Source organism: Harmonia axyridis, chromosome 2 (genome assembly GCF_914767665.1).
Source record: "Harmonia axyridis chromosome 2, icHarAxyr1.1, whole genome shotgun sequence".
NCBI classification, from domain to species: Eukaryota; Metazoa; Arthropoda; class Insecta; order Coleoptera; family Coccinellidae; genus Harmonia; species Harmonia axyridis.
Window position 1 is genome coordinate 11,885,640 of NC_059502.1, and position 863,244 is coordinate 12,748,883.

Below are 863,244 nucleotides of genomic sequence, written 5' to 3' on the forward strand. Positions count from 1 at the left end.
TGAAATGGGAAGTCCTACCCCACTCGCCGTATTCTCCAGACGTTGATCCCTCGGACTATTACTTGTTTCGATAAATGACAGTATGACACACGACCTGGCTGATTAGCACTTCCGGTCTTATGGAGAAGTAAGAAATTGGATCGATTCGTGGATCGCTTCAAAAGATGACCAGTTTTTTCAGCGCGGGATTCGTACGTTACCCAAAAGATGGGAGAAAGTAGTGACCAGCGATAGACAATACTTTGAATCATTAATGTATAGGGTGTTTTTTTTTCGAGGTATATAACTTTAAGTTGGCATTACTGTTCAAGATGGCGATCGATTTAACAGCTGTCAAGTGATTTATTCTCAGTTTGGTTTGGCAATTCATCATGAATAGACTCACGCCTGAACAACGCTTGAAAATAGTGCAATTTTATTTCGAAACTAATGGTTATGTGCGGAATACGTAACGCGCACTACGTCCATTAGCGATGAAGTGCACTTCTGATTGAATGGCTACGTCAACAAACAAAACTGCCGCATTTGGAGTGAAGCCAATCCTCAAGTGCATGTCGAAACACCGTTACATCCAGAAAAACTGACTGTTTGGTGCGCTTTATGGGCTGGTGGAATCATTGGTCCGAACTTCTTCAAAAACGATGATGGCCAGAACGTTACAGTCGATGGTGATCGGTATAGAGCCATGATTACTAACTTCTTCATTCCTGAATTGAACAACCATGATGTCCAGGAGCTGTGGTTCCAACAAGACGGCGCAACATGTCACACAGCTCGTGCCACAATCGATTTATTGAAAGACAAGTTTGGTGACCGCCTAATTTTACGTTTTGGACCTGTGAATTGGCCCCCAAGATCTTGTGATTTAACACCGCTAGACTACTTTCTGTGGGGCTATGTAAAGTCATTGGTCTATGCGGATAAGCCACAAACCCTGTTTGGAAGACAACATTCGCCGTGTTATTGCCGATATACGGCCACAAATGTTGGAAAAAGTCATCGAAAATTGGACGTCCAGGTTGACATCCGAGCCAGCCGTGGCGGTCATATGCCAGAAATCATATTTAAAATGTAATGCCACAAGATTATCTTCCGGATTAATAAAATTCATGTTAATCGAATAATCCATCGTTGTTTTATTCCAATTTAATGTTCTATAGCTCTAAAAAAAAACACCCTTTATAACCAGTTTTTTATAATTAAGCCTCGGCGGAAGCAGACTTGTATGCCAATGTATCAAAAAATGTTGAATTACAATCTACAACTTTCAGTTCATCTATAATTTCTTCGGATTTGTAAAAACCGCCGATGACCGTTTTTACATCCATAACCCAACTCGGTCCGACGATCAGGCTCAAACTTCCTGCAGTAAAAGACACCCCGGATTCGAGAAAATGAATTCAGGATTTTATCCATTAGTTATATTGACATTTCTCTGAAAGCCGGCAAAAATGTTGCTCCAGTTACAGTTATCTCGGATATAAATTTCGGCGAAGACATGGCGGATGAGATTTTGGAGCGGCCTAACAGAAAAGGCCGGAAATTAAGCAAGACCTTCAGGAAATACGTTTCAACTTAATCAATGAATTAATTCCGCCACATATCTTCAGGAGTTTGAAACAGCGATTCGGATGACGCAACGGAACGATGGCGCAAGGGGCAGAATAAATGGTTTATTCCACTTGATGGATGAAATGTTTCCCATTGTTAATGGGAAGGAGTATTATACTTATCACTGGCGATTTTCTTTCTGGGTCAGTAATAATGGTTCAGCGACTCGGATACCTACACAGCCTGTTTGTTCAATAGATCTCATTATTTATGATTATACAGGGTTTAACATGTAACATCTTATAATTATATTGAGTCTTATAGTTCTTTGAGATAATGATTTTTCGTCTGAAAATAATTGGGGGAATATATACTAACTGACAAAGAAACTGCAACACACAGAAGGGGCTGTTTAAATTTATTTTTTTTTGGTAAAACATAGATAGTATAGCAAGGAGTGAATGATTGAAATTTGGAGAAAAAAAACGAAGGATTCACAATTTCTTTTGCTAAATTTGGTAATAATGTGTTTGTCCACCACGATTATATATACACTCCCCAACACGTCCCGGCATTGATGATCTATTTCTTCTTGAAGGATACTATCCCAAGCTACCTGTACTTCATGTCTCAGTGCAGCCAAAGTCCGTGGGGGCTGGTGTAAATTTTCAAGCCTTCTACTCATGATGTCCCAAACATGCTCTATGGGCGAAAAGATGGGCGAAAGATCTGGGGATCTGGCCGGCCATGGCAAAAGACTCACATGGATCGCTTCGAAAAAGTTTAAACTAACTCTGGCAACATGAGGTTGGCATTATCTTGCTTAAATATTGGTTTCTCGAGCCGGTTAAGGTGAGGGAGAACATATGGCTCCACTATTTCTTGAAGGTTACCTCGAATAAAGACTGAAGGTGACCTACTTGCATATGCAATAGCACCCTGTACCATAACGCTTACTATCCGGTGTACATGACGCTCAACATCAAACTGAGGTTCACGTCTATCTCCCCGACGTCTAACCCTTCTTGGGCCATCATGTGCACCCAAGGAGAATCGAGATTCATCAGAAAAGATGACCTGATAACATTCCACATTCCAATGTTTTCGTTTTCTGCACCACTGTAATCGTTGCCGGCAATGCTCAACCGTCAGAGGCAACACAAGATAAAAATAATTAAGATAATATTGTTCGGTTGTTGTTTTATTTTATAAGAAATAAATGAACTCGTTTTTTCCCATTTTTAAAAATATATTTCATGATATATACGAACCACGCACTGAATCAAATGGAAATTGACTATCGATGAATTTGCTTAAATTGTTTATGTTGTAGAACTCGTGATGCTGAGGTATTCATTGCATCCTCACTTTGAATTCAACCGTCTAAATTATACCTTAAATTTGCTAAAAATAACTCTTCTTAAATTTCAAATGGCCATTGTGAAGAAATTTTTTCGAATTTATAAACCGAATCGAGTATGCATCGATTATTTATACAGCTGATTAAAGTCCATTATAGATTAATGATGATTACTGGTGTTTATCACAAATGTCTGAAAATTCTACCACTTTTTTTTGTGTTTGCGGCTGCGTCAACTCCTGCACTTCTGCATCTAAAAATGATGTGAATTTTTATTTTCATGTATCTTACACTATTTGGTAATATAAAGTTTCACTTAAATTCAAATATTTCTGATAAAATATGATGTTGAAAACTGATCCCAAATATGTGCATATACACAGGTAAATGCAAAAAAGTAAAATCAAATGTGCATATAAAATTTACCTGTTATAACGTTTAGATTATCTGTTTATCTGGCCTGGCACTTCATTAATACCTTCAGATGAAATAAATCTGATTTCCTCACATTCTTCGACTTTCAGTGAAGAAGTAACCTCTCCAAAGTTATTACCTTATGGGTAAACAATATTTAGAAAAGTGTTCCATTCAAGAATTTTTCTTACGAGAAATGTTAATGTCTCCAGTCACAATGCGATGAAGAAATCCCTTCCGTCACTGTCTTGCAATCATGACTTTCAGGCGTTTTGAAATGGCTTGTTGCGTCACTCCCAATGATGCTGCCAATTCTTGTTACGTTTGACACGAGTCTTGATCAAGTAATGCCTCCAATTCTGTATTTTCGAAAACCTTCTCTCTTCCACTGCCATGCTGGCCTTCGACGTCAAAATCACCGTTTTTGAAGCGTTGAAACCACTATCGACGTTCTCTCACTAATAGCGGCCTTACAATAGGTATTTGAGAGCATTCGATGAGCCTCAGCCGCAGATTCCTTCATAGTGAAGCAGAAAATTAATACATCCCGCAAATTACGATAATTTGGCTCGTAAGCTGACATTTTTAATCGAGAATAACTTTATGACGCAGACACAAATCGATTAATATTTCGATGGCGTTATGTTTACAAATACCTAAGCTTATTGTATAACATCTATGATCTATTTATTTCGACTACCACTTACCGCTACAGCGATCTATAGCAAAACGGTGGAAGCAAAGTTGTACAACTAACACTAAATGCACTATTATCATTAGATTCACAGAAGAGAATCTTCGAAATTATAGAATAAGCTCTGAATATTTCACTCTGAAATTATATATCTGTATATATAAAAGAGGACCTATGGATATTATGTAAGGGCATCACGTTCAAACGACTGCACCAAATTGAAATTTTTGTTGTTGTTTTCATTACTGTCATGAGCGAGCGAACAATCATAGAGTATAATTTGACACTTTGTGGGATGTATTTTGGGTTGCCTATCAGTTAGTTTATACAATAAATCATAGGCTATTCAGAGATGCAGTTCATATACTACAAAATACGAACAAAATTATAGAAATTTACTGGGGACCATTTTTCAATTATAGGCTGCTCTAGTGAAGAAATTGACGGTATAATTGTTGTCTCCGACTATACCGCAAAGTGGCAATGAGTCGAAACGACGTACGTCGAAAGCTCAGCCTCCAGCAGCAGGCACATCTTTCACATTGACGTTGGCGCATTCCTACCCTCCATATCGGCCGCATAAATCCAATATATGCCAGAAACTCATCGTTATATTGCATCGAATGCTGATTAATCAGGTCAATTATCCACGCTCAAATCACCTCGACACGCAATGCAAGAGGCTGACCCTCGAACGCAGCCCGCTTGTGCACACAAACCGATTGTTTGATCACATGCAGCGTTTATGAATAGTTAATCCTGAAATTTGTGAGTATTCAGACTTACGTGATGGCCTCGTGATGGCGGGTAGGTTCAGAGACCAACACGTGACGTATTCGGGCAGACGGGGCAACGTGGATTTTGACGTAGTTACCGCAGAAAAATCTGCATTCAAAGGAATTGGGAGTGTGACGTCAATTTTGGCACGTGTAAGGAGTTCATAGGTTATACTCGAATTGTTGGAACCTCGTAGTCTCGTAGAGTCGTACAATTGGTTTTTGAATTATTCGGGATTTAACTAATTTGGATTTTTTGTAGGTTTCAATCGAATTTAGTTCAACTCATGAAGAAAATATAGTATTTTTTGCAGGAGAAGGAAAATCTGGAATTTTGAGAATTTTGTAATTTTTTGTTATGCTAATTATACAGGGTGTTTCAAATTAAGTCGGCACCATTGCTAACTCCGTTATTATTGATGCTACGATATCGGTTAAATGGGCAAACTAGTAGCATTTTTAGTAGTCAAAAACAAAACAAAAATGACAGTCGCGTTGTCATAATATTTCATGAAATGATATTTTCTTCAATGGAACACCCTATATTTTTTCATGCATTTCGATTCATAATAACATTTTCAACAACAAAGCTCATTTGACTTTTTTTCGTAAAGGTGAAAATAAGACAGTTAAGAAACATTTATTACAAACGGATTTGATAAAGCGCTATAAAATATCGAGTAAATGGTCAAAAACACCGCCTCATTGTTGAACACATATTTGGGCCCTTCTATTGACACTATTGATCTACAAAATGAATGCGGCTAGCGGAATTGCTTTAAGATGGAAATTATCGTTTTCTCTATTAATATCAAATAGCTTAGTGGTGTCGATTGAGTGGTGCTACATGGTGATCACGGGTTTCAAGAGTTCACATCCCAGCGCACTTTTTTCTTTTTACTGTCTTATTTTGCTATTATCAAAACAATATTGTCATTCGTATAAGTACAAAAAATGGTTGTTTGGACAACCATGAGGTTTATTCGCCAAAGCAAATAAATTTTTAGTACTAGTGAAAGAAATAAATATTTTGAAATATATCGCTCATTTTCCACTTTGAGAAGAAATGTGATATGAGCTTTATTGTTGAGAATGTTATTATGAATCGAGATGCATGAGAAAATATACGGTGTTCCATTGAAAAAAATATCATTTTATGGAATATTTTGACAACGCGACTGTCAGTTTTTTTTTTGTTTTCGGCATCGAGAAGACCACTGAAAATGCTACTAGTTTGCCCATTCAACCGGCATCGTAGCATCAATAATAATGGAGTTAGCACCATTGCTAGGTGGTCCAGAGTTGAGTGCAATAACTTTGGCGACGATTAACTCTTTTTATGGCAAAAAGTTCATATAATCATATATCCTAACAAGCTTCGCTTTCGAGATACAGGGTGTTGAGGTTTGAAAATAAATAAGTTTTTTGCTTATAACTCTAGTATTATTACACACATTAGGTATTGAAGTCCTGATAATATAATGTTTGGAATTAGGTTAAAGTCTCCTGCCAAAATTATATATAGGGGTGCGATAATACTTTTCTTGTTGAAAATCTGCACCACTGTCTTTTTTTTATAAAAAACTGTTTTATTCCTGAAATCAACAGACCTTCATCAACAAATAAGGTCTCTTGATTTTTTTTCATAGAAAATATAAAAATGACATCAACTTTTCAAATTTTCCCATTGGTGATGGAAGAAAGTACAAAAATTGACGTAGTGTATTACAGATGGCATAGGATAGATAGGAAAATCAAGCAGAATATCGAAACAGTTGTCTCAAGAAACATATGAGTTATACAGAAAAACAGAAAATCTCGATTTTCAGTTTCTTCTAGATATCTCGGCAACCAATGGAGATATTTTGGATCTCTTCACACCAACACATTCATACTCAAATAACGCAACTTTTTTTTAATTTAAGCCACCCTATCTTTCTAACAGTTTTCGATATCCGTGTAGTGGCCCTCTAAATAGTTCTATTTTCCTGCATTAAACCAAACATATTCTAAACTGAATTACATCATCCTTGTACAAAAAAAAATTTTTATAGACTTTATGTTCTCTATGTTATGAAAACTGTAGTTAAGCAAAAATTATTTGCAGGAACTAGCAATTATATATAATTAACTGAAAAATATTGTAAAAAATATCTTGTATGAAAAACGTGTGAATAAACTCTTCTTGTCTTGTCTTGTCTAAATAGTTCTAACCCTGTATAATGAGATGCACAGTGTATGTATAACCTACAGTAGGAAATACTGTGCCTCAATTGATACAATTTGCATCTACGATAAAATGGTGAGTCGATTGTTTGAATAATGTCCTTTATGAATTCTTTTTAAATTTCACTCAGTATGAGAGAGTATGAATACTGATTTTGATAAATAAATTGGACAATTTCTGAACGTTTTGTAGCCTATATCTTTCCATGATCGAATGCCATAAACTACTGAAAACTAAAGACGTGAGCAATGTTAAAAATAAAACACATTGTTGCTATTGTAACCATTTCAAGTTATATCATTCATATTGGAAAACTCTATATATAGGAAATCTAATAATTCACTTCTGATGAGGAAAAGAATAAATAATAATAGAGGCCAATTTATTACATTTATTTCAATAAACTCACACTCAAAATGAATAACTGACTATGATTAATAATTGATATGAAGCAAAATGCAACATGAAAAATGATTTTCTTTTCATAGCAATGAGATCGAAACCATTAGACTTCTCTATCATATTTTATTTATGGTCTTATGAAGTTTATTTACATCATGAACTTTATACAGCACGGAATGAGGTTATTGATTTTCTTCTTGCTCTGGTCTAATCTAATTTTAATGCAGAGTATAATATCCAAATGTGATATTTCGATGACCTTCTTTGGAATAATCCAAGGTTCCTTCAATTTCAAATCTCAAACGATGCAAAAATACAATTTATGAATATGAATACAATTTACTCTTTATGGACCTATGGAATGAAAGAAAAAAAAATTAATAATGAATAAATTTGAATTAAATGTGTCCTTTCATGATATCCCCAATGATTATATGTCAAAAAAATTATGAATAAAATCATAATCATAAAAAGAATACCTTCACAATTTATTTACTCACAAAACTAACTGAATATGAACAGAGCCTAAACATTTCACTCAATCGAAAGAAGGGACCTAGATCGACACCAATCACTGGTCCGAATTAACAATCAATGAATCAATACGAATGTCATACAAGGCTCATACAATATTTCGATATGTAACGAAATTTCCATAACTGAATAAATACTAGTATCAAATCATGTTGAATCAATTGATTTCGTAACGAGCCATTTCAATTTCTTCAATTTCGTGTAGCTCAAACACACTTTTCTCATCTATCGATGAGGTATGAATAATAATGTAGACTATATAATGAAGGGGTTTCCACACGATTCTGTGCTTGGGCCTTTACGAAATCTTTCCCTTCATATTGGTACTGAAAAAGCGATCATATTCGGCTGGCGTATCCACAAATATCTGGATATAAATCAATTGAATTATATCACTTAGATTTTACATTTGGAATTCAACTGAAACCTCCTTATTTATGTGGATCTAGTTCGAAGATACATAAAATACTAGGTAATCTCTATCTTTTTTTTGTATGCTTTCTTTATTTTGATCGTGATCTATCTGATTATAATAATATTATATGATAAGTATTATCACGCCTTTCTTAGTATTACTCATTATATTAAAATTGAATGCAGCCATAACTTTATTTGATCTTCTGCTTAAGTTCCACCTCGTCTATCTCAGATGACTCATGTCATGTTCAAGATATACGGCCGAATAAGCTTTATGATATTCAAGTTAATGAAATGATAGGCAGTCCTTGAAAATAATGAAAAAAACTGAGGCAGACTGTCAAGCGAATAAAAATTGTTCATTGAGACTCGTAAACGTTCTTCAAGATTTACGCTTAGAGCTTCCTTTTTCCAAACATCAGTAGGTATATTCCCTTTGAATATTCAGATCGAATTCCACTTGATGTATCCATTTTGTTGAATTAAATAAAGATGACTCATAAAATAAAAATAATTTTGAGAAATGAAATAATATATTCTAAAAAAAGTTGCATAATGGGCTTCTATTCCAACATAAATGCGAAAATGGAAAACGAGCGAGTTTTCGAACGCATGAAGTCTTCTGCAACGAGTATTAGATGATGAAGATGAAGTTTTGTGAAATATTGTCGAAATTCAATGAAAAATTCAGATTATATATCCTAGTGATTTTTGTATTGTATCTTGACAGTTGGAGTGACTGTTACGAAAATTGACAGATTGCGGAATTTGAATTTGAATCCTATAGGTTTCGAATTTAGAAATAATTTATAATTACGCATTGAATTTTTGAATTATGCCACCACCAGAATTGAGAGAGATTGCGAATAATGTTGCAAATTATCTCACTATATTCAAATTATAAAGGGTGTTTTTTTAGAGCTATAGAACTTGCAATAAAACAACGATGGATTATTAGATTGACATGAATTTTATTTATCCGCAAGATAATCTTGTGGCATTACGTTTTAAATATGTTTTCTGGCATATGACCGCCACGGCTGGCTCGGATGTAGTCCAATCTGGACTTCCAATTTTCGATTACTTTTTCTGACATTTGTGACTTTATATCGGCAAAAACACGTCGAATATTGTCTTCCAAATGGTCAAGAGTTTGTGGCTTATCTGCATAGACCGATGACTTTATATAGCCACACAGAAAGTAGTCTAGCGGTGTTAAATCGCAAGATCTTGGAGGCCAATTCACATATCCAAAACGTGAAATTAGGAGGTCACCAAACGTGTCTTTCAATAAATCGATTTTGGCATGTGCTGTGTAACATGTTGCGCCGTCTTGTTGGAACCACAGCTCCTTGACATTATGGTTGTTCAATTCAGCAATGAAAAAGTTAGTAATCATGGCTCTATACCGATCACCATTGACTGTAACGTTATGGCCATCACCGTTTTTGAAGAAGTACGGACCAACGATTCCACCAGCCCATAAAGCGCACCAACAGTCAGTTTTTCTGGATGTAACGGTGTTTCGACATACACTTGAGGATAAGCTTCACTCCAAATGCGGCAGTTTTGTTTGTTGACGTAGTCATTCAACCAGAAGTGCGCTTCATCGCTGAACAAAATTCGCTTATGAAAATCGGAAACAACGGCAATCTCATTTTGGTTCCATTCGACGAATCTATGGCTTACTTAATGATCGTTTGGCTAAATTTGATGAATTGCCAAACCAAACTGAGAAGAAATCACTTGACAGCTGTTGAATCGGTCGTCATCTCGAACAGTAATGCCAACTTAAAGTTATATACCTCGAAAAAAACATCCTTTATTTATAACACTGATTTTCATATGTTCGCGCATTCGCCATTTTGCAACAATTGAAATGACCAATTGGGCAATGCACGTTGACAAAATATTAGAATTTCTTTCCGGGAAATTTTTCTTTATGAATTGATAAATATATTTACACTGGAAAAACTGAACTGACAAATGATAGCGTCGATAGTCATACATAAAAATTCTAGAAAATCACTTATTCCGCCTTAGAACCACAGAACTATATAGAGGGCAGTTCAAAATGAATTCACGTGTTAACAAGGCTTATAAATAACAACCTCTTTCACCGCTTCTCAGGTCTTAATATTTTGAAATGTTTGACATTATTGAAAAGCCAATAACGGAATGTTTTCTGACAAATCGGCGGCTAAAAAACTGCGTAGAAAAATAGAGAGTGTCCCTCTAACGAACTCCATATCTCTTAAACGGTAATTGATTTCTATAATCTCTTATGCGTATCACTTCAAACATAAAATAAAAAAAAAAGGTTTCAGAATTTCTGAATATCCCGAATAGAAACCAAGATATAACGAAATATTTGAAACAGCTATTTTTTAGAAAGCTCTGTTGTAACTCTAGAGCGAATCAAGATATCTACGATCTGCTTTCTGATATCTCATTATTTTGAAAAACGGAGATCGGAGGTCCATGAAGATTTTTCTCTAAGTTTTCGAGATGCTTTCAGAGAGCATAGAATTCGGGGCACCCTGAACTGTTAATCAATAAATAACCTGGCTCCTCCAAGAGACTTTGGATATAGTATACTAAAACTGCACTGCGGCATTCAAAGATTGAGGATCATTGAGAAAGCACAGGACTAAGTCATTACTTAAAAAGAAAAAGAAGAAAAAATTCAAAATTTATAGTAAGCACAAAATTAATTGCTCATATCGATCCCAAACTTAATGAAAAATTCCATTTGCCCATAATTCCCATATTTTCTTCAGCATTCCCATGAAAACGATGGACACAGCTGTCATTATATTTATACGCCTGAACCTGAAGGAGTTCTCTCCCATTTCAATTGTAATTTCGAGGTGTTCCACATCTCCAACGGCAGTCTGTCTAAGGACGAACGACCTCGTTTCCCTTATCTCGTCTTCTAACCAATCGTTAAACCATGCTTCCTTATCTTCGAAGCAATAATGCTGTGTTATTGTAACACGTGAATTGAAGGCCCGACGCGCTATCAACACGTAACCTTATTATAACTTTCTGAGTGGAATTCGATACTTGGTGTGAGATGCCATCAGGCCATTTAACTTTGCTACCGAGAATACACTGGATATAACTTTTTCTATACGATTGATAAACGCCACATTGAATCGAAGTGGCATCATGTATCATTTTCAACTTTGAAAAGTGGTAGAGTTCGGAGCATATTTTACCAATGGAAGACGTTTGGTTGTAGTGAAAAAATTCAATTAATGCTATGAAGCCACTTGATTCAGATTGAAGATTTACCTCTTGTAACGGGTGTTTTTTTTCGAGGTATATAACTTTAAATTGGCATTGCTGTTCTAAATGGCGACCGATTTAACAGCTGTTAAGTGATTTATTCTCAGTTTGGTTTGGCAATTCATCATGAAGAGACTCACGCCTGAACAACTCTTGCAAATAGTGGAATTTTATTTCAAAAATAATGGTTCTGTGCGGAATACGTATCGCGCACTACGAACATTTTATTTTGTTTAGCGATGAAGCGCACTTCTGATTGAATGGCTACGTCAACAAACAAAACTGCCGCATTTGGGGTGAAGCTAATCCTCAAGTGTATGTCGAAACACCGTTACATACAGAAAAACTGACTGTTTGGTGCGCTTTATGGGCTGGTGGAATCGTTGGTCCGTACTTCTTCAAAAACGATGATGGCCAGAACGTTACTGCAATGGTGATCGGTATAGAGCCATGAATACTAACTTTTTTATTCCTGAATTGAACAACCATAATGTCCAGGAGCTGTGGTTCCAACGAGACGGCGCAACATGTCACACAGCTCGTGCCACAATCGATTTATTGAAAGACACGTTTGGTGACCGCCTAATTTCACGTTTTCGACCTGTGAATTGGCCTCCAAGATCTTGTGATTTAACACCGCTAGACTACTTTCTGTGTGGCTATGTAAAGTCATTGGTCTAATGCGGATAAGCCACAAACCCTTGACCATTTGGAAGACAACATTCGCCGTGTTATTGCCGATATACGGCCACAAATGTTGGAAAAAGTCATCGAAAATTGGACGTCCAGATTGGACTACATCCGAGCCAGCCGTGGCGGTCATATGCCAGAAATCATATTTAAAATGTTATACCACAAGATTATCTTGCGGATGAATGAAATTCATGTCAATCGAATAATCCATCGTTATTTTATTGCAATTTAAAGTTCTATAACTCTAAAAAAAAACACCCTTTATATTTCAATGAATGAAATATGTTTATTTGAGTGATTCCCGATTAAATATGCAAATTCGAATATTTGGAACTCGATATCTCTCCTGATTGTCGGATTCATAATAAGCAGAATATACAGGGTGGCCATTTGAAAACGAAACAGACGAAATAAAGTTTTTCGATATAAATGCTCGGACAGGTCGATTTCTGTTTCGAGGGGGACAACTTAAGATATAGGTTACGGACGCATAGCGCTTCAACCCTTGCTACTACAACCCTCACCTCCAAATTTTGAATAGGGAAGATGGGGTGAGTGATACCTCATTTGAAAGGTATTTTTATAATGATTTCAGCACAGTAATTGTTTTTTCATTTTATGCATTAGTTCTCGAAATATTCTTAACTAAGTATTTGAAAATGAAGTGGTGTTTTCATGGCACTTGTAGTGTTTTGTGAAAAATCGACATTTTGAGCTTCAAAACAACCATGACTGTGGCTTCCTTCCTAACTAACTAACGCATGAATAATTCGAGAACTAATGCATAAAATGAAAAAACAATTACTGTGCTGAAATCAGTATAAAAATACCTTTAAATTGAGGTATCACTCACCCCATCTTCCCTATTCAAAAATTGGGGGTGGGGGTTGTAGCAGCAAGGGTTGAAGCGCTATGCGTCCGTAACCTACATCTTAAGTTGTCCCCCTCGAAACAGAAATCGACCTGTCCGAGCATTTCTATCGAAAAACTTTATTTCGTCTGTAATCTCGTCTGTTTCGTTTTCAAATGGCCACCCTGTATATAAAGTTCTGTGTTGTTTGTCCTCTAAAAGGTGTGTGTCAGTTTCAATTGTTTCATAGAATTTTTCCGTTTCATAAAAAACGCTGAAGATATAATTCCAACGATAATAATCTAAATGAATTCTGATCGGAAAGTAGACGAAGGAATAAAAAAAATCAAGATATCAAATTACAGCAGATGCTTCCTCCATCTCCCAACCCAACTCTACACGTGCCTCCAAAATCTTCTATGGCCCAATAGCAGCCAACTCTACAACGTCGAACGTGCATATCTGGGCAAATGCATCATGAAAAATTTATTTCAATTTTGAATAATTTATGCAAGAGATGTGTCTTCTTATCTCCGGGATACTGTTTCCGGGAGATGTGGATAGAGCCGGCACGAATGTGGCCCCCCTCCAGCATTCGCAACGGGGAGAAGAATTCCACACGGAACCAAATGCTATATTTTACGTCGGTTTAAAATCCCTCAGAGGAAATTCTAATTTCGGTAGTATTCAAATCTTGACAGTTCATTCGGATCTATGCTCAAGATAAAAGTTATGTTCCTGCTGGAAATATTCTTACTGTTGTTTGTACCTATGGTTTTGTAGGATTTTGTCCAATGATCTTGCTAGGAGGGGAAAACGAAAATCCGTCGGATTAATTTATTTTTGGTTCTCATTTGGAATACGAAAACATGATTTAGGACTCAAGAATGAAGGATATTTATTACCTATATCAAAGAATGATAATTAACAAGCAGAAGGAATATACTGAAGTTGTACAAATATAATGAAGAAAACAATTCATTATACTGAAAATGTTGATAGTTCCTCTGGAGATATACCCCAGATAAAAAGTATGTTACTACAGGAGATATTGTAGTTATTGTTTGAACCTCAGAGTTATGAACATAGATAGAGGGAGCATATGTCATTTTCAGCAAGCAAATTTTGTACCTAACAAGAACTATCAAATTTGACAAGAAGCGCGCGGAAATGAAAACATGTCAGTGATTAGATATTTCACTCAATTCGCGAGTTTCTCCAGAAAGAACGCATGTAAGAAGTATGTCCCATGGTGAATCAAATTTTCATGTCAACTCAATATATATTGAAATAAATACCTAAGTATATCAGAAATTCAGAAAACAAACTTCAAGGGCGCCAAACGAAGTGAAACAACCGATGACACTAGGAGAGCAAAAGTTGCCAAACCTTAGATTTCATCAGGTAGATACAGAAAATAATGAATATTCTGCTTATTATAAATTCAACAATTAGGGGAAATATCGGATTCCAGATATTCAAATTTGCATATTTAATCGAGAATCACTCGAATATATAGTTCATTCAATATAATATAACGGGTGTTTTGTTCGAGGTATATAACTTTAAGTTGGAATTACTGTTCAAGATGGCGACCGATTTAACAGCTGTCAAGTGATTCATCCTCAGTTTGGTTTGGCAATTCATCATGAATGGACTCACGCCTGACCAACGTTTGCAAATGATGCAATTTTATTTCGAAAATAATGGTACTGTCCATTTTATTTTGTTTAGCGATGAAGCGTCAACAAACAAAACTACCGCATTTCGAGTGAAGCTAATCCTCAAGTGTGTGTCGAAACACCGTTACATCCAGAAAAACTGACTGTTTGGTGCACTTTATGGGCTGGTGGAATCATTGGTCCGTACTTCTTCAAAAACGATGTTGGCCAGAACGTTACAGCCAATGGTGATCGGTATAGAGCCATGATTACTAACTTTGTCATTCCTGAATTGAACAACCATGATGTCCAGGAGCTGTGGTTCCAACAAGACGGCGCAACATGTCGCACAGCTCGTGCCATAATCGATTTATTGAAAGACACGTTTGGTGACCGCCTAATTTCACGTTTTGGACCTGTGAATTGGAATCCATCGTTGTTTTATTGCAATTTAAAGTTCTATAGCTCCTTTACATTCAGTACGATATAGTAAAATTGTGGATTTGAAAATATATCTCAATCCGACAACGTGATCTTGACATGTTGGAGACATGTAAAATTGCTCTATGGGTGTGCATAACCAATAAATCGAATCACTTCTGGTTTCTAGGTACTATGGGATATAGGTATTTGCAAAATGGCGACTGCACATATAGTAGAAGGTTATAATGGGTGTGTACGAGTATATCAAAACAACAAGGAATTCATTTATATCCTTTCAAATTACGATCAATACGTTTGAAAGAGCTTCTAATGAAGAAAAATAAAAGGTTGATATTGATAATAAACAAAATTCCACATACCCAGAGCAGAAAAAAATTCTGAAATACAGAAAATTAAAAAAACTTTGAAAAAAATTTAAAAAGGACGTTGATAAGTTGAATTTTTTTTTTAATTTCGTATGAAAAACATCAAACTCGATTCAATCACATACCCAATTGAATTGAAAAACCGAAGGCTCTTGCCTAACATTTATCAGTCAATAACGAATATCATTTCTCTGTCTCATATACACTTGAATTTTTCTGTATTTCTCTTAAAATGAATAGTTTGCCCAGAAAGCCTTCAGATTGGATATAATATTAGTACCTATCAGGTGTGTGAATAAGTCTTTCCCGTTTTTTTTCAAATTTTGAGCCTTTATTGTGAAAAAATGGTTACAAATGAATTATTGAAAGTATTGGCCATCGCTAGCTACAACTTTTCCCCATCTTTCTGGCAACATACGAATCCCGTTGCGAAAAAATTCGACCGGTTTGGCCTCTATCCAGTCATCCACCCATTTTTTGGCTTCCTCGTAGGAATGGAAGTGCTGGTCAGCCAGGCCATGCGTCATCGATCTGAAGAGATGGTAATCAGACGGAGCAATGTCTGGACTATACGGCGGGTGGGGTAGGACTTCCCATTTGAGCGTTTCTAAGTATGTTTTCACCGGCTGTGCAACATGTGGGCGAGCATTGTCATGTTGCAAAATAACTTTGTCGTGCCTGTCGGAGTATTGTGGCCGTTTTTCTCGCAGTGCGCGGCTCAAACGCATCAATTGTCGTCGATAGACCTCGCCTGTGATCCTTTCATTCGGTTTTACAAGCTCATAGTAAACCACACCTAGCTGGTCCCACCATATACAGAGCATGAGCTTGGCGCCATGAATATTTGGCTTGGCCGTCGATGATGATGCATGGCCGGGTAGTCCCCATGATTTTCTTCGCTTCGGATTATCGTAACGGATCCACTTTTCATCGCCAGTCACGATACGATGCAGAAAACCCTTTCCTTTATGTCGCTGAAGCAGCTGTTCGCAAGTGAAAAAACGCCGTTCGACGTCTCTCAGCTTCAGTTCGTACGGCACCCAATTTCCTTGCTTTTGGATCATTCCCATGGCTTTCAAACGCTTGGAAATGGTTGTTCGGTCAACTCCCAATGCTTCAGCAAGTTCTTCTTGCGTTTGACACGAATCTTCATCAAGCAAAGTCGCCAATTCTTGATCTTCAAAGATTTGCGGCCGCCCGGAACGCTCCTTGTCTTCCACGTCGAAATCGCCACTTTTGAAGCGTCGAAACCATCCGCGAACACTTGAATCATCGACACAACCTTCTCCATAAGCTTCCTGAAGCAACCGATGCGCCTCGGCAGCAGATTTCTTCAAATTGAACCAATAAAGTGAAACTTCCCGCAAATGACGTCGACTCGGCTCAAATTTCGACATTTTCACGATTTCAAAAATTTATGATGCGAAAAAATTTCAACTAATGTGTTAGTGTGGAATTGTTGACAGATGAATAAGCTTTGATTATGACATATGTAACCATTAAATACTCACACAGTATTGGTGGCGCCATCTCTTACAAAAAACGGGAAAGACTTATTCACACACCTGATATATTTAACCGAATAAAAAAAAAACATGAAATATTCCTCTGCCCTATTCCACATGGAAACATCACCACATTAAGTAACAATGAATACCCTATTCTTCTTTTCATTTTAAAACCTTTATCATTACTATTGTATGAAATATGAATTATAAATAAGCTCAAGCATATGTCTAATCGATTGAAGTGCATTATACAAAAGTCAACAAATTGAACAATGACTCAAAAAAGAAGGTATCTATCAAAACAACATTTGATTCAATATATAATTCTAAGAATAACACCTACCAACCTAGAAATCGTGTACCTACATCGAACCGATAACGAAACAAGTCATACTTCATAAACCTAGTGAAATAATTAGAGCATCCAATCCAATTCCAAAACTATTGAATTATAAATGGTATCGTATCGATTTACTAACAAATTTTCCGCCTGGAATGGGGAATCATGGCATGATGGAATTGCTGTTAATATAGGGAACAGCGCGTATTAAAACTCTGTGTATTCCAGGCTTTTCATCAATCCGACGTATGAAAGAGATAACTCGGATGCATCAGTTGTCGAACATATGTGTGTATCATTCCCGAATGCTTTTGGTCAGCAGGTTAAAACGGCTGATAAAAACGAAAACACAATTTGGTGGGAAATAGTGGAATTGTTAGGGTTTCACGCCATTCGAAAAACGCTGCAAATTTGGACAAAGGCTTATTGACCCACATTTATCGAGCTAATATTCGATATGGAATACTATGCAATTGGAACTGTAGTGATTCAGAGATCAGGTGATCTGATATTACGGTCATAGATGACTGTATAGAACGAAATGCTACAGTAAAAAATCATTTCTTTGATTTATAAATTTAAAAATATTTCTCACAAAACTTCCCTCGACTCTTTTATCCTTTTTTTTTCTTTTATTTCAATTACATCTAGGGATTTTTTAGTTAGGTTTTAACCGACTACTTGACTTGAAAATCAAGCACTTGAAAAATTACATACTTGAACTTGATTTTACATGCTTGTGGAGATTTATTGCTTGACTTGTATTGATATCAAGCTACTTGATATTACTTGAGCTTGATATGCACGCGTCGCAAGCCATATTTTTCTGCAATGTCGTGCGCGCTCAGACTAAATAAGCCGAGAGATTGAAGCATTCGTCAGTGTGACTTTATAGTAGTTTTCTCACATTTCTATTAAATTTATTGGTAAGTTGCTATTTTAGATTTGTTTATACGATAAGTTTAATAAAAAAAAGTGTTTTTTGCAAGGTTTCTCATTTCATTATTTCTTTATTGATGTGACACTACACAATAAAACTGTTAAAAATCAAGTAGCTTGATATGATTCAAGCACTCGATAAATGAATACTTGACTTGACTTGAGAATGAAAAACTACTACTTGACTTGAGCTTGGCTTGAAATCAAGTCAAACTGAAACCAAGTCGTGAATCCCTAATTACATCAAGATCGATAGAATTATTCTCATCAAAAGATACATTCAAGTTCAACGACGAAGAATTCGACACTAGATTTTTAAGACTCCTTAGCAGTTTTCTTATTTCTATGTGAATATCTTCTTGGTGATAAATATTCTTCATTTAAACTTTTCGAAAAAAAATCGTAGCTTCTTAAGGGTTATCCATTTTGTGGTTTCGAAAGTAAACATTAATGAACACACTTTCATTGCGATGAAATATTCATTTGAATAGAATGCCATTATATGTGAAATACAACATCCTTCAAATGTCCTCCACGTGATGTCTTTGGGACAATATCTCACCAATAATAATTTGACGGATTTTGGTTTCCAGATCAATAATCTGAGGATTATCGGCATAAGACGATTATTTCGCTATAGCGATGAGAATTGATGGTTTGAGAAATAACTTCTTCATTTTTTAGATTTACGGGCCAATCACTTCACCAGACCACCAAACAGTGACATTTTATGGATGTGAAGGTCTCTGAGCAGTTATATGAGTATTTTCATTTCCCTATATGGGACAATTTTGCTTGTATACGTAGCCACCTAGAGAAAAATGTGCATTTGTAGAATTGTCGAATCTTTTTTTGCTACCTACTTAAATTTATTACTACCAGATATGAGTTGCACTGCAGTTCGTTTTGATTTGAAAATATCCTTTTAATTTTATCGTCAAATATTCAGAATACCATATAATACCATATAATAGAATACCAGGGAACATAGTGGAAAATAATGACTATTACAAATTTGTTAAAAACCTTAAAATGTATGTTAAAAATAACTAGGATCTCATAAAAAATTATGTGTTATATATATTAAAATTTAAAGTTTATTTTTGTAACAATTTACAAAGGCTCTGACACCAACATTTGTTGATTAAGAGTCAGGAATAAAGATTATTATTATTATTATTACTAAATATTCAGTTTTGCACCTAAAGTCACACTTATACATCAAATATACAAAAATGGAAAAGAACGCAATAGAAATGACGTAAATTATTATTAGGAACCAACAGAGAAATGCCGATATAAAAGATATATAAAAGATTGTTGTGTTGACCGTCATGGCAGGCGGTTCAACATCTGATACTAATGACAAGAAATGTCGTTTTTGTTCAAAATTTGCTGGTTCAGGTGATATTAAGTGCAAAACTGAAGGTTGTGAAATTGTGGTACATAATAAGTGTTTGGATGCTATTTGCAAGGTGGTTTATGTGGACAAAAATAATTTCCTCTGTCGACGTTGTATCGAGTCGTCGGAAAATACCAGCGGTTCATGTTCGAGAACTCAGTGCATTGTTCTGCAGAAAGAGGTCGAATGTTTGACCCGTGAGAAAATTCTGTTAGAAAAGTATGTCTCTGAACTAGAATTCTCAAATAAGATTTTGAAAACTTCGAGGGATTTCCAACGTGAAGTACCTCGCAGTGTTCGATTGCAGGCGGATCAATGTGAGTCAGAGAAGTCAACGTACGCATCAGCTGTTAAAAGAAGCCGGGATTCCCATGTGCTGTTAGTAAAAACAATCGATAAAAATGTAAACAATATTGTGATCGAAAACGAAATAAAATCGAAAGTGAATCCATCGTCTGCTCAAGCACTCGTTTTGGGAACTAAAAGAATTAAGGATGGAATTCTTATATCTTGTGGTGACAATAATTCCCTAGAGAAACTAAAATCCCTTATAGGAAATGAAACAAAGGGTGTATACAATGTAACCGTCCCAAAAAAATTGAGGCCTCGTATTATGGTTTATGGTGTTGATTCATATGCAGTAGGTGAGCCCGATTTTTTGGAAAAAGTAATTCATATAAACAATTTAAATTGTTCTATTGAGGATATCAAGTTCATTACCAAAATTAAGTTCAAAGATAAATTCAATGTAGTTCTTGAAGTGGCCCCACTTTTGTTTAATGACATTATTAAGAGAAAATTTCTTTATCTGGGTTGGTCGAAGTGTTTTGTAAAGGAACATTTCAGTTTTATAAGGTGTTTCAAATGTTGGAAATTCGGTCATTACCGGCGTGAATGTAAAAGCGAATGTGACTTATGTCCCAAATGCTCAGGCCCTCATGAAATCAAAAATTGCGATTCGAATGATATTTGCTGTGTAAATTGTAAGTTTCTTAATTCAAGGTTCAATACAGCTCATGATATAGGTCACAGTGCTAACAGTTCTATATGTAACTATTTTCTGTCCCATATAGGTAAACTTAAGTCTAGAATAGATTATGCAGAGTAGATCACGTGCATGTTTGAAGATAGCCCATTTTAATATTTGTTCTCTCTTTCCTAAATTAGATGAGTTTTTTGATGTTATTACTGCTGAACGTATTGATATAATTTGTTTAACTGAAACTTGGCTGAACCAAAACATTCCGGATGAAAGCATTTTTATTTCAGGTTTTCGTGTTTTCCGTTGTGATCGTGTTGCGCGTGTTGGGGGGGGAGTTGGTTTCTATGTGAGGGACTCTCTATCATCGAGGAGTGTGTTCGTCGACTTTGACCTGCCTGATGGGGTGGAACATATTTGGATCGAGCTGAGGTTGGGCAAGGAAACTCTTCTGCTGGGATCTATTTATCGAACAGCCGCGTGTTGTATTTCAAATTTAATCCACTACTTGGATGATTTTTTATCCATGGTATCCTCAAGGTATGAGCATGTTATTGTCGCCGGGGACATAAACGAGAATCAACTGATTGTGAGTAATTTTACTGATTGCATTGAATCTTATGGTCTGAAACAACTAATAGATGAACCAACACGTATAACGGCCACATCCCATACTCTACTTGATGTGATTTGTTCTAGTAGGCCTGAACTGGTAATTGATTCTGGGGTCATTGATCATTCGATGTCTGACCATAGGGGTGTATTTTGCAAGATCAATTTAAAAAAAAAGATTAATTCGCCAAAGTTAATACGTTATCGTGATTTTCGTAATTTTGTACTTCAGGACTTTTTGTCGGACCTTTCTGGTGCATGTTTTGATGATGTTTTCTATATTGGTGATATTGATTTGAAGATCTCCAACTTTTGTCGTTGTCTTACGGAAATATTTGACCTACATGCCCCATATGTTGAATCGAGAGTTTCTAAGCCGTTTGCTCCTTGGATAACGCCAACCGTGAAAAGCATGATGAAGTTGAGGAACAGGGCCCTATCAAGATATAAGCTTACGAAAAACTTAGCTGATTACAGATATTATGCTCGTCTGCGAAATGCTGTTACATCGGCTGTACGAAGGGAAAAATTCAGCTTTATGTCCCAAGCCCGCTCTCAAGGTTCAAAATTTTTTTGGAAATCTTTTAAATCATTGCAGGTTGGTTCAGAGATGTCGGTGCCCGAAAACTTTGTTGATCCTCAGCAGTTTAATGATTATTTTCGTTCTGTTTTCAGCCCTCCTCATGTTTGCCCGCAGACAACTAGTCATTATTGTTCGAGTAAATTCGATCCGAATATGGAGTTTTCTTTCAGACTTGCAACTATGGAGGAGGTAAGGTCTGTTATTTCAAATCTTAGTTCGAACGCATTGGGCATTGATGGTATATCTGCTAGAATGCTACAATTGTCGGTCGATGTTGTTTTGCCACACATTACGCATATAATTAATGTTTGCATTGAGTCTGGTTATTATCCGAGCGTCTGGAAGTGCTCTATTGTGAATCCTCTACCCAAGATTCCTGATCCTAAAGATTTGTCCGATTTTAGACCTATAAGTATATTACCAGCCATGTCGAAGATTCTCGAGAAAGTACTCTTCATTCAGATTTATGACTATGTTTCCGAGAGTGGAATTCTTACTGCTCACCAGTCAGGTTTCAGAAGGGGTTATAGCACTACCACTCTTCTTTTAAATGTAGCTGATGACATCCTGCGTTCTTTGGATAGTGGGCATGCTTCATTTCTTACCTTGTTAGATTTCGCAAAGGCGTTCGATACCCTAGACCATGAGTTGCTCTGTGCTAAATTGGGTTATTTCGGATTTGATGAATCTTCTTTGAGATTTTTTAAGTCTTATCTATTTGGTAGATATCAGTGCGTTAAATTGCGTGATGCATTTTCGGAGTACTGTCTGATAACTTCGGGTGTTCCTCAGGGTTCCATTCTTGGCCCTCTGTTATTCCTTATATATATAGCTGATATGTATAAAGTTGTTAAGTTTGTTGACATTTATTTTTATTGTGATGACACTCAGGTTCACCTTTCTTTCCTCCCCTCCTCTATTTCTATGGCTGTTGAACGGTTAAATGAAGATCTCTCCAGAATTGAGCAATATTGCAGGATGAACAATCTGAGAATTAACGTGAAAAAATGTTTCTATATACCCTTCTTTCCAAGAACGTTTCATGCTGAGGTTGACGTTAAGATAGGTGTGGAGAAGATTCCATCCTCCTCCTGCTGCAGGAACTTAGGAATTTTTTTCGATTGTCGACTGAGATTCAAGGAGCATGTCTCGATGTTGTTGAGAAATTCTTTTCTGGCACTACGTTATTTGTATCGCCAGAGACAGTTTTTAGATTTCCATTCACGTAAGTATCTCTGCGAAACACTCGTGCTGTCCAAGCTGAGCTATGGATTGCCAGTTTTTTATCCTTGTCTAGACTCTGTCGAGAGATATAGGTTACAAAAAGTGCAGAATTCGTGCTGCCGCTACGTTTTAGGTTTGAGAAAGTACGATAGGGGGATCAGTAATGGAATAAATGGGTTAACGTGGCTCAGGGTCGAAAATATTTTTCGGCTTCATATGAGTATTTTAGTACATCGAATTTTGAGAACGGGTATTCCTCCTTATTTGAAAGCCAGGTTGGTCTACAGACGAGATGTTCACCGTGTTGCTTTAAGACATGGGCAGAGGCTCATGCTGCCTCGATTTGGTTCAGCCATGTTTCAGCGCTCTTTCACCTTTAATGCGGTGAAGTTGCATAATGAAATGCTGATTTCATGTAGGGGTTCTTTTTTGAACTCTTTGAGAAGAGAATTGAAGAATACATTGTTTTTGAGCCAGTTATAGTTTTTGTAAATTATGTTCATTTTTGGAAATATTTCAGTTGAATATTGATAGGGTTCATTTGTGTTTTTTTCCTTTTATTGATTTTTTTGTTTTGTTTTTTCTTTATTTGTATTTTGTCGGGGGTTGAGTGGAGTAGCCCTGGCTAGACTTCGCCCCTGAAAATTGCCAAAAATAAAGACTCTATTATTATTATTATTATTATTATATTGACTAGGTAATCATGACAGTGAAAAAAATGAAAAACAAAAAAGAAAAAGAAATAAAGAATTTACAAGAAACTACCGACTAAAGGTCCCAGAGGGATTTAAAGATATAATTAAAAACACTTATACAAAACATCAAAGGATTATCCTTGACGTGAAGCTAAACGATTGGCAATCAACCAAGTGTAAAGCAAAATACCCTCATAAACTATATTTTCAAACATCAACCACCACCAACTGACCTACATAACTGGGCAAGTGACACCTGCAACACGCGTTCATCAACTACCGGTGTTGGTCATCTGATAATCATGACTGGGGGATGATTACAGGCATATATTCCATTACAACTATCAAAATCTATTTGCTTGGGTAATCATTCACGCAATTAAGCCCCAGTCCGTGATTGGCAGGTAATTGCAGTAATGGTCAATACTAGATAGCTATCAATAATTGACCTGCCTACTCGGATTCATTATTTACCCATCGATTTCGTCCAGATAGGGAAAGCAGGAGATCCTATCGTTCTTTCGTTGACCTTCTATGCTCATTCTTATCGATTCAGCAAACTGCTTGTTCGACTTTTGTTGACCTCAAGTCTAAGGGTGGTCGAATTGCTGCTTTACGTTTTTAAGGTGGAACAAACGTAACTCTGTTATACAGGGTGAACTATGTTGCAACTCATACAGAGTTAGAGGACACTTAACCGATTCCAAAAATGCCCCACATGTAGTCTTGAACCATTCGTTTGAATTATAAAGGGTTTTCCAATGAGATATATCGTTTCGAATATTCCGCTATGTGGCAGCTGTCACTCTTGAAACTGTCAAGCTATTACTGAAATTGGAAAGATACACGCTCCACCACCGCATTGAAATTGTTGAAATTCATTACCAAAAAGATAAAAATCAGATAAACTAAAGTACTTTAGGGTCGTCGTGAAGGACCTTCTCAGTAGGTAATAGTGAAACTGGTGGAGAAATTTGAGCTCCTGGGATAAATGATTGATGTGGAGAATCGAAACCGTGTGTGTCGCTCAAGAACAACTGAGAATATTGCTGCTGTAGCCTGTAGTGTTGACGATTCCTCGTCGATCTTAGTGATAAATGAATTTTGATGGCTTGAATTGGAAGATATTGATGTAGACGACGTTTATTTGCACCAAGAGGGTGGTAAGTACCACCCAAGCTACGAAACAATCGCAAATTGACAGGTAAAGTTTTCAGATTGTGTTATTTCTTGTATAGTATATCAAAGGTCGATTGAACTAGTCCATAAAAACGCTTGGCTAGATGTCCTTTTGATGTGGATACTGCGATCTGCTTAATACCGGGGTTTATTTGAAAGTATTGTTAGGGAATGAATTCACTGGACCAAGAGTAATTTCTGGAAACTTGGAAACCCTTGTATTATCGAAATATTCTGGTTTTCTCCAAGTGACTTTGGATATACTATAGAAGTGATCACAATTGGCCATCGAGGTCTTCTGATTTAACACCTTTAACCTTCTTTCTTTTGGACCATGTAAAAGATGAGGTTCAATGCTCCACAATCGATTTAAGAACTTAAACTTTGAATTGGTGAAGATATCGAGGACTTACATCCAAAAATGTGCGAATTGGTCTTGGAAAACTTCATGAGAAGGGTATGATGCTTCTACGGGAGCTGTGGCGGCCATTTGGCTGATATCATTTTTTATCGCTAATGGCATACTTTACTCTTTCCAATGAAATGAACATCCATCGATTTCTGTGAGAATATACTCGTGTTTTTTTATATCAAAATGGAAAAAACCTTTTCCTGCTAGCGTTTCGAAAGTATTAATTTCCACACGCATTGACGTTTGGAAAGTAGTACCTACTTTTCCAAATTCGTGCGGAAAAAAGCCCTATTCACTCTCCGCACGCATATGCGTGCGGAAAGTGGTTTTTTCCGCACGCAAATATTAAAGAGTCACATCAGTCATAAAATCTTGGCATGTCTCTATGCGCCAATCATAAAATTCAAACGTTTCTCTATGCGGCTGAGCGCGCAAAAATATATTTTCTTATAACGTCAGTCGGTGTCAAGACAAAAACTCTCCTTGAAAGTATTTCATTTACGCTAGTAGGAAAAATATCGTTCTTAACTCATCTGGAAAGTGATACTTTTCCGCAGGAGAGGCTTCGCGTCGTTCGGTCAAGCTGTCGATTGCGGAAAAGGCACTTTCCACAGAAAGGAAAATAACTATTTCATTAGCGATTTCCAGTTAAAGTCATATTTTCGAAATGCTCTATTTAGGGAATAGATTATCCACAAATGAAAGTCTATACGTGGAAAAATTTTTCTGTACCTCTTTTAGAAACAAAGTTAAAGGGGGGGTCAACTTATGGTGAAAAACCCGGTACATCCAATACGAGATCTAATAGCGGAAGAAATCAATAATTCACAATTCGGAGAATCATTGAAAGTTGAAAATAATTTCCATGGAACACATAAAAATTTAGAAAAGAGCAGAAGAATTCAGAAAATCCATTAACCTTAAATTCTACATATTTGGACCGGATGGTCTATCCTGGAATTTTTAATTTCGACAAGTAATTGTTTTATGTATTCGATGCATCAAAAGCCATCGGATCATCTTTAGAAAAAATACTGTTGAATTGCATATCGGCGAAAAGTGAAGGGTATTTATTTCACATCCACAAATTCAAACGTTCATTACCATATTGGGTGCTATTCTTGATTCCTGAAGTGAATACCAACAGGAAATTTTCCTAAACCACAAAAGTAGGATTCGATTATATTAATTTCACAAAAGTTACAAACGTTCCAAAATCGAAATATTTTTATGAAGACAATTATTCAATCATAAAATTTGAAATATCATTCAAACATTCAGCAAACTATTCCATTCGAGTTAAAACATTCAATAGTGTCAGAGGAATCAATTACTCATTTGAAATCGGAAATAATCCAAGGAAAAATCTCACTTGCAAAACGTATTTTTCCGCTCTATTTCATTCAATTTAACAATTTGAAACACCTACAGGAATTTCTGTACGAAACAATGGAACCGCTTCTATTTTCCGCAATTTTTCCGGAAATTGGCATTTCACCGCTTCACTCCCTTTATCACTTCACACTACGGTGATTGCGAACATTCAACATGAAATAATCCTCTTACAAAACCCTTTCCACACGAAGGGTTTTCATCGTTTATTTAACCGAATGATGAAATATTCTTCCTGAAAAATTACATTAATTCTAGAAATATGCATAGGGATTATTCCACCTAAATCATTGTGACGGATATTCGTATTTTTATTCTTGCATGGTTCATAATCTAAACTATGACAGAGTAACGATATGGAACGAAAGGAATTTAGTCTTTCTGTTCGATGAAATTGTTAATATTAGTAGAAAATTAAATATTTTGTTTTGTGAAATCAGCTTTTGTTCAATTCTAAGTAATTCTGAAATCAGTCTGTTCAACACTGAATAGAGAACTATCACCAACTACAGTTTATTGAAATTTAAGAGGAGATAATCTTTTATTCCTTGTATTTATAATTTTACCTGCGTCAAATATCTAGGGTTTTTCAATAGGAGGTTTCAGTTTGAATAGCCCTCTATCATAGCAGCAGTCAATTCTGAAGTTATAATTTTTCGATATTTGGCAATTAAAAACTACGCTTTCACGAAAGATGGAACGATACATGCTTCAACAATACATTGAAATTGTTTGAATCCACTAGGACAAATATGGAGAAAATTTTGCAGTCACAGTTCACAAAACTAGAGCATTTTTTGGTTGTGCTGAAGCACAACTCTAAGCTAGTGATGTGAAGAATATGAACCATTTGCGTCACTCAAGAACAACTGTGAATATTGTTGAAGTAGCCCTTAGGTTAGATGAAAACCCAGATTTGTCGATTCTTTGTCGATCTTGGGAATTAGGATATATTTAATGATTTTTTATGGCTGGAATTGAAAGATCGACGACGTTTATTTTCAACAAGACTACACGCAAAAGAACAATCACAATTTTGGAAGCAAAGTTTGCTGGCCAAGTTATTTCTCGAACAGGTGTTCAAAATTGGCCAGTTTAGTTTGAGTGCGCGTCAAAGGTCACTAACAAAGAGAATACGCTATATTTTACATTTTTTTTTCGATAAAGTCGAAAATGCAAGCTAGGCGGCTGAAAATGTTAAAAGTGTTTGAAGTCCTGATACTGTTATACCCAATCAGGCGCAGTTTTGGTTTTGTCGATTCAGTTTCAGTAATTTCGATGTCAAAGATGCACCACGTACTGGAAGGCCAATTGTCGAAAATGTCGATACAATCATAGACATTGTCGAGTTCATTTCTCATGTGAGCACTGTTTCGATTGTCGAAGAACTAACGATTGGCTAAAAAAACCACCTGGAACCATTTGAATGAGGCTGGTCTCAAGCAGGAGCTCGAAGTATGGGTACCTCAAGAGTTAACGCAAAAATACCTCATGGACCGAACTTCCATCTGCGAATAGCTGCTGAGTCGCAAAAAACTCGACTCATTTTTAAAGCGGTTAGTGACTGGTGATGAAAAGTGGATTATTTACTACAACGTCAAGCGAAAACGGTTGTGGTCGAAACACGGTGAGCCGGAGGAAACGGTGGCCAAGGTAGGATTCACGGCCAGAAAGGTTTTCCTGTGTGTTTGAAGGGATTGGCAGCTCATCTACTATGAGCTGCTCCCCTATGGTTAACTCGGAACTCTACTGTCATTTTAATTGGTCCGTCTGAGCAATCGCCAGAAGGGGCCAGCTTTGGCCAATAAGAGAGGAATTGTGTTCCATCAGGACAACGCCAGGCCATATACATCGATAGTGACTTGCCAGAAGCTCTGGGAGCTTGGTTGGGAGGTTTTTAAGCATCTACCTCATAGTCTGGAATTGGCAGTTCCTGTACATGGCGAACAATTTTGCTGACCACAAAGTCGTTTGTGAAAATCGCCAATAAGGACGAGGGCTTCTATGAATGAGGCATAATTATATTACCTTTAAAATGGCAACAAGTTATCGAACATAACAGCGCATATTTGACGTAAATCAGATCATTCTAAAATGGTAATTAAAAAAAAGCTGATGAACTTGCAAAAAATGCATCAAGGTTAACACCTGCTGGACCTGAGCCCTGAGCCTTTCTGAGGGCTAGGAAAAGACCAATATAAAGCTGCGGTCCAGCTATGGGAGTTGAATAACAGCAAAATCCACTGGACTAACACTCCTGGACTTGCTCAGGCAAAGAAATTCGTGACTAATTCACCTACCTACGCCAAGAAGCTCTTAATGCTGTCACGAGCCGAGCTTCGGGTGATGGTGGGACTGCTGACGGGGCACTGTCGGTACAAACATTATTTGAACCGCATGGTTAAGTCAGCAGATGAGATTTGCAGGCTCTGTGGATCGGAAGCAGAAACAGCCGAACACATGGTATGCAAGTGTCCTGAGCTGGCTGGCCTAAGAATCATTCATATGGGTGCGCCGGTCCTGGATACCAGAGAGGTAACGGCCAAGGCCCCTAAGGAGGTTGTCAGTTTTATTAACGTCATTGACGACCTCCTTGGGTTTCCATGAATGAGTAGGGTAGAGAACAAAAGATCTACATGGTTGCAGTTCCCGGAAGGCTTACTGAACCATAACGACCTCAGTTCAAATAATAATAATAATAACTATGGTAATTAAAGCCTTGTCTTTCATGCAAAAATGGATTTCTTTTTACTACGCCCATAATAGCTACTTAAATGTTTTCTATCGTTCTTCTTGAAAAATACCTAGGGACTACTTTCAGCAGTCTTCGAAGTAAGTACGCCTTGAATCATGGACTAATCCAACTGATGAAGTTTTCAAACGTGGTGGGCATTTGGAAAGGGGTAGCATGTTGCGAATCTATTAGTCCGAGCATCAGGGGGAACAGATCCCATTAATTAAAAAACGGATGAAAAGAACATACCCCCTAAAGACACATAACTTTATACAGTACCGCCTCAACAAAAATGCAGAAGAATCCCATAATTCAGCACGCGAGAACTTCGTCAACTTTGAGGAATCGCTCTTTCGTTAGGGGTAATTCCGAGTAAAATTTCGTAAATCAGGTTAATGGGCAATCGCAAAGAAACGGGCTAAGTTTCTTCCACTCGTCGCAGACAAATGACAGTCATTACGGGCTCCCTCTCGCGGAGCGTTCCACAATGAAATAGGGCGGAGGGATGCTTTCGGATTCGCACAAATTTCGAACTGAAAGTTTTCTCACAGTTTTCCGAATCGCACGAAATTCGGTTACATTATCCGAGGTAATTACGATGTAAATTGAAGTCCTCAGGCACGTCGTAGTGGAAATTCGCCTTTCCTCCAGTCTTTCTACAGAATAAGAAAAGTTTATTTGAGTTTCGCCGAAGCGAAAGGGAAATTAATTTTTTTGCTATATTTCGAATGGGTTCCGCTCAGTTCTGAACTCACACACTTAATTGGATAACTTTTACGGATGGTCGGAGGTGCGGTTCATTCGGAAACGCTGGCGAATTCGATTTTTTTATACGATCGTACGAGAAGCAAACGCTTTTTCGCTATCTGTGTTCGACTTTTTCGAACTGGTGCAAAAAGTGTTCGAAACTCTACCGTTTGGTTTTTTTCGATACTCGCCATTATCTCTCTTGTTTTTAGTGTTAAGAAGATTTTTTTTCTGCAAAAAATCAACGTCAGTTTATAATTTGAAAAGTTGATTTCACAAACATCATTTCTTCGTCCAGACATGAACGTAGAAAGAAATTACACTATTCAAAATTTTCCGGGTGAGTTCACCTGGTTCACCCAGGCGCCTATTTGGCCCTTGGGATCCCCAAAACTGTACATTGGCATAAGTGGTATGCAAGGGTGCATTTGGCGAATGAATTGAATAGTCTAGAATTGTTATTCTGCAGGGTGTTCCTTAAAAGGAGGTAGGTGTAACGAAAAATGAGAGATGCCTTGGATTATTGGCAAAAAAAAATTCTATAAACATGGGCCTGCAAACACTTTGTTTTTGAGATACAGAATGAAACAGAGATGTGTCGTATGGTCCTACTTCTTTGTTTGTCATATTGGGTGGTGAAGTAGCAGAATTTATAATTAAATTATTGATCACAGCTTACTAACTGGATCTTCATAATAATTTAGATTTTCTTTGGGATTACGAGAGGATTGTTTGGAATATTTTCTCTAAATCGGTAGCAGATACGACAAAACTAAAAAAAACATTGGGTCGAGCATTGTCATACTGCAAAATCACTGTCTCTCGTTGTATTTCGGCCGTTTTTCTTTCAATGCTCGGCTCAAACGCATTAATTGCGTTCGATAAAGATCGTCTGTAATTGTTTCAGTCAGTTTTAACAATTCATAACACACTACCCCGAGCTGGTCTTGCCTAATACTGACCATGACCTTGGAACCGTGAATATTCGGTTTGGACGGCGACGTGGAAGTATGACCGGGATATCCCCAAGTATTTTTGAGCTTGGGATTATCGTAATGAACCCATTTTTGTCCCAGTCACAATGCGATGCATAAATTCCTTCCGTCTTTGCCTTGCAAGCAGCTGTTCACAAGCAACATCTCTCGGCTTCAACTCGTACGGTACCCAATTTCCTTGCTCTGAATCATTCCCATGACTTTCAGGCGATTTGAAATGGCTTGTTGCGTAACTCCCAATGATCCTGTCAATTCTTGTTGCATTTGACAGGAGTCTGGATCAAGTAATGCCTCCAATTCTGCATCTTCGAAAACCTTCTCTCTTCCACCGCCATGCTGGTCTTCGACGTCAAAATCACCGTTCTTGAAGCGTTGAAACCACTCTCGGCAACTTATTTCTTTAATAGCGACCTCACCATATGTATTCGAGAGCATTCGATGAGCCTCAGACGCAGATTTCTTCAAACCTATTAAAGAAGAAAATTTGAACCTCCCGCAAATGACGAGAATTTGAAAATGAACTCATGCAGTTTTTATGACAACACGCTGTCATGAAAAATTATCGGTAATTTTGATGCACTTGTGCAATTACTTACGAAAACTGCATGAGTTCATTTTCATTTTTGGAGAAAGAGCCCCAATTGCTCCAAAAATGAAAATGACCGAATGCAGTTTTTCAAAGAAAACATGCTGGAATGAGAAATTATCCGGTCATTTTGATACACGAGTGTAATTCGGGGGAATATTTCCCGAATAAACTGTTAACTTGTCAAAGTGACATAGATTCCATAGATGCCATAGATTCGAACTGTGTAAGATGCATAGAAACTATGCATCTATGAACAGAACAATTATCGCAGAGCTATTTCGCTTCCTACAATGCAATTATCGCTGTAATTTTCGATAATTGCATTACATTTACATAGAATTTTTGACAGGAGGGAAATATTCGCTGTAATTTTCGATACTTGCACTCCATTCACAAAGAATTTTTGACAAGGGGGAAATATTCAATGAAGTCGTACCTTTCGTTGTCCGTAAAATTCCAGGGAACCATCGACCTTGGCCACCCTGTATATTTTAATAAATGCGTTTTTTGTCTATAGGGAAGTCTTTTGCTGATTTGGATACGTATCTATCAAAAGGATAAACTTCTTTGATGATTCCAATCCAATTATATCTATGTTAGAACACAAAACTTCACCGAAAGCATCAACGTGACATCTAAGCTAAGCCCTGTAAATGAATTCATGTCATGTTTACCCAAATTGAATAAAACCGCCGCTTGCACTCAGTTTTCGGGGAGGAAATTCAGCTTTTACGTCATGTTTTCAATCACGGGGGTTATTCATATCTGTCCGGCCTTTTCTTTTTCGACGTTTGTTGGTCAGTGATTGGAAATGGAGATTAATCCCTTATGAAGGGCTTTTTAGGGTAGTTATTCGTTTGGAATGTGACAGATTCTTTTAGCGAACAGGTCCAGATAATTTGATATACGTCCGTGAAACGTTATTTCGTTAGTTATTTTATTACCGTTATTTTGACAGGATCTTACTGCATTTTTTTGTGTCATTTTGTCACAATATCTGTGATTCTCGAATTTAGAGCCGCACAAAAATAGAAATAAACAGAGAAATAAACATAGATAGAGGGAGCATATGTCATTCTCAGCAAGCAAATTTTGTCCCCAACATGATCTATCAAATTTGACATGAAGCGCGCGGAAATGAAAACATATCAGTGATACGATATTTCACTCAATTCGCGAGTTTCTCCACGAAAAATGCACTTCCTATGTCTCATAGTGATATAAACTTATAATATGTATATTGTAATAATGCCGAAATATATCAGAAATTCAGAAAACAAACTTCAAGCGCGCCAAAAGACGTGAAACAACCGATGACACTAGGAGAGCGAATGTTACCAAATTTTGGATTTCAGCAGGTAGATACAGAAAATAATGAATATTCTGCTTACTATAAATTCGACAATTATGAAAAATATCGTATTCCTAATATGGAAATTTGCCTATTTAATCGGGAATCACTCAAATAAATATTTCATTCCTTATAAAATACATTCTGTACGATATAATAAAATTGTGGATTTGAAAATATATCACAATCCGAAAACGTAATCTAACCATGTTGGGGACATGTAAAAATTGCGTATACTTCCTCCATCTATGTTTATTACTCTATGGAGTAAATGAACTTATGATACTTTTTTAAGTGATCTGTGAATTGGCAGAAGACGTGAAAACCAATAAAAAATTCATACACTTATCTCAACGGTTTCCAATATATTATCTCTCGTTTAAACCACAATAACCATGAAAAAAGTGGCCTACGTCCAAATAATAACCACTAATAAATGATGACAAGTGGGTTATTTCGAAATCAGCGTTCCATGGAGATCATGAGTATGATATAGAAATTGGGCATTCCTATTTAAAAGAAGGTTGATATCGTGTTTCATCACTTTCAGACAAGCTTGTCGAGTCAAAAAAAAATGTAATCTTTTGCGCTGAGTATTGTCGATTCCGTCAAAACTTTAGATTTTTTTGATTTTTCTTCATAGCTCTTTCAGTTTTTGAGATCTTAAGGTCAAACTTGAAATATTGGTTCGTTAAGTTTTTATTCTAGAAAACTATAATTTAAATCACAAACTAAATAGTTATTTTCATTGCGATAATAGGTTTCTACCTTTTGATGAAAATTTTGATTGAATGTGGAGAATAACAATAAATGAGTTTACCTTGCCTTTAACACCTTTGTGTAAAATTTTTGTGTTATTGAAGTCAATGAAGTGATTAAGTGATTGGAAAATTGACTCGTTTTGAAGAATTGATCTTTTATGTTCTTCAATTCTAATTCAATTCAATTCTTCAAAATAAGTCAAAAACTGTTTTTTTCAATCACTGTTTCACTTCCAAACAAATATTTTACACAAAGGTGTTAAATGCAAACGTTCATGTGACATAAATGATAAGATTATTATTATAGTGACGATCCTTATAATTTATGGATCAGTGGAAAATTTGAAAGACATGAAGCATAATAGTTGATAGTTAATATTATTAGCTATACACTTTTCCCTCCAGTAGACGGAAAAATGATTCATCTGTGGGTTGTGGTCCTTATACTGTAACTAAAATAGTTCAAGGCCAAGGTCAATTTAGGGAAATAAAAGAACGGGATAAAAACACTTATTCAATTTATTTCCAACCCACTAAAAATGTGTGAAGAAGATGATAATTTGTCTAATCGATTCTGAGGGTCTCTGTTCACTTGGGTCGTTGCATTACTTTTTCGTCGGTCTCGGGAACAGATGTGAAAATCTTTAATCTTCTCGTTGTCAGTGCAAGTGTTGAACGTATGTTGTAGTTGTAGACTGGTCTAAACTCAATTGTCTTATTCGTTCTGAAATGCCGAGTTTTATGGGCATTCAGGTTGTTTTCCATTCGACCGTTAGCAAAGCCTTTCTACGGATCCCTTAGGGGTATATTTTTTATCCTTTTATCCTAAGTTTATACACCAAATTCTTCAGTTCTCGGACTTTTCAATGCTCTTGTCCGTCAAAATATGACGTTATTGTACGTTTGAGAAAAAACAAATCATCTTAGATCCCATATCGTATGAATTGAATAGATTCATACAATACCTCCTCTCATCTGGCTTTTTTCTTCAATAGCTCCCCATTTTTCATTATGAGTAATCAATGAAGAATTACTCATATTCCCTTTCGCACTCTGTACGTAGTCACGAGAAATGAAGAATTCCATCCAGTCAGAATTACGGCGCTTCTGGACCTTTTCGCCCCGAATAACTTCGTTTCACCCCCGAATTTCCACCCCTCCCCCTGCATTTGTCGAAATTCTCAGTCGGAAATTCCGCTTTTTATCTAAACGTTACAAAACATAATCCGTTTAAGGTATTACCGAAACATCCGAAACTCGCAAAGTACATAAAAATAAAGAATTATGTTAATAATACCGCTCTTTGTGCCGGCTATGAACTTCTCTGTCTGATCAGCATTGTAAATCACGTCGTTACATCAAAGTGAAAAGTAGAAAATTTCCTTCGTTCGAATATTCCTCGGATTGGGTTCATTATTCGAATACTCAAACGGGAACGCTGGAGAAGTTTTTGCGAAAGGAGATTGCATTGTACTACATAAAACAAAATTTAAATAGTGATATAACAACCCTAATGAGAGAAATTCAATAAGGGGATTCAGTTCTATTTTCTGAATTAATTTTTCTTCTCTCTAAATTTTGAGTTCACATCAGATGTTAATTTATTTATTCATTAAACATAAACAGGGATGCTAACTTAAATAATCAGATTACAAGAATTCACCAAAAAAATAAAATAAATATACAATTGATCGCGAATATAAACTAAAAAAAATAAAAATAAGGTGTAGTGAAAATAAATACACTATTTTTGCATGAAAAACAAGACATTAATTACTATAGTTGGAATGATCCGATTCGGGTCAAATGTACACTGTTTTGTTTGATAACTTGTTGCCATTTTGAAGGTGATAGCCTCTCTCATAGAAGCCCTCTTCCCTATCGGCAAAAAATTGAGTCAGTCGATTTCCACAAGCCTCAGAAGCGAATTTTTCACCAGAAAAATTGTTCGCCATGCACAGTAACAGATGATAATCACTTGCTGCCAGGTCGGGACTATGAAGTGGATGCATAAGAACCTCCCAACCAAGCTCTTGGAGCTTCTGGAGAATCACTATCGATGTGTGTGGTGGCGTTGTCTTAATGGAACACAATTCCTCTCCTATTGGCCAAACTTGGTCACTTCTGGGTGATGCTTGCTTCAGACTGTCCAATTGTTGACAGTATGGTTCCAAGTTAACAGTTGTGCCGTAGGGGAGCAGCCCATAGTAGATAATTTGCATTTGATTATACTATCAATCAGGTGATTATAAAGCAGGAAGATGCTGTGAGAGATCTGGGGGTATTTCTGGACTCGAAGTTAACATTTGACGTGCATATTAACGGAGTTATTGAGTCATCGAATAAGATGCTCGGGTTTGTTCTCAGGCATAAAAATTTTTTCAAGAAAAATGAAACATTGTTGACTCTTTACTATTCATTTGTATTCAGTAGGCTTAATTTTGCAACGTCAATATGGAATCCAAAGTATAGATGTTATATTAGTAGATTAGAAAGTGTACAACATAAATTCTTGAGGTTCTTGTCTTTCAGAAGTAAAATTCAGATTATTGATCATGACTACATCGAAATTCAACGAAGTTTTAAAATATTAATCTTGGAGAATCGTAGAAGACTGAATGATATGTGTCTGCTTTTCAAATTAGTAAATAATATACTTTATGTCCCAGAAATTCTCGAATCTATCGATTTTCGAGTACCGGAGAGAAGACTAAGATCCCGTGATTTATTCGCGGTTCCATTCCGTAGAATTAATATAACCCAAAATTCGCCACTGTGTAGAATGCTGTCAACATTTAATTCTTTTTCATGTGATGCTGATATTTTCAATGTTCAACTCCATGAATTGAAGAGAATTTTGAAATTAATGTTGCCTTTTGTTTTTTCAGTATGCTGATCATTTTCAGATAATGTTATGTTTTATTTTTTATTTTATAGTTCTTAGCATAGCTTGAATTTTGTTTTCATTATTTCAATATCTTGTATGATATATTAATTGTCAAACTGTGAATACTGTATTGGTTTTTACCTGTTTGTATTCTTATTTGTCTTAAATAAATAAATAAATAAATAATTAACTGCCAATCCCTACAAACACACAGCCAAACCTTTCTGGCCGTCAATTCTGGCTTGGCCACCGTTTCCACCGACTCACCGCATATCGACCACGACCGTTTTCGCTTGACGTTATCGTGAGTGATCACCATTCACCAACTGCTTCAAATATGGGTCGATTTTATTGCGATTCAGCAGCGAATCGCAGATGGAAATTCGGTCCATGACATTTTTTGCGTTAACTCGTGTGGTACTCATACATCGAGTTTCTTCTTGAGATTAGCCTTATCCACAAATGCTTCCAAACGATTTTTTGTGCAATATTTAGCTTACATAACGGTCGGTCTTGATAATGACCATGATTTTATCTTCATTTGGCATTCCAGTGCGGGGTGCATCTTCGACATCAAAACTACCGTATTTTATTTCTGCTTGTGTCCTTCTTTGATGCGTGCTCAAGCTATACTGAGTCACCTAATCACAAAATTATCACGATAGTTTTTTTAGCAAGAAATCTCATCTTTCTAACGCTATATAATGGAACCCAATCGGACTCATACAACGCGAGATACAGATGACTAAATCATGCATGCAGAGAAGAAATTATAAAGGGTGTTTTTTTAGAGCTATATAACTTTAAATTGCAATGAAACAACGATGGATCATTCGATTGACATGAATTTTATTTATCCGCAAGATAATCTTGTGGCATCACATTATGAATATGTTTTCTGGCATATGACCGCCTCGGCTGGCTCGGATCTAGTCCAATCTGGACGTCCAATTTTCGATGACTTTTTCCAACATTTGTGGCCGTATATCGGCAATAACACGGCGAATGTTGTCATCGAAATGGTCAAGGGTTTGTGGCTTATCCGCATAGACCAATGACTTTACATAACCCCACAGAAAGTAGTCTAGTGGTGTTAAATTACAAGATCTTGGAGGCCAATTCACAGCTCCAAAACGTGAAATTAGGCGGTCACCAAACGTGTCATTCAATAAATCGATTGTGGCACGAGCTGTGTGACATGTTGCGCCGTCTTGTTGGAACCACAGCTCCTGGACATTATGGTTGTTCAATTCAGGAATGAAAAAGTTAGTAATCATGGCTCTATACCGATCACCATTGACTGTAAAGTTCTGGCCATCATCGTTTTTGAAGAAGTACGGACCAATGATTCCACCAGCCCATGAAGCGCACCAAACGTTCAGTTTTTCTGGATGTAACGGTGTTTCGACATACACTTGAGGATTAGCTCCAAATGCGGCAGATTTGTTTGTTGACGTAGCCATTCAACCAGAAGTGCGCTTTATCGCTAAACAAAATAAAATGGACGTAGTGCGCGATACGTATTCCGCACAGAACCATTATTTTCGAAATGAAATTGCACTATTTGCAAGCTTTGTTCAGGCGTGAGTCTATTCATGATGAATTGCCAAACCAAACTGAGAGTAAATCACTTGACAGGCTGTTAAATGGGTCGCCATCTTGAACAGTAATGCCAACTTAAAGTTATATACCTCGAAAAAAAACACCCCATATATTTTTTTTAGAATTATGGAACGTCTAGTCAAGTGTCTTATTTTTTTCATCAATACTATTTACAGTCTGCCGAACAGTTTTGTCATTTGAATGAAATCCTGCTGAAATGATATGGCGTTATTCAGACAAGCTTCAGAGATGGAAAAGGTATCTGTGTGTACTCTACTTCTCCGAGGTCCAGAGTCAAGGAGTACATCAGAAACCGCCCCACAACCAAATAGGACAGAAACATTCGGATAGCTTTATTTGAGTTCGAGTTCCAAACTGGAAACAAATAGCCAATTCTCGGGCGAACTCTCTGTTTCCACAGCCTACGGCAATTTCCAATCGATCATGGAGTTGGGGCACTCTCCTGTGACTTCTAACCGTATTAGACCGCTAATATGGTCCCTCTGTATAGGATCTCTGAATCGAGAACTTACTGATATTACTGAGCAAATGTTGACCTATCTAACGCGGCATTCTCAAGTTTCATGCAATTAAATCGTTGGATAGTGTACAGAAAGGCTGGAGTTGGGTTAACAAAGAGTTTTGTCGGCTTTTACGGTACATCAATTTTTATTTATGTCTTTGATACTACTATGAACTTCAAATGACACCATTTTTTTTACAAATAATAATTTCGAGACATCTGGTCTTTTAACATTTTACTTAATACCTCAATATTCAGTAAAAAAACATTTTTCCTTAAACATTTGACTTTATTTGTCAACAGAGTGACCTCCAAGAGTTATATAGGGTGTTTTTTTTTCGAGGCATATAACTTCAAGTTGGCATTACTGTTCAAGATGGCGACCGATTCAACAGCTGCCAAGTGATTTATTCTCAGTTTGGTTTGGCAACTCATCATGAATAGACTCACGCCAGAACAACGCTTGCAAATAGTGCAATTTTATTTCGAAAATAATGGTTCTGTGCGGAATACGTATCGCGCACTACGTCCATTATTTTGTTTAGCGATGAAGCGCACTTCTGGTTGAATTGCTAAGTCAACAAACAAAACTGCCTCATTTGGAGTGAAGCTAATCCTCAAGTGTATGTCGAAACACCGTTACATCCAGAAAAACTGACTGTTTGGTGCGCTTTATGGGCTGGTGAAATCATTAGTCCGTACTTCTTCAAAAACGATGATGGCCAGAACGTTACAGTCAATGGTGATCGGTATAGAGCCATGATTACTAACTTTTTCATTCTTGAATCGAACAGCCAAGATGTCCAGGAGCTGTGGTTTCAACAAGACGGCGCAGCATGTCACACAGCTCGTGCCACAATCTATTTAATGAAAGACACGTTTGGTGAACGCCTAATTTCACGTTTTGGACCTGTGAATTGGACTCCAAGATCTTGTGATTTAACATCGCTAGACCACTTTCTGTGGGACTATGTAAAGTCATTGGTCTATGCGGATAAGCCAAAACCCTTGACCATTTGGAAGACAACATTCGCCGTGTTATTGCCGATATACGGCCACAAATATTGGAAAAAGTCATCGAGAATTGGACGTCCAGATTGGACTACATCCGAGCCAGCCGTGGCGGTTATATGCCAGAAATCATATTCAAAATGTAATGCCTCAAGATTATCTTGCGGATAAATAAAAATTCATGTCAATCGAATAATCCATCGTTGTTTTATTGCAATTTAAAGTTTTATAGCTCTAAAAAAAACACCCTTTATCTACTATCACTCCTCTTTGAACGCTAACTGTAAAACTTGAAGGAAGCCTTCCATAGCGAGCTTACTGAGACGAAATAATTTTATTTACGAGTAAGAGAACGCCTCTGACTTCGTGAGCTTTCAAGTCCGTCCAAATATATCTCTCCGCCCAACGCAAATGGAGATATTTGGGTAGGCTTGGGAACTGCCAATCCAGATAAGCAAATCATTCACACGGCAGTTTGCGTGCGTTAAAGCGGGGAAACGGTCGAATTAAAAATTAACTGTGGGGTATTAGTCAGGAATTCCAGCTGAAATTCCTATGCTTTCGTTTTTCTAAGTTTTGCTTACATTTCTGTCTCGCTCGACTTCGTAGTGAAAGTTATAATTCCAATGTCAAATTTTGAAGGGCATCTGGCACAAGGGCGTAGATATGGAGTTCACCCGTGGTAATTAACACCCCCAAGACCAAAATATAAAATTTCAGAATTCTCGCCAAAACGAAGAGAGGAAAGTTTTCCCTAAAAATGATCCAATAACTATTTTACTTTTCTTCGAAATCTGCATGACAGTAAAAAAGTTTATGAGTTTATTATCGCTCACAAGATAATTACTTTTATTGCACTCTCGCCACGCAATATTGCAATTATTTGAGTTATTCGCACTGCAAAAAGAGGTTGAAAACAGACTAATAAACATAGATAGAAGGAGCATATGTCATTTTCAGTAAGATAATCTGTAAATTTTGTCAACAACATAAATTATCAAATTTGACACCAAGCGCGCGGAAATGAAAACATGTCAGTGATACGATATTTCACTCAATTCGCGAGTTTCTCCACAAAGAACGCACTTCTTATGTCCCATAGTGAATCATCGTTTCATATCAACTTGAAATATATTGAGATGAATACCTAAATATATCAGAAATTGAGAAAGGAAACTTCAAGCGCACCAAACGACGTGAACAATAAATGACAATGAGAGAGCAAAAGTTGTCAAACCTTGGATTTCAGCAGGTAGATACAGAAAATAATAAATATTATGCATACTATAAATTCGACAATTAGGAAAAATATCGAATTCCAAATATTCAAATTTGCATATTCAATTGAGAATCACTCAAAAAAATATCATATATTTCATTCAATATAATATACATTCATAATGGTATAGTAAACTTGTGGATTTGAAAATATTCACAATCCGACAACGTAATCTAACCATGTTAGGGACATATTAAAATTGCGTATCCTCCCTCTATCTATGTTCACTACTCTATGGCTCAGATCAACAATGGGTCAGAAAAGATTAGCAGGTCAGCATTAGAATGAACATGAATTACCCCGTATCCCAAAAACTAGATATTCTCGAAATCAACATAATTCAAAAAATTCAAAATCAGTTGTTTTATTTCCGTTACTAATTTTTCAATTTGCTTTTTTTGCCTGTGTAAAAATTTCATCAATAACTAAGAATACAATGAACATGAATATTGATGTATATAGAAATGAAATATCAGTTATGCAACACCGACAAATTTCTGTTTCATATTCAACAAAATTTGAAATGATGTAAATCAAGTTTATCGATGCATCGAGGTATCGATGCATCGAAGTATCGATGCATCGAAGTAACTCTGAAAGAAGAATAACGAAACCTAATCGCAGACTGCGGTTTCGGACTAATTGCTTCAATCTAAATGCAATATATCGATTAATTGTTCCGAATATGGAAACCTTACTCATACGACAGCGAACAGTCTTGGTGCCTCTAGTGATAATTACCATCAAGCGCCACCTGTTTGTTGAATCAGGTAACATCAGGTACCCTACAGCCAGCCAGATCGAATGATGTTTCTAAATTAGATCCTTCAATTAATCGTTGAAGTGTTGATTGTAACACGTAATATTTACTGAGTTCTTATGTTTTATATTGGTCAAACTGAAAGATCATCCATAACAATAATCTATAATCATTCAATATTCAAATAATCTGAAATAATTCCGAAATAAATTCAGGAGGAATTGGGTTCGACTTCAGAATAAATAACATAGATAGAGGGAGAATATGTCATTTTCAGTAAGCAAATTTTGTCCCTAACATGAACTATCAAATTTGAAAGAAAGCGCGCGGGAATGAAAACATATCAGTGATACGATATTTCACTCAATTCGCGAGTTTCTCCACAAAGAACGCAGTTCTTATGTCCCATAGTGAATCAATGATTCATATTACCTCAAAATAGAGGGTGTTTCCTAAACATGCGGCAAAAATTCAGGGGGTTGTTCCTTGGACTATTCTAAGAATATTTTGTCCTTTGATGATATTTGAAAAACCTATTTGTTTCGAAGATATAGGGGAAACAAAATTTCAGATAATAACATTTTATTATGAAAAATTACATGAAAATTCAACTCAACCTACAAAAACTGTTGAAAATGACCACCTCTAGCCAGCATACAAGCATCCAATCTTCTCCTCATTGACTGCCGAACCCTTTCAAAAACACCAGGATCATTTCTTATTAAGTTACACCCAGCAAACGAATTCAAATGAAAACCGTGTTTAATCTGTATTCCTTTACCATCTGCACTTATCAATTTTTAGTCAAAAAACTGGCCGTTTTTAGTAATTGGAATGTTGTTAAACAAATTTAAAAATAAATTGTACCTACTTAGTAAACACAGTGCGGTACGCATTTTTATTTAAACTATTATTAATTTTAAAAATATGAAAAATGTTGTTCGCCCTGTATCTTCGAAACAAAGAGGTTTTTCAAAAATCATCCAAGGACAAAACATGCTTAAAATAGTTCAAGGAACAACCCCCTGAATTTTTGCCGCATGTTTAGGAAACACCCTGTATATTGAAATAAATACCTGAATATATCAAGAATTCAGAAAACAAACTTCAAGCGCGCCAAACGACGTGAAACAACCAATGACACTAGGAGAGCAAAAGTTGCCAAACCTTAGATTTCAGCAAGTAGATACAAAAAATAATAAATATTCAGCTTATTATAAATTCTACAATTAGGAAAAATATCGGATTACAAATATTAATATTTGTATAGTTAATCGGGAGTCACTCAAATAAATATATTTCATTCGATATACATTCATAACGATATAGTGAAATTGTGGATATGAAAACATATCACAATCCGACAACGTAATCTCACCATGTTGGGTACATGTAAAAATTGCGTATACTTCCTCTATCTATGTTTGTTACTCCATTGAAATACTCCATATTTCCGTGGTATGTATAAAAATATCAAGCTTCTTGCAGAAATTCTTGTTGATACTCCCATCAGAATCGAAAACTCAAGCAGAATAACGAAAAAAATCATAATGTAGCAACAGATCCGATCGAGTTGAGTTTAAGTGACTAAATATGGAATAGCAGTTTCATGCGAATTTTGATATTCACTAATTTACTACATTATCAGAATCATGGCGAATAAATAGCGTCAATAAATATCACCTACTCAGTTGTTTTGTTGCCTCCTTCAAGACGAGTTTTCATTCATTTTAAGCTTCCTCCCCAATCTCATCAATGAAGTTAATTGGTAATTTTCTCCCATGCAACGTCAATTTCTACGAGAAAATAGCATCTCAGATTGCTTCTAACATCTTCATCGACATCATATGTGCTAGTATAGACAAAAATGAATTGAATGGAGACCACGGAAAATATGATCCAGAACTCTGCACCCAATATTCCTTCTTGATAGTTCTGGGACCACTGAATCCCAGCTCCCTATTTCCAGGAGGGAATCTAGCAAGTTGCGGATAATCCCGTCTCTACTCCCTCAGGATAACGATGATAAAAGAAGGATTTTCATTACATTTTTTCATTGGGTCAGTATTTCACGAAGCATGTGATACAATAATTCCCTCGTAGATTTCTGGACTCGCACGAGGTCATCCAGATAGTCCTTATTTTGTTCACAACAGTGTTTCTCCGTCTGGATTCGAAGTATTACCCAACAAAATCTAATTTATAATGTCCAACACAATACTAGGGTAATCTATACAGGGTGGCCATTTGAAAACGAAACAGACGAGATTACAGACGAAATAAAATTTTTCTCGGACAGGTCAATTTCTGTTTCGAGGGGGACAACTCAAGATGTAGGTTACGGACGCATAGCGCTTCAACCCTTGCTACTACAACCCTCATCCCCAAATTTTGAATAGGGAAGATGGGGTGAGTGATACCTCATTTGAAAGGTATTTTTATACTGATTTCAGCACAGTAATTGTTTTTTCATTTTATGCATTAGTTCTCGAAATATTCTCAACTAAGTATTTGAAAATGAAGTAGTGTTTTCATGGCACTTGTAGTGTTTTGTGAAAAATCGACATTTTGAGCTTCAAAACAACCATGACTGTGGCTTCCTTCCCAACTAACTAACGCATGAATATTTCGAGAACTAATGCATAAAATGAAAAAACAATTACTGTGCTGAAATCAGTATAAAAATACCTTTAAATTGAGGTATCACTCACCCCATCTTCCCTATTCAAAAATTGGGGGTGGGGGTTGTAGCAGCAAGGGTTGAAGCGCTATGCGTCCGTAACCTACATCTTAAGTTGTCCCCCTCGAAACAGAAATCGACCTGTCCGAGCATTTCTATCGAAAAACTTTATTTCGTCTGTAATCTCGTCTGTTTCGTTTTCAAATGGCCACCCTGTATAATAAACACTTCATATGAAATTTTTTTCTCTCTAAACATCCATAAATGATACTTGATACAGCATGTTGCCACATACCAAAGAGAAGTGAATACAGTGCAAGAGATATAATAACAAATTAATCGCCTATAAAAAGCATTACAGGCTGTCCCAAGTTCTAGTACTCATTGGACGGTTCTGGAGAACAAGAACTATTTGAATTCTGAAAATTGGGTATATGATATTGATCGATATTATCTGGTGTTACTGCAGCATCATCTTGCTGGAACTAGATGTTCTTTGTATATTTTTCAATGAAAAAATGATCTATCAGTACCGGTCAAAGGTAACAATGGAGGTGACATCATCTTCTCCAAAGAAGGAGCACCAAGCAGTATTTTCCCTAAATGTGACTTTTGAGCTATGGAGGTTTATTTGAGGAAGTCCTGATGGTTTGTTAGTAACGGGAATTCTGCTTATAACACACAAAATCTCAGTTGAAGGATCTGCTTCATCTCCATTATATTGTAGAAGCGTATCTTATGGTCAGTATATAAAATCCATTTCACTTTGATGCCTAAAATCCAAAGAGCAGCAATTGCTAGTTGCAGACTGAGCTAGTCATGATACAAATCCAGTATTAATTTTTGTCCTAGATTTCGACAGTTCTTTGTTGCACATATTTTTCAGTTTATTCTGCCCACCAGCACCTCAATTTCGGAAATCAGTTTTTAATGTAAGAACTATCCATGGATAACTCTATATCTTGAAATAGTATGCTGAGAAAGATCTGAAGGTTGCCTACTTTATTCGACGTATGATCTATTCATTGATAAGAAGATGTGAAATGACCGTGATAGTCAACAGTCAACCTACAAAATTTCAGTAAGGCCAGATTAATCCATTGAATAATTGTAAATACTCCTTTGAATTTCGAAATTATAAATTTTTATGAGACGAAATTTATTTTGTATTGTACCTATCGCATTGCTTGGTTGTCTTGATGAATAAAACCCTCTACAGAAACTATAGATACCGCAAAGAACAATGGTTGTCCAACTGGTCTAGAATCAATATGAAAATCCAATATAAACCTAGGCCTTCCAAACAATAATTGCTCTTTTCAGCGTCTGCCATCACCATGCCCTCAAAGTACCTTCGACCAAGTTTTCAATAATTTCTCGTCAACAGCAGCAAAACTCCATTCAAGAGACAAAACAGCGTTGGCTTTTTTTCGATTTCCTCCACGAATAAGAAGGCACAGAACTCATTCTTTATTGATCGAAAATTGATGTATTGTTCGTTGGAACACGCACAGGAGAAATAATTGAATTTCGGACAGGACCGGATCGACAGTTTTCTGGGAGATTGATAGATGGTTAAAAACTTCCCGAACTAATTCCTATCCATCTGGAGAGTAGTAACTCATTCTGTGGGTTTAGTTTTTATCGATGGCTGGACGGCAACAGAAAGAATTTTATAGGGTTGTCTGGTGTTTTTGAATGCCATTAGTGCTATATGGGAAAGCTTAATATCAGTTTTCACAATTTCGAGATGACAATAACTCTAGATTTTTAGCTGTGTTATTTAGCACCAGACGTTTTATTCACAAATGCGGTATCCAGAAGCTTTTGATCCAATAATGTACCTAGACAATGTTGACGAAGTATTAAAAATAATACTTATAGTAAATAATAAAATAAAGTTGAAAGTATATTTGTCACTATACTCCTGAATCAAATAGAGAGTGATCTTACTGGAAAGCAGTAGGTGATAGACGTCCAAGGAGACGTGCATGGTACATTGTTCTTTAATATTGCATTTCAACAAAAGTAAAACTATCAACAGTGAATGTGATTGGATCGATTGAGTACAGAAAGCAAGAAAAAACGTTCTCAAATGTCAAAAAAATCTCTTTCATCAAGAGTGATGCAAACATTGGTCAAATTGAACGAATTTGAACTTCCAACTGCTTGACCCCTAAGCTCAATTTCCAGTTCTTGCCTCCCAGTGTTTTCCGCTTTACTGATAGATCTCAAAAGAATGCTTCAGGAAAAAAATTTGTCTCTTAGAAGAAGTGATGACCAAGTTTGAAGCCTATTTCTATTTGGAAAGCAGAGATGAGTCTTTCTACAGAAAAGATATGAAACATAAGAGGAGCATTAGAGTACGAATACCACTTTTGAAGGCTCTTGTGATGTTGACTAAAATTGAATTTTCAAGAAAAAGTGTGTGGATAGGCTCGAAACTCATGGACAAACTTTTAGAATCGTAAGAGCTACTTCGGACCTGTAAATTTCGTTCGAATGAATTTCACCAAGACAAATAAATAGCTATTTCATTTTCTTGATCGCAAATTTTCCTTTCAACTGCGAGACAACAAAAGACCTTCAAAGTCATTGTTCCAGAAATGAGCATTTTTATCGAGTATTATAAAGTAATAACCTCTTTCCAAGAAAATAGATGCCTGAATGCCATTTATGTGGCTTGTTGGTTCGTCTTGATGGAATTTGAAATTCTCTATTGAGTTGCCATCGGTAACAGATGGAAAGCTGAATAAATAATTCTTATTTGTCCGGTATAATGAAACATTTCAATCGGTTAGAGGACAAAATGAATAGGAGGATCATTATTGGAATTGATTTTTCAAGTAGCCGTAGACAAATGGCGATCAATATTAGTCTCGAAGAAGGTGGAAACAAAACAACAAATTTTTCTTAAAGCAATTCAAACTTTCTTTAGTACTTCTTTTATATATTAATGGTGACAGATATGTTCGATAGGAGACAGATCAGGTAATGTCGGTGGTTGAAGTGAATGAAGACGAGTGTTACGTTACTCAAGAATCTTGCATATATAACAGGCCAATTGAAAAGTCCTCGGTCTACCATTGTAAAACACATTTTTTTGACAAAATTCGATCTTATTATTCGACATAGTTGCCTTCGAGGGCGATACAGCGATTAGAGCGATCGTCCAACTTCTCGATACCATCTTTGTGGTACGATTTGTCATTCGCTTCTTAGGTCTGAGAACAGGACAAAATCGCTGGGAGCCAGATCTGGCGAATACGGTGGATGCCGAAGCAATTCGAAGCCCAATTCATCCAATTTTGTCATTGTTTTCATTGATTTGTGACACGCCGCCTTGTCTTTAATCCTTTAAACGATCCAATAACGCTATATGATAATCGCTGTTGATGTTCTGGTCTTTTTGAAGGTAATCAATGAATATCATACCTTACGCATCCCAGAATACTAATACCATAACCCTGCCAACTGACTGTTGTGAGATCCATCCTGTGCAGTCCTCTCAGCTGACTGTCGATTGGACTCCGGAGTGAAATGATGGAGCCATATTTCATCTATTGTCACATATCGACGTAAAAATTCAGGTTTATTGCACTTAAACAGCTTCAAACACTGCTCAGAATCAGTTACACGTTGTTGCTTTTGATTGTGTGTGAGCTCGCGCAGCACCCATTTTTCACACAGCTTCCTCATGTACAAATATTTGTGAATGATATGATGTACACGTTCAGATGATATCTTCACAATGTCTGCTTTCTCGATCAACTCCACTTTACGGTCATTCGAAATTAATTTGTAAACTTTTTTGATTTATTCCTCGGTGGCATCAGCCTCTTTTGGGCGTCCACTGCGTTCGCCGTCTTCGGTGCTCATTTCACCACGTTCGAACTCAGCATCCCAAATAATGATGGTTGATTTTCCTGGTGCAGACCCCGGAAACTCTTCATTAAGCCAAGATTGTGCTCAACTGCATTTTTTCCATTCAAAAAGCCTTATTTTATCAGCACACGGAATTATTTTTTTTCATCTCTCCTCGAATATCAAAAGTAGCTAGATATTGCTCACAACGCAATATCTCACAAACTAATGGTCGGACCGCTGTCAAATTTTGACACATATCGTTTGGAGGTTGATATTAACTAAAGAGCATATCGATTTAATACCTGCACCGACATCTGTGCATTAGACCGGGCACTTTTCAATTGGACTAATAGGACAACTAGTCTAACGTCATATGTAATTGAATTCACTCTCAGTGTCAGAATTTATCATCAACAGCGAATATTAGTCATCTACTCTGTTCCAACCACTGATTCTCGGTGAGAGGTACTAAATTTGTCTCTTGGAGTCATAATTCTTAAGTGACTATCTTTGTGTTGTTTTATGGGTTACTCGGTCGGTGTTCTTGGACTGCAAGATCCTTCAACACTGTAGTATAGTGCGTAAAGATATACTTGTTTCAGGAAGCCGCTCTTATTGATAGGCCAGCTTCACGCAAGCTTACAATTCGACCCTACTCAAAGTCAATAAACTGGATAACTTTCCAAATTGAATTCTACGCACTCTAGGCGAACTTCTCGTCCATTGCATCTTTTTTTATTGCTGTTATTTGGTGGTGAAGCAATATATTTTGGAGATAACTCTAATTTTGAGTTTCCGTTCTTATGGAAGTCATCTCAATGCAGCATGCCCTATTTCAGAGCTGAGTTTTAGAGTTTGTTACTGGTTCATCGTAAGTTAATTTCAAGATAACTTCAGATTGAAAGTATTTGATGACTGATTGATGAACGCCTTGAAAAGGGTGTTTTTTTTAGAGCTATAGCTCGCCTTTCAGGCTCGTGCCACAAACTTCCACACTCGCGAGAAAAGTTGGACTTTCCCCACTTGTTGCACAATATACTATTACATAGACCCACAGAAAGTAGTCTAGCGGTGTTAAATCACAAGATCTTGGAGGCCAATTCACAGTTCCAAAACGTGAAATTAGGAGGTCACCAAACGTGTCTTACAATAAATCTATCACGAGCTATGTGACATGTTGCGCCGTCTTGTTGGAACCACAGCTCCTGGACATCATGGTTGTTCAATTCAGGAATGAAAAAGTTAGTAATCATGGCTCTATACCGATCACCATTGACTGTAACGTTCTGTCCATCATCGTTTTTGTAGAAGTACGGACAGATGATTCCACCAGCCCATAAAGCGCACCAAACAGTCAGTTTTTCTGGATGTATCGGTGTTTCAACGTACACTTAAGGATTAGCTTCACTCCAAATGCGGCACTCCAAATGGACGTAGTGCGCGATACGTATTCCGCACAGAACCATTATTTTCGAAATAAAATTGCACTATTTGCAAGCGTTGTTCAGGCGTGAGTCTATTCATGATGAATTGCCAAACCAAACTGAGAATAAATCATTTGACAGCTGTTAAATCGGTCGCCATCTTGAACAGTAATGCCAACTTAAAGTTATATACCTCGAAAAAAACACCCGTTATTTGTGACAGAGTACTTGGTTATTGTGTGAAAAACTCTCTGATTGTGAATTATTATAAATAAACATTAATTATTCATTAATCATCGACAAACATCTAGTTACTTCAGATGGATCACCCTTCAGATCCCATCAGATGAGCTAACTTTTCTACCCATTTAATCTTCCCAGGATAGGATAATCATTATACGACTCGAGCTTGCAAACTAGCACATTCATCATCTAACAATGTTAGCAGGTGGTTATAGCATACTAATACCTCGTCTTTCCGCCTTCCAGCATCTGTTTCTGAACTGGGGCTCCATTTCACACCTATTATCATCAACTATCGTTTAATCTACCAGCATATAATGGTTACTTCATCAGCCGATATCCCATCATTCGAAAAGCGATTAAATCTGATATTGCAGGGGGCAGCACCTGACTTGGCATCCTCACGAGGAGTATTTCACTCGAGCCGATGTCGACCAATAATTCAAAGTTCAATATTCTATGAATCATCCTGGCAGACAGGAAAATGTGATATTCGATAACAGGAAATGGGATTTCCAGCCTTTTCAACCAACACAAGGACGTTCCGGGTTCATCTACACTTTTCGGAAAATTGAATATGTACTTACGGCTTTCAGCATCATGGATTTCCTTTGAACATACATTTTAGCACTTATAGAAGCAGAGGTGAAAGTAAAATTCATATATCAAAATAACAGCACGATATGATATTTATCATTCAAATTTTGAGCAATTAACAACTCGATAAATTATAACAATAATTCACATAAATTATAAATTATCCTATTTACATCCATAATTCAAATTTTCATTCAAAATATACCATAAAATAGGGTAGAAGTCCTCGAGAAAATGAGCCATTCGTTTTTATATTGTATTTCTTGATCCAGTAACATATACGATAACCCTCGGTAGTTGTAGTTCTGTGAAATGATTTCTTCTGAATTGCACAAGTGGTATCAGATGCAGTGCTCCTCTTTCATCCTTATTCCCTCAACTATTTTTCGCTGTGTAGACTTTAGACTTATTAGCCTGTACATAGTTTTAAGGGAATTTCTATTATTCTCTGGCTTATTGAACACTTCTGCAGTTTCCATCCTTAATGTATAGTTCACTCCATTGGCTAGAATGGTTAGCGCTGCTATTTTATGAAATTTGTTATTTTGTCCTTACTTGGAGCTTTTCTTGTTTTCACTGTCTTGATGCCTTCATTGATCTTTGTTGGTGCTGTTGGTGGTATGGCAATCAGGTGGTTCCAACATCAATTCTTCATTTTCTTCTACTTTCTCTTTTAGGTCTTCCATTTCATCGTCTTCTCTGTAGTTGATTCTGACTTCTTTTTCTACTACATAGACCAGTGCTTCGGCTTTTTCAAGCTTTGAACCCCACTTGCTCCGTGTAGTGGTGGAATTATAATAGTTTTCTCATACTGTTAGCACTATTGCATCTTTTATGCAATAAGGTTCAGTTATCTCACCCTTTGGTTTCATCTGGGTTCTCCTAGAAATTTTACCACTTGCCTGTTTTATTCTTCTCTTTCTTGCCTTCTTTCTGTTTGAAGTAATAGATTTTCCTGAATATTTCTCTGTATCAGTTTTTCTATTACTTGTGGATACTTTTGGTTCTGTTAGTGCTCTCCTCGAAGACTTCTTTTCGCTCACTTTTCAACTTAGTCTTCTAGTACTTCAGGAGTTCTTATTAGTATAAGAATTCAGTGATTTTCTCCTGTAGTGTATCCCTGTACTTTGGCCAGTCTGTGAAGTTTGTCGTTTGAAATTCTTCTCATTCATCGGCAAAAATACCGATGCCGATGTCGAAGTCGATGCCCAAGTCGACGCACAAATATATGCTCGCTTCCAGATGATCTAGAGAATGCCTCGTAAGTGGCGGGTATAAGTAATCTGAAGAGCTGGATTGGGCAAAAAGTATAAGTATATATAAAAAATTGTTGAAATAATTACATGAATACAAATTTAAACGAGAGTACAAAGTTTCCTGACTCAAGGTCAGTGCCTTTTCGATTTTTTTTCAATAAATTCCGGTGAGTTGATCAACAAAGGGCGTAGGTCGTTACAATAGGTGTAATAATCTCCTAATTGGGATAATCCGAATGTTATCCTGTATGGAGCGGCTTATTTAGAGACCGTTCCCGATGATTTCGTGCCTCTGGCTTTCCGACTGATTTACGATCTTGTAAATCATCCTGAGCGTAGCGGCGCTACGGCGACGATACGAATGTTGAACTGCAGATTATTGGGGAAATGCTGCTTTGCTGGATGAAATATTTCCGGATGCTTTCGTTGCGATTCGACAATTTGAAATAACTACATGGTTGGAGACTGTTCTATTATTTCATCGCCATTGTTTGGAGGAGGTCGCTTAAAAATGTCATATTGGGTTGTTGTTCTGTGGAAACTGAGTCTATATTTGCCAGACGGGATATTTCAGCTGGATTAAACGATATGTTTATTTGATCTCTAATGTGACTTTTTTTGAAGTCGAACTTCGAACTTGGAATGGAGACTTCTGATGTGTTCGAATAATTCAGTTTGTAAACGGGACGAAGGTAATTAAACTAAAACAGTGGCGATGCTAAGGGGAGGGTGAGGGCCCAGCCCCCTTCAAATTTTGCTGCCCTCCCTAAAATTTTACAAACTAAGGCTATAAAATGATTACAAGATCAGCAGAACTATAATTTTCGCGAATTATTCCGATTCACTTTGCCCCCCCAAAATAAATCGGCTCCCCCTTGGCCTCCCTTGTTTTTGAAAGCTAGCGAAATTTCACTTTGATACATCTTGAAAAGAACATGAGGGCTATATAAATAATAAATATCATTGAAATCATCACAAACAAAACCAAGATTATAATTCATTTGGGGGAAAAACATTCCTTCTCTTTGCAGAAGGAAAATGGAGTTCAAATATTTTGAATCCTTCCACATTTTACAATTTAGTGTTTTCCACTCATTTTATTGAAATAATTATAAAATAGGTTTTTCTCTTCAACTATTGGTTTTGGGAAAAAAAATTCAGGAATAAAAAAAAATTTGTAAACAAAACCATGATTTCAATTTATACTTTCATTTTATGAAACTTCAATTCGAAAAACATTTTGAAATAAAATAAAGTGAGGGTAACAAGAATATTAGAAAAATACCGCTGGTTAGTCCTTTGCGAGTGCACGAAAACTACAGAATTACAGAAGTTTCTGCTTTACTGGAATTTCAGAAAAAAAAATGAAAACTCAATTTAAGACTCCACCTTTTAAGGGTTATATCTCCGAAAGAGGTGGGCTGTTGAAATTTTGTTATTGAAAAGATTATCTTAATCTCATACGAGCTTTCATCTCCTGAATTTTGTCGCATGAATAATCCCTCTTGTTTTTTTTTTAATATTTTTAATTATGGTTAGATGGGGTTGATCAACAATTTTGAAAAGTTTTCTAGTAAATATCTTTCAGTATCAGAGTGGTTTTGAAGTCCTATCATGTAAAATTGGAAAATAAATCCATCTCAAATAACATCCAGGAGAAACGATCAGGAAGCTTTTAACATACATCTCGAGGTTGGTAACTGGCTAGAAATGGGAAAACGTAAGAGGTTTCAATCGACACAGTTGATATTAATCCGGAGCATTATGTATACTCACCGATATGTCTCCTCATATCCCCCCATTCCATCAAGCGATGGAGAATCCGATTCTCTCTGCTTCTGACGCAGCTATTAATATGAAATTTTGCACGGAGCTCAAAATGGATAATTTATATTTTCAACCAAAATCTCAACTCCATCGATTTCATGGTCACGTTAATAATGAGCATTTTTTTCGATATACTTCTTGGATTTTCTATGGTTTTTGTTTCAGGATCCAAATAAAATTTTGCACGAGGCTTGAAATTTTCATACTTCTCCTAACTACAAATTTTCATTTAGATCGAATCTGCTGTTTTGAAATGAACAGAAAAACAAAATTTCGAACGACCATATTCACGGAACCCCTAGTCAGATTTTGCCCATCAACAAACTCAACTACAGCGTTCGAAATCTAGGCCTACCCTGAAAATCCCAAGTTTCCAAGACCTTCTGTTCGAAAGTTATCGTATAGGTATACGATGGCCTACCGGACAGAATTGAATTTGAGACGTCTAAGTAGGTCGAACCTTTTTATATGATTCTAGGCTCTTCGAAAATACAGACATTATGAATGAGTATACAAAAACAAGCCAGCAAAAGAGCCTGGCTTCAAATCAGTGACCTTCTAGAGGGTTTTTCAAGAAGAATCAATTGATGTTTATCTCATTGTAAAGAGGAAGGTATGGCAAGTGATAAAATTTCATAAAATTTTCCATTACTAATTCGTACATTTACGGCTGTATATCCCCGATAAATTCTCGATTTCTATCTCTGAGGTTTTGAATCCATTGTGTAGCATTTCACGTGACCACAAAAAAAATAATCTGAAAGTGTTAAATCATTTGATTTCAGTGGCCAAGTGTGACCACTTCTACGGCATCTAAGAAACTTTTATAGCAGAATTGCTATTGTTTCTTTGCTTCTGTGGCATGTAACGCCGTCTTGTTGAAAATAAACGTCATCCACATCAATCATTGATCACGGCTTGGTAGCGCAATCCATTCAGCGTAACAATTGCACTATCTGCAACCAGTGGGGTTGGATCACACCACTTATTCACTACAAACAACACTGCCGCATTTGGATTGAAGCTAATCCTCAAGTGTATGTCGAAACACCGTTACATCCAGAAAAACTGACTGTTTGGTGCGCTTTATGGGCTGGTGGAATCATTGGTCCGTACTTCTTCAAAAATGATGATGGCCAGAACGTTACACTCAATGGTGATCGGTATAGAGCCATGATTACTAACTTTTTCATTCCTGAATTGAACAACCATGATGTCCAGGAGCTGTGGTTCCAACAAGACGGCGCAACATGTCACACAGCTCGTGCTACAATCGATTTATTGAAAGACACGTTTGGTGACCGCCTAATTTCACATTTTGGACCTGTGAATTGGCCTCCAAGATCTTGTGATTTAACACCGCTAGACTACTTTCTGTGAGGCTACATCCGCCGTGTTATTGCCGATAAACGGCCACAAATGTTGGAAAAAGTCATCGCAAATTGGACGTCCAGATCGGACTACATCCGAGCCAGCCGTGGCGGTCATATGCCAGAAATCATATTTGAAATGTAATGCCACAAGATTATCTTGCGGATAAATAAAATTCATGTCAATCGAATAATCCATCGTTGTTTTATTGCAATTTAAAGTTCTATAGCTCTAAAAAAACACCCTTTATAATTTCAAAAGATGACAGCTTCAATTGTGACAGATGCCCAGGTAGCGGACTACTCAAAATTAAACCTCTTATTGAAAAACTCTTTAGAATTTTTCTGATTGGATTTAGTCATTTTAGTAATTTAGTAATGAAAACATAACATTGACAAAGTTCCAATTCGATTAACAAAATCCCTACGAATTTAATTGGCTATTACGATATTTCACCGCCATACTATGCAGATGTAAAATCAGAGTGTAGAAAAGACAAAATATACCTCATTTTCCGCTAATTATCTTGCGTTGATTGCAAAGGTTAATTAATAACCGCAAAATAGCAAGGCGAGCCGACCCAAAACTTCACAACTGTGTGTATTCTCGTTGTTCAAAAGCCGCAATATATCAATAATATGTACCCTCCATCCGATGTTGTTTTTACTGCATTGTGCTACGGCCATTATATCTGGTCATTCTGTACGTAATTTGGTATGGGCCATTCTACCGTATGAATTACTGAAAGGGTCGATTCCTTTCATTTTCGTTATCGATAATGATTCCAGGTTCCACCCTAGAGGTATTATAATTGCCGATAAATCATATGGAATTTCGAAACGTATGTAGGCGTTAGGAATGGTCTACTAGAATATCCCTGGATGTATGTAAAGGGTGTTTTTTTTAGAGCTATAGAACTTTAAATTGGAATAAAAGAACGATGGATTATTCGATTGACATGAATTTTATTTATCCGCAAGATAATCTTGTGGCATTACATTTTAAATATGACTTCTGGCATATAACCGCCACGGCTGGTTCGGATGTAGTCCAATTTTCGATGACATTTTCCAACAATAACACGGCGAATGTTGTCTTCCGAATGGTCAAGGGTTTGTGGCTTATCCGCATAGACTAATTACTTTACATAGCCCTACAGAAAGTAGTCTAGCGGTGTTAAATCACAAGATCTTGGAGCCCAATTCACAGGTTCAAAACGTGAAATTGGGCGGTCACCAAACGTGTCTTTCAATAAATCGATTGTGGCACGAGCTGTGTGACATGTTGCGCCGTCTTGTTGGAACCACAGCTCCTGGACATCATGGTTGTTCAATTCAGCAATGAAAAAGTTAGTAACCATGGCTCTATACCGATCACCATTGACTGTAACGTTCTGGCCATCGTTTTTGAAGAAGTACGGACCAATGATTCCACCAGCCCGTAAAGCGCACCAAACAATCAGTTCTTCTGGATGTAACGGTGATTCGACAGACACTTGAGGATTAGCTTCACTCCAAATGCAGCAGTTCTGTTTGTTGACGTAGCCATTCAACCAGAAGTGCGTTTCATCGCTAAACAAAATAAAATGGACGTAGTGCGCGATACGTATTCCGCGCAGAACCATTATTTTCGAAATAAAATTACACTATTTGCAAGCGTTATTTAGGCATGAGTCTATTCATTATGAATTGCCAAACCAAACTGAGAATAAATCATTTGACAGCTGTTGAATCGGTCGAAACCTTGAACAGAAATGCCAACTTAAAGTTATATACCTCGAAAAAAAAACACCCTATAGAATCAAATGCAGACATTGTAAAAATCATTCAGAAAACTATGTTAAGCTCATTCGATTCAAAAAGTCATACTGAGAATATTCAATGGTTGTGATATTTCTTAAGAAAGCTTCTTAAATTAAGATTAATTTTATTAATTTTTTTTCACATCATTCAATTTTTCAGAATCCTAATAATTGACGATACGATAAATATTTCTAATTGAGGAACACCCTCATGAAGCCACCCCGGTTTGTTTTGAATAAGTGATGGACTAATAGCGATTTGTACTTTAGTTGCCCTTATGTACAATCCAAACGAGTCCGAACATTAAATATTGTAGCCACAGATAAAAAAAAAAATTCTCCAATTGACAGCAAATATTGAAATTCGAACTCGAAATTCAGAAAAAAATTGAATTTCCATCCAAAAATCGTTATATCTCCTAAATTATTCTTCACAGACCCCTCAAATAAAGAGGTTTTTTGAACATCTAGTTCTGATCTGAAACATAGTGAGGTTTAAAGGGGAGAAGTTGCAGCCTCGGAAATTTCATCCTTTTTTTTCAAAAATTTCAGATTTTTATCTATAATTTCTGAAATAATGTACTAATGGCTAAACTGCAAGCATTTTCGTGATGTACATAGTCAAATCAATGAATAAAATGGAACAATAGTCCCATGAAGGAACTTTAAATTTTTTTCAATTTTCTAAGGATGAAAAATTTCACGAAAATTTTTCGACAAAAAAGTTTTCAGGTATGATCAAAATTCCGCTATTCAGAGATCGTCAATTCTGGCACCGCTCACCAATTTTGCGTAGACCTCACAGTTTTGAGGAAATTCGAACTCGAAATCTGGGAAAAAATTGAATTTCCAATCAAAAATCGTTATATCTCCTAAATTATTCATCATATTGGGAATTGTAATAATTTGCAAATACATAATCTTACGTTCATCATTATAAACTATAGAAAAAAATATATATATTTAACTCGGCAGCAAAGTAGAGAATCTCGCTACGCTATGAACTATCATCCGCGGCAGTCAATCTACTACTTTGCTGCCTAGTAAAACAAATAACTATATCCAAGAGAAAGGTAAGTGATATTGATTAACTTGAAGAATATATGGTACCTATTCAATAAGAGCGAGAAATTATTGTTTGTAAAAAAACTTTGAATTTGAAGTTGTCTTCCTTTACCTCCGATCGTTGTACGCCTACATATCGAGATATCAATTCCAAGAAAAGTTATCAAATAAGGCACAACATCCGTATCTAGGAATAAAATTGGATGAATGTTCTTTTCAAGTTCATAATAGCTGTGGAACTAATAATTTTTCATTTCGATTCTATATTGGATTCGAGTTGTTATTTATTGCTTTTGAAATTGTCCGGGTAGAAAATTTATAACCTTCTTTGAAATTTTCTCATTTAAAGTTTTGAGTATTGTAGAACATGAAAATTGAAGGAAAAGAGCGCAATAATCGATGTTGAGAGGTTTGTATCGAAAAGTTTTAAAATTAATTATATTGATATGGAAGCATTTAGCAGCTTTCTATCTTTCTTACTCAACAGTTTATCTGGAAAACCTCAATTATGAAATTATGTATGAAAATGAAGAAATAATTTTTTTCCTGAGTCAGAAACTGTCTAGTGTCTATGAATATAGCGCCTAAAATATCATTTCACGTTACTTATGTCATCTTGTATGTATGGAATTAACGTCATTGCCTTCGGTGAATTTTTGAGATTCCCAAATTTGTTTTGAGGTTATGATTAAGATTTTAAATTTAATTCAGGAGGTTTCGTTTCACTGCGACCAAATGGTCTATTGTGACCTCCATCAGAGCTATTCTCGTAAGTAATTGCACAAGTGCATCAAAATTACCGATAATTTTACATGACAGCGTGTTGTCATAAAAACTGCATGAATTCATTTTAATTTTTGGAGAAAGAGCCCTCCACCTTCGGTGTCGGGCTCTTTCTCCAAAAATGAAAATGACCGAATGCAGTTTTTCAAAGAAAACACGCTGGAATGCGAAATTATCCGGTCATTTTGATGCACGAGTGTAATTCGGAGGAATATTTCCCGAACAAACTGTTAACTTGTCAAAGTGACATAGATTCCATAGATTCGAACTGTGTAAGATTCATAGAAACTATGCATCTATGAACATCTATGAACAGAACAATTATCGCAGTGCTATTTCGCTTCCTACAATGCAATTATCGCTGTAATTTTCGATAACTGCATTCCATTGACATAGAATTTTTGACAGGAGGGTAATATTCGCCATAACATGATCTACATCTCGCCTTCCAGTTCCAGACTTATGAACTCCAGTATCTGAGATGGCTTCAATGATGCTAATTCCTCACTTCTACAAGTCTTATCCAAAGCAGATTCTGCGTTGGCTAATAATGGCACGGCATTCTGTCACCAGGTGATCCAGAGTTTCTTCCTCGTACCCATACAACCTGCACTCGCCATTTTCTGCTAGACCCATTCTCATGGGGTTTCCTAAGGCGACAGAGACCTGTGAGAAATCCAGTGAGGGGGTGTATTATATTCTTGCTAAGTTCCAGATACTTCTTTGATCTCGCAGTGTCAAAGTTTCGAAGAAACTTTTTGAAATGATCCAAACCAGGAAGATTCCACCAGAGTGTTTCTCTTTCGGTTTTTTCATTCTCCTGAAACTCTTTCTTGTAGGTACATTTGCCTATACCACTGAAAGGTTCCGGGACATTGAAAGGATTTTGGGCTCTTTTTCTAGCAAGTGCGTTGGCTTCTTCATTCCCTTTAATTCTCGAGTGGCCGGGAACCCAGACTAAAAGTACTAAAAAGTTATTCTTGCCTATTTCTTTGAGTTTTCTTCGGCACTCATATCACCATCGATTATATGTGAGCTCAATGCTTTGATTGCAGCCTGATGACTATCAGAATGTATCGCTATATAACATTTCTGATAGTTTTGATGTTGTCTGATGAGTGATAGTTCAAATTATTTTAAAAAATTGAATAATTATAGAAATTAACTGTGATGAATACTTAAGAATGACTTGCGAAAGGGATAGAACATTTTGGGACACTTCAGATTTGTAAATTTGTTTTTAGATGGCCAAAATGAATATTTATAACCCATATTTTTCAGTATACAAATTATATCCAACAATTCTCTAGGCTCAAATTTCTGAGATGAACGTATCTGAATTTTTTTTCAATTATGTGGGACCAAACTCAAGAAAGACACAGAGATTATCTAAGAAGCCCTAAGGCGCATTCAGTGTCTATCTGAAGGAATTTCGTATCATGGAGTTCTAAAAAGTTTATGCCGCATTGAAAAGACCACCCTAAGAAATGGGCTTGTTTCATCTCGAGGAGCGGGGTATTGAAGTCTCTTCCGTTAAGATGAAAAACCCAAGATTACCATCTTTTTATGTGCGATTAGTTCAGTACACTCAAAGAAATGTTGATTAAATTCCTGAACCTGTAGGTACCTTCTTTACGAACACGTCTTTCGAAACTTTTCCTTCACGTTGTTATGGAAGAACGACACGAAATTAATATCTAGAGGGATGATGTTTGAGAGGTTAAATATTTTAAAACCTACACGTTAAATCGAATTATCAAAAGAAATTGTGTATCAATTTTGTTACGGAATTAATCGTATTACAGCCTATGACATATATTTCCTATCATTTTTTATTCTTCAGTGATCGATATTGGTTTTAAAAAACTATTTGCATTTTATATGTAAAGGGTTATACATTTTGTAGTTCCGGAAGTAAAACACGCTTTTATTTAGAATATCGATCAAATTTTATTTCAATATAATACTTGTACTTCACCATGATATGTAAAATACAATGTTTGAATACATCATTCAAATGTCCTCGTAGTGATTGATCTCTTACACTGCACTCAATCCTTGTTAGGTAATTTTCAATGACTTGCTGGCACATTTCGGTCCATATCTTACCAATAATTAGACGGATGTTGATTTTCAGATCGTCAATAATCTGAGGATTAACGGCATAACCACGATCCTTCGCAAAATTTCACAAAAAACCTAATGACGATGAATCACAAGATCTTAATGGCCATTTCTTGCAGTCAACTCAAAGTGTGTCTTGTATAATGGGTCTCTAAGCAGTTATATAGGGTGTTTTTTTTCGAGGTATATAACTTTAAGTTGGCATTACTGCTCAAGATGGCGACCGATTTAACAGCTGCTAAGTGATTTATTCTCAGTTTGGTTTGGCAATTCATCATGAATAGACTCACGCCTGAACAACCCTTGCAAATAGTGCAATTTCATTTCGAAAATAATGGTTCTGTGCGGAATACGTATCACGCACTACGTCCATTTCAATTTGTTTAGCGATGAAGCGCACTTCTGGTTGAATGGCTACGTCAACAAACAAAACTGCCGCATTTGGAGTGAAGCTAATCCTCAAGTGAATGTCGAAACACCGTTATATCCAGAAAAACTGACTGTTTGGTGCGCTTTATGGGTTGGTGGAATCATTGGTCCGTACTTCTTCAAAAACGATGATGGGGCCAGAACGTTACAGTCAAAGTTGATCGGTATAGAGGCATGATTACTAACTTTTTCATTCCTGAATTGAACAACCATGATGTCCAGGAGCTGTGATTCCAACAAGACGGCGCAACATGTCACACAGCTCATGCCACAATCAATTTATTGAAAGACACGTTTGGTGACCGCCTAATTTCACGTTTTGGACCTGTGAATTGGCCTCCAAGATCTTGTGATTCAACACCGCTAGACTTCTTCGTGTGGGGCTATGTAAGGTCATTGGTCTATGCGGATAAGCCACAAACCATTGTCCATTTGGAAGACAAAATTCGCCGTGTTATTGTCGATATACGGCCACAAATAGTGGAAAAAGTCATCGAAAATTGGACGTCCGGATTGGACTACATCCGAGCCAGCCGTGGCGGTCATATGCCAGAAATCATATTTAAAATGTAATTCCACAAGATAACTTGCGAATAAAAAAATTCATGTCAATCGAATAATCCATCGTTGTTTTAATGCAATTTAAAGTTCTATAGCTCTAAAAAAACACCCTTTATGAGGGATTTTACTTCCCATATGCGATCATTGATAAGTGAACTTATACTGGACTATTTTGTGTGGGTCACCCGGTATATTGAAAAAAAAAATTGTTCATCAATGCATACTAGAAAAAGAACTGTTTCACATTCATGACAACTGGATTCTTAACCCTCCTCTGATGTTGACGAACTCTTGTGCTTTTCTGTCTACAACCCAAAACTATTGTTAATTTTTTCAACAAACGGCTGTAGTCTGTTCGGAGAAAAGTTGTTTGAACATTTTCTACTGTATGTAGAATCCATCCCCTCGTTTGGCACACCCTCCCAAGTGCCTATAGACTTCTCCCTATCTTATATAACATGAATGCGTTTGACATTCCTGTTACTCATTTCCAGCCTTGAAAGATTTGTGCTTCCAACAGGAAACCTGAGTCCCTACACTTAACACTCATTCCACACGCTCAGATATAATAATTTGCACAGAATTTGAGGAAGCTTTGTGAAAAAAATGTGGTCTTCGTTATAAGAATGTCCGCCCCTAAAATGCATATCCAAACCATTCTTAAAACTACGATATCTTGTCTTTTGTTCTATTTATCCGCAAATTCTTATTACAGATTTAAGAAATGCACTTCCTATTCGATTTTGAAGAAATTTGGTATAGGTGTTCTGAGTGGGTCACATATGACGCAATAGGAATTTCAAATTTTCCAGATATAGAATGTATAGTCCGATGGGCATGAAATTGATATACAGGTTTGGAAAATTCACTCGGAACTATGGGATTCAGCGTACAAATCTCCAAGTCGCTCTGGCACCAATGGAACAGTGGAAGAATCGAAACATGAGTGCAGCTTTCTTGAATATTGAAAATTTATAGGAATTTGGACAATTTTTCATTGAATTTTTTAGTAAATGTTTCAAATCATGTGTGTTTTGAAATAGGAGTTTTATCTTTCAGTTTTATATCGAACTTTATACTATTGTCTATTATTGTTACATATTGCATCCATAGCAACGGCAGTTGCGCATATGTGATATGTGCCGATCTGCATTTTAGTTGTAACAGAGTTATAATAATAATAAACGAATTAAGGTTAACTTGTAGCGATCTTCATTCCAAATTGAATGACCCGATTTATATCAAATTATATAAATATTTTAATTAAATATCGACAGATATTCAACAATTATGTTGTAAAATGCTCCAATTTAGTTATTTCGACGAGAAATTTGAAATGTGACCTGTATGGGAGTAACAGCCTGTATTCGTTCACATTTTCAATAATATCCCCGCGACTTTTGATTCGAAGAATAAATACATTTTCCCAACTAACCTTTAGCGATTTTCCCATTCTATTTTCCCTAAGTTATGAATGATCTGAATTTCCTTCGGAGAGATGACAGAAATTATGTATTCTGGGCAAACTTCCATTTATACTAGAGGAAAGATAGAAACTTCCTTTTGTAAACCCAAACTGATTCAATTCGAAGTATATCACGAAGTCTTCATTTAACCCAAGGTCTTAGAATCTATCTTCCGCAAAGTTCTGGTTAGACAAACTTCCAACTTAATTTGTCGTTGTAATTGATTAGTTCTAAACCACCGTGAAAATTATTATTTGCATATACATCTTTCTCCGTTCTGCTTGGATGTCGGTTGCAGTACATTTGAATGCATTTGCATATTTTGTCATTCACTAATAGGTGGTTACTTAAAACTATAAAGAAGTCAGAAATCGTTCTTGAGATTAATAATACTGAAGATATTATATCACTGAATTTTATTCTTCGATAGATTGCTCCATCATTATTCACGATATTCTGTACTTTTCGAATTATGAGAAATAATCCTCTGAGATAGAGGGAGCATAGATAGAGGGAGCATATGTCATTTTCAATAATGTTCAATTGAAGATTTCATATAAAAAATCCAATCAGAATGTGGTAAATTTTCCAGATGCATAATTATAATGAGCTTTTTATTGATTCCTGATGATATTTTTCGATTTTGAAAGAACGTCGTCAATTTCATTACACCTACTTTCATTAGGAAAATGAATCATATCATCACCCATAATATTCATAACCGAAATTCAGGTTATGAATGCCTATTATGGTTGTACATTGAAGTGAGGTTTATTCTCTACAGAATAATATGTGTCGTTGATGGAACAATAAGCTTTTATCAAACATGAATAGGATCCTTTTTTTGGAACTTGTTACGCTTTTTCCCCTTCATTGTGGAAATCCATGTTCGAAGTAGGCTTTGTTTGGGTTATTTGTCAGAACAGAGATGTTTATTGGTAGAAAATTTTTTTGGAGAATTTAGAATTTCTACTGCTCCGTGTATCGAATCAAATCTTTTGTTATATCATGTTTTGTTGGTTATATTCATTCTGAAAATATAGACATCATATCATATACAGGGTGGCCATTTGAAAACGAAACAGACGAGATTACAGACGAAATAAAGTTTTTCGATAGAAATGCTCGGACAGGTCGATTTCTGTTTCGAGGGGGACAACTTAAGATGTAGGTTACGGACGCATAGCGCTTCAACCCTTGCTGCTACAACCCCCACCCCCAATTTTTGAATAGGGAAGATGGGGTGAGTGATACCTCAATTCAAAGGTATTTTCATACTGATTTCAGCACAGTAATTGTTTTTTCATTTTATGCATTAGTTCTCGAAATATTCATGCGTTAGTTAGTTAGGAAGGAAGCCACAGACATGGTGTTTTGAAGCTCAAAATGTCGATTTTTCACAAAACACTACAAGTGCCATGAAAACACTACTTCATTTTCAAATACTTAGTTAAAAATATTTCGAGAACTAATGCATAAAATGAAAAAACAAGTACTATGCTGAAATCAGTATAAAAATACCTTTCAAATGAGGTATCACTCACCCCATCTTCTCTATTCAAAATTTGGGGGTGAGGGTTGTAGTAGCAAGGTTTGAAGCGCTATGCGTCCGTAACCTACATCTTAAGTTGTCCTTCTCGAAACAGAAATCAACCTGTCCGAGCATTTCTATCGAAAAACTTTATTTCGTCTGTAATCTTGTCTGTTTCGTTTTCAAATGGCCAGTCTGTATAATAAAATAATGAATTTGGTTTATTATTGAAAATAATATCGTTTGGGGAAGAAATGAAATCGGCTTTCGGTAAATTTGCTCGAATTTTTTATTTCAACTTTCATCAAAGCTCTAAATGCAACCGTTTAGGTAATTTAGGGTGCCAAATACAACAATACAAGCTTCTTTCCCGAGACATTCTTGAATGTTTTTTTAAACAGTCCCTTTTTGAACTCCAGCAGTAATCTGCCATCATGTGCATGTCCCATCTTCCTTGTTAGAGGTCCTCCAAAACTTTGATATCTTGCTGAAATCTTTCACCTTGTTCCTCACTCATGTCTCCTAAATTTTCTGTAAAACGGTCTGAGTGGCTGTGTAAAAAGTGTATTTTAATACTCATATTGCACCCTGAAGATTTGAAACTGTTAAGCATCTTGTTTAACATTTCACCATAGTTTTGAGCTTTATGTTTGCCTAGAAAATTTTCTACAACTGCAACAAATGATGTACCAGCTTCTCGTTCAACTTGATTCATTGAATTTATAAAGGCAGGATCCTTAATCAATTGTGTTATTTGTGGGCCGCCAAATATTCCTGCTTTGAGTTTTTCTGTGTTCAACTGATTCATTTTTACCCCTATATGTGCAAAACATGACTCATTCTTATCAAGAGCCTTTACAAATTACTTTATTAAGCCGAATTTTATTTGTAACGCAGGAAGTATGATTTTTTCTCTTACTTACCCGAGTTAAGGGATTAAAAGGGTCAGTTCAGGTACCTGACAGGCAATGGTTCCATTATTGGAAGATAAGTTGATGTATCTAAAAAAGTAGAGCTGATAGAGAAAAACGGATTGCTTGTACAGATTGAGAGTCTCAAATATAGTTGAAATCAGCTCTTAAATCCTAGGCACCAACAAAAAAAAAATATGTTATACTCGAAAAAAACTTGCATTAGCATTTTTCATAGATATTTCTTGTGGAATCTCCTGCTGATTTTTATGTATAAAAGTAAATGTCTTGTTGGTGCCAAATGTTCAACGCATCGATTCAAAAACACACCGTGTAAAACTTCGCCATCGAGATCCCAACAATTCCCAACGCTGTTCCCTCACAATTCTTATTTACTTTTCAATCTCGAGTATTAAATCTGCCAGAGTCAAGAGACTCCAACTGCTGGTCTCAAATGAAGCGAGAGTAATTTCGTCCCAAGAGTGTTTGGGGTCCACGCACCTGCACAACAAAGCCCGACAACAGTTGTGTGCTACGTCGTAATTTGTCGCATCATTTGTGGAAACTTCTCTTACAAATTGGAAAGATTTGCAGCTCACAGAGTGGGGTCGACTGGAAAGCTGAGGGAAAACTTTTTGAAGTATACAGTTTAATTAGAGGCGCCCATGTTTCTTGAAGATCGAAAAATGTGGAAGACGGGAATGAAATAATAAACATTCCTTCTCGAGCTGTTCACTTTTTTTATACAGAATGCGAGGATATTAAGCACATTGTTGCGCATAGAAAAATGAGAAAAATTTTCCAAGAAAAAATTCAAGATAACTCAATTAACCCTTAAGTTGATATGTCATGAAAACATAAGAGGTCTATAATTGGTGAGATTTTTATCAAAACAAGTTTCATACTTTTAATATTGAAGGTTCTACAAATGGTACAAAGTATTCATATGAATTCAGGTACAAAAAATGTGATAAAAGAAATCGAAAGACGACTATAAAATTTGGTAAAGGATGAGGAAATATTTGTTTAAGTCGTTGTATATTTTTCAATAAAAAAGTTGTTTGCTCATTTATAATATCGAAACAAATTATGTTCACTAGCTTATAAATTTTAAAGTTTTAACATTCCTTGCAGCTAATATGTTTATAGTTATTTCAGTTTCGAAGTATGGGGTGTTTTTTTTCGAGGTATATAACTTTAAGTTGGCATTACTGTTCAAGATGGCGACCGATTTGACAGCTGTCAAGTGATTTATTCTCAGTTTGGTTTGGCAATTCATCGTGAGTAGACTCACGCCTGGCCAACGCTTGCAAATAGTGCAATTTCATTTCGAAAATAATGATTCTGTGCGGAATACGTATCGCGCAATACGTTCATTAGCAATGAAGCGCACTACTGGTTGAATGGCTACGTCAACAAACAAAACTGCCGCATTAGGAGTGAAGCTAATTCTCAAGTGTATGTCGAAACACCGTTACATCCAGAAAAACTGACTGTTTGGTGCGCTTTATGGGCTGGTGGAATCATTGGTCCGTACTTCTTCAAAAACGATGATGGCCAGAACGTTACAGTCAATGGTGATCGGTATAGAGCCATTATTACTAACTTTTTCATTCCTGAATTGAACAACCATGATGTCCAGGAGCTGTGGTTCCAACAAGACGGCGCAACATGTCACACAGCTCGTGCCACAATCGATTTATTGAAAGACACGTTTGGTGACCGCCTAATTTCACGTTTTGGACCTGTGAATTGGCCTCCAAGATCTTGTGATTTAACACCGCTAGACTACTTTCTGTGGGGCTATGTGAAGTCATCGGTCATGCGGATAAGCCACAAACCCTTGACCATTTGGAAGACAACATTGGCCGTGTTATTGCCGATATACGGCCACAAATGTTGAAAAAAGTCATCGAAAATTGGACGTCCAGATTGGACAACATCCGAGCCAGCCGTGGCGGTCATATGTCAGAAATCATTTCGAAAATGTATTGCCACAAGATCATTTTCCGGAAAAATAAAATTCGTGTCAATCGAATAATCCATCGTTGTTTTATTGCAATTGAAAGTTCTATAGCTCTAAAAGAAACACCCTTTAGATTATATTTTGTTGAAGAATACCTATTCTTGAGTTGAACTTATTGGCTTATTGCTGGTAATTTTCTTTTTTTCCGTACGTACTAAACGCTTTATAATAAAATCCTTGATCTTTTTAACGATCATTACAAAATGTTGCATTCTGAATCAGAAACCAATTTTAAATTTCAGTTGGGTCGGGTAGGATACTTGCAATTATTGAAAAAACATTATTTCCACCACGCTGATAATTAATAGAGTATCACTTATTTCGCTTTTGAAATTCTGTGTTCATTAAAAAAAATAATGGAGCAAAAAGAGGATTTTTCACCGAAATTAATATGTTCAAAGAATAATAACGGAATTCACGAAATGAAAGTAATAAATCCGTATGAATATAGCTTTTATTGCATGGAAAAAGAAAAAAAGAACGATTCAAATTGCTTTTATTTCCAATTAAAGTACGTTTCAAGGCTCAAAGGCTGGGTCAATAAAATTGGGATTTGGTTTCGACAAATATCCGAGTTCGATGCCAAGTGGAACACAATATTTTATTGCTTTTGGAATATGAAATTAGAAATGATCTGAATAGATATATTGCATGAAGATTAATATTCATCGTCATCTCTTGAATTCAGCTTTGAAAACGTTGGAGGAAAACCAATATGAAAATAACTATGTGAAATTATGTCTTCTGAAGACAAATCTGGAGTTAAAACTTCTGCTGGTCAATTAATCTATAAAGTAGTGACATGCCATGAAAACCACAGGCCACAGAGTCTCAGAGGCACTAAATGGTACTCTCAACAAGGATGCTCTCTCAACATCAGAATATCATTCATCACTACTTTGGAACAATTTTCTTAAGAATGAAGAAGAATATGAAAATAATAAATAATCAATGCTTGCTAGAAAGGTCAGATTTCGTTCCTTTCGATATATGCCATTATCAGATAATCGAAGAATACCAAGCATTCAAATTTGTCTGAATTATTTCAAATAACTAGAATCTTCACTCAACGTCCTGAATACCTAGATTTGAGATTAGATGCGGATCTCTATGATGACATAGTTGTATGTCAAGAAAATAGTTCAACATAGTTGTATAATATCTCAATAGAAATAGCCACAGTCCAAATTCAAATTCAAGATCCGGGTTTGTTAATTCTTCGCCGATCTTGGGGATTAGGTAGACCACATTTGAATTGGAAGATATAAATATGAATTATGTTTATTTTTAACAAGACTGCGCTACATGCCACACAATCAACGATATGATCACTTTCCTGGACGTATTGTATTTCTAAGAGGTGATGACATTTGGCTACAAGGATTTTATGATTTAAGAACTTTAGACTGTTTTCTTAGAGGCCACATGGAAGATAAGGTTTATGCCAATGCTCCACAATCAATTCATATATATTGAAGATAGAATTCAAGAAGTTATGGAGGACATACAGATGCACATGTGCAAATTGATCTTAGAAAATCTCAGGAAAAGAATATGGTGCAGTAATCGTAGCTGTAGAGCTCATTCGGCTAATATTGTTTTATTTCTTTATTCATTTATTTTCACTGAAACGTTTTCCATCGTTGATGGCATACCTAGGGATTCATCAAGCCCAGTAGCTCGATATTTCAACCAACTACTTGACTTGAGACTCAAGCTCGTGACAAATTACATACTTGAGCTTGACTTGACTTGATTTTAGATATTTATTGCTTGACTTGTATCAAGCTACTTGATATTAGTTGAGCTTGATATGCTAGTGTCGCACGGCATATATTTCTGCAATCTCTTGCGCGCTTAGACGAAATAAGGGGATACCTCGAGCGCCTAGAGACTGAAGCATTCGCCAGACTTCATTAGAAGTTTTCTCACATTTCTATGAAATCTATTGGTAGATTTTGGTAGTTTCACAAATATCTTTCCAAACTCTGCCAAAATGGCCAAGGATTTTTTATCAACGCCAGCATCTTCAGCTCCTGTTGAAAGACAATTTTCCAGAGCTACTCTTACAGTTATAAAAATCCGCAATAGGTTAGACAACAAATCTATAAGATGCCCCCCCCCTGAGGTTTTGATTGCCTCATTTTTCATCACAACACCCTCAATATTACTTTCTCAATCCAAAGTGCATGGAAAAAAGGGAAGTAATGGATTCTCAACAATTTTCCGGTTTTCAAAGACAACCATGGACGCCTTATCGTTTTTCAATAATTTTCATTTTGCCCCCCCTGAGAAGAATTTCTGCGGGCGCCCATGTACACCATAAAACTACTTAAAATCAAGTAGTTTGATATGATTCAAGTACCTACTTGATAAATAAATACTTGACTTGACTCGGGATTGAAAAACTACTACACTTGAGCTTGACTTGAAATCAAGTCAAGCAGAAACCAAGTTGCTTGAAGATCAAGCCAAGCCGTGAATCCCTAGGCATACCTTCCCCTTTTCAATAAACTAAACGTCCATTGATTTCTCCTAAAATATATTAGTTTGTTTTTTCATTTCGAAATCTTATTAGAAACCCTTTATCTCCGTTTCTCTATGAAACGAGCCTCGCTTATTTATATTAAGTTTTTCTTGATGAGTGCAGTCATTCATCAACCTAGACGTAATAATATACCTCCATATGGCAGCAGCCTTTTCATCCGATAAAACCCAGCAAATTCATCCACTAGCAGAACCAGCTATAGTCCTGCAGGCTGCATTAAGGCCGAACCGCAGGCAGGAAATACTTTGTATGTAGCGTGCTGAGTGGAACAGGAGTCAGCCATGCCTTCGGCGAAGTTTTCAAATTTGCACCGATTGCCCATTTTCCCATCTCTGCGTCGTATGGTCGGGTAACTTTTTAAATGGAAAGAACTACCAAACTGGAATATTTATTCATTCGGGGACAGGGATGAATATCTGCGAGAAACGCTCGCTGCACGGAAATCAAGAAACAATGGCCTTGGCTGAAGCCTGAAAGATCGTTTGGGAATCCATTCAGAATGAGAGCTTTCGTCTCGGGATGGGTTCGGATGGCAGCACTGGATATAAGTTCAAAAGATTCCTTGGATGGCGAAGTTGGTAACTGTTGCAGTTGGAATTACCGGTATGAAGGATGAAAATAAATTGCCCGGAAGTCATTCATCAGAATATAGTGGTTTAGACTGAGTAGTTATTTTTTTCAACTTTTGGTTGAATATTGACTCCGCTAATATTTTTCTGGTTGCAATGATGAAATTGTTGAATAACATTTGAAGCTTGAATGTCTTTTTCGATTATACCTTTTGGTCTTGTGAGAAAAACTGTCAGTTAAAAGTACTTATAGTAGTTACTCCATAGCACGTTGTTCATATCTAAGTATCTGTCTCATAATTTATCCTATTAATTAGATACTTCTTGAATGATATTTAATCTTACAACTCAAAAGAGTGTTTTTAAGATTTATACAAAATACCTTACTTGTTATCTCTCATTTAATCAGGCATCTTAAAAAGAAACCGTAAGTGCCCGCTTGACGTAAGGATTTTTTTGAGCCTATTGTGCTTTTGGAGATCATCAGGAGGCTGTTGTCATAACTTCCGTCAGTTCATTATACATAAATCATCAGCCAAGTCATGTGCCTCTTCAATGTGCGGACAACACATTACCAATTATGCTTATTAAAAGAACGGAATACTCAACTCAATAAGTACTCAGACCAGCCAGTAAAAGTGAAGTTTTTCTTAGAAATTCTACAACAAAGTTACCTTCAAGAGTTACATTTACACCAAAACTCCTCTAACTTGTTTTCTGTATTATATACTTTTCTCTGCATTCGAAATAGGCTTAAATATCGATAATCACATCTTCATTTAATCCAAATTTCTTTCCTTGGAGCATTATTTTGAGTTCTGAAATAAGCCAGTAACCACTGGAGGCCAGATCTGGAAAATGGGCTGGGTGGTCAAGGCTTTCTAGAAATTAATTTAAAAATTTTGTTACGCTTTCCCTTGGAAATTCATGGATTGTTTTCCTTTTCTTGTGCTTGCAGTAGGGATTCACGGCATGGCTTGATTTTCAAGTTGATTTTTACCAGTTTTATTGTGTAGTGTCACATCAATAAAAAAAATGATGAAATGAGAATGAAACTTGCAAGAAACACTTTTATTTATAAACTTATTGTATGAAAGAACCGAAAAAATCAACTTTTGTGGAAAAGAAACATAAATTAAATCACTATAAATCATAACAAAATAAAAAAAAATAAAAAAATTAAGTTTCTTAATATTGAGAAACCTCCAGGATTTGTTTGATTTCATAATTTTCCATCCAGGATCTAAGACGCATGAAGCATCTTAAAGATTTGTCGCCTAACCTATTGCGGGGTTTAGTAACTGTAAGAGCAGCTCTGGAAAATTGTCTTTCAACAGGAGCTGAAGGATGAAGATGCTGCCGTTGATACAAAATCCTTGGCCATTTTGGACCAGTTTGGAAAGATATTCCTGAAACTACCAAAATCTACCAACAGATTTCATAGAAATGTGAGAAAACACAAAAGTCACAATGGCGAATGCTTCATTCTCTCGACGTTCGAGGAATCCTCTTATTTAGTCAAAGCGCGCACAAGATTTCAGAAATATATACCGTGTGACGTGTGCATACCAAGCTCAAGTAATATCAAGTAGCTTGATATCAAGTCAAGCAATAAATATTTGAAATCATGTCTAGCTCAAATATGTAATTATTCACGAGCTTGATTTTCAAGTCGAGTAGTTGGTTTAAATGTCAAGCTACTTGGCTTGATCAATCGCTAGATTGGAGGATGAACATCAATTCAGTTTTGTTACAAATTTCATGCAAAAAGCTTTGGACCGTTTCTGCTATTCCTTTTTGGGATTTGACACATTCCAAAACGAAAACTGTGACAATTTCATTTATGGTCAAACTTTATCATTTCGCAAGATCTGAAGTGGTGATCCAAAATTTAATTTCACTATAGATTGGTGGTGTAGGATCAGAGAAACAGGAAAATGATACTCTGTTAGTTCGCCGACGTTTCGGAAAAATTTATTTCCATCCTCAGGGCTCTACAAAATTTACGGAAAACATCATTTGCAACATTGATGAAGGTGTTTACAAAATAAAGGAAAGATGAGCATTACTAAAAGTTATTGACTAGAAAATATCACAGAAAGGATGGTCTGGTATAATTTATATATACAAAGAAGCATTATAAAATTCAAAACATTTTTAGTTTAAAATAAGAGTAAAAATAAAAAGTAATATAACACATATAGGTATAAACAAAGTACTTACAAGTTAGACAAATGTATCTTCCCAAAATCATCTTATTAAAATTTAAATCAATTCTCCAATATTTTACGTGTAAAGAAATCATAATATGTATATTAAAAACCGGGGACAAACAATGCGACCGATGCATAGATAGTATGTCGACAGACGGAGGTGAAATCAAAGGAACAGCGGACTCGAAACAATTAGGGTAAAAAACTTAGACGTATGTATGTGATGCGCTGAAGTAATGAAGTCGATAGGGGCGATAGGTGTCTTTCAAAAGTTCAAATACCTTAGGAAAGAATTTTTTCAGTGTTGTCAAAAACCCGACACCAACTCTTCTGAACTCCAATGTTGTATATAAAATCAGCTGTCTAAATTGTTCTCGCGTCTACATAGGCCAGACGGGCCGATATCTGAAATCCAGAATACAGGAACATATTAGGTCTGTCCGTTTGCCGATCTCCAACCCTAAAACAGCCTTGGCCGAACATTGCCTGAATGAAAGTCACAACTTTAATTTTGAAGATGTCAAAATATTAAATAGGGAGCCATACTTGAGCAATCGGCTAATTTTTGAGATGTTACAAATAAGTATCCATGACTCAGTAAATTCTAGAGCTGACATACAACAACTTAGCCGATTCTATTTTTTTTCCTTATTAAAAACAAATACCGAACTACGGAATAATAATAGAACAAAATAAAGATTTCTAGCCCCTATCGACTTCATTACTTCAGCGCATCACATACATACGTCTAAGTTTTTTACCCTAATTGTTTCGAGTCCGCTGTTCCTTTGATTTCACCTCCGTCTGTCGACATACTATCTATGCATCGGTCGCATTGTTTGTCCCCGGTTTTTAATATACATATTATGATTTCTTTACACGTAAAATATTGGAGAATTGATTTAAATTTTAATAAGATGATTTTGGGAAGATACATTTGTCTAACTTGTAAGTACTTTGTTTATACCTATATGTGTTATATTACTTTTTATTTTTACTCTTATTTTAAACTAAAAATGTTTTGAATTTTATAATGCTTCTTTGTATATATAAATTATACCAGACCATCCTTTCTGTGATATTTTCTTTCAATAACTTTTAGTAATGCTCATCTTTCCTTTATTTTGTAAACACCTTCATCAATGTTGCAAATGATGTTTTCCGTAAATTTTGTAGAGCCCTGAGGATGGAAATAAATTTTTCCGAAACGTCGGCGAACTAACAGAGTATCATTTTCCTGTTTCTCTGATCCTACACCACCAATCTATAGTGAAATTTATCATTTCGTTATTGAAAATAATAAACCAAAAACATTCTCTATCCTACTCCTACGTCCCAGAGTATCCTATCATAATCATACAGTATGAATTTAGCATCAAATTAGTTCCAAGAAAATATCTCCTACCCAAGTACCTGAAGCGATATTTCATACTGCCAAATAATATTCGATATCAAAGAGCTGCATCTTCTGAACGAACCACCGGCTGGGCATTGATGCGAAACGTCCTGGATCAAGCGGAACACTTTGATTGCTCCTACAGCCCCCTACTCAAAGCGCAGACCGAAGATATTATTAAATTTGAAGCTCGGAGAAGGTCCAAAGGCTCTCACACACACAACGATTTTATTTCATGTTTAGCATTTATGACATCGTTCACGTAAATGTTGAACAGTTAATCGAGGAAAATTTATCTGTCTGGCCTTTACGGTTTTCGCTCGCTGCATTCGTGGTCTGTTCCAATTTCCACAAAACCTGTTGTTTTTTTTTCGTCATGCCGCGGTGAAACATGAATGTTCGTGACGAATTTTCGTTAGGATTTACTGCCATGAATAATCACATTTTCATTCATTATTTAATTTTTTTTTTCTGTGTGGAAGTCTGATGGTATTGCTTTATGAAGCTCATTGGGAAACAACTGTTAAAATTTCAGTTTTGTTTGGGGCGAGTCGTATGGAGTTTTATTGAATATTTCATAGGTTATATGGATGGAATATGATTTAAATCTCCACAATATTTACGGAGATTTTAGCTGAAAGTTAATTCATTTTGAGCTCGATGTTCATTCGAATAATGAGCTATTTGATTATTTTGAAAACTACCAGATTTATTGATGAATATAGTTGAAAATTCACTTCTTTATATGGTTGGAAAATAATATGTGAATATCATAGTACGTTTCATAATTTCTACAACGTGCAGCAATGTAAGAAAGAAGCCTTCACAAAAGAACCATTAATTCTATAAATAATAATAATAATAAGAGAGTTTATTCAGACATTACATAAATAAACTCTATAATACTGTAGATTTAAGTTTAAAATATTAATTGTGCACAGCAAATGATTACAATAATACGAGTTCAAGTATTGTATGTATGTGATTCACTGCTAATACTGGATTTATCGATACATGCTTCATTGTCTGAATATTTTTGTATTGCTTTTTGTCGAAAGAATATTTGAAAATAATGATTTTCATACTGAAATAATGAAATATGAAATATATTTGCCTATCATGATTAGAATTGAATTCTTCTTGATTCTAGAATAGTTATTTATAATACAAGTGCAGAAGGTATTGATATTCTTCCACGAGTTCAAAATTCAAAAACGAGCCACGAAGTGGCGAGTTTTGGAATGAACGAGTGGTAGAATGAGCCTTCTGTACGAGTATTATACATTATTTTCTCTAATTCATTGCATTTTCATTGAAATTAAAGAAATATTTCCATAAATATAATTTAGTGATTTTTGCATTGAAAAATGTTGGTTGGCAGAACTGATTTCTTTAAGGCAAATTGATGAATTGACAGATAAAGCCATGGCGGAAAGTTCGGAGTTCCAACATAGAATAATAAAATATAACCATGAAAACTGTGCGTTTCTGATATATTCTCGCACGATTTTGTTCTACAAGATGTGGAAGAATGAACGGAATAACCACAGAATTAGAGAAATTTTATTCTACTTCTACTTTATATCTACATAAATTAGGTCTAGTCGTTTTTTCCTGAAATTCGAGGCTTTATTGTGAAAAACTAGTTATACATTTATGATTCAAAGTATTGTCCATCGCTGGCCACTACATTCTCTCATCTTTCTGGCAGCGTACGAATCCCGCGTTGAAAAAACTGGTCATCTTTTGAAGTGATCCACGAATCGATCCAATTTTTTGCTTATTCATAAGATCGGAGTGCTGGTCAGCCAGGCCGTGTGCCATTGATCGAAACAAGTAATAGTCCGAAGGAAGAGAGTAGCACTTCCCATTTCAACGTTTCCAAGTATGTATTTGCCACTTTCCCAACATGTGATCGATCATTGTCATGCTGTAAAATCACTTCATCATGTTTCTTGTTGTATTGCGGCCGTTTGTCTTTCAATGCTCGGTTCAAACGTATTAATTGCGTTCGATAATGATCGCTTGTGATTGTTTCAGTCGGTTTCAACAACTCATAATACACTATGCTAAGCTGCCAATTCTTGTTGCGTTTGATACAAGTCTCCAATTCTGCATCTTCGAAAAACTTCTCTCTTCTACCGCCATGCTGGTCTTCGAAGTCAAAATCACCGTTCTTGAAGCGTTGAAACTACTCTCAGCATGTTATTTCAATAATAGCGGCCTCACTATGGGTCTTTGGAAGCATTCGATGAGCCTCAGCCGCAAATTTCGTCATATTTAAGCAGAAAATTAAAACCTCCCGCAAATGACGAGAATTTGGCTCGTAAGCTGATATGTTTAATCGAGAATAACTTTTTGATGCAGACACAAATCGACTAATATTTCGATGGCGTTATGTTTTCAAATACCTAAAGTTATTGTATGACATCTATGATTCATTCATCTCGACTTACCGCTATAGCCATCTATTGCAAAACGACGGAAGCAAAGTTGTACACCTTATAGATTATTCAGTTTATTTCAAACTCAACTTTCTCCACCATTTTCGTCGGTTATCTCAAGGAGAATTCAGGTCTTCTGCTGGAAAATTGATAAAATCATCTGTTGAATATTTTACCCTCTTGACGCTTATAGGGGTGGAAATTCCAATATTTGCAAAGCTTTTGTTCCTGGCTGATAAGATTTCCTATTACTCGTTACCCTGTTCCATAATGGAGCACGTAATATCTTTAACATGCCTGGACGAATAATTGTTTAGAGGAATATCTGATCATGGTTATCGCATTCTCAGTCGTGAGCAAAGCCTTTTACGATAGTCGGACTGATTTTTTTGGCTCGATGAGTTATGTGCAGAGATAGTCTTGAAATTTTTCCAAACTTAATACCTCTGTGTAAATCTAAGGACTTTATAGTAAGGTAGGATGAACTCAGTTAATAATCTGAGTTCATCTTTTGGTAGACTCAGAGAGCTAGGTATAATGCAGCTTTTTATACTGTCATGAGGAACTGCCTTCGATGAATTTATGCAAATTCGACAAATTATATTCCGAAAAAAGGATTTACAGGATGGAAGCCAACAATAACAGGAAGAAGAAGGATTTACAACGCATTTTGAAGAATCCGGTTCATCCTGAAAGATTCTAAAAATGAAAGAGGCACGGGTTTCTTTAACCTAGTACATCTTGATGTGGCCCTTGCTAATCTAAGAGATGGCGTCGAAGGCTTCGCATTTCTCAAAAAAAGGGCAATACTTAGGGCCTTAACCCAACTGTTCTATTGCCAAGTTAACAAGTTCTGCTTTGCATATAAGTTGTGAAGACACCACCAAAACTTTCAAAATAGATACCAATAAATGGTACACAAATGGCACTAACGCTGGAGTGTCTGGTTTAGGCCATTGTGATGGCCTAACTGCTGTCGAAGCATTGAGCTTTTATATCTTCGATTTGAAGTTTTTTTCAGTCTGGGTTACCAGTCACTAGGAAAACAAAGGAAACAATTCTGTTTCATGTCTACGGACGTACATTCATGCTTATGGTTGCTCATCAGTTCAAAGGGAATATCTAGTGGAAAGATATTTCACTGATAATTCGTCCCAACAACTGAATCCAGTGCAATGCTGGACTGAAGCAATGAACGAACCTTGTCTTCATGCTGAAGATACGAATACCATTATATCATCCAAACCTTTTGAACGTGTTGAAATGAGGAAAAGACGCAGATAATGGAATGACCATATCAGGAGAGGTGCAGGTAAAAGACTCATAAGAAGAGCCCGAGACCGAAAACCAATCAGAAAAAGAGAAGTGGGAAGACCAAGGAAAAGATGGTTGGAAAGCTGGGTGTCCATTTCAACAGTTACAATGTGAAGAAGAATAGGTAACAACCTAAATGAAGGAGGAAGAAGAAAAAGTTGTAAGCTTAGTGCGATCCATGTCCTTAGTCGAGAACTCTTGTGCCAAGTATTGCTTTGTTGTATTTACAATATAGATAATCCTTAAAAAAATATCATAATTTACATTTCATTCTAATGTTGGTTCAAGAGAATATCCCAACAAGAAAAAAAAACATAAATTCAAATGAGCCTAATACTATTTTCGGGACAAAGGGACATCTTGTGGGAATATTCCCCATTATTGTTTCAGAACATTCGCTCAATTTCCCCCCCAATTTCAAACAGAAACGAGACACTATACGTTCCGTAATCACACTGCCTCACGAAATTTATTGTTAGAAACTCAGCAGCTGTTAGCAGCTCGAACAATCTGATAAACTGACAAACGCCCCCGCTTTTATTGATATCAACTCACCCCATTTCTTGTTCATATACAATCCGAAGTAACCGAAATTCCGACTTCACGACGTAGAGCAGTCGTTGAATCAATATTGTAGAACCCTGTGAATGTCGGTTTGTAACTTGGGGAAACTCTAACCGCTCGGAAATTCACGTCTGAAATACTCATTTGGATACATAATGCTTTTAATAGTAAATAAATATTATGATTATTTTGCTTTATTAGACACTTTTCATTGTAGAGGGTGTCCCAAATTCGATGTTCACTGAAAGCATCTCGAGAACTATAAGATTTAGAGAAAAAATCTTCAAGGAGTCCCGAGCTTCTGTTCTTTTTTTGCTATCTTCGCTTTTTATATTCTGTGGTAATTTTTATATTTCAGTTTCCAAAGATTTCGCTTGCTTCTAAAACATGGTTTTCAGACGTTTCATTTTTCTGCATTCTTTGCAGTCATATTCCAATACTTTTGTCAAGCCATTTCTTTTATGTGATTTGATTTTGTCGAATGCTGTTTTTGTCAATCTTTTAATATAGGTAATTCTCTATTTGTGAGGTTCCTCATCATTTCTGATTTCTTCATTTTTTACTTACCAATCTTCAATAAGTGTTCTCCCAGGGTTTTGTTTTGTTTTGTTTCTAGTAAATTAAATTTCTTCTTGTTCACGATGAACAATTCATATCCATACGTTATAGTAGGTCTGATGATGGATTTATATTTTCTTATTTTCAGTGCCTCTCTTCCTGCTTCTGCTATGTGATTGGTAAAGGCAAGTCCTCGTCCATTATCATCCCAATATACTTGACGCTGGTTTTCCATTTTATCCTTTGGTTGTTGATCTTCGTTTTCGTTGTAGGTTTAGTTTTCTTTCTTTTATATCTCAACATGATTGCCTGGCTCTTAACTTCATTGATCTTAATTCGCCATTTGTGGTACCATAACGAGATTGTGGACTTGTTTTTGCAGTCTTCTTGTCGCACTGTCTTCCGTTTTGCCTGACGATAAAGCTGATGCGTCATCTGCGTAAAATCCTAACGTTGTGTCCTAATTGATTAGTATGTTGCTTGTATAAATGTTATAAATAATATCGGTCCTAGTAATGAGCCCTGTGGCACTCCTGCTTCCATGTTGCCCTCCTCTAAGGATTTTCATTCACTCTGACGTAGAGTTTTATATTTTCTCTGTATGAATTCATGAGTTTTATATAGGCAATTGAAATTTCAACATTTTGTATGTCAATCCTTAGTGCCAAACCTTGTCAAAAGCTTGGAAAAGCTATTTCTTTTTTGTTCTTCTTTAAGTATGGTCTCTGTTGTTAAATAGTTATTTGGGCTGTTTCCATCATCTGATGGACTAAATGTTAGATAGTTATTTGAGCTGTTTTCATCATTAGATGATGGAAACATCCCAGCGAACTATCTAACATATAGTCCATCATTAATATCAAAACAACAATTATGGTCTATGTTATTCTTATCAGTTGGGTACTTGTTCCATGTCTTCTTCTGAAACCGTGCTCTTCTTATGGTATGATGGCCATTTCCTGTATGACTGTTGAATCTGTCAAGTATCACTTTCTTAGCCAATTTGCTTGAGCTCGAGAGTAAACTTATGGGTCTCCATTGGAATGTTGTTTATGTGCCAAGAGGTTCCAGTCTTCAAAGATACGGAACCAAAGGGGGAAGAAAAGAGTCACCACAAACTCTTCTCAGCTTCTGGCTAAGAGAGGATACTCGATTCAAAGTTGAACTGAAACTAATTAAAACGAATATCTATACATTAGATCCGTTTCAATAGTTCCAAATAGCATCGAATTCATATTCATTATCAGATACACCAATGAATAGGAGATCGTTGAAAGCAAAAAACTCTTGACATCGATATCAAACAACATCAACGTTGTTCACTTAAAATGGTCAGAATTGAGTCAAAAGTTGCCATGACTATACAGCACTGAGAAAATAATTGGAGAACTAAACTAGAATGATATCCCCAACTTCTTTAACCGCTTGTTATTCCCATATTCAAAAAAATCCCGAACCAACTTATCCACCGAGTTTCCAGGCACATCATGCCCACCTACGCCTGTCATAACAATAAAGGTACAAGGAATTCGATAGTTCGCGGTCTGAAAATTGAATTTCCTTTCCCGAATTTCCAATTCGAAGGAATAAATTTATAGACTCGAACTTTTCCACTTAACCGCCAGTCTGGTGAGGTTAGAAACGTTCTCTCGCATTGTTCTCCCCACTCCTGCACCTGTCCAATAAATCGTTCACGGTCGTTGCACATACTCACAATAACATGTCCGAATTATGGGACAAATTAAGTTGGCGGTATCAAGGTGGAGACGGCGTGGCAGCGGGAGATTTAAGAAAACGATATTACTCTTGTTATGAGTCAGCTTTATGAGACGTTTTAAGGACGATAAAGTGGGCAACTTTTCCCTCGGAAGGCGTGTAAGAGATGACAAGGGTGTTCCGGATACTTGTTTTGTGTATGATGAAGCACGCGACAGAAGAGAGGGTGGGGGAGATCAGGGTGTCTTGGTAACGGTAAGGGTATCGATGGTTTGTGGTGATATTTATTTCGTTGTGGTTTTCTGCTCTGTCGTATAATTGGGAATTAATTTTTCAATCTTCCTCTTGGTAGGGTTGGTATTTCGCTTTAGTTCTATAGGTTATTTGATAGAAAAGGTTTTTAAATTATGCTCTGATAACGTGCATACTTAACCTAGAATTCCTTTACACGAAATCATTTTAAATTGAACCAAAGTCTGAAGTAATTTGTTTCACATCGATATAGAGAGTATCAAGTTGATATTTCAACAATTCACTCTCAATTATTGGTACAACCAGATCCAAAATTGATGACATCTCTGCAACTTTCAAACCACATGTTGGTAATAAAAAGCGATCTTGGGAAATAGCAACACGAAACATGCGGAGACACAAGAAACTTTTATTTTTTTTTTTTCAATTTTCCAAGGGTTAGGTATGAAAAATTATACGAGAATTATTGGGCAAAATATTTTTCCGGTGAGATCGATATTCGGCTTTTATTTTTTTCTAAGAGTTAGGTATGGAAAATTTTATGAAAAGTTTTCGACAAAAAATTTTTCAGGTGAGATCGAAATTCGCCAGAAATCGCCAGAATCGACGATCTCTGATTAAGAGATCGTCGATTCTGGCACCGCCCACCGATTCTTCGTAGAACTCACGGTTTTGAGGAAATTTGAACTCGAAATTTGGGAAAAAATTGAATTTCCCCGCAAAAACCGTTATATCTCCTGAATTATTCGTCGCAGACACCTCAAATAAAACGTTTTTCAAACATCAAGTTACGATCTAAAACATACTGAGGTTTCAAGGGCGTAGCTTGCATCCAGGAGAAGTTGTAGCCACGGGAATATTACAATTTTTTTCCTTGAAAATTTCAGATTTTTACCTATAATTTCGGAAATAATGAACTGATCGCCTAACTGCTAGCATTTTCGTGATCTACATACTCAAATCAATCAATAAAATGATACAATATTCCCATGAAGGAACATCAATTTTTTTTCAATTTTCTAAGGGTTAGGTATGAAAAATTTTACGAAAATTTTTCGAAAGAAAATTTTTCAGGTGAGATTGAAATTCGGCTAACCAGAGATCGTCAATTCTGGCACCGTTAACCGATTCTTCGTAGAGCTCACGGTTTTGAGGAAATCTGAACTCGAAATTTGGGAAAAATTTGAATTTCCCCCCAAAAACCGTTATATCTCCTGAATTATTCGTTGCAGGCACCTCATGTAAAACGTTTTTCAAACATCAAGTTACGATCTAAAACATACTGAGGTTTCAAGGGCGTAGCTCACGTTCAGGAGAAGTTGCAGCCTCGGTAATATTAACAATTTTGTTTTCCAAAATTTCAAATTTTTACCTATAATTTCTGAAATAATGAACGGATCGCCCAACTGCGAAGATTTTCGTGATCTACATAGTCGAACCAATTAATAAAATGATACAATTATCCCATGAAGGAACTTCTATTTTTTTTCAATTTTCTGAGGGTTAGGTATGGAAAATTTTTCGACAAAAAATTTTGTTTCGAGGGAATTTGAACACGAAATTTGGGAAAAAATTCAATTTCCCTCAAAAATCGATATATCTCCCGAATTGGCCTGTTTCTTCATTATTCCATTCGTCGAATAAACACAATGACGACAAACCAAAACAGAAAGAAACGTCAGCAACAAATCACAAATTGTTCCAGGGTCGGAATTAATTTCGCTCATGCTGAACCAGAAAGGCCATAATATTGTAAGGACCGGGCACGTTCATTAGACCTAATCCATTCAAGCGCGCTTTTTGTATCCGAATCCCTGCTGGCTGTGCAACAAATCTTCGTGCGAGTTTCCGCACACAGGGAAACAAGCAGAAACCCTTTCAATAAGCGAGCCTCATCCACTGAAAATTCGGCGGGCATTGGGCCTAAACTACAAGGATAAGAGAGCCACTAATTCCGGTGATATATTTCTGCGTTTGTAATCGGATATTTATACGAGTGTGGACCTCGGATTGCGCATGCTAGGGTTGATATTCGGTTACAAGGCGAATCTCGAATATGTCTTTGATATTCTATGCATCCGTCTTGAGGAGATTTACTTTATAATTTTCGATGATGAACCACCGGCTTTGGTTTGTGAGCAACTCAAATACAAATTTGATTTCAACGAAATAGAAAGGACCACGAACCTGATCAAAAGGATATTGGCTTTCGGTGAATTTGGTCGAATATTTTATACAGGGTGTTTCCTAAACATGCGGCAAAAATTTAGGGGGTTGTTCCTTGGACTATTTTAAGCATGTTTTGTCCTTGGCTGATTTTTGAGAAACCTCTTTGTTTCGAAGATACAGGGCGAACGACATTTTTCATATTTTTAAAATTAATAATAGTTCAAATAAAAATGCGTACCGCACTGTGTTTACTAAGTAGGTACAATTTATTTTTAAATTTGTTTAACAACATTCCAATTACTAAAAACGGCCAGTTTTTTGACTAAAATCATTAGTTTATACCACTCCAGTAGAAAATGTGGAAGACTTGCGAAATCGGATCATTGCTGGGTGTAACTTAATAAGAAATGATCCTGGTGTTTTTGAAAGGGTTCGGCAGTCAATGAGGAGAAGATTGGATGCTTGTATGCTGGCTAGAGTTGGTCATTTTCAACAGTTTTTGTAGGTTGAGTTGAATTTTCATGTAATTTTTCATAATAAAATGTTATTATCTGAAATTTTGTTTCCCTTATATCTTCGAAACAAATAGGTTTTTCAAAAATCATCAAAGGACAAAATATTCTTAGAATAGTCCAAGGAACAACCCCCTGAATTTTTGCCGCATGTTTAGGAAACACCCTGTATAATAAGTTGGAGAACTGGTGCTACTGATCAAATGCCTCAGTGCATCGTCGATCTAAATTCAACCATTTATAAAATAAAGAGTGGTGAGAATAACTTTTCTCTAATTCTGTGGCTAATCCGTTCATTCTGCCACATCTTGTAGAACAAAATCGTGCGAGAATATATCAGAAACGCACAGTTTTCATGGTTATATTTTATTATTCTATGTTGGTTCTCTGAACTTTCCGCCACGGCTTTATCTGTCAATTCATCAATTTGCCTTAAAGAAATCAGTTCTGCCAACCAACATTTTTCAATACAAAAATCACTAAATTATATTTATGGAAATATTTCATTAATTTCAATGAAAATGCAATGAATTAGAGAAAATAATGTATAATACTCGTACAGAAGGCTCATTCTACCACTCGTTCATTCAAAAACTTGCCACTTCGTGGCTCGTTTTTGAATTTTGAACTCGTGGAAGAATATCAATGCCTTCTGCACTTGTATTATAAATAACTATTCTCTAATTCTGTGGCTAATCGGTGCATTCTGCCACATCTTTCAGTTTCACACAGATTTCATTATTATACACTGTATCCGTAAAGTGTGGAAAAAATTCATTTTAGCTAAACAGACCAATTCAAGAAATAATCCTGAAACACGTCGATTTTTTATTTTAACTTACCGTATTTTAAAATTATAGTCTAATATACAGGGTGAATTGCTTTCGAGTAATGACGTCACCGTCATTTTTTCTTAAATGGAACACCTCCATTTTGTCTCAATTTTCCGAATACCAGAAATATTGTAGTACTAAACTGTCATTGAACAACAATAAATTACCAAACGAATAATGACATTTCACGAAAAACTAGACGAGTATGTTTTTTTTGAAAATGATAAGAAATAATTTCTTTCATATTCTGTCTGCTAGACCTCAAGTGCCAAACATGTTTGGGAACAGCTCATTTTTATTAATCTAAAAATGTAACAAACTACAGGGTGTTACATTCAAACCAATTACTGTTAGACAATAAGTATTTTTGATAATATTGTTAATTTAACTAATGAAGAATGTCACGCTTTACTTTATGAGCACACACAAAACTATTGAATTTTTGTCCATCCTGTACCAATTGGAATCAACATGTGATACATTTTTGGAATCAGCTCAGCTAGAGTAATCGGGAAATTGAGACGAAATGGGGGTGTTCCATTTGAAAAAATGACGGTGACGTCATTACTCAAAAGTAATTCACCCTGTATATTAGATTATTATTTTAATATACGGTAAACCAAAATCAAAAACGAATTGTTTCAGGATTATTTCTCAAAATGGTCTGTTTAGCTAAAAATGAATTTGTTCCATACTTTACGGACACAGTGGATATACTAACTGACAAAGGAACTGCAACACCCAGAAGGAGCTGTTTAAATTTTAATTTTTCTTGCTAAAACAAAGATAGTATAGGAAGGAGTAAATTATTGAAATTTGGAGAGAAAAACGGAGGGTTTACAAGTTTTTCCAATAAATTTGTTAATAATGTTTTTGTTCACCACGATTCTCTTTACACTCCGCAACACGTCTCGGCATTGATGCAATAAGATGGTCTATTTCTTCTTGAGGGATACTATCCCAAGTTACCTGTACTTCAAGTCTCAGAGCCGCCAAAGTACGTGGGGGCTGGGGTGAATTTCCAAACCTTCTACCCACGATGTCTCAAACATGCTCTATGGGTGAAAGATCGGTGATCTGGGTGACCATGGCATAAGATTCAGATGAGTTGCTTAGAAAAAGTTTAAGAAAATCTGGCAACATAAGGTCGGGCTTTATCTTGCTGAAATATTGGATTCTCGAGCCGGTTGCGGTAAGGGAGAACATATGGCTAATGGCTCCACTATTTCTTGAAGGTTACGCAGTGCTGTCGTATTACCTCAAATAAAGACTAAAGGTGACCTACGAGGTGACCTACTTGAATGTGCAATAGCACCCCATACCATCACACCTACTGTCCGGTGTTCATGACGCTCAACATCAAACTGAGGTTCACGTCTTTCTCCCCGACGTCGTCTAACCCTTCTTCGGCCATCATGTGCGAGAATCGAGATTCATCAGAAAAAACGATTCCATTCCACATTCCAATGTTGACGTTCTCTGTACCACTGTAATAATTGCCGGCGATGCTCAACCTTCAGAGTTAGCACAAGATGGGGTCGATAATGCTTCAGTCCAAAAGATCTTATCCGGCGGTAAACCATTCGAACAGTTACAGGATGGTCTTGTTCTCCTAACCACTCATCAGCCAAAGATCGAGTTGTCACCAATCGGTATCTAATGACCATAAGTCCATTAGTCTTAAACGTCGACCTTGAACTCCATTTGTGCTCCTTATCAAACCAGCTTGTTGAAGCGATTATTTTTAGTAATAGGATAGTATTTACTTGTCAATGCCTAAAGATGATAGCGAACTATTCAAAATGAAACCTCCCATTGAAAAATCCTATACAATTCCAAATTAACGTTGTACTCTGTTTCACTAGAACCTTCTTTTAGAAAATTTTCAGTTTAACATATCTGAATTTCTAAAATTTTCAAAAAAAAGATACCAAAACATCCATCGAATGGTTGCGTAACACTGGCATCAAGTTCTGTTTTTAAAACCAATAACGAAGCTTCTATTTCACCCTGACTCCCTCGGCACTTTTTGTTTTTTCGGTATCGATGTATTTCAGGTTTCGAGCATGTCTTCTTCATTTCAATCGAGTATCTGAATAACAGCCATGAGTGGATAATTTCGAGACTCCCCTAAAACGGCTTTGCTTGTTCTGTTTTTGTTTGAGTTTGGTTTATGAAAAAAGTTCTTCCCAACTTCATTTCGAAACGTAAATTTCCCTCATCGTGATTTCCATTGGCATGGAAACGGAATATATCTTGTAATAAACACAAACGAAAGCTCACATCAAATGAAGCCGCACGTAAAAAAACATGCGTTTCACATAGTTTTTCATAGAACTTACGTCAGTTTGAAACATAACCCTGCTAACTACGCCCCAGAGCGCTCTGAGGGTGTTTATTATAAACCTATTCGATACTCGAATATAACCTACTGGAATGTCGCATATTTCATTTTACTACCAAGTTTAACCTTCATTCTATTAAGCGTCCTCACGTCTGCACACAAACTGATCCTTTATAATCTCGGAGAATTACCACTAGATAGATAGATAGATAGATAAATAATTTATTGATGCTCCTTTACAAAAATTCATTGTATTGCACACGTCACAGGATTCGATAAAAAATACAACTTCGAAATGATTGTTCTCATCATGTTCTCATCATTGTCAGAATATAAAAATAGTAGAGATAACTTAACAAAGTTATACAATTCTTAAATGATACAGAGTATCATTGTCAAAATATAAAGGCATTACTCAATAAAGTGATAACTTCGAAATTGTATAGAGCATTTCTCATCAATGTCAGAATATAAAAATAGTTGGAATAACTCAATAAAGTTATACAATTCTTAAATGATACAGAGTATCATTGTCAAAATATAAAATATAAATGCATTACTCAATAAAGTAATTCGACTATGAATGATATAAAATACCATTCCTCATTACAAACATTACAACACACTGTCAATGTTATGCTAACTGAAACTGACTACTTAATGAAGGGTGTTTTTTTAGAGCTATAGAACTTTAAATTGCAATAAAATAACGATGGATTATTCGATTGACTTGAATTTTATTTATTCGCAAGATAATCTTGTGGCATTACATTTTAAATATGATTTCTGGCATATGACCGCCACGGCTGGCTCGGATGTAGTCCAATCTGGACGTCCAATTTTCGATGACTTTTTCCAACATTTGTGGCCCTATATCGGCAATAACACGGCGAATGTTGTTTTCCAAATGGTCAAGGATTTGTGGCTTATCTGCATAGACCAATGACTTTACACAGCCCCACAGAAAGTAGTCTAGCGGTGTTAAATCACAAGATCTTGGAGGCCAATTCACAGGTCCAAAACGTGAAATTAGGCGGTCACCAAACGTGGCTTTCAATAAAACGATTGTGACACGAGCTGTGTGACATGTTGCGCCGTCTTGCGTCTTGTTGGAACGACAGATCCTGGACATCATGGTTGTTCAATTCAGGAATGAAAAAGTTAGTAATCATGGCTCTATACCGATCACCATTGACTGTAATGTTCTGGCCATCATCGTTTTTGAAGAAATACGGACCAATGATTCCACCAGCCCATAAAGCGCACCAAACAGTCAGTTTTTCTGGATGTAACGGTGTTTCGACATACACTTGAGGATAAGCTTCACTCCAAATGCGGCGCTTCATCGCTAAACAAAATAAAATGGACGTAGTGCGCGATACGTATTCCGCACAGAACCATTATTTTCGAAATAAAATTGCACTATTTGCAAGCGTTGTTCAGGCGTGAGCCTACTCTCGTTGAATTGCCAAACCAAACTGATAATAAATCACTTAACATCTGTTAAATCGGTCTCCATCTTGAACAGTAATGCCAACTTAAACTTATATACCTCGAAAAAAAACACGCTATATAAACCTATTCGATACTCGAATATAACCTACTGGAATGTCGCATATTTCATTTTACTACCAAGGTTAACCTCCATTCAATTAAGCGTCCTCACGTCTGCACACAAACTGATCCTTTATAATCTCGGAGAATTACCACTGTCAATGTTTTGCTAATTGAAACTGACTACTTAATATAAATAGAATGAATGAGAGGCTCGGTTTCAAAATGCTCCGCACAGAGAGCGAGAGGCCCCAAAATCGACGATCCTTTTCACTCCTCGGAGGGATTTGTTGTACTTAGCTGGAGGGGATTCCCCTGGCGTGATTGTCTTATATAGCAGCGGGGGTGAATTTAGAATTATATCACTCAGAAGCAGGGTATGGAGGAATTTCTCTCGTTATTTCCAGATTCTAATCGAGTACTGTTTAATGGGTCTGGAAACGGTTTCGCTCCAAGCCAGATTTTATTTATCGCCTGAGATAACTTCCACATTGGAGAATTCATTGGGAGATACTGTCATGGAATAGTTGAATAAGTTCGCGTTTTGGTTAAATGGCATTTTGATGCCTGTTTATACAAGACTTTTCGAAATCTCTGAGAAACAGATTCTGAATACAGCTATTTGGTGATGATAAGGAAAATGGAATTATTAATGAACAAAATATCACACTATCAGAAGTTTCCATCAAGAGTTAACCACAGGGGGACAAGTTGTAGCGATAAAACTGTTTTGCCTCATGCTAGCTGCTACTTCTTCTAATTTTTCCTCAGCTATCCAGCATCCCCGTTACATCTCCGTTACATCCTAGACTCAATGGACAATGCAAGAATTGACAGCAGATATACACAGATTAACAAGCACATATATGAAAATGCTGAAACGCAGGTTAAATTCAACGAAAACCTAAAACCAACACCATAAATATAAAAAAAGAGTGAGACAGGGCGACACTATCTCGCCAAAACTGTTCACATTGGTACTTGAAGATATTTAAAAAACTTAATTGGCAAATGAAAGGCATCAAAGTTGACAGTTCATTTCTCAACCACCTGCAATTCGCTGACGACATTTTCTTGTTTTCCAGTGATATTCATGAATTGAAGGAGATGATAAGTCAATTGAATCGTGCATCAAAATAAGTTGGTTGAAGATGAACATCCAGAAGACCAAAATTATGAGCGGGGAAAATGTTGTCATCATGATAGACCAGCAACAAATAGAAAATGTTTCTCATATTTGGGACACAATATCACTTTGGGAAGGGATAATCAGAGAGTGGTGGTCACTAGGAGAGTATCGCTAATGTGGGCAGCTTTTAGAAACCTTGCACATTCACTAAAAAATACGGACATCCCTATAAATCTTAAACGTAAAGTTTTTGACTTCTGTATCCTACCTGTTGCCACATACGGGATGGAGACCATAACCCTCACAGTTAAAAGTTCAAATAAGCTAAAAGTAGCACAGAGGGCAATGGAACGTGCTATGCTCAACATATAATTGAGAGACAAAATCCGGAGCAAGGAAATCAGGGAGAGAAACAAGGTCAGGGATGTCATGGAGGAAATAGCGGTCAAAAAGTGGAGATGGGCTGGTAATATGGCCAGACAGGACAACAGCAGATGGACACTATGAACAATACAATGGAGACCTCGTGAGACCAGGAGAAGTAGAGGCAGACCACAAGGGAAATGGGTGGACGACCGAGAGATAACAGGTAGAAACTGGCTGAGTCAGGCCAGAGGTAGACGAATGTGGAAGAGTATGTGTGTATGTGAGAATGAGTGGATGGTTACTAGCTGAAAGAGAGAGAGAGAGAGAGATTCAGCATCCACTCCTAAATGAAAGCCTATTCCAAACTCTTCCACATTTGTCTATCTCTGGCCTGAATCAATCAGTTCCTACCTACTATCTCTCGAATATCTTCCACCCATCTTCTTTGATGAGGCTTGCCTCTACTTCTCTTGGTTTCACGAGGTCTCCATTGTAATGTTCTTAGTGTCCATCTCCTGCTGTCCTGTCTGGCTATGTGACTAGCAAACCTGTATTGTTTGACTGATTTTGGTTCTCTTCTTGATTTCCTTGCTTCTGGTTCTGTCTCTCAACATAATATCTTGAACATGGTGCATTCCTTTCCCCTTTTGCAAAATTGAAATCTGCGTGAATTCGTTCCTCTTTTAATCCTTGTGTAACACATCAACTCATATCGAGTTCTGATTTCTGGAAAGCGGATACTTATAGTTACAAGCAATAAGAAGGTATCTTATTGGATTTCAGTTAATAAATTAGTGCATTAGGACGGAGAAGAAAGTTATTTTAAGCCAAATGAACTCTCGGGAGTTTAAAGAAAAAAAAGTCAAGAACTCGGTTCGAGTTTGGGGAGGTAGTTGGTCGGTACACAAAGAAACAGAAATTCAGATATAATTATAATAGTAAGGAGAAGGAAAAGAAAACGAGATTGACGATTCATTTGCATCCGAGATTCATTCTTAATTTTTCCATCGATTTAATCTAGTTTTATATTTTTCGTTCTGTAACGGATTAGCGATGAAGTTTTAAAAGCTCAACTTCCAACTGTCATTCAATGCTAGACGGCTGTTTCCAAAGAGAAATTGTTTTATCCCATCAAGTCCTGTCCTGCATTGATTAACAATATTAAGTCAAAATAACATCGCTTACCAAGTGGAGGACTACTTTTCCAATGATCCGAACGCAACAGTAACGCCAAAATAGAATAATAATTATAATAAATAACGCTCTTAACGGAAATCTAGATCAGGTTTCGATTTTTTAGAGTTCATCAGTATAGCACAATCCAATTCAATGATATACAAGATTCATTCATTCTTGTTTTTTATTCATTTATTAGTGAAGGAGCACAAACAGGATACATCCTATAAAAAGATGGAAAGAGAGGAATTGAAAGCCTACAGTAGAACAGAGACCATGAGTCAATGCGATACACTTAATGTTGAAAAATTCAAGCTGCTTCCCCCTCAGCATTTTCAATTGAATAATGCTCTGTGTTGTCAGCTTGTTGTCATCATTGGTTGAGTTGTGCGATACTGATAAGCTGTGAAAAGAGCGAAATCGGTCTATCACTACCTATGTCTCATGAAGAATATTTTTATTCACTGGTTGATAAGTTGAAAAGCAATTAGCTGCTCCATTTCTACTCATTTTACAACCTATCTAGCTTATCTTCACCGTCCAAATTTGGGAGCTTTTTGCACTTTGAATCCATGACCAAACGAACGGATTTTTCATTTATTACCTTCATTATTTTTCATTCTGAATTTCTTTTAAGGAAGTATGTATTTCTGAATCTATCCTTTTATTGGTGGCTCAGTTTTCGAATGAATGAACGACAAATATGTGGATGATTCAGTCTTCAATTGACAATTTGAGAAACATATATATTTCCTAAGGTATCTTGAATTTGATAATTCTAAAAATCTTATCTCTCATATCCAACTTGTTAGTTTCGTCAGTTTGAATGCTTCATCGCTGTGAAATGAACATCGCTATGGGAACATCCTCATTTAACAGAAAAAAAAACAGAATGTGTGTAATTATCATATCGTAACTCTTATTATTTTAATGGCTACAGATTCAGTCGATTAAAACATTCAGGACGTTTCCATTTAGAATTCAAGGGGAAGAGTGTGATAGTCAATGATATTTTTGGATAAAATCACTTCTGAAGAAAATTACTATTTAAACCTAGAAGAAAACCTTCAGTCCACAAAAAGTCACACTTTCAATCCTAAGAAAATTTTTAAACCTATCATATCAAGAAAAAAGTAATATCTGATTGATTAACCCTATATGTAGGCTTCATTTTCAATGACCTGTCAAAACTTCAATCACAGAAGTTTAAACGTATGCAGCTTGCCTGCCCATATGTATAGTTATCAGATTTTGATGTAATAGAGAAGAAATAATTCTATTCAAGCTACCCTATCTGATATTTGCTCGACGTAAATACCACTAATGTAACTCCAAACTGTATGAGAACCCGAATGAAATCATCAGACGACTATCGACCAACCACAACTCGGTTCTGACGAAAAATAAAAAACCACGTCACCAAATAATTGAATTAATTTCAGTCCTGAAAGTGCAGGTCATTCTTTCCCCAGATAAAAGCGACGACAAGCAGTTTTCATTGCCACAAATTTATGTTTCAGGTCGAACGGGAGCGAGCAGATAGGGACTATGTAAATTTGTCCTGCAAATCGGTAAGTATTAAATGTAATTGTTTTAATTCATTCCCCTCAGGTATACGTTGCGTCGTTCAGCTAGGGCTTAATGAACACTTCGCAAAATATGCAGCAGTGTGCAGAAAGGCATCGTTCGATAACATTAAAAGAGGGGAGGAAATGTTCGTCGAGTTCCTCTTCAATTTCTCGTTTAAATGAATCAAGCTATTCGAATTTATGGTGATGGTGTTTAATTCTCCGAATGAAATCACTGGATTGATATATCCTGTTCAGTGTTTTGCCTCACACTCTCTTTTGATTCTGGAGGTAATTCGTGGAGCGTTAACTTTTCTGTACCCTTCACAAAATGCGTTATATCTTCGAACTACAACGCATTTCATGAATGCGTTATTTTTCGAACTACAACGCATTTCGTAAATGCGTTATATTTTCGAACAACAACGCATTTAGTGAATGCCTTATATTTTCGAACTACAACGGATTTCGTGAAGAAAAGTTACAATACGAAGTATCATCGTCCGAAAAAATAACGCATTTTGTGAAGGATACAACAAAGTTGGAATAAGAACTATTATCTTCCGAAAAGACAACGCATTTTATGAAGGGTACAATAATATTGGAGTAGGAACTATTATCTTCCGAAAATATAACGCATTTTGTGAAGGTTACAGAAGAGCTAGACTACGAAATAAAATCATTCGAAAAAGAAAACCATTCTGCTTAGGGTACAGAAAGGTTATAATACGGAAGTTAACGCATTTTGCGAACACTACAACAAAGTTGTAATAAGAACTATTATCTTCCGAAAAGTAAACGCATTTTGTGAAGGGTACAACAAAGTTGGAATAAGAACTATTATCTTCAGAAAAAACAACGCATTTTATGAAGGGTACAAAAATATTGGAGTAAGAACTGTGATGTTCCGAAAAAAAATGCATTTTATGAAGGGTACTGAAGAGTTAGAATACGAAGATAATCATTCGAAAAGATGAACCATTTCGTGAAGGGTACAGAAAAGTTATAATACGAAAGTTAACGCAATTTGTGAAGACTACAACAAAGTTGTAATAAGAACTATTATCTTCTGAAATGTTAACGCATTTTGTGAAGGGTACAGAAGAGTTAGAATACGGAGTAAAATCATTCGAAATGATAAACCATTTCGTGAAGGGTACAGAAAAGTTATTATACGAAAGTACGAAAGATTTTTTACAACAAAGTTGTAATAAAAACTATTATCTTCCGAAAAGATAACGCATTTTTTGAAGTCTACAGAAGACTTAGAATACGGAGTTAGGTTAGGAGTATAATCATTCACAAGATAAAATATTTTATGGAGTGTATAGAAAAACTATGATACGATTAAAGATAACGCATTTTCTGTACAACAAAGTTGGAATGAGAACTATTATTTTCCGAAAAATAACGCATTTTGTGGAGAGTATAACAAATTTAGAATAAGATGTAATATCGTCCGAAAAAACAAACGCATTTTGTGAAGGGTACAACATAGTTAACGCTTCTGTTCAGAGCTATCATTTCGTCACGATGACTGTAAATTCTGATTTCAAGTAATCAAACCCCCAAATGTTCTTTGATTGGCAAAGTACAACCATACAAGTCTCACTCACTCTAAAACGGTTATATTTAGATAATCCTGATTAATGCCAAGCTCATCTCGAATAACAATTCAATAATCTGCGAGGCTGCCAATTTCCATAATCGGTTAATTCAATTATCCACAGTCTACGTACAATTACCCGTCGAGCTGAATTTTCTGTATCACATTCTTGATCGCTGGGAGTCAATTATGACCGTTATACAAATTTTGTCAGCAGTTAATTTGTAAACCAATTTCACTGTTCAAAGCAAAATTTTGTGTTCACAATATTTAACTGCAATGGAACGTACAAAATGTGTATTTGATGATTAGCTTTGTTTCATTATTTTTAATGAATCGTAAATGCACCCGAATTTGCATTTATGAATCGAGATAGAAGAATAAATGTTTAATAAATTGAATGGATTGGAAACATGATCTATAAATAAAATTGAAGAGATTGTTCATTACTTCAAAACATTTGTAAGGTTGTCTTTTAAGAGCGTTCAATTCTGTTAGTTGGACTGTTTTCTCCCCATATGACCGTTATGTAGATATGGTAGAGCCAACCTTGGTCGTTTTACTGCAGAAGCTTCAATATTGTCAGCCTCATCAGCAGATTTATTTTCATCATCATGTGGATTGATCAATTTTAATTCAAATTGGTCTTAATCTCTTCGATGAACAATTCTGTTTCATATCTAGGATCCAGAAATGCGGCTTTTGCAAATAATATGTTCAAAATTTGGTCTTAAAATCTAGAATTCAGTTGGCCAAGAGTAATCTTTATTAGAATTTCAAATATAACATTTGTGTCTGGTTTATTATTCTCTATTTTCAATGATAACTTCTGTGTGTTTTAAAATTACTGGTGTAACGCACGTATTGCTATCACTAAGATGTGTAGCATGAGGCAAGAATTCCACTGCTTTCCTGATTTGTCAGACGATCTAAATCTATTTGACTTCGTAAGTATTCAATATCTAAACCTCCGATTCAAAAGTGTCGGAACCACAATATCCCTAGTATTAACTATTTACATTTACTATAGCAGATTAAATGAGGGCTTACAGACAACTCTCCATTCCTAAAAAAAGTACCTCCTTGAGCGGGACTCGAACCCGCAACCTACGAATTAACAGTCCAGTGCTCTCACCAACTGAGCTACCAAGACTAACAAAACCTAACCTCTTGGCAACAGATATTCTAAAGTAGGTAATCCAGAAAGTTCGATCTCACAAAACTTGATTTTCCTGCCATATGTAAATTATCAGTAAAAACAGCCAGAAATACTGCAAGCCGAATCCAGAAATACGCTTCGCGATACAAGTTAGATTTCTGGATTACACTGGAATGGATTTACTGCATAAAGGCATAGTCCCTAGGTGCGTGCCAGTCTTCCTCATCGGAACAGGCTCGTATTTCTAACGAAAGCTTTTCCGAAGTGGCACGTAACCTACTACGTATTTATTAATCAACTCAACTCCTTTGAAGAGATATCCTGCCTCTGAAACTTTTTTATAATTCATACGCAGTACGTGACGGAAATCCTCGACATACCCAGAGTCTGGAGTAATCCAAGTCGGATTACCCCAGAGATGTTTCATAGGATGTATATCTCGGAATTTATTGTCATTACGTTTGCTGATCACAATGTTCTGGGGTGGACAAAAAGTAGGGAGATTTTTATTTCTGAAGCAGGGCGCGATATAAATATCGATCTATTTTTATTGGATAGGTTGGAATGCCGAAAAACGGCTTTCAGATGAGGGAAAGGCACTGAAGTCAGGAGCTTTTGAGCGCTCGTCATTCATGCGCCAATTGTATTCACAAATTAATGGTCAATCTATCTTATTTGCGCTGTCATCTTTCAAATATCATTAAGTACTATTAATTTTTTGTTAACGGTAATACCTTTCTTTTTAGAATAATTCTCATTCTGCATGAGACTCTAAGCATGATTCTGTGCTGACATAGAGACGAAGATTCGCAGAGGTAAGGGCTGATCTTGCCAGTATTTCTAATTGAACTTCCACTCTTTGTGGAAGGAAGATATTTCACATTAATTTAATGAAATCAAGTTTTCTCTCTGGTTGTTGAATAGGAATAGAAAACGACTACTATCTGGTCAAGTATTATCTGAGAGAAAATTGGATTAATTCTTAAAATGGTCTGTTCAGCTAAAAATGAATTTGTTCCATACTTTACGGATACAGTGTATTCAACGAGGTACGTATCTTTTCCAAAGTCTTGATAATTATTGAAAATCTTTCAGAAATCTTTCAGATACGCGCATCCGTTGGCGCTTCCTTGGTGACCAATCGCATACGATGATTTGACAAATTACCACGTCATGATTTTTCTAGCAATTGACACGATTGTTATTCGCTACATTGCCAATGCAACAAACTTTTTTACTAAAATATTCTCTGTTATGACATTGTACTTATGTGAAAAATTATACTCTAGAGTGAGTAAATTTTTACTGTACTTGAGAATAATGGAAATACTGCTCTTGACTAATCATTGTATATAGAACTTCGACAGAATGACAAGAGAGGCAGAATAACACAGTGAACGAATGACAAAATTTGAGATATACAATTTATATAATGACAAAATAAGATATTGACTGAATAGAATGGAAGATTGATTTTATATTTAATTGAAATAAAACCATAGAATGAAAATTTGATGAAATGAGAAAACAGTACCTACAATGACAAAATAAGTCATAAAATGAAAAACAAAATATTACATCAATACAATAAGAGAAAAACAGATTGACAAAATGTAAAAGGGCAAAATAGTAAAATGAAAGAATTGAAGAAAAGAATCACAAATAAATAATTTGAAGAAATTCCAGAATTACATTGAAGTTCAACAAGTGATTATTCCAACTTATTCATTGTAGCAATTTGTAGCATTTGACAAATCTTCAGGTCAAATTATGACTCATTCAACTCAACTGACGGTTGGGCTTAGTGGAATGCAATATCAAATAGCCTCGAATGGATGTAACGTCGAGTATATTGTAAACAGGAAAATTTTCGCAATAATCTTCATTGCATCTGTGAATATCAAATATCGTATTACAACAGCAGAAATGCATATATGTATGTCACGTGAGGAATATGTTCTCCCACTCCGTCAACTCTATAAAAGATCTTAGAGCTCCGTGGCTTGCACGGGGTTGTTGAACGAATTTATGATGTCTAGCCCTGTCTTCTGAGGGTTGTGCGTGTGAAACTTAACGTGAGTTTGCAATTTCATCCAGAATTGTAGAATTTACTCCGACGGCATGACCTTGAAGTTCATTTCGAGTTGAACGAAACTATTCCACAGAAGGGGTAGGAGTTTAGTGTTTTAATTTTAATTGACGGGCGAAGAAAACTCTGAGAGGAACCTGAGCTGTTTCTTCGCTCGCAAATTGTTTCTTTGCCAATACAATTAATCATTAAAATTTAAGTATGCTTTCAATCTTTGTGAGTACACTCAAGAAATTGGTTTTTTAGAACTGTGGCTGATGTTATTTTAGAATCGAATTTCAGAGTTTATCTTTATAAAGTCAGAAAGTTTTTTAAATAACATCCTTTGAAAATATATAGTTTGTGGTGGCCAGATTGTATAGGGTGTCGAAGAATCAAATTTTAGTTTCTTTATGTGTTTTCCGGAAGTCACAGACGACTCCACACAGGGAGGAATTGCATTGTTTCCTCATTTGAGGTTCTTCCTCGATAACTGTTGAAGTATTCATTTTAGGTAAAGGGGTTTGCTTGAGTAACCCTCACTATTTTGTACGTAGAATCGACTAAAAAAATGAAAAATAATAATAGAGTCTTTATTTTTGGCAATTTTCAGGGGCGAAGTCTAGCCAGGGCTACTCCACTCAACCCCCGACAAAATACAAATAAAGAAAATCTTGTGTTTTGATCAATTTGAGTTGTCCAAGTTCATGATCTTATTAACACCCTGTACCTTCTAGGTCCAAACCGCTAACATTCTTATAATACTACGTATTTGTAGAATTTTTTTTTCAAAAAAAGCTTTTTTGTCGAAATATTAAAAAAAATATGAGTTCTCATCGCCATGAACTTTATTATAAGAATCCCATTAACTCATGAACCGTTGAGTTTTTACCCAAGGTATTGAATATTGCCGAAATTGTCATAAAAAAATAGCTATCTAATGATGCAATAATATTATACTGGATGTGCCATTTGAAATAAGGAAGTAGTAGTCTGTTTACGATATAAACGGAAGTTGTAGAAATCTGATTTCAGGGAGAAAGATCATTGTCTCAAACCCCAATATGCAAATTTTCAGCTCAAAATTATGATTAGTTTTCCATAAACGTCTAATAGGCCATCCTGGTGAATCACCCTGTATATGACTTGATTTCAATTAAACAACAGACACCAAATGAATAAAATCTCGAAAAAAATGAAAAATATTATATATAAGGTGTCTCAATATCTTTGGAAGGAATGACATTTTTGAGAACAAAACTGCGGCTGAAAAAATTGCGTTCAGAAATATAAAATAACATGAAAATTATCTCAGAACCAGAATATAGCGAAATATTTGAAGAAACTATTTTTAAGAAAGGCCCAGTAACTCGAAAACATATCTATGATTTGCTTTCTGATATCTTATTATTTTTTCGAAAAAAGAGATCAGGGTCTTTGAAGATTCTTCTCTTAGTCTTATAGTTCTCTAGATGCTTTCAGTGAGCACCAAATTTGGTACGCCCTGTACAGATGGGCGAATTTCGTTGATTGAGCACTACAACTTTCAAATCAGAGGAAATAGACAAAATCTGTTTTTTTTCTTCATTTTAGAGCTCTATCAACAGTAGGTATTAGGGGAGATATCATTTTTTTTTCGATATTGCGATTTTTCCAATTTTCGCTTATAACTCGAAAACAAAAGAAGGTGGTCAAAAATGAATACAACCTTTGTTAGTTTCTCAGAAATAGAAAACGAGAATGGGGCATCAGATCTATGAGTCAAAAGTTGTGGTGCTTAAACATCGAAATTTGCCCATCCTGTACAAATGAAAAATGTATTGAATATCTCGAACCTACTGAAATTGTATCAATTTTAGAATGAATACAAAAATTCAATTTGTACCGACATAACATAAAGTTGTCACAAGAGATGCACCGTTCATCTTCTTGAGAAATATTGAAAAACTGTTTCGATTAAGTGTCGAAGCGAACGGAATACAGATCGGCTGTTTATTACCTCCCCTTTTCTAGTTCATCCAAAGCAAAACGCGCTTAATAGATCGATATATCCGGAAACACTGTTACCTCACGCACACAGACTTTTGACAGAGAATCGGCAGAATGTTTCTTCCGCCTGGCAACATTTCCCAAGGGCGATATAAACGGAAATAACTAAAGAGAGCTTCTTGAATAGAGCCTGAATTCGACGGGCTTCAAAACCGTTCGGTAATTGCTGTCTTTTCTCAACGTTGTGTCTTCGTACAACAAACATCTCTCTCTTGATCCTTAGAGGGCGATATTCAAGATAACCAGCTTTTACGTATGAAGAAAACAAGGGATTTTTGGGTGGAACACTGTTCTGTTTGAATCTATGTTATGGAAGTATGCAAAGATGAAATAAAGCATTTATGAGTTTCTGGAGATTTTCCCATGTCCATGTAATCTTCCACATAGTCCATGAAGATAAGAAAAAAGGGTAAAAAGTAGAGATTCAAATTCAGGAAAAGACAAGAAGTAGGTAGTTTTTGGGATTGATTTATATACCTACTGGTATTACTATCCAATTATTCATGGATATCAGGTAATTCTCATAAGTTGAATCAGCCGAAAATCTCGAAGAGGAGAAGTTTTACGAAAAAATTACAATTCGGTGCACATCCAGAAACTGACATCTCTATAACAAACATGGTTCATATTTTGTATCGTATCAGCCGATACTGGGGAAGTATCCCTGTATACCTCATTTCTATTGCTATTCTGCTCGAATTTTATGATTTTGATGCCTCTATTGTCAGATAAACATGCAAATTGAAAGTTGGTGAGATATGTTGTCATTGAAATATAAGATTTTCGTCTTTCGATTTTCTTCTTGAATTTCCAATGATTCTGATTACGTTGTCCGCACAAAGTATACCTAACATGCCAATTAAAAAGTCCCCGGTCTACCTTAATAAAACACATTTTGTTGGAAAAATTCGATTTTATTATTCCACATAGTTGCCTTCGAGGACTATACAGCGATTATAGCAATCTTCCAACTTTTCGATACCATTTTTGTAGTACGATTTGTCTTTCGCTTCAAAATAGGCCTCTGTTTCGGCGATTAGTTCTTCATTGGCGCTGAATTTCTTTCAGCGAGCATTCTTTTGAGGTCTGAGAACAGGACATAGTCGCTGGAAAACAGATCTGGTAAATACGGTGGATGCAGAAGCAATTCGAAGCCCAATCCATGCAATTTTGCCATTGTTTTCATTGATTTGTGACACGGCGCATTGTTCTGATGAAACAGCACCTTTTTTCCTTCAAATGGGGCCGATTTTTAACGATTTCATCCTTCAAACGATCCAATAACGCTATTTAATAATCGGTGTTAATGGTCTGGCCCTTTTGGAGGTAATCAATGAATATTATACCTTGGGCATCCCAGAATACTGATGCCATAACGTTGCCAGCTGATTGTTTTGTTCTTCCTCGCTTTGGATCCCACTTAGCTGACTGTCGATTGGACTTCGTGTGTGTGGAGTGAAATGATGAAGCCAAGATTCATCCATTGTTAGATATCGACACAAAAATTCAGGTTTATTGCACTCAAATAGCTTTAAACATTGCTCAGAATCAATAACACGTTATTGCTTTTGATCGATTGTGAGCTCGCGCAGCAACCATTTTGCACACAGCTTCTCATGTACAAACATTCGTGAATGATATGATGTACATGTTCAGATGATATCTTCACAATGTCTGCTATCTCGATCAACTTCACTTTACCGTCTTCAAAATTATTTTGTGAACTTTTTTGATTTTTTCGTCGGTAGCAGTCTCTTTTAGGCGTCAACTGCGTTCGCCGTCTTCGGTGCTCATTTCACCACGTTTAAACTTAGCATACCAATCAATGATGGTTGATTTTCTTGGTGTCGACCCCGGAAACTCTTCATCAAGTCAATATTTTGCTTCACTGTATTTTTTCCCTTCAAAAAGCAATATTTCATCAGCACACGAAATTCTTATTATTTCCATCTCTTTTCAAATAACAAAAGTAGCTACACTCACAACGCAATATCTCACAAACTAATGGTCGACTGCTATCAAATTTTGACACGTATCGTTTGAAGGTTGGTACTAACTAAAAATTTTAGGGATTTAATGCTAGCACCGCCATCTGTGCATCAAACCGGGAACTTTTCGATTGGCCTAATATTCACAGTAAAATGCAAATAATAAATCTTCTTGATGGATCTGTTTCCTACATGAAGAAACATAGGATGAACGCGTATCGGTTGAACAAAGAGTTATGCTAAACCAATAATTCCCTGCTGAATCATAGTCAATTGAATTCATGCAAAATCTCGTTGGCAGGATCAACTCTTAACAAGTGGCATTTTGAATTCACCTGCTATAAATTTCAGATTGTGAGTGATAGCCGTGCGATCCAAATCATGGAATTCATTATGGCCTGGCGCAAATTCATTCGAAGTGTCCAGTGAAATTATGACCGCATTAATTTGCAATTCCAACATGTTCGTTAATCTGAAAAATGCTGCGCATGTTAGTTGGACATTTAGCATGCCGGACGGGCAATCAATGAAGTAAGCCTGTACAGCAATTGAAATTCGTTATGAAAAACACCATCTGGGTTGCATGTTTCCATCGGAATTAAACTGTGAAATGTGAGAAAGCCATTCGGACGTTCTGACATCTCTGCTTCGAATAGAACAACTCTTTTCATAAAAAAAATTTCATGTAAACACTTCGAGGGTGTTAAAGTTTGAAAAAAATCCAGTTTTTTATTCATTAAGTCACGTCAATGGTCGAACACCCTGTAGGTATAGCACAGCTGTTTCCCCAATACAGGTTGCTTGATATTTCTCTTGCTTGATATTTCTCAGAATATGGAATTATGAAATGTTGATTTGATTCAATAATCTATTCGAATATTTAACGATTTTATTTTTGCTTCCCAACAATAAGACAATCACAATTGAAATACAATCACATCACTTAGTTTTCTGTTCACTTTCAATCATTCAAAACAGAAGGTGCTACAGCCTTCTTCAAGGGAGCATTCTCCAATGTACTCAGAGGTACTGGAGCTGCCCTTGTACTTGTATTCTACGATGAAGTGAAAAATCTACTATAGATTTTTTGAATTAGGGAAATTAATTCAACTGAGTTCAACATCATTCATTCCTAATGACCATTTCATAGAAATCAGGCTTGAATTACATTCCTTCGAAGCATTTTTCAATACTTACGGATCGAAGTATAATAACAATCAAAATTAGACAGAATATTTTAAAGATGTACCATTTTTTTCTTGTGAAGTAATAAATTAATTTCATAATCTTAAATTCAAGAAATAAATTGTTATACTAGTTATAAATTCATTTCAAAACAACCTCTCAGTATTTTCAAACTGAAACATACATTCATAGTGTTCCTTCATCTGCTGTGAACTTTTTGCTGACCAATCAGGATTTCGTCCAGCTTATTCCGAACCTGTCAAACCTCAGCATCAGTTCCATCTGGAACTCCTCCCGCTGGTGAGTTATCTAGAATGGCCACAACTTTGTTCCCAGTGGCTACACACTCATCAATCTTCTTTGACGTCTCATTTGTATCTGTTAGGCAAGCCCTGAAATTTCAGTTACTTAAACTTCCCTGCCACATGAATATACCATGAGCAACATCTCAATGGAGCAAAATAGTCGGATAGATTTGAAGGAATCATGAATTAGTAATTTGTGCAACCAGAAAGGAAATGCACTCTTTTTGATAAAGAGCGTATTTCTGCGCAACGAGCGAAGCTCAGAAAATTCTCAGTCAAGTCGAGGAACAAGTATGATTTATCCTCTGCCAAATTAAGTTTATGATGTGAAAACAAAATTGAACGAAAATGTTTTGCTTGAGTATTTTAGAGAAAATATCATACCTTCCTCTTTGAAATGAAATAAACATGCATTGATTTCTCTGAAAATATCTTTTTATATCAAAATCACTCAAACCACTTTTTGAAAAACATATACATACATCGTGTTGAAACGATGTTCGAGGAACCAGCGCTCAAATTATGAATTGTGACAAAAGTCAGTCTATTCCATTCAATCACTCACAGAAACTGTTCTTCATTCCATAATAAAAAGACCTCATAAAGGAGCGCAATAAAACTGAATGTTGCACCCTTGGTTCAGGCCTCCGCATATCCAACTTTGTCATTCTCCCTCACTAAGAAATATCGCTTCCCCGAATTGCTATCCCTACTATGGAAAATTCTCACAAACGAACACTACCTCATAGTAAATCGACACCCTCAATATAAACGCTTCTCCAATTCATGAAATATCTCCTTCAGGGCCTGGCTGTATGAGCGTCAGTCTTTGAGGGTTGCTCCGGATATATTCCCAAGAATAAAGGGATGTCGAGGTAATGGAAATCTACTTCTATGCGGGCTTGGTTTCAACGTTGCCTCCTTGAGATGCTAGAGAGCTCTATTTAGAATTTTCTAGGTGATGTGTGTTGTGCTGGAGGCAATCTTCAAGAGAACAATCTTTGGAATCTCAAAAAGGGAAACGTCAGATCTTATGCTGGTATATTCTTACTTGTAGAAAATGAATTTTGTACTTGAAGGGATTGAATATTCGATTTTCATCTAATACCAACTTCTACCTGTACCTCTATCAATGCACAATTAGACAAAGGTGAGCTATCTACCTAATTCCTCAGCCTAATTGGGGGTTGAAGTATATCACATCACTGTTCATGCACAACATATGAAGCATTTCATTGAAATATTAGGTTTACATCTTTGCTTCTGCCGTTTTGCAAAAGATGGCTGTAGCGGTAAGTGGTAATTGAAATAAACAGATCGTAGATGTCATACAATAAGCTTGGGTATTCGTAAACATAGCGCCATCAAAATTTTAGTCGAATTATGTCTGCATCATGAAGTTATTCTCGATTAAACATGTCAGAATACAAGCCAAATTCTCGTCATTTGCGGGAGGTTTTAGTTTTCTGCTTTAATATGAATAAATCTGCTGCTGAGGCTCATCGTATGCTATCAAATACCTATGGTGAGGCTGCTTTTACTGAAAGAACCTACCAAGTTTGATTTCACGCTTCAAGAACAGCAATTTTGACTTCTAAGACCAGCATTTCGGTGAAAGAGAGAAGGTTTTTGAAGATGCAGAATTGGAGGCATTACTTGATCAATACTAGTGTCAAACGCAACAAGAATTGGCAGGATCATTGGGAGTGACGCAACAAGCCATTTCAAAACGCCTGAAAGTCATGGGAATCATTCAGAAACAAGGAAATTGGGTGTTGTACGAGTTGAAGCCGAGAAATGTTGAACGGCGTTTGTTTGCTCATGAACAGCTGCTTGCAAGACAAAGACGGTGATTTCTGCATCGTCTTGTGGATTCATAAAGTTGATTGATAATAATATTGATTGAATGATGCTTGCTGTATTCTATACTGAATAAACACTGGAAACATTTTGAGATTCGGAACGTGCTTGCCTTTTTGAGATAGAGGTACCTTACCACATCTACCTTAGGTAGACTCGTAAGCATATAATGTTGTAATTCTGCATTTAACTTGAAGTTCTTGACATATTCATATAACAGCCAAAAATAATATAATATAGATTTATTAGCAATAATACTGAATACAAGGTGGGAGAATATACATGATCTAGTTACATAAACAAATTCTTGATATATACAGGCAGTAGGAAATCAAAAGAAACTAAGAAATATATTCACAGGCAAAGATAAGCAAAAGACATAGGTGATATTTTATTTCAGTTCCATTTCCCATCATCATTAGTGTGGAGTTCTCAAAAGTTGTTGTGGATGCTGACTGATCAGCGTTCTCTGAACGACAGCATTGAAGCCATTCTGAGGATCTGCTGAGTAGTCCACAGTTCTTCTGGTACCATCAGGATCGCTCACACTGTATTGGCCTGAAAGAATGGGATATTTTGAAAATCATCAATTTAATTCTATATTGCATAGATAAGTCGATATAACCTAATGACATTAAATGAAAGAATAAGAAACCAAAGAACCATAAAAGTACCATTTTATGAAGGAATTATAGATATGAACCGAATGATCGAAAAATATTCAGATATTCTAGGAAAATCTATTCAGGTAGACCTGAATTGTAGAGGTCTATTGCCTTTGGGTTAGGTAGATGTGCCAGCTGAGCAGGTCAACCAAGTAACTATATCTATCGAGTATATAGATCTTCCGGTTATATGAAACTATTTTCCTACATACTTTCAAACTTGATATCTGAGCTCTATCTCACTCACCTCTAACAACGTCACCTTCCCTAGTTTCGTGCTGACTCTTAGAATCTCCAGTTTGGAAATCATTCACGGAATAGGCAAAATTGTACTGTGGATATGGATCAATAGACTCAACTTGAACCTGAACAGGAACAGGCTGAGGAACAGGTATGGGCTGTGGTACTGGAACAGGTACTGGTTGTGGAACTCGTACAGTTTGTACTGTGTTGACCACGGTTGGATGCACTGGATGATGTTGCTGTGTCAAATAGCCAAGAGACTGGGTATTGACTTGGCTGCTAGAGCAGATAGCCAACAGGGTCGTCAATAGGAGAGTTACCTGTAAAAAAGTTGGATTGTATTAAAAGTAGAAACGGATTGGTTGAAAAACAACCATCCAGAATAGGAAGTATTTTAATATCCATTTTATTGCTGAGGCTATTTCAAGGCATATCCAATATCCATATACAATAAATAGACTAGGCAAATTCCATCTGCTAACGGGACTATTCGGTACAGAAGGCACATTATACCATCAGAAGTTACCAAATTATATCACGAATCTTTTTACTTATGCAAGTCCAGGTGTATGCTGGGAGGATCTCCCTTTCTTCTTGGCCTTTGTTAGGAGTTTTATTGGCTTCACTTAGTTCAACATCAATATAAACTAGAAGACTCATACCTATCAATAATGATCATACAAAAAAGCTAGCATCAAAATCTCCAGATTCGTCATTTCAAATTTATTCCATCCTCCATATGATGTTGCCTCTCGAGAAACCAGGTCAGAACTAACAAGGAGCAGAGAGGAAATCGATAAATTATATCTGAGTGTTCTTCCCGCTATGGCTCTAAGCATATCGATCGTAACGTACTTCATTCATAAATTCATTAAATTACCCTTCATTTCTCTTAGTGAAATGGATTCCAATTTCTTTCGAGGAGCAGCACCAACGAATATATATCGAATTTCTCGCGCAAACAGGGAGGCCCTTTTCAATTGCCAACCCCAACATGCTGTCTGTGCAACAGGAATCTAATAACGTTTTTCAAGGTTCAGAATTCGGTAATATTCTCCTGAAAATTTCATGAGGTCCCTCATCCTTCCTGACGTGTGATCCTTCCAGAAGCTTTTCCGTAATCTTTCATACTCATTTCCTGCGTTCCCTATAGCGGATTCATTCATATACACACATGAATATGAAAACTGGCACCCTCTTCACTTTTCTGAAAAGTTAATTCTTCGTTATGTAAGGGAATGAATTTCATGCCAGACATGAATTTTGATTATCCTGAGGAAGCAAAGGGGGAAATGAGAGAATTATGTTCTCGGAAAAATTTTCGGGGGTATCCATTTACCAGTATCAGGAAAGATGGGTGACGGATCCAATTTATCATTTAGCTTGATGTTCAAGGGAAAAAGCTATCGGAAGTTTAGAAGGATATTCATGTTGTACAACAGTTACCATCAATAATTTTCAACAAAATTCTCAATTATATGCAAAGAGTGTCTCTGTCAAGAACAACTGAGAATATTGCTGCTGTAGTCCGTAGCGTTGACTAAAACCCAGGTTGGTCCATTCCTGGTCGATCTTGGGAATTAGGCAAGAAGGTCAACAGCATTATGCCTGCCAATTTCATTCTAGAAAACTCGCTCTGCTCACCGAAGGGGATCTTCCTGTTGGACGAACACTATGTCGGTAGATCCCTCACTGGGTATCGGTCAAGAAAAAAAAAATTTTTCGGATCGTGAGCTGATTTTAGACGATCCACCCGGTATTATTGGGGCTTCCAGGCGATTTCGAGAGGAATATTATTTTAGTCATTTTTGCTCTAGATGATCCCGTTCAGGCTGTGATTTTGTATACCCACATGCCTGGATTCTTAGCGGAAGGGCTATATCTATATGAGATAACCAAAATGTTGAATTATATATAAACTTTATAGTAAATTAAGTTTTTGTGCGCTCGTTATCAGAACCGACCACTCTTTCATTTCTCAAGTAATCATTGTAGGGAATCTATCGATTCCTTCGAAAATATTTTAAGTCCGAGAACTGAGAAATTCGGTGTAGAAACTTAGGATTATCAAAGCCACACCCCTAAGGGATCCGTAGAAAGACTTTGCTAAGGGTCGAATGGAAAACAGCCCGAAAACCCATAAAAATCGGCATTTCAGGGCGAATAATTAAATTGAGTTCAGATCAGTTTACACCAACAACATATGTTCAACACTTGCACCGACAACGAGAAGATTAAAGATTTTCACATCTGTTGTGAACAGAGACCCTCAGAATCGATTAAACAAATTATCATCTTCTTCACACATTTTTAGTGGGTTGGAAATAAATTGAGTAAGTGTTTTTATCCCGTTCTTTCATTTCCCTAATTTGTCCTTGGCCGTGAACTACTCTAGTCACAGTATAAGGACCACAACCCACATCATAATAATTTTCCCTTGCTGAAAAGTATTTCATTTCCTTCACACCACTCCAAATTTTTGTTCAACCCTTTTTAAATCTTTCCGAATATGCTTCCTGGTCACTCGTACACCTCCACCTTCAGAATCTCATTTTCCGAATGATTTACTCGAATGAAGATCTGTACCGTTTTTGGTAACGTCAGCATTTCACAGCAACATGGGACCAACTGTGTTCAGCTGACGTCGTCGAAGGTTTAACGTCATCTCATCTGAGGCATGTTCTAAAGGTGAATCACTGGCGCATTGGAACGATTTCTGTTTCAGTCGTCCACCTTAAATATCCCTTCAGGAATAGATTTCCCTATTCGATTGCAACTTGAATTTGAATACAGGATGATTTCGTTCAGCTGCTGATGTGGGCTATTCATAATTTATGAAGTTGAAGGTTATTCGTTGGAGAAATAACAACCACAGTTGATATCTGAGTCTCGAATTTTTTAATTGTTTTATATCCAATTCGATGTTTCCGGTGAAAATAGCTTTTTTGATAACGAGACTTAGTAGATTTGAAATTTTGATATTCAAATTCGATTCTTGGTCATAACAATAACTCTTGCTTTCTCAAACATCGATAATTTTCTTAATGAATAATCTCTTCAATCTCATTTCTTCCAATTTTCAATAACATTAATTCGATCCATACTTTCGAAATATTTGAAAATAATCTTTATACACCAACCTCACTTGAACCAATCGAATAAAACTAAATCTTTTATATATTACAAATTTTTCTCAAGCACAAAAATCAACTATCTGAAACTTTGCCAATGGCTATTACACATAAATAATCATTTCACTCAAGTGTTTTGTACTGGCAAAATAGCTATGATAGCTCGGTTCCTAATTCTAACCACTTTCTCATAATGGTTAATCATTTAACATTTTGACAAATTTCATTTAATTCATTTATAGTGAAATGAAGTTACCAATCTTCTGATTAAATTAAGGAGGTATTTTTATTTGATATCGTGAAATATTCTCATCAAATGTTTCCAAAAAACTTTCTAGTGGTTCGTCTCAAGTTTGCTGCCTTATTTTGGAAATTTCGCTCATGAAATTTTGCCAACAAAATTTTCTACCTTATGATATTTAATACGAAAATAAAATTGATTTTCTGTTTTCTAATTCACGTTCAATTTTGTAAAGGCGTAAGCCAGATAGAAAAGAAATTTAGGGTACGTGGGAACTACTATTGTATTCGAATGTCAAATTTTACTCTTAATTTCCTGAAAGACTCAATGCGATTATTACCAAATTGAAAAACAAAATAATAGTTAACATACCTTGATAAACATTTTGCACTGTTCAATTCTGTCGACAAACTGATAAATTTCAGTCGGTGCTACCGGCTTTTAAAGGTAAATCTTAATCGAGACATAACACATATCATATTTTCTCTTGTGCAATACATCGATCTTATTTCTACGCAGCAGAAAAAAATCCCTATTTACTCCAATTGTCCAAGTATCGTATTCATACTGCGGTAGATTTATATTTCATATGATTAGGAATAGGAAATTCATACATTTTGCCTGCATTGCGAGATATAGATACTCAGAATTGGGGTTCAGAGACAATTTTGTCCTAGATATATTTAGTAATGATTTTTAAGTATTTTTTTTTCCTATAGCTACATGCGAAGGATTTCTTGAATAAAAATATTACAATTGATGGATGGATTGATTGGATTGTTTCAAAAATACAGAGTATTTTTTAGGAACCTGCAGAAAATTTAAGAAATGACGTCAACACAAAGACAAAAAATTTTATAGACATATGTTGGTACGCCAGATTTTTCCTTTCTGACATAAAGAGTGATTGTTGCAATTACAAGAAGAAAAATGATCATTGACACTCAGCAGAAAACCTTCTGAATCATAGACTTTCTTTCAGAGGATGAATTGATATGAATTTATTCGGTTAATCGCAAGGAGGACCAAAGCAATGTCAAGATGCAAAAAGATACGAGAAGAATGATATTTTGAGGAAGGAATTCGAAGAAAAAAATTGTAAATTTTAATAAAATATTTACATAGAAAAAGTTAATACATAGAAAAAGTTAATACTTCATTAATGAATAAATCCACATTTAGCAGGGGATTAGTTATCTTCAATAAACTACCTGAAAAGATCAAATATTGTAATAATTATACAGAATTCAAAAAATGTTTAATGAGTTATATTTATGAAGAATTTAATTAAGTTAGTGGATTACATTTGTATTGTTTGCAATAGTCGAGTGCTAAATAAAGTTTATTATTATTATTATTATTATAAAACGGTCGATTTAAATTCTAGTTCACATGGAGGCCAGATCTGTAGCATAAACTGTGTGTTCAAGGGTTCAAGCAGTTAGAAGCTCAATTCGTTCATTGTTTTCATTCATTTTTTACAATTAGATTAGTGTCGTCATGGTGAAAGAGAATTTTTCCTTTCACATTTGAGAACGTTTTTTCTCAATTTCTGAACTTAATCGTTCCAACAACGTAATGGATGGTAGGTACATTATTCATTTCGTCATGGTGAAAGAGAATTTTTCCTTTCACATTTGAGAACGTTTTTTCTCAATTTCTGAACTTAATCGTTCCAACAACGTAATGGATGGTAGGTACATTATTCATTGACTTTCTCAACAAAGGTGAAAACCTTTGTCCCAAAATACGGATGCCATAACCTTGCCAGCTGATGTTTGATAATTTGGTCGCTTGGACGGTTTTCACTGCTTTTCACTAATTTTCACTCGGCTGATCCTCTTTTTGAAGTGTTCTGGAGGGCTGTAGTGGTGAATCCATGTTTCATCCACTGTCACATTTACATATCGACGCAAAAAATCTTATTAATCCCGCTCAAACCGCAACCACGGCAACCATTTCGAGCAATGTTTATTTATAAAGAAATGTTCCTGATCGGATTCACACCTACAAATCCACTACTATCTCAAGCAACTTCAATTTCAAAACCATATCGTAAATTTTTTTTTTATATTTTCCGAAAAAACAGCCGAATTTGGACGATCAGAGTTTGCAGCATCGTTGGTGGCTTTTCGACCATGTTTAAAGTTATCAGACCACCTTTTAACCGTTGTTGTCGATGGAGCAGAGTCTGAATAACACTTATCAAGCCAATGCTTTTCTTGCACAGTTTTCTTCCCTCACAAAAATACTGTTGAATCAATACACGAACTCGTTTTTATCCATTTCTCAAACAGCAACAAATGTAGCGTCTGTTAACCTTAAATATTCCAATCCAGAAACAACTTTGTGTTCCAAAATTTTGACACACATCTTTTTGAGTATGGTGCTAACAAGAAAAACCAGTTATGGCACTAACAGTGCCATCTATGATCCAGGCCTGGGACTTTTTGATGACGTGGTAATATCATCTTGCTTTAGTTTGGAGTGGAAATGAAATGTTGAACTTCTAGAAAAGTATTAAGCGGTGTCATCTTCCTCTATCTCCTATACTCAGATTTTCCGAAATATCGATGAATTTCGCCTGGAAGATGATGGGAGGTATCTGCCAAAGGATGAGCAGGATCTCACATGAGATCGTTAAGTTTTATTTGCACACATTTTCAGTCACGTCGGCAACCTAATGTAATGCAATTAGAGGGGGAGTAGGAAAGAGGACTTATCGAGCTCCAGCTCCAAGTAATGAGGCCAGGATTGAGTTCGGCTTTTGAACGCAGAGGAATCTAAACAGCGCCACTTTACTTTCTGAAGTAGGCTCCTCTATCGCCTCCCCTCTCCGAAGTATGTCGCTCGAAGATCATCGTCTCAGAAATTTACCACGAGGCAGCTCTATAACGAAATATTTCTTTCCTAATTGAATCGATAGATCTTGTTATTTTTGATAGGGAAACGCTGAAGCTCTAAGTATTTTCTGGAATTAGGTCATTTATTGAGTTTGTGCAGTATCTCAATTTGAAATATAAATCTTAGGCGGCACATATTTATGAGTTGACATAAATGTTTCGACATTACTTTCTCTAATTCTATGGTTATTCCGTTCATTCTTCCACATCTTGTAGAACAAAATCGTGCGAGAATATATCAGAAACGCACAGTTTTCATGGTTATATTTTCTTATTATATGTTGGTACTCCGAATTTTCCGCCACGGCTTTATCTGTCAATTCATCAATTTGCCTTGAAGAAATCAGTTCTGCCAACCAACATTTTTCAATGCAAGAATCACTAAATGATATTTATGGAAATATTTCATTAATTTCAATTAAAATGCAATGAATTAGAGAAAATAATGTATAATACTCGTACAGAAGGCTTATTCTACCACTCGTTCATTCAAAAACTTGCCACTTCGTGGCTCGTTTTTGAATTTTGAACTCGTGGAAGAATACCAATGTCTTCTGCATTTGTATTATAAATAACTATTCTAAAGTGGGTATGGCATTAGCACTGTGATTTTCATGAATCCAAACTAATATTAGGGAAATGGAGAGTTGTTTGAATTAATATCAGGAACTTTTTTTTCAGCAAATAAAAAAAAATTCAATTCAGTTTCATTAACGTTTGAGTTTTTTTGTATACTCCCGACAGGGGGTGAGTTTCCTTTGTTTCTTTTCGGATATTTTAGAATCTACGTTGTTAGAGTCTTTTTTCTATTCTCAGATTAGATAGTGGCTTCATATACACTGTGTCCGTAACGTATAGAACAAATTCATTTTCAGCTTAACAGACCATTTTAAGAAATAATCCTGAAACACGTCGATTTTTTATTTTAATTTACAGTATTTTAAAATAATAATCTAATATACAGGGTGAATTACTTTCTAGTGCTGACGTCACTGTCATTTTTTTTAATGGAACACCCCCATTTTGTCCCAATTTTCCGATTACTTTAGCTGAGATGATTCCAAAAATGTATCACATGTTGATTCCAATTGGTACAGGCTGGACAAGAATACAATAATTCAATCTAATCAATAATTAAAATATTCACGAATACCAAAAATATTGTAGTACTAAACTGTCATTGAACACCAATAAATTATTAAACAAATAACGATATTTCACAAAAAACTAGACGACTAGGTTTTTTTTTAAATTGATAAGAACTAATTTCTTTCATAATCTGTCTGCTAGACCACAAGTACCAAACATGTTTGGAAACAGCTCATTTTAATTAATCTAAAAATGTAACAAACTACAGGGTGTTACATTCTAACCAATTGCCACTAGAAAATAAGTATTTTTGATTATATTGTTAATTGAACTAATAAAGAATGTTACGTTACTTTATGAGCACACATAAAACTTTTGTATTTTTGTCCACCCTGTACCAATTGGAATCATCATGTGATACATTTTTGGAATCAGCTCAGCTAGAGTAATCCGAAAATTGGGACAAAATGGAGGTGTTCTATTTAAAAAAAATGACGGTGACGTCATTACTCGAACATAAATCACCCTGTATATTGGATTATTATTTTAAAATACGGTAAATTAAAATAAAAATCGACGTGTTTTTTAGGATTATTCCGTAGATTGGTCTGTTAAGCTTAGTTAAAATGAATTTGTTCCAAACTTTACGGACACAGTGTATGTGCTAATATCTAGCTAATCTGATATTCGTTATTGATTGATAGATCATGGAATATTTTATGAAGCATCTTTGAGCAGTTGTTCCCCAAGCCATCACAATGTTGATACAAATTACAGACAAAATGATAGAGCAATCGGTTTTAATAACAAGCGCTCAAAATTATTAAAGTACTAACTCTTTGGAAAAATGCAAGAAATTATGCATAGCAATCGTTCTGATCTAATTGCATGGATGCATATCATTATTGCAGCTTAACAAATACCACAGATCCCTCTCGATAACATTTTCAAATGTTCAAATAGGAAATGCGCTTACGTGTTGGAAACAAGGAAATTCCTGTAGTTGGTTTTTCCTTGAGAAAGAAAAACAAAAAATATAAGGAATGGTAAAAAGCTTTCTCGGTTCGTCTGCAAGTAAAACGCTCTTATCAAGATGTTCCACCTAATCTCGTTAAATTAAAAAACGAACAGGATAACTGTAATGAGAATGAGATTTTGTTGAAGAGGCCAGTTTAACTCAATTATCCTCAATTTAATAATTAAGTATTTAACTAGAATTTGGATCTTGAAAGAAGCAAAATTGATATATGTGTGATGCAATTTCTAGTGCTATGTGCACTAGAAATTGTAGCAAATCCATTCACCAAAATTCAGATGATGCACAATATCCCCACATTCTTCTTCTTCGAATATGATCGTTTATGCTTATAATATTTAGAATAGGAATAATTGTGGAATATTATGCCACTTTTTCTCAGTTTTTTTCAGATATTTTGAAAATTATTTCAACGAATGCAATGATTCGAATAGAAAGATATTCAAAATAGAATACTCGATCATATCAGAAAGGAAAAATTGAAAAGAAATTTATTCGATGAATTTTTTTTCATTCCTCGTATAACAGAAAGTGTTCAGGCCTCAAGAATATTTCAACTCGTTAAAGAATAGCGAGCATTATCATATTCCGAATTTCCAAATCTCAAATAGGCTTCCTTCACCATAAGTTCTAATAACTTGGGACACCCTCTATAATATGCACAACTGTAATCGCATCGAAACAATACAGAAAGAATAGCTAAGCCTGATTGAACAATAATTGTTGCCTCTTTATTTATTTGAATGAAATAATGAATTATTATCTTTTCTCATCAAGAATAAGATCTTGAAAATCCTTTATAAAAAAATGTCCATAACCATTTTTGAGACAGGGATTGTAGCTGCTAGACCTAGATAATGCATTTTCTGAAACAATTCCATAGAACAAACTCTTATTATTCTTGCTAAAATATTTTATTCAGAAATTTGGTAGAAGTTCATAAAACACTTTGTATATTATTGGAATACTTTGAGAGATATATGAAGATTGAACGTTTCATATTCTCTTCAATTATTCAAATTTTCGTGATGAAGAAACACTAAAGGAACCGAAAACTCTAAAGATTCTCTTTTTCCTCAATTTGAGTGCTTTGAATGAAAGTTCAGCAAACATATTCAACAAACCTTACATACAAGGTGTCTCATTCAGTGTCCACCCTCAATAGCTCAACAACGAATCAGAATTTGTGAAAATATCGAAATCCATGTTTTTCTGCACCGTCACTAAATCTGTAACCTTATCATTAGCTCCAGAACAACAAAAAACTCCTGGAACCATTCAAAAAAACATCTATTGTTTCTTCCCTTCAAATCTCTTATTTCAAGTTGTTATCTCCCCCATCTCACCGGTTTTCGTGGCGATGTTGCCCCCAACAATTAGAGGGAACAAAAAGCAACCGGTATAAAACAACACTAATGCGTGTATTGCATGAAACCCAGAATGAATATGTGCAAAGCTCTTCAATCTGCATGCACGTAGGGTCTCTACCTGGCCTCTCTCGCCAGTCTCAGAATTTTGAATCGAAGGTTTAATCGGAGTGGGTCTTGAATTAACTGTTCATATTGAGCAGACGAAATGCTGAGAAAACAGCCACAGTGGATTTTTCATTTCAATGGCGGTTGTGAAGTGAAAAGCATCCCATTCAGAAGTGTATAAAAGAAGCGTGAAACTTTTCACCTTCGTAATTCAAGAGTTCTTCAACTCACACCTCGCGTGAGTTTTAACACTCTCAATAATTCGTTGAACTGCGCGAGCTGGTATTATATAAACTGAAGCACAATAGAGGAAGAAGGGTATTGTATTAAAGTGCAGAATTCAGAATTCTCCTTCAGGCAAAAGTGAAGAATATAACTTCAAAATGCTACATTTCAAACTAATTGTTTCGAACTTTTTCCTAAGGAATATTGTATAGGAAATGCTCTAACTATGGATTTACTCTGAAGAATTGCATTTTGAATCTCTTATATTCTACTCCACTATTTGGCAACTCTATTCATCCATGAATAATTTTTTAATTGGTGATTATTGTTAATGAACAAATTTTTTGTCAATATCAGTGCTAAGCGGTGAACCACAGGGATCGGTTCTTGGGCCCCTCCTGTTTATTCTATTTGTGTCCAATCTATAACCAGTGTTAAGCTCCCCTTCCGCATCTTGCGCAGATGATATAAAGCTGTCGAAGTGTCATCGATTTCTGCAAAGGGAGCTGGATTTGCTGGTAAGGTTGGGTTTCGACTGGTTGCTTCCACTGAATGTATCCAAGTGACGTGTTCTATATTAAAGCAGCATTAAAATGTATTAAGAGGTACAGGGGTTGTGATCCCTTCCAAATTTTTCGAAATATAAAATTTCAGACGTATAGACAAGACAAAGAACGAACATTTTTCCATGAAAATGAACCAATAATTATTTTACATTTCTTTCAAATAGACAAGCCAGTAAAAAATCGGACCTTCTTTATTATCGCTTTTACTATATGAGCACGTTTATAATTTTTCTGTATCTATCCGCTTTGACTCCTCTTGTTTTGCCATCTGTGTTTTTTGCATTCCTCATCGGTGTATACTTACTCCATACTTTCGTTTTTTGTATCATTCTGGCCACGGAATGTCAAAACTGCAGTTGTCGAATAAGTAAACAGAGATATTCGTATCACGAATTGTCTGTGCTATATTGTACAATTTAATGTGTTCCATTCGAATTGCGATCAGTGTACTTGTAGATCCTTCAACTTCCACAAAATTAATTTTGTCTCTGTATTGAATTCCTTATTCTCTTAGTTAAACATGTAATTTTATCAAGATTTCTCAGAGCAAATCTGTCGACAAACAAAGAACCCAATTTTTGAATAAATGGCATCACATCTTTGTTGAAACAGAAAAAGATGGAATTGTTTCATTCAAAAATGAATTTGTGGATACAAAAATCAATGAGACATAATACCTGTGTCAAGCCGAAATTGTCGTTACAATACTTAATATAAATATACCTGCATTAGTGTAACAATAGTCTTTCGTGGTACTTGTGCATACAACTTTTTCATGCATAGGGTTCTCAGAAAGATACAACAGAGAATATATTTTCCCTACCCTAATTAGTGTGCAGGCACCATGATACCATTGCGCAGGCACACATCTTAGAGAATAAGAAAAGGAAGAAGAAATTCACGTTGCACAATATGATTTCATGTTTGTAACCCAGGTATAAAACTGGGAAAAGGAGAGTTCAGTGGAGTAAATTACAAGATGATGACCAGTTGAGGTAATAGAGTGTTCAATTATGTTTCCAGGTGCTGTACCACAATAAAGTTCTCGTCTGTCGTCCATCAGTGTTTTGATAATCCCTACAAAAATACGATACCCCAAAAATTCAAATCTAGTCAAGGCCAGAACTACGAACAAAGATGCTTATCTTTTGACGTTTAATAACATTGATGACGTTATCAATGTATTGGCTATTTTTATTTAAATCAAAGTTGAATGATCCTCGGTTTTGTTCGAAAAGTCTTTCCTTCTCTTGATAATTAATTTGTTTTCTTTATGTTCACACTGTGCAGCAAATAATTCATAAGTTATCGAAAAAGGGGCAGAATTCAAGAACCGTTGCTTATCTCTTCATCTAAATAGAGCACAGCCTTAATTGGAGAGCCACCGCCTCCACGTTTTCACTGATCGAGAAAGCCAAACGTTCTTCCCAGATATTAAAGGGAAGTTTCGTCTCTGATTACAGAGGACGCCATCGTTTGGACAACCATTTTGTCACCCCTGCCGGTAAACTAAACAAATGCTACCAATCTCCTACTCATCCGCAGTTGGCATTGTAGTTAACTGTAACTTCGGTGTTTACGCTTACTAACGACCAGGAGCTCGGTTGATATTGATACAGCTTGTGTGCCAACTAATTACAAGCGGTTCGGTGTTTGTTCTCTCGCACCTTAACAACAGCCAGAAGTAGAAGAGGATATATTGGTATGGGCTTGATATTTTGTCTGGATTGCGATGGTTCGCATAGACGGAAAGGTAATGATAAACTTTTTTATCGGGATGTCGTTCATTAAAAATCCTCGCAGCAACCCTAACCACAGTCATTGTTCTGGGAATAATTTTTCAACATTACTTTTCTCTCCTCCAACGTGTAAACCATTATGTAATTTTTATTGTGTACTGACAAAACGTACCTCTAATAATAATTCTGCAATACAGAATACTGAAACGAATTTTTCTATAATCAATAAACTCTTTGCATATTGCCTACACCTGGCAGTGCAGATTCGGATAGGCATGAAGAGAAAAAAGGCATTTAACACTTTAAAATCACCTTATTGTTTGTTTTTACTTCGTCTTCGAACAAGAAATAATCACGCTTTTATCGCTGCAAGCAATCTTATGGTGAGAAATTTGAGAATTCGTGGTAAATTTTTACTAATACTATTTGTTGAAAATATTTTTCTTTCTATAGAAATTTTGCAATCAATTAGAACATATCTCTGTTTCGTCGTATTTTTATCGTTACCATAATTCCATAAAAAACACCCTGTAACTTTTTGATTATTCACTTTATAGAACGAAAACTGCAGGTGCAAATTTGGATCCATGCATACATTTGTGCTACAAAACTGCCCACTTTTTATAAAAGGATTAGTTTTATAAGGATAACGATTAATTGCTGGCTGCTTAAAATTAAAATGAACTAGATTGGCACGCTTTTTTGGGAAATATGAGAATCAACCTTTATTTAGAAGTTTATGCTACACCAAAGGTTGGTTTTCAAGCTGTACTAGGTTGAAAGTTGAACATCCACACAGGTACTTCTTAAGGGATTTCTTATGAAAAAACTATTGGGTATAAAACTTTGCTTCCGCCGTTTTGAAATAGATGGATGTAGCGGTAAGTAGTAGTCGAATTAAATAAATACAATAAGCTAAGGTATTCGTTAACATAATGCCATCGAAATATTAGTCGATTTTTGTCTGCATCATGAAGTAATTCTCTATTAAACATATCAGCTTAAGAGCCAGCCGAATTCTCGTCATTTGCAGAAGGTTTTAATTTTCAGCTTTAATATGAAGAAATCTGCGGCTGAGGCTCATCGAATGCCCTCCAAAACTCATGGTGAGTATTAGTGGAAGAAGGTGCCAAGAGTGGTTTCCCTAGTTCAAGAACGGTGATTTTGACGTCGAAGACCAGCATAGCTGTGGAAGAGAGAAGGTTTTCGAAGATGCAGAATTGTTGGCATTACTTGATCAAGACTCATGTCAAACGCATCAAGAATTGTAAGGATCATTGGACGTGACGCAACAAGTCATTTCAAAATGCCCGAAAGTCATGGGAATGATTCAGAAACAAGGAAATTGGGTGCCGTACGAGTTGAAGCTGAGATATGTAGAACGGCGTTTATTCGCTTGTGTACAGCTGCTTTCAAGGCGAATACGGAAAGGATTTCTGCATCGCATTGTGACTAGACACAAAAAATGGATTCATTATCATAATCTCAAGCGCAGAAAATCATGGCGATATCCCGGCCATGCATCCACGTCGGCGGCCAAACCGAATATTCAGGGTTTCAAGGCATGCTCAGTATTTGGTGGGACCATCTTGACGTAGTGTATTATGAGTTATTAAAATCGACTGAAATAATAACAGGTGATCGTTAATGCGTTTGAGCCAAGCATTGAAAAAAAACGGCCGCAATACAACGAGAGACGTTTCCATAGAAATTACTTCCCAAAAGTCCAATTTCATTGGTCTACCAAGCGAGGAGTGGGCAAATTTCCGTGTGGAATAATATTTCTCACAGTATGAGCAATACAGATTTGAAATTGAGTAAGCTATGAAGAATACACTATTTTCCTTAGCAGTTGTAAAAAAAAGATTTTGAAATTTTCACCTTTAACAGGAATAAATACTTCAGTGAAATTCAGCTGTGTTTGTTTCAAGCAATCTATCTCGCTAGTAGAGGAGGAAAAGGGTGAATGAATTAATGCAGAGTTAAATTCGAGTCTTCGCCCTTTGTTGTCAAAGTTTCAGTGTGAAATATAAAGATTTGAGAAAAATATCTCCAATACAGATCTTCAAAGTTGAGCATACAGAAAACAACTTTTTTTCAGCAAGAATATACTACTCCTTCCAATTGACTTCCTTGCGAGACTAAAATGTTCTGAACATTTACGTCGAAACATCAAGTTCGGTAAAAAATGAATGAAGTTTTTCTCCATTTGCTGAATCATTTCTCAGATACCTTTGCACCTGGGCCTTTAATTGTTCCTAGTTTTAGTTAGACATCTGGGAGATATGGTTAATGACCTTATATTTTGAACTTAATGGCTGAAGTGTTCAAGAAACCTCCATATATTCCAAAACCAGTACTAGAAGAATCTAATCCTTTGACATTTTCTCAGTATAGGAACATTTATCATCTCCAAAGGCTATAAATTCGAAAAATGCTCCTGCACTAGTCGTATATCTCGGTGTGGATTCAGTGATCCAACATAAACACATAAAAATATGATTAGGTTTCCAGAAGCAACATATATCAAATTCTCCCTAACAATTGAACCATACATCTCGAGAACCGTTTTCCGAGGAAAGAATCTAGACCGAATTCCTGATCGTTTCATATTTCGCTCTCGAATAAACGACCAATAATGACAAGGAAAAACCGAAAACCAGGGCTGCCAACATAAATCACGGAAAACAATAAATCCGTTTGAAGAATATAAGGAACAATAGAAGACAAGCGTAATCGCTCATGCTAGAGACAGCGAAATAGTGCACGGTCTTCAGGATACTGGGAGGTGGGAGTTCTGGATGAAATATGGACAAATGAATTTTCGCAAGGATGAACGTTATTAAGGTGGCTCTGAGCCTCAATCCTTTATTGCTGGGGTTCGCGTTTTACTTCGAATATGTTCCTCTGTTTATTCATTAATCTAGTTGGCAGTTGGGAGTATACAAGTAGAAGGAGTTCCTAACACGGACAACATAATGTTCAAAGAACAAAACTTGACCTTGACATTGAGTGGAGCAGAAAGGGAAATAACTTGAATCGATGAAAATCTGGACATGACAAGAACCTAATGGACATGGAAATGAACAATCATATATGTATTAATGAAAACCGAAGAAAGAAGATGTTTTTTTGAACCGATAGAAAAAGAATAAGAAACCACTTGGGCACATCTTCAGGAGCAACTATTTCTTTCTGAACGTCTTTAAAGTACAATTTTTTTCTTCAGTATTCTGCTTGAATTCTCCCGGTTGAATCTGTTGTTAACTAGTGAGGGAATATTAGGTAATTTTTTACGTTATTCTTCTTGCATTTTTTCTGGTTCACGTGATGCAGCTAATATGGAATTTTTACGTGAGAACATCCACCCTTCAATCTTGTTCGAGGAAAGGGAATGAGAGCTAAAAAAGTGGAGCATCTAGGATTATAGTGATCCATTTGTGGAATCAGATCACTAGCGTCATATTGAAACCAAAATACATGAAACTACAAAATACTTATAACCAAAATAAAAATCATCTTGATTAACTGAAGGTCACAATATCAAAACTATTGACAGATTATTAATATTTGACACAAATTTTGAAGATTATTAATCCTTCTGATCGTCGCCATTTTGCTTAGGAGCTGAGCGACTCCTAGACCTTGTTCTGATTCTCGAACGCTTGTCATTAGTCGGAGAACGACTACGGCTCCTTGGGAATCTAAAGATGACTTCTCTGAAACCAATGATACCAGCGACGAAGAAGAGCATCTGGAAGTGGGATAGTTAGATGAAAAAAAAACCAAAATTGAAACCGAAATCGAAAGTTCTAAAGTGAGAATTTGATCATATTATATTTTCAGTCATTCATCTTGAGTGGGAAGTTTCGACAAAAATAAAAAATCGGTTCTCGCATATTGGCCTGCACTATGAACACATATGAATTCATCATAAAAGAGATGCTAATAATAGAGGCAGATATTGTTAAATCACAGACTCAGAAATTAGGCCATCATTGATCTCCCATACAGGCTGTTTCCTAAAAGGAAAATGAAAAATTTCTTGGATATTTTTGAGAAGAGAAGTCCTATAAACATGGGCTCGAAAACGCTTTGTTTACTAGATACAGGTTTTTTTTTGTGGTCCTACTGTTTTGTGATGATCATATCCGGGAACAAAGAAGCAGGTACTGTTCTAAAAAAAATAACTCCCCATAGATTTGCATTCAAAATTAGCATATCACATAATGAAAACTTCAAGTTTGAATATCTTTGCCTAATTCAAGTTGAATATCTCATGAAGGGAAGGTTCTATCAGAAAAAACTTGAAAAAACACAAACTTCAACACTCTGTATCTCGAAAACTAATCGTTTGCGGGCCCGTGATCATAGAACTTATTTTCTTAAATGATCCGAAGGACCTTAATTTTTTTACTTTTACAGGGACAACCCTGTACATATCAGGATAACACCGAACTAGCAGATTGAATACATCTAAAGGGCTACTGGCTAATCTCGAATCTAAATTTTTTGGTTGGCTAAAGAAATTATGATTTTTGATAAAGCAACTCAAAATTAAAAAAAAGCCAGAGATAAATTAAAGACTTTTATGTATGTAATAAATGATAAAAATATCCTGTGCATATTCCAGAATTCAGGCGACTCGAGTAGATGAAGGGTTATGATAACAAATCTCAAATCTGGTCAAAATCGCCCTAGTAGCAGGTCAGATATTTGAGTCCCAAAAAGTTCATATATGAGAGATACGGGAGTCGAAAAAAATGGGTAGTTTGATTTTCGAACTAGAAAACATCAATCGATAAACCAAATTTTAGATTCATACAGCAGAATACTCATTAGCTCCATGAAAATGTGTGATGTGATCATAATGCGTTATACATATTTATTTTGCTGTGTAGCGACAATTATGTTATGGTAATTTCATTGGGATTGACGCATATAGTTTCCAATTAATTGTTTCATGAAACATGGGTACAATAAATCGACTGACTTCAAATAGATTAGGAAATTAGTTGTTGCTCTGTGATAACAAACTATGTTTGATTTACAGTTTTATATTCTAATTCTATTCTAATAAAATATGGGTAAGGTATGCAATAGAATAATTGATGAATGACACACAATCTACATCAACCTCTGAATATCAGTATAAAATCAGCCTAGGGGCTAATTTCTGGTGGATCTCTCATTCGTCGATCTCAAACGAATCATAAAAATGAATAGTAGTAATTTTCAAATTTGAATGAATATTCTACCAGCTCTCTTGAATTTTTTTCTGATGTCCTATCATATATCACAACGTCTCACAATCATATTGCGTTTCTTACGTATTAACTTACATCTATTGAAGAAATCTCTATATTACTCCTGGAGATTGAGCAGATGTGCACTTCAGGGTATTGAAATACATAGAGATGCCTTTTTCATTTTTTTTCAAAGTCGAAATTTTGAGCTCATTTTGTTATTACGAAATGTTAGCCTAGTTTTCGCATAACAAAAGCTTAGTTTGGATATCTTCCTTCATTTCCGGACGCTGACAGAGTCGGTCGTTTATCAGCTAAGGCAAGCTGTTCTTCATTTACTGTCAGAATCGTAAGCTTCACAACAAATGCACACTTCTCCTCATTCTGCTTGTTCCGAATCAAAATAACAAAGTTAGAGAATATTTGGCTCCACAAAATCTGTAGATACTTTTATGAAGACAGGGCACCTCTATTAATTTTATTTCTCTAATTTTTGCATCTTCAAGCTCTCTAATAGGATATTTTAGGTCAGTCCTCCGTTTCCACCTTTAGAGTGCTTTCTTCCTAATCCTTGCTTTCTCAATCAACAATAGGAAATGTCCCTTCAGGCGGAAAAATAATATTCCACCATATAGCAACGTCGACTGCAAGTTTCTCATTACAGCAATCGTTGTTCTGCTCATTCAAACACTAGAAAGGTCTATACAGGCTGTTTCATTCATATTCAATAGGCGAATAGAGATTATTTCTTTCTGGGGTCATAACAAGCGAACCACCCTGTATATTCTCTTCATATTTGGTACACATGTTTCCCTTTAGATGCTCAAATTAATCACACGATAATCACAAGGAATATTCAGGTTCGGATAAAAAAAATATGTGTACGGAATGGCTGTAACCTTGAAACTATATCCTGTTCATCCGAATTTAGAAAATTCATATGCATACTTGGAAAGAGCATAAAACTGAAACGTGCACAGAAATTTTGAGAACTTGAACATCGAATAGTGTTTATGAGTGAAACTATTAAGTTCATAATTATGTATTCAAATTACTAAATTATTTTCGAATACATTGGTTTCACAATAGCCTATTATCCAGGTACTTTCTTGTGATTAAGGAAAAACATTAACGTAGATATCTGATTCGAAATTGATAATTCTTGAATATTGTTTATTGCTTTAGTGGAAATATTCAGTAGATTTAAGTCAATCTTATCTTTTACCATTTGTCATTGTTTTTTGCCTACCATATTGTTTAGGAACGTTATCTAGTGTTTGTTTTTATACGTTAACTGGCTGTACATGTTGGGATATTGTATGATATTTGGTTGAAACATATTCAATTTGAAAATAAAATATAATTTGTTTTGTTAATATTTGTATCACTGCTACCTACTTAGTATTTAAATTGAATTCATTGTTTGGGGGAGAAATTGTTTCGGTTTACTAATCATTCATTATTTGATTTACGTTCATTATTAATTTTATTGTGGTAATTAGAAGATGTGGGATGGCTAGAAATTTCAAGTTGTGTCATTTGAATATCCGTTCACTTTTGGCTCATTTTGATGATTTCAGAACATTAATAGATGATTTCGATGTCGTGGGTGTTTCTGAGACGTGGTTGGGTGATGGGGTTGATGCGGAGGCCATAACCATCGATGGTTTCACTTTTTATAGACAAGATCGACAAACCAGAGGCGGAGGTGTCGGAATTTATGTATCAAATAAAATCAAATCCATATCATTAATTTCAAGTAGTATTAACAACCATTGCGAACAGATTTGGATCCGGATAAAGATAAAAAATACCTCCTTTGCGGTCGGTTGCGTCTATCGTCCCCCTAAGGGTAGTCTACCTTCTTTCATTGAGTCTCTTGACGATTCCTTGTCCTTAATTTTTCCCACTGTAGATGAGTTGATTTGTTTTGGGGATGTTAACATCGACTTGCTCTCAAACGGGATCTTGGTTAATTCTTTGGAGGCCTATGGTCTCGAACAGTTGATAAATGAACCGACAAGAATATGCGGACGCTCCATGACATTGTTGGATCCAATTTTTATTACTAACCCTGAATACGTATTAAGTTCTGGTGTCATGGATGCAAGCAATGTGTCTGATCATAATTTAGTTCATTGTGAACTCAGCTTTAGATCGTCAGTCACGGAGCCTAAAATACACTATTATAGAGATTTCAAAAACTTCGATGTTACCTTGTTTCAACAAGACTTAGTACAAGAATCGTTCAATGATATATTCGCTATAAATAATATCGATGAAAAAGTTGATTTTTTCTCCGGTTTGATTCGGTCCGTGTTCGAGAGGCATGCTCCTTTGAAAGCGTCTCGTGTGACGAAAAAACATGCACCGTGGTTGACCTTTCCCGTCAAAATGATGATGAGGGAGAGAGATTCAGCTCTAGCAAAATTTAAAAGATCCAAAACGCCTGATGATTGGGATTGTTACAAGAAAATACGAAATTTCACTCTGTCGTCTATAAGACGAGAAAAAAAAGCTTATTACGATGGTATATTTCGGGCACGAGATTCTAGATTGTTGTGGAATAGTTTGAGGAGGATAAGTCCCCAAAAAAGTAATGTGCGTTTGCCGACCAACCTGGAGCGACCGGAGCTGGCTAATGATTATTTCAGTTCCGTTTTTGTTGATAAGCCAGTTGATGACAATCTCTTAAATTTTTACGCTACAGAAAAATTTCCTAACTTAACAAGTCCTGAAACTTCTTTTAAGTTTCGATTTATTACTGTCGATGAGGTCGGAAAGATAATTTCGAGCATAAAATCAAATGCTGTTGGTTTGGATGGTATAACGATCAACATGCTTAAATACTGTGGTTCTTCACTTGATAAATATATAACCCATATAGTTAATTGTTGCATTGAAAAGAATTATTTTCCACAATCATGGAAGGTTGCGGTGATAAGGCCGTTAAGTAAAATCAATGACCCCAAGCAGTTTTCAGACCTCAGACCTATTAGCATTTTGCCCGCGATGTCAAAAATACTTGAGAGGGCAATCCATCGACAGATAACATCATATGTCACTGACAACAATATTATTCCCAATTGTCAGGCAGGTTACAGGGCTGGACATAGTACTTCATCTGCGTTGGTGAAGGTGGCTGATGACATCGCCAGGAATTTTGATGACGGAAATGTAACAGCTTTAATAACCTTAGATTTTTCAAAGGCATTCGATACCATCAATCACACATTACTTTGTCACAAGCTAAAATATTATGGGTTCTCTGAAGATGCACTTTCTTTCATCTTCTCTTATCTGAAGAACCGTTCTCAAAAGGTACAAATTAACAATATTTTGTCTTCTTCGCGTTATGTTATCTCTGGTGTACCCCAGGGATCCGTTCTGGGACCTCTACTTTTTATTATATATTCAAGTGATATCCTAACATCAATTAAATATTGTAAGTGTCAGGCCTTTGCTGATGACACTCAGATATATTGTGACTTGAATGCGAGTAACTTTTTTCAAGCTCAGGATGGTGTAAATAGTGACCTCGAAACGGTAAATAGATTGGCTGGGAAACACAATTTGAAGTTAAATGAGAGTAAATGTCAGGTGATTTTATTCGGAAATAGGAGCTTGAGGGAGAATCTTTCACAGAGACTTCAGGTGAAGATTGATCGTTCAGTCTTGCCCATCGTTGATACCATCAAGAATTTGGGTATAACGTTTGATTCTGACTTGAAATTCACTTTTCATGTAAATACCCTGCTCAAGAAATCATTCTGTATTCTCAAGATGATATACTCGCACAGACATTGCCTTAACTCTTCTATTCGTAGGATTCTTGGTGAATCATTGGTTTTATCTTTATTCAATTACGGGGATGTTGTTTATGGAAATTATTTGACGAAATTTGAACAGCACCGTATTCAGAAAGTACAGAATTTTTGTTGTCGTTTCGTTTTCTCTCTTAGAAAGTTTGATCATGTTTCGCACAAAATAAGAGAGCTGGGTTGGCTTCCAATGCATATTCGAAGAAAATATAATTTTTGCTATTTTCTATACAAAATAATGAAGTACAAAATTCCCGTGGAACTCTATAGTAGACTTGTTCCTAGGTCGGCTGTCCATTCGGTCGCGGTAAGGGGTAGAAATCACTTGAGCATCCCTCGTCACTCCAGTGCTATGTTTCAGAAATCATTCACCTACCAGGCCGCTAAGATGTTCAATACATTTCTCATTGATTACTTACATATCTCCGAATTTCGGATGAAGCGTGTTCTGAGAGCTAGACTTCTCGAATTATCGGGTTAGTATTTAATATGGACTCTTTTATTTTATCTGTCCTGTTATACCCTTTTTATCATATTGGGTATGTTGTTTTGATTTTTGTTTCATGAAACCTATTGACATGTTTTCTTTCTTTTCTTCTCCTCTCTAGAGTAAAAAACGCTATTGTAATATTTGTATGTATCGTGCTGCACAGGTTAAGTGTAAGAATAGCCTGAGGCTAAACTTCGCCTGTGTTGTACTGAAAAAGAAAAATAAAGACGTTTATTATTATTATTATTATTATTAATTTTTTCTAGTTTGAACAATTCTTTAAATTATAGACACCATAATGCTTTTATTTTGACCCTCATTCACAGCATTCCAATATGGCTGTTTTCATGATGTTCGTTACATTTTACAGTTAGGAGTTGTCCATGTCTTTGCATGTTGGCAATTAAAAACTGTTCTGTTATTTGTCACTCTTCGGTCATGAAATTTTTTTTGCAGTTTATCTATTTCCATCACAAAAACCATAAATAAACATTATATCAGCATATTCCTCATTTGAAAATTAAGTAGGTATTTTTTAAATACAATGCATGGAGTACTCATAATAAACAACAATGTTGCATTGTTGCATATGATCTGAATTATTTTGAATAACAATGGTATTTTTTCATGAATACCTAGATTTAAGTTATATTTGTTCAAGAAGTGATGAAAATAATCCAATCCAAATTCAATAATTTAACTCTTATTATTCAACTCGCATTTAGGCAATATAAATTTAGGATTATGTATACAAAGCCTTGAATTCTTTCTTCATTACAAGTAGGTAAGTACCTGGAAAACAAAAAATGGATGGGGAATGAAGTGAAACCAATGTATTCAAAAATTATCTTGAATTTTCAAATAATTATGGATTTATTAGTTTTAATTATTCGAATTCATTTTTTTGAATCGAAGTTTCATGTCGAATGTCACTTTTAAGTTAAAAATTTATGCAGTAAAAGTGTCTACGCAGAAATGTAAACCAATCCTGTGTTCTTCTCAAATATGCATATAGAAATTCTGGTTAATTCCGGTTTTTGGTTATCCCGGACCTAAATGTGTTTTGTGGTCATTGAGTAATTAAATTGAGGAAAAAAAAATATATGTGTGCCAAATGTTAATAAAATATACAGTGTGGTTCGCTTGTTCAGATCCCAGGAAGAAATGACAAAAATTCATAAAACACTCTGTATCTCGGTAACAAAGACAGTCAGAGCCACAGAATGTGGTAGATCTGGGTTCCCCAATGAAGCACCCTATATAATTCATCATCCATAAAATCAAAAATCTAATCAACAATTAGCAACCTATTATATTTCAGCCCTTATGGTCCCTGTTCAGGACTGTGAGAAAGGTTCGTGAAAATAAATTCCCCCTGAAAAAAAAAAGACCTCAAACAACATTTATCGGACCAGGACACTGAGAGATGTCGCCGTCCCAAGTGGGGAACAAAATCGATAAAAGGGAGACGAAGCAGAAAAGTGCTTTATAGTCTAATAACCCAGGACAAAGGCATACTAGAAAGAGCTTCTTGTATGTTGTAAAGAGAAGTAGCAAATCATTACATTTCAAGAAGTGGAATAAGACTGCTGATATCTCTCTTTAATGGTCACTGCACAATATCTCTTTCAGAAATTCAACAGCGAAAGTTTAATGTTCCCCTAGAGGTTATGTAAATCGACAGTGGCAGTATCATTTAAGCGAAAGTAGAGTATTGGCAGAAACAGAACATGCATTGATGGGAGGTGAAGGAATAAAACCAACAGAAATCAGATGCAGGACTCTCTGGGAAACAAACGGCTTCGCTTAAGGGGTAGATTTTATGGAAAATCAGCACAAAAGTCCAGAGGATATACATTTGAGACTCTCCCACCTATAATAGAATCGAATAAATATTTATGTGGAAGAACGGAGAAGACGTATAGAGGTTTATCGTAAATTAAAGCTTCATTTGATAGATACATTTCATATCGTAAGATTTTTAGCTTAATTGTTATTAAACTAATTCATTTCTGGTATTCTCAATAACATCTATTTGTATCCAAAGATCTATTCGTTTCTACAAGAGTTCATTGAGCTTAAATTTTACTGACTTACTCTTGAGTTCTGCCTTTGTTGAATAGTCTTGTAGAATTATATATCCGAGGCAATACACTCATTGAAATGTAGCTAAAAATGAATCTTATCACGATACGTATAGTTATTACAGTTAATACATAAAACAACATTAAGAACTCTTACTGGATTATAATTTTTTTTTTTTGCAAAATTCATTTCAGTGAGAAAAATAAATTTTATTTCAAATTGCGACAACAATGGAAGTACCCTAACTCGAGAACATTAAATGCAAAATACACAGCGTAATTTTTATATTCATCAACATGATTTCTCTTTATCCCAGTTGATACCATGGGAGGACATAATGAAATATTTCTGTTGGATAAAAACTTAATAGTGCTCTGCCTCAAGTAGCGATGGGACACAATTGCAATGTATACATAGGGCACAAGCTTCTGGAAGTCCTCATAGGAGCCTTGAAGTGTTGGGATAGAAGACATTTACAATGATATTGCGTATAACCTCTTCAAGTGAAACACTGAGCAAATGAATGAAATTTATTCAGTTATAGTTATTCTCACTATAGTAACATTTTTTCAATTTCCACCGCAAACATATTGAATTTCTCACAATATTCGGGATCGACCTCTTTCAAATGCAACTTTTTATACCAAAACTTCTGGGCACAATGGAATTCACAAGTGTTTTTGAAAACTTGACCTGACGAGGAGCACACAGACCTTTCGTTCGGTTTATTTTCACAATAACACTCATGCTTGCATTTTTCGTATTCCGGTATGAAGGATGAATTTTCTAGCTTCTTAGCAGGCACAAATGTGATATCGAGTTCTGGATAAGCCTTCTGTTCACATTCTGCTGAAAATCTGTTGACGTATGTCTTCTTGTTGGATCCACATACTGGAGCAATTTTCAGAGGTACTGGACACATCTCTGTGCAGAAGTATCTTGGCTTTTCGGTGAATGTGTTATTGTAGATGTTAAAACAATCATATTCACAACGATTTTTGTAAACTCTCCCATCTGAAGCGCATATTGGATGTAATTCTTGCGTACAATTACAAGATTCGTTAGCGAAGACGAACTCGAAAACCGATAAACAGAGATACAGAAAGATGAACATTTTGCTTATAAACGGAATAAGTTCTAGTAGATTTTTCTGTGCAAAAAGTAGGATCATATGAATGCAGGACGAGGCTAAAATCTACTAATAATGTCCATTGGATAAAGTAGTAATACTTTAGATTTTATTGTTGTTACATCAAAAATTCAATTTGCAAAGTTTCAATTAAATTTTTGTTTTATATATAAGCGCTTCGGAAATTGATTGATTTTTTTATTTGGTACTGAGGCGTTCGAATTTTATTGCATTTTATTGCTCTTGATAAGGAATTTCAGTATGATACTAAACTTCTACTATTTCTGCATAATAGACTCTATTCGAGATATCAGGTAACCAAAAACATTGGTGCTATTTTTCTTACACATATCGTCTTAAATCTCATTAGTTATTGATTGAAACAATATATAAGTTCACATTTATAATCTCGTAAATCAGAGTAGCGATAATAAGTTAATTTCTATTGTAAAACTGACATAGAACACAACAAACGTTCTACTGACAGAAATATTTCGCTTTAGTTACAATCGATCAAACATACCATGAAATGTGAGTCAATGACAATTATTAATGCATAAGCACTTTTTGTCGAATAAAGAGCCATTCTCTAGGGCCGCCATCTCTATATCTGAGATCGGTGACTGTGAAAATATATAAACCAATGCAACGAATCTTATTATGTTTTCATCGCAAATTCAATAGCAATTCCATTAGTGAAAGATGGACGTTTACCATAGAACTGGACCTATTCTGACGTTTGCTGTCAGTTCGAAAATATGAAAGGAACTGTGCCGGCCATGCTGGGTGATAAATCCTTTAGTTTCTTGTGTTGTCAGCTCCTCTATGGTTTCCCCAATTTGAATTTTTTATGAATGCACAGCTGACTTTCAGGTTCCTCGTGAATCTGAACCTTTTATTCATCATTATAATTATTATTAGAGAACACCGAAGGAATTAGCAGGATTGGTTTTGCTATTCAACAGGCCAGTTGAGAAGTGCCCGATCTACCGTAGTAAAACACTTTTTTTTTGGCGAAATTCGATTTTATTATTCAACATAGTTGCCTTTGAGGGCGAAACAGCGATTATAGCGATCTTTCAACATTTCGAAACCATTTTTGTACTACGATTTGTCTTTCGCTTCAAAAAAGGCCTCAGTTCTGGCGATAACTTCTTCATTGGCGCTAAATTCCTTTCCAGCGAGCATTCTTTTGAGGTCTGAGAACAGGAAAAAGTCGCTGGGGGCCAGATCTGGCGAATACGGTGGATACAGAAGCAATTCGAAGCCCGATTCATGCAATTTTGCAATTGTTTTCATTGATTTGTGACACGGCGCATTGTCTTGATGAAACAGCACCTTTTTTTCTTTAAATGGGGCCGTTTTTTAACGATTTCATCCTTCAAAAGGATTCAAAAACGCTATATAATAATCGCTGTTGATGATCTGGCCCTTTTGGAGGTAATCAATGAATACTATACCTTCCGCATTCCAGAATACTATGCCATAACCTTGCCAGCTGACTGTTGTTTTGCCTCGCTATTGGACTCCGGAGTGAAATGATGGAGCCATGTTTCATCCATTGTCACATATTGACGCAAAAATTCAGGTTTATTGCAATTAAACAGCTTCAAACACTACTCAGAATCATTAACACGTTATTGCTTTTGATCGATTGTGAGCTCGCTCGATTGTTTGTATCAATCAACCTTTATTGCTGCGATGATACTGAATGAAATCTTTACTGCAAAGACGTAGCATTTTAGGAGTAAATAATGTCTCTTCTATCAGAAGTTATCGTGTACGGCCGGCCTGACCGACAGAATCGAATTTGAAAACGAATTTGTCATCTATAATTCTAGCTTTATCATTTAATTCTGGTAATAGTCCATCGGTGGAGTTATTGACATACCAGGTGTTTCAAATTAAGTCGGCACCATTGCTAACTCCATTATTATTGATGCTACGATGTCGGTAAAAGGGGCAAACTAGTAGCATATTTAGTGGTCTTCTCGATGCAGAAAACAAACAAAAAATTGACAGTCGCGTTCTCATAATATTCCATAAAATTATATTTTTTTCAATGAAATACCCTATATTTTTTCATGCATTTTGATTCGTAATAACAGTCTCAACAACAAAGCTCATTTGACTTTTTTCGTAAAGGTAAAAATAAGACAGTTGTATTAATAGGAAACATTTATAACAAACTGATTTAATAAAGCGCTATAAAATATCGAGTAAATGCTCAAAAACACCGCCTTCTTGTTGAACACATATTTGGGCCCTTGTATTGACACTATTGATTCACAAAATGAATGCGGCTATCGGAATGGCTTTAAGATGGAAATTATCGTTTTGTCTATTAATATCAAATAGCTTAGTGGTGTCGATTGAGTGATGATCACGGGTTTCACGAGTTCACATCCCAGCGCACTTTTTTTTTCACTGTCTCATTTTGCTATCAGTAACAACATATTGTCATTCGTATAAGTACAAAAAATGGTTGTTTGGACAATCATGAGGTTTATTCGCCAAAACAAATACATTTTTTGTACTAGTGAAAGAAATAAATATTTCAAAATAAGTCGCTCATTTTCCACTTTAGGAAGAATCGAAATGCATAAGAAAATATAGGGTGTTCCATTGAAAAAAATATAATTTCATGAAATATTATGACAACGCGACTGTCAAATATTTCTTTTCGGCATCGAGAAGACTACTAAAAATTTTACTAGTTTGCCCATTTAACCGACATCGTTGCATCAATAATAACGGAGTTAGCAATGGTGCCAACTTAATTTGAAACACCCTGTATAGTGGAGAAGACAATTTACTTATTTATACCTTCATCATTCAAGACCGTTCTCAGATCAAAATCCGAAAATTTCAGTCATTGTGACGAAATAATAAAACAATTTGTTCAGTGAACAAATGCTGAAAAAATAAAACCGACTAAAAATGAAAAACCCCCACAACAAAGAAACTTCATTGTCACATTCGTAAAATTGTGGCGGTCTTTCTTCTCTCCAGCGCGCCAATCTTCGTTAATAGCTCCAGAACCGGAAGGGCTTCCCTGTGTTTCCGTTCCCTTGACGTTTGAGGAGTTTCCTGCATTCGAGAACATTTCGCCTCGCCAACAGCTCCGACCCTTTGTGCGCATGATCCTCTGTGCCCACAACTTCGAAGGAAATGATTGCGTGCCCCTTTCGATTGAAAGAATAAATAATTAGGGTAGACCGGTGCTAAATTAGAGGGTGCTGTTATGTTGAAATGCATGGTTAGGCTGTTTGTGATTCCATTCGATTCAAAGTGTTTTTACATGTAAGATACGGATCTTTACTACTCAATCTATTTGTATTAGAACGTTGTGTTTGGTTCTTTGGCATTGTTAACGTTAACTGGAATTTAATGGAGAAATCTAGTTGGTTTTTCTCGATCTATAAATCTTAATTTTATTAAGTGAATGACACGTGATTCAAATGGAATTCGAGACAATTTAATGATGGCCATTTACCGCAAATCACAAAAAAAAAATACTGTGAAGCAAACCTAAGCTTTTGCAAGCTCGGTCAAATTCGTATTGATGCACGAGCTTGAGCTGTATTTTATAGGCGAATAAGTCAAATCCCTAGGGTAAATTTTCCACGTAGTCGGGGAACAAAAGCCAACAAGTTGAAAACAGCGACGTACCGACATTTCACGCGACAACAGCGATATTCTCTTTAGTACGCACATTTTTTATCATTTTGGTGATTTTGAATCGAGAAGAGTAAAATTAGAGCTAAAACGATCAATAACTGCACGAATTACTTGCTCGCAAGGCTGAAGTGCTCTATGAACTTCGCGATCAGATTTATTTTTTCAAAGTAAATTTTCACAATTTGAAAGCATTGTTCTGGCGTCGAAGAAATCATGATGAATACGCTCTATTAGTGAAGACGTCACACATCGCCATTTTAGTTCTCCTGTCAGTGTTCGGAATCCAAACAAACAAATTGTCATTCAAATTTGTACGTTGTCGTTGAAGAAATTGGCTTATTTTAATAAATAAGTTCATTTGAGCAACGATTTTACTTTTAATCGATAGACAGAAGGCACGAGATTAATGCCAGTAAGTTCGAAGTTCAACTAATAAACTCGGGTTTTTCAAAATCTGGTAAATGATACAGGATTCAAACTTACTGGTATTAACCTCGTTCCTTCTGTCTATCAATTAATACTGAAATCGTTCCTCAAATACTCTCATTTTTGAAAATAAGCCAATTCCTTCAACGTCACCGTACTAATTTGAATGACAATTTATTTGTTTGGATTCCGAACACTGACAGGAGAACCAAAAATGGCGGTGTGTGACATCACACTAATAAAGCGTATTGTCAAGCCTTACGGAACAGAAATGTCACCAGAGTTTGACATTTTTAACTATCAAACCATAGATAAAGATAACGAAACTTCTCATGTAGCCTCAAAACTACGTGTTATCTCCAGTTTACAGGGTGTGTAACTCTACTCTCAACTTACAATGTAATTTCTTTATAATTAAGAATAAAATTATTCCGTGTTGCATATAGAAGAAAAAGTGCTGCAGTAACCAACGTCAAAATACATAAAAATTTCCCCACCATAAAATGGACGATGTGATCAATAAGATTCACGAAATGATTTATTTTTCAAAGTCAATTTTCACAATTTGAAAGTGTTGTTCTGGCGTTGAACAAATCATGATGAATTGTCAAGCCTTCCTGAACAGAAATGTCAACACAGTTTGGTATTCTTCATTATCAATCCAAAGATAAACAACAAACAAACGGAATCAACAACAGAAGTCAGCCGCTCATTTGTTGTTTCAGAAGACAGATCTCTGAGAAAAGTGAAGATTTTCTTTCCTCTTAGAGGCATACCCTATATGAACCACAAGACAACAACTAACGTCAACACGTAGACAACTATAGCTACCTATGTGAGATCCGAGTCTAGGAAAACAACTATATAAAAGGAATAATAAGGCTATTGGGGACAAACAAAGATTAAAATTTGTGGACATATTCTTAAAGGATGAGGAGTTCTGACCGTGGACACGTGTTTCGGGCTTTCGACCCTCGTTAGTATGGTGAAAAGTGTTGGGATCTTCGACTTGGTGGGAATCAACATACGAAGGGAGTCAACAACAGAGGCCAGCCGCTCATTTGTGGTTTCAGTAGAGAGACCCTATATGGACTACAAGGCAACGTCACGTTATTGTCCTGGACTCGGATGTCACGCAGGTAGCTTTAGCTGCCTACGTGGTGATATTGGTTGTTGCCTTGTTGTTCCTGGGGTCTGCCTACTAAAGCCCCAAATTATCGACTGGCTTCTGTTGCTGACTTCGTTTGTTTGTTGTTTCCCACTTCTAACCAAGTGTTACTCAGCCCAACACTTTTCACCGTACTGATGACGCCTAAAGCCCGAAACACTTGACTACGGTTAGCGCTTCTCCTTGAGGGATATGTCCACAAATATTATATTTGTTTGTAACCCATTACCTCATTACTTCTATTGAATAATTTCGCTATGGTTAAGAATGAAATCATTTTGGGTTGCATATAGAAATTATATTCTATTTATTACATAAAAAGATGTATACTTCTATACAGTTCATTAACAAATAGTCTCACAGCGTTGAGAAGAAGCACAACCTGGAACGAAAGAACAACAAGACAAAAGGAATACCTAAAAATGCTCAGAACGGAAAAATCAATTCCGAGTGCAAACTCTTAAGAAAAAGTGATGCAGTAACCAACGTCAAAATAGATAAAAACACCCCGACCCTATATAACCCTAATGTCCCAGATATAAACCGACACTCGTACAGATTTTCGCCTTCCCGACATCTCGGAAAATAACGTGGAAAAACGTCCCTCATTCCATTTCTCAGATGTAATGGGCCGAGTTCCAAACGTGTTAACGACCATTTTATGCGGTGTTCCTTATTTTCTATTTCTGCCGATTCAATCCTGCAATTCCTGCCGCCTGCAGGAACGCTTGAACTCCAAATTCTGAACCGGCGGCGTCGGCGGATGACGACATTGAAAAATAAAACAAATGAATGAATTTCCCAGAGGCTGGTGTGAATTTCGGATGAGATGGGAAAATTATGCGCCGGCTGCGTGAGAGGATATTCCACCTGAGATCCGGTGGAATTTTCCTCTCCGCTGGCTTTCCTCCGGGTGGAAATGGTGACGTTTGCGGCAGGAATAAGTGCCTGATAAAATTAGTGCGTTGGAGAAAGTTCGGAATAAAGTTGGAAAATATGCTTTAGTACACAATTAACTCGATTCATCGATAAACCTACTACTTCTGTCAACTTGACATGTCATCGAAGAATGATTTCAGCGAAATACAATTGCCATATATCAATTTCTATATAAATTAATGGATTACTGATACAAGGATAGGCTGCGCCCTCTACAACATTCATTTTCATATGTAGGGAAGATCATTGTGAATGAAAGTATTTCGGATTTTTTTGTGATATTCATTCAGGAAAAAATACGATGAACAATGTGAATATTTTTTTTCAGTTTTACTGAATATTTTGGATATTCAAAAGAAACTCCAAATAATCATAGTTACCTAAAAAACAAACATTTTAGGAGAAGCTGTTTTGAATGCCGGTCATATCATTATGTGTGGGATAAAGTAAGCGCTGCTGAGAATTACTCGGTTTCTTAACAAACTTCATATATCCAAATAATGTGTGATACAATGTACAGGGTTAGAACTATTTAAAGGGGCACTACAGGGACATCGAAAACCGTTTGAGATACAGGGTGGCTTAAATTATAAAAAAGTTGCGTTATTCAGGGATGAGTATGTTGGTGTTAACAGATCCAAAATATCTCCAATGGTTCCCGGAATATTTCGAAAAAACTGAAAATCGAGATTTTCTTTTTTTTCGTATAACTCATTTGCTTCTGGAGATAAGTTCACAAAATTCGGTTTGTAGTCATTATCCAATATAGAGATTCTATTGGTGTCGTCAGATTTTTTCTGTATTCCATTGTTTCAGAAAAGCGATAGTCAATTTTTTTTCTTATGGAAGCCATATTGGTTTTCCTTATGAGGTGATGAAGAAAAAAATTAAGAATTCAACAATGTATCACATTCCACAAAAATATCGAATCTAGGTACGCAAATTCGAAGAGTTTTCATGTGAAATCATCACTTCATCGCGTCTCTGAAACAGTGGAAAACAGAAAAAAACACCATTAGTATCTCTATAAATAGTAAAATGGCTACAATTTCGTGAAGTTATCTCCAAAAACAAATGAGTTATATAGAAAAAAAAGCAAATCTCGATTTTCAGTTTTTTCGAGATATCTCAGGAACCAATGGAGATATTTCGGATTTGTTCACACCAAAACACTCATCCCTGAATGAAGCAACTTTTTTATAATTTAGGCCAACCTATCTTTCAAATAGTTTATGATATCCCTGTAGTGGCCTTCTGAATAGTTCTAACCCTGTATAATGAAATACACAATGTATATTGTATAACCAAATTGAAACGAGACAATCTGAATAGGTTGATACCTTCCAGTTACATTCAATAGATGTATATTGTCCGATAAAAACATAATACAGTCACCAATTGCGAAAATAGAAATTAAAATTTCGATACTTTCAAAGAAGAAAAATTTATACCATTGAACATTGATTGAAATGAAATTAGATTCGAATTTTTCAATAAATTTTGAGACTAATTTTTTGCGCAACGAATAGATGAAATCATTCAATTGAATGTAATCAACATATTTGACAAAACTACTGAATTAAACATTACCGATTAATTCAGTTGGAAAAGTAGTTCTATTCAAAATGAAACAGTCTGCATCTATTATACATTTACAGGTCTATTTTCACTTAAGAATCACTCAGAACTCTTCGAGTTCGAGTTTTATTTCTAGTGCGCTAAAAGATGAATAAATTATTCAAGATATTTTCCTTACGGACGACATCAAACTGGAGCAGTATAAAAATATTCAAAGTTATTCATAATTCACAAACTCTTCATGAATTTTCTTCTATTTATATAGTAATAGGTTTCGAAAGGTATTTCCAGTTGAGTAGGAAAATATTATAAATACACGGAAAACTTTCCATTTAACTAAATATTTCTCTGGACTCCGCTCCTCTGATGTTTAATAGAGGTATAATGAAATTCCTGCTCAGAAACATTTCATCCAAGTATATTTCACAAACTAAAAATAAAAATCAAGTTTATTTCCTCTATCTAAAGTATCCAAAGCTCTTATATCATCTCTGCCGCATCAAATCGTTATGATTACGACGTTTTGGACAAATAACAACTACATCAAGAAGCAGAACTCGAGTCTGTAACGAAAGAAAACGAATGGAATTCAACAGCGAGTATATATGCAGATGAATGAACATAAAGAAATCGGAGGCTCACGCTTTGAAGGGATCCTTTATTTTCCAGAGAGGGCGTTCAAAGGGCTCGACGCCCGTGTCATCGTTTTGTAGGCAGTTCAAAGGCCTTTCCTCAGATTTTATCACTCTTTCACTCGATTCGGACTCAGGAAACACTATTATAAAATTCGTGCTTTTTTTGTGGAGGGTTTGAAATGGGAGCTGCTCTTCCAGCTCTCAATAATTGGAATACAACGCCTATCACAACACAATTCAACACTCAACAGAGATATCTAACTCTTCACTTAGGCCTTATTCGACTCAATTCTCCACCTTCCAGGTGGAGTACAAGGTGTCCCAAATTTGATGCTCACTGGAAGCATCTCGAAATCTATAAGACTTAGATCTTTTAGGACTCCCGATCTATTTTTTCGAAATAATAAGATATTAGAGAGCAGATCAAAGAGATATTTTTTATTCTCAAGTTCTGAAAAATGACTGTTTCAATTATTTCGCTAAATCTTCGTTTCTGTTCTCTAAGTATTCTAGTTCTCTAGATGCTTTCAGTGAGTATCAAATTTGGGACACCCCGTACTCCAATATTCCTTCAACTTTTCACTGCCTTTTCTGAAGAAAGATTCGTCTCTGCTTTCAGTGTATGCTTCAACATCGGCAACTTGTTTATTTGAGGCCAAAACATTCAAACAAACCGAATTCAGATAAAATCGCGAGACAACTGATTTTATCTATCGGTTTGTTTTCACATTTTTGCCAAATGAACAAGTTTTTGTAGAAAAGAAAAATTATCGATAAAGTTTGAAGCATTGCTCCAAGAAAAAGTAATGATATTACATATTTCTGCAGATCTTCATCTGATGAGCTCGGTGTATGTCTATCCATCTTATTTTTCAATCATGATCTACTACCATTCAATAAGGGCTGAATCAATTTAAGACAGGGTTTATACCAATAATCATGTTACATCATATTGGCCTTCAAAGTGTTTTTCTCCTTCAACTGATAGTGACAATTGAAGTGTTAAAGTTTCTAAATGGACAGTCATCAGGTGTGTATTATCAATTCTTATTGAAATATTGTGTTATGGTTAAATTACCTACATAGACTGACAGAAATCAATCCTAATCAATAACAGTTTTTTTCATCAACCAAAGCGAATTGGTTCTCAATCATAAAAAATTGTTTGTGTCGAATATTTGAACATTTTTGTTTGATCATTGATGGCTGTTACAATATCTAACTAACGAATCATTTGTTCAGGATGATTTCGTGCTGTATAATCTCAATTAATTTCATTCAATCAAAACCATCAAAACGTTTTTTCCACTGTTTGTTCGAAATCCTTGTCAACAAAATGAGAAAAAGCAGTGTTCATAAATCTCGTATCTACATTGATATATTGTGAATATATGGAACGAAAGAAGTTAACCAATTTTATACAAGAGTTCATTCTTTCTAACTCTATCTAATATAAATAATTTCATAACACATTTTTAGATGGACTAGGTACACTGAAAAGTATTTCTTTCAGTAGAATGCTAACATCCTCTATTTGTTCTATACTCTTTCACTTGAAAGCTTCTCTGGATTTAGTTCCCTGATACCAAATAATAAATTCACATAAACTGTATGAACATTGTTACTGCAGGTAATTCAGAGTGTCGGTAAAAATAGCACGACGACATCAAATTCAAGGAACGGTGATATTTTATAGCGTTTTAAGGTGGATTATGTATTGAACTTTGCTTTTTACGTGCATATAAAATTTAAATCGTATTCTCGTTCATCTAATCAATGTCAGCAAAATGTAGATTTATTATCTCAGATTCTTTTATGGTATCTGACACGATTCCTCACCTAAACAATAACGTTTTAGAATTTGTAGAAAATAAGAATATATAGTGGAAATGAATTTTGATTTTGAAATAAATTTCCGTCTGATAATCAACAGTTGACTGATATCAAATAATATCATTTATTCTCATATCATATCGAGAAAGTTTTCTAATGAAAGATTTCATTTCGATATAAAAAAAAAACAAAACCAAATGCAACAATTCTGCTTATAAATGTAGCCTACGAAGTGAAAATGGGCCTCATCAACGAAGATGATTTTTCGATGAATATCATTTTGATGCATTTCAAGGACTCAATCAGAGAAGATACGACGTTGCTGGTGCAATGACCAGCAACCTGCATCTTTGCAAGAACTCAATAGTTCTTGTGTTAACTGAACTCCAGAAGTCTTATGGTGTATAGTCGTTTGTCGAAAGCCTAATTGTCAAGATCGACGTGAAATCGACGAACCTGGGTTTTTGTCAACACTACAAGCTACAACAGTAATATTCTCAGTTACTTTCGATCGACGCACACGGTTTTTATTTGTCGCATCGTCAACTTGTCCCAACAGCTAAGATTTTTCCACCAGATTTTCTATTGCCGGCTAAGAACTGCGTCTCCCAATTCTTTACCATTTTTGTAGTGAATTTCAAAAATTTAAAAGCATTCTTGAATTGTTCATCGTTCAATTTTTAGAAATGACGTAGTTTTTACTTGTCAACTGTCAAAATCTGACAACTTCAAAAGTGACAGCAGCCCAGAGAGGGGGCTATTTAAAATGAAACATATACGACAGCATGTGCTTCCATCCATTCTGATAACCAAATTTATTCTTGGTCACTTCTGTTGAAAAAAATTGATGGTTTGTTTGGAATGTTTCGGGAATTGGCGAAGAACGAAATTTTTCATCATTGTTTCCAAATTGAAATTTATGTCCATTTGAGATCTGACTTGTTACAGAAAACCATGCGAATCGAAAGCTTCGAGGCGGCTGTACGCATCAGTGTATCGTCACAATAAATCATGCCAATTTTAACATTCGATATCGTGGGGTAGGTTTTCCACGCAGCACTGAAACTCGGGGGAAATTAAATATGGGGACTTCGGACATTTTCGTCCGCAAAAAATTTGAATACTGATGAAATAATTTTCGACCCCTGGTTAGAACGAACGCTTGAGTTGATTAAATGATTAATATTGACTGGGGAACTGAAAACGAAGAGAATTTTATTGGAGGGTACAATGAACAACGTTCTACTTAGCAAATATAACAATTAGAAGCTCACCTAAAAAGAGGGTTACAATATTCCTAAACGACTGAAAGCCAACTCCATTTTTACACTGTATCACTCCGTTATAATGTCTGTTTTTAATTAATTTCTGTGGTTTTCATCAAAAATTTTTTTTTTTTCATCCATTTTTATTTTATTTTATTTTTTATTTCATTTAATTTTTTATTTTTATTTCATTTATTTCTTTTATTGCCATATGTTGCCATTCAGAAATTTAGGGCTGGCGATCACAGCTCCAAGGAAAGAATCAAGTGAATTTCATCGCACATAATGCCCCCCTCGAGAATGTAGTTGACGTGTCCGAGCGTTTTTATATAATTCGCTATAGAGCCGTTGTTTCGTTTTCAATGGCCCACTTTGTATTAGATGTCATTGAGGTTACAATTGGAGCATATTGAGCTCCCAAAAGTTCCTGAATCCACATTGGTGCTTTCCTAAATGTATTGTTGATATTCTTCTTCAATTTTCTATGGTTCTGGTTATGCCATTCATAAGAAATTATGCTTGAAATAATTTGAGGCAATTATTATTACACCGGTTGGGATTGAAAGAAATGGAATTAAATTCTCGAGAGATTTGAGTAGTAAAATATTCGAATATTTCTCTAAAATTTTGTTCCTGAAAATGGTTTCGCTCCGTTTTCAGTCTACCACCCTGTATCTTTCTCGTTAAATTTGAAATATACCAAACCGAAATTAACTGCGAAATATGTCTCACCGAATTCATAATTCATATCCCTTCAATCTAACAACCCCACAGCCCTGTTCAAAAATTCATAAGTAACTCCACTTCTATGAGTAAGGGCAACTACTTCCCCTGCAAATCACAATAAATAGCTTGCAATCTAATTTTGATACCAACTTGAGTTGTTATTTAGCCCCGGGTTAACATGGGGTTGCTCTAGATACGTAATGGAAAAAGGGTGGCAGCGTCATTCTAATAAAGATGAGTGGAATCGTAGACTCCGAGAGGTCGAGAGTTTTCGGTGAAGCTGGAAAATAGTAGTCAAGTGATATAAATATTTTCTGGTATATTAACATAACAAAGTAATTATTCCTTCCTAATGTTGCCTTGTCTCATATAAGTTATTTTTCTTCATTCAGCCTATATTCCATTTTGACTTCCTTTTTCCACAGTGTTTAACCTCTCTCGATTTTTTTGTTATTGATATACTACCATAAACATTGGTTTGGTGAATACAATCTGAAATATGGGATCTTAAACGTCATTCAAGAGAATACTAATGGTTCAGTGGAACAGTGCAACAATCAAAACATCTACGTGATACGATATCGAATAGACGAGTATTTTCTTTCAATGACAGAGTGGGGATAGTCACAGTTGCGGACTTACTCTAGTGCTGTGACTTGAAAATTAGTTGCTCTCCCACCGTGGAATAGGTTACGACAATTTAATTCCTCTGTATGCGAGGAATTGATTTGCGACAAGGAAGGACACAAATAATTTTTTGTTTTTCAAATAAGTACTTACTTTTTTTTTTGTCACAACTGATTCCAGAATGAAATAAATTCTACGAAAGCAAGAAATATACTAGAGAGATTACACCGTTTCCATCCATATCCAATTGAAATCGATGTTTTTCCACTGAGATGAAATTATGCTTGTTGGATGAAAAAAAAAACTGAAAAAAAATTCTATTTTCCTCCTTTCGAAGTGCATCCGCGACTCACTTTCTCACGAAATAATTCAGCTAAATTTGTTTCTTATATTTCAATGGAACCTCATCTGATAAGACACCTAACTTCTACTACAACATACTCTTCAGCACTGTCAAGTATGCTGTGAAATACAAATTTCTCTATAACTGGAAAACGTCAATGTTATTACTTCAGAAATCATATTTGTTGAGCATGTTGGCTATGAATGGATTTCCATTAAACAATGCAGATTCGTATAATCAACAATAAAACTAAGTATTTCATTTCAATAGTCATAATGAAGAAAATTGGAAGATTATTGAAACAACAATTCAAAAAAAAAACGGAAATATCAGAATGTAAACATATTTTCATTTCATGAATGCTAAACACGAATCCAGTATAGGTAAAAAGAATTCTAATTTGAAATCATGAGATACTATGTACATAATAAAAACCCTTTGAAGTTCCCCAAAATCTCTAATTTATATTTCGAAGATTGATCTTCCCACACTCCCTTCCAGCAGTATTATCATCCCACAATTTATTCAAAATGCACCCCATAATAAATAAATTCCAGAGATGCCCACGTCTACGGGCAGAAATTCAGTTCTCTAGGGAAAATTTCATCGCTAGGAAAACTATGCTCCCAGGAATTCGTTACAAATTATGGGGAGCCATAAGAGTTTGTTGGAGGAATGTGTGGCTTCAATTAGTCGATGATTATGACCGAAAATATTCGACGAGGAAACTACGGTAACGACCTTGAACGCCACTGGCATTGGCCCACGAACTTGAGTATTTAGGGCACTCAAGGATAGTAATGGATGTGATATAATATACATAAAATATGAATTGATGGGTGCTGATACAATAAGCATTTCCCGATAAATCTAATGTCATATATACTTCAGAAATGAAAATGGGAAATAATAAACAAGGGTTGGAAGTTTGGTACACAATCACTGTCGATATTAAGGTGAATAAATTCTTGTACAATCAAACAAATTGTCGCAACCGAATATTTCCTATGACCTGGAACTTGAATATCTCTGAATTAGTCTCTTTAAAGAATTACTTGATTTTTGGACATAAAAAACTATTGTTAATGCCTGCAGGGGTCTCTGGTGGAGTTGTAGAGAGTTGTCAATTGTCGAATAATGGCAACAAAGCTTATGAACACAACCAGAAACATGGAAGTGCGCTTCATCGCCACGTCTACAAAATCGCAGTGGAAGGAATCTGTTGAAGGATCGCCTAGCAACAATCAACCCTCCGACCCTAGTCCCTTGGGGGGGATTTCGAGTTTGTGCAACGAAGTCAGAGTTATTTTTCGGTCAGGTACACTCGACGATAAACTGTACAGCGTGCGAAATGCCTTCTGTGAGAACTAGAAGTGAAGCACCCTGTATATTTCGATTTGGCAATAATCATTTCAAAGAGAATCTTATTGACGTCCGCAAAAACTCATGACATGATCAGAATTTTTTTTATTCGATGAAGTCAAACCTGATATGCCTAGAAATACTGTTGCGCCCACTCTCTCTCAAAAAAGTTCAAGATAAAACTGGTGACTTTGAAAGAACCAGCCTTCTTCGAATTCAGGTGCTTGCGAGTAGTTCACTAGATGTCTCCATCGATTCCCAGTCGACCACAATAAGTTTCACTGTTATTTCCATGGATATATGAGAATTACGTTGTATGGTGATCTTCTAAGCCGGGGAGAAAAATGAGAGTTTTTCATAATGGTTTCTTTGGAAATAGGACCATTTCTATCTAGCACCTGCTATGGATGTTATTCCTAATACAAGTGCAAATGCCATTGAAATTCTAATACCAATCCGAAATTCACAGTATAAAGCTGAGTTTATATAAGCGAACCTCTCTCACGAAATTCACTCGAACTAAACTTACTTCGAGTGAAAATTCGCTCTACCTATAATAAAACGCAATTCAGCGTGCCTTCAATTCTAGTTCTTGTACAAATAGAAGTTGAGTTCCTAACTAATTTCCTTCCACGCATTTTCTGTCTCATTTCAATTGAAATAATTTTTGTGTTTTGGGTCTACAAAAATCCTTGGGAATTGACTTAGAACACCTGGCCAAATTAGAAAATGAAATAATGATACTGAAGACCATTGAAGAATTCAATACCTTTCTACGATTGAACGTTACTAGACGTTGAAGAATTGATAGGTTACACTACTAGGTTAGGAAAGGTTAGGTTAGGTTAGAATTAATCGAGAAAGAAATGGAAGCTTTTCGCAATCGTTTCCACAGAAATATGTCGGTAATACAGAGCTCAACACAGAACAATCGCTCCCCAACTCACCACCAAAACAAAAATCGAAACCCCCTTCCCCCACCATCACAAGCCCATCCAAACTCGAGGGTTCCATCATACCTCAACATCTCCATCAAGCTGACACGACAAAACATCCCATCGTTCACCTCGCGTGGCGCCATCTAGCACGTACCTACGTTGGCGTACTCCTAGGGACGCATCTTTGCGAGGGTGAAAAATTGTAATTTCCCCCGAATATCTGTTTCCGGCGGGGCGAAGGTTGGTGGAAAGTGGGTCATTGGGAGCGCGCGACCGGAATCTCCGATGCGAAAATACGTCCTAAATCAAGGATTGAAACGGAGCGGCAATTCGAGTGGATGTGCGATTCCGGTCCGGCTCCAAAAGGACGAAGGCACTTCATATAAGGGACGTCAAAGGTGGATTGTTGGGCGGACGCACGTAGCGTCGAATATCCGTCAGGATTTGGTATAAGTGGCGTTACGAAGTGGTTGACAGGTGTTTATGATACCCACTAGAGAGTTTCTGGGAATTGTCTTCGTTTCTTTTTCTGTTGTTTGGTCGTTCAATGGCGAGAAAGGTTGGAGTGATGTGAATTTTGAATTTGGGTCTGGTGTAGTTGAAATTTAGGTTGGTATCTACCAGTTGAAGGCTCCTTCTTCATTTCTATTGTTTTCGATTCTTATCGTACATACTGTAACGTTACTATATCTCAAGAAAGTACTTTTTGATATTTTTCAATCCCAAGAGAGGTTTCTATTGTTCCTATCCCACGGGAGGTACGAGAATCCCGAGAAAATCTTTCAGGAAATTCTCTATGCTTCCTTCTCTAAATACGCGCAACCGTTGGCGCTTCCTCGGCGACCAATCGCATCCGATGAATTGACAAATTACCGCGTCTTTGAAAATTCCAGTAACGTAACATGGATTGAAGCGTGCAAAATCGTTGCGATACATATAATATTGTCGTATTCTATCGAGAAAAACTGAATTTGCTATAATTATGGATATAAGAGAACTGTTTTTCCTGAAGAATCAGGCACCAGAATGTGAGAAGAATAGTTACCGATGAATTTCAAACGTTAGTATTGACGCGCTAGATCTGCATGCCCTTGATGAGAAAAACTGATAAGGAGACTTGGGTCAACGTTGCTTCCAAAGTTACTTATAGAATGTTCAAAGTAGATATCGTGATGAAAGCTACAAACACATTTAAGTAGTGTTATCGCTACTTTGCAGGTAAAGAATGCCTAAGGTTTTTTTAATTTTTATAGACCAAATTGATCTGATAGACACCAAGTTGTTTAGCAAATGCACTAGAGCGTCTAGTTATTTGGATTCGTAGTCATGCAACTCTGGAATAAAGACGATGAATATCTCTTAAAAAATAAAAAACCTATGCGATCAATGAAGAAAAGCCTTTATAGCTGCAGAGAATCGAAAACTTATTCATTCCCTAATTCAAAAGTTATGATAATATTACATTTGTAGCTCTTATCGATATGTCAGCTTTGAACACTATATAATTGGGGAACCAGCGTTGAATTGAGCTTCTGATCCGCTTTTGTCATTAAAGGCATACAGGTCTACAAAATAAAATACTAACAATTGAAGAAATTAGCCTAACTAACAATACTAACAATTAAAGAAATTAGGCAGTAACCATGTTCCATACATTCAGGTGCCAAGCTCTTCAATTCATTTTGGTACCGAAAATTTGTGAATCGATGACAAAAAATATTTCGATAATGAGAATAAAAGACATATCAACAAAATACGACAACAACGAATTGAGATGTCCTGAATTCAACATCATTGAAATACTTTAATGGGCACAAACAAAACTAAGATGAAGTGAGAGTTCAGGTTAACGAAACAACAACAAAATGAGGAGATTCTAATCCCGAAACCATGGAACTGAATAATTAGTTCACTGCGGCATATCCTGTACAAGGTCTTCATTTCATGTACTCTCCATGTGCAAAGAGGAACACATGTGAGGCAGTTATTGAGAACTTTCTGAGAACGCAATTAAAAATTTTTCAAATAATTACATACACGTCAAGAAACAGATCATACATTGAATAGTTCAGCTCACTCTCCAGCAATTACCATTTTGTCAAATTAACACAAGATTAAAAACATGTTTTTTAACATGGCATAAAGCCTTATTAAGTATTCCGAGAAATCTAGGCACTAACATTCATTATAGATATCTTTTGAAGCGAAATATTCTTTGAGAAAATAATGAATCATCATTTGATGTACAGTGTTTTCAATGTCATTTCATAGGAAGTGGAACGAAATTCTCTGTTGAATTCAAAATAATTCTAAATGAAAAAAGGTTTCCTCTCATTATCCACCGTTGAAAACGTTCTACAGAGGAAGACCGACCTTTTCTGATACTGTGTACGTAAAATACAATTCAGCTGAAGTATTATAATCAAGAAAGCGGATTTCCAACTGCCGAGAAATTGAGGTGTCCTCTCGCTTTATCTGAACTAATTAACCGAATTCATAGTCAGAATTTAAGATAACAACACAAGATGCGACGTTAACTCCTACGCTTCTACTCCCTCAGTTTCGCTAATTTTGCAGCTTTAGTGTTTACGAAAGTTTGTCTTTCAAATGTATCCTGGAACATCACAGGTGTTGAGGAATTGCTAATGAGGCAAATGCGAAGAGTTTAGAGCGTAAACGAAAGATTTCTGTTAATTGAAGCAGCTCATAACTGGCACTGGTGAGTGAGAGTTGATTAGTTATAATGATGACACGTAATTATTCAGAGATTCTTTGGATTTCAAAAGAAACCGTGATGCACCTAGTCTACCATTGGGATGTCGAAACGGAAGTAACTGCAGAGTTGTAATTATGATTAATTGGATTTAATTCAAGATGGAAAAACTATTTTGAGGCACCTATCTGATGTAACTTTCTGTGAGTTTTCTAATTATTTTGCAACCTCACATATACTCACCAACATGACGTCATCAGTGACGTCACTTGGCTGAATAAAATATGTAACACCTACTATATATGAAAGCGTTTAGTTGTTATTTATCGATTTGAGCGTTTAGTTGTATGGTAATCATGTTGTTCTGGATGAACAATAATCTTATTATTATTTAATAGTCTAAGTCTAATGAAGAACTTTGGCACTGATGGAGAGCGACTAAAGGTAAATAAACCAAATACCGAATTGGCAAAATACTAGATCAATAAATAACCACAGGACAATGTGCTGACATCGGAGGTATGTAGGTAGAGCGATAGATAAATATCACTCTTATTAGAGTGCATCAGTATTCAACCAACGATGAAAAATAAGGGAATTCAAATGGACACTAGCAGTAGCATTAAGACTACGAGTGTCAACGCCCTACCTCACTTTTCACTTGGTGATTAGTTTTATTTTTCTGACTTTGTGCAAGACAACTATACGAACAATGAGTCAGAGAAATAAAAAAGCAGAGAATAATTTTTTAGTATAATTTCTCGTATCTTTACATGAGCGACATTATGTCAATGATGATGTAACAGAAATAAAGAAATGAGTCGAGGGAACAATATTTGGCAAACTATTTAACCTGTACGCGAAATTTTATGTTCTGAACTTCTGACACCCACCTTTTGAAGCTTGGTATTTTTGGGTATCACGCTTTCGTGGGGATTATTGAACGACATATTAGACGACAGACGAGAACTTTTTTGTTTATCAGTACAGCACTTGGAAATATCCACTCTACTAACTCAACTGGTCATCATCTCCTAACTTACTCCACTGAACTCCTCTTTTCCCAATTTCATACCTGGGTTACAAACATAAAATCATATTGTACACCGTGAATTTCTTCTTCCTTTTCTTTTTCTCTAAGCCTGCGCAATGGTATCATGATACACAAATTAGGGTAGGGGAAAGATATTCTCTATTGTATCTTTCTGAGAACCTTATGAATGAGAAAGTTGTATGCACAAGTATGCAAAGACCATTGTTACTCTAATGCAGGTACATTTATAGTATTATGACGACAAATTGGTCTAGACACAGACAATATGTTAACTACTTGTAAATTTTAAACAGACAATATGTCTATTCGCTTTTTGTCACCACAGTATCAACGAGAAAAATGTGAAATGGTGGTGCCATCTGTGCGCCAGGTCCGGGACTTATTGAGCGGGTTACATCCCCAGAAGTCGAAATATTGGCGTGAACTACGAATTACGACTGATTTCGGCACCAATAAAACTCTATCCCAATTCGTGCTTCACCTTGCACCATAAATATACAAAACCGACAAAAAATGAATTTTATAGCCAATTTAGTTATTCCGCAATATGGCAGGATTTATACCCTAACACTCACACCTGGAATTTTATTTTACCCAGAAGTCATTCAGAGACATTTTGCGGGCGAATTCATTTTGGAGCCTTGTTTTAATGGCTCAATTTATTTGTTCTGAAAATGCTTGTTACGTTCCGGAAATAGAATAAAGGGAAAATTTTTATTGCTCGTATAAAACTTAACGATTTCTGCAAAGTAGGCAAAATTTATTTTCGTTTGAACGTCAAGGATTCACGCGTTCGTTATTTTTTTTTTTTCATTTGTGAGGCAAAAACATCTGTATTCATCCTCAAACGATGTCGTTTTGAATTAAAGCTCATCATTCGTCATGAAAACAAAAAAGTCTAGCGAAACACATACTCATTTAAATGGCTGTTTTTTGTATTTTGAATATGCTGTTTTGATATATAACGTTACTGAATAATTCCCGGGTCAGGCGCTCAGATGGCGCTGCTAATCGTCGTACTTCTTTTTTATTCTTTATCACCCAGCTTCAACAGATGCGTTTCTATATTTCGAAACATAGAGCCAAGTCTGGAACCTAATATTGAAGGATAAGGGGCTAATAGCGGCCTCACCGTAGGTACTTGAGTGCATTCGATGAGCCTCAGCCACAGATTTCATCATATTGAAGCAGAAAATTAGAACCTCCCGCAAATGACGAGAATTTGGCTCGTAAGCTTACATGTTTAATCGAGGATAACATTATTATGCAAACACAAATCTACTAATATTTCGATGTCGTTATGTTTACAAATACCTTAGCTTATTCTAAGACATCTACGATCCATTTATTTCGACTACCACTTGCCGCTATAGTCATATATTGCATAACGGCGGAAGCCAAGTTGTACACCAGATAGGGATTCACGGCTTGGCTTGATTTTCAAGCTAATTGCTTGAACTTGACTTGAAATCAAGTCAAGCGGTGGTTTATCAATCTCAATTTTTTTTCCAAATCCGTTTTTCTAGGAATTTCGATTTCTTGGAAAAAGTATCATAGAAAATGCCACCCTTCAATATTTGCCGCCCCTCTAGATCGGGCCCTGCGGCTTCAAGTTCTTCTGCTGAGTTTCGATTTTATAAAACGCTCGAACATTTTGTTTGTTTTTCTTTCAGATGATTGAGTGAAACAATCGGATGATGCGGATGAATCATTATTTTAAATTCGAATGCGCAGACGCCAGACTCTAGTCAATTTATATAACAAATCATCTGTGAAATTAATTAAATTCATTCAATACTTAGGTACTTATAGGAATTCGGATTTCTCGAAAAGAGTAGAAAATGCCGCCCCTCAATTTCACATGTCCTTGGACATGTTGGCCAAGTTTGGAAAGATATTTCTGAAACTACCAAAATCTATCAAGAGATATCATAGAAATGGGAGAAAACTGCTAATAAAGTCACACAGGCGAATACGTCAGTCTCTCAGCGCTCGAGGAATCCCCTTATTCAGTCTAAGCGCGCAAGAGATAGATGAAATATATGCAGTGCGACGCGAGCATATCAGGCTCAAGTAATATCAAGTAGCTTGATACCAAGTCAAGCAATAAATATCTAAAACCAAGTCAAGTCAAGCTCAAGTATGTAATTTTCCTCGAGCTTGATTTCGAAGTCGAATAGTTGGTTAAAATGTCAAGCTACTTGACTTGATGAATCCCTAACATCAGCATATACCAAAATAGTCTAGCGAGGTCTAGATTTTGATTGGCTGAGCCTAAACATGGCGGATTTTTGTTTATTTTCTCCATTTAATACCTGATTTTTGGGATTTATTCAAATTGTAAGGCCCATTTTATTTAGTTACTGTAATATTCTTAAGTTGAATTAAGTCGTTTTATATACAATCAAATACTATCAGGCCCAATAATTTTGATTTTGACTTGTGTCAGTTCAGTTCAAACAATTATATTTTTAAGTTCTATGGTTCTATGTCCCCATCCGCCATTTTTAGGCTCAATTTGAACGAATTGTCGCCACTATGTTCAATTAAGTCACTACCAAAATGCTACATTCGTTGTCACCTCGCATTTGACAGTTCTACATTAAAATTAATTGAAATAAATTAATTAGCGAGCATTCTTATTCTAATGTCACCCGGTATAATTACATTACTGACACACTTCTCCCCTCACAATGGCCGTCCACAGGAGAACCGCATGACAGAACTTTAATTTTCCCACGTGCTTGATCGTCCATCGACATAATTAGAACAGGCGCATTGTCAATTTGTCCGGAAGCGGAAGTTATTGGTAGTCCGGGTCGAGGGACACCACAGAATTCTATTTCGAGGAGTTTGATACGAATCCAGACAGAGGGAACGTAAAGCCAATTAAGACTGCTGACACGTAGGGATATATGTGGACTGTTGAAGGGAGGTTTGGCAGACGAGACTATCGATCTTCATTCCAGCAAGTACCATCGGAATTGAGCCGTTGGGTAGGATAAGATCCAACAGAGGGCAAGAGGTTGCGGATGCAGTGACAGGAGTTTGTCTTCAAATTGCAATGTGGACAATCAATAAAATGGTTCACTAGTCCCACGAAGTAACTTCTGATTTTTTCTAAGGATTATGGAAAATTCTACGAAAATGTTTCGAAAAAAAGTTTTTAAGGCGAGATCGAAATTGGGCTAATCAGAGATCGTCAATTTTGGCGCCGCTAACCGATTTTGCGTAGACCTCACAGTTTTGAGGAAAATCGAAAACGAAAATTGGGAAAAAATTTAATTTCCATCCAAAAATCGTTATATCTCCTGAATTATTCGTCACAGAACCCTCAAATAAAAACGTTTTTCAAACATCAAGTTCCGATCTAACACATACTGAGGTTTCAAGGGCGTAGCTGACGTCTAGGAAAAGTTACAGCCTCTGGAATATTATCAATTTTTTTCTCGAAAATTTCAGATGTTTACCTATAATTTCTGAAATAATATACTGATCGGCCAACTGCGAGCATTTTCGTGATCTACATAGTCGAATCAATCAATAGAATGGTACAACAGTCCCATGGAGGAACTTTTAATTTTTTTCAATTTTCTAAGGGTTAGGTATAGAAAATTTTACGAAAATTTTTCGACAGAAATTTTTTCAGGTGAGATCGAAATTCGGCTAATCAGGGATCGTCAATTCTGGCACCGCTCACCGATTTTGCTTAGACCTCACAGTTTTGAGGAAATTCAACCTCAAAATTTGGAAAAAAATTGATTTTTCATCTAAAACTCGTTATATGTCCTAAATTATTCGTCACAGACCACTCAAATAAGAACGTTTTTTGAACATTGGGTTCTGATCTGAAATATAGTGAGATTTCAAGGGCGTAGCTTACGTCCAGGAGAAGTTGCAGCCTCGGGAATTTTCATCCATTTTTTTTCGAAAATTTCATATTTTTACCTATAATTTCTTATATAATGTACTAATCGCCAAACTGCAAGCATTTTCGTGATCTACATAGTCGAATCAATCAATAGAATGGTATTGTACCATTCTATTGATTGAAATGATGGAACATTTAATTTTTTTCAATTTTCTAAGGGTTAGGTTGGAAAATTTTACGAAAATTTTTCGACAAAAATTTTTCAGGTGAGATCGGAATTCGGCTAATCAGGAATCGTCAATTCTGGCACCGCTCACCGATTTTGCGCGGACCTCACAGTTTTGAGGAAATTCGAACTCGAAATTTGGGAAAAAATCGAATTTCCATACTAAAATCTTTGTATCTCCAAAATTATTCGTTACAGACCCCTCAAATAAAAACGTTTTTTGAACAGCGGGTTCTGATCTGAAACATAGTGAGGTTTCAAATAAATATCTAATGTTCCTTCATTTTTTTCTCCATTAAAGTGTTCGTATGGGTTGAAAGTTGTGCATGAACAAAACTGTAATGGTCGACCTTCATTCGGTGACAAATTTCATCAGGTACCATCGTCTCAAAGTAAATGAGTCATGACAAAGTGCACATTCTGGAAACCTCTTCAGACTAACTGATTTTTCAAAAAAAAATTTTTTCCCGAAAATTTCTGCTTTCCTGTGAAGAAGATACGACCTTGCCAAAAAAGTACCACACGAACCACCTTCCCTATTCAAAAAATTTAGAGGGTTGATGAGGATGGCATAGGGTGCAACAAAAAACCTTCAAAAATGCATAAAAATTTGGTAAAAGAGAATCAAATATTGACCTGTTTCAGGATTTTTTTGCCAAATATTTTTCTTCGAAGGAAATGAATTTGTTCTATAATTTTGACGCGCACTGTATATATATTCAGAGTCAAAAGTCAGGTCGAATTTTTTCCATTTTCGTTGATCGACCAGAGTTTCCGCAATGCTGCGGTTTTCTTATTCGATAAGGGGGGACCCTATATCAGATTAGCTGAACATTCGGTTTGGAGAATGGCCGAATGAAGGAGCAGTAAGAATGGCAGCTTCTTCTGTAATTCTAACAAATATTGTTATGTGTTTCTTTTGGAAGTTTGCCGAAGCAATGGGTCTCTTTCTCGCTGCTAGCATACTAATCTCGGGTTGGACGGAATTTAACTTGGTTGATTAAGGAGAGGGGATATGCTTGAATGTGAATTATTTCTAGATGTCGGTTGTGTATAAAGGGTTTTCCATCATATAGAATGTTTATAATGGCAATACTATGTGTTTATTTTTTGACATTTCTTATGTCATTTTTGTTCAGTAGGTTCTGCCATTTAATCATGGGGAGGTACAAACTTTAACAAAGTTCAGGGCATGTTTTATCAATATCATTGCTGGTATCACTTCAAAATTTTTGTATAATAGCACTTTATTTTTGATAAAACAATTTCTAAAAGTCGTTGAATCTTTTCATGATTGAATTGCATATTATACTGAACCCAATCGACACTTTTAAAAAAAAAAGAAGGGTTCTCAATTTTTTTTCAATGAATTCGTTAATAATGTGTTTGTCCACCGCAATTATCTATACACTACCCAACACGTCTCGGCATTGATTCAAAAAGATGGTCTATTTCCTCTTGAGGGATACTATCCCAAGCTAGCTGTACAGTGCATCCCATTTTGGGTGAGACAGCCAGGTTTCTCGTTTGTTATTTAAGATAGAGCCTTGCGGTTTTCACGTTCCTGTCCTACTTTTTCGTGAAACTCAAGTTGGTCTAATCAGCTTTTGCATAACTGTTTCCGTTCAAGAGATACAGGGCGATTTTAGAAATTGATACTTTTCGGACCCCTCCTTTATCTCCGTAGATATTAGAAATAATGCTGAGGTAAGAACTACGTCTGAATCAGAATTCTGCGTAGAATCCAGTGGCGTACTCAATTTTTTTTTTCGGGGTATGGTTTTGAAGATTCAACACAAACCTATATTTTTTTTTAATGGAACACCCTATATAATATTACTTCGTTGAATTCGTTATTTTTTTCCCTTCAAAATGATGCATGATACTATGTAAGTAGGATGTTCAGAAATGTTAAAAAACACTAAAACATCAAATAATGATGATTTTTTGTAAATGGGCCATGAATTTCCTAAGTTTCAATAAGAGGATTATTACTTTTGATTTTTAAAAGTAGTAGGTCATTGATGATACAAACATCCTTGTTGTTATTATGGCTACAATGCATTTGGGAGCATTGTTTTATGAAGTAGGCATTGGAGAGAAAAAAACCAATCTGATATACCTGTCATCGCTATGGATTATTGTTAACAATTATTGATTCTTTTTTTATGTGGGAAATCCATTGCCCATTAACAAAAAATCATCATTATTTGATGTTTTAGTGTTTTTTCAACATTTCTGAACATCCTACCTACATAGTATCATACATCATTTTGAAGGGAAAAAATAACGTATTCAACGAAGTAATGATATATATGGTGTTCCATTAGAAAAAATATAGGTTTGTGTTGAATCTACAAAACCATACCCCGAAAAAAAAATTGAGTACCTACGCCACTGGATTCTACGCAGAATTCTGATTCAGACGTAGTTTTTACCTCATCATTATTTCTAATATCTACGGAGATAAAGGAGGGTTCCGAAAAGTATCGATTTCTAAAATCGCCCTGTATCTCTTGAACGGAAACAGTTATGCAAAATCTGATTAGACCAACTTGAGTTTCACGAAAAAGTAGGAAAGGAACGTGAAAACCTCAAGGCTCTATCTTAAATAACAAACGAGAAACGTGGCTGTCTCACCCAAAATGGGATGCACTGTACTTCTTGTCTCCCTTGGGGGATGGGGTAAATTTCCAAGCCTTCTACCCATTCCAAAATATGCTCTATGGGCGAAAATCGGGGGATCTGGACGGCCATGGCAAAAGATTCACATGGGACGCTTCGAAAAACTAACTCAATAAACCACTGCAGAAAAACAAAAAGAGATTTTTAGTCTCAAGTGCATATTGTTGAAGTCCACATTTATTCAATAGGATTAATGAAAAATACCATATCATAACTTCTTGGCCAGCATACTTGAATATTTGAAGATTCATCTCCTATCGGTGGAGAAATTTCCCGAATACCACTCTCCATCAAACTCAACCCTCATTCAATAAGTCGAAGACACAAGTGAAGAAAAATCCGCATTCCAATTGGACCGCTATTGCCATTCCTCGATAATTTCGGAGTTCTGGAAGACAAGTCCCTGCGATCCGGAGCAGAATGGACCAGACAGTTTTCCCATGCAAGTTGGAAAAGCGGACAAGAAATAATTGAAAGAGACAACAATGGAGAACGTCCGACTGCAGTTATCCAACTTGTCTAGTTGGCGTATAGACTGCGCTATGCTATCCCTTTTTTCCTTTTTTGGACCTTTTTGTTTCAGACGTCGTCGTACTTTTTTTTCTCCCAGGGTCTTTATTTCAACGTCGGCAAAGCGTTACTACGTGAATTATACTGCTTTGTGGTTCTTCTTGATGACTGAAGTTATTTCCTCTTCTTTGAGATTTTTATGGTTTTAGAACGGGGAATCATTATCCGTCTGAAATTCATTCTTTTTGGGAGCGTCGTTCCCAAACAGAGCGCTATGTCAACTGTCGCACGAAAAACCTAGAAAATCCTATTATAGAGATTCCGAATACAGGGTGATTCACTGGGATGGCCTATTAGATGTTCATGTAGAACTAATCATAATTTTGAGCTAACAATTTGCATATTGATGTTTTCGACAATGATCTTTCTCCCTCAAATATTTTCAGATCTCTAGAACTTCCGGTTATACCGAAAACAGACTACTTCTTCCTTATTTCAAAAGGCACACCCAGTATATTATTGTATCATTAGAAAGCTTTTTTGATGACAATTTCGGCAATATGTCATACCTTGGGTAAAAACTCAATGGTTCATGAGTTAATGGGATTCTTATGAAAAAAATGGTGGCGATGAATACTCACATTTTTTTGAATATTTCGGCAGAAAAAACTTTTTTCGAAAATTTTTTTTTCTTATTCGATTCTGCAAATACGTAGTATTATAAGACTGTTTGCAGTTTGGACCAAAAATGTACAGGGTGTTCATAAGAACATGCACTTGGACAACTCTAATTCATAAAAACTCAAGATTTTCGAAATAGAACCTATATTTTTTATTATTTCAGTCGATTCTACGTACAAAAAAAGGGGGGGTTACTTAAGCAAACCTAATACTTTAAATAAATATTTAAGAGTTATTGGGGAAGAAAAAAGACCTCATCGCCTCCATTTTTTTTATAAGAATCCCATTAACTCATGAACCATTGAGTTTTTACCCAAGGTATGAGATATTGCCGAAATTGTCATCAAAAAAGCTATCAAATGAAGCAATAATATATTGGGTGCACCATTTGAAATGAGGAATTAGTAGACTGTTTCCGGTAAAACCGGAAGTTCTAGAGATTTGAATATATTTTAGGGAGAAAGATCATTGTCCCAAATCCATTATGCAAATTTTCAGCTCGAAATTATGATTACTTTTCCATAAACGTCTAATAGGCCATCTGGGTGAATCACCCTGCACTCAGAAATCTTGGTTTCAGTTAATTTCAAAAATACGTATTAAAAATATAATTCACATTGATCGCATAAATAGAAAAGGAGGCAATTGAAAAAGAATATCGAAAGAAAACTCAATATGTTAGTGACAACAGATTCTTCTTATTATATCATATCACAAATTCAAGCTTTTGCCAAATTTTGTGTTAGTCACCTCATCAGAACCATAGAAAATTCAAGCAGAATATCAAAATACCTTAAAATACGCTGAGAGAAACCCCGATGTAAAAAATCTCAATTTCTTGTGTGATGAAAAGTGTTTCATAATGGTGCACTTTGTGTACTTACTTTTTTAAATTCATATTGCTAGTTGAACGTGTAAATTCATAAACATTTGATTTACTTATGTTTGATGTTAAATCTTTTGCATTGAATAACAACGATGATATATTATTTATTGGTTTGAAGGACAGAGTCAAGTTAAATTTGGAAAAACTATTTCATCATGATCAAGTCACTAGAACCAATGAATATTCGAGCAGTAAACAAAAAAAAATCACTAATATCTCCGTGACAACAAATGGGTCTGGGTTGAAATTAAATGTGGAGATATATTTGAAATGGTGAATTTCAGGAGAATCCATCCATCAGAATTTTTCAACTAGATCAAATAAAAAAATAAAATCATATCTCACATTGAAAACATAGTTCTGCGGTTTCCAAACGGCGCATCAGTGACCTCTTGCGCTCAAAAGTCAGTGCTTTTCTTGAGTTTTGTTTCGATTGGGTATTGAGCTCGGTTCCAGAACATGAATGCAGTGGCGTATGCACCTTAGAATAGTTTATTGTGACATAAACATGGATCGCAGAGGCTGAAGCCTGTACGGGATATACAATTAACATATAAACAATATAATGTAATATTGTCTTTCGAATATGATCGAATGTTGATATGAAGTTTTTGTTCTGAAAATTTAACACGGAAATACAAAAGCAAAGAATACATTGGACTAGATGGAAGCTTATCTATCGACTCATTTTTTTTCGCGTCGAACATTCTGTGTAGTGTTCACAGTTCGTAAACTTGAGGCAGCGCCAGCAACGGTCAACGATCGAATAATGAAAAATTTTGGTGGATGCGCTGATAAAATAATGCTGGTGAATTGTTAATGGTACATTTATGTCAAATAAAATGTTTTAGCTGATGAAACTCAGAAACTGAAACATTGTTCTCGATTGAATATTGTCTAGGATTGTAAAATTTTCTTTCCTCATTCAATTGGATCGTCGATACTTAGTTGTTTTATCAGCTTCGATAATGCGTCAGCAGACTGATTGACTTTTCCTGAGAGATATTTTGGCACATTATAACTCATCAATGAAGTATCACCATTATCTGCATTAACTCACTTCATTCACATGAGTAAGCGAAAATTTATGATAGGAATAAAGTACACTATTAATTTCATATCAGAATGACTCGTGATAAATTTTTCAGGGAATAGTAGAAGAAGATATAGATTGATGAATAGTGGCCCTCATTTTTTTTGCACATGATTCACTTCTTGCCAATTTATCGTTGAACCCAAACGAAGTTTTGTGAACCTGAATATTCATGCTAATTTTCGACTTTATGCAGATTCAAGAAGATGAACCATAACAATAACAAAATCCATTTAATTTTCACCTTGTTTAGGAATTTTCAGCAACAATTTTCTTATTTTTCGTTACAGGTAATGAATTCTGCTTGGAGAAAGATCAATAAAATAAACACGTTCTTACAAACTCAACAAATCTATAGTTAGCTTACTTATTGTTCTAGATTAAACATTGAAAATTTCATAAAATGTGATCAAGGATTGCTGAATTTTCTTCATCACATGATGAAAGAGTCGAGAGGTTTATTTTATACAAAATATTATTGGATGCAGTTGTCGTTGCACCATGGCCGAAAGTTCAATAACTCGATTCTCTTGCGCGATCTGTCTTACCGCCATCGTTACTTGGGCTTTCCAGCGCTAGATGGCACAACCTCTGCCCACTTTTCCAACTTATGGCATGGCTGCTCGTGTACTCAATTTTGTTGTTTCCCATTAGAAATGTCGCCGATTTTCATGTTTTCCTCGGGTTTCGGAGTTATTTTTCGCGCTGTGAGTGTTTTTTAATCCGTGTTTCATTAACCTCGTGTTAGTTCAGTTGTAGAACATCAGTTTTTCACGATATTATCGGTAAGTTTGACAGATTTCTTGGTTATGATTTTTTCCAATTTGTTGATAATAGCATTTGTTTATGTTTATCATAACCTCTAAGTTCACCAAATTTTGATATTAATATGAACAAATTACCACCAACCTACGTTTCTTTTTCGAATTGAAATTTTTTGCACTATACATCATTAATAGATTTGTCAATTGAGATGATTATTAAATCTTAAACAATACATCTGGTCAGGAATGTTGAAATCAGCGTGGGAGTGGAATAACAACAAAAAGAGATTGTTATATGGATAATTGAAATCAATTTCTCATTCCAAGAACCAATGTTTTCTTGGCTTTCTATCTAGAGGGCAAGAGGTTATTTTAAATAGACATAAGATTCTGAAGGGAATAGTGATTCTATATTGATTCTCATATGTTATCCTCTTATTCTACTAAAAAAAATCAGAAATCATACTTTGAGGTTATGTACATCCAGTTTCTCCACATATTCTGCCTTCAATTTATTATTTTGGGAATGCTAGAATGAATCTTCAAAAGTTGATTTAATCATATATATGTTCTCTTTAATAATTATGTTTAATGAGGAATATAATCGAAATATTTCAATGTGATATACTGAATGTTTGAATTAGTGATTCATATGTTTAATATCTGCCACTGATTCATACTTGGTGAATTCTCGTTTAAATGAAAGGGAATCTCTTTTAGATCATTTTTACCTTGAAGTTAGTTCAGGTCTAGAACTCTTTCTCCTGTATGTTTATATACAGTATGGCCAGTATGGGAAATTGAAGGAATGTAATTTTTATATGGGTTGTTTTAGTTTTGAGAGGTGGAAAGTGAACAACAGCAACAGTTTGAACATAAGGATGTTTTTCTCAACTGAAATATAATATAAACTGAGTACAACAGTTGAGTCACTGTATGTATAAGATATCACATTTCAATGATTGAGAGTGAGTTTTGAAGCATTATGAGTCGTTGTAGAAACTATTTGAATTAATTTTTCATGAATTATCTCGCTGTTTCTAGTAGGTATACAAATTACAACAATGGTTGCATATTTTCTGACATTCTCAATAATATTCTGAAAAGATCATAATGCATCGAGTGGAATTTTCAAAATTAAAAGTATTCAACAATAAAGTACGAAATTTTGCTTGAACAAACATACGGGTTAACCCTAAAAGCTGAGTTCTCTCTTCAATTTTTAACTGTGCATGTACCTAATGACAGGAAAAGAATATGCTGTCTGAACTCTCAACTGATTAAAATAGAATATAAGCATCCTTGTCTTAATGTGACAAATTGGTCTTCATTTAGAATCATCTTTAAAATCTGCCGTATGTGTCGCAAAGAGGAACTCAGCACTTTAAATGTCAAATCCATATTTGTATTTGTTTTTAAGTCCCATAGCTATCTATTGTTTCGGGCATCTAGTTGAAAAAATCCTACATGTAATATTGCATTATTGTCTGAAGGAGAAATCTCTATTGTATTCAAATTCAGCTCAAGTCGATTAATGGAGTGACTTACTAGCTCCCATACTAAATTAAAATACTTGAGAATTGCAAAAGCTGCATTTCAAAGGCAATAATAAAAAAAAAATGAGTGCGAAGAAAGAACAAGAAATTTTTAATGTACCTACTTGAAAAAAAATATTGAACATATTTCAGTAATCCTCCAAATTCTGTATTTTCAGTGTTTGACATCAGTAGTGAATGTTATGACTATTCAAATGTGTGCAATACTACCTATTTAGCTCATATACACATGAAAAATACGTAAGAGTAATTTGAGAATAATTTTGTTTGTATTTCGTTTTTAGTCGTTTTCTTTTCCAGTTGAAATGCTTGATAATTTATTATCAATTACTTGGGTGATACAATCACCAACTTTATTTAAAAATTGAAAGGATATATGGTGAACAATTCAAACAAAAATCTTAGACCCATAAAATTCGATCCATGTTGCTAGATCATATGCTAATCTGAATGGTTTGAAGTAAACGAAACATCCTAAAAATATTGATGCATCTTCCTCTTTAATTGGCATCGTTAATGAGAAAATATGCTGAACGATAACTAATGAATAGTGAACCGAAAGATCGCCATTCCAGGCTATTAAGATATGTAGCTGTATTGATAGAACAATAAGATCAAGAGGTCGAGTAATGATTGTGAATTGTGATATAATACGTTAAAGGTTCGCACACACATAACAATTCGAGTCAACAACAAACAGGGCCATGTAAAGGTCAATTAGTATAAGAACGTTCGATCATCTGGAAACAGTGCAATTCTTCTTTTACTGATTTATTGATTATTGTCATCGTAAGTTCGACTAATGTCATTCAAAATATTAAGTGGAGTAGGTACATAGAGGAATTCATCCGAAGCAATTCAAATTTTGTCAGTACAAAAGCAACAAAGCCAAATGTTCGAAGATGTAAACAATCAATCACCACAACAGTGATAAACAAAATTTCATCGATGGAAAAAATCAAAGCTCATTAAAAACAATTTTGAAGGAAATATGAAGGCACTTATTCAGAAATATTGTTCTTCGATAGATACTAAGGTGCTGTTCTTGATGATACTGAAATTCATACTTACCACAAGAATAATCCATGAGAAATCTTGTAAGTTTGTGTCCTTATTCTACTGACATTTGTTCTAATAATTACTCCTTGTTCCGTGTCTTGTGAAAATTTTATGTGTCATAGAAAATTCATGGGTTGGATCGATGTTGAAGATTCATTGTTAGGTATAATTTCATTATTTCTGCTGGTCCGTAGTAGGGAATTTCATTGTGAAAATCATTTAATTCCTAACCTCAGATAGTGAATAGTATAACATACAAATTTATGCAATCTATTATATCTACAACATAAGTAGCAATCGACAACATAAGGTGCGTAATTACAAAAAAAATATATATAATTTCATTGAGTGAGAAAGTTTCTGTTACAAATCAGATGGCGAAAGCTTAGAGAGACTTCGAAAAGGATGAACTAACAATTTGAGACAGTGGGGACGAAGAAAATATCGGCTATTACTTCCGAACTCAAAAAGGGAGGAGGAGATAAAGTAGTTGAGATATTCTTTAGCAGATTTTCGCAACCTTTTGTCTAGTCCGGTATTCTAGCGCCACCATACTGTGATTTATGCAAATAAAACAAAAAGTATTGCTCTCATAAATTTACTGCGTGACACATGGATCTGTTTTACTTAAAAACGCTCGGTTGTGCCATTGGATATCATAATTTAATCAACATTATTCTATAGTATGGAAACAAACATATATTACATTCGCTGATGAAAAATTCCTGGCTGAATATAATTTCTGTGGTCGTAAAAACTTTAACCTTTGTATAGAGGATTTTATTATTTGGCAGAGGGGTGTCAATGCAGATTCTTTGTTCTTTCTTCATTATCCTCGCTGCGGCAATTGTCACGCTGTTTTTCATTATGGATATAGCCTAAGTGGAGAAAGGATGTCCGAAATAATCAACAGTTCCATTTTTCTATCAGGTTCTTTGAAATTCCTTCCGAAAGTTCCCAAACATACAAGATCTGAAAATTCGAACTAAACGTCAAATTCTCGATCGAAAGATCTCCTTTGATTCAATCGTATCGTATGTATTTTGGTAATGAAAGCTTCCATAGTATGTTTGGATTGATATTGGTAGGTGGAAATGAAACACACTATTTTCTAATTTATTCTTTGGCGATCGATTTTTTATTCTTAAACCATCATCAGGCCAGGCCATATGTATCGAAATATTAGTCAATTTGTGTCTGCATTATAAAGTTATTCTCGATTGAACATGTCAGCTTACGAGCCAAATTCTCGTCATTTGCGGAAGGTTTTAATTTTCTGCTTTAATATGAAGAATTCTGCGGCTGAGGCTCATCGAATGCTTTCACATACTTAAGGTGAGGCCGCTATTAGTGAAAGAACGTGCCGAGAGTGATTTCAACGCTTCAAGAATAGTAATTTTGACATCGAAGACCAGCATGGCGGTGGAAGAGATAAGGTTTTCGACGATGTAGAATTGGATTACTTTATCAAGAGTCGTATCAAACGCAACAAGATTGCCAGGATCATTGGAAGTGACGCAACAAGCCATTTCAAAACGCCTTAAAATCATGAGAATGATTCAGAAACAAGGGAATTGGGTGTTGTACGAGTTTCAGCCTAGATATGTCAAACGGTGTTTGTTTGCTTGTGAACAGCTGCTTTCAAAGAAAAAACGGAAGGTATTTCTGCATCGCATTGTGACTGGAGACGAAAAATGGGTTAATTACGATCATGTCAAGCGCAGAAAACCATGGGGATATCACGGCCTTGCTTCCACGTCGATGGCCAAACCGAATATTCACGGTTCCAAGGTCATGTTCAGTATTTGATTGGAACAGATCGGCGTAGTGTATTATGAGTTTTTAAAACCGACTGAAACAATCACAGGCGATTGTTATCGAACGCAATTAATGCTTTTGAACCGAGAATTGAAAGACAAACGGCCGCAATACTACGAAAGACATGATAAAGTGATTTTACAACATGACAATGCTCGACCCCATGTTGCGAAAATGGTCACGCCATACTTGGAAACGTTTAAATGGGAAGTCCTAACCCACCCGCCGTATTCTCCAGACGTTGCTCCTTCGGACTATAACTTGTTTCAATCAATGGCTGATCAGGACTTCCGGTCTTATGAAGAAGTAAAAAATTGGGTCGATTTGTGGATCGCTTCAAAAGATGACCAGTTTTTTCAACGCAGGATTCGTACGCTGCCCGAAAGATGAGAGAAAGTAGTGGGTAGCGACGGACAATACTTTGAATAATGAATGTATAACCAGGTTTTTTCTATAAAGAAGTATATCGTAAAAAAACGGCGGAAGCAAAGTTGTACGCTTATGGTATAAAGTCTGTCCGTAGGCGAACAAAAAACGGTCGGACGAAGATGTATATCCTGTGAAATCAAGCTTCTACACAATATGAATAGACTAGACCTAATTTCATCGCAAACTTTTGTCTTTTAGCGGAGAAATGGTTGAAATATATCGACCTGCAATTCCGTACCGTTCAATCAAAATATAATTGATAGAGGCATTTACAAAGCGCGTCGACCCAGTCGCCCATAAAAGCGTCCTGTGCACGTTTTAATCCCGTTCCTTCGGAGCCCGGCTCCCAAACTCAATTTGCACCTCATTTTCGAACGTACGACGGGATCGCTTGATCACTCTCGGGTTCATAAAATTCCGAAAAGGGTCAAATTCATTTTCCGCTTATGAATAATGGCGTGGGGCCTCCAGACGTCGCCGGATCCGTAGACGGCGCTCAAAAAGAAAAAAAAAACCATACATCCGAAGAGAAGTGGCGAATAATTCGGTGAAATATGGCCGGCGTATAGGTCGACGTCAGTCCCGACTGTCGGACTGTTCCCACATGTTGGAGGTAGGGGTGGGGGTGGTTTTTTGGGTGGGGAGTTTCACGGGGTTTTTCGTGCGGGTGAGATGGAAAACAATTGGCGGGAGTTTTTCGTGTTTATTTCGTTTCGGTTTGGCTTCTATAGGACTCTCAGAAGGCTCTAGTGGACCTTACTGTTTATTTCTGGCCTTTGGTTACCATGGAACAAATTAGGGAGAGAAGGGGGGTTTAGACGGGAACTCGGAGTAATAAACATAGATAGAGGGAGCATATGTCATTTTCAGTAAGCAAATTTTGTCCCTAACATGATCAATCAGATTTGACATGAAGCGCGCGAAAATGAAAACTATCAGTGATAAAGTATTTCACTCAATTCGCGAGTTTCTCCACAAAGAACACACTTCTTATGTCCCATAGCGAATCAACGTTTCATATCAACTCAAAATTTATTGAAATAAATACCTTAATATATCAGAAATTCAGATAACAAACTTCAAGCGCGCAAAACGACGTGAAACAAACGATGACACTAGAAGAGCAAAAGTTGCCAAACCTTGGATTTCAGCAGGTAGATACAGAAAATAATAAATATTCTGCTCATTATAAATTCGGCTCTCAGGAAAAATATCGGATTCCAAATATTCAAATTTGCATATTTAATCGTGAATCACTCAAATAAATATATTTCATTCAATATAATAAACATTCATAATGATATAGTTAAATTGTAGATTTTAAAATATATCACAATCCGACAACGTAATCTAACTATGTTGGGGACATGTAAAAATTGCGTATACTTCTCCTATCTATGTTTATTAGTCTGGGCGCCGCTTACGTCGTCTTTCTTTCAATATCGTTTTGAGGTTAAATCAGTAATAAATCACTTTTGACAGAACAAATGAAAATTTTGACATGATGTCACTGATTGGTCGATTCTATGTATTGGGCCACCTTAAGGAAGAAAAGGACTCATGCCGAGCCGAGTCTCCATAATTATCCTAATCTAAATCTTATCAGTGAATATACCTGTATTTTAGACATCTTAGTTGTTGTCTATGATTTGACAGTTGAAAATGTCAAACTACGTTAACAGTTCTGTTCGGGACCGACGTCGACCTATACGCCGCGCCGGCCATATTTTACCGAATTATTCTCCACTTTTCTTTGGATGTATGTTTTTTTTTGTAGCGCCATCTACGGATCTGGCGACCTCTGGAAGTTCCTGCCATTATTAATAAGCGGAAAACGAATTTGACTCTGTAATTCAAAATAACTTCTTGTCTTGTTTAAATTTCAAGACAAGATCAAGGCAAGAGGTTATTTCAAATTTCAAGATAAGCCGAGCAAATTCATGTCGATAACAAGATTTCTTGTCGACGAAAACCAAAGACATCTGGAAAAATGTAAGAATTAAAAACAAAAAAAAATCTATTTTTCTCCGATTAACGGCAAATATTGATTTTGCAGACACAATTCAATGAGCAAAGTTTTGCTTTTCCTGCCTAGGCAGCAAAATAACTACTTTCCTGTTTAGGCAGCAGAGTGATTATTCTCAATGCGAATAAAACATTCGACAATTTCTGACTACCCATAGTTTTTGCCTCCTTCCTTATTTCTGGAGGAATAAGTCGCTATCACTCTCCATAATATACATTTTCTACAAAACTGTCAGGTATCTCGTAAGTTGTCAAGCTATACTTATCATGGTCATATACATTTCCATAGCAACCAACCACTCCAACAATTGCGATTCCTATCGAATTTCGTTTTGATTTATCACTACACTGAAAATAAAAAGATTGTTGGAATTGTAATAATTTGTGAATACAATATTCTACATTTTAAATGATCGAAGAACAAATTAAATGCTTGGCAGCAAAGTAGATTGACCGCCTTGGCTGAATTTCTGAGCTATCGGCCGCGGCAGTCAATTTATTACTTTGCTGCCTAGTAAAACAAATAACTACTGTATTAGGTGAGCAACTAAGCTCCCGCTGTTTGTAAATGGATGACTCCAGCAGAATCTGCTGGCCGATTTTGACATATTTATATGCCTTGATTTGGATTGAAATAAAAGTAAGATCGAGACAAAACTTTGAAATTTTCAAAAACTTGACGTCCCCTAACCTAAAAACCCTGAATCGTGTGATCAGCCCTTAATATCATTCCATCGAAATTATCAAGTACCGAACATAGCAACATCCAATCGAGATATCGATAACGACGCTATCAACACCCCATCACATCCACCGAACCGCCAACTTTATAACGAAAGTCGAAACACAATCTGCCCCCCTCCGCCGCCCCCGAACATCGGGGGCGTTAAACGCCTCCGAAATTCGGCCGGGCGGCCGTCCGTGTTCCGCCGGCCGAGCCATAAAATTTCTGGCCTCAGCCGTTGTCGGATCGTCAGCTGGCCAACTTCACACGGCTAGGGACGCTTGTCGGGGCGGCTTAGTTCCGGTCGGATGCTGTGCAACTTATAATGGGTTAACGGCGACTGCCGTCCGACGGCGGTCTGTCCTACCGCCGCCTCTTCGCCACCCTCTTGGAGTGGCACTTCATCCGCCGATTTAACCCAGAAACTGAATTCATTAATTCGAAAAGTTTGTTTTGGGGCGAGTTTGATCGACGTCTCCGGCGATGACTGTTCGAGGATCGACGCCTTCGGATTTCGGGGTTGATTGGTGGTTGGAAGGCCGGGGATTCGACCTAGTTGGCTTTCCGCTAGTTTTACTAAACAGTGCTGAAACTAATCAGGTCATTGAAATGTTATGTTCCTACTAGCGTTTCGAAAGTATCACATTTCTCACGCATTGTCGTTTGGAAAGTAGTAATTTTCCAAATTCGTGCGGAAAAAAGCCCTGCTACTCTCTTTCCGCATGCATATATGCGTGCGGAAAGTGAATAGCAAGGGTCTTTTCCGCACGCAAATATTGAAGAGTCGCATCAATCATAAAATGTTGGCATGTCGCTATGCACCAATCATAAAATTCAAACGTTTATCTATGCGACTGAGCGCATAAAAATATAATTTTTTATAACGTCAGTAGGTATCAAGACGAAAACTCCCCGTGAAAGTGTTTCATTTACGCCAGTAGGAAAAATATTGTTCCTAAGTCATGTGGAAAGTGTCTTTTCCGCACTCGACAGCAATTGCAGTCTCTTGCGGAACAGTATCACTTTCCGCACTTGTTAGGAAAATAACTATATTAGGTGTACAACTTTGCTTTCGCTGTTTTGCAATAGGGCGGTACGTGGTAGTCGAAATAAATAGATCGTAGATATCATACTCAGGTGCTAAGGTATTCGTTAACATAACGCCATCGAAATATTAGTCGATTTGTGTCTGCATCATGAAGTTATTCCCGATTGAACATGTCAGCTTACGTGCCAAATTCTCGTCATTTGCGGGAGGTTTTAATTTTCTGCTTTATAATGAAGAAATCTGCGACTGAGGCTCATCGAATGCTCTCAAATACCTATGGTGAGGCCGCTATTAGTAAAAGAACGTGGCGAGAGTGGTATCAACGCTTCAAGAAAGGCGATTTTAACGTCGAAGACCAGCATGAAGGTGGTCAAGACTCGTCAAATGCAACAAGAATTTGCAGGATCTTTGGTAGTGACGCAACAAGCCATTTAAAAACGCCTGAAAGTAATGGGAATGATTCAAAAAGAAGGAAATTGGGTGCCGTACAAGTTGAAGCCGAGAGATGTTGAACGGCGCATTGTGACTGGAGACGAAAAATGGATTCATTACGATAATCCCAGGCGTAGAAAATTATAGGGAAATCCTGGTCATGTTTTCACGCCGATGGCCAAAGCGAATATTCACGGTTTCAAGATCATGCTCAGAATTTGGTGAACCACCTCGGCTTAGCGAATTATGAGTTGTTAAAACCGACTGAAACAATCGGAGCCGATCGTTATAGAATGACGCAACTAATGCGTTTGAGCCGAGCATTGAAAGACAAACGTCCGCAATACAACGAGAGACACGATCAAGTGATATTACAGCATGCTCGACACCATCATGCGAAAGTGGTCAAGACATACTTAGAAGTGTTGAAATGGGAAGTCCTTCCCCACTCGCCGTATTCTCCAGACGTTGCTATCTTGGACTATCACTTGGTTGGTCACTCGGTCTGACTGACTAGCACTTCAGGTCTAATGAAGAAGTAAAAATTGGATCTATTCGTGGATCGCTTCAAAGGATGACCGGTTTTTTCAACGCGGGATTCGTACGATGCCTGAAAGATGGGAAAAAGTAATGGCCAGCGATGAACAATACTTCGAATCTTGACTTTATAACCAGTTTTTTACATAAAGCCTCGAATTTTGGAAAAAAAACGGCGGATGAAAACTCTTCACAAAACTATCAATGGTTTAAACAAGAGCGAAATGTGATTAAAACAAAGTTTACTCTTTATTAGATAGATAGATAATATATTCATTCTGAATGGCATTATATTGATGGATCATACAAATATATCATGCCTCATACAAATATATTGTTATAGAATCAATCAAGAAACATGATTTTGGTAACTTCCTTCTTGAATTTCGATGGCTTCGAAGACTTGATTCAGTTGGTGAGATGGTTGAACAGCTTGTTTCCCACATATGTTGGAAACAATTCAAATCTAGATGTCTTATGTTGTTGTAGTCATGAAAACCTGAAGTTGTATCCAGTTGTCTCCCGATTTTTTTCTAAGTCTCTGAGTCTTATAGTTCTCGAGATGCTTTCATTGAGCATCGAATTTGGGACACCCCGTACCTCCAATTTAGGAACACCCCGTATCTCGATAATCATTAAAAACGAATACGAACAAATCTTACCGACATCCCCTCGCAAACGCCACTCCATAACAAAGAACCACGCGTACGCAATAAGCGCCCGTCGGAATAATTGACGGGAATCGAACGGCGCGAATCTAGATACCTTCGGATTTCCGCCGCCGCCGCCGTACAACGCAACCCGTCCCGCCGCCCCCCTTCGCCGTCTCTCTCACTCGACATTTCGTCGAGTATCATTCCGGCAGAATACGCAAACAGTATTCATGAGACCGCAAATCCTCCACCCCCATTTAAACCTAAAAATTTCCATTCAGCCGAGCGGATGTGCCGCGTTTTCCACGGATTTGTCTCTATTTGTTCCCGGAACGAAATCACACTCCCCAACCCGATGCCGACGGTCCGGACGCGGGGAACAATTTCTTTTTTTTTTTACGGGTTTCCGATCGCCGCCTACACCCCCTCGGACGGCAAATCAAGGCTGTGATTTAACAGGGGAATTTTCAATAAAAATAGCCGAACGTCGGAGGCGCCAAAGACCGGTGAAAAACTGGCGGTGAACTGACGGGCGAATTTGAATTTGGGGAACGTAACGCGAATTTTCGAGTCGAGAACGGACGTTTGCGGTTGGGGTGGGAGGTATGTGGCAGCTTGTCTAGATGAAGAGGGGGGGCATAAGGGTTGTAGGCGTAGAATAGGGAGAGTCGATGAAAAAGGTAGGTACTGATACGTATGCACCGCATGCTGTAGTTATATCAGTAATGGATTTTGGATTATTAAAAGAAATGCCTCCCCTACCAAAAAATGCACTCTCGTCTAGACTACCGACAAAAGTTTGCAGAATTCCTAAGAAACTATCCCGAACTCCCAAGTTTCTGAGTGGAGATAAGCCGACCAATAACGGGTCATATTAAGACCTTAACTTGTATCCGATTAGAGACTGAATAACAAGAAATGAAGTCCAATTGAGGCTACAGAACGAGAAGCTCACTGACAACGAAGCGACAATTGAAGAAAACCACCATTGTGGTGAAAACCAGCACAACATCAACACACAAATGAACCTTGAGGAACAAAACAATGCAGATGTGATACCAATAACAGATGCGCAACTACGGAATATATCTATATTCTGCATCCGCCGAAAATCCAGAAGAAGACCAAAGAGAGCTACTGAAGTGATCATCTGCCACAATGAATAGATGCGTCATAGATTAGATATACTGATAAGTATGCACCGAATGCTGTATATACCAGTAACGGATCTCGGAATTTTAAGAGAAACTCCCCCCTGGATAATCCACTGGACTAACACTCTTAGACTTGTTCAGGCAAAGAAATTCGTGACGATTTCATCCACCTACGCCAAAAAGCTCTTGAAGCTGTCACGAGCCGAGCTTCGGGTGATGGTGAGACTGCTGACGGGGCACTGTCGGTTCAAACATCATTTGTACCGTATGGGAAAGTCAGCAGACGAGATTTGCAGGCTCTGTGGATGAAGCAGAAACAGCCGAACACATGGTATGCAAGTGTACGGAGCTGGCAGGCTTAAGAACCATTCACATTGGTAAGCCGGTCCTGGATACCAGAGAGGTAACGGCCAAGGCCCCTAAGAAGGTTGTCAGTTTTATTAACGTCATTGACGACCTCCTTGGGTTTCTATGAATGAGTAGGGTAGAGAACAAAAGATCCCGGAAGGCTTACCGAACCAAAACGTCCCCAGTTCAAATAATAATAATAGCCTTTCGGGAACTGCGACCAAATTGATCTGTTGTTCTTAACCCTACCTATTCATACAAACCCAATACAAACCCAGGGAGGCCGTTCGTACTGTTAACGAAACCGACGACATCCTAACGAGCCTTGGCTATTACTTCGTGAGTATCCAGAACTGACTTTCCTATGTGGGTGGATCTTCAGCCGGTCAGCTCAGTATATTTGCACACTATGTGTTCGGCTATTTCTACTTCCTTTCCACAGAGCCTGCAGATCTTATCTGCTGACTTACCCATGCGGTACAAAAGGTATTTACGCCGACAGTGTCCTGTCAGCAGTCCTATCACTACCCCAAGTTCAGCTTCGATAGTTTTAGAAGCTTCGTGGTGTAGGTCGGTGAAAGCACCACCAATTTCTTTGCCTGAGCAATACCCGAAGTGTTTCTTCAGAGAATTTTCCTATTGTCCCACTCCCATTGATGAAACACTGCCTTACTTTGGTCTTTTCCAAGCTCACAGAAAGGCTCAGGTCCAACAGGTGTTAACCTTGATGCCTTTTTTGCGAGTTCATTGGCTTTTTCGTTTCCTTCAATACCACAATGCTCCGGTATCCATAGTAGACTTAGTTTATTTCTTCTAGCCAGTTGTATGGTTGCATAGTATTACGATTACTTCTATGTCAGTATAGAACCCTGGCTATATGATTCCACGGAACTCAAAGGTGTACCTTGAACAGAACAGAATTGACAAACTTGATTTTGTCAGAAACGTATCCATTTGAATAAAAACAGCCATATCTTTTTTCTTTGAATAACAAATGACTTGTGTGGTACCTTTTTGAAATCACTATAAAATAGACAATTTATTGGTGTAATGTGCAACAGTAGCTAGGTAAATTTTGGTTCCACTACGATGGGCTAAATTTCATGAACAAAATAATCCACTACCAAAATTTCCAATAAAAATATTTCTCATAGCCCCCCTTTAAAATGTTCGGAGGATGTTTTTAATGTAAACGTTAGAATCATTCTTCAGCAATATTTTACTGAAGAAATTAACCAAAAAGGTGTAAAATTGTACCAACCGTAAGGACAAAACTATTGAAAGGGGCAAAAATTCATTATTTTTCAAAAAAATATCTTGAAAACGGCAAGACTTTTATAAAGGGAATTTTGTCATAGCAGGTGGGTTATCCGTCGATCTACATTCTCCCTCGGTTTGACGTGGTCTTTACGGGACACCCTGTATATTACTAAACTATATTATATTACTAGCCTGTTGTCATATATCGGATTATTATCAAAAATTCAAAAGTGAAATTGTTTCCATACCATGTTTTGGAGATAATGGTGTCACTCAGTAAAATAGTAATAATTTTCTAAATACTCACGAACCACCAATCTCGAATGCTTTCGAACGTGCCTAACTCGGGGCAAAACTACCAAACATGGGAAAAGTTTGAATTGGCTGACCGCCCCGCGACTTTGGGGTGAAAATGGATTTTGGGGATTGCAACGAAATCAGTGCTGCCAGATTTTTATTTGTATCAGGTGAACCGGGAAAACAGTGGAAGTTTCATTATTATACAACGATGAGTCCAAAACTGAAACGAGGGAAAGTAACCCTAAGTAATTTCATGTAACTTTTTCCTATTGATGCACTCCTAATATTTATAAGTGATTTCTTAAATATATTTTAAAGTGAACGGTATGGACTAAATAAATTGGGAACAAGAAAAGTTCAATGGAAAATGTCAAAGTTTTCTGTGTTCTGTAATTCAAATTATAGACTTCAAAATAATTACTTCCTATTGTATTCATTAACAGCAGTAGATCTCCTGTCGAAACAGGAGAACTGGCAACACTAGTTGAAACTAAAAGAGAATTGCACTTATTTGGATTCGACCCTCGCTAAGCATCTGCCCGAGATGTGACAGCCAGCACGACAGGTTGCCGGTATTAAGGTGTTCTTTGCGTGATGTCTGCGTTTATGGGAAAATGAGATATGGGTGGAAGAAATGTATGTTTGCCTGTCTCTTTCCCTTGTCCTTTCGGACACTTGGGGTAATCCACATTCGAGAGGACTTCCGGTGGCTGTCTGAACTATCCGTGCGAAAACTCTTGACAGTCTGCAACAAATAATGAGTTTCTGTCTAAGGCCAATGTGTTTCTTATATTTGAAGGAATTTGAAATTGATGAGATAGAAACGAAACTTTTTTATTTCAATTCGTAAGTTATGACAAATATGTCTTATATAGCTGATGAGAGGTTGAATGCCACCAATTTGTGTGGCTAGCTTAAGATGCGATCTGTCAAAACAAACTTGAAACGTAGTCTGTTACGAGTTATCTCAGTGTTGGATAGTACTTTAGTGGTTATAAGATTGATGAGTGATTAGCAAAACAAATATCATCATATCAAAATAAGTTCTGAGCCGAGGACAAAGTTCTCTTACCTTCAAATGAGCAAAAGAGAAATAGTAATGACTTAATAAGTGTTTTCCAGACTTTGCTCCATCGACAACATCGATTGAAAACTGATCCAGAAAAACAAATTCGGCTCTAATGAAGAATTGGTTATCGATTTTGGAGCTTTTGTAGCCTCTTTTCACAGAAAAGATATTGAAAAGTAAGAGGAGTTTTGGAGTACATGTACCATTCTTGAATGTGAATATGTTGACAAATAAAGTTGAATTTTTAAGAGGAATGTGTCTTTACTGTTTGGGTCCTAGACTTAATGAGTGACGCGTTATATCAAATGAACGAAAGTCCAACCTTTCAAGCATGTTTGGGGTATCACGTTTTCGTGGAAATCATTAAAACACTGATGGACGACTGACGAGAAGTTTATTGTGCACTTGGGAACATCTTTGATCACTTTATGAACTCAACTGGTCATCACCTCGTAACTTACTTCACTGAACTCTCCTCTTCCCAGTTCTATACATAACATTATATTCAACACCGTGAATTTCTTCTTCCTTCTCTTATTCTCTAAGTTGTATACCTGCGCAATGGTGTCATGGTGGCTGCACACTAATTAGGGTAGGGGGAAGATATTCTCTATTGTATCTTTCTGAAAAACCTATGAAGGGGAAAGTTGTATGCACAAGTAGCACGAAAGGCCATTGTTACACTAATGCAGGTACATTTATATTGAGTATTGTGACGGCTAGATATTATGTCAAATTGCAGTATATTCCCGTTTGATATCGTTATTTCGACTTCAGTTTGCAAGAATTGAACCTTCTCCAGGCTCTCCAGGATTTAATGTATTCAAATTTTGTTTATCTTCTTCGTCTGTTTCAGACAATCCCAGTTTTCGGAAGTTGTCAAAATTTATCTGTTCTTGTTGTAAGTTCATTATAACCCTTGTCTGCCTACTTATTACAAAGCATGAATCCTAATATTCAAAGTTTATTTGATTACAGAGGTCTTTCCTCATCAAGGAAATCTATTTTTTCCTCTTTCTCCGTCGATCCCATTCTCCAATCTTCGACCACCTCGATAAAATCCACAGTTCTGCGAACATCTCATCTCTCCGATATCCCGTCGAACGAAAATAAAAATCCTCAGGTGTCTGGCGCAATATTTCCAGGGCGTCAAAACTTGTTTCATCGAATTCGCCAGGTCGAAGTCAAACGTCGACATATGAAGTTCGAAATGCCCTTTTCGAGCGACGTAAAGGATAAATTGAATTCCATTCGAGGCGCTCAAACAAGTTGATTTGCCATAATTTGCTATTTTAGTGTCGGCTTTTTCTCCTTTTTGAATAGCTCCGGTTCTGACTTGGCAAGGATGTAGGTATATTTTGTGACTGCTCTTCAAGTGACTTAGACTTAGGTGGGGAGTTCAGATCGATATGTCTCAGGCAAGTGCTTCGCGATTAGTCAGTTTTGCAGTTTGTTCATGCAATGGGGAAATGTGAGGAGTCCATAAACCTTCTCAGCGATCAGTTCAAAATTTAGTACGCTTTATTTTACGCTGGAGACCATCGATTTTTGAAAGGTTTTCACTATTATTCATTTTAAAGAGTTTGCCAATATTTATCAATTTTTTTTCAATGACAAAAAAAATAATTAGACGAATTTCATTTTTTTATGAATTGTCACATAAAAATATCAAACAAAAAGTCTGTCAAAATCTGAAAATACGGTTCTTCTTAAATCAAAAATTGAGAAATAAAATCGTATTGTAAATTCTTGCATGTGGTAAAAGAGGACGGTAAATCAGAGAAACTCTTGAGGAGAGAGGAGTAGTTGAACATTGTCAGATCACGAGAATGCCACTTGGTATAAACCCTTCTTTAATATTTGACTCGTTTATTTATTGTTTATCGGTAGTATCAACTTCACTAATTAAGTTTTGGTCCTAGGCCTTTCAATTTGACAATGATTTTCATCGATTTGTGACAAGGAGCATTGTCTTGGTGAAAGATGATTTTTTTTGCATTCGAGGACGTTTTCGCTTAGTTTTTGCCATTAAAGGATCCAATAACGTTATATTATCTTCACATGATGTTACCTTTATCTAGAACAGCAATAAACAATATACCATACACGTTTCAAAATATGGATGCTGTTTGATATTTTGGTCGCATTGGACTGATATCTTCAATTCAATTGCTGTCTTACGCAACTTAAATTTACGATCGCCAAAACCATTTTTTGAACTTTATGGAATTCTCTTAAACTACCGAATTTAGTCGGTGGTTCTTCGATCGCTATTGCTTTGCTTGAAGCGTTATTTTTCTTATTGAAAAAGTGTTTTATTAATACACGAAATTGATATTTATCCATTCTTAAATCAACAACAAACGCACGTCACTTAACCTTCAATATCTTAATCCAGAGTTTTCATAACTTCTTACTGGAGCTAGAAACATGAAATAAAAACATTCTACAGGCACTTTTTCCAATATAATCCATTTATTTTTTATTGCAATTATTTTTGAAGTTATAATACAAGTTGAAATGTAAATCATACAAATTTTATAACAAATGAAATCCCATTTTCTCCCTTTTCAAAAAAATTATGACATGATATATAAATTTTTCATCAAAATATAAAAATTATCAAAAGTTTCACACGGTAAATCAACCAAGTGCCTCTCTATGATAATTATCTGTGAACTTCAGATAATTAAAATATTCGGTGACCACCAAGCTTTCCGGACTCAACATCGTTAGATTTTTTCCTTTGGTCACGTTTAAAGGACAACATTCATCAATTTGCAAATGTTGAAATGATCTAACTGTGTTAAATCCGGAAACCTTGGTGCCACTGAATATTCTAATCATCTGAAGTTATCATATATAGGCACTTGGTTTATGGGCCGGGTGAAACTGAAACTTGATGATTTTTATAGTTTGATGAGAAATTTATAAATCATATTATATTTTTTTTGAATGGAAAAAAACAGAGATTTAATTTACACAAGTCTGTATTATAACTTCAGAATCAATTGCAATAAAAAGCGAATGATTACATCAATGGATTCTGCTGAAAAGGAACATGTAGAATATTATTTTATGTTTATAGCACCATTAATGAAGGAGTTATGAGAACTTTTCATTTCAGGCCATTTTCCAATTTTCTCTAATTACTTGAAAACAGTTGAAAAGGTTACGGTTTTCACCAATTGAATTCTCCAAGCAATGTAGCCGTAAATAAGAGACTTATTTTTTTCTAGCTCAAAGGGATCCTGAGATTCCCTCACTAGGCAACGAATTTGGGACACCAGATTTATGTCAAACATATGTTCTTGAAAAAAATCGATGTTTACTATAAGTAACATCAAAAATAGCTAGTGCGCTACTGATCACTAAGTATGACAGCAATCAAGAGTTGAACCGTCTGAATTTTTCTGATGAAATGCAGCTCACAAACGAACAGACTAAGGACCGTTTCTAAAACTGAGGAAATTCAAATCCTGCTGAATTTTCACAGCAAATGAATTCAGTTATCCCCGAAACACCCTGTATAGAAATTGTACCATTCTCTTCCCCCCCAACCCCAACGCACGCCCATAATTCGATAACAACTAATCGCGTAACACCCTCTCCCCTCTCGTAAGAGTTCGCGAATTTCAGGTACACTCAGCCAGCCCGACCATCATCAACATTGAAATCCCCGCAGGAACGTGATCAGCAGACCGAACTCTGCCGCTACTACAACACACAAGCCGCTACCGCCGCCGCCGCCAAAGTTCCCGCGAAACTTTTTTCCCCGCTGACCCCCCGCCAGTTTGCAGTTTGTAATTCTAATCCGGCGTGCATAATCCCACGAAAACTCCACTTCTGGCGTACACATGTCGTGATTAATGAGCCCGAAATATATGTGACGTCTAGTATTGTGCGCCCGGCCGTAGAGACAGAAGAGGAGCAAGTTTGGGAATTATGTTTACGCGAGAGAGGACGGCGAAGTGAGCAGAAACCTTGCCCGTCACTGCCTGCACCGTTGATTTTCGAGTTGGTTCGATTTGATGTGGCCGAACGGCAAAGTTGCTTTACGATTTTGATTATTCTAAGGCCCAGTTTCACCAAATGCTTTAATCTTGACTTGGCTCTTAAGTGAGGCCTTAGATCACGATTAATGTAATGTAGCGTTTCACCACACTCCAAAGCGCCAGTTAATCGACCAATCGCGATTTAGCACTAATCGGCCATTTTTGGAGGATTATAACCTTTCAAGTTGAGATTAATAATTATTTATCAGTATGGAACTCTTGTCTATGTAATTATTTTTCCGGAAATTTCTAATTTTTGGGTCAATTTTATCAAAATATGACTATATGTATAGGCTCAATATTTCCCATTTAAAATACACGTAAACTTTGTTTTTGTGTTTTATGAAATTTATTGCAAAGAATAATTTATTGATATGTTTGATTGAAATATTATTTAAGAAGCAGTTGAACTTGTTAATAAAAATAAATAAGTTAATAAAATTACTTATATAGTTTTCTTTTCCAAAATGTGTGGTTAACTTCTGCAAGTTTCCGACATTTCGAAGCACATCACTCGACATTTTCGGCAAAAATTAACTTTGTTTTTTGTTTACAAGATGACAAATGATTTGAAATGTTATGAGTTATGAATGAATGACACCTGACACCTAGCGCCAATGGTGGTCATCACTGCTAATACGATACAGAACACTATATAACTTTTTGTTCACAACGTTGCCAAATGGTTTGACTATTTAATCGCGATTTGGTTAATCGCGATCATCTTCGGACGGGTTGATGCATGGTGAAACAGAAAACACTGTTAAGCCTGCTTTAGTAACAAACTGAGTTTAATCAATCTGGGATCAAGTGCTGTTTGGTGAAACTGGGCCTAAAGGTATTACACCCAGAGAGGAGCGATACCGTGATTTTCAAATCACGTTGTTAAACGTGATCGTTACTTTATGATATCAGTGAAATTAAAGCGTGACGTGATCACTGCTTAGGTATCGGAATTGGGTACGTTCTGTGCTGTGCTGTGCTTGTTATCAATATTTGTATGAATCTAACTAATCTTGGCTCGTTTATCTCGAATTGGTCATTTTCTTAGAGCTGACAGATTTTTGAAATCCTTATATGGTTATGAATGATTTTGGGCATCCAATAATAGATAATATAAATAAAAACACAAATTCAAACGTGAATATATATTGAAAAAATTAATAAATGACAAAATTCGAATTTTATTACCACCCCCAATTAGGCAGTAATTCAGTATGTAGTTGGTTATTATTTCTTCGTAGCAAGTATTATAGTTGCACACGTTCTACAAAAATACTTCCCAAAACCGATGAAGTTGCCAAAGGTTGCTGGGATTGTCGTAATAATGCAATTTCGGTAGTCGAAAAAGGTTCCGAAGCAATAGAAATTTACTATTGCAACAAGAAATACAGTGTTGGTATATGCGAGAGGACGGTGATATGCCCTGGAATGATACGATCTTAGATCTGTACCAACTGTGATAACGTCACGCTCTGTATTCGGTTTGCGGAACTGTGACTACTTGTGAAATTCTGATATCAGTGATTAAATCACAGTTCGTGAAATATCGGTCATCTTTAATTTAAACATGGGCGTGAAACTTTGCTTCCGCCGTTTTTTCGAAATACGAGGCTTTATTGTAAAAAACTTGATATACATTTATAATTCAAAGTCATCGCTGGCCACTCCTTTCTCCCATATTTCGGGCAGCGTACGAATCCCGTGTTGAAAAAACTGGTCATCTTTTGTAGCGATCCACGAATCGATCCGATTTTTTACTTTTCCATAAGACCGGAAGTGCTGGTTAGCCAGGCCGTGTTCTATTGCTCGAAACAAATGATAGTTGGAGGAGTCAACGTCTGGAGAATACGGCGGTTGGGGTAGGACTTCCCGTGTCATCAAGTATGTCTTGACCACTTTCGCAACATGGGGTCGAGCATTGTCATGCTGTAAAAACACTTTATCATGTCTCCGGTTGTATTGCGGCTGTTTATCTTTCAATGCTCGGCTCAAACGTATTAATTGCGTTCAATAACGATCGCCTGTGATTGTTTCAGTCGGTTGTAACAACTCATAATACACTAGGCCGAGCTGGTCCCGCCAAATACTGAGCATGAACTTGGGAACACTCAATATTCGGTTTGGCCGTCGACGTGGAAGCGTGGCCGGGATATCCTCATTATTTTCTGCGCTTGGGATTATCTAATGAACCCATTTTTCGTGTCCAGTCACAATGCGATGCAGAAATCTCGAGTTATAGAAAAAGAGTACAACGACTCCCAAACTCTTTTTTTTTCCTGTTAAAATAATGGGATATCAGGAAACAGCTCATAGGTATCGTGATTCCTTTCCGAGTTATAGAACTTTTCTGAAATGTTTAAAATGTTTCACTATATTTTAGTTTCTCTTATAGTCTATTTCTATTAGTTTTTTTCATTTGAGTGATTTTTTCATTCTATAAAAATTTGTTACGATCAGGTAGCTATAAAAGAAAATTGCTGTTTTATATAAACGTAACACCCTACACATAGTTTTTTTGCACCAAATTTACGTATATTTACGGAACCCCTAGTCGGATTATGATGCCGAATAAGGAACTCAACCGCGTCATTAAAAATCCTGACCAACCCTGAAAGTTTCGAATTATTATGTTGGTTTCGTCCTAGAATTACGGTCCGACAGAATTGAAATCGACCACGTATCAGTGAGTCGGATCTTATCGTTTGAAACTATTTCCAACTCGAAATTCGAAAATTGCAGACATCCTGAAGAAATAACAATACATCGTTTTCGAAATATCATTAATTATGTTAAAATCACACCATTTCCGTTTTGAATTCCATGGAATTGAAATTTGTGGCAACTTCTATTATATCAGGAATAGGTTACAAACCAAAAGTTCATGCCCAACTAATCCTGGTACGAGATACACAGGTTTGTGGTAAATTCGCTCTCATCAGAGCTAGGTCAACGTGGCACTCTCAGTCAATATTGTAATTTCCGGATTACGAAGTCAACCGTATTATGTGAATTGAATCACAGATATTCGATGCGCATATTTGAAATTATGAGATATGGAATCGTCGATGAAATAGGATGATATCGAGCCATTAAATCAATGTGCAGGATATGATATCCTTTCCTGATTGAGCACAGAGTGATGCCTGTGAATAAATTGAGTAATTTGGCTGGGACTGTCCTTTTAATCTGATTCAATTGCAGTCTATTGTAGCAAAAGAGAATCTTTCCTAGACGATGATGTAAATTGTTGGCCGAGACCAATAAAAGTTGAAGTTTGGTTATGTGTTTCTACTAGAGTATACAAAAAAATTATTTTTTCTATGAAATCGCAATCAACATTATAATAGTTTCAGGTTGTTTTTTTTAATAACGATTTTCGACTAGAGTAACAATTATTTGGTGTCATTTCTGATATTCGAAATGCTCGAGATGCCTTTAGTCAGCTTCGAATTTCGGACACCTTGTTATGTGTTTTCTTCAAACTTGTCAATTATTAATTAATCCTAAGTGTAGTTCTTTCCTTTAACATTGATTATTCCTGTATGGACGATTCACAGAAAGTTATTCTAACTGCCATACTTTTTCTGTGGACTGTAGGGCTCAATCTGCTTAAGAATGATCGAGCGCTCAATAGCTACTGTCTGTTGTTTTTTATTATTCTCGCTATTAACACAATTACGTGCGCCTAAATGCTTCTGCATTAGATCAATAATTCTTATATCATAATAAAATAAGAAAGAATCATTTTCGTTTCAATTTCTATCATCTACTTTCTGTCAGGCAACCCGAAATACATCCTTCGAAGTGTCAAATTATACTTGTTCTCTCGTTCGGAGGAAGAAGGAAAGCTCTTTTTTCTTTTCCGTACCATTTTTCCGAGAATATTTTATTGCTTACACCTTCCCATGACAGTAATGAGAACAACAAAAATGAATTATCCAATTTGGTGCAGTCATTTGAACGTCATGCCCTCACTCAATATCCTTAGACACTCTTTTATATATTAAGATACAGATGCAGAAAGCATTGATATTGTTTCTGTACTTCGAAATTTGAAAACGAGCCTCGATGTTGAAGCGTGTAACTTGCCATGTTCAAATGTCATAACCTACTCAACACAAATGACATAAGAAACGTCAAAAAAATGCACAGTGTTGCCATTATAACCATGCCCAACTGTATACTTTCTATTGAAAAACCCCCATATTCAAGGTGTATATCATTTCTCTCCCACCAGAATAAACTGTCTATCTGATTTATTCTCAAAGACTCAGCTATTGATTAAAATGATGAACCGACGCGAAAAAAACTCCAACTGACAACGTGGCGAAAAACATCCGATTGAAAAACGTAATTCGACAGGGCAGAAACAAACGGCTGTCATTATTGGAAATGATGAATTGGTCTTGATGGCGGTTGTGATGTTCAAGGGACTCATCGACTCACCTCCTCGTCTTGTGAGAGTAATCCCTCACGAAAGGCTGTCTCGACGACATCGGTGAGTTGTCATCTACGGAATACAATGTCGTCCTCGAATTGATATCCTTTTTCACAGGTCCCCCCGTTACTGGGATCGAAGGCGTCCAATTTTTTTTTGCGCCAATCGCAAAAAAAGCGTATTACGCTTCTCCGAACGAAATCAATTACACCGGAGACGTTTTTATGAAATCTATAACGAGGGTTTTTGCGTAGCAGGCGATGAGCAGGTTGAAATGAGGAATAACAACTGTGATTTGCTTATACACGTGTATGACGTTGAAATGAGAAGCTTCACTTCGGGATTGTGTTTACAGGGTTGAAGGAAACCTGTAATATACACATATAACATATTCCCTTTTCAACTGCGAAAAACCTAAAATCGGGTGAATTAGTAATGTAAAAATAACAGTTACGATGAAATAACAGAATAATCGATATTGTGAAAATAACAGTAACTGTTAGAGTAACATAATAATCGATAACGTTGAAACATGTAACATTTCACTCAATTGAAATTTCACCTTATTATTATAATTATCTGATTATTATGAACATTTTATAGTGATCCAAATACTCCAACTGTTCTGAAAACTTTCGATACTTTGTCTTTGCTTTCGAAATAGTCTTCAACCTAGGCAATCACCTCTTCATTAGAGCCAAATTTAGAGTCATCATATTATTGACCTTGGTTATCGATGGAGCAGCTTCTGAATTATAATTATCATCTTATAGAGCTTGCTTCTCAAGAGAAAAAGAAGTGATAAGGCACTGGTGGTTCTATCTGTGTGCTTTATTGTGTTAATAATTGTATTTTCTATTTTAATATGGTTTCTTATTTTAAGTATTGCAATTCTTGCCATTCCTGTACAAACTAACTGTAATTATTTCTTGATTTCAGGTATTGCGGTCGAATATCACCACCGAACATCATAATTGTGTGGTCATAACAATATTTTGAAGGTAAGTTCCTCATCAATTTGATTATAAAGATTGCGATGATATTGTAACGAATTACTTGTTTCACTTGCACCGATAATAACGGAATATAATACTTCGATAGATAGATGTTTATTCCGAAAATTTCATACAAGATGGAAGAATAAAAAAACTTTCACAAAAAAAAAAAATTACAAATAAACATGAGTTCCCCACTAAAACCGAAGTTGTGCGTGGGTGCTCATCCGCACTTGAAACAATCCTCTTCCCATTCTCAATTACACGTGCTAGAATGCAAACAAAATATCCGCAACAAGACATGAAATCCAATGCATAAACCATACATTTTTAGAAAGTTCAGGTTACGATTGAATGAAATAAACGAGAATTTGTTCTCTCCTCATTCTTTTCGTAGTACAAATTTCCAAGTCGAGCAGGGTAGGTTGTTTACCCCGTTTTTCTGATGATGTTATGGTTAGTGTCAAAATTGACCAAGTCAATACATAAAATGAAGGTTATGATATAAATGAAAATGCCTGCGAATAGATCACGACCTATCATCCCAGATGTCTAGCTAATCCAAGTACTGACACATCAATCCTAAGTGTGAATGAAGAATTCTTGTAGACAATATTAACTCATTGTACTTGTACAAAACTGTGACAAAAAAGTAAAGGTTGTTTTTTTTAGAGCTATAGAATTTTAAATTGCAATAAAACGATGGATTATTCGATTGACATGAATTTTATTTATCCGCAAGATAATCTTGTGGCATTACATTTTAAATATGATTTGGCATTTGACCGCCACGGCTGGCTCGGATGTAGTCCAATCTGGACGTCCAATTTTCGATTACTTTTTCGAACATTTGTGGCCGTATATCGGCAATAACACCGCGAATGTTGTTTTCCAAATGGTCAAGAGTTTGTGGCTTATCCGCATAGACGAATGACTTTACATAGCCCCACAGAAAGTAGTCTAGCGGTGTCAAATCACAAGATCTTGGAGGCCAATTCACAGGTCCAAACGTGAAATTAGGCGGTCACCAAACGTTTCTTTCAATAAATCGATTGTGGCACGAGCTGTGTGACATGTTGCGCCGTCTTGTTGGAACCACAGCTCCTGGACATCATGGTTGTTCAATTCAGGAATGAAAAAGTCAGTAATCATGGCTCTATACCGATCACCATTGACTGTAACGTTCTGGCCATCATCGTTTTTGAAGAAGTACGGACCAATGATTCCACCAGCCTATAAAGCGCACCAAACAGTCAGTTTTTCTGGATGAAACGGTGTTTTGACATACACTTGAGGATTAGCTTCACTCCAAATGCGGCAGTTTTGTTTGTTGACGTAGCCATTCAACCAGAAGTGCGCTTCGTCGCTGAACAAAATAAAATGGACGTAGTGTGCGATACGTATTCCGCACAGAACCATTATTTTCGAAATAAAATTGCACTATTTGCAAGCGTTGTTCGGGCGTGAGTCTATTCAGGATGAATTGCCAAACCAAACTGAGAATAAATCACATGACAGCTGTTAAATCGGTCACCATCTTGACAAGTAATGCCAACTTAAAGTTATATACCTCGAAAAAAAACACCCGTTAGAATGCCGATCTTATTCTCATAAAGACATGTTAGCTTTTTTTTTATAGCACCGTCTTCTACGTTACTATAAGCGTTATTCAACAATCACAAATTATTTGAGTACTGTTGGAGGTTCACTCCCAAAATTATTCAATATTTATTGACAATTTTTGGGATTATGGCAAAAATTTTCAAAACCAACATCTCAGACGTCAGACTTATAGAAAAACTTTTGCTCATTGAATTTTTTGTTTGGAATGACTTAGACTACTTTCAAAACTTTTCAACTTTTTTTTCAGCTTTTCAAAAATTTAGCCAATTTGACAGGAGGCCACTTTCCGTAATAAAGTGTGCGGTATCATTTCCTACTAAGATTGAAAAAAATTAGAACTTTCTCTTTGAGACCTTAAATAGAGAAAATCCCGAAAGCATTCAAAAATAGTAATTTACGTAACAAGTCCGGAAAATAGGTTTTTTTTGGACGAATAGACAAAATTCCAGGACGAGCGTAAGCGAGTCCTGGAAGTCTGTGAGTCCAAAAAAACCATTTTCGGGCGTGTTGCGTACAATATTTTTTCGGCAACCATGTAAAATAACACTATCGCTGCTGCTTTCCATATTTTATTGCGATTCCGATAAAAAAACATGCAAATTTTTGACAACTAATTTCATATGAACTGTCAGCCGTTATCTCGGTTGCTATGGATTCTATGATTCTTTTCCGGCCTAGTCCGGGAAGTACGTACTTTCCGGACTAGGCCGGGAAATGCTACTTTCTCAGAGAAAAAGCGTCCAGGAAGTGAGCACTTCCCGGACGGTTGCCGAAAAAGGTAATTAACAGATAGCTATAGATTGCAACGTATGCAAGTCCAACCACACGAACATTTCAGTCACCAATATAACCCATAACTGACAACTTTACAACCTCTTTCCGTTGACCATACAGCCGATCCCTTATAACAATCGATAGATAGGACGAAAGTTCATTTCTTCCCGATTTGCTTTTCTATCACCACAAATTCCAAGTTTGTGCAAATATCCGGGATCGTTTTATTGGCCTCGTCCTGAAAAAGTTCGTGACCTATTCGATTTTATAGCCGGGGCCAAGTTAGCGCGGTATCATTTGAATTTTCGACGAGGCGAGATCGCGAATCGGCGAACTCGTAGATTTTCTCAAATTGGATGCAAGCGCGCTCAGTACCTTGGGACCCGGGCCGGGATTTAGATACGGCTAGTTATTGCCTGCTTAAATCAAGTGAGTCCTAATAACGATCCTGTAGAGCTAATGGTGGGCGCTGAACGAAATACAGAGATGGAATTTTTTTTTACGTAGTCGAACATGCATCTCATAATAAAGTATCAGAACGAACGTACTCGTGTCTGATATTAGGCTGGACTGGCTTCGTAGTTTTCGCTTTGTTTGAATGCTTCACAAAAAGTGTTACAATCATCCAATAAAAGTCAAATATGCGCTGTTCTGTTCGATAACTTGATAATAATAGTGTCTCTATCGTAAGAAAAAATCCTACACGATATATGGGCGAAGAATAGCTTGAGCTATTTCATTTATCCCCAAAATGAAAAAAAATCAAGAAAAATACTAAAACATAGAAGCAAGAAACAACAACCTTGAACCAGCAATGAACAGCGAACTCAACTCAACAAATCATCTGTTCCCTCAATAAATTTTCTCTCAAAATTCGTCCCAATGATCACAAAGAGAGCACTCTACATGAAATTAATTAAACATTATGTACCTCCACTGCATTATAAGTGAAGGAGTGCTAAAATACTGCTGATCAACCGCACGAGAAGCAAGAGAGGAATGAAACGAAGACGAACCTGGATGTCATCATAATAAAAATAGGTGGAAACGAATCTAACTATCTTATACATATCCGAAATATAGTAGTGGACCAAAAAAGGAGCCTTGCGGAACGCCTGGGATAATTGAAAACATCTGAAAAAGTATCATGCAATCTAACACACTGGTATCTTCGAAAAAGAAAGGCCTTTAAAAACCTCTGAGCCGTTCCGTCAATACTGAAATAGATCAACTTAGCAAAAGGTAGATCATGGTACCTACTACTTGAGGCCAAACTACTACCCCCAAGTGCGTTGGCCATGGGCAGGATCAAGTGGTTGTCCCTTGATACCAAGTTCGGACTCCGGACTATACGTTGGATGCATAAGAACTTCCCATCCGAGCTCCTAGACCTTTTAGTTCGTCATTAGAGATGAAACATGATTTCTCTTCTGTTCACCAATGCTGACTAATTCAGTTCGATCACCAGCTTCAAACGGTCGACTTGTAAACAGAATTGAGTATTTGACCATATTTGAGCAGCTCATAATAGAGTATTCTCTGTCAACCCCATCAAACACACAGCAATACCTGCTTGGCTGTCAATACTGACGTAGTCACGGTCTGGGCCGCTTTGTTAGCTTTGTCGCTTGACATTGTCGTAAGTGAACCATTTTTCATCTTTGGTCACCATCCGATTCAAAAATCTCTTTACGAAATATCTCACCTTTCAAACAGATTTCAGAAAGTTGAATAGAATAACTGCTCGTCACGTATAAAAGACTTACAAACAGGCGTGCCACAAGGCTCAATATTGGGACACTATTTATCCTATACACGAATGATCTATGACTATTTTTGGATATTGAATCTAAGAAAACTTGCAGCTATGCAGATGGTTCAGCAGTACTAAATAAATATAGCAATATGATCGAACAAATGTCAGAAAAATCCTTAGCTGATGCCCAAAACTGGTTCGAGGTTTTATGATAAATATGGATAAAACCCAAAAGCTTACCTTCAACACCAAAAAGCAGACGAATGGGTCCTTGGTATACTTAGGAATAACATTCCAATCTTCACCAAGCTGGAACAAATATAACGACGAGTTATGTGAAAAGCTTTTTACAGCGATATTTTTGATTAGAAGAGTCAAGCATATTTCGAGAGTGGAGACTTCCAAGATGACAGCCTTCCACTGTGTATGATGTATGGAATCACACTTTGGGGACAGAGTTCTGCTATAGAAAATTCTCTGAGAACACTATATGGGATGAAGCAAACGGACAGCTGTCGTAGTGTTTTTAAAAGAGAGAAAAGATGCTTTCCGTAACATCCTGTCCAATTCTGACCTGTGAAAAGTATGTCCATCAAAACAAGACCAAATTTCAGACAAATTTTGGCTATCATGGTTATAATACATAGCTTCTGCTGCTTCTTCTCACTCCTCATCTAACTAACTCATCAGAAGAATTACTGCACATTTTGAAGACGAACTGGTGTTCTCACAAGAGTGAATTGACGCATCGAGTGGTGCTTCACATGAACATGCACACAAGGCCAATCGACGCGTCGATCAGGTCTGGCCAGCTTTGCGTTGCATAGATTGTAGTATGTTCCCTTAAATGTCTCATTATGTATGTATGTCTCATTATGTATGTTGCCTTGAATGTCTCATTCAGGCAAATCTGTGCACTATTACCCGAATAAATTCGACTTCAAATTTGGATACGCAAATCACCACAACATCCTTCTCTGCGATACACAATCAGCATTTTGAACCATCTCTTACAATAAGTCGACAATTGGCGTATAGGCGACCTTTCAAACTCCACCCCCTTAAACACCCCATCCCTGACCTCCTCCTTTCCTCAATCGATTTCTCCCGTGAAAAATGACCTCCCCCTTCCACCCACGTCACATTTCACGTCGTCTCTTTCCGCCCATAGAAATGCTAATGACCGATATGAACGTAGAGAGTTGGGGGGTGGCAGGCAGAAAGGGAAAAATTAGGCGGGGGCCTGTTCCTATCTCCGCAACTCTTTCCGACCCAGCGCGAAGAAGAGGACGTGCCGAAACTTTCCCGGGAAATTCAATTAGTGTCCGATGGCTTTCCGCGTCGAATTCCGCGCGCTGTCTTCGGCCATATATTCGGACCGGATTTCCTTCCGGTTTCACCCCCCCTCCTCCCTCTAATTCCCCGGTGAATGATTGCGTCAAGTATTCGCGGTAATTTGTGGGGTTTCGTAGGGACCCCGAACTTTTGATTGGATTCGTTGCGAAAACGTTTTCTTCGTGCGCTGGGAGGTGCAGCAGGTTCGGTTTTTTTTTTCTTTTCTTTTTTTTTGGTTTAATTATTTCCGATAATGGGGGGTTTGAATGGCGTTTTCGGGGAATGAGTCTTTGGGGTATTTTTTAGGAATTTTTTTTATAATGAGGTCCTCAAAAATTCGTATGGCTACTCTGTCAAAAATCGTTCGTTATATTAAAAAGTAATTAGGCAATTAGCGTTATTGGATTTTAGAGCGTTCGTCTCTGAACAGAGCGTAGTATCAATTTGTCATGTTGTCTGAATTTTTCTAGTTCAGAGATGGAAATGGTCTCGAACGATACATAAATAATATCTTATCCTCTCTTCTTAATAAGTCATTTTTTCCTTAATATCAGGGTGTACATAGGTTTGTTATTTTTATTTTGAAATGGTCTACACCCTAAATTATCAGAATTTATTCTAGTATTATATAACAAATTTCTCAAGGTGATTCACAGAAAGTAATCCGCTTGAGCTTGTCTTGAAATCAACTCAAGTTCAAGTCAAGTAGTAGTTTTTCAATGTCAAGTCAAGCATTTATTTATTGTGTACTTGATATTTAAAAACTACTACTTGACTTAAACTTGAGTTGATTTCAAGTCAAGCTCAAGCTACTTGAGCTTGAGTAAAATAGCTTGAATATCGAGCCAAGTCGTGAATCCCTACGCTTTAGGGCCGGCGATCTTGGAGGATATGTGATGAGTCTATCAGTTCCTACACAATTATTTTCAACCTTTTGGCTTTCTTTCTCGAGCCGAGTTTTGTTGGGGCGCCCTCTCCCAGGGGATCACGGTATGTCGTCCCGAGATCGGTGGCGGACCCTTGAGTTAGGCAATCCAGCGATCACCGCCCAAGACACACCCTCTCACACCTTCGTGGAGAGGTGACTCTGCTGAAGGCGGCAACTAAAGTGTGGCGCGACACTCATGGCGCCATCTCTTCAGCAGACAGAGTCACTACACACTCCCCCACCAGCACCGAGCGAGTCTTTCTCGAGCCGATTTTGTGTAGGGGCACCCTCTCCCAGGAGATTAAGGTGTGTCGTCCTGAGATCGTTGGTGGATTCTTCAGTTAGTCAATCCAGCGATGCCTGCCTAATACTCTTTGTGGAGAACTGATTCTGCTGAACGCGGTGACCCCTAACAATCTGCCGAGGTGAAGGTGAAGTGTGACGCGACACCCATGACGACATCTCTACAAACTCTTGATCTAAATTAGGGATTCACGGCTTGGCTTGATTTTAAAGCTACTTGGCTTTAACTTGACTTGATTTCAAGTCAAGCTGAAGTCAAGAAGTAGCTCTGGAAAATCGTCTTACAACAGGAGCTGAAGATGCTGGCGTTGATTAAAAATCCTTGGCCATTTTGGCCAAGGTTAGTAGGATATTTCCGAAACTACCAAAATCTACCAATAGATTTCATGGAATTGTGAGAAAACTACTATTATAGTCACACTGGCGAATGATTCAGTCTTTCGGCGCTCGAGGAATCCCCTTATTTAGTCTGAATGCGCACGAGATTGCAGAAATATATGCTGTGCGACGCTTGCATATCAAGCTCAAGTAATATCAAGTATCTTGATATCAAGTCAACCAATTAGTATCTTAAATCAAGTTAAGTCATCAGTGGTAGGTTCCTACTTATTTAGTCTTGATTATGTACCCAATAATTACCGTCGTAATCCATCTGATCTCCTTTAATGCACATGGATTTTTTCTGAGGAGCACCCTGAATAATTTGGTATAAAAAACTGATTCTGATATTCAAGATTACTTAAACATAAAGAAAAACCATTCACAAACGAGCACTGATTCAGATGAAACAATTCCTGAAAGATATCTAACCGTACACATTTTCATAATTAACAAAACATAACCTACAGAACACAAATGACATATGAAATGTCAAAAAATGAAATAGTGTTGCCATTATAACTATTTTAAATTGTACCATTCCTACCGGAAAACCCGTCACAACTAAAACCCAACGTAGGCAAATTCACCCTCATAACCTGTTGTTCCAAACTTTTCCATAAGGACGGCTTTCCCGGAGATCAACGGTGAAAATCAAGGACGGCATTGTTGTCTACCCCCAACCGAGGGGGGTGGGGGGCTGCACCCGCTAGATTATAGGAGACGACCATCAGAAACTGGGAGACAAGACATCCCTACTCATTTTGCCGAGCCAGGCATTTCCCGCAATTCGTTCAAGATGAATTTTCATGCAGACCCGGGGATGTCTGAGGGAATTCCTACATGGGAAAATGGCGGTTTTGAATATCGGGTTGACGTCCCGGCGTTCCGCGGTAATTTGATTTTCCACATTGTCCGGCTTTTGAAGTTTTGTGTGTTTAGGGCGAATTCGGGCTGAAAGGGAATGCGTTTGACATTCGAATTGACTTTTGGGAAAGGGGGCAGGAGGAAAAGTTTGGTGTGGAATAAGAGCAACGGTTTATATGGCTTGTCGATTATTTGAGGTTTTAATGAGTTTAGTTTTAACGTTGAGAAAGCCTATACAGGGTGTTAGTGAAAAAGTGTGACGAACTTCAGGAGGTGATTCTGCATGAAAAAATCAAATTGTGTCATTTTGCTGCATTGTTTCTGTTCGCAAATGCTTCCTATTCCAAGAAACGGGATGTTGAAGTTTTATTCAAAAGTAGACTATTTATTTAATGCTTTGAATCTGGTCGAGATATTCAATTGAAATTTGGTGGGTTTCTAGAGGTTTTCATTGCGCTTTTATTCATATTCCATCAACAAATTTATTTCTCTATTTCAGTATCGTAATGAATTCATTGAAGTTCTAAAAACAGTGTAATGAATTCATTACAGCATCGTTTTCAGTTATATTTGTTTTTTTTGGTTGTCTATACTGACTTTCAATCCTATCAAATTTCAACAAACGTCAATAATTGTAATTATAATAAAATTTGGATATAGTGAAATGATTTTTACATTATTCGCAATTTCTCTTAATTCTGGTGGTGTTAAATCTCGTCACAGACTTTATTCACGAATGTAATGCGTAATTGTAAATTATTTCAAAATTCGAAACGTACGATTCATATTCGAATTCCGTAATCTGTCAATTTTTTGTAACAATCACACCAACTGCCAAGATACAATACAAATGTCACTAGGATATATAATCTGAATTTTTCATTGAATTTCTTCAATATTTCACAAAACTTGACTGAAATAGAGAAAATATCGTCTAATACTCGTTGCAGAAGGCAATTCCAAAACTTTTGCGTTCGAAAACTTGCTCTTTCGTCGCTCGTTTTGAGCCCATTTTGCAACTTGTGTTAGAATATGCTATCCCTTACAAATACCTTCTTCACAGTAATTACATGTACTGGACTAGAGATTCGGAGGTTGTTGGTTCGAGTTCCGCTCGAGGAGTTACTTTTCTCAAAATGGAAAAATTGTCTGCTAGCCATCAAATATACCGGCGTGAACTTGGCAGCCACTTTTCAGCAGCCGATTTCATTCCAGCAGCCAAACGACCAGTGGCGTCGGTAGAATTCAAAACTAACGAATCGATCTGTTTTTGGGGTGCAACGCAAGAATTTGCTTTTTGAGTTTACTTGAACGACTTCAGTCAAGTTTTATGACATTTCAATGCACAAAATAATATTATAGATGAACTTGAATTATGCTGATCAATGAAACGACGGGGTATATACAAGTATTTTCACGAATGAAACCTTGAAAAACGTTTGGCCAAGTTGATATTTGGAATACTTACTCTTCAATAGAAACAGAATAACATATCCGAAGCACATTGATTTGCAGGCCGTCTAAGGGGTAGTATACACTTGTGAATTTTTCGAAATTTTCAAAAATGACCCTGTCAAAAATGTTTAGCCAAGTTGATATTTGGTATTATTACTCCTAAATAGCTAAAGAATAACATATCCGAAGCACATTGATTTGCAGGCCGTCTAAGGGGTAGTTTACACTTGAGAATTTTTCGAAATTTTCAAAAATGACCCTGTCAAAAATGTTTAGCCAAGTTGATATTTCGTATTATTACTCTTAAAGAGCTACAGAATAACATATCCGAAGCACATTGATTTGCAGGCCGTCTAAGGTGTAGTTTACACTTGTGAATTTTTCGAAATTTTTGAGAATGACCCTGTCAAAAATGTTTAGCCAAGTTCATATTTGGTATTATTACTCCTAAATAGCTAAAGAATAACATATCCGAAGGATTTTGATTTGCAGGCCGTCTAAGGGGTAGTTTACACTTGTGAGTTTTTCGAAATTTTTGAGAATGACCCTGTCAAAAATGTTTAGCCAAGTTGATATTTGGTATTATTACTCTTAAAGAGCTACAGAATAACATATCCGAAGGATTTTGATTTGCAGACCGTCTAAGGGGTAGTTTACACCTGTGAATTTTTCGAAATTTTTGAGAATGACCCTGTCAAAAATGTTTAGCCAAGTTCATATTTGGTATTATTACTCCTAAATAGCTAAAGAATAACATATCCGAAGGATTTTGATTTGCAGGCCGTCTAAGGGGTAGTTTACACTTGTGAGTTTTTCGAAATTTTTGAGAATGACCCTGTCAAAAATGTTTAGCCAAGTTCATATTTGGTATTATTACTCCTAAATAGCTAAAGAATAACATATCCGAAGGATTTTGATTTGCAGGCCGTCTAAGGGGTAGTTTACACTTGAGAATTTTTCGAAATTTTCAAAAATGACCCTGTCAAAAATGTTTAGCCAAGTTGATATTTGGTATTATTACTCTTAAAGAGCTACAGAATAACATATCCGAAGCACATTGATTTGCAGGCCGTCTAAGGTGTAGTTTACACTTGTGAATTTTTCGAAATTTTTGAGAATGACCCTGTCAAAAATGTTTAGCCAAGTTCATATTTGGTATTATTACTCTTGAATAGCTACAGAATAACATATCCGAAGCACATTGACTTGCAGGCCGTCTAAGGGGTAGTTTACACTTGAGAATTTTTCGAAATTTTCAGAAATGACCCTGTCAAAAATGTTTAGCCAAGTTGATATTTGGTATTATTACTCTTAAAGAGCTACAGAATAACATATCCGAAGCACATTGATTTGCAGGCCGTCTAAGGTGTAGTTTACACTTGTGAATTTTTCGAAATTTTTGAGAATGACCCTGTCAAAAATGTTTAGCCAAGTTCATATTTGGTATTATTACTCCTAAATAGCTAAAGAATAACATATCCGAAGGATTTTGATTTGCAGGCCGTCTAAGGGGTAGTTTACACTTGTGAGTTTTTCGAAATTTTTGAGAATGACCCTGTCAAAAATGTTTAGCCAAGTTGATATTTGGTATTATTACTCTTAAAGAGCTACAGAATAACATATCCGAAGGATTTTGATTTGCAGACCGTCTAAGGGGTAGTTTACACCTGTGAATTTTTCGAAATTTTTGAGAATGACCCTGTCAAAAATGTTTAGCCAAGTTCATATTTGGTATTATTACTCCTAAATAGCTAAAGAATAACATATCCGAAGGATTTTGATTTGCAGGCCGTCTAAGGGGTAGTTTACACTTGTGAGTTTTTCGAAATTTTTGAGAATGACCCTGTCAAAAATGTTTAGCCAAGTTCATATTTGGTATTATTACTCCTAAATAGCTAAAGAATAACATATCCGAAGGATTTTGATTTGCAGGCCGTCTAAGGGGTAGTTTACACTTGTGAGTTTTTCGAAATTTTTGAGAATGACCCTGTCAAAAATGTTTAGCCAAGTTCATATTTGGTATTATTACTCCTAAATAGCTAAAGAATAACATATCCGAAGGATTTTGATTTGCAGACCGTCTAAGGGGTAGTTTACACCTGTGAATTTTTCGAAATTTTTGAGAATGACCCTGTCAAAAATGTTTAGCCAAGTTCATATTTGGTATTATTACTCCTAAATAGCTAAAGAATAACATATCCGAAGGATTTTGATTTGCAGGCCGTCTAAGGGGTAGTTTACACTTGTGAGTTTTTCGAAATTTTTGAGAATGACCCTGTCAAAAATGTTTAGCCAAGTTCATATTTGGTATTATTACTCCTAAATAGCTAAAGAATAACATATCCGAAGGATTTTGATTTGCAGGCCGTCTAAGGGGTAGTTTACACTTGTGAGTTTTTCGAAATTTTTGAGAATGACCCTGTCAAAAATGTTTAGCCAAGTTCATATTTGGTATTATTACTCCTAAATAGCTAAAGAATAACATATCCGAAGGATTTTGATTTGCAGGCCGTCTAAGGGGTAGTTTACACTTGTGAGTTTTTCGAAATTTTCAAAAATAACCCTGTCAAAAATGTTTAGCCAAGTTGATATTGCGCAAAGTTATTCTTCAACAGCTAGCGAATAACATATCCGAAGCACATTGATTTGCAGGCCGTCTAAGAGGTAGTTTGCACTTGTGGATTGTGGACAGTCTTCCCACCGCATAATTGCGGGCTATTGTGGCTCATTGTTGTGCAACTTGTAAAGTCTTATTTGGGTTTATTTGACTCGAATCTATATTCCATAGGAGATTAACATGAAGGTAACACAACCAAATATTATCATGGCTAAAAATTTCAGACAGGGTCATTCTCAAAAATTTCGAAAAATTCACAACTGTAAACTACCCCTTAGACGGCCTGCAAATCAATGTGCTTCGGATATGTTATTCTGTAGCTAATTAAGAGTAATAATACCAAATATGAACTTGGCTAAACATTTTTGACAGGGTCATCCTCAAAAATTTCGAAAAACTCACAAGTTTAAACTACCCCTTAGACGGCCTGCAAATCAAAATCCTTCGGAAATGTTATTCTTTAGCTATTTAGGAGTAATAATACCAAATATCAACTTGGCTAAACATTTTTGACAGGGTCATTTTTGAAAATTTCGAAAAACTCACAAGTGTAAACTACCCCTTAGACGGCCTGCAAATCAAAATCCTTCGGATATGTTATTCTTTAGCTATTTTGGAGTAATAATACCAAATATCAACTTGGCTGAACATTTTTGACAGGGTCATTATTGAAAATTTCGAAAAATTCACAAGTGTAAACTACCCCTTAGACGGCCTGCAAATCAATGTGCTTCGGATATGTTGTTCTGTAGCTATTTAAGAGTAATAATACCAAATATCAACTTGGCTAAACATTTTTGACAGGGTCATTTTTGAAAATTTCGAAAAACTCACAAGTGTAAACTACCCCTTAGACGGCCTGCAAATCAAAATCCTTCGGATATGTTATTCTTTAGCTATTTAGGAGTAATAATACCAAATATCAACTTGGCTAAACATTTTTGACAGGGTCATTTTTGAAAATTTCGAAAAATTCACAAGTGTAAACTACCCCTTAGACGGCCTGCAAATCAATGGGCTTCGGATATGTTATTCTGTAGCTTTTTAAGAGTAATAATACCAAATATCAACTTGGCTAAACATTTTTGACAGGGTCATTTTTGAAAATTTCGAAAAATTCTCATGTGTAAACTACCCCTTAGACGGCCTGCAAATCAATGTGCTTCGGATATGTTATTCTGTAGCTATTTAAGAGTAAAAATACCAAATATGAACTTGGCTAAATATTTTTGACAGGGTCATTCTCAAAAATTTCGAAAAACTCACAAGTGTAAACTACCCCTTAGACGGCCTGCAAAAAAAAATCCTTCGGATATGTTATTCTTTAGCTATTTAGGAGTAATAATATCAAATATCAACTTGGCTAAACATTTTTGACAGGGTCATTTTTGAAAATTTCGAAAAATTCACAAGTGTAAACTACCCCTTAGACGGCCTGCAAATCAATGGGCTTCGGATATGTTATTCTGTAGCTCTTTAAGAGTAATAATACCAAATATCAACTTGGCTAAACATTTTTGACAGGGTCATTTTTGAAAATTTCGAAAAATTCTCAAGTGTAAACTACCCCTTAGACGGCCTGCAAATCAAAATCCTTCGGATATGTTATTCTTTAGCTATTTTGGAGTAATAATACCAAATATCAACTTGGCTGAACATTTTTGACAGGGTCATTATTGAAAATTTCGAAAAACTCACAAGTGTAAACTACCCCTTAGACGGCCTGCAAATCAAAATCCTTCGGATATGTTATTCTTTAGCTATTTAGGAGTAATAATATCAAATATCAACTTGGCTAAACATTTTTGACAGGGTCATTTTTGAAAATTTCAAAAAATTCACAAGTGTAAGCTACCCCTTAGACGGCCTGCAAATCAAAATCCTTCGGATATGTTATTCTGTAGCTATTTGAGAGTAATAATACCAAATATCAACTTGGCTAAACATTTTTGAGAGAGTCATTTCTCAAAATTTTGAAAAATTCACAAGTGTAAACTACCCCTTAGACGGCCTGCAAATCAATGTGCTTAGGATATGTTTTTCTTTAGCTATTTAAGAGTAATAATACCCAATATGAACTTGGCTAAACATTTTTGACAGGGTCATTTTTGAAAATTTCGAAAAATTCACAAGTGTGAACTACCCCTTAGACGGCCTGCAAATCAATGTGCTTCGGATATGTTATTCTGTTTCTATTGAAGAGTAAGTATTCCAAATATCAACTTGGCTAAACGTTTTTCAAGGTTTCATTCGTGAAAATACTTGTATATACCCCGTCGTTTCATTGATCAGCATAATTCAAGTTCATCTATAATATTATTTTGTGCATTGAAATGTCATAAAACTTGACTGAAGTCGTTCAAGTAAACTCAAAAAGCAAATTCTTGCGTTGCACCCCAAAAACAGATCGATTCGTTAGTTTTGAATTCTACCGACGCCACTGGTCGTTTGGCTGCTGGAATGAAATCGGCTGCTGAAAAGTGGCTGCCAAGTTCACGCCGGTATCAAATATTATGATTCAGAAACTTAAATCATACTGAAGTCGATAAAATATCGACGACGTTAGAGAAAAGGTGAAGAGAATCGTGATGATCACCGATAGTGAATTGAGTTCCCTTCCAACATCAACGTTCTCTAACCCTCGCGAACTTCATAGTTTGAAAGTGATGCTACTACTAACATTTGATTCGGTTTCTTGAAATGAGGTTGGAACTCAGTTTCCTCGGTGGCTTAGTTGGTGAGAGCATTAGACTAGTGATTCGGATGTTGTGGGTTCGAGTCCCGCTCGAGGAGTTATTTTTTTCGGAATTAAAAAATTGTCTGTTAGCCATAAAATATTATGCTATTATAAATTATATTTCAGACATCAACCAATTTTTATAATTGCAGTTAATGTTAGAACTGCAGAAAAAGAATAGTCAAAAAGAAGTGGTGAACATAAATCTATGGTTTGACAATTGAGAATGCCTAGCTGTTTTGCTATTTCTGTTCAGTGTAGTTTGAATATTCATCATAAATCGTTTCACGCTAGAACAACGCTTCCAAATTGGGGAAATTCACTTCGAAAAAATAAATCTGTTCGTGAAATTCCTATAGAACTTTGTCCATTTCACGGTCAAAATAATCGGTCTTGTGAACAAGCAGTTCGAGCAATTATTTATCGTTTTCGCACTTATTTTACTCTTCTCGATTCAAAACCATCAACAAAACAAAGAAATGTGCTTCCGAAGAAAATATTGCTGCTGTAGCTTGAAGAGTTGAAGAAGACGCCGAAATGACTATACGTCGCTGTTCTCAACTTGTTGGCCTTTATTCTACGTATGGATCTTGGCTTACGTGGCTATAAAATATATCTGGTGCAAGAATTGAAGTCAATTGACTATCGTTTACATCGCATTTTTGCTGATTGGGTTAAATTGAAACTTGCCGAAGATGAGCATTTTATCGAAGAATTTTGTTCAAAGGTAAGGCTCATTTCTTATTAAATGGCTAAGAAAAACCCCTGTATATGGAGCAAAGACAATTCTCAAGCCATCAACGTCTTCATTAGGTACATCTATTGAAATTGTTTGGTGTAGTTTAGACACTGGTAGGAAGGAGCTGCTGTATCGGTGAATGACGTGCGCTATCGAGCCATTCTGACTGATTTTTGTTTCCGAAAATTCATCAGCTATAAACATCGACGATATTTGATTTCAACAAGACGGCGCTACTTGGCGTACAGCGCGCTTTACCATCAGTTTATAACAAAATCAACTTGGTGACAACTTTATTGACAGAAGTGGTCCTATTAACCGGCCCTCTCGTTACACCGACTTAACGCCTATTGCTTGCTTTTTATGGAGCTATTTTGAGTCATTGGTTTATGCCGACAAACCAGCAACTCTTGAAGAATTGGAAGTCGATATTCAAGCCACCATTGACGTCGTACGGCTAGATTTATTGAAAAAAATAATGAAAAATTGGACTTCTAATTTGCTATGTAACTGTTACATCGGTGGACATATGCCGGAAATAACAGTGACTTAATTGAACACAGTGGCGACAATTCGTTCAAATTGAGCGTAAAATGGCGAATGGGGACATAGAACCACATAACTTGAGAATACAATTGACTGAACTGAACTGATATACGTCAAAATCAAAATTATTGGGACTGATAGTATTTGATTGTGTATAGAACGAATTTAAACTGAAGAATACTATAGTGGTTCAATAAAATGAACCTTACAATTTGAATAAATCCCAAAAATCAGGTAAACGAAAAGCCGCCATATTTAGGCTCAGCCAATCAAAAACGAGACCTGTTGTTTGTTAAGTCACTGTACCAGAAATCATATTTGAAAAATAAATGCCATGAAATTATCCACCAGTTTATAATAATAAAAATTCATTCCTACGAAGTATCAGATATTATTAGATTATTATTAGAAAATTCTTGATAAAGTACTGAAGTTAAGTTGTTTTATTTTTTAGCATGAAAACAGCGTCTCATCCGACAAACAGGCGTGAGAGATTTTTTCGTCGCAATTGAAAAATTATTTTTTTTTTAATATCCCAGTGGCGTACCAAATTTTTTCAAATGGTCAGTTTTTGAAAGAGACTTAAATCTCTGAGTAGAAAGCATTCATATAACAAAAACTATAATATCTACCAGTTTATAATAATGAAAAATTCATTTGAACATATTATCAGATATTTTATTAGATTATTATTAGATAGTTCTTGATGAAGTACCAAAGTTGAGTTGTTTTATTTTTCTGCATAAAAACGGCGTCTCATGCGACAAACAGGCGTGAGAGATTTTTTTGTCGTAATTGAAAAATGATTTTTTTCAAATATCCCAGTGGCTTACCACTTTTCTTCAAATGATGAGTTTTTGAAAAAGACTTAAATCTCTGAATAGAAACCATTCATATAACAAATACTATATAGCAAACTGTCATGCAGAATCACCCCAGAAGTTTGTCGCACTTATTCACTAACCCGCTGTATAAGTTCATATCTCTATTTACTTTTCGGGGTCTGCAGCGCCGACCCTGGAAGCCATCATAAGGAGCCGCCACTCATCGTTAGTTATTCATACGAGAGATCGCAATTATTCCTTATCTCTTCTTCAAAGATGTCTGACTTCATAATCGTTATGGCATCATCAGGAACGGTGGAGGGGGAAATCTACAGGAAGAGATTTTCGTAATCAATTGCCTAAGGCAAATAGTAGTCTGAATAGAGGAAAAGAGACTTTGAAATCTACGATCACATCCGACTTTAAATGAAATCTTAATTAAACTTTGGTACAAACACGGGAAGACAGTGAGTAGTCACCGGAGATAAATGCATCTCGCATTTCTCAGTCAGAAAAGATCATTTGCGGATTCTCTTCGTTCCATTTATACTCGGAAATGGATCAAAAGATTACTGTTTACATATCCGTCCTGCGAAAATGCAGATTACATTATTCATTATTCCGCAATACTACGTAATTTATTTTTTTTTGTTTTGATGTTCTGTTTAATTTTTCTTCTTCTCCTTCGTTTGGTCTCTCAACATTATTGTACTCGTATCTGAAAGATCAATGATATTTAACAGCCAATTTCGACTCCTGATTTCATGTACAGGGTGGGCAAATAAGCGAGATAAGCGGCTATATCTCTGGATCCACTCATCGTAGAGACTTAAAAAAATGTTAACACTAAAGTGTACAAGAAAACACACTGGAAATTGTTTTGAAGTTCATACCTCTTCCGCTAGGGGCGTAATAGCTATCGTCGAGTAGAAAAATTGATTTTACTAGAAAATGTTTTATATGGAGTTGAAGAAAAAATACCATCACTGTAATCCTTGGAAAATTCTCAATCTTTTTGAATTGTCACTTTCGATTTTACGACAACAAATAAGGGTAGGTGAAAGGGAGAAATCTGAGTCATTGAAATGCCTGTAACTTCAGTTTGGCTCAACATTTTCGAGCAAATTAGATCTCGTCTGGAAGATAATGTCTTGTTGATTGAGGACAAAATATACTTATGATAAATTTGTATTTGCTGCTTTCGAAAGGGGACGCTAAGTCAGAAGTTCATAGGACTCCTATTTCATTCTAAAAAAAATGCATACATTTTAATTCAATGGAAAATACGCATTGAGGGTGTACAATTCGATGCTCACTGAAAGCATCTCGAGAACTATAAGAATTAGAGGACCCTCGAGCTCTTTTTTCGAAAAAATCATATATCAAAAAGCAGATCATAGATATCTTGATTCCTTCTCGTGTTACAGGGTGTTTCTCAAAAAATGACTATTTCCAATATTTCTCTATATCTTGCTTTCTGATCGAGATATTCGAAAAATTCCTGAACGTTTTTTTCAGTAATTCTAACGGTTCATATGATATGCATAACATATCGTAGAAATGAATTAACGTCTCAGAGATATAGAGGAAAGTTGGTGTTTTTTGAATGGGACAACTTATAGTTTTTAATGCAGTTTTTTAGGCGCTTCAAATATTCACGAGCCACCACTGATATCAATGAACATTATGACTGCATTATCCATCCATGAAAGAATACAGTATGGATGGTTTTATTCAAGTGTTTATGTTAGTCATCAACATTTTATCTTATGACTAGGAGACTGATCGATCTATCTAGTAAAACAGCATCAGAGCAAGGACAGACAATCCATAAATTCAGTATGTATGAACTTGAGATTGAATGAAATTGATCGCTCAGCATAAAAACGTGAAGCGTTCTGTATACAGCTTTTTTTTATAGTATTACTTTTCCAATGTTCAACTCTAATCGAAAATCATCGAAATAAGTTAATTAACTTATTTCGATTTATTTTTAACTTGTAAATTCACAAGAGTCTACAATGTCATCTGATACTTATTCGAATACACATTCGGTTAAGAAATTTGTTTTTTATTTGGTTTTTCAATAAGTCAATAGAATACAGGAATCATGACATTTCCAAATTTTCAATTTTTCTGTTTCACATTCACTGTGAAATTTGCAAATTACCCTTGTTTAGAATTTTTAATATGTACCTGACTTATCTTAAATGTATTTCAATTCATTTTTCATCATAAAGATTTGATTAGCGAGACTATTGTGCTTTTTGATCTAAGAAGAAATTTTTAGTCGTGGTTGCAAAATGGTGGAATACTATAAAGCAACTCAAAGTTTTCAAATCGAATGCCTTTTGTTTTGATTGAATAATAAATATTAATAAATTAATAAGAATACAGATATGTATATGTATGTGTGAGTTTTGGGAGCAATCTTGAGAATATATTATTATTTCTTCATTATAAGAAGAATCTTTGGGGAATAACAAACGTCGATTGTGTATTCCATAAAAAATTAGTATTCTTTTTGACGATTAATGAAAGCACTGCATTTGTGTGAGAAGAGGAAAATTTTGTATCTTTCTGTTAATTCAGTTTATATTAAACATTTGGGAAATGGTGAACAATTTCCTTCATTTGGCAGCGTTTCTGTGTATGACACCTAGCGACCTCTAGTGGTGTTCATCAAAAGGCAATATAGTGCTCCCAGGACTTTAAATGAAATGGCTGTACTGAAAAGGGACCTGATCGGGAAGCGCGCCATCTACGTTTCTCTACATGAATTATTGCAGAGGCCTATGGAACTAGAAAATCAATACTAAGAGGAAAGGTTGTTTTGTGCCTTGTAGATGCCTATGATGTATTTCAAGGTTTGAATCTGAACCTCTAGATGGCGCGTCGTGGATTGCAGGTTCGTTCTATCTGTGTTAGAGGGCGCCTCATATACTGAATGGTCTGTTATCATTGAAGGATGAAAATTGTCCTTCGATTCGAGATTCCCCAAAAGAACCTGATATATTTATTATATCATTTTCCTCAATTTTATGTTAAGGTGGTAATTGAAAGACATAATTTGTTATAATGTCTGCCCGTGTACTTTCGGAAGTACACATTTTCGTTATTATATGTCGTGTAATCCTCTCATTTTCAATGATCCAAATTCACTTTTCAGCACTTTTTGCAGAATATTCAGTCAAATTAGACAACAAATTTTTTGGCATTTTGTAATGTAGACAACTAATTGTTGTATATGAGGGAATGATATTGTCAGAATATATTTCATTTCAGGTATTCAAGCATCTCCGGCGTCTTAAAAAAAAAACTTTTATTATGAGATGATCATGATGAACTTGTACTCTCTTTGAAGGAAATCTGAAAATTATAAAAAATCAAATCTCAGATCTTTTTCTGGATCTTCATTTCTAACCTTCCAACTTTTGCAGCTCATTATTGGAGCAATCTGTGAACCTCAAGGTGTTTGCTTTGTCCAATTACATTTTTCCAGAAAAGTATATTCAGAATAAATAGAAAAAACTATACCGAATATAGTGTTTTCCTGAAAACATATGAAGATTATAAATACAATAGACTTAGATCAAAAACGTTTTCAAATCGGAACTAATTCAAACCAGATGTTGAAACAGATGTGGCATTTGCTGATTTCCGGACAAAAAAACCGTCCAAGCAAACAACCGTTCCAAATAAAAACTAAACCACTTTACGGCCACGTTTGAGCTCTAACCTACGTAATAAGTAGTCCTTAATTTGGTTTCGGATGGTCCGAAAAAGCAATGCTAAAACAAATCTATCATTTCCATGAAATTAAAACTAGAAATATTTTGTTTTTGCGATTGGAAAGAAAAGGGAATAATATTGAAGTTGTAGTAACTACAGTCTGAATCTTAGAAGACCTATGTATATTAGAGTGTAGCTAAATAGTATATTCTAAAACAAAATTCAGAAGGGGCTCCTATTTCAACACGAATGCAAAATTCGAAAACGAGCGAGTGTTCGAACGCATGAGTGTTGAAATTGCCTTCTGCAACGAGTATTAGACGATATTCTCTCTATTTCGTTCAATTTTGGTGATATATTGTCGAATTTCAATGAAAAATTCAGATTATACATTCTAGTGACTTTTGTATTATATTTGGGCAGTTGGTGTGACTGTTACGAAAATTGACAGATTACAGAATTTGAATTTGAATCGTACGTTTCGAAATTTGAAATAATTTATAATTACGCATTAAATTTGTGAATTATGTCTGACGAAATCGATTTAACACCCATCAGAATCAAGAGAAATTGCGAATAATGTTGCAAATTATTTCACTATATCCAAATTATATTATATTGGCAATTGACATGTGTTGAAATTTTATAGGATCGGAGGTCAGTGTTGACAAACACAAAACGAAAGTACAACTGAAAACAATACTATAATGAGTTCATTACATCACTGTTTCTAGAACTGTAATTACCTCATCACGATACTGAACAAGAGAAATAAATTTAATAAAAAACTCGAACAGTTAACAGTGGACATGAAATTCTATTAAATTTATTTCTCTTGTTCAGAAATAAGACACACTACTATGACTATGAATTCCTAGGGAAATATTATATGACATTAAAGTGTAAAACTTCCATTACAATTATATCAGTAGGACATATAAGGCTTTTATTTCCAAATACCCATAATTTATACAATAAAATAAACGAAAACAGTTGAAAACAATAAACCCCTCATTCGAAACTCTCGGCCGACCGCGATCAACAAAACCGATATTATGTTTTCGTTTCCGACATATTGATGGCCAATTTCGAATAGTCCAATCGAATAGACCGCCATTACGCATTTCATCGGTAAAAGCAAACAATCCTATTATTTTTACAACCCTTCCCCCCCCCCACCTGCACACATACGCACCCCCTACCTCCCCCTCCATACCAACCACGTCACGGGCTTGCAACGTTGCCGCGCAAACCGGAATGAACTAATCTATAGAACAATTAATTAATTAGACTGATTTAGTCGGGCAGAGCGGCACGCGAGTCGCCTGCTAATGAAATTTAGAGTCAGAACTGCGTATCAAATTAATCAAATGTTTGCCCCGGAACGGGACAATTCGCTAATGCCGAACATCGCCTTCTACGATTTCCAGGGATAACGCCCGGATTCCATCTACAATCAGGGAATGATGAGACGGGATGAATATTGAAAACAGGGGGAAAGGATTGGGGCGAATGCCTGGGAGACGTTGAGCAAGGTCGCGGTTTAGCTCGCGGGTTATGACTTTGGGTTTCTTGGTCGCGTTGATGACACTTATGACACGAGGCGGTTGGTTGTTTTGGTTCATCTGGAATTGAGGTAATTGGGTAGTTCATTGACGAAAATGGTATTTTAGTTCGAAATTGCTATGGATTTACATTCAATTCCAGCTAAGTATCGAAAAAAAAAATCAGAGAAGCACCTACGTGAAGTGAGGAGCTTCTGAGTGTTGGATCATTGTAACAGGCCAACTGAAAAGTCCTCGGCCTACCATAGTAAAACACATTTTTTTATTGCAAAATTCGATTTTATTATTCAACCTATAATAGTTGCCTTCGTGAGAGATACAGCGATTACAGCGATCTTCCAACTTTTCGATACCTCTTTTGTAGTACGATTTGTCTTTCGTTTCAAAATAGGCCTCAGTTTCGGCGATAACTTCATTATTGGCGCTAAATTTCTTTTCAGCGAGCATTCTTTTGAGGTCTGAGAACAGGAAAAAGTCGCTGGGGGCCAGATCTGCTGAATACGGTGGATGATGCAGAAGCAATTCGAAGCCCAATTCATGTAATTTTGCCATTGTTTCCATTGATTTGTGGCACGGCGCATTGTCTTGATGAAACAGCACCTTTTTTTTCGAATGGGGTGCATATCAAGCTCAAGTAATATCAAGTAGTTGGTTAAAATGTCAAGCTATTTGGCTTGATGAATCCCTAAGCACACTTGGAGACCACATACCTGTATATGGGTATATCCAATTTGTGCTAACTTCACGTCAGTGCTCTCCTCATTTTTTTTTTCATTTCCGTCATAAACTTTATTTATTCTTCCACTGGCCGACTACCGCAAACATTTCTACCTTCTCATTTGGGCCGTCATGAATATGAAATGATCGGATGTCCTTTTCCTCGTTCCCTTTCAAGGGACAAAATGGAAAGTCGAAGTCATCGGATCAGATCTACGACCGCCTCCCCTCCAAAACTCGAACTCAATAAATATTCAAATGTGAAAATTGAACGAAAATATTGGCCGGATGACAATGAAAAACCAGTCCGGGTTTAAAAGCAATATCGGCTTCGGATTCAATATTAAAACGGACGAGAAAAACAGTGGGTCTACAATACGAAATTCGAAACGATAGTATGCAAATCGAAATATAATCCCATCAACAAACTGAAATTTGTATTCGTCTATGAGGAGGGAGGACGAATCAAGTATCGGTTGTGTACCTCCATTGATGGAGTTATTCGATAGGACCGGAACAATATACCTACCATTGAAATACCTTTTTGTTGGGAGTACCGTTACACCTGAAATTCACAGTGTTACAACGTTATTCTCATAGTAAAAGGTATCAAAAGGTTTATTATTTCCTCTATCGAGTAAATAGCTGTCCTTTTGAAAACACAAAACTCAGTTTTTGTTATTTTGAGTGAGCATGCCATCTGTGTTAGGCCAATTGAAAAGTCCCCGGTTTGATGCACAGATGGCGGTGATAGTATTAAACCCATATGATTTTAGTTAGTACCAACCTTCAAACGATACGTGTCAAAATTTTACAGCAGTCCGACCATTAGTTTGTGAGATATTGCATTGTGAGTCTAGCTACTTTTGATATTTGAAAAAAAGAATTTCGTGTGCTGATGAAATATTGCTTTTTGAAGGGAAAAAATACAGTTGAGGCAAAATATTGGCTTGATGAAGTGTTTCCGAGGTCTCCATCAGGAAAATCAACCATCATTGATAGGTATTGGTGAAATGAGCACCGAAGACGGCGAACGCAGTGGACGCCCAAAGGAGTCTGTCACCGACGGAATAATCAAAAAAGTTCACAAAATAGTTTTTAAAGATCGTGAAGTGAAGTTGATCGAGATAGCAGACATTGTGAGGATATAAACGTGATATGAATGTTTACATCATATAATTCATGAATATTTGAATATGAGAAAGCTGAGTGCAAAATGGGATCCGCGCGAGCTCACAATCGATCAAAAGCAACAACGTGTTAGTGATTTTGAGCAGGTTTTGAAGCTGTTTAAATGCAATAAACCTGAATTTTTGCGTCGATATGTGACAATGGATGAAACATGGCACCATCATTTCACTCCGGAGTCCAATCGACAGTCCGCTGAGTGAACTGCACACGATGAACCGAACCCAAGCGAGGAAAAACACAACAGTTAGCTGGCAGGGTTATGTCATCAGTATTCTGGGATGCGCAAAGTATAATATTCAATGATTACCTCTAAAATGGCTGGACCATCAACAGCGATTATTTTATAGCATTATTGGATCGTTTGAAGGATGAAATCGTTAAAAAACGGCCCCATTCGAAAAAAAGGTGCTGTTTCATCAAGACAATGCGCCGTGTCACAAATCAATGAAAACAATGACAAAATTGCATGAATCGGGTTTCGAATTGCTTCTGCATCCATCGTATTCACCAGATCTGGCACCCAGCGACTTTTCTCTGTTCTCAGACCTCAAAAAAATGCTCGATGAAAAAAAATTAGCGCCAATGAAGAAGTAATTGCCGAAACTGAGGCCCATTTTGAAGTGAAAGACAAATCATACGACTAATATGATATCGAAAAGTTGGAAGATCGCTATAACCGCTGTATCGCCCTCGAAGGCAACCATGTTGAATAATAAAATCGATTTTTGCCAAAAAAATGTGCTTTACTATGGTAGACCGGAGACTTTTCAATTGGCCTGTTACAACAATTTCCTGTCTGTCTGTATGTTTTCCCACTGATCACCAGACACACTGCATAATTAATCTATAGTTCAAAGTTTGCACAATGCTGATGAAGTCAATGGAATGGATAATAAACATCGTTCAATAATGGTCTCATTTTAGCTGACCATCCTCCGGAGCTGCGTAACATACTTAGTTGGTAAATTGATTGGGCTTCAAGTGGGGGCTACGATAAGGTCGAGAGCTCCCATACATTAATATCAGAGCTAAATTCCGGCAGAAAATTTTATTAAGCAATTACTCCGATACACCGATTTTATAACATTCGTTGATGGGATACTGAAATTTGATTTTCCCTCATCTATATTGGAATTTTCGTTGTTGTTTCCGGAACGAAATTTGCCATTCGGATTATGCCGGTTTATTTTCGGTAATCATAATATTTAATTTCCATTAATACCGCCCCCGATATTATGCAAATGCTGAAAGGATAATGGATGACGCTGATATTCAATTATTTTGATTTTCCAGCTCTTCGTTGCAGGTGGAAACTTTGCATCGGAATATCGACGGTGCTTCCGTAATGCATTTGGGAATTTAGCGGTGCTTCGATTCTGCACTGTAAACTGACAGAATAGCATTTCATCGAGGTTGGCCAGACTCTTGAATAAACAAAGGGAATCCACTGATAAATGGAATTTTTAGTGCAGCCTAATCATTGCTGATATCGATTTTTTTTTTTTTTTTGTAAACGGCTAGTTCGATGGAAGGTTCGGCTGGTATTATACTGTGCAAGAATAGGGATTCATCAAGCCATTGACATTTTAACCAACTACTTGACTTGAAAATCAAGCTCGTGAAAAATTGCCTACTTGAGGTTGACATGACTTGATTTTAGATATTTATTGCAAGACTTGAAATCAAGCTACTTGATATTACTTGAGCTTGATATGCATGCGTCTCACGGCATATATTTCTTCAATCTCGTGCGCGCTTAGACTGAATAAAGGCAGTTCTCGAGCGCCGAGAGACTGAAGCATTCGCCAGTGTGACTTTATCAGTAGTTTCCTCACATTTCTATTAAATCCATTGGTAGATTTTGGTAATTTCAGAAATATCTTTCCAAACTTGGCCAAGGATTTTTCATCAACGCCAGCATCTTCAGCTCCTATTGAAAGACAATTTTCCAGAGCTGTTCTTACATTTACAAAAACCTGCAATAGGTTAGCCGACAAATATATAAGTTGCCTCATGTGTCTTGGATCCTGGATGGAAAATTATGAAATCAAACAGAGCCTAGAGGTTTCTCGATATCAAGAAATTATTATTTTTTATTTTATGATTTATAGTGATCTGAATATGTTTCCATTTCGAAAAAGTTGATATTTTTGGTTCTTTCATCCAATAAGTTTGATAAATTGAAGTTTTTTTTGCAAGGTTCCTTCTCATTTCATAATTTTTTTATTGATGTGACACTACACAATGAAAGTGCTAAAAATGAGCTTGAACTCAAGTCAAGCTCATGCCAAGTAGCTTGAAAATCAAGCCAAGCCGTGAATCCCTAGCCTGACCATACTATCAAGCCATCACAGCGATTAGAGCAGACTATAACTTACTTTGAAACTTGAGTCTATCGACAAAATTCGTTTTCAGAAATAGTAGATGTATTTCTACATTAAAGGGTTGGATTTCAAACCTGTCACCCAGCTTATTCTCGAAACCGAAAAGCTCCCCTATTTTTACAATTTTTCGTTCGTAAATGCCACATTGGTCCATCTAGTTTGATACAACTTCATTGTGCATTGGATTTCGTCGAACTGTATATTGCCTTTTCAATGACACCTCACACCTCTTCCGATAGTTAAGTGCCATACACAATCCAAGTTTCCACTAACAGTCTGTCCAACCTGGCGTACATTCGCCAGTGTTTCGTTAAATCTGTGCTCTTCAAAAACCATTTGATTCGAAAAGCGCTTACTTATACGCTCCAACCGATGGATGGTGTCAATATCAATACAGAGCGGCAACGTAGTCCGGAGAATGACCAAATTGAAAATATGCAAATGGTAAAACAACCCCCGCTAACTTTATCGGGGACATAGTAAACGTGGAGTACGCTACACTGGACAAAAAATAATGAGATCGTGTTTTTCGAAAATACTGCCGATATGAATATCGATGAGTATGTTTATTTTGTGAATTGGTTTTCCATGTGACGTTGAGTTTTTAGCCAGGAAGTCAATTATTTTTGTCGACGAGGAATTGTAAGATTAGAATGAACACACAGGGTGTTTATTATTTGGAGGTACAATGAAGGAAAATGAGGAATTTTTCGGATAATTAAAAAAAAAGTGTTGTAGTGAACCGAAGTTTGTTTTTCATTATTTTCAAGCAACCAGTGGTCCACCAAAAAAAAGTTCTAGAGAAAAGGAACGGGCACTGTTCCAGAAAAAGACATGATGAAAATTTCAATTTGGAATATCGGTGCCAAATTTGAGTTGGATATCTTATGAAGCTAAAGAGTTATGACAAGAACAATTGAAATCAAACATTAACACCCTGTATCACGAAAATAAAGACCAACCGTTTGTGGAATTTATTTTTCTTGAAATTATCTTAGAAATCTGTCATTTCCGTGTGCACATACAATTTAGTATCACCCTGTATAAATGGTGAGTCTTACATTGAATTCAAATATATGTATATTGGTCTTATAATATAAAACGCTTTTCCATTCAGCATTTTCCTTATTCGGCTCAGGTAAAAAAAAAAACAGGTGGAATAAGTCCAAAAAAAATTTTTTCCTTTTAAAAAACTGTTTATCTTTTGTAGCTTTCACATTATCTTTCAGAAAGAAATTAATTTCAGTTTGAAGTTGATAAATACAAAAAATTTCAGTGAAATATGTCGTATTCTGTTTCCAATCCTAGGACCAAAATTTTCATGAATACCTACTCTATTTTTTGAATTTCAGTTCAGTTCAGTTACAGGTGGATTTATCTCATTTGATGTAATAAATGATTCTAATGGTGAATGATTAGGTATGAATATTCTTTCAAAATTTTATAGATATAACTTCGGGACAAACAAACATAAATTGCCAAGTAACAAACACAATAGAAATATTGGGAATTATCATGTTCAAGTGATCTGGCGTTCAATTCATTTTGTCCTAGAATTTCCTCATCAGTTGATCTAAAGTACTCATTCCCGTACCAAAATCCATGAAATGATACCTCATCTGCCTCTGTAAAGCCAAGAAGAGTAGGGATATAAAATAGTAAATATTAACCAAAAAAATACGAAAAAAGGCTTCAACAATCCATGAAATATTCACAAGCATACAAAAATATTCATAGAGATCGTATTTTTCCATGCAACAGCCTCTTCACTGTTTGTCCAGTGTAGTAGGTACTAAAAATCTGGTTCTCCTATCAACGAGGAAAATGCCCCGAAAATATGATGCCGAGTGAGTATCGCTGTTCTCGAACAATTTCATAACATACTCTCTCGCAGCTGTATCTGTTCGCCGTATAGTTTTTCATAACCGCCGATCGCTTATTTTCAATCCACCATTGTTTTTTATAAACACGGTCTACAGGGATTTTCAATTTACTGGCTCTACTACGAAAAATGACGCAGCGAGGCAGTTTTCCCTGTTTTTTCCTGTGGAAAGAGCATACTACGCCCTTTGTATAATCCGATACGAGTATGAAACTTTAGCCTCTATGGTTATAGGAAGAAAGGAGATTGATGGAAAACAGTCATTTGATTATTTATTTTTTTCCGATGAAAATACAAAAAAAAATCATGTAATTTGTTTGAGTCCTGTCCGATGAAGCTGTTGAATATAGTATCAGAAAAATAATCTTCCAATAAGTTTCTGTGAAGGTCTGTGAATGTTGTCGGTTTCGTTAACCGTAACAACGTCCCCCCCGAGTTGGTATGAATAGGTAGGGTTAAGAACAAAAGATCAAATTGGTCGCAGTTCCTGGAAAGGTAAACAGAGCATCAACTACCCCGATTCATTGAATAATAATAATAATAATTTTCTTGATTTCAATCTTACTATGAACCTTGAAGAAAATATTTGGTTGAAAAGGTCATCATCTTAATTTCCTGCTCCCACTTATAGTTGTTATCAAGACGTGTCCCTTCAGTTAATCTCGAATATTCCTCACCAACGACCTCAACGAGGGTGAGCATATGATGTAGTAGGCTTTCATGGCGTGTTAGAACATGTACCACTTTCTGTGGGAAGAAACAATAATCATCTCCGTTGCTTTTATTTCTCCGGAGACAGGAAGCCGGTAGCTTCCACCATATATTTTGTCACAGCAATAAAAGCCATCGTCGATCACTCGTTTCCGTTATATTCAATTATGTTTCACGTGCTCTACCTTGCCAAGGCAGAAGAAATAATTGTCCTGCCGTTTCTTTTACGCGCTGATGCGGACAATGAGAATTGATCGACCATACGGGAAAGAGGCATTATCATCGAGTTCCGATGGAATTGGGTTTCGAAAAAATATCAACTTCATGTAATTCGTCTTGTCATTTCAGGGCTACAGTGTTCTTAGAGGCGTCATGATATTTTAAAGCGACTGGAAGCTGTTCTGGAGAGGGTGGTTCAATTTTATGATGAGATGATGAGTCTATCTCGAACACTACAGTGATTAAGAAACAAAGTATAACATTAATAGTCCTTTTATTCGAGAAATCATAGAAAATGAAAAAAATATCGATATTTCCTCTCATTTTTGAGCCTTTTCCATTCCTGGTGCTAAATACATAAAAAATAAGTAATATCGGAATAAAATTTCGTATACAGTGTGCTTCCAAATCAACTTTGAAGGACGTGTTAGCTCATTTGCTGACGTTTGAGCCATATTTAATGATGACCAAAAATCAACAGTTGACGAGATATTTGAGTTTTTTTATTTTACTTCATTTTTCTTTAATTTTTTCTACGTTGACAAAATTTGATTATAATTTTGTATTATTTTGGAAATGAAGTAAAGTAATACCAATATCTCGGAAACTTTCCATTTTCGGTTATCAATAAATATGGCTCAATCGACAGCGACAGTGATACTAACACCTCTTTAAAGATTCACGTCTAATTTGGAAACACCTTGTATAATCTTATAATTTCGGCATTTTTCGGGAAAACTCACACTAAAGGAAATATTCAGCTAGACTCTTATATGTTAGTTACATTGTAGATTGAGATTCTTCATGAAAAATCTCGAAACCCTAAAAAGGGTTCACCAAAATGTTCTTGGCCAGGCTTCTCAATTTCGGTTCCTCAGTTCCTCTGGATTTAACTTGAATTCACAAATGAGTCATGGATTACTGAAGGAATTAGTTGGTAGAATTTCCATCTCAAAGACAGAGTTACTTGTTGTCTTCAATCCGTAAGTAATTAATGAAGGAGCTGTGAAAGCCGACTGCTAGTTAAAATGCTCAATGTTGCTGCAAGTTAATGTTATTACGGCTGGTGTCGGAGTGGGTCAAGTAGCTTTAGTATTCGAGATTTGAAATCTCCTTTATCGATGGTAACACGTCTCTCAATAAGTCCGGCGATCACCCAACACGATATTGAAAAGTTATAGGAGCATAATATATGATTGCTTCATACAGTTTTCAATTCCGGAATTGAAAAATTGTCATTTAGCATAATATACACGAAAGTTTGTTTATTCCATAGATAGAGGAAGTATACGCAATTTTTACATGTCCCCAACATGGTTATATTACGTTGTCGGATTGTTATATATTTTCAATTCCACAATTTTACTATATCATTATGAATGTATATTTTATTGAATGAAATATATTTATACGAGTGATTCTCAATTAAATATGCAAATTTGAATATTTGGAATCTGATATTCTTCTGATTGTAGAATTTATAATATGCAGGATATTTATTATTTTCTGCATCTACCTGCTGAAATCCAAAGTTTGGCAACTTTTGCTCTCCTAGTGTCATCGGTTGTTTAACGTCGTTTGGAGCGCTTGAAGTTTTTATTCTGAATTTCTGATATATTTAGGTATACATTTCAATAAATCTTAGTTAAAATGAAACGTTGCTTCACTATGGGACATAAGAAGTTCGTTCTTTGTGGAGAAACTCGCGAATTGAGTGAAATATCGTATCACTGATATGTTTTCATTTGCGCGCGCTTCATGTCAAATTTGATAGTTCATGTTGGGGACAAAATTTGCTTACTGAATATGACATATGCTTCCTCTAACTATGTTTATCAGTCTGAGGTTTATTGCGAATTGACTGATTTCAATCAATTATCGAAAATAATAAACAAAAAAACCTAGATTGGAACGACCTCAAATTGATGATGCCTGACTTTCCAACTTTTTATCCGCATCAAGTTCGAATGGCCAAAAGCCCAGCACGAAATCCGCGGCAAGTAAATCCATCGAAGCAGACCGAAAACTCAACCCGTCCAAAAAGATAGGTTTAAATAGCCAGACCGGCGATCAGGCCGTGTCCAACACGCCCAACTACTTAAGACCGGAGCTTCCTCTTTTTTTATACGGCCTCTGCAGACACATTAGTGCTCCTTGAACGTTTCAATCGACCCCAGTAAATGCGGGCTTTTAAGTTATGGCTGGACCGTAACCACCTTTTGAAATAATTTTCCGCGCTCACTCTGACTGACTTTTTTTTTATCTCGATCCTCCTCTTCTAGCAGCGTCGCACGTGAAATACGCGAACTACGAACGGAAAGAGGTTTTTTATTCATCGGCGGAATTCGGGGTTTATGATATTTTTCGGACTGAATGGTTTTTCCCTGCCCGGAAATATATCCAGATCATAGTTTTTTTCTGGAGGAAATATAGGCCATTGGAAATTTAGATTCGTATCGATTTGTCTGCATGAGTGGGAATCTACAATGGCGCAACACTAGGCCAAGCGCCGCAGGGCACTTTAGGGTTAAATTTCCTCCATTTTCAACTCAACCATGATGTATCAATCTCCAATGGGGGTGAACTATCTCATCGAAAACTGTCATATGAAAAATCATTTAATTTTAAAATTATGGGATCATATGTCCAATTCCAAGTATTTAAAGAAATACATGGCTTCAAAAGTTTAATTGATTCTATTGGAATGATTATTATTAATAACAAAGAAGTATGCTTAGAAACAGTGGTAAATACACTTTCTCTATCTCAGTATTGTAACGAAAAAACTATGGAAGAACTACTACAAAATTTCAAAACACAGACTAATGATAATGCCATGATCAGTAAATTGTTTTACAATAGGTATGTCCGTTTTTATTCATTAAAGAAAAACAAGAAACGAGAAATATTTCGTATTCCGCTTTAATAGAAATTTTTTTTTTTTTTATACTCCTATAGCTAAATAACTATTTCGACTCCGAGAAAACCATTGAATTAATATATCTCTTCAATTATAACATCCCAATAGCTCCAAGATGCAAACCGCAATACGCATACATATATTAGAAAAGCATTCAAAATGAGGAAATACACAAACCAGAATTCAATTCGCGTAGTAGTTTTCCTATTCGCTCCAAGTGATAACCCCAAGCGGCATCTACTAACAAGAATAGGTTTCATACGTAGAGTAGCAAAACAACGAGCGGGTTGAAGAGTAATCATCTTCAAGAAACATATATTCGAAACCTGAAGATCGAAAGTAAACAGGTGAAGGGAATCCCTGCATACTAATAAGCTAACATAATAATGAAGAGGGGTTCGCAATGCAGTCACCCCGGTAGGCCAATTATACTAAATGGATATTATAATGATGGAAGGGTTACTACACTTCTCGACTAGATTTACTCAAGTGAGTACTTCTTCATATTCATACAACAGAAGGAGGGTGGCTTTGTGTAAATCAGGCAGGTTATGAGTAATAGGCTTTTCAATTAGTATCAAACAACTTTTAATGGTTATAATGGCAACCCTTAGTATTATCTTTTGGAATTTTTTATGTCATTTCTGTCCAATCAAGGAAATATATACGGTTCAACAGCGGTTGGAAATCGTTGAATTGTATAATCAAAATTAGTGATTATTTGTAGATAGTAATAGCAAATGAGCTTGAATTGTTCTAAAATTTATTGAAAGAATTTTAAAATCCACTGATTTCTCCTTAAATTTCTCTCAAGGAAATTAAGAATAATTATTATTAATAATTATTAAGTTATCGAATACTTGATTAATTACATAGGCGTACAACTTTGCTTCCGGCGTTTTTTCAGAAATTCGAGGCTTTAGTGTAAAAAACTGGTTATACATTTATGATTCAAACGAACGAATCTTTTGAAACGATCCATGTCACATTGATCACTGTCACAGATGACGCCGTCATTTTCAAATAAGTAGGACCAATAATGGACCAATAGAGGAGGAAACACATAAAACTGTGTCGTTTGGAATATGGAGAGATCTTTGGTGAATTTATCGAAGATTGGCTATAGCTCACGAATGACCGTTTGGGGTGAGGAGAGATCTTTGGTGGAATTCTCGAAGATTGGCAATCGCCAACGAATAACATGTTTGCTTAGCAACACACTTTGTGAGATGAACGAGTAATCCATAAAGTTGCAAGATTTGTCTGGCAACGGACAATACGCCGCCCTCATTGCTATTGAGACTGTCCTGGACAACCATGATCTTGTTCAGCTCCATATTGTGATAACTATGAAAGGTCCTCCATTGCAGTGCCAGAAATCCGAAGAGCATAAGCAACATAACCATATTTCCTTGCTGATTGAGATAGAGATTGATGTTACCCTACCTTTGCGATTTTTTTAGAGGTTCTGACGGTGAAAAACAGGTCCTGAATTTGTTGTTTCAAGTTTGTGCACCGAAGATGATGTTTTCCTTTCAGAAAAACTCGCAGACGATCCTAAATGGTAGCGCGTCCAGAAGGTGCTAGTTACAGAACTGTTTTTTCTAATAGAAGTAGTATAAAAAAAAACATGCTGCTCTTTCGGCAGCGGCTTGCCAAAGACTGAAAACTACACTCTCCACTCCTCCAAATGAGTCCATCTGTTGTGGATGTTTGTGCTATTTTTAATTCATCGCAAGCTGAAATTTGGTCGACATTTCAACATATATATTATATGAGGAACAACAATATAGAAGAGTCTGCTAATCACATTTCAATAACCTGTTATGCTTTTTCTGAATAGTCCAATGTTACTACTTTTATCGTAAATGACAACCAGGTCTATTTCCATTCAGCGCCTGCTTCCAAAGGCAATACATCAGGAGTTTCGGACAATACTTAACGAGAACACGAATATCTGCTCAGAACTGTAACCAAGTTGCATCTACTGGGGCTGCAATGCATCTACGACACACCCCTAAATAATCCAGCAACGGCATCTAGTACACGCTTGGGAAATGATTAACAATTTTAATGTTTGTGAAAGCAGGAATTGTTGACCGACCCCGACTCTGCACTTAACTCTCGGCCAAGAACATCTGGCGCTTCTCTGTCCTCCCTCCCCTCCGGTTAAGGGATGTTCGGGGTACAATGTTCGCCACCCCCACTTATAAAACACTTACATGCATTGCAAGCCGAACATTTCGGTATGATACTTAGAGGGGCGGTTTTAATATACACCGCCAACGGCGTAAGACACCTACCATTAGGTTTATGTTTTAATAATGGCGGACCGCAAATGGATTCTGTATTGAAATGTAGTGGTGGCGTGAAATTAAAAGGATATGAAGAATAGATAAGCGTGGGGCTCGGAAGTTGACTTCGGATACCTTTGTATGTGCAGTTGCTGGTGGGGCTCGTAGATCGGTGTAATAGAAGAGAATTGTTTTCAGCGAGGTATTATTTATCAAGGTGACCTACACAGGGTGTAAGTGGATGGGTGTGACAAATTTCAGGTGGGTGTGGAGATTGTTCTTGAAAACTGACTCTACAGAATGGTCCCTTGAAAAACAAACAACGGCTCTATAGGGTATCTTGTGATGAAGATGTTTCAATACGATCTTTCACACTTTTTCAGATTTAGGTGAGCTTTGATCATATGCAAATTTTAAAATTCTTCGATATCCATAGAAAACTCTTTTGTATATATTAGGTGTACAACTTTGCTTCCGCCATTTTGCAATAGATGGTTAAAGCGGTAAGTGGTAGTCGAAATGAATAGATCCTAGATGTCATACAATAAGCTAAGGTATTTGTAAACATAACGCCATCCAATTATTAGTCCAATGTTGTCTGCATTAAAAAGTTTTTCTCGATTAAACATCTCAGCTTATGAGCCCAATTCTAGTCATTCGCAGGAGGTTTCAATTTTCTGCTTTTATATGGAAAAATCTGCGGCTGAGGCTCAACTGATGCTCTCAAATTCCTATGATGAGGCCGCTATTAGTGAAAGAACGTGCGAGTTGAAGCTGAGAGATTATGAACGACGTTTGTTTGCTTGTGAACAGCTGCTTGCAAGGTGAAGACGGAAAGGATTTCTGCCTCGCATTGTGACTGGAGAGGAAAAATAGGTTCATGACGATAATCCCAAGCGCAGAAAATCATAGGGATATATCGGCCATGCTTCCACGTCTAGGGCCAAACCGAATATTCACGCTTCCAAAATCATGCTCAATATTTGGTGGGACCAGCTCGGCTTAGTGTATTACGAGTTGTTAAAACCAACTGAATAATCACAGGCGATCGTTATCGAACGCAATTGATGCGTTTGAGCCGACAATTGAAAGACAAACGGCCGCAATACAACAAGAGACACGATAAAGTGATTTCACAGCATGACAATGCTCGACACCATGTTTGCGAAAGTGCTCAAAACATAATTGGAAACGTTGAAATGGGAAGTCCTACCCCACCAGCCGTACTCTTCAGACGTTACCTCGAAATATCACTAGTTTCGATCAATGGCTCACGGCCTGGCCGACCAGCACTTCCGGTCTTATGAAGAACTAAAAAATTTGATCGCTTCAAAAGATAACTAGTTTTTTCAGAGCAGGATTAGTACGCAGCTCGAAAGATGGGGGAAAATAGTGGCCAGCGATGGACAATACGTCGAATTAAAAATGTATATCCAGTTTTTTACAATAAAACCTCGAATTTCGGAAAGAAACAGCGGAAGCAAAGTTGTATTCCTATGTATATTGCGAAATACCGGCACCTCAATATTTGATAATTAGGGCGGTTTCAAAGAAATGAAATTATCGAGACTCCTATATTTATTGTTCTTATAGTCCGATGTTGATCAAATTGAGGACATCTCTTCCACACATATACATTTTGCGCGTTGTAGAAGCCTTAAACGAACATGAAAATAACATACTGTGCAGAGTATTTATTTCGTTTTCATTTCGTTAGGTATATTGGCTTGAACATTTATTGAAAATGAACGAATGGATTATAAAAAAAAATCGAAACCAGTTAGGTGATTAGTTTCGAATCCTCCAATTTCGAAAATCCTATTATTCAAATGCAAAATCCCATAGATTATTTAGATACCATAGTTGGTGAACAAATCAAACCAGGATAAAACTGTTTAGCACATGGATGGTAGTTTTTTGATTGGATATGTTACTGTTTTGATCGCATCGAAATCCTTCTATCAGATTCATAATCTCTCTAATAAAACGCCAGGCAACTTTATAAAAAAAAAAAATAATAGAATAGAAACAACCGCGAAATTATGGATATACTTTTCTCTAATTCTGTGGTTATTTCGTTCATTCTTCCACATCTTGTAGAACAAAATCGTGCGAGAATATATCAGAAACGCACAGTTTTCATGGTTATATTTTATTATTCTATGTTGGAACTCCGAACTTTCCGCCACGGCTTTATCTGTCAATTTATCAATTTGCCTTAAAGAAATCAGTTCTGCCAACCAACATTTTTCAATGCAAAAATCACAAAAATATATTTATGGAAATATTTCATTAATTTCAATGAAAATGCAATGAATTAGAGAAAATAATGTATAATACTCGTACAGAAGGCTCATTCTACCACTCGTTCATTCCAAAACTCGCCACTTCGTGGCTCGTTTTTGAATTTTGAACTCGTGGAAGAATATCAATGCCTTCTGCACTTGTATTATAAATAACTATTCTGAAATCGCTCCACTCTGAAATCCACATGCAAATTAAACCTCAGTGAGGAAATTCTCAGCATTTCCCAACAGTTTTTCATCCGGTAAATGATGCGATCCATTTCGATTTTCCCTGTTTTATCAATTATGATAGGATTGAATCGTGATACGAATTTGCGATATTAATTGAGGCGTGCGGTTGTTCGCCTGTGGCTCAGAAAATTCCAGGTCCCGAATTCCCGAAATTCAATTAAAGTGCTTGCAACATTCTCACATGTTCCCGGCTGCATCACGGAACTCATTTGGAAAAAAGAAGCAACACATAGGTAAATACAATTTCGGTACCATCAACTAACGAACAGCAATCTTGTTAACTGGAGTTTCTCCTCCAACTGTTAGCCTGTTAGTTGGTTCCCAGAACTGATGTGTTCTTATAGAAATGGAACAAAAAGGAACGGGATTCAGGAAGTTGATTTTTACGGAGTGAAAGCGGGTTGGTAGAGATCTACAAGGAATGGATGTATTCAAAGCAGTTTGCTTGTACGTAATACGTTGCAAATTTCATTCTAAAATTTATTATTTTAATATTCTCCTCATCTTTTGTATCTCATTAAATTTTCAACACATTAATCTTAAGATGAAATATTGTTCTTTAGGGATTGAACTTTCAGCCAACGGTGCATAGCAGAAAATGAAAAGCAGTTAAAATGTAGGATCGCCAATTAATGTTTTCTGAAAACATATGGTCGCCAGTATGATTGGAGATCTATTAGTTCCTCAAAGTGCTGAGCATGACACATGTACAACATGCGTACTACTTGCAAAGCAATCGAGAATATTTTGTGGTGAAAACCACCCAAATTTCTGGGAAACACGAACTATTTTGTGGGTAGTACGTCCGAAATTTTCGTACTGTAATATTGTTGAAATTTGTGAATAAGTATATGTTTCTATAATCAAAAAGTGTTTGATTAGTACAACTTCAGGCGGGGTCAACTAGAAGACGACGATTGGCCAGGTTATCGAATCATTTCTCTAGGCAAGCAATAAACCAATCAAAAAGGGCTACACCGACAAAAATATGAACAAAATTTTTCAAAAGGTTTCAATTGCAATACTACATATTGATTATTATGTTTCACATTTTTCATGTTATTTGGGTTCAGTAGGTTATATTCTTCAATCATGGAAAATATACGCTTCAACAAAGTTTAGAAAATGCTGAAATGCTTTATCATAATCAGTTTCAATTTTCGAAAACTTAAAGAAATTTAAGCACAATTATTATTCAGTTAATCCATTAACTATTCCTGGTATTGTAGATAGAATTGAAAGTGCTGCCAGCATTGATTTTGTTAAAACGATTCAAAAATTTCTGAACGTTGTTGAAGTCTATATATTTTCATGATAGAACGGCATAACCTACTGAATACAATTAACATAAGAAATGTCAAAAAAAAAACATAATATAACCATTTAACTCGTATCATTTCTATTGAAAAGCTTATACAGGGTGGCCATTTGAAAACGAAACAGACGAGATTACAGACGAAATAAAGTTTTTCGATAGAAATGCTCGGACAGGTCGATTTCTGTTTCGAGGGGGACAACTTAAGATGTAGGTTACGGACGTATAGCGCTTCAACCCTTGCTACTACAACCCTCACCCCCAAATTTTGAATAGGGAAGATGGGGTGAGTGATACCTCATTTGAAAGGTATTTTTATACTGATTTCAGCACAGTAATTGTTTTTAATTTTATGCATTAGTTCTCGAAATATTCTTAACTAAGTATTTGAAAATGAAGTGGTGTTTTCATGGCACTTGTAGTGTTTTGTGAAAAATCGACATTTTGAGCTTCAAAACAACCATGACTGTGGCTTCCTTCGTAACTAACTAACGCATGAATATTTCGGGAACTAATGCATAAAATGAAAAAACAATTACTGTGCTGAAATCAGTATAAAAATACCTTTAATTTGAGGTATCACTCACCCCATCTTCCCTATTCAAAAATTGGGGGTGGGGGTTGTAGCAGCAAGGGTTGAAGCGCTATGCGTCCGTAACCTACATCTTAAGTTGTCCCCCTCGAAACAGAAATCGACCTGTCCGAGCATTTCTATCGAAAAACTTTATTTCGTCTGTAATCTCGTCTGTTTCGTTTTCAAATGGCCACCCTGTATATCTTGAATACGAAGATAATGAAGCAGACGAAAATTATTCAGGTCTAATGTCCTTTCTTCTAATCAAACGTGCCTTCTTTATAGGAATCGCTATTGTATCGGTATGGCATATTCAAATTTGACGTCTCATTTATTGGAGTTCTATATGCTTCATAACAGTAGCACAGATCATAACTCTATTTATTGATTTCTAGAGTTTTATTTAATGAGGTTCATGATTTTATACTTTTTCGTTGTTAATATTCACATTTATCTGTTTCATACAAAAAATTTCAAGCGGAGAGATAACTGCTCTTTTCGATTCAGATTTTGAGCGTTTTATGTGAATGCATGGTAAACATATACATATAGGTAGTGATAAATTGCTGATCTTGTTCTCTAACCTTTGTAAGTACTACGTACTTGTAATTTATCAATATTGCCCTAATGTTGTTGTTTCGATTTAATGCAATACAATGTTCGAAGTCTACAGTCTAGCTTCAGTAGCTTTAGTTTCAATCGAAGTATTGCATCGTCGAATATCTTATAAGGAGCTCTGTAGTTTTGATTGTTTTGTCTCATCTATTTTTGAAGTGATTGGTAAGTGAAATTCTGATTTCTTGTTTGTATGTCGGTCTCTGTATCGGTACATCTTTGTAACAGCCTTAACTTCTACAATTCTCATCTGGTATCCATGAAATTTGAAATGATTATCCAGTTTGGGCCGTAAATGGTTTCATGTAACATTTAGTCTCTCCAAACAAGGGGTACGCTTCGAGCATGCGCAAAAGTGATATTCCTGCGTTTCTATCAGGTGTGTGACTAAGTCTTTCCCGTTTTTTTTCAAATTTTGAGCCTTTATTGTGAAAAAATGGTTACAAATGAATTATTGGAAGTATTGGCCATCGCTAGCTACAACTTTTCCCCATCTTTCTGGCAACATACGAATCCCGTTGCGAAAAAATTCGACCGGTTTGGCCTCTATCCAGTCATCCACCCATTTTTTGGCTTCCTCGTAGGAATGGAAGTGCTGGTCAGCCAGGCCATGCGTCATCGATCTGAAGAGATGGTAATCAGACGAAGCAATGTCTGGACTATACGGCGGGTAGGACTTCCCATTTGAGCGTTTCTAAGTATGTTTTCACCGGCTGTGCAACATGTGGGCGAGCATTGTCATGTTGCAAAATAACTTTGTCGTGCCTGTCGGAGTATTGTGGCCGTTTTTCTCGCAGTGCGCGGCTCAAACGCATCAATTGTCGTCGATAGACCTCGCCTGTGATCCTTTCATTCGGTTTCAGAAGCTCATAGTAAACCACACCTAGCTGGTCCCACCATATACAGAGCATGAGCTTGGCGCCATGAATATTTGGCTTGGCCGTCGATGATGATGCATGGCCGGGTAGTCCCCATGATTTTCTTCGCTTCGGATTATCGTAACGGATCCACTTTTCATCGCCAGTCACGATACGATGCAGAAAACCCTTTCTTTTATGTCGCTGAAGCAGCTGTTCGCAAGTGAAAAAACGCCGTTCGACGTCTCTCAGCTTCAGTTCGTATGGCACCCAATTTCCTTGCTTTTGGATCATTCCCATGGCTTTCAAACGCTTGGAAATGGTTGTTCGGTCAACTCCCAATGCTTCAGCAAGTTCTTCTTGCGTTTGACACGAATCTTCATCAAGCAAAGTCGCCAATTCTTGATCTTCAAAGATTTGCGGCCGCCCGGAACGCTCCTTGTCTTCCACGTCGAAATCGCCACTTTTGAAGCGTCGAAACCATCCGCGAACACTCGAATCATCGACACAACCTTCTCCATAAGCTTCCTGAAGCAACCGATGCGCCTCGGCAGCAGATTTCTTCAAATTGAACCAATAAAGTGAAACTTCCCGCAAATGACGTCGACTCGGCTCAAATTTCGACATTTTCACGATTTCAAAAATTTATGATGCGAAAGAATTTCAACTAATGTGTTAGTGTGGAATTGTTGACAGATGAATAAGCTTTGATTATGACATATGTAACGATTAAATACTCGCACAGTATTGGTGGCGCCATCTCTTACAAAAAACGGGAAATACTTATTCACACACCTGATATTTGCCCTAAGTGGATGTTAATTGATATTGATGTTAGCGTCGGAAAGTAAATAGTTCGAAGAAAATTTCAACTCATTGCGTTGTTCATGCGCAAACGTGAAATACTTGGGATATATCAATATTTTGCGAACTGAAATTGGGTATTAGTTTTATCGAACATCAAAGGCTTTGTCAACGTCAAATTAATAGTAGAAATTCTCTTAAATACACTACTGGAGTTGATTTAAACTGAACTCGTTCGAAATACACCAATTAACCCCAAAACCTACACTTCCCCCCAAACTGTCATTACGTATTCCCGAGCAACAAGCCGAACTGCTGTCACGCCACCCAAGATCACCTTCGAACAGAATGTTTGTATCGTTAGGAGACCAAAGGACCAGCTGCAACTATTCTTTATCAGGTCACGAACAGGAGCGCTCCAACTAGGCAAGCCACTATATCAGAGAGTATCTTGTTTTCATCGAGCGCAGTTGGCCGTCTCGCCACCAGAGGCAAAGGCTCTAATACCCCCCCAGGCTACCGTTATTTAATCTTGGCCGACCTCGATGAGACATGTTCTCCATTGTGGAAGTTACTGCGATGCCCGTTTCCTTATATCATTGGCGGAACTGAAAGGTTTAATGAAGTTTCGTATAATATATGGCCCGAGGTGAACTTATTTTCGGAACTTAATAAGTTTGTAATCAATGATTCATCCCCCATTGAAAGTTGCACGAGTTGCAACGTTGGTACTATACGTCTCGTTGTTGTTTCTATGTGCCAAGTTGTAGAGGAAGAAATTTAATTGGTGTTCGAAACTTTGATGGAGCAAATATCGATAAATCTGGCCGGGCTCTTCACTGAAAGCTATTACCTTGATCGAGTTATGGGAGGTGATTCAATTAGTGCCTTGAGATTTTGGAGTGGAACGCAGACATCATTGTGCACCCTCAATGTTTTCCTAAGGTCATCAATTTACAATTTTTGCCTTTTGAAGTGCTCTACGCCAATGTTATTAGTAGCGAACTGAATCACTTCACTTTATCATGATGTTTTCACATGATTGAATCGGTATCTCTCTAATAACTTCTTGAATGTCGTTTTTACATTATCAGTGTTGACTCTAGACATTACGTAATCTCACAGCAAGAAGTCCCATAGTGTTGAATCACATGATAAGCTTCTAGTTTTTCTAAATCTTTAAAAAATGTCGATTTTATCAGCGTTTAGTAGGTAATGAAATTTGCTTTCAACACTGATTGTTAGGTTATGAGGTAGTTGCTGTTGAACATTTTTTGACAGGCTCACAACTCTCATTAGACAGAGTCAGTTGAGTTTGCAGAATGTTGGTCGATCAGATGTTTGGGAAGTAAAGAAGGTGCAAACTGTTTTCTGCATTTTTTACTCGATGAGTATTGTGATCTCTTCAATAGAGACTTTCGATATGAATCTTCAACATGCTTATGTCGATCTTGCTATTTTACCAATGCAGTTAACCCCTTTTTGATTCTGATCAAAAGTGGCTGAATTCAAGAATCAGTTCTTGGGCGGGAGCTATTCTAACATTTCTTCGCATATACTATTCAAATTCCTTTGTGAGACTTGGAAAAGGTGAACACAGATTATTTGCCTAGATGAAGCAGAATCACCTGAATCGTTAGGGTAGACAATATGTATTCACGGCCTGGCTTGATTTTCAATCTACTGGGCTTGAGTTTGACTTGAAATCAACTCAAGTTCAAGTAGAGTACCTAGTAGTTTTTCAATGTCAAGTCTAGTACTTAATAAATATATACTTGACATTGAAAAACTACTAGGTACTCTACTTGAACTTGAGTTGATTTCAAATCAAGCTCGAGCCGAGTAGCTTGAATATCAAGCCAAGCCGTTAATTCCTAGTAGGGAATGTCAAAAATAAGAATTATAAAATGTAAGATCGAGCTCAGAGCTTAGTTCCTTAAATTATGGCTCGATCATATCCATATTCCGTTAGGAGTACGATTCTGGCAGTCTGTTAGGGAGGAACGAGGAATAGGATAGGATTTATGACGGTTTGACCAATAAGAGTTTCCTTATGTGCAAACCATGCAATTTATTCAGTTTATATTGCTCCATCGTATATTTGAACGGACTTTAGTAGTTTCGTACAGTAGGTATACGAATTAAACCGATGGGACTGGAACTGGTAGTTCCAAACAGTTCTCGAACATAACCGATCTGACTGGAACTAGTAGTTTCGTATAGTAACCAAATTGAACCGATGTGACTGAAACCGGTAGTTCCGAACTGTTCAAGAACTGAACCGATATGACAGAAACCGGTAGGTCCAAACAGTTCACGAACTGAACCGATGTGACCGAAACCGGTAGTTCCAAACAGTTCACGAACTGTCTACAAATCGTAGTAGCGAAAACCGTGAACAGGCAATACACCAATTTCGGGATTGTTTATCTCCAACGCATCGGATATCTGTTTTTCCGTAATTATCTCCGCAATAAAATCAATAAGAAGGCCGGGATCGGGAGATGCGCTAAATCAATTACCCCCGGGGAAACCCCGCAGGTTAACAATGAAAATCCATAATGGAATCTCATCCCGTTCAGGGTTCTCGAAACGGGTCAACAAATAACAATGTAGAACAAGATCAAGCGGTCGCGTTCAGCGACAATCGCCACAAAATTAAATCAAGCTTATCTTTGCGGCAGCATCGCCTCTGGTCCATGGGAAACCCGACGGGCCCTGTGACCAGGTAATAAACCGCGATTTCCTCTAATGCACCCCCCACCCCTCTATTCGACCGATTTCCAGGCGTTATCGATACCAAACAAGGCGGATACACCTAACGTTTATATTTGGTGTTTTCGATAGCGGTTGTTGTGTTGTAGGTAGTTGTAGGCGAGAAATGATGTTGATTCAAGTTGGAGGGAAGTAGAAAGGTAGAAAACAAACAAACAATATCTCCAACGCTGTAAAGAAAAATACTCTTTTGTGGTATCAATCTGATGTAAGATGTGTGTTGACAATAACACCATGCGTCTTAAAAATAACAGTAACTGTCGTTATTTTTCGTAACACTCTTGATAATGCCCTGTATTATATACGTATAATTGATTTATTTCTTTTAATTCCGAATAATAAGTAATCATATTGCAATTCAGGGGTCATGTAGATCATGAAAAGAACTGTGACCATCCCAAAATTTTGGTCACTACATTTCTACGAACTTGAAATTGCTAGAGGTGTAGATTAAATCGAAGAGGTTTTCTTTCGATAACGATAAAAAGAGATGACTTCATTAACATTTGATTTAACTTTCTAATCCGTCCATGAAAATCGGGAAAAGTACTCCCACAATCTGAAAAAATAAATAGTGAAAGAGATATTCAACAGGGAAAGTAAATTTTGATTAGATTATAGCAGGTAACGATTATTATCAATTCTGATATTACAATCGTTCAGTCCACAATGGAAATAGTTTGCCAATTCACATTTACCTTGACTCTCTAGTTCCTCATTTCTAGTAGAATATTTTTGATGTATTTATATTCAAGCGGGCTATTTTTGGAGCCATTTTAAGAAAAAAAAATTATATGAACGTATGTCGAGAACGTGTTTACTTTCTAGATAAAGTGTGAAAAAGAATAATTGAACAAATTTTTTCAGAAATCAATGAGAATTAATAAAAATAATTTTCAATTTGAGAGAAAGCAGTGTCGAAACATTTTTTCCTCCGAAAATAATCAATGTTAAATATATGCAGACGCCATACTGTTGAAAATAATTGTACTTCAGAAGATGTATCTCAATACACTACGAATCAATACGCATAAAAATATCTGCAATAGTATTGTGGTTAAAAAAAAATAATTTTTTTCTGAAAATTTTGCCCCCATGTCTTTCAGAGGTTATAGTAAGATCGAATTATACTTTGGGTTATCGCGTTTTCGTGTGGATTATTAAAACACTGATGGACGACAGACGAGAACTTTATTGTGGTACAGCACTTTGTAACATCCTTGAACACTCTACTAACTCAACTGGTCATAATCTCATAACACTCTCCACAGAACTCTCCTTTTCCTAATTTTATACCTGGGTTACAAACAAAATCATATTGTACACCGTGAATTTCTTCTTCCTTTTCTTATTCTCTAAGTTGTATGCTTGCGCAATGGTATCATGGTACCTGCACACTAATTGGGGTAAGGGAAATACATTATTGATTGTTACACTAATGCAGGTACATTTATATTGAGTATTGTGACGAAAATTTCGGCTATACACAGATATTATGTATAATAGTTTTTGTCGCCACAAAACGTTCATGAAATTTTTTGCTCGAAATGGCTCCAAGAAGTCTTTTCGAAATAGCGGTATATCAAACTTCAAGTTCTTGTGGCGATTTGTTTAGTTGACTACGATTGTCAGACGGAATATCTAACTATCGCCTATATACTACAGAAGTTCGGCTGGGAAATTTCCTTGTTCAGGTGATCTACCATTCTTCACTGTTACATTGTTTTGAAGTTTCAATCAACCTCTTGACAAGATTCTATTATGATCCATTATTTCTCCATAGATTTTCTTTTGAGATACGCGATTTGATCAGTCATTCTTCAGATAATACCCCATTACATCCCCCGACACGACAGAAAATTAAATACGTCACAATCTCTCTTGAGTGCACCACACTAGTCATTCGCACATAATAGAGTTTCCACCAAAATCGTTCATGATACGCTCCATTGAGCGTGAAGATGATCGCCTAGTTTCCCATCGCCTCCGAATGACAAACAGCTTTTAATTACTTTGCCAACCAACTGATCACTTTAATTGAAAGTACAAACTATGTGTAAACTCCCACAATAGATCCGGCATATATTGCCTGCGTCATTGTCTTCGAACCTATGCCCTTTGCTCTATTTCCATTGGAAATGGTTCGTTCGATATTCCTATTTACTGGTGCCGAACTCAGAGAGACTTCGGGTTGTCTGAGTTTGGTCGATGAAAATTCTGCAACTTGTTCAGGAGTAGGGATTTACGGCTTGGCTTGATATTCAAACTACTTGACTCAAGCTTGTACCTTCAGATTCACTTGAAATCAACTCAATGTTAAGTCATGTTACTTAATAAATAAATACTTGACTTAACATTGAAAAACTACTACTTGACTTGAACTTGAGTTGATTTTAAGTCAAGCTCATGCTACTTGGCTTGAGCTTGAGTCAAGTAGCTTGTATATCAAGCCAAGCCGTGAATCCCTATTCACGAGTGATATTAGATGAAGGTGAAAGATCTTCGAAATTTGGATTGCATTTCAAGAATATTCATATTGATTGTGAAAGTCTGTATCAACCAGAAGATGAATTGCTGGATCAAGGTTTGAAAGGTTTACCGGATGTTGGGTGTAGTATATCTGAAGTCATTTGGATGAAACCAGAATGTTTTGCTTTTAGAAGGGTTGTCCAAGTTTCCAGCAATTCATTAGGATCCAGGACATTTATTGCCTAACAATACTTTTAAATAAACCCTGGTATTATTGCGGATTCTATAGGGATTCACGGCTTGGCTTGATTTTCAAGCTACCTGGCTTGAGCTTGACTTAATTTCAAGTCAAGCTCAAGTCAAGTAGTAGTTTGTCAATCTCAAGTCAAGTAATTATTTATCAAGTACTTGATTTTAAGCAGTTTAATTGCGTAGGGGCACATCAATAAAAAAATGCTGAAATGAGAAGGAACCTTGAAAAAAAAAACACTCTTATTCGTCAAACTTATTGTATAAAAGAACCGAAAATATCAACTTTTTTGGAATAGATACATAAATTCAGTCACTATTAATCATAGCATAATGAAAAATGATAAAAAATAAAGTTTCTTGATATCGAGAAACATCCAGAATTTGTTTGATTTCATAATTGTCCACCTAGAATCTACTGATATATGGATGAGGCATCTTATAGATTTGTCGCCTATCCAATTGCGGGTTTTTGTAACTGTAAGATCAGCTCTGGAAAATTGTCTTTTAACAGAAGCTGGCGTTGTGAAGAATGCTTGATCATTTTGGCAAAGTTTGGAAAGATTTTTCTGAAACTACCAAAATCTACCAATAGATTTCTTAGAAATGTGAGATAACTACTAATAAACTTAGATTGGCGAATGCTTCAGTCTCTCGGCGCTCGTGTAATCCCTTTATTTGCTATGCAACGCGTGCCTATCAAGCTCAAGTAATATCAAGTAGCTTGAAATCAAGTCAAGCAATAAATATCTGAAATCCAGTCAAGTGAAGCTCAAGTCATTTTTCACGAGCTTGATTTTCAAGTCAAGTAGTTGGTTAAAATGTCAAGCTACTTGGTTTGATGAATCCCTCTGGAACCAAAATGTGTCAATTTGGTTGTTTCTAGTGGCTAATATAGTTCACGCAACACCTCATGCCGATTTGTTTACATTCATTGGCTGCAGCTGTCTCTTCCTTATTATAAAAGATAGATTTATAGGTAGATCAATAAAATGCAAATTATCGTGTGCATAGCATAACTTGAACTATAGTTAATTCAAGAAGGAAATCGAAAACAAAAAGCTAACTTCAGTGACTAACGATCCGAGCAATTTGCAATTTTGCATGAATATATAGAGAATCAATTCCAAGCAGCGGCAAAATTTCGTGCCAAAAGCAGGCTAGAACCATAGAAAATTCAAACAGAATATAGGACTGAGGACAGCCCTTAAGGGAAGTCCGTTTCTACCTTCACCTGGCGAGGCCTTTGGGGTCAGGTAGCGACGATCTCCTCGATATCGGTTGAAATGTTCCTCTACTAATTTAGAACCATAATAGGTTGAAATGAGATTCTTTCCGAAATGCTCGTGGATTGTCTGTAAAATAAAATCCCAAACTTAGTTTTGAAAGCAATAAAAGAATTTTTGACAGTCTACAACCGATATTTTTCTTTTTGAACGGGTATGTGGAAGGATTGATTGCTTGAATTATAAAAATGATCTTCTGGCTCGAATGACCATTGACGATTGTATGGATTGATTGATTCGGCTTCGAAGGACCATGAATGATTGTATGCGGATTGATTGATTCGGCTTCGAAGGACCATGAACGTTGTATGCTTGATATATTTAAATTCGGCTTCGAAGGACCTTGTGGTGTTTTTTATTTTTACTGTTTAATATGTTAACACAAACACTGTATATGACTGTTATGTTATAATAGTAATAACTTGTTGAATACTTGAATATGTATGATTGATGCTGAGTTACTGACTGACTGAATATTATGTGAGTGAATACTTGAATTATAACTGGTAAATAGTGAATAACTGAAAGCCCTCTCTGGTGGTGGTACAATGGTGGGAGAAAGCATCGAGTAGAATCACAGGATTCTTCTTCCTCTGTAAGCCTTAACACTTTTCATTATTATTTATATTCAATCTCGAATATGGACACTGTGCGATATAGCGAGAACTAAAAAAGCCTTCGTCCAGAATTCGCCGTATTTTTCAGAAGGCACAGTTGATTAATTCCGAAATAAAGAAGAAGCAATGAAGCGCCATGATGAATAGAATGAAATATCACACCTATACGTCCTTTCGCTCCGTCGACTGATGCGGGGGAGGCGCAGCGACGGTACAGATCCCAATTTACACCGTGTGAAATATCAACGGAATATTTCTTGCCGGGAATTTAATTAGGCCTCCCAAGCCCTGCTAACGCACTGACACGAGACGGGTGGATTTTCCTCGGCTGATAAGGCCGCTTTGCCGAAAGATCTACATTTTCAAATTAGCAGGCAGCGGAGATAACTGCCTTACGTAGCGCCGTTTGGTAGTTGTCTCGATTGCGAATTCAGCGATTTTGGTGTCCAGTTTCATCTTCAGGAATCTGGGACGATATCTGTGATGGTTTCATTTTGTGCGTTTGGAACGATAGGGAAGGATTTTGGGTGTACAATTAGATTGGTGCTGGATGATCGATGGATGCTGGGAAGTTTGGAATTGGTGTATCCGGCAGTGTTGGTTTGATGTTTTGGATGATAACATTTTTGAAGCACTCAAATGAGAAACAGTACATTGTACTGACGAGCTCCAAAAAGAAAGGAAACGGTTTTTCGTTACTCACCTTCTCGTCTGAATCCCTTATTTATCATTACTGTAGCTTCATTGTAAGAGTAAATAAGACGCTTCATTTATTCTAAATGAGACTTAGGCAAATTGGAAAGTCCCCGGTCTGATGCACAGATGGCGGTGCTAGTCTAGTATTAAATCCATATTATTTATCAGTATCAACCTTCAAACGATAAGAGTCGAAATGCAGCAGTCCGACAATTGGTTGATAAAATATTGCTGTTTGAAGGACAAAATACAGTTGAAACAGAATCTTGGCTTGATGAAGAGGTGTCTGCACCAGGAAAATGAAACATCATTGATTAGTATGCTAAGTTTAAATGTGGTGAAATGAGTACCGAAGACGGCGAACGCAAAGGACGCCCAAAAGAAGCTGTCACCGACGAAAAACTCAAAAAGTTCACAAAATAATTTTGAATGACCTCAAAGTGGAGTTGATGGAGATAGCAGACATTGTGAATATATCATCTCAACGTGTACATCATATCATTCACGAATATTTGTACCTGAGAAAGCTGCAAAATTGGTGACCCGCGAGCTCACAATCGATCAAAAGCAACAACGTTCTAATGATTCTGAGCAGTGTTTGAAGCTGTTTGAGTGCAATAAACCTGAATTTTTGCATCGATATGTGACAATGGATGAAACATGGCTCCATTATTTCACTCTGGAGTCCAATCGACAGTCAGCTGAGTGGACTGCACACGATGAACCGAATCCAAAGTGAGAAAAAATGAAACAATCAGCTAGCAAGGTAATGGCATCAGTATTCCGGGATGTGCAAGGTATAATTTTCATTGATTACCTCCAAAAAGACCAAATCATCAACAGCGATTATTATATAGCGTTATTGTATAGTTCAAAGGATGGAAACGTCTCCATTTGAAAAAAAAAGGTGCTGTTTCACTAATCAATGAAAACAATGGCAACATTGCATGAATTGGGCTTCGAATTGCTTCTGCATCCACCGTATTCGCCAGATCTGGACCCCAGCGACTTTTTCCTGTTCTCAGACCTCAAAAAAATGCTCGCTCGAAAGAAATTTAGCGCCAATGCAGAAGTAATCTCCGAAACTGAGGCCTATTCTGAAGCGAAAGACAAATCGTATTATAAAAATGGTATCGAAAAGTTGGAAGATCGCTATAATCGCTGTATCGCCCTCGAAGGCAAATATGTTGAATGATAAAATCGAATTTTGCCATTTTTCATTCAGACAAAAGTATAACTTGAATTGAAATTTATAAGCTGCTTCATTTTGATGGTGTGAGATTTAGACGTCTCAATTTTTAAAGTTACCATTTGGAAATTAACTTGGGTGAATCTATCACCAGAATCAGATTCAATAAATATAAGATACGATTATTCTGTGATATAAAAGAGAGAATAATGAAATGTGCACCATTCAGTTTGATTAAAATAATTAACACTTCGTTGTTTTTTTTTCAGGTATGGTATACTAGCTCAAAACAAAGAATATTTGGGTAAGGAATAAGTTTGTATGCACCAAAAAATCTTCATATCATTCATAATATCGGGTTATTTATTATACATCCAATTTTGATTCATCTCATTTAATTTCAAATACAAGGAAAATATCACATATGCAACAATCTCACTTAAAATTCAGTATAGTGTAAAATCTGAAGACTATAAAAATCCATCGTCTACCAATCAGAAGTGGTCTCAAAATATAAAGGTTCTATTCAATTTGAAGCTAGATAATGAACTGTTTCAGATTTTATCATTTGGTAGTTGATCATAAATGAAACATGTTTTACACTTTCTATATTTCTATTATTTGAGGATTAATTTTATTCTAAGTTGAAATGAAGGAAGTATAAAACTTGCTTCAGTGTTCTTCAGTTGATTTCTATTTTGTGTCACTTTTTCAATTCAGGCAACAATTATAACAACTATTGATATTTAATTAATTCAAATATTTTGAACTGTTTTTGAATATACCTGTGCCAATTTTTTGTTTGTTTTTGTTTACATCGTAATTGTTGGATGTATTTCAGAAAAATAAATAAATATTGGAAGGATAATCAAACCTCTACTATTCATGAATACGAATTATAATATTGCATTGTCAGCTTTAGGTATTGGTCTATTGTATAGCCTTCAGATCTCTTTCCACTTGATAAATCTTCGATTATAATTCAAAACTTCATTTTTCTTAATAATAAATGGATGCATGTAATTCATGGAGTCATAAGAATAATATATCTATATGTTACTATACAGATATTTTCAACTGTAAATATTTCACAACAAACGACAAAACAAACGAAGGAAAAGAAAATACGCAAGTCCACATACATATTCCTCAAAACCAAGATATTTCCACTAAATAAAACTCCCAAAAACATTCCAGAACACCCAACGTCAAATATGAGAAATCGCCGGGTTCAAAGATCCCCTGCGACTAAAGCGCCATCTGATTTCACTTGGAAACCGCGCGAAAGGTGTCGGCCGGTCCAGAGTTTCGTATATTTCACCATAAAACTAAACGACGAAAAAATACCGCAACAGTGGAGCATAAAATGTCTTTTTATTAGGCGGTTTAGGGAAAGTCGTGACGCAATACGCTACCACATAAAAGTTGATATTCATCACATATTTCGACTTTGCTGGTCCGTTTCCCAAATCTCGGCTGATATAGGGGTTGCAAAATCGGGGCAAGTTGGGTGTGAGTAAGCATAGCAAGGTCGGGTCTACCAGTAATAGATCCATACATAAGGCATATCTCAGTGGGAAAAGTCACCGAGATGACTGAAGCCCTAAATAGGGGTCGATCAGTTTTGGTGCGAAATGTCCAATGTAATATGTGAACGGATAGCATTTTACACTGTCGTTTTGAATTGAAAATAAAAACTATCACTGGTAGTCAGAATTATGGAGGTTTTTCCAATAAGCGGTTTTTTTATAAAGGGTTTTTTTTACGAGGTATCTAACTTCAAGTTGGCATTACTGTTCATAATGGCGACCAATTTGACAGCTGTCAAGTGATTTATTTCCAATTTGGTTTGGCAATTCATCATTAATAGACTCACGCCTGAACAACGCTTGCAAATAGTGCAATTTTATTTCGAAAATGGCTACGTCAACAAACAAAACTGCCGCATTTGGAGTGAAGCTAACCCTCAAGTCTATGTCGAAACACCGTTACATCCAGAATAACTGACTGTTTGGTGCGCTTTATGGGCTGGTAGAATCATTGGTCCATACTTCTTCAAAAACGATGATGGCCAGAACGTTACAGTCAATGAAGATCGGTATAGAGCCATGATTACTAACTTTTTCATTTCTGAATTGAACAACCATGATGTCCAGGAGCTGTGGTTCCAAAAAGACGGCGCCACATGTCACACAGCTCGTGCCACAATCGATTTATTGAAAGACACGTTTGGTGACCGCCTAATTTCACGTTTTGGACCTGTGAATTGGCCTCCAAGATCTTGTGGTTTAACACCGCTAGACTACTTTCTGTGGGGCTATGTAAAGTCATTGGTCTATGCGGATAAGCCACAAACCCTTGACCATTTGGAAGACAGCATTCGGCGTGTTATTGCCGATATACGGCCACAAATGTTGGAAAAAGTCATCGAAAATTGGACGTCCAGATTGGACTACATCCGAGCCAGCCGTGGCCGTCATATGCCATGTAAAATGTAATGCCACAAGATTATCTTGCGGATAAATAAAATTCATGTCAATCGAATAATCCCTCGTTGTTTTATTGCAGTTCAAAATTCTATAGCTCTAAAAAAAAACACCCTTTATTAAAAAAAAACAGTATATTTCAAGAGAATTGAATTGGTGAAGATATTTAAGTGAATTCAGTTAAATTTTTAACTATGAGGTAATGATGAAACTAAAAAGTACAAACATACCGAATTGTTCACCTGTCTTCATGTCAACTCAGTTATTCAATTCATTAGTCGCTTACTCAATCTGTACGATTTTGAATAATTTATTAATTTTTCATTGGTTTTGGTATTTTGTCAGTTTGCTTTTGTTTTTATGGTGGAGTAAAGGCGAGAAAAGATTTTTGTTCCAGCATCTTACGTATGAATGCCGTCGATCAAAATCACATCTCGTGTTCCTACTCCACAAAGTTTCGAAGTTCAGCGGTTGTAGATCCTGATCGATCCCATGGATGCGGAAACAATACACCCGTATTTTTCCATACCTACCGTATCTGAGCAAACTTAGCAGCCCGGCCAACATCGTTGATTCCCCAAACTTACTGACCCCGAAAATTGATTACCTTGTATTGTTCCCGAAACAATCGACCTGATTTATCCCCAATCTTCAACCGGCTGACAGCGCCGTTGTATTCGATTGTAGTGAACGTTAATAGTTTAAATCGGTGCAATATTTCTTATCAGGTCGGGCTTGGCCGTGATCGGCTTGTATCGCAGAATGGCGGCAGTTCAGAGCCGACTTGATCTATACGCTCGCCGCAGCCTCAGTTGTCGACAGTGGCGTGTATAGCAAGAAGGCCAGGGAAGCAAATTCGAAGAGAGAAAATGCATTTACAATTTCGGGGTATCACGTTTTCATGGAGATTGTTAAACACTGATGGACGACAGACGAGAACTTTATTGTGGTACAGCACTTGGAAACATCCTTGAACACTCTACTAACTCAACTGGTCATCACCTCGTACTTTACTGAACCGAACTCCCTCTTCTCAGTTTTATACCTGGGTTACAAACATAAAATCATATTGTACACCGTAAATTTCTTCTTCCTTTTCTTATTCTCTATTTTGTACGCCTGCGCAATGGTATTATGGTGCATGCCCACTAATTAAAGTAGTGGAAACATATTCTCTATTGTATCTTTCTGAGAATCCTATGAGTGAGAAAGTTGTATGCACAAGTACCACGAAAGACCGTTGTTACATTAATGGAGGTGCATTCTTATAAAGTATTGTGACGACAATTTCGGATAGACACAGACATTATGTCTAATTGCTTTCTGTCGCCACGTGTATACCAAGAAAGCTAGAGAAGCAACTCGAAGAGAGCAAACTAAGAATAATCATAACCATCTGAACAGTTACTTGCTAAGCGTTTCTTCTGTAAGGTATTACATACTAAAGGGTGTTTTTTTTAGAGCTATAGAACTTTAAATTGCAATAAAACAACGATGGATTATTCGATTGACATGAATTTTATTTATCCGCAAGATAATCTTGTGGAATTACATTTTCAATATGATTTCTGGCATATGACCGCCACGGCTGACTCGGATGTAGTCCAATCTGGACGTCCAATTTTCGATGACTTTTTGCAACATTTGTGGCCGTATATCGGCAATAACACGGCGAATGTTGTCTTCCAAATGGTCAAGGGTTTGTGGCTTATCCGCATAGACCAATGACTTCACATAGCCCCACAGAAAGTAGTCTAGCGGTGTTAAATCACATGATCTTGGAGGCCAATTTACAGGTCCAAAACGTGAAATTAGGCGGTCACCAAACGTGTCTTTCAATAAATCGATTGTGGCACGAGATGTGTGCATGTTGCGTCGTCTTGTTGGAACCACAGCTCCGGTACTACATGGTTGTTCAATTCAGGAATGAAAAAGTTAGTTATCATGGCTCTATACCGATCACCATTGACTGTAACGTTCTGGCCATCATCGTTTTTGAAGAAGTACGGACCAATGATTCCACCAGCCCATAAAGCGCACCAAACAGTCAGTTTTTCTGGATGTAACGGTGTTTCGACATACACTTGAGGATTAGCTTGACTCCAAATGCGGCAGTTTTGTTTGTTGACGTAGCCATTTACCAGAAGTGCCCTTCATCGCTAAACAAAATAAAATGGACGTAGTGCGCGATACGTATTCCGCACAGAACCATTGTTTTCGAAATAAAATTGCACTATTTGTAAGCGTTGATCAGGCGTGAGTCTATTCATGATGAATTGCCAAACCAAACTGAGAATGAATCACTTGACAGCTGTTGAATCGGTCGCAATTTTGAACAGTAATGCCAACTCAAATTTATATATTTCGAAAAAAAAATACCCGTTAAATTCGATTATGGGAGAAGTGTTCTTCGTAAGCGGTGGAACTGCAGTTTCCTCGGTAGCTCGATTGGTTAGAGCATCGGATTGGTGATTCGGAGGTTGCGGGTTCGAGTCCCGCTCGAGGAGGTACTTTTTCCTTAATTGAAATATTGTCTGCAAGCCGTAGTATTATTTTGATATATTTTCTCACTGACCTTAAACCAATATTTCAGTTATAAATTCATATTGCATTTTCCCATCTAGAACCCTTAACAAGCTTCATAGAGGAAAAAGCTTTCGGTAAAACAAGAATCAAGCGTATACTGAATATGCAGCAAAAGTTTGCTTTAAATTGATAAGATGAATTTTGAGGTATCTAGAATAATGATAAACGTAGTGTGAATCGAAAAATAAATACTTGGAAGGAAAGCAGCTTCTATCTTCTAGTCAAGGTCTAGACCCGCCACTGGTTGTCGGGGAGCCGTTCGGCGCTCAACAGTTGGATGGCGTACAACGTACGATACTAAACAACCCCCGCCCACCCCTTGTGACTTGACAAATACAGCCCACCTCAAAATGATAGTCGATTTAATTGCATGCCAGAACGGCGTTGTTGTTGCCATTAGGATATACAGCTACTTGTTTCGGTGGCGGGGCGATAAATTTCAAACCAAAATAAACATGACGAACGTCGACTAACAACCGCACAACATATTGAGGAGAATAATTCGGATTAAGTTTTTGGGCACGTTTCAGACCTTGTAGCTTGTACAAACTTTGGAACGAAATTGAATAGAGCTTATCCCTCCAATTTATACCGAATAGAATAAATAAAAATGGCTGACACTTGGTAATGAATGAAGAAAATACAAAAAGAAAACGAAGTAAGATTTCCAAGTGTGTAACATCATACGATATAAATTATTTATCTGGTTAATGTTGTATCAGCAAAAATGCCATCAACATAGCCATTGCCAAACAGAAGATTTTCACGCCATTACGTAGGAATCATAATCAAAAGTAACCCAAGAAGAATGCACGTCATCGAAGGAGAGTAGCGATATACCTGTTTCACCCTTATTAGGGATCATCAGTACCGCATAACTCAACCCAAGATGAAGAACGAAATAGCAATACTGCTTTGCATCTGCCAGCGTTAAATAAGGTGCCTGCTATTTCGTTTGTTACTCCATTTATGAATTAATTGTAATGAAAATATTATTTCCGAAAGAAACTGTTGATAACAAATAAAGTTTTGACTTCAGACTGAAAAACATCTTTCATTTTGTATTATCTAGTTACGGATTGCATCTCATGATTCCAATCGTTGAATTATTCCTGGAATTATCGCCCTCCATAAGATAAATTATCTGGACCGACACTTTCATAGCCACAAGATGTAACTTGAATTCAGCCCTTTTCGAACGATTTGTGTCTGTCACCTTCAGAGATTGCGCTAAATCAGATTGATGATTGTAGTGTTGATGTAGATGGGACTATCCGATGATCCTCGAACACGCTGTAGGATTTTCTTGGAATTGGAATCGCATTAATCTTCTTCCCAAGTGATTCATCAGTTGGATAATAGTTATTCCATATTGAAGCTTTAGTAATCCTATTAATTAAGGCTTATTGATTGTCTTCGGGTTTGTATAAACGTATCTCAAATGGAAGGGATCAGTAATACTTGAGAAGAAATTGAGTTTACTGCTTTGGGTGAAAAGTAATAAGGATGATTGAATGAAACACTGAAAATATTTTTTTGGTTTAATGATCCAAATATATTTTAAAGCCTTTCGTCTAGATTCTAGAAGGTACTCACAGAAACAGCTAAAGTGAAAATCATATTATTTTGAAATATTTGGAATCCGTTTCTCATGGCTTTCATATCAAAGGAAAACAATCAATTTTACCTTATTTCACATGGAACCTGATTAGTCTGGTATTCAGATTTTACTCCTTTTTTTCAGATTTCCACTGATTTTTTGAATGAATCTATTCTCATAATAATTTTTCATGAATAGTTATTACCACGATTTGTACAAGGCATTTTTGTTTTCCTTCATGGGCGTATACTAGGATAGGTTACGTCCCTAATATTCATTGATCAGAAGAAAAAAGAAAAAATTGTAAGTAACAATTGTAAATAGATTGAAAGATTTAGTATTTTCAAAGTGGGAGCAAGCCCCCCTCATAAGTCAATTTTACTAACAACTCAAATTTTTCGACTTCGAACTCATTTGGTCAATCAAATTAGAAACCACCAAAGAAACGATACGAGTGCAATGTAAAGCGAATTCGAATAAATTTGAATGCAGCCCTGCCAATTCATAGACGTTAGGTCAGGTCACCTAGCAGGCCACATGTTGGGACGAAAAACATCCGATAACTATTATTATTATTTGAACTGGGGTCGTTGTGGCTCGGTAAGCCTTCTGGGAACTGCGACCATGTAGATATTTTGTTCTCTACCCTACTTATTCATGGAAACCCAAGAAGGTCATCAATGGCGTTGATGAACCTGACAACCTCCATAGGGGCCTTGGCCTTTACTTCTCGGGTATCCAGGACCGGCTTTCCCATATGAATGATTCTTAGGCCAGCCAGCTCTGGACACTTGCATACCATGTGCTCAGCTGTTTATGCTTTTGAACCACAGAGCCTGCAAATCTCATCTGCTGACTTTTCCATACGGTACAAATGATGTTTGGACCGACAGTGTCCCGTCAGCAGTCCTACCATCACCCGAAGATCGGCTCGTAACAGCTTCAAGAGCTTTCTGGCGTAGGTAGGTGAAATCATCAAGAATTTCTGCCTGAGTACGTCCAGGAGTGTTTGTCCATTGGGTTATCCTGTTATTGAACTTCCATTGCTGGATCGCTGCCTTATATTGGTCTTTTCCTAGCCCACAGAAAAGCTCAGGTCTAGCAGGTGTTAACCTTGATGCACTCTTTGTGCATCGGCTTTTTCGTTTCTTTCAACACCACAGTGCCCTGATACCCACAGTAGAGTCACTTTATTGCCTCTGGGCTTATGGTGTTAGAGCACTCCCAGGTCAACAGATGCCCCTGGCAGTACGATTCCAGGGATGTCAGCGTGGTCTGGCAGTCCGTGAAGATGAAGACATGCGCCTCCTTGAGGTTCATTTTGAGTCATTCATGAACACATACGTGAACAGCCAGTATCTTGGTCTGTAAAATAGAGGGCTTACTTCCCAGGGCTTCAGAGATCCTCAGTTTAGGTCCATATACCCCAATGCCAGAACCTCTCTCTGATTTTGATCCGTCGGTGAACCATATGGATGACTTTTTGTCCAGACATTATTTTTCATCTTATAGCTCGGGAGTTTTGAAATCATTATCAATACCATACTTATCACCAAAGAGCTTTGGCTTGAATCGCTAAATTCTTCAATGCATCAGACCCGTGTTCAAATCCAAGGTGTTTCTAATATTTTTTTCCATTTTGTTGGCCTCTTTTCTGGTGGTTTCAGATATTCTACAAAGACACAGGACTCGAATAATTATTCGAGGATCATTCTGTGTGGAGTAAGTTCTATTATATTCCCCTCAACCACTTGTGGGAGATCAGGAAATTCTCCTTGTATCCCAACCTCATAGACAGAACGGTACTTAAGTCTTCCTCTGCGCCATCGAGGTTAAAAATCCGTAATGCGATTATGGAATTTCTATGCATAGAGCGCTGAAATCCATTCTAATTAGCAGTCGAAGCGGCGAAAGCACAGCCATGACAATACAAAGACGAGCAAACAAGGAGGAACATTAACCATTTTCTTGTCTCCTAATCAGATTTCTTCCACCTGCGCAATTACCTTGCAACAATGGCTCACGTTTCTAATAGTACAAACACTGGAGAGGAGCGACGTACAATGGCAGTGAAAGATGATACAGAAACGAGAATTAGTGTCGACAGAATTATGCTAAGAATGAACGCCTTCGGATTAAATTAGACTATAACATTTCGAAGATGAATCTCGAACGGAAAAATTACGTCCCGTTTGCTTGGAAGAATGGGAGGGTTGATTCAGGACCGGAATTGGAGAATTTCACGAGAATTGTACAGTGCATCCCATTTTGGGTGAGACAGCCAGGTTTCTCGCTTGTTATTTAAGATAGAGCCTTGCGGTTTTCACGTTCCTTTCCTACTTTTTCGTGAAACTCAAGTTGGTCTTATCAGATTTTGCATAACTGTTTCCGTTCAAGAGATACAGGGCCATTTTGGAAATTGATACTTTTCACACCCCTCCTTTATCTCCGAAGTTATTAGAAATAATGCTGAGGTAAAAACTACTTCTTAATCAGAATTCTGCGGAGAATCCAGTGGCGTACTCAATTTTTTTTTTCGGGGTATGGTTTTGAAGATTCAACACAAACCTATATTTTTTTTAATGGAACACCCTGTATATTATTTCTTCGTTAAATTCGTAATTTTTTTTCCTTCAAAATGATGTATGATACTATGTAGGTAGGATGTTCAGAAATGTTAAAAAAACACTAAAACATCAAATAATGCTTTGCTTCCGCAGTATTTTTCCGAAATTCTAGGCGTTATCGCAAAAAACTGGTTAGACCTTAGAATATAGTTAAAAGGAACAGAAAGTAAACATATTAAAATAATTTCACGGTATTCAGACAATTTTTCAATTCTGGAAAAAGTACCTCACCGAGTAGGACTCGAACCCGCAACCCCCGTATTACTAGTCCGACGCTCTCGCCGTTGAGCTATCGAGAAAGTTGAAGATTCTCAGCGATGAGGAACCACTAATCCCAGAATTGAGTATTAATATGCCTTACGAACTTTATATATAATTCGCAAGGGTTGAAGAAAGTTGAAATTGATGGAAAGAACATAATAAGGACAACGTCAGTGATCATAACGATTCACCTAACCTTTCCTCTCGCATCGTCGACATATAACGATTTCGGCTCGATTCATATATCTGAATCTTCGGACCAACTGACCTACCTAGCTCGTGATAAATAGATAAATAAAGGGTTAACGTCTTCATATTAATAATATATAACAAAGTAAACATTTGTGCTCGATCCCGAATACAAGAGAGATGAAAGTTTAGTGTCGCCAATCACAATCGAGCTAGCCGATTGTGTGTGTGAGCCATAGGCGTGGAGAATCCTGATTTGATTGTTGAATGATTTATCAGAATCCTTTTTTCACAACTTCACAATAGCTTAATCATTAATGTTTCATTATTTTTGACGTTTGAATTTTTATTTTTGTTTGATATCAATGTTTCCAAACTCCCAGATCAAGAAATGATTGATTTCAAACTATATTTTATTCATAGTTAATACAATCAAGTTTGATTTATTAGCACAAAATTTAAGTTAGTTCGAAATTTTCGCTGTTTTTCGTATTTCAATTTATTTGGAATAAATACTTAAAAAATTAAACTGAAAAAAACATTCGCCCTTTTGAAACACGAAAGAATTTTTATGAATAAATCACATAAATCACTAGTTTTGAGCATCTATTGATAATTTCGATATTAATCAAATTATGTTACGCTACTGATGTAGTGTCACGTCAGACAAGGAGTGACGAATGTTGGCATCAAAACAAGAGCATTAGTTTCAAGGCGATTTCCGTTCCTCCTATTAATGTTCTATGGTTGCTTCCGCCGTTTTTTTTTCTGAAATTCGAGACTTCATTGTAAAAAACTGGTTATACATTTCTGATTCAAAGTGTTGTTCATCGCTGGCACCTACTTGATCCCATCTTTTGGTCATCTTTTGAAGCGATCCAATTCTTTACTTCTTCATAAGACTGGAAGTGCTGGTCAGCCAGACCGTGTGCCATTGATCGAAACAAGTGATAACCCGAGGGAGCCATGCCTAGAGAATACGGAGGGTATTCGTTTTGGCATTTTTTGTCTCCAGTCACAATGCAATGCATAAATCCCTTCCATATTTACCTTGCAAGCAGCTGTTCACAAGCAAACAAACGCCATCTCTCGGCTTCAAATCGTACGGCATCCAATTGCCTTGTTTCTGAATCGTTCCCATTACCTTCAGGCGTTTTGAAACTGCTTTTTGCGTCACTCCCAATAATCCTGCCAATTATTGTTGCATTTGACCCGAGCCTTGATCAAATAATGCCTCCAATTTTTCTTCTTCTTCGAAAACCTTTTCTCTTTCACCGCCATGCTGGTCTTCGACGTCAGAATCGCCGTTCTTGAAGCGTTGAAACCACTCTCGCCACATTCTTACACTAAAAGCGGATTCGCCATATGTATGTGAGAGCCTTCGATGAGCCTCAGTCGCAAATTTCTTCATATTAAAGCACATAATTAAAACCTCCAGCAAATGACAAGAATTTGACTCGTGAGCTGAAATGTTCAATCGAAAATATCTTTATGAGGTAGACACAAATCGACTAATATTTCGATGGCGTTATGTTTAGAAATACCTAAGCTTATTGTATGACATCTACGATCTATTTATTTCGACTACCACTTACTGCTACAGCCATCCATTGCAAAACGGGGAAAGCAAAGTTGTAAACCTAATAGATCAGCTAGCTTACTAGTAAAAAGTCTATCGGAAGAGATATACATCTTGTGTGTATAAAATAGAGTTTATCTACTCCTATTGAATTATAAACTCATTATTCAACTGCTTTTGAGCAATTAATAGTATCTATTAACAAACAGCGTGATTTAAAATAACTCACTACTATAACTCACTATTATAAATCGGAAAATATGGATCTGTGCTTCTATACTTCTCTGCTTCTATTCGATTGGCCGAAAGGGAACATTCCATTATTGTTATTGAGGGGAGGAATGTCCGAGGGAATGTCACTTTTGACGTTTTCAAATTAAGTTGATATCTAATTATTGTGAATGTTTTGCTGAAAACGATTAATTCAGATAGTGAAGATGAAATATTATAAAGGTATACATTTCCAAAAGACAAACAGCTAATGTTACCATACAGAATTAATTGCCCGAAAAAATATAAAGAAGTTTGAAAAAATTTTCAAGATTGGTGTAGCAGTAAGATCATTAAGTAATCGTTTACAGGGAATATTTTTCGGTATATTTTAATGCATTTTTATAGGCAATTATTAAGGTTTTTCAATAAATTTCTATCTCTGTACTCTATACTGGATTCGAGCTAGCCGAAGCTAGTTCGATTGTGATTGGTAGCACTAAGTTACCATCTCTCTTGTACGGGATCGAGCACATTATGTTTATTTCCTGTTCCTTCTGTCTTTATTCTAAGTCTGTATTTTTTTCTTAGTTTTTATTGATATAGTCGCAGATGAAGTATAGTATTCAACTTGCGGTAATGGTCATAACTCACTTGATGAATTACAGCACTCGCCTGCGGCTCGTGCTGCAAACATCATCTTCGTGAGTTATGACCTACATTACCGCTCGTTGAATAATATACTAATTATTGTCTTTTTTCGAATGAAATCATTAGATAACTCATCTCATATCGATAGCAAGGTTAAATATTTTTGAGTAGGTATTAGATTTCGTAGAAGTGTATTGTATACAAGACCAATAGTCGGTATCTGAATGGATTTTTTATATAAATAATAATAAACTGCTAATTTCCACAAAATTTTGTGGGAGTTAGCAGTTTATTATTATTTATTTAAAATGAATTTCCATCAAGTGAAGACCGAATCAATCAAATATTTGGATTTTTTATATTTAATAAATCCGTTCAGCATTGATAAAATGCTCCGATCACGACGATACATATTTCCTACAAAATAATCCTACTTTTCCAGCTTCCGTTGCACAGAAAATAGGTCGTTCAGAGTTCACTCCGCGAACCGATGTATATCTGATGGTGCTCCCTCAACATCCCATCTCGGCTTTTGGGGTGTACGTGGCCGCTTTTAAGACATATCAATTATTGTAATCCCCGGACGAAGAACGTGCTTTTTGCTCGAGCACGGCAACTGTTTACATCTGCGTCTCTGGCAACAAATGTTCCGAATTAACTTTGCCCAACCGTTGACCGCAGATTGCTGCTGCAATTTCATTCTTTCGGGCCTGATATGATGTTGTACGGAGTTAATTATATCATTTTTTCGGACGTTTTTATTAGCTTCAGCTCCCCCGGACCACTGTTTGATGGCCATTAAGGCCAGGAAAGTTTCTGTTGTTCATATCTTTTCTTTCGGCCTTTTATCTCGCTTTTAATGGATGGAAACTTGGACTGGGTACTAGGAGGGGGCGGTTTTTGAGGTTTCCCAGAGAAAGCCCAATTTTTTTTTAATACTTATAGAGATTTTATTGTGGTGATATTTATTCCTAATTCGATAATGTCAAATTACATCATTCATAATATATTAAATAAATTTTATTGATTTATTGATTTAAAATTTTAATAAATTTTTTCATCTTTAAGAACGCAACCTCACAATTATATGTTGAACCAAACATTATGCAAAGTTTCAAAGCCAATTTTTTCAGTTCTGGATATTTATCACTAGATGCGAATTTTATCTAAAAATCTTCACAAAGAACTTCCGTTTATTTATGTTTTAAATTAGAAGTCAATCACTTTTATCTGTAATGGAGCTATATTACTGCCGAAAATATTGGCAGCTTCATTGCTCCATTCACCATCTGGCTAAAGCCCGAATCAACTGATCGAATTATTAGACATTATAAGGCCAATTGATAAGTCCCCGGTCTGATGCAAAGATGGCGGTGCTAGTAATTTCAATCAATCAATCAATGTTATTTGTTTGACCAAATTCAGTGCAATAATTTTAAAGAAATACTGTCAATTACACCAATGGCAATGGTTTGTGCCTGACAGTAACAATCTCTATATCTAAACAGTTTCAAAATCAACAAATATACATGAACCCATATATCATAATTTTTAGTTAGTACCAACCATCAAACGATACGTGTCAAAATTTGACAGCAGTCCGACCATTAGTTCGCGAGATAATGCGTTGTGAGTGTAGCTATTTATGTTATTTGAAAATGAATGGAAAAAAAATTTCGTGTGCTGATAAAATATTGCTTTTTGAAGTGCAAAAATACAGTTGAAGCAAAATCTAGGCTAGATGAAGAGTTTCCAGGGTCTGCACCAGGAAAATCAACCATCATCATTTTGAATGTCCGTAAAGTGAAGTTGATCGAGAAAGCAGACATTGTGAAGATATCATCTGAACTTGTACATCATAGGTATCATTCACGAATATTTATACATGAGAAAGCTGTATGTGCAAAATATGTGGCGCGCGAGCTCACTATCGTCTTAATGATTCTGAGCAGTGTTTGAAGCTGTTTACGTGCAATAAATCTGAATTTTTGTGTCGATATGGGGCAATGGATGAAACATGGCTTCATTATTTCAGTCCGGAGTCCAATCGACAGTCAGCTGAGTGGACTGCACACAATGAACTGAATCCAAAGCGAGGAAAAACACAACAATCAGCTGGTAAGGTTATGGCATTAGTATTCTGGGATGTCAAGGTATAATATTCTTTGATTACCCCCAAAAGGGTTAGACCATCAACAGCGATTATTATATAGCGTTATACGAAATCCTAAGAAAACGTCCCCATTTGAAGAAAAAAAAAAGGCTGATTCATCAAGACACTGCGCCATGTGACAAATCAATGGAAACAATGTCAAAATGGCATGAATTGGGCTTCGAATCGCTTCTGCATTCACCGTATTCGTCAGATCTGGCCCCCTGCGACTTTTTCCTGTTCACAGACCTCAAAAGAAGGCTCACCAATGAAGAAGTAACCGCCGAAACTGAGGCCTATTTTGAAGCGAAAGACAAATCGTTCTACAAGAATGATATCGAAAAGTTGGAAGATCGTTATAATCGCTTTATCGCCCTCGAAGGCAACTATGTTGAATAATAAAATCTAATTTTGCCAAAAAATGTGTTTTACTATGGTAAACCAGGAATTTTTTAATTGGCCTGTTATACATGGTTTACAATCTCAATTTGAAATGTTCAGTGGGATGAGATGTGAAAAAAATCTCATCCAATTGAAATATCTTTTATCAACTTCTCCGAAATTTCTTATTCATTTTCTGTCCTGAGATAATCGGAGACAAAAATTGGAAGAAACCAATTTTGTATCAATCCAATGCAGAATCTCGAAATTGTTTCATTTTTCCATCCTGCAAAATACTCGGTATGTTCTTCCAATTGAAAATAATTCCATAAAAGAGTAAATTCAACTTTGAAGCGATTCAAATTCATCGAACGTGTCGCTTGCATATTGTATTATAGTTTTTTACAACGTAACCGCTTTTGTGCTTTCTGAAACGGAACCGAATACATTTTTCATGTTGAGGACTCAAGCTCTACTAGAATCGTAAAAATCCTTTGAAGTCCGGGACGTTGCGAGGAGATTGTTCGAAATCAAAGGTGCGCTTCATTCTCCGGCTTTTCTGATTCATGAATTCAAACTGCCGAATCAATATTTCAAGGGAATGAATAAATAAGCAATAAAATGGAGTTGGTGCCAGTAACTCAAGTGGATACGTGAGGTTTGCCAGAGATTTGTTTCCAATTGATTTGATATGTTGGTATTTCGAGGAAGCTACCACTCCTCCGCAAATAACCGAAGGAGTTTCCTTTTTGTGGACGATAGACATGATTTATCGGTTCTTAGGGCGTCTCAGTTCAACCCAAACGGAGCTCTGTTATGAGTATCCTCAAGCACTAGCTTGTGTCCACGAATTCAGTTCAGCTACGGATACAAATATGGACAGCCATTGATAGCCTCATTGTTGGGCGTTTAGCAGTGAAATTGAACAAATCCTTGACATTGTGAAGATTTTTTTCTTATTTTTGATACTAAACGTTCGAAATCGGTCAAGGTAACTTATTTATACTCACGCCCTAAAGCATGAGGTGCCTACTCTCTCACCAACGATCTTTTCGAAGCTGTCGATTTGGCCTGTTCATGAAAATCTGAAAAGCACTACACAAGATATGCTTGAACCTAAAGACTGTTCAGATTCTTGCCTTAATTCCTGTACAATTCAATAAATAAGGAAAGCTTTGACGTGAAATCAAGAGCTTTTGGGTGCTCGTTCATTCATTCGTCATTGGAGCTTCGAAGACCACATAAATGTTTATGGTAATATATGTAGGCTTGGTTGATCGATCTGGGGTATGATTCCATTACTTGGTCAATCTTCGTATTGCAAAGATATACTCGTCTCAATTAAAATATTTTAATGTGCTACTGAATTTCGTCTCCAATCTTTAGTAGATCGATAGAAGAAAGTTTTCGTCAAATATCACGCCTTTCAAATACCGTCGTTTATGTCTCAACTCAAATTTGGTCGAGACGTCTTGTACTTAATTCGCGACCAGTCTGACTATGAGCCTTGACTGACTTTTGATTGAGTCTACTCCAGCTTCTAACTGTTAACCGCTGACTTATCTGTTGTCCTCCTCCATCTGGGCCACACCCTCAGCATCTTCCCGGTATCGGAGGACAGTACCACGTACCACGCAGTCCAATAAGAAGCTTCCACATCTAACAAAATACTTTGAGGTTCCTAGAAATTTAGGTGGTTCTCACCATGGAATATTCTCGATTTAAGGGTGTCTTACACGTGGTATTTTATGGTAGATATGTTGTGCGCATCAAGTTCGTTTTCGGACGTTCTCAACCCCTAATATATCTCTCAACATTTACAACACAATTGGTTGAATTGTAAATCAATTCTGCATGCATTCGACACTTTTCAAGCATACTGATGACGAAATGTGAACTATATACAGAAAACAATTATTGGAATTTCTCATGTAATGAGAGAGCAATTGGCTTATGATTGAACATGCGCTCAAAATATTGTTTTTTTTTCAATATTCTCCTCAAGTTTTCTCTGAAATTTCGCTCAGGGGTTACCTTACCTGTAAATTTCAATTTTCTTGATCCTTCGTTCGAAATTTATCCTTTATATTGCTGGGCGGATGACCAGATACGAATTCAATGACGAATTCTTCATCATTCGAGACTATTTCGGTTCAAAAGTAGTAAATTACAATAATTATGACGGAATGTTAAAACGATCTGTTTGGAAAATGGTGCGCTTAGAATGTCATTATATTTGGTGGCATTTCTAAAATTGTTTTCTATTGATAACAAGAAGCCGCTGTTGCAATAATTATGTTCTTGCATATTAATGAAATAGAGAAAAAATAATCAGATCAGAACGTCTGCGTGATACGATATCGAATGAACGAGTATTCTCTTAATCTCTTTCAATGTCGAAGTGGGGATGTTCACAGTTGTGGCCTGTGCTAGCGCTGTGGTATGAATATTAATCGCTTTCCAACCTTGAGATGGATTACGACAATTTCATTTCATTGTATACGAGGAATTTATTTGCGACAATGAATGCACAAATAATTTCCTCTGAAAAGTTTTTTTTCGTCATAATTGCTTTGAAAACAAAAAAATATAATGGAATGTTTCGATAAGTATAACAATAAGTAGGAAATAATGTTCGATGAAATCAATAAAAAATCATGATGATTCCCGAAGGTAGTAGTATAATCCTGTTCGATTCGTTAAAAGGCCGAAACAGACCGAACCCGATTCGCATTAAAACAAACAAATGATTAGGGATGTATAGATTAAATGGCCGCCGCAATAACCTATTATTTCAGCTAATTCGTTGCCGAATTACGTTTGCAGGAGCTGCCCCTTTGGGAAACATATCCGATAATATCTGAGATAGAAATGATTTAAGACGGCGGTAGTAGCACAGTAATTTCGTATATTATAACCCCATTTACGAGGTTTATGAGGACTCCTGGACGTAAAGCTCTTGAAATACTCATCGAAATCCATAAAATGAAGATCTTCTACGAGCCAGAGGTGTAAGTAATAGTGTAGATTAGGGGAATCACTTATCATTGTCTGATAACGGGTTGGAGATTAAGGTCGATTGTTTAATTCTGTAGAAATGAGATTCAAATACTCTCTATACAAAGTGAATAAAGTTTTGGCAGACACATTTCTCTCACTTATTGAGCATTATCACGAGAAGAATGATACCCCTTATTTCTGTTTATGATGGAAGTGAAGTTAGATCACGTTTAGAGCAATGGGAAGAAACTTTGAAATTACATAATGTGGTGAAACTGAGATATGTTCATATGAACCAATAACATGTGATGCGTGAATTGATCCTTCAAAAATATATCTATACCTGTAAAAATACACATACACTGATTATTCCGTTCCTAAAAATCATAGTACGGTTTTTCGCTCTTGAAATTATTATTTACCGAGAAGTTTCAAGATATGCATGCGGAAAGTTTACTATATATTTCCATATCGTTGATTTTTTTCCAACCCGAACACTTATAACAAATTTCATCACAGTTGGACTAGCAGAAACCAAAATATAGAAGTCGGGTATATTTCACGTTGCTCTATATTCGTTATAGAAATTTCCTCGGGAACCAACGTGAAATGAATCTCATACAGATGAACATACTGTAGGCATTAAAAGGAACGTTCTGGCTACGACATTTTCTTTCGTTTGCTGACAGCATGCCATTTTTCAAATGAATGAATTAGAATGAAATGCATAAAGAATTAGAATTCGAAAGAAGGGGAAAGTATTTATATAAATTCTTTTACTGAATTTTTTTTTATATTTTTATGTTGAATATTTGATTCAAATTTAGAAAATTGGGGTGGATTCTAGTCACAATCTAAAATGTTTAAAAAATTTAGAATTATATATATTTTTTTAACAGAACAACTCACCTAAATAACCAAACTCAATAGATAGATTTCAGTGAAAGAATTCATATCAATTGGTGCCCCACGTTGGGCGCCAATTCTAACGCTCCTACGTGTACCTGTATTGTTCGAACGAACAATTTTATTTAGCTTAGGCGGGATTTTTTATATTGGATATCTACAATATCAAAACAGTATCATTGCTAATACTGTAGAAAAAGCGGTGGTTGTTAGAGAATTTCCTTTAAATTTGGCTAATTTATTGACAGAGATATATTGCGAATTGGACGTATTATGCTTAGTGCTAGAACAGAAACTTTTGAACTATGGGAGGCTTCCTTTTCTCGGAATTCTATTATAAATCCTATTCTGCTTCTAGTATTTTCTTCACATAACATCAAGTCAGATCACGAACAACCTCCATCTATTGTTATTCTCCTGAGGTCAAGCTCTCAAGTTTTAACAACGACGTCTCTTCGTATTATTCCTTGTCAATAATTACTATTGTTAAAACTTTCGTTTCTGTGCGAGAAATGTTTCCAAAAAATGAGGCGAAACATATAAAGGGAAACTTTTTAATTCTGCTCCTTGACTCTGACGGCTGCAACTTTGAAGATTGTGAAACTTTATCAGACATTATCGCGAAACCGCCAACCGGCTCGAGATATTAATTTTCCTAAGGCGAAATCCAATTACTACTTGAAGAATATAAGTTCTGAACGGTTCCGTGAAGATTCACGGGACTTCGACGAAGGAACAATAATAATTTTCACGTTGGGAATAATGGATGTCGACTCCGTTTTGTTGACAATGCTTCCCTCTTTCGTCCACATTGAAGGAAAGTGGCAGTTAGTCCCTGTGGGAGTATGAAAATTGAAGGAATTCGTGGAGATCGATGGAAGAATGTGGATTTGTATTGCTTATTTTCTTGTTTGTTATCTTTTCTTGGTTTAATATTTCTGATGATATTTTATTTTTTCTCATGATAAATCATGTGGATGAAAAACATTCTCAAAACCTTCAATAACTTTTGACGATTTGCATTTCTCATATAATTTGGTAGGAAAATTTGCTCCCATTTCGAGAATATGAACAAAAAAAAATTCGACATATCAAATTTTGAACAATTGGATTGTGCATATACTTTCTACGAAGAACCAAGAATTTTGAATATGTTTTGCCATTTTCTTTTGGAACCATATTTTTCGTAGTGATGTTTATTGACATCAAACGAACAAATTAAAGAAAGAACAAGAACATATGAACATACATTTCAAAAAAACATAATGTTAAGCATGAGATGGCCCTGGTTTAAATCAACAGACTGGCCTTCGAAACTATTAGCCTTGATAACTATGCGACCATCGTCCAGCAGAGCTTCCAAAAGTTGAAACTTATCTTCATAAGACATCACGCACAGATTATCAAAGGCCATGGGCTGTGGATCGTCTTCAGTAAGAATGTTGTTGGCACAATACTTTCGAAATAGGGATGTTGCGTCATATAATAAAATCAAATCAATTAAGGTTTTCCACACAAAGGTCGTTTTCAAAATACCAAAATAGCATTTTTATTATCTTATTTCTCGAATTCAATTTAATGAAATTGATTTGAATTGTGTTAATTCTTATCTACTAGCAAGTGACTGCGAACGCCAATCAGGGCAATTTGACGTCATAGCACTGTAACGTTAATAACATAAACAAACTAATCTTATCTAGAACCAGTTTATCTATGGTTTGGAACGTCAGATGATATAATCAAACCGACTTGTCCGTCAATATCAGCTGATATTTGTTCAGTTTGACAGACCGTTCGCCCGTGGTGATCATAGATAAACTACTTAGTTTGTCTATGGTGGTGACTCTTTCATGCAGTGACGTCACCATGATACCGTGACAGAATGGAGCGTGTCATCGGGAATTTTGATATCTTTTTTATTTACGTATTTTATATTGATACTTTCAGTATTTTTCCATGAAAATATTCTTTTTCGTGTTAATATAGGGCTTATCTACAAACTAAAAGCAATTTCAAAATATAAGATTACTTAGGGGGAGCAATATCCAATGGCCAAAACCCACCTTTTCAGGAATTGAGTTTAGTCCAAACAAAGATTTTCTATCAAATATATTGCAGTTGAACTAGAGGAAAATATTCATCTCATCTCCAGATCATTGATTGTTCATTTCATGGGAAACCTAGGGAAGCCAAGACTTTTGACGATGTGTGCAGTTTCAAAGAAATGAAATGCTTCCAATTGGTGCACACTTTCTAGCTTGGATACACGTCATACTTCGGCTCCATTTTCACACGCTTTATTTTTCGCTGTATGATTTATAGCGCAAAGAAAGTTAGGTGAAGCGAGAAGAAAAAACGTAAAGTGTATAGATGTTATCTCCCCCACCGCAAGAAAATGAGATCTCCGAGAATTCGGGTTGATTTCAACTTAGATAGGGAGAAGTGAAATTTGGATTATTTTTGTCACTGCAATTACGGTTCGCGACTCGGTCCTGTATCTGCAAATTTAAAGGATAATATCCTTTGCGAAAGAAGGAGACTTCCTCAATCCATCATCTCATGCATTGAAGCTATAATTCCGAATCGTTCAGTTGATTTGATTCTTATAAGATCAATTTTTAGATTCAGATTTGAATAGGATTTGGGGGGATATACAGTCGTTCCTTTCATACCTGATATTACGCTTATTTCTTCTGTGTTTAGGCCTAAAGTAATGAACAGAGATAGGGGGAGTATACGCCATTTCAGATGTCCCCAGTATGGTTAGATTACGTTGTCGGATTGTGATATATTTTCAAATCCATAATTTTACTATATCATTATGAATGTATATTATTTTGAGTGAAATATATTTATTTGAGTGATTTCCGATTAAATACGCAAATTTGAATTTTTGGAATCCGATATTTTTCCTAATTGTCGAAGTTGTAATCAGCAGAATATTTCTTATTTTCTGTATCCACCTGCTGGAATCTAAGGCTTGGCAACTTTTGCTCTTCTTGGGTAATCGGTTGTTTCACGTTGTTTGGCGCGCTTGAAGTTTGTTTTCTGATAAATTTCGGTATTAATTTCAATATATTTTGAGTTAATATAAAACGTTGATTCACTATTGGATATAAGAAGTGCGTTCTTTGTGGAGAAAATCGCGAATTGAGTGAACTTTGGTATCACTGATATTTTTTCATTTCCGCGCGCTTTATGTCAAATTTGAAAGTTCATGTTGGGGACAAATTTGCTCACTGAAAATGACATATGATCCCTCTATCTATGTTTCTTACTCCGAGTGTTTAGGCGATGATGAATTATTCATATTTACTCTGATGAATTTCGGTCACTAAAATTTAGTAGTTGAGATATAAATTAGCTAGAGAAGAAAATAGGAAAGAAATGACGTGAAGTCAGGATCTTTTCTGAGTTACACCACAAAATCCTTCACATGAAATTTTCCAATTCGCACATTGTCATATGTCTTCGATAACTTCATAAATTTCATCTTTCAGGTCTTGAATCGATTGTAGAGCATTGGCATATACCTTATCTTCTACGTGGCCCTGAAGAAAAGAGTCTCAAGGTGTTGGTTTACAAGATCTCGAGCCAAATTCAATCACCTCTTCAAGAAATAACACTGCCAGAAAAATTTTCTTTCAAAATTGCGATTGTTTCGTTGCTTTTGTGGCACGTAGCGCCGTCTTGTTGAAAATAAACGTCGTCCACATCAATATCTTCCAATTCCGGCCATTATAAAGCATCAATCATAGCTCGGTAGCGCAATTAATTCATAAGTATAAGTTGCATCAGCCTCATTTTCGAATAATTTACAATCACAACACCAGTCCAAAAATCGCACCAAACACACGGTCTCCTTTCTTCACATCAATAACTTGCCCCAACAGGTCAAATTTTTTCATCAGTTTCACTATTGCTGGTCGACAAGGTGCTTCACGATTATCTAAAAGTGTAGTTTTTAGAACAATGACTGCAAAATTTTAACCATTTTTGTAATAGCTTTTTTCGGCAACCGTCCAGGAAGTGCTCACTTCCCGGACGCTTTTTCTCTGAGAAAGTAGCATTTCCCGGCCTAGTCCGGAAAGTACGTACTTTCCGGACTAGGCCGGAAAAGAATCATAGCAACCGAGATAACGGCTGACAGTTCATATGAAATTAGTTGTCAAAAATTTGCATGTTTTTTGATCGCAATCGCAATAAAATATGGAAAGCAGCAGCGATAGTGTTATTTTACATGGTTGCCGAAAAAATATTGTACGCAACACGCCCGAAAATGTTTTTTTTGGACTCACAGACTTCCAGGACTCGCTTACGCTCGTCCTGGAATTTTGTCTATTCGTCCAAAAACACCCTATTTTCCGGACTTGTTACGTAAATTATTATTAACGATGTCATTGCTTTGTCGAAGTGGGTATCCTTTCATTTTTGTGATGGCATATTTCTCTTCTCTCTTTTTTCACAAATGTCTAAAGACGAAAGCTCCAAAAGTGATAGAGGCCCAGATAGCGGGCAATTAAAAATGTAATATCTTTTTAAAAAATCCTTAATTTCTATTATCAGTTCGAAAGACTAAAAAAAATAATAATTGTCTTTTTTGAAAAATACGCTTCGTTTTCCCGAATGATCTGTCTCTTTTCAAATCCCCAATCATCTGGCATCATGCAATAATGGTACCTCGATAATGCGTTTCATCCCGTGGTTTCAATTCTCTGTGAAAAAAAAGCAATATACCTACTTGGAAACAATCAATTGCGCAGTTAATATTGATCAGAATTCAAATCGGCAGAACATCGCTCCGCTCGTCCAAATGAAAGGCTAGAGCACAGAACCTGATATCTACCCAGCAGTGTAAGCAGGGAATATGAAGTTCGAAAGTTGGCATTTACAAATCGCGCCCGTCAGGAACGTATCGCTCCAAATAAATCACAGAGTCGACGTTGTGCGAGCATAGAATGTATATAGATGTGTTTTTTCTGGATCTGTCGTTCAACTTGAATGACCATCGGGTGGATTAGACACGAACATCGATTTTATGGCAATTTCAGAGTTTGTCTGGAAAAGGTAACTTTAAGTGGGCGATATGGTGTGATATATTCGAGAAACTGTCAAAGATTTGCACTGCTCGATCGGTCTGTTCGGATATGGATGGAAAAATTATCCAACTTAATTCTCAGGGTATCTCTATAAAATTAATATTAATTAATAGGAGCAATTTACTAAAATATCCTCATCTCGTGTGAACCAACTCCATTTATGAATCTGATCAGTTCAAAAATCTCTTGGCAGTTCTCAATCTGAAAATCAAAGAGAAATGTGTTAATTTTCAATATTATGGATTGAATGGAAAACAGAAAATAGTTCCAAAATTATGAGGTCACTAGTTTCATCTATATTACCATTTTCAAACCTAAATATCTCCGTTATGCAGACAAGTTTCAGTTTTAAGCTCAGATTAATAAACAACGATAGAGGGAGCATATGTTATTTTCAGTAAGCAAAGTAAGAAAATTTGGTCCCCAACATGAACTATTTAATTTGACATGAAGCGCGCGGATATGAAAACATCAGTGATTCGATATTTCCCCGAATTCGCGAGTTTCTCCACAAAGAACGCACTTCTTATGTCCCATAGTGAATCAAAGTTTCATATTAACTCAAAATATATTGATATAAATACTTGAATATTTCATAAATTCAGGAAACAAACGTCAAGCGCGCCAAACGACGTGAAACAACTGATGACACTAGGAGAGCAAAAGTTGCCAAACCTTTAATTTCAGCAGGTAGATGCAGAAGATAATAAATATTCTGCTTATTTTACATTCGACAATTAGGAGAAATATCGGATTCCAAATATTCAAATTTGCATATTTGATCGGGAATCACTCAAATAAATATATTCCATTCAATATAATATGAATTCATAACGATATAGTAAAATTGTGGATATGAAAATATATCACAATCCGACAACATAATCTAACCATGTTGGGGACATGTAAAAATTGCGTATACTTCCTCTATCTATGTTTATTTCTCTATGGTCTTAAGAAATTAATATCAGATTCTAATTAACGATGAAACAATTTTGTTTAATGTATGATTCAACTTTGGCATTATTACATTAGAACAAATCTAGGTAATTCAGTTACTATTACGATACGATACCAGGAGAGATAAATATTAACAAGGAGCAAGTTTGTTGTAACGAAGGATGTAAAAAAAAGAGAGAAATAATAGTTTATTCTAAAACAAGTTGCAGAATGGGCTCCTATTCCAACACAAATGCGAAAACGAGCTATTAAGGAGTTTTGGAACGCATGAGTGTTGGAATTGCCTTCTGCAACGAGTATTAGACGATATTTTCTCTATTTCAGTCAAGTTTTGTGAAATATTGTCGAAATTCAATGAAAAATTCAGATCATATATCCTAGTGACATTTGTATTTTATATTGGCAGTTGGTGAGAATGTTACGAAAATTGACAGATTACGGAATTTCAATTTGAATCGTACGTTTCGTTTTGAAATAATTTATAATTACGCATTGAATTCGTGAATTATGTCTGACGAAATCGATTTAACACCAACAGAATAAAGAGAAATTGCGAATAATATCGCAAATCATTTTACTACATCAAAATTATATTATATTAACAATAATTGACGTGTGTTGAATTTTGATAGGATAGGAAGTCTGACGTCTGTGTAGACAACCACAAAACGAAAAATATAACTGAAAACAATGCTGTAATGATTTCATTACAGCACTGTTGTTAGAACTGTAATGAACTCATTACGATACTGAAATAGAGAAAAATAATTAAAATAATCATTATTATTTTAGCACTTATCTAGTACAAAAATGAAATATGGTCGTTGTGTTCATTCTGATTTTCCATGATCATATATCTGATTCGTTTTCGTTCAGAAGTTTCAAGAACTTGAAATAATTCAATATCATCTGTGAATCAAAAAAAGGCCGATTGAAGAAATTTTTATTGTTCAGAAAGGTTTATCCAATGTTTGAAGTTCAAACATAATTCTGACTCTTAGAAAATAAGGTTTTCCAAATTTCTATAACTTCTAAACGAAAACGACTTTTGTTCATAGCAAAAAAAATGTTCAGAATAAGTACAGCTATTATCAATCAAAGGTTGTCATAGAGCTCGTAGAACAGCCTGTATAAAGTGCAAATTTCAATATATACTCCGCCACCACAGAACAACATCATTTCATGTAGAATAATTCCACAAAAGCTGCAGCCATGCTTTAACCCCATTTTAAAACGTCTGTATCCTCATACGGTTACTTCGATAGCATAATAAGGATAATACCTCTTGTCTCAGTTGTCAGGTCGGAGTATTGCGATCGTTTGCAAATGGAAATGAGCAAATTCAACCCGCGAAGCTGAGCAATTGGTCTTCGGAAAATGCGCCTTATGTTATTGCCAGTTTCCCTATTCCATCTCTTTCCATAATGACTTTCCCAGACTCCAGAGTGACTCGATTTTATGGGTGAGATCATATAAATTTTATTTCGCACTGTCTACCATATACGAACATAAAATGAGCCAATCCCTGCACCAATGACCATAGAGCAATCATTTGATGGCATTTTTATTGAACATTGTAATTCATAGGTTCTCGTTGTTCAAATGGGGTTCGTTCGGTGGATCGAATGGTGCATTCTATGTTATTAAAATCGTTTAAATTGCAAAACGGGAAAGGTGGAAGGATGGAACTGAGCCATAGGTATGACCTCGCATCCTCCTCGTGTTTTCTCATTGGGTGCTTGTTTTATGCAAATAAATATTATTGTTTCTAAAGTAAGGGTTTTGAGTAGAATGAATTCGGGAGTAAACTGAATTCGTTGTCGATGAATAACAGAACGCATTCGAATAATAAATATTATCTACAACTTTCTGCGACGGTTCATTATTCTCATCTATCTGGTATTTCAGCTGAAATCAAGTCATCAAAGTAGAGGGAATTTCTTTTTAGAGCTATAGAACTTTAAATTGCAATAAAACAACGATTCGATTGACATTAATTTTATTTATCCGCAAGATAATCTTGTGGCATTACATTTTAAATATGATTTCTGGCATATGACCGCCACGGCTGGCTCGGATGTAGTCCAATGTGGACGTCCAGTTTTCGATGACTTTTGCCAACATTTGTGGCCGTATATCGGCAATAACACGGCGAATGTTGTCTTCCAAATGGTCAAGGGTTTGTGGCTTATCCGCATAGACCAACGACTTTACATAGCCCCACAGAAAGTAGTCTAGCGGTGTTAAATCACAAGATCTTGGGGGCCAATTCACAGGTCCAAAACGTGAAATTAGGCGGTCACCAAACGTGTCTTTCAATATATCGATTGTGGCACAAGCTGTGTGACATGTTGCGCCGTCTTGTTGGAACCACAGCCCCTGGACATCATGGTTGTTCAATTCAGGAATGCAAAATTTAGTAATCATGGCTCTATACTGATCACCATTGACTGTAACGTTCTGGCCATCATCGTTTTTGAAGAAGTACGGACCAATGATTCCACCAGCCCATAAAGCGCACCAAACAGTCAGTTTTTCTCAATGTAACGGTGTTTCGACATACAATTGAGAATTAGCTTCAGTCCAAATGCGGCAGTTTTGTTTGTTGACGTAGCCATTCAACCAGAAGTGCGCTTCATCACTTAACAAAATAAAATGGACGTAGTGCGTGATAGGTATTCCGCACGGAACCATTATTTTCGAAATGAAATTGCACTATTTGCAAGCGTTGTTCAGGCGTGAGTCTATTCATGATGAATTGCCAAACCAAACTGAGAATAAATCACTTGACAGCTGTAAAATCGGTCGTCATCTTGAACAGTAATGCCAACTTAAAGTTATATAGGTACCTCGAAAAAAAAACAACCGTTAGTTGCTTACAACATGAAGAATTATTAAATCGAACACAGGTTTTACATAGTTGTCAAACCCGAACTCCCTTTCACTTAGCTGCACATTGAGTAATAATAACAATAATTGCTAATAGGTGTTTTTTCAAGAGCTTGAGATTTTTAAATAACAATTCCAGACAGAAATATTGTTGAAATCAATTTTTCTTTATGAGAATCTGGTACATAATCTTATGGCATTTATTCGAGCATTTATTCTTTTGAAATAAATCACTCACAAACTAGTCGACACGATCTCCTCATTATAAAGGCACAATAACTATAAAATTCTTGATAATTTCTGTATCTTCGATGACTGCACAATTGCAATCTGTTGAATTCAAACAGCCTTTACCATAGACGCGAATGATGTTTTTTTTCACCTAGAATTCCAAATCAATGAATACCCACCAATACGGCACCATGTCATTTCAATATCTCCCGTATTCCGACCCGATGCTCGATATCCGAACGATCTCGCTCTGGTCCACCGCGCGAGGATCCGTTCTGCGGAGGGCCATGAAAATAATGGAGCTTACCTTGAGCTCGCGCGCGCTACGCCAAATGATAAAATGCGCCGGGATGTAAGGTGACAATAGTGGCGAGAAAGCCGCTTCATGAATTATGCAGAGGGTAAGCCAGTCTAATCTTCCTGTGGGCTGTTACCGGAGGGTGCGTGGGGAGAGGGGAGTTATTCAGATTTGACAAGTTTATAATAAAACCGCAACTGTGTTGCGGAAAATTCAGTATCCGTTGTACCTTCATAAGGGGTGAACTGGAATGGATATCATTGTCATATTGGGTGGGTGGTTGGCTGAATGGAAATGGAGATTGGGGCGGAGTTATGGGGTGGTTTGGATCGATTGATTGGTTCGGTCAAGGGTTGTTTTAATCGTGGTGTCATTAACATTGTTAATTCAAAACTATTATAGTTTATTTGGTCGAACTTATTAGCTTTATCCAATTAACAATAAAGAGAATTATGCAGGTATAGAAGGATAGATTAGTTGTACTTCCTCCCTAAAGTGCATACAAAATTGACGAAATTATAGTATATCTAAAGTTGTCCAAGTTTCCGGCAATTTATTCGAAGTGAGGGTATTTTTTGCCTAACAGTACCTTTCAATGAACTCTGGTATTTTAGCGGATCGTCTCTGAAACCAAAAAGTGTAGATTTGGTTGTTTCTATTGGCTAATAAGCCCACGTTCCACATCTTGACGATTTGCTCACTTCTATTGGCTGCAGCTATCAATTCTATATCGCCTCTTTTATGATTTGAATGAAATGAGATTTTTTACTCGGTTTTAGTTCGTTGCAAAGCTGGTTTTTACCTTCTATTTGAATGAAGTATATTCAAACTCACTCGAATAGGCCAAAATATTTCCAATATTCAAGTGCTTTCCAAATTCCCAGTAATTCATTAGGAAGTAGGGTCAGCAAAAAATTTATAGTTTTAACGGTCCTTTTGATTAGATCCTAGTGTGCCAGTTGATCGTTACATGAAATAGTATTTGTCGATTTGGTCACTTTCATTGCCCGAAATAGTACACGATCTCCCATGTGACAGTTTGAACTTCCTCATTGATGGGAGTTGTGCTCATCTTTCAAATCTCATCAATAGAACTGGTTTGGGCAAATTCAAACACTGACGAAGATTCTACAGTCCTCGAGAAAATGAGGGTGGATTTTGATAATATCGTAGATGATGTTAGGTTAGGTTCAAACACTGACGAAGATTCTACAGTCATCGAGAAAATGAGAGTGGTTTTTTATAATATCGTAGATGATGTTAGGCAAAATTCTGTGGCATATGTTAAAAAACTGAAGATGAATATTTTGTGATCGAATCTATTCCTCCGGTTACTTTCAAAGTCGGTAGTGATACGAGTAATATTGGGGAGTTGGTTGGTTCTTTTTTTTTCTTATTATTTATTTTTATATCCTAGTTTTCTTTTTTTAATTATTTTCTTTTTTTTTGGTTCAGGTTATTCTATCAACATGAAATTTTGCACGAAATTCGACTCGAAGTTGATCACATCATTGAAACCATTAGAATATCGGAAAAAATATACTCAATATTCACATGATTACGTATTCGATCCAGATTAAACTTTTATTGCTTTTATGGAGTGATTGTAGATATAGCGAGGTCAGAACCAAAGAAAATTCAAGAATAATGTAGAAAACATAACCCTAATATTTCTAGTTTTGTGGAGAATGACGCGTTTTGAGAACTATTGAAAATTCAATTCAAGCAGAATTTTTTTTAGGAAAATACTGTCGATATGTATGGAGCTCTTGAGCGCTCTTCCATTCATGCGCCATTGCGTTCTTGTAGATCAAATATAGCTATTTACAGTTTTCTAAGGACTAGTATATAGATATATCTCTAAGAATTTATGAACAAGCTATCAGAAGCTCAAGTCTTCATGTTGGTCCTCTCCTCATTGTTTCATTTCTTTAACTTCTTCTTCTTCTTCCTCGGTTTCTAGGTCATGGCCCTGTTTTGTAGCAACGCCTTGGCCTCATTCTTGGGATGCTGAGTTCCAGCTTTCGTACCATGTCTTCCTAGAGGTCTTCTTCTGCTCGGTACACATTTCTTGAGAATTTTGGCTATCCGATCTTCAGCCTCCCTGTCTACATGATCTCTCCAGCCTCTCCTCTACCTCCAATCCATCTGACAAGCGTTTAGTAATTGTTGTTTCGGCACTTGTTTCTGCATGATAAGTTTTTGTAGATTTTTATTTTGCTGTTAATTGACATATGCTTATTTCTCAAAATGATGTACCTCAAAAAACCCGCTGTCATAGAAGCTTTTCTACTCTCATTTAAAATGGAAACTGTCAAAATTTCAGTGATCCTTCCTCTGGCACATACAAAATTTTTTACAACGACGTCGAACACACTTAGTCTCGCAGAACCCCCCAAACTTCCAGGGCCAAACCATGCGTACCAAGTTATTCATCAGATTCCGGGCGTATTATACGCTAAGTCCCGGAGAATCTTCTGTCTTCTGCAAATTCCAGCGAACGTCTTGCGTTCATTACCATCAAGCTCTACCTCCACATTCGCCATGCATCGATTCATAATCCCCCCGCAGTATCAGCGAAGAACGGCCTTATATTGAGCCGTTATCATCAGCGCCATATTGCGGTTGCTTTTTCTCCAGAAAATAAGATATATACCCGTCCATGAATATGCAAATTTATGAATTATAAACCACGATAAATATCTCGGCGCGGGGAAACAAAGGACGCGAGGAAATATCAGGATGTATAATGTTGTGAGCCAGGGGCGGCTCGTCGGGGAGTAGAAATGGAACGGCCGGCCTACCCCGGAAAACGAATTAACTACTTTTTTTTTTAACTTTAATTTCCATTAGTTCGTGCTGTAGGTACCGAATTATTTTGTCTTAGTATAAATATTTATGTGATATACGAAGAACAATTTTTACATGAAAATTCAAAATTACGTTATTCTTTCATTCATATTATTTTTCCAGTGTTCTATTGAGACAATAGGTAAAATAAGAACGAATTTTGAGTCAAATTCATGTATGTATATTGAATAAAATTATCAATTTTTTTTTCGAAAATATCAGTTTATAACCAATAATTTCTGAAATAATGGACTAATTTCCCAACAGCAAGCTTTTTTGTGATCTACATAGTCGAATCAATCAATAAAATGGTACAATAGTCCCATGAACGAACTTTTAATTTTTTTCAATTTTCTAAGGGTTAGGTATGGAAAATTTTACGAAAATTTTTCCTAAAAGATTCTGTACTATTCACGTCCATGTTTGAAAATTAATTAATTGATTAATTTTTCGTAAAATTTGGGAAAAAATTGAGTTTCCATCCAAAAATCGTTATATCTCTAATAGTATTCGTCACAGACTTCCCAAATATGAAAGTTTTGAACATCGTGTTCTGATCTGAAACATATTCAAGTTTCAAGAGCGTAGCAAACCTACTGAAGAAGCTGCAGCCTCGGGAATTTCATCCATTTTTTTTTCGAAAATTTCAGCTTTTTACCTAAAATTTCTGAAACAATGTACTTATCGCCAAACGTGCAAGCTTTTTGGTTATCTACATAGTACATGATACAATAGTCCCATGAAGGAAGTTTTAGTTTTTTTCCAATTTTCTAAGGGTTAAGTATGGAAAATTTTAGGAAAATTTTCCGACAAAAAATTTTTCAGGTGAGACTGAAATTTGGCTAATCAGAGATCGTCAATTCTGGCACCGCTCACCGATTTTGTGTAGACCTCACAGTTTTGAGGAAATTCGAACTCGAAATTTGGGAAAAAATTGAATTTCCATCCAAAAATCGTTATATCTCCTAAATTATTCATCGCAGACCCTTCAAATAAAGGAGTTTTTTGAAAATCAGGTTCTGATCTGAAGCATAGTGAGGTTTCAAGGTCGTAGCTTACGTCCAGAAGAAGTTGCAGCCTCGGGAATTTCATCCATTTTTTTAGATTTTTTTTTTATAATTCCTGAAATAATGTATATACATTATTTCAGGAATCCCAATCCCAAACCGATGACCATTTCACTAATGCTGATGAGGATAAGGTATATACCTTATCCTCATCAGCATTAGTGAAATGGTCATCGGTTTGGGATTGTGTATCTGGATCTTTGCGAGAATATACTACATCTCCTCACAGGACATCATCGCCTTAGGAAACAGCTCATGGGAATGGGTCTAGCAGAAAATGACAAGTGCAGATTATGTGGGGAGGAGGAAGAAACTCCGGATCACCTGTTGACGGAATGCCTCGCCATGACTAGCCAACGCAGAACCTGCTTTGGACAATAAACTTGTAGAAGTGAGGAATTAGCCTTCTTGAAGCCATCCCAGATAATGGAGTTCATTAGAAATCTGGAACTAGAAGGCGAGCTGTAGATCACGTTATGTCGAGAATATCTCTGAGGGCACAATAGACCATTAGGTCGTAGTGAAACGAAACCTCCTCAATTGAATCTTAATAATATATAAATAATGGTTTAGCGTCTGTATATTATTAACATATTGAATTAATTTCACGGCATTCAGACAATTTTTAAATTCTGACAAAAGTACCTCCCCGAGCGGGACTCGAACCCGCAACCTCCGAATTACTAATCCTACGCTCTCGCCGTTGAGTTTCTATCCAAAAAAATCTTTATAATATGTAGAGAAAAAATCTCAATCTTATGCAGAAAACTGCAAAAATCCAAATGCTATCCACGAGCCGCCACTGTTGAACCGGCGAACGTTAGGATCCTGCGAACGTTCGACAAAATATAACCGGCGTGAGATTTGCGGAGCCGGTTCGAACCTTAATCTTCATAGACCGCGTAGCAGAGCGCTGTGTGCCGTATATATCTCGGGCTAAGCTCGGGTTTAAGGCTCGCGCGGGGCGTCCAAAACATTAAATATAATAAAGACTTAATTCGGGACTAATATCCACGTGGAGTTGCGGGAGACGATGTTCGCCGGAAATTAGGAAGACTTATGTCGTTGCTGGATATTACAGGTTTGATTCTATACAAGATATGACGCAGTGCGAATGAGGAAGAAATTCGGAAATGGATTATAATGTCTGTTTCATTGAATCGATACAAATTTTTATACATCCTAAATTGGAGGTAAAAAGAAAAATTAGTGATTCTTCGGGTAAATTTAAGAAAACAAACTCTATAAGCATGGACCTGGAAACGCTTTGTTTTCGAGATACAATGTGTTTCTCGTAGTCCTACTTCTTTCAATATTTATTTGTAATTTATTCATCACTGATTACTTAATGACTCTTGATAATAATTCGGCTTTCTTCTGAGGATTACTATATGAATGGTTGACTTTGAAGTGACTCTGTCTGCCCGAGAGGTGGCGTTATGGGTGTCGCACCACACTTTACTTCGGTCCTGTCGATTTTATGGGGGTCCCCGCGTTGCAGCAGAGTCACCTCTCCACGATGGTGTGGTATGGTGTCCTAGGCAAAGATCTCTGCATTGTCTAATTGAAGATTCCACTATGGATCTCGGGACGAAACATCACAATCCGCAGAGAGGGCGCACCAACGATAGTCTGCTAGTCTAGATTCAAAGTGAATTGTCAGTGAAACTATTAAATCTACATCTTTACATTGGGTACCGGTGCTATATCACACATGTACAATTCCTCCTCATATTCGTTGACAGGTTGCAGTGAATTTGGTTGACTGGGTTGGGATGAATTTCATTTCTACCGGAACTCATTCCCAATTGTATATTACCTGCCAGATACTAAAACACCAGTCCCATAAAGCTTTATGGATTAATACTTTCCTTCAAGTTAGTGAAAGTGACAAAGAAAATTCGCGTTCGGAATGGAGTTCTTGTATTGTTTTTTACATAAGTCAAAGCGACTTAGAACTGGCCGTGGTCGTTGTAAGAGTACACTCTTCAAATGGAATTCTATTGAAAGCCCACAATGTGAATGTGGCGAAAAAGAAACCATTGACCACTTGGTGAATTGTTGTCAAAGATATATACATTATGTCATGATGGTTATCAAGCTATTCATTCAGTTTCAGTGTCTTTTTTAAAATGGGTTCGCTAAATTCAAATCAATATTAATGGAAACTATAACATTTATTATTGCTTTCTGGTTCTTTTTTCATTTGTTTTTAGATTTAATTATAACATAGATGTCTTCAACTTTTGCGGTAGAGGAAGAATCGAAAATAATTTGTTTGGAAGAAGATGAAGCTCACCAATATATTATTCTGTAAACCAATACACAAACCAATCACTACACCTATACAGGGCGACATACTTTTCACTGAGGTTTTTATCGGTGCTCTTGTATTATACGTTGAAATGTATGATGCCTCGTTCACATTTCCTCTATACTAATACTGACATTTATCTGCGCATGCTTTAATGTTTGGAGTAATAAATTTTTTGTATTTCTCTATCTCACAATGATATATATGTGGAAAATATCTTATATACTAAGAATATTTTGTGAGCTTCTGATTGAAACAACTATATAAATTTCGTGGCTAGGTTCTGACGCCTGGTCATTGTTGTTCAGTTGACATTTTTGTTTTCTCTAGAAAAGAACTTGAGTTTATTCCAAATAAATACTTCAAAACATCTCGGAAACAGTTCCCCAAGTCCTTTCATAACACTCAATGTACCCATCTTCACGACTCCCCAATCCAGAAATTCAATTCCCCCCAGCTGAACGGCGCCAGTTCAACAGTTCAGTGCACTGCAAACATCGTGAGGCTGCGAACGTCCGCAGGGCCATTTTTCAGTCTACCCTCCACTTTGATTGCAACCCATAAATCTCGTTTCCGGCAAAATCTATAAGGAAGGACTCGTCGGGTCCAATAGTTCACCAGTCCTTCAATTATCCTCCGACTTGTCATCTCCTTCCGCCCAGATCGAGATTTGCATATGTCCGGTTGGCCGAAGTAGGATGCTTAATGTCCGGGAAAGATTTTACATCCGGCATTCTATTACATAGTCCGAATTCCTAGGAGGATTCAGACCGTAAGATTGCCTTCGACGGTGTCGACCTTGTTATCTTCGCCGACTTGATGATCACGTCGGACTTAAGGGTTGACTTTGTGCCTCTGAATGTCTTGGGGATTCGGGTAGTAGTCCTCTGTGTTGATCTCCCGATACAGAAACAGAAGGTAACGATGGGGCATGTATAGAAGGATTCGGTATGAGAACGTTTTTTAGACATAATTGTAGATAGATAGATGCAGTGTGCTGGATCTCGCCCTTTCAATTATTTCTATAGTTGTAAGAGTTTTATTATTGTTTTTCATGAAATTAATTGAATAAAGATCTTTATTATTATTATTATATTATGTCATCATCATAAAGCTTATCCCGTCCACTGCTGAACAAAAGCCTCCCTTAACTCTAGCCATCTTTTTCGGTCTTGTGCCGTCTGAATCCAGTTTCCAGCTACTCTTTTTATATCGTCTGTCCACCGACTAGGAGGTCGTCCTCTACTTCTATATGCCTCATGTCTAGGTCTCCACTCCACAAGTCTCTTCTTCCACCTTAAATCACTCATTCTCGCCACATGTCCAGCCCAGCTCCACTTGAGCTGTAAGATAGCTTCAACTGCGTCTCTTACTCCTGTTCGGTTTCTTATGGTTTGGTTAGGTTAACCAAACCTAACCAGATATTATGTGAATGGGCAAAATATTTTTGCGGGCTCGTCTTGTACGATCATCTCGTCTCAATTGTGAGTTGCGTTTACCATTAGCGCAATTTCCTCGCGAGTAAATGTGGTGAGTGTGCCCTCGCTTCGAGATAGAGGTCATTTAGGAGTCGAAGCGTTTCGCGAACAACATTTTGAGGGAGGTATGCTAATGTAAACGCATTTTTAGAATACTGTGATGGGGTCTATTTATCCGTAATCATAATATATATTTTTATATTTTTTTGAGAAAGAGCAATTCGAGAGATTGTCAATTTCAAACAATGAAACATGTGTAGATTGTCACTTGTCGTTAGTTTGAAGTTGAATGTTTGAGTGACTCTAATATGGCAGTTTTAGTATCTGGAAGGTAAGAAACAACACACTCACATAAAGGGGTTTCAATAGAATTCCATTTAAAGAGCGATCTATTACAACGACCACGGCCAGTTCTGAGTCGTTTAGACTTATTTTAAAACAATACAAGAACTCCATTCCGAATGCAAAATTCCTCGTCACTTTCATCAACTTGGAGGAAAGTATTAAACAATAAAGCTTTATGGGACTGGTGTTTTAGTATCTGGTAGGTAGGATACAATTGGAAATAAGTTCGGATAGAAATGAAATTTATCTCAAAATCTCTTGACTCACCTGTCTACATATTTGAGGCGGAATTCGACATATATGATAGCACCGGTAACTAATGTAAAGGTGTAGATTTGAAAGATCCACTTAAAATCTTGATTTCATCATAATATGACGAGCTAAATGTCGTAGATGCGCCCTCTCTCTGGGGATTGTGGTGTTTCGACCCGAGATCGATAGTGGACTCTTCAGTTAGGCAAACTAGCGGTCTCTGCCTAAGACATCTTAGGCAGAAATCTTAAGATTTCTTGACTGCAACCTGTCTACATAAGGCAGAAGTATTTGTGATAGCACTGGTAATCAATGTAAGGTGTAGATTTAATAGTTTCACTGATAATTCTCATCGAATCTTCAAAATATGCATCAATTTTATGAACATAAGCACTATCAAACCAAAGAGAAGCTTGTTCCAAATAATGGTATTATTAATTCGGTCTTCACTAGATGGAAATTCATTTTAACAGAAATTAAATGACAGTTATTCTCTTTCCACTTGGTATATTAAATAATTAAATGAAATTTAATTTCTATTGAAATAGAAGCACCAGAAAAAATTAAGAAGAATAAATTCAAAGAAAAAGAAAGTTTAACTCCAAGATATTTGGGAGTATGCTAATGATTCAAGGCGGAATTATTGAAAGTTATCCAACAGATATGAACCCAAAATTTGTGTATTTCACGAAATAATTTTGATTAGTAGAAGAATTCCCTTTTTCCATGAAGCTCATTCACTAACTTCATACTTTGGGGCAACTGCAACATATTTCATATATGTTTCTTTAGAGACTGTTTTCTTCTCTTTCTGAAATAGCGGCTCCCTATTCGAGAGGTTTTGAATAAGTCCGAACCAGAACATTGAATTTCTGTTAGTTTTCAAAATAAACTGTATATTTTCTGAATTATTTTCTCTCGAACGATTCCAAAGGCTTCATAGAAAATAATAAACCAAAATGACAAGACCCTAACTTCAGTCACATGATTGTCGGTTAACACAGCGTCTGACTTCTGAATAATCAACCTTAAGTTTCTAGCTCGAAGGAAAAAAAAAGACCCCCATCTCATTTTCGCCAAAACGGATTATTCCTCGATATTGAAATTCGACGCTCGAACCAAGAAATATGTTGCGTCCTCAGCGCTCATCCTTAACCGTCAGAACTTGAGATAACAGCTCTGCACTCACCTGAATTGGATTCGTCGATCCACACGTGAGAAACCAGCACCGAACGCCCACAAATTGTGCCAATATGTCACTCCAGCCCTCTGCGTAAAAAAAAAACGCCGCATCGCTAGGAGTAACTGTGACACTTCCAAACAACGCGAAGCTGTCGTCTAATATTCGAAAAATGTAACATCTCACATTTTATCTGGCGACAGACAGGTCTGCCACGAATTACGTGACATGCGGTAAAAGCATCGTTACTAAATAATGAACTCTAACTCCTCTATTTACATTTCCTTAATGTGCTTTATTTTGCACACCTGTTTGTTCATCTACTTGCCTTCATTTTTGCCACGGTGGAGGTTTTAGTTTGGGGGTTTGTGTAATCTGAGACTGGTTTCGGTGAGTCATTATGTAAACAGGGAGTGACTGGAAGTTTGAAGAAATATTTCTGATCCTTCGTTTGATGTTTATTCGTAGGGATATTTGTGAATGAGTAATTGGCTTCTCTCGTGCTGATGTGCGATCTATTTAAGAACTTTTTGAGCTCAAAATGATTTCAGACTCAGTGAGAGAGATGAGAATACAAGGCTGAAGGCTTTCATGGTCGGGATCTTCATCAGAATTTGAAAATTCTGGATTTTTTAGCCGTTGTCTAATGGGTTTTCCACCTGGCTTTAAATAAATGTTAGGTAGGGAGAATCCTCATATACGAACTACCTCATGGAAGGTGGAACAGCGTGGGACTTCTTGTTTGAAAAATACGACGTACCCACAAACCTCAACCTTTTTTTTTTTGGACTGTACGAATCATATAATCCCTTATCCTAATCTCAAAATAGGTTAGATCGCGAAAAATAGGTTTGCTTGCCTGACACTTGTAGGGAATTTTAAGAATAGATGCTTTAGCTGAAAGGGCCTTTATCAGGAAGTTAATGATTAGAAGAGTGCACCACTCACTGATGGTCATTATTATTACTATTCACGGAATCGGGGTTGTTGCGGCTCTGTTAGCCTTCCGGAAACTGCGACCAATTTGATCTTTTGTTCTTAACTCTACCTATTCATACAAACCCAGGGAGGCCGTCGATGCTGTTAATGAAACCGACAACATCCTTAGTGGCCTTAGCTATTACTTCGTGATTATCCAGAACTCCTCCTTTCCAAAGTGTTTGCAGATCTCATCTGCCGACTTACCCATGCGATACAAAAAGCATTTGCACCGAAAGTGTCCTGTCAGCAGTCCCACCATTACCTGAAGCTCAGCTCGTGGTAGCTTCAGAAGTTTCCTGGTATAGGTCAGCAACACACATTTCTTATCCTGAGCAATACCAGGAGTGTTTCTCCAGGGGACTGATGGTCATCGAAATATTTGATCTGGAGCAAAACGTGAATCTTCTTGGAGAGTCGAGATAGGAAAGCATAAACATACCATGACTTCTTCAGGTGGGATTATTGGATTCTGTACTTTTGTCCAGTCTATTGAAGAATCCATGGTATATGATTAAAATTTTCATTTTTGATATCTTCTTTTTCTTTAGCCCTCTTTCATCCAGTGTGGGACAACGGCCTCTTCCAGTTTTTTCCATGTTTCTCTGTCTTTTGCTGTTTTCATCCATTGCTTGCCGGCTACATCGACTATGTCGTCTATCCATCTTTTTCTCGGTCTTCCTATACTTCTCTTCGCCTCTCGAGGTCTCCAAAACGTCAACATCTGTGTGACCATCTCTCCTAACCTTTTTGGAATGTACGTTTTTGGAGAGATTTTTGATATGCTGTTCTAAAATCGAATTCACCAAAAAAAGTAAAGGTGAAGGTACAAAAGTATACTACACTCCTCACTGGATTCTTTACAGGATATTGTCGCATCAGAATGAGTCTAGTGGTGCAAATTCTGTAGGGAGGAGAAAAAACTCCGGATCACTAGCCAATGCAAAATCTGCTTTCGACAAGAAATTATAGAAATGTAGAAGTGAGGAAGTAGCCTCCTTGAAACAATTCCAGATACTGGACTTCATTAGAACTGTAGAACTGAAAGGCGAGCTTTAGTTCACGTTATGGCAAAAATAGTCCTTTAGATGTCAATCCAATGGAACCTCTTGTGTAACGAGAACAAAAATTTCTATTGTTAGATGGTTCTATTTTGTAATTTTTTGTCATTTGAAAGCCATGCCATAAAATCAATTATTCAAATTTATAAGCTATGCTGCAATTTTCAATTGGAATATTCTCTTAATTCTATCGTTTCAATGATGTTTGGGAAACATATCATGTAAAATAGTAACTTTTGTAGACGCCCACGCAAAAATAAAAATCAAATTGGATTTCATTCAACCCCTTAAAAGATAAGATCGCACGTGATTTCCATCTGAGTGAAGCGAAATGTAATATTGAACAGCTCATTCAGGTGAAGAATAGGCCTGATGCCATAATGTTATTGGGTCGCTGGTGTCCCTTGGCGAAGGAATGGTAGTAATAGGGATTAAGTGGCACTCTGTCTCTACGGTAAATTTACTGCATTCTATCATGGAACGTTTGTAGGCAGCGGTAGCTATTGGAATAATCAAATAACCCAATCAATCACAATTAACTCATTATGAGACAGGACTGGACACTGGGGGTTTCTCCGGTCAGATTAGACTGTACGGTTGGTCGATCAGACTAATAATTATGAGGATGTTATACTGTTGGTTGATGTGAACATTAATATGAGAATTATAAATAAAACATGAGAATGTGTTCATTTACTTTGGTACTGCGAAAAACGAAGTCCAAGAACACGAACGGTGTTGCTGATTTTCATTGAGAAATAAATGACGTAGAGGTTTCACTCATAAACCCAAAACTACTTATTCATAAAATACTAGAATAATAAAGAAACCCGCACATATTTACAGATACCTACTCAAATGAGTTAGAGGCGATTCTAGAGGGACTCACGGCTTGGCTGGATATTCAAGCTACTTGGCTTGAGCTTGACTTGAAATCAACTCATGTTCAAAGCAAGTAGTAGTTTTTCAATGTCTAGTCAGTTATTTATTGAGTAATTGACTCGACATTGAGAAACTACTACTTGACTTGAGCTTGAGTTGATTTCAAGTCAAGCTCAAGCTACTTGGCTTGAGCTTCATCCAAGGAACTTGAATTTCAAGCTGTGAATCCCTAATTCTGATCTCGAATGAACTGGTTGAGTCGGTTTTTCAAGGAATTAACTGAATTTTCACAACAACACTATGTGACAACCCATTCCATCTGCCGAGAACTCTGTTGGAAGAAACGTTTGACCCTGCTTAGACGTTTAATTCTTTTTCGCTAGTTTGCAGGCATGGCCACGAACTTTGGTGCTGCTTCTCATGTAGAGGTGATCCAGATTCCGCCCAAAACATGCAAAGCCCTATCAGTCACAATAAGATCATTCAATCTCGTCAATCCCCAAAGGTTTGAAGAGTCAGTATTCTTAAACGAGTTATCCTCCCAAAGAGAATTCTTGTACGCTGTAAACACTCGATGAGATCGAGGAGTTGATTGCTTCTGAGAGATGGGTACCACACCGGTTCAGCATATGCCATACAAGGACGCACATAACTACAATAAGCTGGATAGGTTGCCAGACTCCTAAACGATCTCTGAATCAAATAGATCATCTGTCGGGCTTTTGATGCCACAGCCTTTTCGAGGTGGCACCAGCTCAAATCATAGGACATATGACACTATCATGATCTGGACATCTATAATGTCCAGATCATTATAGTGGTTATTATGATCTGGACATCTATAATGTCCAGATCATTATAGTGGTCAACAGGATTCAAGCAGTGATCATCGACTACATATTGAGACTAGTTATAAAAAGTGGCATTTACTGGTGGTAGCTACAACCATTTCGATATCAATCCTCCACAGCCCACAAATCGTCTTTAAGGGTCCTTGCAGATCAGGCGTATAAAACAAGAAGAGATTGGCACTCAGGACTGATCCCTGTGGGACGTTACTGGACACGAAATTATCCGCAGTTGAATGAACATATGCCTCTCTCACTCGGAAAGTTCTATCAAACCTAACGGAGTCCGCACTCGAAGAACCTTCTCTCACTGACATACAACATCTTATGGTCGAAAAAAGAGATTATCTCCTACACAAAGACCTATTACTAGTGAACGAATTAGGAATCCATCAAAATATACAAACATTCGAATAACATCAATAAAAGAGAAAAAACAGTGCCTGCTGAGACAGTTGTCGTGGAAATAAAAATATTAAAATATTATTTTTATTCCAAAATGAACTTTCGTCAAGTAAAAATCGGAATAATCAAATAAAAATTGCATAGTTAGCTGAAATTGCTGAGTGAAATATCCCATATCAAAACGTTACCAAAAAATCGTTTTCATTCGACAATGGATCATAGAAAATTCTTCGACAAAAAGGAAAATTGCAGCACCACCACCTAGGTTAGCAATCCCACGCCGCTGCTTCATTGTTATCGCTACGATAACTTTGGCCGCCGGGAACTGAAATTCGATGGATTATTCAAAGAGGTTACCCACGATCGGACCCATTGTGGTACACGATCACATCAAGTGGCGCGACGAATATCCAGAAAAGTGTTAGTTTCCGAACGGACTCCAATATTTAAGGGGATAGACTACGTAACCGAAGCACGTATTGGACTCATTGCCTCACGTAAAGATATTCATAAGGCCAACATCGCCCTCTTTACCTACCTCTGAACGCCTCAGCTGCAAATATTCTCCTTTTTAATGGGTGGATCGATTTTTCATCTTACCATCGAAATGGTTTGCCAAATGTGGGGTTTTTAGCATAGAGGTAATCAATATACAGGCTATGGAAAGTTGCTTCCTTCCTCGTTTCACGCAGGTTCCTGAATAATGTTATGAATATCTGAAAGTTTGCCTTTACAATAATAACGTAGAATTTCGCTCAAACGAAGAGCACCAAACACTTTTGAAACAAATATGGGATTGGTAGAAGTCTGGATCAAGAGTTAACCACAGAGAAACATGTCGTCGGTGAAAAGTGATAGACTGCATAACCCACCCAATAGTTATGACCTAGAGAAAGCAGAGGACATTCAAGCCAGCAGTAGCATCAGGACTATCTGTGTCAATGTGATATCTAGGCATCAAAAACCAAAGCTTTTTCTCCCTTACACTTACTAGAGTATGCATTCTTTTTCAGTCTAAATGGCTATTCATGTACTAATTGAAAGACAGCTTTTCACCTCGGCCCTATGCTGAATGGGATAATTCAAGGAAAATACGCTGTAGAATCGATAAGGACAGAGCAGCATTCATTAGAATGATAAAACTGCTCACAAATGACGACCTGAACAAAACAACCAAAATTACACTTCTGAAGTGTTATGGATTTCCTGTACTTCTGTATGGAGTAGAGTCATGGACGCTTACAGAAGCTTCGTGTAGAAAACTAGAAGCGTTCGAGATGTGGCTCTACAGAAAAATCTTCCGAATCAGTTGGACAGAGCGCATAACCAAAGAGAGGGTGTTGATATTACTTGATGAAAAGACTGAAATTATCAACACTGTGAAGAGGAGAAAACTGGAGTATTTTGGCCACATCAAGCGGAATGAACAAAGATATGGCCTGCTCCAGCTGATTCTGCAGGCAAGATCGAGGGAAGGAGAGGTCCTGTCAGGAGAAGAATTTCGTGGCTCAGGAATTTGAGAGTTTGGTCTCGACGACAACACTTGGACCCTTCCGGGCAGCGGTGAACAAAGTCACAATAGCCGAATGATTTCCAAAATCCGATAATGGATTGGCACTATCAAGAAGAGGAATTGAAAGTAACCCCATCCCATCTGAATTGCCAAGCGTGAACGTATGTTTACTGTCATGTTGTGACAATCACAGATTATTTGTTCAAGAATCATGCTCGACAGTGAACATTTCCTATGTTCCAACTCTTACTGATCAATGTTATTGTAACCTTGCACCGTGATCTTTATGTCTTTTCTAGAGTTCAAATCATTTCCAGTATATGGAAAAGCTTCATAGGATTGCTTCTCCACACTTGCAAATTACTTCTCTGTATATAGTAATGGCGAGGCAAACTGTGACCAGATGATCTAGGGATTCTTCCTTCTGTCCACAGAATCTGCACTAGTCAGTTTCTGGTGATACAATTCTTTTCAGATGCTTTCTAACACGACAGTGTCCTGTGAGGAAGTAAGAGGTGAAATGTTGTTACTGGCATCCAAATACCTTTTTGATCTTGCATTATTGAAGCTTCGATAGAACTTTTGCAGTAATCCATCCCTGATGTGAGATTCCGATAGAGTAGTATTGCTTGGGTTTCCCCCTCCTCTAGAATTTCATTCTTATAGGTGTATCACAGAAAAGTGGTGGTCCAGTAAATGGCGTTCGTACTCCCTTTCTTGAAAGTGTATTGGACTCTTTGATTTCCAAGTGGCAAGAAAAACTCCTGATTATTGATTATTGTCTTATTCATTCATTCTCCTTTTTCCATATCAATTTCGAATCGATGACAATGAATTAGTAGTTCATATTTCTAGGGAAGTTTCCACGCATCTAATGGTCCCATCAAAAAGATTTAAAAATTAATGAAAAATCGAAATCTTTCAAAAACTGTTTGTCTTAAGCATATCTGTATATTCAATAAAAAACAGGAGTTCCGTCAGAAAAACATATGTTGTTTTTAAACACCCTTTTTATTTAAAAAAAAAAATGAGGATATATCTAAGTATATATAAAACCGCTTGCACATATACGTCAAACTTTAAACGTAAAATCACAGCCCAAACGGGACCATCTAGAGCAAAAATGACAAGAATAAGACCCCCCTCAAAATCGTCTGGAGATCCCGGGAAAAATCCCAAACCTTCGATTCTCCCCGCGGTTTTCGAGTATACGGGGTGTTTCGGATCATTTTGACATTTCAAGTCCCATATTTCTGTGGTATCTGTGGACAATTTGGCTGTCAGTGTCATGTTAATAATAAATATTCCATTTCGATATATGAAAGTTCTTGAAAAAGTTTGCAGTTTCCAAAATTGTTATTCAATATTTAAATAAATGCCGACAGATAAAATGCAAAGTTTTCGGCGAATCGAAAATTCGATAGATATTTGTCAAAATTTGGAAATGAACATTGATATCATCGAATGCATTTTCCTCAATTCAGGTTTGTTTTAAGTGTTTGTATCATTCAATTGGATATGAATGTTACTTTATTTCAGGAATTTTTCGTTTATTTTCCACAAACTATAAAACTACATTCTCTTTCGTGAGAATTTGAATCTATTGCGACAGAAGATGGAACTACAAAAGAGAACAGAAGCTTCATCTGATCATGTATTAAACAGATAGAAAAACTCCTTATAGATAATTCACAATTGGCTTTATTACTGGAAAAAGAGCCAAGTTAGTCAGATGACATTCAAAAATTTCCATGTGTTTTTGGAATATCTAAAATATACACTTTTACGACTGAAGAGTGCAAAAATATAAGTGACCTATCAGTTTTTGAAGAATTTGAGTGCAGTGCTGTTGAATTTATAATGAAGAAATCAAATCGTTGTGAAATCTTTCATACGAATAATTTCAACCATATATACCCTGTTATATTATCATAATATTATTTGTCGTTCAACTAAAACCTTGGAAATTAAGAGACTCTCAAACTTATAACCTGATTTCTCAAAAAGGTTCTACCTAGATATTAAATTTGCTTATGAGGTAACATAAGCCATGGGTATTCGAAAGGCAAGTCTATTCATTCTGTCTCTTTTCAGGTTGTTCATTTATAGCTATACTATATACATATATAAAATCAGTTCAAATTTTTCACTTTAATTACTAGTCAAAATGTTACAACAGAAATAAAATTTGAAGGATCATTCAGTATATGAAGAATTTTGACATGGCAGTTACTTTCGAAATTGGTATAAATTTTCCAGCAATTCAATGTAGGTATAAAATACTTTATACTTGCATCTTGAAATGAATTTTGCACTTTTTCAGTGTTCAATGAGATAATTATTAAATTGACTCAAGAGATTAACAGAGTATGCTTTATCAGGATTAGTTAATACTGCTAAAGACGTTAATAAACCTATTAATTTCTTATATGGTTCATCATTACAACTCTCTTTTGTTGAATCAAATTTCAATTAAGTTTTCAAAGGAGTTTTCATATGTTTACAATTAGACATGCTGAATTATTGCAATACATACTTGAAGAATATAAACAATTACTATACTACCTTTTTCATAATTTCTAGTGATATTCATCCCTAAACATTTTTAGCTTTCCCTGAATTCTTTATGATGAAATTATCACTTAAATTTTCTATCAGATATATTCATTCAGAATTAACATTTGTTAAAACAAAAAAGTCATCCACGTACAATGCAACAACAGTTAGCAAGTTATTTTTTGATTTTATGTAAATACAATGCTCAATTGTTGATCTTTTTTAACTTATATCTGTCAAAATTTCATTTACTATATATATTTCCCTGTTCAATTTACTTCTGAGTAAAACCCAGAGCTACAAGCTTGCTCTATAACGTAACGAACCATCACGATTAAGCTTTAATTCAGCTGTCCTCCACTGAATCAGAATTATCTAGTGAAATTTCTATATCATCTCTTAAATATGATCACTACATCTCGACTGGTATTAATGAAATTGTTACCTGTATCCCTTTGATCATTCACCAGAACCCACAAAAATCATTTTTGTCCATATACCTTCAAGAAGAGTATGCAAAATTCATCGATACAATTTTCAGATTCTAAAAACGCCTTAGTTCTTCAGGAATGTCCAATTGGTCTTTCAATATTATAAATTATGGAAAATAACCTACTATTAACCAAATTTTTAGATTTCAAAAGGTGTCCTTCCTTGTATTTCTTAATAAATTATGAAATGGAAGAATAATTTGTTGCTCAACTGAAAAAAGTATTGATGAACCTCGGAAATGAGGGACTTCTCATAACCTGATTTCTCAAAGATGTTACTGATATTATTATGATTGCTTGTAAGGCAACATTAGCCATGGGTTTTTGAAAGGTAGATCTATTCATTCTGCCCCTTTTTAGTTTATTATAGCTATACTGAATATCCCTAAAACAAAATTTCACTGTAGGTCTTTTCATAGATCTTATCGAATGATTATGTAAATTCAATATTTGTCAAAACTGAAAATAAACATTGAATGCAGTTTCTTTTTCAGGTATTATTTCTATTGACTGATAATAACTCTCACATTTTGATTATGCATTTTTCCCAAATTTTTCAAAGAAGAAAGGAATTGCCATTTCTAGAGAAATGAGAATTTCAGATTTCAAAATGTCTAATTACTACTTCGAATATATATACACCCTATATAATTGTTGATCAAATATTGTGTATTTCTTTACAAATTAGTTAATAATTTGAAGCTTTAATCTCAATTTTCAGACTTGAATTGGTCCAACATCTCTAGATACTTCAAATTGATATTCGACAAATAAATATCCTGTATAATTATTCATCCAAACGAAAATAATCCATCTTCTGAAAAGAAAAACAATGTTTACTATATAGAATTAATTTTAATAATGATTCAAAAGTGATGAAATTTCGCAGACTTACATATTTTGGGTCTTAGATCACGAATCCGCTGTCATAAATTCATTAATTCAGCTAGTTTTTTTTTTTTAATTGTGAAATTGGCCTAATGAAGGTGAGGTTATCCACATTAATAGCTAGTTTTCTTGTATTTTATTAACTGATTCTCGTTAGAAATGATTAATTAATCACATTTCAAGCTTTCCCTGGAATAAAAATGCCTTTTTTTCGTCAAAATCGATGATTTTATCGATTGTTTATATATGGCGGCGGCCATCATGTTTAATACGTAACGTCTGTCAGCTGCATAGACCTAATATTAGGTCTAATAATCTAATAATCTGCAACGTTGCCTGTATGCCAGATCTTCTTGATGGGATCGGTTTTTTACTTGGTGGAAATTCATATTAATAGATAAACTGTATGGAAACTCATAATTTTCGCACAGCTATTCGAGCAGAAAATTCGGCAAGTTTATTTTCGAAATGAATAAATGGTAGTTCATATGGTGTTATTCTGGTTTTTTCGATATTGGCATCGGATTCAGTTTAGTACTCCTGAACATATACAGGGACATTGATGTTGACGAGGACGCTGTGATTACAAGGTTTTCAAAGGGTTCACAGACCAAATTTGATGTTGTGTTATACTTGCCAATTGTCTTCTTTTTTTTCATATGAAACAATAGATTTACAATTTTTTTTTAATTTCTACCTGAATAGATAAGACCGTGATAAGTAAATAAATATATTACAATATAACAAATACATAAGCGTACAAATTTTTTTACCGAAATTTGAGGCTTTATTGTAAATATACATTTGGTTATACATTTATGATTCGAAATATTGCCCATCGCTGGTCACTTTACTTTCTCACTTCTTTCGAGCAGCGTACGAATTGAAAAAACTGGTCATCTTTTGAAGCGAACCACGAATCGATCCAAGTTTTTAATTCTTCATAAGATAGGAAGTGCTGGTCAGCCAGGCTGTGTGCTATTGATCGAAACAAGTGATAGTCCGAGGAAGCAACGTCTGGAGAATACGTCGGGTGGGGTATTAATTCCCATTTCAACTTTTTCAAGTATATCTTGACTTTCGCAACATGGAGTCGATCATTGTCATGCAGTAAAATCCATTCATCTACTCTCTCGTCGTATTGCGGCGGTTTGTCTCTCAATGCTCGACACAAACGCATTGATTGCGTTCGATAACGATCGCCTGTGATCGTTTCAGTCGGTTTTAACAACTCATAATACACTACGCCGAGCTGGTCCCACCAAATACTGAGCATGACCTTAGAACCGAGAATATTAGGTTTAGCCGTCGACGTGGAAGCATGGCCGGGATATCCACATGATTTTATGTGCTTGGGATTATCGTAATGATCTGTTTTCAGACAGACTAGCAATAATACTCTATGACCATAGAAATTTAAATATCTAATTACTTTACATGTGACAGGTATTTTCATTATCAAAGCTTCACTAATTTGATTTCACGAATTGAATTTCCGATATTCAAATGACAAAATTCTGGATATACTTTTCTCTAATTATGTGGCAAATCAGTTCTTTCCGGCACATTTTGTGGAACAAAATAGACTGGAACGGATTTATCTATTATTTGTCAAATTTGTGATACAGAAAACTGTTCTACCAACCAACATTTTTCAATGCAAAAATCACTAATTGATATTTATGGAAATTTCCGTCAATTTCAATAAAAAGGCAGTGAATTCGGGAACATAATGTTTAAAACTCGTACAGAAGGCTCATTCTACCACTCGGTCATTCTGAACTCTTGGAAGAATATCAATAAGTTCTGCACTTGTATTATAAATATCTAATTCCATATTCACGATGAATGCAATAGAATTATTGGTAGAACTCATCAAATTTTAAATCAGAAATTTCCTCATCTACTTGAAAGGATGTTGCATACTTCATGAATATCCATTATACTGGATGGAGTACCTACCTAGAAGAAAAAATCCTCTACCTACCAAATGAAATAAAATCATGCAGGACTCCTGTGTGCCAATTCTATTCATATGAAAAAGCGGTAGAATACATTTTATGAATTCAGGAAAAAATCAGCGTGGTGATGAAAAGGGAGTAACAGAAAGTTTGAAACATCCTTCCGAATTATCTTCTCGTCAATTGGTGGTAAATGTGGATATTTCTGATTGAATGCTCGACAAGTTCTCGAAACAATTCTGTTGCATTCGCCGTGGATATGGAATAGATCCAGAATTTCATTATTTGAATAACGGGGATTCATATCATCAAATTATAATCTACTAGATTCAATAATGAGTACACCTGTCACTTTGAAATAATTGAATATTTGAAACGCACTCTAGAAACAGATTGAATGAAATTGACCCTACGTATAACATAAATTCATAAAATCTGGAATAACTCTTGAATTATTGAATTTGAGAGCATAATCATGTTTGAACACTACCCTTATTTTTACCATAGAATTCAACGAAATCACAAAAAAATAGGGTTCTGATTTGAAAATCGAAAGTTATGATCAAATTTTGTTCACAATTTTTGGCACAATATTTGAAACACCCTGTGATGATATTTTTCAAATTCAAGATATGCACGATATTCCAACATCATTCTAGTTTGTGAAAGTGAGTTGAGTATACGCATAGGATATTCACAGTGAAAATAATTCACGTGATAGTGACTATGGAAATTCTCTCTTTTTTACGGTTTTTTCTTAATATTTTGAAAACTATGAGAACTAACGCAATAATTTTAGCAGAGAGTAATTGAGAATGGAAATCTTTATAATATCTGAGACACAAAATGAAAAAAAATATTTTTTTCGAAGAATTTTTTTTTTAATTCTTGTATAACCGGAAGTGCCAGAACTTCTAAGATATTTCAGCTGAATAGGTCATCATGAACAATGTCATATTCTGAATTTTCAGATTTCAAATCGGCCCCGTTCTCCAGAAACGTCTAATAGGCCTTCGAACTTGAAACACCCTGTATAAATATTCATATAAATATCTAAATATAAATATTTTTGAGAGGTTAAGCTCGATATCGGTGTAATCTGGGATTTGGTCCCATAGAAAAACTCGAAACCCTTAACGGCGAACCCCCTCAAAATTTAAGGCTAGGACCGCCCTTGGTTTGTCGTCATGGAAAGTTATTTGCATCAAATATTTTCATGTGAGCAAGGGCGAACCGGTATGTTCTAGGAAAGAAGTCTTATAGAATTCTACCCTAGAATCAGCATAGGATACCGAGTGAATCGTCTAAAATCAGCTAACGATACATGGTTTCCGAAAAAAATCTTTTATTTTCTAGAGGGATACCCAGTGAAGGATCTACCGGCATAGTGACGGGGTCCAAGGGGCGGAGCCCCTTCGGCGAGCAGAGCGAGTATCTTTTATTAAACCTAATGATACTGTTTCGAAAAAAAAATGCAAAAATTTCAGGTTTTAACCGTGATACAATGCACCAAGTAACTTGTTAATTAAATACTTTCAATTCAATAATAGATACTCTACAACTTTTTAAAAGAGTTATTACATTGAATGGAATGAAAAATCTCGCGGAAAAAGTTCCCCGAACATTCAACTCAGAGAGTCATAGGTTTTCCCGAATATCAAATTTCCGAACCAAAACATACTCGAATTTATGAATTGCCTTGTTTTCTCTCCGAAATTCCAATTTTTCCATGCCTCGGACCTGGTTCTCACCAACGTGTTTTTTCTATTTCTATTTGCCAAAGGAGCCCCGTCGACGCCGTGCTCTCCGTAGGTTTATAACTTTTAATAAAGCTAAAATATCATGGCAGTCCCATACTTGTTACACAGATTGAATTTAATTAAAAGTAACCTGGAGAGCTCGAATATGAGTATTAATAAAATTATCTTCAGTGCTGCTTTCACGAGAAAATATATTCCTAAATTAACGATCAACATGGAATATTTCTACTTTCTTGGTGGGGCGAGAGCCGCTTTGAAATGAGGTCAGTCATCAGGAAGATGATGTTTGACCTCCGCTCATCATGTAATTTGAAGCTATTGCATCGGTTTATTATTTCCAATTATGTAGCGTAATGAAACTCCCTGTTAGGTTATAAGGTGGAGTTTAGTATTTGACGTAAACCCATTTTAAAACCAAACTGAAAATTTGAAATTTTCTCGAGGGGATGAAAATATCGAGCGAATTCAATCATCTTTGAAGTATGAAGTTTTAGTTGAAGGGTTTTTCAATGAGATGTTTCATTTTGAATAGTCGGCTATCTGGTCAGCTCTCACTTTTGAAGCTGTCATTTTTTGACATGTGACAAGTAAAAACTGCATCATTATTACAAATCACTAAAAAAATGGTTCATAATATTTTATGGTCTGATTTTCGAGCTATTGATGTGGACGAAGTTTATTTTCCACAAGACGGTGCTAAGTACCACTAAAACAATCATAAAATTTGCGAGAAATATTTCCAGACCATAATATTTCTCTAAGAGTAATCACCATAATTGGCCACCCTGATATCGTGATTTAACACCTTTAGACTTTTTCTAAAATGTTCATAAAAGTCTCCAATTTTTATTGATCGATTGAGAATTGAGATAATGTTATTTACTGTTTCACTTATTGTGAAAATGAGCATAATCGTTTAATTTAATCTCTTTTTCTTTACAGAAAATCAACAATATCTGAAGAGCTCTGGCATCGTAACCGGTGAGTATGTCCACCACGAGAGTCCAAAATGAGAAGGAAGACTCGCTTAGAACACAGACATCGAAAATACATTGGAATTAAAAATTAGCCTTCGGAAAGTGGCATTTTTTTATATAAAGTGTAGATTTGACACCCCGCATCAGACGCTTCGAACCATTTAATTCTAATACTACGTTTTTGCAATTAAGTTCAAAAGGATCTGAATCGAAAGAATGGGATCAACCAACTGTGCCTATGCTGATGTAACAATTTTTTTCGAAATTGTGGATAATATCACTACTTTTTCAGTCGCTCACCTATTTCCAAAAGGAATATTATTACTCGATTATTGAGTGATGATAATCAAATAAAAATATTTCATTGATTAGAATTGCGTTCACGCCACTATGTTCAAGAATTCATGCGCGTACTTGAGAGATATGTATGACATTGTTCGAATTCTTTGTATTTTGTTAGTTAGACGAAGGAATAGTGGTAGGTATCTAAAATGTACAAGATGAATTTTGAAGTTTTACATAGATTTCAGCCTTTGATCTCGTCAGATGAACACTTTCGTCATTCACTGTATATTACAGTTTTGGCTCAAGTGAAAAGTTATAAGCGTTCAAATGAATACTGGTCTAATGCTATAAAGTCTTCTGATATCCACACCATAGGCTACATATGTTGAATACAGGAGTTTTTCAATAAGGAACATTGATTGAAACTATTCGATTGTGATAATGACTTTGCAATGAATGCAAAATATGTATCATGAAAATCGATTCGATTCACAAAGAGAATTTTATAACCTTTGCTTTCTTCATTAGAATTCCTTATGTACTTTCAGGAAGCGATAAGCAAATACTTGGGAACCATTAGTACCAGAAAGAAAAAATAATATGTCTCTGAATTCCATAGAAAATTCCACAATATATTTAATTCTATTCTGGAACATCATGTGGAGAATAGTTATTTATAATACAAGTGCAGAAGGCATTGATATTCTTCCACGAGTTCAAAATTCAAAAACGAGCCACGAAGTGGCGAGTTTTGGAATGAACGAGTGGTAGAATGAGCCTTCTGTACGAGTATTATACATTATTTTCTCTAATTCATTGCATTTTCATTGAAATTAATGAAATATTTCCATATATATATTTTAGTGATTTTTGCATTGAAAAATGTTGGTTGGCAGAACTGATTTCTTTAAGGCAAATTGAATAATCGACAGATAAAGCCGTGGCGGAAAGTTCGGAGTACCAACATAGAATAATAAAATATAACCATGAAAACTGTGCGTTTCTGATATATTCTCGCACGATTTTGTTCTACAAGATGTGGAAGAATGAACGGAATAACCACAGAATTAGAGAAACAATATTTTCCTACAACTGCTATGGAAAGTAGCGTATTCTTCATAGCTTACTCAATTTCAGAACTATGTATTGCTCATACTGTGGGAAATATTATTCACCACGGCACTTTGCCCACACCTAGCTTGGTAGACCAATGAAATTGGGCTTTTGAGTCGTTTCTATGGAAACGCAAGAAATAAGAACATACTGTCAACGAAGGTCATTTTGATTTGAATCAAGTCATGACTTGAATTATTGAAATTTGTGCAGTTGTAGGAAAAGTATAGTGTGCAATATGTGGAGAAAGTCCTTTTCTCGCTCGTGTATTTGCGGCACTCGCCTTTCAGGCTTTCCCCACTTGTTGCACAATATACTATTTCTAGAGGTTTCGCAGAATTTATATGAATGAAGTTAATTTAACGAGAGGAGCCTTCATTACAATTCAATGTACAATTTATAGATTATCCCTGCCTAGTCAGCAGAAATAGTGACTTAAAACATCTAATAGTCCAACTCTGCCTCCTCTTCAAGGATCCGTGAAACTCTGAAACCACCAGAGATCAGACGCAAACCGAATAAGGAAAAAAAACTTCCATCAACCCATAATGACCAGAGACGGAAGGAATACAGGGAAAACAAAAAATGAATTGCCGAAATTCAATTATCCCGGTCCCCGTGAATCCCGCCACCCTGTGACAAGTGGGACGGCAAGAAAAGATTCAGATTTTGTTTTTGTTCTCCCAGGTTGACGCGCCCAAACGGACGAAGGAGGAGAATTTCTGGAACAAATAAAAAACTTGCCGCTTCGACAGAGCGAGAAGAGGAAAAACGGGGACTTATTTATACAATATGTCTATGGGGAGAGAGTAAATTCGGGAGGAACTGCTATCATTCTATCCGATACACATCAAAAGTTGATGCCTCGAAAGTTGCGAGGGTGGATGTCGCAACGGTCTTCTCGCCCGTCTGGGGATCGACCGAATTATAATCCGTAAAGGTTTCGTTCTTCGCCGACCTGCAGTTGCTGAATAGTTTTTTCGGGGATTATTCTAAGTGCCCACTCGACTTTGTCGCGAACCGAGGATGAATACAGATTTCTGGCAACGTAGTGTACGTTTATTTATATTAAGCTCTCGGCTCCTTTGACTTCTGTTTCTCTGATTTATGTGGAAAGATGAGTGGTTTAATTCAGAAAATTTCGTTGATTGAGCGACATCAGGTTGTCGTAAATTTTCATTTTGTTTTGGTTGTTGAAGAACTGCAATTATAGTTTTTTTGGAAACAACGTTTTCCATCTTGTTAATTTCTGTTTCATGATTCAATGAATGAAACTGATAAAGAAATCCATTATTTTGCACGAAAAACAAGGCTCTAATTGCCATAGATAGAATGATCCGTCATCCTAGCTTGGCCACATTTTCTGCCGACTCACCATGTTTTAATCTTGACCGTTTTCGCTTGACGTTGTCGTAAGTGATCCACTTTTGATCACCAGTCACTAACCGCTTCAAAAATGGGTCGATTTTGTTGCGATTCAGCAGCGATTCGCAGATGGAAATTCGGTCCATGAAGTTTTTTGCGTTAACTCGTGTGGTACCTATACATCGAGCTTCTTCTTGAGACCGGCCTTATGCAAATGGTTCCAAACGGTTTTTTTGTAACGTTCAGCTCTTGAGCAATTGAAACAGGGCTACATGACATGGCATATTTTTCTTTACATCGAAATTACTGGAACCAAAAAAGTTTTTGTAGTACGAAATTTCACCTTTTTCACACCATCTAGTAGAACCCGATCGGACTCATATAACGCGAGATACAGATAAAACTAATGTATTTCTTTTTACTGCACCTTATGTTACACATTCAACTTCGAATTATTGTTCAAATAAAAATATCCACTGATATACTATTCATAAGGCCAGCTTCACGAAATAATGCTTGGCTTCAATCAACGGAAAAAGAAGATACCTGAAATATGCCGTTATTCAAGTTTTCTGGTCGTTTATATTTTGAATATTTCAGCAAGGGTTGATATTTCAAATATTTTGAACATATCTCGACGGAAGAGATGGAATTCACCCACATATTTTGGACATAATTAAATACTTCATGGACTTGAATTCCGATCATGTATCGATATTCTCAAGCGTTGCACCCTGTCGTATTCTTTTTGTTTTGAATTTCAGGTTTTCTGATACAAGTTGATTTTTTCAAGCCCTTATCGGAATCACCGTTCTTTTTTCTCATCGAGGGTGCAAAAAACTGTACTGAACCAAGAAAAAGTCTACTTTCACCACGTTATTCTCCATATGAAAATATAGGATTTATTAGATTTATAAAAGGAATTTTTTTTCAATTAAGTTGTTTAACAGTTTGAGAATTTTTTTTTGAAAAAGCACAGAAAATTCAATTTTATTTGGTGGGGAACATCTTGTGATTGTTAGGTTCCGATAGGAATGATACAATATTATATGGTTATAATAGCAGCATGGTGTATTATTTTTCGACATTTTTTACATCGCGGTTGAGGCTCATGGAATGCTCTCAAAATGGTGAGGCCTCTATTAGTGAAAGAACGTGCTGAGAGTGGTTTTAACGATTCAAGAACGGTGATTCTGACGTCGAAGGCCAGCATGGCGGTGGAAGAGAGTAAGTTTCCGAAGATGCAGAATTGGAGGCATAACTTGATCAAGACTCGTGTCAATTGCAACAAGAAATTGCAGTCTCAATAGGAGTGACGCAGCAAGCCATTTTTAAAAACCTGAAAGTCATGGGAATCATTCAGAAACAAAGAAATTGGGTGCCGCACGAGTTGAAGCCGGCGTTTGTTTGCTTGTAAACAGCTGCTTGCAAGGCAAAGACGAAAGAGATTTCTGCATCGCATTGTAACTGGAAACGAAAATGGGGTTGATTACAATAATCCCAAGCGCAGAAAATCATGGCGATATCCCGGCTATGCTTCGACGTCTAATCATAAATGTATAACCATTTTTTCACAATAAAGCTTCGAATTTCGGAAAAAAACGGCGGAAGCAAAGTTGTACGCCTATGTGCGTCATACGAATTTTTCGTCGAACGTTAACATTTTAAAAATTTTAAAATTCATTGAAAAAATTTAGATATATTCGAAGGAAATTGAAGTATTCGAAGTGAATAGAACATAAAAACTATATATCTATATTTTTTTAATCAGTGAGTTTAATCTAAACTACCAGATGAAGGTTTCTTACAAGAATTGAAAGAAAGAATCTGCACTGAAGAACTTAGTGGGAAAGGTAGCGTACCATAACAAACTAGGGTTGATAAAAGTACTATGTATTTGAAAATTGCAATTAAATATTTCAAAATTTCATCATTTTCAATAACCGCATAATTCCCGCAAGCATCACCCCAAATCAACCCGCGTCAGTCTCCATACCAAAGTAACAAACAAAAACAAAACGTCAAACGGGTTATCCCCCCGCCAATCCTCGCAAATCCCATGATTGTATAATGCACAACCAGAAAAGGCACATCTTCTGAATCATTAACGCGGTTTATTCTCTCCCAAAACACGACCAGCCGTCGCCGAGTGCGAACAGGCAAACTCTCACACACACCGGCATATATAAAAGCGGCAAAATCTGCCGCACCGCCCCGGGCGCCGACGAAATTGCGACACTTGATTGTTTTATTCCGCCAATCCGAAAACCGCGTTTCAGTTAATGCACTCTCGACGCGTCGCTTCTTTCCGCATGAACGACACGGAAAAGGTGGGAATTTCGCTGCCATAATATATTATGGAGGATTTTCCGGGACCCCGGAATATATACATTATACGAAACTATTTAGCGCCCCCCCTCCAAAGCCGAAGCGCGTTTTCTGTGCCGTCGAGTTTATTCTGCGGCGGTAATTAAGTTCGAACCGCCTTTCACGGTTTGATACGTTACAATTTACGATGAAGGGTGGGGGAGGTGGGTGTGTGGGGCCCTTTTTACCGCGGATTTCACGATCAATTTGGCCGCAATAAAGCGGAAAAATGTATGCGGCGTTTCGTATAAAGGCGGTTCTATAACTTATCATCTTTGGAGATGATATAGGCGATGTGTGTTGGTGACGGCAAATTGTTGCTGTGTATATTACGCGTCGATGTTGGATTTATTTATTGTATATATTTTGGGACATATCTCGGCTTAAACTCGTACGGAACCCAATTTCCTTGTTTCTGAATCATTCCCATGATTCTCAGGCGTTTTTAAATGGCTTGTTGCGTCAATGATCTTGCCCAATCTTGTTGCGTTTGACACGAGTCTTGATCAAGTAATGCCTGCATCTTCGAGAACTTTCTCTCTTCCACCGCCAGGCTGGACTTCGACGTCAAAATCACCGTTCATGAAGCGTTGAAACCACTCTCGGCTCTTTCTTTCACTAATAGTGGCCTCACCAAATGTATTTGAGATCATTCGACGAGCCTCAACCGCTGATTTCTTCATATTTAAGCAGAAAATCAAAACCTCCCGCAAATTACTAAAATTTTGCACGTAAGCTGACATGTTTAATCGAGAATAACTTTCTGATGCAGACACAAATCGACTAATATTTCGATGGCGTTATGTTTACAAATACCTAAGCTTATTGTATGACATTTACGATATATTTATTTCGACTACCACTTATCGCTACACCTATCTATTACAAACTGGCGGAAGCAATGTTGTACATCTAATAATATCCATACATATTTTCAATGAGTATTAAATCATTCATAAAGTGTAAATATAAAATAAAATCGAATGATATACAAACATATCACACAAATACTTTTTATTTTTCAAAATGAATATTTATTGAACAAAAAAATTCACACAAAAAACCATTCAACTTTACACTTTGTTCCGCTTTTTTCCTTTTTTTTTGAATTTCTCAAATCATAAAAAAGAAGTTCTTGAAGAAAGAAAAGATATTCTATAGCATAATTTTTTCACATTTAACCTTATCATCAATCTACTTCTGATTTGCACATCTAATGGGTCCTAACGGCATTTATAGTGGTTATATTGAATTATTATCCTGAAATTATTAAGACTAAAACACTGAGATGAAAAATATTGTTCTTCGTAATTAATTTTTTTGTGAATTTTTGAAGATGGGAATATTCTAAAGCTTCATTTCTTCCCCCAAAAAACACTCACAGTTCTCAAGTAAAACTCCGTATGCCGAAAAGACTGAGTTCTGTCATTGAAGGTGTATAATTTTCGTTATTGACACCTTCACCTATCCCTCAGTGAAACAAAAACCACTGATGATATCAAATAAGGAATGACCTCCGTACTGGAAAAAATATATGACGGATACAAATTGCTCTGATAATGAATAATCGTTCTGCTGATCGAGACAATACTATGAGAAATTCTCGAGCCTTAAGTTCAATATCCTTCACAAGGGTCTTGTTGAATCGGAAAATGAGTTAAAGTTTTCCAATCAGCCTATGCTGTGGCAACATGAGTTGAACCGAGGGGAGGGGGTAATGAATAATTGATTGAGGGTCGATAATTTTAATAGACCTTATGTACCGGAATGTGATAGCAAGGAGTAGCATAGCCCTCACTGAATTCACAGCGTCAATTTTCCACTTGACAAATTGAGATTAGAAATAAATTTTTTTCTACCGATGGAACTGGAGAAAATGACAAATATTGCGGATTCCTAGTTTCCGAAGGGAATATGTTTTTCAGGACTAAATACATCAAAGATGCAATGCATGAACTTAGATAAAAGGTTATATTTATCGAAATTGAATTTCTGAACACAATGGATTGGCAAAACAAATACATGCTCGAAGGAACTAAGGTTAGAATTCATAAAGCAATGGTAGACCCAATTTTGACCTATGCCATAAAAATCCGCGCAGAAACAGAGCAGCTGAAAGTGATATAAATGAAGATCTTGAGGAGAATTTCGTGGTAACATTGAGAGATAGACAGAGAAGAAAGGTTAGGCATACTGGATGTTGTCAAGTGGAGTAGGCAAAGAAGGAGAGAATAGAGAGACCACGTTGATAGGATGGCTTCAAATAGAATGAAATACATCTTCAAACATGAACGATCCAATAGAAAAAGAAAACCTGGACCCAAACGAAGAGACTGGGAAAAAGTTTTCCTCATCTACTGAATAGAAGCCAAGGCCTAGCGAACAAGGAGAATTCCCTAGCTAAAGGAAGAAGTATTTCACTTCGTGTTATGTTGCTTAGATAGTTGAATAACCATAACGTCAAGATTATTTCAAGAATTGTATCTCATCAATTATTCCTGAAGCAAGCGTCAAAAAAGCTAAGTCTAATAGTGTCAGAAATTGTCCCAGGAAATAACCTGAAATATGGCCTTTAAAATTGATACGAAAAACGTCTAGTGTGCTGAGGGATATGGAAGGTCATTTATTTTATTTCCAAGTAACTGTATTCACCATTAAACCATCGTCCAACATCATCACAAATTTTCATAAATAAAACATAAAACCAACATTTATCGGTCAATGTTGCAAAAAGTCCTTTCAAATGAAAAATGGCGCATCTCGCAAATGAAGTAAGAGCCATGAAAATTGCCGATTGTCCCAGCATGCCTTGCTGATATCGTCACATGTGTCCGTTGAATCCTTTCCCTTCCGATTATTATCTGTATTACTTTTTTGGTTAACGACAGAGAACAACATTATATTTTACGACGTCGAAACCGTACCCTTGGATCCATGCATTGTTCCCTGCGTTGTTTTGTTGCTTGACGGAACGGTCAGACTATAACCATAAAGAAAACGTTTATAACCTTGCTAGACTATACACCCCGATGATTTTTATCTATATTGTAAGTCGGTTGTGAAGGCAGTGTATATATGGTAACGTTTTGGGGTTGCGTATACGCCTAATGTAATTTTCTCCAAAGTTAGGAATTCGCAGGCGTGCTGTGAGGGGAATGAAAGGGATTTAACTAGATTTATTCAATTTTGAGGTTAGCACCCTATATTTTTTACGATATAGAGCCGCTTATTTTTTCCAGTTAACGATAGAGCCGATAAGCCTCCTGTCATATGACTGGCAATCTCATGTAATTGGAAAAACACATAGTAAATGCATCTCACAGATCTTCTTTTTGTATAAGGACTGGAATTTTATTCCCTACGCTTTTTTTTTATTTTCTCCCATTTCTACTGTTGCCTAATTGGGAGACTTTCCACCCTACTGCATGTCACTTTTTTTTTCGATTTGGTTTTTTGAAAGAGGTATTTCCTCTTTAATCTGTCATTCTTATTTTGATTTGTAGTATCTTTTTTAATTCCTTATTCTAATGCTCTCTCAGCGTCTCTAATCCATTCTTTATTTGTTTGTCAACTATCATTTAGTTTCAATTTTTTCTTCTCTGATTTGTTGACTGATTATACATATACCATGGGGCACCACCGCTGTTCTGATTACTGTAATTAGCGTACTTTGCAACTGATCCTTATTATTGTCTTTAGTATTATATCAGGTTACTCCTGCGTACGTAATGCTTGGTATTAGCACTATTTTTATTATCCTCAGCTTGTTTTCTAAGGAAAGTTTACTTTAGGGTTGAGCAGCGGGTACAGTCTCCCATGCAACTGCCTTGCTTTTTTTCTATTTTCTTCTATCTGATGGTTTGAGTTCATTCTTGCATCTAGAATTACTCCCAGATATGTTGCTTCCTTTTTCCATTCTATCGTTTAATTTTATGTTTTGATGTTTACTGCTTTCTCTTTATTTACGTTGTTCCTTCGAAGTAGATTGCAACTGTTTTCGATGTATTCACTTTGAATCTCCATTTCTTGAAGTATTCCATCAGTGTGTCTAGGTCTATCAGTAAGTGCCTAGTAATTATTTTCCGCATTCTACTGTGATAGTAAATAACGGTGTCATTTGCATACTGGGCTATATTGCATCTATTCATTTTCGGTATGTCTGTTATGTATTACTTGAACAGCAGCGAAAAAAAAATCAACCAATATTTTCGTAACCACATAACAGGTGGAATTTAGATTCTGACTGTTGACATAGAATAACAATTTTGAGATGCTAGCAAAATTTCAAGCGGAATTAAAAAAGACAAAAACATACAGAAAAAAATTCAAGGAACATATTCGAAAAGAAATATTCAATTAGATATTGGAAAAAAAATTTCCGTGATTTTATATCCGATTGGGTGGAGTTGCATGTAAATAAAAAATAAGGATATCAAGCTTCGTGTAAAATTTCATGTTTATTACGTCATTAGAACCATAAAGAATTCAAGAAGTATATCGCTAAACAAGAACCTAATATTTTAATTGCACCACATCTGTTCTAGTTGAAATTGGGCTTGTATGTGAAGAAAAACAACCTAAGGATCCTTGAAAAATTTCGTATTGATTGCGTCATCAGAAACGTAGAGAATTCTAAACGAATAACAAAAAAAAGAATGAGCTCTAACGTGCAGTCTTGAGCTTTTGATCGCTCGTTTATTCATGCAGCAATTGCTCCCCTGAAAATCACATAACTGTATATGGGTGGTCTTCAAGGTTGCAATTGGCGCATGAACGCTGAAAAATTATTGAGTTCATCATTGAACGCTCGGTTATTCTCGAATTAATGGAATTAAATTTTATATCGAGTTGTATTTTGATTATTATTCTATATCCAGTGATAGAAATCTGAAATGTTGTTATCAAATTCGCATTTACAATCTCTTCTCCGTTAAAGATATTCTCACTCTGATGAACTAGCTATCGTATATCCCCACTGATTTTGAAATCCATCAACCAGGTCAAATATTTGAACATGTTCCATGTACATCCGACGGCTTCTGGTATCACATCAATCGAATAGAGGACATCAAACATTAACATCCACATATACGGGTTTAGGACCCGCAAGTTCTGATAATATCGGCCAACAACGGTTTCAAAGGCTGCAGATGGACAACAGAAATCCGCTTGCATGATGGCAATAGCAAGGCTTCTAGCCTTGAATAAGTGACTGTCCGATTTCTGGTGATTTATTCTCATCAATTCAATTTTGAACGTTTCTGAGCGGAACATTCGGGCCTACCGCTATACAAACTGCATGAAGGGGGTGAAGAACTTTCGGACCAAAGAGTTGTTCAACTCGGATATGCAGTCCGACTGGCATAATTAAAGCATAGGGCACACTGCAAACCTGTTTAGAAATGTATCGTAGTTGGCTTAATCAAGTATTCGTTGTTTAATGTTTCACAGTTGGAGAAATTTCAGACTTTGCAGTTTATGCTGGTACTTATGGGGAAATATAAATCCTCCGCCAATGATAGTTAGCCTTTTGTTGTTCAAAAAATCAGTTCTCCACAGAGAGACATATTCTATTAACACTATTCATTAGTTTATATCCTAATACCTAACAATTTTAATTAATATTGGACAAGTAGAACTCAAGATATTTAGGTTTTTGTTATTCACATAAACGTTTATCTGGGTGAGCTGAAATTCCTTCGAAATCATTTTTACCAAAGTTTTCTGTAGTTAAAAAAGTTCCTCACTCCAGGGTTAGATTTCACTGTTGGCCATACTATAAATTATTTTTCAAATTAATTCTGCGTGTTATTACTCTTTTGGTTTTATATCAGCTTTTTTTCAGAGTTGGAAATCTGGCTTTCAGACAACTCTGATCCAAATTCTCTTTTTTCTCAACTTGAGATCTCCTCAATATAAACGTCGCAATAGTTCAGCAGAGTGAAAATGTAGCGGCATATTTTTGATAACGATTAAAATTGAATATCCTTCAATTACTTACGATTGATTCAGGACAAAGATCTACAATATAACTGAGTAATAACTTTTGCAATTGAAGTGGACCAACTGTTAATGGTAATCCCAACCAACCCATTGGCGTGCTTCACTAAAGAAAGACAGTAATATTTGAGCTGAACTGAGCCAAAAGATAAGATCTTGCCATTCCTACCATTGAAAATGAGTAAACTAGCAGGATATCGAGGTAGTATTCAAACCAATCTTATTCATATTTCTGTTATATGTTTACAGTAGTATCAGTAATATTCTGACTATGATAAAAAGTCTTCGTCAAAATGTTTGACTTACATTTATCTGATGGTTTTGTATAATATCATTGACATTTTCCTTCCTATATTGCACTGAAAAAAAAAACCACGCGGAGTTGACTCGAACTGAGCAAAAATGTTATTATATTTTCTCGATCTGTTTTCTTGCCATTTCAAAATACCTAGTTGACTTACTGCCGATTTCTGAAAGGCCAATAAACGTAAAATTCAACTTTAAAGCTGCCAATTCTATAGTCAAGCGTCATTTGGGTTGCTGAAAGTAAGGTTAACTCCTTGTATTCGAAAATTCTGCCAGTTAACACATTGGTCAAATATAACAAATAATTGTACGTCAAACGTCATTTCAATTTTTCTTTCCAAGTTGAAAGCTCCAGATAACATAGATTAGTTAGTTTTACACTGTACAACATTTCAGAAAACCAAATGGATTTGACATCGTTGTGAAGTTGAACAAAAATTGGATCATTCTTTCTGGAACCGGAGGTTAGTATTTCAATCAAGTTGTCAAAACTGTAACGTAGCAAGGCTATTAAAACTGATTTTTGATCTAGAGCAGTCGATTTTTCATTAAATTCTACGCAAATAGTTTCTAATGGTTTTCGATTAGATTTATGGATCCGAACATTCCAAATATCAAAAATTTCAAATAAAAGTGCTCACAAAAATTTCCAATTGAACTACCTATTTCATGGTAATTTGTTAAAGATCAACCACACGAACTTTTATAGGCTACCTGAACTCAATTTTGAACACCACATAACCCATGATGTAATAGTAGCTATTAAAAGGTGTTTATGTTTTTCCAATGCTGAAAAAGATTTATTAGTTTATTTACATCCGGAATTTTGTTTATAAGCTTTTTCGATATTTTTCGCTCAAATTATATCACTCTTATTTTCAAAAATGAAAAATTTGGGTACGACAAGGGAAAAAATTATCGTATATGATAATACAGAAATTTTCGTCGCTTTTGAATATTATCATATGATAATAATTATTATTTGTTCATCCCCAAATGCTGAATCAATAAAGCTATGCGATGTTACAATCTCATGTTGATTTTTTTTTAATTATGTCAAATATCCTTAACACACTTCCAATATCTCCTGAATTATTATAAATGGTAATAGCCGGGAATACCAAATTAAAATCAAACAAGATAAACATATTTAGGAAATAAAACTGACGTTTATTTCATGGTGCTAATGCTTTTTACCTGATCTACCTGCCTTCTCGAAGAATGAACCCTTGTGGATGTTTCTCAAGTGTTCTTATAAGATCAAGTAAGGTCTGCGCTAACTATACACTCAGATGTGACAAATTCTTTAGGGATGACTTTACTCCTCGTGTTTCGAGTCATTGGAATTCCTAGTATTCTCAACTTTCATCATATGTACGCCATCTGTCTTTATTGGATCTGATTTCGGCGGTAAACTATTCACATATAATTGTCCCATAATAGAATAGAGTTTTAAATTATTGAAATACTCGAACTGTTTTTCGGTTTCAGTTCGATCGAAAGTGAGGTTAAAATTTCCGTGTTAGTTTTATGAAGCTTGTGTCAAAGCAGGTGTGATGTTTTCGTTCAATTTTTTTTTCGTGTGTGGTATGAATGAAATGTGATGTTTGGCCTGTTGTGATTGTTTTCGGTGTGAATTGTTTATCAGAAGGATTTAACGGAGCTCGTATGAAAAGAGGATTATTGGAATAAAAACAACAGAGTCTGGTGAGTAGATCTGTCACGAGAGTTGAAAAAAATCTTTTATGCATCGAGGTTATCGGGAGAATGTGTTGGAAATGAAGGTTTTCCAATTATTTCAACTGAATGTACTAGTCCATATTAATCAGAAATATATTATTTCGGTTGTGGACCTTCAAATGTCAAAAATTCATATTTTCGTATTTTTTTTTGGGACTGAGCAAATAGTCACTATCTATGTGTACAATTTATTGATAATAACTATCGTCTGCCAAAGACTCTTAAATTATTGAAACTAATGCATAAAGAAATTTCATAGGCCCACTGTGATTTTGCTCGAAACATTTATAAATGTATTGTTATTCTCTTCCAATCACATTCACATTGAAAAAGACATGTTATTCCAGTGTTTATTACCAAGTGAATGATATTTCATAACTTTTACAATTTTTTAATATATTTTAGACCCAGTTTCAAACTTTCTGACTCTGTTCACCTTATCAAATGTTCTTTATCACGAGAATATTTAGTTTTACTTATTTACTCATTTTGTGTTCTTCATCGATATTCAAAATCGGAATACCTACTTCGATGGCTATATAATTAATTACTAAATGTACTAGGTGTAAATGCTGCAATGAAAAAGATATCTTGAAGCCATAACATATAACTCTGACCTGTAAATCTGCTCACAACATTGAATTTTAGAAATACTTTCTCGATGGAAGATCACAGATAATGATAAACTGAAATACCTATGCACAATTCTTTTGGACATCCAAGATTGAGATTATTTCAAAATTACACCCTAAATTCAACAATGTCACCCATCTGAACATTCCCTGTCCAACGTATGCAAATTATGTGAAAGAATCTTGAAACTATTTCAATAATGATTCACAACAAATACTTTCGAACAAATCAATACAATTCAATAAGTTTCCTTCTTTCAACATCTGCAATCTTTGAAAGAATTCTCATATAAAATAGGAATATCGGAATCTCCTTTTCAATTTCTCATCATTAAAAACTGGTTGCAGACTTCAGCCTAATTAGGATTGTACATACTAAATGTTATTGAGAGAATAAGTGATATAACACCAGAATAACATCGAAAATTGCATCTATGGAATGCACACGAAAATGAAAAATTAATAATAGCATTTTTCACTAAAATTTGAATCTGATAATTGAATTAATTTCTGTAAATTTTTATTCATCATAGATTTTAAAGTACAATCAACGAGTTGATTGATCTATGTTCTGTGAAGTTTGCCAATAATAATAATATCTCCTTTATTCTTAAAGGAATTATTGATTGTTTTATAATAACTTCTATCAGCTTATTAAATTGTTCATTTTTTTTTCAATTTACGGCAAATGAGCTGAAATTTCACACTGAAACTATTTGTTAGCGACGATCACAGAAATAAAAAATTTATAAGCAGCCACTCTCTTCTGGCTATTATTGATTGCGCTATAAAGCTTCGTTTTCTGACCGATCCCACACTGTCTTTCTCCCTGGAGTTCACCTTTGTTTTTTTATTGTATTTCTGGAGCCGTAAAAGGGAACTCGCTCAAGATATTATTTATTATTAAAGTGAAACAAGACATCGGAAGAAAAGATGCCCACTCAGGCATTAACCTTCATCTTCTCGTGGGACTTTATAGCGAAAAACACTTACCGCCGAAGTTGGGCTTTTTTCCCTGCAATTTTCACCGCGTTTCAGTTCAGGTTATCGCACCTTTTCCCCCTCCCATAGTGCTACCCGAATTGTTTTCACGAAGTTTCCTGGAGTTCTGGATGTTCTGTGTTAGCCCGTCAGGGCAGATTCCAACCAACCATCGAATACGACCTAATTTGACTGGAATATGATAGGAAAAAAACGAACCTTCGTTTGCAAAGATAACAACTCAAGTGAAAGTTTGAACTCTGCGGCCTTTTACATCGAACAAAGTTATTATAATCCAGAATCTGTTCATTTTGTGAAATACGTGCTTTCATTTTCCGAGAAATGAAGCTTTTATATGATGTAATGAAATTCTATGTTTTCGAACTGGAGAGCCAGTTCAGTGTTTGTAGGTGATTAATAAAATGTGTATGTGTGATGTGAAAAATGAACTGAAATATTTCATGGACTTCAAGTTTAGTTCATTTTTGAATTTCCATCCTAATACTGGAATATGCCATTTATAAACGTTCTGGAAAAACATTTCTCTCATCCTCGTAAAATATTAAGTTCAGAATTTTGTACGATCTCCGGACAGGAAAAGTTTACCTATTTCGCCATTTGTCGTTTAGAGCTTCTTTTGGAAAGATCTGAAGTCATTTCCTTGATGTTTGTCATGAAAAATGTTTGGTATAACGCAATAGTTCTAGAGTATCAGAAGTTTACAGGCTAAAAGTCGGCAACTCAGATTTGAAACAATTTATAACTAGTGGTGAAGGTTGCTTTACTTCAGATAATCAGATGGTCTTGCCTTTTTTTCAGCTAGCTTCTGGTTGAGGAAAGAATTACAAATAATGTTCCTAAAATACTAAACTACACAGTATCAAAGCCTTCATAGAATACCACTGCTTCTTCTATTTCTTTGAAGAGCTTGGCTTCTAGTTGAGAGAAGAATTACAAATGATGTGCCTAAAATGCTGAAGGACACAGTATCATAGCTTTCACAGAATACCTCCGATTCTCCTATTTCGTTGAAAAGCTTGGCTTCTAGTTGAGAAAAGAATTACAAATGATGTGCCTTAAATGCTGAAGGCGACAGTATCAAAGCCTTCACAGAATACCACCGGTTCTCTTACTTCGTTGAAGAGCTCAGAAAGTGCCCAGCTCTTATTGAAAACTCTGTTTTCCACAACCTTTATATTGCGAATGCGTAATGGTTCGATAAAATCCATGTGTTTCTACATATGCGTACAACTTTATTGTGAAAAACTGGTCATACATTTATGATTCAAAGTGTTGTCCATCGCTGGCCACTACTTTCTCCCATCTTTCAGGCAGCGTATGAATCTCGCGTTGAAAAAACTGGTCATCTTTTGGAGCGATCCACGAATCGATCCAATTTTTACTTCTTCCGTGTATCATTGATCGAAACAAGTGATAATCTGAGGAAGAGACGTCTGAGATTGCGACTGATGTGGTAGGATTTTCCATTTCAACGTTTCCAAGTATGTCTTGACCACTTTCGCAACATGGGGTCGAGCATTCTCATGCTGTAAAATCACTTTATCATGTCTGTCGTTGTATTACGGTCGTTTGTCTTTCAATGCTCGGCTCAAATGCATTAATTGCCTTCGACAATGATCGCTTGTAATTGTTTCAGTTGGTGTTAACATACTTATAATACACTACGCCGAGCTGGCATCACTAAATACTGAGCATGACCTTGGAACCGTGAATATTCGGTTTGGCCGTCGACGTAGAAGCATGGCTCATGATTTTCTGCGCTTAGGATTATCGTATTGAACCAATTTTCTGTCTACAGTCACATTGCGATGCGGAAATCCCTTCCGTATTTGCTTTGCAAGCACCTGTTCACAAGTAAACTGACACCGTTCAACATCTCTCGGCTTCAACTCGTATGCCACCCAATGATCTTGTTTCTGGATCATTCCCTTGACTTTCAGGCGTTTTGAAATGGCTTGTTGCGTCACTCCCGGCTAATTCTTGTTGCGTTTGACACGAGTATTAATCAAGTAATGCTTCCAATTCTGCATCTTCGAAAACCTTCTCTCTTCCACCGCCATGCTTATTTTCAACGTCAAAATCACATTTCTTGAAGCAGTAAAACCACTCTAGGCACGTTCTTCAATTAATAGCGGCCTCACCATAGGTATTTGAGAGCATTCGATGACCCTCAGCTCAGTATTTCTTCATAATGAAGCATAAAATTAAAACTTTCTGCAAATGACGAGAATTTGGCTCGTAAGCTGCCAAGTGTAATCGAGAATAACTTCATGATGCAAACACAAATCGCCTAATATTTCGATGGCGTTATTTTTACAAATACCTAAGCTTATTGTATGACATTACGATTTATTTTATTCCGACTACCTTTCATAACCGCTTCAGCTACTATTGCAAAAAGGTGGAAGCAAAGATGTCCACCTAATATTTTATCTGATCCTGGTAATTCACTGTACTGCAATAGCTTCTTCTGATCTACGTAGTTAGTTTTTATTGTTCAAAAGTTGATTTGGTGGTCTTCGCTTTTATAAACCAGATATTTCGCCTATTTTTGTTGTGACTGTTGTGAAATTATCGATATCTTAGTGTCTTCAAATCATCTAATGAAGCCAAGCTTCACTCTCTTTCTGAGGCATTTGACTTCATTTGTGAGTCATAATATAATTTCGAATACCACCCAAATACGCAAATCGCAACTCATTCCGAGTCCGCCAAAACGAGTACGCTCGACCGGGCTTGAAAGTCGATAACCTACCTCTCCTACCGACAGTAAAGCCCGCCTTCAGTGAAGTATTCTTCGGCCCTCCATTTTGCCGCATGCTTCCGATCTATTTTACGTATTCCTCGCACAGTCCAGAAACCCCCGGCCACATTTTATTCCTCGCGGGAACTCATATGATATTTATTCCGGATACACTCCCCGCCCTACCTGTAAGATGGTCCCGGGTAGCTCCCAGGACTCTTTAACTGTTCTAACCTGTTTGTAAACAGGAGCGTCGTTCTGGCCTCCCGGGCGCAGAGTATCGGTTACGCCGTCTTTGGCGTCGGCAAATGGAACTAAGTGTACGCCGTCCTCGGAAAAAGCGTCGGTATGAACGGGAATGTGTGGGTTCATATCTGGATGTTTTCCCAGATGAAAGGAACACATGCCGGAAGGTGGAATCGAGTTATATGCCGGCGTTTGGTTTTGGGAAAACAAAAGAGGACGGCTGCTCTTTCGGTAGGGAAAATTTGGTTATTGATTCAGGATGACCACGTCAGGATTTTGGTGGGGGGGATGTATTAGGTTTTTACTGGGAATTGAATTCGCAGAAAGTGAAGAGAGCTTTTGAAGGCTCATTCATTCATATAATAACCAGCAGAATAGGTTGCTAACTTGAATGAATATAATGGAAACTATTACATTTATTACTCCTTTCTGGTTCTTCTTTTTAAATCAAGATTCAGTTATATTATGTCGTCTACTGTTGGTGAAGAAAAATGATGGAAAAGTTTTTGTTTGGATGCCCTTTAATATAAATATGCGAGCTAATACTGTGAAAAAATACACAAACCAATCACTACACCTATACGGGGATACAGTGTTTTTGCTGAGGTGTGTATATGTTCTCTTGTATTGTTCGGAGTTAGGGATTCACGGTTTGACTTGATCTTCAAGCTACTTGACTTGGGCTTGACTTGAAATCAACTCAAGTTCAAGTCAAGTTGAAGTTTTTCAATGTCGAGTCGAGTTTTTATTCATCAAGTACTCGATTTGACATTGGAAAACCACTACTTCACTTGAATTTTTAATTGATATTCAAGTTACTTTAATTGGTATTCAAGCTACTTGACCTGGGCTCGACTTGAAATCAACTCAATGTCAACTCAAGCCTAAGTCAAGTAAATTGAATATCAAGTCAAGCCGTGAATCCCTATTCGAATTTAGTTGTATTATTACATTCATTGTTTTAATTTTGAGTATTGAAGTCGAGATGAGGTAATGTTTCGAATAAGGTAAATGTCTCCTGCCAATATCATCCAGTGGCGTAGATATAGGGGTGTTATGATCCTTTTCCTATTGAAATTTTTTCGAGAGAATTGTTTCATTCGCGAACTCAACAGAGCTTTATTGAAAAGAAAGTTATTTTGAATTTGTTTAATCGATGTTGAATGTCACTTAAATGCGTTCTAATATATTACGTCAATTCAAAAAATCAATTTTGTTATATTTTTGTGAAGTATTTGCTTTGTACTCGATTATCTCAAAAATGATTTTATGGAAAAATTCAAAAGACCTTTCTTTTCAATGAAGCTTGATTTCTGAAATGATACCATTTTTTCGAAAAAAAGACAGTGGTGTAGATTTTCAATAGTAAAAGGATCATCCTTTATCTAGGCCACTGGATAATTTTGGCAGGAGACACAAACCTAATACAAAACATTATATTATCTAGACTTCAATATCTAAAAATCAAAATAATGAATGTAATAATATTAGAGTTTTAAGTAAAATACTGATTTTCTTCAAACTTATACACCCTGTATCTCGAAAACGAAGGTTAGGTTAGGAGTATATAGGTCATAAAGTTCTTCATGAAAAGAGTTGTTCTGTCCGACGCCAAAGTAACTCAACTCAAATCTGAACCACCCTGTATTGAAGACTAGATTTTAGATTTGGTAATATTTGTGGAAACGTTTTCAATTTAAGTTGAGGAAATATTCTAAATCACCGAAGTATTTTTAATTCATTTTTACAGCAGATTTAAACCAAAATTGGCACATTTCAAAAATACTGTTGTCTTCCTCAAATTTTTCTCATAAATTTTATAAGAATATTTCTTAATAATTCCAGCAATTGTTAATTATGGACATTTTAAAACAATTTTATAACTACCGCCATATATTTCATATGAAAGTTCTGAAATAGGAAAGTGATTGAAAATTATAAGTAAGGAGTCAAAAATTTTGTAATTGATAATATCATTAATGATATTAATGTCATCCTTAACGACCTAACAGCCAATAGTCAAAAAATGAACATTAGAATTCAATAAGTAAATCGAATTGAAAAGGGCTGAACATAAGCAGTTCATAAGGCGATAATGAAAATACAAATTAATCGAAAAATTGGTTCAGTGAATAACCCAATATGTAACATTCATTATCGAAACAATAGATCGGATGTGAGGTAAAGGTTGAAAGTGAATTGAAAGCCTAATTTATTATTCATTTTTGATTGCGACTAAGTGGCTGGAAAAATTTCTTCATTTTCTTAATCTACTAAAAATGTTTTCGGAAGGTTAGTCTACTAAATAGATTAATAGGGTCACCAAGACAAATAGGTACGAATGTTGGGTGGAATTTTCCTCATCCATTTGATATTTCCGATGAAAAATTCGATGAAAAAGTCGCTGTAACGATAGCGTTCTGAGATGGTAAAGTAAAATATTACATTTTTTCCAGGAATTCATCATTCTGGAGAATTCCTTTCAATCAAATAGTCTGAAAATTTCAATAGTGTGTTATAGATAAATTCATTCTGTGTTGTGCTAGTAAAGAACTAATACTTTTTCATCGGTTTCACAAAACATGTCTAATATTTCTTGGACTGAAAACTTTGGCTCTCCTTGAAATATGTCTCACTTATTGTTCTCTTGCGTTGACTGGTAATTTTCTGCTAATAAAACTCGCGTGGCTAATACTCTACCATTGTGATGGCTTTCGTTGAAATCCCTTTCTCTCTGAAATCATGAACAGTCATTTCGAGGTTATAAAAGCTATACCCGTGACAAATAGTAACAATTGAAAATATTCGCTTATTTTCAATTGAGGATAATAAAAAAAAAGTGATGTTGTTACTATTTGCACGCTACTTCTACCAATAAAGCTTGTTGGAGAAATGTAGATAAGTATTAAGGGTTGTACCAACTCGAGTTTTATGATAGTAGCCAGTTATTTACTGCCGATTTAAATCCATTAGAAATTTGCTAAGATTTCACTCGAAAGAAGAACAAAACTTCTGCGAGCTGTCGAAGAATCTGATTCTCGATCTGATTTATTATTGTTATTTTTTTTTGAAAAACCTATTCAATCGTTTCTTCACACTTTTACCATTTTGCTTTTGAAAGCTCAAGTCAAGTAAGAGTAGTTTTTCAATCTCAAGTCAATTATTCATTTATCAAGTACTTAAATTATATCAAGCTACTTGATTTTAAGCAGTTTTATTGTGATGTGTCACATCAATAAAAAAATGATGAAATGAGAAGGAACCTTGCAAAAAACACATTAATTTATTAAACTTATTGTACAGAAGAACCCAAGATATCAACCTTTTCGAAATAGAACTTTAATTCAATCAATATAAATCATAACAAAATAATAAATAATAAAGTTTCTTAATATTGCGAGAACCTCCAGGCTTTGGTTGATTTCATAATTTTCCAGCCAGGATCTAACACACTTGAGGCATCTTATAGATCTGTCGCCTAACCTATTGCAGGTTTTTGTAAATGTAAAAGCAATTCTGGAAAATTGTCTTTCAACAGGAGCTGAAGATGCTGGCTCTGATAAAAAATCCTTGGCCATTTTGGCCAAATTTGGAAAGATATTTCTGAAACTACAAAAATCTACCAATAGATTCCATAGAAATGTGAGAAAACTACTAAGGAAGTCAGACTGGCGAATGCTTCAGTCTCTCGGCGCTCGGGGAATCCCCTTATTTAGTCTAAGCGCGCACGAGATTGCAGAAATATATGACGTGCGACGCTTGCAAATCAAGCTCAAGTAATATCGAGTAGCTTGATATCAAGTCAAGCAATAAATATTTAATATCTAGTCAAGCTCAAGTATGTAATTTTTCACGAACTTGATTTCCAAGTCAAGTAGTTGGTTAAAATGTGAAGCTACTTGGCTTGATGAATCCCTAAACAAAGGATTTCAGGATATATTATGAAGGTCAACTAGTGATTTTCGTTTTGAACAGAGCAGTCACGTAGTAGTGTTCCCTCTTTAATCTTGCCACCAACTTTTATTTTTATCTAAGATAAAGAAAAATCTAACTACTCGAAATGCTATTGTTTCTCCCGAACTTTCTTATTCAATTTTCAGTTCGTATCGGATACGGAATCCTATTATTCGTGCACATCATCGAAGTATCATAAAAAATGTATGAAGTTGTTTATCGCAAATTCATGTTTTCTGTCTGCGGCTATGCAGAAGCAGACACCAATGACCCGGGTAATACTCTCTCTCTATCTCTCGACGTCGAGATGAATAATTCAGCGATGGCATATTCGGAATTGCATAACGGCATGGGTTCCGTTTTTATCCAGCAGATAGGGCCATATTTACGTGCAAATTTGCCCGGCTCATTGAAGGGCCAAGGCATAATACGGCAATAGTCTGCAGCAATCTTCGCGGTCTATTCATCGTATGCATGCATATGAACTAGTACTGCAATTAAAAATGCCAACAAGGCCTCCCTTTTTTTTCCAACCAACCTATTCGGTCTTCGCGTTCTAGTGTTTACCAAGGACCGCAATTACTGAATTTACATTTTTATTGCCCTGAAACCTGAAGTGGTCATTCGGACGGTTAAGAGGTGGATACACACGAAGGGGGTTTCAAGTTCGTGAAAGACGCCTCTAGACAGTTTTGCTGCGATAGACACTACTGTGTCTGCAGACTCGCAGATATGGAAAAAATCGAGGGTTGTACCGAATTCGCGTCGAGAGCTTTTGAGCGCTAGTTTATTCATGCGCCCTTGGAAATCGAAGAATTGAAAATTTTTAACTGTTTCATATTTTTGTTTGCCTCTCGGTCTACGTTGTTGGAAATCTATCCAACTTGAATTTAAATGACGGTTATTATTGTTTATTTTTATGGAAATTTAGAAATATAATTCTGACACCGATTTTCCGTAGACCCCACAGTTTTGAGGAAATTCGAACTCGAAATTTGGGAAAAAATTGAATTTCCATATAAAAATCGTTATATCTCCTATATTATTCGTTACAGACCCCTCAAAAACTTTTTTCAAACTTCAAGTTCCGATCTTAAACATACTGAGGTTTCAAGGTCGTAACTTACGTCCAGGAGAAGTTGCAGTCTCGGGAACATCATCAATTTTTTTTTCGAAAATTCCAGATTTTTACCTATAATTTTCTGAAATGATGTACTGATCGCCCAACTGCAAGCATTTTCGTGATCTACACAGTCGAATCAATCAATAAAAAAATCCAATGTTCCCATGAAGGAACTTTAATTTTTTGTCAATTTTCTAAATGTTAGGATGGAAAATTTTACGAAAAAGGCCTCATGGTTTTGAGGATATTTGAACTCGAACTAAGAGAAAAAATTGAATTCCCATCTAAAATTCGTTATATCTCCTAAATTTTTCGTCACAGACCCCTCAAATAAAAAAGTTTTCCGAAATAATGTACTAATCGCGAAACTGCAAGCATTTTCGTAATCTATATAGTCGAATCAATCAATAAAATGGTACAATAGTCCCATGAAGGAACCTTTGGTTTTTTTCAATTTTCTAAGGGAAATGGAAAATTTCACGAAAATTTTTCGACAAGAATTTTTTCAGGTGAGATCGAAATTCGGCTAATCAGGGATCAATTCTGGCACCGCATACCGATTTTCGATAGACCCCACAGTTTTTAGGAAATTCGATCATGAAATTTGGGAAAAAATTGAATTTCCATCCAAAAACCGTTATATATCCTGAATTATTCGTCACAGACCCCTCAAATACAAATGTTTTGAAAACATCGGGTTCTGATCTTAAATATAGTGAGGTTTCAAGAGTGTAGCTTACTTCCAGAAGTTGCAGCTTTGGGAATTTCATCCATTTTTAGTCGAACATTTCAGATTTTTACCTACAATTTCTGAAATAATACCTTATTCTCATCAGCATAAGTGAAATGGTCTTCGGTTTGGGATTCTGTTTTGTCTTCTGAAGTCGTTTTTTTTTTGCAGTATGTATGTCCAACTCTTAATTTCATTTCGTAATGTTGATTTGCTATGAAGTACAAAAGTATCTTCTTGGCCATTTGTAGAGATTGACTGTTTCCCAGAAATTCCAGATATTTGCGTGGGTTTTCTCACTTCGGTACTATACTTGTCTTTAATGGACGGCACTCTTTTATCCTAGGAAATAAAGCTTTAACCATTTCTTTACTCGAGTCGAGTTATAAAAACTTTTCAAAATGCTGATCATGAATCGTTTTTTAGTTTCAACAGTAACTAGTGTTGCATCTTCATCCGTAACTTATGATAGGTTTATTGCTTTCTGGGACGTTTGAAATGATGTTTGCGCTTTTATTGTCTTACATGCAATTTCAATATCGAATCCCGCAGATCCCGCATGGAAAACCCCGCAATTTTGATCCCGCAGAAAGTCAGAGGTATTCCGCATTTGCGGGATAGGATTCCCTAGTTCCAACCATTACTCCCTATTCTAATTCTAGAGTCACACTTTCGAACCGTGAGACAGACCCATTAAATTCAATAGAACCATGTAATTTTCACATATCAAATTTATCTAAAATTCATGAGGTCAATCCTCGGGGTTCCGTTTTCGCATGCAGCGCCACGTCTAGGAAACCGAAACTCCATCGAAGTTTCGATTCCGCCAACTATCAAACGGACTTCACGTGCTAGAAAGCAATCTATTATTTAAATTTCACTGTCGTGTCGGCCACCCACGCCAATACAGATCAGTTATTAAAAATCAATTAGTTTAATAACGCTGCTCCGGTCTCTCGACTCGTCCAATTTGGTCAAATAAGAAGTTTGGGTGAAAGTTGTCTATTTGATATTGATCGTGTTTAAATGTATGTACTACTGAAATGAGACGCCAACAGAAAATTATTATACAAATGGAAAAAATGAGGAAATCTCTTGGCGATACTCGGGAGTTTTTGGTTGCACCAATTGCATCCTGCGATATACTCATAAAATGCTGGAGGATTGACCTCTAAGAATTCAATATTATTGTCTTAAAATACTGTGCCAATAGCGGAAGCCCATATATACGTTTCTCCAATGAAATTATTCATTTTGATATTAAAAAACTGGTATATTTAAAGAGACATTCCATTTGACTTTAAAGTTTATTTGACTTTAAAAACAAAAAAAAAAATGAACACTTCAAATAAATTTTACAAATAAACTTAAATAAAGAGACAGAGGCTCACTTCTAAGAAGCTCACCTGTTAGTCTCACAACAGAAATACTATTCAAAGACAGCCACTACAAAATGGAAACAAAAATAAAAAAATTCTCTGGCTCAAATGGACATCATATACATCGAAACTTAAATAAATCAGGATACATCGTGTGTAACTGCACAACATACGCACTTAAGTCAACTTTGGCAATATTTGTCACTTTAGGGAATGTTAACATGAATAGTAATACATTAATAAATGTGACTTCAGGGAATTTGTCACTAACAGATCTTTTATATTTTATTTTCGTCATATTCTGTTGTTAATAACGTTATGTATAGTTTTTCTATTCAAACCGTTCATTGTGGAAAGTCTTTAAAGATCGACAGCGATATCAGCCGAATGGTTGCCTCGTCCACGGTCACAGAACCATATCCTTCTCTTGAAATTTTCTATGACCACTTCGCACATTTCCGGCCTTATGTCTTCGATAACTTCAAGAGTTCCATCTTTCAAGTCTCGATTAGATTATGGATCATTGGCATGGACTGACTCGCCTTCCCAGTTGGTTTCATAGATGTTCGATGGGATTTAAGTCGGGACTTCGTGCTGGACAGCTGAACCTTGAAATTCCAAACTCATACAAGTACGCTGAACCTATTCGAGCAGTATGTGGGCGTGCATAAAAATTCCCTGATCCAAGAAATGCTATATTAGGTAAATCATGGTCCATAAGAATTTCCTCCTTGTACCTTAGCTTAGAGATCCATTTTTAAAAATCAACTCTGTGTGGTCCTCTCAATACATACCTCCCCCGACCATAACAGAACCTCCACCCAATGGAACTCCCTGAGTTATACAGGCATCGGCATATCTTTCTCCTGAACGTCTATAAAAGCGTGTACAACCATCAGCTCCCCGAACGCTGAATCTGAATTCATTAGGAAAAAGTACCTGGGCTCTCTGAGCTTTTAACCAGTTTCGTGCAAATCGAAGACGCACAATTCGATGATATCTCAGAAGTTCGGGACCTGCCCTAGGTCTGTATAGTCTTAAATTCGATTCTGATAGACGTCTCAAGGTTCATGCACTTACGTTTATCTGAGATACATCCATCAATCGATTTCAAACTACAACAGGATTAAGATGGCGATTTCGAAGACCTGTGGAAACCATGAATCTGTCATCCCTCAACGATTTGCACCGTCTTCTTCCAGATCTAGATCTTCTGGTAAGCCTGCCTGCCTCTGGATGCCTTGTCAAAATTCTTTGCACTATATAAAGGTTAACATTCATTCTTCTAACAACAGATCTCTGGCTCAGCCCATTTTCAATAAGTGCCACTAGTCTCGCACAATCTTCAATTGATAGACTCATTTTATGAAATTGTTTCTGTCAGAGAGTGGAAATCAAACTATTCAATTGTCAATGTTGAACGCAACCGATAAACGATAAATTTATCGTGATTATTTCTTTTATCCAGTTTTGTCAGCTCATTATGTCTACATTTCGCGCATATTTAATTGATTCTCTAATGAAAGATAGATCAGGGTATTATTGAATCCATTTGAACACGCGAGTCTAGTGGGAAAAACAGTGTAAAAACTTGTGACTCTTTTATTTGGCTCGCTAGTGTAAATTGGAACAAAGCATTGAAACAAAAGTTTACCACATCAAACCATCTATTCCATATTGATAAGCCTGCCTACGCAAGCAATGAGTTTCCAAACTTGCCTCTAATTCAACAAGCGTAGCAAAGCTTCAAATATCGAAAACAAGCCCAACTGACATTATTTATTCGGCGTTAATATTTCAGGGAATTATATGCTTCTCTTTCATCCCTACCTCACTCATTACTCCTGTGGGTAATCTTCGACCCAGCCAATTGAATTACCCCTAACGGTTAGTATGTAAATCGTTCATTTCGCTGCTATCCTCTGAACTATCTCAAAATTCTGTATTTAATATTCATGAATGAATGAAGAAAAGGTAGCAGTAACTTTCGTTTATATTGCAATCATCTCACAGTTCGTTTAATCTTCCAATGCGGAACTGCCGTCAAAAGTTGAGGTTGCTCACGGTATGTAAATCGGAAGAATATTTTTCCATGGTCTGCATGGCCAATTTATTCAAATTGAAACATTTAATGTGAGCCCTCTGTAAACACGTGTTTGTAATTTTTAGGTTCGGATATGAGAAGTTGTTAGTTTCGGGTGAGTTGCTTTTACTATGGTGGTGAGACATGTTGACAAAGACAAGCGAATAAAGAAGAAGATTTTTTGTTCTTTGGAGATTATTCAACGTGGGGTAGATTGGTCTTATGAACAAGAGCAATGCTGTTGTTGACCTGAGTGAACTACCCTATATTCTATATCTAGAAGAGGTGATCACAACTGGATACCAAGATCTTATTATTTAACACCTTTAGACTGCTTTCTTTGGGACCTCGTGGATGATGAGTTATATGTCAATACGGCACAATCTATTCGAAAGCTTAAAGATGGAATTCGTGAAGTAATCGATGACAGACAGGTAGATATCGTTCTCCATAGTTAATGGAATGTATTTCTCTTACCGAAAAAACAAGCATCTATTCTTTTTAAATACATAGGCGTACAACTTTGCTTTCACCGTTTTTCCGAAATTCGAGGTTTCTGTGGAAAAAATTGATTGTACATTTATGATTCAAAGTATTTTCCATGGTTAGCCACTACTTTATCCCATCTTTCAGGCAGCGTACGAATCCCGCGTCGAAAAAACTGGTCATCTTTTGAAGCGATCCACGGATCGATCCGATTTTTAATTATTCATAAGACCGGTGCTGGTCGTCCAGGCTGTGTGCCATTGATCGAACCATGTGATAATCCGGGGGAGCAACGTCTGGAAAATACGGCAGGTCAGCATTGTCATGCTGTAAAATCACTTTTTTTGTGTCTCGTTGTATTGCGGCTGTTTGTCTTTCAATTCTTATCTCAAACGCATTAATTTCTTTCGATAACGATCGCCTGTGATTGTTTGAGTCAGTTTCAACAATTCATAATAGACTCCGCCGAGCTGGTCCCACCAAATACTGGGCATGACCTTGGAACCGTGAATGTTCGGTTTGGCCGTCAACGTGGAAGCACGGCCGGGATATTCCCATGATTTTCTGCGCTTGGAATTATCGTACTGAACCCATTTTTTGTCTCCACTCACAATGCGATGCAGATATCCCTTCCATCTTTACCTTGCAAGCAGCTGTTCACAAGCAAACTAACGCCGTTCAATATCTCTCGACTTCAACTTCCTTATTGTTTCTGTGTCATTCCCATGACTTTCAGGCGTTTTGAAATGACTTGTTGCGTCACGTCCAATGATCCTGCAAATTCCTGTTGCGTTTGACACGAGTCTTCATCAAGTAATGATTCCAATTCTGCATCTTCGAAAACCTTTTCTCTTCCCCCCCCATGCTGGTCTTCGACGTCAAGATCACCGTTCTTGAAGCGTTGAAACCACTCTCGGCACTTTCTATTAATAGCGTCCTCAACATAGATTTCTTTATACTAAAGCAGAAAATCGAAATCACTCGCAAATGACGAGAATTTGGCTCCTAAGCTGACATGTTTAAACGAGAATGACTTTATGATGCAGACACAAATCGATTAATATTTCGATGGCGTGATGTTTACAAATAACCAAGCTTATTGTATGACATCTACGATCTATTTATTTCGACTACCACTTACTTTTACAGCAAAATGACGAAAGCAAAGTTTCTCTTTAAAACATCCTTCAAACATGAAATTTTTTATTATAATTCAGTTTTCCAAAGCATTCATCGAGCTGTTAGGCTCTGCGGAATATTTCATCTGCTTATTTGGCTTGTTACTGCTACATCCATTCTTGCATATCCATAATTTATTCGAAGAAATACTGAAATCTTTCATTTTTCACTTCTGCATGCTCAAATGTTTTTATTGAAACTCAAATATACGAATCAGAAAACTGAGTTTGGAATATGTTTGTGTGTGACGCTGAACACTAGTTGGGTGGCAGAAGATCTGCTTGGTGTGTACACACACAACTGTATCCCTGGCTTCAAGTGGAACCAGTTACAAACGCTAAGTTACTCTTCTTCAATTCTGCCCAAGATGCAAGACAGACTCGTTACGGTTCTGTTACCGACTGTACAAAGGTTGGTTTCGCTACAGCACCTAATAATTAGAGAACAGGAGAACCACGCAGTTAAGTAAAGCCGCACTGTCAACTAGAAATTTCCTACATGGAATTGGACCACGCCCCTGAAACAAGATAGCTTTATGACCGGCCGCGTCTGCAACTACGATTCCAAATGACGTAGGTATTACGTTTTCAATTAAATTGGAACGAACCTATGCTGATTAGTTCTACTGAAGGCTCTTTGCATTCGCGCGTACCCTGATGCGGTAATTATCTGGAGACAGGACCTGCAACCGGTGGACAGCTTTATGCCTAGCTGGAATCTCCTATTTTGACGCTTCATCAATTCATCACAATGCCTGAATTTTTCGAATTTTGGGGTAAAAATGGTCTCAAACTAGCTATCAAGTTTGGAGGGAAAAAGCTAGATACAATATTCAGTGTAGTGCAGCGATTGAGTTCATTAATGGGCATAATCTGACTAGGGGTTCTCTACATAGGATCATTCGAAATTTTGCTTGCATATACGATCTAGATGAAGATATAACCAGAACCATAAAATAGAAGAATATCGAAAAAAATTGCCCTAAATTTCTGTGACCCCAAAATTTAATTTGAGTTTGATAAAAAATAATAAAACTATATAAGTATATAATGCTGACAATAGAGACGAGGAATTGTAGGGGTATGGATAACTCTTCTTTCTAATTAGACTCTTACTGTTTGTGGAGAGAAAGAGGCAAAACCGTTGTTTTCCTCTCTGCTTTAGGCATTTTTTATACCTTCCTTCTTACTCATTGATATTACACTCCAAAATATGTTCTAGCCAGCACTGTGTGTGATGTGTGGCAGCTTTCAAATTCAATTTGATTGACATGATGCTTTTTGTTTCATTTTAAGTAGCTAGTATTCTAATATTATGATAACTACGTAAGTACGGGGTTTTGGAGGTATTATTTTCAGTATTTTCAAGATTCATCAGGACATAGGGACGTTAAAGCATAGTTTTCCAGAAATAGAGTATCAGATTTGGGTGCTTGCTAAATCTACGCTCGCTGAAATTGCTATGGAGTAGATTCGGTACTTTGGTCCTTGAGTGAACATGATGAAGTTAAAATTACTGGTTAGAACGACCAATTCAGACTACGTCATCCTGGCATTGATTGCAATTTCATATTAGACTTTTTACTACTTTGAAATTGCCAGGATGACGTAGTCTAAATTTCTGTATTTCCTTTTTGTCTTTTTTTTATTCATTTGATGAAATTTTACTGTTACTAACCAGTAAAAGTAAAGGCTCTCGCTTCTGTGATTATATGTTTATACCCTGTAGCTTACAGAACAAACCATATTATTAGTATTCTCTACACGCAAACAACGAAATCATCTTCATTCGATTAAATGAACTTGCCTTAATAATGTTTAAATATATAGACGAAACCACAGTAGGTACGGAAGGTATTGATGTCTTTTCTTCTGCTTTGTACTTCAATGTTGGAAGACTAGTAGGCTGACATAACCATATAAAATGTTGGATATGCATATTTGCTGCTTCTGTGATAAAAATGCAAGTGATGCTTATTTGGCATTGTCATTCATTTATGGTGCCAATCTTGTTTGTACTGATTCCTCTGGCCTATTGATTTTCCTGAGCCTATAAAAAGGGGTCTTATTCATTACAGTAGATGTTGGGTTTCCTAGGTTTGTTGTCCTTGACTTCTTGAGATTAACACAGACGAACAGAATATATTCAGCAGTTCTGTATGGGCTTCTACACAAGTGGCACAAGGAGTAATCAGTTATCTATTGAATAGGTGGCCCACCTCAGTTTTCTCCACTCAAGGACCAGGGGTTTTTTGACCTCAGGATTCATCATCATCATCATACAACCCTTTGCGTCCATTGTTGGACATATAGGTCTCTCTTATTTGTCCAGGAAAAAGAGGAATTTCTCAGAGGTTCAGCTCTGAGCTTACCCCTATCATGCTATCTCCTGTATCGAGTGCTCCCATAATAATATTATCCATTCATTGTATATGTTCTCTCACTTAACAAACTCAAATTGAACAAGTTATAGTCATTCTTGTGTTTTCCTTCATCCACAATTTATTTGGGCCTCCAAGTAGGATACTCATCATTTTAAAGACCTTCGAAGAAGAAACAACATTTTTGTTACTTCGAGCCACAAGAAGCAAAGTAGACAACGAATTTTACCCATCCTGTACATGAACCGTGTCTGGAGGTAACTTATTTACAGAAGACTCCATCTCATGTCCAATTCTTCCACCTGAATCGTATACCCAAACCCAAATAAGACGTGTCTGTTTTCGAATCCCGACACCTTCCAAGACAAACAACAACTGCCACACACTGGAAAAATGTCGCGTCGAACAAGGACGTATCAAAATCGAAGTTTTATCGATACCACATGTGGTATCCACTCAAATAAATTAACCCTCACCGGATCGTTCGATTGTTCCATCATCGCATTTTTCACGGTAGAACCATAGACGCCCCAGATCAAATAAAGAAAGTAATGAGATTGATGTTCGCCAGATAAATATAATTTAATACTTCTGTAGCCGTCATATTTTACCAGAAACCAATTTCGGTAATGTTGCCGAGTATAAATGAGCACGGCAGATGTTCCTTCCAGAGAAAGTTCGCTCACTGTTTTTTCATCGCTCTTTTCCTTTGCATGCGTAGTTTTTATTGCAAGAACTCTCCGCGTAACGAATGGAAAATTCGTGATTCTACTGGGTTGAGGGGGGTGAAGAGGGGACTTAGGTTTGGGGATTAATACGTATTTGGGGTTGGAGTATGGAGAGGATTGATTTTGGAACGTGGATTCATAATATGGCACCTTTTCAGATTAATATGGGTTGAGGCCAAATCCATAATTTGCTGTGGAATTCATTGGGTTATAGCTACGTTAGTAAAAGCCGTTTTTGGAAAAATCATGGTTGGCTGATTTGATTTTCACGTCTTGTCATGAATAAAATTGATTTATTGTCTAGCTATGTGCTGACCTCAGAGTAATAAACATAGATAGAGAAGAGAACATAAGTCATTTTCAGTGAGCAAATTTTGTTCCGAACATGAAATATCAAAGGACCACGCACGTTTAGTATGGGAAATGGCTTTCCGTGAGTTTGGCTGAATTTTTGATATGATGTAGTTCTTGATGAACTGATCAGAAAAGTCCTCAGCCACAAAGCTCAAAAATGGACAGTTTTCGAGATATGGAGCTTTGAAAATGGATTTTTTGCAATTTTCGGGGTTTTTGCTCATCAATCGGGGAGCTCTCATTTCTGGTTTTGATGGAATTTGGATGTTCGGCGGCCAGAACCCGACTGAGAAATGATCTTATTTAAAAGATGAAGGATACCGTTCTCAAAACTTATTGTTGTTGTCTCGAGAACAGCTCAAACAAATCTTTAGAGAAACTCCTAATCTAGAAGATCGTTGGTCGATGATCGTGATTAACGTCCCAGAGATATTGCATGATGTAAGTAGGAAATTGACAATTATTGATGGAAGAGATCTGGATGCTGCTAGTTTGGTGAGAGAATATATTGCGTTGCGTCCACAAGGTATTCTTAGGTTCTTCGTGGCTTATGGTAATGAGAGATTTATTCTTTCAGCATGTTGTCAATAATACCTTCGGAAAGATTCTGAATAAGTTTCCTGATGGATTGGGTTCAGATAATCCAAAAGCAATAATGGTGGCCGACGGTGGTTGAAAAAATGTGTCTGTTGCGAAAGAATATCTTGCAACCGTATGTTGCAGAGATATGAGTTAGGGAAGATGAAAGCTGTTCCGAAGGGACAGCCATCTGCAGCATATGTTCCTGTGTGTTGATGATGGCATAGCATGCAGCAGAGTCATCATAATGTTTGGTGACGGTTTTTATGAAATCTTTGATTCTTCATAGTCTGCATCTGTTTGCTTTCGCTTGAATGAAAATTTTGAGAAATGTAATTTTTTTATGTTGAAAAGTATCGAAAAAAATGCAAGTTTTATCAAATCATAAGTTATTTTGATGCTTTTATTGAAAAATAAATAGAGAAATGAGGTTTTATGACATATTGTAACTAAGGCGATATTGTTCAGTATTTTTTCGATTATAAATTTTTCGCAATGTCACCAATTCAAAAACATCCTGCATATAGGGTATTTCCTTATTGTACGACAAAACTTCAGAAGGTGATAGTACTCATGAAAATAAGAAAAAAGTTGCCATTAACATTTATACGAAAATGCGTCCTCTTCGAATTGCACCCATCCGAAGAATTCATTTTGGTCATAGGAGCAACTGCGCAAATCTTGTTGATTGAATTTTCTGCACAAAAATAATTTCAGATGAGGTTTCTTCATAAAATTAAGGAGTAATGAATGAAATTATCGCTTACCATTACATCCAAGAAAAATTTCGACAATTTTCTCTAAAAGTTCGATAAATTTTGCCTAAAAAATACATTTTATGTCTTTTCTATAAGATGAGGCTGTCTCGAGATATGAAAAAATAATGCCTTTTTCACTTTCTTTTTTTTTTTCAAGAAATCTATCCTGAAAACTTTTTCGTGAGGAAAATATAATCAGCTTGAGATTTTCCGTGAAAAGTTTTGCCTATGACCAAATTTTCATCAAAATCAACAGAAGCGTTTATTTTCGGATATATGTTTATAGGAACATTTTTTTCTTATTTTGATGAGTACTTTCACTTCCTGATATTTTGTCTCAGAATTAGGAAATATCCTATACATTCTACAAATTTTAAAATGAACACTAAAAACAATGTCTCTCCAAGCTTCGTATGTAGAACATTGTGCGTTTTTCATCAAAATTCATCGTTACGCCCTTGTTTTTGTCGGCAATACATAATCCTGTCTAAAACGTCGATAACTGCGGGACTTCTTCCGAATAATAATCGGATAGTTCCTCCGGAATTGTGTCTCGCACAGTACACCCCTAAAAAGGGGTTCGGATTGCGAATCGACTTATGCATATGCAAAGGCACAATTTAATTAACATCGACTGCGGTAAATACAATAGGTTTCGAGGGATGCCCCGTCCTCAACCATAGATTATAGTTACACTAATAAGTAAAATGAAATATCGGGCATTCGGCTATGCGATAGCGCAAATTAAACACAAGCCTGTCGCATTTCTAGACGCCCGTTTGGTCGATGAATTATGGCAGTCCGAATTCTTGTTCTCCGCCCGTTATGAACCCGCTCTGTGTATTCCTGAAGGAGATCTTGGCTGGGGTTGGAGGCGCCGGTAAGTTTTGTTCGTTGATCCTGCAAGCCTACTAATGAAACACGTATCTGATCCCAGATTCTCGTTTTCTGGTTCTTCACCAGACAACCTTTATTGATCTTATGAGACAAACCAACCCAATGGGCACAGGTACGTTGATATAATGTTGTGTAACCAACCGTTCATTATCAGTAAAAATGTCGCAGAAATTAACGTTTATTTGCAGGAAGTATGTATTATATCAATATTCCTCTTTATATATGTTGAAAACAATAAATAGACACGTATGAATTATTCTGGTTATATTTCTGGAACATTTTGAATATTTTAAATGGCGAAAAGTACTCGACCCAAGCTAATTTATTGAGGGGATGTCATTGTCATCCTGAGATCACCGATAGAATCGTCAGTTTGGCACTCAGTGATCTTTTCCAAATTCAGCTTCTAATATTATAGCAGAGGACTTAGGCTGAAGGACATAAAATCAAAGCTTATTTTTTTTTCTGCAAATTCGACCGGTTCACAAAATTGAATGGTTTAGAGATAATTTCTCACCATTCTTTTCTTTTGAATATCCGAGACAATGGGGGAAATAACATTTCTTGATAATGTACAAATAACTAAGAATAATAGTGCATACAACAACTTGATTAGTAAAATGATTAGATCGCACTTTCATCATCGATTCAAAAAGGATATTCCATTATCACTATCAACAGTATCAACCATTTGAGCCAAAAAATGTCCAGAGGTCGATTAAAAGATATATTCATCATGAAAAACGATATAAATAATGTTGAACACAAACGTGTACATTACCGAAATAAACGACAGAGAGTATGAATAATATGCTTATATCATACAGTAATAAACATAGATAGAGGAAGTATACGCAATTTGGTTAGATTAAGTTGTCGGATTCTGATATATTTTCAAATCCACAATTTCACTTTATCGTTATTTTATATATTATATTGAATGAAATATATTTATTTTAGTGATTTCCGATTAAATATGCAAATTTGAATATTTGGATCTAATTATGTTTCCAATTGTCGAATTTATAATGATCAAAATATTTATTGTTTTCTGTATCTACCTGCTGAAATCCAAGGTTTGGCAAATTTTGCTCTTCTAGTGTTATCGCTTGTTTCACGTCCTTTGGCGCGCTCGAAGTTGGTTTTCTGAATTTCTGATATATTAAGGTATTTATTTCGATCTATTTTGAGTTAATATGCAACGTTGATTAAGTATGGACATAAGAAATGCATTCCTTGTGGAGAAACTCGCGAATTGAGTGAAATATCGCATCACTGATATGTTTTCATTTCCGCGCCCTTCATGTCAAATTTGATAGTTCATGTTGGGGACAAAATTTTCCTACTGAAAATGACATATGCTCCCTCTATCTATGTTTATTACTAAGAGGATTATATAAACATCGGATAGAAATTATATGATATTGTTTACAGTCTTGTGTTATCTGAGGGTTCAATTGGAAAATAATGTTAACGTTCAGATGCTGCTGACTTCACGTTGATGCTTTCATTTCATTGTAGTATAAAAGTCTTATTTCAAAACATTCATGGAATATTGAAGGGATATAAATGAAACAGAAACGAAATGATAAAGTTACAGTGTCCCCCTAACCGAATTGACAGTTGACAGAGCGTTCCGTTCAGCAGGCAACCTGAAATTCCCAACTCGTAATTTCCCTCCCTTGATCACCTGATCCGCATTCCCGATACGGTTCAAAGGACACCATTAATCACCCGAAAAATCTCTTAATTGCAACGATCGCGGAACGCAAAGAACACAGAACGTTCCTCGATACAGCCCAAGAGTGATCTTTTCTGTTAAGCCTTCGGAACGGGGGTCCTTAAGCATTCGCCAAAGAGAGACGAGAGATCGGTTACACAAAGAGAATATCAGATTGTGAGTTCTTTGGCAATATCGCGTACCTCACTTTTCCTCCGCGTTGTAATGGCCCTACCGAATCGTATTATCTCCGGCAAATATTCCTTGCTCTCATCTCTCCCGGGGAGTAACGTAACTACGGAAACCACCAGTCTAGTGTTCTGCGGAATTTGTTTCCTCGGAAATCGTATATATCAAATTACGGAATGTTTTGATGTCGGTTTTGGGTAATATCTTTTCGCATTATTGGAAGAAACGGGATTCGTTTTGTTCTTGTCCTCGAGTCCCTTTGTTTGCAAATGAATCTTATTCGGATTGAGAGAGGTGGTGCAACGTTGGAAACGATGGGAATATCAGGGAGGCTTTTATGCTGGTCGAATTAAAAGTGTATTTCTGCAATTCTCTTATTCCTTCGAAACGGGGTGGTCCTCGGGAAGGAAGTCGAGAACAAAAGTCATATATTCTGGATTGTTTCACATGATTCTTTTTGCTTTATTGGTATCATCGCTGTTGTTCTGCGGCATAAATTTATATTTCATGTTCTGGGTGGTTCTTGCCGAGGTTCTTGCTGCTAAAAACACTGTTAGTTTCACGCTATGATTTATTTTCTCCCTCTTTCCCATGAAATATTTCAAATCTTTACATGGTTTATTGTTCAACAAATGGGAAAAGTACAACTTTTCACACACGACTGAGCAAAAGGACTCCATAAGTCGCACACAATTATTTTCCTACAATTGCTATGGAAAGTAGCGTATTCTTCATAGCTTACTCAATTTTGAAACTATGTATCGCTCATACTGTGAGAAATATTCCACACGGCATTTGCCTACACCTCGCTTGGTAGACCAATAAAATTGGGCTTTTGAGTTGTAGGAAATAGTATATTGTGCAACAATATGTTGCACACTATACTTTTTCTACAACTGTACAAATTTCATTAATTCAAGTAATGGACTTGATTCAAATCAAAATGACCTTCGTTGACAGTATGTGCTAATTTATTGCGTTTCCATAGAAAGGCCCAATTTCATTGGTCTACCAAGCAAGGTGTGGGCAAAGTGCCGTGGGCAATAATATTTCCCACAGTATGAGCAATATATAGTTTTGAAATAGGGTAAGCTGTGAAGAATACCCTACTTTTCCTAGCAGTTGCAGGAAAAGTATATTTTGCAATATGTGGAAAGTAGTATATTGTGCAAGAAGTGAGGAAAGTCCAACCTTTCACATGGAAGATTGTTGCAGGAGCCTGAAAGGCGAATGCGCAAACACACGAGTGAGAAAATATGTTTTCCCACAACTGCTATGAAAAATAGTGTATTCTTCATAGCTTACTCAATTTCAAAACTATGTATTGCTCGTACTGTGGGAAATATAATTTCTCACGGCACTTTACCACACCTCGTTTGGTAGACCAATGAAATTGGGCTTTTGAGTCGTTTTTATGGAAACGCAATTAGTTAGCACGTACTGTCAACAAAGGCCATTTTGATTTGAATCAATTCCATTACTTGATTTTAGTGAAATTTGTGAAGTGGTAGGGAAAGTATAGTGTGCAACATGTGGAGAAATTCTTTTTCTCGCTCGTGAACTTCCACACTCGCGAGAAAAGTTGGACTTGCCCCACTTGTTGCACACGTTACTTTTCCTACATATACACAAATTACTCAAGTAATGTACCTGATTCAATTCAAAATGGCCTTCGTTGACAGTATATGTTCATTTCTTGCATTTCCATAGAAACGACTTCTCAAAAGCCCAATTTCGTTGGTCTATCAAGGGAGGTGTGGGCAAAGGGCCGTGTGGAATAATATTTCTCACAGTGTGAGAAATACGTAGTTTTGAAATTGAATAAGCTTTGAAAAATACGCTACTTTCCATAGCAGTTGAAGGAAAAGTCTTTTTGTCACTGGTGAGAAAAGGAAAAGGCTAGAAATTCAGCCAAGGTAGTCAATCTACTTTGCTGCCGAGTTGATTATATTTTTTTATAATGATATATGTAGGATATTGTTTTTGCAAATTATTACAATTTCTACAACCTTGTTATTTTTCTTGTAGTGAAAAATTGAAAAGAAATTCAATAGAAATCGCAATTGTTGGTTTGCTTGGTTGCTATGGAAATGTATATGTACATAATAATTATAGTTTGACAACTTATGGAAAATCTGACAGTTTTTTGGAAAAAATTTCGAATATATTAATTTTATGGATAGTGATAGCGACTCAGAAGTACTTACTCCTCAAGAAATAAGGGAATGGGAAAGAAATGAGTGGGGTCAGAAAATGTAGAATGTTTTATTCGCTTTGAGAATAAACATTTTGATGCCTACGTAGGAAAGTAATACTTTGCCCATTGATTTGTGTCTGCAAAATCAATATTTGATGTCAATCAGAGAAAAACTTCATTTGCCACGAAAAAAGCACTGTGTTGATCATAATATTCCACTTTCAACATTAATGCAAGACTCGAACAGTTTCGAAATTTTGGTTACCGAAATCCTATTCGTCCCATACTTACATCCTCTTATAAAACCCTGTCAGGACAACTAATAATGGATCCATCCATCCACCATTTCTGAAAGGATGGCTGCACCATCAAATTTGCAGTCACGGCCTAGCAATAACACCAGTTTTTGCATATTCATCGGGAAGCCCTGCAAAATAAATTAGCCATCGTTGAGGCCGACATTCATTCGTCTTTCTGAGTGCTCCTTTTGAAGCTCCGCTTCCCGTTAATTTCAACCGGCGAGGAAAAAAAAATGCTGCAACCAGTTTCAGATAAAACGGAATTTTCCCTTATAATTTCCACATGATACTCACGCTACTTCTTTCGCGTGCCACGTTTTCTTTAATTTGGGGCACTCGTGTTTAAGGATGTTTTGGATTTTATCTTGGGAAATTCATTATTGAAGTTGGTCAGCCGTTGTAATGGAAATTTTTTTGTGGGGGTATTTTGGGCATCCAGGCGTACGTTTTTAGAGAGGTAATGAGTTTCTTACTGTCAAGATGACTTATTTGAAATGTTAGTCATCATCTGATTTTCTTGTGAAACTTTGTTTTGAATTTCCATCAACTAGATAAATTATTAAATCAACAAATTATTGCTTGTATTCTTCAAAACCTGTTTAGATTTTATTACTAGGCGTACAACTTTGCTTCCGCCGTTTTTGCAATAGATGGCTGAAGCGGTAAGTGGTAGTCAAAATAAAAAGATTGTAGATGTCATACAATAAGCTTAGGTATTTGTGAACATAACGCCATCGAAATATTAGTCGATTTGTGTCTGCATCATAAAGTTATTCTCAATCAAACATGTCAGCTCACGAGCCAAATTCTCGTCATTTGCGGGAGGTTTTAATTGTCTGCTCCAATATGAAGAAATCTGGGTCTGAGGCGAATCCAATGCTCTCAAATACCTATGGTGAGGCTACTATTAGTGAAAGAACGTGCGAAAGTGGTTCAAACGCTTCAAGAACGGTGATTTTGACGTCGAAGACCAGCATGGCGGTGGAAGAGAGAATGTTTTCGAAGATGCAGAATTGGAGGCATTACTGAATCAAGACTCGTCTCAAACGCAACAAGAATTAGCATTCACTGGGAGTAACGCAACAAGCCATTTCAAAATGCCTGAATGTCATGAGAATGATGCAGAAACAAGGAAATTGGATGCTGTACGAGTTGAAGTCGAGAGATGTTGAACGGTGTTCCTTTGCTTGTGGGAAGCAGCTTGCAAGGCGAAGACGGAAGGGGTTTCGGCACCGCATTGTGACTGGAGACAAAAAATTGGTTCATTATGATAATCTCAAGAGCAGAAATAGGGATGTCCCAGTCATGCTTCTACGTGGGAAGCCAAAACGAATATTCACGTAGTGCATTATGAATTATTAAAATCGACTGAAATAATTACAGGTGATCGTTTTCGAACGCAATTAATGCGCTTGAGCCGAGCACTGAAAGACAAACTGCGGCAATACAACGAGAGACATGATGAAGTGATTTTACAGCATAACAATGCTCGACCCTATGCTGCGAAAGTGGTCCAGACAATCTTTGAAACGTTAAAATGGGAAGTCCTACCTCACTTACCGTATTCTCCAGATTTTACTCCCTCGAACTATCACTTATTTCGATCAATGGCCTGGCTGACCAGCACTTCCGTTCTTATGAAGAAGTAAAAAATTGGAACGATTTGTGGAACGCTTCAAAGGATGAACAGTTTTTTCAACGCGAGACTCGGATGCTGTCAGAAAGATGAGAGAAAGAAGTGGCCAGCGATAAACATTACTTTGAGTCATAAATGTAAAGGGTGTTTTTTTAGAGCTATAGAACTTCAAATTGCAATAAAACAACGATGGATTATTCGATTGACATTAATTTTATTTATCCGCAAGATAATCTTGTGGCATTACATTTTAAATATCAGGTGTGTGAATAAGTCTTTCCCGTTTTTTTTTCAAATTTTGAGCCTTTATTGTGAAAAAATGGTTACAAATGAATTATTGAAAGTATTAGCCATCGCTAGCTACAACTTTTCCCCATCTTTCTGGCAACATACGAATCCCGTTGCGAAAAAATTCGACCGGTTTGGCCTCTATCCAGTCATCCACCCATTTTTTGGCTTCCTCGTAGGAATGGAAGTGCTGGTCAGCCAAGCCATGCGTCATCGATCTGAAGAGATGATAATCAGACGGAGCAATGTCTGGACTATACGGCGGGTGGGGTAGGACTTCCCATTTGAGCGTTTCTAAGTATATTTTCACCGGCTGTGCAACATGTGGGCGAGCATTGTCATGTTGCAAAATAACTTTGTCGTGCCTGTCGGAGTATTGTGGCCGTTTTTCTCGCAGTGCGCGGCTCAAACGCATCAATTGTCGTCGATAGACCTCGCCTGTGATCCTTTCATTCGGTTTCAGAAGCTCATAGTAAACCACACCTAGCTGGTCCCACCATATACAGAGCATGAGCTTGGCGCCATGAATATTTGGCTTGGCCGTCGATGATGATGCATGGCCGGGTAGTCCTCATGATTTTCTTCGCTTCGGATTATCGTAACGGATCCACTTTTCATCGCCAGTCACGATACGATGCAGAAAACCCTTTCTTTTATGTCGCTGAAGCAGCTGTTCGCAAGTGAAAAAACGCCGTTCGACGTCTCTCAGCTTCAGTTCGTACGGCACCCAATTTCCTTGCTTTTGGATCATTCCCATGGCTTTCAAACGCTTGGAAATGGTTGTTCGGTCAACTCCCAATGCTTCAGCAAGTTCTTCTTGCGTTTGACACGAATCTTCATCAAGCAAAGTCGCCAATTCTTGATCTTCAAAGATTTGCGGCCGCCCGGAACGCTCCTTGTCTTCCACGTCGAAATCGCCACTTTTGAAGCGTCGAAACCATCCGCGAACACTTGAATCATCGACACAACCTTCTCCATAAGCTTTCTGAAGCAACCGATGCGCCTCGGCAGCAGATTTCTTCAAATTGAACCAATAAAGTGAAACTTTCCGCAAATGACGTCGACTCAGCTCAAATTTCGACATTTTCACGATTTCAAAAATTTATGATGCGAAAAAATTTCAACTAATGTGTTAGTGTGGAATTGTTGACAGATGAATAAGCTTTGATTATGACATATGTAACCATTAAATACTCGCACAGTATTGGTGGCGCCATCTCTTACAAAAAACGGGAAAGACTTATTCGCACACCTGATATGATTTCTGGCATATAACCGCCACGGCTGGCTCGGATGTAGTCCAATCTGGACGTCCAATTTTCGATGACTTTTTCCAACATTTGTGGCCGTATATCGGCAATAACACGTCGAATGTCGTCTTTCAAATGGTCGAGGGTTTGTTGCTTATCCGCATAGACCAATGACTTTACATAGCCCCACAGAAAGTAGTCTAGCGGTGTTAAATCACAAGATCTTGGAGGCCAATTCACAGGTCCAAAACGTGAAATTAGGCGGTCACCAAACGTGTCTTTCAATAAATAGATTGTGGCACTAGCTGTGTGACATGTTGCGCCGTCTTGTTGGAACCACAGCTCCTGGACATCATGGTTGATCAATTCAGGAATGAAAAAGTTAGAAATCATCGCTCTATACCGATCACCATTGACTGTAACGTTCTGGCCATCATCGTTTTTGAAGAAGTACGGACCAATGATTCCACCAGCCCATAAAGCGCAATTAAATTAAATTAATTAACTGATTAAACATGGCGCCACGAAGTGAAAATAGTGCAGAAAATCTTTGCAAAAAGTGTGGTAAAGAAGTAAAAATTTGTGTTAAATGCTTCAAATGTGCATATAAATATCACCCAAGCTGTATCCTGAAAATTCACGGCATATATGTGGATAAGGAGAATGTTGTTTGTTGTGATGACATAACCTCGAAACATAAGGAAAAGGAACTAGAAATAGAAAAATTGAAGAAACGTCTGTCGTACTTAAATGAATTAAGCTTCGAGAACTCGATAAGCCAACTAGGTATTGTGGATACTGGAACTTCTGGGTTGTATGAGGATTGTAGTGACACAGTTTCAAAAAATGGAATAATAACAGAAGTTTTTAGTGAGACAAATAATAATAAGGATGTGGAAATAAAGTATAAGAATGAACTTCTTCTGGAAAAATCTAATATGATAGAGGAATTACAGGACAAAATAAAGGTATTAAATAAATATATAAACTTATTAGAAAAATTAGAAGAAAATAGAACCTCATTAACGCCATCTAAAAAAGAAATATCTAACATAACAGGTACTGCTAACTTATCAATTAACAGACTGCATGTGGTGACATCTGAAACAGATGCATGTGTGGATAATGTATTGAAGAAGAAATCTTTACTGCCGAACGAATCAACAATTGAAACAGTTTCACGAAAAGAAGAGAACTGTAATACAAAATCTAGGAAACTTCAGGTAGGAACTGATAAGGATAACAGGAAACTTGAGATGAAAAAGAAACAGGAAACTTTACTGGGATCTGATAGGGGAACCTATAAACTAAAGGCTGCAGACCGTAAGGCTTGGTTATATGTTGGAAGAGTTGAAAAAAAGTGCACTGCAGAAGATCTACTAGAATTCCTTAACAACAAATTGCCAAACAAAAAATTCGAGATAGATAAGATATCTAGTGATGATAGCCCAACCTCATCATTCAGAATAAGTTTGGAATTTGAACTGCTGGAGAAGTTGAATCAGGAAAAATTCTGGCCCCAAGGTATCAAAATTAAAAGATATCATTTTTTTCGAGACCAAAGAAGATATAGTAAATCACCAGGACAGCAAATTCAAACTACTGAACATTAACATCCGCTCGATAAATGGAAAAATTGAGCAACTGCAAGAGATCCTAGTTCAGGAAAACGTGCAGGTTGCCACAATTACGGAACATTGGGTGGGCAGAAATAACATCAGCAAATTGTGCGTTCCAGGCTACAACATCAAAGCATACCATTGTAGACCAAATAACTATGGAGGTTCACTCATATTATCGGATCATACCGTACAAGTTGAAGATTTAAATTATATTTCGGAATGCTCAGTGGAATCTGTCATTGAAATTTGCGGAATCTGGGTGAGGGAGATGAGATCAGCGATTTTGGCAGTATATAGACCCCCTCATGGCAGCATATATGAGTTTGTCCAAAGTTTGAGACATTGCTTGGAGAAGGTGGTGGAAATGAAGTTGCACCAGAGGCACATATTTGTTTCGGGTGATTTTAATATAGACATGTCTAATGAATCCCCAGACTCACAAAAACTTAAGGAGTTATTTGAAGATTTCGGCCTAGAACAGAATTTTTTGGAGCCATCAAGAGTTACCAGCACATCACAGTCACTGATCGACAATATCTTTTCCAACTGTTCAGTGATAGAGAGAAATACATTTGAACCCCATTTGTCTGATCATAAAGGACAGCTTTTGGCTTGTGATATGAAAACACATATAGCACCACAGAAAGAAGGAAGAAAAGTGATCAGGAACACGAGTCATGGAAATCTCGAACAATTTAAGCGTGAACTGGAAGAGACAGATTGGTCCATTATAACGATGGCTGAGTCAGCTGAATCGGCTTTTGACGCATTCTGGGAGAAATTTATGGGAGCCTTCGACAAAACATGCCCAGAAAAAGTTTTAATTTGTAGAAAGAAAAAAATGAAGAGATCCAGAACAAACAAGGAGGTCATTGAACTCAAGAGGACACTGGATGCACTTGCTACGATCTGTGAAGTGAAGAAGGACGAGACAAGTAGGAAAGTCTATAATTCATTTAAGGCGAAGTACAGGGAAAAGTTGACAGAGGTCGAACGCAATTTGAATCTGGAGAAGATAAGGAAGGCAGAAAATAAATCAAAGGCCATTTGGTCTTTGATTAGGGAACGAACAGAGTCCAAACAGAAAGTAGTCGAACCGAAGAACACCGTCGATGAGTTCAACAAATTTTTCGCCAACATCGGAGAAGAAACAGCAAGAAGTTGCAACAGAGGTAATACAACACCAGAAGAACTTCTGAAAAAATGCAGCAAACAACCAAGTAATTCTATTTACATGCAAGACATAACATCGGACGAAATAGAAAGAATTACAAGACGGATGAAAGTTAAGAACACAAGAGACATTTATGGACTATCTACTAAAGTTTTGAAAGAGATCATTTCTACAATCTCCTTTCTTTTGAGTGAAATATTCTCAAGATGTTTATCTGAGGGACACTTTCCCGATCAACTAAAAAAGAGCCGAGTCATTCCGATTTACAAACAGGGAGACCCAGGAGAGATGAGTAACTTCCGGCCCATAACCATACAACCAGCAATGGCAAAAATTTTGGAGAGTGCGATAAAGGATAGATTCACTAGCTTCTTTAAAAAACAAGACATCTGGAGCCGACAACAACATGGCTACCTAAAGGGCAAATCTACCACAACAGCACTAGCTGAAATCCTACGAAAGATCGCTGACGCCATTGATGCAGGAAGGAAATGTGAATTGTCCTCATGCGATCTTAGCAAAGCGTTTGACAGTATTGATCACTCACTCCTGCTAAAGAAGTTGAGGTTTTATGGAATAAGGGGAATTGCTATGAAGTTGATGACCAGCTACCTTGAAAAAAGGTACCAACAAGTACAAATAGGTGAAGAATACTCTAACTGGGAACTGGTTGAAAGTGGAGTTCCACAGGGATCAATTTTGGGACCAATTCTTTTTCTGGTATATGTCAATGATCTGCCCGCGAATATAGAACAGGTGGATGTGGTTATGTTTGTGGATGACACCAGCTTTCTCCATTCGGCCCTCAACCAACAGGAACTAGATGATAGCAAAAAAAAGACATTGGCGGATGCTCAACAATGGTTTAATGCTAATAGAATGAGGATGAACCCGGAAAAGACACAATCATTGTGCTTCACACCTAGAGACTCTGAGACAAACTACCTCAAATTCCTTGGAATTCAAATCCAGTCAGATCTAAAGTTCTCATACCATATAAATGAACTTGTTAAGAGTCTCTCCAGAGCAATCTTCGTCATAAGAAGAATGAAGCAGTTGGCCGGCCAACAGGCAGCGAAGGTGGCTTATTTTGGCTTTTTTCACTCGGCTATTTCGTACGGAGTACTTGCTTGGGGAAACATGCCAGGAAGGGAGCGCATATTCGTCAAGCAAAAAATGGCTTTACGAATAATATGCAATGCAGATAAGACATCGAGCTGTAGACATTTATTTAGGCAGGAAAACATCCTTACTTTAACATCCTTATTTATACTCGCCTGTGTCGCCTACATCCATGACCATAAACATAGTTTACAGCTCAATAACTTCAACCATGGGTACAACACCAGAAATGCAAGTAAGCTCATCATCACCCACCACAGACTGACCACGACCCAACTAAGTATAAACCACCAAGCGGTAAAAATATATAACAGCCTGCCGGAAAGATATAAGGAACTGAGCAACAATAAATTACGGAATGTACTCAAGACGGAACTGGTGCGGAAAGCCTACTACAGATTGGAAGAGTACTTCACAGATCCTATAAAGTGAAAAAATGTTTGTTACTCGTGTAAAAATGTCCATTGTTTTATATTACCTTTACAAGTAACGTTATCTGACGGCTTTGTATAATTTTAATAATATTTCTGTATATTCATATGCCTGTAATTTATGTATATTCATATGCCTGTATATACCATTGTATTTTTGACTCCCCATGTAATTTTGATGGGTTAAAATGGTAGGATCTTTGTAAATTTACATTGATTACTATACAAATAAACAAATAAACAAATAGTCAGTTTTTCTGGATGTAACGGTGTTTCGACATACACTTGAGGATTAGCTTCACTCCAAATGCGGCAGTTTTGTTTGTTGACTTAGCTATTCAACCAGAAGTGCGCTTCATCGCTAAACAAAATAAAATGGAGGTAGTGCGCGATACGTATTCCGCACAGAACCATTATTTTCGAAATAAAATTGCACTATTTGCAAGCGTTGTTCAGGCGTGAGTCTATTCATGATGAATTGCCAAACCAAACTGAGAATAAATCACTAGACAGCTGTTAATATGGTCGCCATCTTGAACAGTAATGCCAACTTAAAGTTATATACCTCGAAAAAAACACCCTATATAACCAGTGTTTTATAATAAAGCCTAGAATTTCGGAAAAAAGTTGTTCGCCTATGTATATTTTACGAAAATGATCAAACTAATGACCCAAAAACGAAATTTTCACATTACATAATCACATTTTGTTCATTCTTTCACCCTGCAATCAGACAGATTTCAACTTATATCCGATAGCAAGACTTAAGTGCAATAACTGTTATTATAAGTTCCATTGAATACTAGTTAGATTCTTGTTGGATTGCGAAATTGATGTATTTCCAAGATTTATACACCGGTCCCCGGTAAAGTAGGTCGAACTTGTTATCACTTTGAATTATTAGTGTTCGATCCTGCATAAGCAGCATCTACCTGAATATTGAAGTATCAAGGGAATTAAATCGGAGTATAATAGTTCCTAGCGCTGGATAACGAACTTTCTGAATTCTGTTAAAGCCACTGATTATAACGACTTCGACCTATGAAGTTCAAATTTAAGCTCTCTCAATCAGAATCAAGTAGGTGCAATCATATTCAGCCGATTTCATTGGAGGATAATAGATTACATCAATTATTTAAGGTTGAATGTATATACAGGATATTTCATAATTATAGGGAAAAAATAGCCTGAATGGGAGGTGATATTACGTATCAAAATATGAGAAATAGTTTTCATAAAAATTCGTACGAAACAGCTCCTTTTTTGAATTAATGTCATTGGAAGACTTCATTTTTATGAAATAACGTTCGAACGAACGCTTTGATTGATTTTACTGAAAATTTGGTCATGGGCGCAACTTTTCACGGCAAATCTTATGCTGATGATATTTTCTTCACAAAAAAAGGTTCAGGGGTTGTTTTCGTCAAAAAATTGAGTGGTAATGCATAAACCTCGGTTAACTATCTGTTTCTGACATTCGAGGAATATTTCGACAGCTTTTTTCCACAAATTCGATTAATTCTACGAGAAAATGTATGCTGTGTTTTTTTGATAAGATGTGCCGGTCTCAAGATATAGGCTTCTTAAAAAACAGTAAACAGGAGTTTATGCATTACCTCTGAATTCTCTTGAGAAAACTACTTCCAAATTACTTGAAAAGTAAAAAGGAAACGATAAAGTAGATAACTATCAACATTATGACAATATTGTGTCAAAACCTTTCCTTCTTTCTGATTGTATACTTACTATAGAACTACAATTTCAACTTACAAAATACTGAAACCAACTAAATTAAAAATCAAGTATCCAAAACTGTAGTGAGTGAATAAATATAAATGGAATGACTAAATTAACAAAAATACAGACGTACGCTTCGGAATTTTTGTATTTTCAATTCAATTCTTCCTCATCAGAGTCTTATAATTCGAAAATTCACTGAATTTATAAACTTTTATCATAAATTATATATTTTTCCCCCAAGTTTCATTTGTGAACACCTTAGGCTAACTGAAAGGAAAGTCATAGATCTTTTTCTTACTCTTCTGTGAAATGGGTATGCAAATCATAAATTTACAATTGAAATAACAATTTTCGAGAATTTGAATATATCTTTTGGTTGATGGTGACTGTAATTAATGAATTAGTACTTGAAACCATTAAGATCAATGAATTTAATAATAATAATATATATAATAGGTAGACCTACTGTAAAATTTGCAGTAACTAACTTTTATTTGATGTTTTTGAAGTGTACCTATTGAAATTGAATATGGTGCAATTACATAAAAGACGTGTTTACAAAATTGTCTCATTTTAAGTCGAGTGTTTTGCATATTCAAAATTTTCTTTCTTTGTCTCACAGCGAGATTATTCAGGTGCCAGTGCACATAAGTGCGATCGAGAGAAAGAAGTATAATTGGTCTTACGCTTCCCGTTCCCCAGACTCGTAACATCGAGATAATAACGTTCCTAGATTGAAAACTACAGACTACAGTTTAATCCCGAAAGAATATGGCTGGATTAAAACAAATGGAAATGTCGAAATTTTCATTTTGCTCCGAGTGTCCCCGCTGCGAGTGGGGGAAATTACGCCAACATGGCTCAGGGTTTCGCTCAATACTTCAAATACTAATCTTTAGTGATGACACATCTGAAAAGGACGTACCGTCCTGATGCCCGGATGATTACTTCCATGTTTGGTCCTTTCGATTGCTTTTAGAGAATACCGCGCAATTTAAATGGAAATTTTGGTTTTAATTTCGGTGGATTTTCTTCTTGAAGAGACGTGAATTTGAGAGAAGAATGTATGGGGAGCTAATCGGTTGATGGAATGTTGATGAGTTAGCCTCGACTTGACGTGGAAAATTTCTAATTAGTCGAAAAAATAAGTATTGCAAATTTGATTCAAAATTACATTCTTTTCTTCGATCTCGAAGCATATCTGAAATAATAAAAATAAACATAGAATAAATTATCTAAAGGAAAATGAACAATGAATCTCAACATTATCAAAACAATCATTAATCGTATTCATTACAGAGATAACTGATATTTTAGGTACCCATTGTCGAAAAAAACAATAATAACGTAGTAAATATGACCAAGAAAGGTCATCTTTTCGAAAACTACACTCAGTGAGTATAAAAACTTGAGGTAGTTAGCTTGTAACTTATTTTTGTACCCTCAATACCTAGATTTTGATTCCTTTATGTTCATTCTTTCAAAAGTTATTTATGGAGAATGAAGATTATTGTTATTGTTCGGCGTACTATCATCTCTTGAAATATCACTCGACATTTTCGACTCCTACAGTCGTAATAGAGACTCAACTATAGATCATGACAGGCCAATTGAAAAGTCCCCGATCTACCATAGTAAAACGCATTTTTCTGGCAAAATTCGATTCTATTATTCAACATAGTTGCCTTCGAGGGCAATACAGCGATTATAGCCATCTTCCAACTTTCGACACCATTTTTGTAGTTGGATTTATCTTTTGCTTCAAAATAGGCATCAGTTTCGGCGAATACTTCTTCATTGGCGCTGAATTTCTTTCCAGCGCGCATTCTTTTGAGATCTGAGAACAGGAAAAAGTTGCTGGGGGCCAGATCTGGCGAATACGGTAGATGCAGAAGCAATTTGAAAACCAATTCATCCAATTTTGCCATTGTTTTCATTGATTTGTGACACGGCGCATTGTCTTGATGAAACAGCACTTTTTTTGTCTTTAAATTGATCCGTTTTTAACGATTTCATCCTTTAAACGATCCAATAACGCTATAAAATAATCGCTGTTGATGGTCTGGCCCTTTTAGGGGTAATCAAGAATATTATATCTTGCTCATCCCAGAATACTGACTTGCCAGATGACTGTTATGTTTTTCCTTGCTTTGGATTCGGTTCATTGTGTGCAGTCCACTCTGCTGACTGTCGCTTGCACTCCGGAGTAATATTATGGAGTCATGTCTCATCCATTGTCACGTATCGACGCAAAAATTCAGGTTTATTGCACTCAAATAGCTTCGAACACTGCTCAGAATCATTAATACTATGTTGCTTTTGATCGATTGTGAGCTCACGCGGCACCGATTTTGCATTCAACTTTCTCATGTACAAATATTTATGAATGATATGATGTACTCGTTCAGATGATATCTCCACAATGTCTGCTATCTTGATCAACTTCACTTCACGGTCATTCAAAATTATTTTGTGAACTTCTTGATTTTATCGTCGGTGATAGCCTCTTTTGGGCGTCCACTGCGTTCGCCATCTTCGGTGCTCATTTCACCACGTTTAAACTTAGCATACCAAACAAGGATGGTTGATTTTCCTGGTGCAGACCTCGAAAACTCTTTATCAAGGCAAGATTTTGCTTCAACTGTATTTTTTCCCTTCAAAAAGCAATATTTTGTCAGCACCCGAAATTCTTTTTTTTTTCATCTTTTTTCAAATGATAAGAAAAAAATAAGAGTAGCCACACTCACAACACAATATCTCACAAACTAATGGTTGAATTGCTGTCAAATTTTGTCACGTATCGTTTGAAGGTTGGTACTAACTAAAAATCATATGGACTTAATACTAGCACCGCCATCTGCACATCAGACTTGGGACGTTTCAATGGACTAGTTTAGTGATGTTGATAATACTATATTTGACACGGTAGAATTAAAATATAGAGCAAAACTGATAAATAAGTGAAAAAATCCATCAATGATTGACTGAGAAATAGATTATTTAAATTTACGTATTCAAGCGCGGAACGTCTTTGGTCTCCGACTCGTCTGTGACGTCACGCCACTTGCCTGTGATCGCTACACCATAAATACAATACAATATTTGTAGGATTTTTTTTATTTCAGCCATCGTGTAACGAACAAAACACGACACGAACGGCACGACACCCCAATGAATTCGTAAACACTCTGCGAATAGTCGCCTCGTGTAAGTGGCGTGACGTCCCACACTAGATGCTGCGTACTATGAAATTATTCTTTCTAGCGCAACTTCAAAGTCCCATAACTTTTTCATTTCTAAAGATATTTCAATTATTCTTCCACATTTTTGTTTCATTTTACTTCAATTTTTAGAATTAATCCTTAACAAAAAAAAATGAAATCTAGTCCATTGGCCTGATATGATTTTTAATTCAATTAAGATTTTCTTGGGTGGAACAGGAAATAAAGAACTATTTCTCGTAATATATTTCCATGCATAAGAGGGTATCTCCATCATCCAAATCAACAAACTCCATAGACAATACTGTCCAGGGTCCAAACACCAAACCAACGCCCATCTCAATACCTTGGTGAAAACCACGAATCGTTGACATTGTGCAGTTAATTATTCCAAAGCAAATCTCGATCCCGGTTCCTTCAGCCTCTAGGTTTTCCACTGGATGGCTGTGCTCTTCACCATCTCAATTGAATGAAATGAAAACTTTCAGTCAGATAATGACTCTGGCCGAAGTCTAAAGGTGGAGTTCCGCAATCTGGCAGATTTTGGTATTATTTTCAATGATGACATTTGAATTGAATTCAGCCCGGGGCGCTTGAGTCCCGGGGACAGGGACAGAAAGAGCAAAATAAATTTCAGATGTTAATTAATTTCGCTCCGAAGTTTGGAAGAATTCGCGGGCTACAACTGAAACTCGGAGCGTCTGTCTCTCCGGTGGACAGAACCGAATTCAGTCTCGTCATTTGGACAATTCGTCTTTATGGATCGAAAACTTTCCGGCGAAGAAAGATAAACATCGTGAATTTCATACACTGAGAGAAATCCATATTTTTTTTATTAATAAAGCACTTATTTGGAGGTTATTTATTCACAACTATTACAGCAAATTTATATTTAATATATTCATTAATAGTTAAATTATGCATTCGAAAAAGTTCATTAATAGAGAATAAATATTTGTTGATAAGGTATTTGATAATATTTAAAATATTTCGGTTATAAATAATTTATATGAACTTACGTTATCTTCACAAATAACATAAATTCATTATCAACAAATTTTCAACTGGTAGTTAACGAACATTTGCTATTTATAAATAAACTCTTACAAGAATTCAATAATTTATTCACTCAGAATATAGGATTTATTAATAATTAACAAACTAACATAATTCTAGCGATCCAATCTGTGGAAAAGTTTAAGGACATATCCCTAAAAGAGAAGCGCATCTCCTTGAAGGATCTGCCTTGAACATTTTCCTTCGATTTGAATTTCCTTTTTAAACATAAAATCTGTGGTACTATGGGCTTATTGAACACCGCTTAGCACATCTGTACTGAATTTTGGGTTTAGATCGTTTGTACCTGCTTAGTTATTAGTGATGTTGGCAGTGGTTAGAGGGAACAGATGCGATCAAGATGACTAGGGTTCAAACCCGAATACCCTCAATATGAACTCTTAAAAATTTCCTAGTTTGGCAAACGGTTCTTTTCAGACCCTAACAATCGGATAATAGAAACAACCAAAATAATTATCTAAGAAATTCGTCAACCATTACTGAAATGAAATATTATTTTTATTCAGCATGGATACATATAAATAAGGTTTATTAATTATTACTCAATGATATATTTATTTCCTTCAAATGGATATTTCTTCAGCATTATTAATATATGTTATGCGTAAATGAATGGAGTGTAATAATAAATGATGATTATTGGTGGGATTTCAAATAAATTATTTGTTTCCATGAAACTAATATTTGTTTGTCCATATATCCAATAAATGATTCATTAACTATAATGCATTTTCGCTAATAACAAATGAACACTTCTCTCAGTGTAGGTACTATGCTTCATTAAACGTATGTCTCAAAAGTTTCGGCATGAAGGAACAGGCAGCAGCCTAATGGAAAAATTGTCACCGGTTAATTTTTTTATTTTTTCGTTTTTTGTTGAATTTGGCCTCCAGCACAAGAAAGCCTATGGGTTCATCTTAATCCAATGACTAGTTTTCGAGATACAGAAAATGGCATTTCAAAGTAACATTTCTCGTAGAAACAAACACTTTTACGCGACAAATATTGCTTACCTATAAGGTGATAATGTTATACTGGTTTTCATAAAAATTATTGTTAGATACGGGGTTAGTCAAACATTATTGAAAATGGATTTTTTTTTGTAATTAAAAAAAAATTCTATAGAATTTCCCAAATTTTTGTTATTACTTTTAGTCGAGTAATGTCAAACATTATTGGCTTTGCTATGACCTGTTTTTGGGATACACAGAGTAATACAGAGTTAGAACTATTTAGAGGGCCACTACAGGGATATGGAAAACCGTTAGAAAGACAGGGTTTTTAAATTACAAAAATATTGCGTTATTTAGGGATAAGTGTGTTGGTGTGAACAGATCCGAAATCGATATCTCGAAAAAACTGAAAATCGAGATTTTTTTTCTGTATAACCCATTCATTTTTGAAGATAACTTCGATATACCATCTCAACTCCGATACCCTGTATCTCGAAAACTTGTGATTGAATTGAGTTGGACCCATAGGTTTTCTTGTTAAAGATTCATATTCTACTAAAAACTCAGAAAAATTAACCGGCGATAATTTTATTATTAGGTTTCTGCCTGATTACACACACGTTGATAGTGAAAACAAAATGCCTGTTTTTGTTCCTCAAAATCGAGTGTTATCAATTGTAGAATGATGAAATATTTCGGAAAACTTTCACTCTCTTGTGTTTCCCAATAAGAATCCCAACCCTGCACAGAATATCGATTCTGAACTATAACAATGGAGGTTATCAAGCTTTGTTCCAATCTCCTTACTTCCGAATAATGTAAATTTTCCAATCTAATGCACAACAATCGGAGAAGAACAAAGGGCCAATTTGACTATCATCATTCTAGGATTCCTCAAACATAATTCCGAATATTACGTTATTATGTTTTTTTTTTGGATAATGGTTGAATCTGGTTACTTAAAATTTTGGTCATTGTAATCGGTGGTTCGAATTCGATAAATGATTGTTAAAAAATCGATTTGTTTTAAAATCTTCCGAGAGAAATTTTTGGTTAATCTGCATCTCAATTCTATATCATGTTGATTTTCGTGAGTAATATCATAAGGGCATTCAATTTTTCCGAAAAAAATCGAAAAAACAGTTTGCTAAGTAATATAACAAAAAGGAGCATAAGGGATGGTGGCAACAAAAATCCAAAAGTCGGAGACGAGGATTTTTTCGAATAAGATCTATCAAAAACTGCAACATATGGTAAAAAAAATTGAAAACATCGACTGAAAGAGCTAGAAATGCATTTAAATGCTAATGTTTTAGAATGACTTACTTTTCAATTTTTATGGATAATTTTTCATTCACAATCTTTGTCATAAACTGGAAATAACTATATCTATTGATATAAAATTCAGTGACGTTCAAAGTATAATCAAAAATGAGATTACAAGAGAATTTGAAAAAATTCTGAACTCTACTGAATCATTATGTGTTAACCTCAGAGTAATGAACATAGATAGAGGGATCATCTATCATTTTCAGTCAGCAAATTTTGTCCTCAACATGGACTATCAAATTTGACATGAAGCGCGCGGAAATGAAAACAAATTAGTGATACGATATTTCACTCAATTCGCGAGTTTCTCCACAAAAAACGTACTTCCTATGTCCCATAGTGAATCAAAGTTTCATATTATTTCAAAATATATTGAAATGAATACCTAAATATATCAGAAATTCAGAAAACAAACTTCAAGCGCGCCTAACGACGTGAAACAACCGATGACACTTGGAGAGCAAAAGTTGTCAAACCTTGGATTTCAGCAGCTAGATACAGAAAATAATAAATATTCTGCTTATTATGAATTCGACAATTAGGAAAAATATCGCATTCCAATTATTCTAATTTGCATATTTGATCTAGAATCACTCCAATAAAAATATTTCTTTCAATATAATATACATTCATAACGATTATAGTAAAATTGTGGATTTGAAAACATATCACAATTCGACAACGTAACCTAAGCATGTTGAGGATATGTAAAAATTGCGTATACTCCCTCTATCTATGTTTATTACTCTATGGTGTGAACCAATTCGAATATAATTATAAAATATGTTTTGTGATGTAGTGCTTCCGATGCAAAAATAACTATCAATCGGCGCTACAAAACCAGAAGTTTTACCTCATCCCATAATGAGGCAAGTTCAACAATGGATGCAAAAAATTTAATTTAAATACCACAGCGTTAATTTAATGAAGGTTTCTTCTTCTTCTTGCCTCCCTATCGTTTTGAGGGTAGCGGGTTTTATTACCTGTTGAAAAAGGGATAATTGCTTACGAGAGTTGGCTCAAAGGAGTGAGAACAAAAACATTATTTTGTTCCAGTTTGTTCGTTATGTTGCAACAGTAGGAAGCGAGATGAAATTTTCAATAAACTCTAATTAACATGGCTAGATAGCTCTTATCGTCCACTTCGATTTTGATTCGACTGTAAAATGTAGAGAGAAGAAGTTTTGAATAGGGAAACTTCAATCATTCTGTGCATTCAATGAAGTTTCTTTATACAATCCATCAAAGTTTTCACAAGAAACAATTGAAATGATTCTAGGAGGTGCTTTATGCTTGGACCGGTAATAATTTTTGGTGCACGTTGAACACTTCAAAACATCAAAGTAAATAGTGATTGGCTTATCAAACAATTGTCTACAAAAAAGGTACCTCTACATATTGATTGCTTAGGCAATTTTGGGAGAGGACAGCTATGAATGGAGTTCTTTTAGCTTTACATTATTATACCTAGGTGTACAACTTTGCTTCCGCCGTTTTTTTCCGAAATTCGAGACTTTATTTAATAAGCATGCCTTATACATTTATGATGCAGAGTATTGCCTATCGCTAGCCACTACTGACTCCCTTCTTTCTGGTAGCCTACGAATCCTGCGTTGAAAAAACTGGTCATCTTTTGAAGCGATCCAATTTTTACTTCGTCGTATGACCGGAAGTACTGGTCAGCCAGGCCGTTTGGCATTGATCGAAAGAAGTGATTGTTTCATAATACACTACGCCGAGCTGGTCCCCACCAAATACTGAGCATGTCCTTGGAACAGGGAATATTCGGTTTGGCCGTCGACGAGGAAGCATGGCTTGGATATCCCCATGATTCTGTGCGCTTGGGATTATCGTAATGAACCCATTTTTTGTCTGCAGTCACAATGTGGTGCAGAAATCCCTTCCGTCTTTACTTTGCAAGCAGCTGTTCACAAGCAAACAAACGCCGTTCAACATATCTCGGCTACAACTCTTACGGCAGTCAATTTCCTTGTTTCTGAATTTTTTCCATGACTTTTAGGCGTTTCGAACTGGCTTTTTGCTTCACTCCCAAAAATCCTGCCAATTATTGTTGCGTTTGACACTAGTCTTGATCGAGTAATGCCTCCAATTCTGCATCTTCGAAATCCTTCTCTCTTCTGGCCATCGACGTCAATATCCTCGTTGATTTTTGGTCATTCTATATTCTATCGCTACCCGTTTTACGTCTACTATTATTTCACTCATCATTATGTTAAAGAGTTTGAATCAAACTATCATCTTGACGTATTCCAGTTCCGATATTCGTTTCTTCGGTTAGTTTTTGATTGACTTTGATTTTCGTTGTACAGTTTCTATTCAAATCACCTATGATTCGGATATATCTTTCGTTCACGTCATGTTGGCTCAAGATTCTTTTGATGTCTCTATCTATCTCTATCTCTTTACCATGTAATTCAGATGAATACAGATTTGTTGTATTCGAAACCTTTCTCTGCTAGTTGTCTTAGTATAAAAATTGCATCCACGGTAGATCTCGAATGATTTGCTGTTTTTCGCATATTCCCACTTTGTCTTCAATTCTTTTGGCTAATATCTCAGTAAAAACTATGTAAACTGTACTCAGTAATATATTCGGCGTTCTCACGTCCCTGAGCCAACATGTTGAAGTTCGATTCACAGGGTTGGGACTATTGAAATATGTCGACTAATCTGGACTAAACATATAGACGAAACGTTGGCTTAGTTCAAATTGGTCGATTTATTTCAATAGTCCTAACCCTGTGAACGCGCAAAAATTGAACTGCCCGATTTTATATAACAATTTTAAATGTTGCTCATTGCAAATTGAAATGAAAAATCTCTTTTCTTTGATGTTCAACGTGATAGTCGAAAGAAGCGAGAAACACTTTTTCACATGGACTCGTCTCAAATACCAAAAGCTCCTATTCTCGGGGCGGATTGTTCCAATATCATCCCAACCCCGAAATTACAAGATACTTTTCCTTCCCTTATTGGCCGTCTAATTCGAAACTCCGCCACAGATGACGCCCGAGTAAAATCGTTTTATCTCCTCAAACGGCCATTACATTTGACTAGATTGGTTTTCCATTATTGCTCCTAATCTTCCTCTCCCCCTCCTACCCTCGGTCTTGTCTACGCCCGAAATATACCCCAGATACACATCTTTATGTGGCGTATTTAATGTGTCAGAAATCCAATTCATGTCGAATTTAGCACAGTCTTTTAGCGCCGCAGCAGTCGCAGAAGAACTCAATTTCGTTGTGTGCCCGGCTATTCTTCTTTTTCTTTTTTTCTCCTACACCGGCGACGAGGACTGATGCAGAATTACACTTATTAGGCCAATTGGAAAGTCCCCGGTCTGACGCACAGATGGCGGTGCTAGTATTAAATCCATATGATTTTTAGTTAGTGCCAACCTGCAAACGATACGTGTTAAAATTTGACAACAGTCCGATCATTAGTTTGTGAGATATTGCGTTGTGAGAATAGGTACTTTTGTTATTTGAAAAAAGATAGAAAAAAAATTCAGGTGCTGATAAAATATTGCTTTTTGAAGGGACAAAATACAGTTGAAGCAAAATCTTGTCTTGATGAAGAGTTTCCGGGGTCTGCAAGGGAAAATCAACCATCATTGATTGGTATGCTAAGTTTAAACGTGGTGAAATGAGCACCGAAGACTGCGAACGCAGTGGACGCCGAAAAGAGGCTGTCACCGACGAGAAAATCAAAAAAGTTCACAAAATAATTTTGAATGACTTTAAAGTGAAGTTGATCGAGATAGCACACATTGTGATGATATCATCTGAACGTGAACATCATATCATTCACGACTATTTTTACATAAGAAAGCTGTGTGCAAAATAGGTGCCGCGCGAGCTCACAATCGATCGAAAGCAACGCGTTAAGGATTCTGAGCAGTTTTTGAAGCGATTTAAGTGCAATAAATCTGAATTTTTGCGTCGATATTTGACAACGGATGAAACAAGGCTCCATCATTTCACTCCGGAGTCCAATCGGCAGTCAGCTGAGTGGATTGCACACAATGAACCGAATCCAAAGCGAGGAAAAATACAACAGTCTGCTGGCAAGGTTATGTCATTAGTATTTTGGGATACGCAAGGTATAATATTCATTTATTAACTCCAAAAGGGCCAGATCATCAACAACGATTATTATATAGCGTTATTGGATAGTTTAAGATGAAATCTTTAAAAAACGGCCCTATTTGAAGAAAAAAAGGTGCTGTTTCATTAAGACATTGCGCCGTGTCAAAAATGAATGGGAACAATGGCAAAATTGCATGGATTGGGCTTCAAATTGCTACTGGTACCGTATTCGCCAGATGTGGCCCCCAGCGACTTTTTCCTGTTCTCAGACTTCAAAAGAATGCTCGCTGGAAAGAAATTTAGCGCCAATGAAGGAGTTATCGCCGAAACTGCGGCCTATTTTGATGCGAAAGATAAGTAGTACCACAAAAATGGTATTGATAAGTTGGGAGATCGCTATAATCGCTGTATCGTCTTCGAAGGTAACTATGTGGAATAATTGAATCGAAATTTGCCAAAAAAAATGTGGTCTACCATGGCAGACCGGGCACTTTTCAATTAGCCTGTTAACCCCCTATGTTTAGAACCGTACAATTCTGTTTTTCGTTCCGCGAGGGTAATTGGCAATGATTTTTTCCCATTGTGTTTCGCGAGATTGCCTCCCGAATATCAGCGATGGTATCGTGTTTTCTTGGGACGTTCCAAACCGCTCGCTGCGTATCGTTCAATTAAAAATGAACGTCCCAGTTTTACGTTGCTTTGTTGGCGGCTAGGAAATTGCAATGTATGGGAAAAGTTTGGTTGTTTTCGGCTCGAACTGGAGTTTTATTTAGGGGCAATGTGACTCGATATACGTTACTTAGAATTTTCTGGTTTTTATTAGGATGGGAAATATTTTTTCCTCGGTACTATAAATATAGGTATACTATAGCTCTTATTTCAAATTTGATAACAATATGTTAGTGATAATAATATAGAAACACTTGGTTTCGCAAGCATTTTGAATGAATTTTCATTCAATCACCTGATAGGAAATGAATATTACGAAATTATTCCGGTAACAGAGAATAAAATATATTTGTGATTTTTCCTAATTGATCAGCTTCTCATAATATTGAAATAACTAGCGCCTTCGCCATTTTGTCACCTAATGATAAATTTATAATGAATGTTCCTTCTAGCTGTTTAATCTAGTTGCACTATTTATTACATGAACTCATTTTTACCCGGAAATGGTGTTATATTTAGGTTCATTATTACTAGTTGTGAACCCTTGAAGTTGTCCAAGAATGACCGATTTTTTTTTTCAAATTCAAGCACAAGAATCTTTCCTTTCTAAAGATAAATCCGATAATGGAAGTTCGCTAATAAGGGATAAAAAATGAGGCGACATAATCGAGTTGCACTTTTCCTACTTCCGACTCCTGTATCACCAAGAAACTTTCCACTTTGTGTACTCGACAACGCGCTCTCAGTGTTTCTCAGAAGGACAATCCCTTACCAGAGAGTTAACGTGTTTCGTTTATGTTGTCATGTTTACATGGACTGTGAGTGCGCTGCAACTTCGAGATGGCTTTCCAGTCCGCAAGATTTGTACACCGGTAAAAGATAGATAGATGAAGAAAGCTGACATTATCTCAGATTAGTTGGGAAAGAGAAATGTGTATTATTTACACTTTAGAGAAAAGCTGTCTAGTAGATCTAGGTGAATTATGGTAGTCTGGGAAATACTCGTTCGGGCAACGATTTTAGTAGATATAATTGTGTAACATTCTGAACCCTTTCTTTTAGAAAAAAGGCGATTTGGGTTCACTTTTTGGGTTGGTCGTGAGCGTACAAAAATTATTGAAGAAAATTTAACAGAAGTAGATATTAGTTCAACTTTCGGACGTTACTAATGATTAATTTTGATGATGACTGACAATTAAGTCAGTAGAAGATTTTTCATCGATAGCAAATTTTCCATTTATAAAATTTGTAAAATAAAAAAATTCGACTTTCTACTGTACGCCAACCAGAGATTTTTTCTGAAAACTGTTACCATAATTTGAAGTGAAATTTGATTCGATTCTGGCCGTCCGCATGGCTGTATACAGGGTGTATTCATATAAGTGCAGAAGTTTTAATGAGGTGAATCTTTGTCGAAAATTGAAAAATAATTATTGTTGTTTTTTACTCGATATTATAAGGCAGTTGATGAGATGGCATTTTGTGGGCATGTTTCATCTATGAATATTTTTGATTTTGTTGTGATCTTTGCAAGGGGTGAAACATGCAACGCCTATTTCAATTTCTAACAGAAGTAGTTATTAACGAAACAAAATTCCTCAATTTATAAATGTGTTGAAAACGATTTACTGAAAAAAAATTTTAATGTGTCCTTAAAAGCAACCTTTTTCTAATAAAAAAATTGAACTGCAAAATTGTGCATAGATCCGTTCGTGAACAAATGTAAATGTTGTAATTGTAAATGCGACGAAAATCAGTATGTGGCTGTCACGTTTTTTGTTGGTAACACCATGTTTACGATAACATTAAAACGAAAAGGCATTTTCAAGGATTTCCAATGCAGCGTTTAAATTCGTTAATGATGATAATTTGAAAAGGGGTTCCATAAATATGTTCGTTCGAAATTTTGTTTTCTAGTCAATTTAAACACTGCAGATTCAATTGGAATGAAATATTTGCATTTGAATGTATTATGACATGACCTCAAAATTTCCTGTTCGGAAGAAGAAGAACCAGCACCACAAAAAATTCAAGAATAATATCCAAACAAAATTTAACAATAATAACATAACTCAACCGAGGAAGTTGAAATTTTGGGTGTAGATATGAAATGAGATTTTTATGCTATGTACCGAAATTCACTAGGATCACGTTCTTAGAACTATAGAAAATTCAGTTCTATCAGAATCATAAAAAGGTAGAGAAAATTGAATCATTAATTAATTCTGAAATTGCACTCTTGGAGATCAAATATATGCAGTTCTGTTCTCAAGGGTGGAATTGGCGCATGAATGAACAAATGTTCGATAGCTCCCGAGTTCACATCAGTGTTTTCTCATATTTCTGTTTTTCTTAATTGTCATCGAATTTTTTTATATGAATGTGAAAAAACAAACGACATTTCTCTCTGAATTTTTCTAGTGTGTTGATCGAAAAATGAACAGCAATTACTTGTGGAAGCAACCTCATCCGATAAACGGAATATTACAAAAATAAAACACGAAAGACTCACCGTTACATCCAGCATCCAACCACCGGGCAAAAAAAACGCGCGAAAACCTCTGATATTTCTGACAGATACCGGTAAACATACAAGCATCACGTGAGAATCATCCCGCGCCAACTGAGTACCCTCCTTGTGGCACAACCTTTCCACGCGATACTTGCAATCAAACTATTCCCAAACATAACGAAAAATATCCATCGGTCCGCCAGCAGAAGACCTTCCATGTGACGCTCCGCTAGGTAAGTCGACGTCGTGGGCGCATCGCACCAGCCCCTTGCGCTGACGTCCCGACGCCGACGGTACAGGAACGGCACGCGCCTCGACGCTCAGTCGCGGCCACGCTTTTCGCGAGAACGCTACTGTTTCCGAACGACGAACACCCTGTATCGCGCGGGTTTTCGGGATGACATGAACGGGAATCTGGATAAAGTAAAGTACCGCGAGTTGTCTGCTGCTTATAGAAGAAGGATAAGAAATGGATGCGCCCACATATTTGCGAAAACTGAATCTGGCGACTTATCCCTGTGAAATTTGGAGATATTCAGATTGACGTTGCGAAAATAACGATGATTTAGTGCACCGAAAACCAAAATAATCCTATATACTCCACTCTAGTTCTTATATACTCCAATCTAGTTGAATCTGCGTCCGTATAGATGTGTAATACCTATATACATTACCGACTGAATTAGTACCGTGCGAACATCTTTAGTTCTTGTGTCGATCTTGTTGTGTGTGTTCTAAATCAAATTTTGTGATCTGTGATAGCGAGTCTTCTGGCGTCTGATGGAGGAGAATAAGGGTTTGCTATAATATATATTCTTTATTTTGATACAGGTTACGATGACAAAGCTCGGAGTTCCATCTTATGGAGGGACATCCTTACTGTCGGCTTTCATACTGCTCCTGTCCACTGGCCAGGTCTTTTCGAGTGGTGAGTACCATTTCAGTCTTAGGCATGCCCTATTTTTTTCGTTCGATCATACGAAAGCGTCTAGGGATCATCGAGGTAGACCCTAATAAAACCGACATCCTCTTATCGGGTACAGCATCTTGCTTTTCCGTCGGTATTCCTTGGAGATATACAGCGCCAGAGTTTAAGGTATGGCTGGATATAATATCGTTTGATGTGCCCTTTCGCTGATGGGTATTGATAAGGTTGTACGTTATGTTGCGATCGGAAGGAATGCATTATCTCAGTAATTCAATTACCTGGAATATTTTATTGAAGGCTCGCTTGAATTATTGGTTTGTACTTCTTGAACAAACAAAATTAGTTATTCGTAGCTGGTAACCCAGATCAGGTCAGTTCTATTGCGTTCTTGAAAACTGAATTATAAAGAAAAAACCTTATTGGACCCAGAAATATTTTATAGGCCTTTTATGGAATTTTTCCATCAGAAATTGTGAAATAAAAGTCTTGATAAAAATTGGACCACGCAATTTAATTTTTATTGTTTTGTATCCAGAAAACCGGTTTGTTTTCAGCATTCGTATATATGTTGATTTAAAAATGATATATATATATGATATTCGCCTCAATTCTGAAAAATTCTTTTATATATCTTGAAATATAGAATTTTTACTAGAAAACTACCGTTTTTGAAGTGAACATTCGAATATTGTTCGTTCAATCCGAATAAAATCAGTTACGGTTCTGAAGTGAAGAAGTTTTATAGTTGACAACATATTTTTCTATTTTTATTTAAGTCTACAAACATACTACAATATTAGAAGAAAATAAATAGTTTCAATTCATATCACGAAATTGATATGAATAAAGTAAAATTGTTTGATGAAGATTTGTTGTTAGTCAATATGAATTATCGTTCACTAAAGATACTACAAAAAAGGATAAATATATCACACACATAGTAAAAGAACTCAATTTTTGAGTTGATGTTTTGCCTCATCCGTAAAATTTAATTTCAGATGAAATATGAGCGTTCAGTTTAACATGCTTCCAGAAATAATCTATAGTATTGAACCCGACCTCAATAATTATTCAAATTATAGAGGTTATTCACACCCTTTTTGCAAGGGTCGATATGCTAATGGGGCAAAAAATTGCTCCCTCTTAACCTAAAGTGACCTGTCCGAGGTTTTTTAGAACCAATATCAGCCTGAACGTTAAGGGGCAATTCTAGTTGAACCATTTTATTATATGAAGACCGAAAAATTCGTCGGTGTAAAAGTTTACGAAATAGCCTGAAAATCGACGAGCCAACTTCAACTTTCTGTAACTCCCAGACACTTCGAATATTCGATATGAATTTATTCGGCATATAAAAAAGTTTTCATTCGCACGCACAAAATCGATTACACGAAAATCAGATGGTCATTCATATTCCCAAGTTTGAAACGGAATATGATTGATTACCGCCATAATTTTATATCTGTGATAGATCCAACAGGTTTGTTCGAAATAATTTGCAGCTATTTTGGTGAATAATTTTTATTCAGTTTGAATAGGGAATATTCCTGATTTTTATATTATGTATATTTCATTGCGTTACTGTGTGTTTATTTCATATTAGTTATGAAAGTGACATCTCCAAACCCAAATTAAGTACATTGAAATATTATTTTGAGAGTTTGAATAGATTCTTTTTGAAACGTTGGAGCATTTATAATAACGTTAAATTCTTACCTCAATGTCTTATAAACAAATAATATAGATTGAGGGGGTTGTCAAAATAATGTCAAATAGCATATACAGGGTGTTAGTGACTAAGTGCGACAAACTTTAAGGAGGGATTCTGCAAGATTAAATAATGACACCTTTTTATTGAGATCATATTTGTTAGACAGGTTAATTTTCCGGGATGACCTATTAGATGTTTATATAAAAATAATCTTAATTTTGTGCTGAAAAATTGCACGTCGGGGTTTGAGACAATGCTCTTTCTCCCTAAAATATTTTCAGATCTCCACAACGTCCGGTTATACCAGAAATATACTACTACTTCCTTATTTCAAATAGCACACCCAGTATATTATTGCAGAGTAGTCTGTGACTTCCCGAAAACACGGAAAAAACTAAAATTCGAGGTGTGTATAACTAAATTTTACATTTCATGAATTATAATTAATTTTTCGCTGGGATTGTTGAGAAATCCAAAACCAATACAATTTTCAATTACGAATAATTCATTACAATTTTTGAAATGTCCAATTCATTCATATGGAAAAATGGAATATTAGTTTCTTTCTGTGTTTTTCGGAAGTCAAAAACTAATCCACACAGTTATTAATTGCACTAAAATATTCATTTTAGGTATAGGGTTTGTGCAATTTCAAACAAAACAGCCGATAAGAGGACGCCACTTTACTGTTACATAATTGTAACGGTACGCACTAATGGGTTAAGTAACCCCCACTGTTTTTCACGTAGAATCGAGTGAAATAATGAAAAATATAGGTACTAATTTGAAAATCTTGAGTTTTTAACGAATTCAAGTTTTCCAAGTTCATGATCTTCTTATAAACACCCTAAACATTTTTGGTTCAAACCGCAAATAGTCTGATAATGCTAAATATTTGCAGAATTGAAAAAGTAGAAGATTTCTTCGAAAACTGCTTTTTCTGTAGAAAATTAAAAAAAGTCCTCATCGCCACCATTTTTTTCATAAGAATCCCATCAAACCATGAACCGTCGAGTTTTTACCCAAGGTATGGCATATTGCCGAAATTGTCGCCAAAATAGCTATCTAATGATACAATAATATGCTGGGTGTGCCATTTGAAATAAGAAAGTAATATTTTAGGGAGAAAGATCATTGTCTCAAACTCCAATATGCAAATTTTCTGCTCAAAATTATTATTAGTTTTCCATAAACGTCTTATAAGCCATCCCGCTGAATCACCCTGTATGAGTAGGTTTTTTGAAATTGTACCTACTAATAAATTGTTTTTAATTCACATACCTAGTTAATAGTAATAAAAAATTAACGTTTTCAATAATCGAATCGCATTAGACCATAATTCATAACCTGCAATATAAAAAAAAAGACTTTTAAAGGAGACCCTTATCCGAATGGTTATAAATATTAAATCGTAATTATAGTTCGTCAACTGCAATAAACGCATCAATTTATCAATAGAATCCATCCATGGGAAAAGCTCGAAGTTGTACGCTTTATTCAAGAACTCCTAGTTACGTACTCATTTCACCATCAACGTTATACTCTGTGCATATCCGCATAGAATGTCATCGTATAAACCTCCATTTTGTCGGTTGTATAATAACTTTCCGGAAATTATGATGAATTAACGAATTTATCAAACTTGAAATATGGTGTACTGGAGATTGTTACGTTCAGTTCAGAACATATTATTGAGGCGGATCATTATTGGATTCGATTTTCATAATTTCGTAACGTGATTTTGTTGTGAACTATGGTTGAATCGCTTTTATAGCGTTTTAAGGAGTTATTTACTGCTTCGACCTGGCTACCACGCAACGGATTTATTTTATGGAGATTGTTTTCCTTTTGCTTCCGAATCTACCGAAGATATATATAATCAAGTAGTAGGTTTTCAATCCCAAGTCAAGTCAAGTATTCATTTAGCAAGTACTTGAATCAAACTACTTGAGTTTTAGCAGTTTTATTGTGTAGTGTCACATCAATAAAAAAAATGATAAAATGAGGAGGAACCTCGCAAAAAAATACTTTTATTTATTGAACTTATTTTATAAGAAACCCGAAAATATCAACTTTTTTGAATAATAATTGAGTCACTATAAATCACAAAAAAATAAAAAATAATTGAAAAATAAAGTTTATCAATATTGAGAAACCTCCAGGCTTTGTTTCATTCCATAATTCTCAATCCAGGATCTAAGACACATGGGGCATCTTAAGATTTGTCGCCTTATCTATTGCGGGTTTTGGTAACTGTGAGAGCAGCTCTGGAAAATTGTCTTTCAAAAGGAGCTGAAGTTGCTGGCATTGATTGAAAATCCTTGGCCACTTTGGCCAAGTTTGGAAAGATATTTCTGAAACTATCAAAATCTACCAATAGATTTCATAGAAATCTGGGAAAACTACTAATAAAGTCACAATGGCGAATGCTTCAGTCTCTCGGCGCTCGAGGAATTCCCTTATTTAGTCTAAGCGAACACGAGATTGCAGAAAATATACGCTTCTTGTGCATATCAATCTCAAGTAATATCAAGTAGCTTGATTTCAAGACAAGCAATAAATATTTAAAATGAAGTCAAGTCAAGCTCAAGTATGTAATTTTTCACGAGCTTGATTTTCAAGTCAAATAGTTGGTTGAAATGTCAAGTTACTTGGCTTGATGAATCCCTTTACACAAACAACTCCACACAAATAGAATTGCGGTTTTTTTCCATTCGATAACTCAAAGTATTCATTTTAGATATAGGGTTTGCTTGAGTAACTGAAATAATAAAAAATAATTTGTTTCAATTCGAAAATCTTGAGTTTCGATGAATCAATCGAACGAATTGAATGTTTTTTTATTCAATTTTTATACATCGATCATCATCATCGGAATATTCCCAATGAATTTCGTCCAATAATGAAATCCGTTTTGATTTCATTGTCCAAATTCTATATGATTTATGGTTCAGTAAGGTATTTACGATCAAAGAGAGTTGTAAATTCTGACTGTAAATCCTCTATAACCTATCCATTCGCAAGTTTGTTTGGATTTGGATATGACTGAGAGACTGTGAAGATTTAATTTAATTTTATTGCTACCTATATGAATTTACACCTACTCATACAGCTTAAATGAGACTTATATAGCTTAAATGGGACCTATAAATCGAATTGGAATGTATTCGATGACATAATTGTACAAACTTGTGAAATGTGTTTTTGATACTTGAACACTTTTAAAGTTTTCCTAAATTCTTTTGCTGTCAGTATTTTGATCACTCGACCCGGACCATATAGAACAAATGTCCGGTCCTCGCCTTCCATCTGATTCTCGTGTTCTTTTTGGCTTTTGAATCAGCCTAGCTGAATGACTCTACAGCGTTGAATCACAAATTTTGAAGTAAAAAAAATATTACATTTTCAATTGAAATGCCTTCTTGTCCACCAACTTTCTTTAAGAAATCCAATTCATTACATGAAGAAATTATTACAGCACCTGATTTTATAGAAAGGAACAGTTACAACGTATCCTATTCAATACATTCTAACATACATGGTAACTCTTTGCCGTCTCCACTTTCAAAACATTTTCAATTAGGACTGCGCTGAACGTCCCCTCCAAAAAAAAATAACGAAGGGTATTTTTCTATATCATCTCGACACTAGTAGAAACAGAAAATATTCCTTTTGATCTTTGCCGCTTTCGCATCACATTTGCTAAAGGCGCGAGCCATGCTTTTGAGGGTAGAATATTTCGCTAAGGGATGTGAATGAAACAAGATACGTCTCGTCCTTTGCAGTTGACGTCTTCTCGGATTGTTCTTAAAAATGACAGAAAAATTGAGAAAGTGGGTCTTTGAGATCTGAAATGATCAGATGAATGGCAGCGAGTCACTGGAGACGTATAAAGATGAAAGAATATATTTCGTTATCTTGAGTTGTAAAAAGAAAGTTGAAATAAAAACTTGTTTTTCTCAAATCACGATTTCTGTACTACTTTCATTTCAAGAGGTGAATTTTTTTCGTGAGTTTTTGTTTTAAAGAGATCAGTGGTCACTAAGAACATCTTGATAAAACTTATCAACCTCAAAACCTTCAAATGAATGCATATATTATTTTATTAGTAACAATTATTTCAGCAGTCTCAACGATGAACAATTATTTGATGTTTCATCTAGTATGAAATCATGTTCATGTTGCACAAAGATATAAATTCTGGAATTGCACTCAACAAAAAAGGATTTCTCACTTGAGAATTTGGAAATTAAAATTATGAGCATAATATTAAAAAACATTGAAGAAATGCATATTCATCAGCTAGCTGTTAAAAGACATCAGATACATCGTTTTGAGATGTGATAGAATTTTTCTAGTTTTCTAAAAAATTATTTTGATTAACAAAATGGAGTACCTATGGTATATTTTATATATTATGAATTCAAATCAATATATGTAGTTAATTCAAACAATTCTATTTGAAACAAATAACTGAAATATTTTTATATAAACTATTTTATCACGTATCCACTGCATTCATCAATATTTTCATTAAATACTGTCCAATTTCAGTATGGTAAACGATGACATTGATCGAAAAGCAGTAGATTTCCTTTCACATGGATCGTTGAATTAGGAAAACCCTGATATTTTGTTGGGGTTTCTGCTATTCAGATGTGACAGTATGTAATTGGATTTATAATTCATGAATAATTACGAATATTCGTTGTACTAGGTACATATTAAGTATAAATCCAACCAGAATATTTCAACATATTGAATTGAAATATGAAGAAAATGTTATCTGAAACTGTCTACTGTACTGTCAGAGGAAATAATTTTCAATCCTGCAAAATGGAGAGAATAATATAGTCGGTATATACAGGGTGATTCACCGCGATGGCCTATTAGACGTCACGGAAAGCTCATCATAATTTTGTTCTGAAAATTCGCATATTGGGTTTTGAGATGATTTTTCTCCCTAAAATTTGCAGACCTCTTCAACTTTCGGTTTTACCGGAAATAGAATACTATTTCTTCATGGCACACCCAGTGTATTATTGGATCATTAGGAAACTTAAACCTACCATTAAGAGTTATAGAGAGATAACTTGAAATATGGTTAAACCGCAATTTCTACCAGAGTCTATGAATAACATGAAAAGCAACTAAAATTCAATCTTTAGATAACTGAATTTGACATTGTTTTCATGAATTTCCATTGATTGTTCTTTGTTTTTATCGAGAATCCTCTAATCACCAAAAAAATAGCTGTAAAGTACCATTTCACCACACTGAATTATTTATTGTTGCATATTGATGTAAAGTCACTTGCCTAGCTTTCAGTATTCAAGACTTATCATTTCGGCATTCAAAAACTGGATCATACATGAAAACATTCTAGTTAATGATTATTATTTCATGCTTCATTTGAAGTGTGCTGTAGAAAGATGTTTGGAACTTCAAAATTATTGCAGTTACTAATTTTCCAAGCGAGGTGATATTGTCCCAAACATCAACAAGTTTATCGAAATTCACAAACCTCCCAAGACCTTCAAACACAAATGAACTCTTGGAAGAAACTAACGCAAGCGTGAAGAACAAGTCGGCACGAAGAATAATACGCCAGCAACATTGTGTTACTTGAGTTATTTTCTAATTTAATAGGCCGGATATCAAGGGCAATTAAGCATTTGAATGAATCAGAAGATGGCAAGAAATTGGTGGAATATATTTCTGCCAGACTGCTCAATTGCGGTTATTCATTATTTTCATTAATTTTCCACGAGAGCTGTTAAAAGACGGTGTATTTCTGGAACATCGTAAATGAACTTCCGTGTTCAATTTTCTACGTCGATTTCATGGTTTGTTTTGCGAATTTTAATTATTGGGTGGGAAGGAAATTTTAGTTGTACCATTCCTGATTCAATTCGTCAAGTTTAAGCTTTTATTAGTGGCGATTTCAGGAAAAATGAAGCATATGCCCATTTACCAGGCATAACGTTGCAAAATGGCGAATGCGCTAGCACAAGATTCCACGAATAAATTTTCATTTTGGCGTTGCACTACAACTTCAAATCACCAAAAGTTTATGATGACTTGAATAAATAATGCATGAAAGACAAACATGACTTTATAATTAAAAGTGAAATCATTTGATTTCCACAAAATTCATTAAGCGCAGCAATTGTTCGTGAACTGAATGTTCACTCTTCAACTCATACATTGTTCCAAATAGCTGCCTATCAATCAAATATAGATTAGTCAACATACCTATGACACAAGAGAATTCATTTTCAAGTTCTTCCTCATGGCAATTCACTTTCAAAGATATTCCTGTTAAATTTGTCATAGATATTCCGATTCAAAGTTTTCATCATTTGATATGTTCATTTCGAATCCAAATCTATAGGGTGTTTTTTTTTTCTGAAACAGAACTTTTTTTTCTGTTTTTTTTTTCTGTCCTTTTTGAAAAACGTAATGAGACAAACTTCAATCCAGTACTACATTTTTTGGTTTTTGTAATTTTGTCGTATCTGCTACCGAAAAAAAATTCGAACAATTCTGTAGTAATCTTCAGAACAATGCGAAATATTATGAAGATCCAGTTAGTTAGCTGGATATCAGTCATAAGTTGAGCTACTTATTAGGTGTACAACTTTGCTTCTGCCGTTTTGCAATAGAAGGCTGTAGCGGTAAGTGGTAGTCGAAATAAATAGATCGTAGATGTCATACAATAAGCTTAGGTATTCGTAAACATAACGCCAACGACATATTAGTCGATTTTTGTCTGCATCATAATGTTATTCTGGATTAAACATTTCACCTTATGAGCCAAATTCTCGTCATTTGCGGAAGGTTTTAATTATCTGCTTTAATATGAAAAAATCTGCGGCTGAGGCTCATCGAATGCTCTCAAATATCTATGGATGAACTGCTATTAGTGAAAGAACGGTCCGAGACTGGTTTCAACGCTTCAAGAACGGTGATTTTGACGTGGAAGTCCTGCAGGGCGGTGGAAGAGAGAAAGTTTTCTAAAATGCAGAAATGGAGGCATTACTTGATCAAGACTCGTGTCAAACGCAACAAGAATTGGTGAGATCATTGGGAGTGACGTAACAAGCCATTTCAAAATGCCTGAAAGCCATGGGAATGATTCAGAAATAAGGTGATTGGGTGCCGTACGAGTTGAAGTCGAGAGATGTTGAACGGCTTTTGTTTGCTCGTGAACAGCTGCTTGCAAGGCATAGACGGAAAATATTTCTGCATCGCATAGTGATTGGAGACGAAAAATGGGTTCATTACGATAATCCCAAGAGCAGAATATCATGAAGACATGATGGACACTTCTTTGAATCATAAACGTATTATCAGTTTTTCACAATAAAGCCTCGAATTTCGGAAAAAACGGCGGAAGTAAAGTTGTACGCCTTTATCGTCCCTTGAGATGAGAACTAGTCCAAATCCAAAATTTAAATTTGTCGATGTTGTATTCTATCTGCTAATTAAACGAGGCGAATTTTGATCTAGAAGTATTATATATCAATGACGTAAGGGGAATTTCCTCGAGAATCCTAGAAATGATAGGAATATAATAAGTTGTAGTGAATATAATTGTTGTCGTGAATAGAGAAAATGTTCCTCCTGAAAAGTTGTGATTTTGGACTTGGGCTACTTTTAATCTCAAGGGACGATGTATTAACCTAATCTGTAGCAAAGAATAATAAATATTCGATGACTGGCGTAATGTTCAAAAAAAAGTAGAGCTGTAAGAGTATTTGCGGGCTCATATGTATATTACTTTTTCCATAAAATTATCCAAGGAGTCTCTCATTTTCCTTTATACCTCCAATTTGGGAACATACTGTGTGATTAAAATAAAATAAAAAATATCCTTGTTTCCCTCCTACGCATTATCTACGACAATGAAGTGTGATGACAAAAAACTGAAATTATGCATATTCTATGCAATGCGTAAACTTCATCCTTGGATCATCTAGCGAAAATGCCCGAGCGTACAATTAGACGCAACATGGTGGGACTGGATCTGCTTCTCCTTCAATATTTGGGAGATAATATGACTGGCAAACAAAGCGTCGTTCCAGTCGTCGTCGACGTCGCTGCATTCAAGTTGACGTCGGAAATCCGACGTTCCGCTATTTTGAAATTCATAATACACTAGGAAGTGGAGCCACTTCTTTGAGATTATGTTTGCTTTGTCGGAGATTCGCTTTGTCGGTTTCGTTCGGATTAACGAGCTCCGTATGTGCGGATGATTTTATTTTCAACCACCGGTTGAGTCCCGTTTTCATTTTTGAGCGCTCGTTCGCCAATCCGATCGCTCTATCATTGGATAAAATATTCATTATTCAAAAATCAGCTATCCGAGTTATTTAGGGTCTATCTTACAGGCATTCTTGTCGTGGTCATTTTGCAAAGAACAAAGTTTGGACACAGGTGTCTCTTATTTTTCCATAAAAATTGAGAGATTTATTTCAGTTCATATGAGGACATAAATACAACCATCCAAAACATAATCTAACGTTAACTGAGAAAAATGCAGAGTATATGTGCGTAACCCTTCTTAATAAAATTCCTAAGGTCATCCAAATCATGAAAATCTAGTCCTTCAAATCTAACTTGGAACAATTTCTTATAGAGGGAGAACCCTACAGTTTTCAGGAGTTCCTTTCATCTTAGATCAGAGCGCTCTTTATTTACTTGCAGGTTAGGATTTGTACTCTGTTTTATTTGACGTTATCTCTTCACATAATGTTTATGTTTATGAGAACAAAGAAAGCTATCTATCTATCATTTCGACGCAATATCTGTGATTTTGGAATTTTAGGCCAGGAATTCTCTCAAACGTTAAGGTTGGACTCACTGATGTTGCAGCTTTATAGGGATTCATCAAGCCAAGTAGCTTGACATTTTAACCAACTACTTGATTTGAAAATCAAGCTCGGGAAAAATTACATACTTAAGCTGGACTTGACTTGATTTTAGATATTTATTATTTGACTTGATATTACTTGAGCTTAATATGCACGCGTCGCACGGCATATATTTCAACAATCTCGTGCGCGCTTAGACTAAATAAGGGTATTACTCAAGCGCCGAGAGACTGAAGCTTTCGCCAGTGTGACTTTATAAGTAGTTTTCTCATAATTTTATGAAATCTACCGGTAGATTTGGTAGTTTCAGAAATATCTTTCCAAACTTGGCCAAAATGGCCGAGGATTTTTATCAACGCCAGCATCTTCAGCTCCTATTGAAAGACAATTTTCCAGAGCTGCTCTTACAGTTACAAAATCCCGCAATAGGTTAGGCGACAAATCAAATGAGATGCCTTATGTGTCTTAATGCTTGTATGGAAAATTATGAAATCAAGCAAAGCCTGAAGGTTTCTCAATTTTAAGAAACTTTCTTCTTTCATTATATTTCATTGTGTCAAGATTTATAATGATTTAATTTGTGTTTTTATTGAAAAAAAGTTGATATTTTCGGTTCTCTTATAAAATGAGTTCAATAAATAAAAGTATTTCTGCATGTGAAATTACAAACGTCTTTTGAAGAGAATTTTTTAGATAATAAATTATCGCAACCATATAAAATCCAAGACTTTAGGTATTGATATAAATTATCAATTTCAAGCTCCGTACGACATATCAAGATAATAACTTCATCAGAACTATGGAAAACTCAGAAAGAATATTGGGAAAAAACACCCAATATTTCCGTGATTAGAAATCCATCGAATCAATCAACCAAAACGAAATGTGTGAACATTCCCTCGATTTCTTGGAAAGGTTCGAAAGTAAATTGCTTTCTTCAATTAGTCCATACTGTACGAGTAATAAAGCATTATTATCGGTTATCTGAATCACTATCAATCTGAATTGAATTCGGTTCGTGTCAAATGAAAAATATTCAATCGTACAATTGTCGGTATTAGGAACACAACCGACCAAACAAAAAGACACTAAATTTTATGTTACGATTATAAGTAGGCGATCATAAGCGCCTAAACGAAAGTTTTCATGGTCAAAGGTAAAGGTTTGTTTTCATTGGATATGAATGTTTAATCGATATCGAAGTAATTTAGTTCCATTGTTCGAATGAAACCATGTGAAAGTCACTGTTCCGATTGGAGTTTTTGTTTATTGTGTGTGATATATTCAGATCGACAAAATTTATTGTTCCACGATTTGAGTTCGATCCCCATTCATGTTATTGATGTCTTTATATACAAAACGCAGCCTTTCGTTTTTTTTTCAACAGAACGTGTGTGATTTTGTAGCTAAATATGTGGCCAGAGAGCTTTTAGATCAATTGAATATTGAATTGAGTTTTAAAATCTGTCTTGTCGGTAGATGAAAAGAACCTATAGATCGACACCGCCGGTGGAGGGTCAATAGACATTTATAGCCATATAGTCCATGGAAAAGTCAGATTTAGGCTTTTTATAGTATATTCTGAAACAAATTGTGGAATGGGCTCCTATTTCAACACGAATGCATGAGTGTTGGACTTGCCTTTTGCAACGAGTATTAGACAATATTTTCTCTATTTCAGTCAAGTTTTGTGAAATATTGTCGAAATTCAATGAAAAATTCAGATTATATATCCTAGTGACTTTTGTATTGTATGTTGGCAGTTGGTGTGACTGTTACGAAAATTGACTCATTACGGAATTTGAATATGAATCTGACGTTTAGAATTTTGAACTAATTAATAATTACGCAATAAATTCTTGAATTATGTCTGACGAAATCGATTAACACCATCAGAATGAACTAGTTTTCATTTTTTTGTTAAGGATTAATTCGAAAAATTTAAGCAAAATGAAACAAAAATGTGGAAGAATCATTGAAATATCTCTAGAAATGAAAAAGTTATGGGACTTTGAAGTTGCGCTTGGAAGAATAATTTCATACTACGCAGCGTCTAGTGTGTGACATCACGCCACTTACACGAGGCGACTGGTATTCGCAGAGTGCTTACGAATTCATTGGTGTACAATCACTTGTGCCGTTCGTGTCGTGTTTTGTTCGTTTCACGATGGCTGAAATAAAAAAAAAATCCTAGAAATATTGTATTGTGCCTATGTGTGCAAGCACGACAATTAAAAACCCCAATAAATTGTTTTTTCATGTACCAAATGACATGAATCAAAATTGTCACTTTGTCCTTTCACGAATCCTTCTTCCATTATAGTGACATAAAAACAAAACTCGAGTTAAAACTACACTGTTCAACTACAAACGGCGCGAGAGCCTTGGCGCGGCTAAGTATTTAAACGTTATTTATGGTGTAGCGGTCACAGGCAAGTGGCGTGACGTCACAGACGAGTCAGAGACCAAAGACGTTCTGCGCTAAAATACATGAATCTAAATAATCTATTTCTCAGTCATTTTTTGGTGGATTTTCAAATTTTTTTCACTGATTTATCAGTTTTGCTCTATATTTTAATTATATCGTGTCAAATATAGTATTATCAACATCACTAAACTAGTCCATTAAGAGAAATTGCGAATAATCTTGCAAATCATTTCACTATATCCAAAAATTATATTATATTGACAATTGACGTGTGTTTGAATTCGATAGGTTTGGAAGTCAGTGTAGACAACCACAAAACGATAAATATAACTGAAAACAATGATGAAATGAGTTCATTACAGCACTGTTTTTGGTAGTGTAATGAACTCATTACGATACTGAAATAAAAGAAATATGTATATGACATTGTTCTATTGAAAAACAGAAAAGAGGAATTCAATCCATTACATGTCGAGTTTTTCCATGTAACAGCCTCAATATTTCAGAAGTTCGAATTGTGTTATTCCCCGCCAGGATTTCTCAAAGTTGTATGTCAAACAGATACCTCGCGAGACATTATAAATTAGACAAAATGACGATCTCCGGTGTTGCTGGAGCCGATCGATGACCTATAAATTTTGAATCACGTTTTATGCTTTTTGCCGGTACTTCTGCTACATGCTTCAACTTGACGCTGATAATAATTTCATAGGGTTAAAAGCAAACCGTTGTAATGTTGCCAACCTAATAACCTTTTCGATATCTACATACATGTATCGGTGTTATTATTAATACGTGCTTATATGGTCAATGATATTTTGGCGAGCACATTCGTATCTATGAAGGTCACTTTCAATGTATTGATGTAATATGGATATTCTCATTGGGTTCAATTCACTTTCCTCTCTGAATAATCTTTTGGTTGTTCCATGAAAACGGAGGTTCATCATATCGCCAAAATGTCTGTTAGATGCGGATTTTAATACTAGAATGTTTTTTCATGATCACAATACTCATTCAATCTAACACTAAAAGTTATGATGACAGCTTGGCAGGTATGATCCATGATGGCTTCCATTTCATGTCATAATTTGTTTTTATTGGCCAAGGAAGTTGGTTTACCAACTAGGACATCAGATTCAAGGAAACGATACAGGTAAAAGACCATAGGCGTCAAATCAGGACTGCGAGAGGGGCTATGAATATCACTATAATAATAATAATAATAATCCTATCCAGTATTGGTTTTCTCGATCATAAGATATCGTCAGAATGTCTGTTAAAAATTTGACTATCTGTGTGTTCGGGCAATCTATCGACGATATTATGGGTAAACCGTAATATTTTGGCGAGTTTGTAGAATGCAAGTTTATTTTCTTGTTCTTCATCGATTACATTCCTTCTCTTCATCTCTATAATCAATTTGTTTCCTTTGTGTTGAAAGGTGTTGGAAAGATCTCCTTCTAGTCTTCGAAAGAAGGCTTCATCTGTCGTTACATTTCCTTTAACTGATTGGGTAACTATTGGTTCAGGGTGGTCTTTCAGGAATTTTCTCGTTATATTCAGTTTTTTCAAGAGTCGGCCATAGTTAGGTTCACCAACTATATTCACAAAGACACTCCTAACCATGGTCCACTCCTGAAAAAACTTAATATAACTAGAAAATTTCTAGAAGATCACCCAGAACTTATAGTTATCCAATCAGATAGAAGAAATGTAACGACAGAACAAAACGAATAACTAGCAACAGCTCAGCCCTCAAATGAAGCCTCCTATAAAAGACTAGAATCCTTCCAACACCTTCCAACAGAGGGGAAACAAATTGATTACAGACAGAAAGAGAGAATAAATGTAATTGATGAAGAATGAGCGCAAAGAAACTTGCATTCTACAAAGGAACTTACCCAAAATATTACGGTTTACCAAAAATACATAAAACCTAGGGCGGCCAGGTTTTGGTTATCACGTTATAATCTGGTCTCCTCAAACTTTTTCACCAAATTCCGAATCAAATTAAATGATCATTTAAATGATGAGAATCTCGAATAACTCTTCGCGCTATAATCGCAGAAAACTATTTTCATTTGCGTACGCACAGCGCAAGGTCCATTCCCGAGAAACGGTAGACTTCATATTAGATTCATATGATTAATAACGGGTGTTTTTTTTCGAGGTTTATAACTTTAAGTTGGCATTACTGTTCAAGATGGCGACCGATTTAACAGTGACGTATCGCGCACTACGTCCATTTTATTTTGTTTAGCGATGAAGCGCACTTCTGGTTAAATGGCTACGTCAACAAACAAAACTGCCGCATTTGGAGTGAAGTTAATCCTCAAGTGTATGTCGAAACACCGTTACATCCAGAAAAACTGACTGTTTGGTTCGCTTTATGGGCTGGTGGAATCATTGGTCCGTACTTTTTCAAAAACGATGATGGCCAGAACGTGACAGTCAATGGTGATCGGTATAGAGCCATGATTACTAACTTTTTCATTCCTGAATTGAACAACCATGATGTCCAGGAGCTGTAGTTCCCACAAGACGGCGCAACATGTCACACAGCTCGTGCCACAATCGATTTATTGAAAGACACGTTTGGTGACCGCCTAATTTCACGTTTTGGACCTGTGAATTGGCCTCCAAGATCTTGTGATTTAACACCGCTAGACTACTTACTGTGGAGCTATGTAAAGTCATTGGTCGATGCGGATAAACCACAAACCCTTGACCATTTGGAAGACAACATTCGCCGTGTTATTGCCGATATACGGCCACAAATGTTGGAAAAAGTCATCGAGCATTGGACGTCCAGATTGGACTACATCCGAGCCAGCCGTGGCGGTCATATGCCAGAAATCATATTTAAAATGTAATGCCACAAGATTATCTTGCGGAGAAATAAAATTCATGTCAATCGAATAATCCATCGTTGTTTTATTGCAATTTAAAGTTCTATAGCTCTAAAAAGAACATTGTTTATAATGTCAATTTGTCAATGTCAAAAATATAATATACATAACTATCATCTCTGAACATGTAAGATTTCGCAATATTTCCTGCAGAACCTCTGCTGAATTCGCCGGTGTGAACCATTAACGTCCCAAAATCAATAACGATAACGTTCCCTCAAAATTTCAGTTAGAAAGGCCGCAGGACCGTACAAGTCCGGCTGGCCTCTCATCATGCAGACCTAAAATTAACGGAGAATAACTAATAGTTCAATATCTCCACATTATCCAATTACCGAGTCAATATTCCGAAATGATAGCGTTATCGGCGTACTCGTATAATCAGTTTATGAAGCTAGATCCTGGTTCGGAGGTAATTGGCAACGCGCAACGGTGCTGTGTTCATGTACTACGGGGGACATAAATGTTAATGCAACGATGATAATCTTACATCGATACCGGGGGTAGTCGTTCAGGGAATAGGAGGAGATGGCCTCGTACAGCTAAGGTTTCATCTCTCTGAGCAATTACTGGTCGTATTGTTCGTAAGGCTCGCATGAATTTTCATCGGTGCATGAACAGTTTCGGGATGCAGATGCTGGTTCAATGGGCTTGACGGTATTTGAAGGGCTTTAGCTGGATGTGTTGATGATTGTGATTGTTATAGTTTGTTCTTGTCGTTTGTAGGAAAGTGATGAATTGAAAAGCGATAGATATTCTGGTCGTGAAGCAGAGTTGCGACGAGGACCTGACACGATAGATCTCACCTTCTGGTATTCTTAATAACCTTAGTTGAGCAAAAACGTAAATATTGATTGAAAAAGGAGTTATACTTCACATTGAAAGGTTGTGGTTCCATCAATTTATATTTCACGTTGAAAATTATAAACTCTAAAGATATTTATTAAGAAAACTTTAAAGTTTTTTGACCAAACTTGCAGAATTGTCTTTGTCGATAGGACTGTTAACCAAAAACTGAGATTGATTTAAATCAAATTAAACATTAAAACAAAGGGCATTGAAATTGTTAGGAATTTTTTTTTTCAATTAAAATGCTAATAATTATAACAGTCTTTTTGTTTTTTCTCATGTTATTTGTGTACAGAGAGCTCAGAGTGATAAACGTAGATAGAGATAGCATAAGTCATTTTCAGTAAGCAATTTTTGTCCCCAACAAGAACTATCAAATTTGACATGAAGCGCGCGGAAATTAAAATATATCAGTGATACGATATATCTCTCAATTCGCGAGTTTCTCCACAAAGAACGCACTTCTTATATCTCATTGTTAATCAACGTTTCATATTTACTCAGAATATATTGAAATAAATGCCTAAACATAGCAAAAATTCAGAAAACAAACTTCAAGCGCGCCAAACGACGTGAAACAACCGATGACACTAGGAGAGCAAAAGTTGCCAAACCTTGGATTTCAGCATGTAGATACAGAAAATAATAAATATTCTGCTCATTATAAAGTCGACAATTAGCGAAAATATCGGATTCCAAATATTCAAATTTGCATATTTAATCGGGAATCACTCAAATAAATATATTTCATTCACTAAAATATACATTCATAACGATATAATGAAATTGTGGATTTGAAAATATATCACAATCCGACAACGTAATCTAACCATGTTGGAGACATGTAAAAATTGCGTGTACTCCCTCTATCTATGTTCATAACTCGATGACAGAAAGTTAAGACATTTAATCACAGAATGGAAAATGCTCAACAAGGTTCAGAAATTGTGAAATTATTTCATCAACATCAGTGCTCATTTGTGAAATCGTTTGTTCTTTCGAAACTTATGGTCGCAATAAATTAAACATAAAATAATTGAATTCAATTATGAAACTTGATACTAAAGAATTTTTCAAATTCAGTTGGACTTTGAGTATTCAAATTAGAGATCATTTCGACTCGAAATGTGACCGCTACCGGAAGATTTTTTTTTCAGTACAATCATAATCTGGAAATATATTCTCCAAAAAATCGTATTATTTCCCTCGTGGAATTTACAAAGTCCAACTCTCACCCCGTACAGCATTTTGTTTACTCCATTTTCATTCGGTTCTTCTAGATCGTAAATAAGATAATCTGAATTCGGACTCGAATTTCACTTTGAACATCTCCATTTTTCGAATTTCCCGCGAGACCGTTGAAATCTAATAAAGATCTAATCGGAAAAACACTGAAAATGCAATGAAAAACGGCGTCAAGCTCATAATTCGTGTCGGCCGGTCCTTTACAACGAATAAATATTAGAGTAGCCCATCCAATCTGCAACCATGTCTGCATAATATTTCAATTCTCAGAAGACAATTTTTATCAGTTTATGACCCCATGAAAGGACAAATAGAAATTCGCAATAACGATTTGCTCTTCTGGGGGGACAGAACTTCAATTTCAATCATTTTTTTTTAAACGTTCACAATATCTACCCATTTGACAAATCTACATACCCTATAGACAATTGTAGATTGAGGATTTAAGAGGGTTTTTTTTACACCGCGAACTTATAGCCTATTGTACCCCATATCAGAGCACTTCGAGAGATCTAATTGACTTCACTATCATATGGCTACGTCTACATACAAAACTGCCGCATTTGTAGTGAAGCTAATCCTCAAGTGTATGTTGAAACACTGTTACATCCAGAAAAACTGACTGTTTGGTGCGCTTTATGGGCTGATGGAATCATTGGTCCGTACTTTTTCAAAAACGATGATGGCCAGAACGTGACAGTCAATGGTGATCGGTATAGAGCCATGATTACTAACTTTTTCATTCCTGAATTGAACAACCATGATGTCCAGGAGCTGTGGTACCCACAAGACGGCGCAACATGTCACACAGCTCGTGCCACAATCGATTTATTGAAAGACACGTTTGGTGACCGCCTAATTTCACGTTTTGGACCTGTGAATTGGCCTCCAAGATCTTGTGATTTAACACCGCTAGACTACTTACTGTGGAGCTATGTAAAGTCATTGGTCGATGCGGATAAACCACAAACCCTTGACCATTTGGAAGATAACATTCGCCGTGTTATTGCCGATATACGGCCACAAATGTCGGAAAAATTCATCGAAAATTAGACTACATTCTAGCCAGCCGTGGCGGTCGTATGCCAGAAATCATATTCAAAATGTAATGCCACAAGATTATCTTGCGGATAAATAAAATTCATGTCAATCGAGTAATCCATCGTTGTTTTATTGCAATTTAGAGTTCTATAGCTCTAAAAAAACACCCTTTAGAATGACCATAAGACTCAAAAGAGCAGCAGAAACAGAAACAAGGTTCCCTAATTCGACCAAGATCAGATAAAATAACGAGTCAGGTCAACCTAGATCAGATAGAAAACGAAAACGAACACATCAACCGGAGCTCTATGGTTCCTGTATCCAAAACTAACCCGCAGCAGCGCCTACTACTCCTTTCGATTTCAATCACGATCAACCAACCCGTTATTAGTACCGAAATATCGGCCATTTCGAGCGAACTAAAGCAAAGAAATCATGTTTATCTGGAATCGACAACGACACTCGTGAAAATACCTACGATGTCGCCTGTCTCGATCAAAAACTTCGCGTGAGAAACGCTCGTTTGGCCGCCAGTTCCGTGTGTGCGCGTCTGTTATAGGTTATGTCACGTGATAGCGCCGACGGTCACACCATTTGAAGTGGAAAAACGGGTCTGTGATCTACCCCCAGACATGACGGGCCCCTCTATTCATGGTGTGGCTCTACGTGCATTTTTATTCATTACAACTGTCGGGCGAAGAGAATGAAACCGCAGTTAGTCGTGGGAATGTTTGTTGTTTCTCACAAAGAACAGGTGAAAGCGGAAATGAGAACTTTGCGGATTTATGCCTTGCTTTCCAAGTGCGAAACGTTTCTCTTGCGTTTATGATTTGAATTCATCGCTTGGCCTTATTAATTTGGTTGCGTAGTGGTAGGTTTCGAGATTTTCCACATATGGACCTGAATATTTCAACCATTGACTCCGAATGGGCACTGCCACTTCAGAAAAATTCTTTCATAATTTCTTTGAATACTGAAATAAAGTGGAAATTTTTTGAAAAATTCCTAGATAAGTCTTGCATTCCCTTGGTTGTATTCAGGGGTGTTTATGAGTAATTGCATCAAAATTCAAAGGGTAATTTTTCATGACAAAATGATTAGAACTTGCTATGAATTTTTTTTCGCAATAATGCTTCGTATTGAAGTTTTTCTCGAAAGCTAACTATTCATTTATTCTGATATTAAAATGAAATTTGGAAAGTTTCAAGAGGTTGTTATTGCGCATTATTCGACATGCAATTAAGAATTTTATATTCATCATTGACGTCGCATATGGCACTCTGCCCACACCTCGCTTGGTAGACCAATGAAATTGGGCTCTTGAGTCGTTTCTATGGAAACGCAATAAATGAGCACATACTGTCAACGAAGGCCATTTTCATTTGAATCATGTCCATTACTTGAATTATTGGAATTTGTGCATTTGTAGGAGAAGTATAGTGTGCAACGTGTGGAGAAAGTCCTTTTCCCGCTCGTGTGTTTGCGGCACTTGCCTTTCAAGCTCGTGCCACAAACTTTCACACTCGCGAGAAGAGTTGATCTTTCCCCACTTATTGCACAATATACTATTCTCTATTTCAGTATCGTGATGAGTTTATTACAGTTCCAAAAAAAATGTTGTAATGAGTCCATTACAGCATTGTTTTCAGTTATATTTTCCGTTTTGTGGTTGTCTACACTCACTTCCGATCCTATTGCTATTTCTCTTGATTCTATGGTATTAAATCGATTTTTTCAGCCATAATTCACGAATTTAATGCGTAATTATAAGTTATTTTAAAATTCGGAACCTACGATTAAAATTCGAATGCCATAATCTGTCAATTTTCGTAACAGTCACGCCAACTGCCAAGATACAATACAAAAGTCACTAGAATTTATAATCTGAATTTTGCATTGAATTCCGACAATATTTCCCAAAACTTGACTGAAAAAGAGAAAATATCGTCGAAAACTCGTTGTAAGAGGCAATAGGAACCCATTCTGCAACTGGTCTTAGAATATGCTTCTTAATTCCTGGTTCAATTTGTAGAAAAAAATTTCCCTTTTTTTTTCGTTTGGCTCCGTTTTTATGCAAAAGGACAGAACATCTCAAGGCGTGTTTTTTATTTCATCAATTTATTATCTGTTATAAGATTCCTTCTTGTAATTTTGTTATTGGTTTCTGATGAAACAAATGAATTAAATAAATAGCAAGAGAGTGTGTTCAAGTATATGTTGCCAGGAATCATTTCAAGGCTTCCACATAAAATTATGTAAATAAAGTGTTCACGATACTCTTCAAAGAAAATTGTTCGATTGGTCTTGTTGCCATCTGTATAAGTATAGTTTTTTTGCGAGTTCCAGAAATATCAATTTTTTACGCAGCTAGTAGGTAAAAACACTCTTTGATGATTGTCAAACAGAATAGCTGAATAACTCAGATCAGCAGATTTATCTTCCCACAGGTGCAACTGCTTGCTCGCTCATCAACATTTTAGCTGGCCGATATAGGTACTGATATAAGCGTTGAAAAACACCATGGTGTCTGGAAATCTATCTCTGTTGCAGAGAATTATGCTGAAAATTAGTTGACAAATGAGAAGATGATAGCTAAAAAAGAAAACCAACCTTCAACTTTCAGTGAGTTGATAGAAATGGATATTAGTATACATAACAAATGATGCAATTGATTCAATAACCTATTCGTTTAGTATCAACGGTGATTACTACTAACTTGTTAGTATTAAATGAATATGATACAATAATCTGAATTGTGTTGGCTATGCTTTTTCATCCAAGGATGTGAAAGTTGAGAACCTTAAAAAATGTACAGTTATTCTGTAGTATTCACAATGCCTCTTTTTTTTTGGTTTATCAATTTCTTCGACTAGAAGTACGTTCAATATGTAGAAATGATTTATTTTCATTCATTATCAACCAAAGGAGAAAATACGATTCTTGAAACCATCAAATTCGATGGGGAACTCGATTCTATTACTAAATGTCACCTCACATCCTGAACCATTCAAACAATCTAGTCAACTATCCTTAAAAATAAAAGCAGAAAAGCAGACCATCCCACCAATCAATCCCAAAGGGATGTTACAACAATTTTTACCTCTCCTATAATAATAACATATATCGGTCTGGTCGTTACACCCTTCCCGATCGAAATTCTGGAACAGCAACGCTTGTCCAGGCATCTACCTCAACCGCTAAATCCTGGGTCCTGGCCGTCTACATTAGCATGGAATGGTGCGGAGGCCCTCAGGTGCTTGTTAGGATCCTATCGATCCGAAAAAGGGACACGAAGGCGTATCGCAGCGATGTTGACTCAACCGAGACGAGTCCGATCTTATCATAGATGAAAATGAAAGAAACGAGATAAAACTGCTACTGCTGGTCATCAGGTATTTCTTCTATTTACGAACAGAACAACTCATATGTGGGTATTCATCTTGTTCATGGTGGAATTCACAACCTTTCGACGTCCGTCTAGAGTATATTTCGCTATTCGAGACTGAGAGGTTTATTGTGTGTTCTTCATTAGGTCTTGGATGCATTTATATTCTATTCGTGCGTTTCGTTTTTCGGATTGGTTTTCTTGGTATTATTTAGGGAACAAACGTTTGTTCATCGTAGTTTTATTGCAACGTATTGGGAGTTTATTGAGAAATGTTAGGTTTTGCTTGTTTATTTTGATGAGGTCATCATAAAATATATGCTGAAAAATCGCTCTAGAATCTATTAAGGTGATATGTGGAAAGGAACACGCACCACATCGAAGGGAATTTGGCTTTTTGTGAATTTATCAAATTTTTATCAGCTCTAGTGACATATCTATACAATAGTAAGTGACATATCAACATAGGCATTCAATTCTGCTTCCGTAATTTTTTTCCGAATTTTGGGACTTCATGGGGTAGGATCCCATTTCAACGTTTCCAAGTAAGTCTTGACCATTTTCGCAACATGGGGTCGAGCATTGTCATACTGTAAAATAACTTTATCATGTCTCTCGTTGTATTGCGACCGTTTGTCTTCCAATGCTCGGCTCAAACGCATTATTTGCATTTGATAACGAGCTGGTCCCTTTAAATACTGAGCATGACCTTCGAACCGTGAATATTCGGTTTGGCCGTCGACGTGGAAGTATGGCTGGGATATCACCATGATTTCCTGCGCTTGGGATTATCCTAATGAACCCATTTTTTGTCTTCAGTTTCAAGGTGATGCAGAAATCCATTCCTTCTTTGCTTTGCAAGCAGATGTTCACAATCAAACAAACGCCGTTCAACATCTTTCAACTCGAACGACACCCAATTTCCTTGGGTCTGAATCATTCCCACGAATTTCAGTTGTTTTGAAATTGCTTGTTGCGTCACTCCGCATGATCCTGCTAATTCTTGTTGCGTTCGACATGTAGTGCCTCCAATTCTGCATCTTCTCTCTTCTACCGCTATGCTGGTCTCCGACGTCTAAATCACCGGTCTTGAAGCGTTGAAACCACTTTCGGCACGTTCGTTCACTAATAGCGGCCTCACCATAGGTATTCGAGAGCATTCAATGAGCCTCAGCCGCAGATTAGTAAATTAAAACCGAATTACGAGAATTTGGCTCTTAAGCTGACATGTTTAATCTAGAATAACTGAGAAATGATGCAGTCATATTTTGTATGTTTTTGTAATGAAATATGAAAGTATTCATTTACCAAAAAAATTCTTATTCGATGATTTTATTGAATTTTTCGAGATTCCTATACGTTCAGTCTAGTAGTTCCACTACCTATTCGTGATATATAAAAGTTCATACATATCAAACAAAATATTTCAGAGAAAATTCTTCAGAATCTCTCAAAAAATGTGTTGAATACATATTGGTGGAAATGTTCCATTAGTGAAATATTTTGCAAGTTTTGAAGGCGGTTTATAAGGAAAACACTGCAACACTGCGTTGAAAGTGATAAGCCATGGTGTAGGTTTATAAGTATCACTTTCAAAGCAAAATATCTCGACACTTCGAGAAAAAATATGAAATTAGCAATGAGAAAAAATTATCCTGCAACCGGTTTGAATGTGAAGGAGTCATTTGTTCCGATATCCGACTGAAAATTTCAAAAGTCCAAAAACAAAAACTCCTTAAGTACTACGACGAAATGGCGAATGCGCCGGTAATATCAAGTTTTACGATTAGTTATTACAAACAATTGATGTTGGTTTGACTTAATATTTTGAGAATTCGAATTATAGAGAGCCATCCTTGTGACCCAATACTTTCATTGTCTTCGATTTAATTCAGATTGCTCTTTATATAAAATTACCTTCATCAAATAAACATTTCTGGTCGTGTAATCTGATAACGCTACAAAATGGCGAATACGCCAGGTATCTCAATTCAATGCAAATTTTCGTGCTTGGTGCAACACTTCGGATATCACTCAGAATAAAACCCTAATTGTGTCGAAAATGATATTCAACCCCCATAAAGATGTCGACTCGACGACACAAGTGTCATCCTCCCACCGCACCCTAATCGAAAAAACCCCCTCCCAAAATCTTTTTTTTCGCGATTCGTCGTAGCGTCGGGGTAACAACCCTAATGATTTCCGAATTTTTCACCATCCAATAGATGATAAATCGTCGCGGCCGAGCTCAATCGATGAATCATTTTCAATTTCGCCCACCTGATTCATCGCCAAATCCCTCATAATGGAGGCGTCGGATCGAAGCGTCGGTCCATTTATCGCCGTCGCGGCGTCCCGTGTCCGGCCCGGGATCCAGCTCCCGAATTTATTTCGATTATAATCTGATCTTGAAACCTTCGTTATTTTGCATAATCTCGGCATTATGGAATCACTTTGGTGCGGCAAGCGGGGGTGGAATGGGCAGGGGTTGGGGCTTTAGATGGACGTCCGACCGAATTGCGGACGCCGGCGACGGATTAATTCCGATGAAAAGTGATGGCGCTTCGGATTCGGCGACACCTGGCGGAAAAAAGGCGGGATTCACACTCGAAATATTTAAACCCGCCTGGCGATGTTATACTGAATATTGGTCCAGGACGTTTTGAAGAGGGAGGGGAGAGAAGTTCGATTTTTTATTTCTGGTGATGAAACTTTTAATGGTTTGGTCGATTTTGATATGCTTTTTTTTATATGGAATGATTTGTTTGGGACAAATGTGACAATTTTAGTTACGAACCTTTTTTTACCAAATGAAGCATGTTATATTCTTCGCAAAGTATTCAAACGATAGGATTGATAGAATATTGAAATTTCTGTGATTTCTATTTTTGGCGCTATCAAGGCAGAAATCCATAAACATTTCAACAATATAATCAAAATGATTTCAAGAAATGTTCATCACTTCTGCTTTCTCTCCATTTTCTCTTTATTTTACCAACAATTTTGGCTTATATTTTGGTTAGGTTAACGAATTTCGGAAACGTTTCTTTCTATAGTTTTGTAGACAAAACGTTTCAAGTTGATATCTTGATCGATTGAACTCATGGTATGTAAGTTGTCTGAATTACTAGTCTGTTTATTGGTCAAATTTTACGAACATTTTTAGACAAAAAATTTTCAGGTGCGATCGAAATTCGGCTAATCTGAGATCGTCAATCCTAGCACCGCTTACCGATTCTTCGTAGAACTCACGGTTTTGAGGAAATTTGAACTCGAAATTTGGAAAAATATTGAATTTTCCCCATAAAATCGTTGTATCCCCTGAACTATTCGTCACAAACCCTTCAAATACTAACGTTTTTCGAACATTAAGTTCCGATCTAAAACATACTGAGGTTTCAAGGGAATAGCTTACGTCAAGGAGAAGTTACAGTCTCCGGAGTATTATCATTTTTTTTTCTCGAAAATTTCAGATTTTTACCTATAATTTCTGAAATAATGTACTGATCGCCCAACTACAAGCATTTTCGTGATCTACGTAGTCGAATCAATCAATAAAATTATACAATAGTCCCATGCAGGAAATTTTATTTTTTATTAATTTTCTAAGGGTTTAGGTATGGAAAATTTTACGAAAATTTTTCAGGTGAGATCGGAATTCGGCTTATCAGAGATCGTCAATTCTGGCAGCGATCACTGATTCTTCGTTGAGCTCACGGTTTAGAGGAAAATTGAACTTGAAATTTGGAAAAAATTGAATTTCCCCCCAAAAATGGTTATATCCCCTGAATTATTCGTCACAGACCCCTCAAGTTAAAACGTTTTTCAAACATTAAGTTCCGATCTGAAACATACTGAGGTTTCAACGCCGTAGCTTGCATGCAGGAGAAGTTGCATTCTCGGGAGTATTATCAATTTTTTTCTCGAAAATTTCAGATTTTTACTTATAATTTCTGAAATAATGTACCGGGTTTTACTTTGTTACTAAAAGAGGCACAAAAAAATGTTTTGTGCAAAAGTTTCACGAAATCGACTAGTGTTTTTCAAAATGATTTCACCGAACGAAATATATACAGAGTGGGCAAGATATTGATAGCAACTTCATTTTTTCAAATGGAACACCCCGTATATTTTTCCATATTTGACTAGCTCTTTTTCTCCTGATTTCGAATATATTACTTATGTTTCTCGAAAATTTCAGATTTTACCTATAATTTCTGAAATAATGTACTGATTGCCCAACTACAAGCATTTTCGTGATCTACGTAGTCGAATCAATCAATGAAATGGTACAATAGTCCCATGAAGGAACTTTTATTTTTTATCAATTTTCTAAGGGTTAGGTATGGAAAAATTTACGAAAATTTTTCAGGTGAGATCGAAAATCGGCTAATCAGAGATCGTCAACTCTGGCACCGCTCACCGATTCTTCGTAGAGCCCACGGTTTTAAGGACATTTGTACCCGAAATTTCGAAAAAATTGAATTTCCCCCCAAAAATCGTGATCGTAGATCACATCATGGAGGGAATAGCTCTTATTGGGGGCACAATACACCATTAGGTCCTAGTGAAACGAAACCTCCTCAATTGAATCTAAATTTAATCTAATCTCCACGAATCTAGCCGGTATAATTTTATCATCATTGTTGTACTGATATTAAATAAATTTTTTTTCATTTATGAAAAAGGAATACTTAAGTACTTCATTTACTTTGTAGAGGTAAACATTGAGATTAATTTGATGGAAAAATGTCTTCTATTTGGTTTATTATCAAGCAACCCTGAATCTAGTGAACTGTCCTTATTACCAGGTGTTCCCCCTTCCCATGTCAGAGGAAAACGCGGAAATGTCCGATACGTAATTTCCCGTGAAAATCCGGCCGAACTCAAACATTTCGAAGTAGTTCGGTTTGTTATGTCCGAACAAATAAGCCCGATGTCTGTTTCTCAACGTTGCGAGAAAGCCCATAATCTGAAAAAGAAAGAGCGGGAAAAGTCCGATACGATATCGGCGCGAGGATTTAAGGATAAGGATTTCCTCTCTTCTCCCTGCGAAGGAGGCGTGTGAGCGAGAGGAGGGACGATGGAGAATCGATATCACCTGAAGGCCATCGCAGTTTTATGTTAATATCGAGTCTATGAACGCGGAGGTAACGGTTATTTATATTCGTGAATGTTGAGGAAATTGGAATGGAGTATAGCGCCAGGCTGAATGAAATATGGATATATGTTGACCTATTCCTGAACGTTTGTACGGCCTCGGAAAGTTCGTGTGTAATGATAACGTTTGGCCATTCGGAGGGAGGATGAAAAAGTTTCTATGTGGTTACTCCTGCAGTTGTGGGATGTTCGGGGTTCGTCTTACTGTCGGTTTTGCTTTAGGAGGTTTTGAGGTGGATCAACTTCAGTATTTCTTCTTAGAGAACTTTTCGAGAATATATTATTTTCTAGAATTTTCAGATTATACTTTTCCAATTTTTTTTTGTGTACTATATGACGAAAAATTTCGAGTTTTACCTAACGGTTTTTCCAATAGAAATGATAGAATGGTAATATTGTGCATTACTTCGCAACATTTCCCAAGTTATTTGTGTTCAGTAGGATATGCCATTTTATCATGGAAAGATATAGCCTTCAACAACGTTCAGAAATTGTTTTATCAAAAATACTGGCCATTTGTTAATAAGTACTGAAAGAAATTCGAGAATATTACGAAAATTTTTCGACAAAAAATATTTCAGGTGAGATCGAAATTCGGCTTATCAGAGATCGCCAATTCTGGCATTGCTCACCGATTCTTCGTAGAGCTCACGGATTTGAGGAAATTTGAACTCGAAATTTGGAAAAAAATTGAATTTCCCCCCAAAAATCGTTATATCCTGAAATATCCATCACAGACCCCTCAAATAAAGCGTTTTTTAAACATCAAGTACGATCTAGAACATACTGAGGTTTCAAGTTCGTAGCTCATGTCCAGGAGAAGTTGCAGCTTCGGGAATATTATCAATTTTTCTCGAAAATTTCAGTTTTTTACCTATAATTTCTGAAAAAATGTACTGATCGCCCAACTGCAAGCATTTTTGTGATCTACATAGTTGAACCAATCGATAAAATGATACAATATTCCCATGAAGGAACTTGTAATTTTTTTCAATTTTCTAAGGATTAGGTATGGAAAATTTATGAAAATTTTTCGACAAAAATTTTTTCAGGTACAATAGAAGTTCGGCTAATCAGAGATTGTCAATCCTGGCACCGCTTACCGATTCTTCGTAGAGCTCACGGTTTTTAGGGAATTTGTACTCGAAATTTCAAAAAATATTTAATTTTCCCCCACCAAAAATCGTAATATCTCCTGAATGTTCAAAAGCTTCCGACAAATCAGTATTGAGATCCTATGCATCGTCTAATTATTGTTTATATTGGCCAAAGCATTAACAAAATTCTGGTACCGTGTTTTCTGTAAACGCTACTGAATTTTTTTCTAAAAGCCTGTTGTAATATGTACCAAATTGTCGAGAGTAGTTTATTTACCCTACTGCATATGAAAGAATTTTATATCTGCCCAGTCTGTTAATCGCTTAATATTCAAATACTGTTTTGAGAAATAAAAAATTCTTGTTTTATTTTTGGAAAAGCTCTTTTGCTCCCAATAATAATGAACATTAACTTTCGCCAATGATTCAACTGTTATTCTTCACAGCTTTCCAGAGCGTCTGTGTCCAAAATAAAAATTGATGATAGCCAACCTCCGTAAAGAGATGGCAACTTAAGAAAAAGAAGAATAAATACTGAAAATTATCTCCAAATGATATCAGTTAACATTAAACAAATTCGCTGCCATTTGCAACACAGTCAAACATACTCCAAAACTAAAGAAAAACCTTGGAAACCATAAAACATAATGATGACAAATTTGAGTAGATTTGTTCCAAAACTGTAAACTGCTCGTATTGTTGTAAAACCACTCATTTCCAGTACTGTTAAACCTCACATCACTTCCAGAGCTGATATTTTTCCAGAGAGTCCCGGAACAATACCGAATAAAACCCCAAAATGTTTAGATCGTGAATGGCAATTCCGGGCTCATGGAAATTAAATGATTCATATTGCGATTTTGTATCTCTAGGGTCCGGCCCGAAATCATCCTTTGTGCAGACTGGCGCGTTCATTTCACTTCGTACGGTCTCAAATGGCTAAAAATATTGTTTTAGCGCAGCGAACGTCATGAATTCTAAATGGTATTCCTGACCAGCTCATATCGATAAACAGAGTCGCATGGGAGCTTGGCCAGCGTTCGGCCAACGGACCGAAGTGCATTATGCTTTATTTCATTTCCAACCTTCATGTCCCGGTATTATGGATCCACGTCTCTCATGAATTGTTGCCTGTTATGCGGAGGAGCTGGGAGTTCTTGTTGTACAAGAGATGTCAGTCTCGCTTGGCAAATTGGTAGAAATGGTGGGAATTTTATATCAGTGTTCGGTATTTGCCGTTTCTTCTGAGTTCAGACTCATAATTTATCAACAGCAGAAAAATATTAGTCGATTTGTGTCTGTATCATAAAGTTATCGATTGAACATGTCAGCTCACGAGGAAAATTCTCGTCATTTGCGAAAGGTTTTAATTTTTTGCTGTAATATGAAGGAATCTACGGTTGAGGCTCATCAAATGCTCCCAAATATCTATGGTGAGGCCACTATTAGTAAAACAACGTGCCGAGAGTAGTTTCAACGCTTCAGGAGCGGTGATTTTGACAGTGAAGACCAGCATGACGATGGAAGATAGAATGTTTTCGAAGATTCAGATTTGATGGCATTACTTGATCAAGACTCGTGTCAAATGCAACAAGAATTGACAGGTACATTGGGAGTGACGCAACAACCATTTCAAAACGCATGAAAGTCATGGCTATGATTCAAAAAAAGAAAATTGGGTGCTGTACGAGTTGAAGCCGAGGGATATTGAACGGCGTTTGTTTGCTTGTGAACAGTTGCTTGCAAGGCAAAGACAGAAGGGATTTCTGCATCGCATTGTTACTGGCGACGAAAAATGGTTTCACTACGATAATCCCAAGCGCAGAAAATCATGGGAATATCCCGGACATGCTTCCATGTCGACGGCCAAACCGAATATTCACGGTTCCAAGGTCATGCTCAATATTTAGTGGGACCAACTCGACGTAGTGTATTATGAGTTGTTATAATCGACTGAAACAATCACAGGCGAACGTTATCGAACGCAATTACTGTTTTTGAGCCGAGCATTGAAAGACAAAAAAATTTTTCAAATTACCAGTTTTCATCAAGGTCCATGGCTTCAAGTGTACTAGATCATTTTTTATATAACAGCAAAGCTACCGTCACCACTTAGCCTTCAATATCTTGTTCCTGATTCAACTATTGGTTGTTTATTTAAATAGTTCAGTGTAATTTCAATATCTTTCTGTCGTATTTCCTTAAAGTCTCATTGTTCTGAAATAATAACAACGCAGAGCGGCATGAGTTGTAGCAATTCTATTTCTTTCGTTCTCATTCTACCTAATTCTGAAGAATATTTGACATTGAAAATGATAATCAGATATGCTATACATGGTTTCTACTGGAAATGCGAATGATCAATATCCTATGAATGAAATAGCAACATTCACTTTTTAACCCTTCCAATGCAGCTTTCACCACGGTGAATATTGAATTTTACCACGTTTCCATTGGAAAATTGGCGAAAAAAAAACGTCGTTCTCGGAATCGTGAGATATTAATCTTCCTTTCTTCCTGGGAAAAAATCGACTGTAGCCAAGCGTACGAGAAAATGTTGGAAAATCGATTCGTGAGCGATAAGGCATTAAATTTTATTTTAATTGAGTTTTCCACCCCTTTCCTTATTGAACGTACCGAGGCTTTTACTCACAATATCGATTTGTATTCCGAATGATTCATTCTGCAGAATTAAATCCCAGGAATCATTCCAACGACTTGTATAAGGAGATTTATTTATGTTTCTTTTGTGTTCATGTCGACCAACTTTATGGATGGAATGTTAGGATTGTGAAATTGAATACAAATATCGCTATTCATAGATAAATCCATCAGTTTGTCGAGTAATTCTCGTAAAATATCGTTTAACTTTCGAGGAATAAATTATCAAAGCATGGTGACTGTCAATAAACCTCTAATATCGCTTTGCTTTCGAATTTAGCAACCCTTTGGTATAATAAGTCGTTTAGAAAACTCTTTACAAATAAATCGAAGGCAGTAGCATAACTTCATAGACGTAAGATGGTCACATTTTCTCTCTTAAATCTGTGTTAGTTCTAGGACATCACGTAGAGAGATTGAAGACATTGTTAGAAGTGCTCATACAAATTTTTCAGCCATTCTTCATAGTAGTTACGGGTTTTCCAATAAGAGGTTTTATTTTGTACAGCCTGCTATCTGGACAGCTGTCACTTTTGAAGCTGTCATCTTTGGACATTTGACAAGTAGGACCTACGCCATTACTAAAACTGGAACGACTCACGCTTCAACAAGGCATTTTAATTCTTGAAATTCATTATAAAAATGATGAAAGAATTAAAGCACCTTTTCAGTTGACAATAGTGAAATGTCTGTTGACTTAAATTTCAATAAGACTATGAAGTCTTAGATTTTACATTGATATATTCTGTCTAGTTCTTTCCTCGGCCATCTGAAATGGCCTTCCTCTGGAACGGAACAGAAATTGACGTTCCTGGCAAATTTAACTGACCATAAACGAAGTGCTGAGTAAAATTCGGCGAAAATGTTCGTGATATCTGTCCATAAAGCAAGAGTCGTAAATATGCTACAAATGGCCGCCAAATTAAGATATGCAAATAACTTCCCACATGATGGTTGGAGTCGAACAGAAAGAATAGCCCTAGCATTCGTCTATACTGAGTGCAAAGGAATTACTACTGACGCGAATCAATACAGGGAAGAAGAAAAAACAGTAAAAACGCGTACTTTATTGGGTAGAAATGGTAGTATCAGTTTATATCACTTCCTTTATTGATAAAATACAGTTATGAAATTTAAATTGATGTTATTTTTGGCGTTAATAACAACCTCCATATTAGTCCTTGAATAGTGTATTGTTTCATGTCATAAAATTCATGTTATGTTAAAAATAGAGGTATGTATCGTTCAATTCTGTTTATTGTTAAATTATTTTTCTCAAAGTGTAATTTTCGAGTTCTTTTTCTTTAATAGTTCATTTAAGTATGAATTTCTTCATTCTTATCAATGAGCAATCTGATTTCAATATTTAATTATCCAGAAAGATGAAGGATCTTAAGTGTTCACAACTAAGGCTACCATTAAATTCAAATGAACGAACAATGAGAACAGTGGCGGCTAGTGAGGAGAACAAATAAATTTGGCTACAAACAGGCCGCCCCTGTTTCCCTTATTACACTTGTTTGTCATTGACGTAAGCTTTCCTTCGTTAAGATAAGTGAATATTTTGGTTTTCAGGTTGAATGGATTTGCTTTCGAAATATAAGAAATTTCAAAATCAGTTATTGAATCGAATCTGAAAATTAAACGAAACGAATAGTCTACACCTAGCTTATATTTGGAAGTGTCTTATATAGGAAGTAAAATAAAAATGCGTTAAAAATATACATGAAAAATACTGCTGTGAAATAATAATCAATAAGAAAAAGGAGAAGTGTTAACTAGTTTTAAAAAAAAACAATCGAAAAATATCTCATTAACTATTGATCTCAATTGTAGATACATCTTCTATAGGAAGTAGAACAAAAATTGCGTTAAAAATATACATGAAAAATACAGATGGACAGATAGCTGTGAAATAATAATCGATAAGAAAAAGGAGAAGTGTTAACTAGTTTTAAAAAAAATCAATCGAAAAGTATCTCATAAACTATTGATCTCAATTGTAGATACATATCAATGATTAGGAGTTTGCGAAACTCAAAAAAGCAGCAAAACTGAATACCAGACTGATTGAATCTCATGTTCCCAGTGGGAATTTTTTTTGATATCGGTAAAAAAAAAATTATTTATTTTTGAGCGCCCTTTCCTTGAACTGCAAATTCGATCGAATGAAAATCTGCTTTTGGATGTAAAATAACAGTTTTTTTAATGAAGACCTTCATTGTTATTATTATTATTTTCATTTCAGGCTTTGAGTTCATTGCGTAAACAGAAACAGAGAAAAATTGGGTACTCTATATTTCTGATGGAATTAGGATTTTATATGAAATAACAAACTCATAGATCAGATCATGATGAGATACATTTCGTATATTTTGAGAATAACAAGTTCATGCTTCGTGCAAAATTTCGTAGTTATAACGTCGTCAGAACCATAAAAAATTCAACCAAAATATCAAGAAGAAGAAGAAAGTACAAGTCAGGAGCTAGTGAGCGCTTGTTCGATCATGCGCTTATTGCACCCTCGGAAACCACAGAACTGCATATAGAATAACGAGCTTGCTTCATTTTTATAGCTTTCACTTACGCCCTGAAGCAGTATCCCATAAAAATGTCACGAGGCGCCACTGACTGAAGGTATAAAATGAAATTCATAGAAACGGCCGATTTAAGGCATCCGCCAAAATGAACCATACACCACCACGTGCGCGCCATCTCTCGGAAATTAAATCAGGATTCAATGCCAGGCTAACCCATATTTTGAGCACAATGTTGATACCATTATCCCTGATATAAGGTTATGCAATCCTTTCAGGGTAGAACAATATGACGGTGGAAGATACAACTATCGTATACGTAAGGCGAGGCGAGGCGCCCCTCTTGGATAGCACTTATTAAAAATGTATGTTGCTCGTTTTACGACTACAGGAAATAACTTGGCGGCAAACTTTGTCAGTAAATTCTCCTCTTTATTTCATCAAAGTTCGTGGAATGATCCACTCCTTATATCAACATGATGGAAATATATGTCAGCCATACATTCATAAAGGCCACACGGAACAACTTCGAGGTGTATTTAGTTGAGAGAAATTATGGCATGGTATATTTAACGCAATGAAAAACTTTATGCATCGTTGCCAGACTGTGGATTTTTTTCAATATTACCATGAAATAAAAATCAACAGTTGGTAGTCACTAAATTCTCTTGCTTTGAATAATAAACCAACTGACAAAGAAACGGCCACACCCAGAAGGAGCTGTTTAAATTTGTAATTTTTCTTGGTAAAACATAGATAGTATAGCTAGGAGTAAATGATTGGAATTTGAAGAAAAGAACGAAGGGGTTTACAATTTTTTTGTATTGATTTTTTATTGGATTTTATATTTGGGTTATATAAATACAGAGTATTCACTAATACACAGATGATGATAATAATCGTTTATTCTCTAGACACTCAGTAAGTCTTAACTCTATCTCAAAAGCAAGTACAATTCACAAGGCAGAACGACCTGACAGAAGCCAGGTTAGAAGAGACTGTCACTATGAAGTTTTGTCCCAGACGTTCGCTCTCGACCATCGAAGGTCCATTCTTGTTTTCTCTCTCGATGGCCCTCGATGGCCTCGCCTAGCGCAGACTCGTAGCGCCACCGCACGATATGCAATAACACTATCAAGTGTAGGGTGGGTTGTCTCTCTCGTAATCTGTTCGGATGAAGTAATATTCTAACACTCCCTCCCTTCATCGAACTGCGAACAGCATCCTCCACTCTAAGTCTAATCTATAAACAGAACTCAATTAGTTTATACTCTAGTCCCTAGAAATACTCTGAAAACAAAAATTCAATGAGTTAGTATTAAATCATTAGTTTTTGAGTTAATCTCTTATGACCGTCTGATGGTTAAAGGTTTTGTCATTATGTCAACCACATTCTCCTTGGTTGGAATCCATCTCACTGTGATTTTCTTTTCTTCAACACATTGTTTTATGAAATCACCATGTGTTTCAGCCATATGTCTTCTAAGTCCAGATTTCTCTCTATGTATTAGGTCGTCATCTAAACGATCATCAAATACCTTTAGTTTGTGATCACCATCTCTCTTGGTGCAGTCTCCAGCGGATTTGTTATCACACCGGACTGTTATAGGAAACATCAGTTTTCCTATCACAAATCTAAGTACCTTGTCAAGAGTTATTAATTCTTGATAGGCATTATTCATGGCTAGGTATTCGGCTCTACAAGTGGACAATGTGACATAGGTTTGATTATGGCTCCTCCAAGCTATTACATCTTCAAACAATCTAATAACATACCTTTCAGTTGATGACAAGTCGGTATGGTCTCTAAATGTTGCATCGGTAAATGCCTCTTAGTATTCAGTTTGAGCGGTGAATTTAAGACTTAAATTCACAGTACCTTTCATATACCTGACGATTCTCTTTATACCTTTCCAATCAGCTTCGGTCGGCTTCATTTGTTTTCTCGTTAAATAGTTAACAGCAAACGTAGTGTCTACCATTTGATGGATACATTAAGCTACCAATAGCTTCTCTATAAGGAACTCTTTTCATCTCTATAAGGAACTCTTTTCATCTCTATAAGGAACTCTTTTCATCTCTATAAGGAACTCTTTTCATCTCTAGTTTATCTGAGTCATTTTGTATATTCTTCGATTGATTTCTCTTAATCCTGTTTTCTATCTGTCTGGTTACCATAGGAGTATTTTGAGCATTGCAGTCATTCATATTTAATCTATCTAATATATTCATGGTATAATTTGATTGATTGATTTATATACCTCTCTTCTCGGTTTCTCTTTATATTTATATCATTTCTCCTCCATGTATATAAACAAGGTCCATGTATATCATTCTCTGAACCAAGTTTCTAGATCTCTTCAGTGAATCTCTCATTACATCTCTTTGGACTTATCTTCAGTCCATATAGGGCTTTCCGGAGTTTATATACATAAGATCGTTTGATCTCATTGTCAATGTGTATTTCATCAAGAATCACCATATAGATCTCCTCTATAGTGCCATTTAAAAAGGCAGGTTTTTACTTCTGATTGACAAGCATGTAAATCATACTTATTGATTATTGCAAATGTAGCTCTAATTACTGGAAGTCTAATCTCATAGATATTTTTGACCTTAAAGCCTCGTATGACTAATCTTACTTTGTATCGTATAAGACCATTTGCCTCTAATTTTCTCTCGAATACCATTTCGAGTCTATAATATTTGCTCGTTTTCCAGATATTTGAAAATTCCTTTTATCTACCAAAATCCAAACCTTATTTTGTATCATGGAATCAATTTCTTCTTTTTATAGCTTTCTTCCATAAGTGGCCTTCTCTAAAATTTATAGCTTCCTTGAATTTTATTGGTTCTCTATTTAATGAAGAAATAAGACAAAGCCTCATATCTTCTTCTCTATCAGGTTTCTCATATTTACCTAAAATAATAATATTAATAGTTTGATCTTTATTGATAACTAGTTATCCAAAGGCAATCGACCGAGGTCGTTCAGCCCAATTTCTAAAATATTATTCTCTGAGTAATTAAGAAACCTTGCATAGCTTACGTCCTTTACGATTTTCTTCAAGTGTAGCAGGGTATTGGCCTTTTGATCGGCAGTTCCCTTATTTTGGCTCTTTCGAGTTTTTCATCCAATCCCAGTCGATTATATTTTCCTGGGTCTGTAATTTTTCTTTAGTGTCATCAAGTTGTTTATTTCTATAAACATCTTTGTAGGCAAGTTTCTTGTTAAATCTCACATGTAGCTCGAGCTTGAATGCCACGTCAAGTATCCTGTAGCGGTATAACCCACTAGGACAGCTTTCAGGGCACATTATCCAAATTTCAAGCTGGGTTTTGGAATCTTAATGTATGCGAACATCACAATACATAATAATACTTACAAATACTTCCAATACATCCAAAATCTCTCAATTCGATCAAAGTGGCATTTTGCATTTGGTGCAAACTTTGTCAACGGTGTTTGATATCTGATAGACTTGTGTGTTCTGTTGTACACATCTATAGATGCATCAATACCAATCTCCCACATACTCTTAGGTAGTCTGGAATCAAAAATGTATGTACGAACCTTCTTTTGGATCGTCGAGTTAAACCTCTCCGCTCTCTCGTTCTCTATATTTTCTCTACTCAGTACTTCTGGGAATTTCCTTTCGGTAAATCTGTACCTTGATCTGACCTGATATAATATACCTTCTCATTTTTCTCCAACAAGTTTCTTGTTGATATTAAGAATTTCTTTAATGCTTCAGCCAACTCATCTTCTGTTTTAATGGATATGCTTTAGCAAGTCTCCAATAGTCTTCTATGTAGACATTAATGAATCTTTACTGACCTGGATGAGATGGTGGTTTAATAAGTTCCATCGTGTCAGTGTGTGTCAACTTGTTGTTTCTCAGCTCTCATTCTGTCTCTTTAAAATGTAATTTTTCCATTGTCGATATGATACATACTTCACGTTCTAAGTTTTGCAGTGATTCCAAGTTATCGATCTAAATTACCTCTCTACTGATATGACTGCAATCCCAATTTTTCTTGTTGCTCAGATTGTGTTTCATGTGTTTTGTCAGTTAAAACTTGTAGAACTTTCTCTTTAGTTGAAACGATGAGATTATATTACTTCTCCCTCCCAATCGCAGATTCTGGTTCTCCCTCCGAACCTAATAACTCGTTATTGGAATGTGTCTGCGATTGCAAGCTCATCTCATCTTCTTCGCTTATCGTTGCTCGACTCTTTAAAACAATCTCATGATTAATCTTATTGTAAACACTTAGGATTTGGAATTGTCCTCTAAAACAATTTCATTATTAACCTCATTATAAACTCTTAGGACCTGTTCTCTAAAACAAATTCATTATTAATCTTATTGTAAACTCTTAGGACCTGTTCTCTAAAACAAATTCATTATTAATCTTATTGTAAACTTTTAGGACTTGGACATCTAAGTAAATATTGAACCCAGAGTCTGCGAGTTTATGTAAGGGAAGTAAATTCTCAGAAATCTCTTTCTCTGCAAATACGTTTTGCAATTTCTTAGTATTCTCATTTCTAAAATCTGAATATAAGATTAACTCACCCTTACTATCGATTACAATGACTGCTATCTCGTTTTATTCGCTCTCTATACTCATATTTTGACATCTCTCAAAGTTTCTCAAGTCAGACAATCATTTACGATATGGTCTGTTTCTACAGAATCTGCAAAGAAGTTAATGATTGGATCAATTTTACCTGTTTCAGTTTCTCTATGCTTTATACTTCCAACCCTTCTTGCCTTGGAGCGACCCTCTTTGTTGAATCTCTTACTCCCTCTCATTCTTCTCTGGTCTACGTGGCTTCGTTCTTAGTGTTGAGACGTGGCTTGTTCATCCTACCTCTACTCGATCCTCTAAATTGAACGTTTCGTTCATGCCACCATTGTTAATTCAATCCTCTTACTTGATTGTCCCACAACCGAAACAGAGTCACTTACTTACTCTGTTGCACAAATTTGAATCGGTTGACCAGTGTCTCTCTTTGTTACACCGGAAGCATTTTAATTTATGTACCCGTTGAAATTTTGGAGTCTCCTCTTCAATTTCAGACCTCTTCTCAACCTCTAATCTCTCTGATCTCGTCTAAATTACCTTCTTGGTTTGGGGTCTGTCTCCTGGTCAGATCTGCATCTCGTAACTCGGATATGACTGGTAATACAGCCTGATAAAGTGCAGATCTCATCTTTTTGAGCAGTTAGCTTAATCACACCTCGAAAGCTTCATACTCTCATACTATCGAGTCGAATCTTTCACAGAAATCATCGACCGATTCGTATTTCTCCATTTTAATGGAGTACAAGTAAGCTCTTACCTGAAGTGAGAGTGTCGCATTTGACTTGCACTTCCTGGAGAACCTCAAACCTCTACTTACTTCAACAGGGTCTCGGATATTGAAAGTTTTCTTTTAATAATTCTCCTCAATTCTGTTTATGATAATATCTCATACTCAACTACTTCTCTTGGATTTGTTGGCCTTTGAAAAAGTTTGGTTAGTCGTACTTGGCTCTATGACGTCCAACAAATCGTTTGTCAAAAAGCTCTGATCATAGACTGTCCATCCAGATCTTAAAATTTGAATTCTGCTCTGTAACATGGATTAATTTTAAATACCTGGGTTTTCTAGTACTCTAGAATTTTAACCCCAAAAATTTAATCAAAAATATTCTCAGAACTCTAGTTACCTTTGTAACATGAATAAATTTTTATATACCTGGGTTTTCTCGCACTCTAATCTCTAATATTCTCTACTCTACTCTACTCTATTGTCGACAATTTCTACTCTCTCAAATCTCTAAATCTCTAATATCTCAAAAGGGGTTTTGTGTAATGACTAAAATTTCTCTAGCATTTCTCATCTCTCTTACGTATCACTCGTTGATACTGCTCTAGTCAGCTAAAATCAAGGAAATGGGCAATTATTAATTGCATGAAAAACTTACATTGGTTCTGACAATTCTCTCTTTCCTCGTAATGCATGAAACCTATATCTTCTGCACTTACGGAAATGGTGGAATCGCTACGATAATCCACCAATGGTTTTCCTTGATTTCCTTTGGCTGCCATCTATTTCAGGATTTATGAAACAAAATATTTATATTATGTATCTTAAGATTTTTGTGCATTATATGCTCTCTTAGTACATCTATTACCAGGTATAAGATATAAAATTTTGTTTCGTGCTTCTGAATTGCCTCAGACGCACAGCAATCTGATACAATCCGAAACGGAATTATCAAGTTTTCAAATATCACCACCTCATATTTGTAAACCTTACTACAAAAGCGGTATCACGCACTGCAATGAAAACCTGTTGAGTTAGGTATGGCCATTTTACAAATACGGGATGAATACTTGAATCCTATAATATCCCTAGCTTACAAACAAACAACACAGCACAGCAAGCATTGTATGAAAGAAGCCCTGAAATAATAGTTATCACTAATCTTACCATACTGCAGTTTTTGTAGTTTAGTGAAATAAATAATTCCCCAAATTTTTCATCAATATATATAGTCTCAAAAACATCTCAATCTCTGGATTATGTTTATGGAATATGAAACATCCAATTTTACATGCTCCAAGCAATGTATGTAGAATCTTCAAATCTACATGATCCAATTCTCTAGTTGTGGTATGTAAATTCTATAATATTATCCAATCTAAAACAGAAAGTATGTTAGCACAATTTCTAAAGTTTACATAATCTCAGGCTCTGAAAGGTTTCAATAAACACTATAAAATTTCCTCATGTAAACCTCTCGAATGATGTATGTACATCTCTCAAATTATGGCTCTGAAAAATACTCTAAATTCACATAATATAACTTTCTCAAATGATGAATGTGAAATCTCTAAATTTACAAACATCTAAATCAATTTGATACAATGAGTATGCAGAATCTACATCTGCATCTATAAAACATGTGTATAGTAAAATATCTCATTTCACTAATCTGAATATCTATCATCTAAATCTATAAAACATGTGTATATTAAAATATCTCGTTTTTCTAATCTGAATCTCTATCATCTGAATCTATAAAACATGTGTATAGTAAAATATCTCATTTCACTAATCTGAATATCTATCATCTAAATCTATAAAACATGTGTATAGTAAAATATCTCATTTCACTAATCTGAATATCTATCATCTAAATCTATAAAACATGTGTATAGCAAAAATATCTCATTTCTCTAATCTGAATCTATCATTTAAATCTATAAAACTTGTGTATAGCAAAATATCTCGTTTCTCTAAACATCAACTGTCAATAACCGTTAAGAATCAAAGTTGATTCCTTGTCTAATAGATAAGTAAACACATTAACCAAATATAGTATATACTGTATAACAGGAATTCTCTATTTCAGGAATGAATATGAAATAAATCATTTCCATTCACCAAACTAACTAAAATATCTCTAGCCTCATAATTAAGTTGAAATTCAACTTACCTCAATGTTTTTCTCGTTGTTTACACAACATATTTTCAGAATAAGTGTTTACATTGTCGCGCAGTTAAGCGTGCCCTGGAGCCCATAACCTATTGGATTTTATATTTGGGTTATATAAATACAGAGTATTCACTAATACACAGATGATGATAATAATCGTTTATTCTCTAGACACTCAGTAAGTCTTAACTCTATCTCAAAAGCAAGTACAATTCACAAGGCAGAACGACCTGACAGAAGCCAGGTTAGAAGAGACTGTCACTATGAAGTTTTGTCCCAGACGTTCGCTCTCGACCATCGAAGGTCCATTCTTGTTTTCTCTCTCGATGGCCCTCGATGGCCTCGCCTAGCGCAGACTCGTAGCGCCACCGCACGATATGCAATAACACTATCAAGTGTAGGGTGGGTTGTCTCTCTCGTAATCTGTTCGGATGAAGTAATATTCTAACATTTTTTAATAATGTGTTTGTCCACCGCGATTATCTATTCACTCCCCAAAACATCTCAGCATTGATGCAATAAAGATGGTTAATTTCTTCTTGAGGGAAACTATCCCAAGCTACCTATACTTCATGTCTCAGAGCCACCAAAGTCCGTGGGGGCTGGAATAAATTTCCAAGCCTGATTTCCCAAACATCCTCTATGGGCGAAAGATCGGGGGATCTTGGTGGCTATGGCAAAAGATTCACATGGGTCGTTTCGAAAGAGTTTAAACTAACTCTGGCAACATAAGGTCGGGCATTTTCTTGATGAAATGATCATCAACTCATTTTGTACTTGTGTTGTGTTGAATCTTTTCCATTAAATAAAAACGATGCTATTTTATTTATTGCTTTTAAGGCAATACTAATAAGGTTCAATTTGGAAAGTTTATCGAGTTCATTTTCATTTATATCAAAAAACATGTTTGACTGTTATGCAAACGTTTTGCAGGGTATTATTTGCAGTCTAGTCTTCCTCATGACAGTCAAAAATGTTTTCTCTGTCGTTATAGAATTTAATACTCCATTTTTGTTATTCCTAGAACCTTTTTCTTTACATGAATTTATTTAAATACTCTTTACCATTTGTAAAACCTTCTGTTCTTGAAGATGAACTTGAAATAACTCGAAACTGCGTGGTTACACAATCTTCATATTGTTAATATTCAATTTGTGGTACTTAATGAAAACATAGAAATTAAAAAACTTGTTTCAATAAATGAAAAGCAAATTTTGGTTGATACCAAAATATCTCGTCATTCATACTTGAAATGACTATATGGTGTCCTCACTATGTTTGAATGAAAAATTTAATGACCGCAGTCAAGCCTCCTAAGTTTTTATGAGATGGGTAATTGTGAGGTTTCCTTAAAAACAGACTTATTTGCCGTAAATTGTCGGCCGCGCTCACTGAATTTTTTTACCCATCATAAACAAGGGATATTATGCCTTTCCCAACATTCCATTCATAAAATAATAATGTAAAGAACTCCTTCTACCGGATTTCTGAGAGAGTTTTCCCTCTTCATTCATCTCCCGAATTTTTCACTTGATATTAATGACGATTCCGTTTTTGCCTCTCTTCCCAAATCAATTAAGATCTCAGCATGAAAAGAATTCATCCTCTGACCTCCATTTTGGAGCGAGCCCATCGGATCTTCAGTATTCCCGTACTGTGCTGTAGTTAAAGGGCTACTGAAAATTTCAAGCGAGCTATAAATTTTTTATTTCTGGATCAGGGTTGTATCTCAACTTCTACCTGATCGAATAATTACACCCTTTTTTCAACTTACTTTCGAAATGGAGATGAGATTTCTGGAAATTGGGTGAATATTTCATGTAGTTCGATAACTTGCCTTATTACCGGTTTTTCTCGAGTTTTTTCTCAATATCTCATTTCTTATATTTATGAGGTGTAGTAAAAATAAATCCATTATTTAGAATGATCCGATTAAGGTCAAAAATGCGCCGTTTTGTTCGATAACTTGATGCTATTTTGAAGATCATATCATCATGCTTCTCTTATAAAGAGTGTTTTTTTAGAGCTGTAGAACTTTAAATTGCAATAAAACAAAAATGGATTGTTCGATTGACATGAATTTTATTTATCCGCAAGATAATCTCGTGGCATTACATTTCTGACATATGACCGCAACGGCTGTCTCGGATGTAGTCCAATCTGGACGTCCAATTTTCGATGACTTTTTACAACATTTGTGGCCGTATATCGGTAATAACACGGCGAATGTTGTCTTCCAAATGGTCAAGGGTTTGTGGCTCATCCGCATAGACTAATGACTTTATATAGCCCCACAGAAAGTAGTCTAGCGGTGTTTAATCACAAGATCTTGGAGGCCAATTCACAGGTCCAAAACGTGAAATTAGGCGGTCATCAAACGTGTCTTTCAATAAATCGATTGTGGCACGAGCTGTGGACATCATGGTTATTCAATTCAGGAATGAAAAAGTTAGTTATCATGGCTCTATACTGATCACCATTGACTGTAACGTACTGGCCATCATCGTTTTTGAAGAAGTACGGACCAATGATTCCACCAGCCCATAAAGCGCACCAAACAGTCAGTTTTTCTGGATGTAACGGTGTTTCGACATACACTTGAGGATGAGCTTCACTCCAAATGCGGCAGTTTTATTTGTTAATGTAGCCATTCAACCAGAAGTGCGCTTCATCGCTAAATAGAATAAAATGGACGTAGTGCGCGATACGTATTCCGTACAGAACCATTATTTTCGAAATAAAATTGCACTATTTACGAGCGTTTTTCAGGCGTGGGTCTATTCATGATGAATTGCCAAACCAAACTGAGAATAAATCACTTGACAGCTGTTTAATCGGTCTCCATCTTGAACAGTAATGACAACTTGAAGTTATATACCTCGAAAAAAACACCCGTTAGAAGCCCTTTGGCGTTGTCCTGATGGAACACAATTCCTCTCCTATTATTCACAGCTGGCCATAAGCATTTCTGCCTTTATCGAAATAAAACTGTTTGCCTCAGCGTATTTTCTCTTTTCTAGTGTCCATTTTTGACTGACTCAGCTAATAACAAAACCGCCAGAAAAGGTTTTGTAGAACGAAATGCGATCATGCAAAATTTTTATAAGCAACAAACATCAAAAACCGCTAAATAGGAACAATAATTGAATGTTGTTACACTGTCACACAATTATCCTCGATCGGTAAAATATTTTACTATTTCTGATACTCAATATATAATTTTTTTCAACAAAGATAAGCAACAATACACATTACTTCTTGAAATTATATAAAATTGGATCGATATTTCAAATGAAATTCATTGCCGAAATAAGTGTATGTAGATTTTCCTCAAATTTAATAAAGTTTCTAACGGAACCCCTACTTATTTATATATTTATGGGCAAGTATGTATATCTTTCACTCCAAAGTAGTGATTACAATACAAGGAATATTTACGTATCCTACTCTGTAATCTATATTCCTTGCACGCTAGTTTATTAATGATTGAGGCCCATTTATGATTCAAAGAATCGACAAAATCCTTTGAAATTTCTGATTTTCTTTTGACGATGATTGGAATGAGATGACATGTTGTATCTGCCTTTCCTTTGTGGAGAGAATTGACTTGGATTACTTATTTATTGGTTATCCTTTCACATATTCATTAAATGATTAATTTTGCAACCACTTCAAAGATTAAAGGATATTCCACATATTCCCAGATTCGATTATAGAATATAATTAATTTTTTTTTCCACTACACGAACTCAATGTCATCAATCTTGATCCGAGTCTACGAGCGTGGCCAGAGGACCACTGTCATATATTGACCACCCCATCATTCGTTATGACACTGCATTATATCATACCTATTAACGGTCAATATGAATCAAATCGTTAAATGACGCGCCAGATTTGATGTGATAGCATATTGAGAAACGTAATTATGCCATTTGGTTCGAATGTTATTTGTGGACAGCATGGGAGATTTTGATGGGTCATACATCTCGATTTTTGAGGGTGAATGGCCATTTTGGACGTATATCGATTCATTGGATCATGCAATTCGAGGGAGGACAATGGTATATTATTGAATTCTGCTATGCAAATAGATTTCTGAATACTGGTAAGAATATGAAATTAATTTCAAGGCATTCAGACAATTTTTCAATTCTGGAAAAAGTACCTCCTCGAGGGGGACTCGAACCCGGAACCTCCGAATGACTAGAGAATTGGTACCGGGTGAACAAAAATACAATAGTATTGTGTGTGCTCATAAAGTAACGCGTAACATTCTTCATCAGTTTAATTAACAATATTATCAAAAATACTTATTGTCTAGCGGCAATAAAAAAATAATGACCTTCCACAAAAAACTAGACGACTATATGTTTTCAAATTGATGAGAAATAATTTCTTTCATATTCTCTCTGCTAGACCACAAGTACCAAACGTGTTTGGGAACAGCTCATTTTTTATAAGTCTAAAAATGTAACAAACTATAGGGTGTCATTCAAACCACTCGCCGCTAGATAATAAGTATTTTTGATAATATTGTTAATTTAACTAATGAAGAATGTTACGCGTTACTTTATGAGCACACACAAAACTATTGTATTTTTGTCCATCCTCTACCAATTGGAATCAACCTGTGCATTTTTGGAATCAGCTCAGCTAGAGTAATCGGTAAATTGGGACAAAATGGGGGTGTTCCATCTAAAAATATGACGGTGACGTTATTACTCGAAAGTAATTCACCCTGTATATTAGATTATAAATTTAAAATACGGTAAATTTAAGTCAATAATCGACGTGTTTTTGGGTTATTTCTTAAAATGGTCTGATTAGCTAAAAATGAATCTGTTCCATACTTTACGGACACAGTGTATAATTCGCAAGGGTTAAGGAATGTTGAAATTGTTTGGAAAGAACATTACTGGTAGGAATATTTTTTCAATGGTCGTCATAGTTGAAAATCTCAAGGTTTTGATGATATTAATATAACAGTTGATAGGGATTACCAGCACGTGGCTTCTATTGTATCAGTCAAACTTTGATACCCATTCATTACCTCTCTGGCGTTCCTGCGATGACCAAACTTTGTGCGGTGTACGAAGTTATACATTCACTTCATCTCTTTTCATTATTTGAAGCAAATGAGTAGAGAGCAGCACTACCTGACTATTGATTATATTTTTCACGAAATTATAAATGTACCTCACATCATAGATCGAGTTTTTAAGTTTGTAATCGTCGCATGAATGACAAGCGCTCAGAAGATCAATGGAGTACATGAACATCAATCTGAAATTCATTTTAATGAATTAAACTGAAGAGGATGTATTTAGATCAAAGTGAAAGAGACTAGGAGCCGTTAGAGCATATGCTTTCCAAAATTAATGCTACCATTGTGAATTCGCTGTCAAAGAGCCATATGAACAATCTCGTCAATTTCTTTCTTTCAGACTGTTCATGAAGCAACACCTCACCGAATATTACTGTCAAAGTAGCGTCATACCAGAATGTCCGCTTCGAGCTATGTAATTATTCTTTCTCGCACAAAACACCCAGCGAATATTCACCTCCTTTTTAATTCCTATTACTTTTTCGCTTTTCCCGGTTTGTTCTTCCTCAATTTTCCATGGAATGAACTGAGCTGCTCGAGTTGAGCATGGAACAGTTACGTTGCTGTTAATTGGTCGACATATTGGCTGGAACTTATGCTGGGAATTTCTCACATCACGTCGTCACTCCCATTTGTTTCGCAGACATTTTATTAGTTTGTCTCATCCGGAAATTCGAGTACCTACTTTCAACGCATTGTCATTTATCACTTTGTTAAGAGAATTTCCTTGAGAAAATCAAAAGGCAAATGAAAAAGATTCGAAAATATCTCTATCATTCCTTTTTTTTTCAAACAATCAACGCACATACCAGAAAGAATCATCTTTTCAACTAACGGGTGTTTTTTTTCGAGGTATATAACTTTAAGTTGGCATTACTGTTCAAGATGTCAAGTGATTTATTCTCAGTTTGGTTTGGCAATTCATCATGAATAGACTCACGCCTGAACAACACTTGCCAATGGTGCAATTTTATTTCGAAAATAATGGTTCTGTGCGGAATACATATCGCGCACTACGTCCATTTTATCGTCGACAAAATCGTCCATCAGAGCAGTTCATTCGATTAACCATAGAACATTTTCGCACCACGTTTACTCTTATTGATAACTCGCATCCCCAGAGACTCCGTACGGTGCGTACAGAAGAAGCTATTGCTGCTGTAGAGCGTAGCATTGAGGAAGACCCGAATGAGTCTATCCGCCATCGAGCACAGGAATTGGGTCTGTGTCCATCCACTTTATGGAAGATTTTGCGGAAGGATCTTGGTTTGCGTGCTTACAAAATCCAACTCGTGCAAGAATTGAAGCCAAACGATCATCAAGTAAGGCGTAGATTCGTCGAATGGGCCCAAAATGAGATTGCCGTTGTTCCCGATTTTCATAAGCGAATTTTGTTTAGCGATTAAGCGCACTTATGGTTGAATGGCTACGTCAACAAACCAAACTGCCGCATTTGGAGTGAAGCTATGATAATTCTCAAGTGTATGTCGAAACACCGTTACATCCAGAAAAACTGACTGTTTAGTGCGCTTTATGGGCTGGTGAAATCATTGGTCCGTACTTCTTTAAAAGTAAAAGTAAAAGTCATGATTACTAACTTTTCATTCCTGAATTGAACAACCATGACGTCCAGGAGCTGTGGTTCCAACAAGACGGCGCAACATGTCACACAGTTCGTGCCACAATCGATTTATTGAAAGACACGTTTGGTGACCGCCTTATTTCACGTTTTGGATCTGTGAATTGGCCTCCAAGATCTTGTGATGTAACACCGCTAGACTACTTTCTGTGGGGCTATGTAAAGTCATTGGTCTATGCGGATAAGCCACAAACCCTTGACCATTTGGAAGACAACATTCGCCGTGTTATTGCCGATATACGGCCACAAATGTTGGAAAAAGTCATCGAAAATTGGACGTCCAGATTGGACTGCATCCGAGCCAGCCGTGGCAGTCATATGCCAGAAATCATATTTATAACGTAATGCCACAAGATTATCTTGCGGATAAATAAAATTCATGTCAATCGAATAATCCATCGTTTTTTTATTGCAATTAAAAGTTCTATAGCTCTGAAGAAAACACCCTTTACGTTCAACACATTGTCATTTTGTTGAGAAAATGAAAAGGCCTATAAAATAAATCAGAAAATATCTCTACCATTTCTTTTTTTGTTAAAAAATCAACGCACATTCCAGAAATAATCGTCTCTTTAACTATCATGGTTCAAATTTTGTAAAGAAATATTTCAACCGAAACTGGAGATGTCGTCGCTACCTGACGCTGCTGGCTTGATCCAATGGTGAAGCTATTGCCTAGTACTGAGACGATTATGCAAAAGCTACTGACTTTGCGCAAGTGCACAATGCACACAATATGAAAAATTGATCGTGTGCTCATATTGTAATAAACATTAATTCAATCCATTTTCCTATTAGCAGTCACTATTGAATCCGAAAATTCAAATTCATCGCGAGAATTCAAGTGTTTTCCGCCATAAAACTCCTCTCATTTCACGTCTATATATGGAATATTCGATTCAGAAGTCATAATACCGATTGCACGTGAGATAAATCCGGAATATCTCCACAGTCAAACAGTAATAAATCAGATATTCATTCGACGAAAGTTTTTCCGATCCAACTCGGCAGAGAGGACCGAGAGTCATCGCAGAAGGGTCTCACGACCCGCTGGTTGGTGAGGGATCGACAGGAATTCCGAAAGAAAGCATTACAAGTTGGCGGTGCATGAAATGAACTCGATGGATCTCTTACGCGAGACCGTTCTTCCTCCTCCCCCCCGCGTGGTGAGATACTGCGTCCCAGTGACGTATGGGACTCTTTTTGAAGCGGTCTGAGGATTCGAACGAAGAAAACACAATCAACGATTCGTTTAAAAATAACGTACAAGATGTGGGCTTATGGTTGTATTCAACACCAATCGCCATCTATGTGTTCCAATACGAAACTATTCAACTTTTTTTGGTCTTTTTTAGTTTTTTCATTGAAATTAAAGGATGCAAATGACATGGCTCAACTCTTGAATACATTTTTGAAAAACCTCTTATTTGTCCTATACAGAACTGCAATCTTGCAAACGAAATTTTTTTTGTCCATTCTCAAAATTGGTATGCCCAAAGTTTCTACTGAAGTTCAAATCATATTGAAACATGGCACCACAATGATGACTTTAGTATTCAATCTACTGTCAATTTTTCGTGATTTGATATGAATTTTATTATTCAACCGGATTCATTTAATGAGTTTCACAAATATTTTACAATTGTAATTTCATTCATGCGCCAATTCCGCCGTTGAAGAACAAATAATTATTGATACGCTATTCAATATCTTAACCTATTCTGAAAATTTCAAGTTTCTCGTATAACAATCGTATAGACAAACAAAATCGAATGTAGCATGTAGGTACCTATATCGAAATTTAAAAAAAAAAAATCCCCCACTGAATGACTTTTCACGTAATTCCAAATGAACATTCGTTTCACTATTCTCTGTAGAGATATTGGATATCGTATGGGTTTTTTTCAATTATTGAGTTAACAAAGTTCCATGCTGATATAATCCCAGGATTATCGAATCAACTGTCGGTCTACACTGAAAATTTCAAAATTCTAGCACGTTCTCTTCGACAGTAATTGTGAACACGGTAGCCGGACAAAATCGATTTTTACCTAGAATACTTCATCAGTGGGTCAAACCGAATCTTTCGAAAACATTTTTGGCTCATAATTTATGCATTTATAAGTGTATCCAGCACGCAAAAACTGTTGCGATGTTAGTGTATATTTAAGGACATCACAAAAGTATACTAACTGACAAAGAAACTGCAACACCCAGAAGGATCTGAAGCTCCATTCCCTTGGGTGCACATGATGTCCGAAGAAGGGTTAGACGACGCCGGGGAGAAAGACGTGAACCTCAGTTTGATGTTGAGCGTCATGTACACCGGACAGTAGGCGTTATAGTATGGGGTGCTATTGTACATGCAATTAAGTCACCTTTAGTCTTTATTCGAGGTAACATGGCAGTGCTGCGTTACCTTCAAGAAATAGTGGAGCCATATGTACTCCTTTAGCTTGACTGGCTCGAGAATCCAATAGTTCAGCAAGATAATACCCGACCTCATGTTGCCAGAGTTAACTTAAACTTTTTCGAAGATCCCATGTGAATTTTTTGCCATGGCGGCCTAGATCCTCCGATCTTTCGCCCATAGAGCATGTTTGGGACATCATGGTCAGAAGGCTTGATAATTTTCACCAGCCCCCACGGACTTTGGCGGCTCTGAGACATGAAGTACAGGTAGCTTGGGATAGTTTGCCTCAAGAAGAAATAGACCATCTAATTGCATCAATGCCGAGACGTGTTGGGGAGTGTATAGGTAATCGCGGTGGACAAACACACTATTAACAAATTCATTAAAAAAAATTGTAAATCCTCCGTTTTTTTCCAAATTTCAATAATTTACTCCTTGCTATACTATCTGTGTTTTACCAAAAAAAAATCAAAATTTATACAGCTCCTTCTGGGTGTTGCAGTTTCTTCATCAGTCAGTATATTTCTCCTTCAAAATAATTGTGCAAGTTGTACAAGAACAAACTTTCACTTCGGCTTAGTGTAACAAAATGTTCATCCAACCTCAAAACTACAACATTCGAATTAATTCACAAAACCCAAGTGGAAATGTAGTTGGATATACATCCCCTCTCCTCATTCAAGCGCTCCAAGCTTTCCGGTCATCTGCACACACGTGAAAAGATAACACATCTATCTTCCGTCCGCCTAAAAATGCCACCAACTCTAGGCATTCAGGATTTGTTTCCTATCTTCCTGAGAGAGGGATCCTCGTTCCAATCAAATCGGACAAATTTCCACTATTCTCCCATTCGTCTCATTTTGCTGTAAGGGTGCCTTGCCCAAGTCCCCGCTTCTTTTCAATGGCGTCCGGAAGCATTCTGAGCACCTACTCGAATACGTATATCTGGATAAACACACTTTCTGCCTGGCTAAGCCTAAGTGTATATACGTCCGTTCCCGTTGGCCGGGATTTCGACAAGATTTTTATTTCTCGGTCTAGCGATTATTTTCACTATTTTCCAGTCCTAGGTAATATCGCGGCTTGTTCGGAAAAACCTCTCAGCGCGAGGAAATTCGGTATTGGACGAATCGGCAAACTGGAGTGGTCGATTCGGCTCTGTGGAAATATGTCATAGACACCAGGTCTTTAGAGTGTGTTGGTATGTGGATTGGGTTCTGGTGCTTACATGAATGTAGTTTCTACCCTATTGATTTTGACTGGAACATTGGTTCAGAAAAAATTTAGAAATGGAGGTTTCTTTCAACTGAATACAGTTCAACACGTCACTCAAGTTCCAGTTTGTGTTGGAAATTTATATCTTTTGAAGTGTAAATTGTGTTGCGTTGTAGATTGAAACCTCCAATAAGAGCGTCACAAGACTATCAAGGGTTTTTTTGGTGCGAAGCAAGCTTTTTAACACACTCACTGGCAGAAAATTCTTTCGATTAAAGGTTTAGATGGTTGTGGTATTGCTTTATTATGTTGAATTATTCAATAATGTTGGAAATACTCGTCGAAGTTATTGAGAAAAATGCTACTAATCTGCCTTGATTGAACTAATTATTATTATTATTCACTAAATAGGGGTCCTTGCGGCTCTGTTAGCCTTTCAGGAACTGCGACCAATTTGATCCTTAGTTCTTAACTCTACTCATTCATACAAACCCAGGGAGGTCGTCGATATGGCCAACGAAACCGACGACATCCTTAGGAACTTCGCCTATGACTTCGTGAGTATCCAGAACTGACTTTCACATGTGAGTGGTCTTAGGCCAGTCAGTCCCGGACATTTGCACACTATATGTTCAGCAGAACACAGCAGATCTCATCTGCTGACTTACTCATGCGGTACAAAAAGGCTATTTGAATTAACAGTGTCCTTTCAGCAGTCCCACCATACCCGAAGCTCAGCTCGTGATAACTTCAGAAGCTTCCTGGTATAGGTCGACAAAAGCACCACAAATTTCTTTGCCTGAACAAGACATGAAGTGTTTCTTCAGAGGGTTTCTCTATTTTTCCACTCCCATTGTTGGACCGCTGCCTTTCATTGGTCTTTTCCAAATCCACACAAGGGCTCAGGACCAATAGCTTTAACCTTGATGCCCTTTTTTCTCTTGATTTAAGAGCGAGATTAGTCTTATTAGAATCGATTCTCGAGAATTTCTTTATATCTCACTTAAGTAAAGAGATTTCAGTTTTTTGAAATCTGAGCATTAACGGCTCGTTTCAGGATTGTATTCTGCTCGACTTGAATTTCTTCACAGATGGGACTTTGCGGCGTATCCCCAAGCGACGAATAGTGGACTTATAGAGAAGAAGCTTACTGGAAAGAGACATTTTGCTGCTTTTGCAAAGTAGCGGTTGCAACGCTGCCGCTGTTGTCTTTCCCTTCGTCACCGCTGATGTGACCTGTTGTTTCCAAGTGAGCTTGTCAAGTATGACTCCCAGATACTTGTCCCCGTTTTTCCATTCGATCCTCCTACCGAACATTACGACGTGTCCTTGGGGATCTTTCTCCTTTTGGCTGAAGAAAACAGCCTCGCTCTTCTCAGGGTTCACGTCGATTCTCCATAGAGCGAACCATGATTGAAGTGTCTGAATGATATTGTCAGAGATGCATACATAATATCCAATGTGGCATTGACATAATATGAATGAACCTTCAGGTCTAACCAGTAAAAACACATATTTTCTTAAAAATTGGACTTCAGTCGTGGTCATAGTCATCTTCAAGATGTACTCTAACGCTCCTTCAACTTCTTGATGCTTTTTCTGTAGAAATATTCGTCTTTGATTACCGACCTATCGAGTACTATTGACTCACTCTCTATGTAATGTAATGAACGTAATGTTCATCGGAAATCATTTTTTTCAAAACATCAAGATTGTTGATGATTTTAATACAATGGACGTCAATGTCGAATACCACAAAAATTAGTTCTGGATAAGATCATGTTTAATTATACGAATTAATTTAGCATTCAAAGAACAATCCTCCTCATTATTCGTCACTATTTTTTTTTCAATCCGAAGTTTTCTTCCAACTGCTCTCCAAAACCAGGGCGTCTGCGAAGTTCTCATAGAAATCTCAAGGGGTCAATCAAGACGACCTTAAAACCCCCTCCCCCCCTGGTTCATCGAATTACTCTCAATTAAGATCCGCGAATATCCTCATTAGGGCCTGAGGACCCAGCGGAAAAATCGTCAACAAACAGATAGACTGAGAGACGTTCCCGATAAATCAGATTAATTAGTAATTAAGAACAATTACATCAAGTTACAAGTCGTGCCCGGACGGTCTCGGTCTTGAGACGGAGGAAATGGCGTCTCGGCAGAAGTTCGTATCGCGATCGCTAGATGCCGCCCTTAAATACCGGATACGGAAACCGCTGCGGAAATTGGAAGCATCAACGATCGCTAGTTTCGCATCTGGATAACTTGCTACGCTGCCGTGTCATATTCTCCCAGAAGTTTGAAAGTTGGAGATTTCTTTGTATAGTGTGCTTGCCTGGAAGTTTTCTGTTCTTCCTATGTGTTACAGATTTTGGTATAACAGAATAGAAAAAAGTTCATTATAGATTCACGTTAAACTTGTGGGTCATCTGTTGGAAGATAATATTTGCAATGAATGCAATCAGGGACGGATCAAATATAAAATAAAACAAAATTGTTCCAATAACAGTTCCCTGAGGATCACCCTGCATAATATCCATTCAGTTAGAGCTCAAAGGTTACTGAAATCTAACGTATATTGTAAAAGAAGCTATAGACCTTCATACCTTTGCACAAAAGATCAACAAACGTTATTTAACCAACACAATCTGGAAGTCAATGTAGTTGTAGGCAGTACTGAAGTTCAAAAGTTCAGGTCATCTTTTCTAATGAATTTCGATTCTCCTTGGATGCACATGATGGCCGAAGAAGGGTTAGACGACGTCGGGGAGAAAGACGTGAACCTCAGTTTGATGTTGAGCGTCATGTACACCGGACAGTAGGCATTATGGTATGGGGTGCTATTGCACATGCAAGTAGGTCTCTTTTAGTCTTTATTCGAGGTAACATATAGCGCTGCGTTATCTTCAAGAAATAGTGGAGCCATATGTTCTCCTTCACTTTAACCGGCTCGAGAATCCAATATTTCAGCAAGATAATGCCCGACCTCATGTTGCCAGAGTTAGTTCAAACTTTTTCGAAGCAACCCATGTGAATCTTTTGCCATGGCCGCCTAAATCCTCCAATCTTTCGCTCATAGAGCATGTTTGGGACATCATGGGTAGAAGGCTTGGAAATTTACTCCAGCCCCTGCGGCTCTGAGACATGAAGTACAGGTAGCTTGGAATATTATCCCTCAAGGAGAAATAGACCATGGCATTGCATCAATGCCGAGTCGTGTTGAGGAGTGTATACATAATCGCGGTGGACAAACACATTATTAACAAATTTTTCAACAAAAAAAATAATTGTTAACTATTCGTTTTTCCTAATTTCAATCATTATTATTATTTACTGCTTGCTATACTATCTATATTTTACCAGAAAAAAATTAAATTTAAACAGCTCCTTATGAGTGTTGCAGTTTTTTTGTCAATTCAGTTCAAAAGAAAAGTGAAAAATATGTCTACAATAGATTACCCGAAGCAACTGAAATGTTTACCTAGTAAGTTTTGTTTGTTCTAATTCTCTAGTGCAGTATTTTGAAGTTTCTAGGCCCTAGTGAAAGACGGTGTGTATTTTTCTGTTACTTCGTGCTACCCTTACGGAAATTTGTGAGTTGGATTTGATAGCCCTCAAACATGGAGAACACGTTAGCAGGTTGTTAGGTGAATTATTTTTTCATTACGATTTGTGAATGAGGCAAGAGGCACAATGTGAAAAATGAGCTCCTTATGACTGGTAATTAGGGGTTATTGATTGAAAACTAATCGCTTTCTTATACTCCCACGGTAGCAAATTAATGCAATTTGGATGTATTTTTTCTCCAGTATATATCCCAGGTCAAATTGATATAGAATTGCCACGTACATTATGTTGATCTCGATCTATCGTTAGGTGATTAAATGATATTCTATTTCAATTATAGGGGAAAATCGATTTTGATATTGTTGAGATTGGATACATTCCAGAAAAACATGATTTGTATGAAAAACTTGGAAGTTCTGATGAAATGGTTCCCTTTGTATGGAGGAATTCCAATATTTTCATTCGAAATTATAGATGATTTCGTGATTTGTACGAAATCCACTGAAGTGTATTTTGAATATTGAGAGAACAAGAATTTCGAAACCCAATGACAAAATTTGTATCAGTGATGTTTCAATATTGATTCTGGTGTTCATTTCAGTTGAAGAATGTCATAGAGTAATAAACATAGAAAGAATTAGTATACGCAATTTTTACATGTCGCCAACATGGTTAGGTTTATTTCTAACAGGTAACAACTTTGCACATATCTCATCCTAAACCCCAATTTGTACCACCCTATATAAATCAAAGTCAACTGTAATTTTCTTCGGAAATCACTAAAGTATCTGATCCGATCGGCCAAAGAATTTTATATATATTTAATGACGGCAATATGTGACATCTGCGAACACCCACCAATAACACCAATTAAGACATAATGCCTAACCTTCTATTCTTGACACGTATTTGGTCAAGTTATGATAGATGGGATGCCATAGCCGGCGTCGACGGCGCATCGCACTAATTATCTACCAAAACCTTAAACCGACCACCCTCTAGCTCACGGGCATACTTGATGAATATTCATTACACTGGAAAATACCAACAGAGCAAGTGCGGGTCAGATACCGAATAGTCCTGGTTGACATAGGAGGCTATGTCAGAACCGGATTCATCTTCGGTTCCGTTCTAGTAGAAATCGGTGGCCTCCGGATAATTTTCACTACTCATCTTTTTTAGTTTTTATTCTCTGGCCGGCTGAACCCAGCATAGAGTTAGCATCGACAACCTAGAAACCTTACTGCTTACTGTAATAGGAAGTGAAACGTCAGACATTTCACCAAATGTGATCTTCTGATCCATCTTAAAACAAATTATTGTTACACCATAAGTAGTTCAAAAAATGTTGGTATACCCGACTTATTTTTCTTCTTCTGGAGCACTGAAACCCTGCTGGGTTTTGGTTGACTGCTCTATTGCTTCTATTCCATCAAACAAAGATGGTCAACTTACAATGACAAATGACAATGTCGCCTGTCATGACATAAGAAGAAAATTAGGTTATTTTCTGGATTATAATAAACATGGTGTTCCTAAATTGGAGGTTTTAACGAAATTGACTATTTCTCGGATCATTTGAAAAAAGTCCTATGAATGCAAACGTTTCGTTTTTAAGATACAGGTTAAAGTTTGTTTTTTTTTCTCATAGCACCTTACCTTTACAAGACTAACAACTCAAATTCGGCATACATATTCAAATTTCTATCATGTGATATGCTAATTTTGAATGCAAACCTAAAGGGTGATATTTTTTTCTGGAACAATACCTGATTGTTTCCTCCAGAACTTCCTTTTGGTGGACCACTGGTAGTTTGAAAGAATGTAAAAAAATAATTTTGGATGAGTAATACATTCTTTGGTGTTTTGTAGTTTTGTCGAATTTGCTACCGATTTCTTAGCATACTTTTCTGTTATTGTTCAAGCTGTCCCGAACGTAAGCAAAATCTACCGTAAAAGGACGGTCCCCTTCCCCTGAGTGAGACTGGAAGGGGATGATAAAGACTCTTCAAAACCGGGTTGTATGAAAAAAATCAAGCCACATGCACTTAATGCACCAAACTTACAATTAATGTTCTCCATTTGCTAGTATTGATCTAACATTAACCTGTTTATATTCAAGGTATTTCTGCTCACATTCGGTTCAACTATTTTATTGTATATTTATATATTTGTTATTGCAATATAAATTTAGAGTAACGTCCAGTATTTTTTTCAACTATTCAAGGTATTTTCTTATACCCAAAACATTCAGTCCACTTAATTGTTTCGGGAACAAGCCAACATGAACTGTTATTAATAAATCACATCAGTAGACATAAATGAAACTTTTGAAGTCATTTATTTCCTTGAATAATTGAAATCGAACATAATGTGTTCACCTAATGTTTTTTTCTGTTTCATATGGCAAAGGTTGTCAGTGAGCTAATGAATCAATAGTTACAAATAGTATTGATAATAATTCTGATATGAATGGCGGTGTGAAACTCAGAATAACAAGCCATTCTCATCTCATGTTCATTGTTCGAAACCTAATGAATAACTAAACCACTTCCCCACACTATTCCGAGAAAGACCTAATGAAACACCATTCCTGAAATAATACATTCCCTCGTTCATTCAAACCGTTTTGTCAACTCGAAGAATCCAAATCCTGCAACACCACCAAACCCAAACTCGAATGATAAACGTGCAATCCCACTGTTCCCAAATGACAAAAACACCATCAACAACCACAGAACGTCAAGCCACGCCGAAATCATTTACTCCATAATGCAGGAAACTGATGAAACTGTTTTGCCCACGAATATTTATTCATTACCAAAACCAAAACCCCTGCATTAATTTTCTGCCGGTTATGTTTTCAATTACCAGACAGATAATTAAACGTCAGTCAAACTAGTTCTGAAACGGAGAGTAATATAACGTATGAGAAGGTGAAACGCCAGCCGTATGGGGGCTTTTTTGCCTGGAAGGCGGTCGAAATGGACACATCCGGTCAGTGGGGACGCGTCACAGTTCCCAATGCGACGACGCCCTTTCGCGAGCTGGGCGGCTGTGGCTGTCCTTCTTACTCGTCTCGGATCTGGAAAGGACGAGATCCCATCGCTGTGGAACCTGCTAATCCGAGGCAGGCAGGAGCGGCTCGTCAGGAGATGAAAATCCAGCTGTGAGATTCGGTTACATGAAACTTTTTCACCTCAATTCAGTTCAGCAATAAATTCAATTTTAATTTAATTTTCATCTCTTAGTTAGATCGATTAGGCACTGTCAACCTTGAATTAGTGATCTCTTCTCTAAATGAAAGATCACAAAGGTGGTAGTTTGGTGCATATAAGCACTATTGACTTTTTCAATATGATAATTAGTGCAAGTCCTCCTATGTTGAATTGATCTTCAACTCTTAGCCAGATTGATTAGGCACTGATCAACCTTCAATTAGTGATTTCCTTCCTGAATGAGATATCCCATAGGTTGCAGTTTGGTGCCTAGAACCATTATTGACACTTTCAGTAAGAAGTTGTTTGATTGATAATCAATTCTCCAACTCTTAACCAGATCAATTATGAATTGATCAATCTTCAATAGGTGCTCTCCTTCTTTTTAGCACCACACATATGCTAGATGCAGATTGGTGCCTAGAAACATCATACACCATTTCAATACGAAGATTAGTTCAAGTCTTCCTATATTGAATTGAACACTTCATTACAATAATTTGTTCTTGAAAATAACGGTTCTGTTTGAAAAAATGTATCTCTCTGATTCAATTAATGCGTTCTATATTTATTGGTTTTAAGAGAGATTTCATAAAGAAATCTCTTCAACCGTATTAGGTGTGCCTTACGATAGAGTTGGGCTTTGCGAAATTGCATTGAAGGCAGCTTCGAGCCTGAGGAATATATTTTAAAAATTCATAACTTGTTAATCTTCGTTGCGGAGGGCTCTAAAGTCGGATGATAATTCTGTATAAGATCGATTTGTTATAAGCAGGCATGCTGCTGCAACAACAAAGTACTGAAGACAATTTAGCAAGCACCATTATAGTCCAGGTGCTGGTTAAAGTTTAATTCCTTCTCCAAGATACTTTCGAATATTTTATTTCCTAGGGGATATCACGTCTTTACATTTGGTCATGACCGAATGGTTTGTTAAACCTCCATGACAAGAGAAGAGATGTGCTCTTCGATTAGGCATTTGCTGCAACATTCTTCCAAATGGATTATTAGGACAATTGAAAAGTCCCCGGTTCGATGCTCAGATGGCTAGTATTAAATCCATATGATTTTTGGTTAGTACCAACCTTCAAACGATACGTGTCAAAATTTAACAGCAGTCCGACCATTAGTTTGTGAGATATTGCGTTGTGAGTGTAGCTACTAGATGGATATACTACTATGGTAGACCGGGGAGTTTTCAATTGGCCTGTTAGTCGTCTTTGTAGTATTTGGTTTTTGATCTAACCATGAAAGTAGAATTGTCAAGTTCTGCCAATACACTGTTCAATCGAATATTTTCTAAAATGAACATTAATTCACGAGTCGCCACTGAAGGCCAGAGCTGGAATTCACGACTGCAGGGTCAATGGTCAATATCGCAGGGACCCGTGGATGGGACGTCTAATTTCAAGGGTTTTAATTGGGGCAATCGCAGCCGGTGATGAACTAAAATTGCGAAAGTGGATGTCTTCGCTTGTTTCATCCATTGGTTGGGGGTAGACGGAGAGGTTTGTAGGGATTACGTTCGGGATTAATATTGGGGAATTGAATGAAAGCAAAACAGACGGAAAATTAAAATTTGATTTGAAATGGACCATCTGAATTTTTAGTATTCATACATATGGAAGTGGGTGGTATGGAACCTTCAGCGCTTGAAATACAGCAATCCTATTAGTACGATCATACATGAGTTGGTTAACTCTACATGAATTCGTGAATCGATGAAAACATTCAATTGCAGAAGGCTCATAAAAAATGGGAAGATAGGTATATGTAGCTCTTATTAGAACTAGGGAGCTTGGCTAGTTACATCGAGAAAAGGTCGGAAAAAGATTGTTTTTCTTATTGGTACAGGTTAGTTTGACTACTAAAATCGAGACATTGAATGGGGACGCTACATTTATTCATGTTTGATGAACAATGTTCCTTGTCACAGATAGATGAACAGATGGTCAGATTGGACGAATTGCTCTTCTGCTGCTTGGCTCTCTTTGATCAAGACAACTCTCCATGTCAGAAATCGATGACAATCATGGTCCGATTGAACAAATTGCTCTTCAGTGAATACAGACTTTTTACAGACTTCTAAAGAATGCTCTAGGAAAAGAAATTTGGCTCTGATGATGAGGTTTAAGCCAAGGTTGAAACCTATTCCGGAAGCAAAGTGGAACAATCATATAGCAAAGGTATTGAAAGACTAGAGGATCATTGGAGTGCATGTATCACTCTCGAAGTTGTTTATGTTGTCGAGTTTTTAGAAAAAATGTGTTTTTATTGATTGGGCCTGAAACCTATTGAGTGAAGTGTTACCATAGAGTAATAAACATAGATAGAGAGAGTATACGCCATTTTTACATGTCCCCAACAAGGTTATATTACGTTGTCGAATTGTGATATATTTTCAAATTTTACTAGATTATTATGGAAGTATATTGAATGAAATATATACAGGGTGAGTCTTTGACTTGTACATATATTTTAACCCAAGATTCCTGAGGTCAAAAGAAACACTTTTTTCCTTTACCATTTTTTCCGATTCGGCCCGGTTAAAAAGATACAGGCTGTTGAAAATCGTTAAAAAAATGTGATTTTCGGCTATATCTCGGAAATGGTTGTATCGAAGGAAATGATTTTTGAAATATAGCTTTTTTTTGATGTGATATATCTTTTCCGAACACCAGATTCCATACACATTCTTCTGTTTCTTTGTTATGAACATAATATACCATAAAAATACCAGAAATTCGAAGAAACCAACTCTTAATAGTAATTTGAACGTTCATTGAAGAATATTTGGCTAATATGAAAAATGAAAGTATTCTTCATATTTTCTCGTACAAAGCGCCGTTTTCGAATAACTTGATCTTAAAAAAAAAAAATTATCTGTGAAATTCAAAAAATTGGGTACTTTGGCTGAATGCAACTCTGTTCTATTGTGGAAAAAAAACCACAGAAAAGAATATTTACTATGAAGTCATGTCTCAGATTTAAGAATTGAAGTACTAGCCAACTTAGTTTGAAAATGAAGTTATTTGAATAAGCTCACCTCAACTCCTCGATTTGATTAAAAATCACTGAGCTTTGGCACAGCTCTGATAATAAGAAGATACTTCACTAAAATCAACATTCTTTTTGAAAAGTCCAGATTATTCATAAAACCCATGTTTAAAAAAGTTTTCACAAAATAGTCCCATTATAATGACAACAATCAATATCCCACTAAAGACTGCTGCTATCGAACAATACTGTATTCTTCTTCGGCTCATTCAAACTCACATCGAAACATACCACTAGGACTAGGTACATACTAGACAAATTTTCATGTGATTGAGATTGAATACTTTTATTCTTTTGCTATTCCATAAATTCATCCTAAGAGCTTATGATTGACATACTTCCAAGAGGGCCATAATTGTTTTAATGTGAAAACAAATCAGGTGAGTTGAAAGAAACCAAATATTCTATTGTGGATATTTACATTGAATACTTCTCATTTATTTTCAATGCCAAAATCAAGATGAATTAAGTAGTAAAGTTGGCTATAATGTAGGTACACATTAACAACAAATTTGATTACAAGTGGAGTCTAACATTTTCCATTGATTACAGAGCCAGAATATTTTCCATATTTTCATACTGATGGTTTCAAAAATATTTATGCATTTCAATATTTTTATGAGATAGATGGAACAAATCAAATGCTTCATTTCATAACAAATATCTTATAACAATAACAGTGTAAACTGTAAATGAAAATTTTAGGTTAGAACATAGATTATTCGAACCGAACTGCTGTGTTTATATTTGGCATCACTCGAAATTTGAAATTCAAACTTAAAACCACAGATTACTATAGTCTGTGTTAGATCTTTCATAGATGAATATTATTTATTTGAGATTTTAAGGTTAATTCTTGCACGAAAAATAAACAACGATATCATATAAATGAAATATAATGAATGAATGGATATGAGTATCAGAGCTAATATGGGTGGTAGCGAGCTCAATTCGTTATAATTATCGAAAATGAAATAGAAATCAAGAGAAGAATATTTAATCTTTAGCGTCAACGAAATTGAAATAACTCATTTATTTGATTATAAACACTACTTTGTTCAACAAATGGAATGTTAAACGTGAGTTTATGATGGTTTTTCTAATTTAGTAGCTTATTTCCAAGGTTCAAGAGGTATATCTTATGCTTACGAAAACTTCAGTGTTCCGGTTTTCAGGGGTGAATTAGCTCATTTTGAAAATTTAAAATGGCTATATCTTTTTAACAGGGCCGAATCGGAAAAAATGGTAAAGGAAAAAAGTGTTTCTTTTGACCTCAAGAACCTTCGGTTAAAATATATGTACAAGTCAAAGACTCACCCTGTATATTTGAGTGATTCCTGATTAAATATGGAAATTTGAATATGAGGAATTCGATATTTTTCCTTGGCAACTTTTGCTCTCCTAGTGTCATCGATTGTTTCACGCCGTTTGGCGCTTTTGAAGTTTGTTTTCTGAATTTCTGATATATTTAGGTATTCATTTCAAAATATTTCGAGTTAATATGAAACGTTGATTGACTATGGGACATAAGAAGTGCGTTCTTTGTGGAGAAACTCGCCAATTGAGTGAAATATCGTATTACTGATAGGTTTTCATTTCCGCGCCCTTCATGTCAAATTTGATAGTTCATGTTGGGGACAAAATTTGCTTACTGTAATTGACATATGCTCCCTCTATCTATGTTTATTACTTTGAGAGTGTTACCAAGTCTCCACATTTTTCATATAGTCACAGAGTCATTATCGGCATGTCATACATGCTCATCAAGTAATTTATACAGCACACATCCACGGAGTGTTTGAAGGTACATTGATACGAATTAATATTCGATTTGACTGTCGACTACCCTCTAATCATCCACAATTCATAAATCCGATAAAAATGATGGTTATTGTTCTTCCCCCCTCTCCCTTCCTACGGTAACCCAATCCCACGGCCATTTAATACGAATTAAACCTGCAACTAGAAGTCGCCTCTGGACAAAAACAAGTGACGGTGGCGCAGGGAGTTCTGTCACGTCAGGTTGTCATTATCACTTATCTATTGTTCAAACAGCGTTGGCGTGCTAACAAACTTGATAGATGTTCCGAGAGCTATTTGTGTTTACTTTTTGTGCGACGTCGTCACGTTGGAAATCGTAGCGTGCCGTGGATCCATGCGAAACGTCTCGTTTTCCCTTGAATTTTCATATTTATCCGCTTGAAGAGTATGAGAGAGGAGCGGCCTGGGTGATATCGGTAATTGCGTTGGATTTTACCCGTTTGGGTTTGTCGTTTCCAATGCCAGACGTGGGAAATTCATTAGTTGGGAAAAGTTCAGAGTTTCATATTCGGCCGTCTTCTTGGAGACTCGGGTATATTGGTTTTGAGGGTGTGGGGTCACCTTATATTTTGGTGTTGATGATTTTTGCCTTGGACATGGAGTAAGAATCTCCCAAAAGTTAGAGGTCGTGCCTGAAAATATACATAGGCGTACAACTTTGCTTCCGCCATAATCTCATAAAATCCCATTTTGAAGTGTTGAGTATGAAGTTGATGTAAAAGTCTATAGAACACATCCGTTGGTGGAACTTTTTATATTAAATCATCTGGTTGAATGTTTCGACGAATTCGCCATTATCAAACCAAAAATTCTGAAAAAGTTAATACTGTTAAGTATATCAGGTTGCGTGGAAAACCTAAGAAAAAGGTGCTTCCGACGTTTTTTGCCGAAATTCGAGGTTTCATTGTAAAAAACTGATTATATATTTATGATTCAAAGTAATGTCCATCGCTGGCTACTACTTTCTCCCATCTTTCGGGCAGCGTACGAATCAGGCGTTTAAAAAACTGATCATCTTTTGAAGCGATCCACGAATCGAACCAAATTTTTACTTCTTCATAAGACCGGAAGTGCCATTGATCGAAACAAGTGAAAGTCCGAGGGAGCAACTTCTGGAGAATACGGTGGGTGAGGTAGGACTCCCCATTTCGACGTTTCCAAGTATGTCTTGACCAGTTTCGCAACATAGGGTCGAGCGTTAGCATGCTTTTAATTCACTTTATCATGTCTCTCGTTGTATTGCGGCCGTTTGTCTTTCAATGCTCGGCTATAACGCATTAATGACGCCTATGATTGTTTAAGTCAGTTATAACAACTCATAACCCATTACGCCGAGCTTGTCCCACCAAATACATAGCCATGACCTTGGAACCCTGAATATTCGGTTTGGCTGTCGACGTGGAAGCATTGCCGGGATATCCCATGATTTTCTGCGCTTGGTATTATCGTAATTAACCCATTTTTCATCTCCAGTTACAATGCGATGCAAAAATCTCTTCCTTTTTTGCCTTGCAAGCAGTTTTTTACAAGAAAACAAACGCCGTTCAACATCTCTTGGCTTCAACTCGTACGGCATCCAGTTTACTTGTTCCTGGATCATTCCTATGACTTTCAGCAGGCATTTTGAAATGGCTTTTTGCGTCACTCTCAATGATCCTGCCAATTCTTGTTGCATTTGACACGAGTCTTGATCAAGAAATGCCTCCAATTCTGCATCTTCGAAATACTTCTCTCTTCCACTGCCATGATGGTCTTCGATGCCAAAATCACTATTTTCAAAGCGTTGAAATCACTCTCAGCAAGTTCTTTCACTAATAGTTGCCATAGTTATTTGAAAGCATTCGATAAGCCTCAGCCACAGATTTCTTCATATTAAAGCATTAAATTAAAACCTTGTGCAAATGGCGAGAATTTGGCTCGTAAGCTGACATGTTTAATCGAGAATAACTTATACCTAAGCTTATTGTATCACAGCTACGATATATTTATTTCGATTACCACTTACCGCTACAGCCATCTATTTCAAAACGCTGGAAGTAAACTTGAACAACTAATATGTTGAAGGGACTCTTGCCGCATGAATGACGAGCGCTCAAAATCTTCTGGCTCATAGGTTTCGATATTCTTTTTGAATTCCCTATAGTTTCTACCAAATTTATATAACTTATTAACGGTTTTCCAGTTTGATAGCCGCTTTCTCGGCAGTTATCACTTCTAAAGCTGTCATCTTTTGACATTTGACAAGTAAAAACTTCTCCATTACTAAAAATGGAAAGATACACAGTACCCTATAAAAATGATAAGAATTTTGTAGCAAAATTTAGCAAAACTAAAGCTTTTTTGGGTCATCGTGAAGAACCTCATCGGCCGGTATTAGTTAAACTAGTAGAAACACTAGAGCTGTTGAGGCTGTGAAGAACCGAAACCGCGTGCGGCGCTGAATAACAACTGCGAATAGAACCCGAAGGTTTAAGATATCTCTTCCATATAGGGATTTAGGCATTCCACAAACGACATTACACCGTATTTTGCAAAAAGGCTTTCGAAATTGTTTTAACACAAGAACTATAGCCGGTCAATCACCAGCCATGCCGTATCTTTGCTGATTGGGTCCTTGAAATGTCTCAAAATGATTCGGATTTCCATCGAAAACTTATTTTCAATGATGACGCCAACTTGCATCTTAAACTATAAATCTACAGTCATACGCAAATTTCTTGAAGTTATGAAATGATGGAGCGGTCAAAAGGTTGTTTTAATTTCTGCAGAAATAACACCGAAAGCTGTCTATTTCGGGTTCTTAAGATAAAATATAATATTCCACAGGAATAAATTCCAGTCACTTTTTCTACGAATCCATAGAACTCGTAGAAAAAGTGACCCTCATCTTGTGTTCCAACCGGAAATCACCACTGCTTCTCAACTTTCCTAACGGTTAATCAGAACTTCACTGTATGTTCCGGCGGAGTTGGAATAAAAGTTTCGAATGTAGAACTAGCACTGTTTTGATAAGGGACCAAGTTGGACTGTGAGTTTTCGCCATCCAAACTTCGTGAAATTCTTATAAAATTGCGAGATATCGCGGAGAAATTCGCGTCGTTCAATAAAAGTTTCATGGAAGCTATCATTCAGCGTTCAGTATACGCTTTGGCGATGTTTGTTCACTCGGAAAGTTATAACAAATTCATGGTTGTTGGATCGAGGACTCGTTCTCCGTTATTCATAATTTTCACTTTTTACTCCGAACTTCATTTATTCAACGGCAGACGGTATCTTGATCGATTCTGTGTGTTTTTTTTTACATTGTTGAAGGGGTAAATATGTCGGGTTCGAAAAGGTCATGTTTGCTTTCATTAGTATTGATTTGTGTCGATATCTTATCAGTAGTAATATCCCTAGGACATTGATAGTAGACGAGATAATTCTATGACAATCGAAAGCTATTTACTTGGTAACAGTCCAAAGCCGAAGGCCGATTGCTAGTGAGCTTGAGAAATTTGTCATAAAATTATGGGGCATTTGTCAGTACCCGAGGGATATTCGACAGAAATTTTTTTGATGAAACAACTTATGACTTTTTTGCTGCTGTTGTATACAATAGATGATCTATTACCATTGCATCGTGGGCATCTCGGGCTGATTTAAATACTATATTGTTAAACGAGTCAATTATATAATGTTATAGTGATTATAGTATTTTTTTGCTAGATTTTCTACAAAACGTTCCACATCTCCAGCGTTCTTTATACACTGTGTCCGTAAAGTATGGAACAAATTCATTATTCGATAAACAGACTATTTTAAGAAATAATCCTGAAACACTTTGATTTTTATTTTAATTTAACGTATTTTAAAATAATATTCTAATATAGAGGGTGAATTACTTTCGAGTAATGACGTCAACGTCATTTTTTTTTTAAATGGGACACCCCCCTTTTGTCTCAATATTCCGATTACTCTAGCTGAGCTGATTCCAAAAATGTATCACATGTTGAATCCAATTGGTACAGGGGGACAAAAATACAATAGATTTGTGTGTGCTCATGAAGTAAGGTGTAACATTTTTTATTAGTTAAATTAACAATATTATCAAAAATACTCATTGTCTAGCGGCAATTGTAACACCCTGTAGTTTATTACATTTTTAGATTATTAAAAATGGGCTGTTTCCAAACATTTGCTGCTAGATAATAAGTATTTTTTATAATATTGTTAATTTAATTAATAAAGATTGTTACGCGTTACTTTATGAGCACACACAAAACTATTGTATTTTTTTCCACCCTGTAGGTACCAATTGGATTCAAAATGTGATTCATTTTTGGAATCAGCTCAGCTAGAGTAATCGGAAAATTGAGACAAGAGAGGGGTGTTCCTTTAAAAAAAAATGACGGTGACGTCATTACTCGAAGTAATTCAGCCTGTATATTAGATTATTATTTTAAAATACGGTAAATTAAAATAAAAAATCGACGTGTTTCAGGATTATTTCTTAAAATGCTCTGTTTATCTAAAAATGAATTTGTTCCATACTTTACGGCCACAATGTATATTCATCTCATTAGATGTTGAAATCCAGGACTTTTCCACCTTTTAGGTGGTCTACCCAAAGTTCTTCAGGTTTCTGGGTTTTCAGGAAAATTCGAATAAATTATCATAAAAATCCAATTAGTATGCTGTGCTGAATAGATTAATTATCAGTTTTGATATTCATTTTCTTGAAATATAGCAATGATTCATAAAGATTCGATAAACTTATAAAATTATCACAAAAAAGTAGAACTTCAGCATTAAAAAATCGATAAAAAACGAAAAAGTGCTTATTTTACTACACATTTCCTACTTTTCTAAATTTTTGAAACTAATGATCAATCCCAAAGATACAAACATAATTTGCTTCAACTAACGTATTTTCAGGGAAGTGATTTCAGGTTAAAAAAATCTATATTAGACACTCTCAGAAAAAATAATCCCTTCGGTTGAAAGTTTATATTTATTTCTAAGGAATTATTTGATTGTATGGTTTCCCTCTTTTCTTCCATAATTATGGCTGGGTTATTGACTTCTAACTCAATAGAGAATAGTGCCTTCATAATGCAGACGAATAACATATCCTCTAATGCACCATTTCTCTTTGAATATTATTATACTGATCATAAAGGGTGGCCATTTGAAAACGAAACAGACGAGATTACAGACGAAATAAAGTTTTTCGATAGAAATGCTCGGACAGGTCGATTTCTGTTTCGAGGGGGACAACTTAAGATGTAGGTTACGGACGCATAGCGCTTCAACCCTTGCTGCTACAACCCCCACCCCCAATTTTTGAATAGGGAAGATGGGGTGAGTGATACCTCATTTGAAAGGTATTTTTATACTGATTTCAGTATATTAGTTCTCGAAATATTCATGCGTTAGTTAGTTAGGAAGGAAGCCACAGTCATGGTTGTTTTGAAGCTCAAAATGTCGATTTCTCACAAAACACTACAAGTGCCATGAAAACACCACTTCATTTTCAAATACTTAGTTAAGAATATTTCGAGAACTAATGCATAAAATGAAAAAACAATTACTGTGCTGAAATCAGTATAAAAATACCTTTCAAATGAGGTATCACTCACCCCATCTTCCCTATTCAAAATTTGGGGGTGAGGGTTGTAGTAGCAAGGGTTGAAGCGCTATGCGTCCGTAACCTACATCTTAAGTTGTCCCTCTCGAAACAGAAATCGACCTGTCCGAGCATTTCTATCGAAAAACTTTATTTCGTCTGTAATCTCGTCTGTTTCGTTTTCAAATGGCCACCCTGTATTTTAATTCTATCAAATCCGTAATCATTTTATCACTTCCAATAGTTCCATTGATCCCCCCCTTAATGATTTTTTTATTACTCTTTTCAATTGAGATTAATCTGATCGACGTCACTCACAAAAGTTACCGAAAAGCTGAAGGGCTCAAAAAATTATGATCGGAAAAAAATTTCATTCCGGAAGTGGGACAACAACCATTAATCAAATCCTCATCCAATGTTCTTGACGTAATAATTTTCCTCCTGGCATTCAAATTTGTCACAAAGAATTTCAAGACACGACAAAATACTGTCGGGATTCAGCATATGAAGGAAATATTAATCGAGATTCTTTCATACCGTGGTTTTAATGATGCAGCCATGATTAATTGACTAATCGGCGATCTTTTATCCTCGTTTACGGGAAAAAATAATGGATAATTAATTTTTATAAAGAAAACTTCATAATTGTTGGAAACTTCGATAAAAAACACTGGGGTGTTCAGACAAAGCTTTATTAATTTCTCTCATCTCAAAAAATTTTCGAACTTTATCAAAAAAAAACTCAAAACACATATCGGCGAGATTTGGACTTAAGGTTATTTGTTCTGAATTCATCATTGGAGCTTGAATGTCCATGTTTGTAATGCGCATGGACTGAAGCCATTGTCAGAATATCAAGTCGAATGACACTACTTTCATCTGGAGTAACATAACTCAAGTAGTGCTTTTTATATATTCACTTCAAGTTTTGTTGTTTGTATAATATCATTAGATAATACCAAAAAATATATGTAGAAAGCATTACTTTTATCTCAAAAATAATTTAAAAGTTAGCATCTTTCTTAACTGTCCTGAAGCAAGCTTCAAAAAACCATAGTCTAATAGTGACAGATATTTTTGAGAAGTTCATACAAAATGAACGAAAAAAGACACCAGGAAAAAACACAGTAATAAGCAGGTTTCAATACTTGCTACTGGGCTACAAGCCTTGTTATTTTTGAGGTTTGGTTTATGTTTTATAATTTGTTGAGAGACTAGCTATCGAATATGCAGTGAAATAACACTAAATGTTATAGACAATATCTTTTCTACTTTGAATTACTTTCGTCAAACAGATCAAAATTATATTGGTTTTCCCAACATGTAGGAAAAATATTCCGGAGATCAAAAAATATTGCTTCAATTGGAAAATCTTTCTGCTGTTGGAAAATAAAATTAAACAAATTTTAGATTTAATCTTAATATTTTCATATAATATATGAGATGATTTATGCAAGATTTGGCTAGATGACATGCTCACAGAAATCATATTTTTGTTGATTTCAGCTTCGATCTACCTTAGAAGAATATGTTTTTATGGTTTCGAAGTAGAAACTTCAAAATGACTTTTCAGCTCTAATCCAAATGCCCCTTCAACAATGTAGACTCAGAGGACGCGGTAATGCCGTTCAGTTTATTGCTGTATTTTTCTGTGAGTTTGGACGGTTACACCATGTGATCATTGCTGATCAGCCCTAATTCCTTCAGGTGCAATGGATGTCTTAAATGCAGGACTCGAATATGGCTGGACTTCAGCAGCTTTTCCTGTTCTGTTGAATCCCAAAGATAATCAGAGTGAAGCTTTAATAACAAGCCAGCAGGGTGTATGGATAGCAACACTTTCACTTCCAGGAGCTGCTCTGGGTGCTTTAGCAAATGTATTTATATGTGACTTGGTTGGAAGGAAACCATTTATAATTTTCTCCACTATACCATATGCCATCCACTGGATTCTGATTGCTATATCGCAAACAGCCTATGTGTACTACATAGCGAGGCTCATATCTGGATTCTCCAGCGGAATGTCGTTAACTGCTGTTCCAATGTACACAGCAGAGATTTCTATTCCCAGACTGAGAGGAAGACTCTGTGCATTCACGCCTATGTGCATATGCGCTGGAGTTTTTCTGATGAATTTTTTATGCCTGTTCCTCACGTTAGAAGTTGCAGCATTATTAGCCTTAGTTTTTCCTCTGACGAGTTTCATAGGTTTGATCTTCATGCCTGAGAGTCCTTACTACTATTTGATGAAAAATAAAGATGAGAAAGCATTGCAGTCCCTGCAAATATTCCAAGGTAAAGAAGATGTCGATACAGATTTCCAAAGGATGAAGCAAGCAGTGCAGAAGTTGAATGAAACAAAAGAGAAAGGTTTCAAAGCTTTGGTGACAGTTAAAGTGAATCGTAGGAGTCTTTTAGTTGTGGGGGTATTGAGAGCAGCCCAACCTCTCTGTGGAATAACCACACTAGTTTATTATTCAAGTGTTATTTTAGGAGATAATGAATGGATAATATCGGTGAGGTACTGCACTTTGTTATTCGCCATTGCACTGATGATATCAGACGTCGTAGGCCTTAATATTGTAGATTTATTAGGAAGACGACCTCTTATACTTACCTCAATAGGGGGCGCTTGTTGCGGGTTGCTTACGTTGGCAATTTATTTACACCTCAAAGATTCTGATGTTGACCTATCTTCATGTTCCTTCATACCTCTTGTAGCATTAGTAACAATAGTATCATTTTACGGTTTTGGTTTGCAACAAATACCTTTTGTGGTACAAGGAGAGCTATTTTCAACAGCTGTCAAATCGTGTGCAATTGGATTAGGTATGATGCTTTTCTGCCTTTTCTCCTTCGTAGGTTCGAAATACTTTCAGTTCATGAACGATAAAAATAAACCGTATGTCACCATTTATACATTTGCGTTTTGCGCTGCATCATTATTTACCTTCATCTTGTTTTTCATGCCGGAAACTAAGGATATATCTTTAGAAGATGTTCAACTGATGATGGAGCAGAGGAAACTTCATTTTAAAGATGTAGATACCAAGAATAATTAAAAATTTATATGAGCATCTCTTGTTGAAATTAATTTATGTGTTCGAGGAAAACGACATAGTTATGCAGGTTGCGAGAAGAAAGTTAGAAATGTATCCCATTTTTTTCTTATTCATAAATTTAGGCAAAAATGTTCCATAATTTTGAGGATAATATATAGAATCAGATCTCAATGTTAATTAATAATTACATTTTAAGGTATTATTTCCTATGAAGTAACTGAAGCATGATACCAGAACCAAAATTCCATAGATGCTGAAATCAATCAAAATTAAAAGTTCATTTCGTAAAGGGAATCCTCTGTGGTCGTCCCATCTTGTTCGTATTCCATTTAAAACATGTTAAAAGGATTTAAGCCAGCATGGGGACACAATAGTGCCCATTAAGTGAACGAATAGGAGAAAACTCGAAATTACTCTTCCATTATCTAATGAGATTTTGAAGACAATCACCATAAAAATAAGTCCAACAGGCCGTAACTTGCAAAGGGTTTGACGAATTAAACGATCCCCCTTGTTAGGCAGGATATCTCAACCGATTTAAGGGTGAATTTCGATCGGTGAGTTGATAATGCTGGTAATTCCACTGGAACCTATCCATCACCCTAATTACCTACGATCTGCTCATGGGATCTGTGTCATTTTAGGAGGTGGAAGTAGATGGTTCTTGAAAATTTTATGGCTTCCTGGAAAATTCAATATCTGATACTTTCCAGAGTTGGAAGAGGTTAAATCAACTCAGTTCATGGCTGACAGGCGTTCAGCTTTTCTTCGAAATAGCTATTAGGGATTAAAATACAACGTCGATATTTTCCTGATGACATTTTAGTCTTATTATGTAATACTACCGCCACTTATAATAAAGACTCATAAAATATTGAATTTTGTTGGAAAAAAACTGTTCATCTGGTATGTTTGTTTTTCCCCCCCAAGAAGTCCAAAAACTCAACTTTTAAGTTTTATTTTGAAGAATTGTCTATGGTTTGAGTAGATTCATTCTGTCGAGAACAGCGTCGAAGCAAAAATTGATCTAAAAGGTTCTTGGTGGTGTAGTGGTAATTATACATTATAAAATAGAATGAATAGTGTCGAGGAAGAGGTGAAAGCTGAATGGCGTCAATTAAATGGTTGGAAAGATCCAATTTCCACTTTGAAGGGAAAGGAGGAATACCGCTTGGAAAGCCACAATATAAACGTTGTTTGCTTTTCGACGATGTGATTCTTTTGGCGGATTGTGAGGATGATCTGCAGAGACTTTTTACCTATTCACTATTGTCAGAAAAACAACACAACATGAAGATATCTATTTAATGACAAAACTAAATGCATGGTGATGAGTAAAAACTGATTCGATAGAATTTAGGACTGGAAGGCACATTCAACAGACAAAGAGCTTCAAATACCTTGGAGTGGAAATCAACAGCTACAAAGATCTCTATGCAGAAGTTCAACAACAATTCATTAAGGCAGCACAAATAACTGGATATCTGAACACAATGGTTCGGCAAAACAATTACATGCTCAAAGGAAATAATTTATAAACCAATGATACGTCCAGTTATGACCTACGCTATAGAAAACCGTGCGGAAACGAAGAGAACCAAACAGAAGCTCAGAAGGGTAGAAATAAAGATCTTAAGGAGAATTTCGGCGGTAACATTGAGAGATAGATAGACCAGCAAGTCAATAAGAGAAAGATTAGGTATACAAGATGTTGTGAACTGAAGTAGGTGAAGAATGGAAGGACTACGTTGATATGATGGCGTCAGATAGAATTGCATACATCTGCAAACATGAACGAACCAACAGAAAAAGAAAACCTGGACGCCCACCGAAGAGATGGGGACGAAGTTGGTTTTCTCATCTACTAATAGAAGCCAAGGCTAGCAAACAGGGAGAATTCTCTAGCTGAAGGAAAAAGAAGAAGAAATAGAAATTCACACTTTTACTTCTCAATCATAGCAACATAATGAATTCGAATGTTTGTTTATTTGTTTGTTACTCTTTCTTGTCCAAACAGCGCTTCCAATAGACATGAAATTTTGCAAAACGGGTAGTGGACGATTTTAGGAAAGACATGGTAAATCATTCAAAAATATTTTGCCGCCCAACCAGAACAGTAGGACAGTACGTCTTGGTCAAAAATTGTTTTTTCCTTTTCTTTTCACATCTACAAATGCTTTCGAAGAGAAATATCAAATTGATTACCAGAATAAATGAAGTTGGTAACGAGCTACATAGCTCATGACAGTTTCTGGTAGATGTCTCTATAAACTTCCAATGAATCACCAAAGTGAATCATCCTGTGGATCGATTGAGATATCATTCAATAATTTCATAAAGAAAGAAGTCGGAAAGAGAAGCAATAATAGATGAATCAATCATGTCCATATACAATAATTCACTTAAAACGTTCCGGCCAAGTCTCGCACGAACTCCAGATCGACTTTCTGACCCGACCGGGGGGGAAGCTCAATGTGAAATGACAACAAGAATGCGGTCTGACATAAAAGGAAAAACATTGAGCGAAGACGAAAATCCCAGATATATATAAAAGAGGAGCGGTCCGTGCCGCGAATAAAAATAGTCACTTTTTATTATTGTTGCCATCCTTGAAGTTAACAGATTGAACTCCCAACTGGTGCCCTTCCATCTTTTTGTTCCGATGGAGGCTCTTCGAATATGGATTGATTCGGATGAATTTGGTCGATTTGGGTTGATTGAAATGGGTGGCAATATGGTGTAATCAATCGGAGCATTTTGGTAAATTTCACTTTACAATATTTGTGTATGTTTCCACTTTGACTTATTAAACATAGCTTATAGCATATTTGAATCATGCCAGTTCGAAATTAACATATTAGGTGTAGTAATAGTTATTTATAATACAAGTGCAAAAGGCATTGATATTCTTCCACGAGTTCAAAATTCAAAAACGAGCCACGAAGTGGCGAGTTTTGGAATGAACGAGTGGTAGAATGAGCCTTCTGTACGAGTATTATACATTATTTTCTATAATTCATTGCATTTTCGTTGAAATCAATGAAATATTTCCATAAATATATTTTAGTGATTTTTGCATTGAAAAATGTTGGTTGGCAGAACTAATTTCTTTAAGGCAAATTGATGAATTGACAGATAAAGCCGTGGCGGAAAGTTCGGAGTACCAACATAGAATAATAAAATATAACCATGAAAACTGTGCGTTTCTGATATATTCTCGCACGATTTTGTTCTACAAGATGTGGAAGAATGAACGGAATAACCACAGAATTAGAGAAAAAACATCCATTATCTTTCCAATGATTGCTTTGTATCTCGCGTTGTATGAGTCCAATCGGGTTTCATTGGATGGTGCTAGAAAGATGAGATTTCATACTACAAAAAAAACTTTATTACACTTTTGTGATTAGTTGACTCAGTTTAGTTTGAACACGCGTCAAAGATAGACTCTAGCAAAGAGAATATGAAAATACTCTATATTTTACTTTGATAAAGGCGAAAATGTAAACCAGTCAGCTGAATATGTAACTAGTGTTTATGGTCCCGATATTATAACAGCCAAAGGTTCCGTCAAAGATGCACGACGCTTTGACAGGCCAGTTGTCGAAAATGTCAATGAAGTCATGGATATTGTGACCATCATGTAAGCACTGTTTCGATTGCCCAAGAGCTAAAGATTGACCAAAAAACTGTTTGAAACCATTTGCATAAGTCTGGTTTCAAGAAGAAGCTCGATATATGGGTACCACAGGAGTTAACGCAAAAAAATCTAAATTTCCATCTGACAATCGCTGCTGAATCGCAACAAAATCGATCCATTTGTGAAGCGGTTGATGACTTGTGATTACAAGTGGATCACTTACGACAACGTCAAGCGAAAACGGTCGTGGCCTAGCTAGGATTGGCCTCCAGGAGGATTTTGCTGTGTGTTTGGTGGGATTGGCAGAGAATTATCTACTATGAGCCGCTCCTTTACGGTACAACTGTTAACTCGGAACTGTTCTGTTAACAATGGGACCGTCTGAAGGAAGCAATGGCCCAGAAGCGGCCAGCTTTGGTCAAGAGGAAAAGAATAACTGTGTTCAACGCCAGACCACGCATATTTTAAGTGACTTGCCAGAAGCTCCTGCAGCTTGGTTAGAAGGTTCTTATGCATCCATTTTATAGTCCGGACCTGTCCCGAGTGATTAGTATCTGTTCTATTATAAAATGGTGTCAAATAATATGGTTCACCTCATTGTCCTCGTACAAATTTTATCTGAGCAGAACAATAATGTTAATCATTTATCGTTACATTCAATAAAGAAAAACAAAAGTGATTAAGCCAACTAAATGCACACCTACAATATTCCATTAGGACATACGGAATAGTCGGTTAAACCCCGAACGAAACCACATTCAAGACCGTAAACGATATCCACCCTTTATGGCGGCACTTCTCGGAGTAAAATGAAATATAAAACTTAGGCGGACGGAGCCAAAACTTTCCTAAACTCGGGATTAAGGAGTTCTGAAAGAACTATTTAATAGCGAGGCGAAAAAATATCAAAATTGTTGGGGAGAAATTTCGTTTCGTTTCTATTAACTTGGCTACCAACTTGAATCACCCCTTTCGTGGAATTTTTTTCAAAGGGTTTGGCGCGGCTAGTTAAGATGAAGGACGAAGCGAATTAGTTTAATTGAAAAAAATTCATGGGGGAGATCTTTTTTTTTCCTCTTCTGTTTTTCAGTGTTTTCATTTCAGGCGCGATGAATTCAATTTGAATTCTTTTCTTTCAACTCGATTGTTGTAATAATGATCGACTTTGGAATATTTTATTGCTATTCATATTTGCTTATTAGGCTTTCAAATTTTTTTCGTTTTCTGAAATATTTAAAAAAAATAACTGCTCAATTTCTCATTAAATCGTCAATTCTAGAAGATTTCGCTCACAATTAGTAAGACACATGTAAATAAATATTAAAAGTTCAAAAGCATATTCTTTATTTGGAATAATAATGGTTAAATTTTTCATTTGGAATGAAAGTACGTTTTTTTGTGCCAAGATTGAATGTTTTTTCGAATGAAACATGGTATTTTTTCGAATATGGCACCGTAAAATTTAAAAAATGTCTTTCAGCTTCAGAAATGTGTGAAATTGCATGCCTGCAGCTTCTTGTTTTGTGCTTGTCAACGAGAAAACAAACAAATTTGACATGTTGATGTAACATAAGGAACGAGTATGAGGAAGTTCTGTAGTCCCATTCCTTCAATTCAATTTTGTTAAATCAGAATTATTAATTTTGGATATTTTGTTTCTACTACGTCACTTTCAACTCTGAAATCAAACTCCTTATTTCGGAAACAAAAAAAATTGAACCTGGGTTACAAAAATTATTTTATTCGTTGTATTAATATTAATTGCTTAGCCTGTCGCACCAAGTTTTAGAGTCTACCATAGAGTAATAAGCGTATATAGAGGGAGTATACGCAATTTTTACATGTCCTCAACATGGTTAGGTTAGGTTGTCGGATTGTGATTTATTTTCAAATCCACAATTATACTATATTGTTATAAATGTATATTATATTGAATGAAATATATTCAAAAATATTCATTAGAGTGATCCTCGATTAAATATGCAAATTTGAATATTTGGAATCCAATATTTTTCCTAATTGTCGAATTTAGTATGCAGAATATTTATTATTTTCTGTATCTACCTGCTGAAATCCAAGGTTTGGCAACTTTTGCTCTCCTAGTGTTGTTTCACGCCGTTTGGCGCGCTTGAAGTTTATTTTCTGAGTTTCAGATATAATTAGGTATTTATTTCAATATATTTTGAATTGATATGAAACGTTGATTCACTGTGGGACATAAAAGTGCGTTCTTTGTAGAGAAATTCGCGAATTGAGTGAAATATCGTATCACCGATATGTTTTCATTTCCGCGCGCTTCATGACAAATTTCATAGTTCATGTTAGGGACAAAATTTGCTTACTGAAAATGATATATGCTCCTTCTATCTATGTTTATTACTCTAAGGAGTCTACCAGTATAAAAATGATACAATTTAAAATGGTTGTAATGCAAACACTGTCTATAGCTATCGACATTTATAATGTAATTTGTGTGTTCGTTGAATGCGATCTTAGACAAACTATAGTACACAACTGGATTTATAAGGCAATTACGCATTTCCTTAATTAACTTTTTCTAATCGTGCGTAATATGCTTCTTACAGCTTTTTTTATGTAATATACTATCAAATTGTATCATTACTATTGGAAAACTTAAACTTTGCAGCTTTTCACTTTGTCCTTTTCTAATGAATGGCACAGAAAAATTTTCTGAATTGAATAGAGTGAAGTGTATATGGAGAGTTGAAAATTAGTGTGTTGCTCATAAAGTGGAAAGTTGCAAATTAATTTTGTGCAATAATGGACTAGATTTCATTTTGTTGTTAAGGATTAATTCTAAAAATTTAAGTAAAATGTAACAAAAATGTGGAAGAATCATTGAAATATCTCTAGAAAAAAAGTTATGGGACTTTTAAGTTGCGCCTGGAAGAATAATTTCATAGTACGCAGCGTCTAGTGTGTGACGTCACGCCACTTACACGAGGCGACTGGTATTCGCAGAGTGCTTACGAATTCATTGGTGTACAATCACTTGTGCCGTTCGTGTCGTGTTTTGTTCGTTTTTACTTTTTTTAAATAAATCATCGTTATAAGTTGAACCATGATGAAACAAACTCAAAAGTAGATACTTACTTGAAAAGTTCAACTCCTTTTATTTCAGCATTCAGACATAAGATGGATTTGAAGAAAAAAACTCCATCACTGCGAATATATCTATTTTAGGCAGATTGTCACTTTGTCCTTTCACGAAGCCTTCTTCCATTATGGTGACATAAAAACAAAACTCGAGTTAAAACTACACTGTACAACTACAAACGGCGCGAGCGCCTTGGCGCGGCTGAGTATTTAAGCGTAATTTATGGTGTAGCGATCACAGGCAAGTGGCGTTACGTCACAGACGAGTCGGAGACCAAATTTAAATAATTTATTTCTCAGTCATTTATTGATGGATTTTCAAAATTTTTTCACTGATTTATCAGTTTTGCTCTATATTTTAATTCTATCGTGTCGAATATAGTATTCTCAACATCACTAAACTAGTCCATTCTCTGTTTCAATGCATACAGAATGTTATTAATAATGGCTTCTTTCGTTCTCTAAATAATATTACCTATCAACACGTAGAGGATAATATATCGGAAACAAAGTTCTTATAGAAAATTCCTGACGCGAATCCTCCTCCGAAAGACCGGCAAACGCGCTATATGAAAGCTGTAAACCTGGCCTTATACGGGGGGGATCAGAAAGGCCTTTATTTCCCCAGATTTCCGAATTATTGTCCGATATTTAGTTTCATTACGGGCGGAGGCGCGTCCATAAACTTTACGGCAAGAAAGTTATGAAAGTTGAGTAGATCTTTAAATCTTTTCCCGTAGTTTCGGCACCGTAAAAGCTTATTGACTTCTTCGGACTGTGTAGCATTCGGCGAAAAGTTTCGCGGGTGTCGCAGTTATAACGGCCGCTCGTTTCTTTCATATCGGCCACTTCTATCGTAATGAAAAATTTTTACGACGGGACGTCCCTATATTGCCTTTCTATTTCAATTGGAAACTTTACTGCTCACTAAATCCTCATGAACGTCAGATGCTCGCGCGCGAATTAGAATTTATGGTGCAGGCACGGTCTCGCGCGCATATTCTTAATATTCGCATGGCAACTTTCTCTATGCCGATGTCATCTTTATAAGGTTTGGCGACAGGGGGTTTCAGCCGAGGATGTGGGACCGTTGCTGAGCTTTTGTTCTAGGCAACAAGGGAGGAGAAATAACAGGCCTGTTGAAAAGTCCGCGGTCTTCGATAGTAAAACACATTTTTTTGGCAAAATTCGATTTTATTATTCAACATGGTTGCCTTCGAAAGCGATTCAGCGATTATAGCGATCTTTCAACTTTTTGATACCATTTTTGTAGTACGATTTGTCTTTTGCTTCAAAATAGGCCTCAGTTTCGGCGATTACTTCTTCATTGGCTCTAAATTTCTTCCAAGCGAGCATTCTTTTGAGGTCTGAGAACAGGAAAATGTCACTAGGGCCAGATCTGGCGGATACGGTGGATGCAGAAGCAAAATCGAAGCCCAATTCATGCAATTTTGCCATTGTTTTCATTGATTTGTGACACGGCGCATTGTCTTGATGAAACATTACCTTTTTTTTTCAAATGGGGACGTTTTTTAACGATTTTATCCTTTAAACGATCCAATAGCGCTATATAATAATCGCTGTTGATGGTCTGGCCCTTTTGGTGGTAATCAATGAATATTATACCTTGCGCATCCCAGAATATTGATGCCATAACCTTGCCAGCTGACTGTTGTGTTTTTCCTCGCTTTGGATTCGGTTCATCGTGTGCAGTTCACTCTGCTGATTGTCAATTGGGCTCCGGGGTGAAATGATGAAGCCATGTTTCATCTATTGTCACATATCGACGCAAAAATTAAGGTTCATTGCACTTAAACAGCTTCAAAAACTGCTCAGAATCATTAAGGCTTTTGATCGCGCGGTACCTATTTTGCACAAAGCTTTCTAATGTACAAATATTCGTAAATGATATGATGTACACGTCCAGATGATATCTTCACAATGTCTGCTATCTCGATCAACTTTACTTTACTTGTGATCCTTTTTTTGTATTTTTTTGTCGGTGACAGCCTTTTTTGGGCGTTCACTGCGTTCGCCGTCTTCGGTGCTCATTTCACTACGTTAAACTTAGTATTCCGATCAATGATGGTTGATTTTCCTGCTGCACACCCTGGAAACTCTTCATCAAGCCAAGATTTTGCTTCAAGTGTATTCTTTCTCTTCAAAAAGCAATATTTTATCAGCACACGAAATTTTTTGTTTTTTCATCTTTTGAGGAATAACAAAAGTCACTACACTCCACAACGCAACTGACTGCTGTCAACTTTTGACACGTATGGTTTGAAGGTTGGTCCTAACTAAAAATCATATGGATCCAATACTAGCACCGCTATCTGTGCATCAGACTGTGGACTTTTCAATTGGCTTAATACTTATGAGCCGTCGTTCACCATTTTTTTCCACTCTTTTGTCGTTTCAAATCCTTTGAGTTCAATACACTGCTACATATTTTTACTATGAAAAATTCAAATTAGTAGTATACAAAAATTCGTTGAACTTTATATCCGTTCATGAGATTCCATACACAATTAATCAAATTTAAAATATAAATAGCCAGATGAAAAAGCTCGCAATACATATCAGCTCATGAAAAGTTTATTCCCCAGTTCAGCGCATTATTTTCTCAGTTATATTAAAATTCTAATATTCATAAAGCGCTAATGAACTCAATTTTAATGTGCTCATTAGACCGTTTTAACTCATATCGATAGAGGTTTAATACAGGAGTTGGATATAGAGACTTCATCGGAAATTTATTTCGAAAGGTATTATTACACAATGGAAATTTAATACCCTTTTTGTCAGTCGCTTCAACATAAAGATGTGGTAGAATTTCATATTTCATTAGAGATAAAATAAACTGAAACCTTCATAAATAAAAATTATACAGAAGCTTATAGTTTATCTCATGTACTTATAATAGATATAGGTAATGTTCTTTTTTATTGTTTGTGGAATACTTCTACAAGAGATGAGCAATATTAAACGAAAATATGGATGGAAAGGAATCAAACAAAATTCAGTCCATATAGTATACATATAAAAATGTCGTTTTGTCTTGTTCTCACATCGAAAAATTATTCATGGAAAACTAAAGATAAACCACCGGAAAAGAGTCTTCTGCTAGTGGACGATGCTATTTCTTTACAATGGGTCGTTGATCGATTCGGGTAGGATTCATTTCATGTCAGATCCAGCAGATGCCGCTGGCTGTAATATATATTTCATTCTTCAAATCTGATCACTTCATGTGTCACTGTTTCACACAGAGGATAATGTTACTATTCTGTGGAGTTTCCAAGTAAAAATTATCGTGAGCTTCAAGTTTAATTTCAGTTGATAATCTGATCTCGGCAAATAAATACACAAGTTTTTTTTTTCGTAATGTAGTAGTAAATGATTGATAATATCATTTGATGTATTTCATTTGGCTGAATTCCACTCAATATAATTCCTCGAACTGAAAGGAAAAGAGATCTGTGGAGTTGATTATGTTCATTATATGGAACATATATCAACATAAATTAATGACATAAGAAAAAACAAATTATGATTCGTGATATGAGCTAGTTGAAGGTCATTTCGAATTGGACAACTTAATTGAGAAATATGCCTACGTATGTCTAAGTGAAACGAGGGGTTTATAAAATAGTTGAACTGAGCTTCAAGGTTTCCACAGATGTTTTAGTTTTATTCTAAGAAGTTGTGGGAAATTCTTATCTTTTCGTCTGGTAATGTTATGAATGTAACTTCGACTGTCCACAGCTCCGCCTTTTACTTGTCTCACTTGCTGGAAATTTTTGGCTTGGCTTGGAAATTTTTCTAGTTAATAAGAACTTCATCAGCTAATTTGGTCTTTTACTAGTTATACATTTTCTGGACCATTTTCGATATTCTCGGTGTAAACCCCATCTTTTCCTTACATTTTGGGATCAACCAGAGTGGAGTTCTTTTCTTTCATCATCCATAACGATGACTTCGTTATTTTCAAAATGAATGCGTTTTGAAGCACGACGACATCACAGTATTCGAGCCAAATATTTCGGCCTATATTTTCGAAGTTTTTTTCTCTCAAGATATTCTACACCCTTTAACTTTAGTTCTCTTGAATTGTCGAGGATTCAATTACCAGTTAACGCCGTTATAATTTTTCATAGAGTAGTAAACATAGATAGAGGGAGTATACGCAATTTTTCATGTCCCCAACATGGTTAGATTACGTTGTCGGATTGTGATATATTTTCAAATCCACAATTTTACTATATCATTATGAATGTATATTATATTGAATGAAATATATTCATTTGAGTGATTCCCGATTAAATATGCAAATTTGAATATTTGGAATCCGATATTTTTCTAATTATTGAATTTATAGTAAGCACAATATTTATTATTTTATGTATCTACCTGCTGAAATCCAAGGTGAGGCAACTTTTGCTTTTCTAGTGTTATAGGTTGTTTCACATCGTTTGGCGCACTTGGAGTTAGTTTTCTGAATTTGATAATGATTCGATGGAGAAACTCACGAATTGAGTGAAATATCGTATCACTGATATGTTTTCATTTCCGCGCGCTTCATGTCAAATATGAGTTCATGTTGGCGACAAAATTTGCTTACTGAAAATGACATATGCTCCTTCTATCTATGTTTATTAAACAGAGTAGTTTTCTGAATGACTTTTCAATTTCATTTTTGACACTTTATATTTTATTTGATTCGCTTTGTGTTCAGTCAACAGTCTAGATATTTTCGGAAGATTAAATTTTTGAAATTTTCGTCATATAGTTGAAATTTGTGAGACTTTTTGGGACATAAGTTATGCAAAACTTCGTGGGTCAATGATCTTCACTATCGAAGACAACCAACCGAAATTTACTCCATCCAGACACCATAATGCGATTGGTATTGAAGAACAAAGCACGATAGTCTAATTAGCGGTAGATAGCATGATTCATATCGGGGCTACCAACCTAGCAGTCAGTTAGTTCCTTCATTTATCCGCGTTAGTGGGCATTAACAGAGTAGGCTAGATTAATTTGATAATACTCCTACGGCTCGTAACACGATTCGTCAAGCCGAACCGCCCATCTCTGTCTACCGCCCGGGCGGTTGCATTATGGCAGAAATTTGATTTGAATTTCAATTAGTCGACTACACAGAGTTCGGAACTAAATAATTTCATCGACAAAGTTACAAAGCCTCCACCGAAGCCAAACACAATCGAGGGGGGCATTATACAGTTTAATCCGATTTTTAGTGGTGTGATGCGGACTGCCGATGGATTTTTCGGCTAGGATGAACCGGACGCGGTCGTCATTAAGGAATTTAGTTGGCTGTGTCCTGTTTCTTCCGCTCGATTTATTTTATTTGTATGGGTTTGGTAACAAACCCGCGAATTGATTTCTGGATGTTACACGGAGTTATTGCGATTGGAAGTCTTCATCAAATGCGATTTATTAGGTTGTTATCAACTTGATTTGATAAACATACTATAGTGGACCTAGTAGTTGTTGTTCTGTCATGAATTCGGTGGCATAATTCAATAAAATAAATAAATTGAAATCGACTTATTATTACATTTGCATTCCCAACAAATTCACTTCTTGTTTATTTTCCTATGTTTTACCAAGTAAAATTTTATGCCGAGTGGTTTTCTAGATGACCATTCCTCTAAAAATTCCATTCCACGAAAAGTTCTATGATAATGTTTGAGGAATCCCTAGAAAGCAATAATTCTGGGGCAAAATCAAGTTTTGAAGTATTAAATTAGAACATGTTGTTTTTTTTTTCTCTAATTCTGTGGTTATTCCGTTCATTCTTCCACATCTTGTAGAACAAAATCGTGCGAGAATATATCAGAAACGCACAGTTTTCATGGTTATATTTTATTATTCTATGTTGGCACTCCGAACTTTCCGCTACGGCTTTATCTGTCAATTATCAATTTGCCTTAAAGAAATCAGTTCTGCCAACCAACATTTCTCAATGCAAAAATCACTAAATTATATTTATGGAAATATTTCATTAATTTCAATGAAAATGCAATGAATTAGAGAAAATAATGTATAATACTCGTACAGAAGGCTCATGCCTTCTGCACTTGTATTATAAATAACTATTCTCAATTCATTTTTGAAGTGAGAATTCTATTGTACTTTTCCTTATCCGGGGATTATTTTCCTCTATTAAAGCATTTGATCTGATGAATGATGTAATCCAGATTCTATATTCTGAGAATTTTGTTTGGTAACAGTTATAATATGATTCTCTTCTCCAAGGTTTCCAATGATTTTGTGCATCTAATTGTAGATATGGTTTTAAGGAGTATGCATTCGAATACTATCTATTTCTAATTAACTCTTGTTAACTAACTCATTTCTTGACAAATGCCCGAACAGGCCAATTGAAAAGTCCCCGGTCAAACTTTGTAAAACAATTTTTTTGGCAAAATTCGATTTTATTATTCACAGAGTTGCCTTCGAGGGCGAAACATCGATTATAGCGGTCTTTCAACTGATCGATACCATTTTTGTTTTACGATTTGTCTTTCACTTCAAAATAGGCCTCAGTTTCGTCGATTACTTCTTCATTGGCGCTAAATTCCTTTCCAGCGAGTATTCTTTTGAGCAATATTTTGAGAGAACAGGAAAAAGTTCCTGAAGGCAATTCATGCAAAAATTTTTTTTATGTTTATAGTGAATAAACATTATATTATTATTATTATTATATATTATTCATCTCAATATATTTTGAGTTGATATGAAACGTTGATTCACAATGGGACATAAGAAGTGCGTTCTTTGTGGAGAAACTCGCGAATTGAGTGAAATATCGTATCACTGATATGTTTTCATTTCCGCGCGCTCCATGTCTAATTTGATGAGTTCATGTTGGAGACAAAATTTGCTTACTGAAAATGACATATGCTCCCTCTATCTATATTTATCACTCTGAGATTTTTGCTGTCAATCGGAGAAAAAATTTATATGTTGAGTTGTTGAGTAGTTGACTACCCCTCTTTATAAACAGGTAATCATGTCGAACAATGAATCTCGCGGCGAAATGCCCAAGACATTTAGTGGTGTCATTGAATTAATTCCGCTGCCTTCAGATTCCCCATTTCTGCGCGTAATTTCATTTTAGACAGCCTCGAAACCGGGCGAAATGAGTTTATTCAGACGCTAAAACTAAAAAATACTTTTTCGGCGTCCAGAACCGCCAAATTCGCTCTTGTAACAAGATTCTCGACCGCCCAAAGGATCATTACGCCGACTGGCAGAATAAATCATCGGAGTTTTTCTCCCTTTCCGAGCTTGCTTCGGGGATCCGAATTGGTTTTAATTGCTTAGGTAATTGGACCGCGGATTTCGGGTTTTCCGTGGTCCCGGATCTATTGTCGTTACGTTGAATTAATGCGAAATTGTACATTGAATAAAATGCAAAGATTAAACCCAAGCCTAATTTTCCGGTCTCTTTGTCTCATGTCGATGCGGTTGGCAGAATACGTCTTTATGAAGCAAATGATATAGGTTAAAAGTCATATGAAAGAATCGTGCACGTTGCAAAACCTCTCATAGCAGAAAATAATAAAATCGGTGAATGATTGGTAAATACAGATATTAGGCCAATTGAAAAGTCCCCGGTCTGATGAACAGATGGCAGTGCTAGTATCAAATCCATATGATTTTTAGTTAGTACAGACTAAGATGTCTAAAAACATGGTGAATGCACTCGTCAAATTTTGAATGCAATGACATTCGACCAAATTGAAAATATTAGTTTTAGTTCGTGGCGGCGCCGCAATGTCATACTTGTCATTTCCGTTGATTTTGATTGGATACATTAATTAAAACTCGATACTGACCAAACAAAAGCGATGTGTAATCGAGTATGATCGTGCGACGTCGTGAAACAAAACACGAAACGTTTACTGGAATGAATTCAAATATTTGTAATATAGAGAGTTTATTGGTATTTCAATTACAAGAATTGCTTCCATAGATCATAACTATAATGAAAGATATACATATAGGTACATAATGGCACAAACCTCGTAAATAATAAATAACAAGAATCTTAATTTGTTGATAGCGCTACCTACAGTTGACATAACGAAGCTTATCTAATACCTATTCTCAAAATTGACAAAACAAAAGCGAATCAGTTCATACACCTGAATTTTAGACATCTTAGTACAGACCTTCAAACGATACGTGTCAAAATTTGACAGCGGTCCGACCATTTGTTTGTGAGATATGTGACATACAGTTGAAGCAAAATCTTGGCTTTATGAAGATTTTCCGGGGTCTGCAACATGAAAATTGACCATCATTGATTGGTATACTAAGTTTAAACGTGGTGAAATGAGCATCGAAGACGGCGAAGGCAATGGACACCCGAAAAAGACTGTCAACGACGAAAAAAAAAAAAGTTCTCGAAATAATTTTGAATGACTGTGAAGTGAAGTTGATCGAGATAGCAGACATTGTGAAGATATCATCTGAACGTGTCATCATATCATTCAAGAATATTTGTACATGAAAAAGCTGTGTGCAAAATGGGTGCCGCGCGAGCTCACAATCGATCAAAAGCAACAACGTGGTAATGATTCTGAGAAGTGTTTGAAGGTGTTGAAGTCCTGAATTTTTGCGTAACAATGGATGAAACATGGCTCCATCATGCACCAGGTCCTTCCTTCGAATTTAACACTGTTGAAACCAGCAACTCTCTAAATAACAAGAACCGTCAACTCATGTTCCATCCGACAACCGTCGCCGACTTCCAAGATATCCACCTGATGAATCGCTGCGATACCCAACAACGAAACATGACTGAGGGGAAAAAATGAGTTCGCATGTTCGAATTTTGTCGGTGTAGCATGGATTCTTTCGGTCTTGTAACTTCGCCCTCGTGTAACACAACACGCGATAGTCTGTGTTTTACGATGTCCGACCCGCCCGTCGTTCATTTTCGGTCGAACATTTCCCCGATCCCCTATGCCAACAATGTTTGAAAAGAACCTGCAATCTTCGAGAGTTTGCATAGCGGGCGGTGGGTCTAATCGTTCCAGTTCGGATACCTGGGGACTGGCCCAATTGAAACTCGCAAAAATACGGTTCGAGCACACTCGGCATGCCACGTCGTTTGGAATGGTGTTTGCTTTGACGAATGACGTTTATGACTGATTGTTTGGTTTATTGGAAGCAATGATGGAATCTGTCGTGGTACTACATGATCCACAAAGGTTCAAAGGGTTGTGTAAACCAAAAATAAAGGGTGTTTTTTTAGAGCTATAGAACTTTAAATTGCAATAAAACAACGATGGATTATTCGATTGCCATGAATTTTATTTATCCGCAAGATAATCTTGTGGCATTACATTTTAAATATGATTTCTGGCATATGACCGTCACGGCTGGCTCGGAGGTAGTCCAATCTGGACGTCCAATTTTCGATGACTTTTTCCAACATTTGTGGCCGTATATCGACAATAACACGGCGAATGTTGTCTTCCAAATGGTCAAGGGTTTGTGGCTTATCCGCATAGACCAATTACTTTACATAGCCCCACAGAAAGTAGTCTAGCGATATTTCACGTACTGTGATTTAATCACTGATATCAGAATGTCACAGGTAGTCACGGTTCCGAAAAACGAATACAGAGCGTGACGGGATCACAGTTTGAACATTATACAGATCTTCTCAGGGTATATCATCGTCCGTTGCAATCGTAAATTATGAAGGCAGCCTGATGTTTTTATTGCTTCGGAACCTTTTTTGACTAACATAATTGCATATTTTTATGACAATCCCAGCATCGTAGGCAACTTCGCCTGCTTTAGGAAGTATTTTTGTAGGACTAGGTAAACAATAAATACTTGCTAAAAACAAATAATAACTACTGAATTACTGCATAATTGGTGGTGGTAATAAACTTCCAATTTTATACATATCTTTGATAAACAACCCCAAAGAATTTCTTTCCATTTTGAAGTTTCCGACCGAAGCAATAAATAGTACTGTATTATAAAAAATAAACGGAAACACGTCAGAGACATAATAATGATAGGCGAAAGACCAGCAATCTTTGGGCTTTTTTCGCAGTAGTTGATGTAAATTATGCTACTTGTAATTTATGCAAGTTGAAATTATGTTTCAAAATTACCCGTTCAAATTTGAGGCAACATTTGAAAAATCGATATCCTTCTGTTACGTTCCTAACTAAAGCTGAAACAAGGAAAAGAGTTGAAAATGTAAGAAAAATTGATGTTTCCATAATAATTTTTCATTAATTTTGCTGTGCTTTGAATGATAATAGTGACCAATTCGAGTTGCAAAGATAAACGAACTAAGGTTTGAGTGATTCATACAAATATTAATAACAAGCAACCTAAACAGTAATCACGTCACGCTTTAATTTCACTGATATCATAAAGTAACGTTCACGTTTCACAACGTGATCTAGAAATCACGGTATACAATGTAGAGTTACAATCTACGACTCTATATTCATAAGACCGTTGAAAACCGATCACACTACAGCTTAAAAGCCTAGAATTACCCAGAATTACGGTTGAGAAAGGTTCTATGGAATCGAAGCCGCATATTCGATTTTCACGAAAAACTCGAACGATCTTTCCCTCCGATAAAAAAAGATCCGATATATCAGAATGAGACCGACACTGATTATTGATTCAGTCCGAACTTTGGCAGCCTTCGCCGATTCGATATTCATAGCGCAACGTGCGTGAATTATGCCCCTATTTTTGAGGCGGACTTTGTGTTTAGTTCGAAAAGCAAACATAAATCTTATAGCCGTTTAAAACAATGTAGCGTGCATACGTAAAAGTTTCAGGGCATTTGGGAGATCCAGGTTCGTATCGGGTCTGATCTTCGAAATAGAATACTGTTTGGGTATCGCGTTTTGTGGGGATTATGGAAACACTGATGGACGACAGACGATAACTATATTGTGGTACAGCTCTTGGACACCTCCTTGAACACTCTACTAACTCAACTGGTCATAACCTCGTAACTTACACCCCTCAGTTTTATACCTGAGTTACAAACTTAAAATCACATTGTACAACGTGAATTTCTTCTTCCATTTCTTATTCTCTAAACCTGCGCAATGGTATCATGGTGCCTTCTCACTAATTAAGGTAGGGGAAAGATATTCTCTATTGTATTTTTCTTAGAACCCAATGAATGAGAAAGTACCACGAAAGATCATTGTTACACTAATGCAGGTACATTTATATTAGGTATTGTGACGACAATTTCGGCTAGATACAGACATTATATCTAAAGGGTGTTTTTTTTTAGAGCTATAGAATTTTAAATTGCAATAAAACAACGATGGATTATTCGATTGACATGAATTTCATTTATCCGCAAGATAATCTTGTGCATTACATTTTGAATATGATTTCTGGTATATGACTGCCACGGCTGGCTCGTATGTAGTCCAATCTGGACGTCCAATTTTCGATGACTTTTTCCAACATTTGTGGCCGTATATCGGCAATAACACGGCGAATGTTGTCTTCCAAATGATCAAGGGTTTGTGGCTTATCCGCATAGACCAATGACTTTACATAGCCCCACAGAAAATAGTCTAGCGGTGTTAAATCACAAGATCTTGGAGGCCAATTCACAGGTCCAAAACGTGAAATCAGGCGGTGACCAAACGTGTCTTTCAATAAATCGATTGTGGCACGAGCTGTGTGACATGTTGCGCCGTCTTGTTGGAACCACAGCTCCTGGACATCATGGTTGTTCAATTCAGGAATGAAAAAGTTAGTAATCATGGCTTTGTACCGATCACTATTGACTGTAACGTTCTGGCCATCATCGTTTCTGAAGAAGTACGGACCAATGATTCCACCAGCCCATAAAGCGCACCAAATAGTAAGTTTTTCTGGATGTAACGGTGTTTCGACATACACTTGAGGATTAGCTTCACTCCAAATGCGGCAGTTTTGTTTGTTGATGTAGCCATGCGCAGTGCGCGATACGTACTCCGCACAGAACCATTATTTTCGAAATAAAATTGCACTATTTGCAAGCGTTGTTCAGGCGTGAGTCTATTCATAATGAATTGCCAAACCAAACTGAGAATAAATCACTTGACAGCTGTTAAATCGGTCGCCATCTTGAACAGTAATGCCAACTTAAAGTTATATACCTCGAAAAAAAAACACCCATTATTTGCTTTTTGTCGCAACAACTGCAATCGTTCAGGTTGAATATAAGAAGCAGGTAGATAATCAAATAAATTCCTGCACTTGCACCCTATACTCTCTTATGAACAGTTAAACTTATTGGTAAACTAATTAATTGATTTTAATGGTGATCAGAACCAATATATATTCAATTCAGTCCATTTCCTTCATATTGTTGTTAACCACACAAGTGAAGAAAGCGGAGAAGAAATCAGTTGGTTACTTTTATTTATATTTATAATTTTACGTTAAAAAAAATATGCTAGCCGGAATTTTAGCATTACAACTAGTCGCCAATGAAATAAGGACAATTTAGGATTTATTTACCTTCATGAAATTCCACATTATATTGATATGGCTAGTGCAGCTAGCAATAAAACACCTCAACGAATGTAATCGTCCGGTATAAAGCATCGAAAACATTCGATATAGGATAACATTCAACCCCCATTCTAACGAACACGGTTAAAATTAGCACAGTTTCATCGATTTCACCACCGTGAAACGACTCCATTGTTCCCGTCCATTCGAAATGAATTCGGAAATATGACGTGGCAGGATAAAAGGTTAATTATATTTGCCGCTTTCAATTTTCCTAATGCCGATGTCGGTCCTTTGAAGAGGCCTCGATTGTTGTTCATAATTGAAATGATTAATTCATCTTACAATCGAATTGGGAGGAATTTCTGCTTTCTGCGCCCACCTGAAATCTCTAGTGCAAAATTCGATAGACTTGGTGGCTTGTTTCTGGTTTGGTTTTGATAAATATATCTTCAGCAGATAGCACCAACAGATTGGTTGAATGAAGGAATTTCATTCAGTTTGAATAGGAAAGGAAAGAAATGGTTTCTGATGATTACAAGTTTAAGGTTAAAACGTTCTTCAAACTACAGGTTAGTGTGTGGTTATTTCAGGGTTCAAGTCCACAGGAAACAGTCTGGTTCGATTTACGTTGCCTGTCTTTATCTGCAAAGCATAGTATCTATCGGCAAAGCATAGTTGCTATTAATGTTACGTCAACAGACGTCAATCAATGTTCCAAGAAATGCTCCAAGCATGCTGTTTATGCTCAAAGTATAGTGCCTTTATCTGCAAAGCATAGTGTCTATCGTCAAAGCATAGTCGCTATCAATGGTACCCCAACAGACGTCAATCAATGATCCGGGCATGCTGTTTATGCTCAAAGCATAATGTCTTCATCTTTATAGCATAGTGTCTATCCGTAAAGCATAGTCGCTATCATTATAACCGTCAAACAATACTCCAAACATGCTGTTTTTGCGTAATCATAGTGTCTGTATCTGCATAGCACAGTGTCTATTTTCTAAGCATAGTTGCTATCCGCAAATCATGTACACTATGATTTGAAAATGCATTGCTTTGCTGGATTGGAGCATGATTAGTTATCGTTTTCTTTTATTTTTTCTCGATAAACGGAATGTAAGAGGTTTAAACTGAAATTATGAATATTTGTTCATAATACAAGAAGACATTGATATTCTCCACGATTTTTTGAATGAACTGAACTTGCTGTAGAATGAGCCTTCTGTACTTATATATTATACTTTGTTTTCTTTAATTCACTGCATTTTTATTGAAATAAATAAATATTCGCATAAATGTTATCTGATGATTTTTGGATTGAAAAATATTGGTTGGCAGAACCGTTTTCTGTATCACAAATTTGACAGATAATAGATGAATACATAACAGGAGAGATCCGAGTACCGACATATAATAATAAAATATAACCATAAAATCTGTGTGAATCAAATATATTCTTACAAGGTTCTCACAGAAATAAAGAAAATAATAACTTTAAATAATTACTGTAATCTATTTCTGAGTATTACTTATTAGTTTTATTTCCCTTCAGCTTCAAGTACTATTGTACTCAATGACAATTAAAAATTAACGTTACAACAACTGAAACTTCAGAAATATATTGTCGTCCCATTATATTTAATGACTTCTCTTGATGACTTCGACTAAAACAATCAATTATACTGATCAATCATGCAATTTTGAGGGTTGAATTCTACAATGTTAAAATTCAATTCTATCCGTAATTATCAAAGGTAAAGTATATTTATTTACTTCAGATTGTTTGGGACAAACTTCTAATTCGTCCTTTTGTTTCAGTGCATCGTCGTGGCAATGGTGAGTACCTCCAGACTGGAATACCAACTGAGGAAAACTTTTCTATGAGGAATTGAGGAGGGAGAATCAACAACAACGTCTGAAGGCTGCGCAATTTCCAACATTAAGCCGTTTGTTTGCATTGAAGGAAAATAGTTCATTCCTTCATTTATACTTATTTTATCTCTTTCTTCAAATATTAATACGCCTGGGAATCTCAAACGCCGTACAAAAAAGACTGAAATAACTTATCGAGCTTCTTACTAGGTTATCTACACATATGCTTCATTGTTTGAACGAAATAATTTGTATTGCTCTTTCTCAAAAGAATATATATATATATCTACACTGTGTCCGTAAAGTATGGAACAAATTCATTTTTAGCTGAACAGACCATTTTAAGATATAATCGTGAAACACGTCGATTTTTTATTTTAATTAAACGTATTTTAAAATAATAATCTAATATACAGGGTGAATTACTTCAGAGAAATGACGTCACCGTAATTTTTTTGAAAGGAACATTCCAATTTTGTCTCAATTTTCCAAAAATTCCAAAAATGTATCACATTTTGATCCAATTGGTACAGGATGGACAAAAATAATGAATTAAATCTAAGCAATAATTAAAACATTCACGAATACCAAAAATATTGTAGAACTAAACTATCATTAAACAACAATAAATTACTATTTCACAAAAACTAGACGACTATGTTTCTTTGATTTGATAAGAGATAATTTCTTTCATATTCTGTCTGCTAGACCACAAGTACCAACATGTTTGGAAACAGCTCATTTGTATTAATCTAAAAATGTAAAAAACTACTGGGTGTTATATTCAAACCAATTGCCGCTAGACAAAAAGTATTTTTTATAACATTGTTAATTTAACTAATAAAAAATGTTACGCGATACTTTATGAGCTCACACAAAAGTATTGTATTTTTGTCCACCCTGTACCAATTGGAATCAACATGTGATACATTTTTGGAATCAGCTCGGCTAGAGTAATCGGAAAATTGAGGCAAAATGGGGGTGTTCCATTCAAAAAAACTGACGGTGATGTCATTACTCGAAAGTAATTCACCCTGTATATTAGATTATTATCTTAAAATACGGTAAATTGAAATAAAAAACCGACGTGTTTCAGGATTATTTCTTAAAATGGTCTGTTTAGCTAAAAATGAATTTGTTCCATACATTACGGACACAGTGTATAATATAACAATGGTTCATAAAACAAATTCCTCAAGAGAGTGAATTGTGTGTTTCTTCGAGTAACAAAACATCAAACACACGAAATTATTAAGGTGAGTATTTTATTGCTGTTAATCTAATTCGAATCAAAAACAGTTAAATTTGGTATATTCATGAATCTAGTGGAAATAAATTTGGCTTGAGTTCATTAAAATTGTCATAAAAGTTGATTGAGATAAGACATATAACGTAAAAGTCCTAAGGAGAATTCTGGACGGTTGATAGCAGGTGGAATTTTGCCATTTTCATTCTGAATAACAAATTGATGGCTGTCATTTATATTCATGAGGTAATTAATGTTACCTCCTTCGTTTTAATTATTTTCGAACTTGCTTTATCAATTGGAAAACAATTTGTCATTTATGAGTGATTCGAAGAGAATAAGAGTAAAAGTCGCATCAATTTCAAATTATTCACACAGACAACTAAAATATTCATTCTCTTTAAATACATTCGCAGGACTTTTATCGATTTGACGAACATTAATATACAACCACGACATTAATAATGTAATAAGAGTTGACGATGTTGTGAATTCCGATATGTGAAAACAAATTGAAATATAGGATATCACAATAGGATTTTCAGCGAAATTGGTTCCTACGTGTCCTAACTAGTTCATTAATTATTGTTGACGTCAACAAAATCCGATCTCTTCTAATAGCTATCAAAAAAGCACTACACATTTCTCATTGAACCCAAAAATTCAGGAGCTTTAATGTAAATATTCTCTTCGGGACTAGAACTTGTGCCAGTGTAAAATCGTGGTAGTGTAGACTTACGCGTTAATCACTCTTTCACTTACACTTGTGTAAAAAATCAGTTACTCACAGGTACATACTCTTATTGTCAGATGTGATTCCAAAGAACTATCAGAAATGAAGCAAGCTAGGTTTTTGCGATGAAAAGAAACGTCATTCAACATCTCTCGGCTTCAACTCGTACGCCATTCAATTTCCTTATTTCTGAATCATTCCCATGACTTTCAGGCGTTTTGAAATGGCTTGTTGCGTCACCCATAATGATCCTGCCAATTCTTGTTGCGTTTGACACCAGTCTTGATCAAGTAAATTCTCCAATTCTGCATCTTCAAAAATATTTTCTCTTCCACCGCCATGCTGGATTCCGACGTCGAATACGCCGTTATTGAAGCGTTCAAACCACTCTCGGCACGTTCTTTCACTAATAGCGGCCTCACCATAGATATTTGAGAGCATTCGATGAGCCTCAGCCGCAGATTTCTTCATATTAAAGCAGAAAATTGAACCTTCCGCACGACATCTACGATCTTTTTATTTCGACTACCACTTACCACTATATTCACATATTGCAAAACGGCGGAAGCAAATTTGTGCCTACACCTAATAAAATTCAAGCATAATGTCGAAAAAATAAACAATTTCAGTGAATTTAGATCCTGCAAGTGAATATAAAATAACAATTTCAAGCTCCATTTTAAATATCGTCTTGATAGCGTTATTAGAATCAAAAATTCAAGGAAAATAGGTATCGAATAAAAAACAATATTTTAGTGACAACAGACCCCACTAAGTTGAGTTTTCACTAGTGAAAATAAAATTTTCAAAGTGACGTAATGTTCGCCTCATCACAATCAGAAAATCCTAAGTAAACATCGACATAAAAATGTAAAAACCATTGAAGTCAGAAACTTTCTAGCTACCGTCTTTTATGTGCCAATTAACTTATACTTATATACTGCTATATGGTTTTCAAGGACGCGATTAGAGCATGATTTGACAAGCTCTCAAAAGCTAAAGACTTGCCTCATTTTTACTTCAACAGGCAACCATCGAGAATAATAAAACAAAACGACCTAAACACAATCGGATTATATGGTTTTGAAAACTTCCATACACTAGCCAATCTCGTCTCTTCCGATTCAATCGATCCCATCCATCGATGCTTTCCTCCTCAAGGAGTCAATGCTCACATAACCGGAAATAACTCTTTGTAGCCGTCACAACTCAAGCTCAATGGAGATCCGTCCAGTGATCCCACCGAGATCGAAAAAGTTTGCGGTCATTCCGACGGGGAAAAATATAATCGAGGCTCTAACCGCTATATTTCTCTGGATTCAATCAAGCCGAGCGAAAAAGTCAAGAAAGACCCCGTACAATTGACCGAGGAAAGCTGATTAGTTCCCCTTATGGACTAATAACAAACTGGAAATCGGGCATTTCTCAGCGGATCCGGATCCCCGGCGACTCTCCATTGTGGACTCGAAAGAAAATCGGATGATTATTCCCCGAAACAAACAATTGGGCCCGGGATTGACGGAACTAATAAGGAAATTGAAAAATGATGTTTTTCATGCCGCTACGCTTCTCCGGCATTATGAGGTTGATTTTCGTGATTGATATTGGATTGCGGTCCCGGCAAGAGTCTTCTTTATGCTGTATGATGGGGACTCTTCAACTGAAGAGAAACGGATCCGTATTCAATCTGGGATCTGTATTGCTGTTGTTAATTTTCCTTGCGCTGGTGCTCTTGAAAACCTTCGAGATAATTCATTACGACGCAGGATTCGGGTTTTTCAATAAACTCGTGGAGTGGTTTACATAAAAACTGAGTTCGATGTTGGCTATTGACTTTCGTATCTCTAAATACGGTTCATATTTCATAATGACCCGTTCGGTTTTCAAATTTAGGCTTCTGTTGGAGGTGTATAGGATGTTTCTTAACTACGGTACGAAATTTCAAATGGTTGAAAGTTGAACTTTTTGGTCTCTTGTATTTTTTATATACGAGTTAAGCTTTGTATTCGATAAAAAATTAAACTTCACTTTAATTCATTGTAAAAACTATCCATGAACATTATTAGATGAAAACTAAGTGAAAGATAAACATACCAAATTTCAACCAACTCTGTTCTAGAATATTTATGATATTTTATAAATAATCAGAGCTGCGGAGATTTTGCTTATAGGAGTTTTTCGAAGAACCTTACGAATCACCCTCTGAATTTTAGTACCGTTCTTAGAAAACAACCTGTATTTCTGATATTTACTTCTAGAATCATTCATTGTTAGGTGAAAAGTAACAGTTGTTGTTGATGGGACATAGAAACAAAGCCTACAATGACCACTAACAGTTCCCTTATCTCATACAACCTCTAAGGTTCTGAGAGGTCCAGGAGAGGCGCGATAGAAAATTGGTTTGTCTACCCTTCACTATGGCTGAAATTATCTATTCAAACTATTAGGTGCACAATTTTGCTTCCGCCGTTTTGCAATAGATGGCTGTAGCGGTAAGTGGTAGTCGAAATAAATAGATCGTAGATGTCATACAATAAGCTTAGGTATTTGTAAACATAACGCCATCGAAATATTAGTCGATTCGTGTCTTCATCATAAAGTTATTCTCGATTAAACATGTCAGCTTACGAGCCATATTCACGTCATTCCCGGGATGTTTCAATTTTCTGTTTTACTATGAAGAAATGTACGGCTGAGGCTCATCGGATGCTCTCATATACCTATGGTGAGGCCGCTTTTAGTGAAATAACGTGCCGAGAGTAGTTTCAACGCTTCAAGAACGATGATTTTGACGTAGAAGACCAGCATGGCGGTAAAAGAGAGAAGGTTTTCGAAGATGAAGAATTTGAGGCATTAATTGATCAAGACTCTTGTCGAACGCAACAATAATTGGCAGGATAATTGGGAGTGACGCAACAAGCCATTTCGAATCGCCTGAAAGCCATACGAATGATTCAGAAACAAGGAAATTGGTTGCCGTACTAGTTGAAGCTGAGACTTGTTGAACGAGGATTGTTTGCTTGTGAACCAACTGCTTGCTAGGCGAAGACGGAAGGGATTTCTGCATCGCATTGTGACTGGAGGCGAAAAATGGTTCATTACAATGATCTCAAGCGCAGATAATCATGAGGATATCCCAGTTATGCTTCAAACCGAATATTCACGGTTCCAATGTCATACTCAGTATTTTATGGGACCAGGTCGGCGTAGTGTATTATGAGTTGGTAAAAACCACGCAATTAATGCCTTTGAGCCGAACATTGATAGAAAAACGGCCGCAATACAACACGACATGATAAAGTGATTTTACATCATGACAATGCTCAATCCCATGTTGCGGAAGTGGTCAAGACATACAAGAAAAGTTGAAATGGAAAGTGCTACCCCACCTGCGGTATTCTCCAGACATTGCTCCCTCGGACTATCACTTGTTTCGATCAATGGCACCCTGCCTGGCTGACCAGCACTTCCGGTTTTATGAAGAAGAAAAAATTCGACCGATTCGGGATCGCTTCAAAAGATGACCCATTTTTTCAACGAGGGATTCGTACGCTGTCCGAAAGATTGAAGAAAGTGGTGGCCAGCGATCGACAATACTGTGAATCATAAATGTATAATCAGTTTCATACAATAAAGCCTCAAATCTGTAAAGAAAAAATCGGCGGAAGCAAGTTGTACACCTTTGTAAATTAAAGGAAATCATGAACTATAGTTGAATGTTCTCAATGGTTATACCAAATCTTGGGAGTAGATGTCCCATAGTTTTGAATGAAAGCGGTAGACGTTAGCTGAGAAATTGTCAGGAGTGTGAGAACAATTCTTAGCTGAAAGGATTCCACATTGAAATCATTGAACCAAATCTGGAGTTCCACCATCAAGACTCGATAGTTTCAAATTCAATACTTCATAGTCACGATTGCTGTGAGGTTCGAACATCAGCATTATCTGTACAACAACCGATTCTGATACTCGCTACACAACAATAATTCTAGGAAATCATTAGTTCACCCAGCACCGCGTCCCCTTCAGTGGTGCTCCTGACATTTAGCAATTCAAGACTATTAAAATATGCTGACCAACTCAAGCAAGCAAGCGGTTGGCACATTGAAGTGGCCCAATTAGCATATTGCTTTGCATAAACAGTTCCCGTTCTTCGTTGGCGTCCCTGAAAAGATAAAGGGTAAGGAAGTTGGTCGTAGGATGCGAACATGAACAATGTGATTATAGAAATCTAAGTTGGACCTGTTTTGCATAACAATATATCCTGGCCGACTCCTAGTGTCTTACTTCTCTTTATATAATTAGGATTCAGTCTGGCTTCTGCGGTTAATTCGTACAAATAAAACTGAATAAATTTCAGATAAATTTCCGGGCTGAATCGATGCGAGGGTTTTTTTTTTGCTCCAGCTTCGTTATTGGGGGATCGATCTGGATGTAAATTGATATCATGCTTAGTTATGGGTTGAGTTTCATTACTTTTATTGATTTTAGGAACACTTACTAGCATAATGTTAAGTTGGGCTTCTATAAAATTAAATTTTCGTAAATTACTGAGAGTTACATTGGCGTACAACTTTGTTTCCGCCGTTTTCTCCCGAAATTCGAGGCTTTATTGTAGAAAACTGGTTAAACATTTATGATTCAAAGTATTTTCCATCGATGGCCACAACTTTCTCCCATCTAGACGAACAAATCGCACTTTAGCTCGAATATATTGTTGATGAACAAAATGAACAGCTCCGGTCCTAAAACTGAGCCCTGTGAAACGCCCACCTCCACGCCCAATAAGTCCGAATTACTGCCACAGCCATCGGGTGAGCGATGGCTGTGGCCATGTGCTACCTACTCAGAAGTTTAAAAAGACAACAAGACAACAACAGAACAACTTCTACTTATTTACCACTCACAAGTCTCTTCAAGACTCAGCTATGGAATTGTATTCTGGGGTGTTTCTTCAGCCATCAATCGTCATCTTAGACTTAGCAGCGGTTGTATTCTCAAATAGAGAATCATTTTCAAAAAATAGTGATTATCACCGATATTGAATAGGGTGGCAATCGCCATCATTCCTTGGAGTCAACATTTTCAATAACTTGAAAGAAGAAATTAAAAACTCCAAAAATATCATTGTTTTTAAGGAAAAGCTTAAAAATTTTCTTCTAGAGAAATGTAATTACAGAATTGAAGATTTTTTTTTTTAATGTTTTGTTATTTTGTAGAATTGAATATTTTTTGAAATTTATTTTTTGTAAGTGTATTTGATATTTTCTATAATGACCATGTCATTCGTTCGGAAATAAAGTATGTTCCTCAGAGTTCATTTGTGAATTATTGTTGCGTTGATTTTCAGCACAATCGTAGTTTAGTGTGTTATTATTATTATCATCTTTCATATTCCTTACTTCTTCATAAGACCGGAAGAGCTGGTCAGCCAGGCCGTGAGCCATTGATCGGAACAAGTGATAGTACGAGGGAGCAACGTCTGGAGAATATGCCGGGTGGGGTAAGACTTTTCATTTCAACGTTTCCAAGTATGTTTTGACCACTTTCGCAACATGGCGTCGAGCTTAGTCATGCTGTAAGTATGACATCTACGATCTATTTATTTCGACTACCATTTAGCGCTACAGTCATCTATTGCGAAAGTTATACGCCTAATAGCTACGAGGCAGCACTACCATTTCGAGCAATGAAAGTGACCAAATCGACACATAATATTTCGATAGATAATCAACAAGCATACTGGGAATTTTTAAGAGGACTGGTAAGACATAAATTCTCTGCTTCCTAATACATTTCTGGGAATTGGAAAACCATCGTATATTAGAAATATTCTGGCAAACTTCAGCTAGGTGTTAATTCTTCCTAATCATGTATAAAATAACGGACCCATCACAGACGATAGAAGGAGTGGACAATATACGATCCTTCTCCAGCTTAGTGTCGGTAAAAGATAATTACCGTTCTTGATACTTGAATAAAAGTTTTTTGTTTGAATACCGTTTGCGAAAAAAAAATTTCACTCTTTGTGTCTCGATTTCAATTCTCCAATATGCATTCTTGTCACGAAAGTCACGCTTCCACTCCAAACAAACCGATACATTATAATTCAATTAATGATTCAAACTAATCGATCGTAAAAAATGAAAGGTTTCAAAACGGATAATTTCCATAAAATATCGTTCACTTCACGGAAAGTTAAAGCACATACTTCAACCAATCTGTTCCTTGACGGCCAAGATGGAAAATTATGGTAACAATGATTATCACTCCTCCTTCTCCGCCTCAAAATTCAATTACCCGGAGTTCTGATCTGAAACTCGATATCACTTCTTCTCCCTTAAATATACACCGAACAAGAAGGGGGGATATCAATTTGCATCCCTGATCGTTCCTCTCAATCACGAAGCCAACATAGAAAAAGCTTATCGATTCACCACCGGAATTAATTGCAAATTTATTCCCTCTTATCAGCATGAATTAACCGCAAGGCAAAAAAACTATGTACAAATTTTATACTTTATTTAGGACGTATATAAATGATGTTAATATCACACTCATGGTTATTGAATTTTGAAGCAATACGATGTTTCCTTATAAGTACTCACTTCTCCTTGTTTCACTAATCAATTAATTTGAAAGGAGGAGAGAAGGTTTTCGAAGATGCAGAATTGGAGGCATTACTTGATCGAGACTCTTGTCAAACGCAACAATAATTGGCAGGTTCTTTGGAAGTGACGCAACAGGCCATTTCAAAACGCCTGAAAGTCATGAAAATGATTCAGAAAGAAGGAAATAGGTTTACGGCCTGGCTGACCAGCACTTCCGGTCTTATGAAGAAGTGAAGAATTCGTGGGTAGCTTCGAAAGATGACCAGTTTTTTCAACGCGGGATTCGTACGCTGCTCAAAAGATGGGAGAAAGTTGTGGCCAGCGATGGACAATAATTTGAATCATAAATGTATAACCAGTTTTTTACAATAAGCCTCGAATTTCGGAAGAAGACGGCGGAAGCAAAGTTGTACGACTATGTATTTGGTCGCTCTTTTTGGAGGAGGTCGTGCTCATCTTCCACATCTCATCAAGTGAGGGTTATTTAGAGCCGTCTAAGAAAATTGAATCCAAAAACCGACGAAGGATTCTTCAATCATAGAGAAAATGACAAAGGTTTTTCTTTAACGAGTTCGATGGCAAAATTCGTCACATGTTAATAAAAAACTGAAGATGAATATTTTGCGACTTAATCTATATCTCTAGTTAATTTCAAAGGTATTATTATTATTTGAACTAGGGTCGTTGTGGCTCAGTAAGCCTTCCGGGAACTGCGACCATGTAGATCTTTTGTTTTCTACCCTACTCATTCATGGAAACCCCAGAGGGTTGTCAATAGCATTGATAAAACTGACAACCTCCTAAGGGGCCTTGGCGGTTACCTCACGGGTATCCAGGACCAGCTTCCCCATATGAATGGTTCTTAGGCCAGTCAGCTCTCGACACTTGCATACCATGTGTTCAGTAGTTTCTGCTTCTGATCCACAGAGCCTGCAAATCTCATCGGCTGACTTTTCCATACGGTACAAATGATGTTTGTACCGACAGTGCCCCGTCAGCAGTCCCACCATCACCCGAAGCTCAGCTGGTGGCAGCTTCAAGAGCTTTCTGGCGTAGGTAGCTGAAATCATCACGAATTTCTTGGCCTGGGTATTATTATTATTATTTGAACTGGGGTCGTTTGACTTCGGTAAGCCTTCCGGGAACTGCGACCATGCAGATCTTCTGTTCACTACCCTACTCATTCATAGAAACCCAGGGAGGTCTTCAACGACGTTAATAAAATTGACAACCTCCTTAGGGGCCTTGGCCGTTACCTCTCTGGTATCCAGGACCGGCTTACCCATGTGAATGGTTCTTAGGCCAGCCAGCTCCGGACACTTGCATAACAAGTGTTCGGCCGTTTCTGCTTCCGATCCACAGAGCCTGCAAATCTCGTCTGCTGACTTTCCCATACGGTACAAATGATGTTTTTACCGACAGCAGTCCCACCATCACCCGAAGCTCCGCTCGCGACAGCTTCAGGAGTTTTTTGGCGCAGGTAGGTGAAATCTTCACGAATTTCTTTGCCTGAGCAAGTCTAGGAGTGTTAGTCCAGTGGATTGTCCTACGGTTCAACTCCCATAGCTGGACCGCAGCTTTGTATTGGTCTTTTCCTATCCCACAGAAAGGCTCAGGTCCAGCAGGTCTTAACATTGATGCACTTTTTGCAAGCTCATCCGCTCTCTCATTTCCTTCAACCCCACTGTGCCCTGGTACCCATAATTGAGTCGCCTGAGTATGTCCAGGAGTGTTTGTCCATTGGGTTCCTTCAAAGGTTATGATACGTCGAGTTCTGAGGTCTCTCATACAACCGAAGAGAATATTTTTGGTGGAATACGCAAATGGTTGAAGCATGAGATCAAACTTACATCTGGATAAGCGTTTTTATAGACTAGTTCAAGTAATATTAAAAGAACTATACCTGGGTATGCAACTACTCTCTAACGTTAAGGAAATTTTCGCGGTAATTTTCAAGTGCAAACGACCTAACGTTATTGGTGTTTTCTTGAGCTCCAATCACCTTCAGCCCTCGAATAGGATCGATATATGAATATTGCACGGCATGTCTAACTACTGCAGGCGACACGAATAACAACCAGAATCATATTGGGGGATGAACAGTGAACGGGGTGAAACGACCTCGTTAAATCTATCCGACGCCATCCCTTTATTGGAAAACCAATCGATTCTGCACTCTTCCTTCTGCCGATCCAATCTTACCCCGACCCAAATAAAATACCTCGATTCATTGTTGGGTTCAAATTGTTCCGATTATCCATTATTTTCTTAACAAGTTACAGCCATTGCAGCGGCGCTGCCGAATTGATTATCTCGGATTGCCATCGAGGCCGGAAAGGGTTGCAAGTAATGGGGGACATTCCTGAAATTTCACGCAAAAAATACGATAATTTACTCGGAACATTTACTGTGTCGATAGGGATGAAGTTGGTGAAGAATGCTCTACCTATTTGTCCGCCTACACTGGAACGGATGTTTAGAATTTGTTTTTTGTACTTGTGGATCTTCGTGTTCGTCTGAACTTGTTCAGTTTTTTTTTATAACTTGACGATGAATATACAAAATTAATTTAAAATTTCATTCAACCAAGCAACTACTTATCTCCTTCTGTATGTCTGTGTGCATCAAGATGTAGATCATCAAGTCACAATTTGTGCTCCTAAAAATCATGATGTAGATTTGTATTTAAATGATCATATACTAGCATCAAACCATTGTTGCAAATATCACACAATGTTGCTGTAATGGCCTTGGTCTAATGGCAGTGTCTATACATGTTCATTATGACTGATGTTGATATAAGATATAAAAGATTCAATTTAGGAGAATCTGTTTCACTGCGACCTAATGATCTATTGTGCCCCCCATCACAGATATTCTCTCTATAACGTGATTTACAGCTCGCCTTCCAGTTCCAGAGTTCTAATGAACTCCAATATCTGGTATGGCTTCAAGGAGGCTAATTCCCCACTTCTACAAGTTTCTTGTCCAAAGCAGGTTTTGCGTTAGCTAGCGATGGCAAGGCATTCCATCACCAAGTGACCTGGAGTTTTTTCCTCCTCTCCACAGAATCTGCATTCGTCATTTTCTGTTAGACCCATTCTCATGGGGTGTTTCCTAGGGCAACAATGCCCTGTGAGGAACCCAGTGAGGAGGTGAAGCATATTTTTACTAAGATCCGATACTTCTTGGGATCTCGTAGAGTCACAGTTTTTGGAGTAATCCAAACCAGGAAGATTCGGCTAGAGTATTTCTCTTTCGGTTTCTTCCTTCTCCTGAAACTCTTTCTTGTAGGTACATTTATCTTCGCCACAGAATGGTTCCGGGCTGATGAGAGGAGTTTGTGCTCCTTTTCTGGCAAGTGTGTTGATTGTTATTCTTGCCTATTTTATTGAGTTTTCTTTGGCACTCCAATTCCATCTTTTAGAATCGATAATAGGTGAACTCAGTGCTTTGATTGCAGTCTGACTATCAGAGACTGATATTGATACAATATTTAGTTAAACAAGATTGTTTCGGAATGTTATCAGAAATAAAATCGAAATTAAAAAAATTGAGAAGGTCACTGACTTGTATTAACTGCTCTGAGGAATGGCTGGGTATTTTATCTGGTTCAAAATATATTCGTCTTTAACTATAAATACATTCAATTCCATTTGGCTCAGAGAGGAGGGGACATTTTGTCACATCCCATATTAATTCCACACCATTGTTCATCCCCAATACGAGAACAATACGTTTTCATTGATGATTGCATAAGATGAAACACCCACGAACACCTGATAATTTCGAATGATTTTCAGCCAAGCGTAAATCGCATTACAGAGGCTAGCACTGATTTCCATAATGTATAATATACCAGTTTATCAAAACGTAACGTTAAACACGGATTCTATTTGCTCGCACGAATATATTATAAGCTATTGAATTATTCTAGGTGGAATCTGTGTATATCCAGCGTTTCCTGTTTGTATATTATTACAAGTTTTCAATATGACTGAATGAGTCATCATGATTGAAGTACAGAAAACTCAAATTCAATAGGTTATTGTTTTCTGCGATTTTTCTTGGCAAAGTGCAACTATTGATCTCCTAAAAATATGTAATTTTCAAATATTTAGCCGAAAACTATCTCTGATATTCGATTTATAGACTTATAGCGGGATTGACAAAAAAATATATCTTACATCTGCAAGAGCTGGGTGGATGGAAGTCAAGTTATAACGGTTTTTTTCGAGGTATATAACTTTAAGTTGGCATTATTGTTCAAGATGGCGACCGATTCAACAGCTGTCAAGTGATTTATTCTCAGGTTGGTTTGACAATCCATCGTGAATAGACTCACACATGAACAACGCTTGCAAATAGTGCAATCTTATTTCGAAAATAATGGTTCTGTGCGGAATACGTATCGCGCACTACGTCCATTTTATTTTGTTTAGGGATGAAGCGCACTTCTGGTTGAATGGCTACGTCAACAAACAAAACTGCCGCATTTGGAGTGAAGCTAATCCTCAAGTGTATGTCTAAACACCGTTACATCCAGAAAAACTGACTGTTTGGTGCGCTTTATGGGCTGGTGGAATCATTGGTCCGTACTTCTTCAAAAACGATGATGGCCAGAACGTTACAGTCAATGGTGATCGGTATGGAGCCATGATTACTAACTTTTTCATTCCTGAATTGAACAACCATGATGTCCAGGAGCTTTGGTTCCAACAAGACGGCATAACATGTCACACAGCTCGTGCCACGATCGATTTATTGAAAGACACGTTTGGTGACCCCCTAATTTCACGTTTTGGACCTGTGAATTGGCCTCCAAGATCTTGTGATTTAACACCGCTAGACTACTTTCTGTGGGGCTATGTGAAGTCATTGGTCTATGCGGATAAGCCACAAACCCTTGACCATTAGGAAGACAACATTCGCCGTATTATTGCCGATATACGGCCACAAATGTTGGAAAAAGTCATCGAAAATTGGACGTCCAGATTGGACTACTTCCGAGCCAGCCGTGGGGGTCATATGCCAGAAATCATATTTAGAATGTAATGCCACAAGATTATCTTGCGGATAAATGAAATTCATGTCAATCGAATAATCCATCGTTGTTTTATTGCAATTTAAAGTTCTATTGCTCTAAAAAAACACCCTTTATCGCCAAAGAATATTTAGAAGAAAATTCAACGAAAAAAATTGCATTGCATTGCAGAATATCCAGATGCAAGACAATTCGATAAGGAATTTGCCAAATACAAATGTGCTGATATCAGATCAGTTCTAGTCAAGAAATGATGTGCAGAATCAGGTGAAGCATGCAAGTGGCAGTTTAGAAGTCATGAATGCTGCAATATTCGAAATTAAGAGGATCATACTAATTGATGAAACGATAAAATCTTTTTCGATGAATTGTTGAAAGGCAAGTAGGGTAGGACTTCCCATTTCAACGTTTTCAAAGATGTCTCGACCACTTTCGCAACATGAGGTCAATCATTGTCGTGCTGTAAAATCACTTCATCATGTCTTTCGTAGTATTGCGGCCGTTTGTCTTTAAATTTTCGTCGCAAACTCATGAATTGCATTCGATAACGATAGCCTGTGATTGTTTTAGTTGGTTTCAACAACTCGTAATACACTACGCCGAATTGGTCCCACCAAATACTGAGCTTGTCCTTGCAACCGTGAATATTCGGTTTGGTCATCGACGTGAAAGCTCGGCCAGGATATCCCCATGATTTCATGCGCTTGAGACTACCGCAATGAATCCATTTTTCGTCTCCAGTCACAATGCGATGCTTAAAGTCCCTTCTGTCTTTGCCTTGCAAGCTGCTGTTAAAAGCAAAGTAAAGCCGTTCAACAGCTCTCGGCTTCAACTCGTACGGCACCCAATTTCTTCATTTCTGAATCATTCCTATGATTTTCAGGCGTTTTGAAATGCTTGTTGCATCACTCCCAATGATCCTGCCAATTCTTGTTGCGTTTGGCATGATTCTTGATCAAGTAAAGCCCCCATGTCTGCATCTTCGAAAACCTTCTCTCTTCTACCTTCATGCTGGTCTTGGACGTCAAAATCACCGTTCTTGAAGCGTTGCAACCACTCTTGGCACGTTCTTTTCCTAATAGCAGCATTACCATAGATATTTGAGAGCATTCGAAGAGCCTTTGTCGCAGATTTCTTTATATTAAAGCAGAAAATTTAAACTCCCGAAAATGACGAGAATTTAGCTCGTAAGCTGACATGTTTAATCGAATATTTCCCTCCTGTCAAAAATTCTATGTATCTGGAGAACAATTATCGAAAATTACAGCGATAATTGCATTGCAGGAAGCGAAACTGCTCTGCGATAATTGTTCTGTTCATAGATGCTTAGTTTCTATGCATCTTACACAGTTCGAATCTATGGCAATTCCATTCTAAATCAGTTTGACAGGTAATGTAACAGTTTATTCGGGAAATATTCCCCCGAATTACACTCGTGCATCAAAATGACTGGATAATTTCGCATTCCATCGTGTTTTATTTGAAAAACTGCATTCGGTCATTTTCATTTTTGGAGAAAGAGCCCTCCACCTTCGGTGTCTTTCTCCAAAAATGAAAATGAACTGATGCAGTTTTTATGACAACACGCTGTCATGCAAAATTATCGGTAATTTTGATGCACTTGTGCAATTACTTACGAGAATAACTTCATGATGCAGACACAAATCGACTAATATTTCGATGGCGCTATGTTAGCTTATTGTATGACACCTACGATTTATTAATTTCGGCTACCGCTACAACCATCTATTGCAAAACGACGGAAGCAAAGTTGTACACCTAATATTTACAGATGTGATAACTGTCATCTATTGAGGAGCAAATGGCCATCGGCCTTGGGTCCTTCAGCCTTTACAGAAATGCCCCAATACTCATTCCAAATTACTTCCAATGCATTAAGCTATTTCGTGAAGAAAATCATCAGCCCCCGTCTAAAATTGCCAAACTTTTCAATTCGCCCCAACCAAAATTCGAAAATCCAATCTGCCTGCAAAACTTAGAATACGTAAAAGCGGAATTGAGCGGAATATGGCCAGGACAATGGCTGTTTCGGATTGGTACCCTTCGTGTCTGTCATCGTCGGATACAACGAAACTCAGACAATAAGCAAATACGGATGCATCGCGTGAACGGTGTTGCTGAAATAACACTAACCCCTGGAGTAAAACCGAACATTACAATCAACAATTCGGAACAGGCAACGTTTCGCAATCAAAGCTGGCCAGAGCATTACCCTTTTCGCTATGGCCACTCCGGCACGGTACGAGGTAAAAATAATGACCTGCGGGCTTTGAAATGCACAGAATTTCATCCATAAAGTTCACTCCAAATTGACATTTACTGGTTATGAATTTCGACCTTGGACATCTTGGGGAGTCTATGGTTCTGGTGTTTCGATCCACTTATTCGTTCGGTTTGTTGTTTTCGATGATTGAACTTTGGAGTCTTCGGGGGAAAATGTTTCAGCTACTGAAATATTCATTTTGTAATTTGGAAAATTTTATGATAATCTTAATTCCGAGCTTACGTCTAGAATATGTTTCAGAAGATATAGAAAAAGCTCTGTGAGTGCAATTTGATAGAATAATTAGTTATTGAGTTGAATTGATCCTTCAAGGTCGAGAATGAATGATTGCCTAAAAATTGTTAAAAATATTGTAATAAAGGCCTTTATTGGATAGTTGCCTTCTACTCAGGGGCGAAGTCTAGCAATGCTATTCAACTTAATCCCCCGAGTATGGAATATCTTATCAATATTTTGACCTATGACTTTTTTATATGTCTTTCATTTATATTCGATTATTTTCCCTTACCATATCGCTTCATCAATTTCTTGGTCATACTAGACTTCCTTAATCTAGAGGAAATTTATCACTGGCCTTGTCCACTTTACTGTCCAATCTCTCTCAATATCTCTGTCTCAATATTGTTTATTACTTTTAGCGATTGTTGATATATTATTTTCTCTCCATTTTCAGTACCTAAACTTTCATTGGCGTTCAGTGCAAAAAAGATCATGATGTGGACTCTTCTGTGGACAAGCGTGTTGTTACCTCAACAAATGTAATGCAGAGTCCACTGAGAACTCGAAATATTTTTTATACCATGATTTCTCAAACGTCTTACGAAAACTGAAACCTTGAAAACTAAAACAACCGCACATCAAGAATATTTTTTGAATGGTTTTGAAAGCTCGTACTCCGATTTCATTTTCGCTATGTAGAATTTCGTAATTTTCGTCAAAACATGGCGCCCATTCTTTTATCATTGTGTATGAGTGAAATCTTATTTTTAGGTAATATTTTTGTCCATTGCATTTTTACTCACTTTCTAGCTCTTCTAGAATGATATAAAAGATCGCCACATACATACTCTTACCTAACCCAAAACTTTACACAGGTCATAGCTCCAGACGTTCTTCGACAACGTTTCTACCAAATTCAGGCGAAGAAATAACCAACATAAAACTTCTTAGTGATAGGAAGTTAAGTTAATTACAGGCCTCTGAAAAATAGGAGAAAAAAATTTCAAATAAGATTCTTAAACAGATTTACCACTTGTATCTGTTGCTGTATTTGTCCGACTGGACTTACTCTGAACAGCCAGTAGTAGCTGGACCAGCTATTCTAAGTCATTTTTAGAATGCAACAAATTGTATTTTCAGCATTAGTGTTAGTAATAATTAGTAAGTTGTCTTATAGAATTTTGTATGGTGAAATAAAATGTATATATTTTGCTGTTTTTTCTTACTTAAACCAATGATGATCCGATACGGAAAAGTATCCCTTTGCGCACTTGTTAGGAAAATATCTATATTCATGTTTACTTATTCTATTCTGAAAGTTGATTCACATCACAAAATTGAAGAAGACACTAAAACGAAGTCGAAGGCCTAGAGTGCTCATTCATTCTTGCGCCCTTGGAGACCATGGAACTCTATATAGGTATATGTGGTCTCAAACTCAATAGGTTGTAGGAATGAACGATAACCCAAAAGCTCATGACTTCACGTCAGTTCTTTTATTTTTATTTCGATTCTTTTATGCTCGATTTTTTAGCTTTGTTTTCTTTTTTCCGATTCTTCTATTCTCGATTTTCTATGGAATTTGACGTTGGGATGTCAATAGTTTGAAATTATCATGTTACATATTCTTCTTGAATTTTTTATTGTTCTGATGACCTAATATGATCGACTCGAAATTCAGCATTCAACTGATTCAAATTATTTTTTCATATCAATACCAAAATCTCAAATTCAGTCGGTCTTCTGGTCACGGAAATATTGACCGGAGCTTGACATGGTTATTCTATATACATATATGATTCGTAATCATGAAATTTTTGAGTATTTCCTACACAATATTCTTCTCGAATTTTTCTGTGAATCAACTTTCATAATCTCAACTCCGACTGTTTTGTTGTCACAGAAATATTGGATATTTTTTTCGATATTTTTGAATTTTTTATGTTTCTGGTGATACGATCAACATGAAATTATGCACGAGGCTTGAAAGTATAATGCAAATGCAAATTTTATCTCGATCTAATATTAAGTTTCGAAATTAAAAGAACAAAATTTCATAGGTATAGTCTTATTTACGTAATTCCAAGACGAATTATACCCATTGATGAAATCAAACACGGCTTTCGAGATCCCAACCTATCCTGAAATTTTCAGTTTCCAGTTCTTTTTGTTTACCGACAACATCGAAATTGTTGGCTGATTTGTCATCACTGAGTAGAAACTTCTCGGCTGAAATTTAAAAAATTATAGATATTGTAACGAAATGACTGAGCAATCTTTTCATCAAAAAATCAACCAAAACAGAAGTTTCAACATTGAAGTATAATTTACCTTTCCTAGTTGCAGACTTCTAGTAGTTTTCATTCAACATTACTGCTACACTCCCTCTTTCGCCACAGATGGAACACATCCTTACACCACTCGCGCTCCAATATCCTTCAGCTACTGCAACAACAGAAATATAACGTAATAATTGCAAATCTGGATCCCAGACCGACACACAGCCACTCCGTAATGCTCTCCAAGAAATGATCTCTCTCTTTCTCTCCCCATCGCCATATTGTTTCGCTTTATTCGGAGTCTCCCGATCTAATCGCCTCATATTTCCTTTATGCAGGAATAACCTTCGCTTGGTAGGTTCCGTTTCATTGCCATCAGCCTGGAAGTGGAGTTTTCCCGATATTATTTTCCGATGGATCCTTGTCGTATAATGTTTGCTGTATGCGGCGGTCTCCGACATATTTCGCATGCTTTATAAGCACTCTAAAACCCGTTTTTCAGAACGTCGGCTTGGCGCTCTCAAAGGGTGTATTAGGCATTCAACCGTGGTATTCGAGACATATGGATTACTTGATAGTGTACATATTTATGGTCTTATCATTTCGGTTTCGTCGAATTTTGAGGGGAGCTGATCGGTTTTGAATATGTGGGTGGAAGGAATAGAGTATTCTGCATTTACATAGGCTTACAACTTTGCTTCCGCCGTTTTTTTTTACGAAATTCGAGGCTTTATTGTAAAAAAACTGGTTATTCATTTGTAGGATCCAGTTATTGTTCCCTGTAAAAAATTGAGATGGTCAACAGGATGCTTGGAGATCTATTAGTTTCTAAAGTGTCGAGGGCATGATAGTTTCAATGAATTTACAGGGAACGAATTTCTCTTGTATATAACTTAGAAAGAAAGTGTTAATTCTTCGGAATGTCGAAAACATGTCGGGTCGATTACTCGATTGTAAATCTTAGGAGATTTACTGGGTTTAGGAAAGATCGAAAACAAGACGGTTGTACCAGATGTGTCACATCTGTGTATCAGGTTCTAGTGCTTCTAGTCCGCGAAGATCTTTGTGGGCGGTACGGCAAAACTCTTATTGGGCCAGAGGAGGTACTTGGTACTTACCCCGATATCGAGGTGTTATCTGTTGCTGAAAGTGAGTAACCTGAATGCAATGAAAAACTTTCATTCAATATTGTGATTTTTTCACTTCAAAATTTGGATAAGATGCACTTGAAAAACGTACAAGAAGAATAGGGAGTTATTGTTTTTTCAGCATCTCAAATTGCATCAATAATTCATTGGTGAAGTTCGTCTATTAAATATTGAATCAGAATCACAAACTCTCATGCATCAGATTATTCGAGAAATTCAAAACAGAACAAAATCTGTAGATCAACTGAGTTCGAATTATAAACAAATAACTCTACACTCAAAACCTGAGTAGAGATATTCTGTGAAAGGGGAAGAGACCACTGTTGATACCATGGTATTTTTCCACCACAACATCAGACTCATCTCGAATTTAATACAACCAAATTAATTAATGAATCGAATTAATTATCAATAACTGCCATACCGTCGACGGAAACAACTCCAAAGGGAAGACTCAATAATCACCAGAGTCCATTAAGTGATAAAGTTTCATACCGCAAATATCGAATTCGCATTATCTTCAAACTAATGGACGTAGTGCGGAATAGAGTGCAGCATCACAGTTATTCCTATTTAACAACACAGATAATCAGACCTCTATTGCGAATAAGTTCGGCCTAAGCATAATGCAATCATTTACTACATTATTAGAGATCATATATACTTTTTTGTTCCTTGCTATTTGCACTGCAAATAGAATAACTATATCAAAGGTAAAATGAAATAAAATAATATTAATTTTCACACCACTGTGGACAATTTCACCCACACTGTGGACAATTCCACAAACGCGACAGTAGAAATAAGCATTTGGACTCACTTTGCAGAAGGCCCTGGCTCTCATGAAAAGCTAAGTAGAAATTAAACAAAAAATTCTTTGAAGAGATATGAAGATTTGCAATGGTAAGGAATGTTTTCTCTTTCTAATTGCACTTCTATTGTTTGTGGTAGGAAAGACAGGAGAATACTGACGGCCTCCATTTGACATTTGGCTTTCTCTATGCTATTTTTTTTACACATTGTATTACATCTTGAACTGGTAGTAGCTTGCCAATACTGAGAGAACCAAAGTAATGAAAATATACTGAATGTCATGTACAATACAATAAGTTTTTCAATAAATATGTTAAAATCTATATCTGTATATTAGTTTGTATCATGAATTTTCCCTTGTTTTAACAACTCACTTTCATAATAAAGCATGGAGTAGTAAAGGATTTTTCAGTAAGAGGTTTTATTTTGATTTGAAAAAAAAGTATTTTGAGAGAAATCAATGGATGTAAGGTATATAATTAAAGATGGATAACTATATAAATGATCGAATACTTCACAAATTTCATCTTCATGGTCTTGTAAAGTTTAAAGGTGTTGAATCATAAGATCTCGGCAGCCAATTGTGATCACCTTTTCGAAAAATAACAGGACCTGGAATCTTTCTTTACATAATGTACTAGTTTAGTGATGTTGATAATACTATATTTGACACGATAAAATATAGAGCAAAACTGATATTTCAGTGAAAAAATTTTGAAAATCCATCAATAAATGACTCAGAAATAGATTATTTAAATTTACGTATTTCAGCGCGGAACGTCTTTGGTCTTCGACTCGTCTGTGACGTCACGCCACTTGCCTGTGATCGCTAGACTATAAATTAAGTTTAAATACTCAGCCGCGCCAAGGCTCTTGCACCGTTTGTAGTTGTACAGTGTAGTTTTAACTCGAGTTTTGTTTTTATGTCACCATAATGGAAAAAGGCTTCGTGAAAGGACAAAGTTATTCTTACTCAATAACTTATTTAAATCAACTTACACCTTCGTATTTTAATTATCAGAAATAGACAGCTAGTACTGATAGGTACTTACATCAAAATGATCTTTACACACATATGAAGTAGTTTTAGGTCCAATTAAGTCACGCTTCATTAATTTGCACCACTTCTTCCTTTGATTCATGTCATTTGGTACATGAAAAAACAATTAATTGGGGTATCTAATTGTCGTGCTTGCACACATAGGCACAATACAATATTTGTAGGATTTTTTTTTTTATTTCAGCCATCGTGTAACGAACAAAACACGACACGAACGGCACAAGTGATTGCACACCAATGAATTCGTAAGCACTCTGCGAATACCAGTCGCCTCATGTAAGTGGCGTGACGTCACACAATAGACTATGAAATTATTCTTTTAAGCGCAACTTCAAAGTCCCATAACTTTTTCATTTCTAGAGATATTTCAATAATTCTTCCACATTTTTGTTTCATTTTACTTAAATTTTTAGAATTAATCCTTAACAAAAAAATGAAAACTAGTCCATTGTGATGGTTGCATTACTTATGTGGCAAGTAGCACCGTCTTGAAGATAAACTTCTTCCACATAAATATCTTTCAATTTCATCATAAAAAATCAAAAATCAAATCAGATCGACGAGGAAACGACAAACTTGGGTTTTCGTCAACTATAAAGGGGTGGTAGCAGTAGCAATATTCTCTGTTATTTAAGTTTATTTGTCTCAACAGCTCGAATTTTTTCACCAGTTTCACTATTACCGTCCGATAAGGTGCTTCACGACGACCTCAAAGTGCTTTTGTTTTGCGGACCGTGATCACAAAATGTTTACCATTCTGTTGAAACGTATATCGTTTTATTTTCATTTCATTTCACTTGTCAAATGTCATAAGTTGACAGCTGCGGGCTTTTCAAAATGAAACCTCTCATTGGAAAAGTCTCTACTTACTCGTTCTCTTCCACAAACCACTTCAAGTCGACCAAGCCATCCATTATCCAACATTTCGTTTAATCGAAATTACTACTTGGCCTAATGAACAAAGCCCAACACTACTATCTTTATTAGTGGATTCCTGAACTCGTGTGTACTCGCATTGTTTCCGGCAAACGATATACAGCAGATGCATGTTTCAACAGGCGTTCTATCTCGTACATTTGCTCATGTCCAAATCGTTCTGATAAATAGGAGGATTAGTTGATTGACTATGTTAATGCATTTACATTGAATGGAGTGGAGCTTTGAGGTGTTACAAACAGGGCAATATCGGTGTTTGTATGGTGTTCAAGGGTATGTATTATTATTTAATTGAAAATCCGCTTATTTCGGTTTGCGGTTTTCAAAAGCCTTCGAAAGAGATAAAGTATATGTATGTATATAACGGACGTTTTAATTTTTTTTTTATTGGTTTGAAACAGATACGAGAATCACCAACTGGTGTTTCAATTAACAGGAACTTCACATCTCAACTCCAACACTTAGCAAAATATTCTATGAAATTGTTTCGTGTCCCCAAAATATAATTGTTATATTGAGTAGTGGGTACTAGGACAATGAGAAGTCTTAATTTTTATTTTCGTTCACAGGACGTTTCCACCCAATATGTTTTCATTTTGTTCTTAAAGAAATTTCATTATCGAAATAAATATATTGCTTGTTTCTTATTTGTAAAAGAACTGAAGAAATGAGGTGTGTTTTTCAATATTGTGAGCCTCTGAAGATCTGAAGATCAGGTTAACATAAATAAAAATAACGATGTATTCCAAAAATATTCTTGGCTTGATGAACGATTTCCGGGGTCTGCACCAGGAAAATCAACCATCTTTGATTGGTATGTTAAGTTTAGAAGTGGTGAAATGAGCACCGAAGACGGCGAACACAGTGGACGCCCAAAAGAGGCTGTCACAGAAAAAAAAATCAAAAAAATTAATAAAATAATTTTGAATGGCCATAAAGTGAAGTTGATCGAGATAGTAGACTTTGTGAAAATATCATCTGAACGTGTACATCATATCATTTACGAATATTTGTACATGACAAAGCTGTGTGCAAAATGGGTGCCGCGCGAGCTGACAATCGATCAAAAGCAACAACGTGATAATGATTCTGAGCAGTGTTTGAAGCTGTTTAACTGCAATAAACCTGAAATTTTGAGTCGATATGTGACAATGGATGAAACATGTCTCCATGGTTTCACTCCGGAGTCCAGTCGACAGTCAGCTGAGTGGACTGCATACGATAAACCGAATCTAAAGCGAGGAAAAACACAACAGTCAGCTGGCAAGGTTATGTCAAGTATTCTGGGATGCGCAAGGTATAATATTCATTGATTACCTCCAGAAGGCCAGACCATCAACAGCGATTATTATATAGCGTTTAAAGGATGAAATCGTTGAAAAATGGCCCCATTAAAAAAAAGGTGCTGTTTCATGGAGGCAATGCGCCGTGTCACAAATCATCGAAAACAATGGCAAAATTGCATGAATTTGGCTTCGAGTTGTTTCTGCATCCACCGTATTCGACAGATCTGGCTCCCAGCGACTTTTTTCTGTTCTCAGGCATCGAAAGAATGCTCGCTGGAAAGGAATTCAGCGCCAATGAAGAAGTAATCGCCGAAAGAAGGCATTTGGAAGCGAAAGACAAATCGCACTACAAAAATAGTATCGAAAAGTTGGAAGATCGCTATAATCGCCCTCGAAGGCAACTATGTTGAATAATAAAATCGAATTTTCTCAAAAAAAATGTGTTTTTCTATGGTAGACTGGGGACTTTCCAATTGGCCTGTTATTTCTTCTTCATTGTTGCCTAAACAAAAGCGCAAGAAGTCGGCAAACCTTATAAAGATGACATCGGCGTAGAGAAATATGCCATGCGAATATTAAGAGTATGCACAAACGTACCACCATAATTCTAACTTTTCAATTGGCCTGTTTTCCACTTAGTGATGGAAGGCTAGATAATTTCATGAATTTCAAGATTTTTCGATATTCCGAAAATCTATTTTGGAAACCACAATTCATATATTGTGGTTCACAAAATACGGTACCACACTATTTAGTGCTGCTATGCCTCAATATGCGGCCAGGCTTAGTATTAGCAGTAATTTTTACCGCAACAACAGATAACCTCGAATACCGGGATTACGGCATGCAGCTTTTCCAGTTTGTCACAGCCATCATAAACAATGAACAATCAGAATTACGATCTGGTTCTCGCGAAGTGCGGTGTAGTTGTTGCATACACAGAACGTCGAGGCGCAGTAATATATTCGGATGAGCGTAAACCCGACGCCCTGAAGAATACGACCTCTCGCGGCATTAATTAAGCTAGTTAAGTGTTATAGAAGGAAAAGGACGCAGTGACGCTTTATTTACATGCCATCTGCATTTATCCCGTCGAGTACCGGCACTTCTGTTTATGAAATTATTCCTAAAACTCTAATTACACGCGTTGGCAGCCGAGCGGGGTTAAGGCAACACACTAAATTACACGGTACTCTGGCCGTTTTGCTAACGCCCATGCACCCGACAAAATAGTTGATTTTCGACGAATTAACTTCAGAAAGACTCTGGGTCCTTTGGAATTCACTATCTGCGCCACGTTTGTTTTGTCGTTGGACAGCGGTCGCGTCGTCTAGTGTTGGTATGTCGGTTTTTTTGCATTCCTGGTACGTTATTTGGTGCGCGAAAGTTCTATTTACAAAATAATCACGGACTCCTTCTCTTGATGTATTCTTGTTGTATATAAATGATCTAACAGGCGTTACTGGTATGAGACAACTGATGGTATTGTTTGCTGACTATAGAAATGTGTTGATCTGGGATGAAAACTTTCAGAAATTATTGAGCAATACAAAAAATATTTTCGTCAAAATATAACAGTGGTTACAATGTCGTATATCGAAACTTAATTAAGAGCAGCATAATGTTCTTCAGAACTCATCATTAAAGACAGAGTAGAAGAGACAGAGTATGAAATCAAAAAATCAAACTTCAAACTACAGCAAACAACTAAATTCTTAGGAACAACACCTAACATGTAAAAAACATATTAAAACTCTAAATATCAACCTTGATTCAGTCTGATTTTCCATCAGGGTATTATCCAAATACCTAAGCAAAACGTCTTTGAATACACCAAACGTGTCTTTCGAAAAATCGATTGTGGCACGAGCTATGTGACATGTTGCGCCGTCTTGTTGAAATCAGAGCTCCTGGACATCATGGTTGTTCAATTCAGGTATGAAAAAGTTAGTAATCATGGCTCTATACCAATCACCATTGACTGTAACGTTCTGGCCATCATCGTTTTTGAAGAAGTACGGACCAATGATTCCACCAGCCCATAAAGCGCACCAAACAGTCAGTTTTTCTGGATGTAACGGTGTTTCGACATACACTTGAGGATTAGCTTCACTCCAAATGCGGCAGTTTTGTTTTTTGACGTAGCCATACAACCAGAAGTGCGCTTCGTCACTAAACAAAATAAAATGGACGTAGTGCGCGATACGTATTCCGCACAGAACCATTATTTTCGAAATAAAATTACACTATTTGCAAGCGTTGTTCAGGCGTGAGTCTATTCATGATGAATTGCCAAACCAAACTGAGAATAAATCACTTGACAGCTGTTAAATCGGTCGCCATCTTGAACAGTAACCAACTTAAAGTTATATACCTCGAAAAAAACACCCGTTATAAGTAGACACCAGGTTTTCTATGCGTCTTAGTTAGACCCAGAGAGTAGTAAATCGAGAAAAAGGGAGTACACGCAATTTTAAATATCTCCAACATGGTTATATTACGTTGTTGGATTGTGATATGTTTTCAAACCAAAATTTTACTATATCGTTATGAATGTATCTATATTATATCGAATGAAATATATATTTATTTGAGTGATTCTCGATTAAATGTGTATTGAATGTAGCTGTTCGACTTAATAACCTTGGAATATTATCTCAAAGTAATGTATGAACGATAATTGCCGTACGGCTCATAACAAACAACCCACCTAGAAATTCTTTCAGGGCAGAGGCAGAGTGTTTTATTGAGCAACATTGCCGTCGATGCGCATCCAATAAAAAGTCTTTTCACGCTACAAATCTCACACAGAGTGGGTGCGGAGACCCTCCGTAATATTCGCCATTTATATTCCTCGCCAAGCCGCCCAAAAAAAGAAAAAAAAAGTGGAGCCAAAGAGAAAAAAAAAGAAACGAACGAGGATGTTTACACGGGAAGTCTCCAGACGCAAATAAAGTAATGAATCTCTGACGGGGGTGTAAGAGAACGGCACCCCAGGCAATAATAGTTGGGCGGGGGAGTGTGTACAGTGAGTCCGTACACATTCCGCAAGATGGCACCGCGGGAATCATGTTTATTAAGAAGGAACAAGCACTATTACATGCAGGCGTGCGCTGAAGTTTGATTTACCGTCGGAGGTGTATTGTGTGAGTGAATGGGGCAATTACACGTGAGGCGGATATAGTAATACGGCTGTGGTCCAGGCCTCAGCTCCCCACGACGATCCGCTTTGATTCCGGATCTTCCGGAGTTGCGGCGCATCTTGTTAAGCCCTCTATTCAGATGTAGAGTCCGAGCCCGATATCTATAGGCACGGATAATGCCGAATTGCGGTTTATGCAGTGGCGGCTCGTCGGAGTTGGCAGTGTTGGAGAATATGGGAAAGGTGCGTAGTTTACGATTCGATGACCGACCCCTTTTTGGTTTCGTTGACATTCAAGCCGTTAAATGATCTATAAACCTTCAATCACTTTATTTCTGGATGTCTTGGATTTATCGCAGAGGTGATAAAAACACATTTAACGATTCAGAAAACTGCTCAGTATAACGGTTTTTGATTGAAACGATGTTGCTGCTTGATATAAATGCTGATATTCTTTCAGATTTTAAGAAAAACAAATCCTCCACTCAATAAGTCTCGGGTCTAACCTCAGAAAAATAAACATAGATAGAGGAAACATATGTCATTTTCAGTAAGCAAATTTTGTCCCCAACATGAACTATCAAATTTGATATGAAGCTCCCTCTATCTATGTTCATTACTCGGAGAATATGACGCAAAATACCAAAATTATATTGGTTTTTCGAACTGTCAAAAAATTTTCATATGAATGAACTTGTGTTCTGGTTAAGATGCATAGAATAACTGGTGTGTTTACTGATTCGATTTTTTTTCAGTCTTTTTGAGACACCCACCTGTTGCTTTGGTGTTCAGCTTAAGCAGAGTTCTGTAAGGTGGCGCTCTTTAAAATTTTTCGAATTCCCGCTATCTGCCTGGTGCCGTTTAAAAACGGAATACTGAATTTAGACACTGCAAACATTCACAATAAATTACAATTCAGTTCATTTCAAATTTTCAATCAAATGAATGGAATATAATGACAGACCATAGAATATAAAATATTATTGTTCTATACTCAAAGTTCACGATAAGAGCGTAGAAATAGGAGGATACTGGGGGTAATTACACGGTGTTCCGAAATTGGAGATACAAATGAAAATGACAGATTTCCGGATCATTTTAAGAAAAAGAGTCCTATAACATGAGTCCCCAAACATTTTGTTTTGAGATACATGTGTTAAAGTTCAAGTTTTTTTCTCGTATAACCTTCCCTTCAAAAGATATTCAATTTGAATTGGCCATAGATATTCCAGTTTAAAGTTTTCACCATTTGATATGCTAGTTTTGAATGCAAATCTACAGAGTGATATTTTTTCTGGAAGGATGCCTTCTTCTTCCCTTCAAAACTATATTTTGGTGAATGGCTCTTAGTTTAGAAAAATGTAGAAAAAAACTCTGGTCCAGTACTACACTTTTTAGTTTGTTATAGTTTTGTCGTATCTGCTATCATCGATTTCGAGAAAAAATAATAATGTAGTTTATTTTATCATAAACATTAATCGCAGAGTAATAAATAATCCTCAGGAAAATCCAAATTATTATAAAGATCCAGCTAGTAAGCTCTAATGAATGCATTAATTATAAGTTTTGGTATTTATTTACCCAATCTGTAGCGAAGATTAATAAATATTTGATAAACTATACGACACACTAGAAACAACCTATATATTGAAAGCAAAGCGTTTGTAGGCTCCTATACATGAAACTTTTTTTTCTGAAAATTATCCAAGTAATTTCTCATTTTCCTTCGTAACTATAATTTGAGAACACCCAGTATAAGGTAAGAACATCCGAATTAGTAACAACAAAAATTATTTCGAGTAATTTGGTTCAACCTTCATTATCAAACTTCTTTTTCTAACATTACAGATATGAATAAAAGTTGTCGTCAAAAATTTTTTTTTCGATTATCCCCCCCAAGAAAAAAAAGATCTACGCCCTTGGTTCACAAGAGTCGAGAATTGAGAGATATGTCAAATGTAAACTATGTATGCGCCATCTGAAACAGACCGCGATCTCTCGAAATCAAGTAGGTATAAATCTGAAAATAAATCAAATAATTTGACAACTTTGTGTCTAATCCTTCACAATAATATATCTGTATGATATATTTAGTTAATTTTTGTCTTGGAATATATTCCAATTCTAAAAATGACAAATTTAATAATCAACCAAAAGAATATTCAAAATGACTAAAACTGTACCAATTGAGTAAACGGTTAACAAATTGAACAACTAAATTAACATAAAGTATTCCAAGAGAAAAATAAACTAAATATATCATACAGATATATTATTGTGAAGGATTAGACACAAAGTTGTCAAATTATTTGATTTATATTAAATATCCTTGATCAAGAAGACTCATTAAACTTTTATAATAAATCTGAAAAATCTCCCGTTTTGTCTGAAAGTTTTACAGGTATAAGTAGACACACCAGGTTTTCTATGCATCTTAGTTCTGGTATATCCAGAAACGTATCAACATATTTGAATATCTCGAATAAAGTAATTCCGTCAAAACCGAACGAAAGACAAACCCGCACGCTCGATCGACACAACCGAATTACAACCAACCGTATTCGGAGCTTCAAATGAGCTCTTCGCACACTGCTATTAGCCATATAATTCAGTTTCTATTAAGGTGAGAAATCAAAATGAGAACGACCTGGCACCAATCAATACACCCGCTTGCTTACGTCCCTTACACTACCGACCCTATTAGAGTACCTAGAAAACTTACTTGTGCCTTCTATTGTAGGACTTGCAACCACATGCCTTAATAGCACATTTCCTCCGGAAGAAGGTATGTGTGGCTGTTGGAGATTGCATTTAATGAATATACGTTTTTTTTTTGCACTGCATGTATTAGACCAAACTCACCAGTTTCAGGTTATGGTTGTTCTTGCAAGTGGTATTGAGGAGATGAGGGCGTTTGGACCTGTCGGATTGTGGTATTCGAAGATATTGCATTTCTCGATGGAGATATAAAAGATATTACTGGAATCACTCTATAACTCCCGGTGCTGGCGCACAGATGGCACTGCCAGTGGTATATCACTTCTAATTCTTGTTGGTATCAAGCTTCAAAAGATGCGTGTCTAAATTTCGGAACGGAGTTGGGTCTGTATCAAGATATTGAAGGTTAAGTGGTGCTACATTTGTTGTTGATTAAAAAATGGATAAGAACGAGTTTCGTGTACTGACCATGTTCTTTGTCACAAATCGATAAAAATTATGGACAAATTCAAAGAATTGCTTGACTACCTAGACCCCAAAAAGAATGCTCCAGGGAACGAGATTAGCTGTTATGAAAGCAAAAACAAATATTTCTACAGAATAGATATTGAAAATTTAGAGAACATCTATCACTCTTGAATGTAGCTATAAATAATTTTTTCGGCAACCATCCGGGAAGTGCTCACTTCCCGGACGCTTTTTCTTTGAGAAAGTAGCATTTCCCGGCCTAGTCCGGAAAGTACGTACTTCCCGGACTAGGCCGGAAAAGAATCATAGAATCCATAGCAACCGAGATAACGGCTGACAGTTCATATGAAATTAGTTGTCAAAAATTTGCATGTTTTTTTATCGCAATAAAATATGGAAAGCAGCAGCGATAGTGTTATTCTACATGGTTGCCGAAAATATACTATTCTGATACTACAGATATCAACTAGATTTTATTTCACTTTTTCTCATTTTGGTCTTTTTTTGACTGCAAAGTCGACCAAATATTATGAAATAATTCCTCAACTCAAAGTCACACCTTTCAATGTATAGGATTCATTGAATTATAAATATTTCACTGGTAAAGATTGTACGATGAAGAATTGAGAAACGATAAAGATTACTAAAACAATAAGCTATTGTGTTAAATTTTATAGGATATAGGCTCGATGCAAATTTAATACCCAATTATTCATTCACTTTATAGTCTCATGAAGTATCTCAACTTTCAAAATATAAATAATATCTGAGTGATACTATTTTACCGAAGGATTTGAACATCAAGAAAAAATAATATTGATATATCTATCGTTCGTTCATTTTTTATTCAATTCCTTGATGAAATTTTTAAACCTAGTTTTCAATGTTGCTTTCACAAATTTTAGTTTTTCTCTCGTCAGTAAAAATGAACCGAAAAAATTCTTAATACCAATAAAAACTGCACGATAGTAAAATTTCAGCCAATCGCATGTAGGAAATCTGATTCGAATGAATCGTTGTAACCTTGACCTTAACATGAATAAAAGTTTAGTGGAATGAGGAAATAAACGTGAAATTGATCCATACCAAATTCAGCTACTGATGACTTAACACGAAAAAGACCATAGATTATTGTGAATTATCCATAAGAGCAGATAATTCGAATGAATGAAATTATAGTGTATCGTGAAGTCAGTCAGAATTCATTCGATTAAATCAGTTATTCAGCTCTCGAAATCCGTAGCCATTGGTTAGATATATTTGACATCACCGCCCGTTCTAAAAACACTTTTAACCTAATATTAACCAATCGAACTCAATCTTTTCTCGAGTCCCATGTTATAAATTTTATAATATTTCATAAATTCATATGTCCTAGGCCAGTAAAAACACAATTTATTTTACAAATTTTTTTTTATTACTCAATAGATAGATAGATAATTTATTGATGCTCCTTTACAAAAATTCATTGTATTGCACACGTCACAGGATTCGATAAAAAGTACAACTTCGAAATGATATAAATCATTTCTCATCATCGTCAGAATATAAAAATAATAGAGATAACTTAATATAGTTATACAATTCTTAAATGATACAAAGCATCATTGTCAAAATATAAAGCCATTACTCAATAAAGTAATAACTTCGAAATTGTATAGAGCATTTCTCATCAATGTCAGAATATAAAAATAGTTGGAATAACTCAATAAAGTTATACAATTCTTAAATGATACAGAGTATCATTGTCAAAATATAAAATATAAATGCATTACTCAATAAAGTAATACGACTATGAATGATATAGAATACCATTCCTCATTACAAACATTACAACACAAAGAATAAATTAATTTAAAAGAGATTAAAATTGGAATAACTCAATAAAGTTATACAATTCTTAAATGATACATAGTATCAATGTCAAAATATAAAAGCATTACTCAATAAAGTAATACGACTATGAATGATATAAAATACCATTCCTCATTACAAACATTACAACACAAAGAACAAATTAATTTAAAAGAGATTAAAATTCAAACTACAATATTCAAGAGTGATACCTTTTCTCTAACGCTCCTTCTAACTCTTCTGTAAAACGTTTTTGTGTTCCAAATAGGCTCCAACCTCGGCAATAATTTCCTCATTAGAGGCCAATTTCTTTTTCTGGAACACCTTTCAATTATTGTTGTCAGAAATTAAGGCCTGATAAACACTTATCGAGTCATTGCCTTGCTTACACACTATTGTTACTATCAAAAAAGTTACATATAACTCGTTTTAATCCATTTTTCATATGAAAAAAGTGTAACGTCACTAAATCTTCAATATCTCGATTCAACTCACTTTTATTATTCCCAAATATTGACACGAATATTTTGAAGCTGGTTGCAAAAGAAAAAAACGTTATGGCACTGGTGGTGCCATCTATGCGCCAGGTTCGTGACAGTGATCTCCTTTTTTTTTGGGTGAATTCCTGCCATAAAATCTACTTAACAAAATTAATTCAACCAATATATCTTCGTTATACCACAATTTCGATAAATTCCATCGCTTCGATCTCCTTCTATCACTTGCTGTTATTAGTAGCTCGAAAAACTTTTTGTCGTCCTGACAACGAGATTGATTACGCTCAAAATTCAGAAACGAATGTCGCGTCAGAAAGCTTCGATCATTGCATTCAATTCGAAACTTCTATTCGTAGTCCTTTCAACTAATTTTTGAGTCGCCTTTTTATCGAATTTTTTATCCAAGCTTTCTCCTCAAAAACTTTTCTTCCGGGCAAGTTCTATTTTTTATTATGATGACCTTATGAAATTCTTTTCTGAAAGTTCATCGTCGTCCATACTAGTGGGTGAAAACTTTCTGAGAGTATCCCTCAGACCTCTTGCAGTTGAATTTATTTCTGAATTCGTGGCTTTGGTTCAGGACGCGTAAGTATAAGTTAACCACATTTTCGAGGAAAAATATCCGGGTTTTTTTCGAAATCTAATAAATTCTATTTTTTGTTCTTCATTTCTTAATAAAATAAACAATTTGTCAATCAGATCTACCTATATATATTTTCAAAAGCATACGATACGTGTCGATAATAATGATATATAATAGATGTTAAGGCTCTTTTGCACGGTAACTATCACGATAGCATTATCGTGAAAGTACTATCACCGTGAAAATGAGCCTATACTCCTAAGAATTCTCGTAAGCGGCAAAGAGGTAACATTTAGGGGTAATACTCTACATACCATCAAATTAAAATGAAAATTTTCATTTGTCAATAATGTTAAAATCAGTATAACCACATTTTTAACAGAAGGAAATGCATAAAAAATGTATTCTTTCGCCAATATTTTGCACTCTTGTCCAAGAAATAGACCAGAATAGTATTTAAAAGGAATATTTTGAAGTTGTTGATTGAATATTTTGAATTTGGTGTTATTTGTTAGAGGTTGGATAATTTTATTATAAAAAAATTGCGATATTTTTAGTAGCAAAGTAGATGTTGTTGGTGCACTTGTACAATTCATTGAGCTTGAAAACTAAAAGACTGCATTGTCAGTCATGTCAATACGAATGCACTGTCGATTCATCATTTTTTTTCTTTTCTTCAGTTAGTTTCTTTTATTTTCATGATATTATGAATCTCAGATATTCTGTTATTGGAAGGGATCTCTCTTCATTAATCTCTAGGGAAATATTGTATGACTTTGAAATTCAAAAATCACAAGCGAGATAAATACATTCTTATATATTAGCAGTAAATAAAATATACTCGTTTTTTTGTAATTCAATTCCATTCAATTTATTCAGGTTAAAAAAACAATGTACACTTTTTTTACATAATTATATCTAAATAAATCCCATAACAACCGGTACAAGAGCAGAGTTACCTAGACAAGAATGCCTGTGGTGTAATTCCACCCTTTCGCGAAAGCTACAACAATTTGTACATACTCAACCAATAACATAATTAATAAACACAAAATAATACAAAAAAACCAGTCTACGAATGAATGTCACCAGAGTGAAGTGAAAATAAATAAATATCCAATTTCAAAATTAAACGGACCAACAAGGAACAGAGAGAGGAGGCACCTGCACAACATGAACTCACTTACTCAATTTTTTACCTTTCATTATGTTTTAAAATGAATTCTTTAACGTTTATCTTGAATTCTTTGGTTTTCTTTATTTCTCTCAAATTAATTGGAACAAGATTAAACAGTCTCGGACCATAGTACAAGAAAGACCTTCGTGTTAAAGACTTGCTGAAAAAATCAACATTCAAATCTTTCCTGCAAGATCCAAATAGATCCTTTTAATGGAAAACTCTATATTTTGTGGTAGTTACATTCAACTCAAATTGATAGAATATTCACTACAGATCGAAAGAACCAAAAATAAATCAATTATTCTTCACACGATTTCATAAATAATTCAGATAATGTTCGAACCCCACATTATCAAACAAAAACTCTGAAATAATTGCTCCATTCAAATATTACCACCCTCCTTACATTAACATTTTGATAGCACCAACTGCCCCAACTTTTCTAAACGAAAAACGCTCCAATTCCCAAATGAACCCAACATTTTTCGATTCGTCAATCTAGGCAGGCCGGGAAGTTTCTCTCGAAACAATTCTCAGCATCTGTCACAAAGTATTCAGGCGAAAGCTACAACAATTTGTACATACTCAACCAATTACATAATTAATAAACACAAAATAATACAAAAAAAAACCAGTCTTCGAATGAATGTCACCAGAGTGAAGTGAAAATAAATAAATATCCAATTTCAAAATTAAACGGACCAACAAGGAACAGAGAGAGGAGGCACCTGCACAACATGAACTCAATTTTTAACCTTTCATTATGTTTTAAAATGAATTCTTTAACGTTTATCTTGTATTCTTTGGTTTTCTTTATTTCTCTCAAATTAATTGGAACAAGATTAAACAGTCTCGGACCATAGTATAAGAAAGACCTTTGTGTTAAAGACTTGCTGAAAAAATCAACATTCAAATCTTTCCTGCAATATCCAAATAGATCCTTTTAATGGAAAACTCTATATTTTGTGGTAGTTACATTCAACTCAAATTGAAAGAATATTCACTCCACATTGAAAGAACCAAAAATAAATCAATTAACATTTTTCACACGATTTCATAAATAATTCAGAAAATGGTTGAACCCCACATTATCGAACAAGAACTCTGAAATAATTACCCCATTCAAATATTACCACCCTCCTTACATTAGCATTTTGATAGCACCAACTGCCCCAACTTTTCTAAACGAAAAACGCTTCACTTCCCAAATGAACCCAACATTTTTCGATTCGTCAATCTAGGCAGGCCGGGAAGTTTCTCTCGAAACAATTCTCAGCATCTGTCACAAAGTATTCAGGCAAAGTTGAAATTTCAAGCGGATCCGCTTGAAATGCCTGATGATATGCAGGAGCACTTGAAATAATCTGAATGGTCTTTTAATTAAGTACATTAACTAACGGGAGCGTTGACGGAGCAGCCAAGGGAAAATTTGTCAACTGGCAAATGAGTAAAATTCCTATGCCTAGTAGGGAAGGCAGCGGAACTGTTCAGGAGTTTCCAGGAATAATTAATTTCGAAGGATGACATAATTTCATAACATTGAATTCTCGGTGTCGTCTCGGAAATGCTTCAATTGGATAGAATTTATGTGTCGTTGAGGTAACTCAGTTACCATAACTTCTTAATCGATCTCTCCTGGCTTAACTATAGGCTCTTCTGAGCTGCAGGCTGACACTGAAGTTTTACGACAGCAGATGAAAAATACGTCTTTTCATTTGAATTTTCAACGGGCTACATTTCGTGTCCATTTTTAGGCATCACAAAAATGATTTATGAAATTTACAGGGTGTTTTATTGGGAAACGGAAATACTTCACAGGCGCATAGGTGGCACCAAGGCGTTTCTGGAGATAGTATACAGCTATAAAAAGAAAAACCAATGTAAAAATGAATTACAAAGTAATGTTGAAATAATTATGGATTCAATATTTTTGATAATTCATTGTTAAAAGTCACTTCAAACCACTTTCAGGTATCCTAGTTCTTGAAAACTTCACTTTCACGTTGAAAATTTGGGCAGTAAAACTGTCTGCGCGAAAATTTGAAGTACACGTCTCAGTTTAGTTTTTAGTGGTGTTTCTGAATATTAAAACAGATTTTCAAAATTCCGATGTACAGGATGTTGTTTCGAGGATTCAAACGATTCATAATTTTTTGTTAACCCAGACCTGGATTTTCAGGACGGTTATTGCATAATACGTTTGGGCTCTCAATTAGGAACATGTTTGCCAAATATGAAGAAAATATACCGGGTGGTTCGTTTGATATGGCCTCAGAAAGAAACGGTCAAAATTCGTAAAACAACCTGTATCTCGGCTACGAAGACCCATGTATGACCCAATAAATGGGGTATCTCCAGAACCGTCTTGGTGCCACCTATGCACCTGTGAAATATTTCCGTTTCCCAATGAAACACCCCGTATAAATACTCGACATTGTAGTTCGAACGTGGAAAAATTTCGAATCTATTAATGTCAATTCACACTAGAGTGCCGACTGGCACGAATTTTTTTATTTTTACGTGAAATTAATATAAAACCAATTCAATTTTGAAGATGCTCGCAAAATCTTCTTCCCCAACCCAAGTCTTTTCCACGATTTTCACTGTAGGCTTAACTGGCGCCTTCGCCATTTTGCATAACATTTTTATGAAACGTTTATTCCAAATAAACCTCAGGAACGGTACAAAGAAAAAATTTGAACCCTCGTTTTTCGTAGTTGACGTTTTGTAATGTAAAGAATCCAAATTTCGTATGACAAATCCTCAGGGTGTTGAACTGATGGAGCATGTGTCATTTTCAGTAAGCAAATTTTTCCCCAACATAAACTATCAAATTTGACATGAAGCGCGCGAAAATTGAAATCTATCAATGAAACGATATCCCACTCAATTATTGAGTTTCTCCTCGAAGAACGCATTTCTTACGTCCCAAAGTGAATCAACGTTTCATATCAACTCAAAATATATTGAAATAAATACCTAAATATATCAGAAACTCAGAAAACAAACTTCAAGCGCACCAAAAACGTGAAACAACCGATGACACTAGGAGAGCAAAAGTGGCCAAACACTGGATTTCAGCAGGTAGACTCAGAAACTAATAAATATTCTTCTTATTATAAATTCGAGGATAAAGAAAAATATCGAATTCCAAATATTCAAATTTGTATATTCAATCGAGAATCATTCAAGTGAATATATTTCATTCTATATAATATACATTTAGAATAATATAGTAAAATTGTGGATTTGAAAATCCATCACAATCCGACAACGTAAAATAACCATAACCATAACTGTCAGCCGTCTAGAATTGGAAAAAGAATCAATTCAGTTCGAGAATAGGATCCATGAGTTTTCAAATCAAAAAATCACTAGTGAAATTTTGAAAAATTCATATCTAGGTACATAAATTCACTATATAGATAGAATCCTGGAATTTCAAGCGTATTCTGTCAGGTTAGTGCTGAATAAGAAATCTTTTGGCGCAAAAAGTCACTTTTGATCGAATTTTCTTCGGAATTGATTCAAATTTGTCGTAGTCCTTGAATATATACTCCTGTAATATTATAGTTAAAATTTATTCATATTGAGTATAGTGGTCATCAATTTTTCCTTTTCGAAAGTGGCTTCCAGAAACTAATGTTTCCTTCAAAATTTCACTAACCACTCTACTCCCAATAGCAAATTATATAATGCGGATTTTCAACTTCTCATTCCGGTGGCGAAGCTATGTCGAAGCCTCGCCGTAAAGATGAAATTTCAGTGATATATAACCTAGCTCTGCAATAACTCCGAATTCCCAGGGGTAAATAACGAACGCGTACTTTCAAGATATACGAATGCACTTCGCTGCAGGGCTGCTCCTCAATATATATCTCCGAGTTGACTCGACAGATGATGATCACTTTCTGAGACTTCCGAAAACGTTGAAGTGCGCATTTTCGACGGAAAAAGCTTTAATCTAGTTGTTTCCAATGCCTGGAGCGAGGTTCATTCTCACGTTATAATCTTTTCAGTACCTCATTATCCCTACTATTTTATTTATGCATCTCCAGATGTCTGCTGGCTCATTATTTCCGATAATTAACTTTCAGCGAAATTTTTGAATTTCACGCTTTCTAATTCGAGAAAAACTGCGATCTAAGGAGATTTGCGCCCTTATTTTTTGCTCATATTATTTATTTATGCATTCATAAATGAGTAAACATTCAGAAAGCAAGCAGAAAAGGTTTACGAGAGTCCAGATAAAAAACAAACATTGAACAAAGCCTTGTTGATTATGATTAATTCTGGGAAATACAAAAAGTGAAGAATTAAAATTGATTGAATAAATATGAAACAGTGTTGTTGTATTTCTCATCCGAAAGACTTGCATTTCTAATTTTGATTATACTAACGAAATTGGAAATATAAATAAGTAGCAGATCTATTTATATAAAAGAACCAATAGATAAAACAATTTATTCTTCACCTCCAATACGATCAAATTGTAGGAACGTTTTATGATTTAGAATGAATGAACTAGAGGGAATTTATAATTATATTTATATATCATTTGTGAAATTATTGGTTTCCATTTGAATTGGTTTATGGTTCAACAATACTCTATACTTGTTGATGATTCGAAAAAAAGACTTTTTATCATTGTCTCGTTGGAGCTTATGATTTTGAACAAACATGTATGGGAAGGAACGTATTCTATTACATGTGAATGATCAAGGGATATTGGTAAAACATATCCGAATTTACTGCTTTCTTAGATGCCAAGTACCGGAGTTATATATGTTTGATTGAATTTATATTTTTACCAAAAAAAGAAGTAAATCAACTTAGAGATAGAGACAAGGAAGTTAATACATAAATAATCAAGGGGCTATGACCATAGAGTAATAAGCTTAGAGGGAGTATACGCAATTTTTACATGTCCCCAACATGGTTAGCGTACGTTGTCGGATTGTGATATATTTTCAAATCCACAATTTTATTATATAATTTTGAAAGTACATACATATATTATATCAAATGAAATATGTTTATTTGAGTGATTCTCAATTAAATTGCTAAATTTGAATATTTGAAATCCGATATTTTTCCTTATTGTCAAATTTATAGTATGCAGGATATTTATTATTTTCTTTATCGTCCTGCTGAAATCCAAGGTTTGGCAACTTTTGCTCTCCTAGTATCATCGGTTGTTTCACGTCTTTGGCGCGCTTGAAGTTTGTTTTCTGAATTTTTGATATATTTAGGTATTCATCTCAATATATTTTGGGTTGATATGAAACATTGATTCACTATGGAACATAAGAAGTGTGTTGTTTGTGAAGAAACTCGCGAATTAACTGAAATATCGTATCACTGATATGTTTACATTTCTGCTCACTTCATGTCAAACTTGATAGTTCATGTTAGGAACAAAATTTGCTTACTGAAAATGACATATGCTCCCTCTACCTATATTTATTACTCTGAGGCTACGACCAACCAAAAAAAAGTAATAATAAACGGGCTGTTCTTTTTGAAATATCTAAGTTGCTAGTCTTTTTTCATTCAGCGCTGAAAATATTTCAGATTGATAGACCAGTGCTTCCTAGCCAAAAACCAAATTTTAAATAGGTACCATCTACTGTTGCTCACGTGGTATAAATCCAAGGTCTGTAGATTACATAGGTTGCCTCGTAATTCAGGTTGAAGAGTGGGGTAACGCGTCATCCGGTGTCTGTCAAGGTCTATAGAGTGTCGCCATTGACCATGGTCAATGGCGGCCATCATTGACAGACATTTTATCGTAGCTATTTTATGATTGAAGATATTAAAGACTATTTAGGATAGACTACGAACGAAATACGCGATCAAACTAATAAGAAAATTCGTGAAAACCCACGATTTCATTGCAATCAAATGTTATTTATTTGAATGTGTAAACCGAGTGACGTAAAGAATGGTTGACGCTGATTGGTTGAAAGTTACGAGACAACCTGTCTAAATCTATAGACCTTGGTATAAATCCTCGTTTCATACGGCGATCCACAAAATACAGCCGGAAGTATGAGTTTGTGTGGAAGAATTCCGCACTTATCTTCCTGAAATAGGTCGAACATCATTTTCCTGTCGATATCACTGAACCTTCCCCCATAGCACCTCCATATATCCTCCTTATAAACGGAGTGTACACCAGATACGGAGGGTATATAGACATAGAGAAGGGATAATGACGCACATCTATTCATGGATTTACAATATGACAACCTAAATACGGATCTAAAATTGGAACGGGGGCCCGAAACCTTTCGCGCAAGTTTTGCGGACAAAATGGTCACCGATAGATGGCGCCACGCGTGAGGGGCCGCTATTTTGCATATCTTGCGCGTTTTCAATAGAGCCTGGGCTGGAATTCGCCGACTCGAATCCTATCGAATAATAGGGCAATTTATAACAATGGAAGTACACGATGATCTTAGGGTTTCCTCAGGATGTGAGGGGGTCATCTTGTGGTCCGACATTTTTAGACTTGCTGAATTGTTTTCGAGTGACCACTAACGTTCAGTTTTCTTGGGGTTGCATCGGTTGGCAAAAATGTAATTTCTAGGTTTCTTCGTTTGGAGATAATGTACGTACTTAGTGACCAACACATTTTGTCCTGTCGTGAATGGAGTTCTCTGTAGTCTCCTTATTTTCAACTTGACTAAAGTTTCCTCAGAAATATATTCCATTTATATTTTCTCTTTCAAATTCATATTTAGGATTTTCAGTCTTAGAAATGAGTATGCTAAAGCAACAGTTTTTTTTTTCAATAAAGTTTGTGATTGAACACCTAAATAATGGTTTAACCGTCTGTGTGTCAACATATGAAATCAATTTCACGGCATTCAGACAATTTTTCAATTCTGGAAAAAGTACCTCCTCGAGCGGGACTCGAACCCGCAACCTCCGAATAACTAGTCCGATACTCTAACCACTAAGCCAACGAGGTTATTCGGAGGCTGCAAGTTCGAGTCCCGCTCGAGTAGGTACTTTTTACAGAATTGGAAAATTGTCTGAATGCCGTGATATTGATTTCATTTGTTATTGGAGTTTATTTTTTCGGTGAAACAGGATCTTCTTCCTCCGTTTTTTCTTCAATTATGAAATGGACCATAATGGAACATGAAAGATCAAGCCTTCTGCATCAGTTATTCTTTCTTAAAATCCTTGGAATCTGTCAGAGAAAAAAAAATTCAGTCCACCTTCAAATTTTCATAGTTTTTGGATTGTATAGAACCCAAAAAATTTGTCCGTCCGCCATCTAGAGCTTCTCTCGTAAACGGTAAGTACTGTTTGCATGAAATCTGAAATAATTCATTTTACTGCACTGATCCAAAAACACGCCAAAAATCAAAGAATCAATTAAAAAAAAAAGTAATATCTGCATAAATTGACTAAAGCATGAAGCATTTCTTCCTAAATGAAAAGAGAAATAAAGAACCTCAGTGTAAAATTTGTATTATGTCTAAGATGAAAAACCAGAAGTAATTTTTCAATCAGATATCGAAAGAAAAATACAAAGCTATATGCACTGCTAATTGAAAAGCTAAAATTCACCTTGAAACAGTATTTCAAATATTAAGAAGCTTATTTTACCGATCAAAGAAATTTGTATCAGTTTGGATGAATTGATTTTCACCTAATAAGTCGAAAGTAACTTGTATGAAAATCTAATATTTTTGCTTTAATTCTGTCGTGAATACAAATACCACTAGTACAAGAGGCATTACCATATGCAATTTTTCTAACTTTACATCTTCATTCAGTGTGTCCTAAGTCATCAAAGGATTTAAGTTTAGGTTAAATTGAATGTTTCGTTATGAAAGCGTTGGAATGTGACCTAACAAATGGTAAACAAGACTTACCGTCTTGCCGGATCATGAAAAAAAAATTATGCGAACTTCGTGAGGAACCCAAAATAGAAAAGAAGGGTAAAAAAAGCATATTAGTTCCATCGAAAAAACCCATCTATCGATCTCACACAGCAGATGACAAATGTCAGTGAAAACCGTCTCTGGCTGTCAGTCTGAAGAGAATGAATAAATCGTGGAAAACATGGAGACGTATCGGGAAAAGGAGGAATGTCAATCTCTTTATATAATTCGATCCGCCATTCACTGTGAGCTGTCTGACATGGCAGTAATGGAATTCTTGAGAGCATAAGTACATTTATGGATGAATATGGCTCCGAATTGAATACAAAACTAACAAAAGGGAGAAATCACAAATTGAATTCGCCAGGCATTATGGAATCGGGAAATTTCAACACTGACATTTGTACTGTGAATATGAAAATAAATAAGGAAAAATTTTCATCAAGTATTACTAGCTTCAACCCATATTTCCAGATTTTCGTAGCAATTTGTTTTCAGTTGCTTTTCTTCAGGTTTCACTTTTAAGTTGTGTTCATTATTAGTGTTTTCAATTGAATATTTTTGCTGTTGTGTCATAGAATATGTAGTTTTTTTTAATTCATTATTGCTAACTCCTGAAAAACAAGTATTTTATTACTGGTATAGGATTATATTCACCAGTTATTCAAGAAACACGCCAATCCCTTATATATAACATAAACAGCGAGTTTATACAAAAAAATCTTGAAATCTTGATCAAAATTTATTCGTCGAAAATAAAAAAGCTGTGTGACATGTTGCGCCTTCTTGTTGAAACTACAGCTCCTGGACATCATGGTTGTTCAATTCAGGAATGAAAAAGTTAGTAATCATGGCTCTATACCGATCACCATCGACTGTAACGTTCTGGCCATCATCGTTTTTGAAGAAGTACGGACCAATGATTCCACCAGCCCATTAAGCGCACCAAACAGTCAGTTTTTCTGGATGTAACGGTGTTTCGACATACACTTGAGGATTAGCTTCACTCCAAATGGAAAATAAAAAAAAAGCGTTGTTCAGGCGTGAGTCTATTCATGATGAATTGCCAAACCAAACTGAGAATAAATCACTTGACAGCTGTTAAATCGGTCGCCATCTTGAACAGTTATGCCAACTTAAAGTTATATAACTCGAAAAAAACCATCCGTTTCAATTTTTTCAGACTGAAAGCAATTCCTTTATTAAATGGAAAGCATTTGCATTCTAATATTTATCCCATATAAAAAGATTGATTTGCATCACTCAGTTCAATATCTCCGGAGCCAGCAATATGAAAATGTGGGTATGAATCGAAAGAATGTTATGAATAAGTGTTAAATGGATGATGGATAAGTTGGACTGCGATTAAATTGATCCTATAATGTGTACTTAAAGCTGACATGTAGTTATATCCGAAATTATTGAGTGTCGAATGTCTTTGTTCTTTATTTCGCTCAGAAATCACGAAGCTCTAAATGTATTAATAATCCTTTATGAGATACTTCGAAGTATGCGTCAAATAAGCAGCATTCTACCTCCCTACACAATTATTAAACGACCGCAAAATCTGGACGTAAGAAACTCCAAACCTGAGACTTGCAACTACTTACGATATTAATGGGAAGCAGCCAGACGAAGAAGGGAGCAAACAGAGAGCGGGGTATGACATGCACAGAGAAAGTAATAAATTAGTTGATAATGTAGAGCAAAGGAAGCGGCAATAAACGTAGCAATGAGCTCAAGGGAGAGCTAACACTCGAGTTGTTGAAGAGTGGCAGCAACAGCGAGGCCCTAAGTGAAATGAATGACGGCGAACGCCCAGCCGCAGATATTAAACCGTGGGCCTCGAGCCACATGCCAAATAAAGTACACTTTATGCTCCCTCCCACCCCCGCAGACAGCCCCTTGTTCCAATAGTCGGACCGTCGTTACAACTAGATTTTCGGGATGGTGATGGCGTCAAATAGAAATGGAGGGGTCTCTGGGCGACGATATCTCTGATTTAGTCGGTGGCTGGCGAGGAGCTGACACTTTCATTCTTCATTTTCTGAATGGCGACAATTACGACTATTTGGGGTGGTTCAAAGGGTGAACTTTTCTAGCAAACGTCGAAGAATTTCTTCGAGTTCATTATTATCAGTTTTTAGATGAGTAAAAATTAAGAGTGCTGTGTCTACTGATTTTGGACGAGACATTTCAGGTGGAGCAAAATCGATATTGTCCAAACTTTTCATTGGTGGAGCTTTATGGGAGGAGGAATTGAGGAAGGGAAATGGAATTTCCAAAATTTCATACTAATATTTTGCAGACAACATGGTGAGTCTGGTGGAGTAGTTATAACGGGTGTTTTTTTTTCGAGGTATATAACTTTGAGTTGGCATTACTGTTCGAGATGGCGACCGATTTTACAAGTGTCAAGTGATTTATTATCAGTTTCGTTTGGCAATTCATCATGAATAGACAAACGATCATCAAGTAAGGCGTAGATTCGTCGAATGGGCCCAAATTAGGTTGCCGTTGTTCCCGATTCTCATATGCGAATTTTGTTTAGCGATGAAGCGCACTTCTGGTTGAATGGCTACGTCAACAAACAAAACTGCCGCATTTGGAGTGAAGCTAATCCTCAAGTGTATGTCGAAACACCGTTACATCCAGAAAAACTGACTGTTTGGTGCGCTTTATGGGCTGGTGGAATCATTGGTGATCGGTATAGAGTCATGATTACTAACTTTTTCATTCCTGAATTGAACAACCATGATGTCCAGGAGCTGTGGTTCCAACAAGATGGCGCAACATGTCACACAGCTCGTGCCACAATCCATTTATTGAAAGACACTTTTGGTGACCGCCTGATTTCACGTATTGGACCTGTGAATTGGCCTCCAAGATCTTGTGATTTAACACCGCTAGACTACTTTCTGTGGGGCTATGTAAAGTCATTGGTCTATGCGGATAAGCCACAAACCCTTGACCATTTGGAAGACAACATTCGCCGTGTTATTGCCGATATACGGCCACAAATTTTAGAAAAAGTCATCGAAAATTGGACGTCCAGATTGGACTACATCCGAGCCAGCCGTGGGGGTCATATGCCAGAAATCATATTTAAAATGTAATGCCACAAGATTATCTTGCGGATAAATAAACTTCATGTCAATCGAATAATCTATCGTTGTTTTATTGCAATTTTAAGTTCTATAGCTCTAAAAAAAACACCCTTTATTTTGTATGAATCTTGAACAACCTAAATACCTCTCCTGAAATTTCTCCCTATTACGCTCCACAGTTATTCTGATTCAAACAGGATATTTCCTTATTCCTAATTGCACACTCTGCTCAGCTATTCCAAGTTAGTATCTTCAACAATTGCTCTCGGACAAATTTTTATCGTTCTTCCGCTCACCGATTCCACCCCTCCAGCATTATCTGATATTATACCGAGACTTTCTTCCTGATCTTGCAACGTGGATCTATGACCCTCCATTTCTCTATTAATATCATTCAGCTCTTTCAATTTGTCTCCATCTTGATGAGAGCCCGGTTCCTTGAGCTTACGGAGATCTTTCGCAATAAATCTTTATGATGAATTATTAAGATAAGTTATATTCATTTCGTTCTGCAATGTCGGAAATTATGAAAAATTGATTTTTTGCGAAAACCTTCCTTCAAGTTATTCCTTCCAAACTCTGTTATCTTCCTCGAGGAGGTCAAAGGGTTGGTGTGTATTTGTCAATTTCTTCGTCATTATTTCGAAGATTCTTTCAATACACATTGGAATTATTGAAATATAGGGATGATTGTCAACTTCAGATCCGTTAGTAGTTTTCCCTGTTTCATGGTATGCTCGGATATCGAATACTCTGGTTGAGTTTGTAATTGAACAACATCATATTAGGATCTCCTTAAATATGGCCATTTGAATCTTTTTTCGAGATGATTGCTGAATTTCGAGCTGATCACATCATCAGAACTATAATAAATCCGAGATAAATATTGGGATAGAGACCCAATATTTCTTTTATTATATATTCGATCCAATTTAGATTTTTATGCTTATATTCGAAATAACCATGTAAAGCTTCATTCAAAATTTCGTGTGGATAGCACAACCAGAACCATATAAAATTGAAGAAGAATATCGAAAATCGAAGTCCTAATATTTCAAAGAGGATTCAACTTAGTTGAAATTTGGCATGTATATAATTATGGGATTTGTACTAAAGAACAACTTTCTAAAAATGTATTTATTTACAAAGAATTAGGAGAGTTATAAAAATAATGATAACAAGTTGTGGCAAAAAAAAGCAAGTAAACATAATGTCTGTGTCTAGCCGAAATAGTCGTCACAATACTTAATATAAATGTACCTACATTAGTGTAACAATAGTCTTTCGTGGTACCTGTGCATACAACTTCCTCATTTGTAATGTTCTCAGAAAGATACAATAGAGAATATCTTTTCCCTGCCCTAATTAGTGTGCAGATAGCATGATACCATTGCGCAGCCATACAACTTAGAGAATAAGAAAAGGAAGAAGAAATTCACGGTGTAAAATAGGATTTTATATTTGTAATTGGGAAAAGGACAGTTCAGTGGAGTGAGTTATGAGGTAATGACCAGTTGAGTTAGTGGAGTTTTCAAGGATGTTCCCAAATGCTAGTTCGTTAATTCAATACAAAATATCTAATTAAAACTGAGTTACTGACTGAGTAAAGACTAATTCTGATGGACTTATTGAATGACTCAGAAACAATACTTTTGGTAGTTATAAGATGGTCCTATCTCTAATAGTAAATATGCTGTGCACCAAAGCACCACCTGAAAAATAGAACAAAGCAAAAAACCATCTATCTCAACGAAGGGTTGACGTCCATTCCAAGGGTTTACGAAGAGTGGTGTGGTCTACAATCTATTGTATTGCTATTGCATTATTAAAGACCTACTAAAATTGTTGAGTTTAGTATCAATTGTGGCAAACTACCAGCCTCCACGTAAGTGATTTTCCAGAGGTTGCAATGAAACCTATCCAACCATTATTTCCACTTTTTTTTTCCATCTTTTCTTGCTCAGATAGTCGGATTCCGTTCTGTTCTAATCAAATAATGGCCAGTATGTTCAGGACATCGGCTTCTATTTAGATAACCCATTTCAACCTCGACGTTAGACTTCCCGCGGACCTGAAGCATCGAAATATCGCTTTTTCGAGTTTCCGTTTCCCGTATCGTTTCCGGTCCAACGAGCCAGAGTTAAATATTTATTCGTCCAGCAGAAGGATGACATTGAGTCATCCAAAAGCACGTCGGGCGTCACTAATGGCTCCCGAGGCATCATCGTAGTTTGCTGAGCTTTCGATATGAATATTGCTGGGTATTTGTTGGGTGCTGATTCGGCTCGTTTAACGTTCTAGAATCTGGGACCGTGTTGTGTGGACACTCGAGTGATTTTGCCAATTGTGGGAAGTTTTCAGCGGGATACGAGTACGTGTTGACCTTGAAAAGGATGTGGACATGCATATTCATGCCGGATTCGAGTATACTTTCGTTTCTATCCGATCAAGATGGCGGATAATAATGCGACCGGAAGTTGGCCGAATGAATCCGAATGCTGGTTTGAATAAGATTTGTTTCAAAGGGAATAATACTTCTGTAAAGCTACGATCTCGCTACAAGAAAGTAAAACTACTGGTTCACTAACTCAGACTTACCTACATATAAATTCAATTTTCGTTTTAGGATTCTTTTGATTGTTTAGAATAAATTCTACTTATGATGACCAAAAATAGGTTTTTCTAGAAATGAGATTTGGAATTTGAGTAGAAGAGTACTGACTTGGCGTCTGATGATTTTTAGTATTCGTTTATCATAAATCCTTCAACTTCTAATCATTCTCTTGTGTTGGGATATATCTGCTCCTTTTGTCCTCGTCTAGTTGATTGTTGTTATTTAGATTAAGCTGAAATCTCTCGATTACATCTCTTTCACACTTCTAGCTCTAATATTTCATCAGTTCCCATAATATTCCATCTTTTTGGATCAATGACCTCTACATAGGCGTACAACTTTGCTTCCGCCTTTTTTTCAGAAATTCGAGGCTTTATTGTGAAAGACTGGTTATACATTTATTATTCAAAGTATTGTCCATCACTGACCACTATTTTATCTCATCTTTCGAACGGATCCGGCGTTGAAAAAACTAGTCATCTTTTGAAGAGATCCACGAATCCAATTTTAATTTTTTATAAGACCGGAAGTGCTGTTCAGCTAGGCCGTATGCCATTGATCGAAACAAGTGATAGTACGACGAACAACGTCTGGAGAATACGGCGGGTGGGGTAGAATTTCCCATTGCAACGTTTTCAAGTATGTCTTGACCGCTTTCGCAACATGGGGTTGAGCATTGTCATGATGTAAAATCACTTTATCATGTCTCTCGTTGTATTGCGGCAGTTTGTCTTCCAATGCTCGGCTCAAATGTTTCAAATGTTTTTCTCGATAACGATCGCCTATGATCGTTTCAGTCGGTTTTAACCATTTAGAATAAACTTCGACGAGCTGATCTTACCAAATACTGAACCTGACCTTGGAACCGTGAGTATTCGATTTGGTCGGGAAATCCCTTCTGCACTTGGAATTATCGTAATGAACTCATTTCTTGTCTCCAGTCACAATTCGATGAAGAAATCCTTTCCCTCTTTGCCTTGCAAACAGCTGTTCATAAGCAAACAAACACCGTTCAACATCTCTCATCTTCAACTCGTACGGCACCTAATTTCCTTTTTTCTGAATCATTCCCTTGACTTCCAGGCTTTTTGAAATAGCATCACTCCCAATGATCCTGCCAATTCTTGTTGCGTTTGACACGAGTCTTGATCAAGTAATCCCTACAATTCTGCATCTTCGAAAACCTTCTCTCTTCCGCCGCCATGCTGGTCTTCGACGTCAATATCACCGTTCTTGAAGCGTTGAAACCACTCTCGGCGGCCTCACCATAGGAATTTGAGAGTATTCGATGAGCCTCATATTGATTTCATATTAAAGCAGAAAATTAAAACCTCCCGTAATTGACTAGAATTCAGCTCGTAAGCTGGCATGTTCAAACGAGAATAACTTTATCGACTAATATTTCAATGGCGTTAAGTTGACAGATACCTGAGTTTATTGTATGAAATCTACCATCTTTTTATTTTGACTACCACGTATCGCTACAGCCACCTATTGCCAACGGAGAAAGCAAAGTTGTACACCTAATACAAATGCTGAAAAACATTAAAGAGCTCTGAAAAATATTCTTATTGAGATGCGATTAGTGAAAATTTGTTTCGGAAATACCAGAGAAGGGGAGAATTCTAATTCATTTCTGTTCGAACGATTCCAAAAAATATCCGAGTACCAAATCCTCATTCGTGCAGAGTCCGTGAAGAATGAGGTATCAATCAGTCTCCATCACCTCCTCTAAATGCACGTCAGCGACACTCTCTGTGGGAAGATACGAATTACACCTCTAATCTTCCAGCCAGATGTCGCTCGTGTCCGCAGGAACAATGTGAACAGGTCGGCAGGACGAGAACGTTCTATCATAATAACGTCCAATATTATCTTGGACATTTCCGACGTGCACGGGAATCTAAAAGCCAACCGGCCACGGTTAGTTTGGCCGTTTTGGGAGGAGGCTGGACTACGTGTCCCGTGACGTTGACTGTTGTTGCGGTTCCCGGTTTCACGCCTTCTTGAGCATTCGGTCTCGCTCCAACGAAATTGTACGTCAAATATTTATTCATTTCAACCTAGGGTATGACATCGGGTCCCTGGGGCTGGTCCTCGGAATTGAACATCGGAATCATCTAACCGCTCTGGAGGAATAGGAATTGTCGTGAAAGTGATCCTGGTTTGAAAACTGACAAATTTGGGACTTTTATTGGGTCAGTTTTATTTCGAGGAATCTTCGAGAAAACTTACAATTATTTATTGAACCTTTCTATTGACCTTCTTTTAATCTTTCAGTTATATCCAAACTCTGGAAATCTTTCTGAACTATGCATCCATATATCAGCTTCATCGATCTGCTAGCTCTATAGTTCTAACATCTGTATTCATCAACCATCTGAGTCTATCAGCTTCATTGCTAGCTCTATCGATCTAACAGCTCTATTCATCAACCATCTAAGTCTATCAGCTTCATTGATCTGCTAGCTCTATTCATCTACCGTCGGAGTCTATCAGAATCATTGATCTGGTAGTTCTATCTATCTATCAGCTCTAGTGATCAACAGGCATAGTCTATCAGCTTCATTGATTTTCTAGCTCTACGTATCTCACGGCTGTATTCATCTACCATCTTAGTCTATGAGAATCATTGTTCCACTAGCTCTAAGGATCTATCAGCTATCAGCTCTATTGATCTACCGTCAAAGTCTTTCAACTTCATTGATCTCCTAGCTCTAAGGATCTATCAGCTCTATTCATCTACCGTCGAAGTCTATCAGATTCATTTATCTGCTTGCTTTATGGATCTATCAAATTTACCTTCATATGTCAATATTAATGTTCGTCTGAAATGTAGGTATTCAGTAGAAGTGATGATGATTTAGAGCTATGTAGGTCTGTCAGCTTTGTTGATCTACCCCTCTCAGATTATGGATTCACTGTTATTTCATTAATTCAACAAACATACTTGAAGAGTTTTTTTTTAACCTCAAACGTTTTCTGAAAGTTTCAAGCCTTGTTTCAAAATATCATAGGGCTATAGTTCATCTCAAGCGATCGGGTTTGACTCATTGTTGATAAATTAGAGTTCAAAATCAATTCTGCCATCCGTGATGTACTACTGCCACTGAAGATCCTAAACTCCTATACTTTTCAGCCGAATATTTTCAATTTTTTAGACGTTATATCTGTTTGCGATTTTGTATTCTCAATGTGTAATTGAAAAAATATATGGAATTAGGGTATTCAGTTTTCAAATAGTGAAACTAATGCTCATGCAAAATGATTTAAGGATTGTATAATTGCTAATAATTTCCCTGAATTTTTGTATTTATATTTGTCTAACTACTGATTACACAGTCATTGTGCCGATATTCGTCTTATACACGCCCTGCCTAAGTAAGTGACATCTTTGGTCTCTTGAAGTTGTCCAAGTTTTTTCATAATAGTCGAAAGACTTCCTTATAAAAGTCTTCCCCTTAAGTTTCATTGGATGATAATAGTATTTGCTATGGATTTTATCCCACGGGTTGGACTTGTAGTTGGAATAGTGAGGAATAAGCTTGTTCAAAAGAGACATTTAGATGTTTTGCAAAGTATCAGCTGTAATTCCTTTGCTCTTGTCTTTCCCTTTGTCACAGCTGATGTGTTGTATTATTTCCAAGTGAACTTCTGCTCGAGTATCACTTCCAGATACTTTGTTTCGTTTTTCTAATCAGTGCTACCCCCGAACTTCGCGACATGTGTCCGTGGTAGTCTTTCCTCTTACGACTGAAGAGAACTGCCTCGTTCTTCTCAAGGTTCAACTCTTGAGATGGCTTCTTTTAGATATTTCGATACCGTTCTGGGAAACCATCATCTAGATATAGTATTATTAATGTGTTATTTTTAAATGCTTCCCTTTTTTCTCATGTATATTGTTCTGTAAAAGGGATAACATTTTGATTCCAATTCTTCAAAGACTTATGATTCAAAAAACTCATTGAATCTAAAAACTGAAACCTTAGCTATAGCTACTAGTTAACAAGAGTTATGTTAGACTTGGCCTTCCTCATAAGTCAGTGTAAGCTAATGGTTAGGGACAATTTTTCAGCAACAAAAACTAAAATTATGCTCTAAATAATATCGCTCCCCCTAGAAGAAACCACCTTTCCAACTGTTAATAGATGAGTGGTCATGAACCATGATGATTATAACAAAAAAACTCCTGATTCGATCGTGACCCGATACATAATTTAATTAATGTCAAATAAGGTCAATTCGAAACATTCACAATGAGGCACATTGTGTGTAAAAACAATGCATCACTGGACCAATTAATCTCAACCCCCTCCACCTTTCAGCACCCCTTACCCCACATATTATAAATTTCACATTTCCACGACCGGTAATATCAACGCTAAAATTATCCCGCAATTTGATCGATATAATGAAGTAAGGTCGTAATGAAATTTTGACGTGTAGATATTGTTCGTGTTCATGTTGCGCGCTAGTCAATTTTCACCGAACGGGAAATGAATTTTCAACAATATCTGATTTCCATCATTTAGAATTGCGCTTGAAGAGACTCTCTGCCTCAATTCACCATATCATGCGGAATAAATAGCTGAGTAATTAGTTTGTTGACGATCAAGAAAGATGGTGTTTCATAATTTCTCGCTGGAATTTTCCCATAGGATATATTGCCATCCAGCAACTCAATGCTTATTTGCTCTACAATAAGAGACTTTAAGTGGTGAGCGTTTCATTAGACATTTTTACTCAATAATTTTTGAATATGATGGAAATGCGCCCTTAAAATCGTGCAATGCAATGTAAAAAGAAAGGTTGAACCTCCTATCACGTTACCATAAACTGGATTATAAGGAAGGTTGAATTTTTACCGATGATAAAATAGTATTGATTGAGTCAATATCTTGAGCCAATCAAACTATATTGTCGCCTTGGTCAGCTGATGCAAACATTAGGCTTCGATTCAGTCTCTATCTCTCTCTCTTCGAGATGTGCATATTATTAGATAATTGGGTCAGTGTAAATTGATTATTAACCAGTAAATAATGAACATTGTGTTGCTGGAGCAAGTAGGTTAACTCTGAATCCTTAACAGTAATCTTGTAGAAAGGTATATCGTTTATCTAGAGCGAAAAACTGAAGAAGAGTCTGAGTTTCATGCAACATCACTAGTTTTTGCTCAAAATGATTCTTCAAGGCTCTAACCGTTCAGAATAATACTGAATGGTTTTTGCGCATTTCGAAATTTTCATAAGTTAATGATATTTGAAATTCGATATTTCATTTTTTTTGGTGCTTCTTCTAGAGAAGGCAGGCTAACATGACAAATGACAAATTCGTCCTTTTTTTGGGCGGTGTTAACCAACGTTTGGACTTTCATAGTGTTTCCTTCTTGGTCCTCTTTTTCTCTCTATTTTGCCTTTATGATCAACTGGAGCAACTGATATTGATCACCTTTCAACAAATGTCCAGAAAAGTCCGTTTTCGGCGTTTTGATAGATGCCTAAACACTGTCTAGTACTGTCCAAGAAATCTTTAGCAATCTGCGAAAGACCCATGTTTCAAATGCTCCGATTCACAGTATATATAACATTTGTTTGTCGTAGTACTTTGTCCAAGAATGCAGAAGTCTCTTCATTCGCTTAGACGCTGTTCTAACATACTCTATCCTTGATATTATTCCTATGTCTGCATCTAGATTGTCAGTTTTCGATAGCACTTAAACTTGTCCACTTGTTCTATACACTAGCTCTCTGGGATCGAGTTGGCGGTTATATTATTGGTCTTCGAGGTTACCATGACCTTTGTCCTTTTTAGATTAGATTAAGCAATATTTTATTTTCTCTTCCTCATTCCCAGACAGTATCTATTATCTTTTGTAAGGATTCCTACTGCCTGTAAATATGACCGAGTCATCAGCATATATCTTGTTATTTAGTATCACCCTGGTACCTTGATACGCTTTTCGATGTCTTCTCGAACATTTTCTCAGAGTCTATATTGAACAGGAGTGGTGAAAGAATACAACTGTACCTGACTCACATCAGAATTTCAACTTCCTCCGATATATTCACTTTCTGGTTCCAATAGAGGTTTTAGATGATGATTCCGTTATTGTCTTGAACTTTTTTCTTCAGACATTTTAAGATTTGTGTGTTTTACAATTTATCGAACACCTTTCCGTAGTCAATAAAGTATGATGTTTTATAGCAATCGAAATGTTTTTTTCCCAATACAATCGTGAATTGTCAAGTCGGTACATATATTATTGTTGTCCGAAGGACGTCCGCGAAGTATATCTTTCCGTATATCTATTCTCTGCATTCTATCGCATCAGTCTCATTACCAGCGGAGTTGTGAGTCGAATTACGAATGTAACAGCCACTCCTATCTTATTAGTACCTCCAGTTCAACGCTGCCTTGCACTACTGTAATCCAGTTTGTTAATTCGAAACCGCTGTATATACGCCGTATATATACCTTCCAGGCGTCCCTGACCTGTATATTCAATTTTCAGGCCGTTGTCTCAACACTAAACGTGTAAGCAAGTTTCTCGGTCAAATAAACTGTACCTCCGCAGCTTCCCGAAGATTAGGCGGGACCATTCCTGACATCACTCCCCCCCTAGCAAACCGAGTCGGCCGCTAATTACAAGGAGAAACCATTGTTGCGTAAGGGTTTGCTCGCCAGCTTCAGGAACAATTACCCAATTACATTGCCCTCCTTGGCTTTTATTTGCTGTAACATACGCCGCATGCTGTCCCTGGATTCTGCTCCGTTACAGTTCGAACGTACGTGACCCACGTAACGGTTGGAGTCGTCCTTTTTTTTTGGCTCTGGAATGAAAGGAAAGTTACAAGTGTCGATTGGTTCGTGGCCAGACATGCAACACGCGAATTTCTATTATTGCTACCCTTTTATGGATCTTTCGCGTTTTCTTTAGTTTCGGATTTTGATCGCGATGTAACGATCAATCGAAAGCCTAGGTTCGGGAAGTCGATCGTCTTCAGTAGCAATTTAAAATTTGCTTATATGGAAAGATTGAAGAAAAATTATTATTACATTGATCAATTTCTATCATATTGTCATGACCATGTAATGGAAACATCCTATTTTATACTAACTGACAAAGAAACTGCTACACCTAGAAGGAGCTGTTCAAATTTTTTCTTATAAAAAATAGATGGTATAGCAAGGAGTAAATGATTGAAATTTGGAGAAAAAAACGAAGGGTTTATAATTTTTTTTGATAAATTTGTTAATAATGTGTTTGTCCAACGCCATTATCTATACACTCCCCAACACGTCTCGGCATTGATGCAATAAGATGGCCTATTTCTTCTTGAGGGATACTATCCCAAACTACCTGCACTTCATGTCTCAGAGCCGCCAAAGTCCGTGGGGGCTGAAGTCCAAGCCTTCTACCCATAATGACCTAAACATGCTCTCTGGGCGAAAGATCGGGGGATCTGGGCGGCCATGACAAAAGATTCACATGGGTCGCTTCGAAAAAGTTTAAACTAACTCTGGTAACATGAGGTTATCTTGCTGATATATTGGATTCTCGAGCTGTGCTAAAAATAGAACAAGAGCATCCTTGGCGCCACATTGGCGCTACATATGGTCATCCTGAAGTCACATCTTAGGGCAAGGAACGAAGACGTGGACCAATCAGGGACCTGGATTGCGCTTCGGAATGCAAAATCCAAAGCGACTCTTAACATCCCCAGGAAATTTGGGTACCATATTCAGTACGCTCGTAGCTATCCTCTTGTAAACACATAACTTGTACAGCCAAATTTTATATATTAGTTAAGAAATCCGGTGTTTCATTATCCCAATTTAATAGAATTACAGTTGATCGATTCAACGAAATACAGCATATGCAATAGCACCCCATAACATAACGCCTACTGTCCGGTATACATGACGCTCAAAGTCAAACTGAGGTTCACGTCTTTCTCCCCGATGTCGTCTAACCCTTCTTCGGCCATCATGTGCACCCACGTAGAATAGAGATTCATCAGAAAAAAAGACCTGATGCCATTCCACATTCCAATATTGACTTTCTTTGTACCGCTGTTATCGTTGCCGGCGATGCTCAACCGTCAGAGGTAACACAAGATCAATTATAATTTTATATTGATCGCATGAAGTAAACCTGAAAGGATTTAAAAAGAATATAAAAAAATATTATCCTTTATTTTCGTGATCACAAAACCAACGTAATTCAGATTCGAGGTGTTTTGATTTTCACGAAAGTATGGATTGAATTAACAATTTCAAGCAGAGTTTCATGGTGTTAGTTCTGTCAGAATATTCAAACAGATTGTCAAAAAAATTATTAATATTTCGGTAACTATGGATCTGAATGAATAAGTTTTCGAATCAATGATGGTGAATCGAATTGCATATACAAGGTGTTAGTAGATAAATTACAAGAAGTAATTCTATTTGAATGAATAATGAGTTTTTCTCAAAAATTGACTAATTTTTCATTGTTCCATATTTTTTGAAAGAAAAATGGTACTCCCTCAAATATTTCAAACTGATAATCATTTCTGATTTGTTCAATTTGTGAAAGCAAATCTCTCAATCCTTTTCTTCGTATGGCTGCCATTGTTATGCAAGAAAAATAAAACGTTTTTTTATAATTTATTGAAGAAATGAAGAATACGCGTCAACATTTTCAATTATTTTTTTCATAAAACCGGCTACAGAGATTTGAACATGAAACATGAAAGACTGAGCGCTCAAAGTCCTGTTGCCAAATCAGTACGTTATGAAACATTCTCCACACAATGAATGAGTCCCATCGAGTGATCAATAATAATCAAATCGAAATATTTTCACTTGAAGTTCGGTAAAATGTCCAATTGAAACCGTATTTGTTCATCGATTGTATTTTGTGTCAATATCAATATCGGGAATAGAATACAATCGGTATAATATTACCTGGGTTCATTCTCATCACGAAAAACAAATATTTCATTTTCAGTCCTACCAACCGCTCGCGCATTTCGAGCGTTATTTTGAAATGAAAGAGTGCCTCTTTCAATCAAATGAATACCTGTTCATGCACCGAAATTAATTCATGTCCTATTGTTCAACGCACATTGGAATTATTTCTGTTTTGATGAAAATGTGAAGGTCCAGTCGTTATTAACTTCCCGACATGTACATTCATTTATAAGTGCAGCAATCATTTCTCAATGATCGAAGGACATGCGTAATACATTCTTGGCTGTGATATTAACCTAACAGGCCAATTGAAAAGTTCCCGGTTCACCATAGTAAAACACATTTTTTTGGCAAAATAGGCCTCAGTTTCGGCGATTCTTCATTGGAGCTGAATTTCTTTCGAGTCAGCATTTTTTTGAGGTCTGAGAACAGGAAAAAGTCGCTGGGGGCCAGATCTTGTGGATACGGTGGATGCAGAAGCAATTCGAAGCCCAATTCATGCAATTTTTCCATTGTTTTCATTGATTTGTGACACGGCGTATCGTCTTGATCAAACAGCACCTTTTTTTTCTTCAAATGGGGCCGTTTTTTAACGATTTCATCCTTCAAAAGATCCAATAACGCTATAGAATAATCGCTGTTCATGGTCTGGCCCTTTTGGAGGTGATTTATGAATATTATACCTTGCGCATCCCAGAATACTGATGCCATAACCTTGCCAGCTGACTGTTGTGTTTTTCCTCGCTTTGTATTCGGTTCATCGTGTGCAGTCCACTCAGCTGACTGTCGATTGGACTCCGGAGTGAAATGATGAATTATGTTCCCATCCATTGTCACATATCGACGCGAAAATTCAGGTTTATTGCACTTAAACAGCTTCAAACACTAATCAGAATCATTAACACGTTGTTGCTTTTGATCGATTGTGTGCTCGCGAGGTACCCATTTTGCACACAGCTTTCTCATGTACAAATATTCGTGAATGATATGATATCTTCATTATGTCTGCTATCTCAATCAATTTCACTTTACGGTCATTCAAAATTAATTTGTGAACTTTTTTGATTTTGGCATCGGTGACAGCCTCTCCATCCACTGCGTTCGCCGTCTTCGTTGCTCATTTCACCACGTTTAAACTCAGCATATCAATGAATGATGGTTGATTTTCCTGGTGCTGACTTCGGAAACTCTTAATCAAGCCAAGATTCTGCTCCAACTGTATTTTTTCCCTTCAAAAAGCAATATTTCATCAGCACACGAAATTCTTTTTTTTTTCACTTTTTTTCAAATAACAAAAGTGGTTACACTCCCAACGCAATATCTCACAAACTAATAGTAGGACTGCTGTCAAATTTTGACACGTATCGTTTGAAGGTTGGTACTAATTGAAAATCATATGAATTAAATGCTAGCACCAGCATGTGTGCATCAGATCGGCTACTTTTAAATTGGCCTAATGCAATGACCAAAAAGAACTTCAATAAGTTTCTTATATTGAGTAAAAAATTGTTATTTTGGTCGTTAGAGACATTTATTTCTTTATCTTATCTTATCTTCATCTTTCTATTATTAGTATCATATCAAAAAATAGATCTCATGAAAAAAATATTTTGCCTTTTTCGAATCGATTCGAAATCAGTTGTCGAATTTCCAGAACCAAATTTGGTGTTTATTTTGTTGGCCTTATCAATATAACTACGATTCCTAATCTCCTCCACTATTGAAACACCCCCTTTCTGAGAATGTTATAAGGAAGGGTGTTCAAGATACCATCACCCCCCCTGTGTGATAATCACCCCACCGTCGATAAAATTTCCATTCCCTACAACATATTTCCGAGGCGTAGGGAGGGCTCGTAATTTCACAAGTTTTTCAGGACCATTTTCATCCGATTGGGATTCATTTCAGCTGAGTTTAGCAGATCGAGATCGTTCGGAATGGATCTGATAATGTGCTTTTCGCCATCAAAAGTTGAGCAGTTGTCTGTTAGGCGTTCGTATAATCCCTTGCTGAGCACGGACAAGTTTGGGAAAAACTCAACGTTTGTTCTTCACGTTTTCGTCCGCTCTGTAAGTAATGAGGAACGTGACGTCTTGGAAATTCGATCTCTGGTTCATCTTTTGCTATGATGAACCTAGGAGAAGTTTTTTCCAATCGTTTTAGGTATAGTTTTTCGGAGACCTCATCGGAAAATGGTGTCAAATTCAAATTCAAAATGTGGAAGACATGTGCAATTATGAATGGATAAAATTATTTCATTTCCTTCAAACTACAGAACGTTTCAACTCGCATATGATGGAGTTATCGAAAACTTTATTACAAATCAATAAATTTAGTATGATCCTCTGAAAAATTCTCCAAAAATTCCTTAAATATTCGGAAAGATCAGCAGTAGTATATTTTATGTGACAATAATTGCTGAGGTCCTGTATTTTCCAAACCGGTTAACTAAATTCATCTATGGGTATGAATTTAGCTGCTTCCATTGATTTCAAAGCCTGTCATGTCAAACAGATATACATTATTTACTTGGATTTGAATTTAAGGCAGTCTTTGAAATTTCTTCATTTCTGGGATAAGAATCTCAACATATTTCATTGACTTTCATATCTTATTCAGAAAATAGACTTGACGGCATCTCTTCCTGGCTAATTTTTTGTATATTCTGACAGAAAGTGTCTGGAAGCTAATTTAACACCGATAGATAAATTCAGAGATGGTGAAAATTAGATTTAATTAAGGAGGTTACGTTTCACTGCGACCTAATGGTCTATTGTGCCCCCCATCAGAGCTTTTCTCTGCATAAATTGGTGAAAATACTGGACCTTTGAATCATTGAGTCGTTATATTTTTCAGTTGAATATTTCAAATTATGCCGGTTTTTAGTTATGTTTGTTCGAACTTTGTTCCATGTTTTGAGATCCGAGACAATTTATGAATAGAGGTATTCGCTAGAGTCCTTTTCAAGATTCTGGAATAAAATCTTCCAACATTTCTATTAAATTCAGGTTTATTTCACTTTAACAGCTTCAAGCACTGCTCAGAATCATTAACACGTTGTTGCTTTTGATTGATTGTGCGCTCGCGCGGCAACCATTTTGTACACAGCTTTCACATGTACAAATATTCGTGAATGATATGTTGTACATGTTCCGATGATATCTTCACAATGTCTGTTATCTCGATCAACTTCACTTTACGGTCATTCAAAATTAATTTGTGAACTTTTTTGATTTTTTCGTCGGTGACAGCCTCTTTTGGGAGTCCACTGTGTTCGCCGTCTTCGGTGCACATTTCACCTCGTTTAAACTTAGCATACCAATCAATGATGGTTGATTTTCCTGGTGCAGATCGCGGAAACTCTTCATCAAGCCAAGATTTTGCTTCAACTGTATTTTTTCCCTTCCAAAAGCAATATTTTTTCAGTACACAAAATTCTTTGTTTTCCACCTTTTTTCAAATGACAAAAGTAGCTACACTCACAACGCAATATCTCACAAACTAATGGTCGGACTGTTGTCAAATTTTGACACCTATCATTCGAAGGTTGGTACTAACTAAAAATCATATAGATTCAATACTAGCACCGCCATCTGAGCTTCAGACCGGGGATTTTTCAATTGGTCTAATGTCTATGTGGTCTTTCCGTAAGGCATGTTCTGTTATTAATTCTCATTCTTTCTGTTATTATATCTTATTTCTCAGCATTCGTATCTCTTGATATTTTGGTTTGTGTTTTTTGGCCTTTGGGGTTTTGTAAATTTGGACTTTGCTAGAGGTGTTCAAGTGTTTTTTTCTCCATATTTTGCCACGTGGTTAACCTGATACTGGAAAGCTTTCATTATTCGGCTCTGCAGCTCGTCTTTCAAATTCCTGCTAATTGTTAACCAGTTAGAAGTGATGAAATTCTCGAAATATCTCAACAACTAATGGATATCTGTAAAGGCAAGGCTTATTTCCATATAGTTTAGAGCATTAATTAGCAGCAACTAATTGGAATCCAGTAGCTTAGCTAACGCACTGACCTCGAAAGGACCGAGCGGCCACAACGTAGAGATGCGTTGTTCTAACGGATACCTGTGTGTGTGGAACAGTGTGCATTTGAAAATTATCACCGCAATCATTATCGGAGTCCACCGCAGCTATTCGGAATGCCGTGTGTATAATGCTAATGAAGCATTATTTGCGAATCAATTCAAATGAAATATTTCAATTATCACATAACTGGTTGGGGTCGTTTGTTCTGGGCGACATATACTGCGCGGTCGCCAGACAATGACAGCAGTCCGTCAGAACGTGGAGGAGGAGGGGAAGCTCGAATGGAAACCAGGACATAACTTGCATTGCAAGGTTTGATCTTGATTGTGATTTTGTGAGCAAGCGATTGTGTTCTCTTATGGAAATAATTTACTATAGGGTGTTTTTTAAGAGCTATAGAACTTTAAATTGCAATAAAACAACGATGGATCATTCGATTGACATGAATTTTATTTATCCGCAAGTTAATCTTGTGACATTACATTTTAAATATGATTTCTGGAATATGACCGCCACGGCTGGCTCGGATGTAGTCCAATCTGGACGTGCAAATTTCGACTTTTTCCAACATTTGTGGCCGTATATCGGCAATAACACGGCGAATGTTGTCTTCCAAATGGTCAAGGGTTTGTGGCTCATCCGCATAGACCAATGACTTCACATAGCCCCACAGAAATTAGTCCAGCGGTCTTAAATCACAAGATCTTGAAGGCCAATTCACAGGTCCAGAACGTGAAATTAGGCGGTCACCAAACGTGTCTTTCAATAAATCGATTGTGGCACGAGCTGTGTGACATTATGCGCCGTCTTGTTGGAACCACAGCTCTTGGACATCATGGTTGTTCAATTCAGGAGTGAAAAAAATAGTAATCATGGCTCTTTATCGATCACCATTGACTGTAACGTTCTGGCCATCATCGTTTTTGAAGAAGTACGGACCAATGATTCCACCAGCCCATATAGCGTACCCAACAGTCAGTTTTTCTGGATATAACGGTGTTCCGACATACGTTTGAAGATTAGCTTCACTCCAAATGCGGCAGTTTTGTTTGTTGACGTAGCCATTCAACCAGAAGTGCGCTTCATCGCTAATGGACGTAGCGTGCGATACGTATTCCGGACAAAACCATTATTTTCGAAATAAAATTGCACTATTTGCAAGAGTTGTTCAGCGTCTATTCATGATGAATTGCCAAACCAAACTGAGGATAAATCACATGACAGCTGTTAAATTGGTCGCCATCTTGAACAGTAATGCCAACTTAATGTTATATACCTCGAAAAAAAACACCCTTTGCATATGAATATTATTTTTCTCTATTTAAGTATCATAATGAGTTCACTACAGTACTTAAAACAGAACTGTAATGAGCTCATTACAGCATTGTGAACTCTACTGCTAATTATACCAATGTTAACCAGAAGTAACATAGAACACAAAAGTCAAGCTGGACAAAAAGGCGGATGCGCCAGTTTCATTTCCTAAAAAAAATTCAAGATTAGTGCCTTCTACACTTGTATTATAAAACACAAGTGCTAAAGACTAATTGATATTCTTCCACGAGTTCAAAATTTAAAAAAAAGCCACGTAGTGGCAATTTTTGAATGAACGAGAGGTAGAATGAGCCTTCTGTGCGAGTATTTTACATTATTTTCTATAATTCATTGACTTTTTATTGAAATTTATTGATATATGCATTGAAAACTATGGGTTGACAAAAAAGTGTTCTATATCACAAATTTTACAGCTAATTGTGGCGAAAAAATGCAATTAGACTTAATTTCTGTGTCTAGCCAGAATTGTCGTCACAATACTTAATAAAGGATGTTTTTTTCGAGGTATACAACTTTAAGTTGGCATTACTGTTCAAGATGGCCACCGATTTAACAGCTGTCAAGTGATTTATTCTCAGTTTGGTTTGGCGCTTCATCATGAATAGACTCACGCCTGAACAACGCTTGCAAATAATGCAATTTTATTTCGAAAATAATGGTTCTGTGCGAAATACGTATAGCGCACTACGTCCATTTTATTTTGTTTAGCAATGAAGCGCACTTCTGGTTGAATGGCTACCTCAACAAACAAAACTGCCGCATTTGGAGTGAAGCTTATCCTCAAATGTATCTCGAAACACCGTTACATCCAGAAAAACTGACTGTTTGGTGCGCTTTATGGGCTGGTGGAATCATTGGTCCGTACTTTTTCAAAAACGATGAAGGCCAGGACGTTACAGTCAATGGTGATCGGTATAGAGCCATGATTACTTTTTCATTCCTGAATTGAACAACCATGATGTCCAGAAACTGTGAGTCCAACAAGACGGCGCAACATGTCACACAGCTCGTGCCACAATCGATTTATTGGAAGACACGTTTGGTGACCGCCTAATTTCACGTTTTGGACCTGTGAATTGGCCTCCAAGATCTTGTGATTTAACACCGCTAGACTATTTGCTGTGGGCCTATGTAAAGTCATTGATCTATGCGGATAAGCCACAAACCCTTGACTATTTGGAAGACGACATTCGCCGTGTTATTGCCGATATACGGCCACAAATGTTGGAAAAGTAATCGAAAATTGGACGTCCAGATTAAACTACATCCGAGCCAGCCGTGGCGGTCATATGCCAGAAATCATATTCAAAATGTAATGCCACAAGATTATATTGCGGATAAATGAAATTCATGTCAATCGAATAATCCATCGTTGTTTTAATTGCAATTTAAAGTTCTATAGATCTAAAAAAAAAGACCCTTTATAAATGTACCTGCATTAGTGTAATAATGGTCTTTCGTGGCACTTGTGCATACCAATTTCTCTTCATAAGATTCTCAGAAGGATACAATAGATAATATCTTTTCCCTACCCTTATTAGTGTGCAGGCACCATGATACCATTGCGCAGGTTCAGAGAATAAGAAAAGGAAGAAGAAATTAACGGTGTACAATATGATTTTACGCTTGTAACCCAGGTATAAAACTGGGAAAAGGAGAGTTCAGTGAAGTAAGTTATGAGGTGATGACCAGTTGAGTTAGTAGAGTGTTCAAGGATGTTCCCAAGTGCTGTGCCACAATAAAGTTCTCGTCTGCCGTCCATCAGTGTTTTAATAATCCCCACGAAAATACGATACGCTAAATAATATATAAAGCCTCTGCAGGAGAGTTCTGAGTATCAACATATTATAATTGTAATTATCTCTGTGTGTTTTTGTTTATTTCAATGAGAATAAACATATCTATCTATCTATCTATCTATAATAAAATAAAACCAAGAAATCTGTGCGAATCCGAAATATTCTCGCATGATTTTGTTCTACAAGATGTGACAAAATGAACGGATCAGCCACAGAATTAGAGAAACCTTTCTTCTAGCATTGGTATAATCTAGAAATCGTCTTCAGGAGTGGTTTTAATAACTGCTTCTAATTCAATAACGATCAGATGAAACATACATAACATGTACAACCAACTTTGAATCTTGGACAAATTGAATACTGTGACAGTCTTGCAGCAATTTTTTTTAGTCGCAGCCAACTTCTACTCTCTCCTAATTAACTTCAAACATCCCGATGCTAAATGGAATTAGACTCGACAACTTCTTCGTCCCGCTTAAGCAAACACTACGAACCAATTCATTAACGGAATCCAATCGAGAAGGCGTCCCTATTGAAAAATCGATGCAACAACTAGTTTCGAATAATTTCCACTGATTTATCGTCGAACAATTCGCATTCCTTATCAGTCACGGCTCGGAAGCGGTTCTAGTTAAGGACTCGTATTTTTTTTTTCATTATAGAATTGGGCTGGCCAGAGTTCCATAAATGTTTCGCCTGACAGAATGAAATTATTTATCGCTGTGGTTCTTTCGTGACCTGAGCAGAGCTGGGTCACCACTTATAACCAGTAATTATCGTCCTCAAGGGTGATCGACATGCACGAGGTTCTTTTTGTTTATTCGTAGTATCGGTTTTATAGAACATGCTCGCTGGAAGTTTATATTTATTGTCTTTTCGAGGAAGCAAACCAGTCATTTGAAATGAAGAATTGGAGGGAAGGATTGTATGGAGAACAGCAACATAGGAAACTTGTCCCAATGTCCCTAGATCCCCTCTTAGGCTGCGCTTATGCTTCATCTCATTACTCATTACTCCCCTGCTGGTGTAGCAGCTGCCGCAGCTCCTATTGCTGCCGCTGGAGCAGCCCCAGCCAAAGAAAAGAAAAAAAAGAAGAATGAAGAATCTGATGATGATATTGGTCTCGATCTTTTGACTTCCTCCACAGCTCTGATTACGGAACTCAAGCCTAAGGTAGTTCACCGCAGGGACTTGGTCGGCAAGCCTCCTCCCTTAGAACTTATCACCACGAGGAGACGCCTCTTGACCATGGTCTTACAACCTTTGCGAACTTGCACAACTAACGCAAACCCTAAGTTCTCACAGCATAGGATAAGCCTCAGTTTGTGCAGGAAAGTTATAAGGATTGGAGGTTTTGAAGGAATTCTAGTAGTTTTGACTGTGAGCAGTGGGGTTGAGCAGAGAGCGAACATACTTTTTATCCCCGTTTCGAGATTCGAGGGCATTAAAGTCATTGTCACTCCTCGAATAGTGAGAATTACACTCTAGGTCCTAAACTGGCGCCCGCGAAACATAAGTAGCTCTTATTCTACCACGTACTCACAGCCAAATATTAGCATCTTCTTGCTTCCTTCTCAGCCTCTTGGATCTCGTTCTGCTAGACCTGTCAATAATTTCCACCTACCCTTATGGCCTCTTTCTGGTCTGTCTGACAGCTTGCTGGCTGGATGCTCTGCTCTTCTTCTAGTGTCGCTCGTTCTGCTAGAACCTGTCGCTTGGAAGGGTAGAGATTAGAGAATGTTTTTAGGAATGTTATTTTTAAGGGGAACATGGAATTGTTGAGGAAAGGAGACTGGTATAAGCCACGCCACATTTTCTGGTCAGTCTTAGTTTCACTGTCCACTTTACAGCAAGCAATTACTACAAGCATCCACCACGACAAGGTGCTGACCTCGGAAGAGATGTGTACTTTCTCTATTGGTATCTTTCCACACTATCAGTGACTAATGAATATCTATTGTATATTGAATCTTTGTACCAAATAAGATCATTATTTGTTATATCGAATTACATAAAAACTGGGAACTTGAATTCAGAAGTCTAAAGTGATCTTAAGTGATTGTTGATGTAATAAATATTCTTAAGTATAATTTCTCATCATATATTTTATAGGTAGCTCACCATCACTATCACAATAGAATCAATTTACGAACCCACTCAAAAACTTGAGTAATTCTCAAGAAATGCTAATAATAAAATTGATCCGCTTTCTGAAGCTGACGTAAAAAAGATAATTTGTGAGATAGATAAGTCCACATTCGCCGAATATGCTCTCACACAAGGACACAATATCTTATTCTCGAAGACAGAATTCTTTATTATATTGAAAGCTATTCGTGCGAATGAAGATGGAAGCCATCGAAATTCGAATAACATCGATAGGAGGGAAGAAACACCAGTAGTTCACAGCGCCTGGTTACCAAAAATACATCACACAAGAAATAAAAAACACTGAGTTGGAGGGAATGAACCATATAGCTCCGCCTCCTACAATGAAAAGAGTATAGAAACTGCATTTATATCGCAGAAATCCAGCATCGAGTTATTATTTACAATCTAGGAACTTCTGAAAATGCTCACCTTGTTGAAAATATCGAATGTACTCAAAATAGACTCCTATGTCATTGTTCTCAATCAGCGCCATCTTCTCCACAATTATTTCAAAACTTGAACTTGAAACCATAAATATTTTTTTGATGATACTCAATATAAATCTCTCTATCTTTCTGTTACTTAGCGGCGAGTAAGTAACATTTCGATGTAATAATAGTCATTTTGTGAGAAGTTTAGTATTATGTATATGTCATAAATGCACGATTGATTATCCTTCCACTACGTCTTTACGGCGCGAGTCAAGATACCCATGATCTGCTTGCTGATATCTAATTATTTCAAAAAAAGATATCGGGGGTCTTGAAGGTTTTATTTCCCTAAGTCTTCAAGTCTAAATGTCAGAAAAAGCTTTTTTTCTGGACCATATATGTTTAACAATTGTGGAAACAGTTTTTGTCTTCGTTGAATCTATCAAATAAACTGATTTCTCATCTTTCACGTGATTAACTAGCTTATTCAAGGTACATTTTCCTCGGACAGTTTCTGTCGACCGCGGCGTTTCAGCGACTTTATCCAACTAATCATAATTCTAGCAATCTCGTAGCTCCACCCAACTACTGACTTACTAGACTTGCGATTGGTTAGATGAAGTCGTTGAAACGTGACGGTTGACGGAAAACGTATCTTTACATGTTGATGGCGTCGGCATTCACCAAATAAATCGAAAATGAATGCAGCTCAAAAATACTATCTCTGGCAGGGAGAAGAGTAGTTAAACAACTACAAAAACCAAATAACAGATTAAACCTATATGACATAAACTGGTTATTTCAGCAACCGTCATTTCGTGGTTGAAAATACAGGTGCGGAGCCGCTTTTTAATCAAAAACTGCAACAGAAACATAATCAGTGGATGGAAAGCAGGATTAATGGCAGTTGTTGATTGTTGACATCCCCATTCCAATGGGGAATAATTCCCGACCTTATAAATCGCTCTGAAGGGGATTAAAACTATTAAATATGCTTAAGGCATTTCACAGTAGCTGTACAAAAGCGGCAAAATTTGCCATTCGCAGTTTAACCAACATTAAATGTATAAAATATTAATGGCTCGTTCCAAGGTGTACAACGGCCATACGTACGTCCCTGAGGGATCGTTTTAATTGGATTATATGACTGTATGACCTCCCCTGCAGAGATAGCTTATATTATTGACCTTAGGAACTTTCCGACCGGCTCATACACGGCAGAACTTTTGTTCTGAATTTTCCGCTCGCAAAGTTCCCCAATAAAAGTAAAACGCAGGGCAAGAATTTATCGGACTGCCATATTTCAACGGTCTTTGGTGGAGAAATTCAATTTGGCGAGTATACGTGTTTCGACCATTTAAATTGTGACTTGGAATTACAACCTGACCGTTGTGGATTAGATATGGGCCGAGTTTCTTGACTGAAAATCGTAATTTACAGCTCAATCGTGGTGTCCGAAATGAGTTCATCAGAAATAAGTGAGGTCAGAGAATATGCTGAAAAATCTACAAAGTATTTCGGTAGTTTGTCCATCGTACAATATAAATTTATGTTGCTGAATTTTAATATTTCAACTGAAGACTGTCGATTCATAGGAGGTTTTTACTGTATTTCATTTTAAAGAGTTTGTCGTTGCGGAAAGTCCTTATTTATTTATTTTTTTTTAAATGAAAAAAAAATTATTAGATGTACAACTTTGCTTCCGACGTTTTGCAATAGATAGCTGTAGCGGTAAGTGGTAGATGTCATACAATAAGCTTAGGTATTTGTAAATATAACGCCATCGAAATATTAATTGATTTGTGTTTGTATCATATAGTTATCTTGATTAAACATGTCAGCTTACGGGCCAAATTCTCGTAATTTGCGGAAGGTGTTAATTTTCTGCGTAAATATAAGGAAATCTGCGACTGGGGCTCATCGAATGCTCTCAAATATCTATGGTGACGCTGCTAATATTGGGAGAATGTGGCGAGAGTGGTTTCAACGATTCAAAAACGGTGATTTCGTCGTCGAAGACCAGAATGGCGGTGGAAGAGAGAAGGTTTTCGAAGATGCACAATTACTTGATCAAGACTCGTGTCAAACGCAACAAGAATTGGCAAGATCATTGGGAGTGAAGCAACAAGCCATTCCAAAACCCATGAAAGTCATGGGAATGATTCAGTAAGAAGGAAATTGGGTGCCGTACGCCAAAGATGTTGAACGTTTGTTTGCTCGTGAACAGCTGCTTGCAAGGCAAAGACGAAAGGGATTTCCGCATCGCATTTTGACTGGAGACAAAATATTGATTCATTACGATAATTCTAAGTACAAAGAATTATGGGAATATCCTGGCCATGCTTCCACGTCGACGGTCAAACTGAATATTCGAGGTCATGCTCAGTATTTTGCTGGACCAGCTCGGCGAGGTGTATTATCAGTTGTTCAAACGTACTGAAACAATCACAGGCCATTGTTATCGAACGCAATTAATGCGTTTGAGCCGAGCATTGAAAAACAAAGGCAATACAATAAGAGACATGATAAAGTGATTTTGCATCATCAAGTTGCGAAAACGTTCAAGACATACTTCCAAAAATTGGAATGGGAATCACTTGCGAGCTGTGATTGCAAGTTTTTTACCATTTTGTAGTGAATTCCGAAGCGATGTATTGTTCCCTTGGAGACCACAGGTTATATACATATACTGGCATGTCGTTTGAATAGTATATCGTTTTGTTAGGATAAGACGGGAAAATTTTGTTAACCTTGACATTCATTATAAATGCCGTTTTCAATTGAACTTTGTCACCCTGTATATGGATACATAAGAAGGTTGGATCTGTATCAAGGTCTTCACGTCCACTATCAAATGCATGTACAAAGTCACTATTTGCATATGAACTTAACAACGCAGGTTGAAAGTTTCAGTTTCACAAATGCTAAGCTAAGTTCATGTGAATTTTGCCGCTAGCGTCAACGTAAACCGGTAAAAACACTATAAATCGATTGAAGGCGAGGCGTTTGCCCAAACATATAAAATAAAATTCAGCTATTAAATTACATTTTTACCGCTCAACCTTAATATTAGTCGTAAAATTGTGGTCGACGTCGCTGGTGTGTTCATTATGCGATAAAGCTTATATTCATAACTTCTAAATGAAAATATGAAACGAAGCCGCCACGAATATTCCATCAGATAAAAGGGGGAAAAATGAACTGGATGCAATTTGATCAACTGCGAAGTTAATGAATAACGAGGTAGCTGGGCCTTTTATTTATTTTTCCATTACACAACTCCTTGCCTTCGAACGTCAACATTATAAAATGAATTGTGTTCTCGTATTAATTCTATGCTAATGGGAAAATATTAAGGAGACTTTTCGGGAATATTGAAAAGGATTTTTTGATATAACGGGGGCAAGAAAGGAGAGAATGCTGTTGAAAATGCAACAACGGGTATTATTTATTGTAATTGCATGGAGACTCATCAGATTTTTTGAGATTATATTCGCGAAAAATTCCGATTCTTGTCAGCTTGTTCCTGGAGAAAGCGGGCCTGTAATTTACGAATTTTTATACGGATTGAAACAAACAATTGGTTTCTAATTACTCATAAATAATTCGTTCATAAATTCGTAATAAATTAAGGGCTTTTGGAAAAACCCATAGAGTAATAAACATAGATAGAGGGTGCATACGCAATTTTTACATGTCCCCAACATGGTTGGATTACGTTGTCGGATTGTTCCACAATTTTACTATATCTTTATGAATGTATATTATATTGAATGAAACATATTTATTCGAGTGATTTCCGATTGAATAAGCAATAAATATTAATTAAATATTTGGAATCCGATATTTTTCTTGATTGTCGAATTTATAATAAGCAGAATATTCATCATTTTCTGTATCTACCTGATGAAATCCAAGGTTTGGCAACTTTTGCTCTCCTACTGTCATCGGTTGTTTCACTTCGTTTGGCAGCTTGAAGTTTGTTTTCTGAATTTGTGATATATTTAGGTATTTATTTCAATATATTTTGAGTTAATATGAAACGTTGATTCACTATGGGACATGAGAAGTCCGTTCTTTTTAGAGAAACTCGCGAATTGAGTGAAATATCATATCACTGATATGGTTTCATTTCCGCTCGCTTCATGTCAAATTTGATAGTTCATGTTGGGGACAAAATGTGCTTACTGAAAATGAAATAAGCTCCCTCTATCTATGTTTATTAATCTGAGGTTTTTCCAAATTCCAAAATCAAATTTATAAAAAATCGAAATATATATCTCAAAAACGGTAAGTTTTGAGCATATAAAACTTGGAACAAACTTGGGTCCTTTCATTACAGGTAATTTGAAAATTAACTAAGAAACAGGGTGTTCTAAAGCAAAACACATATATTTGGTGTATTCACTTTGTTTGTACGCCCTTTGTTTTCCGAAACAACTATATATAAAATAATAATTCCAAGCTTTTTCAATATTTCATGTTAATTGCATTATTAGAATTAAAAAATTAAGGTAAAATGTCGAAAAACAAAAAATATTATGGGAAATTCTATTGGCAAACTATTTAATATGTTCACAATATTCTGTTGAATCAGTGAATCAATTAGGAAATTTTCTGGATTTGTGTGATACATCCCTACAGTAATTGACAATTTGAAATTATATTAAGGAGGGTATTTTCTAAATATTTCCGCTTATAATAATCCGATCCCAGTTTTCAAGTGAAAGAACCTCAATAAGCACCGATTTATCTACATTTTGAGTAACTTAATTCCTCAAAGAGACTCAATCAGGAAACGTTTCCTCAATATCTACCTCCTATTGTATAATGAAATCTCCTGATATTCCCATTTATCCTGGCGATATTGACAACGGAACTTTTCCATTAAGCCAATTTCTGTACCTTGATCGTAAGTGAGTTATCAATTTCTTAATACCTTCTTATTGAATTCGCCCCTCCGTTACTTCCCAGTTTGGAGTAATTGAGAAAGTATCAGACGGTCTATTTCCGGTTCATCTTCCTCCTTTTTCCAGCACGAAATTCGACAATGATGTTCGTACAAATGGGGCCAATAAATCTTGAGAGATGTCCGGAATGTATTGAGAAGAGGTCGAATTTATAGTTAGAGGAAGATGGCCAATGTAAAAAGAGCATTTCAATGGACGAGACAAAAAAGATTCAATCGAAGAAAAAAAATTTTTTTTAATGTTTAATGTATACAAAATAATATCTAGTTTTTCATCGGAATCTTTTGTTACCCTGACCTGACATTTTCATATAAACGATTTTTTTCACATCAGGCAGAGCACATTCTGATCTACATCCCGTTTCCGTTTGACCTGGTTTTTTTTGGGACATCCTGTATAAAAATAACAATTTTCATTGTCGTGCAGAATTTCATGCTGACAAATTCGTCAGAACTATTAAAAAAATTAGAAAGCATATCCAAAAAAAAATTGAAAAAAGTGCTGATGTTAAGTTGAGAGTTTTTGAACCCTCGATCATTCATGCGCCAATTGGACCTTGAAAACCAAATGATTGTATTATGTAGTGTGCAAGCTGTAGACTTTACTTCGGTGATTTTCTCATTCTTATTTCATAGAACAATGATTGTGAATCAGGTATGATAAAATTAAATTAGTTAATCAAACTGAAAAAAACTGTTTAATTGTTGTACCAAATGAAAATTCTCCTCAAAAATTCCTTCATTTTCAAGAACGAATCCACAGTGTTGAAAATGTGCCGTTATATACTTAGAAATTGAAAATATTCACGAAAAAAGTAAATACAAAACGAAATTGTGAAGTCAAAGTAGACCGAGGAGTAGACAGCAAATTTCCTTCTCAATAAAAAACGGTAAAAAAAAAGAATTACCATTATAAAAGGAATTCATTCTCTCCAGAACTCGCAGTTTGAATCATTTCATTTCAATCCATTTAATTAAAACCTTGACAAGGGAAAATGTAATAAATGTCGGCCTAGGTGCCTTCCGAAATTTCCCATTGAAAAACAAAATCAGATATTCCGGAACTGCCGCGAGTCATTATTTTCGCAGAAGAATGCAATTACTTCGTAGTTGCTGCAACTAAAAAGACAAAGGTTGAGATAGTGCTTCATTACAGGCAAAAGCCGCAGGAAACCATATAAAGCCGCTGTACAATCTTTCCGCTTCATATTGATTCCGGTCGAGGTATTTTTTGTTGGAAATTCATAATGTAATGAAATTGAAATTTGAGATAAAACACAAGTTTTATAATTGCTATATTTTCACTAACATAAATATGCCGTTTACTTACCAACTTATTTTAAGTTCATCATCAAGCACTGAAGATTCTACGAATGGTGCAGAGTTTTTATTGGCGTATAATCGAATACCTATTGTCTATGCTCTTGTGATATTATAACTGATTCTATATTATTTATTGTTGTGGTATTCCGATTTGATTTGGAAAACAATTAGCTACTTTTCCATTTATTTACGAGAGAGAAATTAACTTCTTTAGTTTTTATGATGGGGTAAAAAAGGATTTCGATTTATGTATGATATATTCGTGATATTTTCTCATATACTAAATTCTCTATAATTGTATGTTTGAACCCATTATTTGCACCTATTTTTCTTATAGTTTTTAAATTGCAAAACTCATTTTGATCATGATCAACTACAAATTAGTAATGGCTAAAACTTGAGATAAAAGTTAAAAATCGGAGAAGACAAGAATCCACATTACTATCGATTGACCTCTATACTATAGCATTAAAACATCAGTGAACGATGATAACTCAGGAATTTACCTGTTTTGATTGGCAGAAGGTTTACCCTGTGTCCGTAAAGTATGGAACAAATTCATTTTTAGCTAAACAGACCATTTTGAGAAAAAAATCCTGAAACACGTCGATTTTTTCTTTGATTTACCGTAATTTAAAATAATAATCTAATATACAGGGTGAATTACTTTCGAGTAATGACGTCATCGTCATTTTTTTTTAATGGAACAATGGATCACCCCCATTTTGTCTCAATTTTCCGATTACTCTATCTGAGCTGATTCCAAAAATGTATCACATGTTGATTCCAATTGGTACAGGGTGGACAAAAATACAATAGTTTTGTGTGTGCTCATAAAGTAACGCGTAACATTCTTATTAGTTAAATTAACGATATTATCAAAAATACTTATTGTCTAGCGGCAATTGGTTTGAATGTAACACCCTGTAGTTTGTTACATTTTTAGATTAATAAAAATGAGCTGTTCCCAAACATATTTGGTACTTGTGGTCAGACAGAATATGAAAGATATTATTTCTTATTTTTATACATTTTTATTAATATAAAAATGTAACAAACTACAGGGTGTTACATTCAAACCAAATGCCGCTAGACAATAAGTATTTTTGATAATATTGTTATTTAACTAATGAGGAATGTTATGCGTTACTTAATGAGCACACACAAAACAATTGTATTTTTATCCACCCTGTACCAATTGGAATCAACATGTGATACATTTTTGGAATCAGCTCAGCTAGAGTAATCGGAAAATTGAGACAAAATGGGGGTGTTCCATTTAAAAAAAACGGTGACGTCATTACTCGAAAGTAATTCACCCTGTTTATAAGATTATTATTTTAAAATAAGGTTAATTAAAATAAAATATTGACGTGTTTCAGGATTATTTCTTAAAAGGGTCTGTTCAGCTAGAAATGAATTTGTTCCATACTTTACGGACATAGTGTATAGGGCGTCCCAACGAAAACTTGACAGAAACCAGTGCTAGATTTTTGTACATATATTCAAATTTCAAGCAGTGCTGCACTTTTAATTCCAGCGAAAAAGCTTCTGAAAAATTCCTAATTAATTTCGTATACAATTAAGGACCCATAGAAAATTATTTCAATTCAAAAGTTTTAATCTCCGGTCCGGCGCCAAACCGGATACGTCGGTGCCGTCCCGGCGCCGTCCTCTTGGTAAAATCGCGATCTGTGAGACAGCTTGGGGTGGATCAGTATGGAAAATCTGAACCCGAGTTTTTGCCGAAGCTAATTAGTGTCCATTTTCCAAGCCAATATGGCTTCTGTTGGGAAAATCGGGAAACCAACTTTTTTTTATCGGATTCATCTCCAGGTTGTAATTGAAATGGTTTTTATAGTTCGTTAATGGAATTTCGAAGTCTTTCATCTACTATAAAATTTTTTATGGAGGAATGCTAACAAATATCCCGTGAATAAATTGGAAGTTGAATTTTTGAGATCTCGTCTCCGAACAATTGACCATATTCACCGTCGCCATATTGTTGTGCGACAGTACCAACTACCCAGTGTTCCCAACGAAGAAATATTTAGTTAACTAGAAAAATTCCACAATATAAAGTTTATAAGTGAAGTTTATGTGTACCTTTTCTGGCTGCTACGCCAGATAGGCTTGTTTGGGACAATATTTCGCAAAAATTTCACCTTTTGGAAATAAAAACATCAGTGAAAGGTGGTTTTATGAACAATTCAACTGTAGCTTCGTTCCATTTTTGGAAATAGTCAGTGGAAGAAAAATCTCTATGGCTGATAGTAATTTTGATATTAGCGGTATTTTTCTAGTTAACTCAATATTTCTCCGTTGGGAACACTGGGTAGTTGGTATTGTCGCACAACAATATGGCGACGGTGAATATGGTCAATTCGCTATACGTATCATTTAGTTCAAAATATCAAAACTGTATATTCGATCGAGATACATCCAGACGTAAAATGACAATTTGAAGCCTCGTGCAAAATTTCATGTCTAGCACATAAACAGAAGCATAGAAAATTTAAAAAAATTATTCAAAAAGTTACGTCATCAGAGTGTTCCTAAATAGTAGGTATAAAGGAAAATGAGAAATTCTGAATTCAAGAGAACAACCTAATTCGGGGTATCCCCAATTAGTAGGTATGAAGGAAAATGAGAAATTCTTTGGATGATCAACAAAAAAAGTCCTATAAACATGAGCCTACAAACGCGTTGCTTTCGAGATATAGGGTGCTTCTTGTAGTCCAACTTGTTGTGATCATAATATATGATGATACCAGTTTATGCAATCTTCAATCCGTATTCTGGCGAATACGGTAGATGCAGAAGCAATTCGAAGCCCAATTCATGCAATTTTGCCATTGTCTCCATTGATTTGTGACACGGTTCATTGTTTTGATGAAACAGCAACTTTTTTTCCTTCAAATGGGATACTTTTTCAACGATTTCATCCTTCAAACGATTCAATAACACTATATAATAATCGCTGTTGATGGTCTGGCCCTTTTGGAGGTAATCAATGAATAGTATACCCTGCGCATCTCAGAATACTGATGCCATAATCTTGTCATCTGACTGTTTTGTTTTTCCTCGCTTTGGATTCGGTTCATTGTGTGGAGTCCACTCAGCTAACTGTCGATTGGACTCCGGAGAGAAATGATGGGGCCATGTTTCATCCATTGTCACATATCGACGTAAAAATTCAGGTTTATTGCACTTAAACACCTTCAAACACTGCTCAGAATCATTAATAGGTTATTGCTTTCGATCGATTGTGAGCTCGCGCGGCACCCATTTTGCACAAAGCTCGATCAACTCAACTTAACGGTTAATTTTTCGTCGGTGACAGCCTCTTTCGGGCGTCCACTGCATACGCCTTCTTCGGTGCTCATTTCACCACGTTTAAACTCAGCATACCAATCAATGATGGTTGATATTCCTTGTGCCGAACTCGGAAACTCTTCATCAAGCCGAGATTTTGCTTCAACTGTATTTTTTCCCTTCAAAAAGCAATATGTTATCAGCACACGAATTTTTTTCCATATTTTCTCAAATAACAACAGTAGCTACACTCACAACGCAATATCTCACAAACTAATGGTCGGACTGCTGTAAAATTTTGACCCGTATCGTTTGAAGGTTGGTACTAACTAAACATCATATGGATTTAATACTAGCACCGCCATCTCTGCATCAAACCGAGGACTTTCCAATTGCCCTAATAATCTCTCAACTCTTTTTCTTGTATCAATGATATCTCATTGTGCCAACAAAAAAAAATCGAATTTCCCCTCAACTTCACAGGTTTGCAATTTCCAATGCATCTATTATTTCCATGGCTCCGAATTTCCACACGGAAAAACTTTAACTCCATACATATCACCGAATACAATCGACGATAGAAGTGGTCGAAACTTGCGACATGTTTCCATTCGCTTCTAGGGAAAGAAAAAGGAAACACGGCGTTCGAAACTCGTCTTAACGACAGATGGAAAGATAGACAGACAAAGAAAGATAAATCCTGCAAGACACAGATTACGGGATCAGCGTCTGCTCCTGCAGAATACTGCTAAAAGATTAATGATGCCGCGCTTCAAGACATCTTGACATTGCAACTTCGAGAACAAACGCATCGTCCTGAGGGCGGTAGAAAAAATGCAATCTCAGGTCGAAACAGGTTAGTGAGTTCGTACGAAGTTGAAATGAACTATTTAACTTAGTGGCGCCAAGCCTTGGTTGTTAAGATCCGGATTTAGGTATTTTTAATACCGATCCTTGTTGAATACAGGAAAATTGATATTTCAGTGTTTTTTGCAGTTATGAACTATGAGACCCTCAAGTTAGTCGTTTCACCTATATTTGAAAAATGGAATAATTTATATGACACAGATGAACCTTCCACAAATTTAAAGATAACCTCAATAAAAAACAATCCTTTCGATAGGTAATACTATTAATCTGCAGCTAATATATAGGGTGTTTTTTTCGAGGTATATAACTTCAAGTTGGCATTACTGTTCAAGATTGCGACCGATTTAACAGCTGTCAAGTGGTTTATTCTCAGTTTGGTTTGGCAATTCAGCATAAATAGACTCACGCCTGAACAACGCTTGCAAATAGTGCAATTTTATTTCGAACATAATGGTTCTGTGCGGAATACGTATCGCGCACTACGTCTATTAGCGATGAAGTGCACTTCTGGTTGAATGGCAACGTCAACAAACAAAACTGCCGCATTTGGAGTGAAGCTAATCCTCAATTGTATGTCGAAACACCGTTACATCCAGAAAACCTGACTGTTTGGTGCGCTTTATGGGCTGGTGGAATCATTGGTCCGTACTTCTTCAAAAACGATGATGGCCAGAACGTTACAATCAATGGTGATCGATATAGAGCCATGATTACTAACTTTTTCATTCCTGAATTAAACAACCATAATGTCCAGGAGCTGTGGTTCCAACAAGACGGCCCAACATTTCACACAGCTCGTGCCACAATTGATTTATTGAAAGACACGTTTGGGACCGCCTAATTTCACGTTTTAGACCTGTGAATTGGCCTCCAAGATCTTTTGATTTAACACCGCTAGACTACTTTCTGTGGGGCTATGTGAAGTCATTGGTCTATGCGGATAAGCCATAAACCCTTGATCATTTGGAAGACAACATTCACCGTGTTATTGCCGATATACGGCCACAAATGTTGGAAAAAGTCATCGAAAATTGGACGTCCAGATTGAACTACATTCTAGCCAGCCATATGCCAGAAATCATATTTAAAATGTAATGCCACAAGATTATCTTGCAGATAAATAAAATTCATATCAATCGAATAATCCATCATTATTTTATTGCAATTTAAAGTTCTATAGCTTTACAATGCGTTTCTTGATTGATTTTTCAAAAAAAAAATTCATTATTTTTTAACGTCAACTTTTATACCTTTATCATATAAGGGGCGCATTCATACACTAGATATATTTGGAATTGTTTTTATTTCTGAAAATATTCGCTCACATAAATCGAATCAAAATCCAGTAGTTCATTTCAAGAAAAAAATTAAAAAAAAACGAATATTGACAATTTCAGATAATTAGGCGAATCTATAGGCGAAAACCTACACATTTTAATAGATTCAATTTAGTTAATAGACCTTCCGAGATTATAATCAAAATCTTTCATCCCAAATATAATTACGCGAACATAATCATGTCCAATATATTAACAATACCGAATAGAGAATTATATAATTTATTATTCACATTGCACGATATTATTGGTAATGAAATCCATTAGAGATCTTCATGTACAAGTATAATACTGATATTTGAAATTGATAATCTCATTTACGTATTAGTTCACTTGTTATTTCCGTTTATTAGTATTTCAAATTTACGCTACGATAGGTGTGAATATTTGAACATTGAAGGTACTATTTGATAGTTTTATTATTTTAAAGCATATATATATTCTCCTATTTAACAAGACAATCTTCGAAAAGAAGACCACCCGGTTTCTACGTTATTGTAAAGTCTTCATCAAGAATATACAACGTACAGATCATACTCAAGTATAAACACAGACACAATAAGAACATTTCCAGTATACAAAACAATACCTACAGTACCTATTAGTTTTTATAGAAAAAAAATGAATCAAATGTAGCAACAACTAATGTTTTTCCGACACTCTGAGTCTTTTTTTTTTTGTCATTAAGATGGAATTTACCATCGCAGTTCAGCTAGATTAGCATTAAGATTAATGAAATTCCCGAATTATAATTCAAAGCTATCTCGATGAAAGAACCATGTTTTCATCAATTTGTAAATTTATGCTTCCATATTCAAAATTCCCTTGTATGATATTCAGCAATGAATAAACTTCTATTAAAATAATTCACATGATGTCAAGGTCAAGGTAGCAGTTGGAAGCAAACCTAACCTAATCAATACCAGTGTTCTTTATTTTCCACGACTTGTTACCGCGATAACTTAAATTGATTGTTCGTGTATAATGATAAGCTACCGATTTCTCGTTCCGTGATTGAAATAATAGTGATATTTCCTTCTCATTTGAAAAGAAACGTTACAAATTGTATACAGACGTTTGTTTCAGCTGAATTTATGCATTGGTATCTTGGTTGGCTGTAATTGTGGTTGTCACATAGTACTTTTCAGTTGAACCAGGTCAATTCATCCCTCCTTCACTGTTTAATTTGGTTAAAAATAGGTTCATATTTGTGCTTTTCGTGTTCCAGAATTCAGTTGACTTGTATTAACTACATGTCATCGAATATTACATTTTTTTTCAATTCTTGAAAAATAAGTGAGCTTTCCTTTCTCCTCAAGTCTTGAAAAGAATATAAATAAACACATTTTTTTCATTATATCAATATTATTTCAATGAATAACATATTATTATTATTATTTGTATTTGAACTGGGGTCGTTGTGGCTCGGTAAGCCTTCCGGGAACTGCGATCATGTAGATCTTTTGTTCTACTCATTCATGGAAACCCAAGGAGGTCGTGAATGGCGTTGATAAAACTGACAACGTCCTTAGGGGCCTTGACCTTCACCTCTCAGCTTCCCCATATGAATGGTTCTCAGACCAACCAGCTCTGGACACTCGTATACCATGTGTTCAGCTGTTTCTGCTTTTGATCCACAGAGCCTGCGAATCCCATCTGCTGTCTTTCCCATATGACACAAATAATATTTGCACCAACAGTGCCGTGACAGCAGTCTCACCATCACCCGAAGCTCGGCTCGTGACCGATTCAAAAGCTTTTTGGCGTATGTAGATGAAATCATCACGAATTTCTTGGCCTGATGAGTCCAGAAATGTTTCTCCAGTTGGTCATCTTGTTATTCAACTCCCATTGCTGGACCGCTGCCTTATATTGGTCTTTTCCTAGCCCACAGAAAGGCTAAGTCCAGCCTTGTGTGCAGGTGTGAACTTTGGTGCACTTTTTACAAATTCATCGGCTTTTTCATTTCCTTCAACACCACAGTGCCCTGGTACCCATAGTCGAGTCACCTTATTGCCTCTGGCCAGTTCCTTATGGTGTTACGACACTCCCAGCTCAACAGAGACCCCTGGCAGTACGATCAGTTTTAGAGACGTTCAGATGGGCTTTATTTTGAGTGCACCAGTGCTGCACTGAATTGAAAGTTAATTGAGTTTGCTCAATACTCGAACTAAGATCTCCGCATCATCAACGAACAGCAAGAGGTCTAGATCATCAGGAACAGAAGAGGCCCCAGACTGCTTCCCTGGGGGACTCCTATGTTGACATATTGATCCTCAGACATAAAAACTTGTGAACATATGAAATTACACTTTCAAGCTCCGTGAAGAAAAAGCTGATCATATCATCAGAACCACAAACAACACAAGAAGAATATTGAAATATGTTTTCGTAAGTAATTGCACAAGTGCATCAAAATTACCGATAATTTTGCATGACAACGTGTTGTCATAAAAACTGCATGAGTTCATTTTCATTTTTGGAGAAAGAGCCCGACACCGAAGGTGGAGGGCTCTTTCTCCAAAAATGAAAATGACCGAATGCAGTTTTTCAAAGAAAACACGCTGGAATGCGAAATTATCCGGTCATTTTGATGCACGAGTGTAATTCGGGGGAATATTTCCGGAATAAACTGTTACATCACTTGTCAAACTGATGTAGAATGGAATTGCCATAGATTCGAACTGTGTAAGATGCATAGAAACTATGCATCTATGAACAGGACAATTATCGCAGTGCTGTTTCGCTTCCTACAATGCAATTATCGCTGTAATTTTCGATAATTGTTCTCCATATACATAGAATTTTTGACAGGAGGGAAATATTCGCTGTAATTTTCGATAATTGTTCTCCAGATACATAGAATTTTTGACAGGAGGGAAATATTCAAGATTATTGCAGATGACTAAATTATTGTTGCCATAACAAGAATCCTCTCTTCGGGTGAGGGAAAAAGTAAAATTTAGACTGCCACCGGCAGAAAAATTGAATTTTCCAAACATCCTCTCTCTAAAAGTATAACATAGTTGTTTAGACTCTCGAAAACAAAATTTGTTTGCATAATCAAAATGCATTTAACATTCGATCTGAATGTGATCGAGAGAGCAGAAAACTACCCTTCTCTGCTTCACAGCGCTCGAAAAATTACCCCATTTAATCCCTCAACTCACAACCTTACCTGAAAAGAATAATAAATGAAAGTATTCTTAGTTGCTTACCTTCAACAAACACCGGCAAACGTGCTGTTTGTTAGGGGTAGTGAAGAGTTGATAAGCCAGCGAGCTTTGTTTTCCGAATTTACAACTCGAAAAGCTCGGTTCTGTTCTCAAGCCCTCGGAGTTCGTAGAATAACCCACCGAACAATTCATAATAGTGGTGAATGCAATGCGGAATAAATTACCGTGTTGTTTATACTGCCATTGTTCCCGACCAATCTGGGATCTGTTATTTCACGCTGGTATTAATGTTTGACGTATGGGGAAAATTACAGTTACATTGTCACGGTTAACGACTTCACTGACGTCTGGAGGTTTATGGTGAACACTTAAAAAAAATTGCAGATTTTATAGTTCATTTGCTAATAGAATATTTCAAATTATTTGAAGTTGGTTAACTGAATAGAAAAAAAATCGGGACACAGTGGATTCGAACCCTGATCTTCTTCGTTACTTACCACTGATGCATCTCCGAAAGTAAGTGCGTAATACGCTCTATTAGTGATGACTTCACACACCGCCATTTTAGTACTCCTGTCAGTGTTCGGAATCCAAACAAACAAATTGTCAAATTAGTACGTTGTCGTTTGAATGACAATTTATTTGTTTGGATTCCGAACACTGACAGGAGAACCAAAAATGGCGGGGTGTGACGTCACACTAATAGAGCGTATAATTTCGTTTGATAATAGGGATCATGCAAATACAAAATTCTCTAACAGCTTAGATTGCTGTTTATTTTTGTGCAAGATTATCCAGCGTCCTGTTTCCATAGTTTGTACAAATCTAATTTCACCTTAATTTTTTCACAGCGCTCTGATGATGTCAATAAAATTCACGATACGTTGGCTACCTGAAAGAGTATAATATTCCCGAAAATTCATCCTCCTACCACTAAAACAACTCATCATTGAAAATTAAGGATAACAAGCTAAGCCCACAAAATTTTTCGTTCAAAAAATTTTCAGTTCAAAAATCGGCTGATTATGGATCGTTGATCCTCACACCGCTTGCGGTTCTTCGTATATACCTCACAGTTTATGAAAATTTGAACGCTAAATTGGGGACAAATCAGTAAAAATTTAATCTCTTCACAAGAATAGTTATATCTACTAAAATATTTGTCATAGACCTCTTAAATGAAAACGTTTGTTTATAGATCGAGCTCTGATTTAAAACATAATGAGGTTTCAAGTATTTCCCATGAAGTTTGAAATTGGCATGTTACATCCAAAATCAAAATTTTATTATGATGGAACCCCCATAACTGTCATTTTTAACCTTAGTCGTATTTTAACAAACGTAACCACGGTATTGGCAATCCAAACCTTTCCTGATTTCCATTTGTTCGTCTTTTTCAGCCTTTAAAATTTATGATTCACATAAAAATCCGCGAGTCCGCCCCTCATTTCCACTGCGAAATATTTTCCTATATCGACACTTCATGCTTATTCAAATATAATTCCTCACCAAACAGACGATCGCAAGAAACAAATGAGGTGTAAACTCGAACAATATCAAAAGAACAAATCGTGTGAACCCGGAGAGAGAAATCCTTTAGCGATGCCAAAATCCTCGCCTCTCCCTCACCAAGCTCCAAGATCTGCGTCAATTTCACACACGAAATAATAAGAAAAAGTCTTCCTATGTGTTCATCGAAGTTTATTGCTCTCCACCCGAAAAATCCCCATAAATCGTGAGCGTTATTCATGATTTCCTTCCAGCCTTTCGGCCCGATTAACAATTCACCTTACTTCATTTGTCAGCCGTCTCGATGGCTGGCAGGATGCTTTCCCCGCAGCGGCGGCACGTCAGGGCAGGCAGTGCCGACCTAAGACATAAAAATTTAATTATAATGTGGAATTATATGTATTTCTACTGGCTTTGTCAGAATTGTTTATTCTTCTACTATTTTTTTTAAAAGACTATAATACCTAGAATAGGCAATAAATCGGGTATATTATGACATCCACCTATGCTGGTAAACGATGAAGGCAGCTGGTTGCTCCAGATTGCTTCGTCTGAAATCATTAACTTCGATGAATTTGTTTTTGTTCACAAATAAATGTTACAAACTGTAGCAAACAGCAAATCTTTCATTTTCCTTTGTTAATATTGATTTTTCTCGTCATTTGAGGGAAGTTTTAACTTTTTGCTTCAATATGAAGAAATTTGAGGGTGAGGCTCATCAATACTTGATAGATCAATACGAATGCTCTCAAATACTTATGGCGAGGCCGCTATTAGTGAAAGAACGTGCCGAGAGTGCTTTCAACACTTAAAGAAGGATGATTTTGACGTCGAAGACCAGGTGGAAGAGAGAAGGTTTTCGAAGATGCAGAATTGGAGGCATTACTTGATCAAGACTCGTGTCAAACGCCGCAAGAATTGGCAGGATCGTTGGGAATGACGCAACAAGCAATTTCTGAATACCTGCAAGTCATGGGATTGATTCAGAAATAAGGAAATTGGGTGCCGTACGAGTTGAAACCGAGAGATGTTAAACGGCGTTTGTTTGCTTGTGAACAGTATCTTGCAAGGCAAAAACGAAAGGGATTTCTGCATCGCATTGTGACTGGAGACGAAATATGGGTTCATTAAAATAATTCCAAGCACAAAAAATCATGGGGATATCTCGGCCATGCTTCCACGTCGACGGCCAAACCGAATATTCATGATTCCAAGGACATACTCAGTATTTGGTATGACCAGCTCGGTGTAGTGAAATAATCGCAGGCGATCGTTATCGAACGCAATTAATGCGTTTGAGCCAAGCTTCGAAAGACAAATCGCCCCAATACAACGAGAGACATGATGAAGTGTTTCACAGTATGAAAATGCTCGACCCCATGTTGCGAAAGTGGTCAAAACATACTTGGAGGCGTTGAAATGGGAAATCCCCACTCGCCGTATTCTTCAGACGTTGCTCTCGGACTATCACTTGTTTCGATCAATGGCACACGGCCTGGCAGACCAGCACTTCCGGTCTTATGAAGAAGTAAAAAATTGGATCGATTCGTGGATCACTTCAAAATATGACCAGTCTTTACAACGCGGGATTCGTACGTTGTTTGAAAGATGGGAAAAAATAGTGGCCAACGATGGACAATACTTTGATACATAAATGTATAAGCAGTTTTTCACAATAAATCCTCGAATTTCGGAAGAAAAGGCGGAAGCAAAGTTGTACGTCTATGTAGATATTTCAGCATTGATGTCTAATGAAAAGAAACTGATAAAAAACTACAAAACAGCAATTCCTCCGAACTTATATTTGACTAATATTTTGAGTTCTCATTGAACTTTATTTTGCTGAAGGTTATCCACAGAAATTTCATGCATAATCATCGTCGTTCTGACAATGATATTCGACCATTTTGCTGCACAAAATGATTATATTTTATTATTATAATATTTCATATTCGCGTGGTTTTTTTAATTTTTTGAACATTTCATTAGAAAAAATGGTTTCCCATGAAAACATAGAGCTATGATAGTTAATGCAGATACATTATTTCAGTTATTTATAATCAAGAAGACATAAAAGTTTGATCAAACCATCAGCAGGTAACACGTCGTATGCAATACTTTAAATATTCCCGGACCGCCACTGTTTTCTCGGGATTCATATTTTCTTGCCTTTCCCCGCGATAAATCGGTATATCGTCTTGCCGTCAGGCACAATAATACGATTAATATATCGGGATCTCGCATCGTTTATTATCGTGCACGTTCGGCAGGGCGCCGTAGCGTGAAAAGTTCCACCCTGATTGACTCCATTCAGATCAAAAATTGCGAAAATATATTTTCCAATTTGTGTCGAGACCCGGAGACCAGGTGGGACCCTGCGCAGAGTGACTTAATTGAAAATGATGTTATCTCTCCTTCATTCGAGTTTCAAGGATACTTCTCCATTCTGTAATTGATGTCGCTACACCTATGGAACTTTCGCAAGGAGAGAGGGAGAAAAGTTTTTCCGATCCCTATAGAATTGATGTGAAGGTTTCCCTTTAGAAGGTTTTCCTCGTTCCTGTTATTGACTATTAATTGTTTGCAATATGGAATTTCATCTTGTTAGAAGAGAATATCAAAGTTCCAGCAAGAAACCATGACGAATCTCTTTGGTAACCTGAGAGTGCTGTAATACCATAGAACATCTAAGCCCAGACAAAAAAAGACTGTGTTATAGGCGCAAAGACATGGTGGTATAGATGGACGAAAAGCAAATCATGTTGCCAACATAGATCTCCTGGAGTCCTTCTTTCTTCTGGTCAGTGGAAATGTAAAATTTACCCGAAGAAGTCACAGTGTTGCCGAAACAATAATTGTTGTTAATATTTATCTTCAAAAGCTTAATTGGTCCACCATTGGACCTCTTTTGTGTGGTATTCATTTTTATCATTGGCTGTTCTGGTCCAGCTTTCTACGACTCTTTTTATGTCGTCCGTCCATCTTCTGGATGGTCTTCCTCTATTTCTAAATGTTTCCTGTCTTGGTCGTCAAGAATTTTCCTAGTTCATCGCCCGTACAGGATGTCACATGATCAGGTTATTGGAATTTTTTCTACAGCGTCATGTCACTGATTAGTAATGATACTCCTTGAAGTGATCCTTAACATCGATCTCACCATCCTTTTTCTGGATGTTTTTCTTCGTCAGTGTCAGAGTTTCGACACTATAAGTAATAACGGAAGCACACCTTTATCAAAGACTTGTCTTTTGAAGCAGTTGGAGTCCGCATTTGAGAACAAAATTTAATTTACCATATGCTGCCCAGAATGAGCATATTCTCCGCTGTAGTTCATCTTTTTAGTTGTCTCTTTCTACGTCTATTCCGTGGCCTTAATATTTATCTTCCTCGATGTTCTCTTGGTTTATTCCATAGAGTAATAAACATGGGGGGAGTATATGCAACTTTTACATGTCCCCAACATGGTTAGAACACGTTATCGGATTGTGATATATTTTCAAATCCACAATTTTACTGAATCGTTATGAATGTGTATTATATCGAATGAAATATATTTATTTAAGTGATTCCCGATTAAATATGCAAATTGGAATCCGATATTTTTCCCAATTGTCGAATTTATAATGAGCCGAATATTAATTTTTTTCTGTATCTACCTGCTGAAATACAAGATTTGGCAACTTTTGCTCTCCTAGTGTCATCGGTTGTTTCACGTCGTTTGGCGCGCTTGAAGTTTAGTTTCTGAATTTCTGATATATTTAGGTATTCATTCCAATATATTTTGAGTTAATATGAAACGTTGTTTCACTATGGGACATAAGAAGTGCGTTCTTTGTGGAGAAACTCGCGAATTGAGTGAAATATCGTTTCACTGATATATTTTCATTTCCACGCGCTCCATGTCGAATTTGATAGTTCATGTTGGAGACAAAATTTGCTTACTGAAAATGAGATAATGCTGCCTCTAACAATGGTTCTTATTTTAAGGTTTAATCGTGAGTAGTTATTCACAAAATGGATTTGTCAAATTTATTTATTTTTAATATACGTTGAAATTATTTCCGTCTGATATCATTTGAAAAATTCACAAACATTCCTGAATTCCGTTCATTCTTCTCGCTGATCGATTTCTAATGTGTGCCATCGAAAATACCGAAAATACCAAAAAATCCAGTCGAATATACTCCGATCTCTGCCGCCATCACCAGTATAAATCCCGACATATCTACATCCGTATAAAATAAAATCATTTCCGATGTCGGAACATTCCGGTACGATCGTTATAATTGTTATAATTCAGAGACTCGCCCGAAATGCAAATTCTCGACCGGAAGCATGTTCGGAAAAAATGGGGAGCAGCAGCGGGGTAATAAAACTCCAGGTGTGGCGCAGGGTCGAATTGTGATGTGAACAGTGTTTCGTATTAAAAATCGCTTTTAAAAACGGGTGGTTTTCAGGCTTTTCCGGTTTTATGGTCCTTCGGAGGCCGGACCGACGACATAAAATTGTCAAGCTGTTTTTTGCCGCTTCCGCTTTTGTCTGTAGCGTCACGGGGATGGGTCGGTGTTGCGCGCGAGTGGGAGTTGGGGGTATATACGTTCTACCACCATCCGAGCGTCCGTATATGTGTATATATACACGTGTGTTGCGAAATGAGAGAGGGTGACGTTCCTATTAACTCCGGTGCGAGTGACTAAATTTCTTCTTTGTTTGCGGTTTTGACTGAACGGATGTGGAAGGTTGATAACTTGTTTCTCGCTTGGTCTTGTTTGGGGCCATCGAATTGCGGCCTGTTGGGTTTATTATTTCCGATTTTAACATTCATCAAAAATTCAGCTTTGGTTTGATGGAATGGATTTGGAAAACACGAAATGTTATTCTAAATCCAACTATTTCATTATGTGAATAAAGACACAGTAGCTTCTTCAGATTTCATACATTTCGAAAAACCTTTAAAAAATCTAAAAAAACTTTTGTGTTGCGAAAAAATTGTTATTTAAATAATAAAATGATGGAAATTAGAGTATCGATCAAGTCAACCAAATACCCATCACAATACTCAATACATTTATATTTTTTAACAAGTTTATAGAGGGTGTTCTTAAATTGGACGTAAAAAAGAAAATTGAAGATTTTTTGGATGATTTAAAAAAAAACATGCAAATGCTTTTTTCTCGAGATACAGGTTGTTTCTTTGAGTGCTACTTTTAAGTGAATCGAATCTTTATGAATCTCCTCACTTATTGGGTAAAAAAATACCAAAACTTATTATTAACTTATTCATCACAACCTACTAACTGGGTATTTATAATAATTTGGATTTGGAAGAACTGGAACAAAATTTTTTTTTACATTTTTCTTAATTACTAGTAGTCCACCAACAAAAGTTCTGGGTGAATGAAACAAGCACTGGCCCAGAAAAATCTCACCCTGTAGTTTTGCATTCAAAATTAGCATACAACACCGCGAAAGCCTATTAGACATTTATGGAAAACTAATCGTAATTTTGTAATTTTGCTGAAAATTTGGATTTTCGGGATTGAGACAATGATCTTTCTCCCTGAAACATCTTCAGATCTCTACATCTTTCGGTTATACCGGAAACATAATACAACTTCCTTATTTCAAAAGGACAACCAGTATGTTATTGCATAAGTAGATAGCATTTTTATGACAATTTAAGCAATATGCCATACCTTGGATAAAAACTCAACGGTTCATGAGTTAATGGGATTCTTATCACAAAAATGATAGCGATGAAGACTCACATTTTTTTGAATTAATCGGCAGAGAAGCTTCTTTCTTGAAAATTATTTTCTTATTCGATCCTGAGAATACGTAGTATTATAAGACTGTTTGTGGTTTGGACCAATGTACAAATGTACATTGTACAAATGTACAGGGTGTTCATAAGAAGATCATGAACTTGGAAAACTCAAATTCATCAAAACTCAAGATTTTCAAATAAGAACCTATATTTTTTTATTATTTCAGTCGATTTTACGTAGAAATATAGTGGGGGTTACATGAGCAAACCCTTTACCTGAACTGAAAATTTTAAGAGTTAACGAGGAAGAACCTTAAATGTGGAAAAACCGCAATTTTCAACTGTGTGGAGTAGTCAGTGTTTTCCGGAAAATACAGGAAGAAACTGAAATTCGATGTTTGGATAACTAAATTTCACATTTCATGAATTATAATTAATTTTTCGTTGGAATTGTTAGGAAATCCATAAACCATAACAATTTTCAATTAGGAATGATTCATTACAATTCTTTCATGTCAAATTTTCAACTCAGTTCTTCAAAGAATTTGAAGATGTTCATATTTCGTCATTTTACATATAAGTACTCCAATACGGTAGAATCAGTATTTTTTGAGTTATATTGGAAGATATAACATTTCACATACAACACCGAAGCCATTGAACAAATTTTGCTCATCAGATCTCAACCTTATGTAGAAAATGTATAATCTGTAGAGCTATTTTTTCGAGAATTATCTTGTTTTTGGATGGAAATATATTATTTTTAAACCCGAAGATTACATATATTGTATCGAAATAATATATGGTTGATTATCTTGCCAATAAACGATGTGCTATTTTTTTTTCCGAAAATTGCAGCCATATAAAAAATTCCGTCACCAATTCACATTTTCGTATCAAAGTTACAAATTTCAGACTTCAGTTAAATTTGTTGTGTTTCAAAAAGTCGAACTCGGATAAAAATAATTACAGTTGTAATGGTCGAAATATCGATTAGAACTATTTAGTGGAGTTGACCCCATAAAACTGATGAAAATTGACCATCATATTTGTAACGCCAGGGCGTTACCGTTATGCAGTAATTACCAACGAATAAATTGATAAATAACCTGCCATATTTCATTTTTCCCAGACTGATATATCACGTGAATAATAAATGATTTACATGTTTAAACGTTTTTACGACCCTTATAATTTAAATTCTGGATGAATTATCGCCCCGGCTGAAGCTTTTCAATCTTTCCAGAAAGCCATCTCCCTAAAATAATCTTTTGTGATATATCTTTTCTCTACCCACATATAATTTTGAGGTTATGCGATACACCTGATGAATGCGATCGCTTTGAGGAAATTTACACTGTATTAGGTGAAAAATATGCGAGTATAAAAGTGAGGGGTTGGCCGTTCGGAATTTCGCAGATAAAATTTGATAGAATATAAGATGAGGGGTTGAAAAAAGGGAATCCGGGACTTTAATAATAAATTCAAAACCATGTCAAAGGTCCTCTCTGCGTCAGCCTCCATATATCATTTTGATGCCGCTCGTTCCTTTTTTTTTCCAGGGGTTGCAGGAAAGGGATAATCGGAAAACCATTAGAGTATGTGATATTCGACGCTACAGTTGATCCAGGAATATACGTCCGAAATATATCGGGAGAAATTACTCTGATAGTAATTTATTGATGAGAATTAGAAACTTGAAATTTTCGGGGTAGGTTTGGATCTCGAATGCTGCTGTTAAGTCCGTCAATAGGCATAATCCGACAAGGGGTTCCGTAGATATGGCCGTTGAAATTTGGAATTTCAGTTCATTTCAAAAGTATAAATTCGATCAATTTGAAAATTTGCAATTAGATGTGAAACAATGGTTTGAAGCTTCAAGCTTCGATTGCGTTGTTGGAACCTTATAAAATTCAGAAAGAATATCGAAAAAAAAAACCTTATTTCAATCATCATCATTTCAAATATAAATTCGAAGCTTCTCGCAAAGTTTTAAACTTTTTTGAAATGTTCATCTTTCCATTATCAAATGGCATATCCTCCTGAACACAAACGAAATAAAAAATGTCAAAAAATATTATACTGTGTTGCCTTTATAATCATTTCAAATTGTATCCTTTCTATTGGAAAACCCGTTAATTTGCGTTACTGGAAATAATGAACCATATATAAAATTTGCATTTTATCTGGAATCCTCTCCCCTCCGTTATTTTCCAATGACTTAATTTCAGGATGAAATTAACTTCTGGACATGGACAAATTAAGTTGAGAACGATTGTATCCGAATATTAATCTGATGAAAAGTTATACAGTTCGAAACTCGGAAACTCCCATAAAACCCCTAAAATATATTTCATTTTCATAGAGGTCGCTGCATCCCTCCCTGCGCGAAGATTATTCGAAACAGGGAGTCCCGATTAAGCCATGCCGTGTCCCCTCAGGACAATATATCAATTAACTGTCGTCCCGTCTGTAAAAATGTCCCTCTTGCATGCCGGATGGACAGATGAGACCGCAATTATGGACGTGATTTAGTGGTTGCATTATGTCCGTTTGACACCTGACCCGATAATCTCCGATCGGGGAAGTGTCGTTTGTCTATGTCCGTACCTATGCGACCGCATTGGACAAAATGACACCGCGAATGAATGTCTGAACTCGTGAGTTATACTCTTGCTTTTTACACTGAAGACTATTTGATGAAAATTCGCGTGCACATAGATGACACTTATGGAATGAATTATACAAATATCCAACTTTTCATCTATTTCACGTGGAAAAAAAAGAATTATTCTTTCTATGACTGGTATGAAATATCGCCTTCGTAGTATGATTCAAAACATAATATTCTGAATATTCTTGTAATTTAAGCCACCCTGTCTTTCTAACGGTTTTCGATATCCCTGTATGTAACTCTAAATAGTTCTAACCCTGGATAACTTCATGCGTAAAAAGATATCAAGGGGATTATTCAAAAAACAAATGAAAAGGACATCGGACTTCCCTCAAGGAGATGCTAAGATATATGTAGAGATGTAGACACATGTTTTGGGTATTCGGCCCTCATCAGTATGATGAAACTCGATGAAAAAGTGTTATAACTTCTTGTTCGACCACATTTTTTTTGTCGATTACTAAAATTGTTGTCAATTGATGAATATGATGATTTCTATCAATTGTACACAATTTATTTATTTTTAATATGTGTTTTCCCTTCAAGGGCTTTTTATGCAATTATATCTAGGTGACATCACAATATGTAAGGTTTTATTAGACAATTTTCAAAGGAATGAATTCTACTAGTATTCGCTCATGTATTCATATACATTTAACGTCGAATGAAAGGAAATAGCGTAAAGAGGAAAAAGGTTTTATGGGTTCTACCTCGAAGGTCCCTTTCGCGAATTATCCATACCAATTTAACATTTCCAACAATTCTATTTCAGCAAACTATTCGGAACTTCCATACATCCAATATTTAACACGTAAGTTTCCTTGGTTTACAGAAGGTTAAAACGGATTATTGTGTGAAATTTGCCACAGAAGTCTGATATTTTCCATTTATTTCCTTTTCCGTTCATGCAAGGTCTACCTGACCCAGAAAGATATTTTTGTACAATCACTAGTATCTCAATTTTTTTTTACAGATTTGAAAGATGAATTTATTTCGTGTTGTGTTAGCTACTGGGTAAATTCAAAATGATTGTCACACACATTATTCGAACTATTTCCAGAAAAAATAGCTAATTTTCATACACAAAGATGCTCAATAACTTTCAATATGACCAAAAATCTTCTCATCGACTAACTCCTAATAAAGTTCAATTCAACTGCAGAGAGTTTTAAAAAAGATTTCAGTGGCACCACAATGGTAAAAAGAATTTTTCACTTTTGATTTTCCAGATCATAATACATTGAGATAGGTACTTCAAAGAACTGAAAACTAATATAAAAACTTCAGGAGCAGCAGTTATTGACTGATATATTAAATACCTGCCAAGAGCATACCAAAAAAAAACTAAACCTTCAAAATTGTTTTGATTGAAGTTTCCATTTGAAAAATGATGAATTGTTCCATTAGCCCCAATTTCTGGAATTTCGTGCATTCTTTCCCAATGAATACTTTCGTTTATTCGAATTCATTTATTGCCTCCAGCATCAAAATCCTAGTAGGGTGTAAAAATAATTGCCTGTTGTTGGATGGCGCACGTTCATAGAACAATGCACAATGGCAAATTGATCCTTTCGGAATTTTATTTGAAATTGATGCGACTATTGAATAAGTAAAATATATGGCATGAATGCAATGTGTTTCTGTTAGTTATGGGGCCACCTGAATAGAAATGCGACAGGTGAAAACTGCAATATGCGACATCTATTATTTCAGAACGCTATTTACGTTCCCAATTGCATTTCGAAACCTTAATTGTGCGCAATGATTACTTTATAGTGATGAAATATTCAATATTTTTCAGTGATAGAAGTGCCGTAATATCAAATTGGGCTCTAAACGAATTTATACCTATAGGAGTCATGTACAGGGTGGGCCACGGTCGATAGTATCCTAGACTTTAATTTAGTTTCTTAAGTCGGAACCACTGCTCTATCGATCTAAAATATTATCAGTGCTGCGGCATTGCCGCTTATGTCAAAAAGTACTTGTTGATATAAGAGGCAACACCGTAGTTCTGAAAATGTTTCAGATCTATAGAGCAGTGGTTCCTACCCAAGAAACTAAATTTCAATAAAATCGTACTTTTCGTTCTGCGTTTAAGTCCAGGGTATCATCGACCTTGGCTCACCCTGTATATCTATGATATTTTATTCTGTGGTGGCTAGTTAAGGTATGAGTGCCTATACCCATAATAGAAGCTCATACTTCGCCACTGGCTCAGTTCTAGATAAACGTAAATTGTATCTCATCCATAGAGTAATAAACATAGATAGAGGAAGTATACGCAATTTTCACATGTCCAGAACATGATGAGATTACGTTGTCGGATTGTGATATATTTTCAAATCCACAATTTTACTATATCATTATGAATGTATATTATATTCAATGAAATATATTTATTTGGGAGATTCTCAATTAAATATGTGAATTTGAATATTTGGAATCCGATATTTTTCCTAATTGTCGAATTTATAATGAGCAGAATATTTATTATTTTTTGTATCTACCTGCTGAAATCCAAAATTAGGCAACTTTTGCTCTCATAGTGTCATCGGTTGTTTCACGTCGTTTGGCGCGCTTGAAGTTTGTTTTCTGAATTTATGATATATTGAGGTATTTATTCCAAAATATTTTGAGTTAATATGAAACGTTGATTCAATATGGGACATAAGAAGTGCGTTCTGTGTGGAGAAACTTGTGAATTGAGTGAAAAATCGTATCACTGATATGTTTTCATTTCCGCGTGCTTCATGTCAAATTTGATAGTTCATGTTGGGGACAAAATTTGCTTACTGAAAATGATATTATCTCCCTCTAGCTATGTTTATTACTATAAGATCCCATCAAATACAAATTAAAATTCTTAAGGCACAATGCGTAAGAATATATTAGATTTCTTTCTGAAATCATCAAAATTTCATGCCTCCAATGAATAGTTTAAGAATATAAGCAGATACAAACATACCTGAAATAAAAATTTTATAATAGATTCTTTTTGAAAAAAAAGAAGCCTTAGTGTAAAGAAGCTTAAAAAAGCTTCGATTACTACGTAACAGCGTATGTGACAGGATCAACGTTTCCAACAACTGAGACCCAAATTAAATTTCCTGATACACAGAAACGCTCATTTTCAGAGAATTCATTGCCGCATCAACTACAAAACGTTTATTCGTTATTGAAAGAATAGGTTTTTTTATTACTCTGTGTTGTTTCCCATTCCTCGGATGTTTACATTATTTCCAACATATTTACAAAAGGACTTCATACGCCAGCCTTCATTATGATGTTTGGTCATTCCTGGTCTGTTGGCTCTTTAATTTATTGACCTTTGATGTTCGGCCATCAAACCACTCAAAATGTAGGCCGCCGACGCAGTTTGGTTCCCATTCAAAATGTATCAGATTCCCTTTTGTACTGGCACTTTGACACTTTTATCAAATTTGCGTTCCGGTTTATTCGATTGTTTAGAATCCCCTCTTCAACCATTCCGAATTCAGTTGATGGAAAATTCAGCCGAGGGGAAATTTTTGGATATTTCCATTCTCCAACGGTATGTCCAATTTTTATCTTTCACGCCTACTGCTTCATTCATTCATATTTTCACGGCTCATTCCATAACATTGAATCTTTGTTGAAATCATATTTGGAGGGGAGGACTCCCGCCAAAGAAGTATTTCGGTGTTTTTTATTTTTTTATCTATAACGTGGGGATTAGTCCAAATCCTAGTGATGCTTTGAAAACATATCTAGAATTTAAATTTTTCTCATGAAACATGTGAATTATCCCTCTTTTCAAGTTTTCATGTGAAACAAACTACTTCAATTCCCACTGATTCTGAAAATATTCCAAAATAAAATAAAACAGAAATATTGCTGCCCTACCAAATCTTTTTTTATCAGTCGTAAATTCAACTTCAAATTTCGGAAATTTATCGTTTGAAAGATATGTTTCCATCCTATTTTTTTGTTTTAATGAATTTATCAGCCATCAAAATTCATTGTATTCTCTATAAAGTAAATTAGTTGAAAGAAGGCTTTAATACGCCCCTTTTACCGGTGTCTACTTTTCCAATAAAAACACTTCTTCATCTTCATCTTGAGTCTTCTATTAGGTTGTTACACGAGTGATTGTTTAAGAGAATTTGTTTGTGATTCCAGCCTGTCATAGTATTAACCACATCGACTTTTTCCATCACATTATCAACGTTCGATCAATTTAGATCATCGTGCAGTGTTTCAATGGCAACATAATATGGTTGATCAGTCATCATCAAAATTTTTTATTGAGCTCCTTAAATGATTATATACTTGGTTTGCTGGACTGTACTTAACTTGGGCATATTGAATTGATTGGGTTCAAACCTCATGGCCACACCTTCTGATTGCAATGGATATTTGATTTCGAAAACACCCTTCACAATGATTATTGTCAACAAGTCATCTGGTACAGAAAGGTCAAAATCAGATGGCATATGGTTATATGAACCAGAATTGAGGCCATCCGTGTTCTTGGAGCAGAAACCCTCAGAAGTGAAACAAAGGTCTCGACCTGTACCTTTCTGTGAGCTTGGAATAAGCAAAACAAGGCAGTAATTCACCAATGGGAGCTGATAAGATACCCAGACTTGCACAAACGAGATAGTCCTTGGAATTTTCTTTGTAATACACAAAAAGTCTATGAGCTGCCACTAGTTGAATTTTAAATTATTTTGGGACCGCTGACGTGTCACTGTGAGCGTGAAGATCATCTGTAGGTACATGGACATAGCAAATCGAAAATTTGCTCTTTCAATCGAACGTAGAATCATATACTGCGCAAACTAGTGAACTCGGGAAATACATACTTGAACAAACCAGTTTCAAATCGTCATGAAATGACAGGCCAAGGCTCCTATAAGTTTGTCTATATGGTGACCGAACTTGTTGAAAATTGTGAAGCAGGGTATTAAACAGATGATCAAACTGGTCTCAGTGAAGATAGATTGTTTTTAGCAGATGGACTCCCTTAATCTAAAGTTCTAAGGCAAACCCCATATTGTCAATTCAAAAAACCTCATAATTTTTTTGCATATTATACCTGTCTCAGTATTGATTGATGTACAGTGCATCCCATTTTGGGTGAGACAGCCAGGTTTCTCGCTTGTTATTTAAGATAGAGCCTTGCGGTTTTCACGTTCCTGTCCTACTTTTTCGTGAAACTCAAGTTGGTCTAATCAAATTGTGCATAACTGTTTCCTTTCAAAAGATAGAGGGTGATTTTGGAAATTGATACTTTTCGGACCCCTTCTTTATCTCCGAAGTTAGTAGAAATAATGCTGAGGTAAAAACTACGACTGAATCAGAATTCTGCGTAGAATCCAGTGGCGTACTCAATATTTTTTTTCGGGGTATGGTTTTGACGATTCAACACAAACTTATGTTTTTTTTAATGGAACACCATGTGTATCATTACTTCGTTGAATTCGTTATTTTTTCCCTTCAAAATGATATATGACACTATGTAGGTAGGATGTTCAGAAATGTTAAAAAAACACTAAAACATCAAATAATGATGATTTTTTTGTTAATGGGCAATAGATTTCCCATGGAAAAAAGAATCAATAATGATAACAATAATTTATAGCGATGACAGCTAGATCAGATTGGTTTTTTCCCTCTAATGTCTACTTGATAAAACAATGCTCCCAAATGCATAGTAGCCATAATAACAACATGGATGTTTGTGTCATCAATGACCTACTACTTTTAAAAATCAAAAGTAATAATCCTCTTATTGAAACATAGAAAATTCATGGCCCATTTACAAAAAATCATCATTATTTGACGTTTTAGTGTTTTTTTTAACATTTTTGAACATCCTACCTACATAGTATCATATATCATTTTGAAGGGAAAAAAATAACGAATTCAACGAAGTAATGATATATAGGGTGTTCCATTAAAAAAAATATAGGTTTGTGTTGAATCTTCAAAACCATACCCCGAAAAAAAATATTGAGTACGCTACTGGATTCTACGTAGAATTCTGATTCAGACATAGTTTTCAGCTCAGCATTATTTCTAATAATTTCGGAGATAAAGGAGGGGTCCGAAAAGTATCAATTTCCAAAATCGCCCTGTATCTCTTGAACGGAAACAGTTATGCAAAATCTGATTAGACCAACTTGAGTTTCACGAAAAAGTAGGCAGGAACGTGAAAACCGCAAGGCTGTATCTTAAATAACAAGCGAGAAACCTGGCTGTCTCACCCAAAATGGGATGCACTGTATACTAAAACCCAGTTCACACAGTCTATACCTTTTGATGATCGCGCTCATCAAAGTATCAAGCTTGGCGTATCAGATAACAATACCACATAATAAGTTTCCGATCGTGAGGAATCCTTATCTCGAATATGGTTTATTAATTAACAGTGGGATAAGAAACTGAAACTAATTATCCTCTCAGCACGCAATAAGATCGTTTAACAATCTAATAGTTACCTGCCTCAAGTTGATTAATTGCTCTAAGTACGGAGCTCTTTGGAAATTACAAAATCAGAATGATAACAATCGTGTTTGGTTGGTCGCTTGTTGGTTGTTCGCATGTGTAAATCAATGAGGAATAGTAGAACTGGAAGGTCTGTTATTAAGGATCTTATAACGGACGTTTCTGGGGCAACTTGTCATGCAGCTGACGGTATGAGGTACATTTTGGAATGGGTCTTCCTGCCATGAGTTCAACCAACTGTATCATCTGAACAGCGGAAATAGAAAAGGTACAATGTTCTCTCGTCGAAAAATGTATAGAATACACCTGGCCCTTGTTGATTTCCAAAACGCTTTTGGCACAATCAAATTGTAGCAGTCATAACAGCTTCGCAAAGTTCCAGGGTTGATACAAGATAATCCAGACCATCTTTGAGAGAGCAACGATAGAGATCAAGATCAATGAGTCCTCTGCAACTTGGATACCTTCGAACAGTGCGAGGAGTGTGTCAGGTAGATACTATTTCTCCGAAGTTCTGGAAGATGTTTTCCAGAAATTAAAATGAGACACCAAAGCTATCAACATTTATGGCATCCTACTCAGCCACCTCAAGTTCGTTGATGATAAAGTTGTCATAGCTGACAATGCTACAGAACTAGAAAATGATCAAACGAAACGACCAATGTAGGAATTGAAATGAACTTGAAGAAGGCAAAGATATTCAGTCTGGATTGCAATAATATATGCATTCAAAATAACGTCATTGAATATGTTAGTGAGTATGTCCATCTTGGTTATACCATAAGGCTTGGCAAGGACAACCAAGATATGGATAACCAAGATAAGAGAATAAGGTTGGCATCTGGAAAAAACAAGCTTAGATCATTACAAAGAGACATGGATGTTGGATATCTCCTCAAGTGACAAAATTATAAATGAGAATGGAAGGAAGCAAACCAAAGTTAGGAACGTGATTCAGGAGGTAGCTGAGATAAAGTGGAATTGGGCTGGTCAAGTGGTTAGAATGATTGGAAACATATGAGCTCATAGAACAACCTATGGAGACCCAGACAAACAAACAGAAGTAGGGCGTCGACAGAACGGTGGGTTGACGATATAAAGAAGTGACTAGAAAACATTTGGTGATCGAGGATAGAGATGGAGAGGCGTGGAAATGTTTGAGTAAGACCTTTGTTCACAAGTGGACAAATGTGGGTTGGGAAAGAAGAGAAGAAAAAGAAAAGCATAATAGGATGGTAATAGTAAGCGCATTTCGCCTAACGGTCCACTGCAGATGTCCCATTTACACCCACACCAATTCCAATTGGTGAAACTTGAGCAGATTGGATATTCGTTTGTTGAAACCCATCCTTTACCTATCCATTGAGAGATTAATTCAGATTTTCGTATGATCCAAAATGAATAACATTTTAATACTTTATGATGAACAAAGTTGAAATAATCCTCGAATTGCGAGTTGGTAATCCTCAAACTCCCACCCTCAAATTTACGAAGTTTCGCTTCGCAAAAACTCATCAACTGTTCCACGAACGAAATGAAATTCAATATGTGTTTCATAATCCCCTTCAACACACCTCAGCAAGGCTTCGAACACTGCGACCTCCGGCTGTTGAATATTCATCGATTTCGAACTATTCCTACGAAACAAGCTTTTTACTAAAATGTCCCATTCACCTGTAATAATTCGTTTCGAAGCGAAGACGGAAGCACAACCCGAAATACCATAAAGCTTCATTTGCAAGTCGAATTATCGTCCTTATTAATCTATTTTGCAGGTCTCTCTTAATGGCCAGATTTGCACGAGCGGAGATTTTGCAGAAGAATTAAAAATGTGGGACCTTTCTAAAGATAACATTGCAGTTGCCGTTCTTTTCATCTAACATAAGTATGGTATGATTCGAAAGAGAAATACTAGTACGAGGCAAAGTCCATCGTTTTCAATTAGATTTCTTTCACTGGATCATTTTACAAAAAGATGATTCTTCTTTTTGAAGACACAAGAATATTGTGAACATCAGAACAATAAAATAGAGTTACTGATAGAAATCATCATCACATGTAGACCATGGTTCCTATAGTGGATGAAAAAGATAAAAGAAATCATGAGAAAGAGCATGCAACAAAATAACCAGGAAAGAAGAGACTACATTTCTCGATAAATGTCCAAAATTGGGTAATATCATGAAATATCTAAAAGAATATCAACAAAACGTAATAACAACAACAATCCAACATGCCTAGTAATACAAATCTTCAAAAAAAGTGAACATAATTTGAACAAAATAGGAATGCTGATTTCCAAGTTATGGATATCAGAAGTTTAGGCCAATTTTCATTAATCATCCTGTATCTCCGAAACTAACAGCCTTCGGATACACAACAAACAACTTTTCTGGAAGGCCTAGATGACCTAGATTCACCACTAGGTTATGAGTTCATCAAAAACGTTTTGGTCTTGTGCTTTTTAATGTTTATAGCTATTTATTATTTTTTAAATCTTTAGGTAACCGATTGAATATTTCTATTCACGATTTGTACGATGAGTTTTTTCTCCAACGTTGATGGCCTTTCATTACTGTGGATGAGGTAACACTTCAAACAATCATAATAATTCTTTGAATATGTGATGGCATTTGGTAGAGATCGGAAACTTTGGCAGACGAAACAAAAGTAAAACGGATTTGACCGAAATATTGAAAAGTTTGAAAAAAAGAAAACAAACAAAATAGTGAAACTAAGTTCACAAAGAAGAAAAATCTGGAGAGACAGTTATACTAGCAGTATTCAACAAAGAGATCAGAAGAAAATTTAACATTTATCAGTTTCTATCTGCGAAATTAAGAGCCAGATGCATCTGATGACAAAGAATGCATATAACGATAACCACCATAAAGATAAAATTTTCGTCAATTACCAAATCCTAGATCTAGTCGAGAATAGAAATTAGGTATGGTCAGATGAGTTATAAGTCCCTTTGTGCTCAAGTTCAGTTTTTGTTTGTTGGGGATAGTTCGTTGTGAAATGAATGAAAATTCAGGATTCTTCATCACTGAACAAACACAATAACACTCTTATTTCAAGTTTGTCTACTTCAATTTTACTTTGTTAACGTTGAATTGGACCAATGTTTAATTAAGCCTCCTTCAGTCATCTGTATTTCTCTGAAGAAGAACTTTGGAATGAATTCTCCCAGTTGTTATCAGAATGAATGAAATTTATATACTGCTTTGTTTAAGATACACAATAAATGTTTTTTCATTCGTTGATGTTTCATTATAGACTTTGTGATGAACTTCCAACTATGTTGTTGGATTCAAAGTTTTCCATTATTTTGTATACTAACTGACAAATAAAATGCGACCCAGAAGGAGCTGTTTGAATTTATATGTTTTTTTGGTATAGATATTATAACAAGGAGTAAAAGATTGAGTTTGGAGAAAAGAAGGTTTTTTCATGTGATTTTTGTTACTTAAATATTGTAGTCGTTTTTTAAATTTTACAACAAACCAGCTGTTCGAGGAGATCCAAAGTCGATGTTTAGTTGTTATTGAAATGCCTAGAGCACATGTACGCGGAATTTATCGCCAGCTAAGTGAATTTGGAAGTGGTCGAATTATTGGTCTACGGGAGGCGGGGTTGTCATTTCGAGAAATCGCTTGCCCTACGAACAGAAATCCAAATACTATTATGAGATGTTATTATGCCTGGTTTGATTTTGCCCAAAATCGAAGATGAGTAGGCACCGGACGTCGAAGGGGTACAAATGAAGCTCAAGATCGACGTCTAAGACTTATGGCCATTAGAGACCGATTTGCGACAACTCGATCTTTGGCTGATGAGTTGTTAGGAGAACAAGGCCACCTGTAACTGTCAGAACGGTTTACCGCGGGATAAGGTCCTTAAGACTGAAGCATTATCGACCCCATCTTGTGTTACCTCTGACGGTTGAGCATCACCGTCAACGATTACACTGGTGCAGAGAACGTCAACATTGGAATATGGAATGGCATCATGTCGTCTTTTCAGATGAATCTCGATTCTCATTGGGTGCACATGATGGCCGAAAAAGGTTTTGACAACGTCGGGGAGAAAGACGTGAACCTCAGTTTGATGTTGAGCGTCATGTACACCGAACAGTTGGCGTTATGGTATGGGATGCTATTGCACATGCAAGTAGGTCAACTTTAGTCTTTATTGGAGGTAACATGACACAGCTTCGTTACCTTCAAGAAATTGTGGAGCCATATAATCTCCCTAACCTTAACCGGCTCGAGAATCCAATATTTCAGCAAGATAATGCCCAACCTCATATTGCCTATGTGAATTTTTTGCCAAGGCCGCCCAGATCCCCTGATCTTTCGCCCATAGAGCATGTTTGGGACATCATGGCTAGAAGACTTGGAAATTAACCCAGCCCCCACAAACTTTGGCGGCTCTGAGACATGAAGTACAGGTAGCTTGGAATAGTATCCCTCAAGAAGAAATAGACCATCTTATTGCATCAATGCCGAGACGTGTTGGGTAGTGTATAGATAATCGCGGTGGACAAACACATTATTAACAAATTTATCGAATAAAATTGTACACCCTAAGTTGTTTCTCTAGAAATTTCAATCATTTACTCCTTGATGTACTATCTATGCTTTACCAAATAAAAATCAAAATTTAAACAGATCCTTCTGGATGTTGCAGTTTCTTTGTCAGTGAGTATATTAGGAGTTTTTCAAAGCTCTCGATAAATTAATTTCCATAGAGTCTCTTTACTTTCAAACTTGATCTGATTGTATAAGTAACGTTTCTCGATTACTGTTACGGTATAATTGTTGCATGAATTTTAATTTCCCAAGCAATTCCGAAATATTTCCTGGAATTTTACTACCGAGACTCCCGCTGTATCGCCTGACTTTGAATACAGGGAGGCAATTAAAGACATTGCTACTTTACATAATTATAGCGCAGCCCCAACTGCTTTGCTATGAAGAACAATGTCTGTTTGGAATTTCTAGACACGTCAACTCGGAAGAAAAGGAACTACATAAAACCGGGTACTTTTGATTAACGTCACGTAATGGCCAGGAAAACGTAAGGAAAGACTGCCTGAATGTGTTATTGTTGAGAAGAATAACCATTTTTCACCTCTCCTTTTTGAATATTTCATACCGGCGTGCATGCTAAGGCTTTGTACATGTATTACGATTTTTCTTGCGGAAGTGTCATTGTTATTCAGGAATTTCGCAGTGTTCACTGATTTGAATAACTTTCGAATTCTCGTTGCCTTTTTCTCTGGCTTATATCGATCGAGGGATGTTTGCTGGAATTATTGTCAGCTAAAACGGCGAGTTGTCTAACTTGTATCAACTTTCTGACTTAAACAGCTTACAATTTCAACGGTACATGAATAGAGTGGAAATCTTCTGTTTGACAATGGTTATGTTGATGGCAATTTTATTGATACATGATTAACCAGATAAATAATTAATATCGCATGATATTACAGACTTGGAAATCGTACTTCTTTTTCTTTTTTTTTGTATTTTCTTCATTCATTACCAAGTGCAGGTGTTAGCCAATTTTATATCATTCATTATATTTCGCACTGTACGTCGCTTAGGCTGAAAAACAAAAGATTTTCCTAGTTGACGTGGGAATATGCTTTTTCGAGGTACCCGTGGAGGAAGTAGTTAGGTTTTTGTCCGCTGCCAGCGTTCAATAAGGTGCCTGCTATTTCGTTTGTTTGTCATCTTGGGTTGAGTTGTGCGGTACTGATGATCCCTAATAAGGGTGTAACGGGTATATCGCTACTCTCCCTTGATGACATGCATTCTCCTTGGTTTACTTTCGATTATGTTTCCTATGAAACAGTGTGAAAATCTTCTGTTTGATAATGGTTATGTTGATGGCAATTCTATTGATACATTCACCAGATATATAATTAATATCGTATAATATTACACACTTGGAAATCGTACTTCTTTTTCTTTCTTTTTGTATTTTCTTTATTCATTACCAAGTGCAGGAGTTAGCCAATTTTATATTATTTATGGTACATAATATATTGATAAATAATGGCTGTTTTTTAAGACCTTGGGATCTTTGAAAAATAATATAAAACAGAAATTTAGTTTGAATTCTTGCACGTGAAAGTACGTAAAATTTTCGACGTAGTCGAAATACAAAGGCCAACCAGTTGAGAACGGCGACGTATAAATATTTCGACGTCTTCTTCAACACTTCGCACTACAGAAGGAATATCCTCTTCAGAAGGCACTTTTTTTTTAGTAAAAGAGTAAAATTAGTGCGAAAACGATCAATGATTTCATGAATTGCTTGCTCACTAGGCCGATTATGATGACCGTAAGTGCTCTAACTAAATATACACAATTTGAAAGTGCTGTTTTAGCGTTAAACGATTCATGATGAATTGCCAAACATTACTGAACTGAAATGTCAACACAGGTTAAGATTCTCAACTGTCAAACCATAGACAACATCCATCGAAACATCTCATCGCATCTCATGCAGCTAAAAACACACCCGTTGCATGTATCGTTGAAATTGTATATTCACATTAACTGGTTGTTAATACACATCAATTTTTTCAGTTCCTATTATCCTTATTTCAATTAAATACATGGAAAACAGAGTAGTGTAACGATTATTTTAGAAGAAAATATCAGACTTCAAGTTATTTTTGTCGAAGGTCCTCAATTCCTATAAAAAGCAGAGAGAACATTGTTTTGTCAAATTCACGAATCTAATTCAAAACTATTGTTTCAGATCCTCCCGAAATCGTAACCAAACCAAGAAATTTGCAAGTCAAACATGGTGGAATAGCGGCATTTTACTGTGCAGCGAAAGGAGTTCCCCCACCAGTCATCCAATGGAAGAAGAATGGGAAAAGAGTTTCAGGTAAAAAAATTCAGCCTCCTAATTTATATGAGACATGTTTAAAATCTTCTTGAAAGGATATTATCATAGATATCTCATATTCAGTCTTCTAAGATCCTTTTGTAGAAATATTCCACCATAGTTAGATATGGGCAACATGATGGCCATTCACCATTGAGAAATAATTGAATCCATTGAGATATAATTGAGTCATTAAAAATTTTGTTCGAATTAAGATGAAATTTTAATCGCAGATTTTAAAATTGAATTTAGTCGCTTCAGGTCTGACCTAGACAAATATTTCAGAATCCCAGACACGTTATCAAGTGAGGGAATTACCAGAAGATGGTGGTTCTTTGTTACGTATCGAACCAGTTCGAATTGGTCGTGATGATGCAACTTATGAATGCGTCGCTGAAAATGGTGTCGGTGATGCTGTGACGAAAGAAGCTACGCTAACAGTTTTTGACGGTGAGTGTCTTAGAATAATATTTAACGTTTGCTAAATTATGACCCAATTGTAGTTCTGCTTCTAAGAAAGCTAAATTTTTTGGTTATCTTTAAGTCCTCTTTTATCGGGTTTGTAAATTATTTCCAACCTTATTCATCAAAGAAAATTAAATTTTTATAACATCAATTGCATTTATGAATCTGATACAAATATTATATTATTCAGTTCTTCGAATTCAGTTTCTGGTTCGTAATTTGGCAACATTGACTAATAAACTAACTGAAATCTGCAAATCTTCAATATAATTTGAATATCATACGGCACTAAAAACATTAAAAAAAATTAAAATTTCTGTTCAATATTTTTAGTGTACATAATCTCTTGTATTCTTTGCGATGTTTGGAATTACATGGAATAGAAACGAATTGATTCTCATGGAATCAAAATGTACCTTTCTTTATTTTTATGTTATATAATCAACATGACATATTAGTTGTCCATTAGTAAATTCTACGGTCGATGTTACCAGACAGTATAATAAAAATAGAGCACTTCAATGGCTGAATGCTTATATTCCCTCCATCAGTTCAACTGGGCCATTGTAGATTATCTTCACCTGAATTAGTTGCCTCTAAAAAAACATCAACACTACTCCTATCTGTCGTGTTCATATCATAATGATGAGTCGCAAGAAAAATTTTCTCTAGATACGCCGCCTCATTGTAATGAATACAATCTCAGATCTTGATATAATCTTGCCTTATCAGTATAATATGGGTTGAGAAGTGGGTGTATCGAAGTTTTGGCTGCCACAACCTTAGTTTCCATCAACTTTACTATTGTGCTTGAAGTTAAGGTGAAGGGCGCCAGATTTACGTGTAATTTGATCCTACGAAGACAGGACTTTGTTCAACATGAGATATCCAATAGCCAAGCAGTCTAGTTCGTTGCTTCGAGAAACCTTGTTGCCCAATTCACAAGAATGTATTTAAGGAAATTATGATATTTGGATAGTAATCCGATATTATTGTGTCACGTGTCACACTAGCAGCGAATTTATCACAATGTTGTAGTAAGAGTTTTCTGGCAGTGTTATTTCTCGAGGGGGTAATCGCTATTGGCCACCGAGATCTTGTGTTTTAACACCTTTAGACTTTTTTCTTTGGAGCCACGTGAATGATCAATAAATTAGAGATCTTGAAGATGGACTCCGTGAAGTTATTGAGGATATACAGCTTCAAATGTGCTAAAAAAAAGCACATAAATAGCTACAAGTTAGTAACTGACTTAAAAACCTTGAGTTTCTGAAGATGACAACATCGTTAACATACACGACGTTAAACACATTCGTTTCAGAAATATAATCTACTGACATTGGATCCGTCATGTAACAATGACATCTCCATTAGCATTTACCTGCTATGTTTATAGGTAGCTCCAACCGAGGTTTCAACCGACACTTGTACTTCTCAGGCTGGTTTTAGAGTCACGCTGACCGTCAGCGCTGAAGCCAACGCTCATAGCTCTCAGCGCATAGCAACTAGCAACTCGTTTCACAGTCACGCTGAACGTCGTGAGGTACAGTCATGCCCAACCACAACTTCAATCACACGACCAGTATCAATATCGCGATTCATTGTTGCGTTGATTGTCCCCGTCAGCGCGTGCGTTTTACGACACAGTAACGATAACTGAGCTCGGTAGCGCGTCGGCGCGGCCTGGTCAGCGATGCCGACGCGTTGCGCGTACGCGCTCGATGCCTCAGCGCTGACGGTGATCAGCGCTGAGCCGTCGGCGTTATTATAAAACGCTTCATAAGTAATCATACATATTGGCCTGTCAGCGCCGACGGTCAGCGTGACTCTGAAACCAGCCTCAGCAATGGATGAAATTCAGTATTAGAATAAAGTTCCTGGACAAACATAACTTGGTGGCTCGAAAAAAAAAATCAATGGCGAAAAAAGTCTTCATATTTCTTTTGAAATCCCATTACTATCAGTGACGTCGAACAAGTTTTTTGTTTTTCTTCGTCCAGCACCTGAATGTTTGATCATCGATCTCCGTTCTTTAGGCAATCTCAAAAATGAAACTACCCAATTAGGAAAATCATCAAGATTCTACGTCCGCCTTTTTTCCAATTTGTTTTCTATGTAATGTAGCATTTACCTGCTATGTTTATAGGTAGATTCAACCGAGGTTTCAACTGACAGTTGTACTTTTCAGCAATGGATAAAAGTCAGTATTAGAATGAAGTTCCTGGACAAAAATAACTTGGTGGCCCGAAAAAAAAATCAATGGCGAAAAAAGTCTTCATATTTCTTTTGAAATCACATTACTCTCAGTGACGCCGAGCAAGTTTTTTGTTTTTCTTCGTGTAGCACCTGAATGTTTGATCGTCGAACTCCGTCGTTCATTAGGCAATCTCAGAAATGAAACTACCCAATTAGGAAAATCATCGAGAGATTCTACGTCCGCCTTTTTCGCCAATTTCTTTTCTATGAAATGTAGCATCCGACTACGCTCAGTTCGCTCGCTAATTCGTAGCACAGACAATTACGAAGTATTCCGACAGTCTTCGGGAAAAGACAACAGCTCGGATCTAATTGGTCGACATCGTTAAGCGTCTGAAGACGTTAAAGGGGACCATGAATCGAGTTTTCGGATTCCGGTGCTGGGCCCTTCTCTCCGGGGAAATATGCGCTCGCAGGATCGAGATGAAAAAACACAATGGTTTAGCCCATTCTCTCTCTTCCTGGCGGATTATGAAGAAAACAATTTCTGGGTCTTACGGTCGTCTGTCGACGGTGCTCGGAAGGGATTTGAAGACAGGAGGGGAAAGGGGAGAATAATTCGTTTGTCCGTTTCGATTTCGCGACGAGATGAAAGGTCGGAAATAAATCTAAATGAATTGCATTTGTTGACTTCTCTTGCTCCGCGATGGGCGAAGACGTTGGGTAATGAAAAGGCTAAAGCGTTGAGATGTACGTTTTGGAACGCCTACGCAGGTTACGGTGTTGGGACGGAGGTATTCGTGATGTCGTTGAAATTGCCTGTTTTTTTCGTCTGAGGTTTCATTCATACTAGGTCGGTAGAGCATAGCGGAAAGTATTCATGACCCAAGAGTGGATTTTGGTTCGCCTTCACACTAACTAAATTAAAGAGAAAGGTTGTTTCCAGAGGAACCGAATGATATGTGGGAGTGAAAAGAGTCGACGAGATATTGAGCTGCTAAGTTCACATCAGCAGCTGTTTTGAATATCATTTGGTTCTGGGCCAATAACCTGTTGTTAGTTAACTCAATATTGACTGATGTGTCCGATATTTTGAAATTTAGAAATTGATTTTGAAATTGATGGTGTCCTTTTCACATTTACCCTCAAAATCAACTGTCAAACATAAGCAATAATACATATAACGTTCAGGGTGTTCCTAAATCAGAGGTTCAAAGGAAAATCAGAGATAATTAAAAAAAAAAGTACTAAAAACATGAGTCCGCAAATGCTTTGTTTCCATAATACAGGGTTTCCAGAACTCCTACGTCATTGATGATTTTAGAACTTATTGAATCATTATTAATTCTAGCTACAGATTGGGAGATTGAGTATCAAATCTTATAATTGATTTATTCATTACAGTTTACCTTCTCACTGAATCTTCATAATAATCTGAAATTTCCGGAGGATAACTAGTGAATTGTTTGTTTTTCGAAATCGGTAGCAAATACGACAAAACTACAAGAGAACAAAAACTGTAGTTCTAGACCAATGTTTCTTTTAACATTTTTCTGAACTACTTGTGGCTCGCCAGAAGAGAATTCTAGTGGAAAAAAATTAGCATATCACATGATGAAAACTTCAAATTTGAATATCTATGGTAAATTCAAATTAAAAATCTAGTGAAGAGCTGGTGCTTTGAGAAAAGAACTTGAAAAAATCAAACTTTAACAGCCAGTATCTCGACAACAAAGCATTTGCAGGTTCATGTTTATAGGACTGATCCGAGGAATCTGTCAGTTTTGTTTGTACCTTCAATTTAGGAACACCCTATATATACAACAGAGTTAATGCAGGAATGAATTGATACAAACTACTTCAAGACTAAGAATCATTTCATTAAACTAGGGTTTAGAACCAGTTGCATTCGTTCAGAAATATAAAAAACCTTTCAAAATTACATTTCCGAAATAATTGTTGCTATATCTCTTAAATATGTCTTTAACAAACCGATGAGTTACCATCCAATTCGAGGAAGCATTATTCACCAGTTTTAGACCCTACCCTGTACCCACCAACTTCATGAAGTTATGTGTCGCCTGATTGTCACCAAACTATGGGAACTCCTCTTTTTTTTCGAAGTTCCTATTGAATAAGTTCTCAACACGTGTCAAAGAATGTGAAATATCGCAGAATGTATCTTGACTTTATTCTACCCATATGTTATAAAATTCAGACAAAAATAAGGTATCGTCACGTTTTTTTGTTTTATGAGATTAACTAGAACAAGGATGTCCAGAAGGTCAAAATGTACTTTTGTAGTAACTATAGAGATGTTAGCACAAAATAATCGTTCCCCATAAGAATAAAAGAATATTGTTGAAAAACAATGATACAGATAATGGAGTTCGATAATCGTATGTTCTTATATGTAACTATTTGAATCAGTTTATTTGAATTACTTTTTAATGTTTAAATTATGTTTGTGACCAAATCATCAATATCGAAACACCAACTAATGGAAATAAATAATAAATAAAATGGTTAAAAGTGTTTTTACTTTTAAATCGGTCCTCTTAGTGAATATCAATGAAAATTATTAGTAGTAATATTCCTAGGACATTGATGATAGACGAGATAATTTGATGACAATCGAAAGCTCGTTACTTGATAATAGCCCGAAGCCGAAACCTGAGGGCTTTAGAATAGCTTGAGAAATTTGTCATAAAATGAGGAGTATTTGTGAATGCTCGAGAGATATTCGGCGAAAAACTTTTTGACAAAAAAATTCAGGATTATAAAAATTCAACTGAACATTAGATTCGTTGTTGTTCTCTAATGAAAATAATCTATTACCATTGCATCGTGGGCAGATTTAAATACTATATCGTTAAACGGGTCAATCATAATATTATAGTCATTATAGTACTTTTCTGCAAGAGATTGCACAAAACGTTCCATATTGTCTTCATCGTTGCTTCTTTATATTCGCTCCCGTCTTTCTTTCTTATATTGACCTCCCAATCTTTTAGTATCAACTTCAATTGTTCTAAGCTCCTATGTTCATTCAATTCATATTTTCGTTCACTGCACAAATCCATTAATATTTCCCAAATACCCAATATATTTGTGACTGTATGTTGTATTTCTGAGAACTTTTCTTTGATTAGCGCATTTATACTTCGAACATACGCATTGCCAAAAGGAGATACTTTGAAATTTATTTGGAATGAAGTTGTAAAACTCAATCCTGTTGCAATTGCACTGAGTGCAATTATCATTGTAATGTTGGCATGATTGGGTGATATTATTTCATATGACATAAGATCTCAAAATACATTTTTCAATCGAACATCAATTGGGGTCAAACACAAAATACTTGATCTTTACCTCAGAATTTAGTTCGGAAACCGTCAAAATATAATAAAAAAAATAGCCGTAGGCCGAGGATTCTAATAGAACAAATAACCAAGTTGAATGCAGCAAGCTACTCTTAAATAGACTACTGGAATCGCATTACCCCTAATTTAATAAACCGAGTTCTATACGGCAGATCCTTTTAAGGGAACGCTCTCCGAACGTAACTAGTTTTATTCTCCCACTCCACTCGGAAAGAAATCTTTCGGAACAGAAAACGACAGCCAGGCCTCAGATTCAGGTCACATACAGGCTTGGAGCAAGAGTGAAACCAGAACTGGTAGACTGTATTCGGGTAAGCATTCGCTTGTGGAAGAATATTCCCGTGGAATGGTTGGGAAGGCAGTAACGAGAATTGTTAGGTAAGATTGGGACGTATTCAAATGCGGTTTTTCGAACAGATCGATATTGCAATTGGGTGAGGCATTCGTGTGATGATTCGAAATTATTTTATGTTGGAAGGTTCAATGTTGGGAATTTTGTCTATTATTGAGCTAACCGTCAAAGAGGTGGATTTAAATTTGAGGATGTTGTTTAGCAAATTGCTTAGTTCAATGGTTAGAATCCCGTATTCCTAAACCAAAGGTCCGAACTTTGATTAAGGAAGATTTTTTCTGGATACTTATGATCGTCCAACCATCCTTTATCAGTTTGAGATTAAATCCCAAAATCTTCAAATGTAACATTCCACTCCAATAGGTCCAGAGCCTTAGCAGTAGACACGCATTTTTCCTTGAAAGTTTTTATTCGTCAACATTCGTTCAAGAGCAATATATCTACTTCGATACTCCTCTTCTTCTTTGCCTTCATTATGGCAAAACTTCTTTTTCTTGGGACCTGCAAAATGCCAGTTATTACTGGGAACCATATCTGGAGAATAATCTTTGTCGTTGAGTAGTTGGAAACTCAATTCCTTCAATTTCATCATGGCTTTCAGCGATTTGTTTCATTATCGATAGATGAAATCCATATTACCAATGGAATCTGGTGTACCTAAATGACGTTTCCCAAGTTCCTCGAAAAAGATCAGTTTCTATAATGCTCTGTATCTTTTCCTCTTTCCAAAATGAAAATAACCTCTTCTCAGTAGATTATATCATTGGTCACTGACTTTTCGTAAATACTTCTTTCTATGGATAAACTAGCAATTCGAAAGCATTAGATTGAATTTAATAGAAGAGGTTCTGTTTCACTGCGACCTAATGGTCTATTGTGCCCTCCACCAGAGCTATTCTCGTGATTTACAGCTCACCAGCCAGTTCCAGAGTTCTGATGAACTCTGGCTAGCGATGGCGAGGCATTCTGTAACCAGGTGGTCCGGAGTTTCATCCTTCTCCCCACAGAATCTACACTCGTCATTTTCTGTTAGACCCATTCTCATGAGGTAATCAAAAAAAAATAACCTTTATGTGTGTTTCCTAAGGCGACAATACCCTATGAGGAATCCAGTTAGGGGATGTAGCATATTTTCACTAAGATCCAGATACTTCTCGGATCTCGCAGAGTCAAAGTTTCGAAGAAACCTTTTGGAGAAAGCCAAACCAGGAAGATTTCGCCAGAGTATTTCTCTTTCGGTTTCTTCCTTCTCCTGGAACTCCTTCTTGTAGGTACATTTGTGTAAGCCACAGAAAGGTTCCGGGCCGATGGAAGGAGTTTGTGCTCCTATTCTAGCAAGTGTATTGACCTCCTCATTCCCTCTAATTCCCGAGTGGCCGGGAACCCAGATTAAAAAGACCTTGTTATTCTTGCCTATGTCATTGAGTTCTCTTCGGCTCTCCAATACCATCTTAGAATCAATGGTATGTGAGCTCAGTGCTTTGATTGCATCCTGACTATCAAAATTTATCGCTATATTACATTTGTGATAGTTTCTGGCTAGCTTAATTTCTACACATCCTTTTTTTTTTTCAAGTATATCTGTCTAAAAGACAGCGGCCTAGCGTTATTGAGCATTTGGTACCAGTCCAGAATACTCCAGCGCCAGACGCCGTCATGGTTCTGGAACCATATGTGTACCATTTTATGTTATTCTGCTTAAGAACTGGGATTGTGGATTCCTTTTCCCAATCTTCTTTTCTATTCAGCATGGTAATGAAGGTTTTTTCGATGCTAATTTTCTTAATCAACCCGTCATCGAAAGGTTTGCCGATGAGGACGACCAAGGTCTCTCAATCCTAATTCCCAATTTGAAGGCATAATAAACACATTATTTCGACTAGGGTTTTGACTACTTATCAGGTATCGTTGATGGAATCTTCAGTAAGACTCTTCAGTGAACTTGGTTGCGGACCTAATAATACCAAATTTCCTAATAATCAACTTGTTTTCTTCAATGCCTACATGTGTATAGAAATATTTGATTATTTCTCAAGCCACTTACTTGGCACAACAGCATTTAACCATCCCAGTTTAACCTCAGAGTAATTCACATAGACAGAAAAAAGTCGATATAACCCTCTGGTTGAGACCTTCCTCCCGATACGCCAAACGAAATGAGAAAATATACTCCGAATATGGGATTAACACACATTCTCGTGAGGGGATTGCGAAAGGGAGACGACAGAGAAAGATTCGGATTACGGAGTACAAATGGGGACCGAATGTGAGTATTATATTAAATTTGACGGTGTCTCGAGACAACACCTGCTACAGCGAGGCAGCCAGAGTCGGCGGCTACGGCAATATACGTTGCCTTCACGTTTCTGCGTAGCCGTAGCCATTTCATGCCTCAGGGATATTGTCATGATGTTACTGTAATCATCCACTTCTCTAACTCGCATTTTTCATGTTGGGAATGAAGCTCGATTGGTTTGAAATATGAATATGACATTTTTTCAACGTTCTTTCATTCCGAAATCTCTACCTTGAATAGGGGATGAAGCCTACCAATGCCCACGAATTTGGATTATTCTGAGTGATCTCTTGCTGCTAAAATGGCGCTATGAACGATTGTTATATCTTCTCTCCTGTTGATGTTATTGAAAGCGAATGTTTTTTCATATTCATCGTTGGATAGTAGCTCTCGATGTTCGAAAACTAGATTTTGTGTCATGTTGTGTCTGTTTGAATCGATCGGATACAACCTACATAATTTAGCAGCCTGATCTACGGAAAGAATTCATTCACTTACTCAGCAGCAAGAAATCAGACTTATAACGAGAAAACATCATAGGTAGTGTCGATGCATTATACTCACTGTGAATATGAATCTGGTACAATTCTCTTGTTCCTTCGATGGATTTGGAAGCAAATTCATGTTTCAACGTTCAATATCCAAATTGTGCAAAGAGAACTACTTTTTGTATTATATTAGTGGGATCATACGTCATAGATGACGTCACACGTTATTTGAACGAATGGTAAACAACAGCATGTAGGAACACTGGGTTAAGAGAGATGATCACTGAAAATCACGTAGTAGAGGCTCAGAGATACAAAGCCTTCATTACGATTGAAGGATGACATTAAGAAGATGGCAGGTGGAAATTGGTAGAGAGCATTGGAGGAATTAGAAAAGGGTTATGTCCAGGAGTGGACGAATGGAGGCTCAGTAAGAAGAAGAAGAAGATACAATTATGTTACTGAAGCGAATTATATCCATGTTTTTTGTATTCATTTCATGGAATGACGTATGAGTTGTTGTAAGTACCAGAATATAACAAGATAATGCTAACGTGAATTGAATTTTTGTGCATTCGAATTTCAAGACAAGATCTAGTTTGATATAACTTGAATATGTATTTTGAGACAAAATTCAATCATCATAGGGTGTACCTATCCAAATTGCTTCATTACCCTGAAAATCATCTCACTCCACAAACAAGCCGATTTGGACGCTACTGACTTTCAATAACTGCTTATTGCAACATCGTTATCACGGTTTCGCTGCTTCCATCTACATACGTCTCGAATCAAATCAGCAACTTGGGAAACGTGAGAAGTTATTGATTATTCGTGATGCAACTCCTGTAACCATCACATTAATTCATCTGAAATCTATTGACATGCGTTGCCTGATTATTTCACATCGAAATTGTCGTTCGAATGAACTTTCTGGTCCTTTTCTAGTTGACAATTCAAGGGTTTGCTCGAAGAACTGCAGAAATGTAGAATTTCGTGTACACGTGCTCTAGGCATTTTAAGAACAACTGAACATCGACTTTGGATCTCCTCGAACAGCAGGTTTGTTGTAAAATTTAAAAAATTTGCAAAAATCGATATTTAAGTAACAAACATTGTTTATATAAAAAAAACCTTCACGTTTTTTTTCTCCAAATTCAATCATTCACTCCTTGCTATACTATCTATGTTTCACAAAAAAATATTTTTTATTCAAATAGCTCCATCTGGGTGTTTCAGTTTCTTTAGTTAGTATATATTGAAGCCTTCCAAAGATCTCATTAAATTCTAACTTATTTGTTTTAGAGTACTGATTGGCCTACGAAGATCCAAATTGTGATATAGGGAGGACGAAAAAACTCAGATGTTAATGTGAAATCATAACAAAAAACATTCTATAAATATCTTTGAGAACCGAATTCTTTTTATGGTCTAAAACTAGAGGGTCCTATAATAAAAATTCAAATTACAAAATTGATGAAGCAAAATTAAACTATTCGATAAAACTGAAGTACTACATCCGAATCTTGATAATCAGAGAAATTATGAATATCCGGATTTTTTTTCCAATTTAGTAATCCGGGTTCAAATCCCGCTGGCATGATTCGAGTTCAGTCCCGAGCAGGTCCACCAACGTAAAAACATCACGTGACGAAAGAATAGAACGGTTCATCGCATTTCTCCGCGTGGTGTATCCTTTCCAAGAAAAATCGTGCACTCTGTAGCGTATGTAACATGATTCTATGTTCTTTGATCACGCGATTCCTTAGGAGAAGCTCTAGGATAGGATGTGGCAGATTTCGCTATTTCCAACTAATATGGGCGGAACAAAGTTTCGGACATGCGGTTTTACGCCAGCAATCAACTGAGGGCATTCTAACCGGACATTCTCAAAGTGCACTCGAAATAAGGAACTATCCGGGTATATCAAGATGTTTGCGGAAATTTGTCTAAAAGTTCTAGATGGCGGTCAGCAGAACGCCCCAAGCGTCTCAGACAAGGGGACGTCACGTATGTAACAAATCTATCAAGGCAATATTCAGCTCGGTAATGTTTGGGGCCCCTTTGAACGTAATACCTTGAGTCTGGCTCTGAATGCTATCAGGAGTCGTTAAAGTTTCATCGTCTCTTGCAATCTCGGAAAATCCGGCAAACTAGTGTCAAAACTCCCGACACCAATTAAATGAATTTCATTCGGACGTTGCAGAAGTTCAGCGAGTTACAACCAGCAGATCCTCCCTGTGGCCCTTCATTAGCATCTTCAAGTGCCACCCAAAATTACAGGATTTAATTCTCTATCGCAACTTCACGTCCATCTCTATTATACAAAATAGCGAACTTTCTTCCCTTTGAACCGTTGTTAAGGTGGAATGTTTGTATGCTCTTAATTGATTACGCCATATTTTAAGAGAGTTCATTTAGCCAAAAGCATCATACATCATCAATTCGAAAAAGACATACATCTCGAAGACCACTAATATAACAGCCAACATGGTTCTAGAGGGCCAATGACTAGAACAAGTGAATGTTAACAAACGGTTAAGAGATAGTCTAGACACAGACAAGAATAGAGTTTGCTAGATCAGCGTTTGAGCGAATGACTTCTGAGAAACACACCTTCGGACATAATTATGTCATCGAATGGTTGACTACTACATGGACTGTGTTCTTTCAGAGTTACCAACTTGACTAGGGATTCACGGCTTGGCTTGATATTCAAGCTACTTGGCTCAAGTAGCTTGATCTTGACTCACGTTCAAGTCAAGTAGTAGTTTTTCAATGTTAAGTCGAGTGCTTAATAAATAAATACTCGACTCGACATTGAAAAACTACTACTTGACTTGAACTTGAGTTGATTTCAACGCAAGCTCAAGCTACTCAAGTTTGAGCTTGGGCCAAGTAGCTTGAATATCAAACCAAGCCATGAATCCCTAGTCAAGTTGGTAACTCTGAGATGAATCCAAGCATTCAAAATGTAGGTCTTTCGCAAGATGCTCAAGTGTCGAATGAGAGGTTGCAATAAAGAGGAAATAGAATTGACAAGGATAAGGAAGAGGGCAACACTAATGCTTGCAGAATATAAGAGACTGTACAGGTATGAATGTCCAAACGTTAGTTCACACCGTCCAAAAGAGGGACGAATTTGCCATGATTTGCGCCAATATTCACCAGATGAGTCACTAAAGGAAGAAGACTCATTTTTTTTTATAGAACGGAAAAGAACATGAATATATCTCCTAAACATATCATTACCATTCAGTGTCCCCCTTTGCGTAGTATATTAATCTATTACCCCAAGCAATGGATTCTAGATCAATCTATTACCATCGCAAGCAATGTATTCTAGGCATCGGACAACGTCGTCGCACGTTTTAAACCGATATGTATATATACCCCATCGTATGTCTATGGACATGAAGAGAAGGTTGAATGTTTCCTTTATAGAGGGACTTCTTCTAAAAAATCCTCTCCTCAAGTCTTGTCATACCAACAAACGTTACCCCAAAGAGAAGATTTAATGATCATAGTGCAGAGGTTTCTTTGAAATGATTTTTGGAAATAACATTCTTGGGTGGAATATTTCCTTCATAGAGGGGCTTCTTCTAAAAAATCCTCTGCTCAACTCATGTCATACCAACATACGTTACCTCGAAGAGAAGATTTAATGATCAAAGTGCAGAGGTTTCTTTGAAATGATTTTTGGAATTATTATCTTTTCTATGAACCCTCTGAAGAGAATAAGATATCGCTCAATTTACAATTCTAGGGACTGAAAGCTGAACTTGATGCTTTTTTTTTAATTCCTCTGATTGCGATCAAGCTCTCTCACATATCTCAAAGTGATTTCTTAAGAAATATCACAATTACTGGTCAACTTCAAACCTCATAGATCTTCACCGAACAACTCTATATAGCCCAAGAGACAACATTGGGTGGACTTTTTCTTCTATAGACATCAAAGAGTTCCCTTTTTTGAGCGCAGTTTCTTCGAATAGAACATTCTATCATTTCGTCAGAATGAAGAGATGAGGAAAACTATTTTGCATTATACCAATACAAAATACTTGTTTCCGTTCGATACAGGATATTGAACAATAAAAAATATTGTTGAAGTTGGAGAGGTGGAAATTCAAAGAGGGTGGAAGTTGCTCCAGTTCCTGTTCTTTCGAGCATTTCCTCCTGGAACACAAAGACGAATAATGATGTGAAAGGAGAAAAGAAAAGGGCAGTCGATATAAATAACAGGAATTGATTCAGAAGGCCGGAGTAGCATACCCTCCTAGAACATCTCGGCAGAGAATGGAGATAGACATGGATTTTTATTCCTTTCCGTCTTTTTATCGCCGGTGATACGGAAATCCAGAAAATACGGTATCCACACCGTTGAATTTTATTGTATTTCAAAAAATACACAACGGAGACTGGGATTCCATTAATTGAATGACGCGGACTGCATTTCGGATGTCTGAAAAACGTCGAAATCAAATTTCTTATCGTTGCTCGGTTGTAATTGAATTTGTGAATTAGCCTCCTTGCACCGGGAAACGACAAAAGCATTCCATTCTATTATACTTGTCCTCTTGAGGAAAAATACGATTCTACGACTAGGGAGCTGAAAAAGTTCGTTTTTTTACACTGTTTGTCACGGATATTTATCAGTTTTTTTTCAACAGCACCATATTCTGCTTTCATCCATATTCCTGTAAGTTCATTTTTGTTCGAAGTATATAATTGTTTATCTCTACACTGAAAGAAGTGTTTATTTGATATTATCGAAAATGCATTATAGTTAATAAATCATTTATTGGATATATGGACAAACAAATATTAGTTTCATGGAAATAAATAATTTCTTTGAAATCCCACCAATAATCATCATTTATCATTACACTTCATTTATTACGCATAACTTATATTGATGATGCTGAAGAAATATCCATTAAAAGGAAATAAATATAGTTGAGGTTAATATATCATAGAGTAATAATTAATAAACCTTATTTATATATGATATGTATCCATGATGAATTAAAATAATATTTCAATTCAGTAATGGTTAACGTATTTCTCAGATAATTATTGTGGTTGTTTCTATTATCCGATTGTTAGGGTCTGAGAAGAACCGTTTGCCAACCTAGGTAATTTTTTAGAGTTCATATTGCGGGTATCCGGATTTGAACCCTTGTCATCTTGATTGCATCTGTTCACTCTAACTACTGTTCTGCCAACATCACTGATAACTAAGCAGGTACGAACGATCTAAACCCAAAATTCAGTACAGATGTGCTAAGCGGCGTTCAATAAGCCCGTAGTAACACAGATTTTATGATTATAAAGGAAATTCAAAGCGAAGGAAAAGGTCAAGGGCATATCCTTCAAGGAGATGCGCTTCTCTTGAGGGATGTGTCATTAAACTTTTCTACAAATTGGATCACTAGAATTATGTTAGTTTGTTAATTATTAATAAATCCTATATTCTTAGTGAATAAATTATTGAATTCTTGTAAGAGTTTATTCATAAATAGCAAATATTGAAACTACCAGTTGAAAATTTGTTGACACTGAATTTATGTTATTTGTGGAGATAACGTAAGTTCATATAAATTATTCATCACCGAAACATATTAAATATTATCAAATACCTTGTAAACAAATATTTTATTCTTTATTAATAAACTTATTCGAATGCATAATTAAACTATTAATGAATATATCAATATAAATCCTCCTATAAATAACCTCCAAATAAGTGCTTTATTAATAAAAAAATATGGATATCTCTCAGTGTAATGAGAAATAGTTTTGAATAGGTCATGGAGAAACGTTGAAGAATATCGACTTTCTGGGGTACAAGACCTGTTTTCATTATTTTGGAAAATCCAAAAAGGCATACTTCTGAATAAACTCACCAGAGGTGAATTGGATAAAACTGGCTGGTCATTGTTAGCGCATTCGCCATTTTGTCGCGCTTAGCTTGTACTGATTTAAGTCACATTGGAATGTTTTCCATATAAAAAGTTTCAATTAAAACTGATCAAATGTAAAATGAATGTTACTTCAATAACTCAACTTCTATTCCTATCCGTTTCAGGTAGCATAGATTATGAGTGTATTTCGTAATATTTCCGTTTTTTTTAAATATCATTCGGAACATATCCAAAATAGCATTTGTAAAAAGAAGACTGTCATTGCTCTCGAATCAAATTCTGTGAAATAAATTGGGATGTCATTTGCAATTCCGGCTAATAAGTCCGTTAACATTGTTCAGAAAAATTGAAGTCATGTGGCAGCTTGAAGAAATTGAGTTAGTCTTTTGCAAGTGCTGAAAGGCTGTCTTCTCATCGGAAGAGTTACAAAACGGACTTCTATTGGCTTGGTAGCACTTGATTCACTAGTGTACAGTTCATTTCATTGTCAGATGTTGAAATCGCGAGAATTATCACATATGAACAGCTGTTTTGGTGTCGAGGTTGTTTGAGCTGATTCTATATCAATTTGATGTCCTGAATTCAAATAACGCATTCATTTCTACCTAGGAGCTCGAAAGCATATACGACATTTTTATCTAGTAGTAGTAGTTATTTACCAAATACAATATTATGTCGTACTTACAAAAAAAAAATCATTGAAGAAATAAAATAGTCACTCAACATTTAGAAAGCTTCTTTTCCGCGATCTTCTTGAATGTTTTTTTTAACAGTCCTTTCTGGAACTCCAGCAGTAATCTGCCATCAGTAGCATGTACCATCTTCCTTGGAAGCGGTCCTCCATAACTTTCATATCTTGGTGAAAACTTCTTCCTTGTTCCACACTTATGTCTCCTAAATTTTCTGGAAAACGGTCTGTGAAAATTGTGTATTTCAATACTCATATTGCACCTTAAGGATCTGAAACTATCAAGCATTTTGTTAACCATTTCAACGTAGTTTTGTTTGCCTAGAAAATTTTCTACAACTGCAACAAATGATGTCCAAGCTTCTCATTCAACTTGTTTCATTGAATCTATGAAGGCAGATCCTTAATTAATTGTCTTATTTGCAGTCCATCAAATATCCTTGCTTTGTGTTTTTTTCTGTGCTCAACTGATGCATTTTTACCCCTAAACATGACCCTTTCTTACCAAGAGTCTTCACAAATTGTTTCATTAAGCCCAACTTCATATGTAAGGGAGTAAGTTTGATTTTTTCGCTTAATTTCCCGAGTTAGGGGATTAAAAAAATCAATTCAGGTACCTGATAAGCAATGGTTCCACTAATTATAGATTCACCTGGAATTTACTCAATTACAGACTGACAATAAGATCATTGTTTCTACATTAATGAATATATAAGAATTTTAGAACTCTCATGAATGAATATAATTAAAGAAACCCAATTTGGCAGATAACTTGATGTATCTAAAAAAGTAGAGCTGAAAAAGAAAAACGGATTGCATGTAAAGATTAAGCGTTCTAAATATAGTTAAAGATCAGCTCTAAAATCCAAGGCACAAAAAAAAATTTTCTCGGGCAAATGGGCAAGTCCTGGCCTGCCTCCCCATCGAACTCCTGTTTCCGCCGCATTCATAAGAAGGTCGACGGACTGGATCTTCCGGCCTCTGGCACGGCCCTTTTTCATATCTGCTAGCTACATCTGACACCAGCGCCGTGTGGTTCATTTCAAAATACCATATCTCATCCTATTTTTTCGTCATTTACATTTCGGCAGGTCCTTTTTTTCGATCGTTCACAATGGCGGCCGCCTGTGCCCGATAAGAGGGCGAGAGTGAGCGCCGAAAACTGAGCAGAATTCCGACGTATTTGAAGTTTTCCCAGATATACTTATGACAACTCGTCCGAGTTAACGTTTCGGGAGAAAACTTCCAGTTCGTGATAAGCGAATATTTGCTTCTCCTCGACTCCGATTCCGATAAAATGGCGGAAATTTTCCGGAAACACGGGTACTTGCAGTAAGTTCGAGTAAGGAAAGCGATGGAATCGTAGACCTCCGGTAAGTGCGGAAATAAACAGGGAATTTTTTTTTATTCCCGGGCTTCATGTCGTAAAACTTGGTTCGGAGAGATCGATGTTGCATATTTGTCATAACGAAGGCAAAGCTTTGCCGTTCATGACGAATTAGAAGATTGGGTTCGTTCCAGAATATTATGGAAATATAGTTAGAGATATAGAAAGAAATATAACCAGTTATTATCAGTTTGTCCAATAAGAATTAATTAGCACGATTGGTAGAGTGAGATATGGTGGTGATTTACAAGAAAAGGGCATTTTCCAATATGTTGCTCAGGAAAAATGTACTCTACTATACTAGAAGAACGAGCTTTATATTCGAGGCTAAAAACAATAATAACAACTAACCATTACGTATCAAATAATTTGATCTCACCTTTTAATGCCCCTTACTCATAACTTCTAACGAGTTTTTTACATCGGAACGAACGCTAAACAAGAATTTTTTAACATATGCATGTATAGAATTGCAAAACCAACAAAATGAGAGTCACTACCACTATTGACATTCAAAATTCTTGATAGGGATCCATCCAAGATATTCAATTCCAAGATTCCATTAAATGAAAATGGGGAAAGCACAAAAGCTTTCGAGCGCTCATCATAGGTACATTTATCCAGTTTTATGGTCTCCAAGGGCACAATTAGCGCTTGGCGCTCAAAAGCTCCTGATTTCGTGTTTATAATTTTTCTTCAACATTCTTCAATTTTGTATTATTCTGATTTTTGTAATATGCTTGAAATTTTTTAATCACGCAAAATTGCTACTCGGACGTGTTTGTTACCACTGAAGTATTTTTTTTTTCGATATTTCGCTTGAATTCGCTATGGTTGTGATGACACTATCATCACGAAATTCTTCAAGAAGCTTGACATGGTTATTCTATATACAATGTGTTAGAAAGAAGTATATAAAAAAATCAGACTGGAGAGCAACAATGTTTTCCCCTCTTCGACAAACAGTCAATTTTAGATGAGAGGAGAGCGCAGGGTGTCCCAAATTCGATGCTCACTGAGAGCATCTCGGGAACTGAAATACTTAGAACCAATTTCTGTTTTCGAAATAATGAGATATCAGAAACCAGCTCGTGAATATTTTGTTTCGTTCTGGAGTTACAGGGTGTTTCTGAGAAATGAAAAATTGTTTATATGATACTCGTCAATGATCATAGAAATTATTTAACGTTTTAAAAAAAAACGGTTTATATGACATTTTTCGAATATTTTGAACAGAACCAAGATACAGCAAAATATTCGAAACTGTTAGTAAACAATCCAGATATCTATGATCTGCTTTCTGATATTTTTTTATTTCGGAACAAGAAATCGGGGGTCTTAAATATTTTTTCTTCAAGTCTACCTATGGCAAAGTTAGAGCTATTGAGTTCTTACAAACAGCGTCGACATGAATACTCCAAATCAAGTGGGAATCGATGTGGATGTCAAGGAACTTGGTATGCTCTGCAGATAGAACAACTTCATTGAAATAGCGTACAACCAATCTGTGTTCATTGCTTCTTAGTGCGAAATGAACGTATTCAGTTGTAGCGATATTGATCATGGTTGAATTAGAACGACACCAATCAACAAACCACTGGACTTAATAGATTACACAATATCTGCAAGTCGTCAAAGTTCTGCGCAGTAACTATTGCTGAGGTGCCATCGGCACTTTGATCAAAAGAAGTAGATCCTGGCAATTTGTTGCATGATTCATCGTCTTCCTCAGATTGAGGGGCAGATCATTTATGAAAATTAAGAATAGAAGCGGTCCCAGGACTGAACCCTGAGGGACACCCAAATTCACTTCACGTTAATCTGAAAATGACAATTCTCTCGAAAACCTTGGCAAAGACACTGAGGATGGAAATGAGCCTGTAGTTAGTGATATCATTCAAGTTATTTTTCTTGAATATGGGAATGACAATAGCTCTCTTGAGCTATAAGATATCTCTACTGAGAAGTACCTTTGCCAATACTGTATACATATATTTTTAAACACGGAAATATCAATATTTCGAAGATTGTGACGAAATTATAGAACAATTTCTTCGGTGAAAGAACACCCAAAATCCAAAAACTAGCATCCTACCGGCCAACACCCGGCACTGACATAAGTTCCCCGACGAAATCCCAGCAGGCCATGGATTATTCAAGATCCCAGGTGTGCGGATTTCGCAGAGACGGAACGCTACGCGGACCGACCGCCTCGCCTGACCGGCTCTGATCCGTGGAAATCCACTAATTGACCTCGAACCGCAGCTGCCCAAACCGCAGTTTCAACGGCGACCTGTAGTTTGCGCTCATGCCAGTCGGACTGTCGGCCGCAAGTCCGTCAGACGGCTCCGTTGTCATACGGTGACAGCGGGGCCTTCGACGGCGTTAGCCGCACATCCATAGCTGCCTAATAATTGATTCCATTGTATCGCTGTGGCATCGTGAGGGAGTGGGTTGTATTGAGGTTCCGGCAGATGCACTTTCGGGGAGTGGGGAGAGGGAATGCTGCAGGTTTTGGGTTAATAACTGATCACTTGATTCATATTCATGAAACTGAAGGATATCATTGTGAGATAGAAGTTTTTGAATTGAAGAAAGAGGTATAGTATATCCAAAGTCACTTAGAGGAAGTCAGAATATTTCGATTGTACTAGGGTTGTCCAAGTTTCCAGAAATTCCTTTGGGAACAGTCAATTTATTGCCTAACAAAATAAAATACAAAACAAAACCCGGTATATACCGCTAAATAGCGTATGGCGGTATCCACTTCAAAGAGACATCTGTTTTTATGGGATAGTTCAAGTGACTTTGGATATACTATATCAGTATCAGCAGTTCCTTTTTTCGTATTCGTTATAATTACCTTATACTTGCAAGAATATCCTCCAAGAGTTAATGAAGAGATGTTGACCTCTATGTGCCGCGGCAAGTTCCAACATGTTTACGATGATTTGTTCATTTACGGTGTTATTTGAGTATTCTACTTCGATCAGAGAAGATGTATCTGTCAAGCAGCGATTAAGATTAAGGTTTAATTAAGAGAGTTCCATTGCATTGCTACCTAATGGTCTATTGTGTTGTGCCCTCCATCAGAGCTTTTCTCGTCATTACTTGATTTACAGCTTGTCAGAAATTCCTCATTTCTTCAAATTTTTTTTCAAAGCAGATTTTACGTTGGCTAGTGATGGCGAGGCATTCCGTCGACAGGTGATCCGGAGTTTTTTTCTCCTCCCCACACAATCTGCACTCATCATTTTCTGCTTGACCCGTTCTCATGAAGTGTTTCCTGAGGCTACATGTCCTGTGAGGAATCCAGTAAGGAATCCAGTGAGGAGGTGTAGTATAGTCTTGCTAAGATCCAGATACTTTTTGGATCTCACAGTGATTCAACTCAGGAAGATTCCGCCAGAATGTTTTTCTTTCGGTTTTTTCCTTCTCCTCTGTCTTGTAGGTATATTCGCCTATACCACAGAAAGGTTCCGGGCCAGTGAAAGGTGTTTGTGCTCCCTTCCTGGCAAATGTGTCGACCTCTTCATTCCCTTCAATTCCCGAGTGGCCGGAAAGCCAGAAAAAGAAGACCTTGTTATTCTTGCCTATTTCATTGAGATAAAGATAAGGCTATTAGAAAATAATGTTACCAAGTACGAGGTGTTATTTCGTAAAGCATTGGATGCGAAAGGCTTTTCAAAGAAAATGAAAAATATGAAAGGAAGGTTGAAGAAACAAAATGACTTGAAAAAAATTGCAAATAAAACAATCATTCTGTTGGAATGGCAAAAAAGTTATTGCTGACTTTGGAAGGCACATAATCTTACAATTGGAAGAATCGGAGGCGAAATTCACATAGATATTAATAATGAATTCACTCAGCTGTGGAAAAGAGAAGCTTCTACTACACAAGAAGATACTGAATTAGCCATCAAACCTCAATCTAGTAGTGTCAAGACTGTCGAATTTCTTCTTCCAACAAGATAAAACACCAATAGAAAAGTACGAAACAAATGAAACAGAAGGACTCACAACCAACAAGCTTCAATGGATAATTCTTTTAGAGCAATATCAAACAACTAAAGTTCGATGAAGCGGAAAGAAAGCTGTCACTGTACGAGATACTTTGTGTGACTTACACCCAGTTCTTGAACAAGGCCCTTCTAATACCCAGGGTCATTGAGATAGCGTAGACATATTGTCATTTTGCGGACAAGTGATGAAGCTTCTTGAGTTTCAGCATTTATTCCCAAAAATCTGTTGGCAAGCCATTGCACATTTTTCTTTTCAAACTGGTATAATTGTAATCACGAACAGGTGTTGGTTAACGCTGCTTGTAGTGTTTGATCTCCCTCAGTTCTAGAACATCTGTCATCGCTTCAAATGGTCTCTACTCGACTGAGTCTGCTACTTACTGACCACATTCAAAATTATTGAAGGATATCCTTTTTATTTTAAGTAAAAGGAAACGTTTATGACTAACAAATACTTTTATGTGAAAAGCATGCGCTTTGAGGTTTTACTCGAATTCGGAATATGATGAATGCTAGCTAAAGTTTTCCTTCATTTTCTGCAAGTATAAACATAACCTTTTTTTAAGAATACGGAATAGAATTTTTAGAATATGTCGATCAAAATCAAGAACGAGAAAAAACGAAATATTCACAGTAACTTTTTAGAAACGTCCTGTAACTCGAAAACTAATTAAGTTATCTATGATCTGCTTTCTGATGGCTTATTATTTCGAAAATTGCGATCGAGGGTCCTTGAAGATTTTTTCTCTGAATCTTTCAGTTCTCGTGATGCTTTCAGTGAGCATCGAATTCAATATTATTTATATTAACAATTCCTCGAATATTTCAAAATTTTCTAGAAGGTATACAATCTTTAAAAATGAAATTTCACTGACAAAGTTGAGAGTTTATTTCATTCTGAGTCTCTCGACATAAACATCCAAATTGTATACGGTACATAAAAAAAATTTTTTTCATATAATTTTTTTTTCTATTTCAGGTAAGTTCCCATTTCCACATCAATCAACTTCTTCCCGGTAAGTACCTCTTTCAGCATCCGAAGGGAACATACATCCCCGAAAAACTTCCATATCTCCCCTGGGGGTCCTCCCTGCCACGGCGGGTATTTTAATATTCAAAAGGACATTTTGCATAGGAATTTTATAACCGAACTTTCTCACCTCAGAACGGGCGAGAAGGAAATATTAATTTAGTCGGTTCGCAAGTAAAGATCCACATTTGCGACGCGGGACTCGGGAACAAAACCGGGTGATTGATTTCCCCAATATTTTCTGTAAACAAGGTTATGAAAACTGGGGGCTACCTGCATAAAATATTCAGTCACTTGGCGCTATGAGCGCTTCCATATCGGGGAGAGAAGGTCCAGAGACGGATCCAGGACAAGAAACTGAGTTTTTTGCGAACGCTCGCTCCTCGAACAGCTCCTTTCGTCACAATGTCCGTGATTCTCGAATTTTGAACCTGGAGTTGTCTCAAACGATAAGGTGCGACTCACTAAGAGGGATGTTGCCTATATTTTTTAATTGCTTTTAATTTGTAGATAAGCCCTATATAAACACGAAAAAAATATTTTCATGGAAAAATGAAGAAAGGACCAATAAAAAATACGTAAATAAAAAAAGTTGTTCAATTTTGACCTATATAACAGGCAAATTGACAAGTCCCCGGTGTACCATAATAAAACAGATTCTTTTGGCATAGTTCGATTTTATTATTCAACATAGTTGCCTTCGAGGGGATACAGCGATTATAACGATCTTCCAAATTTCGATACCATTTTTGTAGTACGATTTGTCTTTCGCTTCAAAATTGGCCTCAGTTTCGGCGATTACTTCTGCATTGGCGCTAAATTTCTTTCCAGCGAGCATTCTTTTGAGGTCTGAGAACAGGAAAAAGTCGCTGGGGGCCAGATCTGGCGAATACGGTGGATGCAGAAGCAATTCGAAGCCCATTTCATGCAACTCTGCCGTATTGTTTTCATTGATTTGTGACACGGCGCATTGTCTTGATGAAACGGCACGTTTTTTTTCTTCAAATGGGGCCAATTTTTAACGATTTCATTCTTTAAACGATCCAATAACGCTATATAATAACCGCTGTTGATGGTCTGGCCCTTTTGGAGATAATCAATGAATATTATACCATGCGAATCCCAGAATACTGATGCCATAACCTTGCCACCTAACTGTTGTGTTTTGCCTCGCTTTGCATTCGGTTCATCGTGTGAAATCCACTCAGCTAACTGTCGATTGGACTCCGGAGTGAAATGATGGAGCCATGTTTCATTCATTGTCACATTTCGACGCAAAAATTTAGGTTTATTGCACTTAAACAGCTTCAAACACTGCTCAGAATAATGAACACGTTGTTGATTTTGATCGATTGTGAGCTCGTGCGGCACCCATTTGGCACACAGCTTTCTCATGTACAAATATTCGTGAATGATATGATTAACACATTCAAATGATATCTTCACAATGTCTGCTATCTCGATCCACTTCACTTTACGGTCATTCAGAATTATTTTGTGACCTTTTCTGATTTTTTCGTCGATGACAGCCTCTTTTGGGCGTCCACTGCGTTCGCCGTCTTCGGTGCTCATTTCACCACGTTTAAACTTAGCATTCCAATCGATGATGGTTGATTTTCCTGGTACAGACCCCGAAAACTCTTCATCAAGCCAAGATTTCGCTTCAACTCAATTTTTTTCCCTTCAAAAAGCATTATTTCATCAGCACACGAAATTCTTTTTTTTCCATCTTTTTTCAAATAACAAAAGTAGCTACACTCACAATGCAATATCTCACAAACTAATGATCGGACTGCTGTCAAATTTTGACACGTATCGATTGAAGGTTGGTTCTGAATAAAAATCATATGGATTTAATACTAGCACCATCTGTGCATCAGACCGGGGACTTTTCAATTGCCCTAATATTAGACGTTCATGGAAAACTTATCTTGAGCTGAAAGTTTGCATATTGGGGTTTGAGTCAATGATTTTTCTCCATAAAATATTTTCAGATCTCTACAACTTCCGGTTATACTGGAAACAGACTACTACTTCCTTATTTCAAATGGCACACTAAGTATATTATTGCATCATTAGATAGTTTTTTTGATGACAATTTCTGCAATTTTGCCATTCTGAGCAATTTTAGTTTCTGTCGGTATATGTTTCAGCAAATCCTTGTAACCGCATTATTCTCCACAGTTTTCATCCAAATTGGATGAAATTTGGTATGGGTATCTAGTTTCAGTTTTAGATAGCCCCGTATGAATTTTATATACCTATACGATGTGTGTCCAAAATAAGCAGAGAACGCTGTGAGCTAAGGGAAAGGAATAGTTACCTTGGCAAATGTTACAGAGGTAGCGATCTCGACAATTAAAGCTATTGATTTTTTCTCTTCCTCTTCTGGGAAATGGATATACAAGTTTATATCAGAAATATATATTAGATAGTGAAGGTTCTTCTGTCACAATATTGTCATAATTTTGAGATTTATTTATAGTAAACATTGTGTTACATCTATTCACAGATTTTTTTCATATGAGTTATATCTCATTCCCTGTGAAGGATTATTTTGCTATTAGTATTATATTCACAAATCTCTACTACAAGACCATCATCAGAATACCACCTTTTTTGCCCATTAAATTCTCCTAGAATTCCTTCTCTCGTCTTCCACGAAAGCATTTCCCGGATGTAACCGAACAAACAAATTGCACCGAGAGCTCGACGATCAGCTCAATACGCCATATCTGGCCGACGTACCTAACCGGCATACATCTTGCCTCATTCACTCCGAGCAATCGTTGATGGAGTCACGGAACCAATATCCATCGGTTCCAACAGTTAATGCATATCCGAAGCATCGGATCTTCGCCTGAAAGACGGTAGAACCGGAGGAAAATAGTGTTTATAAAGGCCGTTTCGCAAGATTAACGCTAATCCTGCGCCATAGTCAATTTACGAGCGCGAATGATTTTCCGCAGCGTTAGTCGTTATCGGCTTTCCCCTCCTCGGTGGAAATCTTTCGATGAGGAGGAGGTGATCCACTCGAATGGTGTCTGTACCATTAGGAGAACAAAATTACAGCGGGACGATTTAAGGATTTCCCGATGGAAGTTTTTGTTTGCGGGTATACGGAAGGTAACTGTTTTTGGTTGAATCGATCAACTGTAATTCTATTAAATTGGGATAATGAAACACCGGATTTCTGAACTAATATATTGAATTTGGCTATACAAGTTATGTGTTTACAAGGTAACAGCTACGAGCGTACTGAATATGATACCTCTATTTTCTGGGGATGTTAAGTGTCGCTTTGGATTTTGCATACCAAAGCGCAATCCAAGTCCCTGATTGGTCCACGTCTTCATTCCTTGCCCTAAGATGTGACTTCAGGATGACCATATGTAGCGCCAATGTGGCGCCAAGGATGTTCCAGTTCTATTTTTAGCCCTCGCTGTACCTGCAGGGGTTGGTTTCTCGACCTAAATGCGTCTTTCTGAATATTCAACTGCCCGTAAAGTTTGCTTGAAATTCACTTGACGCAACAGTAACCAACTTTGGTTTCGTGTCTATCTGTCGTTCTGTGTATCCGCAACTCTTCATAATAGCCTCAACTTATGACGGGTTTTCCAATAGCGATGATACAATAAATAAATAAAAATGGCTGACACTTGGTAATGAATGAAGAAAAGAAAAAGAAATACTATTTCCAAGTGTGTAAATATCTTATCTATCTGGTTAATGTTTCGGCAAAATGCCATCCACATAACCATTGTCAAACAGAAGATTTCCACAATATTACGTAGGAATCAAAATTGAAAGTTACCCAAGGAGAATGCACGCCATCGAAGGAGAGTAGCGATATACCGGTTTCACCCTTGTTAGGGATCATCATTACCGCATACTATTTCGTTTGTTCGTCATCTTGGGTTGAGTTATGCGGTACTGATGATCCCAAACAAGGGTGAAACCGATATATTGCTACTCTCCTTCAATGGCGTGCATTACACTCGAATGGTGGGTGTACCACTAGGAGAACAAAATTACAGGGGGACGATTCAAGGATTTGCCCGATGGAAGATTTGTTTGCGGGTGTACATAAGGTATACCAAAGCTTTGTGATCACTTCCGGGATAAGAAATTTATTTTTGAAAATTCGAAATGTTCACTCGAAAAATGTATTTTGAACAACTTTGGTTTCGTGTTTGTCTGTCGGTCTGTGTGTCCGCAAATCCTCGTAATAGTCTCAACTTATAAAGAGTTTTCCCTCAATGTTATAAACATAGAAAGAGGGAGCATATGCCATTTTCAGTAGACAAATTTTCTCCCCAACATGAACTATCGACTTTGACAAGAAGCGCGCGGAAATGAATCTGTACTGATTTTAGATCAGGAAATACTTATATTAATGTGAGCTTACCTTCTCTGTTGTAATAATTTAATAAATCAGATCGAAAAGAATGCCTGCCTTCTGATTGAGTCCAATACCATTCATTCACCCCATGAAACATAAATTGCGAAGTTCGAAATATCAGTTAGAATACCGGTAGCAATCCTATCAGTTGATTGCTTTTTCTTCAGTCGTATAATGGATTTGTTTGCCCAGGTTGTAAGCGACAATAAAATAATTGCGAGAGCGATGACTTGTTTTAAAATTCAATCTTATTGATCGGCTGTAAAATTCGATTTAAATATCTCTGCAATGGGTGTTTCTGTTAGATTGAAATATCGTTTTCCCATTGCCATTTGCATAGTGATCAACTTTCTTGTCACCCAAAACTCGAGTAGGCTCATTTCTCCGATGCCTGAAGCAATTTGTACTGATGTCAGGTCAGGAAATAATTATAATAGTGTGAGCTTACCCTCTCTGTTGTAATCGAAAAAGCTGCAGGAGCTTATAAATGTATAATGAATTCTCTGCAATGCTGAGCTCCAATAGATAAGACGGACGAACGGAAACAGAACATGGAGGTTTTAGGTTATAATACCGTAGATTGAAATGTAAAAATGCTCGAACAAGTGGATTTTAGTTCGAAGGGAATTAATTTTCCTTTCCATATGGCTTTTTCCATTTTCATTGAATTGAATAGAAAATATGAGAATTGAGGTAAATATTCAGAATAATAAACATAGATAGAGGGAGCATATGTCATTTTCAGTAAGCAAATTCTGTCCCCAACATGAACTATCAACTTTGACAAGAGGCGCGCGGAAATGAAAACATATCAGTGATACGATATTTCACTCAATTCGCGAGATTTTCCACAAAGAACTCACTTCTTATGTCCCATAGTGAATCAGCGTTTCATATTAACTCAAAATATATTGAAATAAATACCTCATTATATCAGAAATTCAGAAAACAAACTTCAAGCGCTCCAAACGACGTGAAACAACCGATGACATTAGTATAGCAAAAGTTGCCAACCTTGGATTTCAGCAGGTAGATACAGAAAATAATAAATATTCCGCTTATTATAAATTAGACAAATAGGAAAAATATCGGATTCCAAATTTTCAATTTTGTATATTTGATCGGATATCACTCAAATGAATATATTTCATTCAATATAATATACATTCATAACGATATAGTAAAATTGTGGATTTGAAAATATATCACAATCCGACAACGTAATATAACCATGTTCGGGACATGTAAAAATGGCATCATGGATCGTTCAACGCCAGAACAAAACCTCCAAATTGTATAAGGAAAAAATTGTTCAATTTTTGTCAAACCCGCATAGTTTTTTCTCCAAGCGCCTCATGGACAATATCAACCGGGATGAAAGCATTTTAAGAAAATTTCTCACATTATTCGTAATAGAAACATGTAACCGCACCAACACCAGAACATTGCGCATTTACATACTCTCACTTAACGACGATGTTCCCCAAACTTCACAATTGAGTCTCAACGGTTGGCAATAACAATCCTAGGAATGTCTCCGTTAGATAATGTCTCCTAGAGCCCGAGATCCCACAATAGAATGGCACTGAACACATTCTCAGGGAGAATTTGTTTCCCAGGAAAAAAGCGTTTATTTATGAGCACGACGGCGAGAACATAATAGGGACAGAAGTGGTTCCATCTCGCAACAATATGCCTAAGATAAGCCGCGAGATTCTTGTCTTTATGGGGGGAAATTGAAAATTTATGAGGAACTTCTCTCGAGGTTTCATCTGAATTAATCAGTTATTCAGGATGTAATTTAGTAGGGTAGGAGTTTGTACAACGTATAGTTTTTAGCTCCTGTGAAATATGGGGATGACAAGTTTCGGAGCTAAAGATCATTGGTAATCGGGATTATTTATTGGATCAACTATAAATCTTATGAAAAAAACTGCATATTTTACATAATAGTTTATTATTTCCTTTCAGTTTCAAATTATCGCAAATACAATAGTATATTCTAAAACAAGTTGTAGAATGGGCTCCTGTTCCAACACGGATGCGAAATTCGAACGCTTGAATGTTGGAATTGCCTTCTGCAACGAGTATTAGACGATATGTTCTCTATTTCAGTCAAGTTTTGTAAATATAGACGAAATTCAATAAAAATTCAGATTAAACATCCTAGTGACTTTTGTATTGTATTTTGGCAGTTGGTGTGACTGTTACGAAAATTGACAGATTACGAAATTTGAATTTGAATCATACGTTTCTTACGTTTCGAATTTTGGTATATCTTATAATTACGCATCAAATTCATGAATTTTTATTATTATTATTTATTGAAAATAAATCGATTTAACACCACCAGAATTGAGAGAAATTGTGAATAATGTTGCAAATCATTTCACTATACCCAAATTATATTATATTGACAATTGTTGGTGTTGAAATTTGATAGGATAGTTAGTATTGACAACCACAAAACGAAAAATATAACTGAAAACAATGCTTTAATGAATTCATTAGAGCACTGTTCTTAGCACTGTAATGAACTCATTTCGATACTGAAATGGGAAGAATATTGTATTCAATACAAATAATGTAGGTAATCATAGCAATACACGATAAAAATTTTGATCAATCTTGGTAGATATGAACGGAAAGATTATATTCTTTTGGATCTTGATTAGCCCAAAACTTGAATTGTGAAATGATTCGAAAGGATCATTATTTTAAGGATTTATAATAATTATAATAAACTAAAATGATAAAGATGAATATACAAAATGGCGAAGGCGCAAGTGTTCGATTTCTTTAAATTTTGCCTAATTTTTTCTTTCTGGCATTACACCACGACAGAAAATTTCGTGAGTATGGGTATTCAACAACTTCACAGAATTGAATGAAAGTCAAAAATTTCAAAAGTGAATTCTCTCTGAGCCTTCGTTTCCTGAACAAAGAGTTCTCTATATTTTGTGAATTTTTTGTCGGGAATGGAAAAGAAATACTTCATATTTTGGTGGAAACAGACTCGATCGAGTTGTGCTTTTGCGTGTACTTATAGAATAACAATTTAAAGTTTCGTGCAGAATTTCGTGTTCATAGCAGCGTCCGAACCATACAAAATTTGAACAGGACACCGAAAAAAAAATGAAGTACTGAAGCGATCACAACAGCTTTCAAGCATTTGTTCATGCATCAATTGTGATCTCCAAGAGCGCAATAGGTGTATTGATCAACAATCACTCAAAAGCTTCTGATAATTTGCATAATAACATTAGTGTAATTTTGCTTTACTGTAAGTATATTTGTGAAATTTACCATTGAAAGTAAAGATAATTTTTGCAATTGTCTGATTTCAAATAGTCACCTTATGTCCTATTTTTTCAGTTCTCTAACGTTTTCGATTTCAATTCACGGAGAAATCATTTACATTCGATTCGAACTAAATTTTGTTCATGTTGATCTAAAAATCGCAATCTTGATTTCACTGATCAAATTAAGAATAAAGTAGGTACTTTACGAGTCATATTCTAAATTTTTACAAAAACAGAGTTTTGTTTCTTCTGTAATGGTTTCTTGTAGGATCTTTCTCGAATATCTTTGAAAACCATCAGTGTTTTGTAGGAATACCATATCAACTATTTTTTTTCGAGAAAAGAAAAGTTACCAAAACTATATTTTTTTCCCATTAGCAAATTCAAAATATTTAAAGATAACAATGCATGTGAAATCGGTGATATGTAAAAAGAAATATCTCTAATTTCGTTTTGAACTGAGCAATCACGTGGTGGTGTTCCCTCTTGAACGCTTATGAAGATTCAGTGGATAATAGAGTACGTTTTGGAATTTTTGTATTTAATAAGACAAAAATAAACCAAATATATAATAAAGATATTCTATTGTGTAGGAATAGACACAAAAATGTCAATTTCTTATGTTTAGCTACTACAGCTCCATTGTGATATTTTTATTGAAACGGTATCATTACCGTTTATTTTGACTCAAATACAATCCATGAATTTCAGAAGGTATAGATAGACACCTTAAAGATCCTCTACACTTAAAACGAAAAAAATGGCAGAACAACTGAGAGTAACTCAAAGCCATGGAAAGAATTATGCTGGGAATAAGCTTGAGGGACAGAAATATGAAAAAAGAACGTAGTAACTGACATCATGAGTAAAATAGCGAAACATAAGTGGCAGTGGGTGGCACATATTACAAGGCAGAGTGTGGAGAGATGGTCACACAAAGTGACGTGTTGGAGACCTCGAGAGGCGGAAAGAAGCATAGGAAGACCGAGAAAAAGATGGATAGGCGACATAGTCGATGTGGCCGGCAAACAATGGATGAGAACAGAAAAAGACAGAGAAGCATGGAAAAAACTGTAAACGGCATATGTTCGACACTGAATAAAAGAGGGCTGAAGAAGAAGAAGAAGAAGAGAAGTGATAGGCACCATTTTCAACATTCAAGAAAAGGCTTTAATTTCCCTCTGACTCAAGACGACACAATGAATCAATATAAAGTTCCAAACGATACAATAGACCAATAGAAAGTTTGCGATTATACCTTTTCAAAATTTATTTTCATCAAGCTGCATTCATACCGGCAACAGATAACCAATTTGACTCTTGATACAGCCTCCGATGAAGATCCGCCATAATCTAATTCAGCCGGAGAGAGGGGGCAAAATTGAATCTGAAAACTCGTTAACTACTATTTTTCGCTGGAATTCTGTATGATAATTTCGCGCATTATCCACGGTGCTCCACTTCCAATGCCAAAACCATGAATATTCATCGGCACCTTGTTCAGGTCAGGAATTTTCAGCAAATTCCGGTCTGGTTGCAGGCGAGTTGTTATGGAGGGTGGTTTTCTGTTTAACATTTTCGATTAAAATGCAAAGAATATTGACACTTCGGAAATTGTTCGCGAATTAAGTTCGGAACTGGTTTATTAATGTGGAACGTACTAACCTCCTTCGTAAACTGTTTATAACACGAAGAAAGTACATACACTGTGTCCGTAAAGTATGGAACAAATTCATTTTTAGCTAAACAGACCATTTTAAGAAATAATCGTGAAACACGTCGATTTTTCATTTTAATTTACCGTATTTAGAAATAATGATCTAATATACAGGGTGAATTGCTTTCGAGTAATGACGTCACCGACATTTTTTTAAAATGTAACACCCCCATTTTGTCTCAATTTTCCGATTACTCTAGCTGAGCTGATTCCAAAAATGTATCACATGTTTATTTCAATTGGTACAGGGTGGACAAAAATACAATTGTTTTGTGTGTGCTCATAAAGTAACGCGTAACATTCTTTATTAGTTAAATTTACAATATTATCAAAAATATTTATTGTCTAGCGGCAATTGGTTTGAATGTAACACCCTGTAGTTTGTTACATTTTCAGATTAATGAAAATAAGTTGTTTCCAAACATGTTTGGTACTTGTGGTCTAGCAGACAGAATATGAAAGAAATTATTTCTTATTTTTATTAATCGAAAAATGTAACAAACTACAGAGTGTTACATTCAAACCAATTGCCGCTAGACAATAAGTATTATTGATAATATTGTTAATTCAACTAATAAAGAATGCTATGCGTTGGAATAAACATGTGATACATTTTTAGAATATGATGACCATCTGATAATCAGACGCAATATCATAGAAGATTGACTTTTTTTTTCGAAAGTTCTGCAAACATGGTGTCGACGAAAGAATGAGTCATACAGAAACCCTGTCCTATCACATAGGCGTACAATTTTGATTCCGCCGTTTTTTTTTCCGAAATTCCCATTTCATTGTTTCCAAGTATGTTTTGACCACACTCGCAACATCTTCACACTTCTTCACGGGAAGAACTGGAGCGTGTGTGTAATGAGACCCTGCGAGTTGCGGAGGACTGGTTTACCTTTAATGGTCTAAAATTGAATAGAGATAAAATTCAAAGACTGAATTTCAATTTGAACAACAAAGAAAAACGTAGTTTGAACCTACTTGGGATAACCTTGGAGAATGATCTTTGTTGGAAGGGGCATATCTCATTACTTACCAGGAAACTGTCGACAGCCCTTTTTACTATGAGGCGCATGAAGGCCATCTCTACCGATAATGTCTGTAAGCTGACTTATTTTTCCAACTTTCACTCTGTGGCGACATATGGGATACTGATATGGGGGCATAGTCCAGGTCTTGATCGGATTTTCCTGAAACAAAAGGAGGCAGTAAGAATTTTGAGTGGTGTACCAAAAACACATAGCTGTCGAGAACTATTTAAGAAGCATAGGATACTTACCATTGTCTCCGTTTTCATTCTGGAGTGCTTGAAATTTGTTCACTCAAACAAAAATGGGTTCACTCAAGTCAGCGATTGCCATTCGTACAACACCAGACACAGAGATGAGTTCAGGAGCAATTTTCATAGAGCTAAATCCACTCAAATTGCAGTGAATTACTGGTGCATCAAACTGTACAACAAGCTTCCTCAATCTATGAAGAGTTTGCCAAGGTCAGCTCTTCAGAGAAATGTCAAGAATTTGTTGTTGGAGAACGTATTTTATTCTGTTGACGAGTTTTTGAGATTCGAGTTCTGACTTGTGTTGTCTTCAGCGTGTTGATGTATTGAAATTTTAACTTGTTAAACTGTGTTAACTGATGTTTATATTTATATTAGTATGTTTTTTTATCATTATGTAATATTGCTGAATGTGTTTATATGACGTGCCATGTAATTCTTTCTTGATGGCGAATAAAATTTACTATTACTATTACTATTACTATTACATGGTGTCGAGCATTGTCATTCTGTAAAATGACTTTATCATGTCTCTCGTTGTGTTGCTGCCGTTTGTCTTTAAATGAGATGAGATGGTCCCACCAAATATTGAGCATGACCTTGGAACCACGAATATTCGGTTTGGCCATCGACATGAAAGCATGGCTGGGATATCCCCATGATTTTCTGTGCTTGAGATTATCATAATGAACCTATTTTTGCTACAGTCACAATGCGATGCAAAAATTCTTTTTGTCTTTACCTAACAAGCAGCTGTTCACAAGCAAACAAACGCCGTTCAACATCTCTCCGCTTCAACTCGTACAGCACGCAATTTCCTTGTTTCCTATCACTTTCAGGCGTTATCAAATGGCTTGTTGCGTAACTCCCAATTCTTGTTGTGTTTGACACGAATCTTGATCAAATAATGCGTCTAATTCTACATTTTCGAAAACCTTCTCTTTGTCACCGCCATACTCGTCTTCGACGTCAAAATCACCGTTCTTGAATCATTGAAAACACTTTCGGCACGTTCTTTCACTAATAGCGGCTTCACCATAGATGTTCTAAAGCATTCGATGAGCCTCAGCCATAGATTTCTCTATATTAAAGCAGAAAATTAAATCCACCCGCAAATGACGAGAATTTGGCCTGTAAGCTGACATGTAAAAATCAAGAATAACTTTATGATGCAGACACAAATCGACTAATGTTTACTGATAACTAAGTTTATTGTATGACATCTACGATCTATTTATTGCGACTACCACTTACCGCTACAGTCATCTGTTTCAAAACGGCAAAAGCAAAATTGTACACCTAATAAGTGACTTGTTGCGTAAACAAAGCTTGAGCCTAAAGGTCGAAATACACGTCGACACTTATTCCCATCATCCAACAATTCTCTCGTCGAAATTATCCCGTCACTCATTTCTGCCTCTTCAAATGTTCCAACGGGACCCTACGCCCAATTTGAATCGAACTCAAATTCTCAGAGAGCGCAATAAACAAAATTCCTTCCGGGGATATTAAGCGTACACGCATTTCCTCTTTGAATTAATAATATATATCCGCTCGCCCCGTAGCCCAAAAACATAATATAAACGAATTTCATGGAAAGTACACCGAATTAATGGGACTGAAAAATTGTGAATTTACAGGAATGCGTTTATACATTTATAAAAACATCAGAACCATCCGGGAAATATGTATGCATACTAAGTAGGTGGGGGGGGGTACAATGAAACACTCGTGTTCGAAATTTCCCTCCATAATTCTCTTGCCGTTCGAACACGGCGAGGTTTGTGCTCACTCTCTTTCGGAATGTTTATCTTCTCATCATAAATAATATACTCGAGATGATGTTGAGCGAATGTGTTATTCTACGTTATAACAAATATCCCTTCATTATAACCGGGAATGTAAAAAATTACTGCATTACGTAAATTTATCACGAGTGGTGTATCGAGTTTACGAGCACAAATCAACGAACATGTTGATATAATCTTGCAGTATTGAATAAATTTGTATGTTGAATCTACGATTTAAACTCCTAAAAGAGAATGAAAGTACACTTGTGATTTTTAAACTTTAACGCCATAAAATATGCCTTTGTGAATCAATGAAGACGGAATAATAACACTTCACTCAATGCCGAAGTTCGGGTGACAAAAAAATGAAAAATCAGTTGCTAAGTCTGTAAGCTTTCGAACAAAAAAAAAGTGTCTCGCGAGATAATTCCTATATATTTATTTATTCTCAAATTGCATCATTCCTATTGAAAACCCCATATGTAGATAGAGGAAATATACGCAATTTTTACATGTCCCCAACATGGTTAGATTACGTTGTCGGATTGTGATATATTTTCAAATCCACAATTTACTATATCTATATGAATGTATATTATATTGAATGAAATATATTCATTTGAGGGATTGCCGATTAAATACGCAAGTTTGAATATTTGGAATCCGATATTTTTTCTAATTGTCGAATTCATAATAAACAGAATATTTACTGTTTTCTGTATCTACCTGCTGAAATCCAAGTTTTGGCAACTTTTGCTCTCCTAGTGTCATTGGTTGTTTCACGTCGTTTGGCGCGCTTGAAGTTTGTTTTCTGAATATCTGATATAATTTGGTATTAATCTCAATATATTTTGAGTTAATATGATAAGTTGATTCACTATGGGACATAAGAAGTGCGTTCTTTGTGGAAAAACTCGCGAATTGAGTGAAATATCATACCACTGATATGTTTTCATTTCCGCGCGCTTCATGTAAAATTTGATAGTTCAAGTTGGGGACAAAATTTGAGTACTGGAAATGACATATGCTCCCTCTTTCTATGTTTATTATTCTGAGGATTTACCTCAATTTTAATTTTTTCTATTCAACTCAATGAATATGGAAAAATCCATATGGAAACGAAAATTAATTTCTTTCGAACTAAAATCCACTTGTTCGAGCATTTTTATATTTCAATCTACGGTATTATAACCTAAAACCTCCATGTTCTGTTTCCATTCGTCCGTCTTATCTATTGGAGCTCAGCATTGCAGAGAATTCATTATACATTTATAAGCTCCTGCAGCTTTTCCGATTACAACAGTGAGGGTAAGCTCACACTAATATAATTATTTCCTGACCTGAAATCAGTACAAATTGCTTCAGCAATCGGAGAAATGAGCCTACTCGAGTTTTGGGTGACAAGAAAGTTGATCACTATGCAAATGGCAATGGGAAAACGATATTTCAATCTAACAGAAACTCCCATGGTGATTGCAGAGATATTTAAATCGAATTTTACAGCCGATCAGTAAGATTGAATTTTAAAACAAGTCATCGCTCTCGCAATTATTTTATTGTCGTTTACAACCTGGGCAAATGGATCCATTTTACGACTGAAGAAAAAGCAATCAACTGATAGGATTGCTATCGGTATTCTAACTGATATTTCGATCGCTTATAACTTCGCAATTTATGTTTTGTAGGGTAAATGAATGGTATTGGAGTCGATTGCTAGGTAGGCATTCTTTTCGATTTGATTTATTGAAGTATTGGATTTGTTTTTGCCAAATTAAAAAAAGATTAGTTGTCTTTGGAGACAGTATGGACCGTGGAAAGAAAAAATAATCTTAAATTGCTATCTCGATTAGATCATCGTGTCATAACACAGCTAGAAGTGTTATTCAATTCAATTTAATTTAATAAGGCCTTTATTTCTTTATAGAAATCTCAAGGGGAAGTTCACCCATAGGTGTTCTACCACTTAACCCTTGTTGATACATGAAAGAAAAAAAAATACATACATACATTGTGTGCAATCCATCCAATAACATTGATAAAAAAAACAATAATAGAGCATAAAGAATTGAAAAAAAAATAATTTCCCTTTTTTACCCTCTCGGAGATAGAAGGTGAGCTAGGAGGAACTGAGAGGTATTCTCTGATTTTGTTCTTGAATCTGTGATCATTAAGTTGTTTCAATTCATAAGGTATAACATTGTACAATTCACAGATGTTGTATCTAAAACTTCTTTGAAAAGTTGAGGTTCTATGATGAGGACATGTGCGCAAATTTCTATGTCTGATATTAACATTGTGAATATCAGCTCTGTATTGCAACTTATTGAAGAGATAAGGTGGTCTTCTCTCCACAACTATTTTATGAAAAGTACAGAGAGCATGATAGTTGAAACAAAGTCTCATAGGAAGCCAACCCAACTCCACCAGCTTATGAGATACATGTTCAAATTTTTTAATGCCGAAGATAAATCTTATACAGTTGTTCTGTACCCGTTGAATTCGACCAAGAGAGTCCTGGTCCAAGCAGAAGCTAAACACAGGGGAGCAGTAATTGAACTTCGATAATACCAGACTCACACAGAAGTTTTTTAGTATAGATAGGTAAATACGATCTATGCGGATATAAGATTCTTAACGCTCCATAAGCTCTACCAACCGTATTCTCTACATGCTCGCGAAACCTCAGCGACTCATCCATAATCAACCCCAAATTACGTGCACTATCAACGAAAGTAACAACATCATTCGCAACCACGATTTTGATATTATCCTTAACGAGTTGTCTATTGTTTTTTGTTGACATTCGTTTTTTTTTTTCACTTGAATCTTCAATATATAGCTTTCAGAGAAAAAACTAAATTTCAAGCCTGTGAAAATATGGTGTTTTTCACTGTAAAAATATCAGCTCCAGAATCAACTAAGAGTGAGGTTAAATATGAGATTCCTTCGATAATTTTAACAAAAAAAGAGTCCTATAAACATGGACCCGCAAACTCTTCGTTTTCGAGATACGGGGTGTTTTTTGTAATCCTACGTTTTTGTGATTTTCATACCAATTCATCGAATATTTATTAATCTTCGCCACAAATTGGGTCAATGATTACCAAAACTTATAATCATTCATCACTGCTTACTAACTGAATCTTTATAATAATTGGGATTTTCCTGAGGATTACTAGAGAATTGTTTGAAATTTTTTCTCGAAATCGCAGATACGGCAAAACTACAAGAAACCAAAAAGTGTAGTACTAGACCAAAGCTACTTTTCACATTTATCTAATCTCCCAGTGGTCCACTGAAGAACAATTCTGGAGGAAGGAAGCGGACAGTGTTTCCGAAAAAAATTTTTGATATTTGATTTGCAATCAAAATTTGCATATGACATGATGAAATCTTCAATTGGAAATATCTTTGCCGAATTTAACTTGAATATCTTGAGAAAACAACAATAAAAATGAGACTTTAACATTCTCTATTTCGAGAACAAAGCTCTTTCGGCACCATGGTCATTTTTTTCACTCAAAATGATCCGAGGAATCTGTAATTTTCGATTGTATTTCCAACTTCGGAACACCCTGTATATTCCTTTAGACTAGGCAAATGGAGACAATGCGCAGTGAACCTTGAAATAGTACCTATGGTATTTATACCAATAGGTTTGCTCTATATTGAACAAAGAATAATGGAAGATCGTAATCTACAAGATTCAAACCTGCAAAACTTTTTCTTTATACAAAACATTTTCTATACAACTTTGTCAAACTTTCATTTTATTCGTACTTCAGTTATACCCAACTCGTTACGTAAACAACTATCACAGAAAGGATTCAATATTTTCTTTCTTTCTGTTCTTACGAATATGAAGGTATTAAAAAAAAACAACATCCCTAAAATCACCATATTTTCCTCATCTTTTTCACTGATACATTCACTCAACACAAACGAAAACACACGAATGTTATTTTTCTTTTTGATACCTTCATATTCTTAAGAAGCCTGTGTTTCCTTAAACTCCGGTAGCCTAAGTGAAAACTTCACCTGGTTGCGACGCTATTTAATTGTAAAAATTTGGTAATGTCTGAAATTAATTAAAATAGCATAATATTTGATGATTAACAGACCATTTTTCAAAAAAAAAGTACCTCCTCGTGCGGGACTCGAACCCGCAACCTCCGAATCACTAGTCCAGCGCTCTCACCAACATTACACCGAGGAAGTACTTTTTCCGTTTTTCTGTTAGCCACCAAATATTTTGATGTTATTTAATTGTACTGTGGTCTTCTCATTCAGGAAGCTATGCAAAAATACGGAAGAAACCCATGCGGAAAAAGTCATTGAATTAATTCGGCATGCCAACCACGAACAACAAATTCAACCACGCGCTGATGCGTCGTAAAAATAACCGTGCCGAATCCGGGGAATGTATTAACGACGAAGCCTCAAATACAGCATAAACAGTGGCGAAAATCCAGTCGTTGAACTGGGATTTCGGGCCGACTACAGGTTGGCTTTATGCGTGGAGAAGCGTCGTTTAGATCTGGATCCCGCTCCCGGGTTATCGATAATTCAAGGGAGCACAATCCCGTAACTGCTCTATTCCTCTTCGGGCCGGCTGATTTATTGCCGACGAACAACTGAACTTCAGCATTATATGAATAAATCTCACTTTACAAGAAATTACAATGTCTGTTATAATCGAGCCCTGGAAAACTTTTACGTTTTGGTGTTTTGCCTAGGCATGATTTATAAGTTTACTTTGGCGGATCCCAAGGAACTTTCAAAATTGAATTTTGCGAGTAACTTCAATTTTATGAATTTCACGGTTGGGTGTAATATTACCTACCCTTCGGTCGGTCTGTTAGACAATCTTACCCCTGATGTTTTCCTGTCGACGTTGAGTACGCTTTTAATTAAACATCTATCTTGAGGATGTAGGTTGCGTTGAATCAGACTACCTGATAGGGGATGGATGTAATGTAAATTAGACTTCCTGAAAAGGCAAATATCTGTATATTGAGGACGTGTACTGAGTTGAATTACACCGCCTGAAAAAGCAAGAATTTAAACCAAATGTCACTGCTCAAAAGGCAAACAATCAATTGAACACATCCCTTGGATGTAATTAAATAACCTGAAAGCCAAAGTTATGAGTTTAATGCCATTACTTGAAACAAACATCAAGAGCAGCAGGTCAGACCAGAATACTGAGTGAATAACTATTTCAACAAAGACGAACTTTTATCTTGAGGATGATGCATTAAAATCAATGGAACTGCCTGAAAGAGCAACTATGATTCAGTAAAACTACACCAGATAACTAAAAGAACAAATCTACATTGTGAATCATCTTGAAGGTGTCTATTCATTAAATAGAATTATTCTTCCAGAAAAATGGGCAAGAATATAGGGCGAAAAGCTATAACTAAGAACTGAGTTGCAGTGAAATAGGATATAGAGTGAATAACACCATCTCTACTCAGTTTTCCTAACAACTCAACATTACACTCAATCGAACTGATTGAAACTTCAAGGACGAAATGTAATTTGCACTACCTGAAATAACAAATATTTATATTAAGGACGTACATTGAGTTGAAATATACTATCTGAATGAGTGACACTACAAAATTAATTACAGGACTCGAATAACGAAGAGAAAATTTAAAGTTAATTAAAATACTCAAAAGGAAAATAACCTTTTAAGGAAAGTTCATTGGGTTCAATTAGACTATTAATGAAGGCAAGGATACAAATTGAATTACAACACTCTATATAAAAACAAACATCCATCTTGGGAACCATGCATCAAACTGAATTACCTTGCCTGGAATAATAAACATTTACATCAAATACGTACACCGAATTGATAAATCTAAAAAGATGTATAGAGAATCAATTACACTTTCAAATTGCAGTTGAACACGCAGTTGTAGATGTTTTTGTTGTTATGACTGGATGGATTTGATGGCGCATCGACAGATGCAGCTGATATGTTATCGTAATTCAACATGAAACTTAGTTGTATTGTGGTACTACTTCATTTTATTCTTCTCCACGCATTTTTTCAATTATTACTTCATATGACCTTCATTCAACTACAGATACAATTTTTTATACAACTCAGGATTCATTCTATTTCTTTCCCAAACTTTTGTTGTTTTTGATAAACTCGGATTATAAATTTTTTTTCCGTTTTAGCATCATTATAGACTTTTCTCTCGATGTATGAGATTAAACATCTACAACCTTCTCCACCGCGCCAAGCTTACACGAAATTGGAAACGAAAAATTAGTTTTTTTGCAATCAATCTGGTACTTCACTGTCTTCAACACAAACTTTTGTATTCGTCACTGTTGAAATACACTGACATCCCCCTTCTTTTCTTGGGAATCGTTTGGTGCTGCTTCCTCTTACTTTTGCGGTCACATTCCAGAGCATCTTCCTTTTGGAGTCCTTGTATTCCTCGCCCTTCTGCTTGCACATATTGAACGCCCAGTTTATATTTTTGCCAGAACAATATGGTTCCATTTTTGAAGCGTTTGGTGATGAAAAGTAGATAACTAACGACTACGTCAAGCGAAAACGGTCGTGGTCGAAACGCGGTGATCCGGTGAAAAAAGTAGCCAAGCAAGGATTGACGGCCAGAAAGGTTTTGCTGTGTGTTTGGTGGGATTGGCAGGGAATTATCTACTATGAGCTGCTTCCCTATGGCACAACTGTTGACTCAGAACTAAACTGTCAACAATTGGTTCGTCTGAAGGAAAAAATCGCCCAGAAGCAGCCAGCTTTGGCCAATAGGAGAGGAATTGTGTTCCATCAGGATAACACCAGGCCACACACATCGATATTGACTCGACAGAAGCTCCAGGAGCTTGATTGGGAAGCTCTTATGCATCCGGACCTGGCACCAAGCGATTATTATCTGTTCCTGTCCATGACGAACAATTTTGCTGGTGAATTATTCTCAATTTCTCAATTTTTTCCAATAGGGACTAGAGCTTCTAAAGCCTTGTTCTTCATGCAGAACTAATGGATCTCTTTTTACTACACCTCATATTATAAAGTCCTTATAAAATGCCTGAAGTTTTGGAAGAAAGTGTGACTTCTAAATATTATATCTTCTATGATGTGGCCGTTCAACAGTTAGCTTCGAATCGATACCGTAAACGAAGCCAATGATGAATGGAATGGATGTTGTGGCTGGTGAAGATTTTTTCCAACTCAGCCATAGGCATAATTCATCCACCGTCAGCCGCGCAGCCACTCCATGTGTATTTATTGCCGGCTCTTAATCATCCCGGCATCGCGTAAACTCATCTAGACAAATATTAATTAGTTGATACAGCTACCTCCAGTATAAACGAAGAGGATTAGATGGGAGAGACGTTGGGAATCACTGATAGCTTACTCACTGAAATATTCATACGCAAACGGGATAACCCACTTACTCTCCTCTGTATGCTCGGTATCCAAATAATGGATTTTGGGTTATTTATTGAATGTTCGGTAATTATATGGAACCACTCTGGGAGAAACAGAGGGGAGGGGGTGGATAAATTACGTTGTTTCCAAAGCAACTACTCATGTCATTATCGAGAATGGCGGTTGGAGAATCATCATTATATGTTATGGTTATGCCTATTCGATGTCGATTGCGATGTTGTTGAATTATGATCTTCATTCTTTCATTTGGTTTCGATGTTTCGGTTTATTTGATGAACTGTAACTGAATACAGCGGAATACATATCCGAAACCAGCAACGCGAGCTTTCTTGCTTACTAATTAGTTAATAATGCACACTCTCTGTTGTTAACTGTTCTATTATAGTATATCCAAAGTCAATGGTTGTTTCCAGCAATTCATTTTGAGCCAGGGTATTTATTGCCTTACAGGTCGTCTCTGGAACCAAAATGTATAGATTTGGTTGTTTCTATTGGCTAAAAAAGTCCACCGTATACCGATTTAGTTACTTTCATTGTCTGCAGCTGTCACTTCTTCATTATCTTTCTTATTATTTTCTACACTATATTCAAAAGATTAAAATCTGATGAAAAGAATCCTGAGAAAACGTTCAAAGAAATCAAACAATTACAATATCCCCTCAACAAAAAAACACCATGAAGGATAATATTTCAATAAAGCGATAACTCGAACAACATCCTCAAATTCCCCTATTTTATAGTATTTTTCCTTTATTTCAGCGTAATATAACACCATTCGAAGTCCAAACATTTTTATTCCCAAGGAAGCCTTTGATTCCATTGAAAATGTTCTCCTATATGTTGTAAAAACACACCAGAACTTATTGTAGTTCTTCATTATTTGCTGTTTGATCTTTCTGGTTACAAGCTTAAGAATAATTGGCTTTCATTTCTTTGGAAGTTCCGGATTGTGTTTCTCAACCTTTTTACGTGCAGACATATTCTCGTTTGATATCGTTATTCCAACTCCAGATTCCAGGAATTGTTCAACATGCTTATTTAAATCTTCTTCAGGATATTCCGGGATTCCATGTATACAAATGTTGTTTACTGTTGCAGACAATCATTGTATATTCCAGTAAATGGATCAACGATAATCAACTCATGTTGTAATAAATTCTTGGCTCTTTAACGTTTCACTTAATATGTTTCAGTTTTTCTCGATTTCATCTGTTATATAACATATAATTAAACTGATTTTTCACAATAGATTAAGAATCTCAACTGAATGTGCTCAGGAAAAAAGTAAGTTCAGGTTCACTCAAATAAACTTTTTATTTTTCACCTAAATCTCTTTTCACTAGATATCTCCTTCGAACTGAGTATAGCTTGACTACTCATCAAGAAGCAGAAACCTGAACTATGAACTAACATAGAAATATAAAAAGAGGGGAAATTGATGTTGAAATAATTCTGAAGTAGTGAATATCGAACAAATCTTTCGTGATCTCTTTTCAATAATAAAAAGTCCATCAGACGCGAAATCCGGAAGTAAGACTCAGTCGACGCTCCCAATTCCCGTTATAAAGTAAAAAACGTCAGTGTTGGTAAATTTATCAGTAGGGAAATCTGGAAAAGCTTTCCTATCATGGAAACGCAATTAACTTGTCTCTTCCGAATTGGACTCCGGATGAAAGAATTGCCGGAGAAGGTTTCATTTCAGTCGTCTCCTACAATTCAGCTACAAATCCTCACATACAGAGAAACGCGCTTTCTTGAAATTACAAAAAGCGACGTACCCATATTGTTCTAAGGTATTAAGCCTTTTCACTCCGAAAAGATACTGACAATATGGAAAGCTCGTTCTGCTGAAGAGTCTTTCTGAATAGATCTGTATATTCGAGGGACGAGCAATTATTTTAATGGATTTCTCAACATTATCGCTTAAACGAAAAAGGCATTTTGCGCGTATCCATTTGAGATTAACGCTCTGAAAAGGACGCATCGTTTAACGTTAAATGCGACGCGTTGCTTTATGCGCGAAAGGATTTTTGTTTTTTAATCTATTGTTCAACTCCTGTTCACTATTAGTTGATGCCTCAATTTTTTTTATCTGTGTGTTATCTATCACATATTCTGGAGTAACATTTACCGAAACCACTTTTTTCAAAATGAAAAGTACCATTCATTTTGTAAAAGTCTTAGTATTTTTTATTTCTTCTGCTGGCGAATATAATTATGAAATCTGTGAAAACCTGATAATTTCTCGCACAATTTTGTTGTAGAAGGTATGGCAGAATGAACAGATTTGCCACAGAATTAGAGAAATTTCTATCAAGGATCTTTTCAACACAATGGCATGAATTATCTTTTCAAAACAAAAAAACAGTTTAAAAAATAATAACTTCAGGCTTGAAGAGTTTAATTTGTGTCCTCCTATGTTTCCTTTTGAAGATACATTCGTGACGTAAGGATCACCGTTACTCATGGTCCAGTGGAACAGTGCAACAACCAAAACATCTGCGTGAAACGATATTGAATAAACGGATGTTGTCTTTCAATGGCGAAGTGAGGATGGTCGCACTTACGGGCTGCGCTGCTGCTTGATAGTTGAATTAGCCGTTTTCCAACAATGGGATAAGTTGCACAAATTGTGAGAGTCAGCGATTGCCATATTGGAATATAACCGAATTCAATTCTTCAATGGTAATTTACCTGCTATTTTAGAAGTTGGAAAATATATTGAATAGGAAACAGATTAATTTCAATTCAAATAATCAGAACCTCACTTAACAAGATAAAAGAAGAAGAAAGGCAAGGAACGTAACATCCACGATTAGTTTGATTTTTTTTCTTCAAAAAATTTAGAGTGTGTTTTTAGGTGATTTCTAAAAATATACTAATGGTGAAACAGAAATAAAAATTTTTATTTATTTCCTCAAGTAGTTGGATTTTGTTCAAGAATTTTGAAATTATTTCGAAAACAATTTTAAATCAATGTGATCTAAATACATCTCAACCAGATATTTCCAAGCTAAGACCGAACTCTAAATCCCTGCCTCATTTTTACACAACTCCAACCAGAATCAGATGCAGAACTCCTTTCCAGACATAAAAAAAAAACAAATCGATGCCAAGACGGAACCTACCTCTAGACGACAAACTTCCGAAGTTCCTATGCAATCCTTTAATTGGCCAAATTATCTAATTTGGAGGAGAACTTTGAAGACGGATTCATCTTAGAGGCGAGGCGCGCTCTTGGGTTTCTTTATCAAAGGATGATTGGAGATGAATAAAATTCGATTGGGTTAATCAGACCGTCTGCTGGTTCTGGGATTACCAACAGCAGAGCATCTGAGTAGATAAGGAAAGTTTTTGTGTTACATTCCTAGTTTGAAGGGGGAATACGAAAAGAATGCTGCCAAGCGATAGGACAAATTCAATTTTGCACTACCAGTTTTTCGAGCTTTGGGATTTGAAAATAACAAATGTAGAAATCATATCGGGAATTTGAATCGATTATAAGCCATCAAATAAGTAAGGCACTATTTAATATGTTTTTATTTCTGTTGCTCGTGTGAGACTCTGCGATCTCAATTAAGATAACAGGCCATTTAAAAAGTCCCCAATCCACCATAGTAAAACACATTTTTTTTAGCAAAATTCGATTTTATCATTTAACATAGTTGCCTTCGAGGTCTATACAGCGATTATAGCGATCTTCCACCTTTTTCGATACCATTTTTGTAGTACGATTTTACTTTCGCTTCGAAATAGGCCTCAGTTTCGGCGATTACTTCTTCATTGGCGCTGAATTTCTTTCCAGCGAGCATTCTTTTGAGGTCCGAGAATAGGAAAAAAGCGCTGAGGGCCAGATCTGGGGAATACGGTGGATGCAGAAGCAATTCGTGCAATTTTGCCATTGATTTGTGAAACAGCGCAATGTCTTGATGAAACAGCACATTGTTTTTTTCGAAGGGGGCCGTTTTTAACGATTTCATCCTCAAAATGATCCAATAACGCTATATATTAATCGCTGTTGATGGTCTGGCCTTTTGCGGGTAATCAATGAATATTATACCTTGCGCATCTCAAAATACTGATGCCATAACCTTGTCAGCTGACTGTTGTATTTTTTCTCGCTTTGGATTCGGTTCATCGTGTGCAGTCCACTCAGCTGACTGTCGATTGGACTCCGGAGTGAAATGATGGAGCCATGTTTCATCCATTGTCCAATATCGACGCAAAAATTCAGGTTTATTCCACTTATACAACTTCAAATACTGCTCAGAATCATTAAAACGTTGTTGATTTTGATCGATTGTGAGCTCGCGCGGCAGCCATTTTGCACACAGCTTTTTCATGTAGAAATATTCGTGAATGAAATGATGCTCACGTTTAGATGATATCTTCACAATGTCTGCTATCTCGATCAACTTCACTTTACGGTCATTCAAAATCATTTAGTGAACTTTTTTGATTTATCCGTCGGTGACAGCTTCTTTTGGGCGTCCACTGCGTTCGCCGTCTTCGTCTTCCTGGTGCAGACTTCAGAAACTCTTAACCAAGCCAAGATTTTGCTTCAACTGTATTTTTTCCCTTTAAAAAGCAATATTTTATCAGCACACGAAATTCTTTTTTTGCCATCTTCTTTCAAATAACAAAAGTAGCTACACTCACAACGCAATAACTCACAAACTAATGGTCGGACTGCTGTCAACTTTTGACACGTATCGTTTGAAGGTTGGTACTAACTAAAAATCATATGGATTCAATACTAGCACAGCCATATGTGCATCAGACCGGGGCCTTTTCAATTGGCCTTATATTATCGCTTCGCTTTCTGGAGAAGAAATGAAAAATCACATTGAAGAAAGGCAGTTTTCTTCATATTCAAGAAATACCGAAGCAGTATCATAACTAACACTGGTCAATTAAGCTAAAAAGAAGCGCTCGTAAATAACATATCCGCATAAGCAAAAATCGAAAGATCCAGGGGGTCATCCCCCCCATCAGAAGGTTAATAAATCACCTGCAGTGAACTCGACGGGAATAACAGATTAATCCTAGAATGAAATACGCGGTGCCCGCAAAACGGAACGGCAAATAATTCAAAAATTGTCATGTAGAAAAAGAACAACCGTTTAGCGAATCCGTACTGCGCGAAACAGGGGCATCACATAACGGAGATGTTTTTAATTACGGTATCCGCCTGCGCGTAGGTGCCGTTTTAATTAAACGAGGAAACACTTTCGGGTTCGGTTATCTTAACTGATTGCATTTATGGGCACCGTTCAGTGCACAGTATAAATTATCGATAACAAAAGGGAATAAATACGGATGGCGTTGGGAGCCACGGCCGGCCTACGTAAAGGGAACAATGCCACTTCACAAAGACACAGGTTCTTATCGGTCGGTCTTGTTTTGCGGAGAATGAAATATTGGGTGCTCGGGCGCCTTCTAAAAGGTGTTTTGTTCTTTGTGTTGTTGTTGCTGCCCGGCCAGGAGATTCTATTCAGTTCACGTGGAATGAAGACTCGACGCTTATCTTGAAGTGTTCTCTATGAACACCTCGTTGTCGGTTTAATTGACTGCTGTCGAGCTGTTGTGTACTTGATTTTTCGGTTCGTTCCCCCGGGTGTTGAGGAATTGTGTCGTAAAAAACGTCACTAGCTGTCAGTGTATCCAGTTCACTCAGATTTTGGTAGTTATTTAAGATGTTACTAGCTGTCGTTTACCACCAGAACAACGCTCTCAAATTGTGAAGATTTACATTAAAAATATGTTCTCGAAGTTCATAGAACACTTCCTCCATTTAGAAAAATTCCTCCATTTTACGGTCAACATATCAGCCCAGTGAGCAAGAAATTCGTGCAGTTATTGATAGTTTCCGCACTCATTTTACTCTTCTCGATCGAAAACCATCAACAAGCTGAGATGTTCAGGCCAGTTCATGCAAAAATAAAAGGCAATCCTCGGACATGTTTGGTGCCATCCAGCTATGCATTTCAATAATTTTGTGATTTTCCGATATCGGTTCTTATCGATCGGTCTTGTTTTGAAGAGAATGAAATATTGGGTGCTCGGGCGCCTTCTAAAAGGTGTTTTGTTCTTTGTGTTGTTGTTGCTGCCCGGCCAGGAGATTCCATTCAGTTCACGTGGAATGAAGACTCGACGCTTATCTTGAAGTGTTCTCTATGAACACCTCGTTGTCGGTTTAATTGACTGCTGTCGCTGTTGTGTACTTGATTTTTCGGTTCGTTTCCCCCGGGTGTTGAGGAATTGTGTCGTAAAAAACGTCACCAGCTGTCAGTGTATCCAGTTCACTCAGATTTTGGTAGTTATTTAAGATGTTACTAGATGTCGTTTACCACCAGAACAACTCTCCCAAATTGTGAAGATTAACTTTGAAAAAATATGTACTCGAAGTTCATAGAACACTTCCTCCATTTCACGGTTAACATAACGGATGTTTTTTTTTTCGAAGTATATAACTTAAAGTTGGCATTACTGTTCAAGATAGCTACCGATTTAACAGCAGTCAAGTGATTTATTCTCAGTGTGGTTTGGCAATTCATCATGAATAGATTACTCACTTCTGTACAATGCTTGCAAATAGTGCAATTTCATTTCGAAAATAATGGTTTTGTGCGAAATACATATCGCGCACTACGTCCATTTTATTTTGTTTAGCGATGAAGCACACATCTAGTTGAATGGCTACGTCAACAAACAAAACTGTAGCATTTGGAGTGAAGCTAATCCTCAAGTGTATGTCGAAACACCGTTACATCCAGAAAAACTGACTGTTTGGTGCGCTTTATGGGCTGGTGGAATCATTGGTCCTTACTTCTTCAAAAACGATGATGGCCAGAACATTACAGTCAATGGTGATCGGTATAGAACCATGATTACTTTTTCATTCCTGAATTGAACAACCTTGATGTCCAGGAGCTGTGGTTCCAACAAGACGGCGCAACATGTCACACAGCTCGTTTCACAATCGATTTATTGAAAGACACATTTGGTGACCGCCTAATTTCACGTTTTGGACCTGTGAATTGGCCTCTAAGATCTTGTGATTTAACACCGCTAGACTACTTTCTGTGGGGCCATGTTAAGTCATTGGTCTATGCGGATAAGCCACAAACCCTTGACCATCTAGAAGACAACATTCGCCGAGTTATTGCCGATATACGGCCACAAATGTTGGAAAAAGTCATCGAAAATTGGACGTCCAGATTGGATTACATCCGAACCAGCCTTGGCGGTCATATGCCAGAAATCATATTTGAAATGTAACGCCTCAAGATTATCTTGCGGATAAATAAAATTCATGTCAATCGAATAATCCATCGTTTATTACAATTTAAAGTTCTATAGCTTTGAAAAAATCACCCTTTATAAGCCCAGCGAGCAAGAAATTGATAGCGCTGAAGACTCAATCATGGTACTAATTTTTATGTGGTAGTTGATCACTTGACAGAATGCATATCTCTATTCATGTATCTTTTTTGTGCGTAAATCTTTGTCACATTTGTTATCGGATATTGGAAATGAAAATTGTGTGATTTTGGAAGGTCATTATTGGAAACATCAAAATTAACAAAATCTATCGAGTAGATATTTGGTGTAAAAAATATTCGAAACACTGTCACTCTAGTCTGATCAACCAAAAAATGAATTCAAAAAAATTGAAAGTCTTCATATTTTTTCATAGGCGGACATGGTTAGACTGGAAGCTAAAAAACTATTTTTCTCTGTTCAAGATCGCTGCGAGCTTTACCAGATTACAACATTTCTTGAGAATTATCCTCAGTCATTATTTAGTCAGGATCAACTGAATCCAAGCGAAACAGGATATCTCCTCAAGAAAAACAAACTTCGCACAGTTCAACAGATAAATTGAGACGAAGGAGGGGCGTAGGGAAAAATGGAATGATGAACAGCTGAAATAGAAATAATGCGCATCAGTTAATTTCATCCCACAGGATACAACTGCGAGCAAAAGAAATGGCAATTATTTTCCATTATAGTCCGTTCGGGTAGATGGCTTGTGCAGTGCCATATAAAAGCTCAAGATATATCGTGAGAATAACTCTAAATTGCGGTCTAAGCTTATTTTCATTCTGAACGTAAACGGGTAATTTGCCCTTTTTTGTGAGTTGTTAATATTGCCGAGATTTCGAGGAAATGTCCTCGGTTGGATGCTTCTTCGTTTTACTTAGTTCTAGGGGGATTGCTCTTTTGTTCTTTGCCTCTTCCTTTTCCTATCAAAGTAGCTTTTCGCAAACAAAACTATCACATATAATATTCGAAAATAATTGTCAGCAATCTTTAAAATTTTTTTGGAATTGAATGATCGTCTTAAAGTCTTCTACTCACAATTAATTCATTTCTAAGTTTTTCGGAATTCTAAGGCCTTTCGTATACATATTTTGAACCAAGTTACCTAACAAAAAAATTCTAGTAGATTTGAATACGGTCAGAGTATAACCAAATTTCTTCGAAATCGTTCGGAGAGTTCCGTACAGCTGGTATAACGACGTATTGTTGCATCTGCAAATATTTTTCTCATTAAAATCACCATCGATTACAAAATGTCCTGTGCCATTATTTCCCAAAAAACTAGTCCATGCGTTTAATTTTTTAAAATATTACGTCCTTAATGATACGGTCAAATGTTTGTTTTCTCGAGATCAATATCTGACAACTTAAATATTGTAGTCGTTTTTTGCAAGTTTTTTAAATTTTACAAAAAACCAGCTGTTCGAGAGGATCCAAAGTCGACGTTTAGTTGTTTTTCAAAAAGTGAATTCGAAAGAGTTCGAATTATTGGTCTACAGGAGGCAGGGTTGTCATTTCGAGAAATCGCTAACCGTACGAACAGAAATCCAATTACTATTAGCCCCGGTGCACACATACGACTTTTGCAGTTACGACACCGTTGCTGTGTCGTACTTGCGGCCTGTGGTACAAAGAATCAAATGGGAGCATGCACACTACCCGCCGTGCCGTTGCGACGTCGTAACTGCCATCATGCGGGCTGTGGTACAAAGAATCAAATGGGAGCATGCACACTAGCGTACGACACCGCAACGGTGTCGCAACTGCAAATGTCGGATGTGTGCACCGGGGCTTATGAGATGTTGTCAAGCGTGGTTTGATAATTCCCACAATCGAAGAAGAGTCGGAAGTCGAAAGGGCACAAATGAAGTTCAAGATCGACGTCTAAGACTTATGGCCATTAGAGACCGATTTGGACAACTTAATCTTTGGCTGATGAGTTTAGGAGAACAAGGACATCCTGTAACTGTCCAAACGGTTTACCGCCAGTTAAGGTCTTTTGGACTACAGCATTATCGACCCTATCTTGTGTTACTTCTGACGGTTGAACATCGTCTGCAATGATTACAGTGGTGCAAAGAACGTCAACATTGGAATGTGGAATGGCATCAGGTCATCTTTTCTGATGAATATCGATTCTCCTTGGGTGCACATGATGGCCTAAGAATGGTTAGGTGACTTCTGAGAGAAAGACGTGAACCTCATTTTGATGTTGAGCGTCATGTACATGCTATTGCACTTGCAAGTAGATCACCTTTAGTCTTTATTCAAGGTGACATGACAGCGCTGCGTTACCTTCAAGAAATAGTGTAGCCATATGTTCTCCCCCCCTTAACCGCCTCGAGAATCCAATATTTAATAATGCCCGACCTCATGTTGTCAGAGTAAATTTAATATTTTTGGAAGCGACCCATGTGAATCTTTTCCCGTGGCCACTCAGATCCCACGAACTTTCGCCCATAGAGCATGTTTGAGACATCATAGGTAGAAGGTTTGGAATTTTACCCCAACCCCCACGGACTTTGGCGATTCTGAGACATGAAGTACAGGTAGCTTGGGACAGTATCCCTCAAGAATAAATAGAGCATCTTTTTGCATCAATGCCGAGACGTGTTGGGGAATGTATAGATAATCGTGGTGGACAAACACATTATTAAAAAAAATTATAAACCCTTCGTTTTTTCCAAATTCCAATCATTTCCTCCTTGCTAAACTATCTAAGTTTTACCAAAAAAAATAGCTCCTTCTGGGTGTTGCAGTTTCTTTGTCAGTTAGTATATAAACGGAAAGATTCAATTTTTGTATCTTGCTTAGTCAAAAATGTAAACTGTGAAATGATTCCAACGGCCTATTATTAAAAAAACAAACCAAAATGATGGTGATAAAGACGAATATACAAAATGGCGAAGGCGCTGGTATTGCCCTACGCTCAAGAGGAAATAGACCATCTTATTGCATCAATGCCGTGGCGTGTTGGGGAGTGTATAGATAATCGCGGTAGACAAACACCTTATTAAAAAATTTATTCAAAAAACTTGTGAACCCTTTGTTCATTTGACATTTTCTCCAAATGTCAATCATTTACCACAATATAGAATCAAGTTTTACCAAAAAAAAAATTAAATTTAAACAGCTCCTTCTCGGTGTTGAAGTTTCTCTGTAAGTAAGTATATAAACGGAAATAGACCATCTTATTGCATCAATGCCAAGACTTGTTGGGGAGTGTATAGATAATCGCGGTGGACAAACACATTATTAAAAAGAATTGTAAACCCTTCGTTTTTTCTTCCAAACTCAATCATTTACTCATTGTTATACTATCTACGTTTTATCAAAACAAAAATTTAATTTAAACAGCTTCTTCTGGGTGTTGCAGTTTCTTTATCAGTTAGCATACTTTCGATATTTCCCCCATTATTCCCTCCAAATGTAGAAATCCCAATTGATTTTAAGGGTACGATCCCAATTGAGCAGGAACCGATCCTGGCGTAACAATTAAATTCCATCAGTAGGTTATATAAACCGGGTGAACGGGACAGAGGAGAGCAAGTATAATGCTCCTCCTCCTCCGTTCGCTCGTAAAATGATAGGGAACTGTAATTAATTAGCACATGTTCAAAGTATCGGCCACGCACGATCTTAATGCCTCAAAGGCCTGCTAAATGATCCCGAGCCTCTTTGCGGATTCTGGAGGCAATTCTGCCCTACCGGGGCTCTCTCTCCGAACAAGGCCTTTGTTATAAACATGAAACTTGGCTTTTAGTCTTCGTCAAAAAGTACAGTTCGAGGTTTTCGGACGATTTAGATCGTCTCGGGGAAAACGTCACATCGGGCAAAGATGCTGGGTTAGGGAGAAAAAATAAGAGGCTGCGTGAAATATTCTTTTGATGGGGATAGCGTGAAAATGTTCCGTGAGATAAAGGTTGGGAATTTTGCTACTTTTACACACTCATCGTTTTTCCTGCGTCACGGAGTGTTCTGATTATTTTGTACGGTTTTTTGAAATTTTAATTTTTCACATAATTTATTGTATATTATGGAAAAATGTACAAGAAGATTACTGAATTGATGTCAGAACCCTTTGCCTACATTGTTAACATGTCAATTTCCTCCGGTAAATTTCCTTCAAATCTAAAGATTACTAAGGTGATACCGGTACACAAAAAAAATGTTAAAGAAAACATTGCGAACTATCGGCCAAATCTCTGCTTAGTTCGCTATCAAAAATAATTGAAATTTTGTCCACAATAGAATGAAGAAATTTCTGAACAAAACTTCAGCGATCACCAGTTCTCAGCATGGATTTCAAATGGCAGATCAACTGAGACACAGCTGCTTGCACGATGGAATCTGTGTTGCTTGTTCTTCGACCAATCTCAGGCAAATGATTGCCTAAAGTTCAATTTCATTATTGGCAAATTATATAGTCTTGGATTCAGAGGTATTTTTCTGGAGTGGGTCAAGAGTTTCCTAACTGGTCGATGCCCTTATGTGGATCAGCATGATTCCGGTAGATATCCTGTGAAGATGGGTGTCCCGCAGGGATCTGTTCTAGGTCCCTTATTAGTCATTATATCTGTAAATGGTATACCCAATCATATAAATGAATATTACCCGTCACTTTATATTTCCATCAAGATTTTGCTCTTTACGGATCATACCTCATTTCTCATCACATCACAGAATCTGAGTCAAGATGAGGTGCGAGTTGTTAGTGCAAATATTTCAAATTGAATGTTAATAAAACTGATCTAATTTATTTTCAAACTCGTGATTCAGGTCGACGACTCATTTTAAATGTCCCTTCTGGAGTCTTGCAATCGTCCGACTCTTTGAGGTTTCTTGGTCTACATGCCGATATCACTCTTGATTTGAGGAATCATGTTGATAATGTTTGTAGAAAGTTATGAAGTTCTTATTATGCAATGAGAGTTTCAAAAAATATTTTGCCTTTGAATTCGTTATTGGGAGTATACTATTCGCTAGTGTACTCTCACTTGAATTACAATGTGATTCTGTGGGATAAATCGCCTGACATCAATTCAGTCTTTGTGGCACAAAAAAAAAAAATTCGTCTCATTTTCAATCTTAAACCAAGGGGGTTCTGTAGACCCTTATTTGTAAATTATAGAATTGTCACTGTACTCTGCATATACATAAAAATTTTAATTCAATGTTGAAATGTACTGAATATCGTACCAGACATAAAGAAACTCTTTGTTTTCCAAGGCATCGTACAACTGAATTTCAGCAGTCTCCGTCACACAGTAGAGCTGAACTTTTCAATCATCTGCTTTAGACTGAAGGTTTTGGAATACAGGAGTTTCAGAAACATGTGAAATCACTCCTAGCCGAGAGATGATTTTATAGCAGAAATGAATATTTAAGTGCAGTTATTGTCTGATTTAATTTTTTGTTCAATTACAGACAATTGGCAACCAAATTGTTACTCATAGAATTTGATTTATTATGCCATTCTTATAGTAACTCCATCAAGACGATTCTGATGAAAGGATACTTATGAAATTCAACAACATTTCAGGGAATATTAACTCTACAGTGCTGACAAGTCGATATCTTAGAATTCAATAACAATATGTTAGCAAGAAATGAATAAAGAGTGTAAAGTAATATCATACAAAATCAAGTAGGTCCTTCAGTAATTAATAGCAACTCACATGGTGAAAAATATTGGCAGATGCTACAAGATATCATTATTATCATTTACTCTATCGAGACTTATCTTCGCCAATACTGTATAATTTTATTTCAATAGACTTTCTGTTGTCTTTTCATGAGTTTTTTTTTGATTTTCCAGATTATTCGATGAGAATAAAATTAAAGCACAACATGTTTTGAGGATTCTAGAAATTCATTTTTGGATTGAGGAAATCTCCATATGCAAAAATATTCAGTTGATCCCCCTTGATCCTATTCACTCTAAACACAATAGCCCTGTCTTTTTATGCGTAAGAAACGTCGTCAATACGCAGTCCCAGACAGACTTGGGGGGGTCCCCACCCCCCAGATGTTTATTATTCATCCGAGGATTCCCAGATGCTCCGGATTTCGGCAGGAAACCGAATCCAACAATAAACAGTTTAATTTCTTGAAGCTCAATCAATTAACACGTTCTTTGGAGCGTAAAATCGTCCCCGGCAAGGGACTGCATATTGATAAGAAAAGTTTCGGTACAGCTGGGGATCTACAACAACTTTACACAGTTTGCGATTCCGGCAGGACCATTCCGGCTTAACTGCCTGCATCGTAAGTCGGCTGCCATTGCCACGTTGATGGACTATTGTTTGCTCTTACAATGGGTTTATCATGGCTATTGTAGCAGCGCCTCTTTGTAATTTCTGGCTCGTAACATTTGCTCTGGACTAATACAAATCGTCCGAGCCAAACTTCCGACTGGTCTCTTGGCGTCGGGACGCGCCTTTCAACGGGACCAGATCTCTGACCCGCCCGTCATAACGCTGTATCGGATTATCAGGTCGTTCGATGACGCGTGGCGATAATTTGTCCTCATCACTGCGTTTGACAGTTTCTTAGGCCCTTTCGTTCGGTTATTGGGTTTCTGTTATCTGGGAGACCATGATCGAATGGTTTCTCAAACCATTCGATTAACAATTAAAACCGAGATCTCAATCTCGGTTTTAATTGTTCTACTAACTTACTAATGTGAATACAAATAGTTACATGGGTGATAATCTTTAAATGGTTTTTATTCTCAATTTCTTCAATTACATATTGGCTCCAATCGAATGCAAAATATTCCATGATTTAAATTATTGTGATTCCGGTATCTGCAAAAGGATTAAGATGATTTTTGTTCCTAAATTACTCAATTCCATATTGGCACCAATCGAATGCAGAATATGCCGTTATCTGCGAAACCTAGGTCGAAAGATTGGAGATCTAGTTTCTAATTGTTATAAATAATGACAATACAAAAAGTGCATGGTATATGCTTAAGATCATTTCTATTATCAATTTCCTCCATTTCATTTCAAATTCCAAAAGTGTTTAAAAGAGGACCACGTTGAGTCGAAGAAAACCAAATATGAATACTCAAACTTTACAGCGCTGAATAGTCCCTTAGTGTACTACTTTTTATGTGATTCCAGAACCTAGATCGAATGATTGGAGATCTAGTTTCTAATTGTTGTAGATGATGTGAATACAAAAATTGACTTGTGTGAAAGGCTTAAGATGATTCTTGTTCCTAAATTACTCAATTTCCTATTGGCACCAATCGAATGCAGAATATGCCATAATTGTTGTATTGCCGTTATCTGCGAAACCTAGCTCGAAAGATTGGAGATCTAGTTTCTAATTGTTGTAAATAATGACAATACAAAAAGTGCATGGTATATGCTTAAGATCATTTCTATTATTAATTTCCTCCATTTTATTTCAAATTCCAAAAGTGTTCAAAAGAGGAACACGTTGAGTCGAAGAAAACCAAATATGAATACTCAAACTTTACAGCGCTGAATAGTCCCTTAGTGTACTACTTTTTATGTGATTCCTGAATCTAGATCTAGTTTCTAATTGTTGTAATGTGAATACAAAAATTGTCTTGGCTGAAAGGCTTAAGATGATTCTTGTTCTTAAATTACTCAATTTCATATTGGCACCAATCGAATGCAGAATATTCCATAATTATTGTGATTCCGTTATCTGCGAAAGCTAGGTCGAAAGATTAGAGATCTAGTTATGTCACCCCTAGAAACCTGAACACCAAAGTTATTCCAACAATAAGATATACCATGTATGCTTGGAAATCTGCTGTAGGTTTTTTCAATAATGTTACATTCAGCAAAAGTGCCCATTTTTTTTAATTTTAAGATAATTTTTGAACAGATTATACAAAAACGGTGCATTATACGAGAAAATATGAGGTATACTTGTATTTGTCAAAACAGTCAAATTTTCAACTTACTTTTAAGAGTTGGGTTCTTCAAATTGCTGGTATTTTATTGAACGTTATGGGCATAATGAGGAAACTGGTAAGATGTTCATGAAATTTTGTGTTTGGGGAATAATTATCACACCAATGAAAAATTATTCTCTGAAAATCATTTTCTTCTGATTTGTGAAATATAGCTGAAAAACATTTTTTCACGGATTTTCAACAATATATTTCTTTTTAAACAAAATAAATCGGTGAAAAAGGTTGAGAAAAAAGTGTTTCGATTGAAACAAGTCAAAATACAAGTTTAAGACTCACCCTGTACAGGGGTGAATTGTGTGAATTCCCATTGGAAAACCCTATATATTTAATAATTGTTTGTGTCAATCGTAAAACAAGAATCTCAGTACTGTTCATTCAATTTTTGAGTATTGAATTTTTTCTTGTTTGGTGAAAAGGAGTACTATCATTATTATCAGTCAAAAATAAACCATAATACATCGAATAATTAATTTAACATTTGTATGTCCTAAATTCCCAATTCGATTCACTTCAATCACCACAATAGTCTCGAATGTTTCACCTAGAAAAAGAGAGTAAAAAACACCTTGACCGGCTCCGTCCATTCACAAAATGCATTTTTAACGGAGACGGCTCAGTCTGGCCCAAAATAAATTCCGGCCCCGGCAACGTAGAAGTGACCTTTACGGCAAATAGTGACTTGCGTTAAAAAGTATAAATCTGAAGCGAACGCGAAGTCCAGCATTGTTCACCGAGCCAGGGACGGTAAGGCCATTCGTTTCAGGCTGTTGAAGCTTACAAACCGTGTAGATTTATCACATTCCTTCTCTTTAGGCTTGCGCTTCTCGTGACGCCGCTAAGCAAAATACGAAAAATTCGCTTTTTGCCCTTCAAGATTTATCGTCCGAACGGGCTCCTATTTTTCCTCGGCTCGTCCGAAAGCTCCCCACTCCACCTGCTACACCCCATTTTTTTTTCGATGAATTATGCCATCGGCTTAATGAATTCATCCGTTCGTTCGGCCATTTGCGCAATAATACACAACTGGAATTAATGTTACAATTTAATGGTCAATTGCGCCAGGGATGACAGTGAGTGATAACGTCGTCTTACCCTCCACTTGGGGTTGGGAAGGTGAGATTAAAACGACTTATTTAATTGAGATTTAAAGGTGGAGTTTTTTGGATTATTCTTATTTTGCTGCTTCATATAACAGCACAAAAATTTTCAACAAATTACCCGTAAAACTGAAGGATTTCAAATTCATAATATCATTTGTATATAATGTTTTGACGAAATTTGTAGAAACTGGTGGTTAATATATTAATTATTATTAATATAAATACTGTTTCTTCTTCGATTCGAGTCACAGAATTGATATATAGAGGGTGTTTTCTTAGAGCTATAGAACTTTAAATTGGATTATTCGATTGACATGAATTTTATTTATCCGTAAAATAATCTTTTGGCATTACATTTTAAATATGATTTTTGGCATATGACCGCCACGGCTGGCTCGGATGTAGTCCAATCTAGACGTCCAATTTTCGATGACTTTTTCCAACATTTGTGACCGTATATCGGCAATAACACGACGAATGTTGTCTTCCAAATGGTCCAGAGTTGTGTGGCTTATCCGCATAGACCAATGACTTCACATAGCCCCACAGAAAGTAGTCTAGCGGTGTCAAATCACAATATCTTGGAGGCCAATTCACAGGTCCAAAGCGTGAAATTAGGCGGTCACCAAACGTGTCTTTCAATAAATCGATTGTGGCACGAGCTGTGTGACATGTTGCGCCGTCTTGTGGGAATCACAACTCCTGGACATCATGGTTGTTCAATTCAGGAATGAAAAAGTTAGTAATCATAGCTCTATACCGATCACCATTGACCGTAACGTTCTGGCCATCATCGTTTTTGAAGAAGTACGGACCAATGATTCCACCAGCCCATAAAGCGCACCAAACAGTCAGTTTTTCTGGATGTAACGGTGTTTCGACATACACTTGAGGATTAGCTCCACTCCAAATGCTGCAGTTTTGTTTGTTGAGGTAGCCATTCAACCAGAACTGCGCTTCATCGCTAAACAAAATATAATGGACGTAGTGCGCGGTACGTATTCCGCACAGAACCATTATTTTCGAAATGAAATTGCACTATTTGCAAGCGTTGTTCAGGCGTGAGTCTATTCTGTTAAATCGGTCGCCATTTTCAACATTAATGCCAACTTAAAGTTATATACCTCGAAAAAAAACATCAGTTACAATTTTTTTTCCTTGTCATTTTGTCAAACAATTCTCTAGTAATCCTCAGAAAAATTCAAATTATTACGAAGATCCAGTTAGTAAGCTGTGATAAATTAATTTATTGAAGTTTAGGCTCTTATCAACTCAATATGTAGTAAAAATTAATGAAGATTCGATAAAGTGATAATCATCACAAAAAAGAAACATCCTGTATATCGAAAACAAAGCGTTTGTGGGCCCAAGTTTAAGGGACTTTTTTTCTTGAAATCACCTCAGGAATCTTCCATTTTCCTTTGTTCCTACAATTTCGAAACGCCCTGTATAATTAGGACTCTTGGTGAAGGGAGGCAAAAAATTACTCAAAGGCAACTGCGATGTTACTATCATTTATAAAGTCCCTGTACTAGAATACTGCGTACACAAAGTTTTATTTCTAATTTTCTCTACATGTTGTTTAAGGGGTGAATCCTTGTCGAGAATGGAAGATTAGTTTTGAAGCTCTTATGCCTATTTATTAGAAAAAAAAAATATTTTTCTTGAAATTGCTTTTAAACATATCAACGGGATTATGAGATCCCCTCACTAGACAACGAATTTTGGACACTCAATGCATGAAAGTGTCTTCATCCGCTCAAATTCTGATCTACCATACCCAATAGGATATTGTTTTTATTTGAATATCTGGGTTCTGACTATCAATTATCCTGCATCCCATAATCGGTAGTTTGATCATGATTAGAAATGTTTTTTCTACCGAAAAAATCACTGCTGCACAATAAATAATATGTGATGAAAAATGCTAGGTTCTGTTCCACCAAACTATTTTGCAACTTTCAAATTGTGAATCTTTTCCGTAAAACCTAATTCACATGAAAATTGCTTCATGATAAAAACCCTTAATGTAAAAACACGAACAAACGAAAATTGTATACAATTTTCTGTATGTTGGTATATAATTCATTTCGTTGAATTCGAAAATTCCCATTTGTTACAGTCAAACACTAGTGGAAACTTTCCATATAACATTCCTACTTTAATGCACCATAATAAACAAATTCCGAACGGTATTCGATGAAACAATATATAGAACAGTGAAAACCGAATACACCTCTTTGTAACGGTAAACAGAGCACAAGCTATCATATTACACAGGAATACTCGTCCGGCCCTGGCTCGAATCAGCCTCCATAGGGTTGTAAAAAAACAGGTTGAAAATGTAAAGCAAAGTTTCATGTTTTCGGCTGATGAATCATTTTTGCCCCATGAAACATGCAACTCTTTGACGTTTCACATTTATAAAGGGAGTTGTTTAATGCCTAATCAAATTATTTAGCTGTAATCGCATTAGTTTCCCCATTGGCATAATCACTGCGAACAACTTTCCATTTATTTGGACAATTTTGATTTATTTCATTACATTGGAACGTGGCCTGTTCCATGGGAACATCCTTATTCAGATCACCATTTCCAATTGAAACGATTTTTTTTATTTGAAATTAATTCTGTTCGTTGCAAACAGGGTAGCTTTCTGATTCGTTCATTTCTTGATTCGTTATAAAAATATCATTAAGGTGGCTTTTTTAAGAGTCATATATTACACCGGTCGGTAAAAACTCTTGAATAACATTCAAACTTTTTTACCAATTTCGATCATTTTTTGACAAGTCACTGATCCTATTATCTTTATCAAATCCTGATATCGAATCTACGACAGGATGAAGGAATAAGTTGTAAAAAAAAGGTAGCACAAAAAAATTATTTTTAGCTTCAATCCTGAGTACATTCTCAAGCTCCATTTTTTCTGAACAATAATTAAATTTTCTATGAAAAGTTTCAAAAATAAAGTGAAATGAAAGAAGAAATTAAAATGGGAGTGAAAGCAGTCCTCATTGATATCCTTGAAAAAAAGATTTATACAAAAAATTTGAGATCTAATAAGCATCGTTTCAAATTCAAACTGGAAGCAGAGCTGAAAAACGATCTAAAACATCATCAGAAAGAAATAGGTAAATGGTAGGAAAAAAATCAACTTTTTGGAACGCCATGACAAAATGTGAAAATATGTAGTGTCAAAGAAATTCAAGGAAATAATTAATTAGAAGACCTCAACAAAAATATGTTGATGTTGTTTATTCAACTCAATTCTGCAACTGAATGTTATAAAATAGGATATTTTAAGCCTGATGGAAAGCCTCTTCGTCAAGTTGTCAAATAATGAAGAAGGAACTGAAATAATGAAAAAACGAAAGGAACTCAAAGATATGAAAATTCACATCAAAGAGAACCTGACAAAAACCAGGACTAATAATGAAGGGATCTTCATAAAAACATGGATCCAAAAGTGTAAGGAGCCTGAATGGAGAAATATTTGCCTTCATAAACGAGATGAAAATAGAAATCAAATCAATGGATTCCTTATTTGATTGAAAATATATGATATTCGGCTTGAAAGGGAGGATTGACTGAATTACTTCATTTATTTTCAACAGGCATAATAATCGAAGGAATGAGTTTAATTTGATCGCTGTTTGATGATGTTTCAGTACATAGATTAATTAGAGGGTTATAAACAGGCGGAATGAATACATATTGGGAACTTCGAGGAATTGAAAGAAGATACCTCAGAAACAATGAAAGATAATAAAATTTGTATACACCTTTTACGAGTTAAAATTTAATTGAAATTCCTTTCAATAGAAATATGAAATAACGAAGTTGTAAGTACTTTTTTATGAAAGCGGTAGCACCGCAGTGCTGAAAATATTTTAGATCGATAGATCAGTGGTACCTACACAAGAAACCATATTGCCAATGAAATCGTGCATCTTTGATGCAGTGAAGAACATAAAAACTGCAGACTTTTCTCCAAAAAATTGAACATTGATTTTTATGAGAAAGGAATCTACAAAACCTTCTTCAGATTCATTATGAAATATGCCGTGGAAACAAGAACAGATAACAAAAGAACTAAGTCCATCCCAAGAACTACTGAAGTGAGAATACTGAAGACAATATTTGGATATAAACTAAGAGGAAGAGGAGTGTCAGATTCAGGACGACTGTCAGATGAAGAAGAAAACGTTGAAGGTGTTGAAACGATCACATACATATACAGAATAGACGTAGGTGGAGTGTCAAAAATAGCCCGAAACGGAATTTCAGACACAAAAAGACCCATTGGTAGACACCAAAACCATGGGGGTCTCCTGGTTATCTACATCCATCCAGGGTTGAAGCTGGACTCACAAATCATAGGCTTAAATTAAGAAGAAGAGGAAGAAGACACCAAATTGCAGCATTGTATCATCACCTCATTCAGATTGCGGCAGTCTCTATAATTGTCTTGGTGAAGGATTCATCTGGTAAGTTGGTAGACCCCAAAACAATGGAGAGTCTCCTAGATATCTAGTTCCATCCAGTTTTGAAGCTGGATTACAAGCCTTAGGCTTATATCAAGATGAAGAAGTGAAAGAAGACACCAACTAACCAGCACTGTTTATGCCAGCTCCTTTAAATTGTGGCATATCTCTGGAATTGGCTTGCTGACTGATTCATCTGGTAGGTGGATAGATCCTAAAATCATGGAGAGTCTCATAGATATCTATGTCCATCCAGTGTTGAAACTGGACTCACAAGTCTTTAGCTTGAATTAAAAAGAAGAAGAGGAGGAAAAGAAAAACTACCCAGCACTGTATTGCTGCAGATGTCTCTGGAATTGTTTTGGTGAAGGATTCATCTGGTAGATTGGTATCTCGCAAAACCATAGAGAGTCTCCTAGATATTAACGTACATACAGTGTTGAAGCAGGACTTACAAGCCTTAGGCTTAAATCAAGATGAAGAAGAAGATACAGACTTGCCAGCACTGTACAATGCGGTAGATGTCTCTGAAAGTACTCTACTGAGGAATTCGTCTGGTAGATTTACTAGTGATTCCCTAACGAAAGACATCCTCTCCTACATCATTATATTGAAACTTAGGGAAACGTTCGAATGTTCACAGCTTACCTGACTTCTATTGAAGGGGAAAAAAATAAATAATTACTGAAAATCCCTTCAACCAATGATTCAATAGCCCTCTCCAGTTCCCCGTATTCATTGTTGAATCATGATTGCATTGTTCAAACAGTAGGAAATATACGCGCCGATCGTAAAAATATATAGAACGAAATGGCATTCCAGCATCCCGACTTGAATGCAACATTTCGGATGCACTTATTCCGTACCGCAGGAATGAATGGGAAATGGGATGTAAAAATGCCAACAAGCCAACTCCATCGGAGCAAAGGATTCGAGCACTCCGGCGTCTGCATAATTTCGCTTCCTCCTCGAGTACATTACAAAAAAAAATGGGAATATCACATTTACGCTGATAGTGGTGAAGATACAACCCGGAATTATGTAAAAAACTTCATTCGGCCATGAACGCCGTCTGCGGAAAGGCTGTTAAATTAATTTTAAAACCGAAATCTCTGCCGAACAGCTAAAAGCTCTTTGAATATCGTTATGCCCCGTCTTTATGGACTATGACCGTAAAAGGTTTGTTCATGAATATTACGTGTATAAAGAGCATAAGACTCTGAATGTCGTGGAAACAACCGAAGAACTTCCCTGCCTGAAACTGCAGAATTAGAAACTATAAAAGTGAAGAAACAGCCTGGTGATAAATAGGGATAATATCACTTCGGAGACTGAACAGTTCGTTGGACTCGGAATACATTAACTTTTCACAGGAGATAGGATGTTAGTATTCAGTTAATAAACTTGACTCCGAGATGAGTTTAATTTCTCAATGAAATTCTGCCATTTTTTATGCCCACTTTTTACTGCTGCGCGAGATATATCATCAGGTATGACGAGAATAATCTTGGATGGAATGGAAACAGGGCTTAATTCGGATCAGCTTTCATGTTTATGAGGAGTTGGAGAATTATTATTCGAGTTCTTAAAACATTTTACTTCGAAGACGAATACGTTATTTGTTCGAAACGGGCTGATAATGATTTCCATTAAACTGGAGAAGCCAATAAATTTGGCGATATTAATACAATGGTTATTATTATTTCCTCTACTTCACTGAATAATATTATATCATTAAATGGGAATCTCGATTTTAATATCTTTGTAGAATGAAATGTATCGGATGTCCCAAATTCCTTGTCCACTAGACAAGTGAATCTCAGAATGCGAAAGTGGTCAAAACTTACTTGGAAACGTTGAAATGGGAAGTCCTACCCCACCAGCCGTATTCTCCAGACGTTGCTCCTTCGGACTATCACTTGCTTCGATCAATGGCACATGGCCCGGCTGTCCAGCACTTCCGGTCTTATGAAGAAGTAAAAAACTGGATCGATTCGTGGATCGCATCAAAAGTTGACCATTTTTTTTTTCAACGTGGGATTCGTACGCCGCCGAAAGATGGAAGAAAGTAGTGGCCAGCGATGGACAATACTTCGAATCATAAATGTATAACCTGCTTTTTTCAATAAAGCCTCGAATTTCGGAGAAATGCGGCGGAAGCAAAGTTGTACGACTATGTAGCTCTAGAGATTCTGAGATCCCTTCACTAGACAACGAATTTGGGAATATCTTAATAATTAACCATACATATAATGAATAAATGAAAATGAGGAAGCAACCTTGACTTTGAAATGCACCAAACTGCAGTTTTTTATAAACTCAAATTGAAGATTTTATTTTATAATATATGCTGATGACGCCTAAATACGCTCTATTAGTGATGACATCACACACCGCCATTTTAGTTCTCCTGTCAGTGTTCGGAATGCAAACAAACAAATTGTCATTCAAATTAGTACGTTGTCGTTGAAGAAATTGGCTCATTTTGATAAATAAGGTTATTCAAGGAACGATTTTACTATTAATTGATAGACAGAAAGAACGAGATTAATGCCAGTAAGTTCGAACTTGAAGTTCAACTAATAAACACGGCTTTTTACGAAATCTGGGGAATACAGGATTCAAACTTACTGGTATTAACCTCGTTCCTTCTGTCTATCAATTAATACTGAAATCGTTCCTTAAATACTCTTATTTATGAAAATAAGCCAATTCCTTCAACGACACCGTACTAATTTGAATGACAATTTATTTGTTTGGATTCCGAACACTGACAGGAGAACCAAAAATGGCGGTGTGTGACGTTACACTAATAGAGCGTATTATGCGTAAAGAATTTCACGGCAATGAATTTGTCATATTACAAAATGAAGATCTTCTAGACAAATTGAATACATTTCTCGAATAAAAAAATGAGGAATAGGGAATGCTTATAAAAAATATTGTAGAACTACCATTTAAATCGAAAACAAAACTAAAACCTATTAAAAAACTTTGATATTCCAAAGTATCTACAATATCGAACTAACAATCTCCCATCCAATAAAAAAAATCTCTAATTCTTCCAGCTCCCTAATTCGACCGGATTTTCCGGATATTTTTCATCCAGCGCCATATCCCGAATTTCCATCGAAATTCCTACTACTCAGTCTAGCCCCACGGTTAGCTGAAAATAAAAAGGATCCCAAAGTAAAGAAACGGTAAGTCACAGGTCTCGGCGCGGATTATTCTCGCAGCAATGTAGAATATTCTCCGGGTCCTGTAAGACGAGGCATTCCTGCACGAATTCTTTCCTCGTCCTACTTCACCCCCTCTCCCCCACTTCCGGGCCCGGTAATAAAGTTCACTTAGGAGTTCACATAAGACGCTCCCTTGGACGACTTTGTGTAAACTCCGAACGGCAGATGGAGAGAATCATAGAAACTATTTGCGGTTGGAAATTTTCACCCCCAGATCGAGTTAAATGAATGTGTTTCATCTTCATTTTATTCGGGACGGGTGGGTTCCACGGCAACTATGAACTTTGGCCAAGGGTGGGTATCAAAAGTTGCCCGAACTTCCGCAGACTACCGTATTATTGTTGGGTAAACGTTCTACCCCCCCTAATACGATGAAATTATTTCATCGAGTTATAACTCGCTGTGACATTTACCTCTCTCTGACTTGCTTATTTTGATATTTCCACAGGGGTTGGAAAGGGTAAATAAACCTACTGTTAGTGAGTGTGCAGTGGCAGCTCGTTGCGTGAGGTTTTTTCCCATAAATCAAAGAGTAATCACTCAGTCAATAATAGGAGTAATGATATATCCCGAGCAGTGCTGTTCTCCCGAGTATTACTCAGCTTATGGCGCCATCTTCTGGGTTCGCAAAGATTCATCACATCTCATTAAATATAAAATTAGAAAAGCACTGACTCAGACAGTTAGAAGATTTTTATCGCTCGTCATTCAATCGTAAATTGCGCTTTGGACAACACAGAACTTATGAACAAACAAATGCTGAAAACCTTCTGACTTTCCCCAATGTTTTTTTCGACGATAACATGTTCCTATATCCAAATTGTAATGTTTCCTTATATACCACCAACTAACTGATGCTCGGTTCAAAAAGAAATTATAGATTGTTCCTCTTACAAACACAGATTTTTATGGGGTTTTCATATCATTTCTTTAAACAGTAATTTACGTTGTAGAATGATAATATTTTTAATTCACGAATGAAAAAACAATGTTGGTAACTTTTAACTTTTCGTTTTTCACGAAAGAATCAACAGTTGAAACCATAGAAATATTGGGATGGTTAGATAAAAAAAGGTTTTTGACCATTTTCTGTTATTTATTTTGATGCAAACCCTACGATGTTATATGTTTTTGAAATCAGGAAAAATAAGGCTTTCAAAAAATGGCACAGAAATCTAGTGTTCCCATTTGAAAAAACATAACTTTGGGTCATAGCTTCGTAATTAAGAACCCTTTTGAAAAGACGAGCACGCCACTGGATTCTACGTAAAAAAGTGCCTGTATAATGTTTCAATTTCGGAGCTCTAGCATCAGTATTAGCGGAGATATAAATGTTTTTCGATATCGCCATTTTTTCAATTTTCGCTTATAACTCGAAAACTAAAGAAGGTGGCCAAAAATGAAAACTACCCTTGTTAGTTTCTCAGAAAAAAAGAACGAGAATGTGGTATTAGATTTTGTATATCTCCTCTTGTTTAAAAGTTGTAGTGCTAAAACATCGAAATTTGCCCACCCTGTACACCGTGCAAATTTTGGTTATCGCAGGAGCGCCAGAGGGAAAATGAATGAGTACCTAATGTTTGACTGATACGTGGAAAGCCACGTAGTGGTAATCCCTCTTAAAAGCGGTTTATTTTATTTATTTTATCATTTATTTTATTCTTAGGAAAGAATTAGGACACTGCAGAATATTATCAGCATAATTTGAAGCAAGGTGAACCAATCGGAGCAGTCGCAGTTTTTTAACTGCCAACATCTGAGATTTCTTGTTTAATGAACCTAAATTTATTCAATGAAAATATCAGATGAGAGTAGGTTATATAAGAAAAAGTACGACGTTGAAGGTAATCACTTCTAGCAATAAGATATACCGCAAAATTTCACCTCTGAACTCTATTATATTTCCCATCTCCATGATCTAGATCTATTTAACGCCAAGCATGAGTTTTGTGGAAGGTCATCACTTTTGTTATCTAAATAGAAGCTTATTTGAGGCAGTTCATTTTGTTCCTCAGTTACATCAAACGAGAATCTTATGAGTAGCTTCCGCATTGCTATTGTTAAATAATTCGTATACCTAACCATTTTAATATCAAATGATTATCTGCATAAATAGCTCCAGAATAGTTTTTGTATATCGTTAGATGAAATATTTTCAGGTCATAATGGATATAAGCATAAGCTTAGTCTTATCCACCGAAGGTTTATTTAAGTTTAACGATGTTTTGAATACGATGTTGTCATTTGCATTCAATAAAACTGATTTTAATTTTCAAAATATTATCACTTTGAACCTACACCCAGGTGACCAAGTCACTACTTCAGTTACTCCGGTGGTAAATTTTTATTTAAAATTTCGTTCGTGACCATTTTGTTGTTCTGAGTAGATATTAGACGAAATTTTATGCTTCTATTGAAAAAAGAAATTAGATAAAAGCGAATATACAAGCATTTATTATTAGTAATCAAGTAATTTATGATTATTTATCTAATGAGTGCAAAAAGTATTAATTGCACGCGATGTGAAAAGTGCAATTAACTCTTTTCACAAAAATTATAAGTGCAATAAAAATTTTGAAGCAATCAAATTTTATTGCACTGTTTAGCAATAGTGCAATAAAATTTTATTGCTTCAAAATTTTTATTGCACTTATAATTTTGTTTTCAAGAAGAAAAGTGAATATAGTACGAACGAAGTTTTATATTTCATTAATATGGAGAAAAAAGCACGCCTATTGTGAAAAAATCACACGAATCTTTTCGGTTACGTGAGAAAATATAAGGTTGACTTATTCCCCCAAAATAAGATTTCCGAGTTTGTTCGGGTATCTGCAAGGGGGAACAAGCAGAGTGAAAAATTAGATCAGAGAAAGTATAGAAGGTAATATGTGTACATTTTAGAAGAATTTTTATGTGCTGAATAATATGAGTTCATTAGGGTGGCTTTTAGCCACGGAACATGAACCCCGTCGCACTCACAGGAAGTTCCGCTGACGCGGCTTTTTACTTGTATTCTTCCTGTTGCCTGCTAGTTTATTATACAGCTTCAAAAAAAGGAGGATACGTGTTTAGTGTTTTCGTGTGTAATGCGCCGCGAACGTAGACAGGAGGGGCGATTTTTCAGTTTTGTGGACCTACAGAACACGTCTCTGTATTCTGTAACGTGAAAAACATTTTTTTTTCAACATTTGCTTTATATCTCTAATTGATTAATTGAGAGGATAATTTTGCTACGTGAGGACTGGAATTCGATTTAATGCTAACAGGTCTTACGGAAAAAAAAATAAGTGAAATAGATATTTCATATAATGAAGCTATAAAACAGTTATTCAGGGTGATTTACCGCCTATTAGACGTTTATGAAAAACTAATCATAATTTTGTGCTGAAAATTTGCATATTGAGGTTTGAGACAATAATCTTTCTCCCTAAAATATTTTCAGATCCCTACAATTTCCGGTTATCCCGGACACAGACTACTACTTCCTTATTTCAAATGACACACCCAGTATATCATTGCAATTGAAAAGTCCCCGATCTACTATAGTAGAACACATTTTTTTGGCAAAATTCAATTTCATTATTCAACATAGTTGCCTTTCAGGGTGATACAGCGATTATAGCGATCTTCCAACTTTTCGATGCCATTTTTGTAGTATGATTTGTCTTTCGCTTTCAAAATAGGCCTCAGTTTCGGCGATTACTTTTTCATTAGTGCTAAATTTCTTTCCAGCGAACATTCTTTTGAGGTCTGAGAACAGGAAAAAGTCGCTGGGGGCCAGATCTGGCGAATACGGTGGATGCAGAAGCAATTCGAAGCCCAATTCATGCAATTTTGCTATTGTCTTCATTGATTTGTGACACGGCGCATTGTCTTGATGAAACAGCACCTTTTTTTCTCCAAATCGGCCGTTTGTTAACGATTTCATCCTTTTAACGATCAAATAACGTTATCTAATAATCGCTGTTGATAATCTGGCCTTTTTGGAGGTAATCAATGACTATTATACCTAGCGCAACCCAGAATACTGATGCCATAACCTTGTCTACTGATTGTTGTGTTTTTCCTCGCTTTGGATTCGGTTCATCGTGTGCTCAGCTGATTGTCGATTGGATTTCGGAGTGAAAGGATGAAGCCTTGTTTCACTCATTGTCACATATCTAGGCAAAAATTCAGGTTTATTGCTCTTAAACAGCTTCAATCACTGCTCAGAATCATTAACACATTGTTGCTTTTATCGATTGTGAGCTCGCGCGGCACCCATTTCGCACATAGCTTTCTCATGTACAAATATTCGTGAATGATATGATATCTTCACAAGGTCTGCTACCTCGATCAACTCCACTTTACGGTCATTCAAAATTATTTTGTGAACTTTTTTGATTGTTTCATCGGTGACAGCCTCTTTTGGGCGTCCACTGCGTTCGCCGTCTTCGGAGCTCATTTCACCACGTTTAAATTTAGCATATCAATCAATGTTGGTTGATTTTCCTGGCGCTAACTCTTCATCAAGCCAAAATTTTGCTTCAGATGTATATTTTCCCTTCATAAAGCAATATTTTATCAGTACACGAAATGATTTTTTTTTTCATTTTTCTTCAAAGAACAATAGTAGCTACACTCACAACGCAATATCTCACAAACTAATGGTCGGACTCCTGCCAAATTTTGACACGTATCGTTTGAAGGTTGGTACTAACCAAAAAGCATAATATGGATTTAATACTAGCACCACCATCTAAGCTTCAGACCGGAGACTTTTTAATTAGCCTAATACCTTATCGTTTGAGGCCATTTCCGGCTCAAAATTCGAAAATGACGAATATTGGGACGAAATGACATGCAAATCTTCTCAGTTCTCAGTGTTGTTCATACGCGGACGATACAAAGCTGTTCAGTTGTCCAACCCATCGTTCTGTCCTACAGGAGGATCTCAACACCCTGGCGAGGTGGTGTGATGACTGGCTGCTTCCGTTAAATGTTCAAAAGTGTAAGGTGTTACATTTAGGAAAGAAGAATCCAAGACTTTCTTATTATGTTGAGGGGCAGCTGATTGAAAATGTATCCGCTCACAATGATCTGGGTGTGATTGTGACGGAGGATCTGTCATGGAGTCAGCATATAGCACACTGCACGAGCAGAGCAAGAAAGCTTCTCTATCTCTTCGGGAGGTCTTTCGCTGGTTGCGATCCTATGACTGCAGCACAATTGTACAAGACATACATTCGTCCAGTTCTGGAGTTCGCCGGTCCTGTCTGGTATCCCTGCCTCATCAGGGATGCTACTCTACTAGAATCGGTTCAGCGGAGGGCCACCCGAATACCGTATGGCTTTGTGCGTCCAGATTATGAAAGTAGGTTAGCCCTAATGAATATCTCCAGGTTCTCGTTGAGGAGGTTGAGGGGCGATCCCATAATAACTTATAGATCGCTACATAGTCTCTTCGGTTGTGACCTCAGTCATCTTTTTGTGCTCAACTCAAATAATCTCAGAGGACATATGTCCAAACTCTCACGTGAGAGATTCTTTACCACCACCAGGCAGTACTTCATCTCCAACAGAGTATTCGAGGTTTGGAACAGATTGCCGACCGAGATAGTTTGTGCGCTTAGTGTGAACAGTTTCAAGAACAAACTTGACTTGTGGGCCTCACAGAATGCACTGTGTTTGTGAAATTGAATTGTTTTTTTTTTTTTTGTGATATTTTTTCATTCAATAGCACGAATTTTGTTTTCATCCCTTTCTTCTTATAATTTTTTTTTCAATATTTTTGTAAGCTTGTAATTTGTGACAACATTACTTATTTTAACATATTTTAGAGTTTATAGGCTAAGCCTCAACTCTGTATCACGTTATAATAATAATAATAATAATAAATTATACATTCATTTCGTTCCCATCATAGCTGATAGCCTTTTCGTGGCACACCCACGAGAGGGGTTTACATATTGTCCCTTGAAAACAATAACAGCGAACAATGTCGAGGTGCATCCAATTAATTCACAATAATTCGTAGTAAATTATCTGGGTCGCCTCACATATGCCGCCGAAATTCAATTTTGGGGCACTCCACGCCGAATTTAAAAGCTTGCCTACATTCGGTTTTGTCGATACACTCGATGGCCATCGAATTATGTCATCCATGCTGCGAATTTTACAACCAAAATATTTAGTTCGAGTGTTAATTTACCAACACGGTATTTCATTTCGACCCATGAAATATACCGTGGTGTTCCGTTGTTTTGTCGTGATGATTCCACAGTGTTATTCCGGTCCTAATTTAGGGTGGACAGTGTGTTATTTTTATTTGATTTCGTGTTTTCCAATCATTACAAAAAATACATACGTTATTGGTCTCTCAACGGAATTGTACGTTGAACTTTGACACGGTTTTCAGAAATTGGACGGGATCTGGGTAGTAAAATTTAATGTGAGCACAGTTAGCCCTAGTTCTATGTGCTGTACCTGTGCAGAAAAATTGTATTGTTCATTTTTTATTTGCAAAATTAAAAGTTTATTCACGTAGAATCTAGTGGCGGGCTCGAATTTTTAGCAGGATTTTTAATTACAAAGCTATGACCCAAAGTTATGTTTTTTTAAATGGGAACACTAGATTTTTGTGCCATTTTTTGAAAGCTCAATTTTTACTGATTTCAAAAATACATAACATCGTATGGTTTGTGTTTATTAAGTCTTAAATATTGTTTCTTTTTTGTTCCTTTCCTAATTATTAGGTGTACAACTTTGGTAAGTGGTAGTCGAAATAAATATATCGTAGATGTCATACAATAAGCTTAGGTATTTGTTAACACAACGCCATGGAAATATTGAGTCTGCATCATGAAGTTACTCTCGATTAAACATGTCAGCTTACAAGCCAAATTCTCGCCATTTGCGGAATATTATAATTTTCTGCTTCAGTATGAAGAAATCTGCGGCTGAGTCTCATAGAATGCTCTCAAATACCGATCGCGAGGCCGTTATTAGTGAAAGAACATTCCAAGAGTGGTTTCAATGCTTCAAGAACGGTGATTTTGACGTCGAAGACCAGCATGGCGATGGAAGAGAGAAGATTTTCGAAGATGCAGAATTGGAGGCATTATTTGATCAAGACTGATGTCAAAAGCAATAATAATTGCCAGGATCATTAGAATTGAAGCTACAAGCCATTTCAAAATGCCTGAAAGTCATGGAAATTATTCAGAAACAAGGATATTGGGTGCCGTACGTGTTGAAGCCGTGTGATGCTTGTGAACAGCTGCTCACAAGGCAAAGACGAACGAAATTTTTGCATTGTACAGTGGGTCTTAGCTTGTTAATTAGAAATCCTTCTAAACGTACGAGAAGGCCACTAGATTGGACTTAAAACAGTGCCTGTATGATATTTTAATTTCGGACTCTATCATCAGTATTAGCGAAGATATAAATTTTTTCGATTTCACCATTTTTATCATACAATTTTCAATTATAACTCGAAAACAAAAGAAGGTGGCCAAAAATGAATACTACCCCTGCTAGTTTCTCAGGAAAAAAGAACGAGAATGGGTATCAGATTTTGTCTATCTCCATCGATTTAAAAGTGCTAAAAAAGTTGAAATTCAGAGAGGAGGAAAGCACTGAAGGACAATTAAGGGGTATCAAGGTAAGCAGGGTGAACAACATTAGATGCTGCCGACAAGGTCATATTTACTGACAGTGAGGAATCCTCACGAAAGATGAAATAGATACTGTATGGAAGAGAAGATTGATCAATCTGAAATAATATGTTCATGGTAATCTTAAAAACCAAAAATATAACAGCCAACATGGTTTTCGTTAATCTGTGCAAAAAAAAAGTGAATAAAATCAAGTACTTACCAATGTTACCATTGTAGCTATTTTAAATTGTAACATTTCTCTTGGAATACCCTTTATTGAATGTCACATAGATAAATATGTAGACATTTAATTCAACATACCAATCAGAGTCAAGTTCGGATTATCGATAATCTCAACTTGAGCTCCTGATTAGTTTATTCAACAGAAGCCTCAAATTTTCAGTGGTAATAACATAAGTGATTGAATTCTTGCGATAAGTCTGTCAATTTATTCCATAAAGGAACTGAGTTATAACACATCAACTCCGTTGAATTATGAAATGAATTCAATAACGAGTGAATAGCAGAACCTTTAGATATGCATGTTTTGTTTCCTCGTGTTCATTTCAAAAACAAGGTTAGATCCCAAATAATTGGTGCATGAATCTTGACTTCAATGTCAATACAACCATTTTGCGTCTGGCTTAGAGAATATCTCCATCGAAAAAAAGGAAGATATGCAAGCAATTGTAAATATTCCGTGACAGCTGAAAGCAAACAATACGGCCAGCCATTTATTTGGGCGAAAACATAAATTCCAATAAAAAGGCGAATAAAAGGTTCTGGTAGAATTTATTACGATTTGCTGTTCCAATGTTTCCTATTTTAGTCATATGAGTCGACTGGAATTTACTTCCTCTTTCTAAACAAATTGGTAAACGCTGAAAAATACCTCCCTTACTTCCGGATTATATACAAATTCAATATTTTCCATTCATTAAATGAAAACGTGTATAATACCGAGAATATCCCATTTTTTCATAGAAAGATTTATGTATTTTTATTCGGAATAAAACATCGAAAACGAGCGTTTTTGAACTATTTGAATTTAACTGTACAGGGTGGGCATTCGATGTTTTAGCACTACAACTTTTAAACCAGAGGAGATATCAAGGAAAAATCAAGCTTTCAAAATATGGCACAGAAATTTAGTGCTCCTATTTGAAAAAATACAACTTTGGGTCATAGCTTCGTAATTCAAAACCCTTTTGAAAAGACGAGCACGCCACTGGATTCTACGTAAAAGAATGCCTGTATAATGTTTTAATTGCAGAGCTCTATCATCAATATTAGCGGAGATATAAATGTTTTTCGATATCGCCATTTTGCCAATTTTCGCTTATAACTCGAAAACAAATGAAGGTGGCCAAAAATTAATACTACCCTTGTTAGTTTATCAGAAAAAGAGACCGAGAATAGGGTATCAGATTTTGTCTGTCTCCTCTAGTTAAAAAGTTGTAGTGCTAAAACATCGAAATTTGCTCACCCTGTACTTATCAATGCAAATAGTAGTTTTCCCAACTAGTTCTATTCTATTCTATATCTTATCATCATAAGTCGTCAGTTAAATTAAATTTGAATTAGTTTCAAGAATTTGATTACTTTAATTCCTCTTTAACTTGAGGACATTACGGCATTAAAGGGATGTATTTACTTATTTCTATACGTAACGTCAAACACATTTAACATGGTTGAAATTTATTCTCCTCCTTTACATCTCAAGCAGGGTTCACAACCCTGCTTGATGTTTCAATATTGAATTATTCAGCTCTATTTTGGCCCTGTAAGTAAACAGATACCTCCTACTAAACTGGAAAACTTATTTAATTCTGGGTAAATTATTTAACGTAGAGTGATTAAATATTTACCCCATAAGCGACAACATCTTTTGTGCTCAGCTCAAATTTCACGTTGCTTGAACATAGGCTGAACGACGATATGGTAGTTTAGTGTATCGTAGCTGGAAACTGATCTCTAGAGGAATAGTTCAGTTGATTGCACTTACAAGTATGTTTAGCATGAAGTACTCATTCGCTCCATTTCTCAGCATCGGATACTCCGAACAACGGGGTTTTAGGAGAATTTGAATCACTTCTGGAGGCATCGATCAATTTGCGATATCAGCTAGTTCGACCGTCGCATTCGCCATTTTGCAGCATACAGATATAGCTTTGCCAAAACAAGTTTAATCGCTTTTTCTCGCTGGTTGCGGTGAAGACTCCTTGATTTTATTGCTGAGGGCACATTTTTTGATATTGTTATTCACTTCGTGATGATCATTCGAATTTTTTTCTTAGTTTTAGATTTTTAATTTCATAATAATTATCGAACATCTGAACTTTTTTTGCAATTTTTACTATCACCTCAGCCTAAATATTGCAATACAACATTTTTTTTGCGACTATTATTGCATCATTACATTTTTATGAATGCCTATGGAATGATTTTATCGGTCTGTCTATAAAAGAACACATAAAAAAATTTCCCGAATTAAATAGATCGTAGATGTCATACATTAAGCGAAGACATTTGTAAACATAACGCCATCGAAATATTAGTCGATTTGTGTCTGCATCATAGAGTTATTCTCGATTGAACATTTGCAGGACGTTTTAATTTTCGGCTTTAATATGAGGAAATCTGCGGCTGAGGCTCTTCGAATGCTCTCAAATACCGATAATGCGGCCTCTATTATTAGTGAAAGAAAGTGTCGAGAGTGGTTTCAACGCTTTAAGAACGGTGATTTTAACGTCGAAGATCAGCATGTCGGTGGAAGAGAAAAGGATTTCGAAGATGCAGAATTGGAGGCATTACTTGATCAAGACCCGTGTCAAACGCAACAAATATTGGCAGGATCACTAGGAGTAACGCCACAAGCCATATAAAAACGCCTGAAAGTCATTGAAATGATTCAGAAACAAGGAAATTGAGTGCTGTACGAGTTGAAACCGGAGATGTTGAACGGCATTTGTTTGCTTGTGAATAGCTGCTTGCAAGGCAAAGACGGAAGGTATTTCTGCATCGCATTGTGATCGGAGATGAAAAATGGGTTCATTACGATAATCCCAAGCGTATTTCTGAAAAAACGGTGGAAGCATACTTATACGCCTAAGTATTATCATAGCAATTCATGTTGTCATTTTCTGATCGAAATTCATATTTGAAAAAATCAATTTGAAATGTTTTGAAATAGATATGGTGTTCAATTGAAAAGGAGTTATCAATCTATCAAAAATTGCTATACCCAGAAAAAAAATGGAATATGCCACTGGATTATATCTAAAACATTCTTTCTAAATATTTCAATAAATTCCGTTGTATCCGATATATACAGGGTTAGAACTATTTAGAGGAGCACTACAGGGATATCGAAAACCATTAGAGATATTTTTGTAGAGTGTGATACATTGCTGAATTCGTAATTTTTTTCTTCATCACCTCATGAAGAAAACCAATATGGCGTCCATAAGAAAAAAAATGGACTATCGCGTCTCTCAAACAATGGAAAATAGAAAAAATCTGATGACACTATTAGAATATCTACACTGTGTCCGTAAAGTATAGAACAAATTCATTTTTAGCTAAACAGACCATTCTAAGAAATAATCGTGAAACACGTCGGTTTTTGATATTAATTAACCGTATTTTAAAATAATAATCTAATATACAGGGTGAATTACTTCCGAGTAATGACGTCACCGTCATTTTTTTTCAAATGGAACACCCCCATTTTTTCTCAATTTTTTGATTACTCTAGTTGAGTTGATTCCGAAAATGTATCACATCTTCATTCCAATTGGTACAGGGTGGACAAAAATACAATAGTTTTGTGTATGCTCATGAAGTAACGCGTAATATTCTTCATTAGTTACATCAACAATATTTCCAAAAATACTTATTGTCTAGTGGCAATTGGTTTGATTGTAACGCCCTGTAGTTTTAAGTTATCATATCTCATTTAAATAAATTTAAAGATTAATTAATGAGAGTAGTTTTTCCTCCACGATTTCGTGCCAGTTTTAAAGACACCATTAGTATTTCTTTATTGGATAATGGCTATAAACCAAATTTCGTGAAGTTGTCTGCAAAAACGAATGAGTTAGATATACAGAAAAAAAAGAAAATCTCGACTTTCAGTTTTTTCGATATATCTTGGGAACCAATGGAGATATTTCGGATCTGTTCACACCAACACACTCATCCCTGAAATACGCAACTTTTTTGTAATTCAAGCCACCGTGTCTTTCTAACTGTTTTAGATATCCTTGTAGTGACCCTCTGAATAGTTCTAACCCTGTATAGTCGATAATGGTTAAATTTAAAAATCGCAATATAGTACAGACACTGTAACAACTAAAGCAAATCTATTTGTGGTATCATCTATATCATCAAAAAGTGCACGGAGTCGCGAACGTCATCGCTCTATAGTCTATATCCACTCATAACTGAGAACCACTCAAATCCTACGAATTCAGTACACCCTGTGCAGTTCTTTTATCACAAAGTTACGCGACACCATCTGTACATTTTCCCCGAAAACAGCGAGACCTGTAAGTAAAAATAACCACCATCCCTCGACTCTATGAGTCAAAGCGACCCCCTTAATAACACCCCCCCCCCCCACCCCAAACAGTCCCGGTTGCGAAAAATCGCGGAAATCACGATAAATTGCGGTGAATCTTTCCTCCCTTACCGTAAGCGGAATTGATCAGTCTCTTAAGCGGATAATACACTGCGGATAATAACGTTCCAGCCACGGAGTAATCTGGGCAAAATGGCCGGTGTCAGACGGGCATCTTTTTGAGTCGATTAAAGTTAACGAGGCGTGCTATTATTCATACTACGAATTTAACTGGATAGTGTGGCCTCAGTCGCTTCCTCACATCCATTCAAGTGTGATGGCGACGGTTTTATCGGGTACATCCCACGCAAAAACTCGAAAAAATCGGCCACAAATGGTTTGATGCATGATCGTTATACGTCTTCATGACTCACTCGACCATTAAATTACCTTTTTCCATCTCTCTGCATCTTCGGGGAAAAAGACTTATTTTCTTCGATGATCGAGTCGGTTTGAAGTTTTGTCTGTGATTCGAGACGTTTAAACTTAGTGGTCCGTTCAAGTTTCATTCGATGATCGATTGGGTTAGAGGTCATAGTCTATGGTTCAAGACGTCCTAATCATAGTTTTCCATTCATTTGAAAGTAATGTCTATGATTCAAGTAGTCGAGCATCCTTCAATGATTCAAGATTACCTTAATCGTCCTCTCATCCATTCAAAAGACCTATTTTCTTCGACGTTCGAGTCCGTTTGAAGTTAAATCTATGATTTAGTACATCTCAACTTAGTGGTCCATTCAAGCTTCTTTCGATGATCGAATTGCTAAGAAGTTATATTCTATGGTTCAAGACGTGCTTAACAAAGTCTTCCATTCCAGTTCCATTCATTTGCAAGTCATGACTATGATTCAGGTAGTTGAGCATTCTTCGATAATCAAGATGGCCTTAGTGCCTTATTGCGTATCTCCCACGTAAAAGCTCGAAAAAATCGACTACAAATAGTTTGATGTTATAGATAACGTCTTTATATTTATTCGATAATAATAATAATAACAAACTCATTCCAACCATTCACACTGTACAAATAAAATTTCATAACTTATTATTTGAACTCTAACAAAATTTTTGAGAAATACTCAGATTTGGAGCACCAAAATGGGACCCGATCAAAGGAGACTTATCACCATAATGATCATTTTGGAACCCTATATAGAATCTTTTTATGAGTCACTCGAATATTGAATTAATTAATTGAATGGGTTCATTACGATAATCCAAATCGTAGAAAATCATGGGGCCATGACTCCACGTCGACGTGCAAAACGAATAAGGTTCCGAGGTCATGCTCATTATTTGGTGGGACCAGCTCGGCGTATTGTATTATATTCTTAAAACCGACTGAAACAATCACAGGTGATCGTTGTAGAACGCAATTAATGCGTTTGAGCCGAGCATTGAGAGACAAACGGCTGCAATACAACGAGAGACATGATAAAGTGATTTTACAACATAACAATGCTCGACCCCAAGTTGCGAAAGTGGTCAAGACATTCTTGAACACGTTGAAATGGGAAGTCCTACCCTACCTGCCGTATTCTCCAGACGTTGCTTTCTTGGAATATCACTTGTTTCGATCAATGGCACACGGCCTGGCTGACCAGCACTTTCTGTCTTATGAAGAAGTAAAAAATTGGATCGATTCGTGGATCGCTACAAGAGATGACCAGTTTTTCAACGCGGGATTCGTACGCTGCCCGAAATATGGGAGAAAGAATTGGCCAGCGATGAACAATACTTTGAATCATAAATGTATAACCAGTTTCTTACAATAAAGTCTCGAATTTCGGAAAAAAAACGGCAGAAGCAAAGTTGTACCCTTATGTATCTTTTGCCATCTCTGAATATTTGAGGAAAAAGTCTTATTTTCTTTGATGGTCGAGTGGGTTTGAATTTTTATCTATGATTCGGGTCGACTGAACCTAGTCTTCCATCCAAGTTTCATCGATGATCGAATTGTTTAGAAGTTATATTTTATGTTCTAAGGCGTGCATACCAATGTCTTTCATTCCAGAACCATTTATTTGCAAGTCATGTCTATGATTCGATGATCAAGTTAGACGTTATATCAATGATTTGAGTCGTCTCAATGCATAGCTTTTCAGCCATGTTCAATAATCTTTCTATAGTAATAATCATCTGATAATCTACTAAAAATTGAATCGAAATTGAAGTTTAAAAATATGGAGACGAGAACACTAGGTAATAACTCATATACGAGAAAATGAAAAATAGGTGAAAAGCCATATTCTGTTTGAATTTTCATTCCAAAATTGGAACAATTAGAAGAGGTAAGTGAATACTCAAACAACTGCACTGGTTTTTTTCAGGAAATAAATCAATTAATTTTTCTACTATGTCAAGCAAGAACACAAATAGAAAGCCGAACATTACAGTCATAAGAAAATCTTTCCATGAAAATATTAATTCTAAATGAAATATAACAAATTCGAATCTCTCCTTCAAAAAACAAAATTGAAAATTTCGAACCCCTTCCACGATATGAATCCCAACTTCACATCTGCATGAACATGAAAACAAAGGACTTTTCGAAAGAGAGGTATGAGCATAATTTGAGCTGTCAAAAGAGGGATTTACTGTGCGGTTTGACACAAGTAATGAATGTGTTATCTAAGCCAATTTACTGCAGTGGATTACGGCTCCGCTTCCCAGATTTGCAAAATATCAGATATTTTCAGTTGAAATATGTTTGCGATACTGTCCAGACTCTTAGCAAACAAATTTCAATTTTGTTTTTTTTTGGATATTTGTTTTCCACCTGAATTTAAGTTATATATGGATGGATTGTGGATCTCGATTGGAATTCCATATTCGTTTGAAATAAATCTTTATGAAGGATTGCTACTTCTGAGTAGATGATATTTTTCAATATGCAAATTTTTTTTTTATTTTTCAATATCATTTAATGGCTTTTGATAGCTACGTTAAGGGATGCGTATGTTCTTTTCTATTGCTTATGTATGTGGGTTGATGGGAATTTTTTCCCAATCACCTTCTTTTCTATGAAAAGACCTCGAAAAATGTAACTCTCTATATTTCAAATCTAGAATATGAGAACAACCTCATATGCTCAATCATTTTCTGGAATGATTTTGAATGTCTCATAGTCTCATTGAATATTTTCCGGATAATGAAAACAAACTATTCGTTCGAAATTTGGATCATGCTCTTTTTGAAGTTCCTCGAAGTAACTATGAACTTCTCTGCATCGACGCGACGTTGAAAAAAATTGCACTTTCTAATCGATTCTTTACTATATGACCATGAACCCCTCTATAATTTCTACATCAAAGATTCATAGGGGGTGGTAAGGTTAACAATGAGTTATTGTAATCAATATGGAAGCCATTAAATGAGCAAATATTTTCCCGTGCACTATAACTTATTGAGGCGTGATATAGCTCCTGAGGAAATTACAAAATATGTGTTTTATACTGGTTAGATAGTTATATTGTGTTCAGGCATCTAATGAAAATGTTAGATAATGTATTTCCTAGGCAGTTGGTAGCTAATAGCTTATCCTGAGCAATGAAATATCAGATGCATTAGGTGCAAAATTACCAATTCTTTCAATACAATCAATTCGACTGTAGAAAATGTCGTAAGATGAAATTTTGCCTTTTTTGTCATGTGAAATCAATTAACCTAATTGTCATATTTACAAACCTAGGCTTCTGTAAGATTTAGAGCTTGTGCGAGTTGAAAAAATCTATTATGAGTTACTTACAAAATTTTTTATAATATTCTTTTATTGATGTTTTCATTCAACCTCATCGCTTCACACAATTGATGAATAGAAACTTAACTGTTTTGTATCGACATTTCATATTGAATGTTTAATATTTATAAGAATTAAAATTTAGCAACAACAAAAACTGATTATGTCTTTATTTACAGTTAACAAACTACCTCCTGGTTTTCCCCTCATCACACAATCTCCAATCAACAACAAGGTAGTTGAGATAGGCCACAACACCATTCTTTCCTGCGCTGCCACTGGAAATCCACCACCAAAAATCACATGGTTGAGGAATATGAGGCCAATCAATATATCTTCAAATCCTCGATATGTCATCAAAGATGACATGCCTGGTAAGTCTTTACGGAAATTAATTTTTCCCTAACGTCTTGTCAGCTGATGTAAAAACTAGCTTAGAATAGATACGAATATTTCCATTATAGCATCAGTTTGAATTCTATAACTTTCAATACTTCATATTATTATGTTGTATCTAATAAATAATAGTTAATCGTGTCTTCTTCTTCCTTAATTTATATTTATTTATACGAAATAGTGGTTTTATAACGTCTGTTGGAACTTTCAACTTCCTCGGTAGCAGTTGGTAGAGAACTGGACTAATAATCCGGGGGTTCAGGTTCAGATCCCGCTCGAGGAGGTACTTTTTCCAGGTTTGAGAAATTGTCTGCATGTCACGATGTTATTTCTTTGTAATTGATTTTATATAAAAGTTTTTCTGAAAGAAAGTCAATGGCTCATTTTTTTCATTTGAATTGTTATATAAACTTATAAACTGTTGCAAAAAGAAGAAGCGCTGATTACTTATGAAATGTCATTTTATGCGAAACTCGCTAAAAAAGTTGAGTAACTGACAATTTTCTCCAAGTTTTACTCCTCGGAAAAGGATCCTGAATTTCAGCTGCTGTTATAACTTAAACCTTTTGACACGTGAATAATAAAGTTTACTACCAACTGTGCACTAACAATAAAAAGGTTGAATCAACCCAACAATTGTCAACTAAGTAATTTTCCGCATTTGAATCGTAACTCTCACAATATACGAAATGATGGGTTATAAAATCTTGAAATGATTTGTGAAATTTGTGCCCTCTACTAGGTGAAAAAAGACGCTACCGTCCACCTCACTACTCCTTTTTCAGGAAATAATAGGTTCTAAATGGGGATTGAATCGTTTTAATGTCTCAATATGCTTAATTTTTGGAAGTTTAATTTTTTAGAATTTGGAATTGGTTTTCGTTATTTTAATTACCAATTTTTAAAATGGGTTAGTTTAAACTACACCTCTGCAAAGCCTGATTGCAATTTAATAATGATTTTTGTCGAACTACTACATATAAGTCTGAAATTTCAATTTTATCAATTCCTCAGAAATTATGTCATAGTTTTTCTTATAGTTAAATGTAAAATCAAACATAAAAATAATTGAATGCTTAAACTTACGTCAGACAAACAATGAATAATGCTTATGAAAAGAATTAAACCGTCAAGTTGCTAAGCTAGGCAATTTTTAGTAACAGCTGTTATCAAAATATCTTCTCAGAGTTCCCAAGGGATGAATTAATTTGAAATATCTGAATCCAGGAAAAATTGAATGAATTCAAGCCTAAAAACCTTCTTTAATTATATTTTGACATGCGGAATAACTTTATTGATTACGTTACACGAAAATATAAAAAATATAAAGTTACAAATGTATACAGGGTGTTACCAAATAAGTGCTAAACCTTTTAAGGAGTGAATCAATATCATTGAAGGGGGTCTTTCATGTAAACAAAAGCTCTTAGACCTTTTCATGAAAAGTTGAAGAAATTAGCATTTTGTGGTCTACCACAACAATACAATAACGTGACAGCTACCTTCTTGATTTTTTCTATTCCATTTACAGAATGCTTCCGATAGGAGTGGCTCTCACATAATATTTTTTCCTGCATGCGATCTACGCATAAAATATCCTCCCAAAAGCCCTTGTTTTTTCGAGTTTGCTCCAGCTTTGTTGGTCCTTTCGCATCAACTGTTAGATTAGACCCCAGTGGCCGTTCTTTGATGTATCCCTTTTTTTGCTTCCCTTCAATACCAATCCCCAAGGAATAGCTCGCGTTAACGTTAACATCCCATTCATTTTTAATTGATTGATATCGCCCAGAAAATCATCCAAACCTAAGCCTCTTCTCTACCTGGACGTTCTGGAAATTGTTGTTCAGCAAATAATTCTGCTGCCTGTGGACATCGTTTATATTTTTTGCCGAAAATGGTATCAAAGGGTGAGCTGCAATGCAAAAAAAAACTGACGTTAAATTGGGAATGTGTTGAAATTTGTATTTCGAAATATCAAAGTGATATCTAGGTTTTTGAGCTTCACAAATACTGAATTGTTTCTTGAATATTAATAAAGATATATAAAATGTAATATAAGGTTAGGTGTAGGAACAACTTTACTTCCACCGTTTTGCAATAGATGGCTGTAGCAGTAAGTGGTAGTCGAGAGTGGTTTCAACGCTTCAAGGACGGTGATTTTGACGTCGAACACCAACACCGGTGGAAGAGAGGAAGTATTCGAACATGCGAAATTGGAGGCATTACTTGATCAAGACTCGTGTCAAACGCAACAAGAATTGACAGGATCATTGGGACTGACGCAACAAGTCATTTCGAACGCCTGAAAGTCATGGGAATGATTCAGAAATGAGGAAATTGGATGTCGTACGAGTTGAAGCCGAGATATGTTGAACGGCGTTTGTTTGCTTGTGAACAGCTGCTTGCAAGGCAAAGACGGAAGGGATTTCTGCATCGCAAGGTGACTGGAGACGAAAAATGGATTCATTACGATAATTCCAAGTCAGGAGGATATCTTGGCCATGCTTCCACGTCGACGGCCAAACCGAATACTCACGGTTCCAAGATCGTGCTCAGTATTTGGTTGGACCAGTTCGGCGTAGTGTTTTATGAGTTGTTAAAACCGACTGAAACAATCACAGGCGATCGTTATCGAACGGAATTAATGCGTTTGAGGCGAGCATTGATAGACAAACGGTCTCAAAACAACGACAGACATGATAAAGTGATTTTACAGCATGACAATGTTCGACCCCATGTTGCGAAAGTGGTTAAAACATAATTGGAAACGTTGAAATGGGAAGTCCTACTCCACCTGCCTTATTCTCTAGACGTTGCTTTCTCGAACTATCACTTGTTTCGATCAATGGCACACGGCCTGGCTGACCAGCACTACCGGTCTCATGAAGAAGTGAAAAATTGGATAGATTCGTGGATCACTTCATAAGATGACCAGTCTTTTCAACGCTGGATTCGTACGCTGACCAAAGGATGGGAGAAAGTAGTGTCCAGTGATGGACAATACTTTGATCATAAATGTACAACCAGTTTTTTCACAATAAAGCCTCGAATTTCGGAAAAAAAAACGGTGGAAGCAAAGTTGTACGCCTATGTAATAAAGATATATAAAATGCTAACATTTTCCAATTCTCAGATAAAAAAAAACATTTCATCGTGACAAATTCATCTGATACCGATATCGTTGTTCGATTTATCTTTACATTTTGGGGGCATCGAAACGCCCAAAACAATTCTTATCGGTCCAAAATGTATGTCGAGTCAATATTGATCCATAAATTATTCAAAACATGAGGGTATTCTCCAATGAAAAATGAATGAACGTATCATAATTGCATTGTCACTGGCATGCCGTACTTGTCAAATTACCTAAAGTTTCCGGATCAGATCATATCGGCATTCATTCATTTCCGTATGAACTGCTGTTACTGAAATATTCAGGATATCCCATAGGGCTGGATCTACATGACGTAATTAGAGATAGGACACTCGGAAATTGCATGAAAAATAGTAGATCAGTCGATTCTGATACTCTTCATTCATATTGTTTCTTCTTTTGTGTTATTTGCATTGAAAATTATTGAAAAAGTTTCGGTAATATTGATGAGATATTTCATTTAATAACATAATAATTTTTTTTATAAAAAGTCAAATACTCTTTGTGCGTTATATGAGCCTTATATGAGATCTGTATTTCGTGAATTTTGAACTTATCAAAACGTTAAGGTTCCACTCACTTGAATTCGTATTCAATTCCAAGAATAACCTAAGAAAGTGAAATTTTCGGAGAGATTCAGATTTCGAAAACTCCTACTACAATTTCCATAAATATGACAATTCGATGTTTTTCCAAAAATATTCAATGCAAAAACCATTATTCGAAAAAATAATTAAATTGTTTGTTCAAAAGAAAATGTATCTTGATGCAGTGAAAATATGTATCAAATATGGTTATAAAAAAAAGATATTTTTTCTGGAATCTTCACCACCCTATATCTCAGAACTCATTATATTTTTACTACCAATAAAGTTGGATATTACATAGGCGTACAACTTTGCTTCCGCCGTTTTTTTCGAAATTCGAGGCCTTATTGTGAAAAACGGATTCAAAGTATTGTCATGGCCGGGATATCCCCATGATTTTTCTGCGCTTGGAATTATCGTAATGAATCAATTTTTCGTCTCCAATCACAATGCGATGCAGAAATCCCTTCTGTCTTTCGCTGCAAGCAGCTGTTCACAAACAAACAAAAGTCGTTCAACCTCTCTCAGCTTCAACTCGTACGGAATTTCCTTGTACCTCAATTATTCCAATGACTTTCAGGCGTATTGTATTGGCTTTTTGCGTCACTCCCAATGATCCTGCCAATTCTTGTTGCGTTTGACACGAGTCTTGATCAAGTAATACCTCCAATTCTGTGTCTTCGATAACCTTCTCTCTTCAACCTCCATGTTGGTCTCCGACGTCAAAGTCACCGTTCTTGAAGCGTTGAAACCACGCTCTTTCACTAATAGCGGCTTCACCATAAGTATTTGAGAGCATCCGATAAGCCTCAGTCGCAGTTTCTTCATATTAAAGCAGAAAATTAAAACCCGCAAATAACGTCAGTTTGGTTCGTAAGCTGAGATTTTTAATCGAAAATAACTTTATAATGCAGACACAAATCGACTAATATTTTGATGGCGTTATGGTAACTAATACCTAAACTTATTGTATGACATCTACGATCTATTTATTTAGACTACCACTTACCGCTACAGCCATCTATTGCAAAACGGTGGAAGCAAGGTTGTACACCTAATAATAATAATATGAGGATTACGTACATTATAAGCTTGAAATAAGCTAGAAACTGCGCGATTACACAATGTCATCCACATATAATTAATATTCAATTTTGTTGGTATTAGAAACAGAAAAAATAAAACTTGTTTAAACCTAAAAAAAAAATAATACTTCGTCTACTCCAAAATCAATTTTTTCATATATTTGCGTGAACCATATACAAAAATCATAAATTCTAACGACACAAACATAATCGTATGCACATGCACCGCAAGAATAACATCAATAATTCGATTCAGACCTGATCGAAATTCAAACACGACGAATAACTTCGGATTAGAAAAGATATAAATGGAATTTATTTCGAGTACGCAATCGTATTTCGGAAGGGGGAAATACCGAGTTTGTTCCTCGTGTTATACACATCTAATGTGACTCCATATTAGGCTTTATATTAAGTACGTGGCTTCGGAACACCGAGATGGAACATTTGGCATCGGGAAACACGAACCGGTGCTAAACTATTCTCCACCAAATACATACAGTCTCGGCTTTTCAGATCCCATTCGGATTTGAATGAACCGTCTACGTGTTTTATTTAACTCCAACAAATCTAATATTTTTGCTTTTCCTGGGTTGCCTTCATCGTGGAAGCAGGACCCCATCCAACAGATTTCAATGGGAAAAACGCTCGGGATTCTGCATGCAACACTCGATGAATAGTGAATATAAACTGAAGCTGACGGGAAGAAGCGCATTAATAGATTTGTTTTCTCAAATTGAGGTTAAAGAGAAAGAATTTTTGATATGTTTCAGTCCAAGTCATTCCAAACAAAAAGTTCAGTAGGCAAAAGTTTTTCTGTAGCCTTATTTACAGTGGTAGTAAAACACAGTGACAACAATACTTCCAAATTGAACCTAAAAATGGCGAATGGGGCGGGGCTTAATCACAGAACTTAAGAATACGATTGACTGAACTGAACTGACACTTTGTCATAATTCAAATTATTGGGCCTGATAGATTTGGATATAGAACAAATTTATTCAACTGAAGGATACTTACTACAATGACATAATGAAATGAGCATTACATTTGGAATAAATCCCAAAAATCAGATAAACGCAGAATGTAAACAAAAAGTCTCCATATTTAGGCTCAGAAACCGGCAGCCAATAAAAAACGAGACTACTCGTGTCGCCATTGTGTTTTATTAAGTTACTGTAGGCTAATTTTGATGCTAGAGGTCCTGAAAACTCTCATTTGTTCTCCATTGTTAAACAATTCAAAACGTTATCCTGGATAATCATCACTATCCTGAGTAATCAAGATGTGAATACCCTTTAATATGAGTTTCTATTAAAAGCAATGTTCTTTGGTGTTGTTACATCTGGTCAATCATATAGTGTGTCCCAGCTACTTATAATTTTTGAATTGAATTATTCGAAAAAATAATTATTAATCCTATGCTTCATCTTATTCTCAATCACATTCGAAGAATATACGGAGTGTTATTCTAAAGAGAAAGCGAAAATCATATTCGAAATTATAATTAATAGGCTTGAGATCTAAGTCTTTTGCAAAATACAGTGTAACGTCGTTTGTGGAATGCTAAATTTCCAACTTCGTAGCAGCAATATTCAGTTGTTCTTGAGCGAGGCACATGTTTTAGATTCTTCACTAATTTGTCCCAATAGCTGAAATTTTTCCACCATTTATACTTCTGCTGGACTAAAAGGTGCTCCAAGACGACCCAAAAGTGCTTTTGTTTTGCGAAGTGTGGTTCCAATATTTTCAAATTTTTTTTAAGTGAATTTTAACAATTTCACTGAGTTTTTGAAGCGTGTATCGTTCCATTTTTATTGATGGCGTAGTTTGTACTTATCAAATAGCGAAATACGAAAGCTTCAAAAGTGACAGGTGTTTAGATATCAAACTATTCAGAATTGGAAAACTGTTTATATGACGGCATATCCAACTATAGTAATAAATATAGATAGAGGGAGTATAAGCAATTTTTAATGTCCCCAACATGATTAGATTACGTTGTCGGATTGTGATATATTTTCAAATCCACAATTTTATTATATCGTTATGAATGTATATTATATTGAATGGAATATATTTATTTGAGTGATCCCCGATTAAATATGCAAATTTGAATATTTGAAATCCGATATTTTTCCTAATTGTCGAATTTATAATAAACAGAATATTCATTATTTTCTGTATCTACCTGCTGAAATCCAAGGTTTGGCAACTTTTGCTCTCCTAGTGTCATCGGTTGTTTCACGTAATTTGGCGCGCTTGAAGTTTGTTTTCTGAATTTCTAATATATTTAGGTATTTATTTCAATATATTTTGAGTTAATATGAAATGTTGTTTCACTATGGCACATAAGAAGTCCGTTCTTTGTGGAGAAACTCGCGAATTGAGTGAAATATCGTATCACTGATGTTTTCATTTCCGCGCGCTTCATGTCAAATTTGATAGTTTATGTTGGGGACAAAATTTGTTCACTGAAAATGACATATACTCCCTCTTTCTATGTTTATTACTCTGAGAGTTGAACAGGAATACGTAAAATCATAGAATAAAATATTTTATTCGACCACAATGTCAAAACATCAACTGTCAATAGCCAATAATTCACCCACAAACGTCATTCACAAATAATATGAAAATAGGTATTCAAACGATACATTGTATAAAAAAGTAAAGTTTCTATATGGGGTAGAAAACTTTCAGACTGACTGGAATACGTAAGATCATAGAAAGGAATATTTTATTCCGTCGAATGGCCAATCAACGGTCGCTTCGCGAAACGAGAAGAGATCTCGAAGATCCCAGACGAAGGCAGACACGCTGATGCTAATGGTCCCCAGGGTGAGCCAAGCCGAAGATACGTGCAAACTTAGCCGTCCGGGAAATCGCACAGAAAGAGTGCTTTGCATACAGCCTTCCCTCTTCCGCGCCGCCCCCCGTCGGTGTCAGTTACGTCCTGATGATGTCCTTAATCACTTAGAGGAAGAGTAACGGAGGAATGGAAAAATATGTCGAAAACTTGAGGAACAAAGTGGGAAGTTTCGGGTCGACGACTCTGTTGTTTACTTGTTCGCGCGAAGGATGTAAATGAGAGAAAACTCCTCGGGGATTTTCACCGTGTGTCTAACTCCTGATACTCGATAAGAGCCATTTCTGGCTCTGAAATCGCGAGAGGATCTTAAACAACGCAGATAGATGTGAATCGAAGTAGACTAAAAGTGATGTAAATTGTTTACAAAAATAACGAGTGTTTTGTAGATGTAGGAGAAGTTTCGATGGTTGTTGTCTATGGTTTGACAGTTGAGATTGTCCTCAGAGTGATGATCATAGATAGTGGGAGCATATGTCATTTTCAGTAAGCAAATTTTGTCCCCAACATGAACTATCAAATTTGACATGAAGTGCGCGGAAATGAAAACATATTAGTGATACGATATTTCACTCAATTCGCGAGTTTCTCCTCAAATAACGCACTTCTTATGCCCCATAATGAATCAACTTTCCATATCAACTCAAAATATATTGAAATAAATACCTAAATAAGTCAGAAATTCTGAAAATAAACTTCAAGCGCACCAAACGACGTGAAACAACGGATGACACTAGGAGAGCAAAGGTTGCCAAACCTTGGATTCCAGCAGGTAGATACAGAAAATAATAAATATTCTGCTTATAACAAATTCGACAATTAGGAAAAATATCGTATTCCAAATATTCAAATTTGCATAATTAATCGGGAATCACTCAAATAAATATATTTCTTCAATATAATATAGATTCATAACGATATAGTAAAATTGTGGATTTGAAAATATATCACAATCCGACAACGTAACCTAACCATGTTGGGGACATGTAAAAATTGCGTATACTCCCTCTATCTATGTTCATTACTCTATGAGATTGTCGAACTGTTTTCGTATTTCTGTTCAGTAAGGTTTGGCAATTCATCATGAGTCTTTTAACTCCAAAAAAACGCTTCCAAATTGTGAAAAATTACTTTAAGAAACATAATCTGTTTGCAAAGTTCATAGAGCACTTCGTCCATTTTACGAACAACATTATCGGCCTAATGAGCAAGCAATTCGTAAAGTTATTGATCGTTTTCGCACTAATTTCAGTCTTCACGGATTCTAAACCATCAACAAGAAAAATAAATGTATGTACCGAAGAGTTGAAGTAAATGTCGAAACGTCGCCGTTCTGAATTTGTTGGCCTTTGCCTTTCGACTACATGGAGAATTTTACATGAGAATCTTGGCTTACGTTTCTATATGAAATAGCACGGACAAGAATTAAAGCCAAATCACCATCGTTTACGTCGCATATTTGCTGTTTAGGCTAATTTGAAACTGGCCTAAGATGAACATTTTTACCGAAGAATTGTGTTTAGTAATGAAGCTCATTCCTGGTTCAATGGCTTCGTCATTGAGCAAAATTGTCATATATGGAGCAAAGGCAATCTTCAAGCCATTAACGAATCACTATTACATCCATTAAAATTGACTGGTGCTGTTTACACGCTGGCGACATCATCGGTCCTTATTTCTTTGGAAATGAGTCATCAGTTTATGCCGACAAAACCAACAAGTCTTGAAGCATTAAAAATCAATCGTCAAGCCATCTTTGACGCCATGCTACCAGTTTTATTGGACAAAATATGGAAAAATTGGACTGATCGAATAGACTATATATCTTGTAATTGGGGCGAACATATGCCGAAAATCATATTTAAAAAATTATTGCCTTGAAATCTTCGACCAAATCATAATAATAAAATAAAATATTCTAAAACATATTGCAAAATAGGCTCCTATTCCACCACGAAATCGAAATTCGAACGCTTGAGTGTTAGAATTGCCTTCTGCAACGAGTATTAGACGATATTTTTTCTATTTCAGTCGAGTTTTGTGAAATATTGTCCAAAATTAATGAGAAATTCAGATTCTATATCCTAGTGACTTTATTATTATATCTTGGCAGTTGGTGTGACTGTCACGAAAATTGACAGATTAAAGAATTTGAATTTGAATCGTACGTGTCGAATTTTGAAATGATTTACAATTACGTATAACATTCGAGAATTATGTTTGCCGAAATCGATTTGACACCACCAGAATTAAGAATTGCGAATAATGTTGCAATTCATTCCACTTTATCCAAATTATACAGGGTGGCCATTTCAAAACGAAACAGACGAGATTACAGACGAAATAAAGTTTTTCGATAGAAATGCTCTTACAGGTCGATTTCTGTTTCGAGGGGGACAACTTAAGATGTAGGTTACGGACGCATAGCGCTTCAACCCTTGCTACTATAACCCTCACCCCCAAATTTTGAATAGGGAAGATGGGGTGAGTGATACCTCATTTGAAAGGTATTTTTATACTGATTTCAGCACAGTAATTGTTTTTTCATTTTATGCATTAGTTCTCGAAATATTCTTAACTAAGTATTCGAAAATGAAGTAGTGTTTTCATGGCACTTGTAGTGTTTTGTGAAAAATCGACATTTTGAGCTTCAAAACAACCATGACTGTGGCTTCCTTCCTAACTAACTAACGCATAAATATTTCGAGAACTAATGCATAAAATGAAAAAACAATTACTGTGCTGAAATCAGTATAAAAATACCTTTAAATTGAGGTATCACTCACCCCATCTTCCCTATTCAAAAATTGGGGGTGGGGGTTGTAGCAGCAAGGGTTGAAGCGCTATGCGTCCGTAATCTACATCTTAAGTTGTCCCCCTCGAAACAGAAATCGACCTGTCCGAGCATTTCTATCGAAAAACTTTATTTCGTCTGTAATCTCGTCTGTTTCGTTTTCAAATGGCCACCCTGTATTATATTGACAATTGACAAGTGTTGAAATTTGATAGGATCGGAAGTCAGCGTTGACAACCACAAAACAAAAAATATAACTGAAAACAATGCTGTAATGAGTTGATTACAGTACTGTTTTAAGAACTGTAATGAACTCATTACGATATTGAAATAGAGAAATGAATTTGTACAAATATAGTAGATTTTAAGTATATCAAAATCTCTTCCCTTCATTACAGATGATGAAGTGAAGAGTTTGAATATAAGAGATTATAGAATTTAATTTTCAAATATTTCAATCTCGTATCTTCCAGGTACCCTGCAAATAAAGAACAGCAACGAAACGGACCATGGCAAGTACGAGTGCGTGGCTGAAAATTCGATTGGGACCGATTATTCAACTTCAGCCATCCTCTACGTTAAGGGTAAGGATTCATTTACTAATACACTCCCCAAGTTCCTCTTTTCAGCCTGCTACGAAATGCAAACATCAATCCAATCTTTCGGATTGCTCGACGTCGAGCAAATTTTTATTCTTCCCACTGTGATATATACGACTTTCTGGATAAACACCACTTGCAGTATGAGATTGTAACAGATGATTTTACCCCAGGAGAATTGCATCGAAGGGAATTTTATTGTTTTAGAGCTTCGGATAAATGAAAAATAATCGATTTATTCGAGCAAAATTTATTGATATATTATAACGCCATATCAGGCGTTATGTTGATTATTTGATCCTAGGTGTTGGAATCTTGTCGACTTCATCACTACGGAAAAACAATAGCAACCTTGAAAATGACTTCCAGCAGAATCTCAAACGCATTCCTTCGAGAATTAAAGTCACCTTCAGAAGGTCCGACACAATGTCCATCTTCTATATGGATGAATATGAAGTTCATCATCATCCTGGCAGAAAATAGTCCAGGGGTGTGCAAACTATCCACCATAACCAACGATAACTCATGTGGTTACCCCGACATTGAAGATCTCACAGTATCAATGTTCTCAATGGACTGGGGAACTCCAGTTCTTCGTCTTGCACTTTGTCTGATCGTAATCTGAATGGCGCGCGCTGGGTTGAGATCACACCCTCCACACTTTTCCAACACATGATGGCGACTGTGTCGGGACAAAAGTACCTAGTTGGCCACAACTTGAAATCATGTTATCTATCAGGTGTGTGAATAAGTCTTTCCCGTTTTTTGTAAGAGATGGCGCCACCAATACTGTGCGAGTATTTAATGGTTACATATGTCATAATCAAAGCTTATTCATCTGTCAACAATTCCACACTAACACATTAGTTGAAATTTTTTCGCATCATAAATTTTTGAAATCGTGAAAATGTCGAAATTTGAGCCGAGTCGACGTCATTTGCGGGAAGTTTCACTTTATTGGTTCAATTGAAGAAATCTGCTGCCGAGGCGCATCGGTTGCTTCAGGAAGCTTATGGAGAAGGTTGTGTCGATGATTCAAGTGTTCGCGGATGGTTTCGACGCTTCAAAAGTGGCGATTTCGACGTGGAAGACAAGGAGCGTTCCGGGCGGCCGCAAATCTTTGAAGATCAAGAATTGACGACTTTGCTTGATGAAGATTCGTGTCAAACGCAAGAAGAACTTGCTGAAGCATTGGGAGTTGACCGAACAACCATTTCCAAGCGTTTGAAAGCCATGGGAATGATCCAAAAGCAAGGAAATTGGGTGCCGTACGAACTGAAGCTGAGAGACGTCGAACGGCGTTTTTTCACTTGCGAACAGCTGCTTCAGCGACATAAAAGAAAGGGTGTTCTGCACCGTATCGTGACTGGCGATGAAAAGTGGATCCGTTACGATAATCAGAAGCGAAGAAAATCATGGGGACTACCCGGCCATGCATCATCATCGACGGCCAAGCCAAATATTCATGGCGCCAAGCTCATGCTCTGTATATGGTGGGACCAGCTAGGTGTGGTTTACTATGAGCTTCTGAAACCGAATGAAAGGATCACAGGCGAGGTCTATCGACGACAATTGATGCGTTTGAGCCGCGCACTGCGAGAAAAACGGCCACAATACTCCGACAGGCACGACAAAGTTATTTTGCAACATGACAATGCTCGCCCACATGTTGCACAGCCGGTGAAAACATACTTAGAAACGCTCAAATGGGAAGTCCTACCCCACCCGCCGTATAGTCCAGACATTGCTCCGTCTGATTACCATCTCTTCAGATCGATGACGCATGGCCTGGCTGACCAGCACTTCCATTCCTACGAGGAAGCCAAAAAATGGGTGGATGACTGGATAGAGGCCAAACCGGTCGAATTTTTTCGCAACGGGATTCGTATGTTGCCAGAAAGATGGGGAAAAGTTGTAGCTAGCGATGGCCAATACTTTCAATAATTCATTTGTAACCATTTTTTCACAATAAAGGCTCAAAATTTGAAAAAAACGGGAAAGACTTATTCACACACCTTTTAAATGTGGGTTTTGGTCCTTATACTATGACTAACGTAGTTCACGGCCAAGGACAAATTGGGGAAATGAAAGAACGGGATAGAAACACTTATTCAATTTATTTCCAACCCACTAAAAGAGTTTGAAGAAGATGATATTTATATCTCATCGATTTTAAGGGTCGCTGGCCACTTTGGTCGTTGTGGCTCGGTTGCAGGTACTTCTTCGCTGGTCTCGGGAACAGATGTGAAAATCTTTAATCTTCTCGTTGTCGGTGCAAGTGTTGCACATATGTTGTAGATGTAGACTGTACTGAACTCAATTGTATTCTTCGCCCTGAAATGCCGATTTTTATAGGCATCAGGCCGTTTTCCATTCGACCGTTAGCAAAGACTTTCTACAGATACCTTAGGGGTGTAGCTTTGATCATTCCAAGGTTTTACACCGAGTTCTTCTGTTTTTAGTATTTTGGGTCAAAATTCAACTTAATTCGATCATTTTCGGGGGAATCGATAGATTCCCTACATATATATTCAACTTGTTTCTAACCAACGTTTATGTTTTTACAGTTCGCCGTGTATCTCCACAATTTTCTATACCTCCACCTGCCGTAACTGAAGTGATGTTAGGTGCAGACTTGAATCTAACTTGCGTCGCTGTGGGTTCTCCGATGCCATATGTGAAATGGAGAAAAGGATCCACTCAAGAACTCACTCCGGAGGATAAGTTACCAATAGGAAAGAACACATTGCAATTATCCAACATAAGAGAATCAGCCAACTATACTTGCGTAGCTGCCAGTGCTCTTGGTGTTCTTGAAGCTGTTGCACTTGTCAAAGTACAATGTAAGTAATTAAGCATTATACAAAAACCTGCAGAGGCCAATATAGGTCTTAAAAGTAGTTTTTTTTGTAAATTACAGAATGAAACATAATGTTGATTCTGATATAATCGTACATATCAATAAGAATTTAGTAGTCCTATCGAACTCCTCTCATTGTGTTAACTAAGATGCTGACATTTACGATAGTCAAAACTTACCATGCCCTGTTAGTTACTCATTTAATTATGGAAAAGTTAGTTGTATTGTAAGTTTTCATTTTATTCATGCGTCCCTAAATTGCTATAGAGAGAAGATATGCTAAGTGAGTATATGGAGATGAGAGGATCTTCTTGCTTATAGAAGGAAATGTACTAACTGACAAGGAAACTGCAACACCCAGAAGGAGCTATTTAAATTTTAATTTTTTTTTCTAAAACATGGATAGTATAGCAAGGAGTAAATTATTGAATTTGGAGAAAAAAATCGTGAAGGTTTTTCCATGTAAATAATTTTCGTAACTTAAATATTCTAGTCGTTTTTTAAATTTTACAACAAACCAGCTGTTCGAGTAGATCCAAAGTCGATGTTCAGTTATTATCAAAATGACTAGAGCACGTGTACACGGAAATTATCACCAGCTAAGTGAAAATTGAAAGAGGTCGAATTATTGGTCTACGGGAGGCGGGGTTGTCATTTCGAGAAATCGCTCACCGTATGAACAGAAATCTAACTACTATTATGAGATGTTGTCAAGCGTGGTTTGATAATGCCCAATATCGAAGAAGAGTAGTAACCGGTCGACGAAGGCGCACAAATGAAGTTCAAGTTCGGCTTCTAAGACTTATGGCCATTAGAGACCTATTTGCGACAACTCGATCTTTGGCTGATGAGTGGTTAGGAGAACAAGGCAGGCCATCCTGTAACTGTCCGAACAGATAAGGTCTTTTGGACTTCAGCAGTATCGACACCATCTTGTGTTACCTCTGACGGTTGAGCACCGCCGGCATCGATTACAATGGTGCAGAGAACGTCATCATTGGAATGGGGAATGGCATCAGGTCGTCTTTTCTGATGAATCTTGATTCTCCTTGGGTGCACATGATGTCCGAAGAAGGGTTAGACGACGACGGGGAGAAAGACGTGAACCTCAGTTTGATGTTGAGCGTCATATATCCCCGGACAGTAGGCGTTATGGTATGGGGTGCTATTGCACATGCAAGAATGTCATCTTTAGACTTTATTCGAGGTAACATGGCAGCGATTCTTCACCTTCTAGAAATAGTGGAGCCATATATTCTCCCTTACCTTAACCGGCTCGAGAATCCAATATTTCAGCAAGATAATGCCCGACCTCATGTTGCCACAGTTAGTTCATGCTTTTCCGAAGTGACCCATGTGAATCTTTGCTATACTATCTATGTATTAAACTAAAAAATTAAACAGATCCTTCTAGGTGTTGCAGTTTCTTTGTCAATTAGTATATTTTCATCGTTAAGAGTATGAAAGAAATATGTATTGCAAAAGTAAATCACTAGGACTGAACAGATTTATTTATAACATTTAGTCATAACTAAACTGCTTGTATTTTATATTGGTTTTCGGACATTTGAAACTTGGCTCTAATTAATATCATTTTGTAATTGGATATAATGATAATCCGTTTCAGCATTGCCCGGACCACCAACAAACGTGAGAGTATCGGAGATCACAGCCACTACAGTGCGGTTAACGTGGTCTTATGATGGCATGGAGGAGCTCCAGTATTATGTGATACAATTCAAACCGAAATATGCCAATCAGGCTTTCAGCGAGATATCGGGAATTATAACGATGCATTACCACGTCAGAAACCTCAGTCCGTATACAGAGTATGAAATGTATGTCATTGCAGTCAACAACATTGGGAGGGGGCCTCCGAGTGCGCCAGTGAACGTCACCACAGGAGAAACAAGTGAGCATTCTTTCAATAACAGGGTTTTGCTATAGTAGGCTAGATGACAGATTTGGAAATCACCTACTGTGATGTTGGAATACGTCTAATATTTTCTAAAAAAAAAGTTTTTAGGCAAATTATTGCACTTTTTGCTATCTTATTAGAATCTTGCCTGGAAATGTCATGTCTTCCGCTTTGACGTATCTAAAATGTCTAAAATATTGATGTGTTGACTGATTAGATCTTGTTTAAGATAATTCTGGAGACTCGGCTCAGCATGATACCCTTTTTTATATTCTTCCTCAAGGTGGCGCTATACAAAGAGTTGACCAATCAATGCCATCATTTTAAAATATTCATTTCTTCTGTCAAAAGTTGATCGACTCACGATTCAACCTCAAAACGACATTGACAGAAAGGCGACGTCAGCGCCATAAGAAAAGGTACGGAAATCAAGTGAAAAAGTACCAATACCATTAAAACCAAAAAGGCTAGTCTCTTCAAAAGTTGCCACTCTTAAGGTTTTTCAAGGGTAAATGAGCACATCAGTGTTTTAGACATCGGCTATTCGTTTCAGATTGTCATTTTGGTAATCTTATTTGAAATATAATCATTATTATTATTAAACTTTCCACTAATCTTTCATTGTGTTTTTTGTGTCTCCATACTGAACGGAGAAAGTCGAACAACATTTAAATAATGCAAAAAATCAATCGAAATGCTAGCAGTAACAACAAGATTATGGATGTCTTGTTTGCGTAGATATTTTCAAATATACTAAACACATTGAGGGTGTGCAAAAGTAAAATTCTCGGGATCTAGATATCTGGCGTTCTATTGATCCGATGTTGATGAAATTTGGTATGGATTTTGGACCTTTGTATTGCAGCGTAAATGGTTCTATACTATAAATTTCTGTTCTTCCGAGCGTATACAGTTCTTTTTTTTCACACATTCCATGGTTTCTGAATACTCCTGTAAAATTGCCTGTGATTTTACACTAGAAAAAATCTCATATACAAATTTTCAGTTTAGAGGAATTTTAGAAAGACCATGTTAATGAAAACATTCTTTTTCTTCAATATATCAGAGCCTATTCGCCAGATTTGCTGGAATTTGTTTATGTTTTGTTACCATGTTTATTGAAATATTCAGTTATTTTTTGTACTAATACAACTTATTCCCTGCTACCTTCTTGGATGCTTGGATTAATTCAACGTGAGTTGAGCAATAAATCTCGATATATTTTCCTACTAACAATATTTTCCCAAATTTGTAGCCCGCTTCATCATAGGTGGCAGTAAGTACCCCTTCAATTCTTTTGTCGAGATTTATATTCTCTCAACTTACATTTTTTTTAACTAAATTCATCATTTCAGAGCCAGGCACAGCTCCTCGGAAAATTCAGGTCCGTCCCTTGAGTTCTAGTACAATGGTTATACAATGGGATGAACCTGAAACGCCAAATGGTCAAGTACTGGTACGTATCAAAAGTTTCTGCTCTGGTATTGCTATTATTGTATTGCAGCATATTTATCTTAAGCTACATTAACATATACATTTTCATCCACAGGGTTATAAGGTCTACTATACCACAAACCCTAACCTCCCAATGGCTTACTGGCAAACGCAGACTGTTGACAATAATCAACTTACGACCATAAGTGAACTCACCCCACTCACCATATACACAATAAGAGTTCAAGCTTTCACCTCTGTTGGACCTGGACCTCTCAGTGCGCCAGTACATGTGAAAACACAGCAAGGTACCTGTATCAATAAATATCAAATACATTGTCTTATTACATCCCCCGAATTTGAGTTCTCAGAATTATTTACTCGATCAAGTACTGAATTCAATAAGCACAGCTCAAATGCCTACTCTTATTTTTGTGTTCTAAGTTCTAAGTTATTTCCGATTATTTTTCAAGTCAGATATAGTTTTAGAGATACACGATGTCGATACAGTCTTTATTTTCGAATGTATTCAATGCTTCACATGGTATGATAAGTATTTGCTACTCAAATATAGAAGAATCGAGTCGTAATAGTATACTTGAGTAGTTTAATAAGTGAAAGACTTCGTTTCAATCCCCAAATGAATTTCGGCGAGTTGTTCTCACCCAGAGATTTGGTATTTCGTCCAGAGATCACTGGAAGATCTCATCAGTTGAGCTATCCAACGATCTCTACCCAATACATATCCCCTCACACCACCGTGGAGAGGTGACCCTGTTGCGTTGCAACGACCCGTTCAAATCAACTGGAGCCGAAGTAGTGTGGCGGGAAAACTTATAGCGCCATCTGTGAGCAGACAGAGTCACTACAAAATATCACAGACATGTTTCTTTTTGTTTCCAATGGTATTATTAGTCTGGGAAAGATTGTAATTGAACAAAAAGAGATATTAATTACTAAGTATTATTAATCACCAAAGAAATATCATTACCCATCATCTCAAGGGAATACCTTAAATACCGCTACAACCATGTTACCGCGCTTATCTTCTATAGTGAAAGTCATAGTTAATGTGACATGCAATTTTTTTTGACAATTGCTATAAAATTAGAGATCTAAATTAGGATTTGATCACAAAGTCGTAGATGAAATCAGGAATTTATCGCCTTGTATCTCAAAAACTAGAACCGCCTCATAAAAAATTTAATTGATTGAACTTTCTAATGATTCTTATTTGAAAATTGCATTCAAATTTTCACAGGTGTCCCTAGTCAACCCAGTAATTTAAGAGCCTCAGATATTGGGGAAACAACAGTGACTTTGGAGTGGACCAAACCGACTCATTCGGGTGAAAGTATAGTTAGTTACGAATTGTATTGGAACGATACATACGCTAAAGAAAAGCACCATAGACGTATTCCTATTTTGGAAAGTTATACTTTAACGGGACTTTATCCGAACACTTTATATTATGTGTGGTTAGCAGCAAGATCACAGCGTGGAGAAGGTGCCACAACACCACCAATACCTGTCAGAACGAAGCAGTATGGTAAGAGCACATGACTCGTCATGCGTAATCGAAACTTAGAAGATTTTTGTTCCCTATCTCGTATTAACACAACTTCTTCATTATTCAATATCAATTAGATAGCTTGGGTAAATGAAAACGCAGATTTTCATTTATTCAGTTCGGGTACTCACAGCATTTTGTTTTAACTTTTAACTTCATTATTGAAAAATGAAGTTTACATCCAACAACATGAAACATTACTTGACTTTTTTCTCCAAATATTCTGAAATTTATTTTTGAAGATATTAAACTAAAATTGTTACTCTTAACATGGATCCGAAATGATTCTCAATAATATGGTTTTCACAGATTCACGGCTTGGCTTGATATTCAAGCTACTTGACTCAAGCTAAAGCTCAAGTAGCTTGAGCTTTACTTGAAATCAACTCAAGTTCAAGTCAAGTAGTAGTTTTTCAATGTCAAGTCAAGTATTGACAAATTGACAAAATACTAATTGACTTGAACTTGAGTTCATTTCAAGTCAAGCTCAAGCTACTTGAGCAAGTAGCTTGAATATCAAGCCAAGTCGTTAATCCGTATTTTAACTGAATACAATTGAAATTAGGGTCAATGTGATATGCAAACTTTGCTGCTTTTGTTTCACTTTTTTTAAATAATTATGAAAATACTGTTGACAAACTATAAACAAATGGAAAAATCATTAAAACTCACCAAATAAATCAAATCCTTTCAGAAGAAACACTTTTCGGTCAACGGTGATTTATACTTTTTTTTCATTTTAGTCAAGATTCTCTATAAAAAGCACTCGTTTTTTTTTAAATAAAGAAATCTATGAAACAAAATTTTCAACTAAAATTCACTTGAATTTAAAACAAACCAGTAAAGGACACAAAATTTCGATATCAATGAAAGTCAATAAATCGATAGTTCCAAAAATCTCATATCTACAAAAATGAAGTATTCCAAGTCGAATATTGATCTAACTTATATAAAGGCTGTGAGTACTCGATGTGGATCTCTCGTGCTTCACTTCAAATTTGAATTGATCTTTTAAATAGTGAAAGCCGATTTTTGAACACCTCCGTAATTAAAAAAAGGATATTTTCAGTGTGAGTGTGGAATTTTTCATGTGAAGTGCATTTGTGCATGCAGTAATTTAGTCAGTGGATATTAATTAATTTGAAAAAGCACTGCACCAAGTCAAAATTTCATGCTGATGTCAGAAATTTCCATACTCAGATTAACATTCATATTTCTGGAAGTCTTTCACCGCTTTGGATTCATCATATTTTTTAACCATTACTCTTCTATCTTTATTTTATTCACTGAAATAAATGTTTAAGAGAATATAGAGATAAGGGTGGTAATTTCTTTCATCAGTGTGTACTGACAGCACATTTCCACTTTATTTTTAATTTTTTTGATGAGTTATTTTTGAAATGTGTTTGTTTTCAACTCCATAGTAGAATTTTTCTGTTGATCTCTAATATCCACTCGTGTTGAAAGTATAAGTCGAAAATCTAAGCTAGGCAACATGCTTTGGGCATAACTTAACGCTAAATGCCACCGTAGTACCTGGAGAACCACCGACTGACGTTAAAGGCGAGGCGGTAAGTCCAACCGCTATTAGAGTATCTTGGAGTCCACCACAAACTAATAGAAGCAACGGGAATATTATTTACTACAAACTCCAAGTGGTCGAAGCAGATAGATCAGATAGCGAAGCAACCGTTACAAGACTCACTGAAAATTCCTTTGTTATTGATGAACTCAAGAAATGGACCTCTTATCGCATATGGGTTTTGGCTGGTACTTCTGTAGGAGATGGACCTGCTTCGTTTCCAATCACCGTTCGAACTTATGAAGATGGTACGTTTCAAATTTTACCATCTAAATAAGTGGAGGCTATTGGTCATTTAATCATAACTGAATTACATTGATATCATTGTTGCTTAGGACATTGGGGATGTGGTATTATGGTATTTATCGCACAGTCGAACGAAGGATAACTACACAACTGCTTCAATACCAAATTTACTTGTAATAACTCATATCCAATAAGTCATAAGTTCAAAGTTATCCTTCGTCTGGCATGCATTACTAACCATTGTTAAGCAGTCGACTAAGAGGACCAGAGAAATCAGATTGGTGAACTTGCTACTGAAAATCTTTAATAATAACTTTCCTGAACCTTACTAAACGTTCCTTCTATTTTTATTCAGTACTTTCGTAACTTATTCCAACTTCCTAAGTAAGTCAACTATATTTTGTTCAACTCTATTCTTCCACTTATGTTTTCGTAGTACGTAGCCTTTTTGACATATCCTCTGAGATATGTGTGACAATGTATTTTTCAACCATTGCAGCCCACCATGGAGGATTTTTGGCGGTGCTATATTTTTGTCATTTTTGCAGCATTTTTGTCCTCTTGTGGAATTTTTGTGTAATATCTAGTTAAAAATCTTAAGATATGATAATGATGACAGCAATTGAACCTCTAGCAAAGTAATTATTTAGAATGCGAAAAGAAATAAATCAATATAAAATCAACAATAATTCATAACCTGAAATATCACAATGAACAAATATCACTTTCTATTTAACATTTGTTGCAGTGGATTGAAGGTAAGTTTTATATTCGATTGTACCTAGATTGTACCTATCTATTCCCGATTACTTTGTAAGTAGATTCATATTTGCTGTAATTGTTATCATTCTCAATATTTCTTACATTGAATATTGAAATTATATTAATCGACATTTTTCTGTCTACAAAAGCGTTTGCAGGAGCTGCGAAGAGGTTTTTGATGAAATTTTTCGCTCTTTAATTTTTTGATATATTTTTGAGTTATAGTGTACATTTTATTTCTTCGATAATTTATTGTTAGCTACTCACGTTCACATGTAATGATTGCATTTTATCACTCTGCACAAAGATGCATTATTGCAATGGCACAATTTTTGAGTCACAATCACTGTTTTTATATGAAGTATTTGATTTTAATTTTATGCACCCTTTTTTGGTATTTTATAGTCAATCCCAGCATGCTTCTACTCAACTTCTAACCCATCCATAACCTGATGGAAACCTATATATATTCGTTTGGAGAAAAAAATTACTAAAAAAAGGTTTCCTTTCCTACCCGTATTCCTATATTGGCTAGACAGCACTTACAACAAGTAGGTGAATTGCGCACTCTTCAATATATATATGGCACAATTTGTTCACAATTCACTGTGTGTTTATAATAACACTTGCACCATTTCTGTGTGTGATTTGAGTGGTTGTGTATGATATGAAAATATTTCATTAACAGTAAAAACTAAGCACATTTGTATTTTATGTAGCACAAAATATAGAGTTAATGAAATTTTTCATAATGGAGGAAAAATTATGAATTTGCAATCTTGAAAACAAGAACTATATTCTGCAGAATTACTTTATTCGATAAACAACAAATAAAGTCAAAGGAGTTGTTTTAATAGGTGATCAAATTCCGTTCCACTGGAAATTCAAAATTAGAAATATATATGATGGAAGTCAAAAATATCAATACCTGCGTACAGATAACATTCAGGTGTTTGGTAAATGTGAAAAAAGAATTAAGAATTGTCAAATAATAACAATATTCAAAATAGGGTGTTTCATTAATATTGTTTAAGTATTCCTTCTTTAAAATCAGAATTAGAGATTATATTAGAAATATTCATTTATTTTGCCATTTTCTCTCTATTATTATTTCATATCTGATTGCTCACATATCTTCTTTTGAAACCGTTTTGTAGATTTTTATAGAATTATTCATTGTTGTACTTTTATTGCTTAGTTACTATCTAACAAATACTGCATTTTTTGATATAGATGAAAACAAGTGTTTTTGATGTCCTTCCTTTTTGTCATCATACTTTTTCTCTGGTGAGAGTTATGAACAATATTAATGAAAAACACAGTTAAAAACCTGGAATCATAATTTTCTTCAATTTTTGATTTCCTGAAATATAACAATTAACCTGAGGCACCATGTGATGAATTTTGCATTTGAATACCAATACTAATAAAAAAAATAACTGATATTGTTTGTAGAAACTCAAATTAACTGATGGTTTGAGCAAAAAAAATTAATGAATAACAATGAATATCTGCATGTTTTGGAGAGAACTTTTGTGAAGAATTGGCACTAATTTTTGAAGCCAGTATGTAAACTGAGGTGTGCAAGTGACCACTGCGACAAGTCATACATTTCACACATTTTCGACACTTTTTTCAGAAAATCCAACATCCTACACAATCCATCCGTTAAACCCCTCTTGAAAGCGATCAATTTTTTATGACAATAACTTAAAATTTTTTAATCAATACATGTGTGTGAGTATTATACTATACATACCTTATGCCTTGAAAATTTTCAAATATCCTTCAAGCATTTTTGTAGCGGATATAAATATTTTTGATATATGAACTATTTTTGACGTGATAGTGTTGTAACCATTTTACAATCACTATTTTTTCTCTGACTTTTTGCCTTACGCGGCTACAGATAAGAAGAGTGAGTATTTTTTCTGTTGTGTGCTGCTAGATACTTTTTAGAAGTTTTTGTAGATGACCCTTTTTTGGCTTTTTGCTGGTGTTTTTCAGAGCTATCATGAGATACACTTTTTTGTAGCTTACCTAAGCATTTCATGATAGCTCTCCCATCATCAAAAATCAATTTTTATTTTTGATCTACACAAGCAGCTCTATCGGATGAGATACTACGAAATTTTTCAGCTCTTTGTGTGTAGATGAAATTTAAAATAAAATTTTTTGTGTTCCAATCTTTCTGGATGAGGTAATTATTTTGACGATTTTGTCGTGTGTTGGTATTCAAATGTTTCTAGATTTTGTGAAATGAATGAGTGAAGTGACAAAATTGAAAACTTGACGAACCAACGAGAGGTGCCTTTATGCATGTTCCTTGAAAAACTTTATGAAATCTTCGTCAGATATTGTTGCTCATTTTAACTATGTTTCCACAGTTCCTGGAGATCCACAAGACGTTAAAGTAACTCCTATCAATTCTACCACTATAAAAGTTAATTGGAGTCCACCATTGGCTAAAGATAGAAATGGAATAATTCTTGGCTATCATGTACATGTGCAAGAAACCAAAGATGAGGTAAATATAATATAATATATTTATTCCACTGAAATTCTTCTCTTTCTTGAAGATAGAGTGTATAAATATAAATTCATGCTTTATTTCTTCAAAACTCTTTGTTAATCATACAACAATGACTTTTACAGGGGAGAAACTTTTTGAATGAGCCAATGAAATTTGACGTACTAGATGACACCGTAAGAGAACTAAATGTTTCCGGCTTACAACCTGACACCACCTATGCTGTTCAGGTAGCAGCTCTTACAAGAAAAGGTGACGGAGATAGAAGTAATCCAGTGAATGTGAGAACTCCAGGAGGAGTGCCAAACAGACCAGACCTGACCCTAAAGTAAGAGCTGAAAATAATTAATAAATTTTCATCAAACTTATCGATATTTATCATTTAGGGTTATCGATCGTCAACCAACAGTTACCATTGAGTTGGAATGGTCTAAACCTTCGCAAACTTATGGAGAGCTCAAGGGTTATAGATTGAGATATGGTGTAAAGGATCAAATACTGAAGGAAGTTCCTCTTAAAGGTATATCCACAACTTACTCGAATCATCATTGTGTGATATTACTCTAGAATTATCATTGACAAATTTTCTTTATCTTAGCCGACATTAGCGACATTAATTTATCAAAATAATTCCATTGTAGCCAAAATTAAAGACCAAATATTTATTTATATTCTTTCTTCAGGAACCCACACCAACACTTACAGGATAAATGATCTGGAAAGAGGCGTAGAATATGAATTTCGAGTGGCTGGCCAGAATCACATCGGTATCGGCCAAGAGGCCATAAAATACATGAACACTCCCGAAGGTCCACCTACAGGACCTCCATCAAACATAACCTATAGGTTCCAAACTCCAGACGTAGTCTGCATCACGTGGGATCCGCCAATCAGGGAGCACCGTAACGGAAGGATCCTAAAATACGACATCCAGTTCCACAAGAAATCAGACCACAACAACATCATCACCAGGAATATATCGACTACTAAAGCTGTGTTCACGCATCTCGAAGAGAACACCGAGTACATATTCCACATCAAAGCGTACACCAGCCAGGGGGCGGGGCCGTTCAGCGAAAAAATGACAATCACCACCGAAAGGGACATCGGCCGAGCTCCCATGTCGGTAAAAGCGGTCGCTACATCAGATTCGAGCGTCGAAGTTTGGTGGGAACCAGTGCCTTCTAGGGGAAAAATTGTAGGATACGTTATATTTTATACGATGACTGCTGTCGAAGATTTGGACGAGTGGCAGAAGAAGACAGTCGGTCAAACGGAATCAGCCGACCTGTTGAACCTGGAGAAATATGCTGAGTACGCGATAGCTGTAGCCGGCATAATAGGCAGTAACAACCGAACTCTTGGTAGACTGTCGGAGACTGTTACTGTAAAAGTAAAACCGGAAGATGTTCCTCTCAACTTAAGAGCCCACGAAGTCACTACGCATTCGATGACGTTGTCTTGGGGTCCGCCTATAAGACTGAATCCCATAAAGTACAAGATATCTTTCGACGCTCTCAAAGAGTTCGTAGATTCTCAAGGGATCACACAGACGCAAAACATACCCAAGGTGGAAATTCTACTAGACGCCACTGTTAAATCTTACACCATCAATGAACTTTCACCTTTTACCACATACAATGTTAACGTCAGCGCTATACCATCTGACTATTCGTATCGCCCTCCTACTAAAACTACTGTTACCACGCAAATGGCGGCTCCTCAGCCCATGGTACAACCGGATTTCTATGGTGTAGTTAATGGGGAAGAGATAGATGTTATATTGCCCCAGGCGTCGGAGGAGTATGGACCCATCAGTCATTACTTCTTGATAGTGGTACCGGAAGATCCCGAAACTATAAATAAGAATCCTGATCAGTTCTTGACGGACAATCTGGTTCAGAACAAGGATAAAATGTCGGAACATCCAAATTTGCCTTTCATTGCAGCTAAGTTTCCACAAAGGAGCATTCCATATACCTTCCATCTAGGTGAGTAACTATAACTTTAACCATAAGTTTCTAAAAAATTATCTTAGTTCGCCCTCCTCTAGTTTTTTCTAGTTAGCGCGTAATAGTAATCACATTTAAAAAACTCTTGTCTCTTGAAGGTACTGGCAAAGAAAAAGACGGTTTCACTAACTACAAACTGGAACACGGCAAACGCTACAGGATTTTCGTCAGGGCGGTCGTGGACACACCCCAAAAGCACCTGTACACCAGTAGCCCATTCTCAGAATTCCTATCGCTCAACATGAGGGAAGTACCACCAGGTGACCCGCCCCTAAGACCTAACCCCAACACTCCAGACCACGACGTGAAGGTCCTGTCGCAGAAGAGAGAAGCTGGATTCTTCTGGATAATCGGCCCGATCATCTTAGCCCTCCTCTTGTCTCTCATATTGGTGGTTATGTTCTTGTACCGCAAGCGGTCGCAACCTTGTAAAACCCCAGACCAAACAGCTGTAACGAGGCCGTTGATATCGGCAGACCTCAATAGCAGCGTGGCTCCTAGCGATCCTGTAGAAATGAGAAGGCTCAACTTCCAGACGCCTGGTATGATATCGCATCCTCCCATATCTATATCCGAACTGGGCAACCACATCGAGAAACTCAAGGGCAACGACAACCTAAAATTCTCGCAGGAATACGAAAGCATCGAACCAGGTCAACAATTCACTTGGGATCACTCCAACATGGACATAAACAAGCCGAAGAACAGATACGCCAACGTCATCGCATACGACCACAGTCGAGTCATCCTGCCGCCTGAAGAAGGCATGCTTGGAAGCGATTATATCAACGCCAACTATTGCGATGGTTACCGCAAACACAACGCATACGTTGCCACGCAAGGACCTCTGCAGGAAACTTTCTGCGACTTCTGGAGGATGTGTTGGGAACTCAAGACCGCAACTATAGTGATGATGACCAAATTGGAAGAACGAACACGCATTAAGTGTGATCAGTACTGGCCCTCGAAAGGCACGGAGACTTACGGATCCATGTCCTGCACGATAACTGACGTTCAGGAATTGGCTACGTACTGTATAAGGACGTTCCAGATCCATAAAAAGGGATACAGTGAAAGGAGGGAGATAAAACAGTTGCAGTTTACCGCATGGCCGGATCATGGAGTACCTGATCACCCCGCTCCTTTCTTGCAGTTCTTGAGGAGAATCAAGAGTCTAAATCCTATTGAAGCTGGACCGATTGTTGTTCATTGTTCTGCTGGTGTAGGAAGGACAGGTAAGTTATGCATATTCATATTTCAGGTTTACCTTTTAATGTCCCTATTCGTTTCAATGTCTGAAATGAACCAAATTTGAATTTCTAGAGGAAGTAGCTTTTTTGGAAGAATTACTGAATCAAAGATCCAATAATCAAATAAAATGTTAACAAATTTGAAGATATCTCAAAAATTGGAGTGCAAATTCAATGAAGACCAATTCATGATAAAGAAAATTTTAAATTGAGAGGATTATATAAATAACAATTGTACTAGGTTCTTCAAATTTTACAATTAGAATAACGAAATGAAATTCTTTAGTAGAGTTCTAATTAATATATTGTTTTCAGGCTGCTTCATTGTCATCGATTCGATGCTGGAAAGGATGAAGCACGAAAAGACGGTCGACATATACGGTCACGTGACCTGTTTGAGAGCTCAAAGAAACTATATGGTGCAAACGGAGGATCAGTACATCTTCATCCACGATTCCCTCCTAGAAGCTGTGATCTGCGGAATGACAGAGGTGCCAGCTAGAAATCTTCACAATCACATCCAGAAATTGATGCAGATGGAACCTGGGGAGAATATCACCGGCATGGAATACGAATTCAAGAAGCTCGGTAACATTAAGACTGATTCCTCGCGTTTTGTAACGGCCAATTTGCCGTGCAACAAACACAAAAACCGCCTGGTACATATCTTGCCGTATGAGAGCACAAGAGTGTGTCTTACTCCTTTGAGAAGCATCGAGGGGTCTGACTACATCAACGCTAGTTTCATCGATGGCTATCGTTATAGGAAGGCTTACATCGCCACTCAAGGTCCATTGGCAGACACCACTGATGATCTTTGGAGGATGCTTTGGGAACATAATTCTACAATCATTGTAATGCTCACTAAACTGAAGGAAATGGGAAGGGTAAGTACAACAATTTATTAGAGCTTCTTTTGGTAAACCTTTTCTCAACTATTTGCTACGTACTATACACGTACTATAGACAGAGTGAATCCGGAAAATATGCAAATGAAAGAAGTGTTTAGACATTCCGGTTTATGCCTAAAGTAGGTCTCACATCTGGGTGTAAATTTTGTTTGCAGCTAGATAAAAGTTGTTTTGATTCAATTAGTTTACTTACGTTCTTGTTTTAAAATGTTAGAATACCTCGATTCGTTTTCTGCACCAGATTCTGATTCAGATGCTGAATTTGAAGCTATATCTGAATATTTTGAGTATGATGTCACTTGAAAAATACTTGGGTGTATAACAATTAAATAAAATCGAGAGAGATTGAGGGTTTTTAATTTGAAATTATTCTAATTGAAACAAAATCTGGCGAAAAAATCATTGATACCTTGTTTATCGCATTTGAATTCATAAGTGTATTCATGGAAGGATAGATTGTTTCATGAATTTCAAGATTTTTCGATATTTCGAAAATCTGAAATTCGTCTGGGTCTATCTAGAATCTTGAATTATTGAATTCGGGAGCGTAATCATGTTTAAACACTTCCCTTATTTTTCTCCGTAGAATCGAACGCAATCATAAAAAAAAATAGATTTCTAATTTGAAAATCGAAAGTTTTGAGTAGGGAATGGTTTAACTCGACGGAAGGACCTTAAAACTTGACATTTACTTATGTCGCGATTAAGATCTTTGATAGATATATCTTTCTTTCTTCATGTTCATCATAACATTAACAATTATTGCAATCAATAACTAACAGTCTGGTATGCTTCTCTTTTCAGGAAAAATGTCATCAATACTGGCCAAGCGATAGGTCTGTTAGATACCAATGCTTCGTGGTGGACCCCATCGCAGAGTATAATATGCCGCAATATATCCTTAGAGAATTCAAGGTTACTGATGCCAGAGATGGATCATCCAGAACCGTTAGACAGTTCCAGTTCACCGATTGGCCAGAACAGGGTGTACCCAAATCCGGAGATGGATTCATCGATTTCATCGGACAAGTTCACAAAACTAAGGAACAATTTGGACAAGATGGACCAATCACAGTCCATTGCAGGTGAGTTAAATCATATTGGTCCATTCAAATTTGGAATTGTAAACATCCAATATTAAAATTGTTTTTTTTTCATCTAACTAGCGCTGGAGTAGGGAGAACTGGAGTGTTTATAACTTTGAGTATTGTGTTGGAAAGAATGCAGTATGAAGGAGTAGTAGATGTTTTTCAGACAGCTCGAATATTGCGTACTCAAAGACCAGCTATGGTACAAACCGAAGTAAGTATTGAATTCCTTGTTTTGGATGATTTCACTGGAAATGTTTTATTTTTTTCTTCAACAAAATTACAAGCTTTTAAGGTGTCAATTCTTTTGATAATGACAATTCTGAAACTTCTATAAAATCTAAGCGTATAAGAGGCAATTGTATGAAATCGGGTGAAAAATATCATATAATAAAATACAACTGCTTATTAATTTATACAATTTTGCTTTTGAGTCTATCGAAAGTAAAAAAATCAAGAGAAAATCACTGACTCAAAGCCTTGGAAACTATATAGGTATAAATTCTGCAATTTGTGGATGAATACAAGCTCTTGACTTTAGTGCTTTTCTCTTAATTTTTTTTTCGATATAATGCTTGAATTTTCTGTTTCTAGTGAAGCTATAAACACGAAATTTTGCGCTTTTTTTAAAACGATAAAGTATAGCCATAATTGCAATTTAATGACATTATGTATACAGGTTGTTTCAAATTAAGTCGGCACAATTGCTAACTGCTTATTATTGATGCTACGATGTCGGTTAAATGGGCAAACTAGTAGCATTTTTAGTCTTCTTCTCGATGCCGAAAACAAAACAAAAATTGACAGTCGCGTTGTCAAAATATTTCATAAAATGATATTTTTTTTAATGGAACACCCTATATTTTTTCATGTATTTCGATTCGAAATAACATTCTCAACAACAAAGCTGATATCACCTTTCTTCCTAAAGTGGAAAATGAGCGACTTATTTTGAAATATTTATTTCTTTCACTAGTACAAAAATTTATTTGTTTTGGCGAATAAACCTCATGATTGTCCATTGTACTTATACGAATGACAATATTTTGTTAATAATAGCAAAATAAGACAGTAAAAGGAAAAAAGTGCGCTGGGATGTGAACTCGTGAAACCCGTGATCATCATGTAGCACCACTCAATCGATACCACTAAGCTTTTTGATATTAATAGAAAAAACGATGATTTCCATCTTAAAGCCATTCCACTAGCCGCATTCATTTTGTGAATCAATAGTGTCAAAAGAAGGGCTCAAATATGTGTTCAACAAGAAGGCGGTGTTTTTGACCATTTACTCGATATTTTATAGCTCTTTATCAAATCCGTTTGTTATAAATGTTTCCCATCAATACAACTGTCTTATTTTCACCTTTACGAAAAAAAGTCAAATGAGCTTTGTTGTTGAGAATGTTATTACGAATCGAAATGCATGAAGAAATATAGGGTGTTTCATTGAAAAAAATATCATTTTATGAAATATGACAACACGACTGTCATTTTTTGTTTGTTTTCGGCATCGAGAAGACCACTAAAAATGCTACTAGTTTGCCCATTCAACCGACATCGTAGAATCAATAATGACGGAGTTAGCAATGGTTCCGACTTAATTTGAAACACCCTGTATATACGGTTTGTAATCGGCTGTTTTTTTTTTATAAAAAATATATCTGGTATAAGCAAATTACATCATTAATGAATAATTATGTTTCAGGATCAGTACCAGTTTTGCTACAGAGCTGCTCTTGAATACCTGGGTTCCTTCGACCATTACACCAATTGATTTGTTGGTACTTATTCTTCGAGCAGACAATAAAGTCCTTCCCCTTCACTCCACCCGCATAATATCATTATTTTGTTAGCGAAATTACTACTGCCAAGGGAAACCTAGACAATTGGATATTGTCCGCCAGGCGGTCAGTTATCATCTCTATGCATTTAGTAAAAATCCTAGTGTGTGTAAATTATGTGCCTAACATTCAAATAATTAATGAAAGAGAAGAAATATCTGTATCAGAAAAAAGTGTGTGTGACTAAAAAAAAACTCGATTCATTGGAAAAAAATGGATATATCGCGCGGCTTCTTGAATGATGTGTAATTGACATATGTTTTACTATGTATTAGTTTTTCGATTTTTTTATACCCTTTTGATGTTGTATAAAGTCTTGTAGATTCTTTTTAAAATCTCATTTTTTCATCTGTTTCTTCAACATTTTAATTTTTGGTGAAACCTAGAAAGTTTAAATACAAATAACTTAATGTAGATTTAATTTAAACGCAAATGATCTCTCCATGATTTTTTATGGTGAAACCTAAAAATTCAATTTACCTATCACACATACTTCTTTTATTTATGCAACTATTTTGAATAATTCAAATCTTACTCTAATTAGATTATAGATGCAGATTGTAATCTGCATCACTCAGAATATGTCAGATCCAAAATTACCACCGGCAGCTAAATTTATCATACAGTATATTACTTGAAGCACAATGAACATTCCATTTTTCAAATCAATAAAGGTTTCACCAAATGGATATTTTTGTTTTTTGATACTCTTCATCACTGTTTGATATTGTTTATACATGATTTATATACATTTTTTACTGAATTTTTCTACAACTTGATGTATATTATATTATATTTCATTATTTTTGATTTAGTACTATATATCTTAAATTGTATACCTTGTTAGAAAGTATCCCAAGATTTGAAGATATTGCTATTTGATAGAAACTTCATTTTCAATTTCTCTAAATACCACAACATATCCTATTCCCTATTTTTTTCGTCGAATATTATTTTAGAGTAAGTTATAATGAAGATGAAGTTTTATATCAAGAGGATAATTGATAAACATGAAAGAATACAGTCTTATGAAATATTTGTTCCAAAATTATAAGCATTTAAATTATTTCCAATTCAATTCTTTAGCATCAGAAAATAACTCAATATTTCTGAAAAAAAAAATAATTTTATATTTTTCATTGTAATATATGCTGTTATTAAGTTCAATAATTTACATGGTAATATTACTCTTTTTTCAAATTATTTTCAAATCTGAGGAATTAGATACTTATCAGCTATTAGTTATAAGTATGAATTGTTATATTCCCTGTAACTTCTTATCATTGATTTTTGATTAATTACTGAGTAATGTCATTCAGACTGATCTTTGATTAATTGTTTTGTAATTATATTTTGTAATAAAACACAATCGTTGTAGCACTGGAATGAATGGAATTTTGAAGAAAATAAAATTCTAGATTTTAGTTAGTGTTTGTTCTTTAGTTATAAGGTGTGTGAATAAGTCTTTCCCGTTTTTTTTCAAATTTTGAGCCTTTATTGTGAAAAAATGGTTACAAATGAATTATTGAAAGTATTGGCCATCGCTAGCTACAAATTTTCCCCATCTTTCTGGCAACATACGAATCCCGTTGCGAAAAAATTCGACCGGTTTGGCCTCTATCCAGTCATCCACCCATTTTTTGGCTTCCTCGTAGGAATGGAAGTGCTGGTCAGCCAGGCCATGCGTCATCGATCTGAAGAGATGGTAATCAGACGGAGCAATGTCTGGACTATACGGCGGGTGGGGTAGGACTTCCCATTTGAGCGTTTCTAAGTATGTTTTCACCGGCTGTGCAACATGTGGGCGAGCATTGTCATGTTGCAAAATAACTTTGTCGTGCCTGTCGGAGTATTGTGGCCGTTTTTCTCGCAATGCGCGGCTCAAACGCATCAATTGTCGTCGATAGACCTCGCCTGTGATCCTTTCATTCGGTTTCAGAAGCTCATAGTAAACCACACCTAGCTGGTCCCACCATATACAGAGCATGAGCTTGGCGCCATGAATATTTGGCTTGGCCGTCGATGATGATGCATGGCCGGGTAGTCCCCATGATTTTCTTCGCTTCTGATTATCGTAACGGATCCACTTTTCATCGCCAGTCACGCTACGATGCAGAAAACCCTTTCTTTTATGTCGCTGAAGCAGCTGTTTGCAAGTGAAAAAACGCCGTTCGACGTCTCTCAGCTTCAGTTCGTACGGCACCCAATTTCCTTGCTTTTGGATCTTTCCCATGGCTTTCAAACGCTTGGAAATGGTTGTTCGGTCAACTCCCAATGCTTCAGCAAGTTCTTCTTGCGTTTGACACGAATCTTCATCAAGCAAAGTCGCCAATTCTTGATCTTCAAAGATTTGCGGCCGCCCGGAACGCTCCTTGTCTTCCACGTCGAAATCGCCACTTTTGAAGCGTCGAAACCATCCGCGAACACTTGAATCATCGACACAACCTTCTCCATAAGCTTCCTGAAGCAACCGATGCGCCTCGGCAGCAGATTTCTTCAAATTGAACCAATAAAGTGAAACTTCCCGCAAATGACGTCGACTCGGCTCAAATTTCGACATTTTCACGATTTCAAAAATTTATGATGCGAAAAAATTTCAACTAATGTGTTAGTGTGGAATTGTTGACAGATGAATAAGCTTTGATTATGACATATGTAACCATTAAATACTCGCACAGTATTGGTGGCGCCATCTCTTACAAAAAACGGTAAAGACTTATTCACACACCTGATACAATATGGATAAAAATTTTTCTTCCAAGTTTACAAAAGATGAGGAAGATCTGAGTGCTCAAAAATACATTTCAGATTATTCAAAAAAACTTTTGTTTGGTATCTACTAACTGTCAGAAAATCCTTCTAACGGACTCAACAGTAATATTTAGTTTCAATAGTTATGTTTGAGCTGCAGATATGGGGTTTGCGTTGAACATGCAAGCATGAAATCTCCATCCCTTGCGTGTTATGGGTTTGATTTTTATGAAATTTGGTATAGATATTCAAATTGGAAAAATGTACTGTAGACGGATTTTTCAAGTGCAATAGTAAGGACCCATAATCCACTGGTTTCCTTTCACTCATGAAAATATATCAAAGCAATATTAATTAAATATTACTTATATCCTTGCCAATACATGCTACATTGAATGGACATAATTGGAAATATTCAAAGAAATTGTAAATGTAACTTTTATTCCTATTAAAATATATCACAATTCTGTGGGGTCCACAAGAGCTATTAACTAATATAGATCACCTATTTTCAAACTCTGTCCTAATATTACTATTACCATTGAATCAAATTTTACAAACCAAGGTAAGTGTGAAAACTATGATTCTCATTTAATTAGAACAAAAGACTGACCGATAAAGATATATTCAAGAATTCTTTTGAATATTCACTCAACTTGTTAATTTTCAACAGTAAAACTAATGGATAATTATAATTATCATTTAGTTCTCATCTGTCACACTTCTATGATATTAATGAAATTCTTACATTACAAAAAAGATTTGCAAACAGCATTTCATACTAATTACGAGTTGTAGATCTCTTATCGATTTACACTGAGTGACATAATTAAAAATTACAAATTTTTTCAGTTTGGTACCACAAAAATTTTTCGAAAGAATATCTATGTAGGCTGATTAAAATGAATTATTGAAATCTTGAATCCACTGCCAAACAGCCAATAGCAACATCAATAGGTTGATACCTCCATTCAGTTTCATTCAAAAATTTCATCTGTTCTCTTAATACAAACATTCTATCTTGATGCATTTCCTGAACACTTTGTTTAGCTTCGTTATCAATAGCTTCTTCCAATGCAGCTATTTTCAATATCTTCTCTGCCTTATTTGATACAGCTATAATAACACCAGTAACACCTGTCCCGTCTAGAATGGGTGTCCTGGTAACATTGTCGTCATACATAGGGGTTGAAGGTTGAGCAGGGTTAGACATTCTTAAAATGTTATTGAAGAAAGCTAGAATGCAATACACAAGGCGTAAACACTGTGGTAAGCACAAGCAGGAGTGTTTACAACTTATCTGTCAATTCTGACATAAATACATTTTGACAAATAACCTAAATAGTCGGTGCAATAAAGCACAGATAACGTAAAACTTTTATGGCGGTGATTTCCTAATTCAAATCATTTCTGTGTTCAATTTCAGTTAATTTTTTAACACTTTCCTTCCATCCTCCCTAAATTTTAAACTACAATCAAGTAGTTGATCGATCAATCAAAGTTTTATGAAACTCGTAGTTGGTTCTATGTTCAGAATCAATTTCAGTAATCCGATTCCTTCAAGAATGTTATTTCTTGAATTTCATTCGTTTTCTTTTATGAATTTGATAATGTTAATCAGAAAATTTCTATGATTAAATATTTTCAATGATTAATTTTGTCTCAGATTTTCTGTAGAGCTCTATAAAATTCGAAACAATAGGTATATATATATATATTCTTTTGAGAAAGAGCAAATACAAAATATTAATTTCAAACAATCAAGCATATGTGTCGATGAATCTCAGTATTAGCAGAGGAAATGTAACGGGGCATCATACATTTCAACGTATGATACAAGAGAACAGATAAAAACCTCAGCAAAAACTCTGTCTCCCCGTATCGGTGTAGTGACTGGTTTGTGTAAACGTTTACAGAATAAGCTGACATAATTTATATTGAAGGACTTCCTCTTCAACCAAAACAAAATTTCCTTTATCAATAGGTAACAAATTATTAGTGTAAAATCTTGAACTACACTGACCTTTATTACCTTCAACTCATTGAATTAAATTTAGATGCCATTTAAGAAAGATTCTCTTCATTATGTCATAAAAAAATAATTTTGCCTCTAGTTTAAATTCCAAGTTGTTGATCAAGAGAAAAAATTTTACTAATAACATTTTATTCATTCATTTATTTTATCAGATATTTCAATAGTAACGTTGATGATAACAAAAAAGGGGACAACAACACATTTAAAAAAAATTGGCCTTAAAAATTAATAAAATAAGAATATAATTCAGATGCACATATTAACTCATATATAATAATTGACCTTAAAATTGAAATATCTCACATGATCGTCACATAAAAAAATTTCTAGATAAATAAAAACCCCACATAACCTTTTAAGCACAAGATAGACAAAGATTAAAGAGTTTTTATGTCAGTTTAGATCGACGTAATTGTGTAAGGTAGTTGCGCTGTACAGGCTTGTGGAGCGCAAGCTGTTCAAGAGCTTGATCAATGGTGAACCATTGCCTCTTCCTTCCAATATTAATCGAGTCTTCCCATTCATCCAATTCTTGTGTCACAGTCATAACGTAAACTTCTGTTCGATCTTTTTGTTCAAGATTCTGAAAGAGGAAAAAATCATTAAAAATATGAAGTATTTCAATCAACATAGGGATTCTGCGTGAATAATGAGAGTCCTTACTTCAAAAACACCTAAGCTTCTTCCCAATTTACCAATAACTCCTGCCTCTTCTAATACTTCACGAGTTGCAGTTACACTGGCTTCTTCTTCTGGCTCCACTCCTCCACCAGGTACAATCCATTTTTCAGGCTTACGACTGGAGGTAACCAAAAGGACCTAAATAATGAAACAATATAAAAATTAAAAAAAACATTATAATGAGTAAAATGAACATATTCAACATTTAGCTTGCTTATTAATATTAGATAACAATTATATCCAGCCCAACTTGAATGAATTCGCAAAACAGAATGAATGCCTTCATAAAGTTGACATATGCTATTAGCATAAAAGAATTGAAGAAAAATTGTAGACATGCCAATTTGTATTTAAATGAAGTTAACAGCATCCTTATTGCCAATGTTGATAAAGTTAAAGAAAAATGACAAAAATTAGTAACAATGAGGAATTTTGCAGTGAAATTTTTTCCTTTATTACTCATCATTGAGTTTGCATATTATGATGATACAATTATTCAAATGATGGTCTTTTGAAAATTCCAATTGGAATTGAATAATGACTCAAAGATCAGACATACCTGTACTTCTCAATTTGTGAAGAATTGAGCAATTGCTTTAGACAATGAGATACTGCATATTGAAAAGGTTTCAAGGTTCCACATTTGAAACAAGAAACCAACATTCAATCTTGTTCAGATCATATTACAGAGGTAATTCTACCCTAATAAATTCTTATATTGATCTTTTGATGACTAAAGGTATCAAGGTTCACCTGACAACAATTAGGTGTTATCAATATCTGGCTCAACTGTTAATTCACAAATAATAAACAATATTTTTGTGTGAAGTCATCAATATTTCTCACAAACAATCCAAGAGGACAGGCAAAGATTTAAAATGTCAAAATAATTGATTCTTATTGAATCTTGCATATGAATCTTTTTTATAGAGAACTTCAATTTTGGAAGTACAGTTCAGACTATTTGAATAAAGCAGAGGATTTGTTTCGTTCTAAGTCAAAAAGAAGCATTTCAAAATTGTCATGGGTTAAAAAAAATGGAAGGGATATCAGTGAAACAAATTATATAAAAAATCAACATTGTTTGAAAGTTATTACAACTAGTTTTTAAAAAATTACCTCAGTTTCATCCTCTGAACGAACGCATATGCATGCAGCCCTGCGTCTAAAACCTTCTTCGTCGTAAATACGGATGGAGTTCGGCTTTTCTTTAACCATTGTGGGTTTTCTCTAATGAATAAAAATTAACGAATTTATAAATTAATTAACTCAAATTAACCGAAAAGTTAATTCTACTGGACAGCCATAGCCGTTTTAAATGAAAATATCACACTTTCTCTACATCACAAATGAGCCATTTCAAGTTAACCTGAACGCAACATTTACACACGATAACTTGAAATAAATACACTTTCAATAAATAAAATACGGATTTCTAGCTATAAGCTAGCTGTACCGCAACAATTCACAATCCATCTTCAGAGGATTGACTTTTCCAAAAGTCGCTGACCCTTGAGAACTGGCGGAAAACTGTCGGGAAAATGACGAGTTTTCTGTTTTTGACATTTTGTTTCAATAATGATACTCTGTGAACGTGAGTGCACTGCGATCTACGGTTATGTGAACCGGCATTTGCGATTTAAAATTTAACCAGTATATTCAAATTAGAAGTTTTGAAGGCAAATTAAAACTGGTTGGTTAAACATTCCGAAAATATTTTGAATTTTCTTTTCGAAAAAAAATATTTTCGTATTTTTCAATGATATTTAAAAATTTTTAAATAAAGAATTAAGTGAAATATTTAAAATTTAATATTTCGGAATAAGTAAATTATTCTATTGTTAACAAAATTCAAACTATTCCGAATTAATATCTCCAATAACACAACTAACATCAATTGATTGTACGGTTTGATATAAGAAAAATTGTTCTAGAATAATTATAGATGTCCAATTTTCAACACAGTTGTTTTTTATCTTCTTAGAAATATTAATTAGATTCATGAATGAATTTTCAATTTTTTTTAATGGTTTTGAAATATTATGTTTTCAATACTCTTACTAGCGAAAAACAATATAAAATTAAATAGGTACCTACCTTTTTACTCGTAACAGCCGACTTGAATATTTTCTTTGAAAAATTATATATTCACAATCACTGATGATACTCACAAATGTTTCTTTCTGAATAACCTCACGAGACTAAAACCGAACTACGACAGCTATAGCAAGTTGGGAATTTTACTTATTATCTATCAATTAGTTCTTAATGGAAAAAGGATGACAAACTAATACATAAATATCTCAAACTCTCAGATAAATAAATTCTTCAACCACTAGTTCTATTTTTTTGTAGAATGATGCCCTATTTGGTTAAGAGGGTAATTAGAGCATTGCAAACAAAAATGAGTCTTTCAGATCTGATCATTTAACAACTATAGATTGTGAAACATCAGTGAAACAACAAATAGGTTTGGTTTTATTATTAAAAATACTAAAACAAAAACAACATTTTCGATAATTTCATTTATCTCTAACAACGGCCAAAAATATCCAAACAGATGCAATGAACGCTGGTTGTGCTTCCACTTGAACTGCTAAAGAAAACTCAACATCAGTACCCTCTTGGAAATAAACTCCATACATTTTGACCTTCTTAATGATGGTAGATATATTCGTGTATGGGACGTTCAGAATATAACCGCAAACCTGCAACAAATAAACATAAACACATATAATAATATAGGGTTTTCCAATAAGAGGTTTCATTTTGAATAACCCGCTATCTGGGAAGCTGTCATATTTCGACATTTGACAAGTGAAAATCGCGCCATTACTAAAATGGAACTATACACGCTTCAACAACGCATTAAAATTGTTTAAATTTGCTACAAAAATGCTGAACATTTTGCAATCATAGTTCGCAAAACTAGAGCACTTTTGGGTTGTCGCGAAGCACCACCAAAAAATTTCAATACAAGCAAGGAAAATGCTCATTTTCCTTGAGGAGCTCGAGGAAAATGAGCATTTTCTCAATCAGGTAAGTAGGTGAATAAAAAAAGTGTTCCAATCAGAACCGAAAGACTCTTCACTTTTAACAATAATGGGATAAACTTTAAAAAATCACACCATTTGCATACTCACATTGTACTCAGAAATATTCCTGATTAGCTCAATGCTGATCTCCTGATTCGTCCTGCCATGCATAGAAACGTAATCCAAAAGATGAATATTGTTTTTAACAACGTTCGAGACTCTTTTGTTCCATATTGTCCTGTTCAAAGGCCTTGACCTGGCGATCAGTTTCCTTATTTTTCTGTCCAACATCACTTCCAACTCTTCAGCGTTCTGCCTAGTCATATAAACGATCTTGTTGTGGACCGAATTGGTAGGTGCGCTGATATCTCCGTTGAATAAGGGCAACCAGTCTGATTTTCTCGAAAAATCGAACCTTGTCGAAGCTACATTGTCGTTTCTTTGGATATTTGCCCATATCTGAATGGATAATAGTCTATTATTTTTTAAGGTGTAAATGAGGCACTTTCCATAGCGAGCCTGTGTTTAGGCAAAATCTCTTGAACGGTTCTGGAGTTTTTTTTAGATTTGAAGAAGTAACCAATACGGTCGTACTGATTGAATTAAATATTTAGAAAAAAATTGAAAAAAATACCACGAGGAATGAAAAAAATGAAAAAAGCTCTGATTTAGCGTCAGGAGATTTTGAGTGCTCTTCATTCATGTGCCCGTAGAAACCATAAAACTGAATATATGATAGATTATGATATCATTTATTCGGATACGATCCTTTTAAAATTTGGCTAACTAAATTTCCAACTAGTCGGACTTGTTAACGAAAATATTTGGCATTTTGTTAAAACGATCAAGTTGAATTTATTATACTTCGGATGACGTGGACATAACATATTAAAACGTTGACGAAATTGTTCATATTCTTATAATCACACGCAGAATATCAACCTAGTCAGTTGTTCGATATTTGATTTACTTTTCTATTGATCTGACATGGCAGTCACAAGACATTGGATATTTCTCTATTAAATGATCTTCACGGGATTATGTTCCAAGCGGTGCCGTTCTTCCGAGTATCGCACAGCCTTCAACGCCATCTTTCGGACTAGCAAAGAGCGCTCTGTTCGGGTAATTATTGCTCAAAAACAATTGAACGCCTTTCATTGGTACTAAAAATGAACTTACATTCTGTTCTCGAACCACGCAATAGACCCTCTGCAAAGGACAATAGGCATCCAGGATGCTTATTTTCTCTCCACTAACCACGTCGAAAATGCTGTACAAAGGTAACTCGGTCTCTTTCGAATGTTCACACAGCAAAACATAAGCCGTTGATCCATGTGGTAAGCCGTATCCAAGCAAAAGATAAACGTCAAGTTTCAACGACAACAAGAAACAAGTAAGGGCAACGGCATGATCTATTATTGAACCACTCAATAAATGGAGTAATTGCTACAAAATAAAAAAAGAGTACTGAGTACTGACTTCGCTTCAGCAGCTTTTGAGTGCTCGTTCCTTAGTAGAGATTACAAAACTGTATAAAGTGGGATTTATTATGATGTAATTGTAGTTTGTTTGAGGAATTAGCACTCAAAGAAACAAATATCTTCAAATTGCCGAATCGTTGAGAAACTCACGTCTGTAGACAGCCAAACATTCTGGTAGAAGTGGTTGCAATTGGTGAAGGGTATAAGAGACACAAATTTGGCACATTGAGTGGGTTCCACATCGAACCCTTCGTTGTTCAATTGCGGTGGTTCCAAGGCTTTTATGTACCTAACAAGACACGTGGTCTTACCGCTTGAATTTATAGCTAGAGCTGAGAATTTTCTAGATGGAAAACTGTGATTGTAACTTTCGTTCCAATTGATGATATAGTCTTTAATGTAAGGAAGATCGCTGCTTGGTAATTCCCACTGGAAACAGAATTTTATTGTAAGAAGAAGATATGAATATCATACAATCACATATACTCACTATACTTGGAGTGAGCTTGGGAATATTAGGTTGAACACTAAATTGTAAATTCAGGTATGTATGTTTTCCTGACTCGTTCTGATTAGACGAAGATGACATATCTTCTCTGACATAACCAAATAGGACATTAGGTATGTTGAGTTTAAAATGACCAGCCATCTGAAAATCGCGTAGATTGAATATTGAATTATTCGATTCACTTAACATCCAAATGAATGAAGCTTGACTTACTCCGTTGTTACTACAAATAGCAGATAGTGGAGCTTCAATAGATCCCAGCCAATTTCCAGTCTTTACTTCCTTGTTCTGAATATTTTGATTCACCTCATCGAAGACGTTTAACATGATACTCCCACTCAAAGAGTTCGGATTAAGATAATCGAAATGGCAAGGACTGAAATTAAATGAAATAGTTATATATGTACCAAAGGTATTAATGAATGTTTATTCCTCGAGGGAAACGACTTGCCAAATTAAAGGGCCTCTGGCCCGAGGCTATCAACATCTCTTAATAGATAGAACTCTGTTCAATTCAACACTCGCAGTCAAGAATTAAGCCTTCGGAGTGACATTTACAGAACGGCCCTCTAGAATAAAGTCACGATAACACAATGGTACTGCCCTCTCCACCACTGCATAATGAGTACTGAAAGCTTCACTATATTTACTCGTCCTAACGAAACCAACTAAACCTTTCTGGGATTGCCTTTGACTCGTGATTTTTCAAACCTACTAGCTGGTTATATTGCTCCCCGTTTTTGTTTGTTTTTCATGAAATACTAAAAGAGCAAACTTTATGTTTGTATATGTGCCGCAGCGTTATTTCAAAATGTTTTATAGCTTCAACATAACCCCAAAAAAATTAACATCACATCACCTGAGAATCAGCGTCAAGTCCTCGTTCCAAACTGGTTGAGTCCCCTCAACAGCAGTCGTTCTGTCGAAGATATCGTTAAATCTGACTTCCACATATGACTTGACCGTACTGTTAGCCTCAACTTGGTCGGTTAACAAATGCTGACTCTTCTGAACTGACACGTCCCTATCTGGTATATTCACAGCGTTCAATACTTTCACGGTAATTTTCACTAGACTAGACAATTCCTGATTGCTCGTTTGAACCTTCTCAACATTCGACTTTTTCAATTCAGGTAGGGGGTGACTCATCTGTGGTTTCCAACGGAACCAGTTGAAAAAGTTTGTGGTGAGTGTTTTGATGAGATTCCTGCAAAAACAAGTTCGGAATATTCAGCGGTTCTTTGAGAATCTGATGAAAGCATCTTCAGCGGTTGTAATGATATGTATATTCATTATCAATACCTTTACAGGGATCCCCTAAATTGAAGAGTGAATTGGGACTATTTTTCTAAATTTGATGATCATATATGCATTTTCCAGTTCTATACTGCTGTCAATTTTCTTAAGAGATCATGATTGATGAATCACCAGAAAAGAAACTTAATACAACAAACTACCAGAATAGATTCAAGGAAGAAGATCAGGAACTTTCAGAAACATGTTCTCTGGATAGATGACGATTCATGCCACGAATAAGCAGATAGAACACAGTACTGTACATTGTCAGTGTCCAAGTGCTATAGATTAGACAGGTTGCCTCGTAATTTTCAAAATGAATGGGGATACCGTTGACGTCACGAATGGTTGTCGCTGATTGGTTGAAAGTAACGAGGCTATCTGTCATCTATAGACCTTAGCCAATGGCGATATGGATAACGGATGACGCATTACCCCCACTCTTCAACCTAAGCTACGAGACAACCTGTGTACCTAATCTACAGATCTTGGTCTGTGTCCAAGGCAAGAGGTCCATGAGTCTGCAAAATTATTCTTTGGTTTCTCAGTGGATCAAAGAAAAACTGATTAAGAAAGGTAATAACGAATATACTCACTCAAAATAAACCAAATATTTTTCGTCTAGAATATCGTCGATTTCCAAATTATTCGTGGAATTTTTACACTTCTGAAAAACTTTCGTATGTATCTGTTTCATGATCCTCATCCCGTTCTTCCTCCTGGAGTCGTATCCTTCTTCTTTGGATTCTTCCATGAATAGCCCTTCCCTTTCGTTGGCTATCCTCCTTTTATAATCTTTCAGTATATTTCGAGGAATTTCTTTGATACGGTTAGGCACTACCATTCCATCAAATTCAGGTTCGTTTTGATTGCGGAGTTGTAAAATTTTCATGCGGATGTTATCGTCAATTTCGGAAATGTCGCAAAATTCCAATGATTTTTGATAGGGGTTTAACCTAGAAGGAAACTGGTAATAGGTAAAACAGAAGTAACAATTAACGGTTAAATGAAACTGAACGCAATGAGTTGGAGGAGCGTGGGGTATATTTAACCGCTATGGAGCGTTTCTCGGGAACGGATCGCGCGGTGTGCATACGCGAATTTACAAAAATTGTAATTCTGCGACATATTACGAAGAAAATTCTCCAATATTCGAGGTTTTCATCACTCAAATGAAGAGCCAAGCATCCCTCTCATTCGAAAATGAGTAAAAAAGAACAACACTATAGGTTAACCGAAACCCAGGCGTTCAAGGTTAAGAACGGAAAGAAACATACAACAGGTTAATCGGTCTGTTCGTGATGATCCCGAACTCTCATTCGGAAGCGCGCATCAAATGCTTTCAATGTGCATAGATCACCGCTACATCGTATTTTGCACAAAGATCTAAAGCTGCATCCCTATAATATTCAATTGGTACAAGAATGAAACCCCAAGATGCCATTCAGAGGCAATTGAGCACTTCGGATTAAGCTCATTTTCATCTTTTAACAGCCACGTTAATAAAATTGAAGTAAGTATTGTATTTATAACGGGTGTTTTTTTCGAGGTATATAACTTCAAGTTGGCATTACTGTTCAAGATGGAGACCGATTAAACAGCTGTCAAGTGATTTATTCTCAGTTGGGTTTGGCAATTCATCATGAATAGACTCACGCCTGAACAACGCTTGCAAATAGTGCAATTTTTTTTTAGAAAATAATGGTTCTGTGGGGAATACGTATCGCACACTACGTCCATTAGCGATGAAGCGCACTTCTGGTTGAATGGCTACGTCGACAAACAAAACTGCCGCATTCGGAGTGAAGCTAATCCTCAAGCGTACGTCGAAACACCGTTACATCCAGAAAAACTGACTGTTTGGTTCGCTTTATGGGCTGGTGGAATCATTGGTCCGTACTTCTTCAAAAACGATGATGGCCAGAATGTTACAGTCAATGGTGATCGGTAAAGAGCCATGATTACTAACTTTTTCATACCTGAATTGAACAACCATGATGTCCAGGAGCTGTGTTTCCAACAAGACGGCGCAACATGTCACACAGCTCGTGCCACAATCGATTTATTGAAAGACACGTTTGGTGACCGCCTAATTTCACGTTTCGGACCTGTGAATTGGCCTCCAAGATCTTGTGATTTAACACCGCTAGACTACTTTCTGTGAGGCTATGTAAAGTAATTGGTCTATGCGGATAAGCCACAAACCCTTGACCATTTGGAAGACAACATTCGCCGTGTTATTGCCGATATACGGCCACAAATGTTGGAAAATGTCATCGAAAATTGTACGTCCAGATTGGACTACATCCGAACCAGCCGTGGCGGTCATATGCCAGAAATCATATTTAAAATGTAATGCCACAAGATTATCTTGCGGATAAGTAAAATTCATGTCAATCGAATAATCCATCGTTGTTTTATTGCAATTTAAAGTTTTATAGCTCTAGAAAAAAACACCTCTCATATTGTATAATTGAAATATTTCACTCACCTGAAGTAATTATTCTTGTTCAACGCAGTCAAGTTCTCACTGAACTCTTGGATGTATTCGTACAATACCGAATTCCTCGGATTTTGTGGATCGGGATTGGTTTGACCGATCCATTCGGCCAATTTATCGATCTGTATGGTCCCATTCTTATCGACTACGGCCTCCAGCACCTCATCAACCACCACGTTATCACCGTTCTCCTCATTTCCAGAATTCCTCCAGAACGACTGATAGTGTACGGAACCGGCTGTGTTCAGCTTCGAATCTTCCAGATTAGAAGGATAGTCGAGATCGTTGCTTTCCAGCAATTTTCGCAGCTCGATCCCACTTCCCACACCCTCGTGTTTGTAAGTGGCAGAGCCGATCTTCTCGAATTCTTCTCTGGCGTTCTTCATCTTGGATCTGGAGACCGTTTGGAAAGGAACAGGCAAATTGACATCGATGGCAGAGTTCTTGTTCGATTGTTCCATAACGACTACTTTAATGAACTTAGGAGTGTTCGTTAAAAGTATGGACATTTTCTCGTTCACGTTAACTTCGAACCGATCGTCCAAAGGAATGGGTTTGGTCTTGCAAACGGTCAACTTGTTGCAGATGATCTTGAGGAATATTTTCGTGGAGGCGACAGAGTTTCTCCTCGCTTTTTCTTGACGGTTGTCCACTTCTTCTGTTACTGCAACTTCGTCGCTCAATCTGAAGCGGATGGTGGGTTCTCCAGGATTCCTGAAAGATTCTCCAAACTTCGTCTTCAGCTGGTTGAACACCGCGTCCTCGTCTACGTTATAAGTTGGCTTCTTGGGGGAATCACCAGCGATGGCCTCAGTTTCCGACCTAGGACTGTCTTGTATCTCTTGCAATGTTTTTTTGTAGTCTCTCATTTTGTTCTTGAATTCGTCTCTGTACTCTCTGAGGATTTCTTGATAGGCTTTCTGTAAGTTTTCTTCGTAAAGCTTCTTATCCGCTTCTATATTTTGCGATTCTCTGTGTATTATTAGTTTAACTGGTGTAACGGTGTAACCGTTTCTTGCTCTTAATTTCTTGATATTTTTCCACAACGTTAGAGTATACTTTAATAGCTGTCTCTCTTCCTTTCCTTGGATTAAAAGAGCGTCTCTCAGTTCCTTTATGTCTTTTTTATATTTAGATATTTTTTCTCTTTTGTCATCACCCGATGTTTTTTCGGCATTCAATAGAATATGTCTAGTTGCTTCCAGACGATTGTACATTTTTTTTAATGTATGGTTGGATAGAAATATCTCGTATTTATTTGCTGTTTTGCGCAATTGCCTCTCCAAAACATGTTCTAGACTGAATAATGGATGATGATAGAACTTTAAATTTTTTATGATAACTTGAAGGATATTTTCTTTGATAACTACAATTTCCTGACATTCTGTATCGTGTAGAGTTGGTTTCGCAAATATTGTCAACTTTTCGTCCAAATTTTGATGTTCTTGAGGTCTGATTGACGTTCCAGTTAAAGGACTTTCTAGGATTGCTAGCTCACCTTGACAATTGAACCATCTTCTGAAGTAAAATCGAATTTCATTATAAGATATATTTTTCTACGAAATCGTTGGGATAGTGTTATGAATCGACTATATTTTTTTAGTTTTAGAATAGAATCTTTAATTTCGAATTTGATATTTCTATCTAATAACAAAATATGATAATTTTGACTTTTTAATATTCTATTCTAAAATTTAAATCAATATAGTCGACCCATCACAATTGGCGCCCCACGTTGGGCGCCATTTGTTATTGAATCGAAATATCAAATTTGAAATTAAATATTCTATTCTAAAATTAAAAATAATATAGACGATCCATAACAGTAGTTACTGAAGTACACGAAATTAATTGTTAAAATCTCTCATTAACAGTTAGTTTCGTATGAATTGATTAGATCAACGACCAATGATCGGACCAAATATGCAAGGTTTATCATGTCTAATCGTTTAGTTTTTTGTCATCTCAACTTACTTGTCCCCAATACTCAGTAGGCGTTCCTCCAGTATATTGCAAGATATTCTTGAGATATTTGGTCTCGGTGGCACAAAGAAACCCTCATCTTCTAAATATCTGGGTTCTTCATTAGTCAATTTTTTAGACAATTCTATAGTCTTCCTGAAAATGAATTGAAATTGGTTAAGAATTCGGGAATTAACTCAAAAATGGGTTTGGATTGAAGAAAACAGTATTATGCGGAATAAATCGATTTTACCCAGATGGTCTGAATAGACATTCAACTTCAGCTGCTTTCTGTTGAAACCTAAGATTTTCTGGATATTTCATTTCTACCAAAGTTTCATCATCAGAACATTCACCTATTAATTGTTCAGTTGATTTGTTGATGATTTCGTGAACACCTTCCGCTTCCGGCCATTTTTCAACCTACAGAAGGAATGTTTCAGAAAAAAATTTTCATGCTTTTTGAGCGCTCGTTCCCTGGACAGAGCGCTATTTCATTTCATCACGAGGTATGATCTCAAACGATAAGGTTCGACTATAATTCATGGAAAATTTGTAACCGTATCTAATTCTGTCCGTTCGTCCTGCCGTAAATAATGTAACTCTCGAACATAAAAATCTAGAAATTTGAAACTTTCATGATCGTTTTCGATTTCAAAACAATATTCAAAAATACGTTTTAAAATTGTTGAGAAATAAAAATAAATGAATTATTTTCATTCAAAGGATCTTCTTCAACTCTACAGCTTTTCGACATCAGCTTCCACACTGCTCAAGCTCAACATCAAGATTTTTTAGCGATTTAAAAAAAAATGATTCAACTCTATTTCGATAAAAAAAAATAGGTATGATTTTGAAAAGAAAATCAATGGAATAGAATTATAATCAATAAAACTCTTACCTCTGGTGGACCATTCTCACCTACAAAGAAATCATACATTTTTTTGTTGTCGATATTCGTTCTTCCGAATGTTTTCCGTTTTTGTTCTATCTCAAATTCGATACTATCATTTTCTTGTCTGATTCTCTCCATTATCAATTTTTTCGTGGTGTCTTTGAAACTAGCCTTATGTGCCGACTTTCCCGCATTTTCTTTGATCATCAGAAATCTGTTCTTAACCCTGTCTCTGTAAGATCTAGAGTCTGTTCTACTGGGACTGTCAATCGAAGCTTTCCTTTCATCTTGAAAAACCTCATCGGATATTTGAGACATTTCTTGAGTTTCTGAGAGTGTATCCGATATCTGGGAATAATTCTTATCGATTTTTCTGCTTAAAGCTTCCAATATCGGTGTTTGTAGTGGTTTTGTGCCAGAATAATTTTTTATCAGGAATAGATTTGTGATATCATTGTTGCCGTCACCTCTTCCAGTTACTTTGGGAGCATGAGGAGGAGATCGGACTTTGTTGTCTCTTTTCATGAAGGTTTTCGAAGAATGAGAACTGTTGAGTTCTTGTAGTTCTAGTTCGTCCTAAAAAAATAATAAAGAAGATAGGTATTCGAAGAGACATACAAGACACTTCAAAGGTTTTTGAATTCTAGGAGAGGTCTAATAAATTTATAAGAAATAAACTTTATGGAATGAATATATTTTTTATTGCAATAAAGGTAAAATCGAAGATTTATCTCGGCAATCCACTGAAACGTAATTTTTTTTGCAGCGGCAAATATATCAGAAAACATACGAAAACTAATGAAATTTTTCGTAAAGAAACAATGATGCTCAAAAGAAATTATAGAAATCAATAATCTTACCTCCATATTTATCAACTTTATTGCAAAATAATAGGATTTTCTTCAATTTAATAGCATAAATTGACAAGATGATCACCTGAAGTTCAGTTATTTGTTATTGTTGGTATTATAGCTATCACCATGACAACCACCGTCATGTTATGAAATTCACTGGTTGACTATAATTGAAATGTCAATCGTAAAAAGTTTTAAGAAATGCGAATGAAAGAAAAGAGATGGCAATTAAAAACTCTCATTACTATTAGGTTCATTCTTTAAATTCTAGAATTCAATAAACAAAGAATTGGTTGAAACAAGTTTTACACTTTCTATAATTTTACTACCATAAAATATTAGTAGTAAAAACAAAGTATAAAAACTTGTTTTGATCATGATCATCTACCAAATATTAAAAGCTGAAAGAGCTCAAAAATTGAATAAAGACTTCTCGATGAACTGCAAAGAAATCAATGATGTTAATATTCTGGAAGGTATCACTGAATTAAAATCCAAAGTGGGATAAAGTATTTACTGATAAAAAATAGTTACAACTTATTTATATACAACTAAGAGACTTCGCCACATCCAGAAATTTCTATTCTTTCCGTGGGTTTTCCAGATTTTGTACCGCTCCTTTCCATTCTTTTCACTACATCCATTCCGCTTATTACATGACCAAAAACCACATGCTTCCCATCGAGCCAATCGGTTTTTTCAGTACATATGAAAAATTGAGATCCATTTGTATTTGGACCAGAGTTAGCCATCGATAATGTTCCTGGTCCAACATGTTTGAGTTCAAAATTCTCGTCTTCAAATTTTCTTCCATATATTGATTTTCCACCTGATCCATTATTGTGTGTGAAATCTCCTCCTTGACACATCTAGATATATTAAGGGAAATAACAATAGGAATATTGCTGAGTAAAACAGTAATTATACATAGTGTTCATTAAAGACATGCCAATATTTATGGAGACGATTTTTGGACTCATTTAAAAAAGAAATTTCATATGAATGAATGTTAGGAGTGATCTAACCTTTTAGGTATATGGTGATAAAGTTTTAGGGAATTATTTTATTTCAGCTGCTAGATGGTTTTCGCTTAAAAAATGAAAAGTATTTTACTTCACAGTTCTAACTCTCTATTAACACCACTTATTCGAAATTATGACCAAGTATAATCATTTGTTGTAGTAATACAAAAACAGGAACTGAAAAACTAAAAGTTAAGCAAACCTTAATTGCTCTCACTTTTTTAGTTCTGGACTGTTTGAAATTCTGTTGATCCTGTAGTAGCAACAGTGGGAATTTAATTATTTTCATGAGGGTTTCAGTAAATATTTAATTTTTTATTCTCAAAAAATTTTTACTGATTTGTTTAATAATGTTCATCCTCTAAGCTTTTCAGAGGTCTCCCAGAGCCCTAAAAGTCAGGATAGAAAACCTCGAATAACTGATCAATTACCTGCCATATTAGAAATAATGATTGCTTATTTCATCACTGAAAGGATACAAAAGCAGGTATAACTCTATGGAATATACTTCCTTGATATCCAAATCCTTTTTCATGGGTACATAGACATCTGAAATTTTCTGCAGTTTTTGGAACAACATCTGACCTAAGAAGGATAGTTATGCGGCCAACTTCTTTTTTGTCAATTTTGATGTCTAGATATACTTGTGGATTCTTTACTTTGGGATTTTCGACTTGGTTTTCACTAGTCTGCAATTCAGGAGAGATACTTTTAAATCTGGGATCTTCTTCCGACATCAAAATGTCAATAATACTTACGATAGTTTCCATAGCATCATCTTCAGGTATGTCATTTTTTTTCTGTAATGTTTCTCCAGCATGAGTTTGCAACCAACTGTCTTCAGACCAAACAGGTCTCGTCGAACCTTCTTTTATTCTTTGTGGCTTAGCTAAGTTCACCCTTATCGTTCTTCCAAACAATTCAGAATCATTCTGTAAAAATCGATGATTTAATTTAAATTTCCCATATATAATTATTTACACACCATATTATCAATAGCTGCAGCTGCATCTTCTCCACTTTCGAATTCAATGAAAGCAAAACCCCTATGTTTTTCTGTTTCATAATCTAAAGGAATCTGAATATCTATAATATCTCCAAATGGAATGAATGCAGCATTCAACACTTTCTCATCTACTTCTTCAGCCAGACCTCCAACATAAACAGTTCGTTTTGACGTCATTTCTTAATTTTCAAAAATAATAAAACCGGTAAACAATAATTTTTGAAAACAGTGATATGTTAACCTTCAAACTAGGGCTCTTAATCTATTATACAGTAGAACTATGGTCGGTTATGGATGATTCGAACTACCATGAATAAAACAAATATTTCATTACAGACAAAAATCATTTTTATATCAATTTTATTCAGGTGAAGAGTGGAACTGTCAAATTTTCGAACTATTGTTTTCACAGCAATTTATCTCGGCTTTATATCGAGCCCTAAAATCAGAGTAATAAACTCTATGGCGCTATCCAAATGTGGATTCAATTTGAAATATTTAAAAATTAAATTACGAAATTCCCGGAGTTTGGGAATGTTTCACGTCAAAAATTGTTATTCAATGCCAAAATGAATTGGGAATAGAATTTTAAAGTGTCATTTAAATTTTGCGCAAAAAAACATGATTATAAGGTTTCTTCAAAACGCTAGCTAATGAATGGAATTTGTTTTGGGAAGTTTAGCTGGAACAGCTGCCGGAATATTTACCAATCCGTTAGAAGTTGTGAAAACAAGAATGCAATTACAAGGCGAACTAAAAGAAAGAGGAAAGCACGCCAAGATTTACAAAAACACAATACAAGCAGCTCATCATATAGCACATGAAGAAGGCATTTTGGCCTTACAAAGAGGTCTTGTACCTTTTATTGGTTGGCAAATTGTTGCAAATGGTTTGAGACTAGGTAACAAGTAAAATCCGAAAAATTGTAGAACCGTTTCGAAATATTTCACACCTGAAAAGTTCGGTTATTTTTGCTGCCTATCAATAAGATTTTGCTAAGATTTTGATCGAATATGGATTGCCTTGATTTTAGGATCGTTCGATTTGATTCAAGCATCAGGGTACATGTCAAATGAAGAAGGAAAACTCATATTTCATAGAACCCTGCTAATAAGTGGTCTTTGTGGTGGCTTCGCAGGTTTTTGGGCAAGTCCGTTTTTCTTGATTAAAACACATATGCAAGCAGAATCTTCGGTGTCCCATTCAGATTCTCGTCGACAATATTCAAGTACCTTAGATGCCTTCAGGACAATTCATAAAAAAGATGGAGTAAGTACGAGATGAAATAGGTAAATAACTTCTAATAAGAACTCTATTTTTTGATATGAACAAATAAAAACTTTCTTTTCTGAAAATTTCATTCAAATCTTTGTCCCAACAAACTTTCATATTTTGAAAATGAATAGTATTTTTTGGTATTACGTCAGAACAAAACAATTAAAATCTAAAGGGCCTAAAGGAGACTTGCGATACTTCAGTTGATTTATGTACCCAAGGCGCTCGAGTCAAAATTCGTTTCCATGGAAATATGGCCATTTCAATACAGTAACTTAATAAACCACAGTGGCGACAAGCGTGGTCTCGTTTAATTGGCTGATCCTAAATATGGCGGCTTTTTGTTTCCATTCTCTATTCCTGATTTTTGGGATTTATTCAAAATGTGAGGCCCATTTTATTTAGTCACTCTAGTATTCTTTAGTTGATTAAATTTGTTCTATATACAATCAAATACTATCAGGCCCAATCATTTTGATTTTGACGTGTGTCAGTTCAGTTCAGTCAATTGTATTAAGTTCTATAGTTCTATATCCCCAGTCGCCATTTTTAGGCTCAATTTGATCAAATTGTAGCCACTGTGTCTAATTAAATCACTATACATTTCAATATACAATAGCGTCACCTACGTATGGAAAGGGAAACTTCGCCAACACCGAGTTATTGTCACCTGAATTGTTTTAAACAAGATCTAATCCCATAGCAGTATTTCAAACATGTTATTAAGCATTCTTATTGCCCAAATCTCAAACAGAAAAAATCTAATAATTATTCAGCATCATTAGACCACTTACGAGGGATTACCGCCACGTGGCTTTTCGCGTATAAATTAAACTTTGGTACCCATTAATTTCCCCTCTAGCGCTCATGCGATGACCAAACTTTGTACGGTGTACGAAGTTGTACAGTCACTTCATTTTATTTTTTTTTTTCGAAGCAAATAAGTAGAGGGCAACATTGTGCGACGCTCGAATATTTTTTTCACGAAAATATAGTTTTTACCTCTTTTGAAATGATTTTTGGTAGTTTTTTTTCACGAATATTTTAAAAGAATATCAGTGTTTTGTGCAAAGTACATTTCACCATTTTTTTTTGCGAAAAACGAAAAGATTTTTTTTCATTCGCAAATTAAAAAGATTTACTTTTCACAATGTAAATTAAGGTTTAAGGAAATCATGTGAAACTCCATAAAAATCGCTGATTTGTAAGAAGAAATATATCTAATTTCGTTTTGAACTGAGCAGCCATGTTATGGTGTTCCCTCTCAAAAGAAGATATTCTCTCTTTTTATCATAGAAAATTTCACCATAGGCTAATATTAAAAACCAAATATTAACTGGCATGCAACAGGCTAATTTCCTTGCTATTATCACAGATTACTAGTTTTTGCTATTATTTGATTATTCATCTCCACAGTTATTTATTTTCCATTTTTTCATAGATAAGAGGATGGTTCAGGGGCAGCCTAACATGTATGTTCAGAACGGCAAGTGGCTCTAGCTCGCAATTATCAGCATTTGTGCTTGCCAAGGAATATATGAGAGAAAATGGTCTCCTACAAAATTCCCTATTTTGGCAAAGTTTAGTAGGTAGTTTGATTGGAGGCATTGCTATTTCTATAACCATGGCTCCATCAGAATTGATTTTGACTAGACTCTACAATCAAGGTAATTTGAATGTTATCATCCTTTAATGTATTATATTATGTTCCATAGTATCTGTTTTTAGAAACCGACGCCACTGGCAGAGGCCTGCTTTATAAAAACTCCTTTGATTGTGTTAAAAAGATCATGCAAACCGAAGGAATACCTGGCTTCTTCAAGGGTATGGAGGCTACTTTTATCAGAATGGGGCCTCACACTATACTGAGTTTGATATTTTGGGATATATTTCATCAAACTTATGAAAGTTTTCAAGAAGAAAGGAGACGAAGGAATAGATGATATTTATTCAGGAATATTGCTATCAGTATCTTATAAGATTACAATATCAAGATTACTTTCAGAGAGTATTATCAATACTTCAATCATCCGGGTTGGTTGTAAATATTTAATAAATCATAAAATGGTGCTGATTATTTAGTTGCGAAAATATATAAACCAGTTAACACGGGGAAAGAACAACCATAACAAATTCTTAAGAACTACCATAAAGTTTGAAAAAGTTATAGGATTGTATCGTGGTAGTTCTAAAAGTGATTACTCAATTCTAGACATCATTTTAATTGACGTTAGTAGACCAAAGACATAATCTAATCTGTGGTTAGAGGTTAGACACTTCAAAACAAACTTTTATTATTCAAACATTCCAGAAAAAATGTTCTAGTGCTATTTATTATTGAGTAAAATGGAACAAAAGAAAAATGTGAAAATTGTTGTGTTGGGTGATATTGGTCATAGCCCTAGAATGGCTAATCATGCTGTATCATTGGCTGATTTGGGAAATAAAGTAGATGTAATTGGTTATGGAGAATCGGAACTGCCACATCAATTCAAAATTACTCCTAATATTTACCATCATTATTTATTTCCATGTCCGAAAATAGGTTTCAAGTTATTGAATTATATATGGAAAACACTATGGACATCTTTAAATCTCTTGTTTCTACTAGCTATAACACGTAAGGCTGATGTAGTTCTGGTTCAGAACCCACCAGCAATTCCTTCATTAGTTATTTCTTGGATATATTGCAAATTGGTAGGAGCTCAGCTTATAATTGATTGGCACAATTACGCACACACTATAATGGCACTAAGTGTGGGAAAAAGGAGTCCTTTAGTTTCTCTAACCAAAAAAATAGAAAAAACCATAGGACGAAAAGCTGACTATAATTTTTGTGTGTCAGAAGTAATGAAAAAAGATTTACATGAAAATTGGGGAATAAGGTCAGAGTAACATTAATTTGTAGAATTTAAAGTTCAGAAAAGAAAATATAAATGGAAATTGTTGCAAGGTTTTCTACTTATACCCTCTTTTTGCTTTTGATTGTAGAGCACAAGTGGTATATGACCGTCCAGGTTCTTGTTTTGGATCGGTGTCAAAAAGTGAAATGCATGATTTTCTCAAGATTTTAGGTAAAAAGAAGGGCTTTGAAATATTCATTGATGAAAAAAATGAAAATGCTACTTTATTTTCACAACATTCTTCAATTGGTCTAAGTCTTAAAGATGATAGACCTGCATTTATAGTATCAAGTACTAGTTGGACAGAAGATGAAGACTTTTCCATACTCGTGAATGCATTACAAGGTAGTTATTATTTTATTGAGAATTATACTCAATATAAAACTGAACAACTTTTCACTAAAAAGCTATTCAAAATAGCAGAGTCAAATTATCAGCAGTTTTTATCCAATCATTGCATTTTCAGTTTAATGAAGTTGGCCTAAGTGAGCTTCTATTTGTTAAAGTAATAACTGAAGTAGTTATTTGTCAAATTCATTATGAATAAACCAAATTGTTCTATTATCATTTCAATTGTCAATAAATTATCGATGACTTCTAGAATAAAAATTTCAAGATAATATTTCCATTGTTAAAATAATGACTTGAAATATTGATTCAATTATTAGTTTATTTATGAAGTAATAAAAATAGGAGATTATTTCTTCAAAAAAACAATTTTCACTTCAACCATAAAAATTTTGGAAGTTATGATTTAAAAATAAAATACTCAACATTCCTCTCCGTGGACATTAGGAATTATTTTATTTTCATATTGAACCTCTAATCTTAGATGGTAACTGGGAAAAATAATTGCATATTCTACATTGTAAATAAATTTCAAAAATCTCAGAATTGTTGATAAAATTTCCATTAACTATAATATTAACTTTTCATTTTCAGATTATGAAAATCACTGGAACAATGGTAATAACAAAAATTTACCAGATTTGGTAGTTGCTATAACAGGAAAGGGACCTTTGAGAGAACATTACTTGAATGATATTGAATCTAGAAAATGGACACATGTTAAGGTGATCACTCCATGGTTAGAAGACAAAGATTATCCCCTATTCATTGGATGTGCCAATCTTGGAATTTCTCTACACACGAGTTCAAGTGGACTTGATCTTCCAATGAAAATTGTTGATTTATTTGGTGCTAATGTACCTGTATTGGCATATAGTTTTAAGGCGTAAGTATATCCTCAAAATTATTAAATTATTTTGCTATATTTGGAAATTGTTACTATGATCTGATATTGAAGATATTCCTCATATTCTTTTTCAGTCTAAATGAATTAGTGATTGATGGAAAAAATGGATATGTTTTCTCCAACCAACAAGAACTCTCAAATTTACTTTTAGACCTATTTGAAGGATTTCCTTCCAATGAAATGGTGAATAGAAATCTAGAAAGAATGAAAAAAGAACTTGAATTATTTGGAAACTGGAATGATATATGGAATGATGTTTGTAGACCCATTTTTGATTCTTGAATAATAAATGTTTTCTATGCTAATAATTTTATTTTAAACTGCATTATCGAGTTCAAAAATAAAATTATCTCTGTGCAGTCCTTTCTTTTACTCCATTTTTAGATTTTTATTCATTCCAGAACATAAACCAAAATCAGTCAGAAAATTCTCTCAGAGAGAAAAAAATAATTAAAAAGGAAAACATAAAAATCATTAATAATGATGTTTTCCAAATTCGCATTTATTTGGTATATTGACTGAAAAAACTTCTATTAACTGAAAGAACTTAATCTAAGTGGATTAATTAGCTGTAAACTGATGGTTTAGATAAAGAATGAAAATATTGTTAAAATATAATATTTTTTTAATAACTATGGTGATATAGAAATAATAGAAATATTTAGTAGTTCTCATGAAGTGATTGAGGAATTAAAAAAAAACAATACTACACATAGAAAGTATAATTGATCCACAACTAAATTTTGGACAATTCAAAGTTTTCTAAACATTTACTTGCGAACAATAATAAATTTGTGACATTGAAAGATAATATGGATAGAGTAGTAGATAGAGTAGTCAAAAACAATATTTTTTTGAAAATATTTCAATTTTTCATAGGACTCGGGCCTTTCACAATGTGGATTCACGCTTCCCTCCTTAGATATTTAAATGGTACTTTGCAGACAACACAAATACTTTTTAGTAGAGCTTGTGAAAATAAGATCAACCCTCAATTGAATAACATGATCTTTTTCAGTTAATTTATTATCAATATCCAAATAATTAACAAGAGGTGGAGTTCTAGTTAACTCTTACATTGTTTACAAGTCAATGAATTTTAATAAAACCAGTAAGTAAACAACTATTTATTACATAGTCATTAAAATTATATTCTAGAATTTCATAATTTTTCCTAATTCATTTTGAATTTGGGTGGTTGTATATACATATCAATAGAACAACAGAACTAATGATTCATTGAAAACTCGGAAACTTTAACCACATCATCTTTTTAAACCACTCACAAAGGACAATTACAATTTTTTCGTGTCAGAACTTCTTGAAACTCATCAGCAAAGAAATAAAAAGAGTATTCCAATGCTCATCGCTTATTAACGATTAATCTTATCAAGTAGAAATATTTTTGAACATTTCCCCAGATAACAAGCTATCCAAAGCTTTCTGGACAGTAGGATCCTTCAGAAGTGGTGTAGATGTTGAAGGAGGGGGAGGAGGTGGAGCTTGTTCACTGTCAATTTTACTATTATCAGCGGATTTGTTCAATATGTTCATTATACGATTTTGTAATTCTGCTTGTTTATTGACTTGATTCTCTGTACCAACTTCAATGCCTTCACTTACTTCAAATTGTACTTGTAATTCCCTTCTTTCTTCCAAATATTTTATTACTTTATCATACTGAACTGAAGTCAACACTCTATTTTCAGCAAGCATATTCAATAATAACTGTATACCATTAGGGTGTTTATCATAGATAGTCATTTTACCTTCATTATCTGTAGTTGAGACTTTTTCACCTCTCATATATGCCTCAAAATTTCTTGTTAAGAAGAGAAGAGCATCGTCAAGAGGCATATTTCTATGCTCCTGGGGAATTCCGTGTAAAATATTCAGTGTTAAACTTTGGTTATCCTTATTCTGTGGCATAATAAGTATAGCATATAAACAGCCTCGACTAGAGATATTGGCTAGGACACGACCTATGGGCACATCTTCGTTAGGAAATAAAAGATCAACAATGAGGCCAAGTGATTTCAATCGTGATTCAATATATTCTGCATATTCTGTCAGTAACTTGGAAACAACAATAATTTCACAATCATTTCTATCAGGTCTGTCCATTACAACAGGTAAAGGATTATCATATTCAGGATACATGTCCTGAGGATGATATGGTCCTACATCCCTGAATCTATCTCTGTCTAATGGTGGTGGATGTGGTACAAATCTATCACTATGCCTTGGTTTAGCTCCTCTTTTTCCTCTTCGTTTTCGCATTGGCCCCCTTGAATCTTCATCATCAAAGTTTTCTGACGATATAACACTTTGTGATTTAGGTGGGAAGGATTGTTGATTATCTGCTTCCTGAAATTTTTCTGCAATCATCTCCATTTCTTTTTCTTCAAAGCAAGGTGAAGTGCTAACATCTGCAGGAGGTTGATTAGATTTTGGCAACTCCTCAGGGTCAATTTTTTTGATAGGAGTGTTGGGAATGTTACTAGCATTTTGATTACCAGTAATTTTTTTTTGTTGGTTATTTGATTCTTGAGGCTTTTGATTTGAATTTGAAGTATTCATATTAGATCGATTTCTATCTGGTAAAGCAGGTTTAACAATAATTTTTTTGCCATGAACTATTGCACCTTGCTCGAAACGAATAGCGGCTTGTGCTTGATCATCCTTTTCATACTGGACGAATGCAAATCCCCTTTGGAGGACAATTCCTAATATTTTACCATGTTGTCTGAATTTCAATTCCAAATCATCAGCTACCACCGTTGTAGGGAGACCACCGATATATATACGCTGAGGGGCGGTTGCCGGGTCTTTCATGAACATTTTATCTGTTCGATACATATTGGAAAGTTAAATTTATGTCATAGATTAATATTTATTCCCCAATACGAAGAAAATTGTACCAATAACCAATGTAGTCAAACAAACATATAGACATAGAACATAGAATAATATTTTATAACCAACAATCCTAACCATAGATTGAAATTAAATTTTTTTGATGAATTGACTGCAGGGTTGCAGGTGATTATCGGAAAAATCAGGGAAATTTTTTTTCTCTAATTCTGTGGTTATTCCGTTCATTCTTCCACATCTTGTAGAACAAAATCGTGCGAGAATATATCTGAAACGCACAGTTTTCATGGTTATATTTTATTATTATATGTTGGTACTACGAACATTCCGCCACGGCTTTATCTGTCAATTCATCAATTTGCCTTGAAGAAATCAGTTCTGCCAACCAACATTTTTCAATGCAAAAATCACTAAATGATATTTATGGAAATATTTCATAAATTTCGATAAAAATGAAATGAATTAGAGAAAATAATGTATAATACTCGTACAGCAGGCTCATTCTACCACTCGTTCCTTCAAAAACTCGCCACTTCGTGGCTCGTTTTTGAATTTTGAACTCGTGGAAGAATATCAATGCCTTCTGCACTTGTATTATAGAATACCTATTAGTTGTTAGTTGTTTTAGGGCGCTAATTCCCGAATTGCTGTTGAAATAATAAAAAAACAGAAAAGCTACGAAAATATTGCATCCTAGAAAACTTACGAAGTTTACAGATCAACTTAAAAAAATTACAGTTTTGAAATTGCGTGACTATTCAGTGGACCGACAAGTATTTTTAGACGAGATATCTGTATTTTTTCAATTTTGAGCCATTCATTTTTACAAAAGATGAGGTCCGACTCACAGAAGACGGATTGATAATTCTCGAATGGAAAACATGGAAATTTGAAATTCACCCACTAACGGCTCTGAACGATATATAAGGACTATAATAAATGCCTAATCTCTAGCCCATTCCGCTGGATGGTTATCGTGCAAAATTGATTTTGATCTTCAATTATTCATTAGTGAATCCAATACTATAATTAATGAATTTAACAATAAAGAGACAATAAAATTACAGACATTTGGGCAAAATTATAGCCAGCTATTCTTCTGGAACAAGCGCCCAAAACTTTTTTTTTGTGATAAAAAAAATGGAATTATTATTCGATTTCCCATTTATTTTATTATATACCCATTGCTCATATTTGATCGATAATAAGAACCAACTGTGTTCTGTGTAGGACTGATTACTTACCTAAATAATCTTGTTAATATTTTTGAATGGCAGACTAGTTATTTATATTACAAGTGCAGAAGCCATTGATATTCTTCCATAAGTCCAAAATTATTCAATCATTTCCATGAATATCGTTTAGTGATTTTTGCATTGGAAAATGTTGGTTGGCAAAAAGTTTTCTTTATCACAAATGTGACAGATAAATCTGAGACAGACGAGTTCCCAGTACATAGTCATGAAATCTGCGTGAAACTGAAAAACTCCCGCTCAATTTTGTTTTAATGGTATGGCAGAATGAACTGATTTGCTCAGAATTGGTGAAAAACTTTTGGTCTTAATTGAAATGTTAAAAAAATTGATAGGTAGATAAGAAAAATAATACTGTTTGATATAAAGGTACATTTATTTCTTGTTGTATTCATGAAATTCTTTCTAAAATTTCGGCCTTGAATGGCAATTTCATACATAAACAAAGAAAAATCATATTGTCACACAATGTTGATTAAAATATTGTGCTCTTAAAAGAGCATTGAATAAGATTGCTTAAGAAATAATACTAACAAAGGTATAAATAAATATTTCAGAAAAATAAAACTATCTCAAAATCAATCCAGAAGTGGAGTTGGTATTAAAGTATTTGAATTTTCAGTCAGTTTTCAATTGTTAGAATTATTAATGATTAATTGAAATGTTTTTCTTAGAATTCCATATGTCACAATGCATATAATTATTCTCTTAAATTGCACTCAATCCTAACTTATGAAGTTTAAATAAATTAACATCATTTATTGAAACTAAAAGAATCATAACGCATTTAAAAACTTTCAAGTGATGTCATTAAATCATTATGAAATATGGATAACAAAAAACTGAAAGATTCCAATAATGGAAAAAACAAATTAAAAATAAAATTTTATTTTCACAACCACGAAGATTTTGTTTTTTTCCTGTGATAATCTTCAGGGACGTGGCCAAATCAAAGTTAGACTAGACTCTTAATAAATAATCATTTACTTCAAGAAATCATTTCATGGAACATAATAATAAATGAAAAAAGGTGCTTACGGCTAACTTAAATCACAAAAAGTTCATAATCACATGATAGTTTGCTCAAATCTAAAAAAAATACCAGAAGAGAGATGTTGACTGTACAATCTATTGATACAATACACTATCGGCAGTAGGCCATAATATTTACATCTAAACTACTAACATGTAAATGTTGAGACTTGAAAAATTTGAGCTGAAATACATCTTGGAAATTTCAAATTTGAATTACTTCGAACATATCTTGTTGTGTAATGAAAAAGTCTGATGACATCAGCAAACAGACACACAACTAACAAGTTTTGCTAACAATTTCTTTCATAGAAATATAGATCTTTTTTTGAGCTTTCCAACAACTGTTATAAAATTTGTGCAAAATTTTCAGCTGATCCAAATTATTATACGACTTTTTTCCGAATTTTCTAGTTGTACAAAAAGATACGATTATTATCACTGGAGTGATCTACAATCGATAAATCCCTTTTGAAGTAATACTGAAGGATTTCTATGGCAGAGAGCTAATTCAACATAAAAATATTTATTCCTCATCACCTGGTTGAATCAGTGAACAAAATTAGTTATAGTGATTACAACATTGACGGTTATAAAATTAAAACTCAAGGATATCACCTCAGTATTATCTGTTTCAAAAGTTCGTTCGATCACGCCAAATTAATTGTAAGAACTGATTATTAATGAATTACATCTTACATGTTATACGCCACATAAATTGGATCTAATTGATCCGCTAAAAATCCATCTCTCAAATGCATTCTTTGTTTTTCTCCTCTGGAGTTGATCGGAACAACTCCCGGATCTACAACTACGACGACTCCAACTATGAGATGGTGCTCTTCTAGTACTGTGTTTGTCACTAATGGTACTAAATCCAAGGCTTCACTTTCATTACCATCTAATTCTACCACTACAACTAAAAGGTTGGTCCAAGTGAAAACAGCGCTGAAAATAGAAAAGTAGTATGAGGTTAATGAGCTTATTTTGAAGATTACAAATTTCACACAATGATTCATTTCTTCCTCATAGAATATTTAACATTTTCAAAAAGATTGGAACACAAAATGAGTCTTCCTCGTTTAACTCTGGAATACCACTTATATGGCAAAGGACTTTCAATACAATATTATAGATACAATGTTTATAATGAAAATAGATTATTCAACAATTAGAACTCCAAAATTACAAAGGTTTAGAACTTTGCAGAAAAATGTATTGTATTTACTGTTATCATAGCAATACATATTGTTGATTTCCTAATTATTTGTCCCTCAGTTTCAGATATGTGTTATATTTTCTTCCACAAAGGAAAATAAAACCATTATTATTATTAAAACCAAAAATACTTCAAATTTCACTGTAAAATTTATTACATCTTCCTATGTTTCAGAATAACAACTTTTGAAGAAAATCATAATAAATATAATGTCAAGCTGGAGGATTTGAATCCCCATTGAGGTAAAGAATATTGCATTAAATAACACCGAGCCAATTTTTCAAACTTTCGTTAATCTTAGGCTCTAAAAATAATATTTTCATTCAGAAAGATCAATATTCCATTTCGAGATTGAACAATTACGAAAAATTGATTACTCTACGCCTAACCTGAATTTAAGGGCGTCTTTTACAAGTTATTGTCTTTATTTAGGTTTTATTTATTTAGTCTTCTATCTTTATTTAGGTAATTGAAGAATCACAAATGCTGCCACTGACATTAAAAGGCTAAATACAGTTTTTGAAATCCCTCTAATGTAACGCAGAAATACGTCTATTTATATAGCTTATATAGTTGCTTGCCCCGGCTTCATACATTCTGTCAGGCAACCCAAAATACATCCTTCGAAGTGTCAAATTACACTCTATGATTGTTTCTTGGTCAGGAAAAAGAAAACCCCTTTTTTTTTCTTTTCCATACGATTTTTTCGAAAATATTTTGTTGTATAAACCTTTTCATGAAAGTAATGGGCACAACAAAAAAAGAATATGCATGCATCTACAAATATTCCACTTACCATTCTGCAATTTTCTTATGGCACCGCATCACGCTGTTTTCAATATCGATAGGGTGATATCTCATGCCTCTAAGCATAATCGTTTCGTCTAAAGCCCCGACCACGTATACAGCGTCGTGCTGTTCGGGACTGTCGGAGGATGAGGCGTTGAGAATGTGATGTGACGAATTCAAGGATTCCGTATCGCTGTCCCTGCCCAGTATCGTTTCTTCCAGAGCGCTCCTATTGGACCCGGTGATCGAGGCGGTCTCCGTCCTTCTCAGGAAGCCCAGGTACCCGGTCCTGGCGTAAACTTCTCCCGTGTTCCCGGTCACCAGGTGGGCGTTGAAGTGGTCGTTGCACTCGTTCTCCTCGCCGTAGATGGTGAAATAACCGCTGGCGTTGTGGCCGCTCTGCACCCAGATCTCGCCGAGATGCGAATCGCCGCACTGGCCCTTCGTTTCCGGATTAGCGATGATGACCTTGACGCCGGGCAGCAATTTTCCGCTCTCCATGATGCACAAACTGTGCGGGCTTCCCCTCTCCACCAGGCTGACGCGATCGTTGCGCAACGCCCTCAGGTCTACGAACACGGAGGACGGTTCGGGACTAGAAGCACCCTGCAGACAGATGGCGACGTTCACGCGGCAACCGAAACTCGTCGATACGGCCCTGGGGCTCAAGCCTAAAGCACTGAATAATTTCGAGAAGCTGGTAGTCAGGTTTATCCTAGGCCTTTCTTCTGCTACTACCACGCAAGTTCTCACACAGGCCAGGTTTACACCGCGCGTCTTCAGTTGGTTGACCGACGATCCCAGTCCTTTCGTACACAGTTCCATGACGCCGTATGAGCAGAAGGTGTCGCGAACTTTGTTCTGACTGACAGCTGTCAGCCAGAGGGCGGGGTTTACGTCGATCTCCGACGGTGGTATTAGGATCGAATGATGGCCCGAATATATGCTGCTCAGACACCTGCAAAATGCAAAGAGAGATTTTGGTTGGTAGTGTTATAGAATAATAGTATATGGTAATTATAGTAACTGCGGAAGCTCGTGGGGTAGTGAACGATATGCGCGATACCTAAAATAATATCGCCACTTTAATGGGAAATTCTCCTGCACATGAAAATTTATACTTGGTCATTGCGTATTTCATTCATGATTATCAAAGGGTGTTTTTTTTAGAGCTATAGAACTTTAAATTGCAATAAAACAACGATGGATTATTCGATTGACATGAATCTCATTTATCCGCAAGATAATCTTGTGGCATTACATTTTAAATATGATTTCTGGCATATGAGCGCCACGGCTGGCTCGGATGTAGTCCAATCGGGATTTTCGATGACTTTTTCCAACATTTGTGGCCGTATATCGGCAATAATAACACGGCGAATGTTGTCTTCCAAATGGTCAAGGGTTTGTGGCTTATCCGCATAGACCAATGACTTTACATATCCCCACAGAAAGTAGTCTAGCGGTGTTAAATCACAAGATCTTGGAGGCCAATTACAGGTCCAAAACGTGAAATTAGGCGGTCACCAAACGTGTCTTTCAATAAATCGATTGTGGCACGAGCTGTGTGACATGTTGAGCCGTCTTGTTGGAACCACAGCTCCTGGACATCATGGTTGTTCCATTCAGGAATGAAAAAGTTAGTAATCATGGCTTTATACCGATCACCATGGACTGTAACGTTCTGGCCATCATCGTTTTTGAAGTACGGACCAATGATTCCACCAGCCCATAAAGCGCACCAAACCCTCAGGTTTTCTGATGTAACGGTGTTCGATATACACTCCAAATGTGGCAGTTTTGTTTGTTGACGTAGCCATTCAACCAGAAGTGCGGTTCATCGCTAAACAAAATAAAATGGACGTAGTGCGCGATACGTATTCCGCACAGAACCATTATTTTCGAAATAAAATTGCACTATTTGCAAGCGTTGTTTAGGCGTGAGTCTATTCATGATGAATCGCCAAACCAAACTGAGAATAAATCACTTGACAGCTGTTAAATCGGTCGCCATCTTGAACAGTAATGCCAACTTAAAGTTATATACCTCGAAAAAAACACCCGTTATCACAGCTACACAACGTGGCAACGGCGCCTAGTTAGATAGCTTGTACAACCATCAACCAATCTAAAGGAATAAATGATATGACAGATGTCTGTTCCCTTCTTCAAAAAAAAAAAAAGCAATAATGAGTTGGCGAAACTTGCTTCCTCATAAAACAATCAAATTCTGAAGAAAAAAAGCCCATCTCACCATAAAGCGAAGCCTAGACCGCAATATGGGTCCAAGCACAAAGCGATGTGTCTGCTCGGATACAGTTCACAGGAAAGCTTCATGCTCCTGCAGAGATTCGTAACAGCAGCATGGGACATCTTGATGCCGGCTAACATTCCGGTTGTGGAAACACTGAAATCCAAATATGCGAGCATCTCGGCAGCCGGTGCCCTATAAAGAACTGGTAACTTCTTTTTGGGCATATCATCAGTATCTAATATGAGAGGCCAAGATTTGATATCGACAACGTTACTTGCTTCTTTGGAGCGCAGAAGCTTGATCACAGCCTGGAAGAGGAAAAAGAAAATTAAATTTTGTTCGTTCAAGCACAAAATATGATATTTTAGGTGCAAAATATTTCTATAATGCCAAAATTTCCAGCTTGAAGCGAAACATCTTCATAATAAATAATTGTGAAAAATCAATTTTGGTTTTGAATAATTTTTGTTTCAGATTCACTCCATTATTACTTTAAAGATACAATATCATTGATCTCTGTAGCATACTCAAAAGATACAATGCAATTGGTCCCTAGAACTTATTCCAAAAATACAATATTATTATTCCTTGGAACGTACCATAAAGTTCCAATGTCATTTATCCTTAAGGCTTCTACAGAGTACAAATGTATATTTATGCTTAATAAACTGCAGTTGCATTAAAAATGAAATGCACTCACCTGTGAAGATAATACTAATACAGATTTAGAAACGTCCACAATCATCCTAACTGTAGGAAGGGTAGTCTGCAAATTTTGGGGGTGGGGTGGCCTTATAGTTACGGGTACAGCACCTACATATAAGCATCCATAGAAAGCGCATATCAAATCTAATCCCGGAGGGAAGATTAAAGCCACATGATCACCAGTGTTTATCCTTCCTTTCTCGTTCAGAAGGTTGCCTATCCTCTCAGCCCTCTTGTGCAATTCTGAACAAGTAAGCACCTTAGCAGCCGTACCTTTGCTGTTCAATAAGGTAAACAGTGTGTGATCTGAGGTACTATGCGCCCTCCACCGCAAGATTTCTGTGATGAATTGTTGCTGGAAAGGAATACACTCATTAGAGGGGTTCATGCAGATTCGTGGTAAAATGTAATAAACAATTTTTGATACCCAAGAATCATGAAAAACAAATTTATCAATTTTGAGTTTTGCACATATAAGAAATACTTTGAAGTATTAATAGTAGGTATTGCAATTTATGTTTCTTTTTTCTGTGGGGAGGAGTTAAATTTTTTGAGACAATTTTTCTGCATGAGTACATAAGAAATAGATACAATGAAACAAAAAGAAAATTTAGATGCTTTTTGGTATGATAAATGAGGAGTACTACAAGAGCTGGATTATCAACCAGTGAAAAGTTATTATGAAGTCAACCTATATGGTGTATGTTGATTGTTAAAGTCCCATAACCTTCAAAAAGTTACCTCTCATGATGTCTACTGTCCGATAATTCGGAAAACGTCGTACCTCTTCTATAGTTTCTTTAATTTTTTTCTTGTATTTTCTTGAGATACAAGAAATCCAAAAAATATAAGATTATAAACTCGGTCTAGCCGTTGTTAAGTTATCAATGGTGTAACTGATCCGACTTTATTTTCTATAAAGGTGTTTCAAATTAAGTCGGCACCCTGTATATATGTTTCAATACTCTTGTGAAGCTATGGGATCTCCATTATTTGAAAAAAATTTTTTTAATTTACAGATTGTAGTAGTTATCATTGTAATAAACAAAAAAAAATTATATATAAACATATAGCTTACCTTTTTCGAAGAGTCCTCCTCTTCCTGCAAACCCCCAACATCTCTGCCTTGAGCGCAGGCCAGTCTGTTACCTTGCACAAGATTTCCCACAATAACAGACGCGGGGCCAACGTCTGAAACACAGTCGGTTGCTGAAACGCAAGGGAATACCATGCTGTAGCATCTCTCAAGCAAAGCTGTCAGTTAGTTAAGAGTAAAGAGGGAACCACTACCAACACCCCACTCGTAGTCACAAGTCGAGTGGAGTAGGGGAGTTCAACAGCTTCAACGAACAAACGGGGTACAAACAAATATCAATGATCATGAAGGCAAACTTTCTTGGTTTATGTAATACGAGTTGAATTAATTTTTCATCGAAACAAATCTCTAAGTTTGTGTGATTTTTACATTTCTTCTTCAAGTGGGAATAAATATTACAGAGGGAAACTTTCGACGAAGAAATCGATTATATTTAGTATCAGTCAACATGTGTACCGTTCACTCTAATTCATTATATTTCCTACATTCCGAGAATAATTTTCCATATACTTTTCTACATTTAATTCAGTAAATTTGTGTACATAGCCAAAGTTTGTCTTCATGAACTAAACTTCTGTAAATACTTTTAGGGTAACATCAATTTCAGGATCTATTTATTTACTGTTAGCTAATGAACTCTTATGTTAGTAGATGCTACCAATGTTGTCTGTGAATGATAAACACAGATTAGTTGTAACGATTTTTCTTGCATATTTGTGACGCACTTGAATCTGAAACTATCCGCTCTTTTAATTATTGAAGAAAAATTCCCCACTAGTTATGTACAGGGTGGTCCAGATTTTAGTGCAATAATTTTGGTGACGGATAGAACAACTCTTCATGAAGAAAGTTCATATAAACATATATCTTAACAAGCTTCGTTTTAAAGACACAGGATGTTAAAGTTTTGAAAAAATCAGTGTTTTACTTATAACTCTAGTGATATAACATTCATAGTTTTAATGAGCATCCTGAAAAAAAAAAAAACAGTTTATTGCTTATAACTTTGGTATTAGTACATGTTTTATTTTTTAGCTATTGAAGTCTACATAATGTAGTATTTCGAATAAGGTAAGTGTCTTCTGCCAAAATGATTTAGAGGCTTAAATTATTTCATTTGTGAATAATTTTCCCGTTGAACAGACAGTTCAATAAGAAAAGACCATCGCACCTCTACATCTACGCTACTGAATAATTTTGGCAAGAGACACTTACCTAATTCGAAACATTACATCATCTAGACTTCAGTAGCTAAAAATTAAAACAATGAATGTAATAATACCAAAGTTATAAGTAAAAAACTAATTTTTTTTTCTCAGGATGCTGAGAGGCCAGGATGTCAAGATCCCTTATTTATATCAAAACCAATGTAATTATTTATTTTCTGACAACCACCTGTCCAAAATTTTCCTAAAATCATATTTTCAAGATTTACACACTTATGATATTCATTCGAAGCATATTCCTTTAAATCGCTTGACTCGAGCTAAGTAACATTCAACAATTATTCCGTGTTCACCATGCAAAAATTATTAGAGTGCAAAAAAGTTAGAATTTGTACATAGGATAGTTTCAGATAATTACAAAAAAAAAACATATAAAAATGAAATGGTGAAATACATTTATAAATATACAATGAACAGAAAACCACATAGAGAAAACATGATATGTTTTGTGCAGTGGTGATGGAAAAGTGCAGGCAGTGCAACAAGATACTGAATAAATAATAAAGTAATATATACATTCATCATCTTGTGAACACCAATAACCTAAATTATGTATATGTAATTTCCCATTCTCAAAAAGGGTTCCGCGCTTCAAACGTGGTTTGGTAAATGACTTTGTACATATCACTCTTTCGAGAAGACAAAATAACTCAAAAACTGTTTTCCTTTTATCTTGATGTTTCCAAAACGTTTTACGACTAATTTTTATATGCAATCTTTATTTGAGGATAGAGAAATGAATACCGTAGTATTCAGTAAATAATGCTTCAACAAACGATGGGGGTACAGTGAACTAGTGAAAATATACATGCCCGAATATTAACATCCCAAAAACATCTAATTATGCTGAAAATTTTACCTGAATGCACTTCTCGGGGTTTTGGCAAATTCGTAACACATGTATGTGGACACATTAAAACATTAGCAGGATGTAGAGTTCCTTCTAAAAATCTCCTTTTCGTTTCAGATAAATGTATACCTCCCAAAGGAGTTTTCGGTAGATAATTAGGAGGTACTAATGCCAAACAGTAAATGCCAACTTGGTGTATCGAATCTACTGCTTGAAGTACTCGGGACATCCATTGGAAAGACTGAAAGAATGAATGATTTGTCAGTAAACTCATCCAGAATTTGTTTTTACAGTTATGATTAGTAACTGAGCAGAATTCCTCATTGGAATATTTACAAAATCATAGAATACTCACTTCCTCTTCACTACAATCAGGTCTTTGCTCTGCAATAACACATATCCTCTCATCCCTCAAAACTCTATGACTGAAAACTGCTATCCTTCCTCTATAGATGAACTTCATTGGTTCCACAGCCAATACGGTAGCAATGATGTCATCGGCATTATGTTTCCTACCAGTAACTGTCATCAGTCCATCTTTGGAACCGCAAATGAAAACCAATCCTCCCGGACCCAGAAATCCAAGAAGGCCAGATCTTGTATATTCAGCGTCTCCTATTGTCTTTCCATCAGCAGTAATCGGTTGCACTTTGAAGGTCGAGTTACTCAGTCCTTGCAATCCCCAATATTGCGTACCACTAGCTCCGGAGTTGACACAGATTTCACCTACCTGATATAAACGATGAGTTATTTATTTATGAAGTGTTAATTTTACTGTTGCAATTGACTGCCATTTAAGTCTTATAAAAAAAGGGTTTTCCAACAGGAATGATACAATTTGAAATGGTTATATTGGCAACACTGTGTATTAGTCTTTGACAGTTCTCATGTCAATTGTTTTCATGAGGTTATGCTATTTACTCGTGGTACGCTTCAACAACGTTTAGAAATCATTTCATCAAAAAATAATTGAAGTGATAACTTAGTTGGGTGTCGTCTGAACTTGTCTAGCAGTTTTAGAAAAATTATAAAAAAATTCCACTTACTTCGTCAGTTTTACATAGGAAAGGAGGCCCTTCCATCTTGATCACCACAACCACACACCCAGGCATCACCTGCCCACAATCCTGCAAGGTCAAGGAGGTAAGGCTATTTTCCTGATCCACCCTGACCACTCCGTAACTGAGGCCCTGCATCGACAACACTCCTCTTCCGGTCGAATTCACTCCAGCTCTCCCGGGTCTTCTCACAGAAACAGTCAAGCATTCGCTGGAACTGGCGCAGGGACATATCGCATCAGGCCTCAACCCTTTGCTTTGAAACACGGACAAGAACTGATCACAAGAACTCAACGACCAAGGATTGGCACCGTCGGCCACCAGAAGCATCCTCAACGACGACATATTTATGTCCTTGTGGTCTTTGGTGGCCAGCAAACCCCAATGGAGATCTCTGGACTTGACCACCGCGACCGAAGCCCTATACTTGGTGATCATCTGCATCCAGCTGGCTGGATTCACCTTCATCAACGCGTACGGTATGTATATCACGTGCATACCGTTCAGGAGACTGGTTAGAACCGAATGCCACAGACCTACTTCACGCTTAAAGTCTAACACGCAGACCATATTCTCGCCTTCGGTGTAGTTACAGGCCATCGTCAACATCCTGCAATGTTGCAACATCGCCGCCCTTGTGATGGTCACTCCCATGACTGATCCGTCCCTGTCGGTGCTGTATTCTATATATGCCGGTGTTTCATCTGACAACCTCGGATCGGGCGTGAAATCTTTGGGAGTCTTCGTCAAGTGTTCCGTTACGAACCAGTTGAGTTTAGGCCAACCCTTGAATTGGATCACATCACCGGAAGTGGTTTTGGGCAGGCCCTTCAAACATGCTTCGGAGGTGAGGGCCACCTGCACCGAGCAGCTGCCCAACAAGAAGCCTATCTGCTGAGATCCCGCATCCCTTCTCGTGATGGGCACTTCTATTGGAACTGGCACAATGCCTGCTTGTAGACAGCCGTAGAAGGCGCAGATAAAGTTGATAGGATCGTTGTTAGGGTAAACCAAGGCCACTCTATCGCCCGACTTGAGACTCGTATCGCCGTTCTTGCCGAATGATTTGGTTAACAACGCGTAGGCGATTTTCCACGATCGGGTGAGTAGTTTTCCTAGAAGAAAAGGAAGAATTATTGCCAACCTTTTTGACCATAAAAATGCAAAGTTTTAAAGCAATTATTTCCTTATTGAAGCTCTCATATCACAAAGAAACTTAATAGGGTAGATGACAGATTTTGAAATCCACTCCTGTAATGTAGGAATACGTCTATTTCCGCAAAACACTTCAGTTTTAAGGCAAATTATGGCGTAAATGCTCAAAGGTGTCATGTCGTATTGCGTGTCTATGCTGACTGAAGAAAAACAGATATAGTCTAGATGCTGGTTCACTATCACTAAAATAATTCAAAACACTAGCAGCCATAACAATAAAACTTTGAAGTGACACCAGGTAGGGTTATTTCAGACATAGAATATGTCTATAGGTAACATCATTCGCTCTGATCGGTCCTTCAGATAACATGGCTGATTGCTGTATTTCATACTCTAATTTAATTTAAAATCTCAATGTACTCAGAAATAAAGTAATTTTTTTGAATAGTTTTGACATAACTTAGTTTATGGATTCTTTAATACTGTCATCTAGCTTATTAAGGAATCTATAGGCAAACTGAAACAAATGGAAAGGATAAAGAGTTTTGTCATGGATTTTTGTGGATATCTATATCAATGAAGAAGCATCAGAAGTAGATTGAATTCTCTAATTGAAAATTAAGTAAAAAGATTATATTATCAACTGTTCAAGACTGTACTCACCGTAAGTTAAGGTCACAGTCAGTTTACCATTAGGATCTAGCACAGTGGCGACAGGAGCCTTGAATGAAGCACAGCCATATCTCGATATAGCAGCTTCGATATTTCTCGGTAGACCAGAAGGAATAGCCAATGGATCTCCCAAGGAAGGCGTCATACACCCACCTACAAAAATCATTCCATTATCGAACCTAATCGAATCAACTAAATTTGTATTCCCACCTTCAGGTTTGGGCGCATTGGGATCTTTCGGATTGGCGGCTATTTCTAGCTCTATATCGTCGTCTTGGTAGAATTCCGGCAAAGGCCTCCTCTTAGGCTTCTTCAATGTGTTGAGGAGTTGCTGTATTTTAGCAGACACCTTCCATTTTCCGGTACCAGTACCGATGGTGTCGTCTGACGTCGATGATGCGTATCTATTCAGTCTATCGGCGGCTGGAGGTCTACGTCCTCCTTGGGCAGTGTTGTGGGTTACGTCAGGAGGTTGTGAATCTGTAAAATGAGAAGGAATTAGATTAAATGTAGGAGTCGAAGAGATAAATTCAAACTATGTACAGCAGAAGAGGCTATTGCTCAATAGACTAAATACATTAAAGAACAATTATCTGACAACAGACCTCCTGATCTCCAGCAGAAACGAAAATGTTGGTCTTCCTATACTCATATGAAAAATAGAGAATGCTCTTAAAAACAAGCGAACAAAATCAAATACTTGGGATCCAGGATAACTGATAGTTTAGACCCAGACCGAAATAATATATAGAAATTAAGTATACTAGAGCAGCATTTGAGCGAACGAAGAGACTTCTAAGTAAGGGGCTATAAGCCTAAACAGTCAAGTTGGCAACTTTTGGGTTTGGGTTTCTCAGAGAATGCTCAAGATTGTCTGGAAGGATACAGTGTCGAATGAAAGGGTACTAGACAGTGTTAAGGCAGATAGAGAGCTATTAACATCTATTGAAAGGCGGAAAATGGTCTAATTCATTTGTTGAAGAGTTATCAGTATCAATTGCTCCAGTTGACCATAAAGGGCGAAATAGGGAGAAAACGAAAATCAGAAAAAAAAGAACATTCCTGGATGGAGATAATAAGAGACTGGACAGGGATGAATGTTCAAACGTTAGACCACATCGTCCAAGAAAGGGATAAATTGGTCATGGTTGTCTCCAATCTTTACTAGAAGAGACACTAAAAGAAGAAGTAGGAGTTGGTTGGTAAGAGAGCAGCCTTCGAGAACAGTTTGATCTTTTGTTCTATACCCAGTTTAGCAATTCCCAAGGAGATGTCTAAGACGTTGGTAAACCTGAAAACACCCATTGGAACTTTGGATATAACTTTGTGAGGATTAAAAAAAAACAGTCTTGCCCAGAGTATGGTATGTGGTCAACTATTGGATTTACAGAGTCTGCAAAACTGCATTATGATTCGAAGCTCAGTTCGTGGCACTTGAATGAGCTTTTGTATAGAGTAGGACGAATCTTATTACTTTCGTGAGTTAGGGATTTATTTCTCTAAGGAAATTCTTTTTCCTGAACTCTGTAGTGTTTTTCCCAAGCTCAAAAGTCTAGCGGGTACCACTTAAGCTACCTTCACCTACACCCATTTTGAAGCTATCGCTGAATCGTCGAAAAAGTAAATTCTCTAATGCAGCCCCAGTGGAATCATTAATCATCAAAGTATATAAACAGATTTACTATTTGAAGGATATGAGGATGAATAATCCAAAAGTACTGAATATTTGAAAGGATTATTGGGGAATATAAAAAATTCATTGGTATAACTCACATGGCCTTATATTCTGCATAACATCGTTAATCTCAGTCATTTCATGTTTCATTCTATGGTCCCAGTTGTTGGGCGGTGGCGGCAGACGAGCCCTGTAGTTCAACGGGGGCGGCGAACCGGTACTGCTTGTGTCCGACAAAGGGGGTGGCGGAAACATCTGGGGTGTACTCCTGTCCTTAGGTCTTTCCTTGTCGGGCGTGGTTTCTACCAGTTCCTCGTTGCCCAGGCTATCTTCATCGGAGGATGAATCTAGGGTGAAAAGTGAAATTGAATTGAAGGTTAAAACAGAAAAAAAGAGTAGCTGCTGATTTTATGTGGATTCGTATTTAAAGTTGATGAGAAAGTCGATATATTCCTAAGGAACACTGGCAGCGACCCAGAGGACTAACAAGCTCCAATGTATATTTAGCACAAAAAATATATATTTTTTCTGCATATTCCATAGAAGTGGCACCGTTGCATTTTTTCGTGAGAACTACTATAAGCCTTGCTTATGCGCTTGTTAACAAAGTGTCGTCTCCATTACAAGTGAAATACATCAAACGCAAATTAGTCATCCCAATAATGCAATTAATGGCCTCCTTCATGGATAAACACGAATCTACAAACAGGATTTCCAAAAAATAAATTATCTCAGTATCTACGATTCGTTGTTATCAAATATTGGAACTTATGACAATTGTGTGGTAGATATCAGGTCGAGCGATGTGGTTTTCGCTCAACAGAGTGTGCTTTGAGCACACCGCACTATCGACGAGTATTAATCCTACGCAAAACTAAAGCACGGTTTGCCTACATTTGCACCGGAAAGCAATACCCTTGTCCAAGGCATGGCTCACTGGATTTGCCTACTGATGACGTACCGGTGACCTGTTGATTTGATCCGATAATGAATATCTGAAATGCGTCAAGCATGTCATGATTCAATCAAATGACCGCACTTAAGACCAAAATCTGGTACAATTATTCAAAGTAATAAGGCAATTTTGGTTGTTCACCCCACGGACAGGCTTAGCCTTTGTGGGAATTGTGTTTGTTTGTAGATTTTATAATTTTTCTGCAAATAAATTTATTATTATTATTATTTATTTAGCTCTAACTATATTGAAATTGTATAAGTTCCAGCGTCGTCCCAGCAGGCATCACAGCCAACAATATTGAGAAAAGAGCGTACGCCACTGACTTCCTTTAATTTTTTTTATTTTTTCTTTCTCTTTTTCTTGGTCCTTGTGTTTTCTTCACATTAAACTTCGTATCTTTCTTAAAACATCAGAAACGAAGCAACTCCGTACTTTTTGTAACGACCTAACGGATCACCTTTCCAAGCTTGGTACTATAGTCAGAAAGCACCTCAGACTAATAAACATAGATAGAGGGAGCATATGTCATTTTCAGTAAGCAGATTTTGTCCCCAACATGAACTAACAAATTTGACATGAAGCGCGCGGAAATGAAAATATCAGTGATACGATAAATATCAGTGATACTCAATTCGCGAGTTTCTCCACTAAGAACGCACTTCTTATGTCCCATAGTGAATCAACGTTTCCTATTAACTCGAAATATATTGAAATGAGTACCTAAATATATCAGAAATTCATAAAACAAACTTCAAGAGCGCCAAACGACGTGAAACAACCGATGACACTAGGAGAGCAAAAGTTCCCAGAAAACACCTTGTATAAAGATTAACATTTTATGATCTATCAGACATATTTTCTCACACGGAAAAATTATCGCAGCAGATGCATTATCTCGTTGAAGATACACCAATTGAATAGAAGGACGACGTTGTTCTCTTTCGATGCCATCGAACTGTCTTATCCAACAATAGAAAGATCAAAGGTTACCAGTCCTTGTATACGCAACATCGTGGCGTGCTTTCGAAGAATCGATCGTGAAAATAACACCAAGAAGAGAGGAGAAACACCAACAGATGGGTATCTCTATAACGGAGATGTATTGAATAAAATATTATGATTACCCAATTTAGGGCAGATCACGTTTCCCCTCATTGGACGATACCCTGACTATTATCGATAAATTTGAAGTGTTGGTCGTCTCGTTCGACTTGTACACATGTCTTGATGGTTGACTTTCCAGGTCGAAGGGAATTTTTTTCTCGGGAATGTTTCCTAATTCGACTCCTTTATGGGACATTGAGTCCATTTGGGACGGAAAATTGGAAATGTATATCCTTATTTTATGAGAGGGTAGAAGGTTCTAGGTACAAAATAATATCTTTATAAATATAACACTTCACCCAATAAGACTTGGGCCTAAGCAGTAAAAGCAAATGGCGGTGTTAGTATTAAATCCATATGATTTTTAGTTGGTACCAACCTTCAAACGATACGTGTCAAAATTTGACAGCAGTCCGACCATTAGTTTGTGAAATATTGCGTTGTGAGTGTAGCTACTTTTGGTATTTGAAGAAAGATCGAAAAAAAAAAGAATTTCGTGTGCTGATAAAATATTGCTTCAAGTTAAAAAATATAGTTGAGGCAAAATCTTGGTTTGATGAAGAGTTTCCGGGGTCTGCACCAGGAAAATCAACCATCATTGATTGGTATGCTGAGTTTAAACGTGGTGAAATGAGCACCGAAGACGGCGAACGCAGTGGACGCCCAAAAGAGGCTGTCACCGACGAAAAACTCAAAAAAGTTCACAAAAAAAAAGTGTGCAAAATCGGTGCTGCGCGAGCTTACAATCGATCAAAAGCAACAACGTGTTAATGATTCTGAGCAGTGTTTGAAGCTGGTTAAGTGCAATAAACCTGAAATTTTGCGTCGATATGTGACAAGGGATGAAACATGGCACCATCATTTCACTCCGGGGTCCAATCGACAGTCAGCTAAGTGGACTGCACACGATGAACCGAATCCAAAGCGAGGAAAAACGCAACAGTCAGCTGGCAAGGTTATGGCATCAGTATTTTGGGATGCGCAAGGTATAATATTCATTGATTACTTCCAAAAGGTCCAGATTATCAACAGCGATTAGTATGAATGAAATCGTTAAAAAACGGCCTCATTTGAAGAAAAAAGGTGCTGTTTCATCGAGACAATGCGTTGTGTCATAAATCAGAGAAAACAATGGCAAAATCGCATGAATTGGGCTTTGAATTGCTTCTACATCCACCGTATTCGCCAGATCTGACCCCCAGCGACTTTTTCCTGTTCTCAGACCTCAAAAGAATGCCCGCTGGAAAGAAATTTAGCGCCAATGAAGAAGCAATCGCCGAAACTGAGGCCTATTTTGAAGTGAAAGACAAATCGTACTACAAAAATGGTATCGAAAAGTTGGAAGATCGCTATAATCGCTTTGTCGCCCTCGAAGGCAACTATGTTGAATAATAAAATAATAAACAGACTTTTCAATTGGCCTGTTACAAACAACGTTTACAAAGACGATTATTGATTCTTGTAAACTTGAAAATTGAAGTTATTAGCTATCACATAATGAGAAATAAAACATTCAGATGAAGAAAAACGTACTGCAAACAAAAAAGTTATTGAAAACAAATAATTCTTACCGGGTGTTCGGGTTTCTATGTGACTTAGAATATACTCAAATTTACTAAATGGATACATCCAATCCATCATCATAAAAATAACTCCAATTTTTCATTTGGATACTTCATCTCAATTAACTTTTTCTCCTCCGTAATTGTTTCTGAAATGTAACTCTCCGAAGAGAAACGTTTCTCGTGAAAAATTCCCCCAACGAAGCGACGTCAAAAAAATTGCGTACGTAACTCGATAAATTGAAATCACCTCGGGAGAGTGCCACAACATCATTCATCTTCATTTCGACTGTAGACAATGTATAACCCTGAAAGAACGTCGAGGAGAGTCTACTGGAAGAAACAAAGAGAAAATTTGCGTGCGTATTCGGAATCCAGACAGCTTCCATTCCTGGGAACGAGCAGATCGGAAAATTCTTGTCGAATTCCGAGAAGGCTTTGACAGAATACAGGGTAGCCAACCGTTTAACCGATAAAGTTACCACTTATTTTAAGAGACATTGAAACTACTACAAATTGCTGACAAGCTTTGAAATATATTTTTTTCATTTGTGTTTTTGGCAACTTTGGTTTAGAATGTTCAGGATTGAACATTTGAAATTGTTACAGAAAAAAAAATTAATCTTTTTGAATTTTAAGTTTACGGTCGATTGGCCCAGTTGGTGAGAGCGCGCATTCTTAAGCCGAAGGTCGGATATTTTCCTTCGTTCTCGAGTTACAGGGTGTTTTTGAAAAATACCTATTTAGCTATCGAGATATTCGAAAAATTGTAAAATGTTTTTTCTTTTAATAATTTTGATGGTTTATAATTACCCACATTTTCGAAAAAATTAATCGGGGTGTTTTCTTGGTCGTATAGTTCTCGAGATGTTTTCAGTGAGCATCGAATTTGGGACACCCTGTACATTTGAGAATTTTATAATTAAATTTTTTAATATTAATTTTTTAATGAGACATTTTCCTTCGAATTTTCTCACAGTTATTATGGAAAATCTAGTGACGAAGAGCAGAGTTCACTGAAGACTTCTGTCTAATGTCAGAAGGAGTCAATTCTGAATCCACATCTCAAAACGCGTTATGGGTTCTCGAGTTTATTCAACAAAATAGTTAATCAGCTTCGGAATGGCTTTTCCTACGACAATGCATCCGTTTTAAAATCTATAATTGTGAGCAAACTTAAGAAATATTATTGAACGGCCACCATATTTTCCCGAGATGACTCCAGTCGAACTTTTCTCTTTCTAAACCTCTTTGACTTCGAAGTGACAGTTTTAAGTTGATGAAAGACAAAATATTGAATTTACGGTAAATACTGAAATCGATTCTTCAAAACATGATCGAAACTTGAAAGTGTTTGATGTAATAGTAAGCGAAAATGTTAATATTTCGTTTAACGAACGTTTCGTCAACGATCTTGTCATCTTCATAAACAAACTGGTAACTTCTAAGTAACTTTTCGTTGCTGAAGATGACATTACATCGACAAATTACATACTTGCAAAGCGTATCAGATCTTAGTAGAAGAAATAACGCCGAACATGAAAATGGTCCAATGAACCAGAAGCTGCGTTAAATGAATTTTCAACAAACCTGAGTCGTGTCGATCTCTATCGGGACTTCTGGCCATCACAGATGTCCTTTTGGACGGCATCGGCATCGATGGTTTGAGCCTATTCTGCATTGCTTGGGCGAGAGCTCTTTGGACAGCTTCTTGACGTACCTCTGTAAATTAATTTCACACCGTATAAACCACTCTACCATACCTTCATAGATGATGTTGAATCATACATACGTCAAGATGCAGAAAAGAAAAGAAACGAAAAACATACAATGTTAGTGACAGAAAAGAAAACGGTGATAGTAAGTCTCATACCTTGGGTATGTCAACAAACATATGCATTCCAACAAGTGAGAAATGTCACTATAAAACCATACACAAAAATACGAAATATTCATACATGCAGTAAAGAAAATACAAGTTTAACTACAGCAACAACATTCAAAAATAGATATTTCAGCTGTTAATAATAGTAGAACGATGCCGGATATCGACTGGTTTTAGGAAAGATTATAATTTCTTTCCTCCATAACAGTAAAAAATTCCGAAACAAATCTTCAACTGAGCAAGTAATGTCAATGAAGTTTGTGATTAAATGAAAACTCTGCATATTTGGAAGAAGATCCAACTAATGGATATCTAAATATGGGATTTACATTTTGGGGAAAGGCCGACCTGATGGAGTTTATCATAATACCCATTATAAACATCAGTCAATACATGAAATTAATGTAGATTATAAAATAGTGTAGAAATACAGTAAATACGTTGGAAAAATTGCGTTGTAGGCAAGAATATTTTGATAAAAAAAAAATTAGGAAAACAATAATGTGAAGTCACGAGCTTTTGAGTGCTCGTCATGACTGCACTTATTGCGCATTTAGACTGTATTGTATAGATGATATATGTGTTGCTATTCTATACATACCAATGTATATCTATTGCTTTTCTTTATTTCGATCGGATCTGGTGTCAATGAAATATTTCTTTTTTGTTTTTCGATATTCATCTTGAATTTTCTATGGTTCCATATAGGATATTTATATTCCAATATTCTTCTTGAATATTCTATGGTTCTGATGATGTGATCAGCTGGAAATTTTGTACGGAGCTTGAAATTGTTATTTTATATAAACACTCAAAATCTTATCTACGCTCTGTTTTTGGTCACGGAAATATTGGGTAAATAAATTTTTTTCTATGGTTACGTGATCAACAGGAAATTTCGCAAGAGGCATTACATTGTCACTCAACATCCGAATACAAATTTTCATCTCGATCTAATTTGCAGTTTTGAAATTAACAGGAGTACAAATTTTGAAAGACTCTAGGAACTCGAAAAAAAAAGAAATAAAAAAAAGAGAGAATAGAAAAAAATCTGCTTCTAACGTACTTACTAATTATTTCATCATTCAAAGTTTGAAGTCTGTGCAAATGATGAGTTATCAACAGTCATTAACGAACATTCCCAATGATAGCTAATGAAATGAGATAATGTGAATCAGTTCCCAGATAAAATCTACACTTGTAGGATGGATAACAATCATCATCTAGCAATATGCAATACCTCTGACGATATCTCAGATAGTTGATTTTCCTTAATTTCCAGATATTTGATCGATAAAATATATAATTATGTTAATTTAATCGTAATTTCAAATGAGTTATTTCTTAATATTGTTTGAAATTTTATTAGAGAAACGTCAGAGATTGTAGAGATATTTGATTCACAGCAAACACGAAAATTCCCAAGATAATAAGTTTTAGGATGTTAATTTCTAATTTTCTAATATAACGTAAATTATTGTTGTCACTTTTCAAGGATTTTCACACAAAGGAACACTATTTGAATTATAAAAATTTTGTCGATAGAACATTGAGAATTTATTTTGCATATTAACGGGTGTTTTTTTCGAGGTATATAACTTTAAGTTGGCATTACTGTTCAAGATGGCGACCGATTTAACAGCTGTCAAGTGATTTATTCTCAGTTTGGTTTGGCAATTCATCATGAATAGACTCACGCCTGAACAACGCTTGCAAATAGTGCAATTTTATTTCGAAAATAATGGTTCTATGCCGAATACGTATCGCGCACTACGTCCATTTTATTTTGTTTAGCGATGAAGGGCACTTCTGGTGAATGGCTACGTCAACAGACAAAACTGCCGCATTTGGAGTGAAGCTAATCATCAAGTGTATGTCGAAACACCGTTACATCCAGAAAAACTGACTGTTTGGTGCGCTTTATGGGTTGGCGGAATCATTGGTCTGTACTTCTTCAAAAACGATGATGGCCAGAACGTTACAGTCAATGGTGATCGGTATAGAGCCATGATTACTAACTTTTTCATTCCTGAATTGAACAACCATGATGTCCAGCAGCTGTGGTTCCAACAAGACGGCGCAACATGTCACACAGCTCGTGCCACAATCGATTTATTGAAAGACACGTTTGGTGACCGCCTAATTTCACGTTTTGGACCTATGAATTGGCCTCCAAGATCTTGTGATTTAACACCGCTAGACTAATTTCTGTGGGGCTATGTAAAGTCATTGGTCTATGCGGATAAGCCACAAACCCTTGACCATTTGGAAGACAACATTCGCCGTGTTATTGCCGATATACGGCCACAAATGTTGGAAAAAGTAATCGAAAATTGGACTTCCAGATTGACATCCGAGCCAGCCGTGGCGGTCATATGCCAGAAATCGTATTTAAAATGTAATGCCACAAGATTATCTTGCGGATAAATAAAATTCATGTCAATCGAATAATCCATCGTTGTTTTATTGCAATTTAAAGTTCTATAGGTCTAAAAAAAACACCCTTTACTTTACGCTATATTTGAAAGTATTTAATTAATTTGTATTTTTCACATCTTGAAGTAAATACTGATACTGTATTCTTTTTTACTCTTTACTTTTTACAGAAATATATACAATAAATTCGACTCAAAATTTTTATTCGAATTGACATCTTGTTTTCATTTTGAAAAATGGCAGGAAAAAATAAGTTTTGGTCTTCATAACCCCTAAGAGTATTGATTGAATTGTTTTTCAAAGTTTTTAGTCACATTTCGAACTTAGTAACGATTTATTCTGTTTGTGAAAAGCTGAAGGACACACAAACTAAATAAACCATATTGAAAGATTGGACAGTACAAAAAAATTGAATCATCCCATTCTCAGAATGGCAATTCATAGATCGGAGATTGAAAAGGAAATATCCTGGCAGATTATCCTGTCGTTATGAGGAGGCTTTATTCCGTCGATTCACAAAAAAAAGGACAAAAAGGATAGCCGATGATATGACTCTCCAATATCCCCGTTTCAAAAAGATAATCCATTTCATGATACTGTTGCCATCGAAAACAGATGTCACTGTTGCTGACAACACAACGGTCGGATATCCAGCCAATTTAGATGAAAGGAATAATAACGCAGTCGATAAAAGCTCAAAAAGATACGTAAATTGAGACGTCTCCATTCCAATCTATAGGATGTCAGTTTCATTCGATATAAAAAAATAAGTAGGTTTATATTCGGTTCATGAAAGGTATTATTCAAATTAATTACTATCTTGACAATTATAAACCGTTGATATTTAAATGGAAAATATGACTCAAGAAATATTAAATTAAATTATTTTAGTTTCTTCCGTATAGTGGTGAAATGTCACCAACTACTGTTTCTGGTAAGAATTAGTTTTACTAGTCATCATTGCGAAACGTTAGGTTAATATTCTAGGTATTATAAAATAATAGTGATTTTACACAAAAGAATAAAATTTTCTGATAGAGCTCGTTATTGGCTGAATGGCAATCTTTGTGGACCCAGTGATTTGAAGATGAGGTCAAAGCAAGCGGTATGAACGAAAGGTTCAGTTGTCATTCTTCAAATATCCTTCATGTTCCAAGACACAAAGTTTGTAAATTAAGAGCTAAATTAGATCCATTGATTATCAATGGTTTTATGTAGGTATTAAAAGTGAAAAAGCTAAGGATAAACGATGTCAGTTTCACAATTTTTGAAACTATTATATAGGGTTTTCCTATAAAAGGTTTCATTTTGAATAGACTGCTATATGAACAACTGTCACTTTTGAAGCTGTCCTCTTATGACATTTGACAAGTTAAAACTAAGCCATTATTATAAAGATCCAGTTAGTAAGCTTGGATGAATAAATTAATTATGAGTTTTGGTACTTATTTACCCAATCTGTAGCTAAGATTGATAAAGATTCAATCAACTGGTATAATAATTACAAAGAAAGGCCTACAAAAACCATGTATTTCGATAACAAAACGTTTACGGGCTCATGTTTATAGAACTTTTTTTTTTCTTAAAATTACCCAAGGAATCTCACATTTTTTCAAATCAAAATTCAATTTATTCAATTCAATTACGACTCCAAAGAACAAATTGAGCATAGATCTATGTTCTGTTTCAAGATTCTTCGTATCTAATTTCTTTATTTTATTGGGCAGCTTTAGTACACTTTTATAGCCAGATAGTTTAACTTTAGCTCTGAGATCACTATCCGATGTTATGGAATCAAAATAGTTTATTGTGCAACAAGTGGGGAAAGTCCAACTTTTCTCACGAGCGTAGAAGTTTGTGAACATACTAAGTGTACAACTTTGCTTCTGCCGTTTTGCAATAGATGGCTGTAGTGGTAGTCGAAATAAATAGATCGCAGATGTCATACAATAAGCTTAGGTATTTGTTAACATAACGCCATCGGAATATTAGTCGATTTGCATCCTGAAGTTATTTTTCGATCAAACATGTCAACTCACGAGCCAAATTCTCATCATTTGCTGTAGATTTCAATTTTCTGCTTTAATATGAAGGAATCTGCGGCTGAGGCTCATCAAATGCTCCCAAAAACCTATGGTGAGGCCGCTATTAGTGAAAGAACGTGCCGAGAGTGGTTTCAACACTTCAAGAACGGTGATTTTGAAGTCGATGACCAGCTTGGTGGTGGAAGGTGGAAGGTTTTCGAAGATGCAAAATGGGAAGAATTACTTGATCAAGACTTGTGTCAAAAGCAACAAGAATTGGCAAGATCATTGTAAGTGACGCAACAAGCCATTTCAAAAAGCCTGAAAGTCATAGGAATGATTCAGAAACAAGGAAATTGGGTGCCGTAGGAGTTGAAGCCGAGAGATGTTGAACGGCGTTTGTTTGCTTGTGAACAGCTGCTTGCAAGGCAAAGACGGAAGGGATATCTGCATCGCATTGTGATTGAAGACGAAAAATGGTTTCATTACGATAATTACAAGCGCAGAAAATCATGGGGATAGCCCGGCCGTACTTTCACGTCGACGGCCAAACCGAATATTCACGGTCTTATGAAAAAGTAAGAAATTGGATCGATTCGTGGATCGCTTCAAAAGATGATCATTTTTTTCAACGCGGGATTTGTACGCTACCCGAAAGATGGGAGAAATTAATGGCCAATTATGGACAATACATTGAATCATAAATGTATAACCAGTTTTTAACATTAAAGCCTCGAATTTCTGAAAAAAATGGCGGAAGCAAAGTTGTACGCCTAGGTATATAGCTAAAGTAAGTCATCTTAGCTACTTCAGTTCCTGCTACTTTCCTTTGTACCTCCAATTTAGAAACACCCTGTAAAGAGTTCACTCACTTTATAAACCCAGCCAACTGCGATGTTACAATCATTTATAAAGACCCTGCATATACAAGATCGCATTTTTTACTTTTCGATGACACTGAACATCGAAACCACGACTCTTCCAAATACGCTCTATTAGTGTGACGTCACACACCGCCATTTTTGCTTCTCCTGTAAGTGTCCCGAATCCAAACAAATGAATTGTCATTCAAATTAGTACGGTGTCGTTGAAGGAATTGGCTTATTTTCATAAATAAGAGTATTTGAGGAACGATTTCAGTATTAATTGATAGACAGAAGGAACGAGGTTAATACCAGTAAGTTTGAATCCTGTATCATTCCTCAGATTTTGTAAAAAGCCGTGTTTATTAGTTGAACTTCAAGTTCGAACTTACTGGCATTAATCTCGTGCCTTCTGTCTATCAATTAATAGTAAAATCGTTGTTTAATTAATCTTATTTATCAAATTACAATTTGTTTGTTTGGATTCCGAACACTGACAGGAGAACTAAAATGGCGGTGTGTGACGTCATCACTAATAGAGCGTATTCCTTCTCGTCTATACCACCTGTACAAGTGAAGGGTCTAGTAGAAAGGGAAACTAAGCGAGAAGAAAAGCCATCAGTTAATAGAAGAACCAACCACCGTTAGACAAGATTAATAAGCAAAACTGCGATACCATTGTTGTTAGATTTCACCCAATAATCTCCACCTTACCGTTATCCAAGAGAAACCGTTTCCGAACGTCCAGAAGCATCCTTACCTGAGTGATAACGGCTCTCGTGTCGAGTGAGCCTTCGATTGCCCCTACGTACGGCCCGATTGGCCGGGCCTTGCTGGCTGCTGCCCTTGGAATCTTTCGCGCTAGTTGCATCCCCAGCATCTACATGCAAAACAACACTCAGCATGCGATCGATACACACAGCATTATTCAAAGCCTATCTATTTTAGTATGGAATTTTTCACTTTGTTATTACGACCCCCAGAAGCACAGCGCTCTCTTGTTTCTGCGCCCGGGATCTGTTGCCAGTTTTTTTTTTATCGAGTGGGAGAGGGTTGGGTTTTGAAAGCTGAGTTTATGCCAGGTTTTATTTTGTATGAGGTATTTTCGTTATTTCGTTAATGCGCAGCACTTCAGGATATGATAGCTCGTTCGAAAATATGAAAAATAGTTTCTATTAACTTACCCTCCAAAATGCACCATTTTCGAGATGACGGGTGTTGAAAATGAAAAAAAAATAGTTTTTTTTAACGAATATCTCTGGAACCTTCTATCGTACCGATAATAGCTTTTCTGAGCATTTTCTGATCATTATAAGCTATGTTTTGTACGTAATTTTTTTAAGTTTTAATTGGTGAAGGTTTTGAAGGAATAGTGGGCCTATTTGAACCCCCAATGTTTTCTACACAAAAAAGGTAGTCTTGGTTATACGCTCTGAAGCTTACCGTTTTCCAGAAAAATCAACTTTAATGTTTAATGTTAAATTCTCATATCGTCGAGTTAAAACTATTTTTCCTACAACTGCTATGAAAAGTAGCGTATTCTTCATAGCTTACTCAATTTCAAAACAAAGTGTTGCTCATACTGTGGGAAATATTATTTCTCACGGCACTTTGCCCACATCTCGCTTGGTAGACCAATGAAATTGGGCTTTTGAACCGTTTCTATGGAAACGCAATAAATTAACACGTACTGTCAACGAAGGCCATTTTGATTTGAATCAAGTCCATTACTGGAATTATTGAAATTTGTGAAATTGTAGGAAAAGTATAGTGTGCAACATGTGGAGAAAGTCCTTTTCTCGCTCGTGGGTTTGCGACACTCGCCTTTCAGGCTCGTGCCACAAACTTCCACACTCGCGAGAAAAGTTGGACTTTCCCTATTTGTTGCACAATTTACTATTTTTCAACATAATGTTGATTTTTCTCGAAAACTGTCAACTTTAGCACTTATAACCTGAAGTACCTTTTTAGTGTAGAAAACATTGGCGGTTCAAATGGTCGTCTCAATAACTGAACTCCTTCCATTAGCGTAGAAGTTGGGTAGAAAAACTCCCACTATCCCTTCAAAACCATCAACAATTAAGACTTAAAAAAAACCCAAAACATTACTTATTGCGATTAGAAAATGCACACGAAAGCTGTTTTCTGTACGAAAAAAGATTTTTTTTCATTTTCAACACCCTGTATATCGAAAATGGATCATTTTAGAGGGGTAAGTTAATAGGAACTTTTTTCATATTTTTGTTCGAGCTATCATATCCTGAAGTCCTGCGGATCATATTATGAAACACCCTGTATTGAATAGAACCGTGAATGGAAATATTCTTCTAGTAGATCAAATTTGAAATTCTCCGAAACTCACAGAAAATCGATGTCACTAAAATGAGTATTTTGTCCCAAACGAAAATTTCTAATATTGTAAAATGAACCAATCAGAGACCACTTTGACGAAGAGAATACAAACCAACACTATTACATTTCACATCGGTACATTTTGAGAATATTGCAAAAATTAACTGCTAATAATACCTATATCGTATCAAGAATTTCTGATGAATTAGAAAAATTGCAGATTAAGTGATAATTGTTATCGAGAAAAATAGTTTGAACTATTCCATTCATCTTATCATCGGATAAATGCCTATCAACCATCAATCTACATCTATGAAATTCTGGCTGAATTTGCTGTCAATCGTTTCTAACGTGAAAATTACAAACAGATTGAAAACGTTACATAAATAACTTTAAGATTATGCTCTATTTGGAAAATTGGTTTTGAATATGAATTTCAGATAATGTATACACTAACATTCGCTATATTTCATATTTTCCGGAAATTTTTCCGCTGATCTATCATTACTAGTCACGTATTGTACTGAAAATTATTTGTTCAATTGGAAATTTTAAATATTATCTCAGACACTTTTCCTAAAATAGTGAGTTGACAGACATAACCAAATTTGATCACCCCCTTAAAGCTAGCAGAACCTTTTTGGAATTTTCGATTTTTTTTCTTGCCATAATTTTAGGCTAATTTATTAGCACATTGAAATTTTTTTTATCTTCAACTGTGGGATAATTTGTGGGTTCTGCTAGGTTGATATTAAGCTAATTCTAACAAAACCAACAAGCTAATAGATTTTTTGAGAATAATCTGATAACACCATGATTCCACGTTTAAACTCACAGTCAAATTTCTTGATTTACGTATTATAAAAAAAAAATTTGGTTCTGCTAGCTTAACCGTTGAATTAGCAGAACCTAACCATATTAAGAAGTTTTTTGTTTGCTTCCCATGTTTCAGGAGATTTCAAAGGTTCTACTAGATCTACCCTAAATCAGATTTTTCATATACATTCGATTTACATTAATTTGGTACGCCATGTTTAGGGTGAATTTTATAGAACCCATGATTTCTCCTGTCGGACAGGAGAGCAAGAATATCGTGAATAGCTTGAATTCAGCCTAAAATTACTGTGGTTTTGAATTTATTCACTTTTTAAAAACGTAAAACAATAAATTTGGCCGTCGGCGTCGGTTCAAACGTGAGTAATAAATAAGCCTAAAATTATGGTTAGATTGTCAAAAAAAAAAAAAAACGATTAGCTTGTTAGTTATGCCAGCTTAACATTGAGCCAGAAGAACCCACGATTTCTCCTATAATTGAAGGTACAAATTAGCCCAAAATTATGGCCGGAAAAAAATCTAAAATTCCAAAGTGGTTCTGCTAACTTTACGGGGTATTTTAATTTCATGTTATTGAGTTCAAATGATTAGACAATAAGTCATGTCAAAGTGTAAGTTCCATTTCACTTATTGTTCAAAATCGGACAGGAGACATCGACGATTGTTGAATAAGTATGTCTACAATAGGCTGCCACCAATGCCAAATCTGAATAATTTTACAGAATCAGTTTGCTTGCAAATAAGAACCCAAATTTTCGTTTCGAAAATCAGATCACGATCACAAAAGAAACAATTATTCACTATTCTTTTGTGCAATACTTGTATATATATCATTATTTCAACACAGGTTCACTGAACGATAACATCAAAGCTAAAAGTTTTTCCGCAGTCTGATAAAATATTTGAAATTCATAATAAATATTTCATTCCATCCTCAAACTAAAACGAGTCATAGAAAATTCCACAATGTTAATGAATTCCGATAAAGAACAATTACAAACATGCAATCAACAAAATGACATCAGAAAAAAAAGTCCCAGTGGCGTGCAACGCAAAAAAAATCCCAATCGACGACTACACAAAAATACAACACCTAACATGCAAAAACAACGACTGCGAGCGTATGGATATGAAGAAAAAAAATTGATAAATACCGGAATAAACGGGGTTCGAACCTGAGTGGTATCGTTTCTCGTTGTGCGTGACACGCCGTTGCGTGCGTCGTCTAGTGTGCTGTTGCGGCTTGGCGGCCGTCCCATTGTCGCCGCCGCTGCTTTTGCCGCTCTCGTGCGAACCGCTTCCGGCTAGACACACAATAACAGGATTTTCAATTGGGGAAAATGCGGGGAATAACACAAAGGGAATAATTCGAACATGGAGAGTCTGTTTGGACAGGACGCGTCGGGAACAAAGAACTGTTGACTTCAAACGAAAATCCGGGAAGCGAATTTATAAAAATTCGCCCCAGATTTGACGGGAGGATTTGCTGTTTACACATCTGTCAAATATTAGTAATTTTATCAATTTTGAACAAAGAGTAATAAACGTAGATAGAGGAAGTATACGCAATTTTTACATGTCCCCAACATGGTTAGATTACCTTGTCGGATTGTGATATATTTTCAAATCCACAATTTTACTATATCGTTATGAATGTATATTATGTTGAATGAAATATATTAATTTGAGTGATTCCCGATTGATTATGCAAATTTGAATATTTGGAATCCGATATTTTTCCTAATTGTAGAATTTATAATAAGCAGAATATTTATTATTTTCTGTATCTACTTGCTGAAATCCAAGGTTTGGCAACTTTTGCTCTCCTAGTGCCATCGGTTGTTCCACGTCGTTTGGCGCGCTTGAAGTTTTTTCTCTGAACTTCTGATATATTTAAGTATTTCTTTGAATATATTTTGAGTTAATATGAAACGTTGATTCACTATGGGACATAAGAATTGCGTTCTTTGTGGAGAAACTCGCGAATTGAGTGAAATATCGTATCACTGATATGTTTTCATTTCTGCGCGCTTCTTTTCAAATTTGTTAGTTCATGTTGGGGACAAAAATTGCTCACTGAAAATGACATATGCTTCCTCTATCTATGTTTATTGATCTGAGGTTTTGAAGGACTTTGTGGTTGAAGATGCCGTATGAAATCGCATGAAAGTAATAGTAATCTTCGAGTTTCTATTGTACAAAGATTAAAATTCCGTAGACAGATATACGGTTTTTTAGAACTCAAATCGGATAATTGTTTTCTGAAAAGGTTTGTTTCACATATTTTCGAAAGAATACAAACCAACAGTATGACATTTCACATCGGTACATTTTCAGAATGTTGCAAAAAGCCTATATATCGTATCAAGAATTTTTGATAAATTAGAAAAAATTGCAGATAAAATGATAAATGTGATAAATCGAGAAAAATAGTCAACTATTCAATTCAACTTATCACCAAATGCCTATCAACCATTGATACCGATAGATCTCTGAATTTTTGGCTAAATTTGCTGTGAATCGATTCTAACGTGAAAATTACAAACAAATTGAAAACGTTACATATGAATAGACATATGATTATGCTCTATTTATGAAATTGGTTTCGAACATACATTTCAGATAGTGATATCTAATGAATATTCAATAATCAATATATCGTCATCTTTCCGATTTTTAGAAAAATTTACTAGAATTAACAAAAACTCATGTATTGTACTGAATATTATTTGTTCAATTGGAAATTTTAAATATTACTATTATTAGAAATTTCATCAGTTTTGACGCACTTCGTGATTGAAGATGTCGTGTGAAATCGCATTTTTGACCCTCAAAATCAATGGGTTAGAATCTCAACAATAAATTTTCAATCAAATCTTATATAAGACAAAACATTGCGTCATCTGTATTAATATTATTAAAAAAACTAGAAATGTTTCACAATGGCTTACTATGTATTTCCTCCTATTCTCTAAAATATCTCAAATCACTGCAATTTAAACAACATGGTTCATTATTTCATCGTAGAAAATTCAAATCGACAAAACAAAATCGGTGTACAAAATAATAAAAAAAAGGGGGCTCTAACCTAGGCCAATGTGGAACGTTTTATGCAAACTCTTGCAAAAGAGTATAATAATCACTATAACATTATGATTCACTCGTTTAACAATATTTACATCAGCCACGATGCAATCCATGTTAATAGCAGAGAACAGCAACGAATCTAATGTTCAGTTGTTCTTTTTTCCTTTTACGATTCCAATTGATTGAATTCAAAACAAAAAACATTTTTAAAATACTTCACGACATGACATTAAAACCACCTAATGATACAATTATAACGAGTATAAACATTTCAGCACAAACAATTTCAGGATAATAAAATTTTGAATAGCTTCAAATAGTTTATACTCGTTATAATTGTATCATTAGGTGGTTTTAATGTCATGCTTACTTACATAAATGGCCACTAAAAAGATTATAGCATGCTTAAAAATTGTATAATATTAAGTTCCCAAGTACAATCAATCCCTATGACTTTAAATTCATTGGAAGATGAAATAACAAACCTTACTGTCAAATTTGCGGTTTTAGATTCTACACTATCATCGAAAGGTGGAAATACATAGATTGCACGATGAAAATGAATTACTTATCTTTCTGGAAAGACAGCTGAGTTCTGAAATAGCTTATTATAAACTTTAATCCGAATCTATTTTTGTTGTAGGTGTGAATTAGATATAAGGAGATAATAAAAGCTTATATGTATCTATAAATAATTAAAACTACCCGAAATGATGAAATTCGTATAATCTATAGTAGCAAGAATCTGAATCCTATCACAATATTTCATTTTGGATCCAACTAGAAGATCAACATGCAATTTCAGCTGTTTATATCTTTATCGTAATGTTAATGATTTCAAAACTACTTTGAAACTTTGCACAATTATGATTTTTTTAATGATTCAGAAGAGTCATTGTTATTTCCCATAAAGATAAAAGGATGATGAAAGGATAAATATGATAGCGTTGAAAATTTTTCCTATTATTATTTCTACGCAGTGTCCTGATAATGAATCTATCTGTTTAACAAAGGATAAATTAATATGAAAGCGTAGAAAATTTTCCCTATTATTTCCTGATAATGCATATATCTGTTTAAGATGTTCTATGAAAGAGAATTTGAATATTTATTTGAGTAGGTTACCTAGCTGGTACGGTAGTTGAAATATAAAATACTGTAAATAGAGGAATATATAATTTTGTATTTTGAATGTTTTCGAGTTTTTAATTCATCAACAACTTATTGATTTTCGGACATAAAAGACATGGTTCAAGTTTTTGAATTGAAATCTGAAGCACCCGACAATCTGGCAACAGGATATTTATAAAAACACATTCCTTGGCGATTGAAACACCTTACTTGAAATTTAAAAACTCCATTTTCGAAGTGCTCCTACGTAACCGGCGAATCTTGTTATTAAGAAGCTACATCTTGAACTATAAAGCATCAAAACCTGTTTCATTGTTAATCAACATCCGTTTTAAGCTGAAAAATGCGGGATACCGGCATTACCAAATGCCGATATTAACCGATCTACCTCTCAGAAGGATTATTTTCAACATTGGTCATTTTCATCATTTTTTTTCTTTGCCTTTAGAAAAATTTTGAAGAGAATAAATCCAATTTTCGAATATTTATTTCGAAAATAATGCTTTGTAAATTCATACTTTTGTTCAACGGTATATATAGGTCTGTTTAGGACAAAAATATTAGAAAACGTTTTCATCTAAAACTGAAATTAACCAAAAATAACACAAATTCTAGCAATTATTAAAAAGAACCCACTAAGATTTTTCTCATTTCCCTATGAGATCTTTTCTGTATTTCTGAATACAAACAATATAATCAAATATGTGATATATTATTGAAATTTTCCTCAATTACAATTTCAATAACTTCTTTAACTTGATTTCCTTTAATTTGATATCTTCGGGAAAAACAATTACATTCTTCATGAATTGAATATATTTTTTTCAATAGCCGAGTCCCTTATAAAGTTTATTCATTTATTTATTTAATTCTGAATCATTAAAGTGAAAATCTTTACTACTTAATTTGATGAAAATACTGTTGGACTGATCTATTTTATAATATTCAAATGGAAATCTGAACTGTAAGGATCTAATACAATATATGAAGAACACATTTTTAACATTTTTTTTACACATTATTATTGAAACGTTTAGCGAAACAATTATTGAAATTCCATAAAACTTGAATTAATCAAATATCATCTTTTTGTTCCGATAATAATTATGATTACTATCGATACTTTGAAACTATACGTTATATCAGTAAAGGTTTTCCTCTATTTTCTTACAGGCTTAACTATATGTTTAAAAACATTGGGGTCATACGAAAAGTACGCAGAAAGGATGTACAATAGAACGTGATAAATAACGCATTTGAAATAATTATGATCACGATCCTGTTCATGGAATTCATTTCCATGTAATTCGACTTCCACTTCCTAGTTATCCGTGGCAAATACAGAATTCAATTAATTCAAATTATGTTGGGCGAATTAATATAGCTATGTTTATTTGAATTATTCTGATATCTTCAATAATACCATTTAATAACCGAGTTCGAATTTTGAGTAGTGGGCAAAAATTGAATACAATTGGATTGTTAAAACTTGGGACTTTCCACCTGTGGTTTACTAGATTTAACTGACAGTGTGAACTTGGTTGCCAACCCAAGCATAATGTTGCAATAATTTGATAGAGGGCCAGACTGCACCTAAGTTCACGGTGCCAGTAAAAGGGAGGTGATATTTGGGACTAAAAAAAATGTAGGAAATAAAAACACGATGAGGATATTTTATCGACGATAAAGAAAATAAACTGCTCCACAAAAGTGGGTAAAATGCAAGAAAATTGAAGTGTATGGTGCATTAATCTCAGAAATGACGTCATAAAACGTTTCCCAGCATAGTTGTCAGACTTGTTTTTTCCGAGTTTTATCATAAACCCACAAAACAATGAGTAATCAAAAAATATTTGCACGTTTTGAATTTCTGAATTTTGTATTCGATTTTGAAGAGTGTGTGTTTGCATGATATTGCATACTGTTATACTATTAGAGTGACCAGACCAAACCAATCTTGAAAGAATTAAATGGAAATGACTAATTTGAATTACAAACAAAATGACACATCGGCAACATAGTGAATTGATGGAATCATTTGAAATTATCACATAAAATCCTATGTTTATTTATAGAATTTATGGATAATATTTGCTTCAATAATAGCTCAACACCTTCATTGCATTATCTAATAGTAGAGGGCATAAGTCCCCAAGGTCATTTGAGGTCTCAGAAGCAAGTTAGTGATTATCTAATCTTCTTTATGGCATACTTCATGCAATTTTAATCGGACTAACGATGAATTAATGCTAAATGCGGTATAGAATTTATCCAGAAAAAGGAAATTTCGATAAGAGCTGCATAAAAATTTTGTAAAACATTATCTAACGTAATGGTAAATGCGGTATAAAATTACCAAATTTCGATAAGAGCTGCATAAGAATTTTGCAAAACGTTATCAATGACACTTTGGTTGAGTGTAATCGAGAAAACGATGAATTTTGTGCAATATTTTGAAAAAAATTCTAGCAAAATAATTCACTACTAACAAGATGATGGAATATATCGAATAATATAAATCTTTTTATACTTTTGAATGGCTTGTCATATATTCCAAAAAGAAGGGGCATATAATTTTTATTTCGGGTTTCTATGTCACTTAGTATATTTCAAGCAATCCAACCAGCATTCTCAACTTTTATGGAGCAGTTTATTTTCAATTTTCACCGTAACTTTATCTACACATTTATATTGAGCGTTAAAGCTTTCAATTGATTCTCAAAGGGAAAATTTATTCGTTAATAAAATGGGGAAATCCTGGAACTCAGTAAAAACAATTATAGCGTGGTTCAATTGAATTGGTTCATTTGTTCTCGCATATCTTCAAAAAAGGCTTCAAAGGCTCGAGGGTTCGATAAAAAAAAATTGAATTTAACGATGCAATCTGAAACTTCAATGTGTAAAACATTAACGAAAAAAATGACTTACTTGAATTTTGTTTAGGCACATATGATGAGAGAAGTTTCGTCCTCTTCTTTTCATATCCTTTTTGTGTGATGTCACCTGAAAATAAGAATGAATTAAGTGAATAATTTTCAGTTGAGTATCTATGTACATTTCTACATTATATTCGAATTCAAATGTGTCAGCTAGGAATTTTTTTAATTTTTTTTCAACTTTTGAAATTAATGGTACCTACTTTGAAGCTAGGAGTCGTTCAAGAATTCTTAAATTTCTCTAAATATTAGCACATATTTTGATAAAAACATTCAAAAATTTATATAAGTTTTTGAAGCTTGTATCTTTTCATGATTAAAGCGCATAAACTACTGAATACAAATGACATGAGAACTGTCAAAAAATAATATATAGTTTTGCATTATAACCTTTTTAAATGGTATCATTACAATTGGATTTTTTTTTGCTTTGAACTACTCGGTTTGTAAATCCCAAAGAAGTCCCAGATCAAAAAAAAGCTTTCTGTATTTCTATTCAAACAAGAATTCTTCCAGTTTCATTTTATTGCACTCTTATCAACTGTCCTATAAACAAAACGACAAATACGACGAATTTCTCTATTCATTTCAGAAATCTGCAAGTTGTTTTTTTTCTATGTAATTCTCAAAACAAAAGCTCCCTATTATTTTCGTCCGTATAAAAAGTTTAATTCCTCGAATTCAGAACGGAGAGATAACAAAAAAAAAAAGACATTATAATTAAAAAGTGCTCGAAATGGATACGAGGAGGGGAAGAGAGATATGAAATAAGATATTCCTAAAATTTAATTTTCATAATTCCCATCAACTGATAAAAAGGCAAGCTTTCATCGGAGAACTGGGCGTTTCAGAGTTATTATCTTCGTAGCGCTCCTAACTTAGGCTACGCCAACATTAACCCCAATTACTCAATGCTATCAATTTAATTCTGGATTAATTATGTATTCCTGTTTTCTTATTTACACGTGCTGCACTATATTTAAGCCAGATGATGAGGCAAAAAGAATAGCAGTTAATTGTGTTCATTTTCAATTACGATGTAGAACAGTATGACAAATAATTGACAATATGTTTTTGTAGCAGATCCAGCAAACTTTCTGCTCCAAATTCGATGACCCATTTAAAAGAAAAAAAAAAATTAATCAATAAAATTATGACCGAAAAAACAAAGAAAAGAAGCATTACGTTTAGCATACCCCAACGTAAAATACAATATCGATAAAAAATTTCAATGAATTATGTAAAAAAGACTGATAATAAATACTCAAAAGGGAAATTTAGTCGAAAAATATAATTCAAAACAATTTTTAATTCAGAAATATTCATTGAAAAAATGATAAATAATAATAAAGAGGATAAACAAACATCAGGGAAGTTGAAAGTTATACTTGTGGTAGTGAACTTTTAACATATGCAAATCATTAGGGATTCATGGCTTGTCTTGATATTCAAGCTACTTGACTTGATATTCGATACTTGGCTTGAGCTTGATTTGAAATCAACTCAAGTACAAGTTAAGTAGTAGTTTTTCAATGTTAACTCAAGTACTTACTAAATAAATACTTGTCTTGACATTGAAAAACTACTACTTGACTTGAACTCGAGTTGATTTCAAGTCAAGCTCAAGCCAGGAAGCGTGAATATCAAGCCAAGCCGTGAATCCATACGAATCATTCAAAAGAATGGGGTCATACCTTTAATAATAATTTCGAAATTCTCTATATGGAAAATAAATTTTGATTTTTCCCATTTTTTATTCACTCTACCTGAATAAAATGTATATTATTATATGCTTGTTAATTAACTTTGAACCTTCAAAGACGAGTTGACTTTGCTTATCACTGATTATATCAGAGGTATATTTTTGGAAAGATAAAACAAAACGCTTTAAATTTGACAGGGTTATTTGAATTTCCTCTTCCTTTTCAGTATTTCAACAAAATTATTCAAACTATCGATAGAACTCGGGAGGAATCACAATATTTGAACTAGCATTATATTCAACATTCATTCAAATATTGGGTTTTGAAGTAAATATCAGAATTCTATGTTGGCAATATCACAACATATGTTTACATTCCCTGTGCCAATATTTGGAAGCTAAAACAAAGTATCGAATTATTGAACTCGAAGGAACAATACAAGTAAATAATTGTAAATTCTGATGAAAATAAAAATAAACTGAGGTCTAAAATTGTTATATACGAGTACAATGAAAATAAATCTTGATACAAATGATTGTTTATCGTATTTCTTGTAGAGAAAAATGTGCTAGTGTTTGGATAAATTAGTTCAAAATGACAAAACTGTGATTATGCAAAATTTCGCGAAGCTTGTATCACTTGAATGGATTCTTCTCAGAAAGTTTCAATAGCCCAGTAGACGTATTATTACCTGAAAATATATATGTATAGCATCATAATCAAGATGAAGAATAGATTCCTTATGAAAAAATTAAGTTATTTAAAAAAAAATCATATGTACAATATGAATTTTTCAAAATTCGATTTCTCAAATAGCTATAGATCGTGATCCCGAGAACATTGTATTGATGCTTTTCTTAACGAAAATAAATAATAAATAAGTGTGTCTTCCATTTTCTTTCCTAATTCATTGTATTGATACCTTCAAAGTTTCCAAGAAAAGCTCGGCATGGCAGATGTATGTTTTTTTGTTGGTTTTATGAATTTGCTCATTCCAAAATGTGTGCATTTTTGGGGGAACTAATTTTTCAAAGGTCTATTCTTGTAACCAAAGGTTGATGTGCTTTCCATTCAGAAGAGCAATTCACAAATTTAGTTATGATACGTCTATCCAAAGTTCAACATCCTAATGTTAAACATACAAAGCTACCTAACTTTGATGAAGATCAAAAAGAAGGACTGTGACTAATTGTTCCAAAATAGGACTGAGAGAAATGTGCCAATTAATGAAGCGACAAAATGCATTGTCATTCCAACAGCTTCCCTTTATACAGACGTACAAATAAGGTCAGTGCTGTTAAATAGTCATCGCCAACAACTGGAAATTGTCATAATCAATCGTGCATTTTATGATCTGAATATCAAAATGATTGAAGCAGCGCTTTCCAAGAAGCGAAGATAGCCAATCATCATTGTTGTAGCATTTGGTTAAAAGTATTTCGCAGAATCGTTTCGAGACGTCACGTATGAATCAACAGTAAAGATATTTATAATAAAGATTGACTTGTCTCTAGCAGAAAGTCAATTGCGAATAGGTTTGATTAGACTGGAATAAGATATATTTGAAAATATTCATTGCATACACTGAGAGAAGTGTTTATTTGATATAATCGAAAATGCATTATAGTTAATAAATCATTTATTGGATATATGGAAAAACAAATATTAGTTTCATGGAAATAAATAATTTATTTGAAATCCCACCAATAATCATCATTTATTATTAAACTTCATTTATTTACGCATAACTTATATTAATAATGCTGAAGAAATATCCATTTGAAGAAAATAAATATAGTTGAGGTTAATATATCATTGAGTAATAATTAATAAACCTTATTTATATGTAATATGTATCCATGCTGAATAAAAATAATATTTCAATTCAGTAATGGTTAACGTATTTCTTAGATAATGATTTTGGTAGTTTCTATTATCCGATTGTTATAGGGTCTGAGAAGAACCGTTTGCTGAAATAGGTAATTTTTTAGAGTTCATATTGAGGGTATCCGGGTTTGAACCCTAGTCATCTTGGTTGCATACGTTCACTATAACCACTGGTCTGCCAACATTGCTAATAACTGTGCAGGTACAAACGATCTAAACCCAAAATTCAGTACAGATGTGCTAAGCGGCGTTCAATAAGCCCATAGTAACACAGATTTTATGTTTAAAAAGGAAATTCAAATCAAAGAAATAGTTCATGGACAGATCCTACAAGGAGATGCGCTTCTCTTTGAGGGATGTGTCCTTAAACTTTTCCACAGATTGGATCGCTAGAATTATGTTAGTTTGTTAATTATTAATAAATCCTATATTCTTAGTGAATAAATTATTGAATTCTTGTAAGAGTTTATTTATAAACAGCAAATAATGTTCGTTAACTACCAGTTGAAAATTTGTTGACACTGAATTTATGTTATTTGTGGAGATAACGTAAGTTCATATAAATTATTTATCAACGAAATATATTAAATATTATCAAATACCTTGTAAACAAATATTTTATTCTCTATTAATAAACTTTTTTAAATGCATAATTCAACTATTAATAAATATATCAAATATAAATCTGCTGTGATAGTTGAGAATAAATAACCTCCAAATAAGTGCTTAAATAATAAAAAAATATGGATTTCTCTCAGTGTATGTGATAAATTTAGCATCGTTCATTCATTTCAATTTATTCATTGATGCATGTCTGATAGTTTTCGACGATGCTTTGGTTTATCATTTTCACTAATAAATAATAATGCCTATTATTACTCCCTCGGTGATAATGGCTATTCTATTTATTCTATCTAATATACTAATTTTTGTTGAATTAATTTGAGGAATATTTTCTGGAAAATGAAGATAATTTTCGCCAGAGACGAAGCTAAACGAAGATGGAGAAGGCAAAATCTACAGCACGTCTCGATATAATTCATCGTCAGTATCCAACCTAATTCACCACAATGAAGACATACAACTTGCTAATGGGACACATCAACTAGAAGATGAATTCCTTTGTTGTGAAGGGAACGAAGAATAAATTGGAGGAGTTAAGATCATTTAGCTACGAATTATGGTATTATGTATATGCAGTTTAATTTTCATTCATACATGCACACATACACACAGATGCCAAGATATCGTGTTGCCTGGGAAAGAGATATACGAGATGAGTAGTCTGAAGCAGTCGTTGAATTTTTTATCTGGAATTGCTTTCATTTCCGAGTTTTTCGTTGGCTCTTCCATTTTTCATCTGATAAAGTGTTCCGAAGAGCAAAGACAGCGTTAAGTTTCTTCAGACATCCTCGGAAAAATACACGACTATTGTATTATGGAAATAGAAGGATAATGTATCCTAGAATTATTCAAATTTTCCTCATGCTCTGAGGATGATTTGGAGTATAAGGATCTAAAAAAATATGTTAATAAAATTTTGTTTCATAGAAAAAGAAATCATTTTATTTTAAATTGAATTTTTCAGGGAAGCACTGACTGAGCATCAGCAATTGTTCATTCATGTGTCTTTTGCTCTGGTGTGAAGACAGTACTTTATATATGGGATGTGACTCTTTGTGATGTCGTTTTTTTTTAATTAATTTATCTAGTAGTGGTTCAGATGATAAGGTCGTCTTAACATTCAATAATAAACTAAATTGAAATATAGTTAGATTTTTTATGACAATATTGTTTTTTTCTTCGAATATATTCTGCTCGAGTTTTTATTTTACATCTATACCGAAAATTTCTACTCGATCTGATCTGTTGTAACAAAAATTTAGTTCTTGTTTTTCTATATTCTGGTCGAATTTTCTATGGTTCTGGTGATGCGCTCAACATGAAAGTTTTCATGGAGCTTGAAATTGTTATTCTGCACCTAAATGCGAATTTTCATCTGGATAGAATCTTTAGTTTTGAAATAATCGGAAAAACAAACTTTCTTAAGGTCATATTTGCAAAACTCTGGTTGAGATTTAACCCATTAATGAACTCAAATGTGGCATTCAAGATTTCAAAATTTTCATGTTTCTGGGTTCTCCGTTCGAAAGTTATCGTGATTACCGACTGGACGGACAGAATCTAGTATGACCTCATCAGTGAGTCGAACCTTATCGTTCGAGGATATGACTAGCTAAAAATTCGATAAATACAGATATCGTGACGAAATAATTTATCGATTTTCTCGGGAAACGAAAGCTCAAAAGTAATAAATCGAATAAAAATAACGAATAACTACAATGTCCAGAATTCCAACTAGAAAGAACAATTTGTTGTTTTACTAGGTTTATATTTCAGCTGATGCTGTTCAGTTCATGTTTAACAATAAATGTTCGAGATAATATGACGTATATTCTTTTCAGAATCAGTTGAAAGCTCAATGAAGCTATAGTTTGACGAATCAAATGTTATTTGTATTGAAAATTGAGAAAATTGAAATTAATCCTTATATTTATTGAAAATTGGAATTTTCAATAACAAATACATATCTTCTTCTTCTTCTTCTTAATTTAAGCCTAGGGCTTGTATATTCCACTTTAGTCCTCGGTGGAGGTAGATATCCAGGAGTCTTTCCAGCCAATACATTACAGCCACATATCAAGCTATATAATTTTGCAGTCTTAAAGACCAAATAAAAATTATACCGAATTCTCTTATAAAATTTAAAATTTTTCTGATATTATAAGATAAAACTGACGCCCCATGAAAATAATACGTAGGCAAAATATTGAAACATGGCTTCCTCCTGAAATGAAAGACTCGAATCTTATGCAGAGAGAAAACTGCATCTTATTCTGGATCAATATCACCTGCATCTGAGACATGTCACTTGGGGTTAAACCGTAACTTACAACCTCCAAAATAATTCCAGCCCAGTAAAATGGAATGCTCTCATTACACTAAATCAGAGTTGTAAATACGTAATTGAGAAAGTTTTCAACAACTTTGAAATGCTATTTGCTTGCGTCAAAGAAAAAGTTATTCAATTATAGGAAGTAATTTTGCGAAAAGAATTAAATCAACGGAATAAACCCTGAAGGAACCTAAAACATAGTTTTTTCCAGATAAAAAGTTTAAAAGTTCTCGACAAAATAATTAAAAACAAGAAATTAGCGAACCAACCATTCCTGAATTGATAAGGAGGTGGACACTTCGGCACAGGTGGCGGATCTTCAAACTGTTGCAGCCAATCGTACAGCTGTTCGAGATCCTTAAGACTCTGCTGCCGTTCTGCTTCTTCCCTAGCAGCTACTTCTTCTAAGCTCTCCATCTCAAAGCACAATCAACATGTTATCCTATATGCGATTTCGCGAAAGCACTATCCCAACTTCGGTTTACAGTTACTAACACTAGTTATTAGTGGTTACTAAAGCGTATTTTTGTGCGTACTTTTCAAACTGGTAAATATTCTCTGATATGAACGATGATACTACTAATTCCAACAATAACTGGATGAAAAACTCTTTCTGAAATGAAGAATATTAACATCAGGGTTACTCATCGAAAGTCGTGTGGTGTTTGATGAAATTTGAAAATACAGAATTTTTTTATGAAATTTGATAATGAAGAATTTATTGATGAAATTTGTGTATTTTCAGATTGAAAGTCGTGTGATTTTTCCACGATATTGCTTCAATAATTCGATGAAATTTTGCAAATGAAGAATTTTATGATGAAATTTGGTTCAAGAAATAACTTAGAATGAAGAATTATTTAGGAAGAAATGAGTCAAAGGTGTAGATGTAATTCATTTTCAAAGCGAACTATTTCATGTTGTACTGAAACAAAGGCTTCACGAAAAAAAAGAACACTTTATCGATTAGTTCAATGACACTTCAGCATAGAACGATGAGTTCAAAAGAATTTAACAAAGGAAACACCAAGGATGTAAATAGTCTTCATTCATAATTATTTTCATCTTCGAATTGAGCTATTTCGAAGCTTATAAAGAATATTTGATGGATTAATTATTATTGAAAGTTCGAAATTCAGCTGAACATTTTTTTTTCAGGAACTTAATTTCTGAAGTTTTTGTAGCTGTGTTTGCAGATGTTCGATCAGGTCTAGGTAACAAGGAACAGTTTGATGGTAAGGAAAAGAATCCTGAATAGAATGTAATCAGTGATTCTTTACGAGCTTAATTCATCAGATCTAAAACTGAAGAATTCTCCATAATGAAATGTAATAAAGATCTTCATTTTCTGAGTAAGGTGTATTCAAGAATAAGAGTTGATCATCAGGAAACAAAGTAATCAAAATAGTGGGAATTAGATGATGAGAAGAATGGAGTATCTTTTTTTGAGTGAGCTGCTTCAGGATATATTCAACCATAAGCGTGTTGTTTGATCATAAGAATGAAGTATTTGAAAATGGAAAACCCTTTGGAATGGAATGAGATGAAAATGATATGAAAGATATGCTCCTCATTCAGGTTCTTCAATTTCTAGGCTGTTATGAAGTGCACTCAAACAAAAGGGTTATTAGATCATCAGCTACAATAGCTAGTAATCAACAAATTCTTTGGGATTGATTGTGATGAAGAAGATTCCTAAGATGGGAATAGTGCTCATTCTGAATCTTCAGTTTCTGAGTGGTCTATTTTGAGGTGTATTGAAGCACAAGGGATGCTCGATCATCAGGTTGAAGGAACAAAGGACAATTTGCCGGATCACGAGGTTGTGGAAGCAGTTATCGATCCCTTTGTGTGAATACTATTTCCGGAATCGCATGCAGCGGCAGAAGAACGGCAGAATAGGTGAGAAGCTGCGCTACCTACATAATCCTACAACAACAAACAGCCGAATAAAGCTCCAACTGCAGATTTCCTATTATCTTAAAAATAGATCAATTCCTCGTGTCTCACAGTCCGCTAAATCAGATATCCCACTGTACGATCTCAACGGCGCGCGTTATTTACAAATACAACAGCAGCAAAAAAATCTCTAAAACTCCGCAACAACGACCAAATGCAACAGCCCAAGGCTGCACACAATCCCGTAACAAACAACAGCAACAATCTACCAACAAATTTTCGGAAATTTTTCGTGAAAAAAACGCCGTCTAGAAAAGGTGATCTCGAGTCACAGCATCCGAGGCGTCTGGGCGCGATGACGTAACGGCGCCGCGAGGCGCCTGTTCGGACGATATCGTGAGCGCGTCGCGACGTTCATTGCGCTATGGAGGCGGGGGACGGCGACGCGGGCCGTCTGTCGGAAGTCGGCAGACTGGACGTCGAGAGAGGTTCGCCGTCCCCAAGAAGGCTTCGACCCGACCTGCGCCCTGCGGGGTTCGGGGCGCAAGCGCTGTGACGACGCCGAGTCGTCTGCTGCCGTCGCGAAGAACAATGGTGAGCCGTGAACCGACTGCCGATGCTCTCCTCGAGGACGATTGTCAGGATTTTGCGGCGGCGGCACGAAACGAATTTGCTGGAACGGGAGTGTAAGAGGCGGTCGAAGAATGTCTGATTGACTGGGCGACTTTCCGGCTGGCTGCGAGTGCGACGCGAAGGCCTTCGCGATAATTATGAAGGAGTAAGAGGGAAGGATCTTATCGAAAATGGTCGTGCTCCGCTTGTTTTGCAACGGAAGAGGGGTTTTTCAGTTAATATTTTTCAGATCTATAGAACATCTGTAGAATATCACGAATAGTTGACAGGCAAAAAACTGCAGATCTATGTAGCAAGTAGAACATCACGACTAGTTCACAGTAAAAACTCGGCATATCTACGGAGCTGATTGATCTAAAGAATCTACATAGCTGGTAGAACCTCACGACTAGTTGACAAAGATAACATTGGATATCTACAGATTTGATTGATTCAAAGAATTCACTGATCTACAGAGTTCTTCGGAGCTGATTGATCTAAACTATCTAGAGAGATCTAGATACGGCTGGTAGAACATCATTACTAGTTGAGAAAGATAACCTTGCGGATTCGATTGATTAAAAGAATTCACTGATCTACAGAGTTGCTAAAACATCACGAAGTTGATAGTAAAAACTATCCATACTTTCGGAACCGATCTAAAAAATCTGAAAAGATCTATAAAGAGTTGGTAGAACATTACGACTAGTTGACAGTAAATACACGGCAGATCTACGGAGCTAATTGATCTAAAGAATCTACAATGAGAACACTGCAGGTCTACGGAGTTGATTGATTTGAAGAATTCACAGATCTACCGAGCTGGTAACACATCACGAAGCTGACGGTAAAAACACTGCAGATTTTCGGAGCTGACTGATTTAAAGAATCAAGAGAGTTCTATACAGAGCTGTTAGAACATCACGACTAGTTGACAAAGATAACATTGCAGATTTACTGATTTGATTGATTTGAAGAATTCGCAAAACTATCGAGCTGGTAAAATATTAAGTTAACAGTAAAAAAATGAAAATTTGCGGAGCTTATTGATCTAAAAATCTAAATATAGAGCTGGTAGATCATCACTACTAGTTGGCAATGAAGACACTATGGTCTACAGAGTTGATTGATTCAAAGAATTCACAGATCTACCGAGCTGGTAACACATTACGAAGTTGACGGGAAAAACACTGCAAATTTTCGAAGCTGATTGATCTAAGGAATCGACAGTTCTACAGAGCTGGTAGAACATCATGACAAGTTGATCTACTGATTTTATTGATTCACACATCTGCAGATGTTGGTAAAGCATCACGAAGTTGATAGTAAAAACACGTCAGATCTACGGAGTGGATTGATCTAAACAGATCATAGAACTGGTAGAACATCACAAATAAAAGATTGGAAAAAAGGGCTATATAATAAGAGTTTACATAAGTAGTTGATTAAATTTTCAGAATTGCATAACCGGAAATAAGTTAGTATTAACGTGAAATGGGGATCTTTTGAGCTTTTGTTAAACTTTGTGTTCAATATAATAATAATTACAAGTACCTAATCAGAATAAATAAATTTTATGAGCTTTTTTGCTGGCTTTATAGCAGGTTGCCCTCAAATGTCGTGATGCAAATCCTGCCAGAGTCAATTACTCTTCAGATATCTTTCAGATCTGCTGACCATTTTCGTTGAAGTCGTCGATCGTTTTGCACTTCAGTCAGTGGGCGAAGTGAAATATACATATGGCCTTCTAGCCATGCCAGACGTTTTTGGTTTTTTTCCATGATGACGCCCCCACGTATGATACTTTCAGGTTTTTGTGTTGTGTTTTATACCATGGTGCATTTGTTATAATTCGAAGGATTAAAAAGATAACATTCTTTACAAAAATCAGCTGAAACAAACGCTCAAAAACATTCTGAGGAGTTTTTATGAATTTTCAAAATTCGGAAACAATATGTTCGAACACCATAATAGCGAATTCATTACAATTAGTGAATTTGATCAGTCAAATTATTCCTCAGCCTCTATTAACCAGAACCTCGTTGTTATAGTCCATTAACTATTAACTGGATGAGCATTGCTAGTTACCATCTTGGAACATTGATTTAGAATGTAAACCAGTGTGGACAACCGATTGTTTTTATTCATTAACAAGGTTCATTGTTGCAGAACAGTTGAAAGGAAGATTACACACAATTAAGAACATTTCTTATCAAAGTTTCCATTTCACCGGCGAGAATAAGAGTAAAATGTCACGATTAGAGAACAAAAAATTTGATAGAGAATTTACTTTCACCAACAAGCTACATAGCGACAATTGAATGCATTCATTCATTGATTCATAACCGAATAAGTGAAAACTAATTTTTTGTACAATATTTGTACATGAGAGCGCTCAATACTGAAGATGAAATTTTGTCTTGAGATTAAATAATACATTCCAAAAACTGAAAAAACATTGGATTGGAAACAGTTTCTTCGATTTCTAGTTTTCGCCTTATAATTTCAATTCGTCTCACATTTATAGGTTTAATTCAAAAAGTATGAGGTTTGTTATTCGATTTATATTCGAACAAAACATTCAAAATCCATCAAACAGTAGAATCTGATAATTAAATTGAAGAATTCTCAGCCCATCGTCGTTTTCAGGAACTGGAGAATTAGAAACATGAAATTTGATATGATAAAAGACGGATGCCTTACCTTGTTTGTATTCCTAGATTTGTATCAGAGAATTCTTCTGAATGTAGGTTATAACAGCAAATTCTAACATTTCTAACCATGAGTTTAATTATTAACATAACCTTGAAAACTGAATTCACTCCTCTATACAAAATATTTTATTTTTAGTTCTTTTGCATTATTTCTGGATGGAATTAGGTAAGCTTATTAAAACACCAATTCTATCTATCTAATCAGCCATTTTTTCATTATCCGTTATTTCTGAAATCAGCTGTCAATGTTGCCCAAATGTAAACCACACACCACTTTTTCAGATAATTTTTCAGGAAAAGGAGGAAAATTTTGAAGCGTTCGTTTATTCATGCATCAATTGCTTCTTTCGAAACCACATAATAGTATATAGCCAATTCCACCAAGGGTGGAATTGGCGCATGAATGAATCATCAGTATTCAAAAACTGCTGACTTCACATCAGTGAATGACTAAATAAAAATAATATAGAATATAGATTCTAATTTGAAAATCTTGAGTTTTGATGTTTTTGAGTTGTCCAAGTTCATGATCTTCTTATGAAAACTCTGTACATTTTTGGTCCAAACCGCAAACAGCCTTTATTACTACATATTTGCAGAATTCAAAGGGAAAAAGTTTTTTCGAATAAAGCTTTTTCTGCCGAAATTTTCAAAGAAATGTGAGTTCTCATCGCCATCATTGTTTTCATAAGAATCCCATCAACTCATAAACCGTTGAGTTTTTACCCAAGGTATGGCATATTGCCGAAATTGTCATCAATAAGCTATCTAATAATTGCAATAATATACTGATGTGCTATTTGAAATAAGGAAGTAATAGTCTGTTTGTAGAGATATGAAAATATTTTAGGGAGAAAGATCATTGTCCCAAACCCCAATATGCAAATTTTCAGCTCAAAATTATGATAAGTTGTCCATAAACATCTAATAGGCAATCTCGGTGAATCACCCTGTATATGTTGAAGCTCGATAATAACGAAAAAAAAAAAAATTGGTACGGCACTAGCAGTGGCATCTGTGCTCCAAACTCGGGACTTACAAAGTGTCGTGTAACTGAAATATGTATACGCTCTATGAGTGTGACGTCACACACAGCCATTTTTGGTTCTCCTGTCAGTGTTCGGAATCCAAACAAATAAATTGTCATTCAAATAAGTACGGTGTCGTTGAAGGAATTGGCTAATTTTCATAAATAAGAGTATTTGGGGAATGATTTCAGTATTAATTGATAGACAGAAGGAACGAGGTTAATACCAGTAAGTTTGAATTCTGTATCATTCCCCAGATTTTGTAAAAAGCCGTGTTTATTAGTTGAACTTCAAGTTCGAACTTACTGGCATTAATCTCGTTCCTTCTGTCTTTCAATTAATAGTAAAATCGTTCCTTAAATAATCTTATTTATCAAAATAAGCCAATTTCTTCAACGACAACGTACTAATTTGAATGACAATTTGTTTGTTTGGATTCCGCACACTGACAGGAGAACCAAAAATGGCGGTGTGTGACGTCACACTAATAGAGCGTAATAAGAGAAAAAAAATTTGTACCGCACTGGTAGTGCCATCTGTGCGCCAAACCCGTAACTTACGAAGTGTCGTGCTACTGAAATATACAGGGTGGCCATTTGAAAATGAAACAGACGAGATTACAGACGAAATAAAGTTTTTCGATAGAAATGCTCGGACAGGTCGATTTCTGTTTCGAGGGGGACAACATAAGATGTAGGTTACGGACGCATAGCGCTTCAACCCTTGCTACTACAACCCTCACCCCCAAATTTTGAATAGGGAAGATGGGGTGAGTGATACCTCATTTGAAAGGTATTTTTATACTGATTTCAGCACAGTAATTGTTTTTTCATTTTATGCATTAGTTCCCGAAATATTCTTAACTAAGTATTTGAAAATGAAGTGGTGTTTTCATGGCACTTGTAGTGTTTTGTGAAAAATCGACATTTTGAGCTTCAAAACAACCATGACTGTGGCTTCCTTCCTAACTAACTAACGCATGAATATTTCGAGAACTAATGCATAAAATGAAAAAACAATTACTGTGCTGAAATCAGTATGAAAATACCTTCAAATTGAGGTATCACTCACCCCATCTTCCCTATTCAAAAATTGGGGGTGGGGGTTGTAGCAGCAAGGGTTGAAGCGCTATGCGTCCGTAACCTACATCTTAAGTTGTCCCCCTCGAAACAGAAATCGACCTGTCCGAGCATTTCTATCGAAAAACTTTATTTCGTCTGTAATCTCGTCTGTTTCGTTTTCAAATGGCCACCCTGTATATTGACGTCACTGAGCTTTACCATAGTATAAGGAATCCTTATACTATGGCTTTACAAACTTAACCTAAAACGATTTTTCTCCTCGACGATTCCAAACGTCCATCATAGAAAGTTTCCAACCATCAATCACCCACCCACCACTTACTTCGACCACCAGATTTGATCGGAAAGAATCCGAGAACTGTTCGGGAAAAACGTTCTCGGGCGGAAATATTCCCTATTTATATTGCAATAAGGAGTCCATCGGAAGACATAGGTCAGACGTATTGTGGAAAACCCCAAAACTAAGAACAATGCAACAGTTCGCGGAAGAGCGATGGCCCAGATCGTTTATCATAGAGATTGCCAACCGGTTCAGACCGCAATGGACGTTAGGAGACGCCGCTACAACTTTTATTGCCGTCGTTTATTTTCCGGGGCAAGTTTCTGCCGGGGACAGAATCGGTTCCGATTGTACTGATGCCCGAAAAATGAGAACAGATAGGGTGTTAACGATACGTTATTAACCTTCGGGCTGGGATATATATGAAAGTTTAGCTGTGGATCGGGAGATATTGCCACACAAAAAAAAAATTCTCGTTTTTCAACGTTATTTAGAGTGGGTTGTTTTTCGCCTACCGCTACCAATAAATCTCAACTATGAATTTCGAGCATCGGGATATAGGGTGCAAGTTAATCCACTATTTATTTTCTTGGGACGTATTTTACTTTTGTTTTGGTCAATACTGTAGGTGTGTGAATGTCATTCCAGAACGTCAAAGATTATGTCAACAACTTCTGTACGGATATAGACTTTTTTGGTCTTAAAGGGTCCTTAGACTGTTGACGCAGGCACATAATTTCAAACAATCCCACAAAAAGTAGCAAGCGACTAAATCGGGAAACACTGCAATGGTCAGAGAACACTGAAAGGCTGCACCTTCTAGTTAGTTAGTTGCCAAAAACAATCTTCTAACATTGTCTCAATTCACAATCACAAGGACCATATCATATTAAAAAAAAAACAGGGTATACCAATCCCAGCTATAAATACCAACAATGAATTTCATCAAAATCGGACCAGTAGGATGGAAGATATCGAAATTTCACGTTTGCGCCTTAGCAAATCGTGAAGTTGATCGAAGGGGATTACATTTCTGAGAAACCACTCATGAACCAATGGGAATATCAGTAATAAATTTCATAAAAATCAGACCAGTAGAACGTTAGATATACACAACTGTAGAATTTCACGTTGCGCATGACCAAAGTGCGAATATTGGTGGGAGAATGAGTTCCATTGGATCACTCATGAATCTATCGAAATATCTGTGCCAAATTTCATCAAAATCGATCCAGTAGAACACAAGTTACGTAGATTTCTGGAATTTCACAATTGCGATTGAGCAAAGCACAATCGATAATAATCGATGAAGATTCCTATGGAACCACATACGAACCAATTGGAATAATCCTAGCAAATTTCATAAAATCGAGAGAGATATGAAAATTTATAGAATATAAAATTTGCGGATGATCAAATCGTAATGTTTGATTTGAAGATATCAAATTCCCCTGAAACCTTTACGAACCAATCAGATTATCTGTACTAAATTTCATCAAAATCAGACCACAGAATACAGGATATGGAATTTCACGTTTGTGTAAGCAGATTAAATTCCTGGGGAACCATTAACGAACCAATCTGAATATCCCTACAAAATTTCTATGGAACTACAAGCGAACCAATCGAAATATTCATATCAAATTTCATCAAAATCTGAGGACTAGAACGCAAGATATGGAGATTCATAAAATTTCACGTTTACGTATGATCAGAGCACATACAATAATCGATGAAGATTAAATTCCTATAAAACCACATAAGAATAAATCGGAATTCGAAATAACCATTGCAAATTTCATCAAAATCAAACCAGAAGAAGCTGAAGATTTATGGAATTTCACTTTAGCGCATCAGCATAACACAGCGTTTAACCGATAGAGATCAAAATTCCTATGGAACCACTCACGTACCGATCGAAAGAGCCGTAACAAATTTCATCAATATCGGACCAGTAGGACGAGAGATATAGTAATTTCTAGAATTTCATGTTTTTGCATGAGCAATTCACAACGATTGGTTGGAAAATATTAAATTCCGGTGAAACCACTAACGAACCAATCGGAATATCCGTACTAAATTCCATCAAAATCGGACCTGTAGAATACAGGATATGGAATTTCACGTTCGTACAACCTAAATCTGGAAAAGTAGACATTTGCATTGGACCATCTACTAACCAAAGAGGATACCCATACCAACAGATTTCATCAAAATCGGATAGGAATTGCATAAGTTGAAGCTGCCAAAAGAATTTACGGATACCAATCGGAATAACCGCAGCAAATTTCAGCAAAATCAGAACCGGTAGGGATATCGTCGAAATTTATACAATTCCACGTTTGTGTTTAAGCAAATCGCGAAGAACCAGTAGCAATATCCGAACTGAATTTCATCAAAATCGGATCAGCAAAATAGAAGATATGAAATTTCACGTTTGCGTATGGTCACCGCACATCGTTAATCTGGAAAAGTAGAAATTTGTATGGGATAATCAACGAACCAAACAGGGACATCCATACTAATTTTCATCAAAATAGGATAGGAATTGTACGAGTTGAAGCTGTCTGAAGATTTCCAGATCGACAAGCAGGCTCGAAATTGTTCAGAACATCCTTAAAATGGTTTTTTCGACCAGAAATGTGAAAATCGGAAGCAATAAAATCCCACGACCAAGTAGGTACCATTGTAAACGCGTGAAAAATTGAAACAGTACCATTCGAAGACACTTTTAATTGGCCGCTAACAAGCTCATCATCAGGCCTCGTTATACAAGCCTGGCCATTTAGTTGGCTTTGGTTTCGGTTTCATCCGTTCGCGATTGTGTGCATCTTGAAGCGTGTCTTCCGACGCGAAAAGATAAGCGCGGCACGCTCCCGGGCAGGCGCGCGCGTCCTGAAATGCTCACTTGAGCGGGAAATTATTACCTGGCATCCGTTGTTGTACGTCGATTATTCACCTACATTGCTCAACCTGCTACTGTGTTCTGATAATTGTTTTCGTATTAATCCATTGTGGTCGGTTTGCCACAATGGCGCTCATTTACTGCGATAGCATCGGGCGATTACGATCTAATCCGGCTGTGCCTTTTCCTCGGTCATTTCGTCACTTTTAAGCAATTAGAATAAATGTATACAAAATGGTTATGATTTCCACATGACTTCGTTTTCGCGGTAGGGATATAAAGGGTGTTTCACAAAAGGTTTATCATGTATGTAATGAAAATTGGCATGATGGTTTCGACTCTTTTTGATTTAAATATTTTCATCGCTATAGTCCTTCTTCTAGTTAAGAGGGAACACCACCACGTGTCTGTTCAAAACGAAATTAGATATATTTCTTCTTACGAAACAACGATTTTTATGGAATTTTCACATAATTTCCTTAAACAATGAGCTACATGGACGAAAGTAAATACCTATTTCTAATATGCGAATGAAAGATAAAAAAAAAGATAGAGGGAACATATTAGGCCAATTGAAAAGTCCCCGCTCTGATGCACAGTTGGTGGTGCTAGTATTAAATCCATATGGTTTTTAGTTAGTACCAACCTTCAAACGACACATGTCAAAATTTGACAGCAGTCCGATCATTAGTTTGTGAGATATTGCGTTGTGAGTGTAGCTACTTTTGTTATTTGAAAAAAGATGGAAAAAAAATAGTGTGCTGATGAAATATTGCATTTTGAAGGGAAAAAATACAGTTGAAGCAAAATCTTGGCTTGATGAAGAGTTTCCGGGGTCTGCAGCAGGAAAATCAACCATCATTGATTGGTATGCTAAGTTTAAACGTGGTGAAATGAGCCCCGAAGATGGAGAACGCAGTGGACGCCCAAAATAGGCTGTCACCAACGAAAAAATCAAAAAAGTTCACAAAATAATTTTGAATGACCGTAAAGCGAAGTTGATCGAGATAGCAGACATTGTGAAGATATCATCTGAATGTGTACATCATATCATTCACGAATATTGGTACATGAGAAAGCTGTGTGCAAAATGGGTGCCGCGCGAGCTCACAATCGATCAAAAGCAACAACGTGTTAATGATTCTGAGCAGTGTTTGAAGCTGTTTGAGTGCAATAAACCTGAGTTTTTACGTCGATATGTGACAATGGATGAAAAATGGCTCCATCATTTCACTCCGGAGTCCAATCTACAGTCAGCTGAGTGAACTGCACACGATGAACCGAATACAAAGCGGATTAAAGTCAGATGGCAAGGTTATGGCATCAGTATTCTGGGATGCACAAGGTATAACATTCATTGATTACCTCCAAAAAGACCAGAAAAAAAGTGCTGTTTCATCAAGAGAATGCGCTGTGTCAAAAAGCATTGAAAATAATGGCAAAATTGCATGAATTGGGCTTTAAATTGCTTCTAGATCCACCGTATTCGCCATATATGGCAACCAGCGACTTTTTCCTGTTGTCATACCTCAAAAAACTTCTCGCTGGAAAGAAATTTAGCGCCAATGAAGAAGTAATCGCCGAAACTGAGGCCTATTTTGAAGCGAAAGACAAATCGTACAGCAAAAATGATACCGCAAAGTAAGAAGATCGCTTCAATCTCTGTATCGTCCTCGAAGGCAACTATGTTGAATAATAAAATCGAATTTTGCAAAAAAAAAGTGTTTTATACTATGGTAGACCGGGGACTTTTCAATTGGTCTGTTATTCAAAACATGATGATGGTAAATAAATATCTATAATATTCTTTCCAACAGTTTTAGTTCAATAGTTTTGATAGATTCAATAAAATTTTATTCGGAATCATAGTAGAATATGAGAAGAGGTATTTTGAAAAAATATAAAGAAATATGAACCCAAGTGCTCGCACCTTGTAGTTTCAAAAGAATTAAATGTGGAATATTCGTATGGGTGTTTGGAACAGATTACTAGAAGCGGTATATATTTTTAGAACATCGGGCGCCCACCAGATGGCACCTCCAGTTCTATAGTGAGTTAACCAGTTCTTGAAATAGTGTACTGTTTCGGCCGTTACAAATTGGTAGTTGATCATGATTAAAAGAAGATTTATACTTCCTATATTTTTAACACCGAAAATCACCGTTACCAGAAAATTAAACCACCAATAAAACAACAAACCTCAAGAAAACAGGATAATATTACGACGCTGTAAATTTAATTATTATGGCTGGCATATTTCACGAAAATATTTTGAACTCAAGACCTGATGAGCTTTTAAACCAATGTAAGCAACGTGTGTTTGCTGATTAAGATCCGTGGCAAACAGAAACTGATCCTCATCATATCAAAATATCATTTTCCGAGGATTATTCTGCAAACCTCGGACTGGAGACGATTAGAAATTGGACATCAACCTTACTGGGGAAACTATTAGTTTCGACATCGATTAGTTTCCTGTATAGATATTGTTTCCCATGTAGATACAGTGCAATACAGGATATTTCACATAGTAATCAACAAAAATAGAAAGTTTTTCTGATAAAGTGCCCTATTTTCGGGGATAAGTAAGCACCGATTTCACACACTATTTAAAGTTAAATGAACCAATCAGGAACTTTGGATTATCGATAACCATTCTTTACCCTGATTGTACTGTCATCAGTGTTTTCACATTTGTATATGTGACAATGCAACGACAAATTTTCTTTGTGAAATAGTCTAATAAAATTTCACAAGTGATTGAATTTTTCTCATGAGTCTATCAATTTATTATCGCGGAAATTCAACCACATAAAATTTATGTGTTAAATAATTTCAATAAAATGAGGTATTAGTTATGTGAGAGCCTTACCCTTTTAAATGACCAATTTATTTCAAGTTATACATAAATAAATTAAGAAAATGTTCCCGATAAAAATTCAATTGAACCAGTTCGATATGGGTTTTCTTCAATGTAACATGCAAATCTTATGTGTTACAACTTTTTTTCAACTATGTATTTTTGCATTTAGATTGCCTGATTTGATTACAAATTACGAAAATTAGCTTTAGGTTGAAAACAATTTATTTCTATATGCGTCTGTATTATCTTCAGGGGGATTATCACGTACAGCTTCAACAGCAGCTTGAATAGATGTTATCGGGAAATACAGGATGAAAATAATGAGATAATAATATAAGGATATAGGTAGGTACCACTAAAGAACAGGTTATATGAGATGAGAATCTCCTCAGTTCAAATTGTTTGTCATACACATGTATATCATGATATGCTTCGTTTATTAGTTAGTTACAAATCCTGTTTCAAGTGGATTTCTACTTATTTTGAGAAATCCATTCCACCCTTGGAGATCACATATATACCTAAACAAGTTGTTTCTAAATTGGAGGTACAAACGAAAATAAGAAATTCCTTGGATAATTTAACAAAGAAAGCTTATTGATTTGAGCCTACAAACGCTTTTATTTCGAGATACATGGTGTTTCTTGTAGTGCTTTTTTGGGATGAGTAAACGAGTTTTTTCTTAAGACTTTTTTCTTATAATTATTATCGGAAGATTCTCTGAATTTCGTTTGTACCTCCAATTTAGGAACACCCTGTATACAGTTATGCGGTCTCGGAGGGTGCAATTGGAGCATGATTGAACGAGTGTTCAAAAACTTCTGTCTATAACGAAATTTCCAAAAAGTAACGAACTTGAATAAAATCATGAAAAAATCAGCAGAAAATTTTTCTTTCAAATGAAAATTGTCGAGGCTATTCTCGGAGATAAAATAAAACACCTTGCTTTTTTTTTACAACAAAAAAGTAACTAGTTGATCAGACATTTTTAAAAAACATAGTAGGAGTAGAATAGTCCTTCAAATTGTGATTATCGTAACCACTTTGAACTGAGGATGAAGCAATAAATCCAAAACTAAATGCTATATGAGAATTTACGACTTTGGCATCCCTTTGAGGTAACCTAGATTGGCTTTCAATATAGCTGCTCCAGCAACAATAACTCTTAGGCATTATTACGCTTTCTTGCACTTGCATGTTCAAGGACACAGCGAGTGGCCTCAAGCCTAGTAAAAGAAAAATCAAAACAGTCCACTTGCAAGCTACAGATTATTTCTCTCCGTTGCATTCTGTCGATTTAACTATCATGTCTGCAGGTCCATACGATGATGAACAGCGCAGATAGCGTGATCTGACTGGAAAATTCTCTCCGAAGAATTCGATAAATCAAAATAATTCCGGTTAAAATTGTCGGCATTTTAAATGCGATCTGGTTCCCAACACTACACGAGGATCAACAAATCATGTAATGGCGTAATTGGCGATGCTTTACATTGCTACAGTGAAATGTTACTTTCGTTCTAACAACAAGTTGGCTTATTATTATCTACCACTTTCTTTCCCACGAATATATTCGTTCTGCATTGAAAGAGTTGGATTGAATTTAACAGGTTTTAATTTGTTAATTAGCTTAATACACATTTTGGATTGATAGAAGAATTCGCGGATATTTGCATTATTTGTCTGGTCAATATGTTGAACACATAAAATAGTCTGTGAAACGCCAATGGGTGGAAACATCCTCAAATAATCTTAATGAGCAAGGGAGTCGATCGACACATGCTTTCGTAGGTTTTGCAATTTGATTTATTGATATGCTAAAAATATTTTTTGTTGCAGTTTGTTTCGTTGTAGTTCCAGCAGTTCACCCCCATAATAAGTGAAGAGCACAAGTGGTCAAGTTCCTGAAGAACTTTTGAATAAGATGTTTAAATCTAACCGTTCTACCTACGGCAAAGTCATATCTCCTCGCTAGAGAGGTGTATAAGGCAGGAACTACTGAGAGGACATACTGATGATTGCATCAGTGGTCCTGGGATGAAACATCGCCAATACGCCAAGAGAAAGGGCGCACCAATTTGAGTGTTCCATGTTTGTAACAGAGGTTTATAAAAAAAAGGTTTAATTAATTTGTTTCAGACTATTTATGGGGTGCTGATGCCAGCACTTTTCGTACGGCAGCCTTGGTCTGGTTTTTTTGAGCTGCTGAATACTGTTGTTCTCTTTGGTTCAATAGTACTTATGCTCATAAAATTGATGCACAGCTTAATGTTTCTATGAGAATTATTAGTGGGACTATTAGATCGACACCTTTACATTGGTTACCGGTGCTATCACATATAGTTCCGCCTCATATTCGTAAATAAGTTGCAGTCAAGAAATCTTGGGATAAATTTCATTTCTACACGAACTTATTTCCAATTGTATCTTACCTTCCAGCTTCTAGAACTGCTAGATTAAAGTCACGCAAATCTTTATGGATTAATACCTTCCTTCAGTCTAATGAAAGCGACAAGGAAATTTGACGTTCGGAATGGAGTTCTTGTAATGTCTTCAACAAAAGTCTTATCGTTGATCCTTCAGAGAAAGTTCTAGGTTTCAATCTTCCTAGGAAAATTTCGTGTATTTTAAATCGACTTAGGACTGGTCACGGCTCTTCCAATGGGATTCTATGGATAGCCAACTATGTGAGTGCGGTGTGGAAGAAACCATTGACCACTTGGTGAATAACTGTTGTCCAATTTATAAATTTCTTGGTGGTTTCCAAGCTATCCATTCAGTTTCAGATTCTTTTTTAGAATGGATCGCATATTCAAATCAATATAATGGAAACTTATATTTAGTACTCCTTTCTGATTCTTTTTTTTTTGTTTTAGGATTCAATCATAAAAGTCGTCAACCGTTGGTGAAGAGAAAGGATGGAGAAAATTTTGTTTTGGATGAAGAGGAAGCCCTTCAATATAAGTTTATTCTATAAGCGTATACACAAAACAGTCACTACACCGATACGGGGAGACAGAGTTTCTGCTGAGGTTATCTGTTCTCTTGTATCATACGTTGAAATGTATGATGCCCTGTTTACATTTCCTCTGCTCATACTGAAATTACATCTACACATGCTTTGGTGTTTGAAGTTGATAATTTTTGTATTGCTCCATCTCGAAAAAATATAGATATACATTTGAGTGCTGTTTGCCCTACACTTTTTAAAGTTAACGATCAAAAGCGGGACTTTTGCTATATTTCACTCATATTTGATTTGAATTTAGAAGAGTCTACAAAAATTAGAGATGTTCGAAAAATATACTAAATGAAGGGTTTTCCCTTCCGGCCTCTTTACGCACATCTTCCTTAAAACCACTTCTAAGTTATCTATAATTCAAAAGTAGATCAAAACTACGATTATTCGCACATTAGCGCCTCAAACAAACCAAAAACACTAATCGAAAAAATATCTCAACACGGAAACAATAAACCTTTCTGCAAAATCTACACCCCCTTATCCTAGAGTAGGGAAACAAAGCTCAAATATTTCTCGAAACCGGAAAAAGGAAACGAGGCGACGTGTAACTGAACCTTTTTGTGATTTAACATTTCCGCCAGAAGAACGCCAGAGATTACCCCTCTCTACGGCGATTTTCAAATGGACGAGGAAGACCCGACCATCAGCTATTAAAAATATCTAACGCGAGGTTCACACGACATACACCCATTTTCACCATTAGGATTACTGTAGTTATCGGCCCGAGTGATAAATTCAGCCATCATTTCCACATATAATTTCATTCCGGGCTCACGGGGATTATCCATAGGTGTTAAATGTTGAATTTCAGATCCTCGGTATCTATCCCGCTATAGGGAATAAACATGTTATGAATTTACGAGTACCATATTTGGATGGGGTATAATCATGCTATACGCGATATTTATTGGTCGTGCATGCTGGACGCCAATGGCGGCTCGTCTATGGGTTGGTGAAATGTTATCGCAGGTTTCTATGGTTGTATTGGGTGTTGAATACTCGGCAATGAAATCTCAGAAATTAATTGATGACCCGTCGTATGACCTTTGCAAATTTTCCTGTGTAAGGCTAATATTCATTTCCGAATATGGTAACTAACAACAGTTCGGTGAGAACCCCACTGCAATGAATTATCGAAATAATAACTGTCTAAAGGTACGTCTTCCAGCTTCCTTGGATAATTTCCGTCGACCGCTACGCTTAGACGACCTTATCTAACCAATCGTAATTCAAGCAATCGCGTAGCTGGGTGGAGCTTTGCGATTGCTAGGATTGTGATTGGATAGATAGTCGTCGAAACGCGGCGGTCGACGCGATTGCTTGACTTACGATTGGTAAGATAAAGACGTCGAAACGCGGCGGTCGACGGAAACTGACCGAGGAGAACTTACCTTCAGTATATGGTCCGGGATGTCATTTGCTTCCACAAATGGATATTCATTTAAATACCCTTCCTTTTTTAGTTGGAAAACGGGTTTCCTTTGTCATGATAACATTTACTACATGCGAATGCAACCGGATTTTTCTAAACTTGTTGACCAGCCTCAACAATGAAAGAGGTACCCCAAAAGACTACACCATCCCTTAATTGAGATGATATCTATCTAATAAATATTGCCTGTGATATCATTCATATAAAGAATAAACAGTGTTGGTCCTAAAATAAAACTCTGGGCCACCATGTAATCCTGATTAGCATTCATCACTGATGAGGATGATTGCTTTCTATTTCTGAGATAACTTTTCGTCTAGTTTAAATAATCTCAACGTATAACAACCTTCTGTGATTTCGAAATGATTCTTTAGTGACCAACAGTAGGGATTCATCGAGCCAAGTAGCTTGACATTACAAACAACTATTTGACGTGAAAAATTATGTACTTGAGCTTGACTTTAGATATTTCTTTCTTGACTTGAAATCAAGCTACTTGATTTTACTTGAACTTGATCTCGTGCGTGCTTGGACTAAATAAGGAGATTCCTCGAGCGCCGAGAGACTGAAGCATTCGCCAGTGTGACTTTATTAGTAGTTTTCTCAGACTTCTATGAAATCTATTGGTAGATATTGGTAGTTTCAGAAATATCTTTCCAAACTTGACCAAAATGGCCAAGAATTTTTCATCAACGACAGCAGCTTGAAAAAGAAATTGAATTTCCCTTCAAAAATCGTTATATCTCCTGAATTATTCGTCACAGACCCCTCAAATACAGACGTTTTTCAAACATCAAGTTCCGATCTAAAACATACTGAGGTTTCAAGGGCATAGCTCACGTCCAGGAGGAGTTGCAGCCTCGGGAATGTTATCAATTTTTTTTCGAAAATTTCAGATTTTTACCTATTATTTCTGAAATATGATCGCCCAACTGCAAGCATTTTCGCAATCTACATAATCGAATCAACCAATACAGAAGGTAGAAGGTTCCCGATACGTAGTAATCAATAATCGACACAAACAAAGCCAGAAGAAGTAAAAATTCAATTTTATCTATCTTTCCACCCCTAACGAACCGCCACTGTTCGATCGCGTTCATCGATGGCAGTCCGTAATGATACCGAGGCATCTATCGGTATGGTCTGATGCCGGTAATCTCGAAGCACCATAAAATTCGAGCTTGTTGTACGTACTTATTAATCGTAGGAGGGAGCAGAGGGGTTGTTGGTGAATCGTAACCGAGCTCACGAACACGAGCTATTTTTAGATACCGCGAGTTTTTTTTATCTTCTGGCATGAATTCGAAACATGTTTCGAAACTATCGGTCGGCTTATCGCCTAATCCCCGATATTATGCAAGTAGCCGGTTTGTCCGATATATGTATTTTATAATAAGTGTGTTAACAATGGAATTGTCCTTATTCCATATTCAAGAGACACCCGTTCGTTCTGCGACTAGTTCACGGTGGCAACGAGTCGAGTAATGAAACATTCTACCGATACAAACTGTCGTTTTCTATCATAGATCCCCAAAGGAGGAACATAACACAAAGGATCACCTGAACTCGAAGATGGAATGTTCGAAATTTCAAACAATTCACTCCTGAGTACTTTCGTACTTTTAGCTTTATTTCAATGCTTAATAAAAAACGTTACAATCATCTAATTCAAGTCAAATTTGCGACGTTCTGTTCGATAACTTGTTGCCAACTAGAATCCAACTCCATAATTTTCATCTTGTGAAAAACTCTTGGTAAAAAACGCGGACAACCAATTTCTACATGTCTCTATTTATGCCAGATTTGTACCTCAAAGCATGTTGGCCATAGACAGGAAAAGGTGGTCTAGTGATCTAGTCACTTGGTGACTAGATCCGGACTAACAGGGTGTATGCATAAGAACTTCCAATTCGAGCTCCTGTATCTTCTGGAACGTCATCAGAGATGTGTGCGGCTTGGCGTTGTCCTGGAGAAACACAATTCCTCTCCTCTTCACCCATACTGGCCGCTTTTGTTCGATCGCCAGCTTCAAAAGGTCGAGTTGTTCACAGTAAAGGGCAGTTTGACCATAGGAGAGCAGCTCATAGTAGATTATTCCCTGCCAATCCCATCAAAGATACAGCAAACCTTTCCAGGCCTTCAATTCTGGCTTGGTCAAGGTCTGGGTCAATCCGTTGGCTTTCGACCAAGAGCTCTATCGCTTGATATTGCCATCTCCAGCCACTATCCGAGGTTTTTTGCGTCAGAATGTGTGGCACCTAAATATCGAGCTTTCTTTTTGATACAGCCTTCTTCAAATGATTCAAAACAGTTTTATGATCCATGATTAGCTCATGGGCAGCAATAGCTTGGAAACCACCATTAAATTCTTAAGTTGAACAAGTATTCACCAAGAGGTCAGTGGTTTCACGCCAATCTTACATAGTGGGCTTTCACATAGAATGCCATTTGAAGAGCATAATATTGAACGTCCATGATTTAGTCGATATAAAGTACACCAAATGTTCCTGGGAAGATTGAAACCTAGAACTTTCTCTGAAGGATCAGCAATTAGACTTTTGTTGTGACATTACAAGAGTTTAATTCCGAGCGCCAAATATCCTTGTCACTTTTATCAGATTGAAGAAAAGAATCGATTCATATAGGTTTACGTGACTTTAATTCTACAATTCTAGTATCTGCGAGTTGAGATGTTAATTGGAAATAAGTTCGGGAAGAAATTAAATTTATCGCAAGATTTCTTGACTGCAACCTTTCTACAAATATGAGGCGGAAGGAAGTATAGTACTGGTAACCAATGTAAAAGTTGATTGGTGATAATTCTCATAATATGAACATGAGCACTATTGAACCAAACAGAGCAACAGTATTCGGCAGCAGAAAAAACCAAGGACACAGCTGCGTTGAAGAGTGCCATGAAGAACCAGCTAATTCTTGAAGAATAATATTTCTCGATTTCATACGCACATTTTCCTCAAGCGGGCCTTGAAATTCAAAGAAGAATCAAGTTTAAGTCCAAGATATTTGGGAATATAATTATGATTCACGACAAAATAATTGAAAGTTACTTTCGATTTTCTATATTTCCCTTGATAAATAAAAACTTCTGTTCTCTTGTTGTTGATAAGCAAGAAAATAATTTTCCATAACTGTTTAATTTTCATTTGAAGTATCTGAAGAGCAATATCAGGTAAGGTGACAGGGATGTCACACAAGTATAAATTGAGAAGGATGGGGGACAAAACCGAAAGCATCATTCAACGTTTTGAAACTACTTCTTTTGTCGCCATTATCGTTCGTTCGGAAAAGATCCAACAGCTAATTTCTTTCTAGAGATATCGTTCGGGAAATCGAAAAACAAGATATCAAACCAATCCAGATTAAACCGTCGATAAGTTCGCCGAACTTCCTCGGTTCTCGGAATTAAAGCCGCCCTTCCTATGCCCACACCTCAACAACAATCGGCTAGTAACGGATGACGCCAATCAATCCGCACAGATGGCGTTGCCGTCGACGCGTTCCCGCAGGGGACATACCTGAGCGTATCGCTAATAGACAATCCGCAATAATCATTTTCGCATTCAGACCGGATATACGCAGCGCCATCGAGAAGAAATTGTTTTCACCGGCAATTTCGACCGAATCAGGGGCGAAAAAATTGAAAAGTCAACGATGCGCATTCAGATATTCAAATGCGAGTTTAGACGCATTACGGGCGCGCACGATGCGTGAAGATAGGAGTAGTTTTTAACGACCGATAGATTAGTGGTAACTGTTTCCGTTCCATCAGTGTTTACCGTCGACTTGTTCTACTGTAGAGAATACTGGGGCATTTAAATAAAATAATGTATAAGGAAGGAAAGTTGTTTTCATTAATTTATTGTGATATGAAGCTTAGAATACTTTCTGCCTACCGTTGCCTAATGTATGTACGCAATGCAACACTGATAATAATTTTCATATCAGACTGAATGCGCTGTTAACCTATATCAATATGTCACAATCCAAAAAAAAAAAAAAAAATGTTTGCTGGAAATTTCCTCTTCACTCATTTCAACTATACGAGTTGATCACTAATTTATAGAAAGCTTTTAGCGCTCTATCATTGAAAATAAAATTTCAAATCATCTTGATATTTCTTAGAAAAATATCGCATTTTTGTCAATGTTTTGCTTGATTGTTTAACATTCTGATTATCAAAACTTAACTTATTATTGAATAATTTATCGGTTGCAAACAACGTTAGTCAGAATTATAACATTTTTTCCATCCAAAAATGGTTTTCCCAAAACTGCTATGAAAGTATCGTATTCTTCATAACTTACTGAATTTCAAAACTATATATATTGCTCACACTGTGAGAAATATTATTCCTCACGGCACTTTACCCACACCTCGCTTGATAGACCAATGAAATTGGGCTTTTCAAAAGTAGTTTCTATGGAAACGCAAGAAATGCATAGATACTGTCAACGAGGGCCACTTTGAATTGGAGGTACATTACTTGTGAGTGCTATTTGAATTTATGCAGTTGTAGGAAAAGTATAGTGTGCAACATGTGGAGAAAGTCCTTTTTCTCACGAGTGTGAAAGTTTGTGGCACGAGCCTGAAAGGCTAGTTCAAATAGTACTCACAAGTAATGTACATGATTCAATTCAAAGTCCTTTTTCTCACGAGTTTGACAGTTTGTGGCATAAGCTTGAAAGGCGAGTGCAAATAGTACTCGTAAGTAATGTACATGATTCAATTCGAAGTCTTTTTTCTCACTCGTGTGTTTGAGGCACTCGCCTTTCAGGCTCGTGAGAAAAAGGACTTTGAATTAAATCAGGTACATTACTTGTGAGTACTATCTGAACTCGCCTTTTAGGCTCGTGCCACAAACTTTCACACTCGTGAGAAAAAGGAAAAGTATAGTGTGCAACATGAGGAGAAAGTCTTTTCTCTCACTCGTGTGTTTGCGGCGTTCGACTTTCAGGTGCCATTAACTTTCACACTCGTGAGAAAAAGGACTTTTTCCACTTGTTGCACAATATACTATTCTATACAGCCTTATGAAAAGCATGAATGCGAAATCAATATCAATCGGAAACGTCAGAATCACCCTAACAACAGATGCATAAGACATAACCCGAACAATTTTACGACATAATGCACAACAACCACTCAGTTTTAGAATATACCCATTCCCGCGCAACAATTCCAAACTACTTTCCTGAAAGTCTCTAAGTGCGCCTCGTAATTTCAAATAAGCGCAACACAGACACAAAGAAAACACAGATAATTCATTATAGGATCTTTCATAAATCTACATGAATAATAGGAGTAGAGGTGATTTCTCTCAGGCAACAGACACATTCTATATGAGATTTGTCTGGCTGTATATTCCAAGTTGAGTGTCATTTCCTGAATATTGCGAAACAAACGCAAGAGTAATGGGATTTCGCAGTTTTTACCATCGTATACGACCAAGCCCTCAGAGTCTGTTTTTTCCTCTCTCGGAATCGTAGAAGGTAGGAATTAAGCTGTGCTCGTGTGGAATAACAACGAGAACCCCCGGTATGAAGACATGTTACGACTTCATAACGTTTGACGTGGATCCTCCTTCGCAAGTTGCAAGTTTAATTTTTCACCGATCATCCAGCAATCACCGGTGTGGAAGTTTATAACATGAAATGAGGAACTGCGCGGAATACTCGATGTGATGGAATGGCAAATGAGGTTCGAAACGTTTGCTCAAAGATTGCTTCATTAAAGATGCACTTAACAGGTTGGCCGTGGAAAGAAAGGTGGAGCTATCGTAAAAATAGAAGTGCATTGAAGGATACGCTTGAATGAATGTGTACCAACATTAGAATATATTTGTTATGGTAGGAATTCACCGGAGATCGATGAAGTTGTAAATAAAAGAAAACACGTGATATAAACAATAAACCTTCAAATGAAAAAGATTAAGCCATAAGCAGAGACGTAGTGACAGTAGGTGCCGTGTAGGAGACAAGCTAGACTTTTTCTGAGAAGAAGAAGTTATCTGGCACATTTTGCTGGCCCGAGAGATGCGTATCGTCAGAAAGGCGAGTGATGCAAACAAACGAGTGAGAAAAGGACTTTTCCTACAACTGCTATGGAAAGTAGCGTATTCGTCATAGTTCACTAAATTCGAAAACTATGTATTGCTCATACTGTGAGAAATATTATTCGAAACCTCGCTTGGTAGACCAATGAAACTTTTGAAAAGTCGTTTCTATGGAACCGCAAGAAACGCATAGGTAGTGTCAACGAAGGCCATTTTGAATTGAATCGGGTACATTTCTTGTATTATTTAAATTTGTATAATTGAAGGAACAGTATAGTATGCAACAAGAGAATAGTATATTGTGCAACATGCGGGGAATTTTCAACTTTTCTCACGAGTGAGGAAGTTTGTGGCAAGAGCCTGAAAGGCGAGAGCCGCAAACACACCAGTGTGAAAAAGGACTTTCGCCACATGTTCACACTATCATTTTCCTACAATTGCACAAATTCATTTAACACCAGAAATGTACTATTCAATTCAAAATGACCTTCGTTGACAGTACCTTTTCATTTCTAGCGTTTCCATGGAAACGGCTTTTCAAAAGCCAGATTTCATTGGTATATCTAGCGAGGTGTGGGCAAAGTGCCATGAGGAATAATATTTCTCACAGTATGAGCAATACAAAAGTTTGGAATAATTATGAAGAATACGCTACTTTTCATAGCAGCTGTAAGAAAAGTTTTTTTTTCTCACATATAGAGAAAGTTCCAGACTCAAACTTCCACACTCGTGAGAAAAGTTGGACTTTCACCACATGTTGCACGATATACCATTTTCGACAACTGCACAAATTTGAGTAATACAAGTAATGTACCTGATTCAATTCAGAATGGCCTTCATTAACAAGACCTATGTATTTCTTGCATTTCCATAGAAACGACTTTACAAAAGCCCATTTTCATTGGTCTATGAAATGTTGTGTGAGCTAAGTACCGTGAGGAATATTATTTCTCATAGTATGAGAAAAACATAGTTTAAAAATTGAGTAAGCTATGAAGAATACGCCTTTTCTCAATCGTTTGTTTGCAGAACTCGCCTTTAAGGATCGTGCCACAAACTTCCACACTCCTGAGAAAAGTTGGACCTTCCCCACTTGTCGCACAATATACTATTTTCGAATTGATATAATTTTGTGATGCTGACATTTGTGATATCTATATGAGCCATTTGAAAACCACGAAAGAGGTAATATCTTCTTTTCATCTTGTCGGAACGATCTCAATGAAAACATCTGTGTCAAAAGTAATGAAATTATAATTTGGACGCTGTAGTTCTTGAGCTGTTGTCCATCCAGGTTTTAATTCTTAACAGTTATTTTATTACTTCTAAACTAAAAAATTTTCGAAAGAAAGGGTCTGCTGATATTGTTTAGCACTAAAGCCCGGATCAACCTTGCGAATATGACGACAATGTCTATCTCCAACGTCTCGCGAAATATTTCCACGGCCGTCTCACACGGCCGATGCGAATTTCTCCATCTGCGCCAAGCCCCTCGGTAACACCTGGGGCTCTGCACCGTTACAACCTGCAGTGCGCTGCACCAAACGCACAAGCTTTCCACCCAGTGTCCGATCCTGCTGCTACGCGCCATTACTCTCTCGACATGACCAACGACTAATTACGGCCTGGTGTTTAGCGACAAAGAATCCACCAGTCGTCAATTATCGAAACGAAACTTGTCACGCCACTTTTTGTGGCTGGCGGTTTTCGATAACGTAGAGGCCGAGATGAGAGGATGCCAACAAGACCGCTATTCTTCTTCTTATTCTTCGGCGTTTGGTTTTGATTCCGAGCCTACCGAAGATGGTGGGAGCGTTGTGATCGCTTTTGGGCAGGAAATAATTTTTGATCTACCAAAATGTATTTCGGATCATTCTGAACAATTTTGGTTTCGTTTCTGTCTGCATGTCCTTGTAAGAGTCTTAAATTCTATAAGTATTATCCGATATTGATGAAATTTGGCACGGACATCCAGTTTGAGCCGCAGATGGTCCCATAAAAAAGTCAGCTTTACTAGATTAAAGATAGACGTTGAGCATGGACAAACGTGAATTTTCCGGGTATCACAGTAATAAACATAGATAGAGCAAGCATATGTCATTTTCAGTAAGCAAATTTTGTCCCCACCATGAACTATCAAATTTGACATGAAGCGCACGGAAATGATAACATATCAGAGATACGATATTTCATCCAATTCGCGAGTTTCTCCACAAAACACGCACTTCTTATGTCCCAAAGTGAATTAACGTTTCATTCATTCAATCAATTAACTCGAAATATATTGAAATGAGTACCTAAATATATAAGAAATTCGGAAAACAAACTTCAAGCGCGCCAAACGACGTGAAACAACCGATGACACTAGGAGAGCAAAATTGCCAAACCTTGGATTTCAGCAGGTAGATACAGAAAAATAAATATTCTGCTTATTATAAAATCGACAATTAGGAATAATATCGGATTCCAAATATTCAAATTTGCATATTCAATCGAGAATCACTCAAATAAATATATTTCATTCGATATTATATACATTCATAACGATATAGTAAAATTGTGGATTTGAAAATATATCACAATCCGACAACGTAATCTAACCATGTTGGGGACATGTAAAATTTGCGATAGAACAGTGGTTCCTAATTAGGAGAACAAATTTTCAATAAATTTGTACCTTCCGTTTTCCTTAAGAATCCAGGGTACCATCGACCGTGGCCCATCATGTAGAGTCGAAAGAGTCTCTTCTAATTTATGGACGAGCTAGAATTTTAACACTGACATGGTTCGTTTGTATTAGCAACATCATGACGTCAGGGATTGAAGGAAAATCTCATTGCCAGACAATTAAACAATAATTTTACTGCTCAAGAAATTATTTCTAACGTTTCATTGCATACTGAAAGATTATTAATGATTCATTCAAAATTATATTGAATCAATATCTTATACGAATGCAGATAAACGCAGTAGATAAAAATGAAATTGAAAACAACCAAAACCTTCTATTACGAATGAAATAAATACGGATATCAGAATAAGTGAATCGGAAACATGATGAAGGGCTGACAGCACAACTTTAGGAATTGCCTGGTATTGTATTCGTTTTTGAGGTGGATACAGTTGACAACTTGGAATTGGCTTTTCGTGCCGCCATCACTGAAATAAAAATCCTATAGTGTCGTTCTCAACAATTTATAAAAAGGCTGGGATGTTTCTGGGTAATTATTCACTTTATCCCATACTGCTCTGAACCTGATGAAATTTTCCAAACCAAGTTTGTGGTGTAGATTATGAATCCGAAGTCTGCAACGATTTTGCACGCTTCGGTCCATATTACGCTACTGAAATTTTCGAAGACGCGGTAATTTGTCAGTTGATCGTATACCATCGGTCGGAGCGCGGATGCGCGGATCTAGAGAGAATCTTCTGAGAGATTTTCAATAGTTGTCGAGACTTCAGCAAAGATACGTACCTAAGATTTAGATTTCAGTCATTATCAATTTAATTTGAGATTTGGAATCTAATTTATCGGCGAGAATTGTGTCGGGATTCTCGGTAAGTGTTGACATGAATATTTGTATTCAACAAGTAATAATCTCACCAGAACGAATTAATTTAATTTTTTAAGTTTTTTTTTAGAGTCATCCATCTTGTCGAAACGTATTTCAGGTTTGGTAGGATTCTTTTTGTGTCAAACAATTTCAACAAAACTCCTTCTCAGGTTTATTTGATAATAAATGTAATGATTTCTTTGTAATTTCTTGGTTAGAAATCCGAGAAGGAGTTATAAATTGAGTAAACATATTCTAATATCGTTGTTCATTTTCTCAAAGCACCTCCCGTGGAATTGGAACAACAGAAACCTTTCTTGGGATTGAAAAATATCAAGAAGTACTTCCTTGAGATACAGAATTTGGAATAGTACGTATGTTAAACCACTTTAGTTCCTGAATCTGAAAGAATACCTGCGTAATACCTGGCATTATCACATCAACTTCGTTGCATGGGGATTGGAGTACTATAGCTTCCTGATAAGATCTGGTGTTCAGAAGGCTGAAAATAATTTACAGAAGAGGTTCCATCCTAATAGCAGAGTAACTCATTCAAAAAGGATTTAAGTTAAGTTGTTATTTCATTATTTGTTTAGATTGAAAAGGATCGATCTTTGTATATTTTAATTTCATTAAATTTGTAAAAACCTGGGTGGGAGTTTTCTTGCCAAATAAGCCAAACCAACCCTAGAAATTAGTCTTTAGAGTCTCATGGGCAATTGTAACGTTACAAGTCAACAAACGCTTATCGCCTTTTTTAAAAAAGAAAATTATAAAATCAACAAATATTCACCAACAACCACCAAAAATCGTTCCTAACCTAACAGATAACAGGTAAGGTTAGGTTAGGTTAGAAATTATTTTTGATGGTTGTGAAGTGACCTTAGTGAATATTTGTTTTTTTTTTGTCAAATATTTTTCAAAAAAACTCGAAAAAGAGTTAATTGACTTCACAAAATTGGTAAGTCTGGAAAATTTCATCTTGTTCAGAACAGTATGCGATGAAGTAAATAATAATATAATATACACTGCGCAAAAAAATTAACGCACATTCTGAAATCTCAATTTTAATGAAAATTAACTCTACATTGACTTTATAACTTATTTTTTTATGTTCTCTCAGGAAGGTTTTGAACGAAACAAGACACATTAAATGGAAGAAAAATTCAGGATTTCACCGAATCTTATGTGAAAGAAGAGAAATAAACAATTTTCAAAATACTGGAATACTGATAAGTGATTTAATACTTGGTATTTCCACCCCTTGCGTTAATTACAGCTCGGCAACGACGGTTCATGCTCAAAATTAGTGATATTAAAATTTTCTGATCTAATCCTTCCCAGATTTCCCTGAGTTGGATTCCTAAGTCATTAAGAGTACCTGGATGATTTTCTGAACTTCTCAGCCTTCTATTGAGGTTGTCCCAAACCTGCTCAATCGGATTGAGATCTGGACTTCTTGCTGGCCATTCCATTCGAGAGACTTCCACCTCTTCGAGGTACTGAACGATGCATGCACGATGGGGTCTGGCATTATCGTCCATAAAAATGAAATTTTCACCAATGTATGGGGCAAATGGCACTACATGCTCTTCAAGAATATTCCTTAAATACCTATCAGCATTCATAGCTCCATTATCAACGACCACTAGGTCTGTGCGAGCAGTCAAAGATATTCCACCCCATATCATAATCGATCCTCCCCCGAAACCAGTACTATTCAGGAAATTGCACTGAGCATATCTTTCATGTGGACGTCTGTATACAAGGGAACGTCGATCACAATGGTAGAGGCAGAATCTAGACTCATCTGTGAAGAGAACTCTTTCCCAATTAAAGTCTTCCCAATGGATATGCTCTCTCGCAAAATCCAAACGCGCCCTTCGATGGGCTGGGGTAAGAGCTGGGCCTCTTGTCGCGACACGAGGCCTTAAATCATATTCTCTGAGGCGATTTCTTATTGTCTGAGTGCTAATTCGCACCCCATGAGTTTGCTCAAGCTGATTTTGAAGGAGGCGAGCAGTTGCAAACCGTTGTCCCAACGAAGAAACTCTCAAGTAACGTTCTTGAATGGCAGTTGTTACCCGTGGTCTACCCTGTCCTGGTCTTCGGACATTCATACCTGTCTCCCTTGATCGCTGCAACATTCTGGACACACTTGTATGTGAAACTCCAAACCTTTCTGCAATTCTTGTATATGTCTACCCTTCTTCTCGCAAAACTACCGCTTGGGCACATTCCTCTTGGGTCAAATTGCGTGTTTCGCGTTGCATAGCGATCGAGTGTAGAAAATCAAACGAAAGAAAAACTATTGATCACTAGAATTGATCGAGAACAACTGATTTCAGAATGGAGCCAATAAATTCAAAATCTGATAATCTCATCTTTTTTTATTCCTGCTGGGAAAAAACATCTGTATTGAAGAAAAACGTTGAAAGTGGATAACATATGCATGCATAATTCCGATAAAAATAATTATCATTGAGAACACCTTCAGTTGTAGAATAATTTGAGATTTCCATAATGTGCGTTAATTTTTTTGCGCAGTGTAGTTTCGTCGAACGATTTATAAAAATGCTAGAAAGTCTCTGTTGAAATGCTCTGTTTCTCTAAGTTTCTCCCAAGATGAATATTCTTTGATCACCACCTCCGACATCGAGAATATCCCGCTCGAAAACTGGAGCCGCGCGATTCCATCTTTCGACTCGTACATTTCAATGAAACCTCGCCTTCTCAATGGGACCGCCTGTCTCCTGTACGAATTTTCATTACTGTTAATCTTTTATCTCGAGTTCGTGACTGTTGGGAAGATTTGTTCTTCGCCGTTCCGTTTAATAGAACCGAGCTTGACGAATGGGCCCTCGTTAAAGGAAAAAAAAAAAGGGACAGTATCCTTATAACAAACATTTGAAATTCAAATGAAGCTTTGCTACGCCGCTGGACATGAAAGCGGAGATTTATCTATCTATTCAGAGTCGCAGCCTCTCTTGCTGCAGTCTGGATGAACGGAAAGGTCTCTAAAGTTCACGGCGGTCGAGGGCGTGCAGGGAACATCTCTTGTGCGAGCCACACCTGATGATCAACTCCAAGAGAGCTCGGACTCTTCGCGATGGTTCTTTAAAATCGCCTGTGACCGTGGGTTCTCAACGACTTGCTTGGCGCGGATGCGCCGCTAGAAAAACCCAAGGAACGCCATTTGCCTCGAGTTCAACGCGGTACTCTTCGAATCGATTCGTTCAGAATATTGTCATATTTTGGAATATTATCAACATTCTGAATATTGTCAACTTTTGGAATATTATCAACATTCTGAATATTGTCAGCTTTGGGAATATTTTCAACTTGCAGAATATTGTCAACATTGAGAATATTGTCCAACATTGAGAATATTTTCCACATTAAGAATATTTAATGGATTCGGTAGTTACTTGATAGAAATTCGTTATCAAATGAAATTAAGTTAGTTTTATTTCATTTAGCATTCATAAAATGGCGCCTTTGAAAAACCAACTTTAATTCGGCATTCTCCAAAATGAACATTATACAATGATCTTCAGGAATAATACTTTAACATATTCAGATGATTATTAGGTCAATTGAAAAGTCCCCGGTGTGATGCACAGATGTCGGTGCTAGTATTAAATCCATATGATTTTCAGTTAGTACCAACCTTCAAATAATACGTGTCAAAATTTGACATCAGTCCTACCATTAGTTTGCGAGATATCGGGTTGTGAGTGTAGCTACTTTTGTTATTTGAAAAAAGATGAAAAAAAATAGAATTTCGTGTGCTGATAACACATAATTGTTTGAAGAGAAAAATTACAGTTGAAGCAGAATATTGGCTTGATGGAGAGTTTCCGGGGTCTGCACCAGGAAAATCAATCATCATTGATTGATATGCTAAGTTTAAACGTGGTGAAATGAGAACCGAAGACGGCGAACGCAGTGGACGCCCAAAAGAGGCTACCGCCGACGAAAAAATAATAAAAGTTCACAAAATGATTTTGAATGACCGTAAAGTGAAGTTGATCGAGACAGCAGACATTGCGAAGATATCATCTGAACGTGTACATCATACCATTCACGAACATTTGTACATGAGAAAGTTGTGTGCAAAATGTGCAATAAACCTGAATTTTGCGCCGATATGTGACAATGGATGAAACATGGCTTCTTCATTTCACTCCCTAGTCCAATCGACATTCAGCAGGGTGGACTGCAGACGATGAACCGAATACAAAGCGAGGAAAAAAAGCAACAGTCAGCTGGCAAGGTTATGGATGAAATCGTTTAAAAAACGGTCCCATTTGAAGGAAAAAAAAAGGTGCTGTTTCATCAAGACAATGCGCTGTGTCACAAATCAATGAAAAAAATGGCAAAATTTCATGAATTGAGCTTCGTATTGCTTCTGCATCCACCGTATTCGCCAAATCTGGTCCCCAGCGTTTTTTTCCTATTCTCAGACCTCTAAAAAATGCACGCTGGAAAGAAATTTAGCGCCAATGGAGATGTAATCGCCGAAACTGAGACCTATTTTGAAGCGAAAGACAAATCGTACTACAAAAATGGTATCGAAAAGTTGGAAGATCGCTATAATCGCTGTAGCGCCCTTGAAGTCAACTATGTTGAATAATCAAATCGAATCTTGCCAAAGGAAGTGTTATACTATAGTAGACCGGAGACTTTTCAATTGGCTCTGTTTCTCTAAGTTTCTCCCAAGATGAATATTCTTTGATCACCACCTCCGACATCGAGAATATCCCGCTCGAAAACTGGAGCCGCGCGATTCCATCTTTCGACTCGTACATTTCAATGAAACCTCGCCTTCTCAATGGGACCGCCTGTCTCCTGTACGAATTTTCATTACTGTTAATCTTTTATCTCGAGTTCGTGACTGTTGGGAAGATTTGTTCTTCGCCGTTCCGTTTAATAGAACCGAGCTTGACGAATGGGCCCTCGTTAAAGGAAAAAAAAAAAGGGACAGTATCCTTATAACAAACATTTGAAATTCAAATGAAGCTTTGCTACGCCGCTGGACATGAAAGCGGAGATTTATCTATCTATTCAGAGTCGCAGCCTCTCTTGCTGCAGTCTGGATGAACGGAAAGGTCTCTAAAGTTCACGGCGGTCGAGGGCGTGCAGGGAACATCTCTTGTGCGAGCCACACCTGATGATCAACTCCAAGAGAGCTCGGACTCTTCGCGATGGTTCTTTAAAATCGCCTGTGACCGTGGGTTCTCAACGACTTGCTTGGCGCGGATGCGCCGCTAGAAAAACCCAAGGAACGCCATTTGCCTCGAGTTCAACGCGGTACTCTTCGAATCGATTCGTTCAGAATATTGTCATATTTTGGAATATTATCAACATTCTGAATATTGTCAACTTTTGGAATATTATCAACATTCTGAATATTGTCAGCTTTGGGAATATTTTCAACTTGCAGAATATTGTCAACATTGAGAATATTGTCCAACATTGAGAATATTTTCCACATTAAGAATATTTAATGGATTCGGTAGTTACTTGATAGAAATTCGTTATCAAATGAAATTAAGTTAGTTTTATTTCATTTAGCATTCATAAAATGGCGCCTTTGAAAAACCAACTTTAATTCGGCATTCTCCAAAATGAACATTATACAATGATCTTCAGGAATAATACTTTAACATATTCAGATGATTATTAGGTCAATTGAAAAGTCCCCGGTGTGATGCACAGATGTCGGTGCTAGTATTAAATCCATATGATTTTCAGTTAGTACCAACCTTCAAATAATACGTGTCAAAATTTGACATCAGTCCTACCATTAGTTTGCGAGATATCGGGTTGTGAGTGTAGCTACTTTTGTTATTTGAAAAAAGATGAAAAAAAATAGAATTTCGTGTGCTGATAACACATAATTGTTTGAAGAGAAAAATTACAGTTGAAGCAGAATATTGGCTTGATGGAGAGTTTCCGGGGTCTGCACCAGGAAAATCAATCATCATTGATTGATATGCTAAGTTTAAACGTGGTGAAATGAGAACCGAAGACGGCGAACGCAGTGGACGCCCAAAAGAGGCTACCGCCGACGAAAAAATAATAAAAGTTCACAAAATGATTTTGAATGACCGTAAAGTGAAGTTGATCGAGACAGCAGACATTGCGAAGATATCATCTGAACGTGTACATCATACCATTCACGAACATTTGTACATGAGAAAGTTGTGTGCAAAATGTGCAATAAACCTGAATTTTGCGCCGATATGTGACAATGGATGAAACATGGCTTCTTCATTTCACTCCCTAGTCCAATCGACATTCAGCAGGGTGGACTGCAGACGATGAACCGAATACAAAGCGAGGAAAAAAAGCAACAGTCAGCTGGCAAGGTTATGGATGAAATCGTTTAAAAAACGGTCCCATTTGAAGGAAAAAAAAAGGTGCTGTTTCATCAAGACAATGCGCTGTGTCACAAATCAATGAAAAAAATGGCAAAATTTCATGAATTGAGCTTCGTATTGCTTCTGCATCCACCGTATTCGCCAAATCTGGTCCCCAGCGTTTTTTTCCTATTCTCAGACCTCTAAAAAATGCACGCTGGAAAGAAATTTAGCGCCAATGGAGATGTAATCGCCGAAACTGAGACCTATTTTGAAGCGAAAGACAAATCGTACTACAAAAATGGTATCGAAAAGTTGGAAGATCGCTATAATCGCTGTAGCGCCCTTGAAGTCAACTATGTTGAATAATCAAATCGAATCTTGCCAAAGGAAGTGTTATACTATAGTAGACCGGAGACTTTTCAATTGGCCTGTTAGATATAAACTGAAAATTACATTTTTCATGGATTTTCAACAGCCTCTATTTTTTAACCCAGCCGAATCTGAAGAAATGGTAAGAAGTCTTTCTTTCGACCTCAATAATCTTCATTTGTAAAAACTCCAACCAAACAAAGACATCCCTAACAATGATGAAGATATAACATATACCAACGTGGATTCTTTTATGAGCCTATATGAGCTTTTACATATGAGTTCATTACTTTCAGTTCGATTATTCGGAATATCATCATAAATGCGGTTTCATAACGTGAGAAATAAGACTCCGAAGACCAAACCTTCAAAACTCCTAAACAAAACTCAACTTTTTCCGCCTCCTGTACCTAATGGAAATCCAGCCACATCAATAACGATACTTCAATCACATCGGCGGCTATCGGAGTCGTCCAATGATGGAGAGTTAACGAAAAAAAAAACCAGTCTACGGTTAGCGCGGTCAGAGTCCTCTAGGCCGAGTCAATCTGCGTCGCTTACGTAATCCCCCCGTGTCCATTAATAACCAAATTACGGAGACATAATTGGTTTTCCGATTCTCCGTTGCGTCACAGTTGGCCATTCATACGAGCGCCGAGAGCTGGTCCGGACCTCTCCGTCCGTGGGAAATTGGAAATGTAATTCATGGGGAAATTTCATATCTTTGAGGATACGCACGCCGGTCAAGGGCTCGTTAACGACCACCCGTGCCTGAAGGGTGGATTTCCAGCGAATTTTTCCTCTCGTTCGGTCGCCATATGGTGGAAATCGTGATACACGTATGATGTTCTTCAAGGGTCAGTTCGAGTACTTATGATTTTGTCATATCGGCTTGGATGATTTTAGTTAACCTGCGCTTTGAGCTGAAACGCTGTAAACCACGATCTTTTTCGAAAGAAGATACCTATAGGAACTTAGGATTTTCAAGGCCTGGGGGTTCTGAATATACCGAACACATACAAAATTGATCTCCCTGCCAGCGAGTGAAAAAGATCAAAACTGGAAAGACGATTTGTGGAAAATTATCATAAATATAGGACTTAACACAACAGAAACCTGCTAATAACGACAATGTTGTGAAATAATAAATAAGTTGTTGAAGAACAAAAACTTTTAAACAGCAATAAACATAAAATATAAATATAAAAGAACATATTATATGTTTCCATTACATGGGTGCACATGATGGCCGGAAAAGGGTTAGACGACGTTGGGGAGAAAGACGTGAACCTCAGTTTGATGTTGACCGTCATGTACCGGGTTTTTCACCATAATTTGACAAAAGTTTCACGAAATTGACTAGTGTTTTTTTGAAATGATTTCACAAAACGATAAATATTGATTGCAACTTCATTTTTTCGAATGGAACACCCTGTATATTCTTCTATATTTGACTAGCTCTTTTTCCCCTGATTTCGAATATATAACATATGTTTGGCCTATCTTCTTTTGAGTACCACAGAGTTTCAAATTTTAAAAACCATCTGGCAAGCTAAGTAATTGTTTTCAATTGGAAAGCTGCGGTATTCAGAATGCCTTTTTTTGAGTTATCTCGTTTGCTACGATATATAACATACGTTTGTCATTGAATAAAACTATTCATCGAATATGCACTACACAGAAGCGGAAAAATTCGAAAAATTTTCGCTTTATGTGGAGAACAATAAAAATAAGAAAGCTACAGGGAGAGAATATATGGAGTTGCATCCAATAATGAAAAACGTATGTCATATCGTTGCCAACGAGATAACTCAAAAAAAGACATTTTGAGTTATCGCAGCCTTCCACTTGAAAATTGATTACTTTTGCCAGGTGGTTTTTAGAATTTGAAACTCTGTGGTACTCGAAAAAACTTATTTGAGACCTAGTGAAACAATTCCTCACCACCGAAAATTAAGGCAATAATGCTTGGGCGATGATATCAAAAAGGGCGAGAACATGCTTCCTCAGCATATATGACAGACCCTTAGCACTACCCCGTCCAGTTCAAGAAAAAAAATTTACATAAAATTAAAAAAAAAAATAAGAATATCCTGTTTTTCTCGTATCCTAGATGAAGCCAATGAAACTTACCGCATTTTCTGTTAGGTCTTCTCAAGGTGGACGGCGCCCTTATGATGGTCGGTCTGACGACAAACGTAGCATTCCTCTTACGCGATATACCGATCGACTTCTTCCTCTTGATCGGTCGAGCCACCTTCGCCGAGGTCGTCGGTATATACTTCCACTCACTATCACTATTACTATCAACAGAGTCACCGTCGGAATCGCTCAACAACCGAGCGGTCTCTTCACAAACCGACCCTCTCACTTCATCGTCTTGCGAACTGTCATCAGAAAGGTGTCCGTTCTCGCATCGCCCATCTTCCCACAGCTCCAGGTCCAGATCCCCCGGTAGGCTTTCGTACAGATCCTCGTCCGTAGTCGTGTCGACGCCCACGTAGACACTCTCCGTCGGATTCAGGTTTCTTATCTCACACATCTCACTCCTGAAGGACTTCTTCCTCTTCATCGAGGGTTTCCTCTTCTCCGGAGGCACGAAGATCATAGGGTCCAGCTTGAGGAAGCTCAGCTGACGCGGACGCCTGCCAACGACCACCTGGTAGATGTCGTTCTTGCAGCTCCTCCGTTTGTCCTCTCTCGTCAGCTTGTTCTTCTTTTTCCTGCTGCTCTTCCGCTTCACCGAGCGTCTGTTGGTCTCCGCCAAGGTAGTCCTCTTGAAGTAACCGTCGCGACTCACCGACAGTCTCGGTTTTGGCTGTTTATTGAAGAACCCCGAGGTCATCTTAAAGGGTGAATTGAAGTCGGAGAAACGAGACGTCGGCACAGAAAATGATAAGCCAGAATCCCTGCTAGAAAGAAGACCAGTCGAATTCGTGGTGTTGCTGTTGGAAGAGGAGGTTCTGCTCACGTAAAACCCTTGCCTCTTCTGAAGGCGATTGGATATCACTCTGTCGTCCTTCATGTCTCGCAACGCGCTGTCCAGAGAGTTGTGTGCTGGTGGGTTCGATTGGCGTTCGTTACTCCTCGGTATCTCCAGGCTTCTAGGAGACATTACCCTAGGGGCGTCCATCCAGATCCTACCCAGACTGATGGAAAGCGAGCACATCTCTTCGTTGCCGGAATCAGTCGGCATCAACGAAGGTAAACGGTTGAGTTTCGTCTTATCCCTCATCAAGGGGGATTTCTTAATATCTACGGAATCGCCCCAAGGAAACATCTCCACTGCCGAATCGTTGCTCTCCTTCCGTTCCAGGATGCTGGAATGCGACGATCTCCTCCTAAGGGTTGGGGAGCAAGATATCTCCTCGATAATAGGAGGAGGGAGGTTGTCGTCGGAGGCAGGTACGTATATAACAGTCCTCTCAGAACCCTTACCACCGAACGACGTCAAAGGTGGCTCTTTCACCTTGAACTTCTCCGGTTGAGCGTTGTTCTTGGTGGTGCTTGGAAGAACATGCTTTCTCCTCGGCAGCTCCATATAGGTGTTTTGGAACGGCTCATCTCTATCCACCTGAATGGCGGAGTCGACTTTGCACGTGGCTTCAAAAATTTTGGATAGTTCCTCTTCGGGAACGGTTTGCGTGGCTACTTCCAGCTTCGATAAGTTCTTTTTCTTGCCGCGATCCAGATAGCTCTTTCGTATTGATATCCTCTTGAATGATTCGCTCCTTCTGAAACCGGAGTCATCCTTCTTTTTCTTCTTCTTGCCCCCGACTAACCTACGAAGGTTCTCGAACGATAGGGGTCTCATTTTTGTATTTCAGGTGCCTTCCGTCTTTATGATGATCACAGCCTTCGACGTACGGTTCTTCATGGTAGGAGGTAGATTTTTGGGGCTTCTTGAGAGTCCCATATGGCTGATGCACTATAAGTTTACCTAGAGGGGCGAACAAAGATTCAGTTGACAATCATAGGTGTTATGCAGAGTTCCCAGGAGGCAAGAGCAATAAATATCCAAGGTGCACTTCTTACGCGTATTGTCCACTTCAGGAAAGATGGTTTTTTAATTATAACGAGTTTTCGAAATGTCTTGCGATTTCAGTATATTTCCGATATCATTCTTCAACACAGAAGAATATATCAGAGCTACGCGTAATATTCATTCGAGAATCACAAAAAAATGATTGTGTCTTCTGCTTCTTGGCTGAAGATTCGGAAACCTCATGAGGAAGATAAACATAGTAAATGTTAATCGCTTCAATTCAATGCTAACATATACGGTTAAAATTGAATGCAAAGTTTTTCTGTCTGTAATCCCCAGAAATTCAACAGGTAATTGGCCTTTAGAAAGTAATAATTTCACACCTGTGTTCCGTTATTTTGAGACTATATGAAGTTGTTGGTCTATGACAACAATTCGAAGTCTAGAGATCTTTAGAATCTCAATATTGAAGTACGAATATCCAGATATAGGGTGCGGGACATATTTCTACTGAATCAATGTTAGTCATAAGTGATGGCAAAAGAATCTGAACTCTTCTGGTTATAGTTATAGCGTATGAGATTTTACAGGATTTCAGTATTTCATGTTCTTTCTGTCTGGTTTCTAAGTCATTTATTTTTTTCAAGGTAAATTTCCACAATAAGAAAGCATTGTTTTGGCTTTAAACGATCCCTGATGTATTGCCAAACCTAACTAAATAGAAATGCCAACACAGTTTGACGTTCTCAACTGTCAAACCATAGACAACAACCGTCTTAACTTCTCATGTAGCTAAAAACACACAATATATCTGATCAAACACAATAAACACAAATTGTTAATTCATAAGTCCCACGTATTGAGTTTATCTGTCAGCTGCGTGTAATCCAACAGTTTCACCAATAAGAACCGAACAACGAGAACAAAAACTAAGGCCGTATAGGCTGCCTCCAAGAAAACAACCCTGTCGTCCCATAACTCTCCCGAGAACTTTGCCAGACTCCTTTATGATTTCGATGTCTATCGATCCTTTATTTATCGAGCGTATTCAAAGAAAGACAGGAATGCTGGTATCATAATAGGCCCATAGAAAGTGCGAGTAGGGAGTTAACCAGTTTGCCGGTAAAAGCGCCCACCCGAGTTCCAATCTTGTATAACGTTGGCGCCCAAACGTAACCTTGGGGCTGCCCACCTAGCTCCGCGTTCAACGAGATCGAATTTGAAATATGGATTTCTCGGAACCCGGCTATTGTCCGTCGGGCGTGTCCTTTTTTTTTCTGAGTGAGGGAAGGGTAAAGAGGGTTTATAACCTGAGTTTAATCGGAACCAATAATGGCCCGAGCATGTCCAGAGATTTTATTGGGAATTTATAGGGTAGCAAAACATTACGAGTGATTTTGGTTTAATATTTCCGATAAATTACTTTCGGAATGGAAGTTATTTTATCGATATCCCCGAAAATCGAGGAGTCTAGAATTTTGAAACCGAATATAAAATCGTTTTATGTTGCCCAGGACTTTTATCGGAAACTATGCGGGTTTATTCCATTGAATTGAAAGGATGAGTACACAATCCATTAATTTTGAAAGCTACAAATCAAGGAATTGAAAAAACCCATTTGTAGCGAACTTCATGTGATCTCAATTTCGGCCTCTGTTTTCGAAATTTCCATTCGTACTATACATGCATTTCATACCATTTCATAAAATTCTGAACAACTTTGGTATTGTGTCTGTCTGTGAATCTTTTAACTTCCACAATTCTTATCTAATTTTGATGAAATTTGAATGTTGGTTGATGGTCGCACATCAATTTCAGCTTTTTCAGATATAGGGTGTGTATTCAGCATGCACAAACGTGATATTTCCAGATTCGCTTTATAATTATACCATTTTGATGAAATTTTGTATGGATATTCGGGTTGGGTGAAGAGTGGTCCAAAAGAAATCAAGCTCTTTCGGATATAAAGGGTGTTTTTTTTTCGAGGTATATAACTTTAAGTTGTCATTACTGTTCTAGATGGCGACCGATTTAACAGTTGTCAAGTGATTTATTCTCAGTTTGGTTTGGCAATTCATCATGAATAGACTCACGCCTGAACAACGCTTGCAAATAGTGCAATCTTATTTCGAAAATAATGGTTCTGTGCGGAATACGTATCGCGACCTACGTCCATTTTATCGTCGACAAAATCGTCCATCAGAGCAGTTAATTCTATTAACCATGGAACGTTTTCGCACCACGTTTACTCTTATTGATAACTCGCATCCCCGAAGATGCCGTACAGAAGAAGCTATTGCTGCTGTAGAGCGTAGCATTAAGGAAGACCCGAATGAGTCTATCCGCCATCGAGCACAGGAATTGGATCTGTGTCCATCCACTTTATGGAAGATTTTGCGGAAGGATCTTGGTTTGCGTGCTTACAAAATCCAACTCGTGCAAGAATTGAAGCCAAACGATCATCAAGTAAGGAGTAGATTCGTCGAATGGGCCCAAAATGAGATTGCCATTGTTCCCGATTTTCATAAGCGAATTTTGTTTAGCAATGAAGCGCACTTCTGGTTGAATGGCCACGTCAACAAACAAAACTGCCGCATTTGGAGTGAAGCTAATCCTCAAGTGTATGTCGAAACACCGTTACATCCAGAAAAACTGACTGTTTGGTGCGCTTTATGGACTGGTGGAATCATTGGTCCGTACTTCTTCAAAAACGATGATGGCCAGAACGTTACAGTCAATGGTGATCGGTATAGAGCCATGATTACTAACTTTTTCATTCCTGAATTGAACAACCATGATGTCCAGGAGCTGTGGTTCCAACAAGACGGCGTAACATGTCACACAGCTCGTGCCAATATCGATTTATTGAAAGACACGTTTGGTGACCGCCTAATTTCACGTTTTGGACCTCTGAATTGGCCTCCAAGATCTTGTGATTTAACACCGGTAGACAACTTTCTGTGGGGCTATGTAAAGTCATTGGTTTATGCGGATAAGCCACAAACCCTTGACCATTTGGAAGACAACATTCGCCGTGTTATTGCCGATATACGGCCACAAATGTTGGAAAAAGTCATCGAAAATTGGACGTCCAGATTGGACTACATCCGAGCCAGCCGTAGCGGACATATGCCAGAAATCATATTTAAAATGTAATGCCACAAGATTATCTTGCGGATAAATAAAATTCATGTCAATCGAATAATCCATCGTTGTTTTATTGCAATTTAAATTTCTATAGCTTTAAAAAAAACACCCTTCACAATGCCTTGCTCATCATGCGTGAAAATCTCGAAGCACCAATATTTCACGTGCTATTAATCCAATATTGATGAAATTCAGCATGTGATTTGGTATCGCGCCATAAGTAGAACTTTGAACACACAGTGGGTCTTAAGTGGAACTTTGGATCCACTTATGTCCCACAGTGGATCCAAAGATCTAATTCTAGATTCCGTAACTCTGGATCCACTTATGTCCCACAGTGGATCCAAAGATCTAATTCTAGATTCAATAACTCTGGAACCTTGATTTTGCGCGTTCTATTATTCGCATTTTGATTAAATATTTTATAGGTTCGAAATGAAAAGTCTTTCAACTCTTTCGAATTAACATTGCCCATTGCATATCCTTAATTTGAAATTCTCGGGAGACAAAAGTGTTATCTAGCAAATCCAAAATTGTGTTACAAATTTTATTTTGAAAATTCCCACAATACTGTGAATTCATAAAAAAAAATCCCTCTTCCCTTTTGGGTGCCAAAATTCTCTAAAAAGGGGATATTCCATGCAAGTGGGAAAACTGGACACATCTCAAAATCCAAGAGATCGACGTACTCAAGCACCACACTCCCACCTCCCAATGAACCGTACTCTCGGTTTCTCAATATTGACAAAATAATCACTGTATATACCGTAATGTACACCGCATGCCGGAGTGTCGACACCGTCAGGTTCACGGACCAGAATGCCCCCATAATTCATCGTAACATAACATCCAGCATTCGGATCGGGGCCGATATCCGTGGAATTCTCCGCCAGAATCCAATATAACCAGGGGGGTCCTACGGGACCGCGAAACGGTCGGATCGATCCCTTCTGACCCAATTCGCGCGTCGATCCAATCTTCGTCAAATCTGACGCGCGCGAGCACCTGAACGCGATATGCACAATCCCCGCGAATAAAATTAATCGTCTTGGCCGGTCGGAAGTTTCGACACGGCAGGTTTCGAGTTGGAATCGTCGGGAGATGGTCCGGTCGATTTGTGCTCATAAGTGTCACTCATGGGAATGTTTTGGGGTGGTTTTGATTTCTTCGATTTTATATGTTTCTTTAGGTGCCGAAGCTGAATCTGGGGTTTGTCACTGAAATTTCGTGACGGAACATTAAAAAAAATCCAAAAAAAAATAAAAAAAAATTTTTGGCGGTTTTTTGCATAAAAAAATTTCAAATTTTCCGTGAATGAACTTCCTGTACTAAAATTTGACTTTGACTACGTACTCTATTGTATAAATACTCCGATGGTATTATTTCCTCAATATGTCCATTGAAATCAATATAAAGAACTGGCTTCATAGATTAAATCCATCTGGATTGTATAGGAAGAAGAAAACATTGAGTAAAAGCGTAGAGTAATAAACATAGAGGGAGTACACGCAATTTTTACATGTCCTCAACATGGTAAGATTACGTTGTCGTATTATGATATATTTTCAAATCCACAATTTTACTATATCGTTATGAATGTGTGTTATTTTGAATGAAATATATTTATTTGAATGATTCCAGATTAAATGTGCAAATTTGAATACTTGGAATCCGATATTGTTCCCAATTGTCGAATTTATAATAAGCAGAATATTCATTATTTTCTGTATCTACCAGCTGAAATCCAAGGTTTGGCAACTTTTGCTCTCCTAGTGTCATCGGTTGTTTCACGTCGTTTGGCGCGCTTGAAGTTTGTTTTCTGAATTTCTGATATATTTTGGTATTCATTTCAATATATTTAGAGTTAATATGACACGTTTATTTACTATGGAACATAAGAAGTGTGTTCTTTGTGAAGAAACTCGCGAATTGAGTGAAATATAGTATCACTGATAAGTTTTCATTTCCGCTCGCTTCATGTCAAATTTGATAGTTCATGTTGGGGACAAAATTTGCTTACTCAAAATGACATGCTACCTCTGTCTATGTTTATTACTCTGAGGTTAAACCCATCAGGATTGCATTGGAAGAAGATATTATTAAGTAGATGACATGCCATTAATCATAAGTTTCGGAGTAAAAAAGATTGGGTTTTTGTTATACAGCAATTTTCAACTATCGTTCGAGCCAGATCAGTTCATTAGACAAAAAACCTTAAGAGAAAAGGAAATTTTATTTACTTCTTTTTTGTATAAGAAGGACATTTACGAAAAATTGATATTTTCCGAGTTATATGCAGAAATGAAACGCTAAAAAAATGAACTTTTTTATCTTTTTTTGCATTTTTTGAAAGTTCCGTCAAGAAATTTCGGTGGCAAACCCCAAAAAACATATAAAACCGAATAATCAAAACTACCCAGAACTTCCCTGTGAAATATTGACATATTGACTGAACTAAGAAAAGCTCGAGGTAAAAATTTTAGCGGGGTCTTTAGGTCGTCTGGTTGAAAATGGCTTGACGCAAGGAAAAGGCATGATAATTATTTTTCAAGAAATGCGATGGAAAATTATGCTATAACAGTATATTATGATACAAGTATATAAGTGAGCTTTTGAAGTAGACGAAACGAGTTTTAGGGACCTACATGAAGTGGAGTGCCCTTAATGTTGCAGGTACTTTAAAGGAGCTCAAATAAGTGTATCATACTCTATTTCTTAATTATTCCTTAATCATAACTCCAATGATAGAGCTAGAAATGAAATAAAGTCAAAATTCTAAAAGATGAACTGAACTGGAATACTATATTTTTTCGAGGGCTCATTGAGAATTTTATGTTTTCTTGAGGACTACAAATTATTGAAAGTTCATTGGGTTTTTTGAAAAATTATGACAGTTCGGACCAACAATGAAACTAATTTTCTACTAACGTTTTATTTAGAAAATTACTCATAACATTTACATTTATTTTGTTAGATAATATGAATGGCTATTTAAAACATCGTTTGAATTTTTTATAAAATTATACAGTTAATCATAAGTGATTAATGAAAACTCTTAACAACGCGTTGCATCGATCTTTGTCAAAAAGATCTCAATCATATTTACTTAATGAATTCGAAGTAAAATGAAGTAGAATTTTTGAGAAAAAATGCGTTTCTACTGGTTAGTGCCGAGACGTATTGAGTAAAGTGATAATTCGATCAGATTTCTATACCGACAAATACTACATTTTTTGTGTACTTGTGATCGTCCAGAAAAAATTTCTCGGCGTAGGAAAATTGCTCCATTCATCGCGTTCCAAGGTTTTTCCCATGTGGAATAAAACCGCTCTTTATTATTTTTAATGATGTAATTTGGTTTAATTTGTGTTTCATAACAACGAGTCGTAGTTTCTTGAAAAAAATTGAGACGTTTTTACTCTCGCCTTGAATAATATTTCATATACAGAAAAAACTGCATACAATGTCGACGCGCTTCCACTTTGCGTGCAGAGATGGCGTGCGTTTGTTGAAGCGGAGAATGAAGAAAAATTTGTCATTCAATATATTCAATTACGCTAGTCGAAATATTTATTTACAAACTGGTCGACACGCGAAAGTACTGTGTTTTATCTTTCAGGTAGATCAGTGCAAACTAGATCGTCAAAGTGTTTTGTTCGTTCTCGATTCCGTGATTTCTTATACATGGAAATGTTATACTACTCGAAAGTATCCTGCAACAATTAAAAAAAATTTATGCTTTCTCCATTTTTTTTTATATCCGCATCAAAAATCTTCGTCCTATGAATTGAAAAGCGTATAACTTCTGAAGATTGAAGCACAACATGTTTAAAATTTCATAAAATAACACAAACGAGTCGAATTTTTAATGATCTATACAGGGTGTTTCAATATTCAATATCGAAATTTTCAATACTTTTTTCCATAAACATGTGCACGCAAACACATTAGCACATAGTTACCGAACTACAGAAGATTCTGGTCAGTTGCACCATTTGCCTAAACATTGATTAAAAATTTAAAATTTCAATCAAAACATTGATTAAAAATTAAAAATTTTAATCAATGTTTAGGCAAATGGTGCAACTGGCCATTAAAGTTTTATGGTTTGTTTAGTTTTTTTTTTCATAGCTCTATATATTCAATTAGAAAATAATGATCTTTTCAGAGATACCTACATATAGAGGAGAGTTAGGTTTTTTAAATGGGACACACTATACATCACTTGGTTACTTGATTGTGAAACTTTGCTTCCGCCGCTTTGCAATAGATATCTGTAGCGATGAGTAGTAATCGTAAATAGATCGTAGATGTTATACAAGCTTAGGTATTTGTAAACATAATGCCATCGAAATATTAGTCTATTTGTGTCTGCATCATAAAGTTATTCTCGATTAAACATGCCGGCTTATAAGCCAAATTCTCGTCATGTTCGGGAGGGTTTAATTTTCTGCTTCAATATGAAGAAATCTGCGGTTGAGGCTCATCGACTGCTCTCAAATAACTATGGCGAGGCCATTACTAGTGAAAGAACGTGCCGAGAAAGGTTTCAACGCTTCAAGAACGGTGATTTTGACGTCGAAGATCAGTATGGCGGTGGAAAAGAGAAGGTTTTCGAATATGCAGAATTGGAGACATTACTTGATTAAGACTCGTGTCAAACGCAAACGAATTGGCATGATCATTGGAAGTTACGCAACAAGTCATTTCAAAACGCCTGAAAGTCATGGGATTGATTCAGAAACAAGGAAATTGGGTGAACAGCTGCTTGCAAGGCAACGACGGAAAGAATTTCTGCATGGCATTGCTCGCACTTGTTTCGATCAATGACACACGTCCTGGCTGACCAGCGAGATTTTTTTTAGTCTCTTATAGTTTTCGGGATGCTTTCAGTGAGCATCCAATTTGAGACACCCTGTACATGTGTCAATCTTAAAATTGACCATGTTCACGAATAAAGTCGAATTTTTAAGAAGAAATTCATTTTCAACGTTAAGGTCCGGGACTCATTTGATAAAAGATCAGAAACATCCTTCAAAGGTAGAAGTTTCCAACCAGAAAAAAACGTTTCTTCAGATCCACTCTCCAGATCTAGGATAATAAACGGTCTCATTCCGGATTGAAGTTCTGACTTGATAAAAATTTTCGCTTTCTCCAAGAGCGATATCATAGAATTTATTGCCTTCTTAAAAAGAGATCAGTTGAACAACGCATAATGAAAACCGAAGTTTTGGAATACAATGAGATTTCCATCGAATGAAAGCGATCGCCAACCCGTCGAATTTAACATATAAATGGTTTCTCAGGGTTTCTGTGAATCGAGTTAGCGTTTAAATAAAACAGGGGGGAATCGAAAGTGATAACATGTCCATTGAAATCCGCCAAGTTTGTTGTTTGTGGGTTAATGAAACAAGGAAACTTTTAATGGACTCGACTATTATCCAATTATGTTAGAAGGAACATTCATTACACTTGATAACCGTGCTTATTATAAATACAACCATGAAACGATTCCATCAGCCTACTCATGTCAGTTTTAATACGGAAAAAGGGATCGTTATTACCGGCTAAATAGATAAATAAGACTCTCCTAGTGCGCTTTTTATCGACGCTAATGGTAAATATATAGAATATAATCTGTATAATTCAATTTTATATCGATAAATTGTTTTTTTCTTCTGTAGGTTCCAAAGGTTCATGTTTAGAAATTATAAACAATTAGTATTTCTTATTTCGAAATACCGGTAGATTCATGGTTTTAGGGCTTCTACACCCCTAATATACCAACCAATTAGAGTAAATTGTCAAGGAAAAGACCTAATGCATTTTCGTTGATTACGCAGGACCTGGGATTTTTTAGAGCTGATTTTAAATATATTCGGGACGCTAAATCTGTACAGGGTGGGCAAATAAGCGAGGTGAGCGGCTATATCTCAGGATCCACTAATCGTAGAGACTTCCGGTAAAAATTGTTACCACAAAAGTGTACAAGAAAACACACTGGAAATTGTTTTGAAGTTCATACCTGTACCGCTAGGGGGCATAATAGCTATCGTCAAGTAGAAAAATGAATTTTACTCGAGAATTATTCATATGAAGTTCAAGAAAAAATATTATCACTGTAATCCTTGGAAAATTCTCTATCTTCTTGAACTGTCACTTTCGATTTTACGATATCAAATAAGGGTAGGGGGAAGAGAGAAATCTGTCTGATTGAAATGTCTGTAACTTCAGTTTGGCTCAACATTTTTGAGCAAATTAGATCTCGTATGAGAGATAATATCTTGTTGATTGAGGACAAAATATACTCATGATAAATTTGTTTTTGCTGCTTTCTATAGGGGGCGCTAAGTCAGAAGTTCATTGTTTTGTTCATTTTACTCCGAAATTTCAAATGTAATGATAGGATTTTCTCAACAGAAACAGAAATTCCATCAAATTTGCATGAAAAAACCTGCAGGTCGCAAAGCGATAGTTTCAGGCGTTCAGGAGTTATCTGCTGTGAATTATTTATAATCCAGCAATATTTATTGATTAAATCGGCAACTTCAATCTAGAAAAAATTTCTTGGGTGTTGTTTCTCGAAGAAGACTATAAAATTCAAATAATACAACGATCTCAAACGTTCGACTTACTGATGACCAATACGTCCTAAAATTCAATTCTGTCCATCCGTATACACGATAACAACCGAACAAAAAGGGATAGAAATAAAAGCGCAAAAATAAATCCCTAGAACATTTATTCTATATCAGTGTATAACTTATTCAAAAATTATATTTATTTCACAATAACAACATTATTCTCGTCAAGCCAATCCCTACCAACTGGAAATGAATGAGCATATACGTCCAACAAAGAAGCGATTCATCATTTTGAGCTCCGATAGATACCAAAAAAACTATACCTTGGTACATACTATAATTTGTGAAAACAAAAAAACAGAATAAATTAGACCGGTTTCCAGAGACAAGTTCAAAACTATTGAATCAGGTGGGATTATCTAATGATCCTCTAAGATGGCTTCTTGAAAATGAGAGTCGTTCAACCAACTATGTTTTACTACCTGCTTTAAGTCGAATAATTTTCTTTCAATCGAAGGGGTTTTGATATGGTTTTATGTCGAAATAAACTAAACATTTTATGTTAATGTTTATCTGAATATATTCTGAATTTTCAGATCGAAGCCATCATCTCCGAATCTCTTTCGAATTACGACGTTACAAGAAATATAATTGAGGAATTCAAACATATTTTCACATAACACTTCAATACACAAGATTTACCGCTATAGTATAGAGAAAGACGACGTGTAGTGATTTTATAATTCCTGAATGATTATGTATTGAATGTATTAGTGCATACTAATCAATGGATTAGGCAGTATATACAGGGTGTGGCGTAATTAATGGATAATCCTGTACTGGCGAATAGGGGAGGTCATGGACGACCAGAAAATGTAAAGTTATGTTTAGTAAAAATTTCGAGATATCAGACATTTTCATTTTTTTTTTAAGGTGCACCTTTATTCACTAAAATGAATGCTGTGATCACAAATCTTGTTATTTCTTTGGGCATTGTTTTTATTTTACTCTCAGATAGCTGTACTATGAGATAAACTACCAAATTCCTACCATATTGCTTAATTTAGAAAAAAAAAGGTAGGATAATCCTCATGTTTTTATTTTTAGAAAAAAATGAAATCGTCCGATATCTGGAAAGCTATGATATTTTTACTGAACAAAACTTTACATTTTCTGGTCGGCCATGACCTCCCCTATTCACCAGTACAGGATTATCCATTAATTACGCCACACCCTGTAAGTAGTAGTAAAATCCATTTATAAACTGAGTTCCTGCCTCAGAGTTAGAGGGAGCATATGTTATTTTCACTAAGCAAATTTCGTCCCCAACATGAACTATCAAATTTGACATGCATCGCGCGGAAATGAAAACATATCAATGATACGATATTTCACTCAATTCGCGAGTTTATCCACAAAGAACGCACTACTTATGTCCCATAGTGAATCAACGTTTCATATTAACTCAAAATATATTGAAATGAATACCTTAATATATCAGAAATTTTGAAAACAAAATTCAAGCGCGCCAAACGACGTGAAACAATCGATGACACTAGGAGAGCAAAAGTTGCCAAACCTTGGATTTCAGCAGGTAGGTACAGAAAATAATAAATATTCTGCTTATTCAACAATTAGGAAAAATATCGGATTCCAAATATTCAAATTGGCATATTTATTCGGGAATCACTTAAATAAATATATTCCATTCAATATGATATACATTCATAACGATATAGTAAAATAGTGGATTTGAAAATATATCACAATCCGACAACGTAAGCTAACCATGTTGGGGACATGTAAAAATTGCGTATACTTCCTCTATCTGTGTTTCCTTCGTGCGCCTAGAAAACTTTCCTTCAAAATTTAATATGCAGTTTTCAGGATTTCATGAAGCTTCAACCATAAAATTGTCAAATTATACTCTGATTTCAACCTTCATCACATGGACGAAATAGTAAAAATAAGTAATGGTCAACCAAAAAGAATATCACGTTTCATAACAACCACTTCTACATGATCGACAACCAAGCAATGAAATTTCAATTGATTTTTCTTCATTCGCGATAACTACCAAAAACGCATAGTAAAGAAGAAACAATGTTGTCATGACACGTACAACGTCGAGAATTTCGAAATGGTCCAATCCAACTAGAAATCCGCAGGTACTGCGCTAAGCCGAAAATCGAGCGAGAAATTTTTTTCGAGGCTAGAGAAAAAAAAAGTTGGTAACGAAACCAATGTAATATAATTAGGCAAGGAGTAACGGATAACATGATTGCAATATAAGAAGTGCGCCGTCTTCAGCAAACCGTAACAAAGGTGAATTTAACGGGGATAAGTAATACAACTTCATTTCTGGACTCGATTCCGTTTGTATGTTATATGAACCGACAAGTTACGATTATGGTAATATTCATAAAACGCAACGGATATATTGGATTTATTATTAACTTCATTTTAATCGAATTAATATTCGTTTAATTGCGTATTATGAGAGCATCGCGCAACGAATTGAATCGAGGACAAAAATTCGATTTAACTCCTTGGATATTTTAATTTTAGTTTCGAGTATTGTATGACTTTTGATGAAGAATTCGATGTCATAATACAATAAGCATAAACTTAATAGGTTTATAAAAAAATCCTTTATTTTTCCAATAGATAAGAAAGATGACATTTCGTACTACAAAAACTTTTCTGATAGCTTTGTGTTTAGATGACTCAGTTTAGTTTGAACCCGTGTCACTGGCAGAGAGAAAATACGCTATATTTAACAGTTTTCTTTTCATATGCGAATAGCTGCTGAATTGCAACAAAATCGACCCATTCTTGAAGCGGTTGGTAACTGGCGATGAAAAGTGGATGACTTACGACAACGTCAAGCGAAAACGGTCGTGGTAGAAACGCGGTGAACCGACAGAAGCGATTTTTCTATTACACCTCATTTCATGAATCGATGTACCCAGAATTATTTCCAATGAATATTCGTGAAACATATATTCATACTCGCAAAAGTTTAGAGGAAAAATATGTAATAAAGTTCAAACAACTTCTGTCTCACATGGTATACTAGACGAGTGTAGGTAGCAGCTTCAGATTATTATTATACAATGATTTCATTATCTACGTAGGGGTAAAGGAGCTCCCAAAATATATCAATAGTTACCATTGAATTCGAATCAGTCATTTCATTAATCATTCATTCATGAATTTTCAACAGGCATAGCAAACACGGTTTCATTACATTAATAACATTTGGATAACATGAGTGCGAGGGAATATATCCTTATGTAATGCCACAATGGAAGAAGGATAGCCGAATCACCATAATTTAAGTTACATGGATTCAGATTAATCTCATAAGCAGACATACTCGGTGGAATTGGAGGTGTTGCACACAGAATAATTTCTCCAACTTGACTTTTTCCTAATAGGGAATAACTATGATGGTAAAAGCACAAGATCTTTTTTCATCACATGAAATTTAATTATGTAGGAGCACTAGATTGCTTGGAAATTCTACAAGAACAAAGAGGAGTGATAAAAACGCGACAGCAAAAAATATTCTAAATCCAAAAAGATCTGAGTTTCAACTTGCTCTACGGAACTTTCCTATTGCTACATCTTAATCAAATTGATAATCAATTCCTGGTTCAAGTTCGGTGAATTCTTTCGAGAACCGACTCGACCAGCTCATTTGACTGCAGAATCGCCTTTAACTTAATTTAGTAACTGTGATTGTGTGCGGGTTTATTTTATTCTTTATTATTTTCGGAAGTATTGATTTTGTAAGATTGATTTCACATAGTTGAGTGACTTTGAATATGTGCAGGTTTCTTTAGTATTCTAATAGTTTATGAATTAGCTTCTCACTGCGTTCATAACTAGTTCGAAATCGATTAGACCTTGTTCAGTTTAATTTAGAACTGTTTCCTAACTCTCCATAGAAATATGTTTGTGTCTTCCATAGAGTAATAAACATAAATAGAGGAAGTATGAGCAGTTTTTACATGTCACCAACATGGTTAGATTAAGTTGTCGGATTGTGATATATTTTCAAATCCACAATTTTACTTTATCATTATGAATGTACATACATACATATTATTGGATGAAATATATTTATTTGAGAGATTCCCTATTAAATATGCAAAAATATTTGGAATCCGATATTTTTCCTAATTGTCAAATTTATAGTGAGCCGAATATTTTTTATTTTCTGTATCTACCTGCTGAAATCCAAGGTTTGGCAACTTTTGCTCCCCTAGTGTCATCGGTTGTTTCACGTCGTTTGGCGCGCTTGAAGTTTGTTTTCTGAATATCTGATATATTTTGGTATTTATTTCGATATAATTTGAGTCAATATGGAACGTTGATTCACTATGGTACATAAGAAGTGCGTTCTTTGTGGAGAAACCCGCAAATTGAGTGAAATATCGTATCACTGATATGTTTTCAATTCCGCGCGCTCCATTTCAAATTTGATAGTTCATGTTGGGGACAAAATTTGCATACTGAAAACGACATATGCTCCCTCTATCTATGCTTATTGCCCTGAGGTTCCTTTCTGGATTATACAAGAATCGGTGACATTGACTCGAAGACACATTTTCGAGGATCGATTCGATAGAATCGACAATGTCAAGTTCAAGAGCGCAACAAACTGGATCCGTTAATTACTGTTCCGTAATTCGATCCACCTCAAGGCAGCTTTAAAAGCATTTTAACCGAATTTTGCATATTCCTCAATGACAAGCCGGTGGGAATTTCGTTGTTGTCGGTTCCACGCACTAGTTCGTGGAATATTCATACGAAATAGAAGAAACCAAACGGCCTTGAAACCAATTTCACGCCCCGGTGGAAACGGCCCGAAAACAATACTTTCCGCAGCTGTCATTCAAATTGGGCTTTGGCCCTGATTTAGGAATGTGCTCCGCCGGAACGTGTTCTGGAATAACTTATGAAAAAACTCGATTTGAAGGAAAAGCTTTGAACGTGACTTAAAGCCGCATTTTTCCCAGTTGATTTATTCGCCACTTCGGTTCGAAAAGAATGATTTTTTTAACGTCTCATTAATTTTGGGCGAATGTCCGAGGTTTGAGCGTGATAGCCAAACATATAAATATGGACGGAAGTTCAGGTTCCTGACTCGTTTTTTTGCGTGAAATCCGTTCAATGTTTACCGAGTTATAACCCTATCAAATTTTGTTACTTCAATAATTGAAGAAATACACATCCTATTGTACGGAAATTTAGATGTCACTTGAGAAATACCATAAAGTAATAAACATAGATAGAGGGAGTATACGCAATTTTTACATGTACCCAACATAGTTAGATTACGTTGTCGGATTGTGATATATTTTCAAATCCACAATTTTACTCGATCGTTATGAATGTATAATATATTGAATGATATATATTTATTTGAATGATTCCCGATTGAATATGCAAATTTGAATATTTGGAATCCGATATTTTTCCTAATTGTCGAATTTATTATAAGCAGAATATTTATTATTTTCTGTATCTACCTGCTGAAATCCAAGGTTTGGCAACTTTTGCTCTCCTAGTGTCATCGGTTGTCTCACGTCGTTTAGCACGCTTGAAGTTTGTTTTCAGAATTTCTGATATATTTAGGTATTCATCTCAATATATTTTGAGTTGATATTAAAAGTTGATTCACTATGAGACATAAGAAGAGCGTTCTTTGTGGAGAAACTCGCAAATTCAGTGAAATATCGTATCACTGATATGTTTCAAATTCCGCGCGCTTGATGTCAAATTTGATAGTTCATGTTGGGAACAAAATTTTTCGAATTAAAATATATTATCTCAGAATCAATACCATATTCACTGAAAATAAGTATTTGTATGAAGATCAAAGGTGAAGTGAGTTATCCAGAAATTCTGCTATGAAACTATAAAAAATAATAGTTTCACCACTATAACCATTTTATAATTTTATGGTTCCTATTGCAAAATACTTTATAATATATGATGTAAATCTACCTAATATAGTTTGAATGAATCAATCTAAAAAGCATAATTGCCTCGATTCATTATGAAGTAATTATATGGCGAATTGATTTCGAACGAAAAAAAATAATAACAAGAATGTTACATATTACATACGAACAATGTTTTAATCGAATTTTCAATTTCGTAACGAGCAACAACTTAATTTAAAATTCAGATTCCTCGCAGCAGAGTCAACTGAATTCAAAATCAATCATTTATATTTAATACATCCTGTAATTGATGGATAACGAAAAATACAAATCAATGAAATATTTTAATTGCCACGACATCAACCATACGGGTAATGGATTTTCCAATAATCCATATGTTTGTGAAATTGGATAGAATGGAATATTTGACATTTCAAAGAATAATTCACCACAATTGCGTTTCGAATAATATTTCATTCGGGATTTTACTGAATTTAATAAATGGTTGTTACTTCTCACATCGGATCAGGTGATATTTGAATTCGAAAGTGTCTTCAAAACAAAATACGAAGATTCAACTTATAACTTTGTGGCGGCTTCTCATAAAAGCTCCACATAACAACAATATATACACAGCATTCGGTAGCCTAGACGTTAAGAGGTAGACTCACGCACCGAGATACGACAAAAGGTCCCGGGTTCGAATCCCGGCGGCTCCCGGTAATAATAAATTCCCCAAGCGTCTGTGACACGGCACACACAATTATACCAAAGTCACACTGATGAGTCCGGTGTGTGTGCCAGGGACGAAACGCATAAGTAGGCATAAGAAATCCTACATTGGTGACCCCGACGTGATGGCGGAAAACTGCGGCGTTGGAGCGCAGAGGCGACTCACTGCCCCGCTCAACGTTACGGCTACTGGGGTGTCCATCGGACACTAGAGCCGATGGCACGCCGAGCCTCGTGCTTCCGTCGTCACAGCATGCAAGCCCGACGTGATGGGAATGGCCATCTTAACGATGTGTCCTGGAAAGCAGAAGGTCGATGCATAGCTCCCATTCATCTGCAATTTCCAACGAAACTCTAGACGCCCATTCCCATGACGTGCAATACGTGCTCCTTGGTCTGCCGCGGTATGCCGGACGTGAATAGGCGGCATTCCCCGTCCGTACGATGCCGCGAGGTGCAGCTCTGATTAGGCGGCAATCACCCGGCTGCACCGATGACCTCGTAACACGCATAAGTTTCGTTCCTCCGTCACTGGGGAGGGAGTCATGTGGCGGCTTCTCATAAAAGCTCCACATAACAACAATATATACACAGCATTCGGTAGCCTAGACGTTAAGAGGTAGACTCACGCACCGAGATACGACAAAAGGTCCCGGGTTCGAATCCCGGCGGCTCCCGGTAATAATAAATTCCCCAAGCGTCTGTGACACGGCACACACAATTATACCAAAGTCACACTGATGAGTCCGGTGTGTGTGCCAGGGACGAAACGCATAAGTAGGCATAAGAAATCCTACAACTTCTTGTAGGCCAATTAACACTTCTAATCTGAGGTTTACAAAGGTTTACCAGAAATTTCTCCAAATAAATACATTTGCAAATTGGGTGAAAAATGTGTGGAAAAACATTCTATCTTCATTTTCATAATTTTCACACCAAAAAAGACATATCCTATCATTCTATCTTCATTTTCATAATTTCACACCAAAAAAGACATATCCTATTAGCAGTCATGTGCGTTCGCGCTCTTGTTTTTTAAGAAAGTTATATTTGTTCAACCTAGCGGTCACCCATCCATTTACTGACCTCATCCAAGGTTGCCCATTTTGATAACTAAAGGGTGTTTTTTTTCGAGGTATATAACTTCAAGTTGGCATTACTGTTCAAGATGGCGACCGATTTAACAGCTGTCAAGTGATTTATTCTCAGTTTGGTTTGGCAATTTATCATGAATAGACTCACGCCTGAACAACGCTTGCAAATAGTGCAATTTCATTTCGAAAATAATGGTTCTGTGCGGAATACGTATTGAGCACTACGTCCATTTTATTTTGTTTAGCGATGAAGCGCACTTCAGGTTGAATGGCTACGTCAACAAACAAAACTGCCGCATTTGGAGTGAAGCTAATCCTCAAGTGTATGTCGAAACACCGTTACATCCAGAAAAACTGACTGGTGCGCTTTATGTGCTGGTGGAATCATTGGTCCATTCTTCAAAAACGATGATGGCCAGAACGTTACAGTCAATGGTGATCGGTATAGAGCCATGATTACTAACTTTTTCATTCCTAAATTGAACAACCATGATGTCCAGGAGCTGTGGTTCCAACAAGATGGCGCAGCATGTCACACAGCTCGTGCCACAATCGATTTATTGAAAGACACGTTTGGTGACCGCCTAATTTCACGTTTTGGACCTGTGAATTGGCCTCCAAGATCTTGTGATTTAAACCGCTAGACTACTTTCTGTGGGGCTATGTAAAGTCATTGGTCTATGCGGATAAGCCGCAAACCCTTGACCATTTGGAAGACAACATTCGCCGTGTTATTGCCGATATACGGCCACAAATGTTGAAAAAAGTAATCGAAAATTGGACGTCCAGATTGGACTACATCCGAGCCAGCCGTGGCGGTCATATGCCAGAAATCATATTTAAAATGTAATGCCACAAGATTATCTTGCGGATAAATAAAATTCATGTCAATCGAATAATCTATCGTTGTTCTATTGCAATTTAAAGTTCTATAGCTTTAAAAAAACGCCCTTTATATGACGAAACTCGTTTTATTGAAAAAATCTACATCTTATGCCTGTGTAGATCTTTACACCGTCGTTAATCTTTCGGTTTCTCGAGTTCAGTTGTCTTATATATCATGTGGCGTGAAACTTGTCCGAAATTTTTCAACGAGTCGACGATTATGTGGGCCATTATCTTCACTCACGCAATCGTGTCTAGTTTAAACAAAAGAACGAATATTTTCATGGAACTGGATCATAACCAAATGTTGTTGAAGCGTACTGTTCTGTTCTGCCACAGTAAATTTCGAAACTGCACTTGAACCCAATGGCAACAATACGCTCTATTAGTGTGACGTCACACACAGCCATTTTTGGTTCTTCTGTCAGTGTTCGGAATCCAAACAAATAAATTGTCATTCAAATTAGTACGGTGTCGTTGAAGGAATTGGCTTATTTCCATAAATAAGAGTATTTGAGTAACGATTTCAGTATTAATTGATAGACAGAAGGAACGAGGTTAATTCCAGTAAGTTTGAATCCTGTATCATTCCCTAGATTTTGTAAAAAGCAGTGTTTATTAGTTGAACTTCAAGTTCGAACTTACTGGCATTAATCTCGATCCTTCTGTCTATCATTTAATAGTAAAATCGTTCCTTAAATAATCTTATTTATTAAAATAAACCAATTTCTTCAACGACAACGTACTAATTTGAATGACAATTTGTTTGTTTGGATTCCGAACACTGACAGGAGAACTAAAATGTCGGTGTGTGACGTCATCACTAATAGAGCGTATTCTACAATCTCAAACAGTTTTAGAAAAATTATAAAATGAACATATTCCTTACGAATACGAATTATACCGGTCACCAATCCAAGTACTGAACTCTTCGAACACCGCTTATCTTCCAGATCATGAAAACTTAGTTTTATTTTTACTCAGAATCAGAAAATTTACATCCAAGAGAAGACGCTGGCTTCATGTTAGAATTGACCCACATGGGACTTCCCGTCCTTGAGGGCAACGTACCAAAAATAATGACGAAATATACATAATGGTCGAAATTGAAAGTTGTATCAAATCACAATATAATGCCATCTTTCCTGTAGAATAAATTTCGGAACTGTCGAACGTTGTGCACTCTGAATTACAATAATGACTATTACCGTTTCGCATCAATGTTTTTAAGTAAACATGGATGTATAGCACGTGTGTCACGTAGTGGATATTTACTGCACTTGTTAAAATCCTGGAATTTGATGAGAATAACTTGAACAGGGTTGTTGGAACGATAAGGACGTCATGATAAAAACTTGTTTGTTATTCCTTCATAATTCATCTTAATATAGTTAGATAAAGGAAGTTTGTTTATGAGAAATAACGATACCTGCTGTATCTCGAGTCAGTTTGACTAACTCGAAAAGGAAGTTTTATAGAGATTGTTCTCTACAATGTTCAACGAATGGAGAACATGATAAAAATGAGTGAGACTGTCGGTTCATAGATAAAAGCACAACAGTGTAACTGGAAGTTTTTCAAATAGTTGAATAGATTTAGATTTTAGGTAAAAAAAATCAAGAAAGAAAGTTCTTAATATTTTTTCACTTTTAGCATAATCCCATAAATTTTCCTGATTTGAATTAATTAATTTCCATGAAATTACTCACAAAAAAGTCAACCAAAACATCACAAATTATACTACACCTTTATATTCAATGTTTGCAAGTATTTTTGTTAATAATTTTCGGAACAAATTTTTGGGAAATTGAATGTATTATTATGAAGATTTCAGTAATTTGGAATTCGGTAAAATCACTTATCGACAGTTTTGGTCTAGCAAAGTCAACAAGACTTTACATACACTATTTTAACACATCTGTTTTATTTCTGTTGATGAATATGACCCATTTTGACTGTTCAATTCATCGAACCAACAACCCTGATCAAGATTTCAAAAACAGGTTGAATATTCTCATGCGCCACCTGAACTTCTCTAAAATTTCTCCTCAATATCTTAATTTACTAAACTTATGATTTACTTGAGGAAACTTCTCTTTGTAAATCGTATTCTGATCTCGAATACCCTTGGACAGAATATTGATGTTCCTAAATAACAGACAATATTCAAGGGTCATCCAAATGTATTGCCAAATGCCAACACAACATAATTTACATGTAACATCTGTTCATTCGCCATTTCGTTTGAGTAGGAGGTAGTACAATTTTAACAATTGCAACAACGAAATGTCAGGTCATTCAAAAAATCGGACATATCCTCCTGAAGTTCTTAGAGGATTTAAAACACTCATAAAATATAATAGACGGGGGAATTTTTTAGTTCCACTAGAAATACTGAGAAAAGTTTCACAGATTAATTGGTTCCAGGCAGAATTTTGTTAGGGCAGGTTTTTTTTGGATGCATCGAAGTAATATAGGGTTTTGCATTAGAAACAATACAATTCGAAATCGTTTTAAAGATAACACTGTAATCTTGACATTTCTAATGTCATTTATCATGGAATCATGGAAAGATACACGCTTCAATGACTTTCAAAAATCGTTCAATTATTTTCCTAAATCAGAGCTCATATGTGAATACTGAGAGATAATGAAGAAGAATTCATGCATGACATTCAGTTAATGAAATCACCATTCGTAGACAAATTTGACAAAGTAACAGTACCAAGTACTGAGCGTTACTCAGTAACTTCGATACGTTTATTTATCCATGAATTCTTTAATTTCTGAGTATTCCCAAACAACCAATGATTTTGATAAAATAATTTAGCAATTTCTTAACGTTGTCGAAGCATGTATCTTTCCATGATTGGCATAACCTACTGAGCACAAATGATATAATTAATGCCAAAAAAAAATGTACTACAGTGTTGCCATTAAAACCGTACTAAACTGTTTTATTCCAATTGGAAAACCATATACATACTATTGGAATAGATTGAACGATATAAGGCGAAGTCATCTGAAATTCAGATATGCAAATTGATTCAGCAGAAGCATCTGCTCCATAGATAACTTGATACTCTATTCAACGTATAACAGTAACAGATCGTACCACTGCAAATTTCACATAAACATTTTCATTCAGAGGTTAACAATTGGATTTAATAAATCAATAAGTTGTAAATTCATTTTTTCACGCCGATTTGGATTCTATGCTGACCAAAACGATTGGAAATATTGATAATTCGAAATAGTAAACCAAAGCCGTTTCAAAAATTGCTAATATCTTTCTCATTCACAATCACATCCGTTCTTTGATTGACTCGACATTATGTATTCAGTCGTAATGAAAATATTCTCATAATCCGTAATAGTCAGTTCAGGAAATTACGTTTTCACTTCCAACATTTTAGGAAGTATTAAGTTTTAACGAGACTTTGAATACCATCACATTTTCTACAATTGTGACATAATCGGTGTAATATAAAAAATTACTGAATTGTTTCTGATGATAGATACATTTAAACGAATTGAATCTTTGCTAACGGATAAAAAATAGGTACGTGAATTATCAAAATAGAAAGTTCGTTAATAAATCTTGTCGAAACTGTTACATAACAGGTTTCATACAGACTATGTAGATCTGGTTTACTACATCTCTTTTTGTTTTGAAACAAATGAATGGATTTCGTTTCGAATAATGGACTTTGGTAATCGTTAAAAGAAAAAAGAAATTTTGCACCCTAGAAAACAACACACACAAAAAATGGCATGCCAATAGTTTTTTCCAACGAATATTATTTTCGTATTTCATGATAAATTATCTCAACTTATTTCCCTTGAATGATTAAGAGTTCAAATATTCGATTAAAGATTAGTGATACAGGTGTACAAGTGAGTCTATAGCAAGTGAAACGCCATTGAGGGCAGGACGTAAAAAAATGCACTTATACAAGTGAATTATATGACGTTTTTTATTATTCCTACAATAATAACTTCCATAAAAATGCTTGAAATAAAAGAAATTATTATTATTGAATTTGAAGATGAAAAATCAAAATGGCAAAATCCTCAAATTGGTGTAGGTACATATAAAAAATATGAGTAGTTATTGCTATGAATCAGGACTCAAAATGAAAAGTTATTACATAGTAACATTTGAAACATGTTGTTTTTGGAGCATGAGGTTTCACACGCTTTTAGTTAATTTTTTTTAATTTTAGACCCTGGAATCGTTCGACGAAGAAAAAAAATATTGACCTCCGAAATTTTCAAGCATTTCTGGGAAACTATAAAATCTATTGGTACGAAATTTAGTGAAAAAAAAATTGTTCCTCCTAACTCGAGAAGGCGACCAATTAATTTTTCAGGCAAAAATCATGGAAATCAAGTTCATTCTTCATTTTCCAGAAAATTGACAACAAATAATCGGAAAACTCATTGAAATTGTTTTTCACATTGATAATTTAAAAAGAAATTTATCACGTGTCGAGATATTTTGCTTCGAAAGAACAAATAACAAACCTCAGTGCGAAATTTGCAGTATTTTTAGGATTACGATTCTCAATATAGGTATATCTATAATTACTTTCAATCAAGTGGAAAGAATTGTTACAGCATTGGGAAATCAACTTGACTGCTGTCAACGTTAATTATTTAATTGATTTAGCGTGTATTTGGTAATTACATCTTTTTGGACATTGCTAATTTCTTTCTTCGAATTTCAACACGCTGCACCTATATGTAAACCCTGCATGCACAGACCTAAATTCATCAGAACTTTCTGTCTTGGAATTACGTTGAAGATTAGGAAACAAGGATTTATAACGAAAAAAACTGCCCAACCTAGAACCACACAAAACAACATATTTTTATAATTGAAAATTGAATGAATAAAAAAAAAAACGCTGAGGCTCTACAGGGCGATTCAATCAATCTCAGCAACGTTCACACCCCAAAAATACAACATTTCAACAAGCTGCAACTATATGTAAACCTTACATTCACAGACCAATATTCATTAAAACTTTCAGTCTTGGAATTACGTTAAAGATTAGGAAACAAGGATTAATAACGAAAACTGCCAACATGGAACCACACAAAACTGCACATTTGTTATAATTCAAAACTGAACGAACAACAAAACACGCTGAGGCTCTACAGGGCGATTCAATAAACCTACGCAACGTTTCCACCCCAAAAATACAAAAAGAGAAGCTTCCTCAAGTAGTACCAATCAGTGTTTATTTCAGGTACGTTTCGCATATTCAAAATTCAATTGCCGAATAATAAAGCAATCTCATTCGGATACTTTTCCTCCCGGAACTTTAAATTGCCTGGAGGAAAATTTCCCGAAAGAACCACCGGTACCGCTCAACCAACAATCAAAACAACTCCCAAACATTCAGGTGGCGCACAGGACCAAATCCAAAAACCAACCAAACAAGACGCACTACCTACATGTTCGGCAAGAGCCGCCTTAGAAACGGCACGATCCTCTTTAATCCGAAAAACGAGCCTATCTATAACAGCGGGCACAAAACGCGCACAGAGAGATTGCACAGATGTCGTACCACCAGTACACCAAGCGGCGGTCAATAAACTTGCATATCGAAACACAAAATCCAAACGGCACGTCGTTACCGCCGGCACTTTTCGATAACGGGACGGCACTCTTTTCGTTATCCGAGTCGAAGGACCAAAAACGCCACTGAAACGCCGGTACTTGGCGTATCGCGAAAAAAAACGACGAAGACGCGGCTGGGACCGTCTAACGCGGTGTTTGGGCACCTGATGGGGAACTGCCTCGGCGGTCACTTGGCCAAGTCCGCGGCGTGTGGATAAGAAAAACGTGGGTTGGAGTGGTAGAGAGTAGGATGATGATGTTGCCGGTGCGGCAATGGACCCGGCCGCGATTGCGTTTGGAGCGGTTCTAAGTACCTTAGACGTAGAGGACGAGGTTTGGGGGGCAGACTCTCAAGACGCGGCGTGCCGGAGCGGGCAGGGTCGGTACAAGATCTCGGGGAACGGTACTCGGTACTCTCCTCTTCTCTGCTTCTTCTTAGGAGGTACTGGCGGACGGTGAGGATGAGATTAAAACTGATTGGAGCGATTCGGACGGGTCGATAAGATTTTTGATTGGGAACTGAATTCGTGCAACGTTTTAATTGCATCGAACAGTCAATTAATAAAGTGGTGTAACACTTGACTCAATAAGTCCTAGGCTTAACCAGTAAAAACACATTTCTCCGAAGCGCTCTATTAGTGATGACTTCACACACCGCCATTTTAGTTCTCCTGTCACTGTTCGGAATCCAAACAAACAACTTGAACTTGAAGTTCAACTAATAAACACGGCTTTTTACAAAATCTGGGGAATGATACAGGATTCAAATTTACAGGTATTAACCTCGTTCCTTCCGTCTATCAATTAATACTGAAATCGTTCCTCAAATACTCTTATTTATGAAAAAAGCCAATTCCCTCAACGACACCATACTAATTTGAATGACAATTTATTTGTTTGGATTCCGAACACTGACAGGAGAAGCAAAAATGGCGGTGTGTGACGTCTCACTAATAGAGAGTATTGACAGCAAATATTGATTTTGCAGACACATATCAATCAGCAGAGTATTACTATTCCTGCCTAAGCAGCAAAGTGATTATTCTCAATGCGAATAAAACATTTGACATTTTCTGACAATCTATATTTTTTTGCCACCTTCCTTATTTTTGGAGAAGTAAGTACTTCTAAGTCGCTATCACTGTCCATAATATGAATATATCTGAAATTTTTCCAAAAAACTGTGAGTTGTCAAACTATATTCATCATGGACATATAAATTTCCATAGCAATCAGCCATTCCAACAATTGCGATTTCTATCAAATTTCGTTTCAACTTATCACTACAGGAAAAATAAAAAGATTGCGGGGATTGTAATAATTTGTTAATACAGTATCCTACATGTATCATTATGAACAATCGAAGAAAAAATTATATATTCAACTTGGCAGCAACGTACTACTTTGCTGCCTAGTAAATCATAAACCTATTTTTGAAAATTCAAGATTAATACTGTATCAAGTGTCCCAAATTCTTTGTTTAGTGGAAGGATCTTAGAATCCCTTCGAGCTAGAAAAAAAATTATTTTCGAGCTCGATTTTACAGAGAATTTGCTGAAAACCGCAACATAAATTTAACTATTTTCAATCTATAGGAGAAAAAATTGGCGGGAAATGAAAAGTTTATCTCTTTATTACTGATGCTATAATCATGAAACAAATATATTCTTTGTTATATTGTTTTTTATTGCTATTAGTTTGGAGGTTATAATACAAATTAATATATAACATTGTAGATAAATTTCTTACCAAACTATAAAAATCATCAAAAGTTTCAGTTTCACACGGCAAATGAACCATGTGCTTACCTATGATAATCTGTAATCTTCAGATAATTAAAATATTCGATGCCCACCAAGGTCACCTGATTTAACAACCTTAGATTTTTTCTATGCTATGTTTGGGAACGAACGCCCTAAATTCCATATTCAATATTTTTAAGACCAGGAACCTAACTTGAATAGTTATTTATAATACAAGTCCAGAAGGCATTGATATTCTTCCACGAGTTCAAAATTCAAAAACGAGCCACGAAGTGGCGAGTTTTGGAATGAACGAGTGGTAGAATGAGCCTTCTGTACGAGTATTATACATTATTTTCTCTAATTCATTGCATTGTCATCGAAATTAATGAAATATTTCCATAAATATAATTTAGTGCTTTTTGCATTGAAAAATGTTGGTTGGCAGAACTGATTTCTTTGAGGCAAATTGATGAATTGACAGATAAAGCCGTGGCGGAAAGTTCGGAGTGCCAACATAGAATAATAAATTATAACCATGAAAACTGTGCGTTTCTGATATATTCTCGCACGATTTTGTTCTACAAGATGTGGAAGAATGAACGGAATAACCACAGAATTAGAGAAAAAATTTTTTTTCTACAAATTGCGGACATTTGTAAAGAATTATAACGCCGTTTTGCGAAATATGCCGCTTTTTGAGGATTTGTTTATAAGAATATTATTGTCATCTATTCTTCAATATGACTTCTATTAATTCCACACGATGTTCACAACCTGGCAATATAGTTGATCAGTTTTACTGAAGTAGGTGAGGATGAAATGGAACGAATGCATGAAATCCGATAGTCACGAATCTTTGAGATGTTCCGTATGCCCAGGGTACGATCGAGTGGACGTCTCCGAGACCATAACAAGATTCTGAAGTGCTCTAATTGAAATTTCCAGCTTCGGGTAATCTGAACTCCTCTCGTATTTTAGGCACTCCCACGAGATAGTGAGAGACATTCGTAGAGATTATTGAGATTAATATAATAACTAGCGAACCAACAAACGTTGTCTTGTCAGGAAGAACACCGCACACTTTAATAGGGAAAGTGGACTCCTGTCAAATTGGCTGAATTTTTGTGGTTGTTCAAGTCTTTGAGAAAAAATAAATATTGTATGTTGACATAAAGATGAATGCGAATGTGAATTATATGTAATACATGTGGGAAAATTAGGGGTAAACCCAACAAATTTGTGACTGGGTACATAACAAAAGGTTGAGCCCAACAAGCGAGAAAAAAATGAATGAATGAATATCGGTCAGAGTTGATCTGTGGTCGGAGTTATAATAACAAGATACCTACATAATTCATTTACCATTTCTTAGTGTATTTTTCACATTAGTTTTTACAGGATAATTTGTAGTGTGTTTTTTTTTTAGCAGTGTTTGTTCAACAAGGTTAGTCAAATTAATATAGTGTTGGAAAGTTGATAGACCATTTTCATACTTTTACAGAAGAATAGGTACTATAGATTTTTTTTTATTTTCAGTTGAATTTTTGTTTCTGAAAATACCAGCAATTAGACGTACAAACTCAAGTCGCAGAACCCGTAATGCTGCAGGTCAAAGAAATACAAGAGCAAGTCAAACTGATGAGCAACGTGAAACGCGGAATGAAGTTGAACGGAATCGATGGAACCGGAACCAACAAAATAGAAGTGTTGCGTTTAACCCCTATAGAGCTGCATTTAATTATAACAAAGAAATTGACTACAGTACACTGCATATCGTTGCTTTTGGACCAATGAACGTTGTTTTTCAATATTGCAAGGCATTTAAGTTTGAAAATGAGATCTTGAAAATTCATGTTTTTCACTTGGCCAGTTATATGTCGCCTGTTCCAGTGTGGAATACCAACAACATTATTTATATACGCGCCAGAAAATAAAACTAAGAATATTGTGCATCATAAAGCATTAAGGCCCAGTTTCACCAAATGCTTTAATCTTGACTTGGCTCTTAAGTGAGGCCTTAGATCACGATTAATGCAATGTAGCGTTTCACCACATTCCAAAGCGCCATTTAATCGACCAATCGCGATTTAGCACTAATCGGCCATTTCTGGAGGATTACAACCTTTCAAGTTGAGATTAATAATTATTTATCAGTATGGAACTCTTGTCTATGTAATTATTTTTCCGGAAATTTCTAATTTTATCAAAATATGACTATATGTATAGGCTCAATATTTCCCATTTAAAATACACGTAAACTTTGTTTTTGTGTTTTATGAAATTTATTGCAAAGAATAATTTATTGATATGTTTGATTGAAATATTATTTGAGAAGCAGTTAAACTTGTTAATAAAAATAAATAAGTTAATAAAATTACTTATATAGTTTTTTTTCCAGAATATGTGGTTTTGTGAAATGGGATAATTTCTTTTTAACTTCTGCAAGTTTCCGACATTTCGAAGCACATCACTCGACATTTTCGGCAAAAATTAACTTTGTTTTTTGTTTACAAGATGACAAATGTTTTGAAATGTTATGAGTTATGAATGAATGACACCTGACACCTAGCGCCAATGGTGGTCATCACTGCTAATACGATACAGAACACTATATAACTTTTTGTTCACAACGTTGCCAAATGGTTTGACTATTTAATCGCGATTTGGTTAATCGCGATCATCTTCGGACGGGTTGATGCATGGTGAAACAGAAAACACTGTTAAGCCTGCTTTAGTAACAAGCGGAGTTTAATCAATCTGGGATCAAGTGCTGTTTGGTGAAACTGGGCCTAAGAATAATAAACACTTTGTTTTTGGAATAATTTTGATTTATTAATATTCCAACAGCAATACTTAATAAAGAAATTAACTTAATTCAGATAAAAAGGTAACAGATATTTCTTGATTATAGGGCGGTACGAAGTTCGCCGGGTCAGCTAGTTCCAAATAAAAAGTTCCATAGGCAAAAGTTTATATAGACTAGTTTTGACGATAGAAGCCCCTGAAAACTCTTATTTGTTCTCCATTGTTAAACAATATAAAACGTTATCCTGGATAATCACCACTTTTCTGAATAATCAACAGTCATTAATATGAGATACTATTAAAAGCATTGTTCTTTGGGGTTGTTACATTTGGTCAATTATACAGTGTGTTTCAGCTAACTTCTTTGATTGACTAGCTTACGTCCAGGAGAAGTTGCAGCCTCTGGAATTTCATCCATTTTTTTTCGAAAATTTCAGATTTTTCCTATAATTTCTGAAAATAAGGTACTAATCGCCAAACTGCAAGCATTTTCGTGATCTACATGGTCGAATCAATCAATAAATTGGCACAATAGTCCCATGAAGGAACAATATTTTTTTTTCAATTTTCTGAGGGTTAGGTATGGAAAATTTTAGGAATATTTTTCGACAAAAAATTTTTCAGGTGAAATCGAAATTCGGCTAATCAGGGATCGTCAATTATTGCAACACTCACCGATTTTGCGTAGATCTAACAGTTTTGAAGAAATTCAAACTTGAAATTTGGGAAAAAATTGAATTTCCTTCGAAAAATCGTTATATCTCCTAAATTATTCATCACAGACCCCTCAAATGAAAACGTTTTTTGAACATCGCGTTCTGATCTGAAACATAGTGAGGTTTCAAGGGCGTAGCTAGAGAAGTTGCAGCATCTGGAATTTCATCCATTTTTTCGAAAATTTCAGATTTTTCCTATAATTTCTGGAATAATGTACTAATCGCCAAACTGCAAGCATTTTCGTGATCTACATAGTCGAATCAATCAATAAATTGGTACAATAGTCCCATGAAAGAACTATAAATTTTTTTCAATTTTCTGAGGGTTAGGTATGGAAAATTTTACGAAAATTTTTCAGGTGAGATCGAAATTCGGCTAATCAGGGATCCTCAATTATTGCATCGCTCACCAATTTTGCGTAGACCTCACAGTTTTGAGGAGATTCGATATCGAAATTTTGAAAGAAATTGAATTTCCATCCAAAAATCGTTATATCTCCTAAATTATTCGTCACAGACCCCCCCAATAACAACGTTTTTTGAACATTGGGTTCTGATCTGAAACATAGTGAGGTTTCAAGGGCGTAGCTTACGTCCAGGAGAAGTTGCAGCCTCGGAAATTTCATCCATTTTTTTTTTCGATAATTTCAGATTTTTACCTATAATTTCTAGAATAATGTACTAATCGCCAAACTGCAAGCATTTTCATGATCTACATAGTGGAAACAATCAATAAATGGTACAATAGTCCCATGAAGGAACTTTGAATTTTTTTCAATTTTCTAAAGGTATGGAAAATTTTAAGAGAATTTTTCGATAAAAAATTTTTCAGGTGGGATCGAAATTCGGCTAATCAGGAATCCTCAATTATTGCACCGCTCACCGATTTTGCGTAGACCTCACAGTTTTGAGGAAATTCGAAATCGAAATTTTGAAAGAAATTGAATTTCCATCCAAAAATCCTAAATTATTATAAATTTTTTAACATCGAGTTCTGATCTGAAACATATTGAGGTTTCATTGTCCAGGAGAAGTTGCAGCCTTGGGAATTTCATCGATTTTTTCATGAGTTAATGGGTTTCATATGAAAGAAAAGAATGGTGAATGAACTCATATTATTTTGAATATTTGTGCAGCGAAAGTTTGTTTCGAAAAACCCTCGGAAAAACCTTTTTAGTTCTCATTGCATAACCATCAGATGTTATGGGAAGTTTTACTACGATTATATTTCTTTTCACAGAGCTCATCATCTTCAAGAATGTGAAAGTTATGATGGTTTGATGAAAATTTAAAATTCCAACGTTCATATCTCCAAAAAAGAACAAAAAATATGACATCGAATTCGAACCATCCTGAACTTATGAGTGACAGTCGAGTATGAGAATCAATTTCAGCAACGAATTTCATGCAAATTACCCTTCCCGTGCAAAACCTTTCGACGGACGGATTTCAATTTACGCGCAAAAAACCATAAATAATTTCCCATGGTACATCGCGCAAAATTACCCATAAATAATTCAATTTTCAAACTTCCGATCGCATCCACGTTTACGCTGTGCAAATATTTGCATGGCCCGATGTATACGTGAACTCGAATAGAAGTTAACCTAGAGTTCATTTTCTTGTCAAACACTTAGGTGCTACCTGCAGAAACACCATACGACCCACAAAGGGATAATTTTCAATTAACAGTTTTATTTCCTCCACAGTGGCTTTATGGAAGCTGGAGGAGAATTCGTTGAGATAACCATTAGATTCTGCAAGGCCATTAGCATATTTAAACTTACTTTACCCCGAAAAACCTACCACAAGAGTCTATGAATTCCATTAAATAGCTTAGCTCGTTAGGATACAATAAAATTGTAAATTTCTTTTTGCGATTTTTTTTTTTTCAGAATGCCTACAATTCGCAAATTTTTTGCCGAATCCAGCGAATCCCAAACTTAATCACTTCGCTAAAAAACCACAATTTCACCTACGTAAAACAACATGAACTTTCAAATTTGACATGAAGCGCGCGGTAATGAAAACATATCAGTGATACGATATTTCACTCAATTCGCGAGTTTCTCCACAAAGAACGCATTTCTTATGTCCCATAGAGAATCAACGTTTCATATTAACTCAAAATATATTGAAATAAATACGTAAATGTATATCAGAAATTCAGAAAACAAACTTCAAGCGCTCAAAACGACGTGAAACAACTGATGACGCTAGGAGAGCAAAAGTTGCCAAATATTGGATTTCAGCAGGTAGATACAGAAAACAATAAATATTCTGCTTATTATAAATTCGACAATTAGAAAAAATAGCGGATTCCAAATATTCAAATTTGCATATTTAATCGGGAATCACTCAAATAAATATATTTCATTCAATATAATATACATTCATAACGATATAGTAAAATTGTGGATTTGAAAATATATCATAATACGACAACGTAATCTAACCATGTTGGTGACATGTAAAAATTACGTATACCTACTCTATCTATGTTTATAACGCTATGCATAATTCATATGTACATTTCTGTAGGCTTGAATGAACGAGCTAACTCAACATCACTGCTTTTTTTCAATTTTTCGTTAAAATGATTGAAATCAATTTTTTGAATGGAATTTTATGATTATATCAAATTACGCAACGGCGTAGTAATTTGAGATTATCTTTTAACAGCTGTCATGGACGGATTTAGATCAAAATATGAAATGAAGAGGAAATATTTACCAAGAAAGCAGTGATGTAGGGTTTAGATGAAATGTGAAATATAATTCTTCCATTATATTATATTTCATTAATGTTTCTGGTGATTTCATATGTCTGAGTCGTTAACCCTACTTATAATTTCTATGATTCCGTCTTTCAAGTCTTTGGAAATATTGCTTTATATTTCAAGAATTCATATGTCATAAATAGAAAAGTTTTACAGGGATTAATTTTCGGTATAGATGATTCTTTGACTAAAACGAATATGCTTGCTTTGAATTTTGTTATTTTTCTTCGCAGTAACTTATGTGTTGTCGAGTGTGTTCTGTTAAAGCTTTGTTACTGTTTCCCTAAGCTATATTAGGAACGGTACTGTTACAATCCCCCCTGAAACCCGAAAAAATATTCCAGCTCGGGGTTTGACTCCTCAATCGTAAGGTAAGAAGTAAGGTTTTGTATCGTATCGGTGGATTTTTGATTATCCTGGGTTTTTTTTATAATCACGGATGCTACGGATTTTTATTATTCAGTTCATGATTATCGAAACCTTTGTTGGCTTATTCATCTTTATCTCTCAGAGCTGAAAGTAGAAGATTTTAAAAGCCTCTAAAATTTTTACAACTCAAATAGGTACTACTGCTGCTTCCTGTATCAAAAAACCGTTTCTCGAATAATTTAAAAAAATCAATTTGTGTTTGACGACACAGATGATACACCAATAATACAAATACATGTTCGAATAACATTTTCTTTTATTGAATTTCCACAATTTCGCCTAGAGCCAAAGCCGGTCCTGTCGATCGTGGCAATAAGGACGGTGGGCAAGAAGAAATAGTGATCTCGTCGGTTCTCCAACCTCATCTTTGCAACGTCTTCTTCGAGAAGAACCTCGACCACGCCTGCATATTGTTCTATGACACTATTCTCCTTTATTATTTTTTTTGACTTGTCTATTCCTTGTTATGCCTGCGGTACACATAGAAATTATTGAAAAAATTTGTAGGCATCTGAGCAGATCATTTGAGCGGTAAATAATGATGAGTCATTTCAAACTTCAGACGTTTCTGTTTCCTCACGTGGTCTCCATTTCATTTTGTCAAAATGAATGTTTTTGAATATTTCCAATTTCCATGATTTATTTGATTTGTCTTATCTTTAATTGATTTAAGTAGATATTCTTGAAAGCCATCGGATTGCCTTCAAAACAAGTTGTCACTCAAAACACCCACAATCTCATAAATTATTTTTTTCGGCAACCGTCCGGGAAGTGCTCACTTCCCGGACGCTTTTTCTCTGAGAAAGTAGCATTTCCCGGCCTAGTCCGGAAAGTACGTACTTCCCGGACTAGGCCGGAAAAGAATCATAGAATCCATATCAACCGAGATAACGGCTGACAGTTCATATGAAATTAGTTGTCAAAAATTTGCATGTTTTTTTATCGCAATCGCAATAAAATATGGAAAGCAGCAGCGATAGTGTTATTTTACATGGTTGCCGAAAAAATATTGTACGCAACACGCCCGAAAATGGTTTTTTTGGACTCACAGACTTCCAGGACTCGCTTACGCTCGTCCTGGAATTTTGTCTATTCGTCCAAAAAAACACCCTATTTTCCGGACTTGTTACGTAAATTACTATTTTTAATCATCTTTTCGGGCCCAGCCGAAAAAAACAGTTGCACAGTTCAGGGTAAAATCTAATCTAATAGGAAAACAACTCTACTTGCCCGTAAGCGACTGACTTAACGAAAACCATGTACCTAAAGCACCATACCATACTAGTGAAAATGAGTCAAGCGTTAGATTTTTCCTGACCTATTCACATCTGACAATTCTAGCTGCTTGAGACAAGTTGCCTTTGTATATAAACTGTTTATATACAAAGGCAACTTGTTTATAATAAACAACGGCGATTTTTACATGGGAAACAATAAATCACAAATTATTGTTCGCAAACAATCTATTTCTAATACTGAAACTAGTCATATCCTGATTCATTCATAATAATATATTTATGTACGTGCTACTTATTCTTACCTATTTATTCATTACGTAGTCATAATTATAATAATATGATTATGGGGTGATAGAGATAATTTCAAACCATATAATAGAAGACAAAAAACAAGAAACTATTCCATGAACTTAATAAGTCTTCTAGGGAGCGATTCGAGTTCATTGAATATATTTATTATCAGTGACACAAAGATAAATCATCGAAATTGTGATAATAATAAACAAAATTATAGAAAAATAATATAGAGAACAACATACGTACTTAACCAATAAATATCGAAAATTACAAACGAGAGCGAGATAATGACAATTTAATCTAATAATCTATTGAAATTCAAATACTCATATACATTCAGCTATTCATTGGAGATTTTATTATCAACAAATAATTATTTTCACAGGTAGGTACCATAATCACTTGATTATTGAAGTTTTATCAATTAACCACATAATTGGAGTAATCACATATTGTTTTTCTTCTCAGAGAACATTTTCAGTATTATTCGGTTATTGTGAGGTTCTGAAATTGGCAATAATAATTCCATAGCTTGTGCTTTGGAATAGGTATACGTCTAACTGTACAGTTATATATGTATGACAGCACCTGCTGCGATGACCTATGAGTCATGGTAAATAAAATTCAATTGGCGAATAATGGTAAAAAAACATATTAATTATTTCAATTTCAATGTAATTCGCGTAATAAATGTGTTAAGATTTGTCGTAAGGACCTGACATTCTGATAGAACATATAGTTTTTCAGTTTTGCACACTTAACAACTGAAAGACATATCATGAAAATGTTGAGGAAGTAATTAATTTTTGGGGTTAGTACATAAAAAAAGTGGTTGTCCTAAATCACTGTATGGGTTCATTTTAAGAAAGGAGCAGGTATAAATTATATTGTTAGTTCATTTGCAATAAAAATACTTCCGTTAATTTCGTGAAAGTAATAAAATTTCCTGAATACTTAGAAGTATTCCTCAATGATACTAGTATCGATTGCAATGTTGACAATCAACAAATCTTGTAGGATATGGGAAGAGACCAAAGCAAGTTCTTACCTTCAGATAATTCCAAATCAAGTTCAGCTAATTTTTCTCTCACATCCTCTGGGAGAGTGGAAATGTCTATATGAAAGTCACCCATATTAAAAAAATATTTCTTCCACAAAATTAACAAATAATCAACACTACATCTCGATCTCAATAAATAAAATGAAACGAAGTATGAACCATTTTTCTACGAACAGTCACAACGGACAAGTGACAGCGGTATACGAGTTAACTGACAGATTGTGTGTGGGTAAAGAAGAAATCTAAGACGTCATTCTGACAACTTATTTTGTTTTAGGTTAAAGACCTAAATTATTTCAGAATTATTCTTAGAATATTATTATCTATCTATATTCTAAAGACTTATTATATATACACCTATGTGGACTTTATTGAATGTCATAAACATTAAGTGACATTAAAAAAATCATCTTCTGAGTGAATGTCAATTAATTTTTTGAAATGAAAACAAATAAAAACTTGATTGATCTTGTTCTCAAGCATCCTTTTTTATCAGAAAATTAATAGAAATAGCTTTTACGTTATCGTAGAAAGTTCTGAACTCTGGAAAAACAAATTACCTTATGTTATGCAATTTCGACTCGAGGATTTGAAATGTTGAAGAAGGAAATATTAGGGATTGAAAGAAACTTGTCAATTCTGAAGGTTTATTATTGAAATTACTGAACAAAGAAAGAGTAAGTATTTATTGAAAATATAACGATATTAAAAAATGACCAGAAATTAAATAACGACTTCCCAATGAATTCCTAGATCTAAAAATTAAAATTTTTCTTGAGCTAGTACAGATGATTTTTACCTTAATTTTAAAAATTTATATCAGCTGTAAGCCTTCACATAACAGTAAAATTCGATTTGAGACAGACCCAAAAGTGAATAGAATGATTCAAACAAACCATAAAATTACTTAAAAAGAAGATTATTGCTAGTTGATTTCAAATTCAATATTATTCATTCTCAAGTCATAGAAAAAAAAAATACTATTCTTCTTAATACAAAAACTAACTATTGAATTCCTCACCAAATTTGTTCCATAACTTCCACACCAGAAACAATGAATGAAGTGCTTGTCAAAATATTAGGTATATAACATTGCTATTATGATCAATTACTTTGGTCATGATTTACACAATTACATTTTGGTTTCTTTGTAAAAATTTTTTTACATTTCATTTTGAAAAGTTCTTATCCTCTTCTGTATCAATCAATATCACAAGTGGTCAGAGGGAGAAAATTCCATAATAAAGTATGATATGAATTAACTATAAATATATATATGCAAATATTTACAATACAGAAAAATATACAATATCCAGAAAATGGATAATTATTCCTTAAGAAAATATACTTTCATTGTTGATCAGTGCTTTCAACAATGAGCATGATGGACTGCTGGGAACCAGCTTCTGTTGTTACTCCTCTTACACATTCGACTTGATGAGATGCCCAGTCTTTTCTCTGACAGAACTGTGAACAGTACGGGGTTCTTCTACAAAGTGAACACTCTGCATTTGCTTCCCTGTTGCAATTTGCACACTGAAAATAACAAATATTATTAGCAATGATTAGCAATCATTACCATCAATATAAAAAACCCAAACTTCCTCCTGCTTTAATCTGCCGAACTTGAAAACTAGAGTTTTCAAAGATGAGAAATTATTTTCAGTTTGACCCACTTGAATATATCAAACTTTGAATATTTTTACCCTGTATAAGCTGACACTATGACTCAATACTACAACAAAATAACTTTATATTCCTGATTAATATTGATATCTCAAGTCATTTAACATATGTATTCATCTTGAATATTCTATTGCTCATTATGTTTTTATTCACTTTACTTACTTTTTTGTGATTTTCATTGTCAATTGATGGCTGCAATATTGAATCTGTAGTTCCATCTGGTTGTAATACAGCTACTTGTGCTTCAACTCTGGCTGCCAAAATAGCTTCTTCTTTATCTCTTTGGAATTTATCATTTTGTCTATTTATAGTTTCTTTGAGTTCATCTAATCCTCTTCGAAATTCAGAAGACAAACGATTAATTTGATTTGCAATATCTTCTAATTTTCTCAATGATAATACTGGATCAACTAAAGTCACTGAATCCATAAGCTGATAATCAGTTGAATCGAGTCCTTCAGCTAAGTTTTGCCAAGCTTCTTCTTTCGACTGTTGACTATCACTAAGCCCATTCTGGTCTCTCATTTTGCCGCCAATTTCATGTTCCCTTTTACGCTTTCTTTTATAAGGGGTAAATAGTCGTACAGGACCAGTTGCCGACTCGTCATCACAACAAGCTGCACATGTACAGCTGGTAGCATGCGGTAAGATGATACCTAAGAAAAGAATAAATTCAATTAATTTCATAAGACTTCTGCAAGAATAGGAACCTATCTATTTGTATATCAAAGCAATTAATTATAGCAGTAATTGTATCAAAACAAATAATAAAGCTTGACTGCATAAAAAAGCAACAGAACAACTCATGATTATTTTTAAGAAAATGCGGGAAAAATTGGTTTTTCGGTTACAACTCAAAACAATCTAGATCTAACCTAATACAAAATGAAATTTAAAAGTGCATCAAACAAGTATCATACCTTCGTCAATTAGGGTTTGGAGACTTCGTCCCCCGAAACGAATACTTCTTTTCCAATCTTTACTAGATGCTCTACCACAAACTGCTTCAAATTCGCTCGGTGTGTACCACTGATTACCTGATTTTATGCAACGCCCTCTGCCACCTGAACCAAATCGATTTTTATGTAATACTGCCGATGTATTTTTGCACCTTACAGGCAAAACTGGTAAACTAGCTGCTTCACTCCATGATCCAACAATACTTGGTGTATTGGAATTGGAAGAGGCATTATTCGATCCAACTTCTTCTTGTTGAATTACAATTGTTTTCAATTCACCACTAGTGGGGTCAGTAGCTAAGTATCCATTGTTATCAACACATAACATTGGTTTGAATTGAGAAAGTTGTTCTTGTGTAATAACATTGAAGGAACTAGCAATAAGAGAACCGACTGGTAAAGATACCGGAACACCACCATGTCGCACAGAAAGAGTGACCGGAACCTTCTCGGTTTTCGGAACAACAGAAACGCCATCATCTCCGCCATCGTGCTCACTCGCTAATTGTTCGGCTTCGGAAATGTCCGGTAGGACGACACCCTCCGAATTTGAGTTGTCCATGTTAAAATTACGTCCAGGAATGATTTCGTCAATTTCACATGAATTTGAAAAATATTTATATAATAACTACTACAAATTTAGCAACAAAACAAACTCATTACTCATAGAATGGAGGACGATGGTCACGAACTACTATTTCTTGTGCTATCTAATACCTGGGAATGGTAAAATTTCGATGCGCATGCTTGGCGCCAATTATGAATGTTTTAACATTTGACTAATTTACTATATTTTATAATTCCTGCTTTTAATTGAAAATAAACGAGTATTTCTTTTGAAGTAATTCATAATTTTATAATTCCTGCTTTCAATTGAAAATATACGAGTATTTCTTTTGAAGTAATTCATAATTTTTTCTCGCTAATAATAAACTCTGAATGGAGTGTTTTAAGACTTCTATATTAATTCCAAAGTTGGTATGGATATTCGAATATTTCGTTGTTGCTTCATTGAAATCGAATCACCATTAGCTGTTTTTATCTTCAATAATAAAATAATTTTGAATGATGGTACTAAATGTGGTTTTATAAAAGCTTTAACTCTTTTGGATAATAGAGGTGCATCTATCTTAAGCGTAAAATTGGAATACATTTCGCATTCTTCTACCACAGGAATTTTAGTTTGATGAATATATGTATAGGGCGTGTGTTGAACAATTAAAACTTTTCAGGAGATAATATTTTTGCAAGACCAAAAATAACGTTATAAATACACCTTATGGTCATTATGCAGCTTTTAGGAGAAGAAGAAGGAAGCATAATTATTGTGCCACGCCAATTGGTGGAGTTTCATGATTTCTACCATTATAATAGAAAAAGAATTATTTGAAAAACAATAGGAAATTATAAAGGAGTAGGGGAATTAATAAAGAATTTAATATGAAATTTATATTTCATACGAATGAAACCACAATATACTTTATAAACTATGAAAAATGAAATAACTTCAAAATGAAAGACTAGAAATTTGATGTTAAAAATGTACTGAGGCAAATTTCAAAGTCTTTGAGATTAATATAGTACTTTATGATATAAACACTTATTCGAATCTGATATTCTTAATTAGCAAATTGCAGAATTTATATATTGTGTATCATTGAATTCAATGATTCACCATAATCCTTTTTATGAAATGTATGTACAGTGACCTTGAAGGTTCAATAAGATTATGAATTAATGCAATTTTTATGGGACAAGAGGTAAAAATATAATATCTCATAAAACATATTATAAATCACTCATAATGATTAATCCTGAATACTATAGTGACTTGGTTATATATTACATTAATTTTCAATTCAAGTGACATGAATTTAGTTGGTTTGAAAATTAAATAATAAATGTTTGGTTGCTATATAAAAATATACTGAATTTGTCCAATCTTTAAAATAGAGACGTAAATATTAAGTGCCAAATTTATTATAAAATTATAGTTGATGTAGAGGTATCAGATAATAGTAGATATAAAAAAAAAACTTAGGCAAGTGATTTTCAGTTATCAAGGGAATTCCTGTACATATGTAATGAGAGTTGTAAATACTTTGCTGATAATGCAAAAAAATATATTATTTTGGTTGGTCTAATTAGAATGAATATTGAAAGAGAAATAATATAATACAGACACCAAAAAAGATTAAATACTTCATAATAATAATGGGGCATTATATTATTTTTCTGTTCATTCATTTAGCTAATTTTTAATTTATAACTTAACACTATCACTAATCCCTGGATGTGCAAATGGTATTACTTCTTTGGAATATTTTAATGTGTATTTACAATATCCTTGTATTTCTTGAAAAATCTTAGAAATTTGTATTGAATCTGAGATAATAAAAGTTAATGATAAGTTGTTCTTCATATAAAATACTGCTTCTGGAAAAAAGACATAATACTCAACATTTAGTACCCACGAAAAAGTATTATAAGAGATGATGTGGTATCTCTTTCAAAAAACTGTGAAGACCCCATTGTTTGATACAATATGTATTTTTCCATTATCAAATCAACATTTGAGCTAGATACATAGTTTCATATTTATACGCCTTTCTATACATATGGAGATAAAATACAATTATATAGAAATTACACAAGAAAGTGTATAATATTTTTCATCTCAGTTCTGTTGACAAAATTGCCACTTCATTTCTGAATCACAATTACCTCCAACAAATCTTCAATTTTGTAACTAAATTATATAATATACTCTAGCTATTTTTCAGTTCAATAGTAAAAAAACGCAATGTTCTGTCATCCCAGAATAAAATAGAGAAGTGATATTACAGTTGGTCTCCATTTCTATTCGATAAGTTTTTGTTAGACAAAGGATCTAACTCTTCAAATAAACTAAGCCATGACATCTGTGCATCTTGTTTTGCTGTGTCACTTTTTTTCTGGAGATCTTTATCTGTACCTGTTTTCTCCAATTTTTCGAGATCATCATTGGTAAAATTGAAGCCGCCTTGCATCAAATTTGAAGGCATGAAGAAGTCCTTTGAAAGAAGATCAGAATTGTTCTCATCTTCAGTTAAATCCAGAAGTGATGGATTTGAATTAATTGTAGTCAAATTCTCACTGATGTTATGGGTTGATGTTTCTTGTGATGAAAAGTCATCACCAAGAAGATTCATCACATCATTCACCTCATCTTGAGTTTTACTAAAAAATGTTTGTCACAATAAAATGTTTCCTAGTATTGTCTACATACATAAAAGCTCTAGAAACAGCAGGCAAATAATATTGTTTATAAATAAAATGAAGCAGTAGAAAGTGTATGTACATTGAATAAATCAATGAAAAATGGGAGTGGACGATAAAAAGAGCGAAAGGACAAAATAATTCTCGAAAATTTTGAATATCGGTCTATACAAGATAATCTCTGAAACAATTGAGTTTAGTGAAAGCTAGTAAGTAATTATTACTTACTAGTTTCTGAGATTATCTTGTATAGACCGATATAAAAAATTTTCAAGAATTATTTCTATCCTTTAGCCTTTTAATCGTCCACTCCCATTTTTCATGGATTGATTACAATCAAGAATTAGATTTCAATGCAAAATAAGAAAAATTTGTGCTCATGTGGAAAAATTAATTCTTGTAATATTAGTGTAGAAATATTTCTAGTTCATTAAACAGGAGACTTCCTAACTAAAATACTTTTCGCCAGAAAAGTTTTCCATAACATTATAATCGGTTAAAAAGAATCAGAATATTCAGCTGTAGCAAAATTTATGAGAATTGGAATATCCTTTAATGCTTGGTCCCACACAATATGAAATCTTGGATTCAGTCCTTGTTGGAAATTCACGTTGATTTGATGAAAATAAATATAAACACTTTTAATGTAATTAAAAAATTAAGTGTTTTATTGAAATGCAATCATAGTTTTTTTAACGATGAATGAGATTCTGCAAAGAAAAATGATTATTCCCTATTCAAAAAATCTACTTGCTCTTGAAATAAAACAACAAGGTTACATTGAATGTCCCTCTGAAGACTAAGAAACTTTCATTTGAAATAATTTTTGTTGCAGTCTCTTCCTAAGGAGTTCAGTGGATCCCTTAAAATGGATCATCCAGTATAGCCCTGTTCCAATTTGCCCCACCCTTCAATTAAAACATTTTGTATTTGTTGCAGATCTACTGCTTGAAGGCTTGTATCCTTCTCTCAATGTAGTACTAGACATGTTCTATTTGGCTTTTTCCAAAAATGTTTAAGGTCAGAGTTATACCCATATAGAATTTTGGTTACTCAATAATTGAAAAATATACATGGGATAATAATCAAGTTTTTCTGATCTGATAATTCGCTGAACCACAGAATTTCTTTTGATAGAAGGCTGTTATTCTCAGATAGTGCAAAAAGGCACAAGAAACAACATATTTTTTTTAATTTGTAAATTTCGATAAAAATCACTTCCTTCTGAAATAGACAAATTTGAATATGAAATGTTTTCTGCCTTAATTTGGTGCTGATAAATTATTGCATACATCAAAAGTATTATTCTCATATACCTTTTTTGTATTATCAAGAAAATTATTTCAAAAGTCATAAATGATAGTTGAGGTATCAAGTCATTTTATATTTTCTTGTCTTATAGACCAGGACGTTTTGACTTCAGATACTGAATAAAGGATATGAAGCAAATCTACAAGCAAAATTTCTTGAAAAAATGACATGAATATAAGTATGAGCAAGAGCTCAAAAGTCCTGACTTCAGGTCAGTCATTCATTAATTTTCAGTATAATTTCTCAAAGGAAGGAAAATCTATCCACATAATGATCTGAAACGACAGAAAAAGAGGATATCTTTCACCCTTCCTAATGAATAACCGCCAATGAAGTAGATATCCAAAATTTATCGATCACAATATTTTCAGTGCAAAATAAAAGCAAAATGCAGTGACTACAAGATTTCAAGCTTATATTTAAGAGGCATTCTTTATACCTTCCTTCACTGCTTTCTTTTCCACCTTTCTTAGGATCCTCATTTTTATCAGAATATTCTGCATTAAAGAATGTTTCCTTATCTTTATCTTCATTTGGAATGGCTAATTCGGCAGTTATATGAAAATCATAAGGCTCTACCTTATCCAAGTGTTCACCAGCTGTGCTTAGAACTTCAGTTGCCTTAGTTGCAAAGGTGGATAAGGCATTTATGTAGGGAATTAATGCATGAGAAAACATATTACATCGAGCAGCAGCTAATAAGTCAACTTTTTGAAGACATGCCAATGTGTATTTATCAAATTTATTTTTTGTTAATCTCACATAACCCTGAGCTTTACGAAATTTGTCAACACCATGACCAGTATCAGGGTCAAGTTGCTGAGAAACAGATTTCATCCAACTTAAGGCAGCTCTATATTCAGTACGACATTTTTCCATTTCATCTACCGTTATCTTAGTATCTACAACTGCTCTCCCTGTAAATGTATCTACTTCATGATGTAATCTTAGCAAAGGAGGTCGTATAGTCAGTCTTTGGTGACCAATATATGCTAGTGATTTTCCTGCAGTAACCATTATTTTGCTTGCACTATCATTTTTTTCATTTTTACCACATTCTTTCAAATATCTTCCAAGTGTATGTTCTTCTTGAGCTAAATAACACAACCTTTCTTTATACATGTCTATAAAACGTTGTAACTGAAGACAACTATCATTTATTGATTTGAATAATTCTAATTTAGCGTCCAACTCCGCATCAGAAGAGATAACACATTCATCTTCTTTTCTACCCAATTTCCTTTGAACACTTTTTTTCGTGACCCAATACTGGTGCTGCATAATGTATTATAATTCTTCAATGATTGATGTTTAAGCTTTCCAATACTATATAATTAACACCAATTGACCAAAGTAAAACATAAGGAAAAATAATTTGAGGACGATTTAATTATTATGCTATTACAGTGATGTTGTCACGTTTGACAGAATGACAGTTGTCATTGACTGAAACATAGAAGTATACATATTTCTAATTTAATTATCTATTTGAAAAAATCATCATTACAACGGCACCAAAGATAATATGCATTATAATAATATGAAGAAAGCGCGTGGAAATATAATATTAATATATTTAATCTCTATCAGTCTACAACCATGAAATATTTACTACGGAACACAGAATCTAGAATTATGGAGCACAGAATCTATAGTTAATATGTGTTCTGTGGTTATAGTCATAGAGGGGTCGGTTTTTATTAAGATGCATAGAATACCTGGTGTGTCTACTTATACCTGTAAAACTTTCAGACAAAACGGGAGATTTTTCGGATTTATACCTACATACTTGATTTCGAGGGATCGCGGGCTTTTCAGATGGCGCATACATCGTTTACATTTGACATTTCTCTCAATTCTCGACTCTTGTGAACCAAGGGCGTAGATCTTTTTTTTCTTGGGGAGGGATAATCGAAAAAAAAATTTTTGACGACAACTTTTATTCATATCTGTAATGTTAGAAAAAGAAGTCTGATAATGAAGTTTGAACCAAATTACTCGAAATAATTTTTGTTGTTACTAATTCGGTTGTTCTTACCTTGTTCTCAAATAAGAGTTACGAAGGAAAATGAGAAATTACTTGGATAATTTTGAGAAAAAACAGTTTCATGAATATGAGCCCACAAAGGCTTCGCTTTCAATATACAGGTTGTTTCTAGTGTGTCGTACAGTTTATCAAATATTTATTAATCTTCGCTACAGATTAGGTGAATAAATACCAAAACTTATAATTAATGCATTCATTAGAGCTTACTAGCTGGATCTTTATAATAATTTGAATTTTCCTGAGGATTACTAGAGATTTTCCTCGAAATCGATAGCAGATACGAGAAAACTATAACAAACCAAAAAGTGTAGTACTGGACCAGAGTTTTTTTTCTACATTTTTCTAAACTAACAGCCATTCACCAAAATATAGTTTTGGAGGAAGGAAGCAGGAATCCTTCCAGAAAATATATCACCCTGTAGATTTGCATTCAAAATTAGCATATCACATAGTGAAAACTTTAAACTGAAATATCTATGGCCAATTCATATTAAATATCTTGTGAAGGGAAGGTTATACGAGAAAATAACTTGAACTTCAACACATGTATCTCAAAACAAAATGTTTGGGGACTCATGTTATAGGACTTTTTTTTTCTTAAAATGATCCGGAAATCTGTCATTTTCATTTGTATCTTCAATTTAGGAGCACCGTGTAATAACCCCCAGTATCCCCCTATTTCTACGCTCTTGTCGTGAACTTTGAGTATAGAACAATAATATTTTATATTCTATGGTCTGTCATTATATTCCATTCATTTGAGTAAAAATTCGATATGAACTGAATTGTAATTTATTGTGAATGTTTGCAGTGTCTAAAATCAGTATTTCCTTTTTAAACGGCACCAGGCAGATGCGGGAATTCGAAAAATTTTAAAGAGCGCCACCTTACAGCACTCTGGTGAAGCAGACCACCAAAGCAACAGGTGGGTCTCTCAAAAAGTCTGAAACAAAATCGAATCAGTAAACACACCAGGTATTCTATGCATCTTAGTTTTTATATTTAGTATTCTGTGGTTTTTACTCTATGGTAATTACCTCAGAATATAGATTATTAATGTTCTAAGGTAATTACCAATCATAACCATAGACAAATGCCGCCTCTGTGGCGTGGTCGACAGAGATCTCGACTGCGGCACCGAAGGTCCGGGTTCGAATCCCGGTTAGGCTTAGAATATAGATAGAAGGAACGGAAAATAAACATTTGAACCCGATCCCGAATACAAGAGAGTGAAAGCTTAGACGCGCCAATCACAATTGAGCTAGCCGAATTGAAAACGTTGCCAGCTCTATTTTCAGTACGAAATTACGAAGGAATGAACGAAGAAGAATATCAAAATTTTTCCGACAATTCAGATAAATTGTCGATGTGGCAACGTGCATTCGGGTATTCTGTCATTTTGTTCTGGCTTTAGACATAGAATATAGATAGATTATTATTAATGTTCTAAGCGGTGAGGGCATGGATGTTTAGTGGTTGTTCAAGTCTTTGAGAAATAATAAAAAATGTATGTTGACATAAGGATGAATGCGAGTGTGAATTATATGTAATACATGTGGGAAAATTAGGAGAAATCCAACAAATTTGTGACTGGGTACATAACCAAAGGTTGAGCCCAATAAGCGAGAAAGAATGATTGAATGAAACCATAGACATATAATTTCATTTCTCTATGATCATAACCAGGTTAGGTTAGGTCCAGCGTTGCCAACCGTACGGTAATTACCGTATTTGTACGGTAAATTGATGCCAAATACGGTATACGGTCCGAATGGGCTACCGTACGCCGAAATACGGTAATTTCGTAATTTCAATTGCGATTTTTTTTTTGAGCTCATTGTAATAGTGGCTTTTGAAATTGTAATGTATCGATAAAAAGAAGTTTTATTTCTGTGTAATAGCACTACATTCTATGTTCATGTAAAATAACAACCTGTAAAAATCATCTGTTAACCTCTCTCTTCATTCTTAAGTCTTCGAAATATCTCAAGATTGATATGTGAATCAAAACGATACCTTTCCAAAGATGCTCATATTATTTTTGCTAATGAGTTGAAAGCAAACTTTGTTAATAAATTCAACAGAAGATATGATGATGACTTGAAAGAAATGTGCTTGTTAAGCTTGTTAAGTGAATACAAAAAATCAAAAACTAAGAAATCTATGCAATGAATAATGATTCACATTTAAGATTACTTATATATTACTTATTTTCATGTATATATTCTTCTGTACATTTTATTATGTTTATTCAATTGAATTAAAAATTCCACTAATTTGACAAAGCATTTTTTCTTTCTCTCCCTAATCTTTGATTTAGGGCTTAGTTAAATTTTGACAAGTTTAAATTACAATTTGTAGGTTAGGTATGGCCATAGAATAGAAAGAATTGTTTATCTCTTTCTCTATGTACTTCTGTGGTTCTGTGTACGGTAAAAGTGTCCCAAATACGGTAATTTCTCGTCCCTGATACGGTAATCTCAAGATTTTGGGTTGGCAACGCTGGTTAGGTCGAAATCACTTAATGTTTATGTTTTGATATTTTTTTATTTTCCGTTGATGAAACAACCACAGAATACTAATAATAAACAACCAACTGAACACTTATCAGGGACTATTTGAAACTATAGGCAGTATTTATTACTTGATGATAGGCATTCTCTTCACCTTGTGTGTGTATTCAGATGATGGGCGAAATAGAAAAAAAAATTCAGAAAGACATCACTATATTGAAAGAATTTCTTCCTGAACATAAAAGGACGTGGGAAAAATTGTTGCAAGAAATTAAAACTCTTCTTCCAATATTAACCAATCAAAGTGAAGAAATCATACATGTCGAAAGGTAGGAATTCAAAATTTTTGGTAATTCGTTACTTAACCATAAAATTATTCATTAATATATTTAGAATTATTTAGTTTGATAAAATGATTGTATTTTTTGCTTTTAGTGTAAACAGTTCGAATGATGATTATTTACGCCAAATTCAAAGTGAATTAATTGTCTGTATTGACCGAGAAATAGATAGGACATTCTGTCAGCTGAAGGATAAAATGTAAGTACACCCACTGAATTTATTTAATAAATGGAACAAAAATTTATGTTTGTATCAAATTTGGCAATATGATTATTTATCTGAAATTGCATCAAATACAAAATGATCTATAGGATATAAAAAAAAAGGGTAAGGCATTACTTTTATTTTTCAGAACTAATCTTAAACGAGTTGACAATGAAGCAAAGAATAAAATTGACAAATTAGAGGAATCCACTACATGGTTGGATTGGACATCAAAGTCAAAAGTCATTTGTGGAAGTACCATCCAACCACCATTGAAGGAATTATTAATGTATTGTCGCATTTACAGAACAACTTTTATAGAACATTCTGAAAACATTTTTCATTTATTTAGTAATCTCAATGTGAAAAACAGGGAATCAGTGCAAGCATTCAAAAGGTATTTCGAGGCTAATTTAATTGCTTCTGATGATATATCATTTTTGCTGCAGATGTTAAATAATATGTAGAATGGGAAATGAAGCCTCAAAAATATGAGATCAATCAATTAATTAGCCTCAAAATAATTCTTGAATGCCTGCACCTATTCAGAGTAGAGTATTGTTGTGATAATAATAAAACATTAAGCAAATTTGAAGATTTTTTATTCAATTCGGTTCCATACAATCTATTCAACTTAGAAAGTTTCATGGAAGGAAAGTTTAAGATTTGTTTTTTATTCAAACAAGTTTCACTTCTGTGAAATTAAAAAATCAATCAAAAATATCGGACTGGTAGAAATCTAAATTGAAAGTAAACCACATAGAAATGTGTTCCCATTGGACGTGAGTAGCTATAGACTAAGTTTTCAGGTTGTGAGGGGTAAAATTAATTAACAAAATTCAAGGAAATGTGACTCTTATTTCCAGGTCTTTAAACGAAATATATCAACAGTATGATAATCTATATAGTAGAATTTTAATTGAGGTCAGCTAAGTATGGAACGCATGTCAGATTTCCAAATGAGGAGATACTTAATTTGCTTCCAAGTTTCTGTAGTACCTGCAAGGAACAGAATTTAATTAAATGTTTGTCATAAACCTCAAGTTTACTACTTACATTGTTTACATCTTGAGTTGTAACAGAATCCACCAAGTTGACATATTGAATTGGTGATATTCCACTTCCAGTCAGAGCACCTGTCTGTCCTAACTTTCTAACAACACTTTTGCCATTTTCACTAGCAAGAAGTACTGCTACTTTGAGTTGATTTTTTCCTAAAAACAATATTAATTTGTCAACTATCACAGATTTTTTCACGATTCAAGAAATTTAATATTTTATGATGACTGTTTGGATTTCAATGAAAAAATGATATTTCCAAAACACAATTATCATTTACTCCACCTATCCAGTTGGTTTCTCATTAAAGATAATGAGTATTAATTATATATTTGAGTTTTTGGAGCATTCTTCATATTCCATAACAGTTTTTTGTCAAATTGATGTAGATCTTCCTTTTAAGTCTAATTAATGAGAATGTCAACAAATAGGACAATGTTATACAATCATATTGCCTATTGAAGAGGTTGAACTATGAAAAATGTCTTGAAATGTACTCCTGTGCATATACGAGTGAAATTCAGGTGAGGGTAATTTTGAATAAGGCAAATTATATAGTGAAAAAAATAAGAATATTTAGATCTGTGGCAGAGATACTTGAGTAGGATTTCAATAATACGAACCTTTATTAACCCATTCATCAGTCACTCTACCATTCTTCAAAATGTCGACAACATTTTCTGCGATCTGTCCAGCTACACCGTAAGGTGCAACAAACATTGCTCCCATAAGACCAGTATCAGCATAATTAGCATTCAGACCACTGATAGCATAGGAATCTGTTACTTTGATGGAACTCCTCAACAAACCATGATCAACTGAATATGGAGCAGAAGAACCTGTTCCAAATATTTTCTGCAATACTGCACAAGCTGCAGCTTCTTTCATGTTGTTATGACCAGCACCTTCTCCAACAATGGCTACATAAGCCAAATCGCCTCCTTTATCACATCTAAAAATGTTATTTCATAATACTTTGTGAAAGAATGAAAAATTATGATTATTTTCAAAGATATTGAAATTTGGTTGTTGAATTCAAAAGATAAAACAACTATAGTACTGAAAATTACTAGAAAAATACCATGGATTTAAGATAATTTTTTTATTAGATTCAAATAAAAGAAAAATTCATTTACCTTACTTCACCACCTTTATATGGCGAAGGATTTATTGCTGTACCTGAAGATTCACGGAATTTGACCTTTTCAACGAAATATGACAATTCCTTAGCATCTATGCCGAGTCCAACAACAGTGGCTTTGTCAGCAGTAAGATTGCAATTCACAAAATGTTGTAAAGTTTCAGGGCCAACTTTTTCAAGGTTATATTTGGCAATAAAAAGAGAATTTCCTAGGGCAGTTCGGTAGGCTGCTTTATGTAGGAGATCAACAGTCCTCAACTGAAACAATTAATATATGTGTTATACTGCCAATTGCAGATTAAATCAATAGAGTCAATCATTAGAGATTAAATGATTCTAAAAAAAATAGAAAATCCAAACCCCTATTATATTATAGATTCACAGTAAACGAATATAATTACCTGTGGTGGACGTGTAGCTAGTTCCAACCGTAACCTACCAATATTATCAGCAATTTCCCATGGTCTGAATTCTTGTTCTGTAGCAACAGAAGAAAGGAATGGTAAAACCTGTTCAACTGCACTTCTTGTTCCTTCGAGAGTATAAGAAATTGTTTCTCGATCAAGTGTACAGTGTAAACTTGCTCCAACTTGTTGTATATTGCGTGTAATAGCAAATTGGCTTGCTGACTTTGTTGTCATTCCAGCACATATTCTTAATACATGGGCAACGCCTTGATTATCATTACATTCCTGACGGGATCCAGCCCTTCAAAGTGAAAATTATGTTCAATCGGAATTCTGAATAGATAAATCATCACAAACCTATATATAATTGATACTCTAGTGATTGGAGAATTGTTTTCTGCAGATGTGACGAGTACACCATTTACAGTTGAATTATTAACTTCATAATCACATACTCCACCAATTGGTTTTACATTTGCTGCGGAAGCAAATGATCTGTTCTGAAATGAAAATTTGGGTAGGTAAGAGTTTACATAACAGGTCAACGAGTCATAATTTTCCATTTACATATCAACTTCAAGAATACCTTTAACCTACCGTAATTGTACGAAGTAAGGGTACTTTTGTTATATTGCAAGCCATCTTTCTCAAGAAACTAATTTTTATTCTTTCTTATAAGAATTTAATTTACTGTTCTGAACCCTTGTAACAAATCATAGATTACGTATTGACAGAAGCACAGAATAGGGATGGGCAATAAATATCGATATATGGAAATATCGTTATTTTTTCAGAAAATTTCCGATAAATATCATCGATATTTTCAATTTCGATACTATCGATTGTCGATATTTTCAACCGATATTATCGATATATTTATATAGATTTCACAGTATCAAATTCGATATTTTTTTATATTTCACATTATGATTTCGACTTCACGAATCATATTATACTCTAGTTCCATTAGTCGAAAATCCTGATTTATCGGACTATAAAATAAATATCCAATATTTTCGACATATTTACTTTAGTTTACTTTATTGAATTCAAAAAAATTTTTCCCACACTAAAATATTACAGCGATATATATCGATATTTTTACTCTAACATATTTCGATAGTGTCAGAAAATATCGATACAATATATATCGATAGTTTTCTGTCCCTTGCCCATCCCTAGCACAGAAGCATCGGATCATAGAGTACACACATGTTCTTTGCACCGAGCATTTTGGGCAATCAGCAATTTAGTATAGAGCACAGAACATTAAATATAATAATCATAGAGCATATCCTCTAATGATAGTTTTGACTTTTATTTCTTATAGAAATGTTTATGGTTTACATTAGAAAAACAAGAGCTTGTAATATAACTTCAAAACTCATTGCGATAAAAAACAAATAATACCTAACGCCAATGGATCCCACTGAAAAAGTGTACCAGTACCAGTACCTAATAAAGAAGTTATGAGAAAGTTTCATTGCAAGCCATTCAGCAATTTTTTCTTATAGCTTGAAAACAGTTGAATTCATCAGGTTGCGGTTTCCACCAAATTAATTTCCGATACATACATATGTGTGAAATAAATTACTCGAATATTCATGCCTCATTCGAAGATCATTTCATGAGAACCCGGCGTCAACTAGATAAACTAACCGACAAAAAATACTTTATAATGAATCATATCGTTTATTCATCTTAGCAATGAAATTACTCCATAAAATGCTTTCTAGAATCGCTAGTAGAATGTTAATTTTACCATAAAAACAACATCAACAAATTGGTTGATTTTTCTGGTTGGAGGATTGGAGGAATCCAGCGTCTAAAGTTACAATTTAAGAGCTAGAAACCTCTGAAAATGATTATCGCTTTAGTAAGCGCAGTTTAACCATCAAATCAACATAATAATTTGTTGTCAAAATGTTTTTATGCTTTGAAATTTTGAACATTCAACTGATTGAAATAAATTATTTTTTGCAACGACTAAAATAAATTTTCCAAACGAAAACAAACCAAGTTTGAAAGTATAGGATTGTGAGTTGGGTCGTTATTCAATAATGATATTTTCATTTTCATTATTTATGCAAAGTCTGCAGAAGTCAAAATAAATATGGAAGGTAGAGATTAGGAGAATAACATCTCATATGGTAGAACCAGAGATAACCGGCCCCTTAGAAGAAGATAGAGAGATTTTGTTACTAAATAAAAAATACTTCTTGCTTTCCGATTTATCACGAAATTTTTGTAGATCGCTGATTATAACTTTTTCAAAATCACTTCAAGCAGTTTTCCTGAAGAAACAAATCCTAAAAAATATGCCTTCATTTTCATAAATATTTGTTCAACATTGTTCGCGAAATGATGAGAATAAAAATAGTGCCTGAAACATCCAGTAGACGCCCCTAATACGTGATAAAATTCGGTAAAATTTATCAGAAAGAAAGTTGACAAGCCTAATGAGTGCATGTGTTTTTAGCGTCAAAAACTCGTGAACACTAACAATAATATGAGGAAGATTACAAGACATCTGGATATTTATGAATACGAGGCGTGTATTTTAAGTAAGTTCTCCATTTATTTTTTTCACATTAAATAACATTTATTTAATAAGTTTTGTACATTGCTGTAAAGCTTGAAATCTAAGCTATTTTTCTATGTAATCGCCATTCACTTCCATGAGCTTCCTCATTCGTACGACAAACTTTTGTATCCCCTCCTCGAACTACGATCCCGCCGCCTCGCACAAGAACGAAATGACCGCTTCATGAACTTCTTCATCGGTATTGCAGGTTATTCACCAAAATTGAATGAATAGAGTCTCTACTGCACACATCTTGGAGTTTTTCGGCCAATTGACCATATTCACCGTCGCCATATTGTTTTGCGAGAATACCAACTACCCAGTGTTCCCAACGGAGAAATTTTGAGTTTACTAGAAAAATACCGCTAATATCAAAAATACTATCAGCCATAGAGACTATTCTTTCACTGACTATTTCCAAAAATGAAGCGAAGCCTTCATTTATACACTCGGCCACAATTAATTTGTTCAGAAAACCACCTTTCACTAATGTTTTTATTTCCAAAAGGTGAAATTTTTGCAAAATATTTTCCCAAACAAGCCTATCTGACGTAGCAGCCAGAAAAGGTACACATAAACTTCACTTAGAAACTTTATATTGTGGAATTTTTCTAGTAAACTCAAAATTTCTCCGTTGGGAACACTGGGTAGTTGGTATTGTCGCATAACAATATGGCGACGGTGAATATGGTCAATTGACCATATTCACCGTCGCCATATTGTTATGCGACAATACCAACTACCCAGTGTTCCCAACGAAGAAATATTGAGTTTACTAGAAAAATTCCACAATATAAAGTTTCTAAGTGAAGTTTATGTGTACCTTTTCTGGCTGCTACGTCAGATAGGCTTGTTTGGGAAAATATTTTGCAAAAATTTCACCTTTTGGAAATAAAAACATTAGTGAAAGGTGGTTTTCTGAACAAATTAATTGTGGCCGAGTGTATAAATGAAGGCTTCGCTTCATTTTTGGAAATAGTCAGTGAAAGAATAGTCTCTATGGCTGATAGTATTTTTGATATTAGCGGTATTTTTCTAGTAAACTCAAAATTTCTCCGTTGGGAACACTGGGTAGTTGGTATTCTCGCAAAACAATATGGCGACGGTGAATATGGTCAATTGGCCGAAAAACTCCAAGATGTGTGCAGTAGAGACTCTATTCATTCAATTTTGGTGAATAACCTGCAATACCGATGAAGAAGTTCATGAAGCGGTCATTTCGTTCTTGTGCGAGGCGGCGGGATCGTAGTTCGAGGAGGGGATACAAAAGTTTGTCGTACGAATGAGGAAGCTCATGGAAGTGAATGGCGATTACATAGAAAAATAGCTTAGATTTCAAGCTTTACAGCAATGTACAAAACTTATTAAATAAATGTTATTTAATGTGAAAAAAATAAATGGAGAACTTACTTAAAATACACGCCTCGTATTCATAAATATCCAGATGTCTTGTAATCTTCCTCATATTATTGTTAGTGTTCACGAGTTTTTGACGCTAAAAACACATGCACTCATTAGGCTTGTCAACTTTCTTTCTGATAAATTTTACCGAATTTTATCACGTATTAGGGGCGTCTACTGGATGTTTCAGGCACTATTTTTATTCTCATCATTTCGCGAACAATGTTGAACAAATATTTATGAAAATGAAGGCATATTTTTTAGGATTTGTTTCTTCAGGAAAACTGCTTGAAGTGATTTTGAAAAAGTTATAATCAGCGATCTACAAAAATTTCGTGATAAATCGGAAAGCAAGAAGTATTTTTTATTTAGTAACAAAATCTCTCTATCTTCTTCTAAGGGGCCGGTTATCTCTGGTTCTACCATATGAGATGTTATTCTCCTAATCTCTACCTTCCATATTTATTTTGACTTCTGCAGACTTTGCATAAATAATGAAAATGAAAATATCATTATTGAATAACGACCCAACTCACAATCCTATACTTTCAAACTTGGTTTGTTTTCGTTTGGAAAATTTATTTTAGTCGTTGCAAAAAATAATTTATTTCAATCAGTTGAATGTTCAAAATTTCAAAGCATAAAAACATTTTGACAACAAATTATTATGTTGATTTGATGGTTAAACTGCGCTTACTAAAGCGATAATCATTTTCAGAGGTTTCTAGCTCTTAAATTGTAACTTTAGACGCTGGATTCCTCCAATCCTCCAACCAGAAAAATCAACCAATTTGTTGATGTTGTTTTTATGGTAAAATTAACATTCTACTAGCGATTCTAGAAAGCATTTTATGGAGTAATTTCATTGCTAAGATGAATAAACGATATGATTCATTATAAAGTATTTTTTGTCGGTTAGTTTATCTAGTTGACGCCGGGTTCTCATGAAATGATCTTCGAATGAGGCATGAATATTCGAGTAATTTATTTCACACATATGTATGTATCGGAAATTAATTTGGTGGAAACCGCAACCTGATGAATTCAACTGTTTTCAAGCTATAAGAAAAAATTGCTGAATGGCTTGCAATGAAACTTTCTCATAACTTCTTTATTAGGTACTGGTACTGGTACACTTTTTCAGTGGGATCCATTGGCGTTAGGTATTATTTGTTTTTTATCGCAATGAGTTTTGAAGTTATATTACAAGCTCTTGTTTTTCTAATGTAAACCATAAACATTTCTATAAGAAATAAAAGTCAAAACTATCATTAGAGGATATGCTCTATGATTATTATATTTAATGTTCTGTGCTCTATACTAAATTGCTGATTGCCCAAAATGCTCGGTGCAAAGAACATGTGTGTACTCTATGATCCGATGCTTCTGTGCTAGGGATGGGCAAGGGACAGAAAACTATCGATATATATTGTATCGATATTTTCTGACACTATCGAAATATGTTAGAGTAAAAATATCGATATATATCGCTGTAATATTTTAGTGTGGGAAAAATTTTTTTGAATTCAATAAAGTAAACTAAAGTAAATATGTCGAAAATATTGGATATTTATTTTATAGTCCGATAAATCAGGATTTTCGACTAATGGAACTAGAGTATAATATGATTCGTGAAGTCGAAATCATAATGTGAAATATAAAAAAATATCGAATTTGATACTGTGAAATCTATATAAATATATCGATAATATCGGTTGAAAATATCGACAATCGATAGTATCGAAATTGAAAATATCGATGATATTTATCGGAAATTTTCTGAAAAAATAACGATATTTCCATATATCGATATTTATTGCCCATCCCTATTCTGTGCTTCTGTCAATACGTAATCTATGATTTGTTACAAGGGTTCAGAACAGTAAATTAAATTCTTATAAGAAAGAATAAAAATTAGTTTCTTGAGAAAGATGGCTTGCAATATAACAAAAGTACCCTTACTTCGTACAATTACGGTAGGTTAAAGGTATTCTTGAAGTTGATATGTAAATGGAAAATTATGACTCGTTGACCTGTTATGTAAACTCTTACCTACCCAAATTTTCATTTCAGAACAGATCATTTGCTTCCGCAGCAAATGTAAAACCAATTGGTGGAGTATGTGATTATGAAGTTAATAATTCAACTGTAAATGGTGTACTCGTCACATCTGCAGAAAACAATTCTCCAATCACTAGAGTATCAATTATATATAGGTTTGTGATGATTTATCTATTCAGAATTCCGATTGAACATAATTTTCACTTTGAAGGGCTGGATCCCGTCAGGAATGTAATGATAATCAAGGCGTTGCCCATGTATTAAGAATATGTGCTGGAATGACAACAAAGTCAGCAAGCCAATTTGCTATTACCGCCAATATCAAAAATACTATCAGCCATAGAGACTATTCTTCCACTGACTATTTCCAAAAATGAAGCGAAGCCTTCATTTATACACTCGGCCACAATTAATTTGTTCAGAAAACCACCTTTCACTAATGTTTCTATTTCCAAAAGGTGAAATATTTGCGAAATATTGTCCCAAACAAGCCTATCTGGCGTAGCAGCCAGAAGAGGTACACATAAACTTCACATATAAACTTTATATTGTGGAATTTTTCTAGTAAACTCAATATTTCTTCGTTGGGAACACTGGGTAGTTGGTATTGTCGCATAACAATATGGCGACGGTGAATATGGTCAATTCATTAGGTGCTTTCCAGCCAACGTCAGGAGTTCCTCGGTACAGCTCCGAAGAGTACCGAAGCGGACTTGTAGTGTTCCAGTAAACAGGGCGTGGAGCCCTCGCGTTACCTTCCCCTTTCCCCTGAAGCACCCCCCGCATTTGCGGGGCTTCGAGCCCTGACAGGTGTGAGAGAGAAAGAAGACCGTTACTTCGCATAAAGTACGAGACAGCTGGTTTGTTTATGTTGAATTTGACAGTTTCGTTTTGGCGCGTTCCACTCACAGCAAGGGCTCGAAGCTCTAGTGCGCCGAGCCTCGGGGTGACACGCACCTGACTGGGAAGCAGCTATTGAGAGTCAACCTGCGATCTTTCAGCACAAGCGCCTCAACTTTCCGCACTGTTTCGTCCGAGTGTGACGGCCTGCCTCTGCGCACCTGAACGTTTAGTCGGCCAGCAGAAAATTCTCTACACCATTTTCGAACGTTTTCACGTCCATACATTTCCCACCATACACTTCTTCCAATTGACGATGAATTTCTATAGGTGGAGTTTTTTTTGAGTGCAAAAACTTAATGACTGAACGTAACTCGCACCTTAATGAGGAAGAAAGAGATAGAGGATAGGAAAAAACAACAGGAGACAAGATAGAGATCAGATCACACCGAGTTACGCACCGGAGGACAGGCTTAAAGCCTATTTCCAGGTAGCGACGATACTCGGGAAACGAGGAGGGTGTTTTAGTGAGGTGAGAGTCCCACACAAATCCACAGCAGACATGGAATGTGCCAAACAGCAACACAAGGTCCGCTGCGGAAAAGGCATTAGATTCCCCCTACCTCAGGGCCGAAAAAAAAAAACTAGCACCTGGCGGGAGAGACAACCGGCACTTCCATTGCAAATGGCTGCTACGTCAAGACTGAGCGTCCTAATGAGCTCCACCAGGTGTCGATTGATGGAGGGGGGCATAACGTATACAACAGTGTTGCCGGATTTCATCTAGCGCTACTTGTGGCGATACAATGGCCTTGGAGACCTTACTTTAAATACACGCCTCGTACCTATAATACATTATGTTAATGAATTGGTCGATATTCCTTCCTGTTGCTTCTGAACGAATTAAATCTTTTTCGGTAACCAAGCAGTTTGTGTTTCTGTTGATCAAGCTTGAAATGCCGCCAATTAATTTTGACGCCTTAGACGACCGCCTACCTTGCCTCCCCCTAGCTACTGCCCTATTGAGACACCTTGTATATAAAACATATAAGGAATAAATAACTAATGGTAATAAGAGTTTTTTTAATGAATCTGTACTTTGGCCTTCAGAATATATTGAAGGAAATACTACTTTTTAATCCTTTTCTATCACTAAAAACTTTTTTGAAGCAATAATTAGCAAAACTTTGTGTTGTTTTGTAAGTTTTCAGAATAAAACATTTTTATTTCCCTATTTTTACAGCCTATATAACAGCTCCAACGTTATTTTATTATCATCCGGAGCAATCATTAAAGGATAAGAACAATATCCCTCTCTTATCCCCTCATGGAATCATGTGACTCCTCAATCCTACTTTCCGAAAGAACATTAGTAGCGAGGAAACGAAATGGCGGATGCGCTTGCGTCAGTATTGATTCACTCGAAACAGTGAGTTGCTTGTTGTGAGGCTTTGTAGTGGGATGTGTTTCTGTTCAACGGCCTTACGACTCTCAGGTACGTGTTTCAGATGTGAAATAATATTATCCTTTTTGGAGGGAAATTACAGAAATAACACTTGCGATAACTGACATCCTTTCTGGATGGCGGTAAACGATGATTTTGATACAATATATCTGAAGAAAATCATCGATATAGGTATCTGAAAGGATATTTATTAGGAAGCGTTATATGAACATTTTTGAGTCATTCAACTCTGATCTTAACAGGAGGCAACAGTTCAAGATGGTGCATTTTAAGAAAAAGAACTTTTTCGACGCCTTCATAGGTTTTCAATTTCATAAATGACAAATATTTCAGGTTTTCTCATCCGATAAGCATTAATTAAAAATATTTATGGTCATTAATTAGATCGTTTAATTTGCCGGCATTTTTAACACATCATATGAAGATTCAATCCAAGTGGATTTTATATTCATTATTAAGTTGTTAATACGGATTTTCTCATTTTATAGTTCCAATATTGATGGCATTGTTGAATGAACATCGCATGTATAGATTTTATTGAACGACATTAAATGATTTATGAGAATTAATATTTGCAGATGGGGTGTATTTGTAGAATAGGCATTTAATATCCAGGAGTAATCATAATCAAATTTGGATTTCATATAGGTATTAGTAATTTTTGAAATTTTTTAAATCTTATTACTATAATTGTCTGAATCGTTGAGAATTTGTACTTGTTAAGTTAATAGAATAGTTTTCTCTTTTTTGAGAATATAAAATTATATGTGGAATGATTTGAGTGTACAAGTCACTAATAATTCATAAATTTTGAAATAAAACACTCTGTTTTTCAGACGTGAGAAACAACTTATTTAGTTGATTTGGGTTAATGTTCATATTTTCTGCTTAAACTGCTTCATTTAAAAACCCAATTACTTATGATAAACCATGTGAAAAAAAAACATTAAAAAATGAGGTATTTCAAATTGATGCACTTTAGTTTATTCAATTTGGTATAAAATTCCATTTGAAGGTTATTCCAACCGTAAAAATTCTCCCCTGTAAATTGACCATTAAAATAAAAGTATGTTAAAATTCAAACTGGCAGGTTCATCGGCTTAAACGTACATTTTCATTAAATTTTCCAGCTTATTTTATTTTAATAATTTCACTTCGAAATCTTCTCACGTCCCTTTTATAGTGAAACGCATCCTGAATCTTAAATAGTTGGGAACTTCGAGCAGATTTGAGGTTTTTCAATTGAATATATTCAACTACGAGTATTTTATAGAGAAAAAATTGATTTTGAGTTTAACTTCTTATGAAAAACTTCTAAGAAATAGGTACGTATTTGAAAATCTACACTAGGCTGCAATTTCTCAAAAAGCTTATTTATTTTCACATTTCCTCAATCAGGCTGATGAAACAAACAAATATTAATATACAATGTTCACTTGTAAATGTTATAAAGATCCTTAACATAAGAAATTAACAATATTCTGAAATTCCTATATCTGTCACAATTTTTTTAATTTTGTTTATTATAGAAAGAAATACATCATTCCTCTTTGAAGGAAGGTTCAATGGAATTTTGTTTATATTGTATATAATTATTATACAGGCGGCTTAGTAAAGAAGATTTGGGGATTTTATTGCAGGGAATGTTGACAAATGCAGCGGAGTGGAACAATCTTATGTTTTTCTTAAGAATTTTATAAGGATGAAATATGAAAGGGTGACCAGCAAACTGGGCCGAATTGCCGCTCTTCAAAGAGAGGCGCCTGAAAGAGTCACTTCACTGTTTCACCCCTAACGCCCTGCTTGAAGGTTGACCAAAGAAGTCGATTCTCTAAAAAGAATATATTTTTACTCGAAAGGCACGGGACTTATTGGTAAAGTGTTTGATGTTACTGGGTGTTCAAATTGTGAGTGGTTTTCCCGATTATTTCCCTCGAAGCTTTTCATTGTGTCGAGCAAATTAAAAATACTATAGCATCAATCATTTCGGTGACAATCTCATATGAATAAGAAAACCGACTACTCTACATAGTAGGTGGAATAAATTTTCATTAACGATAACTCCATACATTTAGTTAACTTGATAACTAATCCATTTTTCTCATGCGAAGCAAGCATTAATTGGGTGACCTACATAATTTTAGAATTTTCGTTCTGAGTATCAGATGACGATAAATCCGTGTTATTTGAAGTAATTAAAGAGGAAACCTTTTAATCGATCAGAATTTCACGCCTTGAAGTGATATAAAGACGGCTTATAAATGAACTTGGGGAATATTAGGATGTATTTTCACGGTTTTGTCTAATTGTGAAGTTTAATTAATAGTATATTATAAAGTACCTATCTCAAAAATAGGAAATGTGTTTATATTTTAGTTGGATAGATGCCTAAAGCTCAAATACACTCAGGTGCAAAAAAATGCACCAAGTTGATATTTAGTAAAATTTGAAGTCTCATAGTTTTCTTATTTTTAGCTCAATTTCCAAATTAGGGTATAACAACAAACTTTTGATAAACCCTGTATACAGGGCCGGCGCGAGCAATTTTGGCGCCTGAAGCAAGGAATTTTTTGCGCCCACCAACCGTAAAGCATCACCTGTTTCGATGATAATACAGAACATTCTACCCCCGATCAAGAATTAAATTCTAGTGAATGAAGAACATTAGAATTTTTCAATATATAATATCACACCGGGTTTTTTAAAGTTTTTTAATTGAATGAAAGAGCTACTTATGCTGTAGGTATCTTGATTTATTCCTGGATTTTTTCGACGCCGATGAATAATGCGTAAGTAATATATCTGATTTTCACATTCACAAGACACAGCGTACGATAGATGAAAGAATACCTATCACAATACAAGATACAAAGGGCGGTAGGGGATGCAAAGCTTCGAAAACTAAATGAGATTAAAAACATGTGTTTCGCTGAAAACATTTGGCATTTAACTAGTTTCGAATGCAAAATCGTAGGAATTTTCCATATGTTGAAAGTGTAAACAACTTCCACATAATTCGGAAGCGAAGATAGTGTTGTTTTTCGTCTTTGTGAAATACTTTTCATCCCTCTTTCAATTAGGGTAATAGGTAATGCTGCTTATATTGGTTGGGTTGCCATGTGTTATTTATTGAACATGCGGCTTAGTAAAGACGGTTTGGAGATTTGTATTGCAGGGAATGTTGATAAACGCAGTGGAGCGGACCAACCTCATGTTGTTTTTAAGAACCAAGACTATATTTTTTCAGAAATATGAAAAGGCGGCCACAAACTGGGCTAAATTGCCGCCCCTCGAATAGAGACGCCTGAAACAATCGTTTCACTGTTTCACCCCTAATGCAGGCCCTGCCTGTATAGTAACTAATAAGCCAATATTCAACAAAATATTGAATATGCAAGTTCGAATTAATAATTTTATCTACAGTTAACTGAAAGATTTTCAAAAATTGCGCTGAAAATCAGAAAATTATGAGACTTTAAGCTTTACCAAATAGCAATTTGTTGCGTTTATTTGCACCTTACTGTAGTTCGACTTTCTGAAAATCAAAATGTTTCGCGAAAAACGATATATCATGTTAAAGCAGAAAATATTGCTTTTGTATGATGAAGAAGATCCAAATTTATCAATTACTCGGCGCGCACAATATTTGGGCCTCTTATACGGCACCCTATGGCGTATTTTGTATCTGATGGATTTGCATCTCCATCCTTATAAGGATCAGTTGACATAAGAACTAAAGCAAGCTGATCATGGAATGCTTAGAAGATATGCCAATGGGCTGCTTGAATAACAACTTTTGGGTTACATTTCTCACTTGGTGGCTACGTTAACAAGCGAATTGTTGCATCTGAGGCAGTGAAAATCCTCATGTAGCTGTTTTGGCTTTATTACAAGAAAAATTCTTAGGACTAGTAATTCCTCCTTTCGGCAATGTGAATTATCCACCAAGATCTTGTGATAATTCTCAGACTTTTGAAGATTTGAAAACCAACACCCGTCAGGTTATTGGTGAGATATTGCTCGAAATATGGCGGTGAGTCATCGGAATATTACCTCATAAAGATCCAGACCTGTCAGTGATTACGCGGAGGACATTTGAATGATGTTCTATTTCACATATAATGGTCCAAAGAATTATATTGAAATATAAATTGATCGATATTCTACTTACTTTCGGAACCACAAAATAGATTACTCCATTCAATCCAATATTGAAATGTCTATTGAAAATATCAAACACATTACAATAGAGCTGTTACATCATTCGAATTGATGCTGAATACTTCTATGTTCGGTTGGTTATTACAATCATACATTAATGAAAAATCCTGAAGGCAATAATGGATGATTTCGGTGAAAATAGTAGTTGTATATATAAGTCGTGAGATAATACTACCAATAATAATAGTATTTTATTTTTTTCAGAATCCCAAAATAAACATGCAGGACAATAAGAGGTAAATATTCACTCAACTTATCTAAACCAACACCACCAAAATGGCCAACACAGCCCACTTGGTCAGACGACAGAGTTCCCGGGACCTCCATGTCCAGCGTTCTATAGATCGATTGGAACTCAAGGAGATGAAGGGTCGTCTGGTCGTTGAGAACGGGAATACAGGACCTGCCTATGGCGCCACCAACATGGCTTTCGAAGACACCAGTCCCAATACCAAGATAAAATCTACGCTGAGCAGCAAAAGACCTTCAATAGATGGCAAGCCTATTTTCAAGCCTGAGGGAGGAGAAGATGAGAGAGAGTCTTGGGATAATAAACTGACGTTTTTGTTGGCGACCATTGGATATGCAGTGGGTTTGGGGAATGTTTGGAGATTTCCGTATTTGGCGCAGAAGAATGGAGGAGGTGCCTTTCTAATTCCTTATTTCGTCATGCTGGCCATAGAGGGCATTCCAATTTTCTATTTGGAGTTGGCGATCGGGCAGAGACTCAGGAAGGGTGCTATTGGAGTATGGAGCCAAGTATCGCCGTATTTAGGAGGTAAGTATACAAAAAAAAAAGAAGTATCAGAGTGTTAAAAGATCAATATCAAGAAATAACCTCAAGGAAATGAGCTGCAATCAGAGGTTGGCAACGATAGACCGGTTTCAGTCTTCTTAGAGCTCATTTGTATCGCACAAGTCAACCAATAATGACAACTAAGTAATTTGTATTGGTATTCGCAGACTAAAACTAAGTTCACCTGCTGCTGTCGTCAGTTTCATGCTCTGTTTGATTTTTATGTTTTCATTTTCATTTTGCCTCAGTCGTATTCCTAAGTTTCTTTCAGGTATTCTTCCAACCTCGTTTTTGGCTTCATTGCTTTCCCCTTCTCATTTTCTTCTCAGTTCACACTAGTTTTCCGCCTATGTTATCCTTAATTGTTGGTGTCTCTGTGGCCTGACGTATTTCTTCGTTTTTTGTATACAAGGAGCGTCTAACACTTTTTTCAGTGTTTGGCTTTGTTTTGTGTCCGAAATGTTAATTTTGTTTTTGTTCCTAATGATAATTTCACTGCCGTATGCCATGGTCAGTCTAGTAATTGACTTGTATAGCCTTACTTTCAATGTCTTGCCTAGTTTGCTTCTCCTGTTGATGAGTGGATACAGATATTCTTTGATCTATTTTACTTTTCTTCCTGAGTTTTCTTTATTGTTTCTGTATTGAAACATAATTGCTTGACTCTTGTTTCCTTTAATCTTTACTCTGCATTTTCTGAACCGACTGACTTTATGTTTAATCAATCATTGACATATTAATTCCTGGTGAGATGTGACTTGAATTCTGACTTTGAAAATGTGTGCCATGTTTAACTATTCCGGTAGTACAAGCGAAGGTGCCAAACTACTCATCTACCAAACCACATAACTCTAGATGGACCGAAAAATTATACTGGTTTTCTGTATACATATTTGCATGAATTTGGAATTCTCTTGGGAATCACTGAGCACTTTGCTTGACATCTGCATCCAACAAAATATATACGTAAAAAACTACAACATTGCAATAATAACGAAATGAAAAATAACAATTTGCTATTGAAAAAAATATTCATTCATTGAAGGTAGGTATTTTGACACTTTCGAAAGGCGATTATTGAAGAGATTAACGAGTTCGATAAATTTATTACCAATATCGATTATACTTTTAGATATTTAGTATGTAATAATGACTGTACTTTATTAATAGCTAATATTCAATTATTAGCTGCCTCGTAAATAATATCTAAAAGCAGGTAATATTTAAATTGATGTCAAATAGGTAGCTCGCTTTGAAAGGAGCTTCTATTGCCATTATTCATCTTCTGTTTATTGCTCAGAGTTATTCCAAGAACTATCACATCTATTTGCATGAAGTTTCGTACAAAAATGGCATTTTCCCTATCCTTAGTCAATTATAATATCTCCATTGGCAATCATAATCTCCCTGCAATTCAATTGCATCTATTAAAATTTTCCAGTTCAGTTGCTAGCATTCGACATCGAAATATCCTTATATTGAACATTCATGTTTCGTGAACCGTTAACCCAAGTTCGTTTTTCTCGTTTCCACTTCATTTCTCTCGCTTCTGCATTGAAACGGAAAATAAATCGGTATTCCAGCTTCAGCATGTCTCTGCGAAGAATACTGACATAATTCTGACAGAAAACGCCACAATACCTATCTTGTGTTCTGAGACACAAAACCATTCCTTTTTATCGCATAACATTTTTAATGTGTGAGCTTCAGCACCATATGCGTGGAAAAGATGATAAATCTGAAAAGTCATGAGGACTTGAAAATATGACGTGATAAAAATCTTAACATACGCTATTTTTCCAGTGAGCATCATATATTATGTTTGAGGCGCTTTCGCGAGAGATGTTGAAATGCTTTTTAGGTATTAAGTTTTTAGTTACTTCATAATCTCAAAGACTGGTTGTCCATTGCTATTGAAGATGAGATAATAAGAGTCTGCTATCAATTAAATTTAGTTAGAAGGGTTCTGTGGTTTTCAATACGATTAAAAAACTCTTCTTTATCTGCGATCGAGTCGGAAGAAATATGTTTCAGGGGAATTTTTCTTTGAAATTCCAAAGGATTATCATGAGAAATGATGAATCCAAACGATGAGGAACTTTGAAATTTTATTTAAACCAATTACTGCAGAATTTCAGACTAAGAATCAGAATCTCTGAATTGCATCTTCACCGTCTTAATTCAATTTTCAGGTATTGGCATCAGCAGTGCTGTGGTATCCTTCAACGTTGCATTATACTACAATACTATCATAGCTTGGTGTTTGTTCTACTTTGCTCAGAGTTTTCAGTCTGAACTTCCTTGGTCTGAGTGCCCAAAGGTTCATTTTCCTAACGGAACCTACATACTGGATCCTGAATGTATGGTAGGTAATTATAGAGGAAGAATTCAAGACGGTCAGATCTTCGTCATTTTATAAGAGCTGAAAGTTTACTGTCAAAGTAACCAAAACTCAAACTTTGTAGTTACTGGTCGTGTTCACCTGTGTAGGAGACATGAACAGGAAACCTTCCAGCTTTTATAAAATGACGAAATCCACTAAATTCACATAAAACTATATTTTCCAGGTGAGCAGTCCAACGCAACACTTTTGGTATAGAACCACCCTGATGGTGTCTGAGGACATCAGTACCCCAGAAGTTTTCAACTGGAAAATAGCTTTGGCCCTAGTCCTCTCTTGGACATTGGTGTACCTCTGCATGATGAAGGGCATAGCATCCTCCAACCTAATCGTTTACATCACAGCAACATTCCCTTACATGGTGCTCATCATATTCTTCTTTAGAGGCATAACTTTGAAGGGAGCTTATGATGGACTGCACCACTTGTTCACTCCCAAGTGGCACACCTTACTGGACCCTGTAGTTTGGTTAGAAGCCGGAACTCAAATATTCTTCTCTCTCGGATTGGCTTTTGGAGGTCTTATAGCCTTCTCCTCTTACAATCCAGTAAACAATAACTGCTTCAGAGACGCTATCACCGTGTCGCTGACAAACTGTTTCACTTCCATGTTTGCTGGGATAGTGGTGTTCTCTATAATTGGATTCAAGGCTACCATGATTTACGATAAGTGCTTGGATCTGAGGAACACCACCTTAACCAATCTTTTCGGTCCTGATTACAATGAGAGAGACTTGCCACCAGCTGGATCTTTCATCAACGTGACCGTTAAAAATGTCACGAAGTCGTTGATGATGCCAGAGTTGGAGGTGTGCGACTTGGAACGAGAATTGGATAATGTGAGTTGCAAACTGATATGTAACATGTAACTGATTTATGTAACATGACGATCTTATAGTGAAATACGTTGGCTCGAGATGGTGCTTCATCATAGAGTTACCATCAAAAATGTATAGATTTACAAAAAATCAATTGATTGGTTTAATTTTCATGCATTGATTTTTATTTCAGTCAGCATCAGGTACAGGACTGGCCTTCATAATTTTCACGGAAGCCATCAACCAATTTCCTGGCGCCCCATTGTGGGCCATCCTCTTCTTCTTGATGCTCTTCACGCTTGGAATCGATTCGCAGTTTGGTACTTTGGAAGGAGTAGTTTCGTCAGTATCGGACATGAAGTTATTCCCTAATATGTCGAAGCAGCAGCTCACAGGGGCGATATGTGGAGTATGTTGCGTGTTATCCATGATATTCGCCCATGGTGCTGGTAGCTACGTGTTTGTTCTGTTCGATAATTTTGCTGGAAACTTTCCCTTGCTCATAATAGCATTCTTCGAATGCATCTCAGTCTCCTACATCTATGGACTCAATAAGTGAGTAAATTATGTTATATGGTCTATTTAATTTAGGTATGAAATGACGTCACACCTAGTGATATTTTGGCAGTGTGTCATTCTGATGTTTTTAATTCATTTATTTCGAAATTGCAATTACCTCAGTTTTTCGAAATCAAACAATCATAAAAACTTCAAAACCTGGGAATAGTCTGGCAAAAATTTGTTGATGATGATTTTATGATCAAACTAGGAAAAAAATCGTGGTTTGGCAACGATGCTGGAAAACGTTTTATCATGCCATTTCAATGCCAAGATTCGACTATAATGTATTTTTCGACAAGCGTGCGCTTTCAATTCTCATTACACACGCATTTCAAGTCATAAAGAGTCACTTTCCGCACCTAACCTTACTTAACCTTTGTAACAATGATGATTTTATTTTCCAGATTTGCTGATGATATAGAAATGATGACAGGCTCACGGCCAGGCTTTTACTGGATGCTCTGCTGGAAGTACCTTTCTCCTCTAGCTATGATTTCAATTTTGGTGGCGAGTATTATTGAAATAGCTACAAAGGGGTCAGGATATTCTGCTTGGTCATCCATTAAAGGTGAAACTGAATGGCATCAATGGCCTTCTTGGGCTATAGTTTTGATATTGGTACTTTTACTCGCTTCTACCCTTTGGATACCTGGTGTTGCCATTGCGAGGTAATTTTCACTTATTATTTACTTTATCAAGTGAAATATTGAGTAGAGTATTCAGTAATTAGGTATATGAGTGGCGGAAATCTATGTTGATGGTGAAAGAGAAATTGTCGTCATCGAAAGTTTTGTTTTTTTCATGCATTCACTGTTTTTGTTCTTATCAGAACAGGTTTATTTTTCATTTCTTTTGGACACCATGTGTTCGGCTGTTTCTACCCCATTTCCTTAGACCCTGCAGATCTCATCTGCTGACTTACCAATGCGGTATAAAAGATATTTGCATCTGCTGACTTAACAATGCGGTATAAAAGATATTTGCATCAACAGTGTCCTATCAGCAGTCCCACCATTGCCCGAAGCTCAGCTCGTGGTAGCTTCAGAAGCTTCCTGGTATAGGTCGGTGAAAGCACCACAAATTTCTTTGCCTGAGCAAGACCCGGAGTGTTTCTCCAGAGGGTTTTTCTGTGAGACATAAACCCTAGTTGCTCCTATGTCTGGTCAAGATTATACATACATTTACACCACAATGAACTGTCAGATCATGCTAAGAATCTTGAATACACAAAACCAAAGCTCTTTGCTGACCTGAAATAGCTAGCTAGAGCCAATAGAGTTATTCTGTTATAAAAAACCAAATCATAGTGGTACCGAAGACAATGAACAAGTGGATTAATTAAAGTAGTAGTAGTAGTAGTAACCGCTAGACCTGATTTGTGTTCTAGGCTTGAAAAAAATAACTATTGGGTAGCAGTTCAAAAATTCCGACATAATAGATACCTCTGAAAGAATAATTCCAGATTTATGGTAGCACAAACATATATGGAATTTTCTCCGTACTTTACAAAGAAGCTCATGCAGATGCCATGAGCTGAGCTTTGAGTTAATGCAGAACATAAACAGTTTGGGTAGTTTCTTAACGTCATAAGCAATAAGTAATGTGCTGGCTCAACACAATGCTCTTAAACACGTTGCCAGATTTGCCAATATGATTGACGATTTCCTTGGTAACTGTTAAGCAGGGTAAGGACGCAAAATAAAACGATAGTAGTTTCGATAGGCCGCTCTATAACCAATCCATCTTTATTTCTGATCTTTTCTACTGTATCGTTACCGAATTTCATTGACTTAATTTTCAGATTATTTGGAATCGTTGTGGTGGATGATTCAGAAAAGGCTTGGTTCCCTGCAGATGAACTGAAAGATTTCCATGGCATCATGCCTCATGAACCCACCCCTGCTGAGCAACTTTTATTCTGCATAAGGCCTGATGGTTCTGAAGGATTCTGTTGCGCTACAGCTCCTGACGATTTCGACGATTTGTAAACGGAGTTATATTGATAACTATTGCTTTAATCATTCATGATTACATATCGATGTTGATTCACATATCTTAACGAATATCAGTTTGGGACAAATACTCCTTGATTTTGTAATTTTGAATCCTCAATTGACATATCTAATGAAACTGACAACTTTCATTTTTCTTGATGAAGAATACAGTTTCCAATACAAGAAAAGTATTTGTTGTGAAGTCAAAATGATTTTCACTGTCCTATATGATTCTCTAAATTAGGAAGATTAGATACGAGGCAAAAAAAGGAAAAAAAAAACGCAAAAATTAATGTGGATATAAACGGAACTACCTGCAATGCAATAAAATATTATTGAAAAAATATGGAGCATATCATTCGACAAATTTTTTCAACGCATGTATGAAAAGTCAATGTAAAGTGAAAACTGCAATATTTATTTTCATTTTTGAGTTGTCATTTTCAGAAATATATACTTATAAATGGATGTGTACTTAAGTAGTTTTAACAAGTGAGTAGATATAATGATCTGAAATAGTTTTATAAGTATTTCGATGTGTTTAATATGGCCTTCAATTGTTTGTGATTCCAGGAACTAGACAATAATTTTACGAACTTATTGAAACCTCAAAAAGAAGGTTTGAGAATGGTGTTCAGCTAAAATTTTAAATTTTAATGAAATGTGATATGTAGCACAAATTATTCACCTCCTCAATTTATTTTATATTCATAATACCGAAACGACATCTGACAATAATTATATCTTCTGATCCTCAGTGATATTATTTTTGTGGTATTTAGATTTTTTTGATGGGATGTCCATAATGAAAGATATATTGGTCATCTTAAAATCCGAAACTCTACACCTTCATGTTTTTCAACATATTTCAATAAGATTTTTTTGACTAAATAATTATTTTTCTCTAATATTTATATCCACTTTTGTAAAACTCTAATTGAATAAAAATTTTAAAATCAGAGAGAAAGACTTATGAATATATTCAGACAAGCTATTCAGAGAAGCTCCACTGTCATATTACAGTGTTTTTACACATTTGGTCGTGGGATAACAAATATGCCCAATTCGATGAAACAACTCAAGTAGATCGAAAAAACCTAAACTGTTGGTATTTGATGAGTTATGAAAAGTGGATATATATTTAAAAAAATACAAAATACATTTCCATTCAAACGATCCTAGTCAATTGATTGATATAGGTATGTAGGGACTATAATATAAGAAGAATGGCAAACAATACAAAGACAATAAAATAGTTATATATAAGGAAAAAAGCATAATGTTGCAAAGAAAAAAGCAAAAAAGATTGATCTAGTTTTAGCTATTTGTTGTTGAAGATAACATATCTGACTGATTGAGATAAAGTACATTACACATTTATAGTAACACTTTGTTTTGTATTCTTTTACTTTTTTCATAAATAGTTGAGTCATCAGAATATTTCTAAATAGCATTCTTTATAGGCCATTTTGTTATATTGTATAAATGTAAAGTTATGTATATACAATGTTATTGATGAAATAAATTGTAGTCAACGTTTGAAGTATTTCACTGATCTCTTATTTCTTTCTTTTATATTGACAAATATTTATTTTATTGAAATTTTTGAAGATATCTATCTAATATGAAATGGCGCTCAACTTTGTATGGCCTAATCTGTTCGATATCTGATTTGTATTTAAATGTTTTTTTTGACAGATAATCAGGAGATCTTTCTTGGTAAATGTTGCTTGTTCTAATAATTTTTAAGCTATTTTGCGAGACAACTAACGATTGTAGATCCAGAAAATTTCCTTTTATTCAACTTAGTAAGATCCACTTAAGTATCATTATAAAATATGGACTAAGCTACTTTGAGGCTTGTCCAATAAAATTGCAATTGTGAAGTGGCATTAAAGGTTACTTGAGCGAAAAAAAAACAAGGATCGACAGGTATTTTTTTTTTTTATTTCAATTAGTGAGGTTCCACCCAATTTCATTGCTTGTTGGATTTCAGAATCATTAGTGAAAGCGAGAATCGATACATTTTATTTCTCCTCATTTGTTAAGTAGTCATGTAATGCAATCATCAAGTTTAATCATTATACAGGATGGTCCAGATTTCAGTTTTTTTGAATGATGAAAATAATTCGAAGAACTCTTTTTTTAGTGAAACTCTGTTGATTTCAGAAAAGAAATAATTTTCTCAAAAAAAAAATAATAAGACTGTGATGTAGATTTTCAATAGGAAACGGTTCATGGCACCACTATATTTCCGCGACTGAATAAATTTGGCAATGTTCCTAATTCGGAACATTACATTGGGCGCGTTCAGCAGAAAGATCGGTAACGTAAGTAGCTCCGCCACCGATAAGTATCAGTTTGGTTTAGTATTCTCTGCCGAAAGGGTTGCTCCTTTTCTTGACAGTAATAGGTTCTGTTGGTCCTCCTTGAAGGTTATGTTATGATGAGAGACAATTTTCTGTTATAATATCGATTTTAATTTCCAAGTTTGCTTTCGGTATTATTACTATTTTATTCTTCAATATATGGGATCTTTATTCAGAGTAACATTTTAGAATGTTAATAAACGTATAGGTTTCAGTTTCTAATATTGCTATAATTGAAATTTAAATGTCATCCCCAAATCACTGTCACAACTGTCACTAATGTCAGTTACTCAACATGTTACCAAAAAGTAGCATGAAATAAATTCGCTACCAAAGATGGCGACCGCTCTCGGAAACTGATAGAATGCGTTCAGCAGAAAATTCATAGAATATTGACAAGTGTTCCACAACTGTTGAGCCTGCTGAACGCGCCCATTATCTTCAGACTTCAATACCTAAAAATTAAAACGATGAATGTAATAATACTAGAGTTATAAGTAAAAAATTGATAGTTTTTTTTAAATATTAACACCTTGTATCTGGAAAACGTTAGGATATATGTTTATATGAACTCTTTTTCATGAAAAGAGTTTTTCTATCCGATGCAAAAGTTATTGAACTAAAATCTGGACCACCCTGTATTACATAGTATGGGAAGCATTCAGAATAACTAAAATATATCAGACTTTTCACCGTAGATTCCAATCATGTCATTCTGCATTTTTTCTGTAATCAGCTGATTGATCAAATCCAGTTCATTCTCGTAATCTTCATCTCCGAAATATTTACACTTTTCATTGACCTGCTTCACTATTTCATCAAACTCAGCCAAGCTCTGGCTATCTACCACTTTGACAGGTTTTTCTTCTTCGGAACTAGAATGCACTTGTTCAATGGAAGATTCTGTGGTTAGGTTCTCAGAAGATGGAGGTGATATCGAAGCAATCGTAGTTGCAACTACTGGTTTTTTAGTGTTCAAAACGGCGTTCAATGACCTTGAAACGTCATAACGAAAGGCCTTAGGCCGTCCTCGTTTTCTTCTGGTAGATTGAGGTTTCGCGAAATACTGGCAAGTTTGAAAGGCCTCCTCGAAATTTGGGAGCTGCGCCTTCCCAAAGCCTTGAAAATTTTGACACTTCGATTGGTTGATGTTGACTTGAATAGATGGTGCTAGGATAGGCTTTGGGATAGAATCCTCTCTTATTGGATGTTTTGAAAGTTTTCCATTGGTTTTGTTTGTCATGTCCGGAAACTGTCTATCGTATTGTTCTGGATTGTCAATACCCAAAGGAAAAGATTTTCCTGATTTTTCTTGCTCATTGTCGCTTAAGAATTGGCTTAAAATCCTGGAATCATTGTCAGTGTCTTCCTTGTAGTGCCAGATTGAGTTGGAGAAGTTTTCCAAAGCTTTCTTGTACAGCTCTAACTCGTTATTGTGAATTGTTTGAGTGGAAGCGTCCTTGCAGCGGAAGTCGTTTCTTGAAATCTCCCACTCTGAAAGAGGCACTGCTGATATTTTACCAGGAAGATCGTACTTGATTAGATTCACGGATATGAGGAGGAGACAGGTAGATGGCATACTGTAGGGCGTCACTATCAAGTCATCTACGTAATGCCTATTAACCAAGACTGCTCGATGGATCTTTAGTTGCTCCAAGTATTTACCATAGTTTCCTTTTAGGATAGGATTTGGAGTGAATCTCACAGAGAAGAGGGCACCGTAGCAAGGGTAAACATAACCATAGCTGTAATTTAAATAATTTGGTCAGTTCAAGGCTGAACGGGGGTAATCTCGGATTGGTAGATTGAAAAAACACGTTTGAAGAAGAGGGAGTTTTTCCTTAGTTTAACTATTGTTCTAAAGATCTGTAATTTTGACTTGAGTTTGAGGAAATATACCATATGATTAACCGAATTGGAGATTGGATTGGAAATTTTTGTAATAGTTAAAGGTTCTTCCATAGAGATGTTGCTGTTCTATTCATTCAACATAAAAATGAAGAATGAGAGTGAATTACAGTACTTAAATTCGTGATGTCATTTAATAATTAGAGAAAAATTCTTTGCGAGTGGATGTGATACTCTACTTTCTCGTTTTTGTCTCCCAAAAATATCAGCGCATTCTTTATATAGGGTGTTTTTTTTCGAGGTATATAACTTTAAGTTGGCATTACTGTTCACGATGGCGACCGATTCAACAGCTGTCAAGTGATTTATTCTCAGTTTGGTTTGGCAATTCATTTTGAATAGGCTCACGCCTGAACAACGCTTGCAAATAGTGCAATTTTATTTCGAAAATAATGGTTCTGTGCGGAATACGTATCGCGCACTACATCCATTTTATTTTGTTTAGCGATGAAGCGCACTTCTGGTTGAATGGCTACGTCAACAAACAAAACTGTCGCATTTGGAGTGAAGCTAATCCTCAAGTGTATGTCGAAACACCGTTATATCCAGAAAAACTGACTGTTTGGTCCGCTTTATGGGCTGGTGGAATCATTGGTCCGTACTTCTTCAAAAACGATGATGGCCAGAACGTTACAGTCAATGGTGATCGGTATAGAGCCATGATTACTAACGTTTTCATTCCTGAATTGAACAACCATGATGTCCAGGAGCTGTGGTTCCAACAAGACGGAGCAACATGTCACACAGCTCGTGCCACAATCGATTTATTGAAAGACGTTTGGTGACCGCCCAATTTCACGTTTTGGACCTGTGAATTGGCCTCCAAGATCTTGTGATTTAACACCGCTAGACTACTTTCTGTGGGGCTATGTGAAACCATTGGTCTATGCGGATAAGCCACAAACCCTTGACCATTTGGAAGACAACATTCGCCGTGTTATTGCCGATATACGGCCACAAATGTTGGAAAAAGTCACCGAAAATTGGACGTCCAGATTGGACTACATCCGAGCCAGCCGTGGCGGTCATATGCCAGAAATCATATTTAAAATGTAATGCCACAAGATTATCTTGCGGATAAATAAAATTCATGTCAATCGAATAGTCCATCGTTGTTTTATTGCAATTTAAAGTTCTATAGCTCTAAAAAAAACACCCTTTATATCTGAAATTTGTGTGGGACCATTTACGGTCTGAACTGAAAGTCCATACATTCAAGGTGAGGCTGTTACAAGGATGTGCTCAGATTGACATACTGATGGATCACCAGACATTTTGCGTGTGAAAATTTGGAAATGAAGGCAACACATTTTTTTAATTGCAAACGTGCAGAAAGGCTCAACTTCCACAATTAGACTCGGAAACAATACCCATCCTTGAATGGGTATTGATAAATCTCCTACTAATTATTAGTTCGATATCCGTTAATCGATTAATTCTTCTCTTATCAAAATTGCATTCATTACAATAAATAATAACAAACAATCGCGAAACTGATACTGAGTAGTGAAAAACAATCAATTAATCAAATTTTTTCTTGTTTCAAGGAAATAATTGAAGATTTAGAGGTTATATAGTTACCTAGCTCGAATGTTGACGTGAAATTCTTTCCTTACTTTCTTTGAGTATATCAGGTCCATATTTATACTGATTACATATCCGTTGCATTCCGTTGCACTATCGATGGCAATATTGTATTTCTGTGGAAAGGGAATAACAATGGAATATGAATTTATTAAAATCATTCTCTTTGTGAATGGTTCATCTTACCTCGATATTCTCAGATAGAATATTCGAAATAGAATTTCAAATTTATAGGAAGCAACCCTGTTACAAGTGGGTAATTTAAAATCTGAAACTTTTCTCGACAGAAATACATTGCATAGAAAATAGTTATTTTTTTACTAGGCAGCAAAGTAGTAGAATGACTGCCGCGTATGATAGTTCATAGCCGAGCGTAGCGAGGAATACAGCTAAGGCAGTCAATCTACTTTTCACATTTAATTTTTTCTCCGATTGTTTGTGATGAAATATGTATGATATTGTATTTGCAAATTATTACAATTCCCACAATCTTTTTATTTTTCCTTTAGTGATAAATTAATACAAAATTTGATAGATATCGCAATTGTTGGAATGGTTGTTTGCTATGGAAATGTATATGTCCATAATTATTATACATTGTTTGAAACTTATGGAATTTCTGAAATAACGTTATATTTATATTATGGACAGTGGGACTTATTCCTCTAAAAATGAGGGAGGTGGCAAATAATATTCATTTTACAAAAAAAGTCAAATATTTTATTCCCATTGAGAATAATCATTTTCCTGTCTATGCAAGTGGGGACTTTCACTTTGCTGCCTAGGCATGAAAAGTGATACTTTGCTGATTGATATGTGTCTGCAAAATTAATATTTGCTGTCAATCGGAGAAAAGCAATATTATTGATGTCATTGTCAATTTTTATTATCAATGTAGCCTAGCATAGCCAGATGCATTGATGACGATCAGTAATCAATTAGAAGATCACCTGTAGTTTTTTGTTTTATTGTGCGTGTTGTTTTCTGTTTAAAAAAATGAATAAAATTCATAATACAACAGGTTTAATTGAATAACAGCAATCAAAAATCAGTTAAGGGGTTAATAATGTAGTAAGTTGATTATATTTTTGAATAAAGCGTCAAGCTATAGATTCATATCCTTTACAAATGAGTGAAGGATCGTCAAGAATGCATCACCCAGGAAGAAAAACATGGCCATAATCTCACCTTATTGACCGAATACATTTTCTCCGATGAATTTCCATTATGACTAATATTACAAAATTTATTTTAACCCGATATTTTCAAAATTGAGGATTTGGCGACTATTTAAAATTCACCTCGCTTATCTGCGCCAACATGTACGATCTAATATTCGCTTCTTCCAATCACTAATTCAAACATTATAAAAAGTCTACTGTTTTCGACTGATGTACCGGGTTTTCCACCATAATTTGACCCCCCCTTTAACTTTGTTACTAAAAGAGGTACAAAAAACTGTTTCCAACAAAAGTTTCACGAAATCGACTAGTGTTTTTTAAAATGAATTAAAAAAAATGAAATATATACAGAGTGGGCAACATATTGATTGCAACTTCATTCTTTCAAATAGAACACCCTGTCACCCTGTATATTTTTCTATATTTGACTAGCTCTTTTTCCCCTGATTTCGAATATATAACATATGTTTGGTCTATCTCTCTTATTCTGAGTACCACAAAGTTTCAAGCTTTTTTTTAAGCAAGCTATCAGTTTTCGAGTGGAAGGCTGCGATAATACAAAATGACTTTTTTGAGTTATCTTGTAAGCAACGATATATAACATTCGTTTATCATATTCATATTCATCGAATATTCACTACCCAGAAGCGGAAAAATTTGAAATATTTATGTGAAGAACAATAAAAATAAGAAAGCTACAAGGAGAGAATATATGAAGCTGCATCCAAATCATCCAATTCCAATTTATAGTGAAAAACGTATGTCATTATCGTTCCTTACAAGATAATTAAAAAAAAAGCATTTTGTATTATCGCAGCCTTCCACTCGAAAATTGATTACTTAGCTTGCCAGTTGGTTCTTAGAATTTGAAACTCTGTGGTTCTCACAATAAAAGAGTCAGGGGAAAAAGAGCTAACAAATATAGAAAAATATACAGGGTGTTCCATTTGAAAAAATGAAGTTGCAATCAATATGTTGCTCACTCGGTAAATATTTCATTTTGTGGAATCATTTTAAAAAACACTAGTCGATTTCGTGAAACTTCTGTAGAAAAAATTTTTTTGTACCCCTTTTAGTAACAAAGTTGAAGGGGGAGTCAAATTATGGTGAAAAACTCGGTACAATGTGTTGATGTATTAGTGTTCTAGAGACTTTTGTGTTTTACATGAATAATCTCCTTTATTTTCTATAATTCTCAATTAGCCTAATTCAACTTTACCGAAATCATATTTAATATGGAGTTGGTAAATATATCAACCGTTATCAAGGAACATACCCTTGGTATAACGGCACCGTAAATTTTGGGAGCAAAAACAATGCTCTCGCTCTTCTCCGCCATTGGTTGTAAATCTATCCAGTGTGTTCTGTGTCTAACGTGGCGGCATACGACGCCAAATCGGCCACAGACGCAGAGTGGGGCGCCATAGTTACTCACAAAAAAGATCCAGTAGCCTGTACTCAAGATGAAGGCAGTTGGGAAAGTTTGATCGAAAACGTCAAAAATCTGAAAAAAAATCACATTTTCAATGTGTTCGGTTCATAGTATGTTAATATTTTAATTTGATCTTCATTTAGTTGGTAATGGTACAATTCGAAATAATAATAATTAGGGGTTCACAGCTTGGCTTGATTTTCAATAAAAAAAATGATTAAATGAGAAGACACCTTGCAAAAAACACTTTTTTTCATGAACTTATTGTATAAAAGAACCGAATATATCAACTTTTTGAAATGGAAACATGAATTAAATTACTATAAATCATAACAAAATAAAAAAATTAATATTTCTTAATATTGAGAGACCTCCAGGCTTTGTTTGATTTCATAAATTTCCATCCAGGACCTAAGACACATGGGGCATTTCGTACATTTATCGCCTAACCTATTGTGGGTTTTTGTAACTGTAAGAGCAGCTCTGGAAAATTGTCTTCAAAAGGAGATGAAGATGCTGGCGATGATGAAAAATCCTTGGCCATTTTGGCCAAATTTAGAAGGAGATTCCTGAAATTGCCAAAATGATTTCATAGGAATTTGAGAAATCTACTGATAAAGTCACACTGGCAAATGCTTCAGTCTCTCGGCGCTCGATGAATCCCTTTATTTAGTCTAAGCGCGCACGAGATTGCAGAAATATATGCCGTGCGACGCGTGCATATCATGCTCAAGTAATATCAAGTAGCTTGATATCAAGTCAAGCAATGAATGTCTAAAATCAAGTCAAGTCAAGCTCAAGTATATAATTTTTCACGAGCTTGATTTTCAAGTCAAGTAGTTGGTTAAAATGACAAGCTGCATAGCTTGATGAATCCCTAATAATAATGGTAATCGTCTTTTATTCATGAAGTAGTTTCCTAAGGGAAGCAAAATACAACCTCGAAGTTCCTCTCAAGGACACTAAGATTAGAGTCATATTTGTTGATATTGATATGACGTTATAGCAATAAAAAAACCTTCTCAAAATTTAGAAGCTGTTCTCACTGTCATTTCAAGGAGAATAAGTACTAAATAATGATTATCGTATAATGGTATAATCAATTATATTTATGATCGTTTCATGTTTGTACCTTATTTATAATTATCGAGAATATAATATTAAAGCAAATGACAAAATGATTTAGTCTTTAACAATACCATAGTTATCTACGTATTAATGCAAACTAGGTATAGTCAATCTTTTGACAATTTCCAGAATTGAGGGTGATTTCTTTGTTATTCATTGCCAGATATTTTTTTCTTAATTGCTACCAATTTTGGATAATTTAGCACCCACGATTTTCAAGTTGGCACTTGCATTGTCCATGTGATTCTGAATATTATGTGATGAAAGGAACTGATCTGTTATCAACAATCTAGATTTTGGCAGATTCCTTATCAAAAATGCAGATTTTTCCATCAGATTTTCTTGTAAATATCCTTTGCCAACCTTACTTGACTCCTATAACCCCAGCTGTTCCAGATCTGAGAGCCAACGTTGACAAAAAATTTGAATTATGTAGCGATAATCACGATAAAAATCAATGTCAAGGCAATGAAACTCATTCATGTAAGTGAGTGTCGTTAGGAGTAATTTATCGTTAAATAACATCGATATTCACATTAGCAGATATCAGAATTGATGAATGTTTCACCAATGGGAACGCTTCTGGTTAGAAAACAATTAGGCGTTCAATAAAACGTTATGTAGACATAATATAATTATAAAACGTCCACTAATTTGATACCAGTTAGGTAAAGATAATGTTTCATTGTAAACGTAACGAATCATGAATATAGAAAATTAATCGAAATTGAAGAGTTATTTTCAAACCTAAAGTCTAAATGTGTTTTTTATTACGTTTTACAATTTCAAACATCGTGCAAAATTTTATGTTCATCGCGTAACTAGAACCACAAAAATTTCAAGAAAAATATTAAAAAACATTGCATATTTCCGTTATCATAGATCAGACTTGAGAATTCGCTTAGGGTATAGTGTAGGTGTAGTAAAAAAAAATCCATTATTTTTGCATGAAGAACAAGGCTTTAATCACCATAGTTAAAATGATCCCATTCAGGTTGTTGCCACTTTGAAGGCACTATGCTTATTGGTCAAAGCTGGCCGCTTCTGGACGAGTGCTTCCTTCAGATGGTACAATTGTTGACAGTACAGTTAACAATTGTGCCGTAGGGGAGCAGCTCATAGTAGATAATTCCCTACTAAACCCATCAATCACACTGCAAAACCTTTCTGGTTGTCATTCCTAGCTTGGTCACCATTTTCGACGGCTCACCGCGTTTCGACCACGACCGTTTTCGCTTGACGTTGTCGTAGGTGATTCTCTTTTCATCACAAGTCACCAACTTCAAAAATGGGTCTATTTTGTTGTGATTCGTAGATGGAAATTCGGTCCTTGAGGTTTTTTCCGTTAACTATTGTAATTGAAGTTTTTCATTCAAAAATAATGGATATATTTTCACTAAACCCTTTATGGTAAAAGAAACATCCAATATTCCCATGATAAGGATTTGACAAAACAGGAAGTATAGACTTCCAACATGTATATATTAAAGCAAAAATCTAAAATATTAGAAGATGTCGATCATCACTGAAATAATCAACATTGAATCGTAAACACAATCCATCAGAAATATAATGTTAGGTTGTGAGATAATGACTTGAAAGTTCATTGGATATTTCCGAGGATATTTTTTAATAAAAATACATCAATATGAATTTTAACATGTGTACACAAACTCCCAACTTCACGTCAGTGCTTTCTTTATTAATTATTATATTGGTGTTTATTATACTATTTCTCTTATACGTGATAGGATATTCTACTGAAAAAGGAATAATAAACAAGAATTAGGAAAGCACTAGGGATCACATGAAAGTATATGCGTTATCCAAAGGCGCATGAATGACGAGCGCTCAAAAGCCTCTGATTTTACTCAAGTGCTTTCCACATTTTTTTTAAAATGCTAATGAGGTGTGAGAATTTCGAGGATTTGTTATCGACAATCATAAACCGATGGAAAACGTAGTACCTACCTTGGCATCTGTGAATCTCTCCATGTTATTGTTGCAAACATACAAAGCAGCATCCAAACTCTCCTCAACAATTTTATACATTCTGTTATAATAGGACGATTGACACCCCAAATTCATATTTCACCTTGTAAATTGAATCACTCGATAACTCCAACAATGACCCGCGATGAATGAAACGATATTAACACCTTCATTGGCATCATTTATTACCTTTATGTTTTATAATGATTTATATAGGTATGTATTTATATTATGTACTTATGTACTCGCAATGTTTTGGTATTCGCCATCTTATCTTGCTATTCTTCGATTGCTAACGGCGTGGTGATAAAGATGTCGACAGTTGAACAGTAATGCATTTGATTGCACTTTTGTAGAAGCTTCTCATTTTTATCGATCCCAATTTTAGACAAAACCTGAGAATTATGGAATTAAGTTTAATTTTTTATGAATAGCAAATTATGTTGATATGTACTTATTATTGATTGAACAATTGGTTTGTGGCTTGAGGAAAACAAATCCTTATTAAATCATCGACGTTTCGATCCCAAGCTCTGATCTTCTTCAAGACAAAAACCCTAGTTATGGAAAAAAATCATTTTCTGAACTTTTGAACTTCCTTGAGTACAGAAAAATTCTCTTTATATTCTTGATGTTTATCTATTTTACTCACAAAGTTTCGATCATTTGATTGATATTAGAATCCCGTTTTCAAACCTCGTATTTCGCATCTATCATGATATTTATTTTATAAATATTATATATTATTGATATATTGTAGATATCTTGTGATACAAATAAAATAACAAATCCAATATGCTTTTCGATTTCAATGGTATCTATATACCTATTCCATAACAGAATCTTGGAAATATTAGATACATCCTTTCACAGAATGGAACACCATCTCAAAGAGGTTGGAAGATTATGGAAACCGCCTTCATATCCCTCTTTGCTCTTTTCTTTCAGTTAATCGATGGCCTTCATATCGTGACAGGTTGTGTGCTCACATCCAAGAAATGAAAAATACACTCAGTTTAAGAATCCATTACCGAAAAAAGTGGTGCAGATGTTAGAGATCTTGATTGATGTTATCAATCTGTTACTTAATTGATCAATTGGCTCTTGGTATGTCCCTAATGAAATTTTTTTCAGCTGGATATCAGTTATCACAAAGAAACCTTCCATTCTTTCAAAAAATAATAAAACCTGTTCAGTTTGATGATTATTTTTGATTCAAACAATACTATTTGTTGATTTGAAAAATTTTACTATAATTTTTTTTTTATATCATCTGCATTTGTCAAAAATATCAGAGCCTAATAAATTTTTTCGAAAATTTTGATTTTTCTGACGTCTGATTGTAAATTTTTCCTCGAAATAGGCAGCATATTCAAATAAATATCATGAAATTTCATTAATTGAACAAATATTTGCGTTATATTTTTCAAACTACCAGTGGCACATCATAAAAAAGTATTGGAGGGAAAATATACAAAAATATCAAACTTCAACACCAAGTTCTTCTTCAAATCACCCAATTAATTAATCATTCTTCGTTTGATTCAGAAACATCCTTTATAATTATTGATGAACTAAAAACAATAGTAATCAGTGATTATATTCATTGAACATAAGAACGTGTTCCATAATAAGAAAAGTAAAGCTTGATTCAGGACAAAGTATTTTTCATAATATGATCTTATCACATAAATAATCAGCCTTTCCTTTTGTTTAATTAATTTATGCAAGAAATTTATGGGTTGAGTTACAGCAATATCTCAAGTAAATTTGGTACAAAGATAAACACGCTAAATTGACGTTTTTCTTATTAAATATGCTAGAATTTTGCGAGGGGTTGATATCAAACTGGGCTATCGAAAAAGTTGTGGTTAGCTGGAATCGAGGAATTTTCCTCAATTTGGGTTAATTCAACAACTACAAACTTCAAGTGAACCATTGTGACTTCCATTCATATATTAGGCAAATTGGAAGAAAAGAATGAATGAATGAATAAAGGATATGGTATTACGTTTTCTCATCTTCATGTATAGTCTCCATTGCGGAGTTTGAATATCTTTATTGCTATCTCGATTCTGGAAGCTGCAGCCTGAATTAAGTCAAATGAAGTGACTTTCGCGGGTTTTTAAGCCAGTTTATTCTTCTCCTTCCAATAGATGTTTTTCGTTCTATTTTTCCTTGGAGTAAGAGTAACCAATATAACAGTGTACATGTTCATTGAATGGTAACAGAACCTACTATGATAAAATAATTTTGCGTGGTATTTATAACAATATTTCCATACGGGGTTAATCTATTCAGATAATAGAATATGATGAAACTGTTTTCGTATGTGAAAAATAAAAATTTCATTTCATTTCATAAAAAATTCATAATATTGAAAGTTGAAAAAACTGAATCCTCTTCGATTCTTCTTTATTTTTGCGTGCTTTTTCCAAAGGAACTCCAGACTAACATTTAGGCACTTTTAGTGGGCAAAATCATATCGATGGCGCCGGAAATTCCTATTACTTGATAATCGAAACAGCAGTCTTGTTTGTAAAATTTCAAGTTTCTAGATCTAACGAAAAGTTATATCTCAAAAATACCCTATAAACTTCATTTCTTAATCTCCTAGAGGGAAAATATCCATCTCCTTATGATTTTTTCGATAAGCGAGAACTAGAGAATCGTGATAGTCGAAGAAGAGGTAGTAAATTGTGGAGTTGTAACACGAAATGTATGAAGCAGTAATATTAATGGATGCTTTTTACTGTGTTCCTGTTAGTCGTTGGAAAACTCAGGATGGGAATGTTTTTGGTCACGTTATCATCCAAGCATCCAAGTTGAAAGAACATCACTCGGCGGCCAGAAGCCTGGTAAAGGGTGTAAGAAATCCAGAAGGCTAGATAATGCAAAAAGATGCAGACTGAAAGAAATTATATTATAAAAACTAACAGAATAGCATAAGTTTCGATGGGAATTCATTTTTTCTACAACCTTTTTAAGTTGAAAAGTGACATTTTCCTGCACAATGCGGGAAAAACTCATGCAATTTATTTTCCTCACTCGAGTATTGAAGATAAATGAGATTCTGTCATGTCTCTATGCACCGAACGCCCAATTAATGATGAGATAACTATAGTTATGGCATGCAGAATTACGTCTATCAGTTATGTGCATATGAATAATTAATCGAATATTTTGAATTCCAATTTATTTCATACGCTTGTAGAAAAAATGTTGTCCCTCACTCTTTCGGAAAGTGTCAATTGTTTTACCTAAGTCAGCTTGGCGTCGGTCAACATCAGTTTCGTGCAAAAAAGCACCACTTTTCGCACTTGCTATTTTCTATTTCTATTTTCATTTCATCACAATGTCTGTAGTTTTCAAATTTTGAGCAAGGAATGGACTCAAATGATAAGGTTCGAATCTCTGATGGTGAATTCATGGTCGAATTCAAGAATGTCTCAATTTTGAAGTCTGATCCCACATCAGCAAACTATTTCCGTAACAACAAATCCAGATTGGAATATGATATTTTGTGTATATTATTGTAGGCTTGGTTAATCGATCGTCTAGTGGTATGATTCGATTACCTGGCCTTTCTTTTTTTTCTCCGTGACTTTGTTGGATTTGTAATAATTAAACTCTTTTGAATTATTTACATCTATTTACAAAGCCACAATTATACAGTACAAACTCAGTATTGAGAAGATCCTAATTACGTCTTAATTAACAAGTTTCTCACTACGGTACTGAATTTCGTCTTTAACTCTAGTTTTAATTACTCGAAACGTCTTCGATATGTCACGTCTTCGTCTTATTACAAGTTTTGGTCGTCTCGTCTTTAACTCGTTCGCGACTCGTCTTAATCTAGCCCGCGAACCGTCTTTTCGTCTTACGTCTTAAGTTGAGCGACCAAACTTGACTCGTCTTAGACTTGCCTTGAACTGTACCTGTCTTCGGCTTAATTTTAACTGACTCTCCGACGATTGGAACTTACCCTGTCTCGAATATCGACCTCCCTTGCTTGACCACACCCTTAGGGAAAGTACCATCCCCTAGTCCACAAAGATCTTCGCGGATTACTGGAAATCGAATATTCTCGAAGGACAAGAACCTGATACACAGATGTGACACATCTGGTACGACCGTGTTGTCTTCGAACTTTCTAAACCCCCCAATAAATCTCTTCAAGATTTACAACTCCATAACGTATCTTCGACACCTCGAAGAATTACACATCCTTTTTACATTATATGTACAATAACAATTCGTTCCCTGTAAATTCATTGAAACTGTCATGCCCTTGACACTTGAAAAAACTAATAGGTCTCCAAGCATCCGGTTGACCATCGCAATTATTTACAGGGAACAATAACTGGATCCTACATTATTATTAATGCGACATAAGGGTTTTTAGCTTCTATGAATTGGTATAAGGAAAATTAATATCATGGCACACAGATAATTATTCAATTCCGGAAAAAGTACTCCTCGAGTGGGATTTGAACCCGCAACCGCCGAATCACTAGTCCAGTGCTCCACCAATTGATCTACCGAGGAAGTTGGAAGTTTTTACTTTTATTATTACTTATAATAATTAGAATCAGAACCATAAAAACTCAAGCAAATACCAAACAAAAAAATATCAGTAACAACAGATCCTAATGAAGTGAAATTTCGCAAGAGGATAAAAAAATAACAATTCTGGGCTTTATTCAAAATTTATGTTGATGGCATTATCAGAATAATGGAAAAAAAAATTAGAAGACAGGAGTTTTTGAGCACTCATCATTCAGGCACCCATTGTACCCTTCGCATCTTGCGGAAAGTGTCAACTGTTCCATATTCACTCAGCTTGGCGTCGTTCTGTGCAAAAAAGTACCACTTTCCGTACCTGTAATTGCCATTTCTATTTTCATTTCATCACAATCTCAATTATAAGGTTCTAATCACTGATGGCGAAATCATGGTCAAATTCAAGAATGTCCTTCGAATTTTACTGAGAATCCCGAATGAAAAAAAGAAATTTAACTTCTCAAAGTAGGCTTGAATGTAAAAAGATTATCCAAAAATTTACCCAATACTTGACCTCAAAACCGACATCAGCAAAATATTTCCGAGACCACAGATTGGATGGTTTTTAGCGTCTTTGAATCAATACAAGAAAAATAATAACACGTAGACAATTTTTCAATTCCGGAAAAAGTACCTCCTTGAGCTGGACTTGAACCCGCAACCTCTGAATCACTAGTCCAGTGCTCCACTAACTGAGCTACCGAGGAAGTTGATAAAAGTTCCTTCTTTTTATTACTATTGATAATATTTAGAATCAGAATCATAATATTCAAGCAAATATCATAAATGAAGTGAAATTTTGCAAACAAAATAACATTACAAGCTTTATTCAAAATTCCGTGTTGATGGCGTTATTAGAATAATTAAAATTTGAGCAGAATATCAGAAAAAAAAAATTGGGAAAGTCAGGAGCTTCTGAGCGCTCGTAATTCAGGCTCCAACTGTACCCTTGGATATAACTATAAACAGTTACATGGTTTCTAAGGTCACAATTGGCCCATGAATGACGAGAGCTCGAAAGATCCTGGTTTCACGTAAGCGCTTTCCTCGTTTTTTATTTTTCTGAAAAATAGGGTGCTGTTAGCGAAACAAGGTGAGATATTCCATCAAGATCAGAACAAAAGGAGTTCAGTATGAAAGGTAATGGGTTTCAGTGAAATATCCTGGATAATCTTTCCAGTTGAATGAGGATCTTGAATGCCAACAATAAAAGCATAGATAATAATCAGCTGCTGTTTGTGGTAATGGTGGGAACTGGTGGAGATGAATTTTCTCGTTCCATGACGACCTGTTCCATTACCGCTTATTGTATTCACCTAGTGAGCCAATTTCTCTGACCTACTGCTCAATATTTCAAGTAAAAAGTGAACGACCTCGGAAAATCAATAAACGGACTGTCGAACGCTCACTTATGAATAAAAACGTAGCAGAATTAAATTCCACGAGTGAAATATATCTAGAGAAATTCACCGGAAAAAATCGGTTATTCAATTTTTTTCAGATACTACTAACATTTTATCATATATTATTAGCATTCAGTGTTGTACCAAACGAAACCTTTTCGAGTTTAAAAAAAATTGTGTTCTATTCAATCTTTGATAAAGTGTTTTTCAATAAGAGATTTCATATACAGGGTATTTTTTCAAGGATACAATCATATTTTTCAAACCAGCTTGGATTTTGCTATTGATTCTTAAGTAATAAACATGGGCAGTAACTATTATATTATATTTCTAAATATTCCCTTCGAATATCTGACACGCTCGAATAACTTTTTGTTTTTTTTTCTACCCTTTTCTACAGCCATCCTCCCCTAATTAGTCGTCAGAATAATATCTCTCGGTTGATATAAAAACAAAGCAGGTAAACACCGTGAATGTCTGAGGCGTTCGAGTATTTTTATGTGAATGATTTTTTTTAACATTTCTGAAAATTAGCACACGCTCTCCTCCTCACTAAAATGACAAAATGAACATAAATTATTTTTCGTTTTAGGCCCAAATCTTCACAATCTAATCGGTCCCCATGACGCTTTAGTAACTGAAAATTTAGCGTACCGGGCTCCCCTACTATAAGAAATATGTGTGCCAAATATAAAGAAAATATATAGGGTAGTTCGCTTCTTTGATTCTAGTAAAAAATGAGTAGAAATCTTAAAAATCTCTGTATCTCGAAATAAAGGCAGTCTGAAACAATATAAATACTAGGTGGTCCAACGAAAACTTAACACTTCGATTTTCCGATCTTAAAATGAAAATGTGAAAAAAAATTTCGGACCCTTGATTTCTGATTCGAGGGGAAAGAACTTTTTCGCTTTTTTCATCCCCGTATATTCAACACCCTGGGGTTGAAGGTTTCGCTTCAAAATATCCATCGATAATGAAAAAACAGCGAAAATAGTGGAAGAGGCAATTTGGAATTTATCTCGAGAATATAATACGTATGCGAAAAATTTCAAAGATATTCAGTAGTATTTAGTCTACCGCTATTTTACCAGTCACTTTTTACCGATAAAAATTTTGTCAGATAAATACTCGATAAGATCCTCAAAATGAGTTATCGCAATACCCCTCATCCCTATTCAAAATAAAGGGGTTGTACTCACCCCTGTTAGGGGGGGTCTAGTTACGGAGATGCAAAGATTGGAAAAGTTTTACCCCCTCGAATCAAAAATTGACGGGTCCAAGCGATTTTCCATATTTTCATTTTGAAGCCAAAAAATCGAGGTGTTAAGTTTCCGTTGGACCACATTGTATATAGTATATCTAAAAGCATCTCAGTATCCTCTATTCGCCTTCAAACTATTACTATTTTCCAATGAAACATCCTGTACAGGAGAAAGCTTGGAAATTCGTTTTAGTTCAGTACCAAAATTTGGCAACTCTGCCTATTCTTCCAGCTGTTGCAGTGTCGTAGGCATGTAATTTGTGCGAAAAATGGGTTATAACGTTATGACTGACAGTCAAATAAATGATTAATTCGAAATTCACCTTTATGAGGGAGCTGTCATCACATGAGCTACATATATCAATTAGGTAAGGCTTAGATTGCCAGATGGCCAGACACATCATTAACAATAACTACTACAAAGCAGTGCCGAAAAGGTGAAATATAAAAATACAAAAGGTATATATTTGTTTTGTCTTTGATAAAGCTTTACTCATTTCCTGAGGCCATGAAAAAAAAACAATCATCATTATGGAGACCGAAAAAGATTTTCATTCTTTTGATGATGATGAAGGTTATCCCATTTCCTAAAGCAACTTCGCCTTTGCAATGCCAATGTGAACATTGAATAAGGGTCAGCAAATAATGTACCTCAGTTATTTCATTCATTAATATGTTACATTCAGCATTCAGAACGATAAATAACAAATGAGGGGGTAGTAACAATATATATCTGGTTAGGGGGATGCGAAGATTGAAAAAGTTGTTTCCCATCAAATCAAAAGTTGATGGCTCCGAGCGATTTTCCACATTTTCAAATTGAAGCTGGAAAATCGAGGTGTTGAGCTTTCGTTGGACCCCACTGTATATAATATATCCATAACCATCTTAGTAGCCTCTATTCGCCTTTAAACTATTACCATTACCATGAAACATCCTGTACAGGAGAAAGCTGGGAAATTCCTTTTAGTTCAGAACTAAAATTTGGCAACTTTACCTATTCTTCCTGCTGTTGCAGTGTCGTAGGCATGTAATTTGTGCGAAAAATGGGTTATAACGTTATGACTGACAGTCAAATAAATGATTAATTCGAAATTCACCTTTATGAGCGAGCTGTCATCACATGAGCTACATATATCAATTAGGTAAGGCTTAGATTGCCAGCTGGCCAGACACATCATTAACAATAACTACTACAAAGCAGTGCTGTAAAGGTGAAATATGAAAATACAAAAGGTATATATTTGTTTTGTCTTTGATAAAGCTTTACCCATTTCCTGAGGACATGAAAAAGAACAATCATAATTATGGAGACCGAAAAAGATTTTCATTCTTTTGATGAAGGTTATCCCATTTCCTAAAGCAACATCGCCTTTGCAATGCCAATGTGCGCACTGAATAAGGGTCAGCAGATAATGTACCTCAGTTATTTCATTCATTAATATGTTACATTCAGCATTCAGAACGATAAATAACAATTGAGGGGGTAGTAACAATATATATTTGGTTACGGGGATGCGGAAATTGGAAAAGTTGTCCCCCTCAAATCAAAAATTGATGCTCCGAGCGTTTTACACATTTTCATTCGAAGCTGGAAAATCGAGGTGTTAAGTTTTCGTTGGACTCCACTGTATATAGTATATCTATAACCATATTAGTACCCTCTATTCGCCTTTAAACTATTACCGTTTTCCAATGAAACATCCTATACAGGAGAAAGCTTGGAAATTGTTTTAGTTCAGAAGCAAAATTTGGCAACTCTGCTTATTCTTCCAGCTGTTGCAGTGTCGTAGGCATGTAATTTGTGCGAAAAATGGGTTATAACGTTATGACTGACAGTCAAATAAATGATTAATTCGAAATTCACCATTATGAGGGAGCTGTCATCACATGAGCTACATATATCAATTAGGTAAGGTTTAGATTGCCAGCTGGTCAGACACATCATTAACAATAACTACTACAAAGCAGTGCCGAAAACGTGAAATATGAAAATACAAAAGGTATATATTTGTTTTGTCTTTGATAAAGCTTTACCCATTTCCTGAGGACATGAAAAAAGAACAATCATCATTATGGAGACCGAAAAAGATTTTCATTCTTTTGATGAAGGTTATCCCATTTCCTAAAGCAACTTCGCCTTTGCAATGCCAATGTGCGCATTGAATAAGGGTCAGCAGATAATATACCTCAGTTATTTCATTCATTAATATGTTACATTCAGCATTCAGAACGATAAATAACAAATGAGGGGGTAGTAACAGTTTCATCCCTCACGGAATTAATCAGGAAATGAATCATCCGGAGCTGAAATTAATGCCAGATGATGAAAATGGCTAGCCGACTGCTCCGATTTCCCCTGTTGCGGTTCTTGCGATTATAATTTATCCTCATAATTATTTATCTTGTTGAAAAACGATCATCAGCTATCCTCTCATTTTTCTATTGCCTGGACCAATAAAGAGCATCGGATGAATTTTTGATCGACCCCTGGGAATCTTGGGAGAGATGGTTCCGTCTGGCGAGGTATCAGAGGATGATTTATGATTCCTGGAATTCAATTTCAGAATAAGCGATTTTTTATAGTTTTTCAACGTGGACGGTGTTTTTTATCAAGAGTTATTCATGAGACTAATGGTGAATTTATTGCAGCTCACGTCAAAAATAAAAGGGTAATATTGGAGGGTTGATTCATATGTAGAAGAAGAACAATTGTTTTCTCATATAGTTCTGGTTCTGAGAATTAAAATGTCAAATTTATACAGCCACTTCTGAGCCTATGTTATCATGTGAAGTTTACTATAATTTAGTTTCTAAAGATGACAACACTAGGCTGAAGGTTTTCACGTCTGGATTGTTCAACAGTGTTAGTGCATTTCGAGCTTCTCAGCCGTTGTCCAGTAAATTTGTTATAATTCCTTCGAGCAGAGAAAGGCAATGCAACAGTGGCAGCAAAAATTCAAAGAAATATGATGAAGAAAATTAAAATCCCTAGAACCATTTGAATACAGGAAACTCAGCAGATTCGAATCTACTGAGCTTCAACATCCTAAATCCTTGCAAAAAGCCTCTTCGCCCAATGAACTCAAGGAGCATGTGTAGAGTGAAGCCAGGGATTTACCGATCAATAGCTTCCCAAAGATAATAATAGAGAATAAGATCTTCATGTTATTTTCCAAAGACTTAACGTGAGTATCAAAGAGTTGATCACATATGCTCTGTCTGAAGCTTGAATCTTGAATCCAGGAGTCACATGTGGGAAATTCAGAAAGTTTGGTCAAGGTTTCTGCTTACTTCGGAAAACTGGAACATATAT

At 36.0% G+C, this 863,244-nt stretch overlaps 18 protein-coding genes and 2 non-coding genes across 39 annotated transcripts; 8 read left to right on the plus strand and 12 right to left on the minus strand.

The window, feature by feature from the left end:
* Positions 1-93,354: 93,354 nt before the first annotated feature.
* On the plus strand, positions 93,355-664,142 carry LOC123674023 (tyrosine-protein phosphatase Lar). 7 transcript variants are annotated; one of them, XM_045608828.1, is made up of 25 exons: positions 93,355-93,373; positions 185,526-185,587; positions 287,938-287,976; positions 350,771-350,867; positions 536,319-536,357; positions 548,816-548,947; positions 549,233-549,397; positions 631,407-631,601; positions 642,586-642,696; positions 645,279-645,554; positions 647,199-647,483; positions 648,760-648,765; positions 648,845-648,945; positions 649,039-649,231; positions 650,185-650,472; positions 652,027-652,323; positions 655,471-655,610; positions 655,739-655,941; positions 656,000-656,133; positions 656,297-657,604; positions 657,724-658,860; positions 659,191-659,762; positions 660,591-660,871; positions 660,953-661,088; positions 662,583-664,142. In XM_045608828.1, exons 4-25 carry the CDS (start codon positions 350,777-350,779, stop codon positions 662,649-662,651), a joined length of 6,159 nt encoding a protein of 2,052 aa, XP_045464784.1. In that variant the 5' UTR covers positions 93,355-93,373; positions 185,526-185,587; positions 287,938-287,976; positions 350,771-350,776; the 3' UTR covers positions 662,652-664,142. The 7 variants fall into 7 exon arrangements, with proteins under 7 accessions (XP_045464784.1, XP_045464787.1, XP_045464782.1 ...); XM_045608826.1 differs by lacking the exon at positions 93,355-93,373 and adding an exon at positions 161,446-161,699; XM_045608827.1 differs by lacking the exon at positions 93,355-93,373 and adding an exon at positions 164,288-164,331.
* Positions 96,051-96,129, minus strand: Trnan-guu. Its single transcript has one exon. It is a non-coding gene; the product is annotated as a tRNA-Asn (tRNA).
* LOC123674028 (larval cuticle protein A2B-like) lies at positions 105,818-110,363 on the minus strand. Its single transcript, XM_045608838.1, has 3 exons — positions 110,243-110,363; positions 106,503-106,818; positions 105,818-106,148 (listed from the first exon to the last, which is right to left on the minus strand). The coding sequence occupies exons 1-3, from the start codon at positions 110,252-110,254 to the stop codon at positions 106,009-106,011; spliced, it is 468 nt and encodes a 155-aa protein (XP_045464794.1). The 5' UTR covers positions 110,255-110,363; the 3' UTR covers positions 105,818-106,008.
* On the minus strand, positions 131,090-131,779 carry LOC123674027 (serine protease inhibitor dipetalogastin). Its single transcript, XM_045608837.1, has one exon. It carries the CDS (start codon positions 131,714-131,716, stop codon positions 131,099-131,101), a length of 618 nt encoding a protein of 205 aa, XP_045464793.1. The 5' UTR covers positions 131,717-131,779; the 3' UTR covers positions 131,090-131,098.
* Positions 240,981-241,054, plus strand: Trnat-ggu. Its single transcript has one exon. It is a non-coding gene; the product is annotated as a tRNA-Thr (tRNA).
* LOC123674025 (facilitated trehalose transporter Tret1-like) lies at positions 421,447-422,985 on the plus strand. The gene is made up of 2 exons (XM_045608835.1): positions 421,447-421,561; positions 421,618-422,985. Exons 1-2 carry the CDS (start codon positions 421,495-421,497, stop codon positions 422,970-422,972), a joined length of 1,422 nt encoding a protein of 473 aa, XP_045464791.1. The 5' UTR covers positions 421,447-421,494; the 3' UTR covers positions 422,973-422,985.
* Positions 664,143-667,729: 3,587 nt separating the features above from the next.
* LOC123674029 (diphosphoinositol polyphosphate phosphohydrolase 2) lies at positions 667,730-669,734 on the minus strand. Its single transcript, XM_045608839.1, has 3 exons — positions 669,305-669,734; positions 668,168-668,323; positions 667,730-668,087 (listed from the first exon to the last, which is right to left on the minus strand). Exons 1-3 carry the CDS (start codon positions 669,401-669,403, stop codon positions 667,893-667,895), a joined length of 450 nt encoding a protein of 149 aa, XP_045464795.1. The 5' UTR covers positions 669,404-669,734; the 3' UTR covers positions 667,730-667,892.
* Positions 669,735-670,654: 920 nt separating this feature from the next.
* Positions 670,655-680,733, minus strand: LOC123674030 (coiled-coil and C2 domain-containing protein 2A). Of its 2 annotated transcripts, none has more exons than XM_045608841.1 (13): positions 680,723-680,733; positions 679,869-680,438; positions 679,221-679,390; positions 678,980-679,123; positions 676,997-678,520; positions 675,102-675,461; positions 674,069-674,416; positions 673,423-673,585; positions 673,192-673,350; positions 672,852-673,130; positions 672,400-672,666; positions 671,329-671,679; positions 670,655-670,893 (listed from the first exon to the last, which is right to left on the minus strand). In XM_045608841.1, the coding sequence occupies exons 1-13, from the start codon at positions 680,726-680,728 to the stop codon at positions 670,708-670,710; spliced, it is 4,527 nt and encodes a 1,508-aa protein (XP_045464797.1). In that variant the 5' UTR covers positions 680,729-680,733; the 3' UTR covers positions 670,655-670,707. The 2 variants fall into 2 exon arrangements, with proteins under 2 accessions (XP_045464797.1, XP_045464796.1); XM_045608840.1 differs by having other exon boundaries at positions 676,997-678,523.
* A 483-nt stretch (positions 680,734-681,216) lies between these two features.
* Positions 681,217-683,072, minus strand: LOC123674033 (peptidyl-prolyl cis-trans isomerase E). The gene is made up of 4 exons (XM_045608845.1): positions 682,724-683,072; positions 682,497-682,670; positions 682,218-682,427; positions 681,217-681,585 (listed from the first exon to the last, which is right to left on the minus strand). The coding sequence occupies exons 1-4, from the start codon at positions 682,919-682,921 to the stop codon at positions 681,268-681,270; spliced, it is 900 nt and encodes a 299-aa protein (XP_045464801.1). The 5' UTR covers positions 682,922-683,072; the 3' UTR covers positions 681,217-681,267.
* Positions 683,073-683,263: 191 nt separating this feature from the next.
* LOC123674032 (solute carrier family 25 member 35-like) lies at positions 683,264-686,088 on the plus strand. Of its 2 annotated transcripts, none has more exons than XM_045608843.1 (4): positions 683,264-683,645; positions 683,778-684,013; positions 685,461-685,686; positions 685,748-686,088. In XM_045608843.1, the coding sequence occupies exons 1-4, from the start codon at positions 683,402-683,404 to the stop codon at positions 685,960-685,962; spliced, it is 921 nt and encodes a 306-aa protein (XP_045464799.1). In that variant the 5' UTR covers positions 683,264-683,401; the 3' UTR covers positions 685,963-686,088. The 2 variants fall into 2 exon arrangements, with proteins under 2 accessions (XP_045464799.1, XP_045464800.1); XM_045608844.1 differs by having other exon boundaries at positions 685,735-685,873.
* A 15-nt stretch (positions 686,089-686,103) lies between these two features.
* Positions 686,104-688,482, plus strand: LOC123674031 (chitobiosyldiphosphodolichol beta-mannosyltransferase). Its single transcript, XM_045608842.1, has 4 exons — positions 686,104-686,904; positions 687,011-687,267; positions 687,865-688,156; positions 688,252-688,482. Exons 1-4 carry the CDS (start codon positions 686,366-686,368, stop codon positions 688,457-688,459), a joined length of 1,296 nt encoding a protein of 431 aa, XP_045464798.1. The 5' UTR covers positions 686,104-686,365; the 3' UTR covers positions 688,460-688,482.
* A 402-nt stretch (positions 688,483-688,884) lies between these two features.
* Positions 688,885-691,150, minus strand: LOC123674034 (nuclear receptor coactivator 5). The gene has a single exon (XM_045608846.1). The coding sequence runs from the start codon at positions 691,034-691,036 to the stop codon at positions 689,567-689,569; it is 1,470 nt and encodes a 489-aa protein (XP_045464802.1). The 5' UTR covers positions 691,037-691,150; the 3' UTR covers positions 688,885-689,566.
* Positions 691,151-692,661: 1,511 nt separating this feature from the next.
* Positions 692,662-807,229, minus strand: LOC123674035 (disco-interacting protein 2). 12 transcript variants are annotated; one of them, XM_045608849.1, is made up of 17 exons: positions 795,802-796,254; positions 770,088-771,894; positions 727,200-727,274; positions 721,229-721,357; positions 717,628-717,747; positions 711,250-711,381; positions 706,134-706,382; positions 704,571-704,840; positions 704,352-704,513; positions 702,522-703,648; positions 701,831-702,205; positions 701,485-701,716; positions 699,382-699,512; positions 698,299-698,658; positions 697,599-697,906; positions 695,352-696,302; positions 692,662-694,284 (listed from the first exon to the last, which is right to left on the minus strand). In XM_045608849.1, exons 2-17 carry the CDS (start codon positions 771,766-771,768, stop codon positions 694,032-694,034), a joined length of 6,555 nt encoding a protein of 2,184 aa, XP_045464805.1. In that variant the 5' UTR covers positions 771,769-771,894; positions 795,802-796,254; the 3' UTR covers positions 692,662-694,031. The 12 variants fall into 12 exon arrangements, with proteins under 12 accessions (XP_045464805.1, XP_045464804.1, XP_045464803.1 ...); XM_045608848.1 differs by having other exon boundaries at positions 699,382-699,494; positions 721,208-721,357; XM_045608847.1 differs by having other exon boundaries at positions 721,208-721,357.
* Positions 807,230-807,708: 479 nt separating this feature from the next.
* LOC123674037 (deformed epidermal autoregulatory factor 1) lies at positions 807,709-810,376 on the minus strand. The gene is made up of 3 exons (XM_045608860.1): positions 809,643-810,376; positions 808,885-809,378; positions 807,709-808,572 (listed from the first exon to the last, which is right to left on the minus strand). The coding sequence occupies exons 1-3, from the start codon at positions 810,241-810,243 to the stop codon at positions 808,387-808,389; spliced, it is 1,281 nt and encodes a 426-aa protein (XP_045464816.1). The 5' UTR covers positions 810,244-810,376; the 3' UTR covers positions 807,709-808,386.
* Positions 810,377-811,115: 739 nt separating this feature from the next.
* On the minus strand, positions 811,116-815,676 carry LOC123674038 (islet cell autoantigen 1). The gene is made up of 2 exons (XM_045608861.1): positions 814,690-815,676; positions 811,116-812,900 (listed from the first exon to the last, which is right to left on the minus strand). The coding sequence occupies exons 1-2, from the start codon at positions 815,529-815,531 to the stop codon at positions 812,522-812,524; spliced, it is 1,221 nt and encodes a 406-aa protein (XP_045464817.1). The 5' UTR covers positions 815,532-815,676; the 3' UTR covers positions 811,116-812,521.
* Positions 815,677-818,801: 3,125 nt separating this feature from the next.
* LOC123674040 lies at positions 818,802-819,945 on the plus strand. Its single transcript, XM_045608863.1, has 3 exons — positions 818,802-819,139; positions 819,246-819,350; positions 819,505-819,945. Exons 1-3 carry the CDS (start codon positions 818,982-818,984, stop codon positions 819,821-819,823), a joined length of 582 nt encoding a protein of 193 aa, XP_045464819.1. The 5' UTR covers positions 818,802-818,981; the 3' UTR covers positions 819,824-819,945.
* LOC123674039 (cytochrome b-c1 complex subunit 2, mitochondrial-like) lies at positions 819,942-822,706 on the minus strand. Its single transcript, XM_045608862.1, has 7 exons — positions 822,561-822,706; positions 822,321-822,463; positions 821,958-822,264; positions 821,552-821,814; positions 821,039-821,367; positions 820,413-820,570; positions 819,942-820,355 (listed from the first exon to the last, which is right to left on the minus strand). Exons 1-7 carry the CDS (start codon positions 822,603-822,605, stop codon positions 820,272-820,274), a joined length of 1,329 nt encoding a protein of 442 aa, XP_045464818.1. The 5' UTR covers positions 822,606-822,706; the 3' UTR covers positions 819,942-820,271.
* A 5,072-nt stretch (positions 822,707-827,778) lies between these two features.
* LOC123672160 lies at positions 827,779-830,190 on the plus strand. The gene is made up of 4 exons (XM_045606157.1): positions 827,779-827,924; positions 828,022-828,164; positions 828,221-828,345; positions 830,093-830,190. The coding sequence occupies exons 1-4, from the start codon at positions 827,880-827,882 to the stop codon at positions 830,188-830,190; spliced, it is 411 nt and encodes a 136-aa protein (XP_045462113.1). The 5' UTR covers positions 827,779-827,879.
* A 55-nt stretch (positions 830,191-830,245) lies between these two features.
* LOC123674041 (sodium-dependent neutral amino acid transporter B(0)AT3) lies at positions 830,246-841,471 on the plus strand. Its single transcript, XM_045608864.1, has 7 exons — positions 830,246-830,344; positions 834,740-835,313; positions 837,524-837,696; positions 837,899-838,570; positions 838,743-839,104; positions 839,515-839,778; positions 840,912-841,471. The coding sequence occupies exons 2-7, from the start codon at positions 834,812-834,814 to the stop codon at positions 841,096-841,098; spliced, it is 2,160 nt and encodes a 719-aa protein (XP_045464820.1). The 5' UTR covers positions 830,246-830,344; positions 834,740-834,811; the 3' UTR covers positions 841,099-841,471.
* Positions 841,472-843,031: 1,560 nt separating this feature from the next.
* On the minus strand, positions 843,032-852,873 carry LOC123674042. Its single transcript, XM_045608865.1, has 4 exons — positions 852,678-852,873; positions 849,423-849,650; positions 846,963-847,081; positions 843,032-845,218 (listed from the first exon to the last, which is right to left on the minus strand). The coding sequence occupies exons 1-4, from the start codon at positions 852,792-852,794 to the stop codon at positions 844,144-844,146; spliced, it is 1,539 nt and encodes a 512-aa protein (XP_045464821.1). The 5' UTR covers positions 852,795-852,873; the 3' UTR covers positions 843,032-844,143.
* Positions 852,874-863,244: the final 10,371 nt, after the last annotated feature.

Excerpts from the sequence above, each read along its gene's own strand:
- LOC123674028 (XM_045608838.1), bottom strand. Across the intron at positions 106,149-106,502 it reads GGAAGGTGACGTTGTTAGAG|GCCAATACAGTGTGAGCGAT; the intron begins GTGAGTGAGATA and ends CCATTCTTTCAG.
- LOC123674027 (XM_045608837.1), bottom strand. The coding sequence starts at position 131,716 with ATGATCCTACTTTTTGCACAGAAAAATCTACTAGAACTTATTCCGTTT.
- LOC123674023 (XM_045608828.1), top strand. The coding sequence starts at position 350,777 with ATGACAAAGCTCGGAGTTCCATCTTATGGAGGGACATCCTTACTGTCG. Across the intron at positions 645,555-647,198 it reads TGCACTTGTCAAAGTACAAT|CATTGCCCGGACCACCAACA; the intron begins GTAAGTAATTAA and ends AATCCGTTTCAG. Across the intron at positions 655,611-655,738 it reads TGCAAGAAACCAAAGATGAG|GGGAGAAACTTTTTGAATGA; the intron begins GTAAATATAATA and ends TGACTTTTACAG.
- LOC123674025 (XM_045608835.1), top strand. The coding sequence starts at position 421,495 with ATGCCCCTTCAACAATGTAGACTCAGAGGACGCGGTAATGCCGTTCAG. Across the intron at positions 421,562-421,617 it reads GTTTATTGCTGTATTTTTCT|GTGCAATGGATGTCTTAAAT; the intron begins GTGAGTTTGGAC and ends TAATTCCTTCAG.
- LOC123674029 (XM_045608839.1), bottom strand. The coding sequence starts at position 669,403 with ATGGTTAAAGAAAAGCCGAACTCCATCCGTATTTACGACGAAGAAGGT. Across the intron at positions 668,324-669,304 it reads GTTCAGAGGATGAAACTGAG|GTCCTTTTGGTTACCTCCAG; the intron begins GTAATTTTTTAA and ends TTCATTATTTAG. Across the intron at positions 668,088-668,167 it reads GAAGCTTAGGTGTTTTTGAA|AATCTTGAACAAAAAGATCG; the intron begins GTAAGGACTCTC and ends TTCCTCTTTCAG.
- LOC123674030 (XM_045608840.1), bottom strand. Across the intron at positions 673,131-673,191 it reads CCAAGCTCACTCCAAGTATA|TGGGAATTACCAAGCAGCGA; the intron begins GTGAGTATATGT and ends TTCTGTTTCCAG. Across the intron at positions 670,894-671,328 it reads GGAATATTTCTGAGTACAAT|GTTTGCGGTTATATTCTGAA; the intron begins GTGAGTATGCAA and ends TATTTGTTGCAG.
- LOC123674033 (XM_045608845.1), bottom strand. The coding sequence starts at position 682,921 with ATGACGTCAAAACGAACTGTTTATGTTGGAGGTCTGGCTGAAGAAGTA. Across the intron at positions 682,428-682,496 it reads ATGATGCTATGGAAACTATC|ACTAGTGAAAACCAAGTCGA; the intron begins GTAAGTATTATT and ends CCTGAATTGCAG. Across the intron at positions 681,586-682,217 it reads ATAGAGTTATACCTGCTTTT|ATGTGTCAAGGAGGAGATTT; the intron begins GTATCCTTTCAG and ends TAATATATCTAG.
- LOC123674032 (XM_045608843.1), top strand. The coding sequence starts at position 683,402 with ATGGAATTTGTTTTGGGAAGTTTAGCTGGAACAGCTGCCGGAATATTT. Across the intron at positions 684,014-685,460 it reads CAATTCATAAAAAAGATGGA|ATAAGAGGATGGTTCAGGGG; the intron begins GTAAGTACGAGA and ends ATTTTTTCATAG. Across the intron at positions 685,687-685,747 it reads GACTAGACTCTACAATCAAG|AAACCGACGCCACTGGCAGA; the intron begins GTAATTTGAATG and ends ATCTGTTTTTAG.
- LOC123674031 (XM_045608842.1), top strand. The coding sequence starts at position 686,366 with ATGGAACAAAAGAAAAATGTGAAAATTGTTGTGTTGGGTGATATTGGT. Across the intron at positions 686,905-687,010 it reads CATGAAAATTGGGGAATAAG|AGCACAAGTGGTATATGACC; the intron begins GTCAGAGTAACA and ends TTTTGATTGTAG. Across the intron at positions 687,268-687,864 it reads ACTCGTGAATGCATTACAAG|ATTATGAAAATCACTGGAAC; the intron begins GTAGTTATTATT and ends TTTCATTTTCAG.
- LOC123674034 (XM_045608846.1), bottom strand. The coding sequence starts at position 691,036 with ATGTATCGAACAGATAAAATGTTCATGAAAGACCCGGCAACCGCCCCT.
- LOC123674035 (XM_045608847.1), bottom strand. The coding sequence starts at position 771,768 with ATGAGACCCCTATCGTTCGAGAACCTTCGTAGGTTAGTCGGGGGCAAG. Across the intron at positions 706,383-711,249 it reads TAGAGATCGACACGACTCAG|ATTCATCCTCCGATGAAGAT; the intron begins GTTTGTTGAAAA and ends TTTTCACCCTAG. Across the intron at positions 704,514-704,570 it reads CAATGCGCCCAAACCTGAAG|GTGGGTGTATGACGCCTTCC; the intron begins GTGGGAATACAA and ends TGATTTTTGTAG.
- LOC123674037 (XM_045608860.1), bottom strand. The coding sequence starts at position 810,243 with ATGGACAACTCAAATTCGGAGGGTGTCGTCCTACCGGACATTTCCGAA. Across the intron at positions 809,379-809,642 it reads CCAAACCCTAATTGACGAAG|GTATCATCTTACCGCATGCT; the intron begins GTATGATACTTG and ends TTCTTTTCTTAG. Across the intron at positions 808,573-808,884 it reads ACAATGAAAATCACAAAAAA|TGTGCAAATTGCAACAGGGA; the intron begins GTAAGTAAAGTG and ends TGTTATTTTCAG.
- LOC123674038 (XM_045608861.1), bottom strand. The coding sequence starts at position 815,531 with ATGCAGCACCAGTATTGGGTCACGAAAAAAAGTGTTCAAAGGAAATTG. Across the intron at positions 812,901-814,689 it reads AAAGAAAGCAGTGAAGGAAG|TAAAACTCAAGATGAGGTGA; the intron begins GTATAAAGAATG and ends AACATTTTTTAG.
- LOC123674040 (XM_045608863.1), top strand. The coding sequence starts at position 818,982 with ATGATGGGCGAAATAGAAAAAAAAATTCAGAAAGACATCACTATATTG. Across the intron at positions 819,140-819,245 it reads GAAATCATACATGTCGAAAG|TGTAAACAGTTCGAATGATG; the intron begins GTAGGAATTCAA and ends TTTTGCTTTTAG. Across the intron at positions 819,351-819,504 it reads TGTCAGCTGAAGGATAAAAT|AACTAATCTTAAACGAGTTG; the intron begins GTAAGTACACCC and ends TTTATTTTTCAG.
- LOC123674039 (XM_045608862.1), bottom strand. The coding sequence starts at position 822,605 with ATGGCTTGCAATATAACAAAAGTACCCTTACTTCGTACAATTACG. Across the intron at positions 822,464-822,560 it reads CCTTACTTCGTACAATTACG|AACAGATCATTTGCTTCCGC; the intron begins GTAGGTTAAAGG and ends TTTTCATTTCAG. Across the intron at positions 821,815-821,957 it reads TAGCTACACGTCCACCACAG|TTGAGGACTGTTGATCTCCT; the intron begins GTAATTATATTC and ends TAATTGTTTCAG.
- LOC123672160 (XM_045606157.1), top strand. The coding sequence starts at position 827,880 with ATGGCTTGCAATATAACAAAAGTACCCTTACTTCGTACAATTACG. Across the intron at positions 828,165-828,220 it reads AGAGTATCAATTATATATAG|GGCTGGATCCCGTCAGGAAT; the intron begins GTTTGTGATGAT and ends TTCACTTTGAAG. Across the intron at positions 828,346-830,092 it reads CAATATCAAAAATACTATCA|CCTATATAACAGCTCCAACG; the intron begins GCCATAGAGACT and ends CTATTTTTACAG.
- LOC123674041 (XM_045608864.1), top strand. The coding sequence starts at position 834,812 with ATGGCCAACACAGCCCACTTGGTCAGACGACAGAGTTCCCGGGACCTC. Across the intron at positions 837,697-837,898 it reads TACTGGATCCTGAATGTATG|GTGAGCAGTCCAACGCAACA; the intron begins GTAGGTAATTAT and ends TATATTTTCCAG. Across the intron at positions 838,571-838,742 it reads TGGAACGAGAATTGGATAAT|TCAGCATCAGGTACAGGACT; the intron begins GTGAGTTGCAAA and ends TTTTTATTTCAG.
- LOC123674042 (XM_045608865.1), bottom strand. The coding sequence starts at position 852,794 with ATGAATTTGGGGTGTCAATCGTCCTATTATAACAGAATGTATAAAATT. Across the intron at positions 849,651-852,677 it reads AGAGATTCACAGATGCCAAG|ATTTTTGACGTTTTCGATCA; the intron begins GTAGGTACTACG and ends ATTTTTTTTCAG. Across the intron at positions 847,082-849,422 it reads ACGGTGCCGTTATACCAAGG|AAATACAATATTGCCATCGA; the intron begins GTATGTTCCTTG and ends CCCTTTCCACAG.